Source organism: Penicillium verhagenii (genome assembly GCF_028828195.1).
Source record: "Penicillium verhagenii strain IBT 33310 chromosome Unknown utg000002l_segment0_segment0, whole genome shotgun sequence".
NCBI lineage: Eukaryota > Fungi > Ascomycota > Eurotiomycetes > Eurotiales > Aspergillaceae > Penicillium > Penicillium verhagenii.
In genome coordinates, this window is record NW_026643166.1 from 2241538 (window position 1) to 3310503 (window position 1068966).

Consider the following 1068966-nt stretch of genomic DNA (forward strand, 5'->3'; position numbering starts at 1 on the left):
ACGTCGAAAAGGTGAAAAAGGGAACCAGGTAAGAGCAGGAGATGCCTGACATATATGAATGTTGGTACTTTTTCCTTCTTGTCTGGGCTCTTTTAGACTTTTTTTTCTCTTACACCGTGTGCATGATATTCATTATGCTCATTTATCCTTTTGGTCTTTTTACTACCAATGGACCGGGGGAGTGTGCACTACTTTCCTAGAACGTGCCGAACAACAGTGGATCAGGGATACGAAGGATACTAACTGGGCACGGAGTTAAGGATAGTAGGGAAAACATTGGAAATCATTTTTTACCAAGAAGATTTGGTAAAAAGACCAAAGTCAATGGATTTGGAGCATTTGACTTGTCAATGGGTTTACTCCACATGACATTTGACAGAGACAAGAATTGGGTTATTGGACGGGATTGGTTTTGATGTCACTGATTTGACGGAGTTGTGTTTTTTTGTGTTTTTTTGGAGTGTTTTTGGGCGTTTTTGGGTGTTTTGGTCTGACTCCACTTGAGGTAATTTTCACTTCCGTCACGGATGATTTGAGATGATTTGGAGTAAGTGGGTCCCATTGGCAGGGTCTTTTCTGCTGGTCTTCTTTTCCTCTTTTCTGGTATAACCATGGTAATTTTCAATAGACATTTTACAACCCACTGACTCAATCCTAGTTTTAATGCACGGCAGCACGCGGATGTCCAAAGTTTCCTACATAACAGAACTTGAACGTGGCAAAAAAATGCCAGTTTCTGGAGAACTCGTTGATCTCTGGATCCAGAGTCAGCCACAATGCCCACTTATCCCCAGTTATTATTTTACGTGGCCATTCAAATGTTGTCAGTGCACACTGCAAATCATTGAACTCATTATTAATCGGTAGGTTTGTTGCACTCTGTACAGACTTGTATAAACTGTTTACAATGGCGTACTGACTAGTAAAAAGAACAAACAGTTGTGTATGGAGATCTTCCGGCTAATATGCGACTTAGCCAAAGAAGAACATCTCCGTTTTCCCCTTGACGAATCACCAATCAAATCCTCACCAAATGCTTTTCCACCAATTCCCACTCCAATATCCATTGCTCCGGACAGGCAATTCCATGTGGGTTCAGCCGCTTCTGAGGTTGTACTCAGACTAGACTCTCTCTTTTCCAATCTCCACTTCTCTCAACGCACAATCACTTCGGCCCCCTTTTTCACTCGGGTCATACAAAGACCCAACTCTCATGAGCACGGTGCACAGTGGAACCCCATCACTGCATGGAAAGCATGGAAAGCATGGAACCATCATGAACTAACCATTCCTTCCGCCCACCGCGTGGGGTCAAACAAAAAATAATAACGTCTCGACGACGGCCCGGTCTATCCTCATTAAACATCCCCTGATAGACCCCCCCTGGTGCTTGTTTCATGCGACGCGGCAGACTAGGACCATGCTCATGGTATGACCTACCTATCAATTCCCACCGACCGTCAACAATAGACTTTTGAGGCGCGTCGACTGGGGCAGTGAGAAGTATCGATCGCTTGCGCTAAGCCATGACAGGCCATCTCCCCGTCCCACCCGCCATGGCAGGATATACGCTAAACACCACGGTCGCCATGCTCATCCATATGATGGGTCCTTTTTTTTTGCTTTTGGTTTTTTTCTTTCTCTCTAATGCTCGCTTGTGACGAGCTAAGAGCTGCAGATATGCATGTCAGTGGAACACAGCTCTTCAACGCTCCACACCAGCTGAAAATTTTCCTGAGCCAGAAAAATAAAAGAAGTGGAAAAAAAAACGCAAATCGCACACCTCGAGGACTTGCGGTCTACGTTCCCTTGGAAACTCCAGTAGTTCTTTTCTGTATTTGTATTTGTATTTGTTTATCTTGTGGACTCTCCACAATTGCAAAACTTGGTTGTCTCAATTTCGGACTCGGCCCGTGTCGGGGCCTAGTTCGACTCTGACAGCCCGTGTGTCAGATCTATTCACTGTGGGCGGAAACTCTTCCACGATGTTCGATATTCGATGTATGGGAAGTGTATGTCTTAGGAGACACTTGGCATGAGACAAGACTGCGGGTACTCCGCATCCGCGGTCTCATCTCAATCTCATAGGGGGGTCTCATCCCGTGCTAAGGAGGGCCAATGCAGATGCAGATGCAGACCGAGTCCAACGCGGGAAATCTTAGTAGCTCCCGTGCAGTAAGTAAGAATAGTACGGGGTGCAGGTTGGCCTGCACAAGGCTGCAGGATTGCGATTGGTGTGACTCCTGCCGTCTTTCTGTAGGGTCGATCTGAGAGCACGCTGATTGATGGAGTTTCTTGGCTAAATTCCCTACCTGCATTAGTGGCGCATGAGCTACCGTACGATTCTTTGTAGCCGGAGAACATGCAGAATGTAATAGTCCGGCAATTTCCTTTTTTCCCTCTAATTGTCTTTCTCCTTTCTCTTATTGAAATTGAATCACATTTTTTTTACTTTTTGTATACATCGAATGTTTGTGCTGGTTCAAACAGAGAATAACCTTAAAAAAAGTTCTCTTCTCCACTCCGGTCGGCTTTATCCTCTATCTGCTTACGCTCAAATTCCGAGGGATCACAAAAAGCATCGAAATAACGTTAATAGCATCAGCTTAGATGAGCATCTAGGCTGTTCGATTATGCAAGTTATGCAGTGCCAGCCTGTCACCCTCATCGATGTAGTTCTAGCCTGGAAAATACCAATACCGCAACCCTGGAATCTGTAGGTATTCATCTTTCAATAATTGACATGACCAGACAACAATTTGCAATAGTCCAATACATACTACCTTTGTACCATGATTATTGACCGCCACATTGCATCGTGCTACGGTCCCAGAAATTAGAAATGGATCTATCGACGGGAATACATCGATACATCTTTACATATTTCCCCCCACAGGATTGTCAACCAAGAGCATTATTGGTCAAAATAGCTGCCCAAACTCAAAAAGCCTGCCACAAGCTCCATTTCCCCGGGTCTGCCGCTGGGGAGAAGTTTGGATTTTGGGTACAAGCGTGCGGGGAGAGCTTAATGTGCAGCTCTGTATGGATCGATCCTGCGTCATGGGTTCGCGGCCTGGAGACGATGGCGCAAAAGCTTCTTGGGCGGAGAAAAGAACAAAGAGAAGAAGAGAAGAAGAGGTGTATACTATGGAGATCTCCTCACCTCTCCGCATGGAGGAGACGCAGCTAATTTCAAAAAGCAATACTTCCCCACATTTCAAGAGCATCTGACCTACATTTGCTTTCGTGCGGGGGATCAGCTAACATTGAATTAATTAGATTGAAAAAAGAACAAAAAAAAACTTGGGGTTAACGAACCAGATGTCATGAATATCAACCCCAGAATCTTTCCAAGGTTATGTTTGCCCCCCGGTTCAAAGATGCCGAGTTACTGTAATACTGTATGGGCACGAGACTACCTATTCTCCATCCATGGATTCTTACCCCGAAAATCCGGGTTGCTGGAAGCTTTGCCAAGCAGGAACTTATGATGTTTCCAATGTTCCAAACTTCCATTCGAAAATGCCGGTTTTCCAGTCCCGCAGTCCGCTTTCGGTTCGGCGGAGCGGAACATTTCATCACTGATCAGTGATGTTAAGCCCATATTTTTCGGATCTGAGATGATTTTCCCTCGGGTCCCACTCGATCGCTGTTTGTGGTTCTCGGTTTCGTATGGGCCCATAGTATGTTCTTTTTCTGAGGAGTTCTCGGCTTCCGAAATTCGGTTAGCTCAATCCCCAGAGACATCCCCAGTGACGGTTGGGGTCGTCATGCGGGGTATTGCCTTTTGTGGGCGTCGCGGGGAGAAACTCTCGACAGAGTGAAACTGGGATTATTGGATCGTGTGAAAGTACCAATCTTACGCTCAAAATAGGCCTGTGATTGTCAACATGCAGTGCAGATCGTTGATTTGTCTCTCCTAGTATCGGCATGCAATGTATCTGATCTGATACACGATGTTTCTCGCGTGGTGTTCACGTATTTTATGCGATGATCTTCGGGAGTGGGGGTGAGGGCCCTCTCAAAAATGAGACCATGGCGTATAGAGCACGGAGTTGCTCGGGGATAGCTGGATCTTTGACTTGGCGTCTTGGTGAATTGGGTCGGACATAATTCGGCGTCTTAACATCCGCCTCGGCCCACCTTGAACGTTAACTTGAGACGGTCCATAATCAAGTGTGTCAGTCTCATGAGCTACCTGGCCATGAATTGTGTCTGCAAGCATTTCCTTTGGGATCAATACTTGCAATTGAAATGAGAAACGATTCCATTTCCCTTGTCATCAATTGATTCAACTTGGCCAACAGAAATCGAGAATGTTTACAAAAATTGCGAGCACGGTGACGGATAGCGGACTATCGATGTCTGCTTATCAGGAGCACCTGCCCAGGTGTCGTTGCTGTTTACCCGGTCAGTTGTAGCCACGGCCCACAAGTGCCTTTCAAGGTCAACTGGTTCCATTCAGCATACTACCTAGAACATTTGTTGGCGCGACAGTCATCGACGCTCACATGGACAGATTCCATAATGACGGGGTGTCTAATCAATTTAGTGACCGTTACATTTATGGGGAATGAGCTGTTGTTTCGCTTGATGCCAGCATCCAAGCCTTACAGCAAGATACTGATACCGGATATCATTGAAGAATAGTCATGCCAGCCGTGAGTCCAAGGCTAACACCATTAGCCTTATCTGATATCAGAGATGACCTAGTGCTTGTACTAGTAGATGCTTATATCTCAGATAACTCAACTCTCGGGCTTGATCTAACGTGCAGCAGTGGCTACTGGCATCGCGAAGGATGGTGTTGTGTTGTGATTCAGGCAATATTGATGTGAAACTGAGGCCAAGTCGGGCCAAGTCGCATAAACAGTGATCCAAAGTTTCACTACTTCTCTATTGACTCCTAGTACCCAACCAGAGAATCCTTCATGCGGGTGCCCTTCCAATGTTTCCAGAGTTGCGTGGAAGATAAATAAGATAAATGGGACCCAATAAGTTGACTGTTGAGATAACAGCCTCATTATTGGAGCAGCGTACGCGTTTCAAGTTCCAGGTTCGCTCACGACTTAGCGTTTCAAGAATCGAAGACTTCAAATGTTAACGTGTTATGTGGTCTCCATATTTGGGATGCTGTTCAGGCCCTGGGTGCATTCTACATCAGGCCGAGTGGCCGCATAGATAAGACATCTAGATGCTCGCATACTTGTAACTCTCCCCGTGTCGATCGCGAAGATCTTTCTGTTTTCTGCATTTTGTCTAAAAAGTTCCCAATAGTTAGATCTATATTTATCTCATAAGGACTTCCATTGCCTTGATCCATTGATGTCAGTATGGTTCGCAGATTGCTCTAAAAGGGATTTAAGATGGATAAGGTAAAAATCGATCTTGTAACATCTTTTCCTTCTTACATCCCACATCAATCATTCCCAAAACTAAGCCCTTGAGGCTTGAGTTTGATTTCTTCCAGTACCAGAAGCAATGGTTATTCAATGGAATCCAATTCTTACAGTGAGATATCACTGACTCCAACAGGCTTCCCAACTGTAGAAGAACTTGCCGAAAGAAACAGATTTCATCAATTTTTGGAAGTTCAATGTTCTCAATTTATCTATGCCTCGTACTGGATCGCCATATAAGTGATAATGACCCTGTTGCTCTCATCAATGCTGATTTCAACCTCGTCTATAGCAATCAAACATGCCCTGAGTATATTGGGAATTAATTGTTACCACGGCACCAATCTAGGAGGCAAAAACCCGGATAGATGGTTTTTCCTAGAAGCGACACGAGCAAAGTTTGCGGGCCAAACGATCGAATGCACCCGCTTATTACTGGGACCAAGTCTTTGCCAAATTTAGCGACGTGAGCGATTTCCCCTGCATTGCGTTCACGGATGAACTCATCACGGCATATCCCAATGCCAAAGTCATCTCGGTAGAACACGATATGGAATCCTGGGTTGCTTGAGATCCTGGAAGATTGGAGAAGTGACTGGAAGTATGGCATAGTTTGATCTTTGGGTTCGAAGGTCTTCGTTCAATTCTTGCCTTTTTTGCCGAGACGCATGTTAATATCTCAGCCAAATGTTGAGTTGATACATTTGCCCGTATTATACCCCTTTTAAAAGCCGAGAAGGAATGGCTCGAAGCAACATTGAACTTCCTTCAATTTCCAGGTGTTTCTCGCGATGTCGGACCCCAAGGGAACCGAGGTTCCAGATGTCGGTAGTCAATTGACTTTATATGGCTGGTGAACTAGCGGCAGTTGACGCCAAAGGACGTTATCTAAGGCCTGCTCGTACCCCTCCGCTCGACGTGTTAATCGCAATTTTGGGGTAATAGACTCTGCCGATCGCATCAAATTCCTAATTCCGCGTTGATAACGCTCAGACTTGGCGGAGCAGCCCGCGTTTCCGCGCGCTATGACAGCGGAGGCGTCTTTACGAGACTCCGTTTATCTACAATCTTGGAAGGTGGTATCTAGAGATAAATACGAAGTGCTAGTTTCGGGAGTTGTGAAGTTGGAGTAGCTGCGAGCTGCATGCAAGAGGGGTATGATGTCTGTGCTTGATAGCAATGGAGGGGAGACACGAGAGGGGTTTCATCGTTGATTCTTGATTCTTTTAAACCCCCTCCTGTCCTCAATTGGGATTGAAATCCTAATTTAGAACATTAGAAAGGTGATCACTTTGGAATCAGACATTTCGATTCCATAATGGGACATGCTGAGAATAGTCCTGTTGCGACCGGCTCGGTTGACGTGGAGGCTAAGAATGGGCTAGCAGCGGGAAAGGCTGATGCGGCGTTGGAATTCCTGCATGGAGAGAATAATGCAGTTGCTATTGACGTGGATGAGAAGGCTCTCGTGCGGAAAATTGACTGGATGATTATACCTTTGATGTGGGCTGCATATAATTTGCAGTTTCTTGATAAGGTGCTCAGTAGGTGATACAACCCAGATCATGAGGATTAAGATACTAATGGTGGAAACATAGTTAACTACGCCTCAGTTATGGGCTTGCTGAGCGATACCAATATGAAGACGAATCAGTACTCGAATTTGACACTAGCATTTTACTGCACATACTTGGTTTTTGAGCTTCCGACGGGCTTTTTAATGCAAAGGTTGCCCACTGCGAAATATCTGGGCTTCAATGGTAAGAAAGCAGGTTAGAAAAATGAAAATTATTATTCTGACTTCATAACAGTCGCCATTTGGGGCCTCATGACAACTTTGAATTGTACAGCGAAGAGCTTTGGTGGTTTGATGACTCTACGCGTCTTGTTGGGCTGCTTTGAGAGCGCGATTGCTCCAGCGTGAGACAATCAGTATCCCACTCTTTTTACTAGCATCTAACATCCAAGACTAGGCTTATCTTGATTACTTCGATGTGGTACACGCGAGACGGTACGTCAATCTCACTCGATACACCGAATAAGTCCCTCTAACAATAACCAGAACAGCCCAAACGCTTCGGAATATGGTACCTCGGCACCGGAACAGCCTCAATGATGGGCGCTCTAGTTGCCTACGGGCTTCTATTCTACACAGGAGACCATTTCAAAGCATGGCAGATCATGTTCCTCATCTTCGGTATCATCACCATCGTCGTCGGAATAAGCATCTTCATTTTCCTCCCCGATAACCCCATGACATCTCGCCTCACTCACGAAGAAAAGATCCTAGCCATCGAGCGTCTCCGTGAAAATCAGACGGGAATCGAGAACAAACACTTCAAATGGAACCAATTCGTCGAGGTATTCAGGGATCCACAGACATACTTCATTATTGTGATTGTAACGGCCATGGATGTTCCCAACGCCGCAATCAGCAGCTTCACATCCCTAATCATCAAGAACATCGGCTTCACGACCAAACAAACCGAGCTCCTCAATATCCCCAATGGAGCCGTCAGTATAATTGCTATTCTCGCCGCAACGGGAATGGCCTCTCGCTACAATCAGCGTTGTCTCTGCATCATTGCAGCCTTACTCTGTGGCCTCCTGGGTGGCTGCCTCCTTGCCTTTTCGCCCAAGAATATGAAAGCTGCCCAGCTGGCGGGGAGCTACCTAATTCAAGTGGCGGGCTCCGCATTGCCATGTATCTACTCCCTTGTCGGCGCCAATGTGGCAGGCCACACGAAGAAGGTGTCTATGAACGCTATCATGCTCATGTCATTCTGTTTGGGTAATATCCTAGGGCCCTTGACCTTCCGAACAGAAGATGCGCCAGATTATATCCCGGCAAAGATCAGCATTGTGGCTACCCTTGCGGTCGCGATTGTGGCTGCGATGCTGCTACGTTGCTACTATGTTTGGGAGAATCGTCGAAGAGATCAGCAACGTGAAGGCGAGATCCATCAGGAAAATTCAGAGTTCTTGGATCTGACAGACAAGATTAACAGGGAATTTCGCGTGAGTTTTTTTCTGATGTTGAGAGCTGCTTTGGATTTCGGCTGACTGTCAGCAGTACAAGATTTGATCTAGCCCTTGCAGATACCTTTAGAGGAGAAACTATCAGCGTTAGATAATCTCAAAATCGAGCCTGTTTGTACTAACGAAGAACACAAAAGGGACCGTCGGATTTGACATCTTGGAATCAATCGATCAATTTCTATATAAGAAGTTTGGTATAAATCTATCAACCGCTATGCAACAATGACATGAACGCTAAATATTTTCCAATCAAGCCGCGACTTCGGCAGCCTGAGCAGCCTTGAACTCAGGACTGAATTCATAGTCGATGTAACCAACAGGGTCCTTCGGGCGGTAGAACATGTCCCGATCATAAGGTGTAAGAGGGATGTTGCTCTTCACCCGGAAAGGCAGATCGGGGTTGGCAATATAAGACCGACCAAACGCAACCAAGACATCATGGTCCTTGTAGTGGACATCGACCGCCTCACGCGCCGAATCCGGCTTGAAACCACCAGCAACAATGATAGGACTAGCCTTCTCATAAGCCTGGAAAAAGAAATCCAATGACTCGCTGGCCTCAATATCAACATTTCCAGCAATGCGCGCCTCAACGACGTGGGCATAAGCAAGCTTAAACGGCTTCATCTGCTCCGCGAGGTACTTAAACTGCGGCACCGGGTCCTGCATTTTCATACCCTGGAAAGTGCTGAAAGGGCTGAACCGAATACCAGTCCGGTCCGCACCCACAGCCTCCACAACGGCCTTGACAGTCTCAATAGCGAACCGAGCCCGGTTCTCAACGCTACCACCCCAACGGTCGGTACGCTTGTTACAGTTATCCTGGTTGAACTGATCAATCAGGTACCCGTTCGCAGCGTGGATCTCCACGCCGTCAAACCCAGCCGCAATGGCATTCTTAGCAGCCTGCGCGTAATCCTGGATCCATTCCTGGATCTCGGAGTCCGTCAGCGCGCGCGGCACGGGACTATCCGCTGACGCGGGTGTCTCGCTACTGGAGACTGGGGCGGTTTCGCCCTGAGGGGGAGCCACACGGCCCAGAGCCCAGATCTGGGCGAAGATGTAGGAGCCCTTGGCGTGGACGGCGTCGGTGACTTCCTTCCACCCGGCGATCTGGGCTTCGTTCCAGATACCGGGGACGTTGGGGTAGCCACCTGCGCGGGAGGTGATGTATGTTGCCTCGGTGATGAGGAGGGTGCCTGGGGTTGAGGCTCGCTGGGCATAGTATTCTTTGACGAAGGGGAGGGGGACGTGGTCGTCGTTGGCGCGGAAGCGGGTTAGAGGGGCTAGGGCGATGCGGTTGGAGAGCTCCATGCGGCCAACGCGGAGGGGTTCGAAGAGCTTGCTCATTTTGATCGAGCTTTTAGGTGCCAATTGGAATTATATAGGGGTTTGGTAATAATATAATTGCTAAGACTCGCAATTCAGGACTGGCTGAGATTCGACTTCGGCTCTTTACCAAAAACTAGGTACATGGACAAGGGGAATGAATGGCTTTATACCACTTGGATGGCCCCACTGGGATATTGATTTCCAAGCAAGTCGGAGACAAGCACGGATTTATGGACATCTGAATTCTGATATTTCAAGAAGACCCTGACTTCTGATTTGTTCATGGATCAAGAAGAAAGTGGAGATTCAAGATCTTCACAGCGAATCATCGGAATAGGAAACACAATGGATGGCTGACAAAGCTGACAAATCTGCAGGTTTCAATCTCTTCTCGTTGAATTTCTTCAATTTCAAGATTTTTGGGGTTTTTCCGTGTGGGTTTTCCCCTGTGAACCATACAAATCGCTGCATTTTCGCCACATGCATCCATGTACGAAGGAACACTAAACCTCATTTAGTGCGGAATACATTTCCCACTCATGCACGCTGTATAAAAATCAATAATAACTATTCACTATTGACAATGTAAGAATATGGGGTCATTAACAGTTCCGGAAGAACAATCCATGGATGCAGATCACAGAACTCTGGTCCTGGCATAAGAACTTAACTAAACCCTGTCCAGTATATTTGCACAATAACGCCACGCTCCCTGGAACCAGCCATGGGATAATGCCTAGTAGGTATCACAAATAGTCAAATATAACCCCGGTTAACTCCGAATTTGATAGTCTCTTCATAGATCACTGCCGTTCCAAACGGCGAGCTGTAGCCTCCAGTTGCGCATTAAATGCGCGGATCTGGTCAAGCAATCCACCCTGTGCTCCTGGTGCTCGACAACTCACATCCTCAGCCACAGTGCGAAGCATAAATTCCAGATCTGCTGGAGAAGGATCGGTGGCTGGTGGTGCCCGATGTTGGCGATCCAATGCAAGATCAAGGCTGTGTAGGGAATTGTTGATGGTGGTGCGAGACTGCCATTGTGTTAGTGGTATGATACAAAATGAGACAATGCTTAGATCTCATGAATAAAGAACTTACGGTTTTCGCCTTCTCCTCTTCCATGTGCTTGGCACGCACCGCATCCATCTGTAGAGCAATGCTCTCTCGTTCCCGTCGCACTTTATATAGATGGGCCCGCATATCCATCATCTCACGCTTGGTCTTCTTGAGCTGCACACCAAGCACAAAATTGCTATCAAGCATCTCGCTTAGGTCCAACAAGCGTCCATCAAGCTCAGAACCGAAGACTTGTACGGACTTTCGCTTCCGTGTCCATTCCGCTCGCCGTTGTGTGTTTGTCTCGTTCTCGATTCCATTGTTGAGCGCGGCGAGCGTCTTCTCCAGAGTTTCACGGCAAATCTGGCTCAAGACATCGGCATGGTTAACCCCACCGCGATTGGGCAGCTTGGTTTTTTGACGGGCTGAAAGCTCATCGGCAGAGTCTTCGTCCTCGTCGCCAGAACCGGATGACGCGTACATTGCACCAAGAGCTGAAGGATTAAATAGGCGATGCACAGTAACAGGAACCGTTTCGCCACGAGGCTCTTTCGGTTTCCGACGTTCTTGAACGGTCTCCGTACCTGCCTCCTCTCTATGTGTAGATTCGGAGTCTGCTTCCATCCTCCCCTTCTTGGGCCTTTTCCGGCGTGCATTGGATGTTGCAGATTCAACTTCCTGTTCTGGCTCGGGTCTAGGCTCAGTCTCTGTACGGACTTGTTCCTCTGGATTAATTGACTCCGGTTCCGCTGCCAGCTTGGTCTTCTTGCCAAGTCGCCCCCGACGCGATTTTGATCGCGATTCTGATTGTTCGGGTTCATCCTCATGTTCTGGATCGACCCGAGGCTCACTTTCGATTTCGAGTTGCTGCTCTGAAGTTGGTGGTTCAGGCTCTGATGCCAACTTGGCCTTCTTGCCAGGTCGCCCCCGACGCGATTTTGATCGCGATTCTGATTGTTCGGGTTCATCCTCATGTTCTGGATCGACCCGAGGCTCACTTTCGATGTCGAGTTGTTGCTCTGGAGTTGGTGGTTCAGGCTCTGTTACCAACTTGGCCTTCTTCCCAACTCGCCCCCGACGTGATCTTGGTTGTTCGGACTCAACAAGCTCTTGTTCTGGCTCGACTTGAGGCTCACTCATAGTCTCCACTTCTGGATCTGTTGGCTCTGGATCAGCCGCTGACTTATTCGTTGCGGATCTTCCTCGCCGAGACGTTGATGGACCCGCCTCTGGTTCGACCTCTGTCTCGAGTTCTGCTTGTCTCTTCATATCGTTCTTCTTTGCAGAAAGCGAAGGCTTTCCACGTCTTGACTTTGATGGTTCAGATTCTGTTCCTGATTCCGTTTGTGACTTTTCCTCTAGCTCTTTTGTAGAAAGCCATGGCTTGTTACGAGAGCGTTTACCGTTCGAGGAAGCCTTTGTTTGACTAACGTCAAGTTGAGGCTGTGTTTCAGTTTCAGTTTCCGGAACTGGCGCGCGATCAGAATTTCCTGGACGACCTTTGCGTCCTCGAGTCTTCTTTGTCGTCTCGGACGATTTTTGAGCTTGGATTAAATTGTTGTCTGCATTTTCGGTCACACTCACAGCGACATTTTCCGATTCTTGGTTACTTGGTCCTGACTGGGCAACGGCTGTTTTCTCTGGTTGATCGGTGTTGGAGGTATCAGTCGAGGTAGGTTTAGCTCGAGGAATTCTTGTCTTCAGTTGACGAACCCCCTGCGAAGGCAGCGACGTGGGTTTTGAAGGCTCAACTGTCTGTTGTTCTGCTCTCTCCTCTACTGGAGACTTTTCAATTTGTGGCGGTGATCGACGCGTTCGCTGCTTCTTGCCTGATGAGTCGATAGGATCGACAGTATGATGGATCTCCCTTCCTGAATCATTAGGCGGTGGTGATCGAGATTTTCGAGGACGTTTCTCTTTACTAGTATCTGTTGTTGAGACAAGGCTTGGACTCTGGGTTATGCTTTGTGTTTGTTCTTCAGAAACAGCCTGTACCGTAGAGTCTGGGTTCGTGATCTCTGCGCCATTATCTGGCTCTGCTGTATTATTCGCAGGGTCTTCCGGTAGAGCTGGAGCCATTGGCGTTTCTTGCTGCGGTGCATCTGCCATGGAAACATCTGCGTTGTGGCTCACTGCTGCTTCTGTGACCACGGAGCCTCCATTTTGACTTGGGTTTGGGTTATTGACTCGTACACTCGTCTTCGAAGGGGTCTCTGTCTCTGTTGGCTCAGGGGAGGCTTTAACAGCATCAGTACAAGATTTCACTAGCTTTGGTATCCCAACACGCACTTATTCTTCTCCTTTTGTTGCTTCGCTGTCCTTCCGGCCTGTCGTCGATGGGTATATCATATGTCGAGAGGCGTTGAGGAAGTCTATTGCGCGCACTTCCCGGCGTGCGCTGGGGCTGGCCTATCGTCTGTGATACGGGTTGTGAGGAGACCTTCAGTGGCGGCGGTGTTGTAGCCTTCGCCGCGGGCGCGGACGCGGGCTGCGTTTGCGACGATTCATTGGGTTCAGGGAATAGCGGAATAGGGGCAGAAGCTGCAGAATCAGATGCCGGAGCTCCAAAGGAGAATCCGAAATCGACTGCTTTGATTTGGCGCGTTCTGAATTGCTGGTCAGCTCAATGACACTATGTTATTGTTTCGCGGGGTAGAGCGCGTACCCAGCTCCGCGCTGTCGCATCTGCAACCGCTCCTCTCGCGCTGTTATATGTTAGCTTAAATATATGCGATTCATTTGAAATGGTTTGAACGTACTAGATTCCATGGTGGAGGAACGGCGTCGAGGTAGACGCGTCGTGTTGTTGGTAGAAGAGTAAAGACCGCGGCGGTCGGGTAGTCTATCGGTATCAGAACTGATCCATTTTTATCCCGATTTCTCCGCAACGCTCTTAGGAAACAACCTTCCCCACGCCTTCCCCCAAACATTCCTGCAAATTACATTCCCAATGGGCTGGTTCTGGGGAGATAGCAAAAATGATCCTGTGAAGAAGCTCGACCCGGGCCTGCGAGAGTACCTCGAGCAAGAGCGACCGGACAAATATGTTCCTGCGCCGGATGTGAAGCAGCCAACTACACCGTCGCCTCAACCAGAGTCAGCCGATCCCTCGAAACCCACCGTTCCTGCGCAATCGCTCTATCAGGATGGCCGTTACGCAGATCTGTGGAAGACCTACAAACCCCCTGTCAATGCCGACGGAGGCGATGGGGTCCGCGGAGCTGCACGAGTGATTGAGAAATTTAAGGAGCGTGGCGATACAGTGCAACGAGCGGCGATGGAGAACTGCGCCATGGAGCATGAGGCGCTTACATTATGCTTCCAAACTGGAAACTGGAAGAAGCAGCTCGAGTCCCGACTGACCATGTGCGCGGAGCAGAATGGCACGTTCTCGCGATGCTTTACAACCCAGAGTGTGAGTCCTTTTGAATAGAGCAAGCAGCTCCACCTCGAATTGCAAGATACTAATTCCCTGGCTAGAAATTCCTCCAGGCCTTGGGTTATGCAGCCTCGTTCGAATATGACGCCGAGAAAGAGGAGCGGATTCAGATGCACGCCGACAAGCTCTACCACCAAATGCTGGACTTTGAGAAACGAGTGGAGGAAGCCAAAGCAGCTGGCATTGAGCCACCGCCGATTCAATCCCTCTTCCATCCTGACACAAAGAGCTCATCAACAACAGACGAGAAGACTCAGGCGGTCATCGACGTCCCCGGCGGCGAGTCTATCCCAGCTGGATTCAAGCCTTCCAAGCCCCTGCAAAAGCTCACGCCGCATGAGCGGGAGCTGGAGATCCGAGCCTATAATGCCCATCTCGAGCAACAAAAACTGTACGCTGATGAGGCCAGTCCATATATGAAGACGCAAACAGATGCCCGGTCGAAGAGACAAGAAAAGGCCATCAGCTGGTTTGGCGAAACGATCGGAAAGTGGGTTTCATAGTCACTTATAAGACAGCACTGGTTTTGTACTTTTAGTCTACTCTCTTCTGCATGCTAAGGTCAATTGGAGAAAAGGCAAATGGGAGGCGTTCATGAAATGATTATCTTAGTTGAATATACTGTATCTACTAGCACTTGTTTCAAGGGTTGTATATCCATGTTATCGAAACAATAACAGAATAAGCGAATTTTCAAACTCCTAAATGAACCGTATTACAAGAAAGACTACCTTATTCTACCATGGGCTGTTTTGAATGGATTGGTGCAGAGAGTCTGCATTGCAATTCCGTGCCCGTTGAGTGGCCGATATCTAATCGGCCTTCGGTCGCGTTCCCGCGCAAACAACTCGAAGCATCATCGAAACTCCCCTTCATCACCTTCTTACTTACTCCCACCCCCTTCTCTGTACTCTCTGTTAACCACCGACTCCTCTTCCTCCTAATTTTAATTCCTCAAACTTCGATTTTTTCCCCAACCGCTTCCGCTTCAACCTAAACAACCCACTTGCTTCCTCCCCTCCCCCAATTCCCTGGCCGAGACTGAAGGCCCTCGTTAAGACTGGCTTGGGTTTCTTAAGAAAAAAAAGAACCACCGGGGTATCCATCCAGCACACAATTTCGCAGGACAGGTGGCTCCAAGGATCAGCCCATGAGCTGTAGCGTTCATCATGAAGGCATCTGCATTACTGATCTCATGGCATGACGACAATGTCCCCATTTACTCTGTGCATTTTGACCCCAATGGGAAGGGTCGCCTAGCAACTGGTGGAAAGTGAGTACTCATGTCATTTTTCAGTTTGTATGCATGACTGACAATGATTTCCTCTAGCGATAATAACGTCCGAGTACGCCTCCGCAACTTCCACCCTCCGTTACCCTCCCCCCAATGAACTCATGTCTGACACACCCTAATAGCTCTGGAGAGTTGAATCTGCTGGGGAAGAACGAAAGGTCTCATACCTGAGTACACTTATTAAACATACCCAAGCTGTCAATGTCGTTCGGTTTTGTCCAAAAGGTACAGTTGCCCATACTACGCCCATTCGGCCATTACTCTAACCTAGTGCAGGTGAGATGCTGGCATCTGCCGGAGACGACGGCAATGTCTTGCTCTGGGTGCCATCGGAGCTGCAGACACAGCCCGGTCTTGGGGAAGATCGGTCAGATGATAAAGAGACTTGGCGAGTAAAGCATATGTGCCGCTCGTCCGGGGCGGAGATCTACGATCTAGCTTGGTCGCCCGATGGTGTCTTTATTATGACTGGAAGCATGGACAATATTGCTCGCATATATAATGCGCAAACCGGTTGGTCTTCAGTCTAGAGACTATTTTCTCAATTTTTCGGATGTGCAACATGACTGACAATCGTATTACCAGGGCAAATGGTCCGGCAAATTGCAGAGCATTCGCACTACGTCCAAGGCGTCGCGTGGGATCCGCTCAATGAATTTGTTGCAACCCAGTCATCCGATCGATCGGTTCACATTTACAGCTTAAAGACAAAGGATGGCCAGTTTACACTGACTCCCCATGGCAAGGTTCTCAAGATGGACCTACCTGCCAAACGCATCTCATCCAGCAGTCCTGCTCCAGAACCCATCAGCCGACCGCAACATAGTACGAGCAATCCAATCGCAATTGCTTCACCAGCTCCTTCTACCCCAGGAACACCGATGGCATCCAACTTGCCTATGGACCCACCACCAGTTTCTCACAGTCGTCGCTCTTCTTTTGGTTCATCACCATCGATTCGACGCTCGGCATCTCCCGCTCCGTCTCTGCCATTGCCTGCTGTGAAGCCTCTGGAAGCATCTTCCCCAAGCCTTTCTGGGGGCCTTGGAGTGAGGAATGCTAGCATTTATGCGAACGAAACATTTACCTCGTTTTTCCGACGCTTGACCTTCGCCCCCGACGGCAGCTTATTGTTCACACCTGCTGGACAATACAAAACGTCTCATGTCTCGCCTACCGACCCTTCCAAGACGACGGACGAAGTCATTAACACGGTTTATGTCTATACTCGTGCTGGATTTAACAAGCCGCCAATCTCCCATCTCCCTGGCCACAAGAAGCCGTCTGTTGCCGTCAAATGCTCGCCAATCTTCTACACACTAAAGCAAAGCACTCAGTCTGCCAAGCATCTCACTATCGATACTTCAACCGAAGAGTCAATGTTTCCCCCATTGCCGGGTCCAGTCGTATCGGGAATTACAAACCAGACTTCAAAGGACACAGCGGACAGCTCAACAGCACAAAAAATTGAGAACAGTAACAACAATACCGGACAAGGGTCCCCACCGCCCGTCTTTGCGCTTCCTTACCGCATCGTATATGCGGTAGCCACTCAGGACGCCGTTTTGATTTACGATACGCAGCAACAAACTCCTCTGTGTGTTGTAAGCAATCTGCACTTTGCTACTTTTACTGACTTGACTTGGTAAGTCTTCTCTTCGCCTTTTTCTATCCCTCAATATTTAAATTCCTAACGAATAATAGGTCCGATGATGGCTTGACTTTGCTTATGAGCTCTTCCGACGGTTTCTGTTCCACTCTTTCGTTTGCGCCTGGGGAACTAGGTCAGCCTTACACGGGATCGACTTCAGCCCCCCATCCTATCAGCTCAATCGCTCATTCGACCCATCTGACACCTTTGCCTACCCCAACCCATGCTCCATCACCTATAAAATCTGGCCACTCGCAAGCCAGCAGCGGAAATTCTGCACCTAGCGCCTCTCAGGGACCACCGGCTAGCCCTGCACGGTCCAATTCGGCTTGTTCGGTCGCAACACAATCGTCCAACCAGCAACCTGGCGTTGTAGTGAACAATCCGACCCCAACTATGGGGGCTGTTCCATCAGTAACGGCTACGCACTCTGCTCAGCCGTCTTCACTGCCGCTCACCACTCCGCCGCAAACTCCACTGTCAATGCCCGGCTCCGGCTCACAAGGCGGGACCAATTCCCTCACAGGCACTGTGCTTGGGAAACGGGATATAAAAACCGCAAGCGAGTCTGAGAAGGAAGAGAGCAAGGGCCCAGAGGTCGAGCCGGCCCAACAACCAAAGAAACGCAGAATTGCCCCGACTCTTATCTCGGCCAGCATCGATCCAGCACCGGCATCCAAAGATGCTGATAACAAAGGGACTGGAGGTTAATTTCGGGAAGTGTTTTTTTTTCTGCTTGGCTTGACTCAATTTCTGCGACCAAGTCATCTAGAGTCTGATATAATCAGCATCCCCCACTGTTTCCACCCAACCCCACCCCTTCCGGAGGATTCAACCCTGTGTCCTTTGCACTGCATATCGCTGCATCTTATTATTATCGTTTTCCCTTCTCCCTTATGCTTCTCGGGGTTGTTATGCGTCCAGAGTAGATCTCTGACGTACGGCATATACCCTCGGGCTGCTTTGTCTCAAGGTTTGCTGCCAATACATATTGCGCTTCTTGCAATCCTACCATCAGGATCCGTGCATTGCGCATAGCTAGGGCCCAACCTGATATCTTTGCCCTGCTCTCACATGGTCTCCTTGCTTGTTGTTTTACATTACCCCCAGGCGCGGCGCGTTTTACCCCTGATCATTCTTGTTGTCTTTGCTGTCGGTTCATTTATTGCCTAGGGATGGGGTTTTCTGCCTGTTCTATTCTTATCATTATGTTGCTCAATTCATGATTCACATGTATTTTCCCCATGTGTGTATGTGGTTATTACTATGGTTCGGCTGTGTTCTAAGTGGCGGTCAATTCGGAACTGGCCGGCTACTTTGACACCATTCAAACGTCCCTTTTAAAATTGGAGTCAATGAGATTCCATATGTCGGCTTATTTGTAATGTACTTGTCGATCTTCGGGGATTTTAGGTATCAGAACCGAGGTATCTACTATGATACAAGTACCCAAGTAGTAAAGGGAGGAGATAGCTTTCTAACCCCTAGTAGTAGATACAAGTATCGTCGCCGCGCTGCGCGCGGCGATTGATCTGCACCTAGTAAGGTCAATCAGAGTCCCCAGCTGTAGCATTGTCTTTGGACCCACTTTGGGCCTCTCGGCCAATCAGGTGCTGCAAAAAAAACACAGGTTCGCGCGTACTAGTAGAGGGGTAGATCCAAAATACACTAGTCCGGATGGATTACAATTTTCTAAGCCTTTTGTCTAATGCGCTTCTCATTTTTCATGAAAAAATTATCTCATGGACACTTCCGTGTTTGCTTCGTCACAATAAGGGATATACACACACATGCCAAGTACTAGTGATAGACCAAGGGAACGTCCTCAGTCCCAAGATACGTCCCAAGAAAAGACCGACACAAAGAAAAGCGGCAACAAAATCAAAACACTACAGGAAACAAGTAGTAAGTACGAGAGAGAACCCTGCAGACATCCCTATCAGTATCAGAATCATAATAAGTGGGTTCACTACACTCCACGGTCTTTGCATCTCGAGGCCACGTCAACAAGATGCGGAAACACCAGCAGCCGCAATACATCCAACAAAGATAATCCTGTGGGCAGTATTGCACTCGCTTCAGTCGCATGCGTGCCGGCCGTGACAGTCGTAACTGTTCTAGCCTTGTATTCGTTTCCATTTGCATTTCCATTTCCATTGCCATTGCCATTGCTATGGCCATTGACTGTCTTGACATGAGTCGCTTGATTTGCCCACCGGAACAAACTCTCGTCGCCCCTCGCTCCACCTGCCACAAAGATAAAGTCCGGAGATTCATCAGCTGGCAAGCGGTCCAGTAGCATTGAGGCAGCGGAAGCCTTGGAGGCATGCAGAGGTTCGACGCTCACGGCACTCGTATCCCGTACAACGCGGATAGCTTCGCTACCGCGTGCACCATTGATCTGATCCGCTAATTCGGAGGCTTGATGGGCAGCAATGTCGCGGTCGAGGGCGTTGGTGTAGTCGAATGTTAGTGAACAGCGGCGCTCTTCGATTGTGCTGCCTTCTGTGCGTTCTTGGAAGTACTCGATTACCTTGCGGATGCCGGCGCGCCAGTCGCTTGTGCCGGTTACATCGACAAGGGCCTCCCAGGGCTCCTGTTCTGTTTCTTCTGGGGAGAAATGGCATGTGAGTTTGGGGCTGGGCTTGGCGAAGCAGCCATTTTCAGCGATTAGCCCGATGCGTGGTGAGAGGACACGGGCTGTTTCGTCGAGTTGATCGGGGCTGTTCTTGCTGGTTAGATAGACTGTGTTCTTGGGGTCAAGGACTAGGGCTTGAATGAGGTCAGTTGCTTCTTTGGAGGGGTGAGCTTCGTCGGGAATGAAGGTTGCGCCGTCTTCGAGAAAGAAGATACGTTTCTGGGCAGCTTGGTAGGATTCCTTGAGGCTGCCGAGGTGGAGGGGGGTGACGGCGTGAGTCTCGCGAGATTGTTGCATACTGTGGGCTTCGGTGAGTGCGCTTTGAATAGAGGAGAACCAGGCAAGTGCTGTGTGAGGGGCTTTGCGATCTAGGAGGAACTCCCAGTTTTTCTGTCTTTGCTCCGGTGACATTTCCAGAGCATGGTTTATCGCATCGGCACATTGTTTGTAATCCCATGGATTAACAAGTAGCTCGTGCCCGTGGAAGATGGATGCACTACCCGTAAATTCGCTCAATATAAGGGAGCCGTGCTTCTGAGAAGCAAGTTGGCCATCTTGACAGTGGACGAAGTCGTGACTCGTGAGGTTCATTCCTTCACGAAGGTTTGTTACCATGTATACCTCTGCCACGCTGAGCAATGCGAGGAATTGAGAGTAACTGATGTCTTGTTTCAAGAGGACGAGGGGGGAATGGGTGAGAGTGGAGTGGACTGAGTTAATTCTCATGGCCACTTTTGATACCTGAGCTTCTAGCTCTGGAATCTCCGATGCAGATGATGCCACTTGAACAAGAACCACCTGTATCATACAAGAGTTTAGAGACTATCATCAAGAATTAAGCTTGCCAAGGGACCTGGACTTGGCTTACATTCTCTCTCCACTTGGGGTAGCTCTGTAGAAAGAGCTCATAGGCCAGGAGTTTCTGCTTGATACCCCCAGGGGCATCAAGTCGATCGCGAGCGACGATCAAGTGCTTCCCTCTGTATTTTTCGTCTATGTTCGATATCCAGTCTTTTACCTCAACGGATTGACGCAGGGCGTTGAGCGACTTGTAGTCAATCCCCAGAGGATAGTTCTTGACTCGCACAAACCGATGGTTGACTTGTACACCATCTGCCAATACCTGCAGCTGTCGGAGTCTACTGCAAGTATGAATAAAATGATAGCAATACTCTTCTGTTTGGAAGCCAATCAAGTCGGCGCCAAGGAGGCCATCGAGCAACGCATCGCGTGAATTCAAACAGCGAAAGACCTCCGACGAGGGGAACGCCGAATGCAGGAAGAACCCGATTCTCGCTCGAGGTAATTTCTTTCTTAGAAGTGCTGGAAGTACGAGCAGGTGATAGTCGTGCACCCAGATGGTATCTCCCGGTCGCCAGTGGTTCGCGATGGTGTTGGCAAAGGCCTCGTTCACTTTCAGGTACTGTCTCCAGGAGTAGTCGTCATACTCAGTATGACGTGGACTCTCCTGCATCTGATAGTGAAGAGCCGGCCAGAGGACAGAGCGACAAAAGTGCGTATAGTGGCCTTCGAATTCGCTGTCGCCTACGAATACGGTCAGAGACTCGTAGTCGGTTCTTAGAGTCTCATCGATGAGATGCCGCGTCATGTCTGTCAGCGAGTCGGTGGGCATGCCTGGTGTTCCCACCCACATCTTGTTTTCAAGGAGGTCTGCATCTGCTGCGGCATTTATTGCGTTGTGGAGACCTCCGTTTCCTTGCTCTGCTGCCTTGACGACCCAGTCCTCGGCAGAAAGCAGAGCCCGAGGGCTGCCTATTTCCGGGGGAGCTGGGGGCAGAACACCTCCACCATTGAGGAAAGGGGATTCCTTTGACTCCTGTCGAGAAGCTGGGCGGCTTAGAATGGACGGCTCGGGATGAATTATCGCCTTGGAGCGGGGTTGATTGAACTTGCGACTCTGACCCCATGGGACGGCTCTAGGCTCGTTGGGACCAGGGCCATTGGGATCATCGGCGAATTGAATCTCTCCTGCCGAATGCGATACGTATGCTTTGAAAACCTTCTCGTCCTCTGTAGTAGCTCCTGGGGTAAGTTCCAGACTTGTGGATCTTTGTCGGGGCTTATGAGTATCCGCAAGGCGACCAATGATAGGCACGGAGCCCGACCCATCGACAGCTGCATAGCTAGGCGAGGACTTGCGACGAAGCGAGGGCTTTACACTTTTCAAGCCCGTTGACTTGAAGTCGATCGTATAAGGGAGGAATCTGAAAGGAGAGATTGAGCTCCAAGCACTCAAGTGAGAATGCGGGGTTCGGAAAAAGTGGGGACTTACAGCGACGCGATGAAAACCGTCATCTTGAAAGGAAAGAACCTTGGAAATCCTTGTCCTGTGATGGAATAAAACGAAACAAAAAGCTACTGTTGGCGAGAGTTCATTCTGGGGGTTTTTCAATAAAGGTGAATAGATTTGAAGGAAAGATGAAGCTATAAAGTTAGGTGAGGGGTTTTATCTCTTGGGGCAGGTACCCGGATGCAACTGTTATATACATCGGGTCGAGACTTGTATAGTTCCTTGTCCGCTTGGATCCTCTGGCTGCCCGAAAGTCGTGCAGGGTGCATATACCTCAATCAAATATATCCTCTAACGGTCGCGCGCAGAGCCGGACTGATGTAGTCCGGCATTACTCCGAGGTGAATGTGATATTCTCAAGAGTGATGTTCTCGGGTTGGATCGGGCTTATTCAAATGAAGGAAGGGTTTCATTCTTCACAATCTTGGAATCTCACCAGATACTGGGAGACTTGGAGCTTCTTGAAACCATGAAACCATGTCCAGTCCTGTCTGCATGTCTTGCATGTGGCCTCAAGGGAACCCCGGTTAGGCGTTCAGGCACAAAGTAACTCGGATAAATCCCCCTGTTGATCATGGCCAACCATACCCTGGTCATGATACGGCCCAAATGATGACAACCTTGGAAATCGCTTTAGCATGTACATGTAACCTTGGGGGTTTTCATAAAAATGTATAATAAGCTGTACATATACATGGCATTCAGCCTATGAAAATTTTCACTGCTAAAAAAAAATCACGTTTCAAACCGATATATGATATCCCGAACATTGAATCGTAACGGCAAGAGCAGCGTCGGGAATTCCGAACATCAAAAACTTTCCACAAGACTATAGGTAAATCTAACCGCAATCAGAATGACGGTCCGAAGAACTTGTCGGAGATTAGAAGAATTTTTTACTCCGAAAACCGTTAATTAGTGGGGAGATCCAGTTTCTATTTCGAGAACAAACATTGGAAAAGTTGCGCTCGTAAGCTCCAAAGTAGCTAAATTATCATGTACTTACTCATGGACAACTTCCGGAATATTACTTTGGAACATTGGGAAAAATCAAAGCAAGCCAAGCCAAGAGGACGTCAAGCCCTGCAGACTATGACTAAAATTTCTTGGACATGATTCATCAAGATACGTAGATCAGGAGCTTAGGTGTTCGTCCACTAAGCTCCATACCGAATACCGAGAAAAGCGATTCACCAATAAAGACGGCCACGCAAGTCAAAGCTCCAGGACAAAAATCCATACCAAAGGATTAACATCAACCGGTATTTACGCCTCATCCGGACAGAAATACGAAGACTAGTGGTGCAGGTCCACTGTGATAGATCGTGTTAGTGAAGAGGCTCGAAAAAAAGACCAAAAAAGCAAAGACTAACCATTCCCAAGTAGGAAAAATAACAATAAATGCAAGTCCAAGCACTTGGGACCCAGTCATATTGTACAGAAAGCGGTTAGTCAATTTTTAGAGCGCACGTAAGTCGATGGCGGGCAGAGCCGGTGGGTGACGCGGAAACCCAGAGCTAACGCGCGGTAGTGTCAAAAAAGCTAGTGGGCCTCATGACCTGAAAAACCACCACAAATACATGCATAAATGTTGAAAAATTCTTTACCGAGCTTTTTTTCCTCACTAGTTGGCCCTCGGTAGGTTGCAGGCGTCATGTAGTCCATGGATCTACTCGGAAGTTTGGCGATGAAGTAAAAACGACGACGACGACGAAACATTTTGGCCGATGATCTCAGGTTGATCAGGAGAAAAGCCGACTATCTTTGTTGCACGTCTCCGCCGGGTTGCGTGTCTTTCCGCTGGGCTGATGACATGACATGAAGATCTAAGCTGGTGTTGAGCACGCGTCGCAAACACGGTGAAGACCAAGCAGATGGAGATGGTGTACGGGGTAAAGCTTTAGTAAATTAGTCACATCAGTCCGTGCCAAGCGCTCATGACCAAACACTTTCAATGGGTCGGGGTCGAAAGTGTTTAAAAAAGGCTTGGAAGTGAGAAGTGAAGATCCAAGAGTGGCTTATACGTCACATCAACAGAGACACCAACAGAGATAGAGATTTGGTCCATGCGTTTGACTTGGCTCTTGGCGTGTCACGCTCGTCGGCAAGATGAACCCAAATTCACACGGAGTTGACTTTTCCCGCCAAGAAAAAAAAAGGCTTGCTTAACTTTCCCCATATTATGAATGTTCCTTGCATTGTCAATTCCAAGGTTTCGCCCAGGAAATCACGCGTCAGCAGTATGTAGGCGTCGCTTAAATTCATGTAGCAATTTGCAAGGGTAATTCAGAGCTGCTTTTGGTGGTCCGCGTATACGGTGTGTGAGGCCTTGTACTGCGTTGTGTGGTGTTTTGCGTAAGCTAGGCCGTCCCTGACGCCATCGCGCTTTAGGGTATGCATGGTTCAATGTTGAGCTTCCGGGGAATGAAATCAAATACTCATTGAAAGGCACGAATGGAAAAACTCTTGCTCTCATATATGTAGTTCAAGGACAATTCGGATACAATCTAGGGGTCTGTGTACTTTACGGGGTCTCTACAATCTAGGACAGAACGGGGGTTTGGATGGGGCTCGAGGCTGAGGCTGTGAGAGCCTTGGAGGGCTATGGGGTTAAGCATGAAACGCTTGAAACGCCGGCTTTGGGACTGAATCATGAAGATCGTCCAAATGGCTGATAAAATTAGAAAAAATTAGAAAATACACAAAACAACGGAATTACCCGACTCCATGAACCAAAGAAAGGAGAAAAGGAGAAGAACAGGTTCCAATTATTCTCCAGGATTTTTTTTTTTTTTCAATAGGCGGTAATGCAGTGTAGACAATGAATTGACAGTAAAAAAGAGCCAAAAAAGGGATACTAGGCTGAGTCATCGAGAGCTACCCCAAAACCAGAAGTAAACGTGTCGGTGGATATCGAATTGTCGGAATGAAGCGCAAGCTTGCGAATCGTGTGAGATAGACGATGGGTCGACCCTGACCGATTCATGACCCTCTCAGGGTCCAGTTGAACCGGAGGGTTTCCATCTGCAATGATTGGCAATTGAAGCCCACCTAGAGAAAAGTGGGGTTTGATAGGCAACAAGACCAACATTGAAGCTTGGAAGATACTCTACTTGAAGAGTGATATACTACTTACTCTATAGAGAGTCTAGATGTTTCGAAACTCTTCCACTGTTTCCGTACGAACAATGGATAAATACGGATTGTATATGAGAAGGTTGCATCTCCGATCGACAGGAACATTGGGCCATACCAGTTTGTATTCTTTTATTCTGGAGCGACGAATGCCAAGCCCCCTGGGTCCCAAGATCCACTTTTTCTTCTTCTTTTAAGTGGACGAGCTTGATCATGATTTTTGAACGATTTTAAGCAATTCTAGACTATTTGGGACAAATCGGACTAATCCGACCATTTTGCACTGATTTGCACCAGTTTGCACTATTTGCACAAGGTTAAATGTCCAGATTCGATCAAGCCCGACAATGACTAAGGCCAGGATTTGCCTATTGGGGCTTAGCGCAGTGGACTGGCGACGAAGGCTCTAGCCCGATCGTACCAAACGCCAAGACGGATGCTTGCGCGTCTCCGCCACCAGCTGCTATTGCCCCCGTCGTAGAGGAGAAAAAAGGAAATTGGGAAATTGGAGAGGCTTTGAACGCGTAGTCCCAGAAGTCAAGACACACGGGACGATCATTCGAGATCTTCACCCAAGCCACCCTACAGTACATCTCATATTGACGCCATAGGGCTTTTGCAGGAAAAGTGATAGTGAAAGCAGAGAGAAAAGGTGTGTGACAAGGAGAGGAATGTAATATTTCAGGTAATAATGTAGTTAAACCGATCATGAATTGCCAAATAAATATTCTTTAAACAGAATTAAAAATAAAAAACATCATATCTACAAAATATATCCATAAATATCAAAATATGGGGATTTAAGAAAAAAAGAAAGAGAAAAGGAAAATCAAGTGCGTAAGACAACAGTCATTGAGAAAAGAAAAAAAAACCCCGTGCGTCCGCAAAGTTGCCAAGTCAAGAGAGAGTACGTGTGCAAGGGAAAATTACGGGAAAAAAGGGTCTTTTTTCTTGGCTTCTTTCCGTTTCGCACACGCGGCTTGGGCGCGGGGCCCATGATTGGGGCGAGACGCTGACGACGCTCGTAATACCGCTGTATTCCTCCGTACTTGCCGTAAGACTTGCCCTTCGCATATTCCACCAACTCCCTTTTTACCTAAACATATACTCTCCCTCTCCCTATATCCTTCGTAAGAAACCCTCCGCTAGGGTCCTTTTGTCTCCTTCTACCCAACCTGGAGTAGAAGATCTTTCCGACCAGTCTGCCGCCGGTGACTCCTTCCACCCACCATCACCACTCCCCGATACATCATGGCGGACGGCAGACAACAGCAACGGGCTCAGCCTGGCTCCAACAACTACGATGCTACTACCCTCAGCCGTGAATTCGAACAGTTAATGCGCACAAAACGTTTCAACCAGCTACAAGAATCCAGAGGTGGTTCGCGATCCCCCGCCCCCGTCGCCAACTCGTCCCTTCCTCCGCCCTCTCGAGCACCTCCGCCGCCACCCTTTGGCGCCTCGCATAACCCGTCTCAACCATCACCAACTCCCAAATCTAATGCGCTCAAAGGTCTTCCCATCATGCCCGCACCACCTCATGATGCCGCCTCATTGAAATTCTTCAACTTATTGAAGGGTCTTTCCGTCACTCCCACCAAATATGAGAACCCGGGTCTTTTGGACGAAGCCCTTTGCATCATTCCACTTGATCGCTTGTACTCGGAAGCGGAGGAGGAGAGCCAGATTATGCATGCCCAATCAGCCAGCACAAATGGAAAGCCGGAATGGGGTTACCAGGATTGTGTGATCCGAGCATTACTGAGGTTCGTCAAGCACTCTAGACCCCCGTCGAACTCACCCTTGAATCTTCGCCACTAACATCCCTTGTTTCATAGATGGTTCAAGTCTTCTTTCTTTCAGTTTGTCAACAACCCACCATGCTCTCGTTGCCACATGCCCACAATCGCCCAGGGTATGACTCCCCCCAGCCCCGATGAAACCGCCCGAGGAGCCACTCGCGTGGAACTGTACCGCTGCTCAGAAGGCACCTGTGGTGCTTACGAACGATTCCCCCGATACTCCGATGTCTGGCAATTGTTGCAGACCCGCCGAGGCCGAGTTGGTGAATGGGCCAATTGCTTCAGTATGCTGTGTCGCGCGGTCGGAGCCCGGGTTCGTTGGGTATGGAATTCAGAGGACCACGTCTGGACCGAGGTGTACTCAGAGCACCAGCGAAGATGGGTTCACGTGGATGCGTGCGAGGGCGCTTGGGATCAGCCTCGTCTGTACACCGAGGGATGGGGCCGCAAGATTTCCTACTGTGTGGCCTTCTCCATTGACGGTGCTACTGACGTGACCCGGCGCTATGTTCGTAACTTCCCCAAGAACGGTAGCCCTCGCATCCGCACCTCCGAAGAGGTCGTCCTCTGGTCAATTCACGAGATCCGACGCAAGCGCCGAGAGAACATGTCCAAGACCGACCAGGCTCGTTTAATCAAGGAGGATGAACGGGAAGAGCGAGAGCTCCGGGGCTACACTGCCTCTGCTTTGGCGGCTGAGATTAACAACCTCCTCCCGCGCAGCATGACTGCCCGCGCTCACGAGCAGAAGCATGCGGATGCCCTCCAGGAAGCTTCTGGCGAGTGGGTTGCTGCTCGCGGCCACGGCCACTCGGGCCCTGACCGGTCACCTGGTGGGAGGTAATCAAAAGTTCGATATAATTTGTCGGATTCAACTTTCTTTCTCTGGGTCTTTGAAGAAATCACTCCTTGGAATTCCCTTAATTTTGTCGACCGCTCGAGCGGGTTCAATTCCCCCCCTCCAGCCTCTCCAGACGAGCGGATGAGAGGTCCTGCCGGGCCCCCTCCCCCGACTACATCGAACGGCCTTGACACCCCCTTTCACCCTTCTCCTATTTCGGAGGGTACGTCGCGTCGGGTCACATACCCATCGACATCGCATCAACCTCGACTTGTGGCCACAACAGTAGCCCACTTCTCGGTCCGATACCAGAGCGCGACTACGACCCCCAAATTCGGGACCATCTTGACCTTGTTTTCAACTATGCACCCCCAATCTCTCAACTTGGTGGTTCTGAATACATTGTTCACACCGATCATCAAATGATGACACAATAACTTCTCCTATGAACGGACGTCCTTGACACGATCTATCTTTCTACTATTTCCTTATTATCTTTTTGGTACACGGCCTGGAGCAAGAGATTTTCGGAGTATCTTGTCTTTTAATACGGGTTTCAACCAACAAATGGGTCTTTCATTTTTCCATTTTTGGTTCATGTTTATCGCATCATGGTATTTAACTTGGGCATGGTTTTTTTTCCACGGCGCCAGTGGTGACGACTTCTTTCCTTAATTTGTGACTCTTTGATTTTGCCTTCTGGCACACGAGACAACGTTCTCATTTTCTTTTTACGTCGTCACAGTTGACACAGCGGTTCTTTTTCTTCTATCTTTTCTTCAGAGACTCTTTGTCCTGATTTACTCTATAACAACTTCTATTATACCTCTTTCAATACTACATATTAATCACTTTCAAAAATCCTCTTATCATAAGCCCAGAATTGAATCTCGTAAAGCCACATCTGAAGTATACCCCCTTTCCCCAAAGTCTATCTCATAACCACAGTACCAACCTTGAAAGTAGTACTTTAAATTACCCAAAATTACCTGTTTGATTAGGATGTGCGATCCTCCCCCGCGATGGGAGTCTTAGCGCCTGCCACACCCGGTGGACCCGATGGACTCGGTGGAGTTAGGCTGGCGAATTCCCGGCCCATGCACTGCGGAATCAGGCACGCAACGATCCTTCATAAGAAGAAACTTTGCAAAGAACACGGTTCTATCACCATTTTTCTTCTCTTGCTTTCCCCCCCCTCCACTTGAAATCACCATTTTATTCCTACATAGCCTGGACAATACTTGAAAGCACGCATTTCTTCGTTGAATTTGTTTGTAATCAAAGTGGAACTGCCGTTAAGCGCACGGTCCCATTTATTTATAGGTTGAAATCGCGGTGGGTCCAGGGTCTCGGGAGAAACGGGGTTTAGGGTTGCCGATATAGGGGGTTACGCGTGTTGCGCGTTCAACTGGTGGTTGTGTATAGCACATTCATCTAACTTTTTACGATTGACTTGAATACGAGAGCTGTACCATGTATTCGTCTAATTGCGTGGGCCTTTAGATTAAATTAAGCATAAACACAGACAAGCATCCTGGATTCTTCTAAGGATTTTCCGTGGGAATGCTGGATGATGTAAAGAACTTGTCTCCTTGCACGTAATTCGGACCCATAATTATGGTATCTAGCATATTACGCCATCCTGTTTTGTTTCTTCGAAGGGGGGTATATCCATGGTTTCAAACTGGGAGATTCAAAGGTTGGGTGTAAGTAATGCTGCCGCCTGTTTCCTGTTTGAAGTCAACATGAAATTTTATGAGATTCTTCTCTAAATAATAGATAACGTATAGTTGTTAGGTTGTATGTCTGTCGTCAAAGTGTACACCTCAAACCACAACTTCGGAAACACACATACAGCAATGATCATCTATGCAGGCATGCTCCGATCACTTATCAATGCAATGCATGCATATCGCCGCCCCCGAGGTATGTACCTACGAGAACCCGAGCCGAGACACTATGATCGGGCCATGACGTCCCCTGTCTTTGATCCGTCTCGCCCCATACCGAGGTATGGAGTGCACATGCAGTTGCGGTTGCAGTACATACTACATAACTGCAACCCCCTCTCTCCAACTCCACATCCCTCACATCGTCGAGATGCAACAGTCGATCCCCCTCCGTCGAAGGTCATCGCCCATCCGACCCAGCTCATGCACGTAATACGGCTGGCCTTGCAGGCGTAGCTCCCACGCCGCAAGCCCATCCGTCTTGTGTATTGGTAGCGGTATGATGTCAGTCGTAGAAGGGGAGGGCAGCGAGGAGTAAAACGAGCAGTACGAGTGTAGGATGGTGGAGGTCCCTCTATCCACACTGGTATTCTCGCTTATACTTCCACCGTCACTGCCACCGACACCAATCTCAAAGCCAGAGCTAGAGCTGAGACTCGAGCTCAAACTCAAGCCCGACTCCTCGTCCGAACCCCCAGCTCCAAGCTCATACTCATCCACTTCCGCATCTTCGGCACGTGCGCCGGAACGCCGTTGCACGCGCAGCCCACGCAAAGGCTCCAAAAACCCAGGTAGTTTCTCGACCGGCTCGCAGAACCAGGCGTCGCCCAAGACAAGCACGAAAGATTGCAGGGTCGGTAATCGCGCTAATGCGCGACAGGTCTCGAGCCATTGGGCCCGTCCGGCTGAGACGTAGATCGTGCGCACGGGGTCTTTGCTCGGAAGCCAGTGGCCTTGGAAGGACCAGCGTAGCTCGACACTGCGAATGCAGTCCCAGTGTTCTGCGGGGATGGTGGGCCGCATGTAGGGTAGGGACCATGGATTGCTGAATTCGAATGTGTTCAGGGTATAGAGGAGATGGATGGATTCATGGTACATTTGGCGACACGTCAACGCAGGACTAAGTAGCCCAGCTTTTCTACCGCTATGCGCGAGATCGCCTTCCTTCACGGGTTGGGGAATCCCGTGTCCATCACAGATGTCGCAGGTGGGACTGTTGTCGCGTGCCCGGCACGCGTTATCTGATTTAGATGTGGATCTGTGGATCCCGAGCGGACATACGATATGGCCGAGGCGCTGGTGGTTACGCTGGATGATATGGAGTCGCTGAGCACCCAGGACCATCTCCCAGATCATTAGGCGGAGTTCTGGCGAGAGGCGCGATAGCAATTGGCATTGTGGTTGTGGCTGGGCGGTCGTGAGGGTTCGGCGACGGGATCGTGGTAAGGGAGGGGGTTTGTTGCCTGTCGAGCCCAAGATAAGATGGGAACAGATTAGCCTAAATCCGAGCTCGAGTCCATTTGGTTTGCGGGAGGGTGCATGAGAGGCAGGGAAATAATAGCCACTTGTATGACCTTTTTCAATGTCCCCTTCGCCCGACGAGCTTGCCAAGAGCTAGCTATACAATGTATGGGCGTATGCACATGTGGGGATGGACATCATATACTAGTAGTACTCACTCTGGTATCGTTGGGTGAGTACGTCCTCCCAGGAGAACACACCTGGTTTCATGCGGGTCATTGTTCAAATGTTGTTATGAAGCTCAAATCAAACTCTTGATTCGATCAAAGATTCCAAGGCACGCGATGCATTTATGTAAATAGTGGTTCCGCTCGTCCTCCGGGTGGGTATTTGTCCTGCTGATCAAGCCCTGGGCTTGGCCGGAGCCTAAAGGAAGTTCCATTCGATCCGGACGGGCAGCAACAGGGGGCCATATATATATTGAGATGACAGAAAACAATTTACACTAATCACAAAAAGGGCGCATATGAAGGACAAAGCCAATGCCCACACTTGTCCAACCTCGGATATGAGTATTGAGTCGGTGTGCGCGATAAAGGATTCTGAGATAACGAAGTGTGGAGTCAAGATAATAACCCGGTCTATTTAGTTTAGTACGAAATAATACAAAACATTTGAAGATATTTATCTTTTTGAGCACTTGAACCGACCAGTCTCAACATCCTTGTTGATTGGAGCTATACTGATCTAGTGCAGAGCAATGACGGGCCTTAGTGTAAATACTCAACTTGATAACTGAAGGCTTTCCGTCGTCTATCGTGTTTTTGCGATCTTAAATAACCATTTCTTGAGTCTCCCCTTCTCCACCCCTTCACACCGCCACAGTTACAGTTACAGTGCAAGTGACAGTTCTGGTGCCTCCAGGGTTCACAGACGTAGTTGCGACACCGCTTGCGCTGCTAGCGGTGCTGATGCTGCTGGTACTGGTCATACTCCCGGCACCGTCGGTACTACTGGCAATGTTCGCCCCCAGAGTGTTCGTCGGGCATGCCACTTTCAACCCCTGCGACAATGAAGCCAGTCCAGCTGGCTGGAGTTGATCAATTGTGGCTGGGGCTGGGAGCGTCCCCACATATGCATTGAAGTTGTAGATCCCGCAAATGCAGTAATCAACAATATCTTTCAGGCTAGTCCCCGACAAGACCGTCCGTCCACTCCGCGTCACCGCGAACTGTTGCTGACCCACCCCCATGGGTGCAGACCACGAACTGATCCCCGCTGGGGCCTGGAACGTATGCGAGTTGCTACCCGATTTCACTTGTACTTGAGCGGGGGTTTTGAGTAGCGCAACGACAAACACCTCGTCGTTCATCGACTCCCATCCGTTGGGCTTACCACGGAAGAAGTTGCCGCTAGCGTTGTTGGCGTTGCCGGTCATCGTAGTGTCTGTCGCGTCGCAGTTGACATCCCGGGGTGTGGGTCGGTACCAGTAGACCAGCTTATCTTCTTCGATGTAGGGCAGTGGCTCTGTGCTTCCCGCCTTGTAGGCGGCGATGAACGGCTTGGCCATTTCTAGCCAGCCATCGTGAGGCCTGGAGGTTTGGAAAGTCAGTATTAGGGTTGTGAATCAATTTTAAGGGTATGTTTTTCTAGGCCACTCACATATCCATCACCCACTTGGATGACCCATCATCAGTATGAGGAGAGGACAACGGTCCTATGTAATGCGACTCTCCATAGTCATTCCATGTAATTATTTCCACAAAGCGAGGCTGGAGGTCTAAAATCTGGCGCCAGCGCCGATACCAGAGCAAGTCGGAGGGAAAAACCCAGTTTTTGCTATATGATACCTCACTTCCAAAATGAGTGGAGAACCACGCTGAAACAGCTGTTAAGAAAAAAAAGTGAGTAAGCATAGGGCTCAAAAGAAGTGCAAACAAACCCAACCAGAAAGAAGACTTGGGCTCACTAACGCGCGATATAGGGCTTCCCGCCCAGAGCATCGATGTAAGACTTATCACCATCAGGAACTGTGACGAGGTTCCCAGCTGAGGGAGCTTTGTTCTCTCCATTATTTGGCCAAGCCATCCAGTTGAGCGCACCATCCACGTCCTCGAAGTTACCCTGCCCGGGGTGGAAGTTTGGCGCGAAGAAGAGGCTCTGACCAGCTGCAGAAGTCATGGCGGAGACATCAACGCCGTCGCCCGAGAACGACGAGACAAACACTTTACCATCAACTTTCAGCTGTGACGGATAGCTGGCGTACTGCTTGATCTTGGCACCAACGGCACTACCCTGCCCCACACTCCACCAGTTGAAATCGAATGAGAGGAACACCTTCATTCCATACTTTGCGGCGGATGTATAGGCGAATTGAAGCTGGGTGTCGGTATAGGAATCTGTGCCAATGTTCAAAGCGAAAGCATCTATGCCAAGGTCTTTGGCACGCTGCATGTCATCGTCATAGTCGCTAGAGCTCTGTCGGTTACTGGTAATACCAACCTGTAATTGTTTTTAATATTTTGCGCCAAATTGATATAGGAGGCTTGATGTGATACTCTGCTTACCATAAAGTGACAAAACACAAGCTTATCACCAGTTGCTGATGTAGTAACGATAGAAGATGAAGCGGTAGAAATAGGACTAGTCATCGCCAGCGATGTCATAAGTCCAACAAGAGCCAACAAGACCCCTGCCAGCATACTGGGTCAAGTTAGAGAACAAATGAGTGTGGGGTGGGGTGTTATAAATGAGTGTGGGGGGGGGGGGGGGGGGGGGGGGAGGGAATAAATGAACGTGATGGAAGGAATGTGGAAGGAAGGTGGAAAAGCTCAAAATATCAAGAAAGGAAGGCGCGGAAGGGTAAATACTAATTCTTATCAAAAATCCAAGTAATTGAAGATCAACTTCAAGGGTGTAAGAGAGTGTGTGAGAGAAAGACAGAATAGGCGAGAGAGCGCGTAATAAATACCAAGGGATCCGGATGTCTCCATTCCCCATACTCCCAAATTCCTAATCTGGCAAATTTGCCTTTTAAGACATTCACAGTCCCTGAGTCCCTGGCCAAATAAATTAAGGAGAGTATGAGAAAATTGTGGAAAGTAACAAACAGAGAATGGAATTTTTGGCTTTCAATTTCGGCGTTCATTGATTGCTGTGGTATTTACTATTTACTAGTAATCATAGGCTCAGGATCTAGGCGCCGGAGGATTAAAATCTACAGAGATAACCTCAGAAACTCATCAAGACCCAATGGCGCGATCGGTGTGTTTCAAGCTTACTTTGTTTGATGATGACTGTGGCTGTTTGTGACTCCCGCAGGATCGAATTTGATTCGACCAGGAATGAAGTGCCCTGATCCCCTGGATACAAGGCACAATTAGCCCCTGTTCTTAATACTTTGGAAATTCGGAGTTCGTATTAATGCATGATCTATCGATTTCAAGGGTACGAGTCAATGTTTGGAATCGGTTTCTTTGTTCTAATCTTTCAACCCTTGATACCGGAACATTCCCACTAAATGCCACCTTATCTATACCTGTACATCACTGGCACTGCATAGTACTAAGTCATCTTACTTTATTGCAAAGGCTATCTCAGCATTCGAACCTTTTAGGATGTCTTGACGCCTTACTCCGAGTCATCTATACGCCAACATTTGAAGCTACTATAACATATGGCAGGAGACCTTCCGATGTAACGACCATTCCATTTCCCCCGAGCCGCTAAATCCCTTATTACTAACTTTATTATTTTGCGATAAACCCTCAATGACAATGAAAAGGAGAACATAAACTCAAAGCGTATGTAATCTTACCGACTCCTCAAACAAAGCTTAACTATGTTTCGAGTCAAAGCATACATGTAGTAAGTAGTATGTCTTGCAGATGATTTACTACGGATCCATGTAATCCAAGGCGGTGCGTGAAGTGTCCTCCGATAATCAACCGATGAATCACAATTGGCAGAGCTAGTAACCTTCCGCGCTCTAAGTATGCCTAATAGTTGTCGAATGCGGTTTCCAAGGCTGTGCTAAGCTAGGCAGCTGGACGAGACCCATATACGTGAACTCTATTCTTTCAAATCCTACATTCATTAGGTTTCAAGTGCTAAGAAGATTGATCACGGCTTCATAGTATCTTGGTCAATGTTGTAACGAAATCAGCAAAAGGAGATGGATGTACTACCACCACCACAAAGACCAGAAGCCGCTAGAGAGCCGCAAAGGCCGAAACATAGCTCACGGAGCTATCGCTCACATCCACCGCATCTGAGCTGCGCTCATACCTCAGGAAGTGGAAAAGACCTTGCTTCCCTTCCGGTCGGTCCGCCATCACAACCTCAAGGGCAGCCATGATAACACCGATCGGATGCCGACCACACACTGTGTTCCCGGTACGCTCGATGATGTCTAAGAAAGTGTCCGCCGATCCAGTAGTAATGGCATCCATGGTTGCCAGGTCAAAGGCCGAGATACTTTCATGAATCGCTGGCTCTTTACTAGAGATGCGATCTCCGCGACGCAGACTATGTCCCTTAGAAGCGGACTCAATACTTTCCAAAACGTCGGCATGTGCTTGACCTGGCAGCGGGAGAGTGTCACTGGATAGAGGAAGTTCTGGGCCTGGCGTTGGGGCTTGTGGTACATAATATGTGTAGCGGAAACGGAGGCCCCAGTGACAGAAGTCTGAACTGATGACGAATGCGTTCTGCGGATCAGCGAGATACGGTGCCAAAAGGGCACCAAATGCTTCTTCCGTGGTTTTGGAGGTACTGCCGACCATAATTGGGACTAGTGGTGGATATTGTGCAGTTGGAAGGCCTGGATACTGCAGCCGGAGGAGACGATGGATGTAGGGGAGATGCATCTCGATGCTGTGCTCTTCTTCATCAACAGACTGGGTCATGGTTGTAAAGCTGACTTTGGATCCATTTTGCTTGGTTGCCTGTGTATGCTGGAGCGTCGTGATTAGCTCTACATCTAGCGGGAGAGGGTCGCTCGACAGTGGTGTAAAGTATGATTTAACTTGGGGGAGAGCCAGTGTCGAGAGCGAGTGGTGATGGGATGGACCCATAATAAATATCCGTTTGCTAAAACAACGAAAATGTGTTAGATAGCCATACCAACTCACAAGAAATGGTTGAATGAGATGCTTACGCCTTCGACAGGTCGAGTGCCTTGTACGCGTAGGCTGCACAGGGCCCCGAATAAGAATAACCTGCATGTCTGTTCCCGTTAAGCTCAGATCAAAAATATATGATTAGGGCGTAGAAGGTTCAATACACACGGTGCTATAATGACCCGAGCACCTGGCACTGGAAGGGACCCTACGTTCTCCAGAGTATCTGGGACCTGCGCCAGCCAGCCATCTAGTTGGCCTGTCAAGGTCCTGCTACTATCCGAGTACCACGAGCCAGCATGGTAAGCGCGTCTAGAAGCCATGGCGATAGAAATGCAAATGGACGTTTCGGCGGTCAATAATGGAAGTGTGAGTTGGAGTGAGGAGAAGCGGGGGAGCCCTCGTCATGGCGGAGTAAGGGTGCGGTATACCGAACGCTGCTCGTGTGGCCAACGGCATACCGATTAGATTCATTACTACAACTAAGAGCCTGGGTGATTGTACAGAATGAATAAATACTAAATGGACGGCACTAACTGTTTATTTCCAGTACATAAATGATGATAGAATAAAAAAACATTTTAAAAAAAAAGATGCATGCTGCAGGGTTCGAACCTGCGCGGTTGAGAAACCAAAAGATCTCGTTAAATGAATTAACTTAAGACTTTCACCTTAACCACTCGGTCAAGCATGCCATAATTGCAAAACATGCCCAGATTATTAAATATATCCCTAGGCCCCATTTCCCATTTGCAGAATATCATTCCGCCACAATCCATGGATTGAATTTTGCTCTTTCCCCATAATAGAAACAAAGTCTAGGGCGCCGCACGTACGCGCTTCGTAACAAACCCATCGAATATTACCAGTATACATGTATGTTTGTCTGGGCAGACTTCAGGAATTCACAAAGAGCTTACATACTACTAGTATGTACATTTCGTAGTCCCTTACTCAGTATTTCAATTACCTAGTAGTACGTAGGGGCATTCTTTTTTGTTCTTTTTGTTCAATTCCAAGGTTACTAGTTAATTTGGTCTCGGGATTGGGTGTTGCTCGGGGCTGCAGGCAAAGAATCTAGCATCGCAACCAGTAAGGGGCTTGCGCCTAGCAGCAGCTCCGGTGCTTTCTTCCCCTTCTTATTTTCTACAGCAAACTATAGATTTGAACATCAAATAAATCATAATCGAACTGGGGACTCATGGAAAATCTTGACGAGAAATTGACCAGTGCAATATTACCCGATATGAACTAGCGTGGATCTGAACCAAACGCGAACTTCTCGTAATCGACGCGCCTGGCCAATCGCATTCCTGTGCCCTCCCAGCCATTCCTGTCTCCAAATGCAACTCTACTCTTCCATATCTGTCGCTGAAGCCAAATATACCACCATCTTCTACTAGACCTCCAGTCAACTACCAGATCGATATCCAGTCTCACATTATCACAATGTCTCTCAAGCGCAAGGCTTCTTTCTCCGCGGCCCCATCAAGCCCATTCGTACCCATGTCCTGCGAGTTAGACATGGTCGATAGCTCCAAACACCTCCACAGCCGGACCCGAAAGCGATTTCGAGACGGCCGCCCTGATGATGAAGTAGTATATGGTAAGCCTCTCATCTGAAAAGTCCCCGGGGAAGCAATTTGTCAGACATGACTCGTGTGACGCGATGCAATCACCAAAACAAGGACAAGCTAACCAACAACCAGAGAAAACCCTCCGATGGATCTTCTCAGCTCAGAAACAACCTTCTGCAGTACCGATGGACACAAGTGAAGAGATGATGGAAGAACTTGAGGCCTCATCGTTTCCACCCTCCGAAACCGCCGATCCTCGACAACATAGCTTGCTGCGATTTTTCCAGCCCCGAACACAGCCCGTGCCTCATTTCAAACCCTCCCGTGAAGCATTGGTGCCTCGTGCGAATGAGACTCTTATGACCCAGGATGAGGCTCTACGACGCACGGCATTTCAACAGATGCCTGCCGGTGCCGGCTCAAGTGGAAGTGAGACGATGAGCACTGGATTCAACCAAATAGACACGGACATGGATATGGACACAGATGAGAGCAGTGAGGGCTCCAACTTATCTGCCAATGTGGGCGTAACGTCGTGGATGTGATGCTGGTATAAGCCGAGAATAAAGCGCTGGTCGCTGCAAGTGGAGGAGCTCATGCCCCCTTCTGCTATCTTGGAGTTTGTGGCTTGTCCACTCATTGTGGAATCTTGGGCACTCCGTGTTATTTTTTCTTCGATTCTCGGTGAGAATCTGGCGTTTTATTTGGTCTTGGAATTTGGGCTGGCAAGGCAATGCGAGGCGTAATAATCAAATGTACACTGTTAATATGTCTTATTTCATTCTTTTGTTACCACTTGGCTGCATTATCAGCGATAAGGAGCTACTGTTTACCTCCAAGTAGGTTACTGTAGGTATTATAGAGATAGTAAACACCCGGGAGCTTGGACGGAAGAGAGATTTACTTCAATCATTCAATAATCCATTTATTTAGTTTATTTACGTGAAAGGTACCCAACACCCTTGCTACCTAGTACCCGCGGGTGTAGTAGCAAAGGCCTGGTTATGCATGCGTTGGACTAAAAATGAGATGCAAAGTAGCCATCAAATCTTCCCTTATGCCTAGATACGCGGGCTATTGATATTTCTACATTCCGAAAAGGATACTAGCTTAGGATTACCTACTATATTATGAGGAGATAGCTCCAAATTCAAGTTGCCGAGGCTGTTGTATCATGTCTAAAATGCGTTGTTGCACCCCACCAATAGATGGCCTCAGGCACAGATCCGATTTGTCCTCCACCGCAGCTACCCTGCTTCGTGACCTCTAACAACCTCCACAATTACTACACGGTTGTCAGACACAACATTCTGCTGGAATATTATCCCTTGCCGAGACCCAAACTTTGTCTCCAAGTCCCCCGCAAGCTGGACATTGGTCGCGCCGCTTCTCAGCCCTTCATCTACCAACCACGTCAGAACAAGTGTCTGCCAAACTCAACAATGACTATGGATACTGAACAAGCTGTCCAATATTTGGACAGATTGATTGGTCGACAGTTGAGAATTCACACGACTGACAGCCGCATGTTTGTTGGCATCTTCAAATGTACTGATGCGGTAAGCCTCTTATCTTTGGAGCCGGAGATGCATCTCAGTGAAGCACGAGATCACGTATCAAGACCACGGGCTGACTGGGGCTATTCTACAGGAACGAAACGTAATACTTGCCAACTCCTTCGAATACCGCCTTCCTACACCCTCCGCCGTACAAGCAGCCGCCGACTCGTGGGAGAAGAACTCCGGGGCCCAGAGCGCCACCATCAAAGTCAACATGACCCATCGGCTTATTGGACTCATCGTCGTGCCAGGTCGTCATATTACGAAGATTGAGCTGGAATAGAGCTCCTTTTGGTCTTAGCTCGTGTCCACGAGACGCCTGATACATCGATACATTCCATATTCTTCCAATCAGAGTGGACTGGCAATATTATCAAACGTCGAGACCCGGCCAAATGAGGACCATTTGTCGAAAACCTCCACCTCTGCCAGGTGGCCCCCCGTTTCTGCCCTATACCTGGTACATCACATCGGTTCCTGCTTGGCTGATAGCACGAGGTTCAACGTGGGGCTGCCAAGGCACCGTGGGCAAGCGCTCCCTGTCTATGTTTGGTAGTTCATCAACGTGACATGGGAAACCCAACAGCTGCATTGCATCGGCTGTTCTTGGCCAACGGGTCTGCTGTCAAGGATCAGCCACTGGGGGGATTTTTTGGTGGCTAATTCTCAAAACCCAGCGCTATGGATGGAGGGGGAAAAGGCGGTGTCTCTGTAATGAGAAGTCTCTCCACCTTGGCATGCATGCAGGAGCTATCATCTTTTACATCTACAGTTCCAAGATTGTCTGCGGCTCCTGTCCAATGTGCGATAACGTCCGAGTCATGCATGGACAATGAAGGTTTCTGCGTATTCTTATCCCCCTCTTTACTGCTTGTTGCGGGAAAGTGTTGGATTTCTATATAGAACTCTTCGTGGGGTAAACTTTTTTTTTTATCTTTATTTCTATTTTTTAGTCGGTCTTTGTGTGTAACCAGACTAGATTATTTGAGATGGTGGCGTCGGAATGGCCACAAAGAAGCTACTAGCCTGGTCTTTCCCCGCCACTGCTGATAGGGAGCCCTTGGTGGAGTCTAAGCTCTTGCTCCCCTTTTGCCCCGGGTTGATTCGGAAAAGCCACTAAGACGCCAGCCATGCATCACCCTTCGCACAGTCCCATCAAGCCCAGACTGAATCGTAATATGGAGGTGTGGTAACATGGATCTAAGACGTGGTCGCTTATCGGAAGGATGAGGAGCAGTGGAATGATCCTCTTTGCATCCACTCTATGTTATATCAAACTTGAAGTGACTGAATATCATGATCCCATCACTATTTGTGCATCTTCAAATCCAATCCAAGCAAATTTGTTTGCCCTAAATTAAAGGCAAAGTCAAAAAAAAAGTCATGAACGCATCGCTATAAATACAACAAAAACGAAAGTGATCATCTAGGCAGCCATCGGCCCGGCGATGATCCGGGATTAGCTAATCGGACTGAGCTGTGGCCAGAACCGGGCGACCAGCTGCGTATCGTCTAAGTATCTTTTCACGCAATTAGCGGTGGCGGAGTACTTTCACCCTACTTAGACCTAGATTTACTCTCCCCCTCCCCTTCTACACATATTCATTCCCCTCTTTCAATTTTTTTTTGGCCCTGTCATCCTCCCCTTTGATTTGATCAAGAGGAGGGAAAGTCAAGAATCCAGGTATGTGACTGTTCACTTGACGTTCTTGGTCAATCTATGTGTGATAAATACCTCGCCCAAAATCCCCGTACATAATGACGCATTCCTCCACCCGCCCCGTCCACGCCCCAAATCAAATCCACCACAGAAATTCCCCAGCAATTACAACCTCTCCCTTGCTTTTGTCTTAACCTCCACATGCCCACTTGGATTCTGTGGAGTTCAGCCCTGCGCTCTCACGAGTTATTCCATAGCCAATCCGCAGACTAATTCCGTACAGGAGGAAGCTTGTGTTCTACGCCAGCTGCAAGCCGCAAGCCTCGGAGCTGCACCATTCAATCTCTCTCCCACACCTATCTTGACCTCAGAAGCCACATCCTCCCACTTCTATCCCTTTTTGGCAACTTAGCTACCTTCTGCTGTTTGCAAATACCTGCCCAAAAAGTGTCCAGTTGCTTAGTCGCCATCCCTCGTGATCAACCAGAAACCTTCAGCCTCCGCCAAGGCCAAAAAACCAAAAAACCCTCCCCGTGGTACCGCCAACTCCTCAAAAAACAAAAGACTGCATCTCTTATACGGACATCTACGAGTTTAATATACCCCTCATTGAGAGCAACCTTGTTGGACCCTGAAAGCCAAGACATTCCAGTACACAGGGGGCTCTTTCTCGGCATAGCGGCTTGAACGTCCGCTGTTCGTGCGATCCTAAGCTTGGCAGACATCCCAGCCTTGCAGCTATGGGTCAGTCGCATTCCAAGAGCAACGGGGGTCCCGGTGACTCGTTGCAATCCTACCCGTCCTTTTCGAAATCAGACACCAAAGAATCAATTCGTTCCTTCCGCGGTTCGATCCGCTCGAAGATCCCTGGCGCCCGCGGCTCTGACAGCCCCCGAGGCTCGACTACCGCCCTCTCCCAGACTGATAGTATACCAGACAAATCCGATGCGGGCTCGACAAAGTCCTTTGGCAGTCGACCGGGCTCCAATGCCGGCCTACCCCAATCTCCCGGATCTGAACTCCCCTCACGGACCGGATCTCCCGAACCCCCACCTTCACCTTCCCTATCGTCAAGCCTGAAGCGAGGCCATAAAGATGTGAACGCCATGCAACAGAGTGGCGAGGTGGATCATGTGTCGGAGGGACCGCCTCAAGGTGCACCACCCACCACCACTACCGTCGTGGGAGAATCCATCTTGATGAAGCGAGAGAACCAGCTCAACCCAATTCTGGATTTCATTCTCAATGCTCCAATTGAGACATCCGGGTCCCCTGGAATGGGAATGGGCGCTTTGAAGTCTATTGATCTAGATGACATGATTACACGACTCTTGGATGCTGGTTATTCCACCAAAGTCACAAAGACTGTCTGTCTCAAGAATGCTGAAATTACTGCTATTTGCTCGGCCGCTCGGGAACTCTTCCTTTCTCAGCCTGCGCTAGTCGAGTTGGCTGCACCTGTCAAGATTGTTGGTGACGTCCACGGCCAGTATACCGATTTGATCCGCCTTTTTGAAATGTGTGGATTCCCACCGGCGTCCAACTATCTCTTCCTTGGCGATTATGTCGACCGCGGAAAGCAGAGTCTGGAGACTATTTTGCTTCTTATGTGCTACAAGCTCAAGTACCCTGAGAATTTCTTCTTGCTTCGTGGAAACCACGAATGTGCTAATGTTACTCGAGTCTATGGATTTTATGACGAGTGTAAGAGACGATGCAACATCAAGGTCTGGAAGGGCTTTATTGATACATTTAACTGTCTTCCTATCGCTGCCATTGTTGCAGGAAAGATTTTCTGTGTTCATGGTGGACTTTCACCTAGTTTGTCGCATATGGATGACATTCGGGGCATTGCCCGACCTACCGATGTTCCCGATTATGGGTTGTTGAACGACCTCTTGTGGAGTGACCCCGCAGATATGGAAGAAGATTGGGAACCCAACGAACGTGGTGTGAGTTATTGCTTCGGCAAGAAAGTTATCATGAACTTTTTGCAGCGCCACGACTTTGATTTGGTGTGTCGTGCGCACATGGTTGTCGAGGATGGGTATGAATTCTATCAGGATAGAATCTTGGTGACCGTGTTCTCGGCACCTAATGTAAGTTTTCGCCCTGTGTCCTTGCTACTTTTGCCTCCCTGTGCTTGACTGACCAGCAATAGTATTGTGGCGAGTTTGACAATTGGGGAGCCATCATGTCCGTTTCTGGAGAGCTTCTTTGTAGTTTTGAGTTATTGAAACCTCTGGATTCAACTGCCTTGAAGAATCACATCAAGAAGGGTCGAAAGGAGAGAAACAGCATCCTCAGCAGTCCTGTAAGTTGATATCGTTGCTTGGAGGATCTTGGCCCACGCGATCTTGTGCCAGCATGCCGAGATCCTCATCCTCCACACAGCTGTTGTTCCAGCTGCTAATACATTTACTACAGCCCGCGGCGCCATCTGCCCAAAGCTTCTAGATTGTTGGCGATTGTCGAATTACCGGCCTTATACCCAAGGCATCTGCAATAAATTGATTGCCATTTCAAAGTCGCCGCCACAGTCGTCGACTCAAATTGACTTTGACCATCACTCCTCCATTACTCGTGGCGGCCATGTTAGCCATCTTTAGACCATTCACCCCAGGCTGAGGTCTCACCTAGGACCTTTCTTGTTCCAAACTTAGAGCCTCGGGTTCCACCTGGTCATGTTTTGGGAGCCTGTCGAGAAGATTTAGTTTTGATCCGACACGCGCAGAAGAAAATAATCTCCAGTATGTATATCTATGTGCAGCAAAGTGCATTGTTCTACAAGCGGAGGTTTGTCTTTTTCAACTCATGGAGCACTCGGTTCAGGTTGTATGTATCCTGGACATCTACTATGTATTTAGTACTCTGGTTTCTCCAGGTACTCAAATGTTCTGTACTCCTTGCAGTGCACTCCGGCTCTTATTTACGAGGACAAGCCCTTCCAGCTCAGCTGGTCTGATTCGCCCTTGGGCTACCTCGCTGCTGGCAGTGCTTTTTCTCTACTCTTGAATGATTTCCTTTTCTGTGTATCTACTCTTACCTTACAGAACTTGGTGTTGGAGGGATCCTTCGTGCCTTTAATCCATTATTTCGCTTCGGTGTCGTTGTCATTTTGAAATCTTAATCCCTCTTAGTCAGTAATTACTTGCTACTATGTATTCCAAGATTTACCAGCAGGTAGGTTTGAGTAGAGGGGGGGTACCAAACATCGAGGTAGGGGATATAATGTTATTCTATGTAGCACTTGAGTATTTCAAGGTTCAAATCTTCAAAAAAGAAGCTTCCTTCAATGTTGAGCACTGGCTTCAAGTGCTCGTCGCCAGGTCACATGCAAAGATAAAATATGTACTGTAGTAACATCGTTCAAGTTTCGGATGTTAAGATCCCCATCCAATCGCAACCTTGTGCTCCATCATGATTTTGGAGCTTGAAATATAACGATCTCACCGCTGTAAAAGCTGATCTTTATTCTTCTCCCAAAAAATCCTACACCCCGTATGCCCCCAATGTTCTGTCCACCACTCTCCAAAGCTATCATTCACATCTCCCTCATCAACCCTCAAAACACGCTCATCTCTCTTAAGTGCGCAAAGCGCACAAGCATGGGGAGCCTTAATCGCCCCCTCTTCCGCACGCGCCAAGACAACTTTCAATGCCGTAGGGTCAGTGAAAACAGGAATAGGCTGCTGTCCCACGCCTTGCACAACGGCGTTGAACAGAGTAATGCGGTCACGCCAAAGCTTCAGTACCTCAACAGCATCCTGTGACTCCTTGACGTCTTCGTGTTTGTTGACTGCACTAAGTTTCATGCCGCCCGGTTTACCTGCCGGACCGATGCGCATGCTCTGGCTGAGGATCGTATCGCGTTTCCAGCGCAGACTGCGGCCTGATATGATACGAGCTGATGTTGTCAAGGTGGTATAGATCTTGAGAGCAGTTTCTTCTTTTTGCGCAGGGGTTATGTTGCGAGGTTGAGCTTTGAGAGCTTCCTTTTGTAAGGCAGCGAGGACTTCGACTAGGAGCGAGAGAAGGACGGATGGCGGTGGAATGTTGGTGGGACGAACGGCCGGGGGTGAGGTCGGCGTAGAGAATAGGAAATTTCGAGGGTTTATTGTAGATGGTGCATGTGCAGATGCAGATGCAGGTGAGTTTGGTTTTGATTTAGGCTTTTGTATGGGTGCCGGTGCCGGTGCCGGTGCCACTGCTGCTGGTCCATCGTTGAAGTCGCCCCAATCTTCAAAGTCATCTTCCTGGATTATTTGTCGAGGCGCGGTACTTATAGCTTTGGAAGCTTTGGTGGAAGGTTTCATTTGTTTTGCAATAATCTTTGTTACGGGGTTCTTTGCCGTAGCTTGACTCGCAGACACAGTGGCGGAGGGTGCATCCGTGAACTCATCCCAGTCTCCAAACGAATCATCGTCCCATGTTGGCACAGGGGACTTGCTGGTTGGTGCTGAGATCCTTTTGGATAGAGCTGTATGTTTTTCCGTGGTTGGTGTGGAATCTCTCAACGACAGCGAGTCTAGCAAGTCTATTTGGGCCGTTTGGTATTGGGCTACCGGCGGCCTGACTTTTGGTATAATATTTTCAGATTGTTGCGCTTGAAAATTGCTGGCAACTGATTCTGGCTCTTCAAAGTCTCCCCAATCATCTTCTGTGTCATTGCCCGGCGTATCGGTCTCCGCGTCAAACAGCACCTCGCTGTTCTCGTGTCGAGGCAGGTTGAACAGCTCAAAGCCTGGCGGCTGTCGCGAAGTCGGAGTTATGTACTGGTTCGCTGGTGGTCTCGAAACGGAGATCTGGGGTCTGTTATGTTGCTTGCTTGTCGATAATGAAGAAAAAAAGTCATCATCAGAGTGATCTAGACCAGAGCTTGTTTGTTGTTGTCCAGCTTGTGGGTTGCCTGCGGAGCTTTGCGGAGGCCCCGAGCCCTGGCCGAACTCTGCTAGCAAGTCCGCAGACATTTGTAGACGGTGGCATGAAAATGAGAGAGGTCCTATTAAATCGATTGAGCCGAGATGTCAAAAGTCCAGTATTCCCTGTAGGCTGTGTGGTTTGCGATTGGGATTCGGAGATGCTGCCATGCGGGCGCAAGGTAGGAGCGCGCGATAAGATGTGCGGATTACATTATCGCTCCCCCTCACTTTCACCTCTTCCACTCCACAATACAATCGCATGACATGAGAACTATTGAAGAGACCCGGTATTTGAATTCCAGCCATTCAAGAACCGACAAGAGCTGACCCCAAACAGAAAGAGATGGGAAATCTTATTCCTCGGCAATGATACATCCTCCGATCTTCAGGCGGCACTGCGGGCGGAGCAGAGTGGGAAGCTGTGCAACGAAGGACTGAGGTCGATCTGCTGGAAGGTCTGTGGGCGTACACAGGGAATTGATCTGAATGATGGCACTTATTCTGCCTGCAGGTTTTTTTGCTTTTCGAAGGCCTCGATCGCGAAGAGTGGTCGCAGAAGCTTGACGAGTCACGCGATGCCTACACTGCTCTCCGTGATCATTTCCTGAAGTACATTGAACATCCGGACGATTTGGAGTCAACGGTCGATCCATTAGCGGACGATGAAACGGTATGTGAATACCTGTATTGCACACTGTTAGGCAAAATACAGCGGGATGTTTATCTGACCGACTTTTGCTTTACAATAGTCTCCATGGCAAACCCTCCGCAACGACGAGAATTTACGCGCCGAAATCTCACAAGATGTCGACCGATGCTTGCAAGAGAACTTTTTTTTTCGGGAACCTACCACAAAATCCATATTAATCGATGTGTTGTTTGTGTACTCGAAACTCAACCCCGATGTCGGATACAGACAAGGCATGCATGAATTGTTGGCCCCCATTCTCTGGGTAGTTGATCGTGATTCCGTTGGAAAGCCTCAAGGGAGCTTGTCTGATAATAAAGAGGATTTGCTGATGTTGGATCTCCTTGATGCCAAGTTCGTGGAGCATGATTCGTTTACATTGTTTCTTGCTGTCATGCAAACAGCACGTATATACTACGAGCACGGAGAAACTAAAACCGCAAATGGACAGGTCGATGTGATACCTATTGTCAATCGATGCCAGTATCTACACACCGAGGCACTTATGATTATTGATCATGAGTTGGCGGAACACTTACAGGCGGTTGATGTCCTCCCCCAGATTTTTTTAACGTGAGTACTCAAGCAAGCAAAAATGGATGGCACTAACTGATGACCAGTCGATGGATGCGTCTTTTATTCGGTCGAGAGTTCCCCTTCGATGATGTACTCCAGATGTGGGATGTACTATTTGCGCATGGGCTACGGTCTGATCTGATAGATTTTACATGTATTGCAATGTTGCTTCGAATCCGCTGGGAATGTGAGTTTTGGCAGGTGAACGTCTCACCACGTGCCGAGTTGTTAACATGACCCCCACACAGTGCTCAAAGCAGATTATTCCGGTGCCCTGACTCTGCTACTTCGCTATCCTACACCACAGCCACATGCACCGCACGAATTTGTGAACGATGCCCTGTATCTGGAGCAAAACCCCACTGCAGAGCGTGGCAGCTTTATCATCTCAAAGTATTCGGGTAGAGTACCGGAATCACCGAAGCGACACAGCCAGTCTGGTCTACGGCCTCCCCGGAAAGCTTTTCTCTGGGAAGACTTTAAGAACCGCAGTAATAGCAGCTCACCGGTATCATCGGCGAGAAACAGTCCCAAGAGCCTTGAAGCGTTATTTCAAGATGTTTCGCATGGGATTCAACGCCGCACAGAGTCTTGGGGGGTGGCCAAGGCAGTCCGAGGGGCTGTCACTGAAGCCCGGAAGAACATGCAAACGATGCATTATGAACCCGGCCCACGGATGACTGCTGTCAATCACAAACAGGGGCCTTCTCCAAGTGCACCAAATGTTCCACCTAAGCCCACAGCGACCGAGCTTGGGCTTCAAAAGAAGATTAGCCGGCTGGAGGAAAGAAACATGGATTTATCCATTGCACTGGGCGAGGCATTGGAGAGCCTTCGATCCCAATTAGCGGAAGACTCCAAGCCAAGTGAAAAGGATGCAAAGGATGCCAAGCATGCAAAGGATGCTATGGAGGAGGCACTGTCTCGAGCCGAGCAAGTCCGGCGTTGTCTCGAAGACCCCTTGCTCCCAGTAGTCTCGGCACCGTGCCTCGCCAACGTAGATAACGAACCAAACGAGCCAACCAAGTCTGCTGAGCCACCCAGTGATTCGAAAGCAGACGAACCAGCTGAAGTGGCGCAGGATCAACAGGGCATAATTCTAAAGGCGGAGGAGGCCCACGGGTCAAGTGCCGAAAGTGGAACCTGCAAGCCTGTAGCCGTTGCGGATCGCACGAAGAACATCGGCCAGGCCGACGGTGAGCGGGTATCGAAGTCCCTAGTGCGGCCATCCCTGTCGGATGCAGGGTTCTCCTGGATGTTGGATGGAAACCGACATGCCTCCAGCTTTGTGAGTTCTGTGTCAGTTCCTCCGGAGCAGAGTCGACACCAGGATCATCATACCCGAAATAAAGGCAACCCACTCTTTGGGACGGGAGACGAGAAAGCAGCATCTGACGAGCACGATGAACTGGCGCTTCACAATCTCCGAGGTGACCAAGGACCACTGTAAGGGGTCGGTCTGATTAATGCCGAATCCCAATGGTGCATTCTGCATTTCGAAGCATTTTTCTCTTTGCTTGTAATTATTCGGTTTGTCATTCGCCGAATTCCATTCCCAGTACCGCGAATGCGATAACGATAGCGGTGGGGTTTGTTATGGATATGGATATGTTCCACTGTACTCGGATCTCTCGGGGGCACAACTGCAATGAACTGCAAGCGAGATCTGGATAAACCTTTAGACTTTTTTTCTTTCTTCATATGCTCCAAGGTTGCAAGACTGGATTGATCGGAAAGTGATCAAGGGAGAGAAAGAGAGATCATATGTATGTACTCAGGTAACTCAGGCTTGTATCAACTATCGAAGTTCATACCTCGTAATGTGCCACGTATACGAACTATTGTTACTAGACTGATTAACCATTTAAATGGTAGTTTTTGGGGCTTTTTTTTTCGTGGTTTTTTTCCCCCCAGCAGACGTTAGCGTACTCGTATTGCGAATTTCCAGTGCATACTAACGGAGTACATGTGGGTATATTTCAAGTTTGAACCAAGATCTAAAGAAGGATAAGATTTGCACAAGAACTCGAACTTCGTTTTTGTGTACTAAGGTTGAAGCCTTTTTTTTCCCATTCCACATGGACCACCCGTGCCGATCGGCCGATCCAAATTCCTTGATATCTTCTTCTTTTCAATGACATTCCCTCCCTTTATGCTTGGATAGGTTGATTCTACGTTTCTACGTTGATTAGTATTCATATACTTGTCTAGCGCACCTTCAACAGACGTGAAGGGACTATTACATCACCCGCCCCTTTTGGCGTTCTCTTTACCCCCACTAACCTCTTTCGAACCCCCCGTTCGCTTTTCTCTTCACTTCACTTCTCTTTACTCGAATTCAATCATCTGCACTAACGCGTGCCTTGGGAGCGCCACGTATGCCGGGCGCGTTACGAGGCAGCTGCCCTCTGCCCTCCGCCTGACTTGAACGACTTATGACTTCCATGCCGATTCACCTTTGAGCCGCATTTCTTTCATTTTAACCCCGGGAAGATTCACGAATTTTCTCCCAAGCATGGGGTCAGCATATAATCCCGATGGTAAGTTCTTGTTTCACATGCCACGGGCCTCTTTTTTCTCCATGAGTGGGGTCGAAGCAAGGGACATCATGGGGAGGGGGGACGACGTCGGACCAAGAAAAAAAAAAAAAAGAAACAGAGAAACAAAAAAAGCAAAGGGAAAAAAAAGCCACAGCGGAGGAATTCAGCCGTGAATTATTTCTTCAGAGGTTGCGTCCGAAGTTGCAAAGAGCGTCTGATCTTTTCCCCATAACCCCGAAAGAACACATCTGACCCCGCAGAGATCAATCCTTCCCTCCCTACCGCATCACGGGACCCAATCACGCTGGAGAGAACTGCGTGGATGCTGAAATAGTTACCGATTGAGTTGATAAACGGGCGCAGTGCGCTGATCATTCTATTGCAGGCGATCCAAGTCCTTTGTCGTCTCCGTTGGGTCCTCTTTCCGAGTCGCCAGAATCGGAGTCGGGGTTCCAGAAACTTTCTCTCCAAACGACCGACCGCACCTTAAGGAGCTCCGTTTCGTCGGGATATGACCCTCTTTCAAGGTCCGCAATCGAATCCTTTCCCAAAATCACCTAGTCCCCCTTCCGCTTCCTTAATGAGGCCCCCCCAAAAGAAATGTGTGGAGGATCAGATGAATTGACGTGCAACCGCACTTTACAGCAGATCCCCATTATTCGAGAGCGAGCATGGACTGGGTCCGTCCGGGCTGGACCGTATACGCCAGCAACCGTCGCGCGTTTTGACCCTGCCGAATCTGTCGACATCGTCTTTGACGCCCATGAACGTACCCCGACCACCCCCCTCGATGCGCTCTAGTTCCTCATCGAGAGCTCATACTGGTCGTATGTCGACGAGTCAAGAATTTGGAGACTTGGAGGACCTGCACCGATTCCCGTTGGAATCACTACACTCATTTTCTTTCGCCCAACAATCGGAGGAGTTGCTACACAGTCGGCAAAACATTCTCAAACGCTCAATCGACTTCATGCGGGACCGCATGGGATGGGCTGCCAGTAGCGCTGCAATCGCCAACGCCCAGGCGAATATGAGTGGCGACACGGATATACAGAGTATGATGGACCTGTTAACCCGAGCCCATGTTCTTGACGAGGAATCTGCCAACCATGGACGAGGCCCTATTACTGGACCCGCGGAAGTGAATGGCGACAACATCTTTGAGCGGGCCTTTTCAGACCGTGGCTCACCCCCCATCAGTGCTCGCGACTCGGCTTTTGAACCCTTTCCAGGATCCCAGGCAACATCCGACAGCAGTTCCCAGCTGTTGAGTCCCATAAGCTCCAATGACCGTATCCCAGCATCCAGGATGGACTTGAAATCGGCACCGTCCTCACGGCGCGTAAGCTTAAAACGTACATACACGGACCTCAACTCTGCATCGCTCAAAAGCAAGCTGATGGAAACTCTAGCGCAACCATATTCTTCCACGGATCCCTTCGCATCTCTGGCCTCCTCCGCTACTGGTTTGGGATTTCCGATTCCGGCCTTGCACACCCACAGCAGCAAATGGACTCCCGTTTCGCAGGCCGTATTCCGCACGGAAGCCCAGGCACCTTGGACTATTTTTGCAGCTAATGATCTCTCTTGTCTTGTATTTGGAGTCACACAGTCCGAGGTCCGTCGACTCAGTATCCTAGAGGTCGTTCAACCGGAGCACAGGCAGTGGCTCGAGGCCAAGCTTCGAGATCCCAGCACTGATGCTGCGGCCCGTACGCCACTTCAACCAGAAAGGCCTAATATTCGGGCTGTAAATCCTAAGTTTCGAGGTCTCGGGAATGGCGTGACCGCGCAGTTACTCAATAAACCATCTTCGCGCGAAAAGTCTCGAAGAGCGCAGACCGATGACGGATATGGTTCCAGTCAGCGGAATCCCCGCAATGCCAATCACCCGGGTAACAAATCTCGAGGCGTTTTGCTTTGCGGCGATGTCGTTCCCATCCAAAGGCGCAACGGTACAAAGGGATCGGCCAGCGTATGGGTCATGGAGAAGCGCGGTGGTCTGATATGGGTGCTGGAGGAAATCACGGAAAATGCGGCATCTGTCCAATGCGATGAGAGCTGGCATGTCGTGAGTGTGCATGGGGACGTTGACAAAATCTGGGGCCCGTCTGTAGTTCGCAAGGGCCAGTCAATTACTGAGCTATTGCCTCGTCTGCCATCCGAGTCCCTTGAAACCTCACCGGAGAAGGGACTGGCCCGCATTGTTGATTTAAAACATTTTGCTGCCAACACAGCAGCGGGTGTGTGTATACCAGTGACCGTGGGCAAGACAGGAGATGCCCGAACTTTACAAGTGTCGAGTTTTCCTCATGTCGCAGGCATGATGGTTTTGTCATCTTCATCACTGAATGTGATCAGTTCGAATTCCGTATTCTCAGCCGCTCTTTTCGGCCAAGACCGCCCCGAGGGGCGCAATATCACGGAGCTCATTCCTGGGTTTGATGAGATCTTGGATGTGTTAACCGAGGAGGACAACGTGCCATTGGTCGATGGGATTGTGATCCCTGAACACAGTTTCCGACGAGCACGAACCCTGTCCATCCTTCGGGATGGGAAAGCTAATGCTGCATCTGTCTTTACCGAGCCTAGTGGACTGTTGGCCAAACACCGGGATGGCTCCACCATTGTTGTTGATGTTCAATTGCGTGTGGTAAAAAGCGGCACTTTCTTCTCAAGAGAGCAAGCAGAGAAATTGGTGGAGGAACGTTCAAGTGATTCAGAGGATAGTGATGATACGATCGCAGTGACGGAATTGGTTTACGCCTTATGGGTTACCTATTCGAGACAAATCCACGCTGCTGGCCCCGCAACCAATCTCACGTCCTCTTCACTTCCAACCTCGAAAACCACTTCCCCTGGCCCCTCAGACTCAGCCACAGCTGACAAGTTCCCCACCCCCACCTCTAACTCACAAACCTCTGCCACCAATCAAACTTCGGTGGAAATTCAAACCCCGAGTTCCACTCTCAGCCAACAACTCAGTGAAGCTGCATCTGAGCCATTGACGGATCGGCCCGTACAGGCCGTTCCCGAAATGTCATCAGGTAATAACCGACAGAGTTCCACCCCGCCCAAGCGAACAATCAATGATTACGTGATTTTGGAAGAAATGGGTCAAGGTGCTTATGGCCAGGTCAAATTAGGCCGTCTGAAAAAGGCAGCCGCCGACGAGAAGATGGTTCTCAAGTTTGTCACCAAGAAGCGAATTTTAGTTGACACATGGACGCGTGACCGACGACTGGGCACGGTGCCACTAGAGATCCACGTCCTTGACTTTCTTCGCCGAGATGGCTTCCGCCACCCCAACATCGTGGAGATGCAAGGATTTTTCGAGGACGACATCAACTATTATATCGAGATGATCCCGCATGGGCTGCCCGGCATGGACCTCTTCGATTACATCGAATTGAAGGCTAACATGGATGAGTCCGAGTGTCGAAGTATCTTCAAGCAGGTCGTGAGCGCCATCCATCATCTACACACGAAAGCGCTGGTCGTGCATCGCGACATCAAGGATGAGAATGTCATTCTTGACGGGGAGGGACGGATCAAGTTGATTGATTTTGGCAGTGCTGCCTATATCAAGAACGGGCCGTTTGATGTATTTGTGGGAACTATCGGTAAGTTGTTATTAGTCTAACTTCCGACGTTTTACCATTTTCTTTGTGTACTGACCCCACTTTTCTTTCGCCTTCTAGACTACGCCGCACCCGAGGTACTTCAAGGAAAATCATACCGTGGAAAGGAACAGGACATCTGGGCTCTCGGCATCCTGCTCTACACGATTGTATACAAGGAGAACCCATTCTACAATGTCGACGAGATTCTCGATCATCCTCTCCGCATTCCGTTCTTGCCTTTCTCCGAAGAATGTATTGATTTGGTTCGCAAGATGCTCGACCGTGACGTTGACAACCGCTTGACCATCACCGAAGTGCTCGAGCACCCATGGATGACTGGGGAGTAACGACCTCGCCGCTTTTCATTTTTGTTATAACGCCATAAAAAGACACGATACCCCATGACGTTTTGATTTTGCTGGATGACGGGACTAGGGGACTTTGAAGGGATACTGATTACTTCTCTCTTGTTTCTAATGAGTTCTGGGTGGGGATATCTTTGTTTTTTTCTTGGGGTTTTGCACAAAATTTAACCCAAATTATCCCTGCATAGTATGTGATGACTGTGGATATCCTTAGCTTTAGCTGCGGAGACTCCCATTTGCATTGCCATTTATTTTTCTTGTGTTGCCCCCCACCTTCATCATATATCCCCCATGAGTGTACCTAGACTTCTAAGACCATAAGCATGGCAGAAAGGTTCTATATACGAATTTCATGAATTAGGCTTTTTCTCCCCAGATGTGGGGCCGAAGATGACTTGAAATGCCGATTGCCCCAGTTTCCTCCCCTTGGCAAAACGGGTCTAGTACGTAAAAAAGGCGCAAAGCTTACTGAGTAAGAGTCGACCTTGGCTCGACAGTGATGAATTTCTCTTTTTGCCCTTCCGATCTTTATGTATGTACATGACTAAACCTATCTTGGTAAACCAGATTCCAGGTCAAAATGTCCAATGTTGGTACTAGCAAATGCGGAGACCAAATAGGTTAAGGTACCTAAAAGGTATCCGGCCAAGCTATGAGGCAGTATCACCTCAACTGAATCCTCCACCCTTTAAAATACCCAGCACTTACTAGTATCAACCAACATTTCCCCTTTTTCACATTTTACTTGAAGCACTTGCTTTGTTACAGCTATTTTGACAGGTAACAGAGGCGCATGATCCTCCGCATGCGGCATATGTGATATCCCCAGGTATTCTGATCCATCTGCTTACCTATCGATACTAGTAGGTCTCCACATTCACCGGGCAGAAGATCATGAGGAGTCCATTCTTCATGGAGGCACGTCTTCGTGTCCATTGCGATGATGACGGGAAACTCGTACTAGGACTTTGGGATGGATTATTCCAATATTTCTTGTATGATACGGCTTATGTTACGGATCTACTTATTGCCGAGTATGATCTACGAGAGATGGCACAGAAAGAAGAAAAGCTGCAGCGCCGCGCTGATGCTCTACAAAAGGCCCTATTTGTCAAGTTTGATAAAGATGACCGGCTTCATCTAAAAATGCTCCACAAACTGTTCAGCAATATGGAAGAGCCATTTGCTGGTCATGAGTATCACCTCCATCGAGTTGAATGCACACTTCCCAAAATTATCGAAAGGTCTTATGCAGCCGTTCGATGGGAGGATACATGGTTCATGTGCAAAAAACTGGTTGAAGACTGCTCACAACGAGGCGGCTGTTGTAGCAGGGGCTGCGGCTGCTGTAAACGGAGATCTCGGTCTGGAAGAGCTGGTGGTCGAGGTCATTGCACTTCAGAGTGTTGGTGCTGCGCTAAATTCAGAGGCTATGAACTTGCAGATAGCAAGAAGAGAGATCTGAGGAAGAATTACCAAAAGAAAATTGAGACCGATTCTGCATATCTTCAAAAGATGATCGTTGGTTTCTTTCATCCGCCAAAGTTCCGGTGGGGTCGAATCTTTGGTCATTCGTCAAGAAGATGGTAGGAATAGAGGAACCTTCAATGTTGGAATTTACTTTGATATTGCCAAGTTTTGCAACGACAATTTCCAATTATCATCTTCATCTTCATCCGTGGCGGGTAAATACCCGTACTTGATAGACATGTCCGGTTATACTCCGACTTTCAAGAAGTACTAGTGGACTCTTAGAACACGTTCTAGCTGTTTCCGGTCAAGTCTCTCTCAAGTGCTCTCGCATATTACCGACTATAAACCGCATACCACAGCTAACGTGGCAATGGAATCTTCCCGAGTGCCGTGGGTCGCATGTTACCCCCGCATTTCTAGGGCGATTACGCGACCCAATGATAATGGTAAACTAGTCCAGGAACGTTGAGAATTTGTACCTGGATCGGCTAGCCTTGCTTATGCTTACTCTCCCATATTGATTCCGCGTTTGTTTGAGCCTTGAATCCTTTATTTGAGAGTCTTTCGGGGCGTCGTCAGCCGATGAATGTGGATCACACTGTCTGTGCCACGTTTATTCGCAATCCAAGACAGAAGTGGGGAAAGGCGATAAGCATACGAAAGAGGGGATTGGCAAGGAATGACCTGTTGAATGGAACATTTGAAAGGTCATTTGGGCAAATGGTCCCAAGTCTAGAATTATAAGGGTACTTGACCTGTACTTGTTCATTCCCGGTTGCCTTCGTAATAGAATCAGGTTTCCCTCATGTGCATTCTTGTCCTACATTCCGCCATTTCTCCTTAACTTTTCTTTTTATCAATATTTGATTTATCACTTGGCAAAAGAAAAAGAAAAAAAAATACAAAGTGACTATCAGTGTCTATCGCTCTCTCTTTTATTCATTCCCAACCTGAACTCATCAAACGTCCTGGTTCAAAAGTCCTGGTCGAGGTTGGCCAGTGCCACGGGTTCACTTGCCCGCAGGCCCCCGATTACCACGTTTTGTCCTCTCAGCCTCTTTCAGCTCCAGTTGTTTTTCTTCTTCACTCACTGGGGCTTCTCAAAAACCAAAAAGCAAAAAAAAAAAAGTTATCAACACTGATACCAAACGCATCGCTATGGTTATCTAAGTGGTCACACTAGCCTCGAGCACAGTCTCGTGCCATTTCACCATCTATACTAGACTGGAGTCACTGGACTACCCCGGCTTACTGCCCGATCGCTCTCACCATGGCCACCCCCTCGACCGACGAGGTCATGCCCTCGCCTGAAATCACACCTGTGAGCCCGACATCCTCCACCGGTCAAATCCCACTCGAACAACCCAAGCTGAAGGGTCGCCAGAAATTATTGCAGAGCCTCCAGCGGATGTCGTCTAGCCCGACTTTGCCCCGCCGCGGGCGATCGGCATCAACCGGTTATCGGCGGGACCATGGGGCCTCCTTATCATGTGTCTCGTTATCGTCCGCATACTCGCCCTGTCTGGGGAATGGGAGCTCCTCGCAGCTTTATGGAGGCTTGAATCCGCGACCGGCGACCCCCGGCTGCTCTGGGTCGCCGACTGAGTATGCGGATGCGGACAACGCTCGCATTCGAGTGGTGGGTACCGAGTCACCCAACGGCCAGCCGCGTACCGTGCCCCTGCCGTTCGATGTACGACCGACCTCAGGTGGGTCGCCTCGTCGCAGTGTGATCTTGGAGGCACCCGTGGTGGATGATATGCCTGAGCCGGTGCGCACGCTGGATTTCTGGGGCGACATGCCTCAGGAAATAAAGATCGAGATTTTCCGATATTTGACACCACGGGAGATCGTACGCAGCTCGTCGGTCTCTCAGATGTGGTATGGAATGTGTTATGATGGACAGTTGTGGTCCAAGGTCGACACGACTGATTATTATCAGAAGATCCCAAGTGATGTTCTGGTAAAACTCATGACCTGTGGTGGGCCCTTCGTACGCGACCTGAACCTGAGGGGTTGCGTGCAGCTGCGTGAGAAATGGCCGTCGGATGGTGAGCGCATCTCAGACTTGTGTCGGAACGTTGTCACATTCTCCCTGGAAGGAAGCAGGATCGACAAGACGTCCATGCACTACTTTCTGCTACGGAACGGTCGCCTGGAATATATAAATCTTTCAGGTCTCAAGAGTGTGACGAATTCGACAATGAAGATCATCGCCCAGTACTGTCCCATGCTTGAAGTTCTGAATGTTTCATGGTGTCAGCAGGTCGACTCCAAGGGCCTACGGAAGGTGGTACAGGCTTGTGGTCGCTTGACGGATCTTCGCGCCAGTGAAATACAGGCATTTGATAATAAAGACTTGGTCAAGGAATTGTTCCAACGTAACACTTTGGTACGACTGGCCATAAGCCGCACTAACCTGTCCGATGAAGCTCTCCAAACCTTGATGCATGGCGTGGACCCCGAAATAGATGTGTTGACGGACCGTCCTATTGTGCCGGCTCGACGATTTCGGCACCTTGATTTGCATCATTGCACGGCATTGACGGATGGAGGCTTAAAGAGCCTTGCATACAATGTGCCGGACTTGGAAGGCCTACAGGTCTCACAATGCCCAGAACTGACCGATGCATCAATTGTCGCTGTTATCCGGACTACGCCGCGACTCTCGCATCTGGAACTGGAAGATCTGGACAAACTGACCAACGAGACTCTTGTCGAACTCGCCAGGTCACCATGCGCCCAAAACCTCGAGCATTTGAATATCAGCTACTGCGAGAGCCTTGGCGACACCGGAATGCTCCAGGTGATGAAGAACTGCCCGAAGCTGCGCTCTGTCGAGATGGATAACACTCGCATCTCTGATCTCACGTTGATGGAAGCAAGCTTCCGTGTTCGCCGACGAGGCTACAGTGAAGACGTTCCTAAAGTCGGGCTCCGTCTGGTTGTTTTCGACTGTGCCAATGTGACTTGGGCAGGCGTTAAGGAGGTCCTGTCAAGTAACGCATACATTCCTCGCACTCGCAAATCCGCCTCGGCGGTTGTGACGGTGACTCAGAAGTCAGACTCAGGTTCGTCCCCGATCACCACAACTTATGTCACACCGACTTCGACGCCATCCCCATCACCCACACCCACCTACCCCAGTGAGATCATCCAGCTCAAGTGCTTCTATGTTTGGCAGATGACTGTTGATGAGCACACCAAACGAGTGCTTCGCGGTGATCTCGCTGCTGCGAGTCGACTAGATCGCAAATGGGCAGATTATATGATGGCCACAGAAGAAGCCGGCGCTACTGGTGCTGGAGCCCGGCGTAGAAGACGTCGAGCCCGTGAAGCGGAACGACTTTACAATGCAGATGAAGATGAAGAAGATAGTCTCGATGTTGGAGGCGTCAGTGCTCCAGGTCGACGACGACGCGCCCAGAGCGGTGGTGGCTGCACATTGATGTGATATATGTGAGGCTATTTGTTGGCCATGCCTTGGATAGGCGCCACGAAGCGCGTTTTGCTTCAAAGACCGTTTAACGCCACTTTCTCCAGGAGAGAACCACAATTTTGTGGGGCCTCAGTGTTCCTTTCCATTAGGACGAGGACCTGGTCCTTCTACTTGTCAGCGCCGGATCGCTGGCATTGCAACGAATCCCCTTCCCCACCTCTTCAGCTTATGAGATATGAACTTCACCCCCTTCCCTCCCCCCCACACCTCCTTCAAATAAGCCACGAATGGGCCTTGTGACCTCGATGGTTTGCCCTCTCAATGATCTGCTCCTTCTCACAGCCTTTCTTTCACCATCTTGACACCCAGCAATTAGCGTTCCTTTGGATCTTTCATTGAGATTTTTTATTCAAATTTGACTTCTGTTTCAGTCATTACTTATGGCGTCAGAAATAAGACCAGACGGACCTGCATTTCATACGGAAACTCAACTTTTTCATACTGGTCTCTCCCTACCATTTGATTCTACCAGCCTCTCCTCTTTTCTATCTCTGAATTTAGCATATGTAGAAGTGATGGTTCTCGGAGTTTGAATTTTGTATTTTTTTGGGTTAAATTTGCTCAGGTTCCTTGAATGGATGTTCCACAGTGTGTTAGTTCTAGCTGTCTGTTCTAAGGTTTCACAATAAACATTGAATGAACATTTTCGGATCTTCCGAGTCCCCACCTAGATATCTCCTTCCTTATTGCAGCGCTCGGTCAGCTTTATCGGTGTCCGTTTGGATTGCCGATCGGCTTTTAAGGTTGTTCTCCGGCCTATCAGGAATTTTGACATGTCAGCTTTTGACATTTGTGTATAGTATAGGAGTGCGGGTCTCGGCTGTTGTTTATTTCTGTCTACTGCCGATATGTCACTTTGGTGTTTTTTCACCGAGACTCCCGCTGAGCCGAACCGACGGAAGCACGGATATTTGCTTACAATTTCTCAGATAGATGTACTCGGTAACCTTGATAAACATGGCAGTTGATGTCAATCTCATTCGGTATCTAACTATTTCTCTACCGCCAGATATTCGCTTCACGAAGATACAAATTTCATGCTATACAAGACAGATTCAGCAATAACCGAGGCCATCTCCCTCATTTGCCCCTCCCCACTCCCCCACCGGATAACACTTATCCCCCTGGACCACGAACCCATCAAAATCCCCTACAATCCCCACCAAACGGGTCTCGCCCAGCCTAGATGCGTTAAACACCGTGCCTGATTGGACCAGATTGGCCCCATTCCCAAAATTTTATACAATCAGCTTGCCCTTCCTTGCGTATTCCCACTCAAAGCGGAGTACCCCAGGGGGTACTCTGCCAGACCTGGGGTTAGGGACTGGGGAATTTCTTCTCAACCCTCCAGACTCATTTACCACCGCCATCTATAAGGAAGGAAAATTGGAAAATCCTGCCCCAGGAGCGAGAGTCGGCCATGGCGAACTTTAACGAGCAGAAGCCGTCTGGCCAGGATGTTGAAAACACCGGCTCGAAATATGATATTGACCTGGTCGAAAGCGCGCCAATTGGCGCCAATGGGACGCAATTTTCGTTCGCACCCTCCAGACTGTCGAAACCTCACCGTGATTATTTGATGGAGCGACATGGAACGCTGGAGCTTGATCCTGTTCCGACAATGGATCCTGCAGATCCGTATAACTGGCCTGAACGGAAGGTGGGTAGCACACGCAGAAATAACGCGATGACTTAAAGAGAGGGAAAATGGCTGATTCGTGTTCGGAGTGCAGAAAATGACAAATCTTCTTCTCGTGGCTTTCCATGCTTGTATGGGGTAAGTGTGCACCCTGGTACCTGTTACAATCTTAAAAGCCCTATGAACAATTCAACTAATGAGTATGGTGTTTTGTTTAGTACATTTGCCGCCGCCGGAATTATCCCAGCTTACTCGAATATCGTCGAACTATACGGCGTCACTAATCAGCAAGCGAGCTACCTGACATCCCTCCAAATCGCGGTATTGGGTGGTGCGCCACTTTTCTGGAAGCCCCTGTCTCACCGTTATGGTCGTCGTCCTATTTTCCTTCTGTCGCTCATTCTCAGTCTTGTCTGCAATATTGGATGTGCGAAGAGCACTACTTACAGCTCTACTGCCGCCTGTAGAGCTCTCTCGGCGTTTTTCATTGCCCCGGCTTCTGCTATCGGTAGTGCTGTGGTGATGGAAACGACTTTCAAGAAGGACCGTGCTAAGTACATGGGTGTTTGGACGCTCATGATTACACTGGGTGTCCCCCTCGGACCGTTTATTTTTGGTTTCGTGGCATACCGAGTTGGGTATGAGTGGATTTACTGGGTTCTCGCATTGGTTAGTTCCTCCTGGAAACTCCTGTGCCCGCTAATAATGATTAAGAATTCATGCTAATACCAAAGTTTCATCGGCTAGATCAATGGCGCTCAATTTATTTTATACCTGTTCTTCGGGCCCGAAACCCGCTATGTGGATAGTGGTGAAAGCATCGAGGGATCCGTTTTCAAGAGAGAATACCTCTCTATCCGCCGCATCGACCCTACTCCTTTCACCTGGTTCGAATTCGTCAAACCCCTGACCATGGTCACCCACTCATTCATCGTCATCCCGACCTGCGCATACGCCATGGTCTTCCTATTCAGCAACATCCTGACAACAGTCGAGATCCCAGCCCTCATCCAGTCCAAGTTCGACCTCAACACCGAGCAAGTCGGACTCCAGTTCCTGGGCATGATCATCGGCTCAGTAATCGGCGAGCAGATTGGCGGCGGTCTATCAGACTACTGGATGAGGATGCGCGCAAAGCGAACACAGAACAAGCCCGAGCCCGAGTTCCGTCTTTGGCTCAGTTACTTTGGTTTCGCGCTGGCCTGTATCGGCTTAATCCTTTTCTTGGTCTGCACCCAAGAAGCTGCTGCCGGACACTGGGTCGTGTCACCGATTATCGGAACGGGTATTGCTGCGGCAGGTAGTCAGATTGTGACTACTGTCATGGTCACGTATGCGGTTGACTGCTATCCCCAGGAAGCGGCGAGCGTAGGTGTCTTTATTACCTTTGTTCGACAGATTTGGGGCTTCCTTGGTCCGTTTTGGTATGTGGTTCTTCCCCCCTCCCCTCCCCCTGTGATTTGTGGTATATTAGTGGAATGCAGTTGCTAACTATTAAATCAGGTTCACACCGATGTTCGACAATGTCGGAGTGGCTGCCAGCTCGGGTATTGTTTGTGGCATGATCGTTGCCGTCAGCGTGATTCCCACAATCATCCTGCAAATGCGCGGCCATATCTGGCGGCGTAAGCGGGAAGATGCGGACTATGAATGACATTATGAGGATGTCAATATTAATGTTGAGGGAAACTTTTGATTCGGTTGACCGATTTGGCGATGTCATGTGTTGTGCGTATGATGAAGTTAGAGGTTTGGGATTTATAGATTAGATTTATAGATTTACATGTATTGAATTGTTCAAATGTTTAACGTTGTAAGGATAAAGGATTGAATTTCACACCAAAAAACAATAAATTCAACGCATGATGAGCACCTGCACATAGAAAAAGACTTTGAAAACGAACTCGAAGTTTGCGTATGCCTCGACTTTCCCACGGCAAGGATTTTTTGCAGATAATGTTTTTCTTGTTTCCACATTTTTTTTTTCTTTTTTCAACTTGGTGGCATCGGAGTATGGGATATGAATGCTGTGAACTGTTTGAAAACTGCAGCCAACGCGTTCAAAAACCGAAATAAATAAAAAGAGCACTCAGGAACGAAACGAGGTAGCCTTGAAAAAAAAAATTGGTGGACTGGGCAGTGACTCCGAGGAGTCGGCGGACGCACACGAGAGAACCCACAGAAAATAGAAAAGTAAAAATAGAAAAATAAAGAGAAACAAGTAGAAGTAATCAAGGAGCGTGCCGAGAGAATAAAAATGAGCTGGTAGCCTTTTCGGTGTTTTCACACATTTATCCGTCATCTTCGAGCTCAACGCCTCCCTCGGAGTCTATCAGAGCGGCGTCTCCAGATGCTGGAGTGGATTTAGGTGCCGGAGTGGATTGAGCTTTATGGGAAAGACTCAGACTGTCTGTGATTACATCTGCATCGACGGAAGTTTCCGGGGTATGCGACTTGGAGGAATTGTTTCCAATTTCTTTGGTATGATCGATGTTGGTCTCTTCATCAGTAGTCTGCTGATCCTTGGCAGTGGTCACTTCGCTGTCTGAGGTATCATTGAGATTGCCTGCCGGGGTGGCTTCAGCAGCTTGATCTCCGTTGACAATTTTCTCTCGTGTGGTGCTAGAGGGGCTGATGGGGGATTCTGGGGCCTCGGTGGTCTCAATAGCTTCCTCACTGTTGTTTGTCTCCATGCTGACATCCTGAAGGTCCACAGCAGGTGTTGCAGTCTCAGTTTGTTCATCAACAGAAACTTTATCTTCCTCATTCAGCTCTTTGTCTGCGTTTAGGGCCATCTCATCGTCGGTATTGGCTTCTTCTGGGGCACTGAGATCTCCATCTCGAGTCTCGTCCATGTCATCTGCAGAATCGGAGCCATTGGAGTCAGTTGCGTCGGCCATAACCTCAGTATCTTTTTCCGACTCATCATCCTCGTAGAGCTGCGGGTGTTTCTCATTGGCGTAAGCACGCTTTGATACCGCATCCCAATCAAAGTCCTTGACGTTCACCTTGTACAAAGAAAAGTAGGACTTTCTGATCTGTAAGACCTTTTTGCCGTGTGGCCCAGTGATAGGACCGACTTTGATTGAATAGCCCCGAAGCCGGTAGATAGGCGCAACAGTGAAACTGTCTTTGCTATCCATGGGAACCACAGAGCCGTCGATGTGACTGTCAGACATAACATCACGAGCAGGCGGGGCCTTTTCCATGCCCTTCTCACAATCCTTTGCAGAGAGAGTTTTGTGATTGAACAATTGACGTTCGATCGATCGTTCTAGCTCAACTGCGGATCCGGGGGCAACAACAGGTCCGATGGTCCAGATTGGGTAGCTTCTCATGAAATTTTGAGTCCTTGGGTGAAGCCACCATCCGATCCACTTGGCGTGTTCTCTTCCACAGAGGATATAGTATCCCTTATAAACGGGGAAGAAAGGTAGGCCATGAGCCCAGACAATGGGGCCCACGCCCGAGGGAACGCGTTCAGGATCGATGTCACCTCGTGGCAGAAAGTCGTATGGGTAATCTCTGCCACGATCAGTAGCCTTGAGGAACTTCGTAGCCAGATAGACGAGTTCGTCACTAAGACGGGTGAAGGGGGGAGGGAAGTGACGCTTTCCGTCGTCGAGGACAACTTGAGTGGAAAGTTTCAGGCGAGCTTTCGCATCTCCAGAGTCCGGTTTTTCAGCGTCCTCATCGTTAGGGCCCCAGAAGGCATCAGTGTACTTCTCTTCGTAAGATTTGAAGATAGCGAGACAGGCATCACGATGGCGCCAGAGTTCAGCAGTGTATGACTGAATCGAAGCTGCTGGGCAGGCCATTGGCGCATCTTTGATCTGCCGGGGGCCGGCCATCGTTGGGAGTGGAGGAAGAGTTGTGGGATATACGATTTGTTTCTGGGGGTGGGAAGGGGAGGAGAATGAAGAAAAGCTTCGTAATGGTGTAAGCTCGGGCTGAAATTCTGCGCCAAAGCTGTGTAGAGTAAAAAGCACTTGAGAGGATGAAGAAATATCTTTGAAATCAGAGAAATTGCTTCGGAGATTGTTGAAAAGGTTATGGAAGAATGAAGAAGAGTGAACACCGCAAAAATCGTTTTATACCTAAATATTTGGTTCGAAAGGGTATACACTTTGTTCTAATAGAGAGGTTATAAGCATGTTTGAAGGGATCCTGAAGTAGCGAGACTACTAAAAAGATACTCTATTCTAGCTCGTTATTATGTATACACAGATTTGGAGATGTGTGCAATCATTCAAAGAATGTTGTGATGCACTATTAGGCGTTTTATATGCTCTGTCAAAAAATTCTGACATACATCCCCGAGTATAAGGCGTTTTACATGGCCATTCGAAAAATGCTGTCAAACAGCATAAGACGATTCATAGTAACATTCAAAAAATGGTCCAATATTTGAATGTATCAAATGATGTTAATACGTGCATATATCAACTTTTAAGTAAGGAGAGAAAATTTGCGCACTATTGAGCAACATTGCGCAAATTACTTTTCATTTTTATATACTATACAATTCAGTAAGTAATCAAAGTTTATAAACATTACATAAATTTTAATTATAAAAAATATCATAATTTTCAATGTTAGTAAATAAATATTATATTTTTTTATACTATACAATTTAGTAAGTAATCAAAATTTATAGACATAATATAAATTTCAATTATAAAAAATATCATAATATTCAATGTTAGTAAATAAAATTATATTTAATATGATAATTCGAAAAATTCTGATATACATCCCTGAGAATAAGGCGTTTTATATGGCCATTCGAAAAATGCTGTTATATAGCATAAGACGATTCATAGTCATATTCCAAAAATTTTATAATATTAGAATGTATTAAATAATGTTAATACGTGCGTAAGTTAACTTCTAAGTGAGGAAAGAAAATTTGCGCACTATTGAGCGACATTGCGCAAATTACTTTCTATTTTTTTATACTATACAATTTAGTAAGTAATCAAAATTTATCAACATTACATAAATATTAATTATAAAAAATATCATAATATTCAATGTTAGTAAATAAAGCGTTTTATATGATAATTCGAAAAATACTATATAAAACATCCCCTAGCATAAGGCGTTTTATGGTTGATTGAAAATGCTATCATACAGCATATGTAAGACGCTTTATAAAGTTCCGGGGATATAGGTATCTCTAGGTCCAACATATTTAAGTTGTAGCCCTAGACGTATCCAAATTTGAAGTGTACATTATACTCAGTACTCAAGATGAGTAGCGATCTAGTGCTCAAGTCTGGATGAGTCGCCATCTAGTACTCAAGATGAGTCCATACCCAGAACTCAAGATGAGTACCTACCCAGAACTCAAGATGAATAGCTACCCAGGACTCAAGATAAGTATTTACTTAGTACTTGAGATAGGTATTGTATTCTCGGGGAATCATGGATGATGTGACGAACAAAACTGCGGACACCCAAGTAGTAAAGGAAGAGATTTATATGAACATCCGAAAAGTGTTATAGTATATCAGATTGTTTTTTGGTTTGAATCTTTAAGTGAGCGAGCGAAATTTACGCAAAATTGCGCCAATGGCTTTTCATTTCTATAGAGTAAGCAACTTTAGTAAGGATTCAAATCTATGAACATTACGCAAATGACTGTTTCCCATCGCATGCACACGACGCCACTACTGATCAAGTTACTCGGACCATTGATGAGTATGTACTTAATAGCGATGGGATTCCGATCAGTCGACAGAAAATGGCCGATCACAACCACCTACAGGCCTGCTCCCAGCACGGGTAAGCAGGCCGACCAATGTTTCATTCCGTTGTGCAGCCGTGCCTCCCCTAGACAACCTGTTGATTCGTGATTGAGACTGGCGTCTTAGAGTCTCTTCCTTGTCTCTGCGATGATGCCCGATGGTGATTTAACAACTCCAGTGGAGAAGCCCTTCGATTTGACAATGCCCCTATGGTACTTCCATTCGAGGCTCTTTATAACCGTCCACCAAAAGTCACGGAGGGTGACTTAGCGCTTCATGATGAAGACTTCAAAGTCTTTGTGGACACCATTTGGTGATTCTTGCTACGGGACCCGTGTCTAGTAGGTGGACGCCGTGAACCCGCACAGCCTTTCGAAGCGTCAGCCTGGACACAGTTATATTAAATCGTTTACATCGAGGTTGAACATAGTGGGTGAATGGAATTTGCGAACACTACCATTACGCAAATTCCTGTTTCTCATAGTGTTTTATATAATCATTCGAACAATATTACTGTCATGAACTGAAGTCATTGAAGATGAGGCCTAAGGCCGGGAGGATTATATGCCTGTGTTCCTGTTCGCGGCGCGCCTGCTCCCTTTTGTTGTCCTCGTATCTTCTTCTTATTCTTCCTTCTCTCTTATTTCCCCAGCCTCAGGTAGTATATCGTTCAAATGTTAAGTGGAATCCTTCCCTGCGTGGACTGAACTGCCTGAGTTGTAAATTTGTCAGCAAAATAACCATGACTCGGATTTGAATGTCACTCCAAACAATAAATACCAAGAAGCTGTTCAATTAGAAAATCCGTGTCCCTTCCCCCAACTTCCCCAATTCTCATCTGCTCGGAGCAGGCATGCATTCTTGCAAAAGAGTTGTCTCGGGATCTCTTCTGTGATGAGGAGTTTCCAATTAAGATTTGTACTATGTGGTAGGTGACTTAAAGCGGATCAGTAGTGCAAAAGACATCTAGTACTAATTAATCAGCATTTGAATACTTGTATAGGGATATTGATTATGTACTGTAAAATTTGATATGGAATGGAGGAGCTCTTCCAGCGGTTGAAGGCTTCACTCTCTTTTTGATTCATGTCAATCTTAAGTTGTTCATACAATGCTATTTTGGATATCAGGTAGAGACAAACCAGGCACCAGGCCCCATACATGCTTGCAGATTATTCATCGAAAAATCCGCCATCACTGTCATCCCCAACAGTAGTGTGCTGCACAGGTGCCACATCTTGCAAGCGATCTCTCTCGCGACCGTAGTAGTTCTTCTGGTCCCGTCTGCCGTTGGGTACAGAGTTTGCAGCAGCACGTCTTTCTCTCCTCGAGCCAAATTGAGCTTCGTTAAACTCCGGCTTCTTGTTTTTCTTTTCTTTGACCTCTTGCGTTGACTTCTCGGTGACGGGAAGGGGTTTGCCATCGAATCCAATGTTCAACTTGCCCTCGCGGAGACGGTCAATGGTGTTATCTGCCATACACTTCTCCACAACTGCCCAGAGAGGAGGTTTGGCTCCTGGTTCTTGTGTCTTTGAGTCTTTGGTGTCTACCTCCGACTCTGACTCTGCACCGGCTTCCTTGGAGGCCTTCTCCTGGGATTTGGGGTAGAGCGATAGGTATTTCTCGGTGAGGGGGTAGTAGATTGTGTAGTTCAGGCTGACTCTAGCCTCATGAATCTTTTTTTGAAGACGGGCCTTTTGTTTCGAGTCGGTCTCGGCGTCTTGCTCTTTTTCGCGGAGGAGAAGTTTGTTCAGATTCTTGCTGGCGGTTTTGCGATCTGACAGAAGAGACTGGTAAGCAAGCGAAAAATTAGATGGAAAGGAACTGGATTTCACATACCCAGGAATCGAACAAAGTGGTATTTTTTGATCAAGTGTGAGCGATCGCGCCGTGTTGTTTCGTCCGCCAGATCTTGTTCATATCCTGCCAGGGCTCGTTCCTGCACCACCCGAGCATCTGCGGGCAGCTTTCCCTTATTTAGGAGACGCTTAACATCCCGAATGCGCCTCTTTAAGTCGTTGACTGATGTAAAATCCTTGTCCCGCGGGCTAGGGTTTCCTTTAGAGTTGCGAGTCTCGTCGTTCTTGGAGCCGCCAAACTGTGTTTCTTCATCACCACCGGCATTGCGATGTTGCTTTTTGCGAGGAACTAGGTCCTCTGAGCCATGGGGGCTCTTGCGCTTGGAAGATTCTCCACGGGGGCGCCGAGAGTCAGACATTGTTGATTATTGTTGTAAAGACTTGTTCTTTGCGAGAGAAAAAAAAAGTTACAACGCGATTCGGCGCAACCATCGGCCCGTGCACCCCAGATCGCCGCAGCCAATGAGCGCCCGTCCGATCGGACATGACGATTAGCTTCAACCTCCCCTCATTCTCCTCCACTTCTTCTCGGCGTTGACGCGAGGCCGCGGCCTCCACTTCAAAGAAGAAGCTTGCTAATTCCCCAGGCGGGCGCATAAACAGCATGGAGTCCGCCATTCGCTGGTCACCGAGCTCGACCGCCTCGGAGCAACGCTTCCTCTCCGTCGACGTCACAGGCAAAGCGTTTCGCCTATGCCGAATTACAGGGTTCCACGGCAGACATATACAGCATGAGGTCCTCTCTCACCTCAAAGATGTCCCTCTCTTCCGCGCCTTTGATTGGTCTACCTCCAACGAGAACCTAGTCGCCGTGGGTCAGTCATCAGGCGAAGCTACGATACTACGACTTGACGCCGATCCGAAGGAATCTCTTTCCTTTCCTGTTCGAAACCAACGATATTGCAACGCAGTGGCATTCAGTACACACGGACTTGTGGCTTCGGGTCTGGATCGTGTGCGCAATGACTTTTGCTTGAATATCTGGGACGTCAACCAACGACTTAGTCCTTCCGGCACTACAAAGGGATTTCACGAGCCGTTACGAAAGCTGGCCAGTTCCGAGCCTATTACCAGTATAAAGTTCTTTCGAGATCAACCGGATACCCTGGTTACGGGAGTGAAGGGTCAATTTGTTCGGATCTATGACCTAAGAGGTTTGTCATGCCTGAGCGCCGCAACACTGCGTACCCTTACTAATGTATCTTTTAGAGGGCCCCGGAAACCCGTCATTACAATTTCCAACTCGATGTGTCCATAATTTGGCGATTGACTGGCTTGACGAGAACTACATCGCTTCATGTGCAGCATCCAATGAAAGTACCGTCTGCGTCTGGGATCGACGTGTCGGAACTCGTTTAACATCGCCCTTTGTGACATCTTCTGCGATAAATACCGAAGCTAGTCAGACTTCGGCTGTTCTTCAACTCAAAAATGTCTTTGATCCTAAAAGTTCTATTTGGAGTTTGAGGTTTTCCAAAACAAACCAGGGATCTTTGGGCGCATTGTCTAGCACTGGCCATCTGAAAACCTTTGATATAGCCAAAGATCACTTATCGGAAGAGTATCGCTCTTCGATCGATGAAACACTGGGTCAGGGATCTTTCAGAAATTACCCGGAACCGATCCATACCAAGCACATCAGAGACGTCGCTACACCGTTTGACCATCCCATCCGTGGTTATGGAGAAAAGGATCGGGTCGTGGCCTTTGACTTCTTAAACTTGAGTGTTTCTTCACAACCCAGTGCTATTGCGATTGATGGCAATGGGATTCCGCAAATCATTACTGGGCGACCACCATGTCCCCCTGTGGCTCTATCGTCGCAAGGGACATTATCCTGTGGCATTTCATCCATTGATTCTGACCTCAGATCGATCCGCCCTCTGTCTGAACAAATTTCTCCAATTTCTGAGCTTGTCGGAAACATCAAGTCACGCGTACTTTCTACTGGTTCGAAAGGGTACAGAATCGACGATCGCAAGTCGTTTGGTTCCGAAGCAGTGGTAACAGCCGATCCGGTTCCAAGCAGGGAAACTCGGGAGCGGGCTTTATCACTTGGTACATTTGGAACTTTACTGACTGCAAAGGAGGCGTTGACTCTTTCTACACTTGGCCGGTTCCGGTGTAAAGAGGGCTATCTCTTCGATGAAGCGAGGAATCGAGAAATCGTATCAGATGATGCTGCTCTGCAAGACCTTTGGGCCTGGATTGAAAGTAAGCTATGCAATATTTTACGAAAATGACCCCCAATTCTAACCTGTCTATTTTCATAAGGAGCTCGGTCAGATTCCTCAGGAATGGCTATGGTCACAAATGGGTTGGATTTGAATTATCTTGGTGTGAGCAGTGTATGGCATAATGATCTGGGTTTGTATTTTTTTTTCTTCTCTATTTTACATTCGTTAACCAACTGCTTAGGTCACGGGTTCGAAAAACGTCGTGTCGGATCCAAGGCCGACGATGCAAGCCTTGCAGCTGAAGCAATCGTTCAGTTAGCAGAACAATTAAGTTTGCCCGAGTCAAAAGGCTGCGAGACTGGACATCCCGAGCATCGTCGACTCTGTCTTCGCCTCTGCGGTGCGGCTCAGTCCTACCGAGAACTGGAGGACTTAGTTAAGGCCCTCTCTGCAGCGGGTCAGCATACAAAAGCAGCTGCAATGGCTGTCTTCCAGGCCGAACCAAAACTAGCATACCTGGCACTTCGAGGCAATGAGCCCAAACAAGCTCATAAGTTGCTAGCTATGGCCATTGCTGGATCTGCGAAAGGAGACAACAGTGCCGACTGGGAAGAAACATGCGCTGAGATCTCGAAAGAACTCACTGACCCATATGCACGCGCGATCCTTGCTCTCGTGAGTAAAGGCGACTGGCATGCAGTCATCAATGAGACCACGCTTCCATTACAATATCGCGTTGAGGTTGCCCTGCGCTGGCTTCCGGATGATGAGCTGAGCGAATACCTGAAAGATGTGACCACCGAAGCAATACAACAGGGTGACGTTGAGGGTGTGGTGCTTACTGGACTAGGCCATCTGGCCATGGGTCTTTTCCAGTCGTACATCGACAAGTTCAACGATATCCAGACCCCTGTACTTGCCATGAGTCACACCGTACCACGGATCATCAGCAATAGCACATACATCGCAAAGTTTGAAGCTTGGCGCGAAACATATCGTCGACAGATGAATTCCTGGAAACTCCAACTTGAAAGAGCCCGCTTTGATGTTGGCTCTCGTCAGTTCGCCGTCACTGTCGACGGGCAAAAACTCATTCCACCCCCACCACAACAGGTGAGCCTGACATGCAACTACTGCACCCAACCCCTCACACAACATGATTCATCGTCCCAAATATCTCCATCCACTGCAATGGAAACCGTTCACCCAACCGTGGGAAACCCTCTCGGATCTGCTAGTATGTCTGGGACCGTCTGCCCCCGTTGTGGTCGTCATATGCCTCGCTGTGGTGTTTGTACACTGTGGCTTGGCTCGCCGGATCCATTGTCCCGCTCAGGTATTGCTGCTGATGCAGAACCGAACTTGCAAAAAGCTACAGAGGCGGAAGTCATGCGGCGATTTGTTGTATTCTGTATTCATTGCAACCACGGCTTCCATGCAAACCATGCACGCGACTGGTTCATGCGGCACAAGGTGTGTCCGGTAGCGGAGTGTAGTTGCATCTGCGATCGATGATTGTTCCGAAGATAATCCCCCCCCCCTTGTTTTGTGATGTTTGAAGGATATACCCATTGGTTCAGTTAATATTGTAGGGTGAGCTTCCCAAGTTTTATGAAGTTTGTTAGTATCATATAAAAATTACTGTATGCTCTCGAATAGTCAGTTGCAAAAACATTTCAAAGATTAATTACGCCGCTTCTCCTATAGTCTGTTAGAATGCCACGGTATACTGTAGCCAATCAATCAAATTTCACTTTTAGACTGTTTAAGCTTGAGCGTTGCAACCTAAACAGATGAGTCATTGTGAGTCATTTCTGTGTAGCAAATATTGCCCACATGTACATGAGACTCCGATCCACTGCGGCTCTGAAATTTGCCCCGCACTAACATTTTAAAGCTCCGCAGATTTCGACAAGCTCCCCGCACCGCAACGAGGCTCTCGCGTTTGCATCTTCCACCCAGGAACCCAGACAAGATATCATGGCGAGAGAAAAGGATAAGAAAAACAGAGGTCAGGACCGAGGAGGAGGTCAAGGTCAGTCTCGCGACGTGCAGATCTCCAAGGCACTGAGTCTTCTCCTGCGACATGCCGCAGAGAAAGAAGGACTCAAAATGAATGCGCAGGGCTACGCCAATGTGGCTGATGTGGTATGAACCCCTTGACCTTGACTGAAAAATTTATCTATATTCAATACTTGTTCCTTACGTGACTTAATTCCCACAGCTACAATGGCGGAAACTGAAATCCATCAAATGCACCTTCGATGAGATCAAACATGCCGTCGATTCATCTGATAAGAAACGTTTTGCCCTTCTTCACATCCCATCCTCCCAACCCACCGAATCAACGACAAAAGCCACTACCATCCCAGAGTCGGACTCCGCCGAAGATAGCGCGTCCGTTGACAACACAGCCGTGCTGGAAGCACCCGTCACAAGCGAACAACAAAGCGATGCAACACAGCAAGCGCTTGCTGCCACAGATTCTAAGCCAGCCAACTACCTGATTCGCGCATCCCAAGGTCATAGTATCAAAAGCGTGGACGCGGCCTCATTCCTTGAGCCCCTTTCGCTGGATGACGAATCCAAGCTTCCGGAGACAGTGGTCCACGGAACTTTCCATGGCGCATGGCCACTTATTCTGCAATCGGGTGGACTACGTTGTATGAACCGGAACCATGTCCACTTTGCCACGGGCCCGTCACTTGAGTCGGCACTGGCGGCCCAACAAGAGAGCCAGGAGTCCAAGCAGGGGCCCGGAGATAAAAAGGTCATTTCGGGAATGCGCTGGGATGCGCAGGTCTTAATCTACATTGATATTCGGAAAGCACTTCAGGCCGGTTGCCCGTTCTGGCGCAGTGAGAATGGGGTAATTCTGAGCGAGGGCTTGCCGGTTTCCGAGGCTGGAGATGGTGCAGCGGGGGCTGCGGAGAGGGTAGTCCCGGTTGAGTTCTTTGACGTTGTCATTGAGCGGAAGGCGCAAATGGGCAAGATTTGGGAAAAGGGGCAGGTGTTGCAAGAGTTGCCTGCCAAATTGACGAGTAAAGGAACTCCTAAGAATAGACGATGATTTGGTACTGAAGTCATTGGCTGGTTTATTGTTGCCGCGCACCATCTCTCTTAGCGTGTTGAAGAGGACTAATACAAGAATAAAGTTAGATTTTCTAGCTGAAGCACATGTATCCATAGATGAAAACGAGGTCTGACAATTCAGGCAAATTGGCCATCAGAAATAATTGCTTCACAACTTCACAAGTATTGGATTTGATGGTCAGCTATTGGCCATATCCGAACATGCGGGGGAATCGGAAGCGGACTCTGCAGGGAACTCGGCACGATCCGAACGAAGCAGCAAAGAACATCCGACGCCGCCCCGACCTCAACTTCCGATCTATGACCCAATCAGGCCCCCCGTGCCGCCAATTTGCGGGGTCGTCCTCGAATGAGCTTCGACTTGTTGGTCAAGAAGTCAAGTTCCATCTGGGGCACCCGGAATTAGGTCCAAAGATCCGCACTTTGCCGTTCCCAGAGTCTACCAATTCCCGTCGGATCTTGTGACGATTAAATACTTGAGATCAGCAGCTGTCACATCGCTCTTTCCTTTACTTTAAAAAGACAAGACCTTGTTACACAACAAACCTAGGTCGTAACTTTACTTTTATTTTAACCTTGTTCTTAACACCCTTGGGCCTTGACTACGACGTACCTACACGGAAGCTTAACCCATCTTCAATTCACAATGGCCGAACACCGATTTGACCCCAATTTCACCGACAATGTCATCAACTCCATGGGCCCCAAGACCTCTCCGCGCATGCGCCAGCTCATGAGCGGATTAATCCGACACGTGCATGACTTTGTACGCGAGAATGAGCTGACTGTGGACGAGTGGATGGCCGGTGTGAAGTTGATCAACTGGGCCGGACAGATGAGCGACGATAAGCGCAATGAGGGGCAACTAGTTTGCGACGTGATCGGACTTGAATCGTAAGTTGCATGAAAAAAGACAAAAAAAAGCAAAAGCAAAAACAGCCAAAGGCGCGCTTAACGCGTATTTACTTTTGAAATACATTCACATGATACTAACGCGATCGTATCAGGCTCGTTGATGAGATTACTTTTACTCTGGCGGATGAAGCCAAGGACGCACCTACCGCGACTGCTATTCTTGGCCCGTTCTTCCGTGCGGATACCCCGTACCGCGCGAACGGCGACAATATCGCTGTCACTATGCCCCACGACGGCGAGACAGCATTCATGCACGGCCGCATTTTGGATTTCGCTACCCACAAGCCGCTTGCTGGTGCCGATGTCGAGGTCTGGCAGGCGTCCACAAACGGATTGTATGAGCAACAAGATCCTGAACAGGTTGAGTTCAACCTGCGTGGCAAGTTCAAGACTGATGCCGATGGGCGCTATTTCTTCTACTGCTTGAGGCCCACACCTTACCCTGTCCCGGGTGATGGTAAGTCATGCTTTTGTTATTTTGTTATTTTGGTAGTATTGGAATATTTGAAGCTCATATACTTTCATTAGGCCCCGCTGGAAAGCTCTTGGAGCTTATGGATCGCCACCCCTTCCGCCCTGCTCACATTCACATCATGGTATGTCTGATTCGCACCAAATTGAGAAGACTTGGACTAATCGTTTCCCCTCCCAGGCTACCTACCAGGGCTACCGTCCTCTTGTTACACAGATCTTTGATAGCAAGGGCAAGTATCTGGACAACGACTCAGTCTTTGCTGTCAAGGACTCCTTGGTTGTAGACTTTGTTCCTCGGGACGGCGATTCTCGTGCTGCAACTGAACTCCAGTACGACGTTAAGCTTGCGCCTGATGTCTAATTCAGCTAAATGGCGGGAGAGACGGCGCATGAGGAAAATGGTTGAATTTGCATACAATATCTCTTTAGTTGCCATTGTTTTTATTCTGTTACAATAGCGTTTCTGGCACATATTTGAAGAAAAAGATCTATTCACAATATTGATACCTTTTTTATGACCAACGCGGAATCCTGTGAACGCCCAGGCGAGGATTGATGCAGTGAATTCCAAAGTTACAACCTATCCTCGGCTGTAAATCTATACTTCAAATGTTCCAAAAGCTGCTTCCAAGGTTGATGGCGAAATATTTGAACCACTATTTTGGCCATTGGTATCCATGGCATATATATGATATCTACCAGAAAGCTAGCAATACAACTCAAACAACAATACCATCGGCAAACTGGGAGATGAGAGAGCCAACCTCATCGGCTGCTTCAATACAATGCCAGTGTCCCACTCCCTTCAGGACCTCAAGCGACTTGGTCTTACTCGAAACATGCTGGAAAATATGCTCACATCCCTCCATGGATGCCGACTTGTCCTCCTCGCCCGCAATAAGCAAGAACGGTGCCTGCACAGCAGCGTAATCTGCCGGCTTAGCGGCAGATATAGCTCGACAAAGTGCCGCGTAGCCCTTGGGATCCTGTCCAAGCACCAGCTCCCGGATAAAAGCTGTTTGGAGTGGGGTGCTGCGGGATCCGACGGCTGCAAAGGGGATAGAATTGGCCATGGGCTCCATGCCACCTAAGTCATACATAGTCAGCCTTCCATTCATATATCACCATACCAATTTGATCCAGTCTATAGACCTAACAAGGTCGAGGGAAAAGGCAAAAAAAGGAATACATACTTTCCAAAACAGTGTCTGATCTCTTACTCATAACTGATACCAGCATCTCAGACGGATGCACCGGACCAATCGCCACAACACCAAGCACCCGATCCGGGTACCGTGATCCTATTTCAGTGACTGCCAAGCCGCCCATGGAATGACCGATCACAACGGCCTTGGGGATTTTGAGCTCGTCTAGCACGGCGACGGCATCGGCTGCGATGCCCGTGATAGAAACCGCGTCATTAGTGTACGTGGAGCGGCCGGATCCGTATGTGTCAATGGTGATGCAGCGGTGCTTTGATGTCAGATGCGGGATCACGGGGTAGTAGTAGTTTTGTGAGGATCCCAGGCCGTGAATGAAGAGGAAAGTGAGCCCAGTTGGGGTTGGTGGTCCGTCGGGATGGGAGTCGGAATAGTGAAGACTGTGGGTGTTGGCTTGGACGAACGGCATTGTGATGAGGTATGCGTTGTGGAAATTCCAATGTTGGAGGGTGAGGAGAGGAGGAGAGGGTAGTTAGTAGGTTCTTAGATTAGATCTATAAACCAGCTCTGGAGTGTTGGAGTAGGCTGTTAACTAAGCGTATCGGGCCGACGTTATGTTTTTATGGTGGGGCATCTTCCATGAATCCTTATGCTTCTTCGGACTCTTCCGACTCCCGACCCGTTTGACTTGGCTAACCGCGTCTGTAGAGTTGAGAATGTGTGCATATATATCAGCATGGATCTCTTCCGACGGGACAATTAAGGTTTTTAAGGTTTGTTTGCTTCCAAATTCCAAGACTTTCAATTGCTCAAATGGGGATTCATAAATTCGTATAAGGTACTAGTAGTACCTAAAAAGGTTACTTGTATAGTTGTGGATTACATAAAGTCAAAATCTTAAGTCAGTCATTTGAACAAGGCACTCATTTTCCGGCGAGCGCTACTAGTCGACCTGCCGCTTCATTTAGTGTCTCCCCAATGGATTCAAAGCGACTTGCGTTGGAAATTGAAAATCCGGGATCTTCAAAGACTCCAAGCACCATTGACACAAGCTCTTTCAATTCGGTCAAGTGACGCAAATCTCTCTGCAGCGTATACGATGCCGTCTCGTAGGCCGAAAACCGGGTTGCGGTACCAGTTTCTACTTCCGACGCAACGAGGGCGGCTGTTTGAGCATAAATAGTGGCCACATCAAGCTCCACATCCGACTTGACAATGATATCCAATAGATCATTTAGAAGCCTCGCCAATGAGGGCACATGTTCATCTTGAAGCCTGTTCTTGGCATCGAGTAAGTGGCGTGCCTTCTTAGGCGTGAGAACCTCCGGTTCATCCAGATGAGTAAGTTTACCATCCAAAAGCTGGAAATTTCTCCGATGAACATTCTCCATCTCAGCGGCTTTTTGACCGAGCTCAACGGTGGCCATGTAAAGTTCTTCTGCTTGCGGAGAATCGAATTGTGGTTTTTCCAATGTACCAATTCGATATGTTTCCAGTTTGCTGCGGGTTGCGGGGTTCGTCAAATGACCGACGGCCTTTAGGCTATCCGTAATGTCTTGACCACTACACAATGCAATCACAGTATCGCCTCCTGGATGTTTCTGCATGAATGTGCTTGCATCGTAAACACTTCCCTGGGCTGAAAACCAATAACCGGTTTCTTCCGAGTTATGTTTGATGAGCTGGGACACAAACAATTTGTCTAAGCTTGGTTCATTTTCCGGGTTATGTTCATCAGTGTCGAGACACTTGCGTTCCAGACGGGCGCTTTCTAATGCTTGATCGGCCTCTTGCCAAGGCTCGGCTTTGCGCTTCCGACCCAGCCCATTGATGGTTGTGCTTCGGCCAATCCTGAACGAGACGGCGAGAAAACCAAATACCTTTCGTCTGTGGAATCCTAGTAGACCGTCGTTGCCGCTATATGAGGATGTAAAAGTCTTCCAGAGGTCGACTAATTCTGCATCCTTTGAGGCGTCCACGTACTCCGTGACGGACACTTCCTTGATTGCCTTGAGAAACTGACGCCAATGAACAGGATAGGTGGATCGAACAATTTGCGCTTCTTTGCCGATACCCGTGCTGTATTGAAACCGTCCAGTGAATTCATCCATCATGTGGAAGAAGGGATGAGCTGTGCCTGCCGCTCCGACCGCACCGTTCACCCAAGGAATTCCCAAATTCGCAACGGTGAGCGTCCATAAGACGGGATCAATGTGAGACTTGTGGGCTCGGTTTGCATTGAGCTTATAGAGGATCTTGGTGACATCTTTCAAGTGCGAATGAAGATTTCTTATAGCGTCTTTGAGTGCAGAGGAATCATGAGCCAGGACGCATCGTTGCGCCTCTATAATTTGATGAAGAACGGGGATGGTTTTGGCGTTGATTTCAACCATTATACCAATGAACATGCGCTCTTCCTTATTGCCGACCGTCGGAACAAGCAATTGTAAATTTTCAATGGTCACATCGCTGTGTAACGAGCTAGTAGACGTGAAATTTGACACAACCCCATCAACGTAAGTGAGAGAAGGGGCGGATCGCCCAAGGCGCTCACAGACAATGGTCCATGGGATCTCAAGGGCTTGTGGAAGAATGTCGCTATGTTGGTCGTATTTTAATGTAAGAGGCTCGCTTCCTTCCATGCGAACAAACGCGTGAGCAGTCATCCCTAAGATGGTAGCTGCACGTTGGAGATAGATTTCGGGCAAGGCATCGGCGGATGCATCAAGGAGGGGAATCTTGGTCACAGTCTCTCGCAGAGTCTGTGTTTGAACCAGGCGTGGTAGATCGACAGCAAGTTGATCCCATGCTGCATGAGAAGATGGGAATGATTTCATTGTGCGAAGAGGAGAGAATGCTGCTTCTTTAGATAAGAAGCCAGCATTTTCGTGTCCATTTTCTCGATTTGTTCTCTCCGCTTCCTCAATCACTTTCTCGCAGGGTGGTGAAATAGGTGGTTTCTGGAAAAACAAAAACAAAAATGTGAGCACACGAATTTTCATTTCAAAATGTCTAATGCGTGTATAGACGTACCCTTTTCGTCGCTAATTTTAGGCAAATGAAAAGGAAATAGATTCCAAGGACTATATTCACGCCATTTGATGACAAGAAAGTATTTGGAGAGTCTATTGATATTGTACTAGAGTTACCATGCAGTAGACCGGGCAATGCGCTGACGGGATACATGGTCCATGAGTTGTTCGACAGCGACATGTTGAGAATGTCGAAGATCTAGTGAGGAAGACCTAGTGAGTTCGCTAAGAACAACAACACCCAGGATTAATACTTCGAGTAAGCCAAGAAGCAGTATACTTGTATTTTCTTCATTTTATGTATGAAGATTGGCACATGTGCATAGATAGGGTCTGTACTCCACATGGGCACGGTCCGCACGGAAGGCGCTAATTCCCGATGAAATTCTTCTGTCCGAGGCAAGTGGGGGCCTTGTTCAAATATTCAATGTTGCAACGAGTTCTAATAATATCATTGATAGGACACAGACTTCGTATGGCATTCTGATCTAAAAATGCCAAGTTTTGGGGGCTATTTGAAGACAACGTGGCTTGAAAGCTGATCGTAGATCCGGACTTACCCCCAAGAACCTTGCTTTGAATGCTTGTTGCTGATCTCGACTTTCTTGGAAGGCTTGGTTTTGCTGATCTCAACTTGCATAAACGCTCGTTTTGGCCCCCAAGAGGTTCTGTATCTCGTATATACGGCGTATTGTATACCGCTGCCAACTAATAAACACGCTTCCGCCATAGTTTGGGGGCCATCAGGCCCTCTTCAATCTTACTTTGGCCCCCAACTCAGAACTCGTTTTGACGCCTACAATCTCGCTAGTAGGTGGGGGCTGCAGCACTCGGTGGCTAGTTGAACAAATTCTGCAGATATTACTGGTGAAGATTGGACATCTGCAGGAGATACATCCACCCTGTTAACACGCAAGAAGTCGAAGGATCGGTAAGTTAACACCAACTTGGAACATGCAGTAAGAGGCTTGATGTTGTATGATGTGGCTGGTACGGGCACTAGTATGCCGTACTTGATTTCCAAATGGCGTGACGCGTCTCTTTATTTTCTATCTTTGATTCTTCGAATGTTGGTATTGAATTACTATCGATCGTTACCCAATGACATCCTTCAAGCTTGACTGATGTCAAAGTGGGGGCAGAAACATTGATGCTTTCAGTACCCACAATCCTTCAAGCCGTTCTCATGCTGACAAAAAATAACTATGCACTAGCCAAGTGGATCCCGCGGGCAGGGTAATGGATATTGTTTGAATCCTTGCCCGTGCGTGAGGGGTCTAAAGTTCTGTCAGTCATCTTGGTTCTTTTGCTCCGGTTAGCTTTTCCCTCCAAAAATCTATCCACCCAATTCACCTGTTGGAAGACAGACATCATTTTCAAGGATTTGGCGTCGCCGAGGAAGCAGAACAAAGGCAGACATGAATCCTATTGCCCTCATTATACAACCGTCTGCTTTACGACCTCAGGTCTTTGTGGGGGTAGCGACTGGTTTATGCACACTCACTGCCAGCATCATTGCACTGCGACTTTGGACTAATTATAACCACCTTCGAAAGTTTCAAATTGATGATTGTAGGTACAAATACCCAGGTTTCAACGAGAGCTTCGATTGCTAATGAGACTAACCTCGCAGATTTAATCGTCCTCGCGCTTCTGTTTCTGATCTGGAATGTGATCACGTTCTCATTGCTTATGTATGGTAAGATACGCACCGATCGGACATGACATGTGAGCCTACACAACAGGAACTGATCAGATTCTGAATAGTCTTGAATTCGAATCCCGACGATGTAACGATCACACACTTGACAAGGGTATGGCGGCGATGGCTTCTTCTCCTGCACGACAATCACCAAGAGATGATCATGAGCTAATGTTTGTTGCTTGCAGCTTGTCGCGATCGGAATTGCCTCAGGCAACTGTGCAATTTACAGCGCGAAGTTGCCTTTACTTTTCATGCTGAAGCGCACTTTCGGAATCAAGAAATGGTTGCGCTGGTCGTGCCTCACTCTAATTATATTTGGAACCCTGGGTGGTGTGATCACGTTGTTATATGCCGGCATATCATGCAGCCCCGATCTTCACAAGCCGACGACACCATTCTTATTCTCATGTGTAGCCGCACTCACAGACGCAACCATTGCCCGTGGCTCTATTTCACTCGCGGTTGATGTTGTCACATTTGTCCTTCCGATTCCCATCATTGTCAATCTGAAAATGCCGCTTCGTCGAAAGATTGGATTGGGCTTTGCCTTTGCTACAGGTCTTCTGTAAGTCTCTTCGAGAAAATCTGATGATTTCCATGGGCACGCTTACTGACCACGATAATTAATAGTGCGATCGCATCAAGCGCGCTGGGCCTGTACTTCCAAACTGCGCAGTCCACCGAGTCATCTACCAACTTTGCTAATGCTTTGCTCTTCACGTAAGTCTACCAACTGCCAATCTCCGCAGAGCCTCTCACTGACAACCCTTTAACTAGTGTGATTGAGAGCGCCGTTGTTGTAATGGTTAGCTGCACACCTGCGGTTCATTTATTCTGGACCAAGCATGCAGGCCCTCTGCGCAGCCGTCTTGGATTACTAGCGTCATCACACAAATCAAGGCTTTCGGAGTCACAATCTCACTTGGAAGAAACGGCCACTGCAAATTCAGGCCGAATTCGTGTCCTTACACACCAATACGTTGAGTTAGGGGACCGCGCGGATATGGGAAGGCCACAGTACGAGGCTAAAGCGTTAGGTGCAGCGGAATATGTTTAACATACATACCATATTCCCGTATATGTCTTTTAATTATGTATCTTCCTAACATTTGAACATTGAAGAGAATTTTTATGAATTATTTGAAACAATCAAGTGCTTGCAATTGAGTATTCAAGTTACATGCAATTTGGAACATGGCCAGATGGCCCGCACGTGCATTGCGCAGAAGATGATTTCAGCTATTTTAAGATGCTTGGAGATCTTCCTACTTTCTACCGCCGATCAATAATTTTTACTTTGATTACGTGCAGTCTATGCATGTGTACTGCGTACATACTTGGGTAAAAGCGCCACTTATCGAACAAGAATGTGATCAACCTTGGAAAGAGGCAACCTGGTACCAAGCAGCGGAATAAGCACTTGAGTGTTAATAAGTGGGGTTGTTGCACTTGCAGCCCAACCACAGACACCTGATTTTCAGCGGCGTCCACCTAATTAGCCCGATTTCCCCACAGGAGTACATCTACTTATCACGAAACGGCCCCCAAACACGAGACCCTCACCCTTTTCTTTCAACATTTGAATACTCTTTCTCCTTCCCCTCCATCTGAACTCAAGGTATTGACCTGCCTCCATCAACCACATCTGCCTGTTTCTCCTTCATTTACAACCATCATGCATTCGGCTGTTGTCTTAGCCGTAGCTGGGCTGTTAGTCGGCATATATGTTACTTCGCGACGAAAATCAACTTCGTCTCTGCCTCTGCCTCCAGGGCCTAAGCCCCTTCCAATAATTGGCAACGTCCACCAAGCTCCCAAGTCACACGGCTGGAAAACCTATCGCGAATGGAGCGAAGAATACGGGCCCATCGTTCACCTGAACATGCTCGGCCAGCCCGTCATTATTTTGTCCAATTCTGAAGTCGCCCACGACCTTCTAGCAAAACAGGGTGCCATTTTCTCGGATCGGCCTCGTCTTTTTGTAAGAATAATTGATTTCGACCTGACAAGCGGCTTGAGCTAATATGATGCGCTACAGCTGGCGACGGAGTTGGCCTTGAAGGGGCTCAATATCCTCATGATGAATTACACTGAGCAATTCCGACAACATCAGAAGCTACAGGTTTCTGTACTGAATGCAACACCGGCAGCCGCCTATCTTCCGTTCCAGACTTTAGAATCACAGCAATTGATGCATGATCTTCTGGAACATGCGGGCGGCGCTGGTACTGACGTTCAAGGTCATTTCCAGCGCGCAATCGCAAGCATCATTCATACATTGCTCTATGGATTCCGCGTCAAAGATCCCCAAGACCCCGTGCTTCGCACCGTCGTGACACTCAATGATGAGTTCTCTGAATTTATCCAAGTTGGCGCGCATATCGTTGATCAGTTCCCCGTGCTGAACAACCTACCTGGGTTCTTGGCGCCGTGGCAGGCGAAGGCTGAGAATCACTACAACACCAAGTATGATCTGCGGGATAAGAACTTTAACCGCGGTATAAACTCGGAATCCTGGAATATCTCAAAGCAACTGAAGAAGACCGTCGAGAAGAACAACCTTGATATGCCATTGGATGAGCTGGCATTTGAGCTTGGTACTATGATCGACGCCGCTTTGGATGGCACCACAGACAGCTTGATCTGGTTCGTGGTGGCTTGTATTACACAGGACAACGATTTCATCACCAAAGCACGGGTTGAGCTGGACGCTGTTGTTGGGCGCGACCGACTCCCAACCTCAGATGACAAGCCCAACCTGCCTTACATTGACGCAATTGTTGAAGAGATATTCCGCTGGCGACCTGCCGGCCCCGAGGGTGTTCCCCACTTGAATAAAGAGGAGGCTACCTATAATGGATACACTATCCCCAAAGGGTCTGTGATTATACCCAACGTTTGGACAATCTACAGAGAAGAAAAAATATTCGGCCCGAACCCCGATGATTTCATTCCCGATCGCTGGCTCGAAGAGGATGGCAAGACACTCAAATCCCTACCCTCTGCTGTCTTTGGTTATGGCAGGCGAACTTGCCCAGGGCGGTATGTTGCCCGCAATGTGATTTGGATCGTCGTTGCCCAGATGTTATGGTCATTTGATGTCAAGGCTGGTCTGTCCGAAGAGACGGGCGAGCCTACCGTCGTTGATCCCATTGCATGCACCTATGGCCTGGTTATGCGGGCCCTGCCTTTCAAGGCTTCGTTTAACCCTCGTGGGCCTTGGGTGCGTGAAGTTATCACCAGAGATGGTGACACCTACAGCAAGGACCATGTGTCCATGCTCAACCAAATTGGGGCAGAGTTCTCCAAGCTATAGACAACGCGCTTCTAAAGTTCAGTTTATTTTTATTCATAGGATACGCAAATCTTTCAGGGCTGAAACACCTTCGCTAAGAACGAGAAAGCAACTAGAAATTGATTTAATTACCTACAGTAAATACAGCAAAAGTCCAAATGTTGATAATTAGTGTTACCACAATGCAACATTAGAAATAAATGACACGCTAATAGCCCACTAAGCGCACCAAGCCTAGGCCACAACTAGGTCTCACTGTAAGCGAAATTGGTAGCAAATGATGTATGAAAGCTAACAACAATCTCAAACCTTCCAAGGTTACGGAGTTAAAACGCCCTGCACATGATGACATAACAGTTGATAGACACCAAGGGGGCCAAACACTCAAGTGCTAATGTAGGGGAAAAGGGATCCGAATGCCAAAATTGAAGTTAGCACCTTCCTCTCTGAGCCTATGGTGCTCCATACTTGGTACACGTGTTCAAAAGTTGTGAATTTTTTTCTTATCAAATCGTAGACTAGTATATGCATTTGCAAATTAATCAATTCTTCACTAATACCACTAGTGTGAGCGATTTGAGCAATTGAGCAGAAAGAAATAGCAAGTCCGGAGTGTTCACTTGTTCGTCACAAAACTGCTCCCTTGCAGAGTGGATTAAAGTAAGCACTAAGGGTTCTGGGGACTAATAGGGACTAATAGTCCAACGAAGCGGCAAATTAGCCCCACCGACAGCCACTGATAATGGGGCCAAATACAGGGATCTTGGAAGAAGGTTCCAAGGTGAATGAAGTATGTGGCGGGGTTCTTCAGCCAATTCAGGCCATCCATGAAGATTCTTGGATATCGAGTCGATCAAATCAAGGGCAATTGCCAGCCCGTGTTGTCTACTATGTATTGTTAGTGACTGACATGTCTCAAATCAAGCCCCGCAATTCCGCCCTATCCAAATTTATGTTCGTATCACATCAGAAGTGGGGACTGATAGCAATGACATGATTCAAGCCATCATTTCCTCAAGTTCCAACATTTGACAAGGAATTCCATTGGTTACCTTATCGGCGGTAAAATAAGTGGTGGCTGATGAGTTTTGAACAATGAAGTTGTTGACTTCGGCCGATTAGAAAGCTTAGCGTGGAGCTGCATACCAACACTTGAAGTAATGCCTGGGGCCAAAAAATAACTATACAGAACGCCACTTCAGCCTGTATACGATGAGTTGCTTACTATGTGCGTCCATACGAACGCTCAGTGTGCCTACTTCTTGAAAGGGGTTTAAATCTTAGGCGTGCAGGTACGCCCAATGCCAGAGCTTTTTAGGTGTAGAAGTCACTTGTAAGCCTTCGACTTGTAGAAGCTTGGATTTAATTCGTCTGGCAGTCTACGTAACATTCAAGACCACGGACTATCTTTTCTTTCATTACTAGTCCAATTGATGAAGAATGGTAATGTTTACCAGGCCAATGAAAAGCTTAGGCTAGCGAGGAGTGCGCGTATTCTATTTACCTCTTGCCTTGTTTTAATTGATGTATTCTTAGAAATTTCTCCGACTTGCATATTCTATGCTAAGAACCTGTCCCGCTCGATGATCCCTTGAGGCCCATGACTGGGGGCTATTTCTCAGGTATCGATGCTTCATAAAGTCTGCTGAGTACGCGGCATTTCTCTCATATCCATCAATTCCAATTCTCTTCTTCATACTAGTACCTACTACTACTATTGGGCATCTCCTGTTTGCACTACCATCCCTCCATCTCTTCATACCATATCAACCAAAGCGGAACTTTTTTTATTCTCTTGAAGTCTTACTGAGTTCTCACGCCATTCTAACGTTCCACCCGAATTCCACCACCCTTGCACATCATATACACTGGCACCGAGTGTCATAAAAGTGAATATTACCGAGACCCCTGGTTCACGAAAAAGATCATGGCCGTCATAAGACAGATGATGCCAGACGCCTGGTCATTCCCCAAGATTCATCAATTCATTTACCCTTATGGCCGCACAAAGCCCGCCAAGCCTACCATTCCGGTCACACCTTCTTTACCTATAACTTCCACAAGCAACCCAATAGAGGGGACCTACATGAGCGAGGCTACTCGGCAAATCATAAGTCTGTCTCATGCAGTTGGACAAGATGAGGTCACACGAGAGAAGCTTCTCCACGCCTTGAAGTTCTCAGGCGGAGAATGGTGCAAAGATGCCATTCCTCAGAAGCTGGACCGCTCCGCCTGGGTCTCCGACGTCAGCAACGACCACTCACCTTATGAGTACTCATTAGCTCTGTGTCAGAAGACCGGAGCATCTGAGCTGCGTTTCCTGATCGAGGCCCAGCCCGAAGAAAACAGTCTATCCGCCCTCCAAGAGTCAACATCACGCTTGACCAACGACATCGCAACAGAATACGGCCCTGCAAAGGTCTCACTCGACCGCTTGAACCTCATCCAGGACCTCTTCGTCCCCTCAGATCCTTCAAGTATGCTGGCCACATGGCACAGCTTCGCTACATCAAAGACCCTAGAAAAGTGGAAGATGTACCTGAACCCACTAGCCTCGGGGAGGAAAAACACCTTCAACGTGACCCGACAAGCCTTGGAGCGCTTGGGGCTCGCCGAATCATGGAAGCTATTGGAAAACATGATGACCGGCGATGACTACCCTATCTACTTCGCGCTAGGCTTGTCGCCGAACCCGGAAGATGCCGAGGTCAAGGTTTACGTTGCGCACCCCGGCGCATCTGCGGCGGAAATCGCGCAAAAGCACGTCCAGATGGAACCCAATTCCGATGTCGATGCGATCATGCAGTTTTATTCTACAATGGGCGGCGGCACGCTTGGGCCGTACCGTGGAAAGCCCGGTCTATCTTGTTTCCACTTCAAGAACAAGGATCCGTCGAGGCCTGCGGCCCGTACCGTTTTATACCCGATGGACAACTATGCTAAAAGTGATGCCGAAGCACAAGAACGTATTGAGAGGTACATGGATGCCATTTCTGCGCCCCAGCTTTACCGTGAGAGATATCGAAATGCTATCAACACTGTGAAGCGCCGGCCGTTGGAGGCTGGTCGTGGTATTCATAGCTGGGTGAGCATGAAAGAGAAGCTGGATGGCAAGCGATCCAATACATTTTATCTCTCGGCTGAGCTCTATGGGTGTCTTTTATAAAGACATGTTGAATGATGGCTGCTGAAAGCCCGTTTTCTGGCTTTGAAGTTCGCTCGAGGCGAGCAATGAAACACGATTTACTGGGACTGTGATTTATCTATGTTTATTTTTCATTTTACGAAGTTTTTTTATTCTTCTGGCTTTCGTTTACAGCATACAATCAACCAGCTGGCAAAGGGCGCAAGGTGTATTTAATCCATGAGCGAGGCATGTCAGAAGGCAGGCCATGATTTACAAGAATCGTACATACATCAATTGAGAATTCTCCGTTTTAAAGAATACAATACCCTTTTTCTTACAGCCCAATTCTGTCTACATCTCAAGGCTATTTCAGCCTTTTGAGGGCTTGTTTGAAGGTCCATATGGATGTCTAACACACCATGCATGTTGCGCCCGGATAAAATTTTCCGAAAAAGACGAAATCACCTCAGATCTTTAGATATGAGGTATTGATGACATCCAATCTATCGAGATATAGGAACCCGCGGGCAATTCTCGGAGGGAAATGAACATCAAGATCAAATTCCCCCAACGTGTGATTGAGTACAGCCAGAACCAGACAACCCACATAGCCATAATTGGACCTGTTATGATATCAACTGCTTCTAAAAAGGCAGTCTTGCCCTTTTTTCGGTAAATCCGATAGAAGAGCCAAATATGTGCCAGATAGATTGGCCAGATCCAACAGAAGGCCGAAAGAGAGAAAACCCGCCAACAAACTTGTTCGGCCTTGGTTGGGAACTCCGAATTCCACCTAGTCGAATGTTTAGGCAAAGTCAAAAGGAAGTGAGAGTGAGGTACTATGTGACGACTTACGCAGCAACATGTATGCCGCAGAACAATAGAGCGATAAACATATAGAAATGTGTCAGGCTGATGTAGCTCATGATCCTCAATCGCTCTACTGGATTTCTGGCTTTTCTGGTGGATTTCTGGGTCTCAATTTCCTGGCTCGCTGAATGAACCGTTCCCTCATCTTGGTTGCCACTGCTTGGCGGTGGATCTTCGTCTGCCAAATCTTCTTTTTGATCCTCGTAGGATTTTTTGGAGATGGTATACAACTTCTTTCGTCTTTCGGGCGTGAATGGCATGCAAACTATCCTTACCGCTATTCCTGGCCATTTAAGTGGGTTCGTGGAAGCCGAATGCGGCTCCTCCACACTCGGTTTCGGTAATCGCACCCACGAGCCATGGCCCTCCTCCAATGTCTTTCTTATAAGTGGTGGCATGTCTGTGCCATCCTTATCATATGGCAGGAACACAATGATAGGTGTCGTCATGTCTCTCGGCTTGTGCCACCATGTGCAATATGTTACGGCAGCACAGGCAACGTAGGCCACGGTCGAGTATTCCAGTGGGGATATTGGTAGGTCATAAGCTCGTCTTGCCACTATGTTGGTCGTTACCCAAAGACTTTGCAGCAAGGTGAATGCCTTTCCAAAGGAATCGGCCTTTGCTCGGTCTTTGATGTCGCGAGATCTCACGTGCCCCGGCTGCAATATGCCGGCTTCAATGAGTGGAACAACATTGTTCGTTTGAACTGGATACGTCCAACGATCCTTCGTCTGCAATAGAACTCCATTCATGGCTAAACAATAGCCGTGGGCAACAGACCAGCGCGGTGTTGTTGAAACGACTTTATCTTCAGTTGAAACATCGTCGTCATGTGTCGAAGGTCTTTCTTTTGGGGCCGAGGCTTCCTCTTCTCCTGTTGAAGCATCATTTTCTTGGATTGTAGTATCTTTATCCGGTGAAGCTTCTTCTGCACTAGGATCCTCTCCCTCTCCCTCGCGAGTCTTTATAGAGGAAGGTTTAGACTTCATCGACTCAATGGATAGCTTGCAAAAGGCAGCATTGCAGCGCGCCACTATAGCCCTCGCATGACAAAACTCCTCAGCCGCCATCCCAGCCATCAGCTCCGGGGCAAGGACGGCGCCGATAAATCCCATTATTTTCCAAAGTATCAGATTGCTTTCGGATTCGTCTCGTTTTGGGACAGACGGGTGTAGCGCGGTCCAAGTACAAGCAAGGATTGTGGACAGACAGGTCCAGAGAATATCCCAACTGGAGCGCGAATCACCGTCAACTTGCCATCCCTCTAGGGCTGTCGAGTTAGACTCGGCGAATGAGGGCGCTGCGAAGCAGACAAGGATAATTAGTGCAATCATGCCGGCGTCACCCGAGCGGGCACTGGGGAGTCTGTTTGCATGGTGAGAGAAGAGATTAAGAGCGGAAAGATGGTTCGGATCGTAAAAGTTTTGGTGGGGCAGCCCCCAAAAAGATGCCCCTATTTCGCCCAGTCAGCTTCAGGTAGCGTAGACCAATATAACCTAGCGCTGACAGACGTTTCAATTTAGGGTTGGCAAACGCATGCAGTCATCAGAATCATTTGTTTCGCAGTGTAGATTTTCCTTGAATTTGAAAGGAACTTGCAGAATCATGGATGTGAACTGGTGCGGCCCAGATGTTTATTATTAGACTGCAACGATGTCCATGGTCTTGAGTCTTGACTTGTTCACGAATCACGGAAAGTGGGGCTTTTCAGGGTTGGGCGTTTAAACTTTCAAGGTACCCGCCCAAGTTCCAATTTTTGTGTCCATGGACCTGCTCAGGAAAAAGAGGACCTGCAATTCTCCTTGTGGTAGTGGTAGACTGGTGGCAAGTGAATCGTGATCAATTTTCACTACGTAAATACGCCAGGTGTTATGGACGTAATGGACGTAATGGTCGTATTGAACGTAATTTAATCAAAGCGCGCATTTCTCACCTTTTGGGCGAGCCGCAAAAGTGTCAACAATCACATGGTTTCAGGTTTAACCGTTTAATTACGCTGAAAACAGGTACTAAACCGTCAAGATAAATAACTACTAGTAAACACCGTATCTAGCACTTTCAAGGATACATAAGGAAACCGATTCAACCCACGTTCGATCCCAGCTTGTGGCGAAATTTCAACATTGGTTCTTTTTTTTTGTTTCATCCCACAATGCCATTTCTAATGCTTTTACTGGTAGGGGTGAGATTTTCATATAGATTAAGTATGTGCAGAGTACGTAGAAGCCATGAGTAAGCTATTAGATCATGCCTCTTGATGAAGAAATCATTTTGGATAGGCATCAGAATAGCAAATTGTGTTGCGAGAGTAGAGTGGCAAACTTGCAAGGCTCTTGACAGATAAAAGCTATACGCGTATTCGATCATTAAAAAGCTCGGCTGGGCTGAGCCTAATTATTATATGGGTCAGCCCCACTTGATTCTTTGGAACATTGAATCTGGATACGCGTATTTGATCGTGGAGCCGCAACATCAAACTTCTTCTACTCTAGAGTTCTTCAAGTTTGGTATTTAAATGCCCCTGGATCGCAAATGGTTTCATAGCAATTCACTTTTGCTCTTTCCTCTCAAACCCTTTCTCTATTTTTCACATTCTTTCTCATTTTTATACATTCATTTTAATCTTGGAGTCTTACATCGGCCATTTATCCTGCATCCATTCATCATGCATGAGATTACATCTCGTTCCTACAAGTTTTGGAACTATGCTCCATCTATTCCTGCCGCAGTCATATTCATGCTTCTATTTATGGCTCTGACTGGCCTACATTCATGGAAATTGTTTACGACGAAAACATGGTTCTGCATCGCTTTCACTATAGGCGGTTTTTGTATGTTTGCAATCCTACCAAGTCTCCAAGAACGACGACTGACTTTTCCCCCCAGTTGAGATTATTGGCTATATAGGCCGAGCCGTTGCACATAGTAATACAACTACCATGGGCCCATATATCGTCGCAAACATCTTCGTTCTCCTCGGTCCCACTCTCTTCGCCGCCTCAATCTATATGACTTTGGGTCGTCTTATTCGTCGTGTTGGAGGAGAGCATCTCTCAGTGATCCGTGTTTCCCGTTTAACAAAAACCTTCGTCTGGGGCGATGTCCTGTCATTCGTTGTTCAAGGAAATTCCTCATCGCTGTCCATCTTGGGATATCCAACATATGCAAAGATTGCGGTGGTTGGTGGCTTGGCAATCCAGCTGATCTCTTTCTCGATCTTCTGGCTGACTGCCATCGTCTTTGCGAAACGAATTCGTTGCTCGCCTACCCCCGAATCTCTTCAACCGGGGATCCCATGGAAGAAGTCGCTGTACATGCTTTACGCTGTTAGTGCGTTGATCATGATTCGTTCCGTCTTCCGCATCGTTGAATATGTTCTTGGAAATGACGGTTATCCGTTGGAGCATGAATGGACTCTATATATCTTTGACTCTGTTCCCATGGTAATTGTCATGGCAGTTTTCTTCGTTTGGTATCCCAGCCAACTACAGCCAACCGCAGAGTCCGAAGCAACCATCCCGCTGGCTCATAGCTATTCGCATCTGCAGGTTTAATGTTGTTATTAACGTTGGAAATTTGTTTGGCGTTCATATTTTTCTTATAGATCTTCTTTCATCAGTGTTGACCTTACCTCTGTGGTATCCATTCCAGTTCTTTTGTTTTAGCGTTATATAGATAGCGATTCGATCAATATATTGATTTCATGCACATGTGGACTCCATTCACTTACTGCCAAAATAAATTCACGATAACTTTGTTGGAACCTTGAAAAATCTGGCCTAGAGCATACATATGTACATAATCAATAAGAATTCAGATTCAAATATTCACTCCGGTGGACTTAGAAGTCGAAACGCACAAGAAATAAATCAATCAAGAGGTTTTGGCCAGAAGGCATTTTTCTTTATCGGACACGTGCAAGTTGCAATAATCCTGTTCAAATGCGTTATTCGACCCACCATTGATCAGCCCCATAGAAAGCACTCTTTGGCAATTGTACTGGGCAATTTGAAACTCTTATCGCAGATAAATCCGTCTCGTCAGATCAAGATCTATGTCGAAATCAACCTTAACCGCCAATCCTCGTGGTCAGAGCGTACTCCCTAGGCACCCCTTGCGCCAGCGAGGCAAATGAAACATCCAGCGAAAAAAAAATCTGTCGTGGAAATGATCGCCAACGGATGCATAACTCAGTTCTAATTGGTGCAATTGTACATCGAGAGCAGTAGCCATGTGCATTCGGCATTAACTAAACTCGTAGTGGAGTTGTTTTCCCTCGGTCCACTTGAAACGTGGATTAACTCCGGGCGTTGGTGGCAAGTTTCTCCCACCTCCACCTAGGCGCACTGCGATCCACTGCGTTTCCATCTATGTAGATATGATCTGCCTCGCCAATGTGCTTAATCTCATCAATTGATAGGCTTCAGGGTTGTGTTGAGGACCTATTTTATCATGGCAGTGGAGCCCATCAGTCCACATGTGCAACCAGAGTCTGCCTTTCAATGTTTTATCTGGTGACGCCTTGAAATACTGACGTTGTTTCAGTTTTCAACTTTGGAATCTATACAGTATTCGTCATAATATCAATGAAGGGCTTCAAGATGTATATCCATTTTGTATGCAAAAAGATTCTAAAATAAAATAATATCATGCTTTTTGACGTGCCACCTGAGCATGTGCGCGGTCACTCCAGATGTCTCTTCGTGCATTTATCTAACTCGAAGAGCAGGAGAAAGGCCGACCGACCCCAGCTCTGCTTGCTTGAATCTATCCGAGGGTGTTAGTGAGCCCTGAAAAGAAGACCGGTTCTGTGTGGTGGAACTTACCAAGTCGACAATGCTGGCGTACATGCCGCAGATGAAAACTCCCATTCCAAACAGGAACACAGCCGCGTTGTAAAAAGTAGTTCGAAGATTCTGCTTTGAACTCCAACTGCCTTCTTTTAAAAGCACGGCCCACATTATAGGAGGCAAGTAGAAGCACAGTCCCGAGGAGAACAATGCACCGGCGATGGACAGGATGCTCGAAAATACCGGGATGGCTTCGGCAATCACCCATGAAGACAGGGATAGGACCGCAACGAGCGTAATCCAGGTGACCCAGCCCGTCTTCGTATTGACATAGCGAATCACCGAGTCACGATATATTGTTGTATGAAGATATCGAGCCAATACACTGATGTTGATGGAGCCGGAAATGAAAATAACTGGAAGAGCGAAGCCGAACGCTATCCGTGAAACAAGCGTTCCCGCAGATAATAAGGCAGGGGACTGTACATCTTGCCCAACAAACACGTACACAAGTGACCCAATGACCGTATAGAGGACAATTTCGATGCCTCCTAGGGTATAAACGGACTTTTTATAATCTTCGGGTTCTCTCATCTCATTCATAAATGATGGCAAAGCCGGCGCGAATGAAAAGGCAAAGACGATATTGTTGATGGCCACCATGCCCGTTGCAAAATCGGTGTCCTCCTTCGGCCACGCCGACCAATTTGAACTTGACATTCCACCGGGCATGTGGGAGCGCTGGACGCCCGTAGCGATGATTGTGATGCCAATGGCGATCATGATCGAAGCGAAGTCGATATAGCCCAGCACAGCGAGGTCGGCAAAGGTCGGCGGGATTGATAGACAAAGGAGAATTAAAGCAGAGACCAGTCCAAATACAATCGTACAGACATGGCTCCCAGTAATATCGCTGAGTGCAATGATACCCGTGAGACAATGCGACCCAGCAGTCAGCAACAGACTGAGAATAAAAACGATGGTAATTATCCAGAAGCCCCAGTCTCCGAGAATGAGTCTTCCAATATCGCCATAATGTTCAACATCCGGATATTTGATTTTCACTGCGCCGACGATATAACTCGCGTATGTTGCAACCAGGCCAATTCCAACAGTGGCGATGATGCCTCCGACCAAGCCGAGTGTCGCAAACGCGGCAGGAAGACTGAGACTCCCCAGAGCAATTGCCTCAACGATAAGGATCACAGTCAGGCGTTTCCATCCAAGCCGATGGAAATTTTTACTCCCTTGGATTGCCCTCTGTGTTTCCAAGTCTGAGAAGGAACTGGATGATTCTTCCCTGAATTTCAGACCCGGTTTGGTGATTGAACTCGGAGAATCGAAACAGCTATCGCTGTATTCCATTGACATGACTAAATGCTTGGGAGATGTAGGCATGATTTTCGATGTCGGCGTGAAATGGAAAACATAAATCCGTATGTCCAACACAAGTGAAATCCCTTGGTAAATATATTTGAATCGCACCTTCTAGAGCTCTGAACTTCCTAAGGTATGCATGAAAGTTTGTCATTTTTGCCGACTTCTGGAAATATCAAGTTCAGCACGACCAGATGTTAGACGTGCATTTTGTTGGATGCGCATAAACGTCATGTGCATGATACTCCACTGGCAGGGATGAATGCTGTAGTTGGGGTGCGGTGCACCCGTGCAATCGAAGCCTAGCCAGCTCCATTCCTCATCGCTTTAAGCTACAAATATGTGATTCCAAGGATCATGTGCAGAATGGTGTGATTTTTAAAGCTCAAGACACGAGAAAGGGAACAAGGGCGTCCTGAATACCATCTGACAATGGTATCAAGTTCGAGATCATAGTGCCAGACCCCGCATAATCTGAAAGCAGAGGAACATCCCTTCCTTGCTTGTATTGCGGAATTTTCCGTGTAACATGTGGCAGAGGACGATCGGTGTGTCCGAGTGTTGGAAGATGGGAAAGTAAGAAAAACCACGCAAAGCCAAACTTGGCCAATAAAAATGCTGAAAGGCGTCGCGAAGTTTCCTTCGCTTGGACCTGAGCTGTGGCAAATTGAATTCTTGGACCCTTAAATTGCAAAATGCCGAGAATCAGGATGAAAGCTGAGTCTAGATGGTTCAAATGTCGGCTCAAGCATTCCACGCGCTTGGGTTTTCCCTATATCATTTGAGCTGGAGAACTCCGCGCCCCCTTACTTCGCCTTCAGAAATTCAGACCGACAGAAGCGGCAACCTTTTAGTTTCAAATCATTGTGGCTAAAACGAGCACTCTTTAGTAGATAAAGAACTTTCATTCTACCAATAATTGGCAATGAAGGTCGAAGAAGAGGAGGATTGGTTCAGGTTCTCAAAAATGCCAATGCGCTAGACCTATCATGAACTAGTAGGCTGAAGGCCTCATTGGATTTAGTCCGTCAAGGAAATACTAGACTCTGCCAAAGCCCTAATGCTCAGTTTTCTCTCTCACTTAAGCTCAGGACATTGCTCAAAGCTACTGTTAAAGTGGCCTTCCTCTCTTCACTGCTGTTGGCTTGGCTCTCTTCGATTCGAGCAGCCTCTTTCCATTGAGCCCCCCATGACATTGTGGGAGAAGATAGATGAAGTGGAAGAAGACAGAAGAGCTGTTTGGAAGGGGGAGCAAATTGTGAGAACAAGATCTTCACCAAGGCTTCATGGACGCCCGAAGCCCCTTCAATCACTGAAGCGTTGAACCTTTTGAACCTGGCTTGATGACTTATCTACAATGTTCCCCTGAACGTCGGGGACTGGATGGGTGCATAAATTATATCATATGAACATGAGGAAAAAGTGAGAATCACTTCAATGGGGAAAAAAGAATAATTATGTTCAGGATTTTTCCTCGGGTCCCTAGAAATAGCTCAGATAAATCAGAAAGATCCCACTGTACATAAATCCCATGCCCAGTCTATCTATTTCGTATAGAAATCAACCTCGGCCATTTCAAGGAACAGGAAGATGAGACAGAAGGAAAGTGGCAAGAGACGGTGAAATCCCGGAACGCCTCCTAAATAGCAGGGCAGTCACCAGCCAAATCGAGAAACAAAAATAAGAAGAAGAACAGAAACTACCAACACCGTACACCCTCCGAACACCGCCACCAGAGACGTAGAAATAGAACCCATGCAACGCGATAGGCGAGAAGTAAGATGCTGAAGATAAGGAAAACCAGCACAAGAGCCCCGTGCTTATGTACATGCATTCATGTCGTATCATTGGGATTGTTATCCACATGCCCACCACCTCATGCCTTCCCTGTCATCCCACTGGGGGTATGATAGCCGGAGCCTGGGTGTTGGGGGGTTTGAGCGCCCATTGCAAGGTGTGCGTTGTTAGGAGTGCTGGGAGTCCCAGCTCCGGAGTAAATGGTGGCTCCGTTGAGATTGGGGGTTTGCTGGGCCATGGGGTAGGTCAACGCGGGCATGTGTCCATTGAGGCCCCAGATCTGACCGGAATACTTGCTGTCGTCGATTGTGCCGTTGAATACCATCTGGCGCATCTTCCAGTAGATCTCGCCTGTTACCAATGAATCCGAACCGGCTTGGTGGGCGATCCCAACCCTTTTAACACCAAGCTCGTCTGCAATATCCTGCAATCCGGATTTTTGGCCCAGATTTGTGAGGATCTGAAGAGCGGCGGGGGTAAGAGGTGAATCGTTGACGGCTTGGTTGCGGCCGGCGTGTTTCATCAAGTATTTGATGTCGTATAAGGACGGGAAGAAGATATTTAAGAGATCATGGAACTCCTCCTCACGTTCGGGCAAGGGGGAACATAGCATGATCTTCATTAGATACCCAAAGTCATATCCGGAATGGAACGAGACCCAGTGGACATCATCCAGCAGTACCAGGCCTGAGCTAATCAATAATGACCCGAACTCGAACGGATCAATACCATTTTTTTCGTGCAAATTGAAGTCGATCCCAGATTTGGTGAGCATAGTTGTAGAGTCCTGTGCGTACATATCTCCGTCGAGCGAAAAGCGGAAGTTAAATTGCCATGTGCACGGAGCGGGGACCATTGAGTTGCCAAACGGTTGGCCATTGGAATCGGCGGATGTAGCTGGAGCAACTTCGCCATCTTCATTGAACAGCGTGATCCCTAACTGGATCATCTTCAACAAATCGACATTGCACCGGAGGGTCTGGTAGTGGTAATCCGCTTTGGTCGTAAAGGAGCCGATGGGTCGAGCAACGATGCCGGGAAATTCGGTATCCTAATAGTCGATCAGTATTTTGTGCTTCAGGGCACTGCAAATCTCCACCCGTGGGCTGGAGAGGACTCCTGTGTGATGCATGTACTCACCATGCTGATGTATGGATACTTATCGACCAACGATCTTAACACTGCCATTTCGTGGAAAAGATTGTGTTTCCAAACATCCCGTATCCGTGACTTGACTGCACCAGTCTTCGAGTCCAGTGCTAGCCGTCCATCGTGGCCTTGGTGTAGCTGCTGCTGCTGCATCTGTGCTCCCCGCGCGAACCCCATCTGTGCCGCATGACTAGCGAGCCCGGTGCCACCACCATCGGCGCCTGAAAATCCAGCTACTGACATACCGTTGGCAACACCCGCGCCAGACAGCGTGAAAGGATTAATGTTGGTGTTGGGATTGCCGGCGAACCCAGGGTGGCCACCGAGTGAAGGGGGCGGAAGAGCCGAGTTGGCGGATTGAGCGTGGGGATGTTGGGATTGGAGATGGGCTTGCTGGAGTGTATAGGGAGCGCCAAGACCCGAGGGCCCATATCTTGCGACAGGAGGGGGCATTGTTGTGAGCTTTGATGCGTTCGGTTGTGGTGTGGTGAGTTATAACTTATCAGTTTCGTCGAAGGCGGGAGGAGCTACGGCCCTACCGTATTTGGCTTAGTGCGGGTGCCGTTCTGCCAAGCGCACCGCCCCGGCTCATCTCTCACTCGACTTGAACCTCATTAGACCAATAATTGACTTGTCTGTCTGCCCCTCGGAATTCACCTCAATCACAATGTCTGCCCGAAACCCCACCGGATTTGACGTCAAGGCATTCAAGGCTGCTGCCTCGCCGTCCTCTGTCTTCGCTAAGCGGGATCCCTGGGCGCGCAAGTACGTTTCGATCAGATTGGCTCCTTCCGAGGCATTGCGCTTCATTCACTAACATTGTCTAGTGAGACCTGGCGCTACACTGGTCCCTTCACCCGCTGGAACCGCTTCAAGGGACTGTTCCCCGGTCTTGGCATTGCGACCGTTGCCTTCACCACCTACTGCGCATACGAACACTTCTTCTTGAAGGATGATCACCACGGTGACGCACACCACGGCGAAGGCCACCACTAGAGGGTATACAGCCGGAATAGAATGATTTTTACTCGCCCAAAGAGCATTCGAGTGGAACAGGACGGATACCCCAGCAGGCGAGAGGCACCTGTCTCGTCTCAGTTCAGCGAAAGACTTGAAACCGAGAGTCTCAACACAGACGCTGTGCTCTGAGCACCACAAGAAGCGATTGTTGTTTTTGATAGGAGATGCAAGCTTTTTCCAAGGAAATTTGACTTGCTGACGGCACTTTTGAGTTGAATTGTCAGATGTATATAGTTTATGTTCAATTACTAAAGACGTCTTTTCATTGGTTCACAGTCTGTCTCCGTCTCCATCAGGTTGCTCCAGATGTCCCCATGCATTCAAGTTGGTAGTTATGATCTACGGAATCTTCGAAGCTTCGGACAGACATGTAGGAATTTTATTTTGGGGGGGGGAATGGGAAAACTGTGCTTTCCTATTCTATGTGTAACATGATATCATAAATCGCATCGATCATGGGTGACCAAACTCTATATAACTGACAGGCGGATCTACTGTTCCTCGAACACCAAGGAGATGCCATCATCGCCAGCAGTGACAATGCGCTTGCCATCAAATCCTTGAACGAAGCCCATGATACCACCAGCCTGTTCACCGTCCTCATTTTCGACGGCAGCCATGTGTCCCTTCCACTCTTGCAGTTGGCCATATGCGGCTGCTGCGGTACCACCACGCGCATCCCACCGACGAACAACGCCGTCTAAACCAACAGAGGTAAGCAACCATGATCGGGGCTGACCGGCGGCGTTTACAGGCCCACGGGCAATAGGTGCGCCGGTTTTCAAGAACTCAACCTTGACCACAGCACTACCTTCATGGGCCTCCTTGATATGGCGACGGACCGCGAACCGGTGAGCCGCATCGAATAGTGCAATACTTCCATCAACTGAGCCCGCAGCGAGAAGTGTCAGCGGGGGTTGGGAGAAGGACAAAGTCTCAACACCATCCGACTGAGCTTGCAGCGCAGCAATAATAGTGCCAGCGGCAGAGGCAGTGGTAGCATGGGCTGTTTGGCCCTTGCCCTTTGGGCCCGGGGCGGCGCCCGCAAGGCGGGGAAGACCGATAACTCTGATATGGCCCTCGGCACCACCAACAGCCGCAATACCACCACCGGGGGAAATAGCAACAGTGTACAATCCACCGTCGACAGCGAAACGCTGATCCTCCGCAGTCAAGGCAACAACAGTGTTGGTTCCTTGGGATCCGGAGATACCCGCTGCGGCAGCAGCTCCAAAGACATCGTAGACGTAGAAGCTTCCGTCTTCCGATACGGTGGCCAGAAGATTTCCATCAGGAGTCCATGCACCGGCGGTGCATGAGCCGGTGTGCTGGAAGAATGTCTGAATAATAGAAATGGGTTGAGAATCGGTGTGATCGATGCGGAAAACCCAGGCACTACCATCGTTGGCACCCAGAGCAATCACATTGCGCTTCTCCTCGCTCCCTTGCTGGTAGGGGCAAACAGCAACCCAGTTGATCTCTTCCACCTCTTGCGCTTCCGCGACAAAGTCCCAGGTGTAGCCGGTCTTATCCTGTGTGGAATCGCGCCAAGCGCGCAGCTTGCCATCGAGACCGGCTGTCACCACATATTCACCTGCAGGCTCGGTGAAAGCCACTGCATTGACTGTGTCGCTGTGTCCATCGAGCTTGCCAAGCGGCTTCAGGGACTCGCGCTCACGGGGCTGCGGGTTTGATTCGTAGCTCTGAGGAAGAAGGGGCCGCTGGGCGGGTGTAGAGTCGAAGATGTAGGCAGTGTCATCACCAGCTCCGGTGATAACGATGTTGTTATGCACTGGGTGCTGTGCGACACAGAAAACAGAGTCGGCGTGGGAATCAAAGTGTGCGGATGAGTCGTTCTGGAAAGTGATTTGCTCGTCATAGGTCATGGGCTGATCTTCATCTTCACCGTCGGACTCCATAGGGTGATCCTCGTCATTTTGGAAAATCTCTTCACCCTCGTCAGCGCCGATATAGGCGTCCTCATCGCGGTGGTCGTTGGTGGACATTGTGAGGGGTGGAAACGGCGGACTTGGGAGGTATTTGGAGGGGTTTTGCAAAATGAAAATGGGGTATTTTGCAGCTGGCAGCTGGGCAAGGCGTTGTTGAGATATATTATTTCAAGATGAAAAGGTTAAATAGAAATATGAATAATCTTCCTCTGATAAATCATGGAAAGTAGAAGAATGGGAGAGCTAGAACTGGGTCTAACTATTTTTTTTTCGCATCTCCCCCGCTTAGAAATCTTATCCTCCTCCCCGCAGGAACAAACACTGCAAACAGGCATATCATAATCTATGTGTTCTAGTTATCATTTCTATGCAGCTACTCGTTTTGACAAGTATGTCATCCAAACTTCAAAGTTTCGGGAAATTTTGGAAGGAAAATTCATCTGAATCTTACAGATGACCATCTCACCTAGAGCTTGACACCGGCCTTCCTACGAGCCTCCTTCTCTTGGTCGCGAAGCAATCGTCGGAGGATCTTGCCGCTCGGACTTTTGGGGATAGCATCCACGAACCGCACACCACCCTTCAGCCATTTGTGGCGAGCTTTGTGATCCTCAATATGCTTCTTGATAGACTGAGCGGCTTCCTCATCCGGACCAGCTGAGGGAGACTTGACAACGATAGCCTTCGGGACTTCTCCGGCGGCATCATCAGGGATAGCAATAACAGCACAGTCTGCAACGGCAGGGTGGGTAAGAAGATGTGCTTCAAGTTCAGCCGGGGCAACTTGCAGACCCTGTATTGCACGTCAGTAAAACAAACTCTCTGATGACATGTTCAGGCTGAAAAAAAAAAAAAAAAAAAAAAAAAAAAAACCAGGAGACGACGTGCGAAAGGGACCAATCAATCGTGTACGAACCTTGACCTTGATCAACTCCTTGATACGATCGACAATAAAGATATGTTCAGTATCTTTTGGGCCAACACGAACGACGGCTTCATCACCAGTGCGCATCCATCCATCCTCGAATGTCTCCTTGGTGGCTTTCTCATTGTTCAGGTACCCTAGCACAACACTAGGTGATCGAACTACTAATTCCCCAGGTGTGTCATAGCTTGTGATCTCCTGGCCCTCGGGTGAAATAATGCGAGCCTCAAAACCAGGGTATAAACATCCCGAGGAGCCAAATACCACATCATCGGGATGGGTGGCGCAAACGACCGTGCATGTTTCTGTCAGTCCTGTAGAAATTGTTAGCCGTGCAAACTTTTGCAAGTTTTATCTTGCAACACTGCGTACCATATCCTTGACGAATGATAACATTTGGGTACAGCTTTTGGAAGTCGAGTGCTGTTTCCATTCCCAAAGGCGCGGCACCGGAAAATAGGGTTGTGACTGAGCTCAAGTCATACTTCGAACATACATCGTGGCTCCGAAGCATGTTGATGATAATTGGAGGGACCTATACATTATTAGCTACTACCTTGGTAGACCCTGCTGAATCTTGGATTCGAGAACTAACCAGATAAAGTGATGTGATCTTGAAATTTTGGATAGAAGCTAGGTAAGACTTCAACTCAAACTTGGGAAGAATGATGGTTTGATCTCCACGATAGGCACTTGCTTGATTGATAACCACGAGGGCATAGATGTGGCTCTGGGGCAGAAGGCCAAGGCCGACCTCTGTGAATGGAGATACGCCAGTGGCTCGTGAGCGAGCATCCCTGTAGCTGCTCTCAAATACTTTGGCTTGTAGGACATTGGCTATGACATTGCGATGCGAAATCTTTACTCCTTTCTGTAGGTGGTGTGAGATCAGTATAGCTCTAACCCCTTCATCCTACACGCGGTCAGGATTCACTTACAGGTAGACCGGAAGTACCACTCGAGTAGCACAAAAATGCCGTTCGTCGAGCGCCTTCGCCTGCGCTCCAGCTCAGTGGCTCCAAGGCGGGCAACGTCTTTCCTTCCTCTGCTATCTGCGATATCGTTTTGTACTCGGTCGGAGGCTTCACTCCGCCCAGTATCTCTAGCGGCATATCGATCAGGTAGATCCTACTCCTCGGAAGACCAGCCAAGTCGGCGCCTTCCACCGCAACAGACAGGAGGGGTGCACAGGTAAACAGGGCCTTTGCATTGGAATCCAATAATTGATGCTTAAGCTCTGCGGCCGAGTATGCCGCATTGGCAGGCGAGACAAGACCGCCTAACCTGTGAGTAGCCCAGAAAAATGGCAAAGATTCAATCTGAGGGGTTGAAGCATGTGATTAGACCTGTTCCTTCTGCTCTAGCAAAGGATTTGCAGTTGAAGAATCTCACGTACCGTGTTCAAGCTGAAAACTGCAATAGTCTTATCCCATTCCGTGCCCTGATTAGGTGTCCATCCAAACTCTTTTGCCAGACCCCTTGCCATGTGATCGACACGGTCAACTATTTGTCGCGACGAGTACGTCTTTCCGGTGATTCCGCATGTATATGGGTCATTGGATCTCTCGTGAGGCACGCGCCCATGCTTCTCATCAAGCATGAACTCGCTGATAGGAATACTATCCGGCACTATGCCTAGTTGGCCGAATTTAGGGTGTGGTAAGAAGACCATTTTCTGTAAAGGCACTCTTTTTTTTTGGATCTGTCACAAATTCACGGGGTTGTGATAAATGCTTTATGTTGAGATAGAGCCCTTTAAATATAGGGTTAATATTTAAGGGATTAGAACATTGGTCAGGGGGCTGAAAAAATTGACTTACCAGAGATTGAATTAACAAAAAGAGGACAGAATTGGAGGAACGGTAGAAGTTAAAAGTACGGGAGCAGAACCAAGCTAGGGGAAACGAAACGTGCGGGGAAGTCGGTAACCGGGGAAGCTCCGATGTATTTAAGCCCTGGAGCCCCAGCTCTGAAGACTCAGAACTTCCTAGACTTCGTAATCATGGAATCTTGGCTATGTAAATTCTTTCTTCTTTTAGTCTAGTAAGATCAATAGTGGGCTTGACTCCATTTTCACCATAGAAATCACATATAATCAAGTCCACGTGCAAAACCTATGACGCATGGACATTAGGGACCTCGGATATAAGGGGTACTTTTGCCGAGGGACAATCCCTACAGGCTACGGTACATCCCCCACATAGTAAGTTATGTACCAAGCACGCCTAGGCAGACTCTCATATGAGATATTTCAGTTACTATTAAGACCACTCTATTATTTAAAAGTCGTTAATTGTCATATTCCTAGACAATGCCTCACTTTCACACCTTTTTCATTCAAATGTTGAACATTTAAAATCTCAAGTTCAACCCAACTTTTACCAACTTTCACACCACAATTTAAATGTTTACCCAGGTCACTTTAATACTTTTTGTCCACTGGACATACTGATTGGGTAGTAGGTACTATTGATTATTAGTTCTTTAATCAATGCCTCTTTATACAACAGTACATACTCAAGTGCTAGAGTACCTACTAACTAAGAGTCTAAGACAATTCACGATTTAAGGACATGACTAATCCAGATTGAATTTGGTCAGCGCCGGCAAGTGGGTCCTCAATGCATAGATCGACAATGCACCATGCAAACTTCACTCAAGCTTATCATTACAATATTTTGATCTGTAGATAGTAGTAGGTTGTTATTTAGTTCATTCCCTGGAAGAATGTTCTAATTCATAAATACATATCTGGTACCAATACTCAAGTTCTAACTTCAAATGTTTGGAGCGACTACTAGGTATTGATTATTCATGAATTGTGGTGTATTAAATAGCATGCTCGACCCTACAAAATGACCCAGAATAAGACTAGTATGTATTTATCATATACGCACCAACATTGAAGTACTGTATAAGAAAAAAATGGGTTTAATTCAAAAGTCGTTTACCATATACTCAAGAATTGAACGTTGGAACCTTTAATGTTGGAAACCCATGTGCATATCTGGACTGCGGGGTATACTCAAGTACTATATCAACATTTGAAGTCACGTATCGGTGTGTCTTATCGATATCATATGCACTTTCGGCCTTCCCCCTCCTACTTTTTTCTTCTTCGAATCAACTTACCCGATCTTCACGTCTTTAATTTCATTCGAATTTCCTCAATTTCACAAGTTCACCTTCACATTCTGGATCGTTTCCGTTATTCTCTCCGTTTTTCCGCCATCCTAGCGCTTTCCCCAACATCTTTGTGGCAGTGAGTACGCTGTTTCGCGCTCTTTCGAGTGTACTGATTGATACTATCTACTAATACTGAGATTCTCTAGATGGCCCAACAACGACCAAAGTCAAAGAAAAAGGCAGGACGTGGGAAGGCAATGCGGGGCGGCATTCGAAAATCTTTACTACCCTCTGATATTGTTACCCGTTCTAAGGCAATGCGCGGTGTTACCTTGTCATCTGATATCTCAACCAATATCTCGTCCTCTGATATTATCACCAATTCTAAGGCAACACGCGATGTTGGAGGTCAATCATCATCCTCGTCTTCTCGTGTGATCACCCGATCTCAAACTAGAGATGGTCAAGCAAAGAAGAGTAAGTTTGAATGCAGCAGCCCTAATAACTACATTGAATAATACATGACAACTGAACAATACCCTCGATAGCCACAATTACAAGTGAGGTGGCCAGCGATGAGACGACGCCGCAAAAGAAATTGATTGTTCGATTCCCTGCCCGTATTGTCGAAAGTGTCTTCGAGGAGAATGTAGCAAACCAGGATATCGATCATGACATGCCGGATGCCCCTGTCCAAGAAAATGGCATTTCAAGGGACGAGTTTATCGTCCTCCCCCCGCCTACGACAACACCTGCTAATGCTATCCCGCCTACAACAACACCTGCCAATGCTCTCTCACCTGCAACAACACCTGCCAATACCAACCCGCCTGTGACAACACCCGCCTTCCAATTCCATGGCAACCCTCTAGCATGGGCAGAGGTTGGAATCTCTAAATCCATTCCCTTAAAGGTAGTAGTTACTAACCATTTCTAGACCCGCCAGAGTCTCTGCGACTCCCTTGAATGGTACCGTTCGGTTCAAGGGTCGGCATACCAAAAAGACGGGGTTTGCTACGGCCTTCTTTTTGACGGTGATTGTGGGACCCGATTCCACATCGATGATGAGGTTATCATCACTCGAGTGTATGTCCATATCATGTTGCATCGTGATGCATGAAAACGCCTGATCCAGTCTCGCCTTACTAACTCTGACTTCCGCAGCGGTGGAGGCTACGCCAAAAGCGCAGACGGAGTTCTTCGTCTCGCAAAAAACCAGAGAATTGATGAGTATCCTGCGAAAGCAATTAACTTTAGTTTGAACAACAACATTCCTGTCGGGGTTGTTCTTGGTAAGTTGGGAAGCTCTTTTATATGGAAATGACAACTAATTCATATTAGGCCGGGATAATAACGACCTCGGGGGAAAGCTTCCTCACCGTTACAATGTTTTGAGCTACTTCCGAGTTACTGACATGTGGTATGAGCAAATTGATGGCTTTATCGGGTTGAAGTTTCGCCTTGAAAAGATCGATATGCATGAAAAGAGCTGGTGGGCCGACGCTGCTACCCCGAACCCTCTCTCGTACCGTGCAAGATATCCATTCACCTTGCCGGAGATTGAAGAGTGCCCTCACTGCGCATTTGACAGTCCTCAGGTGTTCCAAGAGGGCTGGATGTGTCTAGAAGACTCATGTCCTGAGTTTTGGAAAATGAACGGAGCCAGCGCACCCACAAATCTCACTTACCATCACGACTGGTTAAAAGCACGTCGAGATCCGAGCACTGTTAATCCACCCAAATTCGAACTGATTCCGAATGCCATCACAGAGATGTGCCGATACAACAAGCTTGCATCCACTCTTCGTGACAACTGGCGTGGCATTGTATGCCCTTTGTGCTACAAATGCATACAGCGAACTCAATGGAATGGGTGGAAGTGTACCACCGACCCTTTAACCCAGAGTGAGCCTGGAGCGTGCCAATTCACGCTAATGGTGAGCTTGCGCCCAGTCCCAATTACCTCCGTTTTTGAACCGCAAGTTACACATCTTCTGGGTAACGGCATGCGCAAGTTCAAAGGGGCAAAGGGAGATTCCACTTCTTGCTGGCCCTATATCAAGCGCACGTACCCGCTGCCTGGAATTGGCTCTGTGACCCACTTTGTTGCTACAAGGGCAGTCTGGGAGCAGCCAGAAGGCGTGAATTATCTGTTTGACACTCTTCAGAGAGAAAAATTGGGCTTGGAGCGATATCCCCTTAACAATGCCGTTGGTATGATACCTATCCCGGTCCAAACTAAGCGAAATCTATTAACATTTTGTTTTTAGTTACGGGAATGCTGACATCTCATTTCGCTGTGAACTATGTTGGTTACCAATCTAATATATAATCGGGTTTATTCTAAGACCACCAGCTGACAATATACATAACATTACAGGGAATGCCGTACAAATACGTTGTTTCAGTGCGGTCCAAGGGCTTTGATGAAGCCCCAGAATGTATCCTTCGGGCACTAGGGCGACTTACATGGGCTACTCAGGAGGCTGTCACTGCCGCTGGTGAGAAGGCCCTTCTACCAAATGAGCTGCTTGCTCTGGGGTACTTCCAGGGGATGAAGATAGGCGTAAGTGTACCCTGGGATATATATATGGTGTTTTTTAGACAGCCCGATTCTAATTGTCCAGCAGTTCCATGATGATGGTGAAAGTTCACTGGGTCCAACAATTGCGACATTGTCTCTTGGAGCGTCGTCCACAATGAAAATCCGCATGAAAGGTAAGAGCTTTCATGGACAGTCAGCGCGGCACGTTCCCTTGAACCCAGACCCTGTCCCTCCTGGGTGCCAACATGAGATATCTCGTCGGAGATTAAAGGAGAAATTCAACACGGGGTCTATCACAAAGGAAGAGTATAATCGTCGACGCGCAGAATTATTCCGTCATTCTTCGGTAACTGGACTTGCGCCTGTCTCTATCCACCTTCATCTTCAACACGGGGACTTAGTCGTGATGCATGGCGAAGGCTTACAACAGTATTATGAGGTTCGTGGAACTCCCTGTATGCTTTACAATTTGTACTAATTTTCTTTAGCACTCTGTTGAGTCTCTCAATTCCCTGCGCTTTGCACTGACTGCTCGGTACATCAAGCCGGATGATCTTAACCAGTCCGAACTCCAAAAGGGACAGTTTACACTCACTGCTGATCAAGTCTACAAGACCAATTGATAGGCTTCTGTACTGTTGTGGAGACAAACTACTCCCATTTACCTTCCAAGGTTCTTGCTATGTTTCAGTCCGAGATTCGGTCCATATTTTTACCCGTCTGTTTGTCATAGAGCTTTTATTGGTGTATCGCTTTTTCAGATGTATTTTTCTTATTCATCTAGCTTTTATATCATGTGTTATCTCAATTTAATGGATCCGTCGCTTTGTTCTGACTTCCATCTGAGCAACACCCCTTATGATACTATCTGTTCCAAACTTCATAAGCCAACTCAGAATACTTATACTACGCTACCTACCAGTCGTATTCAATGTTGATAGGTACTGCCTAGGCAGATAGAAGAGGCTTTAGTAGTTATACTTATAGATTTAGTTCGTACAAGATTCAAGTGTGAATTGACAGCAGCTCCCCGGCCCCCACATGCACATGTTGTTCAATGTTTCAAGGCAATTAGCCCAGGTGCCGGGTCTAAGGGACCTAAAAATAATTTTAGTTTTGATTTTTTTTTTCATGATACTAGTTGATGTATATGGGCTACTAAAATAAGAAACCAGACAATTATCAAGATACATAGGTGATGGGTGCTAGTTAGTACTAAGTCTGCCCAGTGCCGACAGCTGAGTTGGAGGCTCAAAACTTGAAACCTAGTGGTTCAACCGTTCAATACATCTCCCCACAGATTTCAGGGTCATGACCCCAGAGTTGATATTCTCAAGCCTCCATAGCTGAGATGCATATGGTTTCTCTTGATGTAATATTTCTTTAGCCTTGTAGAGGTTCCAATGTATTATGTGACACATACTGAATACTATCGAAATTCCCCCACGTTACCAAGTAGTCAAAACGGGGGCGGTGGGGGAAAAGGGGACCATAAACCCAAAATCTCCCGCAACCACGCGATGAAACACTCGTGGTGATCTTGTTTTCTTGTTTTCTTCTACCTTTTTACACTTCAGATCAAATCTCTAAGCCTCTTCTCTCTTTACAATCCCTATTTTTCGCTCGTTTATTCGGGGGATGCCTAGGGTCAGCTGCTCCGCAGACTCGCGATCGGCCCTCCCCTCATTTGGACACGAGAGAGAGATCCCCCCCAGCAGCTCCTTTGCTTCCCGCAGTCTTGTCTCCGCGAAGATTCCAACTTGGGTACACTCACTCGTCCCTTTAGGAAGGAGCCGGAGATAGAGTGATCGCGAACGGTGGTCTGTCGAATTTCAACAGCTCCTTACACTGCTGGAACGATGGCGCATCCCAACGGGCAACAGGCTTATTACGGTCAGCCCGACAACCCCTCGACTTCTCGACCATCATCGGGTCGATATGACAGCTACGCACCCCAACGCAATCCCACCCAGAGCCAGCAGCTACCCAGGCGAATGCCAAGTTTCAACAGCGGTGACGACTCCCATCTCTTCAATTCCGCTCGAGCCCACAATACGAGAGCGACCGATGCCAACTCTCAATACTCCGTGGGTAGTGGACAGGTGGGCGGTGATGGACAAGGAAGCTATAATCCAGCACACGGGGCATACGAGGATGCTTTGAATACCAACACGGGATATCTTGGATATTCGCAACCATCCCCCGATATGTCGCGTATGTCGCCGACCCGCGCAGCATCGCAATCCGCCGCCATGTCGAGTTATCAGTACCAGTATCAACCTGCCTATAATCCACAACAATATGCTCTTCCACAATCTCAGACCCAGCCGAACTTGAGTTATAATCCTTCCTCCTACACTGCTTCTAGCAGTACCTCTTACACCAATTCTGTCCCCGGTCATCAACCATACAATCCGGCGGCCTATCAGCCGTCCGCAGTTGCTGGTCTGTCCTCTCCAACCATCGCGCGACGGCCGAGTGAAGCTTCGCCGTATGGACAGCCCCCTCCGACCCCACAGTCTTATGGATTTCCCTCCCAAGCACCACCTGTGCCTCCGCCTCGTGCGCCCGATCATCCTTACGGCGGTCGCTCTCCATACGGGTCATCGCCCGGCTTGCCGAGCCAACAGTTTACGACGGCCACCTCGCCTGCCTACCAGACAGTCGCATCACCTACATCAGCCTCATACGCGACCTCGAACTCCCCAGCAGGTACTTACCTACCCCAGTCTGCCTCTCATACCTACTTCCCCGCAACCCATGGCTTCGGAACCGATTCTCCATACCCCTCCCACACCATACCGCCAATCAGTAACCACTTCGATGATCAACCACCCGCTCCCCCGGTACATCAGCCGCAAAGTAATGGAATTTACAACAAGCGGCCTAGTGTATCTCACGCTGGGCGCTCTCTTCCAATACCTCCTCTACAGCAAGACTTGCCCATTCTACCTCCCAGACGAACAGACACTTTAACAAGGCACCCGCAGGCGAGGCCCCTTCCAGGGCCGCCTGTTGACACCGAACCGGATACTCGTACCAGCGATGACATGTTAAAGGAACTTGAAACCGCAGTGATGGATGCACAAACCAGCTTCGCCAGGCGCCACAGTTCACGAACGTCGCACCACAGCACCTCTTCCTCTCATGTTCGCTTATCCCCAGATGAGCAACATACCCACACCAATGGCAACGATGATAGCTTTGGCCATGATAGTGACGCAGAGGCCGAGGCTGGTCTGGCTATGATGCAGGAGGCGGAGGAGCAAGAAAGAGCACGGGAGGAGCACCAGAGAGTACGTCTGGAGGGACGGACTCGACGTGAGACAAATGCCTCCATTATGAGCTCTCGTTCGCAAGGGTCTTATACATCCACTAGGGGTCCTTCCCCTTACGCTGAGCAACAAGAGAACGAGTTCATGGGCCATGATTTGGCAGCTTATGAGGGTGGGTATCAAGGGAATATTCATTATGGTGATGAGCCGATATACAGTTCTGAGGAATACTTGGATCCTGTGAGCGGGGGTGGCTTCACAGGTCGATCGAGCTCTTTCCGGAGCTCCAACATGTCCGGAGATGAAAGAGGTGACTACGATGAATATGAGCATCCTCAGATCGCTTATCAATATGCCGCTCGGATGCACCATCTCCCTCCCAACGCCCGAGTCGACGCCGGAGGAACAGGCGGCCTAGCCACACCGGGGGAATACGGTCGTCGGATGAGCTGGGATTATGGCGAGGAAGGAGAAGGCTACGAGCATGAAGAGGGCCAATCTGGCGAAGAAAGTCCCCATCGGGCAGCACATGAAGATCTTTTCTTCCACCCCGGCATGCGTCCATTACCCCCAGCTCCTGTAGAGCCAGCTGGAAATGCCGCTCTTCACTCGCATCTGATGCCAGCTGGCACGTACCGGCCACCAGAGCAGGATGATGCCCACTCACAGTATAGAAACCCCCCTGTACCGGCGTCTGCGGACTCGTATGGAGAGAACTTGCTCAATACTCAAGTCCCGCGGTCGTCATCTTTGTCGGCCCCGATTGGACCTCGTGCTGATGCTCCTATCAGGTCAAAGACAGATGCGGACCGAGAAAAGTACAAACAGCAGCAGGACTTTTGGCAGCTTCACAATAAAGATATCCCCGAGGTTGATGCAGCCGCAGCAGCAGCCTCTATGGCACTTGATCTGCCAGATATTCCCGCTGGCCGCCGCAAGAAGTTCAGTCCTGCTAAACTGTCATCTGAACATTTTAAAAAATGTACGGAGCCATGGGCTCTTAGTTCCATTCTTTCTTGGATTCGCGACTTGAGCGAGGATGAAACCGATCTTCGAGAACAGGCTATCTTTGATGCCATTGTGGCCTTGTTTACCCACAAGGTCCCAACTATGAATAGTGCCGATGCAGAAACACTTGCTGGTCGTGTGGTGAACAGTATGCTTGGGGAAGGAGCCCTAGTTAAAGAGGAGGAATGGGTCAAGTTCGGCAGGGGGGGCCTCTCTGGTGTGCTTTTCCAGATCACTGGCACTGGCTGCTACTCGCCCAAGCTTCATGAGCAAGAGTTGCATATTCAGGATACCGATTCCTTTGGAAGATGCTATTCGCATCACTGCATGAGGACGTTGAAAAAAGTCAATTTGAAGGCGCAAATGATGGCACCGCAAAAGAAGATAGAGGACTGGGTGACTTTCTATAAGGTCCCGAAGGAAACATGGGAGTCATACCCGAGAAAAGAAATCGATCGACAGAACAACTTGCACGAGATTGTGACGACCGAGGATGCCTACATTGGTCAGTTAGATGTTCTACGGGAGCTCTATCGTGACCAATTAGCCAATATGAACCCTCCCATCATCGCCCCCAAACGCCTGCCCAAGTTTCTGTCTGATGTATTCGGCAAAGTCGACGCAGTCAAAAAGGTCAACGAAGATTTCTTGCTTGCGCAGCTCAAGTATCGTCAAAAAGAACAGGGTCCATTTATCGCGGGATTTAGCGATATTTTCCGTGAATGGATTCGCAAAGCCAAGAATGTTTATATTGAATACGCCGCTACGTTCCCGACTGCGAACTACTATGTGCGCAAGGAAGCTGAGCGCAACGTCCATTTCAAGCAGTTCCTCAACCAGGTTCGCGATCAGAAGCAGTCCAATCGACTCAGTTGGGACACTTTCCTGAAAGCCCCAATCACGCGAATTCAGCGATACACACTTTTACTTGCCACTGTGCACAAGAATATGGTCAAGGATTCTGAGGAAAAATTCAATGTCGCACAAGCCATCGAGGAAATTAAGATTGTGGCCTTGGAGTGTGACAACAAAGTTGGCGAGATGAACAAAAAAGCTGACCTGATTGAGCTTTCGGCCAAGCTGCAATTGCGACCCGAGATGAAGAAGGAAGTTGAACTCAATCTCGAGCATTTGGGTCGCGAAATCATTTTCCGCGGTGATCTGCAACGCCCTGGAACCAGAACTAGGTTCCTTGTTGACACTCATGCCATTCTCTTTGATCACTACCTTGTCCTTGCAAAGTCATTCACCACACGAGACCCGTCTCGAACAATAAAGTACGAACGGTATGATGTGTCAAAACTTCCCATTCCCATGGACTTGTTGGCACTGGAGACTACCAACGATGACCCTGTGGTCAAATCAGCCATGCGAGGTGTGGCAAATGTTGCACCTGCCCAGGCCGGTGTAGGCCTTGGCCACGGCGGGGCTGGGGCAGCTCTTAATGGTCCCCCCGCAAGCCTTGACTCGAAGGATGATAAGATCCTTTTCCCATTCAAGATCAAACATCTTGGCAAGAATGGCACATATACTCTGTACGCTTTCTCTGCTCAAAGTCGTGCTGAATGGTGCGAGAAAATCATTGAAGCCAAGACAAAGCATGCCGCGGCTTTGTTTTCGCAGAACGCTGAACCATTCCGACTACGGGTTCTCGCGGATACTGCATTTGCCTACAATGACCAGACAACTGGCTCGAAGAGTGTGACCATCAAGGGCACACCTCTCCATCGTGCAATCAAGGGAGTCGAGAAACAATATAAGGATTCTGGCCCTCGACCTCTTCCAATTTGCAGAACTTCTGTTCATTGCTCTACAGTCTTCCAACAACCACCTGGTCGAATGATGTGCGCGATTGGGACGGACTATGGAGTTTACATGTCTGATGTGAACAACCCTCGTGGTTGGTACAGGGTAAGTACTACTGGCTGTGAGATCTTGTTACCTGTTTCATAACTAACAATTACCCACAGGCAATTCCCATCATGCGTGTAACTCAAATCGCCGTGTTTGAAGAGTTTAACTTGTTCCTCCTCATCGCGGATCGCTCTCTTATTGCCTATCATCTTGACGTGGTTTGTCCTGCAAGTGGAAATGCAACTCAATCGCAAGATTCAGCCCGACGAGCCCCGCAAAAGTTGTCTGGTAACCGAGAAGTAGGGTTCTTCGCAGCTGGACGCATGAAGGACCGATACTTGGTTCTATACAAGAAGCGTGACGGACTCTCATCCACTTTCAAGGTCCTTGAGCCCGTTATCCAGAAGTCCTCATCCAGCAAGAGTCGACTATTCCAGTCGCGCCGCTCACAAACAGAGTTCTTCCGCGAATATGATGAATTCTACATCCCCGCTGAAAGCTACGGAATCAACATGTTCCACTCTTCCCTCGCGATTTCGACCCAGCGTGGCATTGAAGTCCTTACTTTGGATAAAAAACAATCCTGGTCCGTCCCCGATTTCCGCTCCGAAACTACGCCTGACGCAGTTGACACGCTGCACGGCATTGCCCACCGCATCAAAGACCTCCGACCACTCGGCATGTACAGGTTGAGTGACAGCGAGTTCCTGGTTGCTTACGAGGAATGCGCTGTGTATGTCAACAAGCATGGCGATGTCTCGCGTAGCGTGGTGATGGAATTTGTTGGCAGTGCACACACAGCCTGTCTTCACGGAAAGTTCCTGATCCTTTTCAATGACGACTTTGTCGAGGTTCGGAATGCCATGAATGGTCGGTTAAGACAGGTTATTCCCGGCCATAATGTTGTTTGTCTGGATGATGGCAGCAAGTTGCCTGGTTCCTTTGGCCAGGCCAATGCAAGTGGTATCAGCGCCCAGACGAACTTCAATGGTGCCAATGGCATTTCGACGAACCAGCACACTGTCAAGATTTGCATGCAACATCCCGAATATGAACGCAGTCAGCTTGTCTTGGAGCTGGTCGAAAATGAAGGGCAGAAGGATTAGTCGCTTTTTTGATCCAGTCTCTCTTCAATCTGCCCGCATACACCTCTTATGACATTTCTCTTTCCCCCTTTCTATCTACCCATTCTTGTCTTTTTTGAATACTCCCATTTTGTGCCTGATTCTTTGTTAATATATACCCTTTTTTCTACCTTTCTTTTTTCGTTCTACTCATCTGCTGTCCCAAGTATGGGCAATCATTCATGAGCCACTTTATTACATTCATCATATCTTTTTCTCTATCTCATGACTCGGCTCTTGAGCGCTATTTTGGTTGCATGGTTGTACATAGAACTCTTGGTGTGGTATCTCACGACTCTTGACGACGTTTATTGAGCTTGAAAAATGACAATATTTAACCTTTGGTCGAATGTTCAAGGATGAAATTGAATATACGTACCAGTGTAGTAACTTTTAGACATTCACTATGCGTGTATTGGGATCAGCTTTCAAATGTTTACTCCTAGGGCTGTAGTCACTCCAGCTGTAGTGCAACCCCTTAGTTCCTATGTGTACATACTACATATGCTAACCTTTTGGCTTAAGCTCCCGATGTCAAGCAAACATGTGCATCTAAGTACATTGAAGGGTAGTACATGCATAAGTAAATTCGAGACCCTATAGATTCAGGCGCTATAGAAGACTATCTACATTAATCAAAGGATTATACCAATACATCTAACAGGAGTGTATAATTGCACATGGGATAGCTGAAGAACCAAGTAAATAAGGCAAAGGGAATATCACAAGACAAATGCTCGTCCCCAGCATTACAAAAAGAGAGAACAGACGGGATATCATCATGATTCAAACTCAACAATTTTGCTAACAACCTTTGGATCATGGTCCACGGTTGCAGAAGTATTGCTGGCCTTACCACTAGTAGGTCCCGATTCGGCGTCAATTCTCCCATCGAGCAGGGAAGACGCTTCGACCTCAGCTCCTTCAAGTAGATCACGATCCGCGTCTCGGACGCCACGGCGCTCTGTGTCTGCACCGTATGCGCCGGCACCCCAGCTGGAGATCCCACCAGCCATGACGGAAGCAGATGCACCTCCACGGTGTGGGTATTCATCGTCATCTTCGTCGTCATCGTCTTCATCCCGGCCGAGTGCACTACGCTCGAGATCGCGCTGTGCATCATCCATTCTCTTCTTAACTTCGGCGGCCATACGGATACCATCTGTGACAATGTTGTCAAGAACACCGCGAAGGCCCTTGCTCGGTGGCACAATTCCTCCCGAGGCACCGGCGACGGAAGCACTAGAGGTGGCGGTGAGATGAGAGGGACGAGGGCTGCCAATGTTGGAGAAGGTTGTGAGGTTTGACGAAAGAGATGATGATGCGGCAAGAGCAGCAGGATGAGGGTGGTCGGAAAGATGGAAGGACTGGGGGAAATAAGACTCGAAGAATTGTTCTAGGAGTTCGTCGGCGAGAACAACCATGCGGAATGTTGGGAGGGTAATGTGAAGTGGGTTGTTTGGGTCCAAGGCAGGGTTTGCAGATTCAGATCGGGGCCGATTCTGTTTACTGCTTTCTGTCTCAGCGTTGGTCCCAGAGGGGGGTTTGGTGCTAGAGTCGCCATCGACATCAATCAAATCTTCCTCATCGCCAATAGTGAAGGTATCGAGCCCCGTTGTGACTTCGGCGGTGGCATTATCTTGGGCGGCCTTCTGGTTTTCGGGATGGCTAGGATCGGCGTATTCGAAACAGCGACGGATGAATGCGCTCACACTTCCAAGGAACCTTTCATCCGTGGTAAGGCTGTTCTTTTCTAGATGGGGACTGTCCATATCATCCTGAGACTGAGTAGCGGTGATCTTGCCCTCAAAACCACGACGCGATAGAAAAAGCAAGGCCTCTGAAATCTTGAGGATTCCCTCGCGATCAACTTGTCCATTGCCATCATCATCATAAAGATCGAAAAAGTAGTTGATGTTGTTCATGATATCTGGGGATCCTTTTAGCCGTGCGAGACCCGTCACAACATTTTGAAGATTTAGTCCTTCTTCGGGGTCAGTAGACCATTTCCTGTAAAGACGTTGCATGAATTCATGATCGGCTGGCTGGCGTCTATTCGCCCATAGTAACGACTTGTTACCCTTGAAGCTGTTGTAACTATTGGCAGAATCCTTTCGAGCGGAAGCTGGTGTGTCGGAAACAGCCCATTTCGAAGTTGCAGCCAAAAATTCACGGAATGCATCGTAATCCATATGAGTAGGGCTGGGGCCAAGACCAACACGACCCATCTCCCTATCCGCAGGAGGGCCAAGAATGGAGAAACGTTCGGACTTCTTCTTTTGTTGTCGTTTGCGCTCCTCTTCCAACATATTTTGGTGTTGTTGCCAATGATACAGGGTCTCGTAGAACCGGTCGTAGATGGTACCGAGGTCATCCACACTGAGGCGCTTGCTCTCAGGTCCAAGGTTGCGGATAGAGGTGCGCTTGGCGAAATTTTCGATATTCTCCAACACAGCACCTTTGTGTTTATCACGTTGTTCTATGATTGTGCTGTGCGTGATGCCAGAGAACTCCTTGAAAGCGACAACCATCAATTCCTGGAATCTAGTAATGGCTCGAAGCTTTGGGTTCTCTGATTTCGGGTGTGCAGATTCGTCCAGACGCGAAAAGTACGACTTGAGCACAGAGATAAATGATCCATCGTCTTGGATCTCAGGAGTTCCTCGCCATTGATTCGCAGAATGGCGAGACCCACTTGGAACAAGACCTTGGGACCCTCTAGAAAGAAAACGTCCAGAACGCGGAATGCAAAGACGAGGGGCATCGAGTTGATGTAAAGAGAAAGGAACCACGGCAGAGAGACAACAGAAAGCTGAACATCGAATTTGGCCAGGTGTTCCCAGAGGACGGGCATTGTCTTCTCCACCAAGGACTCGAACACCTTTTGGTCAAGTAGTGTGCCGTACATGGTGGTGGAATAATAACCGGGCAGAAGGCGATCGCAAAGCACAGAAAGCAGGAAAAAGGCCTGCTGCTCAGACATATATCTGTTCCACGTTAGTAACGGTTTGTAGATACAAGGGTTTCGAAACAAACATTAACAATGCGGCAACAACGATGTTCATAGCTTGACAATAGCCAATCTCCGCGTTTGTCCAACTATATGCCGTGAGAACTCGTCGTAGACGACCAATACCCTCCTCACTCTGGTATCCCGGATACTCTGGTAAGCTTCTGTTCAGGTCCTTTTCAATTTCATCGATCGCAAGCGAATCCTGGCCTTCAAATTTGTCCAATGTTTCTTGGTAAAGTTTCGGCGAGCGAACCCGCAAGAATAGAGAGCCAGAAGAAAGCTCCCAAACCTCTCCACGTAGGCGGTTAGGCAAACCAACGCGAATCAGTTTGTGAAATGTGGGTTGTCGAACGAGAGTCACATTGCGCCCGTTTTCTAAATAAGGGTCAGTAAGATATCACTCGAGTGAGGTCGCTAGACATACCTCGGAAATATTCAACCCAAAGTCTCATCTTGCTACGGTCTCGAAGCTTGCGTGCATCGCCAGGATAGCGGAAGAGCATACCCAATCCGGCATCTGGTGGTTGACGTGCATTGGGATCATTTCCCTCTTTGGCAGCTTGCTTGGCTCCAGATAGCAAGTATTCCGAGTAGCAGTCTGTCACAACAGCACGCAGCCCGTCGACCTCCTTTATACCCTCCCGTAAGCCCTTCTTCAAGCAGTCGCAAAACCGTTCGCTGGCCTGTCTGCTGCCAATAAGTTGCAGAATAAGACGCTGGTTCCCTGTGTTCTCCTCCTTCTTCTTGCTCAACAAGCCGTTCCATGTCGTCAATGCCAGAGTAAAGATATTTGTCTCGCTGTTCAGTCGTTCGACACGACGAATGCATGAAAGGGGGATAGTGAAGCCATTACCAGAAGGCCCCGTCCCGTGCGTCTGACCAGTCCAGCTAGTGGATGCACTCAGTGTTGACGATGGCAAGAAGCTTGTTGGTTGTGTGGAGAAGCAGATGAACCGCTCGCTCACATGTAAACGGCCCGTGTATCGATTGCCTGCCTTGTCAGCCCGACGAGACGATTCTCCAGAGCCAGAAGATGAGCTTGGGAGAGGAAGGATGAGCTCAGCGGTGATCTCTTGTAGGGGATTTTGGGAATCGGGTAGGCGGAACTGTTGGCGGAAGAGAGAGGCTTTCGAGGGATTGTCGTCGGATGAGGAGAGGGATGGAATGTTGAAGTTCGCAGGATCAATCAGTGATTGAGCCTTTTGCATGAATGATGACCATGGTATCATTTTGGGTGGTTGGGAAGTCGGTTGAACTAGCTTGCTGGAAAGTATGCAGTGCCGATGATGTCGGGGGCGGAGCTATAGCTGCGATTCAGGTGAGAAAGCTGATCCGGGCTAGGTGATTGCAAAATAGCCCGTATGAGGTTCAGGTAAGAGATTCAAGGTCATTGTACAGCCTCGGTCATGGTTTTGTCAAACACTGGACCTGCAGTTCGGGAAATGTGGAAACAGAGCAGTCGTTCCTGGCTTGATACACTTGTAAGAGGGGTGCCGCACGGGGTTGAGGAGTACCTGTCACGTGAGATTCAGCCTTAGCAGCCGGAACACCATCGAATAAAATAAGTTACTATAACATAAAAATGAAGTAGGAAAAAAGATATGGCTGGACATTAGATTTCGATTTTAGAAAAAGTAAAATAAATTAGGTGGGTGTGTGGTATAAAATCTACATAAGGCACGGCCAAACTAAATTTCAGGAATAAAGTGTATTGTAGGAAATCTCGCTGTACAAGCTGGACGTTTAAAACGACATGTAGAAAACGTAATAATAAAAGGGGAAGTAATCAACATGTAAACATGGAAGAAAATGAAATAAAGCCTTCAAACTTCATCAACAGTTAAGATTCTAACTTTCCAATGCACATGGCATCTTCTTCGTCTTAAATCTGGCAACAATTTATCAGAATTGAACCGTCAAGCGAAGAGAAATCTAGTTCTTGTCCATGGATCCACGGATCTGGGAAGCCTCTTCAGTGTACTCGGGGAGGTACTCCTCAGTAGACTCGGTCATCAGGCCCTGCTTTTCACAGACGTTGCCCGACTCCCAGGCAGCCTTGTGCTCCTGCTTCTTGGTGCCGCGGTAACGTTGCCAGAGGAAGATGACTGCCTGGCCCACAAGCATACCAACAGCGCTGGCGGTCAGACCGGCCAAAACACCCAGGATAGCGGGGACAACAATGAAGCGCACAACGCGGGAGAAAGTGTGGGCAAAAGCGCCGTGGGGACCTCCGTGCATGTGGTGAGGGCGAGGGGGGCGGCCCTCAGCATCCTCAGAGTTGAAACCGTGGTGGACAGCCCACGGGTTGTGGCCCTGGGCCTTGGAACCGAATTTCTCCTCAAGCTCCTCGATGGACATGAAACCCTCCTCGTGCTCGTGGTGGGGACCCTTCTCTCCATCGAAATCGGCCTCGTCGTGGTGCTTGTGGTGAGGACCCTTCTCGCCATCAAAGTCATCGTGGTGCTCGTGGTGGGGGCCCTTCTCGCCATCAAAGTCATTGTGGTGCTCGTGGTGGGGACCCTTCTCTCCATCGAAATCGGCCTCATCGTGGTGCTCGTGGTGGGGGCCCTTCTCGCCATCAAAGTCATCATGGTGCTCGTGGTGGGGACCCTTCTCGCCATCAAAGTCGTCGTGGTGCTTGTGGTGAGGTCCCTTGCCGCCCTCGAGGCCGAACTCATCATGCTGCTTGTGGTGGCCACCCATGCCCTTCATGCCCTTCATGCCCTTGCAGCCACCCTTACCACCCATGCCCATAACACGGTCCTTGGCGGACGAGAAAAGATCATGAATACGGGAGAAGAGGAGCTCCTGCAGGCACTTGGGCTTGCCGTGGCACTGCTTCCAAGACTGCTTCTGGTGGTGTCCGGTGGACTTCTCGAAGTCACCATCGGCAAGGAACATGTCGCCGGTCGGGGTGAGAATCAGAGTGATCGCAATGGTGTCAACAGGAACGGGGTGGGACTCGAGGTCCAGGATAGTGAGCCGGACATCAAGCATGTCAGCGTCCTGCGCATCGGCGGGGCGGGGGTGAGGCATGACCTCGAGGGCGTAGCCAACGGTGACGGGGCTCGACTCGTCAACGCTATCTCTGGCGATCTGGGTGACAGTAATGGGGCCTGGAGGAACGGGAGGGAAGATTTGTTGGTCGTTGGCCAGCAAGCGGTTGTCTTCCACGCGGAAGTTGACATACTAGATTATCATTAGCTTAGTGATTCGCCTTTATAGGATATTGCTTCGACATACGAGCGCAGATGGCTTGTCATCAGTCCAGCTGACGACACCTTCCTCGTTGACTTCACGGAAAGGACACTCGTCGCAGTTGAGCATCATGTTGAAGTCAACATTTGCATAAACAGGCTGCATGATTTGCACAAAATCATCTTCAATACTTTCCAGTTGCTTGTTGTCCATCTGGGCTTCCATCTCAGGGACGACCAGCATCGCGCTGGCGCCCACGGCAGCCGCGCCACCCAGCAGGATGGAACGAACAAACATGGTTGAAAAGAGCGGACGTCGAAGACAAAAATTGGGATGGAGGTTGATTGTTTGAAAACTCCAGAGGAGGAAGAGGATATCTTTAGAGGGGAAAGGAAAGGGAGTGGAGCTGATCCGTCTTAGTCCGCCATGGGGCGACTAAGTGGAGTGGGTGACGCCAGCTCGATGCGTGGCACAAACTATGATTGGTTGGAATTTGATATGTTTGATTCTTTGCTTTGTTGTAATTTGCTTTGTGACACCGTTCTAACAATAATACATTACACAGACATTAGGATCATGCACGATTATGTATACAAAAGGGATGCCATCCTCCCGGTATCTTTCCGTATTCCAAAAACACAATACTGTCCAGCGGTAGCCTACGATCAACGCTAGCGACGTCTCTTAACTAACCCACAAACGGAATTGATCCCCGAAGCCCTCAGCCAAGCTTTGATCGGTCATGGTTGCACACTTTCATGACGTTGAAGGTAAAAGGTGTTGACCCACGGACTGTCGACATGGCCGCGTTGCGCAATTTCGTGAGAGCAACAGGGGGAACTTCGTTGTATGCCATCCACAAGTGGTGCGCATGCTGCCCGACATAAGCGTAGACAAGTACGCCTAAGATAACTATTCCACCAGCCAGCTGGTAGCGCCGTCCGTGGAATAATCGGCGCATGCTATCCCCGAACGGCTCAAACACGTGCTCAAGCGTGGTCGCATCGGATCCGTCATCAACTGGGTTTTCATTGGGCCACATCCCGGGCACCCCAGGGTCTGACAGGGCTGTCTCCATTTCGGCATTAAGCTCCGTCTCAATATTTATATTCTCGTCATTGTACTGTGTCGACTTAGCCTCCACCACTTTTGGTGGCCGATTGATTGAAAACCCTCGATGGTTTCGGTAAGAACCAGCCCGGGCACTGATAATAGATGGAAGCGCTGGGAAAGGAACATGGCCAAAGGAAGGGGAGGCATGTCCGATCATCTCAGCCTTTCGCCGCTGTGATTCAAGATACTCGTGTCCCCATAATCGAGCATGGATTGGATAAGGCCAAGGAAACGATGCCTCGGAATTTGGGGCTTCTCTCGGGGCGAGATCCGGCAATGGCGTAACCGGCCCCTGTTTTGTTCCTGCAGTATGAAGCGACGATTGGTAATTTTGATCTAGGTCAAGTTCCTCACGGGGAGCGTACTGACAAACCACTGGTCCCCCCGGGCCTTGTCGATTGAGTGGTGAGTGTCTAATCTCCCGGGAAGATCGGAGAGGATGGCCTTCGGTCTTCGACTTTCGTCGCTTAGGCAGGGAAGGACGTTGGATCCCATTTCGGTCGCCCAAGTCTTGGAGGTTCGAGGCTTCAAGTCGCACACGCTTCCGAGAAATTTGCCGTGGCTTGCCATTGATGAGGAGGGCCGCCGTTTTCAGTGATCCTCTATTACTAGCGGTAGCAGGGCATGATTTTTGCTCCCCATCCGAAATATATAGCGAAAATATTCCATTGGGTGGTGGTCTGTTATCAGGATACACCACACCATCACGCATGTCAGTCATACGCTGCACCTTCCATGGCATGTCGAATTGGTGCGGCATGTTTTTCAACGATTCCTTGGCCTGCAAGGTAGCGTCAACAAGTTGAAGGTGGTATGCTGGTTCGAGTGAAGCGTCGAATGAGTCAGAAGATGAACAGGAATCTGCAGAAGAACTATCAGAGTCAGTGTCGGAAGTGCAGGCGGTGCGTCTATACTTTTTCCAGAGCCTCTTTTCTCTCCTATTCTGTCTCCCTTTGTCCTTTTGTTTCGAAGAATGCCTCTTTTGGTTCTTAGCAATATGCGCTCCTCTTGCCACTAACCCTTTTCCAATTTTGTCCTTCGACTCCTTATTTTTCTTCATGACTGCTCTGCATCGAGCATCTAGCTCTATTGTCCGGGTATTCAATAAGCAGGCACGTTGATGCAAGGCTTCTTCAGAAAGTCCCAAGGTGTCCTGCATTTTTTGGATCTTCTCTAAGATTTCCTTTCTCCGTATCCCAAACATCACCCCGTAATCATGTAGCCGTTGGTGAAAGATAAGCCATTCCTTGTTATTCTTGGTAATCTGGCCCGCCTGTCTGCGTACAATTGCCGAGATCTCATCGAACATCTCCCTGAGCTTTTTGGTGCGATCTTCTCCATGTTGAATTTTCAGTTGGAGGCTCTTCACAGCCCCGGCAGCTCTCTCTCGTTGTGAAAGAGCAAGCTTTTCGAGTTTAAGAATGGTCTCTTCTGTCCGTTGGATGTACCAATCTTTCAATTCGGCTCGTCTTGTTTCCTTTTTCAGCGCTCGGCTCAAATTCCCGGCGTCACTCTCTTTCTTTTTAGCATAGGCTTCTGCCTTTTCGATTTTCGTCTCAAATTCGGCGACTGTTTTGTAAATTTCCTCATATTTCCGGGCATGCTCTCGAGTCTCTAGCTCTGCTCTCTCTCGGCGCTCTTTCTCCTTTTGAATCTCATACTCAAGTTCTAGTCTCTGCAAATAATCCGGTGACTTCATTTTGTTGGGTTGGCGACTCATCTTGGGTAGCTAAATGTTAATCAGTCGAGTTTCAAGATTAATGGACTCGAGCATGTAGCCAGTATTAATCCCCAGGTAGTTCAGAACTTGGGCAAAGGAGTTCTTATAGCCGACCTTCGACCATGATCATCTTTACCGAACAATGGCCTGGTTTTACATCTGAACAAAGACATGAAAGGAGTTTGTTTGATCTTTCAACTCTCATTGGAGTGAGCAAACAATGAATTGATGCTTTCAAAATAGCTCTTTGTCAAATTCACCTAAATAGGAGATCACAGTCATCTCCAGGGCTTTTCATTTACCTTCACCTTTGATCCGCCCCAAATATAGACTCCAAACAATAAAATTATCGAGGGCATTGACTCGTATTTTTCATCCAACAAAGATTGTTGATATTTCTTGCATTCTTGCGTCACTGTGCATCTCCATGCATCTCCATGCACAAACAACCTGGACAGGCACGAATAACTTGGGAATGTAGTCTGATACATATATCTCTTTAATAGCATACTAGTACACTACTTTGAAAGGGCTTACTAAGGCTTAAGATATTATCAATTTAGGGCAATTTGCAATTTTGATCTGAAAAAAGCGCGAGCTGCCTTAATTGTATACACTATAAAGGGCTCTCTGGGGCTTTGAGAGTTCTACTTGGGTATCTGCTAGTTGCATCCATGAATTTGTACGTGATAATGTAGTATTTGATTCTAAATACATTTATGTCAAATTTAATAATTTATTCTTTATCCCCCAGTGTTCTCAAGTTATGTCAGTTACTTCAGAGCCTCAGTACGATATATTTCTTACTCTAGGTACCAATTTCGTAATCTCTCCTGCCTGGGTATAGTTCTAAACACCGACTTCGTAGTCTTCCAAAATAGCCATGTAGTACCTCGTAAATTTCCAGAATAGGCACCTTTCTCGTGAATCGAATCTCAGATACTGAGTACATATACTCTTGTCAAATAACGCAGTGCGCATCTGGTTATGAATGTACATACCCTTGAAGTGCGATCTCTCATGATATTCACTCAGCTACCGAGTCTAAGCACATGTGCTTGAGCTCTCTCTGACCTCGACCACGAGAACATCCAAGGCTTGGAAATCTCGGCATCTACAGATTCCCACACTGCGGTAATAAGATCAATTAATTGAAATTGGGTATAATTACCCATCAAAATCGATTGGGGTGAAGAACTTAGTACCTCCAGGGCTAGATACAGTCTTTGAACTCAAGTCTTGTCCTGGCTAGTTTGAATATATGGACAATGCGCAACCTTGGAATGTCAAACATTAATTTCAGACCTCGGAAACAGTGAATGTGATATTTAATAGAGGAAAATAACAATGGAGCCCTGTAATGCCTCCTTCCAAAAAGAAATTAGAACCGGAAATTTATTCTCCAGATGTCCCATGGTTGTCTACTCCTGAAACTCATAGTCAGGAAAGTACACATCATGGATACGACGCGCATACTCCACAAGAGCAGGATGGCTTTGAACAATCACTTTAGTCGTTGGAGCGGCACTGCGAGAAAACTTCAAGTCAATAAGGGACTCAAATGTCTTAAGAGCAAAGCGGAACTTACGGTCCACACGTCAACGCCGATACAATAAATCCATAGACCACTGCATCTGCCTCGGTCGGGTTATCACCGCCCCATACCCAGAATGGTCCGTCTTCATCACGATGCTGAGTATAAGTTTCGGAGATGGCAGCGTTCAAAGTATCCCACACTTCCAGGCGAAATGCAGCGATCTCCTCTTCACTGAATTTGCCCGTTCCCTGGCCCTCCATATTGCGCACATTTTTCCTGTAGATCATATTTCCCACAACGGCCTTGACGGGCCAAGGAAGTGCACCCAGAATCTTTTCGCGCATAGCATAGTAGTTTTGAATCCATTTTTCATGTGTCTGTGGAATATTTATTAGACGATATGTCATGACAACAAGATAGCGCTGGCTTCAGGGGGGCTTGCTTACACCGTAGAAATATAGCTTGTCCTCGAGTAAGGCCTGGAGAGCAATATCCTGAAGCTTTTGCGCTCCAGAGAGATTGCTATTTAGATTCTCGAACTTTCCAGATTCAATAAGTGCTTTGATTATGAGGCTTGAGTCGGAAAGCAAGGTTGTCCCATTTTCGCCCTCCATTGAAATGTAGGGCACTTTGCCCTTGGGAGCATTGGTTACAGAGCCCGCCTCCGTCTTGTAAACGATCTTTCCAAATCGCAAACGAGCTTCGAGTTTTGTGACGAAGGGTGACCAGACATAGCATCCGATGTCGGTGTGGCCCCGATAGACAGTGATCTCATTTGCGGAAGTCATGACGATATATTGGATCGACTGGGTGAAGCCTTTTTAAACAGAAATGCAGGGATGAGATGATGGTAAGTGATGGATTTTGGGAAAAGAAATTCAGTAAAAAAGGGTTCAACACGAGATTTAAGTCCTTCTGTAGCTTCAGGCAGCTTGAGTGTGGGGGCCGTTGGGGACACTACCTCGGAGACCCGGGGAGTCGGGGACCGAACAAATGCATTGCTGCTGCCGCCGCAAAACGCGAGGATCTGCTGAGAATAGCTAACTCAATCTCGGCGCGTAAATGACAAAGAGAGTTCAAAGGATTCTCGCCCAAGGGATGCATCTGACCCATTCTGATTGGTCTGCCCGGGAACTGCAAGAATACGAGAATTCCCGGTTGTTGACGAACGACCGAAAGCCAACTCTGCAACATAGCCACATACAATGTGGCTGGTTTATTTTTCCAGTGGCGGTGCCAATTAGGGGCCCTTTGAAGTCTCAGATCAGTATTAATCAGTGGAATGCGCGATGAAAATGAGGACTTTCTAAAGGTATCCCGGCGGCTCTGCTGTACATGGTGTAATGTGCGAGAAACAATAATGGCTTCACAACAACGACAAAGGTGACATCAACAATGCATGTCTTTGAGCTGCATCTCAATTATCGAGCATAACCTTGAATCACAGGATTTGAATTGCGATAATAATATTCCGGCAGATTAGCAACTATCCAGCAATGGCAGATAATGTATGAGCTTCAGGCGGGTACTTGATTCAACAATTTTGTGCCAAGGTGCAATCATTGTACTCCCAAATTCAACATCCGGTACTCCTTGATCATGCCGTTCACATCGTCCATGTCAGTATGGTCATATTTATAAAGCTTGGTATTGACCTCGAAGTCATCATCATGCTGGCTGTTGGACATGATTTTGTCGGACATGATGCGAGCCAAATGCCAGAACTCAGAGGCACGCCGCAGGAATCCCACTTGCTTCCATAAATTTTGAGCAGTATCGGGCATGCCCTCATCTTCTGGCACCCTCTCTGTCCAAATTTGTCTCCAATTCTCCAGCCCGGTTTGTACCGGGGCTAGTGTGGATTCAAAAACCAGCGAGTTGTGCAAGTGAAACATGAGCGAGTGGATAGCTGTAGAGAAGTATCAGCATTTGAATATCAATGATCTCTTTGGTCTGGCAGCTCTACCTTGCACCACAGTGAACAAATTGAGTGTGCCTAGTTGTGAAAACTCTTGGACCAATGCATCTTCGATCGGACTCTGGCAAATGCGTCGGACAACAGAGACAACTGATAGTCGGTTCTTCCAGAAACGGGTTCCTGCCCATACGCGAAGGCACCCAAGACATTCAGCAGCCGACTCGGCTTGGAAGCATGCTTCAGGACAAGCGACGTCCATTCTTAGTTCGGAAATCAGCATTCGTGGAGGCGAGTTGTGGAAAACTATCAGAGCGACATCCATCAGGAATACAAAGATCAAAGTTCTGAATGGCTACATCAGCTTTTTTTTTGCTTGGTTTCAAGAAGAAATATTTTCATCAAAACCCACCGTATTAACTCTTCCTCCTCAGCAAACTTTTGCCACCAAGATTGAGTTGCCTCTTCGAGATAAAGGTTTCGGTGTGATGCTTCTCTGGGTCCAATATTTCTTGCAAGCTTCAATAAGTTAGCTTTGAAGCTTAAGCAAGTACTTTAATCAGTCAGATTGACATACTGCCACCATTGATGTATGTCTGTAGCGCCGATTTCTTTCTTGTGCGTCAACAGACCCCTCTCGCTTTTGCAAGGTGATCACGAGATATGCCGCTTGTATGCACTGGATATTTTCTTTTTTCGAATATTCTTTCTCCACCGGGGTAGACTTGCTGGCTCGAAATACCTCATGATTGAATATCAGCTCTTCAACGCTGTCAAGTAATTTCTTTGAGGCTTTTCTGTCGGTGCTCCGAGGTGATAAGCAAGCCCCAATGGTCACCATCACGCACAATAGCGGTGGTGACGCTGACGATACATCGAAAAGTGGCCTATGAACTATAGGACAATGCGGGTACCACAGAGACCAGAAATATTCCAAGAAGCGGCGAATATGTGGCGGCGAAAACAAGTGAAGACACAATTTCAGTGTAGAAGTTGACCACTCCAACTCAATAGAAGTGATTTTGGCTTTCTTTTTGTCAGTGATGACTACTTGTAGGCTGTCAATAATCTCCCGGGACTTTGATGACAGTGGGTCGGCTGGTTCGTGCCCTGAGTTATGTTGCTGGGATCTTCTCTCGGCCTTTATTTTCTCCTCATATGCTTCACAGGCCATTTTTTGCTTCCATTGGAAAGTTTCACTGTCTGTAAAACTTGCCATTCCTTGAAAATTGGAGCTAGTAAAGACTACTAGATGCTCCAGTCTTTCTGCGATCAATATGTCGGAGGTAACACTGGGAAACAAAAGGGAGTCGAGCTCCGAAAACTCCAGTTGATATGCCGCGCTCAAACTGCTCTCCTCGTTTACCATATCTCCCATATCTCCGTAGAACGGTAATCGGGAGTCCAAACAGAATAGGTCTAGGTTCTCGGTTTGTCGTGAAAGGGTAACATTTTCTTGGCAAAGCCTCTTGCTGGCTGACTCGCCAAATGTTGAATCAAGGTCCGGGTCATCAACTCGTGTCTGTTGGTGCTGGTGGGTGTTCAGTTTCCCAACGATATCGAAGCTTGGCTCCAACCTCCGCTCTATACCTTGAGCCGTGTCCACAGGATCTCGCGATTTGCAAGTACGTTCATGCCGGCGAAGAACATCTCTACTGGCTGTCAGAATTGCCCCTTGAATCAACGTTTGTAGAGATATGTACTTTCTATTGAATCCGTTGCCACAGAAGGGGCACTCGTGCGACCGATTGTTGTTATCTGTTGTGATTCAGCCACCGCCATCAATGTTGGGTTGAGGACACAAACATACGGGATGCGGCAGTATGCCGTTTCAAATGTTCCGGGCGGCTGAATGTCGAAGGACATATGTGACAATACCATTCAGGAGCCATCCAAACTGATTCCTTTTTCCCACGCAGCACCCGAGAGCTTGAAAATCGTGGAATTAATTGATTGAAGTCTGAAGATCAACATCGGGTAAGGCGGCCCGCGGGGGCTGAAGGCTTTAATGTCATGCGGAGAAGCGGGGAAGTGGGAAATCTTCGGCTCTCCACTCCCACCAGTTGACAGTGTTTCAGCAGTGCAGGGGCTTTGAGCCCCACCCGGACGGGCCATTCTATGATCTACATTAACGTTGAAAACAATGTTTTGACAGCGACAGGCTTACCACGATGGCCGTGATGTTTGATTCGTCAATAGATTGGAGTTATGGGGTATTTGAAACGGGTTGTCAGGAGTGAACAGTAATCAAGCGTCATTTTAGCACCACTGAACTCAATAGAATAAGGGCCTTAGTATTTATGCTGCTGCGTTTTGTGCCAATTTCTACATTCAATTTTATTAAGGGACGTGGGCCGCGAGAATATATGGAAACATGAACGATTCATCCACATGCATGGATATACATATCCAACTGACTAGCAAAATGATGGAATCGTCAGGTTGTCTCCGACCATCTTGTGCCCCATGAGGTGTGGTGAACTTCAAATGTTCCAAGTCGAGGTTCGGTTTTCCCTTGAGACGATGAAAGAACTATATTCAAAAAATCCGAGATTCATCTAACTTCCCGCCAACAAACTCCTCGAGTAAGGGTAGCTCTGGCAAGCTCCCACCCTTTTCTAGAACGATCCGGCGGTACCGGCGTCCCTCAGCTTCATCCATCGGGTTCTGCTGAAATCGGGTTTTGAACATAGTCCGCGAATATGCCTCGCACCTGACCGATTAGCTTTTTAGAATGAAAAATGTGTGCTCTGATCCATCTAGAGAACTTACAAGAAATAAACGTAGTAGCCAGCGGCGTAGTTGTGGAAGAGAGGGTTGGTATTTGCTTGCCCGAATCCCCAGTCATGACCTTTCCCGTGGCTTTCTGGTCCAATGAGAGAGGTGAGCTCGCTACGTAACTGGTTATAAAATACCGACAGCGAAAGCGCGGGTACTGGGTCTTTATCATAGACTGTAAGATCATAGAGGGTGATGTGTAATCGGTTCAACATGTTGCAGCCCTGGTCAATTGCCCGGGAGGCAGCGAGCCCTTCGAATAGTTCAATCGAGGGCTTCTCATCAGGTAGTTGGGCATGAGATTGCAAGTAGGCTTCTCTCTCTTGAGCGGAGGTGTATGTGTAGTGCCGCGCTAAAGAATGCAGAACAGACGGTGTCCAGCACCAATTCTCTAACATCGAGCTAGGAATCTCAACAAAGTCGTGAGACGTACCGGTGCCCCACGTGCTGGCAAAGCGTGTCTGGCCCACTAAATAGTGAATGGTGTGGCCAAGCTCATGAAACAATGTGATTAAATTCCGATGTCGGAGAAGAGTAGGTGCCACAGAAGAAAAGGAAGCCAGTAATGCGATGCTAGGTTTGCTTCCCGGAAAGCCCTGTATGATGAGATCAGCGAATGGATTTGTGCACTTTACAGGTCACTTACCGGCGCAAACACAACATTACAGTTACTATTATATTTTCCCGGTCGGTCGAAAAGATCGAGATAAATATAGCCGAGGAACTCGCCGCCCATCGCTGTTTCGTTCCACGCGGCAAGGACTGTTACCGTATCATGCCAAACCCATGCTTCGTGAGCCTGGAATCGAAGACCAAAGAGGCGTTCAAAAATCTGTAAAATACCAGCCAGTGTAGGGTCGAGGGGGAAGTACTCCGCCAGACTTATCTCATCAAAGTCATATTTTTCTATCTTAGCGAGTCGGGAATAGAAGGGTAAGTCCCAGAGGTGGATTCTGGAATCGAGCTCATCCTCCGCTTTCCCCTGCTCCGCTTTCCCCTGCAATTTGAGGTACTGCTGCTTGGTTTTCATAAGGGCCGCTCTCTCTGTAACTGCTTGGTCGGCCACTTGTTTTCTGATGGAATCCAGAAGCTCCTTCACTTCAGAGACATCTAACATGCGTCCTTGAATGGTGTATTCGGCGTATGATGAGTATCCCACAAGCTGGGAGGCTTGTCGGCGATAACTAACTAGCTCCTCAAATAAGGCAATGTTCTTTGGACATCTGTTCTCGGAAGCAACAAACATGCGCTCCCGCGTCGTTTCATTTGTCGCAAATCTCATGATCATGTCTATGTCGTTCCTCTTCAGGGCCACAAAGGCTCGGTTATCAGCATCGCGCTTAAGATTCGCGGTATAAGATGCTGGGAGGCCTTTTAGCTCTGCCTCGACGAACCAAACTCCTGCGCTTACGCCTGCCTCTTGAGCGTTTTGCCTGCACTTGTTGCTCAGCTGCTCAATATCCTTCTGCAACTCCTGAAAGCGCTTGTTTGTTTGCTCATCGACATGGACAGCATTTCGACAGAAGGCATTGTGCACTCGGTCCAGATAGTGGATCTCTTCAGCATTTAACAATGCCTTCTCTTCTCGGCTTTTTTTGTGGATTGCATCGATACCACGGAAGAGATCCACTCGTGTTTTGATCTCATTGTAATGTACGGCCCATAGTTGCGCCGCTGCGCGGGAACTGTCCCTTAGGTCTTTCTCCGTGGATACGTATTGGTAAATCTCAACAATCGAAGACTCCAAGAGCACAATGTTTTCATTCTCGGCAAATGGTACAATGAACTTATCAAAGGTCCAATCGGTGACTGGCTTAGCTGAAAGTAAAGCTAGGCGAGCGAGAGAGGCCTCGATACCAGCACGCGTCATTTCCATCAGCTGCTCGGCCGAGTGGTTGAGCTCCAGAGGAGGTTGAGGTGGGCAGTTATACTCAGTCATGTTGCCTGGTCGTAGGTATTTATTGACTGTTAAGTAGGAAATAATGTGAAGATCCGCTATGGAGACGGAATCTAATGAACGAAGTGAATTATATAAAGGGGAAAGAGAGAAGGATATGGGAGGCATTGGGAGCCTAAGTATATTAGCACTAGGAGAATCATGTGACTTTCTATCAGGGATCATGATTCTGAATGAAAGAGAAAAAGGCGCCACTAGTTCGGACTTGCGTCGGTGTTATTTTGTACTTGTCTAATCACCCCCGCCTTCTAATTGCGTAAGCCTAGAATGGTGGAGGAAAGCCCCTCTTCTTCAAATTATCCTAACCTGCGCACTAATTAGTGCAGATTTATTCTGGAAATTTCCCTTAACTGATAATTTTACCATGCGATACCCAGACATGAGAATGCCAATCCGCTTAGACTCTATACAACAGCCGTGCTTCCCATGGGTTATCAGTACTAGAAATGTCTACATATTTTGTGCTTTCTTTTCAACCTGCCACATTTCATTCTGCAATTTTCTGTGCTAGAGTTTATTGCTTTAGACATATAGCCGCCATATTTTATCATCCGTTTAGAGATGCTCCCGCAGCCGTCATAGTATTGGTACGAGTCTCGGTTAAAACATCAATACAGTGCATGATATGATGTTCGGAATCTGCTCTGGGATCAAAGTATTTCCCGTTGATTTTGAAACGATGTTCTTTCAACCAGAGGTACAAGCAGTGCCAAACGTGCCATTCATAGCTCATATGGTACTGCGTGGGCTGGATGTCGGAGTATAGCGACACTTCGTGGACCGTGAGGTTTCCCGTGCGATTTTTATGTGCCCAGTACATCCAATGCCCATCGGATCCATCCCCTATTGTTGCAAACTGGGCTGTGAGTGCATCATCGCGGCAGCGTTCTGGCAGCCATGCTGCAGATAGTTCATCGTAGACACAGCCGTTACTAAGAGCTTCAGCAACTGAAGACCCGCAGTCACAAGGATGCTTATCAAAAACGACAGCTCCTTCGTCGTCGTAGGTAATTCCATAGGGGTCTTTTCCTGGTCCCGTTGAATGTCGCAAAGGAAAGCCAGTTGGAAATATGAGAGTGAAAATTCCATATAAGGCGAACCCTATCTGAATGACTTGAATTAAAAGATACAAGTGTCGTTGATATGCCACCCAAAGTCTCACAAGATGCCGACGAGGAGTCAGAGGGGTGCCAGGAATAGATGAATTGCTCTCAATGTCAGCTGGGTCATCCTTGCTTTCTCGTAATAGTGACTCGGTTGAGTGGTTTCGTTCCAATGAACTGTGAGTGTCAATTAATGGTTTTTGTATAGAGCTCTCTCGGATTCCTTACTCTGCGATAAAAGAAGTCTGTTCTGCTCTCATCTTGATCATCCACTCCCGAGGTGACAATATCAATCGAAAAAAAAGGAACTATACATCCGTTGACGGATGTAGATCCATGAAAACATCCTCATTTCTCGTGACAGTTTATTCTGCGCCCCCACATTCGGCTATTTTTTCATTCTGTATTAATTTATCCGTTGACCCATATAGTACCCAATAATTGAATGCTACTGTGGTATCACTATAGCACGCTATATCTTACTAGAGTAAGCTAGGTACGCGGAGAAACTACTAGTCTCATCTACAACGCGCGGCTTCAAATCACATCGCATTCATACATGCAACTTCATGTCCGAGCAATTCTCCGTAAATACAGCGGCTATGCAGTGGACATCACCCTGAGATACACGCTAAGGCCCGGGGGCTTATCTTGCATGACGCTAGTATTTTTTACAAAGTACGAAATACATGATTCAACCCGTTACGCAAGCAAGTATCTTTATCGATAAGACTTCCACTTTTATCGTCATGAAGGAACACACCAACCTCTTCAAATGAACAAGTAAACAAAGACAAGATTTTTATCAATATCAACATACTCACTATGGCGAAATGGTTACCCAGTGAACCAAATCAGAAGAAACGATGGGACGTCATATTCGCTATCATATGTATCGCACAAACTGTGGTTTTGACAACCTACTACTTTTCAACTGCCTATAATCGTCAAGATTATACACAACCACCTGCATTTCCAGGTCAGCTCGACTACTGGACTGATTGCGGTCTCTCAGCAAGCGAAGCGAGGGCTCGCAACTGTCATTTCGATCCAATGCTATATGCATGGATCCCCCATGAGTGCTTCCACCCAGAGCCAATGGACGAATACCACCCTTTCGAAGATCGCATCTGGTATAAAGACACGAACCTCACACAGCCATTGGACCAAGTGGAGATGGAGCAACTGACGTTGGGAAATATTCGAATTGCTTACACGCATACCTTTCATCATGAGCACTGCCTGTATGCGATGCGCAAATTAGCCATGGCAACTGAGAAGCGGTGGTTGTTGATTGATGGAAGATCTGCTGATGTACACCACGCAACACACTGTGCGAAGCAAATTGCCTCATTTGTCAAAGGGACGGTTGAGAAAACTCACAGCACGGAGAACGAGCTCGCCACAGCACATCTACAATTTCCTGGCTGCGTGGCAATGCCATGGCGGCTTTGATTGCAACCAAATATGTACATATCAAGATTGAAGTCAATTCCTATTCACTATTTATGTACCGGCTTAACGGCCAATCTTCCAGAGCTTCTTTCCTGGGCCCAACGATGAAGGCGATCAAAGTTCCGGCATGTATGAAGATTTTCAGTATCAATATAGCTGTGTCCCAAGCCCGGATTATATCGATATGGACTAGGGGTCAGGTCACCTGAGCACATAAGGGCCTGGCGAATCCGTTCGATGCAGCGGTCTATGCGTGTCAGTCATTCTATAATAGCTTTTCGTTCTAACTTTCAAGCTCACCATTTGAAGAATAAGCGTGATCGTCATCAGTCAAGTTGTAGTATGCTGGTGATAAGCCACGACGCACCAAGTCCTACACCACTCAGATTAGAATCACCTAGCAGTAGAGTATATAAGAGACTTACCAAACAACCAAGTGTTTGAAAGACTTCGAGTCTAAGGGGAGAGATCATTAAATCAATTTTCCAAACACAAATCTCCCTTAATACTCACCTGACCATATAACCACCATGTTCCTGATCCCATAACTCACTATTAACACCCGGCCATTGGGTGTTAACTTCCTCTTCTGTTATTAAAAATTCGCCCCCTACGTAGAAGCAGAAACGATTAATCTTCAATGGTTATCTGATGTTTAGATTCATTGACACAAACCTGATACTAAATCCGTCCAAGCTTGATCAATTTCTGAACTTGGCTTGCCAACATATTGAACTTTGGCCGGGTGGTGCTGAAATTCAACGCCCGCATAAGTGTAAGACGGAGAACCCGTGAAGATGACTTGTTCCAATTCAATGTGTTGTCGAGCTGAGTCTTCAAAGACGGTCAATTATGGCTTACAATGCTGAGGGTCTACAAACATACCAAAATCGGTCGGATAACCTGTCTGGAACATATCATGCGCTTGTTTTCCCTGTCGCGCAAATATCGCGAAAATGAACACCGCGCTGAGAATATTGGCCGTTGTTAAAGCCAAAATCAATCCGAATCTTTGAAATTGCATGGGACTCTGTGGATTATCCACCGGGCTATCTTCCTCCAACTCAACATCTCCGGCCAGCTTGTCGTACTTCATGTTCTTGTTTTTGCTGAAGAGAAACATTTTTGTTTCTGATTAGCACAGGAAGGAAGAACGCGACCGTATGTCTTCACAGTAATTGCGACGTATTAAAAATGTGTTTTGTTTCGGTATTCCTGTTGGCCTTGTGACCTATCTCCGGAATCGGATACTATCTAATGATAAAGAGGGGTAAGAGCTAAGCGTCGCCTGCAGCCTGCAGCATGAATCCTGGGACGATTGTCCTTGATATCAATTGAGTATAGTTCGCTTCCGTTAGCTCACGGAATCAAATGAAAGATGTAACGTCGTTTCCATTTCCCCCGCAGAGGAAAGTGAGGCAATGAAAATTCGGGGGAGTTGTATCATAACCATAACAAGAACAGATAATATCATAAATAATATAAGATAATACCAAGTTCCTCAATCTTAAACTCAATCTGGAAGGTAAAATAAGCTCAAATAGACTCAACGGCACCAAAGCCAAACACAATAACATAACACCTACTATAACGTTTCTTTCATAAAGCTGATTGTGTAATAATTCTCCTACAGTACATCGCCAAACCGGTGCAACTGATCCACTCTCCGATTAACTATTCTGCCGCTTGTGCCGAAACACACTAGTCTGTATTTGGAGTTCTTCCGGGAGTTACGTATGTATTCTTTCGTACGTAGGTTATACAGTAATTTCAGTCATGTATTCACTTGTAAATTCATACATCTGATACCTCCAATGCCCATCCACCGCCATTACCAGAGGTGAAGCTGAGGTGGGGCTCAATTTCACTTTTACTGGCAACTCATCACTTCATTGGTGGTGTATCACTGGATGTGAAGTAGCGCCGAATGTGCCTTGGCATTTTCTAGACTCACACGGAAATCATGACTCCCTCCGCCTTGCCTGAAACCCTTGCTTGACCTGTGTGGTATACCAATCAATCCGACATGGTGTGTTTGCTGCGATGGGTTCTATGCGGAGGATTCGCTCTATCCCTTGTAGACGCAATCTTTGCAGCCCGCCCTCAGGCCATCGGCATTGATTTCGGGCCCGATATGATGTGCGTGTCGAACATCGCTTTGATGAAGCCGCCAAACCCCCCTCCCCCCCTGTGGTGACTATTGACCAGAATCCTAGAACTGTCGCACATGCGTATAGCAGTGATAATGTGACGTTGTTAGCCTGTATCAAACCTGAGCTAGGCGATCCCTTCAGTATCTATCTATTCCTGCTGCGACTAGAATCATGGAGCGACGGCACGCTCGACGCCCTATATGGCCGGAAGAACGAAGGGACCTCCGGCATTTCCAATGCTGTGGTAAAGCTGTTTGCAAGGCTCGTATCGTCCTTGACCTGTTGTAGCCATGACACAGCGAACCTGTCTTGGGTACGGCAGTGCGTCTGCAGTGCTTGGCACGGCATCACGGCTCGGCTTCGCAGCGCCAAGAGGTCGGAACTAGGGGAGTTCGCGCTGAATGATGTGAAGGATGCGTTTGTCGATATCCTCACGCGGTTGCAGGAAGAGGCACGCACCAAGCACAACATTGATATGCAATCGGCGATCATCGCCCTCCCGGACTTTTTCAACCAAACCCTGGTGGATTTGTTCCTCGAGGCGAGCTGGAAGGTTGGCATCACGCCTTTGCAGGAGCCCATGAGCCGGATGGCTGTATCAACATATAGCAGCAATGGGACTCCACGAGAGGCGGACGGGAAATATCTCATCATGGACCTAGGACAATATTATTTAGACCTGCAAAGTCTCAATGCGAGTCCCCGGCCTATGGCCCGAAATGGGCGCCTCCCCATGGACCCATGGGGAAGTGCCGGTCTCGATCGGGATATAACCCGCTCGGCCATTGAACGATCGGAAATCCTACAGACTTGGCTTTGGCTCGGTGGATCCAAGGCTGCTTTGCAGGAAGAAGTTCGGAAGGCGCGTGTGCTGATACGAGATAATATTGATCGCGAAGTGCTGGGGACCGAGGACCACCAGGACCATCACCATAACGAATACCCTCTTCATCTGAAAGACCCCGACGTCACCGCTGTGTTGTCATGGGTTGATGTCGAAGCAGTAGAGATGAGATATGTTCAAAGCATTGGGCAGAATATTCATAACTATCTCCTTGCTGCGAGTACGTTGCCAGTGGGCCGTCTGGGTAAAATTGTTAGCTGACATTTGTATAGACAATCCTACCGGAGATATTCGGGATGACATGATCGCTAGCAAAATTGATAAAGCGTTTATTTTGACGAGTGGATTTGACGGATCATTAATAAAGCAGAGCCTTGAACACGCTCTTGGTGATGTTGAGATCATAGGAGGACGGCTACTAGACTGCTATCTGGTGGCCGAGGGCGCTGCTCAAGTTGGTTTATTATACCAGCAGGCATGGGACCAGAGACAGCGGCTATTATGGAAAAAAGAGGAATTATAGTACAATATGGGGTTTTTCCAGTCAACGACGAAACTACGGTGTCATAGCTAGGTGTGGCTATAACGATCGACCCTGTCAGAGTGACAATCATCGAGGAAATCAAGACACAGCGCTTGGTCTTCCTGTGGTATATAGATGACAGTCGACTCGTCTCCGCTATGTATGTAGATGGGGACCCGGCCTGAAGAAGGTTTCAATCACTTCCCGCGAGAGAGAATATCCTATATCTCGGGTCGACCTGAGATCTTCACTAAAATAAGTGTAAGTCATCCCTGCGAGACAGAAGATGCCACTGAGGAGTCTCTTAACATAGTTATGTGTTAGCTTCGACCAAGTATGTTATAGGGCATCAAGAAGAGAGGACAGTGGCTGACAGGCTGATTATTATAATAAGCAGGTTCATGAGTAGTCAAGTGGTACAGCACGCAAGTAATATAAACCACTATTTTGCAAGGTCTGGTACCGAGTAAGACCCCCCGTCACTTGGCCACAGGAAGGAAGTGTCAGGTTGCTAGATTCTCGGGGCATCCGCAGATCCAGTGTTTGGCATGTTTGCATTTCCATGGAAAATTCTAGTTCCGTTGGGTCGCCAATACTGTTACGAAACACGGCGCTGTATTTAATGAAAGTAAATGACAGTATCGAGACTGGTACAGGAATATTGATACTCCGGGACTATTCCTAAAGTGTCCTAGTGTCCTCGCCAGGGGAGTCACTCGAAGAGTGGAGGCGGTTGCACCGGTTTCGCAACGTACTGTATCTTTATCACGACTCACGAGAGCAACTCTCGGGGTAAATCCTGCATTTCTCCTCATCCCTGTATCTTTGGCTTGCTATCGCGTTCATGGGTACATATTGCGTGCTTGGTCTGTAGACAAACATCTATTTAAAGGTCATTTGCGGAAATGGATGAGGGGAACAGCTGAACCTCATAGCTTCCGATTAATGCTGGAGGACTCCAAGTTTGCCCCTCAATCTTGCATATTTGGCTTTCTACAACTACATCTCAGATACCTGTTTGGGAATTAGGCGCTATGAATACGGATAAATCCATATCTTCAGGTTACATTGTAAAATTGGGAATTTCAAGAATATCACCAGTCTAGCTTCACCTTGGAGATATTTATATGCGGCCATTCCCAATGTCCTCATTCCCAAAAAATTGAAACAACCAACATTTTAATCAATTGATCAAAAATAAAATTACTACTACCACTTTCAAGGTTTCAACAATGAACTTCCAATTTTCACTCGCCGCTCTTGCGCTCCTTTTCATCGGAGCCATTGCAGCTCCCACCCCGGCAAATTTCAATGACGAGCCTCTTCCTCCCGTTGTTGAGGAGTAATATTGTCTCTCTTGCAACTGTCAAAAGAATTGCAGGCATGTAAGTGCTCCAAACATGTAAAGGGATTTGAAAGTGAACAAATATCTAATTAAATTTAGTGAAAGTATCTCATGTTGCCCGGATGTCCTTTCTGTATTTTCTCCAACCTTGTTTCTCGCTGTTTAAATGGCATTCAAGCATTCATTCCAAGGTTGCAAGCATTACTCCCTACTAGTTACTGGTCCCAACGTCGGTCAGCTGGTCTATTGGAAAGAATCTTGGAAGGGTCATGTCAACCAATCAACTCAGAGCCCTCAAGCACTTGCTGAGATATATGAATTTTAGCCACAATATTTGACTCATTTTCCTTGTCAGCGCCCACATGTGCATGTTCGCCCCTTTATATATAGTCACGTTGTGAGACCTGTGTTTAAATTTTATATCTGTTTTCTAACAATGTTGAGAATTGATCGTAAAATCATGGCCAACACTTGAGCAGAACAGGATGGCCATCAAAGAATCTGTAAAGCACTGAGATCTACCCTTGGACATCTGGACCTCATGTAGTGTAGCCCTGGCCTGCATGTGGGGAGCATGTCCACCTGGGCAGCACTTGAGAGGAAATCACCAAATAAAAACCGGTGGAAATGGGCACACGTTTCTACATCAATACATCTGTGTCAAATGTATATACTTTCAGGACTCAGGTGAGGGTGTGGGAACATTGAAACGAATTGAAATTGATCAATAACGCGTTGTACCTATTACATAAGCTGCGAAACGTCACGGAGGGCCAGCAGCTTAAAAGAAAAAAAATTGTAGATAATTAGAGCTGCCCGGGAAAGGTCTGACTTATTGATTGCGGCTGAGAACGGTACCCTCTTGCAACATGAAAATTCGAATATGGGGATTTAAAGTGCCTTGCAGGACTCTCGCCTGGTCGCCAGGCCACATGTGCAGTCTCGAAGTGTGCTCAGCCCTCAAGCTGGAGGGCTGCACGGCTTTGAAGGTTTCAGTTATTGGCTTTTAATTCGAAGCAGACACCTCATCTCAATCTTTGGACCCCTTTTTGACATTGGCTCGACAATATGTGTAGAGCCCCGCAAAGACCCTGCACTAGCGGATAGGCGAGATGAACGAAATATCCGTAGATTAGCCCACGAGCGCCACACCATAAGGGGCACACGGAGGCATCGGAGATGAGACCCTTGGCAATCCCCAAATGATTTTAAAGGCTTTGAAGGGACAACATATTAAAATGACACAAATAGCAGAATTAATCGGAAGTTGATCACCTTGACACTTTTTTTTTTTTTTTTGGAAAATTTGAACCTTGATCAAAAACATTCATCATGGGAAACTTCACCATCGTAAATGGTCAAATCTACACGCCAGGTTTGGCTATTGTGGACGCCCCACAACCATACACCCCGCTGGGAGGAAGCATGTCAACCTTCAATACATGTTGAACTCGGGAACTTTAGCTAACAAACTGACCACCTTTGCAGCAAACCTTCAAGTCGCGATCGACGTATCTGGCAATGGTGCTCTGTCTTGGCCGCCATCCGAATCGGCGGATGCGCCCACCCTCTTCCACAACATCACCCTATTTTTGACATCGCAATCAAAATCGCACAACTTCACAATCTCCAATGGCACTGTCCCGGCTACCAATACCACAGGTTATGTCGGGCCAGTCTTAGATCTTGAACCATCTTCGACCGTCAAACACGTGAATTGGATCTGGCCCACGTGTTTTGTGGACGGGACGAGCAGCAGCAGCGACGGGACGTATAACATTTCGATGCATCAGTCTTTTCGCTGGAACGGCACCGATTACTATACTGTGTTTGACTGGCCCATTTCAGTCACCAACAGCATTCCCGAAAGTTCGGAGAGGGTGGATTGCGCTTTGCTCGAGAATAAGATGCTCAACAAGGATGCTGAGAGTTCAGACTCTCTTCCGGGTCAACCTTGGCTGACAAGTGAAGTGGCTACCAGTAGCACTCAATCAGGCACGGCTGCAAGCGCTACTCAAAGCAGTGTGGGGTCGGGTGTTCGGAGAAAAGTAAAAGTGGCCCTCGCGGCAACCGTGTTGGTTATGTTTTCGCTGATGGGGTAAACATTGCGCTAGTGGGCTTGGACTCCCCTTGGCTAGGACTTTTTTGTCTCTTTCTTCTCCTGAACTCCTATTTTTAGCCCTTTGGGCCCTTGGATTTTTTTTGTTTTTTTTTACTTCTTTCACTTCGAATTTCTTCAATTTGAAGAACTATTGAGACTCCAGAAGTGTATATAGCTGATTTGCCTTAGTTAAATATGAAAATTATGTCGATCAAGTTTGACGTTTCCCACTGATCGCCGCGCGTCTTTCTAGCTTCGGAAGTATGAAGGGCCCTTCTCTCTCGTCACTTGAGCCCCCCTTGATTCGCAACTTGCCCACTTGGCGCGGTAATTCAATTTTCTACAGCCTAGACACTTGGCCTTGGTTCTTCTCTACCGCCTCATCCGACAATAACCAAATAATGCGTCACTCGTCTTGATTTTCCTTTCCAACCTCGTTGCCGCGATTCCCGGCGTCCGCTCCTTATGTCCTCCCTGCATGCTTCGTACCTGACTCTCCGACGGAGGATACGTCGGAGCCGGCTCCTCCGCATATTCCTCTTCGTATTTTTCGCATGGAATCTAATTGAGCTCTACGTGATCATCCAACGCATATCCGAGGTCGACCTCATATACCGCGACCAGCCGCGCCGGAAGGAACGGATCTACATCGCCGGCGTAAATTGGAACAATGAACCCATTTTACGCAGTCATTGGAACCAGGCGCTTCTGAATCTCGCCTGGAAACTTGGCCCGGATAACATCTACGTTAGCATTTATGAGAGCGGGAGCTATGACAATACCAAGGGCGCATTGATGGAGCTCGATCTAGAGTTGGAACGTCTTCAGGTACCACGTACAATTATCTTGTCACCGGTGACGCATGAGGATGAGATGGCCGCGACACCGGGAGAAGGTTGGGTTCAAACTCCCAAAGGCGATATGGAGTTGCGACGAATCCCGTACTTGTCACGCACCCGAAACATGAGCCTAAAGCCACTGGAAGAATTGGCAAAACAGGGTGTCACATTTGATAAGATCTTGTTCCTCAATGACGTCGTGTTCACGGTAGGAACAAATTATACCCCGCATATTTCGATCTAATCACTCACCTTATCAAAATAATTAGCCAAATGATGTGTTCGAATTGCTAGATACTAATGACGGCAGCTATGCCGCCGCTTGCTCGATGGACTTTGCCAAACCTCCCAGCTATTATGATACGTTCGCTCTCCGCGACGCCAGCGGCCATGAGGCCATGATGACCACATGGCCATTCTTTCGCGATGCGACATCTCGAAAGGCCGTAAAAGACCTCTCTCCAGTTCCTGTTCAAAGTTGCTGGAACGGTATGGGTAAGTATTTTGCAGATTTTTCCGTCGTAATTACTATTGTTTGCAAACTAATATCTTGATAGTTGCAATGCCTGCCGCTCCCTTCACTGCGAGCCCCCCTCTGCGATTCCGCGGAATCCCAGACTCTCTCGCTTCCTCACATCTAGAAGCCTCTGAGTGTTGTCTCATTCACGTGGATAACCCACTATCTAAACAAGATGGCGTTTTCATGAATCCGCTCGTTCGAGTTGGGTATAGTGGTCCGGCCTATACAGCTGTGAATCCCACCGCGAAATGGCTTTCGGCGCGTGCTATCTTACAAGGACTGTGGGTAAACAGGCTGCGCCGATGGACAACAACCACCTGGTTGAAAGATAAGGTGGTGCAGTATCGCATGGATCGCTGGTCCCTTTTGAGTCCGGAAAATCGAGAACCGGGGAAGTCCTGCGTTATCAATGAGATGCAGGTCTTGCATCCTTGGGGATGGGATCACATTTAAGAAAAAAATATACCCGTTACTTAGCCTCTTATCTCCATCAACATGCAAGTACATATAAAACCTTGGTCGGTACTCCTTCTTGATGGCGTCTGTATTTTGGATGTATAGAGTAGATCTATTAGTTCCGAGCATTATGAATGTTTGTTTGAAGAAATGACGTCGATCATGGATTCAGTTCACCCTCGTGCCAGGTGGGACACAGGGCAGTAGGTGGATATTCCAGGGAACATTCTTCAATGTTCATTGGATTTGCCCTACGGCCTTTATAGTTCCCAGTATCGGGTGGCAGATCTATCCGTGCTCCACGCAGCCGTCTCGCTCGCTCTAGGCTTTGGAGTAAGAAAATTCCAAAATTCCATCGCTTCAATTTGCCAATCTCTTCAAAGCGAGAAATGAAAACAAGACGTGCACATACAGTCTTGAAGGGTTCCACTTTGGAAATAATGTGGGCCCCTTCTGTCCCCCAGGATCAAGGATTAAGGAATGATCAGCACAGGGCCTGCGAGCATACTTGACATTTACCCCTTGCAGATGTCCGTACATATAGCATGATAGATGCCCCAAGATGATTCTGTGTCGAATTTTTGCTATTTTTTGTTCGCTGCTCAGATTCTTAACAAGAAAAAAAGTGGAACGCGCTCAACCATGTGGGGATACTATCGTGGTAAATCCATATTTCTTACCGGGGGTACAGGTGCATTAGGAACTGCCATACTTTGTAGACTCCTCAGTCAGGCAGCACCGAAACGAGTCTATGTGCTTTGTCGCGAAGGTTCAGAGTGAGTTGAGAAAAACAGCTTCACCACTTACGCAGACCAGATCAGATCAATCCAGTACAGCCCAAACTAACATGCAATACCACCAGGACTGCATATGCAAAATGGCAAAAACTCCTCCCAGAACCAATGGCCGCCGCGCTCTTCCAAAGTTCCTGCGTCACGTTCCTAAGCGGTGATATCACCTTGAAGCAAATGGGCCTACACGAGACAGACTGGCGCCAACTCAAGAAGTCCGTGCAGGTCATCATCCACGCCGCATCATCCATCAGCCTGACAAGCTCATTGCAGCAACTAGCAACATCCATCATCGCCCCAAGCATATCGCTAGCAGAAACAGCAATGGAATTCGAAGACCTGCACAACTTCGTCTACATATCCAGCGCATATGCCAACGCCCACCTCTGGAAAATGACCGATATCTCCGACGTCCCCGTCAAAGAATGCATCTACTCCCTCGGCCCACACGGCGAGGTCTACGATCCCCAGAATCTGGGCGAATGGGCAGGCTTCGGTCCCCAGACTGAACACGAATGGAGAAGCGTCCTGGATACAGGCACAAGCATCGAGTTCGACTATAACGATTTCCCGTGGCCCTACGCCTACGCAAAGCATCTCACCGAGCGTCTCCTCATCAACGCATTCATGCAGAACGAAGCGACTGAAAAACTTCTCATTGTTCGGCCCTCATCTCTGGGTCCCGCCATCAGCCAGCCGTACCCAGGATACTCAAGTTCAACCTCGACGGCATCAACGGGACTGGCGGCAGGGATTCTTTTATATGCGGGTAAACACATGAAGATGGCTACGCGAAGCCCGCATCCAGAGCGAGACGTTACGATAGACGAGATACCCATTGATGTCGTGGTTGATCGGCTTCTGGCGCATACTGCTAAAGGAACTTATGGATGCGTGCATGCTGTTGCTGGTAAGAAGGCTCGGTTATCGTTTGGGGATTGGTGGCTTGCAGTGATGAAGGAGCGTCGTCTCCCGTGGCTGGTCAAGCCGGAATGGACATCGTTAGATTGGCATTCGCCGAAGTTGCATCCTATCGCCAGGCTGTATGTCACGCTGGGGACATCTTTTGAGTTCGAAGATAATGAGGCGGCTAAGCTTCTCACTAAGCTTAATGCGCATGAGAAACTACATCTTAAATTGTTTGCGGATGAACTCGATGAGAATCGTCCTTATGATTTCAAGATTAGGAGGCATAGGATTCGGGAAATGGGGATGACGCTTGCGAAGAAGAAGCATTTGCCGCTTTGCTTTGTTAAGTGGTGTTGTCGGCCTGGGAAGCCGAAAGAGAAGGATGTTCCGTCTAAGTCACAGCAGCATAGTATGCATGAGTATGGAGGGTCGATGGACATGTTTCCGAAGGAAGGTGAAGCTGGGTGGATTCATGTATGATGGAAACATTTTTTTCTTCCATTTTAATCGGGTTTCTACGAGTCAATGATACATTGCATAGCATTTTAATTCAAACTTGGGCTGATTCGTTTTTTTTTTTTTTTCGCTCGTGCAATTCCCATCTACATAGTCTAAACATTTGAGCATTGAAGACAAATTGAATCCAGAAATGTCAGTCCAATTGCTGGACCCAGAAAGTCGAGATTAGCGAAAAGAAGTCCCCTTCCTGGAAGCCTTCCACATTATTTTAAGGTCGTTATATCACAGTCGCGACTATATACAGTGAACGAATCCACAAATTATAAGTATTGATACCCAACGCGCACACAACATGCATATGCAAAAAAGTTCACCCGCCCGAAAATCAAGCAAAGTCTTTAGGCAGCGTCGCATCCTCAGCAGAGGACTTCGGGGCCAGCTCCGGCTCCGGTACAGGTACAGGTTTTGACGGAGGGGGCGAAGGCGCAATCCAAAACACGGGGTACCGGCGCGTCATGTTATTCAACAACAAGGCGCAAGCCAAAAGCATCGTCGAGGACAACAGAACCACAGGTAGATAGTACCAAGAGAGAGCCCAAATCTCGTCATTGGTAGCGGGAAGAAGCGCAGTTGCACCGGCGGGCGGGTGCGTGGTCCCAGTCAGCTGCATCACGACGATGGCAAGGGCAGTCGATAATGAGGCGGCGAGCCATCGGAGAGACTCGAACCGGGCCTGGTCTGGCATGAGGCTGAAAAGCTTCGTGATGCAGAGACCGGTCAGGGCGCTAAAGAAGTGGCCGAAGATTAAGGCGCGTGGCTGGGCTAGGGGACTTTCGATGGCGCCGAATACGAGGACTGCGGACGCTCCCTGTTTTTTGTGTTAGTAAGGTTTTGGCGCGCTGGTTGGGTGATTGGGGTCTTACGTAGGAGGCGATGATGCCTGGGACATGGCGGGAGATGAAATAGTCGGAATAATTGAAGATTCCTTGGAGGACTGAGAGGCCGCAGAAAGCTGTGATGAAGGACCATGCGGCTAACTGGTATTTTGGTAATGGCGTTGGAGTTTCGGTACGGTAGCCTAACCAGTGGCTCATCCACCGCGGGAGGCGAGAAAGTCGTGAAGACATGGCCAATTAAGTTGGGTATATTATAATCTTTAGAACATTATGAGAATTAAATCAGAAGGGAAAAAAACGGAAATGAATCATTAAAAGGCTTACGCTAAAGCATTTTTGGTATGAGGAGAAAACTTCGAAAAGATCAAGTTTCGTGAGGGGAAAAAAGACCGGCAAAGACGGCGTGCGGAGAAAGTGGGGAGAGTGGATTCTCATCGCGTAATGGAAATGCATTTCTACCCCTTTTGTCATTTACATTGGGAATGCTTGAAACATTTGAAGAGAATTATACACATTGTATCTAAACATTAAAGAATTATATACTTGAAGATCCAGGCTTATCCAACTAATTACACAGGCACAATCAACTCCTGTAGCAGCTCCCGACTCACAATGTGAGATTCACCCAACGTGCCCTTCATCACAAGCACAAGGTCATCAACGGCACCTAGGAACTTAAGGTACGCGCTAATGGCGACGCAGAACTTGCGATAATCCTCATCTCGGATGAGATCTGCAGTCAGTGTAATCTCCCCCTGGTGCGTCTGCCAGTATTCAAGGCAGCGCTTAAGTAGAGGAGTGGGTAGCACTTCGGGCAAAGGATCCCCAGTCTTGAGGGCCTGCTCTACCACGCCCAAGACCGCCATGATCTCACCAATGTTGCGGTGATCGAGGAGGCCGGAGAAATTCGCCAGGCGCGTTTGGAAGTGTTCTGGCAGCGACGCGGACAGGAATAGCAGACGGGCGAGGTTCTGATTCAGGTCCTGGCACAGGGACTTGACCTGTGCAAGGCGCTCACTGTCAAAGGGAGAGCTGGAGAATTCCAGTTTCAAAAGCGCGACGGGTCCATCGAGAGCGCTGAGGGCACCGGCTACGTTGAATGCGAGTTCCTGTGCTGATAGACCTTCGTCGCGACCAGGCTGGGCCCAGCAGGAAAGAAGTAGGGCGTAGTGGTCGGATAGTGAACGAATGGTGTTTGAGAGTGATTTACAGACGTGACGTGATGCAGATGGTGGTCGGGGAAGAATCTGGATGATCAAGGCGGCAGCGGCTCCGATAATAACGAGAGTAAGTCGTCGCCAGAAAACATTGTAGCCGTAGCCGGGGTTTCCATACGCCGCAATGTGCCTAAACAGATCTGGGTTAGCAAGTTGAGTCTTGTCCAAATATAGGAAGTTGGTTCTTACGTATCGTCGTAGCTATATCCGATAACGAGGACAAAAGTTGCTCCGGCCATCATCGTGGCTTGCAATACGGCCATGGGGAAAAAGATGCGTGCCCACATCATCATAGGATATACGACTGCCAAAACCGCCGCGAGGCCGTAAGGGTTTCCTCCACCAATGCCAGATCCAATGTACCAAGCCACCAGACCGGCCACGCCACCAATGACGGTTCCAACGGAACGAGAGACCAACGAGAGGATGAAGTCCGACATGTATACGACAACCGTAGTTTGACCCATGATCAATGCCCAGAGACCCTTTTCGCGATAATAAAAGCCTGCGCTAGATGGAATGACGGCAGGGATAGCAAGGGCGATTGTAACAACGACCATGCGCAGGGCGTACATTCCGTCGGCGTTGATGAGCCAGTGGTAGGTGCTAATGATCGCGCGTCCAATACCGCTGCGTTTTCTGACTCGGTATCCTCGACTTATGCGGAGACTTTGCTGGGTTGCTTTAGACTGCGCTTCCACGGCGTCGGGATCAGCAACAGTCGTATGGTTCACAATGACAGGCGCAACGCTGTTCTTTCGGAGCACCCAAAACACGGCATATCGCAATCCTTTTGGGAGCCAAAGTCGGGTTTTCTGTCGCTCAGTCATGAGAGCCACTAACTGGGCCAATACCCCTTCCCAAGCCCCAGCCACGCCGAGAATTTGTTCCTCGAAAACCATCGCAAGGGAGATCGCTCGCACTCTATGCAAAGTAGCATCCTCGAGATCCTTCAATTTACCATTTGCGTCAAAAATATCGGCGTTGGTCTCAATAAGGCCTTCTGTGAACTCGGAAGTAAAAGCTATGCGCTGGGTGGTAAGTGCCTCCAGGACCGATTTGATGTGATTTGTGTGCTCATCCATCTGCTCCTTTGTAGGCCGTCCAAACCAGCGAGAGGAGTTGACGGCATGGATAGCATCGGCGACCGCAGTAGCGGCCTCTTGACATACGGGTAGGATCTTCGTGGTAGGAGTTCGGATCGCATCAAACATTTCCAATCGAATAGATTCATGCTCGGGAGTCTGGAACGCTCGCACAAGACGAACGCTTTCCATCAGCTGTCGCATTCCCGCCGAACGTGGTCGTTTTTCGTCAATTGCATCTCTGGAGAAATGTTCGTCGTCAATCAAAATTTCACGGAGCTTTTCGAGCTTTTGCTCGCCTCCGACCCGTGAGATGTGGAATTCCAACAATGACAAGGATGCAAGTGAGGCTTGTCGCATGGGTTCCTTTAAGCTCTTGATATCATCAGCACCCCACCGACCGACAGAAAAATCTAACTGCAGAAATCCAAGCGCGGGCATAAGTTTCTTGTAAGTATCGATGGCCTTCATTTTGAGTTTGAGCAGATCGGCCATTGCTGGTGATTCATCGGCGACTAAAGTGGCGGCAGTGATGTCCAGTGGGCTTTTGATCAGTCGAGTAAGCCCCTCAAACCCATCAAGAACGGTGGAGGAAGTCGATTTGGGGAAAAAGAGGATTTGACAAGCCAATCCGATACCAATTCCAATGGCAGCAGGCTCAACCAATACCTTAGCAATGGTTCCCTCAAAGGAAGGGAGCAGTGGCCCAACAGTCAAATGAACGTCCATAATGATTGTACCAAAGATCTGGAACAAGATGAACTTGGGGTTCTTGGTCCGGAAACGAGCCTACATAAGCATGTTAGCATCTCTGCTACCTTTCCTGGACGTCAACTGTAGTTAATATTCACCAGCAAGTATACCATGAAGCAAATAAGGCAAAAGTAGACTGCGCTGACGCGTGCATCTAGCATAAAGCCACTATATAGAAGCTCCTCTTCAACGAGTGTAACGCTCTGGCCAGTGGAGTTGGCCTGGCTGTACGCCTGTTGACCGAGTGCTTGCAATCTAGCCTGGGTCTCAGCGGCAGGTCGGGCCGCCAGAGCAGCCTTCATAGTGATAACGCCCCATACCCATCCCCAAGCCATACCCAAGATGAGCGTGAATGCTCCCAAGATGAAGACAAACGCAATACCAGTTGGGGGCACCATGAATAGTACCAGACTGAAAATTTCATTAACAAATTGTTGCTTGATTCCATTTTTGATGGGGTTTTTCTCACGTTGCGAAGAAAGTCGCAGTTCCGATCGTTTGCAAAGATGGGCTGATAAAGATCAACAGCGACGCGACCCATACTGCCACTGAGCAGCGGAACAGCACTTTCAAGTCGCGTGCATTGAAATGATCCAACCATTGGGGAAGTTTGCGAGGTGGTTTGGTGACTGGGGGTGCCTGTTCTTTCGGTGATGTATTTGTCTCCGCGCTAGTTGCCGGTGATGCGACGGCAGGCCCGGCATCTTGCTGGGCGGGGGCGGGGGCGGAGGCTGACATGGGTGCTAGATACTCCTCGGGATCATAAGTTGACCCCAAGTGAGAACTCTGTACCGATGACTTAGTGATTGGCGTGGAAGCAAAGGAGGTTGCAGCATTCCTTTATCAAAGAGAATGCCGGAATGGGGAGAAAAAACAAAGCCGCTGAGGTAAGATTTCCAGTTATTTTGAGTTTTTTTTTCTCCCTTTAAATCGACTCGTGGATCGGCGCTATTGAGGGAGCTATTTGGCTCTACTGGTACGTAACCTCGGCTCGGTCTTGGACACCACCACTCACAGCCAATATTTTGTAGGATCGACGGCTTGGCTTACTATGTTGGTGTTATAAGATGTGCGGCATACCACTGTTCATAATATTTATGAAAGCTGGATAATGTCTTCAAATGTTGGCTATCGTCAATGTTGGCTTTTGACATGAACATTTTGAAAAGACAAGGTTTCTTTGCTTTCAATGTTGGGTTTCCATACATGTAAGCAGGTAGGGCAGGAATCCAGGGCTGTACAGCTAGGTACCTGGTAACAGGTCTCCTGGCTTCAACATTGAATGTTTAGATGTTACATAAGTTCGGGCCCACAACCATTTCAATGTTTTAGAAATTCGAATCCACTTGTTCTTTTTTTTTTAAAGGGGCCGAGGTGCCTTCTAAGGTTAAGGTCAGTGCTTCTTATATATTGGAGAAACCGTTGATTATTGAGTGGTGGGGGTACATGTATGAACCTCCAGGGCTGTCCCGACTGTAAAGGGGTGGTGACCAACTGGCGAACATCGAATCGAATCCACCCACACGTTGGAACCATCGGAAGTCGCCGCATCTGGGGTTACCAACTCTCACATCTGTTGTGGAACTTGAAAATAACGCTAAGCGAAAATACTCCGAATGATTTGATTTTAGGTTATTTTGAATTCTGTTATCATCTATCCCGACTACTAGTTTATGCACAGTACTTCCAATGTTATTGCTCAGCAATGTCAGATTGAATGCACATGCAGAGACTGCAATCTGCTGCAATTGGTAGGGATCACGTGACCTGGACTGATGAAACAGGTGGGGATTCCCATCCGATCATTTCCGGGAGGATCTTCACTGATCGCACGTTCTGTTACCTTAATTAAGAGAAAAGTCCGATGCGGAAAGGAGACTGAAAGAAGACGTGGAAGAAAACTGGGACTCTGAGAGGCGAATTTGAAGCTTGGAGGCAAAAAGATAAGTAACCCCATACTAACCTCTCACAACAAAAACTTTGACAGTGGCAATAACCTAATCCCTGATCGAATCTTGTCGATTGGAATGGCAGTTGGAACAAAGCTTAAAGTGGACAGCAGGAGCTAAACTAAGTCCCCCCCTAAAATGTTATGGCGTTCGGATCCTTACCGAAAAAAGAGAAATGAAGAGAAAGTAATCTATGTGCTGCATCCTGCATGCAATCTCCAAATCTCAGTAGCTAAATACCCGCGATGAACCGGTGAACGATGAAGGCGCAATATGACACCACTGACACCCTCGGCGAATATGGGCTATTTTCACCATATGGCGTTCTGGAAAAAAAACCTGACGAGTCGCCGCCTGGAAGAAGTGGAGTTCCGAAACCGTTGATCCAATGAATCCGGCGATAGTGGAGTGAGTTCCGTGGTGCGAAGGACGGAACCCCAATGTCGTGATTGACGCGCTTAAAGATTTTGGGGGAAAGAGTTCGGAGAAAAAAAAGTTAACCATCTTTTTAAATTCTAAACAGTTCCCTGGTTCTGACTCAAGTGTTGGAAGAGGAAAAAAAAAGTCCCTGTGGCACATATAAACACAGGCGGACCGCCACTTGGGCAATTGATCTGCATCCTCACATATTCAAGATGATGGAGAAGTCAGATACTATCCAGGATGCCGCGCCACTGGATCGTTATGAGTCCCACGCCAAAGGTGAGCTCGAGCTCAACGTGGGTGGCCGTGGTGGCACTCAGCGCCGACTGCGCAATTACCAGGTCACCATGATCGGTTTCTGTAGTGGTATTGGAACTGGTTTGTTTGTGGGAACTGGATCTGCATACGCCAAGGCTGGTCCCGCTGGTTTGCTGCTGGCCTACATCCTCGTCGGAGCTGTGTTGTGGGCTGTGATGCAAAGTATCGCCGAGTTGGCCACTGCTTTCCCTACCGCCGGTTCGTTCCCTCACTGGGCTACTCGCTTTATTGATCCCTCCGTCGGATTCTCGCTCGCCATTTCATACGGATATTGTTATACGATCGCCATCGCCTCAGAAACCTCCGCCGCCGCCGTTATCGTTTCATATTGGTCGGATATAACGCCAGCCGTTGTGATCACGGTCAGTTTGGTTCTCATCTTAGCGATCAATTTGATGAGTGTGAGGTTCTACGGTGAAACGGAGGTCGTTAGCGGTGCCATCAAGGTGCTCTGCTTCTTGGGTCTCGTCATTGTTTCTATTGTCATTACCGCGGGAGGTGGTCCCAAAGGCGATGCCATTGGTTTCCGCTTCTGGAACAACCCCGGTGCTTGGGTTGACTACGATGGCATTACGGGAGCCTCAGGACACTTCTGTGGATTTGTGTCTTCTTTCGTGAACGCAAGTTTCTCTTTCATTGGTATTGAATGTGTGGTTATCACGGCTGCCGAGTCTGTTGATCCTCACCGCGCTATCCCTAAGGCTGCCCGCCGTGTCACCTACCGCATCGCCTTCTTCTACATCCTTGGTGCCTTCCTCATCGGTATTATCGTGAGCCCAACCAACCCCCTCCTGACTTCAGGTGCCGACAACGCGAGAAGCTCCCCATTCGTCATTGCGATCCAGGAAGCCGGCATCACGGCTCTGCCATCCATTGTGAACGCCTGTATCTTGGTTTCCGCGTGGTCGGCCGGAAACTCCTACTGCTGGGTCGGATCTCGCATGATCCTCGCCATGACCACAGACCACCAGCTGCCTCAATTCTTTGGTCGCGTCGATAAGAAGGGCGTTCCATACGTTGCAGTTATCACTGCCTGGCTGTTTGGTCCTTTGGCCTATTTGAGTAAGTCTCTTCTTCTACATATCTCCAAACATATTCTAATGATAAATAGGTCTTGGATCTGGTGGTCCCGCGCAAGCCTTCACATGGCTCCTTAACTTGAGCACAATTGCCGGCCTGATTGCCTGGGCTACTCTGTGCTTCTGCTTTATCCGATTCTATGCTGCCATGAAGAAGCAGGGTGTCTCCCGTGACAGTTTGCCATGGAAAGGACCATTGCAGCCATATGCAGCGTGGTTTGGATTCCTTGGTTCCACTCTTATCACACTGGTTGCTGGATTTGAAGTCTTCTTGAATGGTCAATGGAACACTTCTGACTTCATTGCATCATACGTCGGCATTCCAATTTTCATCGTGCCGATTATTGTCTGGAAATTGGTTTACCGCACCAAATTCTTACGCTCCCACGAAATCGACCTGTGGGCAGGCCGTCTCCAAGATGGAGAAATCATGCCGGCTAAGAACCCCCGCAATACCCGCTGGGGCCGTTTTGTCGACTGGCTTGTGTAAATTTATTTGTTTATATTTGTTTGTACACACATAGCGTGATACCATGTTAAAACATCATTTTTGGTATATACTGAAATACTTTTCTTCCACCGGTTCCGTAGCCGATTTAAATTGTTCGGATTGAGTCAAAATGATCAAAATTGGTCTCGGAGTTTCTTGATATCGTGGTGAGAAGCTTTGCAACAACCACCCACGAGGAATGATTTGAAAGGTCCCTTTTCGTAGGCATCGTTGACCACCTGCGCCATTTGCGTTTCCCATAGACGCTTTACTTGGTTAGCATTTACCATGCACAAAACAAGCCGCAGGCTAAAAACTTACAGTATCTCTCAGGCCACCATAACTAGGATCCTCCGGTTTCTCCCAAACCTGTGTCGTCGTATTGTAGACCTCACCATTGGTACCATCGGGATACAACACCAAGCTGGGAACAGATAAGATCTTCCCACCAGCAACCACCTCAGCAATGCAAGCCCCAAATCTGTCAACCAGACCAGGAAGCTTATGGATCTTTGTACAGTTGATACCAATTCCCCAAGGCGCAAGCCCACCACCCTCCATGGGCCCAACAGCAGCATCCACCACCTGCTCAATGGAACTCCCATCAGGCAACAACCCATCATCCCCAGGGAAAACACACGCAATCCAATACGGCACCTCCGTAATCCCCGCATCGCGAATAGCCCTCCGAACAGCCCGCACCTCATCAAGCCTCGGCAGCGTCTCAAAGGCCACATACTGCAGCCGCTGAATCAGATTCCCCTCCGCACCAAGCACAAGCCGCAATCGCTCCAAATGCCACTGGTACAGCTCCTCCTCCCCATCATGCGCCGCGTCGTACGCCCCGCTGTACTCCTGTCCGGGAATCATACAAGCGCCGTACGGACCCAGGCTAAGCGCGACCTGCGCGCCATCACACACATTCGCGCGCTCGGCGACATCCACGGCCGTTTGCAGGTACCGGCCTATGGCTGTGCTGGGGATTCCATTGGGGAACTCGGCTGTCTTTGTGCGCTGGAAGCCTTCTGGCGAGACTTGGTAAGTTGCTGTGAGCAGGACGTCGGCGCCTGCGACGCAGAAGTCCTTTTGACAGGCTTCAAGCGTGGTTGGGTCTGAGACTAGCATGTGCGAGGACCAGAGGGGTGTGGTGGTGCTGTCGAACTCCACACCGTACTGGTCTTGCAGGGAGGTCCCAAGGCCTCCGTCTAGGATTTTCACTGTTGCCATTGTTTGTTGGGGTTGTTTGGTGTTCGGCTTTGCGATGCGATGCGATGGTTAGAACTTAGTGGGGTGGTTGATAAGTTGATAAGTTGATAACTATGTGCGGGTTTCTAGCGGTTACATAATCCGCCGCTTTTGCGCGATTGCGCGATTACTTTTACCCTGAAGGCTCTATTTTCGGCGAAGTGTCGGAGGTAGATTAGATTTAGGAATGTTTAGCGGAGTATGATCCAATTGGGTTGGTTAGTGGGGTTTTCGATATTCTTTGTGGGGAGCCCGCCTAAGTACATGCGCTAAAATAGATGCACGTGTATACTACTGACCGTGGAATCTGCCTTGAGAGGTCATGAATAGTTTAAAAAAGTAGACGCCTGAGTATTTAGACCTAGTGATGCAGTTATCAATTGATCGATTAGGCAAAAGAAGGATGTATCCTCCCACAGGCTCGATCCGACAATCTTTCTTTCATGAGCACATCATAAACATGTGTCACCCAAGAACAACAAACCTGCCTCGTATCCTTCGGATCAATTATCTCCTCCACGCCAAATGCATTCGCTGTTCGAACAGGGTTCATCAACCGCTGATATTCTTCTTCCAATTCCTTATACCGTTCCTCTTTCTTGCCCTCTTTCTCCGCTTCCCGCAACTCATGCCGGTGTCCCACTTCGATTCCTCCATCCAGCGGCAGTGAGCCCCACTGTCCAGACGGCCAAGCAACTTGCATAACTGGGTCTCGGGAGCCTAGCATGACTCCTCCAGCTACGCCAAAGGCGCGTCGGGTAACCACGTTGAAGATCGGGACAGTAGTGGTGAAATAGGTTTTTGCCAGCTCCACGCCCCAGCGCATAGTTGCGTTGCGCTCGGCGACGGTTCCAATTGCGTAGCCAGCTACGATGTATTAGCACTGGATAAGAAAGCAGTTGACCAATCACTTGGGTTATGAATTTCAAACTTACGGACGTCGATGAATTGCACAATGGGGATATTCATCACATCGCACATCTTCAACAGCCGGGTGAGTTTCTGGCTACCCGCTGCATCAAGAGCGCCACCGTTCACTTCACAGTTCAGTGAAATGATTCCAATGGGACGGCCAGAAAGGCGTGCCAAACCGCCAATAGCTGTTCGACCCCAAAGCGCGCCAATCTCGAACCAGGAACCCCGATCAACAACCGAATCAATGATCACTCTAGCATTATACATTCGTGCCTGGCGCCGCGGGATAATGCTGCGCAGTGCCAGGTCTTCTCGATCTTCCGGATCAGCGCACGAGATAACTGGTGGAGCATCAGCCCCAGAGTTGGGCAAATAGCTCAAAACCGTTCGAAGCTGTTCAAAACATTCAGCTTCGTTTGCGGCCAGATTGTCGATGGTTCCATTCGTGCAATGGACCATTGGACCACCGAGATCTTGGAATCCAAGATCTTCTTCAAACGTGGCACCCTCTACTACCTTCGGGCCAGCGTTGAAAAGTGCGCCGATATCTGCGGCCATGACTGAGAAATGGCAAGAGACGACTCGTGCTGCACCTAGGCCAATCTACCAGCGAAATCAGCACAACCAGCCGCCTATCAAGAAATGTTTCACCTGAAAAACTTACCGCGGGTCCAACGACAGCACCCAAATTTGGAATGCCCATGTTCAACTGCTGGATCGCAGGTTTGAAAGGTCTCACATACGGAAGATAACTCCATCCTTCCTTCCGGATAGTCGTCACACTGCCACCCCCAGAACTGCCATCCACTAACTTCACCACAGGCAATCTCAGCGCAAGAGCTAGTTTCTCGACATAGACTGTCTTCTCTGAGCTCGCTCCATCAGCATGTCCAGACCGAATACTAAAGTCGTCTGCTGTAAGCAGCACCTTCCTGCCGCGGAGCGTCCCCGCACCCTGTACATTATTGCTGGGAACAAATGCGACGGGGGTCTCCCGCATTGGTGCAGTCTTCTTCCATGTGACTGTTCCGGACACCGAGCCAATTTCCTGAAACGAGCCTGGGTCGAGGAGCTGGTCGATGCGCTCGCGAACCCATAGCTTGCCGGCTTGCTTTTGTCGAACGTAGCCCCGGGAATTAGGGTCTGGGGTCGCAGCTATCTTGCGTAGCTCGGAGATTTGATTGAGAACATCGGAGTGGTCTGCTGGGAGGCGAGATCCTATGTTTTTGGTCTTTGATTTGGGAGATGCCGCTTTATCTGACTTTGGCGGGGATATATGCGAGGAGACTTGATTTAGTCGCTGTGTAGCTTGGTTCTTGTCATTTTTGGAGGATTGATCATCGCCGTCGTTTTTCATGGTGGCTAGTCCTCCAGATTTTGTTTTTATCTGTGGAATTTTGTCGTATTAAGGGGCAATGGCTGGTTTTGTTTTGCGGCTGAGCCCGATGAGGGGGCGATGGTCGAAGCTCCGAGGACCGAGGGAGTTTCCAAGCGAGCTATCAAAACAGAAGAAAAATGATCTTGGAACATTTTTTTCTTAGTGAAATTTCGAATGACCCATGCTGTTGAGGAATTTGAGTAATTCATCTACTAAAATAACATCAACAGTCAATACATAGATTCCCTGGCCGTTTTCATTATTTACCCCAGACTTTTGCACGATGTCATCATCCCCGCACTTTCGGCCCATCAAGCGACTGCTGGTCGCGAATAGGTAATACCCCTTCGAGCAATCCACAAGATAATGGAACACTAAGCAAAGCATATTCAGGGGTGAAATTGCTGTCCGCATACTCAATGCCGCACGCGAGCTTCCTGACCCAGTAGAGACCATTGCCATCTACACGCCAGACGACCGTTCGCACTGCGACCTGGGACATTCAGATCAAGCAGTTCAGATCCCTTCACCAGGCTCATATCTGGATATATCATTTTTGATTGATCTCGTGCAAAAACATTCCATCGATTCGGTGCACCCGGGCTATGGATTTCTCAGTGAGAGCGCGGAATTCGCGCAGCGTATGTGGGACGAAGCTGGTGCCATCGTCATAGGACCAGGCGCCGAGAACCTTGCTCGTACGGGAGATAAGCTCCAGGCAAAACAACTAGCCCTCCAATGTGCAGTCCCCGTATTGGAGGCTATGAGCCAGCCGACTTCTGACGTTGGCGAGGCTCGAGCATTTGCTATGCATGTTGGCTTCCCGGTGATGATCAAAGCCGTGGATGGAGGAGGTGGTCGCGGCATTCGCCTTGTGCGCGAGGAGCGCGATCTTGATAATAATATTCAACGGGCTATTGGCGAGTCACCTTCTCACACGGTGTTTGTTGAAAAAGCTGCTGTGGATGGGTTCCATCACGTCGAGATTCAGGTTATCGGTGATGGTACGGGTCAAGTGCGTCACCTATGGGAGAGGGACTGCAGTGTTCAGAGGCGGTTCCAGAAAGTTGTTGAGTATGCTCCTGCGTTATCGTGTGATCGTGGCCTGGTTTCTCAGGTGATTGGCTGTGCATTGAAGATGGCGAGCCACATTCGCTATCTCTCTCTGGGTACCTTTGAATTCCTAGTCAATGAGCAAAGGGGAGAGTTCTATTTTTTGGAAGTCAATCCAAGACTTCAAGTGGAGCACACAGTTACAGAGTCAATCAGCGGCCTCGATCTAGTCCAGACTCAACTTCTGTTGGCCCAGGGACGAAAATTCAATGACCTTGGCCTTGGCTCCAGTGTTGACCCCAAAGCCCCGCCTCCCGCAAACTGCTTCTCTATACAGCTTCGGCTGTGTGCTGAAGATCCAAGCAATAATTTCGCACTCAGTATTGGAAAGATTACCGAGTTCCATGTCCCCAGCGGGCATGGAGTTCGAGTCGACACCCATGTCTCCAGCACCTCTCCATTGGTTGTCGGATCAAATTTTGATAACCTTCTGGCCAAGATCATTATTACTGGATCAGGCTGGGATGCAACTGTCCGGAAGGCCCAGCGAGTACTAAGTGATACTAAAATCGCTGGGATAAAGACCAACATCAATCTTCTCCGTGGCATTGTGGCGCATACTGATTTCCTGTCTGGCAATGTCGACACTCAGTGGCTTGGGTTAAAGCTTGAAGAGGCCCATCAGCTGGGTGAAAATATCTCACGATCACTACGTGATACACAAGGACCGGCGATTTCTTCTCAGCAATCTATTGCACAGAGTGGATTACCATCATCCAATCTGTTATTCCGTAGGGGAGACGCATGGTCTATTCGTTTGGAGCCGCTCCAGAAGGACAACCCACAAACACCATCCAGCGTTTCACATCATCTGAAACTATCTCGCGTCCTCCGCAATGAATTCCCCACATCCCTTGTAGCTGAGATTGAATACACAACACCTGGCTCGAAGACCGCGATTCCTTACCGATTGCAGCTGGATACCACGACCACCGCCGCATCGGCACTCGTTTCTTCCTCTCATCGTCGTGGAGATCCGAGTAACCCCCGCCATATTATTCTACCTCTCTCTGGAAAACTTATCGAGATGTTGGTCACGGAGGGGGAGGATGTTGTTGAGAATCAAGTGCTTGCCTTTGTCAAGCAGATGAAGATGGAACTGGAGGTGCGCAGTCCTCGGGCTGGGAGGGTGGATTGGGTATATGAGATGGAAGACGATGAAGAAGATGTCGCAGAGGGAATGTTATTGGTTGAATTGAAAGAAGCGCAAGATCATGAGAAGCTCAAAGGAAAGCTGTAGCGAATCTTCAGTGTAGATAGAAATGCAGCCCTTTGTAATGGATTGTAGTACACCTTTTTGCCTCTCTTTACATGAACCAGCATCATTGGTCTAGTGGTAGAATTCGTCGTTGCCATCGACGAGGCCCGTGTTCGATTCACGGATGATGCAAATTTCTTCTTTTTGTTTTTGTGGAATTTTTTTCTGCATTTTTTTTTTCTTTGGTACGGTTGGGGTTTGTTGTGGGTTCCGGTTATCGTGAACTTATCGGCAATCAACAAAGTTCCCAATCGACTCCACTGATATGCATCGTTCACGTGGTCGAATCGTCAACGACGTCACCGCTATTTCCATCCTCAACCTCCTCCAAACACACACACACCAAAATGGAGGACCTTAATCTTTACATCCTGACATCAAACTGTGCACGGACTCTTATTGATGTGGACCTTTTTGCGGACCATTTCTTCGATGCACTCTCGCCCGAGCGCCGCGCATCGGGCGCCCCCGAGCTGATCGTGCTCTCCCTACAGGAGATTGCGCCTATCGCATATTCATTTCTAGGAGGCACATATCTAACACCTTATTTTGATGCGTTTGTGAAGACCGTCAAGAAAGCAACTGCTCAATTATGGGATGAATCATATGTGAATCTAGTCAAGGACCACACGGGTATGACAGGATTGATGGTTTTTGCGCGCGCGGATATTGTGGACAAAATCCCATGGGTCGATACTGCGCACGTTGGGTTTGGAGTTCAGGAAATGGGCAATAAGGGTGCTGTCGGGGCACGTTTGGGTTATGTGGCAGAGGGTTATCCATCCAAGACGGTGGATTTAACATTTGTCGCGGCTCACCTGGCGCCGATGGAGAATGCATTGGAGCAAAGAAATGCGGATTGGCAAAGTATCGTCGAGCGACTTGTCTTCTCCCACGAAAACACCCCGCTCAAGGCCTTGGGTCAAGGAAGCTCCGATGAAAACACCGCTCTTCTGGCCGATCACGAGTCATCGCATGAAGCGGAGACCAGTCGTCGAGATCTCTTCGCGCCCAATTCCTATCTCTTCTTGGCAGGAGATCTCAACTACCGAACCTCAGATGTGAGCCCATTAAAGGCAGATGTCATCCGATTCCCTCGACCGGGTGTTCCTCGCGGTGATCCAGCGCATTATTCTCACCTTCTCGAGGAAGATCAGCTCATGCGTGAGATGCGTGAAGGGCGCTCTTTCCACGGACTTTCTGAAGCACCCATTGATTTCCCTCCGACTTACAAATACTCCGGTGCAGCGCAGCAGGCTGCGCGTCAGATTCTCTTGAGTGGGGAGCCAGAGACGGAGTGGGAATGGTCAACACACCGCTGGCCGAGTTGGTGTGACCGAATCCTCTATTTGGATTGTCCACCTTGGGCCAGAGAAGGAGGACATGTCAAGACGCATGCATACAACGCATTGCCTCTCTTCCCACACTCGGACCACCGACCTGTTGCTTTGGCGGTGTCGGTCCCTCTGAAGCCCACGGATGGCACGTCAGAGACAGATCATGAGACAGCCAAAACGGTAGCTCCGTTTGCAATCGATCCCAGCTGGCGGTCTCGACGGGATGCCGCTCGGCAGAAGGAGATAGTGGTAGGATTTCTGGCATATCTAGGATTGACCTGGGAAGGAAACGGGATGTTACTTGCATCGACACTGGGACTTGTTGGGGCATGGGTTTTGCTTCGGTCTCTTTAGGGTATTTGCCATACTAAACATGTTCTTGTATACAGGTGTGTGTGTACGAGGCAGTATTAGTCCGTACTATTCTGTTCGGGTTTAATCTTCCAGATATGGTTAATGCCTATGATACTACAAAGATGTTTATTGAATATGTTTCATCCACTTTTTTCTTTTTTTCTTTTTTTTTTCTTTTCCGAGAATTCAGTACATACAGGGTACTTTTGTCATTATTGGTATAAGATGGCGTTCATCAGCCACCGCCACAATCTCATAACATCAGATAACATCAGCGGGTCGGCGCGACGACAAAGCAAAATAATGGAAAAAAGGGAAACCGGAAAAAAAAGACAAGGAACAAGGAACAAGAAAGGAAAGCCAAAGAAATACCAAAACAGGGTTCACAACAATTCAATTTCTGCTCTATCTCGCTACTTTGGCCATGTCAAGGTCCATCGTTTAAAAAAAAAATGCCGTTGGTCACTTGACCTGAGCTCCAAAACGGTCTGGATGCAGAAGAATCCCCACCATAAAGTTTATGTGGCTGGATCTAATGAGAGTAAAACAACCACCACTCAGCCCATGAGGTCACCGGCGTTTTTTTTTTTACCAAAAGCTCACCTCCAATTCTGACCCGTGACCCTAGCCTTAAAGGGTCTTACTCACTTTATTCTAGCGGTGTCCATTGGCAACACCAACCTGCAATTACCTGCAATTACCTGCATTGTCCTGCATAATGGGACTAGCTGCAGCCCGTTGGTGGCTTTGGTTACTATTTCGGTAAGTTTTTGATCCCCCACTTACCTCGGTCATACCCAGTCTGGTTACACAAAAGTTGGAGTAGACATGTAAACATGTAAACACGTAAACTTCTTGTTTCCCTGGTCTCGGTCCTGATCCTGGATGCTGTGGACCGAATTGAAAGACTCGTGTTCCACAGCCTAGCTTGCTATAGCTTCGAGCGATCTTCTAGACCTTTCGCACGGGTTCCCGCTGTGGAAACAATCGATACGTTTTACATTCAAATATCCCGAATCTTGGTGCCTGAGCCAATCATTGCCAATAAATACCCGGTGATCCAAGCCCATGGTCCACATGTTCTTTGCGGATCTTCACATCTTGCTGCAGTCGTCCTTGAGAGCCGACGAACACAGGTACGTGTACGGTATAGCAAATATGTACCATGGGACGCGATCTACGGCATTTATTTTTTATGTGTTTTTTTAACCTATATTTTTCAAAGTGTCATTTCGCTTTTGCAGAATGGTGGAGTACGCGGTAGTTGACTTCCAAGGGTAATGAGAGCGGGATGCACCGATGCACCGCTGGGGGGCTGCTTACACAGTGTGCCGTAGCATCCGCAGACCCCAAAAATTTCCAAGGTTCACGTTGGTAGTAGGGGAGGGAAAAAAATTTACAGTCAACTGACCATCTCAAACAGATTACATTCTAGCTTTCCTCTCCATCTCAGATCAATCTTTCCGGTGGTGAACACGCACCGTGTATCTACTACGCGTAGAAACCCATGCGACACGCGGAGCTGACGAAAGCGCAATTTGCCCAGCGCTTGGCTTTCTGGGCAGCGGTTTTTGGAGAAAAATTGAAGCCCACAGCATTCGTAGATAAAACTAACAGTTATTTACATACATTCATTCTATGAAATGCGATGCTATAAAGTCTTGGTTGGAAAATCCGGAAATGCCGAATAAGCTTTGGGGCTCACCAATCCATCAAGCCCGGAGAGTCAGGAAAGTATAGCAGTGGCTAGGGTCTAGATCTGACGTCTCGGTCAAGGCCGAGCCCGAGGAGATATCATCCCAAAATTTTCCCTTCATTTTCCTCTTTCTATTCTTCCGCTCAAAATGTCTTTCTAAGCGGAATAGCGGATCCCATACGGGCTCCACTACCTCCACAATGACAGAGCGCAAGTTGCCGTGTCGACCCATGTGAAAGCGAGGTTGAGGATTTGAGGTTTCAGGCAGAAATGATTCGGTCTCACCGGACAAAAAGTGATGATCGTATAGGTAAGCACAATATAAGGTATGTACTCCGAAGCGTCACGGGGGCGTTGTGGGTATAGATGATTAGTAATGCCGGATTTAAATTGAATTTTTACTTATTCTCTACTAAGTTTATAGTACTATACTGTCGCTAATAGAAGGGACTTTTATACTACCCACTCAAAATGGTTTGATTATAGAGCAAAAAGAGGATAATCATGAGCTTTATTGGGCTAGGGGAGATTCTATGAAACCAAGCAATAGTGACTCCCCAGATCGGCTCCAAACCTACAGACCCAAACGGGTTAATCCAGCAAATCATTGGGATCAGTGGGGAATTTCCAGAATTCCAAAATTCCAGAACACTTCCGCATACGAAAAATCCTGCATCGCGAAGTCTGGAACTTTTGGATCCAAGGTTCTTTTTCCGAGTGTTTCTGGACTTTTTCTTCTCTTTAAATCGTCTATTCCTATTTGGGGTTCCTAGTAGGTACTAGTTTATATGTTATATGATACGATACACTAATAAGATATCATTTTACAGAAATTAATTAAATCTACAGAATGTTCTCTAACTTTTCTACAAAGATTGGGCATTAACACGAAACAAAAGAATGACCAAGGGGGAGATGAAGGTGACATGATAGGGCCCAAAAAAGGGGTTGGAAGGGAGGCAAAAAGCGAGGGTCCCTTTGCACCGGGATCGGACAGCTCGGCATTGGATTTTGTTCCTTTCTTCTTTCTTCTTTCTTGTTCGGGGTTTTATTTTTTATTTTTATTTATTTTTATTTTTCTTGTGCCTTCTCTAATCCAGAACCGAAGGGAAAAAACACTCAATCTGAGGCATCATGTATTGTAGCTGGACGTCTTAGAAGAGAAAAAATCCCGGGAGCTTCCACAGGCCGTTATGAGCTCCACTAGAAGGCCCTGTAATCCAAAACTGCGAGTCATTCCAGTAAGATCCGGCATCATGCACTGTACCGTAGACCGCGCATTCTTTTTCTCCCTAGCTGTTGCCGTCATTGGTCCACCCCTTCCCAGCAGGGCCGTCATGCATCGATGGCCAGCATCGATCAGACACCCGCATGGCTGGGTTGCAAAGGGTGGGATCGCCCGATCTGCCCTGGACGGAGCTTTTTTTTTTTTCTTTTTTTTTTCCCATTCTGTTTGGGATTTATGGGTTTTTTTTTTCTTTTTTGGTTTGTGTCTCCTGACAGGAACGGGTCCATTCTAACCCACTATAGGAGAAAGAGAGGATCAAAAGGAAATGAAATGAAAGACAGGGCAAGGGAAAAAAAAAACCAGAAAGGAAAAAAAAGAAAAATAATATTTAACTTGCCAAGGATATAGTCAAACGAAGCGACGATAGAGTCTGGATTTCAGTTGTAAAAAGAACTTTGGAGTATTGGGGTGTAATTTACAGGAATTTACAAGAATTTGCTAGCTGGATTAAAGATACGCGGAGTGAAAAGGGAAAATTGTAAAATTGGAAATTTCCGAGACCACCAAACGGAATATAAATTACCATAAAAAACGGTCTTTACGAGCTTCAATAACCCCAAGTTTCCCAGCATCCACAACACATCAAGTCCACAACCGTTTCTCATTACCCGTAACAATGGAACCCTAAAATTCTACTCCTGGATTGGCGTTTGAGCCTCTGGATATAAACCCCCTTCTTCCCTGGGAAAAAAAAAATATTAAAACTTGTTACTTTGGTACATTTCCACCTTAGCACCTTTGAACCTCCGACGTCATCGCCAAATTATTATTTTTTTGTTTCATATTTTTGGAATTTTTTTTCTTCTTTAACTAGTTTGATCTCCGCTGGAGCCTTTTTTTTAAAGTTCAAAAGTGCCTAGCTCAAATTTCCCTCCCCTTTTGGTGGATCAACCTTTCCTTAAAGGAGATTCATACGGCTTTTTTCAACCTTTTCCACCTTTCACGCCTCGCTTCATCGCTTTCCAACTGTACCGGGACCTTGCCGTGAAGCACAACTACAGCTACCACAACCCTCAAATTATACTCCAAGCTCGCTCAAGCTTCCTAACCACTCGACCTCTCTCCACGATTTGGTTACCATTCCATCAATCATATACATCCTCCCCGCGATCCCCCGCGAAATACTACTACAACTTACTCACCAACAATGTTCTCTTGCGCCAACTACCCTCGCGGGTGCCGCGGGCGTGTCAACAAGGAAGGCACCAAGTGCTCGGACTGCAGGGTATGTCTGGCTACATCCTCTCTCCCAATATCTCTGTGGCGCATTCCGGGAAAGTTCGCAGTGACTTGTGACTTTCTTTGAACACTACGAGAAGGCGGCCGAAGAAGAGCGAAAAACAGTCATTAAATTCAAGATAAAAAGCTAACACCACAAATAGCAACTTAACCTCCGACGCCCCGGATCTGCCTCGCCATTTGCGCAACCGCGCAATTTCAAACGCCAACTGCCCTCAGAGATGCGCGCAGAGTTCGCGGCCAACATGTCTGACCTGGACTTGTAATGCAACCTTATGCGACCTCCTCATAAACGGTCTCCTTCCAAACTCGAAAAAAAAAAATGATCGAAAAAGAAAAGAAAAAAAAAGTCACACATCACACTACGCACAAAATCACCCAAAGTCGCATACTGAGACCATGACATGATATTGGGATGGGCACACATTCCTCGAGGTTACAGGCTGGGACTGATTTCCCAGGATGTGGAGAACCATTTCCTGAAGCTCTTTTTTTGATCTCTCGTTTACTATCTCATATGCATCGCCAGGCGTTTCTCTATTCTCACGATGGCGGCCATCTGTCTCTTTTCTTTGTTGTGTTACTTGCCCGCATACTTTCCCTGCTGACCGCAAGCGTGGCGGACAAAACACCTTGCATGGATTACCTCGGGCATATGGGATCTGCCACTAGGCAGTGGCGCAAGATGAATTCTTTGATCCGTCGATCGACGATCAATCCTTCGTTTCTTTGTCTCATTTTTTTTCCTCTTTTTTTCCCCCTCTTGCATATTTTATTTATTTATTTTTCTGCCGGTGAAACAGCCATCATCGTGGCCGCTATTTTCTTTTTTTAGGTCCTTCGTGACATGATGCCATACCCCTTGTCTTTGTTTTTAATGTTTCATGGTTATTATCATTTTTTCATGTCCTGGCAGGATTATGGATTATTCCTGTTTTTGTTAGATACCTCATTGCATTGATATCATGCTCCCATGATCTGACCAACTTGAAGTTTCAGTTTCATTACCATTTTTCCCCTCGTAACATTGAAAACTTTGCATCCCTCAAACATTGAATGTGCTACATAGTTTCCTGTAACCTTGGAGACTGCCCAGGTTCCCAGGATGGGAAACCCGGTTCAACCTCCAGAGCTTGAAACTCAACCTTGGAAGTCAACCTTGGAAGTTCTAGGCCTCCAAATAACTGTGACATTTACACAGCCCGTGTCTAGACCTGCCCATCTGTTTAATGGGGCTAAATGGCCCCATTGATCGAAAACTATATTCTCAGCCGCAAGGATGACATGGTGAGACGTAGCAGATCTCATCTGACTTCAAACATGGCCCCAATAAGCCCTGTCCAACGGCGAACTCTCTTTCCTTTTTGATCATCATGCATATGAATCTGACCACGTGCAGCTAAACTACTTCCGGGTGATTATCTTTGAATGCAAAGCCACCTGCGCAGGGCCAAGGACCTCGGTGAGCGAGGATCATTCAAATGTTATGTGTTTGCCTATTATCTTGGACAAAAATCAGTTGAAAAATATCAACTTTCATTTTAATCCTCAGTCTCAAGTTGGTGTCAGATCCAATTTCAGGTTCCAGGGTTTCAATTATTGTTTCCAGCTCTAGTGTTTTGATTTTGCGTTCCAAGGTTTACACTATACAGACCAGAAACATACCTAGCAAAGCGGAAAATGAATCCGACCGCTGCGTTCCAGATAAAACCTCCGACAATGATCGACCGAAAGAATTAAGATAAGGTAAAATTCCAGCCCTGTAGCAGAACAATAACAATTGATTTCCGACAATGTTACAAGTCTCATCACCCCTGGAACTCCAATTTCCTCCCCTTTCCCTTCCAAGATTCCTCATGTAGAGAAAAACGGTAATTTAACCAAAAAAATATATATATATATTCCACAAATAGAATCAATCAGCTTGTCATACCAAGGAAAATACAAGAAGAAAAGAGACAAAAAAAGAATCTGAAAAATCAGTTCCTGGTCTGACAGCCCAAATCAGCCCAACTCAACACTTGCGTTGTATCCACTCTCCAAATCCCAAGGCCAAGAACCCAAACAATACAAAACGTACCCGTATTTAACGAGGTTCGTTTCCAGATAGTACAAGTTGTAGCTTGGCACCTTACTTCCAAACTCTTACTATACACGTCTACGAATCCGACATTATTAATGTCAACGTCAACCTAAATCCTGATCAACATGGCTGATACGGTCAAAGCAGCTCTGGAGAACAAAGCGAAACAAAATTGGGGCCCGGGGACCCAAGATGGTTCCCTACTGGACGGAAACCCGATCGCCTCGCGAAACGAAACCCGACCCAAATGAGGACGGTCCCCACTTGCAGGCACGGGCATTGGGGGCACTTGGGGGGATCCGGGCACATTATTGATTGATGGGGCGGTGATCGTGATTCTAATTGACCAACTCCGCGGATTTAGGGATTCGAATGTGGATGTAGTTTGAGGTTGGAAGTGTCACGCTAATGTCACTAGAGATTTAAACCAACCTTGGAAGCTTGCTGGGTTCAGGCCTCTGACGTTGTGCTCAAGTTGGAGCACTTGAGATGAAGTTATGGGTCTTTTCTTCATAGGCGTTTGGGCACATGCAGACATTGAGCATTTAAGGACGGGAATGGGGTGTCCTCCTACCTACTACTAGGCATGTTGATCTTCAATGTTGCGCGCCATGTTGTTTTTTTATGGGGTAAATCGCAATGTTACGCACATCATAGCCTTGCAGGAGCACTTGAGTGGACTGGAGAACATATTGGAGTGCCCACATGCAGGTGGAGGATCACCTGGAGGATCGCAGGGCCACATAGTAGTTACTTGGCAATGTTGACAAATGTTAGTTCCAAGGCTCGCGACTTGGAAATGAAGAGAATTCAGCTTCACGAGATTTATGTATACTCAGACGTATGTACCCGGAAAACATCATTGCTTGACCCTGGAATTATGCTTTTTAGTGGGCACATTCTGCATTGTTTCATCTTAACCTTTCAACAATTCTCAAGTTCGGGGAATGTAAAACATATGTCTTGGACGTCCAAGAGCTCTCTCGGGAGTGGTAAAAAGCGAAGTGGAGACAGCCCTGGAAGGCGTAGTGAGGCGTGTTTTGTATTTTTCCATCAGGCTTCTACGCTTCCACGCCTCCATTAGCGTTCGAGTAGAAAGTACCAAAAGGACATCTGGAGATTACCCCTTTTTTTTCCTTCTTTTCCTTTTTCCCGATGGATGCGGACGGCTCAGCCACAGGTCAGATCAGTTTGTTCGCTGTTTCAGAGTGGGATGTGGGGAATGCGCTAGCTCCACCTCTTCTTCAGGAGACCGTGTTTGGCAAGTTAGGGGGTTGATCATTGGATGGTGTGGTTTGTCGGTGTGGCTTGTACGGCAGAAGGGGGGCTTGTTCGCACGCTAACAAACTTGAACTAGAGTTCGTTTTCTCGTGTATCTGTTATGGTGTATATCTGTAACTTGGGTTTTGTATTTACCGAACGGTTGAGCTGCGTTTATGGGGTCGTATTATCGATACCAAGCCCTTAGTGCCTTTGTTAGTGCCTTTCTTGAGTGCGAGGAAGTTTCGAGAGTGTTGCCTGTCTGAGATTAGTCGGGTTACACTAGCCAGGAATTCCATGAATCATGCCTGATGACTTTATAGTTGGTGGGGGTTGAGTTTTTTTTTTTAAAGAAGAAAAAAAATGCCCCCTGATCCATAAATATGGAAACATTAACTACTAGTAACATTTGAACATTGTAAGCATGCGAACCACCTAAAATTTGAAAGTTCAATACTTGTTACTCGAATTCACCCATTGCTTGCCCCAATATCGTGCAGTGATCTAAATGAAGTAAAATCCTTGATTCCTGAACGGGGCCAAGAGACGGCACAGAATGACCGGCATATCCGTCGAGGTTCTCTGAGTCGGATTAGGGGGAGGGGCCGCCCTAGGATCAATGGAGACTCTCGGGTTCGGAGTTCCACGCTGTGGATCATCGGGTGGAGCGTGTCAGACAGATGACCCGGTGCCACTACTGGTAGATCTGTTGTCTTGATTCCAGATCGTTTCTACTCGCTAACTGGTTCCCCATTGCCATGGATCTGGGGAAGCTAGTTCTATAGTGAAACAGCCCCTGGTTTGTTGTATCCTTTAATTAGATTGTGGAGTTAACTCTCGGCGTGAATGCCGAACTCGGGCTTGGTAAAATTATGAAACGAGGATGGAACTTTTTACCCGAGGAACTACTTAGGAGATGTGGCGACCCGTTAGAGATAATATGGGATTGTTGCTTTAATTTCAGGTCTCTTGTAGCAACGGGATAATGCCCCACTCGATTTAAAGTATCATCTCATCTATACGAGGTCGTTTACTCGGCCGTCTCTACCAACATCTTCTGACACACCCACTGCGACGTACGGGTATGCAATGACCAGAACTGTGGACCCTCTTGTTGATGAGATTTAGAGTCACCCCCGTTGCTATCAGATCCGTGGGTTTCACCTAGAGCTTCAAACACCACAATCTGATCTCTCATGTGCACATCTAGAACTGATGGCTTTCCATCTGCATCTGGAGAACTGGACTGGTTGCGGCCTTGATTAGACATGGAGATCTCTTCCGTAAAGACTTCAACTAAGCCATCAATACAGCTTGTAATACTGTCATGTTGATTAGACTGATTGTCGCGTTTGTCTTGGCGCTTCGATCCCTTGTTGTTCTTGTGTTTCTTTGATGTTCCTGATGCCCCTCCAACACTGGTCAAGACATCCGTTCCAATTCTAAATCCCGTGGAAGTGTGGGCCACAAGAAGAATATAGACTCGGCTTGAGTGGGTTGTGGGCTCAGATGTGTGGATTCTGATGGGCAAGGTATTCTCGTGATCGGGGTCATCGGGATCCGCTTGGATATCAAATTTCGATCCATCCATAGTCTGCAGCCACCGGCGTAGACACCGACGAGTCTCTCGCTCAATGTAGTTGCGAAGTGTCCTTGATTCTCCTGGTAAGTTACTATCTGGCGCAAGGACAGTGATATCAATCTGAGTAATCTTTCCCGGCTCGTGGTCCATGAGATTAATGCGTGGAAAACGAGTATCAGGGACTCCTTGGTCATTCAATATCGAACTCAGGGGATGAACGTTGAAAGTCACAGTTCCCATCTCGATGGGTCCCACTGTCCAGCCTCGTTTGAGTAGCTCGATAGAGAGAGGAGGAAGGCCCAGCTTTGCAAAGTTAGGCGCCATGACTTGCGATGCATAATCGTAGGATGGGCAACTTGTCCCATTCGTTCCCCCCGTAATAGTCACTTTCACACAATCTGTCCCTGCTTGGGATCCAACGTGAAGAAGATATGGATACAGGGCCTGAAAAACTAAGAACACTGAGCCTGGTGTCGGTAGGCGGATGGTGTATTCAGGCTGAACAGATAACCCCACCAAGGAAACCAGAGGTGATTTTCGGGACACATTTGATGATTCCGACTCTTTGCTCGCGGGAACTTGGGGCTCGAATGTCACGCATCGCGATCCCACTTGTCCACCGGTGACTTTGCTGCGACTGATCTCGGCCAGTAGTTTAACCGCTGCTGAATGCGAAGCCTTTAATCCAGGACCCCCTCCTCTGTTTTCGCGAACATGGTCAATCGTCACTGGCTGGCTGGTGAGTGCTGAAAGAGCCAGAGCATTTCGGACTAATTGCCCACCGCCCTCAAGAGTTCGGCCATCAAGGGTGATGTGGCGTGGCGATCTTGGTGGGGTCTCCGGGGGGTCTCCACTGGAGGCTGTTGCCGCTGGGATCTGGAAGCTTGACATTTGAGGATTGAAGGATATTCTATGGTTCAGAACTTTTTCCCCTTTCTTTCTGCGGGCAATTTACCAGTTTAATAGAAAAGGGGTGTCTTCTCAAAAAAGGCGGTAAACATGGGTTCATGGATCAGGATGAGGCTTAAACTGACTCAGTCCACGGGTGAATTGTACCTTTGTGGCTTGGCGGTGACTCACCAGGCGAAGTAGAAATTAACTAACTACTAGTACCTTTTCAACTGTACTTTTGTTTGAACTTTAAGCTTTGAGGCTTGAGTATCAGAAGAATCTATCGCCAATCAAAACGCATTATCATTTTGAGTTTCCTCTAACCTTTGCTACTAGTATACTAGTACTCACTTGTATTCACTCTTATACAGTTCGGCCAAGAATGGCATCGGCGCACCGTACTTGCCTCGGAGGCCAGCGTTCTTTCCTCCCCGTTCAAAATGAGACAGAATGTAAAGATCTTGCACAGTCAAGGATTTTTCTCCATCTTCAAGCATCTTCATCCGTGTTGTACCAAATAATTTGCAGACTTTCATAGTATGTTTTCCTCATTCACTACCCGAGACCGACTCCGACGATCTATGTCCACTCGTTCGATGCGGCGAGGTCGTCCATCGACGGAATCAGAATCAGTCGATATAGAAGTTATCAAATCCCACGCCGCGACTGCTGCTGCGCGAGCAATGCGGTCGAGCGGAAGTTCATCCATCGAAACGAAAGGCTCGTATGATCGACTAGGCGGCCCTAGCAATGTCGCCATTCCAATCAGGCGCCATAATTCAAGCGTTCAGTCCACAAATGACGGGAAGTCGGCCGTTGCAGCACATACCGCGCCTTCTCTGACACCTCGAAAGCGTCGAAATCCGGATAATAACCATGCTGCTCAACTTCACACCGAGAACCCGGCTGCGTTGCCACCTATCACAGAGCTCAAGGGACTAGATGGCCGTGACATCTCAGTTCCTTCATCTTATCGTCGTCTCCGCAAAGCCAAGTCCATGTTTTCCACAAGACAACGACTGCCGTATCTGACACAGAACACGCCACCCATGCCTCATGGCAGTTCCCCTTGCCCTGACTTCAGTCCTGAGTTCGCCTTGCCCCGAACTTTGAGAAATTCAACCTCTTTCACTCGGGTTAAGCATCAAGGGCTCCGTGCCATTCGACACGCTAAAAGCCAAGATGTGGCCATTCAGCTTGCTCGGGATCAATACTTCAAAGAAAATGAAAGCCCAGAGGTACAAAACAGACGCTCCTCGTTCCTGCTGTCTCGTCGCAAGAGAGAGCAGAAGCCATTCCGCAAAACTTTTCGAGCTCCAAGTGACGGTAGTGGCCCAAATCCTTCTCCTGCAAGTTTCAACTCAAAGCTCTCCCACGGAAAATCTCGCGCTCTTTCTTCGTCGATAAAACAAGGTTTGAGACGTGTCTTTGGCATGACAAGGCACGCTGAACAGCCTATTGAACAGTCCACTTGTTCTTTAAAAGAGGCCAAATCTCAAGATTTCATTGAAAATGTGCCCGACCGAGACGATGCCAGCTTGGTTAGTTATTCTGATGGCTTCATTGATGTCGGGAAATTGCGCCCATCGCAATCTAGACAAACTTCTCCAAGCCGTGCTAGCGTTTGCCCCACAGATTCTCGCTGTACCAGCCGGGCTGCCTCTGTCCTATCAAACACGGCAACAACACGAAAAACCGGGCATCGGCAATCATTGTCTTTGATTGAGGAACAGGCTGATTTGGACCAGGGGCCATCGGAAACCCCCGCTCATGGCAATGAAAAATGCCAGTCATCTTCACGGAAGAGATCCACTGCTCGCAATGTGAAGGGATGGTTCAACACTCAAGATTTGTACACAGCTTTGATGCAGCAAATTTCACAGACTGCTACTCAAGACCAGGAGGAGTTTGCGCTGGGTAGAGTACCAGAATATCAAGCCGTCCCCGTACGTGTGCCCTCCACTGTTTCCCATCGCAGTCAGCATACAGTTCGCTGTGTTTCCAGCGAGGAAACTTCTCCTGAATCATTTGCAACCCCACGAGGTGGTTCAGTCTCGCCACATAAGTACCAACGATCTGTGAACGTTGTGAGACCTCTCAGGGTTGTTTCTCGGGCTCTCGTTGGGCACGAAAATATCCGACCTCGGAGCGCCTATTCAGCTGGCAAGCCTCCGCACTTTACCTACATTGTGAGTGGAGATTCGGATGAGGAGACAGGTAGTGTGGTCAAGGGGCACTCGATGTCAAAATCGGAGTCTCCGACCAGTGTCTACTCGCGAACAACTGGAAGTAATACTCCGACCAAGGGCGATGGCATATTAGCTGCACTGAATGCTTGTGAGCCAGGAACAGCGACAATCTTTGCGTCTGAAAGAACAGCCTGGAGTTCGCCTAGTCATATCAATGGATCCCGATGCTCGATGCCTGTACTACCAAGTGCAGATTGGCAGCAGTGGATGAGCTCACAAATCGAAAGGATTGAAAAGGCGAGCCCTACAAGAGAGCATTTTCGGGAGGATGCCCAGTTCCAGGATGACGATGATGTCTTTACTGATATGATACGACAAACACATGTTTCAGGCCAAGTATTGACATGTCCCCCATTTAGGGCTGGGGAGGAATGCGATAAACCCCAACTCTCGGTTGATCCCATGGTTCCTCAGAGTAACTTCTCACGTCCATTTAGTCGATCTTCCAGTGCACGGACTGTGCTTTCTGCTAACAGGCTGGAGCTGGAGCAACCGACCGAAGCTCCCGCTAACAATGAGATTGATCCAACTGCCAACCAGTCTCAAGCTGCGCCATCTTGGTGTGGCAATATTGTCGAATCTCCCGTGTCAATGTGCATCAGGAGTAGCAACGTGATACAGATTCCCGAGTCACCAACGCCGCCTCAGAGAAACGGCCCCGGGGCTGCGAAACGCGTATGGGCTCAGGAGCAGCAGTCGCGACGGTACTCTGTTCGGCGGCCGATAATGAATGGGAGGGGCAACTCTGTCCGATCTCTGCGATCACAACGAGATGCCCAAGATGTGAACAACGAGAATGCCAAACACGGAGAGAAACACGATGCAATGATGGACGAGTATCACAATCTTCAGGACCATCAATCGGGAATGTCCGGCAAACGCATGGTTGACATGTTTTTGGAAAGTCGACGTCACAAGATGGGAAAGGAGCCAGCGGGCGATGAGAACAAAGCGGCTGGTGGGGCATTTATCTGAGATTGGTCGACGGTCGGAAGGAGTTGACCTCGAGCAGGTGATGAGATTTGACGTTGAGGTGTATTCGGTCTGGAGTATACATGCGTATATTTATTTTTCCCTGTTGAGTTTGCTTCATGTGAGATTTCTTCTTGTCTGTTTATGTCCTGCAGTTGCAACGTATATGATCGCGACGCGTTATGAAAGCATGCTTAATTAGTTGATGTCAACTCATTGCTCAAATATTATCTTCTTCTGAGTTGACCTGACCTTGAATTTAAACACGTACAAAAAAAAAAAAAAAAAGAAAGAAAGACTGCCCAAGTGGGTGAATAAATTCAAAAGACAAAAAAGAAATCTCTCCCTCGGGGAATCGAACCCCGGTCTCCCGCGCTTATCGGTATTAATGACAAGCGGAAATCATGACCACTAGACCAAGGAAGATGAGATAGCTGAGTTTCCGCTCGGCCACTTGGAATGGTTGATGTCTGTTGTGACATTTTTGGTTATATGATCCTGCAACTATTTTATCCTGGAGGTTGCCAACACAAAGTACACCAACAGGGTAAGGTCCATTCTACCACGGTAATTTCACCAGCACTGAGTACGTAAAATTTAATTATAGCATTATATACATGTGGGTATCGTACTAGGTAATAAAATAGTTACAGATAAAGACTTCGAATGTCCCACCCCTACATAAACCCCCGCCAGTACCGAAGGGGCAGGGTATATATATAGCGAGTACATACTAATACCCAGGTACATAACGAGGACTTGAGGCACTCAAGTTCCACTTGCATACATGATATCTGGAGATTCCAACATCAATTAAGTTGTCCCTCAACAGTGCATACATTCTGGATATGCATATGAGTTTACATGTTCAAATGTTATATTTTCAATGTTCGCGTAAGTATCCGAGTAGTCAAAAAGGATAGTAGATATCTTAATCCAAACAAAAGTGGCATAGAAAGAAAGTATAGTGTTTCATGCAGATGAACATAGGGGGAATTGTAGATATAAGGGGAATAAAGAGAGGCATAAATGAAGCCCTTTGAAAAATGACAAAGAAAACCCAGAGAGGGAAAGAGAGAGAGAGAGAGAGAGAGAGAGAGAGAGAGAGAGAGAGAGAGAATAATCCCCCAGAGATATAGAATCCACCAAACAACGTAGCAATTTCCAAGGTTTGGAAATCATACCCGAGGGTGACAAAACAAGTCCCAAGGATGCATGTGATTTTCACTTGACATAGTTTGCTGGGAAAAACCCTTGAACGCCATTTAAATCACCTTCCCACCAATCATCAGTACTACCCGTCTTCCTCACAAGCTTAATCCGATCTCCCTCTCGGAAAGCCAAATCATCCGGTCCCTGACCCCCAAAGTCATACAACGCCGTCATGAATGTTGTAGTGGGACGCGGTGGCTTCGCCGGCCTGGCCGGTGGCGGAGGTGGAGGCCGCTTCTTCTTTCCTGCCAGACTAGCCAATGGATCCGCAACCGCAGGCAAAGGCGAAACAAATGCCTGATGATGATCGATCTTGGGACCGGCCGGTGCGAACTGGATTCCCGTCGGCTTCGGCGGTTTAGCGGGCATGGGGCTGGGGGAGCGCTTGTACGAGTGGCTGGGCACGGGCAATGGCTCCGAGGGCACTGCTGGTGGGGTGAAGTAGCCACTGCCCGATGTAAGAGCTGTGCTTGCGGAGCTGACGGCCGACACGGCGGAGAGACTTGGGGTGAAGGTTGCGACGGACGAGGAGGGGGAAACGGGGCGGGAGTTCTCGTAGCCGTAGGGTTTGGGCTTGTTGGATATGTTTGGTGGCATTGGTGGGGCGGGGGACTTGCTGCGGCCGCGGAGGTTGCTGATACTGGCTTTTGAAGAGACGGAGAGGCCTGTGAAGCTTCGGCCGCCGAAGGAGGGCCGTTTGCCTCGTCCTTCTTCGGTTTCATTAGATTGGCGGATGGATTTGCCGTGGGCTATGATGGCGAGACTTTCCACGTCGCCTTGGGGAGGCTTGTGGGCTATTTCCCAGTCTTGGACGATGTGGTCCATGGGCGGGGGTGGGGAGGGGAAGCCTTCTTGTTCGCAGTAGGCGTGGAGAACGGTGTAATAGAGTGCTAGCATGCGGTGTTGAATCTCGATCTGGGCGTCGATGAGAAATGGGACTAAAGAGAAGAGAAGGGAGACCAGGGTTGGTAGTCGTTGGCAGAGATCTTCATCTGCCATGCGATAGATCTAATAATGGTCAGGGTGAACGCCTGATGATAACGTGTCTTTGAACTATTTTGACTTACATCTTTAGCAGTCGCCATATCGGCCTCTGCTTTTGCGAGGTTGGCATTGTCCCGTTCCGTTCGCTTTGTTTTATGAATGAGGGAATCGACCTTGCTCTGATAACGTTCGAAGTCGGTCTATTCCGGGGATCGACGTTAGCTAGACCGAAAAGCGTATATATGTGAAACATGCATTGATCGCCGACAAACCTTTTTATCATTCCGCTTTTTAATAGTCTTCTTCACTGGAACGAGGTAGTCTTTTGCCGAGGTCGCAGGGCGGATCATTCTCGAATCGACTTCGGTAAGCTCTTGCACCATGTCGGTGCGCAATTCATCATAGTCGCGGCGCAATCGATTGGTGCGGGCAAGGATAGCCGGTGGTGTATTGTACGATTGTCTTTGGGTCGGGGTCTCCGAGGAGCTCGCGATAGGCGCGTATAGGCCATCGAACTCGTCAGCTACACGACTTTGAAAGGTGGCAATGGAGCCCCAGGCATCGCGCCAGGCGTTGGTGGATTCGATGATCTATTACCAGAAGACAAGGTTAGCGGATGCGCCCCACGTCAGCACGTTAAAAGTGGAAAGTGGCTGGCCTACCTTGGTCAAGAGATTATCGGCATCCTCGAAATCTTTCAAGAGCACAGCGACTTGACTATCGTCAGCTGTGCGCTTGGTGGTCATTCGACCAAACTTTCTTTGCATGCTCTGCATGGCGTTTAATTGAAAACCGGAACGTGGCCAGGCAAGAGTTGTTGGAACGGGGGGGACACGGTTGCAGATAAAAGAGAGTAAAAAGAAGAAAAGGACGCGGAACAAGAAATTGAAATTGAGACAAGTTCTAACTCGGTTTGATTCGATGTCAGCACTAAGAAGAAGAAAAAGAAACCCAAGCCCAAATCAAATCAAATTAGAAAGGGGGAAACGCGTTCTCTCCCCCTCATGTTTCAGCCTCGCTGCGGCTCTAGAGGGCGGCCCTCCCCTCTTTCTCCATAGATTTGGTGACATTTGATCTATTTCTGTCGGGTTGAACCGTGCTCTATCCCGAATCATCCAATTAGAAGTTTTGGACAAATCAGATCCAGTTATCTGAGTCATAAAAGGATAGCTAGGCTGTCCTAGCTGTCTTGCTAGTATGATAGCCGAAGGCAAATTGGTCACATGTGGGGAAAAGGGATCTGTTCCAACGAATGAGCTTGACTCCCAAGAGATATTATGCACGAATCACGGATGAAGCAGGGTCCAGAATGGAGCAAAGGATCAAAAAACCGGGTAAATGAAGGAAACAAGAAAAGACGAAAAGAGGAAAAGAGGAAAGGAAGAAAAGAATGGGATTTTGGATAAACCGGAGAAACTTGGGAATAGCAGTGATAGATATTGAAAGTGTTAGCCTAAATGTAATGGATCTTTAAAAACAGAGAAACAAACAATAAACAACGTTCAATGTGAAATCCCGTGACCAGAGATCCGAGATGGAAAAACATGTTGCCTGAGGGAACAGGCGTCAAAAGTCCCCGCCAAGTTCCCAATCGAGTTAAAGATAATCTAACCTTGGAACGCGTCCCAAGCTTCTGTTCCACTGCACACCTGTGACAATTGGGTTTCAATATCTGCGCCTCATCCCTATTGCGAATATTCACGGGATGTGCGCTCTTCTCAATCCTACATGACGGTCCATGTCCACCCCCTCATCCTCCGTCCGAGGCCCGGGCCCGGGCCCGGGCTCTCAGATCACCGCCTCAGTGGTCAAGTTTCGGTGCATGTATACATATGACCTACGCCGCAAATCAAAACGGTGGCGAGATGGCTACCTCAAATACCATGCCTTCAATAAGCGAGTCATGGTCTATGACGAACTGGGAAATTATATCGGTGATCACCACTGGCGGTCGGCCGAGGAGGTGCAGGATGGCGATGAGCTTGAGCTCGATAAGGGTGTGCTGATCGAGGTCGGGGAGCGCATCAGTACCACACAGACCGACCTGTCGAACCTCTTCGAGAAACGAAACCAGACCTCACCCCAGTCCAGAGATAACCACACCAGCCTCGACACTCCGACCCAACGTTCCTCCGCCTCCATCTCTACCCCCACGAACGCGCACACCCACACACCAACGCACACTCACACCCCGACGCACACGCCTACCCCTGTTCGATCGCAAGCATCGTTGAATCCGTTTCGCTCCTTGAACGACCTCCTTGGGATCAGAAAGACACCCGTTGGACATTTGGTGTCACCCTATGAAGAACGCCACAAGCCTTCAGCGCCAGCGCCGGTGGCACCAGTACCGGAACGTGCGCCTAAGCGAGCAAAGACATCGACAGAGAGGATGACAAGCATTGCGCAATCGGACGTGGTGGATCTGACAGGGCCTGAAAATGGACCCCTGCTTCAGCGTGCGCCTGCTCGGGAAACACTCCCACAAAGGGAATCGAGGCCGACTATGCCACCACCGGAGAGAACAAAACCTACTGCCCCTGCAAGGCTACCGAGATCTGATCCTCCAGCAACGAAACCCATCCAACCACCTCCCACGAGGCCTACGCCAAATCGCCCCGATCCAAGTCATGCAGTCCAACATAAAAATCCCGAGCAGCCTGCGGCGCAAACCCAACACAAGGACGCGTCGCCAGCTACCCCAGAAGATACTCACTTTGAGAAACCGACTGCGCCTCGTATGACTATGCAAAAGCCCCGCAACAAATTTATGTACAGTACCATTCAGCAACAACAACCTCCTTCAGCGCCAACGCCAAGAATATCCGCAGAGAAACAAAGTCGGCAAACTATGATAAAACCCACGGAATCAAGTCGAGCTTTAAGTGGAAGAGAAATAGAGTCGACGTACGCAGAATTTTTACCCTCGGACACCACGCAGGCCGCTCTCGAAGATATTGCCGCTCCTTCGGGCTTTGAAAACGGCCGGAGTCGAAATCAAAGGCCGGGAAATTTACCCGCAAAGCGTTCACTCGATGCACCACTTCGCAAGTCACTTTCTGATCCAACCGCTCTGAATGATAAACCTAGTATTCGGTCAGGACCAACTCTTATGCGGAATGCCATGAGTGCCGTTCCGGAGGAGCCCGAGGTCCGCGAGCAAGGGCCCTGGACCGCGGAGGCGTTGGATTTATTCGACTTTTGGCCTCCTGGCCGACCGAAGCCTGTTTGATCCGACTCGGACATTCATACTTGTATTTCCTACCCTATTGATACCCATTTCTGGACATTTCCAAGTCACTTTTGAATACACGCAATTACTTGTAGAGAATTGGACATTATGATACAACCTGGCGAGATGGATGTATAAAGAGCGGCTAACCAAAAATTTATAGTCTCATTCAGAGTGGCTCACCTGAAGAAGGGCTGTCGTTTGGACCATTGTCTCAACCACGCCCTTCATTAAATGCTCTTCTTGGTCAAAATACCAGAAAGATACGGCATAGCCGACCACTCAAAGGACTTCTCCAAGTCAACAGATTCCCAGCCCCCATCCACGCTCGCAGCCTCCCTTAGGACCTTCTCGGTATCCCGATCCAAGCAACAATCCCCAATGTAAAACCTCCACCCAAGCAGCATATAAAACGCCTGCGCAAGTCTCCCAGCCACAGACCCCTTTGCAGTCGTCCACTTATTAACCACGTGCTCCGTAACCAGCAGCCGGCCACCAGGCTTCAACAGCCCATACAGCTCCTTGGTCGTCTTCTCCATATCAGGAATAGAGCAGAGAACACGCACACAGAGGATAGTATCGAAAACTCCGTTCTCGGGCTTTGAGTCGTACGCCTCAGTCACACCGGTCTCCGTATCTCGGAGAGCAGGAATGAGCTCCTTGGCAGAGACGCCGCATGGCATAATGTGGTACTTTTCAGATACGCCCTCGGCAATTGTCTTCGCGCGCAGCTCGCTGTGCAGACTGCGACACGGCTCAGCGCCATACAGTGCTGTGATTTCTTTGGAGCGCAAAAGGGGCATCTGTGTTCCTGTGCCCGGGCCGATGTCGAGGACGACCCCGCGAGCTGTTTTGAGAATTGGCGGAATCAGCGCCGAGCTGCCGACTGGTTCGGCATTGGGATCATCGCGGGGCTCTGGAATCAAGGTCAACGTTACGGTTCTTTTTTGAAAGCATCTTCGTGTTCGGTTCTCTCGTCGGGATTTGGAGAATGAAAAGGACATGCATGCGGGGGTAGCACTCACTCGTAAATTCGACCCAGAATCTTCCAAACGCCTCGTCTCTCAGTCTGGTAGTTTGGAAAATGGGAGCGAAGACCTGGCCGTGGGTGAATACGGCTTCTTTGCAAACATGAATGTAATCTGAGTAGAGTCTGTTAGTTCAGGCATATTTTTTGGTGCGATTGCTTTGACATTGGTGTTTTCGTGTATGGGTCAAAAATGCATGGAAAATCAATCGCCGAAAAAGTGGGACGCAGCTCAAGACCGAATTTTTGTAGCAGGAAGCATAAGAACATGTCGATTGTTTGAATAAAAGACCCGGGGCAATGGAATGCAACAGACTCAATTAAAGAGTAGTGAAAAAAAGATTGAAAAAGCATTCGTTATAGAGGAACCATGAATTAAGAACCAGGCGTGATCATAGACAAGGATATCAAACGCCGCGCACATGGTGTTATACTTACGAGACATTGCCCACAACATCAGATAGGCCGGATCCAAGAGGCCGACCGCTTGGTCTTTCAATGAGGGAGGGGTTTGATTGGACATTGTATTGTGTTGGTCGTAGTTGATCCAGAGAAAGATAAAGAGAAAATAAAGAAGATTTACATTTAGAATATGAAGAGACCCTACTAACTTAAGCCGCTCGACCGCCCCCACCACCCCGGAGTCCGGACCACTATTCTGCACTCTTAGTCACCAGGAACAATATGACCGAATTTGGGCTCGGCAGCCATTCGCAGGTAGCTATAGTCCAACGAGCAGATTGAATGGACCACCCGATTCCTTCAGCAAGTACGCCTCACACGACCCTAACATTGGATTAGGTGAATTAGGTCACTAGAAGCTGTAGTAGTTCCCCGGATAATTTGTCACGCCGAACTCCGAAAAAGTGGAGAACCTACTAGTAGTATATGGACGATCAGCTTTTAGTGACTTACAGAGTACGCTCGATTTAAGTACTTAAAGGGCCCCTGATGTGACTCGAACTGTGTGGGTCATTGCCAAAGTGACCCGATATACGGAGTATTAGCACAAGATTGAGCTGACAGTAAAGCGGGTCAGGAGGGGTAATAAGGTTGTGTGGTCAATAAGCCGATCAGTTTTGATGATGATTCGTTACTGAGCGCTCAGCTGCACAGAGGATCTAAAATGCCCATTCTTCCTCAGTCTGTTGTAAATGGTGCTCTTCTCTTTACACGTTATGCGCAAGGATTACGAGACATCTTGATCGGGTACCCTCAATAAGGCAATGTTCGATCTACTTAAAGAGAAACTCCACAGGGAGAAGCATAGAAAGAACACTGAAAGGGGCCCAGTTAGTCAATGAACCCCCTATCTGCTAGTGAGGAATCTCATCCGGGAATCAACATAGCTGACTTGCTGTTCAGTCTGAGCCGCAGGGTGTTCTTTCAACCGTATCCGCTCCAGCCTTGCCCGAGAAAGAGCCTAGTGAAGTAGTACTTACCAAGCAGGTAGCACTGGGGCCTCCTCAAAAGACTATTGCCCCTCCTATAGAACAGTCCACAAGGCATGCACCTACAGAGGCACCAAACCAGACGGAATCCCCACCAAAGGACCTTTGGCTAGATGCCTTCAACAAGCTACCTCCGTCTAAGCAAGATACTCTGCGCCGAATGGGGTTCAATACACTCAGTACTGCATGTGGCCAGATGGAGTCCACCATCAATGACCTTGTGGGTGTTGTCAACCAGAAACAGGAGGAATGCAAGAAGAAGTTCTGGCACGTCTCAATCGGAGGTGAGGATATTGTTCTCCGGAACTATACGACTCGGATTTTGGGCTGGCTAGAGAAAGCCGGAGATATCGCCGTTCAGTTTGCACCACCTCAGGCTAGTATCCCCTGGGACCTGATAAAGAATGTGATGCAGGTGGGTAGTTTGACTCTTGGCTATGTTAGGATGCAGAACTGATAGTGAGCAGATTCCCGTGAATGAGAGTGAGCAGATGGGCGCGTTGCTAGCCACCACTGAGAAAATAGTTCGCATCACGAGTCGTGGTCAAGTCTATGAGCAGATCTATCTCCCTCAGACTTGCGACGTACCTCTCGACAGCGTTCAGAGAGGTCTGGAGTCAAGTTTGCTCCAGATATACTCTCAGTCTTTGGATCTGCTCGCGGAATCATTGACTTTATTCTCTTCTGGGACGGCTAAGCGTACGCTCGAAGCCATTGTGAACCCTGAAAAGTACACCGGAAGTCTTTCGAAACTTGGCGAGCTCGAATCGGAATGTTGGAGTGGATTTCACCAATTCCTTTTGGCAAGCATCATGCCGACATCAAAGAGAGGAGAACACCCAACACTGGCGAATGGCTGGTTCAACATGAAGATTTCTCCACCTGGGAAGATAAAAAATCTTCAGCCTTGTTTTGGCTTCAAGGTCCACCGGGTACCGGGAAAACATACCTGACTTCAACTGTTATTGATCGCATCCAAGGCAGGCTGAGTGATTCACAAAAGGATGAAGGGCTTGCCTTCTTTTACTGTAATCGGGACGAAGAAGACCGATCGACGCCACTCTCCATTCTCCAGAGTATTGTCCGTCAACTTTCGACAACCGCGAGCAACCCTGAATCTGTCCAAATCAGGCTTCTTGAAGCTTACAAGAATGCACGCAATAGAGGATCGAATTTCCGGTCTGATGAGTGCAAGAAGCAAATTCTAGCCTCGTTCGAAACATACCAACAAACAACGTTGGTAATCGACGCCATGGATGAATGTGATCCTGATTCACGGTACGAATTGATTGAAACATTAAGCTCTTTTGTATCTGATACTCGACAGCCGGTGAAGATTTTCATATCTAGCCGGCCTGATCCAGATATAAGAAGTCTGCTTGAAGATACTTCTAATATCGGTATCTCAGCAAATGATAATCAAGACGATATTCTAAAGTTCCTGACTCTTGAACTTGAGAAGCTCTCAAAGAAAGCTGCGTTTATCAAGCGCATCAAGGCCGATATTATTGACAGATTGCTTCAGCGCTGTCAAGGAATGTTCCAATGGGCATCTCTGCAGGTTCATCAAATCGTGAAATGTAGGAGCGAGTCAAGCGTCTGGAAACGTCTGGATAACCTCCCGGAAGATCTGCAGAAAGCTTATGACGAGATCTGGAATGACATCGAAAGTTTAGAGGAGCCCGACCACAGTGTCGTGAAGCGCGCCTTGTGTTGGGTAATGGCTGCGCCAAAACCCATGTCCAGTGAGATGCTTCTATCAGCTATTCGTGTCGATTCGGACGGGAATATCATGACACTCGGTGATAAGCTTGATGAGGAAGGCTTGCTGTCTCTGTGCAATAACTTCCTCATTGTGGATGCTCAATTGGAGGTCTGGCGTTTCCCACATCTCTCGGTTAGGGAATACCTAGAGAAAAAGCCAGATTGGTCCCTTTCAGATGCTCAAAGCCATGCCGCCAGCACTTGTTTGTCGTATATGATGAAGGCGTACCAAACCAAAGATCTTGACATCAATTCTGAGTCCGAGAAGAAAGAAACTCCAATAAATTCAAGCGAGACAGGGGAGTCAGATAATGGTTTTGGTAAAAGTCACCCGTTTCATCTCTACTTGAGGCACACCTGGTACCAGCATCTCCGCCTTGTGAAAGAGACTGAAGAAGCCAAGTTAAAACCACTTTTAAAGTTATTCCTTGGGTCTCCTCATAGCTCCAGTATGCAGTATCGCAATTGGCATCAATTGGCTTTTCAAGATACGAGGTCATGGGGTACCTTGTGGAATAATGAATTCCATGCTGTCAGATACTTTGGCATGGACTCTCCAAGGGATATCATGGATGAGATTTCACCCTCGAACTCCGCTATTTTGGCTGTTTGCCGATTCTCTTTCCCTGATGTTTTTGCAGATTGGTACGAGGAGGGTGCTATCGACATCACTTGCCAAAACAAGAGAGGGGCTAACCTGCTCTTTCTTTCGGCTCTCGCAGGCAGTACGTCTATCTGCAAGCTTTTGGTACAGGGAGAAATAGACGTGAACTTCATCCTTGATACAAATTATGAAATGGGCCAGACTCAACACAAGAGCGCATTGTCAGCAGCAGCAATTCATGGAAATTTGGAAATCGTCAAATATTTGGTTGAAGCAGGAGCAAATGTGAATGCAGTTCTGCCACATTCAGGCCATGAAATCAGCAACAGTGCTTTTGAATCGGCAATCATGTCTGAAAACCTTGAACTGGTGAAATACCTAATTCAAGAAGTGAAAGCCGACATATGCCTCTCAAAATTCCGAGACGGGGAGGTTTTGTACGGAATAGATCAGACCATTGCCGCTGTTTCTTCGATCCACAATGTTGAAATGCTAAAGTTTGTACTTGAAACGACTGGAGCGGATGTGAACATGCGTATACGTCCTATCCTTCTGAGTCATCTTTCAAGTGCCCTTGCAATCAAACTTTTCATATCAGATGTGGAGGGCGTTGAGTTTCTTCTTCGAGAGACCGAGGCTGACGTGCATTTACCACTCCACGGCTCAGAGTACGGTAGCGCTTTTGAATACTCTGCCGCTGAGCGATCCCCCACGGGGTTCAACTTCGCCGAGCTCCTTATTGAAAAAGGCGGGGCAAAAGTGAATACACGATCTACCGAGGGCAATTATGGCAGTGCTCTTGCGGCTGCATGTGAATGGGATCTTAGCATGGTCGAGTATCTTGTGGAAGCAGGAGCGGATGTAAACTTGTCTCTTGTGGTTGGAGATCATGGGAGTGCTCTCGCAAGGGCCAGTGTATACAACATTGAAATCGTTGAGTTCCTGGTGAAAAAGGCAGGGGCTAGTGTTAACGCTTCTTTTGCTGTTGGATATTATGGTAGCGCGCTCGCAGCGGCCTCTGCATACAGCGCTGGAACTGTTAAGTTCCTTGTTGAAGAGGCAGGGGCTGACGTGAACATGCCATTGGAGCACCCGGATTTTGGTTGCGCACTCACACGGGCTGCTTTAAACGAGGATCCCATGGCGATGGACGCTTTGATCCAGGCTGGTGCTGATATAAATGTTCAACACCCAGCTAAAACGTATGGAACACCCTTGATTGTTGCGTCTCTTTTTGGGGACAGAGATTGTGTTGAACGCTTGATTCAGGCAGGTGCAGATGTCAATCTGAAGTTGGAAAATGTCAGCCGTTTTGCAACCGCACTGGAAGCCGCACAAGCTGAATGGTCTGAGCAAGACACAGACCTGTTTGAGAATCTCGTTTATCCGAGAACAAGGGGTCTCTCGGAATTTGATATCGAACAGCGAAAAGACCAGAAGCCCGAGATCGTCAAACTTCTTCGAGAGAATGGAGCAACTGCTTGAATGCTGTACAAGCATGAGATGATAGTTAGACTTCGCACATTATGAGGTTCAAATTCGATTATTTGCATTTGAGTGATTTCCAGAAATCGATGATTCTATTTTCGCATACTAAAGGGGGGAGATTTACCTTCTTCCAACATCGGAAGACCGGTGCCCAGGTGCTTCAGATTATCTGTCCAATGGGGAGTCACGCACGTATTGCATCTGGGTAGATAGCCAGTTTATGTAGGGAAAAAAAAAGAAAGACAGCCCAAGTGGGTGAATAAGTCCAAAAGACAAAAAAGAAATCTCTCCCTCGGGGAATCGAACCCCGGTCTCCCGCGCTTATCGGTATTAATGACAAGCGGAAATCATGACCACTAGACCAAGGAAGATGAGATAGCTGAGTTTCCGCTCGGCCACTTGGAATGGTGGATGTCTGATTGACCATTTTTGGTTATATGACCTTTCTAGTTTTTCCATCTTCACAACTCTCAGCCTAACCAGTCTGTCAAGGTCATAGTCAGGAGGCATTATATTTCTGGCTAATAGTAAGGAATCTTCTCGAGGTCAATGTTGGTTTTGAATACATACCTACTATGCCTGCATCTATGGATGTACTTGGCTAAGATTTTCTACGAGAAGCATCTGTTACATCTCTATGCAAGGTCTAAAGAATAGGTAACCTGGAAAATATAACTAAATTTTAGTATGGCTCACGTTCTGGTGCATGGTGCACAATGAGAAAACGATATCACAAAGAGAGTAATGGTGAATCAGGATAGATAGTCACACAGGAATTATTGACAAAGAAAAAAAGGAAAAGTATGCAATGTAGTCTGATGAGACAGGAGCGTAGCTGTAATGCAGCACTAAAAAAAAAGGAAGAAAAAAGAAAGAATCAAGATCAAGGGATGGTGGTAAGGTCTGTAGCAACGTGCAAAAATTGAATGGAGCTGTGACAAGAAACAAACAAACAGAAATTGACACCAATGTATGAGTGGGAGGGTGTGCCGGGGAAGAGAATGAATGCCACTTTGGGATCCTGGTCTCAAGAATAATTCCTCCAAGGGGCATCAAGTGATCCAACTGTAGGCCGTCTAAGGGGTTGACATAACAATCCACACAAGTGTGACATAAACTTGAAACGAATGCTGGTTGAACAAAGAAATATAAGAGACTCGTGGACATTATATGAATGCCGCAGGCCGTGCTTTGTTTGAGGACCTGCCCACAAACTCGATCAAACCATTACCAACGAAGCTTTAATGGTGGTGAGAGTGACTGCGATCAACTCGGGGGCTGTATCGACTAGTCCGAGAGAGCGAGCCAACATCATGTTTACCATCACAGCAGGCACGGACGTTTTCGAGTCGATCCTCGTCATCAACATGTGAATGAGAATGATGTCCGAAATCTTCAATGCTGTCTTGGCCACGGATGCTGCCTTCATGCGTACTTGAAGCCTGACCATTGCGCCCCTTCATGCTAGCAATTGATCCACGGATTGAGCTAGTGAGGATGGTGCTGAGCCGAGATGATGAGCGCTGACGCTCTTCGGGAACTTGCAAGGAAGAGTTGGGGACTGGTGAGCTGAGGGCAGGAGAAGCACGCCCAGGAGTCCCAGTAGATCGCATGGACATGGCCGAGGTTGCTCGCTTTGGGGGCGGTCGGAGTGTACGGCTATTGTAAGATGACAAGGACATACGGGCTGTCTGGCGAGATCCAGACCGGAAGCCCGGGTTAAACTCGTCGATGTCGTCCAAGGTCACGCTATCGTGATCTTCACAGTGACCATTGTCCTCTCTCGTTAAGAGATAGGTCAAAGCATTATACCACGTTTCATGTCTTTGGCTGGTGCTCGCTGTGAATCGAAGTCGTCGACCAGGGCCAACAACCTCTAAGCTTCTGCAATGAAGACCCGGGGGATATGGGTTATCATCTGCAACCACTCGCACAGCCTCGATAGGAATACTCTTGGTTCGAAGCTCGCTCTTTCCAGCCGTCTGGGGGTCCTTTTCACTCCAGTACAAAGTGCGCGTGTATGGGTGGACCCAGAAGTATCGACGATGGCGAGTAGTCGACATGTCCGATGACCCAGTCTTTCGTGTGTATTTCCAAAGGAATTCACCGATCATGGTTTGAGTAATGGCCTGAATCATGCGAGGATCAGTGTTGGGTCCGTACCCATTGGGCATGGGCCCAGCCTGAGTAGCCATATTGAAGCGCTCCTCCAGCTCCGATGCAAATGATGACACGGATGACCGTCTCGACATCTGACTCTGGCTTCCTCTCCGCATGCGCGGTTGAGTAGAGACAGTGCGTGCTGATCCAGCGCGTGTGTTTTGTTCATTAGGTGTTCGTGGGGCTGTCTGCGCGTTCACGCGATAGGCAGAGGCTGGTGCAAGAGGAGGTCCCATAACGCCGGGTGATGCTGGTGGTACGTCGATGGATTTCTTTTCGGCAGCTAGAATTGCCTCGCGGTGGTCAGAGGGTAATGGAGGGTGGGCACTAGAGGATGAAATCTGGCTAGTAGCAGTATCTGGTCGCCGGATGGACGCGGATGACTTCGCTGACGACTGGTGATGAGGACGGGGTCGAAGTTTGGGGGTCGCAAATGGTGACGCAGCCGTGACGGCAGCCATCTCTCTTGAGTATTTGCTATCAGAGGAAGAGATTGGACGGGTAGATTCACGATCCATAAGAATCTGGTCAATTTGCTTCGAGGAGAGGATAGTCTGCGATCCCTGATCTGTGTTGACCGAGCTGATTGCTTGTCTTTCCAAAGAGTTGCCAGTCATATCGTTAAGAGCCAAACCTGTGCTGGCTCGTCGCTCCTCAGTGGCATGGCCTCGAGCTGCCTCGCTAGGTTCGTCTTCATACACAACCACGGCAGCATAAGCAGCCTTGGGATCTTCTGTCGGCTCTGTCTGCATACCGAACTCGGCCATGGAAGGAACCACGCGAGGCAGTGATTTCATTGGTTCTGTTTCAATAGAGCGCAACGAAACAAAGGATGAAACCGGTGGCTGAGGGACTTCAAATGGCACATGCTTGACTGGCTCTGTTTCAATAGATCGCAAGGAAACAAAGGATGAAATCGGTGGCGGAGGGACCTCAAATGGCACATGGTCGACCGGCTCTGTTTCAACAGAGCGTAAGATAGCAAAAGAGGGAAGTATTTGAGGAGTGACCTCAACCTGCTTCGGTGTGACTGGCACCGTAAATGATGGATCCAGCCAAGAAATCTCCAGTTGCGAAGGCTCTGGCACCGGAGCAGGCACCGGAAGACGCGCCACTATGGGCTCAGTATGCAGAGAATTGATCAGGGAAATTCCCAGCTCAGGGAGAGACAACTCCTTAACAACCGACTCAGGTTCTGGGACAGGCTCTGGAAGTATCGGCACGATTGGCTCAGTATGCTGTGAAGATATAGAGGACATCCCAACTTCGGGAACGGGAACTTCCTCAGCAACAGGGATTGGAACAGGCTCGGGGGTGGTTTGAGGCTCTGGAAGTTGAGGCTGAACAGGCTCGGTAGAGTAGGAGAAGAGAGATGACAAGGAGGGTTCGGGAAGTTTTCGCATAGGTTCGACTGGGATGATAGGCTGAGGTTCAGGAATTTTTGCCACTACGGGCTCAGTTGACTGTGAAGAAATGGAAGAGAAATTGACCTCCGGGAGCTCTGGAACAGGAGCGATGTGCTCCACAGGCTCAGTATACTGCGAAGCAACGGAAGAGAAATTCAACTCTGGGAACTTCGGCATAGGGGCGATGTGCTCTATGGGCTCAGTAGACTGCGAAGCAATGAATGATAAATTCAACTCTGGGAGCTTTGGCGCAGGAGAGATGTGCTGCATGGGCTCAGTGCATTGCGAAGAGATGAGAGAGACATTCAACTCTGGAAGTTCTGGCACAGGAATTGTATGCAGAACGGGCTCAGTGGCGCCCCCAGAGAAATATGCCACTCTCAACTCTGGCCATGTGGGCAATGCAGGGAATGTTTCTTGGGATGCAATTGTTGCCATGCCCAACTCAACTAATTCAGGCTCGGCTTGGGTGCCTGCCTCGACTTGCTGGATCCCAATAGAGCGTTCGTCCCAGACCATATTTGGTGGTGTGGAAACATTCGACAAGTGATCGCCATTGATCGTCGAAGGTTTGACAGGTGTCGCTTGTGTTCCCGAGCTGACCAGTCTGGAGGCCTCCTGATCTTCAATAGCAATCTCCCGGTCGCCGGTGGTAACATTCTTCTTTGGAGTAGTGGGAAGGTCAGAAGCGACCGCTCCAACAACAGCTCCAACAGCAGCGCCACCGATGGCAGCAACACCAGCTTGAGCTGAAGGCTCCCAAGGGTCAGTCATCACGCCAGAATCAACCATGACAGGCCTGGGAGGTAAGTCAAGCATGGCATCAGAGGGGCGACGAGAGCTTAATGTTGGCCCCATGCGTGGTGTTGAGGCTGGGGAAAGTTCGCCAGTCTCTTCCTCCTCATCTTCCTCGCCACCTTCTAGTTCAGCAAGCTCGGCGAAAAGACTTTGGCCTCCCTGGGCCATGGGCTCCTGCTCAAAGCTTGATGAAGCAGAATTGCGAGCACTGGACGGACGACTGCTAGAGGCCATGGGTGCCTCTCCAGAGGGGCGAATCCGTCTAAGGACACTCCGCTTCGACTTTACCCGAGGGCGAGAGATGTGAATCTGGCTGGGTGAAGGATATCCTCCATCTTGATCGTCATCATCATCTGACGTGGAAGCCGAGCTATGGTACGAATTCCGCTCGCGAGATTTCGCCATGACTAAAGACGAGGAAACACGTTGACGTGGGGTAGTCTGAACATTGTTTTCGGTCTCGGTGAGGTCCGCCGAGTCACTGCTGTCATCCGCCATGCTCTCAACACCCGTCTGGAATGCTTCACTCTCAGTTGCGGTTGCTCGCTCATTGGCCGTTTCAAAGCCATCCTCGGCTTCTGTGGCAGTTTGATACACATCGCTAGGCTCATCGGGGGATTCATGACCGGAATGGCCGCGAACTGATGTACCGATTGCAGAACGAGTTGGGCTGAGTTGACCAGCATTGTCTTCCCAATCAGTGTCGTGGAGCTCGTGGAGTTCAACATGTGACTTCTCCTTGCGGCCAGCGCCCAAAAGGTCTGGACGAGCTGGCTTGCGGAAAGACTCTTCCTTCTTCTTCAGACGTTTATTGGCCCCTCCATTGGGAGCTGCGGTCTCACGGCGACGCTGCTCAACCTCATCTCGGGCCTCCTGCAACATACGCTTAAGCTCAATTTTCTCTGTCTTCTCCCGATGGATTGTGCTCTTCAGGTTCTGAATCATTCGGTGGGCATGACCCAACGAACTTTTGAGGGTTTCAGACTCAAGATGACCATGCCTAGGTGTGAATTTGTTGGGGGATGGAGGGGGGGAGTTATCGGGAGTTGTTTCTTCAGGCTCGTCGTCTTCATTATCATCCTGAAGGTCTCGGTTACCTTGCGACTCGTACTCCCGAATGCGCATAGCAACAGCTTTCGCCAATTCTTGGTTTTGCAAATTCAATTCCTCCATCTTCTTGTGCAGGGCCGATTTCTCCAGGTCACTGGCGTTCAGATTGCGTCGCAATAGGTGGAATTCCGAGTCATTGGCTTTCTGAATCATGTCATGTTCCTCCAACAGCTTCGAATTTGATTGGCGTAGCTCCTCCAATTCTCGCTCGACAGCAGTCTTTTCTGCATTGGAAGCGCTCAAGGTGGTGGTGAGTCTTTTCTCACGTTCTGCTGATTCTCTTACAGATGCCAAAAGTTCATGGGTCTGCGTCTCCAGAGCCCAGTTTTCGTCCTTATAACGCTGTTCGCTGTCGTCCAACACCCGGATGCGCTGCGAGTAGCCCTCTGCTTCCAGCTCAAGGCGTGACTTCTCCAGATTGATTGTCTTGATTGATTCATCTCGCTCGGCAAGAAGCCCTTGCAACTGACGCACTTGTCCCAACAAGGAAGTAGAAATCTCTGTGGCGAATTCAATATCATGGACACGACCCGATGGCTGGTTTCGTTGCTTGCGGGATGGAACGCCGACTTTGCTGGGCGAGTTGGTCGCCTGTCCGGCGAATAGAGCAGGACTAATAGGAGACTGATCCTTGGATTAGATGGGCAGATATCAAGGACAATTGGCACACAACAACGATACCTTCACTTCAAATCCTGGGGTGCCGAAGTGACCCTCCTCCGAGCCTCCTGCCAGTCGCTTCGGGGCCAAAATTGCTCGCGTCGTATCGCGCTCGATCTCTGCATAATCTCGTTCCAGGTCGGTAAGCTTCTGGCGCAATTCTGGTGACATTTCGCCTTCATCCTTTTGTTGCTCCAAAGTTTTGAGATATTCCTCCAGTTGTCGCTGTTGCTCAATAAGCGCAGTTCCCACCTTAGATGTCTCCTCAAGCTGGCGTTCGGTCTCTGCCAGTCGGGCGGCTAGGGCCCGTTTGGCCTGAGCTGGCGAGGAGGCATTGATATTGAATAATTGGGTATCGAATGACGAAAATTGGTGGGATTCGTTAGGGGAAGCGAATTCCCTTGCGCTGTTTGAGACAAATGGATCCTCCATCATTGAGGTGAAGGAGGTGTTGGCCCCCGCGTCGGGTGCGGTCATTCCCCCGAGGTTGCGGAGGTCTTCCACGGCTTCTGAATCCGCTTGAGTCTCAAGAGGATACAGCGGCCGTCGAGGACGTTCTCGAGATTTGCGCGTATTTTTTTTTTCTTTGTCTTCGATCGATTAAAGGCTGATTCTCACGTGCATAATTTGGGGGATCGCCGCGCGTTTCGATATTGGAGGGGTGTCGCGCTGAATCAATAGCGAGCCGGCCAGCGACCACGAATCGTTATTATCCCCGGGACGCAAAACAGAACGTCGCTGTTGAGAGGGCAAAGTATAAGAAAGGAAAAGAGAGGAAATCGCAGTAAACACCGTCGCGATGAGCAAGGGTGGGAGATGCAGGAGGGGGGTTAGAGAGGGACAATAAACACTGAAACGAATCAGTGCGAAGTCTGGTTGGGCGAGATGAGTCGGCGCGCGTGGTGATGCAACCAACCACAACACACGATCTGCAGGTATTATCGCGCACCGCTTCCGTGAGATTTTGCAGGTCAACAAAAGAATTAAAAAAGAGCGAAAAAAAAAGATTAGATGAAAAGAAAGGCAATGAAAAGGAAAAAAGATTAAACAAGAAAAGACAGACTAGAGAGTGTGGGATTGGAAAGGAAATGAGAGGGTGAATTTGGTTGGGTGGGGAGAGAGGAGGGAAAAGAAAGACCAGCACCGCAAGGTACGATTATTGCCAATTGGCACCGGTGTTTGAGATCGTGGAGTGATCCTCGCGCAGTGACATTTAATACTATTGCGGCTTCTATGCAAGGTATTATCTTTATTATCCGCTGTGTTCTATCATTGCAGATCTCCGTGTTTCTACTGGAGCAAAAATGGTGAGTATTATGTACGTAGGCTATTATTATACTCTGGAGTAAAAAAAAAGCTAAATCGATCGCCATTATGACACTTACCTTCCCCCGTATCTGCTCCTGAGTACCTCCTACAGTATGGTGCACTACACTCTCTATTAAGTACCAAGCCCAAAAACCTTGGTATTTTTGTTGTCACTTGTCCCAATTGGGGTATGTTTGCACTCTTTGCACCTGTTTGTATCCGGCTTAGTCAGGTATCGTTTTACAGATTCGAGACTCTTCGACTTGGGTTATTCATCATCGCCTCAATTCCCCTCCGCTCCAACCTTTACGCTTTTGCTCTATCTTAATACTCGATCGCGGAGGTCTGAGATATCCTGCGCCATATAAATCTGTCCCAGCATTTCTTCAGCTCACCCAAAGTTACACTCATATTCGACCATGGCGGATGACACCGCAGCCACCGAAGCCGTCCCCCAGTTCGGCTTCAAGAAACGCGCCAAAGGAAAGGCAAGTTTCCGCAAGAAGCCTGCAACGCCTCCACCCGCCTCCGACTCCGACTCCGGCTTCACCTCCTCCGATGACGACGACGAAGGACGCCGCATCAAGAGACGGCGCAAGAATGTCGCAGTCACTGCCTCTTCCACAAACACCACCAGGCGAGATCCGACCGCTGATCAGCCTTCCACTGCTGGCCCCGTTGCCTTAACATCGAGTAATGATGCAACGAAAGCTTCAGATTGGTATGACGAGGATCTCAGTTCAAACAATCTTCTAGGGTCAACTCGTTCTCGCCCACAGCCCTCTACAGAGGAGTCGGGGCCAGATGGTACATACAAAGGAAGCGCGAATTACACATCATTCATCCAAAAGAATCCTGATGCGCCAACCAAGAAGTTCGGCCCCATCAAGGCTCCTCCCTCGAACGTTCGAACCGTGACCGTTATGGATTACGCCCCAGATGTCTGTAAGGACTGGAAACAAACCGGATACTGTGGATTTGGAGACTCTTGCAAATTCTTACATTCGCGTGAGGTATATGCGCAAGGATGGGAGTTGGATCGGGATTGGGAAATTGGCACAAAGGGCAAAAAGCTGAAGGGCAAGGTTATGTCGCAGCGGGGAGAGGGAGAGAAGGAAGAGGATGAAGATGAAGATGAAATGCTGGAACAAATTCCATTCGCTTGCATCATTTGTGAGAAGCCTTACCAACACCCCATCGTTACGAAATGTGGGCATTACTTCTGCGAGTCATGTGCGCTGCAACGGTACCGGAAGAACCCGTCCTGTGCGGCATGCGGGGCAGGTACCGGCGGTGTATTCAATGTCGCCAAGAAGCTCAACGCTCTGCTTGAGAAAAAGCGAGAGCGGGCGCAAAAGTTGCGGGAGAAGGCCATTGAAGAAGGAGAGGAAGTCAGTGATGAGGAAGAGGAGAATAGCTAAGCTTGGGCACGACTGATATCAAGATAAATTTGGCAGCGGGACTGCATACATCCAACCACCTGGGCACTATCCTCGAACCTTGGAACAAGCTTGAATATACACACATACATTAATCAACATTGAATACAAAGGTATTCCAAAGTTCCGACCGTCTCTTTCAAACTTGATGGAAGATCCGAGTTTCTCCAGCTGCACATGTGGAGCGCTAATCCATGGATGTTCATCATCTTCCCACCAAACATTTACCTATAAGGTCGTCAAGCACTCAAGTGCTCGTTCATGATGGTAAAGATATATCCACGCATCTCCACCTCCCGGGACACTTCCCAATTTCCAACTGAATCCCGGTGAGAGCGGTAGAACCGGCAACCTGAAATATATGACATAAAGTAACATTTGAATAACTAGTCATCGGCTTATCGGCTTACGGCAGTCACCCTTGCATAGGTATTACTGCCAGATTCCGGTATCGAACCTTGAAGTGGACAGCAGTGGAGTACATCTCAACATTTGAAGTACCGAATATGGTAACATTTGGAATTACGAGTACGGGCACCTGGGCATTCCGGCATTTTCCAACCGACCTCGGGAGTCTCCACCGGTGCTTTGAAGGCTGGTTTAGGGCATTCGCCTAAGTAGCTTATCTGAAAAGAACCCAAGATGAGCGCACTGGTCAGTTTCTAATCTGATCGTGAAGTGGCCCAAGACAAACTTGCTCGGGAGCCACGCGGCGAGCTTGTCTCTGACCAATCAGATACTTTCAACATTTTACTTACCCCTGCAGGATGCTTCAAAAAAAAAAAAAAAAAAAAAAAACTGCAGCAAGCACCATGCATCATGTCGCTGCCACATACGGTAATAAGGAGGACGGAGGGCGGAGTGCCTATATGTATGTGACAGACGGCAGGAAGTAACAGTGCACTTTCGCATCCACAGGGATCTGCAACGCCATGGGCGTTGTATAGCCAAACTTACTACTCCGTAACAGTCATGGAAGCTAATACTTGGAACGGGGCGGTCAAACCAGCGAACTCAAGCCCTCAAGCCCTGGAGCCCCTCATCAAACAAGAAAGATGGTCACTCAACGGAAAAGAAATCATAACAGCATGCATGTGCCTGTACTTGTTCAACTGTTATCATATTGCGCTTGATCGGATCCGAAGTGCACATGTGGGTCAGATTCTGTCATTTCCACCCGTTCTTCAAGTCACATAGCCGGTTTCCTCTGGGGCCGACCACCCTCCATCACAGCGCCTTGGAGATCATTCTTGTTAGACAGTGTTGTTTGAGAAAGGAGAGAAAAATCCAAAAAAAAAAATCCAAAAAAATCCAAAAATCCCAAAAGTAAAAACCACACGTTCCTTCTCTCAGATGGCCAAAGCCCTCTCCAATAGGTTTTCTTCCCTACTCGGCACGACCCCGAGGGGAGATGTTGAGGGGCAGTTAATTTGGACACTCCACATTGAAACCAGACGAGCCAATAAGTGAAGAAGTACTACGTACACCCGATGGCAGTTTCCTTGGACACTCAGATTCATACTCAACATTTGAACCAGAGTATGTAACAAACTTTGCTACCGAGATCCATGGGTTTCCTAGAAAAACATCCGTTTGCTTAAGTAAGTTGGGTTTTGGCCCTGAAGGCAAATGAATTCTAGGTAGCCTTATTCCTTATTTCCTTAGTAGCCTCGTATCGCCTCCGTGATTTAAGAGGTTACTAAACTCAAGGGGCTTAGAGCCAAGCTTTAAATGGATTTAGTTCGAGTCGGCCCTTCTTTTCTCCCTTTGGCCCCCTAAACCTCTCCATAAATACTTTTCCTGAACCTGAACCTGAACCACAGCCACTGAAGTGGCCAATGACGTGAACCTGGAATAACATTCTGGTCATTCCACGCGGCTTAGCCTTACACACTTCTCCTCACACTCTTTTGACCTCCCGTATTTGATCGTCCTTTTTTTTTTTTTTTTTACTTTTTATGGGCCCCTTTTCCCTTCTTTAAGTCCCCTTTTTCCCTTTTCTCAACCCATTTCCAGATTAGATTATTTTCTATCTCCCCACTACCTTGCGCTAAGCCTGAAAACCGCGCTATCTGCTCCTTTTTCGAGGTTTAAACCCGCCGCCTCAACTTTCGACTAGCGCATATTACTCCTCCGCCCCCCCCCCCCCAACTCGTTCTCTTTATTTTTACCTACAACACTCACCTTCATTTTCGCCCCATCGAACAACTTTCCCTATATTACAACCTCCCATCAATGGCTGTTGGGTTCCTCGTGAGGTGAAGTTGGTATACACAGAGCTCCGCTCAAGGGTCTCCCTTGAACATCTCTAATCTCACAGATTCACCATGAAAAGTGGAACACGCATCGCGCTATGCGTTGTGTCGATACTATTCTTTTCTCTTTATCTACTGGAAGCCCATATCCAGGACATCTGTAACCAATACCGCGCTGGCGCATACTTGGTAGAATGGTGGTATCGCAAATCTGGGTCCAACGTGCCTGCCCACCATGGCAACCCAGACGACAAAGTCATTGTTATGGCAAAGCTTGAGGAGGAGGATACCGACTGGGTAAACCAAGAGCTCCCCGAGTATGTGAACCCCTCCCATCTCCCCACAACTGGCTAAGTCCGGGTATTTGTTGTCAATTCGACTCGAAACTGACTTGTTCTCCTAGCTGGCAACGCGCCATCTACATCGTCAACCCATCGGAGGAAACCCGAATGGACGAGAACATCCTCACAACCCCCTACAACAAAGGCCACGAAGCCATGGCCTACCTTACCTACGTGATCGACCACTATTACGTCCTCCCTTCCACCATTGCTTTCCTTCACGCCCATCGCTCTGGCTTCTTCATGGCCTGGCACGTCGACGCCCCCCTCCACGACAACGTCATTGCCATGCAAAATCTCCAAACAAACTTCGTCGAACAAAACGGCTACGCCAATCTCCGCTGTAACTGGAACCCGGGCTGCAAGGCCGATCACCGCTTCAACTCACATGTTACCGAGGAAGTCTGGTGGGATATTTTCCAGGGCACAAGCACCCCGCCGCTCAACATGTCGTCTCCCTACGAAATCGAGCAAGTGGGTCAGAATTACATTCGCAAGCCCGATCAGATTGCTGCCGCCTGCTGTGCGCAGTTTGCTGTCTCAAAGGACCAGGTGCGCCGGCGCCCGCAAGACGACTACGTGCGGATTCGGCAGTGGCTCCTTGACACGGATCTGAATGATGCAAAGTCCGGCCGTGTGATGGAGTTCTTATGGCATTTTATTTTCGGCATGGACTCTGTTTACTGTCCCGATGAGCAGCTTTGTTACTGCCAGGTCTACGGACAGTGCTGATCTAGTTGACTTTCCTTTCCTTACAACACACTCCCCCTTGCTATATATGGAGCCTGCATTGGAATCAAAATCCGCAGCACGCTCAACTTGCTGTGCACTCCATACTTTACGAAAGCGTGTCCCATCATGCACATATTTGTCGACATTTTCGATACCCATTTTTCCTTACGGCCTATTTTCGCCATGACCGTTGTCTTGATTATTCCAAGCGGAGAAGCCCGCGGTTGCTTGAGACCTGTTGAATTACTGTCCACACCTTTGGCGATTGGATAAAGTGCTTTGGACACTTGTGATTCCGCGCCCTTGGACAAGAATATTTTTCTTTGAATGCTAATAGAGCACATACTCGACAATTCAATAGACTCTGAATATATACATTTTTAATGTCTTGACTTGAGATCCCGGAATATCTTCTGCTAAAGCACAAACATTGGATCGAGAGAAAAAAAGAGAAACCAAAATATAAAGTGATATTTACAGGGAAGAAACGGCTCGAATACACCCTTTCAGATACTCCTCAACTCTCCCGACCTCAGCAAGCCTCACCACCATGCCCACATACCCATCTGGCCTAATAACAACCAGCGCGCCCTTTGCAGGATCAACACCGTAGATACTATACGCATCTTCCAACGAACAACCATCGTAGAACCGCATTTCTGCGTCCTGTTTCAAGCATGCAGGAACCTCGTCCCACTCGAATGGCCGATGGAGCATGGGATGGAGCACAATTTGCTCAATGACAAAAGCCGGGAATTGAGATACAAGCTGGCTGACTCTGGTAAGGGTCTCTGCTGATGTACTATTCCGATCCAAAAGATCTGTTGATGTCAGAGTGAGAAGTCGGAAGCGCGCTGTCGATGGCATATCTGCGTTTGCAAGATTAGTTCTGCATAATTCCAAGGGAGAAGAGTGGTTTCTCATACCATCATGGATATCGCGCTGCCATCCATCCGCATGTCTCAACAGCTTTACATTCAACAGTCGTCGTCCAGGACGAAGGATCCCGGAAAGATAATCTGTTCCTGTGATAGGACTGTTGTTCTGGTTTTGGTTATCACCCATTTCGTCGTCCCGTACAACAAGCGGATTCTGGGGTGCGGGATACTCGACACCGCAGCCGCTGGTAAATCCGTTTCCTAGCTTGAAAGCTTGTTGGAACTCTTCTTGGGTCAGGCCCTCTGTTGCTCCCATTTTGCCAGAGAACATTGTCGAGAACTTGCGGTCAAAGTCGATAAGTTGTTGTGCGATCTCGTGGCGCTCTGTCTGATATGTGTCGAGGATTGGAGTTGGGGATTCGGACGACGATGGGGTGAGCCCGTTGATGTGGTAGATCAGTTTCCAAGCTAGATTATAAGAATCCATCATTGAGACGTTCATGCCTTGTCCAGCCTGATAAATGTATGCGTTAGTATTATGTCCTGCTCGCAGAATGTAATCGGACTTGGTAACTACATACCTTAGGGCTGTGTGTATGGCAGGCTTTAAGTAGAAGAAGCGTCAGCATCTCATAACCCAGACAAAACACGACATAAGAAGAACAACATACCATCGCCAGAGATAAACACCCTCGCAACCCCCTTCTCATCCTTAACAATAAACTCAGGCGAAACCCGCTGTCCAATCTGATAAGCCGCCCACCAATCCACAACACCCCCCTTAGGCCGGATATAATACGGCTTCATCGCATCGGCAGCCTGCTTCAAAATCCCTTCCAAAGTAATCTTACTTCTCCGCGCCCTCGCATCCTCACTCTCGCCCTCCACCCGATCCGCATCACCCGGATCCACCGTCTCAGGAACATGCACATAAAGCCTGGTAAGATACTCGCCCGTGGCAATCCTCTCACGAGGAATAACCATCACCGACCCAGCCGGCGAATGAATCGCACAACGTCGCCGAATATCCGGGAAATCGGTCTCAGCAACCAAATCCACCACACCCCAAATATGATCCAGCGACTCCCCTTCCAACTTCAACCCCATACACCTCCGCACAACCGAGTGCGCACCATCTGCGCCAACAAGATGCTTCGTGCGCACGCTCCTCTCAACACCATCCACGGAGATCCGCGCTAGAACAGGGAACTCGGCGTCTCCGTCGGCATCGATGGATACATCGATCAGGTTCGTGTTCCGCAGCACGCCTCGGCCGGAGTACCGCAGTAGATCGGTCTCCATGATGCGCTCAATGCGCCCTTGGTGGAGGGTTGCTTCGTACTTGAATCGGGCGGCGGGGATGACCTCGGGCATGACGGCTGTGCGCTCAATGATCTTGTCCTTGTTGGAAGACGGATTCCAGAATGAAAACTGCCACATTTGGCATGCTTCGTTTTCGATTTCGTCGGATATACCCAGGCTTTTGAAGACTTCCAGTGTGCGGGGCTGGATGCCGTCTGCTTGGCCCGATTTCAGGGTACCGGGCTTTGAGTCGATGCATAGGAGGGATTCATCTGAGAGGCCGTAGCGGGCGAGGAGGAGAGTGAGCATGAGGCCAGATGGGCCTGCCTATTTTCGTATGTTTGTTAGTTATTGAAGCTGTTTGGAGATTGTCGGATTGAGTTCGGATATTGGACTTACGCCGACGATGAGGACTTCATATTTCTCTTCTTCTGGGCTGTTTTCTGGCGCGAATTGGGGGACTAGGCGAGGTAGTGGAGGGGCAAAAGATGGCAGGACTCGGAGGTCTCGTGAGGAAGAGGCACATTCGGTGAAGACGGGCATCTTGTATAGGGAGGATGTTGGAAGGCAATCCCAAGGTTCCAGGAGTATGGAGTATTCGATACAAAGAAAAGAAAAAGAATCAGACGTCTTAAATTCCTAATTTTATCTACTAGGCATTCTGGTACTTATATCTGGTTTGGTTGTGCGGTAGTGCCTCTCTGTTTACGGGGTAAGCTTGTATACCCCACAATGCTGCTCTGTGGGGAGCGGCATTGGGACTTTATCCCCGGGAAACCGGACAGCATAACGTTTCATTAAGGTATGACGATGATACTAGTAAGGATATGATACTTGCAACGCTGGTTTACGGTGTTGTAACAAATAAACGGAAGAGCAAATCAAATTGTGCAAGATTTGTGGCGAGCGCCACCCCGCAAAGACAGATTGTCACCCCACCGGGTCTATGCATTTGACCAAATGTCGCGGGGTGAGTCATGGCTATAGAAGCATTCATGCTGACATCTGGACCTTTCGTCATAAGCTAGTTGGAAATAACACGGAGATGTAATGTAAAGAGATCATCGGGGCAGACATTTCTGAGAAAGCTTGAAAAGAAACATTTGAAGCTTGATTACTGAACCGCCAATTTGCAAGGCAACCCTTTTACATAAACCCAGGCCGAGGATATTACGCTGTGGGAAATAAGACAACGCGTGCGCCAATTTGTTTTAGCAAGGCCACCCCACATATGGACCTATCTAAAATTTGACTCGACTCAGTAGCTTGTAAGTTGACTTCATTGAGAGTCTAAATTAAAAAAAAAGACTCTTCAAATGGTAATGAAGTACTACATAATGTACAGAGCAGAGCCCGCTAAGACCCGGGAATCCCTTCCAAAGCTGAAGTAATAACCCCTGCAAAAGCCTGCGAAATCCCCCAACGCCCACCACGCTGCAACAGATCCACCAACCGATACAAATGATCCATATCAGCAACCACAGATCCACTAGAACCCTTCGACTGCAGATCTGGAAAACAGCTTTCGACTGAAGCATTAATATCACCCAGGATTTTGAATTCTGGCGATGAAAATGCCTCCGAACGAACGACATGTTTCGGTGCAAACCTCGCAACAACGAGATATGTGAGTGCAGCAGAAAAGAGCGCTCGGGGAACGTGAATTGATGGTTCCGAGGACATGCTCATATTTTCTATATACTGCGCAATCAAAGAGGCGTGTATAAGGCAGCGGCTGGCGTTCAGGGATGTACACCATTCTTGGACGGGTCCTGCAGCCTGTACTGTATGGTGGTAGCCATCTCGACCAATGAGCTGTTCGAGGAGGTCAAGGTCTGCGTATAGGGATATATAGATTGAATGCCAGAGTACGGGGAGACAGAATGGATCTCTTTCGTGGCTTTGAATTGGTGTGTAGTAGGCTTTCCACCAAGCTATCAGGAGACTTGATATCTCTGCAGAGACATGGTGATCGAATCCATCAGATTGCTTCGCGTCGACCAAGCGAGCGCTGATACTCTCCAAGAGACCGTAAGCTGCGAAGCGGGATGATACTCCAGTGACTGGGAGTGGATCAAGAGAACGAGGGAGTTGAGTAGATACTAGGTCATTTTCGGGTGACGTATTCATGGATTGGCGGTACATTGCAGCCCATTTTGAAGCCGTGGGCGCCGAGAATAACTCATCAGATGCGAGTTTGGGAAATTGGCGGAATCGATGGCTGCGAATAGGTTGGTGGTGCAGGAGAGTTGCAAGCTCAGCGTCGTGAATATGTAGTGCGACTTGAACCCGTGCTCGTTGTTCATGATCAATCCATCGATACCAGCTTGTCTCGATATTGCTGTCATCGGATAAATCAGGTGCTCGGGTACAGATAGACCCGAGTCGATTTGCTTCACGAGCCCAAGCTGCGACTGTCCCATGCAGGACATCTGCCAAGACGAGATATTTTGGTTCACCGGCCAGAATAGCATATGTTTGACCTAGAATGGCAGCCTGGACCATAGAAAGTGCGTCTGGTCGGCTCTGCGATAAAAAGGATTCCCATGATGCCAGTATTGCCTTGTTCAGCCTTTCAAATATTCGAGAGCCTTGCATAACAGCACGCGATGACCCGACAAATAGACTGCCGATGGAACATAAAGACAGGAACAAGAGAGAATTCTCTGCAGTTGGTCGGAAGGAAGGAGTATGAATGACAGGAAGCAATGGATGAAATCGATGAAAATAAAGCTTAGCGAAGAGATTCAATTGTTCTGATGTTGGAAGTGCCTCGTCCTCCATCCTTGGCCTAAGCTTCTGTGATAAATCGGCTCGGTACGACTCATTCGCTTTAGTATGTCCCGAATAACTCGATTCTGCCATGTCGAATCCTCGACTTGGTCGGTGCTCCATATGTGAAAACCATTTGCGCTTCATAGCATCTCCTGGAGGATTAGGCGACTGCAAGTTCGGCGCGAAACTTTGCACCGGTGTGAATATTTCCGGTGATTCCTCTGTCGGCAAAAGAGGAGCCGGAAAGGGATTCGAGAACTGTGCCCATTCGGATATGGTGGAGGTTAGTGAGAAGTCTAGAGCGCTAACATCAAAATCGTCTTCTAGAAACCATGTCCCGGGCCCTGAGTTGGAGCTCGATCGATGTGTGGTATCATCTTGCGAAGATAGATCCATTCCAGGTATATACCCGGTATTGGGTGGAGCAAGACTTGCAATGCTTGTGTTGGGATATTGCAGCGGAGTCATATTCTCCGGCATGGATGTGATCCCCGGAATCTCCGATAACCGTCTCAGAGATTCAGCCGCCGAGGCTGGCGTAAGCATCACCGAGTCATCTGGCAAACTGTTGGAGGATTCCTCAAGATGTTGCCTAGCTTGATGCTCAGCCTGCTGCTCAATTTGCTGTTCATGGTGGCTTCTTTCGTGACGCCGAACAACATCACTATGATACATATGTATGTGTTAGTGCTGGATTTCATTCGAGTAAGATCGTCACCTGCACCAACCTTCGAGAGTATAACTTCCCACAGATAGAACACGCGAATGATTTTTCTTTTGTGTGTCCTCGAATGTGCCTTGTCAGGTGTTCTTTCTTGGAGAATGTCTTGTTACATGCATGGCATTTCCGATCATTTCGTGAACGTACGCCATTCATCTTGATGCTCTACTATGTCGGGACTCGGGAGGCGGCGGGGTGAACTGTGTCAATCTCATTCTCCACACAGGATAGCAGGCGGGGGCTAAGCGAAAGCTTAATGGATTTTATCGATCCATAAAACTATTTGGGAAGGTCCAGGATCAAGTGGTTTTCATAATTTTCAACTAGAATTTCAGGACCTGGGGAAATGACGTTGAAACTTGAAATTAACTGCTTTTGCCCCCAGAGACACCCGCCTTTCTACCCCGTAACTTTGTACAGCGAGAAGCCGCTTGACCGCCCCCGCCTTTTATATTTTTCTGCACCCCACCCGGCGCTGTTAGTCATCCTAAGGATTCCTAACTAACTCCCAGTTTTTGCCCATGGTTACTAGATAATGAGATTAGAAGCAGATGCAGCCAAACAACACCTGGAGTATCGGTCTGGAAATTTTGAAGGGTCACAAAAATTATCAACTAGATAGAACTGTTTGGCTAGAGAGAGTTAAGAGAGAAGGTCGTTTTTGATAATCATTTCCCGCAGCAACCGTGGACATGGTTACTTCAAGCACTTCAATCCCCGATACAGCCTTTGACCGAGGTGAAAGGGAAATCAGGCAAAAAGATAGAAACTGGAGCATCCAAGATACTATTAAGTATCAGGAAAAGAACAACGTAGAGGATCCGCATACTTGTACCCCACATGATCATCACCTCGGCAATTGGCCAGCTCCGAGCCTCTGACCGAGAAATTTCGGAGTTGGGTGAAGTGTACAGGGCACCAACTTCATCACTCGTTACTTAATGGTGGAAAGCAAATTCATCAAAGCTTCTCCTCAAAGTACCGCTCTATCCGTTCAATGAGATCTGCTTTTTTGCCAGCCGCAGAGCGACCATGATTATTGAGAAACTCTTTCAGTGTGGGCACCGTAAGCTAGAGAGATTGTGTGAATGAGGTAGAGCCGTGATAAATCAAAAGTGAGTGCGACTTACCTTAGACAAAGTTCCCTTAGTCATGGCGGTCTTGATTTCGCGTTCGATATCAGCTCCTCCGTCCTCAACCTTGGTCTTCTTTGCTGGTGGACTGCCTGCACTTTCGTGATCTTTTGATCCTCGCTTGACCAAGGTCATCTTTGAAGCAGCAGTTCCCCCAAAGATCTTTTCATTTTGAGCATCAAGCTCCTTGGCCCATTGTATAACATATTCACCGGCACGCTACAAACCAGTCAGCGCCATTTTCTCGACTGGGAATCATTAGCGCCTACCTTGTCGATTTGTCGATACTTGGGTAAAGTCTTGTCGTCAGGAGTCCCCGGGTGGTCTTCGTCGAGAGCCAAAGCTTGCAAAATGCGATAATGCCATTGAAGGGCTGCCAACAAATTAGTATTATTACGCGGTATTATCATTTCAAATCGAAACCTACAAGGATTAGGGTACTTCTGAGGGTCATATACACCCTTCGGAAGCTGCAATTGCCCTACTACCTGCCTCATCGCATCAATGAGAGGTTCCGGTGCCGGAGTAAAGCCGTAGTCTGGGTTCCTCCGCATGTCATCAGCGAAGGGAAGTGGAATAATCCACATGCCAGGTGGAATTTTCTGTACACCATTCTCGTCGATTCTCTCAGCACCAGAGATCATGGCCGCCAGGACCGGAGAAGCTCTCTTGCGGGGAATGAACCAAACCAATGCAAGTTTGCGGTCCTTGAGAAGTTTCTGCTGCAGCGCAGAGAAAACACGTGTAGAACCGATATAGTCTTCCTCGGAAGGATAGATAAAAGTGGGATGCTTAATGTTGGCCCATATGGGCAGGTCAGCCAGCGGCTTGAAGCCAATAATTCGAATCACTGGCTCTCCAAAGTCTCTCAATGATAGCTGCTCCTCAGGTGTGAATGAAACTTGTTCACCACCGAATTTGTATGCCTTGCGAATTTCTGACTTCTCAACTGTGTGTGCTGTGTCATCTGCTAAAAGTGTAGTAGTTCCCTTGACAATCTGAGGTTTCTCCCCACCTAGCCAGACGTAGCAGCTCCGTGCCGGCTGCTGCTTTTTGAGCAACAGATAACCCTTGACAGAAATCTTGAGATTAGGACCAATCTCCAAAGCCATATTGGAAAAGATCGACCTCTGGGGCACGGATCTAGAATTGATACTGGAAAGGAGAGCATTGAGCAACGTAATTCCGTCGCCCTGCGCAGTCGCTATTTTTGTGTCTGGCTGGAGGTAGGCCGGGGCTTCCCCATCACTTGGAGATGTTTTGTAGATGATATCCTATGCTCGTCAGTCTGGAAGCCGCGAACGATGTGTGCTAGATCAAGAAACCTACATCATAGAATTTAGAGGTCTCGAATTCATGATCAACTCGGGAGATAGGGAAGAGCTCAATTGTAACGTTTAGGTCGTACAGATCCCTTGCACGCACTGTAGCTGCGGATCGAAGCGCCTTGTTCTCTTCATGAGGATTATCATTGTCGGTCACGATGAAGAGTCGCCGTGAGAGGAAATTTGGAGCTTTAGACGTGAAGATCTGGTTGGCACAGAACAACATATTGGCCATAGAAACAGGCTCCTCGGAGGGTTTTAGTAACTTCTGAGCCTCATCCTCGTCTTCCGCAAGAGCTCGAAGCTCCTTTACTTCCTCGGCCGAGGGAACGTCCAGGTCGGTAAAGAGATAACAGTGAGGGTATGAGAGATCCCCAGTACCATCTCCATCTTCATCGTAGAACTTGGATGACTGTGTTCCATAGAGGAGAACTCCGATCATGTCACCGGGATTCGATATGATACGCTGCTGCATCAGATGGTATGCGCATTTAAGGGCTGCAGATGCCGGTGACTCGTCGGCTGATTTCTTGGAATCTGGCGAAGCGCGAGGGGTGAGCATCGAGCTACTGATATCAATTGCGAAGAGAACAGCATCTTTGACTGCTCGAAAGCTCTAACATCACCCAGTCCGAAAATTATTAGGGCTCATTCCACTTGAATATACTAGCTGCATAAATGCCACTCACGGTTTCATCAGCTTCTTCTTCTTCGAAGAGTTCCTCTTCGCGTGTATCGTTTTCATCAGCCATCCTGGTGGTGAAATTTGGATGGGGTTATGGGAAGAAGATAAGAAAATAAAAGGAAGCTTTATAGAACAGGCAGTGGCGTCATTGTTGCCTTGAGACGCGCCGCGGATTTAAGCGTGTTTGACATGTTTGACACGACAGCGCGGAAGGCACGTGACCTGTAATGCTGACTCCTAGAGCGCGTTGATTGGCTGTATGGAGTCCCAGCATTTGCTAACAAATTTGGCCGCGGGCCGCAAGCTTTCCGGCGATCTGGAACCTTGTGATTTGTGATCTCGATTTCAAGTTCCCTTGTACGGCTCCTTCTCTATTGTGCTACGAACAGCGTTGCGTCTTTACATTTCAAACATCATCCTCACCGTCTAATTTGGTAATCATTAATACAATGGCATTCCGTGGCATTGCAGCTCCATCTCGGTTATGGAGCAATGCTGCTACCCCGGCCTTCCGCTCAGCCACCCGAGGCTTCGTGGGATACAGCAGAGACCAGCGATGCGGCCTCGCAACAGCAGTGCCACCAGTCACCCAGGATGCTACCGGCGCTAAGGGGCCTACTGCAATGGTTTTTATGAACATGGGCGGACCATCAACGACCGACCAGGTGGAAGACTTCCTGAGCCGGCTATTTGTATGTTCCCTGTGATCTTCTAGTGATTTTGCAAACATTGTGTTCGTTCCGGTACTAACCTATCCTTCTCTATATAGTCCGACGGCGACTTGATTCCCTTGGGTCGTCTACAATCATATATCGGACCACTTCTCGCCCGCCGACGAACCCCCAAGATCCAGAAGCAATACGCGGCCATCGGCGGAGGCTCACCAATTCGCAAATGGTCGGAGTACCAGTGTGCGGAGATGTGCAAACTATTGGACAAGATCTCTCCGGAAACCGCTCCCCATAAACCCTATGTGGCTTTTCGCTATGCCGCTCCATTGACGGAGGAGATGTACAATCAATTATTTGAGGATGGGTTTGGTAATGGTAGGGGAGGTCGCGCGGTCGCGTTCACGCAATATCCACAATACTCTTGCTCCACCACTGGCAGCTCCTTGAATGAGCTGTGGAAGTGGCAAAATAGACTGGAAGGAAAGCGTGCCAATGGGGACGTGGATGCTACGGGTGCGATCAATTGGAGTGTCATTGACCGATGGCCCACCCACCCTGGTCTGGTTGAGGCATTCGCGCAAAACATTGAAGCTCAACTGAATACATACCCCGAAGATAAGCGGGATAAGGTGGTTTTACTATTCTCGGCCCACAGTTTGCCCATGAGCGTCGTCAACCGAGGTAAGTTCCACTCCTGCATAGACAAAGAGCTTTTTACTGATGTTTTTTCCTTCTGTCTAGGCGACCCCTACCCCGCCGAAGTTGCCGCCACCGTCCATGCTGTTATGCAGCGACTCAAGTTCAGCAACCCCTACCGTCTGTGCTGGCAGTCACAGGTGGGCCCTTCCGCTTGGCTTGGCGCGCAGACCGCAGATACCGTGATGGAATATGTTAAACGTGGGCAGTCCGACTTGATTCTGGTGCCCATTGCTTTCACCAGCGATCACATCGAGACCTTGTACGAGTTGGATTTGGAGGTTATGGAGGAAGCCAACAGTCCTGGCGTTAAGCGCGCAGAGAGCTTGAATGGAAATCCGACCTTCATCCAAGGGTTGGCAGATATTGCGCACCAACATTTGCAGAAGAATGAGCCCTGTTCTCCCCAGATGACTCTTCGTTGCCAGGGCTGCCGCAGTGACCGTTGCCTCGAGCAGAAGAAATTCTTCGCCGGCAAAGAGCTCTCTTCTCTTGTTCTTTGAGAGATGTGTCTCTGTTCTTGTCTCTGGACGTTTTTCCTGTTATATTATTTCCTTATCTCATACACGTGGACTTCATACATGTAAACATAGTACTATCAGGCAGGTGGGGGTTGCGGAGTTAATTTGACCATGTTTTGCTAGGTCTGCCCTTTTCATGAATAATTGTGCCATCCAGAATTCGGACTCTGGACTTCAAAGCCAAAAGAAAACGATATTTTCATGAACTCTTACTAGATCCTACTATACAAAACATGCTGTGTTCCTTAAGTGAAACAATCTAAGCTTTTGAGATTATGCACAGATGCTTCCCAGGTTAGTTAGTTAGTTATGCAGTGGGATTCAACGTTTGATTACTAACAATGCCTCGGATGTGGGTCTAATCGCCGATTCCTGGCGGAGTCCGAAGGCCCATTTCCAAGGTTGTTGATAAGGGACAACGCTGACGCATGAAACTCCAATTATCCCCTCATTCCCGGTTCGATCCAAGTGGTCATGACCTAGAATTGGACCCATTGCGCGTTCATAATCTTGACTTTGTCTTGCAATAGCATGCGCTACTAGAATTTCGCTATACATCCTCTTAAGGATCTATCTCGATCATGGAGAACGAGGAACTCTTTGCGGGCGAATCTGCTCGGGATGTGCAACAAGCCACTGAGAATTTGGTTCAAGAGTCACGTCGCACTGCAGAAGGCACGATCTTGCACGTGCACAATGAGCCGCTCTTAGTCAATAATGACTCGGATGATGAATGGCCGGAGGAAGTACAACAGCTTCGCGACATAGACACCCGACCGCGATGGAGAAGGCCGAGTGTAAGTCACTGAGACGCCATAGCCACTTGGATCATGGCCACTTGGACTATACCCGGTCGTATCCTGTTTGATGTTTTGATAAATCTAATCTTTCCCCCCACAGATTTACTGGTTACTACCATTTGCACTGGCATACACCGTTGGCTTTGGCGGCTTGGCGGTGCCTAAGATTACTCTCATGAGAGATCTAGTATGCCGCGATTATTTCTTTGAAAAGAGTATTGGCGATCCTACCTTCACCTATCTCCCGGTAGTATTCTCCGAAGACAACCCCCAGTGTCGAGTTCCCGAGGTTCAAGCCAAGGTTGCCCAGCTCCAGTTGTACATAAACCTCATTTCTGGCCTTGTTGCAGCACTGATTAGTCCCTGGCTCGGTCGCTTATCGGATGCATATGGCCGAACCAAACTAATCGCTGTGTGTGGATTTTGCGCTGCATGCAGTGAACTAATCACTTGTTTCCTGGGAACATGGCCCGACACTCTCTCCAGCAACCTTTTCCTCTTGGGTGCTTTGGTGGACGGGCTAGGTGGCTCTATCACCGGTGCGCAGGTGTTGCTTCACTCTTATGCAACTGATTGTACGCCCCCTGATCGACGGAGCGTCGCATTTGGATTATTCCACGGCGCGCTTTTCTTGGGCGTGGCAGCTGGCCCAAGCGGTGCAGCGTATATCATTCACAAGACTGGTAACGAGTTGATTGTGTTCTACACGGGCTTCTTACTCCACATATTCTTTGTCCTGTCTGTACTTTTCATCGTCCCCGAGTCATTATCCACAGAGCTTCAGCTTGTCGCTCGTGCTAAGCACCGCGCGAAGCCGACATATGATGAACCAAAATGGTACTCTTGGAAAGCTCTCAACCCGATGAAAATCCTGGCCCCTCTCAAGATTCTTTTGCCCCCAACCGGACGTCCGAGTGTCCTTTTTCCAAACCAAAAAGGAGCCAGTCCAGCTCTGCGCCGCAACATCATCACGCTGGCCGTGATGGACATGGCTTTGTTCGGCGTCGCCATGGGCACGGTACAGGTCATCATCATTTACGCCGAGTACATGTTCAATTGGGGAAATGTGGAAATGAGTTTGTTTGTCGCGATAGTCAATGGTGTGCGTACCGTCAATCTATTCGTGTTCTTGCCCCTCATCTCCTGGCTTTTCCGCACACCGACCGAGGATGACGGCACAATTCGTGGGTGCGATACGCTGGACGTTATGCTCATTCGTATATCCGTTCTTTTTGATGTTGTTGGATACATTGGATATGCCATATCGAAGACAGGGACTGCTTGGCTGGTCTCAGGTACCATCGCCTGTCTTGGTGGAATGGGCCCGCCGACAATGCAATCTGCACTGACCAAGCATGTGCCGAATGATCGTGTTGGTCAGTTGCTTGGTGCAACAGGCGTTTTGCATGCTCTTGCTCGGGTGGTTGCACCCACGATATTCAATTTGATTTATAGTTTGACGGTTAGGTCATATCCCCAGACAGTCTTCATAATTCTTGCATCTGTCTTTGGGGCCACGGCTTTCTTGAGCTTCTTCCTTCGACCAAATGGTAGGCTGTTGGCTGGTATTGACTTCTGTACTGAAACCCCTGCTAATATTCATACAGTGAGCCTTGATGATGTGCCTGCGCTTGATATAACGGTCGAGGCAAACGAGGATGGGGAGAACGAGGAAGATCAATTGCTTCTGAGATAAGCAGATGAATTTTGTATTTTGAGTGGACCTTGCTTTGTACATAGATTACAGGCAATCGTCATGACTTAGCAATACCTAATTATATAGTCAATGTTTGTCACAGTGTTGATTATCGAATGCATGAATTTCAAATTAGCACTTTTTGAAAATTAATTTGAAGCTATACAACTTCCAAGGTTGAAACATCAGCCGGCCAAGGCGGTCCGGCGGGCGGGACGGCACAATCGCGCAGCTTTTTCGAGTTTCCGAAAAAAGTTGTCCCCGAATTTACCCTTTAACATACCACCAACCTCGAATTGCCTTTTTGCACAACAACACAAGCTTCAGTCCGAACGCGGTGATCTACACAGAAGGCTCTGTGGATAGCATTCTCCTCTCTTTGATCGATTGCTGGAGCCACTGATGCACGACTGGTAAATTCAGCGCGCACTGGGCAGCGCTTACCATGTTCGCCAAAGCCGCCAATTCGACCCCAGCCGTCCCTTCACGAAATGCCCTCCGCGTCCTCCGCCAGTTAGCCTTTGCTGGCTCTGTGGGGACATTCTGTACCGTTGCCGCCATAACCTACGATGTCCACCGCCGGATTCGCGTGGCCGAGCAGATCATTGAGAACAAACGTATGATCCGGACGTCGGCACCGAATTACGATGCCACGTCTTCGGCCAAGCGTCTTGCTCTCATGATGGATGCGGCAGAATCTGGTGAGTTTATGGGCCTGGATTCGCTGAAGCACAGGTCGAACCAAAGCGAGGGGCCAACGCTTGATGTTGATAGGAGCGCCCTTGCACAAGATATGGGTCTACCTCCCCCAACACATCGACCGACTCACACTCTCCGACCAACACTGGCCGTCCGTCCTACTTCACTTCCTGCCCTGGCAGCACAATACCAAGACCCAGCAACAAGTCACGAGAATCAAATTGCTGTGGCCAGGGAGCTTCAAGCAGATGAGGCTCGGCGCGCAGAGGGGTTGCCTACATTCGAGGAAGTAGTACGCACCATGTTAGTGGAACGACGGGCGGTGGAAGCTGCCAATCTGTTTCTGACCTTCAATCGTGTAAATGGAGACAATGTGATATCATGGGGCAGGCGAGCTCTTGGTGTTGCAGTCTACACAGCGAACTGTCTGCAAGGCAACGTTTTTATCGCCCGGTCTATGTTTGTCCGACTTGAAAAGGTGTCAGTCGTGGATACAAATCTGTGGACTACCATGATACACATGCTTGCTAAGGAAGGACATGTTGAATCTGCGGCCACGGTCTTTGACAGATACCGAAACAAGTTTGACGTACCGCCTTACTTGCTGGAAATCACAATCCGATGTCTTATTGAATCAAATCGGTTGAGTGCTGCTAGGTGGCTCTTCTATCAAAATATTGAACATGATATAAAGGGTGGTCTTTGCGGAGCATATCTTGATGGTCTCTGGAGGAAGACTCATAGCGTTGAATTGATCACTAAGGAATTCCGCAGGATCTTGGCCGATCTTGCTGAACTAGAGCGAAACCCAACGGAAAAAGTGTTCAATGCGCTGGTCAAAGCATTGATTGACGCCGGCCAATTCGAGGATGCCGAAGCGTTAGTTTGTGACATGGAGGCAAAACACGCTGCCAAGCCTGGGTGCCGTACCCTTGGTCTTATACTGTACGGAAAAGCCTTGCAATGTGATTGGGATGGTGTTCTTGCAGGAATGCGTGAGATGCATGAGCTTGGATTTACTACAACGGAGAAGCGAACTTTTTGTCAGCTCTTCGATCGGCTCTGGCTGGAGTTTTGGCCGTCTCACTCCGGTCCTGAATGCTGGAGCTTTCTCGAGACCTGCATTATCGAATTCGATATCTCACCTGATAAAATTCTTCACCGTCATTGCCTCGAAGGATTGATCGAAAAATGCGACCCGGAGATCTTGACGAAATTTAGCCTCATGGGTGAAGAGCGTCGATGGAATTCTGGGATGAACTACCAATCAACAATGAATACTATCAAAGCACGTCGTTTGGCTATGCGAGAAAGTCCAGTAGGAGTTTGGAAAATGCTCCAGTCGGCGAAGAAACAGCACGGAATGGTCACCATGACGCGACGTATCATGGGCAAGGGCGCTGAGTACTATAACATCGACAGGGACAAAATTGCCCCGATTACTCACCAAGCCTATGAAGCAGAGCGTGAGATTGGCACGACTCTTAACAGATATTCCTCCAATCTCTATGTCCCAATAACAAAGCGAATGGAGCATTATGTTCACACTGGCAAGTTCCTTGAGGCAAAAGAACTCTTCGACCAGGCTGTGCACAATGGCTATCTCATCAAGTCGCAGCTCGTTCGGCTCGTCGTCATCGCAATGATCCTCCACGATGGCCTAGGGGGTCTTGTACCGGCCAAAGAGATAATCAAGAAGTATTGGACAAAGGAAACCCACCAGAAATCCTTCCGAGTTACTGAGCGCGTCCCCCGCTTTGCTCCGATCTTCTTCCAGCAATTAATGCAACTGCACCAGAGCAAAGTGACAGAAAGCACGTTGCTCAAAATCTGTCTCTTTGAGTTTTATGAACTTTGCGCTGAAAAGGCAAGGTTCACAGTGAAGCACCACTCCTCAGTCTCGGTTGCTCGCCGAATGATCGCTCTCCGCCGCCCCCTTACCGCCGTGAACGTCCTGTCGGCTATCTACATGTCCAAATGGCGAAAGTCCCACGGCTTTGACCAAATCCAGCTTAAGATGCTTATACGTGCTCACACCTATCTCAAAAATGCTCGCGGCGTTTGGTGGTGTATAATGACCGTTCTCACTCGCGGAGACCAAATCAATCGCGACTTTGTTGTTGAAGTGGAACGCCTGACAACTTTATGGGAATCCACATTTTCACCGCCTGTCATGGAGACATTGCGAGGGCTCATCTCCGTGCTTCGACAGAAACACGACGGAATCGAGTACTGGAATAATTTCGTCGCTGATGCCAAGCGGAAGAAGCAGAATCGGGCTCAGATTACCACACCTCCTGTTAATTGCCGGGAACCGCCCCTGTCAACAACGATCGAAGAAGCTCTGGTCGGATTCGATGAGGAAGTAGAATTTGACCGGCTCATCAACCGAACACAGTTAACCAAAAAATCCTTGAGATATTGGTGGGATGAAGACGTAATGGTGTACTGCACCACGAGGCAACCGGAGCACCCACAATACCCTGTAAGCCCTGCAGAAGACATGTCAAGCCCTGGAGAACCCAAGCCAAGTCGCGATTTCTCCTCCAGCCACGGAGATATTGCGAGTGCTTAGCTCCGTGCTCCGACAGAAGCAGGACCGAAGCGAGTACTGGAAGAATTTCACAATTGATCCCAAGCGGGAAAAACGGGATCGGGCGCAGCTTCGCAACCCGCCCGTCGATTGCCGGGAGCCACCCATCTCAACAACAATCGAAGAAACTCTGGGTTGATTCGATGAGAAGATAGTGGTTGACTGGCTCATTGACCAATCACAGTTAACCAGGAGAGTTGTTAATATTCTGTTGGGATGACTGGAGACACAGTGTTGGCTTCATTCGAAGGCAACCAGAGCACCCACAATACCCTGTACACCTCAACATTTGAAGCCAATGTGGCTGTTTGTAAATATATTTTTGTACTATAAAGCCATCAACCATGTACCTATATTCAATAGAAAAATGATCGGAACATTCAAAATGTTGAACATTTGAACCGGTGTTTCATTCCCCTATGTACTTTGAGACAGACATTTTTCTGTTCAGGCTCAATAACATTTGAATACTTAGTCTCCTCTTGTGTTCCAAGCCGTGAAGGTTCAAACATTGAATCAACATTTGAATGTTTCCAAACTCGGAAGGTTCCACATGTGCAAGGTTCAAATGTTCAAAAGATGTACATACTGTCATATGCATGTGGATGTTGTGTGGATGTCTATAACTAGTTGGTTAGTTGATTAGTTATGGAATGACTCGGGATGACTCATGATGATCCACAGATGAAGTGGATCAACACTAACTGAACTATCACGTCGTAGATGGTTGATCGTTGCAATACCTCCAGGCTATAAGTAGGAAACTACTACTCGTCCTAAATGAGAAATCCCAATCATCCGACAAAAATGTATGATCAGAAACATGCTATTGTCTTTGGCGCATCCGGCCTAATCGGCTGGTCTCTAGTAAATCAACTCTTGAGTTCATACCCAAGCGTTGGTACTTTTTCTAAAGTCACTGCTATTACAAACCGGCCGATTACAGTCTCCGACTCACATTGGCCTGAGTCGGCCTCGAACCAACCGGATCTCCAGCTCGTCTCAGGAATTGATCTTCGCGACGGGGACGGAGCTACGCTGGCAGAGGCACTGAAGCGCACAGTGAGAGACGTGGAAAGTGTTACCCATATCTATTATCTGGGTACGTAGTCATGAATTACCTGACTTTGAAGATGCAACACACTTACCTTCAACAGTTTTCACCGCGGTCGAGGATGATATTGAGGAAGTTTCTACAAATCTGCGAATGTTTAAGAATGTCATCGATGCCCACGGCTTGATCAGTCCTAACCTGCAGTTTGTGGCATTTCCCGGTGGGACGCGGGTGAGTGAGCACCCTTTATTAGACCATAAATGTTGATGTCACATACTAAAAAAAAACCAGGGGTATGGTATATACACTCCCGGAGGCACATTCACCCCGCCTTTAACAGAGGATATGGTGAACAAGCTTCCAGCTGAAAGTGCCAAGACGGTCGTATACCCAGCATACCGCAAGCTTCTCGATGCAGCAAGCAAAGGAAACAAATGGACCTGGTGTGAAATTTGCCCAGATGCGATTGTAAGTCTTCGAGTGAAAAGGCTACCGAATACAGTAAACTAACCCCATCAAGATTGGCTTCACTCCCAACGGTTCTCAGTTCAGCCTGGCACTTCATTGGGCCCAGTACCTATCTCTGTGGGCTTACAATAACGGCATAGGACCAGATACGCCAGGACCCCACAAAACCGACGTCCAGGTACCATTCCCTGGCAATGTGGCTAGCGCCAACTCGTTGTTCTCGCCAGTATCTAGCAATACAATTGCACGGTTCATGATATATGCCTCTCTTCACCCGGAGGAATGCGGCGGAGGCCAGTTGTTCAATGTTGCCGATAACGAAACACCTTGTAAGTATGGTGATATCTGGCCTCGACTAGCGAGTTGGTTTGATCTAGTGGGCATGGGACCAGTTGAGAACTCGCAAGCATTGGACAATACTTTGAAGGCTGGCGAACTCCCCCGAAGTACTATAGACCTGACGCCTGGGGAATATGTTCTGGAGAATATGGAAAAATTCGCTGAGCTTGGCCGGGCAAATGCTGTTCGTGGAGGTGTTGGTGCTGGTAGGCAGCAACTTGACAGTGTGGGCTACTGGTTGACATTTGATCGGCAACTGAGTCTGGAGAAGCTTCGGCGGACGGGATTTGAGGGGGATAGAGATCATGTTCAGGGATGGTTGGAAAGTTTTGAGATGTTCAGAAAAGCAGGGCTGATATTATGAGTCTGAGCATCTTCCACATGCCCAGTGTGAGACCAACTCTCCATTCAGCCCTAGAGGTTGATACTAGTGATGTGGACTAGTACTGCAACCTTGGAACGGGATTCCCAAACCAAGGGCCAACCATTGATCATTTTCTCACCTCCTGAGTTATCAGGGGTCAACTTGAATTTCATTTTAATTATTTGAGTTGAAATATGAACGCACTTACTAAGAGAGGGAAAGTCTAATTAATTCTTTGAGTGTCGAAAAAAAAAGAGAAAATAGCTTCGGAAATGTGTACAATCACATCTCCTGAAGGAAACTATTTGGCCAGCGCAACCATCGTTCCCACTGAGGCCCCAGGTAGTCCTTGATAGATGAGATCAGATAAATCCCACTGTTGCCAAAAGTCCACATATCTCGGTGAATATGTAGAAGAGCACCAAAATGAGAGAGGATGGCGAGTGCCTCTGGTCGACGTTCCGAGAGCAGGTCTATGTACTCCATCGAGATAATCACTGGCCAAAACATAACAGGGCTAATTGTGGAGTAGTTTGATACAGGGGATGAGCTTCCATTAAAAGCTGTCTGAAGGTCTTCAACTGTCTTTCGGTAAGTCGTAGCGATCGCTGGCTCAAATGAGGCGGTATTTATAAGTGACATAAGCTCAGAGCACTCATTTCTGGAGATACCCTGCGCGAATATTTTGCCTTCATTTTCAAGTAGCGGGCCGAGTGATGTCTGCAAAAGCAGATGCCAGGTTTCACTGGCAACCGCACGCACACCCCGATGCATCTTCAGGGATAGAATAAAGTAGTCGAGGAACTCTTCGAAGTTCTGAGGGCGATATATAAGCTTATCAGAAAGGACGTGCATCGCAAGTAATGAGGAGAAAAGGAACGTCGGGACGCAATTATCGATGGATATGTCTAGTTTGGCGCCATTAAATTCAGAAAGGGCATGTGTTTGCAGTTGGGCTGCATGATGTCGGTAAAATTCCTGCCTGTCCGGGCGAACGACGCTTAAATGAAATGCAGACAACGCGAGGACTTGGTTCATCAGGAAAGGGGCAGACAAAATGCATTTGGTCATGTCGATAGCGGAGTCGTCGAAAGAGAGCTTGTCAAAGCCAAGAATGTTCAGCATATTGGTGACAAAGTGATGAAATAATTCCAGATGTAGCTTGTTCACCGCAGGGCTGTCATCGCTAGCGTTAGTGCCGCTTGGTGAATCCACAGACGATGCGTCGTTTCTTTTGCGATTTAATTTGGGCTTGGGTTTCGGATTCTGTGTTAAAGCATCCGCCTTCGACACCATGTCTTCATATGAGCAATGTCGCTTTGAAACATTGCAATTGACACATTTTGGGCGTGTCTCATCGCACTTGTCACTAGGTTAGCTTCAAACGCTGAGTTTCGTGTTTCTTTTTTTTACTAAATAGCAACATGTGAGAAAATACCTTAATATGGCGACGCTTGCACTCGAAACAACCCCTCCTTGATTTCTGGTGCGGCTTTCTCGCATGAATCATAGTCCTGTTCTGGTTTGGCAGCTAGACGGGATCTTCAAGCCTGGCACTCTGTACATCTGGGCCAATGAGACCCTCAACGCTTGAAAATGACCCCTTGTCGTGGTGTATTTACAAGCGATGCTGTCGTGAAGGTCTTTTAGTATGGGCCAAGGAAGTACATTCACCAAAGGGAATGTTGAGAGTTGAATTCTTTATTCTCTGATGAATCTTGTTCGCCTAAAGCTGACTCAGCCAGTATATCTTTTAAATTAACCAATAGAAATCAAGAAAAGTCAAAACGTTGGAATGCTTTACACTAGCCAATCATTGATTGATCCAAGATACATATGTATAAAATACAGTCTCCAAACCCCCTGGTTTTTCCTAAGATTCTGTGTATCAATTCTACTGGAACCATCTCACTCTTATTCCCAAATTGCCACCTCTTCCTCAGAGGCGTATTCACAGCATGATTACACATCTCGTAAGTTGACATAATCATCAACGACAGGACCCTTGCCGACAAGAATTTTGCCAGGGTGAAAGAAGTGGAAGATTGCCTGCACAAAAAACATTGGAACGGCATCGAAGATGTACATCAAATACTCATGGGTTGGCACATATCCATCTGTTCCACCGACATATTCGATGATCCGAAAAATACACCGCCCGATTACCAGTCCGGATACAAGGAACAAGATATGAAGGAGTCGACGCCAAGGCCCACCGATCATATTGAGACCGGAATTGCGCAAACGAGCCAGGAATGTGACAGAAACGTAGAGGAAAAAACAGAAGAATATCAATTGAACAACAAGGCCAACAACAAGGATCTTCTGCCCGATGTTGCGCATACTGTCGATGACCTGCATACCACCTCCTGCCAGCTGCAACATAAAGGCGCTGGTGTCTCCTGTTACGAAGACTTTGGTCACTTTCCGGGGTTCAACGACAGATAGCTGAGGTTGACCGACGAACATGACAATCCGGCCGTATGTCATATAGATTGTTGCAGCATAGAGCGATGGAGGGAGAATGATCAACGTGGATTGGCAGATATAGGGTACGAGGCTTTCGGGATTTCGTGCTGATATCAAGCGGAAGATATAGCCCAATGTCATCACTATAAAAAAAAAATCCATGGGTTAGTTTGACTCTCGGCCTCTCCTCACATGTGCATGTGTGCTAAGTGGAGAAGAAAATAAACACTCACTGAAAGCACCAATGAGAAAAGCAGTAAAGAACCACGTTCTTGTTCTTGTCATTTGCCAAAGATGATACCAGGCACTTGCCCCAAACAGCACCATCATGATACCTGCCCCTGTCTTGCTAGGCTCATAGGGATAGAGGCCTGAAGACCCCATGTTGAAATATATTGGAACCGGAAAAAAAAGAGATGTAAAGGAAGGAATGAAATAATAAGAATGAAGAAGCCGGTTGACCTGAAAAGAGCGTTTCCGACTGGTTCAATGTTCGGAGCTTAGCAGAAGAAAAGATTAAAGAGAGTTATCGACTGTTGAGCTGGAAGTTGAAAAGAGCGTGTAACCGGAGTGTTCAAAAGATTTAACAGCTTTATATCCACCATGGTCACCTACTATCATATTTGTTTTCTACATAAGGAACGATCAGGGGCTGACGCGATGCACCTACCGTGGACTTGTTTTGAAATTATATTCTGTCTTCCATTTTTAGATTTCATGGCAGAGACGTTACAGAGCTATCTAATGTTGAAGTTCTGAGCATTTGATTGGGCTGGGCCTAAGCCGAATACGCGGAATGAATGGCCTCTGATTCGTGCACTTGCTCCATTTAGGCTGTACCGCTGCTAGTGGAATTTTCGTTCACGGTGGAGCACAAGTGGCGCATCCTGGTGGGTCCAGATGTCGGGGTTCAGAAGTTCAGAACCCTTCTTGGATTCCCAGTTGGAATAAGTTGAGAGATTCTAGGGAGAGTTAGGATATCCTTCCCAGTAGCTTCAAGTCTGATTGTACTCAAGTGCTCCGTGCATTCATGGATCCATGGATGTATATTCTCGGGCACCGCGATTCAGGTACAGCTGTCAATTTATAAATGTTCTCTCGTTGTAGTTTTCTTCAACTCAACATTGAAAATCATCAAACCGTGACTCAGCTGATATCACCTAATTTTTCACTACATGTGATAGTACGATATGCATGTGTACCATTATCAGTGGCAGACCTCACTGCCCTCTGTCTAATATTTTGGGAAATTATTTCAAATAATGAAGTTCTATTGGCGGTCAGTTTCATATGAACAGGACAGAAATTGAAGAAGAGAAATCCAAGCTTAGAGGGCACTATATATGGCCCAGAGTAGGTACATATGTATTGGGGATAAATGAAAAGGAAGATCGTAAATAGAGAAAAAAGGCAAAAAAAAACTTCAAATATCAAAGAGAAAGCAAAAAATGCAAACAGAAAGGACATGCATAAATAGGTATTGAGGTATCATAATCATGCCTTCGTCTCTTCGGCTGTATTATCACTGCTCTCGGAGCTACGGGCAGTAACAAGGAATGGCTTCAGTTCAGTTGGGTGCCAAATCCCAAATATCACCATAGCAATGAACATGGGAACGGCATCAAAAACATATAACATCCACTCATTGCTCAATGGATAGCCTTGGTTGCCCATAGCGTACTCCACGAGCCGGAAAATGGATCGGACAAGAATGAGTGCGCTAACACCGTAGAGGGCATAAAGATGCTGTTTCCAAGGAACATAAGGATCAAATGCCTCCGCGGTCGGCCTGCGATGCATTCCTGTTTGGAACATATATGCCGTAATGATGAAAATGCAGAAGCTTAGTACTTGCAGGGCTAGACCAGCAAGCACAATGCCTTGTCCAATCTTGCTTAGACTACTGCTGACCATCATTCCTGCACCGCCTGCTTGGATCCAGAAAGTGGCAACATCGCTTAGAACAAATGTCTTGGTCACCCATCTCAAGGGAAGGAGTGAGTGTTTTTCTCCGTGGACGGCGCGGATGATGCGAGCGAGGACCATGTAGACCGATGCAGCGAATAGAATCGGGCCCAGAAGAATGAAGACGGACTGTATACAGTAGGGCATCAGCTTCCCTGTGTTGTTGTGTGCGTCGATTCGGGTCGCATATCCAATGATTTCGACTGAAGCAAGTAATCGAATGGTTAGTAAGGGAACGGTATAGAGTGGAAGACTTTGAGGGTGGATTCGTACAGAGACCGCCAATTGCAAAAGGCCATGTAAATTTCACTTTTGTTCGGAAAATCTTCCAGAAATGAAATGATGTCGTGGCAAGGAAAAGAATCAAGAAAATGGCTGCCGCAGCCATAGAGGGGACATATTGCCAGACGTAGTAGCCGCCCTTCAAGGGTTCCAATTTGGCCATTCTGAATAGGTTGAGAGGATCAAATAGACTCTGTGGAGACTGTAATAATTGCTCCTCATCTCGATAAATGGGAAATACTTTATACTTAGCGTCTCAGACTCTGAGTCCCTGAGGGTCTTTTAGATAGAGATTGATCGACCAATCAGCAAAGAGTGGTTCCGCGTATGCACGGACCATGTACGAGTCCGCGTATTGTAATCGCCGGAGCAAAGACCGATATTAGACTAAGCGGGCCGATATGGTTAATTTTAGGATACGCGGACTTCAATCCTTGGTAACATTTGAAGGTGATATTTATCAGATATATTTGCCTATATTGAATGCCAAGGCTTGGTTGAGCTTCATTTGCCACAGATCTACTGGCCAACTCTTTCCAACATTGAACATTGATCAAACTGACGGTTTCATTTGAATGCTCTCTATGATAAGCTACTAGTATATCCCTGACTTTCAATGTTCGAAGTGACCATTTTCCCTCCCATTTAACGTTCCTTACCATCAAAAGAAGATTGAACGTTTTTTTATATTTTTTTTATATTTTTTCTTATGCACGTTGCTAAACTACAACGTTTACAGGGCAGCTATACGCGTATTCATAAAAGTGGGGATTGGCCACGCGCAGATAAAGTTGTTCGGTGGATCCCCGAATCCACTCATTTCCTCTTCGTTGATTCGATATAAGCTGGGGCTTTGTGGGGCTTCTAAGGGAGCGTGAGAAGGGAAAAAATACGATTACGACCCAACATTTACAGGCATTTGAACACATGGATCTTATTAACGCTCGGAAAACTTTTCTCGTTCAAAATGTTTGAATCTTCAAAGATCCCCAGTTTCTCCCACGGTACGTTGCCGGGTACAATTAGACTCTTTTTCAGTGGATCAATCCTTATAAAACGTGGGCCTTTGATGTTTGAAAATCGACTATTGAAGACCCCTGACCCACATTCATTAGTCCTTCCAAGGTTAAACCTTCAATTCAGGTCCCTACAGTCATATCCAAAATCAAAATCAAAATTTCTTCTTTTCGTTTGAACCTTGGAACAACCCGCCACCTCACTTGGAATTTAGAAACCCTCTTAACGCGGCATTTGTATCACGGTATTCTCTATCCCAGATTCGTCATGGAGGATTCACCCCCATCTTATGCCGTGCTCGAGGCCGCCGGCTGGCCGAAGGATGACTGGCCTCAAGATGCAGCAGCTGTCAATGGTACAGTTTATAAAAGTTTTCCTCTTCAGACGATCGGATGTTAACTTTTGGTAGGTGACGGCCGCGTTGAAGTTGACCTTGACTCTAAAATTTGCAGAACGGTCGCCAAACTGATTCCTTTCTCGCACAATGAAGAAATCACATCAATTACAGAGCAGCCAGTACTGGCTAAGACGAGCTGTGATGTTCAATTGAATATTGTAATTCAGGTGGTCGGCAGTCGCGGCGATGTCCAGCCATTTATCGCACTCGGAAACGAACTCCAGCTATACGGCCATCGCGTAAGGCTGGCGACTCATCCCGTGTTTGAATCCTTTGTTCTTGAATCGGGTTTAGAGTTTTACTCCATCGGCGGTGATCCGTCTGAGCTCATGGCCTATATGGTCAAAAATCCAGGCTTGATACCTCAGATGAAAAGTTTGAGAGGTGGAGAAATCCAACGCAAGCGGGCTATGGTGGCTGAGATGCTACGGGGCTGTTGGGATTCATGCATCAATGACGATCCGGTCAGCGGGGCGCCTTTCGTTGCTGATGCCATCATCGCCAATCCACCTAGCTTTGCCCACGTTCACTGTGCACAGGCTCTGTCCATCCCTGTACATCTTATGTTCACCATGCCATGGAGTAGTACAAGAGCTTTTCCACATCCGCTGGCAAATCTCAAGTATTCTACTACCGAGCCAAAAATTGCCAACTATATTTCCTACGGTATTGTGGATTGGATGGCGTGGCAAGGGTAAGGATTGATTGAAACTAGCTGATTGATTTCCAATTTGCTAACTTGAAACTTACTAGTCTTGGGGACATAATTAACGAGTGGAGATCCTCACTTGATTTAGAGCCCATTCCAGCTACCGAGGCGCCATGTCTAGCCGAAACCCTGAAACTACCTTTCACCTACTGTTGGTCACCGAGTCTGGTGCCAAAACCATCAGATTGGCCATCAAATATAGATGTCTGTGGCTTTTTCTTTCGCTCCCTTCCAGATTACAAGCCACCTCTTAACCTCGATTTGTTTCTTCAAAATGGCAGCCCCCCAGTATACATCGGATTTGGCAGCATCGTCATTGAAGACCCAGTTTCTATGACGAATATCATTCTTGGAGCAGTCAGGTCACTTGGTATTCGTGCAATCATATCTCGCGGTTGGAGTAAGATTGGGGAAGCTGCATCTGATAACCAGGTCTTCTATCTTGATGACTGTCCACACGAATGGTTATTCCAACATGTCGCAGCCGTTGTTCATCACGGAGGTGCAGGAACTACGGCATGTGGTCTGCGTTTTGGCAAATCTACGACTATAATCCCTTTCTTTGGAGAGTAAGTCTTGGCTCCCGGTTATCCTCTGATGCCTTTCATTGTACTGATTTGGAGTAGTCAGCTCTTCTGGGGCAACATGGTTGCATCCTGTGGGCTCGGGCCAAAGCCTATTCCTTATCGAGCTCTAACTTCTGAGAATCTGGCAGACGCCATTCGCTTCTGTCTGCATCCCAGAGCGCAGTCTGCAGCGCGTGATGTTGCAAAGGGAATGAGTCATGAGAATGGAGTTTCCGCTGCAGTTGCATCTTTTCATAAGCACCTACCAGTGAATGACATGAGATGCCATGTTCTCCATTCGGAGCCAGCTGCGTGGTGTTTCAAAAAATCCTCCAAGCCTCCCATTCATTTATCTAAAGTTGCTGCGGAAGTTCTTGTCGACCATCACCGTCTTAAATGGAATGATCTTCAACCGTGAGTCTATTCCTTGAGTTAGTGTTGATCTCTTGGAAGATTTAATTAACAGGAGTAGGTACCATGTGAGCAAAATTCATATTCAAAATCGACGATGGGACCCAGTGACAGGCACCGCCTCATCCTTGATTGGTACAAGTACCAACGTGTTGAAAGCGACTGGCGATATTGTGTACAAGCCATACCAAGAGTTCCGTCGTGTCCCTAGGAGCGACTCAGAGCCCGCTCTTCCGGAATCATCCGGCTCTCGATCCCCAAGTATTGCTACTACATCAGACACTGCTTCCTTGGATAGTTCTAGTACAAAGAGACCTTCAAAGCTGAGAGCCACAGGCGCCGCTATGGAAGGCTCGGCAAAGAGCCTGGGAAAGGTCGTCGGTTATTGGTACAAGGGCGTGCTCGTAGACATGCCTTTAGCGGCTAGCGAAGGCCTTCGTGCCGTACCTCGTCTATATGGCGATGAGGTCAAAGATCATGGGAAGATTCTAGATTGGAAATCCGGTGCCACCTTCGCCGGTAAAAACTTTGTCCATGGGATGGCAGACGGTCTCAGCGACATCTTCACGCAGCCCTACAAAGGCGGCCAGGAAGAGGGAGCCAAGGGTGTGATGAAGGGACTTGCAAAAGGAACATTGGGCGCAACTACCAAAGTTTCATCAGGTGCGTGGATTGGATTTGTGAGTCCATAAAGGAATATACTAATTGGATCGCAGCCGCATTGGGGTTGGTGGCTTATCCTGCTCATGGGATGATGAAAAGTCTGTATACGGCAACACACTGCAAAACAAGGAAACGAATTCTTCAAGCGCGAACTGAAGAAGGGAAGTACCTTGCAGAACACTCACCTAAAGGGCAAAGAGATCGGCAGTCCATTATTCGTAACTTTGAGACTGCCATTCGCAAACCCCTTGACTTTGATATTTCATCATCAAGTTGATCTTCTTTGATGGCAATAAAAAGGTGGAGGAAGGTTATGGTATAGATGCCTGTTCTCGCATCTCATGGGATATAAAGGCCCAGTTTAATTCAATCTGTCTTTGAGTCGCCTGTCAATGTGACTTTCTCACAAGTAAAACGCCAAATATTCCCAATCATTTCGCTTCAATGGTTATAGAACATGAATCATAAATATTCCAAAAAAAAATAGGCAAGCATCTTCTCGGCTTCATGCAAATGAATCACTAGCAACAACAGCAACAGCAATTGCAGCATTCAAAGCAGGCCAGACCACAGCATCTAAACATTTGAATCTGTCAGCTTTGTTCCGGTATCTGTATCGACCACTCGACTCAAAAATAAGGCCAAAACTCACAATCCACAGCAAGCATCTATGGGGCCTCCTCCGCGAATCTTCATATCCATACTCTCAGTTTGAGTCTGTCCCGAGTCTATTAGCTCGAGCTTCAATTATTAAGATCCGTGCAACTTGGGATACATCATACAGGCTGAGTCGAGACCTCTGACGGGGTAGCAGTCATTGATTCCAAACTTGACGGCTGTTGCATGGTCATGGTAGTGGCATCCCATGTTTTCTCTTCTTGGGGGCGACTCGAGCCGATAGATTTAAACCACTCAAACATTTTGGATAGATATTGCGAAAAGAGACGGACAGTGGAATTAAAAATGTGGAATGAAAAAGAAAAGATGATCAGAAGAAAGAATCGACTAGTTATGTATAATTAATGTCAACTATGGAAAACCCTGACGGCCCTGACGACGCGTCCCATAAATAGAATTCGTATGCGAAACCGACCCTCGGATCCAGGTGGAGCAAATATAGTGTCTTCATCCAGGCAACAGCAGTTCGCCCTTTCAGCCTTACCGGCCCGAAGTAGATATTCCAAGGTTTGCAATTGCATTAATTCATCATTCTCTGCTGCGCCATGAGGCGAAGTATTTGCAATTCATGCAAAGTCGTCATGGCATTTTAAGTACATTTTGCCGGAAAAGATGGATAAATCGGGTGACCCACAGGCGAATGTTTTCGTATTCGGAAAGACAAGATTACTTATTTGGGATACTAGTACATGCTAGATGTGGCGGGGGGTATTCTTATGAGGTCCGCTTCGCCGGGAGTATGCATGCCAACTCTATCGGTTCCGAACATCGTTGGCTTCAAATGTTGTTTACTTCCATTCTGTCGATCTTGGGCTTCTAGATTGTGAAGAACAGCAACCAACCAATCATAGTACAGTGTTTTTATGTATGCCTCAGAAATCGGGCCACAATTTTTTGTCTGTGAGTTTGTCACGTGGTCAGTATGATGACTCAGCGGGTTGTCAGTACACTCAATGTTAGTGGTGCCATGAAAGAGCCCTGGGGCTGGTATGGTGCTCAATCCTAGTGGAACATATTGGTTCAGCCATCGGAAAACTATTCATTCTCTAGATTGGTGTATGGATTGGAAGATACGGAGCATTGAGTGCTGGGAGCGATAAGAAGATCAAGACTCAGATTTACATGGTATAGTTTATCATGTAAAGGCGGAGAAGCTTGGACCATTCACATGTCATGCCATTGTCCCCCTTTCCCAACTTTTTTCTTGATGATCAGCCCATATTACTTCGGAATCAGTTTGATTTCCGCTATTTCTTCAATTCCTTTATAATCTTGTAATTATGCCCCTGCGGCCACTGCCGCTTTTTCTCTAATTCACTTCTTATCTTCCATCACCTCCGAAAAATGAACGGCCACATACAATCCCAGGCCGCCCGCCGCCGCATCGAACACCATGAGGCCGATGTCGTGATCGTCGGAGCCGGAATTTTGGGCTGTGCCCTTGCAGTTGCGCTGGGAAGACAAGGCAGGAGCGTGATTCTACTCGAGGCGTCCATGAAAGAACCGGATCGCATTGTCGGTGAACTACTCCAACCCGGTGGCGTGCAGGCACTGGAAAAACTGGGTCTGCTGGAGTGTTTGGACGACATCGACGCGATCCAAGTGAAGGGATACTACATTTCATATTACGGAGAGCCGGTCTGTCTCGATTATCCCAGAGAGTCGCCCTCCGAGCCCGAGCCTCGGGGACGCGCTTTCCACCATGGTCGCTTCGTCATGAGATTGCGCCAGGCTGCGCTGGCTTGTCCGAACGTCACGGTCATTGAAACAAAGGCAACAGGGTTGGTCACCTCGACGCAATCGGCGCAGGTCCTCGGCGTCGAGTGCGTGACCAAGGATTTGAAGGATTGCTACTTCGCCCAGCAAACCGTGATCGCTGACGGTTACGACTCGAAATTCCGCAAGGGCCACCACCAACACACCCCCAAGCGCCGATCTAAGTTCTATGGCCTGGAAATGATTGACGCCCCCCTTCCCTCCCCCTGCTATGGCCATGTCCTTCTCAGCGAAAGCCCGCCGGTCCTCATGTACCAGATCGGCACCCACGAGACCCGAATTCTGATCGACGTCCCGGATAACTTCCCCGCCGCGTCGGTGAAGAATGGTGGTGTGAAGGGCTATATGCGGAACACAATCTTGCCTTCTCTCCCAAAGGATGTGCAGCCGTCATTTTCGGATGCGTTGGATAAGGGCCAATTACGCTCCATGCCAAACTCATTCCTGCCTGCTTCCACGAACAAAACACCCGGCTTGATGATTCTAGGCGACGCGCTCAACATGCGACACCCCCTGACGGGCGGTGGAATGACCGTGGCATTGAACGACGTCTGCTTTATCCGTGACCTGCTCAGTCCCGAAGTCGTGCCGAGCCTAGAAGACACAGAACTTGTCCTGAAGCAACTTTCTCGTTTCCACTGGCTGAGGAAGAAGTCCTCAACCGTCATCAATATTCTCGCACAGGCCCTTTACATGCTGTTTGCCGCGGATGATGTGAATCTGCGGGCCCTCCAGCGCGGCTGTTTCCGTTATTTCCAGATCGGATACGTGGATCAGCCCGTTTTGATGCTCGCGGGTCTATTGAAACAACCCATCGTTCTCGTCACCCACTTCTTCACTGTCGCCTTCCTCTCCATCTGGGTCCTCTTCCGCGAAACCCCTCTGACCCACCTACCTCTGTTCCCCTTCAAGTCCATCATGGTCTTCTGGACAGCCTGCATCGTGATTGTCCCGTACATCCTGGCCGAGCTCTGTTCTTGACCTTGTTATCTGCATAAATGTGAAAAGAAGTCTCCGCGCCCATATCATACCTTCATGAACATATTATCTTTCCATTCGCCGTCTTCAACGCATTTCTCGGCGATGAGTTTTACGGCCTTAATCTCACCTTTTATCTCTTGGACCCTCTCTGGGTTATACGGTCCTTTATGTGATTTAATTGTACCTCTTCTCTTCTTTTTCTTGCCTTTTCTCGGCCATGTGGAAAAAGAAAAAAGATACTGTCCGAGATCTTTCTGCAACCGTTGTGTCGCATGTGTACTATAGCTTATTCTATCCCATCATTTCTTACTTAGATGATGCAATACCATTACATTCCTAACTTATCAATGAATTCTCATCTGCGCGTGCTGGGTAGGAATGACGGGTGTGACCTTGAATACGCGGAATGAGTGACTTGGGAGCATGCTGGATAACGCCATACAATCCTTGTCCTTTCTTACACATGAGCCATGAAGTATCCTTACTGATGTTGAGTCTTTATTAATGAAATCAAATTCAAATGTTGACTAGTGCTCGCTTGATATTCCATGGATCAACGCCGTCCTAGTCCAAGAGTCCAAGCCATACACCTGTGCAGATATCCAACCTGATCACCATCATGTGATTATGCATCCTTTGGGGAGCTGCATGTACAACCCCAGAAGCATGACGGCACTAGTGATATCGATGGCGCAATATAGGGCGATCAACCATATAAATGGCATCTGAACGCGATCAGTCCATCTGAATTAAAGAGTGGATTTGCTTCCCTTTTCGAGCCTTTCACTCACCCAAGCCTCAACCTTGGAATGGATTGAACGAGAAACCTACTACTCACCTAGTATGGAGGCCGCTTGTTACTTGGGCAGTTGTCCTGAAGTACGACATGCATATTTCTTTAAAGACTACCAGTAGTGCCTACTAGTACTTACAAATGTGAGAAAGAAACCCTTTTCGAATGTTTTTTTTTTAATTTATCGTTGACAACGTTATGTTCTTTTATACAAAGCCGAAATATTGGCACCATGAGGAATCTCAGTCACAGACAAGACAACACACATAGTGAAGAAGACATCAAGAGGACTTCCAAGGTTGAGGATGAAGAGGACAGAACCAGGTCTAGCCACCAATCAACACAAAAAAAAACTCCAAACAGCTTCGCAAAGAGAAAACAGATTTCGTGCAGTGCATGGGGTTTGCTAGAAGATGATGAGATGGAAAATGAACAACGCAAGCAAACCGGGTTTGGAAAAAAGCAACAAAACAGGCCAACTGTCGTTCCCAAAGGCAACTACAATGGCAATGACGATGATAGGTAATGACATGACATGAATGATAATGATATATGATGCAATTCGCATATGCCTCCCCAAGCCCTTGCCGTTCGTACCGCCTTGACACCGGAAAATGGATGAAATGGAAATTTGTTTGGAAAAAAAAAAAGAGAAAAAGACAAGGAAAAAGAACAATATGGGAAACATGGCTTCGGTTGCTTCGGTCAAAACTGAGGCGTCATTCAAAGTAAGTCTCTGGTTTGGGCGAATCGGGCAAAATATTATCGCGGCCAAAGGGATTCTTCGCAAAATCAATTGCTTCAGAGGATGGTCCTTTCCGGATTCTTGTTTTTTCTTTTTGTTGGGCGTAATATTGTTGGCGTTTTAATAATAACATGTGAAGAGAACCGAAAAAATCTCGTTCCCGTTCCAGGGTCAATAAGTATTGATGAGAAATACAAGCAAGATTTGGTCTGCTGCGTCTTCCGCTATTTGGAGGAACTTCGCTCAGATTGAGCGCTTTTGGTATGCTCACTTAGCTCAGCCACCTTTTCGCATGGATTCATCGGCAGGGATAGGCTCGGATCCATTGTTCCCACCGCTCCGACTCTCGGCGGACGCTTTTGTGGCTCTGCGATGCTTCTTCTTGGTGGTCTGCCATCCGCCGTGGTTGTTCTCAGTTGAGCCATTCGTGCTGGTTCCGCCCGATTTCTTAGGTGAGTGATCAGCATGACGGCACTTGGCATCGTTTGAACCTTCGCTCGAGTGGTTGTGTGACGCGTCGTGTCGTCCTTTAGACTTAGGCTTGTGGTGATGGCTGTGATTATGATTCGCACCATTACCCTTGTCAGAGCCCTCCGCGCCATTTGGTCGCCGCTTCGACGGTTGCCGCCGTGGCTCATTTGCATGTGAACCATTAGAAGCTTTTTCATTCGCCGATCCAGAAGTCTTAGGTGAGGAATTTTCTTTCGCTACCTGATGTGCCGAATTGGATTTATTGGCCGTCGTTTTGTTCGAAGCGTGTGACTGGGAAAGTTTTTCCGAATTCGACAGGTGAAAGTTTTGCAGTCGACTAGCAAGAAGCTCCGGCTGGCCATTTGTTTTGTCAGGTTGCGATTCACCATTCCCGTTGCTCATGTGATGGGCCTCAAAATGCGCTGGGCCGGTGAAACTGGATGACTGATCCAACTCGAAGGGACCAGGGTCTTGAAAGTCCTGAGATAGGGAGTCGGAGAAGCTGGCGGGTGTGTTCATGTTATGCTCATCAGATGTTGAGGTATAGTGAGTCACTGCACTATACGTTTCCATCAGATCAGTTGTGTATGACGACGCACGCGGCTCACCGGGCGGCACTGAGCCATCCACAATCAGAGGACCTCGATCAGCGGGTGCTATGGGCCGCGAAGCTGACCGTGCTGGTGCCGGTGGAGGTTGCTGAGAAAAGGACGACCTGGAAGTTACCGTAGGGGAAGATACTGTAGGAGGTTGGTCTGCCTGTGATGACGATCCTTCAGACGAAAAAACACCGGGCTTGTAGTCTTGCTGCTGAATTGGCAGGAAAGACGTATAGCCATTTGGCAGCGTTAGACCCATGGATGTTGTAATGGGCGTTAACAATGCGTTCTGTTGGTACAGCTGCAATTGTTGAGGAGAGACCAAGTACCCCATGAGATCTTGCGGCCGGTTTTCGTCTACGGACGCTGAGCGAGATCCGTTGCTTGGGGGTCTGTTCGGCAGGATCATAATATCATCTTCACTACAATCTCCGCCTATTGATGACTCGGAAGCCTGGGGTTGCTTGGAGCCTAAAGATGTGTCCAAGAGCGGTGGGATTGCATAAAGCGGCGGGAAGGTTGGGGAATCCTGAGGGCGAGCAGGCTGCGACTGTGCCCGAAGCGATCCCGATCCCTTTGGTGAGCCAATGGCGGCGGACGATCGTCGAGGGCTCCGGCGAAGATCAGGAAGTGTGGTGGTTGTGGGTGAGGAAGGATTTGTAGAGCTACCTTGCGTGCCCGAGGCACTAACAGAAGCGTAGGTAGGGGCGAAGAATGGCTGGGTTGTCCGATGTGACGGAGTCAGCGGCGGATGATTTACCGTGCCGGATCTTGATCGGGAGTCGTCATCTCCGGAGTATTCCTGTTGCTGAGGTACCGGGAATTGAATAAATGGTTGGCGGATAAACACCGGCGGGGGGCGCCCAGTGACCAGTGCCTGGTTGTGCAGCTGCATCCTCAGTTCTTGCTCTTGTGCCTGCAGAAGCTGGATCTGCTGATAAAGCTGGTCATGCAATAGGTACTGGGCCTGCTGCTGAGCCTGCTGGGCCTGCAAAGACAAGTCATTTGCATTCGTTGTGCTCGGCTGCCGGAAGGTATTATTTCCCCTGTTCCCTGTGTTGGACGTTCGACGACCACCAGAAAATCCTCCTCGGTAGGTCTGATTGGCATATCGCCCGCCTCCCCGTCCACCTCCCCGTCCCCCACGAGTGGGTGCTGCGGCGGTGATAACTGGTCGCGGTTGAGGTGGAGGTCGCTCCCATGTGCGTTCTTGTTCTTTGGGAAACTCGTACTGCTCACAACAACCATCTAAATCACTCTGTGCAATGTGCTTGAACGCCCTCCTCAATTCAAGGTGCAGACCTCGAAATGATGTGTCATCGGCCGTGTTTCCCAAGTTTCTAGCGGTGCTGAACGGTTCTTCGACGCAGAGGCGATTATTCACCAGGAGGTGCCAACCTTTACCTTCCTTGGAGATCAAATTACCTTCGCGCACAGAGATAACGTTTTGCTCATAGTTGATCACATGCGCATAATACCGAAAGAATTCAAAGAACAGTTCTCCCACTGATTGCTTATTCTTTCGTCCAAATCCACTTAATGCCTTCATATCGTCATCAAACGAACAGACCAACCCATCCGGCGTGACTTTCTTCTTGTGAGGGCGTGCTTGAAGACTAGGCAAAACCGGAGGATCTCTGGTCTGTAAGAAGTTGATAATCAGGCAGATCCAGGTATATGAGCTCAATGTGCCTCCGAGGGCCGCATCATTAAGGGTTCGACGTTTTGTCCAGTACTTGACGCTCATGGCCAATGGTCGTACTCGTTCATCAACATCAACGTACGTCCGGATCATACGAGTATTTTCCAAGGCCAATGTGTTATTGACGTTCATGTCGCACGCCAATTTTAGCTCCGGGTCCCAGATTTTCACAATCGGAACCTTCGCATGCGAGACACAGACAACTCGTTGCATCCCATCTGTTTCAAATCCTGTCAGTTGAGAGTCCAAGTCGCTGAAAGAACCCCGCAATAATCATATCTTCCCCAGGGATATCCTTACGCTTTGCCAAAACCTCCGCTAATAAACACACATGTTCCAAGTCCTTTAAGTTCGTTGTGATACAAATGTCAACTGTTCCAAGTCAGCCTGGCCGTTCACTTCCCTCATTCTTGAATTCTCTCTCCCAAAAAAAAAAAAAAAAAAAAAAAAGAGAGAGAGAGAGACATTGCCTCCATGTGGCCAAAACTTACCATCCGAGTCACTCGAGCACAATTTATTCCCCGACGAACCAAAGACATTGGCCTTGATCTCATGGCCGGGCCACTGATCATTGAACAGCTTTTCTAATTTCTGCACCAGCTGCCGTCTTCGATCGTCGCTCTCGGCAGACGGTAATAGTCGATCGTACAGGTCCATGATCTCGGCAGTCAATTTCTGCTCCTGCTCCGGCTCCAATTTTTCCTTCAATGCCTCCTTCTCCTCTGGCAGTATATCCGTCCCCAAGTTATAAGGTATTCGTCTGCGGAAAAACGTCATTGCGGTTTCATATTTACAGGTCCCGATCGGTTTCCGAGGCAGGTGGGTTGACTCGGAGTGGGTGGATCGGGGCGAAGTGCTTCCGCGGACGGGGGACGGCGACCGCGAGTGGAAGGATAGGTTGCGCGCATGTTGGTAGGGAGTCGAGGGGAGGGAATTCGATTGCTGCGAGTTCAATGGCGGCCGTTCTGTAAGGTCAGGCGCGTCGGTTTGCGGCACCCAGGGCATGGTGGCAGGTTGATCCGACGCTATCGATGGGATGTCACCAGGCTGGTGGGAACACTTGGTATTCCCATCGATGTTTGAGACCATATAGTAATTTTCAACACCAGGTTGTTTTTTGGGGTATCGGGGGAGGGTTTTTTTTTTTGGTCTGACTCGGCGAGCGACTCGGCTGAGATTTAGATTTCCACACCCACCACACTCAGGACAGCCCCTCCGGGTTCCACTCAAATGAAGTCTCCCCAATGAAAACGGTCCACAATTCTTCTCGAATGAGCCTTCGTTGTCGCGGGCGAGAAAATCACGTCTGATGCTTCGATTCGAAGATTTTTGCCTGTAGAGGTTGGAGTGGGAGTGCCGGTTTTTTTGGGGCGAGGTGCGGGTTTCAATGGTCCCTCAAACAATGGTTCACAAAATTGCGGATTGGCGAGGAACGGCTCTGTTCCCTCGAGTTCGGGAGGAACGAGGGAAAGCTGTAGTGACGTAAAAGAACAGAGGGCAATTTTGCTTCAACCAGCAGCAAAAGAATTAAACAAAATGAAAAGCACAGAAATGGTACAGAATGTGACGACACTTTTTTGCGTGAGGTCTGACGCGATGCCCGTGTCCTCGGGGGTTTTTGGTTTGGCGCGGGACTATACAGACAAGGGTCAATAGGGAAGACAGTGGACAGAAGAAAGAGAACCTACAAGTGGGATTTGTAGGAACCAACCGGGGCTCCGATTGAAAAGGGGATTGTAAACAGTCGCGAAGCACGGAGATTCAAGAGGTGTGAAGACGATCGAGGTCAGCCCCTGTCGGCGGTAAAGGCGTGCCGACCGCACTCCCACTTTCTGGAAGTCAACTTTACTCCACCAATGCTCAATGATTAAAGATTATGTTTCAGGAGTCTTTTGCTTTTCCTCCAAAAATTCAAGAACAACTTGAAGCTTTGCTTTGTCAACAGAAAATGGTCAACATTTTGATTTTATGGAATCTTTCTTATCCATTACGGGCTTGCCACACCCCTCCCAATTTCCAGGCACTATAGGATTGGACGTATAAATATGATGCCCATTCAAAAGCCCATAAAAAAGCCACTAAGCTCCCTTTGTTCTTAAAAGTGACTTTTTCCCCTTAATTAGACATATGCACTGCTTAGTTTTGGACAGTACTCCCCTATTTTTTCTTTTTTTTTTGTTCTCTTCTTTTTCTTCTTTTAATAAGTTTGGCGCAGTGTGAGCTTTGACATGCAGGTACGGGCAACGGAGATATTAGATATCAACCCCCTTATTGATCGGCTTCTGCACTCCCCGCGATCCTGCGCGTTCCCAGCACGTGCGGGAAACACTATAACCCAATCCAGTTTGATTCATCTGGAATCTGCTTTATATTCTTCTTCTTTTTCACTAAAGGCAATCTTTCCTTCGTACGGATATTTATATCTACATCGCTTATCTCCAGGCGTCGGGTACATATTGAAACCCTCTTTGTTGTCTGTGGGGTTTCTCTCCCCCATCTCTTCTATTGGACACTCAGACCTGCAGTGAAAGAACCTTGTGGACATTTTCCCCTTTAACCTTGGAAGGCTTCAGGCCCTTTCCTCAAGTTCATTATGATCACTTGCACTCTTTGTTTCTGTGTGGACTTGATGCCAGAGGCATGATCTTTTTACCCGAGTCAATGAGTCTGGGCTTGTGATTCCAGCCCTGGAGTCCATCCATGGTGCGCAAGGGGGAGCAAAGAAAAGAAAAGAAAGGCTTTTAAAGGAGTTCTGATTCTGTCCTATCAGCAGGAATTCCGTCAAGTGCCAGCTTGGCTCCAATCTGATCCAGTCCCATGTATGACGAACGGGCCTAGTCAGGATCGAGGCCTCCAGGGTAACGCGGAGCATGACAGTGCATCGGGAATGACCACTTTGGTGATACACGGAGGGTTTGGAGAGCAGTTCAGCATTTCCGACTCCTACGCTCCATGAAAGCCTTTTACAGTTCTATAGCTTGGTCGAGTAGGTTTTTAAAGTTTTCAAGCTTCTGCGGAAATCTAGATAAAGATTCTCCATAGTTTATCAGCTTCAATATATTCGGCTTTGACCATATGTATGAACTTAGTCTTGAAAGTACCAAAAAAAAAATTTAATCAAGGGAAAAAAAATTAAAACATTCAGTCGACTTGGTATACAGTGGTCTCATTTTCATGTCAATTCACTCCGAGTCCAGCCCCACCCAGACATAAAACATAAATTCCCTCTAGAACATGCAGGAAGAATGTGTGTTTCTCTGGGAATTAATCCGGGCCGTCCAACCCGGGACCAAGACTAAGAGAGGGGAAGAGACATCATTGTACAGAAACAGACCTCCAATCCGAGCAGTTGAGGAGGGGGCCTGGTGGACCTTGCGGAAGAATATAATATGCTGGTCGCCGGGCCCCACTTGACTCTCCTGAATTGACCGAGGGGGTGCGTTGAGTGCATTGACACGGGCCATGGAGGTGTTCCCAAGGCAGGAATGCGACTTGAGTGTACAGCTACCGTGGGGTGAGTTTTCTTCCCTCTCTTGGTTGGCTGACTATTCTGTACAGATTGACTATACGAATGTACATAGGATGTACATACCGGCATTGTGTTCCCCTCTCTTAAGATGAGAATGAGGGGCACTGCTTGAGGAGCCCTCTATAATTGTCCACTTGAACCCATGGGGAATCCTATATTTTGGTATAGTGGAGGTTTGAGGTTTAATTACATAGTTGTTTGGATGCTATGAGATCTTCGAAGAGGCTACGCTAAAGTACTAATTTCAATTTTAAGAGAAATCCTGTGTGCATTCCACAGCGTCAGTCACGGGAAGGACTTGGCGAGCTGCAGGCAAGTGCAGTGTGTATTGTACATGGTAGTATTGTCATCATTGTATCCTTTGAATCCTGGGGCCAATTTGTCAGCTGAAGTCATTGTCCAGTTGTCTATTTTGAGACTGGGGTACATACTATAGAAGGTTCATGGTAAAAGAGAAAACATTTGAATAATATGAAGATTGGAAAATACAAGAACCAAGAACCTCATTGGTCTAAGTTAATTGCACTTTAGACGGGGGAACAAAGGAATAAAGAGTCTTAGTACAATCTATCAATGTAAGTACTATTGTACTAGTAACTACTAAAGTAAAGTATACGCGGGGAAGAGCCGAGCTCAATTTCCTACCGTGATAGGTTTTAGTCATCTATATAACACTCATATCTCCCACCTATACCACTACTAGTACCGTACCTACAAGTATAAGTCTTCCATATGCACGACAGAGTTCAATTTGAACATACAAGAACACGTAACGCTTAGACATGCCCCGTGCCCCCAATCTCCGGTGACCCAGTAATGTAGTGTACCCAGTTTCTCCCCAATCGCGAATAAGACTGCGCTGCCGGGAATTGCCGCGCAAGTTGTCACTGCGAAGTACATTTCTGAATAATTGCATGTGTGAGAAAACTCGTCAATTATTGAGGGGCAAAATAGAAAAAAAGTAAAAAAAGTAAAAGAAAAAGAAAATAGAAAAAAAAAAACAAGTGAATATGGCATTGTACTACTCAATGTTTCCCTTTCCCCCCCCCTTTTTCCTTTTTTTCCCTTCAGTAATCAAAATCCCATCAAACTCCGGTTAATCCACCTCGCGCGCCCCCAAAATAGGCTGGACCCTCATCTCCTTTTCCCGATTTTCGATTTTGTTCCTTTCCCCTCTTTCTCTCCTGTGATCCCTAATACTCTCCCTCCACGAGGCCTGTTTTCCTGTAAGTTGTTTGCTTCTTCCTTTTTTTAAGGAGACTCTATATTTGTTGCTCGTGCGAGACAAGAAAACACCAAAAAAAAAAAAAGCCGGCTCCGATTTCACCGGTACCGGGGGACCCACGGCCAGTTTCTTTCCTCCCAGTTTTTAAAGATCTGGCATTTAGAGAACCGTTTTGAGGCTTGATTCCCAGATTATATTGACAGATCTATCATATTTTTTTGGCCTGTGACCCTTGGAAATAAATACTTATTACTTTTTTTCCCGGTACCAAACAGATCGCCTCTACCGGACGGATCATCTGCTTCGCCGCTTCCACCCCCCCTGAACCGCTCGTTCGGACAAACGAAGATTCCTTCTCAAACGATCATGTCTTCGTACTACGAACCGCAGGGCTGGCAGGCTCCTGCTGCGCGCCAGGTCTCTTGGGAGCAGCCCGTGCCGCCGTCTCGGTCAGGTATGCACAATGCATTGGATCCAAACCCGCAAAAATCTCCGGAACACACAAAACTCATACTCTTTTTTTTTGCTTCACTATAGGCTCGAGCTCGGTCTCCCAACGCGAGGATAGCCCGGCCTTTTCCTCCCAGTTTGACGGTATGCTCAAATCTTCGTTTTCTTCTATCGGTCGAACCCACAATTCCGTTTCGTTTCGCTTCGCCTTAAGAGAGAGAAAAAATGTCTATGGTTTCTGAATGGAGACAATCACAATGATCGAGGACATCGGTGGTACGAGATTCAATATCCAACACCGGCAAGCGAAAACAAATAAAGAAACAATTCGGGAATTGCGGGGGTTGGTTTTGATGTGACTTTGGAATATACAGTATGCTGACCGTGTGATGTTTTTTTTTTCCGTGAAGAGGTTGATCGTGCGATCGACAATCTCGTCAAGAGCGGGAAGCTGTGGAATGCTCCTCGCCGGGACTCGATGCCCATGATGATGGGTCGTCCCTATCCCGACTACGGTATGTGGACGTACCCTCGATCGATGCGGCGTTGATCTGACTTGAAATTCCCCATGGCAGACCCTCGCATGGGCGGTAATGGTGGCCCCCAGCGACACCACTCGGTGAGCGAGTTCGAAGGCTCCCGAGCCCCTCCTTCCGGCAATGCGCAGGGTTTCTACGCCTCGCAGCGGTACCAGGGACGCCCGAATGAAGTAGAACAGATGATGCAGGCGAAGCGTCGGATGGCAGCACAGCGTGAACGGGAGCTCCGCAACTATCATCAGGAGCAGCAGTACAACCGAAGTACGTGGTAGCGTGTTTTGCTTTTTTTTTCTCTCTCTTCCTCTCTCTCTCCTTGACGTTTATATTCCCCCGTCATTTTCTCCTTCATCTTCTCTGCATCTATGTATCCGTCGGCCTTGTATAATATATTGGTTTGGCATGTTCTTTTTGAATGCGCGGTTTTTAATACGTGATCTTCTTTCTCCAAAGGCCTCCTCGCCGAAATGTCTGCAAACAAATCCGATCGATCCCTCAGCCCAGCTGCCGTGAGCGAAGACAGCCGCCGAGACCTCCTAGCTCGCCAGCACCGAGCCCTGTACGGCAACGAGAGCCCGGCTTTCTTCCCCCCTGGCCCCCTACCGGACGACAACTCTCGTCCGGAGAGCCAGGCTGCCGGAAGCACCCCCTCGTCCGCTGTCCGTGGAGCGTCTCCGCGCGGGGTTGACCCATTTGGTCTGACCCAGGTTCTGGCTGCTGCCGATGGCGCATCAGGCCTGCAGTCTGCCTCACGGGCCAACAGTACCTCGTCGCCTAGTTCCGCCATCAACTCCGGCTTCCCCGAGCAGCCTGTTCCCTCGACCTCGTCGCCCAGCGCTACTGACCTATCTTCGTCTCGCCAGGGCTCAAACAAGATGGGTGCCGGTCCTATCGGATCTCGACCAGTAGGACCGCAGACAACTGCACCAAACTCCAACCCGGCGCTGAACAAGCGCTCGACAACCCCATTGCCCTCGTCTCTAGGCTACGGCTTCACCCCCGGTGAAGCCGCAGCTAATGCGAACGAGCGCACCACGTCCGCAGCCTCGAACCCAGCCGTCACCGCTGCTGCCAACGCGCCCGGTCCCAAGGACTCGGCCGCTGGTGGTGTGGGCCTCGGCTGGTCCAACGGTGGTGGCGTCTGGGGCTCGAAGAGCGGGCTTGGCGTCCAGGCCTCGGTGTGGGGTTAAAAAGACACAATCGCAGATTAAACGAAGAAATTCTCCCATACCCCACGACTCTACTTGAATCCGCATTGAGGGATTTTACGGCGGCGCTTTATATGTGGTATGCATTCGATTTGGCGGGGTTTCGGCCTCTTTTTTTTTGTTAATTTTTCCTGCGGCGTTGTTGTGAGCAAAACGGCTTCTGCTTCTATTGCGTGGGTGACATATGGGCTTTTTTCTGAACACAACGGTATATATACATGACAGCGGGGTCGGAGCAGGATCAACTTTATTTCTTTCTTCTGCCTTTCTCACTTGATCGTGGTTTTTTCTTTTTTTGGGGGGGTTTACATTTTTGGCTTGCCATTTGATTTGGTTTTCGGTTTGGGACTCTCAACGCGTTGGCTTGGGCGGGATAGGGTGCTGCTGCTACTACGTATACCAGGAGTCGACATTGGTGTCCACGGACCGGATGGATCATTTTTAAAACAAAAATACCCTCTTTTTTGGAATCGAGGTGCTTTCAGGGTTGTTTTATGGTGTCTTCATTGGTTTTATGGATTTTGTTGTCAGAAATTGCTTTCTTTTCTTTTGGTTTTTGGTTTTTTTCTCTTCATTCTGGTGCCCGTGTGAAATGGTCGGAATATGGCGCTCGTTCTTCGGTGAAAGTGTCCCATGGACTCTTTTCATTTCTCGGTGTTCTTGATTCTGTTCGGCTTCGAATGTCTTCATCGATGTCTATGTCTATTATTTGTTACTACCCTCTTATATTTTCTGGCTGGAGGGGTCGGCTGCACATTCAAGGGAATCGGATCTGTTACTTTTCTCTCTTCATTTACCTGTGCATATTCCAATATCTATGGGTGTATCCATCCGGAAATCTCCGTTCACGGGTGATACTGACAACCTCGGGAACATTGAAACCTTCAATGTTGGAATGCCCAGGTATCTACTACCAACATGGACGTGCTAGATACCAGTTAACCCACATGCATGCACATTCATCTCCATGCACATGTGGCTGAGCAAGCCCGCTCCCTGAGGGGGGGGGCTCATACCTAGCAGGTGGAGGTCCTGACTATCCATTGATACCTGCTATCTCCAGATGCCCTAGGCCGGGGGTAGATATCAGGTGGCTCATATCATGTGTAGACTTCAGTGTGAACCTGGCACCTGGGAGCTTCCAACATTGAAGGTTTGAGACACTGAAATTCAATGTTCCTACCTATATACACATCAAGAGGGGGGTAACCCTCAATCAATGTTGAATTGCATGCACATCAATGTATATATACATATTTATATGCACGTGTCCATGTGGCTCAAATCAATTGATATTGATTTCTAAAGTTGTCTTCCAAGGTCAGGAACACTCAACGAGGGTACCTAGCACTGAGGTAGTATGTAATCAATAGTAACATCAATAGTAATGGCCATCAATTATATATACATACATACTATATCCATCAATGGATATATCATACTAGTATATTTGAATATGTATACATAAATGATGTTCAAAATTACCTACCGTCTGCTCAGATGTGCTAGCTACTTGGTGTTTCTGGAATTACATTGTAACCTTGGAACCCTAGGAGGTTCCAATATTTGGAGATGATCAATTGATGGATGACCTTCTGAGGCTAGTTTCATTTATTGAGCAGAAAAACAACTTCAATTGTTTAGATTAGGTTAGTTGAAACGACCAAAAAAAGTGGGGTTATTTATATCCGTACTATGGATAGATAGATAAGATCTATAAAGAAAGAAAAAAAAGAAATGATAATGGGGCGAGCCGGGATTGAACCGGCGACCTCACGATTAACTTATCAGTTAGACTGCAGTGAACTTCAGTCGTGCGCTCTCCCAACTGAGCTATCACCCCGATGAAAGCTTAAGCAAACTTTGGCTATAAGTACTTCAAATCCCTAGGCGCAATCAAACCTTCAATATGTTCCGAGGCATACGAGCCAGCACTTCAGTACTACACGGATGCGTAGTAGAGCTGCACCTCCTAGTAGATTCTCAAAATGAAACGCTCGTACAATGCATGTGCTAGGTACCTAAGTTAAGATATGCAGTATAACCTCGACTCTACTTCTTCGGGAATTTCAAAAAAATTTAAGGACTTGAAAGACATTCATTCTCGTTATAAAGACTCGTATCTAAATATCAATCGTTAAATGATTAAGCAATTAGGACATTATGCCATGGTAAAGCAGCCTTTTCCCATCCCGATCTATATCTTCAAGGATAAATCTTCCTTCAGAAATTCCGAAAAAGATCTGCCATAACTGTGCCAGAAAAGAGTGTATAAGAATCTAAGCAGTCATTATGGCCAGATGGCCAGAGAGACAATTAGGCAGCAGTGATATGAGTCTCGACTGCATGGCCAGTGCTGTGACCGGAACCGTACTGATCCTGCTCAAGGACAGCCCCGGGAACTTCATGCTCAATATGACGCTTCGCAGTGAACCACCCGGTAACACCTCGCTCCTGATTCTCTCCCAACCAAGGCTTCCTGGCCTCGGCCAATGCTCTGCGTCCCAGGTAGTAGATCAATTGACCGACAATAATGAGAACAAAGGCAATGGGGTACAGCCAGTGGATGTGGTAGTGGAAGACTTTGATACCGATGCAAACACCCCAGAAGTTCATGGTGAGCATTGAGATGTTGAAGAATGCGGCCGATGACAAGCGGAACATGGTAGGCGCGAGACAGTAGAACATACTCAGGCAAATTGTGAAACCGACAAGGTAGCCCGCAACCTCACCATTCCACTGGCTGGTATGGTACTTCTCGCGTTCAAAGATAGCAGATTGCACACCGTCGATAATGACACCGTAGAGCGAAAGCTGACCCAAGACCTCATAGACTGGCCGTGTGCTGACAAAGTACTCCTCCGCGGTGTTTGTCAGACCGTAGAACGAGGCACCAAGCAGTGCGAAGAGATCACCCTTAAGCTGGTTACCGGAAGAGACATCACCGCCGTTTGTGCCGGTGATGTGGTCAGATGCGATGAGAAGGCCCATGCCGCCGACACAGATAATGATACCGGCAATTTGTGTAATATGGTACCGGACCTTCAGAAAGAGGAAAGAGATGATGACTACCACAACGATAGCCCAGAAGTTGATTAATTGGGCGCTGAGCATGGTGGTATAATCATATGCTAGCACGATAAAGTAGTTTCCTTGGACATCACAGAAAGCGAGAATAATGTCTGTATAGAAAAGAGTCAGAGGGGAGATGCGAGGAAAAGAGGACTTAGGGTCAAAACATACACTTCCATCCGTCGCGCCAGATTAGTCGGAGCCAGCCCTTGAAACCGTAACGGTAGATGGTGTAAGGGGTGAAAATGCAGGTCAAGACAATGTAGTTGAGAATAGTCTGGAAAGTTGGGATAGACCAGTTCTGATCGGTAAGTAGGGTCGTGAAGGTGCTCGTCGCAGTGTTCATGATAGCGAGAGCTTGTCTAGAATCCAATTAGTTTCCATTCTAGAGGTAGTCCTCCTGTTGGAAAGAACTTGAAGTGGCAAAACTCACCCTAGAAGCAACACGATGTAAAACTCCTTGGTCTTGAAATAGGCGAAGAAGCCCTTCTTTCGCGCATCAACTTGATCGGCCGGCGCCTGCGCCTCTGCATCGTCCACAGAATCCTGCACCACTACCTCTGTCGCATCCTTAGGAAGCGACAGGGTAGAGTCGGTGCTAGGAGCCGTCGTCTCGACGGCAACTTGATCCTTGGAGCTCGACATTTTTTCAAGTGTCGAAGATTTAAGACGTTGATCAGGAAAGCGGGGTTTGCAGAAAATAAATGCAGCTGCGCACTGATCAATCCGGTTGCGGGTCGGGATATAGATCCGTAGGAGAGAGAAGAAATGGGAAGGGGGAGCTTTCTAATCGCCACGAGCGCAAAACTCCCAGAAGTCGCTCGTCTTGAATATGCACAAAGGGCGATGAAGACGAAAAAGAAAACAAGAAAAAATAACAAGGCTCAAGCCGAGAAAAAAAAAGCTACCAAGGCCGTGCCAGTCTGGAACCTTTCCTAATCAGGAAGAGTCGATAAGAATCTGCCATGCAGTCAAGAACCAATCAGAGTCAAGAAAGTGGAGAAGCGGTGACAAGGTCTGTGCTTTTAATCATTTTTAAGGCGGAACAGTCCGATCTGGCCTGATGTATTTTATTGGTATTTTAACTTGTATTTCTGGGTAATCCTGGGTAATCCTGGGTAATCCATATGGTATTTATAAATGTATTTCCCCTTACGTCAGAAGCTATTTTGGCTCCTTTGGCTCTTTTGGCTCTTGTGGCTATTTTGGTGCCAGTTGGACAATGCAGACTTGGAATATGGAAGCTTCGATGCCGGAGGTTAATTTCTTCCTGGTTCCCGCTCTTCCCCGTACTGCATGGAGATCTACCTTAATTAGTTTAAGTGACCTAGTTGGATATACAAATCTTACACTTTCTGCTGGTTGTTGTGTATGTGGCATTCCAGTGCCTTTTTATATATATACCAAGGAAGATTCTTGGATTCTGGAAGATCCGGAAGTGCCCACTCCTCCCGGTCGCGTGTGAACTGCGGCTTGTCTTCCCCTTTTTCTTTCCCGTCGCGGCTCAGGTACCTATTTTTTGTTTAGAGGTAAAAAAGAAAAGCTGCAAAAGATTTCAGGATATTGAGACTCAAGTATCTTTCCATTAACTAACAGTCTCACTTATACAGAGAACTCAGAAAGTGAAGTCATAGAAAAAGAAAAAAGAAAACTGGCCGAGGCCCTTCCCGTCAGGTGGATCCCTTTCCCCCTTCACCAAACCCAACCTTTCCCTTCGATCGTCATCCCCTCCGCAGACTCTTTCATCATCTCCACCCCCGACCCCTACCCAACCATTTCAATCCTCGGTATCTCCTCGGGCCTCGCAACCGGCGCATGCTCATACTGGAGGCCCCGGAGTGAAGTGCCCACCATTTTTTTCGCCGGATCATGGCGCTGGACCTACAGCCGCCCGACGGTCGCAAACGGGTCAAGGTTTATGAGCTGAGGGATAATGACTGGTTTGATCGCGGCACGGGTTTCTGTAGCGGTCATATACTAGAGGTATGCTTTCAATATCACCTCAATCTTGCATCATTCAGGCGCGGAGCCAACGCTGTGTGCGATTCTGTCGCGCGCGCGGTCTTGAATGTTCCTTCTACCTGCGCATTACACGACAATCCTGCATCCGCACCCGCACCTTCACCCCTCCCATGACATTTTGAGCCGCGTAGCTGACTCGCGTGTTTTCTTTTCTTTCTGCAGCAAGAGCCCCGAATATATGTCGAGTCGGAAGATCAACCTAATCGCGTCTTGTTGGAGACGCGGATTGGCAAGGAGGATGGTTATCAAAAACAGCAAGGTTTCTGTCCCACCGCCGCGTCTGTATCACCAAAAGATCTGGTTTTTACTGACTTGCGCAATCAGAGACGTTGATCGTCTGGACGGAGCCGAGCGGTACGGACATGGCACTCAGTTTTCAAGAGGCAGAAGGATGCGCGCAGATTTGGTGAGGGATACCGGATAATACCAGAACGAGAGACGTGCGCGTTGATCAGAGACTGATAACTATCTAAGGGACTTTGTGAATGCCGTTCAACAACATCTAAGCTTGACTGCGGCTGGTGAGTCCGGTTCTTGGGGTTTCCCATCTCCCCACCACCCCCTCTACATAAACGTGTCTAACCCGGTGGGTGCTTGTTTTGCTGGCACAGATGATGCTCTTTCCGACGACCTTGATAATTACCAAACCATCGCCCTACCCGCACCGGAACTTCGAAACCTTGGTGAAATGGAGCAGATTGTACGAGCAGCGAGTATGTCACAAGCAGGCCGTGACGCGTTATCCAAATTCATCATTCGTGATGAGTATATCGCCAAACTCGTTCCTTTGGTAGAGATGGCCGAGGATTTGGAGAGCCTGTCTGATCTGCATCATCTCTGCAACATCATGAAATCCCTTATCCTGCTAAACGATAACACCATCATCGAGACCGTCGTTTCCGATCAGATTATCTTGGGCGTGGTCGGAGCTCTGGAATACGATCCCGAATTCCCAACTCACAAGGCAAACCACCGACAATACCTCGCAGACCAGTCTCGATACAAGGAAGTCGTTCCCATCAATGACCCGATTATTCGCAGGAAGATCCGGAGTACATGGCGCCTGCTATATCTGAAGGACGTGGTCTTAGCTCGAATTCTGGACGACCCGACATTTTCCGTGCTCAATTCCCTTATATTCTTCAACCAGATGGAAATCGTGAACCACATCCAAACAAACACACCTTTCCTTCGAGAGCTCTTTTCCGTTTTCGATCCCAGAAACACAAACTCCAAGCGCAAGGATGACGCTGTGCAATTCTTGCACCAGTGTGCGGGAATTGCAAAGGGCCTCCAGGTTCCGTCGCGAGCCCAGCTGTTCGCTAATTTCATTGCCCACGGCTTGTTCGCAGTCATTGCCTTCGCGGTGAAACATCCCAATCCCGCAATGCGCACGACAGGCATTGATATCCTGGTAGCATTGCTGGACCACGATCCTGTGATGATGCGGGGATATATGCTCAAGGCTGTCAACAAAAAAAGACACCCCTCACAGATACCCTGATTGACTTGCTCCATGCCGAGACCGACCTTGGAGTCAAAAACCAACTAGCTGATGCTATTAAGATCCTGCTCGACCCCCAGATACCCCTGCAGGACCCGCTCGCCCGGGCTGGACCCGATTATTTCAAAGTCCGACCTCCCAATTTGCTCTCTGATGCATTTGTCCAACAGCATTTCGATGATTCTTCCAAGCGGCTCTTCCAGCCGCTTAAACAACTTGCCAACCGCGCTACCCGTGAGTGATCACCGATCTCTATTTTCTGGCTTGAAAGTGCATCCAGCTAACATTTATCCGCAGTTAATGATTTGACGTTCCAAGAAGTCACGCTCTACTCGCATCTTGCTGATATTCTCACATTTTTCGTTCGTCAACATCTCTTCCGCACACGAAATGCGATCCATAGCGAGTCCCTCGCACCTCGGGTCGCTCAGCTTCTCACGGCCCCTCAAAAACATTTGAAGCTGGGTAAGATAGATAGCTCAATCAACGCCACAACTGTTTTTGCGGAAATATGGCGAAGCTAATATGGATATTCATTAGTTGCCCTCAAATTCTTCCGCACATTGATCAGTCTACAAGATACCTTCTATCAAGCTTTAATGACGCATAACAACACCTTCGGCTTGATCCTTGATATTGTTTATGAAACAATGCCTCGTGACAATCTACTCAACTCCGCCTGTCTGGAGCTCTTTGAGTTCATCAAACGAGAAAACATCAAGCCATTCATTATTCATGTGGTAGAAAAGTACCGGGAGAAGCTCGCGAATATCACCTATGTCGACACGTTTGTGAACTTGATTCTCCGTTATGATCAGATGCAAGGATATGGTGGCGAAGCAGATCCGTTATTTGGTCCCGAGGGCAGCAGCACCCCGCGGAGGATGCCTCTTAATGGTCAACGTTGGCAGGGTGTGAAGGAAATGGATGCTGCCGAAGAAGACTACTTCGGCACATCCGACGACGAGGATGATGTAAGATCTCTTCGCGTACTTTCAAGACATTACTTGGACGTTTATACTGATTTGATTATAGTGGCCACAGGAGAACCGTGGAGCCCTTGCTGCTGGTACATCAAATGGCTCTGCTACTTTGATGGTCAAGCCACTGGTTGACTACCCCGAAGATGACGACGAGGATGTAATGGACACCAAACCCGAAGCCCTCGCAGAGCAAACACAACCGGCTGAAGGATCAAGTGCATCGGACACCACAAGTGAAGCTGGCTCTGATGTCACGCCTACCTTGTCTACCCAGGCACCTCCACCAGAACGACTGGCCGAGAAGCGTCGACGTGAGGACGAAGATGATGAGTTGGTGAAACTTGCTGCGGGATCCAAGCGTAGAAGTTCTACAAGTAGCAATTCCAGTGCCGGAATGCTTAGCCGAAAGAAGAGTTTATCGATTGGACCAATTGGAACACCAGAAAAAGCCGGACCAGGGGTTTTGGCAAGTATTGGCGCAGCACCGAAGAGAATCGCCATCAATTTGGGACCGGCTAAGCCTGTCACATCAGATGCCGACCCACCGTGCACAACAGACTCTCCCGACGAAGCCAACGAGAAGGAGAACCGAGACGAGAGCAAGGGCGAGGGAGATGCTTGATGAACCCTACCTGGTCTTATGCAGTCGTGCCACGATCTCGATTTCAGCCCAGCAGCGGCTCTTCACTCCCACGTCATTTACTCTTTTTAACGAGCTAGATACCATTCGGCACAGCTTCGATGCCTGTGTTTCTTGAGCTTTCTACTCTGCTATCATTTTAAATGCTGCTCTTTGGCGATCTTCGTTTTATATTCTCTCTGTGCCTTTTCTTGTTTCTTTCTTCGCTCTTGCCATTTGAACCTACTACATCGCAGCAGTATGATACCTGCTGTGTTGTTGTTGGGTTATTTTTCTTGGCGGCAAGCGTGGAATGAAATGCTGTACATTGCGCTCTTCCGGCGTCTGGGCTTTCAATGCATTGAATCCAGCCTCGGCCCCCTTTATTTTGCTATCTATGTTTATTTTCTTGTCAATTGGGATTTAGAAACCAGGGGCGGTTTAGGGGAGGAGCTTGGGGTTGGGGATACGGAGTCGATATTTGACGCAATACACTTGGTATTCCATGGTCAATTTGACTTCAATGTAAGCTCCAGTATATTCGTGGTGGTACTACTATTTTACTTAGTATGTACCGAGTTCTAGTTCGTAGCCTAGTAGTGCAGCTGCTACACGGCTCACATGGTACGGGCCACTACTAGTAGGTACGTGGTCATAGCTAATCCATAGCTAATTACATGATAAAATTGTCCCGACATAATGACCATTTGACTCTTGTAATTACTACTTCGATGGTACTACCTAATATGATACACCAGCACCCTAAACAGTACTTTATTGATTTTACACGTTTATCTAAAGCGAATATGAAAGTGATGGCCGCCGTGTACGGAGTACCTTGTGTACACAGGGGGGGGATCCACTTGGCTCCGCAAATTCCTCCCACCTTGACACCCACGGGCCAAACGTATCGTGCCGATTCGTGCGCCAGCCACAATTTCTCCATCATATACCAAGGACCTAGTATCTATTCGGCATCTTTGTTTATCCATAGACTCTATCCCAGCATCCCGAGGCCGGTTATAACTTATACAGGTCTTGAGATCTCGCGAAAGGTGAAAGTCAGTTAATACCTACAAGTTATCCATGTTCATATCAAAGCCATGGATCCCCAAATCACACCAAACATCTTCTGCACCTACACAGGCACCCAGTCAGAGCCTGACGCCACCATATTCTTCATATCTGGGAACCCGGGCTTGATCGGATACTATCACCCATTCCTATCCTTGTTAGCCCGGAATCTGGTCGACAGATCTCAAGCTCAGACTGGGATCGAGACGGAAACTACCACAAAGAAGACATCTTTCCAAATATACGGATGCAGTCTCGGTGGATTTGAACAACAAGCTGAGAATTCTATGCATAGAAATGCTAAAACCACCAAAGATGAGGGGCACCCTGCCGACGACCACTTATACGACCTGGAAGGCCAGATTCGGTTCGTGCACCGGAAGCTTGTGGATTTGATGGATGGGAACAAAACTTCCTCTTCTAATAGTGTCTCTGATATATCGAAATCTAATTCTGATGCTGGATCCTCCAACTTATCTCGCCGAGGAAAGGTCATTCTCATTGGACACTCTGTCGGCGCATATATTGCCATGGAGATCTTGAGAAGACATCGTGAGGGCAAACCAGATATACAGGACCTTCTTTCCGTTGAAACCAGACCGGGCTCAGGCTCTGTTCTTTCCGACTCTCCAAGCTCATTCGACATCATCGGAGGAGTGATGCTTTTCCCGACAGTAAAGGACATTGCTCACTCGCCATCTGGCCAGAAACTTACGGTCAGTTCTTATTTCCAAGCCATGTGGATTTGACATTTGCTGATAGGTTCGTAATATACGCAGAATTTACTATCATTTATTCCGCAGCTTGCGTTTGTTGTGGCCTTCTTCGCCCGTATACTCACCTCGCTACTCCCATCCTCGGCTCTGAAATTGGTTGTCCGTACCGTAATGAAGAACCCACCTGCTCATGCCCTCGATACGACTGTTGCATTCTTGAAGAGTTCTGGTGGTGTACGACAAGCACTGTATGTTAATTCTGGATTAGGAGTACCTCGAGATTTTTTGGCGTGATATATGTACTGATGGCTTTGACAGACACATGGCAGCGGATGAAATGCGCACGATCACATCTGATAAATGGACAGATGATGTTTGGGGCGTTGGCAGCGAAGCTAAAGCCGTTGCACGCCTATTCTTCTATTTTGGAAGGAACGATCATTGGGTTGCGGAGAAGACCCGGGATGAAGTAATTGCATTGAGGGGGCAGGAGAACGGGCTAGGCCCAAAGATGTTTGTCTGCGAGGAGGGGTTGCCGCACGCGTTTTGTTTAAGTAAGATGATGTCTTTTTTTACTGATATGCGAATGTTGTTCCATGATACTGACATGCCGTCCCTTTAGATCATAGCGAAATCATGGCGCAGAAGGTTGGGAGTATGGTATGGGATGTCATGCAAAGTTGAAGACAATGGAAGAAATTAGAGATTTATCCCAAGGTTTGAACGTTCGGTTGATGGCTCGCTCATCTATACCTGGGTAGAAAAGAGACGCTTGCTCAATCAAATGCAATTTTGGGCAATAAATGTAATGTAAATTTTGAAAACTCGGAAAAATCGGAACCAGAACTACAAGATGAAAGCCAAACTGAAGTAGAAAGTGCAACCCGCGCCATAAAATGAGCCTAAGAGGAATAAAACCAGAATGAATTCTCCTGCGCTATGAATTAGCCTCACTTTTTGAGGGAACCCGGAAACGAAAGCGCGTGTAAATGATGCCCTGCGCCGAAGAATGAACTCCTTTCAAAGGAGGTAAAAAAAAATAAAAAATATAAACTAAAACACATAAAAACAGGTCGGAACACATTTGAGCAACGTCTACTCTTTGTTGGGGGCGAGCCCGGCACGGCGGAAGAGGTCGCCTAGGACATCGTTAGGGACTTGGTTAGGGTTGCTAGTTTGTCCAGGTTGACGAGCCCCAGATTGGTGAGCCCCAGATTGGTGAGCCCCATATTGGTGAGCCCCAGATTGGTGAGCATGGTGGGCGGGCAAGGCAGAGTGAGGCTGGGGTTGTTCATGGTGGGCACGAACACTCCACTCATCATCCTGAGCGCGTTGCTGTCCAAACATATCCTTCAGCGACATAGTGCGGCCCATAGAAACACCTCCCTGCATGTTGTCGGTCGGGACGCCTTGAGTCTCTGCAGCTGCAGCCGCCACGTGGAGCTCATCCTGGCCCTTAGCCTGAATGCGCGCTTTGACGCCCTGCATGCTGCGAGCGGCACGAGTGGCGCACTCGAGAATAATCTTCGCGTTCACGGTGCGAGTATCGGCAGTGGAGGTCTTGCTCTCGGAGTAGATCCAAATTCCATAGACGTTGTAGTCGTTGGCACCGGCCTTGTTCTCGCCGTCGTTGGCTGAATCATCCTTCAAGATCACATATTCATCCGTCAACTCAACGTTCTCAGGATTAATCAGAAGGCATTGGAAGTTGATAAGGCTGCGACGGTTCAGGATGACAACAACATAGCGTTCTTCGCCGAGCCGGCCCGGGGTCATGCGGCAGATGAACAGCGTGCCTTCAATGTTGACCTTCTCCCACGAGGCGGTAGTGGAGTCGAAGGTGTAGATCACCGCGTAATTAGCCAGGGAAATGACTTTGGTGATTGCAGGATTGTAGCGGCGGAGAACGCGAAGATTTAGATCATCGTTCGAGCGGAGGGGTTGGGGGGCCGCTTTCTCCATTTCAGAGAGGTAGGCGTTCTCCGATTCGAGATAGTCGGGAGGTGCGTTGGGTAAATGATCCATGTACTGGGGAGGGTGGGTTGAGTAGTAGCTTGGTGGGCGACCCGTATGATCCATGATGGCAATTAAACGGGTATTGGGGCAAACGTTTTCTCAGGTTGTATTGTTGTCGCGACGCGACGTCGCTGAGTCGCTGAGTCGTGGTCGAGATGTTCGTGGGGCACGGGCCGATAAGGCCCGATAAGCAATATGTCATCAGTTCCACTGACTTGCCTTCTCCAACTCTTAGATTTCACTTGTCTTACACCACTACAATCCTTCATTTCTTCTTCAGAAAGCTTGTGAAGCTCTGAAGTGACCTGTTATCTATTTTTGTTTTATTCAATTTGTGCCAGATCGTCGCTCTGATGCTATTGACCTCCTAGACCATCCGGGATCCTCTTGCATATGCATGTACTTGTTCGACTTGCTCGCCTACTTGCTCGCCTACTTGCGTGCCTACTTGCTGTCTTAGCCCACCCACGAAATCCTTTCCTCCAACCCGCTACAGTGAATCGTACTTGTCGCATGACTATACTGCATTCATTGTCAGCGAATTTTCTCTATATTGCGGTGCCCTAAGAAACGCTGGCGTAGCACCCGGTTCCCCGCCGGAATAAAGAGCCGCCCCAGATTCACTACAACTCACTATATGCACCACACGCTATCAGTGCTACATACGGCCAAAGAAATACACACCAAATTCTATAAGAATACCCTTCTTATTACCGGAACCTTGTCACAATTTGATTCAATATGAGCTCCAAGGACCAACAATCGGAGCCGTCGCCCGCATCAGACCCGAAAAGCCAAGCGCCGGAAGACGCGGAGGATATTAAGAATCCCGCGATGGACCTACTATCTCTTTCGCGTAATGTCAAAAGCCGAAAGGGAGAGTACACCCGCCGACGAACAGTTCGCGTCAAGATTGGAACCTGGAATGTTGCAGCAATCAATGGCACAGAAAAGGATGTTGGCAAATGGTTCGTGCAGGGTCAAGGAGTGTGTGAAAAATTCTCTGGTGCCAAGGGTGAGAATCTTGAGCATGCTGGAGCAACAGACGAATGCCAGCCGATCGGAGATGACGAGGATGAGAAGAAGAAAAAGCCCTTTCAAACAAGCCCCGAGGAGATTGAGCTTTATGTTTTGGGCATACAAGAAGTGGTTGATGTCTCATCTCCTGCCGAGGCTCTCAGGCCATATACTGATTCGGGCCCATCAAATCGTTGGAAAGAGTCACTCCAGGAATCATTACCCCCTGGGTATCAGCTCGTCTCCGAGGTGCAGTTGATTGGATTATTACTTTTAATCTATGCCTCTCCTTCGATTGGTGAGAGCGTCTCTTCCGTTAGCAGTACCTACGTCGGAACGGGTTTAATGGGTTACATGGGGAACAAGGGCGCAGTGGCGACTCGTTTGGTCCTTGGTGAGACTACTCGCCTAGTTTTCGTGAACAGTCACCTCGCGGCAGGATCGGACAAAAGCAGCCTAGAAAGACGCAACTGGGATGCTTCTCAAATTGCGTCGCGTGCAAAGTTTGATCCAGTTGATGGAGAGAAGGGGTCAGGGGATGATTCCCTTGATGAAATCGGAGATGAGGACTTTACGTTCTGGTTTGGTGATCTTAACTATCGCCTAGATGATATTCCTGGAAGCGACGTCCGACAAGTCCTAGCACGACACACCGTCAATGCATACGATACTGCACTCCAGGAAACGAAAAAATCGGGTAGTCGCCGAAGTTCTACTGCTGAAATTGACAATAAGCCGCATCCACCGCAACCACCGCTTTCAGAGGACCATGAGTTGCCTGAGCCAGTGACCGATGACGAGATTGACCCACATAATGATCCCGCGTCCTTGCAGACAACAATCTCATCTCTCGTTGTGCACGACCAATTGCGGATTCAACAGAAACTGGGAACTGCATTCCATAAAGGCTGGCGGGAGGGCCAGATCACTTTTCTTCCTACATATAAGTACGATATCGGTAGTGTGGCTATGTTTGACTCCAGTGAGAAACATCGTGGCCCCAGCTGGTGTGATCGAATCCTATACCGCACCCGCCGAGACAAACTAAAGCATGAGCAACTGGACCGAGAAGCCGAGCAAATCCGGCAGAGAGACAAAGAAATGCAAGAACAAGGTCTCGACCAGGCCGTTGCCGATGACAACGTTTTATTTGATTACGACCCAGAGGTTGACGGAGTGGATGCAGGAGATGCAGGAGACGGGGTGGAGGAGTACATTTCAGATGATGACCGAGCATTTGTTTCCACTGCTGCATCCGAAGACTCGACATTAGACGAGCCCGTTCGTCTGGATCATTATGTCTCACATCAGGGAATTTTGTCTTCAGACCACAAGCCCTTAGATGCAATTTTTACCTTGTCATTTGATGCGGTCAATCCTAGCCTCAAAGCTAAAGTCCACCAGGAGGTGGTCCGTGAACTCGATAAGGCCGAAAATGAAGCTCGTCCCGGCCTTACTGTGGTCGTGGACGTTCCTCACGGTGAACAGGGAAAGGAACGAGACCCAAATGCAGTTGATTTTGGGAAGGTCGCCTATGATCTCCCAATTCACCGATCCATCACAATAGCCAACACGAGTAGTGCATCGGCTACCTTTCATTTTGGAGAGAGGCCCAGTATTGACAATAAGCACACATCAAAGAACTCACCTTGGCTCGACATTCAAATTGAACGGCACGAAGATCGTTCTAAGCAGCCGGCTATTCCGACTACTGGGAAACCACACACTCTATTGCCAGGGGAGGTGGCTAATGTTGATGTCACAGCTCACGTTCGGATCATTGAACACGTTCGCCTGCTTAACTTGAAGAAGGTCAAACTGGAGGAGATACTAGTACTCCATGTTGATAGTGGCCGTGACCATTTTATCTCAGTTACGGGACACTGGTTGCCAACCTGCTTCGGATGTAGCGTGGATGAATTGACGCGCATGCCCGAAGAAGGCGCTCGCAGCCTCGAAGGAAACGAAGCGTCACACCCATCCCAAATCAAATCCGAAGTGCGGCTTTCAGCCCCCCGAGAGCTCTTTCGCCTGACCGAGGCAATCTCCGACTTGACCGAGCGGGCTGTAGCAGAGTGGAGCATGACAAAAGGCGAAACTGGAGAAGAAGCGCCTTGGGCCTTAGATCCATTAGGAACCGGATGGCCATTTCAACCCGATACGTGGACCCTTCAGGACCCTTACCAGCGCTCTGTTCTTTCCGCGTCAGTCCGAGAGTCCCTTGACACAAACGAATCCTTAACCACGATTTTCGCACCGGATGTCTCATCAATCCAACGGCTAGAGATCCTCTGCGAAACACTACTGAAGTTCCTCAATTCTTTAAGTGATGGTATCGTTACTGCAAGTGTCTGGGAGGATATGGAGCGACAATTGATCTCGCGCGAGAAATCTAAGACCCCTCCTCGGTCTTGGGAAGAAACTCAAGCCTGGGTTTTGGAAAGCCTTGCCTATTCCCCCGCTCACAGTGTGTCTTTCACATTTGTGACGTTCATGCTCGCCCGCATCGTCAATGAAGTAGCCATCCCATCCATCGCTCCACAGCCCAACCCACCAGTACTGTCGAAGGCTAAAAAGCAATTGTCCAATCTGGCGGATCTTACCAAATCCAAAGATGAGAGCGGTAAGAAGGACACGAAAAACCAAGGCCAAGATGAAAACCAAAAAGTGCCGGAAAACGTCAAATCCAGCCTCCCGAACCCACCTACGCCCGCATCTACAGCTGCATTCATCTCAGCAGGCAGCTTTCGTCGTAAGAGCCGCCTGCCCAGCATATCCGAGCCATCGACCAAGAAATCGGCCCATGAGAAAGCTTCAGCGCGCCGACAGGCTGTTGAGTCTGCCCTTACTTCTATATTTGCCCGTGTACTCATTTCGTCGGCTGTCCCCATACCTTCCAAGGACAAAGAGCGTCGTGCTTCCGAGGAAAGGAAGAGAGGAATTATTGAGCCTTTTTTAAAAATGATTGGAGTTGATGAAAAAGGACCTTCTGGAGGGCGGACTTGATGCTACAATATACTATACTCACTCCTTGATCTTGGCCGTCAGGATCAGTGGACCTGTTCTGATACTCGGAAGCGTTTCTGTCTTTTCGATGAATAATGTTCTCCTTTTGTTGTGTTAATAGTGGTATTATAGATGTGATAGACTCAAGTTCTGGCCTGAGTTGACTAGTGTAACATGATTCGATAATTCCCTTTCATATTGAGTACAGTGACTGCGACATGTGTTTTTTTTTCATACGGTGGTATGTAGTAATGGAAAGTCTAGATGACCGAAATACTTCAAAATATTCCAATGTTCATTTGAATGTTCAAGGTCACCTTCGATTACCACGACGTGCATCAACTGCGGAATATTGGTCCATATAGAACATTTGAAAGGTATAATAGAACGGAATGTAGAGAAAGTCTAGATGAACCATTCTCCCAGGGGCCTGACAGAGATACTAGATTGATCCGGGTCCTTTCAGATACTGTCTCCCCGGAGTATAGCAAGGTAGCTAACCTCGCACGTTCTTGTAGAGATGATATTAGTGGACGAGGCAAAGGAAATCACCAATAAGTGGATGGGGAAATGGCATACGGTTTAGTCATTCGAAGCTTTGAGCCACGGTCTCCAAGAGAGTCTATATTCAAATAGGATGTAAAATTTGCTATGAGTTGTATGTAAAAGAGAAGAAGTCCCCGAAAAGTACATAGGAAAGAAAGTATGAGGCCAATTAGTATGATAGTAACATGAACTTCAAGCATGGACCAGCCTAGCGAGAAATAGACTGCGGTTGAGATATTGTCGAGCCCAGTGCTTTAGGTGGAGGTGACCGTGGTCGAACCTTACGACCAGTTCCCTGAACTGACTTGCCTTTACTAGACTTTGAGCGTGACTGCGGAGAAGGTTGGCGACCTATCATACTCCTTGCAGTGGCCAAACAGCGATTTACTGCGCGGGAAGGTAGATTGAGGATAGATACAGCGAGCTGGGCCGGAACAACGATGCAAGCACAAGCCCAGTCAACCAACGTGAATGCGTAGCTTGAGCGGCGCGACAGACTAGAGCGCTGTGCAGCAGCTGCCAGAGCTAATGCGTCGCGGGTTTGTGCCTCAAGTTGTTGGAAGCGAGTGTCTGTTTGGAGTGTGATCAAAGCGGTACGTTTCTCATATCGGCGGACAGCGCGATTGAGAGCTTCGATGTCTGGTTGAAGTGCCTTGCGGGCTTCAGCAACCGCCTGTGTTATGAGTGACTGGGCGTCATTTGGTTCTTTAGGGGAGTTTTGGCCTGGAGATGAAGCCAGACGAGTGGCAGCAGCTTCGGCGACATGCGCTTCAAGCTCCTCGAGTCGAGTTGTGAGGTCTTGAACTTTAACCGAATCGATGTGATTGTCATCAGTGGTTGCGATGATACGTTGGAGATGGAGGGTGCGAGCTTGAAATAGTTTGAGGAGATGAGCGAATGGCCGAATCTCGGATGCGAGGAGAAATATGGTAAGGTTGTAATTAGAGACCAAACCTTCCGAGGGTCGAGATAAGCTACATCTGATGCCATGAAGGAGCCAGGTGCCAATTAGAGGAAATATGAAGCATGAGGCTAATGCGACGAGCTCGTGTATATGGAGCTCTTTGATGGCTGCTTGCTTTGATGTTCGTGGGGGTTTGGGACGCCGGTGGGGTTCTTCGCCGGAGTCTACGGCCTCGTCACCCGCCTCTGGTTCTATACCCTCCACGGTGGGACTATATGTGGATTCTTCTCGCGTGATGGCCTGGGCGGACCGATACCAGTCCCTTTAAAACCCCCATGTCAGCTTTACTGATATCTCAAAAGATACTGTACATAATAAATTATTGGGTTTGATGACGTACCATGGTAATCGGACGGACCAATTGAGAAAGATAGCTGCCAGTACTAACAACGTCACATCGGTCACAAAAACACTTCCCTCTTTGAACATGACCCCGGCGATGGCTGGCAGTAACGCCAAGGCCAGTGGCGCGGAGTGCCAATGAGATTCCTCGGTTGCGATCGGACCCTCATTGTTTTGACTCACTCGGGGAAGGAACAGGTCATCTGTGGATGATCGAATGGAGTGACGAGCTTCGGAGATGGTATCTGAGAGTGTAGAGTTGCGGCGTTGCGGCCAGTCGGAGTCGGGGATGGTTTCGAGAGTGGTTCGCGTGGGGAGACCACGGCGGCGGAGAGACGAATTGCGGGGTGAGATCCCCGGAGAAGGGGGATCAGCCATGATGAGATGGGAGCCCGCAACAAGCTTCCTCTTGAAGCCTTGGGGGGGGGGGGATATATGCAGAAGGTGAGAAAAGAAAAAAGCCAAACTGCACGAGGTAGGGAAAAGAGTTCCCCCCGACAGGTGAAGGAGTTCGTGACGTTTGGGGATTAGGTTGATTCTTGTTTCGAGGCTTATGCAAGGGTAATTTCGTCATTATGCGGTTCCCCTCTCCACTATACTACAGTATAGTAGTAGTCCCACTAAACACTAGAGTACACTATAGTATTGATCCTGTATACTGCATGATTCATCATTACCCGGATCTCATGTCATTCCATTTAAATTAAAGTAATATAATTTTATAATTTACCTTGATTTATTTACTTTTTTTTTTTTTAATTATTTTTACCTCCAGAATAACCCTGGGAAATAGTTTGTCTGTATTGTCTGTATTGTCTACTTTGTTTCGTTTGTTTCGTTTGTCTGTTTTGTTTCCATGACTAATCATGACCGTGACATGGGATTCATTTCCAGTCTAACCCTATCTGGGTCTGAATAGAAGATTGGCTTGAACTTCCCTGCAGATTCCTATTGAACCCCAAATCCAGAAAACCTTGACCTCCTCATTTTCAATGTTTCTTCCATGTCTTTCTTCTCTTGCAAAGAGGCCATTAATGCCGCCATTCATCATGGACCTTGAATGGACAGGTTTTTTATTAAAATGTGACTTCCAACATCCATGGTCCATGTTTCTATACAGATCCCACTTCGGACCCCCTTTGCCTTCGCATTGGGATTCGAATAAGATCCAGAGCATGTCTTGATCTAGACCCGTTATCTTATTAGCGTGACACTCCTCTGGATCCAGGTTTCTAATTCGAGATCAGGCTCATTTTAATTGAATCTCTCCTGAAGGTCAACGAGCTATAGAAGGATGCAATCTTTTTCAGCTTCTCATTTTCTCCAGCTATTTCATGCTTCTCCCTTCCTCGAGTCCATGACCTAGATCATTGCTGAAAAAAGCATACTTGATCTGCAGAGGTATTCCTGCCTCGTTCTAGATATCTATCAGCTCGTCCAATTTTCCCCAGCAGCAGCAAGTATGGCAATTGCCCAGCTTTGGGCAGCAACACCAGCGATTGCGGAAGAGACGAAGGTATATCCGCTGGCGGTTATCATCCCAGTCTTGTCGTTTATTTCCATTCTGCTGTGTCTTCCACCATTGATTCTTCATGCAAAAAACCGCAATTTCCCTGCGACCGCCCTCATCTGCTGGGCGATTCTACTGAGTCTGTTCAATTTCATCAATGCCAATCTTTGGCCCACAGATAATACCTCAGTCTGGTGGGATGGCTCTGGTCTCTGTGATGTTGAGGTCAAGTTTATGGTGGCGAGTTATGTAGCTTTGCCGGGTGCTTTGCTATGCATCTTTCGCGAGTTAGCAACGGTACTGAACACAAGTCGAGCGATGCTGGTCCCTAGCAAGACTCAAAGATGGCGCAATCGGCTGTTTGAACTTCTCTTTTGTGTTTTTGTACCGGCCATGGCAATGATTACCCACTACATCTATCAAAAAGATCGTTATCTTCTCTACACCATCTCGGGATGTGTCAACAACTACGATGAAAGCTGGCCTAGCTTCGTGTTGGCATGGATGTGGCCCCCTATACTATGCTTGATATCTGCTTACTATTGTTGTGAGTCAAATCCGTACTATGCTCACCACGGTTCAAGAAAATGGAGAGAGCTAATCTTTGAAAATGGTATAGGCCTAGTCCTTATCCGTCTTCACAAATACAGAAGCGACTTCGAGACCATCCTCCGCGCATCGAGAAGCAACATGAACAAAGCACGTTTCCTGCGCCTCTTTTTTGTCGCCTTCACTATGCTCATTGCCATCCTGCCTGTCTCAGCTTGGCTCCTATATGAAGACCTAGTCGTATCCTTTCCTTGGCACCCTTACTCATGGTCCCAAGTCCACCATGCAAACTGGTACGAGATTGTCAAGGTTCCATCATACGGTCATGTCTTTGATGATCGCTGGCTACCCATCGCTACCGGCTTGATTGTCTTCATCTTCTGCGGCCTCGGCCAAGATGCCATTCGCGTCTATCGCATGATCCTCTGGCGATTGGGGTTCGGATACTGCTTCCCCAGTGTGTCCCAGCCGCAGAGCTCACAGGCGACACTCCAGCCTCCCAATGGTTCAAACTCGGCGACATTGGTTGATTCAACCAGCCAGAAGAAGTCACTCTTTAAGTGGCGCAAGAACGCACACGCTGATGTTGAGAAAGGTGTCCGTCCATCTTTTCTTGTTGGTCAAAGTGCCAATGCCCCCATTGTGCCATGGTATCGCGATCCCCGGGCATTTTTTAGTCGCCGCTTTGCTCGGAGTGGGGATCAAGTCATTCTGCTAGATGATGTTTCTGCTCCTGAACTGGCGGTTCGTACGAATGCTTGGGCTGAGGTCAGTCGAAGCCGTCCCAGTAGCGAGCTGTCACGGAGTGCTGTCACACCCACCCCGGTGGATTCCATTCATATCAAGCATGTGATACACCAGCAGAGTGAAATCCAGCTCTGAGAGCTATATTTGTATCTTTCATCGACTTATGCCAGTCGCTTTCCTTTCTATTCATTAGCATTTCATCGGCGCAGAACACATGTTAACTTTCTCGTTATGTGCACTCTAGCCGGATGGTATTCGATATTTTTTTTGGCATTTTTTTTTACCAATACATTTAGGCGAAATCATTCTATTCGAGCAACCCTTCCATTTCCTTTCATCCTAATTCTCATCTACTAAAAATGAACAGAGCATCTCAACGTACACCATAATAAAACAGAGTGTATTCAGGGTATACTAGTACAATACAATAAAAGCAGAGCGAGGAGATCGACAAGAATTATTACCCAGCACTGAACCGAGGCATAGTAAAAGCACAAGCCGAGTTAAACATTCCCCTCTCCAAACCAGCCCAGCCAATCTAAGATCCGTCCGCACTCCCAATATAACTCCCGTACAGATAATCACCCAAGTCGATATCCACATTCATATTAATCAGATTTCTCAGGGTAATCGTTTATTCAGAATCGGCATTCTGGGGGCGGCTAAGAACCTCAATAGAGCCTTGAATCGAAGTTAGTTATCATCCACCAAAGTCCAGCACAAAGACCCCCATTAGATGCAACAAGCATCCAAAAGCAGAGGAAACGATATAACTCACGCTGCACAATGCTCAGGCCAGACTGCTTGCGACCCTCGGCATCCTCGTAGCTCTTCATTCTGGCGTCACCCTCGACGTAAACGAGTGTACTAAAATCGCAAACAAGCATGTCAGCATAATGCGCTCTCAATTGGCATCACCACTAATCTCAAGTTCAAACCACATCCGATCCCACAGGCACTTACCCCTTCTGCAATGACAACAAATAATCCCGCTGCGCACCGTCCGCAAAGCTGGCAACCTTGAACCAGCTGGTCTGGCGGTTTTCGCGGGGGCCGTAGGAGGTACCGACGGCGTACTTGATGATATCCTGTCCGGTGGAGGTAGCCTGGAGCTCGGGATCGGCGGCCAGACGACCGGTGATGGTCATGCGGGCGACGGAGTGTGCGGCGGAGGAGCTGAAGGTGCGGGTGGCGGTGTTTGCCAGGCGCAGGGTTGGGCGGAGAGAAGTGAAGGCGGACATATTGATCGTGGGTTGGATGATAGGAAGGAATGTGATTTGCGGGGATGAGGCGGTTTGTTAGGTCGGTTTAACAGGGGTCGGAGGTCGCGGTTGACGTCGACGCGATCCGCGCCGTGGTCATGTGATTAATTTATTCGGCGATACGATAGATCGCTAACCATAACATTAACTTGCGATTGGAGGGTTTAGAGCTGAATTTTTCTTTTTTTTTTCTTTTTCCTTTTAGATTCAATTGCCAGTAGAATGCGAGTCAAACATTGACATCTCATCCAATACTATAGATACGGGCCATTTTCTCCTAACCACACCAGACAGTGCTGGAGATACGAATAGTAGATGATCTCTCTCCAAATCCTGCATTTTTCTATCAAAGCACCAAGAGTTTCGGGAGTCACATCTTGAATTTGAATATCATAAAATAACATTTAATAGTTTTTGTGGAATTCAAAATCTTCGTCTCTTTGGTGATAACACAGACGGCCAGAGAATCACACCGGAAAGACCCTGTACATATTGCTACGTACTACCTAGTACATGTTGCATGCATTAAAGCGGCGTCATTGTGCTGCCTGAGAATAAATCGCATGGTTTAAACCCGGGTTTAGTTGGACCGAGGATCTTCTGAAAAGCAAGGGTCATCAAATGAGGGGGTTATGTATTGAAATAGACGAGGTTAGGAGCTACAATGTACTTGACTACCATATTAAGCATGTATCCCGAGGTACTTATAAACAAATCTTACCTAGAACCCCGCATATCAAATATCTCCCGATTTCTCTCATCGTAATCCATTTTCCAACATTTTGTCAACATCAGTCATGCCGAACCGCCTTCAGGACAAAGTGGCTATCGTCACCGGCTCTTCTTCCGGAATTGGTCGTGCCATCTGCCTCTTGTATGCCCGTGAAGGAGCGAAAGTGACCTGCGCAGATCTCACTCCCTCGGCACGACAGGATATTGCGGAAGAAGGGGAGGCTGAGACACATGCCCTGATTCAAAAAGAAGGCGGACATGCCATATTTGTTAAGACCGATGTTGGTGAAGCTAGTGAGATGGAAGCGCTTGTCCAAGCTGCGACGAAAGAATTTGGAAGAGTAGACATGTGAGTTGGATCTCGTTGTAACCCGGCTTTGTAAAACGCATTGCAGCTTATTTTTCTAAACATTTCATTTCCGCTTTTCATAGATTGGTCAACAATGCTGGCGTGGCTTTGGAGGCCCGCCGTCCCTTGACCCCATGCCACGAGACGGACGAGGAAGTGTGGGACATCACGATGAGAGTTAATGCAAAATCCTGTTTCCTCGGATCTAAATTTGCCATCAGGCAGATGCTTGCTCAAGAGCCTCATTCGTCTGGAGACAGAGGGTGGATCATCAACATGGCTTCTGTCATGGGGATCGTTGCATCAAATGCGAGTCGTAAGTCCCCTGTAGTTCTTGCTCTTGCCTATGGGAAAAAATATAGTTTCAATATTTATACAAATGCAAGCTGACTGTGATATCGAAAAGCATCTTATTGTGCATCAAAGGGAGCAGTATTGAGCTTGACTCGACAAGTTGCCCTTGACTATGCCGGGTCAAAAATTCATGTGAACGCTATTTGTCCAGGATGTGAGTTTTGAATATACTATCTCCACATGTGCATCGATTTCAGTTGATTTAGCTGACTGTAAGCGCACAGATGTCCAGACTGCAATTTACAGTGACTTGAGAGCGATTGGTGCCACTGAAGAAGATATGCAGCAGAAGCATCCTTTCAATGGACCAGGTAAACCAAGTGACATTGCTAAGATGGCAGTAGTCTTAGCAAGCGATGATGCCAGCTGGGTGACAGGAGTATCGTGGCCTGTGGATGGAGGTTATACTGCACGCTAGAAGAACAATACCTTGGAATTGACTGTCCAGATTCCAAGGTTGTTCTTCTATTTATCTGCTCAGGTATAGATAACCCGAGCGTGAGAGCCCGAGAGTATGGTATGTATCTAGTATGAGACGGATCAGTCCGAAGTGCTATCAATCACATGTTGTTGCCAACGTATGCTGTTCTCCAGCGTAGCCTGTGCCAAGGGACAGGCAATACCCAAATTCAAGAGACGAGATCATGATCATAATTTGGGTCAGTAGAAGGCAGTGGCATTGAAACCCCGACTGACCAAACAACCTTTCAAGAAGAGATATGCATTTCACCCCAGCTGAGCTACGAGGGAGAAGCATAGGAGCATATTTGTGGTCTGGCCTCGGATCAGCGATGCGGAGTTGGTGCCTATCGCCAGGGGTCCAGATGAAATTCCCAAAGAGAACTGACTGGACTAAGCTCTCTTGAGGTGCACGACGACGAACAAGTGGAAAGTATTCAAGTCCGATGGTTATTCCTGTTAACGAGCCAAGAGTGCTTCGGAGGGGGAAGGCTATGTAGGATTCTGAGAAGACGACGAGAAGGGCGGAGAGGAATTAAGGAGCACTGTGGCTGGCGGTGGTATCGGTGAATGACATTGGAGGAAGAGATCTAGGTTAGTAGGCATGAGTCCCTGTTGGACTCTATGTTGACTGAGGTGAGTTCCTTTCTTTGATCCTGGCGCCGTAGCGAAATCGCGGGAGGTCGGCTTGGTGAGCTGGCTTGCTTTGGAAGTCTTGCTGTGTCGCTTGGCATGTTTCTATTAGAATAAGAGAGGGTAATGGTTGTCCACGGGGTTCGCCGAAATGGTTCATTGAAGGTTCATTGAAGTAAGCTCTTCATCATCAGTAAGCTCAATTCCTCGACGATCAGGGATACAATGGAAACAGCCGGCATCAATACATCTTAGACATCTCGGATTGTCAAAGATGCGTCACTTGGGCAACGTAAGAAGCATTGGATGTTCGATATGTCTGCTAGGGCTCAAGGAAAGGCTCGGGCTGATAGTTTAGCCAGCCAATATGATTTCCCGGGCTGTACTCCGTAACCCTGTACTCCGTTTTCAGTACGCTGGCACGGACAAAAGCTACTTCGAACTACGAAAAGGATTAAAGCCTGACAAAAAGTTCAAATCTGAAAATCCCCAAAGTCAACTGTAAACCTTCTATTTGCGCAGCTATTCAACCAATCAGAAGTGCAAGCCCCTTTAGCTTGTACCGCGTTCCAAAGTTACGAGAAGCGAAGGCAGCTGAATGGCTCGTATGAAGCTTAAAAAACCGGACATTCCCTCTTTGCTCCGTACTATTGACTTGATTGGGACTTTGATAAGCGAAAAAAGCCAACGGTTGAGGCGAAGCTTTCGCACAAGTTCCGTGACGCGGCCAATAAAGTTCCAAAGTTAGAGCGACTTTGAAGAAAACAGCAAAAGTTGGGGCTAACCTTCCAAGGTTGAAGCTAAGAGGTGACTCTCCAATGGATCCATGGATGACCATACCTGACCCAGAGTATTCGGATATACCTATACTCCGTAGCCAACATTATAGGTAGTCTTTGATGGACATTTATAATGTGATGCTATACCTTAGCTTTGCATCATAATTTCCGGACACGCATTATCACAGAAACGACACGTGGGTACATGGGTCTGTGGCTGGCCGCCACCGCAAAAACAGAGTACAAAGTACGGAGAACGGATGTGCCCAAGGCAAATCGGCAAGGATTGGAATAAATTTGCACAATTCCAACCTGGAGAGCCTCGCTGCCAACTACCCAAGTTGGTTAAGGGCATTTCAGTAATTCTGGATTTATCCCGAAGAAAAACCGGGGCCGGAAAGAATATGGGAGGCCAATTAAGACAGGAAAGCAGGTAGAAAATGCGTGAGGCTGATCTTTCCTTTTCCCTTTCCCGTGCAGAGCAAGATGAAAAGCGTACCTGATCTGCAAAGAAAAAAAAAACAACTAAGAAAAACCCAAACACCAACGAAAAACATCAAACCGCGAAAAAAAGTCAGTACTCCGCTTTGCCCAAAGCTCGACGCCTGGCGGAGTTTTCGGGTAGAGGAGCCGCGCGGTAACGAATGGGCTTGGAGTATTAGGATGTGGGCCGATGGTTAGCGAGTTGCCTGGGTTGCTGAAGTTTGAACTTCAGATGTAAACAATGGCCCCCTTTGGAACAGGATTTGACAGGGATCTAGCAGGATTTTAAAGACCCAGATTAACAGTTTTTCTATTTTCTAATTTTTAATTTTTTAATTTTCTGGAATTTTCCCAAAAGTTGCCCTAATATTAAATGTGGCTCCGTCCGTGCTTCCCGGAGCTGGATTTTAGCGTATATAGACAAGTGGAGGAGCGCAACGGCGGAGATTAGACCCTCTAGCATAGTAAAAACTTAACACTGTATTTTCTTCTTTTCGGCTTTCGGGACCTTCCCGTCTAGTCATTTGTAGTTTGTCTAGACCAGATCCAACAATCTAAGAAGCTTTGAGCATCGGATGTACGGCTAAGAAAGATCGGAGAATTTCAATATTTCCAGAGATGCGAGATGCGAGATGTGGAATGTGGAAAAGCAGGCCAGATCGGAATTCCCGTCACCTTATGAACGCCCACGTCAACTGTCTTATATATGTGGATATCGTACGATATATGCAGCTCGTGGGATTTTTGCCATGGTGATTGTCATTGTATTTTTTTTTTTTTTTTAATTCTCTTTTGGTGTTTCTAGAACTATCAACATATGGTAGCATCTGATTTCCCCGATACTAGTGCTGACTCGGGTTATACGTCCGCCGTGACAGGCGCCCGCTGCATGAACGGGCCATTTGACCCTGCTTTTCTTTCTTTTCTTCTCTCTCCTATAGGATGGATTCCAGTAATTTCTTATAGAATTTGTTATCGTCGGGATATAATATCAATCAAAATGCCACTAAAATTCCAGTTATCAGAGGTTTCAAACATTTAGTCTCATCTAGGTCATCTAATACAATTGAAGAAATTTCTAGACATATTAAAAACTAAAACAAAACAAAAACAAAAACAAATTGAATCTGAGTAATTTCATGGTAATCAGTCATTCCTTGGTTCACCGAGGGGCACTAGATCTCCCTAACACTCAAAACAGACTTAGGGTACCAAACATCTCCTAAATGGGGGGTTCATGGCCCCCTTTGAGCGCTTGGAGAAAGCTGTACCAAAGATTCAAACCGACAATCCCTTTTTTTTCACGGGCCATGAGCGGCTATGACTGGCTAATGCTGCTTGGCAGGGACTAGTCACCTCAGTAGAGGTCTCCGCACAGGGCAAGCCCGTGCATCGCCAGTTCTCCGGCACATTTCTGGTCCAGACTGATGGATCCATTGGGATTGCCCGCACTAGCGATCTATACACGTACGTGAGAACCTTGCTCATCTTTACTTTTCGTTTTTTTCTTTTTTTATTGACATATGGCTTAAATGCTATTATCTCAGTATCTCTGCTTTTCTACCCCATAAAAAAAATAAAAATAAACATAAAGCCAAAGTTTGCACAGCCATAGTCGGCTTGAATCTCCTCTCCTGTCACTTTCTCTAGCTATTTCCAGCTATTTCCAGCTATTTTCCCATCTAATTTTCACAACTGCGGAGATCTCCCAGTCGGGAAGTAATCAATCTGCAGTTCGCTTATAGAGAAAACTCTCTCTGTCCTTTTCCAGTATCCCTTTTCTTTTTATACCTCCCATTCCAATGCAAGACTTTGGAACGTCATTATAATTCAATTTAGGCCCCGATCCCCACTTTGCACAGCTGTTGACGGGACTAACGACCTAGATTGTCCATAAACCGTGGAGATTGTTGAAGAGCCCGGCCACCGACCGCCCCGCCTCGATTATTACGGAATCTTTAAGGAGAAAAGAAGGGGAAAAAAAGAGTAAAAAAAAAAAAAAAAAAAACATTACAACGCCAAAGCTCGAGGATCCTTACAAAGCCAAGAATTGTCATCGATTATTCCTTCAAAGCTACTGGGAGTCGATCCCATCCCCCACCCCTCTTCTCCTTATCACCTTTGCTTCTCCACCTCGAAATTCCTCCCGGTACAGGAAATAGGAGAACAAAACCAGAAAGAGAGAAAAGTCAACAATCATGGGTCTCTTTAAGCGCAAGGACTCGAGGACCTCGGTCCAGAGTGAGCGCGATGAACAGGAATCCTTCGTGTCCGTCAACAGTGCTCGCACCTCCAATACATCCCTCAAATCCCCCGGTTACAAAGGCAGCGGCCTCCCGGCCTCCATCCCCGAGATGCCCATCGCGAGCCCGCCAGACCCGGCATTGGACCCCGCCGCCTATCTCCGAAGCATCCACGCCGTGCGCGAACGCGCAAATATCGTCCTAAACCGAGCCAAACGAAACCAACTCAACCATTTTGACGTCGATTTGTCCAAACTCAAGGCTACCGCGTCCTATGTTGTATCCATCATAAAGGTAAACATGACTCACTCATATCTCAATCTTTCATGAACCAAGAAAAAAAAAAATAAGAAAAAAATACACCAAACACAAATCAAAATCAAAATCCTCGACATAAGGCTAATGCGGAGGTGACTATGAAAAGAGAGATTATGCACAAGATTATGAGAATATCCCGCCGCATGGCCGTTGGCAGCATTTCGATGTGGGCGGCCGGCCCCGGATCAACCAGCTCCTGCAGTCCTGGCCCAGCAGCATTGACGCCCAAGAGCGCACCCGTCGCCTGATTGATTTATTCGTCGTCTCCGTCCTGCTGGATGCGGGCGCCGGCACAAAATGGTCATATCGCTCCAAGGAGTCCGGAAAGGTTTACTCGCGCAGCGAGGGTCTCGCCGTCGCTAGTTTGGAGATGTTTAAATCCGGTTTATTCAGTAGCGACCCGACAGAACCCTGCCAGGTGGATGGCGCCGCGCTGAAGAATATCACCGTCGAAAAGCTGGCCAAGGGCATGCAGCACTCGGATCAGAATTCGCTCGCCGGTATCGAAGGTCGCGCGGGCTTGCTGGTGCGACTTTCCGAAGCTTTGAATAACCAGGACTTCTTTGGCGTAGATGCTCGACCTGGTAACATGCTAGGTGAGTTACAAAGCTTCATGAGCTACTTTTTTTCTTTTCATCACCATCTTTTTTTTTTTCAAGCGCCATGTGTCTTTGTCGCATGGAAATTCAGTCGAAAGCTAACGGGTTACTTTTCGTGCGCCAGATTTCCTTCTGGGACACCCCTCTACTCTCGCTTCTTCCGTGCCCATAGTCCCACTCACCACCCTGTGGACTGTCCTCATGGATGGATTCTCATCCATCTGGCCCCCCTCCCGAACCCAGATCGACGGCGTCTCGATTGGAGATGCTTGGGATTGTTCGGATCTCCCCAATTCGCCCCCGGCACAGCCGTGGGAGCGCATTATCCCATTCCACAAGCTGACCCAGTGGCTCTGCTACTCCATCATGGTCCCCATGTCGAAGCTAATGCACATCCACTTCGCCGGCAGCGATCTATTGACCGGTCTGCCCGAGTACCGAAATGGTGGTCTGTTGATCGACATGGGACTTTTGAGCCTCAAGGCCGATGATATGGAGCGCGGAGTCAAAGCTTTCAAGGAGAATGCCCAAATCAAGGGTCAACCTAATATGGAGGTGGTGCCGCTTTTCTCTACAGATGACGACGTGATCGTGGAATGGCGAGCTGTAACAGTCGGCTTTTTGGATGAGCTGCTGGACGAGGTTAACGCACAATTGGGATTAGCTGGTTCAGAAGACCAATTATCGCTGGCCCAGATGCTGGAGGCTGGCTCCTGGAAGGTTCGTATTGAATTTTTGTTTTCCTGCTACTATTTGACTCCTCAACTAACATTGCGCTTAGGGTGGTCGTGAAATTGCCGAAGTCTCCAGGCCTAATACCAAGGAACCTCCGATTATGATCCGTTCCGATGGCACGGTCTTCTAATGCCTTCTTATACGCACGAGCTTAATGGATGAACGGGATGCCTGACCTGCGCCAAGACTTACTTTATCTTACTATTATTACTATTACTGTTGGCTTTGGGTGCTGGGATTTATGAACTATTGATGACGACCGATATTGATTCTCCTTCTGACTGGCCTCTTCGTTGCTTGTGATTTCTTGGTGCTCTAATTTCTTTTCTTTTCTCTTCTCGTCTTCGACTTTGATCTCGACTTCGACTTCTCTTATTTCCACCGATGGAGGCTTTTTGCATACTGTACCATTCGTTGGCACCTGTCCCTGCGTTTCTTTTTCGGATACCACTTTTAACATTTTCCGCCACTTCATCTGTGTTCTTTTACTTTGCCTATTGGTTTATGTCTGTTCTATAAGACTGCATCGTGTACAGCAGCCATGAGCGTTGTCCTGAAAAGTAAGGAATATTAAGACCGTGACATCAATTGATTGCGGGTGATTTTGTCCAGATTGTGGGCCTTTCAGAGCCTAAATGTATTCACTGTTATTCCAAGGTTAACAGGGGTGCATAAATAATAGTAGCATCTTTAGGTAGTATGTCATGCACATGCGACTTTTCAAGTATATGAAGCTTGGTTCTGCTGATGCTACTCAGGTGCCTAAACAATGTCGTCATCCCGCTACCTCGGCTATCCTACTCACAACTACTAGCATTAATAAGGATCCATCGATGGCATGGTTTTGGTGGAGACTATTCACTACTAGTACTGCTAACTTCTCAATAAAATTCAATGAAACCCATCATCTGCAACAACAGCATCTCATGCATCCTGCATTGCATACTACCACTATAAACAGCATCACGTGACTAATTCACCGGGTGCGAGGTTGATCCGTCTCTCCGCATCCATCATCTTGGAGCTGTTCCTCTCTTCGCCTTATCTCGCATCTCCCCAATTCCCTCTTCGCCTGTCCCGATAAGCTTTTACGAGCCTCGTTACACCATAAACAGTCTTTCACTTCATCTTGGGATATCGTCAAGTGACCTAGTCACCCCCAGAACCATCCGAGACGCCCCCGCTCTTGCGGGGCAAGCTTAAAACCAGCAGCAGATCGCCAGTATGGACGCTCGCAAGAAGAAGAGAAAGGTCCTCCTCATGGGAAAGAGTGGCTCGGGCAAATCTTCTATGCGCTCAATCATTTTCAGCAACTATGTCGCTAAAGATGTGCGCCGTCTAGGCGCTACTATCGACGTGGAACATAGCCATGTTAAGTTCATGGGCAACCTCACATTGAACCTTTGGGATTGCGGAGGGTGAGTCATTTCCAAACCTCAATGACCTAACATATCTCATGTTTTCATTTCAAAAGTATGCAAACTAACTCAAGTGACCCATTGTCAGACAAGATGCATTCATGGAAACCTACCTTGCCTCCCAACGTGGGAACATCTTCTCCGATGTCGCGGTACTAATCTACGTCTTCGATATCGAATCCCGCGAAGTAGACCGTGACCTGGACACATATAATGCCATTATTCAAGCTCTCCGTGAATACAGCCCAAACGCCTACGTCTTCTGTCTCGTCCACAAGATGGATCTCATCCAAGCCGAGCACCGCCAACGTATCTACGAAGAGCGCTCCGCGCTAATCCGCAGCCGCTCGGAGCACTTCCGCATCGACACCTTCGGAAGCAGTATCTGGGACCAATCGCTATACAAAGCCTGGGCCGGCATCGTGCACAAATTAATCCCGAACTTATCAGTCATCGAGCGCTTCCTCTCTGCGTTCGCGAAGAAGATCGACGCCGAGGAAGTCATTCTGTTCGAGCGCTCCACTTTCTTGACCGTTACATCCGTCACCTCGGAGGTCGGCGAGCTGAACCCGATTTACGATCGCCATGAGCGTCTCTCCAATATTATGAAGGCCTTTAAGCATTGCGCCGCCCGGAATACACTTACGACACCTGCGTCCGCGGGTTTCGTCGTTATGCATACCAAGACGCCGCAGTTTAATACCTTCCTTGGTCGCTTCACGGATAATACTTATATCTTCCTCGTTGTACCACCAGGCGAAGCAGCGTATAACTGTGCCGTGCTGAACACCATGCTAGCCCGAGAGGGATTCTCTAAATCGGCCGCTGCAGGTCGAACAGATGGATTCCCGCTTCCGCCGCCTGAAACGGAGGATGGGGCAAATGGCCACGCTGCATGATCGATCAACTTTTATTTATTTTTATGTTTGGGCCTTATTCCGTTGGTCTGGGACTTGCGATGCAATCTCCCATTGTTTATCCTTCTCTTCTCGGTCCTTCGTTCCTAGCGTGGTATCATGTACAGCTGGCATTTCTGGGAGGTTTATGTTTGGCTCAAAAGTTTCAGTTTTCACGGGCGCTGACATGACACGATTTGGCGTTGCGGTATGAAGTTTTTTTTTTTTTTTTTTTGGTTTCTTTTGTTTTCAATGTGTTGTTGAGCTTCTTTAGTCGGATCTGCTGGTTTGGTTAGAATCGAGATACCCTTGTCTGGATTATTCTCGTTCTGCTTCAGATGTTTGCTTCCTCGTCTCGTTCAATTGCCTCTGTGTCCCATGCGGGCTTGCCCAAATTTTTAGCTTCGAATATTGAGGTTTGTACATCTTTGTTTCCTCAATTCAAGTGGTCATTGCGTAAATTTTGAGTACATCCGAGATCCTAGTACGAGTTAGTTCCCTATCAAGTAACATCAGATTGACCAAGTCTTCCAAACCAAACCTAATCCAGCAATTGGGCATGCGACCAATTACCAAATCCTCTTCATGTTTCCTTCAGTAGTCGCATTCATGCATGCATTCAAATACCCATGGGTCTCTATATCCATGGATTTAAATTCGAGTTACTACTACATCCATACATACATACATCCACGATATTTCCGATGAAGAACCTTGGGAGGCGAAGACTACCCAAAAGAGACGTGCTGAAACTCGAAAGCGGAAAGGCGTCTGGGCTACGCAAGCAATACTTGGGGAGGCAGAAAATAGATGAGATCACATCGTGATTGAATTATCTATCGGACCGGCCGGTCTCAAAGAGAGCGTAGATGGAATAAAGGATAAAATGGGGGTAGGTAGAGAGGTAAGCAAAGAAGGGACATGAGAAGGATGAAGAGGTCAAAGATAAAAAGGCTGTACAAATCACTCATGCAAAGATGGAACCAGACAAGTCAAGTCAATCATTGAAAAAGAGAAGAAAAAAGAACTTCTTATTGCACATCTGGCATGCGAACAGCGATATCGCCTGATTGTGTGATGTAGCGCACCCAGGGGAGGGAGGGATATTGCAGCTTAGGCTCGGTAATCTTCAAGTACCGCACCTGGATACCACTGGTAGTGAAGTAAGGGATTTCGAACTTGACGTTGATGGGCCGCTTCGCCTTGCCCATGGCACCGGCGCCGCCCATACTGCCTCCAAATCCACCCGTCATACCACCACCGTGCTCATCGTCTCCCTTTACGGATGGCAGACCCAGCTCCGCCCGCATGAGGAACTCCTTGCCACCTCCGAATTGCTTGATCTTCCAGATAATAGCTGATTTCTCAGGCGCATAGTGGACGGTACCAATGTTTGTGCGGAACCGGGGAGAGTCTGCGTCCTCGGGAACGGGGACGAGAATCTCAACGTTATTAGCTGTGCTCCGACGCTTGAACTGTGCTTTGGCCTGTTTTTGAGATCCATTAGCATGCGCGTTCGACTTTTAATATAGAAAAAAAAAAATCAAGGCAATCGTGGGAAGAAGCCTACCTTGAGCATGTACTCAATTCGTGAGCCAGAGTGCGATTCAACAAGACACTCAACCCAGATCAAAGGCTTGACTTGCGTATTCAGACGGTAGCTCATCAGCTCAAACTCTCCATCTGGAGGGATGAAACTGATTGTTCGATCGTTCTCAAATCGTGAGAGTCGCACACACTGGTGGAACTTGACATCCTCCATTTCAACGGATTTGCCTCTAGTGGCACGGCCTGTCGTTTCGAACATTGCCTTATCGTTCAAGCCCAGTCGAAGCTCGGGCATTCCACTCAGATAACACTTCATCTTAACAGCACCCAGAATCTCGGAACGTAAGACGTTGCCGTTCGCCGATACAAGCAGGTTTAGAGACTCGACCACGTCTAGGAAGACCTCGTTCTTGCGGTAACGAATACCTTCACTACGCCAAGATACCGCGTTTGTCACAGCGATAGGTGGCCGTGCTTGAACCTCGAGTTTGTGTGATTCTTGGGTGATATATCTGTTTTGGTTATCGCGTCAGCCAACCCGCATTCCAATTACGTGCTTTCACATATCAACATATCGCGCAGGGTTTCTCTTACTCTTGCAAGATCTTGGTCTCTGTTGTCTGAGGATATCCAAAGTCCATCATCTCGTCCAGCAATTCATAGATAACAACAAAGTTGTCGCGGATACTCTCCTCCTCCAGCACCTTGAAGTATTCGGTGAAAACCTCCACGAGCTTGTGGAGGAAAAGAAGGATCTCGGTGGCATTTGTGTTTCGCTTTGTCAACGCAAGGATATACAGGTTGCTGTGGCGGATATAAAGATACTATAAATTCTCCCAAGCATGTTAGAATATTCGCGATGGTGGTGCGCACACAAAAGGAGTAGGGAGTGTTCGAGGCGGCGAGTGTAGAGAAATGTAGAACAGCCTAACGTACGTTGATGCCCTCGTGGGAGAAGCAGGGAGGTACGGCAGAGCTCTCTTCTTCGGCTTCACTAAGGAGGACGGGGAATTTCTCGACGGCGGACATGGGGATGTCCCCGCGGTAGTTGCGGGCCAGAAGGGTCTAGTGTGGTGCGTTGCAAATTAGCGTCTGCATCGCGAATTGGCCGGGATTTTGCGCAAGATAGTATGTTTGCTAGGAACATCTAGGCATTCAATTACATACCTTGCCCTTCAGGTCGAGGAAGAAGAGTGCCGACGCCATGACGTGTCAATGGAGGGTGGTTTTAAGTGGGAGGGACAGGTTTCAACGGGGAAATTGGCGAGGATAGAGGATGAGTTAATATGGAACAAAAGAACAACCAAGCTGCATACTGCGCTCTACTGCGACATTGTAGTGCAGGTAAAAGTCAAGTGTAATCAAGATAATCCAAGGACTGGATAGGAGCTGAGGGAGAGTGGAAACAACCAAGTCGAGCCAGATGCCCGCAAGAGTGGATCTCCGCCCAAGGCGGTTAGTACGGGCACTATAAAATCTCTTTCCGCGCTTCTCAATTCCTTCCTTCTTCAACGCTCCCATTAGACAGTTCAAGGCAGTAAAAAGAGGGATTGAACATTCTGTTTGATCTCTTCATGCTTAATTACTACACTTGCGATGCAGCGGAGCGGAGACCAGCTTTCGGATCCATAAGAACTGGCCGTGCATTTTATGGTTGCGCGGGCGGTGTCAGAGGAGCCGTACATCCCTTTGACTTACTATTAGGCTTATTTCAATCGAATGAGATTTTTTTCAATTCTACCATATTGCAAGATTTCACCCCAAAAATCAGTAAATTCAAAATTTCCAAATAAAATTTCCAAAGATTTAATTCAAGAGATTTTAGTGGTATTTTGCAATATAGTCAAATGTAATCGGAAGTTCTAAAAATACATATACAATTTGCAGGGAGATTGGCCCCTACTGCCTACAATAACCAGTCACCTCAACATCAAAATCAAAACGCCGGGAATATGCTGCGGTCACATCTTATGAGGAGACGGACTTGATACCCAAAGGCTCGAGTATCCGCTCCTGCGCCAGCTTGTTGGCAATGTGTCCTCCCTTCTCCAATGCGACTGCTCCAATGACCGCGTACATGGTGTGCGCCAGAACCAGCTCAAGTCCAGATGCAATCAGTTGGTCGGGCTATAATATCCATAGAGTCAGTAACATGGTACTTAAATTACAACGAAGCAGAGCGATTGTTCTTGCGTACCTTGCGGGGTTCCCATCGGACAACCTTCTGCATCTCGTACTTGCGCGCCAGCTCGGCCATCTTCGTGCGGTCGGTCAGGAAGCTCTTGGTGGTCGAGGAGAGGTTACCCAGTCCTTCAAGGGCAGGGTGAGAGAATGGCACGCGACCGTGCTGATCGGCCTTTGGTGCATCGGTTGTAATCTTGGCACTCTGTGCGAGAGCGAGCGAAGTCTGCAATTGCACGATGCGTTTTCCTATAGCAACAATACGCGTAAGTGGCCATTTTTTTTTATCAATTGGCTTCGTTTATCCAGCCCTTTTCCAGCTACGTACCTAGGAAGGCCAATCGATCGTTGAATCCACGACGTCCTTGGTCGAAGCTCTTGTGTGTCACAGCCAACCACTTAACTTCCTCCGAGAGAAGCTTGTCACCCTCATTGCCCAGCATGCGGATGTAGAACTTGTCAAGAGTTTCCGGGTTTGAATTATTGTGGAAGGAAGGACGCTGCGAGTGCATGCGCATGCTGAAGGGCGCCTTCGTCTTCGGGGGAGTGTACGACCATCGGGGTTGGTCTTCTTGCTCGGCTGAAGTCTCCGGGTTGGTGGCGAAGGAGCGACGGGGAATAATTGAAGACAGGGAGCGAGGAGAAGCCTTAGACGCGGCGCAGGCGGACCTGACCGCTCGTGTAGAAAGATTCGAAGCCATGGGGGCGATTTGGACGTTGGACTGCGGAGTTTGGATTTGGCCGTGAAGATGGGAAGAATTCGGCCTCGGCGGTGTGGATACTGCCACTCCCTTGTTGATCCCCAACTTTCTTAGTACTTCAAACTGTACTAGACTACTAATACACTCCAGACTTCATTCTTTCGTGAATTTGATTATGAAAGTCTTACTGGGTTCAGAGATTTCTCCACACATAGTGCATTAGTATGCTCCGGGGATTAATGGCTCCAAGCAAATTTGATTGCTCAGTTTGCATTAAGTTTGCATTTCAAACTGAACAACTAGGCGACCTGTTGGGGTCTTGTTCCTTCACCGCTGCTGCGTGGAAGCTTGCTGCTTCTAATTTTCCTCGAAGGCCTGCCTGGACTAGGATTGTATCAGACTTGAAGCAGTTGATGCATCGATAAATTCCGAGAACCCACCGTACACTCAGATTCCCATTGGCCCCGGAACTAACCCAGTAAACATCCGACGCCGCCATGCTTCAACGCACGTCTAAGCCTGTGTCATGACTCACCTTATCTGGCAGGGTCCGCATATTAATTCTAGCGGTCAAGTGTTTTCTCTTTTCTCCCTTCAATTCATAGTGCTCATCATGCCGCCGTTTGGAATAATCAGGTTTATCGCATTTCGATACTCATTGCAGCCTTCCTACCTTATTATGCAGTGGCCCTGTGTGATTTTATTAAATTCCCCATGCTATCAGACTTTATCCAAAATCTCACTGCAACCTGCCGTTCAAACTTCTACGGAAACAGATAGCTTAGCTATCAGAGACACGCTCCAATCCGTCTACTGCAACATCCTTCTTTGGATAATTGAGCTATAGCATGATCTCAATGCAATGGCTTCTACTTGTGATCCCACATTATCAATCCGGACAGCTCCGGAAGCGCTGCTAGGTAACCCCATCTAGGTCTACGACTGGACACCAGGCGATACAATCAAGTGCAGCGACAAACCCTAAGCGCGGCCCAACCACCAAGACCCAGGCTTGTAGCCGCTTATAGGTAACACCGATCTGGAAAAAGTAGGGTTCTGGATCACCCCCAGACGACGCAGCAGAAGCTTACGGAGAATATTCCATGGCCTTCTATGGAATAACCGTTGGCTTTCCCGACTCCGGCCGAAGAGAAGTAAGGTTGAACAAGATCGAAGCACAGCCGATTTTGAGATTGCTTGATGTCGCCAGCGGCTTTCGGCAGTCGTGGAGCCGGCCGAGACATGGTGGTTGGCTCGAACAAACCCTTGTTTCCCGCCCCCAGTCTTCAGGGAACAAGCTGTGGTGTCAGTTCTTTTGTAACTCCCTAAATAAGGCAAGAGACTTTCCGTCCCACTGCGGGACGCAACGCTTGATCCACGTGTGTGGGTACTTCTGTTTTGTTTGCGGACCTGAGCTTCCTGTGTTTTAGATTGCCTCTTATGGTGGGAGCATTGAGTGATATCTGCAGGCTACAAGTTTTTTACTGGCTCAAAGAAACTTCCATAATCCCATTATGAAAGGGTCGCTAGTACATAATACTATACAAACAATGCCAGTGGCGAGGAATCGAGTTACAGAATGCCAAACAGAGGTAATTCCTCGAATTCCCATCAGCCTCTTCATAGATTGCCACACTCGGTCAAAATTACTTGGCTAAAATATAGGGGTATCTATAGGGGTATCGATTGGCCCTCAAATCTCCCTCCATAATACCTCTGATAGAAAGCTGTCAGCCACAGATGCAATGCTATCAGGAAAATAATAGGTTAGTCTCCCCCGCAATAGATCAGGGTCAACAGCAGCCCTCTAGAATCAACTCCCGCTGTAGGGAAAAAGAGTGAGAGGCACTCCCAAAACAGAGGCACTTGGGTAATATTGCAGAAAGCAGATTATCCCTGCAAGAAACCGAGGATTGACGGCTCAGACCGCTGGTGTCACTTCACTGCAAGCTGCAGCTGCCGGGAAGCTCTAGGGAAATGATCTTCAGTCAGAAGGAGACGGATAGAGAAAGCCCGTCAACGATTTGTTGTTTCGTTGCAACGCTGCACTGCGAGTCAATCCTGTCAAATGTTGGTTTGCCACCGGGCAGATTCCTCTAGATACTTGACATCGTGTATGGGTGCGTCGCATGATACATGACACTATAATTGAAGACTAGGTGGAGTATCGTATATAGTAAGTATCGACTGTAGGTACCGATTAGGTACCTCCGTAGCCCACCGTTGAGAAAGCTCGGTAGTGTACTGTACCTCGTAAGTACAAGCTACTTCACCATATGGATCATAAAACCAAGACACACAAGGTCGAGACGGGTGTGACGGCTTCGTCCAACGGTTTATACATCCAATTCTTTCCGTCGGGCCCTTGCAGGGTCTACCAAGAGATCCAATGATTCCAGATCTCAATGGCTGGAAGGGAAGGACATGGGGAAAGTATCCATTGTTTCAACGGAATTTTCTGGATCCTTGAGATGCTTGATTGGGATTCTCGGATGGCGGTGTACGACTTGTGAGGGATGGCGCCTCCCAAGGGCCCGATTGCTCTAGGGGTCTGTGGACTATTAAATGGAGGGGAATGGCCGGGAATGAATCGTTTTTGCAAGCCATCAAGTCTCTGTTCTTTTCTTCTAAACCTTACCTAATTTGCCTTGCCCTCCAACGTTCAAGGTTTCTCCAGCGCCTATTTTACTTCTATTGAATTATATCTTCGATACTTACTCGCGACAAAAGTCCATCCAAAATAACATTTGTTTCTATTGGAACATTACGCCTTTGAAGAACTTCAGAATGGCCTTCAATAAATATTCCTTCGTCTCCTCGACCCGAGTCGTCTATACTTCCACAGCGGAGGTCCCATACTGTGATCACTCAGTACAAGATCCACCTTCTCCTCGGCCCTTCCCTCCCAACCCTCCTCCAAGCCCAGCTTGAATGTTATTCATTGAATCTTTCGGGTTTTTTGGCGTTAAGGGAAACAGCGGCTAATAGGTAAACTGTTCTTTGTTGATTATGTCAAGTTGATATGAGTTTGCGGTGCTAATTTCTACTCTAGATGATATTTCGAACAATGTTATTCGCGGGATTATTGGCTATGTAGGAAAGGCTGGAACAAGATTATATGATAGCATTATTGAGATGGTCAGAGAGTTATTGTGCTTGAGGAAGCACTTGAGGCGAAGAAGGTGGGAACCTTGCTGCTGAAACTCAACCTTGGAATTTCCGTGCTGGGATATTGTGGGAGAAAGGGCTCTATCAGATCATCTTTGGAGGAATACTTGGCCCAAGGAACTTTCAGAAATACAATAGGTTCATGAAAAACATTGATCACCTTGTAGTAGCAAGATATAAGTATCTTTCAAGATGTAAACGTGCATAAATTGGCGCCAATGCACTCAATGTCTACTGGGAATAGATTCAAGGCCTTAGCAAATAGAATTAAATCAAAGAAGTCACATAGTTAAAAATAAAAGAAATAGCGCCTTCTGAAAGCCGCGCCACTGGACCAGATTTCATGTATGATAATTCGACAAAATCATTTTAATAACACAAGGAAACTCAGAGGTATGAGGGATGGAATCACAGGAAAGCAAGAGCAACCGCGCTGGTAACGCTCAGGCCAACAACGGCCCAACCGGAGCGGATAATAGCAGGGTTGGACAGAGCACGGCCGAGATCCCAGGTCAAGTGGCGGAGACCGTTCATGCAGTGGTAAGTGAAGGGAAGGGCCAAGGTGGTCTTGAGCAGAACCTGGGCGGCAACGGGGAGAGCACCCATGGCAGCAACCATGGAGGCAGACTCCAAGTGCCAGCCAAGAGTGGGCGAGGCGAGGTAAGCGGCGGCCCACAGGTAGAGAGTGCCGGAGAGGGCGACACCGCTGATACGGTGCAGGGAGGAACCGATCCAGCCGATCTGGGGCTTGTAGATGCTCAGGTGAGGGGCGACAGGGCGGTTAAGGCGCTGCTTGGCCAGGATCTGGGTGGGGTCCTCAGTGTTGGGGGAAGAGGTGACGGATCTGTACAGGAATTTGTCTCGGGTTAGTTTTAGGGATCGGGATTGGTTTTGCGCGAATGACGTATGGAGATCGTGGGGATGTCAATTCGAGACTGCGGAGAAGGAAAAAATATCGTCGTATCTAGCATAGTGTCTAGATGCAAGAGAACTGACCTCTTCTGGGCGTTGCCGAACGCAATGGCGGCGGGAGAAGCGCGCATCACCATTGACTGCATGAGGTTCGGCTGTTGGACGGCAACTGCGATCCCGGGGAAAATTGTCAGTCAAATGGGGTCAATTCTGGGGGTTCTGCAGGAGCGGGCAAAACATACGCCGTCGCAGCGACTGCTGGGCAACCTTTTGAGAGAACATTATGCTGTCTGTTGGCGATGTTCTTCCACGTTGTGAAGTGAAGAACGACTATCGCGAATGATCGGAACGGTAACCTCGGGTTTGGCCCGTCACGGGATTGAGAACCGGGAACCAATGGAAATGCAGGCAATTACGTCCGGAAGATCCTTCTTCCCGAGCAAGAGATTGGGTCACGTGATGCGATCTCGCTTGTCACCCACTTATGTCTCTGCCGTTTTCCCCTTCCTCCTCTTTTTCTTTCTTCCTCACGAGTCTCCGCTTACATTGATGTACCACATCTTGGGATGAAGTTGATGTCAGCACTCTCTGGTTTCGACATTCTGTCGCGACCTTGAGAGATTTTTGAGATTCGTAGAAGGACTTCTCCCGTCGTTAATCGCCCATTTGTCTCTTCTCTATGAGTCCGATGGGTTTCATATTCAGGGTTACATCTCAAATTTCCTAGCAGTTAATAGTTTAAACGCAAGAAAAATGCAAGTTGGTTATTGATTGTTAACATGAGCTATCTCCATCTGGGTTTTCTTGGCCCTTTGTAGACATAAAGGGAGAGTTGTTTATCGTTGCCACAACGTTGAATGCCCGAACCTACTCTACTCGGGAGTACGCCCCCAAGGCTGCTCTGCGCATATCTATTATGGACTACTGGGGATTTGGTGATCATTAATCTAAGTCTGTAAAAAAGGCTTAGAGTTAAATCAAGATCTATGATAACTTGAAGTGTCACAATAATGCGGAGCTTGAATCACCGAATCAAATGATGCTTGCTCAACCACGAGGTTCATCACATGCTAGTAGTCCATGATTCCATGGTTGCCTTAGTATACATGGAAGAGACAATTCCACAGTATGGGGGCTCCCAAAATTCAATGTTTATCATAAAACAACAGTGAATATTACTCATTCAATGGCCTTTTGAAGGGCCAACTAGTTAGTTTGTTGAAGTTTCGATGGATTAATCATACATGTTGCCGAGGAGAAGCAACATGTATGATTACTAGTAATCCTGGAAGCCGACTAATCCATAATTAGGCCCGCGAACCTCGGCAACTTACGCCTTCCCCACAGCAGAGGTCCGCGGCAAGCCCTGAACCTGGGGTTCCTTTTTATCCTCCAACGTTTCTTCTGGGGATTTGTACATCTTTGTGTCCATATTCTTGCCAACTTTTCTGCTCTACATATTAAGTTCTTTCACTTACGTTTCTTTCCATCCCTTCTCAGCTACAACACCAGCATCAGCGCTGCTTCGATTAGATACTTAGCGACTTGTACTCCAACACGATGCCTTTCAACACCGCCCTCACGCGCAAGCTGGGCATTCGCGGTAAGTTCAAAGCCGTTGAACCCTTGTTTTGTCTCTATGTACTAATTATTCACAGTGCCCGTTGTGCAGGGTGGCATGCAATGGGTAGGATATGCTGAGCTGGCCTCGGCTGTCAGTAACGCAGGAGGACTCGGTCTTGTAAGTCTTGCATCGAGACCTGTTGACTCTTGCCAAAGTTTTAATACCATCTAATACTGATTTTTACGCTAAATCCAGCTCACAGCGCTCACCCAGCCCACCCCTGAAGATTTGCGCAAGGAAATCCGACGATGCCGCACCATGACCAAGTACCCCTTCGGTGTCAACCTGACCCTCCTCCCCGCCATGATTCCCCCAGACTACGGTGCCTACGCCCAGGTCATCATCGATGAAGGAATCAAAATTGTCGAAACTGCTGGTAACAACCCAGGTCCTGTGATCACCCAACTGAAGAAGGCGGGCATCATCATCCTGCACAAGTGTACCACAATCCGACACGCCAAGTCCGCCGTCAAGCTGGGCGTGGACTTCCTTTCTATCGATGGCTTCGAGTGTGCTGGCCACGTCGGTGAGCACGACATCACAAACTTCATCCTATTGAGCCGTGCGCGCCAAGAACTAGGTGTGCCGTTCATCGCCTCGGGTGGCTTTGCTGATGGCCAAGGTCTGGCTGCTGCTCTTGCTCTTGGCGCGGAGGGTATTAACATGGGTACTCGGTTCATGAGCACTGTTGAGGCTCCCATTCACCAAAAGATTAAGGAGGCTATTGTTAACGCCGAGGAGACGGATACTGCCCTTGTTCTGCGTCGCTGGAAGAACACCTCGCGGCTGTTTGCCAACCAGGTCACCAAGGACGCTCTCAAGGTTGAGCAGGAGAGCACCACCGGCGAGTTCAGTGAGATCGCGCCGTATGTGAGTGGCAAGCGCGGTCGTGAGGTCTTCATCAACGGCGACAAGGACTATGGAGTAAGTTGTGACTATAACATGGATTTGAAACGCGAGATACTGACGATGCATTAGGTGTGGACTGCTGGTCAAGTCATTGGATTGATTCACGACATTCCAACTTGCGCTGTACTGCTTGATAGAATTGAGAAGGAGGCACTGGAGGCTATGAGCCGGACTCGGTCTCTGTTTAGCGATGCTCCTGCTAGCAAGCTGTGAGGAATTTTCTAGCTCTTATGTCTTATGTATCATTTTGCTTGAAGAATCAATAGAATTACCGTTTTCCTAAAGCAATTTGAAACATGATAGTGTTCAGGTGGCATTTCTCATAAACATTATGCATATCTCAAACCAGACATCACCGCCGCCTCAAGGGACTAACTAGTACTACTACTACTACTACTACTACTACTACTACTAGCTATAGAGCCTGGGCGGAGAAGAGGTCAATGCGGCATATCTCTTACTAAATGCCAGAGGCAGCCACCTTCAAAGATCGACATGGCGTTGTAGATCACAGCGCATGGGACATTCCATAAATAATCTCCAGCCGCACAACAGCATTTGGAATAACAAAGTCCACACATACCTCTATGAAGCGATAATAAATCACTCAATGACGTGGACATCATTAAAGCTTCTCGTGTTGGTCTGAAGGGGCTGTAATTTGTGGAGACTCGGAAGCTACCTTGCTTTGCGCCCTTGGGGAATGCAAGTTGTAGCGCCTGTAATTGGGTCTGTTTTGGTCAGTCTCGCAGACAATTTACAACAGATTGGCTCTGCAAACTCCGATCATAAATGTTTGGAGCATTAATTACTGTACGGTGTGAAGGTGATGCTGTTACCACTGTGTATGGAGATGTTGTTTACTTCAGACTCCCCAGACTACCCTGTATAAGTCTGTATATACTAGTAGATACTGCGATAAAATGCTTGACATATAGCTCGCGAGAGCTAGTGTTGTTCGATTTTTAAATGCAAAACGATGAATTTGATTTCCTCTGCAGTAAAAAAAATTCAAGTCTGTACGTAGTCTGGTAGCAAGAGCATGATCAGTGCTTTCTATATGAAGCGATCGGCAGCATCACCGTATTCACTAGCTCCATCGTTAGATCGATGTCAAGATATCAAGGCAGATCGGTATAATTCGTACAAATCTACAAATTCAGATACGAGTAATTTTGGCTTTCCTGTCCCCCTTGCCCCAGATCTTACCCAGGATTTGCCTCAGATTGGTTTGATCTGTTCTTACACACCTCCGTTAATCTGCATCCCACCATCGCCGATACATCCTGCTCTTATCTTACTATATACTCTCCATATTACTGTTATATACAAAGAGCAAACGGTCATTCACCATGGGCTTCATATCGTCAATTACCCACTCATTCCGCAATAACAAATTCTCACGCAAATTATCAATCTCGAAGCCCAACAGACCCTACGAAGACTCGAAAGATCTAATCAAGATCCCGTCAACTGTAGGCTCCCTCACAAGAGTGGATAGCGTTGCCTCAACAATCCGTCATTCAAACCAAGACCCTATCACACCCACCGAGTCACCCACTCATCGGAAACGCCTTACACCCGCAGACTTGAATCTTCAGACTTTGTTCGACAACGCCGAGGCCTTGGATCCGGCAACCAGGCGCGCTGTGAGAGCATTGTCCATGCCCGAGTACCCGGTGTTGAAAATGGATACCGTACAATCGCCTTTTGACACGCCGCCAAAGAAGTTGCAGGATCCGATTGATACGAATGGGAGGTGGAGTGGGAAGAAAAACGCCCATCGGAGAACAAGGAGTATGAAGACTCAGAGTGTCGATCTTCGGGGAGGGACAGTGGGGGTTCTTCAAGATGGGAATGGAAATTCAGGTTCAAAGATCAAGAGATCAATGACAGGTTTACTGAAGAGTACCTCGTTGAAGATTTCAAGGTCTTCGTCAAAGTCGAAGCGAGTTCCGGCCAACCCTAAGTGGCTGGATTCATCGAGTGTGAAGGAAGACTTTCCGCTTGACGAGAAAACGGAGCTGAAGTGGTTGGAGCTTAATGGGTTGAGTAGTCGGGATACAGAGTTTGGTATTTGGAATGGGAATGGGTTTGGGCGGCCGTGGTGATTCTAGTTAGATTTGAATCAACGTATATCCTGCCTACAAAAAGTTGAAGTCAATAACCTGACGATATAGCGACGCAAATAATAAAGGGGTTTGACAAGCAATATTGAATCCATGGTTGATGTGCCCTACATATTGTACTTTGAAAGTGAAAAGTTGATGAAAAGGTAGGGCCACTACACAGTGCTCAAGGCAAAGTCTTTCGATAAGAAGAACAAGCTTGAAACATTTGCCACGAGAGCCTCTTGACGAGAAGACAAAAAACCGGATGTTAACTGCAAGTCTTTACTAGTGTTCTACTCATATTTAAAGCCACAAATTCTACCATTTTCTTTCCCATGATTAAATCAAGACACAATTCTAATGGATTAAACTTATATATGCGAAGAAAACCGAGCTAGTCTGCAGCTAAGAACGGATCCAATGCACAAGACAAGAAGCAAAAGCACCATGCCAAAACATCAACGTAAAAACAAAAAACAGTCTTCTTTCTCCGAGTGGGTGCCACATGACACAGTTAATGATACACAGTCTCGAGGGTAACAGGTCGCCGAACTATCTCAAACAAATACTAAGGAAGCCAAAATCCACCCCCAATAATCGGTAACGGTCTATCTTCGCGGCCATGCCGAGGACCACTGAGCCAAGGCCCAGAGGCCCAACATGGTGGCCAATGCTTCTCGCGAAGTGCCAGAAAGCGTAATGATACGCTTAGATGACGGAGCCAAGGGCAACACAGGGGAGGCCAAGACCGATGAGGTCGGAGTTCTGTGAGATGGTTAGATTTGATGGAGAGAGAGTAGATAATGGGAAAACTCACGGCGCTGGAGGGGGAGTTCTGGCAGCAGGCAATGTTCTGCTTGCACTTCTGGTTGACCAAGTCCTGGATGGGAATGGCAATGAGAATGGGGATCTGGAGATCCAGCTTGGAGCACTGGTCGAAGATACCGAGACCGTCGGAGCCGGAGCCACCACCGATCAGGTTGCTGAGAGTGCCACCGAGCATGCCAGAGTTGACATCGGTGGTGTCACCAGCGTAGGTGGCCTTGTTGCAGCAAGAGAGCTGAGCCTGGTCACCACACTTGGCCTGGGCCTGCTTGACAGTCATGCTGTCGGGGACAGGGAAGCGGACGTTGGTGTTGCCCTTGTTGCCAACACCGTTGGCGTTACCGACACCACCAGCGCTGGGAGGAGCAGCAGGGGGAAGGGCGGCAGCGAGGCCAGCGAGAGCGAGAACGGCGGAGATAGTGAACTGCATTGTGACTGTGGGTTCGGGATTGAACGAATGTCTCGGAGAAAATGATATGCGGAGGAAAGAAGACTGGACTTTAGAGAAGTGAAGCTTAAAGAGTGTGATGCGTGATGAAAAAAGAGTAGATTGAGGCGATGAATGGAGATGCTTTATACACTTTCAGTGGCGGTCTGTGAGCCCCTTCGATTCCAGTTCCTGAGTATGATCTTGTGTTTGTTTGCTTGGAGTAATCTCCCTCCCTCTCCCCGGAATGCAACATGTGAGGGAAGATGACTCCACTTGCCAGGGTTTTCTCGAGTGAAAGCACGCTCCTCAATCTCCTGGTATGGATCTACTAGGTCTAGGGTATGGGGCTTCACGCGACCGAGACCCCCCTACCATCGCATTCCTAAATCCCTCGATTTCTAGTTCGTTCACCCTGTTCCTGGGATCCACTACCACACCGTTATGCTGCATGTATACACTAATTCAATATCTCAAGGTGCTTTCAAAGACAAAACGAGTCAGTCGTGGGGTGCATAGTATACATACATGTACAGATCACCGACATACCATGTTTCTACTGCTACACCGCGCTCAGGGCACTACTACTTCATACTTTTGAGTACTAAATTTCTGTTTAAAGAATAAAATAGAAGAAAAAATAAAGTAAACTCTATTGGTTTACGCTAATACGTTGACTGGTAGATCTTTCACGGATATCTTTTCCACTCCCAGCCACCAGCTCTACAGGGGGCCAAACAAAGCTTTGGGGTCTTGTTCTGGTCCCTGCAGCGTTTCGGGCACTAAGGCATGTATCCGGTCCTACAAAGTCCCTTGGACAAGGTTAAGGCCCTTAAGCAATGGACTTGCGGTGAGAATTGGGACAAGACTTTGTGGAGTGCGTGACGCAGGGTAAGGTGCGCTGCAAGGGATACCGACCACCGATTTTGACCGAATCATAAGGATGACTCTGGCCCTCCCTGCATTGTTTCACCCTTGAGCCACGAGCAAGAATTGAAAATCGCAACGCTGCTTATTTACTATGAGAAACTCTCCGATCGGGACATGTGAGCTCGTTCCCAAAACAATGGCGTAGGCAGGTTACAGTTGCGTGGATAGCCCTATGTTGGCAAACACTCTCTCATCAGTTCCCAGTATTTGCAATTCTATGGTGCTGATTCAAAGCTTACTACTAGGAACTGGATACTGAAGCCAAGTAATCCGTGGACCCTTGTTTCACCAACTGCCCCTTAGCTTTGCCCTGCAATCCCACAACCCCTGTTTACTCTCTATACATAGATGGTATCATACTATCAAGATCCACATCGTAGACTAGTATTTTCTCATCTCAGATCTTGCATTTTGGAATGATTGAGATTAGATGCAATCCATTTGATGTATATCACAATCTCTGTTGCCACGGCTTTTGTGGGCTCAAATTTGATTTGAATGTGTGATGTTTGTTTTCCTCAGCAGCAGTACTTAGTCGAAAGGCCTATAGACATCCATAGATCTACTAATAGCTCCAAAGTGCAAATTCCGGTTTGAGATACTCAATTTTTGCTGTTCGTGGGTGATCATCGATCGTCAACCAGAATTCTTCCTCTCTTCAAAATTTGTGGTTTATCCACCTAGGAATTTCAGAGACGCATAGGCCACTTCAATAGTCAAATGGTAGCTTTCAATGTTGTTTTCAAGGCTCAATGCAATATTTACCTACTTGGTAAAGGTACAGTGTAGAGTCTAGACATCCCGAAGTCCCACCTGACTCTCGTCTGGATCTATGTGTTCCAGACTTCCAAAGCTCAGTGCTCTGATTTTGATTAATAAATTAGGTAAATTTGGGGGTTTATTCATCTATAATTTCATTAAATTAAAATCTTTAAAGCCTAGTATGTAGGTAGCCAATCAAAAGTGAAAACATTATTATAGACATCTCAGTGCTGGATTCAATCGATTCAAATGTTCAATGTTTGAATGGTGGAGGTGGAAAAATGTTGGAACCTGCATGTGTACATGTGGTCAATATATGTATCCATGTATACATCAATATATGTCGGGTAAAGTTTTCGGTTTCATGTCTCTCAAGGGCACCTCAAGCTTCAAATGTTCAAGGAACATTGAACTTTGCACTTCAAAAGTTTCAACTTTAAAACATTTGAACGGCTGGGTATATTTTTAATTGATGTACAGCGGGACAATATATGTAGCTTGTTTGTCAAATGGGCGTTAAATCAAAATCATCTCGTGCAAAATAAAGAATTGAGGTCAAAGAAAGTAGGCGGTACTAAACCTTGCATCCATGCACATGGTGATTTGGCTCAAGTCCAGCTGTTAAAATTACCTGGGAGCATCTACAGCTCGGTATCTCCTCATGTGTTAGTAGCATACAAGCGCAATTTAAAAATATATTGCCAAATTGATATTATGAACATATATGTATATCACCGGTTGTCGATCCTCAATACTACAGGGATGAACCTAGAAAGCTATTCTCGGATAAGAACAATAGATACAAAGCACAGAGTGAACAAAGCAACTAGTGAAAAAGGCTTCAAACTAAGGGTTGTTTTTCTAAAAAAAAAAATTAATCCGTTCAAAGGGCTTGAAAGGTACACTCAAGGCATTGATCTTTGAACGCATTTGAAAGAACTTGCACCTATGCAGTCTAAGCACTTCCCTCTCTTTGGAAACACAACTAATCAAAGCACCTGTCAAATCCATTGATCGCTCCGCGATCAATTATTTAAGAATCGAGATATCTCCAGCAAAATATTCTTCTACGTATGATCTTACCTTATATCTTTAAAAAACATTGCAGGTTCTACCAACCGAGATTATTCAGATACTCGGGTAAAGGCCTGGGCTTTTCCAAACATCGAACTTACCTACTAGTAATGTCCAACTACACTGATGCCGGAGCTCCCTACATGTGGGTTCATATCCGATTCAACTACGCCCGCGACATATACAAGACAGACAGAGATATTCTAGAGCATGCGCGGGATGAAGTGCTTCATGGAACTACCTGGGAGTCTCCAACCCACGAAGTTGAGATCGAATGCATGCTAAAAATCATTAGCGATCCCATCTTATCTATCCAGGTCCCTGGCCCTTTCCCTCACAACAATTTTATTGATCGGCTTATAACTTGCGACAAGATGTTGGAGAAGTGGAGCCGGGACCTCAACATGGGACTTGGGCTGCCATTTGATCGGCGTGAGCTTTTCAAAGCTCCTGGAAAATGGAACCATGCTGCGGTGGGCTTCGTTTGGGACGAAACTAACCAGCATTATCATCCTCATAGCTTTTACGGTAGGACTGTGGTTTTTAGGGATGAATCGCGACCTTCTCAACGAAGCCATGGAGAATCTAGACGCAGACACCGACATTAATTTATGACAAAAATTTATATTTTACCATTCGTCCGAAAAACCCCCTGGATAATAGCAAGAAAAAAATCAATTTTATTAAATATGAAACATTTTTATTGATAGATGAAGTAAGGACATGCCTTGACTCTTGACCTGGGCTTTTTATACTTCAATTCCGTTTTAGGGTAGGCGGTGAGGCCGATTTGCGACTCAGTTGCGCCCCAAACTCCGAGACGCCGACATGCCAGCGCGTTACTTCACTGCGCTTTACTCTTTCCTAAACCGGGAAAGTAGTGCTAATTGTCAGGATGTCTGATAAGTCGCGTGCTTCTGCTGACGCCCAAGAGGAGCGCGCGGACAGTCCGACCGACTCGCCTCAAGAGAAACTCGACACCGCGACAGAAAACGAACAACACGAGCAGGAACAGAACACAGTGGAGCATGAGGACGAGGAACAATCACAAGCCGACCAAACCGAGGAAGGAGAAGTCACAGCAATTGCACCCCCATTACCCGACGAGGTCCCCCCGCCACTCCCTGACGAAGCACCGCCTGGCCAAACCAATGATGATGGATGGGAACCTGTGTGGGATGCCACGTCGCAATCGTACTATTTCTACAACCGAATCACAAAACTCTCACAATGGGACAATCCTCGTGTACCCGAACAAGCAGCAACAGAACCAGCTCCTGGCACAGCACCCAGTACCGATAACCAAGAGCCCCCGAGATCAAAGTCACCAGTGCTCGGTGGCTATAACCCCGCCATCCATGGAGACTATGACCCAACAGCCTCATATGCGCAGCAATATGAAGAGACACCAGAGACATCTACAGCTGCGGTTGACCCGGCTGCCGCTTACGCGGCCGCTGGAACCTTCAACCGCTTCACAGGTCGATGGCAGGCACAATCGATCAACCCAGAGAACCACAACGACGAGAACAAGTCAAACCGCCAGATGAATGCGTTCTTTGATGTTGATGCTGCAGCCAATTCACACGATGGCCGGAGTCTTCGGGCTGAACGCAGCGCCAAGAAGCTGAGCAAGAAAGAGTTGAAGGACTTCAAGGAGAAGCGCCGAGAGAGGAAGGAGGAGAAGCGGAGGGCGTGGTTACGGGACTGATGAGTACACCGCTTCTTGGGGGTTCATTTCCATTCGCATCATTATCGGTCTTTCGGTGATTCTCGCCCAAACCAGGTGTTGAATTCGGGGCGTTTGCGGTCTTTTTTCTATACTAGTATCTTTTATTTTCTGCTTGGGGACCTGTGCATAGAGGCAATTGTGTTTTCTGACCGACTCATGATTTCTATCCAAACAGCATCTGTACTACTATACCAACCAACTTTCAATGGAGATTTCATGACTGATTTTTATTTGCTATTTTCTTCTTCTTCCCTCTTCTCATTCTTTCAGCGCTGAATGTATAGACCTGGTTGAAGACCCCACCGCGGGGTCATGTGACTGACATATCAAAGTTTCTTCGATAGTGGCGAACATCGGTTCAACAAGATCTACTCCAGAGAAACAAAAGCAGAGGTAAGATATATCAATTCCTTTTAGTCTAGCCCATGTTTTTATCTGGTTGCCCGCACCAAATCCCAAGTTCTGCTCGAGGTTCTGGTGGATCTAATAGCATCGCTGATCAATGCACTTATCAACGACTGCGCAAAACTCGCGAAATGCTAGGATTCAATCTATATCCAGAGAAAATTGTCAACACATTCTCTGATTACAGCGCAATTGATCTCAGTTTTTCTCTCTCGTTTTTAATTTGACTCAGCGCGCAACTTGCCATCCAGATCATTTCACTGACACCCCCACCACAGAACATATAAAATTCTCTTCCCGCAGCAAGAAAAAAAGACTACCCACTTTTCCGCAGCAAGAACTCCAACTTCAAAAACAGAAGCTTATTTGCACTTCTCGAGGACTTCTCTTTAAAACTTGAATATCTACCAGACATTCATAAATAATGTCTCCTTCAACAACCTCCGTGCCTGTTGCACTTTCCGCCGAGGCCATTGAAGACCTCATCTACGACGCCCGAGCCGGTGATCTCGAAGCTTTGAACTCCGACATCGCCACTCTTTCCTCGCAGCACAGCTGCCCGGAGTGGCAGATCGTAGCATCCGCCATCGACACCGAAGAAGAGAGCGAAGGCGGCACCGGAGCCTGCGTCTTGCACTTCCCCGCCGCAAATGGAAACTCCGGTAAGTCAAAAGCAACACATTTTGATCACAAATTTCAGTTTTATCTAACAAGGCCCCAAGAAATCCTTAACGCTCTTCTCCAAAAACTCGCTGGCGCCGAAGCGGCCCAGCGCACATCATTCCTGAACCACCGTAACCACTCTGGTAACACGGCGTTGCACTGGGCTGCCCTGAACACCCACCTGGAGTGTGTCAAGGCCCTTGTTGAGGCTGGTTCCGATGTTACTATCAAGAATGATGCTGGCCACGATGCTGTTTTCCTTGCTGAGCGGGCTGCGTGGTCTGCTTCTGCTGAGGAGGTCAAGGAGGATGAGGAGGGTAACCAGGAGATTGAGATGACTATTGGTGAGAGCGAGGAGGGTGCTGATAATGCCGGAGAGATGTCTGCTGGCAGACAGGTTGTTGAGTGGCTGTTGAGCTCGGAGAAGGCGGCTGCATTGGAGAGCGGTGCTACTGAGGGAGAAAGCTCGGCATGATGAATTTAGATGTGGATGACTGATTGTGATTTATGGATCCATGAATAAAAGTTAAGGATATAGACAAAAGCGACTTGAACCTCTGTTTACCCAAAATCTAAGAGCAATAATCTGTAGCCTACAGGTGAATAATCTGTGTATTCCATGGTACACAACCCGACGCCCTCTAGACAACCTAATTTCAAGACCATCCATGAATGTAGACTATCTCTAGCCAGGTTATAAGGGGAGACCAAAGGTAAAACGTAGACATTTAGTAAATTTTTGAATGAGTATCTAAATCTATTGTATGGCATTTCGGCATTGAACTGGGTCGAATACCCGAGATGAGGCCGAACCCGATCTTTCATACCGGCAGAAAACCGGGAACATACTTGAGGTGGGTTGTTGTTCGTATAGTGTACATGGTCTTGTATTCATCAATCAATCACGGCGGGCCTTGCTGGCCTCCCCATGTTTGCTCCGTGGCAAGGCTGGGAACCAATTGACCACAGAATCAGTAAAAGAAGAGCCTTCTGAAGGCTTTGTTGGATCGAATTCTATTTCTCGGACTTTGGCATCAAATCCAACCTTGAAGCGTCGATCCCTCCAGACAACAGTCACGCCACCGTAGACGGCCGAGAGCCAAATAGGTAGAGCTAGCAGTTCGCGGCCCAGCCACGCAGCAAACCATTGGAAAAATGGACGGCGGGTTGTTTGAGAGGAATCACTACACACAGGCCGTGCAAAAAGCGGAGTGTCCTGGTCCAATTCGACAGTCTTTGCGGAGTATAACTTGATGTAGAGGGTCCAATCAACGAGGATCCAAGATAACATGCTGAGCACATAGATGGTGAAGAAAGACGGCCATGTTCCAAGAGTAGATGCGAATTCGAAACCTTTCTGCTCCAGGTATGGCGCCAGTGCTGCTGTGATACCCCATGCCCCATATAGCGAGCATACAAAGGACTCAGTACCGGGCTCAACGAGAGTCGCGAGAAGTACTGTGAATTTCCGGACGCGCAACCATCGCACTCGTCGAGCGATATAAGCTCGAATTTGCATGTTTGCGACAGGCTGGAAGGCGAGGTCTCCAAAAACCATGGCATGCTTGCCCCATCTTTCCCCATTTTCTTTCTCTTCCCGTACATTCTTTCGCCATAGTAGGTCACCAATCAAGTGATCTTCGCAAATGTTGTCCGAAAAGAAATCGATGCCGGGGTTTCGGGGATTGGGACCCGCTGGCGATTGAGCTGTGAGATAGTCCAAATGCGAGCGCCGGAACATGTTAGATTTGCCCACGATACATGGCGCAATGAGAACAGTATTGATAGCTGTGTACATTTTCGCGTGTGCCGAGGAGAGGAACAATTCTTCAAAACGACCACCACCAGAGGCCATCATGCTGGCGAGCCCCTCTTCCGGACGTCTAGATGACACCGCATCAGTCGCGACTGGGGCTTCACCTGAAGCATCCAAAAGTGCCTGTCGCTCCTCATTGAGATTGTCTTCACCGGTAACATCTACCGCTAGAGGCAAATGGTGCACGAATTTATACTTCTTTCCAGGCTTTGATCCGGTTCCACAAAGCCTATCCACCATGCGACCACAAACGCCTTTCCCAACCCAGACATTGCAGTCGATAACCCAAACAATATCTCCCTTGGCCTCACGGTATGCACGGCTCATGTTTCGGATCTTCGGGTTCGGTCCAAGCGTGTAAATATTTGATCCGCCATCCTGTAGCAATGGATCCTGTTCCTCGACAAATATACGCGCATCGGCATCAGGGAAATCTTCAATCAATTTGCAGAGGACCGGGTAGGCAGGGTCATCGCGGGTCGAGACGCATAGGCAGATGGTAAGTTTGTCGCGTGGGTACTTTTGTCGAAAGGTGGCAGCAAGGCAGTCGTAAAGATGTGGTTCTAGGCCTTTAACAGGGCGAATTGCAGTGACATGGGGCGCATCAGGATCATTAGCGAGGCGAGAGGGGCGTGGTTGTTGTAAAAAGTATCTCCAACTAGATGAAATTCGAGGTTAGCCACAGTCGTAATCAGGCAACGCTAATTTGCGTTCCACGCCCCCGCTCAATAACGTCGCGGGGCGCGTCAGGGTTCACGAAAAAGGACACAACAAGCCCCTCGAGCTTCAACGGAAACATACATTTGAATATAACCCAAGGCACACACGCACAGCACGACGATATACCAGATCAGACCGATCCAGCCCGCCGCGACGGACACAGGCATATCGCCATCACCGATGGGCGACCTGCGGAGGAAATGCAAGATCGGCTCTAGCATGGGACTCAGAGAAACGGTGACAACGCAGGCGAAGAGGACATTCTAGGACAGAAAGAAAGATCCAGCTTCGATTGCAAGAGTATGCGCAATTGTGCGTTGGTCGGGCCGCTTGTGGAGCTGGTTTCCATCACAGCTCGGATCGGATATAGCGGCTTCCCTTTTTTTTGCCTTGCGCACCGCCTTGCTTACAATTCTTGGGTTTGGTGCTTTTGATTTTGATTAGCAAAAGTAAGCTAAACGAACTAGCATAGCTCAAAAGTACGTTTAATTTGAGCAAATGAAATCTTTATTCAATATCACTTGGGCTGTCAATTCAATTCATCTGAGATGTGATATGTCCAGAGTAGTTTGAGCTTTGGCCAAGCAAGCTTGTTTTTGCGGCTCCGCTAGTGTACATATAACTTGTGTACATAAACCTGAAGCCATCAAATAGCTACTACCTATTCTTTTTTGGCTTCGAACCGTGGAATGATCAGAATCAATTGATAGTCATGTCAAATTATATGAGTTCCATTGGATCAAATGCGACATCAACAACGTTGAAATAATAATATTTAAAGTAGCACCCTAACATCCCGCCGGCCAAACTAAAATCAAAACGTGAACCATAACCATAGCTGCCATTCAAGCTGACCTAGAACTCCTGACCCAACCAGAGAAACCCAAGATAATCATGTCTTCTTCTTCTTCCGCAATAAGCCGGCACCGAGAACATTAACAACAGCTGCCTGGGCTGGAGCGTCGGCACCAGTCCCGCTCGGTTGTGCCGGGCCGACATCTGCATCAACCCTAGTGGGGGTTCCACTCTCAGCTTCCGGCTTCTTCCTTTTGCGTACTAAACTACCGTTGAGAAGGTTATTTATAGCTGCAGGTTGAGCGGCAGCCACCTCATGTGTATGAGTGCCAACTACCCGTTGGCCCCATGTAAGTTGATCGGCCAGAGAAGCTACCTGATCAACATAGAGTCGAGTGCTGGCAACGATTTCTGTTTCATCATAGAAATGATCTAGGACCCCGTCCATCATCTTTTTATAATCTTCCGCATCGAGAACCACTTGTCCTCGGCCGGCCTCGGGCCAGAAGAATGGGTTGTCATTCGCTGAAGGAGCTAAGATGTCGGTCTGGAAGGAAGGGCGGTCAAAAGACACTGGAAGGTGTTCAGAAGTCTCCTCTGGTGTAATTGTACCAACTGCAGTTGTATATTTTGGAGACCCAGGCTCTGCCTTACTGGAAACCTCTTGCGGGTGCTCATCCTCCAACGGATTAGAGGCTTCCGCTTCGTGGGAACCCGAGCTCGTTTCAATAGATGCACGTGTCTGGCTAGCCATTGTTGTCGAGTTGATCAGGCCAGGAGGGTTGATGACAAGCCAGAGGAACCCAACCAGTCGGCCAGCAGAGCACTCCTGTCGATATGACATCATCTCCCAGAACTGGTCCACAGACTTGATACTTCGCCATTGGCCAGTTTGAAGAGATTGTGTTTCACCCTGGGTAGGTTCTGGAAGTTCGTCATCCAGATCGATCAGAAAGCGTGTCTTGGGATCATCTGGAAGCCGGGGAATCAGACACCGGGGCGGAGCGGCGGGATCATCAACCATTTGGCGCAACGGGTAACTTGCGAGCCATCGAGGCTGACCCTGTGCATAATTTTTGGAAGTGGAAGGGAAAAAGCCGCGGGTTTCAAGGCGGTCGCATCCAGGGACAATCAAGTATGCGGTTGAGGAAGCTTTGGAGGCCTCTATGGTCTGATCGACTGGCTTGCTATCCTGCGAGACAGATTCGGGCTCGTGCTCATTGAGAATGGGATCAATAGCGCGACACCACCATTTGATCAAGCCTCGGTCATTGAGAACATGCTTTTCCGCATTCTCAATGCTGCCGGGGAAGATGTATTGGTTCTGAGCACGCGCAAACAACGACACGACTAAGCGTACCCCAGGCCGTTGGTGGGTGCGAGCCAGGTGAGACAAAAAGGTATGAGTGATCAGTCTCAGGACCGAGACTTTCTGCGGTAATTTAAGTAGGTGCAGAAGGCCAGTGGAATCAGCCTTCGATACAAATATTGTGGTAAGGTGGGCCGAGTTGTAGATCAGTACTTCAATTCCAAAAACAATGATCTCAGCCGCGGCATCTTTGGGCGAGTCAATTGAAACGGAAAGGAAGTGATTTTCGCAAAAGGTGGACTCGGGCTGATGGCCGGGCGCTGCGGCGAAGAGGGCGACACTTGGGACGGGTGTAGATGAGATATGGCGGACAGTGACCTCGGCCCCGGTGGGGAGCACCTTGGCCAAGAGATCTCCCAGATCACCATGAGCCATTTTCAGTTTCGACCAATGAGATTGGATGTTGGGCGAGGTTGGACTGAGAAGTAGTGGAGCTCGAATATGCAGTGATTTTGGCCTGTCGTTGCTGATCACGTGCCAGGTACCGACCGATATTCAGTGATATGTCGTGGAAGAGATTGAATTGATGGAAAGTAAGAGTTCAAATACTGATAAGATTATTGACAAGATAGCAGTAGAGATCAGTTGGTGTTTAATTTACTCGAAAGACGGGTGAATATGGCGACCGGGTGGGGAAGTGAATAGAAAGTGAAAGTGAAACAGTGTATGATGCAACATGGATGCTTATGGCGGGAGCTCTGTGAGACCAAGTCTACTTAGTACATACATAAATTAAAATCTATACTGCTAATAGGAGCCACCAATGGACGATAGAGTGGATTGGGCCCATAATTTTATCCAAGAAAGCTCTTCTTGTGGTTGTTTCGAGATGAGGGTTAAAAGTGAGAGGCGACTGCATCGAGATCATCAGCGTTGAGAAGCGTAACTCCCTCGCGAAGAAGCGTCCTCCAGACTGCATTTCGCGTTCGAATTGGGAAGTATGGGGTGTTCCAGTATCTCGCGCCAATGCCCCGCTCTGTTGCGATTGCAATCTGCTCACGAAGAGCCCCAAGCTGCGTATCCGTGAGGAGCGGGTCCGTATCAGCTGTTAACTTGCCAACTGCGGCAGCAAAGTCCGTTGACGCGATCGGTGAAACTGTGCCATCGATGCTCGAATACTTGGGGTCTTTGAGATTTGCAAGAGGGGCATCGAAGAAATAGTCGCGATCGGAGACAGAAGTCACCATCTCAAGTGGAGTTTCACCCGTGCCGATAATCGTGACCGGTCCCCAAGTAACGGCTTTACCGCCCTCAACTTTGGAGAGATATCCTTTCTCTCGGAGGGGCTCTAAAGCCTGAATGACAGCCTTGAATGTCTCCGGACCGGAGGTTTTCACGTCGATAAAAAAATAGAGAGTCTGGTCTGGCGCGGTATCCCAAACCCCACTATTTTGGCCTGGTTAGGAATGGAATAGAATTGAATATTAGAAATAAAAACACTCACTTCTTAGTGGGCTCAGTCACAAAAGGACTATCTGGGTTTTGGCGAGTCAAGACATCGAGGATTGGGTTGATGTAGAGGGTTTCAAGCGTTCGGTCCTTTGTCAAGGCAGATTGATCATGACCGACCTGGATTATCCAGCCGAGTTTAGCTCGGTCATTCGATAATGATGGTACAAGCCGAACTTACATATAGCGTGCCATTGTATAGCCAGACATCTGCCTCGGTTGATGTACATCCTTTCGAAAGACCTGCCAAGATTTGGTTAATACAATTATTGCGAATAAGCTTCTGGTAACATACCCGTCCAGAATGGCTCTTGTCTCCAATAGTCACTATTAACGACAAGTTAGAACCGGTAAAATAGAAACGCGAATTGCCAATAGGCGTATTCAGATATGTAAACGCTTAACATACTTGTGAGAATGAACGGGAATCTAGTAGACATGACGTTAATCCAGTTCACCAAGGCAAAGCGGCCGAAGGGGAATAAAGGCGCATTTGAATCCAGTATTGAGCGACGAGGTCAAATCACTTACCGGAGGAATGTCTCGGGTAATATCTGTGGGATATTGGTACTCTTCGCCGCCATGGGTGTTCTGCAAGATGTGCTGAAGACTAGAGGTAATCGTCCCGATAACAGGGTTCGGACCGGCGGCTAAAGCCAGGGCCACGGCTGACACCAACACCGAAGAGAAGACCATTCTGTGAAATAATGAAGATCCAATATACATGTATCTCATATATCTGGCCAATATACAAGATTGGTTGAGGTATTGAAAGTTTGAAGGGGGTTGGGAATTGAGGCGGAACTCGGGCTTGACCCTGCACGTGTTTTAGCTCCATAGTACTTACTTAAATAGTTGAAGCTGCGCTGGGCGATATATCAACATTGAAATTGATATTGACCAAAACCCCAGAAAAGCATGCAATTTCGATACAAAGTATGATCAGTCCGGTTCGTCTCGATGGAACCTTGGGAATGATCCGTGGATATTACCATGAAATTTCCAAGTAGATTTGAAGCTTACTTTTGTTTTGGCAGTGCAGTTGAAGGAACCATGTCTAGAAGTAGAAACACATTTACTATTGACAGATAATAATACAGGCTGGAATATGCTAAATGAACTATATTGCGCCATTGCGCAATCACTTCTGGCGGTTGCCACCCAGGAAAGCCCGCTTCTGGCGGACGTAGGCGGCCACAACGTTCTCCACGCTGCGGCGGTCGTGCTTGCGGGACCTGTTGATAAATCCTTGTCAGTATGATGTTGCTAGTAGTCACGATGCCGGATTGTAGTATGGAATTGACGAACCGCATGTAGTACAGTCTTGCGCGACGGGGCTTGCGCTCAGCGCGTTGGACAATCTCCACACTCTGCACATTGGGACTGAACACCTTGATCGACATCTCAACACCCACACGAGTGAGCTCATTGCGCAACAAGAATGAAGTATCAATACCGCGGAGCTTGATACTCAGCACCACACCGTTGAAGGGGTCGCCGTTCTTGAAAGTCACGCGCACAATATCACCGGGCTTGACACTGCGGGTATTCCGGCGGTAGTCGAACAGGGCCTTGCGCTCGCCCTTGGGGTCAAGGACTTCGAGCTGGGATTCGGTGATCTTTCCGATGGGATCTTTGCATGCTTTGCGGGTGGAGGGAGGAGCTGGGTAGACCTTGACGGGCTTGGAAGCTGAACAAACGGCTCCAGTCAGCATAACACACCTACAAAAAATCACCTGGAGAAATCCGTAGGCACTTACCATTTTGCGGTTGCATACGCAGCGGTAATTGTGAGAGGAATTGCTGGGGAAGATTTGGAGGGAGAGGGACACGCTCGGGTCTCTTCGAATAGGCTGTTGAAATGAACCGGCGGGTCATCTGTGGCTGAAAGGCATCCTGAGTTCTAATCAAGGACCGCAGGCAGCCTAGTGGCCGCATTGTCGGTAGGGCAGCCATTGGTCTTGGTGGTTTGATGGGGTATCGAAGAACAAAGTCGGCGTCGAGTTTTGGAATTGAGTCGATCCGGCAGAATTTCGTGCCAAGACTCGATATTCTCTTCGCCGCCCGGACTCACATCTCGCGCTTCTTTCCAAACGGAAGTTGTTGTACGCAATAAATAACACCCAGAGCCCTCCAGCGTACTGCCCATTGTGCAAGGAGTATCTTTACCGGGTATCGGTATTAATTGATCATGGCTCAGTTCGCTATGGGCAGGCTCTTCCGGCTGCAGGGCACCTCGCGCCAGTCGGTGACCTTTTCGCAAGTCCGCACCTTTGCCTCAAAATCCGGTAAGATACTATGGCCCAATGGCTTCTGAACTGGGAAATTGGCTTGCTAATTGATTAAATTTGGTGTATAGCAATTCCTACATTCACCACTACCGCATCTACCGAATTGAACCAGGCCCTTGAACACTGGCGACAAGACCTCTTCATTCCATTCGGCCTACCCAAACGACAGCGCATGAGCATGTTCAAGGAGAAACATGCTCGTAGATTGGAAGATGAACCCATCACCGTGAAGATTAGCGAGACCGAAGAGTACACTTTGCGACCCTTGAAGCTCTCCTCACTGCCCAAGAGCAAGGAGGCCATCAATGTCTTCCGTCTAATGGAAGCTGCCAACGACTACAAGAACCTCGTGCCTTTCTTGAGTGGACTCTGGAACGCCCAAATGTCCATTTCTCCCGCCAGATGGCAATACCTTATTCGCAAGACCGGCAGCGCCGGCAGACTCTCTCTTATCCTTGAATGCGCCAGACAAGAAAAGCACACCGGCCTGTCGCTACAAAACAACGATAACACCGAGCGTCTGTTCTTCGAATTCCACCGCATGGCCCACGAGGCTGGCTTCAAGGGAGAAAAGGTGAACAAGGCTCTTAAGATGGCAAAGCAGGCTGTGGATATCATGGACACATACGCCCCAAGCCCGGCCACAAACCCAAAGTACCAGCCTTATGTTATTGGAACACTGCTGGAGCTTAGCGCTGCGCGTGCCCTGGCAGAGGCTGGTGGCAAAGACAACGGCGATGTGTTGAACTACGCACGGAAGCTTATTGCTTCTTGGCACTTGGGTGATTTTTCGACTATCCCTAAGGATCAGTTTGACGCAGAGCTCGTGAACCAACGGTTCATTGAATCTATTGCGGTGTGCAAGGGATTGCAGCTCTGTTTGTCGATTCACGGTGTTGCCGTTGACAAGGCTCTGCACACAGCTGTTACATCACGCCTCTCTGAGGTGAAGAAGGCTATCACAGCGCAACTTAAGGCGATCCCCGAGGGCTCTGCTGATAAGGTGCACAGCGCTGAGTTCGCCCAGGCTGTGCTTCAGAAATAAAGGATTTTAAGCGTGGTTTTTGGCTGTCAGTTGTTTTGAGAAGCATACCGGCATATGTATATTACTCTTATTCCAGCATCTTTGGAGCTGATCTTGTATTTCAATCGAACATTATTGCCTTACTTCGTCATTCATGCTAGCAGTTGACTGCATACCTCCACATTGCCCTTACTATTATTACTTTGCTAGGTACATCTACGTATGCACATTCATCTAGGGAATTCCCAAGAGGGGACTGGGAAACCAGAACCTTAATATGCAGGTGGGAAAGTGCTGCAAAGAGGGAATGTGATCATAATAAATACTTAGCTTTGAACCCTTCGGGGATTATCAACAAAATTTTCAAGTTCCTATCAAAATGCGAGATGATGATCAGGGTGATCACCATTGAAGGCCGAAAAGGAGACAAACGCTTGATGAAAATGGTTGAATGAAGAGTGACAGCATAGGAAGGTCATTTAAGAGCACAGCTCTACAGTGTTGTCCTTGCTAATACGGATTTGGGATGTAAGGGTGGTCTCGCCATCGACAACGGCAGGGCCGGATACTTTGATCTAAGTCTGCAAGTTAGCAAATCATCCAGGCTAGTTAAACAGACCAAGATTATCTTACCTGGCCTTCAGGAGTGTCTGTGATAAGATCTTCCGAGACAGCAGTCAGTGTAATTTCGGTACTGCTGAGAGGAGAACCAAAGTGACTCGGACCATCCGAGCGGCGGTAGTCAAAGACGTTCGACTGAGCGATAGCACCGGCAATACCAGGTCCAGTCAGAGCGTATACAAGACGAGCATCGGTGAAAATCCGCAAATCTGTCATTTGCTCCGAGGTAAGACGGGCCTCGGTAGGTGCATCAATGCGATGCGAGATACACAGTAACCGCAGTTGATCTAACGACAGCTCCGCAGTTGGCCCAACTCGGGCCAGCTGACTGAAGATATTCTTTGAAGGCATGTTTCCAGCATCTAAAGTGCGAGCTTGGACCCAGCGGCCAAGGGAGGAAAGAAGTCCTGCTTGGGGTCGCATGACGCTGTCGTGGTAGTCTGCCATTGTCTGTGATGAAGCAATGATGACAGTGGGCGAAACCCCGACCGTAGCCAAAGCAAAGTCAACTTTCTCTCCCGCGACCGAGTTCAAAGCAATAGAGGCACCAGAGAACAGTGCATTCATGATAAGGCAGAGGGGGTAGGACCGGGAGAGGGAGTCAATAGAGAGCACAATATCCGAGGAAGAAAAACGCTGGGTTCGAGGAAGAGTAGAACCCAGGGACCCAATAGCAGCGACTAGGTTCTATAATACGGTCAATATCATGACGGCAATATTGAAAGAAAATAATGGTCATTTCTTACCTCTGACTGGAAATCAATGAATTTGCCGGACTCGTCAGAAGAAGGCCAGACAGTGGTGATTCCAGGAGCTGGTTCTTTGGGGTCATATTCGGGGACATCCAAGCCGGCCAAGTCCTTCTTTTCCTCCACTAGCTCATGCCAGACATCAACTTTCATGGTACCGTCCACACCCTCAGGAACTCCATGCCAGTCCATATGCTGATTACCGAACTTTGCAACCCACACGACTTGTGACAGTTGCTTGTTGCCATGGGCGGCGATCGAGAGATCAAGAGATCCGGCCTCAGCGATCAAGGCATCGGCCTGAACTGTCTGGAGGTGTGCTGACAGGGTCTCGGCTGGAAGGTTGTGGGGGACAAGGATGGTCTTGAATCCATAGAAAGCACCAGCTATGTAAAGGAATTAGTATAGAACTGAAGTGTGGGTGATTTTGGTTCAAATACCGAAGAGAGCGGCCAGCAGTTCAACCGAGTCAGTCAGGCAGACTGCAACAACCTTGACTTCAGCCTTCTGAAGATGGTGACCAATCACATTGATTTCCTGGGTTACTTGGGACAGAGAGTGCTCGATAGCCTGTCTACCAAGAACAGTGTATATTTTTCCTTGCACTTTGGATGGGGTACCGTCCTCATTCAAAGCTCCCCGTACCGCAGCCCGCCAGATGTCGCGCAAATCACCTTTCCTACCAGCTGTCCACTTGGCCGCACCGGGGTCCTTGACATTCAATCCAGCCCGTAGAGGGAAGCCATAAGGGGTTTCTAAGCTGCGGTAGGTTGCGGATTCGCCTGACTGTCGGATGGGTGAAGGTGTGGATTGGCGAGCAAGTAAGAATGGATGAACATCCGGGTCCTTAGCTGACACCACGGAATAGATCGCAAAAGCAGCAACAGCGCCAGCGACGATGGTGCTATAGATATTCCAGTCGGCCAAGATATCGGCCACCAGAGTATCCAATCTCTGAAGAATCGGTTGATCTGCCATTGCGAATTGATGACACGAGGAAGAACAATTGCGGAGTATCAATATGACGTGAGAGCAACACGAGTATTGATAAGGCGGGGCCGGGCCAACCTTATACCGGCGTTTAATCACTTCGCGCTTAGCGTTTCTCTGCAAATCCCAGCCACGAACCAGCAACACCAAAACAACAACCCCCTTCACTCTGGGAACTACCAACCTTTAGGCGCTGTCAATGCCCACGGCGATCTAATTGAAATTCTCTCCCAATACCCCTCCCCCCGCGTCCGAAGGTAAGTTGGTAAGTTCTACACGGTTTTCTTTCAAGCGTAAGTTCCCCTGCTTCCGTTTCCAAATGTTAAGTACCATATCCCTAACTCTGGAACTATAGCCGGCTTTGTCTCTTTTGAACTACTACAAGCTTGTTATCTACCATTGTCCGTTCATTTTTATTATTTGTTGATCCGACTTGCGACAATGGATTCCCTCCCCTCGACCCCCAAGGCCACGCCGATGGCAGCGATGGCAGCTCCCCCCTCCGCGGGGTCTGAAACCCCCGGGAAATGGCGCCACCCCCAGTTGGATGAGATTGTCCGACGTCAGAACGCAGCTACATTTGGTGACAAGAACTTGCGAAAGGTCATTTGGAACGGAGGTGCCCTAGCTATTACTTGGGGCTTTGGAAACAGCATCAAGAACAGGTCAGCTTCGTGATCGACAAATGCTTGTACACATTTCACTGATTTTATTCTTTTAAAAGCTCGCATTACATTTTCGACCATAACTCGGCATATCCCGAGGCTTCGCTACTGCTCATTCAGCTCTTCTTCGTCGTCAACATTCTCATCGCCTTGTACCCTCTCTTCCGACCAGTGGATAACCTCTCCGATATTCCCTTGACACCTACTCAGCGAGCCCTTCTGGGCTTGGATCCCACCGCTACCCCTCCTCTTACACCCGGAACTACATATGTCACCCCGCCAAGGTACCGCGTGTCAACTTCGCGCAAAGGCAGCCCTGCAAGCCAGAGCGGGTCGCCCCTGTCTGCGACACCCAACTTTTCAGAGCGACGCGTTTCCTCCGGTACTCCATTCTCGCCTGCCTCCAGTCCATTGTTCCATAAAGCAGTTGCCAACGGTGGAAGAGATACAGGTCGGCGACCAAGTTTCGGATCATCCTCGCCTCTTGGTCGCAGCACCGCCTCGTTCGGAGAATCCAGCATCGGCCCCGGTACACCTTCTCCTCTAGCAGGGAAGCGAACCAGCTTGTCAGTCAGTAATAAGTGGCTTTATGAGAGAAGCCGAAGGTTGTCCGCTAGCGCTGGGTCGATGTGATTTGATTTTATGTTTGTGGGGTTTTACACATGGACTGCGTGGAATTGGAGTTGGTAGATCATGGTACTCATAGCGGGCTTTTTTTAATGCATAAATATTACTAGTTATCTTTGAGAATTTATATTCGGGCTATACCTACTTTTCTTGTAACATTTTCCGCTTTATTAAGTTCATGAAAGAGATTAAAGGTACATCGGTGAATATAAAGAGGCGCATATGTCATGGGTGTTTGGGTGGGCTCGGCAGCCAATACACGGCCGAGACTCCGCAATAGGAACGAACGCAACACCAACTACCTCCGCGCAAGACACCAGCACCCTCACTCTGCTTTGAGACTTTCCTGACTAGCTGATATATGAACCTTACCCCGTGAGGGACTGGGTTCATTTACCAGCAATGGGGGCCTCGGAGTCGAAGCTTGTGTTCAAGCAAGGCATCTTCCGCCTCTCCGAAGAGAAGGAGATCCCCGCCGACGACCCTTACTGGACGAGAGTATGTTACCCCAAGAGAGGATTCGCTTGGATCCGAGGAATGGGGGATGCTTATAGCTGACCGGTTTATTCAGTTCTGGGAGCTACCCGAGTCTACAGAAGATGTCTTCAGCTTGTTCACGCCTGCTGACATCCGACGAACGCGCGACCATGCCTTATCGAACTTTGAAACGTTGATACTCTCAGTGTCCTCACGGCTTATAGTCTTGAAAAACCACCCTTCTTTCCCCGATCCCGATCTTGCACCCGATCGTGATGTGCTCAACTGCATTCGCATACTCACCCGGCTCCTACCCTTTGTCTACGAAGCCGAACACCTGGAGGATTGGGAAGAGAAGTTCTTTTGGTCGCGTCGCAAGAGAAAGACTAGACAGTCGCAGATTGCAGGGGAAGTGCTCTTTGACGATGCACAGCTGGAGGATCAGCAAGACGGGTCTTCGCCATACGGAGAAGAATACGAAGATGTGAAACCTCTCGCAGAGGAGTTGATCGATACGTTGCTTGACTTGCTCTTTTTCGCCGACTTCACCATTCCAATGCTTCCAACTGCCAAAAGCAAGATCTCATACTCGATCTGGCAAAGTGGTGTGGGCTGCAATACATCTATGGGATCCAACAAAACCCTTGAGAATAATCGATGCGAGATTCTCCGGCTACTGCTCACGATGACCGGAAAGGCAATGTACTTACCTTCCAGTAAGTGCTTTTCCTTGACCTCGAAATGGTTGCCATACTGATGAGTTTATTGCTAGACACGCTCCCCGTACAAGGTGTACGGGCCATCACATACATCACCACGTGTCAGGACAAGCAGGCCGTTTTGACCACACTTTGTTCCCTGCTGAACACGGTATGCCTGCATAGGCTCCCCAAAACCAAGTCTTGTACTGACATTTGTATAGGCCATGAAATACAATCCTGCAACATGGAGGGTTCCATACGACCACGTGGTCTGGAAAGACCCTAAGCAGATACTGGTCATCTACTGCTTACAGCTTCTCCTTGTCCTTCTACTTTACCCAATTCCCGAAGATGGCCGTGGTACTCCTCCGAAGAATTACTATCGCCATTACTTTGGTAGGCTGCATAGGCCCCAGGATTTCCAGTTCCTCGTAGATGGCATGACCAGAATTCTAAACCAGCCTGTATGTGATTTACGTGCCAGTCATCTATGTCTGATACTAATACAGGAGACAGATGCAAGCCACAAATTCATTACTTCCAGGAAGTCAAAGATCAGTGAAATGGGCACCGGAGATCCTGATCCTCTTCTGGGAGACTTTGCAGTGCAATAAGCGTTTCAGGTCATTCATCATCGACTCCAACCGCTCGCATGATTTCTTGATTCTTTGCATATTTTATGCCATGGAGTATAGAGCCGATCCATCTAAACAAGGAGTAGTTCGGATGTGTGTCTTCATTCTTCAGACGATGAGTGCGGAACCGACTTTCGGCAAGAGTCTCAACATTCATTTCGAGGCACAAGAAACCCTGCCACTGTCAATTCGACAGGAGAAATTCCGAGGCTCCTATGCTGATTATCTTATTATGGTATGACATATTTCATAAGGCTATACCGGTATTTACTAATTCTCGCAGTCGATCCATACGCTCATGACAACTAGTAAAGGGAACCTCGACACAGTTTATCCCGCCCTCATGATCATCTTAAACAACATCGCCCCATACATCCAGCATATTTCGGCTGTGACTTCTCCCAAAGTGATTCAACTTTTTTCTTCTATGTCTGCGCCCAGCTTTTTGTTGGCCAATGAGACAAATCATACTCTTCTTGCTTCGTTGCTTGACTTCATCAATGCTATTCTTGAGCACAACTTCACCGGTATGATACAATGGCTTTCATCTTTAATATGATTAATCTAACTGTAATGCAGAAAACCGGTATCTCGTATACGCTATCTTGAAGTATAAACAACGATTTGAAGCCATCCGAGCTTTCACGCTTGAGAGTGGTCAGCAAGAAATTGAGCGACAGAGGGAAAAACGAAAGGCTAGAGAGACCCCAGCCGATGTGATCAGCAGTCCCTCGCTATCCCACTCCGAAGAAGATTTACACACACCTTCGGGTGCTCGGTCGCCTTTGACTCGTATTCCCGAAGAGAACAGCGCGTTCGCGATTGGAGATGACGATTCAGACGACGAAGGAGAAAACACACCGTCTCAATCGTCTCCTTCCGCTCAAACCTCACGTAGGCCTTCTTTTGCCTCAACTACCGATGAGAATGGCTCACAGCAGTTGCGGGGCATGTCCGAAAAAGCTCGTGGCAAAATGCCCGCCGGTCGCCCGTCCTTCTCTCGCCAGAATAGCATGACAAGTCAAACAAGCATGTCTGCTCTGTTCACTGCCTCGTCAACCGGCTTCATGCCAACTGTTCCTTGGGTAAGTTTATCATGCAATATTTTTTTCTGTGGCATTACTAATTCTTTCACAGCTCGAATCTTGGCTTCCAGAGTTACCGCTGCATACAATTCTGACCATCATTTCCGCCATTGCTCCCCATATTCCAGAAGCTGCTCTGCAGACTACTGCAAGCCCCGAGGCCCGTACTCTGATCAGTAATCTTCCATCATTTGCCGAAGAGCCACAAGTCAAGAGTATCATTTTAGAGCCGACACCACCCCGCGCCCAGTCATTTGAGTGGTCTGCCCTTTCCATGGGTTGGTACGAGTCTCTCCTCTGGGGCTTCATCTTTTCGAGTGAGATGGTAGTGGGCTCTGCTGCGGGTGCAACTGCGGGTACCGTCGGTGTTTGGAACGGCACCGGAATCCGTCTATTTAGAGTTCAAGAGGCTGCTGCTCAGGGACCGACTCTACTGGCTCCAAAGGGGGCCGTGGATGCAGTTGGTAGCAATTTGGTCCAGCGAATTGGAAATCTCAGTCTGCGTGGCCGCAACTCAATATCCCAGGAGTCTCCAGGCCAACCCCCGAGTGTGCGTGAAGTCTAGGGCAACCGGTCACACTGCTATCAATGACGTACATCGGAACCTTCCATGATATCAATCCCTTCTTGAATTAATCCTTTTTCCCTTTCTTCCTTTTCCCTCTCATATTGTTCGATGATCATCCTGGAGTGGTTGATGTGAGGGAGTTTAGGAAACTTCGATCAGTTCCAAGGTTTCATTGTTGTTATTCACTGATGGTCAAATTCAAATGTAGTAAGAATACATGTATATAGTGTTTATGGAATTATTACCTTGGTACCTACACCCACCTGTTACAGACTAGCTTTCAAGTAAATAGTCATACTTCCAAGTCACCACCATCAGTTTGAGTCAAACAGTGATCCGCCGAGCCTTCAAGTACTCGTAATCAGGCATTGATTCGAAAACCGCACTCTCAATAATCCCAGCAACCTCATCTCCAAACTCAGCTTTCCACTTTCTTACCTCAGCGCTAATATCAACCTCCGCTGGGGTCCTGCCTGTGATCATTCCCGAGGAACCTGAGAGTGCAGTTAACATGATATTTGCCGCACGAATATGCGACCCCTCCACATCATCCCCAGCACTCTCCTTCGCACGATTCGACGCCCAAAACCCAGTGTCTGTCTCATGATCTTGCGAGTCCCATTCAAACCGTAAAACATCTGGATCCAATCCTACCTCCTCCGCAAAACGTACCACAGCCCCGGGGGTGTTGATCAAATCATATGCATCCAGAACCGGCGGTGGGCGAGACAGGCCAGGTTGTTCTATGCACCAATCATACAGCGAACGAGCCCAGCACATGCCCATACTAGTCATTGTCGTCCCTTCCACGGCATCCTCATCGAGAATACCCTCCTTCACGAACTTCAGCATGGCCCGCCAAAAAGACGGCCAGGACAGTGCCGGGTGCCGAATAATGAACGCCATCTGCCAAGAACGCAGATACTCGTCCGAGAGGATAGTCTCGTTGGATGTTGCGTAGGTTTTCGTGGGACCGTACTTCTCTGGCGTGTCAACGCGGAATGCATTGAGAAAGTTTTCGTCGTGCACGCCTGTCAGTTTCTTCTGAAACGCCGCCGGCCCGAAGATCCAGAATGCATGCTCTTTTACAAACATCGTTTTGTTTGCAGCGAGCGCCCTTGTGGTTGCTTCTTCTAGGCTGTTCAAGCAGCTTTGGTACACTGCTGTGACGTTTCGTTTTTCTGACTCGGTCCATTGAGCTACTGGTTTCTCCAAATACCCATTTTGCGCTGCTAATATGAAGGCCGGGTAGAAGAAATATCCACCCTTCTCATTTGTGTAGGTCTTTGGCTGGTTGGGGATGTTCAGAACTTTCACGAGGGGATTTGATGCAGTTCGAGGAGTACTTATTAAAAGGATGCGCCGATGGTGATCGATCTTCTTTGGGGAATTGTTTGAAGCCATTGTGATCGACTCAACCATGTCCTGATCTTATTGTTTAGAAAAAAAGGACTTCGAGGCAAGCGCTGGAAAATTGCATCAAGCAGCAATATGACTTGGTTTAATATACCCAAGTCGAACTTTGGAAGATTTCGTTAACTGCGAGAATAGCATCTTATGTATCGCAAGTGTACGAACCAAAAGCAGATCATACACTTTCACCGTGCTGGATCCAACATTGAATTGGGTCTCCTTGATGAAGAAACCTTGTTCCGACCTCGTGGCCTGCGCCCATTTAACTTAATTATGCAATGGAAATTCATCTTGGGTCACGGAGGATATTCCAAGGTTCAATGTTAGATATACCAACTTAGGTTTCAATGTTGTATCATACCCGTCAGACAGCAAGCGAGATTGAAGATTGAAGATTGAAATCTCGGGACTTTCGAGCCTAAAGTTTCCTTGTGAGGAACCTCGACAGCATCTGATTCTCTTTCCATAGCACGGTGGAGAAGTTGACCTTTTCAAAGATTTTCCACAGTGATTGAGTAAAAGGCGAATGACGGAAATAGGAGCGTTCTCAACAGCAAGAGAGAGTGATGTGAGATGAGTAGTACACGGTGAGTAGGACTTGAGTCAAGTGGGAAGCAGAAGAAATCATATCCTAGGACAGATACTGATCCGGGTTCATCGAGTCCTGCTCTGTTTGAGAGAGCCATGGCGGTGTCAGAATTGGGTGCTGGGCCCCATCTCCAATTTCAACATGAGACTCATGTGATGAGCTCCAGCGATGCCGTCTTTTTGATGCAGCTTTAAAGAAATGTTACTAGTTTCCAAGGTTGTCTAATAGGTAGATTGGAATGAGGCTCTGATTTTGATATCTACTCAGGCTTCTCAATATTCAATGTTTTTTGCTTGGCTTAACCACCATCCCAGCTCCACACCTAGTTTTCCTTCCTGATCATACATCACCAAATGTCCCGCTCCGTCAATCAGCACCACATCCTGAGCATTCAAGCTTTCTCTCAGTCTGAATGCAGTCTCAACTGGGATCCATCGATCTTCTTTCCCCCAGATGATCCGAACAGGCATAGCCTTACCAACTTCCGGATACCTGCCCTCAACTTCCTCCGTGTTGCGGCTATTGGCTTGCACCATCTGCCTCACAAAGCCCCTCCTCCCTTCCTCGGTTGATACCCATGGGTTCTTCAAAATCTCCATGGTTTCCCTATTCAAATCCGAATGTGCCGCATCGCGAATATAAGACTCAACGATACCCTCAAAAACGGGGCCCTCTAACGCAAGAAAGACCTCCTCGTGCTCGGCAATTAATTTGAACAAAGGCTGCCCGAAAGGCCCCAGCGCAACAACATTAATCAGACACAGGCTTGCAAACTCGCAACCGTGGACTATATGCGCCCGTAAACTCATCAGTCCGCCGTGGTCATGGGCAATGACATGTGCCTTCCTCGGTCCCCAAGTTCCCGCCCAGAATTTGTAAAGCGCGGAAAACACTTCGGACTGTGCTGATAGATCTGCGTCCAAGGCAGCTTCTTTTGTGATAGCATCTTCCTTCCCGGGGAGAGGTTTGCCGAGTGGGCTTGTGCCGAAACCGGGATTATCGGAGAGGTAGACATGGAAGTACTTGGCGAGTGACTGGGCATAGACGTGCCAGACCCGGGATGACCAGGGTGTGCCATGAACGAAGACTAATGGCGGGCAGCTTTTGTCGCCGAGGGATGTCCAGCGAACTTTGTAGCTGTGGGTGTTGCTGGAGTATTGAAAGGTCTGAGTGAGTTCAATTGGGGAAGACGCATCCATGTTTGCATGTGGCTGAAGCATATACTAGTAGATTGTAGGTGATACCTTTCATTTGCAGTTTCTCTGAACTAAATACTCGATTTTGTGAATTTCCAGGTGTTGCTCTACAAGTGACCAATCAACATCAGTTCCATTTCCGGTCACGGGCCGTTCTTCCAATCATGTGGGGCTTAGTTTATCTTAACTTGATCTACTAGTTACTACTATTTATCATATTCATCATCATGGATTCGTCAGATCAATCCGTAATACACCCATGCTATTTATTCTCTTGAATATTCGCATTCAAATCATCAAAAATAGGGTATATCAAGAAAAAATGGAACCCCAGTCATAGTCGCACTCATCATCATTGTCATGATGGCCATCATCCATGGATCGTCGTCATAGTCGTAGTCGTAATCATCGCTTGATCCGTAAGGTCATAAATGCATCAAGAAGACATCAAACATCTTTATGCAGAAAGTAGAGGCTGCCTCTCTGCATCTTCATCGCCACTCATTTGGGCACTCGAATCACCACTAAGCCAGAGCATGGGTACCGCCGTCAGTAGGGATAGTACACCCAGCCCAGTCGTCATCACATTCCACCCATAATATGACGAGATAAAGCCACCTTGGATGGGTCCAAGCACGAACCCTCCCAGACGTGCCATTATCTGGAGACCAAATACTTGCGAAGCCGCATTATTCTCGCCAAAGAGCGACGGGTCTTCGATCTCTATATCATAGAGCACGCGTTGGATTTCCAGTATTAGAGCAGGCTCGGCAAGATTGACGCATAGTCCAATGCCAAGTAGAATGAGGCAAAGAATTGACTTGTCGAATGTCGTGTCTTGTTCTGTTAAGCGAAGACATACCAGCGTCGGTGATAGAACCGCAAAGGCAACAAATGCCATGGTTCTGCATCCAAATCGCTTGCAAAGGTATACTAGAAAGCATTTTGTCAGCCAGATTGACTCAGGGTCACTTTTAGTCATATGCCTCTTAACAGGTGCTACATACCAAAGAATGGTTGAAAAAGTCCTGTGAAGGCCACCGGGATGAAAACCAAACCAGACCCTAACGCACCAAAATGGAACATCTCCTGTACAAAGGAAACAAGTGTCTGGGCAGGATCGATCAGTCATAGATTCAGAATAGTCCAGAGGGCCATATACTTACTGCATCGAGGGCAGACATTATCAGCGCGCTAATAATCACAGCCCACAGACTAATAAGGATCCGCGGCTGTTGTAAAAGCTTCACTAGAGCGAGCGAGCTACTAGTCCGAATATTCTGAGAGGCATTCTCCCCGTTAAAGATAGTTTCACAGGAGAAATATCCCGAAGTATAAGTATGACCTTTGTAGGGACAATACTCAGGCAGCGAACGCCAGCGCGCAGCAACCTTTTTCTCAACGATCGAGATTCGCAAGACCATGTCAAGACCGATGAGTCCAAAAGCTATCCCAAATATAGTGTAGTATCCTCCAAGCTCAAGGGTTATACCCCCCAAAGGGGATCCAGAGATGAATCCGAGAATCATAGCGGTGCTTACATAGCCAATCATCTCTCCTATCTGGTGCTTGTCCACAGCTTCGGTTAAAATTTCGAGACCGGCAACGGTCAACATTGCAGTAGCAGCACCTTGCAACACTTTTGCGTAAATAAACCACATCACACAGTTGGCGGTTAGGAATATCGTCATGGATCCTGATAGGACGACGAGGCCGAATAGGTACAGATCTTGGCGATTCGCGGAGAAATCGAGGAAGAAACCGAGTATTGGGGTGAAAAGAAGCGCAGATACTGCCTCTGAAAGCAGCAACGCGCTATTCCAATATTCGCCTGGATAAAGAAAAAGTTATAAGCTTCCCTTGCAATAAATCCAGGCAGTTGTCTGTACGCACAATCCTCTAATAGAACTCCAGCTCGAGAGACAAGCGCCGTGGGCATGATAGGTACCATCTGGACAGTGTCAGAGCATGGTTTTGAGTTTGTGGGATATACTATCCATTCATACCATAGCGTGTAGAAAGACATCCTGGCAATCTGCGTTAGTTTCGGCTTTTTCTTCACGCGCAAAAATAAGACATCAAATGCCTACAGTGAAGAAGGACAACGCGACAGCCCCGACGATAAAATTTTGCGACGACCGTAATCGTAAGAGTAACGGCCTCTCATTGTTGCAATTATAGAGCAACGGCTCGTTCCAATTCACAAGCAACCGTGGATGATACATGTTTAAGAAAAGGGAAACAAGGCAGTTTCGACCTAGATCTCGGACTGGGTAGTCTCATTTCTCTAAGTCCTAAGTCGTAGAGAAAGAGAGTCCACGAGGGTGCTCAGAAAAGTAGCTTAGACGCATGTTGAAATTGCGGGCCTTGGTGGAGCTAAACGAATATGCTTGCTTTTCTCTACCGGGCGCATGCAGTAAGAAGCGAAAAGCTCACATGGCAACCAGCACAGCTCATTCGACCAGCCAGACTAAGAGATCGGAGAAAACACTCCTTTCAGATTGTTTTCGTAAATTGGATCTGCGCATTTCTGCGACTTCCGTGGGGTCAGACGTGGGGTCGGACAAGATCACCGTGTGACTGACCTAACTGAATGACTTCCCCCGATGGATTGTGATTTGGCGGTGTACCACAAGGCACTGTATCTACAGCTGCGCCACGAAAATCGTGCATGTTCTTGCATGCTTCGTAAGTACGGACCGGTTTGTGGAGTCTTTCTCAAACGACGGCGCACTGGGCCAGTTGGGGCCGGTAGTCAAGTGGGTACGTGAGATTAGTTGAGAAGCGCCAAGGGAACCGTTTCAATTGTCGCCCGTTTCTCCTGAGCAATCGAGATTTCAGGATCGAAAACTGTTGGTGGGGCCTTGACGATCTTTGGGCCTTGAAGTTCATTCAGAACTTTGAACAGTCGCTTCCCTGTACAGGCATGATCGGCTTCGCTTGACAAGGGTGAAAATACGTTCTGTACTACCAACCAGCTCGGCTAGCCCCCGTTTCAAATATTTCCCAGCCATCTTATTTATGTGCCTGACCTGTAATTTCTCATGTAGCATGACGTACTTTGTACTGTGTAATGAGTTAAAGAATTTCCAACATTTGAATATGTACGGAGTAGACTTGGCTGATAGGGGCTTGGAGTGTGGTTTATGTGCAAACATTTGGACTACCAGTTTTTAATATTTCTTTTGACGTCTTCATTTCTAAATTGAGTGTCGCCCTTCACATGTGCACCCGATTGGATGAGATCATGGTAAAGTTGAGCGGAGAAAGTAGACCACTGATTTGAGCTACCTAGCTAAAGATTCAGGAGGAGAACAGCTATGTTCATACCCCGTAGTACGTAAGGAGTACTAACCTTGTACATCAATTTCACATTAAAGTACACAGTTTTTCGTGTACTGGTTCTTCCATAGGCTGTGCAGTCCAGTCGGCCAACCCCATCTTCCTCATGGATTCATTCAAGACAGCGTCAGGATCCATTGAACTTCCACGGCTTCTGGTCGCGTAGATGCGAATTTTGGAGCTTGGAACGCGGCTATCATTCAGCAGAGCTCCTCGGCGCGATGATAAACGGCGGCCCTTCTTCGTAGGGGTTTCCTCCGCAGGTGTTCCCGGAGAGTCGCTATCGGATGTATCAATGTCCTTGGCAGGACTATCTTCCACTGCGGTCACTGAGCGTGAACGGCCACTCTTCTTCACAGGAGTAGAATTCTTGAGGATTTCCGGAGATTTCCCTCTGTTTCCTCTTGCTTTCCAGTTCAATTTGCCGACAGTATTAGGACTGATATCATCACATTTAGGGCTCTCTTTCCGATGAGGACTATGTCTTCCTGCCGCGGGATTGAACTTGCCATCTTTATCATATATGGATTTGATTTTATGGGCTCGGTCAATGAAGAATTCATCCCATTCGTCGATGCGATCAAAGAGAGTTTTCTCGTCAACCTCTATCCATTCTTGATGGGACGTAAGGCATACCCAGCACTTTTCATGAAGCTTGAAGTGCTTCTCTTCGAATTGGGCCAAGATAAGCTGTTCCACGCGGTAGGCAAACCTGGTTACCGACCAAACCTTGATTCGTTTGGAATCGGGGTAGCATTTGCTGTGCTGTATGACTCGCTGCTCGTCTGGGTGAGTGCCGGAAACCCCGATCTTAAGTTTCCCTGGTGCCTCCGGTGAGGATATCACATAGACATAATTCTTGTCGGGTTGACTGAGGGCTTTCTCTAGCAGTTTGTCGATTCGCTTATATTTTTCAAGCCGCGTTTCAACACCCTTGCTAGACGCGCAATTCGGTCGGTGGGCTATGAATTCGAGTTTCCTTGGAGGTGGTGGCCATCGGAAGTTCGCCGTCAAAAGTGAAGTAAATTCGGCTACCAGGTATCTGTTTTCGAAATCGCGAACCCATTGATACCTCAGCCCCTCCTTGGCCATTCCAGCATGGTGGTCGCAAAGGCAATAATGGGCCAGTTGAAAAAGAAAGTTATCGAGCGGAGAATTTTTCTTGGACATTATCAAGCATTGGGATATTTTTTCAATCCAATCCTTGACAACCTCCGAATCCCGGCTTTCCACGGTGTTTCGGCAGGGGCTATCATCATTCTCCATGAAAGCACAATGGATTGTTGGGCGGGTAGCGTATACTGCCACTAAAACTTCGTGGAGAGGCCGGAATTTGGACTCCGGGAAGACATCATAAGGATCCATGAGTGAAGGGCCTGGGGGAATATGCAAGATGACAGACAATTGTATGATGAATGAAAAGATGGTAATGAAGCTTCGAGCTTGAGAAAGGGATTCAAGATCCTTTTAATCCCCGAAGGAGCTTTGGGGCACTTTTCCACGCCGGCGAAGACCCCACTGCAAGCATCCTGTCCATTGGAGCGGTCGAAAGGCGCTGTCCAAGGGCTATGATAGTACTAAGATCTCCTGTGGAATAGTTCAACTATTTTGAATCACGCGAAACGGGGGTTTATCTTGCTACACCATAGAGATAAAATGAGTGCTAGTATGGACTCGGGCGATTGCGCGTTTTTGGAGATACTATTGAGCCGGATGATCGTGATTGAACGATTGTGGGTTAGCCGCATGCGTTAGCAGGGATTCTCAGCCGTACCTCTTGCACGGAGTACAGAAATAGCTCTCGGGTGGATCTCAGCCACTGTGAAATAAGGCAGATCAGCCCCGCGAGAGGAGGCCATGGATGTGTATGTACGGAGTACTCCGTGGGCAATCGCCCAAGGTTGAAACAATGTAGAATACTACCCCGGAATGAATCCTGGGAAGAAGCATTGGCTGTAAGCGACGATCCATGTTATTCAGGCATAGATTTGATCGCAACCCCCTTTTGCTTTGCCCTTGGTAATTTCCGACTTTTGTCACGGACACGATATTGATCCCTCCGGCGTTCTTGTGGATCTGGGTTGATCTTGCTTGAGAATTTACACCGCTTCGTCTGACTATCAAGTATGTGAAAGCCAGGTGATTGTGTATTTTTCTTGAATTCGGAAATATGAGCGAAACTTCCACAGAGCAAGACTTATCTGTAGGGACGCCGTAGTATCAGTTCGCCATGGACATCCCAAGGGTGGGTTGCAAACTTGCTACCGAGGAACGTCGGGGAGGAGTGGGGGCCGGAGCTAGTAGGAGTTCCCAGGAGCGGGTTCCCCGGCTCCTTGTTTCGCAACCAGATGGTATGGGTGAGAATCGACGCGAGGCGATTGGGATAGGTAAATAAGCGGGACTAGATCCAAATGGTAGAGCTGTGGTGAGGTTTTAATGAGCAGAAGCGAGAGGCAGATTGCAGATTGCAGACTCTTGTCTAAACAGTGTGAGGAAGTGGTGTGCCAATGCGGGCTCTGAAATGTACTATTAGAGAGTCAAGACAGACGACGCAGATCCGATACTAGACATTGATCATCTGCTGATCATTTCGGGCCCAGTTTCAAAGCCCGGAGTCGGCATTGTTTGAATCATGTCGATCTGCCCTGAACGTGAAGAGTCAAAGACTAAGCTACGCGTTCCCTTATCTCCACGTGTTGTATTTTGATACGCCATGTTATGGTATTTAATTACAGGTTCCTTCTGGCACTAGTATTCATTAATTAAACAAAGTGGGTTTTGTGTACTTGGATTACGATTCTTATTCCAGATGTCTAGGACTCTAGTTCTCTCCAAGTATTGCTGATGTTTATCTTCCGATCGCCTTTAGGCGTCTGAAGCTGAGAAAAAGGTCCCAAAATGAAGAGATAACCTGAGCCAACAAGGTCTGTAAATTTTACTATGTAACAGAATGAAAGACAAAAAAGCAATTTGAATAAGGTAGAAAAGAAGAAGGAAAAGCATAAGGGAAGGAAATAAGGTAGGAGAGTAGGCTACCTCGCCAGCTGGGCTAGGTGTGTGGGCTCTGGGGCGGCGCTACTTTATACAAAAACCCATGGATTGCCTTTTCAAACCCAACTTTGAACCCCGGTGGATAACAATGAGGAAATTCCTCACCTTGCTTCGGCCGGACAGATTTTGAATGATAGATACGAAATCATCAAAGAACATGGATCTAGGCAATCCAAACCATGTTGTGTAGTTAGATTGAATCAAGTCTTGCTTTAGTCCTGCCCGTGGATCTGCCAGTGGCTACTAATAAGTGGCTATAACCGAGAAAATGGTCCTAAAATACCACCTGAGGGAGACCCCCCCAACCAATAAGATTTGTAAAATATCTTTGTCTGTTTATTTAATAGAATAAATTCAGATTGGCTTGAATACATACAGAGAAAAGGGAAAGAGAAACAGAAGATATCAGGCCTTTGATAACGTACTATATCCATATCAATTTCCCCGCGCTCTCCTCCACTCGCCCCCCGCCAATTGGTTGGGTTTCGCTGGGTCCTGCTGTTAGGCCGGATTCGATTACCATCTCAGGATCAAGTGGGCTGCATGAACTGGAGTAATATTGATCGACAATCCTACGAGGTGGAGTTGCATTGGATTTAACGCTCAGTTTCTGCCTGCAATTTCATATAACCTGGCCCTGTCGCTCTTTGCATGTTGGCACTTTACAGTGAACTGCAATTTATGCACGCCACGCAGGCCTCAAGGTTTTTCTCAGCAGCCTTGTCATTCACTTAGCACATCCATTGACCCATGCTTTGAATATTCGGTGCTTCATCTCCTTCCAAGCTTAAGATTTTAAAATGGGGCGCCACCTTGAAATTCTGGATCTACCGAACACGTCCAAAGTTTACTACGCCCCTGCCATTATCACAGCCCCAAACACCCGTCTCGTCCATGTATCTGGCCAAGCCGGGGTCACAAAGTCCGGTCATGTCCCAAACGACTACGTATCCCAGATCCATCTCGCCCTTGTGAATCTACGCCGTGTGATAATTGCATCCGGGGCCCGAGTCACAGATATTGCCAAACTCACGATATATACCGTCAATTACGACCCCAGAGCGTGCAAACATACACGTCCAGTCCAACGTTTTCTGGGAGGCCATAGGCCCGCAGTGACCCTTGTCCCAGTTTCTCAACTGGCAGTCCCTACATGGCTCTTCGAAGTCGAGGCTTTAATTGCCTGCCCTCCGAAACAATCCATCCCACCGACTCTGACAAGCAGACCTTTGGTTAAGATTTATGACGTTGTCATTATCGGTGCTGGTTTAGCTGGTTTGACAGCTGCCCACGAACTCTCTCGTACTGGACTGTCCTGTGTTGTTCTCGAAGCCCGTGATCGCGTGGGGGGCAAAACCTGGAGTCAGCCTACGACTAGCGGCCGTGGTATTCTCGAGCTTGGTGCTGGTTGGATCAACGATGTCAATCAGACACGCATGATCGGGCTTGCGCGACAATTAGGATTAGAGCTTATTGAGCAGAACACAACAGGAAACTGCGCACTACAAGATTTGGACGGTACTATCTCAGCATTTGCATATGGCGAAATCCCAAAGGTAATCCTGAAATTTCATGTACAAGTTCAGAACTTCGGAAACATTTTCAAAATTGGCTGACCTAGGCTTTTGTTTGATTAGTTTGACCCCGCCTCCATTGATGATGTTATTCGAATCCGCGATATGACCGAGACAGACTGCCAAGCTGTAGATATATTTGACCCTCACGACACGCGCCTCGATAGTATGACATTCGAGGCTTATCTCCGGTCCAACAATGCATCCGAGAAAGCTTTCCTGACTGCAACGGTTTGGACGCGGGCGATGCTCGGCATCGACCCCTGCGACATCTCCGCCCTTTTCTTCCTCAACTACTGCAAGTCCGGGGGAGGATTGTTGCAGATGCGATCGGACCGCAAAGGAGGAGGTCAGCATCTGCGAATTCGACAAGGAACGCAATCTTTCTCCAAGAAGCTGGCCGAGGCCCTTGTACCGAACACTATCCAACTCAATACTGCGGTGAAGCAAGTTCGCCAGGAGGGTGATAAGGTGGACATTTTTACTGCAAATGGCACTATATATCGAGGGCATAAGGTCGTGACTACTGTTCCAAGCCCCGTGCTAAAGACAATTTCCTTTGAGCCCGCCCTTCACCCGCGAAAGCTTGCCTGGTCCGAATCTGCCAGCTACGGGTATTACACCAAGGCTATGATGGTATTCAAAACTCCCTTCTGGATAGCCAAGGGCTTCTGTGGTCTAGCACAATCATTTATTGGCCCTGCGGCCGTCGTTCGCGATTCCTGCAGTCTAGTTGACGAAGAATATGTCCTTACATGCTTCATGTGTGGGCCCCAGGCTGAAGAATGGGCTGCTCAGCCACATATAGAGCGGCAGAGTAAACTTTTGGCGCAATTAGGTGCACTTTTCGGGGCCGAGGACACAATCGAGCAGGACTTTGTGGAAATGGTGTTATATGAGTGGAGCAAGGATGAGCCAGCTGGGTATGGTTGCCCATGTGCTCACCTGGCTCCTGGCGTTTTGGACTCGCTCGGACCCAACGCGCTGCGTGAGCCGACCGGCAACTTACATTTTGCTGGGACTGAGACAGCGGGCGAATGGAAGGGCTACATGGAAGGCGCTGTTCGTAGTGGTGAACGGGCTGCCAAGGAGGTTATTGGTGGGTTGAAACTGGGCTTATCTGGACGACTGTAAATATTGAATGGCAGAGATCACAGAATACATAAACGAGTACCTGGCCATTGGAATGACGATCAAAAAAAAAAATTTCTCTCTCTATCTTCATTCTTCAAATGTTCAAATGTTAGCAGGGTCAAGAAGATCGATCAATGGTAAAAACATTGAAAGACAAAACATTTGAAAGAAAAAGAAAACGATAACGGGGCGAGCTGGGAAACCGGCGACCTCAGGCTCTCAGGCTCTCGCACCATGAAGGTGGACCTACTGTTACAACTTACATGCCAATGCCACTATATGTATCAACCCCCGCGGTTAAACTAGTTATTTCCTTAAAATTTTTTTTTGTCCTTGAACGGTACATAATTATGAAATAATCAGTATAGAAACATTAATATGTAAAAAGCCATGTTCCAGCGCTACCTTGGGTTTGCCGCAACTCGGCAATTCCGACTGTTTATTGTTGCCGAAACGCGACCAGTTAAAGCCACGCGACTTCTGCATTGTTGCCCGAGGTTGTGTACTTGCATATTGCCGAACCCGTATATGCATGAATTTCTCCCGCAATATCGGCCTATTCCATAACCACATAAGCACTCAAACAAGACAAGACCATGACAGGCCCAGACTACTGTTGTGGAGAAGGACCCTCGATAAGCTGTCTTTTAGCTTGGAGTCGAGACTTGCTCCACATGAGCCCCACAGACAAAGGTTTCTTAGGGGGGAAAAACATCACAAGCGAAACGGGGCTCTGGGTTGTGCCATTTGACAAGACTAGAATCAAGTTACATGCAAAAAGTATACACTCAAGTGCTCCCTCTCTCTGCCTCTGGTTTACTGCAAATGCCCCAAACCCAATTAGGACCCCGCCCTGACAAATCCAACACGGGCATATATCACCGGAAGTTGCCGCCAATGCCCACATTGCCCACCACCACCTGTCCCCACCTTTGGTACCTCGTGCATTTCCCGGGGTTAGCCTTCGATGCCATCGGAACTCTCTTGTTCTCCGTCATGATGAGTCAAAATTTCCTGCAAGGCAACGTGCCAATTCCGCCCTTTGACTCATCACCGCCATTTCAACATGCGGGTTTTTCGTTATGTATCGGAGATTCAGACAAGGATTTCGGATCATGGACCAATGTGGAGCCGAGTGGACAGTCCAGTGGGCGACGTACCATCCTTAACGGACTTAGGCGTTAGCCTGTTGACTGGATCTTGGCTTTGGCACTAACCTAATTTTCGGCCTGGTTCCTTCGTTTCCATTTCTTTTTCTTTTTTTTTCTCGCATCCTTGTCTTTTCTAATCCTGTTGATGCCCAAGAGTTCACGGCCTTGATCTGCTCCTGCCTGGTAGGAAACCGAGGTGCTTCTAAACTATATCTTCCTACTACCCAGGGGCGGTAGAAAAGACCTGAGCTGTTCGGCTTTGTTGGAGCTTTGTCGGGAAATAAAGCCCAAACGAAACCAACATTTGAAAATCCCTCCTCTCCACCCCAAAAAACACCTTCCCCTAAAAGACAAAATGCAGGCATCATCGGATTTCGACACGACTGAAGAAAAGTTTCTCACGCCAGAAGGAAGCAACCACTCTGATGTGGATTCCCTGAGCTATGAGCAACGTCGCGAGGAAATTCGTATCGCTAACCCGCAAGGTGTAACGTCAGTACAGACTGGAGTTGATGTCGAACAGGCAGAGGAGGATTTCTCGGACTTGAACAGACAATTTTCCAGTATCTCGCATCAAGCTCGTCGACTATCAAAACATGCGTCTCGGGCATCTAAGCCGACGGCCACTGTCGATGAAGAAAAGGCTGGAAGCTCGAATGGCTCTGACGACACCTGGGATTTGGAGACGGCTCTTCGGGGCAATCGTGCTGCTGAGGATGAGGCCGGCATCAAGGATAAGCATATTGGTGCGTTTTTCTCTCCGAAATTGGAGTATTTGCCGTCACTAACATATCTCTGAAAGGCGTTATATGGGACAATCTATCTGTTCGTGGAGTTGGTGGTGTAAAGACCTTTATCAAGACGTTCCCGGATGCAATCATTGATTTCTTTAATGTTCCTCAAACCGTCATGGATATTTTCGGTTGGGGTAAAAAGGGCAAAGAATACAACATTTTGGAGGGGTTTCGCGGGTTGACTCGACCGGGAGAAATGGTCTTGGTCTTGGGAAGACCTGGCTCAGGATGTACAACCTTTCTGAAAGTTATTGCCAACCAACGTGCTGGGTACACCGGTGTCGATGGAGAAGTATTATATGGCCCTTTTGAATCAGACGCATTTTCCAAAAGATTCCGAGGCGAGGCCGTATACAACCAAGAAGATGATATCCACCACCCGACTCTTACTGTCTCTCAGACTCTCGCGTTTGCTCTGGACACCAAAACCCCAGGAAAGCGTCCGTATGGCGTGGGCAAGGCGGAGTTCAAGGAGAAGGTGACCAAGATGCTGCTCCGAATGTTTAATATTGAGCACACAGCCAATACTGTCATCGGCAACCAGTTCATTCGCGGAGTTAGTGGTGGTGAGCGCCGGAGAGTGAGTATTGCAGAGATGATGACCACTAGTGCCACAGTGCTGGCTTGGGATAACAGTACCCGTGGTCTGGACGCGTCGACTGCGCTCGACTTTGCCAAATCCCTCCGAATTTTGACCAACATCTACAAAACCACCACCTTTGTCTCTCTCTACCAGGCCTCTGAGTCCATCTACAACCAGTTTGACAAGGTCCTCGTCATAGATAGTGGACGATCTGTGTTCTTCGGCCCTATTCATGAGGCACGTGCCTATTTTGAAGGCCTTGGTTTCCGCGCGAAGCCCCGACAGACAACACCGGATTATCTCACCGGATGCACAGATCCTTTCGAGAGAGAATTCCAAGATGGAAGAAGCGCCGCAGATGTGCCATCGACACCAGAGGCTCTGGTGGAGTCCTTCAGGCAATCAAGTCATAACAAGCAACTCGATGAAGAAATGCAGTCCTATCGTGCACAGATCCAGCATGACAAGAAAATCTTCGATGACTTCGAACTCGCCAACCAAGAAGCAAAGCGCAAGTACACCCCCAAGTCATCCGTGTACTCGATTCCATTCCATCTTCAAATTTGGGCTTTGATGCAACGTCAGTTCTTGATAAAATGGCAAGATAAGTTTGCTTTGACTGTCTCCTGGGTCACTTCAACCGGTATCGCCATTATCCTCGGTACCGTGTGGCTGAAACAACCGAAAACTAGTGCTGGTGCATTTACTCGAGGTGGTCTTCTGTTCATCAGTATGTTGTTTAATGGATTCCAAGCCTTTGCAGAACTTGCATCTACGATGATGGGCCGTTCAATTGTCAATAAACATCGTTCATTTACATTCTACCGTCCAAGTGCTTTGTTCCTGGCGCAAATATTTGTGGATACTACTTTCGCAGCTTTCAGGATTTTGGTCTTCAGCATCATTGTCTATTTCATGTGTGGTCTAGCCTTGGAAGTTGGTGCATTTTTCACATTTGTCCTGTTCGTGCTGAGCGGATACGTGTGTATGACCGTGTTCTTCAGAACTATCGGTTGTGTTAGCCCGGACTTTGACTATGCGATGAAGTTTGCAGCGGTGATGATTACCCTTCTTGTATTGACATCTGGTTATTTGATTCAATGGTCCAGTGGTCAGGTATGGCTGCGATGGATTTTCTATATCAATCCTTTCGGCCTTGGATTCTCATCGTTGATGATCAATGAGTTCAGCCGCCTGACAATGACATGCGTATCAGAGTCGTTGGTTCCTCATGGTACCGGTTACGATGATATTGCTCATCAAGCTTGCACTCTTGCTGGTGGAGAATCAGGCTCCGACATCATTCCTGGGTCTAATTATCTTGCCAAAACATTCAGCTATGACAAATCTGATTTATGGCGGAACTTCGGCATTATGCTTGGTATGTTAATTCTACAATGCAAACCATTCATATTTGAAGTGATCCTTTTAGACTAACATTAAGTTCAGCACTCATCGTCGGTTTCCTTGCTAGCAACTTGTACTTTGGTGAAGCTGTTCAGTTTGACGCTGGAGGGAAAACAATTACCTTTTACCAAAAAGAGAATAAGGAGCGGAAGGAATTGAACGATGCCTTGGCGCAAAAGAAGGCCAACCGTCAAACCAAAACCGTGGAAACTGAAACTAATGTCCAGATCACCTCGAAATCAGTTTTCACCTGGGAGGATGTCTGCTATGAAGTGCCTGTGCCATCTGGAACTCGTCAACTTCTGAACTCTGTCTACGGATATGTTCAACCAGGTAAACTGACAGCTCTGATGGGCGCATCAGGTGCAGGCAAGACAACGCTATTGGATGTTCTGGCAGCACGGAAGAATATTGGTGTTATTTCAGGAGATATTCTTGTAGACGGCAGGCCCCCTGGTACTGCATTCCAGCGCGGCACATCCTACGCTGAGCAGTTGGACACACATGAAGCAATGCAAACCGTGAGAGAGGCATTGCGCTTCTCAGCCGATCTTCGACAGCCATTTGAAACCCCACAATCAGAAAAGTATGCCTATGTTGAAGAAATCATCGGCTTGCTGGAACTGGAGAACCTGGCAGATGCAATCATTGGGACCCCGGAAACTGGCCTTTCCGTTGAAGAACGAAAGAGGGTAACCATCGGTGTCGAATTGGCAGCAAAGCCCGAGCTTCTTCTCTTCTTGGATGAGCCTACCTCCGGCCTTGATAGTCAATCGGCCTTTAATATCGTTCGATTCCTGAAGAAACTGGCCACGGCTGGACAGGCTATCCTTTGCACTATTCATCAGCCCAACTCAGCATTGTTTGAGAATTTTGATCGACTCTTGCTTCTCCAAAGAGGCGGCGAGTGTGTATACTTTGGTGAAATCGGTTACGACTCTCAAATTCTGCGGGACTATTTCTATAAGAACGGCGCCGACTGCCCTGAGGATGCAAACCCTGCCGAGTGGATGCTAGATGCTATCGGTGCAGGGCAAACACGACGCATTGGCGATCGCGATTGGGGTGACATTTGGCGAACATCATCTGAACTGGTGCAATTGAAGAAAGACATCGTTCAAATCAAAGCGGACCGAGCTCAGTTGAACCAAGATCAAGCAGATGAGGTCGGATTGCTTGTCGAGAAGGAGTATGCATCGCCTATGTGGCATCAGATCAAAGTGGTTGGCCGACGAACCTTCCTTTCTTTCTGGAGATCCCGGAACTATGGCTTTACTAGGCTGTTTACCCATGTTGCTCTGGCTCTAATTACCGGGCTTGGTTTCCGCCAGCTAGACGATTCTCGCTCTTCTCTACAGTACCGTGTCTTCGTTGTCTTTAACGTTACTGTACTTCCAGCCATTATTCTCCAACAAGTCCAGCCGCGTTTTGACATGGCCCGACTGATCTTCTACCGTGAATCCGCCTCCAAAACCTACAGTCAGTTTGCCTTCGCGCTGTCAATGGTCCTTGCCGAGATCCCTTATAGTTTGCTGTGTGCCGTGTGTTTCTTCTTGCCACTCTACTATATCCCTGGGTTCCAATCCGAATCCAGCCGAGCAGGCTACCAATTCCTCATGGTTCTCATCACCGAGTTCTTCGCCGTCACTTTGGGCCAAATGGTTTCAGCCTCGACACCCAATAGCTTTATTGCTTCGCAGCTGAACCCGCCAATTGTCATCATCTTCTCCCTGTTCTGTGGTGTCACTATCCCCAGACCCCAGATGCCGAAGTTCTGGCGTTCTTGGCTCTACCAGCTTGATCCATTCACCAGACTAATCAGTGGCATGGTCGTGACTGAGCTCCATGGACGCAAGGTCGAATGTACGAGTTCTGAGTACAACCAGTTCACTGCTCCAGCCAATCAGACCTGTGGTGAGTATATGGCTTCCTTTTTTGAGAATGGAGGAGCTGGTTACCTGCTAGACAATGCCACGCAGACTTGCGAGTACTGCGCGTATAAAGTTGGAGATCAGTTTTACGAAACATATGAAATGAGCTTCAACAACAGATGGCGGGATCTGGGAATTTTCATTGCATTTGTTGCATCCAACTTGATCATACTTTTCTTGGCAGTAAGTACTTCCCCTCCCCCCTTCCTCCTCCTCCAACCTTGTTATCTTGCTAAATTTATTGAACTTATAGTCTCGATTCCTCAACTTCAACCGGAGGTAGATCAATTCTAAAATGGTCCGCTCACAGCAAGATGTAATAGGTGTTTCTGAAAGAAGCGCGACGAAAATAGTCGTCGAAAGTGGACCTGAAATCTATAAAAGTATATAGTGTGAAAATAATTTGAAGTGAAAATAATACAACTTGTTCTTAAGGCACTCAATCTGACCACTTCTTTTCACCCCAGTGCTCAACAAAGTGGACTTACTCTTCCCCGCATACTAGTATGCTTTAGAACTCCACCCAGGCGCCTGAAACCCCGGATTCCCCGCGTTCCCCACGCCGCTTGCCCGCTATAGGTACTAACTAAGACTTTGTCCATGTCCAAACGTCATCTAGATTATCTCTTGCCCTTTGTTTCGCCAATTTCACCTACTGCTGGCCATTCAAAGCGCCAAGGTAAGCTAGCCCTTGCTGCATCTATCATGCACTGATCTCTCCCTGCGGACAACAGCCCGGAGAATCGGATCAAGTCCGAATTCCAATTCTCGAATCCAAAGTCAAATGATCTGGTCCTATCACGAAAACAAGTGAGAACAACAATGCGTTAAAAATACCTTCAGAGGACTTGGCATCGTCTCTAGAATGGGTTCACCATCGCGGACGAATTCCGAGAAGTCCAGCAGTCAGCCAAGGCTACAAACTCGCATATCTTCACCCCATACATGCTATTCTATGCTTTCGCGCTAGGATGATCCAAAGCAGGGACTTCCCCGCTTCTTCAAACTTTCAAACTTGCGGAGAAATATGACAAAGGCAGATCATACTACATGCTCGCGTAAGAAAAGCACAGTCTGCGAGACATGACCCCCTAGAACAAGCCGAGTTCTTATTAAGAGCCGACATCACCCATGCATAAGTTTGCAGCTCTTCTCTTCTTCTTTATTTGATAAGTACAACAGCCCCCTTGCTTCTTCATCCTTTTCCTGTGGGTATTTCACGTTGAAGTCCATCGTGCGACAATGATGGACGACAGCCCCCAAGAGCCAGTTACTGCTTCGAAAGCAGATACAATGGATGAGCCCACCGTAACGCATGCCGAGTCCAGCGGAAGTCAGATGAAATGGAAATCCGCCAAATCCAAAGACGGCGATACCGCCATGGCACTATTCGATGATCCAGATGAGCTGCACGAGGAAATAGATCCGGCAGAAGCTCGAAGGATCCTGTGGAAGATCGATTTGATGATCTTGCCGTATTTAGCTGTGTGCTATGCCTTCTTTTATATTGACAAGGTCAGTTTCAAGGTTGCATGATATCAACTTTGCTTTCCAGTATTATGCGACCGGGCTATCTCATTTGAATTATGACTTATTTGATACAGACAACATTGAGCTACGCGGCAATTTTCGATATTCAAGAGGACCTCCATCTTCATGGAACCCAGTATAACTGGTTGAGCAGCATCTTCTACTTTGGCTTTCTGGTCTGGGCATTCCCTACCAACTTTCTGATGCAGAAGCTTCCGATTGGTATCTTCTTCAGACTGCCCTTTTAGAAAGTTGCAATTTTCTCTAAGTAATCTTTTTAGGAAAATACCTCGGCGTGAACATTTTCATGTGGTAAGTGGAATATGAATATGTTCATTACAAGCCAGGTTCAATTCAAGCTGACTATCAATCCTAATAGGGGAGTCTTTCTCATGGCACAGGCAGCATGCAACAGCTTCGAAACTCTTGCGGCCCTCCGAGCCCTCGGCGGAGCTGCAGAGGCTTGCTCGGATCCAGCATTTATGCTCATCACGAGTATGTGGTATACACGTCGCGAACAACCCGTCCGTATTGGACTATGGTATACGGCGAACGGAATTGGTATCGCGCTGGGTGGGTTGTTAGGTTATGGCATTGGCCATATTCGAGGTGCCTTGCCGTCTTGGAAATACGAGTTCCTTATAATGTCTGTCAATTTTAGCGCTTCAAAATTGGAGAAAAACATATGCTGATTCTATTCTATCAGCGGTGCATTATGCGCTACTTGGGGCATCGTAATGTTCATCTTCCTTCCGGATTCACCTGTCAGTGCTCGTGGTCTTAGCAAACGAGAACGGCGAATTGCGGTTGAGCGCATTCGAGAGAACCAAACTGGCGTGGAAAATAAGCATTTGAAGCCCTATCAGATCCTCGAAGCTTTCATGGATTATAAGCTCTACATGTTCTTCATCTTGGGTGTTGTTTGTATGTCTGTGAGAAGCACTTTGGTTGTTGAAATGGTCATTGACAACTATACTAGGCAATGTCCCCAATGGTGGTATCTCCAATTTTGGTACAATCATTATCAAAGGCTTTGGCTATTCTACTTTGATTACAACTATCCTGCAGGTATTTGAATTTTCTTGATCTGGTATATTTGTTTGGAGCTGATATAGATTCTCTAGATCCCATATGGCATTTTCATCGCCCTTTCCATCTTGACATGCGTATTCCTTAACGATCGTTTTGAGAATCGACGCTGCGTATTTGTTCTTATATTCTTAATTCCAAATCTGGCCGGCGCCTTCGGTTTGTGTTTCGTACCAACGGATCATCACGTCGGCCGACTCATCTGTTACTATCTTACTGGGCCATACAATGCTGCCTTCGTGCTTATTTTGAGTATGCAAATCGCGAATACAGCGGGTATGTTTGCAGCCTTTGATTGTTTTCAAGAAACCTCAGACTACATGGCCCAACTAACAGCTGAAATTTGGCGATCAGGTCACACAAAGAAAGTCGTCACCAACGCGGTCCTTTTCCTTGGATACTGCACCGGAAACATCGCAGGCCCGTTCTTCTATAAAACCGATCAATCGTAAGTTTATACGTTACACAACATGTTTATCAATGCTATTCCGAGTGTGAAATGACATTGACCGAGTTCTAGGCCCACATACAAACTGGGCATCTGGTCTATGATTGTTTCTCATCTGATTGAAGCCTGTCTCATTACTACCCTCGGCCTTCTTCTTCGGTGGGAAAATAAGAAACGCGACCGTATTCAGTCTGAAATGGAGGGAGGGCTTGATGGCAGAGACTTGGACTCTACTGCATTTTTGGATTTGACAGATCGAGAAAACTTGAAGTGAGTTTGGTTTATCATCCTTTTGATCCGCTCCCATTATAAAATCAGAGATACATGTATGTATGCTCAAGGGTGCCATGCGCTGAATTTGCTGACAATCAATGTGATTCATACATAGCTTCCGATACATCTATTGAGCGGTAATATTTACTTTCAAATTCAACAGCCTTGAAATGGGTTTCCAGTAACTAGCAAGACGTCGGAGATCAGGTATCTAGTGGTCTACATGTCGGTTGCTCCTCTATGCACATAGAAAATCTGGTTGTTGGGAACATTAGACAGGCTAGCAACTAAAAATACACCAATCAGGCCAAAAACGTGACAACTTCTTTCACCATGCCATCAAGGTCAAACTTATCGGGGAATAGTAACATATTGTAACCGTATTTCCCATGAGCAGGTGTTCTGCGTCGTCAAAGTGTACACCGACATGACCTTCGATCGGGGGGTTCGTGAGAGATACCGACTTGTCACTCTTTAGAAACCTGTCTGCCATGGGGGGAAAAACTTCTTCTTTGTGGTTTTTGAGCGCACGATCGATTGTCACCTGGTCCACTATATGCTGTATGAATCCTTGCTTTGCTAGAAGTTCTAGCAGTTGACTCACACGTTGTAGTTGGACTGCTTGCCAGGTGATAGTGGCTATCACCTGGTCCTTAAAATCTGGAGGCCCACGCCCTTCGAGAGCTATCTGACAGGCAGATGCAAGGCCAGAGTAATCAATTCTAGCCTTCAGCTGGCCGAGGCCTTTCAGATAACTCTCTGTGATGATTGCTTTCATATCGGTGCTCTCATCTGTCGGGCTGCCCACAGCTAGACTCTGGACTGGTTCTCTGTCTGGGTTTCTCTTTTCAGAGTTCCCTGACCGTAGACAAGACATTTTGTTGTAAACGAGTGTTTTTGTGTTCTGAATGTTCAACGAGCAATAACGACTAATTGTGTTTGATGACATCGATATGACTAGCATACTGCGATTCTTGGGTTTGACCTTCCTGCTGGTAAACATTGCCGGATTGTGAATCTGATAGTGGTATGGATCGAAAACAGTCAGAATTAAACTCTTCTCAGTCTATCTTGTGTTTTGCTGGAACAGAAGTGAGAGTATCCAGCTGGGCAACTGAAGACATGCTGAGGTTAGATGACTAAATATGAGCATTGAAAGCAAGAGAAACGGGCCAGCTGGCCACTCGAATTCAATGTTGTCTGGAAGTTGAAGTTGGCAGGTGGAAATTCAAAGTAATCAATTGACAGTAATAGAAATATTAGATATATTCATCTAGTTGAAAACTAGTAGGATATAAAAAAAGCAACAATAAATTATTTTTCATGAAAAGGACGAATCAAAGTGAATCCAGCCCAGGCGAAAAAGCGCCAAAAATCCAATTGAGTGCAAATATTTCCCGGTTGCACAACTATAAAAAGAGTGCATAATAACAGTTATTGGATATCAATCATAAAGTACCGTCAAGACACATAAAAAATGGGCAAAAAAAATGAAAAAGGAAAGGAGAAAATATAGAGAGAGTGTGGATATAAGGAAAGGGCGGTCCACCAGGGTATCAATCAGACTTTCGTAGTTCCAGCCATCTGCACGTCCTCCTGAGGAGCAGGCTCAGGCTCCAGAGCCAAAGGCTGCTTAACATCCATTCCGTACGGTTGAGCGTCCGGAGTCGCAGAAGGATTCTGTTTTTCCGCATCCTGTGCGGATTTGTTGTCGGGGCGCTTGCGCCCAAGCCGTTCGCACCAGTGCTCAGCACTGACAAGGGTGTCGTTGACTACCCCGCTAACCTGGCCAAGAATATCCAAACTTTCGTTGGCCAGAACGAGGATTCGGTGCGCACCAACGGTCGCATCTGAAGAGGCCTCTACGGAACCAGGTGGTGGTTGCGATGTGCTGGCCATCTGGAATCGGTGGGGCAAAGAGGTCAGGTGTCGTCGTACTAAGTGGCGGGCATTCTCTGGCAGCGCACCGCCGGCATATTTGGATACGACGTCGACAACCTGCTTCAGCGTTGATAGCACGTCGGCTTTGACGGCCTGGATGCGCTGTGTCAAGAGCGACGCACTTTCTCCGCCTTCCAGGTCGCTTTGCTGCGACTGGCTTTTCTTTTGGTTGTCCCATTCCGTCAGCGCATTCTGAAGCGCCACGATGGCCTTGCCGAGTCGGCCGTTTGCCCAGCGTAACCAGGTCAAACAATAGGTCAGGCTTCGGAGTGACTCTTCGCTCATGGCCACACCTAGACCCGATGTTGAAATCACCAGTCGACTCTGCCAAGTCGGGGTCTGTCGTCCGGGCTTCTCTTCGTAGCGCGGCGACCGCATTTCGTCGTACGGAGGAAGCGTCTCGGCCATGGATAGATCAGAAGAGCTTCGTGTCCGTGGCTGGTTCTGGTTCTGGCTCTGGACCATCGCTTCATCTGGACCCTTCTCCACATCCATATCCGACGGGGTTTCACCGTTCACTTTCCGGCGCTTGCTAGTATGGTTTGAGTCCTGTGAGGATTCTCGGCGCTGCAGCGCCCAGCGCAGACCACTTTCAACTCCAGTCTTGCGACCGACCGTGCCCACCGTGTTCGCGACCGGTGAGCCGATATTACGCTCGATAAACTCGGCGCTGGACTTGAAACGTGCAGAGTAGGACTTGGAGGTTGCGTATGCGGATACGGACCCGTTAATAGCGGAGGAAATTAAAGGATGTGAGGATGTGAGCAGCGAGAGAAGCGGCTCTGCTGTTTGTGTAGAGTTCGGCGTTGTCCCCGGGATTGTTTGCCTTGATGTTCGTGGTGATTGTCCGTATTCTATGGGACAAATGATTAGCCGGATATGTTATATTCCATTTTTTTTTTTTTCGCTGCCGTAGAAAGAGGAGCACTGCAACGCTCGAGATGGTAGAAATGCAGTATTTCATCCCAGTTGATATAGAAGGTGCTAACAAATGGCGGCCGAAGGAGTGTAGGGCAGGGCCGAGTTCGGAGTTGAACGTACCGGTACGAAGGCCTTCAAGAGCTTGCGCAGCCTCGAGGTCGTCCATAGATAGGACACTGGCAGCTCGACGAGTTCGATCGTCTGGATGAGAGTCGAGATCCATCACGGCATTTGGAGGTTTTCTGGGTTGAGCATAGAGAGTGGCAAGAGTCGCGTTCGGCGCATCCATATTGTAAGGATCTTCACGTGAAAGCAGTTGACTAAGTGTGACAGGCCAATGTACCAAGTACCTTTTCACATGAACATTTTCCCAACAAAAAATCCTTCCCTATCTTCCCTCGCCAAATTGAAAAATTGAAAAAAATCGCAAAATTTATAAAAAGAAAAACTATAATTCTAAAAGTGCCGAGTTCCTGTGAGAGTTTTGAATCTGTAGGAAAATACTATGAAATCTATTCGAATCCCAACCGGAGAACTCTGTCCCGTTGACACATGTGACTCGACCTGTGTAAGAGTAGGAAAACACTTGAATCTCTTAAAACATAGACAAAATACTGTACGGAATACTATACGGTCGGTTAGGATCAACCTGCAAAACAAGACCCATATACGAATTAGGAAGGTTGAAATGAAATCGGCACTTGAGTCGGCCTTCGCCAGAGAAGTTCAGTTCCAGCATGTGAAGCGCGGGGTCCAAGCTATGTCCTTTTGGGGTCTAGTTGCGAGTTTGTTCCACCATTAAGCCAAAGACTGATTCGAGGTACCTTGCTATACGCTGAGTTGATCACTCAACTGCCATCACCCTTGATTGGTCAAGTCAGGATCAGATCGTCCATATTATTGATTATTATTGATCATGGGAAAAATTGAGAGAAAATTCAAGAATGAGACCGTTTTCCAGATATGGTCAGTACAGTGCATATGCAGTTTGATACCGTGCTTCAAACCGCATATGCACTGTACTGATCATATCTAAAAAATAGTCTCATTATGTATTCGTAAATTCGGCGGAAAACATTTCACAGCTATGTGCACATATGGACAGGCACGTAATATCCGTACGGAGGGTGCATCACGCTCATCCTTCATTGGATGGTCGATCCATCCTCCAGTCCATCAAGGTACCCCACATCATCCTTGCCAACCAACAGTAAGGCCTCAATAGCATCTTCTCCTTCATATTCGTCGCCGTCGCCGTCGCCGAGGCCGAAGCCGAAGCTATCGCTCCCCACGTTGCTAGCTGGTAGCTCACTGGCCGTCAGACTAGTAACCATTTTCTGGTTCAGTTTGTAGCACGAGTACATGACGTTACTCATGCGACGCGAGGGCGAAGTCTCCGTCTTCAGATCACACAACACATCCCCGAACGCAAACCACGTGAAAAGATGGTGCCCGAATCTCTCGTAACAGCAAGACGCGAGAATACGCTGCCACTCCCGGGGACTGTTTTGCCATGTATGCACAAGCGGGTGATTGGACGTGGCAGACGGCTGGAGACTGCTAACCAAATCCACGGCCTGTTGGGCGCGGAACGAATATTTTTCGTTCTCGGCTTTCAGTGTCATCCAAGTATTCCTCTTTTCCTCGATTCCGGCCGGGATCTCTCGAAGGATTTGTTGTAGTTCGCTGTCGAGCTGACTTCCTGCGCGCAGTTGAGTCTCACGCCATGGGCGGATGAGGTCCGGGTCGATCTGTCGGAATCCTTGTTCCATGGGGAATTTGGCTTCCATGTCCGTCAAAATCTGCTTGCTTAGTCGTTCGGCAACGTAGAATTTGAGGTAGTCCACAATGTTGCTTCGCTTTGGCTTGCGGTCCCCCTCTTTCTCGCGGTATGCGGGCCACAGGCGTGGTCGGGGGCTGACTTTTTTACGGTAGTTCTTCCAGGCATCTTCTGATAAGAGTACGCCGCCCTTTCGTCCATCGACAAGGTGGCTCAGAAGGCAGGCAAGTTCTTTCGCCCGCGAACTATCGATGGATTCATCGTAGGCGATTTTCTCATGCTCGATGGTACATCGACCTAGAAGCGACGTATGTAGATTGAACTCGAAGGCGCTCTGAAGGAAATCCTCGGTAGAATTCATCTGTGACATGGATTTATTATGCTTTGTCAAGCCAAAATGTTCGGCGGCGAGGTCCAAGTCTGCTGGTAAGTTCGAGTTCTGGAAATTGTCGACGAGATTTGGGTCCCAGCAAATCCAGGGAGTATCTCCGTCGTAATCACCGCCAGATAGCATATGGGCAAGGGGTATCTTGCCCTTGCGCGAGAAAACAATTACATCCTGGAAATGGCTCAGCTCGTGCTTATACACGGCTTTGCACCGTTGAATATCAGATGGAACGTGGGCGGGTAAACGGCCGACCAAAACATCCATATCCATCAGATGGGTCCGTTGAAACGTCCCCTCTGGGTCTCGCCAATTAGTCGAGAAGGCGAAATGCACCTCGCCGGGCTCAAGGACGTCCAGTGGGTCCGCAATACAGTATGCATAGGTCGAAAGCGGCACCTCGATATGCAGACGCTCGACCTGCGCCTCCAAGCAATGCTTGAAGAGCTTATGAATAGCTTTTCGAAGCGGAAAAAAGCTTTGGGGACAAAATCCAGCCTCTGAAAGACGAATGATATGCTCCGCATCATCGAAAATCCAGCTGTCCAGTTGCCGGAAGCTTTTCGCTCCATCACCGGTCGGCTTCATCTTCTGTACGAACCCGCGACAGAGAATACTGCTATCGGACTGTAAGACCTCTTCAAGTTCATTGGCCATACCCTCAAGTCCCTTTCGCGTCAGTTCGGCAACATACTCTTTCACCTGCCCGCCGTGCTCCAGAATTGACAGCAGCTGGAGATTCAAAGCAACGGGGTGCAAAGACTTGGACCAATTAACGACTTCGAAAGTCAACTTCTCTTCGTCAAATAGGCCTTCCCAATATTGTGGGTGCGGGTGAATTTTCAATTGGGAGTCCGAGATCTCAATCCAAATACCATCCATACCATTCTCGGAGAAACTGGGGTGTTGCGATTTCGGGTGCTGCTGATCTACCATCCAGAGGCCCTTTGCGCCGGCAATTCGACCCTGGAAGGCACTTGGCGTATACCCCGATATGCCAAGTACCTTGCAGATTCGAACTGCCAGTGGTCTGGACATGAGTGCACAGCCATCGTTCATCACTTGATCCCATTTAGGATCATCTTTCATATGAAGCACCTGGGTCGGTTTCAAAGAAACCGAAACAAATGTCTTCGAAAGCCCAAGAGAAAGCCGCTGGAAGAGCTTGAGATTTTTCTGGTCTGCGTTGTGCTCTTGCGGCATATGCCATTCCAAAAGGTCATCCACCGACATTGGGGTATGTTCATCGCTGGATTGTTGAGGTGGCGCAAATTTGATAGAGGAAGTAAAAGCCGAATGTCGAAAGAAATCGACACCGTCGACAGCGAAAAACTCAACGCGAAATCTAGGTTCAGACTTCTTCTTACTCTTACTCTTGACTTCTTCAATAAGGTATGCTCGCCAGACTCGGCCAAGACATCGGTGCTCTGTGCGTGTGAGCCATTCGCCCATACTTTCGCGGAGAAGTGAAGGTTGAGAGGGCGATCCGATATCGCGCGGCGGACGAGATGGTGCAGGGATAGTCAAAGACATGAATCTATCTGACCCGAACCGGCGGTGGAACCGGCATGTTCTCTCCGCTTTAAGAGGGTTGAGTTTCAAATCGAATATCCCCTCCTCGATCCCGACCCAATTCATTTCACCCGTTATCGCGATCACTTCCGAGTGCCTCTCGGTTTTGAAGTCCCCGACAGCCGCTTCCCAAGCTCGGGCCGACGGTCTCTCGGGGATGGGTTTTCCTTGCCGGTATCTATGCTGCTCAAAAAATGAGTACAGTTCAGCAAGGCTTTTGAACGGAACCTTCTCCAGGTTGAACATGTGCCTGAGCGGAACGCCCCATGCGCGTCCAACACGCTCCAGCTCGTATCGATATCGCAGTGGAATGGTCTCTGGGAGATTCTGTTTCACCGAGAAAGGTCCTAGTCGTCGGAGTTTGTCAACAATCATGTCACGCGCACCCAGTGTGGGGTTGATATCGTCATGGCTATGCTCGAGAAGAAAGCTCTCCACCACAGAGTCAGCATATGTCGTCGACTGAGTAGCTATCCCATCGGCCGGATCGGTGAGTTCAGTATCAAAAGACCTTCCAATACGTGACGAAAAGACAGAATTCCCAGCAACAGTGGAGAAACTCGTCATGACTGTATCGTTTCCTGTGCTGTCAAATGATCGGGGCTGTTTCTGTCCGAGCTGCAGCTTCTCAAAGAAGGTCATTCCCTTGCTGGGATCACGATGCTCATATCTATAGTCATCCCTGCAATTGGAATGATGACCACCATTCTGACCCAGCGGGAGCAGAGTCTGAGCCTGGGCCAGCGCAGCGTCCAACCGCCTAAGGTCAACACCCGGCGGCGGCGGCATAGCCACCTCCGCATCGACCTTAGTCGGCGATGTGGGCGCGGTATGAAAATCATCATCGTCGTTATCAGACGAAATTCTCCGTCTCTTGGGCGACTCAGCTCTCTGCTTCTCCGCCTCAATGCCGATTTCCCTGTCTCTTGTGCCCCGGTTTGCCTTGAAACTGACACCCCCGCCATCCAGCAGGTAGTTTTGATCGCGTATTAACTCCATCAAATAATTTCTTCTCGCTTCCTTCTCCGCATCTCCGAGGACCTGCGGCTCCTCGCTCCGCTTGCGTCCCCGGGTTCCATTGGATGGCCCGGGTTGAAAGGCGGTTGGGAAAGCTGATGATCGCCCGGCAATCCAGTCCTCGAAGTCGTTTATGACGCTATTAACTCTTTCCGCGTCGCGGACGAATAGTTTACGGAGAGCCTTAAGGCTGAGCCATGGGAGGCTTTTGCGTTCCGCTTTTTGCCACGCGCGGGGAGACCAATCAATGCCCGGATCGGGGATTTCCACTCCAAAGGATGCATTTAGGCTCTTGACGAGCTGCGAAAATGCATCACTGTTTTTTTGTGGGGTGGTAAAATCTACCATGTCGGCGAGATCGACTGGTCTTGTGTGTTCATGTGGATTGGATGGCGTTTTCGTTTTGATTTGGTGATTTGGTGATTTGGTGATTTGGTGATTTGGTGATTTGGCGATATTGGGTGCAATGGGGCGGGGGAATGGGCGTAAAGTGCTTTTTCATTGTTATAATTTGTTGAGAACTGTTTTTCTTATCTACTTTACACTCACCTGAACTCTGTTCAAAAAGATCAATTGATAGCGATGATGTCGCTCTGTTTTTGATATTTTGGACCAAGTGCCTGATTGTTTTGACCCCGCTTGGGGGCGGCTGCACTGGAATATTTGGACAGAGATACATATACACCAGGAAATGTTGCGACAGATATGAGGAGCTTTATGCAATAAGCCTACAAGGCAGGGGTGCACGCATGCCCAGTCCAGATATTAACCTGGAGAGTTGAAAACAACTCTAACAGAAATGTCTGGGAAGCTACTCCGTATTAAACCCCCCGAATTGACTCCTATTTCTCGAATCGATGCTGGTCGAAGCCAAAAAGTAGACTGGGATGTGACAAGAGGGGGCAAAAAGCAAACATTCAAGCTATCACCACTGCCAATCGTGCAGGATGGCAGAGCGGGACAAAGGAAAACAAAATGATGGCTTGCGACGCGCTGATCGTGATTGATCCCGCCCCACTTCGTTGGCGCCTAGGAATCTAGCATCTTTTCCCTCCACTGAGATGGATACGCAACGTGGCAAGCACACCATGCATGCACTGTCACTTGTGCCAACTGCCCCGAAGACGACAGGTCCACTATAAAGATTTTTTGATTTTAAGTCAAGACAGGCAGAGAATTACGGTAATGCGGGAAGCCATGCGGAGAAAACGAGGGTTCAAGAATATTTCCAAGACAATCTCTATAGCAACCGGTCGGATCAATTGTCTAACTTCCCTGTCCACATATCTGCATTTTTTGAATTAACACGCTTGGTGCGCATTACCAGTTTGTATCCCAGGATCAAGATCAGATAGATAGGGAGGCCAACATACGAAGCCACGGCGGATTGATAGTGAAACTTCAGCTTACCGTTCCTGTCGAACGAGAAAGCGCCGAGGACCATGGTTGTGGAGATGAATAGGCAGAGGACAAGACCTAGCCAGGTACCTGCGAGACCGAAACGAGCACGGAAAGTAAGAGCATCATCGGGGATACCTTGGGCTTTGCGTGCCCGCACAAATGCGATGTGAGTTATAAGGATCGAAACCCAGACCAAAAGACCGAGCATTGTTACCATATCAACCAAATAGCCAAATATAAGTCGGGAATCTTTGGCGACGTTGGCATAGGCCAAGGTTGCAACGCATGCTGATACACCCAGGGCGTAAACAGGAACACCTCGACGGTTTTTGCGGAGAAGAAAACCGGGCGCACGATTTCTGAGCGACAGATCGCACATCGCCTTGGTAGCCAGGTATAGATCGTAATTGGCGATTGATAGAACAAACAAAAGGATACAACCGTTCAACATGTCTGGCAACACTGCGATTCCAGATAGATAAATGGCTGCGACAAATGGAGAAGCAGCACCCCCCTTGGAAGAGCCACTAGCGAAGGCCAGCTTGGCCGAGTCTCGAGGAACAAGCATACCCAACAGAGTGATCCCCAAGAGATGAAACACCAGAACTCGGTAGAAGGTATGTTTTATGGCGCGGGATATGGCTTTTCGTATATTAGGAGCCCGCACCATGATGCCCGATCGTTCACTGCCTATGAAGGCAAACGTCGCCGAAGACATGGTCGCACAAGTTTCCAAAAATTTTGCCAACAGCCCGGGATTCACTCTAGCCCCGAAAGTATTAAGCACCCCGGGTGTCTTCCAGTAGCGAAAACCTCGAACATCATGATCTGGTCCTCCTCCCAGAGCAATCACAAGTGACAGTATCATCAAAGCGGACATGATGAGTAGCTTGAAGGACGAAACGTAGAATTCCACTCGGCTTGGTAGTCCATGGTGAATGAAATTGATGAGGACGATCACGAAGAGCAAGACAGAAATCCACACGCCAGGATTGACCCATTCAGCATCAACCCAATATGAAATAATCAAAGCCGCGGCGGTCAACTGATTTGGGGTGACGATGGCATATTTCAGCCAGTATCTGTATATCAAGTAAGACACAAAGCCAGACCCATGGGATGCTGGTGCAACTCACATCCACCCCACACTGAAACCAAGGGCTGGGTCAACAAACCGCACGGCGTGATCTGCAACTGTGTATGGTTTCGGCAACCAAGCAGCGACTTCACCCAGAGCCAATAAAACCAAGTATACTGAAAAGCCGACAAAGGTATAGGATATCATCATGGCAGCCGGCTGTGGAGATTAATCCGTCAGTTCCCATATGTGCTGGACATTGTATATTACTTACACCGCTCCTATGAGTCCAGTTAGTCAAGTTCACCATTGATGGTGACAATTTTAAGTTGACAAACTTACATTGTGAGAGCCCTTGATGTCCCAATCATCAATCCGGTCCCGATAGCCGACCCCACTGCTGTAAAAATAAATCAGTATGGCCGTGTCACGGAAAAGGGGATTGCCAGCAAACCGATTACGGCGACTTGTCGAGGTGTCAATGACTGGTAGATATCGACAAACCCCAGCGCGAGGTCGTCTGCATGAGGCCCGTGTATGAATCCATGTGGGTGCTCTGGAGCAGTCGTTGCGGATGCAATCGAAGGGGCAGGTGCACTCTGCGCGGATCCATAGGTTGAAGATCGATTTCTCCGGCGTGGGTGGTCGGGCAGATCCATCCCAGCTGTTCGGGCGTTTTATAGAAGACATACGATTTCTGGAAGTGTGTGCAGGGAGAAGTTCCAAAGCACTGCCATAAACCTTGTGCCGGACAGGACCAGCTGTGGAAGGACCAAGATGAGTAAAAGTGGAAGGAACGATGGAATCAGCAATCACCACGGGTATGATGTATGAATTTCTATATGCAACGAGGACCGTCTCCGTAGAGCACGGTCAAACTCAAAAAGTATGAAAAAAGGCGGAAATAAAGCAGAACATCTTAGGTTGTATGCCAGCAACTCTCTATGGTCACGGCAAGCCCATCAATGATGGCTCAAGAGGCCCCGCGTCTATATCCCCCCAGTAAAGCCGTAAACATCATAAAACGCCTAATGTGATCAAGACGCCCCAAACGAACCAAGGCCCCAATCTATGGGGTAGAGGGGAGATATCGTGAATTGGTTTCAGAAACGCAAAGAATCGGAATAAGTGCGAGTGCGGTGGGAACGGTCGGCGTCAACCTGGAGCACGGTCGCTCCCATGGAAGAAGTGCGAAGGGGGGGTGGGTGAGAATTTATTGACTTCATCGCGACATGAGAGAATCGCTGGACTCTGTGCGGGGGAAGATACGGGTGTACAGCGAGTCGCTAGATTCCGTGCGGGGGAAGTGGCGCTGGTGCTTCCGAGAAATCACTCGGTCCGTGTAGACACCCTTGGCAGTACCGCGAATCACAGACTCCAGGTACTCGCGGAAGTCGGTCGGCTTGAAGTCGGGGTAGAGCTCGGGGGTCAGGTGGTAACCAAGGTACCGTGCGTAATCCGGGTTGTTGTCGCCCCGAATGCCCCAGGAGTATTGGTATTCGGCGAGGTAACGGGGAATGAACTTGATGGGGTCGAAAGGATAGGTCTCACTGGCCTGTCGGGCAGCCAACACTCGGCTGCAGATAGTCTCTTCGGGGACCTGTAAAAAAAAAGATTAGCCACCTCGACATGACTTGAGTTCGAATCGACAATTCAATTGGGTACATACGTAATTGCGATCGATCTTCTCCTCACTGATCTCCTCCATGAGGTTGTAGATGTCGTTCTGCGAGGAAACCAAGTTGTACGCAAGGACCTTCTTGTTCAAGGTGCGGGGGTCGTTGATGATGAGGGCCATGTAGCGACCGATATCGCGCAAGTCGGTCAGGGCGGTAGTGACACTTCCATCGCCGATAATCTCATCGTTGCCGGATGTCATAGCATAGTCGACACGGCCCGAGGGAAGGCGAGGGTAGGACAGCTGGTACCACCAGCCGACATCGACGAGGGTGTAGGGGAGCCACAGCTGGCGAATTTGGTTGTAAACGATCTCTTTCTACACGGGGGCGAAAAAAAGAACCAAGGTCAGTGGTAAGTTCCTGAATTTTAGGAGGAATGGCACCACACGTGTGCTGTTTTCTTACCTCGTCACGCAGCCACATCACACCACCGGGAGGTGCGACGGTGATGAAACCACAGGGAATGAATCGCTTGACGCCGACCTTCTTTGCGGCCTTGGCTAGCGGAATCTGGTCCTGCTGCTCGGCAGGGCCGACACAGCTGATGACGACATCAATTTCGGCTAACGCCTCCACCAGTTGCTCCTCGCTGGCCTTGAGATCGCATTTCCGAATGGCAATACCACGATCCTGCAATCTCACGATAGCGGGCTTGTGAACGGAGATGGGGCGGACAAGAGCGATGACTTCCTGTATAAAAAAGAAAACGACAGGGATTAGAAAGATGGCTAGGATAGATTGAGTTAGGAAAGTCATACAAATGATCCATCTTCCAGCAGTCCATTTGCGATGGATCCTCCGGTTTCACCCGCGGCTCCGACCAAAAGAACCTTGGTCTTTGACATAATGACGGGTGATGATCAACAAAATTGGCAAGTTAAAAAAGTGTTTGTTAAAAAAAATCAAGGTGGTGATGATAGTTGGTGGGGGAAGGGAAATGAAAGAATTAAAGGAAAGGAAGGTTGGGAAGGAATTAGGAGCCAACGACGTTATAAACCTCTAGTGTTCCACCAACCGATACTAACCCACTTTCATTCCTATCCGGCGTGGACGTGGGTCAGAGAGTGGATGTTGGTTCCCCTCGTTTTGAGGGGGAGATTTCACTCTTTTTTTTATTTTTTGAATTTTTATTTCTTTTTTTTTTTTCCAATCGGTCAGAGGGGTCGAAAGGACGTCATTTTTCTCCTTAGTGCTTTGTATTATGATCGACCGATTCGCATGATCTCTTTTTAATTTTGATATATCGATATGTGTGGGATCTTTTTTACAATATAATCCACCTGATTAGTTTCTATAATTGATCCCTAAAATTTCCTGATTTTTCTCTTTTTTCTCTTTTTTCTCTTTCTTCTCTTTCGCCTTCACGGGCCGGTGGTTCGGGGGGATCTGACTCGGTTTTGGCCCTTACGTCATTCCCTTTACGGCTTCCCGGTTGAATAATTATGATGTTTGCGGTGCGCAGTCCTCCGGTGGTGTCTGAGAGCCACATACAAAAATTATAGAGAAACAGAAGAAAAATCAGAAAAATCAGAATTGCAATAACAAGTTCTATAGCTAACATTTCCAGTTTAGTCCGCATATGACTAGTTTCAACATGCGATCAAATAGTCTCGTTTTGATCTTCCCGGGGCTATCCTCGGTGTGCTCTTAGTGGCCAAGGTTTCGGGAACGTGAAATCCCATGTATCATCTTGTGTGCAGATGATCAAAGGTAAATCGGGCATGGTCAGAGGGAAATATGTCCAATTAATGAAAAACATTGAAAATATTCCCAATGTTGCATTACTCTCCCCTTTGCTCACCCCCAACGTCAGTGATCTTCCGATCTGCGTTGGATGTTGGCCTTGGAACACCTAGAACAAGGTATCCAAGCACTGTATTGCGGACCTGGTGCGGACCGGCTTGGTACTGGGTTTTTTTTGTGACGAAATTGCAGGCCGGTAAGATTAGTCATGGATTCCCCAATCCCTGAATCCCAATTCCATCTCATTTCCTTAACGGACCTTCTCCGTTCCATGGTCAACCCGTCTTGAAAGGCCAATCAGGGTAAATCTGGGTATTGTGGCTGGAAATTTATCTACTGCTTCGGGCTGAAAAGAGGCTTGAAGGAGGCTGAGGCTAGGGAGGTTAGGGGACGGGTGGTTCGAGTTTAACTTGTACCCCGTACGGAGTACACTTGGGTACTCCATTACCCAAAAGACCCAAAGACCAAAGATCGTGCTTAGCGTCACTGAGTACGGAGTAAATTCCCCAATAATTACCGCATTTTGCCTTCAAAGTTACTCTGTACTAATCCAAAAACCCTGGCAAGCAAGCTCCCAGCCACAACCGCCCTGGGCGCGGGAGATCGGTGCCTGGGCGTGAACCTCCTACATAGTGTCCTTGCGCCGGTTTGTAAAATATCCACGAGGAGAAAAGAAAAAAAAAATACAAAGCCAATGCGGCATTGACCAGCGCAGTCCGCAAATGAGACATTTCCAAATCGCTCATCCTGGATTTGACTCGGGCCTCGATTCCCCAGCATTGAGGGGTGTGTGCAGGTGGGGTCAGGTTACTTGGCGACCAAAAGCTGGAAATTCTTCTCAATCCAGTAGCGATACGTGGAGATCTCCAAGCCCCCCACCACAGGAAAAATCAGCCATCGGAGAATGCGGACAGCGGACATGCAAGAGGTGAATGTGAATGCTGCAGAGGGTTGTTTCGGTACGGTCCTCCCCCGCATAATCAGGCAATGAGCTGCTTTTCATCAAGTGTGGTGGGGTTCAGTACCCCAGGGTTTTCATTGCTGATCCGTGGCGGGGTCAAGGTTTGAATTGATGTGCATCGTCATTATCGGATACATTCTATCGCTAGAGGGGAGAAGGAAAGAAAAAGAAAAAGCTGATGAAAGAACCAAAGGACGAAAGGACGAAAAACGGACCTCCATTGGTGTTGGATGCATTTTCCAGAGGATTTCAGTAGTGTTTCTTTTTTCATTATTACCATGGAATCTTGTTATGCTAAGCTACAACCAAGATGAAAGTGCCTTTCACGGGCCACGACTTTGATCACTCGCCAATCATTTTGGGTTCCTGTTATATTCTCCTTCACAGGTATGCGCTCGCCCCCCTCAAATCCCGACATGCCATCTTTTTTTGCCTCATGTCAAGGCCGCAGGTTGTTGAAAACTGCGGGTACTTGTATGCCCAATCACTTGCAGTATTTCTCGTGACACAACTACAGTGCCCAGGTATTAGCAGATCAAATTTTGCTGGAAGCTTGAGTCGGTTGACGTACAGCTCTGCAGTGTTTACCCTTGTGGTCTAACGGACAGGCCTAAGAAGCCACATTGACACCGTTAACAAGGTCCCTAAAGCTGACATTGAAAAACAAGGGGACAAGATTCCATTTATTTACCCTGATGCATGCATTATATGATGAGCGGCATCGAATCGGTTTAGCTCCTTCCACGCCTGAATCAGCTTCAAGGCTGGCATTCTCCTCGATCGGAGCAGCAATGGCCAAGGTGGCTAGAAAGAAAGCGATGATGGCCGTGAGACGCATTTTCGATGAAAAACTGATAGACCCCCGACTGAGATTTCACCGTCGAGAAGATGTTCCTCAATGTCGCTCATATGGACCCTTGCGTCCTATTTATGCAAAAATTCCCTCACCCAAAACACCACCTGTCTTGTTTCTCGTCAAGGGGACAGAGTGGTAGCAGAAGGTACCCTTCCTGTCCCTCTGTGTCTCGCGATGCTGGTGTTTCACGAGATTCGATCTTTCAAGAACAGTAACCCAATTCCTGTACTTTGTCCGGGTCGGCTGGTCTGAATCAAATTTCAAATTTGTGTGATCTTCAGAAACCTTGATCACCTCGTTAATTTTATCATCTATAGAATTTACTGTTCGTCTTCAAGTGTCTTGACGGGAAACTCAATTGCATCGTTGTAGATGGATGCCGGTGTAGCGTACAAGAGGGTAAGATTTTTGTTTCCCCCAGCTATAGCAAAGGTTGCATCAATGTCGTTTTCGTATTAGGTGGTTGGTAAGAAGCTACAATCGTAGCCAACATAATAATAAAACCAGTGAGGGATCCTTCTTAGACTGTTCTAGAACGACATTGTTATGAAAACACTTCCCGGTTGCCATCTCCAGGTTTCTAACCTTCCGGGTGTACACCCTTTTCCAACTACCCCACATTTCAAGAGACACAAGGCCGGAGCGGAGTAACCGCCCAGAACTGTGTCCGTAATCTTTTTTTCTTTCCTCCTGGGCCCTGGTTCATACTAAACTCACGAGAGTACTAGGACACATCTATGGATGCCCCGAGGTCGGATACTACCTGAAATGCCCACGGGTGAAAAATATTCTAGCAGACAACCCTACCTATTCCCTGTCGAAAATGCCCATCCACACTTGTTACTTTCCGTCATTGAAATACAAAGCCGATAGAGATTGAAGAACCCCTTCCCCTGCCGAATTGAAAAGAAGCAAAAAGTACACCCGCTCCCCTCGCAGGAAGTCTCGCATGGATCGCAGAACTCTAATAGATATCAAATCTAGAGTTTGTTCAGGGACCGATGCACCTGAAGGAGCTTGCTGTGGTTTTATACGAGTGGATTTGGGCTGGAAAGCTTGGAAATATTGAAAGTACTACGACCAGTCAGCACCTGGGGAGAATGTAACACACATGTACATTTAGATAGTAATATTTGAACATTTGAATTCGAAGATAGAAAATCGAATGATGTGGAGTGAGCTTATAACTTGGAACATTTGAACTAGCATGAACTGAACCTTGGAAAGCCAGTAGCTCCCAGGTTTAATAACATTATGATTCACATCATTGAATAAACAACGAGCCCATTGGTCAATATTAGGGTAGACCAGCATTTGGCTACAGATGTCAGTACAACCGGGCACTGTCCACCTGAGTCCCATCCCTATTTCTCACAGGTAAATGTTGCTTAGACTCATAAACTTAATTATCTCAAACTTGTGGGACCAGTCGATGCTCGACAGGTCCCTAATCTTCACAGAAGCCCAGACCCTACTATACTCCAAAGCTCTGTGTACTCCTGCCCATCAGCATTCCCATACCAGGGTAGACCTTCCGCTCCAGTTCTCTCAAATCGCGCAGCTCCCCACCAAAATAAAGCCGCACCGTGAGCTTTGACGCCTGCATCGCTAGCAGTCGCTCTCGTTGTCGACGTCGCTCCTCCATAATAATTGCCCATCTGGCCCGGACATCTTCGACCCTCTTCTGTCGGGACTTCCAGGATTTCTTCCAGAGGTGAGTTTGATGCATTAATTCCAGACTCTCGTCTTTTGGCCAACCGAGAGGTCGTGGCATCTTATGGCGGACTTGTTTGACTTCTTCTTCCTCTGAGGGAGAGAGCTTGTCTATCTTGTCCATGCGCCATTGCCACTTTCGTAGAGATTGCATGTCTGTTGCATCACGGCAAAGAGTGAGCACGCCTCGGTGGGCTAGGTAGTGTTGTCGGATGTGAAAGTCAACTTTGTAATGTGCGAAGAGGATGGCAAGCTCAGGATCAGTTGCTTCTTCCTCGTGGAGTTGAGAGTCAAGAGTGTGCTCCACGGTCTTGTAATAAAGTTGACGCTGGGTGTCAGAGATGACCTTCCAATGTGAAAGGTGTTTGTTGGGTGTAGTAGTGTCGAGAGGAGAGATGTTTTCATCTCGGGTGTTTGCATTTGTGAAGAATGGGGGGTAGTTGGTTGTGATGTATTTCCCCTGGTCAATATCTGCCTTCATTGAAGCCTCAGTGACGCTGAGAGGGCATTTTCTACAGCCCAGTGCTTCTTCCAAAGCAGTTGCCTATATTCCCAATTTAGTATTAATTGTATGTCAAATAGTATTTGGTGCAAGATTCACTCATACCATTGTTTTCTTCTCTGATTCTTCCCAGAGTTTCTCCTGGGTGCGGTAGTCTAATGGTCTCACGTGGAAAGCCTTGTGAGAGTACATTATTGCTGTGGTTGTCTGAGATAGTATGATTGATGGGGTTGTCTGTAAAGTTGTTGGAAGGTTGATGGTGAGGTTGCGGCGCAAAGCATTATTTTATAGTGCAAGAGCTTGAAAAGTGGTTTCTAGTTGAAGTCCTTGCAAGCGAGTCGTATAAAACAATAGGATCCATTGAATTTGCTTGGTGAAAGAAATGTCGGCTTGTTCGCAGTATTCACGCCGTGGTATTCTTTGATCTTTGAGGGTGAAACCTAAAATCTCAGTTACGAACAATGAACCTTGGGAAGACAGAGAGAGCCCGCCACTGCCTTTGTATGGTAAATTTAGACTATTGACAAAGCTTGCAAATAAAGGACTTGAGAAGACGAATGCTCTCTTAAAACAAAATCCCGAGCTTACCTGCCGGGTAGATTCCAATCAACTGACTTAGATCCGAGCGTGGTCATCCGAGATAATGCGGGGGGCCCGTGATCCGATCACTGGGCCTCATTCGATCTTCCGGTCACCGCTATCTACTTAACTTGCACATGCCCGCTATTGTCGGTGTGTGATCGATGCGAATTCCGTTGATTTCAGGTTTATACCTGTTGGTAAGGTATTGTGGCTTCTGTGTTGAATGTCGTCATTTCATCAGCACGATGATCGACAGTTATGCTGCAGTGGCTTAAGCCTCCAGATGTCCGTAAGCTCATTTCTATTTTAAGCTAGTCAAGGGGCTTGCTAGGTATTCGACTCATTAATAAAGAGCAATGTGCATAGAAGCGTAGAGAGTTTCATGTTAAATTCTCCGATTCTCCTATACAAGACCCCTCTTCCAAAAGTTGTCATCTGTTAACCCTGGAAACCCTCGGGTTCTTCAAGACAAAGATGAAAACACCAGAACGAGTACGTACAAGGTAAGGTTATCGCGCCTATATTAAATGAATGAGCCTCTTTTCGAAATGCCATGAAATTCAAAATTCCAGTTCGTATATGGTACTTTCACACAATGACTAAGACCATGGACCATCTCGGAGCCCAAACGCTTCTCCCGAACATCAGCACATGTTCCGTAGTCTTCCTATCTCTTATGTTTTGGCAAGTTTGACGCTGTCGATCATGAAAACCACGTGTGTATGTGGAGTTCCAACTTCCCCGAGACCCTACTTTCACTGGAAGCCCAAAAAACGGCCCTATCTTTGCTAACCAGAAAACCACAAAAGCCCGATCTCCCGACATTTGACGGTCGATCCAGTTCCGCCCCCGGCCATTCAAACCTAAAAAAAAAAAAACATGGTTGAGGACCACCGACTATTCCGACTATGAACTTGAGGAGGCTACCAATTTCTCCTGTTAACTTTGTCCAGTCCTTCTCTCCGAAAAGTCCCCCCGAACAGGGACGATGGCGTTCTGGCCCTAGTATTGTCGAAGATTGAGTTGTCGACTCAGACAAGACGACTCAAAGCTTTCTCTCTATTATTGATGATGATTATGCCGCTACAAGCCGGGGCTGACGGCGGTCTGATGTGGATTTTCGTGGCTAGCTTTAAGGCCCTTGAGCACGGGTGTCGCCGGCCACTGGAGGTTCGACAGAGGGCCTATGCGCAATGATGGGCGCTATGGCGCTGTTCCGGTGCTGTGAAATAGGGAGTGAATTTGCAACGGCCAAGAGACATACGTCATGAGGAAATTCTCGATTTTTTGGGCTTTCAAGTGACTTTTAGTGCTCCCTTGCTTCATGTTTTCGAATAATCGTCATTCTCCGTCTGTCCTGGTGGTTGTGGTTAATTCATATTCTCACATTGACCGGCGCCCGGGGTATGCCTTATGCGGCAACCCATGTTCAAGGTGGCGCGTGGTATCGCAGTTCCATGAGCGATGGTCTGAATTCCGATATTTGGACCATCGAAAATAAGGAGCTTGTATCAGCCCATTTTGGCTGTACTGGGTTCATTTCGAGCCCGAATCCACGCTGTTCTTGCAGATGACTGTCAAGCCCGGGAGCTGGGCCCTCAGTTGGCCGCTGTTGTTCCAAGGTCGGGAGTCGGACTCGAGACCGCCGTTGCGCGCCACGACTTCCGCGCCCGCCGTCCTCAAACAACTCGTGGCTCCACGCCAAATCAGGCACAATCGTTCAGACAAGATAATTGACAGTCATAGATACTGTTGTTGCAATAATGAATACACTCTTACAGAAACGATGTTGCTAATCTATCAATCATGAGCACACCCGCAAACAAAAGGCACCCCACCGCTTCTCAGAAGCCAGGTTCCCTGGGACATCGAGTAACGTCACACGCAGAGTGAATACGATGTTAGATGATCGCGGATAATGGAAGTCACAGATTTGAAATCTTTAGATGTTTCTAATCCAGGCCTGCCCAGGTGTTCGCGCACATAGTGTTTTTGTGCTAGAAGCCAAGACCAGCATCGGACATCGACCCAGTGACAGGTCATTCCTGAGTATTTGTTGACCACGCTGATCTTGATCACTTAGACAGAATATCAGGATGCGATTCATTCCAATCAGATCTTGCCCTGTCGCACGGACGTGCTAACGAACCATATTTACTATGTAATTCGTCGGAAGTTATTCGATGCCCACAAGAAAGGGGTCGGGCAGTATGGCGACCAACATTCCTCACAGCACCGGTGGTGATGCGGCCACATTCTTGGGCGACCATCAATGTTCCTGTAACAAACGAAACAGCAAGTTGGAATGTCAGTTATGGCGCTTGCTTCCCATGTTTGTTTCTTTGTTTCTCCTCGAGATACCACCGTGCGGTTCTTAGGCCATAACACGTTTGACAAAGTAATCCAACGCATCGAAAGATATTCAGCTTCAAGAAACGGATCTGTTACATACGACAGAGGAGAACTGACGAATGATCAAATCAACAACGATCTCCCGAATCGCGCATCAAATCTCGTCACCACGGCCGGTAATACGCCAACGAGGCGGCCATGCTCAGCCTGGGCACGGAGGTAGCCATCGCCGCCTCGGGCGCGGCCATCTTCGTCGTCTTCTCTGCGGTTGCAATTGTGGTCTGGGTCAGAGTCCGCAAAGAACGCCATGCTCTCAGAGTACTTGGCCTCAGGGGAGAGTATAGGCATAGTGTTGGCTTTACTGGGGATACGTTGACTGAGCTATCTCGAGAAGAAGGACGTGCTCTGAGAGCGCACAACCTCCCCTATGGGAAACCAAACGAATGGGGTCAAGCAAACTCGCGCGAGCATCTCCTACGACCAAAAAATGGATCTGATTCATCATTCCCACTCATGGAGAAAGCACGATCACTTCGCCATTCACTTTCACGATCCCGATCAAAAAGGCTATCCAGGTCTTCGCAGAAACATAGTCGCATGAGTTCAATGGCAACTGTGGCTGAGACGGTCGTTCACAATAGTCCCCCCAGGGCCTCTCAATCAAGAGACGATATCCCTCTCTCGGCTGTAGAAGGGATCCTCGAATTACCAACAGAACGAACCCCTCGTCAAACGCCGGATTTAAACCAAGAAGAGCAGCCTGGCTTCCATCTGGGAATGCGTCCAGTGTCGCCCGCCTGGCCACTACCCTCACAAAAAGACCGATCAGGTCTGTTCCCTGTCGTGGAAAGTCGGACTTCCCAAGAGATGTTTGATCCTCCCCCTAGAATCTTTGAAGAATCGCCGTCGCGAGTTCGAGGAACAAGCCTTACTAGCCAAACACCTGGGATAGTCCCGGAGAGGCCTATTCCGCCGCCACCTCCAACTGCCTTTCAACCAGACAGAATGAGCTATTTAAGAAACGACTCAATTATGCGCTTATCTTCTATGAGTCTAGACACGACAAACAGCTCCATTCTGGAGGATACTCGACAGGGTCCAAGATCCCTTGATACCGAGCTGACTTCCCCAATTTTCCCATCTGGCGCTACATCTGTGCCCTTCAGCGCGAGTGATGTTGGAGTTAAGAACGGTCGGAGAAGCTTCATCGCAGCTAATACTTCAATGCCCCCTCTGCATAACTTCCCCGTTCGTTCCTCTTCTACCGCCGAAGGACGCAAGCGATCATCAATTATGGATTCCATATCATCTCCCCGGCGCAGCTTGACGACCACCTCTCGAAACCCAAGCACTGCTAGTGAAAATCGGTTCAGCTTCACTCCAATTCCACGGAGGCATGATTCGATATCTTCCAATGGCCCATCAAGACACCCATCGATACGAGCTGGAACGCCCGTTTCAATGAACGGCCACCAAGCTGGACCTGTGATTAACTGGCGGCATTCGAGCTCGTCCATGTCTTTTGTGCCACAATACAACGTACCACAATACGGCCAGTTCCAACAACCAGCCGTTTGGGAAGGCGAGCATTACGACAACGATCCATTCTACGGAGGCTCACCTCAATCCAATGGCACTCTCTTCTCTATCGGTTCTCCAGGGCAGACAGTTGGCTCGATGCCGCAGAGCCCAATGCAGCGATCCAGTCTTTCTCTCCGTGGTCAACCTCTGCCATCCGCACTGAAAAGCTCCAACTCCCAGCGAAAGGGTCACAGACGCCAGAACTGCGTGCGAATCTCAATCCACCCACCCATGACCTTCGGTGGGCCCGCATTCTCTCCAACCGTAGAGGAAGAGCCAGAGGACCTCGACGCAATGGAAGAATTGGATCTACGCGAAAGTGCCATCAACGGCAACTTCAAGAACCTACCTTCTCTACCTCCCCCCGCAGCCACAACCTCTCCATCTCCTCTCTCAAAGCGGACCAGTCGCCGAAACAAGCCTGCCCACAGCACATTAGGACCCCTGGCCGAAGAGCCCGCGTCTGTAACCAACAAGAGCCCCCCAAACAAGGACCAAAACCAACTCTTAACCTCCGCAAATCTATTCAGCAAGGATCGCGACTTGCCTGAACTCTTCACTTCCCTTCCTACAGATGGAGGTACCCTCACACATACCCCCTCTCCTGAGCATAATCTAAGTGTCTGGGCTATCCCCGAAGAGGCTCCCTCCCCTTCATACGAGAACCACTTTTCCACCGGCAGCCCCCGCCGCACACCCCTCAAAGGCCCACGCACCCAACCGGGCCGCAGTGCCCGCAGCAACTCAACTCCAAAGCCCATGGAACCCCTCCCGCTCATGGGCGTCGGCTCGCCAACCGGTCTACCTCTAATAACCGGCACCCAAGGTAGCGACTGGCGGCGATCCACCGACTCCCTGTTTCGCACAAACACCGACGCAACGCGCAATCGTGATTCAAACGGCTCCTCCCTTGGTCTGATTGGCCCTTCAATACTCGCCGATACTGCGGCTTTCAAGAGCCGCCAACGCAGCGGAACGGTCAAGGACCGCGTCACTATTTGGGAGGATGCTAATCGGAGTGGCTCGCCTCCTAAGCCTTCCGCTGCGCACCTCGACGGAGACTATGTGTTCTCTGATACTAATTCCTCGCCCACACGTTTGCACAATAGTATCCCAAGATCGCTTTCGAAAAATGGGCACTCGCCGTATCGTGTGCCTAGCCAACGAGCTCCGCCGACGCCTAATTCTGCTGCGCGCCGCGGTCTGATTACTCCGACGGGAAAGAGACTTGGTCTGGGAATTGGGACTCCAGGCAGCTTGTACGATGGTGATGGTTTTTTGAGAGAGTAGTTTCGTTTTGATACCTTTTACTTTTATTTTTATTTTCTCTTCTTCCTTTTCCCTCTTTTTGGGAAATCATTGGCGTCGTTTTTTTCAAGTCTTCTTTTTTTGATTTGATCTGTGCTCAAAAGCCTTATACCTTTCTTCTCGCCTGGAGCATTTGTCTTTCTTCTTCTTTTCAGCTCCTCACTTTTTGATGCGCATTTGCATCCTGTTTTTATATCCATCGGTCTAGTTAGTAGTAATTATAAGCATAATCTCTATTGATTAAACGTGCATTCTTTTAAGTGTAGTATATCTCAATTCGAGCTAAAGTTCATGTACCAAGGTCCGTTTCCAGAATATTTTATCACTTATCATGAAAGTCAAATAGCGTGTGCACTTTATTCAAATCTTTATTCAGTACGGCGCCACTTCATCTCATCTCCATCCTCTTCAGCCCCATTCTCCTCTTCCCGCTCACGCACAGTTCCAGCTCCAGGGCCAAGCGGGAAAGAAGGCGGCTCACCACCAGCAATCCAATTGCCCTCCTCGTCAAAGAACTCGTTCATATTCTCTGCCGTAATCCACCCAGAGCTTCCAGCTACAGGCGGGGGCAGATCTCCATTGCCAGCACCAAGCTGGTAAAGTCCGTCCTCATCAGCAGAAAGGAACTTGCCCTCTTCCTCGTCTTCGTCCTCATCACCTGGTTCCACGGGATCGGGGTGCAGGTTTGAGCAGGCGGAGACAGCGTCGTAGAGCTGTTGTGTTTGTGATTCTGTTTCGTCGGAGGTATCTAGCTCTGTAGGTGTATCTGTAGATGGAGCAGCGGGTGTTTCGGTGGGCGGTACAACGGTCAAGATTAGGCAGTCTTCTTCGTCGTCTGCAGAGGGAGCGGTGGGGATCGCGATTTGCATGTAGAGACCTTGGACTTCGGTGGAGGAGCCTGGGACAATCAGGCGCTGGATGGCGTGCAGGGAGATGGAGGGGTAGGGAATTGAGATTCCGGCTGAGGCACTGGGTGAGTATAGGACGAATTTCCTGATGGTATATTTGGTTAGCTGGATCCAATTCCATGTAAGTAGGTTGTAGGGGCAAAATGAGACTCACTCGGATCCCACCCATACGTCCACATTCTCAATGGCAACCTCGCTGCTCTCTCCGTCCTCGTCGGTTTGCGCAACACTTCCGTTTGCTGTCGCGTTCTGGCCGCGCAGGGCATTCAGGGCCGGGTTGGCGAGCAGGTCGCTCTCAAGAACCACGACCTTGCATCGCTGGCTGTGGTAATGCAGTACTGGTGGTCCGGAGTAGAAAGAGCTCGGAGTACGAGACTGGTGCTCCGCAATGGGCACAAAAGAGGATGCCTCGGGGGCAGTAGCAAGGGGTTCCATTTCGAGTGGTTATAGGGTATTTTCCTTGGGTTTTTGGAGGCGTTAGAGGAGGAGAATGGTGGTTGCGCGTGGTTTTTTGGGTTGGTCGGAGGTCAGCGTGGTGAAAAGTTGCGGGAGCTCTGGGGCGGAGGGGCTTTGTTCCGCGGTACGGTTCATACCTATGGTAGCTGCTTTCAGGAGCTGGCCTTGAAACTGCCTTTAATTTATACCGTTTTGTTTCTATGGCTGAGTCTTTTACAGACAAAATCTCCAAAATTCCTGTACTGTTCCTCTACAGAGCTTGACATGCTTTGATCCATGCATAACATTGAAACGACTTTTCTTTTGCCTCGTCTGCATGCCGCGATATATACCAACATCCAATGCCGGATATCGTCCACCATCTCAACTTTCAACATTGCCCTTGAATATACAACGAGATGTTATGTGCTTAAGCCAAAACTCAATGGATCCCATTTCTCAAGTGGCGATTATCGCATACATTCAAAAGAACCCACAGCGGAAAGATGCCCAGGACGTACCTAGGCTTGATGGTTTCCAACTTTCAAATGTTGGATTTTGACTTGAGGTACAACCACCTACCTACCGGGATGTTCCCGAGGTCCTGACCCGCCCAGGTGCTACTATAGTGCAAGTAGATATGCATACTGCTTGGATCTACCTTCAGATGTCCGGCGCTGTGGATCCCCTTATCACTTACCTGATACCTATTTTATGTACAAGTTACATTGACCTGCAACCTTCTTGAAAGGTTGGCTAGTATGCTAAACACGAAGCACTGGGCCTGTATAGGTACTTGGATTCGATTGAAAACCAACTTGAAGTTTCCAGACTGAGTTTACTAACCAAGCGGGATCTGCTAGAGGTAATTATTTTCAACAGAGAAACTTCATCGTATACATATTCGCTTCCAACCTTGGAACCTTGGAAGGTTTCTTGAATCATTTGTTTCCAATGGTGGCAAACAAATCATTGCCATCAATGATTCCCAGCGAGATGGTGGGGGTCTGAAATGCTCCCGAATGTATGGTGGGCTTTTGAGGCTAGATGAGATGGCTCTGTTCAAAAAGAGCTCAGGCAGAACAAGACTTAAAGGTTGGAATGTGAAATACACAGAGTAAAAGACCCCCTACATTCCAAATTTCCATCTTTTCATCCCATGGCATCCACACTCGAACCTCCGAAGCTCGGTAGCTCAAGGTTGGACATCCTCCCTCTGTTTCCCCAAAGTAGAGCGATAGCGAGCTCTCAACAAAACAAGACGGCCATTCAATTGGGATGCCAAGTAGTTCCAAACTTTGATCTGGTGCGCTCCATCCCAAAGTAGATTTTCAGCTTAACGTACAGCTCGTTATATGAAATCTTTGAAGTGTGTGGCCTGCTGATAGGTATCCCATCAAGATTCTTGTGGAATAATTAGGACCGACGGAGTACAGTTGAGTTCCAGAAAAGCAGATACCCTCTGACAGATCATATGTTGATCCATGCATGTCTGCATAATCAGGTAGGACCTTCCGGCAAAGCCACCGCTGCAAGGTAGACCGGTGGGACTTGCAAAAGTACTTGTTCAACTCATTTCACGCCCAGCCCACCAAATGCCCTATCCAGCTCCTCTCCCTGATCCTGTGGCCCAATGGAAGGTATATTGGAAGATCCCTGATCGGCTTCAGCGCTATCTAGCAAGCTCCCAGGGTTGGCTTTGGCGTCAGGCGACCCGCCCGCCTGGCTAGGCTGCAAAAGTTTCTCATTGCGGTCCAGCCATCCAGGTGCGACGCGGCGCTTCTCTGCTAGTTCCCGTTGCTGAATAGATGTCTCCCATGTTTTGATGGCTGTTTCGGCGTCGCTCCGTGTTTTCTTCAGATGTTGATCCAGGGATTGACACGCGGCGAGGATCTCGTCTGGGTGTGCAGCATGTTCACCGCTGGGAGAGACAACGTAGCGGGCCTTGACATCGGGATTGTTTGGATCGACTGTCACGGAGGGAGGGAGTGTTGATGTGACTGACTTGTAGGTGTAGGGGAGTGTGACCGAGGTAGGAAGGTTGATGAATGGGGAGACGGTGAGGGGTACCTGTGCGAGCAGGAGGTGGGGGCCTAAGTTTGTGATATTAGATGGCGCAAAAACGAGAGCAAACTTGAAAGTCGAAAAGCAAGAGGACTTACGGTAGGAATCGTACATGGTGGATGGGGTGAGGAGTTGGAAAGTGGGGATGATTATGATCTTGGATTACACAATGCGGTGAATGATGCGGAGAAGCGGCCTTTGACCTTCCTAAACTGAGCTTATTTGTCAACCTGATCGGAAACTAGACTACCTAAACGAGCTTGCTTGATATGAATGGATGGGTTATTTTGTCTTTTTCTTTTTCTTCTTTTTATTCACAGTTTCTTCTCAGTTGATTCCAAGCTTTTTTCGCATGATTCGCCAAGGTCCGTACCGTTTTTTTTCACGGGATTAACCGTGCGGATCCGGAACTGCGAGTCGATGCGGAGAGTTCCACGTCCTGCACCAGATTCCAAAAGTGATTCTCAACGGCAATTCTTATCGAGCCTTGCTTTTTATGGCTTAGTTCCATCCTACGAGGGGAAGGCCAATAGGGGACCTGATTTTACCTTCAAGGAATCATGTGCATATGAGTTCATGCTCGAAAAACCTGGTTTCCAAGGGGTGGAAAAAACCCCTCCCATAACAGCCCCGGAACAGCCCCAAAAAAAGAACAAACAATGCGCACAAAGAGATATCCACTTTCAACCTTAGGCGCTCTGGCTGCGAGGGCGGGAGCTGTGGATGAAAAAATTGAACAAGCTAAATCAACCTGGACTAGCAGGATGTACATCATATGTACACAACGATCCTGGACCAGTGACTGCCTCTCTCTCGGCTATGTATAGCCTCATGAGGCGTCGTCTAACCCTACTCGTTCATGTACATTGGTCCCACTTGGAGAACAAAGAATATTACCATGTCGAACTAGAAATAGCTGTATCGTCCTGCATGTGTGTGGGCCAATGAAGTTCAGAATCCTCGAAATTGGCACAAGCTTCCTGATCGATAAGTGGTCGGTATTAAAATCCACTTTATCCAACAAGACCGTTCTCCCCGTGAAAAAAATGAAGGGAAAAATCAGAAAAAAAAAATACTGGGCCTGTGGAAGATCCAGACAGGTCCTCAGAGTTGATTAGAATCTCCATAAATACCCAGAAAATCCCTTGTCCCAATGAATTCTCTGGATAAAGAATCCGCGAGTCTCTTGAAGCTGGAAAACCACACCCGCTACTAGAAAGTGGATTCAACGGGCCCCGCAGACCATGTGTTTGACTTCGATCTCCACTACCCGCTCTGAGTTTTTCTTTTTTCTTTGATCCTTTCTCTATTAAATCCTCAGGGTCTCTAGCATTTCATGCATTGAACTTGAGAGCCACATTTCCCCAATTCCTTATTTGCTATTTTGTCAACTATTTCCTTCGAAAAGCGTTGGGCGTTGTCCATTCCGTGGCCATGGACCCTAGAATTACCCCGGTTGGTCGGCTAGCTTTGCCTCCATAGCTTGTCACAATTGTTGATCCTCATTTTGATAGGACCCAAATCTATGTCTGGCTACTGATGAACGCGCCATTGATGACTGGGAATCGTACGTCAAATGCTCTTCTGAAAAATGCCACGAGATTCCAAGGGGGAAAAACCAATAAACTGACTTGACTGCAGCGAAACAACGTCTATTGGGCCAGATATCTATAAAGGCGTAATAGAAAATGGCCGGAGGTACTTGATTCTGCTTTTCAATCTAATAACTCATTCGGGTCGTCCATGCTGACAAGCCTACAGATACCAAACTCTCCGTGCAAGCGGCGTCCAGTAAGGGATCACTACAGTGAACAAAATCTTCATATGCTAATTATTTCCAGTGTTCCTGCCGATGAAAAGATGTTTGATGCTTATGAATCAAGGTGTGTCCTCCGAGAAAAGACCTGTCCACTTTCCTAACTTTGACAGTCACTTGCTCTTCATAACGTTAGATTCCCAGCTAAAGAACCCCTTTTTTCATGCACCCGTCAATAGCGCAAAGGTAATCATTGCATCAACACTCCCTTCAAGACCATCGCTCTGACTCAAATACAGAATATCCTTGACATTGGAACTGGCAAAGGCTCTTGGGCTATGTATGTTCAACAACCCCACAATGCCATGACTCCCAAACTCTAACCCCAGATCAGCGATGTTGCCGATCTGTCAATATTTAGAGATAGTAAGCATCCCAATATGCCCCTAAAAATAGATGGAAATTCTAACGATTATAGCTACGGTCCGTGGTGTGGACCTTTTTCCACCTCCACAGACTTGGATACCTCCCAACTGCATTCTGGAGGTCGACGACATCCTTCAAGACTGGACCTGGCGCGAACCCTTTGATTTAATCCATCTCCGACTACTCGACTGTGCGTTTACTCCTGAAGAAACTGACCGCGTATATAAGCAATGCTACGAGTATGTTCTCTCTCTCCCACCATCTAAACATCAGCTCCCAACCGAGCACCTCGCACTAACATTCTCGTGCTCAGTCACTCAGCACCAGGCGGCTGGATTGAGCAACTAGAAATGTCTGCCGTCATAGAATGCGATGACAACAGCATGGCCGAGGATAGTGTTCTCCGAACCTGGGGCCAAAATCTCACTAGGGCTGCTGAAAAAGCTGGCCGAAGATATGGAACCATGTACACGATGCAGGAATCAATTGAGAAGGCCGGATTTACAGATGTCAAGGTCAAGGATTATAAACTGCCAATCGGTCCCTGGCCACGAGATAAACTGCTCAAAGAAGCCGGTGCGATCAATTTCCATCATTGGATGGAAGGGATGGAAGGGTATTGTATGTGGTTGTTGACAAGGTACGGGCACCCGGCGCCCTGGTCGATGGAGGAAGTCCTTGTTTATGCGGCAGAAATACGGAAGGAACTAGTGAACCCACGGAATCACTGCTATCACAGGGCGTAAGTTGCATCCGACGGAAATGCTCTTGAGTTTGAGACTGACGAAAGTTTGTAGGAGGAGGATCTGGGCGAGGAGACCGCAGGATTCGCCTGAGCCCAAAATTAAAACAGAGCCCCTATATTAAGTTCATGATGATGAGTAGCAAAAAAAAAAATCTTTTAGCAAGCGTCAATTCTTATGATTTTGATTTTCCCACTTCATGTTTTTCTTCAATCTTCGGGCAAAGGAAAATGGAGAGGAATTTCCACGAGTGAGGTCGGCGTGGAGAGTGCCAACGTTAACACCCATCAATGTTCACCTGCGCTTGTAACCATACCCCGAATACTAAAATAAAGTATATGATTCTTAAGTGAGACACGTTTGCCAAATTAACTTGCGATCGGAATACAAGTTGGTATAATAATACTACTTTGACAACCTGCGATCCATCGGGGGATAAAATCTATATGAGTAGGACCTTGACGGTTGCACATTAGCCCATCTTTGTTTCTTCTACAACATTCTCTTTGAGTTTTGTGAACACCCTTTCCCCATCTCTGCTTAACTGGTCTATCAATCAGTATAGTCAGGGGTTGAAGCTTAAGAATTGAAACATCTGACGAGCATAAGGAAGTTTTCCTCAGTAATTAGCTATACGTTGAAAATGTTGAGCATTTGAAGCGGTTGAGCCAAGAGGAGGGTTACGCTGGTTCCAATTTACTGGTATTCCAAGACTAGAGATATCAATGGTAGCACCGAGCCTTGAACCTGATCACCGCCACTAACCTTCGTATGCGCTTATTATCGTAGCTTCCAGGGCTGTCTCACCCGCTCCATAGCTACTGAGAAAGCATCGACATTGCCATCCAACCCCGAGATCCCCACTGGGCACGGGTGACCTCCAGCTGTCCACGAACCAAATAACTACACATCAGAAGACACTGGAAAAGATTTTCTAGGCTTCAAATTCGCCTCAATGCAAATATAAATACGTGTCTATCCTCCAACCTGGACACAATGACCAAGCTTCCCTTTAATAAAGACAAGAGTTTAGATCTTCAGTCATCACCTTCGTGATACCCAATATCGAAATGTTCGGCAAAATCGTCCTCTCTGTCGGCCTCTTCCTTGCTGCAGTCCAGGCTCAGCAGGCTAGCAACTGCGAATACCTGTCCTTGAAGTGCGGCTCGGTGCTGCTCACTGCCCCTTACAGTAAGACAAGAACACCCCTGGCCATCAGTTAAAATGGAAATCTCAAGATCGATCGACTCAAATGCTGCGCCACAACCATTTGACATACTAACTCCAAACTTCTCATAATAGGCTACACCGAAGCTCAGCTCATCTCGGCCGTCAACGACACCACCTCCATCCCCACACTCTCAGTTGCTCAGCTCTCCCAGACCCTGTTCCACTGCACAGACATCCTCGGAACAATCACCGGAAACTCCTACTGCTTCGCTGGCTGTGATGTCAAGCCCGGCGTCCGCAACGACCAATGCATCCTGTAGGATATTTTATTCTACCACATACAAGGCTCCGAATTGGCACTTTGAAGATGAGCCGCCTGTCAGGTGGCTTTTTCTATAAGACTTGGAAAACCCTTTGTTAGGCGATTGATTGCCTGGGAAGCAGATATGGCACGATTTTGATTATTTATTCAGTCGGTTCAGTGGACCTTGATTACCGATCGATGGATTAAGCAGGCACCCCCTCTTAGCGCTTCAGATGTTTCTAGCAGATATAAGTGTAAGCCGTGGTTTTTCTGCGGCCCGAGGAATTCATTCATTGCTAGCAGTATTCATGCACACCTACTTGCTATTATTTTTTGTCTGAAAATATAAGATAAATGTAAAGAGAGTATCCTTGCACCTAGGTAGTCCAGCTCAACGGTAAAGTCCGATGGCTCTCTGACTGTCTTCAAATACCTCCAACAGTGCTGGTTATTGACTCAATTGTGTACAGGTTCTCTCCTGGGAAGTAAGGAGATTGTTACGCTTTAATACCTAAAATACGGACCTCGAAATAATATTGAAGATCTGGACAAATCATTTTTAAAGTCACAACGCTTCTTCTGATACAGCCTTTAGTTAATAAACCATGACAATCCTCTCCTTCTGGCCATTCTCAAATCCACGCTGATGTAGGAATGGAATGAGAAGCTGTGTTCAGCCCCGAGAACGTCGCTCCAAAGCACCATGTTTGACATTGCTTAAAGCACGATGGAGCAGGATTGGAAGGAGGAACAGTGACCGTGACTGTGCCTGTTACAGGGGGGCAAAGTTGTCCCGGTGCTAATTGGCACTCATCATCCCAAGTCAAACTCAGAGCAGGCAGACAGGAATTTACGCAGAAAGAATTCCCGGTTATGTTTCCGTAGATATCCTCGCAATGGAAGATGACCTCGGGGATCTGATCTGCAGTCAGAGGTGGGATAGAGGTTGTTTGATTGACAGCGAGAGTAAGTTCGGTCAAGCTATAGCCTAAAGTAGAACCAGACTTAGTCTCTGAAATGTTGATAGCTCTTTAGGTACTCGAATGCCATACCATAGACTGACATCAATGTAAAGCCACATTTATCGGCTTGGTAGATGCATGGTTTGACGAATGCTTGGGTCCTCATGAACAAAATGGACCACAAAGAGATGAGAATGACGTAAATCTGGGGAGAGGGAAGCATCTCGTTGTGAATTAAATTAAGCAGGAAAGCCTCGTGGATTGAAATTTACCTACCCCACAGCAGCAAGCTTGGACAAGTCAGTATATAGGTCCACGAGGGTCTCCAGATGTCTGTCAAGCCTTCTGGGCCGAGGTTCTTTTGGCGTCTAGGAATATACTTCTTCGATCAGCATTCTTCGCTCTCGGATGTGCAGTCTGGGCATCTGTGTCTCACTGAGGAGATGCAACCCTCGAGACTTGATTCGACCACGGTGGTGTCATTGTAACCCTGAACGTCGGAGGTCGGCTAGATTCCAGGATTGGTTACGTACGCCCCGTACATATGATATCTGTACCTGCATATTAGGGGTCATTGGCAGAGAGATCTAGATCTAGCACCAAGAGTCAAGACCAACGCTGTCTAGGATTCCAAGGTACCATGCCACAGTAGCTGTGTCCTCGGGCGAACATGGGCTCATTGGCTTGTCCCACCCATCAATAAAAGACGCTCCAGTCAGGTCTTGGCCATCGCGAGTATAAGCGAGTTCCCAAGGTTCCAATGCTCAGGCGGTTTGAATGTGCTCTCCTGTCAACTCAACCTCCAGAATGTGCTTGAACATATTGGAATCTTTGACGAGTCCTCGTAGAGAGAAAAATGTCCAGACGTCTGAACTTGCAACGCCATGAAGTTTTTTTTTTTTTCACCAGCTTTGATTTCCGTATTTCCCAACAAATTGTGATATTCAGTACCTAGTGAGATTGGCGGTCAACTTGAGCCCCACAAGAGTATTTTTGTCCCTATCCATGTTCTCAAATGCGAATGCTTGGATTGCCCGCAGATCATGGAATCTGACCCTAAGACCGATCGGGATTAGTTCCAAACAAAAGTCATGCCGCATGTGAGCTGCATTATTGCATGTTTGCCCATTGCACATTGGGCAGGAAGATTGATGTAATGCTTTGTGCAAATGTTGCGGTCAGATTTATTTTTTATTTTTATTTTTTTCAGGGTGGGGAGATGCCAGACTTGAACACTTTCAAGGTTTTCCAATCGGACTTTTCTGTTATTCAAAGCTTGCCAACAGAATCCGGGGCAGGAAGATCCAAGGTTAAGCAATGTCGAGTCGGGGATTTCAGGGTACGTTCGCTGCCTGAGGTGTCAATCGGAACTTGTAAACTATGGTGAGGCTGATTGTTTATTGTATATAATCTGAATGTGTGACAAGCGCGGAGCAGTTGATCACTGGACCTCAGTGGTAAATTTATTTTTCTTCATTTTCAAGTATATTTGACATTCCTCATATGGGCGGGTCAAGCTGAAGAGAGAGAGAGAAGAGGAAGAGAGAGCTAGAGAGAGGCCCAGCCCGCTTATCCAATTTGTTTCTCTTTTTCCCAACTGCAACTTCCTTCAATCCACACGCGACCCTTTATTCTCCCCCCCACGACTGGTTTTTATTTGAAAATAAATAAATTCCTTGCCTGGGTCATATACGGGAGATCCTTCATATCCTATCTTTCTCGCCCTCTGTGGGACTTTCATCCCGACACCCGCCTCGAATCCCACACCCCGCCACTACCATCTCCGCGCGGTATCCCCTCCCCCCTCTCCCGCCCCTTACTCTGATTTCCCGATTTCCCACAAACTCCCCCCAATCAGAGTCAAAATGGATCGGAATATTGCGCGAGCCGTGAGGGAGAAGGCCCCGGTTCCCGAAATCGACTTTTCTCTGCACCAGATGGAGGATGGCTCTCAAGTGTCCACACTGGAACGAGTGGTCAAGGGTATGTTGACAAACAGCGCTTTTTCTCGGTCGCCTTCGTCCACAATCTGATCACTAACATCTGGCATGAGGAAACAGAGGTCCAAGCGCCGGCCCTGAGCACTCCTCCCGATGACATGTTTTGGTCCCCCGATGATCCATCCAAGCCTAACCTTGCCTACCTGAAGCAGCACCTGTACCGTGAAGGCCGTTTGACCGAGGAGCAAGCGCTATGGATTATCCACGCTGGTACAGAGGTTTTGCGCCAGGAACCGAACTTGTTGGAAATGGATGCTCCGATCACTGTCTGCGGTGACGTCCACGGACAATACTACGATTTGATGAAGCTTTTTGAAGTTGGCGGTGACCCGTCGGAGACAAGATACTTGTTTTTGGGTGATTATGTCGACCGTGGTTACTTCAGCGTTGAGGTGAGTTTTCTTCAATTTCTATTTGCACGAGAGGGAGTGTGTTTTGTTGCGCGATGCTAACCGGTCATAACAGTGTGTTTTGTATCTCTGGGCGTTGAAGATCTGGTATCCAGATTCGCTCTGGTTGTTGCGCGGAAACCACGAATGTCGCCACCTGACGGATTACTTCACCTTCAAGTTGGAGTGTAAGCACAAGTATAGCGAGCGTCTCTACGAGGCATGTATCGAGTCGTTCTGTTCTCTGCCGCTGGCGGCGGTCATGAACAAGCAGTTCCTCTGTATTCACGGTGGTCTCAGCCCGGAGCTTCACACCCTCGAGGATATCAAGGCCGTACGTTCTTTTTTTGGCCCCATACCACCTTGAGTTCCGACAACTAATTCATAATAGATTGATCGTTTCCGCGAGCCCCCTACTCATGGTCTGATGTGTGATATCCTTTGGGCTGATCCTCTGGAAGAATTTGGCCAAGAAAAGACAGGTGATTTCTTTATCCATAACAGCGTTCGTGGTTGCTCTTATTTCTTCTCCTATCCTGCTGCATGCGCATTCTTGGAGAAGAACAACCTGCTTTCCATTATTCGAGCCCATGAGGCTCAGGACGCCGGATACCGCATGTACAGAAAGACGCGGACAACCGGATTCCCTAGTGTGATGACTATTTTCAGTGCTCCAAACTACCTCGATGTTTATAACAACAAGGCAGCTGTGCTCAAGTATGAGAACAACGTCATGAATATTCGCCAGTTCAACTGCACCCCGCACCCTTACTGGTTGCCGAACTTTATGGACGTTTTCACCTGGTCCCTGCCGTTCGTTGGTGAGAAGATTACCGATATGCTGATCGCTATTCTTAACACCTGCTCGAAGGAGGAATTGGAAGAGGAAGAGGAAGAAACTCCAGTCTCCGAGACGATTCACGAAGAAGTCCCCGAAGGCCCCGTCTCACCTCCTTTGCCTGTCGATACCGAATCCAGCGAATTCAAGCGACGAGCTATCAAGAACAAGATTCTTGCGATTGGTCGTCTGTCTCGTGTTTTCCAGGTGCTCCGAGAGCAGTCTGAGAGTGTTAGTGAACTGAAGACAGCGGCTGGCGGCCGTCTTCCGGCCGGTACGCTCATGTTAGGTGCGGAGGGTATCAAGCAGGCCATCCACAACTTCGAAGATGCCCGTAAGGTCGATATCCAGAACGAGCATCTGCCTCCTAGCCAGGAGGAGGTCATCAAGACCTCAGAAGAAAACCGCCGTGCAGCCATGGAGCGCGCGGAAAACGACGCTGCCAACGATGCAGGGCTGGCAACTGTCGCTCGGCGAATCAGCATGTAAGTTTTTTGACCTTGGTGACGATATTGATGATAGATCTAATTTTTATTTTTTCTGGTTTTCAGGTCTGCTGGATCTGGTCGCAATCGCCAGCGCCAGTCTCGGGAGGCCTAGGATGGCCGCGGATTTGGTTGAATTGATATTATGACACGATCTATGCATTTCCTCTTCCTGCCCTCCAGCGCACACGCTCTTCTGCCACGACATGATCGACACACGATACCCTACCTATCTGCTTGATCCTACCCATTGCTTGACTATTACCATGTGAATGAAATAAACAGATAAAAAGTCAGCAGGATGGCTCCAATCCACTATTGGCGTTGCTCCTCAAGGGAGTCTGCTATAGCCGGGCTGGATGCCGGCATAGGGGGGTTTCAAGGCGAGAAAAAGAATATCATGTAATGATGGCCTAATCTTATCACAGTTCACTTCCCATCTTTAAGAAAATAAAGCAGTAAATTTAACAAAGTATACAGAGTAAGTGTTGTAAAGTCGTAGCTTTTGATCCGTGGAATGCCTGTGGATCCCATTGCCAAGCCCCGATTGCCCGCCCTCACTTCCAAACCAAGTCCTTCGTTCACCACCCGGTTACGCCGAGGATACGCGCTTCCAAGCCCTTGTACACAGCACACTGAAATGCCTGCCAGACTGCGCAGCACGCTCCAAAGGAGCATTGCGCGCCCCCTGGACAGCGCCGGTGTCATCTACTGCCAATCGTGTTCAACATGGCGGCGAACACTCTCGACGCGTGCTACCAGTAGCATTGACAAGATTGCGCCTGCGCGCCGTAGCGATCGCCTTGCCTCTCCGGTCGCCACCTCTTTTACTCGCTCCATCATAACTTCCACCGCCATATCCACCGTTCCATCACGATTCAAGGAGCTACATGACGCTTTGAGCGGGATAAAGGATGCGACCATTGAGCAGGTCAGCGTGAGCCGGTTGCAGCTTGCCTTGCGGGGATTGGAATCAGAAGAACCCTTGATTCGAATTGCTGGTGAGTTATCTCGGGTTGATATGCTATTGACTGCCATTGCTCTGGATCCTCAGGACGACATTGCTGATCCCTTCTTGTGTCACTTTAGTTCTTGGTCTCGACAATGTGGATTCTGCTCGGAAACTCGTTCGATTACTTCTTGCCGATCCTTTGGGTCCCCGCGAAGACTGGGAGGATATTCTCGAGACTTACGACTCCGACGCCTCACAAGGATTGCTGATTCGGTGAGAAACAATTATGTGTATGGAGATACGAGCATGCATGCTGATGGATTGTAACAACAGATACGGCGAGATTTCAGAGTCTATCCCCAATGACCTGTTCCCTACGATTGCAGTTCGATCGTCTATCTTGAAGAAGGGTAACTTGGAGATTCTTATCAGTGCTATTGGCTCCGGGTCAAACTCGACTCGGACAACCCTCGATGCCGACACTTTCCTCGTGCCTACCGTCACTATTGAAACACCACACCCGGGCCGGAATAACATTGTGCGGTACCCAGTACACCGAAGTATCGTTTGTGGAAGTGGCGTGGATGGACTACTGGCATTCAGCTCTCTTATGGGCCAGTCAGACCTAAAGAATGAGGTGGAATCTGTACGTGGTGCCATCGAGCTGTCTGTGGACAACGAGAAGTCCGGTAATAGCCGGCTCTCTTTTGTGGATATTGAGCGCGCATCAAAAGCGCTGGATCGTATTCGGGAATCAGTGCAAAATGCCACCGAGTACGAGCGAGGTTGGACTGGAAGTGGTGTACAACCTACTATAGATTGGCTGGCATCTACTTCCCAAGTGGTAAAGGAAGACACATTGAATCCTGCGTTGGTCCCGTTAATCGAGTCCATACTGGATGCTGCGGACGAGGGTGTTCTCGCTCGGGATGCCAAGGCCCTTGAAGGTCAAGCAGTCGGAGTCCCTCAAGAGAATGTCCGATTCGAGCTCGAGCGCGGGGTCGTAAGATGGGCCGAGCGAGCACACTCAGAGTTGCGCAGCTCCCTCGAGGCTGGCTTCGCCAGTCCCAGGTGGCGCGGCCTGGCATGGTGGAAACTTTTCTGGCGCGTCGACGATGTGGGCATGATTACATCCGAGATCCTGGAGAAGCGGTTCCTACGCCGCGCAGAGCGAGAAGCGATCTGGTCCTCGGGCCAGTACCAGCAGGCTGGCCTGCTAGACGACCCTGAGCCCGCCACTTCTCCTGAGCCAAACCCAGACTCCCCGGCTGCACAATCTACTCCTATTCCGCCTCCGTGGCCAACTCATATCCCTGACATGCGCACCAAGTTGCTCACTACTACTGTTCCCTCTCTTCAAGCCCTTGCGCAGAGCCTGGTGCTCTTCAGCATCTCCACCACAACTCTCACCTCCGCCCTCTCCGCCCTTACCTATCTCTCTATTCCCACTGCTTCCGTGTACGAATCATGTACCCTTGGTGCCGTCGGTCTCATCTACTCTCTACGCCGTCAGCAGAAAAAATGGGTTGCTGCGCGTGAATTCTGGGAAGAGGAGGTCCGCGAAGAGGGCCGAGCCTCTCTCCGCGAAACCGAAGATCTCATGCGGGGAATAGTCCGCGACGGTGGTAAAGATATTGAGGATCTGACAGATCACCGTGCACGGGAGGCCGTTGACCGAGCGCGGAAGGCACTGGCTGAGATCAAGGCCTGATCCTCTCGCTGATTTGATATCCTGTATATGTACCATGCCTTTTGCAACATTTGAATAGACGTTTATCTAGATGTACAATCTACTACTCTACTATGGATGTAACCAACAACATTCAAACTTTGAACTTTGAACTTTGAACTTTGGAATGCAACCTGAGCGGGATTTGTGGCACTGAACAACATTGAGCTGAATTTCATTCAAAGAGACTTGGAATTGCGGCGACTTTGAATAATGGGGAACAAGCTTTACAGCTCCACCCTCTCTATGTTTCAGTCTCAGTCAAGCTCGTCGGAGGAGTCCTTATCGGTCATAGAGTAGATCTTAGCTTCGAAGGATTCCCCGCAGTGATTCCAAAGTTAGACTCCGGCTGACGAGGTCGGGAATATCAAACAATGGCTGCGTGATCCTTTAGTTCTTTCCCAGCTTTGTTTGTCAAAGGTTCAAATGTTGTCAGTGTCTGATCGTGCAGAGCCATAGTCAACTGGTACGTACCTAGCAAGGTATCACGTTTGAATATCAGGACGGCATTCCAGAATAGCACTTGAGGCGACCCGACCAATCAACCTGCTTGGTGTCAACTGGTGCCTTGATCCATGGATATATGCAACATTCTTCCACAGTGCCACAATATATATCGGCAATTTCCAGATATTGCAAGCGAGAATCAGCAGAATATACGGCAATTCATGAAGTTACAACATCCAAATCAAATCTCGTATCTCTCCACCCAAATCCCAGTATATCGTGAAAAGCACGTTCCTTAATCTGGGCATCGTTTCACCATGCGCCCGAATAATCCAATCCGAGCCCACAGCGGGGCAACCCGAGACGGACTAACAAGATTAGGGCCAGGAACAACAGCACCGTAGCCAACTGCAAACGAGAATAGAACCCCCAGATCAAAATGTTCAAATGTTATCTCGATGGTGTGACCAAATCAGCATGGTCCTCCTAGGTCCCTCCCACTTTTACTAGTTTGCTACTCTAATCTTCATTTGCCCGTTTCCGCGTGAGATCCGCACTTCGTCCCGCGTGGTGGACTTCTCATTTTCCACTTTCAATTGAAATCATTTATTTTACGGCCATGAACCCAATCGTCTGCGTTTTCCCGTTCGGAATCCACTGGTTTGAGGCCCTGTGGAGGGGTTTGAGGGGCCACTTAATATCCGGCCCTGTCAAGGGATTGGTCGGGTCTTTTATCATTTCAGGACTATGAAATGCGGCTGCCCTTTGCCCTTTCTGCCCTGTAGACTTATTCCTTAGCGGCCGTTTGGGCCCTAGATTCATTTTCTTTATCTTGTGGCTTGGCCCTATTTTCCCTTGGAGCTTTTGTTTTGTCCTGTCCTGTCCTTTTTCGTCCTTCGTTCTGGTGATTTCCCTTGATATCCCCGGATATCCTTTTCGCTCCTTGCCATTGCGGCTTTTCGTCCTTCGTTTGGTTATTCAGTATATTCTTTTACTCCTCTGGAAAGGGGAAGCTAAAGATCTCTTTGCAAGAGAAAATTTTGGTCAGGTCAGTCTATATGCCGTGGGGATGATGATCTTCTATAGTACATGCACTAATACGACGTATGTTGGTAGATCTAAAGCATCATCAAGACCGTGTTATTTATTTACGTCACTGGGAACGCGTTTGAACACCAAACGGTAAGCTACATGCCGACCGGATCTTTTCCCCATCTATCCTTCTGCACGTATGCCTGGCATCTACCCTTAGCAAGGGCGCCAGCCCCGCAAGCAAGGGATTCCCTCATTGCCGAAGGGAGCCTCCACTTTGATATCCCAAGCTCTCGAATAAGATCCTTTCAATGACGCTTGATTGGACGTCTGGAATCCCATTCTACGACATGCCCCTCGACAGCATCGCCTCTTCAAAACGGCGCGTGGGGCCCAGGGAATCTATTTTTTTCTTCTTTTCACTTTTCCATACTAACTTATGCGATGACAGCAATACTCTCACCACCTACTACACGACTAACACATCTTATCGTGCAATTCGATACCCCGCGACAGCATACCGATTGAATCGGTGCTCCTGGCGACTCGTTGACCTTATAATTTTTTCTTATCTTCTTCTTGAAGACGTCACTCTTTTTTCAATCGTCGAGCGCGTTGACGCCGCTCGAATCATTCTTTTCAAGATATGCAGGACATTCAGCTTAAAACTGCCCTCGTGGCTTGCCTTGCTGTCTTCCCAGCTTTTGCTAATGCATTCTGGCGTCTCCCTTGCCGTGGGCGAACTGGTCTTGCCCGGCTGGACCCTATTGTTAACCCTGGAGAAATCTCGTCGCATGTTCACTCTGTGCATGGTGCTGGTAGTGAGTTGGCCTTGAAAAAGAAACATAATCGCATTTCACACAATCTTGCTAACCATCTATGGTAGACTTTGGCATGAGCTCGGATATGGACAGTCTGCGAGAATCCAACTGCACCTCCTGTGGTGTCTTGCAGGATATGTCGGCCTATTGGACTCCTCCATTGTACTTTATGCATACAAATGGATCTGCACAGGTGGTTCCGGAGGTTGGTGGCATGCTGAGGTGAGTTTACATCAATCCGTCGTCTCTTGGTATTTGGGTGACACGTTGGCTGATCCCCTGCTAGTTACTACCTTCTGTATGGAGAGAACATCACAGCCTTCCCGAGTGATTTCCGCATGTTGGCAGGGGACCCATTCCAACGAAACTTCACCTGGCCAGTCCCCGACCCACCCAAATCCTTCTGGTCTGGTGCCCAGGTGTCTCAAAAGGCATTGCGCCAAAAGGCTTTGGGTTTCAATTGTCTGAACTACGACAAAGCCGCCGAAGGTTCTCTTACACGTCACTTTATGCCCAACAAAACCTATCTCGACGAGAATTGCATCGATGGCCTTCGTCTGGAGCTTATGTTCCCTTCGTGCTGGAATGGCAAGGATGTCGACTCCTCCGACCACAAGTCCCACGTTGCGTATCCCGACCTAGTGATGACGGGAACGTGTCCCGAGGGGTATGAGACGCAGCTGGTCTCACTATTCTACGAGACAATCTGGAACACATATTATTTCAAGGACATGGACGGGTACTTTGCGCTGGCAAACGGGGATCCCACTGGATACGGGTACCACGGCGACTTCATGTACGGCTGGGATGACGATATCCTGCAGCAGGCCGTTGACACTTGCACAAGTGAAACCGGTATCGTGAGCGACTGTGAGATCTTCGATCTTCAGAGCGAGGCCGACCAGCGCCAATGCTTCTTTGATTTGCCTGCTGAGCTTGAGGATGAGAATACCCACCTTCACGCTGATGGCCTGCCTGGCAATGTTCCTATCACATGGGGGCCGGCCTACGCATCTCCCGACGACACAGATACTTCTGATGATACAACAACTTCCAAGGATGCGACAAAGATAGCGACCAGCTCCACTGCAGCAGTTTCTGATACGACAAAATCAGCCGAGTACTCTGGAATTGTCCCGTCGCTCGCCATTCCATCTCTGTCCCTAGATTTCTCATTTGGGGCTAATGTTAAAGCTGCGGCAGCGAACACTGTTACCTCCACCAGCTCCACTCCGACACCAACACCCACTACAGAGATCGACATTGATTCTTATACGGAGAAGATTGTCTATCTGCGACAAGAGATTATTGTTTTGATCGATGAGGATGGAGTCCCGTATTCCACAAGCACGGCATCGGCGCGAGTCGTTTCGTCAACCACTACAACCGCTACTGCGACATCCACTGTGGTTTCATACGTTGCAAGAGACAGTATCCCAGAAGCTTCCGAAAACAGTGACCACGGCTTAAAGCATGCCCGCAGGCATGCCCATCACTACGGTCATCTGCACAAGAGGGACACTTACTAGAAAATGTCTGGAGCATTGGCATATTGAGTCTACGCTGGGCGTGGTTTCCATTTGGACTACCGACGTGACTCTACTGCAGATTCTGCAGGCTCATTGGATCTTTGGCCAGGACTTCCATTCGTGTACATGGTTTTTTACTGCTCATATTGGATGATTTATTTCACATTGGAAGCTGTGATCTTTATTAGTGATTTAGTATTATCATTCTTGCCATTTATTAAATTCAAACATGTCCTGGTCAGCATTGAATAAACAACCCGCGAATTTATCGCGTGAGTTTGTAAATAGGCTTGTCTGTAATCTCCGACCTACAACATGATGATGTCTTCCAAGGTTCCTGAGCTCAGGCTATTATCAGTGAAGCTATGAGGCATAAAAGGGACCAGCTCCAAGATAACCTTCTGGAGGGTTGAACGACAGTGAATTTGTCTTGAAACAACCTGATACTTGGGAGCCTAGGATGTAATCTAAATTTTGGGAGCACCGCATCAACAATCATTGGCTTTTCATAACATCTATTGAATGTCCAACTACATGTATCTCAGGCCACCCCAGCTGCTGTCTCAGCGCCGATGAATAAATTTGAAGTTAGGCCCGCGGAATTCTTCCACTGTGTAACCCATTGTGGAAGGGTAGACGAGACACAATAATGACTCGACGCAGTACAAGAACAACCACCGAGGTCCCTCCATGGCTGATGGATCTCATCGCTTCGAATTTGGAGCACAAAAACCCAGATAGCTCATACCATACCATGTGCTGATATCATACAGCAACGAGCCAGGGAATCCAGCGTCGCAACGTGCCTCGTTATCTGTAGGAAAATGATATGAGTAGCGTAGTACATGGATGGCGCAAGCTACAACAATCATCAATTTGAACTTATCTTCCACCAATAGTTCTGTGTCTGTGCCTAGATATCAATCAAAATCCTACCATTGAACAGGGATGATGCGTGAAATGCTGAGCCCATTCGTACAGTAGAAAGTTCACGACTTTTGATCTCCCCAGGTGATGACTGAGTCTTGAATTTCTATTTATTGTATTATTGTTGCTATTTTTATTATGATTATAAGGTAAAAGAGCACTTGAGTCTACCACACCATCTCAGGAATTTGAATATATGCTTCATGGGTTACATGTGGTTGTGTCTGATGCTTCGTCGTATCGTAGCTTCAGTGTCTCTGATTGATGATCTTGTCATGCAGAGCTACAGCTACTATGCTTTCGACGTTGGATTTCTCCAGCCATGTTTAGAAAAGCTGTCGTGAGCTGGCAACTTATTTGTGGTATCTGACAAGTGACAGTCAACAAGAACGTGGTATAAAACGACAGAGAGTCTCGAGGGAAAAAAGTCATCAGTACATCGCATTTGAACACTCTCATCTGACACGTCTTCTCGAGTCCCCCCACCTTTGCCAAGATCCGGTATTTTGCGTTCTCAACCATCTCCAATCGATCGAAATGTTGTCTTTCCAGAACCTGTTTGCTTTCTTTTCCCTCTGTGTTACTGCAATGGCTTCTCCCCGCGAGACTGGCCTCCCTAATAAGCCCCAACAAGCCAACGCCGTGGTCACCGAAGCCAGTCCTCCAGGTGTGACTGCAGCTGCACGCCTCCGCTGCACCGATGGCTCAACGATCTTGCATACAACTGACTGCACGATGGGAACCTCTGTATCCTACTGCCACAAACCAGAGCCCCCAATCGCCTGTGATGACGGTTTCTTCCCTTCAGTCTGGCATCCAGACCACTGCATGGAGCAATCAACCTGTTTCCCCCTGGACGCAGTGTGGATCACGACGGAGTGCTCGAATGGAGCGATTCCATATACGACAAAGACGCTTTATAACGGGATTCTTGCTGGTGGAACGTCAACTGTGATTAGTGGTAAGGATTCATCTTCACTCATTCATACGGGGGGGGGGGGGGACTCAGGGTGATTTTATAATTGTTTGCTTGATGACTGACAATTCTACCTGTAAAATAGCTGTTTCTTGTTCCTGCGCAACGGATCAATGGTACAGTATGACCATGCGAGAGGGAACGTCTGAATTTGAAAGCTACTGCATGCCTTACCAGTCTTGCCCGCCTGGTATGACCACTTCCATTAGTACGGATGAGTACTGCGCTACAGCGACGGCGGATATCTGTTCAGATGTGCCTAGTGAGACGGCATACTGTAAGTGTGCTGATCCGACTGAGTTACCTATCTATCCGGACGAGCCTGGTGCTAGTGCTATTGGATGTGAATAGCTTAGTACGGATCGATGTCCGGACTCCGGAGTCCACCAGGGTTAGGAACTTGACTCGAGACCAGATTTGATTTTTTGGCTTAAGATTCTTCTTGATCTTGTATTCCACAAATCTTCAGATTCAATCATATTTTTTTCTCCTTATGTCCCGAGTCATTAGTTGAGAGTAAAATTGGGTAAAAGGAAGGCTGGTGAGTCAGATGTTCAATTGTAGGGAAAGTAGTAGCCGACACGTAACCGTGGACTTGTCACTTGTTATCCCCGCTTAACTCCACCCCCCACTCGGTACATTGGATTACCCCACGGCCCACGGGATGCCGATGAGGCCTTTGAATAAGTCAAAATTAAAATCTTACATGAGAAGAGCTGTGATGAAGAAGGAACTCTGAATTTAATTGCACTACTGTCTCTCAATTGATGATTGGATGTTGTTTAAAAAACACGGCTTTAACCAGGGAAATAGTGACCCAATCTCCAGCCTTGATGACGATAATGACGAAATAAGCTAGTGAATCGATTTCAAAGCAGCACTTGAGGAGATTAGCCAAAATCCACAACCAAACAGAGTTCTGTCGAAACCTGCGAGTGGAGCAATCTAAGCCTCCTTGTACATTCTTCTGTATCGGCGTCTCAATGAGGGAAATGGGCGTCAAGTCCCGCCTTGAAGCCCGTGCTCTTCTCCACTATCCGCAAGCCCAAAAAAACATACTTAAGTGGCCGATTTCCCCTCACTTGTGAATTTGCCGTTCAAAAAACCTCTCAAATATCTTCAACATGTCTGACGCTCTTCCTGAAATGCAATACCGCAACCTTGGCCGAACAGGTCTTAAGGTTTCGGTCATCTCCCTTGGCAGCTGGCTCACTTATGGTGGCCACGTCGGAAATGGTACGCAATACCATTTAATGACACCCCAATCGCATATGTACTAACAATGAGGAAAGAGACTGCATTTGATTGCGTGAAGGTCGCCTACGATGCCGGTGTCAACTTCTTTGATACCGCCGAGACCTACTCCGCCGGCCAGTCCGAGATTGTGCTCGGAGAAGCAATTAAGAAATTCGGCTGGAAGCAAAATGATCTGGTTATCTCCACAAAGGTAAGAACCCAATCTCGCTTCTACCATAAACTGTGCGCAGTTAACTAATTTCTTATATAGATCTACTGGGGCGCCAAGGCCAACAGCGCCAACCCCAACAAGCCATTGAACAACAATGGTCTCTCCCGCAAGCACATTATCGAGGGCATGAACTTGTCCCTCCAGCGCCTGGATCTGCCATACGTGGACATTGTCTACGCGCACCGCCCCGACCGTGACACCCCGATGGAGGAGATCGTTCGCGCCTTCAACTACCTTCTCGATACCGGCAAGGCCTTCTACTGGGGAACATCAGAGTGGTCCGCCAGCGAGATTTCCGATGCCTGGCGCGTCGCCGATAAGCTGCGTCTGGTCGGTCCTGTCGTGGAGCAGCCCCAGTACAACCTTCTTGCGCGCGAGCGTGTGGAGAAGGAGTACCGCTGGCTGTACGAGGCACACGGACTGGGTCTGACGACCTTCTCGCCTCTGAAGGGTGGTGTCTTAACTGGCAAGTACAATGGACTTTCTGAGCCGCCAGCTGGCTCTCGTATTGCGGAGTCTGAGGACGGATATATCCAGGGTCTGCGCAAGACTGTTGGAAATGATGCATGGACTAGACAGCTGGAGCAAACGGCTGCTCTCAAGCCCATTGCCGATGACCTTGGTATTACCACCGCTCAGCTGTCCTTGGCTTGGATTCTGAAGAACCCGAATATCTCTTCCATGATTACTGGTGCTTCGCGGCCTGAGCAGGTGCGCGAGAACATTCGTGCCTTGGCTTTTGTCGACAAGCTCACTGATGAGGTGCTGGAGAAGATTGAGAAGGCGGTTGATAACCAGCCTGCCGTGGAGGTGCGCCGGTACTAGTTCTGACGCTCAATTCGTATCTAGTATATCTCACGTTGGCATATTCTGAACATACTTGGTCAACCAAAAGTGAGAAGATAAAATAAAAGAAATAATTCATCCATTTAACCAATACAATGTTACATCTTGAGCTTCGTAATTGATATACTATTTGATAACATTTGAATGCGGTTGAACTGGTCGCCCCAGCGTGTCTACAGGGCCCCAGCACCATCATTAAGTGCGACGACAATCCCTTGGTATTACCCACGACTGGATGCAATCTTCAATCAAATACACTTTCCACCATCAACAACCATCTCTGTACCATTGATAAAGCGACCCTCATCGCTAGCAAGGTACAAACACATATTGGCAATGTCATCTGCCTCAGTAAGACGACCCAGGGGCACATTTCCAATAAACTTCTCCCTGTTCTCAGGAGTATCTTCCATACCAGTAAACATAGAGAAAAGGCCAGTCCCAGAAAGTAATGGCGCAACACTGTTCACTCGAATATTGTGCGGACCAAACTCCGCTGCAAGACCCTTAGTAGCCTATGCAGAAGGGGCGGAAAGAAAATCAGCACTGCTTTTCCAAACAATCAAAACAGCAAAAAAAGACAAAAATCCGCACTCACATTCGTAACAGCCCCCTTAGAGGCATTATACCACACCAACCCCGGTCGCGGCCGACTCGCACCAGTAGACGAGATATTGATCACCGAGCCTCCCTGTCCTTGCTCAATTAAACGGGGGATGGCGATCGTTCCGGCCAGATAGATGCTCTTGACATTGACCTTGAAAACGCGTTCCCATTCGTCTTCAGTGACTTCAGTCGTGGGCTAACGATATAACGTTCCACAATCAGCCTCCCATTCGATTGCTCAAATATTTCCACTCGACTCAACCTGATCAACTCAAACTAACCTTGTTCCGGTACGTAGTCCCCGCGTTATTCACCAGCACGTCCAATCGCCCGAACTTGGAGAATGCAAGCTCAACGACAGCGGTCCAGCTCTCGGCTTGTGTCACATCCACGTGTTGGAAGATCAGGTTTGCGGGGTTCAACGCGGCTACTTTTTCTCCTCCTTCGGTGTTGATATCAGCGACGATGACCTTTGCGCCTTCTTCGCCGAAGCGACGGGCAATTGCGGCTCCGAATCCAGAGCCACCTCCTTTAGGCCAGTGGAGAAGACGTTAGTCGGGGATATCAATGTTGGGAGATGCAAAGCGGGCATTTAAGAAATGCGGGTACACGGCTGGATCTACTACTTACCAGTCACGATGGCAACTTTGCCTTGGAGTCTTGAGCCTTGGGTGGTCATTTTGTGGGATTTATTTTCGAGGTATTGGGATGAGTAGAGTGATGCTTGGGAACCTGGATGTGACTTGAAATAAAAGTGTCCTGCAGAGGTGCCCAGGTGAGGGGGAGGCTCGGCTGTTAATAGAGTCGGCGTGAATTCCGTGGTTTCCCCGCATTGCCCGCTTCTCTGGCCCTGATATAGCCGTTATGTTAATCACTAGTTTTGACTCTATTTTATGTGAAGAATTCCTGATTTGGACTTACATGTAGTTCAATCTGCTAAATCTACAACCTTGGAGGCTTGGGGTAAAACTGGTACCAATATTCTTGCTCTGGTCCCAGCTATTCCGATATGCATGTATAGCTACCAATTACGAGTGCAAATTCAAGTCCAACAAAAGTGATCCAAAATATATTGACTAAATACTAGTAAAAGCAAGAGATTTCAGTCTGATTCTAGCAAGATGATGTCCTTTCGCTGGTATTATCCAGATCAAGTTCTAACGGTAAGGTCTCAGAACGAGGCCTTGCCTAAGCAAAGCCCCGAACACCCGTCAATCGTGCTGCAATGCCCTCAGATAGCCACGGTACCCATGGATTCTGAAGAATGATCAGTAATTGATCAAAAAATGGCAAACTGCAACGATGTTGTCAATTAAGACGATTAGCCAAGAAAGTTTTATCCGCAATCGGCGTGGCGAGAAAAAAAAACACAAGCCGGGAAAGCGATAGGAGGCATAGACGAGAAGGGTGGACCGGGTGGATATCTGTCATATCACGTCCGGTCGGCATTTGGCTCGCCCTGGATCGAGGAGTCGACCTCCTCGACCGTGTTAGTGGCACCCTTCGAGTCGATGAAATGCGTGATCCGCTCATTCGGGAGCCAAGCGCTCTCAGGCATGATGAAGTAGCAGGCCAAGGCGATGATCGTAACACAAGCCATGATGATGGGGGCGTCTGTGAAATAAGTTAGTTGCAAAGTACAGTAATTTATGGAGCGAACCGGAGATACAAACAGTTCAAGTTAGCCGCCGTGACAGGCCACTCATAAGGTGAGAAAAGAACAGCCACAACCCAGCCGTTCCAGAAGACGCCAATAAACTGGAAGGGCTTGCTCCAACGGCCAAGACTCCACTGTGGTTTGGGGAACCGGTCAGGGGTACAGAAGAGGCGTCCAAGACAAATGAGACCATAGGCAGCAGCACTGGGTACACCGGCAGCTGAAACGAGGGAAGTGAAAGCCACATTCGAAGGCAGGATGGTGCAGGAAATAAGAGCTGCAACACCCCAGACTACGATAACAGCGTTTCGAGGCTGACCATCGTGGATTTTGGAGACCCATCCCGAGAAAGGGAGGACACCATCACGGGCGACAGCGAAGACGAGACGAGAGGCAGCAATGATAGCGATAGCAGTGTTCTATGGATCGTTAGAAATTGAGAACAATAACAATAACAGGCAATTAGCAGATCTTACCAGCCAAAGTGCGATAATGCACACGATGTTCATGAAAATGTGGCCACCTTGGCCTAAGACGACCGCGTACAAGGGAACAAAAGGCTGCGGGGAGCCGAAACCCATGAGAACGTCGGCGGTGGGCTATGTATAAAAAGATTAGCAAATACTGGGTTTGACTGATCGTAAACTTTATACTCACCGAACAGAACAAGAACAAGATAATGGTGGCCAGGCCGCCAATACCACTAACGACGGTACTCCAGAAAATGCCACGGGCGGCGGTGATCGAGGCGTTCTTAGTCTCTTCAGCAACGTGACCAGAGGCATCGAAGCCGATCAGGATACCGGCCGTAGCCAGGTAAGAAAGACACCAGTTCCAGCCCTCGGGGGCACCGGTTCCGTTGTAAGTTGTCATGAAAGCCTCGTGGGTTGTCCGGAAGCCCCAAGTGTTGGCAGCACCAATGGGCAACCATATAAGGTTGAGGAAGAAGTCCAACATCACAAACCCAGATGACACCCAGAAGACATACCTGAAGTAACGGGCTGATAAAAATGCGTCAGTGATAATGATGAACTTTGCGGAGTGAGTTGAGCTTACGAGGCATGAAGTTCAGGAGAGCAGCCAAGGCAAGGAAAACCTCAGTACAGACCCATTGCACAGCGCGGAACTTGACACTATCGGTGTCTTGAGGGAAGTCGACGTTGAACACAGTAAGTTCCTGTAAAATGTCAGATCCGGCTTATGGATTGTCAAAGCATCTTGAACGCACAGCAAGCATGTAGTTTGCAGCAGCTTGAGTGTTACTGGCACAGAAGGTGGTCCATGCCGTGGTACTCCACCATGCAACAATAAATCCTAGCAAACGACCATACCGGGGGCCACCAGCTTCAGCGGCCCACAGATAGATAGATCCCGCGGAGGGAGAAGCAGAGCAAACCTCGGCAATGACAGACGCGGTGATAAAAGTGAAGACTAAAGTGACCAAGTAGCTAGTCCAGTAGGCCAGGTTTCCACCTGCCGCAATACCGGTACTGTAGGTTACGCGCACACCACCGACGAAGTAAAGCGCAGCTATCAAGCATCAGTACAAACTTCATGCGAAAGGGTTCTCGATCTTGATCTTCATTCTAGGCACACACCGAAAGTGGTTGAGAAGTTCTCAAAGAGCGTGTAAGTTCGGTGAAGCACCTGATTTAAAGCAGTTTTATTAGTCGCCGATCACGCTATATACACCGTAATGTTGTATATCAGATAGACTTGATCCCTACCGGCTTATAGCCCATGGTTTGCTGCGATACACGTTAGTTTACAGATTTTCCAAGAAAGGATGAGAGATATGTGCAATTGCAAGCACCTACCAGCAAAGCCGCATCATCCTTGGCTTCGTTTTCATTAGAAACGCGCTCACCACCGATATGCAGGTCTTCGCGACCGTCGACCACGAGGTCCTCTTGCGCCATATTTGCGGATCAAGGGATTTTCCGATGACCCAGGTTACAAATTTAAAAACTCGAGCGGCTGAATATTGGAAAGATAGGACAATATTGTCTTTGCAGGGTCACCCTTGCGTTGCAGATCAAGCACAACACGAAGAGCTTGGAAGATGAAAATTTCCCCAAATTGGCTTTCGGCCCCGAATACTCCGTAATATGGTAGCTCCGTTTCGCGTCCCCGGTCAGGAACAACTGCTAACCCCACCGAGCGGGAAGATTAGGGAGTCCACAGCAGTAACCTATCTTGGCAAAGCTCTAGACGATCCAGGACTCAGGAGATATCACTCGCAGGTCTTTGCTTGTTGTCCTGCGTCTGAGCTTGTTTCCCTGTGGTAGAGCTTATGTTTCAAGATATGAATTGATCCCTACGTGACCTTGAAAATAGTCACCAAGAAAAAAATGGACCAGGGATTAATACAGAGAGCCAAGCGGACTTCCAAAATATCCGGTTTCCGAGGCAATTCGACTCAGAACCCGGAGCTGTCTAGTCCGTATGAATGCGAGATGGACAAATGTTTTCTTTTGCTCGAAAATTTTAAGGCTCCGACCGCGCCTAGCCTGTTTAGTGGAAACTCAGATGGAGTTAACGGTGGGGACCAGAGGATCTGAATGTCAGCCCTTGGTTCAAGAGGTGAGAAAGGTTCCATGATTTCGGTGGAGACGCACCAAAGTGGAGAGAAAGATGGCGCAAAGTACACTTTGCAAAGGGGAAAAAACTGGTTCGAGGTGATTTTGATTCGTGGTTGTTAAATGCACCAAAAACCGGTTGAATCCAAGCCCCCACTTAAGGCTTGAGCCTTCAAATATTCCAACATTGGAACTACACTAGCAGTCACGCAATGGATTCTATATATGAGACTGTCAGGGGGGTTTCCGCAGCTATGGTTTTTCAGGACCGGGTAGTTCACAAGTGCAATGTTCAGCTCAAGTGCGAACTGTCAGATCTCTTCATAAATACACCGTAAGTACAAGCAGAAAAAGAGAAAGAGCAATATTCCTTGCGGTCCAAAATCTTGGCGGCTTTTTAAACAAATTCATACATAAGGCAACCTGTCACACGCCGCCTGGGCAGGCGACTGAATACAAGGACTCTCTACAAAATGACACGACCCTACTAATCTCTTCTTGGGCTTCTCAGGGAAACGTGCTGTCGTTTCCTTCTGTCAACCGCGCGCTTGGCACCTGCTTGTTGTTTGGAGTCGCATAAGCGCGTCGGCGTTTGCAGATTGTCTTAAACAGGAACAAGCCCGCTGCCCTGTTCTGCTTTATAAAAGAGCTTCGGATTACCGCGTTGCCTCTTGCTCAAGCCGAATTTGCCTCTGCCTCTTGCTCAACTCAATGAGTTCTGCCATAATTCGCCTGTTTTCCTCTTCGGGTTCCAATCGTACGTTTTGAGGAGGGTTGAAGATGCATACCGCAGGAACCTGCCTACTGATTCCTAGGCCTAGTTGGCGTACGTTGATGCCGCTGGTCCCTGGGAGTACGCGACCTCCAAATAATTGTGGATGCCACATCTCTATCTGAAGCTGCGTGATCCACTCTTGGAAAGGTATAGTGGCCCTCTCGGCATCAAAATAGAAGCTTGAGGGATTGAAGCTTGGAGAAGGCTGTGCATTCGGCTGCCCGCGTTTCGTATACAAGTGATCTTGTAACTTGACATATCTTCCCCGGTAGCCAAGGTTGAACAGTTGGACGTATTGCGCCTGCTTGAGATGATGTGCCCATGATTCAAAAACGCGCTTCCAAAGCCCCTGCATGTCATTTTTGACTTCAGCAGATAATGAAAAGACCCAACTACGACTGTCTTCAGTCAGAGGTCCTGGATCTGGCTTTTCAGGTGATTTTATCCCATCCACTAAACTGACTAACTCCAGAGTCAGTCGTTTCAAGGTTGGGGCTGCCGTTCGTAGAAATCCTTCCAGGCTATTCACCGTTACCTCGATGGAATGAAGATGAAGTTCCTCTAGTCGGGAAAACTGGATTCTCTGAGAGACATCCTCAAAGTAGAGAGGAGATAATTCCTCTATGGGACTCCATTGGGCAAAGGTCAGGATTTTGAGCGTCGGTGCAACTGTGACCAGAACATTAAGAAGACGTTTGAATGTCTTCTCGTCGAATGTTTCTTGTTCGTGATCTTTAAGGCGAATGCACATATGTAGAGTTGTCAGATCCTTTAATAGTGGAAGCAGTAAGTGATACTGTGACTCTGGTAGTTGGAAAGATTTCAACGTCATCCCGCAAGAGTCATGGCCGCCATGGGAAAGGCCACATGTATGGAGCGCTTGAATCTCGTGACTGGACTTGATTATAGCATTCAGCAGTTGTGTGAATGCTAAATTGTAAGGGATAAATGGGAATCTCTGAGGAAACATTGGAAGAATTTTCAAGTTGTAATTAAACTTGCTCTTCAATTCACATAAGCCCAGGCAGGTGAAGCCACTGGGCTTTACTATATCGAGGAGGAAATTTGTTGCGTAAAACCGTAAGCCAATAGTAATGGCGTTTTCAAGGCGTGGTAGGCATTTTTCAAGGGCACTAAAGAGTCCCGATTCGAGAATAGCACGGTGTTCTTTCAGTGTAGCTTCGAAGACAGAGTATAGAGCCTCAAACTCAGCCTGAATTGCACCCGGTTCTTCTATTGGTGGATTGCGTCCCCATCTAACCAAAGGCGCCGTTGTGTCCACCGATGGAAACCTTACCTTGTCCAAATGAGTCCAGCTTTCCAACAAGGTCGGAATAATCCAAATTTCTTCAACTGAGCCACGAAGAGTCTCATTGCAGGCTGCAATATGCTCCAGGCGATCAAGACCTTCACGGGTGAGAAGAAGCGATATTGTTTTGAAGTATCGGGTTGCATATGCCTCCAGTGTGTTGTCGTGTATTTGGCGGCAAGTGATCCTGAACGCGCCCCAATCCTGAGGCTCAAGATACTCGCAGATATGAGTCAATAGCTCTAAAGGCAAGCTTGTGATTGACATCTTGCGGTCATGCACCACTTACTAATATATAGATAATATATATCAATAGTAACCTTGAAGCTTGAATGTTGTGATCATCCACGCAAACGCAATGTTGGATCTGAACATTGAATGAAACCTCAAGTTGGAATGAGGTTGGCAGAGGGGCGGAAATCATGCACAATTCCGATACAGGAAGTGCTGGTGCCGTCTGGCTCCGGATCTCCGATTACCGGCGGCTGCCTTGAGCATGTGGATCAACTACAGCAGCCCTAGGGCTAGAATAGGAAAGGGTAGCCTTGGAGATATATGCCTAAAAGTACAGGAGGGTGGTGGGATCTTACACAGTATTCAATGTTGCCTTTGAACTTTGGGACTGGTGTATTTATACCTAGCTACGAAACCTTGGAATGAAACATTAAACAGATTTTCTTTTGTTATATTATCGTCACTAGTATGTTCTTCATGAGTGGTATGAGTAAATTTACTCGGGATGCAAACAACGGAGTCGTAAGAATGGAGGCTGTCTGTTCGACAGTGCTGACTTGTTAAGGTAGAAGAATGTTCGATTGGATTTCATCCAATGTCTCAGTCCAGCCTTCAGGGAAGGCTCGTCGTTTGAACCATACCCCCTCAAGTAGCTCAAGGCCCTTGTCGACATTCTTAAAGCCAAAGCGTTTCAACTCTTCCATGGTCTTGCGAACGTATTGTTGTTCTTCTTCTTTGCGGGTTTCTTGTCCAGCAATGAAGAGGGGCCACAGAATGGCTAATTGGCCAACGCCCTTGGATAACTTGCGGATCAAGGTTAGAATTCGAGTGATGAGCATATCCAGGTAAGCTCGATCTGTAATCCAGCGAATTCGACCTGCGCCAGCGATCTGGTGCAGATGCAAAAAAGTCGCTTTCTCATAGGCTTCGACGCATCCGACATACTCTAACATATCGGGAAAGGGAAACTGGGCAAGGGTTTCATCATCTAGCTCCATGTCACCCAGGAGCTGAAGACTGATTGGCGTACTAGCTCGCCACACCACTAATCGGTTGAAAATGTCTTTGTAGACAATGTCTTGCTGGGTAGGCGGCATCCACTGCTTGTCACGGGCAAAGGTACTGATCGCCGCCTGGACTTCCATCATTCCTGACCATGCGTGTCGCAGTTCTATCAGGCGCGGGTTGTCGGGCATTGTAGGTGATGATAGACTAGGTGTCCCCAGATTGTACTCCCACCCGCCGCCGAGGGTCTTCCAATAGTTCCCTTCGACAACAGTGCCACCGGGGGTGGCACATGCACCTGCCACATCGAGGTATGACAATAAGGAGACAAGAAATGATCGAAGGGGGTGATTGCATTCGGCGACTCTCTGCACCTCGCGAGTAGAGGTTCCGCCAGTATGGGGGTAGAAGAGAAGGTTATAGATCTCACGGGCACCCTTGAGATGCACAGCCCAGTTGTAGTTTTGAGAATCCATCATCTACAAAATTTGTCAACAAATGATCATACACTTTCCCCCACTCTCCAATTGATAGACAAACCTCAAAAAGACACAGCAATAGACATGTTGCGAAATCGGTCATTCCTAATTGTTGACTTGGTCGAGCATACCGAGCTCGGAACAATTGCACAGTTTCCCCATATTTACTCATTGCCTGCTGAAAATGCGAAATGCGCTGCGGTCCGACAGAGGTATTGGCTAAATGCAATGCGCCTAGGGCCTGCATCGCGCCCACCATAGATGGCGACGAGCGCGCAAAATCGGGGAAATGTTGGCGATAGGGATTGGTGTTGTCGGAATTATCGTAAATAAGAAGGAGGGTCGAGACTTGATCGATAAAATGGCCCAGATAGCGATCGTCTGTGGTTTGAACACACTTGGGCACGGTTTTTGCAGGCACCGGTTCGTGAAAGCGAAAGGTGACCTGCGGTTGTTGCGCTACAGTGGTCGGGGAGACCACTACAGCCTGCCATGGTCTGTCCACCTCCTCTTTCTTTATGACCAGTGTTCCCGTCCCCGGGATCGAGTCGCTTGGGTCGGAGGCTTTCTTCTTCCGCTTCTTGGTTTCCTTCGGCGGAGGTGGCTCCGGGATCTGTGTGGGGCCGTAGACCTTGAAGGTCATTCTCCCCTGCGTTCCATCACACTCGAGTCCCAGCCTCGTGCAGTTATTGCAGGCCGGAGAGGCCTCGTCACAGCGAACATGACGGCGGCGACAGGTCGAACAGCCTGTAAAACCTCGGTGGTGCCAGCGGCGTACTCGTTTACGGGGCGGGGCGGGCTGGGGCGGGTGGGATTCGGGCGACTCAGACGATGTGGACGTCACTGGCGCGCCCACGGGGCGAATCTCCATCAGGGAGGGCGACTCGGGAGCGCGCGGTGTTGGTTAAAGACATAGGAAACCCTTCTCAAGGCATGATTCTTGAGAGAGGTAGTGAAAAGGCCAAAGAAGCGACAAGGCTGAAGAAACTCCGACCTCGCCAAGGGCGCAGGGATGAGGAATATGATTTGGTGCCGTGGGTGTTGGGGTCGATCATCTCTAGTGGTTGATCACTTCCAACTCTCCCCACTCGGCCACGTCGCTAGCTCTCAGACCTTTTGCCTTTTTACAGCTCGTGATCAAATCAGATTAAATGACTGCAGGCATCATCTGCTTCAGTCCGCACGAACCGGTTTCATAGTCAACGGGCAAGGGCCGTTGCGGTAAAATTAATGCAGATCACGAGTGTGTTGCGGCTCGCGCGGTTTTTTTTACCCCAAATTCGCTTGCTGCAACTTAGATCGCAGGCTTGACAGGGTCGGACCTGCATCATTGCAAATACATCATCTATGATAGGCTATGTTCTCATCACTTGCCTGGTCTCAAAACTGAAGAGGAAAATTTGACTCTTTTCTGCTTTCGAATTTTCCAACCTTGCAGGTTTCAACCCAAACCCCAGCTGAGTCATCCATTAAACGTACAAGCAAAGTGTAACTATCTGATCTCTCTATACAACTACAGCAGTCAAGTTTCATATCTCATTCAAAATATTGATTCAAAATGTTGGCTACCAGTTTACTACGTCGTTACCTTCAAGTCAAATGTGTTTCTATAATGAGCTCTGGAAGGTTGATAAGCATGAAATTTTATTGTCCTAGACTTTCTAAATCAAATGTTAGATACTATTCAGTCCAAATTTGCAGTCGCTACCTATTGCATAAGGTGAAGCCTCTATTGACCAATACCGGGGCCTCTATCCACGCGGTGGGATTCAACGTGGTTGTCGCGCCAGTGCTCGTAGGTTCCAAGAGGAACTAAGTGATTCCACTGTAATCGGAGAAGGAAGTACAGAACCCAGCATTGGCAGCTTTGGGGTGGGACAGCGTGGGCTTCTCGCTCGACTGTACAGATCGCGCTCGTAGGGATCCGGCCCAAATAGAAGGTCTGCTTAATGCTGCGGCTATCAAATCGTGTATTGTATTCAATCGCTAGTTGAAAGTCAACATTATTCTGAAGGGAGTGGAACCTATATGCGCATCGATCAGCTCCAGGGTGACGCAGAAGAACCATCCAGTGATCAGGCCAACCGGGCTCTGAGTAGCAGACCGCAACGTAGATATCAAAGTGGAATGTATCGATTAGCGACATTTTGAACTATGCTATATGGTGAATGAACCTTTGCGGTTGGCGTTGAAAAGATATATAAATGGAAGGTGGAATGGGTAGATTTGGCTTGTCTTTGCTCTGTATTGATGATTGTTTGTGATGATTAGATTTCAATCCGAGGAGGAAGATCATCCTTCTTATAACATTTGAATCATTTCTTTTTGAAGCTGGAGGCTTGGACTTGAAGTTCGAACGTTAGCTGAAACACGCCCTTTGTTGAAGCAAACAACAGAAGAGATAGACTGGAAATAGATTTTGGAATCCATAAATAGTCTTCATGCCGGTGTCTTTCTTTGGTCTGTCATCTCGATCATAAATAGATTATTATAGATGAGAAAGAAGAACAAGGGCGAAAGAAGAAGAATAAAGAAGACAAAGGTGATACCTGGTAAATAAGATTGTTAATTTGGATAGTGAAAACAATGGCCATTCTCTCTGTGGCATTCATTTTGATCTCTTTCACAGGGCTTCAATGGGTTTTAACAATAAGCGATACCGCTTTGTATGATTTCAGATAGGTACTGATTGGAGTGTTCCTGGGTTGTGGAGTAATATTTCCGTCCAATTTTGTTGGAAATTGAAAGAAAGAAATAGAACTAGATAATGAGACACAGCCATTCCGAGATTATAATCTCTGTGGTGTACATAGCTTCAAGAATCTCGGGGCGTTTCCCATCTTCTTCTGCTTCAAGTACACAATAAAAGTTTCCAAGGTTACAATCAAGATCCATGCATATTAATACGAATTAGCCGAGATAGAGTGCAGTTGTCTAGTAGAGATCAATGTTTTATGTAAACAACAGTAGATTTGAACGAATGAGCGAACATTCTGTGCAACCTAATCGGCAAATCTCTAGATATCATCCTCTTCCTATCCAACCCCGCATCCCCCGCTTTGAGCCGAGGCTTCGCATTCACGCAATAAAGTAAGATTATTCGGAGGTCACCGCACAAGTTTCCTCGACATAAAACGCACTATTGTTTCCCAAAGAACATCGAATACTCAGCTTCTAGCCACTCAGCATATCCTGACCATTCGCATCCAAAGACAAAACAGAATGAGCTCCATCGAGGAATCGGATTCTTGGCAACTTAGAACTGCAAGAAAGAGAGAAGAATGCGCCAACAGAATCCCGTCCGAATGGAAAGTGTCGCAAAATTTCATGGCCAAGTTCGATGCCCCATTGTCAGATCATAAACATGACCTTATTCGAAGCAAGGCGATTCGTGAATCAGGGATTTTGACAGACCACGAGATAAAGATTACTGAAGACTATACAGTCTCTGATCTGATCTCTGCATTAGCGAAGGGGAGTCTCTCTTCGGTCGAGGTGACCCTAGCTTACTGCAAACGTGCAGCTGTGGCACAACAGTTGGTAAGTACATCGTACGGTTATTTACCCCATCTTTGATATTCTATTGAACTAATAATATGAAGGTTTCTTGCCTCGCTGAAACCATGTTTGTTGAGGCCTTGGAGCGGGCTAAACATCTAGATGATCTACGAGCTCAAGGAAAACTAGCAGGTCCGCTCCACGGTCTTCCCGTTAGCATCAAGGACAACTTTCAATTCAAGGGACGAGATGCAAGCATCGGCATGGTTTCTTTCATCAATGATGTATGCACTGAGAACTCCGCTCTTGTAGATATTCTTTTGAAACTTGGCGCTGTACTCTACGTGAAGACAAATGTGCCCCAAACAATGATGGTATCTATCCCAGCTATTCCTCGGTTATGTCAGTACTGACACTCCCGCCTTAGACGGCTGATTCTCACAATAATGTATTTGGGCGCACTTTGAACCCTTGGAATACCACACTGGGCCCCGGTGGCTCCAGTGGGGGAGAAGGTGCCTTGATCGCCCTCCGAGGGTCACCTCTTGGATTGGGGACAGATATCGGGGGTAAGCCAAAGTAATCTCGAAAGAATTTTTCAAGGCTAACCTGATTGAAGGTTCTGTCCGGATTCCAGCTCACTGCTGTGGAATCTACGGTTTCAGACCTAGTGCTTCCAGAGTTCCCAATGGTGGAATGCGCGTCTGCACCACGCCTGGCATGAAGTTTTTGCTCTCTTGTATTGGTCCACTGTCATTGGATCTGGGTGGAATCGAAACCTTTTTCCAATCACTTTGTGGAGCTCGCCCTGCAAACTATGATTCCAGTATTCTTGATGTTCCATGGAGACAGGTTGATAAAAAACCAGTTCTCAGGATCGGTGTTGTTCCTGAGTCAGCTGTTTTTCCTCTCCATCCACCAATTCGGAGAGTTTTGAATGAAGCAATCGTCTCGTTGAAAGCCCAGGGCCACCAGATAATCTTTTTGGACGAAAAGGATTGCCGTGTTTTGGAGGTGAATGAGGTAGCCTGGGGGATTTTTAGCCTTGACCAACATTCCAAGAAGCTCATCGCGTCGGCAGGTGAACCTGTCGTGCCGGCTATTGGCCATATTGTGAACCAATTTGAGAAACTGGGGCAAATTATCACACCATCCTTACCTGATATGAGCGCTCTGAGTCTAATGGAGAAGCTGGCTCTGCTCAATGTACGAAGAGCGGAGCTGCGAGAAGCTTATCGAAAGCTGTGGGTGCTGCATGATCTTGATATCTGTGTTGCACCCCCAGCTCAAAATACCGCAGTGCAGCATGATATGTTTGGACTCGCTCCTTACACTACCTTTTTGAACTGCTTGGATGTAGGTATCCTGGAAAGTTCGGCTTGAGATGTTGCTAATGAAGACCTATAGTACCCATCGTGCATTCTTCCATTTGGGGAAGTGAGCGACCAGGATTCCGGACAGACTTTCGAGCTCAAAGCAGATCAAGTCGCGCCCGAATGTGAGTTTATCCCTCCTGAACTAGTTATCAGAACTTAAATCATCTTACCAACTCGAATGTTAGACAACTTCGATCAACTCAAAGGCACACCATGCTCCATTCAGCTGTTCACGACCACCATGCGGGATGAGGAATGCTTGCAGATGGCAAAGCAAATCGACCAGTGTCTGAACCGTCCAACACAAGGCTTGGCGGAGAGAGCATCCAACATTTAGATGTCCATCTATGTATCACCAATCAGGCTTCTGGATCTATTTTTGGTCGGAAAATAAAACTTGTAGAGGTGTAAGCGTACGAGGTCAATATTCACGCTGAATCAACTTTCTGGGAAGTAAAATTGCATCTGCTAGTCTGACTCTTTTTTTTTCACATTTCCACGTACCTACTCGCGCATCTAGGTGTTGGTGAGGAGGGTCATTGTGGTTGGGGTATCATTGTATGACGCGGGTCGCGCCAAGTCTCGCGGATCAGGGCTTATCTTGATTTACAGTTTCTTGGCGTACGAAAGATGAGATACTGTGTAGAGAGACTTGATGAATTTAAAAAGGCACTTGAATTTTCTTCATTTTATCATTCAATTCACATCGTCTGCTCCTTGTCTTGGTATTATCGTAATGATTCGAATGAACTCATAGGGTTCGACCAGGAGGAAGAGGAACAAATGAATATCGGGGGTGTGAGAAACTGGGGTCCAGCACCCTATGCATAACCTGCTTCGTGATTTTGCCGATACTGTCTGGTGCGACGAGGCTACTTAGGGGATACTCGCCCCCGCGACCCTCAGCCTCGAGAGCCAAGTAGCCTGGGGCATAGAGCTCAACATCACTGGTCCACTGCTCTCGGTCACAGAGTTCCATTGAGTTGGGGAGCTGGTTTGCTTCCTTGGCTTGGTAGAGAAGATCGACGACTGGTAGGTCCATATCAAGTCTGATATTCGTTAGTTTGCTGGGCTGACTTGGTAGGTCAAAGGGTACTCACGGGGTGTTTTGGTGTCTATAAGCACCCTGGCAATGCTTGACATTGTCAAAACTAGACCAATTCTCGAAGGCGTTCAGGTATGGTATTTTCATATTGAATGGGCGGATTTCGACGGACTCTCTTACATCCCCGTTGGTTTCAAATGTAACAATTGTCAGGCGCCCGCTTTCCAGGCCTAGTTCATCAACCATCATATATGGTCCTGGATTACCAAGATAGAGTACTTTGCCAGTATGTGTGAGGAAGATCGACTTGAAAGTTGCAGTCTCAAGATTCGCCCAGGGTAGGTAGTCTTCTACCGAAGGATCGGTAGTAGTAGTTTCGGGGTTAAGGGTAGCCTCTAGTGGAATGTGGCTATTGATTAGACAATGCCCGACCTCAATATCATAGTCATACATCAGAATCGCGAATTTGACTAGTCGCGCCTGATTCTCAGGATGTTTCTCATCAATAGGGGCAAGACAAATCAGGCCATTGGTTTGGCATGGCTGTGAAGTTTCATAGAGACGTTCCAATGATTCCGCTGGGTATCGAAGGCCTTCAATATGATCATTCTTCCTTAGCCCCTCTGTACCTAGAAGACCCACAGGTATACATAATTGGTATGCCTGGATAAGGGAAAAGAAGAAGTTAGTATAATAGACAGAGATTTGACGGAGTTGGACCGAGGTGAATTCACATCACGAAAGTCCTGTGTAGCTGAAGCCCATTTTTCTACGAGTTCCCGTCGGTGATTTAACTCATAGTTCTCATCGGAGGAACCTGCATTCGCTGCAGTAACCCAGTTTTCCTACCTTCATGTTAGCAAGGAATTTGAGAGGCCAATGCAGATTGGTATCACGATTTATACTTGTACAAAGAGTAGCCAGCCCTTAACTTCCTCTTTAATCTCATCCCAAGACAGATCTGGATCTGGGTGTGGTTGAATGCAAGTGGGGATGCCCCCTGGCCAGTGTTGTACAGATCTCGGCATCGTGGGTGAGTTAGCGTAGGGGTCTAGGGGTCCAAAGGGCAGGGGTCCAAGGAAGAAATGGCTTAAATAACAGGGCACTGGAATTACCGGATGAAAAACTCGGTCAACTCCACTTGTTTTGATCCACTTTTGCCAGGAACCACTTTTGTAGAGTTGATCCGCCCCATTTGTTGGCCCCAGCCCCGAAACCCTGAGTCCCTGACCATTGAAAAATCCGATTCAAATGTTTTTTGAAGACGGTATTCGACAACTCGAACCGGACAGGAGAATATTGAAGCCCGAGTTCAAGATTGTCAGAACCGTCATCGCATATACAATGAAGACAGCTTGGTTGGCTTTTGAATATTGAGAAGGAAGAAGAGTCCAATCAGAGACCGCGTACTAGATCAACGCCATCAAAACTGTATGTGCATGGTGTGGCTCCGGAGCGGTACACACTAGCTAGGGGGGTAATGTACGACCTAAGGTCGTGAAAAGCTCAAGGAATTAATGGTAATAATCGTTAACCACCAAAGGTTCAGATCAATAATATCCAATAAGCACAGTATGCAACATCAATATTTGAATTATTGAAGGAGCTCTGTGATCTTGCTATCGTCGTAAAAGTTGATGTTCTAGCCCTCTCTTTAACTAAGCAAATGACGCGTTGATTAATCCAAATCCAATAGCATCAAGCTGCAGTTCCTCCTTGGGATAACGTGGGATAAGGGACAACACCGCTTTGTTAAAATCGGTGAAAGCCGATTGACTTTTCAATGCTGAACTTTCGAAACTAGGAGGATATGCACCAGAATGTGCCCAGTCAATCAACCACACTTGTTCATGCTGATCCAGGATGAGGTTCCGAGGGCTGATGTCTTTGTGTGTCAGGACAAACTTGGTGAAATGAAATGGCGGTGTTTCCTTCGCAGCTTGGTTGAAATGTTTGCAAACATCTAGCTTGTGATTAAATCAAGCTTCCATTTCAACAGTATCCGCAAAAGGCCCTGCGCTGTAATCTGTGAAGAATCGACCACGAGATGGGCCTCCACCAATTGGGCCAGGATTTTGAAGCTCAAAAGACTGCATCTCTTGGATCATACCAGCAACTTGAGATGCTATTCTCCCTTGGGCATCACTGGACAGACAGTTCCAACACTCATCCAACGGCTGGCCGGGAACATAATCCATCACTATGTACCCAAATGTACCGAAATACTTTGTGTCATCTTTGACTTGAAATGAGCGATGGACTCGTGGAACTCGGATTGAGGTTTTGGATGCAACAAGATTGAGTATTTCCGCTTCGCCGGGCAGGATACTCCCGCCAGCCTTCAGGGCAAGATTTTCCGAGAGTCGCACAACTTTCGTCGCACCATACTGATGTATAATAGGAGCAGATGTAAGAAGGCTTGAAAGTTCTTTATTTGTGACGGACGTAAGATCCCTTTCATCTAATGGAAAAGGTCCAAAGGGGTCACGGCTTCGGGGCTTGTTATTGAATTTGAATGTCAGTCAAGTATGAGTCATTTATGCCCAAGCGAGTGGATTTATAGACATACATCGCGAAATGGTTCCAAATATTTTGGTAACATTGAACTCGATTTGAGAGCGAGATGTGACAATAGTAAGGTATTTATTAACGCACACGAAGGTACTCTTGACATGAAAGGAGGCACAGGACTAGGATGTGCAATCATGTGACACATGCATATGTACCTAGATCATTTCACTTCTTTGTATTTACTATTAGGCGATACTGCATGTGTCAGCACTTGAGAGTTATAGTAATGATCTATGGACTGAAACACATACAATCAATCCCCAGTTGTCATGACTCAGGTCCGCCTCAGATATCGATTGATATGTCCAGATGTCATATATGCATGCGTATATATAAAAAAGTGGAGAGTTCTATTGGTTGATATCTGTCAAATGGTGATGCGTGTGGATATTTACGGCAATCAATAGATGCATGTGGAGACTTGCGTCATTTACTAGCTGTGAGTTCGGCTTGAGACGATCCGATTGGATTCGAGTATGTTATGTAGCTGTGCATACTTATTATGATTTGACTATACAAGTCTAAATATCTCAGTAACCTTGGAACTAAACTTCAAATGTTAGTAGCACTGTAAGCCTGGTTGAAAAGTACCTGGTTTTTTTAGTGCCGAAAGCCGGCGCAATCAATATACTCCGCACCATGACCTACTACGCGCTCCGGCTATCGGCATCTTGGGACTTGGATCCTTCTTGTTGCGGGGGAGGTCTGTGATCTGTGGTCTGTGATACTACGATCCTATTGCTCAACTCCTTGAGAAACCTGCGTGGGCCTGAAAATGCTCAACACGTCCAATTCTTTGTTGTGGCATGATTTCCAAACCAAGTTTGATGGGTGTGGAGAAAAAAGAAAAGTGCCCGAACTTCTCCACGACTCCACCGCGACTCCACAAAAACCCCGCGGGGATCACACAAGTTAAGGCTGTGGCTTCTTGATTAACCGGAAGAACCGTGTCCAAAGGGGGGCGCGTACCGTTTCATTGCAAGGTGGGAGTCCGAGAGCCTCTCCTACCTGACTCCTCTTTCTCGGTCATTTCTTTCTCGTCTTTTGTCTCTCTTCCTTCCTCTCCCTTGTTCTCCACGCCTTGGACACCCTTCCTCAGATGTGCCTTGGTTGTCTGTGATCTATGATTATTAGCGCTTCCGGCAATGACGGCTACGCTCTCTTTGTTGTCGGCGCTAAGGCCCTGTCGCGTGGCCTCCAGTGCGCGCGCGGGGAAATCGTTGCTGTCCGTGACTCACGCGGGTAAGTTTTTATTTTCAACGCTCTAGACATACTCTTCTTGAATTGAGGACAACACTCTAACACTTTCAATTAGTCTCTCAGGCTCGTCAGATCACCCTCCTTGCCTCATCGCAGAATAAACTCTCCCTCAGAGCACCTCAATGGCCTACCGCGTCTAAGCGAAGCGCGTCGACTACTACCACCCCGACTGAGGATCCTGTGTCAACCACCCCTTACACCGAGTTGACGGTTGGAGTACCTCGCGAAACACACCAAAATGAGCGCCGTGTTGCAATCACGCCACAGAATGTGGCTTTGCTTCTTAAAAAGGGCTTTTCACGTGTGCTGATCGAGCGCGGGGCCGGAACAGAAGCACAGCTTCTAGACGATGCCTACCAACAAGCCGGTGCCACAATAGTGGACCGTGATGCTATATGGGCGGAGAGTGATATTGTGCTGAAAGTCCGAAACCCGCAGGCGGAAGGACCATTCAATGAGATTCAAGCTCTTCGTAAAGGCTCGACTATTATCTCTTTCCTGTACCCCTTCCAAAACAAGTCAATTGTGGATGCCCTGGCTGCCCGTGGCGTGACTGCTTTTGCTATGGACCGTATTCCACGTATCTCCCGTGCGCAGACATTTGATGCCTTGAGCTCCATGGCCAATATTGCAGGATACAAAGCGGTTTTAGAAGCTTCAAACCACTTCGGCCGCTTTTTGACTGGCCAAGTCACGGCTGCTGGAAAGATTCCCCCCAGTAAAGTACTGGTGATCGGTGCTGGTGTAGCTGGTCTGAGTGCAATTGTCTCGGCTCGCCGCATGGGTGCTATCGTTCGGGGGTTCGATACCCGTCCTGCTGTCCGTGAACAGGTCCAGTCATTGGGTGCAGAATTCATCGAGGTGGACTTCCAAGAAGATGGTTCTGGGCAAGGTGGTTATGCCAAAGAAATGTCCAAAGAATTCATTGAAGCCGAGATGAAACTGTTTATGGAGCAAGCTCGTGAAGTTGACATTATAATTACGACTGCTCTGATTCCAGGAAAACCTGCTCCAAAGCTGATTACGAAGGAAATGGTCGCTGCTATGAAGCCTGGCTCGGTCATTGTAGATCTCGCATCCGAAGCCGGTGGAAACTGTGAAGCAACTGTTCCTGGTGAGCTGTCTCAATACAAGGGTGTTACGATCATTGGCTATACCGATCTTCCATCTCGTTTGCCGACCCAATCATCAACGCTCTACTCAAACAACATCATCAAATATTTACTCTCCATGGCCCCTAAGGATAAGTCCTTTGGAATCGATTTCAATGACGAGGTTGTTCGTGGGTCAATTGTCACACTCAACGGCGAAATTATCCCACCCGCTGCGCCTGCTGCTCCTCCTCCCGCTCCCAAGCCCGATACCGAGGCCATTGCGGCCAAGAAAGAAGCCAAGCTCGCTCTTACACCGTGGCAACAGGCAACCCGAGATGTTACCACTGTCACCGGTGCAATCGGTGCAACTCTCGCTCTTGGAAAAGCCACGGGCCCCATTTTCATGGGCAACATGATGACATTTGGATTGGCAGGATTGGTTGGTTATCGCGCCGTATGGGGAGTGGCTCCTGCTCTTCACTCGCCGCTTATGAGTGTCACCAATGCTATCTCCGGAATGGTTGGTATTGGTGGTCTGTTCGTCATGGGCGGGGGCTTTGTTCCGACCACTATCCCTGAATACCTTGGTGCGGCATCTGTGCTGCTTGCATTCGTGAATGTCTCTGGTGGCTTTGTTGTGACGAAGCGTATGCTTGACATGTTCAAGCGTCCAACCGATCCTCCAGAGTACCCATGGCTATATGCTGTTCCAGCACTCGTATTTGGCGGTGGTTTGGTGGCTGCAGCCAGCACTGGAATGGCTGGCATAGTTCAAGCCGGGTATCTCGTTAGCACAGTTCTCTGCATGACTTCTATTTCCAGCCTTGCTTCGCAGCAGACAGCCCGCCGTGGAAACATCCTGGGAATCTTGGGTGTGGCTTCCGGTATTCTTGCCTCACTCGTTGCTGTAGGATTCTCTACTGAGACGTTGACTCAATTCGCCGTCATGGCTGGAACCGGTGCCTTGGTCGGTGGTCTAATTGGCCGTCGCATTACCCCAACTGGGCTTCCCCAGACTGTTGCAGCGCTGCACTCGGTTGTGGGTCTTGCTGCCGTTTTGACCAGTATCGGTAGCGTCCTGGGCGAAATTGGCGAGATCTCTACTTTGCACATGGTGACTGCTTATATGGGCGTGCTCATCGGAGGTGTGACTTTCACCGGATCAATTGTTGCGTTCCTCAAACTCGCAGGCAAAATGTCTTCTAAGCCAATGCTTTTACCTGGCCGGCATGTCATTAACTCGACTCTGTTGGGCGGTAATATGGCGACCATGGGGGCCTTCTTGACTTTGGCCCCCGCCAATCCTGGGATCGCAGCGGCTTGTTTAGGTACAAGTACATTGCTCAGTTTTCTGAAAGGTTACACGACAACGTCAGCGATCGGCGGTGCAGATATGCCTGTCGTTATCACGGTGCTGAATGCCTATTCTGGCTTTGCCCTTGTCGCAGAGGGTCTCATGCTAAACAATCCTCTTCTGACAAGTGTAGGCTCACTTATTGGAGTGAGCGGTTCAATTCTGTCGTACATTATGTGCGTCGCTATGAATCGGTCGCTTACAAACGTTCTTTTTGGTGGTATCGGTACTCAAGTGCAAAGCCAGAAGAAGATCGAAGGAGAAGTGACACAGACAAGTATTGACGACACAGTCGAGGCACTCTCCGGTGCCGAGAGTGTCATTATTATTGTCGGCTATGGAATGGCGGTTGCAAAGGCTCAGTACGCACTGGCGGAGATTGTCAGTATCTTGCGCTCGAGGGGCGTTACCGTCCGCTTTGCTATTCACCCCGTGGCAGGTCGTATGCCGGGCCAGTGCAACGTGCTTCTTGCTGAGGCATCAGTACCATATGATAGTAAGTTTAACAATTGACCTTGTCACAAATAAGCATCAGCTCACTAACAATTCTCTAGTCGTTCTGGAGATGGATGAGATCAACGAAGATTTCAAGGAGACTGACGTTACTCTTGTCATCGGCGCCAACGACACAGTCAACCCTATTGCTATGGAGCCGGACTCTGCTATCTCCGGTATGCCTGTCTTGCACGCATGGAAGAGTAAGGAAGTCATTGTTATGAAGCGAGGAATGTCCAGCGGATACGGTAGGTTCTGATACATCTCAACCATTATTTTACATGTCTAATTGATATCACAGCCGATGTGCCAAATCCCATGTTCTTCATGCCCGGAACGAGAATGCTCTTCGGAGATGCGAAGACTTCGTGTGATGGTAAGTTCAGGTCAATCTAAGCTACAGGGAAAGATACTAACATTTTTCCCTCTTTCTAGCTATTAAAGCTGCCCTGGAGGCGCGCAAATAGACTTCTACTACTATCGTAACTTGATACTCTGTCTTCGCTCATTTCGCTTTATTTTTATGACCATGTGCATAACCTTACCATGGCATTTACATGGTTGACTTGCTCTTCTCGTTCATCTTTCCAAACTGTCCCTATTGCTGATGCGCTGCAATATACCATTCTCTATGCTAGCATAGCTCTTTTCTACGTATGTTTTCAAGGATCCATCAATAGAAATGAACTAAGCATTTTCGCCCCGGAGTTATTCAATAATTCTTGATTTGTGTATCTAGTAGATGCTTATAACTAGGCCAAAATAGAGGGTGCTAGTAGTCAGGTAACCAGCCCCTCGCGCGCGAACTAACTAGCGCATCAACATCACTGATTCCTCGTCTCCCAATACATTGAGGCATTGGCAATTTCAATCCACCACAAAAGCCTCGAGGACATTATCCCACTGCAAGCAGTTCCCGATATCGAGGCACAAAAACAAAGAACAAATCCGCCTGCGCCGTGATTACAACCCACGTAAAAAAAAAGACCAAACAAATAAGCAAAACAAAATTGTAAAACCAAGACCCGGACGCCCGAAAAAATTAGTAAACCGCCAGAATAACACCCCAAAAACCCAGAAATTACTAATACTAAATTAAAACTAAACCTTATTAAAAGCCCTCTTCCCAAGCTTCAAACCCATGAACCCACGCCCACTGCCACCACTAGCCGCAGAACTGGCATGTCTCGCATGGCGTCTCTGGCTCGTTTTCCGCACGGGTCGAGAATCATAAGTAATCGTATTAACAGCCGGCTGGCTGGAAGCCGCATACGCAGCGGCGCTCATATCCCTCGTATCCATTTCCGAGCGCAAACTGCTGATGGAATGGATGCTTGAGGCGGCCGAATGTTTCCGCGTCATGCGGCGCATCATCGGGGAGCGGTGGGGGATTATGTTGGGGTTGCTCGGTGTTAGAGGTTGAGCAGCGGTGGGTCCACGCTTGGAGCTGTTAGGGTATTGTTGTTGCTGCGTGGGTGGTGAGGAGCATGTAGAAGCCGGGCTGGGAGCGCGGGAATAGAGGGATGCAGCGTCACTGTGGTGGTAGTGGTGGTGGTGATGGTGGTGGTCCGGGACGAAGTAACTTCTTGGGTCATCCCGGAACGACGGGGAGGCGGGGCGTGAAGGAAAGGAGGGCGAGCTGTTTGAGCTGCCACTGGCGCTGCCGCTGTTGCTGCGGAGTGAGGGTGGACGGAGACCTGGTTCTGTAGGGCGTCGGGGTGAGCGGAGGGCGGCGAGAGTGGGAAATGATCTCTCGGCGCCGGAGGTGCGTGGACGTTGGCGGAGGGTTGAGACGGGACGCTGGTGTGGGGAGGGGGGGAAGTAGGGGAGGACGGGGATGTCGGAGACGCTGCTTATGGTTGCGCTTGCGCTTTGTAGTGCGATGAAGGAGTCCCTGGGTAGGTTTGAGAGGTCGGGGGTTGTGTGAGTTGAGTCCTCTCGGTCTGTTGAGTGGCCTTCGGAGAGTCTTGGTGATGTTGATTTGACGTCTGTCAGGCGGGGGACCTGGAGATTGCCTTCTAGCTTCCCGTCGAAGATGCGGGATTCCCTGTTACGGGCGTTGCCTCGTGTTCGGGAATGGCTTGGTCTTGCCCGTGAATTCTTGGACCGTGATCCCAAGGCATTAATGAAGACTAGGGTTGGACGGGTCGGTGGCTCCATCAAGGTGATCTTCTTGGCGATCTGGATTTCGGCATTCTCCACGGAAAAGATGGACGACGGGGACGAAGAGCGAGATCTTCGGTTGTTGGTCGGCGGTGTATCAGGCGAGACATAGATGGCCGGCTGTAGGTAGAGATTGGGATCTATATCAGGAGGACTCTCTGGCAGCGGAATCTCAAGAACCATATCGTCTTCGAGATCAAACACACGGGTGTTTTCCCCGAAGGTTGCATCACTGCTTCGCTTCACCGTATCCATTGAGACGGGGCGTGGCCTCTTGGCTACTTGGAATGGAGCCAACAGATGCTCTTCTCGGTCTGAGTCTGGATCTGTGTGCGAGTTTTCATCGGCACTGAGATCTGAATCGATGGTTCCGGCTCGGTTCGAGCCTACTAGTGAAGGGACCAGGTCTGGTCCAGCATCCGATTCCGATACATCTTCCTCGTCTGACTCGTATCGTTTCTGTAGGCTCTGTCGGCTCAGCCGGTGAAGATTCAACGAGGTAGTGGGCTCGTACATCTTTGCGGGTTGTTCAGGTGGTAATCCAAGATGCACACAACGTATGGTTTATCCAAAACGATTACTGTTCCAGACAGAATAAGACGGGAGAAATGGAGACCAGCCCGTGTTAGAGTAATAAGGGAAGGAGAAAATGAGACGAAGATATTCCTCTTCGAAACTTTTAATCACCAGAAAGCCCTAAGATATTAGGCAGGTTCCCCCGGGTTTATGAATATGGCACAGACTTGGATCTGTGAAGGAGATCCGATCCTGCAGAACGGGGGTCAAGGGAAAAGAAGGTCTTTAAAGGTACTGTAACTAGGATTGAGCCGCCCTCGAAGGCATCCAAGGTACAAGTATGGAGAGAAAAAAAAAGAGTCCCACCCGTCAGGTATTGATCCACACTAGGAGGGGTGGATGGGCTTTTTTAGACCAGGGAAGCGCCATCTGCAAGAAAGAGGGGACCGACCATTTTCGATCCCTGTCCACGTGTAGTCAAATTCAGAATCCTGTATTGAACAGCGCGAAAAGGTGTCCCTGACCGACAGTGGCTTTCTTTTGGGTTTTTTCCTTTTGGAATTTTTGGTTTTTTGGGCTTCGACTATCTCCTGCAGGAGGAAGGAGGAGGTCATCCTGGATTGGTCCAAATGGCCCCAAGCTAGTCAGGCCGCCCATTGGCAGAGGATATCCACGCCGAATGTGATTGGCGATTAGGGGGTGCAGGGTGGGCAACAGCGCATCACCCTTGCAGCTGAGACTGGGATGGCGGAGGGGGGTTCGCTAGGGCAGGAACTAAGGATGCTAAGGATTGGGCCGTTTCACCATTCGACGCGCACCATCCAGCATCGTGGCGAGGTTGGGACCAAACTTTACTGCCTGTAACACCGGAGAAAAATCTGATAGATCATCGTGAGCTGTCGTTGGTCTGGTCAATGCGCCAAACGCTGGGGCTGCAGCAAGTCAGGACTGAGCGCTATCATTGGCTTTTCCGACGTCACCATGAAATAGAAAATACTAGCAGAACTAGATTACTTGCAGAACAGAAGATGCACTCTCCGTAAACCAAATAATCTCAAACAGGAGAAGCTCGATCAACGGCCCAAGAATGGGCCCCAAGCTTTGGAATCTTACAGTGTTTTTTTTTGTTCATGTTCGGAAAATCCCTGGGTTGGATCATTCGTAGCGCCCGGAGTGGACTCGGTGGGGATTTGATCAAGATGGAACTCACTCAACTGCCAAGCTTAACCGCTTCACAACACTTGGTCTTTAGCTCAAACACGCTAAGCACGAACTCCTAGTGGATTCCGGTATCTCCTAACCGAGCATTGGCCTTTTTTTTGGCTATTCCTTTTTTTTTACTTTTTTTTTTTTTTATTATTCAATTGCACAACGCGTCCTTGTCATCCTCACCACGCTAGGGGCTACCACGCTTCTTTTTTCCATCTAGTGCAGGTACAGATAGACAGGAGCCCCGCCCTTTAACCCTAAAGGGTCTAAGGGCCTCCGCTATGCTGAAGGGACCTTCAGGGGCCCATAGATTAACCGACTGAAGTGTCTACTTATTCTTAGTAGAAAGGATGTTGGGAAAAAAGGATCATGATCAAGTATGTTTGCTACAGGAGAATTCTCAGGGATCAGGACAGGTACAAAGGCAGAAGCCAGATAGATCTCATTCTTCGAATGGCCAAAGGGGGATAAGTGGACGCCATCGGCGGAATATTGGAATAGAGTGGCATAGCACAGCATAGCACAGCATACATTTGTAAAGCTGCAGAAAATTCCCTAGTCTCGTTCGAAAAAGATTAAAATGAGAAAAAAATTCGGAGAATCGCTTGCGTGCATACAATAGCTACAAATCAATAGAAAAAGCAATAAGACGTAAAAAGAAAGAAAAAAAGAAAACTCCTTGCGTTGGAGCCATTGTCTATCGGCGAATTTCCCCGGTCTCTTCTATTCTTTCGTAAGCTTCACGCTATCGTTTCGTTTATTTTTAGACGATTTTTAGATGTTTGATTTCAGATGAATTATACATTGCATTAATACACTTGACTTTATTATTAACTTAGTCTTAATTCTTAACTCTTCACTCTTAACTCTATGCTCTACGCTTGGGAACTGTTCGTTAAAAGCAGTATTGGAGGCAAGGAACTCCCCAGCACTAAAATTTTAACCTTCTTAATTCTCTTAATTATTGCTTTCAAATTCTATCCTGACCAAGCGTTTGAAAACATGATCGACAGGAGTTTTCTAATAGAAATGTTCTCAACATGATCCAAGCTTTACAATCTTTAGTCTGACAGCGGCGTTGCTTCCCACATGAAGTACTGATCCTCCGCTACACATTACAAGATTGATTGCATTCCGGTATAACCGCCAAACCCCAACCTCCTTCTGCACATGTGCAAGCTCCACCTGTTTCGTCTTGTCTGACCCAGTTGAGCATAGATTAGACTACTCTCTCTGCGGAGAATAGAGTCCCCATCTACCGACATCTGTCCAGATGTCCCTTAATCAACTTTTGAATTGGTCTGGCCATGGAAAAAATCCCATAACTCCGGCCGGCGACTCGCCATGCTCCGTCGACATGCCAACTTCCAACTTTGAACGGCCGTACTTCTAGCTTTAGTTTCTGTACCTTCTGCACCTTCTGCTTTGTCCGTGCTCTCCGACGCCATGACCCATGGCCTTGCCAGGCTCATGGTATCCTGCGTCGGCCCTGCATACTAATCCATTCAAACCGGCCTCAGGCTTACCTTGAGTCATTTTCAACAATTACGGAGCTCTTTTTGTCATTTCTTGTCTCTTCCCGCTTGCTTACTGGCTTAATGCCGGCTACACAAGCAAGGCACAGCTTCTTATTGAACATTTTGTCCAAGCCTTCCAATCCACTCATGGCAGACGATCATCGAGGTCCGAACGTATCACTTTAAGATTGGATCTACAGACTATCGAATATCTCCCGACCACGCTACGTATACGTGGATGGCTGGTCGAACGACCTGTCACTGCACTCTGCACTCCACAATTCCCCTCCTGCGTCCTAGTAATAGTGGCTGGCACGACAGGAGGACCAGTTGACCAGAAGAAAGTTCAGTGAGAAGCTTAAGGGACATAAAAAGGCCTCAATGATTGACCGTGCCGTGCGCCGGATTTTCATCAGCCTCCCATCGCGAAGCTTTCCATTGATCTTCAGATGATGGCTGGAAGAGAGAGTTGGGCTTGATTTCCAATCGAATTGGCTTTGCTTCAATGATGATCTTTATTTCCTCCTTTTCTCTTTGCTCGTTTGCTCGGGCCCGCTGCCATGCTTGCCATGCTGGTTGTTCGATCTGTCACTTCGTGGCGTTTGTTTGTCCCCCGTTTCACTAACCTCCTATTTTTTTTATGCATGGATCTACACCCCGGGTTGGTTCCTGCATGCTTGTGGGACTGCAAATGTGATGCTGCACATTGAGCTCTGAGTGTTTTTTTTTTCGTTTCCCCATCAACGTTCTATCAATGTTTGTTTTCCTTTTGTTGAAGCGAAATCAAAGGAGCTTTGACGGAGAGATGGTGAGATGGTAGCTCAAGATTATGGTATTCTGCGAATTGCCTTGGTTTTTTCTTCATTCCATTCGTTTGGCTCTATCATACAATCTGCCTATCCCCCTTCGATTCCATGGGTCCTGCATTATGCAGGAGGACAACAACCTGCCCACTCTACACAGATCCATTGCAAGGTGGACTGGAGCCATGCAAATGCCATGCTCGATCCATTTTCCTTGCGTTGGTTACAAACCCAACCACCGCATTACTGATAGTCTAATGAGGCAAGTTGCGCGTGAATGATTACATTTAGCATGATATGTGTGGCTTATAATCTATAATATAATACTAACAATAAGGGTGAACGGATGCAGTCAAAAGGGCCTGCCGCCAGCAGGCTAAGGGGTAACAATAACAAACATGAACAGAAGATAATGACATTATAGAATACAACCGAGTCGAGGCTGTCCGACAGTCCGCCCGAATGAAAAGAAAAAAGAAAACCGAGGAAAAAGAAAATGCCTAGTCCCAGAGATTGATTTCCCTATCCTGACGTCGGACATCAATCCCCCTCGGCACACTATTCCTCACAGAGCCCATGCCGCATAGACCGCCAGACCGTCGAGTCTGGCATCGTGAAAGGTCGTTCATTAAAAAACAATTAGAAAGTGAATCATCATGGAGCAGGCACCGCGTTTATTCGGCCTCTGCATTCATGTTCCAGGTACAAAAAAAGGTTCGAATAACTTCCTCTCCTATTCTCGTGGAGGATGACTCATGGCGTTCTTGATTTCAAGAACAATGCTGGTCTCTCGCTACTCCACGTACGCAAATTGAATGCGCATAGAATAGGATTCATGTAGCCAAGGTCACTTACGCCTTGCGGGAGCGAGTGACGGGGCCGTTGGAGCGGCCGGAAGAGACAGCGGAGCCGTTGGCAGCGGGGGAGGGGATCTCGAAGTTCTTCATGTCGATCAGGGACTTCTTGCCGGTGTTGCTGCGGGGGCGGCCGACCTTGACCTCCTTCTTGTAGGTGGCAATGTAGAAACCGATGAACAGGAACAGGTACGAGGTGATGATAGCAATACCAGCGAAGGCGGCGAACTCCTCACCAGCGCAGTTGCCCATGTTGGGAGCCCAGGGGAAGTAGGTGGAGGAGAAGTAGTTGTACGAGGCGAAGTAAATGAAACCTATTGCGCAGTCATTAGCATCTGAGAAAGATGGGGATCTGGATTCAGGTCCAAGGAAGACTCACCAACGTCAATGACGAACTGGAGGATCTGCAGCATGGTAATGTACTTCTTCCACCAGATCTTAACGCCACGGGCACTCTGGAAGTAGTACCAGTACATGACCACGTGGACCAGCAGGTTGATGGTGATGGGAACCCATTGCACGGCAGTCAAACCAATGAGCTGGGTGTAGCAGAGAAGGGCAGTGGCACCGTGGTGGTAAGTGTGGAGGAAGGTCAAGGGCTTCTTCTTGAGGACCAGGAAAAGGGTGTCGATGAACTCCCAGTACTTGTTGAGGTAGTTCAACTATTGAAGAATTGAGGTTAGTGACATCACTTCCCAACATCGGGCATATGCGCAAGTGGGAAACTCACGTAGTAGAGAACAATGAGGGGCTGGGTCCAACCACCGCTGTGGTCACAGATGGCGTGGAAAATGCCGTGGTGCCAGAGAGTAGGGATCAACTGCTCCAGGAACAGGACCAGCAGGACTCCACTGATGATGGTCAAGAGCAGGTTGTGGAGCATGAAGAGAGTGTTGAGCTTGAAGGCGGGGAGTTTCTTCATGACCTCGCGGCCACCGAAGATAACCACGTAGTAGGTAACGAGAAGGGCAGCGGTCTCCTTAAGGGTGGACATGGCAGTCACACCCTCCTGGAACTTGAACTCGCTGGCGGGGTATCCCTTGACCTGTTCAAAGGCCTTATCGAAGATAGGCCACAGGTGCACGCCAAAGGGGCGATCGATGGTTGGGAGGGGCACATTCTGGAGGAACTCGGCCATGGTGGAACGGGGGTCCGAAGGACAAGGAGACCAACGGGGAGAAGAAAAATTAAAAGTATTAAGACAGAGGCCAAGTCAAGAGAATGCAGCTCCTGTATTTTCTTTTCTCTTCGCAAGCAAGTCACGACACCGCCAAAGAAAAAGAAAAAAAGAAGAAGAAATGGAAAGGACCGACGTTGTAAGAAAGAAAAGACGAACAGGAGAGAACAAGTTACTTTTTGCGTCCGGCGCGTCCGCTGAGTTCCTAATGTGGCTTAGCGTCGCCGTAAAGGGGGAAAATCAGCAATGTCCGTACTGTTCCGAACAAAATCGGCCATTGTCCTCAACCTGAGCGTTCAATTCTAGTGCTGAAGATCTAATCGTTCTCCATGAACAGTTGGCATCATCCTGTTATGTCTTATGGCATCTATCTTCTCTGGTGGTGATGTTATTGCCAAAAAATGACCTCGAGAGTGTCACATGCGCAGAAGCATAAGCAAACACGGTTATTGCGGGGGATCCATCGTCAGCCCCAAATCTTGGACTATTCAATTACTCCGTAATTTTATGTTTTATGAAATAAAATCGAAATGTCAATCTGGCAATGCGGTTGAGTTCTCTCTCCTCTTCTCTTCTCTAACTGAAAGTCTCTTGATGGTTTTTAAAAAATTCCTACCTGAGGGTTACACTACAGAACTTTTTCTCGAGTGTGCGCCTTCCACAATAGGATCCTATACTCCCTCAGCCGAGGCTGTATCACCCCTTTTCCATTGACCTACTACCCCAGCCACTGCGGGAAAGGCTTTTTCATTATTGATTTATTGATCGTAAATCCCGAGGCAATCTCCGCACCTGGGCCTCGATTGGTGTATAATCTCAATGGATCCATAGACCCTGGGACCTGGATAATATCTTAAGCTTCCAGGTACCAAGCCTCTTAAGGTACAACCCTTCTAGAACCAGTAAGTATTGTACCATAAGAAACTTCATCGATTGCATCATTGATTGAATCGGTGCGACATGGAAATGTAATGCAAAAATTAAGAATCTGCAGAAGTAGACAACAGCCAATCAATTTTTTCCGTTTTTGGGTTGCCAATGCCGCGAATATCCAATCACAATCCTCCTATTGGATACTGCAGTCTTCTGGAAATATTTTCATTCCTGCTTTACCAGAACACTGACAACTATCTGATCCTCCGCAGACCTATTTTGATTGTTCCGAAATAATCCTTTTCTACCGAATAGTAAAAAATCATTGAATTATCCTTATTGTTGCACACATTGTTCTTTGGGTCTTCGATACACCCGGGCAGCAGTCTTTAAGCCTCAACATATGAATGCATTGAAGGCTCTCCTCAATGAACCTTGGAATTACATAGTGCATTTCCTAATACCTGGAGAAAGAATGGCCTATGCTACAGTTAAAGTATGTAAGATCTCAACATTTGAATTGTTATACTAGTCAAGCCCATGGATAGTGGGATGTTCCAAGCGAGTGCCTGAGGTTGGATTTTGAATTGATTAAATTCAAGATGCTGGCCAGTCTATCATGTGAGCAACATTTATTGAAAGATCTGCCTGTGGTCGGTTCCGAACCCATCGACCTATTGGTCAACTGGTCAGTATGTATAAGCAAGTATATGGAGCCAAAATTAAGAGACCTCGGGAGGCTCGCTCTTTCAAATCCTCAAACATCGAATACTGATGTCAGTTGTAATCAATTCTTTGTTTCAAGGAAGGTAGATTCCACCTTAGGAGACTGAGGTAGAGCATTTATCGCCTCATGTACAGATGACACTTGAAAATCCATCTGATGATATATGTCTGTTCGCATTCCGCGTTTTGAATGATCCCAGCCCACATGTGCAGGCGGATGGATTTGAGCATTTGATCTCGGGGACATTGAACTGTCCACCTCCAAGGCTGTAGGTGGAAATTTGGCGGTGCCCTCACACATCCTTTTTTCGGAGTTACAAACTTTGGAAGCCCTGGAGGTTGAGCATTGAATATTCGAGCAACCAATTTTCATGTCGAAAATATATACATATTCGTGGATTTATTAGGAAACAGCGATGCCTAACCTTGGAACTTCGAAACCTCGCATTGACATCGTTCAAATGCTGGAAGCAGTAGACGAATACAGGTGGAAGTTTGATATTTCAAAAAAAAGCTGGATCATGATTGATGTAAACATTTGAAGCATCAACTGATAGAGCGGATATGACACGCACTTGGAGCTGTCATCTATGGCTCCGCCAATCAGAGGCGAGTGTTTGAGATCAAAACCGCCCCGGGCCATGTCGGCGCGATGACTCAGCTTCCTAGCCTCAGGCAACGACACCACACCACCCGCAAAATCCAGCCGGGTACACGACAACTTCGTCCTCCTCCCTTCCCCGTCTTCATCCACTCTCCCCTCACCAATCCTCCCCAATTGACTCCGGTCCAACCTACCGACCCGCCATGTCGTCCCTGTCCATCTTCCGTATCGCGACCCGCGCTGTCCGCCCCGCCAGCTTCGTCCGAGCTCCTCTCGTCCGCTCCCGGGTGCAGACCCCCATCACCATGGCCGCCCGCGCCCGCACTTTCGGCACCACCGCTAAGCTCTCCTCCGGCCACGAGGATGAGACATACGAGGAGTTCTCTGCCCGGTACGATATATCTCGCCTGTCTTTAGCACCAGTGGAACTCGGGAGAAAGAGGAGATAGGGTCGGGAATTGGCGCTTTCAAACGCTACCCTGACCCCCGTCTAAATGCTGGTCTATATCTGATAAGAACGCCATTCGCTGATTGTTTATCTCAATTGCAGATTCGAGAAGGAATTCGAGGGTGTCCAGGATGTCTTCGAGCTCCAGGTAAGACTGAATCCAACCACCTCCACCCGGGGAATCGATGCGATATCTGTTGGCCGATCTTGCCCGATCACCAATGCCATTCAATTTTCCTTTTTTGTCTCCCTTGAGGTATCAACTAACTTGGTCTCCTTTCTCAGCGCAACCTGAACAACTGCTTCGCCTACGATCTCGTCCCCTCCGTTGAGGTCCTCACCGCGGCCCTGCACGCCGCTCGCCGTGTCAACGACTACCCCACTGCCGTCCGCGTTTTCGAGGGTATGCGACACTTCCTCCAGGGCAAAATGCAATAGAAACTCACTATTGCAATCCCGAATCACAAAACCCCCCACTATGGTATCCAATTGATGACTAACCCACTTTTACAGGTGTCAAGGCCAAGGTCGAGAACAAGGAGCAGTACAAGCAATACCTCGAGGCTCTTGAGGGTCTGCGCCAGGAGCTTGGTGTTGCTCTCCGTGAAGAGCTTTTCCCCCAGGAGGAGTAAATTAGCGTCTTGAATTTTGTTTTGTGTTCTTACACCAAATCCCCCCGCGCCTCATCAATTTTCTTTCTCACTCCGTACCGTACCCACACAACCTTCCCCCCCCCGTGTCACCGATGGCTATAATCATGCGCATCCGTTCGCGTTGGCTGGGACGCTGATCGGGTAGAAGATTGAAAGCTGTATACATACTTTAGAGATCTCCTGTGTTGTTAGTGCCGTTGTTTGGAAAAGGGTCTTGTGTACCATGGATTGGTGCTTAATTCATCTTTGTCGTGTTTCTTCCGTTCCTAATCTTACTATCTACCCCAAGTTACCGTAGCACTAGAAGTTGATACAATTTTGAATCTTCTTATATGTATACAAGGATACCTGAGCTAAGGTCATCTGGTCGGTTCATCATGGAACAAAATCTATTCTCTGTGCTGGCGCCAGCAGTCATCCTCGTACACAAAACAGACAATGACGCTGGACCATAAGGCCCACACATATAAAACGTACCAACATCCAATGAAATCTGGCAATGTGCAATGAATATAATTACAAAGAAGGCCGGACCGGCTTCAGTTATCAACAGAGACACCATCCACGCCCGGAACGTGTTTTATGAAGAGACAACAGACAGAAACAGAACTCTGAGTCTTGAAAACAAAAAAAAGAAGAAGAAGAAAAGGGAATCCAAATAGGGAAAGGGCACAATGTCAATGTTTCATCAATAGGTATGTGTCCGCTCAAAACGCCGGGTACCCAAACAAACCACCGAGTGTCAGATAAATATACTCATCAGGTATGCCAAAGATAATGCAATGTTATCAAGTCATCAATATGACAGGTTTTCAAACGTAGATCATCGTCAGGATCTATCACTTAGTGTGTTCCGACGTACTTGAAGTAGGTCGGGCGGCAATCCTCCTTGGACAGCCAGTCGGCACCGCCGAAGAACTGGCCAGCTTTGCATCCCGAGCACTTGGGCGAGTTAGGGCAGTTGTAGTAGGGAATGTGGTTGTATCCGATATCACGGAACCTGGTATATGGTCAGTGGGATGCTTTAATAGTGTGGGGGAGGTTCTATGAGATCATACCAGTGTACATTGTTGGAGTCAGCGAACAGACCGATTCCAAGCGAGTGGACGGGTGCATCGCCCCAGCGCTCGTAGAAGAAGCCACCCGCACGGTCAAGGTGCTGGAAGTAAGCCTCGTATTTTTCGCCACGGAAGAAATCCAGGTCACCAATCTCAAAGTTGGACCAGAAGTGGCAAGTCGAGTAGCCGTTGGCCTTCTCGGTGTGTTCGGGGCGAGCCTGATCATCGGTGATCCAATCCATCATGTTGTTGTCGCTGAGGTATGAGGGGTTGGCTGCCAAGAACTTCTTGGTTTGTGGCCAAAGAGTCTCGATAGTCTGAGGGGCATCATAGAGGTTGATGGTGAAGCCATAGGTTTTGTTGCGGTCCTCCATGTACTTGAAAACATCATAGTCAACATCGCAGAAGAACTGGACCTTGGGCTCAATGCGCCAGTAGTAACGGTATTTCTCGAGGGCCGGGTGTTTGTAGAACATGCCGCTGTTCCAGCGACACATCTGGTGGTAGGAGACCTTCGACGCGTACTGAATGTTCTGCTCCTCCAGCAGCTGAGCAGATTCACGGAAAAGGTCCATGTTGATCCAGCTAGGGACCTCCCAGTGCTCCTTGGGAACCAACTCTGTAGAAAAGACAGTTAGACAGGCTCCGGAGTCGAGTGGACGAAAGGCTAAAAGCATTTAGGGGAAGCGTACCATATTGAACCTGGGCCTTGGTGGCGGCCTGGGTCATGCGCTTGAACTCGTCGGTGAAAGGAACGTCATTGAAGAAGATGTAGGGATAGTTGAATTTGCTGTTCCAGGTGCGCTCAAGGTCTTTCATGGTCTTGAGCAGGTCGTGAAGTTCCTCATTGCGGACCAAGGTGATCAGAGCGGCATTGGTGCGCGCCGAGTTTTCGCTATCGGGGGAGTAATCGTTCTCGTCTGCTCGCCATAATTCTCCTTCCGGTTCACCGGTGGCTATATTATAAAGGTCAGAGATGTGGTGGGAGGGTCAAGTGCGGAACTGGGGGAGTGGCAAGAAACGAACGGTCTAGAAGGGGATCCCGGGTCATGCCATTGACCAATTTGGTTGAAGGCTGATCAGGAGACTGGTGTAAGTTGAAGATGAGGAATAGAGTCAATAGGATGCATGCAGCGCCTAGCATGCGAATCGGACGTGCGATCGCCATGATGGGTGATGAATGATAAGATGCGAAAGGGGGGAAGAAACAAGTGTATGAACTTAAGGAACTTCGGAGCCACTTTACTCCTTCAGGTTTAGATCCCGCCGCGTCATCCAGTTGGCTTTCCGCGCGGCCATTTTTAAACCATCCTTATCCACCTCTTAGAAGTTAGCGCTCACTTCTTCACGATTTAGATCTTCAAGTTCTTTCTGGTTCTCAGGGTTCATCATGGCTCTTGCAGCCCTGGGATCCCTGACAGATAAGCTGATCGCTGCTGTTGTCAATCTCCCCGCACATCAGAATGTAAGTCATTTGATTGTTTTCTTGGGGGACTTGGCGCTCACTACCCGCCTTAGGAGTCTACACGCGCCTTGAATCTGAAGCGCCGTGTTGAGGGATCTTTACGTCCTAGCGGCCATGGTCTCACTGATCAGTTCGTGGTGGCCCGTCAGCTAGAAGGCTTACAAGAGAAATTTCAAGTCGTCAATCGAGACGACTTGGCTGAGGCCCTGCAGGAGCGCCTCGTCAAATTAGAGGGCTATCACATTTCGTGGACACCAGAGATCCTGAGCCTGTTCCTGCAATTATCCGATCGCCCGGCTGCATTGTCTAAACTGGACAATCTTTCCAAGCCTACACAGGCACCGGCCGAGGAGACATTGTCATCGTCTGACCTGAAGGGCCTGGGTGGTGCTTTCAGCGAGGAAGATCTATGGGAGCAGGTGGACTTTGCTGCAGATTCATCAGAAGATGAATTGGCCTCAGTCTCTAGCGCAGAGTCACGTCCTCGAGCTCCGCCTCGTACCCCTAGTTTTTCGGAGCAAGAATACGTCATCCCGGACGAGATCTTTGTTCCAGGGGAGGACAAAGACCTTATCACCTCTATAGAAAAAGTCCAGTTTTGGAAGCCAGAAGTTCATCAACAAGTCACCCGATGGAATGGAAATGCACCCCGAGTCATTACTGAATTACAGCTCGCAAGAGAAACAATATTTATGCTGCAGGGCCTGCCAACCTCTATCTTCTGGCGCCTCGACGACGGCATTGCAGTGGATCGCAGTTATAATCTTGCGCATTCGTCTAGCCAGGCTCTGTCCTCACTTTTGCACTCGTTCACCGAAATTGGTGCTCAGGTTGATGTCGTGCGACGGTTTACCCACATCTCCCAGACAATCCCTTATATGCAGACTTTTAGCCGGGGACTTGAACACCGCCTGCTCGAGTTTGACACTTTATTTGCTCAGACCCAATGTCAATATCTCTCCCCTGGCTCCACTGTCAGTCTTCTCCAGTTATTGGATGATGTTCGCCTGCGTTCTCACAATCTGCTGGTCCTGGCCGATCTTATTGCTAGATTGAGCCAGGATCATACACAACCGATGCGCTGCCTCGACTTACTCTATGATTCTGTTTGCATGCAAGAAGCTCTTGGCAATGATAATGAAATGAAAATGCTCAGTGCCCTATTCTTTTCATGCTTCAAGACCTATACTCGATCCATTCAGCTCTGGATGGAAACTGGTCAAGTTGATTCCCTGGACACTGCCTTTTTCGTCCGAGTGAATCGAGAAAATGGAGACTTGCGAACTTTGTGGCATGAATGGCATTTGCTTGAGGTGGGCGTTCACCGACAGAATATCCCTCAATTCCTAGAGCCTGCAGTCAACAAAGTCTTTACAACAGGAAAGAATATGGTCTTCTTGCGGCATTTGAACGCGCTTCCAGAACAACCAGATACAGAAACACCCGAGACGTTATTTGACCATACCGATATCCCAGAATCATCATTTATATCCCTTCCATTCTCTGCAATAGTGGAGTCGGCATTCGATAAACTGGTCGATGCCAACCACTCCGTCAGTGCTGGAATACTGCGAGCCGAACTCGATGAACAATGCGGTCTATGGAGCTCCCTCGATGCCCTGGAGCATGTATACCTCGGCACGGACCTGAGTATACTTGGGACGATTGACAACAAGATCTTTGAGTTGATGGATCGAGGTCGCGCATGGGATGACAAGTTCTTGCTCACTGAAGTGACGAGATCAGCATTCAGCCTGAAGCCTGGTATTGATGTGTCTAGACTTGTCGTGCGATCGGAAAGATCCTCACATCATGATCAAAATCGTTCGGTCCGCATTCTTGAATCGGTTTCCATCGACTACGTTCTACCATGGCCAATTGCGAATATTATCACTCAAGATGCAATTGAGTCATACCAGTGCATCGCCAGATTTCTCATGCAGATCCGACGGGCAAAATATGCTTTAGTCAGACAACGTGTTCGAGATGCTCGTATCCTGAATGGTGATACCGCCCACACCCTTGTTCATGGTCTCCATCATCACCTCTTATGGTTCCTGGACGTCCTCTACTCCCATCTTACATATTTTGTCATATCGACCGCAAATCAATCATTACGGGCCACTCTTACCAACACCGAAGATGTGGACGCCATGATTGCCGCTCACCAGTCTTATATGTCCTCCCTTGAAAACCAGTGTCTCCTCTCAGAAAACCTATCTCCGATCCACGAGGTCATTATCAGTATCCTGGACATGTGCATTCATTTCGCAGATTTACAAGCTGCACATGCATATGAGACGACCGCTTCGGAAGATGGGATGTCCGACTCACGCTTCATTACGAGTAAATCGCGGCGCAGTGTTGGAGCCGACAATACATTTGACAGCGATTCGGACGAGGATGATGAAAACGAGCTTGAGCATGAACAAACTTTGACAGTATCTTTCAAAGACTTGCCTTTTGATCTTCAGATGCAGAACCTTAAGCATCAATTTGACCATTTGGCTGGTTTTGTTGCGGATGGCCTGAAGGGAATTGCTCGCGCAGATGGACTGCCCAGCTGGAATATTTTGGCGGAGCGCCTGGAGTGGAGGAATCGTTTAGCTTAAAGCTCAACAGAGCTTTTGATTTCAGTGAATTTATCTCTTTGAAGAGTCGGAGTTTACAAGAGACGAGATCGATTGAAGCGGATGACTTTGTCCTTATGATGGTATGGTGATGACTTTATGATCTACGACGAAGATGGCGTTTATGACTTCAATAACAAAAAAATTAAACTGGACTTGCATCTCCACATGGTTCTTACCTAGACTGTAGAAAACCACTGGCTTTTTATTTATTTCCCGAGGTTGCTTGAATCTACATTGGATGTATAATTTAACGTGTTTGAAACAATTGACTGGAGTAGATTTGCTAAATTTTGGTATATCTTTACTATCTTTAATGTGGAAGACTTGCAGCCTCCTATTTCGGGTGTTCTGTTCTGTGTGTTTCGTAAATGCTTTTAACAACCCTTTCCACTCCAATAAAACCATGAACCGATAAAAAAAATATCAACAAAGAAACGTAGCACTATGGCGTAAGTTCAAAAAGAAATGTCAATGCTATCCTCAGCATTCTAACCGACCCAGCGTCTAGCACTGAAGAAGATACGTCCCCAAGGACCAATCTCACCCCAGTTCTCAGCCTCCTGAGGCAACCAGCTGGCAATTCCGTTCATAACAGTACGCTCAGGGTGAGGCATGATAGCCAGGACACGGCCGTCAGGACTGCGCACACCGGCGATACCCTCGGGACTACCGTTGGGGTTGAAGGGGTAGCGGGTGGTGGGCTTGAGGGAGCCGTTGTCAACGAAGCGGACAGGGGCAAGGCCCTCACGGACGAAGTCAGCGGCAGTGGTGCCGGGGGTGCCGGCGAATGAGGCACGTCCCTCGCCGTGGGCAACGGCAATGGGGAACGAAGAGCCGTCCATACCGTGGAAGAAGACACTAGGGTTGGATGGGTCAGGGTCAGACACGCGAACCATGCAGACACGGCCCTCGTATTGCTCGCTGGTGTTGCGCTCGAAGCTGGGCCAGTTGGCAGTGCCGGGGATCAGCGCCTTAACGCGAGACAGGAACTGACAACCGTTGCAGACACCAAGAGCGAAGGTATCGGGGCGCTCGAAGAAGGCCTGGAATTCTTTACGGGTGTTCTCGTGCAGGAGGACAGACTTGGCCCAACCTTGACCGGCACCCAGAACATCACCGTATGAGAAACCACCACAGGCGGCAAGACCGGCGAAGCTGGCCAGAGAAACGCGACCAGAGATGATGTCGGTCATGTGAACATCCACGGCGGAGAAGCCGGCAGTCTGGAAGGCGAAGGCCATCTCAGCCTGACTGTTAACACCCTGCTCACGCAGAATGGCAACGCGAGGCTTGTTGGTGAAGGGCGAGTACTGGGAAAGGCTGGTCATGAAGGGCAAACCACGGTCCTTGGGGTCGAAGGTGGGGTTCCAGGACAGACCGGGGTTGGCATTGTCCAAGATGTTCTCGAACTCTTGCTCAGCACACTCGGCGTTGTCACGGATCTTCTGCAATTGGTAGGAAGTCTTCGCCCAGGTCTGCTGGAGGCTTGCGCGATTGTTGCGGTAGATGAGAGAAGCCTTGTGGTAGATGACCAAGTCCTGCTTCTTCTTCTCAGAAACGCGACCGATCTTGTGAATCAGGCCGGCGGGGGGGCCACAGGTGGCGAAGCAGGAACGGAATTGAATCTCGTGCTCCTTGCGAACCTGGAAGACGGCACCAAGCTCCTCGTTGAAGAGTGCGTCGACAACATCAGGGGTGTTGAAGGACGCGGCGTAGTTGTCGGTCATGATCTCAACACCACAGCGACCGGCGAACATCATCTCAGCGAGAGTGGTGAAAAGACCACCATCGGAACGGTCGTGGTAGGCAAGAACAATGCCAGCCTCCTGAAGCTGTTGGGTCGCATCGAAGTAGTCACGGAAGATCTCGACATTGCGGATGTCAGGGCACTCAGAACCGACTTCGTTGAAGACCTGAGCAAGAGCCGAGCCACCAAGGGCCTTGCGACCGAAGGCAAGATCAACAAACATGAGAACAGTCTCACCGACCTCCTCATAGCTGCGGAGAGCGGGGGTCCAGGTCTTGCGGAAATCGCCGACAGGAGCGAAGGAAGAGACGACGAGCGACATAGGCGCTGTGACCTCCTTGGCCTCATTTGAGGCTTCGTCCTTCCACTTCATCTTCATGGACATGGAGTCCTTTCCAACGGGAATACTGATACCAAGCTTGGGGCAAAGCTCCAAACCAATAGCCTCAACGGCCTCATAGATAGCTGCGCCCTCACCGGGGTGGCTGCTGGCGGACATCCAGTTGGCAGACAACTTGACTTGGCTGAGACGGTCAACCAGATCAGCGGCAGCAAGGTTCATCAGGGACTCAGCAACGGCCATACGGGCGGAAGCAGCAGGAGAGATCAATGCCAAAGTAGGCTTCTCACCCATGGCCATGGCCTCACCAGTCTTCACACCCTGGAGCAAAGAGGTGGCAGTAACCGAAACATCGGCGACGGGAGTCTGCCACTGGCCGACCATCTGATCACGGGCAGTAAGACCACCGACAGTGCGGTCACCAATTGTGATCAAGAAAGACTTGGAGCCAACGGCAGGCAGAGACAGAACTCTGTTGACGGCCTCGTTTACCAGCTCCACCTTGGTAGAGAGCGAAGGCAAATACTTGGTGAGACTGGAATCGACGGCGGGCAAAGTAAGTTTGCGCGAGTCGACGGTTCGGGTCATGCGAGGAGGCTTGCCAAACAACACAGACAAGGGCAGGTCGATGGGAGATGGGTATTCCTTAGAATCACGATCAAGAAGGATGAGTCTCTTGTCCTCCTCAGTCTCACCACCGCCACGGCCAACAACGGAGAAACCGCAGCGTTCGCGCTGAGCAATAGCAGTGAACTTGTTCATGCTATCCTCACCAACGGCGAGAACGTAACGTTCCTGGGCTTCGCAGCACCAGATTTGCATGGGGCTCATGCTCTTGTCAGTGCTATCAACCTCACGCAGCTCGAACTTAGCTCCAAGACCGGAATCGTGGATCAGCTCAGGAAGGGCGTTAGACAGACCACCAGCACCAACGTCGTGAATGAACTTGATGGGGTTGTGGTCGCCCATTGCAACACAGGCGTTAATGACTTCCTGAGCTCTGCGCTGGACCTCAGCGTTTCCTCGCTGAACACTGGCAAAGTCAAGGTCGGCGGAACCCTCACCGGAAGTGATACTGGAGGCAGCACCACCTCCAAGACCAATAAGCATGGCAGGGCCACCCAAGACAACAAGGAAAGAACCAGGCTTGACGATATCAGGGTTCTTCAATGCGTGCTGAGGACGAACAGTGCCGACACCACCAGCAATCATGATGGGCTTGTGGTATCCGCGCACTTCCTTCTGGCCATTTCCAATATCAATCTCAGTGAGAAGTGTGCGGAAGTAACCACCGGTGCAAGGGCGACCGAACTCGTTGTTGTAAGCAGCGCTACCAATAGGAGCCTCCAGCATGATATCCAAGCTGCTTGCGATGTGGTTGGGCCTGCCGACATCAAGTTCCCAGGGTTGCTTGAAGCCGGGGATCAAGAGGTCAGACACACAGAAACCTGACAAACCGGCCTTTGGGCGAGATCCACGACCAGTAGCTCCCTCATCACGGATCTCTCCACCAGCACCGGTAGCAGCACCTGGGTAGGGAGACACAGCAGTAGGGTGGTTGTGGGTTTCGACCTTGGCGAGGAAGTGAACAACTTCCTTGGTGTGGGTCCACTCTCCAGTGGTCGGGTCGGGGGCCCAGAAAGCACCCTCAGAACCTTCCAGGACAGCAGAGTTATCGCTGTAGGCACTGATAGTGTGCTCAGGGTGCTTCTTGTGGGTGTTGCGGATCATGGCAAAAAGGCTGTTGGGCATTTGCTTGCCATCAATGACCCACGAGGCATTGAACTGCTTGTGACGACAGTGCTCTGAGTTGACCTGGGCGAACATGAACAACTCGACATCGGTGGGATCGCGGGCAATAGCACCATTCGGGCCATATGCCTCAGCCAAGTACTCAATCTCAGACTCATCCAGTGCAAGACCCAACTCCTTGTTAGCCTCCTGGAGGATTTCCTTGGGAGACTTATCACCGCCTTGCAAGGAGATAGTCTTGAGGGGTTGCATATCATGCTCAGAGAACATCAATTGCAGGTCAGGCTCCTCATCGCTGATGATCTGGGTCATGCGGTCATGCAGGAGATCCTTGTACCCGTCTTTGTAGTCTTGAGCTCCATCGCGAAGGCACGAGATCTTCAAGCCCCGCTCGATGCGCAAAACACATTGACGCAGACCACAGACCTGGGCAATTCCGGTGGCTTGAGAGCTCCAGGGCGAGATAGTTCCGGTTCGGGGGAAAATGTAGAAGGTATCGGATTGACCGTCGGTGGAGTTGAAGGTGGGGGGAATATCGGTGATGTCGCCGTATTGCAGGAGCTGCTCGAGAACAGCACGCTGCGAGTCATTGAGAGGTTGAGAAGTATGCACATAGTGAACCCACTGGGCCCGGACATCCTTGACACCCAGGCTCGCAGCAATGGCATGTCCGCGAGAGCGGGAGAACGCCACCGAGCCCGGAATGGCAATGTAGGAATCGGTAGAAGTCATGGTGAAGATTACTTCTCCCGACGATTCAAAGGTGAATCAATAAATACCCTCCCTCGGGATAAAGGAGGATTGGCCTCTCAAGTTTGAGCTTGAGCAAAGATAAAAACCCCGCGATGACTCTTAACTTTTTTTGTAAAAAGTGAGTGGCCCCGCCCTAATCCGATTACGGCGCTTATCGGGGTGTCACGTGCTGATTAGTATACGTCGTACGGAGTAGTACACCCCGCCATTTTTACAATTACTGTCAACTGGTCGAAATGTTCAACAATTACACTCCCCAATTGCATTTATCGCATTATCATGTATGGAATCGCGTCCCGTATTTTCCGTATTACGTGCGGACCAAGACTTTGCTCTACATATAGGTCCTTCCCGATTAGTTACCTTCCAGATGTCCGTTTTATTCCAAGGTGGAGCCGGATATTTTCACCAAAATTTGGTTCAAGTTCAATTCAGCTGAGCTCTGGAGATTCAACCTCAAGTGTGGATCAATCTATGGTTGTCTCTGCTAGATTTCACATGGGATTTTGACCACGTATAAGTACATCTGTATATATGCTTGTAGTGGTCATTTCACACCCCAAAGTCCTTTTGCAGAGAACTCGGTAATTCTGGAAGGAATTGAGATGTTGTGGAGTCTTGACAAATGAACTATCGAATTTGCACAACCAGTCATGGAATTCTCTCCTGCCGATCACCGGCACGTCTACGGATATAATGTCGATCATTGAGTCCGGTTGTGTCTAGTGCCATTAAAATTCGGTTCATAATCCGTTCATCGAATGAGAAAGATTTTCTCCGGGCTATAGAAATTGAAAACTCCACAAAATGGCTGGTTGAACTGGTGGGTGCCGTAAATAAGAAGCAGGCAATGTCCAGAGAAAGTTCCTGTGATTTGAACCGTCCCGTTTAGAGAGAGACAGGACCCAATCTGCCATGTATATGCGCAGTATTCTGCCTCTGGCAACGTCCATTTTTTCAGTTTTTGCCTCAGGCTTCAAGCCCGAAGATATCATCACCCGTGATGTTTGTATCCTTGGTGGTGGCGCAACAGGCACTTTTGCCGCCGTTCAACTGAGGGAGCAAGGCCATAGTGTGGCTGTCGTCGAGAAGAAATCATTCTTAGGAGGTCACGCTGAAACCCTTTACCTACCCAATGACGAATATGTCAATTATGGAGTTGAAGGATACTTCAACAATGAAATCACCAAAAACTTTTTCAATCAGCTCGACGTTGACTATGAACTCCTCTTACCGGGCTCCATTATTTCAGAAAATCTCAATTTCAACACGGGCAAGAGAGTTCTCCCCGGTGATGGAATTCTAGGCACTGTTGCGGGTGCTGTTCTGTACCGCACAGCCATTGAACAATTCGATTACCTCTCCACCGGTGCATACTACCTCCCCGATGAAATCCCCGAAGTTCTTCTCCGTCCCTTCCGAGAATTTGTCGAAACGCACGCCTTGGAAGGCGCATTGAATCTGATATTCGAATTCGCCGAGAACGTGGGTAATATACTGGACGCCCCATTGATATACGTGATCCAGAACTTTGGAATCCCCCAGATTGACATCCTATTGGAGGGAGCATACATTCGACCAAAGAACGGCACGGGAGAGCTCTTCAGCAAAGCAACAACTTACATTGACGAAGAAAACATTTTCTTCGAGACCACGGTCTCCCAGGCGAAGCGCAACTCCACTGGCGTGGAAATGATTGTGGAGAATGCAGATGGCACGCGCAAGCTTATCAAGGCGAAGAAGCTCCTCATTACCCACCCTCCGACCATTGACAGTTTGAGTGGTTTTGATCTCCGCAAAGATGAATATACCTTATTCTCAAAGTGGGAACACAAGAACTATTACGCTGCCGCCGTTACCAACACCGGTCTTCCTGATGGAATCAACCTTGTCAACACCAACCCAGAGAACCAGCCGGGGAGTCTCCCGCTACCCCCTTTCATCTGGGAACTGGAATATTCTGGAGTCTCAGGTTACTTCATGATCAAGATGGTTGCTGAAGGCAACTTTACTGCTGAAGAAGCCAAGGATTTGATCCGATCTGATATCTTGCGCATGAAGCAGGCCGGCACTTTCGAAACTACCGAGCCGCAGATTGCTGCATTTGCATCCCATTCACCTGAGACTCTTATCGTCTCGGTGGATGATATCAGAGACGGGTTCTATAAGAAACTGTACGCTTTACAGGGACAACAGAGCACTTACTACACTGGATACACTTTCTGCACTGACTATTCGACGCCGCTGTGGAACTATACCAGTAGTATTTTGGAGATGATGAATCTCTAAATAATCATAGATTATTGGGAATATCGAGAGGTTGTGTATATAGATTCCCCATACATATACTAGTAATTGATGAGACATGAACATTGAATCCATGGATGCACATGTGGCGAGAATGCTCGTCCAGTAATGACTACTAGTAGTAGTAACATTTGATTTTATCGCAGCCCCCTGCTATATTATGACAAGATTTGAATGATGTGATTTTGCTCTTTTGATGTCATAACACAGCTATCAATTGATTGAAAATCCAAAAACATTGAAATTTGAAGGTCTAGAGCCTAAATGCTTCTTGGCGTTGAAGGTGAATTTCCTAATCAGGATCGGAGAGTTCTACCTTAAACGGCAAGACGCTCCGGCCAGCCATATAAACTAGTAATGAACATATCACATGCATGTGTGCGCCAAGTGGCTAACCTCCATTTGGTGTTCGCTCATCAAGACACTTGGAGACATGAATCAACATTGAGCAGAATTTTCTTCTTGCTTTATACCCCCGGAGCTCGATTTTGAGATGTTTAGATGCTATTTCACTCGTCTAACATAGTTATAAGGGCTATACCCACTTGTTCTGGAACTACGATGAAAGACGACGAGAAGTAGTCATGAATCATGTAAATACTAGTTACTATGTATGAGGGATTGATGTACTGCCCATTGTCACGGGTGACATCAATTGATCAGGAGACACGTTCTCGTACTTTGAACTTGCTATAATTTCCTAATTGGTATTGGTAGACCCACAATGCATGGCGCCAATCTGGAGCTCGGAATGCTATGCAGGCCATACGCAGAGTAGACCGGGCAGTGATTGAATAATTTCACATTGATTCAAGTTATCGCGATTCACCACTTCCATGGTTCTGTCTTCGCGGCATATTTCCCAATACGACTAGCGTGATCAGTATCCATATCAGGAAACAAACACTACCCAAAGTGGGTCTTTGCCGCTGATAAAGAAATCAAAGATTGGCATTCAAGTAACAAGTTACATACTCCAGAGTATGACGCTCCAGAAGCTACCCCTGCCGCATACCCTTACTGGTTCAATATTGGAAATTTCAGATTTAAATTAAAACATGGGTATAAATAACGTCTCACGTCCCCTGGATGTACTCTTGATGTTCCTGATCCAAGCATCTTCAAACTTTCCCATACACCATTCTTTGGCTTTCTTGATTGGCTCAACATAACACCATCAATATGAACACTCCTCGGTCAGACCAGACCCACTCAGACCTCACAAGCCGAACAGCTTCTGTGGGGTCTACGGGTGAGCGACCGGACTATCTTGACCTCCCAGTTCGAGAACTCAGCGACGATGCCGACCTACGAGAATATACGACCGAGACACGCACCGGCGAAATCATCAAACCTATCAAGTCCAATGTCACAGGACGAATGGAAGACTGGAAGTTGGTGACTTTTACTATCGACGACCCCGAGAACCCGAAGAACTGGTCAAAACTGTACAAATGGTACTGTACCATGGTGGTCGCCTTCACCTGCTTCGTCGTTGCATTTGGCAGCAGTGTTATCACTGCCGATTTAACAGGACCCATGGCCTCATTTGGAGTTTCGCGTGAGGTTAGCTTTGTGGTCGTTACGGTCTTTGTTATTGGATTTGGTGTTGGTAAGCTATTCAATTGATGTTTTGGGTTCCTCTCACATGTCGGTTCGAGTTGACTAACGAGATTTCAGGACCCATGGTCTTTGCTCCTATGTCTGAATTGGTTGGACGCCGCCCGATATACGCCATTACTTTACTCATTGCCGTCGTATTCGTTATCCCCTGTGCCGTTTCCAAAAACATTGGTACTTTGATCGTCTGCCGTTTGATTGACGGAATTGCTTTCAGTGCACCGATGACCTTGGTTGGTGGTACTCTGGCCGATATGTGGAAGAATGAAGAACGAGGTGTCCCAATGGCAGCATTCAGTGCCGCTCCTTTCCTTGGCCCTGCTATCGGTCCTCTTGTTGGTGGATTTGTTGCCGACAACTGCGGCTGGAGATGGCTTTACTGGCTACAGCTCATTCTGTCCTTTATTGCCTGGGTGCTAATCTCCTTCACGGTCCCGGAGACATACGCACCGATTCTGTTAAAGAGACGTGCGGCAAAGCTGCGCAAGGCCGAGAACGATGAAAAGTATACCACCGAAACCGAACTTGATCCTCGCCCTCTTGGACAGAAGCTGCGCATCTTCCTCTTCCGTCCCTTCCAGCTACTCTTCCTTGAGCCGATTGTATTCTTTATCGCCATCTATATGTCAGTCCTTTATGGTCTTCTCTACATGTTTTTCGTGGCATACCCCATTGTCTACCAGGCTGGAAAGGGCTGGAGTGCCTCAATGACTGGCTTGATGTTTATTCCAATGGCAATTGGTGTCGTCATGAGTGCCGCCTGTGCACCTTTCGTCAACAAGAACTACCTCAAGATCTCTGCACAATGGGACGGCAAGCCACCAGCGGAAAAGCGTCTGATTCCCATGATGTGGTCCTGCTGGCTCATTCCTGTTGGCTTGTTCATCTTCGCTTGGACATCATATCCTACCGTTCATTGGTTTGGTCCATGTATTGCAGGATGGCCCGTTGGTTTCGGGTTCATTTTCCTGTACAACTCGGCAAACAATTATCTTGGTATGTATCGCTTACCTTTACTATCAATGATTGCATACTGACTGAATTCAGTTGATACCTACCAGCACCAAGCTGCATCGGCTTTGGCAGCCAAGACCTTCCTCCGATCTATGTGGGGCGCCTCCACTGTTCTTTTCACCGAACAGATGTATAACCGCTTGGGATACCAGTGGGCAAGCTCTCTTCTGGCATTCATCGCCCTGGCGTGCTGTGCAATTCCATACGTCTTTTACTTTAAGGGCGAGGCTATTCGCAAATTTTCGAAGTATGCCTTCAGTGACGACGAGGAGAAGGGCATCAAGGCTTAAACTCCCATATCAAGCCCGCTGGGGAAAAAAACACAAGTGCCCCTTTTTTCGTGAAAATGACGGATGTTTCGATTTATATATAATTTTTGGAGATTTCTTTTTCAGCAAACTGCAGTTTAATGTTTATAATGTTGTTTCGATTTTTCTTTTGTTTTCAAGGGCGCAGACATGCATATGGATCAGTTGGTGATCCCACGATAGAACAACACTTTAGAAAACCACAGCTAGTGTATAAATGGAATAATTTATGAGCATCAATTTCCCTTAATATTATGTACTCTCTACTTTTCAACAACCTCAGTCCTAACTTCTAAGTTCTAACAGGTATTTCCGCATTTGGAAGCCCCACATCACGTGCACCCGGCAGATAAGCAGTGGCCGATGATGCCTTCTCGATTTGCCAACTGTTTCGGATTCGACATAATTGCATACCCAACGTTTGAATCCGGCCAGAATGACAAGCTAACAAATACAAAATCCTTTCATCCACAAAAATCGATTGTTGCTAGTGGAGAAATTCAGCTTTCAAGTTGTATTCGATTTTTCAAGTTGCTCGGTCGCATTGACGCGCAACCTTGCAAGCTAGCGATAAACTCCAGCAAACGGATTGTTCCCCAAGACAGATACGAAAAGCACCATGACGTCCCCGTATCCTCCCTATAACTCGATCTCCCCATCCGATATGGCCAGTGCACCCAATAGGTCCGTTTCGGATTTGCCACAGTCTCAAGTGGACGCCATCATTCGTACAAAGCGTAAAGCGCGCGAACCCAAAGCTTGCTACCCATGCCATGCGCGCAAAGTTAAATGCGATCGCAACTTACCCTGCGATGGATGTGTCAAGCGGGATCACGCGGATCTCTGTTCATACGAACGCCCTTCCAAGAAACGTTCCCAAGCTTTTCTGGAGAGCCCTGTGGGTGGCGCCTCAGCATCTTCCACAATGGAGCAACCTCCGTTTTACGGCTACGACGATAGTTCAGCGAATGTAAAGCATGAACATGCCTCCAACCATCGAACTGGGACCAACAACGCCGGTGGGCGTGTAACGATTGCCCGTGAAGAATGGGATAATGTACGCAACCGACTACGGGAGATGGAGTCAACAATATCTTCTTTACGTATGGGGCTAGAACGGGTCGAAGAAGAGCCTGCTGCGACGCTGGACTCTACGAGTGTACAGAGCGCAGATGCGGGTTCCCGTTCCAAGGGAGCCTCGCCAGAGCGTGAAGGCATTCACGCTGCAAACACGCTTGGCCAAGGCACTGTCCACCTGGGATCGCGTTCAGTTTTGGCTTATATTCTTAATAACAAGACTGGGTCGGATCAACTACAAACTCTCCTTGAGGGAGGCATATTACCGAAGCTGGGGCTTGATAACGAGTCAGCAACTTATCCATTTGTTGATCTTTGGTCCTCGGACATGTCAACCTTTGACATTACCGCCGTCTGCAGCGCGCTTCCCTCAGACCAACAGTGTAGAGAGTGAGTTCTGATTTGTTTCCGCTTAGTATCATACAATATCTGACTTATTTGGAAACCAGGTTCTTTTATTGTTACAAGGAAATCTCAGGAGCAATTTATCCTGTCATAGAAGATATCGAAAGCTTCGAAAACAGCCTGGAGCTTCTTTTACAAAACAGGGTCGCTTCCGGTGGAGTATATCGAGAGGATGTTGATGAGGCTCAAAACCCATTTGGGGTAAGCATTGCATACTTGGGTCTATTGTTCTCTGTCCTGGCATCTGGCACACAATCTTCCGATCTTGGAAGCAAAGAGCGAGAATTGACGTCTCAGGTCTATGGTATGTTATAGTATTCTAGCGATGGCAGAGCATTTCACTGATCAATGGTATAGTATGCTGTTCTTACCAGTGCCTCCGCATGACAAATTTCTTATCCCAGCCAACGATCGAAGCCATTCAGACACTCCTGGTCATTGGTAATGTTCTGTCTTATAACATGAATCCCGGAATCTCCTATGTCTTGCTGGGCATGACACTTCGAATGGGGCTGGCGCTTGGTCTACATGTTGAATCGAGTAGATTTTCACCACCTGAGAGATATCGGAGGCGACATGTTTGGTAAGTAATTGAACTTGTGGCTTAAGTGAAACGGCTTTCATCTAACATTTCTAGGTGGTCTATGGCGTGGCAGGATAGCCACTTCTCTCTTTCCTACGATCGCCCTTCTACCACGGCTGTCAGCCAGCCAGATATCGCATACCAGGAGGGCTCTAAACCAGGCGATCTTTCATATTTCGAAACTCTCTGTCGAGTTATTTCACTGGCATTGGAAGTGGTTCGCCTTCGAATGCTCAGTCCCCATGCACAAATCACTTTCGAAAGCATCCAGGCGTATAAGGAAAGAATCCAGACTATTATGGACGAGGCGAAGTTCTATCTTCGCGATGCAAAATGGTGCTCTACTCCGACAGAACACCTAGAGCGGGTTGTACTGAAACTGCATTCCTCATACTTTTCATCCGAGCTCTGTCGACCCTCACTCAAGCCTACAATTGATTCCTCCAACGCTAGTACTGTTAGCATGCGCGCAGACTGCGTGGCCAATCTGATGATAACTGTGGAGTCTTATATTGAACTACACAATATCAGCACCCACGCTGCTCGGTCATGGATTGCGTTGCAGCGAGCGATCAGTTCAGCGTTTTTGCTGGCAGTTGTTGAGGAGGCCAAATCCGAGCCGAAGGTTTGGACTCTTTTGCGACAGCTGGAGGGTATAATTGCGCAACGGGCTCATAATGAGACGGCATATGACGGCGCCGCTGGTAGTATAACCTCGCCGCCGCAGGCGATGAACACATATGATCCAATTACCGGTGCGACAAACCCCCCGAGTTATGTTGCACCGGTCGTGGATCCTACCTCTCCTGCTGCAGCCCCTGAAGCCCAGACACAATGGGCCAAGTCTTTGGCCAAAACTCACCGCGCTCTACAAAAGCTTCTCAGTGCCTTTGGTAACCAGAATTCGCGCCCTGTGAATGGACGTAGCCCTGCGTTTCTATCTCAGAATAACCAAAACTCTACTTCTACCGCTTCTATGGGTGTTTTTGTTGCCCCTGGCTCAGCCGGTATGACGCCTAGTGTAGGGTCTCTCCCACCACCGACACCGGAAAGCTCGGGTAGTGGTGAATGGACTATACCCAACATCCTTGACCGGGCCCAAGAGTACATCCACCCGCCGCTATGGGGCTGATACTACATCTTCGATGTGCTCTCCACATGTTCATTCTCCTTTATAACTTTTGCTTGGGTGCATTGGCGGAGCATCTTTCTGGCGTTGGTTACTGGCTACTTTTGTATGCGAAATATGGTGTTTTGGTAGGCCCCTGGTTATTTGGATCAACATTTATTCATTTGTACATGCCTTTGAACTAGTAATATTTCGTGGACTTTAAACCATCTTCTGGTTCATACTAATTCATTAGCTGCCCATCTTCCCCCGAAGAGTCTGGAGGTGTCTATAAATACGGCATATTCCTTGTTCGTGATCTAATCAGCTTAATTTAAAATGCTCCTGGGAAATGAATCACAGCGCACTTGCTGGTTGCAGCTGACCCACACATTCTCCGAACCCAACCCCGGAAGATGATCCGCCAGCGATTGCTGTCATACGAACGACATCCCAGTCCTGCAAAAAGTGTCTCTTGGAACCATCACTTAAAGTCACAGGCTCCTTGCCAGCCTTGGTGACCTCCAACAGACATCCCAAGCTGCCTTCATTTGGGCCGCTGACTGTCCCAGTGCCCAGGATATCACCAGTTTGGAGATCAGCACCAATGCTTGCAAGATGGGCGGCCAACTGCCGCCCACTCCAGTACAAGTCCTGTACTTTCGATTCGCTGATAGCTGTCACTTGATCCTCGACAATCAGTTCCACTTTCATATCAATCACATAACTGGACTCTGCTACGTCTTCCAGGTGGCTTGCCAATGCAACCTCCGGCTTTGGTCCTGCTGTTTTGAAGGGAGACAAGGCTTCCAAGGTGACCACCCATGGTGAAATGCTTGTTCCAAATGCCTTGCCATTCAATGGTCCAAGGGGAACCATCTCGCAGCCTTGGATATCCCGAGCTATAAAAACACCCATTTGTCAATGGTCGTCCGATATTATATGGCCTGATAGAAGCACTTACCACTCCAATCGTTCAAAATGACAAATCCAAATATATTTTCATCTGCGTCCTTTGCATTCAATCCTTGCAAACGAGGGACACCCTGTCCAACGATTACACCAATCTCCAACTCCCAGTCCATCGCCCTCGATGGACCGTAGATGATAGGTTTCTTTTCCGATGCAGCCGTCTTATCAAAGAAATGGCCATTGGGCCGGACAATCGGGGTGCCGGAGACAACAATAGTACTAGCACGGCCGTTATATCCGATTGGGAAGTTGAAAAAGCCCGGCGGGGGGGTCTCGTCGTTCAGAATCGCGCGACCCGCATTGCGGACGTGATGAAGACTGCATGAGAAATCTAAAGAGGATCAGATATTGATATGCTTTCAAGGATTATTGAATCACGTACCTGTGAAGCCGCCGGTAGAAACCGGCAGGTGAAGTGTAACGTCGCTAATATCTTCGGTGCTGTTATCTGGCAAGGGCGCTTTCAATGCCTTTTGAAGCACTTCCCGTACCTCGCGATGGGTTGCTTTGGACAACGCTGCATATTCGTTGAGAGTTCTCTTTTCAAATATGCCTTCTGGCAGATTTGACACCTTCACAAAAAGTCCGGACTTCTGCAAGACGTCTAGGAAAATAACTTGGTTTTCTAGTCGAGTCACGCATTGCGGGGCGGCATGATTCGTAGAAGATGCCACTCCAAAGGGGAGATTGGCAATTGAAAAATGGTTGCTAAATTCGGACGACGTCATATTGAAGGTGATCTAAGAAAGGAATCTTTTCATATTCGGAGAAGATTCAAGTGTACTAGTACGTTGGTGGCACTTATCCATATAGCTGTATTGTCCCCACCCCCACCCCCGCCGTCCCGAGTGTGAAGGGGATTCAAATGTTGATTATGCGGGGAAGTTGACGTCCACATCCCGAACTTCCCCAACATTGGAAAACCCGATAGCTATAACACAAATTCATGAGCCTCATGATGACAGCGATGATGCTTGCTATATTATGACTACGGTTTAGCTTTTTTTTGGATCTTTGCAGTCTGACAATTGACTCAACTCGAGTAGGCTGAGACAATGGGAGTTGGGACCCCTTGCAACACCAGTCCCAATTCACACACCGCTGCATCCACCACTCACAAGCCCAAGATCTGATCTCATCAAGATGCTCAAATTGGCGCGTGCGAACAAATTGACGTAAGACAGCGTCGGTCTATTGGCCAGTGAAATCCGTGGTGGCCTAAAACTCACCGTGAAGACAATATCACCTTCCAAATCCATGCCGCTGCGTTTGGTAGAAATAAGCCCAAAGTCGGACCACTTTCAAGCCATATATCTCCAATCATTCCTGTTCATCCTCCTTTGTTGGCTAACTTAAATCGCAAGCCCGCCGCCACCAAAAAAAGTGTGACTTGCCATTTTCTCTCCAAAACAAACTTCAATCCACAGTTTCAAACATTGGAAATCATGTCTTCTACATCCGAAAAGATATACGCCAAAGTAGGAGTACTGCTGTATTCAGGAGCCGATCTCCTGGATTTTGCAGGGCCGATGGAAGTTCTGGCGCATGTCTTGCATAATCACAACCCGGATGATCCCGATCCAATGTTCACCATTGAAACCATGGCCCGAACACCCACCATTCGATCCATATGCTCTCTGACTGTAAAGGTCGACAAGCTGCTGGAAGATGCGGTCAAGGACCTAGCCGATTACGACATTCTGGTTGTCCCTGGAGGTCCCCCATCTGTTGTCCAACCTCTCCTCGAGGGAGGTTCCCCAGAGGTGGATGTCATCCGCAGATTCGCCGCTTTGCCCCTGTCGTCGTCTCAGAATCCTCGCATTCTGTTCTCCGTCTGCACTGGCGCCTTTCTGCTTGGTGGTGCGGGAATTCTTTCCGGAATGACTGTGACCACTCACCATCGTGGTGTTGACGTGCTTCGGGAAATATGTGGTCGGTTCAACGACAAGAATGAACCCTCGACAACTGTCATGCATAAGCGCTACATTGACGGGGGTTATTTGCCAGGGGATGCTGTGACCCTGCTCACCGCTGGTGGGGTGAGCTCCGGTCTTGATGCCACGTTCCATGTCGTGCGTGAAATGGCGGGTGCCGACATGGCTGCTTTTGTGTCTCGAGTGATGGAGTATGATTGGACTGAGCTTAAGAAATGAGGTCATCTCGAGGCATTCTTTGTATGAGGAATCATATATACTTTAGTCTTTAGGTCTAGAACCTCTGAACATTTGAAGTTGAGTTCTGTTTTTTTTTGCCACCTTTGATATTGACTTTGTGTACAGTAACGCACCGTTGGGGGTTTCGTCTAAGAAACAACATGGCGAGAAACATGCGGCATTTTCATACACCGCATGTTTTGTCCCCCATCGAATCTAGATCTGTGTCATGCTAAGCACGCTTTGTTGAGTAATCTCCAAGGATCGAATGCCTTGTACCTGGTGTTCCTACTAATAAGTTCCCGTCTCTCTTCATTTGATCAATTCAAACAACCTACTATTTGATTCGTTCCTAATTTCTCCCAAAGGAGTTAAATCGACCGTAGAAAGTATAAAGATTCAGGTGACTTGATGTTACACTCTGCCTCAATCATCTTAGTACGTTGTACTTTGACTTTGGCTTTTTCTGACTTCAATGTTGGACTCTGTAGTGCACATGTGTCGAGCCGACCCGGACAAAAGCCTCCTGCATTGACATTTTCTGACACAATTCCTGCTTAGAACCTCACCGGTGGTACGTATTAGATGCAGATCTAGTCATCTTGGCATGGTCAATTTATAGTAGGCATGCAAGGTTGCTGGGACCATCCCTTTTTCTTTTACTCTCCGTGGCGTTTGGATCCTGACATATGGATACAAGATCTTCTGACATGGATCATATCACGTCTACCTCCCCGTCTCCCCGTTTCTCAGGCTGGAACTCGACCGCCACGCACCATCAAGGCAATTTGTTCTTTTTTCATATCTGTGTTCTTTGTTACCCTAGCCTTGGAGGGCCCTCGTCTCAGCAATGTACTAGACCCACATGCGCGAAGTTGTACAGGACCAACCTCCGCTCCCGTCCTAGGTTCAACTTCATTCCCGACATCTGAGTCCGCAACGAATGATACAGTCATCTGAAGAAGTACAGTCGGGGGCCGACATCTCGCCGATTCATCTCCGTCCCAGGCCTTCGTTGGTTATATAGCGCAATATGGTTCTGCCAATTCTCTCGAACTACTTCCCGCAACCTGGATCGATAGATCAACGAAACACAGAAAAAAAAAAAAAAAAGAAAAGAAATCACAGGGCCATCTCTTCCTGGCCTGTTCTTTCTCTTGGCCGTTATTGAAATCCCCAAAAAAATACGTGAAAAGTTGTTGGTGTGACCCAAATCTACATAGCCACCATGGTCGGTTTAGTACCCATTGCGGATATTTCCCGAGCTCTATATCCGGAAAACCCCATCATGAATGGGATTGTTCATTCCTCAGAACTCGATCTGGTGGAGAAATCCCCAATTCTAATCGATGCGACGGACTTGGCGCCTTCCGATCTTGACAGCGCAGATCAGTCGACGGTTACCGCAAACGGAAATGGTTCTACCGACTCCTCGGTTACTGGTGTTGATAGTCTCGACATATCCACTTTCAACATTGAAACTCCCTCAAATGAACGCAAAATGGCCTTTGAGATTCTCAGGGTGATCGAAAGCTATGGTGTTGACTATGAGAAGAATGGTGCGTCGTGGAAGGGACTCGAGTCCTTCGTCCCCACTGTTATGGCCCAAGTGGAAAAACAAGAGCCTATTCGGATGATCTTGCCCGCATTTCCTTTCAAATCGCCAAATGCACGCGACAAGGTCTTGGGGATTATGCCCGATTTTGGAGAGGAGCTGGCCCTTGCTCATTTGAATGGGCTTTGCGAAAACGTCGCCCAGGTATACAAACCTGGTGCCGATGTATACATCAGTTCTGACGGATTGGTCTACAATGGTGAGCTTCAAAAATTGCTCTCTAGTCTATTATAATTACATTCTGAATGTTAACGTTCTCGTCAGATATCCTCGGAGTCCCAGACGAGGTAGTGTGGGACTATGGAGAGGCCTTGCGAAAGATGGCCGTGGAGAAGGGCCTGACCCATGTGAAATTTATTCGTCTTTTCGAGCTGCTCGAGCATCCTTGGTTCAAATCAAACACCCCGGAAGCTGCGAAAGCATATTACCTGGCTCATGCAAATTGTCTCCGTCGCGAACTCATGTTTGCGTTCGGGGACCCAACGTTCAATGCTGATGAAGCCATTAAAACTGACAACGACACCTGTCTGACATATCGAGGATATATCAAGTTCCTAACCAAGGATCTTGCATATCGAGAGTATCCACCAGAAATGTCCAAGCGTGCCAAACAAGGCCAGATTGCACAGATAGCTCGCCAAATGATTGTTCGAGGGAAAATGTTTGCGGCTGCCATCCGAGCCAATCGCAAGGACTACGTGCGTTTGTCTATCCACGAGTCCGCCGGTGAGAGGAAGCTGTCGTGTTCGTTGATTCCTCAAATTCGTGGGTCTTTGGGTTTCACACCATGGCATGCTTCTGTGGCCGTCGCACTTGATGGATCATTCCGCACAGTTCACGCGGAGGATGTGCGCGACACACACGACCTGATTTACAAGAACGGTCAGCCATATTATTTCCGTGAAAGATCGGAGCTCTTTGACTGGTCATCCAGTGGAATTTCCGTCAAGTTCGAGCACCAATACCCTTGCGGACTTATTATCCGACCGGCAGACATCGACAATGTGAAGGCCCCGCCCTCCATCAGCGACATCCCCATGGAGAAAGTGCGCAAACTTTCGAATGGAATGTCCCCAGTTATTCTTCGTGGATTCGCAGAGACCCTGGTCGAAGATTTATATGTTAAGGCGGGAGAGGATCTCGGCAAGGTACTCCCATGGAGCTTCGGTATTATTCAAAAAGTACGCGACGCGGGCCGCTCCGATAAATTGGGAAATAACGTTACATCTAATGAGGCCATGCCCATGCATTTTGACGGCATGTTCAAGTTTGAAGAAGTCACCGATCCCACAACCGGGGAGATAAAGAAAGTGCAGCGTCCTCCCGGGTACCAATTCTTTACCTGTCCAGCCACGGCGCCCAAGGGAAGCGGATACACGCTATTCGCCAGCTCGCGACTCTTATTCCGATACCTTCCCCTTCCCTGGAATGCCGAGCGTCTTCAAAAGGTGACTTGGGCTATGGATAATGACGGGTTCTGGGATGCCAAGCTCAAGAATCTGCCGTTGACGGTGACACACCCTGTTTCGGGATTGCCGTGTGTTCGCTGGCATCAACCGTGGGATTCTACAAAGACCAAGTTCTCGACTTGTGACGTGACTATTGAGAACGAGGATCCGGAATTGGTTCAAGTTATTGATAAGATCATCTATGATCACCGTGTTTGTCTTCGCTTCGAGTGGGAGAGAGGTGATCTTCTGATCAATGACAATACCGCCATGCTACATACCCGGACTGGATATATCAGTGACTGTGATCGGGAACTTTGGCGCATTCATTTTGACTGAATTGAATCTATGCACTTCTCAAGGTTGGACGAACTGCGTGATTCAATCTGTGTCCATTGGTCGACGCTTTCTTATTACTATTCCTTTACTTTTTCACCTCCATTGGTCATTTGTCATATGTCATTCGTTTCCTGTTCATGATAGCCTATGTTCAAACTTGAGACTATATTGTGAATTTGTGGCAAAGCGTTCTTTGAGTCCACTGCCGCAAGTTGTATAGACTGGATTCCTCAGAATTCAATGTTTGTATTTGAACATTCTGGATATTCCAAGATTTACTCGAGTCTCTGCCCTCTGCCCACTCCATTTAGATGGTTGTAACCTTCAGTTACTATCAAGTGGTACATAACATTCCAAGGGTCCCCAATACCTCAAAGCATGTACACTGGCAACATTGAACATTCTGTGAGCCTTGCGGACCTCGGAAATTGGTGACGCCTTTTAACCAAGCCATGATGCATTATTTAACATTCGACTTCCGATACACAACAGCTTTTAAAGCGTTCAAACTAAGGTCTTGCCAAAAAGGATTCGAATATTTTCCCTTTACGAGGCTCTTTAGCTTCCAAGGTTCTAGCTAACTTCCACTTAGGGACATCCATAGATATAAAAAAAGGGGATTAATCTAAACACACCCCCTCTTCATACTAACACACCCCATGTGACTTACTAAGCCTAATTAGGATGGATTTTTTTTTCTGCCTAGCCTGCTTCCAGATGTCGGCAGAACAAAAGTTATATGCTAAAAAAATGTACATATCCTTACAAAAAATAATCAGGCATTAATTAGGTATTAATTCTACCAAAAATCTACCAAGTTAGTAACTCAGCCGGGAACTGTTGATGAGAATAGACTCAACTGTTTACAAATGGTCATTCAACTGATTATGGACGTTCAGTCAACTGTTGATTAAAAAAGATTCAACTATTTCCCAGGCCAGGCTCAACTGTTTATGAAAACATGCTCCATTGTTTATCAAAGCAGGCTCCAATGTTCACCACTGGGTCAACCGTTTAAATACTGTGACTCAACAGTTCACAACGCTCAGTCAACTATCATGATTACATGGTTGCCACCGGACTGTAGATCACCGCATCTACCCGTCACCACCAAAGCCAACCTCAACAGTCATCATGGATTTCCTGACCTCTGAGACAGACGTGAATAATGCGTTCTTGCTCAATTATAATGGTTTTTGACCGACCGACCAGCCTGGACGTGTGTGTTTACATCCTTTACGTGTGTAGACATCTCGTGAGATCAGATTCTATACATGGTAATACGATGCACGGCGAATTCGGCAACAGCAAATGCTGGGTTTATTAGTTCTCTATATAACGCTATCTTGGAGTGAAAATAGGCTCTGAATACGCTCTCCTGGCCCTACTGCCAGTCTCTTCGCCCATGGCCCGAACCTACAAAAGTGAACTATCGATGTCGGAGCAGGTCTTGGCTTCTTCAACTGCAGAGCGAGAGTTAAATACTGGTCCCTAGCACCACGTAGAGGTGCCTGCAGTTCGCTAGAGTTCCTTAGTTTCGCAGCTTCCCCCTGCGGAGCACCTTTTTACACTCGCGGGGCTCGTGGCAGCGAGGGAGCACTTTTGTTGACGCAGAGTTCGGACTGCCGAGCACCTTTTGTTAACGCAGAGTTCGGACTGCGGACCTTTGGCCACGGAGACCCTCAAGCCTGCAGACAAGAGATGGAAACCATGATACACGGGAGGGTGAGGAGGAAAGTCCTGATTTTTTTGGGCCGGAAATCTCGCGCCTTTTATATCAAGTCGGCTACGTCTCTTCACAGAAACCCCCTGCGCAAATTCATAGGAACGGCCACTGATTTGGGAGGGCATTGGAAAAGATACTAGTAATTACACGGAGAGGTGGTTAAACAGGGTGATTAAACGTTATTGTCGAAAGGTATGGTCAAACGGTGTTGTTAAGTGTGAGCTCAACGGGAGAGGTGGTGCATGGAACGGTGGTGAATGGAGCGGTGGTTAAACGGCATACTTGAACGGCCGGGTACAAAAATAAAGAGACGAACAAACGAAGAGGGGTGAATTTCTATGCTCGAACAAAGTAAGATTTTTTGACTAAATTGTGATTGATCCCAGGTGTAACTAGTGAGGTCCCCTAAGCTTCGGGAGGTAACGGAAATGATTAAAGCAGTAACAACCTCATCGTAGAATACTGTATCAAGACCCGCGTGACCATAAAAATTGATTCACGCCAACCATCCCTTGAATATGGATGGAATCAGAAAAAAAATATTAAAACAACATCGCCTACGGTAAAAAGAGTTTGTGTATAACCTCCTAAGAATTTCTATGTACGAGAATAATCTTGTTACCGATAGGGACTTATGAATCGATGCGAAATATGAAGATCTTCTGAGGCCCGCTGTGCGGGTATGAATATTCTTTGGGTTATGTAGACCTTTCCGTGATCATATAAGCAAGAACAAGGGGATGGGAATGCCGTCATGCGACTGAGAACTCAAGAGCTATGGGCTTTCAAGTCTCCAGTCATGTGATACAGACTGTAACTACCTTCGCTTCCTCTGGCGCCGTTGCTTTCTCGAGCTTATCATTAGACGTCGCTGGGCAAGAACAACAGCATAGCGCTGAATTTTGTCACGCCTAGCGATATCAAGGATCAATAATTTTCATACCTACAACAACAGAAAATGTAGACTTACATCAACAGAAGAGTCGTCACAACCACGAATGGCACCGCAATTTTCCAGAAATACCTGGAAATAGAATTAGTATCTGGCCCCCAGCATAGTAGGATCGAGCAAAACGAACAAGTCACTGTGTCTGATACCAGCAAAGTCTTTCTTGTTGAAGTTCATACCAAAGTAACCCTGAGTATCAGTTAGTGGCCGCGGCCTAGATAGACGAACTTGGTACATACTGTTAGAAATCCCAGTGGGAGATATAGACAAGTGACAAGGGTCAGTTGCTTCATAGTCTGGTTTTGATTTGCACCTAAAATAGTCAATCATGCCATTTTGCGCCTTGAGTCAAGAGGAACAATTCCCTTACCAATGGTGTTGAAGATGAGATCAATCATGTTGTCTGCAGACAGTCGCATTTGATCATACTCTTCCACAATAGTAATACAATGATCCAAGACGTCACCCAAATAGGTATGACACATGGTGCTTATTGTAACAACCGAGCCGCCAAGACTCCTAAAAGTAGATGTTGTATTTCCGATGTGAGACTGCAGATCAGATTCTGTCTGGACTATTCCCAGGCTGAGTGGGCCACTGCGCAAGGCGTCGAGACCAGATGTGTCGGAGCTTTGAGATCGTTGATCGCGGAGAACATTGATCACGGCCACAGTTGACTGCATGGAATTGCGGAGCACTGTAATTTCAGACGTTAAAATATACAAGCTCTTTGACTGGTCAATATCTGGATCAGTCAGGACTTCTAGCTTGAGGTCTCCAATTGCGTCTTAATAGGCCATGGTGAGTGGAATAGTAAGATCAATAATGCCATCTATAATCGCTTGCAAGAGCATGCTTGCATTGCATGATTATCGAAGAATAGTCTCAGGAGAACTTAAGCGTCGCACTATAGGTGCCTTTATGTCATCTGCACTTGTTTCGAAAAATGATATAACAGAATTATCGGCATGAAGAAAGATCGAAACTTGTTCTGATGTAATAGAGAGTCCCCTGGACGCAAGTACCGCATGGTGTTCCATGAATTCGATATAATCTTTGTTTTGCCTACTGCGGTAGTGCTAGAGAGACTGAGCTATAGCTTGGGTTGTAGGAGTGATATTCCTAAATTATAAAGCCTGTTTTGATGATGGACTGCTAAGATCAGGATAAATACTTAAATTAATTAATACCTTCTTATGTTTATATTGAACTGATAGTTATTTAGATCTAAATATATCTATAAGAGCCTCCTAGATAATATACTACTTAGTAGGTTGTTTTATAATCCTTAGGCTTAGATCACTTATAAGTGAATTCTTTCTATATTTAGGTATCTATATATACCTAGGTTTTTCTTTGTTTTTATCTTTAGAGTAACTACCTTCCTGCTAAATTTTCACTAGTTTCTGTAATGTTAACGTAATAAAGGCATGGCTTGAATACCAATCTGCTTTGATGTGACTTATGGTGTGGATAACATCCTCGATCGCCAGACGGTATAGCCCCTTGTGTTGACCGATAACTTTGATCACATCCCAGCTTAGTCCATTGATATTAATCCAATAATATTGTACCCATGGTTCTCGGTCACGTGATAGAAATTGCTCGATAGTATCGTTATCGAGTTCGTATTGTCGCATTTTTTTCTCAGAGAAATCAACCACCGTAATTTCACAATATCGCTGCAGGTCACCAGGCACGTTCGACGCCCATTCTGAGCTGTATGGAGGTAGCGGCTTTGTGGGGTCGATACCCGGTTCTGTGCCAGGTTGCCAGGTGGATTCGTGGGCTACCCCCTGGGGGCGGTAGGAGCGGGCAGTGTTCGAGCGTCGTCTACGGCGCTTGGAAGAATCGTTAGAGTTGACTCTTGCTGCTGCGACGTTGAAGGCGCCTGGGTTAGAACCCTCTCGCCCCGTCGAGGAGACCTGGAAGCTAGGCGACAGGGATCCAACCTCGATGTCAATTCCTTCATTCATGTCATTCCGGTGATCAGAGACGCGTGACGCCAAGGGTGCTTGTTATCGTGATCCAAAAGTTTCAATGGGCGAAGTTTTGGGGCCGCGGAGAAATGATGCTAGGGGGGTCATCGGTTAAACACTTGATGCGGAACGCGCACGTCCGCACGCCACCTTCACTAAGCACGTTCCTTGCTTTAGAGGCTGCGTGCTCCTGAAATGAAAGGTACGCTCTGAAAATCTGAATGGACTGGATATCCTCTCCTCCAATGCTTTTACTTTTTGAAAGAGGCCGTGGGAGTGACAAGCGGCCTCACGACTGGTACGTGTTCCTTCCTCCAGCATTGTGCCGGGGCAGTATTGTTAAAGCGTTAATGCGGATCAAATTACAGTACTCTAAACTACTTCGCTCAGCTGTACCGTGTCATACTTAAAGGTCAAATGAGCCACTGTAAAATATTGTAAAACTTCTTGGAATACTAAAAACATGCTTGTCAAAGGGTAGAGGGAGAGATTGTTAGCAAACCGCGTAACGACAAAAAGCATACGACTAGGTGGCGCGGGTCGTCTATAGGCTTCCTCAATAGAGACCTGGCCATCTGACTCGTCCATACCCACTGCCTTCCGTTCTCTGAGTTTCTTCCTTAATCTAGGCAGCAAGGAAAAGAGATTTTTCACATGCCAATGAGACTCGGCCTTCCCACCGTAAGCTTTGGGCTGTGGACCTCACCCGCTAGCGCAAAGCTTGGTTAGCACTTTCGGTTCGCTTCCAACTAGTTCTCTTAGTGGGTGCATCGTAATGCCAGGAATGAATATACTTGATTTCCTCTCCAATTTTGCCATATAACCCTGAACCCTAGCAACAAGCAAATGCAAACTACCACTATTATGCAAATACACAACTGCGCATTTGCTAATTTGGTTCGAGCTTTCTGAAAGAGTGGAATTTGTGCCCACCGGGTGAAACCAGTGATGTTCTTCACTTTTAGCTGTGAAAAGAGCGGAAATTCCACTCTCCGCGGTGCCATCTCTCCACTACGGATCCGAGATGGTATAATCACGTGCCAGCGTCGGGCTATGAACCCAATTCTGTGGGATGAGGGCAAGCAAGATTATTATTTCAGGGATGGACTATCGATTGTTTAATGATGAATGATTCAAATGAACAGTGCGCTATTCAGGATTCGGGGTAAAGATGTTTGATTGACCGTGTAGCTTGCCGCAATCTCTGAGCAATCAGCTTGCAGACCTCCAACTCGAGAGAAACCCCTATTTTGCAGTGACCCATCCATTCTCACCTTTTGACCTGTTAAGGGCAGTCGTGACTACTACTAAGCCGTTTTGGTCCAGTTTACGCTTACAATGGGAGCTACCTGGGACATCTTAGCGTACAAAGCTAGACCCTTAGGGCCCTAGGGCCTGTGGTTCCTTGATTGCAAATTTGTTATTTCTGAGCTTCCCCTCCCTAAGTTGCCTCGCATGGCGCAAGGCTATTAGCATAGCCCCCGCAGTGGCCTCCGACGTTACATTCGGACGTTCGCAACGCGCGCTTCGAGCTTTGATTATATGAGCATGTTGGAATCAGGCCTCTATAAAATGGATAGCGGCCCAGCACCATCCTCAGAAACAAAAAAAAGTTGCCGTTATTCGACTATCCTCTGATCTGAGACAAATCTGAGTGTCCACCATGAGATTTTCTATGAACATCATGTGGGCGGCGGCCTTTCTCCCAATGGTGGTCTCTGCTACGGATGCCACTTTGGAGGGATATTCTGGTAGTAGCTGCGGGGGCGATGCTGGTGATACCGATTCATGTGAGAGCGGCACCAGGTGCATCTTATGGAAAGGGCGTGAGTCAGCGCATCTCACTTATATCACCACCGGAGGGCTTGCCAATATCGACGTGACGATCTGGAACGACTCTGGCTGTACCGACAAAGTGCAGGAGCTGCAGCTGGCCCCTGGTTGCCAGAACATCCCAACCGGTAATTACATTACGTGTTGCCAACAGGGAACCTGCCCGTAGGTGGATTCTCGCAAAGAATCCTTGGTTGACATGAAAAACCGGTAAGAGATGATTGATCGCATCCCTTTACGGAAGGAAAGAGTCGGTTTCTGACCTATGGAGTATTCACAGAAGCAAACGATCGACTTTCTTCCGCTATCGGGCTTTTCTCAAAGCCCAAAGAGCAGCAACACTGGAAATGCAGCGACCCAAGGTGGTAGATGATTACAATACTATGGCTCTGGAAGTTTTGTTCATTTGCCAGTTTGCTTGCACAAGAATGTCAATAATTCAAGCTCCTGTCTAGGTAACTCCACAAAAACTCTATAGTATTTATCAATGGACGTGACAGTCGTAATTCGTAGATATGTTTGTAGATAGGTAGGTCCCTTTGGCACGAAGAGTAACATGTCGAAAAGAAAGATGACAGGCCTAAGGCTATAGAAGAAGATCAGCTCGGAATGCGGTGGCCAAGAGGACAATATGGGGATCTACTAAGGCGAAACGAGAATCATGGAGCCTGAGCCATTTATCTCGATTGAGATGGGCGATGCTGACCAAGAACAGCGGCTAAGAGACACTAATTCGCAATGACATTAGTAGAGTGAGGAAGGTTGTTCGAGCCACACTATGTGTCTACCCTGGACAATGTGGATCGAGAAAGAAAAGGCACGGAGAAACAGTAATGGATTCTCTCAAGTGCTGTGTAAAGCGGGATGGAGAGGAAAGGAAGGAGAGAAGGGAAGGGAGAGAGAAGCTCTTACTTATCCCCTTCAAACCTGACTATCTGACTATCTAGCTATCTATCCTGATCCGGACTAGTCTCACACTGAAAAATATAGTATACTAGATGTGCCCTATATCCTAGGAAACACCACACTCTAATATACCCCCTTAGTATATAAACTAGCTCTAAAAAGTAGTAAAATCTAGTTAAAACTCTAATAAAAACCTCTTATAATAAATATAATAATTACTTCTTAAGCCCTATAACTTTAGATTAATCCCCCAAAAAATCTCCAAAACATAGTACATATATCTTCCAAGATCGAATACGAGCTTATATTGCACTGAATCTGTCGTGCTTGTATCACCTCGTTCGAGATCACACCGCTCAGTGCTTGATTATTAATCAATGATTCAATGGCATCATTCAAATGTTTCCCATTTCACCAGTTAGCCTAATCTACCGAGATCCCAACAGTAAGAATGAGTTTCCCTATACTCCAACAACCTCTAACCCCAGGCTATGCGCTTATTGTATCACCAGTTCATATATGCAACGCAGAAAAACTATCACCCGGGGTACTCTGACTTTTACGTAATGGACAGACGGGCACATAGGGCGCTGGAGTTGTCCATAGCCGCGAGGGAATTTGTGATGCGAGAAAAGAATAGCCGTTTTGCTGTGGTTGGTGGCATTGGCAACTCATGTTGATTGCTGTTGGTGGTGTTGGCTGTAGACAATCGATTCCACCGTCGCAGTTATATGAATTCATAGATCCCGTAGAGCTCATCCGTGACCCATTTGTTGCCACGCCCAAGGTGCTATTTTGGAGCGAAGGGAAAGATTCGGGAGGAACAAGGACGATAACCTTTGACAGCGAGGATGATGTCTTCAAAGCGTTAATTATATGGGGCAACGAGGATTCTATCAATTGTTACTTGTTGGCATATCGCCAAAAATATAAAAAAAAATGGCGTTGTGCTTACCTGTTGCAACGTAGATATTAGGCTGATTGATGGTAGATCCAGATCGCGAATCGGCCATGATAGAACTTCTCGTGTTCAGGTTCCCCCATGGATCATGGAAGTTCTCAACATCTTGTTCATTTCCCATGAAATCGAATTCATAACCGTTTGTATTTTGCGCTGTAGAGCCCAAGGACTCGGACTCCAAATGCCGGAACGGGTCTGCGCAAAGTTCTGGCGATTGGGAAAGGTGTATATCGGTTGAATATGTCGGGTTAGAAAACATGTATGGTGAAAAAAACGGCGTAGATGGTTCTGTGCTCTGCGGCGAGTCGCGCGAGCCAAAGAATATTTCTGTCTCCTGATACGAATGTCGAGGGGATATGAGCGATTGGGAATATGTCTGGTCCCAGCCATTCAGCGATGCTGCGGCTCTTAGTTCGTTCGCGATAACCCGTTCTTGTAGCTTGGCAATGCGATCTCGGATCTTGCGGCCTAAGATAAAATAAAAATGTGAGTCTGATATCAAACATGCGCAAGAAGATTGCTAACTTGAAGATCTTACGGTGATTTCGTTGCGATAGACGATTTTGTAATCTTCTTCTCTCTAATGGATCCTGCTTTGGGGGTGGCGATCCCTCGCTTGATGGAGACTCATGTTTGGCTTCCGCGCGCATCTTGTACTTATTGCTTTTGTTTTTCGAGTATGGAAGATTGATGAAGCGCTGGGTTGTGTAAAAAGTCTAGCGTTTTGAATTTCGAACATTCAACAGCGCACGAGTTCTCCGTCCTCATCGACCGCTTATAACCCCTAGATCTCCATATACCCCATGCTCTCAATCAAGACTCCTTCAATCCCACCGTGACACGCGCCTGTGCAACTTATCTCCGTCGAGTCGGTCTGGAAAGAACAGAAGAGCCAGCCTCAGAACCCATTTCAGCCGCGTGATAGGCCGGATCCATGCCACTTAACAATCCCTCAGCTGGCTTACATCTCCCTAATATCCATTATTAGGGGGGAGAAGGGTTCCTGGGGGGAACACCCCGGCCTGTCCCTTTGTCTTCCAGTGGCGGTGGAGGTCGTAACCCGTTCCACGAGGCGGGGCCAGCATGTGGTCGAGTGTCAGGGATTAGTAATTCCTGACCGTGTTTTGGCTCTTGAATCGTTGCCCTGGAGCTCTAACTTCATCTCTTTGTCTGTGTGTTCTTGGTCATTTTCCAGCGGTCTGGGCGAGATGTTGCACATGGACCCGCTGAGAGCTTTGACTGACGATGTGTTCATGGCGTTGGCTTTCTGGAGCCACTTGGCGTGGCAAGACTTGTGTGACCCTTTGAGAGTTCTTTTTTGGTCCAGTCTGGCATTGCGAGTCCCCGGAGTACACGTTCATGTTTAGAAATGTCCACTGTTTTCGAAGTCGGGAATTCGAAGTTCAGATATGAGGTTTTTCTTTTCTTCATTAGGGCTGGACCGGGATGAGCAGGTGACCGGGCTGCAGTTGTGAATCTTGTGATATATCACTCGACAATATTTTATGATGTCGCCATATCGGGAATACCAGATGTCAAGAGATAATCATGCCGATTACCATCTGAACCGGTACACCCCTTCAATAACGGCCAACTAAATTGCCGTTCGAGAAAAAGAACAGAACTTCCATGTAGAAAGTCGGGTGCCCAAAGCGCTTGGAAGAGGAACGAGTGACCCCCCCAATGGCAGGAAAATGCAATGCGGTATTAACATCCAGCCCTGGAGGGCTTCAACCTCGAATATACCGCATCCATCGACGTGTTCTCGGAACATTGAAGTTAAGAACCTTCCGACACATATAATCAATGCATATCTCCCGGAAATCCAATCCAGGACCAATGATAATCAAGTGATGATCGACAACCAGTAATTTGATCAGAATAGTATTTGAAGGAATACATATTCGTTTATTTTTATTTTCTTTCGATAGCAGGTCAATGTCTTCACCTTTTCCAGGGACCCTGGTTGTCCCGGGCCATGTGGGCTGAGAATCGGATTGGGCTCCGTTTCTTCCGAGTTTTATGCATGTGAGATTGAAGAGCGGAGATCATTGGAGTCATTTGGCCGAGACCGGTTTCATTGTTCTGAGGACTAGAGAACAAGTACATTGGTGTCACCCGAGAACATTTGAACGGAAATTCACTTTTTCTTCTCAGTACTACCGGGAATAAGGGAATGAAGGATTTGGTTTCTGTGTTGTACATCCTAGAGGACGCGTATAGTATGAATCACTGAATCATGTTCAAATGTTCAAACTTGACATTGGTTATTTCTAGAATCAGAGCATTAAGAAGTTGATATTGAATAAATACTACTAGTAGCAGTAGAATAAATGGATTAAGCTAAGGCAAGAAAGCATGACAAACGCGAAATGTCAGATTACATAGAAACTCAAACTTGACAACTTCGCTTCTCTAGTGCAACACTGCAACCACAACCTTCCCCCACACACAACCGTGAATCTGTGATTCATCAGCAATTCTGTTCTTTCTTTTCTTCACAATAAACCACTCTTGTCTCGTCGCTGCCCTCAAGTATGGACGCGATTCTCCAAACAGTGGGCAATCTCCTCCCATACCACCTTTTGTCTTATGGCGCTTTACTTGGCACAGAGCTGTACCAGGTCAGTCCTTTGCTTCATTCCCTGCTATTGATATGTACTAGTGACTTACAAATCATGATATCAAGAGCTTTGTCAATACAAGACTCTGCTACCGACATCTCCCCACGCGCGAGTTTCTCCTCTTCAACAAGCACGTGTTCCCGACTTACTTCACCTGTCAGATCGGGTTAGCGGCGCTCACGGCTGCGACGCGCCCGCCTTACAGCGTCCTTTCCCTTGCGACTGATCTCTGGAGCGCTGCCCCGCTAGTTATCGTCGTCGCAATGGGCTCATTGAACTATTATGCCTTTGGACCCAGAACTTTCAGAGCTTCTTGGCTTCGGAGCATTGTACAAGGTATGTTTTTTTCTTAACAAAGTTGAAGGTTATTGTGGTGTTTGGAATCATCGTGGGCTGATGTATTGTTTACGGCTTTATTATAGACACGGAGAAACGTGGGCCTAGAATGGAGGAGAAGCTGCAGAATGCCAATCGCGGTTTCTCGCGCAATCATGCCATGTCAATTCATTTGAATGCCATTGCGTTGGTGGCTACCGTTTGGTATGGGTTTTCGCTGTCTCACACGCTCATCAATGGTCTCTAGAGTTCCGAGGTCTTTTTTGGGGTCTAAGGCTTTAGAAGTTGAATGAAGAGACAAAGATAAGGAGCTTCAATAAATTAAATTCCAGCTGTTTGAATAATACATATACAAATATCACTGAAGAGCCTTGCATCGTAGCAATGCAGCGTTTGTCGAGTTCGGATCGGCAATCTAACCCACGTGGGCAGATTGGATAAAGATTCGCTCCACCTACAATTGTGTCAGTGTCAACTTAATGTACTCTTCCTGGGCATATTCAAATATCTTACCTTCATAAAGACTGACCCAACCGCTGTCAGCACGCCTACAGCGACCACCAGGTAGTACGTATGTGACATTGCATGGACAATGGCGTGGATGACTTTAGCCTGAGTCTCGACCGGCAAATTCCCAATCATCTGGCTGTTCGATCCAGAAATTGCACTTCGCAATTCTTCACGCGGGAGTCCTGGCAACACTTGCTGAAGGCTATCAAGGGCTTGGTTCTGGAACACCGCCCCCGAGATTGCCAGAGCAAGGACAATTCCGAGATTTTGAGCAAGAGCAATAAAAGATACAGCATCCGAGACACGCAAAGCAGAAACCTTAGCCTGCGCCACGGAGAATCCTGTTTGGATGAACATGCCCGCACCAATTCCAACCATGGCAGAGTATCCGTAAACATGAGAAAGAGAACTGTTTTCATCGATGGTGCCTATGGGAGCCATGTTGTGGTTAGCCGATGTGACGGGGAAATTTCTTTTTTTTTCCTTAGGCAAGCAACATACTCATCAAACCACCTCCAATACTTGTGAGAATACCGCCCACCAGGTACCATGGCATGTAGTATCCTAGCTTCGTCATCAAGGCACCATTCAAAAGTCCAGCGAATACCATAAGGATGATGAATGGAAGCAGTCTCACTGCAGAAGTAAGGGGAGAATCCCCTTTGACAAACTGACAGTAGATGGGGATATAATAGGTAGGAATCTATAGTGAGTAACCTGTTAAATCTGGACTTTGACCATTCATAAAGATTCCAATGGCAAACTCACAAACACACAAGTTGCTGCACAGCACATGAGAACAAACAAAAGCCACATAATTGGGGCTCGAAGAAAGTCTGCTGGAAAGATTCGTTCGTGTCGCGAGGTGCCAATCCAGAACAGCTGCTGGAGACTGAAGACGAGAAGCAGCACTCCCGCAACAACCCACAGGGCAATTTCTTGGCCTGCGCCCCAAGAATAAAGATTTCCTCCGAAATTGATTGCCATGATCAGGGCTGTGAAGCCACCGGCATTGAGAACGGCGCCTAGATAGTCCACTTGGCAGAGTTTGCGCTTCAATGGAACGGCGAACTGGGGGTCAGCACGAGGTAACCAAAAAAAGTACACGGGAGCAAAAGCTGCACCGATACACAGATTGATGTAAAAAGCCCATCGCCATGTTGCATGTGGATTTTCAGCGAATGCACCGCCGACACTATCGAGAATATATCATTAGTAAACGGGGAAGTCAGAATGTTTGTCTTCGGTCTTACACTGGACCCAATACTGTACCACATCCCCATGCTGTATAACTATTAGTCTGAAATTTTGTTCAACTAAAAGAATCATTGACTTACTGATTCCGGTAAGAGCCATGTAGGCCGGTCGCTGGCGGACGGAAGTAGTGACCGCCAGCAAAGTCAGACAGCCCAGGTACATACCGGCACCCTAGCTAGGTCAGCAGCTGTACAGCGTTATAACACATGAGATATGAGACATACACCAAGACCCGCGATAGCACGCCCGACAATAAAGGCATTCATGTTTGGGGCCCCGCCGCAAAGAGCACTGCCGGCCTCGAAGATAACGACAGAAGTGATGTAAACCCATTTCGAACTGAAGATGCCATAAAGCTTGCCCCTGGAAAAAAAAAAAGAAAGAAAAAAAAAATATGGTCAACTCCATCTTATATTAGTATCATGAATTCTTGCATACCAGGTAATGACTGTAGCCGAGGATGACAGGACAAAAGCAACTCCCAGCCAGGTAAGCTTTTCGACCTCGCCAAATCGATCCACAATAGGCGACTGAACATCGGCGACGATGGTATTATCCAGCGAAAACAAGAAAGTCGACGAGAGGATGGTAAGAATGATTAGAATCCACTGTTTGTTTGTATAATATTAGCAGGCGTAATTCATCAATGATCAGTCGTGACGTAACATACAATTGGCTTCGATACGCGCGCCTGCACATCTTCTTGGATGTAGTCCACATCTTGCGTTGATGTGGTCTGCGTGGTTGGATTTTTATTCTCAGTTGCTACCGATATCTCCTCCATCGCTGCAAGTTGAAGAATCTCACGGAAATTGGAGAAGGGAAGAGGAAAAAGAGTGACAGGGACCTGTGGTGGGTAAACGGGTTGGTGTTGAGAGAGTTAAGAGAGAAGAAAGAAGGAAGGTGAAATGAGGAAGGTTTTGGTGATAAACGCGCGGTTTTCTTGTGAGTGCATGTCAGCTTAAGCTTGCAAACTGTACTTTGACCTACGATATTGCTCTCAGGGCAAGCGAAAAATATCATGCCCTACTAGGTCAATTTGAATTCTCGGACCCTAATACCTAATGCCGAATATTAGGCCTCCTCGGCTTTTAACCTGGAGAGTAATTCCCCGGACAAAAAAAAAAACCTTGGAAACCCTGCAGTTTACCATAAAGAGAGCACTTGAGAGACATGTAAGTACTTTGCTAAGGGAAACCTTGGAATGGTTCCTAGTTTACCCTCCGGCATTCAGTTCCTTGGTTCTCGCGTTTACTTCATTGTACGCAATTCAGTATTCAATGTTCCTAGGCTGTAAAGATAACATTTGAAAGGTAACTAGTAGTTAATGGACTATTATATGACTAGAAGTATATATATGTGCAAGCTTGAGTATGGTACATTCAAGTTGATATATGGAGATTATCTATTCAAACATTGAAACAAGTCACCAATGATGATCGCAAAGAGACTCACTACATAAAGTTTGCTTACCATAGCATTCAATGAATCAATGTCCAAACATTTGAAGGCGTTTCTTTTTTCTGGATAATTGAGTCCTTTATTAGTATTTTGTTTAGTACTATATCATATGTAAGCCACATAGCCCAGACTCTATATAATATAGAGTCTATTCTAACATTGAATACTATACTCCACTAAGCTAGAGATTGATTAGAACAAGCACCACACCTCTAGGGAAATAAATTATTTCAGGGCAGGAAAACGGTCAGCAGGTGGCTTGAGGGGCTTGTGTTCCCATTGTACTACCCCCTAAAAACGTAGAACATTTGAAGTGAACAAATCCTTCTTTCAAATGTTGTGAATGGTAGATGGTGCCATGTCTAATATACGTCGAGTTCACTTCTGCCTGGGCGAGGCCTTTCAAATCCATTAGACATCTGCATGTAATAAATATTATGTATCATCATCTAGATATCACAGGACGATCGCTGGTGGAGAAGCAGGGTTCTGAATCTCACATGTGCATCTAGTAAGAGCTGTAAGAGCGGAGTTTTGTTCTGAAACATTTGAACCGCAGCAGGACGTCTCTTTCAATGTTCCTTATGAATACGAAAATAAATGCCATCAATGCAGTTTGAGAGTCATATGTATGTACGCCCTCAAGTGCTCGTGACCGTTTGCTATGTATGTATATTTTCACGCCCAATGCAGATGTTCCTGTTGAATACCCTTCAGGTGTCATAATACCTTTAATGTAGGTGGATGTTGGTATTGGTACTGAGATTCGTATTCTAAAATACCTCAGAGAAAGGTTGTCACCGTATTCTATCTGTCCAAGGTGAGACCATAAAAACAAAAAAAAGATACATGTCCGCTGTGGTATCAAGAAAGCCTGCGCTCAAACGCCGTCTGCCGATGGAAAGAAATCACCCAATTTATCGTCTAATAAGCCCTTGCAGGCAAAATTCACAACCACGAGGAATATGAACAGGTGGGTTGTTAGGTAACATTAGTAGGAAATCATAGTCATGGTGCTCTATAGGTGCCCGGGTAACTGAAAGCATATCGAGTATCGGATGGTCGAGTGGGTGAATTGGTGGAGTAAAATGAATGAGGTATGAAATGTGAGGTGTATGTCGGGTCGATCGTTTATGAGGTGCCGTATGAGATGACATCGGCTCGGAAGTCATACATGCGCGAACTCTCAAGCAGCACAAATGATTCATATCTCAAGCCACGTTCTCTGCCATAGCCTGTGGACCATGGGTCGACGCTACTATTCCAGACATTGCTATAGCCTTGGAACAAGGAGCGCCAGTAACAGGCCTCCGCAGCTGGGGTCAGATATCGCTCTCGGAAAGTTCTGGCGCTGTTTTGTGCAATTTGGCGAGCGGCTTCCGTGTTCTGAACCAGTGGCTCGATCTTTTCAGAAAGATCGCTAAAATCTCGTTCCACTTCGACGTAGTTTTGGTGTGGTCCGCTAGCGACGAGGAGGTAATGATGGTGTTGGATGTATTGGAGTTTGTGAGCGACAATAACCGAATTGCAGGCTTGTCGGTATTTGAGAGATGCAGAGTAAGAACGTCCTGGATATAGAGTCAGCAGTTGATCATGAGACACAAGAATCAAGGTCAAGACATTGAGAAAACTCACCTTCGACATGTGCAATGAACATGTAATGGCAATGTTCCTCCATTCTCAGAACGTTGGTGCCAGTGGCCCATTCCACCTGTTTCACATCTCCCCATGTTTGACCCCGGGCCGCTTCGATCAGCGCCCTACGTAACTTTGGAGCAAAACTCGGCTTGCCACGCCACACCAACTGAGGCTTCTTGTCGTCCCAAGGAATATCCAATCGCTGGATCCGATCCACGACCTGATCATATGGCCCAAGGTAGTTATTTGGGTTATCCCATGCCCAAAAACTAAAATCAGGCATTAGCCACACCCCCTGCTCCAGCGGGGTGCGAGCAAAGACCCAGACCGGCAATTCAGGACTTGTTACATCCTCCACTTTATCCTCCACCGAAAACACAAATTCAATATCACGTTTAGAGACTCGTTCCCGATCCGCGGCCAGCGCACGGTGAATCGAGCTCAGTACTCCCAATATCTTGCGACGATGGTCCTCGCCACTGGCACGGGCAGCAACCACATGTAAATGACCACGGGAAATGAAGGCGCGCGCCATACCTGGCTGAAGATGAATATCGTCCAGGTCCTCCGTGGCGAGGCGACCATTTGCGCGCCAATACCGCTCGCCACGCGCCACATCCTCAAAGAGACCTGGAAAGGCAGCCTGACATTGCATCTCATCGAAAGCTTCATTTGGAGCATCGCGTGGGTAATCCCATTGCCAATTGGAGGAAGGTGTGGTGGGTTGTTGCAGTCCAGTTTCGGGACAAGAGAGACAGGTGGAGCATTCGAAGGTGGTAGAGGTTTGGCAGGCACAGTGGCCCGCAGGGATGAGTTGTGTGAGGATGGGGTGGATGTAGTCGCGGTCCGAGTTCATGCCATACCAGATGGTCAGGATCAGAGTGCATGAAAGGCATGCGATGACGCAGAGGAGCGACAGACCGCGTCGCGGCCTAGGCCGTAGTAAGGGGTAGTTGTAATTCGCGGACATGTCGCGGGATCAATTGGATGCCAAAGGGCATTCAGGGCATTCTGACGATGAAACCCTAGATCGCGCAGTTTCACAGAAGGGGAGTATGTAAAAAGTGGGATGGTGGGATAAAGAAGGAAAAGGAGAAAGGGACAAACTGTGAAACTTGTAACTCCACATCTCCAAACGGGGGGAGGATTGACAAGCTTTCTGTGTAAGTGATCAGCGTTATAAATTCCATTGGTTTAGAGTAGAGGCTCAGACAGAGTAGAAGTGGGTCGCGAGGCGTCATTGTCCAAACTTGCCTAAGTGTTAGTTTCCCGGGTGCCTGGGCAATGAGGCCCCACTCTATCACGTAAGTCTCCGTCACTGGCCACTGAGGCCACTCATGCGTGGACAAGACGTGTAACTTCTCTTGGCCGTTTCCGTTGCTTATCATTTGCTGAGCCATGGGTGATTCCTTAATTCAAATATTGCCAATTTGACCTAACCAAGGTCCATGAACAGAGTGAAGGCAATTAAAACGCAGGACTGCTCTCTAACCCTTGGTCGATTCAGGGTCCAATAGTATTACGAACCTCGGGGTTAAATCTCTTGGTACGCCCCACGACTTGGCTACAGGACTAACTTCTAAGAATAACCATAAATACCACTCAACTACTGAATTAGGTATGGTCCATCTGTTCAATGTGACAGTCTGCTACTCTGTACCCCGTAAGGCTCCAGATTCCAAGGTTCAGAATCAGGAACCCCTGGAGAGCGTTTGTTGCTGGCGAGGAGTTGCATGATCAACATGCGTCAGGTTGCACCGCCCCAAACCAACCACAAGATCGACTCGGGCGCGATGAAAACCGCATATATGTACAACTTGACTTATGTTTACTATTTAGTATAAACCATAAGGAACAAGGCTGTCTAGTAGGTACTATCCAATAAAGTATGCCGTATGCTGCATGCTGTAATACTGCAAAGAAGCCATAGGAGGGTCAGTAAAATAACACATGTTGCCTCCCAAATCCTTTTTTCCCCCGCGGAAAAACAAAACAAATCTCCCAATTTTGCCCATTTTGCCCATTTTGCACCGTCATAACGCCTCTTTGTGCATGTACTTGGGGAAGGAAAAATTCATAAAAGGTAATAGCACGGTGCCCCCGCCAAGAAAAATAAAACGTTCATCTGATCTGGAAAATCTGAATTTGCGGGGGCTTATTGTCGGGATTCACTCCGATGAGATCGATGCCGACTACGCGCCGGAGTCTCCTGCATGTTAGTGTCCGGGGTGGCCGGGGTGGCGGGTATGGCCGCGCGCCGGCGCCCATGCCGAACCCGACCCAGCGCACGACGCAAAAGTCCATCGGCCTCCTCATCCAAGTCCATCTCGACATGTTGCTCCAGGGTCCCGGCTTCGGAGGCGCTGGGTGTCGCTACATGTGTGACCTCGCCCGTCCATTCATCCTGGGGTGCCTCGGGTCGAGCACGTCGCCGTGGCTCTGGCTGTGTCGGGCGTTCCCTACGGGTCTCGCGCGAGCGGAATGATGAGCTTCCACTGTTACTAGAATGAGAATTTGACAATCGGATCCCTTCTTCTATCGCCCTTAGACCTTGGCGATCCTGCTCGCGACCCTCCAGAGACCACAATTCTAGCGCTCGTGACAGGAGTGTTCCCGCAACACCTGCGCCCCCGGCAGCGTCCCCGCCTCCGCTGGCCCCTAATACGCGCACGGCTTCATGCAAGGCTGTGACAGCGTCACCGGTGCGCCCGAGTTCCAAGAGGAGCAGGCCTCTCGAGGTGTGAAGCGATCCCACCAATCCTCGGTCTTCATAGCCCCCAACCCCAGAAGCGGATGCGACAGCGGCAGATCCACCTGCACCACCACCCAAGAATGGGGAATATCCCATGCTACTGCCCCCGGCACCTACACGGAGACACTCGTCAAACTCACGCAGAGCCTCCCGTAGGTGACCCATACGACGCAATGCATGGCCCAAGTTGGCACGGGTCGCAACCCAGGCGCCCGGTTCGCAGTGGAGAATACCCGCCAACTTCAGGGCCTGGCGGAATAGTTCAACGGCGGGCGGAAGGTTGTTCTGGTGGTAGTAGACGACGCCGAGCTCGTTAAGGACTAAAGGATCGCCGCCGAGGGGCGTTGATGGCGATTTGCCAGGAGTAGGGGCACTGCCTGGCACAGACCCTGTCGACATGGCAAAAGCAGCACCAAGGTACTCATGGGCCAAGGACATGTTGTTCAGAGCCAAATGCTGCATGCCAAGGAAGAGCTGTGGCAAGTGGCTACCTTGAAATAGTCGGGCAGCGGTACTGTAGGCCGCAATTGCTTGGTCATGCTCGCCCTCTGCAGCAAAGGTATGGGCAAAGCCAATCCAGGCAGAAGCTGAGTGGGGATCAAGTAAAGACGCCTTGGAGAAGAACCGCCGGGCCTCTGCAATCTTTGACACCGCCAAATAGTATACTCCGATAGCCAGGTATGTGTAAGGTTCCTCCGGAGCATGGTCCGCTAGCAAATGTGAGAGTAGGAAAAGCGCGTTGGTGGCACCTGTTTCGTACAGACAAGCTAAATGAAGGGGATAAACTGCGGGCGCATGGCCTAGGGGAATACCATTGTTGTTGACATTTGCTAGGTCATTCGACTGAGCGTTGGAGAGAATGGAAGATGTCAATTCCAAAGCTTCAGGGAACCGACATTGTGTGTAAAGGGTCTCGGCGCGAGACAACAAGATGTCTGGGTTTTGAGCGAGATTGTAGTGTGTCGAAAGGGTTTCGGTAGCATTTGATAGAATTGTAGGTGATGAGTATTTGGAGAGACGGGTGGTGTAAAGCATTTTGGTGAAATCCGCTGCTTCTTGGGCAACAGAAGGGTCTGGTGAGGAGACTGAGTCGAAATCTAGAGACTCGAGAAACTCAAGCTCTTCGGTGGGCGACATGAGTGAGTTCTTCATCAGCTGGTCAAATGCCTCAAAACACTGCACATCGATTCGCACCGCATCCTGGTAGCAGCTCCGGGCACGATCAAATGCATTCTGTTTCGCAAAACAGAGACCTCTCAGGTAGCACATGGAAGCTTCGAATCGAATGTTGCTTTCATCATCGTCTCTCTCTCGGTCATTCACCCGCTCGCGCTCCCGCTCCCGCTCGCCTCGACTTGTTGATGTTTTCCCATTGCGCAATGTGACATGACTTTGCCCATTAAGGTGCGGAATCTTTCGGCGGCTGCTGTCTTTATTACGGATCAAGTCGGTGGGATTGTGTTCGCCTAGGATATTGAGTGCTTGTTCGAATTGGTTCTGTTTGATGTAGCAATGGGCTGCAAGGTAACGGCAGGCGGGATTTCGAGAAACAAGGTCACCGCGGGAGAGAAGGGCTAACGCTCGGGTGAAGTTGTTGTTGGAGAAATGGACTTGAGCTAACCAGAAGGCATCCGAGTCACTGTCTTTGGAAGATCTGTCAGTGGAACTGTTTCGTCAAGGTCAAGGTAGCTATGGCAGGAGCTCATACTTGTGAGAGCAAGAACCTTGTCCCCAATATAGATAGCAGATTCATGTTGACCACGATTAAACGCGTCCTGCCGCCAGGATCGCAGGTACCGTTCCATCACCACAAGCCAGAAGCTTTCAGCGGCAAACAAGGCAGTTGCAGGAGACAGGCAACCACAGAACACTTGATTCCCAAGGAATTCGCTCCAGCACAACGAAGAATCCAACCTGGTCGCATGGGCGGGTCGTGGATTGTGGACAAACAATGGCCCGTGCACCGTGCCCAATTGGGGACGAACAGTACAGCGTCAAATTTGAACTGAGGATGAATTTGATGCTGCATCAAAGCCTTCTTGCACCTGGGGAGTCTTTTGAGGAACTTGAATTCTTCGGGGTGAAATTTAAAAAAAAAAAATATCAATGTGTACTCCGTGGAACGATATTTGATTCGTTCGAGTAGAGACAACCGTCAAGTGATCTACACTCCTGTCACGTGCTGATACCGCTGATATCGCCGATACGTGCCTATGAATCGGACTTTCCATTTCAACGCCACTTCTTCTTGTTCTTAAATTTTCTCAGTCCTCCCCTCAAATCCTTAAGGGCATCTTCATCATGTCTGAGCGAAAGGTCCTCACCAAATACTATCCCCCGGATTTCGATCCCTCGGCGATCGGGCGCACGCCCAAGCACCTCCGCCAGAAGGGCCCAAAGGTCATCACAGTCCGACTGATGGCCCCGTTTCCTATGAAATGCACAAACTGCGGTGAATACATCTACAGAGGGCGGAAGTTCAACGCTCGCAAAGAGACACTGGAGGAAAGATACCTGTCTATTCCGATCTACCGCTTCTACATCCGCTGCACAAGATGCAGTGGAGAAATTACATTCCGAACAGACCCAAAAAGTATGTCTTTTATCCTTTTCCCCTTGTTGCTTTATGTAATATTCAAGTATATACTAACAAGCGATTCAATAGATATGGACTATGAGTGCGAAAAGGGCGCAAAGCGAAACTTCGAAGCATGGCGAGACGGCAAGGACGAAAAATATAATGAAACCCAGGAGGAAACACTTGACCGACTCGAGCGCGAGGAGAACACAGAGCAAGAGCAATTAGAACGCGACAAGATGGCCGAGCTGGAAGAGAAAATGCAGGATTCCAAGCGAGAAATGCAAATTGCCGATGCCCTCGATGAGATTCGGACGCGCAATGCGCGCATTCAGCGCAACGAGTCAAAGGGTGAAGCGGTAGCTCTTGAGTTTGCGCAAGAGGACCAAGATGAAGTCCGGTTACAGCAGGAAAAAGAAGATGAAGAGGCAGCGCGAAGGGCATTTATGACAGCGACTGGGGAGAGGATCAAGCGGATTGTTGAGGATGAAGAGCCGATTATCGCGGCTGCACAACCAGAATCATCAGAGTCTGCATCGATTCAAATGCCTCCACCGTCATCAACGTCTTTTGCGCGCGTGAAGAAGGCCAAAAAGGCTGGTGTTAACAAGTTGGGGATTAAGAAGAAGCCGTCTTTAGTTTAATGACTTACGCTACGCTTGATATCACTGGGGGCCGGCATCTTGGTGGATTAAATGATCGAAAATAAGCAAATACCCTAGTCAATACCAAACAAATCTATTGCTATCGTATTCAATTTCGATTAGTACTCATCAAAAGCAAGTAGTTGGTAAAAATAAGTAGTCAGTATACTGGAAGTAATTGAGATACTAGTACCAGCCTTCCACATGCCAGCTACGCCTGTGATCGAGTCTCTCTACACTTAGCGTTGTACTAGGTCTACGCTGAGAAACGGAATTAGAGTAAATCAATCATTAAAAGCTGCAGTCCACAAAAGTTGAACTTGTGATCACAAAGCAAAGATTAAAACATACAATGGAAGAGAAAAATCGGTATCAAATAATATCAATCCTGCAGGAAAAGTCGTTTTGGACCTCCTTGCCGAAGCGCCACGCTCAAAAGCAAAATCAAACCCACGCATAACCATGCTTCCATACAAAGATTCCATGCAAAACAATAAACCACCTCCATCAGTAAACGAAAGAGTGCAAAGAGCCGAGACAGAGACGCAGAAACCTGCCATTTAGAGGTATGGCATCCACAACGCATCGCAAGATGCCAGATGCTGGGGGTTGACTGCCTTGGAGATCAAATCGATCGTAGTTTGGTTGGCAGGCAGATTACCCTCAGGCGGGCTGGCAAGGCTGACAGCACGGTTGACAATGATCTCACTGTTGTTATTAACCAGCTCGCGGAGCTGGGGCACAGGGAGACTGCCCCGGTGCTGAGCAGTAGCCCAGAACATCATCTCATCGCGCACGAAAATACTGAGCTGTTGCTCCAACTCGTGGCGTGGCTCCGTCAAGCAGCGCGAAATTGCCATCATTGCACAAGCAAACACACCTTCCGTGGCGATGGGGCCTAACAAAGTTTGAATGTTGGGCGTGAAGCGGAATGGTACCTGCTCTGGGTTGTAGAAAATTGCCTTGGCAGGGTTGATGGTAGGAATCAATTCTGCACCCCAGATATCGCCCGACGAGCGCGAAACCAAGATCTTGTTAGGGTAACGGTTGCCGATATGCATGACATAGGTCATGAAAGCAACCGCAGCGTACTGATAGGCGAACTGGCGTCGGAACAACCAGAAGTCTGCGAAGTTGGGGTAACTGTGCTGGAAGTACTCCAAGACCACGGTACTGGGCACCCACTTGTCCTGAATGGCAGTCAAGATCTCGGTACGAACAACCTGAACTTGATCGGGTGTGCGCTGCAAGGAATTAGCTTTATTCAGCGAGGTCTTGCTTATTGGGAAACTCACATTCTGCTTTGTCTCGTGCACGGACCGCATTCGGTCCATCGTGAAAAGCACTGGCTCATCCTTGTTAATGCCAACACGTCGGCAGTAATCCTCATAGATACCCTGCATGGAAATATACGAGGTGTCATCCAAAACCAGGCGGATATGCGGCGCCAGGGGAACCATAAGGGGCAGGTGGAAATAGAGGTTACGGCGTCGGCTTTCCTTGCGCTTGGCCAACAATCCATTGAAAATTCGGAACAGCTGAAGGATGCGCTCCTCGCGACGGCAGTGACGTGCTGCGGGGTGCTGGACAGCGAAATTATGGACGCTACCATCGTGTCCACGAATCTTGAGGCGGCGATGGCAGACACCAATACCGCGGACAAGATCCACATCGGGAAGGAATCGATCGATGCGGACGAAGTCCTGGTTCTTGTCTTTGTGTTGCAGGTACTGTCCAGGAACTTCAACTTCGTCAAACTTGAGGAAACGGAACTCGCTAAGATGTGGGGAGTAATTCTCAAGGTTTCCGCCCTGAGCGCGGCGGTCCAGCTTCTCTTCGAACTTGTCACGCCAGCGACGCAGCTTGTGAATGTACTCGTGCATGGTAGGCTTCTTGACGACAAAGTCCGCCTCAAACGACTTACGGATATGCGCAGGAAGAATCGTCTCTGCAAACCTAGTGATGTTGGCTTCTGTCGCGGTGGGCAGTTTGAAGTCCTGCGCGTATGACACAGGCATGCGTCCAACGTAGGCCAGTCCATCATTGAGGAGAGCAACAATCAGGCGGTAAGCGTCCTCGTCTGGGGGGCACTTGAAGTTCTTGTGGATCTGGTCGACCATCGTCTCCATAGACAGAGCAAGCAAGGGGAACGCTGTCTTGAGGCCAGACATGATTTCATCCGAGTATTCCCAAGGCTTCTTGAGGGGCTCCTTCTCGAGCTCGGCGCCAGGTGCACCTTGCTGCGGAATTCCATTCTGGCCTGGAACTTGCAAGTGCCCTTGCGGTCCTTGCGGCTGCTGAAGAGCCTGCGGTTGCCCAGGAGTAGAGTTTTGAAGCGGAGACGCTTGCAACTGGCTTGGAGGTTGAGCCGGTGACTGCTGGGCAGACTGGTTTTGAGCAGGTGATTGAGCTGCTGCAAGGTTTACGGCCTGGTTGGCTGGAGAAGCACTGGCGGCTGGCACACTTGTTGGGGGCTTCTGCGCAGGGGATGCGTCGCCATTTGTAGCAGGCTTTTGACTCGGTGATGATGACTGCTGTTGCTGTGGCTTGTTACGATTGAGCTTCTCCTGCTTCTGGTCATGCTGCTTCTTGATGCTCAACATGTCTTCTCTGTTGGTGCGAAGTAAGAAGAAAAGAGCTTGCGGGTATAACTTGGCAATCTTCACAAGAACAGCCTTGCAAAGGCGTGCTTCGCGATGAGACAAGCTTGTAAGCAGCTGAGGAATAAACGTAATCCAGTACCAGACTGGCGTGTCTCCCTTGAAGTTCTCAAAAGCACTTGCAATCTGTCCTTCATCATTATCCAAGCTCAGGAGCCACAAGATGCGGCTGAGCAGCTTGCGCGATTTCGCATTCTTGTAAAGACCAGCTGCCTCCAGATAGCAGCTGACCGCATTACTAGCCAGCTCGTAGTCTGTGGGGTCTGCCTTGAAACGCTGGTCGCTGTACTGTCCCCACTCAGACCAAGCCTTTGCGAGACGCAGGTCATAATAGAGAGCAACACCGAATGCTTCGTTGGCCTCGTTAACATGATCAAGTTTCGCGAGGAACATGCCCTTCAGAGTATAGAATTCAGCCTTCTGCTGAGGACCGAAGTAGTTGAGATTGGTGTTGTTGATAACATCCAATCCACTGTTGAGTTCCTTTGGGTTCTGGTAATGACACTTGGCCTGCTCACGCAGCTTGAGGAACGCCTCTTGAATTTCGATGTTTGGCAGGGTGTAGATTCGGCTCAGCTGATTGATGCAGACTTCAGGCATTTGATGCTTGCGGGCGACGTGGGCAAAGCGATTGATGATCCAGGCGGTCTCGTGGTATCCACGGTAAGCGTAGGAGTTGCTGGCGACATTGTTCGTCTGGGGAGGGAGAAGGCTGAGGTAGGTTCCATTGATAAGTTGGAAGATGTGCTGGCGCCAGGTAACAAGATCTTGCCAGGTATTGATGTCGTCCCACAAATTGGGCAACCGGTCCCGCCAGGTACCCAAGAGAAGCTTCAGCTCCGCGGACTTGGTATCCAGGTTTCGCTCATTGGTCTGAGCCAAGCTGCCACAGATGTGACTAGCATCGTGTAACTCAACAAGCAACTGGAAGTGTTGCAAAATGGGAATGTGGGCATTGGTAATGCGCTTAGGCAATTGCAGCCACTTGCGAATAGATAGTTGGATAGATTCGTCACACACACTGTTGAAGTCTTGCATGTTCTCTTTTTTGGTATGGTATTGAAGGAGAGCCATGAAAGCCTGGAAGAAAGTGCGTCGCGGAGTGGGAGCATCAGAAACAGACTTGATGAGAGATTCTAGTTGTTCGCGATTACCCTCGCTCTGCCAGTTTTCAATATTTCTCCAGGCGGCCTCAAGCAGAAGGTCATTCAAGTTCTCGTGCTTGGCAAAATCACTAAGAATTTCCCACTGCTGGAGCTTCTGGGCGCAAATCAACCAATGATCTTCCCATACGAAATATTCACCTTGGGAAAACGGCATAGCTCCAGAGCGAGCTTTGATTTGCGCGTTCTCGTAGAGCTGTTGAGATTTATCCCACATGCCCTGCTGCTCATAAGAAAGGGCTGCATTGGTTTCAACAAACTTGCAACGGCGTCGCCATGTACCATAGAAGAAATCATCCTCCTGGAGGCCAGCATAGACTTCAACAAGAGCATCGAGATTGCTCTCGCGAACAGTAGGGGTATCAATGATGGGGTTAATGGCACTTTCCTCCAAGTAGGTAGCTGCAGTATACCAGGCATCGTAGGTACGGCTGAGGTATTTCATGACATGGGGAGGAACCTTGAACCGGGGACGGGCACGCACAACACCTTCCAGCAGAGCTTGGATGACGTTGGGGCGTTTGTCCAATTGCCTCTGGTGGTACTCTCGAGTGAGCAATGTGACCATTCCCTTCTCTAGGTCAATCCGATCGTCCTTAGACAATGTCGACCAATAGATGGGGAAGAGTGTGGTCCAGAGTTTGTAAGAAACGTTCGGATCGGTGTGCTGAAGCTGACATAGAGGCTCGATCAAATCACGGACCTTCACATCACCAACCTCTGACATGAAACGCTTGCGTTCAGCAACAAAGTTTTCCAACTGGTTGTCTACCATAATATCCAACTTTCTTGGATCTTTTTCGCCCGCAGCGAAAAGGAAGGACATTGGGTACAATTTGAAGTCGTCTTGGTGCAGGCGGGCAGTAGCGTTCATATCCACACAACCAAGAACCAAATGCGAGGCCTGGGCCAGCCAGAAAGAGTCCGCAAGAGTATCCCAGTTTTGACAAGTGAGCACATAACTCAATCGTGAGGCTGCCAAGCGAGTTAAACTGCGGTCGAAAATGTTCATGAATCGGTTACGCATTTCAACATCTTGTGCCCTTGTTCCAATCAAGAAAGCATGTTCCAACCTGACGGTCAATTCAGTACGCGTGATCTTTGCATCCTCGTATATCCGGATCACAAGATCAAGGAACTTCTTCAACATGGTCTGATCCGGCCGTGCCTCAAACAGCAACATCTTATGCAAGACTGCTGTTTTCTCCTTCAGGGTCGGCCACGATTCAGTGGAGTGGAAAATCCATGACTCTGCCATGCCCAAAACCTTGCTGCATAATTTGATATTCTGCGAGCGTTCAACTATTGAGGCCAACACGCTCAAGAATGGACGTCGTTGGTCTCCAAGATGAGACATGCGGACAGATATCAGCTCAATCGTCTTGAAAATGAGGTCGACACCGATCTCAGACTCTTGCTGGTCTGGGACACCTTCCGCAGGCTTCGCGGTGCCGTTCTGCGGCTGTGCACCAGTTTGTGGAGTTGAGGCCGCAACATGGTCTTTGGCAAGCTTTTGTGAGAATGCCTTCATGACAGCAGGAATGTGCGCGTCAATCTCAGCAGGCTTGTGCTTTGAAAGTGTCCACAGCGTGTTCAGACTTGACACGTAATTGCTAGCAGAAAGTGTTTCAGTCGCAATGGCAGACAGATAAGTAGCAAATTCAGATCCAGCGCTGTCAGTATCCATTGCGTCCTCGTCGTCTGGTGCATCATCTGGTATAGCCTCCAGGACACGGCGAACTGGAGGTGGCAGCTTTGGAGAGATATCCATCTCATCTTCTAGGCCATGAAGACAATCCTGGATCTCCGGGTTATCGGATTTCAGTGGCTTCTCGAGAAGCTTCCGGATGGCTGGGAGACGAGCTGCAATCCATTCGTTGGACTTCGCTGCGATCAGCACACGCAAAACCTGAAGTGTGTTCACCATAGCCGTGACATGCTTCTCATCTGGTTTATCCGCCTTCTCGCCTGCCAAAATGGGTTCCGTTACTTTCTGGTAAAGATCGATATCAATGTCTCCCCAGTATTCTGGCGAAAGAAGGTTTCTGAGGAGATTGACTGCCTTGTTGACCATGTCACCAGTCGGCACGGCGGGGGCCTGCTTGGCAGAGGGCAGTTGGCGAATTTCGGCAGCTGGAACCAAGAACCGTTCAGGGATGGTAGTTATGAACGAGATGAGGTACTTGATTAAAGCAGCACGAAGTTCGGCAGGGACAGTGTAATCACTGGATCCACCGCGGCTGGGTGGAGGTCCTAATGCGGGCGACGCCATGTCCTGCGGTTCTTCCAGCTTGCGTTTCTTCGAGTTTGGAGACTCTAGAAGTCCAGTGCTGTTCGCATCTACAGCCTGCGCTCGCTTCTCCTCCCAGTGCCATACCAAGCCAATGAGCTTCAGCGCCAGCTTCTTGCTGTCGTTTGATGTGTTAGGTGGACCGGCAATCTTCACAAGAGAAGGAACAATAAGAGGCACGAAATGCTCCCGTGACTCGTAGAAAAGATTGGGTTGCCGCACCAAGAACTGGAAGATGCTCATGACCTGCTGCAAATTGGCGGTCTCCTCCGCCAAGATGCGACGGGGCCATTTGGCCCACAGGGGATAGCGTGCTTCTGGTCCCTGGTTTCCTGCAGTTCGAGTGGGAAGCACGGGAGCCAAGACATCGAGTGCCTGAGTGACCAAGGCCCGACCCTCGTTCTGATGGGCTCTCAACAAGGCAACATAAACCTGGATCACAATTTTGAAGGGTGTCTCATAATGTGCGATGAAGTAACTAATGAGAACGTAGGCACCGTACTTGTTGATTATATCCTCAAGACGAATGTAGTTCCAAGCAAACTTGATAATATCCTTGCGAGAGTCCTGCACAGTCGAATGATGATACTTGATCAACAAAGCGGACAGCTGAAGCAGCTCCATGCGTGAGTGATCAACCCCAGCTTGGTTAGACTCCTCGCTCAGATCCGCCAATTGAGGCTTCCACACACGGCTCTGAATGGATTCGGTCATGCTCTTATCCATCAGTTTAGGAGTGTTGGGTGGGTTACCCCACGTAGTTTGAACATCCATTGCAAGAATTGGGTTGACCAGGTTGCGGAATGCGTAAGTCTTGGTCTTCTGTGAGCAAGCCCGCTGGCCGTAAAGGTCGAGACAACGCATAATAACAGAGCGTCGGTAATCAATCGACTCATTGGTTATGATATGCCGATAGATGAATTTAGGGAGAGCCAATGTACGCTTCAGTTCATCGGCAGATAGTCCGTCAATGACTTCGAACAAGAAGTCCAGGTCATGCGCGGCCTCGGCTAAGTAGGTGGTGAAAATGTCCATCAACTGGTCCTCGGCCTGCTCAACCCTGAGACGCTCATCCGGAGGAAGACTATCCCCGCGTAGTTTTCGCTCCAACTCTCGGCCAGAAGTCAGAAGCTTCATCCTTGAATCTGCGTGGGAAACTAACCACTTCTTCGTTGAAGGGTAAACGCTGAGGGCATGCGCAACATAAATTCCATTGATGGCAGCCGTATTTTTGCCATCTGTCGTGTCCTGTCCGAATGCAAATGACAGGAAGGTTTCACTGTCAGAGACCACAGCATTACGCAATGCTTCACTCTCGGGGTCGGACAGAATCTGCCCAAAGAAGCGGCCAAAACGCTCATCCTTGAATCTTGCAAAGAAGAACGCCAAGCTTTCCTTTGGATAGCGATTGAGGTATTTTACCAAAGGCTTACGGAAAGGGCTGTGTGAGGTTCTTCGCAACTTGAGTTCAAGATCCAGGACTTTGTTGACAAGATGTTCCATGAAGGAGGTCGCAGCTGGGGGAAGAAGATGGAAGATGTTGAAAATTGCAGCCACAATCTTCATAGCAGGATTCTGTTCAACAAGACTGAAGGATACCTTTTGTAGCATGGCATCATCAGCAATGACTTTCATGTGGTCTAGGAGACGAGCACCTATTTCGACCTTGAAGTAATTGGTGAGAAGGGTCAAGAGACGAGCTAGTCCATCAAGGCCAGCCACGCTTAGACGCTTGGGGTCTTGCAGATTCATCAGAATGGGACGCAAGCCATTTTGTAGCAGGTCTTTCGGCAATTTGTTGGTTTGTGTGAGAACGTCCTTCAGACCCGCATTGGCAGCCTCAATCACTTCGGGCGAACGGGAGTAAAGAGATTTGAAGAACACGGAAATGATCCGAGCTCGACTAGTGTTCTGTGGAGTGTTGGCAAACTCTTGGAAGTTCATTGCCATGGAAAGAAGTCGCAGACAAGCAACACGCAGATTCACAATCATATCCGCATTCCTGAATTCATTTGGCTTAGAAGCCAGTGATTCGTCATCCGCATCAGCAAGGGCGAGAGACTCCAACATCAAGCGGTTCAATGGATCATTGAAGGTAACAATATCGTTGTGCAGACCCAAGCAGTAAGTTATGGCATCAATGAAGCCGATTTGGGTTGCAAAAGGAAGTGCGCGAAGTGGCTTGTTGAAGATCGGCTGGAGAAGGCGGTCCTTCACCGGGAAGATCAACTCGTGCACTTCGCAGCCCAATTCTTCCTTCAGTGTGGCGAAGCAACGACGAGAGGTCTCTCGAACATGCTTGTTCATATGACCTAGTTCGTTCACAAAGAAGCCGCACAAAGCAAACAGACGGCTCTTCTCGTTCTTCAGATCATCTTTGGGAATGATCTTTCCACATCGCTGAAGGATCAACGTCATTGTTTCCTGAGATTGAACACGGGTGGCCGCAGGAAGATCAGAAGGCGTGTCCTTGATGACGTACATGAGAGCCCGCGAGAAATCGACATGGCGCTCGTAAAGCCAAGATTCTCCGAGGTCAAGTTTGGTAGCAAGTAGCTGGATACCTAGACTTCCACCAGCTTTGGTGAACCATTCATCGCTATAGCAACTATGGCAGAACACACGGCCAAGATGTTGGAAGAATGGAAGCTTCGATGCCTTCTCAGGAGCACCAAAAATGACACCAGCTGCTTCCTTCACGACTTGCATGGCTCTCTCAGCAGCCTCCCGAACGTGGACATTGTCTGAAGAGAGCGTCTCCACGATGGCTTCGGCCAGAGTTCGTGAGTCCAGGTACACAGGGCCTTCTCCATTTGAGACCTCGAAAGGCTTACGGTTATGACGAGCTTGAGAAAGAGCGCGGCCAACCTCGATGACGGTGAAGTGTTGGCAAACATCAGCCACGAAGGCAGTGGCTGCGGGCTCAAGGTCGGGGATGGTGATGGCAAAAATACAGGCTTTGAGGAGCTTCTTTACCATGGCGTCCTGCTCCATCTTCTTTGGGATAGACGCCGATCTCTCAGACTTCTCGAGTATATCAACCATAGCACCGGCTTTGCTCTCGAATAGATCGTTTGCATGGAGTCGGATTAGGGAACCGAGATCATCTGGAAGGCTTTCGAATCCAATCTGCAGCTTGAGGTGCGAGCTGAGCATACGGAAAGCCTGCTGCTTGTAGTATAGATCGGACGCCTTGCCAGCATCCGTCTTAGGGGCCTCCATAAGCTTGCCGATGGCCAAATCAATGCCGATATCGACGGGGAAAGGCCGCTTCTCGCCCGGGCCAATGAGCCGAATGTCAAAGCTCGGGTGATCGTCAGAGTATTGCTGGAAAGACAGCTCCGGTGGATGATTCAAGAACTTGCGGTTACGTCCACCCAGTTTTCCAAGAATTCGCATTGTTGTGTGAGCATGGAAATGATTGTATGGATGGGGGCGCAGATGATCCCAGAGTGCCGTCATTAATTCATCCATGATAGGAGCCATGATTGGGTCGAGATAGTCGGCTGTTAGGTTATCCACGCACAGCTCTAATGTGCGTAAACCTTGGCCAACAAGATCAGAGTCCGCGCGTAAGGCCACCACTATGGGGCGCATCAGGTAGCTCAAATGGGGAAGAAGATGGCTCAGTCGTGCAGGGACCGTAAGGGTAAGCTCCACGTAAAGATCCCGCTCTTGAGGCTTTCGAGCAGCCATCAACAGATTGTTGAAAGTTTCAAGTAGCATTTCCAAGAGAGGAAGAATTTCCTTATATAAGAGCTCAAAACGACCACCTCCAATGCTGCGGAAAAGAGAGCGCAGAAGAAGGAAGTAATTCATTGGCTCCTCGGCTGTAACTGATAGCTCAATGCACTTTGTCACAATCTTTGTTACGTGAGGATGAAGAACCTGCTCGTTCTGAACGGAGAATAGTGTCACTGCCATGAAGGACAGCTTGAACATTCTGAGGAGAATCTTAGCCTTGGTCATATCGGATGTACCAACTTCGTCAATACGCTCCATCAGATACTGCAGCACCATGCCAGAAAATGCAGGTGAGGTCGCTTCGCTGGCCAAGAAGAATTGCGGAAGGTGAAGCAGAGCACCGTGCTCAAACATGAGCTCATGCAGATATGGGATCTCGGAATGGAACACCTCGTGAAAGGTGGCAGTGTCGATGCAGTGGAAGACAGTGCCAAAGCTCTCCAGAAGCTCCTTCTCTTCGCGACCCATGGGTGCTGTGTATTGACTGGCAAGGAAGTCGAATGGTGAGGAATAGTTCATTTCGGGGGGTGACTGATCTACGCCGTAGTAGCGGAAGACTCTGGCACCTTCGTGGAAGAGCTTTTTGATAACTCCGACCTCTTCGGCGTTGTACCCGTAGGAAACTTCAGACCAATTGATGGGAACACTGTTAGGGTCAATTTGGATATCATCTGGGTTGCAATTCTTCAACTGATGGAAGATATTTTTCAATCCATTGATGAGGTTTCTGAAAAGAAAAAGATTATCCGAAACGGGGTCTCCTCCGCGATCGCGAGGGCTGGAAGTTTTGATTGGAGATGCAGAAAAAATATCAATGTCATCCCAGTCGGGTGGTTGATCCTTTTCAGCAAGGTAATTCTCTGGGGTTGTATCATCATCCTTGCGAGTTTCCTTGTACGCCTTGGACACCTTGACAGCGTTGCTAAATTGATGGTTCATCGAAGCAAACTTATCACCGATGGCATCCAAGATCATGATTAGGAAATAACGAGCCTCTCGTTTATCTTCTAGCTTGGAAATCTTTTCCGCCATGTTGAGCAACAACTTAGCACTCATAGTCTGGAAGCTTGTGCCTGGGAAATCATCGTGGAGATTCTTCGTGTAGACTTCAACGGTTCGACGGATCTGATCTCGACTGAGGTGGTCGCGAACATGGTGAATGAGATCTGCGAGCATACTATATGCCAATGGTCTCATTGTCTCATAAACAGTAAGACCATCGCCAATGAGAGTTCTCTCGTCCAGAAGCTCATCGATCTTTTCGAGGAATATTTTGCGATAGTTGAAGTTTATGATGTGTCGAATGGCGACTAAAAGCTCTTTCCGAGCACCAGACTTCTCGCGTGGACAATCCTGAAGCAGTCGCACAACAACGGACGGTAGAGTTGGAAGGAAGTCTTGGAGTTGGTGGGCATAAAGACGAAGTAGATATGCCAAAAAGCTCATTGTCTTCACTTGAGCAGTGATAAACTCTCCAAAGGCGGCGCGATTTTTGATCTCCTTGCAGACGCCGGTAAAAATCGTGCCTTGAGCAGCGGCATCGGTGTGTGCTTTCTCTTGCGGTTTTGCTTGCAAGAGCAAAATAGTCTTGATCAACGGAACGAAAAGCTTAACGTTGGCAGCAACAAAGTTACGGTGTGTCTGGAAGATGGAGACGACAATGATCGGGCATTCAGCCAAAACCTTGAAGGACTGCATGCCTTTTAAGATGATATTACTTGACTGCTGCTCGGGGCCCAGGTCTGAAACAGATGTTGCAGGGGAGCTAGGTCGTGGAGACTGAAAGTTTTGAGCACTTGCGTTAGGCGTCGAAGGCATTCCAGACGGGGTTGCTTGATTAGGAGTGTCGAATGTTTCTCGAACGACTTGCTCCATCGTTTGGAACATCTCTTGAATGAGCTCCAAGAAAGGCTGTACCCGTGCTGCGGTCGCTTTTGCTTGGTTACGTTCCAAATCCATGATCGTCTTCATACAGAGTACTGCATTGTCTTCATTCTCAATTCGGGCGAGGTCCATCAGTAAGTCGACCATGTCGGCAGCGTAAGGTTCAACATCTGGAGAGGCTGTCGGTAATCGGTGAAGGGTTTCAAGAATGCAATTGCGGAGTTTCTAGTAATTTCGTTAGAGGTTCGACTTTGCTGCAAAGGACGCTCGAGGTCGTGTGCGGCTCTCAATGATTCATTGCATGAAGCTCACCTGCTCATATGACATGCTGAAGAAGACTGGCTCTCCAGCAAGAATAGTTTTGAATATAGGCCATAGCTTGGCAAGGAATACAGGATAGTTTGCGCCAGAACAAAGCGGTTCGATGCTATCCCGTAGCTCGGTTGCGACATTCGCTCGCACCTTCACATCTGCGACAAAGGGAGAAAGCGTTAGTGATGATGAACTCTATGCAGACATGCCAGCTTAACGGTCTCGGATTTGAACGTACCCAGCCGTTCGTCACCCAACTTGGTGGCATAAATATCGATGTTCCGCTCCATGATGGCTGCGATCAAGCTCCCTCGGAAGGGCCAGCCAAGGGAATAGGACTTCGTTCACGGCCAGGCCCGGTGGCCGGCTGGGTTATTGATAGCCCGCGCGATATTCTTAGATCAAAATCGAGGTGTCATGTGCGAGGTCGGGGTGCGGAGGAAGCTTTGCGGACTCATGCGATTCCCCGAAAAGATCGATTGGAGACTGGAAGTGAAATGGACAAAATCGTCAAGTCATTTAATTGCAAGAGACGATAATGTCTAGTCCATTTAAAGGAGCGAATGGACTTGTGAAGGAATCGAGTTGACAGGAAACCCCGCGGGGAACGAAAGGGACGCGAATGGGGAGGGGGTGGTTGGAGGATTGGAGATTGTAGAGCGCGCGAGACCTCTCAGTTCGGCGGCCCAGAGCCACAAAGCAGAGGACGCGGGCTATCGCAGGGACCCCGAACGAAACGCTAGTCCACTTTAGGAAGCCTTCGGAGCTGGTTGTTCCGTTCCGCGGTTCCGCGTCTGGTAAGCGACTACACGCGCGTCTAATTATGCTATACAAGCCACATGTACAATATTCATAATGCATACTACTGCATACTATACGATTCAGTGTCTGCTTTTATACCAAAGTCGCTTAATCTGGCAGGGTCAACAAGATGGCCTGTTTGGGGCGCTTTTTCTTCAACTCAAAATACATCTCGGTCAAGGCAACTGGCAAACCCTTTGACACCGATCCCATGAGGACACTATTTAAGAATTTGTATGCCCCCTCTGTAAGTATTTATACGCTATAGCCCTCCTATGTAGTCCTGGATCATTGTAAATAATCACAAAGACCTCATATATTTGATGCATATGTGCCGTTCTTTGAAATGTTGGACATATTTCAGGTACACATGCATAGTAGACGGACAAGCACTTCAAAGGTTTAGGAAGTATATTCAATGTTAGGGGCTTGACCATATGCATCTGGATGTCCTACATAACCTTCCAGACCTACATTGAATGTTGGAATATTCTACACCTGTACATCTTCATGGCTTGTCCACATGAGTCCAGATGTCGTATTTACCAGTTAGGTATGCCGCCCGCGGTCAAACTCGAAGTTCAATGTTGTTGATCAATCTGGAATAATTCCAAGATTGGAAGTCATGTGCCCACATGATGGAAAGAAGAGGACTACAGTTCAGAAAGGGTGACCCAGGCGATATGATGTTTCGAGTACTGGTCTAGAACATAAACTTAGGTAACAACACAATGAAAAGCCGCCAATCCTAAAAGATTGACGGATGGAAACGCCATTCACACCCATTTTCCATACCCGATCACGGTTCTAAGACGGGGTCCAACTCAGAGGTCCGCTCCATGATCACACCCTATAGGGAGTCGATCATAGAAGGGGAAATATCAAAGAAATCCATGTACACAAAATAGGAAAGAAACTGAGAACAAGAAACTGCAAATAAAATCAAAAGAGCAGGCACAGTGGGCATTATTCCAGGCGAAGTCGAAAATCACAGAAACATCGTTGCAGCCCGTGCTCGCTATGCCATTTAGTTGCAGAAAATCCACGAAAGTCACATATCAATCACCAGCCCCCCAGATAACCACGACAAATCATTTGGTAGAGTTGCTTCGATGCAGGATCTGTACATTGACTGCACTGGTACCACTGCCAACCGAACGCCGTCGCGGACGTATCTCACTGCCGCTGCCACTCCGTCGTCTCCGAGAACCGCGAATAGAACCACGGCGTCGTGTCTGGAGCAAAACGGACGTTTCCACGTTAGAATCACGCTGGCTGTACTCGGGGGATGGCCTCTTAGCAAACGACAAATATCAAGGGTCATAAAGAGGCAAGATAGAAAGGCAGAAGAACGGAGACCCGCATAGGGTGGGAGTGCGCAGATCTGGAGAGCATCGATGCAAGATCATGAATGCACGGGACTTACCGAAGTGGGGGTTCCCTCTCGAGCAGGTCGCTCCTTGGGGGCTTCGGATTCTTCCAGCTTCAGATTATTCAGCCGCTTTTGGCTGTCGGTTGTCATGGCTTCCACTTCATCGATTGGCTCAGGCACATTGAGGCTAGGAGCGGGCGGTAGGGCTGGGGCTCCGTTTTGACGCTTAGCTTGTTGCTCGATCAAGTCCCAGCGATCCTGTCGAGTCCTTTCACGCTGGTCTGCGTTATTCTGGTGTTCAGTGTACTCATGAGAGCACTCATCGAAGAGCTGGGGGTTGATTTCCATGAACATCTTCATGGCGTTGTACACCATGCTATGGATTGTCCTATTGACAGAAAGTAAATTAGTGATCTTCACCTATTTTTCTCATTTGAACAACACATACCGATTCCAGTGACCCTTGGAGTTTTCATAGAGTGGAGCAAACATGATCGGAAGAATGGTTTCCACATTGTCGCTGACAAGGTTGCAGAAATACTCGTTATTCCAGAAGTAGAGAGCACGCTCAGCAACCTGGAAATGCGGGCTGGCAACTGACTTCGCAAGCTGGTGGAAAAGAGGCTCTTGCACCTTGGCGAATTCAGCGGGATCCATCACTTCGAAAATATCCTCAACCTCGTTGAGGTACATGACCTCCTTGGTGCTGTTAGTCTTCGGCCAATAGCGCAGTAATCCAAGAACAACCTTGATTTCGGTTAGCATGCGCACACAGCAATAAATTTGGGGGCCTTCAAAGCCACGTACATCTTCTGTGAGCGTGGAGTCCTTCTCCAAGAACTGTACAATACAGTAGGCCAGTTGTGGGTGGTACATGCTGAGGCTCTTGACCTTGTGCATAGGAAGAAGAACTCGGGTCAAAAATAGCTTGTGCTCTTCCTTCAGTGGGAGCGCAAAGCCATTGATGATGGAGCCCAGAATCTCGAGCAATTCAGCAATGCCGTTGTGTCTCTCTGTTTCGTACATGAACTGGAAGAAAACATTGTTGATTGATCGTCGGATATATGACCGCAGGTTCAAGAATTTGCCATAGATCCGGTGTAGGGTTGTCTTCAGGAAATCACGTTCCCGAGGATCCTCCGAGTCAAACAAATCTAGCAGCTATACGAGAAATATATTAGCGATCAACTCCTTGGGTAAAGGGGAGAAGGAAGATGGTTATTTACCTGAAGCACGAATTGATGGTCGATATGTGCCTTCGCAATGTTTGTGTTGAAATCCTGGCTCTCGATAAATCGCAAGAAAAACTCGTAAACAACCTGAATATGTGGCCAGGCCACTTCCAAAACAGGCTCGTCCTCCTCCGGATCAAATGCCTCTCCTTGGGGAGTCATTGGAGGAGGAATCGGGCGAAACAGGTTCTTGGCGAACATCTCCACAACACGAGGATACATGGGCTCTGTTATGACGGACCGATTGTTGGCGACATAATCTAAGAGCTCATGGAGTGCCAGCCTCTTGATCTCCTTAGACTTCATGTCCGCGGTAGGATCATTGAAATCAAAGATAATGTTACACTGGTCGATTTTCTGCATGAAAAGATCCTGGCGCCGGTTCGGGGCGACTTCGTGGAAGCCCGGCAATTTCTCTAACTCTCTCTGGCGCTGATCGGAGATGTCAAACCGCGAAGAATGTTGCCGTTTGGGGGTCCGGATTCCTTCCGACATGTCCTTGGGGGTAGTTTGGAGGCGGTCGAAGACATGGGATTTCCGGGGAGGGGCTAGATCTCCGGGCATGGTCTCGGCGGCACCTGGGGGAGGGGGGTGCTAAAGGAACCGGTCACATTAGTTCATGTCAAACATCGTATCTGAGAAGTATGAACGTACCGGAGCACTGGGGCTGATTATCACGCTTGGTGCTACTGGCTGGCCCTGTCTCGTTGGGGTACCTGGACCATTGGTCACCGGCTGACCGGCAATCCCAGCCCCTTGGGCTATGAAATGCTGAGCCGGTGCGCCGGCCGCGGCCCCTGAGGGAGTTACTGCCGGGGAGGCATCATCTGGTGACTTTCCTCGTGCATCATTCAGAGATGTTGTGGATGATGTCGGTGTACCTTGGTTCGGGGATGCCGACTGCTGTGGAGGATGGATGCCGAGGGACGCCTGTTGTTGTGGTGCGGAGTTGGAGTCCTTCTTCTTCGATGATTTGTTGGCATCCTTTGCCCGCGACAACTGCTCATGCTAGCATCAAAGGGACTTTGTTAGCCTGTCTGCGAGCAAGGGGGGCTGTAAGTCACCACCTGCATGGTGGGGGAGGGGATGATCGTGCGGTGAGAAGCACACAAGACAGGAGAACTCACCACTCTCTGTCTGAATCCCTTCATCTTTACAGTATTATGAAGAATGCCACATGTAATCCACTAGGGGTATCAGTGCTAGTGCAGCCAAAGCGCTGCACTCTCGCCAGAGCGACTCGGATCAGCCACGAGGGGGTTGGGTGTTCGGTATCGATCGACCTAGCAGAGACAACGTATGAGCGCTTTTTATCATGGCAGATAGAGGAGTAGCCGTTTGGGCGGAGTAAGCAAAATCGGCGCGATTGAAACCAGACAGTTCCAAAGAAGGGTAGTTGGGTCTCAATGGCGGCCAACTTCGATGGTTCTGAATGGGCGATGTCGCAGCACGCGCACGGGGCAGGACGCTTGGATATTGGGGGGGCATAGACGGAGCCAGATAAAGGCAAAAGCAGGGCACAGGCAAAACATACCTCTTGTGGCTCGAGATAGAACAATTGACGTGTCGGGGATAAAGGTGACTTGCCGAGCAGTGTAGAGGTCGATATGGGGGTGGACGTTACTTGATCCGCTCAGAAGGATCTCCGTGTCGCTTAGTGGTAGGCTGGGAGCGGGGGGGATTTAAGAAAGCGCCAGAGCCACCCGATTGGAAACCCACGACCAAGGCCTGGGTCAACTGATCTCAATAATGGCAACAGAGAGGATCGGTAGATCAAGGATCGGGTGGTGCAGATAGGGAGGAAAGTGGTTGGGTCGAAAGGTGGAGAGGAAGCGGGTGTAGGTGAAGGGAAAGGCGGGTTCTCCTGGCCGTGATGGTGATGGGAGGGGCTGCAGCCAGGTACAAGTACATTCAGAAAGAGAAGGGATTATCTACTACAGATATTATGATGCATTCAAATCCTAAATTTTCAAGGCTTTTACTACCGATACAAATTAATCGAGATCTTGATATAGTTATTCTTTTTTCAAGGACTCACAATCATCATGGCCCTTTGGTTGTATGCGTTTTCCCGTTTCTTGACGCTTATGTCATTGTCACGTGGATAACAGGGGCAATTTCCAGCGATTTCCAACATTGAAGTTGATGGGTTGGGAATTTGGCAACTTCTGTGCATGTTGATTCTATAGGTTTGGAAAATAGCTTAAAAATATTCCAAGTTAAAAAAAAAAATTACTAGCATCTACTTGGGTGGCGAACTCGAATCCTTGAAAGTGGGACGCTAAGAGTAAGCCCCGAGATATATACTTCCGCGACAAAAGATCCTTAAACAATTGCAGATCCTTGAACATTTATAATTACCCAAGTACATACGGAGTTTGAGAGATGGATGGTTTACAAGCCTAGGTACATCCACGGGTACTACCTACTAGATATTTGAACGGTAAATGGATGGGAATCTCACTCGAGAGATAACTCCACATTTCTTCTAAGATGGCACGAGCTCAACTTGACAACCTGCAACTCTCACCTTCGTTAAGGTGGGAACATAGTGATTAGTCATCATATCCGATCTTCCTCAATTTGCTTCGTCGAAGAAGATTGGCTGTCAATGTTATAACATAATAGAGCTGGCAACGAGAAACAAGTTCAAGTCTTGTTGTACTAAACCATTACCTAGGTTGAAAAATACTGAAATTTCCAAGATTTCAGTACGGCACAGAGATCTGAAGGATCCTGAAGTGAGCTACTGAGGATTAACATTGAATTCTCCCTACTTCCGCGTCATAGAGAACGCCCTGACAAGTTCAACACGACCCCCATCACCATTGGTCATAACATTCCTGATTTTCTCTTCTCTCTCTTCTTGTTCCAAACAATACCTAATAACCACCAAAATGGACACATCCAGAGAGGCCAGAACGGCCCCGTCATACAATATTCCGTCTCGACAGCTGGTCAGCGTGGAGCACCCTGCCATCATTCGCAACATCGAAAAAGCTATAGATACATTGCAAGGAAATGCAGCAATCGGCAAAGTGAGAAGAACTTTTCAAGAATGAACTCCAAACAAGTTCTCATACTGACTCGGTTTAGTTGATGAACCCAGTTCGAGCTGATGCTCCTGCGCGTCTGCTATTGCGACCGGAAGATGCCATGGCCCGACCTCTGATATCTACAGTCAGCCAAACCAATAACATCTTGCTCCAAGTGACAGTACCCAAACAGACTGGTCGGAAGCGCAAGAGAGGATCTAACGATCCCTTCACTGCTGCCCCGGAAGGGGAGCCTAGCGCTCGGCGTACATCCAAAGATTTAATGCGTTGCCTTCGTGATAACGCCTCCCGATACACGATCCAACCTGTCGGGAAAGTTGAGCGCACTCATGTTTTTAGAGGTTTGTTGAAAATTCCGCTTCATATCGTTGATATTCGGCAAACTGACCCTTAATAGGAATGCCGGACTTTGTCTACTCGACTACCAATAGTGTATTCACCCAAAAGTTCCGAGATCATATTGTCCCATACGAGTGTGAGTGAATTTGGGATCAAATTAATACACGATCTGAGCTAAGATAAGAGCAGTGGAAAAGCTGAAGAGATTTGATATCGACATGGCGAAAGGTGCTACTACATATGCAGATATCATTCCGCCTCCATCGCTCAGTAACGAACAAGTTCCGTTCATCTACATGTAAGTGTAAACCTATGCAAAATGAACAGACGGCTCTCAAGTAACTAACTGAATGTCATCCTCAGGTACCGCCAAAATCCGGGCGTTAAACAAACTCTGGATGAATCTGGGCGAATTGTCACGGAGAACATCCAAAAACCGACCATTATCCGAACTCATCTTATAGCACACGATGTCGCTGAAGTCCCCAGCAAGCCTCAAGAAGGTCTTCAACCAATCCACACCCTTGAAGTCACCCTTCGCAGAGTCATCGAATTTATCACCGAAATCTTCGAAAAGCGTCCTATCTGGACACGCCGCGCTCTTAGAAACTTACTCCAATCAGACGAACAACGCTACCTGCTTCGCCTCGCAATCCCTTACGTAGGATACATATTCCGAGCGGGACCATGGCGGGATGCGATCATCAAGCTCGGCGTTGATCCGCGCAAATCTCCAGAGTATCGGGACTACCAGACGTTCATGTTTCGCATCATGCCTGGTGAATCTGATATCGGCCGAGATAATGGGGGTAACGTCCGTCGCGATAGATACGCCCGTTTGGATCCGGAAACTCGGATCGAGATTCCAGAGTCCAGAGATAGCTATCTCTTTACGGGACGCTTGCCCCTCCATAAAGATGGAAGAATTTGGATGGCCTGCGATATCACCGATCCAATTCTCAAAGGCCTCCTTTACCCACCGGAAGAAAGCCATACCGAGCCCCACGTACGAGAGACCTGTGAGATTGTCTCGGATGGGTGGTTTGGAAGCGGTACTATGGGCAAATTGAAGATTATCATGCGTTCCAAGATTGCATGTCTAATGGAAGGCTACGAGCCAGACGACGCAGATTACTTGAAGGTTGCTGCATTTCCTAATTTTGTTGACACGGAGGAGGATGTAGTTGCCAACTTCCAGGTCGACCCACGTACCTCAACCCCCAAGGAGATCTCTTTGGCAACGGATATTCGGGCTTCTATCAAGAGTGCTCCACATTGGAGGCGGGTCAATGCGAAGGATAGGGAGGGAGAGGAGAGGAAATTGAAGGGCAGAGGAACACGTGCGACTAAATTGGCGCAGAGGCAAGAGGTGGAGATGGATGAGCATGAAGAGGCAGTCTCGAGAGAAACGGAGAGCGAAGGCGAAGAAGAAGAGATGGAAAAGGCAGAGATACTCGAGAAGCAGGTTGCAGCTGCATTAGCGGCCAGGGAGGCTGCCGAGGAAGAGAGAGGAGAGGAGGAAGGAGAAAGTGAGATGGAGGATGTAGAGGACGATGATGAAGAAGATGGATACTGAGTGCACAAGCGTAGGGAATGTCTTCTTGCAAGAAAATACCATAAACTTTGTAAATCAAATTGCTTAAAGACTTATTTATAGTTTGATTTATTGTAAACCCCCAAGTCCACAGCTGGGAAAGCAAAAATGAGGCCAAGGATGCCCTAAAGAAACTTGAATCCCTTGGGCCTTTATAGAGGAAAGCACGTACCATGGGCCGGCGATGCTCCACTCGATGCGCCCCCCGCAACCTCACTCCAACGCTTCTTCTTCCAACAAAACCTGCCAAAACCAAAATTGATGAACCAATAGTGAAACAGAAAAGCGAATCATCATCGTTGATACAGCATTGCTTATCTTTGCAGCTTAAGCTGAGCTTCTACCACCAATTGCGTTCCTAACCCCACACCTACAAACCCCACCTCCCCGAATCCCCGACAGCTCACCGACTCCAAAATAACTACAAGTCTACAACAAGTCTGTCAAACCAACCCCTCTCTCCCCAACGTGGTCAAAATATTCATCATGGCGCCTCTTATTCGAGTGATCGGTTCCCTCAATGCCGACATGGTGTCGGTAACACCTCGATTCCCGTTCCCTGGCGAAACAATCACCGCGTCATCCTACTTCCAGAGCGCGGGCGGCAAGGGTGCAAACCAAGCAGTTGCATGCGGACGCATGTCCCGACCGAAGCCACAAGCCAACTCAGAAGGCCTTCACACCGACAGTGACGTCCAAGTTGAGATGGTCGGTGCCGTAGGTGGACGGGACGGCCACTTCTCCGCCCTGCTAAAGCCGACTCTGGAGAAATCCGGCGTAGACCCATCACGGGTCCGTGTTATCGAAGACGCATATACTGGTGTGGCAGTAATCATCGTTGACTCATCCTCTGGAGGTGAGAATCGCATTGTGTTCTCTCCTGGTGCAAACTACCAGGGTATGCAAGCGACGCCCGACGTTTTGGCCATGGCTCTCGCGGCTCCTGTGCCCGACGTGATCGTGATGCAAGGCGAAATACCCGTGGACACAGTGATATGGTTCTTAAGAGAAATTGCGACGTTCAAGACGAAGAATCGCACTGCTGGGAAGCGCGGCATTGAGCGTGGCCCTGACGTTATGCTGAACCCAGCCCCCGCTCCACCCGGTGGACTCCCCGAGGATGTCTACTATGGCGTTGATCATTTGATCTTGAACGAGACCGAAGCGGAGCTGATGACCCCACCAACCGAGCAATTGCTCCGCATTGTTCCCGATGCCGACAAGCTGGAAAACAAGGAGAAGGTGGCGCGATACTTCCACAAGCTGGGCGTTACTTACGTCTTGATTACGTTGGGAGCCAAGGGTGTTTGGTACAGTGCTACAGACGGTGGAACTTCTGGACCCAGCGATGGAGTCCGGCGCTTCACTAACGAACTCCCAGCAGCCCCTGTGTCTCAGGTGTTGGACACCACCGCTGCGGGAGATACTTTTGTGGGGGCATATGCGGTCAAGGTTGCGCGGTGGCGCGAACAGCGCCGTGCAGAGGGCAAGTCTGGAAAGGATATTACAGATGACGAGAAGCCATATCGCTACAAGACCGTTATGGACGAGGCTATGCAGCTGGCTGCGCGTGCGTCCGCTCGGGCCGTAGAACGGTTGGGTGCAATGGACAGCATTCCATTTGAGGATGAAGTTTAAGCAGGCATGGTGACATTTTTTTTTTCTTTACAATTCTCGGATGGTGTGCATCCGCCATGTAAATTAGATCATTTAGATCACGAGTGAACGAGCACGATCGACGCGGACACCGGTGCATTGCCTGCGATCAGCCCTGTAGGTTACCCCTTGTAGGTAAATCTAGGAGATTGAGAGTGTGGCGTTGCCTGGGGGAATGCGTGCTGCTGAGCAGCATGTGCAATGACGGGAGAAAGCTGGATCTCTCTGGAACCCTCAATTCCTCGATTCCCGGGAAACTCAGCTCTCTCTGAGACCGTGCTAGTCGCAGGGTTTCGGAATTCCCCCCTCTCTGAGAGGTCCATACTTGGTCGCCCGTGGTGAATTCTAGAGCGCCTAGATAAACCATCTGGGGGTTACCAGGATAGCATTCTTCCAGCCTTTTTTTATCATCCTATCATACATTGCATCACATTTCCCCTGTGCGTATCACCAAGAAGCTGCACCACTCAAACACGGTGTGCACGAAGCTGCAACCCTTGGTTTCAAGGTGAACCCGAATTAGCCGAAATGGAATTGGGGCCAATGATGGATGATGCGTTGGCACAAGGCTAGAGTTATACATGAAAACCGAAAAAACAAGTAAGGGAGGGGAAATTTCAACGCGAGTCGTGTCGCGTGTAGAGGTATTCAATACTTCTGTTGTACGTGATGTAAGCGCGATTCGATACCAGACCGCAGTCACCGCACAAGTACCAGTGACTCCGGCCCGACGCGTTCCAGATGGGGATTACTTCTTACAGTTACCGTCACTTCTAATGAAGATGTGCAAACCTGTCTTAGATAGGGAACTATTAACCCTGGTGGAGCTATTCTAGTAATAGATCAATATTCATCGGATTATACAATATTAACCACTCCTTTCTATGAAATCTCATGTATGGGAGGCTCTTAAGAGGGGCTCTTAAGAGGTTGGGAAGGGTAAAAAATAGGTTATGTACAGCGCGTCCCCGCGTCGTGCATTCCACATTTTACATTGTTCGATGAATGGGCAACATTAAGAATGGTCGGATATAATTGGATTGTGCCATGCTGCATTGGAACGCCACGTCTAGACTGGTATCCAATTATCTCGGTCAAGGGCGCCTTGCGTGGGAACGCGACAAGACGCGCGCTGCACTTTGGCATGGAATCGGGGCTTGAAATACTCTCCTTCCGCCCAGGACCTCCTTGCTCCTTCCTCTTTTAAGCCCAAACTCTATAGAAGGAGAACGAGGTGATTTATTATAATCCAGATATCCTTTCGTTTCAATCTGTGTTCTTCAGAAACCCTTTTCTCAATCTACTATATCCCTAAGGTGCATACTAAGTGTAGTATACACTTATCCACCTCTCTTTCCCTACAAGCCTACAATACCCTCTCATCCCCTCACTGGCACTTACTACCCCTCCACTTGGATTAATTCGACTTTTCAATATTTATTTCTCTATCTCAGGTTTTTCTAATCTCAATCCAACAAAAACCAGCAGATTTGATCTATTTTTGAAAGAGATCCTACAATCCGTGTCTGAGCGTAGACCGCCAATCCTCCTCCCCCACTTAGCGCAACGCCAAAACAAATCCCCATTCACGAACGCGCCTTATTTCCTCCTTCATCATGGCGACTCTCACCATGACTCCTCCCACTCGCCAGCCTTTTGCTAGCCTGGACACCCCGCGAATGCGGCCTATCATGCGTTCCAAGTTGAACTTTCAAAACATTCAAAATAGTAAGCTTCCCAATCCCTTGTTATGATTTTGATATTCGACAGCCCCCAAACTAACAACTCCTCCCACCACAGGCGTATCTCTATCCAAAAAGAGCTCCATTTACATTGAAGACTCAGAAAATATCGACCCCTACACCCGCAGCCTATCTGCCAAGCGCAAGCGCACCCTTGATGACGATGAAATCTCCAAGGGATCCCCCAAACCCGTCAAGGCATCCCGCATCTCCCTCTCCACCCGCGCCACCAACAATGTCTCATCTCGCTTCTCCACCCCCTTGAAGACCATCCCATCCACTCCCAAATCGGCCCCAATGCCCAAGCCCGCTGGTCGGACTCCACCATCCAAGTCAAGCAAGGCACCTGGCCGCCGGTCGGCCATCGCCAAAGCCAGACCTGGTTCGGCCAAACGTGCCGTTGCCAGGCCATTCTCCCTTGCTTCTGCTCTCGTGCAGGCCAAGCCTGCTGCACCCAAGCCTGTCGCGCCCAAGTCCCCGACGGGCTGGTTCTTCGATATTCATGTCGACTCCGAGCAGGAGGAGATGACTAACCTGATGCAGCACTCGACCGGTGTGCTTGATATCAGCGATGACGAGGGCAAAGCCTCCTCCATCGCTGATGAGCGTGGCAAGGAGAATGTGCCCCCGTCGGAGCTTGGTATTGATCTACCTCGCAGTAGCCAGGCTATTGCTTTGGCTGCTGCTGCCGAGGCTCGCAAGGTGGAGAAAATGGAAGAGGATCGCGCCCCGCTTGGTGAGCTTACAGCTTCGGATTATTACCCCGAAGACTGCAATGCTTTCTCGTATGCGGTCATTTATGATGATGAAAATGGTCCTCCGGCCAAGATTACTCCTGTTATGCCGCCGCCGTCGACCTTTGGCTCGCCCGAGGTCACTACTTCTATTGATTCTTTGCTCAAGACTGCCCTTCCACCCAAGTTTGAGGACAAGAAGGAGGCAGCTCCTAAGGAGGATCGTGAGACAGCTCATGCCTCGGAGGATAAGACCGAGTCCTTCTAATTTACAATCAGCATTGCATTGGTCTTGGCGTCTTTTTCTTCCATCCTTTCTTGATGTTACTGTGGGTTGGAGTTTATGATGATGATTTATGGAAAATGGTGTTATACCTTTGTTTACTTGGCACCCCCCTGGTTTGTTTGTTTTTGTTTTGAATACCCTTCAACGTTCCCACCTTGCTTGTATTAACTTGTTTTTTTTTCGATGCTTGCAAGCACTAATTACTTAGCACTGTTTGTCATTTGTCATATCTGGTGGGCGTTCACTTATAAGATTAGCTAGCTATTTTGGATCTTTAGTTAGGTACAACGATTGAAATGAATGAATTATTTAAGAACCCAATCGCTCCCATCTTGTGTCTTCAGTTTGTCGCAACTTCAATTCAAATATCGATTCGGCAGTAACAGGCCATCTCAGCCATTCATCGCTGGGGAAATTCTGCTTCTACCGTGTCATTCTCGTCATTTCTTGTTCACCAGAAAGTCAAGATGGAATCCATTCAACGGCTATTGTTACTAGCACACATGGTGCTGAACCAAGGTTAACGAGTACGGGTCACGTACACGAATCCCTTTACTAGATACTAGCCTCACTTCGTTCACCTATCACGAATATTCAGCGGACATTCCCAGCGATTCGTGTGTAGCAGGAAGGACGAACAAGTGGTGGGCACGACAGCCTAATTCGGACGCAAACTCTTGTTGTATACCAGTAGCAAACACAGGAATAGAGGTCCTGCCATTTTCCTACTTTCAAATTATTTCGACACCATTATCAACCCATCATTCTACCAACCTAGTAGATCATATCAGCCAATCGGCCCCCTCTGTTGTTTTCTATCTCTCGTGATACTTCCGAGTCGTCAACAAGCAAGCGAAGGTGAGTATCCGACATCTTGTCCCCACATAGCCCTACTCTAATCCGCCCAGCTCTCTTCATAGCCATGTCGGATTCTCCAGCTACCAAGTGCAGATACTGCAACACCATCAGCTCAAACGAATCCTCACTGAAACGATGCTCTCGCTATCACTCGGCATATTACTGTTCCAAGGATTGCCAGAAAGCTGACTGGAAGACGCATAAAAAGACATGCAACAGCAAATCTGACACCCAATCCCGTGCTTCAACCAGCAATCCAGCTGGACCAGACCGCAATCAAACTTCTACGGGTTCTACCCGCGCACTGGACGTGGATATTGCCAAGCCCTTCCATCAGCTTCATGCCAAGAAATGGCTCCACGGTCGATCCGAAACAGACGTTTACAAGCTACTCGTTGACACATACCGGCTGCGCGTGGAGTACGATGCCAAGTTTGGCGGCATCATCGACGAAGACGGAATTTATGGGAAGTCTAAAGACTTGAGGAAGGGGTTCAAGCGGTTTTTAACCAAGGGTGAAAGCCAACGGGACCTGCTGCCAGAATGGTGGACTGATGACAAGACCGACAAGTGCATCACATTTGGAATGACGGATTTAACCTGGAGACTGGAGTCTGCTGTTGAGAAAGATGAGCTTGCTAAACTTTATGGCAGCCCGTCGATGCCCATGCAGCTGCGAATCTTTAGTGAGCAGATTTATGGATGCGCATCCGGTGGGTTGCCTGGTGGAAGGTCTGGATTGAGTTACTTGAGTATGAAGATGGATATGGAGAGTGGCCATCTCAAAATTCAAGCTCAGCCTTCGTGGTCTTCCATTTTGAGTGAGATACTCGGCGACGATGCCTGAGAAGTTGATATCGCACTTCTCAAGTGGTTCGTGGTGAATTGTACGACAATGTATTCTATCAGTTCCAATCAGTCTGCATAACATCCACGACATCTACTGCCTCAAATTTCATTTAGCATAGACGATCAACATAAACATTGAATAGTATCCACGTTCACATTACCTGTTCGATATGAAACCACTACAAGTGCTCAGGTCAGTCTCAATTTACGGCCAACAAAATTTTAAAATTCTGGAATTTCATGTTCAAACCGTTCCTTACGAAGGTTCTAAGCATTTGTAAGCTTGGACTTGGAGATTGGGAAGCTCTTTCCAACGTCGGAAATGGTGAAGCAACCAGTGAAGTAAAGATGTCTCCTGTCTAGAAACCTCGCATTCGCCTGCGAGAAAAGAAATTACTAGCACAATGTAAGCTGTACTAGTAGTATTTTTATATTCAATGTTTATCGAGTCTAAGCCAACAAACATGGTTTGATGAACAACATGCCCTAACAGAGAAAGAACGGTCTCGAGATACTAGTACTTTGAAAGTAAGGAAATGGCAGGATCTCTATTCTTGTGTTTACTATACAACAAGAGTTTGCGTCCGAATTGGGCTGTCGTGTCCACCACTTGTTCGTCCGTCCTGCTACACGTAAATGGAAACAAACACCATCTACTTTCCTCTTTCTATTCTTCTTCCTCAACCTCTCTCTCTCTCTCCCTCTTCCTCAACCTCTTTCCCTCTCCCTCTCTCCATCTTTCTTGCCCTGTCCCTCCCTCTCCCTCCCCTCTTCTATTTGGGAATCGCCGAGTTTTAGTCAAGTCTATTTTCTTTGACCTGAAACTTGACAGACTTCCACTCTCTTGCGAACAAAAGCATTGCATTTTCATGCGTGGCTCGAAGCCACGGCTTGCCCTCGAGTTGAGCTAGGTGAAGCTAATACTCCCAAGGAGTCTTGTCTTGAGTCTACGTGATTTGAACCCCTTAACAAGGCACCCAGCTTGTAAGTCTATTCACTCCGGGTTCCATTTCTTATAATTTTTCTCTCATCCATGACTGACATCACACCTTCAAGCAAGAAAAGCAGGGTTACGAAGGCGATCAATATCCCCCCCCCCCCCCCCGGAGAAAAGCATGCCGTCAAGAAGGAACAGACGAGGTAATCGAAGACCTAATCCCAGAAGCCGAAGTCCCAAAAGAAGTCGAAGTCGAAGTCGAAGCCCGAAAATCTTTGTCAAGCCAGAGATCGAAAGCCAACCAACCCGGCTTCGACCAGACCATGACTTCCGACTGACCTTCGAGAGGATGGCGATCGATCTCACCTCACCGGAACCAGAGACTTTCGAGAGGATGGTGATCGATCTCACCTCACCGGAACCAGAGACTGTCATATCACATGGTGAAGTTGATCACTCCGACTTTCTGAAACACGTAAACCCTAGCAGACGCTCAGTGAGTCAAGATCGGTGCCCCCCGCACCCCATCGATCTCAACCAAGCCGCTCAGCCAGCAGCCATCCACCAGCGGCCTCCCCAGAACAGGCAGAGCCCGGGGATCCATGAGATACGGGCCGCGTTCCGGGGCCCAGCATTGGAACGTGTTGAGAGAATAAAGTCTGCATTCTCACGGGCATTCTCAAGGGCTCAAACAGCCGGTTCCTCACTCCCGGACAGAGTCACATCTTTCCTTGCTGCCGCTGCCGCTGACGCCGACCAGAAAGCACCTTTGAGGTCCACAGCTCGAAATTCGCATGTCAATGAAAGAACCAGCACTTCATCCCTACCAAAAAAGCCGTCCTGGGCTCCTTTGGCCGTCGCCAAAGACCCCGAAGCTTTCAGTGGCGAAGTGGTGATCGAGAAAAACCGAGCTGCAGCAAAGAGACTGGCATTGAGTATGCACGAGGTCCCGTTGTTTCGTGATGGGGTTTACAACTACATATTTTGGACAGATGGATCGGTCATGAACAATTACGATGTATCTTTAGCAGGCGCCGCAGCAGTGTGGCTGGACCCCGAACATCGAAAATGGTATTCAGTGAAAGAGAACTCCGACGTACCTTTCATGAAATCTGACCAGGCAGAGTTGCTTGGAATCGAGATTGCCCTCTCGCATGCCCACAAGTTCATTGGGTTATTCCACAAGTGTCACCCCTCCAGTCTAAAACATCGTCACGAAGTGTTTATTTTTACTGATTCGAGCGGATCACTGGAAATGATCAAAAAAGCGCACCTGACGCCACTTCTAAGAGATCCGATCAGACGCTACTTGCTCAAAAGGATTGTCAAAGCTAGCACGGATCTGCAACAGTTGGGCGCAGGTACACATTTGCATTGGGTTCCTGGCCATAACGGAGTCTTCGGAAACCAGACTGCCGATAAGGAAGCCAGGGAAGCTGCGCGCAGTGGGATGCAAGGACAGCCATCATCCACGAGTGCCGTCTCTCAATGGAACCCGATACCCGATATGATGGAGAGCGCTGATCCAGTCACCAGCACACATATGTCGATTCATACTACAGCCGACCCTACCCATGTCCCACAACACGGATTGTTTAATCCTGGGGAATATCCATTCGGTGCCGCATCACCAATCATCATACGATTCCCAAAGAGTGCCTGATCTTCCCCTTCCGTGACCTTGATTCCGCCGGTGTTATTGGTGCTCGATTTCAACAGAGTAAGTATGGTTGAATGGCAATCCGATGTTGTGTTTCTTCTGATGTTATGTTCTACGGAAGAATTTCTTTTGGGTTTCATCGAAATTAATCGAAATGAAAAATGTGATTGTTACATCCCATCCAACATGACGATGGTAATGTGTGCCGTAAAAAAAGGCTTGACTAACAAAGTAATGACATTGAAAATACTTGGATGCCGGGTGATACTGACCTCGTATGAGTTCCTCAGCTGCTTTTAAACTGCATCACCAGGTGCATAGTAACCCTTATGATCAATGAAGGCAAAGGAATCCTTAGAGGAAGCTACCTTGTATAATGAAGGTTTCCATGTTCTGGCATCGATGCTATTGACATCAACCTTTGTCTAGATTGCATTCTTCTCATTTCAACGACGAAGAGCACTTTCATAAAATTAAAATAGGGTTTAGGTATGTGGTTTGGTGTTCAGATTTGGTTGATGAGTTACTAGTATGAAGATGTATTCCTTCAATTTGAAGAACACTAGCGGGATGAAACCCTTCTCACGCTTGCGATGATTTCTTTCTGGACGCATTCCAACCCCTAGCCACTCGAGATCAGACAAACACCAGCTCTCCATTGTTGTTAGAGATACGCTCTGCCAAGTTGACGTTCGCTTCGATCTCCATCCCTTCCAGGTCAGTCAGGACAGCTCGTAACACAGGGATTCCTTCCCCTTCAATAGAAAGCTCAACGCCAGAAGCACTGTCGCGGAAGTTCTCTCCGCCCCAAGAGAAGTGGCCTTGAGAAGGAAACGAGAAGTTAGCGCAACCAATCCAACTGAGGATAGATTCATCATACCGTTATCATTGCCGATTATCTCGTTCAAGTTTATTTCAGCATCTTTTTCTTCGCCCTCGCCGTCTCGCAGCTTGGCCGTAAGAATGTGGCCATCATGAAGCTCGATATCGACCGCTGACTCGTGGAAACTCATCGTGGCAAAAATGGATGAAAGGTGTAGAATTGGAAGAAATGAAAGTGAAGATCAAGTATACTGTATGGTGTTGGTCTCAAAGTAACTTGACCTGAAAAAGAGCTTCTTTTTATACCCAGCGCCCAGAGATTCCATCCCAGACCTAGTCTGACTTGAGACTAGGATCCCCGCAGCAGCCCTGTTTGTTGTCCGACAACATGACCGAGAAGCAAATCATCATGTAATTCTCACTGGGTGTGCGCCGTTGATTCTCCATTATCGTGGCGCACCATGTATCCATAATTTCCCCAGCCACAGACGACCGTAAGGCTGGCCTTGGCTTGGCGCCAATGATGTTGCACCATGCATGCAGGCCAAGGGAACCTCTTCCTTGACCGACTGCTTTGTGGATTGGCAAAAGTGCTCACGTCTATGAGTGATTTGACGGATAATGCTGGTGCCTAACTTCCCACTGCAGCTTGGACGGAAGTGTCCAGCTGCCGAGTCACCTACGACATGCAGCCCGACGTTAATGGCTTGGCAGTTGGGATTGCGAATGAGGTACGGGGATTTTCTTTAAGTGGTTATACTATGTACATGCAAAACGCTGGTTGTGATTGGAATAATTATGAATATGCATTTGGGTAAAAAACATAACCCCAGGTTTGATATCACACGCGCAAACTCCTGTCTAACTCCTTTGCCTCCGTAGCTGAAATAAATGCACGTCGTAGAAAGTTCCCTATCACCCATAGCACGTACACGGTATATTGAAGTCAACATGTCACAATCATTAGAGCATTTATGCAGTGTTTCGCCAAATCTGAGAGCCACCAGAGCGGATCTGGATGGTTTCTCTCCGCTGCAAAACATTGATGGCACGGTTGAGGGCTTGCTCGGAATAACCCTTGGTGTCGACAAAGTCACGACGCAGTGTCGCCAGACTGGTGCTCCATCCAACAGGAAGACGGCGCTTGAGCTCGTCTTCAATCTTGGATGCCTCCTGGTTGAGGTCCTTATTACCCTGGCCATCGCCTTGGTTGACAGCATCCATGGTCGACGCGAGGAAGAGTCGGATGGCCTCATCGACATGGGCCTCGCTGGCAATAGGCGAGAGTGACAACTTTGCCAAAGACTCAGTGATACGGACAATAGCCTCAAGTTGACGCACAGTAATGGGAATAGATGATTTGACGTTGGACTCAATCTCAGTTCGGTGAACTTGCTTTCGAATGGAGACAAAGTAAGATGAAAGTTTCTCAGCGGCTTCAGGCGAGAGGCGAGGAGCACAGCGACTAAATGTAGCAAGTTAGAAAAAGGGAAGGTATAATAGATCATTAGGAAAATTCAAACATACCTTCGGCAATAGCTGATATAGCGTTTCATCTGGTCGACTGGAATTTCGGCTTCAACCTGCTCCTGCAAACCACGACCGCCCATATGAACACCCATGACGTGCCGAGCGATCTTCTCATCACGGCCACGCTCGTGATCATCACGAACAATGAAAATCATATCGAAACGGGACAGAATGGTGGTCTGGAAGTCGATGTTCTCGCCTGGGGTCTTCAAGTCATCGTATCGACCGAAGACTGGGTTGGCGGCGGCCAAGACAGATGTTCGGGAGTTGAGAATGGTTGTGATACCAGCCTTGGCGATAGAGATAGTTTGCTGCTCCATGGCTTCGTGGATTGCTACACGATCCTCATCGCGCATCTTATCAAACTCATCGATACAAACCACACCTCCGTCAGCAAGGACCATGGCACCACCTTCCAAATAGAACTCGCGTGTAGTATGATCACGCTGTACAGAGGCAGTCAAACCAGCTGCCGAGGAACCTTTTCCGGAGGTGTAGATGGCAATCGGGGCCGCTTTTTCAACGAACTTCAAGAGTTGGGACTTGGCGGTACCGGGGTCACCCAGCATGAGAACATTAATATCACCACGAAGTTTCATTCCGTCAGGGAGAATCTTCTTTGAGCCACCCATGAGAAGACAGACGATAGCTTTCTTGATGTCGGCGTTTCCATAGATAGATGGAGCAATACTGCTGGCCATGGCCTCATATAAGTCAGGGCGGCGGCTCAGCTCCAAGAATTCTTGCTCTTCCTCTTCTGAAAAGACAGAATTTCCCTTGGCAGTCTGATCCACATCAGTGTTCAAGCCCACGGCACGCAGGTACGGGTTGCGAATGGCCACAGCGGCGTCCTTCTTGACACCCTTCGCCTGGTAGATGGAGAAGATTCCCATGACGGTACAGCGCGAACCGGGGACGACTCTGTTTGCAAGATACCGGTCGGCAGATATCAGGACATGGCGTGGCAATTCACCCACCGGCACCTGGTCGGGGGCTTCCTGTAGCTTGAGCACCTGCTGGTCTACAAACTGGCATTTTTCATGGTGCACGACATATGGGTCAAGTGGGCATTCCTCGCCGGGCTGGTCACCAGGTTCCTTTTGGCGTCCACATTTTCTGGGAAGGGATAGACCAGAAAATCCACCGTCGACAGTGATATTAAGGCTGAAGTCGCAATTCTTGCACCGCACGTGAACAATGGTCGCTTTTGATGAGATGGTCGAGGCTCCGATGACGATACCAGGAATACGGACCAGGTGAGAGATATTGGTGGCGTTCAGGTCACGGATGGAAATGTGCGATGCCGAGGAGTGGAGAAGTAGTTGGTGGGATGGAAGGGTGATTTCTCGATCACCAGAGAATAGAATGCGACGAGTGCAATCTTGTAGGGCTAATTCGAACTGCTCAATGTTAAAAAAAAGAATGGGTCGCAAGGTCGAAAGATATTGCATACCAAAGGAATGATTTCGCCGGGCTCAGTGGTGAGTTTGTGCGCCAATTCCTCATTAAAGGAGATAAGGTGGGCGATGTCAATATCACAGTGGTATTGCTTTACAAGTACATTCTGTCGTAATTGATCTCTGTTGAGGTTCGAGTCAGCACTGGATACGAGCTTTGTTGGAATAGATATGCAAAACTCGTAAAATGCTTACCTGTAAATGAATGCATTGTCCAGCTGAAATTGTAGCACAAAGTCCTTTAATCTGTTTTGAACAGCAGTTTTCGACTCTTCGCCCCCACTTGTGCTAGGCGCGAGAACGCTCAGAGTGTAAGGAGTGCGTCTATCCATGGTGTTTGGTGGGATGTTGGTGGTGGTGTGGGGAGGGAAAGACTTGCAAAACTTGAAGACAGGAGAACTTTTGGGGGAACATAGAAATCGCGAGCGCGACGCGTTCCTTCCAGTAGACGCGTTAAGTGGATTCTGGCCAGCTTCTTCAGGCAGCGATTGATGGGGCGGAGTAATACTTCATCCGGGGTTTACCGCCTTTCCCGATTGGGCGAAGCTGGGCATGACATCTTGGAAACAATGCCACGACACCTGCTTGGCAGCCCTAGTCTAGCTCTGAAGCATATTCTATTCTAAGATCTTTGTACTTGGAGCCTATTGCTGAATGTGGACGTGGTTTTAGAGCCCCGAGCTCGGTGGTCTTGTGGTTGATCTGTCATGATCAGATAACTCCGAGCTTCCCCAACGATCGACCCCGGTGGCTGTCGCATCCGCCGTGCGGACGTGGACACGATGACGAACAGCCCGCGCAAGTCAATTGATAGTCTGGCGTCCGGCGCATCCACGCCATCTATCTCGCACTATTCTACGACTCAACTGGAGTCGCCTCGGGTTCCCCCTCAGCGGTTCCCCCTGAGGAGGGGATCCACAGCGAGCTCTATTGTGAGCATTGGAGGGATCCTGGATACCTCACAACACCAAGGGTCTATTGCAGAGTCAGGACAGAACGGTAGGATACACATATGGCAGGAAATCATCTGATCAGAACCATTTGTACTAATACGAGAGTGTCACTGCAGCCATTTCGACCCTCTTGCAAGCCCCCATAATTCGAACCGGGCTAACACCCCACACCGCTGTGTCGACCACTGGATACAAACCTCCATCATCACGCGATATTGCGCCAGTAACCTTGACCAATATCACCCATGTAGAGTCGAAGGTATTCCAGCCGTACTTGTCGCAAGTAGGCTCGTTATATGATGTTTTCCAGCAGTCGAAAGAAAGTACCGGAGAGGAAGGCGCAGCATCCCCAAGCCTCAAATCACCCAAACCTGAATATAAGGATTCATTGATGCCATGGAGCCCGGAGCGGAGATCTTCGACTATATCAAACAACTCAAGGCCAACTTCTCCTTATGATCCACGTGGCCGACGGCCCTCAGTGCGCGGCCGCGGCCCTGCAGTAACACCCCTCTCGACTATCCCACCTGTCTATCTTGAAGAAGACTTCCATCTGGAGAATCCTCGGACATTTGATGTTATATCAGAAAAATCGGAGGTAGTAAGACCGCCTCGGCCTCCTGTGAAAGACGACCTGCAGTCCAATGGGGGCACACCGGAGCCTGTTCATACCGGAAGGAAGGCACTTGCGACCAATGCCATTTTGCAGGAGAAGCTATCTTGGTATATGGATACCGTGGAAATTCATTTGATATCCTCCATTTCGACTGCCTCTAAATCATTTTTCACGGCATTGGGTTCATTGCGAGAATTACATGCGGAGGCGGCAGAGTCGGTAGAAAGAATCCAAGTTCTGCGTCGGGACCTCCAGAAGATTGATAAGGAGATGGCTCTGGGGGGCTTAAAAATTGTGAATCTACGGCGACGGAGAGAAAATGTACGGATGCTGGCTGCTGCTGTGGCTCAACTTCGTGATGTGGTGGATGCTGTATCTCGATGCGAAGAACTGGTCGAACAGGGTGACATCGAAGTTGCCTCTGATGAACTCGAAGAGGTAGAGAAGTTGATGGCTGGTGAGAAGGTGTCTGATCGCTCAGTCGGAGACGATGATAAGGACATCCCTCGACGAGCAATTGATCTTCGAGGACTCAATGCTCTGGATGGCGCATCGGAAGACCTTGCACAATTACGACAGCGTATTGGAATGGGATATGAAACCCGCTTCTTGAATGATCTGCTCGGCGACTTGCGTGAGCACGTCCAGAACGTGTCCTCGGATGTTACTTTGCAGCGCTGGGGCTCTTCCTTCTTGCGGCAAAGAGGCGGAAACCGTCCTGTTTCGATGGTATCTCCCGCATACATGAACATTGATAACGATTTACGATCGAAATTGCACATACAGCTGACTGGTCTGGCAAGAGCTCGCTTCACCACGCCTGCCGCAACCTCCTTCAAGGGAGCTGTATTGCGAGAAATGAAAGGACTTATCCGCAAACACTTGCCCAGCTCAAGTGATGATGACAATGAATCTATGGTATCAGTTTCAACCGTCGGCGACCGTCAACGCAGCCAGCAAGAGAAATCTTCTGTCCTCGCACGTAATTTGCGAGCTCTTGACCCAGAGGATGCCTATCAAATGCTATTGGCAGTCTATACGGGCATTAGTGAATGCCTACGTCGATTAAGCACCCAAGTCAAGATTCTTTTGGATATTGCTAGTGGTCTCGAAAATCCTGCGACAAACCGTGCGAGGTCGCCTCGGAGCCCAAACACGCAAGTCATGAACCAAAATGTCAAATCTCCACCTGGACGTCCATCACCTTCTGCTCAGATGGCACAAGACGAGATCTTGCAGGTTTTGGACATGTCCAGTCTTCTAGGTCAAGCGGTGGATATTGCCCAGTCTCAGATCACCAAGGTTCTTAAGGTTCGGTCTGAACAGACTTCGCAGCTCTCCAAGGAGGAATTTCTCAAATACTTCACTCTCAACCGTCTTTTTGCCGACGAATGCGAAGCTATCTCTGGTCGAGGAGGCACAGCGCTTAGGACAATTGTTGGTAACCAGATTCGTGAGTTCATCTCCAAATTTGGTGAGACACAACGACATCGCATTGTCAATGTCATGGATGCGGATCGTTGGGACGCACGCGATTTTGGAGAAGCTCAAGTCACTATTTTGACTCGAATACTGGATGCAAGCACTAAGGATATCGAAGCATGGGTTGAGATCTCCAAAATTTGGATTCCCTACAACGAGAAAGAGCAGACCAATTCATCAGAAACCGCCTCTACCACCAACGGCTCAGGCAAGGAGAAAGTGCGCAGTGCAGTCATTGATGAACAAAAATACATACTGCCAGACTCAGCAGTTGCAATCATGCGCAGTATTGAGGAATTTGAGTTCCTCATGGCGAACATTCCTAATATGATCCAAGACATTGCTCCGCAACTGCTGGAGATTCTGAAGCTTTTTAACTCCCGGTCTTCACAATTGATCCTTGGCGCTGGTGCTACCCGTAGCGCAGGACTGAAGAACATTACAACCAAACATCTCGCTCTGTCCTCTCAAGCATTGAGCTTTGTCGTCGCCCTTGTACCGTATGTAAGGGAATTCGTGCGTCGGCACGGGCAAGGAAATCAGGTCATGGCCGAGTTCGACAAGGTCAAGAGGCTATGTCAAGAGCACCAAAATGGTATTCATGAGAAGCTTGTGGATATAATGAGCTCTCGCTCAACGTTGCACGTTAATGGCATGAAGAAGATCGATTGGGATTCCGAGAGTGATTCTTCTGAGGTTCATCCATACATGGAGACCCTAGCCAAGGAGACGGGCACTCTTCACCGTGTTTTGAGTAAACATTTACCCGAAATGACTGTCGACATGATCATGGGTCCCGTTTTTAATAACTACCGGGACCAGTGGGTCAAGGCTTTTGATGAGGCTCATGTCGAGTCTGAAACTGGTAAAAAGAGGTTAGTCTTGTTTCAAGCGAGTCATTTATGCTCTGTGTACTAACGGCTTTCCTTAGGATGAAAACCGACATTGAACATTTCCGAACCAAGCTCGGCAAAATCGATGGCGCTGGCGTCCTAGGTGATAAACTCCTTCAGCTTGTGCAAGCGAAGAGTGTTGCCGCCCCAATGTTTGATTCGGAGCAACCTGAACCTGCAGATGACGAACAAGACGAAGACAAAGGGTCTGACTCTACGAAGTCTTGATCTCTTGCGCATGATTTTCCCGTACATTTACTTGATACATGACTGCGATTCTGTCATGACACTGCCCTTATACATATAACATCTCCCCAAGGTGGCGCTTTTAGTCACCGGTATGACATTGCTAGAAGCTGTACAGAAGCATTCTTGTCATTTGTTCCGCATTCTCATAACATAGCCTGTTCACGATATGCATTGATAGAAATGGCCCGGCGTTTCTTCTGTTAGTGAATTGAACTTAATTCTATTTGTATTTCCTGTTCGAATGGGACACGTCCAGGGCTTGGAAGTAAGATGATCTAAGTGGTCACTGGATAAATTATTCGGATAAAGGGAAGAAAGATACTTTGATAGATACATTCAACCGACGGTTGAATCGAGTGGAAACAGTACATAAGGGTACTTAGCATTTGCGCGCATAAAAAAAAAAAACTAATATAGACCAATACAGTTTAGAATGAAGACTTTCTAAACAAGGCCAATTATATTGACACCTGCGTGTACTCTGTACCGTATCGCATCGTCTTCCGGGCTGTGCCAAAGTGGGTCCCATACCTGGCGACCTCGCATGCTTGGGCAGTGGGCACCAAAGTGCCTTTCCTAGGCTTATGGCGCTTAGGGAAAAAGAAATAAATGGACAGTTGAAGACGTCAATAATAACACCATTCTCATGCCAGCCATTGGCTTCTCATATTCACGGTGAAAAGCCCAAATGCAGGCGTTTCTATTCCAGGGTTTAGCAACAAATCGCCACATCATGAGATCCAGACGCCGGAGCCTCTTAGAGCTCCCCACATGCTCCCCAAGCAGCCCCTCTTCTTGGTCCTCTACATCAGTGAAAAGGCTGCCACTAGTAGGCTGCACTTAATGGTTGACGTACAGCAGGAGCACTGGCCCCCGGACCCACAATGCACCACATCTAATCCACTCCGTTGGTAAGATTTGATGGATTGGATCGTAATCTGTTTTTAACTGGGTCTCCCCTCATCTGCACTCCATCAGGTACCGCCCTGAATCAAAGCCTTCGTATTTTAGGCAGATTTGTGAAGACAGGTGACGCCTTGTGGCTTTGGGCATGATCTAACCGATTAAAGGCCATTTGAAGCCACTAATATTTGACCGGACGTGGAGAGGCGATCAAATGATACCAAATAAGGCTGAACAATAGCCAACCGGCCTGGCAATATCCGGGGAAACGATCATGTTTCTAGAAAACTGGTCTTTATGGTGATTGGTTGAAGTCGATCTGACCAGAACCTTTTACGAGAAGGCATTATGTTCCAGTATCCTTTTCCAAGTCAAATCAGATTTTGTAAACCTGTTTTTCGTTGCACAGACGCCTTTAAGGAAAGTGCCAATGCGCATGCAAGTGGTCTCCGCAGTTGGTGATGCACGCGGGATCAAACTATGAAACCATTGGCGCTGACGAGGTCATATAGTTTTGAAATTTATCCCGCAGTGTCTAAGAGATCTTTGAGGGATGTAGTCTAGAATGCCTTCTATGTGCCAAATGATCCATGGATGTGTTATATGCCGGGAACGGAAAGAGAAAATAATACGATCTTTGCTTCAACTATGGTTCGCTTCAACCAATACATCTTTCACGTTATTATTTGCAGATGGCTCTTTTTTTAGCTGGTGCGGAGTCGGGGTATACCGGGGATCATTATCCACCGACATCATCGATCGACGACGCGACAGTGCTTTGGGTAGGATTCGCAAAAACCCCGCATCTTCGCGTATCACGCCATGGTCTCGAACTTTTGTGAAGAGGAAACTTTGCTATACTAATCTAGGTGGTTTTGAAACTTATAAGAACGACATACGTACAAGCTTGGATTGAACTAAAAAAAAACCAACCCAATCTTGCAGAGCTAAACAGATCAATCTGACAAGACAACATCTACTATCGTTTGAAATATCCTAACTACCAATTTTCAACACCTTTTCTTTCTTTTCCAGAATCCCATTCCCCCCGTCCACTATGTCGCCTGCAATCCCTGCTCCACCCCCGGCTCTCTACCTTCAACAGGCTAGAGACAGCCCCAGCAGTCAGGAATGCATGTCTATCTACGACAAGTGGGCCGCAACATACAACGACGAGGTTGGTGACGAGGCCCAGAGCTATGTTGCTCCCGTGCTCGTCGCCCAAGCAGCTCTGAAATATGAGAAAGCCAACGGTCCCGCAAACAGCATCATCTTAGATGCCGGCTGTGGAACCGGACTCGTGGGACAGGCCCTCTCAATTGCCCGACCAAAGGCAATCGATGGAATTGACCTCTCTGTCCCCATGCTTGAAATTGCCAGAGATACTGGCGTCTACCGGAATCTAGATCAAGCGGATATGAACCGATCCATTGCGAAGCCCGATGAAACCTACGACACCGTGGTGTGCGTTGGCACATTCACCCTTGGCCACGTTGGCCCGGACCCTGCCCTACGCGAACTGGTCCGAGTTACTAAGACAAATGGCATTGTTGTTGCTACTATCCTTGATGAGATCTGGGTTACTGGTGGCTTCAAGGATGAAGTTGAGAAGTTGAAGGCGGAAGGTTTGGTTAGTGTCACTGAGGATCTCATAGACTATGTAAAAGGTCACGGCGACAAAGCAGTCCTGGTTATTCTCGAGAAGCTCCCTCGTTCTTGAGTACGCCCAACGCAACTTCCACGTTACAAATCCCAAAGCGACAACCCCAGCTCCCGATATACGAACCCAAAGCAACAAACATAACGACCGATCGATTATGACACCCCGAACGCCCCAGTCTACTATCTAAGTTTTGTGAAGGCGGGTTTTGCTTTTGTACATTTCATTTTCTTTTCTTATCCCTCATTCTTCTGCATATTAACTTTTTTTTTTCTGTCTTTATATAAAACCTAAATAAAGAACAATTTTACCCGCTGATCTCAAAGTCGACTGCTAAATCTCAAAGATCCAATTCTCAGGGGCTGTGCTCATACATTATTTGCGCATGTGGCCACGACCTCGGTTTTAGACGCGACGCAGCAGTAGTTGGTAGTTGAAGGCTTACGATAAAATTCGCGGACCCGACATCTGGCCTGCATGTAGGTAAAACATTCTGACGTAGTGCTCTATTCCACTGAGCAAATCAAACCTCAATAGGTATGGAAAAGTTCCTGTGAGAACTTTGAATAACACCGAACATTCGCCATTCCAAGATTGGTTTCCACGCCATGAATCCAGTCTTCTTGTTTAAATTGAAAGCTACATCATTCATGGATGTATGAACTTCAAATGTCAAGTCTAGCTCGCCTCCAATAAATTTCTTGAATGCTCTGATTTAACGTACAATTGAAAATTGCAGTCCACGTGTGGGTCTGGAAAGAGCTCAGGAGAGAGCCAAAAATCGAAATCTACGGATGCACATGGACTTTCCAATCAATGCTTCAAACATTTATACACTTTACGGCTCGAACCAGATTTTAGGAGATCAATGTGTAGTTATACATTTCAGTATTCAAATTAAGCTTGCAATAAGCTCTAGAAACTGTATCGAGGTTCAAATCGTGTAGTGTACGTATACACAGAGTGATGATGCGTAACTCGTGCCACCTTCATGCTTTTAGGTGCTCCGTCCCATCAAGGGAGGTAGGGAAATTTTGTATAGATAATAGTCAAAATATGTGGTGCAATTAAACGCCGGGCTGGGCACCGAGACCCTTCTTCTCGCCGAGAGTCTTGGGATCGTGACCGCCCTTGCCACTACCGGAGTTGTGGCCGATACCGCTGGTACCGGGGAAGACGTCGCGCTGCGATCCAGTCTCCTCGGGCATAGGGGCAACCTTCTGGGTGTGGTTCAGAGGGGCATTCTGCAGGATATGCTGTTAGATGGAATTCGCGAGATTATAGCACGTGAGGGAATCGGAATGCTTACGTCGTTGCCAACACCGTGGGCCTTGGTCTGGCCGGCCTCGATGGCGTTGTCGGACTGGGGAACTCCGTTGTCGTACTCGGCGCCGCGAACCATTGTGAATGATGTCTGGAAGGATTGGTGGAAGTTATAAAGTCTGCATTCGATTTCATGGTAAGTCTCTCGATTTGTTGAAAGCAATTGATGTCTTGGAGTGACAATGTACCTTGAGAAAGTGCGATTGAGTTGTGAAGATTGGAAAACTTGTGTAATAGAGGCAGAGAAAGATCCCTCGCCAGCTTTTAAATACCTGTCCATGGAGCGCGCGGAATCGTTAACCTGTATACTGCCCTTCCATAGATATCGGTGACAGCATCGTGAAGTCATGTCTCCACAATGACTTCATCGACGAATGGGCATTGATCTTTGGCTGATCGAAGTCATTGGCCCATATGTAGAGGGTCCAGTGGATATCGGGAATTTTCAACATCACTGTAGACCTTGTTCTAGAAGAGGGAAGAGGGAATTCAATGATGCAAACGGATGCTTCCGATGTTCAGGGACAAAAGCGTGCGGCGTGCCGCCCACGCGGACCCTGTAGGAAAGTCAAAAGAAAACGGGCCGATTTCCAACGCCCAATCGGCCCGAGATGAGCTTGACGACGCAGTCAACCACATATTCAGATGGTTCGATGTTAACCAAAAATTGGCATTACTAAAATCTATTGATTTGAACAAAACTTGGTACTATGCATGTGCAGTTTTGCCTTGACTATTGAGAGTGATTAGGAATCACGGATAATACTGCCACTGGATACCGCCGTGTGGATACCGTTGAAGTGAGATGACTAATCAAGGGCAAGCCACATGCCTCCGCAACGTTGAACGCACGGTCCACGTACGATGTATAGAGTGGACACTTGCAGCTTGGGAAGGTATGCCGCACGAAATTTACGTACAAGTGCAAAAATTCGACAATTGTGTTAAAGTGAAGAAACATTGGCAAATAAATACTTGGATGGGCATGGTATGTATTTAGATAAAGTTGATAAAAGCGGCATTCATTCCAAGGCTGCATGTAGCTAAAATGATCTATTGATATGGAATGGAAATGAATAAAAGCAAATTCATAAGAGAACATACGCGGCTCCATTTTTCTAGAGGCGTCGACGGCTTTGCGCAACCGTACCTGCAGTTAGCGTCTGCGATAGAAAAGGCAAACTGTAAAGGTTTAAAAAAATTCCACGCTGCCGGCGACTAAAGGCTTCCGACATTGGGCTAGGGGATGTGCTGTTGGAAAAGGTGCTAGACACTCTACGTGATCCACCAGGACCACGTGAGCTTTGTGCCTTGTCCGTATTCTCAGATGGAAAGATAACAGATGATTTGTATCGATAGCCTGGTCTAATAGTTTCCTTTCTTGGCGAATGTGGAATGAGTGGCTGAGTTTCGATGTGTGATAATCGGCGCTTTCCCCGCCTATGGTCACGACGCTGTGTGAAGCAAGATGAGGACTCTCGACTGGACCGGAATGATGGGATATGAGACCGGGTGCGAGGAAGCGCTGTATCGGGTTCCTGGGTATCATCTTCCGAGCTATATCCCTGGCCCACATCATCCTCCGAGATACAGGGAGAGGGAGGCAAGAAAAATTTCATAGCACGAGAGAAGCCGTTGAGAGGAAGGCCGGGAGCTCTTCGATGGAATTCGTCTAGAGCAGGCGGTGGCAATAGCTCTTCTGACGTGGTTTCTGTTGAATGAGAAGAAGATGGCTCGGCGTGAATGATAGGCTGACTTTCGGGCATCAGTGATTCCGTTAAGTTTTGAAGGCCTAGGCCTATGGTGACAGACAAGGGTGGAGCTGGGGCTGTTGTAAACCAAAGATCGGGGAGACAAGGCACGTGGGAACCCCGACGTCCTACCCTACTAGCATCATCAAATGTACCGTAATAAGAGCCTGCGCGGGAGCTCTGTGTATGTATGTCGGGGTTGATAACATGCAATGATTCTAAGTTTCCACCCTGTGATCGGCCGTCTGTATTGATGGGACCGCGGAGGTAATCCACATCCAAAAGGGTCGAGACGCGATCATATTGAATTGGGCGGCAGCTAGGGGAAGAAGTTCGTGGATATTCGAGTGGGATGATTGGGTCGGGTGGGAGGAGGATATTGGGACGAGAGTCAGAGGGGGAGGCCCTCTGGCAAGATGACAAAATCCCATGCCATAGTCGTCGCCAGATTCGAGATCCAATATTCAATGGGAATGGAAGTTGATTGGAAAAGGTGGAATGAGAATCTGGGGGCGAATGGCTATTCATTACGCGTCATGGCTGAGACCAGCAATGGGAGTGTTGTTTTGATTTCAAGTGGTGCTTGAGTGAGTAATGTTTGGGCTGACACGTCTACACTTATGCTCAGGTGTTGATGTTAACGGGCCCCTCCTACCCTTCTTAAGGCCGAACACATGCTTTGTCACAATTCTTCCAGGCCCCGTGACTTTGAGATTTATATAGCTTTTTGGGAATTTCTCCAGAGAATTACTAGTATGACATATAGTTACTGAATAATTAAAAGAATAAGCTGGGATATGTAAATAGTCTTTGTGAATCGGGAGAATGGATAAGAGGAAGCTGTATCAGTTCAGAGTATGAGCATAAGTGCATTGTTCAAGTTTCTCTTTTCTCTTCCCGATGTCCAGTACTTACTATACTAGTAGGTATCTTTGAGCCTCGTCCTACCAAAAAGAGTGACTTGGCACCTGATGTCTGACCCCACAAAGAGATCTCCAAAAAAGCAGATCATCATGAGCTCAGTGTCTCGGCATAGACATAAAGTAGACGTAATGAGTTCATTGTGACTGGGGCTGCAAGGTTGACCAGGATAAGTAGGGGTACTTGTGCGAACCCCAGATTCTTGTACTGATGTATTGGTATAGTTATGTTTGATTTTCGGGATAGCTATGTTGAGTATAGCTTGAGAGCATGTATAGTTAATGAAGATGAATGATTTGTGGATTCCAGAATGTCAGATCGTTCAAGTCTCCACTATGACATCACGGGATCGGCTTTTCCCCAGACGAGCTTTGCACCATAAACCGGATTTCCCCTCTCCAGTGGCGCCCCCGTGCAGTGAAAATAGTGAAAATATCTGCGCGATGGGAAAAAAAAGAGAAATTGATTGGCATGAAGCAATTTTACAATGGATCGACTAGCACGGGCCGAGCTGGCGCCAAGCTACAGAGAAAAAAAATACTTTAAAAAATACTAAGGTCTACCCTGACAGTGTTACATCTGTTAAAGCCTTAGCCTGAAACTTGGTCAGGGGTAAGAAAGAAAAGTCTTTATATTCGTATTTACTCAGTAAAATATGGAACCAAAAGGCACTAGCTTGACCGGTGACAGGTTTTTGAGAGAAAAAAAGAGAAGAAAAAAAAACAGAAAAATTGGTCTATGAACCAAGGACCAAGCAGTAAAGTGACACTGTGTTGCCGAGACGCAGTTGGCCCGGTTCTAGTATGCGGGACGTTCCAATCTTCTCTGCTGTAACAGTAGGTGAAAACGGAGTTATTCTATAGCTATGGGGGCCTAAGAATTCAGGGGGCTTAAATGTTAATGATTTTATTTTTATCTTGTAGTTCGTAAGCTTCTCAAAGCTTTTAAAAAGTCGATTGACTTCCAAGATTTCTCTTTTTTTTTCCCTCTTGTTCCCCAGCCAACTCTGGGGAAGTCGAAAAAAACTGGGATCCCGCGTATCCCCGCACAGACCGAGTCCGGAGCTCAATCCTCCCGGCTTCTGGTTCACCCAAAGCTCAACCTTTCCCCTCTCTCGTTTTTCCCCTCCTTCAACCTTCTGTTCATTTCACATTTCTTCCTTTTTTCTCCCGAGGGGTTTGGTATCTTGTTCACAATGGCCGACGAGAACGGTACTGAGATCAAGCGCGATGTGCGCAACCACATGCTCTTTGAGGTGGCAACTGAGGTGGCCAACCGGGTTGGCGGTATCTACTCGGTGCTCAAGTCCAAAGCCCCCGTCACAACCGCCGAATACGGTGAACGCTACACCATGATTGGTCCTCTCAACCGTGCTTCAGCTGCCGTCGAGGTAGAAGAGCTCACCCCGGCTAGTTCAGCCATGCGTGAAACTATTGCCTCCATGAAAGAGCGTGGCATTGAGATGGTCTACGGTCGCTGGTTGATTGAGGGAGCTCCACGGGTGTTGCTCATCGATACCGGTACGGGTTACCGATGGTTGGACGAGTGGAAGGGCGATCTGTGGAACACCTCCGGCATCCCGGCTCCCGCTGCCGATCACGAAACCAACGAGGCCATCGTTTTTGGATACTTGGTCGCATGGTTCTTGGGTGAAGTAAGTCGCGTCAATTCCTCCCTTGAAAGGGTTATATCTATACATTTTTGTTTCAAAATTTTAGAATTCTGACCAAATGACCTCTAGTACATCGCCCACGAACGGCGTCGGGCCGTGGTCGCTCATTTCCATGAATGGCTCGCTGGTGTAGCTTTGCCATTGACCAAGAGACGTCACATGGATCTGACCACCATTTTCACCACTCATGCCACTCTCCTGGGTCGTTATCTCTGCGCTGGCTCTGTGGATTTCTATAACAACCTTCAACACTTTGATGTGGATGCCGAAGCTGGGAAGCGTGGCATCTACCACCGATACTGCATTGAGCGCGCAGCTGCGCACAGCGCCGACGTCTTCACTACAGTGTCGCATATCACCGCTTTTGAGAGTGAACATCTGCTCAAGCGCAAGCCCGACGGAGTTCTCCCGAACGGTCTGAATGTCAAGAAGTTCTCCGCTATGCACGAGTTCCAAAACTTGCACTCGCAAGCTAAGGAGAAGATCAATGATTTCGTTCGCGGTCACTTCTACGGTCATAACGACTTTGATTTGGATGACACTCTATACTTGTTCACCGCTGGTCGGTACGAGTACCGTAATAAGGGTGTGGACATGTTCATCGAGGGATTGGCCCGTCTCAACCACCGATTGAAGACCAGTGGCTCCACCACGACTGTGGTCGCCTTTATTATCATGCCCGCACAAACCTCCTCCTTGACAGTGGAGTCCCTCAAGGGCCAGGCCGTTGTCAAGTCCCTCCGCGACACCATTGAAAACATTGAGAAGGGCATTGGAAAGCGCATGTATGAGCGTTGTCTGTCGTGGAAGGAGGGTGAAAACATGCCCGACGAGAAGGACCTTATCACCAGTCAAGATCGGGTGCTTTTGCGTCGTCGCCTGTTTGCGATGAAACGCCACGGCCTTCCTCCTATTGTCACGCACAACATGGTCAATGACCACGAGGATCCCATTCTGAACCAGCTGCGCCGCGTGGAAATGTTTAACAACTCTTCCGATCGCGTCAAGATTGTGTTCCATCCCGAGTTCCTCAACGCCTCTAACCCTGTGCTGCCACTTGACTACGATGACTTCGTTCGTGGAACCCACTTGGGAGTGTTCCCCTCCTACTACGAGCCGTGGGGATACACCCCGGCCGAGTGCACCGTCATGGGTGTGCCAAGTATTACCACAAACCTGTCAGGATTCGGATGCTACATGGAAGAGCTGATTGAAAACTCCTCTGACTATGGTATCTACATTGTTGACCGTCGGTCCAAGGGAGTGGACGACTCGGTCAACCAGCTGACTGACTTCATGTTCAACTTCACCACAAAGAGCCGGCGTCAACGTATCAACCAGCGTAACCGAACCGAGAGACTCAGCGACCTGCTTGACTGGAAGCGAATGGGCTTGGAGTATGTCAAGGCGCGGCAATTGGCCCTGCGTAGGGGTACGTAACGTTTTGAACCCCCTCTTCAAGCTCCCCTGAATGATTTGCTAATCTTAAATTATAGCTTATCCTACCTCTTTCGATGAGAAGGAGGACTATTTCAACATCATTGGTGGAACTGATCAGAAGATCTCTCGCCCTCTGTCTGTCCCGGGCTCTCCTCGTGATCGTTCCGGAATGATGACCCCCGGCGATTTTGCTTCTCTCCAGGAAGGTCGCGAGGGACTGAGCACCGAAGACTATGTTGCCTGGAAGCTTCCGTAAGTTTAGACCCACTCTACCCACCTTTTTGTCTCATGATCTTCTTTGGTCACAAGGCAATGATCTTCCAAAGCCCAGACGCTAACAAACCCCGCAGTGAGGAGGAAGAACCCGACGAGCACTTTTACCCACTCACGCTCCGGACTCGGAAGTCTGGCGAACGTCCACAGTCTCCCCTGGACAGCATCTCCGTAAATGGAGATGTCCCCAAGATTGAAGAAGAAGAATGATTCTAGGATTCTTCCACGAGATTCCCTTTTCCTCTTTTGGTTGCGCAATTGCTCATTTGTTCACTGGGATTTTGCATTTGGTGTTGTGTTGTTTTTTCTTTTCTTTTCTCCCGGACCTCTCTCCACCTGACGTCACCTTGTAATTTGACCTTCATATCCATGCATCTTGAAGCCTTTATATCTGTTTTAACTCTTGGATTGGAATTTGATTCGTGAATTGAACGTACTTCTCGCCGCAAGAGCATTTACCCCGTACAGCCTAGACCAGGGTCTGCGATGTCGGATGTGTAGCCCGGTTGGATTCGGAAGTATGTGGATATCCAACCGCCAAATAGAGTTACAAGCGAGCTACTCGGGGAAACCTTGGAGCTTTGGCAAGCCATGATTGCCCATGATTTGCGCATCCCGGTGAACCTTCGTGGTGCAATTATGATGAAACAGACCCTGGCGGACAACTCCACTCCGGGGTATTTCTACCCCTCCGTCTGCGCCTCTTCCTACCTCTTTCCCCTCTCACATTCTCAATTGTCTCAATTCCAATCTACTACTCGTCTATTGACACTTCCTCGGCAACGATTACCAAGTCTACCTTCGGTACGACTCTCTACAATGGAGCTGCGCACGTCCTAGCTTTCGGGTCTCCCCGCGTGGGGGTTCCCCGGGACTTTTGTCCCCGCTATGATAATCATAGGGTCAAGGTATTGTTCATCGTATAATGGTCACTGCTACGCATGACAGGTGTTCGGCTTAGACTGCCGTGGTAGATATGAGCAATCAGATTCTATCGTGACAGTCTGGCTGTTCTGAGATTATACTGTCAAAACTTGATCTAGATAATTCTAGCGAAAGGACATGCGTGACTTTTGATTGTTCCCTCCCCCCCCCTTTGCTGTTTATTTGTGTGTTCGTGTTCGTACTGGTTACTATGGGTGTTTTGCTTATGGCTGGCTAACATAGTGACTATGGAACGCGGATGCGCTTGTGTCGGGGATGCTGACTCGATAGAAGTATAAACAGTTCTTGATCCAATCTTCAAAATGGCTACGGACAAGATCACCTTCCTGACCAACTGGTATGCTAACAGCACATGAGGTTTTTTTTTTTTCATTTCTTCCCCTTTGGCTCCTGTCTTCTATCTAGTATGGGATATCGAGGCTGAGATTTCTCATTTTCTTAGGCACGCCACCCCGTACCACGCCCCTCTTTACCTCGCTCAGGCCCGTGGCTACTTCAAGGATGAAGGCCTCAAGGTTGCCCTGCTGGAGCCCAATGACCCCTCCGATGTGACCGAGATCATCGGCAGCGGCAAAGTCGACATGGGCTTCAAGGCCATGATCCACACTTTGGCAGTACGTAAAGCTAGCGTATATATATTACAATGAGGCCGGAGAGCAATCATCCTAACATCGATTAATTCACAGGCCAAGGCTCGCAACTTCCCAGTGACTTCCATCGGCTCTCTCCTGGATGAGCCCTTCACTGGAGTCGTCTACCTCAAGTCCAGCGGAATCACCGAGGACTTCCGCTCCCTGAAGGGCAAGCGCATCGGCTACGTCGGCGAGTTCGGCAAGATTCAGATCGACGAGCTCACAAAGTACTACGGCATGACGGCAGACGACTACACCGCCGTCCGCTGCGGCATGAATGTGACCAAGGCCATAATCCGCGGCGACATCGACGCGGGCATTGGACTCGAGAACGTGCAGATGGTCGAGCTGGCCGAGTGGCTAGCTGAGCAGAACCGCCCGCGCTCCGATGTCCAAATGCTGCGCATCGACCAGCTGGCCGAGCTGGGATGCTGCTGCTTCTGCTCCATCCTGTACATCGCCAACGACAAGTTCTTGGCCGAGAACCCCGAGCGTGTGGCCAAGTTCATGCGCGCTGTGAAGCGCGCTACGGACGATGTGCTCGCTGATCCGAAGGCGACGTATGAGGAGTACGTTGACTTCAAGCCTATTATGGCGACGCCTGTCAACCGGAAGATCTTTGAACGCTCTTATGCCTACTTCAGTCGCGATCTTAAGAATGTGGCTCGTGATTGGGAGAAGGTTACCCGCTATGGCAAGCGTCTTGGTATCTTGGATGACGACTTCGAGTCCAACTACACCAACAAATACCTTTCTTGGACGCTGGATGAAGACTCTATTGATCCCACTGGAGACCAGAAGCGTATGGCTAAGCTCCAGGAGGAGGTGGCTGCCAATGGTGGCTTCCAGCGTCTGGGAGTTGCTGCCTCGGCCTAAGGCGGTCTTTCGGATGGACATGGCACTCGGCTTTTGATAAAGAGCTTTGCCATTGATTCCAGGCTTCACTCTTTGGTCTGGACAAGCACTGGGCATATAAATGAATGAAGAAATTTGCTTTCGCATTGCTGCCCATAAAGATTAGTAAATTGTAAAAGTGTGAAAGTGTAAAAGTGTAACCATGAATATTCTAATTCCCAAGCGCCAGCAATGACCAGATACTTAATGTACATACAATGCAAGGTTCAGTGCAGGGTCTATTCCCTGTCTCTATCATTGTTCAACAAATGTTCTTCATCTCGTTCTCCAGATTCCAAATCGCTGAAATCATCCAAGTCATCAAGCTCCTCGCCTGATCGAACAGCCTCCCACTCATCGTCCCTGCCACCAGTTTTCCAGCCGACGAAGGCCCGGCCCGAAAATCCAGGATATATACACCTGCAGGTAAGCCATGCACAAAGCAAAATCGCCAAAGCACTCATGAAGCCCATCGCGAACATGAGCAAGGGTGCAATGTGAAGCTTCCAACTTGGTTTCACTGGCTCCTCGCTCCCAGCAAATACCCCAATCTCTTCATTCATTTCTTCGGGTACCCACTCCATCGCCCTCGTCTCTCTCAAGAAAGTCCCCGTGGCATCAAGGGCAACGATACGTAATGTGCGGTACGGTGTATCGGGCGGGATAGTGATACGAGTCTCAAAGCCTGTCTTCGGCACTGCAGAGATGAACTCAAAGTCGACATCATCAACATGTCCACTCGAATACTGCAACACCCCATCCTCATCTTTGAACGCGGGTTTGTCTGTCACATTAACAAGCGACCCCTGCAACACCCACGTAGCTACCTCCGTCGCCCCGTTCCAGGTAACAGCCGCCGTAGTTCCAGATAAAGCGACATCGGGCGCACTAAGCGGCAGCCCAACCCACTTCTGCTTGAAAGTCCGGTACGAGATGATATCGCCCTTCTGGAAATACTCGCTTGGGCCAAAATGGACATCACAAAGTACCTCCCCGTCTGCTCCGAACTCCGTCCACGCAGCGCTATACCCATACCCGAGCAACACATGGCCGTTTTCAAGAACCTGCATCGACCCCTGCGATTGGCTACTAATCGGCAAGGGGTGCCAATACTCCGCGCGAACTGCAACCGTCATATCCACCTCGTTGATATCAACGATTAACCCGCGACTCGGGTTCTCCGGCGCACCCTTTCCACGGGAAGAGTTATCGAAGATGGATATCACTTTTGTCGTGTTCACAGTATCGTATTGTGGCTGGAAACGCGCGTGGTGTTGCCAGCTGATATTCGACGCCGAGCCGGCCGATATATCGGTGAATGAACTTTCTTTGCCGCCGAGCTTCCAGATTACGCTTCCGGTCGTACCGCTGATGTATGCGAGACAATTTAGATACCGCGAAGAGATGAGGAAGTTTCCATGCTCATCCTTGTCGACGCTGTTGATGTGGAACCAGTCCCAAGGGTCCTCTTCGGAATCCCCGGTTCCTTCGCTGTCGCGCTCAACCTCGCTGAAGGAGAAGTGCTCTGAGGCGCGCCATTCGAAGAGGAGCTCATTGGTTTCGACGTCGATCTCTTGGAAGACGCCATCGTAGATCCAGGCATCCTTTGAGCCGCCTGTTGAGGTGAGGTCTACGGATTTGATATCGTAAACTGTGAAAACTGCAGTGTCGTCGCGGGTGATATGGAATTCGTGCAGATCTGCTGCAACACCGTTTACACCGTGCAGTTTATATGCTTCTTCATAGCTGGAGTTGAGCTAGATCATTCATAGTGAGCCTATATGTTCCGGTTTTAGCTTATGGTCCCAAAACTTACCATATACATTATCCCCTCCCCGTGCCCTCGAACCAAGTCATCACCCGCCCAAAACGTCAAATATCGTTCCCCCTTGTAAGTATATACATTCGCATTATATGTCGTCTCATACTCTTTGAACCAGACCAGATGTCCCTGTTTATCCAGAATCATGGGTCCAGAGTGGTGCACCGCTCCACCACGCGGTGCAATGATCGTATATAGACCATCGTCGCATGCGATGCTGGTCTCCCAGTAATTCAGGATAGGGCCTAGCACGCCCGCTGACGAATAACGCTGTAGCGGGAATGCACCTTCAAAACCATGGGCATATTTCTCGGAGCGGAAGCGGGTTTCTTGGTCTGCGGTTGTGATGCCTGCCAGCAGCAGGAGCCACAAAGTCACGCTGAAAATCCGAGATAATTTAGTGCGAGGAAGGCGTATGCAGGACAGGGTCATTGTGTGGTTCCTCGTAGGATCATTGTCGAGGTTGAGGCAAACATTGGAAGACATTGAAATGTTAAACATCTGGGGTGCAAAACCGGCCTGAATGGGATTAGCTCGTGGGCCAAGTGGGGCGGGCCGCGAATCAATATATCAGATCTACACCTGCGTAGCCTACACAGCACATCGTACAGGTCCATCCATGCCCGATGGACATCCGGGCATGGAACATTGAATACATTCAATACTACTTATTAAGAGAATTTTTATCGAGTTGTGTGCGTAGTACTCAAGTGCTGTATCCTCCTTTCCTACTCGCTTACCCTGCGGAAATTCATGATAAGATAAACCGATAAGGATAACCCCGCGCCGGAGCCTTGTAACTATAGTAACTACTATGTAGGTGCACTGATACACCTTGAAGTGTTGGAAGTTAGTTTATACTACTAGTAGGTACTATTTCAAGCGCTTGAGAGGACCGAAATGCCCATAAAAAATAGTTGAATGAAAACAAAGCCCGAATTTTATATTAACATGTTATATGAGTCGAAATTGCCGAAATTGTAAGCTTGCGTGATGTCGTCACGCGCCAGAGCGCCGGGTATCAACTGTATTAATCTTCAGTTCCAAAACACCCATTGTGTGAATGGTCTATTTGGTGCGCTTGTAGATCTTGGCGAGGAAGGACTCCAGGACTTCCTTCTTCAGGCCCTTGGTCTCGTCAACGGCAGCGATCTTCTCGCGCAGCTCAGTAACGACCTTCTCCTCATAATCCTGGTACACCTTCTCCAGACCCATCTCGTTGTAGATGGCCTTGACCTTGGCCTCCTCAGCAGAGTCCTTGCGGCCGTAAGAAGCATCGAGAACGGCACGCTGCTCAGGGGTGGCACGCTGGATGGCCTGGTTGATCAACCAAGAGCACTTGTTGTCCTGGATATCGGTACCGATCTTGCCAATGAAGGCTGGGTCACCGAAGTTGTCCAAGTAGTCATCCTGGATCTGGAAGTACTGACCCAAGGGAATCAGGATATCGTGAACCTGCTTGAGGTTCTCGGCAGTAGCCCGCTCCAGGTAGATCAAAGCAAGGGCAACGGGGAGGTAGAAGCTGTAGTAGGCAGTCTTGTAGGTAACGATGAACATGTACTTCTCCATAGAGAAGTTGTCAAGGTCGACCTTATCTTCGGGGGCGGTGATCAGATCACACTGCTGACCCAGCTCGGTTTGCCAGGCAGTCTCGTGGAAGAGCTCGACGAGGTCAATGTAGGCGGGGTGGGAGCGGAAACGCTGCTTCAGGATGAGGTAAATGGAGGACTCAAGCATGAAGGCATCGTTGATGGCGATCATACCGATACCATCTTGGCGGTACCAGCAGGGCTGACCACGGCGGGTAATGGAGCTATCCATCATATCATCGCTGACAAGGAAGAAAGCCTGGAGCAGCTCGGTGAGCCATCCCAGAATGCTCAACTGCTCGAATTGTTCGCCGGTCAGGGGCTTCTGCAGGAGGGCAAGACCAGTATCGGGGACGGAAAGACCGCGGTTCAACTTTCCACCAGGGACGTTGGCGTTCAGGGACTAGGAAATGGGGTCAATGTCAGGGTCCAAGGGGATTTTGCGGCTGAAACGCTACTAATAAGGTAATCTCACCTTCTCAAACCACTCGAGAGCGTTATCGGGGAGGTTGTAACGCTTAGCATGATCCAGGATTTCCTGGGCCAGCTTGGGGAATACAGCCTCGAAGTCGGCGCGCTTGGTAGTGGAAGCCATTATGACTATAATAGGGGTGCAAGGGAGGATGTAAAAAGGAGGTCAAGGCAAACAATAGTCGAATTGACTTATTGGACTAATGTTCCCCCGCGGAGGGGAATTGAATACTTGGCGTGTTTGTGCTGTTTGGTGTTGACAGCTGCAGTTGCTCCTCGTGACTTCAAGCAACTTCACTTGGAGTTTGTTCATGTTTTTTGAATGTCTTCATTCCTAATTACTGGCTACTACTTACTGGCTATCCAATTATTCCCAATTATTCTGTTCAGACCCTAAAGCCTATTGAAGCTGGTTCCTACAGCATAGTACTAGGAGATTATTTGGTTTTCACCGGGCTGACCGCTGTCAGTTACTGCCTGCATTATCGCGCGTTGCAACCACACGCGACGCTGCTCGGAAACCTCAATATTGACATTCTCGCGCTCACAACTTACGTTTAATCTGGAACTAGGCTTGCTCAAAAAGGAAACCAAAATCAATGCTACAGTTGGTTTAGTTTGCTTCAAGTCCTTAATTCCAGAAAAAACTCACGAAATTGCCCCCGCACTGCTGAGGGACTCCGTTGGAGATGGCAACCATGGAGATCACCGAGGAAGTCATCCTGGAGCTTAGGTACCGCTTCGAAGAATCTGCGATCAAATGCTCGGAACGGTGTCTATATCAATCGTCAAAATGGTACTCCCAAACCCAACTTTCACTCTATCTTGATAAAGTCAGCTAATAAGCATGTCACTATTCAGGGCAGCAGAAATGTTAGACTCCATTTTGCCGTTACCAGTCATGGCTGAAGATTCGGATCTTGAATCACCTATGGATATCTCAGACCCTCCACTGCCACCACCAAACCCGTACTTAGGTGCACAAGACCCCATCGAAGCGGCCATGGAAGCCCGAGAATCTCACAAATACCTCCTGGCCAAATCGTATTTCGACACCCGGGAGTATGACCGCTGTGCGGCCGTATTCCTACCTCCCACAACACCTCCAGTACCTTGTTCCGTCGTCTCATCAAATTTAAAATCGAAACAACCCCCGACATCATTGAAGGGGAAAGAGAAGGCATCTCCGTTTCAAGGCTCGAAGGGTCAACCACGGAGAAACCCATACCCGAAAGTTAGTCAAAAATCGTTATTCCTAGCACTCTATGCGAAATTTTTGGCAGGAGAAAAGCGCAAGGATGAAGAAACAGAGATGGTGTTGGGCCCGGCGGATGGTGGAATGGCGGTAAATCGAGAACTACCAGACCTCGCCCGCGGCTTGGAAGGGTGGCTCATGGAGCGGAGCTCCAATGGGCTTGACGACCAGGGACAAGGCTGGCTGGAATACCTCTATGCCATCGTGTCATTGAAAGGACGAAATGAAGAACTGGCAACCAAGTGGCTCCTCAAGAGTGTGCATTTGAACCCATTTCATTGGGGAGCATGGCAAGAACTGGGTGACCTCTTGGCAAATAACGAAGACGTAAGGCGATTTCTGGAACTTTGAAATATTTGGCCCTGACAATGCCTACAGTTAAAACAAATCGTGGACCGCCTGCCGAAAAACCTCATGACTCTAATTTTCCACACATACTCCAGCCAGGAACTTTATCAAACCACGCCAGAGACATACAGGGACCTCGGCCAACTTCAAACACTGTTCCCTACCAACGCATTTCTCCAGACCCAAGAAGCGCTACTTTATTATCACGACAAAGGTAAGATCAATGGCAGGGTGTCCTTGGTATTCAAATATCTGTACTAACGGTATTCAGACTTTGACAAAGCGGCGGAGATGTTTCATCGGATCCTGGCTACATCTCCACATCGGCTGGACTCACTTGATCACTACTCCAACATACTATACGTTATGGGTGCACGGCCTCAGTTGGCTTTCGTCGCTCAGATTGCGATTGCCACCGACAAATTCCGCCCTGAAACTTGTTGCGTGGTAGGCAACTACTATTCCCTGAAATCCGAACACGAAAAGGCAGTCATGTACTTCCGACGTGCACTGACACTCGACCGTAACTTTCTGTCAGCATGGACCCTCATGGGTCACGAGTACATTGAAATGAAAAACACTCACACCGCCATTGAGTCATACCGCCGTGCTGTTGATGTCAACCGGAAAGACTACCGCGCTTGGTACGGACTAGGTCAGGCGTATGAAGTCCTTGATATGTCTTTCTATGCCCTGTTCTACTATCAGCGGGCAGCCGCACTTCAGCCATACGACCCGAAGATGTGGCAGGCGGTAGGATCATGTTATGCGAAGATGGGCCGTGTCGAACAGAGTATCCAGGCTCTGAAACGTGCCCTTGTTGCTGGTGCCTATTATGCAGAAGGTGCTTCAGGCGGTGCAAGCCCAGGTCCCGGCGCGCGGAAGATTCTCGATACCGAAACATTACACCAAATAGCAACTCTTTACGAACGCCTTGGTGACGAAGAAGAAGCGTCCGCATACATGGAATTGACTTTACAGCAAGAATCCGGCGGTGCGCCAGTCAATGAGGAAGCAAATTCGGACGAGGAGGAATATTCTTCTGCTTCTGAGCATGCTACCCACAGCGATGATAACGAGAATTCCGGTGACGATGGAGACGATGCGCCTAGAAGACGTCGCCGGAAGTCCCGTCCACGAACTTCATCATTTGCCATGCAGAATGATGACTCTACTGCCGGTGAAACATGGCACCATGGAAGTGGCCCTACCGCAACTACATCTAGGGCACGTTTGTGGCTGGCGCAGCATGCCTTACGGAATGGTGATCTAGATCGTGCGGATCTCTTGGCAGGAGAACTATGCCAAGATGGGTTCGAAGTGGAAGAAGCGCGAGCGCTTATGAGTGATGTTCGGGCCAGACGGGAGGATGATGGCTAGTCTCCCTCCAACGTTGTCTGTTGCATTAGGCGTGGAGCTCATCTCACATGCATTTTCATGATACCGTGGCGTTTAGTGTTATCCTGGTCATTTATTATTACGAGTTCGCAAAATTACATTCAACTGTTAGAAAGCGACATTGAAAGAACATCTATCGAATAGAATTCGAATCCAAACGTACTTCTCGTCTTGGTCTTAATCTGTGTATCTGCCAGGTGAGAGACGGACTTCATCATTTGAGGCTTGGTATGCGCAGATATTTCCTAGCCTTTGAAACGCAATGGCGGATTGATCGACGTATACTCCCCTAGCGCCAGGATTTCACTTCGATCGAAACTGACTGAAGGAACTGTTGCACTTTTATCGTCCTGCTCACCGATAGAGCCAGGGTGGTTATCAGACTGATTCTGGTCAGGTAAGTCCCATTTAAGACAGGCGTAGTAGTACTGCTTGCCAAGATCCGTCCAAGTCGCACGCAAGCAGAATTTCAAATCTCCAGGGCACTTGATCTGCTCCAGGATAAGAGAATCCACAAAAAATATCCTCCCTTTGAAAGGACAGAACGATTTCTTTTGGATGGCACGAGACACTGTCTTGGCTACCCTATGTATCTCTCTGCCCAAAGATGTTTCGCCCACGTTGACAAGAGAAATACCGAATGCCATGCCTTCCGAGGCGGCAGATATGTTAGATTCCGACAAAGCACCAGTGGTATTATCAGATCCTAGAAATTTCAAGAACCCATAGAGACTAGAGTCATCTGGTCTTTGCCCGACATCCGAGGGGCCCCCTGGCATGTAAATTGGAATTGTGGTCAATGGAGATTTGAGGGGCTTTGCTCGCGGTATCTCAACTGCACGGCTTGAGATTTCTTTCTCGTGCATGGAAGTCAAGCTAGATGGAGCTTTGTTATTTGAAGCCACCACAGTCCTCTTTTCCTGGGGTACATCGGTTACCCTATTTGTCGTATTTTCAAGACCTTTCAAAACTTTGCCTTTCTCATCGCATTCTTGTCGCTGAGACAAGTTACGATTTTCAGCCAAGACGTTGGCTTTGGGGGGAGAAAATTCAAGATCACTCAACAGCAGTGTCTCGTCGACGTACAGAGCAGGATGCCTTTCTGAATTGTCCGACTGTTGTTTGCTCATATTTCCACAAGAAGAAGGCTGGTTCACGGGAGGCCCCGAGAACAAATCGGTATAGTGCATCCCATCACTAGCTGTCTCCACTGCACTTTCAGTTCCTGAATAGCAATCTGGCTCTGCACTTGAGCCCCGTGAAGATGGGCTTTTTGATCTTTGTACAACATAGTCTTTGAGCCCACTGCCAATCTTAAGGCGTTTGCGCCAATGTTCTCTTTCCTCAGTCAAATCTTCGGGAGGTACACATCTGGCCTTTTCTGCTAGAAGCTGTAGTTCCGAAAATGATGCAGCATCTTCAAAGCTTCTGTCTGTGTGTAGTTTGAGAATACGCGGAAATCGCAGTGTAAAGAATCTGGCACCGGAAGGTTTTTCGAAGCCTGCGCCCATTATCTCCACAACAAATGGTTTCTTGAAAACTTTGGCAGCTTTGGGAAGACTGGCATTTCCATATTCAATCTCGAATTCATGGAAATCTTCGACATCCCGTGCTACGAACTGTCCAAGTTGATTCAGAGAACACATCAAAAGGTGGGACATGCAATGGCGACCAACCACATCTATAACTCGAAAGCGAGGGGCGCCTCGTGATTGAAGAACGTCATCTTTGTTCACAAGACACGCCACCAAGAAATGCGTCCACTCCACTCTTTCACTGGTGGTTGGAAGAGCAGCGGCGTCGCCGGCTTCATAGAATCCCCCGACTAAAACGAGGTCAACTGTATCCCCCAGACCCGGGATATAGTCTTTTTTCATTTTGATCCATCGACCAAAAAGGTTGTTCCCGCCAGCAGGATGCATAGCAAAATACGGCTCGTCGCAAGCTTTCAAAACAAGTCCCTCCCACCGCCGAGTGATTGCCCTCGAGAAGCTAGCTTCTAGCCATTGAAAGCCATCTGGTCGGTCAAAGTCCAATATTTCCTGTTCAGCCATCGCAGATCGACCATCGATTGTATGTATCAAGTTTTTCAGCAGCAACCGCCTTTCTCGATGTGGCTTTCTCAGGCAGACATTGTCATCCAAGAGGAGTATGTCAAAAAAGACAATCATCAGATGCTCATATGGCTGGGGTGGTGAATCGCTATCGACTCTAATGAAAGTACCGGAACGCGAGAGAAACTTTCGAAGTTTGTGGAAGTCTGATATGCTTCCAGTTTTACCGTTCCACACGAGCAATTCACCTTCGAGGATGCAGTGATGTGTAAATTTGCATTTGGGGCTTCCTATGTGAAGAGATGTCTCCAAAGTTGGCAAAATTCCTGCCCGATCTGCGGTGGAGTCCTTGCCACTTTTAGAGAAGATCTGAATAGGGGTTCGCTTGTTGGTCAAATCAATATGTATTTGGCAGTATTCACCATCATATTTTCTTTCGATGCTCATGCGGCGGCGGTTTGTCATCTCAAGACAATGCTTGACACTTCTTGCCTTTAAGTAATCAGATCGGCCAACTTTGATTCCTACCCGTGGGCGTATATGGTCCAGTGCTGTGGCACACAGACTAGCTGCCAATTTTCGATCTATACGAGGCGGGAAGTGATTCATCGGCTCCGAGTTGAGCATTCCAAGAGCTCCTTCAATGGTGTTTTGGAACTGCAGGAGATGGGGAAGGAGAAAGTGAAATCTCTCTAGAGTATACTTCTCTGGTAGTGTTACAGGAGCATAACTCTTCAATATCATACGAGTGAGCCATTTAGCATCGCGGCTGCTTAATCGACGGTATAGTGGCGAAAGAACTGTATCCACATCAACTGCAGTATGCTGACGTCTGACTTGAGGACCTGAGAAGCGACACCTCGAGGCAATCAAGTTCAGGGCTTCGTCAATCTCCTCGGCCAAGACGTCACGGTCACAAGGAATACAGTTTTCAGCCTGGCGCATCACATTTTCGACACATTGTCCTAAGTCTGGGCCTCCAGGCTTTCGCCATTGGTCGAGTTCAGATATCCGTGACGAGCCAAGGCCTAAGCAGCGACCGATAACGCGAGTGAGTGAGGTTGCCTGCAGCCAATATACTCGGTCTGTTCGTCTCTCGGGAAACATGCATGACAACAGAGCCAGTTTATCAGTTTCCGGGTGATGGATCTGGCGATCATGTCGAGTGAACCATTTTGCAATGATCTGAAAGTCAGACTCGACCTTTCTTGTTGTCGAAGCCGCCTTCGTCGTCCGATTCACTTCTAGGCTCGACAAAAGATCACCAAAGAAGGCAAATTTGAATCCCATTGGGGATAGATGTGAGGTTTCACATGAATGTAAATTTGATTGCTTCTCCACGCTAGGTGAGTAGTGGTAAGAAGTCAAAAGGGAAAGGGAATCAGGATCGAAACTGACTACACGAAATCTGGTCGCGGGTCGTGTCCATGGAAACACGAAAGCACGTGACCAATCAAGCATTTACGATGTATAGACAGCTCACAGCACTTGCACGAGCTCTTCTTGTAAGTGATAATCATTGATTTCTCAAATTTCGACTGGTTGGTATGTACTACATACGTGCTAGTAGTTGTAAGTTCGTTCAGGTGAGTTGAGTACATATTACAAAGCTCATCCTTGATCCTTGGATCAATAGGTATCTCAGATCTGAAAGACCTCAAGCTTCACCTGTTTTTCCAACATAGTTTGAAATTCATTTTCAGGATTAGATATTTTCATGTTTACTCTGGAATATAATGTACGTATGCCTTTATGAGAGCACGCTAACTCCAATTTCAATTTCAGGATGGGATATTTTCCCTATTGATGATGCTCATATGTCTCTGTGGGAGAGAGAGAGAGAAAACGAACCATACCATTCGCCCAACTCCAAGCTTTTGTGTATTGCATGACACTTTCACCCCAAACAAGAAAAAAAAGAACAAAACGATAATTTCATCAGAGGATACCCTGCTTCTTGAGATCATGGTAAATTCTCTCGGGCATGACATTGCCCTCGGCATCCTCCATCTGCACCACATTTTCCCGAGAGTCTCGGTCCTTCTTTCGATCCTGTTCCAGTTTATCCCAGAGTCGCATTGCATCCTCAATGCGAGTAATTTCACGGAAAAGATTGGTGTTTGATGTGATACCCAGACATTTAAGGCCATAAATATGAGGCGCCTCGGAGAAATGCTTATCGAATGCTCGTCGACCCATGTAAACATAATTTCCGCAAACCTCACACGGGTACTCGACTCCAAGGCCGTGCAGCTTGTATAACCAGTATGGAATGGGCTTGCCATCCCAAGCCAGCGGTAGGTTGAGGGGATTGTAGAGCTTCTCCCTATCCTCTTCGTCATCAGACTGGTCACCTCCACGATCACCAAATGACTCCGGCTCAGCCATCAAGGCCTCGCGCTCCATTTGACGCTCACGCTCAGTCAGACCTTGCCGGCGCACAACGTTGCGTCTTGTGGCTTCTCGCTCGTCCTTGAGTGTGTTTGTGAAGCAACGCACACGATGCTCTCGTACAGCGACAGCACGCTCCTTCAAATCCTTTGCAAGGGAAGCCGTCGAGGTTTTGTTTCCAGATGGTTGAGAGTCCTCGTTCGATGTGCCAGCCGCCTTGCGAGCCTCTGCGGCTCGAACGTGCTTCTTGCCGGTCAAATGATTTCGGTAAACATTCTCGTTGGAAAATTCCTTCTCGCAATCAGAGCACCATATGCCCTCGCCTGATCCTTCCGTCGCAGTTTGTTCATCGGCCCATCCAGGAACCTCCTTTGCTGCCCATTGCTTGTCAAACTCCTCGTCGAAGCTAGTAATCAACGCATCGAGATCCCCCAAAGGCTTTACTCGCTTGTAAAACCCTTCGAGGTAAGTCGCGACTTCACCAACATAACGGAAGTATTTATCAGAGACCTTGTCTTTCCGCTTAATGCTCAGTATCGGTGGCGTGAATGCATCAAAGACATCGAGGTATTGGACGTAATTCAGGCGCTTAACTCCGGGTAGATTCAGGTATTGTTCGTGGTGGGTGGTCAAATCCATGTATTGACCGAAACACTCTTCGCCGGTGAACATATTATCGATCTCCATGTAAGACGACTCGCCCTCGGCGGGTTGATGCCGCTTGTATGCCTGTTCAAGGTTCTCGACTAGCTCGTTTGGATAGCGCTTGTGAAAATCTTTGATGTCATCCAATTGCTTGTAAAATTCTTCGAACTGATCGCCCGTGGCAATCGACTGCACCTCCTTCTCGCGCAGGCCATCCGCATCTTTGTAAATTTCGAGCAGTCGCTTGGACTGCACCTCAATCCGATCTAGAAACTTGGCAAGCTCATGGTCATTGGCTAGTTTCTCACGGATCTATGAAGCACCCTAGTAATTAGCATCTGGAGCTTTTCGTTTCAATGCGGCCGGCGAACTTACATTCCGAGGGTTGTCGGCCACGCGATCAGCAACGGCCTGCTCCAGCCGCTCCAGATCCTCGTGGATAAATCGCTGGTCTTCAAGAAGCATTGTGAGTATGCGACCAGAGTACAGTAAGTTTTCTGAGTCAGAGACACGAAGTGAAGTGAATTCTGGCGTACACACGTCAAAAGAGAGAAGTTCGCGGAATCCAGAGCTGCAGCTTTGCGGGTCGTCATGTGACCGTACCGCTTCCATCGCAAAAAGTCGAACCTACTATGCCTCACATACACCTTTCTTTCTCGAATACCCCATCTTTTTACTTGCCGTGAAGTGACATCTATCATCATGGCCGAAGGAATCGACAGACGCGCTGAAGGTAAGCGCACCTCTCGAGATTTGGTGAAGTGAGCCTTTCTAATAGCAGCACAGAGCGCATGGAGTTCAGCACCTCCAAGGAGGTCACGGTGGCCCCGACCTTCGAGGATATGCACCTTAAAGAGAGCTTGCTCCGTGGAATTTACGCCTATGGATACGAGTCTCCCTCTGCCGTTCAGTCGCGCGCCATCGTTCAGATTTGCAAAGGCCGTGACACCATTGCGCAGGCCCAGTCCGGTACCGGTAAAACAGCGACTTTCTCAATCAGTACTCTACAGGTCATTGACACTGTTGTTCGCGAAACTCAAGGTACGTGAAAGCTTGGCAAAATACTGGCAAATACGTATGGCTGACATTCAATTTCCTAGCCTTGGTCCTTTCCCCGACTCGTGAACTTGCAACCCAGATTCAGTCAGTCATCATGGCGCTCGGCGACTACATGAATGTCCAATGTCACGCCTGCATCGGTGGCACAAACATTGGCGAAGATATTCGCAAACTCGACTACGGTCAACATGTTGTATCTGGAACTCCCGGCCGTGTTGCTGATATGATCCGTCGCCGCAATCTCCGCACCCGTCACATTAAGATGCTCGTCCTGGACGAGGCCGATGAGCTTCTCAACCGCGGTTTCAGAGAGCAGATTTACGATGTCTATCGTTACCTTCCTCCGGCCACACAGGTTGTGGTCGTCTCAGCCACTCTTCCTTATGATGTGCTGGACATGACGACAAAGTTTATGACAGACCCCGTGCGCGTTTTGGTCAAGCGTGATGAGTTGACCTTGGAAGGAATTAAGCAATACTTCATTGCAGTTGAGAAAGAGGAGTGGAAGTTCGACACCTTGTGCGATCTTTACGACACATTGACTATCACCCAAGCCGTGATCTTCTGTAACACTCGCCGCAAGGTCGACTGGCTGGCCGACAAGATGCGCGAAGCCAACTTCACTGTGTCCAGCATGCATGGCGAGATGCCTCAGAAGGAGCGTGATAGCATTATGCAGGATTTCCGTCAAGGCAACTCTCGTGTCCTGATCTCGACCGATGTGTGGGCCCGTGGTATCGATGTTCAGCAGGTGTCTCTCGTCATCAACTACGATCTCCCTACCAACCGTGAGAATTACATTCACCGTATCGGTCGTTCTGGTCGTTTCGGTCGCAAGGGTGTGGCCATCAACTTTGTCACCAGTGATGATGTCCGTATTCTGCGTGATATCGAACTCTACTACTCCACTCAGATTGATGAGATGCCAATGAATGGTGAGTTCATGCCTCTCCGCATTCCTAGTATCTTTTTGCATTTTCACTTTACTAATATTGGTCCCCTACAGTTGCCGATTTGCTCTCATAAACGATACGACCTGCACTAAGCCCAGTCTTTTGAACGATCCAAAAGTCGCATTCGTTTTACAATTTGCCCCGAGGCTAAGCCCTTTCATTTGAATATTGGGGAGCCCTATCTGATCTGAGTTGTCTTGGTCACATATTAAAAAGATCAATGCCAGAATGGATCGCGCGTGGAGGAAAAGGAAAAGAAAACATTTCTGTGAGAGCGCAAAACCACTGGCACCACCAGCTACCACGTCATCTCAGGTCGCTAACACGACACTACCCAGCCCAAAATTGTCAGACAAATGTTGCAGGTTGCACTCATGATTTAACTTTCAAATTTAACCGATGGAGGCTTTAGCAACAGCTTTATCTTTTTTTTTTTGTTTTCGCTGGTCATTTTCAGTTTACAGTACCCCTGGTGTTTTTATATGTAGGAGTTATGAATGATGGATCTGCACAAAATTTACACACATTTATTGAATAGTAGATCATACTTAGCACTGGGATATTCATGCTTGACTCTTGAGTGTTTTCCAGGGCTTCGGCCCCCGCGGTAGTCTGGAGACCCATTCAAATGTTCCTCTCTCTCGTGTACTATCATATGCCCGGTGTCGAACCTTACATAAGATTGGGATGTACTACCTAGGGCAGACATCGGGATAATGCCATGTGGAGAAACCAGATAGCTCGATTCCGACGCGAGTAGGTAGTACCTACTAGGTACTAGTATCCATTAATCAGGTCCCCAGGTTTCCAGGTGGCTTAATCTTGCAGGTGATATCCATAATAACCAGTCATTAAAACATTGAACAGCAGATGAAACGTCCATGGATTGAAAATGCACCTTAAATCGACACAAACAAAGGACATCTGGAGACTAGTATCCATACATAGTAGGTACGGATGACTTGTCCAATTTCAATCTCATTCAAATCATGGAACCGAACGCCAACCTGCAGTCAAACAAAGAAACCAGCAATAGGACCAACGACCGACAGTGAAAATGAAGATATATTTAAGCTATACCTCCATGGGAAATGATATATAGAACCAAAGCTCCCCATAATTGAAATGATTGAATGGCGCCGTTCTTGAAATGACTGGAATGCCAATAAAGAAAACAAGAAAAAAAAACTATTTGTAGGTCTGTGCAAGGAATGAGACGTAGGGGATCGGAGGTTGAATCGGGGTTAGTGTATAAAGTGGGAATGCGCAAAGCTGACAAACATTGAATGTGGGATAACATGAAAATGAAGCGTAAGCCGAAGCCAAACACGATTTATCGGTCTTTGAATCAGAAGCTCCATGGTATATCTTGTGCCTTGAAACATGAAAAGCGCCATGCCATGCCACAGGCAAGTCAAAACGGACAACGAAAAGCCACATAAGGACTTCCTAGCTGGAAATTAGTAGAGACGTCGAATAATGGCACGATTAGCAGCACTAGAAGGCATAAGTCGTTCTTAAGGCGCTGGTCCGTGGGGCACCACTCGTTGAGACGCCTCGAGTACTGGGAACTCCTGTTGGGCGAGGGCGATTGCGGTCTCGAGACCAACTGAAAAGGAAGATTGGTTAATGGGAATCCACGATAGTGAACAGATCCACGAGGAGAGAATGCAGGCTTACATGCGCACAGCACGGTCATCGCCTGCCGAGGCAAACATGGTGGGATCTGCTGGATTCCACGAGATGGAATTTACGCAGCCTTTGGAGTGTCCGTCAAGGGTCTCTACAAGAGACCCATTCTCCTTATGCCAGATGTAGATCTTCGAGTCTATGGTAAATCAGCAATTGTGCCTGAGATTGACTTAAGAGTGAAAATTACCATCACTGCCGCTGACAACAAAATTCTCACCAGCACCACCGAAAGTACTCCGAACCACACATTGACCTTGTTTGTGACCCTTGAAGCGTCGCACCACGCCTGCGGTTTCGAGGTCGATCAGGTGTATTTCACCTTCTTTCAAGTTCACAAGCATGTGTTTCGAATCCCGGCTGATAGCTAGGGATGTCGCCTTGCTAGACAAGGAAAGACAATAATCTTCTTCGTGGTTTCGGAAGTCAAAGACATGTATTTTCGAGTCTGTGTCAGCTGCAACCAATCTCCGTCCATCAGGACTGACTGCGCAATCTTGCACTCGGAATCCACCTTCCCACATGTGTAGGGGTGATCCACGAATACTCCAGTGGCATATTTGTGAGTTCTGGTCGAAAGAGGATGTCACAAAAGACTCTCCATCTGGAGCCCAGCCTGCAGATGTCACTGGTTCAGAATGGTGGTCGATGGTCAGGAGACACCGTCCAGTCTGTAAAGTTAGTGCAAGCGAGTCAGCAGAGGTGTACTTCAAGTATATGAAAATCGGCAAAAAATCTTTACCTCGACATTCCATAATCTTGCTTTCTTGTCCTGGCAACAGGTGATGAGCTTTGTGTCATCTGGACTCCAGCAGGCAAAAGCAACCCCACTGCCATGGTCATTTAATCTGTGAAGTATAGTAAAATCCGAAGTATCATATATGAGCACCATTCTGTCACTGCCCGCAGTGACTAGCTTGGTGCCATCATGAGAAAACCCACAGTACCAGACTTCATCTGTATGTTGGGTCAGGCTGATTCCCACATCTAGTGGGAAGTCATTCCGATCACAGAGATGATCCGAATAGAGAGAAGGCGGTTGAGCGGTATTATGGTATAAGCAGTTGTTGATTTGGCTCTGCTTTACGTGGTCTAGTAAGATGGCGAGGCGGTGCTGAGGGATCATTACTGAAGGGGAGATTGATTCTAGAGCGGGTAAGCAAAGACCGAGGAACTCATAGGTAAGTAGAAGCTCTTACTAGATAGATCCGTCAAGAGGCGTTCTCGGGATGCCGTGGTAGAACCGCCCCAACGCGCTTGGTCGTACAATAGCTCAGTTGGTGACATGAGCAGGCTATAAGAAGTATAACTGTCAGAAGATAGGCCACAGAGAACCTCTAGAGAATAAATTACCTGGAAAGGGCATGGAGCCTGTCTATGTCGTAGTTCAACGGCGTCAGTTCTTGCCGTAATACGCCTAGCGCCCCACCTAGGTCGCGTGCCTCTAAAAGTTCCAGGAATTTCTGTTGGCGCAGGTAGAAAAGCATCTCGCTTTTATTCGCATCCTCCGCTAAGAGCAATGTCTCTTCGGGTGCAGAATCCTGACCATTTGTACCATTTCGGAATGATTGAATCAGGATCCTCTCAGCTTCCGCCCAGCGACCACCTAACACCGCACTGCGGAAAGTTGCAACGCCAGCCGTCTCGAGTTGGTGGCCGCTCTCTGCAGTCAAAGTGGAGGCCGACCGGTTATAACCCAGCTCATACAAGCTCTGGATCAAGATCCGGGTCACCTCTTCCCGGTTGTGACCATAGTATGTCTGGTTTGCCGGAGCTTTCCCCGCCCCGTTGGCATGAGACTCTCCATTTGAAGATGCAGTCGCTTGACCATTCAGGCTGGCTTTTCCTGAGCTAGTAGCTCCGTTAGACGCCTGCGAAAAGCCATTAGCACCTGATAACCCATCAGCACGCATGTTGAGCAGGCGCCGGCGCTTGCGGGATGGAGGGCGGTTGTCGGTTTGGCCGGGTTGAGAAGCTGTTTCGTGTTGGGCCGCAACGTCACCGGCCCTTGAGTCTTCTAGCAGCGACGATGCTCCCGATTCTGTTGTGGATGGGGAGTGTATATCGGGACTACTCGATCGTTGACGGCGGCGGCGTCGGGTATTAGGTGACCGAGATGTCGTGGTGCTGGGCGGAGGCTGGGAGGTTAGGGAGACGAGCTGGGCAGATGGGGATTCGGCAGTGCGGGGATGTGATGTCGTAGTATCGAGGGGTAAAGGGATTATAGGGTCGTCGGGGATGATATATTGTTGGGGAGAATGGTCGGCCAGGTCGACCGTTTGTAAGATCTGCCCAGTTCCCTGGCTCTTGGAAAGAACCAGGTGAGCAGACCAGTGGCAGTGGCAGATAGGGAATGTCCCGGGACAGCTCCAGATGTCTTGGAGCTGGGTGGGCTTGGGGGTTGGCGTATAGGGAGAAAATTCAAGCAGTTATCGTTCTGAGTAGGTTTCAAAGCTACAAAGCTCAAGAAGCGAACTTCACGTAAGTGCGGGTACCTCTCTCTCCCCTCCTTCTTTCTCAAGGGTTGTGTGGATATGGGGCTTATCGGATCCAGTGATGCGATCCAAGTTCGAGTCACAAGAAAGCCAGTTCGCCCCAGGTCACAAGGCTTGAAAGAAGAAAATAATCTTGGAAATCGGTCAAATGAATGAGAAGCGGAGAACTATCCACTTGACAATTATATCAGCTGAGCGAAAGAACATTTAGTTGCCGCAATATTCAGGTGTGGTTTGATGACTGCACCGCTTTGACCAAAAGATCTCGAACCCACTGGCAATTATGAGGAAAGGTCTAGTACTTGAACAACTTAAATAGCCTTAGCATTTTATTCAATTTGATTTAGTCCTTCCTATAATAATATTCTTTGGGCATTCAATGCAAAGTGCTAGATGCAGTTACTCGATAGATTCTGGTCTTGTAACCGTATCTATGACAGTACCGTTGGATACAAACTCCGCTTTTTTAAGGCATTCAACAAATGTATGGTTCACCCATCTCCACTGACGACATCATGATGCCCTTAGTCCTACAACAACAACTCAATATAAGAAGCATCAGTTCTGCTGCATGCAACTGACTACTCTGCAACCTACATCTTTGATCCAGAATCGAAGGAAAGCACACCATCCTTTTAATTCCTGTTCTACCTACAAATTCATCATGGGCTGTGGCTGCGGATCCACTTGCACCTGCACCGGTCCCCAGGGTTGCACTTGTACCAGTGGCAACTGCTCCTGTAAGGGATGCGGAGTATGTTAACTGGGTTTGAAAGGTTCCTTTTGATAACCGAGGCTAACTGTGATCTACATAGAAATAAACCTCATCAACTTTGATGTCCGATCGGGTACTTCAAAATACAGCCCAGAGAAAAAGTGGGCATACTTCGGGAGTCGTCTGACATATGGATAAATTAAGCTCTTCATACCTATATTCTGTCTTTATATGTCATAATGATTCAATATTGAAACTTGATATCTGGAGATAATTAATGTCCCTAATTAACCAGTTGACTCGGACCGTTCTCAAAAAGATTCAAAGTGCCCAGATGTATGTCTTGAGGGGATTCCTATATAATTTTCCAACGAAACTGGAATTTCTCTGATATATATGACCCTATGTAGAGCTGTAAGCTAACATTTGAATAATTCAATGTTGTTCAGAATCATGTACTAGTCACCACGTGTGGACGCAGATAAGTGCATAGATTGCAGGCTCGGAAGTACACCTGGGCAACGTTGAAATCAATGTACACACTTCAATGTGATGACTAGACATTGACCCCCACGTTAGGGAACAAAGTACGCACGAGATAATTTAACCAAATGGGAAAACACAGACCATATTATACTAGTTTGAACCCCAGAAATTTTTAATAAATTTCTTGAATGTTAGAATCACTTAAAGTTAGGTGCCACAATCTGTGCTTCGGATGCCTACCGACATACGAGGTACTGGCTAACATTAGCTTTACTTGGAGAATTACATGTTAGGTTGCCTCTGCATGGACATATCAATATCCAATTCAAATACAACGCTGTTTTGTTCTCTCCAAAATCAGACTTGATCGGAAGCGCCAATCCCGGACAGAGGATTGGATGACAGCTTAAGGGGGACTCCACGAGCTGAGCTGCCTAGTGGATTGGCTGGCCATGGCATCCCCCTCAATGGATTACCTTGAGATATCTTTCACGATTTACTATCTTCCAAAAATCGTTTCTCCCAATATTGCCAGCGAATGTTAGGTTTGGGGAGACCTCAATTGAAGAGCCGGTCTTCCCTCCTGGACTTGATTAGCGGACGTGAGCTTAAGGAGCATCGTGCGTCAACACCTCCACCGCCCGAGCTGCCACCGCTTCCAGACTCGCCCGCTCCATCCAATTCGACCACCTCCACCACCCCCATCTCCTCCACATCCACATCGAATACCTCCACGATGGGTTCCGAAGACACTCATGAGCAAGGTGCGATCTTCTCGGTCTCCGGACCTGTTGTCGTGGCCGAGCACATGATTGGTTGTGCCATGTACGAGCTGGTAAGATTCCCCCCAAAGCTCCCGCCTCCGCCTCCGAACATGGGCCATGCTGATTGCCGGATTTCCACAGTGCAACGTTGGTCATGACTTGCTCGTTGGTGAAGTCATTCGAATCGAAGGCGATAAAGCTACCATCCAGGTCTACGAGGAAACCGGTATGACTACCTCCCTCCCGGGCCACGTATACCCATGGTCCACCCAAACCCCCTCAATGGCATTACTTACTGATAAATCTCCCGAACGATAGCTGGTTTGACCGTCGGTGATCCCGTCACTCGGACGGGTAAGCCCCTCTCTGTCGAGCTCGGTCCCGGTTTGATGGAGACAATCTACGATGGTATTCAGCGACCCCTCCAAGCCATCTCCGAAAAGTCTGGAAGTATTTACATCCCACGTGGTATTTCCGTCAATGCGCTGGACCGCGAGAAGAAGTGGGAGTATAAGCCTGCCGCTTTCAAGGTTGGCGATCACATCACAGGCGGTGATATTTGGGGTATCGTATTCGAGAACAGCCTGGTGAACGAGCACAAGGTCCTCCTGCCTCCGCGTGCCCGGGGTACCATTACTCGCATATCCTCGGCTGGTAGCTACACTGTGACCGAGAAGCTCCTGGAGGTTGAGTTTGAGGGAAAGAAGACCGAGTACGGCATGATGCAGACTTGGCCCGTCCGTGTTCCCCGCCCTGTCAGCGATAGACTTTCTGCCGATGCGCCATTCATTGTCGGACAGCGTGTGCTGGATGCTCTCTTCCCTAGTGTTCAGGGTGGTACTGTCTGTATTCCCGGTGCTTTCGGATGTGGAAAGACTGTCATTTCCCAATCTGTCTCCAAGTTCTCGAACAGTGATATTATTGTGTACGTGGGTTGCGGTGAGCGTGGTAACGAGATGGCTGAAGTTTTGATGGATTTCCCCGAGGTAAGCACCATTGGATATCACTTCTGGTGGTTTTCTTTGTTCACTAAAACGATTGAATATAGCTATCCATTACCGTTGACGGTCGCAAGGAGCCTATCATGAAGCGTACTTGCCTGATTGCCAACACCTCGAACATGCCTGTGGCTGCCCGTGAAGCCTCCATCTACACCGGTATTACCATTGCCGAATACTTCCGTGACCAAGGCAAGAACGTTGCCATGATGGCTGACTCCAGTTCTCGTTGGGCCGAGGCTCTGCGTGAGATCTCGGGTCGTCTGGGTGAGATGCCTGCTGATCAGGGTTTCCCTGCCTACCTCGGTGCTAAATTGGCCTCTTTCTACGAGCGCGCTGGTAAGTCTAGCGCTCTGGGCAGTCCCGAGCGTGTTGGAAGTGTCAGCATTGTCGGTGCTGTTAGTCCCCCTGGCGGTGATTTCTCCGACCCCGTCACCAGTAGTACACTGGGTATCGTCCAGGTCTTCTGGGGTCTCGACAAGAAACTTGCTCAGCGAAAGCACTTCCCCTCGGTCAACACCTCCATGTCCTACAGCAAGTACAATGCCGTTCTGGACAAATACTATGAGCAACACAACCCCGACTTCCCCCGTCTGCGTGACCACATTCGTGAGTTGCTGTCCAAGTCCGAGGACTTGGATCAGGTTGTGCAGCTGGTTGGTAAGGCGGCTCTTGGTGACTCGGACAAGATCACCCTGGATGTTGCTGCTATGCTCAAGGATGACTTCCTGCAGCAAAACGGTTACAGTGATTACGACCAGTTCTGCCCCCTGTGGAAGACTGAGTACATGATGAAGGCATTCATGAGCTACCATGACGAGGCCCAGAAGGCTGTTGCCCAGGGCCAGCAATGGAACAAGATTCGTGATGCTACCAGTGACCTCCAGTCTTCCCTGCGGAACATGAAGTTCGAGGTGCCCGATAACGAGGAGGAGATTTCTGCCAAGTACGAGAAGATCCTGCAGGCCATGTCGGACCGTTTTGCTTCTGTCTCCGATGAGTAGACGGCATATTTTTGCATTTTGCGTATATGTTTATTTTCTGGCCTTTCACTAGCACATTACCCTGTAGTTATGTTCAAACCAATTTTCCTCTTTGGGGCAGAATGATTTCGTTTTTTTTTTTTTAGAGAGATAATGTTATAGAAGATGCAGTTCCGTTTAGAAATGACTGAAATATGGACATACTACTCATTAATGACTTTTTAAACATTCAAGTTTAAACATTGACATCAAATCAGGCGACACAGATAATCTAAGCCAGCACTTGAGTTGACCAGATGACCATGTATACCTAACTTGACAGTCTAGACCAATGAAGTACAGAGGTGGATGCCTGTTCCCGCCACTCTTCATCACCGCCTTTGCTCTCACACCAACAAACACACTTCCGCTTTCTCATCTTTCGAGAGACTTGTATTGCTCTCGATTACTTGCTTTCTTCTTTGGAATTCTCTAGGGGGAAAAACCTACCATTTGATATTCAAATCCCTTTGCCCAGCTCTTCTTCATATCGCCTGCCATGGCAAGCCCAACGACCACCGGCGGCTATTCGTGCGCATCAACCCCCCTGTCCCCCTCCACTCCGATACGGCGAAGCTAACCTCGTGCGCAGCATAAATGTCAATGATCCCGGCCTCATTTCGCTGGTCAACAAGCTCCAGGATGTGTTCTCCACAGTTGGTGTAAGTATTTACGACACCCTATTCATGAGTACCGTGGTCTATTCGGCTTTGGACTGACACCGCTGCTTTGCTTTTAGGTACAAAACCCTATCGATTTGCCCCAGATTGCCGTCGTTGGATCGCAGTCAAGTGGAAAGAGTTCAGTATTAGAGAACATTGTCGGTCGTGATTTGTATGCGCTCTTTCCTTCCCTCCTGAGAGGGCTTCCACCACCAAACATCCCGCCGCGGCGGTGGCGGGGCCCTTCCCGGTGTCGTCGTCAGCCATTGCTAACCACCCGCTTCTTCACATCTAGCCTGCCCCGTGGCTCAGGAATTGTTACCCGGAGACCTCTTATTCTGCAGTTGATTAACAAGGATGCCAGCAGCCAATCGAACGGCGACGTAAAATTGGAGACAACCGATAGCGAGTCCAATATCGACGAGTATGGCGAGTTCCTGCATTTGCCAGGCGAGAAGTTCTATGACTTCAACAAGATCCGAGACGAGATTGTTCGTGAGACGGAGACCAAGGTCGGCAAAAACGCTGGAATTTCGCCGGTCCCCATCAATCTGCGCATCTACTCGCCCAACGTTCTCACCCTGACCCTGGTTGATCTGCCTGGGTTGACCAAGGTCCCAGTTGGAGACCAGCCCAAGGATATCGAACGTCAAATCAAGGATATGGTGCTCAAGTACATCAGCAAGCCCAATGCCATCATTTTGGCCGTGACCTCGGCCAACCAGGATTTGGCCAACTCGGACGGTCTGAAGTTGGCCCGTGAGGTAGACCCCGAGGGACAGCGCACTATTGGTGTTTTGAGCAAGGTCGATCTGATGGACGTCGGCACCGATGTGGTGGATATTCTCGCTGGCCGGATTATCCCCTTGCGCCTAGGATATGTCCCGGTCGTTAACCGTGGTCAACGTGACATTGAGAACAAGAAGCTTATTGCCTACGCTCTGGAGAACGAGAAGAATTTCTTTGAGAACCACAAGGCCTACCGGAACAAGGCTTCGTACTGTGGTACTCCGTACTTGGCGCGGAAGCTCAACTTGGTATGTATTCCTCGTTTTGCGACAACAGAGATGAAGTGGCAGCGCTGACTTTGATCCCCTTTGTTTTAGATCCTTATGATGCATATTAAGCAAACCCTGCCCGATATTAAGGCGAGAATTTCCTCCTCCCTTCAGAAATACACCACCGAGCTGTCGCAGCTGGGTGACTCGATGCTCGGAAACAGCGCCAACATCATCCTCAACATCATCACGGAGTTCAGCAATGAGTACCGCACTGTTCTGGAAGGTAACAACCAAGAGCTATCTAGCATTGAATTGTCCGGTGGTGCTCGTATCAGCTTTGTGTTCCATGAGCTATACTCCAACGGTATCAAGGCCGTTGATCCATTTGACCAAGTGAAGGATATTGATATCCGCACCATTCTTTACAACTCATCCGGTTCATCTCCGGCACTTTTCGTCGGTACCACCGCCTTTGAGTTGATCGTCAAGCAGCAGATTAAGCGCCTTGAGGAGCCCAGCATCAAGTGTATCTCGCTTGTCTTTGACGAGCTGGTTCGCATTCTGGGTCAGCTCCTGACCAAGCAGTTGTTCCGTCGCTACCCTATGCTCAAGGAGAAATTCCACGCTGTGGTGATTGCGTTCTTCAAGAAGTGCATGGAGCCAACAAACAAGCTGGTCAAGGACTTGATCGCTATGGAGGCAACCTACATCAACACCGGCCACCCCGATTTCCTTAACGGACACCGTGTAAGCTTCTCTATTCTGTGCCATACTATTATTATGCAAAGCTGACTTTTTGTTTCTATAGGCTATGACTATTGTAAATGAGCGCCAGCACGCCGCTAAGCCCACCCAGGTGGACCCTAAGACTGGCAAGCCCCTGCCGGCCCGTGCTGCGAGCCCTTCCCTGGACACCACCGGATCACAGGATCCCAACGGTAGCGGGTTCTTCGGCAGTTTCTGGGCCTCAAAGAACAAGAAGAAGATGGCTGCTATGGAAGCCCCGCCACCCACCCTCAAGGCTTCTGCCACTCTGTCCGAGCGGGAGTCTACCGAGGTTGAGGTCATCAGTACGTAATATTGATATCTTCGCATGTTTAGTGGACTGTTTTACTAACTTCTGGATAAGAGCTTCTGATCACTTCCTACTTCAACATTGTGAAGCGCACAATGATTGACATGGTCCCTAAGGCTGTCATGTACACCCTGGTGCAGTATGTATATCCCGATTCTTCAAATCCATGCTTGGGTGCTGACCGATCATCTAGATTCACCAAGGACACAATGCAAGGCGAGCTTCTCGAGTACATGTACCGCAGCAACGAGCTGGATGACCTTCTGAAGGAGAGCGACTACACCACCCGCCGGCGGAAGGAGTGCCAACAGATGGTTGAGAGCTTGGGCCGCGCTAGCGAGATTGTCAGCCAAGTCCAGTAAAGGAGATGCGTTGATAGTATGCGTGAAGGAAATGACCAGCACAGCCGACTGTATGATTGAACTTAATTTGCGCTGGAATTGGGCTCGCCGTCCCCTTTTTCTTTTTACGACTTTCCAACGAAACGGAAATTCTTGGACTATATCTCGCACTCTCGTGCTGCCTTGGTCGCTTAGAGTCATCTGTGAAAAAACTTTCACAGGCTTTGAGGTCCCTTTTGTTGTTGAGCTGATATAGTTCTTGGTCTTGGTCTTAGTTAGCGGGGGTTTGGGGAGATTCTACCTTGTCCGTTTTATCTGGTGCGTTGTGCAGAAAGAGGCGTGGAGTTGCATTATGCCTTGATGGTATTCTTTTCTCTTTGTGGCGCTGTCTGCATCTAAGATTTGTTTGCGCCCCCCTTATTTTCCTTTCTTTTTTTCTTGCTGCCGCCAAATTTGAGAGCTTTATACCGTTCCCCTTATATGTTATCATGTTTTTTCTCCCTTTGTTGAGCCTTTTCTAGATGACGACTGTATCAAGTAATGATGTTTTTCTTGTCCATGATGGCTTTTTCTTACAATTCAATTCTTTCCAGGGTCCAATTTAAATAATCTTCAAAAGTAATTCAGTCAGCAACCCTATATAACTGCAAAGGTTCCAACCTTTGTCTTTTTTTTCAGTAAATAGTTATCGTATCAACTGGATTACCAATCAACAATATTAAAATCGAATTCACACGTCCAGGTGAGAATGGTATTCATCGTGCAACACAGTTCAACTTTTGATACCGACTTTGACTTATTGTCTCTTTGCTGTCCTCTTTCTTCTTTTTTTTCTTTCTCCCCACCATACTGAAATCCTCTTCCCCACTTGTCGATACTATTTTTACTCAATCAACTCTTGGGTCTCAAAATTCAACATTATTGATGAGTTCCAGCAGCAGTCACCTTGGAGTTCCTTTGTCCAAGATTTACTACCACACAATTTGAAAAAGCCCCTCAGGAATCTCGTCTCAGTGGAGCTGATGTGATCCGCTCTTGTTTGTGTAGAGGCATCGATGACTCTTGTCCGACAGAGGATATCGCCGTGCATATCTCTTTCCTTTGAAGCTGTTTTGTCTTTGGAGACAATATATGGATCATACTTGTTATCACGGGAAATTGCAGAATGAACTGTCCAAGCCCTTTCAAATGAAAGTCAGTTTAGGGGAGGGAATCCTTGGTTAAGGAAGTTATACCTGATCTTCGCACAGAATACTCCCCCTTTCTAAATCCATGGTGAAAGCATCATCATCATACTGCAAGGTGAATATCGAAATCTAGTATTCACGAGCCTGGCCGCCTGGGTGATATTTCAAGTACTGTCGCAACACTACCCTGCAGTGGCCCGTTCCCAAGTTTTGCCCAGTTCTTAAAGGAGATGTGTACTTGACAGCTGAGTGTGAGTGAGCGGAATACTCACATGAATGGTTGGCGGGATGAACCAATATCGTGGGAGGGCTTAGATGCCTTCTTTGCTGAAGGGCTTTACCCCGGCTTCTAGCGAAGATTCCTGAGGAAAGAGCAACTCCGGTCCAAGCAGACTTATGTATGTGGGAACCTTCTATCTCGCAGAAAATATCTAATCGAGTAACTTCTAGGCTTACCGAACTTGCTCTTTGATAGCACGAATGGCCATGTAACTGCCGCCCTGGACTTTTATTTTGGATATATCGGAGCCCCAATCTTCGAGAATTTATTCTCTTTCTGGGATCTGGATGGTCTCCTGGCTGGAAGCGCAGAGCCATTGGATCCCCTACGCCGCTACGCGGGTATATGTTGGATGGGCCCCCTGTGCAGGATAAAAGCATTGACGCTCAATCTAAAACTTGCTCAGGCATGAGGTAGCGTTTCGATAGATTTTGGAATAAAAAAGCATTCTTCAAAACCTTGGAACTTATGATCTGAGATCTCACGGCGTGATCGTCATTCGCATCCCTGGCGGAGAATATCCTTAATCGCCCCCACTCTGTACCGTCCCGTGTGCACTGTGGAGCCTCAGCTTCGAGCATCAGTGAACCTGTCGCTGTCAGACTGTTAGAAAAACACGGTAGCCATCGGTCAGATCCTGAGAATGGGCAGCTTATTTGAAGAACACGATGTGTTTAGAAAGTTTGTCCAGTCATGCACTATAGATGATCTATTGACCCAGGCGGAGGAGGGTCTAAGAGATGGAGACCTCAACAGTGGGTTATCGGACCCGCCCACTCTTCAGTAAGTTGTGTCCTCATTTCTCATCACCCCACTTGCTCAACCATGACTTGATGCTAACCACCAACAAAGTCGATTTTTGGCGGCCCGCAACCTGGATTTAGATGGAGCTCTCAAGCAGTTTCAAGAAGCAATCCTGTTTCGCCAAAAGAAGGAGATCGTGAGACTTTACGACATTGTGGAGGTTGCCGAATTTGAGCAAGCTCGTCAATTTGTAAGGTTTTCCCATGGTAAATCTTTCCTGAGATTTTACTCTAACCTACTGAGACTCGCAGTATCCCCACTGGACGGGCCGGAGAGACAAAGCCGGTCGACCGATATGTATGTTCGACCTCGCTTGCCTTGACAAAACGACTCTAGCCAACTGGGACAAGACACGCAATACAGCTGGTTGGACTAGTTCGCAACCTGGAGAGAATTCAACCCCGAAGCCCGATATGTTGCAGCTGGCTTCTGTATACTACGATGGCTTTACTCGTATGGTTCTCCCCTTGTGCTCTATGATGACCGACAGACCGGATCCATCAAAGCCAATCACCGACTCCATATATCTTGTGGATGCTTCGGAACTAGGTTTAAAGCACGCATGGAGCCTTCGGTATTTTGCCCAGAGCATAAGCTGGTTGCTATCTACATGTTATCCTGAGACCATCCATCGTATATTTGTGAGTATTAAATGATTTTGATTGCTTAGTGCAAGCACTAATGTTATTGTTCCCAGGTATGCAATGCACCTTCGTATTTTGGCACCATTTGGAAGTATATGAAATCATGGGTCGATCCAAACACGGCAGAGAAAATCGTGGTTCTCACCAGCACCGAGGTATCACCCGTGCTTGCAGAGAATATCCAGGATGAGAACATTCCGACTGCATTCGGAGGCACTTTTGCCTTCAAACATGGAACGCTGCCCAATCTCGATGAAAGTATCTTGCGGCAATTTGACTGGAAGCTTGCAGATGGCTTTCTGCCTCCAGGACCCATCAAGTGGACTAAAGATGAGGATGGTCAAACGATGGCGGTGGCTGTTGGCATTGAAGCAGGGTCTCACAGGATGAAGACGATCGCGACTCTACAAACTGTGAACAAAGTCAACGGAATCGAATAGAGATGGAGCTTCCGTGTCAAATGGATAGTATAAATTTCGGGCGAATATATCCAGGACTTTGCAAGTTAACAGTACAATCCCAAGGTTGAGGCATTCATCAATCCTATCGTATACAGCATCCATCAATGAATGTAGAACATTTGAAAATCAAGAAAGATGACAAAAATAAAGAAACAACATAACAAGAACATTGAAAACACAGAATACGGAGAGGCGACAACAATAAACCTATATACTAGTTGAATCCAAATCAGCACTAATGCCAACTCCCCATAATCGTAAACAAGTTCAGTACAGCCACTATGAATGGCGCAATATGATCTCCCAAAATCAGCATTCAAATAATTCCAAACAAATCACTTAGCAGAATAATATCCCAATGCTCGTCTGGCATAGTGCCGGGCTTCCTTGTATTCATGAAGATTGCCCAAGGTTTCAGCAAGATTGCCACATATCCCAAGAGTCTGCGGATGATTAGGCCCTTGCAGCCGAGTTCTTCCAGCAACGACTTGCAACTGCAGTTCTTTCGCCATTTCATACTTGCCCTGCTTTTGCAACGTCCAAGCTGCATTAGACATGCAACTTAACGTAACCAGATTGTCCATCCCAAAAATTCGCATGCTTGCTTCCATCGCGCTCAACTGTAATTCTTCGGCCTCTTCCCATTTCCCCGCTTGTGACAGAATCTGTCCAAAGTTAATCTTACTAACCACTATCACTTTGTGGTCCATGTCGTCTCCAAAAGCCTCAATGTCGCGGCGGAGTGACTCTCGCAGCATGATCTCCGCGTTTTCCAATTCACCCAGGCGGCTGTAGGTAATGGCAAGATTGCTGATCCCTGTTCTCAGCTTATCGCTTGTTTCCGGTCCACCTTGTCCCCAGATATCGACGAGTTGAAGCTGGATTTCCTTGGCTTCTTCCCACCTCTCTGCGTCGGTGAGATTGAGAGCCAGATCATTCATGATAGTTTCGTAGAGTTTGTTGTTTAACTCTCGATTGGACTGCAATTTTTCAAGGAGTTGCCGCTGTAGAGTCTCGGCCTCTTGGTATAGCCCCTGGCCCCCCAATGCGATTGCAAGTGTTCGCTCGCACTCAATGGTTGGTATGCTGTCCTTTGAAAATCTGTCGGTCCTATACTCGAGGACGGATTCCTCAATCTTTTGGGCTACATTGTGTCTGCCTTCGTGGGCGTATTCAGTGGCCAGCTTATGCATCGCGTATGGCCAACCGTCCCCTGCCACTTCGGAGCATTTTGACAGAATAACAACCTGTGAAGACTGCATCATTGGAGGTCGTAAATCTTGTAGAGAGCGACAAACGTATTCTGCGATGTCATCTGTCATTTCAGACTCTGATATCGGTATGACCTCATGCAGCAGCTTGCCTGTCTCGACGTGTGGCCACTCAATAGCGACCTGGCTGGTAGCAAGAATTCTGCATTTGACTTGAGCTCTTGATAGACAAGAGACCAGAAGAGACACATGTCGTAAAAGGTGTTCCTGAGATGTGCATTTGTCGACGGCATCCAGAATAAGTGTGACTTGATCATAATCACTAAGAAGCTTCTCGTAAATTTGTCGAAAAACAACGCTTTCTTCATCCGGTGTAAGTCTTGCGTTCATTTCTGAGCCCGAGTGTCGGTGATATGCTTGCATGACTTTTTGGATTTCTTGAGGCCTCATTTGCCCAACTTGAGTAAATTGCCATAGTAGACTTCTGAGTATTGCTGAAGGTGTAAGGCCACGGCAAAACGCGAAGCCAGCGAAATTTCTTGTTTGTGCGCATTCTCTGGTTAGCTTTTTAGCAACACTTGCGGCATATGAAGTCTTTCCGTATCCAGTATCGCCAGTGATATTGAGAAGGCCGCCGTAGCTGTTTTGCCATTCTTGTACCGCAGTTCTTCTGGAAATGACGCGATCATGGATGAAGATGGATTGGTCTACAATAGCTAGCAACTTGGCTCTAAAATCGACTGGATTAAGCCATCTTCTGACAGCTTCCTATTTTTCAATGTTAGCTTCTCTCCATACATTAGGTGACTTCCCGAATACTAGCCTACATGGTCGTACTCCTGTCTAAGTTAGCCTCATATTTGCCAGGTCAGATTGTCAAAGCATACATAGCTGGAATCCTCTCTGTTATCTGACATCTCTTTTTTCTTGTTTTTGATGTCGTCAACCCATCTGATAAGGGTATTGCTGATTCGAATAAATCCCACATCAAGAGGGCCAGAAAACTTGGTCATGTTTCTGTGATCCGCATGTATGGACCCAACGATTTCTCGACCATTCTCTATAGCAGACGAAAACTGATTCACAATCTAGAATTTTACAGAAAATCTGTTAGTTCTGAACAGTTTGCAATTTGCCATTGTCACTTCGTACCAATATGCCCTTGGTGGGTAATTCCTCTCGAAAAGAGTGGACTTCCAGTTGTCTTTCCGCTAAGATCTGATTGAAGCCTCTCCCCACGCGCTCCAGGGTTTGTGAATTGACTTCCAGATCGCGGAGAACAGAAGTATTGGGGGATTTCCAAAGGACTTTGGTTATATCTTGAGCAATTCTGCCGAGGCTTGCGATTTGAGAGCCTCGATGCGGTGTTCCCAGAAAAACAATCCCATGAGTTGCCGGAAGTATATCTTTCAAATATGTGACTTCCGCACGGGAGGCGTTTAACATCTGTTCAAGAAGTGTCAACAGAAAGCATATTGGAAGGAGAGGTTTGAGCGTCTCACATCTTTGACAATGATGCCACCCAAGCTATGCGCAACAAATACCAGAGGGCGATTTCTCTGTGGTAAATAATCAGTGAACAGCCATCAACACAAGGCCCCTTATTATTGTGTTCTGTTACTCACCTCCTCATCGGAGATTCGACAATTAGCAAGATCACTTAGTAAATTCATGGAGTGTTGAAACACGGTCGCCTGCGAAGCAGACGAGAAAATGTGGTTTATGTCAACATCATAACCCCAGACATAAATTCTGGAGTCCGGAACCACCTCTGGCAGCAATTTTTCAGGCCAAAACAAACTCCCCGGGTCTTCAACTATCTCATCCGATGCCTGGGAAGAACCCGAACCGGAAACCTCTTGCCCATATGGAGTTTCCTTTGGGCTCGCTTTGTCCGATCGATGAAAAAGAGACTTCAAGTTCAACTTGTGTGACTTGCTTCTCTTTTCGGTGATCTTCAAAGTATCTGCTGAAGAGGAATTATTTGTGAGGACCGACGAGGACGATCGGTATGTCCAAGTATCCTGAGGTTTCCCAAAAAGTCCATGGACGAACACGATACTGGTCATATTCAGTTAACATTACGTTGAAGTTTGAACCATGGGCGCCGGCAAGAAACGGGAGGAACCTACTCAGCGACAGGGTTATCTGCGCAATAAATGAGGCTAAGGCCATTTCTTTGCGCCATGATGCGCAAACACTGTACTTGTAGACGCGGTTGATTCGTGAGTCGTGGACTGTTACTGCAAATGATCAGCACTTTTACAATTTCCACGCCAGTCCAGCGATTGACAAGGAGATTTCGGTCAGTCAGACATTCCTGTAAATTTTCTTTTCAAGCCAAGATTTTTGGTTGCCAAGATTAATTTTGTGGTTTTAGCAGCCAATAGTGGGAGTGTTATCTATAATTATCTACATGCAGTTCGTATTCAGCTGGAAGTTGTTCATATTGCCGACCCCCCGCACTCCAAGGATCACGACTTCGGGGACCCCGGAGACCAGCTGACCTTTAATACTCAGTAGTATATCGCATTATTTCGGATGGATGCGAAACCCCTTTAAATGAGAGTTCTACTTGTCAAAATGGGCAACTTCCCTCATTTAATGGTAATTTCACAGCAGGTGGTCCTCAATTAGAACACCCAAACATGGATACGAGTGCTTATCTTTCCCATTCAAAGTCTCGAAAAATACACGATGATCTATTAGATCTACTGACTCGAGCTGTGTCGGTATACATAATGCCAACCCTCATTCCGGATATCCTCACGCACTTTATAGTTCTTCTCTGCGATGTCCAATAACTCCAAATCCATATCTGCAACCAGCACACCTTCCTCGTTACCCATCTTCGCAACCGGTCCAACAATAGGCAACGTGACCTGTGACATACCCAAGAAATCTTCCGCCGGGCCAGAAGCATTGACAAATATGATGCCGCAAGTGTTCTCATAACAACGGGCCGTCAATGTTGAAGAGAGGAACAATGCCTCAGAAGCCGGGTTGCGTCGTAACGCCTCGGATGAAGCATCCTTAGGAGTCCCTGCAGAAGAATCAGATAAGCCAAAAATCAAACACATCTATCCCCCAATACATCCTTTGATACATGGAGAATAAATTAAGAACGCCAGAAGGAAGGAAAGAAGCCTTACAGAAAGTGGGTATGATGATAATCTCTGCTCCGTCAGCAATGAGTTCGCGGAACGCCTCGGGGAACGCCAGATCCCAACAGATCAGCATTCCGATGCGGCCAATCGGCGTGTCAATAGCTGCGTGGCTTTCCAGTCCCGAGGAGGTGAGATGTGGGCGCTCCGGGTGCCAAATGTTTTTCTTGCGGTAGTTGCCAAGAATGCTACCATCATTGGAGATGAAATACGCAGTGTTATAGAGGAGACTGGTCTTGTCTGGGCCTTCATGCTTCTCGATGATGGTTCCAGGAACCAGGCAAATCTTGAGCTCCTTTGCCAGAGCTTGATAGTTGGCCAGGTAGATTGCTGATTGGCCGGCTTGGTCTGCCCAGCGTGGATCTGTAGGCACCCAGCCGCTTAGATGGTATCTGGAATCCGGTTAGTCTTCGTTGATTCCATATACATATCCAAATGTTGTTGTAATAAAATTGCATAGTGAAACCTACTCGGGAAGAACAGCTAACTCAGCGCCTTGGGATGCTGCTTGTCGGATATATTCGCATGCCGTGGCGTGGTTATATTCAATAGCGAGCTCCTGATTGATGATGTTAGCTTCTTTCCGGGAAGGTTTGCGTCATAGATACAGATGAACATTGTAAACGATTCGGGTTTGGGAAGTCGCACTTTGATACGCCATTGGATGATTGCGACTCGACGAGTGGGAGCCATTTTGAACGATACGAATATATCAATTAATAAAAGGGAACAAGAGAGGGAAGAATGAATGTTGGAGATGATTTATATAATGTTGCCTCCCCAGGTTCATGATATTCCCCAGTGACCCCAAAACAAGAGTTGGAGAAAGTGGGTTCGCGGTCCCCACTGCGAATCAGAATCGTCCAAATGTAACCCCGCGCCGAATTTCTTATCGTTCTCATTACACATTACCCCAGTAACATCAAGTCTCCAAGTAGTAAAGGCCCTTGGACAGCTCTATACATGGTATCAAAAAGAGAAATCTTCAAGTCACATCAAAAGAAACAGATATACCTATGGACACCAACTCATCAAGCCAAACCAACTGCATCGGGACTGAAAGTCGGTTTCTTGCTGACTCGATATACCAATCGATCAGTGAAGAAATGAGAAAATACGGCATGCAAAGCCGGGATAGCACCATAAAGAGTTCCCGCGACCGGAAAGCAGATTCTCTCCAAGAGCTGCCGCGGTTTATACCAGATGCGCGGGGAGAAACCAGTGTCTGGCACATTGCCTTCATGCATGTCCCGCATCCGCGAGTTGAGACAGATGGCATGCCACCGATCATATAAGAAAATGCAGAAATTCATTCCAAAGAAGGCAGACGTCCGCAAAACATCATTGATGAAGAATGCCCGCGCCAGTGTGGGGTGCATCTGCGATGCGGGTGTCAAGATCGTGTACAGCACAGAGAATATCATAATTATGACCAAATGACAAGGCAAGAAGTGAGCTTCCCAGAGCAAATGCATCAGGGCAAAATGTCTAAGGCTGATGAATGAGCATCGCTTGTGGAAACGGAGGTAACTGAATGTGCGGCGTGCTGCGAAGCCCGAGTCGAGCGCTCCCCACATGTGTCGCAGCGCCTGACGGTATCGAGCAACACCGGTATTCAGTGTCCGTCTCCAACCACGACCGCCGTCACCTGAGACATTGCACTGGCTTGCGGGGATATATATCACACGGGAAATGAGGTTTCCGGCTGTTTCAAAGTAGCACTTGAGCAGCATGTGCATGTCTTCTCCGATAGCTGTCGGGTCACTGTCCCACCCACCAACTTTCTGCGCAAGCGAAAGTGGTAGGGAGTATACAGATGTGGGGATAGAAATGGGTGTTCCCGGGAACATTGTTGAGAGTCCTGCAAAGCCCCAGAGGAGATCGGCGCACCGAACCAAGATTGGAGTATCGTTAGAGTTGCGATCAAAGATTATAGGGCAGCAGTAGATTGCGCGGTCTGCATCCTCGATGTGAGAGTAGTGGAGTCGACGAATCTCTGTGAAGTAGTCGCATGTGAGATGCGTGTCAGCATCCATGACGGTCACCACCACCCTGCAGCAATCTGCACTCAGATCTGTATGATGAATCTGCACGATTCTCTTCGCCGCAAATGCCACATTCGAGCTTTTGCCTGCAATTTCTCCTTGTACACCGGATGGATGGAAGGTAGGACGAATGTGGAGGAAGGATCCTTCGAATGAGGAAACGAGATGTGCTGATTTTTCGATAGCGACGGTCTCTTTTTGCTCCATGGCGAGGTATATCTGTAACGAAGCCACGATCAGCATCATGAACTCTCCCCTCATCATATTGCGCATTTTGTTGACTTACCTCATATTGAGATTTGGCCCGTGGGTGACTGGCCAGTACTTTGAGAGTTGTTTCCAGAGTGTGGAGGTCTTCGCAGTAGTTTGGTACAATAATAGCGTGAATCAACTCGTCTTCGATGTCTTCGCTTCCGAACTTCAAAGTGTCTACCTTCTCAGCAAACATGCTTGGAGACGGTAGTGACACCGGCGACAGTGACTGAATGCTGTAACCCTCTTCATCATGAGTAGATGGGGACGGTGAAACGGAAAAAGCATGTGTGGGACGCCTCCCAAGCGCCTCCCTTGTCTTTGCTGTCACTCGAAAGATTGACCACGCTAGACGGAGTGTAAAACTCGACATCTCTACGTGGATTGCCACTGCATATACCACAAATATGGACTGAACGAGGTTCAGGCCACTCCACCATCCCTCTTTAAAGGGTTGCCCAATCCATGGTGGAAACACGCCTCTCCAAAGCTGAGATCTGAGTATATCGGAGAATGCAAACACAAGCAGAAGAATAAGACCAATAATGCTAAATCCGGGCAGGCATCTAGCCACCCATCCCAACATCCTGACGTTGACTGGGTTACTTTCGGATAGAAGAGGCGTGGAATTCAAGTAAGAAAAAAAGTATCCAGCTCACAAACGGAAGACGAGAAAATGATAACCTACTAGTAATAAAGATACCCTTCTCTCAGGGGAGAGATCATAAGCATTGTATTTATTTTTTCCTTCTTTGGGCTCCTAAGTTTACTACAAAGATGGGTACTGGGTACATACTTTGGTGCCTAGTAGGACCTTACCTGGAACGCCCCGTATATACAAAGTACCTGTGAACAAACCAAGGTCCTTTACTGGAGTAAATGATACCCTGATCCAAGACTTAAATGACGTTTAACATTTGAATGTAGATGTACTAGTACTAGTTAAGTGGAGTTCTGCAACTCTTGACCCTTCTCGTGCTCCAAAGCTTGGCGGAGCGTGCCCCAATCATTGGTTCCAGAGACTCCAATCGACTCCACTATCAATATCGCTTCCACATTCGATGCTCACAGAGTTAAACTTACCACCAATCATCTTCCACTCTCCATGGGCGTGGTTGACCCTGAGGTCCAATATTACCCTTATCAAACTATAGACTTTCCCCCTGGGGGTCTGCTGAGTCCCTTTCTTCGAGCCAAAGGCGCAGCAGTTCATTCAAGTGATAATCCAAGCGCAGCATCTGCCAATCCTGGTGCTTGTGTTTCTCACTCTGCTGTACGTGCTTTGAGCAAGGATCCCGAATTAGGGTTCGCTGTTCCCTCCCTGGCGACACTATCATATGATTCTGGCATCTAGTCTTATTTTCCTCGGCAAGATGATCAGCTGTGCTGATATCCCACACCGACATTGATCTTGATCTTTTCCAAGTTTGAGAATGTAGTTATACCTTCAAATTGATTAGAAGTCACATTCAACATCTTTGATATAGTTTATATATGGCAATGGATCTTATACCAATCAATTGCATAAAACCGTACGAACTCATGAAAATCGAAGCGCACACCTCCAGATGTCCTGGGCGTGTGTATGAAATTCTCTATCCACCCAACATAAGTTACGGATTAATTCTGGACACATGCACAATGTTCAAAGATACATAACATTTGAATATAATGTTGACCTTGAAAAGTAAGATATACTACTAGTATGTACTAGTCTACGAGAGACCCGATGCCGCAGCAGATGTCAACACCAATTTGAAGACCACTTGACATCAACATTGAATATCACACATATCTACTTGAACATTGCAAAATAGCACCCATCCTGTTATATATTGCTGGCACCTGGGCTTATACATAGCCGAATATTGTCATTTTAACATCAATCAATGTATCTCGCCGAAGAAGCTTGAGTGGGAGGTTCAAATGTTTAGAAGTAGGACAAGGAACATATCATATTGTCAATTGTTACTATCTTCGTGTTGTGTCTGTTGACTCAACTTATTCTTTTGTATTTACAATCCAGGTATGTTATGTCTTGGCCTTGATCCATACCCTAGGCTTATCGGAAATCTGCAACATGCATGTGTAGGCGGTGCTCGGAAGATTCCCTGCGCGACCGGAGCGAGAAAGCTACACTGGATCGGTGCATTCGGCAACTCAAGCGGGCACACCATCGCGGATACTCATTGTGTGTTCAAATGTTTGGCATTGTTTTTCTCTGGTGGCGTACAGGTAAGAGAAATCTATTATGTGTGCAGGCATTATCAAAGGTCTTTTTTATTAATTGCAATTAATCATTGGACGTGGATGCAAGCGCAAGATATAGTAAGATACCGTTCTTCTATGACACGCAGTCCCAGTGGCTGGTGTGAGCCAGAACGAAGCACCTAGTATCATCGAGTACGCACGTGCGGGTATGGATTTTGATACTAACCAGTTGACTGATATTCCGGTACTAATAATAGGGATACTACTACAGCTCGTTATATTACTACTCATGATACTCCTAAATAACCCTCTATTCAACCGCCACAACTCCCCCCAGTCACTCCCAAATAAATATCTTTCAAACTGCCACAAGTACCACCGGTCACTCCTAAGAAGAACAAGAGATCTCCGACCAGATCATGAGTATACGGACCGGCGCTCTGGTGCTTCGGTGCATTGGATTGGGGGAGGCTCTTTGGACTTGGTTTGCTGGCACGACGTCCGTTGCGTTTAACACCATGGAAGAGTATCACCCACAGCGGGCCATTTTTACGCAATGATACATGTACTGAATGTATCCAGCAAAAAGACTGGTTGAACTCTCTCAGAAATAGGAGATCTTTATGGCGAAATTGCTAATTTGGTAGAAATCACACTTACCAACATTTGAACCTTGGAAGTACCCCTCGATCTGTGCTAAGCGCGTTAAGAATACACGACTGCTGGCAAATCACCAGTGTGCAGGTCCAACAACATACCTGTCTTTTATCTGTGCACCGGTCTACTACACCATCTCAAAGTAAATGGCAAATTTTGATGATGTCGCCAGTGTAGAGATGCCCAGGTGAATAGCGGAATCTGTTAACCCCGCAGCTACATTGGTACCTCTGACTATACAATATCCTGACTTAAGCGACACAATCCTAGTCTCTTTGCATACATTGACCAATGGAAAGCTGAGATTCCACGCACTTGGATTAATAATGCTCTCGTGATTTCGGAGCCTACGTATGCAGCTTTTGATGTCACATCTGTGGCATTCTGCAAGGTTTCAAGACCCATTACTTGTGAATACCCACACCGCAACTTGATTTCTTTTCACTTAAATTCAATTATCCCACCAAGCCAGAGCATTTCTGAGTTTCCCTCTAATCCAAAGCTAAATTCCCTTTACTCAGTCATTATGAGCGCGATTGCACCACCCCCCAAGTCCCGCCTCGGTCGCTACCGCGTCCTTGCACCCACGGCGGCAGTTAAGGTCAGCCCATTATGCTTGGGAGGGATGAACTTTGGGGACAAATGGTACCATCAAAATGACTCACTCGTCATATACTAAGTCACTGACAGCGCAAAAGGAAAGAGAGACTTGGCGAATGTGACAAGGAAACATCTTTCAAGATTCTGGATACCTTCTATGAAAATGGCGGTAACTTCATCGACACGTACGACTCTTCTTTCTCTCTTCTATATTCAAAGCTTTACGGAACGCAGAAGAGATTTATGCCAGATACTGACCTCTCCATTAGTGCTAGCAACTATCAGAACGGAGAAAACGAAGTCTGGATTGGCGAGTGGATGGAATTGCGTGGAATACGTGACGAGATCGTTCTGGCAACCAAGTATACCTCACCGTGGCGGAGACACGTTGAAACTGAGTTGCAGGCCAATTACGTCGGAAATAATGCAAAGAGCTTGAAGATCTCTGTGGAGGCTAGCTTGAAGAAGTTGAAGACGGATTATATTGACCTGGTAAGTTGTCCATCCGTGCAGGACACTTGACTATCTGGCGTCAGCCTAATAAGATTGACACCGGAGTAGCTCTACGTCCACTGGTGGGACTTCAGTACTTCTATTGAAGAGGTAATGAACGCTCTCAACCAACTCGTCATTTCTGGAAAGGTCCTTTACTTGGGCATCAGTGACACTCCTGCTTGGATCGTTAGCAGGGCAAACCAATGTAAGAATCCCTTGCATGAATCATCACCCCAAGATAAGAAACACCGTGACACTAACATACGCCCCAAAGACGCTCGTGATCATGCCCTGCGGCCATTCTCGGTCTACCAGGGCCAATGGAACGCTGCACGCCGCGACTTTGAACGTGAAATTATCCCCATGTGCGCAGCAGAGGGCATGGGCATCTGCCCCTGGGGTGCCATCGGTGGTGGTGCCTTCAAAACAGCCGCCCAACGCGATGAGATCTTGAAGAACGGAAACCCAGGCCGCCAAATCGAGACACGAGAGATCGACCTCAAAGTCTCCGAGGTCCTGGAGAAAGTTGCCGCGCGCCATGACACCATCATCACCGGCGTGGCCCTTGCTTACCTTCTGCGGAAGTTCCCTTACGTGTCGCCGATTATTGGAGGGCGGAAGGTTGAGCATCTGCTGGGGAATATTGATGCTTTACGGCTGCGGCTTTCTGAGGAGGACATTGCGGAGATTGAGGGGGCTTATGAGTTTGATTATGGATTCCCGATGAATTTCCTTTTCCGGGGCGAGAAGAAGGAGACGCATCCCAGTTCTTCTTCATGGATGAATATAGCGGCTAGGTTTGATTATCCTGATCTTACGCGGCCTCCTGCTGTGAAGTCAGTAGATGATCTTTGAAGCGTAATGTATATGGCATCTGCTCTGGTGCGGATGTTGGCGGCGGGTATGTAAGTCAATATTTGTGAAGCTTATCCACATGAGCCAAGATTCGCCTAGCTCTTGGCTCAATGGGGCACTTGATAATCGAAATATCGAGGTTGCTTAGATAGCTCTAGTATCTAAGACTACTACAGACCACATTTTGTTATTACAGTCAATATAACCAGGAAACATTAGATCTGAGTTTCTGTTTCATGACATGTAAATTGTTCCTGTCATGTCTCACTGAAAACTTTCTTTGGCATAGATTTCAATATACTAGTACACAGTTCAACTGGTGTGATTGAAAAAAGAATGCATGTGCCCCTCAATATAGTAGGTAGCAGCTCCTCAAACAGGACCAGTCCAGTCCAACTCCACACTAACTCGCAGCGTCGGTAGCTAACACAAGCAAATAAACCAAATAGCCTAGATACAGAAGGGCAACAAACAGAACAAACAGAACAAACAGACAAATGTTTAATCTACTAGTTCAACTCAAGGGTAGCTTTTTGTCAAAGCGACGCCTCTTTTGAGTCTGCGGTATTCCAATTTCTTGGAAGGGGCCAGGCAATATAGAGAAATTTTCAAAGAAAATTGACTCAAGTGCTTCAATTGTTTTTCTATCAATGTTTTAACAGCACCGGTCATCTTGGAATGGCAAGACTCTCGTCTTTACCATTACATACTGACCTTGGGGCGGTACAATCTTGGGAACTCGGCATCCCAGAAGCCCAGGAGTCAATGAGAACCCGTGGGCCGACTTTTAGATCTCACACGTCTACTCCGTACCGAGAACCGAGAGCTGACAAAATGTGGTCTATCACAAACTCTAGACTTGGTTGGCAAGCCAGGGACCCCTGAAACCGATGCCCAGTGTTTGCTGGATGTCGGTGAGGGACCCTAGAATGTTATCTCGGCCTCTTGGCAAGATCCCTGCCTGCGTATATGGGCAGGTGTGAGCCCTGGACGTTGGGCAGACCGTGCATAACACCATGATAAGAGCCATTCACCTACCCCCTACCAGATTTCGAGTATCATCTATGGGAATTAGGATAGGAATCCCGGTCAATACTAGGTACTGCACCCGGAGAGTCTCGTCTATATTCCGGTGAAATAAAGAAGGTGGCCAGAAAGAAAAAAACTTGGGACACTTAAAATAGGGCTAAAAATGCCGAGGAAGGGCGTTGTTGGTTACAAAGGCGCGCGGTTCAGATGACGAGGCCAATCAGTAAAGAGAAGAATGCTTCATGGCTATGCAAAGGCCATGCAAGTGGAAAAGTGGAAAGCCCTAGGGACGGGCCATGACATCGGCTGGAATTAAAAGTGGGCCGTAAGATCTCAAGTTTCCCCTTAAAATTCCGGTTTGATTGCATCTTTGTACTAGTAGTAAGTTGTATACATTATGATGTGTTCCAGCGAAGATGTAGGTAATTGATGGTTCAAAGTTATCGCGAGGATTTCCAGGTTTCCATGTATGAATGTAGAATTATCACACTAGGTAGGCCTTTTGCGTTTGGGTATCAAGCACGACACGTGGTGTTTATGATTGATCCATTCCCGATCAGCAATGGCTGATCAGTAATACCGGGCTAAATGATACTGTAAGCTTCAATGTTGAAAGGCATCACGTATAAGACCTCAAGATAGGCCTAGACCCCTATACTGCTTTTCTTGTATACATATATGACCAGTTGACTTGGTTAAATGTCGTGATCTCCCCTTCCCGGTCTTGGTAGGTATAGTATACTCTATTAAGACCAGGTCCAGCTAGGTGCAGTATCTTGCAGCGCCATCTGCATCTCGACGTAGTCGGGATCTCAAGAGTGGATACACCAATAAAACAAGGACAAATGATTTTGCCGGTGCGACCGGGTCTCGAGCACTTCGCCCCCGAGAAAATGAAAAGCTTGGCCAAGAACTAGCTTAAGGGGTGGGCCATGTTGAATAAAGAGCTGAGGGTTAATATGTAAAAGGGGGGATGATTGAGTTAAGATGTGGATTGAAGAGGCTAGAATGGCTAGAACGGCCAGAACGGCCAGAACAGCCAGAACAGCCAGAATGGAAATTAGTTAAGGATGTTTTGACTCTTTGAGTGTTACAAATTCGGAAAATCAGAAAATCAGAAAATCAGAAAACAAACTTTGAAATTTACACGGTTTTTACAACGGCAAAACCATAAGTTACGGTATTTTGCCCCTCGATGCAGGACGATCGACAATGGCACGTTTTTGGCAGGCGTTACGAATGTGGTAAAGAATACCAGCTCCACCCCGACCTCGACTCCGTTTGCGCCTTTTTTCTGCATTCGCCTGTCACCAATCAATCTTGGGCCCTTTTCACATCTGCTTTCTCTTCTATTATGCTCTCTTCGATCCTTTCTTATTTGCGGTGCTCAATGCCTCGCGGCTAACAACGGCGTTGCCCGTGCCACCTCTGCACGCCTGACTCGGAGTCCTGACTGGTCAGCGATCGTCAGCGCCACATGTATGCATACGCCCCAAAAAAAAAAAAAAAAGCTTCCAAGCACTCGGGTTACAGACCACTAATGGATTCAACAACAGGATCGAGAAGTTTCCCTTCTTTCGAGAACAATTTCTCCCGGCCTCTCCTCCACGGACTGAGCTTTCCCCTTGGGAACGACGGCGCCGCCGGCTCCGTCCATTTGCCATGTTCTCAGCCCTCATCCGCCGGGCCAACGCCGTCAAAAAGCGCATCCCGATCTTAAATCAGCTACAACTCAACTTCATTCTTTTACACTATACCTACATCATCTCTTGGGTGCTTATCGGCTCCATCATCATCTACCCCGCAGGCAATATCGCCTACATCGATGCCCTCTTCTTATCTGCAGGCTCCAGTACCCAAAGTGGCCTGAACACTGTCAACCTAAACGAGCTCTACCTATACCAACAAATTATTCTATGGCTTATCACCTGCCTTTGCACCCCAATTTTCATCCACGGCGCCCTCGTCTTTATCCGTCTATATTGGTTCGAGAAGCGCTTCCAGCATGTGGTTCGGGATGCGCGTGCGCTGCGCACCACCCGTTCGCGCATGAGCACCGTCAGCCGAGGCAAGACCAACGATGATGTCGATCGGGCGGAGCTTGGTGTGAGCGGCCGATCGATCGTCGTGCTCCGCAACAACTCTGGAGACGCGCGTGAGAGCCGCCTGCCAGATCCTACCGCCACCGCCACCACCACCGCCATCGCCACGACGGCTGAAGGTTCATCGGACTCTGAAAGCCCAGGGACCAAGGAGGTCACAGGTCAATCGACATCTGAAAGCACAGACAATGATGTGGGGAGTCGGTTCGGATTGAGTGGCTTGCGAGTGCCAACCCAGTTGAACCCCGAGCACCATATCGCGTTCGTGGAAAATCAGCGAAAGAACAAAGGAGCTCTACGTATTCCCAGTCCTCGCGAGTATGATCGCGGTGGTGTTCCGGAGGCGTTGGAAGATGGAGACGGAGACGAGGCGGAGAATGACCAAACAAATGAGCCAGTGAAACCTCGATCCCGTCGACCGAGCTCTGCTGCCTCAGAGGATGACCAAGTCCCTCCTATGGACGGGCCGCATATCACGATCAACGAACCCGACTTCACTCGAACTCGTACACGCGGAAATACATTCGGCCGCCTAGATACTCGCCCAACCATGCGTGACACGATAACTAAAGAAGTGACCGATGCCAACGAGGACGCGGACGCTGAGCTCGGTCCGACCACCACAAAACACACTGTCCGAGGTATTTGGCGTACTTTGACTCATGAAAGAGAGCGCAATACCCAGCCGTATCTCAGTTGGAATGCCACTGTGGCCCGAAACTCGAACTTCGTTGATCTGACCGAGGAGCAACGGGACGAGCTGGGTGGTATCGAGTACCGTGCGCTTAAGACTCTTGCAGTGGTGTTGATTTCCTACTATGTTGGTTTCCATCTTCTCGGATTGATCAGTATGATTGGCTGGATCATGACTGAAAACTACTGGGGTGATATTGTCAGGTCAGATGGTGTCGGACGTCCGTGGTGGGGCATTTTCACTGCTGCCTCTGCTTTCAACGATTTGGGCTTCACTCTTACACCTGACTCTATGTACTCTTTCGAAACCGCCATTTTCCCCTTGCTCCTTTTGGCGTTTCTGATCATCATCGGAAACACGGGTTTCCCATGTATGTTGCGATTGATGATCTGGATATTGTCAAAATTCGCTCGTCAAGGGACTGCTCTCTGGGAAGAGCTCAAGTTCCTTCTTGACCACCCTCGTCGTTGTTTCACCCTTCTCTTTCCCCGCAATGCCAGTTGGTGGCTTTTTGCCATCCTCATGGCTTTGAACTGTATAGATGTGATATTCTTTATTATTTTGGATGTGAGTATCATTCTCCTGGCATTGGTCTGTCTCGGCCTTACTGACAGTAATTTTAGTTGAATGATCCCGCAGTCACACAATTCCCGCCAGGAATCAGAGTTCTTGATGGCTTCTTCCAGTCTGCAGCTACTCGAACCGCTGGCTTCGGCATTGTCAGCCTTTCGGACCTGCACCCTGCCATTCAAGTCTCCTACCTAATCATGATGTACATTTCCGTTTTCCCAATTGCCATCTCCATGCGTCGTACAAACGTGTACGAGGAGAAAAGTCTGGGTCTCTACGGTGGTGCTGAAGAAGATCAAGACGAGGAAAACCAAACAGCCCCCAGTTACATCGGTGCTCACTTGCGGCGTCAACTCAGTTTCGACTTGTGGTATGTTTTCCTCGGACTGTTCATCATCGCCATCGCCGAAGGCACCCGTCTCGAAGACACAAATGACTATAATTTCCAACTCTTCACCGTTCTGTTCGAGGTTGTCTCCGCCTACGGTACTGTTGGTTTGTCGTTCGGATACCCCGGCGTTGATACCTCGTTCTCGGGCCAGTTCAATGTTGTTTCTAAGCTGGTCATCATTGCCATGCAGATCCGTGGCCGTCACCGTGGTTTGCCTTACGCCCTCGACCGAGCTGTCCTGTTACCATCCGATGCCTTAAACCGCAACGAGGCCGAAGACTCTGAACGCCGCATGCGCCGTCGTAGCGGAGAGTCCTTCAGTCGTCCTTCCCGCACTTACTCCCGTTCTCGCCCTGATGCAGGCGTCGCTTCTGGTTTGGAGTCATACGACTGGCAGACCAACACCGGCGATGCCCTCACCCATCGCTCGGCAACCATGCGCTCCAACCGCTAGCGTTGATTGGACACAATTTCTTTTCATCTACTCCACATATTTTGGGAATCTTGTATTATCTAGAGGTCTGGCGTTGTCGGCATATTGGTCATTTTGGCGGTCTCACACTTGCAAACTTGGCCTATTGGACATATATCAAACATTTACCTATGGCATATATCGGTATCATTCCGGTCCTGCATTTTCTTGCATCTGATCTAAGTTCTAAGTTTATTTATTTATTACCCCCTTGTTTGGGTCTCGTATTTATTTTTTGCCGTATGCGGGTAAGGTGCAGGGCTGCATACTTGGATGCATTCCTTTCCGATTGCGGATCAGCCACGCTTTGCGCTCTATTAACGAGGCAGTGATCGACGCCGTCGTATGGCTTTATCCCTTTTTGGCACACAAGACCAATAATAGTACCTACTAGGTTACACTGGTGGAGTTCAGGAGCTTGTAAAATGGTATTGTTTCAAATATTCATTCTTTGTCAACGAGACGGGGGTATCTTTATGTAGAGTAAGGGGAATATTGGATCCAGAAACAGCTTCATCCATGGACCAATCCTCAGCGAAACCACGAGGCTGAAGTACATGTAGACATTGAAGTTACACTGGAGATGAATCCTTGACTGGATATGCTCCGCAACATTTTACTTTTTCTCCGTTTTCTCTTTTTTCCGAGGTCTCTGTCTGCTTTCCTTTTTCTGCCTCACCTCGCTCGCTGGCTTATATCTGAAAGAAAATTCATGTAAACATTCAACATAGATTGTGAATTGGTATTGGTTGCTGGAAAAATAGCCATAAGAAAAAACAAATCATATCATCATGAGAACGTGGATGCCAGGCCAAATGCTCAAAGCCGCCGGAGTAAGCTGCCTTCTTGAAAGGGGTTGTCTGGGGACATATCCAGCAACGGTCGAGTAGCGTTGCGGTCTCCTGTAGCGACACCGTGGCCCACGGGTGGCTGCCCAGTGTTTGGGTTTGTTATGCTTATACTTGCAAGAAGAGAGTTGGGCAAGAAGGGAACACCGGGCGAGCCAGGGCTAGCAGTTGTAGGGGTAGCATCTGCTCTAGACAGAGTTGGAGGACGTACGCTGCGCACGGATTTGGCCCGGTGTCGAGTCTGTGGAACTGGGGGAATCTCGACCGACGGGACAGATGGGCGTCGCCATGCGATTGCTGGCGGTATTGCCATGCATTCAGGTAAGAGGTCAGGGCCTGTAGCGGCATCGATGAGCGCCATACCGGGCTCGACGGTAACACCGCGGCCCTTGCGAGTATGCTGAGGAGGCTCTTGGAATCTTGGCGTCAGGTCGATAAGTGGCTTCCCTTTGTGGTTGACTGACTTGCTGCGGTCAAGCGTGTTGTTGTGGATAGGCACGGCGGTGGGGGTATATGGTGGTGGCATTTGCTCACTTGGGTGCCACTGAGAGGGACTGGGAAGCTGCTTTGCCCGCTTTTCGTTATCTTGCCGCTCTCGCATAGATTTATGTCTCTGTGTGTAGGTGCGTCCCAGCAAACCGGAAGGCGAGAATGTCTCTGCATCTATTTCTTCGGTGCCAACTCCTTGAACTAGTCGGCCATCGTCATGGGCTTCTAGGGCGCGAGTGTTCAATGACAGTGTCTCATGGAAGGGCCCTGTTGGCGATGTGTTTTCCCAAGTAGGCTTGTGAGAGGAGAAAGCACCCTTTACACTAGGCGCCCGGGGCTGGTCCATTGAAGGTCGTATTCTCGGGAGCGGTTCCGCATCACCGGGGATTCTATCAATTAATGGTGAATCATTGAAACCATTGCGCGCGGCCCTCATGGTCAGAGTCCGTCCAACAGGAGCTTCATTTGCGGGAGACTGGGCAGCTCCCACTGTCTTTTTCATTAGGTACCAGCTCCGCCACTGTTGGACAGTCTGATACCACTTGTCGGCAATGGCCTTATCATTGGTGCAAAAAAAGTGTACGAAATTCTCAGTCGACAAAAACATCGAAGATTTTTGCTGGCTTTTGATAGCAAAACAAATCTTCTTGGGGGGCTTGAGGTCCTTAGCCAGAGCTCGCGCACTTGGAGAGTAGATATCATAATCGGACAAGTGGCATATATTGGTGTGGTCTTTTGAATTTTCTTTTTTGCAGATGAATATTTGACCATCTGGACGCAATGTGACATATCGTTTGTCCCATTTTCGAGGTCGTTGTGAATGGTAGATGTGAACTGTGGTTTCGATAGGCCTTTCACTTGGGGCATTTTGAGGATCCACCTGGTCCAGGGCAGCCAAGCTGGAAGGGGGGATAATGATGAGGCGGTTCTCGCTATCCTGCGCCCAGGAGTTCATGACATCTCGTACGTACTCATACCGACGCAGGGGCCGCTCCAGATTAATTTTGATAAAAGATTCAAGGAGGATGAATTTTCCGGGGTCGATGTCAGGAAACTGCTCCCAAGCAGATGAAAGAAGGTCTGAGACGAGTGTGGTAGGGTTGATCGCGAAGTCGATCCGAACATTATTGTATTGCACTTGAACATAGCGCTCTCCAGCATTGATAGCTGATTTCGGGGCATCTGTTCCAGGGACAATTCCGCTTCCTCCCACACCAATATATTTCGGTTCCAAGTGGGCCTCATGAGTGGGCTCCTTGGCTCTGGACAGCTTGACTTTCTGAAGAAATGACTTCCGCTCTCCTGTGCTTGTAGAGGGGATTGAGGTGGGCCTAGCCCCTTTTGAAGACTCATGTTTTTGCATCGACACTGGTTCTTCTTTACTCGCCTTCTTCGACCGCCTTTTCTGCGATTGCGCAGATCGCGACCAGTATGAAGGTGTAGGCTCTGACTCTTGAGATCCCCCGGTCAACTGTTCCATGGCATCCAGTCTGTGCTTTTCCCTTATGCGCTCCTCTTCAGTTGTAAAAGTCGCATTGATTTTGCCTGGTAATGGTGGAACTGGCTGTGCGCCTGCGAGATTCGAGATAGCTGGGACAGGCATTGAAGTGTTGCTAGCGGGCGGTCGATTGCGCCGGTACCGAGACATGCTTCTTGCGATTGACGGATTGGTCTCGTTTGACTGAGTGCCCTTATTGCTGGGGGGTCGGGCCGCTGCATCTTTGGCGACTACCCCACCTCCTACTTCTGTACCAGTATGAGTTCCTTCCCGGGCGGATCGATATCGAGAGGGTTGGCGCGTTGGCGGTGCCATGACGTTCGCTTTGGACAGTTCTATCACTTCCGGGAAGTATCGTCCGAAGTTGCCCTATAAGGGACTGAGGCAGGATCGCAATCCTGAGCCTCTTTTTTCTAATCGCGTGACAATCAAAGTCCCTTGTTAGGGTTCAGCGCTGTGATCGGCAAAGGGTCAGTGCATTGCGACAGAAATGCGACAACTTTAAGCGAGCACACGGGGAAGATGGCAGGAACAAGAATGAGACAGCATACAGAAGACAAGGAAAGAGAAAGCACAACAGCAGGAAAATCTTTTCAAGCCGCCAAGCTATGGGGCTGGAATAGAATGCGACAATTCCAAACGCTCATCAAGGGCCCCCATCAAACCGCTAGGTTCGCAATAGATGCCCGAGAAACAAGCGCGCGCAAATATCATAAACCAGACCGCATACAATGAGGAATTTCAGTCACATTGCCAGTCAACTCACTTGGAATTCATCAGGGTGTTGAAAGTGGATTGTGGAGAACTTTGGGCTTGTGGGATTAGGGGGAAATTAGAGAGAAGAAATTGTTGCGGCACGGGAGACGCTTCCGGATCTTGACATTCCTGTCCAGGTACCACGATCGGCACTCGAGACGCTATTTGCTGCAGAATTCAATTAGGAAGAAAATAGTCCAGATCGAATGTCGCACCAGCCATGACCCTGATCCACCGGGTAGCCCCGTTTGATGGTCCACTAAAGTGGGGGATCGTCCCTGAATCTCTTCACAATATCCGTATATAAATAGATGGGGGATGTGGATTTTGATAGTATCCGGGTGTTGAGAGGTGGTAGAACCATCTCGAGTAGATTGAGTAGCAGGAGCCTTGAAACCACCTGATAACTCGTTGTTACTAAAATTGAACCTCTATACCATTTTCTCTCTGTTCTCCCAGCTCAACCTTGGAAAGCTGCCCCTTGCTGAAGATCTCTAGCGCTACTCTATAGATGTGACCTAGTACATATGTACCAGGTTGGAACAGTGGATACAATCTACTACCCCAGTGGCAATAAATCATGTCCAGTGAATTTGCAACATTCAAATGTTTGTACCTCGTGGTTTAGCTATTCGTAGGTTTGCGAGTAATTCGTGATGCACGAGGTAAATCGAGTCTCGAGGGCAATAGCGCATAGTATGCACATATACAACCGAAGAAGAAATCGAACCTACGCCGGTATGTCTGTCTCTTCAAAACATCTTTTCAAGGTTCCTAGGTTCTCAGGGGATACCTAGCTATATTATTAGAAAAGGTGCTGTACTAGAGTCACACGACGCCCACTTTAATGAACGTGAAACATGGATAAGATCGACAGGCTGATAGATCAGAAAATTGATTGACAAATTTCCGCCATTTCAGTTAGTTTTTTCCATTTTGGGGGGGGGGGGGGGGGGGTAGGTATTGGCTCTTTGAGTAATCTCCCTATTGAAGATTTGATTTGATTTGATTTGATTTGATTTATGAGGCCTGATGACGAGGACGTTGCATACTATTATCCTTACTTCCGATACGCCCCAAGTTCGCGTCGCCTAAAGGGAGAGTTAGTGAACGTTCAAAGAGAATTCTAGGGCGTCAACAAATTTCACTTACCACCAAGTCACAAAATCGACAGTTCGCACGTCAATTCCCAAATCCACAAGTGCCTTGTTAGACAAATGTGTGTCATATGGCCGCTGAACCGCAGCATTGGGGTCATTACCCTGCTTGTTGCGAATCATACCAGGAAGCGGGAAACCAAGAACTCCAGCAAGCTTCTCACAAATTTCGTACTTGGTCATACGCTCCTCAGAGCTGAATTGTAGGATATGTGGCAGCTCCTTCATCCGGTGCTTCTCCTTGATGTACTTGATGACGATGTCCCGACAGATACGGGCAACATCCTCGGTGTTGGTGGGGTACCGCTGAGCCCAATCGTCCATCTTAACACCAGCATCAGCATCCTGTGCTTTCATGACTGATTCTACCAGGGTGTTGATCGCGCTCTCGGAGGTGTCCTTGGCGGTTCCGTAGAGCACCGGGACACGAAGAACCACGCCTAGACCAGTGTCCTTGGTGGCCTCCAAAACTGCCAACTCTCCATCCCGTTTCAATTGACCGTACAGGTTCGGTGGCTTAGTCTCTGCGTCCGTTTCGTAGGGGGCCTGGCCCTCCGTTCCGGGGAAAACGTAGTCGGTTGAGATGTAGATAAGGAAAGCTCCACGGGTCGAGCATTGCTCTGCTAGAGCGCGTGTAGCGTCAACATTAAGCTTCCGTGCCCTCTCGGGCTCCTTGTCACACAGATCTGGGGACTTGTTTGCGGCACCTATGTGTCTGATGTTAGCTTCTGGCGGGCTTCCAACATTGAAGGTTGGAACGGAGATTAGAGCTCACAATGGATGACAATCTGGGGCCTATTGGTTGATTTTGCAAGGTCAGCATACAATTTCTGGGGCCAAATATCTAGTGAACACATACTTGACCTCATCAAGGATATATTTAATCTCTTCGGGCTTCTCAAGGTCGGCCTTGAGAATAGTTGGCGGGGTAGCTCGTGATAATCCCTGTCCAACCACCAGAACTCCGGAACGTTGGAAGGTATTGAATACGGAGCGACCAAGCAGGCCGCTAGCTCCGGTGACCAAAACCACAGAAGTCATTTTTGTCTTTGTCAAGTGGGAAGAATTGCTTTCCGGTGAGAATTTCCATTTAGGTGGACTGGCGGGGCGGTGCCATGACGTAACTGACTTCCAGCTATTTCTGGTTGCCGCATGTAGAATGTGAAACTTGAGATTGTTTATTCAAATGTTGGCTTTAAATGTTTCCCTTGAATCTAAGCTATATGAACCCGGGGATGTACGTCGATCTAAGTGTGTCAATGTCAAATCTAGGGTAAATGGTGGCGCTTTACTCCGGGGTTTGTACTCAAGTACCACCTTGGCAGCTACGCCGATCTCTTTAGAAATATGTAAGGTACTCAAGCACTTGAGTGCTCGCAACATTTTTAGCACGAGAGAACATTGAATATGTGGATTCTACGTAAGAAATTGACACATATTTTGAGGGTTCAATTTGCATGAAATTATTGCAGAGTAGCCTAAGGAAAATATATTGATTTGAAGAGGTCCAGTATCAATTTATCAATCAGGCGACATCTAAGGGTTGTATGGCAGACATACTAGTAGTAGTAGGAACCTTGGATTGAAAACGGCAATTGGTTTTCCCGGCAAGAAAGAAAAAAACGATTTTTTCTTGTAAAGAAGCCAATGGCTAGATAGTAGTAATTGCTTGAATGTTAAACCAATAAGAAGCGTAAAACTCTGCATGAATCATGTTCATGTCTTGAGAAAAAAGAAAAAAAAGGCCGAGATTCACCGAACATTCAGCTGTTTGGAATGGCGCAATCATAATTGTTCAACGCAGATCGGAACGGGATACTCCACTCTACAATTTGCTTGACCGGATAATTATCCTCCCCCCAAAATTGTCTTCCGTCTGAAGTGTTCCTTCCCTCTCTCTGTCCAAATACCCATTCACAACCATGTCTGGTGTTCGGAACCTCTCAGCGGCTCTCCGCCGAGCTCGAGTACCTCGCCCTCGTATCGTTGCTCGTCCCATCCTCCCCCAAGCAGCATGTGCGACCGCCTTGCGTAGCTTCACCACAAGCTCCACCACCCGAGGAGACAACAAGCAGATCAAGTACACCAGCGACGCATACCCCAATGTTAAGCGTGACCCCAAGTTCGCCGAGATCTCTGCAGACGATGTCGCATTCTTCAAGGAGCTTCTGGGCTCCGAGTCCGCTGTCATTGACGGCGTCACCACCGATGCGACAGACGACCTCGAACCCTTCAATAGCGACTGGATGCGCAAATACCGGGGCCACACTCGCCTTGTCTTGAAGCCCGGTAGCACCGAGCAGACTAGCAAAGTGCTGAAATACTGCAATGACCGTAAATTGGCCGTTGTACCTCAGGGTGGAAACACTGGTCTGGTTGGTGGTTCCGTGCCCGTCTTTGACGAGATTGTGATCAACACCTCGCGGATGAACCAGATTCGCTCCTTTGATGAGGCTTCCGGAGTTCTGGTCGCTGATGCCGGTGTCATTCTCGAGACCGCTGACCAGTACCTGGCCGAACGCAACCACTTGTTCCCGCTCGACCTGGGTGCCAAGGGTTCTTGCCACATTGGAGGCAATGTTGCTACCAACGCTGGTGGTTTGCGATTACTGCGTTACGGCAGCTTGCACGGAACTGTGCTGGGTCTCGAGGCAGTCCTGCCGGACGGGACCATCGTTGATGCGCTTTCCACTCTGCGGAAGAACAACACTGGATACGATCTTAAGCAACTCTTTATTGGCTCCGAAGGCACCATCGGTATTGTGACCGCTGTCTCTATCATCTGCCCACCGCGCCCCAAGGCTGTGAACGTTGCCTACTTTGGCCTGGAGAGCTTTGAGCAGGTGCAGCAGGCTTACCTCGCCGCTAAGGGCCAGCTGTCCGAAATTCTGTCTGCATTCGAGCTTATGGACGGTCGCAGTCAGGGCTTGGTCATCGAGTCTACTGGTAACAAGCACCCGCTTGAGGGCGAGTACCCCTTCTACTGCTTGATTGAGACTAGCGGCTCCAATGCTGAGCACGACATGGCCAAGCTGGAAACATTCCTGGAGAATGTCATGGGTGATGGCATTGTCGCTGATGGTGTGCTTGCTCAGGATGAGACTCAGTTCCAGGCTCTGTGGCGCTGGCGCGAGGGCATTACTGAGGCTCTGAGCCACTTGGGCGGAACCTACAAGTACGATGTGTCCATTCCTCTGTCTGATCTGTACCTGCTGGTTGAGGACTGCAAGGCCCGTCTGACCGAGATGGGCTTTGTTGGTGACGATGACTCCTTCCCCGTGCGTGCTGTCGTTGGTTACGGTCACATGGGTGACTCCAACCTACACCTGAATGTGTCTGTGCGTCAGTACAACAAGGAGGTTGAGAAGGCTATTGAGCCCTGGGTGTACGAGTGGATTCAAAAGCGCAATGGCAGTATCAGTGCTGAGCACGGTCTGGGTGTTGCCAAGAAAGAGTTCATCGGATACAGCCAGAACGATACCATGGTGAAGTTGATGAAGCAGCTTAAGGCTGTGTATGATCCTGTGAGTACTACTCATTTCCTAGAATTTGGTCTTCTTCTATGGAGATTTTTTACTAAATTTTTTTTTCTACAGAATGGTATCATGAACCCCTACAAGTACATCTAAAGTAGAATGTACGGGTAATGCTTAGAATATATATGAAGCGTATCACTAGTGTACAAAAAAGCAAAGCAGCAACATTGAACCGATTTACCAGGATTGTCAGCAAGAGAGCTTTGGAAGCAATAAAGGACTAAAATAACATTTCAATGCCATCCTTGAGTTTATCGCTGGAACCAGACCCTTGCATCTGCACTAGACCCGATATGGTAAGGTGCATCCCCACCTTCTGCCTTGTATCTCAGGTGTCTACCCGGTTGCCATGCGAAACGGGAGCTGTTGTTTAGCCTGGACAATGCGCATTTACAGGCTCCACCCCTTTAACCATCCTTCATTTCTGTTTTTTCACCTCGACAAGCTTGTTGCTTCAAGGCTTCTGGGTGCTTTTATTACGGCTATCAAGCACAACACGTTTGGTTTGTGCATGATTTCTGTTCACCCTGTCGGAGTCCTTTTCGGTCGGAATCGCTAAGTTCGGCCGATCGTTGCGCAACAATGGCGGAAGATATGGCGAGTCATTACCAGGTGATGGAGGAGTTGGGAAGTGAGTGCCAAATATCCCATCCGCTTCCATGCAGGGATTGATGTACTGATCCGCTTCTCGTTTACTAGGTGGAAGCTTTGGCACTGTTTACAAGGCAATTGACAAAACCACTGGAGAGATTGTTGCAGTGAAACATGTAAGCAGCCTTTCTTTCCCAGCGATACCATTTAGTCCCAATTGACATGTTATTTTTTTTCTTTGCAGATCGACCTCGAGTCCAGCGAAGATGATATCCAGGAGATTCAGCAGGAGATTTCCGTCCTGGCCACCTGTGCCAGCGCGTTCGTTACACAATACAAGGCAAGCTTCCTTAAGGGGCACAAACTTTGGATTGTGATGGAATACCTGGGAGGAGGATCATGCTTGGACTTGGTATGTCAAGGTTATCCCTGCTACCCCGTTATCTCCATTGTGTTTGCTAACTCTGGCCACAGTTGAAACCAGGAGTCTTCAACGAAGCGCATGTCGCAATCGTGTGCCAACAACTATTACAAGGTCTCGATTATCTCCACAGCGAAGGCAAGATCCATCGGGACGTCAAAGCCGCCAATGTGCTACTCTCAAATTCCGGAAAGGTCAAATTGGCGGACTTCGGTGTCGCCGCACAGTTAGTCAATATCAAATCGCAGCGCAATACCTTCGTCGGCACACCCTTCTGGATGGCCCCGGAAGTTATCCAGCAGGCTGGATACGACTTCAAGGCCGACATCTGGTCCTTGGGTATCACCGCGATCGAAATGATCAATGGAGAGCCTCCCCACGCCAGCACTCATCCCATGAAAGTTCTATTTTTGATTCCCAAGAACCCGGCTCCTCGATTGGAAGGCAACGATTACAGCAATACCTTCAAAGACTTTATCGCCCAATGTTTGACTAAGGACCCAGATCGCCGGCCCAGCGCGAAGGAGCTCCTGCGCCACAAATTCATTCGCAATGCAGGCAAGACCGAGGCTTTGCAGGAACTAATCCACCGCAAGCAAGACTGGGACGGTGGTCGAGGAGCTACCAGAGACGTTAAGTACTATGCCGAATCACTGTATGTGCGCTTCACTTCTGATGAGAAGATCTTCGCTAACAATTGATCTCGCAGGAATACCATTACCAAGCTCCCTACGGAAGCACACGATGACGATGAAGATTGGGTGTTTGACACAGTCAAAGCACCTAGCATGTGGGTACCTAAGGGTACTGACTGGTCTACACTGGACGAAGAATGGGAAGAACAAGATCCCAGCCAGCTGATGGAAGACATGCACATCGATAAACCACCTGTTGAATCATCGGCCGAATCACCCGCCCAACCACCTGCACCGCCAAAGCACCAAGCTAATTCTACCGTTCGTCGAGCATTGAACGCCGAACGCTCACCATCCGTTCGCCGAGCCAACACCAAGCGCCGCTCTAGTGGTATCAAGCAGCCATTGGGTGTGGATCTCAGCTACGGCAACACCCCATCTACCGTGCGCCAATTCCGTCGTGTCTCGTCGGATCGAGCTGCGGCTGCCGCAGCCGCCAACAACGAGAACTCGCAAATTAAGCCCCCGCCTGGGTTTGATGAAAACACTAGCCCCAAGCCTCTCTCTACCGATACATCAACCAAAGAGGGCCAACTTGGCCGACGCGCTTACAGCAGGGCTGTAGGTCTTTCTTGCCAAGAAGTTCTTGCTACCACCGCGGATGGCGAGAAGCGAGAGGCGATCGCTCGTTTGGCAGAAGCTTGGAGTGATCTGGAGATGGTCGACCCCGAGGGCCTGTACCACATCGTGCGCATAATGAACGAGAGACTTCAAGCCGATCCTCGCCTGTCTAGTCTTATCCCCGCACCTGCTCAACCTGCTTCCCCGCAACGCCCACGCCTTGTTATGGCGCAAAATAACCCTCACCTCAAAAGCCATCACCGCCGTCAATCAAGTGTCGTCGAACCTCAACCTACATCTCCTCTCTCCAATCTACCTGGCCAGAACGCGTCTGGCATGGAACATACAAAACAATTGACAGATGTTCTATACTCTCGCTGGGCTGATGGGCTCCGCAACCGCTGGGGAATCTAGATGATTCTGCAAGCCAACTTCTTCTTATCTCTTTCTCTCTCTCTCCCTCTCTCTCTCGCCACCCCTCCATCCTCAATTTGTCTTCTCATCTCTCCATCCATATTCTCCTCACACTCGTTTGTATAGACCCGGCGTTTCATGGTTATTGTTGTATTACCCCTTGCGTTTTGTCGAGTCTGGCACTGGCCTTGCATCTTGGCGTCCATTCTTTCTGTCCGATTCATTGTTTTACGGTGTGACGATTCCCGGAGTTGTGATCTGGTGTAGTAATTCTTGGTACATTGTGTCTATTTCACGTTCCACATCCGGAACCTGTGGTTATGTTTTTCATTCTTCTCATCCGGTGTCCTCCAGACTGCATGTATTGGAACCAATCCTCTGGGCCCGGCTCTTTTTTCCATGAATATCTTTTTGTTTTACGGTGTTACTTATGGGTGTTTATGCTTTTTTTTATCGCCCCTTTCCCCAGCCCCCTACCTCATGGCATCGTTTTCGGCAAGGGGGGCTTGGGTCTGATGTGGAATATGTACGAAGATCTCCTTGATGAGAGTGTCTGTATGGAAATATGCTGTCTGATTGACCATCTGTGATTGTGTTTTGCTGTGCTGTGTATGATTCCGTATGCCATGATTGTTTCAGTGCATATGTGTGTATAAACCTGACTTGGAGACCCTGACAGCGATCTGCATGTGTGCACATGTGGAATCGACCGCACGCATGAATGGCCAACGTTCAAAATTTAGAAAGCCCTGGGTTTGAGTCTATAAATTTTGTACAGGCTTTAACCATTGCGCATAATATAGGCGTTATTTCAACTAGACTCGCCTTCATAATGTTACATTTTGGGACTTCTCAAATGGAATTAAATACCCTGTACTTCGATTATTTGTTGGAATACACAGCCCTCCAGGGCCGGAGTTGACAAATCTTATAATAGCCATTGAACTTTGGAATCATATCACAATTCCACTTTTTTGTACCGCAAGTGAGGGATGTTAATTTTACTCCGTACGTCCCCCTGGATTGAGATGAGCCAAGAGGCCTGGCCTGGAGCTTTCCTAGCTTGAAAGCTTCGGCTCGGCAGTCTCCTGGGTGGGGCTGGCTACGCAGTGTTATTTCGTGCGGAGTGCAAAGCAGCGGTGGACGTAGCTCTTTTTGGCGTGGTGTATATTTTGTTGTGGAGAAATTTTACGGAGCACTTTAGCGTTGAGTGGAGTATACATGGGGCACATTACCAATTTGGAGTTTTGAGTGGCTATGCTGCTATGCTACGGATATTGCCGTACGAGATATACACTCCAAATGTTTCAATTGGGAGCTTCGAAAACTGGTGGAAAGCAGGAGCAGGACAAGATCAATGTCTGATCGTGATTGGCATCGTTAACGTTTGAATACATCACATGCAGGGTCTTCTAAGCTTACCGGGCATCGTGCATATCTATGTTCTATGTTATCTACTTATCCCTACTATGTACTGTGGAATAAATCAAATCATATTCTAGACCGTATCTACTTTACGCATGTGCATAGGGATCTTCCAATCATGTTCAGTCGAGAGTTACTATGCAATAGGACTCGATGCTATAGGGTTTGCTACCGTTGTCGTCCGATAATGCATGTGCAAGATCCTATTCTAAAAACTCAAGGTCGGAGTCGTTCCACTCTATAACACACATCATTAATGATCTCATAGCTTCACAAAAAGAATGTGTCGCAGAGCCAGGTGGTTGACATGATGGTTCTCGGGGAAAAACGTCCAATGGCTTCGCTTGTTCGTATCTAGGCAGTTTGAACTGTCGATCATCTTCAGCCCCCACGAGCCCATCTGTTGCAAAACCCCCTGGGGCTAAACCAAAGTCCACGAAAACATTCAGACCAAATGTGGTATCTGAGCTTATAATCAGCAATTCGTAGTCATCTGTCATAGTATATGGTGTAAACATTGAATAGAAGAGTAGCTGGGTAAAAGCGGCCAGTACCTCGGGGCCCCCTGAAACACTCGTGGCAAGGATGCGCGGTCCCAGGGACCCGCTGTGGGCTCTCAGGAGAACGGAGACTTCCAGACTTCGCCTGTCAACCTTTTTCTTCCTCTTCAATCTCTCCGACCTCTGTATATATTTTTCTGGTCATATGCCCCTTTATCTTCCATAACTTTTGCCCTGTTCTCTCCCTGCTGGCTGGTCCATCATGGAGAGCTCCCCGGGAACGGGCGATCTACTCGCCCACGGTCCACCGCCGGATGCGTCCCAGACTTCGACCTCCCCAACACAACCGGAGCCTGTATCCGAGCAATCACACTCTCTTTCTCGCTCCTCCTCACTTTCGCAGAATAAACGACCCTCACTATCACGGGCTAATACTGCAGCCCGACATGCCAAACGCCTGACCTTGAACCTACCCATTCATTTCCCTCTAAACGAATTCCCAGCTGCAACTCCCGATAGCGCTGCTGCATCCCCGGCTTCCATGACCCCAGTCACACAGTCGTCAAGTCGCCCCTCCACCGGGCTTCCTGCACTCCCCACGGGGACACCCATCCCCTTCGATGTTCAAGATGATGGCTACGACTTTCTGCGGGCCATCGCTTCTCAGGAACGGAAGGTGATGGAGCTCCGCGAGGAGCTGCAGCGGGCAGAGGCCGATCTGTCATCCATCAAGAAGCAATGGGCGCTGTCGGAGAAATCGAGGAAACGTACCGAGATCAGTCATCATGCAGAGCCGATGCTACCACTTCGATCTCCCGATGTGAGTGGGGCGGAGATCTCGAGCTTGAATTCACACCGTCGGGAACAAAGCATGAGTTCGGTGGCTAGTTCAGGCATCTCTCAGGAGCGAATCAGTCGGGAGCTGGATCGGCGCTCAAGTATTCGCGCCACCCCCACAATTCCTGCCGGCACAACCATTTCATCCAATGGTCGCCGGGTCTTCCAAGGCTCCCATGCACGCACTCTGTCTCTTCTGTCCCCCGTTACTGCTACCTCCGGTCTGAGTCCTGGTCTGCCCGATCCTGAACGTATTGGTCGGACTCCACGGTCAGCCACCCTGCCATCGGTTGAACGCATGAATACTGTTCCGAGCATGGTGGCACCGATCGACGAGAGCCAGGTACCAGAACACCTGCTCGCCCAGTGGCGGAAGACCTTGCCTCCTCCATCTCGGGAGGCTCTTATGCGGACAGGAAAACAGATGGCATCAGATTTGCGCGAGGGTCTGTGGACATTCTTGGAGGATATTCGACAAGCCACTGTGGGCGAGGAAGGTATCAACGGAACCGAATCACGAACCGTCTCATCGCCAAACTCGCTAGCACCACCGAACACGCGGAAACGGGATTCGCTCGCCAAATCACGGAGTCGGGAGAGACTATCGGTCGCGGGGGACATTTCAAGATCTTCATCATCTTCGTCGCGGGGTAGGGGGCCAGCGGCTGAGCCAACATCCGGTAAAGACTCCAAGCCGGCGGACATCGCCTCTTCGTTCTGGCATGAATTTGGCGTTGATTCACCAGCGCAGAAGTCTCCCGGCGCTCGTCGCAACCCCTCCGACAACAACAACAACGGCGCCACGACCCCGCGGGGCGAGAAAGAACACGAGCAACGCGGTCACCGCTCCGGCAGTCCAGTCAACGAGGAGGATGATACGGCCGATAATTGGGATGTTTGGGATACCCCCTTGTCCGGGAACAAGATGTCACATACACCCTCGTCTAGTCGGTCAACGGTCGAATCGAAACATGACCAGTCACCCACGACGCAGGGTAGTAGTCCACGAACGAGTGCTAGGTACATTTCGACTTTCTCTGATTTTATATATAACAACCTTGTCATGCGCTGATGCTGACGCTCGAACCCGCAGCTTTGGCGAGTGGAATCCCAATTCCGCCGCTCCTGATCCCAGTGAAACCGAAGGCATCCCTTGGCCTGTCATCACCAAGCTGGCACCCTCCAAGCTCCAACGAACTGCCTCCAACCTCATGGCTGAATGGGAGCGCAGTCTGTCGCCATCTCCGGAACGAAAAGATTCGTCTTCCGGCAAAAGCAGCAAAAAGGATTAAGTCTACTTTTTCTTTGCTTTTTTTTTTCTTTCAATCTTATTTTCTTTTGTATATACTACTATTCCCCCATCTCCTTCTTCGGCCTCATTCTTTGAGTGTCTCCGTTGGGCGATTTGGCACGACACAGCATCCTTGAAATCATGTAGGGCTACGACTGTTGCACCCACGAGAGCGTTGCTTCTTTCTTTCTTCACTTTATATTTTGGAGCACCTGGTTCTATTGGTGGATTTTTTTTTGGGCCTTCCAATTTGGCCTTTACTGGCTTATAGAAGCCTTTGATAAATGAGAAAACTAAATACGAAATACCATTCATTCACGAGCTTCCAAGCTTTGAGTCTACCAGTTGTATATTCAAGTTCCAAGGGTTATATACTAGCAGTAGTAAACTACTACTACAAGTAAACCCAGGCCTGGCCCATCAGTCACGTGGCAAACTGCCAATCTGGCTTATATCCGGTGCCGTAAAAATAAATTTGCGAGAGTTGCCGCCTCCGCAAGAATCTCCGCGCTCCGTTGGTTCGTGTCCATTGAATTTCCTTAAAGGGACCTCACTGCTCCACAAGCCCTATTCTGACAGGCTCCCTACTCGCTCGAAATCAATAAAACACCCGTGTCAACGTCTTTCTTCAATCATCCACAATGAACCCCGCGGGTATGGGACATGTGATGGGCACCATGCCAGGAGGCAACTCCACCGCCGGCATGGGCGAGCAAGAGGCGGCAATGGTCAAGATGGTATGTGACTCCTTATTACTGCTGGCACATTTGTACATGCTGTTCATTATTCATATGCTAACGTTACACGAACAGATGCAAGCTGGTATGGAATCCTGCCCTGTGAAGACCGTCATCTCCGGTACTATGGGTTTCGCTCTTGGTGGTGCATTCGGTCTCTTCATGGCCAGTGTAAGTCGCAAACTTGTTTCCCAGGCCTTTCTAACCACGTCCTAATCATATTCTTCAAACTAGATGTCCTACGACTCAACCTTCACCCCGCAAGGTCGCGCAATCGCCGACCTCCCCTGGCGCGACCAGGTCCGCCGCGGTTTCAAGGACATGGGTGCCCGCTCCTGGTCCTCTGCTAAGAACTTCGGTATTGTCGGTGCGCTCTACTCCGGAACCGAGTGCTGTATCGAGGGTCTCCGCGCCAAGAACGACTTGACCAACAGTGTCGCGGCTGGTTGTATGACTGGTGGTATCCTGGGTGCTAAGGCAGGTCCACAAGCCGCTGCCTTTGGCTGTGCCGGATTTGCCGCCTTCAGTGCTGCTATTGATGCTTACATGCGCATGCCGGAGTCTGATGATTAGATCTGATCTCGATCTCGATCTTCATATCGGCTTTTCTTTCGACTTCGACTAACCCCCGTACCCTTTCGGGTGTTGGCTAGCTCGTTTCGATACCTTTGTTTCCGTTACTTGTTTTCAGTCTGTACTTATTTTTTACGGCACTTCGGCGAATTTTCGGATAGAACGGAAGCATAAAGGGCGTTTGGGTTGCTTTACATCTATTGTGCGATATTTTTTTTACTGCGCTGCACATAATGCGCTTGCAGGGTGGCTCGCTGGGGCATATTCGATGTTCTTCGAGACTGCTTTTGATCTGCTTCGATGGGCTATCTCCGCTTTTAACGAAGGGGAATGATTGTTCTGGCTGGTCGTCTTGCGCTCACTACTCTTATGTATCATATCTTTTACATGTCCCATATGGACGAAGCTCGAGAGAGTATTCAATATCATGAAATTCTCCCCTAAGTGAAACCAGAGAGCCCGAAGAGGGAACATTTGAAATCTTACACCGGCATTCTCCCACACATGTGCATGCATGTCACTCGATCTTTTTCAACTCCCTTCAAATGTTCAAATGTTTTAGACATCTGGATACTGCACCAAATCTTGTGTATAAGGTTAGTACATATGTACTGGGTATTAGTAAAGACATTGGCAAACACGATTTTTGACATCCAGATGGAAAGTTGTACATTAAACTTGTAGAAGGTCAACACATGCAGTGTTAGCTCCAAGGTTTACATAGGACTATTGTATTTTTGTTGTGTCAAACATTAGTCAAAATAAAAAAGCACGTCTTCGCCATATAGACACATCCAGCCAAGCATAATATATTTTTACATTCACATCAACTCTCTAAAGATATGCCAGGTTCAATCAAGGGAGAACAATGTACTTCTCCAGGTGCTTGGGGATAGAACTGCGGAGATTCTTGCTCTCCAACCAAGTGTTGGAGAACAAACGATCAGCGTATCGGTAAGCACCATCGCACAAAATAGTCACGACAGTGCTGCCCTTGCCCATCTTCTCGGCGACTTCCTTTGCAGCCACCACATTCATGGCGGAACTAGCTCCCAGGTAGAGACCCTCCTCATCCAGGCAGCGGTAAACCATCTCAATAGTCTTCTCATCGCTGATGTTCAAGGATCCATCCAAAAGATCAATGTCAGGCTTCAGGTTATCAGTTACCCGACCCTGGCCAATACCCTCAGTGATACTGCTACCCGAGCGGTCGACAAGAGTGCCACCGCTCTGGATGTAGCTGTGCAACACACTGCCCGGGGGATCAGCCAGGAAGCTCTTGACACGACCATCGCTGACCTCCTTGAGATAACGGGTAATACCAGCGAGGGTACCACCAGTACCAGTAGCGCAAGTAAAAGCGTCGAGCTTACCACCGGTCTGCGCCCAGAGTTCCGGTCCAGTAGTCTCGATATGGGCTTGGCGGTTGGCGGTGTTGTCAAATTGGTTGGTCCAAACGGCATTGTTCAGAGACTCAGCGTGTCTGCGGGCCTGGTGGTTGTAGTTCTCGGGGTTGTCGAATGCGACGGCGGGGACCGGGTACACCTCCGCACCCAGCAATCGGAGCAAGTCAATCTTTCCCTGAGACTGTGTGTTGGGCATGTATATCACCAGCTTGTAGCCCTTAGACCGACACACATGCGCCAGACCAATACCGGTGTTACCGGCGGTGCCCTCAACAACAGTACCGCCAGCCCGAAGTAGTCCCTTCTTCTCGGCATCCTCGACGACAAATAACGCGGCCCGATCCTTCACACTACCACCAGGGTTTTGAAATTCAGCTTTGCCCAGCACATTGCATCCAGTCTCTTCAGATAGGCGCTTCAATCTGATCAAAGGAGTGTTGCCAATTGCTACGTAGGCATGGACTTGTAAGCTGATCCGCTCGGAACCCGCATCGGAGCTATCGACCTACCTTCTGTCAGACCGTTGACAACGCCCTGTGCCGTGGACACCCGAGAGGTATATGCGGATCTGCTCTCGGCAGCGGCACGAACGGCCGTAGTACCAAAGCGACGAATGCTTTGACGGAACATTGTGACGAGTACAATGTGAAATATAGCGATAAGTGAGCTCCGAATCCATACAATTGGGGGAACGGATTGGGGGTCTCCGATAGCGGGGATGAGTCAGCATCGATAAAGTCAGGTGACCGCTTATCGCTCCTTCCCCGTTTGGGCTGTTTGTTTACCGCCCGCATTTGCCCTTTCTTCCTTGCTTCATCTGTGGATGCGCGACCTGTCATGCGTTTTGTCTCTTGTTAATCGCGCCCCCGATAACACATACCCACTATGCCTGGCCGAGTCGCCGCCCGCTCGACCTCTGCGACGACGCGCAGGTCATCGCAACAACCTTCCGCGGGGCGTGCCCCCTCAGTGACCCCATCATTTGCGATTCCTGACGAACCTTCGCTCCCCGAAGCATCACCTAACCTCCGCCGTGATGTGTGCGCCATATTTGCCGACGCGCAGCGCTCAGCTACAGGCCACCGCAAGCTTGTAGTACGGTTACGAAAACTTCAAGAAATTTGCAGTGGAATTGCCCGAAAGAAGAACAAAGGAAATGAGCAAGAAGAGGAGATTGTGATCCCGGAAGAGGAGACGCTTCCCGAGAAGGAATTCAACGTTGAAGTCGGTCGTTGTATGCTTCGAATTCTACCTATCAAGAAATCTGAGCCCGTTGGTGACCGTATCATCCGCTTCATGGACACTTTCCTCGCCCATGCGTCTGAAAAGGATAACCAGTTGTTTGCTTCGAACGAGGAGGATGAGTTTGAGATGCAAAATGCCCCCGAAACTCCGACCTCTCGTCTGACTACGAGCTTGGTCGCCTTGATGGTACCCCTCCTTGGTGCCAAGGATAAGATGATCCGGTTCCGAGCCACTCAAATTGTGGCACACATAGTTAACGCCCTCGAAGCGATCGACGATGAACTTTACCACACTATTCAACAAGGACTACTGAAGCGAATCCGCGACAAAGAATCATCGGTCCGGGTGCAGGCTGTTCTAGGCCTTGCACGATTGGCTGGTAATGATGAGGATGATGACGGCAATTCTACCGCACTTCTGGAACGATTGATTGAGATTATGCAAAACGACACAAGTGCGGACGTTCGGAAGAATCTTCTCGCAAACCTTCCACTGGCCCCAACCACTCTTCCCTATCTTCTCGAACGTGCCCGCGATCTCGACGCACCTACTAGACGCACCTTATATTCTCGCCTTTTGCCTACACTAGGCGATTTCCGCCACCTGTCCCTATCTATGAGAGAGAAATTGCTCCGCTGGGGCCTGCGAGACCGTGACGAAAGTGTTCGGAAAGCGACTGGCAAATTGTTCTATGATCGATGGGTGGAGGATTGTGCTGGTACGAACGCCGGGGAAGAGGAGGGTGCAACTGCCCAGCGCTCGCCCCCCAACGTCAGCGCACTTCTCGAATTACTCGAGAGAATCGATGTTTCCAACACCGGCATGGAAAGCGGAATCGCTCATGAGGCGATGCGCAGCTTTTGGGAAGGTCGGGCAGACTACCGCGATGCAGTTACCTTTGATGAAGCATTCTGGGAGTCCCTCACAGCAGAGTCTGCTTTCCTGCTACGATCGTTCAATGACTTCTGTCGCGTTGAGAACGAAGGAAAGTACGAAAGCCTGGCGGAAGAGAAAATGCCAGAGGTTACAGCACTCGGCTATTTCCTCGCCAAATACATGAACGAGCTCTTGCAACGCAAGAAATTGGCTAAAGAATCTGGTGACGCCAACGATGAAGATGCAGTTGAGCAAGAATTCATTGTAGAGCAACTGCTGCACATTGCCATCACCCTCGACTACAGTGACGAAGTTGGTAGGCGCAAAATGTTTGCGCTCCTTCGAGAGTCATTAGCTGTTCCGGAGCTTCCAGAAGACTGCACCAAGCTTGCAGTGGAGGCACTACGATGCGTTTGTGGTCCAGATCGTGCCGGCGAGGGTGAGTTCTGCAGCGTCGTTCTCGAAGCTATTGCTGAAGTACACGATACAATTATTACGGAGGATAGCTTCGTGTCTGCGAAGTCGGAAATCAGTGATGATGCCAGCAGCCGCCATCGTTCCGAGACTCCGGGTGAAGAGGAGCAAACTCCATTCAATAAGGAGGAAGCCAAGGCCAAGATTGTTCGAGAAATCGTTGTCAACATGAAATGTCTGCATATCGCCCAATGTATGCTCCAAAACGCTGAAGGCAATTTGCAGCAAAGCATGAATCTTGTGACTATGCTGAACAACCTCGTTGTGCCTGCTGTTCGAAGTCACGAGGCTCCCATCAGAGAGCGTGGTATTCTTTGCTTGGGTCTCTGTTGCTTGCTTGACAAGGTATGTCGTCCAATATACGGCAATAAATGTGAAGACCGAATATGCTAACATTAATACTCCCAGAATCTTGCTGAAGAGAACATGACACTCTTCATTCATTGCTACAGCAAGGGTCACGAAGGCCTTCAAGTGACTGCATTGCAGATCATCTGTGATATGGTTACCACCCACCCTTCCCTTCTTGCCCCGGTAACTCAAGCCGACGGCGAGACCGTGACAACTCCCCCGATTCAGAAGCCTTTGTTGAAGGTGTTTTCACGCTCCTTGAAAGCAAACTCGCCAGCCAGCGTCCAGTCCGCCGCTGCTACCGCACTCTCAAAACTCTTACTCACCAACACTTTCACACCATCGGGGGCCAACATCCCACCTGCAATTCAAGAATATAACCAAAACTCTGTTGAGACATTGCTGCAATCGCTTGTGGTAGCCTTCTTCCACCCACGCACCAAAGTAAATCCCGCCCTTCGACAGTCTTTGGCATATTTCTTCCCCGTATACTGTCATTCTCGGTTGGACAACATCCAGCACATGCGCCGTGTTGCAGTACCGGTGATTCGTGCAGTGTTGAATGCTGCTGAGGAACACTACTCTCTCGAGGCCGAAGAAGATAGTGACGGGGAGGTGGATGCGAGCGTTGGAGAGCGCGAAGTCAAAGCGCTCATGACCGGTGTTGTAGGAATGCTGGCCGAATGGACGGATGAGCGTCGCGTAGTGGGTCTGGGCGGCGAGCGTGTCATGATCGGTGGAATGGCCAGCTCGAATGCTTGTGGCTGGGTGCACCTTGCTCTAGTGAAAGACATCTTGGAGCGCGTCCTGGGCATCAGTGTCGGGACCAACCGCTGTTCTCGCGAGGAACGCAAGCTCATCTTTTCTCTTCTGAGTAAACTCTATGTTGCCGCACCTACGCTGCCTGCTCGCGCCGGATCGCGTGCTCCAGAAGGCGGTCGTGCTGGATCTCGTGCTCCGGAAGGCGAAGACCAATTGCGTGCAAGCATTCGCAGCACCACAGCCCTTGAGATTGAACCTGACAACATTCAACTAGCCCAAGAAGTCAAAGAACTGCTCGATCAGACCATCGAGGAGGGCCTTGCTACGGATGCTTCCAGCCGTAACGCTTTGGTCAAAACCAAAAATTCTGTTCTGAAGATGCTCGCCGTTGCACAAGATGCTCGAGCGGCCAGCGTACGCCCTCGCGCCGGTACTGAGGATCTTGAGAGTGATGCCGGTAGCGTCCGCTCCGCTAGCGGGCGACGCTCCGTTGAACCTTCTGGCATCAACCGACGCCATGTGTCTGTGGAACCTAGTATTATGGAAGAGGATGAGAACGAGCATGACAGTAGCCGGATTAGATCCGGCAGTGTACGCCCATCTGTTGAAGGTGGTGGTGGCGGTCGGCCCATGATCTCCGTGGAGCCTAGTATCATGGAAGAAGATGAAGACGAGGACCATGACACTAGCATGGGGACGGTGATTAAGGATGAAGCTCTTGACGCATGATGATTGATCTCAATGTCTGGTTTCTGTGGCACTGGCGTTTGTTGAGTTTTGATTCCCGGGGTTTGTGGTATTTATTTCGAGGATGGGAAACTGGCTTGGTAATCTTCCAACGTTGTACATGATTGATTTTAATCCTTTTTTTCTTTATTTCATCCGTACATATATCGATCTCAATTTCTTTCGGATATTTCAGTTACAACCTGACAACCATTGAAAGTAGAGCCTTATTGAAGCTTCTGAACGTGTACTAGTCAACATTTGAAATGTGGTAGGAGATCCACAGTTCATGATTGAGGTATATTAGATACTGTATTACCAGTAGGATTGGAATTTCGCTCCAAGCTCTATTCATGGTCGATCAATCCGCAGCCATTTCGTAGGCTTTGACGTAGAAACTTTTCATAGGTAACCTACAAGACTAGGGCTAAGGATCAAATATGTGCTCCATGAGTCAATTCATCAGGAGGTCAAGAACATGATCAATAATTCAAATCCAAGCTTTTCAGACGTTTTTCCAGGCAAATTTTTTTTTTTTTTTCGTTCTCTGAAGAAGAAAATGAAATCTCATTGTGGCGGCGTCTGGGAATAACAAAAAGGGTGGTGTCTACTGGGTAGGGTGAAATATGCAGTTGCAACAAGCTTGGCCCTTAGGGTATATATCGAAGAAATTTAACATATGTCATCAATAGCTTGTTTGACCGAGCGGTTAAGGTGCTGGATTCAAGTGAATACTTGTCACTCGCAAAAACGAGTTGCATCCCAGTGGGGAAACCCGCAAGAGTTCGAATCTCTTAGCAAGCATTTCTTTTTTTCTTATTTCTGTTTTTCCCAACCTCTCCTTTTCACTCTTCTAACCATAGTAATTTTGCCTACTTTGAAGATATTTATTTGTTTAGAATCTTTAAAGGGAGTATCTTTTATACTAATTTCGCCGTTCATGCATCTTGTCTCCTACCCGACGTCACAAATTACTGTTGTCAACACAACCTACTTTTCATAAACAATGGTCGGACTAGAAATGAAAACCAGGTAGTACCTACACCCAAACATAATCAATATGTAAAATAGTAAAATAAAATTCTCTATCCCCTCCATTGACTTCTATTGTCTATTAAAGTTTGGAATCCCGCACTAGTCAGATGACATTCTTGAGAGGCTGCGAAGCCAAGTAGCGTCGCAGGTTATCTGCAATGAACTCCGTGCAACCTTCAGGTCTTCCACCAGCCGCGTGTGGGGAAATAATCACATTGGGTGTCTTCCACAGTCGGCTCGACTCAGGCAGTGGCTCGGTCTTAAACACATCAAGCGCGGCACCCGCAAGTTCACCCTTCTCCAGCGCATCTGCCAACGCATCTTCGTCCACGGATGTTCCCCGACCAACATTGACCAACCAAGCATGCTTCGGCAGCAGCTTGAGTCTCTCAGCATTCAGTGCATTATTTGTTGATTCAGATCCAGGTAGGATCATAACGAGGGCATCGGTCTCAGGCAAGAGCTCAGCAAGCTTATCTTCGCCGAAAACTTCAACACCGTTGCGAACTCCGTGGCTGCGGGCGATACCCTTCACTTCGGCACCGAGAGCAGTGAGGTAAGGAGTGAGTTTCTTGGCAATGCTACCGAAGCCCCAGATCAACACGCGGGAATCGCGCAGTGTAGTGAAGTCGCTGCGGGGGAAGGAGCCACCGAGGTGACCGGGCCATTTAGACTGGAGTTGGTAATCGCGCATTTCGTAGAACCGGCGGATTCCGTTCAGGAGGAGACCGAGCGCGTGCTCGGCGACGGGGCCATCGTGGAGACCGACACCGGTGGTCACTGTGATTTTTGAGGCGTCGAATCCAGCTGAAAGCACGTCATTAGGACCCGCGGCCAGGGATTGAATCCATTTGAGGTTCTTCATGCGGCTTGCGGCATCTTTGAGGTTGGTGGCCGCGTTGGCCCAAGTCACGAGGATATCGGCGTCAATCAGTTCCTCGGGAATTGGCTCCTTCACATTGTAGGGGTGAAGGGAGACGGAGAAGCCCTGGAGGCTTTGTACGTCGAGCTTGAGGGAGGTGGGGTAGAGGAGCTTCATGATGATAGTTGTTCTGCGATTGTAGAGTAAGAAGCAAGGAGAGAATAATTGTTTAATTTACGGGAAGAAAGGACATTTCTATGATTACCAAGACCCCCACAAATTGATGTATTTTCGCACCAATGTCTTTGCAAGATTTGAGCGCTGGAGCACAGGCGTGGGGGTGAAGTCATTGGACCCCGCACTCGGCGATAGAGCGACGGCGGCTGGTTCATTCCCCGACAGTGAAATCGGTACCCGTCCGATCGTCATACATTAGCCGGGAAACTCCTGATATCAGCGGAAACCAGGAGATTTTATCTCCAATACTAGTAAACAACCTTTTCTTCAGAATATTCTTCAAGACCAGTATTACCAGTATTGATATTCGATATGGCGGAACAACATGTCTCCTTCAAGATCGAGGATCTTTTCTCCGTCAAGGGTAAGGTTGTCGTCGTGACCGGTGGTGGCTCTGGCCTCGGCAAAGCCATTGCGGAAGGATTCGCCGTGAACGGGGCCAAAGTTTACATCTCTGGGCGCAGACAAGAGGCCCTTGATACGGCAGTAAAGGAGATCGATGGAGACATACATGCGCAAGTCTCCGCAGATATAAGTCGAGAAAATTGCGCTGACTTGACATGACTTAGTATCCAGGGAGATGTACAAACCAAGGCGGGGTGCGTAAAGATTGTCGAGGCCATCAAAGCCAAAGAGTCTCATGTCGACACTCTTATCAACTGTGCTGGCGTGAGCCGTCCCTGGAGAGTTCAACCAAGTAATCCCAATGACCGTAAGCTGAGATTCATTCTCTAACTAAAGAACAATGTTACTAAATTCCTCATAGCCGACGAGGTAGAAAATCTCTTGATAAATGGCATAGAAGAGTATGTCATGTTTGACTTGTGTCGAATGCGATCTTAGCATCCATTGGAAACTGACAGCTTACCTACAGGGAGGATTTTGATCAAAGCAATCAAAGTATGATGAGGCAAATCCACACATCGAGACTTGCACTAACACGGCAACAGTCAATGTGAATGGGGTTTACTTTTTAACAGCAAACCTTCTCCCACTTCTACGATCGGCAAAGGATCCAAATGTTTGCATTATTGCATCACTCGCCGCCCTTGGAAACCAGAGGTAAGGAACTGTCAACATTGAACATTTCATCAAATGCATCGTAGATTTGTAGCTAACATGTTATTCGCAGATCCATGGCACCGCTGACATATGGAGTGTCTAAAGCCGCAGGTGCGCCTATTGATATTTTATCCCCTCGAGTTTGTGCAGAATCTCTAACTACATATGTACAGCCGTGCATCTTGCTCACCTTCTCGCTGGTCGTTTGCATCCGTAAGACTCCCAGACTGATGAAAACCGATCCTTGACCTGGACTTTGATTAGTGGATTCGACTAATCTCTAATTTTAGCATGAAAATTCGAGTCAACACCATTTGCCCCGGTATCTTCCCGTCTGAGATGACCGGCACTACAACCGGCAAGCATGAGTACGCCATCAGCGACAGCGCTGACAAGGCAGCTAAGCGCTGCACTGCCGGTCGCCCCGGTCGGCCAGAAGAAATGGTGGGACCGGTGTTGTTGCTATCCAGTGCCGGTGGTGGCTATATGAACAATGCATTATTGACTGTGGATGGGGGTAGGTTGATGGGTGTCTCGATCAACGATGGGATTCGTATGCCCGAGGATACCTACACTTTCTAGATTTCTTTCCCTGGATTCCGTCCACGGGTGGACACATGCTGCATACATTTGTTCAATGGTTACATGCAATACATCTGGATGTTTATACTTACCCACTATGCTGTAGGTACTCTGACTCAATTTCCACCACATGCACCTAGTAACAATGAATCAATGAATTCAAAGTTCATCCATCCAAGGGTTACAGTATGTATACGCACCTGAGACAATTATATTTGCATAGACTTTTCTTCTACCTCATATTGAATAGACCCCGGAAGGCATTTACTCGATTACCTGAATGAACGTACTCGGCCCTCTTTCAGTACACAGGTGCATGTATTTTGTATACCTAGGTATTATAGTAATGTACTACCTACTAGGTATACAAACTACCTAGTACATGCATGCATGGGTGCATCCGATGTATTGTAATGTTCGAATCTTGTATGTAATTAACCTTGTGCTAACCCAAATGCTGGACCCTGCATTGTATCATCCATCTGAGCTTGAATTGAACTTGTAGTGATGAAATCCATCAATTGATTCGAATTATCGGAATGAATCTCATTGTACTTTGTTTATTATGTTCAAATCTCTCACTGTTTGTATTTACTAATCAACCAGGTACCTGGCCACGTGATGTAGACCAAAGTACAACATTTGAACTTCCCAACATTTAAATCCTTTGGATTAACTGCCCCCTGTCCTACTCGATAGAAATCACCTGAAACTTTCCTAATGAGACTTCTCATTTGATGTTTTCTCGAGGGAGGAATGCCCGTTGAAGCCCCAATCAAGTCCTGAACACCAGTTACAAAAGCATGGGCCCATTCTCGGTGCATTTCTGACAGGGATCCACTCCCGGTATGCTCTCGCAGGTTTTTGCCCCAGAAATCCAGAGACAAACTCCTTAGATCTACAGTCGTTTTCCATCTAGCATATAAACTTGACGTTCCATAGAATGAGCGGTTTCCCAAAAAAAAAAAAAAAAAAAATTGAGTACGGTAGAGAGATGCCAGTGAGACCACCTCTTGCATACAAGGATCAGGATCAGTTGGGGTTGCACCGCGGGAGCCCGTGTGGGATGTGAAAGTGAAGAGAGACCGCAAAGTGGAAAATTTGAAGACGACCAGGGGAATCGAGATGAAGTAAATCTAAGAAGTCAATAACTAGATTGAATGCGCCATGTTTTTTCATATATGTGGTTGCTGCTTGCTGTAATCTTCCGTGAATCCGAAACTTTTCTTTTCGCGAAACTCCACCTCGAGAAGTTGGCTCTTTTCTTCTCTCTCTCCCCCCCCTTTCCCTCTTCTCTTCTTCCCCCGGGTTTCTTCTTTCTTCTTTTCCACGACAACCAACCCCCCGGTCGGTCGTGTTTAATTGTCTCCTGCATTCCTTGCAGAGACAATCCCTTTCTCTTCTCCACCCCCACTCCCTCGGGCTCCCCTGCCGCTCCGTTGGCAGCGACAAGTCAGCGATGGCGGCCGTTACAGCACCCACTCCTAAGCTGGATCGATACATTGTCATCCACGTTGCAACCACTTGCGATGAGCATGGCGTTTATGTCACCAAAGATTCGGCCGAAGTGATCGAATTGGGATGGATTCTCTTGGATACTAAGACGTGCGAAGAGGTACACACAACCCGCCCCAACATTCTCTACCCCAGCGCCCGCTTCATCCGAATTACCTCCGAGACAGATGAAGAAAATCCCGCTCATCTTTGATTCCTCTTTTATAGTTGCACCGCGAAAGTGTCCTCGTCAAGCCAGTCAACACTCCCATCACTCCGTTGTGCAGTAAGCCTTTTCTCTTTCCGCAATCCCATACCCGATCCACATGCCACGATGCTGGGAAACTTATCGACTGACCTAATAATGTAGCGAGTTTGACCACCTTGACTTGGGAACACGTCCGCTCCGCAGGTACTTTCCGCGATGCTATCTCCCGATTCGATGCCTTCGCCACGGAACACCTCACCAACAAGCACCTCGAGTTTGCCTTCGTGACTTTGGATTCGTGGGACCTGCGGGTTCAACTGCCCCGCGAGGCCCGTGATAAGGCTGTGGTATTGCCCGCATACCTGCAGCACTCTCGCACCTTTGATCTGCGCACTGAGTACCAACGCTGGCAAACCCACCACCCCGAGTCTTTGCCTTTCGGTCCCAGCTCCTTGTCCAACATCTGCGCTGCCCTCGAGGTCGAGCCCGTCCAGTCTTCCGCCCCCATCAAGCACAACCTCCCATTCCACCTGCAAGCTTTGGCTCCCGCCTCGCCTCGCCGTGCTATGGAGGAGTCCATCACATTGGCCCGCGTGCTGCGCGGCCTTATCCGCAAGTCGCAGCCGCCCCATGAACATCCCGAGATTCTCACTCGGCCGATGGATGCCCACGCCGATGTTCGGGCTTTCTTGGCGGAGCGAAGCAAGGTTCTTCACCTGAGTGGTCTTCCCCACGATACCACTCAGTCTGAATTGGAAAGCTGGTTCACTCAGTTTGGCGGTCGGCCGATCGCCTTCTGGACCTTGCGAACTCCGGACCAGCACAAGCCTACTGGTACTGGATTCGCTGTTTTCTCGTCTCACGAGGAGGTACGTTTGACTGATATTTGATAAGACTGATGTTGTCGATTGATTGCTGACATCTAATTAGGCTGCTGAGAGTCTGTGCATGAACGGGCGGGCGCTGAACGAGAAGGCTATTGAGGTTTCCCCATCGTCAAGCCGAGTCCTAGACCGGGCCGCAGAGATCCTCACACCTTTCCCCCCATCCAAGAACCGGCCCCGTCCTGGTGACTGGACTTGCCCGTCTTGTGGCTTTTCCAACTTCCAGCGCCGCACGGCATGCTTCCGTTGCTCTTTCCCCGCAATGGCTGCCGCACCAGACCCAATGGGATATGGATACGGCCACGGTAACTACGGAGGCCCATCCATGATGCCTCCCCACATGGGTGGCCATGGTCATGGTATGGGCCACTCACGTGGCATGGGTGGAAATGGTGGTGTTGTGCCCTTCCGTGCTGGTGATTGGAAGTGTGGCTCAGAGGGATGCGGTTACCACAACTTCGCGAAGAACATAAACTGTCTTCGTTGTGGCGCCCCTCGTTCGGGTGCCGCCGTGGTGGCTGACTCCGCATTCCCCTCACCAATGGACCCCCCTTCACAATTTGGCATGGGGCCAAACTCCATGGCCAGCACACCGGCCCCGGCTCCTTTTGCCTCGACCGCTGGCGGGTTCGGTGGGTTTAGCCAGCAGTTCGGTGCCCCACCGAACAACTATGCCCTCCCCCAGAGTGGTCTTGGCAATGCCCCCGCTGCCTACCCCCCAATGGGCCAGGTGAACTCGGGATACTCCTCTAGCACCTCCCACTCTGCCGCCTCGTTTGCCAACCCGGCAACTCAGGCGGCATTCACTGGTGCTGACCACGGCGTGCCTTCGACTAGCGCCTCCAACGGTGCCTTTTATGGCAACGAAGGTTCCAGCGATCCCTTTGCCTTCCTGTCTAGCGGGCTTGGTGGTTTGACTGTTTCGGATGACCCTCACTCTCGCCGAAACGGAGCTGGTGCCAACAAGTCCCCTGCTTAAAGTAGGAGACTGTACTTAGTACTCTTTTGAAGCCCGACGAACTGGGCGATCACATCACACTTACGTTGTCCATATTGCAACCCTGCATTGGGGGCATGTATATGCGTTGGTTGATATTCGTTGATACGCATTTGTATAAGGGCTTTCTGCGGTTCTGGTGCATCGGGTGGGAAGGAGCAGGCGGGAAAGCGTGTGGGTTTGTGGATTTTCTTTCATCGCCTCGCCGTCCTGTTGATTTTTTGGGATGATTTTTTGATATTTCCTTTTTGGTCTGCTGTTTTTTATTATTTTTCCTGTGTCATTTTCATTTTCATTTGGTTGAGCGGTTCCCGCTTCCCCAGGGATTCCATTTTCAGGCTCTCAGGTTTTGGTTTGTTTAATAGTCTTGTTTCGGATGGCGGCGACTTAACCGTTGTCTGTGTGGGTTTCGGACGCGAACGCATTGTGAGCCTGGGTTGCGCACTCGACCTGCTTTGCATTTTAGATCTTTGGTCCCTTTTTGCGTTGGGTCATGGCAAGCGTCGGAGAATTCACGGTATTGATCTCACGGGTGGGATATACAATGGTTCGGACTCCGTTGGGGGTGTTGGGGGATTTCCTTTTGCGCTTGCGCCGGCTTTGGTTCGAGAATACCTTTGAGGACTGTATCCGCCAGGCATTTGTGGATGCAACAAAAAGATTGTTCTGTCTATACTTTGTTTTGGACTCGATTCTATTTCCCTTCCAGATGTCACATTTTATCTTTCGTTGTACTTTGACTGAAGTAAACCCACTGTATATGTACAACGGGGAGCTTCGATATATAGAATTCGAACATTCGATTCATGGTCTGGGAATGAGTTCAATGTTCAGAAGCAACATTTGAACCTTTATTTTTCTCGAATATTTGAAACATCGAACATACATAGTAGAACTTAAGGTACTAAGTAGTATTTTCAAGGTTATTGATGTATGTACACATGTGCATGTTTAGGTGTGCTTTTCAACGATAATGCCTATCCTCTGACATCAATTGATACGTAGATACTACTCACTAGTATGTACGTGTATATCTTTCTTAGAGAGCTGTATGTGTACGTTCTTCAACGGATACCAGCTCGAAGTTTGAATATTGAGGAGCTTCAAACATTGACGACTCTTTTCAAACCAAAGTGGATACTAGTCATGGAACATCTCAGGCTAATTTGAATAATACAAGTTGCTTTACCAACTGACCAGTTGTTGCTTGGTGGCTATCAAGACGCTCTGCCACCACGCGGCAGCGCCAAGGCAACCGCAGGCTTTCGCGTCCACCGCCCGCCGAGATCCCGTCATTGCTCCCGCAACATCACCAGCTCCCTCTCTCTGCTCAAGACACCTCGACCTTTGCTTCCCCCACGCCTCTCTGCTTTGATCTACCGAGATCATCAATACCGTCAAAGCTCTAGAATTTGTTTGATTGCTTTACTTTCTCGCCACAATGTCCGGCTACGACCGAGCTTTATCAGGTAAGTCAGCTAGCTCCTCATCAGCCAGCTCCTTTGGCACTGTCCTCGATGCAAGAATGACTTGGCTAACTCATACTAGTCTTTAGGTAATGCCTCTTTATCAGTACATGCAGCTATAACCGTCATAAATTAACCTCGTTCCAGTCCCGATGGACACGTCTTCCAGGTTGAGTATGCCATGGAGGCTGTGAAGCGAGGTAAGCACCTGATAATTCCACCAAACCTGACCACTTGCTTTATCTCCTCAGACTTTGAAATCCACAACCGATCCAATAATATGATCGTGTGCTGATGACTGAGCTATCACAGGAACATGCGCCGTCGGTGTCAAAGGCAAGGACATCGTCGTCCTCGGTTGCGAGAAGCGCTCCGCCCTCAAACTTCAAGATACCCGAATTACTCCTTCCAAGATCGCTATGGTTGATGAGCATGTTTGCCTGGCCTTTGCTGGTCTGAACGCCGATGCCCGCATCCTGATCGACAAGGCTCGGTTAGAAGCTCAGTCTCACCGTCTGACCGTGGAAGATCCCGTCAGCATCGAATATATCACCAAATACATTGCCGGTGTGCAACAGAAATATACACAGAGTGGTGGTGTGCGTCCATTCGGTATTAGCACACTGGTTGTTGGTTTCGACCAGAACGACGGCACACCGCGACTGTACCAGACTGAGCCCTCTGGTATCTATTCTGCCTGGTAAGTGTCTAGCGTGCTCCAGATCAAAGGCATCTATGTGCATCAGTCGTTAACAATTGGGGGTTTTTCTATCTATAGGAAAGCCAACGCTATCGGCCGTTCCAGTAAGACGGTTCGGGAATTCCTCGAGCGCAACCACCAGGAGGAGATGGACCGCGAGCAGACTATTCAGCTGACTATCAAGTCATTGCTGGAGGTGGTGCAGACAGGCGCCAAGAACATTGAGGTTGCTATTATGGCCCCTGGCGCGCGTGTCGAGATGCTGCCCGATGACCAAATCGAGGCTTACGTCAAGAGCATTGAGACCGAGAAGCAAGAGGAGGCTGCCAAGAAGAAGACCTCTCGGGGAACTACTACCACCGCTGCCATTCTCACCCGGCCTGGTGGTGGCGAGTCGGCTGAATAAAGGAAATAAGGCGCCCGGCCACTTGGACGAGGGCCAGATTCTTGATGTGCGTCGATTTACCGTAGCGTTGGTATACTTTCTTCACGAGAATTCAAAACAACGAAATACCTACACTTCAATTTCCTTTTCTAGTTCCGTACTGTAAAGAACAAGGAATAATAGGCAGGGTATTGATGCCGGGGAAGGGGAGTTAGTCTATCGGCTAGGAGAGTAGAAAAAGCATCATATCGTCAACATCATGAAATTATAACCCGGACTGAACCGCTACCCATCTAACCAAGGCGATCGGAGAGATCGCGGTAGTTGAAGATCGATTTCTCTTGATCGGCGCGCACCCGTTCGTCCTTGAGCATTCTGTTTGAAAGTTATAATTAGCAGGGGCGGAGATGGAGCTTTGTAAAGTGGTTGAACGTACCGGCTGTCCATACGTGCATCGTCACCCTCCACCTGCAAGTTGGCCCTCGGTGTCAAGGCCTCGAGGACGAAGTGATTATCGCAGTGGGGGCAGTACTCGTCACTAGAGAAAGACAGAGGAGGTTAGTCTTCCATCTTTGCAGCGTTGGAAGATTGGAACATACTTCTCCTCAAATTCCGCGGCATCCTTGCGGAAGCACTTCTTGCACTTTTTGCACGCGAACACCTATATTCCGTAGACATGAGTATATGTAGAGTCGCTGGGAAGCGCCCAGGGGAGATCGAAAGGAAAATCGTACCATTTCCTGTGCCTTCTGCAGCGCATGCTCCTCCGTTTCTCCGTGACATTCGGCACAATCGAACCACTTGCGGCCTAGGAAGAAAGTTATTGGTGAGCTTTCGATCGAACTAGCGGGGATTCGTCAGACGTACAGCAAGCGGAGCGAATAGACACCTGGGCGTTGAGGATGTGTTTACTGCAAGTGGGGGGTGTCAGTCTATGCCATTTCCTCCCTGGCGGCGAGGCAGCAGGGCATCTCAAGTGAATCGGATAGCTGGGGACCCTTACCACATGGCGCTGACCGTGGAACTACGTGTTGTGCAGGTGTCAAAAATAATGCGGCTCGAGAATGAAGAAGGTTGCGCAGGAACCGGTTGATCTGCCACTCCCGTGATCCTCCACTTTCCTCCCCGCCACAACCATTTCACCGTTTCTCTCCTCTTACTTATTCCTATGACCCGGTGAGACAGGTTAAACTCTTCTGCTCTTTCGGCCTTTGTGCCGCTTACAACTTGTTGTTTCCCCATCCTTATACTGGCTCTCTAGCCACCCCCCTGGTTTTCTCCAAATCCACCCCACGAAAGCCTCGTACGCCATTAGTCTCCGTCGCCCGCTTCCCCCAGTGAGACCACCAGGCACCAACGGCCAACGAACAACGCCTATGATCGATCCTCCCAGCTGGTCTTGGCGAAGGAATTGTGCTCATGGCTATGGAGGGAAATGCTAAGGGGCCGGAGAACCCTGATAGTGCTCCCATGGTATGTTTTTGTAGTATGCCTAATGGGCCACGCGGCACGGCTAACACAATAACAGAGACCGGTCTCCTCCCTATTATCCCACTTCGAGAACCTATCGCATCGCAAAACGAAATCCACGGTTGGGATCATTCCACATGAATCTTCAACACGTTTCCTAAGGACCCCGGAACCTGGCGACGAACCTCGGTCTTCAAGCCGCGCCTCCTTGGACCTACCTCGTCCAGACTCTCACTGGAACACGCCTGCTGAGGAGAGGCCCGGTCGTAGTTTTGACCAAGCCAACGGTAATAATCTACGGCCCCGTGGATCCCCTGGGAGTCAAAGCCAACATGGCCGGCCCATGTATATGAACTTCCAGCATTCGTCATCGTCTCAGCTCACGCCTACATTGGCCGTCCATGCTCCACAATCGCCGCCGCGCAGTCAACAAAGAGAGATCCGATCGCCTAGTCAAGAGGACAATCGGACTGCCAGGAGCTATTTCCATCGTCCCAGGGAATCTTTATCTGCGGGTGTTTCACCTGCTCCTGCTGGCCGACCGGTTACTCCGACGAAACTTGGATCTTCCGTTCCCATGGTGGAGACTATGCATAGACTGTCTCCTAGTTTATCAGCTGTGAACGGAAGTGGCAGTCCGCTAGATCGGAAACTGAAAAGTGTCTCATTACCCCCGCCGGCAAATAGGGCAGAGAAGCCCAAAATCCCAGCTAAGCCCGCTATGTTTTCTCATCCGGATACAATTCCTCACCTGGATACAAAATCTTTGGCTCCCCAACCGGAAAGGGCATCTGATGACCTTGTATCTCCATTTAATACGCCCCCGAGTAGTCCAGAGAAGGTTACATCCAAGCCTGCCTCTGCTACAAAAGCTGCCCCAAGACTTCCTCCTTCAAGGCCCTCGGTTGAGCCTTTCGCTCGACGCTCGTTCGACGGACGACTCCCTGCCTCGAATTTGAATACTAGATACGATTCTAGAGAAGCAAGCGTATCCCGCACCCGTCCGATTCCCGAGCCCAGTCGAAGCACGAAGCCATTGATGGTACAAATCCCAGCTACATCATCTATCTATTCAGAGTCCTCCGAGGCTCCACCTCTATCCGCCCAAAGACTTAGATCTAGTGACGCCCCCTATGATCGACCTGGCCTTCCGCCCAGGCCAACCTCTGCCCATCCATTCAGAAGGGGCCCTTCACCTTCTAGAGAGTTCCCCCAACCTGTGGCCAGTCCGGCACAAATGGCGCCAGTTCTTCGTCCTGCACCCTCTCATCAGCATGCGTCTGAACCTCAGACCCCACGCATTGGTCAACGACAGCCTTCTTTGCCAGAACCGTCATTCCCAGAACGTCGATTGGCGCGCACCGATACAGAAGAAGAAGAATTGGTGACAGATGAGCCCGCGATCTCAAGAACTGATTATCCCGATGCTTCACAAGCTAATAGACGCCCTCCGCTCCTCAAAACTAGCCCAACGGAGATTCCAACTAAATATGACACTCGCCTAGTCGACGTGTGCGGCAAGTATGTTTGCACTACCGGATATATAACTCGCGTGTGGGATCTCACCACTGGCGAGCAGGTCATGAGCCTTAGCCATGGCGAAACAGTGAAATGCCTTTCTATCGCCTTCAAGCCAGGGAACTCGCTTGAAGAAGAAGGGCAGCGCTTCTGGGTCGGTACTAGTTCTGGTGACCTACATGAAATCGATATTCTATCTCGATGTATCGTGGCCACTCGCGCCTACCCTTCTCGTCGAGAGATCATCCAAATTCACCGCCACAAGAAAGAAATGTGGACTCTGGACGACGAGGGTCGGCTGCTGGTATGGCAGCCAGATGAAAGTGGCACTCCTAATCTGCATTATAGCTACCACAGCCCGCAGGAACGAGTGGCACGGGGCCATACCTTCTCCATGGTGGTGGATGATAAGCTATTGTTGGCAACGGGCAAGGATGTGTACATCTACCGCCCAAGTGCCAAGGATGATACTTCATTCAAGCTTTTCAAACGGCCGATAGGCCAACAGCACTCGGGCGACGTAACATCTGGTGCCTTCAGCACTAAGAATGGCGGCCGCGTGTACCTGGGCCATGCAGATGGCAAAGTGACTGTCTACTCTTCCGCTGACTTCTCTTGCTTGGCAGTAGTCAATGTCAGCGTATACAAGATTAACTGTCTTGGCTTTGTCGGAGACTATCTGTGGGCAGCTTATAAAACGGGAATGATATACGTCTACGACGTTAAGACCAACCCATGGACTGTGAAGAAGGACTGGCGTGCCCATGATAGTCCCGTCTCTGCCTTTGTGCTAGACACAAGCAGCGTGTGGACGATGAATCGTCTGCAAGTGACATCGCTTGGCACTGATAATTGTATTCGTCTCTGGGATGGAATGCTGGAGGATGATTGGTTAGGTAAGTTGTCATCCCTGGTGCGATAAGATTGGATCTATTTTCTAACCATACCAGATGCTCGAATGGAAATAAAAGACGTAGAGTACTGCACCTTCCGAGAACTCAAAACCATTGTTCTTACATGGAATGCTGGTGCTGCAACCCCTGGCAGCGTACGCACTTCCGACTTCATTAAAGACGCACTTCGTCCAGAAGACCCTCCAGACATTGTGGTTTTTGGTTTCCAAGAGTTGGTAGATCTTGAAAATAAGAAGATTACAGCTAGTCAGTACCAATTATCACACCTCTCCCTCTATTATTATTTCTTACTAACATTGTCTCAGAGAGCTTGTTGCTTGGTAGCAAGAAGAAGGAGAACGGCGAGAAGGAACACATGAGCCGACAGTACCGAGTTTGGGTCGATCACTTGACCCGGACTCTTCACGAGTGCATGCCCCTCGAAGAGTCCTACGTTCTTCTCCACACCTCCAACATGGTTGGACTCTTCACCTGTATCTTTGTCAAGCACAAGGAGCGTATCAACATTAAAAGTGTATGCGCATCAGAGATCAAGCGCGGAATGGGAGGAATGCATGGTAATAAGGTTCGTCTTGCTCATTCCTGTCGGATATTTTCTTTCAAGTTGTCTCTAACCAACATTTCTAGGGTGCTCTCATTTGCCGCTTCATTCTTGACGATAGTTCCATGTGCTTTGTCAACTGCCATCTTGCTGCCGGCCAAACACAGACTGCACACCGTAACAATGATATTGCAGCAATCCTCGAAGCTGAATGCTTGCCTGCGGAGAACAGTCTCTCGGTGCGAAGTAATCAGTATGCAAGTGGTGGTGATGGTTCCATGATCATGGATCACGAAGTTTGTATTTTGAACGGAGATCTTAACTACCGTATCGATTCTATTCCCCGCCACGTCATCATCAACGCCATCCAACAAAACAACCTTGCCAAGCTTCTCGACCGCGACCAACTCCTCGCCTCCCGACGCAAGAACCCAGGGTTCCGACTGCGCAGCTTCATCGAAGCACCCATCACATTTGCACCGACCTATAAATACGACGTTGGCTCCGACGAATACGACTCAAGTGAAAAGAAACGTTCCCCGGCTTGGTGTGATCGTATTCTATACCGAGGCTCTGGCCGCGTCAAGCAGCTTGACTACCGTCGGCTTATTGTCCGTGCCTCCGATCACCGACCTGTCTGTGCGGCCTTCAAGGTTCGTGTTAAGACGGTGCTACCTCAAGAACGGGCGGTAGTTTGGGAGAAGTGTCAACAAGACTTTCAGGATGAGAAGCGTAGACTTGCTTCTGAAGCTAGGTAAGTTTTTGTCAAAATCTATTATGTTTATCGTGATTCCATGGCTAATTAACTTCCAGCATCGAATATCTCATCACTGTCTTGGGCACTGATCCTCGACAGGCCCGCGCCCTAATTCTAGGAAATGGAGGGAAATAGGTGCTTCTACATTTCAAGAGTTTGAACAGGCATTGCGATGGTGTACAACTTTCTACTATAAGAGGCTACTGATGTATGGTGTATGAGTAATGATTTCACGATAGACAAATGTATGATGACGATTACGGCTACTAAGCGCGTGATCGAGAAGGAAGTCGAAAACGTTACTTACTATCGTAACAGTCCAATATACGTCTCGTCCACAAGGTCATGTCTTTGAATCATCAATTATTAGCGCTGTCCATTTCTAAGCCGAAGAGAAATCGTGCTTTTCATTGACCACTGTTTTTGCTATTTTCTAATTTTTTTTGGATTGCGAAATTCCACAGAAAACTTCTCTTCCCACGATAAAAATGCAGTGTACCCTTTCAACACAGACGATTGGAAAGCGAGATCAGAAGAGCGAAAAACTTTCAAGTTGTCCCATCCCTTGAGGTTTGGCCTCGAGCGAATACGTATGATGCCACATGTTGCGCCAGCCAATGAACAAAAGAGGGATTTGGAGGAGGAAATTTCAAAGGTTTCAAGGTTCAAGCACTGTTCAAGAATCATCGTCAGCATACATAGCCACCTTAATAAAGTATGTCAGATGGCCAGACTCAACTCTTAGCAGTTAACTTTCTTAACAGTATCTTCCCACAAGCTTTGGGCCGCTTTGCACAACTTAAAGTGCTCAAGAAACTCGTCTCGTCCATATTCAAGGCCTCTTTTGCCAGACAAATAATTCCAGGGATAGGCGAAGAACATCAAACTGTTCCAGTCTTCATAACAACCCATGCACATTAAAGTACCTTCAGCTTGGCCAGTCTGGTCGTTGTAGTAAGGCAGGCGGCATGATGACATGAAAGGGTATGTGTAACACAAATATTCCTCACAGGGCATTTTTTGAGTTGATACTTCTCTCCCACAAGCCACAGCGACCTCATCTAGAGTCGTAATTTCAATGCGTCTTTCGTACTGGATGTCAGCTAAGGTGTATATTCCTGGCAGGGTTTTGAATGTCTTGAGCCTGGCAAGTTCTGGTTCGGTCATCATGAACCTCGTTTGGACCCATTGCACCGGCAAAAAGCGTGTCACTGGGGACTCGGCACTGCGGATGCACTCATAACAGTATCGCTTCCATGGTACAATGAGCACATATGCGCCAAACCTGCCACAAGAGTTACATGTTTTTGCACATAACATTTCATGGAAACCATAGAGAGAAACCTCAGTGGCAAAATCGGTGCGTAAAAGGGCACAGAAAAGATCCAGTCCGTGTGATGCTACCCTTTGGTACTGGTAGAAGGAGTCCACAAGCCGTCTTGAACTGCGACTTACTTGTCGGAAGTTGAAGATGGATTTCATGTCTAGAAGAGACATGATCTCGTGCGAAAGTTCAATGGGTATCTCATCCAGAGGGCCTAATTCAAAGTCCGAAGCTCGCTCGAAGTCGGTTGAAATTGATCGACGAATGATCCCGTGTGTTTCCGGGTGAAAGGAGATCATATCCTCATGGTGGGTACTGGCCGTGGTCGCAACTCGAATAATGCCGTTGATCTCTGTCTCGTGAAACTCATACTCTTTCTCCGAAACATACCCGTGTCTAGTAGCATCATCCATCTTGAACGAGAGGGATCCTCTTGTTGGATCAACGTATCAGTGGATAGGAGGACAGTAAAAAGAAAAGTTGAAAGAGGACACGGATGGAGACCACAAAGAATGCGAAGGAAGGAAAAGTTGACAAGAAGAACAGAAGGATTCCTACAAGATTCACGTTTTTATGTCAGGGAAACAAACGATGGACGTGTGGGACAAGGTCGCTGCGGGAGCATAGTAGTAGTTTTTTGAGACGTGACAGCGAGTCGCCAAGGCACTGGTAGCCATAAGCCCAAACCACCACCGCATGGGCTGTCAAGCTCCGTCAATCGATTCAATTGACTCAATTGACTCAATCGGGAGTTGTGAAACGAGACATGAGTGCAACACGAAACGCAACATTCAAAGAACACATTGATACTATAAGCAAGATGGATATGCTCTTCACAACACGAAATGCAATACAAAACGCAACATATTGCTACCAGTCTATAAGCAAGATGGGTATGCTCTTCGCATCAATTGATCGGATTGTTTTGCAGCTTGCCCCAATGCAGGGCACATAGCACTTCGTGCGCAAGGATTGTATATTGTTCATATTCTCCTACGTTGTGTTTAGCTATTATCCACAATAGGGTTCGAATCTTGAGCAACTTATTCCCTAGTAGATACCGAATCATCCGACCAGACCGGTGGATATGCAGATATTCCTCTCTAGGAGGTATTGCATTGTAAAAGAACTGGAGAATGAACCAAGAACTTATGCAGTTTATGTAGTATATTGAAAAGTCAGATGAGCGAGACAGCTAAAAAGGAATTGTATAAGGGGAGAGATGTATGTGGGGGGAAGAGAAGATAAAGGAGAAACTATTAGGGTAATGTGCTTCCACTCAAGTGCTGTTTGGCACTGCATCCACGTGATTACATGTAGACAGCGTTTGTAAGATCCAGATGTCCGTTCACAGGAACGTCCCGGTTGCGCATCTGTTCTATATACCCAACCGTAAGTATTGTCCCACTCCACTTTTAAGTTACAAGCATACTATAAATATACATAGTATGCATGTGTGCTAACATATTAACGAGGGGAACGTATGTATGCTGTGCCATCTAATTACACGGGTCGATACAGCGTGGACAAGGTCTACTACCAACCACCACCAACTAGCAGTAGAGGGCCCTCCCTAGGGTGTCGATCAAAGAGGCGTAGTGTCTAATTTAACACGATAAGTAAAGGAATAATGAAATTGTGCTAAGGCCTAGAAAACTCGAGAAAAAGACAGATAGAGAGGGAAGAAAGAAAGAAAGAAAGAGTAATAAGAAGAAAGGAGCAACCTCAAATACCTCCCCAGGGTTGGCTCCTACACGGATGCCTGAACTAGATAGGCAATCAAGGACAACATTTGAAAGGAACAAACCAGAGATGAGTCACGGGGTACGGACGAATATTACATGTGACATATAGGACTCGGGAACGTGTATTCCAATCTGCTAGTATTCAGGCATACATAGATCCGTATAGGCAAGTGCTACGTTGTTTCGGTATTTTAATACCATACTGTATACCGTACTGTATACTATACTACAGTGTATAGATTATGCATCAGAAGTGGAGAAGATAAAGTTGCCCCACTCAGGCCACTCAGGCCACTCCCAGCCTTAGCTTAAATCCCTTGGAGTTAGAGCCCGGTGTTAAGAGGATTGATGACAGGGTGGAATGCCCATTGTCCAATCAATGTCAGATTGCATTCCCAAGTACGTTATATTGAAATCTAAAAATTCCACTTAAACTTGGCTTTTCCACTCCCAAAAGCCACCTTCAAAAGACTAAAAATATTGCAATATTTGAAGCCTGCATACTTCCCTTTCAAATAATCTAGTTCTCTTCTCTCCACCGGACACAATGCCCATCGATGCAAAGAGCGTTCTGGGTCGGTACCGCCAGCTGGCCCCCTCTGCCTCTGTTCGAGTGTCACCGATATGCTTGGGCACTATGACATTCGGTGGCACTCACCCCGAAAAATACGGCGAATGCAGCAAAGAGGAAGCCTTCGCCATGATGGACTTCTTTTACGACAATGGAGGTAACTTCTTCGATACCGCAAACGCCTACCAAGACGGCCAGTCCGAGGTCTGGCTAGGTGAATGGATCGCTTCCCGCAAAAACCGCGACGAGCTCGTCATCGCAACCAAATATACCTCCAGCTACATGCTACACCACAAGGACAAGATCCAGGCCAACTTCGTCGGCACCGGAACCAAGTCCATGAATCACTCCGTCGACGAGTCCCTACGCAAGCTCCAAACCAGCTATATCGATCTGTTCTACGTGCACTGGTGGGACTACACAACCTCCATCCCGGAATTGATGCAGAGCCTCAACCACCTTGTTGTCTCGGGCAAAGTGCACTATCTTGGTATCTCGGATACGCCGGCTTGGGTCGTGACTAAGGCGAATGCGTACGCGCGCCAGCATGGACTACGACAGTTCTCCGTTTACCAGGGCAAATGGAATGCCGCGAGACGGGACCATGAGCGAGATATCATCCCCATGTGCGCCGATGAAGGGATGGGTCTGGCCCCGTACGCGACATTGAACGCTGGAAACTTCCAGACAGCAGAGGGCTACAAGGCCCGTGAGAAGTCGAATGATGGCCGGAAATTTATCCCCGTGTGTGCGCGCGATAAGCAAGTTGCCGCCATCTTGGAGAAGATCGCCAACAAGAAGGGCGGAGGTGTGACGCTTTTGAATATCGCGCTGGCGTATATCTGTCACAAGGCGCCCTACGTGTTCCCTATTGTTGGCGGCCGCACTGTTGATCATCTCAAAGGCAGTATTCCAGGTCTGGCTGTTTCGCTGTCAAACGAGGAAATCGAAGAGATCGAGACAGGGTACGAGTTTGACCATGGATTCCCTCACAGCTTCTTGAGTGGCACTTTGTTTGACCTTTCTCACCCTCGAGGAGCTGCTGGTCCCGAGGATGTGTGGTTGACTAAGCCATGCGGTCCATTTGACTGGGTCGAGCGCCCAAGACCCATCAAGCCTCATCAGTCGACATAGATATTGCATATGGGCACTAATGTTGTTATTTGAGTGCTGGCTTTAGAACATTTGAACGAGACTACTATATCTTGAAACTGAGAAAAATGCATGCACATGTGATATTCCGTTGGATATATGTAAAGAAATCGGAAACTTTATTCTAGAAAGCATGACATTAATTGTGGCCTTATAATCCCTCGAGGCCAGCCTCGCCCAAGCATTGACATATGATATATTCATCCAGATCCGTCCCACCAACAATAGAAGAAGGCCCTTCCCCCCCGGACGCCTGTTCAAGCCACTAGGCCTGGCCAGTTGGAGGGCCACCGGTCTTGAAACGTCCGAGAGCGTACCACGGCTCGCAGAATAGTGACAACACAAACAACTGTAATAGCCACGACAAAGAAGTTGAAAGAAGGAAGCAAATTTCCAAAGTAATTGTTCGTCGCTTCTTTGCTATCGAAAAAGGAGCTCACTGGAGCTAATGGCGATGAGATGATTGTGTTCGACTGGCTGTTGGGGTTCGGTGTAATTGAACCAGCTCCTGACTTCTCTTCCTCGATTGCAGCCTGGCAGCCACTAACAAAGCCGGCTTCGCACAGAGCGACTAATCTTTCGTGTTCGTCCTTGCCATGGAAAGCGGAATCTCGATTTTGCATATCGCGTGGTCGTCTTGTGTCTAACCGGCGGTGCTGTTGTTCTGTTGGTAGATGATTGGTTGACGAGGAGTCCGACGTCGCTAAGACGCTGATGTGGTTTGATGGGTCTTCATTTGACGGATAGGTTCTGGGAAATGCAACCGCAGAGACTGAGCCTGCAACAGCAAGCAGCAAATAGGTGAGCGAGCTGAGGCGCATGGCGAATCTGATAATGGCATTTGCGCTGCGATCGGACGGAATATAAAGATAAGGAGTCGAGCGCGGGATTGCGTCTCGGCTTACGTCCTATCGCTGCCGGCGATAAGCCCCAATGTCCGGATCAAGCTGACTGCGGCCTGCAGGAATCTATGTTCCCAAGCTCAGAATTCTTCTTGGCTCCTGGGCATTTCTTGGTGAAGTCGATAAACATAAGTATAAAATGTCTCGTTTGAGCGATACAGGGCCTTGGCTGTGATCGACCCACCAGCTGCCAAGAGTCCAGGTTTCATTGATGTTCCTCGGCAATTGATTCACAGTGCAAGAGTGGAGAAAGTCTGGAACGCTAAGTGAACTAATGCGACCTGCTTACTATACGTCATGAGATCCACATGAATCCAAACAGTTATTTCAGCCAATGGGAACAAGGGAAATCAAGGTAAGCAGAATGCATATTGAACCCTTCCGTGGCAAGGAGAAGAAAATTTGATTTTACAAAACGCGCCAGGTCTCTAAGAGGGTCATAACTCTGCGCAAACATGACTAACGATGTTGGGACATCCAATGGAGGCAAGGCTACTCGCAAAGTGGGCTGCATACCTGACCTGGCGGAAGTGCGTTCAGCCGAAGAGAATTGGACTGGCCTTACCGACCCTGCGATTCGACGAAAGTTGCAGAATCGCTTGAACCAGAGAATCTATCGTATGTTACCCCCCTAGTAATACATCATAGAAATGGATTGGGTGACTGATCTTGCACTGGGCACTTAGGTCGACGAAGAGCAAAACCTGCAGAAAGCAATTCTGTTCCAGACAGAAACGTGTCGATCATACAGAGCTCTATATCTACGGCAGATCAACATGAACAGAATGAGGAGGCGGATACTAATGTGCCCGCAACCAATAATATCAGAAAACAAAATGCCTTGTCATCAGAATCGAGCATTCAAGCACAGACACCAAAATCCATACACCAAATGAATCGAGCGGAGATCTTACAAACCATGGCCCATTACGAGGCTTCAGCGCGCCAAGCTTACGCATTAGGCTCCCCAAGAGCCGATCAACTCTTGACTCTTATCCAGTTCAATGTATTCCGAGCCCTTGTGGATAACACCTCCACAATAAGCTTCAATATGGATTGGTTAGACGAGGACGCTATCTCGCCTTGGTGTGAAGGTGCATCTGAAATCCAAATCAGCCTTTGCCCGAATAGTCTCCGTCCGACAGCTTTGCAACAAGAAATCTCTCACCACCCATGGATAGACCTTTTCCCTTTCCCTCAGATGAGGGACAACCTACTACGAAGATATGACGACGAGGAATTCGACGAGAGTGCGCTTTGCAATGATCTTGTCGATTTCTATGATGTTTCCAACGAAGAGACGGGATTAATTGTTTGGAGGGAGCCGTGGCAGCCGACAGGGTGGGAGGTTAGTGAGACCTTTCTGCGTAGGTGGGCTTGGGTCGTCAAGGGATGTGATGATCTGGTTAAATCTACGAACTACTGGCGCGGAATACGCGGAGAAGACCCTTTGGTGTTTGGTACTTGATATAAATTTGGTTTTATAGATTTTTTAAAAATAGACAAAAATCGTATCACTCTATCTTCAACTCTACTTTAGGCCGTCTTAGACTAGTTCCAGTCAAAGTTGCCCATAAGGTTCGTCAGCCACACATCACCAGGACCGTTGGGGGTACGTGAAGTAGAGCCATCAAACAGAGAGCCGCTGAGGAAAGTATGAGGGAAGCCATGGTCAAACTTATAAGCTGACTCGATGTGCGCCACCTCCTCGACAGTGAGAGACAATTCCAACGCCGCAATGTTGCCCTTGAGATGCTCAACTTTCCTGCCTCCAACAATCGGGAAAACATATGGAGCTTTCTGGCGGACATACGCAAGGGCAACACTAGTAAGATCCGTACCCTTCTGAGTAGCAATCTCATCTAGCACCTTAGCAACCAGTTTCTCGTTCTCAGTAGGAGGCCGTCCCTTACGGCCAGGATTGTTTTGCTCCCGCTCCTTATAAGATGCCTCAGTCTGGAACCGGCCCTGGCCCAGTGTTCCCCAGGGAACAACACCCATATTCTCATCACGACACATGGGCAGAATCTCCCTCTCAAAATCGCGAATGGAAGCGTTCCAAAGACCCTGGTAAACAGAGAACTGGCGCAAGCCGTGATCGCGCGCATACTGGTTGGCCTTGGCAACCACCCAAGCGGGACAATCGGATATACCCAAATAAATGACCTTGCCGCTGACGACCAGGTCGTTAAGGGCGTGCATAAGCTCCGGGATCGAAACAGTGTAGTCCCACCAGTGCAGGTAGAAAAGGTCGATGTAAGATGTCTGCAATTTCTGTAACGAGAGGTCCAAGGAAACGCGCATGGACTTGGCGCCGTTTCCGCCATAGTTTGATTGAATCTTGCCAGATTCGTGGGTCTTGTAGGCGCTCGAGAACTTTGTAGCAAGGACAAGTTCATCACGAATCTTTCTCGAGGCAATCCACTCGCCGACCCAGGTTTCGGATTCTTCGTTTTGGTAGTTGTTGGCTGTGTCGATGAAGTTTCCACCTTGGCTAACGAAGTAGTCCATGATCTCGAATGCGGTCTCCTTGGTACATTCGCCGAGGCTGCCCTTCAATGCTTCACCAAAGTTCATGGCGCCCAGGCAAAGTGGGGAAACTCGGACAGAGGCGGACGGGGCTAGCTGCCTGTGTCGGTCCAGAGGCGAGCGAGCGGGAGGGTGAGTTGGAAGTGGCATTTTGGTAGTCTTCAAATTGTGCTAGCACTCGAGTGGTTTTTCGGGTTTAGAAAGATTGTCAGTTGCAACTTTGAAGCCTGCAGGAGAACGGTCTTAATATACTGATTGTCCGAGGACGGAATTTGGCAAATGGCCCACTTGGGTAGATCCATGGACAATTGCACCGATACTTCATTGTGAACGAATAGCAATGTCTCTTTCGATAAAGCTTGACGAGAGGGGTCCCTGAGAGACCCACATGGCATGACGTATGATAAGCAAAGTGCATGCTGCATTGAAAAGTTGGAGCTAAAGCACGATAAAATGTTATTTACATATGGTTGTAAACATGGATGATTCAGGACGAATACATGAAATTTCAGTTGGAGTAACAGAGTATTACATTTACAGACATGGAATATTGAAAGAGAAGCAGAAACATAGCCTGACATTCAGCACTTGAGGTAATATTCAGAAGCCGCGCAGGGACCCACTGAACATCCAATTTTACGGTCTTAACCCGAATAATACGAGTAATACGAGGTGTCGTATTCATTGAACTCATAATTGCAACTGGGCAAGCTTGCACGTGTATGGCGGCGTGATTAACCATTTGAGATTTCCAAGGTTAGCTCTAAAAAGATTCGAATAGGTATCAAAAGATGAATTGTTTATTGTAACGGAAAATAACCCTGCAATTCTGTCTAGGTACAAGCTATCTCTTTCCAAAGGATATGTACCTTGCCAATTGGAACTGATACTCACTAATACACAGGCATATCCCATGCATTCAAGTCCCAGTGCCAAGTGTCAATCGAAGCTTGGTCATAAACGCACTCAAACTTGGCCCCGTTGTTTGTCCACAGAGGACGAAGTGGCCAAGCACAAAGCTCCCAGCTCTTGCCCTCCTCGGAGCCCTGCAGAACAGTGGCGGGGAGAGTAGATGGCTGGACACCTTTCTCAACCCAGTTGATGAGGACCTGAAGAGTCGTCTGTGGGAAGGGGCCGTTTGTTTGATCGGTGCTCGGTGCGCAATGACCAGCACCAGGAACCAGGTACAATCGATACCACTCATTGAGCTCGGCAGCACTGGCGGTGTATGATAGGTTGGGGTACATGACGCTACGGACAGATTCCCAGTAGCGCACCGAAGATGCGGTTGGAACACTGTAGTCGGACTCTCCGTGGATGTGGAGAACCTTGCCGCCAGCACCGTGGTAGGTGGACAGATCAGGCCAGGTTGTCTGCAGTACACTATCGTACTGCTGCCATCCTTCATAGATCCAGCTCTTGAGGGTATCCTCGGTCACATTATCCAGTGACAATGAATCGCTATCGATCAGATCCAAATAGCGCTCAACCCAGTCGGCACCAATACCGCTAACGCTCAACTCCCAAGAGTCGGTGGTCGCGTCGTAGGTGGTGCTAGCATCAGACCAAGTCGCGGATGGCTGGTAAGAAAGATAGACTTGCTTCCCCTCACTGTCCTTCATGCCGCCGATAATGGCCTTTGCGAGAGCGACACCCTTAGCTGTGACATTTCCACTCTGAGCAGGCGTGGTCACTCCTTGCCTCTTTCTAAAGCCCCCAAAGCCTCCTCCTGTAGAAGCAGCGCAGTAGTAAGATTCACCGACGGCCTTGTCAAGATCATAGTGAAGCTTGCAAAGATCAGTTCGAGAAACAACACCATCGGTAAGTCCATCCAATGGGTCACAGGCTTCAATGGTCAAGTTGAGGATCTTTGTCAGCTCACACTGAGGAGGGTAATAATCGAGATTCTTCATAGCAATGTCGGACCAGAGATGTTGGACTTGTTGGTGAGCATATCGGAAAGCGGGAGCGCCCACAACGGCACCATCCCAGTCGTCATAGCGCTGGATTTGACTCCAGCCTTCACGACCACCTTCCGAGCAGGCCTGGTAGTATGCATACAGCTTGGTGCTCTCAGCCATGTCGAAGAAGTTTCGAGTGAACTGCTTTCCAATGACAGACATTTCATGATGAGCCTTATATCCGAACATATAAAGTGCCTCATAGTTGATGGTTCCATTGGTCAAGAGGAAGACATCATCTTCGTCCAAGTCGAAGCTTCCGAACCCACCATCCGTGGCTCCCGCAACAGCACCGTACATGACTCCACCGGGCAAAGACGAGTTGCCACTGTTGATGGCCATACCACCACCACCAGTGGAGAGATAGCGATTCTCAAACTTGTCCGGGGCTGGAAGCCAGAACATCAACAGAACCTGATCATCGTCGAGGCCATTGTGCGAATAGGCGATTTGCACACCGCAGTAATCGAAAGTTGCAGCTTCGAAGAAGTCGGCACTGGCCGAAGAATAATTCTTTGTGGCACTGACGACGACGGAGGAAGAATCGATGGTAATTCCCGGGAGAACATCCAATGGAAGAGCAGCCTTCACATAGGCAGTTGTACAGACATCGTCAAGGGTTGCAGCGTGAACAATGGCTGCTGAGGCTGCAACGCCCCATACCCAAGCTGAAGAAACCATCTCCAGAGGCTTGGAGCGGAGTATGGAATAGGCAGAGAGAGACCTCGGGAGTGTCTGTGGGGGCAGAGAGACTTGAGCTGTTGAAACAATGTCTTGGAAGGAGGCCGACGGCCTTCTTATACCTGGCGAACCTTCACATCTGGTCCCTGGAAGTTACTTAATTTCCGGGGGGTATGCTCAGGTCCCAATTGTGTAATCTCCACCAGGGATAACTGCATCTGAATTCACCTGGTCACATTGCATCAAGCTATCGGCAGAAATTTCATGAATCATGCACGTCAGGTACGGTGCGCTCAGACGAAAGTGCCAATTTAGGCTTACCGTCAGGAGCTAATGAAGCTGTTAAGTTAGTGGCGTTTGACGTTTGGGTAAATCTTTTTCCCTCCCTATATTAAGTGCGGAGATTCGAGTCCGTCTGTCCGGGGTTAAAGCTTGATTCGAACCAACTTCAACGACATCATGTCCATATGCAGAGCAAATAAATGAAACCAAGTGGTGGTGCAGGTTTCAATTTGATTGGCGAATAGAGGAATAGAAAATTGAATGAGACAAGGAAGCAATTACTAGTGTTATGTGGTCTGTGAAGCCCCTGATGTTTGTAATCGAGTCATTCTGGAAGTTGCCAGTCCAAGGGTTCTCACTGACGATAATAGTGATAGCCCCTCTTCCCCATGGGGGAACATTAAGATTTTGTGGGGACAACCCACATTGTGGGACATCTCCCATCCCAGCATAGTACTAGTACTCGCATCAATGGATCACTTCACTCGCTTAACGCTTCTTCTTCTCCCCGAATGAAGGATCGGATAAATCGGGTTGGAATTCCCAATTCCCAATTCCCAATTCCCAATTCGTATGAGATTCGGTACTTCTTGTCTTTTCCATTCTTCGATCTATGCCGGTATCCCCATGGGAGAGTCGAATCTTAAGAAGTCAGCACTTCCGCCTCATATTTTCAACAAGGTCATTTACAAAGGCACAGTTGAAGTAGCAAGCTCATTCCGCAATGGGGAAGCTTCAAGTTCCTTGATGGGGGTTTCTTAATGGCGCTGGAGAACGGTTCAACATACCACTCACTACTCCTTTCAAGCCAAACAAAGAGGATCGTCAATTTTAGTCTCACGTACTGCCTGTGCAACTGACATAGCAGAGAACTCATCAACTCCAAGTAAGATCGCATCCAGCAATCAAATCACCTACTAGTATATGGCCCATGGGAGCTCGTGCCCACACAGCAGACCGATACATCGAAATCATTCTATTCTCCCGCTGGTAGATGGGGTTCTTTGAGCATACCCCATCCGTAAGCCAATGGTCCGACGGAGATAGGAGCTGAATCTGTTAGAAGGTCACTTAAGCTGCCGCTATTTTGACTGCATTGTTCCAAGGGCACACTGCTAGCCACTCCGAGCCCAGAAGGCGTTAGTTTGAATTCTTGATCCGACAGGATCCTTGTCCAAATCGATTGAGGCGACGGAAAGATCGGTATGCTCTTACCTAGTATGTTTCTACTCTGTACTCTGCACTCTGCACTCATGAACTTGAATACTGACTTGGTGACATTTTTTTTGAGACGTGTCTCATTCCAGACAACGACAGGCGGTGAAAGGACGCGTCCACGGGACCAACGACGCGCCTTGCAGATGGTTTGCAGCCTTTTTGTTAAGCTAGGTCGAGGCAGAGCTTGAAGCAATGCGAGCTTTGGATAAACTGCAGGCACTTTAGGAAAGTCCCCTCCTACTTCGTTGCTACTGTAGCACTCGGGGTTCTCGGACACTGTTCCCTGCAGATCTACATCTTTTGTCCTTTCCCCAAACCCAATTTGATTACTGATTGTCGGGGTAATTATCGGATAAATCTCCGCAACATGAGATCTGGTACATCAGAAAAGCACAAGCTTTACAGCAATTTGACTTGTACATTCGAATTCGCTGCGTGGTTCAACTCCGGTCCTAATGTGGACATTTTCAACGTCCGCCAATGCCAAGCTCTCCTGCGGCGCCACTGCAAGGATCTGCATATTGTTTACTACCATCGCTCATGCACGATTACCCCGAAGTTGCAGATTCAGTGGAACATTCCCCGCACTTCAGAATTGTATATACAGCTTTTGAGCTACTATAAAAGAACAATGCCATGCCAAGGGCTTTTTTCTCCACTGATTTTTCCATTGTTTACATTGCATCATGTTTACTTCTTTGACATTGGCTGTGTTGGCAGCTGTTCTGCCTTCTGCGGATGCTCTTGTGAGAAAGGATGGCGTGGTATGCTCGACCTTCCGTTTTTGATCTTGTCAATAATGTCGATTTGAAACCCCGTGCAAGTACTAATCTTCTTACTGCTAGGGCAAATTGCCTGCCTTAGGCTGGAACTCTTGGAACGCCTTTGGTTGCGATGTCAATGCCACTGCTATCCTCGCAGCAGCGAATGATGTTGTCTCATTGGGTCTCAAAGACCTCGGATATGAATACGTCAACAGTATGTACAGAAGTGGAAGCTTTTTCTTTTTCCAGAACTAACCTTAACCAGTCGACGATTGTTGGTCCGTACAGGGAGAGCGCAATGCCACAACACAACGGATTATTCCGAATCCCACAAAGTTTCCAGACGGTCTCTCAGGTGTTGCTACACAAGTCCATGACCTAGGATTGAAGCTTGGAATATACAGCAGTATGTACGCCTTTAGTGCTTCTAACACACTAGAACTTGACTCATAGGTACATCCAAAATACTAAAAATACAAACAGGCGCTGGTGAATTAACTTGTGCAGGATATCCTGCTAGCTTAGGATACGAGCAAGTTGATGCAGGAGCATTTGCAGAGTGGGGAATCGACTGTAAGTTCCGCCGCTCCTTTTCTAATTTTTATTTGTCTAACAAGTCAGACTTGAAATATGATAACTGCGGAGTTCCATCAAACTGGACCGACAAGTATAATGCTTGTGTTCCAGATGGAGACGTTGGAACCAACCCTAACGGAACTTGTCCTGATCTTACCGACCCAGCACCGCCAGGATACGACTGGTCCAAGTCCAATACTTCCATACGGTATGACCGTATGCGGGATGCACTTCTCGATCAGACCAGAACAATCCTGTTCTCACTTTGTGATTGGGGCGATGCGGCAGTTAATTCCTGGGGAGCAGAGACTGGGAACTCGTGGCGCATGTCGGGAGATATCACTGGTAAGATTGTTTTGACTGCATGAAGCCACGCTCGAGTATCCTGAGCTAACAATCTGTAGCTGAGTGGTCACGTATTCTCCAAATTGCCAATGAGAACAGCTTTTTGATGAATTATGTTGGATTCTGGGGTCACCCCGATCCCGATATGCTGGAAGTTGGCAACGGCAATCTCACTGTGGAAGAGAACCGAGCTCATTTCGCCCTGTGGGCGATCATGAAGTCTCCCTTGATCATCGGCACCACGGTATGCTCCTCAGCACCAATTCAAATCCTACCGGGCTTCCATAGTATGTTACTAACAATCATATAGCTTAGTGAACTCAGTGCCGCAAACTTGGCCACCATCAAGAATGAATACCTGCTTAAATTCCACCAAGATCCCGTCTACGGTCGTTCGGCACATCCTTACAAGTGGGGATACAATCCCGACTGGACTTTCGATCCGGAACACCCTGCAGAGTACTGGTCTGGTCCTTCATCTACCCTGAAGGGAACTCTGGTTCTCATGCTTAACACTGAGGACTCGACTGCTACTCGCACTGCCGTTTGGAGTGAAATCCCTGAGTTGAAGGGTCATGAATCTTATCGTGTGACTGATGCTTGGACTGGCAAGAGTCTCGGATGTGTTAAGAAGCAGCATAGTGTTTCTGTGGCGAGTCATGATGTGTCCCTTCTGCTGGTTCAGGGCTCATGCTAAGATGGTCGCCCACTTGAGGGTTGAATACCCTGCGCCTCTTATGGCCAGATGAGCTCCACGAGTTCACAGCCCACTGGAATTTGGTTGACGGGGGTGGAATTTCTCTAGTCCTGCAGATAAAGTCTTTATCTTACGTATCATTCATCGAAGAACCTTCGGTGAATAGACAAGTGTAATTAATCAATATGTGAATGCTCGTTCCATTTGGAAAATAATCCTCATTCAAAGCACATGCAGTGCAGCAGCAGATGGCTTAATTTTAAAAGTTTGTAGCAAGCTTGTCCCGGCAATACAATATTCGGCATTTGAATATTCGGGATTTGGTACCTCGGCATCAATTTGAAAGCTCGGCATATGCAGCACAGATGCCTTGATGGTCGAGGTCGAGGACCGATTTCCTTTGAAACATTTTCAATCGTCCCATGGTTCATCATGATTCTTTTTATAGTTTTCTTTGTCGCTCCGTTCGAATGTTGCAAGTCATAAAGATCTGCGCACGGACTATGGCAATGTGACTCCGATTCTTTGTTTCAGTAGACGCCAACCTTTCTCACTCGACTAATTATATCTCAATACAGCACTTGAAGACAAAGTCGCATGCCCAATTTCCCAAAACCAGAAACACTTTGTGTATCCAAGCAATTGATAAAGTTCTCCATGTTTCTTCTACAACTAACAAAGGCCGTCGAGTATAGATATGAGACCACTCCCTAGGTAAAGGAATTCCACAACCCGCATTTATTCATCATGATCAACTCAGACCTACCCAAGCCAAACTCTCTGTCGGTCAAGGCATTCCCCATGGATGCTAGCACATTATGGTTCTTACACCACCGCACAAACATTGTGAGCGCACTAGACGACTACAGAGCCAACATCTGGAGCCACGAGCGACGATATTACCGAGAGATCGCAACCTGTCTAGAAACCGCAGCTCGAAATCTCGCTCTGATTCTCACATGCGACGGCATCGATTCCAGAATGGCTCGTTGTGTCCGGGAGCGGGTCTCCCGCATCAGCACCTGTCTAAACAGTCTTCGAGAGGTCCTGATTCTTCACCGTGAGCAAGAACCGAAAGAAGTTTCAGAGGTCCTATTCATGCTTGGGCGGCACGTGGGGCGGATGAGACTTGTGGGGATGGCTGACCCGTATGCTGATGCGATGGATAAACAGCTAGAGGAGCTGCCGGGGTTTGAAAGTAGATGGGTGCGCAAGAATTGGCGGGCGTTGAAGTTTAATGATCCTCGATGTGTTTGTTCACTTTGCAAGTGATGGCCTGAGGCCTGGGTTACTATACATAGGCATTCAACAAAACGGAGTATATAACATTTGAATAAAGAAAATAATATTCGAGGGATGATATGATTCTTCTATTTGAATCGGTCGGGCAGCTTTTAATTATATTGCCATGATAATAATCTAATCTGTTAGCCTGCTAATGAGCAAGTACGGAGTACTTTTTGTCAATAATAAGTGGGGAAAGCGCTTAAGTAGTATGTACCACAGGCGCTAATAAAAGTGATTGGTCAAGTTTCAGGGATCCAAAGCTGAAACCTGGAATCGGCATTCGGATACATTATTTGGACCCAATCTGGACCCAATATGGACCCTGGAAGCAGGAACAATTTGACGATTTGTGATGGTCATTGCATCCTAGTTCCCCGGGTGGCGGTCGCTGGGCAAGCTTAGCCATTACTTCAATTCTTTTATAGAAATACTATAGAAATATTGAAGCAGAAACTTGCCAAGCGAAAGGTGTTTGCGGCCGCGTAACAGCAGTTGGGGCTTAAAATGGCTGTTTCAGTGTTATCGCTTCCAATCACACTCATCTACTCGGCCTCGTGCAACCTTTGCATCTGCCAACCGGAAACAGCCAATCCAATCACATCGAGAGAAAATCCCCTATAAAATAATATAAAATCAGTATAAAATCATATCATTTAACAAACATTGAAACAAGCTTCGTTTACATGCTTCTATACATCAATTTTACTTATCGAAAAGAAAAAAAAAAAAGAAAAACCAAGGCATACGTAGATCCTTGTCCCATCCGATGTGATTCTAAGCGTAGCCTCGTTCTAGTCATCCAAGGGTCCGCATTAGCTCATGGACCCGCCGTCCCATCAACTTCTCTCTGTTTTCGGTGCCGATTTCCAGTTTCCCCTCTGCGTCAATCCGGCAATCAAAAGACCCTTTGTTTTTTCCCCTTTCCCTTTTCCTTTAATTCTTAACTTAAGCTCTCCCAGGGCAACTTTGTACAACCCGAAAATCGATAATGCCCGCTCCACCATGAGACGAGCGAGCGTCTTCTCAAATGAGTCCGGATCCACCGGTAGCTCACGGGTATTCGTCTATTTGGGTCTAGCCGTCATCTCCCTCCTACTCTCGTACCAACTGCTTCTGAACCACGACTCGCTTGGTTCCATCGCATCTTGGAAGGTCGGATCAGACGCCATTGCCACTTATGATCCCGATGCTGATTATGATGGTGATGGCTGGGCTGCGGCTGCTTTAAATGGTACTGTACAGTCCAAGACTAGTGCCGTGCAGCAAGTGTACCCGACAAGAACGCCTGTTGCAGATGCGGTTACCACACCAGCTTATTCCGATATACCTATATCTATACCCTTGCCTACGCCGAATGAAAAAGAACTCGTCATTGCGGCTATGCGCAAGAGCGATATGTCCTGGGTGGACTTTGTATCTCCGGATTGGGTCTTGAATATCTATCGGGCTGATGTACCGAAAGGCGAAGCCGAATTTACGGTTCCAGAAAATAAAGGCAACGAAGCCATGGTCTATTTAACGTGTGTTACAACATCTATTGATATCTATGGGCAATTTGATGCACAAATTGGTACTTGGAAAGTATCTTAAGAGCTAACAAACACTTTGATATAGATACATTATCGATCGATACAATACTCTTCCCGACGTGACACTATTCGTACATGGCGGGCGATACCAATGGCACAACGATAATCCTCTCTATGGTAACCACCAATCATACATGAATCCCGCGCTTCAAAAAGCTCCCATCTGATCCAAATTCACTATCCAGACTCCGTTATCTCAATAAACGACTTCCAAATAGACCACGTCCGCAACACCGGCTACGTCAACATGCGTTGCTCCTGGACAATCGGCTGTCCAGCCGAACTCGAACCCGCCCGCTATCTCCGCGAACGCCCCGACGACCAGAGCCATCCCACCGCCATGGAGTTTCCCCATAGCTTCATGGAACTATTCCCCGGTACCGAGGTTCCCGAGGTTGTGGGTGTTCCGTGCTGCAGCCAGTTTGCAGTATCGCGAGAGGCGGTTCGCGCGCGCAAGAAAGAGGAGTATATCCACATGCGAGACTGGTTGCTTGCGTCACCGTTAGATGCCAGTACTAGTGGGCGCATCTTTGAGTATTCATGGCATAGTAAGTATACTTGATTCACTTCCCTGTGTTGGTGATTGTTTTGTGCTAATTCTTTATGAAGTTATGTTTGGCAAAACCTCGCAGTTCTGTGTTGATTCTGCTGAGTGTTATTGTAATACTTACGGTTATTGTAACATGACCGAGGATGAATTAAGAGACCAATGGGTTTTCAAAGGGTTAACGCTTCCGGAAGGTTGGCCTGCAAAGGGTTGGCCAGAGCCCGAGTCACAGCCACCGAACTAACCCCATTTGAACCTGGACTCGACTCGAACATTGAATGTTTGAAGAATCTTTTAAAACTAATCTGTACCATATTTATATTGATCAATTAATCTCAAAATGGGGATGGAGAAGCCCCGAAAGGTAAACTTGAATGTATATAAATTGAAATATGTTTGTAATATGCTTCATTAAGGTCATAAATTGCATCTCTCATAGGAATGCTTTTGATTCTCGACGTAGATCTCAGAGAGTCTTCATCGCCACAAGTCCTGCCGACTGGCTCGCTTGTTTCCACTACTACTCATTGGTCGCTCGCCATCTTCCGGCACGGCGAGGAACCCGCCAAAGCCATTACCCACCAGCACGCTCTTGCGTGAGTCTCCACCCCAGGACCGGCTTAATTGTGCCTCCTGGAAGCTCACGGGGCGGGTGGTGGCACCACTGCGACCCAGCGCTGAATCCGGTTCGTATGGGGTGAAGTTCCATTCAAGCTCATCCAGGCCTTTACTATAAACATTCAAGGGTTGGGAGAGGCCGCCCATCATCTGAGGGCCATTCTCGCCGCCGCCGAATAGTCGGGGCGGAGGAGCCAAGAGGAGAGTGTCGGGAAATTGTGCGTCGCGAACATATAGATCACGGAGAGCGGGGAGACAGCGAGACATCAGACATGAGATCAAATACGTGTAATAAGAGTTGGCTGCAGGAGGGAGCCCGTGGGTCTCTGCCTGGGACGTGATTTCGTAGTGTAGAAGTTTGAGTGATCGCGATACCAAAGGAGAGATCTTTTCAGCGGGGAAAGACCGGGTGACTTCTTGGATAACTGACAGACTGCGGAGATGCGGTGCGGCCTGCAGAACCTGATGAAGCGTTGATGGAAGGACGCCAGTAGACGCCAATGTCAACCCTTGCAGCGCAATGCGATTGGTCGCCGCGGAGAAAAACGCGACCAGCCCGTCCGCTGTTAGCTGAGGAGTCTCCCTAATGGTGAGCTGCTCCAGAGCGGGAAAGGCGGGTAAGGAAGAATTCGCTCCAAAGGCCGAGTCGTCGAGCCAAGGTAAATCCTCCAGTGTTAACTCTTTCAGTCGTGGGAAGGCTGCCAGGCTGTTTCGAAGAATACCAGCTTCAATATGCAAACCCGATAGCTCTAACCTTTCAAGATTGTTCCAGCGTGGTGCTTCGGGGAGTCTCGCAAAGCTTCCCTCTGCACCGTGTCGATAACTCATGCGCCGAAGGTCGGTGCAAGAGGCCATCAGCTCTTGCTTCAATGTCACGCACGAGGCCTCATCACCGAATAGACCAGTCGGGAGATCGACATAGCGAAGGTGGGGAAGAACCGAGATAGTGCGGGCAATGACAGCTTTATTGGCTTCGCGGGTCATGTAAGGCATTCGAAGAGACACGACCAATTTCCCCAAGTGTCGTGATTCGCGAACCGATCGCATAAATAACTCGAGGCGGACCTGCGGGGCATCGATGGGATCGCCATTACGGTCAAAGAAAGAGCGTCGTTTCCGTTTGGCGGCTAGTTGGACCTCGAGTTCGCAGTAGTGAACGGGATCAATGCGAACATTTGTATATCTATGAAACAACCACGTTAGTACATGATTTCGAATATAAACAATATGGGGTTAGGTCCGCATACAAGAGCGCGTGGGCTTCAGGGAACCAGCGCCTGGAAACGGTGGTGCAGTGCGCGAGATCTCGCATGTCACATAGCATGCAGCCATCGGTCATAGAATCCTCCGAGGTATCATATGAGTTGTCTAATGCATGGGGGCAGACAAAGCCGAATATGCGAACCAACACGGCGCGGGGAAGCTTCCTGGTCGCATCGCGACCGGTAGAGTGGGGCGGCGTTGGCGGCTCGGTCGCAGGCGTTACACTACGACGACTGCGCCGAGGACTGGACTTGATTTTATCAAAAAGACCCATCCTGTAAAGATAGGAGATGGTGAAGAGAGGAGAGAGAGAGAAAGGGAGGGAAAGGAATGGGAAAAGAAATGAAAGAAACGGGACATTGGCGGACATGAAGGACGCAAATTGATGCAGGGCCCGCTGTTGAACAAGGGTGAAACGCCCAATGAACGCCCCGCGCTTTGTCTCGCCAATGTTTCGAAGCGCCACGATCTTCATCCTTTTTTTCTTACTTTCTATATAGAATTAACATTCAACTGTCAAGTGTGGGCCCTAATTCAGGGACAATAGTTTCGGGCAACATGATAGGTTGCACTCAGGACTGTTTCTCACTGGTGGAACCAGATACCAGATCGACCGATCTCTTCTGGACAAACTTCACTGAAGCTCAGATAGAGCAGCATCATGACATCACTGACGAAGAACAATTTCAAGGAATATAGAATGGAAGGAGCGAGTTGAGATGTAGTCAATGGAATGAAGAAATGATATAGAAAAGGAAAGAGGGAAAAGAAGGGAAAGAACTTGAAGGAAAGAACATTGAAGGGAAAGAGCGAAAGATGGCAAAGAGGGAAGGAGCGAGTGGTGGAAGTCGCGTGTCTACTTGCATCTTTTGCTCTTTTGCTCTTTTGCTCTTTTCCCTCTTACCCCGGAATTCCTACTTGTTACCCACAGAATACCAACACCTCAATTAACCTTCCAAACTCCATTTCTACTTGAACTGACATCATTGGACATTCGCCACCTACGAATTCTATAAAATCTTGTCAATTCCCTTAAATTGCTCCTATGAACTACTAAGAACACCTCCAGAACCCAAACCTTCATCATGGCTGAAATGGGCATTCTCCAAACCGAGAATCCATTGCCTTCACCAGCATTCACCAACGCAATTCCTGAAAATACACTAGAAGCTGAAGACTGGAAACATCGGCCACCATATCATACCCATGGTCATGATACATTCGGCCCCATCAAGTGGAAGGGCTCATGCAAGTGTGGTAAAATCACATATGCTTTAAACCGCGACCGACCGTTAAACGCCAAGTTTTGCCATTGTCGAGGTTGCCAGGTGATGCATGGTGCTCCCTTTCAATGGGCAGCAATTTTCCATAAAGACGATGTCTCCTTCACAAAGGGCTCCAGCGGACTAGCATTCTTCTCGGCTGCCCATAACTCGCAGAAATACGACAACCCCACCAAAGTTTCATGCAGCTTTTGTCACACTCTGATAATGGACGAAGGCCGCAATATGTGCTTGTTGTTTCCGCAGTTGATCCACCTCGAGGGCTCTTCAGATGAGCGGCGGAAAAGGCTGGAGGAATTCAAGCCTACGTATGTGATGCCGTGCAACTTTTTACCCCAAATAGCTAGTTGCTAATGACCTTTAGGTGTCATATTTATTATGAGCAGCGCATGTTTGACGTTCCTGATGGAAGGCCCAAATGGTCAGAGATGGATGAGCATAGTCAGCTGCTCGACGACCATGGAAAGCCCATCCAATGAACTGATCTGATTTGGTCACACGGAGAAAAAAGAAATTCACTCTATATGTGACGAGTGAACCAATTACAGATTGCTCAGAGCCTCAGACGTTCGGAGTCCGGACGGAAAATTTTAGCGCATTGGCGATTTTGATTATTTTGTTGCATACATTATATTGATAGACTATCAATCGAACACGGTATTTATGCACGTTGATCACATTGTTCTGAGATTGGAGGATCGTGTTTCGTACCCACCATCGTACTAACTCCGCTAATCCAAGTGGTCAAGCACGAGATAAGATCAGATGAACTTGCAAGACTTGGCAAATCCACTGCCGATCTTCCATTTGCCAATTCCACTTCGAAAGGGATGAAGTCCGCCCCATCGGCCGCCCCGTGCCAATGCGCCACGGCACGATGTGACCTTCAGCGCATCATCTCCCAAATTGGAAATACGTCTACATTTAACAGCTCTAGGAATGATCCATTCGCCTTGGGCTTCTTTGATCGCTGTTTGATTAAAAAGCATCCTCCTCCGTTGCCAGATGGTGGCTCCATAGCATATCCTCGGTGACCCCTTGCCTTGCACTTTATTCAAGCATGTGGCTTAAGTCCTGGGTCTACATGGCCATACTGGCTGGCCCCATCGCTGCCGTCACTCAAATCACCGATGATGATATGACCTCCCTCCTCGACGCCGGCGGCGCTGAATTGGCGAACCTCTATGCACCACTGTGGTTTTTTGCCCAAGCCGAAAACCAGCCCCCTTGTTATCCGACTTGGGCCTTTAGCGGTTCACCCAACACGTCCGATATCTACGACGATGCACACAAGACACCTGCTGCAGCCCAGTGCCAATACCCCAATGTTGGGTGTAACTGCCGCAATCCTGGCGTCAAAGTTGGCAACCCAGGGCCCGCTTTCCCAGTGTATTACACATTCCAACGGTGTAACGAGACTGAAGTTCGTGTCGTCTACAACCTCTTCTATGAGAAAGATGGTGCGATCTTCGGTCTGATTGAGACTGGCCACGACTAGTAAGAAGAAAATCCCACATAAAAGTCATGGCATGCTAACCTGGTCTTTTCAAGTGACTGGGAACGAGTGGTCATCATTCACTCACGCAACAACAATAACACATGGGCTCCTACTCGTGCGCTACTCTCCGCTCATAGCGGCTATAATAATCTCGCCTGGGGTGCTATTCAAAATACGTTGACTACGGATCAGGTCAATGCCGGTGATGCTAAAGATCCGAATGGGATTAAGGATGAAGATCACCCTAAGGTGTATGTGGCTTGGTCGAAACATCCAAACTTTGATACTCGTAACACGGGATTCATCGATCCAATTAGCCAGTCTTTGGATGATGCATATCGCAGTGATGACTGGTGGTACTATGTTGAACCACAATACTATGTGAGTATAAACTGTTCAAACTCGTGGAGCCGGCTAATGCGTGATAGATCCGTTCTGATAACAGCACAGAAGCTGGTCAAGCTCTTGGATCGGCGGACTGGGGAAGCGCCACTAGTAATCCACCGTTGGTGATGAGTACCGTTTGCAACGCATCATAGGCAGTGCAAGTACTAGCTCCATGCAAATGGAGAATTGCCTCATACTTAGTTGGCGGTCAATCGAATTGATTGGATCGTAAATATCAGCTCAAGTTCTTTAGGTTTGTTCACAAAGAGCGCTTAATGAGGTGAAAAGCAAGGGACATCTGGAGAGTAGGCTATGCAGCAGAGGTCAAAGAGCCATATTGAAAAAGCATATAAAGCATCTGACGTCAGGAGTCCATTACTTCTTAGTAAATTTCTGTAAAAAAAGAGTCTCCAAGGCTATCAATATTTGGGAAAATTCCTATCGTTGGACTTTTGTTAAGACTTGCGCGGATATTGTGGCCAGTTGGATCAAAGGGGAAAATCCGACTCCGCCACCCAAGGCCAAGGCCCAAGACTCTCCCCTTACCACCACCACATAGAAAATTACATCTTCTCCCACACAGCAACTCGCAACATTGTTACATATTCACAAACTTGAATGCTGCTCACTGAAGCTTTGAAGCATGGGGCCCACGGTACCTCTGGGCCGTACCGACAGTGCCCTTGAAGAAAAATCGGGGGCAGAATCTGCCAGTGACACGCGTTACAGCTTTTTCAACTCCAGTCTCGATACCGTGACTCGAGCCAATGGCTTCTCACATTTAGAATCAATTTGTGAACCCTTCAAGGATTTCAAAGAGACAGGCGACCATAAGGGGTTATGGTGGCTGCATGTCGCATCGCCATCCGATGACGATATCGAAATTTTATCGCGCATGTTCGGTCTCCACCCTCTGACTACGGAAGATATCAAGGTCCGCGAACTGCGCGAGAAAGTCGAACTTTTCGGTGCTTACTACTTTGTTTCTGTCCTGCCTCCCCGGCAACTCAAACTTATAACGGTTCCCGATGCCTCGTCCGCCAATTTCTACGGCATCGTGTTTCCCGAGGGAATTCTCAGCATCACTTTTGGTGATGGCCAAGATCCCGCCCATGTCTGGAAACGGATAAAGGAGCACCAAAGCGATTTTTCTCCCACCAGTGATTGGATCTGCTATGCGCTAATGTATGGATGAAACCCCTTTCTACTTTCTAATTGCCGAAAAGGGGTGTTTAGGCTAATGGTTAATTACAGTGACGATATCGTGGACGGCTTCGCTCCACATATTGACCGTGTCCAAACCGGCGTCGAGATGATGGAGGATGGCCTCTCTGTCACTCGTCCCGATGACATCGGTCTAGCTCTCCAGAATATCTCCAAGTGCCGTAAGGAGGTCACCCAAATCCGGCGACTTCTGCACGATAAAACCGATCTTATTCGTTGTTTCGCCAGGCACTGCAATTACTCGGTATCCACGGCTGAAGAGATCACACTGTATCTTCGCGATATTGAAGATCACGTTTTGACGATGATGTCTAATCTTACTAGTGCCGAGCAGATGCTCTCTCGGTCGCAAAGTAAATATCTGGCCCGGCTGGATCTCGATTCCACATGCATGCGTAACCAAATCGCGAATACTCTCAATCGAGTGACAGTTATCGGCACGATTATGGTCGTTGGGCAAGTTGTGTCTGGTTCTTTCGGTCAGAATGTAAATGTCCCTGGGGAGAATGTGACAAACACTCATTGGTGGTTTGGAATCCTCTCGTTCATTGTCGGATTTACGGCACTGTTTATAATGTTCGCGAAAAGGGTTCGATGGATTTAGTGACTTGGGCTTTACATTCCTCGATGTCGCAGCCTCGCTCAAAGTACAAACTACAACATATCAATAAAAACATCGATACCATGCCACTTAAACCATCTTCCACCTTGAACTTCCAATCAAGCTTGACATGTTCTGCGGCTCTGTGCATGCCAAACTAACTGCTTTGGGCCTCGGCGCGGAAAGATCTAGGCAGAAGAGGGGGCCGGGCTTTCTTCTCATAAGCCTCGATTTCACGCCAAAGTTTTGTGCTTTCCCATCACTCTGGTCGGCACCATTCCAACACTTCAAAACAACGATTTAATAAACATTGAAGACCTATAGTCTCGCAGTTCAAATTTATACCTCACTGCTACCGATTCAAGAGCACTGCAAAGCATGTCTTCAATCCTCCAGGAAAGAGGGTTTCCAGCTGAAAACCCGTTGACATCATACTGGCTTCAAGATCCCCATCGGCTAGCCTCTTTCCGATGTTCAGATGAAGTTCCAGATCAATGCGACATCGCTATCATTGGCACTGGCCTAGCCGGTGTGGCTACCGCATACCATATTCTTTCAGATCCAAATCTCAGAAAAAAGCCAAACATTGTCTTGCTCGAGGCTCGCCAGGCCTGTGCCGGGGCGACCGGACGCAATGGTGAGTAAATCTCCGATGGCGTTTAGGTTTCAATTGCTGATAGGCCGTAAAGGGGGCCATCTTAAATTAGCGACGCGGATTGCGCAGCACTTTGGGGCCAAATACGACCCCAGAGAAATGGCAGAGATTATCGACAATCAACTTGATCAAATCACTGCCTTGCAAGAGGTAGTTGAAAAAGAAAAGATTGATTGCGAGTTTCGTGTAACACGCTCTTTTGATATCTTTTTTGATGAAGATGATGCTCGAGAGGCCCACGAGTTCGTGGTTTCTCGGCAGGCGGAAGGGGCTTCGTGGGCTCAGCACATTACATGGATTGACGCTTCCGAGTCGGACAAGGTGAATAAATTTACTCTTGAATGTCTATGCTCAGCCATATTCTTACCTTGCATCCTCAGATCACCGGTATCAAGGACACCAAAGGTGCATTAAGCGTGCCTGCAGCCTCACTTTGGCCATACAAACTCGTCACAGCTTTGCTATCAAGAGTCGTGGAAATGGGTGGCAAGCTCTTTACTGAGACTTATGTCACAGAAGTGGAAGAACTGGCCGGCCATACAAAATTGACAACGTCGAGGGGCGCTTTGAACACGAAGAAGACTATTTTTGCAACCAACGCCTACACTGCAGCCTTGCTACCGCAATATAAGGATGTCATTACACCCTTCAAGGGCCAAAATTCCCACCTGTCTCCTTCGCCATCTTTCCAAGTCCCCAAATCCCTGGATCACACCTACAATCTGCATTTTGACAAGAAATACGCAGATTACCTTAACCCAAGACCGGACAATTCGATAATCCTTGGGGGTGGAAAGTGGACTTATGAGGATAAGATCGATCGGGCGGAGTGGTGGAATACTACCGACGATACAAAATTGATTAATGACGCATCCACAGAGCATTTCGATACTGTAATGGCGACTCATTTCCAAGGCTGGGAAAAAGCCGAGGCACACCATGACTTTGTCTGGACTGGCAGTAAGAGACCCCGAACACTTGATTCTGACCGACTTATTCTAATATATGCGAAATAGTCATGGGCGAGACTCCCGATGCTCTGCCTCACGTGGGATTGGTTCCAGGCTCTAGAAACCAATGGATCTTGGCCGGTTTCAACGGTGCTGGGATGACCATGATCTTCACAAGTGCAAGAGCCCTTACTAAGATGGTTATGCATGAAGTTGTTTATGAAGATACGGATATACCAATATTGTTCAAAACGACATCTGATCGGTTATTGGTTAAAAATCCGAGTCTCTCCGCGTAATCTCTGGAGGACAGGCTTGAATCGTGTTTCAACCCACATGTCTCCCAATGAACTTCATGTTGAGCTACCTGATTCGTTTTCGGGATGATTAAAGTTAGATTTTGGATAGACACTGTCATAAACTCTAGTGCTTGTTGTTATCTTCAATGTTGCTATCAATTGACATATTCAACATTGAATGTTCGCATGTGTAATGCATGCAATTTTTCCAAATCCATATCCGCTATCAGTTCACCGTGCGAACAACGTCGTCGATGCCCTTTGCAACAACCTTCACATTATTTTCGTTCACTATCAATTATGGTCAGTCACTAGCTATTCAATGTTGTGAATGAAAGTCATGGTCTGGAATCAATGGGACTTACACCCCGAGATCGAAATGCGGCCGGATTTCAGCATGTATATATGATGCCTTGATCGGATTTCAAAAACTTGTCTCTCCGTCAATCCCACGTAGGTAAACATCCCAATCTGCGAGAAATTAGTATTTGTACATCAGATCCGGGCGTTCTTTGTGTTAACTGACCTGATTCAGAATATGGGACCAATCCCCGGGTGTTTGTAACCCGGTCAGCTCATCATAGAGAGCCTGTCGCATTTTTCGAATGCGTTCACTCATGGTGACGAGATCCTCAAACCACTTGTTTTTGAGGGTTTTATTTTTCAGGACGGTTCGCACAACCTCTGAACCGCCTCTTGGTGCCATGGAGTATTCGCCACGAACGAGATGGCAAAGATTAGCCAGTAGATTGCGAGAGACCTCATTGCTGGTAGAGGAAGTCACAACGTGCAAAGCCCCGACTCGTTGTCCGTACAGACCAAAGTTCTTCGAGAAGGATTGAGCCACGCAGAATTCCAGTCGAGGGTTGCAATTGTAGAAGTAGCGGATGGCCCATGCATCTTGTTCGAGATTTCCCGATGCAAAGCCTTGGTAGGCGAGGTCGAAGAACGGTATCAGGCCCTTTGTCTTGCACAGTTCAGCCAGCAGCTTCCACTGCTCATGTGTTGGATCTGCTCCAGTGGGGTTATGAGCACAGGCATGAAGAATCACGACATCGTTTTTCCTGGCGGACTCTGACAGAGTTCGAACAGTTCCTTCGAAATCAAAGGACTTGGTCGCGCTGTCATAGTAGGGATAAAGTTTTCTTTGTACCCCAGCAAGCTCCCAAATTGTATGATGATTTGCCCAAGTAGGATCGGGAACCCACACACATCCTGGATCAATATTCCGCGCCAGAAGCTCCGCGCCAAGTCTGTTTGCGCCTGTGCCCGAGACTGTCTGGATAGAAACAACCCGTTTATTCTCCTCGACCACTTGCTCTTTTTTTACCTCATCAAATCCGAAGACGAGATCGGATGCCAACTTGAGGAATTCTCGATCACCTTGTATGGTGAGGTATTCGTGTCGACTCACATCGCTTGCTTGGTGAAGTTGTTTTTCGGCCTCCTCAACCACTCGCAATGGCCATGGCAATCCTTCAGCAGTACGGTAGACTCCGATACCCAAGTTGACTTTCTTGGGGTTTGTATCTTGGATGTATGCTCCGTTCACTGCAAATGGTTCATCGGCCGGGGGTGAAGACAGGTCTAGGAAGAGCGAGTCTTCACCGTTCTCCTTCAGGGGCATTGGGTCAGATATTGAGCCCATGATAACGTCAATTGTAGATATGACTCTGCAAGGATTCTATTTGAGGAATTTGAAAAGAGAGATCAAGGGATGCTCAAATTAATTTTATAGTCAAACTCTAGGGAAATAGCCGCGTAGTGCCAGCATCAAAATACCCGGAGATAGCCGTTCTATCCCGCTATCTTCAAAGTTCAATCCATTCAAATGTTGCGAATTGATCATTTGAGGAGCCTCCAAGTTCAATCTGTTAAAGATTTTACAATACCTAAAATACGAATGTATGCGCTAAGGTGCCTGCAGGCATTGTTTGCAACTGACCTACTAGTTTGACAGCAGGTGTCCTCCGCAGGATAGATCAGTAGTACCTACTACTAGTAAATACTGTGCTTGCCATTCTAGACTATTCAAATGGCAGTGATATGCGTTCAATGTGGAGACCTTCCCTTCACGCCTGCTTGTCAATGGTGCTATCAAATGCCATTGCTCCAGATGAAACAAAGGATCTAAGCACTTGAGTACTTTCAGCTGTGGGTCTTGTATAGAAAATGACAATATATGGAGAAATACTCAAGAACAGGTTCTACTGATATTCAAAGCTACATGTAGACTTGAAAATTCAAATTTTGTCTTTATTACTTTACAAAACTCCCTTTCCCTCGAAACTAGTATGTCCTGTTGTAACCTTCAAGAATCTTGGAAGAATGTGACATCAGACCTCTCACTGGAGCTTCCCCCCACTACCCAATCGAAAACCACCTTATTTCGCACCCCGCCCTCAAGCTCCAACAAACCTCCCCACTACAAACACCCACAATGTCCTGGTCTCAAAAAACATTTTCCCTGCCCACGCGCAGTCGCGGCTCATACCTCATTACCGACCATGTCTTATCCGAAGTCCCCGAGATCCACGATTACAAGGTCGGCATGCTGAACTTGTTCGTGCAGCACACGAGCTGTGCGCTCTCGCTGAATGAGAACTGGGATGATGATGTTCGCGCCGATATGAGCGATGCACTTGATCGCATTGCCCCGTCTGATCCGAAGGGAAAGCTCTATCGTCATTCTGCTGAGGGAGACGATGATATGCCGGTATGTGCTTGTATACTACTAGTAATGTTTTTAATTGATTCTTTGGGTGACTTTTATTACCCCGCCGCTATACCTAGTTTCCCGGGATTATTTCAAAAAAGGTGGATTGATTTGCGCTGATAAGCTAATATTTGTGGTTTCTTCAAGGCTCATATCAAATCTGCTCTCATCGGTGCCTCGGTGAATATCCCCATTTCCAATGGCCGTCTGGCGACCGGAACCTGGCAGGGAATCTGGTACCTGGAGTTCCGTACCAGTCGCCATTCGCGCAAGGTTGTCGCAACTATCCAGGGCCAGAAGGCGTGATTTTCAACTTTACATGAGAGCATGTCTTAATTGGGAGGACGGGAATATAGTTGAAGATACACATCGTGTCCTGTCACCCCAAGTATATCCATGACCCGTTGCGAATATAGTATCTGGATGCAACAATCCACCTTTGATCCACGGGGATTGCCAAAAGACTGGGTATTTCAGTCCACGACCAATCGCTGGAACTCGCATTTGGGCGAACGGCAGATCCATTTGATCTATATTTCTGTACACGGCCTTGGGCCCAAAAGAATAAAATAAAGGAAACTAGTATTGTAACACACGCGCAACATGAATTAATCAACGCCGACAAAAGGAATCGGATGCTAGTCGTCTACCGCTGCTCCAGGCCACCGGTCGCGCCAGGAACACGCTGGGTCTCGTTAACCTCGGCCGCATCACCGGTGGGCTCGAGGGGGTAGCTGGAAGCAGGCAGAGACTTGAGGTAAGCCTTGTGCTTTTCTTGGGCCTGCAATTAATATGTTAGTAAAGGTTCTCGCGCATGGTTTGTATAAACTGGCCGCGAATCACATACGAAGGGAAGGCCGCAGTATCCGCAAGGCGTAATCTCGGGCTTGTCGGTGTTGATGAAGACCTTGGGGTGGCCAAGGGGACCACCACCACCGTCACAGCTGACAACTCGGGACTTGGTCCAGCGCACGGGTTGCTTGTGAATCAACTCAATGGCAGCAAGGGGCCGGGGCTATATTTAAACAATCGTCAGTCTCTCTTTCTTAGTCTACTCCAAGGGAACCGCGCCAATTGCTCGAATTCCAACTTGACGTCGGACTATATCACTGCATACCTGAGTCTCCATGATGGTCTGCTCGAATCGAGGTCCAACCATGGCCTTCTCGCGGGGCTGCTGGCTAGCGGCCCAGGTAGTGGCTCGGTTCGGGGCCTGGACGCTGCGGATTTGCTCGCCGAGGGCGGGGTTTTCGCGGAAGTCGTGGGCCCGCATCTCGTGGAGTTCGACAATGGGTGCCTCCGGGGCATTGAGTGGGGAGACTTTGGGCTTGGGAGCTGGCGGAGAGGGGTCATTGGGTTGCATGCGGTTCTCGTGCAGACGGGGCACAGTCGAGGAGTAACTGCGGGCGGCGAAGCGCGGGGCCGCGGAGGCCAGAGATGTGAGGCGGCGACTGCAGGACATCATGCTGGGCAGATTGGGTCCTGAGGACGGATTGGGGTGGGAGTGGACAAGGACGGAATTGCTCGAAGTCGGAGAGTTGCAAACTGAATAGTGTAATCCGTGAGGTGTGGTTGGTGGAGGCCCACCGCCTGCCATATACCGTAATCTCGAACTGAGACTTTGTAGCTTGCGGTTTTTCTGCCGCCACATTTTATTCTGTTACTTTTAATCCTCACTTCACCTTTCTCACTTTTTACAAGGCTTTTGTCACATCGGTAGTCGATACTGGTATATTGCTGCCCATTATGTCGGCCTCTCCCAGTACGGCTGCAAAGCCTGACAAGGGCAATATGTCTTCCCGCCTACTTACCATGAAGGTCTGTATCATCACTGTTTGCGCTTTGGAACAAAACTAACGTCCATACAGTTCATGCAACGTGCTGCAGCATCTGCAGCATCCAAGGAAGCCCAGTCGCCAGGAGCCGATGATTCGGCACGCACCCCTAAGCGCCAACGCAAGTCAATGGAATACCAAAGCCCTTCGACCCCGCAATCCGATCTCGATGCTATCGCCGCCGCACTTGCCGCCGAGGAGCAGAAACGCCAGGAGGTCATTGCGCGACAGGCTGCCGAGGCTGGTGAGACTCAATGGGTGCTGGACATCCCTGCAGCGGCTCCTGCCGCCCCCCAGTCCTTCGTTATGGCGACTGAATCTATAGATGCCGACGACGATATCAATCTTGGAGGTCGTCGGCCATTTGGCAACTTCAAGCGCAAGGAAAAGGTCAGTCCCGTCATCGTTGCATTTTCACGTTAACCCAATGCTAATTTATTCCAGACCCCACCTCCCATGACCGAAGAGGAGGCTGAACTCGAGCAGTTGAAGGTCGATAATCCCGCCCGGTACGAAGCTGTCATGGAAAAGCGAAGGATCCGTGAAGCTAGAGGTCCTAAGCTGGATGGGCTTACCAGTATCTCGGGTGCCGGTGGTCGCCCCATGCAATTTGGGGCACCATCATCGTCAAAGAAAAAGAAGAAGCGCAAGAGCGGCCAGTAAATACATCCAGTCAGAGGTCTCCCTTCTGTTGGTTTCTTTCAAAACACAGATATCCTTGGTGTTTGGCATTGGCGTTACTTCAGCATTGTCTCGGCGTTAGGGCATGGACATCTATGGGCACATTTTTCTCTTTCTTACGATGACTCAAAATTAACTTATCTGCAGTTACCTATATCTGCAGCTACCTATGAGGTACATATTCGCGAAGTGAATTGACATTTAAATGGTCTCGAATGCATATCTACACAGAGCAGTAAATGGAATCTATCAGTATACACCTAGGTATCGGGCTAAAGACATGTAAAGCAATCGTTCCGCGCCAGTCTAGTTTATGTGAGAGAAGTAAAGACGCATATAATCCCATCTTTAAGGATGCAAGAGACTCGGTCCTTTCTCAGTGTATGCTAACATCCCCCTATAACTTAGCCTTCTCTTCATTCTTTTTCCTCTCCCATCCCTTCTGCGTCGCAAAATTGATCACCAGATTCCAAGCCGCAATACCAACACCAACCGGCGGTGCCACAAGCAAGGCCCACGCCCACCACCGCGGACTTGACGCCGCAACGCTAGCCATAGCCCCCTTGACCGCACGTTCCAGCTCCGCCTTATCAGCGTCGTTCCAAACCACCACCCCGCGCGCCGCAGCCGTGCCCCGGAACTCCGCCTGCGCCGCCTTCAACCGCACATCGCCCTGACTGTGCACACGGTTTTCCGCATCTTCGGCCGTGAGATGCGCATCGCGGGCACGTAAACGCGCCATCTGTACCGCGGGGTCATGTACACCAACAACAATCACAGTTCCGCAGATAAGATCCATCCCACTTTCGAATAGAAGGGGTACATCGAGGACGACGGCCCATTGACCGCGAAGATAGTAGTAGACCAGCGCTTTGTAGACTTCCCAGCGCACAGCCGGGTGGATGATTCCATTTAGGACATTGCGGTCGCGTTTGCGTTCTTCTGTGGAGCCAAAGACACGGCGGCCGAGAGCTGGTCGGTTGAGCGGTTGGCCCTTGGGGGTATTTGTTGTGGGGTCATCGAGGAGAAGGTCTGGTGTGTTGGGGCCGAAGTAGTTGACAATCGCTTTGTAGCCTGCGCTGCCTGGTTCGACTACCTTGCGGGCGAGGATATCGGCGTCGATTATGGGGAGGTTGTAGGGAGGTGTTGAGAGGATTGTGGATACGGTGGATTTGCCCGTGGCTATGGAGCCGGTGAGACCGATTATGAGCATTTTTGTCGGGGGTTTCTGATTACGAAAATGAGGTGAAGTGAGGATTATCTTGGAAGGTGGTTGAGAACTTGGGAGAAATGTTGCTGAATGCGGGGAGGATCCACTACCTCGGTCCGCACTTGTTTTCTATACTCTGGAGTCAGGAGTCTGGATAACACCAACAACATCCAGTTATTTGACTTCCTGGGGTTTGCTGGATAATGCCTGATCTTTTGTCCTCAGCTTTGGGCCAGAGACTTTGAGTAATTGTGGAACAAGCAGCACTAGGGTGCTTTCTATTTGATTGTCGAGGTCTGATTATGAACTTTTCATTCATACCAGGGCGTTACAGGTAAGGATTTGATGCATGCTTTCAGTATAGTGTATTTCTGGATTTTAACGGCTTCATTTACTGTATATATTAGGTAGTAGTAGTATTCAGCCTCTATGAAGCTACTCTGATGGCGACCTTTCGAACATTGAAGTGTCGGCCGCCTTCAACTTTGGAAACTTGATAGGATGCTACGTAACTATTGTAAGCATACTTTTTTAGTCTCCTGTACTCTCACTGCGTGCATGTTATTTCCTTAGTATACATAGTAGTGCTCTCTTCCAATTTTGCTCCTCCTTCCGTCTCTTCCAAAGTTGTAACTTCTTTCTCCCAAATCTATCCCCGGTGTTCTTTCTCTTTTGAATCGACCCTCACATCTTCAAGTGACACCATCGAGCGATCCCACTTACAATTACCCAGTACATACTCTTCTTCAGGACCGATTACCCGACCTCGAGGTCGTTCTGTGGCCTTTGTTCCCAACCCGCCCAATATGGCCATTGACCAGAGCGACGAAGCGGCCCTCCAAATCCTTCTCGAAGAGTTGGATTACCTTGAAGATCAGCAGAAGGGGAAGGGAGTATCTGGAAAATCCACCGATTGGGAAATTGCTATGAATAGCATGAGAGAGCAGATCCTAATCGCTCAGACCTGTGCTCGGGACGAAATATTGGCTATAAGCATGAGCACTGCCGTTGCTACCGATCAAAACATACTTGCCTCGATCCAGAAGGACGAAACCCATGCGACGCAGGATCATCAGCTTGCTCTCGCACTGAGCAACGGGGAAATCCCAGCGCAAACTATGCAAGAACGAGGTGAAAATTCAGATTCCGAGGAAGACGACGCTGTGTCGACTGTCATGTGTGATTTGATGAATCGAATCGTCATAGGGGAAGGCTCCGACAATGGGGAAGGCCCATCAAACTCGTCGTTCTCACCTCGAATATCCGCCGTTACCAAACAATGTTGCTCCTGTATGGAACGCTTCCACAGTCTCATGTTTACGGGCTCCTGTGGCCATGAGTTTTGTAAAGATTGTATCAGGTCAATGTTTCTGGGAGCAATCAAAGATGAGGAGTTGTACCCGCCTCGCTGTTGTGGACAGATCGTGCCTCCTGGAGTCGCTTTAAGGGTCTTAAATTATGAGGAGCTCCGTGAATTTGGCGCAAGGGCAGTTGAATGGACTGCTAAAGATCGACTCTATTGTGCTGAGCAAACATGTTCCAAGTTCATCCCTCCATATGCGATTCGGGACGAAATCGGCACTTGCCCAAGCTGCTATCAAAGGACTCATCTCACTTGTCGTTCTTTGGAACATCCCGGCGTTGACTGCCCTATGGATGAGGCACTTCAGAGGGTGTTAGAAATAGCCAAAGGTGAGGATTGGAGGCGATGCTTTCACTGCCAGGCGATGGTAGAACTTGACCATGGTTGCAACCACATCACATGCCGGTCAGTATACATAAACACAAGCATCAAAGCTTAAATTTGTTCCACCAATTGATGTTCGATCTAACGGTTGATAGATGTGGGCGAGAATTTTGCTACGTGTGTGGGAAAGTTTGGCATACATGTGAATGCTCACTCTGGCAGGAGAATCGGCTATTGAACATGGCCAATCGAGCTGTGGAGGAGGATCATCCAAATGCTAATGCGGTTGTTCGCCAGAATGCGTTCAATCGCATAGTTGAAGGTCTGCAAAACCACGAAGAGGTGGGTTGTGAGCATCACAGAAACTCTCAGTGGGCTTGGCGCAATTGGGGGAGTTTGGAGTGTGAGTTGTGTTTTCATGACTTGCCAGAGTACATCTTCATGTGCAGGAATTGTCGCATCAGAGTTTGCAATCGCTGCCGGAGGCATAGGATCAGGTAGTAGCTAGATCGGTGGATGTATTATAGTTAGTCTCGGTTTCCAACTTGACTTGAGGTTTGCATTTGTTCGCTTACCACATATACATGACGAAGCTACCCGTCTACGGAGCTTACAGACCTCGGAGGCCTGTGTATGTACCTTCTAAGTGAGTACAAACATCAATTTTGTTAGTAATTTAGCTGAAGACCTTGGGAAGTCGAATCAGAATTATGACCAGTTGACTGTATTTGAAAGACTCGAAGCAATCAATGTGATCAATGCGCTAATATTCAAATCAATGCCGTGGTGCTCAAGCCAATTTGTTATATACTCCATTTCCATTTCCCACATTGCCTGTAGGCGTTATACCTCTCCAGACAGATCGGCATTCATAGCGAAACATATGACCCTGCAGTGGAATTCAATTCCTCGAGGCAATTTCACTGGGCCTTGTAGACTCCAGTGTGTATCAGTGCTCGTTTCTGTCAAGAAAACAAGGCACGGAAAGCCAATTTACCGACCCCAAACCAGAATACTGGCGTTACAGCACTCTATTTCTCGAGCGGGTTTTCAACGCACACGCATAACGAGCAACTATATGCAGCTGGAATATTTGTGTTGCTCACGATGCAGGAAGTCCGTAGGTTGGGTCTTGCTCCTGGCCCTCCCATCCAAGGTAGGGCCAACCATTCGGTAACGAGGAGAAGGGTGGTAGCACATAGCGGTTATCGCATACCGCATCATTGGGACAATTCAGGTTGCACAAGCCAAAGACATTACAGTAGCAATCCCCAGCTGCGGGGCAATGAACGGGTGGTCGTCCGAAGATCACTGTTGAGAAAGAAAGAAAAATTGTAAGTATAATGATGTGTAAATTTCAAAGAACAGAATGAAAACATACTGTGCCATGAGTACTCCATGATCCGACCACTCAAATCATCCCCCAGGCTTGTATTCGCAAGCCAGACGCGGAATCGTTCATACTCGCTCTTCGGTCTCGCGCGAATGGTATCCCGGGTCACGCCGAATTGCGCACAGCACGATACGCCCACCTCGTTGGGGATAGGCTGATCCGGGAATAGCTCCATGAATCCAGTTTTGAAGTATTCGCCTGCGTGAACATCGTCGCGGTGTGTATCTGTCAATGGGTGGATTTCTTCGGGGCACCCGAGTGTCCAGACGCAGCGCAAGTTGACGTATCCCATTTTCTGCAAATAGGGGATCTGGAAATTGCGGAGCATGGGAACTCCATCGTAGTATGGGTCGTCGTTGTGCCATTGGTAGCGTAATGAGTGGATGAATAGCATGACATCGGGAAGGTTTTCGTAATTGTCGATGATGTACCTGGCCAGTCGAAGTGAAAGTTAGCATATGCATTCTCAGAGGGGAGGGGGGAGCTAGGTAACAATATGGCTGGATTGCTCACGTTAAATAGACCATTGACTCCCGTCCTTTGTTCTTCGTAACCGTTAACGTGGCTTTCTTGTCATCTACCACGTAGATGCTTCGTGACCAGTCCGGGAAGTACTCGGCGATCCAGGCGGTGTCGTCACTCTTCATGCTGGCCACGACCATCTCCTTTCGTTTCCGGATTGCGGGACGAGCCTGCTCGTCTATGGAGTCGGTCTTTGCTTTCGGGGTGGGACGTTGCGCATAGCTCGGTCGGTCATTGTTGACAGCAGCTTTGGTGGGTGATTCGGGTCCTGCGAAGAATAGGAAATAAAGTGCGAGGACGATGCTGATTGTGATAAAGATAGCTTTGATCCGATTGCGACGGCGCGGGCTCTGAGGTCCGCTAGGGGCGAACAACATGGTTGCGTTGAGGCTCAAGCATCTCAGATGCGCATCATGGAGTGGAGTGGTAAAGGGTGAAGCTGAAAACGGAATGAGGAATCGTGTAGCCTAACCGGACTTTGCCTGGTGAAACCTCACTTGTTGCGATGTAATATATTGGGGAAATTGAGCAAGGACCAGCAATCTTAAATAGAGGTTGCAAAAAAAAAAAAAAAAAAAAGAGAAGTAACTTGTATTCCAAGTTGCAAAAGACAAAAGATTCCAAGAGATCCACTTGTCATTTGAAACGTGTTGGCGCTAGTTCCGCCACAACATTTGAACCTCCAGCCACAACTCGGCCGATCGGTGGGTCCCGATATACGATGTATACAGGAACAGGGATCATAACAAACATTCCGTCTCTTAATCACACGCAGAAATGGACATAAAGTACCACAAATGCGCATCGATACTCTCATCTGCTTCTCCTGCATTGCCATCATCGGAGTCAACGCCCACAATTTCCTCGATATCATCATCAGTCACAGTCACATCATCGCCGCTAGTGATCCAATATTCCGGACTTGCGTGCGCATAGCCAAGAACCTCTGGGGGAACCCGGGGTACAATGTCATCTGTGTGAGTAGTTCTCCAAAGACTACCTTGGGCAGTCATATATACGGCCAAAGCATCGTTGCCCACGCGCGGTTGACCATATGTATACTGGAGACGGTTAGTGGATATATATACCTGGGTGATGAAAAGAAAGGGAAAAAAAACCCCCCACATACCAGATCTAACGTATATCCAGCATTACGGAGCGCGGTTCCCGCCAATGCAGCAAGCGCAGCACCCAAACTATGACCAGTCAGCACAAGCTGATAGTCCGGGTATGAGCTCTGTGCAGAGTCGATCTTGGCTGTAACAGCGTCGGCAACAGTCAGCCAGGCTGACCAGAAGCCACTGTGAACATCACATCCCGAACAAAGTCCACTGTCATCGTTGAAGACAAAATCCAGATTCGCAATCCAGTTGCTGATATCTGTGCTTCCACGGAAAGACAATACGATCAGATCATTGGTCTCATCTACAGCGAGGAAACCAGCAGTATCCCCAAAGTCGTTTGTTCTGAAACCGGATAGTCAGTGATGAAAACGAGGTCATTCATAAGACATGGCTCCACTTACTCGTTAAACTCATATATGGTCTTGGTAGTCGCTGACTGCACCTGTGGACAGTTTCCAGCTGAGCAAGTGATCGATTCACCAAAGCTGGTGGCGTCGATATTGCCTGCGCAGTATGCAGCTGCAGAGTACTGGGCAAAAAGATAGAGGGAGTCAAAAGTAGATGCACTGACATCTACTCCAGATGGAAATATCAAATGAGTCAATGTTTCTCTGTGAAATGTCCGACCAGTGCTTACCTCGATTAGTGAATAGGTTAGCAGGCAAAGCAACAGCCAGTGTTGCTGCTGCACCAAACATCCACAATTGTGTAAGAGACAACATTGTATATAGTAAAGTACCAAGAACCAATATACAAAGACCGAAGACGAAGACTAACAGCTAAATGGCTGATAAAAGCTGGAACAAGTAAAGAAAACCACAGTTTGACGATTCTCTTCTCGTCCGTTCCCAGGCTTGCTTATATACCGAATGCAGAAACCAACCGCCCCCATCCAAACACACATGGTCAAAGGAATGGATTCATGACTCGGGGTAAAACCACGAGACCGTCCGACATACGAGTTCCTGGAGCGGGGTCAACGGGCAACCTACGGACTCCATCGAATCCACAGGTCAAATCAGGTTGTTCGTCCGTTCCTGAAGAATATCACCGTTGACATGTGGAGGTTCCTTTGATTATTTTGATGTTTCTGGTCGGGATCGGCACTCCTGCAGTTCTTCACGGGGATGTAATCAGTAGTAAGCATATAAGCGTGGCTTTTCCGCATAGTCCCCTCGAACGCCCCCAATCATGCGGGGGTTCCTCTAGTCGAGCTCGCTCCTAAGGTGCATTTTTTCCCTTTTTTATGCGCGCGGGGCGTCAAATCATGCTTCTGTTCCTTGTTTCACATGTTTCACATACTCAACATGGGTTTTTTTTAATATAGAAAATTGCAGCGAGTGAAGATCTTCGATATAATTCTCCGGTCGTCCGTCGTTGTTCCTTGGTCAGTCCACTTGTTCTTTCGTGCTGAGGATCATCGTAGTTTACTCCCGTTTTAGGGCATTTCCCGGGATCACCACGGGACCATCTTGCGTATTTTTACTTTGTGGTTGGTCAGGACTCATGGAATCATAGACGAATGGTAGATCAAGAAGAACTAGCGTGAGAGGGGTATATTAGATGTACAAAGGCGCCTTAGAAGTCTGCCCGAGTGAACTTTATGCCAGAAACAGTATACAACTCCGTGAGGCCCGTGGGCTCCCCGCGCATCCAGTGGAAGACATGGTTAAGTCAAAAAAATCGTTAGAGTAGTATTGCAAAGCCCTGGCTAATCGCATTGGGACTTGAACTATGACCATCACCGCCCTAGTGTGAGTTCGGCCCCTTCTCCTCCGCCCCAATATCGGTCATACCTGTATCCTGGCCATCGTCGCCCCCAGCGAGCACGATGGTACGTGGAACTTGATGCTCCGGGAGAGGAGTACCCGGAGTCACTGCCACAACATTATCGTTTTCGTCGACAAACTCAAAGTTGTAGCGCGAGAGCAAATGGGGAATCGCGGACAACTGGGGACCGTACCGAGCGGTGTTGTCATATAATTCAAACAGAGGCACCGCCAGCAGCTTCATGTTTTTCGGGACAGATAGGACCTCTAGATAGTCATGGAAACAAGTGTAAGTGAAAAGAATATCAATCAAGTGTTGAGGTACAACTGACTCTTCTTTGGAAGCTGGATGAAATACAACTTCTTGCATTCTTTTGGACGTGTGACATGGCCCGGCAGGAACGGATACATGAAGGTCTCAAAGTTTGGCCGCCACCATTGGGCAAGCGTGTCGCCAATCTCCCAGTCTTCATTCACTCCTTCGCCCGAGAACTGCGAACCCACAGGAGCTAGGCGCTCATTCAATCGCTTCTTGAACCCATCGACTTCCTCCTCCTCGTGGGGCAGATAATCACCGGGTCTGAAAACAAAACAAAACAATTGTTAGCGATCCACATTGACCATGAGATACTTCTGGCAAGTTTATCATACAGCTTAAAGAAAGCATTGGCAATTTGCAGCATCAGCACGTGAGGGTGGTTGTGTTCATGGCAGACAAGAATGCCCTCGCAAGTGCGGCGCATCCCATGTAGGTCATAGTGTTCCTCCAAACGCTTCAAGCGCGCCAGTACAGATGGGTCTTCCTCGGGCTGTGTCTCTTTGGTTCCAAATGTGTAGTTCGAGAGGGGATAAAGTCGAATGGTTTGGGGCTGCTGAGCGGAGAAATCTTTGGGGAGAATTGGGCTACAACATGGGATCAGTGTCAGCAATCGTGGATGATCTGAAGCTCTTAAGCAAGACATTTATCACTCACGGGTGACTGCTTTGGATAGCAGTAGCTGTGGTACTCGCCATGGTGGAAAAGAGTTGGGTGGTTTGGGAGAAGGGAAAGGGCGCGCAGCAGCTCTACGTTGTTGCGCCGATCTGTTATCGCCTATCGGGGTTAGCCTTACCGCCTGGGGTACCTTACATTTCTTACCGCCTACCTGAAATTACTATCACGTACATACTAGTAGTACTACGTACGATTTATTTAGGCTTATTAGATTAGCATCAAATGTAAGATATATTGATTCTATCGGAGGGGGAAAGAGTCAGATACTCAATTCATTCAGTGGCATTATCAAGAAAGAATAATCGGTCTTTGTCACTCCATGTCCTTTCACAAATCTACTCCACAAATTACAATCCTCTTTCCGTATGACGTGATGCATGCACACACAAACACCAACTCCTGCTAACAGCCTCACAGCTTCGCGTCAAAATCCTCAAATTCGCTAAGGTCAGAGACAGGCACAGGTCCAGTGCTGACAGGCAAACCGGCCTTGAAAACGGGGACATCACTGATCACAGTAGGCTCCTGCTTAGGGGCAGAGGTACCATTGCCATTGCCGTTAACCTCAGGCTCTAAGCCCAACTGCTTCAGCTCGATACCAATATCACGATCCAGCTTCGCAATCACCGGGCTCATTTGCTCCTTGGACATGCTCAGCTCAGTAAGCAAGAAGGTCTTCACAATATAGATAATCTGTGCGTGGTCAACAAGAGTCATATCGAGCTCTTCGAACGCGGTTGCCAAGCGGGCGTCGTCGACAGCGAAACCAGCCTCAGTCAACTGCTTGTTCACCATTTCGATAACGCGAACCCGCTTGTCGCTCGCACTAGCATCGGGGACAGCAGATACACTCTGGGCGTTCAAGTGGATGGCCAGCTTCGCGCGGGTTGTCGATTCAGGATCAATGTACTGGCGGTAGAAGGCAATCATATCCGATTTACTCAAGTTGCGCACGTTAGCAGCATCAGTCTCGTGCTGCAAGAAATCAAAGAACTCTGATCCAACATGAGACCAGTAACGACCAGTCTCAGAGTTCAAGTTCTTAAGCTTCTCCAGGCGCTTGTTAATGACACTTCGCTTGTGTCCTTCGAATTCCTCATCCGGCATATTCCCAAGCGTCGAGCCGAATTCGCGCAGGAAAGACTCAATGCGGGTCTCCAGGTACTGGGCAGTGCGCTCACTTTGAATGATCACGCGGTAACCCATGGTTGTAGCATTATAGCGGGATCCACTCCACACCACATAGCCAAGCTGCTCCTTGCTGCGAAGTTGATCGAAGGCGGGCTCATCAGTCAACTGGGAGAAAAGCTGTAGCTTCGATCGCAAAGTGTCATCAGAGAAGAGACCAATATAAAGATAGTATTCAATACAGTGATTCACGTTGGCCGGGTCCTTTAGCTCTCGCGGGTAGACAAGGTTGCTGCCCGGGGCCATGACCATGTTGCGGCGCAGATACCACTGCGATCGAGGCAAAGCGCGGCCCTTGAGAATCTTTTCAACGGAATCAGTCATGCGCAACGCATCCTCCTTGTACAGGTTGCCATGCGCCAGTGCTTCAATGTGTGTCTGTGCCAAGAGCTGGGGGAAGAAAGTGGTAATATCCTCCGCCTGAACGTGCTCCAATTCTTCGATATATTGCTCGTTGAGCCAGCTGCGCTCGGACAGTAGGTAGCGTGTGTAATCGCCAACCTGATAGTAAGGCTGCTGGTACTCGGCGTTCCGGAACGACCGAGTCAAACGCTCCTTAATGATCTTGAAACGGTCTGGGTTGACAACCAAGTCGCGCATAGTTAACAAAACCTTATCCAGCAGCACAGACATCTTATCATTGTAGCCGCCAACAGAGATGTCAAGGCCAAGGATGTTTGCTGCGAGGTGGTAATCCAATCCAGCAAGCTCAGCATCGTACGAGTACTCATCCAGAGAGTCCTGTACGAGCTCACAGTAGAGCTTTGTCTTGATCAGGTTAGCAGGAGTTGCCCACACCAGCGGGTTGCGCAAAGTGACATAAACGGTGGCCTTGGGAACCCAGAAACGGTCGTCTTTCTTGAACCAAAGACGCACGCGGTCATCGTGGCGGATTAGCTTAGGTGTTTTGGTTGGCTCGTCAACTTCCTTCTTCTCGACTGACAGGCGAGTCGGTACGAATTCGTTCTTGTGGGGCATATGCACAGTGGAGGTACGAGTTGCTTCAGTTGAGTCCAAAGCCTTCTGGATGCCGGCAAGGAAGTCTGATGGAATCTTCTCCACCTTGTGCTCAGTACCGTACCACTTCTCCTTTTGGTCCCAATCACCAGGGTATTCTTGAGACACGATGATGAGTCGGAAGTTATCGGCCCGTAGGTAGGACATAGCCTTCTTGATCAAGGCAGGGTCGAATTTGCGCAGTAGCGACCCGCTGAGAAGCCACTCACGGGGCAATTGCTTCTGCATGACACTGCTCAGGCGGCTGGTGAAACGGCTGGCTGGGGTCTTCTGCTTGAAACGGAAGTCTACCTCTGCCAAGTTCTTCATTTCATCGAAGATCCATTGCTCTGGCTCACGAGCCTTAATCATGGCAATGTATTCAAATATGACCTTAGCCACCTCCTGGTGCAGCTTCAGACCTTCGGGGGTCAAACGAGCTGAGATAGTGAAGAAAGCAGATCCCGGGCAGATGGGCATAGCACCTGCAGAGAGACCATTGGCCCAACCCTTAGCCTTCAGGTAGGACAAGACACTTCCCGGTCCCTCGTGGCCAATAAGATGGCTAATGTAACGACTCGGCTGTGTGTCATTCATGTTCTCCTCATCCAAGAAGGGGAAATACATGTCCATGGAACGCGAGTCCATGACGGGCTTCGCAAAGACTTGGGTACACATGTCAGCCTCGGAAAATGGCTGCACATCATCCCAACGGTTCTGGGTCAGGTTTTTGTTCTCAACATCAGCGAAAAGCTCCGAAACCCATTCTTCCAAAGTGTCCAAGCTCTCTCGACCCAGGACCACCAGCTTGGCTCGATTGGCCGAGTAGTGCTTCTGATAGAACCGAATGAACTCGCTACGGATTTCCAGACCGCGCTTTTGCGGGTCCTCCTTAAGAGTTTGCAGATTACCAGTAGAAAAATGGTGGTATGGGTGCTTTGGGTTCGAAAGAGACTTGTTGAGCTGCATCAAGCGCCACAAATCACTCTGAAGATTCTTCTTGTTCTCGGAGTCAACTGCACGCAGCTCCCGATCTAATGTAGATTCAAGGAAGAGAGGGGCAACAAAGAACTGGGCAAATCGGTCCAAAGCCCCATACAGGGGAGACTTGCCCTTCAAATCTCCATTGGAAGTAGTAGATACGGTCTCTGTGGCTGTGCCGTTTGTTCCATTGCCTGGTTCGGAAGGGGTGTTCTGTCCAGTGGACTTGGGCTCACTTGAATCGCCGGTAGCAGAGACCTCAAAAAAGTAGTTTGTTTCTGTGGCGGCAGTGTATGCATTGGATGAACCAGAGTGGGCGGCAAGGTATTGGTTGTATTCGTTCTCTTTGGGGTACTAAGTCCAAGCAAAAGCACCTCTGTCAGCATCGCACCCCCGCACTAGGAAGCTTGATAAGAGCCTCTTTGAGAAAGACAGAGAAACCGATGTACATACCTTCTTTGTGCCCATAAATAAGAGATGCTCTACGGCATGGGCCATACCTGGCATATCATCTTCATCGGAGAAGTTGCCAACATTGACATTGACCGCGGCACTTGCCTTATCTGTATCAGGATCATGCACCAAGAATGCCTCGAGCTGATTGGGCAAGCGGATGACCCGATAGGACCGATCATCTAGCTCTGGCTTCTCCAAGCTCTCTGTGATGCGCTCAATTTGGGACATGGTTGTAGGATTGGCGGAAACGGTAAGGTAAGAGGAGTGGGAAAACGAGCGGGTCCAACGATAGACGGGGAATGGAAGCGGACTAGGGGGCGCCACAGGATTAATGGACACCGGGATTGAAAAATAGGGTCGGGCAGTTGGATTGCAACTCAGACCTCTGTATGCTAGCCACGGTACTGCAGTAGAGGACCTTGGGGGCATCAAGGGTTGAACGCCGGTGGAATGTGGATCAACTTTGAATCAAAATCACACAAGTCGATGCAGAGAACAGGAGGTTTGATAAAGACACAAGATTGGATTCAACACAATCAAAAGAAACAGATTCACACGATGACGAGAGCAGAGTCTCTTATTGCAAAGCCAACCGGAGGGGAATCTGGTCCCGCAATTTGATAATTAGCCAGTGGGCCCCTTGGGGGCGGTGTGTGCTTGTTGATGTGTTTGGGTGTTTGGATACTGCCGTCGGCGGTTATCAAGGCGGTCTGTTCGATGCCGGGGGCCAATCATGTGCGTCATCTCGCCAAAGGGCCCAAAACCTGTTCACAGTCGTTGAACATTTTGTGATGGTTCGTGTTGTATGGTTTGGGCTGATAGACTGCGCCTTATATGACAAGGCAAATATACCCGACAAGGTATCATGAAAGGAACACAGCAAAGCTTAAAAGGAAGCGCTAAAGGAGCGATTGGCATTCAAGTGTTGGTCATAAGACATTAATTATACTAAAATATAGCCTAGACAACCAATCCCCACAGGCCCACGTTTCATGGCTTGAGGCTCTTCCTCATCCCCCCGCAAACTACACTACTCCAGGTTTCTGACACTGCCTCAGCCACCAACACCCGACCCGTCCTGCTACATAGACGCAGGCAGCAACTCTCCAACAATAGGCAGCAGTCCCTCATGTTTCTGCTGATAAATTCCCACCTAACATTTCTTTGAGCACAGAGTCAAAGTAATGCTCGAGGTGGACGTGCAGTCATGAGTTTGACTTCCACTGGGTGAAACACCACTTGGCCAGCAAATATCAGGACAAGTGGTAACCGAAGGATCAACTGCAAGACCTTGGCCCGAGAATGGGTCTCCAAATACATCCGAGAGGTCATACCAGATTTGGCTACCATCCAAAGTGTAGGCAAAGTTGGTCTGGGGGCTGCCATCATACAACCCATTCGTGGTCTTGGTGATCTTCAAAGCAATACCGCCAGAGACAGGATCGAAATGCAAAAGCTCGGTGTATTTCTTGCCCGCAGCGATGGTTTGCTTGGGACCGACAGCGCTGCCGACGGACCAAAGGTAGACAGGGTAGGCGCAGTTGTTCTGGACGACAGCGTTGCCGACAGCGCTGGCGAGAGGGGCCAGTAGAGCCACAGAGGCAATGATGGCAGTGGAGAAATGCATTGTGTAGTTGTTCTGATTGCTGATTGAAACTCAAGGTAGTTGTAGGGTTATTCGAATCTTCGTAGATGAGACTGCAAATCACCATTCTTCGCCTGGGAACCTACCTCTCTTTATAGATTTCTTCCAGCATCTCAAGCCTGGCATAACCAGCCCGATGAAATGCTTTCCTCTTAGTCGGTTATCGGGCTTTGACTTCGTTTAGCCAGCTGAGAACCCCCATCCAGCTCGCTTGGAGCAACCTAGCTCATGATTCTGAGACACTGTGTTGGGCCAAGGAAGAAAACGATGATTCTTACCTGCCAAGTCCGGCCATGCATGACCAGCGCCAGGCATAGGCTCTGCTGTATTGCCCCGCATCAAAGGCTGTCAAGGTGAAGCGGGGAATAGAATTGAGAGTGCATGGTGAACAGAAAAAAGCAAGTAGCGCGAGGTCATAGATACCAAATGTCTCAGAGCACCCCAACCTAATCCTCGTATAGAAATTCTGCTTAGGCCAAAAATCCCGAATAAGTCAAGTCAAGTACTAGAAATTCATAGCAACGATGCATTGACACCAACTTTGGAAGGGTGGAGACGATGGAGCCGAGCCGAGCTTGTTAGTGCAGTGGCGCACCCAATTCTGGGGTAAGGTCTAAGACAGTTACATTCCAGGGACGACCTGCAGATCAACTAGTACTGAGGAAATCAGTCTCTCTTTCGACTCTACTAGTCACCGCTACTAATCCTGCTTGGGTTGTGGTTTGATGTGTCTCACTTGTCGTACGCTCGTCAGGCTAATCAGGGCATGAACTGTACAAGTACAGTACACACGGTCACTTGCTCCGTTCAAAGGCAAATTGTCGAAGCTGTATACTCGTAATAAATCTTCTTTTGCAGAACGAAGCAGAACGAAGCAGAATAGTAGGACAACTGAGCGGCGGTTCTTCTTCTTCTTCTTCTTCTTCTTTTTTTTTTTTTTTTTTTTTTTTTTTTCCACAGAACATGTCTGAACGATCAATAACAAATCGCAAACATTGGCCCAAGTATCACTTGTGGGCTTTACGGATGTCATGCGGTTCGATGCAACGCCACGCTACTCATAAGCTGCGGGGTTGGAATTCCTACCCATACATGAACCTTCTACGGTGTAATTGATCGTTAACTTCGAAACGATCTGGGGGAAAAAAGATACATCAAAGTTGGGCTTAATTTATGTCAAAAAATAAGAGGTAGTATGCTGATGATACTAAGTCTCAACTTTCTCCTCCCGTGCTTAGGGGCCCAACTGTTCCTCGAAAAAGCTGCTGAAAAATAAATATGCAGATGCATAACGCCACACTCGGTTGAAGTTTGATAAAATGCCACGATCGGGACGACTTCCCCTCGTCTATATCGAATGGCTTTGTTCCAATAGACATGGTTCTGGTTCTGGTTCTGAATTAGATAACCGACACGACCAAAGATCCAATTAGACCTCTGGTCATCTTTGTGCTGGCCACGATCACGAATCCGTTGTCGTGGAAGGCTTGAACCCGGCCGAGGACGACGATGATTGTTCTGCTTCCGGATCTGGCTTCAGGGCATCGATACGACCGGAGATCCAATCAAATACTTCTTGTTTGTGCTGGCCGACCATATCGTCAAGGTAAGATTGTGGGGACTTTCGAAGCAATCCGTAGCGCTTGGATAGCTTATGGTCCCAGATTCCATGTTCGTGGGAGACGAAAACCAAGGAGTTCTGCGGTAATCTGTAAGCTTTCTCTTTATCAAACAAAAAGTGGATGGATAGGGTTTCTGTCTACTTACCTCGCGGTACCACTTAGACATCCACGTCTGTGTGGCCGATGCAACGGCGCGGACCGGATGAGACGTGACAAACGAGATGACACTATTCACTTTTTTGTAAAGATTGTCTGTTGCAGTTAGTAGCGTATCCTATCACCTTATCTATTGCTTAACATACCGCGGTTGATTAAGAAGGACGTAACGCCATAGAAGGCAGTACCCATTCCGATGAAGAAGACTTCGGGGGTTTCCTCTTGGACGCTGTGTTACGAGTCAGCGTAAGGTCCCTCGGATCCCAAAGAATATACTACTTACTCAATGTAATTATCCCAGAGGTAAGCTGCCAGCTTCTCCGTCGTATGGGGTCGTTCTGTATCCTCGTCCTCGTATTTTCCGGTATCCTAATTTTCGGGTTATAAACATTGCGTTATTGTCGCCAAAGGCTAAAAGGCCAGAATGCTTTGTAGAAACAGGTGGATATCTTACTTCATCTCGAGTGACAAACTTGGGGATGTTGACGTCGATTACTGCAAAGCCTTTTTTCACAATCCATTCGACGTAGTCCTTCTGGAAATCGGCCTTCTTAAGGTTAGCGATTAATTGAACTTGACTGCCCCGGCACAGACAACGTCGAGAACAGAGAACTTACAATCCACGTGTTATGAGCCTCCGGCTTTCCCGAGATGGGGTCCGCACCGACCACAATTTCAGGGCTAGATTAACAACAAAGCGGTAAGTAGGCAGGAAATATTCCGTAGTGTGCACGAGGTACTTACGGGTCGTGGAATATGACGACGATGGGAACACCTGAGTTGAGGTTCGAACTACCGCCAAAAATGTAAGAATAAGTTGCCGGTGACTCTTCAAGACTTGATGCTTACCTAGCCAAGACTTGATGCTCGAATGTCTTTGAAATGGTATTGCGATAGATAAACAGGGGTGTAAGCTTGAACAGGGTGTATAGCTCGTTCGCTTGTTGTGCCCGAATTTTGTCTACCAGCATAAATGGTAAGCTTGAAGGGGCGGGCTAATTTGAGGGGAGCGGGCTTACCATGTATCCGAGTCCAACCTTGCTTTTCCTTACGGGCAATTTGAATTCCAGTAAGGCAGCTCCAGTACGCTGATTGGGCTTGTTCCACAAGGGAAACGGTCTTCATGGCAGATTTTGAGGGTGTGGTAGCAGTCAAGCGTTCCGGAGGATCACCCATGAGGGTCTTAGTCACTGACAGTGCCGACTTGGAGATAGAATCGAAATTGTAGCCGCCCTGTTTCAAATCAAAATTAGTTACGTGATAGGCTGTGGACACAGCATGGAGGTTCAAAGGGAAGGGATATAGGATACCTCCAGGCACACGACAAGTTTGCCACCGGCAAGAGACATGAGCATGTGTGTCATTTGAGAATAACATGGGGGCGTCACAAAACAACCCCCTAGCACGTCTCCTGCGGCAGCGTCAAACCCAGCAGCAACTATACCCAATTAGACAGTTTTCTTCAAGGTGGAATAGGAGATATCTTACCAATCACCAGGTCCGGGTCGAACTCAAGAGCAATGGGCATTACAATTTTTTGAAAGGCATACATGTAGTCGCCGTCGCCCATGCCCTGGTCTTCCCATGGAATATTGACGTTCCTTTGTTTCCGTAAGTGCTTCTGGTTTCAAAAGACTAAAATCATCATTGAAAAGTCTGGCGAACTTACTTTCCGGCGCCAGGTCCTGCACCACATTGATCCCAGTTTCCTGCGTTGCCACCAGGGTAAAACATGCCATTTTGATGAACATGAATGGAGATGTAAAGGACATTGGGGTCTTCATAAAATGCCTTTTGAATTCCGTTCCCTTGAGACATGTAAGCATATATTCACTCCACTGCGGCGATTCAACACTTTCCACATACCATGGTGAACGTCCCTAAGCACAAATAGGTCAGCAAAGCCATTTGAGAGCGAAAATTACGGCAGTCTTACCAGTCCAGGATCAAGATTTTCCTACAATCTGTTCCTAGCTGTCTTTGACAGACGCTGGCAGCAACGGAAACGTTATTGAAGACACAGAACCCCATGGCTTTTTCGGTTTCGGCATGGTGACCAGGTGGACGAATGACTGCGATCGCGTTCTGAACCTGGCCCTTGGCGACTGCCAGACAAGTGTCAATTGCCCCGCCCGCCGATAGTAGAGCACTTTCGAAGGACAATCTGTTGAAGTAAATCGAGTCCCAGTCTGCTTCAAGTTTCTCAAGTTCCTTGTCGGACATAGCTAAGTCGCGTTTAGTCTCTCGAACCTTTTAAGTAAATTTCAAAGATTTATATCTGGAGAACACATACCTTGGGTGTTCGATACGAATGCAAAGTGCTCTTTCGTATGGACGGTGGAGATCTCGTCTTCAGTCGCAGGGCGAGCCAGAATCCGCTTCAGAGTCTTGCGGGCGTTGTTTTGGGACGGAATATGCTCTTCAACTAAGCCGGCACCACACAGCTCTTTGTAGATGTAATAGATTCGTCGTGGATCTTCTGGGTGAAATTCCGCGGTCGGACTAATCTCGCAATGGAACCGCATACGGACATCATAACACAGGCCAGTTGGGAGAAAGCTGGGTGGATCCATATCCATTTCATCACCGGACAAATCGTAAGCCATGCTGTCGGTCTGGGAAGAAGAGGTTTCTGCGGAGTTGCTATCAGAAGCGCTCTTCTTGATGGACTGGTTGAGCGAAGAGATACCGCTCGGGGGTGGTAGATCTCGTAATGAAGTGCGCTCAAATCCAGATGAAGATTTAGAGACCAATCGAGGGATTATGGAAGGGGGAAGAATTGGGTCCGTTCCACGGTGGGGGTTGAGGGAAACTGTTGATGGACCAAAGGGCACGCGTGACGGGGAGGTAGAGGGTACACTGTGAAAGTCTCCCATGGCCGTGTCATTTTCTCCATCCATGGTATGATGCGGTTCGAATATGCGGCGTGGATATGCGGCTTGGATTTGAAGCGCTTAATGCCCTTCTTAATGCCCTTGAAGTGGATGATACTACTCAAGAAGTAGGTAAAGAGTGTGTGCTCGCAGTAAGTGCTATCAAATAGCACTTCAAAAGCACTATTTAAGAAAGCCGTGCAGATACTAATGGTTGAAAAGTGGTGAGGTAGTAAGTACTTTCAAGGTCGACACTGCAGAATACGACTGCTGTTGTCCCAATGGCAGCGCAAGAAGTGATGGTTTCGAAGTTGCAATTTAAGAAGCAGTTCAACCTTAGAATCACCTGGGCAGCCCGTTTGTTTCAATGCTGCTGTCCAAGGCACCTATTTTCTCATAACAAGATCCGCGACAAGGGCCTCTTGTTCGGAGTAACTGTCCAAGGGTTCCAAGGAATCAGTTGGCTCCCTAATATGAGACGATTGATGGGTTTTTGAAAATGTCAAAAGGACATGAATAGTTTGAATGAGCCTCAAACTATTAAGTCAAATGTCTTACAGAAGTTTAACCTCTTTGTGTCGACAAGGTTAGTATTCTAGACGTATGTAGCAACGCCTTGGGTATTCTGCTAGTGAATAAAAGGCAGAGATGGCGAGATTGGTGTAGATTCTGAACCCCAATATTAGCACAAGACCTATGAAGTGACCCTTTTTGAACAAAACAGCCTTACAGCTTTACTTGGGAGAATTTGTTTCGCCTGTGATACGCCTGTGACGCAGGGTTGATGGGACTCGGGAGATTAGTGGATGTGCATGTTGGATCCCTTTTAGGCCGGGTATTCTTATTGCCAGATATTATACAAGTCACCGCCTTCTCACACCGCTTTCACTGCAATCTAGCTTCAATGTTGAAATTAGTTAACTAGTTAGTTAACTATGGATCAAGTTGCTGACTTATCCACTCTATATAAATTCAGCAGCAAATAACTTTTCAGGGGTATGAAAATGTCATTGATGCCATAATATAGCCTTAATAGATCCAAAGTGCCTTGTTGCCCAAGTGGTCTAGATATCAGTATTAAATGATCTTAGAACCAATGTTTGTTGAGACATTCAAATACACGTGTTGATTTCAACTTTCAAATCTGTCCAGGGCTACAGTAGTGCAATAAAATCATTAAATATGTACATGGCAACAACATTGAATCTTTAACTATTTCAAGGTTGGATCCTTAGTTTACATAAGACTTACCCATATGTGCTATAAGTGGAGGTAGACTACACATGTATATAGTAGGTTCAAAGTATTCAATGTTAGCAAGTATATACCACTGGGTAGTAGTTATGTATCATTTAAAGGGCAAAGACCACCTTCCACATCCAGATGTCCAGATGTCCATATGAAATTTCAATTAAAAGAAATTCCAAGTGCATGTCCAATATCAATTAGGTGCAACCATCAAAGGAGGACATCTGGAAGAACCAACATTGAATGTTGGGAAGTTGTCAAAACATACTATTAGTAGACACATGCACTGGAATCTGGACATCTGAATGCACCCGTGCACACATGTGCAAACTCACCCATTGGCTGCATTGATCAATTGATTGATGACTGGATGTAAGATAGATTCCTAATCGTCAAAACTTACTAGGTAGTTGACATATGTATTTCATGTATGAATCTATATGTACCGTTCTATTTATATGTGGAATATGAAATCATACAAGGAAGCAAGGATAAAATGTTTATGAACATAAAAGGAATATATTTGTTTCATTAAAATGACGTTATCTGGTTTTTTCCTTCATCGGAATAGCGATCCAAGCAACTTCAGGCCACATCACAGATGCGGGCATGTGAGTCACGACAGACTTACTACATCAGAGAAGACTCCTGACTCCAGGCCGTGCCGTAAATAGCTACTGGGAGTCAACCTTGGAGATGTAGGAGATGAGGTCAACAACACGGTGGGAGTAACCCCACTCGTTGTCGTACCAAGAGACAAGCTTGATGAAGTTGGAGTTCAAGGCAATACCGGCCTTAGCATCGAAGATGCTGGAGTGGTCATCACCGTTAAGGTCAGTGGAGACAATCTCATCCTCAGTGTATCCGAGGATGCCCTTGAGCTCGTTCTCGGAGGCCTTCTTGATGACGGCCTTGATCTCCTCGTAGGTGGCAGCCTTCTCAATGCGGCAGGTAAGGTCGACAACGGAGACGTTGGCGGTGGGGACACGCATAGACATACCGGTCAGCTTGCCGTTAAGGGAAGGAATGACCTTGCCGACAGCCTTGGCGGCACCGGTGGAGGAGGGGATGATGTTCTGGGCCGCAGTGCGGCCACCACGCCAGTCCTTGCCGGAGGGACCGTCAACGGTCTTCTGGGTGGCGGTGTAAGAGTGGATGGTGGTCATGAGACCCTCAACGAGACCGAAGTTGTCGTTGATAACCTTGGCGAGGGGAGCAAGGCAGTTGGTGGTGCAAGAGGCGTTGGAGAGGACGTTGATATCCTTGTTGTATTCAGTGTTGTTGACACCCATGACGAACATGGGGGCGTCACCGGAGGGGGCGGAGATGATGACCTTCTTGGCACCACCCTTCAAGTGAAGAGAGGCCTTCTCGGTGGTGGTGAAGACACCGGTGGACTCGACAACGTAGTCGGCACCGGCCTTGCCCCAGGGGATGGCGGCGGGGTCACGCTCAGCGAAGAAGGCGATCTTCTTGCCGTTGACAATCAGGCCGTCCGCGGCGACCTCGATGGTGCCCTTGAACTGACCGTGAGTGCTGTCGTAACGCAGCATGTAGGCCTAGAAGAGATTGTGTATTAGCAAAGGAGCATGCGGGGTGGAGATGTAAAAGCTCAAGGGACATACAGCGTAGTGGGTCTCAATGAAGGGGTCGTTGACAGCAACAACATCGACATCGCTGGAGTTGATGCTGTGGAACCAGTTAGAATTGGAAGTTTGTACAACGCGGGGGTTCCCAGGGGGTTGTGCACTTACGCATTGCGGAGGACAAGACGGCCAATACGACCGAAACCGTTAATACCGACCTGAAAAGGAAATTGTGAGCTTTATGAAGGCAGTGGGATAGGGGATGGCGATTGTCCATGATAATGGATGGCGTACCTGGGTAACCATGTTTGCGGTAGATGTGATACTGGAGCTGTTGTTAGCTTGAGAATAAGGAGATTTTGGTTGGTATGGTGGGATGGTGGGGTGATCTCTTGGAAGGAGGAGAGAGGGGGGGGATTGTATTGGGGAGGAATGGGTAGAAGAGGAAGAGAGTGTCTTGATTTAAATTGAAAACGAACCTTTTTTTTAAAAAGTGAATGAAGATGGGGGAATTGAGGATGGGGAGAAGAAAGAAAGGAAAGAAAAAAAAGATGGGCGATGGGAGCAAGAAGTAGTCAAGGGGACTGACGCAACGAGCGGCTCACCCCTCCTTCTACACCGAGCAACAAGACGGGGCTAACCAAGTCACCCCAGATCCATCGGAGGCAAGATGACTGATTTCCCGGACTGTTACCGTTGGTCTTTCCCCAGCAACCCTTTCCGGTTTCATACACCGGGCAAAGCAGGAAGAGGTACGATATTTCCAACCTGCTTGCCCCTCGGTAGCTCCCGTTCATCCAATGAGCTTCTGCCATTGCTCGTCGACCGGGTCCCCATTCTCCCCTCGGAGCGATCTCGAGAATGTTTTCCCCAGTTCTACGTTCGGGTACGGGGAGAGTCGAGACTATCACGATAATTCTACGTTATTGCCGTGGAAGCCGTACATCAAAAGATTCCGGGGCCCGAAAAGACCTATGACGAAGGTGAATGTATGTGTAATGTTCAAGTTTGTAGTTCTCAAGGAGGGGCAAGTTTGGTGGCTTAGTAACCAAAAAGTGGATGATGCCACGACTGAGGGGCAGTTTTAGTACCAGTTCTGTTTATACTCTGTAGCATCTATCATAATAACTCTCCAAAATGCATAACAGATGACTATAGCTCCATTCAGAAAGTTGATCCTTTTATTATTAACCTTCAATTTATCCCCATTTCACATATAAAAATTGATTTTTTGGAATTCAATAATTCCTCAACCATACCGCATGCGGCTTACCTGACAATCCCAGCGCGTCTCGGTGGACCGATTCAGCAGTTGCATATAAAAGGATGTGGCCCGCGCCCTGAAAAGATTCACCGGAGGATCTACCACGTCCAATGACCAGGAGTCCAGGACCACGGGACAATGCAGATTTTTCTTATTCAAATCAATACAATGCAGATTCGGTGTACATACTCAATCATATTCGACAAAAACCATGTGGCAATCTTACCGCCTCCAGGATGATGGATTATAAATATGAACTTTCCCTGATGAGCGCCACCTGACTGCTCCAAAAGCATGCATACTATATGAGATTACTAACAAAGGACCTTGCTTCGATCCACAGGTAGCGGCAATAACGGCAAGAGCTATGACATGGCCTGATATTTTATCTATCGCTATTTGGTGGTTACGGCGGCGGTTGGGGCGCAACGGCATGGAACATTATGGAAGCCTATGGATTGGCCACCAAGGTTGGATTGGATCGCACCACGTTGAAGGCGACAGTACATTTGAATCCAGGCAATCGAAAACCGTATGCAACTTCGCTACGATGAATTGAAACGTTGACAGGCATTGCATCCTGTGCATACTTCCGCTTACCATTGGCTATCTCTGGAGGTTACAGTCCTCCAGGGCTGGAGCGCACATACTTGCATGCGCACGTGGGCCAACATCACGCTTCGGACCTCAAAATTTCCAAAAGAATCATCAGTTCATGATGTATATTAGGAAGAAATATAGTTTATCATGTCATCAAGCTCAACCCCCTTTAAATGCCATGGGAAATTGGAGAATATAATACATTAAGAATTAAGCAAGGCGACATGGTCTTTATCCAAAAACGGATGATGCAACCTCCATTAGCCACGACTCGATCCTCCACATCTAATCATCTCTCCAATTATTCCTCCTTGACACCACCACGGTAGTTCTTCTCCGCGTTCTCAATGGAGGCCTTGTCGCTCTTGGGCTGACCCTGGGACATGAAACCACCAGCGTTCTTGAAGGGGCGGGCGAGGTCACCAGTGGCGGGCTTGCCGAAGACGTGGATCTTGACCAGGTTGCTCTCAAAGGCGCCCTTGAGGGGAATGATAGACTGGATAAGGAGGGGGTTGGTGTACTTCATGTAGAAGTGCATCGCAGCCATCATACCGACACCCATCAACTGAGTGCGGAACATCTGGCGGACCTGACCCTTGTCGTAATCCATGTTGGTGGTGGTGACGGGCTTGCCCTCCTCGCCGGTACCCATGGCAGCGGGCTCAACGTACTTGAGCGTGGTCATATCTAATTAAAAAGTAAGCTGGTTAGCAAATTGATCTCCACTATTTGTAGATAAGGACTTGAGAGGCCACGCGACACTGCGCAAAATCCCCCTCTCCCTCGAACAGCGACATACCTTTCTTCTGGTTGATCTTAAACTGGGTGTACAGGTTGATGGCCAAGATGATCACGTTGGACAGGATGTACAGACCGCGCACAGCCATCAGCACATCGGGGTTCTCGAAAGGAACCTTCTTGGCCAGCTGCATCATCACCAAGATGATGGCCAGGTTGGTACTGCGACAATTATCAATATGGAAATTTTCATCATCGTATCATTCAGCATACATACATTTGAGGAGAAACCATTTTGACGGGTTGAAGAACGAAAACCGAAGTGAAGGTGAAAAGGAGATGGGGGGGAGAGAGATAACAACAAAACTCGAACCTCTTCGTCGAACTCCGGAGAAAGTGGAAACCACGTATATTAACTGGAACGGATCATCTAATGGCCCGGATCACGGGACCTGCTCACTCCGCCTTTATCTCCAAATGCACACTTCCCAGCTGGACCTGCGTCGAGGTGCCCGTCAATACGCAACTCAATGTGTGTGAATTAACCAGCATAACTACAGGTAAATACGGTGCGCATCCGTTGCACTTTATATCTTCCTCTGGGGAAAAAAGAAAAGGCCAAGAAGCATTTGAGATGGGCTGATACGGTGTGGAGGGCCCGCAAGCGGGCTTTCTACTAAATGCCTCTTCAACCATGGCTATGTGGCTTTTAAAATAGGTCCATATTGCACAATATGCTTCACCCAGAATATCTCAGCATGGCCATCAGAGATCTAACATTTGGTCCCCGAGGGTGTATGATATCTATGTTGCGCTTGGTGCAGGCCAAACAAGAGAATTGAGCGACTCTTGCACTGGCATCCTAATTCGGACTAGCGCCGGCCCGCGGTCGCAGTCTTTAGCGACTGGTCCCGGCTGCGACATTTCTGACTTCTCCATCCATCAACAACGCGCGTGCCACCCATTTTTTGAATCGCCTTCCCATCCAACTTCGTCTCAGATCGCCTGCGATCTGCCATCTACGCGCTCTACTCATCTTTGCGACCCATATTATCCAAAATGCCTGGTGGAAAGGGAAAGTCGATCGGTGGAAAGGGTGGTTCCAAGGACTCTGCGGGGAAGGCCCAGAAGTCTCACAGCGCAAAGGCTGGTCTGCAGGTCAGTATGGTAGTCGATCTACCTGGCTGCCTTGGATGTCACCACATGGAGAATATGTGATCGCGAGGGGTGCTAGTTGATGGAACTCGACGTTCAGACGCGTCGATTGAGTTCCCCTCATTGAGTATTAAGCTTCAAGATGCTCCCATGAGGGGTTGTTTGATCCTTTTCCTGACGGTCGCATGTTCTTCTTGATGATTTCTTCCTAGGCAACTGTGTCACTATGAGCTACCAGTGGACGTACTAACATGGGGTTGTTTAGTTCCCCTGCGGTCGTGTTAAGCGTTTCTTGAAGAACAACACTCAAAACAAGATGCGTGTTGGTGCTAAGGGTACGTTTCCCTCCTTACCATTTTGCCTGCCATTCATCCTCGCGTTTGCTAATTTCTGCTTTTTTTTTGTTTTTTTTTAGCTGCCGTCTACGTGACAGCTGTTCTGGAGTACCTGACCGCCGAAGTCTTGGAGCTTGCTGGTAACGCCGCCAAGGACCTGAAGGTCAAGCGTATCACCCCTCGTCACCTGCAACTTGCCATCCGTGGTGACGAAGAGTTGGACACCCTCATCCGTGCCACTATCGCCTTCGGTGGTGTTCTGCCCCGCATCAACCGCGCCTTGCTCCTGAAGGTCGAGCAGAAGAAGAAGGGCAAGCCTGAGCTGTAAAGAAAACAAACGTTCTGTAAAATGGAAAACCGGCACGTTCGGATGGTGTGATGGTTTTCAACGAACGGTCCCTTCTTTACCCCCTCCCCTGACCGGGCAAAACTCGCTCCTCTCCTGAGATCTTTTTATTGTTTTCTTCGTTAACGGCGTGACTTTGATGTGTTGTCTGTCTATTCCCCGGTTTCTTTTTTTTCTATTTCTACTCTACTTTTTTTTTATGTCTTGATCTATGATCAATTCGAGTTCACTGGGCGCGGTAATGGGAAAATGGGGGATATCCTGGTAGTGAGGGAAATTATTTCTACTTTTTTTTTATTCACTTCTTATTCGCTTCGGCGACTTTCTCACCTCTAGTCTGCATGTATAGTAGTAAGTGTTGACGTTATTGAATCCTATTACCAATCCTCCAATGTGTCAACCCCAAAGGGAAAAAAAGGAAAAGAAAAAAAAAACAACCGGACATTCTTCAAGTCCCACAATTTCCAGTCTGGTATTCGGCTTCATGTGTAGGCCTTGTGTCACATGCAATAGCCGTAATTTGAATTTGCTGTTACGCGGTCATCGAAATAAAGAATTGAAGAATGATGTGGTATACATTTCCAATATTGAAACTGCAACCTGCATCGAGGGGTTACCCCCACGTATAACATTAAACTTATGGGTGTTTGTTGCTAACAAGCGCGGACTAATCGCGACCTGCATGGGGCGATCGACAGGGACATGCCGGGAGCCACTCTAATACCCGTGGGAAATGATCATAATAAACAACACAACGCCCCGCGCCTTGGCAACATTTGAATATTCAATGTTACTTTTTGATGTGAAATATCAACGTCTTCCATATGGCTTTGGGATGATGAGTATCAAGTTTCGGTGCTAAAATTATAATTTACCTACTAGTAGAACTTATGCTTCCAAGCTTCAGGGTTCAGATTGCTCCAGGGCTATATAGGAATCATTAAACAGAAAAGTATAGACGATGTTGATCTACAATGTTCCAAAGCTGAAACTAACGTACTGCACAGAAATGAAAACCAGAAACCCATTGGAAAATAAATAAAAGGTACATTGATCGTGAGATGTCCCGAGTACAGCATTCAAGAAAAAGGAAGAAAAAGCCCCTAGACTGAAAGAGATACTAAACAAGAAGAGAAAAGACCCTTGATCAAGATGAGATGGGAAAAAGATCAGCAACAGCCAAGGGAAATTGAATCCAATATCTCGATCCCTTGGCATGTCACACCATATGAGATGGGTTCATTGACCTACAAAATGTAGTCAAGAAGTTGTACCCAGGTAAGCCATCAGATGTGCAAAGAGGGCAAAGAATCTAAATCAAAGATCCATGAACTGCGCAGAACATCGGAAATCCTGTGACAAACCAAACGTCCAGATCACGAGTCAAATCACATAAAAAGGCAGGAAAGAAAAAGGCGTATAAAAAAAGAGCCCTCCCTGAGGCCAAGAAACAGTCAAAAATAAACCGTGACTTGAGATATTAGGGGAGCAGGCAGGCCAATAAAAAGAAGAAAGATGAAAAAAGGGTTAGAACAACATTAGATGCGAGTCGCCCATGTACAACACTAAAACAGGCAAGAATATGCAGATGCTCATATTGTCGTATCTCCTGCCGGCGGCAGGGTCTTTTGGTCATTCTTCGTATGCGTCCCGCGTTCACCAAGCGGCGGGGTCATGATCCGCTCCAGGGTTGCAAGGGAACACAAAACAAGCCATGGGATTTGCATGCAAACGGCGCCCGCGGAATTTCAAACAGAAATCGGAATTGTGGAAATAAAAAGAAGAAAAAAGGAAGAAAAAGGCCAGAGTTTACTCGAGAAAAAAAGAAGAAGAAGCATTGGAGGACCCATGGCGAGTTTCTCAAGGTGGAAAAAAAAAAGTCACAACAAAATATCGTTCCAACTGTGAAGAGTGGTGTGGGTGTAAGATTTGCTGGGCGGCCCCAGAGTAATAGTCTAAACTTGGCTGGATCAGCGCGAAACAATGGATTTTTTCTGGTCTTTTTTTGGTGTCATCTCGTCATCCCTCATCGAATCGTAAGCCGGTAATTTCGCAGAACAGGGCCTCGTGATACAAGTTCGTATTCGTCTCGCGGCAAAGCAGTCGGATGCTGGCAAAAAAACAGGGTGGGGAATCGCCATTTTCGTTTTCATCGCGTCGGGGTAGGAAAGGAGGAAAAGGAAACAAGACATCTACTCCACGATGATCTCAACTCCGCCGCTGGCGCGGAGTTCATCACTGCCGCGAGCCTGGTGTCCGTTTTGGCGGCGGAAACCGGGACCCTTCTCGGGGGTCGGTCCACGAGGCTGGCGAATCGGCATGCGCTCCTGCTGAGCGGTGTCAAATCCGACTCCCATTCCACGGTTGCTGCCAATGGCACCGGTGGCAGAGGGCTGGCTGTCCTGGTCCCAGGAGAACATACCACGCAATCGTCTGGGGCTCGCATTGGGCCCACCGATGCCCGTACCTAGGGAGAGGCCACCCAGGCTGTTGACCAACAGGTTATCATCACGCTGCATGCCGAGAGAAGAGCCGGATGGCGCGGAGGTGAGGGTCGGGGTGTTGGAAGCGCCGGTCGGGGCGCCGTCGTACTGGAGGCGGGTTCCATTGGACTGCAACGCGGCGGGGAAGCTAGCCGAAGAAGGAACAGGGGAAGGGGTGTAGGAGCGCAAGTCGGCGAAAGACTTGGCTGCACGTAGGTTCTGGGTGTTGGCAAAGTTGCCAGGGGAGTCCATTACATTGAGGAAACCCGAAGTCTGCCCACGAAGGGTGTTAAAAGCCCCAGCACCCGCTTCGTTGCGGGCTTCACTAAAATCAATGGTGGCGGCACGGTTCAGTCCACGGCGGGAGCTGTCGTTCTGGCCGGCAGGAGGAATAGGCTGCAATGGCGGGCTCACATTGGTGCCAGCGGCGACCTTCAGTACCTGGACCTGGCGCTGATCTCCACTTCCGCGGGAGGCATGGGCCAGCCCCATGTTATGAGCCAGAGTGTGAACCGTGCGTCGCTGGGTAGGGGTCAGGTTGGAGGGGAAAATCACGGAATCGCGGGCAGTGTCCTCTTTGAACAAGAGAAGCTGTGAGTAGTATTGAAGAGTCTGGGTATCATTCAAATCCACTTCTACAGAAGACCAAATGTTAATTAGCGACGGCATCAAGGAAAAAAAAAAATTTAACCCCCAAATATTTTTTATCGGATCAATGGCTCACTTACCCAGCTTTTGTCCGTGAGAACCACCGCGCTGTGACACAGGTGAAGGAGAGGTGGCGGGAATGTGCGAGTTCAAGGAAGTCATAGAGCTCTGAGTGTGGAGCTGAGAAGGCATGGGTCGGTGCTGCTCTTCCAGTTGGCCGCGACGTTCTCGCTTTTCCCGTTCAATCCGCTCTCGTTCTTGAAGAGGCAGCATCTTCTTGTACTCGACCCGCAATTTCCGACCCTGGAGTTCAAAGTGGTTCAGCACATCGATCACGGTGGCCGTCTCCTCGGCGGAGGTGAAGTTGGCAAAGGCCAGTCCACGGAAAACCCCATTGTCAAAGTGGTAGTTGAAGGCATAGGGCAAGGGCAAGTTCAACTCGGTCATCAGTTGCACCAACTGCTCCTTCTTCACGGCAAACGGGATGTTCTTGATGACGATGGCAGTCGGGATGAGTTCGTCATCGCCTTCGGATGAAGCCGATGCTTCCGGGCGCATTGCACTGCTCTGGATAGGACCGGGGCCAAGGTTGGAGAAGGCATTAGGCATTCCGGGTTGCTGATCGAGCCAAGTCTATTGATTCACAATCTAGTTAGTTCACCGGATTAAAGTAAGAAGAAAGGCCATGGGGATAATATGAAGGAGCAGGGGAGGAAGGGTAAAAAAAAAAAAAAAAATCCTCCCAAAAAATCACCAATTTGATGACAAGTTCCATATTTCAAACGTACCGTAGGCAAACCAGTGCGTCCTCGAGCAGCAGGCTTCAAGCTGGCCGAGGCCGATCTAATGCCGCCGAGGGTTTGAGCGTTGGCAAAGCCATTTGGGTTCCAAGTCTGGGATCCGGACAGATCGTAAGAGTAGGAGTTGTTGTTCTGCATGGGTGGGTTTAACCGCTCCAACCTAGCAGACTCGTAACGAGCCATCTGATCTTCGTACAGGTTTACAGGCATGGCACCATAAGCATCAAACTGGCGTGAAGGCTGGCGGTGAAGAGGTTGTTGATGCCTCTGGGAGCCAGGGGAACGCGCGGAAGGATCGTGATACATGTCCGGTTGTTGATAACTCATTAGGTAGATTCCTTGGCGAGGACCGAAAGAATGTGGGCACGTTAAAAACCACCACAAGAACGCACGAGGTCGAACAGGACGTCGCACGGAGCTATTAGAACATGGAGAGGTGGGTGAATCGAAAAAGACACCACGGCAACGGGCGGTGTTCGGTGGAGAAAATGGAAGAAAAAACGCGGCAAAATATCGCTCACGGATGCAAAGTCGTGCACGTTCGGGTCATGAAATAGGGGCGATAAATATGATAAGGTCCCAGGGGAAAACGGCCGTAAATGTGTATGTTAGGGATTTTTTTTTTTAGTCTTAAAGATTTCAGAGAAAGATCGTCTTTTGCTTTTCCCCTTGTTGTGGGTGGAAATTGAGGAAAAGAGAGCGGGGGGAAAGAGGAAAAAAAGGTTGGAAATTGGGACACGCAAGGCCGGATGTGGGATCTGGTCCACTCTTTTGCCGCCAAGAACGGGGAGTAAGGGAGTTGGTTTTTTTCTGATGTCTTTGCAGAACTGCAGGAACTTGAAAAAAAAAAAATTTGAAAAATGAACAAGAGTATAGGTCAAATCAAAAGAGGTATCGGAGTTAAGAATGGGAGAAATGTCGGAAATTCACAAGAGAGAACAGAGAAGTCGGGATTTGCGGTAGTCGGAATTTATATAGAAGAAAAAAAAAAAAAAAAAAAAACGCCAGAGATACTAGAACTAACACTAAAACTAAATCAAATCAAATTGAATTGAATTGAACTAGAGAGATCTCCAGTCCCTGCGCTTGTACTGCCTGTTTTTTTTTTTTGCCCCTGGAAGTACCCGTATGGATTCTGGGGCTTCTAACCCAATAGGAGTGGTTCTGGATCCATCAGAAGAGGCGATTACCTGTACAAAGTGGAATTGGAACTTCAAAAGGTTCTTGTTGACTTGTTCTATAGATTATAATACATATCAACATTTCAATGTTATATGGATGTTTAGACAATTCTTATATACCAGTTGACTTGAAGTTGGAACATACCATCCTACAGTACACACTAGAATTACATGTATATTAGATAACCTTCTATAACCTGCTCTCTTTTACTCCGTAACTCTTTGTCCTTTTCTCTCCGATCCCTTTAATTCCCCTACTCAGATCGGCCCCCTAATCAGTTGGAGCCGGCTCCTTTCCGTCTTCACCTCCGCCGAATCAGAGTCCATCCTTGTCTCGAAGCTCCAGCGGTCGCTCGGCTCCCTCTGCCCGTCATTCCTTTCCGATTCCTCCTACTGGGCCCCATCCCCCCATATTAGTCTCGTTCAAGTGGGCTGTGTCTCCGCTTCAGTGGACATCGGGAAATTCAAATGCGTAAGAGACAGCTTCACCAACGAGGCGCAAGACCACATCTCCTCTTAGCAACTACAGAACTTCGTACATGGTACCCGCTGGATGGAGACACCCCCTTCGAGTCCACGTTTCACTTGTCACTTTGAAAACTCGTGGGGATCTTCCAAGAGCACGAGCACGAGCACGTCTCGGTTTGACGTCTGAGTCTACTAGTAATCATTGCGGTTCGCGTACTGCCTCGTGCTTCCGCAATACCTGCCCGACACTATACCTGATACAATACATTGATCAACCCCTGCAGCTTAACATTGACCAATGCCAAACAGAAAGAGAACAAAATTCATCAGCTATAATTGGCATGACTCCATTCCTCTTTTCTCTAGCTCCCTAACTAACCTGATGATTGCCTCCTTTTTTTTTTTTCTAAATTTATTTTTTTTACACAATTTTTATTTTTATTTGCAATCATTTCTTTTCTCGTGTTGTCATTTCAGGTATAGCGCGTTCAGGGGATCAACTACACTCGATCTAGTAGCGCGTATTCGTTCGCCACCACCTACACTATTTATCCCTCCATTGGACTATTATTATACCAAATATATCGACATAGTCTCCTTTGTTTTCTTTTTTTATCCTTTTTTACCTTTCCAATGTTTCCTTCCCCATACAATGCATTTTCCAACGGCACCTTGCCAGGTTATCCGGTTCCAGCGGGACGGCCCAGTGATTCCCGGCACTTTTTCCAAGCTCTCCCTGATTGACGGCGCATGGAGCTATGTCACGCCAGGCCCACTTGGAGAAATTGAAACTTGCGCCTGAGCTCCACGATCCGCGCCTCCCCCGTTCTAGCGGCCTCACGGAAGCTCCTGAGAAGCTCAGCCCACATCTAGAAACCCGCTAGAGGCGACTTAGAACCTTTGCAGTGGGAACGTCAGAGTCCGATGGTCTGCGGGTGGAGTCGACCAGACCTGGTCCGGTGCTCCGGACTCGTGCCTAGCCTGACAATTGGGTCTCGGGATCTGGCGTCGTGAGGAATGGGGAAAGTATACGGAGTAAAGGGGGAGGGGAAAGCTCTTCGGGGATCACGCGAGCTTTTCCGAACCACCCCCCTTTTCCCCTCTGTTCCTATGTATTCGAGCCGGATCTTCTTGGCCAGATGAATGTTTTACATCGTCGCAAAGGACGGAGGACAGCACACTAGTGAAGAGACTACTGTAGGTACTTTTGGAGGTCCCTACATAAACGGTGGTGCAGCGAGTCATGAATTTCGTATAGATATAAAGCTTCATCACGACTCTCATGAGGTCACTGATCTAACGATGTCCGGGTTATTGCCACTTGTCTTGCCTCTTCGTGGAATATAGGATCCTCCATGGATCCGCTGATTAACATGTGCATGTGCCCCTTTTTTCTCGTCCTTCTGGAATGGCGATCCATCCGAGCTACCCCCGGGAAACGAGCTTCGGTCAATGATTCCTGAAAGGATGGTAGGCTCCGCAAAGAGGAATTCCAGTTTCCAGTGTTGCTATTATGGGATATTTGTGATTGTGACCAAACATTGAATAATAATAGCTCAAGTGCTCCAGGGCCTAGTGGATAAGGCCGGACGATTACCGTGGATTTCCGTGGATCGAGGTTCACGTCAGGAGAAAAAAAGGACGTTCGGCCAGGGGTAACAAGGTCCCGCGTTCCCCGAAGTGGAGCATCTGGGTATATCTTCTACTTCCATGGACGGATAACTACACTCTAAGCTACCTTGGGTTAAATTTCTACGAAATCCGCCCGTTTGTTGGAAGATGATCAATTCTAAGCTTTGATCAAATAATTTGAAGGTTGCTGTGGTAGCTCCTTCGGGTACAGTCTAACGGGCTACTAGCAGACTGACTTATCAGATCCTAGGACGGCTGCGCCGAGCTGCGTCGGTGGCTTGGTCGACTTGTCGAAAAAAAAAAGAAAATTGGAAAAAAAAAATTGGAAAAAAATCCAAAAGAAAGGCCCATGTACTTTTCAAGACGAGGCCCTCGATTTTAAAGAATATGGGATCGAGGTCGATCGTTTTCCAGTGTCGTGCCGCTTGAGAGCCGTCGAGTTCTATGGAGCAAATTGTATACGTGTTGTGTACTACCTGTGATCCGTAGTCCATAGTAGAACTCCCAATGATATTGATTCTGATCACGTCTCTCAAAAAGCGTTCTCTTATCAGGACAAGATATGTACAAATGTAGTCTGGAGATAAAACCATGTGCCTTGTAAAAGAGGAAGCTAGTCAAGTGCACAAAACAACCAATAATTTATTGGATTGTGAAACTTGTATTTCTTTTTAAGCTTCATTAGTCCAATAGATCGACCTCGTGGTATTGATCGGCGTCATTATAGGCTCAATACTAGAAGATACTTTACGTAGTGCGCTTATGGAACTACGTAAACCGGCTCTATAGTGGTGACTAGTGCTTGGAACAAACACTTATTCCGTCACTGGCACTGGCCCCAGATTTTTTTATCTACATGATGTCAAGGTAAATTAAGGATGGATCTAATCTGACGATCGTATACTAACTGAGTACTCGCCATGCATTCCACGGAGAAATAAATCTCGTGCCTGAGAAACAAGGTTACCATGCCGATCGCGGTCCAGATTTCACGAACACCAAAGCTGAACTTTTCTACTGTCATTTCCCGAGAACTTGAATGTCCCCAATTCGCGGGGTTGCATTTTTTTGGCATAGAATTGCACTCGATCCATATGACTGGACCCCAAAATAGCCGAAAGGGACCCAATGCGGCAGATGAACCACCAATAACAGGTCGTTTTGGGAGGGAAGAAGCCTGAAACAGGCCAAAAGAGCAACGAACGCAAAGGGCTGACGAAGCTTGGCCCCACTCCACGCTGCAATGAGAAAACGGTCTAAAAGACCCTGTAAAAGAAGCCATTGTCGTTCTGCTTCTGTTTTTTTCTTATTCTCTGATTTACAACTAACATCAAGTGCTATCAAGGTTTAACCAATACCAATCTTCAATTTTCACCCTCGTTTTCCCGTCCCGTGAAAGCCGATTCACAACCCGGCAAGTGATTATGCACGGCTGAGGCGTCGTGATGCAGACGTAGTATAGTGGGGCCGATCCAGAACGCCCAGAAACGCGGCGCACGCTTTAAAGTTCTCTCCGTTTCCCTCGTGCATTGCTTGTTCGTCTGAACAAACCCCAGTGTCGGCATGCCACTAACATTTCGCGTGGCCGTCGCCGTCGCACTGGTATTTACCATCTTCTTCGTGAAGAATCACCTCTCCTCAATTGACGAGCAATGGCAATCTGATCGCAGCGCAAGCCGTGTTCCGGATTTCATCCTCGACGGTGCAGGCACCCATATCGAGCTGGTCTCGGGTGATGACCGCGCTGCTGCTGTAGGAAAATCGGTAGCGGCGGAGGGCACAGGGGCAAGAGTTGCTTCTAGTTCCTTCGCCGTTTCGCGGGTTTCTTCGCTCACGCCGTCAACTTCGACTACTGTCGGGTTTTTGGATCCAACTGGGTCGCCAGTTGAGCCGGCGCGATTCGAACCGCAGACCATCCCGGTTGATGTGCCTAATGCGGACTACTTTGACGATCCGTTTTTGGAGGAGTATTTGGATAGTTTGGATTATGGGTTTGGGGGTGAATCGAGACACGGGCACAATCAATTGCCGCCGAAGCCGGAATCAACACCTAAACCGCCGGTGCCCAAGTTGACGGATCGCATTGTTGTGCTGGGCAGGATGTCCTGGGAGGATTCCGATTGGTTGGAAGAGGAATTGCCAGAGTAAGCACTCGATTCGAGTTTGGATTCGGGCTTGGCTTCGTTTGGCTTTGTGTTACAAGAAGCCTTTGTCTTTTCTTTCTTTCTCTTCCTGAAAACCAAGCCCTGGAAGAGTCAATGGCTAACAAGAATGCGATTATAGGTGGCCCAATGCAGTCTATGTCATCGACGATCCCGAATCCGAATACCACGTTGCCGAAAATAAAGGCAAAGAGAGCAACGTTTATCTCACATGGATCATCGATAATTACGACAGCCTACCCGAATACATGGTTTTCCTACACGCCCATCGATTTGCCAGTCACGTCGAACTCAACGAGCAGGACAATGCCTTGACAGTCCAGCGATTACAACTCGACTACGTCCGCAAGACCGGATATGTCAACCTGCGCTGCGATTGGACTCCAGGGTGTCCGGATGAGGTCTACCCATTCCGACAGCTAGCAGGGCGCACCACGGAAATCGCCTTCGCGGGAGCATGGATCAAGATTTTCAATAATACCGATATCCCTGAGGTAATTGGAACACCGTGCTGTGCCCAGTTCGCCGTGACAAAGGAACAGGTGCTGGCTCGGCCGTTGAGTGATTATGAGCACTACTATCGCTGGCTGATGGATACGCAGCTGGACGATGAGACCAGCGGCCGTGTGTTTGAATATCTGTGGCATATTATTTTCGGGCAGGATCCCGTGTCGTAAGTCCGAATTGATGGTTGGAAATTGTTGGATAGGCTTTGCTAATGAATTCCTCCAGGTGTCCATCTAAAGCACAATGTTACTCAGATGTATATGATATGGAATATATTGAGCCGGTCATCCCTGACTGGATCTCTGATAATCCGTTTAGAGGTGTGAAAAACAACCATGATTTCATTGACGACAGCTTTGAAGATGGCTTTGACGATGAATTTGACGATGGCTTTGACCTGCCTGGGGACTCTCTTGATGAGAATGAAGACGAGGGGGATTGGGGCTGGGACGAAGAAGAAGAAGGGAATGAAGATGAGGATATCGAAGAAGGCGATAAAGAGGATGAGAAGGAAGACCCAAATGACGAGGACCCATTCGATTTTGATGATATCTCGGAAGAGCTGGACTTTGACGACTCACCGGTGTCTCCATCCAAGGACAGTGATCCATGGGAAGATACAAACGTCGACAATCTACCAACGGGCTCATATAAACACGACACTTGATCGGCCACTTACATAGATAAAGGTGCCATCTGCATATATAATGCTTGATTTTCTCAGTTATTAGACTATTTTGATGAATAGATGGATATTTTTATGTAAAAATTGGAACATTCCTTAAAAATTTGAATCGGGGGTTTTTTTTCTGGTGAGAACCTTAGAATCTTACTTGACTAAGTACTAGTCCTATGCACAGTAGATACTGGGGATACTTCTTATCTATACCTAGGTAGCTATTCAAATGTTATCAATTGCCTTCGAGATCAATCGTTCTTATGGTAAGGATGTATAATTCAATTGTTATAGATTCAAGCTTCAATGGAAGAATGTGGACCAATCAGCTCATCCCCATGGAATCTGTACCCCACTTCAGTGAGACATCAGACGGTAGTAAACACCTCTCATTCAACCTATCCATTGGTCCCTCAAACATACTACGCCTGCCCAGAGAACCGACATAACATGAGCGACCAACCCCAAGGATCTCGCATAGATGCGGATACCACTCTTTTTACAAGCTTCGGCATGGTCGTGCTTGACGAGATCCTGATTCCAAATCGCAAGCCGTTGATAAATATACTTGGAGGATCGGGGTCATATGGTCTGTACATACTGAAAGCTGTTCCTGTTGGAATTAACATCTTACTGTACTAACATCCAGTGGCTTGGCTCTTGTAGCAACCGCAGGAGCGCGACTTTTTCTAGCCCCACCCTTGAGTCGCACTGTGGCCTGGCCAATTCATATTGGACATGACTTTCCCGACCCCATTGCCGATCTACTTCAAAGCTGGGATATCGCGTTGATTGTTAAGAAAGAGGTAGATAAGCTTTCTACTAGAGGCTTGCTGGAGTATAAAGATACTACTTTTGGACGTACGTGGTAGCCTTTTTGTTCTGCATATGTTGTTGACGCGATGATTGTTTATCTATTCAAAGCGCTAATGGGCATGATATTCATCTAGCCAAAGATTTCAAATACACGACGCCCTTTCTAGCTGTTGCCGAGAGTGATGTGGAAGATACCCAAGTTCCGACCTCAAAGGCATATCATTACCTTGCAACAGCCCAGGATATCAAGGGACGTGTCTCGACTCTTCTGGCCATGCGACGTGGAGCTGGTATATTGAACAGGCCCCTCGTAATCTGGGAGCCGTCTCCTTTAGCATGCAACCCGGGGAATCTGAACGAATGGCTCGAAGCAGCAGAATATGTTGACGTTCTCAGTCCCAATCATCTCGAGCTGATGAAATTGTTTTCGCAGGGATCGGGGGCTGCTTTTTCTAGGAGCAAGATCGAGGAGCTGGTATCGACATTGCTGGACAGCGGAGTTGGCCCAGATGGAGCCGGTGTGGTTGTTGTGCGAGCTGGTGAGCATGGTTGTCTGATGCAATCGCGAGATCTTTCACCCCAGTGGCTCCCCCCGTTCTATGGGTCTAGTGGTATTGCGCAAGAAGCCTCACCGGTGATTGATCCGACTGGAGCTGGAAATGCGTTTCTGGGAGGTTATGCTGTCGGGTATATACAAACAGGAGATGCCATACAGGCTGCGTGCTACGGAAATATTTCTGCGTCGTTTATGCTGGAGCAGATAGGTATGCCGGAGAAGTCAGAGAAAGGTGGCATTGAAGCTTGGAATGGGGTAAGCGTGCAGACCAGGCTACGAGAGTACATGTCCCGAGAGGACGTTAAAAGAATACTATACTACTACGCATAGACAAACAACTTTGGATAAAGAGATAAGATATAACCTCAAGTGCTTGGAAGGCATAGCCCTGTATGTATCAAATATGCTTTAAGCAAATAAAAGACCCGTTCGAGGATAAGATTGGAATCATCGGGGTCCATGTGAAAATCGGATGTTTACCTACAATCCGGCCTAGTACCTCCAGACCATTGCCAGCCCATATGAACAAAATAAACGCCGTCCCTGATAACCCGGGATATCCCCCACAAATTCTTTCGCTATCTCCCCATTCTGCTTTTTCTTTCTGTGTTCGCTCGAGACTAGTTCGTCTTTATTCCTCCTGATCATCAAACCCTCCGACGTCGCTTCGCACTGCCTGGCATTTCGGCAGATTCAACGGGGGTCTCTGCAGCGGTTGCAGGACTGGTAGCTTCGCTATCGGTCAACTGCTCGACAACTCGACCCGAATCCATGTTAACAGATCCGGCATCACCACCGTAACCAGTACCGTCAAAGCCGTAGCTGTAATGGTCTTGCCCATGGCCCGATCCGTCAAAAAGATCACCATCACCTGGGATGTGACCAAAGTCAAACAGATCGTTGTTGTCTGCGTCGTCACCTTGGCCGGTACCCAAATGCTCGTGAGGGTTTCCACCCAACTCGGATGATTGACCAGTATGGTCAAGATTAAGGTGCTTCTTGTCGTGGTCGGTGTCTCCAATATCAGTAAAGTAGTCGTTGTTGAATATCGTATCAAGATCGAGTGGTGGGGGTGGAGCGTTTCCATTTCCATCTGGTCCCAATCCTGGGATGGCACCAGTTGGGCTCAAAGGCTGAAGTAGGTTTGTAAGATTTTGGACGGAACGATCCTGCTCGGCTTGCATCTTGACTAAATTATCAATCTCTTGACGAGTGTTGGCAAGGCGGCCTGAGTAGTTCGGGGGCATTGGTGGTGGAGTTGGGGTCATGAGAGCGTTGTTGGAAGAGCCTTGAGCAGTGGGGTCTGCCGTATTGGTTTCACTGGCCATGAGACGAAGCATATCAGCACGCTGATTAGCTGTAAGAGGTACATTTCCACCAGAGGTTTCGAGAGAAGACAAAACATTGGGAAAGTCTGAGAAATTCGTGGGAATGCCATTTCGTGCATTGGAGTTTTGGATGACGGACATGATGTCCTGCGGGGGAGAATTTGCGTCAGTGGGTTGGACCGGATGTTCAGCTTTATTCTGCCTTGGGCTGTTGTCGAAGACCTCTTCCACATGACCGGACTTTCCAGCACTTGGCTGACGACCATGAGTACGGGACCTTGCATCGTAGGATCCAGTTGCTGCAGGGGAAATTGTGGAGGCACGATTATTTTCATCGACGGCAGGGGGGGCTTTCAAAAGCAAAGGCTGCTTCTTCATTGTCCTCTGGCCAGTTGGGCTAGTCAGCCCAGCCAAAGAACCCAAGGAAAAGTCATCCACATCGACAATGTTTCCCTGATCACCAGAAATAGCTCCTGCAAATGAATTTGCGATATTTTGATTCCCACTGTCCCCTTGCAGACTGCGGTTATACACAGTTGCGAGGAAAGTGAGTATGGCGTTGATTGAGTTCTCGTGACGCGTGTGTTGTTCCTGGAAGTTTGCGGCCTGTGCATAGAGCTGTTCATGCTCCTTCCGCAACCTGGTTATGGTACTTGAAATGATCTGTTGCTGCTGGCGAATCGCTTGCAATTCTCGATACACTCCAGATAATTGGTCTGATGGCATCGGGGTTTCTGTAAGGAGAGAAAGCTGCTGAGGTCTTGGTCGGCTTTCACGAGCTGCAGGTGGACCATCATCCCCAAAATCGTCCATTTCATTTTCATCCACATCCTCTGTTTTCACCCGTGTTCCACCTTTGCTTCCCTTGCTAGCGTGGCCTGGTGTGTTTTTCGGTTTCTGTATCAACCAAAGCAAGTCCGGGTGACCGCGCTTGAAGTAGGGGTTGGCGTATTCACTGGGGCTTTTGTTTTTTCGCTCGCTGGCGCGCATCGAGTTATCGGAAAGACCAACTTTCTTGTGGAACCCATACATATTCAACTGTCGGACAAATGATGCGTAGTTGTTATGTTTGAATAGTTCTGGGATCAATGTCCTCGCAAATTCATCCTCATCTAATACAATGAAAGAATTGCCATCGTCGGACCATCGAATCAATTCGGTGTTCTTAGATTCATCAAGGAAGCTGTGATGGTGGGTTAGTTCTTTGTTCCAATTACACGATTTTTTTTTGTCATTTTCTGCGACTGACCTGCTGAGTTTCTGAACGAATGGTGGGATCTGTTTTCGCTTCGCTTGCGATTCTCTCTTTGCGGCCTGCGCGCGGGAATACAGTTCTTCGAGGCTTTCGCCCCATGCGCCCGACTCTCCAGGATTTCCACTCCCATTATGATCGGGATAGGCCACGGGCGCTTGCTCGTACCCACGGTTTCGACTAACAAGTTGATTCGCCTGCTGGCGCCGAGCGAGTTGGTTGTGGTTGGTGGTTGATGGAACGGGGATATCCTGGGCGTTCAGGTTTCCTTGGTTGTAGGCAGGGTTTTCGGTGTAGGAGGAGGCATTCACAGCGTTTGCGGCATTTACAGCGGGGTTCTGCCCCCACTGAAGGAATTGATCGTTGGACAACTGTGAGCCCGGGTTCGCAGACGAATATGTCGGGACTGCACCTAATTGCGGATGTATGGCGGGAGTCGTGCCTGGGGCAGGTCGCTTGCGCGTCATGCCTTGAGAGGTCATGGCGGATGGATGGGTTTGGACTGATAATGTGTAGGGATGTCACTGGAACAGCGGGGTCGTTGGTTTCTTTCGAATGAGGAGTAGCGAGAGATGGTGAACGAATCGGACGGTAATTTTATCGAGATAATTATACCGAGTGCAATGTAAAGTCAAAAATTCAATTGCGAGTCGTGAATACCGACCAACGCGATTGAATCAACGCCTGAAGTTGGGGTCCACCAGGGAATCGGGCAAAAAACCAGCCGACTGTAGATAGCGGAACCCCAAATCCCCCCGATTGAATTCTATGATGCGCGTGAATTGTGTTTCACGCGTTTGTTGGAAGAATAGGCAACCGAAGCTAACCGAGTAGCAGTGAATGAGATTTTAGTGAAATCCTGACTTGGGAGTTGCGACCACAATCAGCGGGTGAAAGATAGCGGCATCCAGGACGGCTCGACGCTCCAACGGAAAGGGTATCAAAGGGGCGCTCTGCTCCAGCCAGAGCGATGACGGATGAGCGGTGATCCAAAAGCGATCTGGGCGAAGGGTAGAATAGAGCACAGGAACCAAAAATCTCGCGCTGCGATCTTTCGCTTGACGATGAGGTCAATCCAGAGCGGAGTCGAAGCTGATTGGTGGGTCTGTGCTAAGTCATCACTGGGATGAGTGCCACTATCAAAAAAAAAGAAAAACCGAATCCGAGGTTCAATATGAGTCACTAAGAGATCTATGGTGCAAATTTGTATGTACGATGTAATTAGTTGATTCAAATCAGATGGCAGGTGAAGATGACGCGTTTTTTATTATCCAGAAATCAGCCCATCTGATAGGCTAAGTTACATTCTAACTGGTAATATCATCACCGACAAGTTCCTGGAAACCTTTCAACAACTCCTGCCACTCAGCTGGCTGAGCCTGGGTGAACTCTTCCACTCTCTTAGGACTTGCCAAGTCCTCGACCATGCGGGTTGCATTCTTCGTGCCATTCAATACGGTCATGTTACCGAGTGCCATCACCAGCGCATACAGCGCAGCCGCGGGACTGATGCCGACTCGAGAAGCGAGTTTCTGCACAGGCTCCGAGCGCACCAGCTCTGGGTTTGCAGTCAGAGTCCAAAAACTCTGGTAAATGATATCATTCTCACGACAAAAGGCACGAAGCGAAACATCAAAGAAAGTATCTTCGTAGAATCGATTCTGTACAACTGCAGGCCTCACATTGACCACAGGGGAGCTATAAAGAGCATGTAGAACCGATATAGAGCAATTCGAGAGTCCCAGGTTGCGAATTTGGTGAGGCACATAAGTCTGTAAGGCCTCCCACACTTCGATGGTTTGTTCAATAGTGCGGAGCGGGCTATGGATGACCACAGTGTCAATGTAGGCTTCGTCCACGCTACTCGGGTCGGCAAATGGTCGAAGATTATGCAAAGACGACTTGATTGATGCATGGACTTGCTCAGTCAGAGAGGAGTTTGCATCATACGGCATATTATCTGGGTCTTGTGCAGAGACCGGACTAAATTTGGTTTGCACCTGCATCACGTCAGCATCAATATACAACACAGAAAATATATGTATAAAATTGAGCTGGCACGGCTTACATAGAGGTCTTCTCTGTGCACCACCCCCTCTGCGATTGCCCTGCGAATTCCATCGCCGACCAGTGGTTCCTGGTAGTGACGAGGTTGAGCTGCTGTATCGATGCCGCGGAAGCCGGCGTTGACAGCGGTGTAGACAAGATCGGCCGTGCGGTCTTTCTTCCAGGCTGTCCCGTAGAGAAAAACTGGGATCAAAGTGGGAGTGGAGTCTTGGACAGGACGTAGACAGTACCTTTCCCACATCTTCATCATTGGTCGGGCCATATTGGGTGAAGGTGGGAATGTACGTTTCTTCTAAGAGGAATGGAGAAGAGAAGGGGCACGTCAGAGGAGGGTCGCTATTAATAAAGACAAGTTGCGGCCGCCTAAGCCTTTCGTTCATTACCATTGAATTTATGGTCCCACACCCACAATTATCCCATTGATAGTTCAACGACTACTATAGATAATAATGTTCAAGAAAGCTGTCAGCTCAGATTTCCACGGTAAACTGGTGGGTGTTGGATGTACCTTAGAGACCACCAGTTGACTGTACATATTGAAGAAACATTTGAAGCAGAGGTATTGAATTTTGGTCGTAGTATTATGGGTCAACTTCAACCAGAGGGTATGAACGAAATAACCCGAGTCTTTCAAATTTTCTCTTGCTGGCTGAAGGACTAGCGACCAGTTGACACTGAGAATGTTGATATTGATGACGCGACGCCCTTCGGGGTTTTCTATTTCAAAATATTAAATGTTGGAGCTTACATATATGTGCACCTACTAATTAAATTGAGGATTCATATACATATGCAGATATCTTCAAGATGATAGAGATGTTGAGACATCTGGAATCTTCATATCAAGCTTGATCTCAGGAAGACCTTGGTATTATTTGAAGCAAAAGCCATCCAACGGCCTACCAACATAATATTATTATAGATCATAGCTGGCATACATAAACCCAGTCCAACAGACAGCAAGTACCTATTCTTCTCAGTTTGGATAAATAAGTCAGAACATTATTCACATATCACTTCCTAGATCTTTAGGACTTTTTGTCCGCATCAACGCTGGAATTTGAAGTAGCGACCATTTCAGGGCCACCCTTGTTTCGCTTAGCGATTCGGAACCCACCGACCAGGAAGAACAGAGCCTGCAGCCCGAGAATAACAGCAAGAGTAACCATGGCGCCGATAACGCCAGCCACAGCTCGAGAAATTCCACCAGAAGTGCCGGTGCTCGACGAGCTGGTGGTAGAGGTGGAGGCGCTCGTAGAAGCACAGCTGCCGTCGGTGTTACCGCACATATCGCACCACTGGCTGGTGGAGGTGATGGCTACCTTCTCCATCTCGGTGGTGAACTCAGAGTAGGAGAGAAGATCATTAGATTGTCCGAACATTGGGTAAACAGTGAGTTCATCGGAGCCGATCATGGTGCCGTTGTGGAATGCGAAGCGCACGCTAATCTCATCACTTGAGGGGAAATCATTTCCAGTGGCATTGGTTACGAGCTCAAAGACCATGGATGAGGCGTAGTCTGGGATCCCGTAGAATTCGGGCGAAGCAGCAGGCATCTGCATCAGACCGAAGAAGGACATGATGGTTCCGTATGAACCAAACTGGACATTCAAGATGGACTTAGCACCCTTTGTGTCGACGATCTCATCGAAGCTGGACAGAATCTCGCCGAGGATAACGGCACCGGCGATTGCCCGAACAGGGTCGGAGGCATTGTATGCCAAGTTCCACTCGTGAACACCGGCCAGGGAATTCAGCTGCACGCGGTTCGCATCGGTCATGTATTCGGCCTTGCCTGGGAAAGTCGCGGACGAGTTATGAATGTAGCCCACGTTGAGGTAATCGAAGATGGTATAGGCGTTCTCGAAACTGATATCAGAGGACGAGAAAGTGCTGTTCAGAACGGGGGTGAGCGAGTCGTAGAAGCTCGCGGTGGACTTGAGCATTTCATTGTATGAATCGGAGATATAATAGTTATTGCTGCTCACGGTCGCTTTGGAGCAGTCACTAGAGCCCTGCAGCCAGCTGGAATCCTCGCTATTGGAGCTCGAGGCGGTGGTTTGTAGCTGGATGAGCTGGTAACCATTCAATGGCGAGTCGACCACAGTACCATTTCCCAATGTCGTGTTGGCCGCTTTCTGAGCAGGAGGATACACACCTTGCAGGAAGCCGGTGGCTGAGTTCTGCAACACGGCATCGGAGGGAGCACTGGCATTCATCTGACTCGCCTTCACGATGGGATCACTGATTCCCTCGATCTGCTTGTCTGAGCTTGAGCTGACATAGAGATCGTGATACACAGATCCAGCAGCGAAGACTTCATAGTAGCCCAGGTCGGTCAATTGGGTATTACCGAGAATCTTTGCAGTCCTGTCACCATGACGGGCATAGATATAAGCACCCAGGACACGCTCAGCAGACACAACAGGTGCAGTGAGGGAGGCCAAAAGCAGGCCGTGATGAATTGAGGAACGCATGATTCAGAGGGTCAGAAGAGGCAGAAAAGAGTCAGACAACCAGAACTAGAATCAAACCGGGGGGTAGCAGCAGTACTATATACTACCCTCTCGTAATTTATTATTTTTTTCTGGGTGTTACCATGCAAGAAGCTAAATGAAAGCGGGTCAGGCAAAGCAACTGTGCCGCACGACAGTGTCGAGGTCAAAGTCTAATTGTCATTGTGAACGGCGACTCCCGACTGGCATGGACTATCCTGATCTGGTTCGAGGGAAGCTAACTGCCAATTCCGAGGAAATGCAAGGAAATGCAGTCAACTTTTAGGTAATTGGAGTTCATTGGACCCGATAACACGTCTAGATCCCGCGGTGTCCACAGGTGGGGAACGACTGGACCCTGATTAGTGTATACCCCGTATACCCCCATTCACTGTAGAAGCATTAAGTAGCATTACTAGGTATATTTCCCCCCGCTTTTGCTTTTTTTCTTCTTCTCCTGCTGGGGAACTGTCATATTTGGCACTAGATTGGGCAACTTTTACCGGGTGAGTTGTAAGATTTCTTAGTTGCATAAAACCCCATTCGCTTAGAGGGTAAGAGTCACAAGCCACAATTCCACTTTGGCTTGCCATCTTCCATTCGGAGAATTCAAGTCCGATAAGCTCATAAGAAAGCCAGAAAAACCGAAAGCTGAAAAGCTGAAAAAGATGAAAAAGTGCTGAAAGATTGACGATGCTAGTTTTCATTCTCGTGATATTGTATTACTTTCTATTTTTTACTTCCAAAGTTCATTTCAGGTCATTGCAACACCCTTGTCGCCCATCAATTCACATCCATTGCGAACCACACCCACAAGCCCACCGGTCTGGATAGCCTCCGATCCACCTCCAGACAATCTCCATTCGATCTCTGCAAGACCCTCCAACCAGGTAATTCGAGTCTGGGCCGGCACCTCAAGTTGCTGCAGTTGGTCGGCCAGAGCGGAGAGGATATCCGCAAGGGCAAGACCTTTGCTGGACTTGAGAGTATTGACAGTGTTGAGGCAGGATGTGACATCGCTAGTCTTGAGAATTGTGGACATGATTTCTTGAATATCAGATGGGTGAGGAGCTGCAATGCAGTCGTAAATCGTCGCATTTGTGATGATCTCGGCTTCGGGCAAGGGAGCTTCCGGAGCATTGCGCATTGGAAGCGGTTTACCTGCAGGGAACGATATGTAAGTATTTTATACAGTGGAGATAAAGGAACGTAGTAGGTAATCCACGTACTGCTTGCATGGCAGGCTTGAAGGACGTTCAGCGCCCGTCGCATATCTCCCTTGCTGAGGGTCACAAGACTATCCACCGCATCTGGTTGGATTTTGATGTTCTCCTTTTCGATAACGGTATCCACAAGTGATCGAATATCTGCCTCCTTGAGCGGACTAAACCGGAATCGCGTACAACGCGACAACAACGCAGGGGAAAGCTTGTGTGTGTAGTTGGCAATGATGCAGAATCGGGTGTTGGCTGTGTAGCGCTCCATAATGCGACGGAGGGCCATCTGTGCAGTGGATGTCATGGCGTCTGCTTCATCCAGAATAATCAATTTGAAGCCTGCTAGAGATTCACTGGTGGATTGAGGTGCCATATTGAAGATTTGTTTTGTGCCTAGTAGATTCCTATAGTTAGTGCATGACCCTCTGAGATTTGAGATCCCACTTTCAACATACTGGCAAATGTCTTAATCTGCTCTCTGACAACATCAATACCACGATCGTCACTGGCATTCAGCTCCAACACCATCTGTCGCATGTTCTTGGTTCCGTATATCCGTCGTGCGAGCGCGAGAACGGTTGAAGTCTTTCCGGTTCCAGGAGGGCCGTAAAGAAGAAGATGGGGGAGGCGCTATTGTAGCTGTTAGTATTATTCATTCAATGCATACCATACTTGGTGTGCGCGCAAGGACATACGTTGGCTTCAACGAAACGGTTGATAGTTGCAAGGATATCTTGGTGACCTGAGACGTCGTCCAGGCTCTCCGGGCGGTATTTCTCGACCCTGATACATTGTTAAAAAATGGTTGCCGAAGTCAAGACCTGATTCCTTACCATGGAAGATTGTCCTGTGCTCCCACAGGGAGGTCGGCCACTGTTCTTCTTTTCCCAGCAGCATTGTCGGAACCGAACTGCACGTCCCTGGACGAGTCAACCTCCATTTCATCCTCGTAGTCAGACATTATGTATAGATCTTGGTATTCGACACAAGTACCTAGAGTTGGGGGAGGTTGTAACAAGAAATAGGAATATCACGAAAAAGCCGAGCTGGACGCGTTGCACGCGTAAAGAGACAAAGCCGCTCGGGGCGGAAAATCAAAGGAGCTGGGGAGTGTTCCGTGCTCCACTCCAATGACATCCTCACTGCCTAACCCAAACTCCGCATCAACTCGAATCTCACCTACGTCAACACACCTTCACAATGCCTGTATGTATCAACATGCATAATTGATCCGCTCAATAGCTAATATTTTTACCGAAGGCATACCACTCCATCTTCCTGGAGGACCGTGATGTCCCCGTGATAGGTACGAAATGCCCCGCCAATAGCTGCATCCCCAAACATCCCACATCTCAATGCGCAGTAACCCCCGGAGACCGAGGACCTTATAATTGACATTCGTGAACCTCCAGGAAACTTCCCAATCTTGCCTCTTCGTACTCGCACCCGTGGTCCCGCATACACGTTGCCTACGCTTCCCCCCAATACTGCCGATATCGATGTTGCCCCAGACAATGAATCCTACGACTGCGTTGACGAGATCCTGTCGCTCTTCCGTGCCAACGTCCTGTTCCGGAACTTCGAGATCAACGGCCCTGCCGACCGCATGCTCATTTATGGAACCCTCTTCGTCAGCGAATGCCTCGGGAAGGTGAAGCCGACAATGACCGCCCGCGACGCCGAGAAGGTAGGCAGACACAATCGAATGGACACTTTCGGACGTTCTTGAATGCTAACCACTCGAGCCTTTCTTAGGCCCTGATCAATGCCGCACTCGACAACTTCGCCATCCCTGGTGATGTGTCCTTCCCGCTTAACCAGGCCTTCGAGCCCCCACGCGACCGCCAGGATGCGGAGAGTCTGCGGGCGTACGTACATTCCATTTCACAATTGTTCTTCTCTTGGTTTGAAGCTAATGATTTTTGTGAACAGATACATTTCTCAGGTGCGACAGGAGGTTGCTGTACGGCTACATGCGAGATTATACCCCGGTGGAGTCGGCCCATCTAAGGTATGTTTTAGATCTGGCTATTTATATTTACCGCGGGACCCATCACTGACTCCAAACCTACAGTTCTGGTTGAGCTTCACCAAGAGAAAGTTCATGGGCAAGAGCCTGTAGATGTGATGCTGGTTGTATATTGTTTCCATGAAATTCAGCGCATGAATCGACTATTTCCCCTTTTTTCTTGATACGTCATTCGAGCATGGTGCGGTCTATCGTAGCTACCAGAGCCGGATCTTAGGCAGCTTTCTTCATACATGGCCTCCCCAGGTCAGATCAAGTCATAACTGTTCCAAGTTGGATCCTAGCGGAAGTAGTATGTGATTCATTATTTATGATTTTTGTCTCGGTCAAGACCAGATGGATTATCATGATACTCATACATTTTATTTTTGACATGAAACCAGGTTCTAACTCCAGGAACCAATTCAAAAGAGTCTAAACTGGAAGGAATTCTATGACAGCATCACAACGTCCCGATCACTGGCAGGGGTGGATGTTGTATCCAACTTGCGCTTCTTTCGGAATGTGCCCGCAGCTTGGATATGCTCTGCAGTGGGAATGACACGCACAGCGTGGAAAAGATATCCCTCTGCACCACCGCGACTGGTCATCAGGGGGTGAGTCCGACCCGGAAGTACCTGCCAGGCTCGCACGCGGGAGCGGTGTAAAGTCGGCGGTAGAAGCTGGGTTGGGTCGACTCCAAATTCCTTCTGTAGCGGAGACAGATCAATCTCTTCGTCATCATTTTTCTGTAAATTCAAGTCCCGCTTTCGATTGATAAAGGCAGTCCTTCGCGCAGTAGAGTAAAGATCCATCAGCTTGACAAGCGGTTCAACGTAGGGGGAGTATATGGACACAGCAGCTGAACCGGCGAGTAGAGGAACGGTGTGTTGCATGACGCTCTCTGGTTGGAGAAGAGTTCCCACAATGAGACCGTCAAATCCACCCGCACGGGCCTCATCCGTCACAGTCTTAACTTTCTCCCATCGGTTGCGCTTGAAGTAATAGGCCGTGCGCTTGCTAGGCTTCAACTCGGCCAGCTCTTCCGCGGGAATGACGGCTGGTTCGTTGGAAAGAATTGAGTCTTTAGAGGGGTCGGTCAACTGGAGCCAGGAAACGGACTTGAGGTGGATGTGAAGTGGGTGAGATTCGTCGGGGAGGTTGATATCATAGCCAAAGTATTTTAAGAGAGACAGGTTGGGTTGCGCCTGGGCGTGGATGACTGTTATAGTATTGCCTGATGCGGACATTGGGCGAGTGCGGCGGCGGCGGATTGGTGTGAAGCCCCGGGGCTCTGCGGTAGTTGACGACTCATCGGCAGCTGAAGGCTCATCCTCGTCATCGTCGTTGTCATGAGGGTATAGAATACCCATCCGCTCGGCCATGGCGGCCACAATCAAGCCGCCTGTCTCATCTACCACAAAATACCGTCCATTGGGCTTCACATCGGGAATGAGTTCCGTTGTGGATTGTCCACCGTGGTGCACATTGCCCAAGCATCCAAGCAGGCCGATGTGCTCGTCGCGTAATTCCATACCCTTTCCTGAATCTGTCTCGGACAATAAGTAATTGGCGAGCGTGCTGACATCTAGCGGGAGAACCGTAAATCTTTTGATGTACTTCTTTCGCTTGCGCAATGTGTATTTGGCCAAAGAAAACGCCGTCTTCTGGTCAATGGCTGAATGCGACTCGAGGAGCTTTGCGACAATCTCTTTGCCTGCTCCACCAGCTTCTTTCTTCAGCTCTTCGATTTCCTCCAAAGTCAACCGCTGCGTTGCGGCATCGTCGACAATGTTCTGGTTTGTGCGCATTGGGGTTCCTGCGCCGGATTCCCCTTCATCACCCTCGCCATCTGCCTCGGCCTCTTCGATGAGGGTTTCAGCATGCAACTCGGTGGCTGAAACGACGCGCAGTTGATATCCATCTGGTTCAGCGGTGTCTTGAATCTCGAAGGTCAGGTAGAAGGGGCGACCGATGATCTGGTTGGCAGCGAAGCTGCCGTATTTTCCCAATGAAACTATGCTAATGGGTGTCAGTGTGCTTGTCTCAAAAGACTGTTCTCTAGACAGGTGTTGACAAACGTGTTTGGTACTGGGTTTATGATCCGAGTCTGATCTGAAGGCAGTTGCACAATGGCATACTGATTAGGGCGAATATAAGAATGCATGGTTGCGGCGCAAGAGAGCCAAGTGAACTCTATGAATCTCCAATCTCCAAAGAAAAAAGATTCCGGGCAACTTTTCTAGCCTAAGGTGCACGGGCCAATCAGAGAGGGCAGCGGGGGAGCTTTCGGATTAATTGAATATCCGGAATGGCGAGCTGGAATGGTTACAGTACTGTAACAGTATCCACTACTATAATTGTAAATAATGTACTTCTAAGCAGGTACCAAACCCGCCCATGCCTCGATTTTGAAGTGATACCGAAGGTAATACACTTACCGATCCCATGGACTCCAAAATTACAGCGGGGGAATATGGGAGCCTACGTATGCGTATGTACTAAGTTCTACTGTGCTTGCTACACTTGTTTAGTTCCATAGTTAACGCACTAATCAACTCCTCTGATATCATCGCCCTGGAGCTCAGCCTACTCCACCATAAACTGGGCGCAGTTCCTGGGCATAAGGCATATTCTTTCTGATTTATCTTTGCGTTTTTATTTATCTCGATCTTCGTTGTTGCATAAACTGAAGCTTATTCTTGTGTACGTGATACCCTGTCAAGCTTCGTATCTGGGGAAGCCTTGCGACCCCTACGGAAGTACGTTACGTACCCCCCGGGCGCTCCACTCTCATTGTCCACGATTGCTGTCGTGCTAATTATATACACTTCCTCAGCTCATCTTCATGGTGCTCCGCAAACAGCCTCCACCTCGCCTTGAGAATCTTCACAAAGGGAATGCTTATCCGGCCACTCGTTCCCCAACCTCTCCAACCTCAGCCTCCTCTCGCCGTCGGCCCTTAAACGGAATTCCCTCCCAAGAGTCCATCTACTCCCCCGACCTCAATACCTCTCCAGCTTTCGATCTAATGCCACTGGAAGAAGCTCAGAGATCTCCGGTAGGCTCGCCGACTACATACCCACCAAATTCCTGGACTGAAAACAGGGAGGATCGAACCGTCCATATGAGACCCAACTCCGAAACATATCCTGAAGGCACAATGCACAAAATAGAACGAATACCAGTAGCTCTTGATACCCAGCAGCAACCTGTACTGGAGAGTCATAGAGTACAGACTGGGGATGTACCAGTACAATTGCGGTCGAACAATCCGTTCTTGAAGCCAAGGAAACCTGTACCTTCACAAGCCACGCCCGACCGGCCCGATTGGAGTCGCGATTCTAATACGACGACAATCAGTGATCCTCTGAGCCAAAGTATTAACTCTCACTTCTAATTTTCAACCATCACAAATACTGACAAGTCCCAGCGGACGGATATATCCCCATGACAGCCAGACTATCGCTACTAGATGCAGAGGAGCAGGCATCCTCATGGGCAGATCAGGAAAGAAGCAACTCGGAATCTCACCGCGCGGTGCCGAGCGACTTACCTCGAGATCAATCCCCATGGGGATCGCAACATTCAATTGAGATCTCAGCAGCTCAGGAAATATACATACAAGGAGGACAAACCAATCCATATACCCCCGCGGTAGTCATACAGCCTTCTGATTCAACCGAAGATCACTACTCCTTACAACCGCCTTACTCGCATGATAGACTGGGCTCAGATGCGGGTGCCCACTCTCCCTCTGTTTTTTCCAGTGCAACATCGGCAACGTCGCATGAATTGATCGACATAGATTCACATGAAAATGTTGGGGTGGAGACTGGATCTCAAAAGGCAGCGTCCTCAATTTACTCTGCCGATGGGTTTCCACCCAAATCAGAAAATGGGGCACTACTAGATGCAAAATCACCCCCAGCAGTTCCAGCACCTTCACAGCAGGCTCAGGAGGACAAGCCAGCCACGACACTGCAAACTCCGAGCGTCAAACTTACTCCCGCCGAGGAAGTAAGGCACCAGGAGCAGCGCTCAGAAACGTATTCTATTCGACAAATTAATTGGAAGGATCGGGCAGGAAATATCCAGCAGTCTCCTATCCTTGTTCAAAACAACAATGGGCCCTGTCCGCTGCTTGCGCTCATCAATGCCTTGGTGCTGCGTGCAGACCCAAATATACAGCCGCCTATTGTAAAGGCATTGCGAACGCGTGAACAAATTTCGCTAGGGCTTTTGATCGAGGCCTTATTCGAGGAGCTGATTACTCGCTTGGGCCCCGATGACCAATTTCCAGACATTGAGGCTCTTTCTCGTTTTTTGACAATGTTGCATACTGGTCTGAATGTCAACCCTCGCCTGACACTGGTAAGTACCTTGAAACCTTTAACATCTGGCAGTTCATGCATTTAACACTGGCTAGGAAACGAATAATTCACTAGGTACATTTTTACAAACCTCCGATCTTCAACTATACAGCACATTCGGTGTTCCTTTGATTCATGGATGGGTTGCGTCGTGGTCAAGCATGGCTCATTCAGCCATGACACGCGTCGCAGAATACCATGAAGATATTCAATTGTTGCATTTCCGCAAGCAAGAACTCGAAGATTGGGTGATGCGAGGCGAATCACTATCTCCAGCGGAAGAACAAGAAATGGCAGACATACAAGCAATTCAAAATTTCGTCGAGGTTGAAAATGCGACTCAGCTCAGTCCTTTTGGATTGACACAATTGAGTACACGGTTGGCCCCAGGCTCAGTCTCGATTTTCTTCCGGAACGATCATTTCTCTACGCTCTATAAACATCCCGAATCCCACCAGCTTTTCATGCTGGTAACTGATGCAGGCTATGCCAACCATGCCGAAGTGGTATGGGAATCTCTTGTTGATGTGACTGGGTTCAACTCGGAGTTTCTCGCTGGCGACTTTCGCGCTGTTGGCCATGGCCCATCTGGATCTGCAGGTCCAAGTGGTGCCCCCACATCGAGTGCTCCACCAGCTGCCGATCTTGCCCCAGCCACTGAATTGTCAGGCAGATTGTCCCCACAGGAACAAGCCGATGCAGACTATGCATATGCTCTTTCTCTTCAGTTCCAAGAAGAGGAGCAACGCGAGAGAACAAACAGCTCTCAAGGGAGCCTTCCAACAAGTCCCAGGAGCAACAGTCAACATGGAATAAACGATCATCCAAGAAACCCCAATCGACAGAGAATGCACGACCAACAGACTAGCGACAATCACCAACGACCTTACGACCAGCTGGGGAATAACAATCGGCAAAGAAGTTACGACCAGCAAGCGAGCGATAACCAACAAAGAAATTACGACCAGCAAGGGAACAACAGCCGACAAAGGAGCAACTATCGCAACTCGGCTCCTCTTCGTAGCCCTAATTCGTCAAGCATTCGCATGAACAACCCACCAAGTCGATCCTCCAGTACTACAAATACCGTGGGTATTCGTCCGGCACGCCAACCACACAGTGACCCTGATCCCGATGACCCTAATGCTCCTCCCCCTCCTTACGAAGCCACGAACCGGCCACGCTATTCGCCGCCAGCGAGGCCATCTCCTTTCACCGAATTTCCCAGCGAGTATTCTTCAAATCAATACCCTGGCAATCGAAACCCACGGTACAACCGATATTCCACACCGGCAAACAGCCAGGGTAGCAGCCGACCAGACCCCGAACGATACAATCCCAACCAGAGAAATAAAGACTGCGTCATGATGTGAAGTGAGGTAAATTCTTTATTTCGACAGGATCACATTGAGCCACTCTTATTTCCCATTCACCTTGGAGGGCTCACGATGGAACGAATATAACGATCTGAATGCTAGTGTACGTATCAGTATAAAGTTGGAATTTTGCAGCGATGCCTGTCTTAATGACGAGGTTTGTTTCATTGGAAAAATTGCATCCATCTAGTACGCTGTAAAAATTAGTAGGCCATTCTTGCTCGTAATCGAGGTCTCGCTCTTCCTTGAGTGGCAACTAGTTACTCGAACATTGGAAGCAATCCAATAGAACCGGGCAAATCCAAGGTTTTATCACAACATCCATGAAGATAAAAACCAATTTACAGGTAAGCAGACCAAATCCCGCATTGTTCGTAAATAATCATATCGTTAATTTCGTGGTATCGATCATATAACAAAAACTCCCAGCATCCAATCTACTAGTACAAAATTTTGCGTTCCCTTAATGGAAGAGTAGGGTCATACTTATCCCAAATAATCTTATTCTTCCCATCAAGATGCGCTCCCTCATCCGTGATGCTGATAATCGAGTCCGTCTCCATGACCTCATGACGACTGAACCCGAACTTATCGCGCGGAATCCACAACGTCGGCGACGGCGATGCAATACAAGGCTCGAAATATGCAGTGCGCAATTCTTCAGGCGAGTACGATACCTCATCGAGGTTCTTGCGCACCTTCCGACGAAGCGCAGCATAGTCCTTGTAGATATTGGGATGGAACCATCTCCAGAAGGCAAGACTGCGCGAGCGACGTCGTTCGTTGATCTCGTTCCGCACGTCCTCTTTCTCTTGTAGAAGCTCCTCTTCTGCGTCTAGGGATCGGGGAAGGAAGGTATTTAGTGGCGTGAGGGCTTCATTGAGGGATATGTGGGCTAGGACGTTGACGACGAGGAAGATGGCCATTATGATGACAGGCCCGATTGCGCCTTTGATTGCACACAGACCTATCATGCAGACCTCGGCAATGTAGAGGCCCGTGAGGAGATGTTGGAGGGCTCGGGGGTAGACTAGTCCTTTTGTGTCGACTTCGATATCATAGACGAAAAAGAAGTTGTAGCGGTAGGCTTGGTAGACGAGGTATAGGCCGATGAAAGAGAAGCCGAGGATTAATGGCGCAATGCATGAATATGTCAACGCTGGTGGGGAGTCAGTCGACGGCACTATATTTGGGGAAATGAGAGATTGATAATACGTACCGATCACACCCATGTTTGTAAAGACAGGAAAGACACTACCCCAGCTGAGAGTAGCGAGCTGGGCCCATTTGTTGTATAGTCGGCGAGGAGAATGTGAGAAGAACCTGTTAATTATCCTGAAAACCAACGCGCTGGCGATTTGCACGAGTGCCATAGAGCTCATGCTTAGTCCCTGCAGCAGGAAATAAGAGATATAGAAGTTGGTTGCCTTCGGTAAGTTCTGAGCCAGCAGATCCTTGATAGACAATGGGTCTTTGACGATTTGCGCCGTTGCTGCCGATGCCGCCGATGTCAAGGTCGTCACTAAGAAGACTTGTACGACCTGGAAAACGAAGACTGCGCTTTGGGTAAAAAGTTCAACACGGGATAACGATGGAACACCAGATCTTCTGGCACAGACTTGAAGATTCTAAGGTTAGCTATGCTTGTTTGGTAAAGGGTTAGGCGAAACATACTTCTGCAAATGATCGGAACCAATGACATCAAGAGTGCAAGGGCTGCTGATGGCAGAAGACCTTCGATGGCACCCTTGACAAAACTGGGTAGATCCAGGATAAATTTCAAGAAAGTGATGATTTGGCAAAGATATGTGATGTTCGAGATTGTTCCCACAAGAGCAGCCGGGAATGACCAGAAGATGACCATCGCTGCTAAAAAACCTTGAACGGCAAACCTGCGAATCACACGTTGTTTCCAGCTGATATTCAACGCTGACCAGACAACTTCGTGCGGAGAAACGCCAATAAAACGTGGAGTCATGTGGAATGGCTGATGATGAGATATGGTCTGCAAGGCGATTTGAGCATCATTTTGCGTATTGAATTCAATGAAAATAGCGGACAGCTGTTTAGCCTCGCCATCCTGGTGTTTTTGCTGGAGAATCTTCACCTCCTCCGTGATCCTGACCAGCTCTTTGCGATAGTAGTGAATGGAATCAACTTTCTTGCCAAAAAGCAACTTCAGCCTGTGAGTTGGTCGCTTGACTTTTACTGACCATGCAGGATTGCTGGACTCGCAATCCAGACACGTTTCCGAAGAGAACTCGCCATTTTTGATAGCCCGCATCCGTGCCTTGTTTGCCCGTCTAATGAACTTTGTCTCCGTGGCCTCTAGTCTATAAGCGTTTTTGTCTCGCTCGTCGACCAGATCAGACAGCTCTTTGCAGTTTGATGTCACCCAAATTCGTTGGATTGCATCGCCGAATACGCTCCGAAGCTTTTTCTCATTCCGATAGTCTGGAGGTACCGACATGAAAAGAACAGTTCGCGAAGATATGCGGGAAGAGTATGCTGGGGAGTTCAAATAAACCTGGCGCAGATTGGAGTAGTACAAACTCTCTCGCACAACGACGTAAAATACAAACGCTGCTTCCTGTCAGTAGACTCTCTTGTGGGAGAATAATTGATATATGTATACTAACTGAAGTAGACACATGCGACGATGACGTTGGCATAATACTTGCTCGGATCTGCAATGTTGCTGAAACTCAGAATGTCAAGCTGTGTATTGCCGTTCCCACCGGTAGCGTGGATTGGAAACAAGATGGGCCATGTAAGGACACAGCCAGTGAAACATATGGCACATAAAACGCGTAAAAATCGTAGAAATAAATAGCCGTCTAACGACGAATGGTGTAGAACATGGTTATCTTCCATCTTCAAAAAAGCACCCACCCAGTTGACCCAGCCTGAGGGTAATTCCGGGGTCCGTTGATGATCATGCAAATCAGGCAGATGAGATCGCGGCGCGTACCATCGTCGTTGAGTTCGTCGAAAGATCAAAAATAGACCCACCCAAAAAAGCGCGTAGATCAAGGCCGGCAGAAAGGTCATTAATAGCGCCGAGGACGACGAGCTCCCAGTACCAGTGAGGCCGCTGGCGATATCGCCCGAGGTCGACGAAGAATCGCCTCGAGAGGAACCGACATTTGGGTCATTGTTTGGGTCCTGAAGTTGACCATATTAGTCCACCTGTGGCACCGATACAGGGGTCCTTGGCTACTTACGGTGAGACTCGACATGATAGCGATGTGGATGCCTGGGTCCGCCCATCAGGAGGGGGGGTATCGGGGTATTATTTAAAGTGCAGATTCTCGAAAAACAGTCCAGATAGCTTGGACCCATAATTTCTCCGTCACAAAGAAGAAGAAAAAAAAGAGTTGTCGGCCCGCTCTTGACAATTCAGGAGTGGTGCGGGCCCATGTTTTTTTTTTTTTTTGACCTGTCACCCGAAATAAGATTGGCATAGTTAGGCGCAAAGCGCTGATAGGTGGGTCGCATTGCACCAGACCCTCGGAGAAGAATGGTTTGTCGATCCCACAGCTTTGTACCACAACATAACTTCGCGTACGCAATGCACGGCACATGGAGGAGAACTCGTAGACTTGCTAGATCGTGTTTATTCCAAGTTCCACATGCCTTTGACTTGATAGCTGAGCACTGAGCAGCTTGTACTCCGTTCTCCCGTATCTTCGGAGGGGAAAAAAGATAAAAAAGCTAAAACCAGGGCAAAAAAAGAGCCCTGTGGAGCTTGAGGAATCAAACTATCGATCGGAAGTGGAGACGTGCTGATCGTTGATCATGGAGGGGCTGATCCCGGTTCCCACACCCCTGAGCCCATACTGTAGATCGTGATTCGTGCTGCCTCATCACGAGCTTTACAATAGGTTGTAGACCAATTCCTCTGACGTGACATGCATTGACATGCCTGGCTGGGTCCAAATATGTAAGCTGCATAAGGCAGAGATGCGCGCTAATGGGCTCTCGGATGCCATTCCTCGCTGGGCGACCCCCTTTTGTGCAACGATAGCCTGGTTTATCATCCAATAAGCCTGAAGTGAGGTGTGGGAGAAGCTTTCATGACAGCGTCACCGGTGGATTTCCCTCCACATGCCCTCGTTCTAGGTTGGCTGTCAGTTTTTTCAACGGATAGAGGACGCAAGGGGGGGGGGCTGGTTGAGTCTGTAAATGTACATGTAGGCTTGAATGGCGGTGATGGCGTGGAAGGGGAACTGAGGTTACAGTGACCAGGTGAAGGCTGCGTGGCTACTGCGGCTGCGTCAAGAAACGCCTGCTAGGGCTGCAGCGAGAAAGTACATTTCCAGGTTGAAGTTTCCCTGATTATTGGCTTCTCCACACGTGTGTAACAGTGCAACCATGATAGATCACTGCCCTAATACGTATCCTGATGTTATGGTTGGACAGGATGCGCTTGATCTCCAGATGTCGGCTAAGATCTAGACTCAATCTTGGAAGGGATATGGCGACTACCCGGGTGGAATATGGATGTGCGAACTGGTTCATGCAGCCATAATCTCTTTGGGTAATTTTTGTGCCGCTCGAGAACTTTGCAAGGAAAACGATGCACATGTGGAATATGAACGAACATTCTGAAGGGGAGTTTTGCTTTCAAGCCCCGTATTCCCCCCTTTCTCTAAACAATTTTGGAAACAATCTAAGGTTAAACCAGACATAGATGTTATAACGCCTACTAATATTGAAAACCTCCGCGATTTCAATGTATACATTCACATTTATTGATGTTGATAAGTAGAGCCGTCGAACTCCATTATATAGTTCAGGTGATTGGTGGTAATGGGCAAATAACATAACATCCAATGGATGGACTGGATCTTAGTTGAATGGGGCAGGCGCGACTTTCCCACCTTCCTCAAACAACGCTGCTGCCTTGAGAACCCTCGCGTCTTCCCATCTCCTCCCGACAAGCTGCATGCCAATCGGCAGTTTTACCTGTTGATTTCCATCACAGCCGAATCCGCAGGGTACGTTCAGAGCCGGATGCCCAGTGACATTGAATGGCGCTGTGTTGCTAGTGACCCCTACAGCGATCGATACCTTTCCCATGACACTGGAGCCAGGGCCCTGGGAATCAAACTGCATTTTTGGATGCGGCATAGCCACGGTCGGCGCACATGGTGTAACCAGAATATCTACCTCCGTCAACGCGCTGTCATAAGCCGCCCGAAGCTCAAATACGCGACGATGGGCCTTGGCCTCAACGGTCGGACCAAAGTTTTTCTGGAGAAACTGGCCACTAAGCATCATGTTCATTGCTGCTGGATTAGTCGCCGTCAATAACTCGTACATTCTCTGGTCTGGAGGCCAACGAGCTTGAATATGCGGGGGTAAATAGGACAAAAACCCCGACGTTTTTCCTTGGCATGCCCATTCAGACATTGACATTCTGGTCGAAGCTGTCCAAATGAGAGCTCCCTGTCGATGCATGGGGATCGAAATCTCCCTTACTTCGGCTCCAGCTGCCGTAAAGCAGCGCCGGGCTGCCTCAAGCACAACGTCGCGGACCTCATCTGATAACCCAAGGACCTCAAAAGATTCGACGAGCAATCCAATCTTCAACCCGGCCCCCAGACCCTCCCCTCCTTCTCGAACACGTAACCTAAAATCCCGCAAGTCTTTTGGATAATCGTGAACCTGGTTTTTCAGAGGAGATTCGGGAGTCATTCGAGGATCGATACCGTCGTACCCAGCCATCACTTGAAGTAACATGGCAATGTCTTCAAGGTTGCCGGCCATCGGGCCCAAATGATCAATCATTGGTGCTAGTGGTACAGCTCCAGTATATGGAACCAGGCCATAAGTGGGCTTCAATCCATAAATCCCACTATACGAAGCCGGGATTCGGACCGACCCAGCCTGATCGCCACCGATTGCAATGTCCACCGTCTCTCCACAAGGTCGCCGATCGTCCCCATGCAGTGTTTTGGCGGCAACAAGGGTTGCAGAGCCGCTGCTACTTCCGCCAGCAGTATAGCCGTTCAGACGAGCATTATGCACTGGTCCAGCTGCCGCACTATAGGATAGCGGCGATGCACAATAATTTTCGCAGGTGGAGGATCCCTTGATGGTTGCGCCAGCTAGTAGAACTCGTGATACCACAGATGCATCAATGGGTGACAAAGGAAGATTTCCATCAGAGCATAGTAGCTCAGTGAACGTCCCTATGGTTGTCGGAATACCACCAATGGAGATGTTATCTTTAATGGCAATAGTTTTGCCGCGAAGAATCGCACTGGACGGACTCGATGCTACGAGATCGCAACGGTGTCTCCATGCATTTAGAGGATTCTCTTCTTTTGAGGGCTCAAAGAATATCCGGGGAGCAGTAGTGAATACTGGAGATAGTCCCGGGTGGATGTAATCATCCTCGGCTTGAACTTGTCTGACCACTGCCTCTGCGGACTGCAGCAAATGCAGGTAATCTTCAGCCTCTTGGCCATCCGGTATTTGGATACCAAAGCTTGCAGCCGCTTCTTGCAGATCCGCCAAAGAGATTTTGGATCTAACTGACGTTAAAAGTCGCTTTTACAGATGCAAAGGGAAAATGCTAGGGGCGAGACTTCCGACTCACTCACTTACTGGGTTTTGTCAGCTAGGAAAGCCACGGACATCTTGCTTGTAGATTTGACGGATGAATGCGATGACAAAAACACAAAGGTCGGGTTTCAAAATTGGTTCGCAGGGATATACTGATCAATAGATTTCGCTGATAATTATGATTTGAATTTGCTATTTAGATAGCATCTGTTGCTCCACCTGGCCCCGGCGCTCGCCGCTGGGGTAATCGGACACGCCGCCGCTTGTTCGCATCGGCCGCCAATCCTCCGAAGCTCCCCACATGTGCACTTCAAACACATTTATGGACTCAAGGACATCAGAAAGTCGCATCATACAAAAGAATAAGCAACAGTAATACATCAAAAATCACGGAAAACTCCTACCTCTGTCTGCCCATCCTGAAAAAAGCAAAGTTGCCAGGCTTTCATATCGAGATGTAAGAGTTGCAATAGTCACAGTAGTCACCATCATGATCAATGGGCTAAATTCAACCAAGCTCGAGAACAAATTCTGCAATGGGAGGCCAAATTTGAGAAGGTAAGCTGTCGAAACATTGAGACTATTAGCTTCTGGATTGGGTCTTGGCATCTCAACTGTAAATTTGATTGTGCCGCTTGAATCACGCTCCCATGGCTTGACATATCGATGACCACAGTAGCTGGAGATGCATGTCAGCGTGCCCTAGACTAATAAGATAATGCGATCTTACCTCCAATGAGCAAGTCCCATCGCAACATCCTGACAACTTTGAATAAATGCCTGTGAAACAGCCTTTGATTTGCAAACCTGGAGTGATTCTGCATCTATTATGGCTCTTGCATGATTGCCAGCAACTGCATAGCTTTGCTGCATCGCGGTATTGCAGTCAATCCCGCGATTAAGCATCAACACAGGAATCAAGTTTTCAATCTGGCCGTCAATCTGGGATTATCAGCTCAATTTTCACACTCCGGTCCTAAATAATCTTACGATCTCTTTTCGCATGGAAAACATGTCATTCGTGCTGCGAGTGCTGTTAGAAAAATTGGATGTTTGGCTCTAGAGGCGGACAGGGAGTATTTAGCTCACACATGGACAAAGTACGAAGTATCTCGCCACAAATCTCTCATGGATTGATCCTGAACATCTTCTCTGGTAACATCCAATCCATAGATGAATCTTAGACAATCAGCCGTCTTGTTGTATTGAAAGAAACTTGAGGGCATGATGGAAGCCGTACGGTATTGTAGCGATCACACAGTATACAGCAGCCGTGGCCTCACGGCGGGCCCAGTAGTGTCTAGATATTAGCTCAGCCGATGCACATTCAATGTGGTATACCAATGGTACTATGAGGAGAAAGAAACTCACTCGAGAGATGGAACATGGTAGTCATCAAACATGCTATCCACATTGTTCAGGCTTCCAACGTATCGCAGCATTTCGTCACAAAGAATTTCACGAGTCTCTATATCATCTTTAACGTTATCGAAAATAACGATAGGAACAGCCACTTACCCTTTGAACAGACATTACGAATGTGCAAACCAACCTCATCCCAGCATTGAAGGCCTTTTTGTAGTTCTGCGGTGAAAATCGAAAGATCTGGCGCTTCTCCTTCGTCAATGAGAGTGAACTTGAAATACTGAAGGCTTGCTTCTCTGTAAACTCCAGCGAGATGTCTATCGTGCTTTAGAGTACCACAATCAAAGACTAGTTACCGAGCATAACTGTTAGCTAAACTGTAACTCGGCTGCTATACGTCCATCACAAAGTGAGGTAACTCACTATCATCATATAAGAAATACTTTGAAGAAGAATATTAGAATCAGCCAGAAACCAACTCGACAGTATCCATGGATTCAAACAAACTCGGGCAACATTGAACATACCCAAGCGAAATATTTAGCAGCCGTGCAAAGTACTTCAAATGATGCACTCCTACCCCAAGCTGCGGCGAATATACCAAAATCGGCCTCCTTGAGCTTGTGCGCTATGTGTCTGTCCTCCACCCATCTTAATTCATCATTTAGCGTGTAAATCGTCTGCTGCAAATTGAACATCAAAACCCCAAAAGCGTGACATACCTTTCTATCCAAGGATTCAGAAAATTATCTCTTGCCATTTCGTAATCTTTGTGCAAATTGGGCTTCCATTCCGGAAATAGCTGATAGATACTTGGAATGGTGACTGTCTGACCTTCGAGAGACTCCCGAAAGGCCAAGTGACAAGTAGCCATAATTTCGGCGTTGAAAATGAATGGATATTTCCAGATGTCGATGAAGGAATGTAAAAGTGCCTGAGATCTGAACTCTAGTTTGAGCAAATTTTTGATCTAGAATCTGGAGTATAATCTACTATATTAGCAAGGTCATCCGAAGAGATTTCGGAAGGTACATACCTGAAACGAGCCTATTCTCTTGTTTTATTCAAACATTCGAAGTCAAGGCGCTTGGTTGATCATGGCGAGCTGAAAAAAGAAACAAAAATTTGAAAAAGAAGGAGAAAAAAACTTTGATCATCAGCCCGCAGCACTTGGAGCCCTACCTTCACGTCAAAGTCCCCATAGCGTCGGCTAAAAAACACATTTCAACAAGAATATGAATATTTGACCGCAAATTGGCGAGTGAAGTAGCGGTAAGAGCAAAAAACTCTCTCCAGGGATGTCCCGTATGTATACATTCGCAGGCCATGTCCCTCCGCTTCGTAGTGTTCGTATAGTTCGTATATGTAGTGAATTTTATGCTGGTCAGACGGGATTTCACTCTTGGAAGACTCTATCTTTGTCTAGCGTGGAAATTGATTGGCATATAGCCTTACCGATCACTAAAAGAATAGGTGCATATGATATCTCAGATGTCAAAAATTTACCTTGCACATGTGTTAACCTGCAATGCTTGGAAGGGTAAAATATAACGGCCGCGTACTAGTCATGCTCACAGCTTCTAATTGGTGTGGAACATAGAGTTCGAAATCCGCTTATTCCTCAGCTAGCCACCTTGGTGGCTCAGTGCCTAACCTTGCAAAATGGACCCAATCCTTATTACGATAGTAAAGTGTGGGCAACCAGTGCAATCGACTCACATTATTTGCAAGAGAAAAAAGCGCATAGCACACAAGGAGACGATAGCGTCGCTCATATGCTTGTCCGCCATTCTAGAGGTTGCTATTTTCCACCCATCCGTTGATTATATCTCAATTGACTGTTACTGTAAAAGAAGAACACCGACATCCTTTAAATGAGGTCTAGTTCTCCTTAAGCATAGGCATTTTCCCATTGTGTTCGGAAATCCCCAGCTCTTCATCACCCGTGGAATGAGAAGAAGCCAGAAGGACTTGGGGATCAGCCCAATTTTCTTCTCATCGGTAAGTTAGTCTTAATTTGAAACCAGACCAATACGACTCAGGTGGGGGTTTTAGTTGGGAATAGGTAGCAATCGGCCTCTCCAGAACTATCGGATTCCTGCAAGCACTAGGAAGACTACCGATAATCAATTCGAAGTTGATATTATGGCATTCAATGTTATATCAATGCCAGTGGATATGATTTCAACTTCAAATGTTAATAGACTCGATTTCCTATCCCGAATTCAAGATGTAGAACAGTTTTTCCAATGTTGAATCCTCGATTTTTATTAAGAACATACATATGACTAAATAATAGGTACTCCTGCTTCATAATCAAGCTCAATGTTGGAGGGGTGCCTATGTAAATGCATGTTATGTCTTGAGCATGAAAAATGTATATTCCAGATGTCTGGGATTAAAGTTCTATTTTTCATACATATGTTATTGATTGACATAGCATTTCTTGGTCTACCTTCAATCAATTGATGTTGGGTAATCGGACATGCCGCCGCTAGTTCTTATCAGCCGCCAATGATTCGAAGTTCCCCACTTCAAACACATTGAGTGACCCCGGAGGTCGTATTATTTAAAATAGTACTTGGAGGTTCAATAGCTCTTCAATTTTGACCTTCAAATAGGTTCAAACTCGATGGCCTCTCTTAGTGTTTTGGATTTGTTCAATGTGAAGGGGCGAGTTGCAGTTGTAACAGGCGGGAGTAGTGGAATCGGATTGATGATCTCTACGGTGAGAGATCAACCCTTTTTTGAAGACTGAATACTACTGACTATAAATTGCCTCCATGTGCAGGCTTTAGTACAGAATGGAGCTAAAGTTTACCTGGTCTCACTACCATGTGACCCTATCGCGGAAGTAGTTCAGGAGCTGAACGTCTTGGGAAAGACGAATGGTGGATATGCTGAAGGGTTTGTGGCATGGAATTTATTTGCTATGTCCGGGCTAACTTATCTTTCAATATGCTATTCACAGAATTGCCTGTGATCTCTCATCAAAAGACTCTATTAAAGAGCTCGGGGAGAGAGTCCATCGACAAGAAAAAACATTGGACATGCTCATTTCTAATGCTGGAATCCGTCGCGATCCTCCAAAGTCCTGTGACGTACTTAGCGCAGGGATCAAGGAGCTCCAATATTCAATGTGGTCTATCAGACAAGAAGACTGGGAGAACACATTCCGGGTCAACACCACAGCTCACTACTACTTAAGTGTTGCTCTTCTTCCCCTGCTCGCCGCAGCCGCCGATCAATCAATAAATGAGGGAGTCAAGGGGCGGGATGAAGGTCGGGGAGTGATTGTGATTACAAGTTCATGCGCGAGCATGCACAATGTGACGAATGTGGACCTTACAAGCTACGCGACGAGCAAAGCAGCCACCGATCATCTCGTCAAGTTGCTGGCAGCGAAATACAATCGCTTTTACGTGCGGGTGGTAGGGATTAATCCCGGATGTAAGTGAACAGCAATCTATTCAATGTTGGTGGTTTGGAAGATTAACCAACAACTGCCATACAGTTGTCCCCAGCAACATGAACCCTGTTGGCGCGGAAGGGAACATATTCAGCGCCTTATTCGACAAAGTCCCGGCCAAAAGAGCCGGCTGCTCTGAGGATATTGCTGGTACAATCTTGTATTTAGTGAGCAAGGCAGGGGTAAGTTATTGAAAATCTTCCAATTTTGTCTTTTTCATCACTAACGAATTTGAATAGTCATACGTGGACGGTATTTCTCTGTGTGTTGATGGTGGACGTATCTTGCTCGCAAACGGACAGGAGTGATCTCCACATTCTTATGTAGTTCGAATATCCAATGCTGGTAAAATGGATATGAAACAGGAAACATTTGAATATTCGTGTGTAATGCGAGGCCACGTGATAGATCTGTGATTCGTGAAGATGACCGGGCCGGGCCGGGCCAGGGCGACCCAGTGGAAAGGAAACGAAACAGAGTACAGTAAAGAAGTGAAGATTGAAAACTTTTCTTGGATCAAAGGGGATCATCGGAGTATTAGGAACCGCACATGATCCGACGTTCCATTGAGCCTCGGATGAAGGCGATCAGCTACAATTACGGAAGCTGGTGTAACTTGTGTAAGTGAACTAGTGGCCAAAACCTTGGAAAGTGTCCAAAAAGCCGGATATACTTCGGTTTCTCCTTTTCCCCGCTTGTGCCCCACAAATGAGGACTAGCAATGTGACCACGCTTCAGACAAATTCACGGGACCAAAATGCCCTGCCAAGCCGTAACTGCTGAAGAAATAAAAGGCGTTCGTCACCGAAAATATGCCAGGGCATTGCGTTCCAGGGACTGGAGCTAGTCCATAAAAGGGGTGGCTGACCAGGTACCTCCAATAACAAATTCCCCTCAGGTCGATACGAATGTGCAGACGAGTGCCGTCCGGGGCCCCGCATCTTCAGGAACAATTAAGTTAGGACGCCACAATACTGGATCTGGCTAAGCTTGGCTGCTTCCTGCTCGACTGCGTTGGTTGCTTCGGTTAATTGTGCCCCGCCGAGGAGAAATGGGAAAAAGCCCGGTGGGACAAAATGCTTGGTCAATCAGCCTTGGGCTCGTGAGCATCAGGTGGAACATCACTTTCCGTACGGTTCAGCATAAATCATCGCCCTAAACGTCTGACCTCCAGTTTCCCCGCGTTATTCACGGCAGTTTCGTCAAGTAATTTAGTTTGAAAGGTACTGTGGCTTGAACTTGATACTCAATTTGTTTCCAGTATTAACCGAGGATATGAGACCTAAGCTGCAAGCCCGCTTATATCATCGAGTCAATAATGTACTATACTCCATCTGCAATCACCCATTGGAGGAGAATTCAACCCCACTATAACGACGCCTGACAATTCTGAAGAAACTGGATATGCATCTCGCCAGACGAAATAAACAATATAAATAGACTGAAGCTTGCCCAGCATGGAGTGACTAGACCTATCTGTTCAATTCCAGGATCGAGCATCTCATCGCTGAATACAAACGCCAGAGGTCACCCAAAATGCTGTCAAGACCAAGCATCCTCCAGCGCGCCTGGACAGTTGCTCTAGGGCTTATTGTCGGGAGCACACTCGTCGTAGCTGGACCCTGTGATCTTTACTTGGCTGGTGACACACCCTGCGTTGCTGCACACAGTACCACCCGTGCTCTATACACTGCCTACGATAGCTCACTTTACCAAGTGATCCGTGGCTCAGACAACACCACGACAATTATTGTGCCACTGACTGCTGGAGGTGTCGCAAACGCCGCCGCCCAAGACACTTTCTGTGCCAACACAACATGCCTCATTACAACCATTTACGACCAGACAGGCAATGGCAACCATCTCACACGGGCACCACCTGGTGGATTCGATGGCCCTAGTGTTGGTGGCTACGATGATTTGGCCAGTGCAATTGGCGCACCTGTCACGCTCAATGGTAACAAGGCATACGGTGTCTTCATGTCGCCCGGTACAGGCTACAGAAACAACGACGCTGTTGATACCGCGTTACTCGATAAGCCAGAGGGTATGTACGCGGTCCTTGACGGAACCCACTACAACGATGCCTGCTGCTATGATTACGGCAATGCCGAGACCAGCAGTACCGACACCGGTGCCGGCCACATGGAGGCTATTTACTACGGCAACAGTACTTCTTGGGGCTATGGCGCTGGCGACGGTCCTTGGATCATGGCCGATCTCGAGAACGGCTTGTTCTCCGGCGAGAGCGCTACCTTGAACAGTGCCGACCCGTCTATCACCTACCGCTTTGTCAGTGCGATTGTCAAGGGTACAGCTGATCTGTGGGCTATCCGTGGTGGCAACGCTGCCTCTGGTGCGCTATCGACATACTACAGCGGTGTCCGCCCCAGCGGCTACAACCCTATGCTTAAGGAAGGTGCCATCATTCTCGGTATTGGTGGTGACAACAGCAACGGCGCCCAGGGAACTTTCTACGAAGGCGTGATGACCAGCGGATACCCGACCGATACTGTCGAGAACTCTGTTCAGGCTAACATCGTCGCTGCCAAGTACGTGACCACCTCTTTGACCAGTGGAACAGCCCTTACTGCTGGCTCCGTCATCTCGCTGCGGGCCACCACACCTGGATACACTACACGCTACATTGCCCACACCGGCACTGCTGTCAACACCCAGGTGGTCACTTCTTCCAGCTCCACTACCCTCAAGGAGGAGGCTAGCTGGACGGTCGTCACCGGTCTCGGAAACTCTGCTTGTTTCTCGTTCGAGTCTGTTGATACCCCTGGCAGCTACATCCGCCACTACAACTTTGTCCTCTTGCTGAATGCCAATGATGGTACAAAGCAATTCCACGAGGATGCCACTTTCTGCCCGCTAGAGGCCCTTGAGGGGGCAGGAACCCACACTGTTCGATCTTGGAGCTACCCTACTCGTTTCTTCCGTCATTACGACGATGTTCTATACGCAGCAAGCAACGGTGGTGTCGAAGTGTTTGATACTCCCACTACATTCAACTACGATGCAAGCTGGGCCATTGGCACCGCTTGGGCTTAAGATACTGAGGTTATGATCTGTGATGTATATAGCTGTACGAAGTGTCCAATCTTGGAAGTGTTCGCACTTTCAAGAACATAACAAACAAAACCCGAAATTGATTATGAGTAAATATTGCTTTATTTAGTTGAAATGACTTGAGATGGATTGAATGAACATATTCTTTTACCGAAATGGGACTACCTGATGACTACATATGTAAAGTACCTCAAGATCGAATTGAGTATGACTGCTAGCAAATGTTTCCAGGGTTGAACTTCAATATATTATCACCAACAGCACTTGAGTGCTTCCAGTAAATGTCCGCAATGTTGGTTCCAAGGCCCTAAGGTTGAATGGCTGAAACATTTCCACCTGCATTTTGAGCTTAACACATCACTCTTTGTAGTGCTCCTTAGTTCTCAGCTCCGCCAAGTTCAAACACTCTGATGTAACAGCATCATCTCTGGGAATCAACCGGACCTTAAAATCCTTGGGAATAGCAACCAGTGCCGTCTTAAACTGGTTATACTCCACATAGTCCGTATTTGGTGGACTATCTTCACTCGCCACGATCTTGTATGAGGCAAGAATCCGAATGAGAGCACAATAGAGTAGTCTTGATGCGATGAATTGACCGGAACAAGCACGAGATCCAGAGCCAAAGCTCAAATGCGGCAGGCCGCTGACCTCTTTTTCTTCTGGTGGATTTAAAGACTTTAGCCATCGCTCAGGATCAAACTTGCCCCCATCAGGCCCATAGTGGTCAACATCTAATTTCAAACATTAGTTGGTATCTACACGACAGCGGTATATTTGGGAGACTCACCGTGATTACCGGCCTGCGCATTGATCAAGATCATCGTCTTTGGAGGAATGATTGCACCATTCCAGTTCACTTCTGTCACGGTCTTTCGGGGAAGACTCATTGAGCTGACAGTATAGTAGCGCCCAGCCTCCTTGATAATAGCATTCACATAGGGGACCTTTTCTTCGGAAACACAGCTTGTCCAAGCCTCACGAACGTCAGGATAGTATCGTTTGATATCCTCATAAGCGCGATCTTGCCAGATCTGTCCCTCTGGGGTAGAAAGCGACCCGATAGCGGAAGTCAGAGTACCAGGAATAGTTTCAAACCCACCGGAGACAAGTGACAAACATATGGAAGAGACTTCCACTCCCGTCAGCTTCGTTTCCTCGTCTTTGAGAATGGCCGCAGAAATGCAAGACTTGTCGGTTCCCTTCTTAATCATCTCCCGAACTTTGTCCAGAAGGAGGTTCAAGTATGCATCGCGACGGTCTCGCAGCTCCTTTGATCGGGCAGTTTTCTCATTGTTTGGCATGTACCGCAGAATGGGGATATAATCTTGAAGATTCTCCGAAGCGCTGCGGAGGAGAGAGATAGCCGAGCCAACGTGGAGAATCTCGCGCAAAAGGTCATCGTAAACAGCATCCATGCGGATACCATAGCACAGGGTCAAAGTCGTGTTGAGAGCATAGCGCTGGATATAAGGGCGGACGCTGAGCTCAACGGCGCCGTTTGAACTGTCCAGATGCAGATCACGGACGATGCAGTAGCTTTCCAAGTCGAACATGGGGTAATAGTTGCGAAGAGCGGGTCTTCCCAACGCAGTTCCAGCTGCTTTACGCTTCTTCTTGCAGGACTCGTCCCAGGGAGAAGAACCGATGGTGAAACCCTGAGTACTGCTGACCACGCCATGGAAAGTGTATAGCTTTGGGCGGTCGATAATAGCGTTTTGGTGGCCAAGTAGCATCTTGCGGCAGTCTTCAAACGAGTTGACCACTACAGCCCTTGTATTGCCCAGCTTGATCTGAAATACCGAGTGGCCATACTTCCGCCACCAGCCTTCGCAGATGCTTGCGTGATCATCTCCAAGTTTGAGCAGGTGACCGAAGACAGGCACTGCGCCGGGAATCTCCGGTAGGCCTTTGATATGAGGAATATCCGTTGCTAGCGTGTGCTGTGTGGTTCTTAGTTAAGTCAGAAATTATTAAATAGCTTATCGTACTTACTTTGTAGAGGAAGTAGACAAGCAATGGGATTAATGCCAAGGAGTAGGTCCATGGCAGTAAGACCGGCAGGCCCAGCAAGTTGTTTTCCAGTTTCATGTCACTCATTTTGTGTTGATACAAGAAGAGTAAATCTCCATAGTATTTGAATTCAATAATGGAGGCTTTATTTAACTAAAGCCCATGTCACAGTACTGGACCTGAGGACCAAAGTTGCTGAGATTCGAGTGTCGGACTGTCCGACGGTGACTGCTATCTAGTATGATAATGCGATCGTATTTACCCCACTCAGTATCACATTCGGGCAGCTCTACTTACGTCAAGCAACTTCAGCCCATGCGATTGGTCGTCAATACACATGATTTATTTTCCTTTCTGAGTAGCACTGAGAATATGTGAAGATTATGTGAGGTGTACTCCGATCAGTCAGCTTTCATAATATCTACTAGTTATCCATTGGCCAGAAATACGATGACTTCGAATGTTCCCCATCAACAAAATCGTTATCCAATTCAACGTATCAGTGATCGCTGCGCAAAAATGCAGATATTTTGCTATCCATCCACTCGGTATCCTTCGGGTTGGCACCACCTCCACCAATATGACCCCAGATCGATGGGATTACCGCCAGCTCGCCGAATTTCAGATCCTGGACCTCTTTCTGGCTAGCTTCCCATTTAAAGTATTGGTCGGTCTGACAGGGTATTAGAAGTACTCTGGCATTCAAAGCACATAGAGCATCCTTCAGGGTTTTCTTTCCATCTCCAACGAGACTAAGGTCCGATCGCTGCCACATCCCTAACATGACCAGCAGGTCATCGGGATGCCAGTTATCATAACCCTTTGCACCAGCCTCTGACCAATCATCAAGAGTCTTGAAGCCAAACTCTTCGAAAAGACGCTCATCGAACCATTCTGCACTTGTCAGCCACGCAGAATAAGCTTTTCCAAAGGCCCGCAGGCCGCGTACTGGCGCGATACCCTTAGCAAGAAGGCTCTTGTCGTTGTAGTCGACGGAATGTAGTAATGCGGCCTTAGGCCCTTCCAAGAACTGATAATTGTGTAGACTTGTTCTAGCTGATGAACATATAATGACCGCATGTCGGACCATTTGCGGATACATCGCTATCCAATGATAGGTGCATTGGCCTCCCATGGAGAATCCCAGTACCACATCCAGCGACTCGATTTTTAAATGCTCTTTGACTAAGATCTGCTGAGCTCGGACGCAGTCTTGGTAGTCGAGGATGGCAGGGAAGTTGGGAGTGTTAGACGGACTCGCAGATTCTCCATTGCCGAATAGTGCGACCACAACCACTCGGTGATTTTTCAAAACACCCTTGGTGAAGTTGAGCGTGGTGTTGATTGTTCCTCGGAAGCATGTTGGAACCAGAGCGGTCTTTAGTCCAGTTGGGTTGAAATCCCGATATGCCACGCGGATGTTTGGGAGAGTGACGCCATTTTGGAAGGTGAAATTTTCCAATTCGCAGTATTGGACTTCATCGGTATCAGTTGAGGAGGCCATTGTAAATTCTCGGCATCCGGATTGAAATGGCAAGTGTGGTGAGAAGGGAGGATCGGCAAGAGGAGAAGCAACCTTGGAATAATTTTAAAGTCAGTCAGCACAATCGGCCGTTTACTTCGTACTAACCTAGTACCCACCTGCAATTACTCCGAAGTTTAATATTTCAATTGATTATGGGAGCTTGTGTCGGAGTTCACAAGGCATTTCAAGATTTCATTCAAATGTTGCCTCCTGAAAACCACTCTGAATAAATGTTGACTACATAGTAAGATTGGACTGTGCCCCTGCTTACACTCCACGTGTGCCAGTGTGAAGTCTTCAATGTTGGAACATTTGAATGTCTACATACATTTGAACCGTACAACAAACGAGTAGCTGAAGAGATAAACTTCAAGTTGTTACGGTTCTATTAATCGAATACTGAATTCATTCCTCGAAAATTGCTGTAGCCTTGATTTCAACCATAAAGCGAGGATCCGGAAGCTCCTTCACTCCGATGGTCGCCCGGCTCGGGGCGCTCGCTCGATCTGCCCAAATTTTATTCCATTCCTCATTCATCCCAGCATATTGTGTTTTCATGTCCAAAATATATACCGTCGCATCAACAATGTTGTAGAGATTTGCTTTCCCTTTGGACGCTCCTTGGATAATGCTGTCGATTCGACTCAAGACAGCAGCAGTCTGTTCCCTCACATCGGCTATGAAGCTCCCGTCAGGGTTCTCAACAACTCCTTCGTAGGTCCCATCCGGCCTCACAGCAGCGATGCCGGAGATGTAAATTGTATGATGGGTGGAGGGCTGGACGACCCGTGCGTGGGAGTATCTGGTGGGTCCGGCTTGCTTCTCGGGGTCTAGGAGGAAAGATTGACCATTGGAGGACATTTTGGGAGGGTCAAAGGAGAAGGAATATGATTCATAAAATCATTGGATTGAGGTGGGAAGCATGGCTACTAGTCAGTGTGTATGGTTTTTATAATAGTGAAGCGACATAACCTTTCGCAAGTCGCATGGCCCGATTGAAAGAGTTTCATGGCGGGACGACCGATGGATAGGATCTGTGTTCCGCCTTCAAAATCAGGCGATTTTCCCTTTTCTCTGGCTGAGTTTCAGCGTGTATTCAAGTTGTTGACGAGATTTGCAATGTGTGTCCACTGTCAAGGAAACGGATTAGCGCGTGAGATTCAAGACTCAAACTGAGTCAAACATGAGCCAATCTGGCCCTGCTGAGTCATCACGTGTTTTCCCCACACCAGATAAGATACGCCCCACTATGATAAATGTGCGCAATATTATTGGTTGCTTAGAATAAGTCCTCCTCTGCCCCCGCACGAGATCAAGGGCAAGTTCTCAGGCTTCAACACTGGGAAAAGTATCACGCACGTCAAAACTTTGTATTCTGTGGAATCACGAGAGTCAATTCTATCCAAGTCATTAGTTTTCATTTCCTTTCCACATCTTCCAACAGTAGATTTGATGCGAAACTGTTGAATAAGGCGAGAAGAATAGCTGCTAATCTAATGAATCTCGCTCTTATCTTCCCCACTATTTTCCCGCATCTCACAGCTTTGCAGTGGCTGCACGCCAAATAGTGATGCTGGAATCAGCGGCACGGTCGGAGAACTCATGCAAGCGATGTCACCGAAGAAAAAAGCGATGCGACAAAACCTTGCCACAATGCAACGCGTGTCAACATGCCAAGGTCGCATGTAGCTTTCTCGATGACGAAGCCCAGGTTGCATCTTATCCTATCGCGTATGACTCAAGCCTCCCGGTGTATCTCCCCATGACACAACGCTGACCTGAATAGCTATGTGCGGCAGCTAGAACGACGTGTGAAGGATCTCGAACAGAGACTCGCATCGGCTCTCACACCTCAGACATCTCAAAATGAGCCATCGTTCACATGGGGTCAGGATACAGAAGCTCACATGAGTGACTTGGGAACGGCCTTTCTTCATTCTGACGATATCACGAACCACTCTCCTCCACTACCGTCCGATACGAACCCAGTCCCCGCCTTCGAGCCTTTGCCAATTTCACCCAGCAATGCGCCTGCTCCTGCTCCTGCTCCGCGAACAGACAGCTTAGCTGAAGAGCTCAGGCTCCTCTCTTTGGAAGCAGCAGCTGAGAGATATCTGGGATCTTCTTCGGGGCTTTCATTTGCTAAACTCACCCAGACGGTTCTACAGCGTTTATCCCCGGACCAAGATGGATTTGTGTTCGACGGGGAATCCGACGACAGCCAGCAACAGAGTTACGAGTCTGAACCTGATGCATCTTCCAATCTGAACCCGATATTTTTCGAAATGCATCCTTCATTGACCAGTCCGCTGCCCCTAAACTCGTTCTTGGGAGATACCGCTGTTGGCGACCTTGAGCACTCAATGGCTCTTACCTTACTCGAGCCTTCTCATATAAACTATATTCTAGAGTTTTATTTCGCGCATTCTCATACCTTATACCCAATGATCAAGAAATCGGAGTTTGAGGCGGTATTATGGGGAATCTATGCCGATCCACTTGCCCCCCTAGCCCAGTCTTCTCTGTGGCAGTTCAGGATTTGGATGGTGTTGGCGATCGGTTCTACAACATACTGCTCTGTCTCGCTGATGGATGAAACTGAATCGGTGCAGTTCTACAACAAGGCGATGATCTACTTTGAGCCGGCTATGGGATGTGGTGATTTGGTGAGTCTCGGTGTCTATGAATCAGATTTCATACGGAAATCTCGGTACTGATGCATTCTTAAACCAGGCTGGCCTGGAAGTTCTTATGCTTCAGGTCTCATATTCCTTTTTTAATAAGATTGGTCCCAGTATGCATCTCGGTTCCAAAATAACATTATTGAAATCGTGCATCTAACACTCGATAGATACTTGGTTTTTGGTGGGAGTCGCGGCTCGGATGGCGACAGGAATGGGCCTTCATACAGCGGACGTATACCAATCTTTACCTGTTGACGCAGCAGAGCAGCAGAAAAGAATTTTCTTTTGTCTTTACATGATGGATCGGTATGTTGAGCTGATTTATCTTTACTTCGATTTTCCCAGCTTATGACTCTTTATTCTAGTGTCGTGTCTTTGGCTCTTGGCCGCCCTTTTGCGATACAAGACAACGACATTACCGTTGAGGTTTGAAACCCCGTTTTTGAAGCCTGAATATTCACTGTTATTGATGGCTTTTAGCCCTTTTCCGATGTCGACGATGAAAATATCAAACCTGATGGTATAACTTCCTCAAGAACTCTAGAGCCATCTACAATGGCCGTTCCACTACATATTTTAGCGCTCAGGAGAATCGCCAGTGACATTGGTAGCCAGATTCACTCCCCAAAATACAGTCGAGAACAAAGTCCCGAGGCCCGGGAAGAGACAATAAAATCCCTCCACAAACGCTTACTCGATTGGCGTCGCAGCATGCCTTTCCCTTTGCCCGACCTGCAATCGAAAGTCCCTCATTTGTGTACCAGTTGGTTTGACCTCAACTACTACACCCATGTCATAATGCTTTATCGGCCTTCACCTTTAAGTCCTAATTTGGACCCAGCGAAGATGAAGACCTTGGCCGAAGCGTCAGGAATGGCAATACGACAGGCCATCAATCTGCACCGACAACGTCGTTTTGCTTATAATTGGTTAAATCTTGTGGCTATATTCAACTCGGCTCTGTCTCTTATGTACACGTCTACTGCTCAAACAGATGATATTACATTGGCATCAGATCATGTCAGAGCAGTTGATAATCTTGAGCTAGCTGTTGAACTACTGGAGGCCTTCTCTGTGAAATTCCCCTCCGCGAAGAAGATACAGGGGATGATTCGGACGGTGTCGGCAAAGCTCAAGGCATATACGGTAGCTGGATTTTGATAGAAAATATTCAAAATGACTTCTCGCCGCGAGGGCCACCTGACTTTTAAATCAGAAGATTTATCAGCTCCATAACTTGAAAGATTTAAGCACTTGAGTCCCTGTATGCCCTTTCAACCCTTGTTCCGATAGCCAGATTTTCCAGGAGGCCATTTTCAAATGTTCCCGATGTCAAATTGAAATTTCTCACATTCTTTCTCAATCAAACAAATTCTTCGTTCTTTACCCCTTTCGATCTTTCCCTATCTTTCCTAAGCACCATAAAATTTTACGGGAATATCGTCTTGTATCGCTTTCACCTGCTCTGAGTGGGGCGCAAGAGTGCTTTGGCATTATGGCAGGTCCCGCTCCTGTCGGTCAGGCCGACAAACATCCTGCGGCTCACCCTTCATGCTTCATTGCATTTTTTTCGCAAGGAAAGGGAACAACATTCAGATCAAGTCAATACCCACTTAGATACTGATGTTTCTGACATCTTCATTTGTCGAGTCCATTGAACATTTCGAGTGGGGAAAAGAAGAACAAGCGCTCATCACTTCTTTTGTCGCTTCTGTTGCTCAGACATGCCTCAAGCCAACTCGACTTGCCCACTCAAAAAGGAATCTATAGCAAGAAACAGCCTCCAGCCTAATAAAGACTCGTTATACTCGGAGAAGGAGGAGACCCAAAGAGACATTGACTATGACGTGGCTCAAAATCAATTTTCCGACTCTATAAACAAGAATGAACGTGCACCACATCGGCCAGATGGCGATCCAGACCTCTACCCCGAGGGAGGCTGGAGTTCCTGGAGCGTTGTAATCGGTAGCTGGATGGCCAGTTTCAGCACAATTGGTATGATGAACAGCCTGGGCATTTTCCAGACATATCTAGAAGCACATCAACTACGAGATTACTCGTCTGGCAAAATTGGCTGGATCCTTGGTGTCTACTCATTTCTTGCCTTCTTCTGTGGAATTCAGGTTGGTCCGATTTTCGACGCAAAAGGCCCACGCATTCTTGTCACCTGTGGTGGGATTGGGACTATACTCACCATGGTACTACTGGGGTTTTGTACCAAATACTGGCATTTCATGCTGGTTTTTGGGGTCCTGGGAGGCGTGAGCGTATCACTTGCCTTCAACCCCGCAATCTCAATAGTTGCACACTACTTCCGCCGAAGAAGAGGCTTCGCAACGGGTATTGCGTCCTCAGGGGCATCTTGTGGGGGTGTGGTGTTTCCTTTACTTTTTCAAAGCGTCGCAAGTCAGGTCGGATTCGCATGGGCCACTCGGGTTATAGCTCTCGTGGACCTGATAGCCTTTGGTGTGGCCATAATCCTCATCCGCTCCCGGCTTCCCCCCAAAGAAACCGGTGTCAGAGCACTGTTTCCAGACCTTTCTTTATTCTGCAACGGTACCCTCATGCTTGCTAGTATGGGGATTTTCTTTATGGAGTGGGGCTTGTTCGTTCCTCTCACGTACTTGACATCCTATGCTCTGAGCCATGGGCAATCCTCGCAATTCTCTTTCTTGTTATTGTCCTTGGTTAATGCGGGCTCAGTCTTCGGCCGGTGGATCCCAGGCTACTGTGCCGATCGTATTGGTCGGTTCAATACACTGATCATCACAATTCTTGGCTGTCTGCTTTGTATCACTTGTCTGTGGGTCTCCGCGGGGACTAGTCAAGCTGTGATTACAATTTTTGCTCTACTGTTTGGTTTCGCCAGTGGCAGTAATGTTAGCCTCGCTCCTGTCTGCATCGGGCAGCTATGCAAACTTGAAGAATACGGCCGCTACTATGCGACAGCTTATGTGATTGTTAGCATAAGGTATGTTATATTGATGGATATTTCTTTTGTTTTCCTCTTTTTGGAATGTTTATGTTGAATGAGTACTGACATCATATACTAGTACCTTAACTGGGATTCCCATAGCCGGCCAGATCCTGACCGCATGTGGTGGGGAATATCAAGGTTTGATAGCCTTTGCGGCAGCCAGTTATACCGCAAGCCTTATATGCCTCGTTATCACAAAGCTTTTTTGTTGTGGCTGGAATCGACCATGGGCAACCTTCTAAACCGAATACACATGCAAACCCAAGGTTAGAAGTCCGGTGAGAAACAAAGGACATCCGTGTCACCCGCAGAAAATTAGTGTAAAATTTCTCGGTATTTTGAAAAAAGTTCAGCCCTCGGAACTGAACAATGAGAAGCCTATCCAAGTGAGATTCATTTACGACTTGGAAATCGCATCTCAGGATTTAGGCAAGAAGATGGTCCGCAACATCTAGATATGCAACATAGATCCTAATGCGGAAATGAAGGTTTGTTTGTGGCGCTAAGGAACCGGTTTTTCCAATGTTTGGTCGTATAGCGAGCGGCGTGGTCGATTCACCCAACAGTGCACGAACCATATTCCCGCCGGGTGGAGCCGGAAAAGTGGCCCGGCCAGATGTTGAATGCCAAGGCCCACTGGGGCCATCAGACAAATCGGATAATTGTCTTGGCATTGCCTGTTCATCCACTTGCAATCCAGCTCTGTAAGTAGTAGATTCGGGTAAGGAGACATCTGATTTGATGGTATAGGCTATCGTATTCGATCGATCTGGATCGTAAGTTCCGGGTACGAACCGGTTTCCGCGGCAGCTCTAAACTTTAATGAGGAACTTGGGAACATAGTAACTTAGTAAGTAGATAACCTTATTCTCGCCCAACAACAATTGGAGCCTTTCCATGGTTCCCTAAGTTAAAGAAAAGAATTCTATGAACCCTGAAAATCTGGGGTAGATACTCGGTATTGGCTCCACTGCCTTGGAAGTGGCTAATTAACATTGGTAACTGCGAGATGGGTGTCCCAGGACCTGGCTTCGTTTACTTTACCATTCTCGTATCTAGGTGCGGATACGGGTTGGGGGATCTTGAATCTCCTGAGCTTTGAGATCCTAGGCTATTTTAACTCTTCAAGGCTTAATCATAATGGCAATAAAGCAAATCAAAGCCATAACACCAGAGCTTATTTGGAAACAACGCTGAAATCAAAACAAAACGCACATGTTGCTTGTACATGATCCATTTCATTACTGTGATTGGTTGACTAAATCACTTAAGATTAAGACAATATTGACCTAAAACTTCATAACGATTGAAGTTGAATTAGCAGCCGCATCTATGCATGTGCTCTGGCCCCACATCGACTATTCCGGCGCAGTACCCTCTCGACCTCTTTGGTTAGACTCTAAGTCCATACTACTAGTTATTAGGTCCGTACCTTGGTATCATTCCACTCTTGGCATTCAAACCCAATCGCAGGTGATTCTCGGTCTAGACAGAATCTTTGTTACGGTGTTTTCTGCCGAGACCAGGATTTTCGAGCGTGAGTACCATCTTCTTCCTCCTTACGGCACGCAGTACCGCGTAGTGTCTACTTCGTATCCCCAAACAGGCGGAACAATCGAACTGAGGATCCTACCTGAGCAAAATATCTGTATAGTATAGTAGCTATGTGCATGCGGCCATGTCAATGATCCATCGCACTGCGATCTAGACCAACGAGTACAGCGAAGTCAATGAATCATCGACGTAAAGATAGATCAAAGCAAGGCGATGTAAAGCTTCAAACACCGGCGAGGCTAGACACCAGAAAAGCTATTTAAAGGCTCAAATATTCCTCAAGTCATCATCTTATTCCAACTCACACTTCCTCAACTCAGAACAACAGAACAAAGAAACACTTCGCTTGCCAAAGATTCTTCATCATGCTTTTGAAGAACATTCTTGCTTCCGGACTCGCCATTGCTAGCATGACTACCGCTCTTCCTACTGATGGAGACTACGAATTGAGCCTCGATAAGAGAAATGGTCAGCCACAACAGTGCAAGCCCCAGAACTCCTGGTGCTGCCAGTACGTTGCTCCTATCAGCATCCTCTGGTTTGGCGGCTTTGGATCAGGCTGCAAGCAAGCTCAGTGGGGAGGTCAATGCCAGCAAGGCAGCTCGCCTCTTTGCTGCCAGGGTAGTCAGCTCGTCGTAAGTTTTCAACTTTGCTCCTCAGACCTTGGAAAGGAAGAAAGACTAAAGCAATACAGGCCAACGAAAAGGGTGGCTCTCAAGTCGCCTGCATCCTGTAGGGGATTTATTATGATCTCTCCTCCCGTCAGCCGTTACATATGGCACCAATTCTCTCAATGGTCTTGAATTATTCCAGTCCCGAGGTCCAAGGTTACTGGTGGATTATGGATCACATTCATTTGAAAGTACTGCACGCTTTTGAGTGCCTTTCACTTTGATTTTAATAATTATAAATACATATAATAGTACGGCTAGCAAAACATTTGAACAATACGATCTACCTTTTGAAATTGAACATCGCAATTTTATGAATACTCAACATTTCAAGTATTGGAATTCGGGAGCACGTCAAGGTTGTAAGAAGTAGTTTGGAAACATTAAAATGTTTAGGAGCCCACATGCATGTAGTAGTAAGCACTTGAGATTTAATTGCATATGTACTATGTATACTACTAGCACTGTGGTGGGTACTACATCAATTGAAAGATTCAACCGTCAACTGGTCAATCAAAGTTAGGCCACATGTGCACTGGCAGCTCCTAAGTTGCATGTTTATGTGACATACTGTGCACGTATTATCAATATATATACTATGTAGTACATGGTATGCAATCAACAGCCCTGGAGTCAAGTTGTACCAAATTCAAACAATTAAAGGTTCTATGCGGATCTTTGAGGATCGAATTATGGGCATGAGCAGGTGAAATAACTCCTGGAGTTTTTTTTTTTTCAATCCATAATTTTTCTGAAGAAACTGTAGGATGTTGTTGATAGTATGCACAGTTCGGGTCCGCTTTGTGTGATTGGCCAATGGACACTCCATGAATGTTTAGAGAGCGGTGGGGTTAAATGCGGGCAGAAAAGGGCCCGCGACGCAATGGCCAATGATCTATTCTGAACAAGTCAACATTTCGTTTCCTTGAGAACAGATGGAGGGAGAATCATCTTCTGAGAGAACGGGTTACGAGCCCCCTTTTGAGTCCAAGCAGCCATTTCCGCCATTGATGGATGATCTTGTTTCACCCACAGACACACATGGAAGCTATTCAAGAGATGAAAGCGTCACTTCCCCGAGCTACGATGAAATCGAGGTAGAGGACGATGCCGATTTCCAGTCGCACTACTCCCTTGACCCTCAGTCCCTCTCTGACTCGGAATCGGAAGACTCGGCCGATGAAATTGGGCGCGATCATCCATTCCGACAGTCCTCCAGCTCCCTCCATGGGCCCAATGCATTCGCACCCCCCTTTTACAATCGGCCGCCCACGCCATTGCCGCCCTCGCCCTCGCTAACCTCTCTGCTACGGCCACCTTTTTCCACCACGACTTCCCGTCCTACAACGCCGGACAGCTCTGATGTTGAGACCCCAAATGATACGGAGGCTGCTGTGGCCAAGTCGGCCCGTCGCGCAACTACCGTCCCCCGCGCCAGCCCTAAGGTTCCGACATATGAGTACTACGGATTCGTGCTCTACTTGGCTTCGTCACTTGCCTTCTGTAAGTATCCATGAATCTAAAAATCAAGACGTTGGGAGTGGCTCTGTTCCCAATTGACCCATGGCTTCCTCCGTGCATTTACTGATATTCAGCTTGAATAGTGTTCTATCTGCTCTGGTCGTACCTCCCATCGCCTTTCCTCCACCAGCTGGGGATCTATTACTACCCTAACCGCTGGTGGTCTTTAGCTATACCCTCCTGGTTGGTGATGTCTATTGTTTACATCTACATTGCACTCGCCTCATACAACACGGGATATCTCACCTTGCCCATGAACAGCATTGAAAACATTGTTGATGAGGTTGCCAATGTCGCAGTCATTGATGGAAAGGCACGGCGACGACCGGGCGGAGCGACTAAAATGAAACCCGGGGCCACTTCATTCCAGATTATGGGCCCGCAAAATCGGAAGGTGAATTGGTGGGAGATCTGGAATGAGGGCACAGATGCGGTCATGGATATTCCCGTTGGTGGTGTATGTGAGGTGTTATACGGACAAGATCGCGACGAGGATGGTTTCGACTCATAGGACTAAGGAGTCTTAGTGATCGATCGATCAAATACATTAACCAATGACGTGTGACCCACATTATGTACGCGCGGTCACGTGTCACCGTGTCTTGCCGCCTGAGAGTCTTTCCAAGGTTCTACATTCGCTGATTTCTTCGTTTTGGGCTCTGTATTTCGCGACATTCTATTACGTCCTCATTTGGGTAAGATGTCAGCAGAGCGACCTTCAACGCCCCCACGGCAGAATGCTGCTGGGTCCGGGATTCTCCCCCGCGGCCCCATAACTCCAGAGCAGCAGCGGAAGATTGTAAGTGCTCCACTCTAGCAAGAACCCCTAAGTCTCGGCGATGTTGAAAGCTTACCATGTTTTTTCTTTCTTTCTGTGGTTAGGAAGAGAATCGCATGAAAGCCAAAGCTCTACGAGAGCAGCGGGAAGCTGAGCGCTCCAAAGGCTCACCCTCCGGACCGCGTACCTTACAATCTACCCAAGGAGTTAAGCGCTCTTTCAATTCGATGACAGCATCTAATCCTACCTCCATGCGCGATGCGCGCTCGGATGTCCCTTCGTCTAATCGTCCCCTTGATGCGATCAAACCCGCCCGCAACTTTACTTCCTCATACGTTGATTTCGATTTCAGTAAGATGACCGATACAAAGGGCGGCTTCCTGACTCAAGAGGACGATCCATTCAACAAGGCGCTTCATGTGCCTGATGGGAAAGAACAAAAGCCAGCAAATATGACACAAAAAGAATGGGAACGTCACCAGCTACTCCAATCATTACGGCGAAATCGCGAAGGGCCCTTTGAGCCTGCTTTGAGTGCTTTGGATGATAAGAGCAAGCAGAAAGTATGTCGCGAATGTGGCAGCTTAGAGATTGACTGGAAATGGGAAGAGGAGCTCCGATGCCGCATTTGCCATGCATGCAAGGATAAATACCCGGAGAAGTACAGTCTTCTCACCAAGACGGAGGCGAAAGAAGATTACCTCTTGACTGACCGTGAGCTCTCAAAAAAAATTACATAAGAATAATCGTGGGAAATTGCTGATTGTTTCTCAACAGCTGAATTGCGAGACGAAGAGCTCCTTCCCCGTCTCGAAAAACCCAACCCGCATAAATCAACGTGGAATAACATGATGCTTTATCTTCGGTACCAGGTCGAGGAGTATGCTCTCTCGGATAAGAAATGGGGCTCCTCTGAGGCCCTAGATGCTGAGTTTGAGCGGCGCGAAACTGACAAAAAGAAGCGCCGTGAAGCCAAGTTCAAGACGAAGCTGCAGGACCTCAAGAAACGTACCCGGGTTGAAGCATATCGTCGCAATCGACAAGGGGCTTCTGGCGGAGAGTTTGGAGATGACCTCAGTAGCAACCGAAAACATGTGCACGAATGGGGCCGGCCTGTAGAGAATTCCGAAACCGGTATTCCCATCAAGACATGTGTGGACTGTGGCATGGAGGTGGAAGAATTGGAGTTTTGAATTCTAAAGGGAAAATTTGTACCATAGCATGAACTTTACTTCGGTCTACCTACTAGTACCTAGTAGTATTACCCAGCATACATAATTTACGAAATCATGACAGGCGCAAGTTTTAACATGGGCCAATCGGCGAGGATTGAAAAAATCTTGCATACACACACTATTACTAGGATGTAATCAATCAAATAGAATTATAGTCAATAGAGAGAGTCTTCCGGCCCTCATTGGGTTGATGTGTATGCGTCTCTGAACAGTGTGCTTAACCTGTCAGCTTCGTTCTTGTCCTTCAAGCGTTGCTCAAGATAACCTTGGAGGTCATTCCAGAAAGCTTCTGTCCGCACAACTTCTGCGCCGCTGGGACCAATTGCTGGCTTGGGCACAGAGCCTTCATGGGCTGCTGTTGCCGGTTGAGCTTCTGATAGATCAATAGTCTTGGCACCTCCAATGATCATCACCTTAAACTCAACCTCTTTGCCACCAACCAGCATACTCGGCTCGGCTTCCAGAATTTCAGCGACTGTCTTCCCAGTTCCGGCAACAGGCTTCTTGTTGCACAGAATCTTAATCTTCTCAAGCGCCACGGGGTTTCCTTGCGCATCGGTAACACGTTGTCCGACGGCATCTCTCAGATCCTGTACCGTAGTCGTAGAGAGAGGAGAGTTGGGCAGAGAGAATTCGAGAACGGGGTTGCGAGCAGACTTCACGTGAATGGTAATGGACTTGGACGAGCCTGGTGCTTGGGTCTGCTTGACTTTCTTGGGCATCTCCGGGTGCGGGGCGTGAAGGCGGGGAAGAGTGTACTGGGGGCAATCGAATTAGATCCAGCTTGATATAGGATAGAAAATGTATTGCATTGAGTATAGATAGTTGGAACAAGAAGCTTACCGGTGCGCTCAGCCCAGTTTGCGCTGGGTCGACGACATGATCAGCACGCAGCTTAATGGGTCGGGAGTCCAGCGTGGAGAGAAAGGACTTGGCAAAGGTGATTTCCGACATGATGAACTCGAAGCGGAAAAAATAGGTGGAGTTATTATTTGAATGAAGCCGAAATCCAAGGTTGTGTAAAACTGAGAGTATGAGCTTGCGGAAGATCGGAGATGCTGTTGTTTGTCCCTGTTCTTTCCAACTGCGGGACCTAACTAGCGTTAAGAGTCGGGCAAAATGGGTTATCAGATTCACTGACCGCCTTCCTAATTAAACTTCGCCCTACATACAAGCTTAGATTTACTACGTCGTATAGACACCTCATTTACTAGGCGACAATATCTTTTCCCAGTGAAGATGTTCCCAGATATTCGGTATCGATGGCTCATACGGGCCTGGTCTCTCTAAAGATACACGGGAGCCTTATAATCTATTTTTGATATAGAATCTCTGTCCCAAACTTTCCATATTGTGTTCTGTACAATCATTAAAGTTGAAAAGTGCATAACAAAATACCGGTCTGGACTCTATGTCTATGAAGGCGGTGAGCACCTCATGAGGGTCCGTCCCCCCAAAAAGCCACTCTCAACTTGCCCATAACAAACGATTCCCCAAACATTCTGCGGACATTAATTGGCCTTCTTTTCTCTCGTCATTGGCTGGGTCTCTGCCCTACACATTCCCATCTGTCAAGGCGCGGAACGCGGTTCATCCTGCTGTCTTCACCCCCTGGGGGACTCAATTTCGCTTACTGGTGGATACTACGGGGGTCAGGAGAACACCAGAAGCTCCACGGCTGACGCTTTGACGCCCTCGGTCAACCCCCGGCTTCACCCTCTACTGAACCAGCCACTCAGCCCGGCCTCGTCGCGCGCTGAAATCATTTTATGTACATGGCCTGGCAATCTCAATCGCCCATGGCTGGTATCGGAACACCCGCAGGAATGGTTGACGGCCCGTCCACTGGTGGTCACCCACAGGGGACCGAATACACTCTTCAAGGTAAGAATGCATTGAAACTATGCCCACAGGGCAATGGACTAACCATAATTTCACTAGGTGTGATGCGATTCTTGCAGACAGAATGGCACCGACACGAGCGCGACCGAAACGCCTGGGAGATCGAACGCGCGGAGATGAAGTCTCGTATCGGCCAACTAGAAGGAGAGCTGCGGACTAGCAGACGCCTGCAAGAGTCACTGGGCAAACACGTTCGGTTGATGGAGACGGCTTTGAAAAGAGAGCGAGAGAAATCGAGAAAACTTTCGAACAACGAGAGTGTCGATGACATCAAAGACCCCAAGGAGATTGCGCGCGAGAGCGTGGAATTCTTAAAAGGTAGTTGCTGCTTCAAAATAATGCTGCATCTCATCGTTTGACGCTTACTGATCTTGATACTGTTCTTTAGAGCAACGGTTGAACTCAGACTCCAATGGAAACATAGAGGATCCCAGCTCGAGTGAATTCCGTGAAGAAGATGAACGGGAGAAGTCGCGTGTCTATCTAGCCAAGTGTGCCCAAGAAATCGCATACCACGTCATTCCTACATCCCACCCACCTCCAGATCTCAGCGACCCAGATCTCTCAAGTCACTCATATGCGAACCAACAACTATCGCAACAAAATTTGGAAGAGGCATACATTCAACAACAACGACTAAAGGCCAACCATATGCTTGGACGGGAGGCGATTATCCCACACCATCAGTCTATGGGGAATCAATACGCGGAAAATATGAGTGCCTCCCAAGCTCGAGGCCATAACCAGTATAGAGAGGGTTCGATGCCTCGTGATGCCATGGATCGACGACAGCTCGACACCCAACAGCCTCCCGTAACAGCCATTGATAACCGAAAGCAGGCATATGAACATGGTCTGATTGATGAACGTGCTGTGACCTCCCAATCGGCATATGAGGCACAGGGGCCTCAGGTGGCGGTCAAGGAGGAGCTGCCCCAAAGGGCGAATGACGAGGGTGCCGAAGATATGGACGGGTGGAATTTTGATGAACCCACAGAGAACGAACAAATTACCGAGCCTATGCCTCCCCATCGTCCCGATACGGATGCATTCCCCAACGCCAACTTCGTCGCTAGTGGTACATCACCCTCTCGGGGCGGATCACTTTCACATCGACGAAAGAGCTCTGGGTCTCGACGCAAGAGTGATGGGGCATCCGATGCTCGGGACTTTGCCGCTGGTTTCGGCCAACAAGATACGAACTTTAAGGTCCGATTTGCTCTTCGCGGACACCTGGATGTGATCCGCTCTGTGATATTCACCGGTGGTGGCAGCCCGTCTGAGCCGGAAATCTGCACATGCAGTGATGATGGAACGATCAAGCGATGGATTATACCTGCAACATACGGCACATTTGGAGCTCACGGTCCTAGCACCAGTAACGATTTAGACATCACCAGCTATTTCACACACCGAGGTCATGTGGGCGCAGTCACCTCGTTGGCTGCGTGCTCACCCGGCCAGAACATTTCCAATGGAGGACGGGCTTTAGGTGACGGTTGGGTGTTCTCGGGCGGACAAGATGCTAGTGTGCGGGTATGGGAACGTGGCCGGGTTGATCCTAAGGCGACTTTGGATGGCCACAAAGACGCTGTTTGGGGACTCTGTGTTCTTCCTGGGACGTCAGGTTCTATTTTCGGAGACTCATCCACTCACTACGGTGGACCTGATCGAATCCTTCTCGCATCTGGTGCCGCAGATGGTCGGATTCTGATTTGGGCCGTCAGCGCCCCTCCGATCGCTCCACAGGCGGGATCGCGACGCCAAGGTGGAAGCCGTCGCGCCAACTCGATCTCGTCGGGCTCCAATTTCCCCTCCTCTCCTCAACCTAGTGTTGCTTCATCTACCCCATTCTACCATACTCTTGTCCATCACATTGTGCGCAAGGATTCTCCGTCTCCAACATGCATTAGTCCCTTATCGCTCGCTGGCGTCAACTTTGTGGTTTCATACACTGATGCCTCAATCCTCGTTTATGATACACGAACTGGCGAGGAAATTGTCGGCATGGCCAGCCTTGAGACGTATGATGGAACGCCTTCAACCGGCGTGAACTCCGTGGTTGCTACTACCATTGGATTTGACGGATCTGCCAGTCTTGAACCAAATCGCACCATGGAGGAGGAGGAAGTCGTTCACGGAGCTACTGGCTCAAGTAGCGTGGAGGGCGTCATTATTAGCGGCTACGAGGATCGGTATATTCGCTTCTTCGACGCGAATAGCGGTACGTGACTGCTTGCCCCCTCCCCCCCCCCACTTTTTTTTTTGTCTTTGTATCAGATTCTAACATTTTCATTCCTAGGTCAATGTACATATACCATGTTAGCCCACCCGGCTGCCATCGCTTCTCTTTCCTTGTCTCCGGACGGACGTGAACTTGTCTCTGCTGGCCACGACGCTAGCCTACGGTTCTGGAATCTAGAGAAACGCAGTTGCACCCAAGAATTGACAAGCCACCGTTTGATGCGTGGTGAAGGTGTTTGTGCTGTCGTCTGGAGCCGCGACGGACGCTGGGTAGTCAGCGGCGGCGGAGATGGCGTGGTTAAAGTCTTCTCAAGATGATCTGATGACAGCACTGTATGAATTTATTTTTTTCTTCTTCTCCTGTTTTCTACTGTCGGGTAATTTCCTCCGTTTCCTCACCTTGCTATGATCCCATGGAATGGATGAGCGATTGGCCGGACCAGTTCATTTTGAGCATTTTCAAAGGTGTCCTGTGCAGCTGCCTGGTATCTGGTACTCCTCTAAGTGGTTTCCTTTTCTTCTTCTTCATGTGTACTTTTGATTCCAATGCTGATAAGAAGCCTTTGTCGCGATGATTCCCTGGCGTACATTTCTGATCATTTATCTATTTCTATTTCCAAGGTTCCTTCTTCAATGTCCACATTCTATCACTTGAGCTTCCTTCCCTCTGCTTTGGTGCATACCCCTGGCCCGTGTTCATCCATGTATTTTCTTGTTTGATATCCTAGGTAGGAGCCGTCAGTGTCACTGACGCCTGCTACATAATGTTCCAAGGTTCTTCCAAGGTTTTTGTGAGCTCTCTTCTATGTTCCGGCTTATCCCATACCTTATGTAGCCAGATCCTTGTGTGTAATAGAACATTGAAACCCACGTGCACACGTGCATATGTAGCATTCATTCACGGATCAATACATAGCTCTAAACCCCAGGTGCCAGTAGTTCAATGTTGGAGGTCATTGATTTCTTTAAACATTTGAACGTTGGAATGTTCCTTTTCAAGATCATAAAATGAGGTGATACTACTATGTTAACTGTGCACATGTGATCTTGGGCCGGGAACGTACCGGATGATAATATGCTTGCTCAACAATGCTTTGGCAATTTCATGCCATTTTCGGTTGACTAGGCACAAGGCTCGAAGGCTTTCTTTAGATATGTGGCCTGTCTGTCACTTGAATTAGAGCTGCAAGTTGTTGCTTCAAAGAGAGATGCTCACCCAATCGGCGATAATATGCCTGATCTCCAGTGGTAGGTGATCCATCGTTCAGATTTCCGGGTTTCGGTAAAAGTGATTACATAGGATTAAGGGTAGGAAATAATTGTTGTTGAGTGCTAGAGAATACAAAAGAGAGAGCCGATTCCAGGTAGATCCCAGTAAAAGGGGCGCCAAAAACGGTGTCCCAGGTAGCCATTTTCGGTGCCCAATTTACCGTCAACTAGCGTTGGGATGTAAGGATTCAACATTGAATGTTGGGTTCCTGCACATGAAGGTTGTTCCTTCACAGAAGCAAATGTTCTGACAACTAACTGGTGAGCTCCCCAAGCCGTGAAAAAGTGATTTCCGACCGCCTTTTAATTTTCATTTACTGCCACACTTGACCGCTGCCCAGGAAAAAAGCCCGGAAAAAAAAGTTTCGGACGCAACTATCCACCACATAATAAAACACATCACTCATAATGGGTGTAGGACGTCGCATGCAAAAGCAGGGCCCTCCGGGCCCGCTCGATGAATCGAAAATCACAATGCTGAAGAAGCGCAAGGCTACCGAGCCAGAGTCGGCCCCTAAGATTGCTGAAGCTAAAAAGCGCCGCAGACGATCCAGCGAGAAAGAGGTGGTGAACAAGAAGGCAGCTCCTAAGAAGGCCAAGGTCAATGGCGCTGCTGATAAGACTGCTGCCAAGGTTGAGCCAAAGAAGGAGGTTTCCAGCAAGAAGAAGCCTGTCCCTATGTCGGACTCAGAAGATGAGGAGATGGAGGACGACGAATTCGATGACCTCGAGGGAGTCAGCGACGGGTCATTGGATAGCCAGGACGATGTTGTGGGGCTTTCAGACTTGGAGAGTGACGATGGTGCCGAGGACGACTCTGTTCTGGACTCTGACGAGGAGAACTACACCCGTACAGCCATGTTTTCCGACGACGAGGACATGTCCGATGCCGAGGAGAGGCTGACCGCAGCCAACATCGAGGGTCTTTCTCAGAAGCTCGATGCTGAGAAACAATTGGAGGATGAAGAGGCCGAGCAGGAGTTGCGGGACGATGCTATGCAGACCAACATCGCTGGCGACCGCCCCAATGTCTTCGATGATCAGACCCAGCAGGGACTTGCTCCGGATCTGCAACTTCTTCGCCAGCGCATCACCGACACAATTCGCATTTTGGGTGATCTGAAGACTCTTGGCCAGGCTGACAAGTCCCGTACCGATTACGTCGACCTCGTGCTCAACGACATTTGCACCTACTACGGCTACACCCGATACCTCGCCGAGAAGCTGTGGAACCTGTTCACTCCCATGGAGGCATTTGCTTTCTTCGAGGCCAACGAAACCCCTCGCCCTGTCGTCATTCGTACCAACACTCTGCGCACCAACCGTCGTTCTCTCGCCCAGGCTCTGATCAACCGTGGTGTTGTTCTTGAGCCCGTCGGCAAGTGGTCCAAGGTTGGACTGCAGGTCTTCGAGTCTCCCGTTCCTCTTGGTGCCACCCCCGAGTACCTTGCTGGTCACTACATTCTCCAGGCTGCGTCTTCTTTCCTTCCTGTCATGGCGCTTGCACCCCAGCCTAACGAGCGTGTCCTCGATATGGCCGCCGCCCCCGGTGGTAAGACTACTTACATCTCTGCTTTGATGCGCAACACTGGCTGTGTCATCGCCAACGATGCCAGCAAGCCCCGTGCTAAGGGTTTGATTGGTAACATTCACCGTCTCGGCTGCAAGAACACCATTGTCACCAACCTTGATGCCCGTACCGGTTTCCCCAAGGCCATGGGTGGCTTTGACCGTGTCCTTCTTGATGCCCCTTGCACCGGTACCGGTGTTATCTCCAAGGATGCCGGTGTCAAGACCTCCAAGAACGAGCGTGATTTCTTGGCCATTCCCCACATGCAGCGTCAGTTGCTCCTCGCCGCTATCGAGTCCGTTGACCACGCCTCCAAGACTGGTGGTTACATTGTCTACTCCACTTGCAGTGTCACTGTCGAAGAGAATGAGGCTGTCGTGCAGTACGTCCTCCGCAAGTGCCCCAATGTCAAGATTGTTGACACTGGACTTGGCGGCTTCGGTAGCCCTGGTTTCACCAGCTACATGGGCAAGAAGTTCGACGCCAAGATGGCTCTTACCCGCCGTTACTTCCCCCACCGTGAGAATGTTGACGGTTTCTACGTGTGCAAGCTGAAGAAGACCGGCCCCACTCCCGTGGCCAAGGCTGACGAGACCACCTCCAAGGACCGCCACCAGAAGAAGCGTACCAGCTCTCAAGGTGCTTCTACTGATGACGATGAGGAGATTGACAGAACTCCCATCGGACGTGAGGAAGAGGCCTTTGCTGATCTTGAGGGTGGTGCTTTCGGTCCCTTCGAGGCTGATGATGATTCTGATCGCATTGGCCGCGCTGAGCGCAACCGTCTCCGTCGTAAGGGTCTCAACCCCAAGGGTGTTTTGAACAAACCCAAGCGTGTCAGAGAGCCCAAGCCCGCCGAGTCCACCGAGGAATCTAAGGAGGAGGAACAGAAGAAGCCCGAGGCTAAGGAGACTGAGTCCAAGAAGGCCGACTCCAAGAAGGCCGACGCCAAGAAGGCTGAGTCCCCTAAGAAGGCCGAATCCAAGGAGACTGACTCCAAGAAGCCCAAGGCTACCAAGAAGACCGAGGCTAAGAAGTCCGAGTTTGCTAAGAAGTCTTCCAACCAGCCCCAGGGTGAGAAGAAGACCTCGGTTGTGCAAGGAAAGCTGAAGGAGAAGAAGCCTAAGAAGGCTTTTAAATGATCTGTTTGACACCCGAGCATAAATCGTGTATCCATAGCTCTGGCATTCAATGTTGCCAAGTCTGAAAAGCATCTTCATTTGTGGGTGGACGGCGCACTGGACATATACCTTGTTTTCTAATGTTTCAAATCTCAATCCCAATGTCAAAAAATGATTCAAGCGTTAAATTCAAATTCCAATTCCAATTGAACTTTCTATTCAAATCCAAGGCTGATCGCAGTAGTGTTGAAAATCTTGACGCATGTGTAATAAGCCTGAAAAGAGCGCAAGAAAGTAAATGTCGCCAATCGCCGTATATAAGCAAGCACATGTAAACCCCCAATCCCAAAGCCTCCCATTCCTTCGCTATATGTAGTAGAATCCAAAGAATGACGCTCCCCATAAAAGGGGCCAAAAGAAAAGTGTAGTATGTAACATGCAATAAACAAAAATGAACAAAAATGCTAACAATGTGAAAAGAAAAACTCCCACCGTGCTTAGAAAAGTCACGCTATGTCCTATAAATCTTAATAACACTCTTGATGCTCTTTCGACAGATCGGGCAAAGGTCAACTTGCTTAGCACACGTCACACAAGAGCAGACATGGCCACAGTCAATGAAGACAGCATCCTGTTCCTCCGAGTAACAGATCTGACACAGATCCGCTTCTTCATCGGCAACTTCCCAGTAGCTGATGCCTTTGCCATACTTCTTGCCATCCTTGTACCCGCCAACATACGAGTTGCCGGACTTCTTCTCAACATATGTTCCCTGTCCATGGCGGACATCTTCGACCCAGTCGCCATCATAGGTATCACCGGTCGGGTACTCCATCTTGCCTTGGCCATGGCGACGACCGAAGATGAAGTCGCCTTCGTAGACGGTGCCGGTGCCGGAAAGATGTTTGCCGTTTCCGTGATAGTAGCCCTTCAGGAACTCGCCGCTGTAAAAGTCGCTCGTGAAGGTTGCTTCGATGGTCTTAGTTCCGGTGAAGCCTTGCACGGGGTGGTTGCGTGACTTGGCCCAAAGGTACTGGACCAGACGGTCGGGACTGGAGAAGAGGCCGGAAAGTCCAAGTTGAGAACGTCTATTTGGTTGTTAGAAGGGTGTATATAAAGTGGGCATGGTTGGGAGAATTGCTTACTTGGCTTTGGTCAGCTTGTCCCCGACGATTATACATGATCCATGGGGCACGACGACGTCCATGAAGTTCTCGGCTGGAGACACTGTTGTGACGGTGGTTCCATCCACACGCTTCCACATCAGGAAATCCTGTCGGATAGTTCGCTTTAGGTGCTTCCGAATCGATGCCTTGACGTTTGCCTCCAGCTTGGAGAAGAACGAGCCCACAGTGCGGAGTACCTGCTTATCTTCATCGAAAACTTGAATGAAATAGTATGCATGGCCAACGGGTAGTGTGACTTCGGGCTCGGCTGGGGCAGACCCTGAGGAGCTTGCCTCTGCAGGAGCAGGGACAATGGGCTGAGGGGCAGATGAGTTGGCATCATGAGCTGCAGCGACAGCCAGGACGGCATCGTGCTCGGCTCGCTCGTCAACCATAGCATCAGCTTCTGGAGATGAGGTTGCCAGAGGCGGAACGGAACTTTCTGTGGGGCTCGCATCGCCTCTGGATGAACTGGCAACGGCGTCTCCATTGTTGACCAAAGGTAGAGATTCACTGCTTTCGGAACCCAATTGCTCAACAATGGACTCTTCAAGCTTGTCCTCGGTAGTGGTAGCGGAAGGAGGATCGGGAATAGCAAATAATTTCGCGTCATCTGAAAGTCATTCAAGGTCAGTAAGAAAATGATTGTTTGCGATATGTTTTATAATAAATGAGACTCACCCTCAGATATAGCCTCCATCCAGAATCGCATAGTACCAGCCGAAGCGTCCAATGGAGTGTTGAGATCAGTAATATGCTCAAAGGCTAGAGTAGGCCCACACTGAGCACGAGTGTGGCCAATGTGCCACAGACGAACCCGTTCGGCTCCAATAACCTCCTCACCAGCCGACTTCCAAAGAGCGATCTTCTTGCGGAGCTCGGCCAGGCGAGATGAACGTGGCAGAGTCATGTACATGACACCATTGTTTGACTTGGCTTTGGACATGAGGTCATACGTGTCAAAGAGGTCACCTAATTGATCATACTCTGGCAGCGAGTACACTTCAACCTGAACATCACTGTTCAATGACTTCTCAGTGGAATCCGGAGTGGGGGTGTATACGCCGGTCTCGTAGTATTCTTTCAAGGACTTTGGCACCTCCCACGGTCCTTGAGGGCCAGGTAGAAGTTCTGAAACCATGTCACTGCGGACATACATTGCGACGACGGGGATGTCATGGCCCTTCTTGTGATCCACGGTCTGAGTGGAATCAAGACCAAGGTGAGCGCCTAAGGCGGTCTTCTGAGTCAAGCATTCCACACGATTGTCGCTGCCATCATCGAATGCCAACCACTTGGTTCCTGGACCAGCAGGGCGCAGGATACTGAAGAACTTGCTGGAAGTGCGACGACCACGGTGAACAACGTAGCCGTAGAGGACATACTTGCTACCTTGACCATCAATCACCCAAGGTGTGAGGTCCAGCTCGTCATCCAGATCCACCCTGTTGAAGTTTAATTGCCAGCGCATGGCCTTGTCGAGGGTTTGGCGACCGAGTTCCACATGAAGAATGGGAGGAAGTGCCCAGCGACCATTTTTAGCACCCAGATAGTCTTTCATAGCCTCTCCTGTGGATTTGACCTGGTCGGACTGCACACAGATGCGAGAATTGAAATCGGTCGGCAAAGTATTGATTTGCTCCACATCACCGGCAACTTGCAGGGATTGACGGGAGGGACTATCAAACAGCTTGGCGAATTCTTTTCCAGCATCTGTGCCCGCGAGCTCTAGCTCCAAGGTACGGCGCAGTCGCTCCCAGAACTCAGACACATCACCCGAGAACTCACGCAAGTTGCGTAGAGTGGAGGTGATGCTGTCGGTGTCCACGTATTGAAGTGACTTGGTGCGACTACGTAGCTGCCACAACAACTTCTGCATAGCATCACATAGGGGCTTTGGCTTGGCATCGCAATTGGTCAAGTGTTCCAAGACATCAACATTTTGAATGATCTTGCAAAAGGGCGCAATATGCAGCCACGAGGCAAGACCTGCAACTTCGGCGCTATGGTTGATGACCGAGTCTCCAAGGGGGCGATAGCCAGTCAAGGCGAGACTATCCCAAGTTGGCTCAGAGTCACTGGGGTGCCACCACAAGGATTTGGTCGGGTCATCAATCACGCGGATATAAGCATCAAATGCGAGAGTGTCATTGTTGAGCAGGGCCCGATGCTGGCCTCGTCGACGGTTGTGAATCTGGTCCCATGGACCATGGAAATATGTCCAACCCCAATCTAGGTTGTGTGGGTTGAACTGATGGCACGATGACTGCATCCATCCCGTTCGTGGTTCATCGGGGTTGTAGGCGATAACACCAATCTGTGCCGATACCCGCCATGGATCGGACTTTGTACCGGTACGTCCCTCGGGAGCCGATGCCGCGGCGGGATACCGAGATTTATAGTCGTTGAGCCATTCTGCAGAATTGGTTGTGGCGGCGGTCTGGATATATGCGTCGGGCGGGATCTCATTGAGAACGGTATCGGGCTCTCCTCGACGAACAGTGAACTCGGTCTCTGGAATTTGCTCATCCGGGTTGGGCATTGTAGGCGAGCACTCCAGGTACATACTCAAGGAACCGACATTGTTACCGCGGGGGTAGAACTTGATTCGCCACCAATATCCACCAATGAAGGCCGCCGGGGAACGCACAACCTTTGCACGGTTGGGGGCCTCGGGGGTGCCTCGGACGCCCTTGAACTTCCATGTCAAACGAGCCTTCTCCCTGGGCTTGTATTCCGGATCGTCTAAATCCCGAAAGAAATTGGTTTCCCAATATGTGTCTAAATTATTGACATCCAGCATGTTAGTAAACCAGAATTGTTTCCTCGTAGTGATTTCTTCCCCAGGGTTCTGGATTGACACCTACGGTCACAAGCACTGTAATCCGCCTCGGCACCTTCAATTTCCTTCAATTCCTCCTCATCTGGAGTAGATCTATCCTCTTGAAATTCGGCCCAGTAGGCATGTTCGGTCTCCTCGGGCTCTCTGGAAGGCGGTGGGGTCGGAACCCGAGTACGTTCCTGGGCGGAAACCGACGTTGGTGGCACAGAGCCTTCGGGTGTAGGACTCGGCACGATATTGGGTTCCGAGAGGTTTGACGGGGTGAGAGATCCGACCTCGCGGCCAGTCCCTGAGTCATTGGGCCGCAAATTCCTTGAGGAATCCATTCTGTAAGAAATTCTTCAATGCAATGCAAGGGAATGGGACTAGTCAAAGTAGACAATTCATCCAAGATAACAATTGAAGTTGGCGATGTTCTCGTAGGACTTCTTTTGCGGGGAGGGGTTTTTTCTTCTTCTTTTTTTTTCTTTATCGGGGTTCTCTCGGGCTGTAACGAATGGAGAGAGATATATATATCAGCCTTGTCTGGAGGCAATGAGGGATTGGAAGAACGAGAAAGAAAGACCGTGTGTATGAATATATACGAGCAGAGAGTGTTGGAAAGAGAAAGAGAAGCAAAGTAGGGAAAGAAAGGGAAAAGAATTATGATAGAAAAGCCAACGATAAGAGAGTCCGGGGGATTCGCGGGATTCCCAAGTCAAGTGGGGAAAGTCAAGTCAAACTCGGGTGGATAAGCCACGCGGTGATTTCTATCTTTGGTTCCTAAATCGGTAATACTTACAGTTTCTATGGTCATTTGCCCCCATTGATTACTCTTCTACTAGATCACCCAGTCTTATTTTCAATCATTTTCTGCTATTTTTCTGCTATTTTTCTTTGTTTTCTAGAAAGCAAGAGGCTACGATTAAACCCCAAGGAAAAAAACCGGAGAACACAAGTCGCGGTGAAGCCCCCTCTCGATCGGCAGTGGATCCGGACCCAAAGGCTCCACTTCAGGGCAGCCAACGGATCCCAACCTTAAATGCATTTTGCTGATAAAAAAAAATGTAAAAAATGTTCTGAGAAGTTTCTGCCCTTTGCCACTCCGATCGGCTAACCAGGATTTCTGCATGTTGCCACTCTGCTTATGAAACATTATGAAAACATGTTTCTCCTATCCCCGGCATCGGCAAGGGAGGGCTTGTGGGACTGGGGAAAATGGAGTTGAAAGACAAGCTGACAGGCTGCAATACGAACGTGGGTCGTCAGACCTGGTCAGAGTCAACTCAGCCTTGGTGTTGACCTTGTCGGGTGCACTCAAGAAGATTCAACCTTGGGAAACTCTCATCAGCAGGCTGCCCCCCCGGCCCAGGTGTTGGGCCAGGGCGAGTGGGCCAAGGGCGAGTGGCTTCGCTCTGATTGGTGAATCCTTGTCCGGTCGGACACGGGACCCTGCATTGTGTGCGGCAAAGTATCGGCACACAACAGGCGCCCTCAGTTCTGTGCTGGGGCTGCGCGTGCAAACGAAGCCGCAACAATAAGAGGAAAAGCCACAGTGGCCTCGGCGTAGACCTTGACGGCGTTGGCGTCGCTTTTAATCTTTCCCCAGCTCACAGCCTCGTCGGGTCGGGCACCTGCGTCACTGCCATCGAATTCCTGCGCGGTGTTGACGTACACAGCGTGCTCCGCACCGTTCCGCATCAGACACGCGTTAGCAATGTGATGCTTAACAATGCCACCTCCCAAAATGATCATACCCGCCCGGGCCGCACGCACGGCCATGGTGTTGATCCGACGCACATCCTCCACAATGTCCACTCGGAGTCGCTGTGGTGACGATTTGTAGGTGTGGAAGTAAAGCATATCCCCAAGTGATCCATCAGTCAGGGCAGGGCAGAAAATGGGGATGTTGTTGCGGGCAGCCCAATACAGAACCGAGTCCTCATTGTTGATTTCCCGCCCCAACCGCTCAGTAATACGGCTTGGAGTCCAGTGAAGCTCGTCTTCTTCATTTCCTGTCTCCTGGGCCTTCTTCTTGGCTGCCTCTTGCTCCTCTAGCATGCGATCCAAGATAGGAACCAGCCAATCTTCAAAGGCACAATAATTATTGTTTGGCACCAGCAGGTTACCAATACGGTTGAGGCCCTTGGCGCGTAATCCAGCACCCGGAGTACTGAAGGAGCCCATATATGTGGGAGCCAAGCATTTAATCAAATCCTCCTCCACACCCCCGGCGGTGGTGACAATGGCCGATACATGATTGTGCTTCACTAGGTAACGAAGGGTATCGCGCAGACCGGAAGAAATTAAATTTGAGGTATAGCCGAGGAAAATGGTGGTCTTTGCGCCGGTTTCAGGGTCCCGGAAGGCACGCTAAGAAGAAGGAAAAATATGTCAATAAATGTGACAGTGATCTTTGTCATTGAATCACCTACCATCTCGTTGATAATGCGGGCAGCCTCGGCAACCGCACTGCCCTGGAAGCCCATGTTCGTCATATTGTCCACCAGTTCGGCAACGGTGATATCACGACCCTGGAACTTATCAAAATCCACTCCGCTCACTTCGTGAGTACCCTCGGGAACCGGCTGGGATTCCACGAGAACCGCATTGCTTGCGGAGGTGGGGGGTGCGGCGGCTGACTGGCTCATGTTGGTTTGCAAAAGATAATTGACAGGGGCAATAAGAGAGTTGGGTGGGTATGATAAGTGAATTGGAGACTTCCAGAAGGACAAGAACCCCGTATCTGTGGGTTCAAATGTTGATTTATGTGGAACAGTGCAATGTAGTGGGGGTGCTATGATATCTCTGATATATAATTTTTTTTTGGCGGGGAACGATAAAGTAGACACCTGAGGCTATAGTGTAGCCTCATATCTCAGGCACCAAGCTAGGAAAAAGGGTCCATCTAGTAATACTGACTTCGTTATTTCTGTAAATCCTTTCCGATCAAAAATCAACTCCACAGCTTAAAACGTTCAGAGAATTCCACCCGTGGACGCAATCAAATTTCTCAATCCACGTATTCAGATAAAAAACTGACGATATAGATGATCCCCCCAAATTCCAATTAAGGATGAACCCCCTGTCGTTTCATGTCGATCAGCGGCGTTTCGGGCTCAGCACTAGCTACCGGTTTCGCCTCGTTCCTGTGGAAATTATGCAGATGGCCATGTGCTTAGGATGGTGGATCTTTTTAGGTAGGCCAGCGTCAAATCTCTGTAAAGAATTGCATATTTACACAGGGTTGTAAGCCAAGAATCATTTCCCTTGCACATTATGACATGACAGACCAGGAATTTATGTGCAAGGCAAAAGTATTAAAAGCATCTTCAAAGTCGAATGGAAATTGAGTTCTGGTGAGCTGTCTCCAACCTATAACTAGTTTGTTAATGGCGGCTCCACATGTGCACGGGCACCCTTTGATTTCTGAAATGTACATGACGAAGAAACTCATGCAAGAGTGTCCGATGTGTTAAATGTCGGGTGGTTTTAAAATGAAAAAAGCCTTCCAAGAGTCTACAATACCACTCGTATCATTGAAATCTGCATGTTCGTACACTAGAATGATGCTAACATCTTGAAAAATCCCCACGATCAAGATCGTAATTACTGCCTCGTGGTGGTCCGTGCCCAGTCACGTGATAGAGAGCCCCCCAAAGTCGGGTCCAGCCAGGTGCGAGTTCTTGAATCTCTGCATTCCCGGGAACCTCTCCGTCTCCAACCCTTTGTTAGTTTCCAGGTCGTCTTGTGATAGCATGACCTGGTAATGTCGTCCAGATTCCCCCCATCGTCTGGGTATAATTCCCGCGACCGTTCACCCCATCGCTTCGGGGACCGTCGACCACCTGCCGGTCCCCGTGGCCCTGACGACGGCAGCGCTCCATTCGGCAGGGAACCTCCCAGTGGCCCCCGCGCCCTTCGCGCCTTGGGTGACACCCCTAGAGGTAATCACTTTGGACGAGGTCGTGGATATGGCCGAGGCGAATTTAGAGACAGAGACCGAGACCCACGAGACCGCGACCGCGACCGCGAATTTCGAGACTCCCGCGATGCGCCACCATTCCGTCGCGATCTAGACCGTGAATGGGTTCGCCGCGATCGCGACTTTGACCCTCGAGACAACCGTATCGGCTTTGGACGAGGCCGCTCAAGATCCCCAACACGCGACTTTCGTGACGTGAGAGAGCCCCCCGGCCGCGACTTTGATGTGGTTCGCATTCGCCGCAATTCTCGAGACAGTATCCTATCTGCATCATCTGGTGGTCCCGATGGCCCACCCTCAAATGGCGGTCATCCTCGAGGTGGCTCCATGCGTGGCCGAGGAAGAGGAGATTGGGATGGTGGTCGTGGACGAGGTCGCCCATCTTTCTTCGATGACCGTGAGCAATTCCGCCGCCGTAGTCGATCCCGTGATACCTGGAGAGACCGTGGCCGAGACCGTATGATGGATCGGGACCGGGATCGCGATAGAGATATGGACCGGGATCGCCCTCCTCTAGATCGCCCTCTTCCTGACCGACCTCCGATGGACCGACCTCCTATGGACCGACCTCCTATGGATCGACCTCCTATGGATCGACCTCCTATGGATCGACCTCCTATGGACCGACCTCTTACTGACCGACCCCCTCTTGATCGCCCGATTATGGACCATCCCCTCTTGGACCGTGCCCTTCCCGACCGTCCTACTCCAGATCGGAACCGCGGATTGGACCGAGACCGTGAGCGCGATCTCATTCGAGACCGTGACCATGATCGCAATCTAGATCGACGTGAAAGGTTTGACCGACGTGAAGAATGGGATGCTCGTCGATCGGAACGTGAGGATCGTGACCGTCCTCTCGAGCCATGGAAAAGGGAACACCCTCCAAACCGAGCAGACAACCGTGCCGGCTCGATTGCTCATGTGGGACCTTCACCAATGGCCCCGTCCATTTCGGAGAGGATGTCTGATTTAATTACCCAAGATCAGGGTCGCAAAGCATCGATAATCTCCAGTGTTGGCGGTCATGAGGCTAGACGCGATAGTGCCCGATCTGACCTCTTCCCTGTGCGCACCGAACAGCCCAAGGATTTACAACCTGTCAACCAGCAATCACCTCCCCCATCAGCACCGCAGGTTCCTGCTTTTGGTTCTGTGGCTACACCGACATCATCAGTATCCACTTCTAAAGGAGCATCCGAAGGGCGTGCGGCAAATGACCTGTCGGTCCAGGCGGAAAAGACCCAGAATGAACCCCTATCTAAATCAGTGCCGCGAGCTCCAACTGGTCCAAAAGCTGAACGGACTTACTCAATGGCACAAGCTGCAGATAATTCGAACCACAATTCTGACAGCCGGCCTCCCCAGGAGATCCAGAGAGCTTCCATGCAGCTATCAGATCGGTCTCCACCCACGGCCCCAGCCGCGATGGCCAAGCGGGATTCAATCAGTGGTCCAACAGAATTCCAAGGGCCTTCAAAACCTCACTCCATCTCTACATCCCCTATCATTTCTCGCCTACCCCCACCGCCGCGCTCTCTTTCACGGGATCCATCAATCTCTCCTCAAATGCAGACATCCAATATCCCGACAGGCCCACGCGCATATCAACCCCGACAAGGCTCCTCGCCACGAGGAGGACACAAGGGAAATAAGCCTTGGGGCCGTTCTGGGTACAATCGTGCACCGTCTGTTTCAACTGTTACACCGAAGAAGGAAGCAGAGGAGCAAGAGCCCATGCGTCCTCCCAGCGAAAGATCTCAGGATGAGAGCCTGCAGGCATCTTCGGGCCCGATGGAGGATGTGCAGAAAGAAACGACTGTCACCGTTCCATCAACGCATATCCCTTCACCAAGCTCTCCGTCTATGAATCTTGCCATTCGCAGCAGCCCACCGCCTGCCCCAATGGTTAGGTCCACACACCAGGAGGATAACCAGACGCGGAATGTAGAGCAAGTTCAAAAGCAATCGCGCGATAGGGAGGAGCAGAAATCCCGGGAGCTGAAACTGCAAACAGCGAAAAAGCCTGAGCAAAAGCCTGAGCAACAGTGCGAGAAAAAGGTTGAAAATAAGCCTGAGCAAACTGTTGAGCATGTTGACGAGCAAAAGGCGGAGAAAATTCCCGAACAAAAGCCCGAAATAATTGCTGAGCAAGCCGTTGAGCAAAAGAGAGAACAGAAGCCAGAGGAGCAGCCAGAGGAGCAGCCAGAGGAGCAGCCAGAGGAGCAGCCAGTGGAGCAGCCAGAGGAGCAGCCAGTGGAGCAGCCAGTGGAGCAGCCGGAAAATCAACTGGATCAGCGGATAGCAGAGCTTCCCGATCTACAGGCAAAGCAAAAGACAGATGTGGACCCGAAACACAACCAGAGTCTAGAGCAACAAGAGGCGAAAGCAGCCCAAGAGACCCAGTTACAGTTGGCATCCGATAAAATCACCGAGAATGCTCTTATGCCCGTGTTTGGACAGTCCAGTGACGAAGATGACGAGGATAGCGGGACTTTTAGCGAAGAATATCTGGAAAAGCGAAAAAGAAGCTTCGAAAGGGACATGGAACTTCTTCGGGCCGAGCTGCCTCCCTCTCCTCTAGAAGATCCCCATATCCTCTCTCTTCTCATGAGAATCCAACTCTTGGGTAAAATCGCCCAAGGAGAGACGGCAGACTTAGCTGTCCCTGAACCCCTTGCATCTGTTGAGGAAGACGCAGGCCCTACTATTTCCAACGACGAGCGAGCTGTGGCATTCATTGCTCCAGTCGAAATAATTGAGCCTGTCCCTCAGGCTGTGACCCCACCCGCTGTGGTACATTCTGAATTTGGCGTTGCCAGCCTGCCTTTCTTGAACACTGGTCCTCCAACTCCACTGTCTGACATAGAAGCATCTCAGGACGATGATTCTAGCAAATCACAGCTCAAGGAAGCGTTTCTTAATGAGCTGTGTAGGAAACAAAGAGAAGTTGCGCTGAAGAATGCCGTCCTCAGAGAAGAATACATGGCTTATTACAAGCCTTGGCGGTTGTCCGTCTGGGAGCTAGATCGCTCTAGGAACAAGAAACCTATGACCCCTGGCCCTGTCTCTCCGCCACCACCTACAGTCCCTGTTACTCCAACCGTGGTCCCGGATTCCCGTGAAAGACGATACAAGGGTAATAGTGAGCTGGATTTCCTCAATGCTTTGAAAGCCTCCGAAATTTCTGCCCAGGAGGAATTAGAACGACGGAAAACACAAATGGTTACTGCTCGCCCTGACTTGTCCCGCGAAGCCATAATTCCAGATATGCTGGAGTCAGGAGAGGCAAAAGCCCGGATTTACAAGGATGTCAATAATGCTGTGAAGACCGATGATGCTTTGGATGTATTTGGCTTCCTACCACCCGCCAACGACTTCACTCAGAAAGAGCACGAAATATTCACAGATGCTTTCATGACCTATCCCAAGAAATGGGATAAGATTGCCGAGGCATTGCCCGGTCGAGATTTCCAGCAGTGCATTGTCCACTACTACCTCACCAAAGAAGAAATTAAGTATAAGGCAAAACTAAACAAACGATGGAGTAAGAAAGGAAAGGGGAAGGCTAGGGTTAAGGGTCCTAAGTCTAACCTTCTGATTGCTGATTTAGGGGTAGTCAAGCCTGACTTCGATGGCGAGGAGGATGTTCCAGCTGTCACCGATACTGGACGTCCCCGGCGTGCTGCTGCTCCGACTTTTGGCGATTCAAATGATGGACAAACTGGGAAAGAAACGGAACCAATTGAGAAGCCTGCACCTCGACGTGGTGCCCGTGTGGGCGGTACCCGTGCTCCAAAGCGCAGCAAAACAACCGAAAAGGATCAGCGAACTCAAGGGCCACCGCCGGCACCTGCACCGGTCGCACCACCGCCTCCTCCGCCGCCGCCTCCGCCACCTCAAAGCAACCCACCTCTTGCTGCTTTCCCGAAAATGGAATTTGGTGGGGATGGTGCGATGGAAGGTGGATTGCCTCTGGATCGTGAAATGAGTGAGCGGGAGGCTATCATACCTGCTTCCCGACCCAGGGTTGGACGAGGACGGGCAAAGGAGGGTGTCTATGTTTTTGAATCTACGGAAACTGATCCCACCATGACCCCCAAGCCAATGGAGGGTGGATATGGGTCCCTGCAACCAACAAGCTATTGGTCTGTTCCTGAGCAACGTGATTTCCCTCGATTGCTTGCACACTTTGGTCGTGATTTCGAAGGAATTTCGCATTTCATGAAGACCAAGACTACGGTGATGGTAAGGGCTGACTTCTATTTTGGCGAAAGTGGACCCAGGCTAATATAGTCAACACAGGTTAAAAACTACTATCAGCGCCGCCTCGATTCAGGACAGAAAGACTTCGAAGACCTGCTCTTGACTGCGGAGGACAAGAAAACTCGAGGGGAGCCAACTGGCCCTCTTCCCATACCCAGTGTTGCCCCCAAACGACGTTATGAGGCAACCCCTTCGACCATTATTCCTCGTCCCCTTGCCCCTCACGGCGACTTGATGGCGGAGGCAGATGAGTTACGGTTTTCTTCCAAGGGCAAACCTCTTGCAATGTCTCCTCAGCCGATGCCACTCCATGGACGCCCTATGTCCGAGAATGAGCGAGGTGCCAATCGTTATCCGACTCTAGCACAGGCATCCAATGTGGCTCCAGGGCCTCCGGGTGCTACAAGTGTTAGTGAGGATGCTCGTACTATGCGAGGCCATCCAAATAGGATGTCTGGCCCCCGGTTAGGGTATTTCACCGATGATCGCCGTGATTCATCGATGCTACCGCACTCAGTCCCACACGGCCAGGAAATGCAAATGTCATCACGGAATACTCCCGCTGGATCTACCATTCCCGCTGATTTGGCACGCATGGATGCTTTGTCCGGCCAGGTCTACATGACTAGTCAGGCCCAGCCCTCCATTCTTGGCCCGACTCACTCACGTCATCCTAGCCTGACACAGGCTCCTGGCTCACCAACACAGTTGCACAGACCAGAGCTTGATATTTCTTCTGTGCACCGTGATCCATTCGGACAAAGGCAGTACTACTCGCTTTCAAGTCAGCAAGGGGGACTCCAATCACCACGTCCTGTTCTATCTCCTGTTAAAGATGTGCCACGACTGAGCGGTACTCCAGCTCCCGATTCCAAGGTGCCTGCGAAGCGCTCTAATATCATGAGCATTTTAAACGACGAGCCAGAGGAGCCTCAGCCTAGGAAACGATTTGCGAGTGAAGCTCCATCTGCACCAGTCTCCGCAGGGACATCGGGGCAACGTTCTGCTTTCCAGAACATGGGTCCAACTCGAGTAGATGAAAATTCCATGTCTGGTGCTAAGCCCTCTGGTTACGGACAACCCAACCAGTATCAAACGTCATCGCGTGGTTACCCGGAATACCCCAGCTATGGACCTCCTCCTGGCAGTGCAGGAACGTCAGGCACAACTAGCGACTGGATGGCACGCTTTGATCCTCGCTCTCAACAAGCCGGGTCACAACCCCAGCCTCCTCCGCCTTCGCAGCAAGGTAGTAACCGTCAAACTGCATCGCTGGCCTCCCAAAATCATTATTCGCACTATGCATCTGCTCAGTCCCAGTCGGCCGGTCAAATGAACAATCTTACAGTTCCGTCTCCCGCGCCAACACCGCCACCGGGTTCTCAGCGTCCCGCTTACCCAAATGTCTTTTCTCAACAATCCTCTAGTCAGGTACACGGGTCATCTAATTCCCGTGATATGACATCCCAACCTCAAGCATATCGACCTGTATCCCCATCTTCGCGGGCGAGCAGTGTTGCCTTTGGCTCCCGGCAGGATCCACCGACACCGGCTCAGCCATCAGCAAGCTTGTATGGTATGGTGGCGCCCCGCCAGTCTGGTGGTCAAACTGCGTATTCCCCTGTTACCCCATCTACCCCGGTATCCGCGCAACCACTCGGTCAAAGCTACCAGCAGCATGTCCAGACCTTTGTGAATGGATCACACCGGTCGACCCCTGTGAGCTTGGCCGGTGGCCCTCCTGCGTATGGACACAGCACTCCTCCTCCTCAGGGTCAAAATGGTCGATCTATGGCAGCACTCTCTGGTCTTGGACGATCGTACACTCCGCCGGCAGGAATGCACCCTTCAATGGGCGGCAATGGCATGGGCTATGCGCAACCGTCATCAGCATCAGCATCTATGCAAAATCTTCATCAACGGCCCCCGGGACCGGGTTCGCTGGGCGAGCCTACTTCTACACCAAACCATCACCGCGTCTACAGTCAGGGCTCGGTACAGGGTGGAATGCCACAACTTCACCCATCATCGCAGCCTCCTCGTTAATTTTTAACTTTTTTTTTTCTTGTTCGACCCTTTCGCACGTTTCTTTTGCTTTTCTTGATTTTGAAGTCGACATGAGGATATTTGCCTCGTATCTGCGCACGTGGAACGCATAGGAATCCGGTTGTACACTAGGGGCGTCTTGTTTTTTTTTTTCTTCTCTCTTATCACGAGGTTGGCAATGACTACGGTCATTGCGGAGGTGAATTCCCATTTGTTATATCTACTAGTTTTATCTATTTCTTATCTATATGTACAGTGAAACGAATGAATTATGTATTACATGTTTTAATACCGTTTACGCCAATTTCAGTAGTAGCACAAGCTTGGTTGGTACATACCCTTACAAACCTCAATCTTGGAACTAATATACCAGGCCCCATTGGATGACATTGGTTATCAAATCTATATGGGTCCCCGTAGAAGTAGGTCTTTTCTTGTTCCGATACAAATACCGTTACCGTTCCAACTGGTTCATGTGGCTTGGCAGATTCCACTCATCATAATCCAAATGCACAAAGGCACGATCTACGGTCGGCACACTCTCCAAGATGTATTGAAGACTCTCGCCCACGTCGTGGCTATCACGAAGGCTAGTCTGCTCGTCGACAACCAAGTCGACCTCGACATTGAGTTTGTCACCCGCATAATAGGCCTTGAGATCCTGTACTTTCCGGATAACTCGCGAGAAACGCATAGTCATGTAAAGAAGGATGCTGTGGTCGGTGGCGGATGCCGCTGCGCCTGTCAACCGACGAATGTACTCACCGGCCGTCTCGCCCCAGCTCCACATGATGTAGACAGAGAGGAACAAACCTCCCAGAGGATCCAGATACCAAAGGCGCGCAAATGCTCCAACTGTTGATCATGCACACATTAGTATACTGCACAAAAAAAGAGAAATGAAACGCCTATCGGACATAATACATACTCAGCGGGAAAATGATGCTAAATGTGTTGAAGATAACGTCCGTCATGGCGTCCTGCGCAAGGACCTGAACACTTGGACTCGGAATCAGACGGCACCAAATCCAACAGAGCAACTTGATCACGACGGTCGCGGCCATAAGCACAATAGATGGCATAGAAAGCTCAACGATAGCATGATCTTCGGCCATCAACCTGTTCACAGACGTGATGCCGACCTGGAAGAATGAAGTAACCATAATAACCGAAAACACTAACACGCTCAACGGTTCCAGCCTGCGTCGACTGATCGGGTATCGATTGCGATCTTGGCGTTGAATCAAAGTCATGGTCACCCAAATAATGACAGTACTCAAGAAGTCCAGTGCACCATCAACCAGGCCTGCAAGAACGGACATGGAGCTTGTCAAGGTCATAATGCCAATCTTGGAACCCAGTAGGATGACATTCGCAGCGAAGTTGATACGGATAGCGAGATTGATCAGCCGCTCTTCTTTTTCTGGAGACATGTTCGCGTGCGTCTCCATGTCTGGAATGTGGCTGTGGACACATGGTTCCTCTTCAGACGGGGGTGAGAGCAATGGCGCCGTTTCATCCGGGATGCGGTACAAATTATGCGGAGTGCGCTTGATCTTGGAACTGATCGAGGGATTGGCATCCGGGGACGGATGGGAATCCTCTCTTGGTGCAATGTGGTGGTGACAGCCATTGTACTCCTCGATCAGGTTGTGCGGGAGGGATGAATCGAGTAGGCGATCGATATACAGATATTGTGAGATCAACTCATTGTTGTTTTCGTAGTACTTTCGCCTGGATGACAGATGAGCATTGATGATATTGCGGAAATTGTAGAAACAATGGAGACAAAGGAAAACAGTTGGACTTACACTGGCTTTTTCAGACCCTGTAATGATTCAGGTGAGCGATAGTATTGTTGCCTGCCAAGGTGTCAGATTAAGGGACTGATTAGATAAGATCGTGGAAGGAAACAATTCGACGAACCATTCATAGCGGGCGTTTTTGTGTCCAATAAGCAGCGTGCCCCGCCGGAGAAATTCTGGTGGGGGTCCAGATTCTTCGTCGAGATCTTGTAAAGCTGTGCTGGAGCTTCGACTAGGTAGGAACATCCTGAGTCGCTGACCGCGGGTGGTGAAGATATCATTGTCGGGTTCTAAGCTTGGACGTCGGGGTAACAGGAACCCGGGCGAGTCAGGCGTTGACGACAATGGAAGAAAAGAGTCGTGACTCATTTTGAGTTTGTTATTAGTTGTTTCTATATCATATGACAGTCGCGTCCCGTGAAGCTTGGTGAAAAGCTCTTTGGAAAAAAAGCAAGGAAGGTGACGGTCTGACACAGCCCCTGGATGCCTGGTTTACTAGGCATGGATCTCTTGGCACGGATTGGTCATGATTTACAAATTAGTAGATAGAGACGAATCAGAACTACGTGCTTAACCTCTACTTGGGACAGTACTTTGGAATAATAGCTACTATACCAGTCCTATTTGCATTTAATTTTCAACTACCAACTGGGGGGAATCGTGTGACGAAATTTGGCGCAAGTACCACCTTTGAGTCTCATCTAACCGCTATTGGAATTTAGTTAGGTGCCACAAATACGTTACTCAAGGCTAACCACCTAAAGGGGCATAGTGCGAGTAAGGCGGGCGTGACAGAATTAAGCCTAGTCTACTATGGATCAATAGTGCGGGCTGTTGAATGCGGAGGAGTTTAAGCCCCAACATTTGAAAATTGGTCGGATAATTTCCGTGCCTGGCGGACATTTCCCGTCACCCTCAATTGAGTATGCTAACATTTGAATCGAGGTATAAATACACAGTACGAAGATGTCTTCATCCTGTGAATCTCAATCTCAATCAATTTCAATCTCCAGACTCCTCACTCCCTCATGACAACTGCCTTTTTTTGAGTTAAAATCTTCAAGTCAATTATTTTTACACCACCAACGATGGGCTCAATCGGAGAAGAAATCCTTACCGTTCCGAATGCCTTTCGAACTCGCATTCTCGATGGCCAAGTCACGCCAATCATGACGATCAAGTATGCCATCGGCAACGAAGTAGCTATGATGGCAAAAATGGCCGGCTTCCATGGAGTCTTTATCGACATGGAGCACGGCGCTTTCAGCCTCCGCGAGGTTTCACAGCTTATTCTGGCCTGCAATTACGTCGGTGTCTCCCCCGTGGTCCGCTCTCCCTCGAAGTCGCACTGGCACATTAGCCGCATACTTGATGCTGGAGCTGCGGCAGTTGTCATTCCTCACATCGAGTCTGTCCAAGAAGTCCGCGACATCGTTCACCATGCTAAGTACGCGCCTATCGGTGCCCGGGGCTGCACGAACAACCAGCCTGCCTTCAATTTTCAGCATATCCCCACGCTGAAGCAGAATGAAGCACTCAACTCGCAGACAATGCTTATTCCTATGATTGAGACTCCTGGTGCTGTGGATCTGGCAGAGGACATCCTTGCCATTGACGGCGTTGATGGAATCTTGATTGGCTCAAATGATCTGACAACGGATTTGGGAATCCCTGGCCAGTATGATGATCCTCTTTATTTGGACTCCGTCATCAAGATCATCAATGCAGGAAAAAAGTATGGCAAGCCTATTGGAGTCGGTGGTATTGCAGGCCGCTTGGACCTTTTGGAGCGATGGTTCACCTTGGGCGCGACCTGGTCTTTGAGTGGCCAGGATGGAGCAATCTTGCAGAAGGCGTTCAAGCAGATTGTTCACAACTATGATGAAATCAACCAGAGAGTTCAAAAGCAGAAGGTATAGATAGAGTTAATTGTGAGGCTTGTCATTTTCATGCGTTTTCTTTTCATGTTCCTTTTATTTGATCATTTTTCATGTACTAGATTAAGTATAAAAATTATTCAAAAATGCCCTGGAAATCAAATGAATCACCCAAGTACAAATTCACTGGAGGGTCTCCGTAGGCATACTCATTAAGCCCAGCCTCCATATTCCATAATGCGTTGTCTTCAAAGATATCCCAGGATAGCATGGATCCTTCTGACATGTTCGTGTCCCCTAGCAAACTCGTCATTCCTTCGGGGCTGAATGATGGGGCCTGGTACGAGGAGTGCCCTTGGAGGTTAGAATGTAAATGTGGGCCGTTTGATAACACAGACGAATGCAAAAATGGTTGATCTTGCTTTTCGCCAGATGCTGTTATCGGATAAGGCATATTGCCTGCTGCAGTGGGTGGAAACAGAGAAGTGTTGACCTCCAATATGCGTTGCGAATTCCGCAAGGGCCCAAGTTCCAACTGGGAGCTGTATTTGCGAATGACATATCGTTGCAGCGCTTCGTAGACTGCAACATATCGCTTCGCATCTGAAAGTTCTTCGCTCATTCTTTTCAAGGCATTTTCGCCAAGAACCATCGCATCGATGGCATTCCGAACGGTCACTTTGTCGAAGTCTCTCACAACAGACAGGCAAAACATCACGGACAATCCTGCCGTGAATAGCATTTGAAAGTAGCTTCGAGTGAAAGTGATCTTCTTTAACTCATAAAGTCGACAAAAGCATGTGATCGCACCAAATGCGCTCTCAAGACACAGAGAAAGGAGATCTCGCGGGGGGACGTTATCCGGTTTCGGAACGATATCAATCGCCTTCCTAAGCAAAAGCAAGCGCTCCCTGAGACAAAGAAGGTCATACCATTCCGGCATCTGATAAAGATTTTGGGGACTGGGAAAGACTGGAGTTGAAGACCGCCATTTTTCCAAGTCCTGAAGTAGCTTGTCCAACTGGCAGTAAATGACTCCTCTGGCTATGGCATCATTGCGCACTTCTTGTCGGGTTGCTTTATCGCCAAATTCAATGTGGATGCGAGAGGTGATTTGTCGAAGGGTAAGACAAGCAAAGAAAACAGACATCTCAGTTGTTCGTCTAGGAAGGGATGTGAGGGAACATGTGGAACCGAATGAGTCTAGTTCCATGAAAGTACCAGAGGCATTTGCGGCTTCGATTTCCTCATCGTTGGCATCGATTGGAAATGCGATTTGGATATATTTGTCCCCAATCGCAAATGGTCGCATCAATGTTATGGAGCTATATCGATCAATCATGTAACATTCCCAAAAGACTCGTCGTTGGAGTTGTTCTTCCAAAAGCCCAATACTATGGCTAGGGATAGTAGCCCTATGGAAGCCAAGCTCTATACACATGCGCATTCCCAGCCTAGTTACCTCCCAGATAGAGGTTCCTGGTGATACCTCGAGATCAGCCAAACGTATAGATATATAAGAGGGGGAATATATGTATCTCACCAACATGATGGTAAATCGCAAAACGACCAACAAGCAACAGATCTTGGATCGAGGAAAGTCCTCTGGAAAGAAAGCTATCATCAAGGTATTTCAAAGCTGATAGGTAGTAGCCATAGGGGTGCTGTTGAACCTCTCCATTGCGGTATGGTAGAACCGATCCGATAGCAAGGATCATGTAAGCTTTGAATAAATCATGATTCTCGTCCTTTTTGGAAGGGCGCGGTTGTTGCTCGTCAGATGTTGACTCAGAGTCAAAGACCGCGTTATAAATTCCATGCACTTGCTGCCGAAGCAGGAACGGATTCTGGATTTGAGATCCATTCAAGCTTTTTTTTGTACAATCAGCAACCATCTCGTAAACATTTGAAGCATATCACAACCAATTTGTTTGATTACCAACATACTACTTGTCAAATATCACTTTGCCTTCATGCGCCGGGGGCAAAAGCGCTGGCTTTATGCCAGCTTCGTTTGGTCCTGAGTCTTTGGATAAATTCTGAAGTAGGTTTGGATCATGTCGACGCCATTCTGAGTCTGCAAACAGGTGTCTCATAAAACTGATTTTTTTTTAGAAAAAGAAAATTAGAGAACTGGGGTAAGAGAGAGGTAATTCCACACCTTATCCCTCCGCCCTCAATGAAGTTAGGCAAATGCTCACGGCGGTCCTGCGAGTTTGAAAGGCCTGCGGGAGCAGGGGATTCCCTGGATACGTGATCATCTGCCCCGGCCGAGGCTAGTTTTATCTCAAGCAACTTGACTTCCTGCTCAAGATCTCCGATAAAGCTGGCAATCCAAAAGACTTGGGTTAGTAATGGTGATCAGACCTCTAACCGGGGTAAGTGACAAATTGCATACTGGCGAGTGACTGACTCGCTGTCATCAACAACCAAGGTCATGCATTGCTCCCCGTGCTTGATACATAGGCTGCATTTTGGCCGAAGATTATCACACTAGTCATCGTATTAGGAATGATTTTTCGATTGCGCAGATGTTAATGATATACCTTGATTTTTCTTGCATGGCAAAGACGACATGCAGGTAAGCGTGGAAGCTGTGTGACGGCACCTTCAGTTGACTGCGAGTCACTCGGTTCGATTTCATTTGTCTCCATATTCTGGATATCGGTAGCAGGTAGTTTACCTGGAATGTGGAATGTGAAATCGGAGAAATTCCGGGGAAGGGGGTCAATTTACCCATTTACCCCCACTTCCCCATGCGAGCTGAGCCGTTTTAGCATTTGCCGGCAATTCGGCGCGGCACAGACGTTACTCCGAATTACACGTAATTTAAAACGAACAATGTCGATTCTCCTTCCAACATTGAATTTGGCCTTTTATTTCATAGCTGAACGAAGTAAAGCTATCGAAGGGATTCGTGCAGACCGATACTGGGGTCCCAAAAAATAGAAATCAACTCTTTGAAACCACAGTATATACTTTGAGTCGGAATTACATGGAGTAGATCCAGCAATCAATTGTGAGTAACATTGAATATATGATAAAATCAAGACAGGACGCGACAAATACTACTCTGAGATACCGATTACCCCCCCGTTCTTTAAATCCTAAACAACGTATCTGAAGTTGTTCTGCACAGCATTCCGCTCATCTTCATTCAAGAGCTCCATGACGCTCAAATCATTCAAGTCCGACTCGATACTCAGCTGCTCAAATCTTTTATTGGCGCGCTGGAGTTTAATCCGAAGGAAGAGGATGCAGGCCATGCCCAGTGCCTGGAAACCCAACAAGCAGCCCCACGACTCTCGATATTCAGGCTCGTACTTGTCCAGCCAGAAGTAATTTGCAAACAAGGAGGCACAATTTGCACATGTGTTTGCCAACCCAATAGCGACGGCACGCTTGATCGGTGGCTGTGTCAGAGTTGAGGACAACCAGGCGTATGTTGTAGAGTAGACACCAAATGTACCACAACACACAATGATTGTGAAGACATACCGAGCCCATAGCTGATCGGTCACCGCAATCAGAAGGATGGTTCCAACTATAGCAGTCAGTTGAGAGATTCCCGAGGGGATGGATCGGATCTGCTTCCGGTCTGCCAGCCACGCCCATGATAGAGCCCAGATAAACGCCACGAAATATGGCGGGGAGGTAAGCAAGAGAACAATAGTATTGCTCTGGAAGCCAAGCTGTTGGATCAAAGTGGGAAAGAAGTGGGAGTAGGAGATCGAGGCCGTTGTGGACATTTGCATGCAGGCAAAAATCCAGGTACGGATGTCTTTCACTGCCCACACGAGGCCCTTCATAATAGAAACTTCTTCGGCGTCAAGCAGAGTAGCATGTCCGGCATCAACAGCGAGCCGAGCCTGGGCCACAATCTTCTCGGTCTCGCTAAGCCATTTAGTCGTCCCAGGAAAATCTGGAAGAACAAATAGAGCAACGACGCCAAGAAGGAGTGTAGCAAGACCTTCCAGAATAAAGAGCCACCTCCAAGCGGCCAATCCAGCGACTCCTTGCATCCCTGACAGGATGCCTGCCGAAATGAGACCGGCAAAAGCGTTGGAAAGCAAAATACCACAAATCAGAAGAGCCATTCTGACACCTATCTCACGTTTGGTATACCAGCAGCTGAGGAAGTATACCGCACCGGGGAAGAAAGGTGCTTCAATAAAGCCCAGAAAGAAGCGGACCATGAGGATACCGGGAGTGTTGAACGTGGCGGCCGTGCATGCACTAACGACAGCCCACATAATAATACATGTTGGCTAGGACAAGAATTAAATTAATTATTGAGCCATTTCGCCTCACGGTTTTCTTCGGTTTTCTTACCAGATAGATGGAAGGACGAAACTTTGTCATCATAACCGTGGCCGGTAATTGCATCAAAATATATCCAGCTGAGAAGATGGAGATTGCAGTTTGGTATTCAGCTCCCTGAAGACCGGTATCTTCCTCTAGCCCATAGAGACGGGCTTGGGTGATTGAGTTTCGATCCAGATAGTTGAAGAGATAAATCAAGACAATGAGTGGGAGAATGCGCGTGTCAATCTTACGCAGTAGTTGGCGTTCGGTAGTTGCTCGAAACTCAGGATCATAAGAGCGATAGATGGCAACAATATCAGATGCATCAACTGCCTGGGCATCTTCTATCCAAGAATCCTTTTGAGGTTTCGTTGAGGCTTCATTTCGACCTGTAGATGACGTGGGTGGAGGAGGAGAAGTTGATGTCGACATTCCGGGCCTCAGAAAAGCAGAATTGAAAAAGAAGTAGTTGTGCGTTTAGTCTGATGCATATTGAGCAACAACGTCCGTTATTTATGGAAAATATGGCCTTCCGAGTCCATAAGGTATGGAGTGAAATCACCTGGGCACACTTTTCCCCGGACAAAGGATCAGTTTATTTTGCCCCGCACAAAGGGTCCTGGAAATCTTGGCCGATCGGAAAAATGCCGAAATTCAACCTCCGTACCCCGTACGTGCCAGGAATAATACCGGAGAAGGAAAAGTCTATCAATTGATTATTATGTGTCCATTACTATTCTCAATCTGATTGCCTCTAGTAGTAGACTTTTAATCTAAGGTCCAAACAGGCGCCCGGGAGTTTCAACCAGCATTGTTCGGAATTGATCAGCTGTTAACCAATTTTGCAGAAGTGCAAGCTCTGTGATAGGATCTGCCACTTTGGGGATCATTCGGCTCTTGGGATCTAGAGTGGTGCCACTGGAATCCACATGAGGCCAATCACTGCCCCATATCAGAGCCGAGGGTGCGCTGTTTGCAAAGCGTTCAATGATCGGTTTCATAGCAGAAATATTCTCTTCAGCCCTACGATATAGAGCAGATATTTTCACATGGAGTCTGCCAGCACGGAGCAACTGCACAAATTGATCGAGATTGGAGCTTCCAATATCAGCAGGTGTCGCGCAGCCAACATGGTCGGCAATGATCGACAGACTAGACACTTCTGGGTCATGAAGGAGAAAATCTTTCAAGGTAGCCCAGATCGCCAGAGGTAGTTGTGCTGAAAGTCCCCAGCCCAATTGTTTGGCGGCATATGTCTTGGCGAATAGGCGAATGCGTTCCTTCAGACTAGCAGTATCGGCTTTGCCATTACCAAAGAACCCATGGATGCGACAATACCGCACACCTAGATCGTGAAAGGCGATGAAATCCTCCTGGCTATATTGGCTCCAATTGTCATCCAGACACAGGATACCCCGGGCGAGTAAGTTGGGGTACTCGGATCGAATGCGAGCAAGATGGGCCAGTAATCCGGTAGGTCCATCCTCAACAGAAGCTTGAACTAGAACAAGTCGAGATGATTGGCTTTGCTTGACCAATAATTCCAGGGGCGCTGGAGCGGGTGTGTATGTGCGTGTAGATTTAAATGGGAACAAATTTGAATCGAAACAATGAATGTGGGTGTCCCACATTCCCTCCAAAGACTCCAGATGGGGCTGCATTGCCATGGTTGTCCAAAAAAAAAAAAAAAAAAACCATAAAACACACACTATGTTTTTCAGGATCATTCTTTTGATGACCTTGTACTTGTAAGTACTAATAGTATGTGACCATATCCTCCGCCTTTGTGGTTATTATCCCTATGGAGATATTTTGTGCTCGGAAAGAAACCGAGATCTCCTGCGGCCCCCCGCAAAATGTTGAGAACGCCCATTATGACGGATACGGGGTAGTGGGGTGGACGGAAATCTTCCGACAATTTCGGCAATCTCGACTTCTCGTCTGCAACCCCTTCACAGGCCACAGGCAGTAGCGTCATGGATCGCGTGCCTCACCGCATGGAGCAGAATCATGCAGATGAATTGGGAAATCAATCGGGCGAACAGAGCCCTTCGAAACATCGTGGACAGGCCTGTGAGAGGTGCTGGAAACGCAAGCAAAAGGTCCGTCGTGCCTTCCTCAATACCTCCCCCCTTTGGTTTCATAAAACCATCTTACCTTTCGGAAATAGTGCGATAGGATTCTACCTGCCTGTACAGCATGTAAAGAAGTCAATGCATCGTGCATCCCCCGAAGATTCACCATCGAGCCAATCAACAAGGGTGGGGCAACAAACTTGTCCCATGCCGCCATCCCCAGGTGAGTTTAGTAGTACTGCCCCATAATGTAATTCCTTGACGAATTTCTATCTAAAAAAATCATTAGCTATGTCAGTACCTTGAAAAGGAAACGGGACGACTTGAATGATCAAATCCAGCGGCAGCGATCATCGCGTCCCCGTAATGCCCCCACTGAACGCCCACCAAGATCTCGTCCTGCATCACACCACAGGCAGGGATATCAGCATGAGGCCGCACTCCTTGGACAAGATGCCACGGAATGTACGGTCCAGGCTGCGATGGGGGAAATCGGCTTTTTGTCGCGCAGTGCAATGGCAGAACCACGTGACGAAACGGGTGGTTTCTCAGAAGAACTGGGAATCGGACGCATGATTCGAGCTGCATTGGCGCTGTCGGGTGCCACACCGTCAGAATCAACCTTCAATCCACACAGCCAGATAAATACTTGGACCAATAACCCAGCGCTCCATCTCCGCAGACAACAGGCTTTACCCTTTTTAACCAGTTTCTTGGAAACCATCGGATCCCAGTTCATTCATATCGACTCAAAGAGCTTGTGCGCGGATTTTGATACTATTTTCAGGGACTCCGATGTTACGGTTGACGACGACCTTCCGATTCCCGCTCCTAAGGCATTCGTCGTTTACGTTTCTGTGGCCACCGGTGCCTTGCTTTCACAGGAATCGGGTGGTCTTCACGGACTTGCGGCTGGTCTTCACCAAAAAGCCACGGCTCTTCTCCCGGGAATCATGACCGCTGGCAACAGGATTCATACATTGCACTGCATGCTCTCTCTAATTCTTTACTCAATGCAAAGTCCACAAGCCGGCTCAACCTGGCATCTTGTTGGTCTGGCCATGAAAAAGGCAATTGCTTTTCGATTCCACAGGGATCCAGATCCATCAACAAATGTACCTTTGAGTGCTCTCATTATGAGACGCAATATTTTTTGGAGTCTTTATACTGTTGACCGGTTTGTCTATCTGACTCTCGCCTAGTCACTGAGAACAATGCTAACGGATGCCTAGAACGATAAGCACAATTATGGATCGGCCCTTTAACATCGAAGATGACGAGATAACCATAAAGGTAGATTCTTAAATACACTCTGAGATTACACTGCGCCTTATTCATCATGCTGATACTAGAAACAATCAAATAGGGCCCTGAAGAATACATCAACGACTCGCCCCATATGAACAATACGTTGGCACGTCATGCTATCGCGCATGCTCGCCTTATATCTGCAATGCGGGAAGGCTCCCCAAATAGCCTACTATTCCACTATAGTAATCTGTGCTATTGGAGAGACTTTGCCCGGGCGACAAAGTCACAACCCGGCGCATCCAGCTCTACTCGAGGGGTCTTTATCCAACTGTCAAGTAGAGCGATGGTCGAGATTTTGAAGTGGAACGGCTCCTCCAGAATCCAACCCAGCACAATCCACAATGTACAGAGTCTCGAGTTGGATATTGTGGCCACCTGTTCGGAGTATATTGAATATGAGTATCAGCGGTCCGACCGAGGTGATTTCACAGGAGGGTCCGTGGAGGCATACGATATCTTCGCAGCAGGTGCGATCATTATTTGTGTCACTGGGACATACCCCCCACCATTCACCAATGTGAGCATTGTATGTAAATGTATAGCTTTGCTTACAACTGTGGGGGATCGATTTGTTGGGCTTAAGGTCTTTCGCCGGGTGCTTTGGGCTCTCTCTGACGCCATTTCGGGCAATCCAAAGCCAGATCCAATTATCCATGAACTTCCATCGGTAATCTCACATGGAATTCGGGATCTCATAGCTGATAAATTGAGTTGAAAACGCCATCATTTGTGGATCCCTAGATGGTGGGACAATATCCCCGGAAACCCACCGGACGGATCCCGACGGCGATTTTCCGATACATCGAAGACGTTGGCACAACTTCACGGTAACCTCAGAACATTTAAATCTCCGCTTCACCTGTTACACCTCGATCATTCAATTCCCTTTACAATTTCAAGACTCCAAACATCATGGCACCAAGTGTTATCAACGATAATGGGGTTTCACCCCAATCCAACATGGGCACTCAGTCGAAGCCCACCGTCTATATACTTGATGCCTGGAATGAAGAGGCCCTAGTCTACGCGAAGACTCTCTTTAACGTCATTCAACCCGGAGACAAGGGGTTCTCTGATTGGCGTCAAAATGCCTCATATCTTCTGATTAGAGGATCATACCTCACCGCAGATGATGTGGCGAGCTGCCCTAACTTGATCGCCATTGGCAAACACGGCGTCGGTATTGACAAGATTGATCAAGACGCTTGTTTTAAGCGTGGAATCAAAATTTGCAACACACCCGGCGCGAATGCACGCGATGTTGCCGAGCTCGTTTTGGCTCTGGCCATGACAGTCGCTCGAGACATCCGATGTATCACCACCCGTCAAATGACCAAACCAGTTCCAAAGGAGACTTGCAATGGCTTGACTCTTCACAAGAAAACTCTCGGTATCATCGGCATGGGCAACATTGGTCGCACTGTGGCTGAGATCTTTCGTGGAGCTTTTGATGCCGAAGTCATCGCCTACGACGTCTTCATGCCCGAAAATGCATGGCCCTCTATCCAGCACACGAGAGTCCATGATATTCAAGATGTCATCAAAAGAGCCGACGTCCTCTCCCTTCATATTCCTTTAACGAGTGAAACCCGCGACCTGATTGGATACAAGGAGATTCTTTCAATGAAGCCGAATTCGATCTTAATCAATGCCGCCCGGGGTGGCATCGTCAACGAAGCTGACCTTACCAAGGCCCTTGCCGATGGCCATCTATGGGGGGCGGGACTGGACTGTCATGAGCAGGAGCCACCAAGTGTGGAGAAGTATGGACAGCTGTGGGAGAATTTGAATGTTGTGAGTACGCCTCATATTGGAGCCGCAACAAGGCGAGCGCAAACTGCAAGTGCCTTGGCCGCGGTTGAGAATCTGCATCAATATATCATGACCACTCGCAGATGATAAGCGACTATTTTCAAATGTTAAACAAATTGATTGTTTTATTCCGCACTTTGTTCAAATATTTCTTCTTTAATAATCCAGATGTGTCAACTGTCAAACATTGAATAAATAAGAGCAAGTTCGTTTCAAACATTAAATCAAACATTCAATATTTTAGCATTCCAAAGTGTCAATTTAAAATTCGAACTTCTACATGTACGATTTAAATTCAACATTTCAAATGAATCAGTCACTACTAACATTGGACACTATGTGAACATCAATCAATTGAAACATTCAATTAATGTTACTGAACATTGAAAAGTTTTCAAAATTTCCTACTGATGTTATCACTATGTAGACATCTGGAGCACATCGACACATATTAAGTACTACTCAATAATACTAATTTCAATATTTGTAAGAATGCCAACATGCATATATTGATAGACTTAAAAAAAAGATACATCATGTATCTTTCAAATGTTTATTTATCTTTTATGTATCTTTTATGCAGGTGGTACCGAAATTGAAAAGAGGTGGTCCGGCCTGCTCTCTGTGTCAATTTCTGCCGAGCTGATCTCTGGGCGGAGACAAGCCCGGTTATGTCGATTGGCGGTTTTTCTCGATAAGGCTATGTAAAAGGACCTCCAAAATTCCTGTTAAGCCATACCATGGAAAATCAAGAGGTTGCATTCATTTCTGGTCCCATCGACAGTGGGCCACAGGAGGAATACTTCAAGCACTATATCCCGCGCATCAATGATGCAGTCCAGCGCGGCGACAACTTTGTTATTGGCCCCATACCCACCGGAGTCGACGCAGATGCCCTCTCCTATTTGCTGGCATACCCTGTGCCACCAACCCGAATCACAATTTGTGTAACGCCAGCAGAAGATGGGATGTGGGGTGACCGATTTCGAGCGACCGGTGTTAATGTACGCGTCGTGAATGGCCAAATGACGCGTGAACGCGACGCGACACTCACCAGCATAAGCACATATGATATCTTGCGAGTGCGCACCAAGGCCGAGGCCCAAAAATTCTATGGGCGTCTCTGGCGGGAGGGTTATGTGACCAATACTGAGCGCAATTGGAAGCGTCGACGTGGGATTGCGGAGGATGTGGCTGTAGATGCAAAGGAGATTAATCGATATGTGGGCATGGCTTCTGTGAATGAAGAAACAATTGTACACTCGAGATGGACTAGGATCTTTCGCAGGCGATTGTTTGACATGTTTGCATAATTCATGTATCTTGGATGGAACATCATATTGAATCACTGATGGGTTGCATTCTTCGTAAGCTATGGAATTGTGAAACTCTAGAGTCCAATAGTTGAATTGAGGAACTGTCCAAGTGGATTTCTCTCACCAGTCTTAATGAAGTTGGCATATAGAACTCGGTAAGTCGTAGCCTCAACTCAGGAGTCAGAACTGTCACGGAAATTGGCGGAATGACCAGCGCGGCAACCACTCGGGCCGTCATCCCCGCGTCCAAGTGGAGTCACTTATTCCACCCGAGGAATGAAATACGGAAAGTCCGTCATCTACCCTTTTTTTTTTTTTTTTTTGTTCGTTTCTTGTTTACCTATCACAATGGTAAGAAGTGGTAAAGTGGCAGGGGAACTGTCAGAAACGGTGCACTTGATTGAAAATGGAATCTGACGCCGTTGATGTTGGTTGTCAACGAAAAGTATACGCATATACATAATACAACTGTTGAGGCTTGAGCTTCGGATTTATGACGCGCTAAATCGGTTTACAGGATTGTGGGGAACAGCCGCCCCAGTCCACCATCTAGGCTTAGGACATCGCGGAATGAACATTCCCCAATCCCGAGTCGGCTCTAAATCTGGCCAGTGGGTACTAATGCGGATTCCAACCACTCTCACTGGCTCTTTGCTTGCCCTTGACTTGCTCTACCACCCTATAACCGGACGTTAATCTTCACCAATGGTCCACCCCTGCGTCAGTAGTCGGCAAAGTACCGCCCTAAGAACACGCAAGGCTCGCTATAAGAGATGCACGTCCCCGTCCAACTCGAGTTTTCACACAAACTTCAACTTTTTGAGGACCGCAAATCATCATGACACTTCAAACAGTCGCCATCGCCGTGGTAACGGCGGTATACTTCATCATCCGCTATTTCAACCGTACTGATACCCCCAAGATCAAGGGGCTCCCCGAAATTCCTGGTGTGCCCCTCTTTGGCAACCTACTTCAGCTGGGTGATCAACATGCGACCGTAGCAGCCAAGTGGGCGAAAAAGTTTGGCCCGGTCTTCCAAGTTCGCATGGGAAACAAGGTAGGATTCGAATACTTGTATTGAATAAAAAATAAACTTTCAAACTAAAATTCTCTTGCAGCGAATTGTATTTGCCAACAGCTTCGATTCGGTGCGCCAGCTTTGGATCAAAGATCAATCTGCTCTCATCTCCCGACCTACCTTTCACACCTTCCACAGCGTCGTCTCCAGTTCCCAGGGATTTACCATCGGTACATCGCCTTGGGATGAGTCCTGCAAACAGCGTCGCAAGGCAGCTGCCACTGCACTTAACCGACCTGCCGTGCAATCTTATATGCCCATCATTGATCTCGAGGCCAACACCAGTATCAAGGAGCTCTACCGGGATAGTAAGAATGGTACTTGTGACATCAACCCCACCGCATACTTCCAGCGATTTGCCCTCAACACCAGTTTGACACTTAACTATGGACTCCGTATCGAGGGCAACGTGGATGACGAACTTCTTCGCGAGATTGTGGATGTTGAGCGTGGCGTTTCCAACTTCCGGAGTACTTCGAACAACTGGCAAGACTATATCCCGCTGCTGCGTATTTTCCCCAAGATGAACACCGAGGCTGAGGAGTTCCGTGTTCGTCGCGACAAATACTTGACATACCTGCTTGACATGCTGAAAGATCGCATTGCCAAGGGAACGGATAAGCCTTGCATTACTGGTAACATTATCAAGGATCCTGAGGCAAAGTTGAACGATGGTGTGTATATGTTTTCCCCGAGAAAGAAACATCACCCAAATTTGAGATGTAACTACAAACTAACATTTATTGCAGCTGAGGTGAAATCGATCTGTCTGACCATGGTGTCCGCGGGACTAGACACGGTTCCCGGAAATCTGATCATGGGTATCGCATACTTGGCATCGGAAGACGGACAACGAATCCAGAAGAAGGCATACGACGAGATCATGAGCGTGTATCCTGACGGTGATGCCTGGGAGAAATGCCTGGTCGAAGAGAAGGTACCATATGTCACAGCTTTAGTCAAGGAAATCTTGCGATTCTGGACAGTCATTCCCATCTGTCTGCCACGAGAGTCAACCAAGGATATCGTGTGGAACGGTGCAACAATTCCCGCGGGCACAACATTCTTCATGGTACGCGTCCGTCGAAAATCTTTCTCTCGATTAGTTTTTACTAATTTAATATATAGAATGCCTACGCTGCCGACTACGACGAGGATCACTTCAAGGAGGCCGACAAATTTATTCCTGAGCGTTATCTTGAGCTCAACGAAGGATCTGGCACTCCCCACTATGGATACGGAGCGGGCTCCAGGATGTGTGCTGGCTCACATCTGGCAAACAGAGAACTTTTCACGGCTTTCATTCGCTTGATTACTGCCTTTGAAATGAAGCCATCGAAGGAAATGAGCGATCGGCCTATTTTGGATTGCATTGACTGCAATTCAATTGCTACAGCTTTGACTACGGAGCCTAAGCCGTTCAAGGTTGGATTTGTTGCCCGCGACCCCAAACTATTGGAGAAGTGGATTGCCGAAAGCGATGGGCGGACCAAAGATCTTTAGTCTCTTGGTTTGATTCTTCCACGATTTACGCACGAGCATTTTGCATCTTTCGTTTGGATGTCTATAATGAATGTGATTCGGTGTATATAGCTAGTAATTCACAGATGGTCGGTTGTGGTAGAGGGTACTCGAGAAATGGGTGCCAGTTTTCATTTTAAACTTGATCTTTCGCGCTAGATGATTTTGAAAATTTACATACTACTAGGATTCAATTCAATTGACCTTGACTTTTCTCAACCTCCTATATTATCAAAATGACGTATGTGTGCATACTGGCATTAAACAACCAGTCCAATGAGAAACAGCGGGACTGCTTGATCAGGTCTATTGAAGAACATTGAACAGAAGATGATTGGAGCATGACAAGTCACGGCGTTTTAAGAGAGAAAAGAATCCATCGTACTAGTAAGCAGATATCTGATTTCTAGATCAAAAATTAAAAAAAATCAAGCATGCCAAGTGCATTCTACTACTTGCTAGTAGTCCAGTACTACTAATCCAATGACCAAAATCAAAGATTCCATTTGGCGGTGAAAACCCCACTTAAATCCGGGGCCGCGCCCCTTGTTCTTGCCCGCGGAACCAACCCCCGCACTTTCTCTCTCTTCACTCTCCGACCCCAAGCGCCTAAAGGGAAAAGTGTCTGGGGAATCTCACTGATTTCCTAAGATTGCCAAAATGGAGTCCCTGCAGGAATCTATGCAGGATCCCATGCACGATTGGGAAAAACCTGTGTCAATAGACGATGGACAGGAGTTCCGACCGCGGAAAAAACGCCGCAAGTACATCGCACGAGCTTGGTATGTCATTCTGCTAGTTACCGCACCCACGAAATAATAATAATTTTAAGCTCCAACTGAAAGTAATGAGTGCAAGCGTCGCAAAATCAAATGCAATGGCGAGACACCGTGTCATCGCTGTGGCCGACAGCACATTGAATGTGTCTACGTGGAAAACGCACCTCAAGAAAGCCTCGGGGATCAGGAGTACGCCACCGACCTAAATCAAAATGCAAAGAATATAATTCGAATGATCGAACTTCGATCAGATACTGATAGCTTCAATATAGAAACTTCGATCGACTATTTGATCAAATGCGGTCCATGCAGGATCAGATCACCTCGCTATCTGCAGCCGTTCGCTCAGTGACGCATAGCGACGCATCCCCTCTCACTGGGTCTCGGCCCAGTGTGATGGGACCGGCACCGGGGTCGTACGCACCTGTGCCGTCTCAACGATCCTTGCGACGGGTATCTGCTGTTCGGGAGACGGCATTCCAAGGCCCTACTACTTCGGCATTTAGTTTCGATCTTGCCAAGTCAAGTCTACAGCAACGGGGAATCGTCGAGCGTAACGAAGCAGGCGACGGTGGAGATGTTACTCAGGAACCGTCACCTTTGGCCTCGCCATCAGCACCGAATCGTCAACTGGAAGTTCAACAGGCCGTGGACCCTCTTTGGACACTTTCAAAGGAAGAAGCATTAAGACTTTGCGAGGTCTATGAAGAGGAAATGGGCGTAATGTACCCTGTTCTGGAGTTGTCGGAGCTTTTGGATCAAGTGAGCCAACTCTATGGAGGGTTGATGGATGGCAACATGTACCGAGGGACATCGATCGATGGACGGAAAGCCTTAGATCGGGAGGACGTCTCCATCCTCCGCTTGGTTTTAGCATGTGCTTTGACTGCCGAAGCTAGTGGCCATAGCGAACAAGCCACTGCTCTGTTTGATAGTGTACGTGAAGTACAAGACAATTGCGTTTGGGGTCCCCCCAAAATTAAGAACATCATATTTTTGACACTGGTGGTACGTGCAGAAACAAAATCAAAAAGGAGATATTTCTTCCACTGACGTTCTCCACAGTCCATATTCTACTTTCAGGAAGATGAAGAGATTTTGGCCTGGCGTACTATCGGAATCGTCGAGCGTATGTGTCTAGAGAGAGGCCTTCACCGCCGAGAGACATTAAGTCAACCGGCCATTGAGGCTGAGGGAAAAGACCGCGTGCTCCGGCTTTTTTGGTCTATATATATTCTTGATATGCGATGGAGCTTCGGGACAGGCATGCCATTTGCCCTCGAAGACACCGACATCGATCCCTGGCTCCCAGAGCCCGAAGAGAAACACCTTACCTGCGGGTGATGATCCGCTACAGTCGCATCGCCGCCAAGGTGTGGAAGTTCATATCAGCATTTAACAATACGAACGAGATCAAGAAAGAGGAAATGAATTACTTGGATTGGCAAGTGCTTAGCTGGGCACAGAATATTCCGCATTCGCTACGACTGGATCATCCCAGCACCCCAGAATCGGGACCCGCCGTTGAAGGCCCACGGAGTCTACGACGACTCCGCGCATTGTTGTATCTCCGCGCCAACCAACTAAGGATGCTTATTCATCGCCCGGTACTTCACACGGCTGGACATATAGTACGATATCCCAGCGAGTCGGAGACTGTTGTCAATATCGCCAAAGACACCATTCGTTTTATCACACGTCTGAATGAAACATCAGATATCTACCAGTTGCAGCAGGTAACATTCAATTGGTTCTTGGTTTCTGCACTTGCTGTCATATTCCTTGCTGTTTCGCAAGCCCCAACTCAATTCAGTGGGTCTTGCAAGGAGGAGTTCTATTTCGCACTAGAACTGGTCAAGGGATTTTCAACCCAATCTTACATCTCACGAAGGTTGTGGAAGTCCATCCGCAGTCTTCGCAAGCTTGGACCCCAATTGGGACTGGGAGGGCAAAGAGCCCGGTCAGATGAACATGCTGTTGGCAAGAACCATGTTTCTGGGATCCTGGATTCTGAGAAATCCCCAGACCCGCTACTCACCTCCAGAATCAATAGCCAGACACCCCTAGATGGAGCGCAAATGACGCAGGAGCTTATGGAGTGGTTTGAAGCGGTCGGAAACGTTGAGGATCAAATTATGGGTGTAGGGACTGGACCCATCCCAGAGGAAGGGCCTTGGCAGCAGATGCCAAATGGAGCATTCATGTTTGATTATGGAGGGGAGCTGTCTAGTGTTATGCGGGATTGCTTCTAGGCCTCAAGTGTTGGGACTTTATCCATACTTCTCAGTTTAAAGAAGTGATATCACCATCACCATCACCATCACGATTCATGATTATCATTATCCAACTACGATGTGTTTCATTGGAGAAAGGGATTTCAAAGTCTTTTCTCTCTCAAATGTTAGATAATTATGATTGATATGGACCTAGTAGGATGTTAGTAGACTATGCACATGAAGAGCAGGTTCCAGTAGACTGGACCTTTGGCAGATCATCAACCGTCCAGTCAGTCACCAACATATGACCAGGCTCATGGGCAAAAACAAGTCCCTCGATCTGATCTCCCGCAGCTTCCACTGCCATCTGAGGCGTCACACCACAGGCCTAATGTAAATAAGCCAAATGACTCGTAAACAAAGAGTAAGTCTAGTATTCTGTATCCCACTTACCCAAAATACTGGTACCTCGCCTTCCTCAAATACTTGCGGCTCTCCAAAGTCCGGGCTACCAATATCAACAATCCCAAGGTCCTTAGCACCATCCCACCCCCAACCAACAGGTTCCCCATGAGTCGCAAGAAACGGACGCGTAACCTCCCGAACGCGCTCAATCTGCTCCGGAAGATACGGTCGCATAGAGACAATACACCGGCCCCCTGTAAAGACACCGGAAGGCAGCAGCGGAATATTGGATCTATACATCGCGACGACAGAGCCAATCTTCTGGTGTCGGGGAGGCAGTCCCGCAGCGACCAAGGCATCTTCGAAAGAGAACGAGCATCCGACCAAGAAGGCGACGTGGTCCTGTGTCCACAGATCGGTAACATCGCAGCGATTACCTTCGAGACACTTGCCGTCTTTGTATACCCTGTATCTTGGAAAATCGGTTCGAACGTCGAAATCGGATGACTTGATGCAGGCTGATGGTTGGATACTGTGGGGGTTGCCTGGTTTGGAGGTTTTTCCTAATAGTGGACATGCGACTGGATTGCGTAGGCATAGATTGTGGAAATCCACTGCATACTTGGCTGGTAGAACTAGCAGGTTGGCTTGCAGATAGCCCGGAGCGATACCGGATGTGTTTGTAAGGATGTTTTGTCGACATTGTAGACGTGCCTCGAGTGATGGTGTCGCAATGCTGCCCATGGTGATTGTTCCTAGGGGAAATTCAGTAGAAATGACTTTTCAAATTGAAAAAAATCGGGAGAAAGGTTATCAAACGGGGCGTTGGTTGCGCGATACATACCAGTAGCTTCTGTTATGGCCTCGCTGTATATCTTGGCTGAACGGCCGAGCGCACCTCAAGTGCTTGTAGGCTTGTACCAACTTATCTCTCTTATCATCGGGATCCACTCCCCGACGGTCTGGGGAAGCTCGGGCTTACTCCGCACCAAACAAAGATTCAGCCACACCAATCAACATGGCCGAGAGATTGGCCTGCCTAATTGAGCAGGGATGTGCAACGGAGGCAGAAAGGAGGAGGATCGAAGCCTGCGTCGTAAGTGGCGAAGCTCGCATTCAAGTTTCCCGCTTTCCGTTATCTCACTTTGATCGGCCCGACTTCCCCTCTCGGTGGAGCTTCATCCTTCATATGGAGACAAGAGATAAGCAGTTTAGATACATTCTGCAATGCATGTGCTATCTCGCATGCTAAGACTTATTCCATGCTCTGCATCAGTTGATGTTTCCAACATTATTGCCCTTACCAATCAGTCAGAATATATCCCTGGCCTGACGTCTCTTGTTTTCAATCTGCACCCACCACCTGGACTACATACCTCTCAACATCGAGGCCTGCATATGGAGCTTGGCTAATGAGCATCGCCATCATGTCCTCACATAACCATGATAACCAAACACCTGCATTGGAAGACCAGAAACGGTCTTCTCCGGAGAAGACTGACCACGAGCTGAAGGGCATTGACGAACCATCAAATGGAGAGTCACTGGACGTAGTGCTCGACCCGAGGATGGAGAAAAAGTTGCTAGTAAAACTGGATCTATTTTTCGTACCCATTATCATGCTCACGTACTTGTCCTGCTTTCTGGATCGATCTAATATCGGTACATAAATTCTGAATTGTTTTCCCTTCTTTCGAAATTCGTTGCGTTAAAACTGACCCATTTGTTTAGGAAACGTCAAAGTCGCGGGTATGCCTGCAGACATTCACGCCTCAGACAGCGAGTTTTCAACGGCCGTGTCAATCTTTTACGCCACATATGTCATATTCGAGTCTCCATGGGCGGTTCTCATGAAGAAGCTAACACCCCGGAATATTTTATCCGGCCTTTGTATCGTGTGGTCCCTTACCACCGTTTTCACGGGCTTTATTGAGAGCGTCGGCTCGCTATATGCTACAAGACTCATTCTCGGTGCTTGTGAAGCTGGCTTGTTTCCCTGCTTGAACCTTTACCTCACAATGGTGTATCGACGCGAGGAACAGGCCAAGCGTGTCTCGTACCTGATGAGCTGTGCGGCTATCTCTGGGGCCGTTGGAGGTCTATTGGCATATGCATTACTGCAGATGGATGGCATAGGCGGCAAGGCTGGGTGGAGGTATGTATCCATTAAGACTTCCCACTTATGGCAAACTGTACCTAATATACTAACTTGCTGTCTCGCGATTGAAGATGGGTGTACATCATTGAGGGTTTATTCAGTTTTATTATTGCCATCATCATTTGGTTCGGTTTACCGAACAATCCAGAAGAGGCATATTTCCTCACCGAGGAGGAACGCTGGATGATGCGTGTCCGCAACGAGCAACGTCGAAAGTACATGGGCAGCGAGGAGTTCAGCTGGGAGGAGATGCGCATTGCCATTACCGATCCGAAACTTCTTTTCTCTGCGATCGTCCAGTTTTGCCAGGATATTCTCCTCTACGGATTCAGTACCTTCCTGCCAACCATTCTTGAAAGCATGGGCCATGATTCTCTCATGAGCAACGTTCTGACCGTGCCAGTCTATATCTGGGCTGCTATTATCTTCATCTCGATAGCGGTTTGTGCCGATCGATATTCAAAGTTTGCTTCGGTAAGGCCTACCCTGCCATGTCCTAAGTGGAGACCACTGTGGCTAACGACGAGATAGTTCATTTTTGCTGTGAACATCATGGGAATTATCGGCTATGCCTTGCTTCTTGGCGTCAGTAATAAGGCTGTGAAATACTTTGCGTGTTTCCTGATCGGCATCCCGACCTATACCGCTGTTGGTTTGAACCTCGCCTGGCTCAATGTGAATGTCGCGCCGCAGTACAGACGTGCGCTGGCAATTGGTCTGCAACAGACTATCGGAAACTGCGCAGGTATCGTTGCTGGCCAAGTTTATCGTTCATCTCCATATGTTCTTGGGAATTCGTTTTCGTTGGGGTCGATCGTGGTTTCTCAGGTAGTTGTTGTTTGCCACGGGCTCTATCTTCGACACCAGAACAAGTTGAAGCAGCAGATTGAGAGTGGGGAGAAGGAAGACCATCGGCGAATTCACACCGGTGACGGAGCAGTGGACTTCAAATACCACTATTAGACCATTTGGTCCATTTCTACTCCGCGAAAGTGAAAACTTCAATGCTGCCATAAAGAGCACAGTCTGATATCACAATCATATCTTCGATGACCCCTCATGATAAACAAGACTTCTTTTGAAAACAAGATTCCAATTGGCTGAGTACCAGAGTGGTGTGGTAAGGCATTCGGAGAAATCATCCCCTTCCGCCCAGCAGTGTTCATCCAGTGGAACCAACCCGGTCAATGACGCACACCACCCGATTCATCATATACGTACCTGTTTCTTTCCCAAATCTATTTAAACGGTCTGGCAAGCACGTCCTGTTGGAAAAAAGAAGCCCTTTCAGACTACTGGAGTTCCAACACATTATCGGACGATCCAGATACTTGAATCACATACATCAATTACCTAAATTACCTACAATATTTCTTGGCATTTATCGAAGACCTCAACCACATACACTACCTCCACTGTGACCTGTTCAGGCGCCTATATTACCTACACTTCGAAATAAACCACGGCTTAGCACAATGGGTCTTTGCATGTCGTTCCCACGTCACCATCGCCACCCACCAATGATGATGGGGGGCTTCGGCCCACCTCCCCGACGGCACCACAGAGGAATGGGAATGGGAGGTGGATATGGATACGGTGGTGGATGGGGTGGACCACCTGGTGGTTATGGTTACGGTCCGGGTCCGGGGTTCGGAGGAGGTCGTCGATCAGGCTTTGGTCCGGGAGGCGGGCGCAGAGGTCGACGTTGTTAACCAAATTTGTACCTATACATAAGGTCCAAGGGGGGATATTCTGCAAAGAACCGTGGACCTCGCATGAATTAGCAACCTTGGAAGCACTACCTCGGAAGACAATCTGTAATAATGTGAGAAAATTTGTACTAGAAATGGAACTCAATAATGTTGACTCCAAGCGGAATTCGATCCGAAGGAAAAGAAACACGATGGAGGCAGCTCGAGCTCGGGTGCTGACTGACTATTTTCTATAACTCAGTATACAGTATCGACTACTGTGAAAGCGCTTTGGCTGTAAGCCTGGTTGATAGATTGGGGGGGAAATTCGTCCTTTGAAATATCATTGGTCAATGTATTCACTGGTAGTTTCGGCAAACGGCTTGTACCTAGCAATCTCGGCTTGTTCCTCAGCTGAAGCAAAATGCTCGGCAAATCTCTAAAAGCCCCCAGCACTTAAATAAATTGGAAACCAGCTGGTATGGTCATTTTTCTCTCTAAAAAAAACCTCTCTAAACAATAAAGAAAATGGAAGGGACCATAATCATCACCGGTGCATCGGGATCCGTGGCGATTGAAACTGTGCAGCAGATTCTCTCATCCTATCCGCAATTCACCTTGATCGGCACCATTCGAGACGCAAACAAAGCCTCGACGAATCCCAATACACTGCGCCTGCAAGGGATTTCACAGCAGTATCCTATGGGAAGATTTATTTTGGAGAATCTTGACCTGAGTTCATTGAAAGATGTACGATCCTTCGCAGAAAGAATCACTGGCCGAGTGACGGCAGGGGATCTTCCTCCTATCTCCGCCATCATTTGCAACGCATTCACATGGTCATTGGAACAAGGGCAGCAATTTTCAATGGACAAATATGAGCAGACATTTCAGGTCAACCATCTTTCACATTACTTGCTGGTGCTGAAGCTACTGCAGAATGTGAACCGACAGAACGGTCGAATCATCATGCTTGGTTCTGAAGTCCATGATCCAAAGCATCAAAATCCTCTAGCGGGCATGGGTGCTGGTCTGCCGACCAATGATAACTTGGAAGAGTTAATCAAGCCTGGCTCAGACCTACCGGGTAAGGAGCATGACATGGGCTGGCGACGATATGCTAATAGCAAGCTGGCCAACGTCATGTTCATGCATAGTTTGAATCAACGGTTGGAGAAGGTACAACATAGGCCACACTTCCAAAAATTTATTCCCCAGTACTGATTGTAAACAGATCCCGTCATTCGTTGGAATAACAGCCGTCGCTATGGATCCAGGGGCCGTTGTCGATTCCAGAGCACATGCAATCCACAGGCGTTTTGTCAATAAGTTGATATTCCGTATGATGAGTTTCTTACACCCGGTGCTGTCTCTGTTCACATATCGTTTCCGAACAACCAAAGAATCGGCCAGAGATCTTGTGGCATTAGCTGTCGATCCAAAATATCAATCGGCTCGAGGATATTTTGACGGACAAACGGCGATAGCACCGGCAACTGTTGTTACGGAAACAGAACAGCCCGAAGCCCTTTGGTCAGCATGCTGGAATTGGGTCGAAATGAAGGATGGTGAGACTTGCCTGTCTAAAAACATGTAATAAGGGTGTCATGTATACGGTTCAATTGGAAAATGACAAGGGCCCGGAATTGCGGCGAAGTGAGCCATTGAGTCACAGCTCTAATCTAGGTGGTGACAATGGAAAGACATTAGATGCGGTGGTGATTTTCCCAATTGCCCATCTGATAAGAGTTTGTTAGGCAGTGCGCATGATTTTTTTTTTCAATCCGCCATAGTTAAGCTGAACGCATTTTATATACTTTTTTAATCAAAACCCATTTAAAAACCGACCCATACATTATTTTAATATGCGGATCAGATATTTTTTTTTTTATTGCAACGTCATTTTGATATACATTCTGCCATGAAGCTGAGGCTGGAGCCTGAGGCCTGGTGGATCACATGCTTACACCACTGAGTGTCCATTCTCTTCTTTCTTTCTCTCTTCTCCAGCTTTGGATCGACTTGCCTCATAAAAAAATCCATATGTGAAATTTAAAAAATAAAATCTCACAAAATGAAGATTCTATGTCAAGATATCAGTGCGAATTCACCGTTTTGGCTGTGCAGCCCCCAATACTATACCCTACGGGGGCCGATAACCGCCACCCTACTGCCATTACCCAAATTCGATTTCTAACTTCACCGTCCTGTTTCCCGCCCGTATTGTATTTATCACATACAGGAACATCCTAAGGGATTTGATCTAAATACGGGTCACTTTTAGAATAGACTTGAGAGGGACTTGAGAATGGATTGATTATAGAGCTCAAGGATTCAATGTATAATGCAGTTCAAGGATTCAAAATAGAAGGAAGTACAGGGATTCAACGTATAATGGAGTTTAAAGATTCCGTATATAATGCAGCGCTGTATATGGAGTTCAAAAACAAATATGAAATTGGAATTACTCGTAATTTACTTTGTGCCGGTCGGAAAGTTGAAATTGGCAGTAGGGTGGCGGGTATCGCCCGCCGTACTCTACCCCATGAATGCGTGGACAGTGGGTCTCGGCTCTCGGGGAGCCCCGCCGCTCCACCCCCTTGACTCTTGAGTCTTATCTCTCACCCTTTCCACCTTCCAAACTGGGGTCTAAGTTGCACGCAGGCAACCATCGACTTCTAAGGCTTTCCTGAGTCCATACAGAGAAAGGAAAATGTGACAATTTACAAATTATTCGAATCATCATGGGGACAGATGATACCGCATTAGGTACTCCGCTTCTTGCAAGATTGCCCGAGACCTACCGCCGTCCTCGACGTCGACCAGCGCATTTGCGAACTAAAACAGGGTGTCTAACATGTAAGTTAGAATCAAAAAGCTGTTTCAATCTCGTGATCTGAACACTCTTAAACTATTTTATGGCAGCAAGTTGGCGGATATTGATGATGTGACAGGTCGAAGAAGAAAGAAAAAGTGCGATGAAACTCGCTTGCAATGCTTGAATTGCACGAGGCAAAATATTGACTGTGTTTGGCAAACATTTGATCCACAAACGACGTCTTCGGGTGAAACCAAACGAAATGTTACTCCTTGTAATGCCATAAGCAAAGGGCCGAACGAACTGTTATGCTGTTTGAAAGCACCAGGCCCATTGAGGCTGGCTTCAGAAACCCCTACATCACCCAAGAGCTCTCGAAAAGACCCAGGCGATGAAGAATCATCCGTTCTCCGGAAATACAATTGTTCGAAAGTATCAAATTTTGCGCGAATATCCTTCTCGCCGCGTGTTTCATACTCACCAGCTATCACTCCAGAAAGCCGCCATTTGTTTCATTTTTTGCAATGGAAATTTCTGCCCGAGCTAATCCGACCAGCAGCAGATAATCGGGTGATAGATACCTTGAGCAGACAGACTTTGACGTTAGCGCTGGAACATCCATTCTGTATGCATGCATTGCTCGCCTGCTGTGGAGCTGAGATTCCCACACATGACCTAACGATTCGCGAGTTGGCGCGATATCACTACACTCGGGCGGTAGGAGGCCTTCGAAAGAACTTGAATGATCAAAATTTGCAAGACCACTGGATGGTCACGATGCTTACTATCATGATGCTCTGCATATATGAGGTAGGCACGCATGATCAAACTTTTGGGGAAGAGAATTCTAACATATCACAATCAGCGATCCAAACCCGATCAATCCTTTGGAGTCCAGATCCACCTTGCGGGCGCTGCAAGGCTTATTCGAATTGGCTCTCGAGGCGAAATAACCGACTCCGAAGAATTTGGGATAGAGCAGGCAATGCACCGACTGGTTCGAGAGTCATTTATATTTCATGTGGCAACTAGTCTCCCTTTTCAAGATGAGCATGCACATCAAGTGGAAGTTGAGACGGCCTTCTGTTTAGCCGAAGAGGCCATTCATCCACACTTTCTTTCCGACTCCTCCTCCCACGCGGACTCACCAGTGCTCGGGTTTCCGCCAAAGCTCTTCCGCTGCATTTACATGGTATATCGGCTATACCAAACATCTAAATTGGGATCTGTGCATTTAAAATCTTGCCAGGATCTAGATTACCAGCTCATCCAGTGGAACAATCACATCACAGCAGGTAGCCCCGGCGGACTACTAGACCTCGAAGATGACCCGACAACTACATATGGCAGAATAATGGCCACCCATACAAACAGCCATAATAAATCAATTCTTGGGTTATTAGGGCCACGCCTATACATAATTGGCTGCCGAATCCTACTCCATCGCATGTCCTCAATGCATACAGGATCTGAGCACACAATGGATGAATTGTTGGAAGAGGGTATTGCAGCGGTAAGACAGCTGCAGCCAAAGCAGGATTATTTCGCCGAGTATTATTGCTGGCCACTTCTCACTATTGGAATGAATTTGCAGCATCAGCCCGACCGAGACATGCTGATGAGCCAGGTCCGTGCGTTTTGGATCGCAACCAACAACGGCACGATGAGACAGCTAGCTGATAAGCTACTCGTTTGCTGGGGATAAGGCCAGCCACGCTTATTAATTTCCATTGCATCTCTGCGACTCGAAGGTGGTCGTGGTCAACGTGATGAAGTTTTTTTGTCGATTTGGACTTTCTACATAACCGTATTCCCGGCTACCCCACCCCGAGACGGCGCTCAATTGCCGAATCAGAATGTCCTCGGTATCCAAGGATGGAGATTTAGATTTGTCAGCCCATGGCAACATTGAATTAATAATATGGTAATACCCCTCTCCAACCAATTTTAGAAGAGATTGATATGCTTTCCCCTTAACTCTATTCCTTGCAATTGCATATATCAATATCTCCAATTTGAAGTTGACTTGCATTCAAACATGGGTTCTATCGCAGTCAAGTCGCCTCGTGTCCTGAAGGCCCCTGGTGTTCCTTATTTTACCCCGGCCAACAATGGCGGTGCTGCGCTGAACCCACAGGACCCCAATACCCCAACTTTGTTCCGCCCATTGCAGATCCGCGATGTCACATTCAAGAACAGAGTGATAGTCGCGCCCATGTGCACCTATTCGGCAAACTCAGATCCATCCTCGCCCGCAGTTGGCGCTCCTACAGACTTCCACATCGCGCATCTTGGTCACTTAGCTACCAAGGGAGTTGGTCTTGTGATCATCGAAGCAACTGCAGTGCAGCCGAATGGCAGAATCTCTCCCAATGATCTCGGCTTATGGCAGGAAGGAACCGAATCCGAGCAATTCAAGGCATTGCAGCGCGTTGCGAATTTCGCTCATAGCCAAGGAGCCAAGGTTGGTATCCAGCTCGCCCATGCCGGTCGCAAGGCCAGCACTGTTGCACCCTGGTTATCGTCTGAGGGCAAGAGGAGCAGCATCAGGGCTAACGAAGATGCTGGAGGATGGCCGACTAATGTGGTTGGTCCCTCTGGAGGCGAGGAGCACATCTGGGCCCCTGGTGATGTCAAGTACTGGGCTCCCCGGGAGCTCAGCACAGCTGAGGTTGAGGATCTTGTTCAAGCTTTTGCGCGCAGTGCTAAGTTGGCTGTTGAAGCCGGTGTTGACGTGATCGAAATCCATGGTGCCCATGGATATCTTCTGAACGAGTTCTTGAGCCCGGTCACTAACCACCGCACTGATAAATATGGCGGAAGCTTTGATAACCGCGTTCGAATTGTGCGGGAGGTGTGCACTGCCATTAGGGCTGTCATCCCTGAAGGAATGCCGCTATTCCTTCGTATCAGTGCTACTGAATGGCTGGAAGGAACTCCGGTCGCAGCAGAGACGGGCAGTTGGGATATGGCTTCTTCAACCCAACTGGCCAAGCTATTACCAGAATTCGGTGTCGATCTCTTGGATGTCAGCTCTGGTGGTAATCATAAAGATCAGAACCTTCAGCCACACACGAATTATCAGATTGATCTTGCGGGTCAGCTCCGCAAGGAGATCCGCAAGGCGGGCCAAACGACCCTGGTGGGAGCCGTCGGCTTCATTACAGAGGCTGAAGCAGCTCGCGGAATTGTTCAGGGTGCTGATGAAGCCGTGGAAACTGAGGGAATTCTCTCGGGCCAAAAACCCAAGGCTGATGCGGTTCTCATGGCTCGCCAATTCCTTCGCGAGCCGGAGTGGGTCATAAATGCGGCAAAGAAGCTGGGAGTCCCGATCTCAGTCCCGCTACAATTTGCTCGAGGACTTCTGTAGATATCTTGTATATCAATGCTCGCAGTGATGTACATACTGGCGTACTAGATTGTTGTGCCACTCTCTGTTAGCAGAATTTGCATTAGACAGAATTCATAGAGCATCATGTTGTGTGTGAATTTGGCGAATATGTCTTGTGAATAAACTCTGCCCAAGTGAGTAAAATCTTTCAAAAATCCATCTGGGCTCGAGCCGCTATAGTTGTAACATACTAGGCTTTCGTTTTAGCCATCAAGTAGTGCTTGCAACCCTCGAACTCTCAAAAGATGAGAATTGCGGAATGAGGGCGTTTCAGTACTAATTGACCAAATGTTTTCTAGCCTCTTGAGGACCCACGCTGGTTGACCACCCAAAGACGATGCAATTATAATCGAAAGAAAGTCCCGCACCGATAATTGCTCGTCTGGGAGAACAGCGACAGAGCCTAGGATGGCTAACAACCAGACCAGAGCGCTGGTAAAGAATTCTGTCTTATCGATCAAAGGCAGCACTTCTGTACCTTGCGCGACGCACCTCCCCATCTGTCGGTCCAGATCCTCTGATCTAAGATCAGGATCTGACTTCAAGAGCAAAATCCGAAACACCTGATTATATAACTCACATGCTTGAGCGGATGTATCTTGAGGATTTTCAATAGTATGACACGACTGTGTGATTCCGTTTAGCTCCTTCCATGTTTGAATTTCCGCATCGTCTAATGAACGCGCAAGCCGAGCAAGCTTCGTAGCATCGGCAATTAGGAAAAACCATTGATAGGACACGTGCAGAATTGGCTGGCTATCAGCACCGAATCCCTGACTGTGAACCGGGTCTGAAAAGTAGCTCAATAACTGCATCCGTAAGCTGGGCTGTGAAAGCGAGTCAAGGGATGGGTCAAAGACCATCATCACTGATGCATGGTAAACGAAGGATTCGACGCAAATCCTGTCAAACACAGCCCTCGCTTGCGGACAACTTTTCCATCTCGCATGACGTTTCTGGAGCAAAAACGCCGATGCTCTAACATGAGGAGATACGTTGAGTTTACAATCCGGACGGAAACTCTATTTGAAAATTAGCGAAAGCCCCTTCCTTCACAACGCAGGGCTAGATAAGGCAATTTGGCTTTCCTACCTCGAACACAGACAGAGTTATGACGGTCGCAAGTAGAGCATCATGAGACACAAAGTCGATCTTTCGATCCAGAGCTTGTCGCAGACCATTGATAGTCTGTGTATAGGTTTTTAAAGCAAAGTGAATTGACTTGCCAGACACACAGGCAAGTTGCATTGCGGAGGTGGAAATCAATGCGCCCATCAAGGGGGGGAATTCCAGGGCGAGGCGCAACTTGTATGATTGATCAGCATATCGGGCAAGCGAGTTCCTTCGCACCAGACGTGGCAGTATGTCCGATCCAAAATAACGATAAAGGTAACAATGCTCCTCAAGCTGAAAGGGAGATGGCATCTGAACTGGCGGGCGAAGTGTAGGCCCCGCAAGGGAGGTAGACTTAGTACCGACGCCGGACAATCCATCCACGTGCTGATCGAAGCTTATCGATTGCGTAGAGCGCGGTTGGCGTATTCGTCCATCCTTACGCTCTTCATTCGACGGCCAAATGCATTGGAGCTGGTTCCGCCTGCACCCCGCACATTGGGGTCGTAGTTCATCGCATTTCTTGCGACGATTCCGACCTACACCAGCTGGTTAGCATGCCTTCAAGGCTTGATTTAATTTTCTCGAGAACTCACATTGTAAACAGCCGGTGCGAGTTCTAAGCTTGGCTGATGAGATTGAGGTCATGGTGTTGGTGTAAGACGTTAAAACGTGCGGGGTCCCTCGGTTGCTGTCTCCCCGTGTCAGGCCCAGACACATGACCAAGTCTTCTATTTTGTATTCTGGTGGACCGGGATCAAAGAGCAAAGGTCAGATGGTCGATCTGAGATTTTAGATCTCAGATAAGAATTGAGATTCACCTTTGACCCTCTGTTAAACAACCTGGGAAATGACATCAGAGCCTCAACCGCGAATTACTGCAACCAAATCGACAGCCAGCATTTTCAGGTTTTTCGGAGAGAAAAAAAAAAACAAAGATTCCTGTTGCTTAAAGTAACAACTTTCAAAGAAAACTTCCATTCAAATCAAACACTGGCCGGTGGAGTCGCTTGACTCGCGTCCATGATACCTGTCAACCCATGCCCCTGTCGATAAACGCCCCGTGCCCCCATTTTCGGAAGGATGCATAAGGTTATTGACCAATCACCCCTATAGAGAAGCGAACCGCGACACGGAATCCAAGTCTGAGTAATTGCAAGCAAACGTCCAGACCACAAAAATCAAGATCTATGTGAGATCCTCTTCTTTTCCAAGATTCCAACGGCTGACTTTTAAGGTAGTTGACATTAGCACTGCTATGACGTTCCCGGGTGGATTCACCCCCAAGGGCTCGGTATAACCCCGGATTCTAAGCTTGCGGCTTTCTCTCCGACTCCATGTGTTGTACGCTTAGAATCAAGCAATACCAATTTTCAATCGTCATGCAGTTACCCCGGATGAGGCCGATCATTCTGGAGTCAGAATCCTGGAGTTCTGTCCCCCGCATTTATAGCACAACCCACTCTGAAATATTTCTTCTGCGCCCAGGAGACTGGACTTTTGGAAGTAAACTGTGTGAAATCGTTCGATTCATGCAGAGAGCCGAGGAAAACGCATGAACTTGGATATATCATCACATCGCCCAGACAAACGCCGAGAGTTGCAGAGGAATACATGCAATGGAAAAGTCGAAGGTTGAACACGTCGAAGGTCTTGAGCCACAGATATATCGTGGTATGTATTCGAATTTATTGAAAAGGCTCATGTTGCTGACAACTTCATATTTCTTTCACAGAGGAGCCATCATGGGCTAAGCTTATCCCTGGTGGATACTCACCAAGCCGATGCATGAAGCTTCGCGGTCGACCCATGATAAATGCAATCTTACTGCTAGCAGGAACTTCAATCATGTTCTTTGGATATGACTCGTCGTGCATGAGCCAAGTCGATACAAACTCCGACTATTTGCGATACATGGGAACCGACTCGGGTTCCGCCCGTGATTCAGCTGCCGTGGGGGGCTTGGTCAGTGTCTGGTTCGGGGGATTTGGCATAGGTATGAAAAAAAAAACACCAACAGGAAATGAAGAATCAAAACTTAAAGGAGTTGATTGCTGATTATTCTGGGGTGTTTCTATCTCAGGTGCTATCCTGGTTGGATGTCTGGCGGATGAGATCGGTCGCTTGAAATGTATACAGCTTGGCTGTATTTGGGCCATTGTTGGATGTGCACTCCAAGCATCCGCCCAGAATTTCACCTGGATGGCCTTTGCACGTATCATTGGGGGTATTGGCTGTGGTCACTTAAATACCATTGTCCCGATTTGGACATCTGAGCTGGCAGACTCTCGCGACCGAGGTGCATTTGTGGCCGTGCAATTCACATTGGCTCTTGCTGGAGGTACAATGTTGGTTTTCCTACAACTCAAATACTCACTGATTATCTTCGATAACAGCTTCATGGGATTGTAACCTTGACTAACAGTATGACAGGGTTTATTGGACGGAATATGCGTGTCTCAAGACGCAGAGCCTTGCCTTCGCCTGGCGATTTCCTCTCGCGTTGCAGCTAATCTTCCTCATCTTCATCTTATCCGCGACCCCATTCTACCCCGAGTCACCCCGTCACCTAGTCCGCATAGGTCGGGAAGCCGAAGCAAGGGAGATTCTGGCAAGGGCACGAATAAACACCGAGGAAACCGAGATTGAGCGCGAATTGGCAGAGATTGTGGCAGCAATTCGCCTGGAGGCTAATGAGCCTCCACCATCAATGTGGAAGATACTCGCTACACGGGACAAATTACACACTAGACGCAGAATCATGCTGGGTGCGGGTATTCAAATCATGCAGAAGTTCACTGGCATTGACTTCATCTCCACCTATGCGCCGGAGATGTTCTCCTTGGCGGGTTATACCGGTGATAAGCCTGCCTTGCTTGCTGGCGGGAACTTTTTCGGCTATACCGCTAGTCTGGCACTGGCTATCTATCTTTGCGATCGACTCGGCCGTCGTCGACTGATGTTAATAGGGTCTTCCTCTATGTTTGTTGTGCTAATTGTGGGCGGGGTCTTGGCTCATGAAGTCATTTCCAAAGCAGATACATACCCGGCGATATCTGCTCAATGTGGTGCGGGCGTTACAGCTGTGCTTTATCTATACACTTTCATCTATGGAAGCACGTGGCTTACTACGTGGTGAGTTGATTCTCAAGACATTCAAGGAATTTTGAGTCCGATGACAAAGCTCATATGTTTTATCCTCTAGCTGGGTCTATCCGACCGAGATATTCCCACTCGTTAGTAGAGCGAAAGGAACCGCGGTAGCTACAGTGGCATTCTCATTAGCAGGCGGTATTATCAATGAGATTGTCCCGTATCTCATAAATGCCGTTTCATATTGGGTTTTCATTATCTTCGCCCTCTTGAACTTGGTGATGCTTGTGCCGATTTACCTGTTCTACATCGGTGAGTTTCTAGTTCTTTTGATGATTTTTCTGGGCTAACCCAAATTTAAGAAACGGCCAACAGACATTTGGAAGACCTTGATTTCCTTTTTGCACATGATAGTCCATTTTTCTGGCATGCGGAGCGCGACTTTGAAATTATGAAAGCCGAAGAAGCTGCCGTCTCTGATGAAAAGTTTACCGGAGATCGAGCTACCTTAGAGTGTGGCTCCACAGTGTAGCTTCATGAATCATGATCATGAGAAGTCAAAGTTTCAAGCACATATATAGGGCCAGTAGTGCGTTGCTTTAACATATACAATCAACAATATCCACATTCTATCACTATGACAAGTGATTAACAATAATATCCAAGTAAGCCCGAGCACGCGGCGTAACTGCCTCAACTCCCACCAACTTAGCCCTATCGTCCCACAGACGAAGAGAAACCATCTCATCCCGTAGCGGGTCCTCCTCAAACTCCCGCAGCTCATCTCCTTGGAAAGGACCCCCCTGGAAAGCCAACGACTTTTGCGACGCAGAGGACAAAGAATCGTAGTACTCTTTATTCACCGCAGTAAGGTATCTATCGAATAAATCAACACGTGTACCTTCAAAGCCGGAATACCTTCACTTACCGTTTCGCGGCAACATGGCTGTTCACCAGCTTGCAGACCGTCTCGCTGAATCCCAACGATCGAAGATATGCAGCACCAATAGCTTCGTGGCCGACGCGGCCGACATTCTCGCTGCTCTCTCGGATGTTCATGCGAACTTCCTTAGTAGATTCCAAGGGGATTATCTGGCCGATGTCGTGCAGAAGGGCTGCGATAACCAGCTCATCCCGGGCTCCTAATGTGTTGCAAGTTAGTTTATCTTGGACAGACGTCATGCTTAGGCATTGTTTCTGACCTGCTTCGTGGGCTTGGTTGGCTGCCTGTAGACAGTGCTCTAATTGACTGATGGATTCACCAATGTAGTCTCCTTGGCCGTACTGCTCCAGTGCGGTTATCAAGGTCTCAGCTGTTGTAGATGGAGTAGCCGGAATCATTGTGGCTGATGGTAGTTTTGAGGTTGGAAGGGGGAAGAAGAAAAATAGAGGGCAGGCGGGTGGGGGAGGGCCTTTAAATAAGATGACCTTGGAAGTTTCAACGGAATTCGTACCGACTCAGAGATGGGAAATATTTTCTCAACAATTCCAAGGTCCAGAATAATTTACAGAGAGCTTTTGGTATTGTAACTCACACTAATCATCATTTCACGCTTATGCGCCATTGCCAGTGGGTTTGGCTCTTTCAATCGGGCGCTTCGAGTGGCAACCCGGCGTCGGTCTATTTGCAGAGGTTTGGTCTCTCCTCACTTTACAGCTCTAATAAAATCAATTATTCAATTGTCACTTTTACTATACTAAACAAGAGCCAGTGTGGTATTTGTAGCCTATCACTGCCTAAAATGACACCTGCATCTTCTAGCTTTCTACGGTGTCTTTTTTCTTCAAGTTCATGCAGCCGAAACGGCATTCGAATCCACTGTCAACATCGGCGATCCAAAGGCATAGCGCACACGTCCCTCTTCGTACGATTCACCCTCCTTCCGCATGTGTGTTGCAGGCCACAGATTCCGTCGATCAGTGTAGTACTGATCGTGGAGGTTCCCCTCTGCAGCGCAGTTGTAGGTCGCGTAGATCGCCCGTCGATCCTTGGTACTGGTATTGGCACCACTGCGGTGGGCCAAGTAGGAGCCGAATACTAGGATGTCACCTGATTTTCATGTCAGATCGCTCAAGCTTGGTTTCGCTTTTTTAGCTGTCACGTACCAGGCTGCAGGTCACACGAAGTCCAAGTGTGGTTCTCTACCCATGCGGGTTCAATGCAGCGATCCGCACCTAGTGGAACCTGCATCTGGTGACTGCCGCTTACAACTTCCAAGCCTCCATTTGCAGATGTCATCTCGTCCACGGCAGCCAGAATAGTGAGGTGCTTGATGTTCTTGACGTGGGTGTAGGCGTTGGCATCGATGTGAGGATCAAAGCCACCTGCAAACATTTTGACGTTGTCAGACGATTAAGCTCTTCGATTGCACATGGAGATCAAAGCTGTGATCACCACGGGACGGTGGATATAATGGACTTACCGCTGCCAGCAAGCTTGTAGTTGATTTTCTCCTTGAAAAGAAGCATCTCCTCACTGGCCAGCTGTTGCAACATGCTGATCGCCCGTTCACCGCGCAGGAAGCTATCGAAGCCACTGTGAGAGTTTGCAAAGTTCTCTGTGCGACACAGCACACGGTCGCCTTTCCCGTTTACCTCTTCATATGGCATCCATGGGACATCGGGGGTTCGGGGCAAGCCATGCACTTCCTGTGACCATTGCTGGAGGCTTTTGGCTTCGGGGTCGGAGAAGAACCCGCGGACCAGAAGATATCCATTTTCTTTGAAGCTTTGGAGCTGCAAAGGGGTCAAGGCATAGTGGGAGTTATCCATGATGGGTGTTGGAAGCTCTGTTCTCACTGACTGAGAAAGAAAATGGATTGGAAGGACTTGAAACATGCAATGAGCGACGAAGACATGTGCACAACCAAGGATTATATACATCGGTCCCGAGGCCGTTTCCTGCGGGTGTGCCTGGGGGAAGCGGACCCATACAATGAAACCTCGCGCTTCGCACCGAAGGTTGACACATGTGAATCCACTTTTACGCGCCACATATACTAAGAAGCCACCAGGAGCCAGATCCGATGCAGTTGAAGAGTCGATTTAAAGACACGTGGGAGGTCGGATTGTTACGTTGGACAGCTGACCAATCAGAGACCGCGAGATGTCCAGGTGCTTGCAATGATTGGCCAACAAGTGTTATCGGAAGGTGCCACCTCCCCGCTTCCTATTGGTTCGATATACAGCCTTCGTTATCGCCTGTTATTTTACTGTCAATTACACGGTATTTACGACATTTGGGCGTAACCTAAGCAGCGCTGATCTACAAGGGAAAGCTCGGACCCCTTGAGCCCATGTTTCCAATGTTTCCAATGTTTCCAATGGACCCTGTGTTTATTTCCCACCGCACTTCCTACCGACGGTCATGATCGGATCTACTCGTGTCTGCAAGGAAGCTTCTCATTGGGTCTCCAATCGGAAGAAACACACGTCAAGTTGCATCAATGACTATTTGAGATACACGGAGCACAGTACGTTAGATCCATAACGTGTGATATAGATTTACGTCTTAAGACTTGGTTCATCTCTCCTTCGTCTTTCCCACTTCCCTATCCTTTTCCCTCTTCCACAACTCTTTCACCTTCCAAGTCTCTGCGTTCACTCCCCCCTGTCGAGTCTCCGTACCTGCATTGGCTGCCTTCGGCTCTACCGACAGGTCTACAACGCTCGTGCGAACCATCAAAATGGAGAACTCTCCCGCCGATTCCGTGATGGTGAAAAAAGAGGATATCCACATCCAGAACGATTCGTGGACGCTGGAGTCCGAGCCCAAGAAGAAGTCGTCCAGCGTCCTCAATGCCGTTATCTCCGGCTCGGCCCTTTTCAGCGATGGCTACAATGCGCAGATCAGTATGTCATCTTTGACACTTGTCTGCTTTCGAATTCTAATCTTCCTCTAGTTGGCTACATGGAAAGTTTGTTCAGCGATCTGTAAGTATCAACAACACGGCTCTACAACGCAACAACTAATCCGGTGAATCACAGTTACAAGGATGCCATGTCCAAGACAATCAAGTCCCGTCTGTCGAATTCTTACCTCATTGGAGAAATATTTGGAATGCTCTTCTTTGGGGTTCTGATTGACCGCGTTGGTCGCCGCACTGGCATCATTGCGGCTACTTTATTCTTGGTTCTTGGTGTGGTACTGGCGACAGCCGCCCACGGCAACACGCAGCTTGGGTATGACTCCGAGATAAGTACATGAACAAGAATCCAAGCTAACATGAACGCTCACAGCATGTTCTGGATGATGATCGTGTCGCGCGGTATTGCCGGATTCGGCGCTGGTGGTGAATATCCCGTCTGTGCAACCAGTGCCACTGAAGCCGCCGATGAGACTGCAAAGTTGCGCCGCCGCCGAGGAATGATCGTCGCAGTCACAACTGACTTGGCTATTGATTTTGTATGTTGCAGAGCAGACGTGTTTCAGAAAGTGCATAACAGCTACTAATCATCATGTAGGGATTCGTTGTGGCGGGTGTGGTTGCTGTGATCGTCCTAGCATGCTATGGCCAAAGATCCTCTGAGGGTGTCTGGAGGATCTGCTTCGGTCTTGGTTTCGTGGTTCGTTACAAGGTTCCTCTCCATTGCTACGAGCATATACTGACTGAGACAGTTGCCTGTTGTGATCTGTTTCTTCCGGGTTCGCATGCTCAACTCTACCCAGTACCAAAAGCATTCCATCAAATCCCGCTACCCATACATGTTGGTTTTGAAGCGCTATTGGAAACCTATGCTTGGAACTTGTACGTCTCAATCTAATCACGCTGCCCAAACGGTTTAATTGATCCATTATCTCTAGCACTGGCTTGGTTCTGCTATGACTTTGTCACCTACCCGTTCGGTATTTTCTCCTCGACAATCGTGTCACAGTTGATGACCACCAACACAACCACTCAAAACATCGGATATGGTGTATGTCGTACCAATTTCTGCAATCTTCATGCTCACAGGCTAACATGATATTCATAGACGGTGATCAATTGTTTCTATCTCCCTGGATGTATCCTTGGTGGCTTTTTGATGGACCGTATTGGCCGCAAACAAACAATGACTTTAGGCTTCTTCCTATGGGGAATTTGGGGTTTCATTTTGGGTGGTGCCCTTACGCCTATCCAGACTGTCTTTCCTCTGTTCGTTGTGATGTACGGCATCTTCCAAGCCCTTGGCGAGATGGGTCCGGGCGTTGCTACCTTCCTGTGCGCTTCGGAGTCCTTCCCTACTCCCTTGCGCGGTCACTTTCTCGGGTTTGCGGCTGCCGTCGGAAAGGCAGGGGGAGCTATTGGTACCCAAGTTTTTACCCCCATTCAAGCCTCGTTCTCTACCGATCAAAAGGGTCAACAGGCAGTGTTCCTCATCGGGTCGGCCTTCACAATCGTGGGAGGAATAATTGCATGGTACTTGATCCCAGACATGTCACGCGAGCTTGAGACGGAGGATGCTCGGTTCAAGGCATACCTGGAGGAGAATGGATACGATGTCAGTGAATATGGCGACGCTTTGGTTGTCAACCACCGGGCTTGAGACGCTTTATTTCATCTTGGTCAAAAGTTAAGGAGGATATAGAGGTTTCCCAGCCCTCTACTACTCGTCTATTCAATGTTACTACATACCGTAGTTTAGTTTAGTTAGTTGACAGTTACAACTATAATCCGTTCCATCAAAAGAATTTACCCACTTTAATTTACTCCCGTAAGCACCATAATCAATTAACCCCAGCCACCCCTTTGTCCTCCTTCTTTGTCTTCCACTACTCCTAGTCACGAACTTGGTTCAAATGTTCGTAGGGGCTAATTGGTTCGCAGATGTCTCCCACTTCAATCAATACTAGGTGTTTTTTGAAAAGATCAACGTTCAAACCGCTTCCCTTTGCTCCAATCTCAAATCGTTTATCAATCTGAGGACTCAAGACAGCGTGAAGATATCCCCGCTTCCCTTCCCCGCACTTGCTGTGGCTAGTTGTCTAGCATGCTTGTTATTTCTGCGTATCATTGCCAAATTCAGCGATAGACCAGGTCTATAGTATTATGTCTAATCAATCATGCTGCTCACTACTGAGGAGAACTCGATTCCCCAATACGACGGTTACTCTAACGCAGCATGGCCAACACCTTCTGTGACATCCAGCCCCACTACTGATAATAACACTTCAATTTAGGCTATTTTCTCTTCGTCTTAAATAGATTGGACTTCTCGATCTATGTCTGAGTTCCATTAATTATACTACAATCACATAATCTTTATAGGTTTATGCTGCCAATGGGGTAGAAAAACAACGACCATGATTATGCTTAACCCCATACACCAAAGTGCTATTCTGCACGTGCTATTCGTATTTTCATTGATTTCGATGGGCAACACAGAGCCCACTCAGTCATTCAATACAAAGCATGTTCCAAGCTCAACGGAAAATTCATCATGGGATGCAAAAAAGTCCGCTTTTATTGATGGGTTGGTGACGAACATGACCATCCCAGAGCTTGGTAAGTTCCTGCACATCCAACACTCTCCCGATAAACCCCACAAATTCTGAAAGTCACCACTAACAGACAAACAAAACTTGACCAGTACTGCAAATGCATCTGATGTTTGCGGATAACATAATCGGACCAAACTCAGACAATGCTCTGTATGGTATGAAAGCCATCACTCGAGTCCGATTAAGGTGCACACAACTCACCATGATTTCCAGACCTGGCAATGCAGCCAGCTCCAGGGGCCTCTATCGGTATAATGCATGACTGGTATCCTACAAACAAGTCGCAATACAACGATATGCAAAAGCTCAACGCCGAAAAATCTAACAAGAAGATACCCTTTATGCAGACGGGGGAGTGTTTGCACGGAGTGGGATCTTTCAAACAATCAATGTTCCCTCAAGTAATTGGTATGGCAGCATCATTTGACACTGACCTAGTGCATCGCATCGGTCGAGCCATTGCTACTGAGGCACGATCGATTGGCATTCATGCGTGTTTTGCCCCGGTGCTTGATCTTGCGAAAGAGCCGCGCTGGGGTAGAGTGCAAGGTTAGTTTACGACTACGATTCCACGGTCATGTTAAAACCAAAAAAATTGGAAAATATCTGACGTGGTCGATTGAAATTGCAGAGGATTGGGGCGAGGATATGGTACTCACCTCTCACATGGGTGTTGCATTTGCCTCTGGTTTATCAAAAAATAGCACGTGGTCAGCCTCTGATGCTGTCATTCCCGTGATGAAGGTTTGTGGCATTACCAGCTTACTGAGGATTTTGACCCATTCTCTGTATTTTTTCTAATTCTGCGCTTTTCATCAGCATTTCGCAGCCCATGGCAGCCCTCAGGGAGGCCACAATGCGGCCCCTTTTATGGGTTACGGAACACGCGAAGTTCTACAGGAGATGCTGGTTCCCTTTAAAGCAGCCGTGGAGCTGGGTGGAGTGAAGGGTGTTATGATGTAAGTCACCAGACTATCAAACCCCGCAGATCGACTCTCACTGTTTAAAAAGGGCATACAGCGAGTTTGACGATGTTCCTTGTTCAGTGAATCCCCTGCTCTATCAAGCTTTAGAAGACTGGGGTTACGATGGTGCGTTGGTTCAATTTAGTATGAAGATTCAGCTCGACACGGCACTGACTAGTACTTCACAGGCTTTATCACTGCAGATGACACAGGTTCGTCATCTCCCCAGATACAATATACCGTGCTCTTATATTTGTTCACTTGGTTGAGGTACCCATGAATTAACAGTTTACCTTACCAGGGCTTTCTGAGCTGTTATACACACATCTAGTCACTAGCTCAGTGGCGGATACCATTGCTCAGTGGCACAACGCTGGGGGAATGATTCAATATTATGATTTTCCCTTGAGCGAATATGTCGAGGTATGCTTTTTCCGCCAAACAGAATCATCTAAGTTAGCTGACTCCAATTATATAGGCAACTGCTGCTTTGGTTTCTAATGGGACGACTGAGCTATCGCAATTGCAGTCGCTGGCCAAGCGTGTGCTGGGCGTGAAGTATGATTTGAATCTCTTTGATGACCCATATATCGCAGACGGGATTGACTCACAGGCAATCACTGCCTCACACGTGCCTCTTACACTGGAGGCGGCCCAGAAGAGCATAGTTCTTCTCGAGAATAACAATTCAACTCTACCTTTACAGGTTGACGAACAGCAAATCAGCACAATCGCTTTGATAGGACCTTTCAGTGACACATTCAATTATGGTGATTATTCTGGTCAATTCGGCGGCTACCCAGTCAGAAATGCTAGCACAATCCGCCAAGGTATCACCGAGCACCTGGCAACTAACTTCCCTGATACTGAGCTTCTCACGAGTTGGGGGGCCAATTCTTGGAGCTACAATGGGCAATACAATATACCGCCATATCTACTGTCTGGGAATGGTACCTCTAATGGTTTGATGGCGACCTATTTTGCAGATATCAACTTCACCGATCCAAGAGTACAAAAGCTGGAGACTCCTAGCCTTGACTGGGGTCTGTATCCACCTGAAGGCCTCCCCTCAAACAACTTCAGTGTGATCTGGGAAGGTGAACTCGAAGTACCTGTTGAGACAGCGACAAACGGCTGGCTTGGCGTCGCTGTTTATGCAAATACCTCTGCCAAGTTATACATTGATGGTAACCTTCATGTTAACGTTGAACCCACCACAGCCGGCAATATTCTTTCAAACATACCAGGCATTTCTTACACTTCGGTCAACGGAACAATCGCGCCACCGGGCTCAGAGGTCTTTCTCTTTAAAAAGGGTGCCAAGCATCACATCAAGCTCGAGTACCAAACCTGGAATTATGTGCAGAAATTCGAAAACGCCAACTCTCTTAATGCACAGGTCATACTGTTTTGGAATCTCGTCGATGCCATCCATGCTCTGGACCAGGTAGGCAATTCGCCCTTCGGAAATCAACCACAATGGGCTAAAATTGCGATTGAAATAGGCTGTCGATGTTGCTCAAAAGTCGGATGTCGTTATTCTAACTCTTGGTGCTAATTGGAATAGCGATGGCGAGTCTGGTGACCGTGCAACTCTGGGATTCTCTCCAAACCAAAGTACACTCTTGTCTAAACGCACGGGAAAACTGCGCAAATTGCTAATTATTAACTAGCCTTGCTTGCGGATGCAATTTATGCGGTTGGAAAACCAGTTGTTCTCATATTACAAGGAGGTCGACCTTTTGCCGTTCCGGAGTATTACAATAAATCAGCGGCCGTCTTGAACACAGTTAGTTAAAAAAAGGTTATTGGCTCTGCTAGAATGTCACTAACAAATTCTAGTTTTTCCCAGGGCAGTCTGGTGGGCAAGCCATCTCCGATGTCCTGTTTGGTACTATCAATCCTGGTGGCAGAGTTCCCATCAGCGTTCCTTACAGCGCCGGGACTTTGCCCGCTTTTTATAAGTAAAGATGTGATCCTGATAGTTGACGGCTTATTCATCTGCTGACTCTTCTAGCTACAAACCATCATTTCCTCGAGACTATACAGATACTCCGTACCAGTCCTTGGTGAGTTTCGTTTTTTGTGTCTTATCCGAAATCAAAATTAATATTGATTAGTATCCCTTTGGCTACGGCTTATCATACACAAACTTCACAACAACAAATTTCCGCTCCACAGTTGACGGCAATGAGGGGACGCAGGGTGATTTGAAATTTGGAAGCAAGTCAAACATTACGTTCCTAGTGGAAGTGACCAATTCTGGCAGTGTTGCGGGAAGCTATGTCCCGCAAGTTTACCTCCTCGGTCGTGTGTCTTCAATTGTTCGCCCCGTGAAACAGCTTGTCGCCTTCACACGGGTGTATTTGTCGGCTGGGGAGTCGGTTGAAGTTTCTTTGGAATTGGAAGTGAGCCGATATCTTCCCATCTTGGATCGAAAATATGAATGGACTGTGGAACTGGGCGATTACACATTCGCATTGCTGGAAAATGGAGGAAGTGACGCTGATACCTCTCTGAATGTCACTTTAACCTGTGTTGAGTGAGGCGCGAATCAGGGTGCGATTAGAGAATTGGTATCACAGTCAGATAGACATGTACCAGCCTTCGTCCAGTCAATTTTTAATGGTTTCCCTGGTTTATTGGAATTTTGTTTTGCACTTTTCGCGATCGCTCCTCGCTAGCTCTTTTCTAATTTCGGCTAGCGCATCTGGAGCCCCTCCTCAGCTCTTCCTCGGTCCGCAAGCCAGCAAGCCACATGGTCACACCCTTCGGGCCGTCAACGCTGGGCATAAAAGGAACATGCGTTATATCTCACCCTCCGACAACGTAGATTTCATTTTGCATAGAAAAATCCACGATACAAAAATCCCAAGTTCACTTAAGCAGTCACATATGGAAAGGGAGAAAATTTGATCTTGCCCAGGTGTTCCCCTCCTCCAAATGCCCAATGCAAGTTCAAAAGGAGATGTCTACAGCAGATTCGGTGCAACAAGATCCACAGCGGTTGTATACATCAGAGGAAATCGCGAGCCATAACAAGGAGGGTGACCTATGGGTGATTATTAATGACAAGGTCTTCGACCTGACAACCTACGCGGACACACACCCGGGTGGTAAAAAAGGTGTGTTCGAAAATTTACACACAGTTTTGCTCTTTCCGCTCATTTATTGACTCAAGCGCTTCAGTCCTTCTCAAAGAGGCAGGCTCAGATGCAACGAAGAAATTCCTCAAATACCACAGACCGTATATCATGGACCAACACGGCGACGCACTTTGCATTGGAGTTGTGAAAAAGAATGATTCCAGCGGCAAGGGATTTTGGCAAAAGGTGCGATCGTCTCTATTTCACTAGGGCTGAATGTTGGTTTTGCCTTTCCGTCTCTCTAAAGTTGGCGGCGCTATCTTTCAAATGTTGAGCACCACTTTGAGGATTCAAATGTTGGCTTGCAGCCGAGAAGCTATGCCACATGTGCATGTCGAGGCCTTGGATTTGTTGATGCATGCTGCCATAGTATGTACAAGTAAATAGTACCGTACAGTAAACATTCCAAATTTTGGATGTTCAAATGTTGGAAACCGGTTACGAATACGGGACAAGTATACTCCGTAAAGAGTAACTTGAATGCGAACATGCATGATTTGTCGAGAGCTTGGATTCAGACCCACCCAGGTTGAAGTTGGCGCTCAAACTGATAAGCCACCATGGAAATTTGTGTACATAGTCAGACATATACGGTCGCAACGTGTTTTCCCCTAATGTATTTCAACAATTGTTCGTGTAGGATGAATCGACAAGTCGGAAATTCTACACACTCAAGTGCTGCACTCGCAAAGTGGGCATGTGATGTCATAGCCACCACGGTACTTTCAACATACAATTCTGCAGTTCTCATCTCCAGATCTCTCAAGCTGTTTAGCCATTGAAACTGTGGTTTCTAACATTTGAATTCAGAATATTTCTCTATAATAATTTTCCCAACAGCTGGATAAAATGGTCTGATCTGGAATGACCCCATATGCGGGCCAGATGCATTACTTATACGGGGGCCATTTACCCGGGGACCCAGATGGACCCAGAATTACACGGGAAATGTTGGTCAAACCCCTGCCCAGGACACGCGGTCGGACATTTTGTGGAATATCACGATTCAACAATCATACAGTCGCACATGGACATTATCTGACTACCTTCCTATTTTGTCATGTGAAATGACTTTGGTTTGCCAGGAACAGAACATTATGAATGTTATTATGAATGTTATGTCATTCACTTATTATGTAACTCCCTGCCTCAGGCCCAAATTTCCCCCAAACGGACAAGTCCCGAGATTCCCCACTGGGGGAATTTATGGAGTACATGGAGTACTGTATGGAGTAAGAAATATGTGTAAAATGTTGGGGAGCGATCGGCACATTGTCCATTTCCCGTCCTCATTCCTAAACAAATCTTCAAATTTCGTGATTATAACTCATACTAGTATAAGAGGTTGCAGGTTAAAGGACCAGATTAGAGTTTTCTTTCAAGTCTTTTTAAGGGTGTGGCTGATATCAGCCTCAAGGCTTGTCTTGCCAGGGTCTCGTCACTCTCGCCACAAGAACAACTTTATTAGTCGAGGCACACCTTCCTTTACGAGAAACTCACACCCTTCAAGGCTCACCGAGATTGAGTTTTTTTTCTCCTTCGAGATGACAAACCAAAAATGCCAATCTCCCCTTTAAAGCCGAACAGCAATCGGTTCACCGAGGGGTGGGATTGACAAAGTGGGGATTCTGGAGAGGGGACCCAAGCTTTCACCCAAGCACCGACGCCTTATTGCTTCTTTCTCGGCACGCCGACCCCGCCGACCCGCCGAAATTCCCATTGCCAGTCCCCGCCCGTGACAAAAGGACAAGGTTCGGGGAAATGTTTTTGGAGAAAACGGGTTCTCCGGGGGGGCGCCTTTGTGTTCGTCAGTGGCTCATTTTTCGCCACTGGTTTTTATAACTCTACTACCCTCCGCTCCTTCTCCCGCGCGCTCCTTCCTACCTCTAGCCTTTCTCCCGCCACCTTTCTATATACCTGTGATATAGGTCATTGATATCCATGGAGTCACACAAGGTTGAAGAACCTCTTTCCGGCGAGGCGCGTGACGTGGAAAAGGTCAGCGACAACTTTAAGGAGGACTCCCATCTCATCCTTACCGAGGAAGAAGCCTTTGCCAAAGCAAGGGCCAGTCCCAATGACGCCTTCCCCATTTTGCTCACATATGCCATTGACGACCATGATAACCCTCGCAATTGGCCAAAATGGCGCAAATGGTATATCAGTATCTTTGTTAGCATGCTGAATGTGTTCACGTATGTTTTTCTTTTTCTTTTTCTTGTGTTACCATCCGTCCCTGGATATCCCTTGTTTCAATGTCGCAGACTCTAACAAGTAAATGTATAGTTGCTGGTGTGCAGGTGGTATCTCATCAGGTGCAACAGGCATCCAAAAAGAGTTTGGAGTTTCATCCGAGATTACAACATTATCCCTGTCACTATACGTCCTCGGTTACGCTATTGGCCCCGTTATGCTCGCTCCGCTATCCGAATACTTCGGTCGCCAACCTGTCTACGTCGTATCATGGTTCTTCCTATTCCTCTTCCAGCTCCCATTGGCCCTGGCACCCAACATCGGCACGATCCTGGTCTGTCGCTTCATCGCGGGCTGTGCAGGCGGAGCCCCCCTGACCAACACCGGAGGTACCATCAGTGATTTGTGGGAACGCAATCACAGCGGTGGCCCAATGGCCGTCTACGGTCTCAGCAGTACATTTGGACCCCCCACTGCCCTGGTCGTTTCCGGTTATATCGGCCTCAACCTCGGATGGCGCTGGATTTTCTGGGTTCTCATGGCCATCTCGGGTGGAATCTGGGTGATTCTTGTGCTGACGATCCCCGAAACTCGACACACTGCTGTCTTGCAGAACAAGGTCCGTCGCGTGCGCAAGCAAATGGAGAAGGAGAACTTGCGATCTGCCGAGTCCATTGATGATATTCATGCTCGTGACCGTAAGGGTCTGACCGAGCTGTTTTCTATTACTCTTACCCGCCCGTTCCGCTTCTTGATTTCCGAGCCGATTACGACCTTCTCGGCTATATACAACGGATTCTTGTATGGATTGGTGTATTTGTTCAACGAGGCTTTCCCCTTGGTCTTTGGTGCTCCTTACGGTCATCCCTTCAATACTGGTGAACAAGGTCTGGCTTTCTTGGGTATGGCCATTGGTCCCGTTGTCGCATTCTGTTTGTACCCGCTGCAAGAACGCTACTACCTCCGTCGCGTCGCCGAGAACGGTGGCAATGGTGTCCCCGAAGCACGCATGTGGATGGCTCGTGGCGGTGCTATTCTGATCCCAATCAGTCTGTTCTGGTTCGGATGGACCAGCTTCAAGTCCGTTCACTGGATCGTGCCTATCATTGCCTCCGGTTTCTTCGGTGCCGGTATCTACATTGTGATTCTCAGTATCCTAAATTATGTCGTCGATAGTTACCAGACGTACTCTGCTTCGGCTCTTGCAGGTGTGATTCTGGTTCGCAACATCGTCGGTGCTGGATTCCCCTTGTTCGCTACGCAGATGTACGAGAAGCTGGATTATGAGTGGGCATCCAGTCTGCTGGGCTTCATCTCTATTTTGCTGGTCCCTATTCCTTTCATCTTCTTCTACTATGGCGAGGCTATCCGTCTTCGCAGTCCGTGGGCGCGTGAGCACTTCGACCAGAATGAGGATAGCCCGCACTGATCGTTCTATTTTGATGACTGAATGCTGCATCCGAGCGGGTTGTTTGAATATAATATTTCCGCATGTTTTTACTGTATTTACGAGGCTGTCTACGTGCAAGTCCACTGAAACAATTTCACATATTTTCCAATGCCCCGGTTTTTAAGGCTCACCTAAAATGCATATTAATCAAATTCCAATATTCGATATCCCAGTTAAAGGTATGTCGCGGCTAGTCGAGCCTTCAGGTGTTCACCTGCGGTGAGTCTGCGTCCATCGTGATTAAGCTCACTCGCACCGCCGCCAAAGCCCACAGTAGAATTCCCATCCCCATCTCCACTTTGGTTCCTTCTCCGTTCCCGATGCGCAGCGACCACCTGACTCGGAACAGGAATAAGTTCCGTACTCTCAATCGGCCCACAAAAGAACGCGATACTATATCGATCTCGCTGCACGTCCGCATCCAGACCCACATTCCCACCAGGAAACACAACCCGATGAACAGTGGACTTCAAAAGCCCATCAGTCCAATAACTCAACACATCTCCAATATTGATCAAGATTGGGGGGAATGGATAGTCCTCATGTTCACCAGAGCCTTGGGGGTAAACAGGAACAGGAGCCCACTGACCCTCTGGGGTCTGTATCTCCAGCCCTGGTTGGCCTGCTCGCTGGAACAGGAGGGTGATACTACCGTAATCCGAATGCGCGCCTGCGCGGATATCCTTTTCTGGTCGGTAACCTGGGACTTTGGCTGGGTAATGGAGAAGCCGAAGTGAGTTTTCCGTGGGACCTTGGCTTGAATCATGTCGCGATGTGAAGAAGTCGGCGGAAACCTTTAAATAAAGTATTGGTTAGTTCATTTGACATCAAGTGAGGTGGATTCATTTCGTACCTCGAGCCCGTGTGCTAGAAGGGTTAAGATCTGAGCGCATGTTTGGTTGCAGAGGTTCGTGAACCGAGTTATATCTGCCTCGCGACTTCTGAGGCACGGTGGAAGAGGTTGGATGATTTTTCCACCTGTAGGCAGAGCGGCCGCGATATTAAGTGCCCTGTAATTTTAAACACTCCTCATTAGAACATTAGACTTCTCATCTTCGTGTTCGATATTCATGACGCATGTGGCAGAAGACTTACTCCTTATAGTCTCCTCTCTGTGTTCCATATCGTGCACCGTCAGTCAATTCCATTCGCGTAAATTGAAATGCTCTCGAAAGAAGCAGATATATACTACCTCATGATGTTTAGGATCAAGGGTCTCAACGTGCATTCCAACCCAGCCGGCATTCTTCAGATTAACATATCAGTACAAGACGCGGAGTGTTACTAACTAAACAGAGAATGAACTCACGGTGTCTCCTCGTCTGTATGGCGCTTTCTCTGAGATTGGCAGAGAGAAAAATTGTTCTGACTGTGTTCGGTTAGTTTTCCGATAACAATAAGTCGTGGATCTCAAAATTTGAAGCAGTGACTGTATACCAGATCAAAGGCGCTTTCTATATCCGATTTTGCAAAGGCTGTTGTTCTACTATCGATGTACAGGAAGCCATACTTCACTGCGGCGTGTAGCATAGCCTTCCCGGCAGCATCATAGTTCGAATTTGAGATATCCACCAAGGGAAGATCAATTGGGTTGGTGATGTTGTGATCATGGCTGTCCATCTTGTCGAGACTTTGGTGGTGGAGATGAGATCAGTATCAGCTCAATTTCTAGATAATTTGAAGCGACGGATTAGCAGACTCAGATCACCAAACGAGATCAAGAGTCAATTCACAGCGGACGATGCCGATGACCGGTATGCTGAATCCAGGAAGTAGAAGGCAGAGGAGTGAAGTGAGGAAGAATCATGTGAGAGAACCCCGCTTTTTGCAGTTGTTATCTCTGCATGCAAGGGTACTGTCATATTGCTAGAACAAACTACTATGAGCGATTAACTCTTACCCCACAAAACCCATGTTATCGGGACTCTGAACTTCTCCAGATCAACAATGATATCTACCGACAGCCCTATGATCGACTAAGAAATGGGTCTCGGCGCTCTCCGTGCCAATCGTGCGTCGACTTACCAAACATGGCTCAACCCCGCATTTTCGTTTCTGATGTGAACCCACCCGGCTGGACTAGACAGATGAGGGAAAGTGTTAAAGCTTGTATACGCGATATGAGATCCGAGGACGAGCACATGTGGCAAGGGGTCCAGGAGTTATGCATGATTTTTGCCGACATTTGTTATGCATCATCTCCCATTGGACAAATTAGGACTTTGAACGCGATTTTCTGGAACCATTTTGACCGTTGATGGACCCTGATTTGCCAAAATTATATTGCTTCTGTGGACCCTTGGGGGTTTTCATTTTGATCGCGGATACACGGGCATCAATACCTTCCGTGCAGGTGGATCACGATCGGAATGCCCCGTGGGGCCCTGCTCCACTAGGAGTGGAATCAATCATTCAAAAAGCACCCAATCCCCATGTCTAAAGCAATTGTCCTTGAGAATTGCTGTTTGGAGATAGCCATGAACCCGATACTCAGTCATGACGTGGAAAAGCGGGCGGGAGCGATAGATCCTCCGCTCGTCGACGAAACGGGCGCTGTCCTAGCATCGAGCTTCGAATATGGAAACTCGGTTTACGCAAAGCTGCAGAGGCTCGGTGGAAAGATCAAGGTGGAACAGCGAGGAATTGAACGTGTCCCGGAGGACGAGAGAACCGACAGTTCCTATTGGAATGTTGGATCAATGGTATTTCCATCCTGATCGTCGTTCAAGATGCCTCTAATGTCTTGGTTCAAATCACTCCCAGTGGCTCGCTGCGAATATGGTTGTCCCCTCATTCACGATCGGGATCCTTGGTAGACCTTTGTTTGCTATGGGATTCGTGGATGGGGTGCTGGTCATTATCTTCTTCAACTTCATTGCCGTGTTAACGGTGTGCTTTTTCTCCACTTTCGGTGCTGCCTTCGGTTTGCGGCAGATGGTGCTTTCTCGTTTCTGGTTTGGTTGGTGGGGTGTTAAGCTAAGTATGATTCTAAGCTCCCATCTGCCTGGAGCCCGCAATATACCTAGTAGCTAACAATCGGATAATTCTCATTTATAGTCGCTCTATTCAATGTATTGGCATGTGTCGGATGGGCAGCTGCAAATATCATTGTCGGGGCCCAGTTGATTAATGCAGTCAACCCACAAGTACCGGGATACGCAGGAATTCTAATAATCGCATTCTGTACCCTCCTCGTTGTTTTCTTCGGCTACCAAGTTGTGCACGCCTACGAATACTGGAGCTGGATCCCAACTTTTATCGTCTTCCTCGTGGTACTGGGTGTATTCGCACACTCAGGCGATTTTGTCAACATCCCAATGGGAACGGGAAAAGCAGAGCTTGGAGCTGTACTATCATACGGATCGACAGTTTTCGGCTTCGGCACCGGCTACACCAGTTTCGCCGCCGACTACACTGTCTACCAACCCAGCAACCGTCCACGTCGCAATGTCTTCCTCGCAACATGGCTGGGTATTTTCCCAACCCTGCTTTTCACCGAGCTACTAGGAGCGGCCCTCGCGACAGCCATGGCAATCAACGGAGGTGACAATGCATACCAACAAGGATACACCGACTCAGGCGTGGGTGGCCTCCTAGGCGCACTCCTATTCCCCCGTATAGGAGGATTTGGCAAGTTCTGTGTTATTATCCTCGCCTTATCTATTGTTGCCAATAACTGTCCCAATATTTACTCAGTCTCGCTGACGCTGATGGTCATGGGCCGGTGGACGCGTCATATTCCGCGTTTTGTGTGGACGATTGTTGCTTCGGCGGCTTACATTGCAATCGCAATTCCGGGATATAGTCATTTTGAGGCCGTGCTGGAGAACTTCATGCACTTCATTGGTTACTGGCTGGCGATCTATGAGGCGATTGCGCTGACAGAGCACTTTGTATTTAGACGTGGCTTTTCCGGGTATCGGCCAGAGGACTATGACAATCGGGATGCTCTTCCACCGGGAATAGCGGCGCTGTTGGCTTTCTGTTGTGGGGTTGTGGGAATGGTAGTTGGAATGAGTCAGTCGTGGTATATTGGGCCGATTTCTAAAAGCGCGGGAATCCCATCTATTGGAGGTGATGTCGGATTTGAGTTGGGATTCGCATTTGCCGCGGCTTCTTATTTGGTTCTGAGAACTGTTGAGAAGAGAATCTTCAAGCGGTGATGAAGCTTTGTTGCCACTCTTGGAATTGATAATAGTCTCAAGATGAAGCCCGTTTCGCCAAGGGCTTCATTGTAATCAGGGAAGAACGAATATTTTCTTCTGAGATCTGCGTGTCATTTTCAAGATTCATTGATTGAAATATTCAATTTTACATCCACGTTTCTTCATTGTCATAAAGTGTGCATCAACCTACTTCAAATCCCAAACTCAAACCTGCTGTAAATTTATCTTCGGCATGAAAAGATACGAATGTGCCTCAGAAACAGCACACAACATGCCCCAGCGGGCAAAGCAATGAGAAGTTTGGACCCGATTTAGGCAATCCAAAACCAGATTCGCTCTGTCGAAGTTGAAATTAGAAGCTTTCAATAGCTGATGAATTATAATCGACCTACCGAGAAAGTTCCGTGGCTTAGGTTCTTCCCACGTTGATTCCAACTCGTCAGCCTCCTCCTTTCCAGACCAAAGATCCATATCTTCAACCTTGACCAGTTTTGTCTTATAGATAATCTTGTATCCAAGAAAAAGACTAGCAAAGATAGGGATATCGATATAAGGAGGTATAAAGCTTTTGGCACTGAAGTGACCGGGGAAGAAAGCATCAAAGCCGTTGAAAAATGCAACGGTGGATGAAAATATGACAGCGAAGTAGGCCAGGTAAGGTTGGAATGGTGCTTTGAAAGGGAGTGATGATCGCGGGATACCGTGGTGCTTCAATCCTTGGTTGAAACGGATATATGTGATGGCGATGGAGGACCACACGATGAGCGTGATAACAGAGCTTAGATTGCTGATCCAGAAGAAGACATCTGCGGAGCTCGCCGAGACGTTCAAATATACAAGCAAACTCAATGCAGCTGTCACGCCAACACACGCATAGGGAACACCAAATTTCTCGAACCGAAGAATGCGCGGCGCTTTCCCGTCAAGGGCTGTGGAGTAGAGAATGCGAGTGGAAGCGTAGAAGAAAGAATTCCCCGCAGACAATGCCGACGTAAGGATGACTGCGTTGATGATGGATGGCAGCACTTTGATCCCCCCGTTTTCAATCGCAATGACAAAAGGACTGGCCCCAGCACCCGATGCCCCAGAATTTATAGCATTGAGCAGCCGGTGGTCCTGAGATGAGACACATAGGCAGACTAAGAAGATACTGCCGACGTAGAAGATAGCAATTCGCCAAAATACACGACGCACAGCTTTGGGGATGTTTCGTCGTGGGTTCTCTGTTTCTCCAGCCGCAACGACCACCATCTCGCTACCTCCGTAGCTGAAGGTTGCCTGGATGAACACTTTCCAGAATGCCAGAAACCTGCCCAGGTCTCCAGTCTCAAGGTACTCATTCATGAGTCCGGGGTTTTTCCAGTACCGGAATCCAATGCGATCCTGTGTAGGTGTACCACCCAGCGTGATAATGAACATGAGTAGCATGAGGCCTATGATGGTAGTGAGCTTTATAGAGCCAAGGAAGAATTCCAATTCGCCGTAGACGCGCACGGGAAGACAGTTGACCGCGAATATGGTGACAAATAGGACCGTAATCCAGACAGCAGAGTCGACACCGTTCGGCCAGTAGTCTATCACGAGAGCTGCGGCGCTGATCTCGATTGGAACACCGATGGCAAATTGGTACCAGTAATTCCAGCCAAGCGTGAAGCCAAGAGCTTCATCGACAAATCGGGAGGCATAGACAGGGACGGCACCCGGCAATGGAAGCCAGGTTGCCATTTCACCCATGCTGTTGATCACCGCGTAAAGATTGAAGCCGGTGATGAAGTAGGCGAGCACCGCGGATAATGGTCCTGCTAGCGAGATGACCTGGCCAGCACCCACGAAAAGACCCGTTCCAATAGCGCCGGAGAGAGCAAGGAATTGAATGTGACGTGACTTGAGTCTTCGTTGCAAGGTTCCCACGTTCATCTTTGCCATTTCTTCTTTGTTCGCTGCCAGTGTATCGGGCTGCGAATCCAGCCTCCTGGCGTCACCCTCCTCTATATCATCTTTGTGTTCGGTTTCGGCGTAGGGCTGCATATCTGCAAGGGGTATCAGTTCATTCTGCGAAGAGAAAGTCAGAAAGGATTTGAGAAATGCCCCAATACTGCACTTTAACGTGGGGTTGCCAATCACTATGTACCTTGTTGTATAGGCGACGCACGGACTCTTCGCACCTTCGAATACGGGGAAAGCGTGGGGAAGAGTGGATTAGCGCGTACTGGACACGAGCTAATTCCTATCTGTTGCCGACAGCCGGAGCATTTTGCATCTACTCCGGATTCTCAAATTGATTTGGTCGGCAAATCTCTGGTTCGGCCACTCAACGCTTCAAGATACCAATCTCGGCGGTCGATCGGCAGTCTCGCACGATGTCCGAGGGTCCAAGCACCCGAAAGTTCACCAGAGTTGTATCTCGTGGTAGCATCACGAGATAAACAATGATTCCAAGTGGGGTGAGTAAATCAGGAAGGTCGATATGATAACTAAAAAGCTGCATGGTTAAACGACAGTTACGACACGTCTTTATATGGCACTATCGCTCTTACCTCTACTTCACAAAACAACCAAAATCCTCAATATTCAGCATGTCATCTGATACTTTCACGCCCTTTGGGCATGAGATGAGAAAGTATTTTTCTTTCGCACCTGGATACAGGAACATGAATCATGGTAGCTTTAGATCCAAACATCGTCCAGTCAATTATGAGCTAAAAAGCCACAGGTTCATTCGGTGCATCACCTCGTGTCATCCGTGACAAGGCCAATGCATTGAAAGACGAATGTGAATCAACTCCTTGTCCTTTCATCAAATATCGATTCCCACAGCTCCTCGACGAAAACCGCGTCGCCATCAGCAAATTTCTTTCTGTGCCCGAATCCACCATTGTCCTCGTTCCAAATGCCACAACTGGTGTCAACACCGTCTTACAAAACATCCGATGGAATGATGATGGAAAAGATGAGATTCTTGAATTGGATGTCATCTATGGGGCATGTGAAAAAATGGCCAACTATATCTGCGAAACCCACCCGGGCAAGGTTCGCACGCGGCAAATTGGGTTCGCATATCCTCTCGAGCCCTCTGAAATGATTTCGATATTCCAGGAAGCAATTTCAACTTCCAAGAGTGAGGGATACCGTCCACGTGTTGCTATCTTTGATACTATCTCATCGAATCCTGGGCTTCGACTGCCTTTCGAAGCCTTGGCAGCCGCTTGTCGCGCCGAGGGTATATTGAGTTTAGTCGATGCTGCTCATGGAATTGGACAAATTGATCTGAAGATTTCATCATGGGACCCTGACTTTCTAGTCACCAATTGCCATAAGTGGCTCTTCACTCCGCGTGCTTGCGCTGTGTTCTATGTCCCCGAGCGAAACCAGAGCCTCATGCGAAGCACAATGCCGACAAGTCACGGTTTTGTGCCGCAATCTATTGGAAAGGCCCAGAAAAACGAGCCAGAAATCAAATCGCCAGCAAAGTCGTATTTCGTCTCTAATTTCGAATTCGTGGGTACAGCCGAAAACGCTGCGTTCCTGACAGTTGGAGATGCCATTAAATGGCGTGAGGAGGTATGTGGCGGGGAAAGCCGGATACGAGATTATTGCATCAATCTTGCTCAAAGTGGAGGACGGAGGGTAGCAGATATTCTGAGGACTAGAATTCTTGATAACGCCAGCCGCAGCTTCACTGATTGTTGTATGGTCAATATTCTGCTGCCGCTGAACCATCCCACGGCTGGCAGTGGATCCCTTGTTCTATACGGGGATAGCGTTGTTACCATCACAGAATGGATGCAACAGGCGATGATCAAGAACTGGAAGACATTTATGCCAGTCTTTCCCTTCCACGGTCAATGGTGGGTTCGTCTTAGTGGACAAGTATATCTTGATGAAAGTGACTTTGAGTGGGCCGGGTGGACTCTGAAGACACTTTGCGAGGAAATTGAGAAGGAGAAATTTGTGTAAACATTATAGTACATAATTTTCATTCCGAAATTCCAGATGAAGTACACGTGTAGCGAAAAGTAACAATGGAAATTTCGCAGTTGTGAGTGACATGGTGACTGGTCTAGCCTGGGGTTTCGAGGTACAACTGGACAGCGGGAGTGAGATCGCAGGGTATTATTGTCTCACCGACGGAGTAATAAGGTCGGCTATGATCTCAGAGATGTGATTTGCCGACAAGCTAAGATGCCCGTCATCCTCAAAGAAATGGGTCTGAGCTTCGGACATTAGCCGGGCGGCTTGTTCCGCCATGCAAAACGGCACATTTCTGTCAAGCTTGCCATGCCACAGTCGGATGCCCTCTCCCGATATGTCCTGAACTTGGAACCCCCAATCACATAAGATCATTAACTCTGTGGCTGAGGGTCTTCCACCCTGTTGGAAAGCCCCCCGGACTGACTGAATAGCTGCGAACCTCACCCGTTCGTCCTTCCACACCATGCGTTCTGCCTCTGGTCTCCCCGCCATCGCTTTGTCGACTGCCGCTTCCAATACCCGTGGATCCTTATTTCTCGCAGCGCGACCCATTGACAGGTCTAGCATTGCCCCGGTCGCGAATCTTGGCATCCAGGCGCCCGCTGTGAGGAGAACCTTCAACTCGGGAAGCATGCCTTCCATATTAAAGGTAGTGGGGTACATCCCGCTAACAACTGCAACGCCTTGAAGACGATCTCGGGATATGGAATGGGCGCAGGCAAGGGCATACGGCCCTCCTCCCGAGACGCCAAGGACAAAAAACCGAGATATGTGCAAGTGATCTGCGATGGCGAGAACATCTCCAGGCCAATCTAAGATCCGGCGCTCATCATAGTCGGTTGACATGTTCATACCAGGTCGGTCAGGCGCGATGCAGCGTAGGTTGCTTTCCTGAAGGAGCTCTGTTGGTATGAGAGACGCTTCAGAGGAACATCCAGGAAATCCGTGGAAATAGAAGACAACATCGGGAAGAGCGGTGCTTTCTTCATTCAGAGAACCACCATATACCTTCCATGCTAAAATGCGCCCGGAGGGTAGAGTGAGAGTGTCAATACCTTCTCTCAGGAGATCCATTTGATGCTAGTTATGCTGCAACCAAGAATTTCAGACCGGGCGATTGATTCGATATTAAATCTGGATGGATTATCTGCTCAGCTGAGTCTGAAGGGACGCGCGTAATATAAATGGGTGTTGCGGGTAGGGACATCAAAGGCGGGAAACGACATACTAGTATTGATCTTGCGATGGCGCTTACGCGAAATGGATATGGATTTGGTAGGCGTACGGGCCGTGCGCCGAATGTACCCAAGCCCTGGAGGTGATAGATCGACGTCCAAAACACAGCACCCATCTCATGGATTACGCTCTAAGATTGTGGTCATTGAGATGTATGTGCCAACTTACAATAATTCCGACAACTCAGAGGTGGCCACCTATATTCCTCAACTTTCTTGCGTAGGGTAGTAGAGTGCGACCATTATCCACCTTGGGAGCCAGAAATTGACAGTATTTGAGCAAAATACACCTATGGAGCAAAACTTTCCGTACGATATGCTCCACGATTAGGTGTAGGCCGTACGGAAACTTTTGACGACTGATGTACTACTGGAGTGGGGGCGAATCGGAGAGATTCCGTCAACTGGTAAATAAAGTTGATTGCAGACATGACACGCCGCAGATTCAAACATCAATGCTATTGTCCATAGCCAACATGACTGGAAATATTTTTAGGCCATAATTCGGCCATTTTTGCAATAGATTAAGCTGTTGACATTAGAAACTCGAGAGATGAAGTTGAGTCGCTGATGATTTCCATCGAAGGGCCCACCAGGTCACGTGGGGGATAGCCGATGACGTCTGTGCCCCGAAAGCCAGAAAACTCCCCCCATAAAAGAACACTCTGCCAACCTGGAAACCTGCCCTCAGCATCGGCGGCTCCTCAATCTCCCCTGCTGCCCAATCTGAACACGTCTGTCTCTCAGCATTCGTGTCTGAATTTCTTCTTTATCTCCACCCTTTACCCCTTTTGCTTTCCTGGTTTTTGTTTACACAAACCAGATTGCACGGAGCTCTCGATCCCCCCACTCCCCTTTTGATCAGCTCCAATAATCGTCTTCGAAAGCTGTTCGACTGAATAAATTCGCCAACATGACTCTCTACTACAGCCTCGTACGTCCGCACCGTCAATTCTTTCTTTTTTGTTTTTGCTCTCAGACCGGGTAGACCGAGGCATGGCTGGAGCCTAATGGGGCTGAGCGATCAGCTCACCCAAAATGCACCACTCACCTAAAACAGCAGCAAATATGCGACTTGGGACTATCGCAAGCTAACATGCATATTCCTTACAGGTGTTTATGCTTCTGGTGTTTGAGATGGGCGTCTTCCTGGCCCTCATCGTCCCTCTGCCTTTTGTCATCAAGCGCAAGCTCTTTACTTTCATCTCGGAAAGCCCGATAATTGCCAAGCTTCAGTATGGCTTGAAGGTAATTTAAATATGCGCAATCCTTTGAATCCGACATCAATTAACAATCTTCCCAGATCACCTTCATTTTCATTCTGATTTTGTTCCTCGACAGTGTCAACCGGGTGTACCGGGTGCAGCAGGAATTGGCTGCTTTCTCCCGGGACGGACATGGCGTTGGGTAAGATTTTCAATAATCTGTGATTCTATTCATGCACCATCTAATTGTTTCCCTAAACAGAGCCGCACACCTGGGCACTGATCGCATGGAGGTCCAGGCTCGCAAGTTCTACTCGCAGCGCAACATGTACCTCTGTGGTTTCACCCTCTTCCTCTCCCTCATTCTCAACCGTACTTACACCATGATTTTGGACGTTCTCCGTCTTGAGGACCGCGTCAAGCTCCTTGAAGGTGACAAGAGAGCCGGTGGTACGGACTCCGCTCGTCTCGCCGAGGCTGGCTCCGTTGGTGAGATTGGCCGCCTTAAGGAGGAGATTGCCGCCAAGGATCGTGATATCGAGACCCTGAAGAAGCAGTGCGAGGGCCTGACTCGCGAGTACCACAAGCTCGGCGATGAGGTCGCCTCCGGCAAGGGCGATGCCAACGTGAAGAAGGACCTGTAAATGGGGTATCTTTGCTCGCGTTCCAATCTTCAGCCGGGCCGTTAGTTTCATCGGGTGATAGCGTGGTATAGTCTCTTACAGGCTGGCTCGCTATTTGCCCCATGGCCTTGCCGAATGATCGCACGCCACGAAAGTCTCTCTTCAGGACACCACCCATCAAACCTTGTTCATAAATTTGATCCCCTGGCCACTTTCGCCTTCCGGGGAAGCGGAAGGAAGACCTGATTCATCGGACTCCTTCTTTCTTGTTGCTCCGGGTATTATTACCACTTTGAGAAATATTCAACAATTCATAGTGTTTACTTTGGAAAACTATCAAGTTGATTCGGTTATTCATGATATGTTTTAGCTAGTGACAATGTACTGAAGATACTATAGAACTCTCTCTGGGATCATACTATATCATCTTAAATGTCGTGAATTCGTAACTATACTACATGCAGTATTGGAGTCACCGGAGTGTTGTCTCGCAAATTAGATCAGGAAAGTCCAGAAGCTGGGATAAACCAGTTCCTCCTCGAAAATGCGGCGAACCTGGGCAAGTACAAATCTCTCCACTTTACCCACATTCTTTAGAACTTGCTTCCCATCTTCCTTTCGGCCGATTTCACTTTCTACCCGAATCTCTTGCAACAACCCACCCTGTCGCTTCTGTTCGCGCTCCGCTCCAGATTTTGGACGCCCATCTTCTCCGTGATTTGGAGCGGGTTGACCCTGCGTTTCAGAGCCAAGGAGTGCATCCGCATCCTCTGCAGACAGGAAACAAAAATGCACGCGCTTGCGGATGTAGGCGACTACTGCCACCCCATCGAAAGTAATGCCAGTCACATTAAGTTTCAGCGGAAGACCAACAAAGCTAGGCATGGGATAATCGAGCAGTATCTCCGCTGTAAGTGACATGCGCACATCTCCGGCGTATTTTGCATGACATAATACTTGGAAATCATCTGGTCGGCGCTCGCGCATTCGAGGTGGGATCGGGATCGAGGGGTCGTCTGCAAGGGACTCAGTTGATGGCTGGGGAATATCGGCGGGGTGCTCAGCGCTGTTACGGTTCGAGCCACTACTGCCTGTGTGGCCGATAGAGGGGTGTGAGGCTGTGGAGGGTCGAGATGCGGAGTGTGTGGTGTCGAGGTCTGGTTCCGGGCGCTGCTGTTGGTGTGCTGACGGACGAGACGGACGGGCTTGTCTTCCACCGTAGGCAGCCAGGCCGGAGTCAGACCAGCCGCTTGCAAATTGTGTGCTGCCCGCGACAGCCGCGAGAGGCGTCTGCGTTCCGGATAGACCCCCCAGTGACATGAGATGGTAGCCCAGGGTTGAAGTACCGCCAGGAATCCCGGGGGTCCCTGAGCGGGGTAGGAAGTGTGGGTTGAGATGATCGCCCAGGGGGAGCGGAGATCGGAGGGCGGATGGTTGGAATTGTTCGCCGGGGTATGGGTGGTGACTGAAGCTGTGAGGGCTGTGGGCTGTGTGGTTCATTGGCATTTCGTCATCGTAATCCGACCATTGCTCGACAAGCTCCTCGGAGGTTGCTGAGGTGTCATCGTCGTCTTCTTCGTAAAAGTCTGAGAAAGGTTCGCAGAAATCCTTGATCTCCAGATCTGGGCCAATGGTGCCGAAGTCGAAGGAATGGACCTGGACCGAGCGTATGAAGCGTGGGAGGGCCACCTCCTGGAACTTGTCATGAACAAACGCGCGAATGCGCTCCGCGAGAGCCTCTCCGTCCGGGCCGGAGGTGGCTGTTGCCCAGTCAACTTCGATAGACATTACATATGCGATATGTGACAATCTTTGATTACACTGCTAACCTCATGGAAGCGCGGGATGGAGAGCTAAAGCTAACGGAAACCCGCCTCTTGACGCGCTGCACGTGACCTGGAGACCACATTGTGGGTCTACACAATGAAAGTTCTCGTTCCTGGATGATGATATGAGTTTAAAAAAAAAGAAGGAACTCTTTGGATGAATCTCTATATCCTATGAAGGAATTTCCCCTTCCCAGATGCCTATCCTCATCGATAATGCCTTTCTAAGCCGCCGAAATGATCGAACTTGATCGCTTCCAAAGTAGCGGCTCGCCCGCCTCGCCGAAGTTTGGTTCCGGTCATAGCGATCGTTCAGCTATCGATTTTAGCGGGGCTATTTATTTGTCAAATACGATCAGCCACAGAAATCGGCTACCAATCCTCATGAGATCATTGGGGAGAAATCCTCAAAGAGCAAGTCCTTGTGACTTGTGAAGGCCGTCTATGCGAAGCATTTGAACGACGCCATCTTGCCTAGCATGTCCTCTGTCAATAGCATCAATAGCCACATTTGACCCTGGGAATGGACAGGTCCAGAGCTAGCTTGTGGGACTCGAGATCGGCGTTCTGCCTTGGCGATAGAGCCCGGGATCCCCGAAAGTCCATTGCCCCCAGGCCCCAGCTTGCTCTGATCACCATATCCCCCTTAGGTTAAGTCCCAAATTAACAGGGCATGAACTTTCACCGTACGGACTAAGGAGTACTAAGAGTAATGCTTCCAGACTTTGGCATAAGGCCTAATGTTGGGGCCCGCCACTGCGCTTGCCTAGGGTTTTGTCTCTGATAGCGTGATTGCGGCAACAGCTCCACGCCAGCCGCCGGGCTCATTGCCTGCCCGATTTCCTACACAGCTACTAGTTACCTACCTAGTATGACGGTGGCCTTCTTTTGCAAAGAAAAATGAACAACATTATAGATCTTCTTCGATATTGTGAGACTATAACTCATGCCGCGAACAAGATATCAATAGGTGATTTGCGCCCAAATCAGCTGATAAAAAGACTATGCGGGCCTAATGCAATCCACAACAGGTCTCCCGCGGCTCTGCCAACCTATCGATACCCACGGGGTCCACTGTCGCGTTTGATACCACTGGTTTATTTGCTGGATGGCAAACTCTGGTGGCTTCGTGAGTCTCTGGGCCATTAACCGATAACCAATGACTGGCCAGCCATCTCTCGCACGTCCTTTCCTCTTTGTACTGGCTGCCTTGATGGGCTCTAGTAAATCTGCAATCCATTCTTGGGCCGTGGCAAGGCTATTTGCGTCTTTTCTTCGGAGATAATTCTGGTTTCAGGCTCTCGTGGCACGCTCGAGCCGTTTATTCTATCCATGGGCAAAGCGGATTGTCCTCCTTCAGACAGAGCAATGTAGTGATTGTGGGCTTGAAAGGGCTACGCGCCTTTCCCAGCCCTTGCAGCGGATTTGATGGGGCCATGTGAGTGGATTTCCTTCCACTCCCCGTGCCGTATCGGAACAGAAGCCTGCATGGGATGGCTCTTTCCTTCTCCATGCATCACAACGTGGCTCACCCTGATATGGTCCATGCGTGCGTGGCTGAATTCGATCTGCAGTCCCATAACCGTTTCTCGCTTCGAGGAGGGGGGCGGCGTTAGGATAGCACCCGAGCCACCCGAGCCAACAGAGCCTTGAGTGTCTAGGAAAAGGTGATCTCTGCACGCTCATATTTGAATCATGACCCTGAATCTTTATACAACGACCTAGCTCGTAGTTCGCGCCAATTAACCTTCTATTCTAACGGCAGTTGATCCGTACAGTATGCTGAACAATGCCTTTCCCGTCCTCTTATCCCTGTAAGCGCCAACGTGGACATGCACTCATCTCCCACTCTCGGTCCACGGCCCCCCCTGCTAGCTTCTCGCCACAATTCTTGATCAGACTTTTTGCCATGTGCCACCATCCAGTCATTCATCTCGGGGTTTTATTATCCTTAGGCGTGGGTGACCTTGTATGTGCCTCGATGCAGCCATAATAAGCGCGAATGATCCAAACCCACCCTAGTGTCTTGGCCGGAACATAATTCCAAATACCCCAACTTCAAATTCACTCCATTCCAAATCTTCTCAACACCTTTGCGAGTCAAGGCTTATCTTGCTCCAGATGTCGAATTGGGTATGTATACTCAGGTACTATGAATGATTACCTGGTCTGGTGATTATCATCAGATTTTTTGCAAAATAGGTAGAAAGTCTTCGGTGTATATTCAAGTGAGGTAAATGCCAATGAGAGATAGTCAAGTATGCTAGTGTGAAAGAATGAAGAGGGGAATCAAAATTGGCGGCTTTTCCGATTTGTCTGCCGGGGGAGGTGCCCGAGCCATGGGAAGCCAGAACGAAAAGACTGGAGCAATCCAGAAATCCGCGAAGAAAAAAAAAAAAAAAAAACAAAGAAAAAGAACAGAAACATTCCAAAAAGTCCACCCGGGAGATATAGAGGCATACAAAAAAGCCAGTCCAGGCAACAAGCATTAAGGGCAGATGGCAACATAGCCAAACAAAAACAATCCTCCAAGCCATAAAAAAATGACAAAGTCCAAAATACCCTTCCGTTTTGTGTGGAAGACCACGTCAATGTCATCATTACACGTGAGAGTGCTCGTCTTGGAATTCGTCGACGTGATCCTCCAAGTTAGAGACCCGTGCGGTCAAATCATCTGTAGAGATTGTGTTAGGAGAATAAACCCTAGCAAGCGAGCAGTAGGGTAGATTGAGGCCCACTAACGTTTCGATCATGTCTTAGGTACTTCCACCGTGCTTTGGGCAGTTGTAGCCCTGACGCTTGCGGAAGTGCTCTTTCACACCGTGACAGGAAGGGGTGCCCTTCTTCGCGCAGGCAACAACGCCGCCCTCTTGAACGGAGCAGCCGCAGTCGTAGAGGAAGATATAGACGGAACACATAATGGTTGAGGGAGAGAGAAGATCTTTGTGAAAAGACGTATAGGTAGGTAGAGGTAGAGATAGTAAAGCGTTTGAATCAGTGGAATATAGCTTTGGAGGCTTATGACTGAAGATCGATGGCTTGGAACTATAGATATCGAGGAGGGTTCACGGCCACCTTTATAACATTCGATATAGCTATCCCGGATGAAGGACTGCGCCGCCTTGCAGGTACAAAAGATACAATTCTGAGTCAAGGGAAGACGAGAATCAAAAATGCTATCGGCCTCACAGGCGCTGCGCAGGACATACAGATGCGCCGTATGCATCTAATGACTTAGTGATCACTCGCTCGGGGACGAAAGCCGGACCAACTGGAGTGCACAAATAAGGGGAAAGCCCATCGGACTATGCAGGTAGAATCTCTCGTCAACAGCGGTTATGTGGATCATCAGAGAGGGGCAGACTACTAGTTAGTGAGTTGCGCCTGATGGGGGGGTGGATGTTCGTTTCTGTCCACACGAATAGCGAATAGATTGGCAATATCAAGGCTTGTCGAACCATTGATCATCCCCTCCCACACCCCAATCTCCATTAGAGTTCCGCAGCTGCAGCGTGCACTTGACATCATCCCGTAATTCCCCACGTCCGCGCACTAACCCAAGTTGCGTTGCCCGATCCGCAAATGAGGCTGCCCATCACACCAACAACTCGTTCTGGAGACTTGCGCCAGGCATAGCGTCGAGCTCATCTGACAGACCTCTGCATTCCATTGGAAGTTGTCCATTTTTGCTTTTCGGGTGTCAGTGCACCTGCCACCTACCACAGGCGTAGTTGTGGAGAAAAGGGTTGGGGCGGGCACACTGCACAGTAGATGTGAAGGTGGCCATGCAAGGCATAGCACATCGGGGGCGATGAGAAGCTTTTTGTTTCGCGCAGTTATTCTGATTTGTCAAATATTCTGATTCGTTGAGCAGGCAGAAATTTCCGATATTTTGGGGGCAGTATGTGATTCTTGCTGCTCCAGCGGGCTTTGGAGATATACAGGTCACCAACTGTAAGCAAGTATAGACCCATGACAGCTAATAATTTCCCGCTCAAATGGAGAACAGAAGCTTGGCCATTGCAAAAAAAACTTCGCAACCCTCACAGAAATCTCGATTATTGAAAGTCTAGATCATGGGCAATGATCATTGTCTCCATATCATGGCCCCCATCTTCCTCTGCGTAGGCAAATAGAGCTCGTTGCAATGGCGCAGTTGGTGATAGTGATCATAAACTCAGGAAAATCTGCAAGGTGACGAGATGTTATTTTCCAGTAATCAGGTTCAATGATGAAAAATCGAAAAACACCCCGAATAATTGACGCATATTGAGGGTAAGAAAAATCTTGAATAATGGCAAGATTGAGCATCTTGTGGACGTAGTGTGATAAATGCGGGAATCTTTTTCGGATTAGCGGTAGTATTTGACGGGAGGCTATAGAAATTAAAGATTCACTCTGGGCCTATAGATTATTTCTAGTGCCATTCTAGAGCCAATTTGACTGGCGAAGAACGATTGCTCTCAGCGGTGGCGCAGTAGCGCTGATATTGTAACTGACACTGAGGCTCTCCCCTCTCCGCTCAGGCGCCTGCGCCCGGGATGTCAACTCCGGGCGAGGGTGATACGCCCCAGACCCCGAGAGGGCGGCAAGGCACAGAAATCTCTCTCCACTTTGAACTTTTTTTTTTTGGCGCTGTTGGTTTGTGGATCAATGGATTATATGCCCGGAGAATGCAGAGTCCAATGAAATGAAGAACAAAGTAATTAAATCAATTCAAAGGAAGTTTTTAGGTTTCTAGTCCTCGCAGGACATTTCTACCACGTGATGGTTCTTTTGAACCCATGAACTCCTTTAGTCTCCTAAGGCTACAAGGCTTTGAGCCCAGTCAGCATCTGATGTATTCTTTTTTTCTTTTCTTTTCCTTTTTTTTTCTTTTCTTTCAAATCCAATGACTATTCCAGACCCATTCTGGGCATCTACGCCATTGCACATCAGTATACATTAGTTTCTACTAAATGGTCGTTTGGAATACTATACCAGGCGGAATCCCTCTTTCATTTCCCCGAAACCGAAAAGCGGTCAACTGGTCTCATTTCTGCCAGTGCCAACCTTGGAAGTCACATGTCGGAACAACCTTCCCCACAAACTGCTAAATAAACAACCGAAACCTCCGGGCCTTTCGGTTAAAGCAGATCTACAATGGACGATAAGCGGATGATGTCATTTACTTCTGCATCACGATAACCCTGAAATTAAATCGGAGCTATTGGCGCATGCAAAAGTGAGATGTACACGGATATCATCGGAGACGGTCGGGCGTGCAACAAAGTCGACGAAACACAATGAAGCCTGTATCTGAGGCCTCCGCACCCAACACGAATCTTGGAGAAGCGGTGGACGGACCAGCCTGTGAAATTCAATAGCTCTCCCACGCTGGATGACTCTTGGTCCCCTCATCTCATCCTCACGGTAGATCTTCCGAGGTTTCTTTGACTTTCGGCTCGCCACGGGGCCCGCCCCGATACCATGAAGAGCCAACACAGCAAGACAAAAAAAATTCAAAATCAGAATTGCGCAATTAGCGATTAGCAATCGGGGGGCCTTGGTTCAACCGCCAAGAATATGCATATTTGCCATGGCTTCTGGGAATGACTAGCAAGCCCTGTCCGGGGCCGGTGTGACCCAAATACCGAAGCCAAGAGGGGCGACGTCGAAGAATTGGAAAGCAGAAGGGCAGAAGGGGGTGATAGTTGTCCAATAGTGACGTCTTGGCTCTTAGAGTAATCCTAATTGCCCCCCTTTTTTGCTTCTTTTTTCATTTTTTTTCTGTGAGCCAAGACATGTGAGAATGCCTAGTAATGTTTGGGATCGTCTATTATGGGCGACAATCGCGGGGAGGCTTGGTCTGCATGACCACGGGTATCCACTTGCCCCCCGGCTGAGATGTCCTGGATCGACGCTTTGTCGAGCACATCAGATACGCAAAAATGCCCCTCATTCCCCAAGGTCCACGGAGGTCCCGGGGTATAAAGTCTGACCGATTTCACCCGTCTCAAGCTTTCTTTTCTATTAACCCAAACTACCTTTCCAAAACAAAAGCTGTCCAACTCTCTGCCTTCCAAAGAAACCTTCCACTTTTTCACACAACACCACTTTACAAACAACATCCTTTTTGAAAAATCTCAAAAAGAAAACAGCCAACATGTACACCTACACTCCTACTCACCGTTTCCTCGTCCTCTCTGCTGCCGAATCGGTGCCTTTCAACCCTGCCAACAAGTTCCTTGTCTTGTCACCAATTGAGTCTGGCCCAGACCCTCGTGCCTTTGAAGAAGAGGCCGTGTCTGATTTGGCCCCCGCGGACCAGAGCCCTACCGTGGCTCCCAAGTCGCACCGGTCTGACAGCACCTCATCTACATCGACTGTGGACTCCGAGAAGGGCTTCCTCTTCCTTGGCCACACTCCTCGACGATTCTCTCAGTGATTCTTTCACGTTCGAGTTCTTTGTTCCATCTATCTTTTTACCACGCATTTATTTTTTTATCACGACATGAGCGAACAGATTGCATTTCATTTTAACAATGGAGCCGGTCATCCATTGATTTCCCCACGTGGTCCAGCCCCGAACAACCCCAATCAAGGAACTCGAGGTCATTGACCATCTGGACACAAGCGGCGGAAAAGCAACTGGGGTGTTTCAGGCGCTATCAGATCTGGGCCGTATGGCAATATGTTTATTTTCCTTGTTTCTTTTCTCTGTGTGCATTATCATCAGAACCGAATACCAAACACAATGTATCTTTTTCGGACCAAATCACAATTAAACGTGTTTCTTTCCAATCCAACTCTGCACGTAGTATGTACCCATACCCAAAATCCCCATCAAGGCCACATCCCTGACACAGCCTCTGTTGTGTATCATGCCCAGACAATATTAGCCACCAGATGCGAGGGATGATCCCCAAATACTTGCCAAGTAGCGCCAAGATGATGCGATGGTGATCCGCCAAGACTACTGTTTGATATGCCCGTCTTGGCCCTAAGCCTAGGAATCCCGCTTATCGCGTATCAACGTTCCACAGCCAAGGATCACCGCCAGACCGGTACTTCGTTCATGCCTGAAGATCTTCAAGGTTCCCCTTTATGGTCTTGCCAGTCCTCCGCCAAGTCATCCATTAGCAACCTTACATGCGCCGCCCAGCCCAAAAACAATGTCCCATCCCCTCCCTTTATTGAGAGTTGCTTTTGCTTTTTTTTTTCCAATTTCCGGCTGACGCTCTTCCACGTTCAGTTTCCGCTAATCAGATTGGCCTGTACGTGCAGTCGCTCATCATCCATCCCGTTCCCCGGTGAGATAGATCATATTCCCGGTGGGGTGCGAAACAGGCTCCTCCCCCGTACTCCGTAATAGTGCAGTTGAATCTCGCCCCCCTTTCCACTTTCCGCCCCCGCACCCCGGTGAAGACCAGTAGTGATGATGTGCGAAATCGATGCGACGTGTAGATTGTCCTTGACTTCTCCCCCTTTTGCTTTTTCGGTCAGACCTTACTGCGTCTGGTATCTTTGCCCAATTACCTCCTGTGATCGCTTTCACGTGGATAAGCGGAAAGGACTTGCGACTTGAGATATGTTGCACGCTTATCTCCGGGGCGGACTTCGGGGCAGCGGAAAGATTCTGGATTTCTCACTTGCCTCGGGAATTTCTATCCCGAACTCGCTTGGGACGGTTGCAGGTGACTACTTATCTTGTCTACCGGTTAAAAAAACATTCGCCTTCTTTTCAGATGGCTCCGCTTTGTTGCGCAACTGGCCGCTTTTTAATTAGCTTTTTTAAATTGGGATTGCCCCTGAGTCTCGGCAGTTTGATTCACTCGTGAAAATCAATTGCGAACTGAAGTATCATGTGTATCTAGTAACTGCCGTAGCGGTACAGGCCCCCTTGAAAAGAAATTCATAAATGACGACATTTGAAGTTGCGCGGTCGCAAATCTTTAGAATTGACAGCAGAAGCGCTTGTAGCTACTATATACCATCAAGCCCGCACGAATGAGGGTGAACAGGACATAAATCCTGCTAAATTTCATGAATTCATGGTCAAGTCCTTTTGTATTCCCTGATGTAAGTGCTTATTCCAGAGTCACTTTGGTTCGGAACCTTCCGGTCGCCTAAATAGGCCCCAACCCGGACGATCTCTTGAGCTTATTCCGTTCTTGAGATCTCAGATCTAGATGATGGCAGGGATACAGGGCTAGATTTGCCACAGCTTTTCCGGAATTCCTCGGAGATCATACCATCAGCCACACTATGGGATTTCCAACGCCTGAAATGAACAGTGAAAGCCGGAGTGTCAAAATGGCACTGGATTTTCTCCGTTGCTGAAAGTATCTTCTTAAATCTTTCCAAGGCTTTATTCGTCGTCCTCCGTGTGTGAAAGTTTTTGTATTCAACTAGAGTCTCGATTATCTCTACATTCTTCCAGAGACACATACCAAGTTATTACCAACTCTCGCTCATTCCACACTTACCAAGATCATCGTCTTGGCATTTTGTTGTAGTTGCTTTATAATATTGAATGAATACTATGGTAGGAACATCGACCTTCCGGCTCTCATTCGAGCTGATTCATGTTTGTTGCATCCGTGGATACAATTTGAATTTGAAGCCTAATCATTCAAATGTTGGTTTCAAGGTTGTGTCTTTTATATACATACTACCTAGTACTTGGAACTTTGAATTATTTTCTTACGAATATCTAGGCCCCAAAATAAGTATATCCATTCAATGTTTCTCAATCAATCAAATTCAAATAGGATCCATATATGCATGGATATGTTCACGCATGGCCTTTTCTTTAGAATAAATACAACTTTGATGTATACATAAATCCATGCGGCGTGCCCAACCCTCCAATGAAGACCAGACAGCATCAAATATAAGGAGAGTCATGTTACTCCATCAAAAGCAGACACGCCGGGCTTTCAGTCCCTATCCATGAATCTAGAGATATCTCAAAGAACATGGGATTCACAGATACTGCCCCAGCCGTAGCTGTGATGACAACCAGAGTAAACACGGAAAGACTGCGGCTTAAAGTTGAAGACACATGCTTCATAAGGAGTATCGTACCAGTCACAAACAGGGTTGAAGCTCCCCTTATGACCATTGCAAGCATCACTCTTCCAGAACGTAATGTATGCTTCATTGATATAGTAGAGCACCGCATAGTGCCAGGGAGCATAGCTACCCGTATGGCAAATCTCATGGTTGGCCTTGACAGCAAACGAGTTGCTATTACCAGCAGCATTGCGCAGCAGCATACTGATGTGGTCGGTCGTAGTCCGCTTGCCAGTAGACCAGAGGGCCTTTTGCTGGGACGAGAATTCCGCAGAAGCGTTGCTTTTGCCTGCAAGAATGTTTTGGAACTCTTGAAAGCTTTCTTCTGGGAGGTATACGGCTCCGGCGGTGGTGTGGTTCAGTGCATAGACCTTGGGCAGCTGGCCACCGATGTAGCCAAAGTGGGAGAGGTCGTAGAATGGGGAGTCGCGGTTCAGCTTCTCTGTGGCGAAGTTTCGATGGAAGGTAACATTCGAGGCAGTAGCGACAGCGCCGAAGAGGGCGGCAACCAGGGTTTGGAGTTTGACCATGGTGGGTGAGCTGGAATAGAGAATATCCAAATATTGAGTTTGTGTGTGTGTGTCCTGGGGAAGAGGGAAAAGATGATGGGCTTTGCGGCCTTTTCTAGTTCTCTACTGTCAAGCGTTGAGTCAACCCCTTTCGCGATTCCTTAAAAAAAAAAAAACCTCAACGGTTTTCAATCCACTATGCTTACAAGCAGCCCAGCGCTAGTCTTTGGGTTAGAATCCTGTTCCTCACGGAGCAGATTTTTCTTGAAGGCTGACGACTACTATGGGGGCTGTATTCACGGATAACTAGTATACATTTACGGTGACTACGGAGATAGATTTGGAAAAGACCAAAGGCTGTGACGTTTATGCAGCCATAAAAAGTCTCTATTTAAGATAAGAGATGCACTAGATGAAAATACAACTATCCGAGCAGTTCGGAACTGCCGGTGTGATCAACAACTCGTGTCAAAGCTAGTAGAAGATACAGAAAAACATCTCCATCTTTGTCCCGTTTTTAAGCCACCATCGGTCAACATCCGCTTTTCACTCTTGATAGAACAGGTTTTGAATACTATGCAGTAAATTCTGTGAGATTAAATGTGGAAATATTCAGAAAGAATGAGTCTCTTACGCAACCCGATCTCATATAATGCGGGCGATATCTCGACTTAATACACTCTCTGCCATGCATATTGCAAGGTGCCCACTTCCTGCGCTAGCCAAGTACAGTCAAGTGCAGCGTAATGTTTCCAGGGTATTTTACAGACGCTTCTTTGAAAGTGTAGTAAAGTGGTATCAATGTGACATTTGGTGTATTTATGCTGTAATTCTGTACCACTAAATTTGACATAAAATTTGTGGAATGGAGGCTCATTTGGGGGCCAAAACCCAGACTGATAGCAAGCGACCGCAGGGCATCTCGAGAAACGGGTACAGCATAGACTGCCACACCGAACAGCCGAAAGTCTGGTTTCACTCTCAACAATTGGTCTACACGCATAATGGCTTGGTGGAAATTATGATTGCATCTCAGAGAATCAGAAGGATTCGAACTAGCGCGAGTTCCTGCAGGTGAGTCGTGACATGCGCTAAACCTTTTGCACTAAATTAAGATTCAAAGCCTTTGCCATTATTTTGTTCAGTGCCAAGAGTGGGGCTTGTTCTCAGTCATTTTTTTCTCCAGCTGTTTTTCAAGGTATGATGGTCGTGCTCTTTAAGAATACATAGATCACTGTCATGTATGCGCGCTTATAGAATAGTCTAGTGGTTCATAGGGGGAAGGGTCGTGCGGCAGCAGAGGTAGAGCCGCATATAAAGGGCCCTTATAGGTATTGGCCAAATCAAAGTTTTGGGCCACATGAACCGCCGGCATCCGGGAGCCAGATGCATGTAAATCTCAAATTCAAGCTCATGGGTCGCACTAGTGACGCGAGCTTACGCGGAGGGCCCCGTTCGGACCGATCATACCTCATCAAAAACGAAAGATTCGGTCGGTTTGCGAGAAATTTTTAAGAAGGATCTATCTAGCCGGAATAGTGGATCTGACTATCTATGAAGCCAGTAGTATATTCCGTGTTCCGTTGTTTGTATAGATTTTGAATTCGCACAAGAAAGAAGTTTGAAGAATAAAAGTCGCGAAAATTCTCTGTATAAGAGGGACTGAATCTTCTCTCGATGTTACTCTATCTTTCAAGACCCCAGAACATTGAAATTCCTCATTCCTCCATTCTCTCCTTCCGTGCATACTGTCTTTGACTTTAATCCTCTCGATCTCTCAGTGTCTCTACATTCTGTAGAGACATAACAAGCGCCGCCCAATCTGCATCCAATCGTCTTTGCCGCTGTGGTATTTATCGACATTCTTGCGATTTATATCAGACTATCAACGGGAAAATGGTCAACTGCGGTCGAATTATCACTACTCTGCTCTCACTTGGCTTTGTTTCAAGAGGTGTTGCAGGGAATGCAATTCCATTGAACACCACGCGTGTGGCATACGTGCCTGTCGTTCGCGATTGGGACAATGGAAACGGAACCATGATAACGCACTATGGATCTGTGCTTCCTGATTCTCCATTATTGAGCCAAGATACCCAGCTCGCAATACGCGATGAAGTGACAATTCAATATGCCACAGTCCTCACGGTTGCCTCCTCCTTGATTCTTGCAGCCGGCAGTTCAATCACCATCTGCAAGACCATTGCGCGCGAAATTCTCTATAGATCAACTGCCAACGAGTGCTCTCTTGTTTATGGAACTGCCATGGATGACGTAAAGATCGAGGGCTACTCCTACCGGGCGAGTACGACTGGCACCAACTGCAAAACAACGGCGGTTTATGCGGAAATTCTCAAGGCCGTGCACGAATGTGTCAACGATCTGCATAATCAGAAGGCGACAACTGGATGTTGCAAGTTCCGACATGCAGGCTCCTGGACTGGTCATTTGCGGGTTACATCAATGCCCGAGAAGCACCCAGTAGAGGACATTGTGTGTAACTTTTCTTCCGACTGATGAGGCAAGTTCATGGCCTCCACGAGTTCATTGGTGAATTCGTCAACTTCAAGGATGAATAGACCCAAGCAGAGGGGCTTATCTTATGTTCCTTGTTTCTGGGCGGAAGGTCGCAGGTCTTTGGAGATTCAGATGGACTTGTCGTGAAATGAAGCGGTGTGATGTATTCAAATGTTTACTTTTTGATGCTATCTGTGCGTACTCGGATACCCATATACAAACCGCGTCAAAAAGAATCATATATAGCTTTCGTGGATGGTCAATTTCATGACAACAAATATGGAATCAATGAATACTTTTCCGAGGTCAAACGTCTACTCTTACTTATGTTAAATTTGCTTAAATCTACCACATATGTGATTGCACGAAAATTGGCCAGCCATCCCGCTAGTCGGTGAAGCTCAACAATCCGCCAGTCAAAACAAACTCGCATTGATTATGCAGCTAGATAATAAAAAGCACCCCATGCGTCATAGACTTTGATCTAGATCCCTGAGGCTTGTCTCCGCACATACATTCTCCACAAACTCACCTCAGCCCATATGCGGGGAAATTGAGTTGTCGGGAGAAATCGGCAAGGGATGTTTCAACTGAGTTGCTTCCACAAAGGATAGAAATTAACTGAATGCGGGGAATCACAATGAGTTGAATATTCTGAAATTATTTAGTCAAGCATATATTCAATATTGGCCGGGAATTGTGAAAATATTGTATTGTTGGGAAATCCTGGCTCTTGAGCCACGGGTGCTTCCCGACTAACATCTAATGGGCATCCAAACATTGAACGAACCTTGGGGGTTTCAAATGTTCCCTTCAAAATTGATGTTTCTTCCAGGCCGGGTTGTGCCGGTTGTGTCCAGAATCTTCAATGTTGGGATCCAGATACATCCATCCTGTATATCCTTTTTAAATATTGAAATGGCGGAGGAGTGACCTCAAATGCACATGCACGCATTGATCTATTCAATGTTGATTTATGCCCACAGGTATATATATGCATTCAAAGACAATGGTTCAACTTCCAAGCATTACATATACAAACCACAAATCTCGGGATTTGGTCGGAAGCAATATTTTATTCTCGAAGTGTGATATAGAAAGAACATTCCAAAGTTTTAAATAAGAAGAGACGGGAAAAGAGAGGGCTCTATGATCTATCCAGATGTCTACAGGGAACTGCGCTAGTCCTGATTGGGACATCCATGGGTGTCACATGCCGACTGTACCAGTTGACTGAGCGTAATAAACAACGCGACATCCATTCATGAATAGATGGATCCGGGGAAATTGAGCCACACATGTGCAAAGTGCCCAGGTAGAGCAAGGTTGTCGAGATATATGTAACTATTGATTAGATGATGATCACAATTAATTGAGGGGAACACTTGAGGGTATCGGGATTGATTGTACATATAAAGTTCAAAACATTGAATAAACATACGTTTCACTTGAGTATAGTCTAAACGAACAAAGTAAATATTTCCGAGATTTTCAAACTTACAGAAACTATATGGAGTAGGAAGATAAATCCTTTTCTGCCTGGTATTCAAGAATGGGCGCACATTATATTACGTTGGCGTGATTCATTTCGACAGGCTAACCTTTAGCGACGGCAGTGACTTCACTAGTAGAAGCCCGGAGTGGACGGAGAAGAATACCGATCTGATACTAGAGCATATCCTCATAAGCGTGTCGGCCGATTAGGAATAGCCCACATGCCTGATGGGGACAAGAGCGACGTGGTTTCCGTGGAGAAACCGCGCGTCCGAATTACTTTTACTCCGTACTGAGGCAAATCCAATCCTCCAATTCGAAATATTATTAGACGCGTGAAAGGGGGGAGAGGTCAAAAGTGCACGCAATCTGATGATCAACGGAGTTATGCGGGCGCATTTTGGGCGAGGTGGTGTGAGAGGGTCCATTTTACAGTAGAAAGCGGGGCGGTGTTATTCATGTATCCCCTCGGTAAGGTCACTAAGGCGAGTTTTAGGGCGTATTCAATTGAAGAATTCCAAACATTAGGCGCTAATGGAATCCAAGGTTGAACCAAATGCTTCTACCGTCTTTCTAGCGCCAAAGCCAAGACCCGTTTTGTCTCCCAACTGGAAACTTTGGGCTCCGTTCTACTCGATGGAATATTCAAATGTTTTGACCATGGCACTAGTTTTATTTATCGTTTATCTCTTGTGACTCCATTTTGAACTATATAATTGACTTTCTGGGGGTTGAAACAAGTTGGGTCTGACCGTTAAGAGGTAAAAATCGCTAGTTCGTTCCTTCTCCCCGAACTAGGCTAACATTTTAAATGATCATAACAATGGACAACATGTGAAGATATTAGGCATTGCCGCATTGTTCACCCGAAAAAGAGCCGGTGCGCAATATACTGAATCATTTCCCCCTGCGGATCCCGAGAGTTTTGCCACCCCGTTTTTATCTCCTTTTTTGCCCCTTGCATGACCCCAGATCTCACGATCTCATTCTGCAATCCCTGATCTACGATGGATATTGACAGGGAATATTGGAAGCGATTTTCGGCATATTCAGAAAGGTGGATTTCCCGGTCTTCAAAAGCATACCATGGGAAAGAGTAGAATCATTGGATCACATTTGGAAGAGGCTCCAGATGTGTCTTGTCTCAGTAGGGCAAAATTACTGGTAGCAGACTCCACCCTCGGCAACGAGTCAGCTCATAATTATGAACATTGAATCGACTTCGTCAGCCTCAACTTATAGCTTGATCCTCGGCTCCAGGGAGAAGAGGGTCCAAGGGAGGGGAAAACATTAAAGGCGTAAACAATAGCTCCAACTGGAACCTAAAAACCGGGACTGACTTCACAATGATTTCAAAATGCTAGTTCCAAACCTGTAATACACCGTAGTATAGATCGCATTCGCATCGGGCAAGATCCGGTTAGTCATAATACGCTAGTCACAAAGTCCGTTGTTTCAGCTGTGGTATCAGCTGTGGTATCCTAGTATGAGCTCTGGTAACAAAGATCATGACGTCCCTGCAAGCGGTGTGGTCGTGTCATCATATCTTAGCGATCGGCGCTCCGACCCCCCTCGGTCATCGATGGCCGCTCTTCTTTCCCCAGAGCGGACATTCATCTTTCAAAGTCAAAAAAAAAAGTTGACCGGTCGCACCAGCTACTTAAATGATTTTGTATGGAAACTGAGGAAAAGAACCAAGCAGATAAATCATGACTTGAAAAGCTCTTGGCAAGTCCACACGAACACGAATGAAATGAAATTACTTTACCGTAACAATGGCAAATGCCGGTTGCAATGGGGCATCACGTGCATTTGTAATACAATAACCGCGCTAGGCCTAGAACAGGCCAAGTCTCTAGTCATAGTAAAAGGGCACTTCCGATCATACTCTACTCGCAAAGTCCCCATTAAACCTCCTCCTCCTCATAAATTTAGTAGATCGTTCTTTTTAAAATCAAGTCTACAGGCCTTTTGATTCCCCCCCTAAGTTCCTTATCTTGTGTTCCAAGTTTCCCTCTCCAAAAAGGCGAGTTCATCGCCACTTCAAGGCTCAGCGTTCCGCCGGGCCCCAATACACGAGCGGGACATCATCCGAGGGTGGACTCTCTCTCGAACCCGCCCAAAACCGCCATCCACCCAAAAGTCCACTAACACTCATCGAGGGGCATTTCCATACGTCTGTTCCTCAACCTTCGTCGTACACTCTCTTCTTCAATATCTTTGGGTACCCTCGATCCACGCTTTAACGTGGGAACCCTAGATTTACCTTGTCACATCTCCCAACCCCTCGGGTTTGGCGTGCCCTTCGCGCAGACCAGACAGGGACCAGGATTTCCCAAAAAAAAAAAGTTTCCAAACCAATTTCAAAAAACAGCCCCGATTAAGCTGCTGGTTGTTTTTTGCTTTTCTTTTTTCTCACCCCTCCCCCTTGATCATCCCATTACCAAAAACCTAATCGCCTGCATATCGACCCCTCACCATGACTGGCGCCGCTCCGATAGACATCGCCACGCGACAGTCGAGCTCGGTCTCACCGCCGGGCCAACAGGCCTCCAATCTCACGTCGGCCCTGCAGAGAGCCGGCACTGGCGAACGCACCGGGAGTATATCGCACCACCCAAGCGGAGCTCTCGGGGTGTTCAAGGCCCCGCCGCCTCGTAAGGATTCGATCGGCGCCGCAAATGCACAATGGGGAAACGGAACGAAGCCCATCTCCATGTCCGGTTCTGCCCGCGACAAGGGTCGCCGCGAGTCCCTGGCAGGGAGTTTAGTAGGCGGCATGAGCTGGGGTGGAATTTCGGTCGGAAGCTGGATTCGTGATGAGTGAGTGGCGGGAAATTCTATAAAGCCAAATATTGAAGGCGCGCAGCGCGCGGGGAGAAATCCTGTGCGCCAGCGCCATTGTTGCACGACATTGAAAACTGACATTCTATTTTTTTTCCCTTCTACACAGCATCATTATGACTGGCACGTCCCCCTTCACCTTCCAGTCGCCATCTTTCCACTCTTCATCATATCTCCCGAAGCTAGAGGCCAACTTTATGCGGGACTTCTCGTGCTGCGGTGTGACGTTACCGACCCTTCATGACCTATTACAACACTACGAAGAAGCTCACGCCACCAAATCGCCCAACCAAGGACATCGCCCGAGTCAGGGTGAGAATCGAGCGGCCTTGGCAGCAGCCGCGATCGCACAGCAACAGAGCCAGCAACACGGCAATCAAGGGCGCGGCCTGCAACCCGATCGCACTCTGGATATGCAGCGGAAGTTGGGCCAGACCACTTCCACATCCCAGCACGTGGATCTAGACACAATCGATGACATGGAGTTGGACGAGCCCATGGTAGATGACGACGATACCACTTCTCAGCTATTCTCCCCACAGTTACGCGAAGGGGGCCAAGGCGGTTTTGGAAGCTCCAACCAGGGCCCGCAATTAAACCTGGGCATGCTTCCAAGCCACCAGGGCTTCAGTACACCCTCCCAACCGGGTACTCCGATCGGATCTGGACGTCCTCTTTCCCTGCAGAACAACCCCACCGTTTCATCCGTCAATACTCCCACTTTAATGGCCAACCCACTCCAAACCTCCCAGTTCCGAAATACCCCGGATTCGTCAGCACCTGGCACACCAGCTGAAATCGATGAGAGTGTGGTAGGCGGGTTTGGCGATCTTACTATGCAACATAACGCCATGGGCCAAAACCAGGGTCAATTCGGACACTTCTCTGGTGGCAATAACGATATGGTCGATCTATGCATCGATGAACCAGCCAAACGTCTATTTAGTCCTACAGGAGGTATGGGGGGTCCGACGAACGCCCATTTCAAACTCAGCGGGGCCCAATACGGTCCCAATAGTGATATTGCTAGACGGATTCGTGAGCAGCAGCTTCTCGCTGGGGTCCCCGATACCACCTCCATTCTTCCCAACGAAGAGCCGAAGCCATTCAGATGCCCCGTCATCGGCTGTGAGAAGGCCTACAAGAACCAGAATGGTTTGAAATACCACAAAGCTGTAAGTTTTTGGTTTAAAAATTACCCTGATATAATCTTGTCATTTTATGGAGTCTAACCTAATGGTAACTACTAGCACGGCCACAACAATCAACAACTTCACGATAACGCGGACGGAACATTCTCGATCGTGAACCCCGAAACATCAGCACCTTACCCCGGTACACTCGGCATGGAGAAGGAGAAGCCATACCGCTGCGAGGTGTGTGGCAAGCGATACAAGAATTTGAACGGTCTCAAATACCACAAATCTCATTCGCCGCCCTGCAATCCGGATTTCCAGCTTGCAGCAGGTCGCAATCTTGCTCTGGGTGGCGGTGTCATGCAGGGACAGAACATCAACGTTGCTGGAGCTGGCCTCCCCGGAATCGGCGAAGAAGGCCTTCTTTGATCCGTTGTCTCTCCATAAATGATACCCTCCGCGCTATTTGCCTTTTGATGCGAATGATCTCGACGGCTCATCTAACCTCCCACACATGATGTCATGACTGGTCCGGTGACTTTGGAGTTTGATTTGATGTGTTTGGGTCTCTTTTTCCAACTGTTTCTTTGGGAAGTGTACGATTGTTTTTTTCCCCCCTGTTTTTGTTCCTCCCTCTGTTTTTGGCTCCCCTCGCCTTCTCATCCGAATGTCTTGTTTCATGGCATTTTTCTCTGTCTTTCAGCTCGATATCCCTCGCCATTCCCAGTATTCGAATTCCGGGCCTGGTGATAGAGCCCCTCTCCCATCCCCCATTCCTCCGAGCGATCGAAATCTCAGCAAGATCTGCCTAGAAGAGCATTCTGTTTATTTTTTGTTATCTGGCATCTGAAATACTGGGTTTGATGCTGCAACGGAAAGGAACGGTATTAAGGGTTCGATTTTGTGTTTCCATCGTGCGTTGATGCATGTTTGCCTGCGTTCTGCAAGGGTGGGTATTTGAATTTCGTTTCTTTGGTTTGATTCGCATGCCTTGATCTCTTATCTCTTCCCTTGATGATCGGTTCGAGCTCCGTCTTGACTATACCCGGGTAACAAGAACAGGCCCACTGGATACGATCCTACAGGAGCTCGGACTGGGATACGTGGGAGTTTGATTATTTCTTATTTCTTATCTCTTTTTCTTTTCTTTTTTTTTGGAGGGTTACGGCGAGTATAACTCGCGACTCCATACTTGATGTTCACTTTCCTCCTAATAGCTCATGTCGAGCGGGAATTGGATCTGGACTTGGAAATTACAAACAAAAGTGCGGTTCTCCGGCGTCAGATCGTGTAGATATGGATTTGGTTTGATTTTGGATTCTTTTTTTTTTCGTTTTGATACACTTGAGCTTCTTGTCTCGATCGTTTTTTTTTTCTTTTTGCTTTATCTACTTATCATTTTTCTCATCGATTTCAATCTTGCCTTATTTCCGTATTTATCTAGTAAGATAAGCCTAATGAAGGGACATTGATCTGTGTATCCACTAGTACATTCTTGTATAGATTAAAAAAACTCAATCATGATATTTTCTTGAATTAGTTTTGTGTTATCTGATGGAGATTTGCCGTTTTTCATTCTAGTAGTTAAAAGGAGCCGTGATTGAGGAACCCATATGAGCCAGAAGCCATTCTTAGTGTAGGCGCCAGGAGCATAAGAGACTCATATGTGTAAAGATGAGATATGAAATGTGGTGGAAACAGACGCGCGAAGGGAAGCTCCATCGATGATCGCGAGCGGGGAACTGGGGGGAAAAGAGGGGTAAAGGTAATCATAATAGAACAAGAAAAATCGCTTGCACCAACCAACCGTTTGAAGAGCATGAAGAACGAAAGCACCGATCACGGATTTTCATATGTGCGGACGAAGCACAGGCGAGGAACATTTCTTCGCAGAGGGAAGCAAAAAAGACAGGCGGAGTGGAAAAAAATCAGGAAATATGATCTACCACTCGAACTCGCCTTGGCCCTTGTGGAAGACATATCTGATAAGAGTTAGCAGTAGTTCATAATATGAAGATCAAGAGTCGACTTACTCCCTGCCACCGCTGGTCAAGATGCCATCCTTCAAGGTGCACTTCCACTTGTTCTTGACACGCTGGACTTTATCATAGGTGCAAAGCATAACCTGACCCTCGGATTCATCGGCATCGGCATCTTCCGCAAGCTGGTCTTCAGGGTCATCAAGGTCGGAGTTGATAGCATCTTCGTCGGCCTCTTCTCCATCGACCTGGCCACGGATCCGTGGGGTAGCAGATTTGGATTCCTGGTAGTTGAGGTGCGCATCAATAGCAGCGCGGCGGGCCAAGACAGATGGAGATTCATGCTCAGAGAGAGGTCGGAACAAACCACCGCCCTCCATTCCACGCATCTGTGACTTAAAATGCTCCCGCAGCATGTGATCGCCATGTCCGTTCGCAGCTGCCTCTCGACGGCGCGCGACCTCGGCCTTCCAGTCTGCCATAGGGTCATCACCACCACCGTCGGTTTGACTGGGGCCCATTGATGGATAGTTAGACTCCTGTTTGATCTGGGGCATTTGTGGGTTCGGGTTATGCATCTGTTGGTACTGCTGTTGGCCTGGGGCCTGAGCTTGCATTTGATGCATTTGTTGAACGGAGCCGGCCGCGTTCGCACCATACTTCTGCTGCATCGCACTAATGGCACGATCGCGGGCAGCTTGGGAGTTCACAGGTACTTGCATCGGATTATTCATGTTGGGCAGACCAGGTGGGCCATTGGTTCCGGGTTCAGTCTTGATCCGGGGAGGTCCCGCCATAGGGCCGACCGGGGCTTGTGCATGGACTGGGAGGGGTGCAGGGGCTGGGGGAGGGGCAGTATGCTGGAGAGGAATATGAGGGGCTGCATGCTGTTGCTGCTGCTGTTGCTGAGGAGGAGGGCGAGGAGCGTTGGAAGGAACAGTAGTCTGCGGTGGCAGGACAGGAGCCTGCGGGGTAGGCTGAGGAGTGGGATCCCAGGGGAAATGGGCGACGTTAACGGAGGAAAGCTTGTGCTGCCAAGTCTGTTGTTCGGAAAATTTATTAGTATGTAGGGAATATTGGGCAGGGGAAGGTATATATATAGATCTGGTTGTCGTCGAAGGGGATTGGCTTGGCGGTCTAAGCGGGTACAGGCGGCCACATATAAAAGAGAGCCTCAAAACCCGGCGTTCCCCCATAAGCAGCGCTTCCCGCACCACTTCGGGACCCCCGCTTTTGGCCGCCACTGCAGAACCACCACGACAGGATGCCATCAAATACAACGAGCGAAGTATCAAAGAAAACAAGAGGAAACTGTGGAAATTATCACTAACCTCACGCAAGTCGACCAGTGTCTTCTGATCCACACCGCTCTCCTCGAAATCGACTTGAGAAGCGTCGCAGACTTCCTGGATGACGCGCTCAAACACCGGGCCCTGTTACGAAGCTAATGTTAGACCAGGATCGCCGCAGAACACCCCTTGTCAAACAATGAGATTCACGAGAGAAAGTCCGCGAAGACAGTCTGCAAGGGGGTGCCATGGAATCATCTCTGCGACCGTATAGGATGAGATGTCCTCGTGACAGAACTCACCACTTGCTGGTTCGACATGGTGGCGTGCCGGCTGCGAGGAAGGAAGAAGGAGGAGGAGGGAGGAGGGAGGAGGAAGTGATCAAAAGAAATCTGAAGGAAGAATGCGTTGCAATGAAGCCTGGTCTACTCGAACAGAGCAAGTGGACTTTCGTTGTCGCAACGGATGGGACCGTTGGAGCTGTGGTAGATCACAGCTCTGATTATTCACGCAACGACAGAGGAGTGAAGGAGGCAGGAATCCTCCAGGCAGGACAGTGAATGAAATTGAAACGAAAAGCTTTTTTAGATTTAACAGAAGAAGAGGTTTTGGGAAGGGAGAAAGAGAGATTCAGCGATGAGTTACTAAAGGTGAAAGTCGGGCTTCTGCGGTCGAAATCCCTCCAGGTTCCCGGCGCTTAGTCATCCCACCGCCCTTCCAAGCTGAACACTGGTTACTAACTATTAGGATCTGACTGGGGGTTTAACCACGGACCAAAAAAGAATTACTTCAAGAAGTCATAACACATAGCATCACGAATCATATTTTGTACCCAATAAGCCTTTGGCAATTTAGTTACAACACCCAAGAAACTCCATAATTATGTCCTGTAGAAACCGCACCACCATGACACCGAAAGAAATGAATATCCCAGCCCATCAATGCTCAGCAAGTCACCATGAAACCGGGGGTATAAAAAATCAAATGCAACCGAAAAACCACAAACAGAAAACGCACTTTACCGAATGGTCATAGACTTGGTAAGCTGGGCCTTGCTACCAACACTGCCTTCACGGGATGCTGAAGCACTACTACCAGCCTTACGTTCGAAAACCTTCCAGAACTTCAAGCTCTCGTCTGCAGCAGTTGTCGCCAGCATTTGGCCGTCGGGGCTCAGACTGCTGTGAAGAACACGGGTCTCGTGGGCAGGGATCTCCACATTGCGCACCAGGGTCGGGTAGCTCCAGATGCTGAGAGAGTTATCGGGGAAGCCGCTGGAACTAACGATCTCACGGTAGTGGTTGCTCCACCGCAGGCTAGTGACTTGGGAGCCGGTATCAATGCTGTTGGTACGGGCACCAGTGGTGGTATTCCAGAAGTGAATGTGACGATCGTAGGAGCCACCACCGGTGGCAAGCAAGTTAAGTTGCCAGGGGCACCAGCTGAGTGCCTTAACGGCAGCGCGGTGGTTGGTCTTGGTGAACTTGGGAGCACTGAGGGAGCGGGCATCCCAGATGTTGACAAGGTTATCGTTGCCACCCGTCGCAAGTTGGGCACCATCCGAACGCCACTCCAATCCGCAGACCTCTGAAGTATGCGAAACAAGTTCAGCGATCTTGTGGTCAGCGATACGAACATCGTGGTTGAAAACGAGGCCACTCCTGGCACCAGTGGACAAAGTGTGCTTGGACCAACCCATCACCCCGACACGAGTGTCATGACCGTGCATACTGCGAAGCTTGCTACCTTCCTCGACATCCCAGATTTGAACTTCACCAGTGCCCAAGCCAACACCAACATAAGCACCATCGCCACTCCATTTCACACTACTCACGTAGGTGTCCGGTGAAGTCTCTAGCAAACAGTTGACAGTTCCTGTCTCAGCAGACCAGACGTAAACGTTGCGCTCCAGACCGATAGCAACTTGGTTGCCAGAGCTCCAATCCAGCAAGTTGAGATAATAATCATCCAAAAGACCTGGGGCATCCAATACTCGCTCAGGCGCAGTCTGCACACGACGACGAAACTGAGCAGCGTTTGATTTGGCGGGACGCAGAGGACGATTGTACTGGGCGCGGAGATCAATTGGCTTAGAGGACTCTGGTGGAGGGGGCTTGAAGGCAAGAATACGAGTGTTCAGACTGATATCGCAGGCGCTAGCCAGAGAAGACTCGTAGGCAACCTTATCGGGTGCCGGGCGAGTGTAGGTAGAAGATTCATTATCTTCCAGACCCATACTCTCCAGAGCCGAAGTCAGGTCGTCTTCCGCTCCGCGACCGCTAATGTCAAAGGCACTAGCAGCGGAGGCGAGGACGTTTGATCCAGAGCTCTCTCCGCTGCTTGTCTTGGGACGCTGGGTCTCGTCAGGCTTGGCCGCACCAGAAGTAACAAGGCCTTCACTGGCAGTACGGTTGGGGATGAAGCGATCGCCAGTGTTGTGAGGAATTCGCACGGTAGTCTTACCAGCACGAGAGCGAGTAGGGATCTCCCGACGAGTACGCTCCTTGGCCGGTGATTGAGCTGAAGAAGGGCCAGTACCAGTCAGAGACCAGTCCGACACACCTAGCTCCAGGTGCTTTGGTGACTTTCGACGAGCGATATTGGACTTCGGGGAATCACGGTAGCTTGGTCGAGAGGACTTGGCTGTGGCGGAAGACTTCACAGTAGTGGTAGATGTGGCAGTCGATGATTTGGTCGTGGAAGGTTTAGTGGAGGTGGAGGTGGACTTGGAAGTGGAAGATTTGGCGAAGAGCGAGGACAAATTTCCCCCATACACGGATTTAGACTGACTGCGACCTGCGTCGGATCCCCGAACCGGGGTAAATGGTGAATCATTACCCGATGCTTGAGGAGTGACAACAGTACGAGCATGAGGGGAAGGGGTCAAAGGCATTCGACCTCCTGCAGTCTTTGAGGAAAAGAGCCCATGGTGGCTCTTCTTTGGAGTAGTCACTGAAGCAGTCGCCATAATGACGATTTAGAACGAGCTATGTAGCAAGGTTAAGATGGAGTTAACCACCTAGCAGATGATTAAAATGCAAACAAGTAATGCAAGAGTGATATGAAATGAGTAGGATAGGAGACAGATGTGGAAGAAATGAAGGATGATAAAGGTAGAGAAGAATAAATAGAATTCCACATTGAGTATGGACTAATTTCGCCGGGGCAACCGTTACCTCAGGTACGGTTGCGCTAACCCCTTTATAGACTAGCTCCATCCGCACATGACATGCCGGTGATTTCCCATTTCGGTGTCGATCGTTTTTGTCTGCAATTCCTTGGCGGGGAATCTTTCAAAGGTTGAAAGGACATCGCGATTGATTCTCGATGTGAATAATAGTTGGATTGCCTCAGCATGAGCCTCTTCAATTATCTTCTCGCTTATCTCTGTTGATACTGGACTCTCAACTCCCTAATATTCCTGCCTGATGGCGGGAGCTACACCTCCCCACCTTCCTCCGTTCCACCTGGACCCACCCACACGACTTCCATCAGCCTGGACCGGATCTTCGAGGCTCTCCAATCCGACTACCCCGAGAAGTGCGCCTTCGGTACATTCGATGCAGCAGCAGGACGCATACCTATTGCCGGCCAGTCCCGCGGGCGGTCGTCCGGCCACGGATTATCGCCCTAGTGTCAAAAAAGCCCAGGGTCACGTCCCCGCATGTCTCGTGAACGCCTCGGTGACGTACTGCAGCAACGACCATATCTATGCCTTCGGCGGATTCGATCAATTTACCGATGAAGGTCAGCCCTTCCCACTGTCGTACATTTTCAAACTCCTGACTGTCGTGCTCACTAACTCGCTTCAGTGTACAACCACGTCCTCCGATTGGACTTGAATACCCTTAGGTGGGAGTTAGTCGATAACTATGGAGATATTCCGGGTGTTCGCATGGGTAACTTATCCTTGAACCCACCCCTCTTTCACTCTCGTTGGGTTTTTGTCTCTGACCTGGCTCTCCTTAGGACACACCGCCACCCTGCACCAGGGCAACAAATTGATTGTCTTTGGCGGTGAAAACGAACACCGCGAATACCTCTCCGACGTTGTCATCCTGGACCTTCAAACCTTTACCTGGACCCTACCTGAAATTCGAGGCTCAATCCCACGTGGTAGAGCACGCCATGCCGCCGTTATCCATGACGAGAAACTCTTCATTGTTGGTGGTGTGACCGGAGAAAATAATGTCATTTTGGATGATCTCACCTATTTGGACCTCCAAACTTGGACTTGGTCTCGAACATGGAGCTTCACTGCTCGATTTGACCACACGGCATGGGTGTGGAGCAACCGCCTGTGGATATTTGGAGGACTCGGTCCTAATATGGAGCGAACAACTGATATATGGTGGCTCGATCTCAAAGGTTCCCCCTCTCTGGCTGGCATCACCACACCCCAAGGTACCGTGGACTCCCTCGATGAAAGATTACCCCTGGCTCATTACCCAGACCCCATTTCTAGTCCGTCCACCCAACTGTCCCCTCGCTCTGGAAGCTATGCCGCGAATTCAGCCAGTGTCCAGGTGCGCAACTTTGGCCGACGTAAGCCACTTGCTCCGGGCGCCATTTCCTGTCTTCGATTCCATTCCGGACCAAATGTCCCCGCGTTGTTCTCCGGAACTCATTTTCAATCATTCGCATCGGGAGTTCTACTTGACCTAATCACTCCATCTGAGACTGTACGGTCGCATGACTGTAACCTGGCTGCTTTGGAGCTCAATTCTTTGCGTTGGCAACGACTAGCCGATGGTCATGAGCTTTTTCGCCCGGGCTATCGTTGGCATTATTGCACTGTCAATGAAGCGGGCACAAAAGCATGGCTTTTAGGATGTAGTCTTGACTTGGCAAATACCCCAGGGGCTAGCGATGAAAACCATATGAGTGAAATTCTTTCCATTGACTTAGAAAAGTATGGCCTACTGGGGAATAATCTGTCGGCGGAGGTGCCTGAACAAGATTCCTCCTGGCCTGATCGGTCGGGTCATTCTCCAGTATCGGGGCTGGGGGCAGACATTGCTTCTGTCTTTGACCAACCTCCCGAGTCGGGCAGCGGTGCTGATTTCATTATCACTGCTATCCGTGACGATGATGATTTCATGAGCTCAGATGATTATCACGACGGCCCCTCTGCATCCCCAGCTCAAGCCCAACCGACTTTTGTGGAACCTAACCAATCCACATCGGTACCGATACACGTGCACAAGATTATTTTGCAACTGCGGTGGCCTCACTTCAAACGACTTTATTCCGCACAAATGGCGGAGTATCATACAAAGCGTATGCACATCCCTGAGCCATACTCAGTCGTGCGTGCATTTCTCTATTACCTTTACACAGACAGCATCGCTGGGCATCCCGAATTCTGCTCCAGTGTGGTTGATGTGGCCGGTATGCTGGTGATGGCTAATCTTTACGACATGCCTAAGCTCCGTCTGCTTTGCGTCAACCGGCTAAGTCGTGAGCTTGATGTGGAAAACGCTGCTATTGTGTGGGAGCGAGCTGGACGAACCAATGAGCATTGGCTAATGCGGCGGGCAGCCCAATTTTGTCTAACTCATTGGGGTCGGATAGTGCGTACAGATGGCTTCAAGTCACTGAGCCATCAGAGTTTGATTGGGCTCTGCGAGGTTGTGGATACTGAAGGTCGCATCATTGCAGGCCCTGAATTGGAAATGGTCAGCTCCCTTGGGGATGAGACTTGTGACCGAGACGGGAAAGGGTCTCGTCTGCGATTAGGATCTGCAGCCGATGAAATGTCGGAGGTTGATGGGGATGACGAAGGAATGGAAATTTCATGACCAAAGTGAATATGCATAGAATTTGGAGTTTGTGGTTGGGAGAAAGAATGTGCTTACGATTTTTACGCATTTTGGAATATTTGTATCTACAGTGGGCACGGATACACTCTGCACATCTGTTTTTGAACGTGCCCAAGTGGTCAGGTCCACGGATTCCAAGTTTAATGTTTCCACCATGTATTCAAAGTTGATGTTTATAGGGGTCCGTTTTCAAGGTCGAAGCCAGTTCAAACACTAAACGATTCGAGCACCAGATTTTGGAAATCCCGAACTCGATATATCAATTGATCTTTAAGAAACATTTGAAGTTCAAGTTTAAGGACTGTCAACCTTATGTAAAAAATATTCTGTTCTAAAAGCCAACATTGGAAAACATTGTGTGATTGAAGCCCAAAATTACTAATTCTATCTAAATGTTAGATTGGTCAACTCAATGTTAGTTAATCGATCAATTATTTAGACAGGAATCTGAGGTCACAGTAACATGACTATCACAAGTCTTGGCAAGTCTAGACCTTACATACCGCCTATCATCGATATCATCCAACCTCCCTATTCTTTTTGTTTACGCGTGACCTAGGTACATTTTATGTAACGACGATGCAAAGCCTCACTCGTCGACTGAGACAACTTGTTTTCGGGCGTCCGCCGTCCCCACCTCGAACATTTTCTCAGGCAGGCACCATTTTAGACACAAACGATAAAGTGGAAGAGGAAAAGCAACTGGGCTACTCGCCGGATCAATTTTACCCTGTGAAGATTGGAGATGTCTTCCACTTGAGGTACCAGGTAATCGGGAAGCTTGGCTATGGTGGCCACTCTACAGTCTGGCTTTGTCGAGACCTGCAGTAAGTTTCCCTACCAGTGGAAATGGATGTGGGAACTGAAACGTGGCAGGCAACATGCCTACGTTACATTGAAAATGTACGAACATGATTCTAGCAATGGGCAAAGAGAAAAAGAGGTGTATGATCACCTCAGAACAATCAAATCAAGCCACACAGGCTCTATTCTCGTCCGACGAGCCATCGATGACTTTAAAATCAGTTGTGCGGATACCAACTACTCCTACCAGTGTCTTGTGCATCCTCCTTTAGCTATGAGTCTTTGCGAGCTTCGCCACAGGGCCATAGGAAAGGTGCTTCCAGAAGTCTTAGTGAAGCCAATTTTGATCCACATCCTTCTTGCCCTTGATTTCCTTCACACAGAAGCCAAAATTGTCCACGCCGGTATAGTATCCTAATATTGTAAACTTTCTGGCTTTCAAGAATCGGTTATTGACCAAATCACAGATTTACAAGAAAATAACATCATGCTTAGTGTGGAAGATGAGTCAATCCTGGTCGCTTTTGACGAAGCAGAAAGGTCTAGCCCTAGTCCCCGCAAAATTGTTGATGATCGGGTGATCTATCTATCCCGAGGTTTAGAGATTCCAAAGGTGCATGGTCGCCCTATTTTGGCCAACTTTGGAGAGGCTCGCTTTAGCTCGAGTTTAGGGACGCAATGGGAGGATATCCAACCTTTAATTTACCGTGCTCCAGAGGTTCTATTACGGATGCCATGGGATGAAAAAGTCGATATATGGAACTTAGGGGTCTTGGTATGTATTCATGGTATACTAAGTCATATGCTGGTCAAAAATTAACTATTCATATAGGCTTGGTATCTTTTTGAGAAAAGCCGTCTCTTCCATGCTCGCGATTCAAAGGGAAATATCTCAGACAGCCACCACCTTGCTGGGATGATAGCAATTATGGGTGCACCACCGAAAGGAATGCTTCAAAACAGTGAGTATGCTCACAATTTCTTTGACAGCGATGGTATGATAAAGTATTCTCCCCCTTCCCACTCCTGTCTAGTCGTGACTGACGGCTAAAATATAGGCAACTGGAGAGGTAATGCGAAAATTCCCTCCATATCTTTTGAGACACTGGAAGGAAATTTGCGTGATACACGACAAAGATCGTTTCTCTGCTTTATGCGGAAGATGCTTCAGTGGAAGCCGGAAGATCGGGATTCTGCGAAAGAGTTACTGGCAGATCCTTGGTTGAAGTCGAGTTGATTTGGTATGGGTTCAAAACATTTGAAGATTGTTTCCCTCGGTAATTGCACGTGAATCTAATCACATACTACAGTACTTGGGCTCGAATCCTTGGCGACTTGGGTATGCAACCATGCACGTACTGCTTCATGTTGGTTGGTTATTTTGTCGCATGTTGCCGAGTCCCGACAGACCTGCAGTTTATCCTGGTGCAAGTACTTCGCTCCTGGTTGCATACTATTGAAGTAGGTGACAAGATCCATTCTGAGCAAATCCAAGATAAATCTTCTTCTAGAAGAATTTACAAAAACCAATTCTATAGTCAAAGCCTTGCAGTCACTAGCTTTTGCCGTTTTTTTATAGCACCTGTGGAAACAAGCATAGATCTCACCCCTGGGTCAAAGCTATCAAGAACTTTGGAAAAAGTCTCAAATCTAAATATTTCGAAATGGACTAACCGGGCATAATGTAAGGGTTCAATATGAAGTCGGAGTTGTTCAAGTTGGTGTTGATCAAGAGCTCAATTCCCGATGCATTTCGTTCAATCACCGATTACGGCAAGTCAAGCAGTTGGGCGATCAGACGCCGATAGATTCAAACCCCGCAAGGCAAACTCCCGGCATTCAAACACCGAAATGCCGGCATTGGGCAGAATCTAGATTTTTGTTTGTTTGGTTTGATAAGTTTGCACCCCGTATGATTCGCAAGTCTAGAGCATCATCACGGCTGACACGGGGTTTGAAAGGCGATTGAAAGCTCATCGGGGACACGAGAAATTGCAATTGGTCATCTATACATCATCAGCTGTAGCTTGTCGTACCATAAAAGGCCACAGAAACCCCGAGCATTGAAAGTCTATATTCTAACACAGACATCTGGTCGACACATTGACTCAACCTCGTTCATACTTCGAGCCCCACTGATCTTCAAAAACCAACGGCCACTAGAGCAATTTAGCAATTCATCATGGCGCAAACCCAATACAAAAACATTGCCTTGGCAAATTCTGGAGCAAAAGTTTTTTACCGCGAACAAACACCTGCGCCGGATGCACCGGTCATCCTTCTACTCCACGGATACCCCTCATCGTCTCACCAGTACCGCAATCTGATCCCACTTCTCGCCGTCAAATATCGGGTCATTGCCCCGGATCTCCCAGGATTCGGCTTTACCGAAGCTCCTAGCGGATTCAAATACACATTTGAAAATCTAGCAACTACTATCGGAGAATTCATCGATCAACTCTCCATTCCCCGCTTCGCCATCTACATCTTTGACTACGGCGCTCCCGTTGGTCTACGAATTGCTCTCCAACGCCCAGAGGCCATCACAGCCATAATCACGCAAAACGGAAACGCCTATGTGGAAGGCTTCGGCGACGTCTGGGGCCCCATTCAAGAACTTTGGGCAAGCAATAATGCACCAGAGAATCGAGACAAGGTTGCGAAAGCGATGTTGACGCTCGAAACAACTAAGTTCCAGTACGAGGACGGTACTTCTGATCTCGGCCTTGTTGCACCAGAGTCGTACTCTCTTGATTACGCTTTGATGGAGCGTCCAGGCAACAAGGATATTCAGTTGGACTTGTTCTTCGACTATCAGAATAATATTGCTGTTTATGATGATTTCCAGGCCTACTTCCGGAAATCGCAGGTTCCGCTGCTGGCTATTTGGGGTAAGAATGATAAGTTCTTCATCCCGCCCGGAGCCGAAGCATATAAGAGGGATCTGCCAAACGCTGAGGTGCAGTTGATTGATGCTGGCCATTTTGCTGTTGAGAGTGATACGGGGTATATTGCGCAGGAAATTTTGAAATTCTTTAGCAAGCGCAATCTCTAATTAGGTCAATACATATTAATATGAGCTTCTGGGTAGAGTTTTTGTTAACTCTGGAATTACACGTGCCTAAAATCCTTGAATAGACAGTATTATTTGAGCTTCCAAGGTTCAAATGTCGAGCTGGCAGGCAATCAAGGCGCAGACTGATTTTCAAGGCCAGATGGCGGACCCCACTTCCATACTTGATAATTTCAAAATAAAAATAAAAATATCATTCGCGACATTTGAACTCCCATTAGGCAGATCAACGAAGCATGAAGGTTATGTACATGAACTAAAGCGGGGGATCTGCACAAAGCTTTGAGCTCAACTACGTCACTCCAATCATCTTGCAGATACATTATCAATGTCACTCTATGATAATCCATGATAATCCCTGCTCAAAAGTTGGTGCCTATATCCATGCCATTTCTTTTGGTTTGAGTGTTTGGTTGTTTGATTGGAACGTAATAATGCAGTGTGACGTGAAGTCGTCAATGCGAAAAGAGATCCGCCAGGGGCGATTACAATCGGCTGCGAAGATCTTTATCGTTCCCAGTGGACGACAGATGAGAGACGTCTTCTCCCCGCCAGAATTTCTGGATTGCTGTCCAATACCGATCGGGATCTTCCATGATCAGTCCACAATGTGAGCTATTGTCAAAGCGGACTTGGCCAACCAAGTACCCTTGAGCCCGTGCATCTTGGATGTGAGATTCCACATCTTCCCATTTGACCATGGCATCTTTCGTGGAGTAGATATAAAGTCTTTTCGGGGTGGGTCCAAAGGTGGTCGGATCATTCAGCAAGTGTCTCAAGTCTTGAATGGAGCGCATGAGGCGAACATGCTGCAAGCCGTTAATCACCGCCACAGTGGGGTAAAGTAAGGTGTTCCCCAGTAGCCGGGCCACTGATGTGTCGGGCACTGACGTCCGTGCCGCCGCGTATGCTCTTCCGAGGCCATCGTCACCGGGGCAGCAATCAAGGATAATTGAATTTAGATTGGAGAAAAATGGGGACCCTTGATCCTTTTCTTCTTTCAAGGAAAGTGCCAGTTGGACGGCAATGTTGCCACCACCATGGGAGAACAAATGAAGCAAGATTCCGTGCTGGCCATTCAAGTGCCGCGGTTCAGCGCCGATCTTCTGTGCAATCCGACGAATTGCAAGACGAGCTGGCTTGAGGCTTGCACGGGTCCAGCTAAATGGTTGGAGCAAGATAGTGGGGAAGCTGGTTGTGATAAGAAGAATGGAGGTGTAAGGGTAGATTTCTCGATATTGAGACAGGTATTTGTTAATTCGGCGAGGGGTTGCGCCCCCAACCCATGTACACAAGATGACCAGGGATGGTGACGAGGAATCAGGGACATTGTTCCCCTGGAACTCGTAAAGATAAATATGGTCACCAATAGACTGGAGGGGCTCAAAGATACTTTCCAGAGTCATTGCGACGTGTACCTGGCAGGGGAAGGGGAATACATAGAGGATAAGGATCCACGATCCCCCCGCTTCGGGGAGGAAGGTCTATTAGTGCATCCTCCTCAACGTCATGTGCGCAAATACAATCCTCTCAACCCCCAACCAGATATTACCAGATATTACTATTCCCCATACCATTTATAGATGATGTTGAAAGTTTCAGCCCTACAACGTGGTTTTGGTGGAAAAACATGTCCCGGCCTCTGAAAACGCACAGAAGAGTGGCGCTATTTGGTGAACGACGGGTAATAAGTGGAGAGTGGAGGCGTGAAGTCAACGACTCGTACTTTTCCGATAAAGCAGAATGCACCATGGAGTTCAAAATCCGGATTGTAAGAGTATCCGGGGTATTCCGTACCAATTTCGTAATTCAATTCATAATTTCCTAGGTTATATCGAGAGACGTTATGTTATGGGATGGGCCAACTCCAAACCGGTTGTTCGGCAGAGATACTAGCTATTCCGGATCAGTATTGGATATTCAAGGCTCAACATGTACTGTTTATTTCTCCGACTTGAAGCACACTCGGGAACAGATGAAACACGGCATGGGAAGAAGGGAAGGAGCAATGTGTAACTGAGAAAACCTGCTTTTCAGCCGAGCGCACTTGCTGATTGGCTGGTTTGTCAGCCCGATATGAATTGAGTGATCAATGGCAATGCGGTACAGTACATTGTTTATGCTTGGATTAAAACAGAAAGAAAAAAAGTAAAAATACATGGAATATACAGAATGAAATTATATAATAAGATTGACGGAAAAGAAAAAAAAAAAAAAAAAAAAAAAAAAAAAGTCTGGTCAGAAAAGAAAAAGCAGAGAGGAAAAAGCGTTAGGGAAAATGCCAGGAATTGACCAAGTACCATGTCGTCTTTGTTTCCCCCCACTTTATATTATCTTCCCTGCTCAACGGGTGACTTCACACTCGAAAAAAAAAGTTCCTTCAGCCATTCTCCCTTTTTAAAAAAAATCTCCAACCCCGCCTTCTCTCTCTGCGTCTTTGCTTGGATAAAGCACCGATCCACGGTGCTCAAGTCCAAGACGGCTTTGCAATTACACCCGTCCCTGTCGTCGGTTCGGCTTCCACGCCCCTAAACCCCGCGATTCATCATGGCCGAACGCGATTTCGCCCTGGAGAACCTTCCAGCCGATGACCAGCTCAATAGAGATTCCGGAAGCGCTTCCCCCGTATCCCCCGCACCCCCCGGAATATCGCCTGCCCATAACGCATCCGCTCCATCCCTCCTTTCCCCTCAAGATTCCAATCCGGCCATGTCCGCGCCTCCGTCAGCGTCCTTGGCTCAGATCAACGCCGCACGTCGCGGTGCCGGAGCCTCACCACACCCGCAGTCCTCCATACTTGCTAAAGGAAATGGAGGTTTGAATCAGGATATCATGGCCAAGATGAAGGCTTTCTCTCTTTCCCGACAAGGTGTTCCATTGCCGCATGTCGCATCCACTGGCCAGATCCCCACATCCAACGATGTTGGTGCGGGCGGCGCTTTAGCTGGACGGCTTCCACCCGGTGCACGACCCAGTCAAAATCACTGGACCTCTTCGCCTGCTGTTCCGTCACTTTCGAGCCCCTCGTCCTCCCCCAAGCCTAGCGGGTTAGCTGCCAAGCGGATGAAGCCTGGTCTCAAGCTGTCCGACGTGACCGGTGGACAGACCCCATCAAATGGAACAGATACTAAGCCGCAAAAGGAGAATGGAGGTGAATCGGCTTTCAGCAAATACGCCGAGTTTATCGATACCAAGTCCGGAACCTTGAATTTCAAGAACAAGGCCATCCTTCATGGTGGTGGTGTGGAGTTCTCCTCTGGCCACAGTTTCAAGATCTCCTTGGATGAGGTCGATCGTCTGGACGAGTTGGGCAAGGGAAACTATGGCACTGTGTACAAGGTCCGACACAGCCGACCTCACCTTCGAAAACCGGGTCTGGGTGTGAGTGGAATTGTCAGCCGGTCAGCTGTCTCTGAAGATGCCGACCAAGCTGGCCACGATAATCTCTCCGGTGTGATCATGGCCATGAAGGAAATTCGACTTGAGCTGGATGAGGCCAAATTCGCTCAGATTATTATGGAACTGGATATCCTGCACCGATGCGTCTCCCCCTTCATTATCGATTTCTACGGCGCGTTCTTCCAAGAAGGCGCTGTGTACATGTGTGTTGAGTATATGGATGGCGGTTCAATTGACAAGATCTACGAGGGCGGTCTTCCGGAGAACGTCTTGCGAAAGATGACTTTGTCTACCATTATGGGATTAAAGTCGCTTAAGGATGAGCACAACATCATTCACCGCGATGTGAAGCCGACAAACATCCTGGTCAACAGCAGGGGTCAGATCAAAATTTGTGACTTTGGTGTGAGTGGAAACTTGGTTGCCAGTATCGCCAAAACCAACATCGGCTGTCAAAGTTACATGGCACCAGAGCGTATTGCAAGTGGTGGTATGCAGCAATCGGGAACGACCAGCGTTGGAACATATAGTGTACAAAGCGATGTTTGGAGTTTGGGATTGTCGATCATCGAGTGTGCCATGGGCCGATACCCTTACCCGCCAGAGACATTCACCAACATTTTCAGCCAGCTACACGTGAGTACCTCCAAGACTTCGCATATTACTAGTAGCTATCTCAAACTAACATTCAAATCAAGGCAATTGTTCATGGCGATCCTCCGGGTCTTCCTGCGGATGGTTATTCCGAAGAGGCTCATGCATTTGTTCGAGCTTGTCTAGATAAGAACCCGAAGAACCGACCAACTTACAACATGCTGCTTCGCCACGCTTGGCTGCAGCCCCTCATGCAACCCCCTACCGAGGCCGAGAACGAGGCCGTTGCCGAAGCCGAAGCATCGGCATCTGATGAGGGTCTTCCTTCATCCGTCACGGAAGACAAAGAAGTCGCCGACTGGGTACAAAGGCAACTCGACATGAAGGCGAACGGTCTTCTCCCTACCACTGAAAAGCCTGCTCTGCATACCGTGGCTTTGGATAAAGTAGCCACCAGCCCTGTCAACGATGACGAAACCACCCCTTGAAGATTGAAGTCGATGAACATTTTCAATGTTTGAAATTTTGCATTCTTGTCTACAATATTACCGTCATCCCTCGGATATCTATCGCAGGGCATCTATCTACAACGGCGCCGGCGCCTTCTTCATTGACGACATGGACTTTTGTCGACATACTGGTTACTGATCGTGTCTCGAACCCGGCTGCTTCACCTTGGACACGCCGATAATCAACGATTGGACTTCATATCTCAGATCTAATAGCAATATTTGATCTTGAATCTACTAGGATCTTCAGGTTGTTGCTATGTCACGAACAGTTATTTGCCTTACTTAAGGTGCACCAGCGTCCGGCGTACCAGTCGATTTTTTCTCTCTTATTAGCCATACATGATGTTATTACGATGGTTCCGAATACATTGAAATGATACTGCATACTAGTAGTTTTCCATGCGTCTTGTCTCAAGTATGCGGCAAGGAAGTAGCTATCCACATGCAGATCAGAAGAAAATTGTGTACTAGTAGCTTTAAGTGTCCTCAAGGTCTAGTATCTCTTGTCAAATCAGTTAGAATTGATTGAAATCACCAGACCAGTGAATCTTGATCTGGGGAGATAAATAATCAATCCCCAACCCCAGCCCCAGCTCTAAATTTTCTTCCTTCTTTTTCTCCCCAGCTCTTCACTTCCCCACCTTTCCATCAATTCCGCTCGATCTGCTTGATCTTCACTCCACATTATTGTTGATCACGCTTCCTCCAATAATTTCTTATGCCTCCTTTCACATGCTGGTCCTACGTCCTTCCTTCCTTGATATCGTCATCAACATAACAACACGACGCGTCCACATGTCAACACGTTAGACGGCAACAATTTCTCGATCTGCTTTCGTCTTTATCACTTCGCCCTCCATATATTGGTTCTTCTTTCTTGGTATCCTCATCAAGACATCAACGCGTCCACATGGCATGGTATCAACACGTCAACAATATCTTTCTTGACTTTCGTCATGTTCCTCATCTATGCAACTTGCATTTGATCTTTACCTTGGTTGATGATCTCATCCACCAATACAATGTTGTCCCATCTTACAACATGCTGCCATCTATAAATCTCTATTGATGACCTCATTCATCAACAAAACGTCGTCTCATGCCAACAAAACGCTATTGTGCATTTATATTTGACGACTTCATACTTTGATACAATGTTGTCTCATCTATCTCACAATATGCCATGTTCTCATAACACGTTCTGTTATACATGTTAGAGGACTCCATCCATATGTATGTATAAGTTCCAACCATATTCTTCTCATGTTGTGCCTTCACCATCTTTCCACACATTGACTGACTGACCATTTCTAGTCTTGTTGGGTTCTCCCTCCCTCTCCGCCCCTCCCCCTCCCAAGTTCGACAAGTGGTGTGGAGGCACAAGCCACTGGGCTAAACGACAAGGCACGCGGTGAAGAAGCACCGGCCAAAATACCAGATTGAAGAAACATGACGCATAATTTGAAGAAAAATGGCCCTTCTTGATATGCTAGTTGCATGTTTAGTAAGTTGATATTGCCTCATTGGCCCTGTTGATACAGCCTGATATGCTTTTGTATATAAGATGGCAGTTACTTCACTGCCTTCCACGTCATATTTTCCGAGGTTCGATAAGCAAACATTGAAGTCATAAATTCAAATGATAAAAGGAACTATCAGAGCCGTGTCGAGCCTCTTAACACATCCCAGCACTTGAGTCAATGGTACAGGTATTTCTTTGGATTCGTTCTTCCCTCCACATGGTCACCTGACCAAACACTTCCTAATTAGGTTAAAGGATGTGATAGGAATTGTACCTATGAGATGAGTACCGGCAAAAATCGTAGGATTAAGATCCTACTTATTGACGAGGTAGGCACGGAAAGTGGGTCCATTTCCTAACAGATCTTTGGTCAGCTGGTGTATATTTACGTTTTGATATGGGTTTGGTTTGTGTATTAAGGTTAGTATGGAATCGAATTCTGAGTATCATCAATTGATGGAGATCTGTCTATTGGGCATGCCATCCATGTATATTTTTAGTGCGCGAAGCGCGTCTCCACTCTTTGCCCCTCTTTCCCCTCAATCTGAGTCTAACGCATTCTCTACTACTTTTACAGAATTTACCTCCCATCAAATCATCAGCTATCCAACCTTAAGCGAGAAGAGATGCAATGAATCCACCTCAGCAACGAGACCCAAATTCAACCCATTCCTACACAGTAGCATGGATCTGTGCCCTGGAAGAAGAGTATTTCTGTGCATCTCGTATGCTTGACGAAGAATTTGACGGGCCGAAGATAATCGAAGACAATGACGATAACACATACATCTACGGTCGTGTTGCACAACACTTGGTGGTCATCGGTTGCCTTCCAGCGGGGCAGTATGGCACCAACTCTGCGGCTCGTGTCGCCCGAGATATGGTTCGGACCTTTCCACACCTACGATTCGCCTTGATGGTTGGAATTGGAGGCGGCGCACCGACTACGCAGAATGATATCCGATTAGGAGATGTTGTTGTCAGTCAGCCACATGGGTTTCTCGGTGGAGTGGTACAATACGATCTGGGGAAGCTGAAGGATGGTAGGTTTGAGAAGACAGGTCAACTAAACGCGCCACCAAAACTTCTAGGTGTGATTCCTGAGATGCGCAGACTGTACAATGACAAAAGGAAGCCAGATAGACTAGCAGAGCATCTCCTGCGTCTCGAGGATATGGAAGATTACCAACGACCGGCCGTTGATCGGCTCTATATGACAAACTATCCACACAAGGACGGACAGAAATGCGATAAATGTGATTCTCGCTCAATAATCAACCGTCCAGAGCGCCAGAATCATCGTGCACTTTACGTTCATTACGGAAACATTGCATCGGGAAATCTTGTTCTCAAAGACGCTGCTGTGCGAGATGAATATGCAAATGACCCGGCGCTCAACATCCTCTGCTTTGAGATGGAGGCTGCAGGCCTCATGAATAATGTCCCGTGTTTAGTTATTCGCGGAATCTGTGATTACTGTGACTCGCATAAGAACGATGATTGGCATAAATATGCTGCACTTGTTGCTGCTGCGTATGCCCGAGAGCTACTGCACGTTTTGCGACCGCAACGTGTGGATGCCATGTCACCTTGGGCTGAGCAAGTGACTCAAAAACTTGAGCAAGGTAAGATTTTTAAAATTTATCATTTACCTATACTAACGATTCATTCATAGTTCAGCAGGAGCTGACAAGTCTCAGTGATACCCAAAGGTATTATTTAATTTGCTCTCCTTTACTACTAGTACCATAACTAACTTCTAATAGCGCAGTCTTAACAGGCATTGAAAGATTGGACCTAAAGTTTGACTGGGGGAAAGTGACAGCTCAGGGAGCGGCATTTGACTCTTATGCGAACCAACATGAAGATTTATGTCTTCCGGGTACTAGAACAGACCTTCTTCGACAAGTTCTAGACTGGGTCAAGTCACCAAACGGGAAATGCATGTTTTGGTTGAATGGTAGAGCAGGCACTGGTAAATCAACAATCTCACGATCAGTGACGACAATGCTTAATGATACCAGTTTACTGGGGGCTAGTTTCTTCTTCAAACGGGGTGAGAGTGATCGCGGCAGTGCAAAGAGGCTTTTCCCGACTATTGCAAGCCAGCTTCTCAAGACCATTCCTCGTCTTGTCCCTGGTGTGCAGAAAGCAGTCAATGAAGACTCGGATATTTCAGCAAAGGGTCTCAAACAACAGTTTGACAGACTGCTTTTACAACCACTGTTGGCTTTGGATTCATCTGCCTACCCAGTCTCAACTGTGGCGATAGTGATAGATGCGCTTGATGAGTGTGATGCCGATGATGACATGCGGCTTATACTTCAGCTTCTCCCACGTTTACAGGAGTCAAAGGCCGTGCGCTTGAAAGTGTTCTTGACTAGTAGGCCTGAGTGGTCTATCTTTCAAGAATTCAGAAAGATCATATATGAAGATGTGATCCTTCATCAGATCCCCGAGCCTGTGATACAGCATGATATATCTTTGTTCTTGAAGCACCGGCTAGTAAAGATACGGCAAACACGTTCTTTGTCTTTTGACTGGCCTGGAGATTCCGAACTCCAAAAGTTGGTCCGCTTGTCAACTCCATTGTTTATCTTCGCCGCTACTATTTGCCGACTACTCGAGGACCCGCACTGGAGTCCGATAGAAACCCTGATTGAAGTCCTCTCTTATCAGGGTTATGGCTCGCAGCTTATGGGCACATATCTCCCTGTGCTGAATAGTCTTCTCAAGGGACAAACTAAGCAACAAAAAAACAAGCTTGTTGAACAATATCAAGAGATTTTTGGTACTATTGCATTGCTTGAGACCCCACTTTCCATCGTCTCACTCTCAAAACTGCTCGGTGTCTCTGAGAAGCACATTCAACAAAGACTCGGCTTACTGCACTCGGTTTTGGATATTCCAGAAGACTTCATCTCACCAGTGCGACTGTTTCATATCTCATTTCGAGATTTTCTTTTTGATCCCCACACTTGTGAGGCAACGCCGCTGTGGATAGATGAAAAGAAAGCGCACTTCAGGCTGGCTAATAAATGCCTCCTTTTATGTGAAAAGCTGAAAAAGAACATATGCGAACTCCCAAATGACAGAGTACAGCGTGTGGAGATTGATCAACAGACAATAGATGACTGCCTTTCACCGGAATTGCAATATGCTTGCAGGTATTGGGCTCATCACCTGATATCGAGTAAAGATCACTGCATGGTGGAAAAAACGCTCTCATTTTTGAAGAAACACTATTTACACTGGATTGAAGCAATGGGTATCCTGTGTCGTGTCTCTGATGTTTTGGATATTCTTAATTCTTTGCAGAAAGCCACAAATGTAAGGTTTTGAGAGATTTGCTCTGTGCGATTAAGCTAACGGGTATGTATATACAGGAAATGGTGAATTCCCAGCTTTACAAATTCCTATATGATGCGAAGCGCTTTATCATGAAGAATTACCGAATGGCGAGTGATATACCACTCCAAATTTACAGCTCAGGGCTTGTCTTTGCACCCCAGAAATCGATAGTGCGCAAAATCTTTGAGAAGGAAATTCCCAATTGGATATGTCAGCTTCCACTAGTTGACGAATCCTGGAGCTCATTATTGCAGATTCTTGAGGACGATTCACGGACATGTGATGCATTGGCATTTTTGCCCGACGGCAGACTCGTCTCTGGCGATGGTGAGAAAATCACAATCTGGGACGTAACGACTAGTTCCATCCAACGGACTTTGAATAGCCATCTATCTTATGTCCGAGCAATGGCATCCCCATTTCATGGCCAGCTATTAGCTTCCAATTCTGAGATTGAGACAACCTCGCTCTGGAACACGGTGACCCTGCGGAAGACGCTCGATGGCTTTCCAGATGTGACCTTGGCTGCAGTCTCGCCTGATGGTCGGCTATTGGCATTTGTCTTGGGTGAATGGAAGCTCCGGATTTTGGATATAGTAACTGGTGATATACTAAATATTCAGACTCCTTGGTTTGAGGCTAAATTTAGGCCAATTGCAAGGCCTAGAGGCATCCACTCAATAGCATTTTCGCCTAATGGCCAGCAACTAGCATCTGGCGCCGGTCCTTGTACGATACACCTCTGGGACACAGTCACTGGCACCCTACAACGCACTCTTGATACCTGTGGGATCTGGGTTTCTTTATTAAAATTCTCACCTAGCGGCCGGCAACTAGCGACCGCCTGTGAATATTATGATCACAGTATCTTGGTCTGGGACACAGCCACTGGGATCTTAGAACAGACACTGAAAGGAGAAGACAGGCTCAGGGCTGATTCAGTGGCAATTTCACCCAATGGCCGATTACTTGCGTCCGGCCACAATTATTGGAAAATCCGGCTCTGGGATATAGCGAGTGGCATTATACGACAGACTATCAAGGGATATTCAACAGGGCATGTTTTCTCGCTGGCATTCTCGCCCGATAGCCGGCTACTAGCATCCGGCTCTGAGAAAATCCTCCTCTGGGATATTTCAGTTGATGTCCGATACCATAGTTTGCAAAGCTATCGTCCAGGGCCAAGGTGGATGGCATTCTCGGCCGACGGTCGGTATCTAGCAACACTCTCTGAGGATAGCGAAACCAAGCTCTGGGAAACAAAAACTGGTTGTTTATTACACACTCTAAAAAGTGGTCGGCCAGGAGTGGTTTCATCGGTGGCATTCTCGCCTAATAGCCAACTCTTGGTAGTCAACATGGGAGAGGAAGGTGGCATTCGAGTCTGGGAAATAGCAACCGGTACCGTACTACACACATTCAGAGATACTGGGTCAATTCTTCGATCCTCTACATTCTCGCCTGATAGCAAGCTGCTAGCTACAGGTCCGTATGAGGGTCAACTCGACCTCTATAACCCGGAGACCGGTGTTCTACAAGAGACGCTCGGTCTTTCGGGAAAGCTTTCGTCGGCGGTATTTTCACACGACGGCCGGTTGCTAGCAGCCTGTGATGAGCATTGTTCAATCAACATTTGGACTCTAGGCACTCCTAAAAGTACTGTGAAATATTCGTTTGAAGGAAATTTAGGATTGCTTTGGTCCGTGGTGTTCTCATCTGATAGTAGGATGCTCGTGTCCAGCTCTGCTGATGGTGATATCAAACTCTGGGACATGGCCACCGGCACCTTGCAACAAACACTCAAGGGACATGAGCGTATGGTCTGGTCCGTGGCGTTGTCACCCGACGATCAGTTACTGGCGTCCAACTCTAGTGATTCTACGATCCAGCTCTGGGACACCAAGACAGGCAACCTACTGCAGACCTTACGACGCGACGATTTTAGATACCCCCTTGAATTTTCAAATGATGGTTTAATCCTCAACACTGGTCAAGAATCCATCTATGTCCAATCCCTCATCGAAGGGATTCATTTCTCCTCACAAAAAAGTTCATCAAGTACAAACATGACAATTCTAGAGGAATGGGACTGGATATTCTTGGACGGGGGCAAAGCGTTATGGCTTCCCCCCGAGGCTCGGCCATCTTGTTCGGCAATCAAGGATAACAAAATTGCTTTGGCAAATAACTCAGGTCGGGTTTTTTTCATCGGCTTTCGGATGCAATAGCCGCATATTGAATTTCATTCTAGTTACCGGGCCTGTTTCTGAAGATCTATGTATTATACTAATCAAGTTGGAAATTCACAATCCTAGACTTGGAATATTTCTCAGGCTTCTCGATTATCTTTCTCCGGCGAGAAAGACGGGACTTCAAGCGAGTCGGTGTCAGCCCCGACTGGCGTGGGCATTCCAAGCTGCCTATAATCCCCCGGCTGTGTAGATCCATTGGGAATCCAAAATCGCCTATCAATGCGACTAAACGTCAAGGTGCTGAGAGTACAAATCTCAAAAGTGAAGTTGAAGATATAGAAACAAGCCTTGGAGTCATACCAAGCGGCATCCGTGGCAAGACGTGCAGGGCTCCACATAACCCCAGTTTTGAATCCTGCAATCATCATGCAGAAGCATGCAGACATTGTCACAATCAGCACCTGGATTCCAGAGCTTCCCTGTCCAAAACGTTCCTCTGGTTTTGACTTCGGCAACAAAACTGCGACAGCAATATGAAGGGCGGGGAGGCAATTAAAGATGAGAAGATATGTGAGAGCCGCGAGCTCGACATCGCGACATTTTTGCTGGACGTGTGGGTTCAAAGTGTAGACAGTCACAACAACGGCTATAATAACCATGACCAAAGCGCCTCCAATTAACGCATAGATGACCTTGAAACCTTTGCGCAGAATGGGGTTCCAACCAATATGCGGTTGCTTTGCCCGTAGGATTCGCTGTGCGAGGACCAGATTTATAATATATAGAATCAACACACCTGCGTTGACGAAGATCTGGGCGGCGATAACGACCCTGATGTTTGTTGGTTGTTGGGACCAGACGATTCGGAGAATAAGTGTGAGGATTCTTGACATGCAGAAACCGAACATCAAGGCCGAAGGGATAAACTTGTGGCCCCTTCGACGGTTCTTCTGGAAGATTGTCATATTTGTGGCTGCGAAGCAAATATAGAGGACCATGAAGACGGCGCAAACTGGGACATCGGGGATTGTAGTTGGTAGACCACCCATTCCGGCGGTATCTGAGGCATAAGGACCGCCACGGGTCTGGAGAGACTTTGCCATGGTTGAAACTCGGGTGTTATTGTTGTGGTGTCTCGCAGGTATGGGTGTCGTTGTTTTGTCCTTTTGAGTCCAAGTATTCGGAGGCGTGGATTTGATATAGGATATGAGTATTCAAAGCGACAAGGAATATTTTGAATGTGAAAACCCTTTTAGCTCCGAAGTCACGGAGGCGGGGTTTCTGATCAATAGGGAGGTGAATTGAATAGAGTTGTAGATCAGAGCCGGCCTCGGTCTCTAAACTTCTCCGCGGACGCCATTTTGTGCGCATGCCGAGCCCCACTGCCATACAATGCGGCATGCGGACGGCTTTTGAGAAATTGTCCGTCAAATATCTCATTAGGAACCAATATTGTCGCATGAATCCGCCACAATAGGCTATATATGGTAGTAATTTGCGGGGCAGTCATGTCATTTATAGATCCAATAATGGGTAGTTGAAGGCTTCAGAGCAAATCTGTGGGAAAGTTGAAACATGGGTCCGTCAACACCTGGGCTTTCGATGAAGGACAAGACTTCAGTCTACGGAAAAGGTATAAATAATTGATGACATTCCCACAGCTTTGCATCTTTTTAGATTATCATATTTTAGAGCACTTTCAAAGTTCCAATCCTCAATCAACTCTTTCCTCCGGGCTCTATTCATTTCCTCATTCTCGGCTTTCCAGATGGCGCCTCTCACTTTCCCTTCCCCGGACTTCCAGCTGGAAATCAAGAGTAATTTCAAAGTCGAGGGTGGATGCAAGGATTTTGAAGCCGCCTTTGCCCGTCGATCAGTGATGCTATTGCGCCGTCTGCTGGGTGAAGAACGCCTCACAGAGCTCCTCCGTGACGAAATCACCGCCAGTGACGCCTACTGGAAAAAGACCGCCGCCGCTTCCAACGGAAAGTGGCGCGCATCTCGCATCCATGTATCTCCTCGTGGCCTCTCAGTCAAGGACTTCCACTTGTGGTTCGCGGGAGAGGGCTCTCCTGATCCAGAGAAGATTGCCTCCCACCCAGAGCACTGGGTTATCTACACCGTCCCAGGCTCAACCGATATGTCTGTCCTGGAAACACTGGGCGACAAAGTCACGCTCTTCAACATGATTCTCGTTGATGAGGTCCCGGATTTCATCGATCAGGTTGCAGACCATCCTATCAAGATGAAGTTCCGAGGATTCACCGAGGGAAACACTCACATGGTTGAAGTGTACCACCAATTGAAGGAGCACGAGGATGGGCAAGGATTCGATGCCGACCTGGCAGTTTATTTCCCGGCTGCTGTTGAGGATGATCTCATTGAAACTCATCGCCAGCACTTGCTTGTTGAATTCAACAATTGGTTCCAACAAGCCTACCTGGCTAAGGCTTGAATAACGCATTTACCATCTCTGATGTCCACTCGGCTTCGAATTTTTTTATTTATTGAATCTTGGTTTGGCCATCGCAATTCTGGGTTCTTTTTATGGGCGTGACTGTCTGCTGAGTCCAGGGATTCTACCCTCACACCTGAAATAGGGGTCATGTATTCAATATTAGTTCCTCTCAATGCGCATTTAGGGGCTGTCGTGCTCCTTCAGTCTGTTATCAAAGGCTCTTTGAGTTGTGAAAAGTCAAGTAGAGATTCCTCCCGGCGTCGGACATCATCATCGGTTTTTGGAGGAACCCATCCATTGTTATGTACTCTTGCTTTGCAACTCTGAATTGTAATGAGTGGTTGAAAGCCTGAAATAAATGTAGGATAATTGACCAGCCACGGGGAAAGTTGGTATTTCTGCCAAACTCTGATCTTTATCAGATATATCTAGTATTGATTTCAGTTAAAGGATGAAAACCCATCACTCCCATTATACAGGAGTGCATTGGGGTCAAAAAGATCCGCCATGAGCGTATCCTGGAGAAAATAGGCAGGGTCTTCTTCAATAAACCAGGAGAGATCGTCCCACGGTTGGATCTCCTGTAAGCCAGAGGAAGATGGATTTGCACCAAGAGGGGGAGGAAGCGGTTTCTGGTTTGAACTTCTTGTAGCCGATCTCAATGAAGTGTGCGAAGACTTGACGACTCCTATTTCTTGAGCCGGTAATGCACGACTATTACGCTGAATGTGCACCTTGCCCAACAAAGGAACATCTAGCATCAATTTGCGCCCATCAGTGGCATTCTCATCTTCTTGAAGAAGATTGATCAAAGAAGACAAGGTATTAACCGCATTTTCGGCAATTCGTGAGGTGTGAGTATTACTGATTCTTTTGCGCATGATATTGATGACATGTTCCACTTCTCTCCCGGTTTTTGCCTTGTCAACTTGGAGACTGAATAGTTGATTGGTTTTTGATGTATGAGAAAGCAAAATCAGGATCACTGTGGCGGTGAAGGTATGTATCTCCATCATAGTGTAGAGAAAGAATCCTGGAGGTAGCATTTCGAGAAGAACGGTATACCGCTGTATTACTGATTCGCATGCTTGAAAGCAGGCGAGTCGGGTATTGAAGGAATCTTCCGATGAGTCTTGGCGTAAAGTAAGCGGCATGTAAGCCCTCAGAAGCAAGTAGTAGTGAGTGACCTGTACTATATGATCGGGCTCGACGCGTTCCATCTGCTGAGTCCACCATGATTCAGGAGTCTGAGAGGCAAGCGACCGAAGCTCTTCGATAACCTCCGACGTAGAATTCAAAACCTCGGCAGTACTTTCACGTGTTGAGTTCACTTCATCCAAATGTTGAATCTTGCCAGCAATATCCACCAGCTTGGTAAAATACAAACGAACCTGAACGACGCCATTGACGGACAGTGGTTCGTCCTTGATACATCGTTGCCAACGTGTATCTGTTGGAAGATTGAGGATCATTCCTAATAGCCTGTCTGCTGCACAAATCATTTCCCAAAGCTGAGCTTTCCAAAGCTGGGTCTTGTCCTCATTTATTGCCGATGTCCCATTTCGCTGGGTAGCTTGAGATGCCCTGGGTAGTCCCATCAACTCAGCAATCGCACTAATATGTCGTAGTCGAACCCAAGCCTTTTGAAAATTCCCTTGGGGCAGCTGACTAATATTGAATATACAATGTTTAGCAATCGTGGGGCGGTCAGAAGATGAAGACAAACAGACCATTACTTACAGTCGAATCCAATGCAAGCATATCATAACCCCCGATATCGAGCTCAGTAGTCGATCATGACATATAATTGTTCTCTCCACGGCATCAGATATTGCTCGGGCGAGTTCAAGGCGCTTAATATACTCCCCAGGCTGGCCAGGTGTGAGAATGCGTTCTTGTGGCGTCTGCCGAGCAGTGATTGCCAATGTGAGCATCCACGAGGTGAGTGTCATAGTGTCAACATTCGACTTTCTCATGTTATCATAACTCTTCAGCGCTTCATCATCAGACCGTGCGACAAATGGTTGGGGAAGTAAGGCATGAAGTATCCTGAGCCATTCAAATGCTGAGGCATAAATTTTGGCCACTTCGGATTTTGGTGGGATCAAGCTTTGAAGAGCTTCCCTCGCGGTATCCAGCAGATTAGCAGATGCTCTCTCCCTGCGTTCTTGTATTTGTCCAGTCTTTTGCCGGCTGTCTAGGCTAAGCCAGTCATTCTGAAAGAGCGACTGTAGGTGTGATGGTCGTTCTGTTGTCAGGATCTCCGACATGTTGGATTCATCATCCGAAGTATCCATTTCAGGGCTCGGGTGGCTTATAGCCAGCTCTGAAGCCGACTCCATCTGGAGGCCGAGTTTTGATTCAATTCGATGAACAACATTGATGAGAGTGGATACCTGCGATTCAAGTTGGGATATCCGTTGTCGAGAAGGCACCCTCCGCGACGCAGTGGGTCTAGATTCTTGGGGAATACATTCTGAGCCCCGTTCTTCGCATCTCCGACAAGCCAGAGCATCATCAGAGACCCGAATGCAGCGAACTTTGCGGCGTCTGCCTGTTGCAGGTGTCGTGAAACGTAAGACGAGTGTTCATTTCCCTCTTCTCCGGGAGTATCACCACTCACATTCTGTGCAACTTTTTGAGCCACCCCGTATTCGTTGGGCCTCGTTTTCCGGCATGGCCGTTGATAAATTTTGACTCGTGCGCTAAATGCAGGGAGGAGAAGGTGAAGGTTGAAGTGCGGAGAGTTGCGGCCCGCGGACCTTTTAAGGGTCCGAGGCCGAAGTACATAAATATGAAGTAGCCGGGGGGCAAAAAACAGTGAATGCTCGACAATATTGGTTACAAGATGAACCAAAGGCCAAAAAACGAGTAATAAAGAGGGCTCCGTTTCCGTAGGATACCATGTGTATGAAAATTCAAACCCTTCATCTCACATACATTATTGTGCTTCCAAGATTATTTTTTCGCCGGCGCCTCATTGATGGAGGCAAGATTGCTGCAGGCTGTAGCTCTGGTCCCCTAATATTTAGTTTATGTAATCAAAATTGGCTTCCCCTTTCACAAGCCCAGCCGGGCTAGCTCAATCGGTAGAGCGTGAGACTCTTAATCTCAAGGTTGCGGGTTCGACCCCCGCGTTCGGTTCTCTTTTTCTTCCTGAAAAATAATCTCTTTATCTGTTTTTTTTTTTTTTTTTTTTTTTGGTTCGTCAAGAAAAATCTTCACTAGGCGGGGCACTAGCCTCATGTAGACTAGCGTTCAGAGGTCGGTTATGTATAGTATACATAGTAATGTATCCAGTCTTCTCGGTGCTGATTTTCTCAGAATTCGGAAACTGGAGTTGAACCGGTTGATTGGCATTAGAAAATTGAAGTATTTCAAACCATGTAATCTTCGAAGATTGTTTGAATTCATGGATTGAATAGCTCAAATATTGTATGCAAAAATTTGCAGCCTTCTTATAAACAATTTTTCATCTTCCACTTGAGGAAGAATGAATTCAACTTTCAGCCTTGTGGAATATTCAAAAATTTACTACTATCCATGAAGTCTCAGCGGTACTCCGTTTTCTTTTATTCTTCAAGCTACTACCGCTTTCAAAGTTCCATGTACATAGTAGATATGTAACTTGTTAGACGCAGGCGGGGCCTTGCCCAGGAACCTTGTAATGGAAATCAGGCAGGAATCAATATCTCTAGGCGAATTCCAAACCTCCGAGCCCCGGAGGTACTACCAGTTGACTGTAGGAGCAAGTGCTGTTTGGGGTGGTATACGTAGTAGGTACCTACTAGGTATATGTTGATGTTCTCTGATATTGATGTAGAAAGTTTCCAAGGACTACTCATAACATAACTTCATGAACAAACTTGGAAAAGAACAGCACTGAAATCTGAGTGGATTCATATGTACCTGATCGAAAACCAGTTCCCAGGGGGAAAAGTACATACAGTGAGACTGATTGTCAGCTATACGATATGTTAGGTGTTAATATGCAGATATCAAATATATGTAGTAATCGAGTAGGTATAAAAGCCAATAGATCAAATCCATGTCAATAAGTGTCAGATGACGCGATAATCTGATGACGCTAGTGATGAAATAGTGGAATAGTGCATATTAGTGGGGTCGTTCATAAGTATAGGCCAAGTGGTGTTCAGTGCATTGCATCACGTTCGCAGAGAACCCATACTACCGGGACGCGGCTCGGCTCCAGGTTATTTCTTCAGGTCGGATCGAGCCGTATTACAACCCACCCCGAGACCTCGGGACTCCGCTCCGTGTTCTCGCTTTGTCCCTCGCTTTGTCCCCTGAATTCTTGGGCAAAATGAAATTTTCTTTCTCCACACAAGGTGGCTTAGATGAACAGGCCTTGAATACAAAAGGGGTGGGAATGTGTTCAAATCTTTCTCCAAGACCCTTTTGCCGCTCGCCAAAACCCTCGCCAAACCTCCGCTATCAAAGTGGGTAGCCTCACTCGGACGACTTCCGCGGTTTCCCTAAACGGCCCTTGGATATCCCACGTTCACCTATAATTTATTCCTGCTTGACGCTCAAAAGCAGCAGCGGGTCACATTCTCAAAAGGCCCATATTGTGGATTCGTACGGAGTACACGGCACACATTAATTTCAGAAATTTTTGATTTTGATTTTATTAATATCGATATTTCCTGCTTTTTTTCAAACCAGTTAGTTAGACGTTCTACGGACGTTGACCGACGAAGACGGCATGTTGCCGGTCAGGGCTGCCGTACGGGCAAATATCAGATCCTGCGCATCGGTGAGTTGAGTGTCCTTGTTTCGGCCTTTTCCTTTTTTATACTCTTCCTCTTTTCCCCTACTAGATTATCGTTTCTATAACCCCTGGCTTCTTTCGCCCGCCAGCATGCTGATTTCCACGCAGCCCCCCTCCAATATATTGACATCGCCGCGTCTATCACTAACGGCGGTTTCTTCGCCGCGTGTCCAACGAGGGATAAGCCATAACACGACATTGAACAAAAGACTCCCTGCGCAATCATGGGATAGCCACATGCATGTCGTCGAACCGCAGCGGTTCCCAGTCTCCAAATCAGCAGTATATCAACCATCAGTACACACCTTGGCCGACGCTCTTGCCTTCGAGTCGACCGTCGGCGTAGAGAACCTCGTGCTCGTCCAGCCCTCTATCTATGGCACAGACAACTCTTGCCTATTGGCTGCACTAACCAAACTCGGCCCATCACGAGGCCGTGGTGTGGTTGTTGTCGACCCGGCCACCACGAAACCAGAATCCGAACTGCTAGATGAGTGGCATGCACTCGGAGTTCGTGGTCTTCGAGTCAACCTCCAGTCCGTCGGAAAAATAATGGAGCAATCCGAGTTAGAGGAGACACTACTACGACACGCCGACATTGCACGTCATCGGAACTGGATCATCGAGATCTACCTTCCTCTGAAGATGGTGCCTGCGCTCGAATCTATTGTGCCCCGACTCGGCGTGAACGTCTGCATCGACCATTTTGGCAGCCCCGAGTTATCTCTTCCTCAGGGTGAAAACAACACCCCCTTCAACTCATACTCACTCCCCGGTTTCCGATCTTTGATTACTTTACTCCAAGCCGGAAACACCTATATTAAAGTCTCTGCTCCCTACCGCCTCACGAATGACCGAACTCAGCACCAGTTAAAGGCCATGGCCCGTGAGTTCCTTGCGGCTGCTCCGGATCGAACCATCTATGCTACCGACTGGCCTCACACTCGCTTTACTGGGATTGACATCGCCCCTTTCACGGAATGGTGCTTGGATCTTTGTTCGGATGTGCCAGGGTTGGCAGAGAAACTGTTCCGGAGGAACACTGAGAGGATGCTAAGTGTTGATTCCCGCTGATGGGGATCTTGGATTCTTGGATCATGTCAACTTTCTCTCACAGCCTTTGCATTGCATTGTAGCGTTTTTATTTCGAGCGATACTCACTATATCCTTGGGTTGATCATGAAGATCCCCTACATATTTCCAAGAAGCCAATTTTTAATTTCTTGCTTTTTGCCAACAAATGTCTCCCTGCAACACACACTGGCACCTCTACAAGCCAGGTGCGAGTCTGACTAAAGAAAATGGATGTCATGAAAAAAGTATCAAGTAGTACATAGTATATAATTCAATCTCTATCCAGCCGACATTATCGAAACTGAAATAGGTTCGCGAAAAGTAATCCCCCGGTCGTGAATCAGTCGTATTCAGTCATCAACAAGACCTAATCCGTGCCATTTGTCCTCGTCTCCAATTCTAAACATCTGCCGCATTCTGGAAAATAGCGTGGGAGGTACAGATCTTCTCTGGGCCCTAAAAGATAACACAAGTCAGCCATTGCTCCTCTTAAATCAACTAGCATGGTCGACTTGATAGTCGCTTACAATATCATAGCAGCATGCAGGTCGAGACTGATCTTCACATAGCTGAGGAGTCTTCAACAGAACACCTGCAGGAGAGCGGATTAGCTAACTGATTCCTCTTGTTTACATAGAACAAGCGAATGTGCCAAATAGAGATTTGGATACATACAGTCTTTAGCCGTGTTGGCCTTGGGATTTCCTCTCGCGGGCGTCAAGTCGCGGCAGCAGTAGGGACTCTGAACCATGCCAGTCTTGTCCTGTGCGAATTGGCAGCTCATGTTAATCTTCGATGCTGAGCCCAAAGCCAGGGTGATGGCGATGGCGAAGGTCGACGAGAAACGCATATTGACAGATAAGTAGGGTATAATTGGAAAAAGAAATGTCGGAAACCTGGGAAAGAAAAGGCTCTGCTGTTGAATGTCTAAGAAAAGGGCATGGAAGGCGGACAGGCTACGAAGGAGGTGGTTTCTCAGAGGTAAAAATGCCTTGCTCCATTGGCTAACCAGGCAACTTCTTGGTTACTACGGAGGTATGAAGGCGGATCCTGTGTTGATTGGAAGGGAGGGAGGTTAGTTTATCCCCTTGCATTCCTGTTCTCGTGAATGTGAGTGCGCCGGTAACGCAGGGGCAGCCCCGTGCCTGTGTTTTCTTTCTTTTTCATTTGGCCAAGGGCAATGAACCCACGAGGATTTTTGTTTCTTGTTTCAACTGAATCCATCTTCTTGGACTGTGGAGATTGTTCCCAGGGGTGGGCACTGTTTGAAAAGTGTCAACCGTTGATATCGTCCAGCCTCCCAAGGGCTTAAAACCAAGACCGAAGACTGGGGACCGAAGACCAGATAAACATCTTTTCCAGACCCGCTTTAGATCTTTGGTAACATCAATACTAGATGGCAATGTTTAGATTGATTTCAGGATAGTATATTGCGAATGCGCTCCAGTGTTCGTGATCAAATTAGATAAGCGATGCAATGCATAGTTACATGTTACTATGCTGGTGACTCGTGTAAGATTGCTGCGAAACGCCAAGCCTAAAGTTTGTTTTGCCAGCTTACGTGGGAAATGCTGCCCATTGCTCTTTCCACTTTTATCATAAGCAAGTACTAGCTCCGTAAGTTCCATTTTACATTGAACTCCGAGTCAATGCAAATCCGGGGGTCAGCTTGGCTTATACTGTGCAGAAGGGGCCTCGGCGGATTTGTAATCCCGCAATGCAGAACAAGGAGATCATGACTCATGAGTGCGCTCGACTGGGTATTCAGTCCAAGCGATTCATTTGCTCATATAGACAGTGGCAATGAAAGGGATTTGGGATAATTCTAGAAATATACTTGATCATGGACTATGGATGAACTGGAAGAGTCTGCAGGCAGGTCTTGAAGTTTGCTTAGTCAGGATTATTCATCAGCCAATTTTACTCTTTGATCACATCATCCAAGGCGGTGTGGGGGCTGACTGCAGCCGATTGGCAAACCCAATGCATCTCACTTGGGCTTTACTGGTTCTGGGCTCGCATCAATTATCAATCATCGGCATATTCGGCGCCTACTATAAGTGTATTATACTTTGATTTTTTTTTGAGCACCCCTCTTGTACATACCCCTCCATCCTCTCCATGCTCTCCCGCTCTCTCTCCACCCACACCTCCCGGATCAGCTTTCGCTCCTCCTTGACCCGGTTTTCCGCTAAGAATATCCATACCGGTCTCCGCCCGACCGTGAACCGAAATCTGGCGTCCATAAACCATCTCGTTCCCGCCATTACTCCTACCTCGCGCCTCTCTTCCATCACCCGACACCTTTCCTCTTCCACTCCTGTCCTCGAAAGCAATTCTTCCACCATGGCTCCTACCAAACAATTGAAAGAGAATGAATATGAGTATATTGTCCTAGGAGGTGGTAGCGGCGGCAGTGGTAGCGCCCGTCGTGCAGCTTTGTACAAGAAAAAGACCTTGATCGTTGAGAGCGGTCGTTCCGGTGGTACCTGTGTCAACGTTGGGTATGTTTGTAAACCATTTTAACTCATCACTACTAATTGGTGTGGTGGCATGACATGCCAATGCAGAGCTCAGAGCTGACCTGGGAAAATAGTTGTGTCCCCAAAAAGATGACCTGGAACGCTGGAACCGTCAACGAGACAATTCACCTTGGCAAATACTACGGATACGATATTCCTGCTGGCACCAAGTTCAATTACAAGTCCTTCAAGGAGGCCCGTGATAAAGAGATCCTGCGCTTGAACAAAGCCTACGAGGGTAACTGGAAAGCTGCAGGCATTGACCTTGTCCACGGCCGAGCTCGTTTCGTTGAGAAAATTGTCGAGAAAGATGACGACGAAGATGACGAGATCGAGAAATATGTTATCGAGGTTGCCAAAGCCGACGGCACCACTGCCCCTTACTATGGAAGGAAAATTCTGATTGCAACCGGTGGGCGACCGAACATCCCCAATGTGCCCGGTGCCGAGCACGGTATCACCAGCGACGGGTTCTTCGAGATCGAAGAGCTCCCGCCTAAGATTGCCGTCGTTGGTGCTGGTTACATTGCTGTCGAGCTTGCCGGTGTTATGAATGCCATGGATGTCGAGACTCACATGTTCATCCGTGGTGATAAGTTCCTGCGCAAGTTTGACCCTATGATCCAGGATGTCATGACTAAACGGTACGAGCTTGCTGGTGTTAACTTGCACCGCCATCACTCAGGCTTCAAGAATATTGAGCTCATCCGCGACGGAAAAGGTGCGGATCGTTTGATCAAGTTGACCAGCAACGATGGTACCGTATTGGAGGTCAATGAGCTCCTGTGGGCTGTTGGTCGTATCCCAGAGGTTGAGGACCTAAACCTTGACAAGACCGGGGTAACGGTCAGCTCTACTGGTCACATTATTGTCGACGAGTACCAGAACACCGACGATGCGATTGTCCACGCCCTTGGTGACGTGACTGGCCAGGCCGAGTTGACTCCTGGTAAGTGGCACTGACCTCTACTACAAGATTAAAACTTGCTAACCTTTTTTTCGCGCAGTTGCTATTGCCGCTGGTCGTCAGCTGAGTAACCGTATCTTTGGCCCTGATGAGCTCAAGACTTCTAAGCTCTCCTACGAGAACATCCCCACTGTCGTTTTCTCTCACCCCGAAGTTGGCTCAATTGGTCTCACCGAGCCCGAGGCTCGCCAGCAGTATGGCGATGATAAGATCAAGATCTACACAACCCGGTTCACCAATATGTACTACAGTCTTATGCCGCCGTCAGAGAAAGACAAGAATCCTACAAATATGAAGATCATCTGTGCCGGTCCTCAAGAAAAGGTCGTCGGTCTGCACATTCTGGGTCTTGGCGTCGGTGAGATGCTGCAGGGCTTTGGTGTTGCTGTCAAGATGGGCGCCACCAAGGCTGACTTTGATAGCTGTGTTGCTATTCACCCTACCAGCGCTGAGGAGCTGGTTACCATGACCTAAGTGTTGACCTTATGTGATAACATAATAACAGAAGGATACATATAGATCAAATTTTCAATTACATGAAACCATACCTATCCTAGTGCGTTCCAATGCTTTTGCAAGGTCTCTTTCAATTCAAACATTGGCCACGTCATTAAATCACAAACTTGCTTCGACTACAGTGAAGCCTTCCATTTTTCCAAAGTGGTGCCCAGGTGGCAAGAAGCCAGAATGGTCATTCCTTCAAGTCAAATATAGACGTGATCTAGATTTGTAAAGAATATTCAGGTATCTACCGGCATATGTCTACTTAGGTATCCTTCCATGTATGCGCATGCAATCTATCAATCTAGTAGGTACAGTATGTGCTCTATCTGTACAACGCCCAGGCCAATGCAGTCGCGCCAACAGCAAATATAAACGCCCAACGTGCCAATCCCCGACGAATATGCAACTTCGCAATCTTCTCAATCGCCTCGCCATCATTTATATGCGGAAATGGCATGTCCTTGGGGACCTCCTTCGCAAGCGCCTTACACAAAGGCCCCCATCCATCCCGAACATCATAAAAAACAAGGCGATGCTCAGGAACAACCTCCTTCAACCACTCAATATGCCGATAATACGTCTGCCGCGTAGGAATCTCCTCCTGGTACAGCCTCACCCATTGCACATTCAACAGCCCAAGGTAGTCCATAAAATGCCTCATTCCAGGCAACGGAAACAGAACGCCACGCAGAAACCAAAGAAATGTATAGTGCATCACCTGATTCATGGACTTTTCCCACGAAATCGGATCTCGCACTGTACAGATCACCTTGGCATCCGGGTACAGGGCTATTAGCTCAGGAACGAACTGGCAGCCCGGGGAGTCCGTCGTGGCAGCGTATCCATCATACTGGCGCGCTAGGAGCTCCAGGACAGCCTTCTGGTCGTCTTCTCCCCCTGCGGCCCAGTGCGTAAGGGCCTGCATCCATGTTCGGATCTGGATAGGGGGGCCTAGGGTAGCTTGTGTTCCGCCGTGGAAGATGGGGCCGCCTAGGAGGATTTCCAAGGCTGCGCTGAATGAAGCGGTTCCAGTGCGGGGGAGTCCGGCTCCGATGACTTGGATTGTTGTTCCTGGCTTAGGAACGGATGGTTTCTGACCCATGGTTGTTGAGATGGGACTTGCGGCTTTACGGTGTAGCTTGTCGAGCTATCAATTTTTATTCTTTATTCACGTAGGTTGGGTTTCGTTTGTACATGGAGCCGGTGTGTTGTATGTGGAGTTTTTTAGAGCGGATGCTCGTGGTTATTGTTAAAGTTGTTTTGGATAAATGATAACCTTGGAAAGGTTGAAACGAATCAGGCCCAGAAAGAAAACCAAATTTGCCATGTGACCTAATTTTGGCTCCCTTTCCACGTCAGTACACTGTGGGGGCGGCTTTATGCTTCTATTAATCTTCATAACCGGATATTCCGTACGGCTTAAAAACTTCCAATATTTGAGGCTTGCACCTCAGGGGTATTGATGTGGGGTTCCATTATGGATAGTACGTCATACGCAGACCACCACCACCACCACCAACTCTTATTAACATATTAGAAACGCAAAATCACAACCACTAGTGAAGTTGAGGAGTGAAAATTCTACGTTGGGCATATTTTACAATACCCTATTAGAACAAAATTCCCCTGAGTTTCCGTTTGCTTCTAGAATTTTCCCCTGTTTGATGATATCACGGGATGTGCCCCCAGATTATGATAGATCAGCTGCATCAACACCAGATAGGTCACATCGCTGCTGTTCACCTGCTCGCTTATCTGAATTCGAATAAATTCTCTATCAATCTTAGAAATCATAATTTCATGTGCGTCTTGAATAACGGAATTTTTCATCAACCTTGAAACCTGGAACCCTCGGTTCTAATCCTACCGTCTACATGTCCCCAACAAACATTACACCCAAATACGACAACGCAAAAACAGCACAATTCCTAGGAGAGAGCCAAGGACTAAACTGACTTCCAAAAATCGCATATTCAAAGATCCCAAGCTCGCTAAACACAATTAATTAGATGGAGTCTAGGTAAATTAGTCTCCACAAATCTCGATTACCCTCTACTTAGACTGTTAGTGTAGTATGCAAAGAGGTAAGGGGTCTTCATTATTTAAGAGCATATTGCCGGATAGTATTCAATGTCCTTTTATTAACCTTGATACGAAAATTTCGAAGTTGGTGAAAAGTCCTAATTGATATCTTAAGTGAATTTTCCTCGCATCTTTTGAGCCCCTCAATTCAAGCCAATATCGTTGCATTTTGTTCACTTCTTTTTCAAGGTCTATTGTTCAGTGAATATTTGCTTGCTAGCGAAGCCCTATTCCTCCAAGGTTAAACCTCATATTATACATTACTGGTATGTATTTAAACACCTTCGTATCTGGTGATGAAATGAATCAAGTTCTCAAGTCCTCGCGTCCTCGCCAGCTTGAAAGTCACTACTCTAGGCCAAGCGCTGTCAAAGCAAAGACTTTATCTATCTTTCAAAAGCCCTGCTCCGAGAACCACCATTGGCATCTCCTTCCTTACTCTTCGAGGTTGAAGAGCATTCTCCCTGCCAAGGTCCAAGAAATGGCATTTGTCAATGTTCTATTTTCTACCGAAGATACCTGTCTGGACGACGAAGCAATTCTATGGATCATCTATAAACGTATCCGGCGAGAAAATTGTTACTGGACAATAGAAAGACTAAACACGCCGTACTTGTTCAGCTTTTCTGTTCCCGACGATCCCGATAAGCGAGTGAGAACGTTGAATGCATTGGGGCAAGTCTTTAACTTCATCCACAATCTACCCGAACAGGGGCCCCCTTTCATCCGTTTGGAACTTTTCCCATTTCTCTTTCGAGGATCTATTTTAAAGGGTGACATTCATCGACGACGTTGAATAAGCAGCTCCACCAAATGCAGTCTAAGCTGTCAACTAGTTGCCATGTTACATTGAAAGTAATTCGTCCTTAGCAATCGAGGTGAGACTAGACTTAAGTTTATCTTCTGTCTGCTCACATGTGCAGTGAGAAGGCCCTTAGAGTGGGAGTCTAACTGTACCCGCCCCACTCGACGATCGCCCCTTCCACATTCGTAAGCCCGTACGAATAGCTAAAGACACGTGCAGAATTCTAGATCACGTTAGCCCGGGGATAACAACAGCTGTCGAAGAAAACCTACGCCGAAGCCAAAAGCAATACAAGCACGACCAAAAGCCACTCGCTTGCGCCGAATCCTATACCAACGAACATGACGAACGAATAGAAACCGATGAAGCCTGCAGAATAGAGATCAAACATGATACTGGCTATCGGATTGATTTTGAACTTCCGGAGAACAAGTGTCATAGCCACAGCGGACCATATACATGGTATAAGATACTAGACGCAGTCAGACATCGGCACCAAGTATACAACAGTATCAGATCACGAATAATGGCCAGCATACCAGGGTTCCGAATCTTGGAAAGCTGATGCACGTAAGAAGAAAGGATAATATGCACCCGGAGGTTGCTGCAAATCTCAGTCTCATGGAATTCTGGTCCGTCTTTTCCAAGTCGTTGTACGCATCTCGCGCATTTTTGTACGCGTTTTGCACGCTTTGTTTTGTGGCGAACATGGTTTCGAAGAAGGATGGAGTATATTGCTGAGCGACAGACGTGATGTGTTGTTTTGTTGCGGTCTTTGCCAAAAAGGGGCCAGAAAACGCGGTGGTTGACAACTTGACTGTACTAGGCCCAAAGCGTTATCGCCTTCTCTGTTTTAGTACAGTAATTTTGACACATCCTTGCAATGTGAAGCATCGCAGAGAGAAAATGATATTTTTGAAATATCGCTGTTTATGATATTTTCTTGTCTTTTCAGATATGTTTGATAGGAAGATCATCATGGGCGAATTCAAATGCTCTATAGATCGATATTCATTTTTCTGTGGATTCCAAGGTTCCACCCAGTTTAACCTTATTTCCACGCTTGGTTTTTCTACACAAAAACACAACTGACAAGGATGTTTGCAGCCTTGTGCAGGCTCAGCCTCATGCTGGTTTGTTGGTGCGACTCACTCATCATCCCGAGGTTCTCTCCAAAAGAGACTTGAACCCATGTTTCGTCATCAATAAAAACTTTCATAAGTTTTTGGGTCTTTATTCACCTTGCTATTTGTTTTGTCCCTTCTCTCTGCAGGTAAAACCTCCCGAAGGTTTACCCGATACGTGCTGATGATTCTGACTCACAGTAAAATGAGCGACTACCCAACCCTCAAGACTCCAATACAAACCGTCGGCCTAAGAGAGGTATGCGAAGTCAACGGTCGCACATTCACGAGAAGAAAAGGTGCCGATGAATGGACCGAATACATCGCCTCTCAATCCCCTAGTGACCGGGGGCCGTCATCACATTCACCGCCAATAATCTATCTTTCTCTCATCCACTACATCCAAGGCGAGGGTGAGCCCTTGCACTGGTCCCTATTTTTCGCTCGTGAAAATCAGCCTGGCTACGAATATCAGGTCAAAGGAGATGCTGAGCATATGACGTATGAGCCCTCGGATGGTATGGTGGATGTTGTCAATGCCGACGACTTTTTGAACATTTATCATTTGGCTGCTATGGTCCCAACACAGGAGAGTGTGGTTAGGTTTGTCGCCGAGGAGGAAGTGCCTCCCCGAGCAGTCAATAGGAAGGCTGTCGTGGAGAACTGTCAAGGGTGGTGTGTGCGTGTGATCGCTACGCTTGTCACAATGGGGATTATTCCAGAGACGAAACTGCAAATGGCACGATCTATGTTGCAGCCGATTTAGACATACAAGTTGATTTAGCATGGTATTTTCCACGGCTATGTCAAAGATAGTGATAATCACTATTGACGACTTGCGACACTCCACCGCTTTGAAAGTGCACAGACTGTTACCTAGTAGGGATGTAGCACGATCGAGAGAGAACATCGAAGATCCTCCCATTCAATGTTAATGTTGAATCGGATCAATTGACACTAGACCTAAAATGGTATTCACAAGAAATACTCCATACTTCCCGAGCCCTTTTCAATATTTTACTTTCTTATCAATACCACCGGCATTGTAGCACTAACTTGGAGGTTTAGTTGCATGCGATTGCAAAAAAAGAAAAGAAAAGACGCGCGGTTTCACCATCCGTGAACTGGTCGCGCGCAGTCCACTGGACAAGAACAAGACCGCGAAGCCGAAGTTGTCCAGAACAAGGGATTAGATGGGAGACTACAAAGCAAAGCCAAGGGAGTCGGAAGGTATTCAAGTTGTTAGTGAAGACAAGTACTGAATACACGTCCCAGCCGGCGTTGTACTGTTGTCCGCAACCTTGGAAAGTGCATACGGATGTTCTCCACTAGGGGGGGGTCCCGCGCGGCTGGTGGATATGGGGGCTATAGCCTCGTCCCTGATCGAAGCCGTCCCAACAAAACTACTGCACGTCCAAGGCCCGTGTTCTTGCACCTCAGGTATGTAGTATGTTTCAGAGAGCATGTCGTACAGGTGATGGGGTATACGATTATCATCACGGATCGTGATTTAGTCGGCTAAAAACGGGTGGCACAGGCACTAAAGCGGAAAAGGAAACCGCGTATGCAGCTAATCATCATGAGGTACGCAACTCATGCAGCTAGTAGTCCCATCGTACATCTGAGGGGAAAGGACAAAGCCGGACTAGATCCTTGTTTAAACTTCAAGCCCAGTATATAGTAGCTCTCTTCCTTTATCAACCAGTGTCATTAAGAGGATCCATATGGCCGTCGTGGGTTTGTCTTGATATGAGGTGTTACAGTATAGATGAGTTTTAAACCACAGTCTACATGTAAAAAAACAACCAACATATAACGCCTTCTGCCATGTACTTACATTCCATTCCTTTTTTTTTATGCTTTCTCTCTTTTCTCCGTGGTTTCTCCGTAAGTGGGTAATGGTTGTAGTGGATCCCATGGTACGGCGGTGGATATACGTGGGTCAGTCGTGAAATCGAGGGGCGCTGGGGGAGGTTCGAGAGCATCGAAAATTCAGACGGACGTTGACCGAAAACTTAACACGGGATCCCGAAACAGAAAGCCCTCTCGTCCTTTCTATCCACTTACACTCAACATTCCCACTCCTTGCCGCCCAGCTCTATCTTCCCCAGATTCCACATCTCACGGCCTCCACACTCGTTCGATCCTTGCGATCATTTCTTACCCGTGAATATCGCCATCATGCAATGGCTGGATCGGTCCCGATGGACTACAGCCCCATACTATGCCTTTGTCGTTGTGGTTATCGCTTGTGGATGCATGCCAAAAGGTACGTTATACTGCGCGTGAGACTTGTCGCGTGCCCATGTTCGTTGGATATGGCGCGAGTAAGGGGTGATTTTTTTGTTACGCGAGACACTAACGAGTGATTCGTTGATACTGTAGGTTACGATGAGGGAGGGTTTAGTGCCAGCATATCCTTGCCATCATTCCAAAAGGACTATGATCTCCTTTCTGCGAATTGGGAGGGAAATGCGTCAGGATTAACAAACCGCAAGGCGAATATCTCGTCGTTTCTGACTTTGGGCGCGGCCTTTGGTGCGCTGAGCTCTCTGTACTTGAACGATAAGCTTGGTCGTATTCTGTCTTTCCGGTTGGCTATTATTGTCTGGGGAATTGGTACTTTTATTCAAGTCTTTTCCTCCGGTATCTATGGCTTGCTGCTTTTTTCCCGCATTTTCGCTGGCCTGGGCGCCGGTCTCCTCACAGTCACATCGCCCATGTACCTATCGGAAGTGGCACCAAAGGCGACTCGAGGTCTCGCTGTCGGATTGTCCATGGTGACATTACTGGCAATTCTAGCAATTGGTGAGTTTCCTTTATTTCATTCTTTTTTTTTTGGCATTTCAGATGTCTCTTATCACTTATCTATTGTTTTTTTTTCTTTTCTCTTTTTCTTACTACAAGGGACCCCTGCTAACCCCGTTCCCCGGCCGATAAGGCTTCTTTATTAACTATGGCGCGAATCTCCACATGGCCGCCACCCGCACCCAATACCGACTAGTCCAAGCCATCCCTCTAATCCCTGTCGGCATCGTCTTCGTCCTCTCATTCTGGTGCCCCGAAACACCCCGCTACCTCGCCTCCAAGCAACGCCACGATGAAGCAAAGCAAGTCCTCGCCCGCCTCCGCGGCACAACCCCCGACGACGAAAGCATCCTGGCCGAGTTCGACGAAATCGACGCTGCAGCCAAGCAGCGCGCCGACCTCGCCTCCATCTCCAACTGGCAAGCCCTGAAGGAATCCCAACTAAATCCGAACTACCGCCAGCGCTTCTGGCTCCTCATGGCCATGCAGACCATCGCCCAGTGGTCCGGCGGCAACGGAATCACCTACTACATCTCTACCATCTTCCAGTACGCCGGCATCACCGGCAGCAACGCCTCGCTCATCTCATCCGGCGCCTACGGAATCGTCAAGCTGGTCTTCACTATGGCGTTCACGTGGGGCCTTATCGATCTCTTTGGTCGTCGTCGCTGTGCGCTGACGGGCCTCTCGCTCCAACTCGCTGCACACATCTACATGGGCGCTTACATGGGCCTTCAGCCAGGCTCGGCAGATAACACCAATGCTTCGAACGCGGCTATCGCGTCCGTCTTCATCTACGCCGTTGGCTGGTCCATCGGCCTCTGCACAATCCCTTACCTCTACGGCGCCGAGATTTTCCCCACCCGCATCCGCAACGTCTGCTACGGTATCTCAATGGGGCTGCACTGGTTCTTCCAGTTCGCCGTTGTCCGCGTCACGCCGAATATGTTTGCTCTGGACGTCTGGGGCGCGTACCTGTTCTGGGCGCTAATCTGCTTCTTCGGCTTGGTCATTCTGGGTTTCTGGATGCCTGAGACCAAGGGCGTTTCTATGGAGCAGATGGATGAGCTTTTCGCTGGGCCGTGGTATATGCGCTGGAATGCGCGTGCCAAGGATGTGGATTACTCGATTTCTTCGTTTGAAGATGTTGAGTCTCGGGAGAATACTCAGCCCAAGGCTACTCTGTAGATTTCTTGCGGAGTTGGCTTCTTATATACATGAACACACAAAAGAATGGCGCTTAGTTGGAATGGATGGAACTGTACAGTATATTTGGCCCATCTTCCATTCCACCGGTGGCCTAGTACTGAACTATACCCCTCCAACTTTCATTGGCTGTGCCCTAGTGGCTCGCATACCCTTTTGCTTTCTTTCCTTGTCTCGCGTGCCCACTATTTGCATTATATCCTCTACACCACTGCACTTAATCTAGATCCTCGGGGATTGTCCCCTTCCTTTACTTACTACATACCCATGACACACTCTGTCTATTTTTTAGTTAGTGCGCTATTTTTGGGGTTTTGCGCCCCCAATGCACCACTACGTAGTGGTCAAAAAAAATTATAATAATCACTTGCCTTCAGTTCACTCTTCATCAATCACTCACCTATAGTAATGTAATACCTTCAACCTCAGGTACAACCATCTGGGCGACCTTTTTTTAGCATACCTCTACACCTGGACATCAAGATGTCCATTACAACTTGAGCTCCTAAGCAGGTACATGTAGTATGTACACATGCATGTCCATCATGATTTCTTTGAAAATATGCACATGTGATATATTCACACAGAATTTTGGTAGGTATAAACAGTCTGGTATATACACACCAATCAGATCCAAACTTGGAACATTTGAACAAGTGGAAAACAATCGAAAGGATCCGCTAAGCTTTTGACAAGAATTTTGCATCGCTACCTAAAACCAATTGGGAATCATCTTTTTAGTTCATCAATCGCGTCGTATCGAAACCCCAATCCCCAATCACTGGCTTTGATTATGCCAATTCGTCTCAAATGGAGAGGTCATATTTGTCGTGATCGGCTGTGCATACGAAAATGCCTCGAAAACTTCAGGCGTGATCTCATACGATCGCGGATCATCAACAGACATGACCGCATTGGACATGCCACCGAGTAAATGTGTCGGGGGCATTTGGGGCATTTCACCCATCTGTGAGAGATCGAAGCCTGAAACGGGTTGTTGGAAATTATAGCCAGACATCATTGGAGCCGTTGTATTGGGAGCCGGGGTGCCCATGGTGGCCCGACTTTGTTGTCGTTGATGTTGCTGATGTTGCTGGTGTTGTTGTTGGTGGCTCGGGGAGACGTGACGAGAAGGGTTACTGCTGACGGAGGGAGATTGACTGTGGGGTGTTGAGTGGGGTCGCGGCTGGGGAGGTGGGTGATGGGGTTTTTCGGGATTCGGTGGGGCGTGGATATCAATATGGAGCTTTTGGAGCTCTTGGTATACCAGGTTTAGGGCGGTTGCCATGACTGGGTTGGTAACCTTGACTCGCTCCAGGGCGAGAATGCAGAACTTGAGCTTGTCGAGTGTGCCCGGTGCAGCGTATTTCAGGGCCTGGATTTCAAGGAGAAATATCGAGGCCGCGGTGTAGATGCTATAGGAAAGGGAGAGAACGACGTGGCTGTCTCCATATGTTCGACGGTATAGATCGAATAAGGATAGGATCGATGTTGCGGAGGCCATGCATTGGACGAGATGGCTTGTGTCGTATGGTTCTTGGCGAGTCTGTAGCAAAGCGCGAGAACATAGTATTGGGCGGTGGAGCAGGATATTGACCGTATGGTATAAGCAGCTGAATGGGATTAGCATTGTGCCTTGCAGAAAAAGGAAAGAATAACGTACTTCAATGTCATTATATGGCTTGGTGGGCAGTATGGAGGCAGATCGGTGGCCACCAGTCTCAAATAGTCTGGAAGTTCATCCCACCACTCCCCGAGGTTCTTGGCCTGCTCTTGAACGCACTCGAAGAATTCAGCCTCGGTACTTTGCCGCATTGGGTCATAGATGTGGACGAGGATCTGGTTTAGGATTTCTGCCAGTCCACACATCCTCATAAAGCACGAGGTTGAATGTGCCTGCGTCGGTGGATATTGTGCTCCATCAGGAAAAGTCACACCATGAGGTGTCCAGATTTCAATTTCTGATGTGTCGTCCACTGAATTTTGTCAGTCGGAGTAGGATGAGGTTTTTGGGTAGAAGCGGAAAACTTACATATCATTCGCGGCGGGCTCACTCGAGAATGCTGCATCACTGGGGCCCGACCGAAATACAAAGCTACAATCTTATCCCAGAAGTAGCAGCTCCAAAACAATCGGTTTCGGATTTCAATATCCTCATCTGACAACTGCGCTGTTCCAGGATATTTCCGACTGTCGATGGAAATTCCAAGATCGTCTAGCAATCGGAATGCCATTCCACTATATAGCCATGCCTGTGTTCGGTTACCACGGCCGCACTCTTGCGCACTGAGAAGGAGGAGTGTTTGAATTGTGGGGATTTCCGCGTAGCCACTCTGAAGTGTCTCGAAGAGTCCGGATCGTGCACGTTGGTAGAACTGTGCTCCGCCGTCAAAGGATTCGAGAAGGGGGCCCATCTGAGGCTCTTCTTTGCACCATCGTACGGAATGGGATAGGATAGCGTTTAGTAGGACATCCGAATAGTAAGGGCCGTTTAGCTTCATATCGCCTGCTAGCTAATCAGTCAAGGGCAGGTCATAAGTGAGTAGGGTAAACGAACGGGTAAATGCTGGACGATATACAAAGTTGAACAAGGGTTGAATCCAGCACCAATGCGAATCGATGAGGTATTGAAACGGTTCCTAGAATTAAATATGAGGTCAGTTCAAATCTCTTGATCCCAGGGATAGAGGAGAAACTTACCGGCATCGTCGCCATCTGCTCGAATGCTCGCTCTCGCCACGCACTGTTAATTAATCGCTCCTTGCGGGCCTCTAGCTCCTGGGCAAAATGTAAAGTTGATGCGGTCTCATTCACAGCGCCACTGGGCAGCTGGAACAAACTGGTTGGTCCATGAAATGAGATGCGACCGTCATTCTCCACATTCAACCCATCGAACTCCCTCGCAAGTTCACCCGTCTCATCATGCTCCATCTTAATCCTGCGTCCAGCGCTGGAGCTCGACTCGGCCACCGAAGCCGGTGAGCTGACCTTCCTGGCATCGACATCGACATTTTGATTGCGGAGCTTGGACAGCGCATCCTCCAGTTGTGCGACCCTCGTTTCGAGTTGTTTGGTGTAAGATAATGTCGGAGCTCTGGATGGCTATTAGTTTTGAACCAGAGCAAAAAAGGACGAAAGAAACAATCAAGAAATTCAAGACGTCAAGAGGATAGGTAAAAATAAATATAAAATAAAAGGCGGGGGATCAGCCAAGCGGAAGTTGACCGGTCGCAGTCACTCACAAGCTGTAGACGCAGACCTCCCCACGGGCGGCGCATCGTGAACAAGACGGAGAAGCTCCGTTACACTTGACCTATATAGCTCCATTGATCAGCCTATGGGAACGATGCCTCGGAGCAACTATCCGAGATTCAATATAAAGGAATTATGCGCATGCCCACCTTACGCTTGCGGCACGCTTCACATGAGAAGGCGCTTTTCCGCGGAAGACTTGTCTTCAAAGGCAGATCGCTCATGCTTGAAGAACCCTCGACACCCATGACGCAACCTTCACGGGGTACCGCGGCACGCGACCTCCATTGGCATTCAATAAAGGAAAAAGGAAAGTAGCGATCTTCTTTTTTTTGGGATTATTTGGTAAGATAGCACTTGAGCACACAAGGGTAAAAGAGGGGAAAAAAGACGAAGCAAGGGGAGAATGTCGGAATTGGAGAGTTACGGAGGGGAACTCGGCGAAATTTTGGCCCCAAGAGATTCAATAAGGAAACTGGGCGTGGGGCTTTTACCCTTTAGGCAAACGATATCGCGGGGGGTTTTTTGGAGATTTTTGGAGATTTTTTAGAAAGAAAAGAAACAAGTGTTAATAGAAAAAAACTAATTGAAAACTCTGTGTTTTTTTTTGTTTTTTTTGTTTTTTTTTTTCTTGATTTGATTTCTGAATTCTACTGCATAGGTATATTCAAAGTACTAAGAAGCCGGTTTTAGCTTGGAATAAGGCTTTCTTAGTCCGTAGAACAAGCCAGAGAAAGGATTCACCAGTTCCGCTTTGGGCTTCACCTTCCCGATTATCGTTGGCTTATATGCAGGGCGTTCCTACTAGCTTTCCTAGTGCCGTTTTAGAGTGTTTTTTAAGTCAACTCGGGCGAGAGAGAGTTTGAAAAATGAAAAAAAAAAAAAACAAGAGAAAAAAAAACAATAGAATAGACTAGAAACAAGAAAGAATATCTGGAAGATCAGATAGAATTGTGGATATGGATATATGCCCAATGTGGCCCGTACCTGTCTTAAGGCATACAAGTAGAGTTGAAACTAAGAGAAATAGAGGTCGATCGGAAAATGGACTATCACACATTGGCTTTTCTTTCCCCACTGCAAAATCCACCATTTGAAACGAGATTACGAGAAGACAATGATAAACTCATGTGTGAAGTGAAACATTCCAATCATCAAGCTGCATATAACATTTGAATATGATCTGTGCCATTGGAAACATTGAATTGGAATTTTCTATACAAAAAAAACTGGGTGGTTTCCTTATAGGAAGCAGTGCACCCTATATATGATTGCGCCTGGTATCCAAACATTTTAAAGATACAATTGAGGGACTTTATTTCCTGCCCTTGCCCTTGCCCTGGGGTTTACCCGATGGCTTGCCCTTGCCCTTCTTCTTTTCCTTGCCCTTTGCATGAGGCGCATCTCGGGCGTCTCGCTCCGCCTTGCCCTTTTTCCACCCAATGTTGCCATCGTGGCGCATCTGCGCATCATCCAATCGTTTCATATCCTTGTTACTAAGCTTGACCTTCTTAGATTGAGCGTTGGGCCCGTTGAGTGCCTCCGCACCCGCCTGCTTAGCCGTCCGTTTTTGTTGCTCCGATTCGAACCAGGTACGCTTGGGTCGGGACATGATTTCCGCTCCGTGCTTCATCATGTTATCTCCCTTGTTCACTTGCATCTCGGCCTGTGACAGTTGCTTCTCAAGCTTCTCCTCTTGAAGGACTTCCTCAATCTCACCCTCGAGATCGACTGCCTTCTGGGCCCACTCGTCAGCCGTCGCTGTCTCGACCACCCGACTGACAATCTTGGCACCCTGGGATTTACCGGCCTTCACGGCTGCCTTGACAACCTTACGGTCGGGTTCGGCGGCGATTGTGCAGGCCCGACCGGTGCGACCGGCACGAGCGGTACGACCGACACGATGCACGTAAATTTCGTGGCTCTGCGGGGCCTCGTAGTTGATAACGGTCTCCACACCCTTGATATCGAGACCACGGGAGGCGACATCGGTCGCAAGGAGATAGGCCACCTTGCCGTCTCGGAAGTTCTCAACACTCTTGATACGCTATAGATTAAAAATAATAATTAGCATTTGTTGATCCTGGTGGAAATACGCGACTGCGACGTAAAGATAGAGGGGGTTTTCTTTTCTTGAGTCGGAAACATACCTGGTCTTGGCTCAAACTACCGTGCAATTCGGCCGCCTTCAAGCCCATGAGAGCAAAGATGATGCGTACCCGATGCGCCTCCTTCTTTTGTCGGAAAAAGACGATAACGCGCCCAGTGTAGATTTCCTTGCACAGGTACAGCAGATATCCGAGACGCTTATCCTCACGACCAGGACGTAATCGGACAAATTCTTGGGTCAAGGTTACGACAGTCTGCTTCTTGGCATCCACCATCAACCGCATAGGACGATTCAAGCCAACACGGATAAGGCTGTCAATCTTCTCAGTCATAGTAGCGGAGAACAACATGGTTTGACGAGACTTGGGGATAGTGGTCAAGATCTCGTTCAACTCGTCCGCGAATCCGTCTTCAAGCATACGATCGGCTTCATCAAGAACGAGAATCTCAAGGGTATCAACAGTAAAGCTGGGGGAATTGCGCATGTGATCAATGAAACGACCGGGCGTGGCGATAATAACATCAGGGCGCTTCTTAAGGATGTTTTCCTGCTCACGGAGACTGAAACCACCAACAAGTTGACAGAAGGTGACGTCGGTGAAGGTAGCCAGCTTGACGGCGACGTTGTAACATTGCACCGCCAACTCACGGGTGGGCATTAGAACAACGACACGAGAAGTAGGGGTTTTGCGAGGGCGGAAGAGTAGACGTTCGAGAATGGGGACAATGAAAGCACCAGTCTTTCCGGAACCGGTCACGGCACTACCGACAATATCCTTGCCCAGAAGTGCTACGGGAATGGCCTTGCGCTGAATTGGTGTGGGATCTGTGAAACCAACCGAGGCGAGACCTCGGAGAATAGGACGAGAAAGGTTGAAGTCTTGGAATGTGCTCTTGTTGTCGGTCTTGCCGTCGGTCTTCTCTTCGGGAGCGAAGAACGCCTTGCGCTTCGCTGCCTCCTCGGCGTCCACCTCACTCTCATCATCGGATGCATCCTCGCGGTCAGAGACGTCGTCGGGGTGGTTAACGGGGGTAGCGACGGAGTCGTTGTCAGATGCAGCATCGTCGTCTTCATCGTCTTCGTCGTCGCTTCCTTCCTCTTCCTCGTCGTTGTCTTCGGGGCCCGAGGGACCCTCAGCTTCGCTCTCTTCAGCATCATCAGCACCCATACCAAAGGCATCATCGGCCATCAATTCATCGTCTTTGAAATCGACCTCGACACCACCATCTTCGTCGGCACTTTCCACGCCTTCAAATACAGGCTCCGCGGCGTCCTTCTTCTTCTGCTTCTTCGCAGCAGCGGCATCCTTCTTCTCCTTTCTCCGTGTGATAATATCATCGATGTCGACGGCCTTCTTATCTCCACCGGGACCATTCTGCTTGGAATCCTCGAGACCCCATCCGTCAAAGCCTTCGGTAACGTTGTTTGTCGCCAAACCAGCAACATCGAACTCAAAATCGGGGTTCAATGCGCCATCATCATCACCGGCTGGAGCTTCCTCATTGTCTTCCTCCTCTTCCTCCTCCTCCTCACTCTCCTCGACTGGCGCAGCTTTGCCCTTGCCCTTGCCCTTCTTCTTGTCCTTGTTCTGCTGCTTCAGCTTCTTGTTCTTTCCCTTGGAGGTCTCAGCCTCGCGCTTGCGCTTCTTGTTGTCGCTGGCATCGGCCGCGCCGTTCATCTCGTCTCCTTCCTCCTCGTCATCGTCGAAACGGGGGACATCCTCCTCGTCGGACAAGGTAAAGACAAAGTCGTCGTCTTTTGGAGCCATGATGGAGGCAATTGGCGAGGAATGGATTCACTCGCGTAGATACTTGGAATAAGTATCTCTTGCCTCAATAGGATAATTTTCCAATAAATGGAGTGAATAAAGCAATTGGATCTCTAGATACTCAACCCGTAATCTCTAGGAAGAAATCAACAGGCGGTGTGCGGAGAAAAAATTGGTTGGCAGAAAAAAATATTGGGCGATAAGAGGATCACGTAAGCCATAGTGGGGACAGATATAGTAGCTTGGCTGCTTGATATTGACTGAGCTTGTTGTCAGTTGCCAGTTAGCAACTTCAATATGTTTACACCGGCACTATTGTAGAAGAAATTGTAACCGCTTTGCTCTGTTATTTATATACAAGGTAAGGAGACCAGATAAGGCTATACTGCCGTCTATAATCAATTTATCAAGTGGATTAGTGCGGCCACCAATCGTCAACTAATTTGTTTTTGAGCTCTCGATTCCAGTAAATTATAATTTCATTCTGTAGAAATTTCCAAGCTTATATTTGCCAGTATAATCATCAATCGCCAAGGATTATGGTAAGTGTGGTTGATCTATACAAAGGTAGAAGCGGAACGGTCACGTCCACAATCAGTCTTTATCCGCTACACAATCTTGCTCTTCACATCGCTTACTGGATATCAGACCACTCAGCATAATGCTATCTATCTTGCGCAAAGCTCGTCTAAAGGACAAGGAAATGCGAGTATTAATGCTGTTAGTGCCTTATAATCCATCGCTGAGGGATGGGGGTCGGCTAATACAGGGTATAGAGGACTCGATAATGCGGGCAAAACCACCATTGTGAAAAGAATCATGAATGAGGATGTCACCACCGTCAGTCCAACATTGGGCTTTATCATTAAGACTATTGATTTCATGGGGTGAGTACTGGAACTTCGATCCTTCTATAAAAAAATTGTCTTATGCTTACTGACTCAACCTAGATATAAATTGAACATTTGTGAGTCGCACTACGGGTGGCATCGATGAGAGACTGACTTGAAGCAGGGGATGTGGGTGGACAAAAGACACTACGCTCCTACTGGAAAAATTATTTTGAAAAGACCGATACTTTGGTCTGGGTTGTGGATGCAACCGATCGACTCCGGGTGGAGGATTGTCGTGAAGAGCTGGCTGGGCTGCTGCTGGAGGAGGTTTGGTCCCCACCTAAATTCTCGGGATCCCGAGCTAACCTCCGACAGCGATTGACGGGTGCCAGTCTGTTGGTGTTCTTGAACAAAACAGATGTGGAACATTGCATGGATGAGGAAGAGGTGCGAGAGGTACGTGATGTTTTGTTTTCTTGATTTCTATCCCCAGTGATTCGCGGGATTGAACTGATGGATCCCTCACAGCGCCTTGGGCTGGATTCAATCAAAACCCATAAATGGACTATCCTCCCATGCAGTGCTATGACAGGACAAAACTTGAATGAAGGGTTGGAGTGGGTGGTACAGGATGCGAAAGACCGATTGTTCCTCTACTAACATGGCTTCGAATACATGATTTATTGTTGCCCCGGAGGATCTTCATATGGCACTTTCGGGAATATATTCCAACCTGGGAGGGTTATTGGCTCCGTGACCTGGTTGTCTGGTTGAGCCAGGGTAGGAAACTTCCATGCGGTGTAGCGTTGGACTTTTGAATCCAAGTTGAGATCCAAGTTGAGTTCTAATTCTAAAGGGTTTAACCTTGGTTTTTTTTCACCATCTTTTTAGCGGTCCTGCCCAACGGACGACCGCATATGCCCGAAAGATATGGATTCATAGCAAATTCTCCGATACCTTACGCATTGAACCCGTCGACTGCATACTAGACTTAAGTGGTTGAACGATGCATGTAGGACTTGAGTAGAAAAACCAATACATTCCATGTTAGAACTGCATGTACTCTGTACCTGATTGATAGATCAGATATACTAGCGTCCCCCTTTTTTTTTAAGGGAAAGAAAAAAAAATCCATCATTTCGTCATTGCGGCGAAATTCCATGGGACTAAAATTGAAAGCCGAACAACCAGCGGGGCGTGAACCTGGAAGCGATCCGCTCCACAAAACCTTAGTAAACAAACAAAACGTAAATATACCAAAATGTTTAAAATTTTCAAAAAAAAAGAGGTCCAAAAATGGCCTCGGGATAGTCAAGTAGCTTAGATCAGTCCCATTAATTAAATATAGAAAATGGATCCTTGTGAGAACTTTTGGAGCAAAGGGATGCAAAATGGAGATCGGAGGAGCCAATGACTTGCGATGGATCGCGCGCATCCCCATTTCAATTTAAGCAGGGCGGAGACACACCTCAGCCCTTGGCTTCTTCCTTCCTCCCACTCTTTTCCCCTCCCTTATACAACTCCCCCCCTCTCCCCCAAATACAACTAGGAGAGATTCCCGCTTGGCGGAAACGCGCAACGGGATCATGACGACCACCAAGAGTCCAGATGGTCCGGAGGACGTGAACGATTTCCTACTGCGCATTCGGGAACTCGGCGAGCGTCGTGACAAAGAAGATGACGAGCGCACTAAGCGACTGGAGGATGAGATCTTGCAAGGCCGCAAAGAAAGACAAGCCCGTCGAGCTGGTACACACTGCCCCTCCCTTCAGTTCTTGGCTCCGTTATCCTTGCGGGCGCTGGCGTAGCCAGAACCCCGCGCTATTTTGGCGTCATGACCCACCCACCATTTTCCCACGAGATACTGACCAGATGAAACCAGAGCGAGCACGATCGATTGCCGGATCTTCCATTGCCAGTTCCCCTACCCTGAATCCCTTAAGACTGAGCGTTTCATCCATCGACCCCCCAGAACTACTCGAACCGACCGTACAGACCCCGGATCCCGAGCCATTCAGCCGAGCAAAACCAAGTCAAGATCCGGAGCCGTTTTACACCACAAATTCCAGGCGAGGATCGGTTCAAGAGATGGAATCCGGCTCTCCACGAACAGTGCCCGCCCTGGGGGGCCGAAGTCGTGCGGGGACCTTGTCGTGGCAGCAACGCCCGTCTTCGCGTGATTTTGCGACGAATAGATCACCAGGCTCGACATCACCGACTCGATCCAGTCACCTGCGAAATGAATCCACGGCGTCGAACGAGAACCAAATGTCGCGGGCTTCGATAGCTCTGTCGCTTTCGTCGAAAGACCCATCTTGGTTTCGACAGACCGCGGACCGCGGATTGGGATCACCTGCATTTCTAAAGTCAGAGGAACGGTCAGAAGACCACGTGGATTTAGGACCGAGTCGTCAGTTGCCAGGCATGGATGTTGAGTCAACAGTTGAACCGGAGAAATTCGAGACAGCGGAGGAAAAGTCACCATCCCGGCCACAGACAGCGTCGACGGTCGGGGAGAGCAATGTGAGCAATCGATATTCAAGTGTGTCGTCGCTTTCACCGGCCACTGGTCTAGGCTCGCCAGTGGCAATGACAGAGGCCCCGAAGTTGGACCCTGCGCAAACCGAGATGCAGACAGACGAACCGGCCCTACCACCGTCTCCCACGCAGCGGCGAATGTCACCGGAGCGAGCTCGTTCGACTTCTCCTACTAAAGGTCTCGGTGGATTTGTACAGAGTGCTATGATGAGGCGATCCGACAGTGTATCAAAACGATGGAGCGCTCAGCTTCCACAGGGTCTGAGCCGAAGCAACTCCATTGTTAGCAACCGAAACAGTGTTGCGGCTCCTAGCCTCACGGCCAGCTTCAGTGACATGACACCTACCACCTCTCGAACCAACCGGGAAACTGCGCCAGCACCTACAGAGCGACCCGGCTCGAGCCACACTGAAGCATCTGTGCAACCGTCAGAAACGACTGAGAGACCGACTACTCCTTCGTTCTCGGGGAAATACGACGCCATGCGCTCTGAAGGAAGTCCTAGCAGACCTCCATTATATGGCCACGCTAGATCTACCAGCTCAGTGACCGCGGACAGTTTTGGTGGCGATAGTCCATCAAGCCCATTCACGTCGAGAACTATGGACCCTAGACGCTGGAGCCCGACCAAATCCACCTGGCTGGAGAGTGCACTCAACCGACCGGAATCACGGCAGTCAAAGCCACCCCCACCGCAGCCGTCGTGGCAACAACAAGCGCGACAATCTAGAGGCAGTGTGGATTTTGGCCGAGCGAGTACCTTCAAAGAAGTCACACCGGTGGGCTTGATGCGAACACCACCGCCAGGTGGTCATTTCAAAAAGCCTAGCATTTCTGGAACTCCATCCGTGCTTGGCAGTCCAAGTGTGACCAAAAAACCGACAGTACCGGACTCCCCGCCATCTGCCTTGGAATCTGAACCACTGCGGACGAAGTCCGTTTCTGAGATTGAGCCTCAGCCTGAGCTTGAGCCCGAGGGCCCCGAGGTCCTGGAGGTCCCAGAGGTCGTAGAGGAAAAAGAAGAAGACGAAGCAGAAGAAGAGCCGGTTCTTTCAGCTTCGCCAGAAAAAGAAACGCAGGAGCCCCAAGAAAAGCCACCAGTGGAAGAGTTTGAGGTCAGTTCAAGGCTCGCGTCAATTCGTAAGCCTGCTGCACTGAGTCCCAAGCCTAATTTCTCGCTCCCTACACGAGAGCCACTTTCACCAAAGCCCAAGCTTCAATCTCCAGTTGTCGACTTCCGTGGAAATTTGCGCAAACGTGATGTTGCTCAAGATAAGGGCAAGGAAACAGAGCCCGAATTCAAGAATGTATTTGGAAAACTTAAGAAAACAGAGACTCGAAACTACGTGGCTCCGGATGCTCTCAAGAGCAACATTCTTCGCGGCAAGTCCGCCTTGAACGCGACCGGTGGCCCGAAGAAGACCCAGCGAGTCGATGATTTCAAGGAGAGTCTTGTGAGTCAAAAGGAGGCAATGAAAGCTGGAGGAGGCTCGATTCGACGAAACACTGTGGGAGAACAGGATACACCAAAGCCAGCCGAACCTGTTCCAGAGGCCCTTGCGAAGCGTAACCTCATGACGAAGACGAACAGTATCCGGAAAACAAACCCTGAAATACAGAGCCCTACCGCTGCTCCAGAGCTCAGCCCTACACGATCTTTCCGATCACAACTATCACCTGTATCTCGTCCCAGTTCGGGTGAGGTTCAGGAAGCATCCCCGGTTGCTAGCGAGCCAAAATTTGCAGACTTGGAGTTTGGCCTTAGCCCCAGCCTCGAGACTGACAAAAACTATATGGAGGAGGCTTTTAGGCCAATCATGAAGACAGAACGAGAGCCTTCAATCGATACCATTCGCTCGGCTCGTAGCTTGCCGTCGCCCGAGGCTGTCGATACCGCGAGCATGGCTACAACAACACATGTCTCTGCCGCTAAAGGAAAACTTGCAGGCCGAATCAACCCCGCACTAGCGGGCCTTCTCTCTCGGGGGCCTCCAAGTCCAGCCGAAGGACCCAAGAAAGAGCTGCCCGTGCCAGCCTCTGGAGATGCCTCTCCCGCCCTGCCATCTGCGCCTCTCACCCACGCGACCAAGGGTCGTGCGAGGGGGCCCAAGCGACGAGCACCCAAGGGGGCCGCTGCTTCCACTGCCTCACCTGCTGAGGATATCAAGGAGGTTGGTGCCATCTCATCTCCTGAAGTCGAAATATCTCAGACTATTCCCGAGCCTTCAGTTTCTCCGGAAGCGATCTCGGAGAATAAGTCAACAGACAACGTGGTTCTCGATACTGAAACCGCACAAATAGGGAGCCCCTACCTCAAGCAATTTCCAGGAGTAAAGACCAGCTTCCAGGATGTTCTCAACGGCGGACTGCAACGACTGAGAAACTTATCGCCCACTTCTCCCAAAGAGTTCAACCCCATTAGCCCGAACGAGCGCGTCTCTCGCGATTTCGAATCGACCAGAGACGCCAGCCCATCAAGTAGACCCCCTGTCCCACCGAAACCAAGCTCATCACCCTCGCCATCTCCATCACCATCCAGTCCCTCGTCGCGATTCCAGTGGGGCCAAGCACGATACATTTCATCATCGCCCTCTCCACTTCGCATGAGCTCCCGAGAAATCCAAAAAGATTTGCCTTCAACGCCTTCTCCGAAAATCACCCCAGGGGTCATGGTTGCAGACTCTTCACCACAGAGCAAGGTTAGCGGCTCACCACCAGTGCCACCTAAAAAGACCGGTGTCTCTCTCGCAAAGCCAATCGATCCTCGCAATAGACTTTCGCGAAAGATGTCCGCGCCTTCCCTAGTGGCCCAGGCTGCGGAAGCCCGGGAGGTCATCGGAGGTTTCTTCAAGTCATTTCCTAATCCACGAGACCGGATGGACATTGACCCGCAATTGATGTTGTCAAGCAAACTGGATGACACCAAGATTCGAACTGTGAAGCGACAGATTTGGGAAATGACAGGCGATGGAAAGAAGCAAGAGCTGCCTATCAACCAGGAGTATGTTTTGTACGAGGGTAGCATGTACGTGTGCGTGCATTTATTCGAAGCAGATGGCGGTAACCACGCTGAAGTCTACCTGTGGTGTGGAGACGACGTTCCAGAAGCGGCTCTGGATGACGCCCAGCTATTTGCCCGTAAAGTAGCCCGCGAGAACGGCTGCAAGCTACAAGTGACCCGTCAGGGCAAGGAGCGTATGCGCTTTATCCAAGCCCTTGGTGGCATTATCATCACTCGCCGTGGATCTAGCTCTCGCTTGACTTCATCTTCCTTGTACATGCTCTGCGGCCGCAAACATCTGGGACAAATGGCCTTTGATGAAGTCGACTACTCGCTCCGCAATTTGTGCTCTGGGTTCCCGTTCGTGATTTCAGCACCATTTGGCAAGCTTTACCTGTGGAAGGGCAAGGGCAGTGGGCCCGAGGAAACCGGCGCAGCTCGGCTGATTAGCATGGATCTCGGGTTAACCGGCGAATTCGAAGAAGTGGGCGAGGGCGAAGAGCCTGAAACTTTCTTTGAGGACTTTGCAGGCTCTAACGAAACCAACGCGCTGCTGACAGCTGATTACTGGCGACTGAAGCCGAAGTTCGATCATTTCCGGACCCGTCTTCTTCGGATTGACCACGAGCTGGGCCAGCCAACTCGTTTCTGGATGCGTCGTCCTGGCTCTGGCTCACCGACTGTTCGCCCGAACGATACGGTTCAGGAGATTGAACCCTTCTGCTACCGAGACTTGACGGACAAGGATGTCTATGTCTTGGATACCTTCTTCGAGATCTATGTCATTGTCGGTGAACAAGCATTCCAAAAGTCCGCAGACTTTGCATCTGCCGTGGTCTTCGCACACGAGTACGGTATACTTGCTGCCTCGCTCCAAGACCGACCTTTCATCCCCAAGAGCTTCGTGTCGCTCGGTGGTATCCCAGACCGATGCCAAAGCGCATTCCGCAAATGGAACATATCCTCTCTTCACGCCCCCTGCGTTTTCCCTCTTGACGTGGCGATTGAAGCGATCCGTTCTCCGGCCAACTAAGAGACATCCTGTGTGTGTCTTTACTGTTTTATTTACGTATTGCATTTCATTTTTTCTATCTTGCCTATTTTTCTTTGCTCTCTTTTTATTTTTGTTCTCATATTGTTTTATTTTGTCCTCTTATTTCTTTGTGCATATTTCGGCCCTGTAAAGAGAGCATTCACGGGTGGCTGGAGTCTTTACCATCATTGTTTCCCTAGAGGAGCATCGGGAGCATCTGGGTTGTATGTGTCACATTTTGCAAGCATTTTATCCATATACTATGTAAAGTCATGGGGAAAAACTGATTCTTTTCATGTTACGAATATCTTGAACATTTGAACTCTGTATACTTGTCCTCTTCCAAGGTTGAGCTGTAAACGAGAACGAGTCAGAAGACATAATCTAAGTGCATGACTAGTTAGCCGGAAGAATTAACACGGCGTGGATCATTGGCTTATCGATGATGAGGCTGCAGATAACTAGTAAACTTTTGGCGGGAGAATTCCAAGGTTACTAGTACTCACAGGGATTTGAATTTATAAGCATGGTACACAGCAGGATAAAAAAAAAAAAAAAAAAAAAAAAAAAAGAAGAGCCTGGACATTGTGAAACACTGGAGACCAGCTTTAGAAAGCTAGATAAATTAAACCAGAGACGAAAAGTTGAAGTGAATATAAAAGAAGTCGGTACAGAAGTGGGGGAATAACTGGATATCAAAGCAAAGTGGGCCGATCAAACTTCTCATGTCGCCATACTAATCTTCTTTTAGCGTGATTTCTTTATCCCTTTTCTCCCCCACCAGACTTCACATCCCTACTTGGACAGATAATGTGATTGTGGTCTGCAACATGCCGTGATTGTCATACAGAGAAACAGCATCATGGACCCTCTCATCACTCGTGAGCTGTCTAAGCTCGACTCCGCGGTCCCATTCCGCGCGTCAACCGACCACGTCCACCATACCTGGGCCAAGACCTTCTACTCCCGACCGGAGCTCTACATTCGCCCGCAAACAATCCCTGAGATACAGCAGCTCGTCACCCTTGCCCGAAGATGTCGCCGCCGCCTGGTCACTGTCGGCAGTGGCCACTCCCCCTCCGATTTGACCTGCACCTCGTCCTGGCTCGTCAACCTTGATGACTTCAAGCGCATTCTTCACATCGACCCCACAACCCGCATGGTTACTGTCGAGGCCGGTATCCGACTATACGACTTGGGCAATCGACTGGAAGAACAGGGCTTGACATTGGAAAATCTGGGAAGCATTGATAGTCAGTCTATTGCGGGGGTCATTGCGACAGGAACACATGGAAGTTCTCTACGCCACGGATTGCTTTCGGAATGCATCGAATCATTGGCCCTGGTTCTACCGAACGGTCAGTTAGTGCGCTGTAGCGCTACTAGCAACGAGTCCCTCTTCCGCGCTGCCCTTGTTTCCCTGGGTGCCCTCGGCATCATCGTGGAGGTGACCTTCAAGGCGCGACCAGCGTTCAACATCGCTTGGCGCCAGGAGCGATATTCGTTATCGCAGGTGATCAGCGAGTGGACAACCGGACTATGGACGTCTCATGAATTCGTCCGCGTCTGGTGGATGCCATATGAGAAGGGCGCGATTGTCTGGCGAGCTGACCAAACCGATCTCCCGCTGCGCGCGGCCCCGAAGAACTTCTACGGCGAGTGGTTTGGATACCACGTCTACCACAACCTTTTAGCTCTGTCCTCATACTTCCCCCGAATTCTGCCGTGGGTGGAGTGGTTTGTCTTTGGCATGCAGTACGGTTTTCGACCAGGAACCACCGTCACGGAGGCGGTTGATCCGGCGCGCGACGGTCTGCTCATGAACTGTCTGTATTCGCAATTCGTCAACGAATGGGCTCTACCCTTGGAAAAGGGACCGGAGACCATCATCCGTCTCTCTGCTTGGCTGCATGGCGACAGCAAGACGGCGGGCATCCCGTTCTCCAGCAAGGGACTCTATGTGCACTGTCCGATCGAGGTGCGGGTGTCAGATTCGTCCAAGAATCCTCGCCCTCGTCCCTTCCTGGACCCTACCTGCCGTGATGGCCCAACACTCTACTTGAATGCGACACTCTACCGGCCTTACTTTCGGGATCCGCCGTGCCGACGACGCTTCTACGAGGCCTTTGAATGGCTCATGCGGGACATGGATGCCAAACCTCACTGGGCGAAGAATTTCTCGGTCCTCGGTCCCACCGAGCTTCACGGGCTGTATGGCGAGGACATGGACGAATGGATGAAGGTGCGTCAGGAGGTTGACCCCGAAGGAATGTTCCTAGGCGAGTGGCACCGCCGTCATCTGCCCCTTCTCACTTGGGGGGAGAATGCTGCCCGAAGCGAGTTGTCCCTTCTGGAAGGTGAGGGTGAGCGTCGCCCAGCTGGCACCCGTGGTGCGGGGGACGGGATCGAATGGATTGGGGAACGCCGGTACCAGGGTGGCCGTGAGCCGTCAGAGCCGGAGCAAGAGGTACACGACTTGCCGCCTGATCATCTGGCGTCTAGTTCGCCGACGAGCGAGGAGAGTTTTGATTTGCTTGCGAAAGGAGAAGCTAGTATTCTACTCCCCAATGTGAAACTCGGAGAATGATGTGAAAAGGGACAAGTGTTAGGCTCCCATGGAGGGGCAAAAGGGAGGCAAACAAATCAATAACCAACGATCAACAGCTCACCCCCTCCCCCTCGGAAATCTTACTTGATTCTTTTGTCCTTGGTTTTTGGGTGGGTGGACGGTCCGCCGTACCTCGTACCTGGGGCGTGCTTAGAGAAACGAAAGGCGTGAAAGAAACTACATTGTCCTGCTGATCTGACTCGCATTTTCTCCGAGGCTATTGGGTGATTGAGCTTGGGGGCGCTGCTGCATGGTGCATCACCTTTTCCCGACAGTAGGGGTTTCCCACTAGCTTCCAATCTGACAGATTTGGGCCACGAAAGGGGCACGGGAAGGGACAATGGGGCCACTCAGCCCTTCCCCTCTCTTTTTTTCCCTCCCAACGGAAAACACAAACGTATCATTTAGATCTGGTTAGATTCATGCAGATATGGAAGGCTTTTTTTTTCTTTCTTTTTTCTTTTTCCTAGTTTTCGTTTTGGTTGGGTGCCTCGTGGCCCGTGGGATTGAAATCCATCGGTGAACCTCCCGCAGCCACTAGTTGTAGACGTGCAGATAGATCCACAGATATGCACAGCTTTCTCACTGGATTTTTTGCTCTCTGACTCTCTCAGAGACATGAGAACGTGTGTTGGTCCACGGACATAAGGAAGAAGACGGGGCACGGAGAACGGAAAGTGCATTTGCCGAATCAATAATCCTTCGGGGTAGTGTTTTCGCGCAAGGTCACCCGGTTTCAACCAATGCTCTCTTCCAATTTTCCAGGGATGTTTTCTGTTTTCTGTTTTCTGTTTGAGAATTTTGGGAATAATTCTTTTTAATTTGCTTTTGGTTTCTCATTTCTTTCGTTGACCGGTGAAATCCTAGAAGTAAAAAAAAGGACATGGGATCAACCAGTTGAAAGTCCCAAGTAGATAGATTCCTGTCGGGGTTCAGAGATGTATTCAAATGTTGCATGTATTGCATTAAATAAGAAATGAATTGATTCCAAGTCACCAGTCACCAACCATTGTCGCACCGTCTGCCCTATGATCAGGGAAAGATGAAATCCATAGGGGGGGGGGGAAGGGATTGCAATTTCCACCATTGCATCTCAGATGGCAGAAATTGTTCTGATTAGGGCCACACAGCCTTGCTGGTGCCCTCCAATGTCAGCGCGGGATCTGATCGTACACCTCGTTGCGCTTGTGTTGCGCCGGCTTTAACCAGTTTGGCCGAACTGGGTAGGAGGGGAGTTGCCTGGGCGTTTAGGACAGGAGAAAGGGAAAAGGGAATGGGCGATGAGCCAGGAAAAGTTAAAGAGAAAGTAGTAGTAACTTGCGCCCGTCTCCTACCTATATAGCAGATGCATTATTATTTCCTATTTTGTTTTTTTTCTATTTCGCAAGGCTGGTTATCAAAATAGATTGTCAGTGTTAGTGCCTTGGCTCCCAAGTCTCTTTTTTTTTCTCAGCCCAAAAGTGGTGACTGTTTCGATGTTTCGATGTTTCAATATTTCAATTGTTTCCATGTTTCCATGTTTCCATGTTTCAATATTTCAATGTTTTTATGTTTCAATGTTCCCTATTTCTCAAAGCTAAGGGTAACATTGGACTTGTACAGGTAATGTTCCCTGCAGACCAGATAACAAGACTTCCCGGGATTACCCATGACCGAGGGCATATCACGCCGTACCACGTTTCGGTGCATGGACTACCAGGATATCACCTGATATACGCATTGACCTGGAAAATCTTGAGCTGAGAAATTCGAGTAGAGAAGGATTAGAATTAGAGAGAAGAAAAGGGAACAGAGAGAAAATGGTTGCCGAGGTTCCTATACTTGAACTCTGATATATGGTTTCATAACCGGTTGGTAGATGATTCTGTTCCAACACGTGTCGATCTTGATCTGTGTATCGGTAGGACAGGACGTTACTCTTCTCAAGTGCTGCTGTCTCTGCCCAAATGACCGGGATTATGTGTATGTTTTTCTCTTTGTGCTTGCAGGAATCTCCACTCTCGGCTCGGACCGTCTAGTGGGTAAATTGATTTAGGACAATACTGTCAATACATTTAAATTACAATCATTACCTTCTACATTGCTGAAAAACCACTGAAAACCACTAAAAACCACTGAAAACCACTGAATCACTTCAAACATCTCATTCGTTATTTACTCCAATTCATCCCTGCTTTCCCAAACTTGAATTTACCAAATCACCCCCAAAATTCCACAAATCTCAAAATCGAAAAGAAAAAAGAAAAAGAAAAAAAAAACCAAAAAGAAATCTTGGACTTGAACTTCAAAAGTCACTCGAAAAGTTGTCTCTGACCGCTCCACGTCACCCAATCTATACTCACCGCGGGGCATGCGGGGGGTTGAGCAGGTTGGTTTGGCCCCGGTTTCGTCTTGCATGATATTAAGGTCTATGCAGTTGGCGGCTGAAGTCCCATATCATCTACACCCCACCTGCTCCATTGAATTTCGTTTTTTGCTTTTTTTTTCTTTTTTACCTGCTTATCACTTTTTCTTTTTTCTTTGTTCCTCCCACCCGGTTAAAGTTCTCTGATCTACTCCAACTTTGACTGGTTTCCATCTATTACCATTCTATACCCATACTATATCCACTTCGCCTCCACTTTTGTCCCTGAGGGAACAAATCCAAATCAGTAGCAGATCATGTCGTGGCAACCAAAGCTACGCCCCAAGGGCTTCCCACACAGCATTGACGATTTTGCCGTGGCTTCATTATCCGAGCTGGACCACCGTTCACGAACTGGCGATGAGAAACGAGATCAACGCGTGTTTCGAGTCAAGCGGAAGCATGTCCTGAAAGCCTGCGATCGTTGTCGGGTGAAGAAGACAAAGGTGCGTACTAATATTTCAGCTCCTTGCTTAGACAATTCTGTGAATTTTTGAAAAAAAACATGGCAACTAAAGCGTGCATATCCATTTTACAGTGTGATGGGAAACAGCCTTGCAATCGTTGCTCAGTATACAATCACCCATGTCTGTTCCGGGAGCGAAAGGCCACACAGACAAAAGTATATTCTCGAGGGTAAACAAAAAAGCGCTTTCTCTTCATGAACCCATATATAAGGATCAAACTGACCATGATTTTCTACGCGATCCAGATTTGTCGAAATGCTCGAGTCTCATCACTCACTGGTCGTAAAAGCCCTCCAGAAACTATACAAATTTTGCATCACAAACGAGGGATTTCCCGGAGATCCCCTCGAAGAAGCCCCAGACGGCCACCCTCTAACCCACGCCATCCTCGATCGCCTAGGCCTAATCAAACAAGCCGAAGAAAATGCCGACGAGCCAGACGAAGACTCAGAGGACCTCCGCTACCTCCGCCTGCTCTCCACCTCAACAGAATGCAGCGCCACAGCCGAGCCCTCTCCAGAGCCAACCACACCCCCGGAGCCCTCGCCAACAAGACTCTCGCGCCCATCCCTCTGCACAAGTCACAACCCCACCCAAACAAACCCCGCAATGGCCCGCGCCGCCGCCCCAAGCAACTGGGGCTGGGATATGCAGTCCATGCAAAGCGGACAGGGCTACAATGTCAACGGCTACTCGGATTCCGCATATCAGAATCTCATGGCACTACAGCAGAGCAGGTCATCTGGTATGACGGCGTTAGATCTGGGCTCGAGCGAGCTCTCGCCACATCATGTCGATATCGCTTCCGCTGCGTCGTCGCTTCCAAATGTTCATCGGCATGAGCAGGGTTTCACGTATTACCTGGATGCTTGCGCGGATGCGCAGCAGGATGTTAAACCGACGGCTAGAATGCATACGGGTATTATGCGGCCTCTTCCGCATCAGATGGGGGGCTTGCCGGGGGATATGTTGGGGGATTTCCCGTTTCAGACGCAGGATTCTCCTTATTTCCCTGGTTTTACGCCTGGATGGGCTTTTCCACCGACATAGATTGACTGGGATGAGACATGATTTTTTTTATATTTTCTTTCTGGATTATTTTGTCACCTTTTTTCTTTTCTTTTACTTCTCTTTGACTGGAGCTGGGCTGCTGGCCAGCAGGATCTTCACACTTTTACTTTCCCATTCCTTTCTACATTTCCCATATTCCATATTCTATTTCTCTGCTTTCTCGTTTCTTTTCTTTTCTTTTCTTTTCTTTCACTCCATTCGCTCATCAATACGCCTATGAAGTCCCGAGACAAGATTGAAGAGATCAATTTTCATACCCCCACTTTTTGCCCTCTGCCCTTCTTTTTAGCGACAGGTCATGCATTCAGAACTCAGGCCTAAACCTGCAAATGGATCGGTGTTATTTGGAAGGATTTCGTGCATTGGAAGATGTCTGGAACATTTCTTCAAGTTAGGAGTTTAACCCCCTCTCCCCTCTCCCCCCCCCCCTTCTCCTTCTCCCCCTCTTTTTGACTTTCCATATTCATTCGACTCTTTCTTCCCTTCACTTCATGAGAATTTTTTATTTCTCATTTTTTGGTATCTAGATTGAGATACGAGGCCCAATCATCAATTCAGGTGCTTTCAGCTCCCCTGTTCTCAACGATCAGGTAGATTGCGTGTGTACGATGAAATACAGGGCTCCGATAGAGCGGGATACAGATACGGATAGAGATACAGATACATGTGGCATTGACATGTACATATACATTGTGATACTTGACTTGGACTTGGATCTGGTGGACTTCCAACCATTTGAGGCTAAGGTTAGATGATTCGAGGTGCTAGTTTCCTAGAAACATATGTGGATATTTCATTTCGGTCTATTATTACATAGATCTATGGATCAGATCGGAAATTCCTGGTTTACCTTTTCCGCCACCTTTGTGAAATTTCAAGGCCGTGCACATATTCGAGGTCACTGGCTCCAACCTGCAAGGTTCCAAGGACATACAGTACCCAAGGCTTTTGTTTGACTGACTACTTGTATTTCACTAATTTGCCTTTGTACTATATTCAAAGACTGCGTCATGCCAAGGTTTCGACTCACCTGAGCATCAGAGCAGCTGCTACTTGCCGATGTGCTCCTGCGGTACTCTGCACACATGCCTTATACCTGTGTTAATCTATCTCTTTTCGCCATCAACCCTGTCAGATGGAATTTAGTGGGTGGCGATCTATGCAGCCTGTTCGAGAGCTCCAAGCCCTGGAGGACCTTTTTCCATTGCCACCCAGAAGCCAGGATAATATACTAGTAGTTTGTACTAATTTTCAAACCTGCCGGGTTCCATTGATTAGAGAGAAGCGTCCTACATACTTCCCAGGGAAAGATCAATGATGGGTGTCTAAGTTAAATACTCTATGTAACCCAGCTCTACTTGATGACCAGAAGTGGCAAAGGGGAGCAGGGGCACAGAAACACAAGCCTCTAGAGCGGGACAAACAAGGCCCCAAGAGTGCGAAACTTCCAAGGCTCCAAGGTTGACGAGGGATTGTCTACACAAACATCAGAGGTCATAGCCAACTTGAAGTGTAGCCACCTATCTATTCCTGCACTGCCAATCCTAGAAACAGGCAGACCCCGGAACCCAACAACCCGCTTTACATTGCACCAAGGGAGGCCCGGGCACAAAGATTCAATACATGTTAACTTCACTGCTACTATTCACGCCTACCTGACATTTGGAAAGCGTAGAGGAGAACCTTGGAACAGAAAAGCAGAAGACAGATCTGAGCGCCGCATCCATCCCACAACATGTTTAGAAAACTGCCAGCACCAACCCACGAACCCGACAGCCCCGATCATGGCGTACGGGTACAAGCGCACAGACAACCCCGGAAGATTGATGCTGTTCGTAGACGTGAAACAGCCCTAGTCTAGCTCTCCTTGTCCCAATGCGCTCCCCTGCCTTGCCTATTGCTAGCTATCTGATTCCAGGTCTTTGTGCAAGGAACATTTGGAGTCGTGTAGTACAGACGCATGCAAGGACGCCGTGGACATGCAAAAGGGGACAGGCTTGACCCTGGACCGTATGGAGCAGATAAGTGGATGTTCCAAGGTTGTGAGCTGAATGATAACCTTGCAATAATGATAATGGACACCCAGTGGGCAGATGCATATACTTAGATAGATATCTACTAGGCATCCGTCTACCTAGGTATTGCTCGTTCATGATCCACAGCTCTAGTTACGTACTCCGACATGTCCCAAGGTTTACATCGCACATTTTCCGTGAGGCCAAAATCTGAAGTCCTGGAGCCCTGGAGGTGCACGTGCCCATCTATTTTTCAAGACAGAGCGACGTTCATTATTGTATCCCCTTCTGAATCCAATCGTCCATTTCGAGTTCTCTGGCAGAACTTCGTTTTTCTGGCTCCCATTGCAGCATCTTTCGTACCAAGCGAAGGAACTGCTCCTTATCCTCTCCCTCGAGACTAGTCTCTCTTTGTTCCAGCGGGGTATGCACGCCCACCGAAACTCCAGCGTGGAGATCACCTAATATCAGATAATTTCAATTATTGCCGCTTGAAATAAGTAATATGAAAGACATATTACCTTCTTCTGTAAAGAACTTCTGTGATAGATTTCCCCGCGCAAGCAAGCTTGCTGGCGGCGGACCAAGAAGCCGTATCATTTCAGCCAGATGAGCCCGACTCCGATATGTCTTGAATTCCGGATCCTGGCCACTAAACAAGGACTGGCCCTCAAAAATATTCCAGATCTGGCAATATAAGCATATGAACAATTCATTAGAAGCATCAGTCTTCTTACCATGCATCCAACATTCCATATGTCCACACTATATGTCCACGGAACTTCCAAAATCACTTCTGGTGATCGGTAGATATTGGGCTGAATGTCTTCTAAGTGCTTTTCACCGCCTAGCACAGCTGAGCCAAAATCGCAGAGAACAGGCGCACCAACATCCTTAGGCACTCCGAGTTGGCAAGAGGTGTAAATTATCCTTCCATCAAGCTCCTTTCTAGGGCAAGGGTCTTGAAGTTCAGCTTGTTCAAAATCATGAAAAACAGAGTCATCAGCGATTCCAAACATGATGTTATCTGCTTTGACATCTAAAAAGTTGATAAGTAATGTTTTAATCCAGAGTCCTGGGAAAGAGAAGAGATATACCAGTATGGATGATCTTGCATTCTGTATGTAAATAATCCAAAGCAAGAAATAGACGGTGAAGTGTAACTGCCAAGACTGGTATAGGTAGTCTTCGTACTGGATTGCGATAAAGAAAAGCGAGTATGCTCTCCCATAGTGGAGGATGCACAAGGCATCGATGTTGGTCTTCGGGTCCAGTGATATCAAAAGAGTCCAGCAAAGATCGGACATAGTCGCGACCGGGATGGTTCTGGCGAGCTCCTTCTATACGTTTATGTATGCTCAGCTCATGGTCCAGTTGCTCACCCAGCGATGTAGAGTTGATAAGAACTTTGACGGTAACATAACGTCGGTAGCTATGTTTTAGATCAGTGAACACGAAATATTTGTGGGAATAAAATCAAGCACTTGAGCAGTATAAAGATTCTACCAGGTGAGACTCTGCTTACTCCATATCGCGTGCGAGCCACACGGTTGAGCTAGCTCCAAACCCCAGCTTTCCCACAACTTGGTACCGATCCTTGAGAATTTCTCCTATCCGGATAGGATAATAGCGAGTAGCGATATAGTCTGGAATAGTTTCCTCCTCGATTTTCTGACTGGCTGGTATCCGAGTAAAATTTGGATTGGTGAAGTTGAGAGGCGTCCATCTTCGTCCGAACCGAGGCAATGACTGTGCTAAAGACCTTATCATTTTTGCGACGAGGCGGAAAAAGATATCTTTCCGAGTATGGTAGAATTATCGAGGTCTGGGCATAGAGGAGGTGGGAATGTAAGACGTAAATGGTGTTGTGAGGATGGCCAGGTTCCTGACATCGGAGCTACTAACTTCCCGGAGTGTACAGGGGTATACAGGGGGGATTTGCAACACAACTCCAATTTGATTATTTGAGAAAACCCATCCAGATGTCAAGCCAAATATCGCATCTGAAATTCATTCACATGGGCAAATTCTTTTCAGTATTTAAAAAATGATATTGATTTTATAGGCTGTTTGGTCCACGTGATCGCCAACACTGATCAGTGATGACCGATTCTTTTCGACGCGTCGACGTCCATGTCCAACTTTAATTTGTCGACTTGCCACGGGGCTCAATAGATCTGGTCGCAAAGGCCTTTTTAACCTCAGAAAGCACACGACTATTCCCGGGGTACATGCTGGGAGAGGGAACGCGTCAATATGGCACCTGCGGCAATACGGCGTAAGCACCTAAAGACGCGTAATGGCTGTCTTCGGTGCAAAGCCCGCAAGATAAAATGTGACGAGAATGGCGTGTCTATATGCGTCCAATGCAAGAAGAGCAGACTTTCGTGCTCTTTTGATCCAAATCCGCCGTGCACAACTCGCTCTGAGCAAAATTCCGCGTCGAGTGCAATCTTGGACATGGAACTTTTGCACAACTTCACAGTCAATACGGCCAAGTCATTATCGAATTCACCTGAGATCCAGGATTTCTTTTCAACAGAATTTGTGAGATTAGGATTGAAAAATGACCATTTATTGCATTGCATTCTGGCATTGTCTGCTTTTCATATAGTGAGCCCACAGGGAACGGTCCAATCTAGCCCATCTATAGATATGGGGAGAACCGTCGATCAATACCTCCTAGCAGCCTATGATCATCACAACAGAGCGCTACAAGGTTATCGCTGCAGCCTCTCAAACGTGGACTCGGAGACCTGTCATGCGATCTTTGGGTGTGCATGCCTCCTCTTTATAACCTCCTTCTCCCGCCCATCAAAGAATCCTTTCCCATTAAATCAGCCCAACATCACGACGGGCATCGGTACATGGCTTGATTTTCAACTTTCAGAGTGGACTATCCTCATCAAGGGATTGCCTTCTATTGTCTACCATAGTGAGCTTTTGCCAATCCTTCGACAAGGGCCAATGTCGCCTCTAATGACGGCAGGAGATAATCCCCACGGTGAAGACAATCAAGATCATGAGAGGAATTTTGTGGCTTTCTCTAGGCTTCGGGATCTCTCAGAAGCCATAGGGAAACAATCAAACGATCGTCATATTATTGACGTTTGCCAGTCGTCGATCAGTGTACTCCGTGAGGTCATTGAGGAACTTCCACAAAATCATGACACGGTCCTTGCATTCACGTGGCCGATGAAAGTTAATCCTGACTACCTCGTTCTATTGGAGAATAAGGCACCCGAGACATTGCTAGTGTTTGCCTATTATTGTGCTCTTCTGCATTTAATGAGCTCGAGATGGTTCACTAAGAGCTGGCCGCGCTCTATTCTGGAATCTATTCGAGAAATTATTGAAGAAAAGTGGGCTTGGTTGCTCAAGTGGCCTATGGAGACGGTGCTTGGTGGCCAAATGCTAAGCTAAGATTTAAAGTCACTTTAACTCTTGGATGACTGGGGAATAAGTGGGGTTCTTGCGACAATTGCACCAATGATCGAATGGTCCGAGAATCTCGTACACCATTTTGACTACTATGGAGCCAACCAATGAAACGGAAATAAAGAAGCATAATTCAAGTGTGACTGATAGATCCCTTTATGAACTCTGGGCCCCAATATTTACCAGTGTGCATTACGGAAAGCGGGATGGCTCCTTCCCGGTTGTCACTCAGCCTATATACACCAAGTTGTCCCTCTTACGCCAAGATGTTCATTCCACTCTCCAAGTTGTTCAGGCACTCCAGTATACCTCTCTGGCATGGTATCTGACATGGTCTCCGATGTTAGACAAAAGTCGCTAGACGACAATACCTCCGACCTTGAAGCCAATAAAGCTTCAGCCCAAGATGCAACTACCACAAACGCAACTGACGAGAGAGCGGCCTCTAAGCCCGACCCCGACCTTGTCGACTGGAATGGAGAGGACGATCCCGAAAAGCCGGTAAACTGGACCATGAAGAAGAAGTGGACAAATGGAGGCCTTTTGGCCGCGATGACTCTCGTTACGTACGGAATCTCCAGCTACTTTCCAGTCGGGCGATACTAACAATATAACAGCCCTCTTGCCTCGTCTATGTTTGCCCCCGGTGTAGAAGATGTGATGATTGAGTTTCATTCAACCAGCACGATGCTTGCATCCTTCGTTGTCTCCGTCTATATCCTTGGTTACTGCATAGGACCGCTATTCGTCGCACCCCTTTCCGAGATGTACGGCCGTGTTCCCGTATACCACGTTTCGAATGTCTTTTTCGTCATTTTCACTATTGCATGTGCTGTCAGTACTAGCATGCCTATGCTGATCGTGTTCCGATTCTTCGCCGGCGTCATGGGATCGACTCCCCTTTCTATCGGAGGTGGTACATTTGGTGATATGTTTAGGGTGGAAGAGCGAGGCGCCGCGGTTGCTGTTTGGTCGATGGGGCCCCTGATGGGACCGGTTATAGGACCCATTGCAGGAGGATTCCTGGCAGAGGACGTTGGATGGCGATGGGTATTCTGGATCATTGCAATGGCTGTGTGTGTCCATACTCAACTCGGATTTTGACAAATACTAACTTGAGCATCATAGGCTGGTGTCTTGACCGTTGTGATGCTCCTCTTTCTTAGAGAGACATACGGAATTGCCCTGCTTCATCAAAAGGCCAAGCGTTTGCGCAAAGAGACTGGCAATCTTAAGCTCAGATCCGCGGAGGATCTCGGCCTAACACCTACAGAGCTCTTCAAAATATCTATTTTCCGACCCATCAAGCTTCTTCTGTTCTCACCAATCGTATTATGCCTGTCTATCTATATCGCATTCGTCTACGGCATTCTATATCTCTTATTTACCACCATCACGAGCGTTTTCACCGACACATATGGCTTCTCTCAGGGACTGGCGGGACTGGCCTACCTCGGCATTGGAATTGGAATGTTTCTGGGCCTCATCATCGTCGGCTTTTCCTCGGACAGGCTTCTGAAAAAGTTGATCGCTTCCAATAATGGGGTAGTCAAGCCGGAGTACCGGCTGCCCCCCATGGTTGTCGCAGGTCTGATTCTACCAATGGGTCTTTTCCTGTACGGCTGGACTGCCGAGTATGAAATCCACTGGATAGTGCCTATCATTGGCACTGGCTTAGTCGGATTTGGACTGATCGGAAGCTTCGTGAGTGTTGCACTCCCTATTTCCATTTCCAGTTCAATGCTAACAGACTCCCAGATTCCAAACTCTACATACCTCATCGATGCGTTCGGAATCCATTCGGCTTCGGCCATCGCCGCCAATACTGTCCTCCGGTCGCTTTTTGGTGCCCTGATCCCTTTGGCTGGCCCGGCAATGTACGAGAAGTTGGGGCTGGGCTGGGGTAATTCAATGCTAGGATTCATTGCTCTGGCTATGGTTCCCATTCCTCTTGTGTTCTTGAAATTTGGTGAGAGGCTACGATTGAAGCAGGTTTAATTCATTTGAAAGCTGTCCGATAGGTTCACATAGTCAGTCCATGGGTCCAATTTCGGGCGATACATAAATCAAGGTGCTGGATAGATCATCCAGTGCACATGTGGAGCTGCCCGACTCCTTTCTTTACCATGTTAATTTGCACTAGTGACAAGATTCTCTGCTCCTATAGTGGATATGGTTGAATTTTCGCCGCATCTAACATTTGGACCTTGGAAAGTCCGTCAACCCTATTAAAGCAATTTAAAAAGATGAAATATCGTAAGGAATGGAGATCTGTTCTACTATGCGTAGCTCTTAAATTAAGGGGGTCAAAACTTTTGGCCTCTCACGCTTATAATGAGTGAGCAGCTTCCAAGGTCCAGTATGGTTAGTAGTGTACTAATACCCATCAGGTCCGGTGAACTGTGTAAAGATCTTTGAAAGCGGGCTTGACATTAATACAGAAGGGAACTGAAGAGGGAATCCGGTAAGATAAATGTCGTTGAAAAAAAAAAAAAAAAAAAAAAGAAGGTACTTGAATATATTGTAAAAAGAGCCCAGATTGAATTTAGTCAATCTAAATCAAAAGTGTAATGTTACACCAGTCCTGGATGCAATCGGGCAACGAATGCAAATCATATGCGATCAATCCTCATCATCCGTATCTGTGTTGGTGTCGCTGGTATCGCCAGCATCGCCATCAGTGTCACTTTCCTCCTCGCTGGAGGAATCGGAAGCCTTCCGGGCCTTCTTTTTCGGGGGTTGGCCGGTCTTCAGCGCTTGCATCTGGCCCGCAATGGAGTCTGTCAAAATAGTTAGTATCTGTGTAGCAAAGGAGCCCAAAGAAAATGATATGGAAAGTGGGAACATACCCTCGTCTGGTTCACTAATGTCGTCCTCCTCTTCCAAGGCGGCAGCCTTGGCGGGATCTTCGACACGCAGAGTAATCTCCAACTTGGTGTCTAGACCCAGATAGCTGTCGCAGATCATATTCATGACGAATGTGAAGTCACCAACTTGCGGAGGAGCCTGGAACTGCATCTTGAGGGTCTGAACGTTGAATGTAGGCTGACCGGCCTCGTCGAGAATCGGCTTATCGAATGTGGTGAATGTGAATGGGGGAACGGCCATCTTGCCCTGTTTGGCATCGGCAAGGAAAATGTGCCAGCGGGGGGAGTGGTCGCGGGCGAGATAAGGTGCGTGGGCGAGAGGTGGTTGGACCTTTTCAACCTTGACCTCAACATTCTTGCCATCAACGATCTTGGTAGCGCGGTTCTTAGCCGGCTTGCGGCCCATCAGAGCATCCAGATCATCCTCATCCGGGTCAATATCCTCCAAGTCCAGTTCGTTGACAGCGGGGATATTCTTGCAACCTGGAGGAATGAAGCGAGCCTTCACAACCAGCTGTACCAGACTGCTAGGCGTAACGGCCTTCTCTCCCATAACCTTGAAGAATGCCTTGGAGACTTCCAAGGCAGGTAGCTGTTGTGCAACCGAGATCGCGTCCGTGTATTGCTTTTCTGTGAGAAGACCAGGTCCAACAGCACGGCTGCGTCGCTCGCTCTCTGAAAGTTTCATGAACCTCTGAACTGTGAAGTGGTCCTTGGCGCCATCTCCCTCAACAGCCTTGACAATCTCATCAGTGAAGTTGGGCAATTGCAGAAGCGGGGAGGAGTTTGCAGGAACAGCCTGGATTAAGCTCTGGCAAGCCTTGAAAGCGCCAATGATCGGTCGGAGGTTGCCAAACGCAAGAGCAATGGCGGTGAATGCCTCAGTGAGAGAGAGGGCAACTGGTGCAGCTTCATACTTCTCCGCATTCAGAGAAGCATCTCCCAAATCAACCCGACCCACGTAAGCCCAAAGCAAAGCCAAAGCCTTCCGACGGGTAACGCTATCCAGCTTCTTCAAAGATTCACGATCCTTTGCCGACAAGAAGGACGATTCCTCGGCCAAAACCTTCTTTTCCAATTTAGCAAGTCCAGCCTCGGCCTGAGCACCCTTGAAGATTTCCTTGAACTCTTCACCGGAAGCCAAAGCGCCAATGATACTGTTATCCGTAATGTCTTCCTTGTACTCGCGGAAAATGTTTCCTGCACTAGCGACAAGAACGCGTTCCTTGGTATAGCGCTGCGATCCATACCACCATTTTCCAACGATGTATGGCAAGAGAACTCCCAAAAGAGCACCATAAACAAGCAATACGTATTTGCCATTGCCGTCCATAACAATAAGCTTAGGAAGTGCGATGCCGATGCTGAAGCTTTGCTTGCCGTCGGGGTGGCCATACTGGAGGTAGTTGTTTCGAATTTCTTCGTCGGTGAGCGCCTTGTAAGCCTTGGTCAGTTCGACGAAGCGGTCATTCAGCATCTCAATGGTCTCATTCTTGGCGGGGTCTGGGCGGATTTTATCGGGGTGGTACACGAGGGAAAGACGCTTGTAGTGACGGGAGATGGCTTTTTCATCGGCGCTCTGATTCCAAGTATGCTGTTAGTATGGTTCTACTACAAGCCCGAAGGCAGTGGCTTTCAAGTATATTACTCACCCTTGAGACGCCCAGTATATCATATGGATCGTATGACTTTGTAGCAGTGCGGGCCGTGACGAGGATGAGATAAACCATCCAAGCCATCACAATATACCCGACAATAACTGTGATGATGCGCTTAATGCGGCGCTCTTTGCGCAACCGCTTGCGCTTCTGTGCATCAACAAGGTCCGCATGTTCGGGCTTAAAATCGGACTTGATGCGGGGGGCGGTGTTTTCCAGCTCTGTCAAACACAATAAATCAACATGAGGGACCGGTATGATTGAAATTGGCCTTGAGACGCACCTTTGCTTGGTCGAAGGAGGTTGTAGGTAAGTGGGAGGGTGACCAGGCCGGTCAAGGTCAAGATGAAGAAGGGGAAGAATTGACCCTAAACGCGGACAAAGCCCTTATTAGCAAACTTGGAGAGACTCTTATGCTTCCGGGTTTATCATTATGTGTGCCCACCTGCTCATCGTATGTGTAGTCTGACGACATCCTGCGGCGAGTTCAGGGCGATAGCGCCGCCGCGGAATTTAAAGATCGTGTTTATGCAAAGCTGACGAGTCACTCTCTGGAGACAGGCAATAAATGGAGAAAGAAGCTCAAGAGTATTAAAAGGAATATAGAATCAACGTAGCCTCAAGCATGGCCCGTTGGCGAAACAAAGGAGCGATGAAGGGAGTATTGGCCCTTCCTGATCTGGTGATGACCGTGTCCTCAAGCAGGGTCTCACCGCCTACTTAATAACATAGTGCGCTTCTCTTTGTGCCTTTGTGTGGCGCGGGCGGTGAAGAAAGGACAACATTGCACTTGGCCCGAACTGATCTACTCGTCTAACTAGATTTGGAAATTTCTTAATACTCAGGAACTGATCAAACAACAAAACAGATCTTGGGCTGTTGTTTTTCACTGAACATGCCAAAAAGCAGCATCCTAGTATGTAATCATCTACACCAATGCTCCTCAAATTTGCCCACATAGAGCCTCCCGCGGCTACTGCATTGTATATCCATAGTAATGAGCCCTTTTTGCCGTCTTGTGATTCAACTTTCGGTTCCATGCTCAGGTGATCAAGGCCCAGTGGTAATCATCTAAGACGAATGGGATATCCGGATTGAGTCGGTTGATCTAGTGAGTTTTCGCTTGGTAGATTCACGTGTTCACCAAGGTTGCCTGGCATAGTGATTTTGCCGCCTCGTGCATAGAGCAACATGTAAATGGTTCTTGTTCAACAGCACCGTCAGGTACGTATTGTCCCTGCCATGTTTCTTGGAGATATTGGGAGTCGGGTCAATCCTTCATAATGTGATCCGGACTAGGTAATGAGTTCTTAGTTCAGTAGACCCAAAAACCTTGGAAATATTTACATCTATGTACATATACTTATGTAAGTATGGATATCCCATTGGGAGAGCAAGTGTCAACAGTGCTGATAGGTCAACTGACTGGTACATATGTAGAAATCCATCCATAGTGGCTTGAGATATCTGAAATGAGTCCACTGGCTCCACATGTGCAAGTTCCATTTCAATTGATTGATCCATGCATGTGTGTCTCAAGTGCTTTCGACCGCTCTATGTCCGCGGACGTCAGATCAATATATTTGAACCCTCATTTGAATGTTGTAGCATATTACATACATATGTATGTACCTAAACATTTGAGCATTGAAAATTGGATGGCCCAAATTTCTGGAAAATGCTTTTTGTACATATATAGATTCTCCTCTGGATCTTCTTCGTTAATAACTCACATTGATTGTGGCTTCGTTGACTTGTAGGTACTGCTACGATGTAGGTACTAGTTGACCAGTTGACGCGATGCGGAGCTCTCAACCGGGGCCAATGTCATCATTTCTCACGTGTGTAGATTGCACCTACAATTCTGAGCTATTCGCATTCTGCTTCCAAACGAGCAGCGTCAAATCTTCTTAGCCGATTTATGGTCAATCAGGTTTCACAAAGCATTGTAGAGTTGTATGGTTTTGGAGGCGTCTTCCAAATGACGTTGTGTGGCTTGAGATCGTCAGCGGGACCTCACATCTTCACATTCAACTTCCAAGAAGATTCTGACAAGAGGCGTTTTGTCTTTAATGAGTATATCCACATTTCAAATTACTATTGCCAACTCATTCTCGATCGTGGGTCATGAAATCTTGGAACGATAGGTTGGAATCTCTTCAAATGTTAGGTGCATGGATATAGACTAAAGCTTCGGTACATTTCATCAAGAAGCCCCACACTATGAAAATATTGATTAAGACGAGCAGGAATAAATTCTGGGAAGATGTCATCAACCGGTGACATTTAGTTTTGCGCCACATATTCTTCCAAGGTTATATGTATCAAGCCTACATATACAAGGGTGATCATGCTCAGTGGTGCCTTGCAGGGCGATGACGACTGTAGAACACCATGTTGAGTTTCTGGGTGAAGATCTAATTAGATTGTCAACATCAGTTGGCAGTCTTTAAAAAAGTTAGATTTGAGCTTGTTTGACGTTAATCATGCGCAAAATCAGGAATACAACATTCTTGCACATGCACGTGTGCCATCAGGTGTCGAACATTAACATCGAAGGGAGACTATGTGACCGTAGACGGGTCCGCACTAAGCCAGATTTGACATGAGGCTGATTCGGAAGGGCGCCAGGGCGCCCCATTACGTACTTTTTTTCCATGAGGAAGAATTTTTCTAGAATTTTTTTTAGAGCAAATTTTTTTTTGGTTTAATGTTTGTAAGTTTTGGATAGATTCGATTGTGTGCTTAAATACAGGCAGAATATCAATGCCTAAATGCGAACATGTACAAGCTTCTCATAAAAATCGAATATTTTTCGTCGAACACTTTCACTGTATGCGGCTGCCCAAACAACTGCCCTCCAAGATTCACGTGGAGGGAGAACGGATCTGCGTGGGGATGAAAATTCAATAAGCCGGTTCCTGCATGACTCAAGTGGGAACTCAAACGTCAACAACCCCGTGAAAGGGTCGGTCGCGAACTCAACCAATGAGCCAGGCGGAAGCGTACTCGTGACTCATTCCGGTAACAAGATCATGATCCAGGATCCACATGGCCGGGTCAAAAAGGACCAATCCGGCAAAATTGTGCCATCATTGCTGCGAGTCGGGGACCCGGGTGGTTCCATGTGGTCTGGTGTTCCTGGTAGAAGGTGGGCGCGCGAAAAGTTGTAGGCGGAGGACATTCTGAAGTTCGTCCTGGGCGCATGATCGGCGGGATTTTTTGGGTGGTTGGATGATGCAAAAACATAAAATCATCGCAATCAAAAGGTGGTCGTTATTCTCATTTTGCCCTTTGGCCTTTTTTTGTTTTCTGGAGGATTCCGACTGAAAAGAAAAAAATAGAAAAGAAAGGAAAGGAAAATTGGAAAGTCCAGATCTTCAATCTCCGAGGGTTCTTTGTCGTGCTCTGTGGGGGGGATTTAAAGTCAGAAAGACTGTTCCATAGTAGATATTCGATATTCGAGGTGACTCACGGGTGGATGTAGTCGAGACCACCAAAATATTCCAGCATCCGATAACAAAGGGTCACGTCGTCGCCTGGTTCACCACCGAAAAGACGATACTGTTCATCCTCGAGTCCACCAAATTGCAGCTGCGGTTTTGTTTCACGGATCTGCCATGCTGAATACCCATAATGCCAGGTTGGGGCAGGTATTGGGAGCGGAGTTCCACGTTGAATGCATGCAGTCGAATAGCTGGTCGCAGGCGAGATAGATGGACTGAGGTAGTCTAGACTGATGTTTGAAGAGGGTGATGAACGAGGACGAGTGCGGCGTCGATTGTGCCTCTGGCCCATATTCCTCGAATGGGAATGTATATAGTAGAGATTGAGGGGGACTTCCCCGGGATATGAAAAAGTTGGGCGGCAAAGAACTTTTATAGTAGAGGAGTGACCATCACCCCCTTTGGGAAAAGGATGAGATGAGGTACAGAAGGAATCGAGATCTTCCACAGGGGTAGAAGGAGCTTTTAATAGCTTTGCAGCGGTGCTCCGCATACCTTGGAAGTAAGTGACTCACTGCAGGAAAAAAAAGGCAAAAAGGCCCCACTCTTCCACGTCGATGGTGGAACCAGCACGGCAGATCACCAAATCGCTTTAAAAATGGCGCCAAAACCCTGACTGGGTAAAAGGCGTGATCCCATGGACGTCACCTATTCGTGACTCTTCAAATGTTTTCCCCATCGCGTGATTTTCAACTATCCAATTGATATCAAACTAGCAGTATATACTCTATACCAAATTCCATAGCAGTGTTGCGGGATTTCCACCATGACGAGATGTTTCGGATGGAAAACATTTATGGATTTTATGGATTTTATGGATTTTATGGATTTTGTGGATTTTGTGGATTTTATTGGTTTATTCCAGTTTTATTATTTTCTCATTTTTATTTTATTTGTTTCTTATTTCTTGATTATTTCTTGATTTGTATTTTCTGGAATGTGTGAAACAAGCGTCGGGCCATAAAATGACGAAAAGAGCGAAATCGATCGGCCACTCGGGGTCCCTGACAGCTCAAAGACCAAAAGACTTGGGAAAAGTAGAAAAAAAACCCCCCAAAAAATATATAAAAAATATATAAAAAAAAAACATTAAAAATCAAATGAATCAGAAAATTTCCCTCAAATCCAGTGGAACAATTGAAAATCTACAAACACTCTTAAATCCATCGGATTTATCTGTTTTCCAGAATTCAAGGTCTTAATTGTTGCCGTACGGTCCGAACGGAGATCACATCAGGCAACGCAGCCTGTTACACCCGAGTTTTCACCCTTTTTCACCCCCTTTGTTGCAGGAAATAAAAGAAAAATCTTCAAAAAGCATAGACCTTTTCTTTCGGAGTCAACTTAACAAGTCTCCGAGAGGCTAAAAGCGACGCTATGCACAGCTCAGACCAACAAGAAAAAATTTTCACTTGTAGTATCCTCTTAGTTCTTTGAATGTGGAAACTTCCAAGGTTCGGAGTCTGCTCAGACTCCGTATTTGATAATACTAAGAAAATACTAAAGAAAAAACTAAGAAAAAACTCTTGAAAACTCTTCATGGCCCCCATCAATTGAAACTTCCATGAGAGAAAATTCATAAGCAACATATTATTCATCAATTGATCTTTGTACCAAGGTCCTTGGCGACACTGCAGCTAAATCCTAGAACATTCTGCGCTCTGCCGTAAATGCCGCATTCCAACCACCACGCCGACCACACGGAATTCGAGACATTCCTGACGACGAAAGAAAAGAAATTGAAATGGAAGAATCTGGACTCATCGGTAACACGTGGGTAACGTCAAAATAGGCAAACATCCTGATCTAGATGCTCTCCCTTGCAGGACCGTTGCCCGAATCCGGACTCACAAATGCCTACTATGACCCCCCTTGATATCCGCCTTGCCGCTGTCCCGAAGTCGAATTGCCTAAACCCCACTGCCTTCTGCAGGCGCTGCGCGCACTAAGGTATCGCCGATTCCTGGGCGCCGTTTGAAAGCCAGTTTTACCGAGCTCGATCTTTTCTGTTGGGAAGATGAGCCGATGCCCAGCCCTAGAAGTGACGGATCACATCTTTTCGGCCCAGCGTGGTCTGGTCACACCAGACCGCCAGAGGCCGTTCTACATAGTACATATGCTTCAAAGATGTGAACATAAGAATTTTCTCCACATTGATGGCTACTGGGAAGATTGCTTTCTTTCTTCATCGGGAATCATCGATCCTCTATAGCAAGCGGATGGCCCTAGGGGTCCCAAAGTCGCAGTCTACTCTATGGGCTGGGGTGCCTTCACTCCCAACATCAAGTTCTCATCGACCAAAAAGCATCTTCCATGATCGACAAAGACGTTAATGGTCCTCGTCGCGCCATTCTCTGTGGAAATTAGCTGTCAGCATTCTCACACAATACTGATTTTCTAGATACCCACTGACATATTTCGAACTATGTACACTAATTAATTCTTCTGTCTGAGGAATGATCTCAGTTTCCGCTCCACGTGTTCGGAATCTGCGGCGCGATCCAGACCTGGAATGTCACGCTTCGAATGTCCATGTCGTTGGCCTTCTTCATCGCAGCCATGCATTCCTCCCGCTCTAATGTGGTCAAATTTGAAATCACAGGCTGTTGGGCCATGCCTATCAATCCCACACTGAACTCGCTCATATCATTTCCCCGCAAGTCTAGTTGCATGATGGATGGTTGCAATTCACCTTTTGGATTTTTGTCTTGGATTTATAATATACATGATCACATTGCGGGGTTGATCGACAGGGAAAAAGCAATTCTGATCTTGCAGAAGTCGGCGCCTTCGGATCCAACAGGGTCGCTTCTTAGAGGTATTATGGGATATGGATGTACTAGTTCCATAGCCAATGTTACTTCCAAGGTTCCTATATAGATGAACCCCGGATAATCAAGAATCAGAGGGGAAATCCTTATCAGTAGTGCCGGACCCCGCTTATGTCGGAGCTCCGACGGCGGGTGCCTTACTATGTACTAACTAATATGAGCTAGTAGACACAAGGCGACAACAGTTCTCTCAATCTTGAACGTCTTCTCATTTCCCTTCCTTTCTTCCTCACCAGCTTTGCCAATTGCAAGACTCATTCATTGCTCGTTTGTTGCTTTGCAATGCTACTCCTCCCTTTTGCTGCACTTCTCAGTGTAGGCTACGCAGCTAGCCAGCGCGTCCTACGCCCAGAGAACCCCGACGGCTTTCGCGTATTCCAGAGTCAACACAGCGATCACGCGATCCGTATCCGCCAACAAGATGAGTCAATCTGTGCAGCCGGGTCAGCTCAATACACTGGCTGGCTAGATATCGGCCCTAAGCATCTTTTCTTCTGGTATTTTGAAAGTCAGAATGATCCAGTTAACGACCCGTTAACCTTATGGTTGACAGGTGGGCCCGGCGGGTCCAGCATGATCGGCCTTTTTGAGGAGACTGGGCCCTGCCTTATCAACGAATACGGAAATGGCACCAAGTACAATCCCTGGGGCTGGTCTCGAAATTCGTCCATGCTGTTTGTAGATCAGCCTGTGGATGTCGGCTTCTCTTACCTCGATGAGGGCTATGAGCTGCCAGGCGACTCTGCCACCGCTGCTGTCGATATGCAACGATTCCTGCAGCTGTTTGTCTCCGAGGTTTTCCCGCAACACCTTAACCGTCCTTTCCATTTGTCTGGTGAATCTTTTGCTGTAAGAATATGTTTCCCCTGTTGATAATTGCATGTGGTTGTATCCAGGCTAATGGGTATCGACCCCCAGGGAAAATACATCCCGGCTCTCGGCGCTCAGATCGTCAAGCAAAACAAGCTTTACCCACACGAACCCCAAGTTCAGCTTCGATCGTGTCTAGTGGGAGATGGTTACATGTCCCCGAAAGATTCGACTTTTGGATATTGGGAAACCCTCTGCACCACCAACCCGGGAGTTCCAGAGCCAATCTTTAACAAGACAAGATGCGATATCATGGCAGCTAATATGCCCCGGTGCATGCAAGTCTTGGACACTTGCATCAACAACCCCGACCCTGCGATCTGCAGTGCCGCAAGCCAGGTCTGCTATGATGGTGTTGTTGGTTGGTTCGATAACGAGTCTTACGCTGGCGGTCGCAATAGATTCGATAGTGAGTTCACCAGATATTTGAACTGTGCAGAATTCAACCTCAACTGCTTGGCTTTCGAGCGAGCAATTGATGTGTCGAGGCAAACTGTAGAGACTGAGACTTGACTAACATGTATGATAGTCACTGCTCCTTGCGAATACCCCGACGTGTGCTATATCGAAGCTGCACGGATCGAGAAGTACCTCAACACCCCGATAATCTGGAATGCGCTCTCTCCACCCAAACAGATCAAACAGTACAATATCACCTCTGATGCCATCGCGAAGGCATTTAGCGAGACTTCAGATTTGGTGACATCTACTAACGACCAAGTAGCATACCTGCTACAGAACCAGGTTCACTATCTAGCTTACCAAGGCAATCTCGATCTCGCCTGTAACACTGCTGGTAACCTGCGATGGGCAAATTCATTGGTCTGGAAGGGACAAGCTGAGTTTTCTTCTAAGTCGCTGAAGCCATGGAAATCGGTTGTTGCTGCGACTGGCAAGGAAGAGACTGTAGGAACGATGAAGGAGGTTTGGGTTCGCACGAGCGATACCGCGAAGACTGATACTCGATTTGCGATCGTGACTGTTGACGATGCTGGTCACTTCGTAAGATACCCTCCCATTCGGTCGCTAAAAATCGTTTACCACGTTACTAACTTGGAATTTCCATTATCATAGTTGCCTCAAGATCGTCCTGATGTTGCGCTGGACTTGATGACGCGCTGGATTTTCGAAGCATCCTTTGATTAGACAAGAGGATATGGATGCTATGGATATGGGGGTTTCATGGAAGGACTTTTAGGCTAGTATGGAGTCTATATTAGTGATGCCGAAGGATTGCGAGGCCCACAAAATGTAAATCCAGCATATTGTACATACATAGTGCTTCAATGTGCTCAACGCTCAACGGATGTATGCTGGCGCATCAATTTATGCGCTATGTAACTCACGTGGAATCTGGATAAGGACTGATGAATAAGATCAAATTTGATCTCGCAAATATGGATTTATGTGTATCTCAATATGTCCTTCCAAGGCCCCTACATAAAAACCTCTACTTAGAATCCCGAATGATTGCAAGCATTGCATCTCCCTTCGGCGCAGTGGTGAGATTCTCGTAACCGTTGGCGGTAATGAGGATATCATCTTCAATACGCACACCACCAATATGAACATATTGGCCCGCAACATCAAAATCGATATACTTTGCGTACGGTTGCTTACGGGCATTGGCAAGAGCCAAAGGCGAAAAGTAAAGTCCCGGCTCAACAGTAATAACCATGCCCTCTTCTAGCAATGGGGCAGACACTGTACAAGGGGAGCGACAAACGGCGGGGTTCACGACCGCACCATAGTGAGACTGGTCAAGACCCGGGTGCAGGGCCATGATCGATGACTCAGACACATCGTGAACCTCCAGACCAGTGTGGTGGCCTAGTCCATGAGGGAAAAAGACCTTGGATGCGCCCGACGCACGGATATCACCGTGTGAGCCACCCTTGAAGACACCGAGAGCCATCAGTCCATCAATAGCAATGTCATGAGCTAGATCGTGTAGAGTGAGGTAGCGTGTGCCTTTTCGCATTCCCTTAATACACTCCTCTTGCATACGCTCGACCAGCTTGTAAATGTCTGACGCGTATTTGCTGGGCCACTCGCCCTTGAGCGGGAATGTGCGGGTCACGTCACTAGCATAGCATTCCCACTCAGCACCGGCGTCAAGGCATACAAGAGGTTGCCCCGCGAGAGGCTCGTTATTGCGAGAATAGTGTAGAACGGCCGCATTGGGTCCCGATCCAGCAATGATCTGGTATGCCTGGTTACGAGCACCATGGGAAATGCATGTGTCCAGGAAGAGACCTTCAATCTGCGACTCATTTGTCATCTTCTTGATGCTTTCGAGAACTTTGCGGTGTGCTAGCGCGGATACTTTGTTCGCTTGGCGAATCATCCGAATCTCATACTCATCCTTGATCCCCCGAGCTGCATCCATGGCCGGGAGGAGCTGCGCAGAATCCAGTGGCAACTCGGCCGGCAAAGTCTTCGGAACCTCTGACTCATGCACCACGTACATCAAGCTGTTCTGCGCCCTTCCGCCCAGCCATGATCCCAGTTCTTGCTTAAGAGATGATTGATAGAGCACGCGATCAAAATCAAATTGATCCTGGGCTTCCTCCCGGGTCAGGGTCGGGCCCATCCATATAGCACGGTGGAGATCAAAATCCGGGACATAAAGGGTGAGAAGGTCTAGGCTTATATCGTATGTCAGAGCGCAGCTTGGCTCCACCACGCCACTCAGGTAGTAAAAGTATCGGCGCTGTCGGAACGGGCGCTCCTGATCAGAGTCGCGCAGTAAAGCAGTGGGTTCTCCGGCTATGAAAATTAGGCCGTGGGAGATGCCGAGTTTTCTGGCGACGTTGCGCGCATGCTGTTTGGCTGGGGTTAGGGAAACTCCACGTTAGCTCGGCGTACGGCATGGTCACCGGTCGGAACCCAGTGGCAAATCTCGAAGGGAGATTCGGGAAATGTCATCAGGAGGCATGTCAAGGAGGCCCTTCGGAATGACTCCTGGTTTTTTCCCCTTAAGTAGAAAGCAGGAACTCACCAGGGTATTTATCGCAGGAGGTGTTGGTCACGTCAAGGTGGATTTGGTAGGCGTCAACTGAGTTAATGATAACATCTGGACCTGACAAGGGAGTACCTTGAGTGGCGCGCATCTTGTGATGATATGAGGGGGATGTCTGTGCGGGAACAAAAAAAAAGAATTTGAGAGGAATCACTTTTTTTTCCTCTTAGCCTTTCCCACCTGCAAGTAAGGAGCCACGCGAGAGGGGAAGAGGAGAAGAGGGAGGCTTATCCTGAGTAGGGATGGCTCCGCCTTTTTAGGTGTACGCAGTACGACCCTATCAACCACCAAGATTGTTATAGTAGACCATGATAGCGAGGGGGGAGATATAGGTTATAGGTGAAGTATAGTAAGAAATCAGGGGGAAAAGGAGATTATAGAAAGGAGAAGAAAAGTTTCCTATTATTTTTGCCTCTCATTGAATTTCTTAATTGAAAACAGTATATGATTAGCTTGTCAAGTCCCCAAGTCAACTTGCGCCCGAAAGCGTGTTAGATAAAAAACCAAGCAATTGGATCCGCTTTCGCCCACTTATCATTCCACTTTCCTCCTCCGCCTAATTCCTCCATCGCTCTCAACCACAACTCACCTTCCTGTTATATCCTTTTTTTTTTTGTCTTCGTTTTCTTTGATTCTCCCTCACTTCCGTTTACTAGTCAATGCACCATGCAGGGCCATGAGGCATCGGGCCCCGGTGCGCTCGCAGGCCTACCTTCTACCCTCAGAACGGTGATAGGCAGCCCGACGACGTCACCGCTCGGCTTCGTTTCTTCAACCATGTCTTCTATACAGACCTCATCATCTTTGTCGCGACAACAGATCGAATCGAACCTGCAATATGTGCTTAAGACTCTGTCGTCGGAATATGTCAGTGAGCGCTTGGTCGATTCCGGTGGCAACTCGTCCGGCTCGACCGGCTCAACCACCAAAGGCGTCCTGATTGGGCTGTTCTCAGCTTTTGGCTCGGCTGCGATCGCATTGATGATTCTAGCGATCTTCTTTTTCTTCAAATATACCAATCGCGGCCGGATTATGCTCGATCGGATGGGACGCCCGGGCGAGTACGACGATGAACAATCATTTGCGCGGGAAGAGGAAGCCGCTTTGGAGGGTATGGATGATTTGTCACGGTCGGAATATCTACGAGCAAAAGGTACAGTGGGGAAAATATGATTTCTATCAAGTAAATTTCCTGGGGAAGCCGTTGTGCTAATTTGAAATTGTGTAGCTTTCGTTCAAGCCAATCCTCCCGAATCTATGCAAACCGACATTTCCCTGTCACAATTCCTGGCCATACAAGAAAAGGGTGTCTCAGCATGGGAATTCCAGGCTGAGCTGGAGATTGCCAACTGTTTTGTGGAAGGTCGCACAGAGATTGAGTTCTTTGATTCAGAGTGCAGTGTGCAGACCAATCTGCCCGTCCCCAAGCAGAACGAGGTCTATTACTGGGAGGCCAAGATTTACGACAAGCCGGAGTCAACCATGATTGGTGTCGGCTTCACCACCAAGCCTTATCCTCTTTTCCGACTTCCTGGTATGCACATTATTGTTCCTCGTTTCAATGGGTCCTTCAAAAATCTAACTAGCTCGTTAGGCTTCCACAAAATCTCTGTTGCCTACCAATCCACCGGCCATCGCAGACATAATCAACCCTTTGCTCCATCCCCATATGGACCTCCACTTCTCCAAGGCGACGTGATCGGCGTCGGATACCGCCCCAGATCAGGCACGATCTTCTTTACCCGAAATGGCAAGAAATTAGAGGATGTGGCCCACAATTATCGCAACCAGAATCTATTTCCGACCGTCGGCGCGAATGGCCCCTGCAGCGTACATGTCAATTTTGGACAAATGGGCTTCGTATTCATCGAAGCTAATGTTAAGAAATGGGGTTTAGCCCCCATGACTGGCAGCCTCGCCCCGCCCCCACCTTATGGCAGTGAACATGGCAGTATTCTGCTTGAGTCTGGGCGCGAAAGCGCTGCCACAATCTCACAGCGCGTTTATCAAGCCCACACGGCAAGAAGCTCCAGCATCGGATTTCCCCAGGCAGTCAGCCCGGGTCCGATTCGCTCCCCGACTGATATTTCCCTTGCTCAATTGACCCACATCCCCTCTCACGAAGATGCCGGTGAGGGATCCAGTCGGATTGCCGATGGCGACGATAGTGTCAATATTGGACATCCATTGCCTGGCGTTCCTGATGAAGATGGAGTTCTGCCTCCAGAGTACTCAAGTCCTGGGAGCAGTCGCAGGGGTAGCGACGCTTCCATGGAATTCCCGCCCCAAGTCACTGATAATGATAATTTCGGTCCTCCACTGGATTCTGTTGAGCACCAATATCAAAATCAAAACCTACCGAGCTACCAAGCGGTGGTAGATCGGGACTCCAGCAATCACGAGTAAAACGCAACTGGATTACCCCCTACTTCATTTCATATTTTCCCTTTATACGTCTCTTTGGCTGCAAGCATACCGCACGGTGTTCTCTTTTCCTTTTTTTCACGATCTGCGGATCACTACCCTTCCTTCTCTTTGTTATTTTAGCGAATTACTCAGGCGGCGTTTCAACCTCGGAGGACCGGTTTTTCTCAAAATATTCCCTCGTCGTCTATTTTTGGGGAATTTCGTTTTTTTTTTTGGTCCGAGGATTGCGGTTTATCTATTATTGGGGCCTTGAGGATGCCCAACGAAGTCATGTACAGGGGAGCACAGCCATCTCTCACACCTCTTTTCCCACTCGTTTTACCACTTGATGTTCTGATATCCTTTTGACAGCAGGTCTGTACATTCTGTCATCTAGCATTCTTCGGGAATCCTGCTGTCAACGCATTTTCCGATAGCGCAACTCAATCTGGCTGTTTCATGCTCTATATACTATGTTCATACTTATTCATTATACGCGTAAGCTTGTACATATGCAGCTAGTAGTTTCCTATACTCCTAGCTCTTTCGTAGAAGCATCAACGTCATTCTACGGGGAGCTATCGATAAGTTGATACTCCGATTCCCATAGCTTTATCAGCTCCACTTTAATGTTGAGCTCATCAAACACAACACTTGGGCACCGCCCCGACAACAAAGAGCTACAGGTTGCATTAGCGTATTGGACATGTCAAACAATGTGCTGGAAGCCACTCATGCGAAAATTATAGAAACTAAAGAAAAACCTATCAGTTGGGTACGGCCACACGCAGTATACGACATCGATGATATACCTCTGAGAGCTCAGAGCGCAAACCATGGGATTAAATGTGGTGCCGCCCCCCACAATCTTCTCCGCGTAGAATCCTTCCCAAGCCTTTTCCGCCACTTGATCAATTGATTGATATACTTCAAGTTGTATATTGACTCAGGTAAGTTTACCTAGATAAGAACTGGTTCAAGCTCTGTTGCTATTGATTATACTAATAATGTCTCATCAGGAGGTCCAAGTCCGCGCAGTATACTCTCGCGACTCTCGCCGCTCGCGATCGATCGAAACAGCCCCACAGGCCTGTGCATCGCTCCGAGCTCCCAACGCTGTCAGCTAGCGATTTTGCTATACCATTACGACCCCGCGGGCGCTGGAAACTATCAGAGCCAATAGCTTGTTAATGCCAGTCAAACTTTGCTGAATCGTCGCCGCAGTCTCGCCTGCCCATCGCCAGGGCAGAACTGCCTTGTGCGCCCCTGCCCAGGTGCCAACCGCCCTTTCGCGGCTGCGCAAACTAGGAAGCCACAACCGACGAGAGTTTCCCTCGCTCTTTCCCGCACACGCTTCTTGCCCCCAGGTTTTGAATTTTCTTTGCTGCAGGCGCTGTATCACACGCACGTCTCTCGCTTGGTCTTTCCCGCTCTTTTCTACCCGTGCCGTGGCTTTGCGCCGGTCCCTGACCGCAATTCCTTTATCCCTGTGCGCATACACAGAACCCAAGGCGCATATTGCGCCCGCGCCCCTCGCGATAGTTGGGATTGTAACTTTTGTTTGATTGACTCGATTCAGTGGGGCGCGCCATCTGTCTATTAGCCGCGCTACAGATTTGGCTTCTGCTGCGTCTGCTGTGGGCGACCAATCTGCTCAAGCTGTTCGGTGAAACACACGTACTTTGAGACAGGGGGGCTTACATCTCTCTTTCCCACCTTTCGGAGCATTGCTTTCTGGCCAGTTGTGTTCCATTGACCTGTGTGACCCCACAGCAGAGTCATAATGGCAAACAGCTTGGCGTTTGAGGTCATTGTTTTGGTAAGTCATTTCACATATCCAGCACTTCCTGGAAGCATATCCCGTGGTGTGGAGATGGTTATTTTAATGACAGCCTGCCGGATTTGTTTTAATTTCCCTTTGGGTCGCTATTTGCAGATCTTCTCGGGTCCTCACATATGAAACCTTGCCACTGCCTGTACAGAGTGCTAACCAGACCACATCCAGGGGCCCACTGGTGGACCACGCGAAGACCAAGTGACTGGCCTTCTTGTCCGATCAAAATCCACAAACTGGGCTCCCGGCTCAGTTGTTGCGGTTGATGCAGGGACCATGCTGGCCGGAATCATCCGAGCACTGAAACCACATATCCCGTTTTCAAAGTATGGTCGCGCCAAATCCATTGCCAATACTGTTCTGAAAGACGGTCCCTTCAAAGGCCTGAATATACCCAACGAGACTGCCGAGGCCAATGCAGCCCACATATTCCGAGAGATCATTGGCGCGTTCCTTATCACTCACCCCCACCTGGACCATGTTTCAGGGTTGGCAATCAACACGCCGATCATCGAGGCGGGAAGTGGGCCAAAACCTGTTGCGGCTCTGCCGTCTGTGTTGGCGGCTATCAAAAACCACGTGTTCAATGATGTGATCTGGCCCAATTTGTCGGATGAAGATGGTGGTGCTGGTTTACTAACATATCAACGCCTGGTTGAGGGTGGAAACCCGCGATTTGGGAACGGAGACAGCCGAGGTTATGTTCGCGCGTGTCTGGGAATTGTGACCAAGTGTCTGAGTGTCAGCCACGGCCGGTGCAAGAAGCGCTATCATCCCGAAACGGGAGTCCACCATCGCGCGGCAAGTAATGTTTTCCACACTGGAGATTCGAGACGCCTTCGCCCAAGGGCAATATCCGTGGACCATTCTCCTGGAGAAGGGTGAGTTCATATCAAAGAAAGACTGTCCTTTTTTTGGACTCCGCTAACGTCCGCCTAGTTTCTATTCCCCGGTTCGCTCGCCCCATCTCATTCCTGGTGAACCTGCTGTGGCATCTGCGGAAAGCTCTGCTTTCTTTCTCCGTGACCACGACAGCGGAAATGAAATCATTGTTTTTGGTGATGTCGAGCCAGACTCAGTCTCGCTCGAGCCACGAAACCGACGCGTCTGGGAAACAGCAGCGCCTAAAATTGCCAGTGGCAAACTTCGTACCATCTTCATCGAATGCTCCTATACTGACGGCATTGATGACGCATATCTTTACGGTCATCTCTGCCCACGCCACCTTATTGCGGAACTCACAGTTCTCGCTGATCTAGTCATGTATTCGCGTGACAGTCAGGGTGTTATCCTTGATCGAAAGCGAAAGCGCCCGGGATTGGCTGAAAAAGCTGAAGATGATAGCATTTCTCGCTACAAACGGACTCAGAGTTCCTCGGGTAGCCAGACACGCTATAACGAGCCTCTTGATGGAGTTGGTGACCTCTATAGCATCGAGGAACTTGACCCCCCGGACCCTACCCGCTGGGCCAATATCGAAGATCCTCCCCTGGGTGGACTATCTGTTTATATCATTCATATTAAGGAGACACTCAAAGATGGTTCTTCACCTGGAATACGCATTATCGAGGAGCTTACCGCTCGCAGCGATGCATGTCAGCTGGGTTGCAAGTTCTTTCTCCCGAATCCATTGGAAGCTATCTCCTGTTAAATGAAGTGGACCTTGGGTGCATCTGGATCAGCATTGCATTGATATCCGGAGTTCGGTCGGCATGGCGCTTTTTGAGATTCATAAATGGGTCATTTGATGAAACGGTGGCCATTTTATTTTATCATGACTATAGTAAAGGTTGTCATGTGCTTTTAGTCGTTATGCATTAGTACTTATTCATAGGAAAAGAAACAAAAGATTTTGGTTATTTTTCAAGAAACACCGTTGCTATGAGGTAGATACAGTAGACTCCGCTAGATAAAATCAAGTCTATAGACTACTACTCAGACATGATCTATGTATGCCCATTCCACCGGATGTTATTACACATCAAATCCCGATGAGAGCAGAGCAGCACGATAAAGAGCATCCATAAGATCAACAACCTCCGGCACGCTTTGTCTAACAACCCCATGTCCCACCCCCGAAACAACAGCAACATTACTCAGTCCCACGTCCTTCAACTCCTGCACACTACACAAATCATCCAACTCCCCCAAAATACACAGCGACGGCGTCTTCGTTTCAGCAGCCTGTTCAAAAGCCGCATGATTATCAAAAACGCCCCCATCCCGCAGTATCCCCACAACACTACCCACATGCCCCTCATGCACCCTCCCCTCCCACTCCCGCACAGCCTCAGCAACAACCTCACCCCGTCCAACCCTCTCCTCCCAATCCGCAGGAACAACCAACTCCCCGCCCTCCAACCATCCAATCCCCCACTCCCGCGCCGCATCCTCATCAACACCCTCCCCACCAACCAAATACCCGCGCTCGACCTCGTCAAACTGCGCCGAGCGCACCAGGCCCGCAGGCGCAACGAGCACCATCGAGCTCACACGCGACGGGTACCGCGCTACGAACGACGCCGTCGTCGACGCACCGAACGAGTACCCCACCACATGCGCGTCCGCCCAGCCCAGTTCTTCCATAAGTGCTAGCAGTAGGGTGTGGAAGAGCTCGGGCGTGTGCGGCACGACGGGCGTGTCGCTTAGTCCGTGGCCCCATAGATCTACGAGGACGTAGTGGGCGGATGGGAAGCGGGCTGAGATGGCCTTGTATAGTGGTTGGAGGCCTAGGGCGGGTGTTTGGACTCCGTGGATGAAGAGCACGCGGGGGGTTTTGGTTGATGTGGATGTAGTTGGGGGGAGAGAGTAGTATGCTGCGCGTCCGATTGGGGTCTCGAGGTATGAGGCCTTTGGGAGGAGATTGCCGAAGATTGAGGTGAAGGCCTCTTCGGATGGGGCTTTGATTACTTGGGGTGAGTTGCTTGTGTTGTTTGTCCCGGGGCGGGGCAGCACAAGATTGTTGATTGTCATTTTGCTCTGATCTGCTCTGATCTGCTCTGATCTGCTCTGATCTGCTCTGATCTGCTCTGATCTGCTCTGATCTGCTCTGATCTGGTTTTTTTATTCTGTTTGTTTCTTGTTCTGGCTGGATTTCGGAAGTGTTTTGTTTAAGTGTAGGTCGAGGACTAATTGTCGCGTAGATCAATTGCTTCTGGAATCCGATTTCGGGGTAAGCAACATTACCTAAGCTCAAATGCTTATCATGAATTTATAATAGTAGCAGTTAGTAGTAGGGTCCACTAAGACAGAGAAACGACTCAGCTTCGTCGGAAGTCATGGGACTTTGGAATTTGCAAGTTTGGGGTCAGAATAGCAATCGGCTCGGGCCGCCTGTTTTTGTTAGAAGCTCCCATCAATTGATATTGATCTACTTAATTTTATGGCAGATCGGAGATGCTGTCACTATTAGTCTATTACCTTCCGCCACCACAGTACTATCAATGTTCTATAGATTACTACTTTTGAATTTTTTTTTTTTTTGGTCCAAACCTCTCCGTTATTGTGTAGTGACTTGGTTCTTTAATAGGTTTCGCTTCCGTTTTGCACTCGGCTGTATTTGCCTTGATATGCTCGGCTTAAATTACCTGGGCTTTCCAAAGGCGGATTTACTGAGTCCAATCAAGAAAATTCAGCTGACACGGAATCGCATGGAATAGGCAGGATCGATAAGTTGTTAGTTTAGACGACGGGATCTCTCTCAAAACTACTTAAATCATCGCTCTCGCATTGGCTCGAAAGGTATCAAAGGTTTAAAAACAAGACAGAAAGTTACTATATGGCAATTCATACAGACTGGCCCTCTGTGGCTTTGCCAATGACATCTTCCCAGATCGAGTCAACAGCTGCTGGAATTCGCAGCCCATTCGAAGCTGCATCTGACTCACTTGCAGCCGGTGGCCGGTTGGCAGGCATATCCAAGATAGCCTCTCCATCGCGGGCGAAATCAATTAGATCCTCCTCAGTGCCCCAGTCACTCATCGCCATAATACCGATAGGAACGCCAGTCTTGGGATCATAACCGGCGGGACAGTTGATAGAGGGGTTTCCGGTGAAGTTTGCTAGCCAGACGTACTCCATGTTCCGCACGGACATACCTCCATCTGACACCCCACGGACGAGATCCGCATCACCTCCTTGGATGTTCCATCCTGGGATGGGGGTTGTTGGGGAGAGAATTAACAGACCAGGGTGCTTTTGGAAGAGGTGTGCAAGGTGGGTCATGAGAAGGTTACGGAGGCGCTGAGAAGCGAGAAGATCCTGTGCGGTGATTTGGTACATGCCCATTGAGACGAGCACCTTATTGGGGGCAGTGAGGTGTCGGATCTGACGAGTGCTGACACCGGATGCAATGTCTGCCATGATAGTCAAGACGTGGGCCTTTTGTCCCTCTGGAAGATAAGGGATCGTGATATCAACGACACTATATCCGTTCTCCCGGTAGTATTTGAGCGATCTGTCAAAGACCTCACGGACGGCAGGCTCTGCACGATCAATCCAGTCTTGGTAAATTCCAATGACCTTGTTTCTTTTTCGGTCGGCGGGAGGAGGGATTGGTTGGGAGAATAGCGCAGAAGTCGAGTCTTCTGATTCCGGGGCAGGCGCTGCCATGATACGGTAGGCAACGGCTAGATCATCAATACTAGATGCCATTGGTCCGAGAACACCCACAGTGGGAGCGAGGCTCAGCGATGGAGCTCCAGATACCCGACCGTGTGTGGTCTTCAGTCCCCAAATGCCGCAGAACGAGGACGGAATGCGAATTGAGCCTCCGCCGTCTGCACCAAGTGCGATGGGAACGAGGCCTGCGCCGACAGCATATCCAGAGCCTCCCGAGGAACCACCACAATAGAAATCCTGGTTATGGGGATTCTTTGGAGTACCATAGTTAGGGTTGTTATTGGTGGTATCTGGGTCTGTTTAGTTATTTGCAGCTGACACAGCATGTGCAGTTTTTACTCACCAAGGCCTAGCTCGTGCATGGTGGTTTTTCCAATCACAATCGCACCTGCCTCTTGCCATTTTTGAACACACCAAGAGGTACCGTCATTCCCGGCCTTGAAATCCAACTTCGTCCCCAAAGTACGCTTATAGCCCGTGAGGTGTACCTCGTCTTTGATCGCAACGGGTACACCGTCAAGGGGCCCAAGGGGCTTCCCTTCCTTATAGCGGTTTGTGGATTCCTCCGCGGCGGCGCGAATTATTTCAACCTGGGACTCAAGGAAAGCAGTCGAATGCTTTCCCGGGGACGTGACATCGCGACGGATTAGAGGCAGCAGCGTTTCCACGACCGTGGTCGGGGTCAGCGCGTCCGATACAAACAGATCATGATAGTCAGCTGACGTATAGTATCCTTGATTGCCCCGTCTCTTCGCAATCGTTGGAGTCGGAATATCGGTCGGGGTATTCTTCTCAAGGGGAATCACGCTCGGGTCCGAGCGTCCGGCGTAAAGGTGGAGGTGAGGGATCTCGCGAATAACGCCAAAGCCCGCATTTCGCCAGAAATGGCTTTGGATGAAGCCGATATTGTGGATACTAGGGCGGAAGAAAACAAACGTGAGTACGCGATAATCTATCGGGGAAACGGGAGCTCCAATGTGCACACTTACAGCGTCGCACCTATCACGAGAGGAGTTCCCCGGAACACTGGAATGGACTGGTCCTCATATTTGTAGGGAACAGCCGGTCCCTCAATAGCCTGAGGGTATTTCAGATACGAGCGATCTTCAGAAAACATTTTTGCGTAGCTTGAGAGACGTTGGTCCCGCGCAAAGTCGGGTGCGGAGTTGAGGAGGAGCTGCTTAATTAAACGTGATGACCTCACATGCCGAGGCTCTTACACGTGGGGCGTAAACTGATACACTTCAATGATCGACAAGATTTTCGTACTCGAAATTTCTAATTCAATGTTATTTACAATTCAATGATACATGTATATTTTTACAGACGCAACTTGATGTTGGCCTTGTCCATTCCCAGTGCAGCTCCGGTCAGAATTGCACTGTAAATGACCAAAATGCCCATTGCTTGGGGTGTGTTGATATCCAAGGTAGGGATACTCAGATTCACAACACCAGTCAACAAATTGGCAATCAGGAAAAGCCCTAGACCCCCATGATTGAACGCATGTAGGATTTGACTGGTCGCAAATGATGTTCGTTCCTTCTCATCTGCTTTGCCAGATGACCTATGGACGGTCGGGAAAAAGATAGTTTCAATGAGGCAGAACAAGAGAAGTTGTGCACAGTTGAAAGCTGCAACCCACAGCACATATGGCATATTGGCGAGACGACGCGATACAGCGATGTTGGAACCATAGCCAAAAGCGTAGTAGGAGTTGAAGAAGAAAAGTGTTGACCAGAACATGACCTGCAGACAAAGGCCGACCAAGACAGACTTTCGCGCTTGCTGAGGAGACTTGGATGCAGAGGTTCCCCGAGGAATGATGCGGGTGCCCACTCCCCGACCGGCAAGGAAGATGGCCAGATAACCCAGGAATGAGAAGATGCCCTCACGGTTCTTGGAGAGCAGATCAGACCCGCGTGGGGAGATCAAAATGTAGCTCTTGAGCTCTGTTGACTCCAGAACTACTTGATACACAATCATGATACCAAGAGCGAGTGCTTCGTAGGAGGGGATCAAGACCGTCAAGGTATCGAAAATTTCCACAAAAGGTGGCAATAGACCCAGCGTGAAGAAAAAGTTCCAATGCACGCCGTATTCGGTAACGTGCTCGGCATAATCCAGTCCCTTGACGCTCCATAGTCGGATCAAACCTAGGACCAGCAGGGGAATTGAGTGCCGCACAGAGCCAGCAAGTCTTCCAAGTAGAGCAGCCTTGGGTGATTTAGAAGCCCGACTCTTCAGGACCGCGCGTGCAGATACCACGCCGGCAGAGAAGACAAACGAGCCCACACCGAGATCCATCAGGGAAGTACCCCAGTTCTCAACTTTGGCAAAGCGACGTGGGAACGCTCGGAAATCCACGGCGAGAATTGCAATGCATGTCACGATCATCATGGAGGATCGATATGTTGTCAAGAAGGGGTGTACCGGCAAGGATTCGGCGTCATCCTGGGCTTGGACTTTGTTGTCATTTTGTTTGCGGGGTGGTTTGGCCTTCTGTGGAGCGCGCACTGGCGGCTGGGTAAGGAATAGTAGGACGGCGGGGGTAATGAGGAATATGTTAAGTAGGAGTGGTGCGGATGAGTAGGCAGTAGTGGCGAACAGAATTGCCAGTACATTGAGTATGAAATCAGTCAACAATGCGACTGGACCGTAGGGCGAGAAGTAGTTTAAGCGCGATTGGAGAGCGGACCAGAGAAATACCGAGGCCTGTTTGAATCAAGTCTGGTTAGAAGAGAACGAACTGATGTTTGCAAAGGAACTGTACCGGTGCGACAAGAGTGACCAAGTTGATATCTTGAATATCGCTCCCTGCAAGGTTGGAGACGAACGCCTCTTTTCGAGCTTTGTAATCGGGATCCATTTGGAATTAGCTTGCGATTCCTTGCTAAATCCAATTAACCAGGATCGCTCAAGGTACACTTTATTTTTCAAAGGGGGATCAATCCGCTAACGCCAAATTTATGGACATGGATGGCTGTAGTGGAGAGGAGTTCGGGCGCGGGAGCCAAAATGAGCTTCGAAGAAAACAACGTGGCAATGCAATCACCTGATGCAAGGTCAACGTGTACAGTGCCATATCTCGACTCTTGCGACATTTAGATCAATACATTTGATTTCTTCCACAAATTATACTCGAACCGCAGTCCTAGTGGATTTCCAAGCGCGTCATAGTCCATTAAAATAAACATTTGAAATTGTGCTAATAATTCCACTTATTGAATGACAAATCTAGAACTTGTGTCAACATCAGCAACGCATTCAAATGACGAGGCATTGCACTATCGCTCCCAAGATTCAATGCTGTCAAAATGTTTTTTTCTCCTTCTTTTCCTTTTGACAGCCGACATCGGTGATGTGTTGAACAGCTTCAACTTAAGAGATTCCGATTTGGGCACGGAACGCAGCGCGATGTGATTGGATGAGGAAGTTGAATTCCGAGATCCGTTGATCCTTAAGGCACAACTTTACTAACTTTAGTTCCTACACGAGGCACATAAGGCAGCCGCTTACCAGATGATTCTGTGGACTTGTCTGCAAAATATTTTGATAGTATTCCAAGGTTGATACCTGTTTTCCAACTGTTGCATTCTATTGAGAGGTAAAGCAAGTGCGGAGATCTACCAATGGTCAACGTTGGAAGAGAGAGAGAGAGGTTCTTGCCAAGTTGTTGAACATTTGGGTGGGGATTTTTACGATAAAACCCATCACTATAAATCCGAGCTCGGACTCCAAAGAGAGCTTGGATGATTTGATTATTTGATTATTGAACGTGGAGGAGGCGCACTAGTCGTGGTGGGCTGATCGGGCTAATGGCGAATGATAATCGAGGGAAATGACTTAATATGCAGCTAGGGCAGAAAATCAAAAGCCAGCCTGTTCATCGCTTTTCCCTCTAGTTACCTAATTGTCCAAAATCCAAGTACTTTTGGCTCTTGAGTCAATCAACCTGTAGTGTACTTAGGCGTATAACAAGGTTGGATGTGAGGTGTCAGGCCGTTATTGGGCTTGGAACCCCGGCATATACAATATGCACGGTTGCACCACCTCCAGGATCGATCGATCGATCGGCATCAAATGAACCCTTGAGCAAGGCTGGATCATGGCAGAGGATTGATCAAATAACCTCTTATTCCCCATATGTTGAGTCAAGCCTTGAACATAAACTGTCATTTGATCATACTTTTCCACCGTATCCATGCCCTGCATGGAATTGATATGTATACTCCGTAATACTAATATCTATCTTTACTCATTCCTGGCCTTCCCCCCCCCCCCCCCCTTTTTTTTTTGTGAACTAGGAATTAGTACCAAGGAGTCCAGCCCTACTTAGTTTAGCGCCTCAAGTGTCTAAAATAGCTCAGGATCCGGAGAAGCCGATCTCTGGTGTCATCAAGTGGATTAATTAGTAGGAAGCGGGAAGCAGAAACAGGGACGAACAAACCATTCAATGAAGTGTGATCGATAGTAGGGTTTAGGGGAGAATACTCTACTATCGACTGAATTTGTCGGAGTTAAAGATACACAAGCTACTTCCGGGCTGACACTAGTCCAATGCCGACAAGCCTTGCGGTCCCTCGTTCATCCAATTGGTTTTTTTTTCCACTTTTCTGCCCCCAAGATCTATCAACTTGGCACCACATCATGAGAAGGTCCACTCGAAGCGCCCATGCAAGTGCCAAAAATTTAGAAAGCTGCATTCATGATGCTCTATCACTAACAGTTCGGCAAAGTTCATTGAGCGGTGCAGGGCCGTTGTGGAGGGTAGCTTAAGGCAGAGCCCGTTCGAAATGGTTATCCAAATGGTGACAGGCGGGCCCTGGAACCAACAGCGCTTCTACGGATAAATTGTACGGTGGAAGTAAGAAAGAGCAGAGAAAAAGCAAAGAAAAATCAAACGGTATTTCGATAGCCTCTACGTATCCACATAGTTCGTCCGTTCATCGTAATCCTATTGGCCCACTGGGGGCCCGACTGTCCCTCGGGCGTGATCATTGATTCCTATGCTAGCGAAGATCCGGAGAGAAAAGGCACGTAATGATCGCTCACTAGTTGACAGCACACTTTATTTAAGTACCTAGATTTCCAGCATGCCCCTTTTGTAGCTACAAGCTCAACGCAAATCCTTTCCCAAGGTTTGAAGCTAAACTTCTGATATTTCCTCGATTTTTGCTTCTCCCCTAAAGCTCTACGGCCCCCCGGGGTACCCCCTACTCTACCACACCCGCCGATAAGAGGCTTTAGCCTCTGCCCCACCGAAGAGCGAACTTGAAGCGAACCAAAAAAAAATTACAACGTCAATTCCTGCGATCTGCAACGATCACAGTGCCTCTATGCTGAATTCGCTATCTCCTGTGATCATCGCTGGTTCCATGGTCCCCGACATACCATCATTTGAGTGGGATAGTTGGGCCCAGGAAACACTTCTTCTGCAAAGTCTGCGGTCTGAGTTGGCAGCCTTGCGCCCACATAAGACTATGAGCAGCAGTAGCAAAGGAGATGGGTCGGGGAAAAAACGAGAGCCCCGCCCTGCGAACAGGAAGGTTTCTTCTCTATCTTCGGAGCAGCTGGAGCGAAAACGCGCCAATGACAGAGAGGCACAACGACTTATTCGCCAACGAACGAAAGACAATATTGAGCAGCTCGAGAGTCAAGTCGCCAAGCTGCAAAATCAAGTGAACGAGATGCAGCCACGATGCGATCAATTTGACGAAATGCTGAGGCATAACGCAGCTCTAGAAAGTGAAGTGCGTGACTTAAGGCAACAAATGGCTACCCTGACGCAGCGAGCTAGCTTCCCAGATCGTGATGCGAGGATTAGTGCCTATGTTGATGGTTGGCCTATGGAGGAAATATCACAGAATACAACATCCGGTATCTCCTTGGTGCCCTCTGCACAATTCTCTGGGTCATCTCATCAGACATCGAATATGCCTCGGGCGGCCCCTCCTGCTCCGGCATTAGCATCAAATCGCTCCTTTCATCCAAACGCCTGGCCAACATTCAACACCAATACAAGATCACGTTCACTGGGCGATTGTTCCAATCCAGATCCATCGTCATATGTGATCGACGGACAGCCACATCAAGGCTCACGTCTAGTACCGCCGTCTCTTTCTGTGGCAGTTCCTCGAAGTAACCATGGTAGTCAGACCAGCTCACCGAATCTGCAACGACCCGAGCCTCTATATCCTCAATCTGCATTCCAACGATCTATGCCAATGTCAATACTAAGCCCCAACCAAGCTTCCTCTGTCCAATCTTACCAGGCAGCACCGTCAGATCAAACCTCATTAAATCAGAATCCACAAGGAAATCAAACATATCAGTACGGTACTTGGGCCCCTGAGTCATGAATAATCTGGCCGGGTGGGTCTATGGATACCGAAAGGGGTTCAGGGGGGTGCCACACTGCCATTGCCACTTCGTTTAGACAATTGATCAGGTCTGTTCTAATCGACATATTCAAGTAAGTTGTCACCTCAATACCCGTTACTTGTGACCGTTGCAGCTAACATGAGTCAATTTGGTCAGAACACTTGAATAAGCGCAACACGTTGTGACTAGGTTTTACTCCACAATAAGCTGGAAAATACACCCAGAATCCCCGGACGCGATCGTCAAAATGATCGCCGGTCCCACGAGCATTATAGCAAAAGATTGTCGTTTCACAATCCACGCGGAAATTTGCGATGTCAAACATTAATGAACACAGCCAGACTTTCTGGGCTTTACCGTTCTTCAAATTGCATCTGCATGCTTCCAGGGTATTGTACCGGCAGCTTGGCCATTGCCACAAACGGCCAGCGGTTAAGGCAATCTGGAGGAATTTCACACAACCTAATAAATACACGACGGGCGCACTCCGAAAATATACTCTCCATCCAACATGGTGGAATTTGAAAGGTTGTGATCACTCAGCCCTTGAAGGAGAAAGACACGGATTTGGTTCATCTGTGGGCACATGTGCAGCGGAGCGACGAGAGTGCCTAGAAACATACAGGGATGAGATATGCTTGGTATTACCACCACCCGGTGATAATTACCAATCCCCGCCTTGGAATTCCAAAGTTTGAATTCTTAACAAGTTCTGGGTTTGTCGAGTATAAAGTATATACCCAATCTAGTTATTGAGTAATGTATTCTTCTCAAGCACTCACCATTTCAAGATCGGATGAAATAGTATGTCATATGCATAATAAGAGAGACTCCGTCACTGATGTCAGTATAAGAGTCAAACCTTGAAAGATTAGGGTTGAATATCCATGGATACGGTGATTTTAGAAGCTTCACGGAGTAGATATTCCATATGATTACAAGTCTATTACACTAGTAGTAGCGGTGTGCTCGGGATATACTAGTAACTATTGATTTGCCGTACACGTACGGTAACTTATTCAGACTAGTAAGAGGTCTGGTCCGTCTGGAGTGGATCTCCAACTTATTAGACCCAAAAAACAGGAATCAAAAAAAAGGACAAAAAGAAATGATAAGAGTGGGATTTGAACCCACGCCTACAAACGTAGACCAGGAATTAATGTCAAGGTGAACCTTAACCTGGCGCCTTAGACCAACTCGGCCATCTTACCAATTGATGTAATGTGAGGTTTTAATTAAAATAATGAGGTCAATCTTCTTGCTATAATGGCTAAAACGAACTTGAAGTGCACTGCGTACTTGGAGAACGGACAATCTGTAAAAAGCCACCAGTGCTTAAAACCAATCTTAGGGCTCACAATACCAAACTCTCAACGCATACACGGTCAATTGTTCCGAATGTTAGAACAATTTCAAATGAAAATAAAAATAAAAATATCTTAAAAGATACCTGAGGAATCATCACGCCACCACCAACATTTGAAACCAATCTCAGTGTCATCAAAAAGACCACAACAGAAACAGAAGCTTACACAAAGCAGGCTTATAAGGGCCCCATGGAATCCGATGAATCATTCGTTGGAGGGTGTTGATTGTCAAATAATGACAAGCAACCATTCGACCAAACAAAATCATCTCAGATGTCCATCCGGCCACCTTGTGAATTTCATCCGTGTTGAGGGCATTGAGGAACGAACGGAGATCAGCTTCATTGTGACTCATTTTAGCAATACGTACGAAAAGGCCATGGTGGCTGGCTCGAAGATCAACCCAGCTGGAGTTCGCCAGTTTTTCCATCTTGTTCAGGAAATCTAGGACGATCTTCCGCTGGTATCTTTTTCTGAGCGCCTGGGCATGGTTTTCGAAGTTTGTGCGGGGACCACACATCTCTGCAGTACTAGCTATTTCTGGTTGTCTGGAGGTATCTCAATGTTTCGCTTGATTCATGTAGATTGAGAGGTTGATTGATGCAGTGAGTAGTAGACATGGTAAGATGAGAGGAAGGTGAGAGGAAGGTAATAAGTGTCGGTCTATTATGTACCTCAGAGAAGTTCTACAGAGTCTTGGTCAGTAGTTCTTCCTACTAGAATATGCACCTTTTCGTTTTCTTTGGGAATTTGCCTGGCTATCAAAAATATCACTGGTCCAATCAAGACTTCAAATGTTAAGTCCTCCGAGTCAATTTGTACCTGTGATATATCTCTCACTTCACTAATCCCGAAACATGTAGAAGTGAGCGATATTTCAAAGTGCTGATAACTACACAATCGAAGGCGAATATAACAGGCAACGTAGTTTGTAGAGATAAATCAATGACTACACATAATAATACTTCAAAATATACTAGTTAGAAAAGTCCTCCAAACCCAAGCAGCGACTCATCCGCTTCCTCAACCTCAAAGTCAAATCGAACCAGATCTTCTTTATATGGAATGAAATATGTAGTGGTTACGCTATGACATTGGGGTTAATTAGCAACGGCAACTTCGCAAACGAATAATTCTGATGATCGGAATTTACCTCTTACCTTTCATGTTCGTGGCTTGCTTGGTATGCATCCAGCGCTGCCCGGTCTTCATGGTAACTCACAAGACCGTACTGAAACCCTTTGCTTTTTTCGGCCGGTTCGGTAATCGAAGGACCTCCAACAATAAGCCGCTGGCCTTTCACACACTTTAATGACTTGAGTGTTTTAATCTCCAAGAGAAATCTATCTCTGATCTCCTTCGCCACATCCGCTCGGAACTTGAACAACACTGTCTTCCAGATTAGCATAGCTTGATGGGACCTTGGAAACATTTCCAACATTTCCAGCACTTGTAGGTTAAGCTTGACCTTACCGATATGTACGAGAGTCATTTTTTTTTGAAGTAATTCGAGATCATGCGCGTAGAATTGGACAAATCGGTCAAACAAGTGGTCTTAAATAGTTCAAATGTTGATCTCTAGCAATCGGACGGGAGCCATCCGTCTAGTAGCAAGCCGCGGGGCGACCCCGACATGTCACTTGGCTCTTGGTGGACGCCCCAGATTTGAATTAATAAAAAATTCCTTACATTGAATCATTTAGTTTTTGAAAAAACGAATTCCCCTCGCTTTCAAATGTTAACTTTATTTCTCTCATCGACATTGGTCATTTCAACTACCAGTTTGGTTTGTTTGCTACTTAATTAGTGAGTTAGTTTGTTACTCTTAAGAGTCTTAACATTGGCCTCCAACGTTAGTCATCTAACGAGCGGATGACTGCCGCGGTGGCGGAAGCGATCCGAACATCCATCAGATTCACAACTCCAGATCCGTTTCGTCAAATTTCTTCAAAGATGACTGCCTCTTAGATGACTGCCTCTTACTTGAGCGCACTAAACTTTGTAGCCTATCATGGATTCCCCACGTCGAAGTCGGAATCGTGCGGCATGCCGACGTTGCCAGAGACGAAAGATTCGATGTAACGGTGACCAGCCTCAGTGCTCGGCCTGCAAAAAGGCAAACGTTTCCTGTGTCAATGATGAAAAGCAACAAGTAAATCGCACGTGAGTCTCCCCCGCATCTCAATCTTGATTTGCACTAATCAGAATGGTAGTTATATTGCAAATCTGCAAAGACGAGTGGAATGGCTTGAATCATTGGTCAAGGAGCAGACCAATATACGCCTAGAAGATGGTCCTCCCCTAGTGCTGGATGAAACTCACCAAACATCACACTCTCGCGGAAATCAAATCAACCTAGCTTCCACTTCCCAACAAGTTCAAAGTGAGCACTCGGCAAGAGTTTTGCCCGTGGATCCTCCCCCTGAGCAGTCAAGACAAGCGCATGAAATCGGCTTGGTATCCCTCTCCGCCGGTTTCGAGCCACGATACATTGGTCCTTCTAGTGGGTATTTCCTTGCAAACCTCGTTTTCTCCAGCGCTGGTCGGCGGATTAAACCTTCCAAAAGCCAGAGTACCAGAAATGAGCCCTTGTCACTGTCAAGTGACCTCTTTGACAGCCCTACACCACTACCGACTCGCAAAGAAGATGCAATCGAATTGTCTACCAAGTACTTTTCACTAATCCACGTCATGTATCCATTCCTCTATGAGCCCTCCCATATGCAACGAATCGACAAGATGTATTCCAATGGGAGCACCCCGGACCCGATAGCCGCCTTTCACGTCAACATGGTATTGGCTATCGCGGCCTCGGATCTTTCCCGTCGTTTTCGAATTCGACTTCCCGCCGAAGGATACTACACTGCAGCTACACAATTTTTCGAAGAAGCCTGTCCAGAAGGCTCGCTCGATGGTCTTCAAAGTTTACTCCTCCTCATGGTTTATGCGCTGCACAATCCCTCCTGTGGAGTAGATATATGGAGCCTCAACTACCAATGCTTAGGTAGGCTCATTGACTTGGGTCTTCAGCGAGATGTTCGTACGTCATCAGCATTTCCAATTTCTTTCCTGCAGCAGGAAATGAGAACTCGGATTTTCTGGGTCGTCTACAACTTTGACCGCACCTTGGGTACCATGATGGGCCGACCAATTGGAGTCCGCGATGAAGCATGCGATCTGCGAGTGAGTGATCTTTCTAGTTGATACCCATGACCATTTACTAACTACAGTGTAGTTCCCATCAGATGTTTCGGATCAAGATCTTGGCCAAACTGCGCCCGAGAACCCGAGATCACCATCACATATGACTTACTCTATTCATTTATTTAAGTTGGCGCGAATGAATTCCGAGATCAAATACGTAATGCACAGTATTTGCAGAGATGCTCCCCATTACGCCTACCCTCCTGCCACCAACATCCATGAATGGCAAAGACAAATGATCGATCGGCTTCAGGACTGGCTATCTGGAATCCCTCAGGTTACTGGTATGGATTCAATAGCGAAGATATGCGAAACAAAGTATCACGAGATGATGATACTTCTATTACGCCCCAGCCCCGGCATACCAGAACCCTCGGAGGAGCTTTTTTCGCGTTGCTTCCAACACGCCGTGGATCTTCTCAGGGGATTTGGTGAACTTTATCGACAAGAAGTGCTTTTATATAGTCGACTGGTCGTCCACTCTATCTTCTTAAGCACAATGATTATGCTGCATTGCCTATGTAGGCTGCCGGCTATTTCTTCGCATGTACAGATCGATGATGTGGTCGCAGATACATGCATCGGCTTGAACATCCTCAGCAGTATCGGGGAATACTGGACGGAAGCCAAGCGAGCAAGGGATTGCATTCAGGAATTATCGAACACCACAATTCAACGCCTCATCAGAAATCGTGGGTTAGAGACATCGCCGCACGCAAAGAAAACAGAAGCGGCTTCCGTTCCGACAAGTGGGGGAAATTCTCGCAATCAAAACGCAAACACCTGGGGGGAGATGGCGGACCAAGTAGATTCTGCTGTGGATCTTGCTGCCGCTACAGAACCCCTCAATGATTACCAACTCGATCTGGATTCAACGAGTTGGTGGAATGAGTCCACATCTGGTGGGTTTATGGATTTTGCGGGTGTCCCTGATTTCGATAGCTTGATGTGGGAGGTCTTCAACAACACATAGGCTGGAGCCATTGTCCTACCACGAAGATTAGCCAGATGACGTCTTGCGATCGCTTAAATTTAAAATTCAAGTGACGTGGCGTGTTCACGTGTAGATTGACTCCTGATCTCGGTAATAATTGATCGGATTAGATTACCTTCCTTGATCAAGTGGAGTCTCATTAAACTTAGCTCCCGAGGAATTCGTCATGCTTTAATTGCCGTTATTTTACTTAAACCGAAGGGCCAATTCCTAATCTCAGGATTTACATCCTACACTTCAATTGAGCATCACTTCGCAGAATTGACAAAATGCTTCGCTCCGTCATCTCTCTCCTCTTTGCCGTGACCGCATTGGCACAAACACCACCGGGAAGCTATGCCCACACGAAGCATAACCTCGGCGCAGCCTACCAGAACGCGACCATCACCCCTGGAACCTGGATCAGCCCCGATGGTAAAATAATTCCCCAATTGAATTTCTAACTAAATTGCAATGCAATGCAAAAAAAAAAATCAAAAAATACCAAACTGACGTGCGAATTATAACAGATGTCAGCGATCAACCAGCCTTCTGGCCCACCAGCATGAAAATGCGCAAGGACGCAAAGTACATGCTCATCATGCTGGATCTCAACATCCCGGATTCCGACGTCACCACGGCTGCATACTTTGACACATTGATTCCCGGTCTGGCTGCGAACACCACCACACGTGTCCACTGGTGGGGTGGCAACTACACTATCGAGGATGGCAAATTCGTCAACTCTAGTGATAGTATTGCGCCCTATACGGCTCCCCGTCCCCGTGATAGTACCAATCACACTTATAGCCTGTATCTGTTTGACCAGCCTGCTAGCTATGTTCCCTCGAAGGCTGCGCTGGATGGAGACTATTATTCCCAGACAGGGTCTTCCCGCTTTAACTTTAGTTTGGCGCCGATTGTGGAGGCTGTTGGGGAGCCTGTTGCTGCGACTTATTTCTTGAGTGACTTGGTCTAGGGTCATCATCGTTTTGAAGTTCTTGAGAACTATATATATGGAGAGCTATAGAATTTGATTCAGTCCAGGATGACCTACAGGTTTTGAAATATACTGCGTGCTTTCAAACATTGAATGTTCTACCAAGTCTTTGAACGACGTTCCAAGCTTGATTTTTTCAGGGCTGTATATGTATTCCTAGGTACCACATCCAGATGTCTTTATGAAAAGTGGATATGTCCAAATATCGCAGGGTTTGGTTACTTAATACCCCATAGCCTATCAAGGTTGATTGCATAAGCACACATTCAAACGTAGTACTGCGTAAATTGAATATCTGAATCGTCGGTGATTCCATGTAAAGAAACTTCATCTAATCGCCGAAACAATCACAGGGTTTCCGAAATGGCGCTGGGGGTCTTGATCAGAGCCAAGGGGAAAAATTAAAAGAAAAAAGAAAAGGGAAAAGCTGGAATTTATAGCACAAGAATAAGCAGTCACAAATCTTTAGAAAGCAAGGAAAGCAAGAGGCGGGATAACTATCCATCAATGACCAAAGGTACGCCCACTCAAAGTCACTATTTGGCAACCTTTCCATGCAGATCAGTGATCATATCAGGAATAGTTTGTGGTGCATCAAACTTATCCATATGAACCTCCACAAGGCGTAAAGGCTCAGGCTGCCCTTCATGGAAATTCCCAGCTGGCCCAAACGAATCATCCGTAAGGAGCATCTCCAACTCTCCTTTCGTCCGAACACTGTAAGTCCTGACAAAATCTGGTTTGGGATTAAACACCAGGGGAAGGAGCTTGTAGTCCCAAGGCTGGATATCGTTGTAACTACTATCCCAGCCGTGGATATAGCGCTCAATGGTGTAACCCTCGTTGCAAATCACAAATATAATCACACCTAGCTCTTTCCGAACCAATGTGCTAATTTCCTGTGCTGTCATTTGCAGACTTCCGTCACCGGTGAATAGAATCGTGCGTCGTTTGCGTGAAGTCTTGGACTCCTTGAGTTGTTCACGGGCGGCTATAGCGGCCCCTACTGTCGCCCCGAGCGCAAACCCAATTGAGCTCCAGAGGAGCTGGAAGAGGGATTGAGCTCCTCGCGGTTGTTTGCACCAGAGCCCACCAAAGGCTGAGGTTCCGATGTCCATTGCGATAATATCATCTTCTTCAAGCCAGGCGCTTAATCGTGGCCAAATCCATTCTTGTGTCACTACAGCGTTTGCGTCAAGTTTCTTTCCTTGGAACTCTTGGGGGAGCTCGTGGCCGTCTAAAGATAGGCTTGAAAGGGCAACTGAGCTTGCTGGAGATGACAATGCTCGAGGACTGCTGGTCGATGAATCTGACGGGCTGTTTGGTACAGAGGCACAGACCGACTCCGAGAGTTTTTCGAGAACATTGCCCATTGAGATGTCGGCATAGGTTATATCGGCAATTTGCACTGTATTCCGATGAAAAACAATAGTCTCTACATCTGAAACGTCACTCTTGAAGCCACCGGTATTCAGGTCTGTTGGACGAGGTCCGATGAGAAGAATCAAGTCACTTGATTGAATCTCTTCTTGCACGCCCGGGTTGGACACGTTGCCAGCGTAAATTCCGCGGAACTTGGGTAGACTTTCGTCGATTATGCCTTTTGCCATGGGAAAAGCAAAGCAGGGCATATTGGACTTTTCGACAAACGTACGAGTAGCATGTAGACCCTCATATCTACCAGCAAGACTGTCGACAATGATGACGGGTTTCTGAGCCTTCAGCAAGCGCTCTAGAATAGTCTTCACGGCAGTCTCGTCTGCTGACGTTGGGCCTGTTAGCGAATGATGCAGTAGCAAAGGTGTTTCCAGGGGAGACGGATCGATATCAGCCTTGACAAGATCCATGGGAAATCCAATGAAAACTGGCTTGCTGGAGCGATAGCATTCAATGATTGTATCATCAATCATTTTGGTCGCCTTCAGTGGATCTTTCATAAGGATGGTCGCGCTAGAGACTCGTTCGCTCATTTTCATGAACAATTCATAGTCACCGTCTCCGAGAGTGTGATGAACAGGTAGCTTCTTTTCCTGGACAGCGGATGACGGAAACCCTACAATGTGGATTATGGGAACAAGTTCAGCGCAGGCGCCTGCAATTGCATTCAGGGCGGAGAGCTCGCCAACCCCGAAGGTAGTGGCGAGGGCTGAGATTCCTTTGACACGTGCATAGCCATCGGCGGCATAACCTTCATTATGTTCAGCCTTTTTTTTGAGTCGCGAGTAGGTATTTTGTTCCCTTTGGGAAGACTCACCAGCATTGAGTTCGTTAACGTTGCCAACCCAATCCAGGCCACACTCTTCAACATAATCGAGACAAGTGAGATTGAAATCACCCGGCACACCAAATACGGCCCTGATGTTGAGCTGGTGAATGCGACGGAAGAGATACTACAGAAGAAGCATGGCAGTCAGTATTTAATTGTTTCTATCAGAAATTTTCCAAAATGAAATAAATATTTGAAAGAAAGCTTTCGGGGGTATTACCTCTGCGAGGTGCATGTTGATATCTTGTATGAATTTTCTTGGGGGTGAATGAAGATTTTGAGACAATTGATCTTGATGAAGATAGTCTGAGCACAGGTTATTGTTGACTCGAAGCTAAAGATGTGTATTGACTGCCTATTTATACACTATCTCGATTCTACTACATACTAGTAGCGGTCTTTCCACAACTGGAACATCTGGATAGGCATCATTCAATTTACAATCGTCACAGATTTCGATCGACAGACGGACAATTTAGAGATGATCCATTTAGAATCAATGATATGCCTTTGAAAGTTTTCAAACATTTGGAACTTTGAAGAACAAAATACACATGCAATGCAGATCGCCCGAGTAGAAGTTAGGGTCTTCCCGTTTCGGTGTGGCGCGCATAGATCTGCAGCGTTTGGGTACGGAATCGGTCGATACACAATATTCCCTTCAATGTTTTCAATCGATTCAAGGGATCACCTTACTCTCGATCTATACAATGGTGCATGATTTTGAGGAGTACAGACCAAATCAGGATCCATACATATGACGTATGTAGAACCGATCTATCGACGAACATATCTTAGTACGTACTACTGTAGTAGTGACGGTCGATGGCGGAATTATATGAAAAGACGGTGCGACACGGGAATACTGGAGATGACTTCCTTTGAAGTCTTGAGAGCCTGTTCTGAATGGCTTCAAAGTCAGCTTGATACCATCTTCCAATGTTCACATTTGTCCATTCCGATAGTGCTGATTCCCAATATGCTCCCATCTGATATGTTACAACAAAACACTCAACGGGTGATCCAGCAAACTTTAGGCCTCAGTCCACCTTGGGGATTACTATATGAGTTCACCGATAAGCTCTACAGCAGCTGTCATGACGCGGAGCGACTTATTTGCCCTAAAACGGTTACAGACAGGTTTCTTGAGATCTACATAGGCCCAACAGAAAGCAAGAGGAACTTTGGATCAAAGACTAGTGCTGCGTCTACCCCAAAAGAAAGAAAACTTTCCCTTTCTGATTATGAGATTACGGATCACGAGAACCCCTCACCTACAGATGGACGAGAGATCATCACTGCTTTGATTGGCCACATCGAGGTCAATGGGCAGTCATTCTGGACCCAGGGTATCGGCAACGGAGCAATAGGATGTTTGAATGAATCTCTTCTTCACTCGATAGGTCTGGTTGTTGAGATACTCGAAATCGAAACCACCTATATTGAACATGATTCCGCCATCAACTTGAAGCTTGTCGAGGATGGTTTGGTATCGGGCAAAGCGATTATCTCCTATGTGAGGTGTTCAGATGTCACCTCATGTACTGCTTGGGGCATCGGAATAGATGAAAATGGAGTGCGTGCATCTATGAAAGCTCTTCTCCAAGTTGCAACAACTGTGAGTTCATTCCAAGGTTAGCTGTTCAAGTGGCGATTGTCTGAATCAAGATTCCTGGCTTATTCTTCTGTAGTTCATGACGTGATGAAGCGATCGACGAGTATGTCAAGATTCAAGATTCAAGGGTCTTGGCCCTTGAGGAGTAGATATTGAATTTTTCCGATGTAGCCAGCGCGAATAGTTTCTTTTTTAAACTACCTTCTTCAAATGGCTTGTGTTATCAAATCTTGTCAATTTGTTGGTGTTGATGAAAATTACGAGTAGTCTGGTTACTTGGTACTAGGTAGAAGACTAAGTTAAAGGGCGCTAACCCATAACGGGGAATGCAGCTGTACGGAGTAAACATGCTTCCGCCGCAAAGTTTCCCCACGTATGTGACCTCTCACCATGCCACACCTTCGCCGACAGCCCAATCCACATGATTTGCCGGCGCAAGGGCCAAACGCCCCTAGCCTTCGCACACAATTCCAAACTCCGCCTTCGCGACATACCCCAACCAATCCGACCCACCGACTCATACCTTCCTCTGGCTCCTATGAGATAACTCCAGATCCATTGCCTGCGATGGCGCCCCCGACAGGCTACCCGAATCCTTTTAGTATCTTTGGGCGGGGAAGGCCCCAAAATCCTCCTCCTCCTCCTCCTCCTCCACCACCACCTCCTCCACCTCAACTGGCCGATGTCGAGGATTCCTTTCAAGACGGAGACGATGGCTACGACGAGACTCAAGAGGATATGGAACTAGGGGAATACGACGATGGAATGCTAGGCCAAGATCAAGGAGATCTAGAGGACGACATTGATGATACGCAAGAGATGGATGACGAGGAAATTGAGGAGGAAGATGAGGAGCTCATGGAAGACCATCTCGGAGGCGATGAAGAAATGCACGATCAAGGTACGGACTCTGCCTTCCTCCTAGTAACCCCACGAACTAACTTGACTGCTGAAACAGAACGGTCCCCATCGCCCCTGCCACCCAATCTCCGCGAGATCTCATCCCTCGCATCCTGGACCGTCTCCACCTCCAAACCTGGCTGTGGTGTCGCGGCTCTCCGCAATCCTTCTCCGCAGCAATATTGGCAGTCAGATGGTCCCCAGCCACACACATTGACCCTGCATTTCTTCAAACTCGTCGCTATTGTCAAACTCCGCGTATACCTCGATTTCGAGCTCGACGAGAGCTACACCCCCACAAAAATGATATTCCTAGCTGGCATGGGCGGAAACGACCTCGTCGAATTCGCCACTTGGGAAGATGATGGACCTTGCGGCTGGGTCGATATCCGCCTCGAAGGCGTCGGCGGACGAAACGGAGGCTGGGTCCGAGAGAACCTCTCTAAAAAAGAACGCGCAGCCAAGAATGCTCGTCGCAAGTCCCAGAAACCAGACAACAATGACCAGGATAGCGAGCCATCCGATGGGGAAGCTCTTGATGGAGTAGATCCGATTGGCGACGAACTAGATCCGTACTGCGGCAATGTTCTCAAGGCTATGGTGGTGCAGGTGCGAATTATGGAAAACCACCAGAACGGCAAAGATACACACGTTCGTGGCTTCCAGGTCTTTGCTTGTGATGAGAGTCGTCGTCGTGTGGCTGCTGCTCCGAGTGCGTCTGCTGATGGTCGTCATCACAACCATCGTCGCTATAGTGCTCGGCAGTCTTTGCGGGGAAGTTTCAATAACGATCCCAATAATGCACGCATTGCGAGCATGGCAAGTGAGGATCTTGACACTTCTCGGATTGGCGCGGCTTCTGGGTTAGATGAGCCAGATTGGATGGGTGAGCCTATTATTCGATGATTACTGAAATCGGGGTATCCTGGTGGGCGTTTCGGATTGATATGTGGAGTTTTTTCTTTTCTTTTCTGGCATAAAGATACCCAAGTCCAGGCTTTTTTAACGGTCAGATGAATGGAAATTATCGAATGACGTGAAGATCAGGCGAGATTTTGATATTAATGATGAGTAGCGCTGGCTGCTTCAATTGTAATGTCTACTAGTCGTATTGATTGCCTCGGCATTGGGGCTTTATTGCTTTTTGCTTCAACAAACGATCTACGGCACAAGAGATTTTTGGAAAGAATGAAAACAAAGGAAGGCAAGTATGTGATCGAAGCAAATCATCCATCTAGAAGGTCCAAAGGGTATTCAATTTTTTCTAGACTCATCATATCATGTACTGAAAAAAAGACTCAAGCCAAAGTTGCTTTTAATATTTACTGGAGCAGCTTGGCCAACTCAACAGCGACGGCATCACCAACCTCAGTGGTGGTAGCCTTGCCTCCAATATCACCGGTGCGCACACCAGCCTCAATGACGTTGCTAACGGCCTTCTCGATGATCTTAGCGTCATCGAACATGCCGAAGGAGTACTGCAGCATCATGGCGACGGAAAGAATAGCAGCAACGGGGTTAACAATGCCCTTGCCGGCAATATCGGGAGCGGATCCTGCAAATTTTACCAATCAGTACTCAGAAACCCAACACATCGTCTGACGAATCTAAACAAGAGGAAATAAAATAATACATACCGTGGATAGGCTCGTAAATACCGTTAACCTTGGTCTTTCCATCAGGCACAGCAGTCAAGGAAGCACTGGGCAGCAAACCCAGAGAACCAGGAATGACACTCGCCTCGTCACTAATAATATCACCGAACAGGTTGCTGGTCACAACAATACCGTTCAACTGGCGGGGGTTCTTGATCATAATCATAGCAGCGGAGTCAATAAGCTGGTGGCTAATGGGCACCTGGGGGAACTCATTGGCCATAACCTCGGTCACGACCTTGCGCCACAGACGGCTAGTGGCGAGGACATTGGCCTTATCCAGACTGGTAACGGGGAGAGGGGGGTTGTGCTGCAGGGCAAGGTTGGCAGCGAGACGGGTGACGCGCTCGATCTCAGCACGGGAGTAGGGCTCAGTGTCCATGGCGAATCCAGAGCCGTCGTCCTCCTTGCGGTCACCGAAGTAGATACCACCGGTCAGTTCGCGGATAATGTTGAAGTCGACACCGCGGCAGACCTCGGCCTTGAGGGGGGAGCTGTCGACGAGGGAGGGTGCGGCGAAGTTGCAGGGACGCAGGTTACCGAATGTGCCCATCTCCTTGCGGAGACGGAGGATACCCTGCTCGGGGCGGACGGCGCCGGTGCCCCATTTCTGTTTGTTGGAGGCAATTGTTAGTCTTCGATCTTGGGTTCGTTCAGGGCGACTGTTGAGATTCAGAGGGTTGGGAAATGTACCGGTCCACCAATGGCACCGAGAAGGACGGCATCGGCGTTCTTAGCGGCGTTGAGAGCCTCGTCGGTCAGGGGAGTTCCGGTGGCATCAATGGAAGCCTTTTGGTCGGTTAGCTATAAAACTGCCTCGTTCCTTTTGTGTGTCCGTGTATGTATACTCACGCCGCCGAGCAGGTGGTCCTGCAGGTTAAAGGTGACATCACGGTTCTTCTCGATGACGCGGAGGATCTGTACAGGGGATTAGAGATTGAATTGGCGCGTCGGGCGAGATCTTAAGTAGGCCTTTTTCGCACCTTGACAGCCTCAGCGGTAACCTTTTGATTTTCAAAGTTAGTCATTTCATCTCAATGCCTCCGATATATCCACATATCGTAGCCAAGCTTAGCTGTATAGGGAGTCACATACATCGGGACCACAGTGGTCACCACCAAAAACAACGACGTTGAATGCAGGCATTTTGAGTTAGATAGAAATAGGTTATAGAAAAGCACTCAATTGGTTCGAAGGGGGAGCTTTAAAAAGGTGGGATGCGGGTGAAGTCGACCCCGCCAACTCCGAGATCGGCGACCTGCAGCCCACACTTTCTTCAACGCTACATCACATATCCACAACGGAACCATCCAGATGTCTCTCGGCTTGGGGGAGGAAATTGCTTATTTTTTTAATATATTTACCCGGCTATCCGCGGCACTAGTTTTCTCTAGCTCTTTCACATGGTATCAAGTCACGCATGTATTGATAGAATGATGATGATGTATAAACGTTGCATTAAGAATATCAAGGTAAAAAGGGCACAAAATGGGGGAAAAAACAAGTTGGAAGAAAAAGGGATTGCGTAGGAACAAGAAAAGAAGAGAGAGAGAGAGAGATAGAGAAAGAGGGAGGGAAAGAACAGGACGCAACCCCGTATGTAATACTATACAAGGTTCTAGAATCCAGAATCTAGATCATTCCTGAGGACAACAATCATCCTACCCAAGACGCCTACAAAAAGGATTTGAACCACCAACGAACCTCAAATGGAAGCCAAGGCGACAACTGCTGGCGCTAGCAATTTCAACGCCCCTTAAATCACAGACCAAAGCTCCCAAGAAATGCATGACCCCAGAGCGGGTGGAAAGATAGATAAGCCGAAGAGTGAGTTGTTCCACCGGCTGTGAGCCAGTAAGAAAGGAACAACTTATATGACTCAAGGGCAAAGCTGAGGCAAGTTTATTTTCTCTTGCGCTGGCGACGGGCCTCACGGTCACCTTCAGCCATCCACTTGCTAGCATTCACCATCTGGACAACGTTGACAAACTGCTTGAATGCCATAACAGGGGCCGCGATACCGGTGATGACCCAAGGCCAGAAGCTATCGATCTTGTTGGCACGAGCCAACTCAAGAGCACCGGCACTCCACGGGCTCGCAAACAAGCTACCGGGCTGGGGGTGCGCGGGGTTACCGGGCTGGGCGGAAGATGGCTGGGCATCAGGGACCGGCTGCAGAAGCGAGGGGGACAGGGTGGGCGAGGAGAAGGACAGCAGGTAGAGGCCGATGAAGAAGACCTCGTTGAGACAGCAGCAGATGAAAAGAACGATCTGAAAGTACCAGTATGTTAGGATCAGGAGTCGGAAAAAAGAAAGAAAAAGCAAAAAAGAGACCCCGCATGGAAGCATCCAAAGAATCTTACCTTGCTGTTGTAGTATTGGTAGAGCACCCAGCTTCGGCTGGAGTCAATCTTTTTGTGACTCTGGTTGGATCCGCCCATACTCAAAGTGGCGTACATGTGCATGTAGTGACTGGCCAGATCCAAACAGATGAGACCTTGGAAAACAATAGCCCACCGGGGCCAGGCGGAGCCCAAGAAGACCAGCAAGCACGATGTGGTGCAGCGATCTGTCACCATATCCAATACGGCACCAAAGGTGGTAGACTGATCAAAGTACCGCGCCGCATATCCGTCCAAGGCATCGAGCAGACAAGACACGCTATACAAGATGGAACATGTCCGAGGATGGAGGGGCATGTAGTAAAGTGACGCGAAAGCAAGGATGATTCGAGAGTACCCTAGGAGAGAACAGCCACGTCAGCAAAGAAGCTATTATCCAGAAGACCATCAAACCAGTGCAGGCATACCGATCAGATTAGGCCAGAACAAAAACACGTTCTCCCGCGGCTCATCGCGCACCGCAGAACGATTCCGTCTCTTCGAAGGTGTGCGCTTGGATGGCGTGGTCGCAGCACCATTGCCCTCATCACTCTCCTCCCCGTTGACTGCCAAGGCAGCCTTTTGCCGTCGAGTTCTGGCGCTCATTGTGTGATATGAAGGAAGTCGGATTCAAGGGAGAGACTAAGGAATCGAGGAGAAGGAAGATACAACATGGATAAGGGGTGATAATCCAAATAAAAGTTGTGATTATCTAAGCCTTACTATCTCCGGCGCTCCGGGACGCGTTGCTTCATCAGGAACTTTGATTTTGGAAGCTTGCAAATGTTTCTATCTGTATTTATTTTTTTAATTTCACCAGTTTAGCCTTAGCGAAGCTACGAGGTGCACTTCTGTCTATGAAAGATATGTTACTACAAACCCCCTCTTCTGGTGAGACTTGGCATGTCGAAGAGAATGTTTGGAGCTTCTGGTACATCTGGTACATCTGGATTGTGCAAAGCTTATCGATTTGGTCAAAACAGGGAAGGTGATAAGAAACAATCCTTAGATGTTATTGGTGGTGGGATCCACACGTATAACCCACCATAACTTCACAATAAGATAATTCTAGTCCGAAGTAATTAGACAAAAACGAGCTCTAGCATTATTTGACCACACAATAGTCTTAGTTCGATCTTATACCTTGGAATATCGATCGGCATGACGAGGCTTCTATCGAGATTATACGATTACGCAATATAAAAAGACCGAATAGTAGTTTCTGTCACCAGTTAAACTCGTAGCATAAAGAAGTGGAAAGGAAATCAGTGCATATTACAACGCCCAGCAGGACTTCACGATTTTCAGAATAAAAAGCGCTTCCTAAAGACAAATCATTTCGAGTAGCATGGTCCATCGTGATGGACCAAAAGACAAGAGTGCACAATGTGAAATTTGCACCTACCAGGAGCAGAATCATTCGGAAAGCCCCAACACAAGACACCAAAGGGGATCTGCCTGAAAAAAACGTGCCATGTTAGAGACTATCATAGAACCCCCAAGGCGTGGAAGGAAGGGCGGTTAGATCGCTTTGGTGCGCGAAAACAAACTGCTGTATACGGCGTCCACAACCGGTTGGGCAGTGATGGTTCTGCCACCGAAGAAACGGCCGTTCAAGCCCTTAATAGCGTTCTCGCCGCCTTGTACACGGTCGAACTTCAGGTAGATGTCGCCTTGAGAGCTGGGATCTAGCGAAATGTGAACAACATGACCATATTTTTCTTCGCATTCGGAGCGAACGTCATCCTCCAATTCTTTGATCCAGGCCTCTCCTTCTTCCCTGTAAGATGTTGTTAGTGACCATGGTAATAATTAAACAGAATTCACTTGGGGGGTAAAGGATATGGCAACTTACTCAGCGACATCAAACATATTACGAAGCATTACACACCGACTCGCCATGTTTACGTTGATGGGGAGTGGCTTAGCCTCGGTCTTGGGTCGAAGCACCTTCTGTTGTTCGTCGGCGGAAGGCTCGGGTTCATCTGTTCGGGCAAGTTTCCTCATCAACGCGTCCCTACTGTAGTTGTTGAAGTTTACTCCCGCAACATCGGTGTCGTCAAGGGCACTAGCACCGGTGCCTTTCTCGGATTCTCGGCCACCCGCGCGATCAAAATTGTTTGATCCGCCGGCTTGGACACCGCGGCCTCCGTGACCGGAAAAGGAAGAGCCCTGGAAATTGGTTTGACTGGCAGAAGGGCCCTGTGGACGAGTTGAATTCGAATCCGGGGTGAACTTATCATTGCCAAGGCCAACACGAATGGCTCGACCAGCAAGATCAAATCCGTTCATTTTTTCTAAAGCCTCACGAGCTTGGTTGGGGTCACGGAACCTATCTCGTTGTTAGTCTTGAAGAGGAAAAAGATGTGAGTTAAGGGCATGAGCATCTTACTGGACAAAAGCATAACCTTTGCTTCGACTAGTCTCATCCTTCTGCAATTGTACGAATTCGAGTTCGCCAAACGGTTCGAAGACGTTCTGGAGGTCATTCTCAGTGATGCTGAAATGAACATTACCCACATAAAGTCTGTGAAATGGCGCGGAGTGTTGAGGGCCCGAGCTAGCCTCGGGATTACGAGCTTGGCGATTCTTCTCGGCCTCGGTCAACTGCGCGATAATAGGGATGCCTAGGAGTTTCTGGCCGGTGAGTTGAATGGCGCCGGGAACGGATTCTTCGCTCTTGAATTCGACATAACCGACACTGAACACATGTTAGTTATTATCTCTGAGCAGTCAGTGGAAAACGGAAGCTACTGCTTACCCTTTAGATCGTCCGCTGACGCGGTCCTTAACAATTTGAGCCTCTTTGACAGGGCCAACCTTTTCAAAGAAGGCCATCAGTTCTTTCGTTCTCAAGCGCGCAGCAAGTTGCTGCACGAAGATAGTCCGCTTGTCCCGCTCATCTTCATTCAGTTCGGGAGACTTGCTAGGGGTTCGGCGAGGGGTGTTACGACGACCGTCACGCTCGCGGCGGGGACGACGTTCATCATCCCGCTCTCTTCGCGAGGGGCGGTAGTGCCGATCATCATGGGGCGAGCGTGAACGATTGCGTCCTCCGCGGTAGAAGTCGCCACTCGAGCGATGCTCATCGTAACGTTCACGACGAGGGCGACGTCGGTCGCTCTCACGGCTCCGGCTCCTCTTCCGGCTTCTATGGCTTCCGTTAGCACTACCGTGTTCGCTGTGTGGGCTTTTCATATCCTCATCGCCATCCACATCTCGGTCGCGGCGGCGGTCGCGGCTACGCTCTCGGCGGCGACGTCTATCACGAGAACGATCGCGATCACGGCGTTCAGAGGGGTCAGCGCGGGAGCGATCATCGTTCTCTTCCTGCTTGGTTGGTGCCTCAGCGGGGGCGGCGGTTGACTCGAGGAGAGCCTCCACGTCGAGTCCCGACATCGTGGGGATTGCCTGTCTTTGTTTGTGGTGTAGTAAAATGGTGCTCAGTCACGGTGCGACTGGATCAAAGGAGCTGGGATTTTAAGTATATTCGGTTTCCTAGGCTCTTCTGTCAGGATTTGAAGCTTCTGGTCGCGATCAGTTTCTGAAGTGAGAGATGGAAGGCAGAAGAGGGTCAATTGAATGGGCTTCCCTGGCTTGGCAGAGTCACGTGGTAAATTAAAGTTTTATTCCTGCCTTAGGCGTTGAATTTGCCACCATGGCGGCCTTCCAGAGATTGTCTTGGTAGGCCGCCAAGATTAGCACTCAAGTATTGGGTATTATACCAATTGATAGGCTGATCTACAGAAAGAGACGAAAGTAAGAAGTAAGAAGCTGGAAGTCTTTGGTCAACGGAGTGAGATTAGTAAGTATATGGTGGGACTTCCATTATGATTAATTGACAAGGTACACTAATAAGTGATAACTAAAGAATAGCTTAATCGACTGCCTCTGCTGTGTTTTCCGTGGCCAGAGGAGTCACCTGTACATGAACAGGAAGGTAATACAATATCCAAAACTCCACTATTGCCATGATTCATGGCAGACATGTACACGCTCCCGACCGTTTGGTCGTGCAGAGCAAGAAATTCGACGTGAATTCGTGAATGCGAAAGGGCCTGCCACATTTTGCAATGATGATCTGGGCCCGGGCCTGAAACGAGCTTTCTACTGGGCCTTGGAGCCCTTGGCAGGCGAGGCCTCCAGCTCGGTACCAAAGATCCGATCCCAAAATCGGCTGGTAACACCGAAGCCGTTCTCGAAGTCTGCGTAGTGGTGCTGGAGGTGATACTTCTTGAGTTCTTTGTAGTAGGAAGGAAGACTAAATATTGTCAGCAAAACCAGTCGCAAATAATGGGTAAGATGCGAAAACTTACTTGCGGTGGTGAAGGAAGTAGTGGGTCAGGTCATAGCAGATGTACCCAAAGACGCCGCCGCAGAACACAGTCACGGCCGCGTACCAGTTGTAGAAGAAAACGGCATGGGCCAGTTTCCAAAACGGAGCGGCCAGGGCAACAAAGAGGGTTGGCGGCATGACCAGTCGGTACTTATCCATAGGAAGGTAGTGGTGAATGCCGTGAAGCAAGAAGTGAAGGGTCAGACCAACTCGGTTATCCGGAAGCCAACTGCAAAAAGAAGTCAGTTAAAGTCGTACAACGTGGCAAAACAAAGAGGAAGAAAATCGCTTACTTGTCAATGTGGAAGAGGAAACGATGCATGAGATATTCGATCAATGACCACAGGAAAACACCACCAAACCAGTATGCCGCACCAGCAACAGGATCACCCAGGCCCGCTGTTCCGATCATAGTGCCATAGGCGACGGGTGGCAGCCAAATGATAGGCACCACATACCATGCAGTCTTGCTGAGGGGCTCCAAGAAGTTACCAAAGAGTGGGGCTGATTCTCCACCCTTGTAGTGGCGAGGCCGGTGGATCTGCTCCAGGTAAAATTCCTTGGAGAAAGTGCTGTACCACAACTGAGGGAAAAGTGCCTTGTTGAGATCCAAGAACTTGTGTGTTTTGAAATCTTGCGAAAAGTCCGTTTCGATCGAGAGATCCTCCTCGCGCGACATTCCAGTGGTTTGATACATGGGCATAGAGTCGTCTTCGCTGGCTTCCAATCCTGAAGCTTTGGCCTTGCTAGAAGTAGAGTCGCTCGGAGTCAGGAAACCGACGTGGTAGTCGTCCAAGATTTCGTAGGCCGCTTCGCTGTGCTCGTGAGAGATCTCATCGTTCATGATCTCCAAAACGTCCTTTCCTGCGTAGTCGAGGATCAAGTCACCACCTCCGGGGTGGTCCTGGACGAAATCTGTGACATCGTAAACCTTGCGCCCAATGGTGATGAAACAAGATTTGGCGTTGTTATGCGCCTCGACCTCGGTGGCCGTAAAAGTCGGTAGAACCCGTCCCGGCATTTTGAAGATGGAAATGTGAATGCGCGGCTATAAGCGTAGGGTGCGAACAAAGTGGCCGGGTGGTTTAGGTGAGTCGAATAGGTTAGAGGAACGACTGTAAGAGTCGTTGGTGTTGGGAGATCTTTTTCCGGAGGCCCGCGGGATATTTTTATTCAGGGGAGGCGTGTGGCGTGACAAACCCGGACCGCCCTGGCAGAATCCTTTGGGGGCGCAAACAAACTTGGAAAGGGCCCAACAGTGGAAAAGTTCAAATGTTGCTTCTTGTTTATTCGATCAGCCAACCTCCGGCTACTTCCGGAGTTCTTGGAATTGGTGAAGATCAAGCAATGTGATCAGGTTGTTTTCTCAAAGAAAAGAAAAAAGGTGAGAGTCATTTGCCTTTCAAGTTAACATTCAAAATTGTTTGATTCACCACTGGGATACCCATGCTGCATGCATGTGACTGTCAGTAGTACCCCCGGACCCTTTGTAATTTAAGGGCTCCAGGGGCTTAGGTACCTACTAGTTAGGTACTTAATCAGGGTGAGGTTAATTCCCGGTGCACAACCACAGCTTAACCCCGTATTCCCCGTTAAGCCCGGTGTTGAGTCACCATCTGGGCTATATAAATGAAAGTAATTGGTATGCATTTATACCAACATCGCTGCCGTTGGTATCCTTATAGCTCGAGCCTCGCTCTATTCCCGAGTCTTAGATCCCAAATTTCAAATCTCATACATACAAACATGAACCGTACCGTACATATCTATAACCCACTTCAGCCACCTGTGGAGCTGGACCTAGTGGCTTCCGCCCCTCTTGAACCCACCAGCCCTCGGCCAACCTTCATTTTCTTTCATGGCGGTGGCCTTGTCAGCGGCTCGCGGCGTGGCCGCTTCCCGCCACTACCAGTGAAACTGCTGCTCGACCGTGGATGGGCGGTCGTTGTCCCAGATTACCGCCTGCTGCCGGAGGCCGGCATCGTTGATATTCTCGACGACCTACGCCAACTAGAAGCGTGGTTGGTGCAGTCTGCAGTAGGACTTGATATGCATCATGTCGTTGTCGGGGGTTCGAGTGCAGGCTCCTTAGTGTCAATCCTAGCTCTCTCAGTGTGGAAGACAGTCAAACCACGCGCCTTCCTTTCTCTATGGGGCATGGCACAGACTGAGGGCGAGTGGTATCGTCGTCGCCGGGCCGAATCAGCCGTGCTGGGAGGCATCCCTGCCAGCCAATTACACGAGGAAAACGTCGCTCACTATCTACAGCCCGGACGGCCGCATATTTCCGCTGATGAAGCGGACATGAAGGACCCTGGTAGCCGGGCATCCCTTTTCTTGTGGCTGCTAAAACAGGGTACGTTATCTGATTTGGACTCCCATTGTCGGCGCTTATACACATAATTGATGACTCTCCAGGCCGAATTGGTCCTCTGATCAGTGACTCCGTAAGAGCAGCCATCGGCACGGAAGCCCCCTTGGACTTAATAAGCTCCTCGTATCCACCTACGGTTATCGTCCACGGCACCGCCGACACAGTGGCGCCGGTGACGGACTCACAAGCGTTGGCGGCCGCGCTGCAGCGGGTTAAGGTTAGGGTGCGCTTGATCGAAGTCGATGGAGCGGACCATGGACTAGCACCGCAGGAGAAATTTCGCATTGCCTTTGAGGAGGCGATCATGACTGTGGAGGAGTTTGCTGGAAATTGAGAGTTATTTATGTAAACGAGGACAATTCGATGTTAATTGGTTATGTACTAGTCTAGCAAATAATCTTGAACTTGCACATGTGGGATAGGACGTCTACAGCACTTGAGTGAAATGCACGTATACATACTAGTAGTCTGTACTAGCATTCAATGTTCAATCGCCACTACAAAAGGTTCACCTCAGGCTTTCGAACGTTTGGAAAGCTAGGGTAATTCCCTCCGCACCTCGGTTCAATGCAAGCTTGAGCCGCTCAATAAATGATCAGCGCTAAGGCCCGGTATAATGGTATCGCACGACTAGCTTAAAACCGGCTATGGCTTTCTTACAGGTGCCGAGGAATAGTGGAGTCAAATCTCAACAATATTTGGACTGACCACCGAATGAGCGTTGTTAGGATTGGAAAGAGATGCAATCATCCTAGAAGAAGCCGTTTTCATAGAAAAAAGGTCATCAAGGTCATCCCGAAGTCTTCAAGCCAAGATTGAATGTACACGGTTGATGAAATAAAAACCAATATTTCAAATGTTCAGAGCTGTACAACGATAAACCCGAGGGGCAGTCCCTAAGAGGTATAGGTTCGCGCACTCATGCAAACTATGTCAGCCATGAAGCCACAAGCCCGCTATTGGATTTACAATGTAGTCACACTACCCCTCTCTATCTACTAAGTACGCGGATTCTAACCTTGGAAGGTTCCAACATCAATTGATTGAGGTTGTAGTTTACAAGGTCAGCACCCCAGCTTTTAATCTTCAATAAGCCAATGAAAAAAAAAGAAACATTTCAGGGTTTACATCCAAGGCAGTCTCTGAATTCCAAATATCCAAAACTATACATATGTATATGCACATGTATGTAGTATAGATGCGCAGCGCCTCTTTAGGATATCTATGCCCAAGGATGAAATAATAGATTGATGCATTGGGTAAAAAAGAGGCGGTGTTATTCGAGTATATGAGAAACATTGAAGGTACTTGTACGAGTGCACATGTCAAAGGGAAAGTTAGTATAATCAGATTACACAGGAACCTCGTGAAAGGACCGAGGTGGTAGGTTTCTCTAAAAAAGGTTACAGAAGGAAGAGTAACCTGGGTAAAAACTTTGACAAGTTGAACGTGTCTTGTTCCCATGCAACATTTTCGAAAAATCTCCCCATGTTTTCGTCCTTTTGCTCTGCTCTTTTGCTACGGGACGATCCGCGCAGAAAACCGAATCTAGTGGATACTTCATCCCCGGTCCAACCGAGAGAGGCTCATCTTTTTCTTGGTTTCCACCGCCGGATCGACGCCTGCGTAGTGTGAATCCTTTCGAGCCACCGAGCCTCGTCCAGAACGCTTATTCGTGCATTGACAGGGAAGAGGGGAACACAAAGCAAGCACCCAAACAAATACGATTTTCGCGTTGGCCAGTCCGGTCGCTTACCGGGGCTCCACCAAAGAGAATTCTAAGAATTGATTGACAGGAGATCCGTGGCAATAACAGTTGAAAAAAGTGCTGAAGTGCTGTGAGGTTCCCCATTTAGCGGTGTTTTTCCCGCTTAAACCGGTGCAAGGAGCCAGATCGCCCCCCCCCCCAAAAAAAAGGAAAAAGGAAAAAGGACCCAAAATCTCAGGGCACAAGGGCCATTGTCCCTTTTAGCAATTCCTCAAAATTGGCAATTTGACGTGGCCCTGACTCGTTCATGTGGAGTCTTATTTAGCCCCGCTGTGGATTTTTCCCAGCTTTCCTTATAATTACAGTACAACCTGGGACCTATTATTCTTTATTCTTTATTTTATTTTTTTTACTCTCCCCCATCCTCTCCGCTCTCCCCCTCACATCCTCATTTCTCCTGCGCCTATCCCACATCCCTGTCGAGAGAAATCATTGCGAGACAACAGCTATGAGTGCTACCGGCAATCCAATCTTGGATTATGTCCAGATGTTGACTACGGTAAAGAAGGGTCTTCCGTTCGGTCAACCGGTTTGCGCGTACCCCTCCCACACCATCTCAACCACGGCTCAGCTCGCAAAGCTTGCTTCGGAGCTCGGTCCCCACATCGCCTTTCTTCAAGTCCAAGCCGAAAATATTGAAGATTGGGGTCAACATACCATTGACGAGGTCACATATTACGCCAAAAAGCATGGATTCATACTATGGGAGGGTAGCCAAGTTTTGAACTCCACAGTCAACTTCATGGGACGTGGGTTAGCCAATCTAGAGACCCGCAAGGTTCTAGCCGACTTCGTTCACCACAAATACACCAGCGGATTATTGAGGACTGCACAATGGTCGGGGTTGGCTATCTCATGGGCACCGGGCGTGCCATATGATCAACAAGAGAAAGACCTCTTAATTCCGTCTCTTCGCAAAGCTGCCCGCGCAGCTGTAGCCGCCACCAGCAAAACCATTCAAACCGAGATCTCCGCCCAGGAGAGCGACTCGATCCCCGAGGACGAAGAACCCCCCTTATCTCCACCTTCGAAAAACGGCTGGCCCGAATTCACCGGCGGTAATAATGGGAACATCTTGCGAAAGTCATCCACTATCTCTGTTACCGAATCGGTAACAATGCAGCCTCATGTTGAAACAGACGAGGGCATCCCTCCTCCACCTCTACTCGCCCGTGGCATGACCCTCTTTTTACCATGCTCCATTGACACGGCTTTCACGCACGAATTCCGCCAGAGCACAATAGCTGCCGGATGCGCCAACTCCGATTTCGTCGCTGGGTTCGTCACAAGCGAGCCATACTTCCCCAATTACCGTGGCAATAACCTGTTGGAGCTTGCCTACGAAGACGGCCATGGCAATCGGAACCAGGAGGGCGGTGACTACCTGCTCAAGAATTCCCCATATATGGATCAGGATCTAACCCTCGGCTTGTTTTCTCTTATACCCCCGGAGATCATTCTGGAATACCATGACGAATATAAAGATACCATCGACTCAGACTCAGATTCTGATTATACTGCCAAGCTGTTCTTCATGATGGATCATGCCATGAAGATGCGCGAGGCTAGTCGCCAAGAGAAAGAACGTCAACCTCGTGAGGACGACGCTGACAGGCCCAGTCCTACTATCTTCCAAGTTCCTGTCGTCATACTTCCTTGAGCACACCGACCTTCCCTTTTTCTTCTGACCTTCAATGCCCGTAACGTCCTGTCAATAATGAATCACCACATCAAACATCATCACAATGCGCATTGTATTTTTACCTTTATTTTGAATATAGATGGGGCGTTACGGTACAAAAATTTTCAATGTCGTTTCGCTAATGTCAACCCTGGGAAGCATTTCAACAATCCGTGGCTGGAAATCAGGCATGGGACCTGGGCAGGTGGGCTTGCGGCAAACTTATCGTTCTTTGTGCCAATTCCCCACAGGCCGGCGTTCAATGGAAGCGAGAACCACTTTTATTTTGGGGGAGCGAATGATTTGATATTGAAAGTTCTATTCATACTATGGATACTACATATTCGTCATAATCCCAAAAGTTCAAATATTGTGCGGGAAAATAATAAGGATATGAAGCCATGAAACGGGTTTGATGGACCCAGATTCGTGGATCTTCCGAAGTCAGACATCATCAATCAGTGTCTGTAACATTTTGAACATATGAAGTAGATACATAATGTAACATTGGATAAGAGCACTTGAGTACATCGATTAGTCTATTCATGGGTGTAATCAATGTTCCAGTTTGCCACGTCTCTTGCTTCACATCATCACTTACCTACTAGGTATCCGCCCTTATTAGACTTCGAATGTTTGGATTTTTCTTATAATTTTCCGGGGATAGATATGACTTTCACGAGAATCTCGCATTCAGCAATGATACATATGCGGCCTATTTCCACTGGCACCTGGAAGCCCTGGGAGCGGGCTGGAGCGGCCGCTTCTCCACTTTTCTGCGTCGGCGGATCTAAGGTTCATCTCGCTAACTCCGACAGAAGCTGACATGGGTAGTAAGCTACTAGTCGGGACTAGGCAAGCTGATCCTTCCTTTTACGCCGCCATTTGAAATGATTGCCTGTCGTGAAATCGTGATGATGGTTGGACTTTTATCATTGTGGGTAACCTAGTTTTCATTAAAAAAAGACATGAAAGATATACCATAGATGCGCAACAAAGTCCACAAAAATTAGAAGCCCATTAATTAAGTCCTGTCCTATTTCTTCGAAGTATCCAAGGCCATCAAACGACGGAAAGCGATGTTGTTTATGATCGGGGAGTTTCCAACCATATCTACCCCTGAACCAGTCAATTTCCCATCAAACTCGCCGGTAGCCACTCCCGTCAAGAAAGCTCCCAGTGGCTTCGTGGGACTGTGCATTCCTGGCCAAAAACACCGGATAACTGGTGATAGCCCAGCGTACGTAACACGCTTGAAAGCACCTAATTGTGGAACCCAGGGTTTGATTTCATCATGCGCACCGGAGTCAACCATTGCTGGGCGGACAGAAATAGCCTGGAAACGAGGTGATTCCTCTTCAATCTTGGCCAGGGCGATTTCGGTTTCACCCTTGACTCGGCCAAAGATCGGCGTAGTGAAGCCCGGCTCGTGGGTCGCACCTTCCCCTGAGACGTAAACAAACTTGAATGTCTCGGACGGAGAGGCAAGGGACTTGAACGCCTGGGCTGCGTAAAGGGTCATGGTTTTCGTGATGCGAGTGTAGTCCCTAGCCAAAGATTAGCTTGATGCCGACCTTTGCCTTTGTGATAAATGAAAGCTCACTCTTTGTTCACATCGTTCTGGCTAACTCCCATAGCCCAGACACATCCGGTTGCTCCATTCAATTGGTCGAGAACTTTGTTATCGAACTTGGTAAAGTCCTCAGCAAGAACCACGTTGATTCTGTCGTCTTTGATCTCTTGGAGCATGGGAACGGGTCGGCGACTCAGGACTGAGATCTTGCTGATGGCCGAATTCTGAATCATGGCATGGAGAACACCAGATCCGACGAGACCTGTTGCCCCAGTAAGAATGATATGCATCTTGATCGTTGGAGGGTATGAAAATTGTTATAGGGGGAAAGGGGGGGGGGGAAAGACGTGTCAAGAGGCCCAGGGGATTTATATAGGCTTGTGCTGCAAAATCTTTGATAATTAAAGTAGCCGATGATGAATGTTTGTGCTCGATGTTCGGTTCGGGGATAGTAAGCGGCCGCTACAAACAGCGGCCGCTCAGCCACGAATGTTAATTATGATATTATCGGTCGGAGAAGTGGGGCGTGCGGCCGCGCATGTCAGCTTTATCAAAAACCATCCATGTATCCATTTTTAAGGGTTGACCAGCGCAGTATTAGAATAATCTGAAAATAAGAATCAGATCGGTGAGTAACAGTCAGTTTGACGTATATCCCGTGGATTCCACTTCCAAGGTTGTTCCGGGTCAGACCTGGGGTAGGTATGGACTATATGGTACTTCCTTGAATGTACTAGGAAAAGCCTAGATTTAAGAGGACAATTCGTTTTTTTCTTCCGCTATAAAAGGATCCTTAGAGAGGGGGGGTTTTTTACCGTTCTCCCCTGCAAACCTGTATTAAATAAACAGATCTTTTGAGTCTCTCGACAATAGGGAAGGAACCATTTACACCTGAAGGATTAGGCCATAGATACCTTTCGGTTATGGCGTCGGAAAAACTAATCCCCGATATCTCCGAGACATCAGCATTGTTAAGCACGTGCCCCACCAGTGCTTAACACTGAACAGTGATCTATTCAGCACTATGTGTACTAACTGCCAATTGCTTGAACGCGTCTGCATATTTGTTTTCCTTTCTTCCTTTCACACTCCCTTCTTCAATCTCTAATGGACACCTTTCTTTACAATCACATCCGTCAATTGTCGTTCCTCATTGATTATTGTTGTTGAATATCTCGAACAACCATGGCACCGAAAGCTCAAGCTTTGTTTTCACAAATACCGCCAAAGTCCACAGGTCCCCGGAAGTCTGTCTTGGTGATCGACCATGGTTCAAACAAATCAGGCGTGATTCCTGCAGGCTTCGAGGATATGGAAAGCAATGCAATCTCTCCAATAATAATTTCACCCAATGGTGACATGGTCATTGAATATGCTGATCCATCTTCGGACAAAGGCAGCATGCTCTGGCAAGTATCCCATGATTTACTCATTACAAAGAGTATCTATTTCAAGAATTTGCTACATCCACAAAAGTTTTCTGAAGGGGCAAAGTTTGCACAACAACTGAAAACTATTCATGCAAGCCTCGAGTCAAAACCGCATGCCAGCCTCAAGGGTAGCCCAAATCGAGTGACTCTGCCCGTGGTAGTGATCAATCCAAACTCAACTATAAGGCTGTGTGGCGCAGATATCCTTGGTCTTTTCTTGAAGGTTCTGTGCTTGGAATCTATGGATGATCCTGTCAGGGAGCTTTTTGAAGACGCTTTGAAAATTGAGTCAACCTCAGTCATTGCGAAAGTGATTCAAATTGCCGACTCTTTAAACTCGCCTGAGGCTCTTGGGAGGCTACTTCGTTCCTCGGGCTATCAATATGGAAAGAAAGGGAGCGTATCATTCTCGTCCTTTAGTCCTCAACTCTTGAATATGAGTGAAGATCGTATTAGGCAGATCATTCTGATCTCGAGTACTCTTCAAAATTACGATATCACCCGCGTCATGACTCATACTCTTATACTGTTGGGCTCGAAGTATTGGCATCATGGACCACATCTTCCCGACGATGACTATCTTGCATGGCAGTATCTGCCTGAAAGAGTCGAAGGTATTCTAAAAAAAAAAACACTCTGTTGGCAAAATTGATGAACAGGTGCTGACCCGCGTGATGTTATATAGAGGAGCTTTATTACCGACGGCAGTGTATTATGGCCACCATAGTGGATTTACAAGCATACTTTCTACGTGCGTACGGCGTTCTGGAGAATGTCAACACCAAACCAACCCCGCAGTTTCAATGCAAGGCAGGACTGGCGAACGGGAGCCAGTGCGATGTGTTCCAAGCGGGTCAGCTTGTACGCTTCTTCATCATGCGAAGTAAATCAGTCTTCCTTGGGTCAAATTTGATTGATCCAGAGTTCACCTTCAACCCCGGCAATGAAGGCTCAGAATCTCAGATCAATCAATCAGATCTCTTCGATTCATGCGATATAATTTCCACCCTCAAAACTTTAAAAGAGTACCCGGACTACCATGTCGATCCCAATCATGGAAGTTGTGGGATAAAACGTCGAATCACGCCGATTATCCCATATATCGAGAATATGCTCTTGCATCCGATGAGCCTTGTCGGGGTTGATTATGGGAAATGGCGGGAGCCATCCACCCATCAAGCAACACAATGGAAGACTACCACAAGGGCCCACTGTGTTGAAATTGGCCAGTCGGGCTTTGCAATCCAAAACGCTGAAAATGGACCCTGGCGTAATCTTATGGCCATGGGTAGAGATGATACCACATGCAGGCTTGTATTTACTGCTCGTCAACACAAGTGGGAGGTATGAATCCCCGTTGATTGTTGGTCTTGGTGGCTGAGTGTACTCCGTACGAAGTGATGAATGGGGTTTCGTGCCTGGGCCCACGACATCAGTGAATAAGTAAGTACTAGCCATCCGCGGATATAGGCCGGGAGCAAGGTGGAAAAACAATGCTTGAATTCAAGTTTGTAATCTACTAGTAAATAGTACATGATATTACGTCACGGAATTCTAGGTATTTTGAGCTAGAGAAGGGCACTGCCACATCCACTAGGCTTCCACCTGGGCAAGGCTGACTTCTTCTTTCTATTTTCCTCCCAAGGCTTCGTGGCCTTTCTTATTTTTCATGATAGGAATGCCTAGCTAGTTTGTATCCATCCAGTCCGCTGTTCGGTCCGTATCCTAGTCAATTGCTAGCAGACCCACCCTGGCGTTTTGCTTGCGCGGCCTATCTCCCCCTCCCGAATGGAGCCGAAAGACAAATTTCAGCCTCACTCGAGAAGTGCCCTACTAATACGGTTTGTTAATTCAATCCGAAGCTGCTTCTTACTTTGTGGAATCTACATTCAAGTACAGCTCAGTTCCATATTTTTCCAATCCGTCTAAGATCTCGAGAGAATCTCGATATCCCAGCCTTGAAACTCTTCCAACGGTACGTGCAAAGCCCAAGTGCTCAGTGGGGTTGTTACTATTTCCTAGTGGCGATTGACTGATCGCTAAAAATGCCTACAGATTAAAGAGAGATTCAGCGTATTCAATTCTAACCATGTCTTTGCTTACCCTACTCTCGGGGGCGCCGGCAATTGGCTACTCCTTTTACAAATCCAATTCAGGACTTAGCAAGGGCCAAAAGATTGCTCAGCGGATGGGGTTGGTCATGTATCTTATTGGTTTATGCGGCTTTTTCTTGGCCCTTTTATGGAATGGTATGTTGGTTTCCACCTCCTTTCCATATCCAGATATATGAGTATTGATTGGCTAACACAGCGATAGCCCAAAGCTGTGGGACAAAGAACCCGATCAAAACGAGCTTTGCTGAAATACTGGATGATTGGACAAGTCTGAATGTATTTTCACAGACTTGCTATGCACTCGCAGCTGCCTGTCATCTTCTTACTTTCTCCTTCTACGCCTTGAATTATTTCCGTGAAGGTACATCCATGGATTGTCTATGAATTCATATCCCCTTTTCGCTCTTATGTATGGAAGGTCAATGGCTGATGTTTCACTAGGGAAAAAAGCCCCCATACTCAAGCAATGAAGAGATAGATATGTGCACGGCTCCCGAGATCGTTGGGTTGCCCAAGCAGAAGTCCTTACATACTCCTAGCATTGAAGCAGACAACATCCATTAAACGACTTCAGTTGTCCATATAGTCAGTCCACGTGAGTCTTAGAAGACTCGGGCGCAGAAATGACATCTCAGAAATCGAGCACTCCCTGGGCTTAAAACTTGTACACTACGTAGATACCTCGAGGGCGGCTTTGGCACGATAGATACTAGCAGTTGCACTTCCAAGGAAGTTATGGGTGTATATTTGAAAGATCGCTGAAAACTCCATTTTGGTATACGAGTAAATAAAGATGTTAAGCCGGCAATTTGTCCAGCAGAGTATACAAGAGCCAAATAAGACATTAAGCCTTATCCATGAGGAATGTGATCTCTTCCACTGGACTCGGGCTGTTTAAAGGGCTTGCGGTGGATATTGGCAAATAACCCGCGGAGGTCAAAACCAAGTTGGAATAGCAGCGGATGGCATACCGATTCAGAGCATGCCTGTAGCTGAACACGGCCCACAAGAATGCACTTGAAAACACTCCTGCGACAAAAAGTCCGAAGAGTGCGCCGATGCCTCTCGAGGCAGGGGCCTTGATGTTGTGATCTACCAAGAACTGCACAGGATCATCGGCTGTGGGTAAAGTTTCGCCTGACCAGTATTCGGGACCAGGAGTGCGCGATGGTAAAGTCTTGCCCAATACCACCATGTTGGAATCCAGGGCCTCAGCAGAAACAAAGTCCATAAAGCCCCTGGCGATGAAGGAAGTTTCAAATCCTTCCTTTCGGACAAGACCAATTTCGGTTGTGTTGCTGGTCGAGTTTGCGTGTGCAAAGAATCGCCAATATGCGATGTCGGTGGCGCCATTCCAGCTGACATGGAAGACTGTCGAGAGCTCAGACCCATTGACACCGTGCGATTGGGACAAAAGCGTTGGTGGGTACAAAGGACGGCCAACCCAAGGGTACTTGTACGCTCGGTAGGTATTGAGTCGCTTGGATGCTAATCTGGCCTCCATAAGTAGCCGGCCGTCAGGCGAGTATTCGCTGACATAGCTCTGTTCGGACCAGCAGGCGAAGACGTTACTGTTGGGAAGTCTCTGCGCATTTCCACGGCGCGGGGTGCTTCCGCCGTCTGGGCGCCTGTACCGACGAAGGAGGGTCGCTTCCATGTTCTCAACATCCAGTTCAACCAGGAGAGCAGACGACACAGGCTGTCGTACATCTTCCTCAATGGCACCATTCTGCATCATTGAAATGACGTAGTGTGTCTCGTTCACGGAGATGAACCTTGCGTCGTGTTGGCCGAAAAAGTTGAAGTTTTTGGCAAAATCATTCTTCTTACCACCAAGACGCCAAATGATATGACCGTCCAAGCCGGAGATTAGATAGATGGTACTTGTGTGTCGTGCAGAGAGCAAGTAGTCACCGTACTTGTTTTTGTCGATAGCATTGGCGTGCATGAAGTCTGGGAAGATATTTGTTTGATTTATCACGTAGCTCTCATCCAAGCCAACCCTGCCAAGAGGACTCCAGTCGACTAATCTGTGAGTGGTCGTGTTTGCCTGAGCCAGTAGATCGAGTTCGATGAAGCCCGAGTTATCAATTCGTGCGGTTAACTCTGGCTGGCCGAAATCCACCAAGCTTGGTTCATCGCGGCTGATTGAGATCATAAGGGCCTTTGACCCATGATCAATCACGTGGAAATCATGGGTGTCGATCTGGTTCCACGCCAAACTAATCTCACGCTCCTGGTTGTAATGGTTGTCGTGTAAAATAACCGAGCCATTGCTTTCTGGGGCATATGGCTCGTGGAAGTACATCCAAGATAGATATTGTTGTCTTTCAGACTCGGGAATACCTGGAATTGCTAGATCGATGGGTTTAAAGTCGAAGGAAGGCCTGTTTTCGCTCTCCGCAGAGCCAGCCCAGACCAAGACCTGATCATAATGGTCAGTATGCAGAACAATAGAGGGCAGACAGGAATAAACACGAACGCCATCTTCGTCAAATATATGAGGCCCTATCTGGTATGGTACCCATAGGCCTGTATCTCTGTCGCCATCATGTTGCCAGTAAGGTGCAGTGAACCAATAGCCAGGGGCTACTGCAGATCGATCGTAGTGAGTGATGTTCCATTTACTTATACGGTGGTTCGGCAACTATAGTCGAAAAAGAAATGCACCATTAGCTCACAGCCGTACCAAGTTGACTTCCAAGGCAACTCACAGTATGATATTCGATATAATCATCATTCTCGAATTGAAAAGCATTTCTTGCTGCGGCGCTGGAGATGAAAAGAAAGGAGAAAAAAGAACGAGAGAACATTTTAGAGTGATCTATGAGACGCTAAAAGAATGATCGGCCTCAGGGAGATGTCACTTCCAGGGGTATGAGAAAGAACGAAAAAGAGAGAAAGAATGAGCGACAAGGTGGACTGATGAACGGGGAGAAAGCCGGAGGAAAGTTCTTTCATTTAATTATTTTAAACTTGCTGTTTGGCTTTGTGACTATCTCACGAGACGCCGCACAGATGATCCATCCGATCTTGATAACCGGAGTGGCCGACTCTATGGTGGAAAAAGGGTGCAATAGTAGGCGAACGCTGCTCTAATAGGCTAGCTCCAACCCATTTCAAAGCTTTCGGATAGCGGATCAGGAACGTAGCTCGGCCAAATTGGTGTGTATTTCAGTCTCAGGGTGAAATTTTAGAGTTCTAGATCCAACAACGAACTTGGCTTGTGGATCCATGTGGCTCGTTTATGGAGGTATCTATGGGGCTCTTACCACGCCTTTCTACTCTGGGCGAGTATAGGCGAGCGAATGCTGATTAGCTAATTTCGCGTTTTCTCTGTTTTTCCCCGACGCTTAGTCACTGGCCACGCGACCTTGAACTGACTCGCGCCTCACTAATCACTTTAAAAGCGGCAGCCCATACACTCTAAAACAGGAAATCTCCTTTGAACATAGGAAATACAACTCATGTACTACCATTTATGCCTGCAATCATTATGTGTAATTTATGCGCATTCGCATCATTCAATTGTTCTCTGTAATTATCACGTAGTTTAACGTCACTTGTAGTTCCCCAAAATCCATACTCTTGGCATGAAGATATGACATAATGATGGTGTTCTATGAAGTACGAGGAAAAGACTGGTCTAGACTTCCTTCCAGCTGTGGCTAGCCCTAGAATATGGTTACTACGCACGAGTATCACCATTGAGATCGAGATAATAGGAATCGGGCAGTAACTCAAGCCTATTGAACATTTCATTGAATCCCAATAACATAAAGAAAACCCATTTAGTCTTGATAAGCGACCTAGCAAATTAATGTGTAGGGAAGCAGTGCATTCTTGTCATTCTAAACATTTGAATAATCTTCGCATGAAAGACGAACTTTTCCCTTCCCGCCTCAATTATTTGTGAGTTGATACAATATCAAGAATAAATCACAATAAATCATAAATCAGCAGAATTACAGATATGGCAATTTGATCGACAGCAATAACCTTCTATCAATTGCACTCCTTTCTTGTCAATCACCGTCAGTGAAGAAAGTTTTGAGTAGAGAAACAAACAACTCAGCAAACAGGATCAGGCCAGGTATATCCCAGATCAAAATCCAAGTTCGATCCTGTCGGGAAAAAAGAGCCCGTGATTTGGCCCGTCGCAGGGTCATAGGGGAAGTAACTATCGTAGGGACTTCTATCAGAAGCTGATTTCTCTGGCTTGATGAAGTCCAGTAGATCCGGTTCAAGATTACAGGATACAGGCATGGCAAGCGACGTACCAGCCTGGTCCATCGGTGAACAAGCAAGGGAGTCCATCTCCGCAGCAATTTCCGCAGCGGATGTGGCAGCAGCAGTTGGTAGAGTCAAAGATGAGTCAAACGCAATCTCTTCCACGGGTTGATCGTCTTGGAAAGCAGCAGCATCAGCAAGATCTGTTGCATCGAGTAGAGAGGCTGCGGATGACTCTTCATTGTCGCTGCCCGATAATTCATCCATATCTATCTCCACATCGGGAACCAATCGTCGGAGGAAACCATTGCAAAGCTTCCAGGCTCGCTCGGATGCGATATTTGATTCGGATAGCGTTGAGAGCCAGTCCAGTGCTTTCTTGGCTGCTTTTGATACCATGATCGCCTTTTCGGGGACATGTTGCGCCCGGTAGGCAAGTTCCAGTAGCAACACAGTGGCTGCTTGCATCAAGTAGTGAAGTGTGCACCACCATGGAGAGATGCGGTGTAGCAGTGCTGCATCGGGGGTATCCGGGAACAAGGTCAGCATATGGCACGCTGACTCCACACACTCCGCGGCTGTTTTGCTGCAGAACTCGTGGGTTTTATCGCCCTCGGCTGGCGATGGATCGAGTCGGCACAGGCAAGGACGGGTAATTCCAATCTTGGTGCTGTAAAATAAAAATGCTAGACCCATTCGTTGGCCCAGGGGACATTGCGAGGTCTGTGTAGAGGTGAAGTCGTATGCCGAAGGAAGATTCATGAACCAGGAATCAATTTCAAGCATTAGACTCTGGATTGTAAATTGGGTGCTGGCCCAAGGTGCTTGCAGTGCCTCGGGGCTATAGAGCTTCACCGTCATCCGCTTGGCTATGGTGTTGAGGGATGTCAACTGGAGGAAGTGTAGTGACACGCATGGCGGTAGACTTTTGAGATATTCTGCTCGACTCATCTTTGTGTCGGTCTCCATGGGTGTGTCGTTGGTGTCGGAATCTGCGTTTGATTCGAGGCTTGCCGCACTGTTGCTGAGAGACATCCGGTCTAGAGGACTGACTGCGGCCCTTCCCGTAGTGCTGATTAGTTGGGCGACCTCTTCTCTCTGGAAGTCACTTTCGTCGAATGGTACAGGAAGTGGAGTCGTGCAGCAGTTGTCGATGATGCATGACGGACGTCCAGTCATGACAGAAAGGAGATGGTCAACATTATATAGAGACCACCAGACGCGATAACGGACCTCCTTCGAGGTATCAGAGGTACAAGATCCCACATTGCGTAAATGTAAGCCAAGTGCCAATGCCCCTCGAACGGCACTTCCGGACAATTTCCATGCTCTGAGGCAAGAGGTCAGCATAGGCCTTCAAGTTGGAAATGGATGATTTAGGTACCGGTTAATGTGTCCAGAAGAAATCATGTACAAGCAAGCAAGACCTTCAACCTGTAGCTGCTGTAGGTCTGGATGATGTAGGAGCTGATCTTCTAAACTCAAAGTTCTTGCTCGTGCAAAGTAGAGCTCGTGGTCATCTTCCCCTTCTTTCCAGTCCGCATTGGTCAACTGTCCATATTTGGCTGCGGCTGCAAAAATTAGATTGAGTATAGCTAGCCATTTATCTCCTGGCTTCAACATTGGTTGACTGAAAAAGACCTGGAACTGAGAGACGAACGTAGAAACGCCAATGATTGGAAAAGATGGATGGACCGAGGTAAGATACGCATTTAGAAGTTTTGTTGCAGTCTCCCGTGACGGGACAGCATGTGCATCAACTTTATCTTTACCTGGTATATCCATGTCATCAAGATAAAAGTTCGCAGACGCCATTAGAGCATCAACGGGGTTATCCGGGTGGGGCGTCAACGTGGGAGATGGTAACCCATTGACATCATCTGAGTTTGACATTCTTCCAGACCAGCCTTCAGACTCGTTGTTGACCTCTTTACCGAGCTTCTGGAGCCAGTTTATTTCCGAGCTCTTACCAATAAATCCAGTTGCACGAGCAGTCTCATCTCTATTGAAGTCTTCATCTGTATGGTCGACTAGATCCATAGGAGTAGTGGGCGAGTGTCGAGATGGCGGAGGCTCTGAGTCCAAAGAGGTGTTCTGCTCTCCATTGCCATTTCCATCCCCGTTAAGTGTAAGGTCCGGAGCAGCACTCTAAAATCTTATTAGAGAAAAGACCCAATATGTTCGAAAGAGATCACGAAGCTTACTGCTGTCAACGCAATGTTAACAAGTTGCTCATCGGAAACACCGAATCGACTACTAAGTCTCTTGATGACATCCTCATAAGCATTCACCTTTGCCGATAAGCTGGCCAGCTGCCTGTGAGATGAAGCAAATGAGTCAGAGGCATATCATCGAAGAATTGTGCAGGATCTTGCTCACCGTTTGGACTTCTCTCGCTTGCCGTCAGTATAGCAGCAGATAATGCCAGCTTCACGGCAATTGCGACACCCAGACTTGTCTCCGGTGCATTTAGTCTTTCTTTGTCGACACGACTCGCATGCTCGACGGACGTGTCGGCGGTGGAATCGACCAGGAGAGGTAAATGCCGACTCTGTTCCTTCCGCAAGGCGTGGAATGGCCATCTTTTTTGTACCCAATTCAGAGTCTGTCCTTTGCAAAGAAGAAATGTGGGTGTCCTAGATGGATAAAATCAGATGAAGCTATGAATCTTTCTTGATGCGATATTCTCGTACCATGCTAGTGAGTTGGTCACACGTTTCCGCATCCGTACACGATAGCTTGAATAGGTTCTGCTGTTCCGTCCATGATGGAAGGTAGATGCTACTCATCATGAAGAACAGAGATTATTCTATGCCAGCGGATTTTGCAGAACTGGATCGAGGCCTCGTCAGTATGATTTCCGAAATGCCTATAGCGCCTCAAGGTTCAAATGTTTCTTCATTGAATCAAACAGCATACCTTGGATGTGCAATGGCAAACCCCGATAGTGCCAGCATCAAAATAGCAATGAGGCAAGCCCTGGTGACGGGAGTATCTGGGATTATAAAACCACTGGAAGATCCGCAATATGAAAGCAATGGTACATTCCTTGCTAGGATTGAACTCATTTGGGTCTGGCTACATCGACGACCCAAACTCTGCGTTCTTGATCTTCCAGCAATGACACGGACAGCTCGGGAGCATCTCGGTAAGTTCGGTCAATTTAGCCACCGAGCAAAGTAAACAAGCGTTCAACAGCTCATTCGCCCCAGGAACCAATAAACAATGAGGCGAATTTGAGGTCTTTTCACATCTTGATTCAATCACGCTATTTGCCATCAACAATTAAACCAACGGTGCAGGTTGCATCCCAAAGCTTTCGATCTGATTGTGCCCACATATTGGTCAAACCATGGAATCAATCCCCCAGCATCTATCCACTGGTTGCGGTACCTGTATATCGGTGTAAGAAACCGACAGGTTATAAAGTCCGACAGTTATTTGGGAAAAGGAGATAATCAGCACCAATTCACCGGCTATTAGGAGGATTTCACTAATGCCGAGGTATGGAATATCGCGATGGGCCTTTCTTTCAGACGTGGTTGCAATTCAGTTTAATTGAAAGCGGTCCTTCCGATTAGGGAAACTGCTCGCACTACCTTCGAAGTAGCATTCATGGCCTAGACTCAAACGCATAAAGTCAATCTGACGTTACTTAGGTGGTGGCGTCGAAGATTGTTGACAGTCCCCTGGTCGTTCGTTAGCTTCATAATGCCTGATTCGATGATGGTTACAGCAAACCGTGGGTAAGGGGCAAGGTACTGGAAGTTTCTTGATTCAGTTGTTGGGAAGGGGTATCCTCATCGAGTAAAAGATTGGAAACTGCTAAAGGTTCCGAATGTTCATAATATTGACGTCGTGGATTACACCGGGATGATCGGACTTTTTCATCACTGCGGATATAGCGATTGAGTTACGGAGATGTTAAGAATTGACCGAGAGATCGAAATCGAAACCGAAACCGAAATCGAAAAATCGTCAAGGTAGTTTTGGAAAGTTCTGAGTAATAAGTTAAATGTGTCAATTTTTGGTAGAAAGAAGACACAGCCTTGAAATAAGGCAAAGGTCTTTAAAAACAAGAAAACGGGCTGCGAACACGATCTTAGAAGCAAAAATGTCAGGAAACCACAATCCAAACGTCATTAGTAGCTGACTCTATACAATTTCACTCTCACGATCAAACGATCACGAATTTCTCGGCAACACTGCGAACGTCTTTAGAGAAGCCGGCACTTTCACCCTCCATCTCCAGCAACGACACATCAGTGACATCAACATCCACGAATGGCTTCGACTTTGTGAACCGAACGCTCATGGGGAAGAACTGATCCTCGTCACCGTCGGTAGTCTCAAACTCGAAGCTACCGTTGGGGTTCGACTCATCAACGGCACCGAGGTTCCAGTCAAGGCTGTCACCCGAGACCTCGTATACCGCATCAAAGCTAGCAACTGCGGGCTCTGAGTCACCGTATGGGATGGTGATAACCACATCGCGCAGGCTGTCGCTACCAGTGAGCTCATATTCGACAGTGACGGTGGTGGAGTCGGAGCCCTTGTTCACCCACACGGTAAATGTAATGGGGAGAACATCAGTATTGTCGGCCGAGCTAGCCACACGCCATCGAAGAACACCGATCGCGTTGTTAGTGGGGAATCGCTTGGAGGTGTCCTTTAGTTGAATTATAGAGGAGCTGGTGAAGAGGGCCTTGTCGACATTGGGGTGGGTTCGGAACTGAGCACCATGGGTGGGGTTGGCCTGTAGATCGAGACGCAATTTTGTAAAGGCCGGGTCCGAAATACGAAGCTGAAGGTCACCTTTGACTTCAATTTCCTTCAAGGCACCCTCACGAGTAAGAGTTGCAGAAATTGTCTCGGCAATGGTCAAATGAATTGGCTCGCGGTCCGCTGTGAGGGATTCACGGGCTGAAATGGGTTCTTGAACTGGTGTAGACACTTGGGGTGTAACCAGCGGGGTGTCCTCCTCGGGCTCGGGACCCATATCGCCTCGGACCTTCTCGTAGATATCAGTTGCCTTGGACTTCTTGCCAAGTTGCATACCCTTTCCGCGTGATGGGAGAGGCCTAATAGATTCACACTGTTAACTCCATGCTCAAATAAGTTTCCTTTGCGCGACAACCAAACGTACTTTGCGAAAGTCTTCTTCTTCTCTGCCTCATAAGAATCATATGTATCGGGCACCGATGGGCGGGCGGGAGGTGTGTAAACGGGATACGATGGGGTCCGCTGGGCTGCGCTACGGCCTGAACGAGCGGCGTCCTTGCGCTGCATTTCCAATTGCTTCGCCTTGCGCTTTCTCTCCTCGCTAGCCTCCAGTTCCTTGTTCTGTTTACTGGTGTCAGTTTAAAATCAGCCGCCGTGTCATGATCCAAGCTTACCCGCTCGATAATCTCTTGGATTCTCTCCTCGTGACTCTCCATCTCCAGGAATGTCTTAATCTGTGACAATGACAAGTTCTCTCGGTAACCCAAGGTCACCAACTCATCGAATGCGCTTAGCAACTCGAATGCATTGCGCACGATCTCGCGTTCGTCTAGGCTCTTGCAAATGCTTGTGGTAACCTGAGCAAAGAGGTGCAGGCTGTCGATATCCTGGAGAATGTTGGATTGGCGGTTGGTGATCAAGATAATGTACAGCTCATCCAAAGGCTGGTAGACAAAGCGCACGTTGTCTTGCTCGACGGTGGTGTGTTGAGTTCCTGAGTCTGCCAGCTTAGGGAACGAGGCGAGAAGAGCCTCAATTCGCGACCGGGGAATTTCGCGAAATTGGCGCGACAGGACTGCCTTGCCTCCGCGAGTGCATATCGACGCTGCAAGAACGACCTGTCAAGAGAGTAGACCGGGTTAGTTCAAGTCATTGCGGGGGGAAGGACACTGGAAAGGAAGAAAGGGGGCAAGGATAGATTTACCATTGTGAAACTTGTGGAAGTAGTAGTGGCTATGAGGGAAAGGAAACCAATGTCAAAGCGCTGAGGTGGTGGTATTCAGAGCGAAATCAAGAATCACAACGCCCCTGTTTGGTGTTTAGTTAGACCACCAAGTGCAAGCTACTCTGTTCTCTTTCACGGCCTGGTCCGTGCTCACCGCCCGCTCCCCCCTTCGCTTAGTTGTCAGGTAGTGAGCAACTTTTTTTCCCTTTCTCTTTGTATTCCTCAAACTCCTTCCCCATATTATATCGTACTTCCCATTTTATTGTCTCACTTCGTTCTCCGAAAACAAGGTGATTCATACTAGTATTATTACTCAAGATTTACAACCACTTCGAATTTCACCAACTCCCCGCTTCCCCCCATGCTTTTGACGTTCTAAACGCCGTACCCCCCGATTCTCGCGACACGCACCCTTATCTCAACTTTCGACGCGTTTCTAGTCGGTCATGACAACGACCTCCTCCCTACTTCCTTCCGGCATGGAGATCCCTGTTGGCGAGGACCTTGAGATGGCTTCGCCATACCAAGGGCAAGCTGATGACTTTGATATCGATATCGATCTTATGGAGGATCATGTATCCAACATGGACAGCGACATGATGGGTGCGGATGATTTTCAACCCACCTCTCAACCATCTCTTTTTCCGAATGACGCGACAGACGATGCCGACATGGTTGATGAACCCTCCGAAGGATCCATGGTTGATATCGATCCCCTGGCAGATGAAGATCATGATATTGAAGTCCAGTATGAGGACGACAATATAACCTACGAGGCAGATATGCTGGAAGGTGATACCGATGAAACCCCCAATGTCGCTGTTCCTAGTATCAATATTGAGCCTACCTCTGTTATTGAGAACCAACTGAGCCAGCCCAGCCAGCTGGCTCCGGAAACGGCCATTACAAACAGCCAGGAAACTCAGTATCCACCCTCAGGCATCCTCCCTGCGGAGCTTGAGCAGCAGCCCATTTTCGAAGCTAGTGAATCCTTGCAAGAAACAGCGCCAGTTGGAGATGTGGAAAATATTGAAAACGAAGAAATCCAGCCACCGGAAATTGCCGAACCCATCCAGAATGAAAACGATACCGCACTGGAAGAGGAAACCAAGCTTGGTGAGGACACTAACGAAGTCACGGAAAGCGCGATTCCGGGTGTCCAAGAGCCACACGCTCCCGATCATCCGGTTGAGAGCCAGACTGAAGATTTGGAAACCTCCAAGGCCCTTTCGCCTAAGACAGACCCTGTGATAGCTGAGCATGAAGAGACCCATGTTTCAAACGAAGCAGAGCATGAGAATGCTCATGATGACGAGTCTCTGCATACTGTCAAGGTCATTTATCAGGATAATGAGATCTCCTTGTTCCCACCATTAGAAGGAGACTCGGCGGAAACATTTTTCCTCCATGACGAAGGTGTCGCCTATGACAACGTTGGTAGATTGTTCAACTCTCTTCGTGAGGTGCTTTTGGATAATATTGCCGAGCATGATACTCTCGTTATTGATATCGATAGTCTTGGTATTCAAATAACAGAGGTATGTTTCACTCCTAACTGGTTATATTCAATATCTATTGGATTCAAGGTGCTAACTCGCATTTAGGACTCCTCGAATACATCCAAAATCACTTTGCATCAGATCTTGGATATCTATCTTCGCCTTTGCCATAATGATGGAATCCACGACCCAGACGCTCTGTATCTAAACCTTTCCAGCAGATCCGCTATTCATCATGAACTAGCCAGTCTTGATACCGCTGCCAAAGAAGGCAAAGGCCTTTCTCAGATCCAACTGTGGGCTGATTATGACGAAGAACCTCTTACCACCGATGAGACTGCCAACACTCATGAGCAATCAGGTGATGAATTGAAACAGGATCAGCAGACTGATCAGTCTGGCGTGCCTGATGAGGGTGTTGCCCCTCATGAAACAAACTTGCCCGGTCAAGACGCAAAAGATGACTCTGGGGAAACCGAAAACTCGGAAAGCGTAGTGAATGAAGCTCACATTGAGTCCGGTCTCACTGATGCTGATGCCAACCTAAAACCTGGTTTGCATTCTAATGAGACTTACCAAGAAGAATACGACGGAGAAGATCATTACCAAGACGATCGATATGATAATATGGGTCATAGTGGAGAACAGGACTATCCCGAGGGCCCAAAAACCGAGTCTACTGGCACAGTGGTTCCCGATTCCGAGCTGCCTGTACCAAACGATCAATCCCTGGAAGCATCCGTGGAAGTCACTCAGGAAGATTCCGAGCATCATGCCACCGGCGAGGACAACCAAGGCTCTAATGACGCAGAGCTTGATGACGACGAGCTCCTTGGTGCTGATGATCTGGAAGTGGCTGACCTTAGTGCTCCCATTCCGCAATCTGATGCCGAAGTTCATGAGGGTGGTGCCCAAGGCCTTGAATCCACCTCCCAGCATGGTGAAGACGCCACCGAGGACCTGGAAGTTCCGGCGTATGATGATCATGACTCCGAGCGTGCCCTTGAAGATACTGCCGACCCTGGTATCTACCAGGAATCAGAATCCACATTGGAGATTCAAGAACATCCCTTGCCGGAGCAAACCCCAGAGCCTGAGAATAACCTCCTTGGAATTGCTGAGGATTTAATCAGTCCTGCCAAGAATGATCAGCATAATCAATCCAAGAACACCGATGATGTCGATGACGAATACTTTGGGGACGACTTTATGGCTACCACGTTTGAGGACGACGGCGATGATCAGGAATCCTACGAAGACGAATACAACTATGATCCCGAATTGGATGCCGAGGAGGAAACCGAGTTGGGTGAAATAAATCCCTCTTCTACTGACCCTCATGCTCCTGACAACCTCACCGTCAAGCGGTCTCGTGAGGAGGATGATGAGTGGGAACTCACGGAAGCCACCACCCCCGAAATCAAGCGTCGGCGACCTTCGTAAATCAACGTTTCTCCTTTTTTTTCGGCCACGACGTGTCTTTTAAACTTTCTCTTTGTCGACAGGCCTAGATCCGATCTTTTCTGGATGTCGTGGCCCTGCTGTTTCCACCAGTTTCGGCATGACACTACTAATTCTGACCATTTTCAGCAACGGTGACGACCCGTGGAGTTGTTTGGAATTCTAACGCCACAGATGAGAGCTAGGTAAGTCCAATAACCCCCATACTTTTCCCTTCTTTTGACCTTTGGGTCTTCTTTCTTCCCACGCCATTCCGGGGCGTTTAGAGATAGCCTTACAACACCTGGTTTTGTCATGTTATGTATTCTTTTCGTGTATTGTTACGGGATGCCCACTGGTCTCTTTGTTTTTTTTTTGTTCCCGCGAGATACCATTTTGATCCAAAAGTTGAGCTCGGCGTTGATGGTGGATTTTGGTTGGAGCGTGCATTGCAATTTTCTATTCACATTGGATCTGGCGTAAAGGGTGCAATAAGCATCCTCTATTCTTACATACCATCTGGTGCCGAAAATGGAATTCTTGATTCTTTATTGAAACTTGTCATCTATAAATTACACATAATTAATTGCTCATGAAATACTTAAGTGCTTTCTTCGACTTCTTAGGTATGATTCTAAAATCAAACAACAATAGCCCTTGAACGTTCCAATTTACTATGTACAGGATGTGGCAAGTAAATTATGCGTGCATCACCCGGAAATATGAAATCAACTGTAGATCCCTAGAGTGTTTACGGTATGAGTGGAAGAATGAAAGGTTTCATTTCTCATTTCCCATAGTTCCCACATAGCAGTATCCGGTATCTAATTTCAACTCATTTCCCCCGAAAGCTCATTAGTGGATCCATGGCGTACATGGCTCTAACTTCTAAGTATAGTCAACAGCCGAAAGCGGTGGTGTGTGAGATCGTGAAACGACGATCGCCACTTAATGACCAAGAACTTCAGGGTCCAAGCATTTATATGATATGCACAACCCTAACCATCGGGCCTTGGCTTTTTTTTTTTTTTTTTCGGGGTTTTAAAAAGTAGAAGCCAAATTGAATGTAAAAATCAAATCAAAAATCCTCAATGAAACCACTCAACCGCTAAATAAAGAAGGAAAAAAAAAAAGTAAACCAATTGCTAGCATTAAAACTAAGGCCAACTGGAAAGTACCACCTTCAGCTCTGCCGTTTCTCTTACGCGTCCCGATCGGCCCAGTCTCGAAACGGAACCCCACCGCACGCAGGCACCAATCTTGCCTTTCACCACCTGGCACAACACCCGCAATCTCCATCCCCTTACTCATCACATCTCCTGCAGAAATCTCGGGCTGGCTCGTCGTTTCTTTCTATCCTCGGTCGCTTCCTGCTCCTTTCGCTGCGCTACATCCGCATCCCTTCGTTTAACGGGCCGTTCATCTCCGCCCCCCGACCTTCATAGCTGGCACTGGAGGCCTTTTGAAAGTAGGAGCACCGGCTCCTAAGAGAGAATCCACCGTCAACATGCTTCCAGACAAGTATGTGCACATGCGCTTCCCCGGACCATCCTCTCCGATGTTTTATGGACAAGGTGGCCAGACTCTAACAATGCGCGCGGAATAGATATGTCGGGCTAATACTAGCCATCGTATCAACAATGGCCATTGGTAAGATATCTCACCACTCCTCAACAGCACCTTGAACACTACATCTAACGTGATTCACAATCAGGCACGAGTTTCGTGGTCACCAAAAAGGTTCGTTCAACCTCGGAAACCCCCGACCCAAGTCCTTACATCGCTGCCTGGGTTGGGAACGAAGAGTGATGGGCGATGGGCGATGGGCGACGAACACAAGTTTGGCAGAGATACATATGCTAATACGCTGGATTCAGGGATTAATGCACGCTTCCGAACAACACGGCTTCGAGGGCGAGGGATTTTCATACTTGAAGAGTCCCATCTGGTGGGGAGGTGTCGTCACACGTACGGAAATCACCAACATCCAATTTGGACCTCGCAACTGGAACCGCTAACATTTGCACCGCAACAGTTGCTCTCGGAGAAATCGCCAATTTCGCCGCCTACGCATTTGCGCCCGCGATTCTAGTGACTCCGCTCGGAGCGTTGAGTGTTTTAATCGGGTATGCATTTCGCTCCATCGTGTGGCTGGGACCCTGCTGACTATCATTCAAGTGCGGTTTTGGGCTCATATTTCCTCGATGAGCGGCTAGGAAAGTTAGGCAAATTGGGCTGTGCCATGTGCCTTCTCGGATCCGTCGTCATTGTCCTCCATGCGCCCCCTGACAAGCCGGTTGAGCGCATCGATGAAATCCTCGCATTTGCTGTCAAAGCACGTATGTTCGCGACTTTCCTTCTATGTTTCCGGGGATCTAAGCTAATTCATTTCCCTAGCTTTCCTGCTATACTGCCTATTTGTCGCGATTTTCTCAACCGTCATGATCTATCGAATCGCCCCGCTTTACGGAAAGCAGAACCCCCTCATTTATATCTCAATCTGTTCCACTGTTGGTTCGGTCTCCGTGATGTCGATGAAAGCCTTCGGAATCGCGGTGAAATTGACATTCGGCGGTAACAATCAGTTTGGAAATGCATCCACTTATGTTTTCGCTATTGTTACCGGCTTCTGCATTCTCACCCAGTTGAACTACTTTAACAAGGCATTGAACTCATTTTCGACCTCAATGTAAGTCAACACCATTGAAATCAGAGTGATGCCAGAACGCTAACATTTCTCGCCTCTCAAGTGTGAACCCTCTATACTACGTTACCTTCACGACCTTCACACTCTGCGCCTCGTTCATTCTTTTCCAAGGATTCAACACTACCGATGCCGTCAACACCATTTCCTTGCTCTGTGGCTTCTTGGTCATCTTTACCGGGGTTTACCTGCTGAATCTCTCCCGTCATGATCCTGATGGTCATGCTCTGGTTAATTCTAAGCTTGACGAAGAGGGGGTCCCGACCGATGGCATTGCAAGCTTCCAAACTCGACGATCCATGCAATCCCGCCGAAGCACCGATCCCCACCGTCGGAGTTCCTCCAGCATCTTCCTCAATGGTCACGGTGATCGGGAGGGTCTTATACACTCGTACGACCTTGAGAACGGCTCTGGCATTGGTTTGGAAGATCTGGCAGAAGATGACGGTGAACCTGGCCCGACCTTCTCGGCCGACCAACGAACAGTGAAGCACACTAAGCAAAACAGCCAAGTTTGATAGACTTTGGAGTAGTTTTGAAGCCAGCGCTTCCAGTTCCCTCACGAAGTTACTGCCGCCACGCTCTTCTCCAATCTTTTCTCATTTCCCACCATCTTCCAAGCCCTTTTCGGGCTTCTCCTGCATTTGTTTCCTCACCGAAGCCCTTGTATTTTTATTGTTTCCTCCAAAATGCCCGAGTGCAGAGATCGACTCTCGGAAAATCTCATGTCAGGCACTGGACATGCTATGAATGATTGGATATGACCCTGGTTTCTTTGGATTTCTGCTTTCGTTGTTCTCTTTTTTCTTTTTTCTCTTTCTCTCTCTCTATTTTTTCCCTCCATTTTCTTTTCTGTGATTTGGTAATGGGCAAGAGGGTTATCATGTATATACGGAGTGCTTTTGATTTTTTTTTCTTCTTTTTTCTTTTTTTTTTTGACGAGGAATTCCAATTCACAAATAGATTTGGCATACAATTCGCCAGGATGTGGGGCTCCACTCCGATGATGTAGCTTGCAAGTCAGCTGTTAAAGGAAGTTTCACTTCCGAATCTTAAGCCTGTTGAGTGTTGGCCTACTTGGGTACACCTCGTCATTCTTTGTTTGATTGCCTTCTGTTTGTTTCCCCTATAGATTTTATCACTAGCGACCCGAGGCGATTCCTACGCGCGATGCCGGGTCTGTTGCGGAAACTCGTCATCGTCGCTGCAGTCGACGGGCTGATTCTGCACGGGCATGGCGTAAATGGGCCCCGCCATAACAATGGCAGCAATAACGAGGCCTCGTCCATCCGGATCGAGTACAAAACGAACAAGATCACAGCTCTACCTCCTTGCACGGAGGAGTCGCTTGAGGGTCGCGAATGTTTAGAGGCTTATGGACTCGTCGGTAGGTCAAAACAGGATTTCGCCGGATGTCGCGGGGCTATAGCTCCAAAATTTGCATCTCCCGATGCTAATTAGAACCAGGTCTCCTATCAGTCGCGTCGTACTCATTCTTGGTCTCTATTACCCAGAGACAACAAGTCGCACAGATCCAGGGCCGTCCTGTTTACGCAGTGACCAATGTCGCGATCATCCCAATGTCGTCGCAAGCGGATGCCGCCCGCGCAATTACACAGGCACAGAAGGAGGTATCGCAAGGCGATGCTGATTTAGACTCTGATTCTGAGGACGATATCACCAGACATGCTACGGACGGCGCGGATACAGAAATTGGGAGCTTGCCGACTTCGCCCAATCAGCAGGCAACATATCATGGACGCGGTGCCAGCGTCAGTAGCATAGCGGAAGATGTCATTGGGAAGCGCGTACCATTTGGCCGATTTGCCGCGAATTGGCTATCACGGAAGAACCTGGGATTGTCGAGGCCTGGGGTACTGGGGCCAGATGTGCCCGAGTCGCCCTTCAACGATGCGCCCGGAGTGGAAAGTGCGGGTGTTGATACAAAGGAGGAGGCAGAAGATGAAGCCGTTAGCGCGGCCTTGCCTGCTGATCAGAATGATGATACGACACCTGCTGATAAGGATGATCGTCCTCGTTCTGATCAGGCGGCTGAGCTCTTGCCCAAGCTGCTGAAATATACGAAGCTGCTATTTGCGTCGCATAATTTCTTTTTTGCATATAATTACGATCTAACGAGATCTTATGAGGCTCAGGAAGCACGCACAGAGCACTTGCCTCTCCACAAGGCTGTAGATCCTTTGGTGAGTACTTTTCGTGCAAAATGCTTGGTATCTTTGCTTACATGACTCTAGTACTTCTGGAATAAACACCTGATGTTTACATTCATTGAGAATGGTGCTCATGGCTTTGTGATGCCATTACTACAAGGGTTTGTTGGCCAGAGAGAATTCACAGTTGCTAGTCCAGAGAAAAAACCAACGTCCGGGGCTGTCGATGAGAAGCCGATCGAAGCAAAGATACTTGGCGAGAGCCAAGAGGCAGCCTCCGTGGAGACTGAACTTCCAAAGCGCAACTTTTTGTTGACTCTAATTTCGCGACGATCTGTCAATCGACCTGGTCTCCGTTATCTCCGCCGTGGCGTGGATGATGAAGGAAATACAGCCAATACCGTGGAGACCGAGCAGATTCTCTCGGGGCCTGACTGGAACCCCTCCAGTAATGTTTACTCCTATTTACAAGTACGAGGGTCAATCCCGTTGTACTTTTCCCAGTCTCCATATGCGTTCAAGCCCATTCCAGTGCTTCATCATTCTGCTGAAACGAATCAGCTTGCATTTGGAAGGCATATCAGAGAAATGAGCCGAAGATACGGCAAGATTCAGGCTGTGTCATTGATTGACAAACATGCTGGGGAGTTGAAATTAGGCGAGCAATATGAGAGATACGTCGATGTCTTTAACAAGGCCGGTGGAATTGATGGCTCGCCAATGCGATTGGAATGGTTTGATTTCCACAACGAATGTCGTGGGATGAAGTTCGAGAACGTCTCTCGTCTGGTTGATCGTGTGAAGGAGACTTTGAATGAATTCGGCTACACTAGCGTTAAAGATGGTGCATCTTCGCTTAAACAAAGTGGCATTGTGCGCACGAACTGCATGGATTGCCTTGACCGTACTGGAGTGGCTCAATGTGCATTCGGCCAGTGGGCTTTGGAGCGCCAACTTGAGAACGAGGGCATCGTGATTGACCTAGGCGGTGACTCATCTACTCAGTGGTTCAATACTTTGTGGGCAGATAATGGCGATGCAATCTCTAAGCAGTACTCGTCCACTGCTGCTCTGAAGGGTGATTACACTCGCACGCGGAAGCGGGACTACCGAGGAGCAATCAATGACTTTGGACTTACGCTGTCGAGATACTACAACAACATCGTGAACGATTATTTCTCGCAGGCTTGTATCGACTACCTGCTGGGTAATGTCACGCCACATGTTTTTGACGAGTTCTCCATCGAGCTGCAGACCACTGACCCAGGTATCTCGGTTCAGAAGATCCGTCAAAATGCAATCGACACCAGCTGCAAGATCGTTATCAGCAGTCCCTCGGAAGAGTTCCTTGGAGGCTGGACCATGTTGACCCCCCGACAACCCAATACGCTGCGGACTCTTCCCTTCGAGGAATCCGTTCTCCTTCTGACAGATGCAGCAGTATACAGCTGTCGCTTTGACTGGGAGACCGACAAGGTGCTCTCCTTTGAACGAATTGACCTGCGCTCCGTATCCCGTATCCATTACGGTACATACGTGACCTCTATCCTGACGGAGAGTCAATCCAACGAGCGCACTAACGTTGGTCTTGTCATCGTCTACCGTGACGGGGACGAGAACCTTTTGCGTGTCAACACCCGTTCCTTGCAAACTGATGTCCGACCCGCTGCACTTGAAGCCTCCAGCGGCTCCACGGGAGAATGGGATCTGGTTTCCTGGCTGCGTGGCACCAAGCGCGCTACTACCCGCTTTGTCGCGTTCAAGTCTCTCCCACTGACGAATGCGGGGACTAGCCCTCGTCTTGAGCCTATGACTGGGAATGTTCGTGAGCTTGATCGCGTTCGATCTATCTGTTTGGATATCGAGCGTGCGATGCTCACGGGTGATGGACGGAATGCCGATGCGGCATCGGTGGTCGAGGAGTCTGATATTATTTCTTTGGCTGATGCGAAGAAACGTACTGGAATTTTGGAATATTTGGTTTATGACATCAAGAAGATGGTTTGGGCATGATAAGATTGAATTTGGAAATTTTCCAGGGTTACTAGGTACGTATCCAATCTGGGCTGGGTACACACACTACTATTACATGCGAATACTGGTATGTATATAGTCGCCTAGAGGTTTCGGAAATGGATCTCCACAAATAAATAGTTACATTTTGAACATTTTGAATATTTCTCCAATATTAAAACGCTTCGATTTCCAAGGTTCTTGAGTTCAACATGAAAGATCTCGTCGTGAAATTATGGAAATTAGGGTTTTCAATTCTGCAGGTGAGGTCATATTATACGTCAAAGTATACATTCAAATGTTGTATGTTCCCCAAGTGAGACTCGAATTATTCAATGTTGCGACTGCTGTTTCAAATGTTGCGTTCAGAAAATACTACATGTATAAATACTACTACACTTATAAAGTCTGACCTCGGCAGTATTTTATACATATCTGGCTGGAGATACGGTTTCTTTTCTTTAGATTACTTGTAATAGTCAAAGTGAAGACAAAAAACGTCTTTCCAGTTGACTCGAGTGTGAAGGTCTGTAGTGCAGAACTTTTACAGTGGCCACCGCCTTTCTCTTTCTGCCCTTCGCCCCATACTTTGAACGTCACTATAATTTTTTTTTCTCGAATCCTTAGGCTTTTCCTCCTATTTTTTTCCTGCCAACTGTTTCTATCTCCAAGCCTTATCGCTTGTTTCGGCATAAAGTTACCCTATCGTTGCTGATTTTTTTTTGGTTGTCGATCTGGAAGCGTTGTACCTTGATCTGGGGAACGAACGAAGAAGGGGGATCCGTTCCCACTTTCTTGGCGGGGCTCGTTGTGCCACACGCACTTTTGCTCCTCCGGTCGCAAGCCAGTCGACTTTCTCATCGCTTCAATATGGATTGGCAACCGCAAGATGAGCCATTGAGGCAGCTGGCCTGCTGCCTTAGAGACTCCCTCAATGGCCAGGACCCCGCGCTCCGGAAACAAGCCGAAGAGGTATGTCTAATGATTTTTTTTTTGCCCTGCACCCTCACCCCTCCCCCCTCTTTGCTATGAGCCAAGACAAGAGAAAGCGCACACACGACCTTGAAATGGAGGCTGATACGGTACGTTCATACAACAGATGCTTGCTTCGGCGACTTCATCTCCAGATTATGTCAATTATATCACCTATCTCTTCTCGACTCCTCAAGTTCCCACCGCCGTCGGCATGGACGACAGTACCTATAGCGTTGTGCGCTTTGCCGCCGCTATGAACATCAAAACGAAGCTTTATATGGCATATCAGACTATCCCACCACAAAGCTTGAACTTCATTCGATCCGCCGCCTTGATCGCCCTCCGAGACAACAACCCACAGGTTCAGCGAGGTGCCGGTACCATCATTACGGAGCTGTTGCAGCGCGGTGGACTACTAGCCTGGCCGGAGGTTCTGCAAGAGCTTCTTTCCCTGGTCGGCAACACAGCAGGAGATGTGTCCATTCCAGCCCAAGAGGCTGCCATGGCTGCGCTTTTCAAGGTGTGCGAGGACAACCGCAAGATTTTGGACCGCGACTACCAAGGCCAACGCCCGCTCAACGTGATCATCCCCAAGCTGCTGGAGTTCACCGGACGAGAGAGCGCACGGGTTCGCTCGCTCGCGCTAAGCAGCATTCACATTTTCCTTCCCCACCAGCCCCAAGCCCTGATGGGCTCGTTGGACCTCTTCCTTTCGCAACTGTTCAACCTGGCCGGCGACCAAGATACCGAGGTGCGAAAGATGGTGTGCCAGTCATTTTCGCAGCTCGTGGAGTTCGCCCCCGAGAAGCTCATCCCGCACATGGATGGTTTGGTCAACTACATCCTCATTCAGCAGCAGAACGGAGAGGACCCCGAGCTTGCTCTTGACGCGGCGGAGTTCTGGATCGTTTCTGGTGAGCAAGAGCGCCTGCAAGAGCCTCTAGCTCCATTTATGCCCAAGATCATCCCCGTTCTCCTTCGGAATATGGTATATGAAGAGGACGACGTGATCCGTTTGATGGGCGACGAGGACGATGCCGACACTGAGGACCGTGCAGAGGACTTGAAGCCGCAGTTTGCCAAATCTAAGGCTGGTCGTCTTGATATGTCAAAAACGCAGCCAGACGGCACGAATGGTGCACAGCAGCAATTGGCCCAGGGTGACGACGAAGATGATCTTAGCGAGGGTGAGATCGAAGACTCAGAGTTTGGAGACGATCCCGAGGATGAGTGGTCGTTGCGGAAGTGCTCTGCCGCTGCATTGGATGTCTTTTCGAATGTTTACCATGACCCAATTTTTGAGATCATTCTGCCATACCTGAAGGAGACTCTGCGACATGAGCAGTGGCCCACCCGTGAGGCAGCTGTTCTCACCTTGGGAGCTGTCGCCGATGGCTGCATGGATGCTGTCATGCCCCATCTTCCGGAACTCGTTCCCTACCTTATTTCTTTGCTGAACGATGCACAGCCCGTTGTGCGGCAAATCACTTGTTGGTGTCTGGGCCGATACTCGGAGTGGGCTTCACACCTCCACGGGGCAACAGAAAAGCACCAATTCTTCGAACCCATGATGGAGGGAATTCTCCACCGAATGCTCGACAATAACAAGAAGGTGCAAGAAGCAGCTGCCTCTGCGTTTGCCAGCTTGGAAGAGAAGTCGGATGAAAACCTGGTTCCATACTGTGAGCCTATTCTCCGCCAGTTTGTCCAATGCTTCGGTAAATACAAAGACCGCAACATGTACATACTCTATGACTGTGTGCAAACTCTGGCCGAGTGCGTCGGAAATGAGCTGGCCAAGCCCCACCTGGTTGAGATTTTGATGCCTGCTCTGATCGAGCGGTACAACAATGTTGACGACCAGTCCCGAGAGCTCTTCCCGCTTCTTGAATGTTTAGGATACATTGCAGCTTCCTACGAGGATGTCTTTTCGCAATTTGCTCCCCCTATCTTCAGCCGCTGTGTCAAGGTTATCTACCAGAACCTCCAAGAGTCTATCGCCTCGGCGAACAATCAAACTGTTGATGAGACCGATAAAGATTTCTTGGTTACCAGCCTCGATCTTCTCAGCTGCATCATCCAGGCCATTGACCCCCAAAAGAGTGGAAAGATGGTATCTGAATCCCAGCCGCGTTTCTTCGACTTGCTGTGCTACTGTATGCAGGACTCCAATTACGAAGTTCGCCAGTCGTCCTACGCCCTCCTCGGCGACTGCGCCATTAGCATCTTCCCTCATCTGGAGCCATTCATCCCCGCGATGATGCCAACCCTCATCAAGCAGCTCGACCTGGATCTCCTTCCCGATGATGATCGTGTCACCGGCTTCAGCGTTCTCAACAATGCCTGCTGGTCGTGTGGTGAGATCGCCGTGAACCAGAAGAAGAGTGACCTTGCTCCTCATGCCGAGAAGCTGTATTTTGGCCTCTTGAACATCATCAATAACGAAGAGATTATCGATTCGGTAAACGAGAATGCTGCTATGGCGCTGGGTCGTCTTGGTATTTGCTGTCCCGATCCATTGGCACCTCGTCTGAGTGAATATGCTGGACCCTTCTTGAACTCTATGGGCAAGATTGATTTCAGCCGCGAAAAGGCTTCGGCATTCCTTGGATTTAACCAAGTGGTGATGAAGAACCCCCAGGCTATGGAGTCATGTCTTGGCGTTTACTTCGCGGCCATTGCCGCCTGCGCAAGCAAGTCTCTTTCATCACAGGAGGACTACCGGGACATTCATAACTCATTCCAGCAGGTACGTGGACCCCATTTGCCCCGTGACATACTTGAATAAAAATTCTAACCCTCGAACAGGTTTTGCAAGGATACAAAAACATGATACCCAACTTTGATTCGTTCCTCTCTCAGCTTCCTGCTCCCGTGTCCCAGAAGCTGCGCATGCACTACCAACTTTAAGGCCGGCCGTTCTGTGATCTACCCTCCTCCATTACATCGAACTCATCCTCCTCGATCGAGACTTGCCTGTACAGCGAGGGCTTTCTGCGGTACAGCAAATGTGCCTATCATTTATAGGCCACACATCTACATGAATGTGCCAAGATAAATGACAAGGTGATCCTTCCTTGTCTTTGTCTCTTCGCTTTCAAAATTCAATTCACAGTTTTCCGCCTTTTATTTTCTTCTAAGCGCCAGCGGAATTATTATCACCCATTATCATTATGACCTAGAAAAAGGAGGAACAAGCGGAAGGGATGATTTACGGGAGATCATTAGGTCAATAATCAAGGCGAGCTGAGCTCTCGACTGGGCGTTTCCATGCCATTTATATCTTTTTTCCCCCTGCATATGATTTTATTTTTTACTCACGCGCGAGAAGTCGGGGAAGCGCGGGGGTAGGAGCAAAAAAAAACACTTAGGGCATTTCCAGATTTGTCATTTTGACTATCTATGATATCTCTTGACGATTGTAATGGGCATGGCTATCTGAATATCGGGGCATTTTCTTTCCCTTCCCTTGACTCCTGCACTTGCATGTTGATACGTTGACCGGTTCCTCGGTATTGCGTCGTTTAGCGCCTGCTTCTTCCCCACGATAGATAGATTAGATAGATTCTACGAGAAAAAAAAAACACAAAAAACTTTAGGTAGTCTCTGGTCTGTCCTTTTTTTTTTTTTTTTTTTTTTTTGCAGGTGTCACTGGGTCCATGGATAGTGGGATATGTACTCATCATCATTCAGTCCACTAAACAACTAGATGATAGGAACTTGCCCAAGATAGGCGAGGTGGCGCCCCTCTCACCCTCATCTGCCGTGCAGGGTTCAATATCAACCTTTTACATCGGCAAAAAACGCCCAAGCGGGGGGAACGCCTCTCGCTTCATATAATCCACAAGGGATGCAGAAACGCGCATGAAGCAAAAGGCAGAAATACAGACTACAGAACTTCAGAACTACAGAACTACAGAAGCAAGACCCGGAGAAGCCATCTCCGAGTCCCGTGCGCTCTTTCTGTTTGGAATCGTGCCTCTATTCGTAGAATGCAGGTCCCTTGCCAAGGGAAAAGAGGGGTCCAGGTCCACTTCAATGTTCTGACCAAATTTGTTTTGCTTATTTTCATTTCCTTTCCGCCGAGGCTAATTTACCCCCAGATTGGCAGGTTCTAAAGTAGATTACGGATCATGGATTTAATGGATTGGAATTAATCTCCCATTTCAGATGGCTTCCGACCTGACCAGTTAAAACATTCTCTCTCCGCAATCTACTAGTAGTACCTAGTAGCTCGGGCTCGGTAGGCTAGAATTTCCCTATCGACTTCTACTGACTTTGGTGACCTGCCTTGTCAAGACAAGACTCACCCATGACAGACGGGATGGATCTTCGCTACACCTCGACTATTCGACGCCTCTCGGGAGTCTGAGCTTAACTTCCGGTCGAGGGGTACAAGTATGTGTTGGTCCGTAGGTGGGGAAAAGGGTCTACCAATGTCAGTTCGTGGGCCGTTGAGATGTTTCCTTCCAAGGAAGGTTGTTGTTTTTTGTATATTTTTTGTATATTTTTTGTATATTTTTTGTATGTTTTTTCTTATTTTAATTTTTTTTTGGGTCTTGGTTATGAATGTTTTGGCATTTCCAGTGTAGAGATACTATACTTGTTGGGAAGTGACCTAATAGGTAACGCAGGGTCCAAGGTTGGTGTTGCGGCCCGATCTTCACCTGAGATATAGATGTTCATTATGCATGGGTTCTTCCCCCCCCCTGATCCCTGATCCATGATCCGTGATCCCTGTTAAGCGAGTGTGGTAATTAGGAGTTGCATTTTCTCCTAGGTTTGAAGGCTATCGGGGGCTTGGGTAAGCTTCAATGTTGATAGGTAAGATTGGGTTATGCAGCCCTGCAGGGAAAGTCGGTATGCTTTTGGTTTACAGTTTACTGCGTACACGTTTTATAAGCCAAAGTAGATGATCTGATCTGAGCTGAAAAAAAAAAGACAAAAATAAGCAGTTGCTTGTAAATCCTAAATTTTGTTTCGTTATTTCGTTATTTCTTTTCTTTCCTTTCTTTTTACGATTTCTGGCATGTTTAGGTTTGGGTCTGGGTTTGGGGTCACTCGAGTTGACATTTTGAAATTTTGACATATTAAAATTATAGAATTATAGAATTATAAAATTGTAAAATTGTAAAATTGTAAAATTATAAAATTAATCTTCAATCAGGGGCGGCAAACTCACCAATAGACTAGTATAGATGGGAGCGCTCAGCCGTAAAAGCAGTGCGACCTTCAATGTACATGTCTTACCAGTCTTACTTTGTCCTACGGTAGCCCGTGGCGTTGGGAATATTACCCCTATGGATCCAATAAATAAGAAAGCGAAGCACAAAGCTCTCTTGGGAGCCACGTAAAGTGTATGCTTTTATCTCTCTTCCAATGATACTACTACATTTTACTATACCATCTAGTTAAGCTGCCTGTTCCTGCCCTGCTTAGGCTAGAGAAGATGGAACATACACCATTCATGTACGAAACCCAATCATATCATATTCGAAAATAATAATTATTATTTAAAAACAATCCATGAAGCGGAGTCGTCCATTCTCATTCTTGATACAGTCCCCCAGGTTCACAACGTCAAAATGCTGACCACCTTCTTCGTCGTCCAGTGCAGCATGGAGCATGGGCTCGTGGGTTGGGCCCTCCAACTTGAGGTTGATATCGGCCGCGTGATCGGAGAAGCCTTCAGCGCTCCATGCGAATTTACCTGTGTCAGAAGGTTTGAGTTAACGAGTGAAAAACCTTCTTTTGAGTGGGCTGTGGCGGTTCTTTTTTCTTCTTGTAAGGTTACAAAGCTGCTGCGCCTTGTCGGTTCTTTGTTCTTTGTTGTTCTCGCTCTCGCTCTTGTTCTTTCTCGTCCTTCTGTGTGGTGTGCTGTCCTGCACTATCCTAACATGCTCTGCTTACCTTTCTTTGCTCCCAAGAAATCATCCAGATTCAGCTCCGAGTACGTGGCTTCACCCGAGGGACGACGGCAGTATGCAGTGAGGACATGGCCGTTTTTGAGCTCAATGTCCATGGATGATTTGTGGAAACCCATTCTTGTAGATCGTATGGGTAGGTTACTAGTGATAGGTGGGCTTCTCTTTCGGCCGTACCGTCCCTTGGGCGTTGTTGGATGGGGGTATCAAGAAAAATGAGTTCAATGTTGGAAGATAGTTTGTATGCAACAAGGATATCACACTTTCTAATCCAGTATAATGATCCCCAATTGTAGAGGAGAAAGGAGAGAATGTTTTTTGGATGATATAGTACATGCTTCCAACGAAAACCAAGTCGCCTCCATAATGACATCTGGACATGTGGGAAATTCGGTGTGTTAGTCCGGCGAGAGTTGGTTTGGGGAGGTGTTTTTCCCTGCATCATCTTAGTCTCATCATGATCTGCATGCTGCAGTCAGGAATTCAGAGTGTTTTTTTTTGAACATTGGAATGCCTTCCGTATGATGACATGATGATGTTTGCTTTTAGCCTCATTGCCTCCCCAAAGTAAGGCATCCAAGGCGAACTGGGCTTAGCAAAGTAAAGTTAACGCTAACGACTCTAATTAAATTGCGGCGCGGACGGGAGTACTCGAGAAGTGGGAATGTAGCTTTTTCAAGGATCTAGAGCTATACACAATTGCCACTTTTTTTTCTTTTTCTTTTTCTTTTCATTCTTGCCGTTGATACTTGTTTTTTATTTCTTTTCTTTTTTTTTTATTTTCGCTTTTGTCGGGTCCGATTTCGTGCAACTATTCCCATTACTATATAGTATTATGTAGTCTATAGAGGTTATTGCTTTTTATTTTATTCCTATTCCTTTTTATTTTTTTTTAAAAAAAACTGCAACTTCTAAACCAGTTCCAGCTTAGCGGACATCTGAAACCAATAAGAATTATAGATCGCCGGGCAATGATTTGCCTCTTTTCTCCATGGGACGTTCGAGCTAAACCGACACGCTGGTAACAGAACGCACAGCCCATTGTTGGTTGATCTCGCCCATGATCGACAAGAAAAGTTCCAAGCCCCACGCGTCCAGAATGACCCTCTGATGTTTGGCGCATTTAAGTTGGTTAGCGGGTGTTGCCTCCCATGGACCGTGCTTTCTGCTTTCTGCTTTCTGCTTTCTGCTTTCTGCTTTCTGCTTTCTGCTTTCTGCTTTCTCTCTTATATTATCCTATTATAAGATGTCATCTGGCAGGGCGGGAGAACCGGACACTCGGGAACGTTAAGAGCAAAAAAGCCCAAGCCCACAGGGTCCAGATCTAGACGCCTAATTATGTACGAAGCACAGATGGATTAATCTCTTTGTGGTTTTTTTTTTTTTTTTTTTTTTTTTCTTTTTTCTTCTTTCTTCTTGTTCATTTCTTTTGTTCTGCTCCGAGGAGAAAGTGCACAAATCCCCTGATCTAGTGGGGAAAAGTAGTAGACATGGGAGAGAAGACTGAGCAAGATGTGCAGGTACCGGGGAAAAAACAACCTTGGAAAAAAACAAAACAAAAGTATACCTAGATTTTTTTTTTCTCTGCTCTCTTTCTTCTATAGAAAAAAAGGGGAATGGGTAATATGGCCCCCAGAGTATAGAGTCCAAGTGCCGTCTAGACTAACCCCGTTTTGGAGTGATGTCGCGAGTAGCGAGAGAGACTAACCTGATTAGTACAGTGGATCTAGAACGTGAGTTGTAACAATCGAATGATCCACTCTCCAGATTCTCGGAACCCTTGACGCCATCAATCCATGGTTCCCCTTGGTCCCCGACCTATTTCGCACTGAGATCCTTAAAGCGTCTAGGATGAAACGCGTGAAACCAGCTTCAACAGCTGAGCGTAAATAGTGTTGATGATCAGAGGCAGGGTGGAGCCACGTGTAAAATGGTCATATTTCTTTTTTCTTTTTTCTTCCTTTTCCCTCTCCAATCATCCAACTGGCTTAGTCCTCTCCAGCTTCTGCATGCATATGTCTGCATATCTGCATGTCTTCAACTTAAAGGTTCTACACCGGTTCCCGTTATATGACATGGCGAAACCCAAGAAGTCAAGAACAAATAGAGAAGATTAAATTGGCGGTGTAACGTGACACTTTCGTCAAGAACACCGCGATCCATTGTCGCGGGACGATGAGGTAGATTGTAAGCTGTGGACGCCTCTGGAAATTGTGAGGTAATATAAGACCCTTGATCCCTGTAGATTTCTCACAAGTGCAGAAACAAGTGATCTCTCCAGCGTTCCAGCCCAGTGGTAACTAGCCCAAGGAAACATCTTTCCGACTCCCCGGATTGTCTAGGCTCCTAGGCTGAAGGACCCGTGGTAAACCCGATGGCATGGTCTAAGCCATTTATCAGAACTGGGGTCTACCTGGTCCTGGTTAAAGGGGGGGGGGGAAAAAAGGAAACCCGAGGAAAAAAAAAAAAAGAAAAAAAGAGAGAAAAGGGAAAAAGAAAAGGAAGAAAAGGAATGGTTCAGTTGTGGTGCAGTCCAATAGGATGTCATGAGAGTAGCGGAGCAGCTGCACGTTCGGTTGTCATTACCGAGTTGAGTCCGTCTCATCCCGCGTCTGACTCAACGGATAGAAACGGTGCTTTCCCGACCTTTTTAATTTTTAATTTTTTGTATTATTTTAGCTTGGGATAATAGTGAAAATCGAATTCAATTTAGTCCAGAGTGAGAATAAAACCAATAATAAAAACCACAGGGTAATACTGTATACTGTACGTCCAGGATAGCACAGAGATGGACTTCCCCTTTACTCGACTGGGCATATGGTTCGGCTTGGCAAATTTCCCTGACGTTTTCCTTAATCCACTTTTTTCCAGGGTCCTAAGATCGATCGATATCCTTATCCTCTCTCTTTCTTTCCTCTTTTTATTCACCCCTGCATTACGCCCTAGACGCGAATTCTCATTGAACTGGTCCAAAAATAAAAAATAAAATAAAATAAAAAAAGCAAAGAACATCACCCCTTTTCACCCCCCCCCTGGAGCAATGTATAGAACTTCGGGGACCAAACGAACCGAATTCTATCATGATCGCCTTTGGAGGGAAATCATTACCTTGTTTCTTATTCGCTCAAGCTATGGTAGATCAGGTCAAGTTGCCTTTTATTTTTTAATCTTTTTATCAATTTTTTTTTTTGGTTTCCCGCTTGAACTACCCAAATGCGGTCCCCGGTTGTGGACTCTCAGCCAGTCAATTATCCTTAACTTTTGCCATCTCTTGTATTTAACCCACTTGCCGCTTGATTTGGGTAGGTCTCCAATGACGGTTGTTGGAGGAAGAAAGCTCCGGAGAGGCTGGGGCTCCCCGGACTTTTTTACCAGTGAAGAGCAAAACATGGTTGACAGTATTCCCCGTGGGAGCGAGAGAGCGAGAGCTCACATGCCGGAAAGTGGAGCCAGAAGTCAAGTGCGATGGCAAAGCTAAACCTATGCAGGAAGGCAGCAACAGAGCAAAAGAAGGAAAAAGCAAAGTGTCAAATTAGAGTCTGGTCCTGGGTTTTCTTACGCCATGTGGTGCCTTGGTTAGCCCCCTGGGTCATCCTGGGCTCCCCTGCAGAGAGGCTCAAATGTGAGATCGTCACTGGGGGAAAAAAAATAAGAAAATAAGAAAATAAGAAAATAACAAAATAACAAAAGAGCGAAAATACACTAAATATTATAATAATATTATAATCAAAAATAAAAGTGTTAGCAAAAAACACCTATTTTTACCTGTAATTTTTAATTTCCATTTGAATCTTTGCCTATTTCATTCCCTTTTTTCCCTCACTATCATTTACCAATCACTTTTTACACATGACCGGGGACTTCTCTCTCTACAAGCTTCCAATCATCTCATCATCACTTCTTTTCTTTTTCTTTTTCTTCTTATTCTCCCCCCCTGGATCTCATTCATAATTTCTTTTTCTCATTAAGTTTTCTTTTCTCTATTTTTCTTCGCTAATTTTGAATGAGTTTGGCTCGGGGCGGCGTTACTTAAACCTGCCGCTGCAGCTGCCTCGTATTTTCCACGTGTGGATATTCCTCAACGCTTCAGCTTATCTTAAAGGGAGATCATCTTTCTATAAACATCGAAGATCCTCTTACCTTACTTCTCTCCTCAACCCAAATTACTTCAATCTCACCTTCTCTCTTCCCGATTCCCACAACTTGACTCTTGAGAGACCAACTCGATCAACTTTTTCCACTATATGCCCCTCACCGGAAGATAATATCTAATCTCCCCACCCTTCAAAAGCCCTCTCCCCACCCTACGCAACCTTCAATTCCGCATCTTGAACATTCCCAAAAATGGCTGGCCCCGGTGGTGGTCCCCCGCGCAAGAGCCACACCAAGTCTCGCAACGGATGTAAGACGTGTAAGCGAAGACACATTCGTTGCGACGAGACATTCCCACAATGGTACTGCCCTTAGCCTAGTCTATCTCACAAGTCAAGAAGGTCACGGTCTAATCTAGATTCTAGTCGCAATTGCACCAAGCACAACTGTCGCTGTGACTACCAGGACATGGCTGCATCACAAGGCAGTCCACCTTCGTCACGGCGGGGTCCCGATCTACTCATGTCGCCTGAGATCGAGATGGAGGTTGAGAACTGGCACCGAACTGGCGTGCCTCCCTACCCAGAACTGGTCCAATGTCCTCGCTCAGGATGGTCTCATCTATCGCGCGTCGATTTGCGTCTGGTTCATCACATCATCGGCCTTTCGATTGATTTACATCGGAGGGGGCTCAGTGGTTGCACCGCGTGGGCCCAGAAGATGCCCAAGTATGTTTAATCAGAGTGGCCAATACTTGAACAGTGGGAATTGAAAGCTAATATTTTGTGAACTAGTTTCCTGGCGATTGCATTGTCTAACGAGTTTGTCATGAGCTCGATTTTGGGCTTGTCTGCCTTTCACCTTTCCTTCTTGACTCGAGACCAAGAAACCAAGCAGTTGGCTTATCATCACAAGTTGACCGCTCTTCAGGGCCTACAGACAGCCATCGGATCATTTTCAAAGGACAACTGTGAGGCGGTTCTGGCGGCTTCGATTCTGCTTTCTTGGCAAGCAACCGAACGGTTTGTCATGCCTCTTCATCTGATGTTCCCCTCCCCAATCGTTTAAAAACTAACGAAATCTCCAGCCAAATGTGGATGTCATTGCAACAAGGCATCTCAACCGTTCTCGAATCGATGCACCCCTTCTGGAAACAAGAATCCGAACTGGCGCAATTCGTCGAAAACCAGCGCGCCTTGAGTGCAACTGATTTCCCACTATCCCTCGACGACGATCTAAATCAACTTGACCAAATCGTTCACGCCCTCCAGATTTCTCAGAAGCGGGTACTACACAACCCCGAGCATGCCCAGCGACTCGCCGAACTGGCCGAGTTCGTACAACAATTCCGAAACGACTACCCAACACAAACATCCGAGCAGGCATTCGAACGCATCCAAGTTCTCCGGCGTTGGCTCTTCTGGCTCCCCGCTTCCATGCTTCGAGGTGGTGACTCCGATTTCAGCGCCCTCGCCATCCTCTCCCAGTTCTTCGCCGTCGGTGTCGCCGTCGACCGCTTCTACCCCGAGATGGGCGGCGCATACCTAGGCGGAATGTCCGTCGGCCCCATCGAAGAAACATACCGCATCCTAGCAGCAAACAGCTCGACAGATCCATACAACGCAGAGCTACGCCTCGGACTCGCCTTAATGGATCTCCCACAACGGGTCGTCCAACGCTACCGGGCCCGTCTAGCCTGGTCCCCTCGTCCCTCCGTTGAGCATTACTCGCCTGGTCCATCGAGCCCGTACCACGGCATGCAGGAATACCCCATCGGCTCATCCTCCTCACCTGCCTCCGCTTCTCCCTCATACGTCGCATATACACCCCCACTCCAATCTCCCCCCGCCGTGAATGTAGCGGGATCCCCCTTCAATATGGCCGATGGCTACGTTACTGCCGCCCCGTCGCACGCTCTCTACCCACCTTCTCCGCAACTTCTTGAGACGCAAGATCCGCAATTAGGATTGTCTGAAATTCGCCACACAAACAGTCTACAGAATCCATCAGCATTCACACCCCCGTATGGGGCTGATGGGTTATGCGCTGATATGCCTCATCAGGATGGCGCGCTTTCCCTCAATGTGGAAATGTATCAACAACCACACCCCTTTGAGATGCCCGGGATGGTTACACCTGAGGCCTGCTGGACATAATTGGGACCTGGACTGGTGGTTTTATTGCGTTTTGATTGGACAATGTGGAACAGGCGTACGAGAATACTAATACCCCCTTTGGAATTGTCATTTATTGGTGATTGGCGATTTTGATTTGTGCTACGGAGTCTGGTGATTGGCCAGTGGGATTTATTTATAATTTCCTTCTCGTCTGACATATTTTACTTTTTTTAAGCTTTGTTCATAACAGCTTCTGCTTTTTGTTTTTCTATTTCTTCTCATCGTGCATGAGCGTTTGCGTGTGTTGACTTGAAATCCGTGAAAACGATTCGAAAGTGATATACCCAGTTCGAGCCCTGGAGGTCGCGAGACATGGCACCTGGACAGACATTACTGGGAAATCAGTGTTTGTATGCTACATATTTCCAAGATTTGCCTTTTTTACATACGATTCTCACCTTACATGTGAGATAATACGTTCTTACTGAGAGAATCTCGAATATAAGACAGAATGATGTATTACTATCCCTGAAACTCTGGTTTATCCTGTTTTCAATACCTACTAACTACTGAGTATTACCTTCCTCAGCTAAGCCCAGATAACGCACGGGGCAAACCTTGAGAGTTTTTTCAACTCTCCTTTCTTTCAGCCCCCATATAAAATCAAGAAACCATCACAGACTGCTTTGAAACGAAGGCTAGACCGCCATTCTCGACAACAGCCCTAGGGATCTTCAGGAACTCAAAGACATTGTTAACACTCTATTTTCAACACGAAGAACAGACGAACCCAAGAATAGGATTAAATAAAGTAGCGAAAACCGCAGATCTGCACCTCCCATTGGGCCCCCAACTCCTAGGTTTACACGTTAGATCCCGTGGACCTCGTGGACCTCGTATTCGGCTGCCGTTCGCCCTTCACCCTTTACCCTTTCGATCCTAAGGCTGAACATCAAAGCCTCCGCTAGGAACTATGTATACGAAATCTGAATGATTTGTTCAGTTTTTTTTTTCCCTTGCTAGCCCTGGCACGCACGGATACTTTTGCCACGTTTTCCTCCCTTGTTTTCTCACCCCCCTCTTGCATTAGGGCGTGATTACCCTGCAGGTTTTGCGTTTCAGCTTCGCTTCTGTTGGGAGCAGGAGTCTGTGCTTGCATAGATGCTAGATGGCCCCCCTCGCGCGCGGGTCCACTCAGGGCTTGCGTATCGGTATGTTTGATTTTTAGCCCCATTGTTGCTGATAACTTGGCTCTTTTTAGTGTTTTTCTGGAGAGTTGTTGGTATATTATGGGTTGAGAGGTGTCTAGGATGGCATTTTGTCGATCTTGGTCAAATGTAGACGGACTTTCGTGGAACCTTGAAATGATATAGTGTTATTATGTCGTTCAAATCTTTGGTTGTGCCAAAGTTAGACGGAAGTCTTAACTTAATCTGTCTGATTCAAGTACCTAGATGATCGTCTGTTTCAACCTCGGAAACCTTTGAGGTTAGAGACCAAATTCTAACCCTGGGTATGGAGGCGTGATACTTTAAAGTCAACTGGTAGTTCGTTATACTTCATATAGACACCTCATGTATAAGGCCAGAAATTCCGATAAGACGTTATCACACGTGATCTGTAATTTCACGTGACCTATGACATACGTCCCGCCGTTGATATCAACATTCGGCTGTCAAGCTTCACTTTGTGTGTACACAATCAGGTCCTTCCTTATTTGCCAAACTTACCCGAATTTATTTGCGAGAAGACATTCAACTAAATCCAAATCTACACAATGGCCGACTCGGGTGGTTGGAGTACAATCGAATCCGATGAGGTGAGTCTAGATAGCTTTTTAGCTTCCAAGCATGTTACGCTAACAGCACAATCCAGGGCGTATTCACATCTCTCATCGAGAACCTTGGAGTCCAAGACGTGCAATTCGAAGAACTCATCTCCCTCGATGCCGACACAATACGGTCCCTAGGGTAAATTATCTCTCTGCCCGAACCAGCTCCACCAATACCTTCCGGAGCGAAAAAAAGAAACACATCCTCACACACACATATCAACCCTCCCTCGCCCACAAACCCAAAGCTAACACACATCATCTCCCAAGTCCCGTCTACGGCGTGATCTTCCTCTTCAAATGGACCCACGAAGCAGCCGGCGCCCGCGCCGAAGCCCCACTAGACGGAACCTACGACCCCAGCGCAACAGAAAACAACGTCTTCTTCGCCGCCCAAACAATCCAAAACGCCTGCGGCACGCAAGCCATCCTCTCCGTAATCCTAAACAACGACAACCCGCCCACCCCCCTCCACCCCATAACCCTCGGCAACGAACTGCACTCCTTCAAAGAATTCACAACGGGCTTCCCGCCCGAGCTCCGCGGCGAGGCGCTCTCGAACTCAGAGGCCATCCGCACAGCGCACAACAGCTTTGCGCGCGCGAGCCCATTCGCGGACGAGACGGCCCGCCCCGTTGACGAGGAGAACGCCGCGGACGTATACCACTTTATTGCGTATACGTCTGTGAACGGCACACTTTACGAGCTGGATGGCTTGCAGCCGCATCCGATCAGCCATGGGGCCTGTGATGGGGTGGCGTTCCCGGATAAGGTTATTGAGGTGCTGAGGAAGAGGATTGAGAGGTATCCGGCTGGCGAGACGCATTTTAATCTTATGGCTGTTACGCGGGATCCGAGGATTGCGGCGAGGGAGATTGGGGATGCGGAGACGTTGGAGAGGGAGGAGAGGAAGAGGGGGGCTTGGGCTTGGGAGAATACTTTGCGGAGGTGGAATTTTGTTGGATTTATTGGGGAGATGATGAAGGGGGTGGTTGCGATGAAGGATGGGGAGGATGCGGAGGGGAAGAAGTATGATGAGTGGGTGGAGAAGGCGCAGAAGGAGACGGTTAAGAGGGCGGAGATGAGACGGTGATTGAGGGTCTAAGTCGATTCTATTTTGATTTCTACTACTTCTTTTATGAGTATCTAGATATTCGATGGCTTTTGAGTCTCATCGAATTATAGTACGTACTACGTGAATATTTTTTTTTTCAGATACCCTACAATGATAGATTTGGGAGCAATCCGAAAATTATCAATGATTACTATCGTCTGCATTTACTGATAAATGCTATCTGAATCTACTTAGATATTGATGATGATTATGTACTGGCATCCAAATCGTTACTTCATAACATGCGTCATGAATCAAAGCGCTCTGTTCAGTATTCAACGGCCCGGGCTCGAATATGTTCAACCATAGCTGCCGGGAGTTCGTCAGGGTTGATCAGGCCGAGTGCCAACAGGTCAGACCAGAAGAACAAGGCTCGATCCTGCGCGTAGGCCAGGTAGTCGAAACCGTCTTCCTCGTCGACATCAGCATCGACTGAAGGTGTCTTAATCTCGCATTGGCCTTGATGGCCATTCTCACTGTTGTTGGAAGTGGTAGCCAACATTTCAGCAATGCCTTCTTCCATACCCGGTGCCTTGGCTTGCACGATACCCCATGCGACCCATTGGGCCGAGTTCATGGCACGCCAGAGTCGGGTCTGGTGCATTAGTCGTTGTACCTCAGCTTCGAAGTCTTCCTCAAGAGACTTCTGTTCTTGCGACCAGTTGGAAGAATCAGGGCCATCATCCAAGGTGAAGGGTGTGACAGCACTACCAGTGCCACCGCGCATTGCCGGCGTGGCCAAGGGTGAGGTAACACCGCCTGTAATGGCGGGGCGATGAGTGAGGTATGTCATGACAAAGCGGCGCTGGTCTTCGGGTGTTGGGTAAAGGCGGTTGTTGCAGGCCCAAGATAGCTCTTCGTCGTGGTAGTTGTAACACCACTCAGTCTGACTCTTGTTAGGCAAATGACTCAAAATGGGGGAGAAAAAAAATTAGAAGACCAAACTTACAAAGTGGTTTGCGAATTCAAGACCGGCGGTATTCGCAGACGAGTATTCAAAGTCAATGACCACGAGTTGCTTGTGAGAGTTGGCAGGTAGGAGAAGAGGGGACTCGGTGGCTGGTTCCATGCGAAGAAGATTGCCGTATTGAGTCTGAACATAGATTAGCATTGAGAATCCCCCCAAAGCCAGATGCTAACAAACTTACATCGTTGTGCGCGAAAACAAGCTGTCGCTTTATCTCGTCCAGTCCACCGCAACTAGCGATAAGCCAAGAGCGATAGTGGTCCACGGCCTTACGGAACGCTGCCCATGGCACACCACAAACAAAGCCGCGACGGCGCCAAGGTTCTATCTCGGCCTTGCTTTGATTTTCCGGGGATTCAACCTCTTTGTCCAACCAAGTGGTAACTTGTTCACATCGATCGACCCACTTGTCCCAATTCTTAAAGATCATCGGTCCACCATCACGTTCTTCGTCAAGGAGTTCCATACCATCGTGTAATTCTCGCATACGCTTGGCGATCTGCTTACTTGTCTGTGGAATTCGCAGCTCCTTTGGCGTGAGAGGCCGGGCTTCAAAGTATTCTTCGAATCGACCATTCAAGAAAGTTCCGAGGACACGAGGGCCAATGTTCTTGCGGCCCAAGCGACGGAGAATTGACAGTTCATTCTCTCGATCAATCAAATGGTCTACCTGGGGACCATAAATCCGCAGCAAAAGCTTCCTGAGATAGAAGAACATTTTAATGGCACGAATCGAAAAAAAAAGAAAAAAAACTTTAGTCAAAAACTTACGGTGGGGGCCTCCTCGAGGTTACGGTTGTAGAGCCATTTTCGGTCCTGTGGGTAGGCTTGGGAGGCGCGACCACATAAACGGCGTTGGTAAGGGCACCACTAAGCCGAGTGACTTCAACGTCATCGGCGTTCTCCATTGACATTTTGCGCCAACCTCGGAGCTGGAGAGTATGCGCAAGGCGTACAATTTCAGTCTTGAATATGGTCCACGCCTCTCGGTCTTTGGATCGCCTGATAGAGCCACTGTCAGGAGCATCCTCGTCTACCGCGCCATTTGCGATATAGGCGAGAGTCTTCGAATTGTCCAGGTAAGCTTCCACATTTGGCACCAGCGCCTCGACATCCGTGACATCGGAATCAGAGGCTGAGCCTCGACGTAGACCCTTAGGGCGCCGGCGGGCTAGGCGCTTAAATGGGAGGTGAGATGCTAGACCATGTAAATTTTGGGGCCCTGCGTATTGCGCCAAGATCTTCTCCAACTCCCCAAGCGAGAATGTGCTCTCCGAACAACGTTGGCCTTCTGCGGGGTGTTCTTCATTCTCAGAGATAGCACTTGTGTGTTCAGAGACGGCCTCAGCACGCCGCGCCTTTCGGGCCATTCTTCGTTTCTTCTCGTGTTGTAACCAATCATACACCTGGTGGAACAAGCCAATCTGGGGATCCTCGTCCGGCTTCATCGGCTGCTCACTATCCTCGAGAGTCCTCGTCTCAGCGTGAAAGTTCGACCGAGCAGACTGAGGAGTCACAGCAGAAGGCATTGATGTAGAAGGTGGGCGCGCATTGGCTTTCGCGACAGGGGCTCGGTATTGTTTCAAGGATGGTCCATCGGGCGATGAAGCAGAGCCAGTCGCGTTTGTCAAGGCCCTTTGCAGCGAAGATATATCCAATCCCGTTCCTGGAAAAGCTGCAGAGTCTACTGGAGATCAGTCAAAAACGATACTTTTTTTTTTGTCGCGATGGAAATAAAATAAAAGTGCATGGGGCAGCTCCGACGTCACACATTTGCCCCCCGCAGGGGCCTCGCCAAAACAGGAAGCGGTAGTACAAGGCGAAATAAACGTGGTAAAATACTTGGCGGCGATCTTGGTATGTTGCGTGGGCAGTGCAGTGGGCGTTTCTAAATTGTACAAGGGGGTAGGGAGAAGAGGGCCTACCTGCTACTTCAGGTTCCGGATTGGCATGGTCCTCAGTGAACGAAGGCATATGCGGTCCGAGAGACTCTTAAAAAGAGTAGTCCGACTAAATGCGGTTGATTGTCACGAGACCAACTTGTCAGAGATCTCAGAGCGTCGGCTTGGAGGAAGCAAGAGCTCAGACGGTGTCAGACAGGAGGCTGAAAGATCAAATGGCAAACGTGGAGGTGGGGGAAAGTATTTCTGGACCCTCTCAAGAAGATCCGCGGGTCGGCAAGCGAATGGAAACGTCCCAGTGGTCAGAGTTAAGATCCTTGGTATGCAGAAAAACTTTGCCCAGACAGACGGGACTATACTTTTGAAGATGAAAGGTTTGCAATAAGCGCTAGAGAACACAAAATCCAAAATAATCAAGAAACGTGCGATCATAAAGAAGAACTAGCGCAGCAGCCAGCGCAGAAAAGAAGTGGCGAAAAAATTGTGTTGCGCTTATCGGGGCAAGCTCAGGTGACCCTCATGCCTGACGAATCTGGCGGGGAATTGTCAATATCCCTATGTAATTTCACTCTACTATCAGTAAATGGAAGGTTGTCACGCGGGCAAAATTGAGCAAATCGGGCAAGTCGGGCCTCAGATAAGCCAACCGTTGATCCGTTCGTGAAGAAAAAGCTGCCGGTGTCGCAATCAGTTTAATCGTGGCCAGTGGGAGTTGGGAGATAAGTGCCAGGCCCAGAGGATCCCGCACACCGTTCTTTCAACCCGCATCCACGATGTTTTCCTTTCTTTTTTTTCTTTTTTTTTTTCCGTAGGAGGAGACACAGTCGGCTCCTTTGTCTCTTTCATTTTCAGAGTTGCATATGGGAATTTGGTTCTGAGTGGCGCCTTGGGAAGCTTTGAACTATTGTGGAACGGGCGGATCAGCCTGGGTGCTGGCTGGTACGGGTTTGCTAGATGAGATTGGAGTAATGTGGAGCCGGAAGTGACGAAGTTCAAAACAATGAATTAACCAATGGAGGCAACTGAATTATCTTTGCTTGGGCATCCTGACGGCGATCTGGGTAGATTCGGGATATGGGTTTGCCAGGTGAAGAGAGTTGAGAGGAGGAAGAACAAATTTATGAGGGAAAGAGGCTGAACAACTGAGGGGGAGTAAAATACCGTACGCGGGGGAAACGCCTTCACACGCGACAAATGACAGGGGTCATGCACAGGTGCAGTATACTTCCTTAATGACGTTCGTTTCCTTACATAGTACACAGTAGGTACAAGAAAAACCAGAATCGAATCAGTATTTACATAGAGGAACAAAAGAAGTACATGATGTCTTTGTTCAAATGTTTTGAAATTTAAGGCTGAGCCCCAGGAAAGAGCATAGCATTTTGAGAAAATCGAATCTCGTCTTGGTCAAAGTCCCGAAGACTATAATGAAGCCAGTTCTGGGTTCTTCCTCGCAAGTCCACATTAGAAGATATATTGAATTCCCAAATCCGATTTCGCACAGGTGGGATACATCCGGGCCTGATAAGTACTTCGCTTACCCCCAAAACATCATTGGCCATACTAGGATCTTCCTCAAGAACCACGAGAACCGCGACCGCGTGAGCTGCCGGTCTACACATGAATAACCCCTGCGCCGGTGGAGCCTCATTCAAGAGGGATAAAGCCTGACGACGGAGTCTAGGGAACCGACACTTCAGAGCAGTGATAAAGAGCGGTAGAAAGACTCCCATTTCGAAAGTGAAAGCCGGCTGGTGGCCTTCTGGATTTCTTGTGGCAGAAATCGCCTCAGATGCGTGGTTGATAATCTGCGTGAATTCGGCTTCAAAATTGTCATATGAAGATTGGTCGGGATCAAGACATGTTTGAATCTCGATCAAAACACTAAAATATGTCATGAGCAGAAGTGATGCACCGCCAGTTCCACTTGGGTCCTGATCCGAGGCGACTAGGGACGTAAAAGATCGATACCACTGATCAAGGGCATCTTTCAGTTTTCCCTGTTTTGTCCAAAGGGCTTGGATATCTCGCAAACGCGTGCCCGCTGATAATGTCCAATGTCGCTTGGTGTCAATATTAAAGATTTTCATCTCCGCGACAATCCCACTGAGAACATTTCGGGCTTCATCGTGTGATGTCAATTGAGCATTTGAGTTCAAGTATTCAAACTGCCAGTTAAAGTTGCTGGAAGTGCCACTAGTTATCAAAGCCCAAGTATCCAATCGTTGAAAAATGGGCTTAATGACCGATGTTAACATTGCGCGATTGATAGAGCCCCTATTTTTGGAACTTGACCGCGTGTATGTCATTGCAGTCACTATCATTTGCATACCTTGTCTGGTTAGGTCCAAGGCAGCTGGACGATTGCCCTGCAATAACTCGATAGCAATGAACAAGATGCAGCTTATAAGCGCAACTGTCAGATCAGCCACGCCTTGATCTATCCGCCGCTGCACAGCAGCTAACGAACGCGAATACCAAACAAGTGCTTCGCGGTGATAGGAATGCTCTACTTCAGCGGGATTATTAATCAACCGAAAGGGTGAGGCATCGTGGATTGGGGGTCGCTCATAGAGCGAGCTCAGAGCGATAATAGCATCCCAGATTGCCGGCTCCATACGACAGATCTGTAAGACGGAGCCTCTCCAAAACGCAACGTCAAGGACACCAGAAAGCGCTGGGCCAGCTTGATGGAAGTAAAATTCAAATGCGCGGCGTTCTCGCCATCCTTGATGAGAAAATAGAGTGAGTTGACACGGCGGTGACCCAGGTGGCCCATGTCTTTGTGGTGAAAGTTTTGAGGTATAAGAGCATTTGCGACCAGTACTAGTGCACTTCAAGCAATGCGGCTTCTCTTCTCCACATCGGACGCGACGTGACCTAGCTCATACCGTCAGTGCTCTCCACAAAGCATATGACACTGGAGGCGGGTCCTGACTTGCAAGTATCGCAACCTGTTCTAGACTTGGTTTGGCCGACCCGACCCGATCGAATAACAGGTGATGCCATTATGGAAAGAAGGTCTGATAAGTAAAAGTTCCATCATCAACCTCTGATAATTTCTAGATGCATTGACGGTGGACTTGGAGTGGGAGGGTAAGGGGGTAATATGAAGCGTGTAGGCCTGCTGTAATTCCACCGCAGCACTGGCCGACGCAAGTTGTAACCTTAGTAGATTCTGGAAGTTAGTAACGGCCAAGGTTTGGATTACATGATTTTCTGCCACCTCTTTCTGCCCCTCCAAAACTGTTAGTTACTAGTAATACTACGATCTGTGCACTAGGCGGTCTATAAGGCGGTAGAATCAAGTTTGTTCGAAGTATAAGTGACGCTCGTACCGAGTCGTACGTACTGGAAAGTAGTGTATCATTAGATTCATCACTGACATGATGAACCATAGTATACAAATTTTCAAAAAGCTCGGCGACGACTAAGCGCAGTGAACCTCAGCTCGGCCATGGCCCCGCCAAAACACAAAACACCTATTATCTCCTTCTCTTCTCCTCCCCTCTTCCTATCCTTCCCATGATCTCCACGTCCTTTCGCATGCGACATCGCTACATCGTTGCCGCAATATCTACATTGTTGTTTTGATCTTTTCATCGTGAGTTGAGACAAATTTCCAACTTTTCAACTTGAAAGCTTATTCTCCATAGACAGAAAACAAGAAATGGCGAACTACACTGCAGTTAACTTTGTGGATGTGTTCCCCCCGGCCATCCATCAGGAAATCATCCGACAAGCCGGCCTGCATGCTGACGAGGACAAGGACCACACTTTTGGTGTGATGCTGCAAGAATTTCTGGGCGACCCCCCTCGCAGGCAAATCACCTGGAGTGAACAGGGCATTAACACCCTACTTGAAGCTAATATGCGCGTCTTGAAAATTTTCACCGAGAAATTCCCTGGCTTTAACCAGGGAGATTTCTACCGACGGAGTCCAAGTGAACACTTCCGTCACAGAGGCATTCCCTGCTCCTGGTCCGTGAGTTCATCTGGAGGAATCGTCTTCCAGTTCTTCGACGTCACAGGCCTTCGTAATCGGTACCTGAGTGCGGTTCGCGTGATCATGCGTTTGTCTTCCAAATCCCTTCAAGTCGCAATGTCCTATATATGATACTAAATGATATTGCAGGATAGCCGATCTCCTCCCTCGACTCGAATGAAAACGTACCAGATATCATGCAAGTCAATGGGAGAGCAGGTGAATGAGGACATGGGAAGATGGATTCTAAGTTTGCCTACTGATAAAAGGATTCATGTGAGTGTGAATTGTGAGCGAGTTTGTGGAAGCTTCAAATCCGTTTCGTCCAGTATCAAATACAAACTTCGCATCCCGTTTTTCTCTAAACCCTACAAATATTTGAACATCGCCCGGGCACTCTATGAACATTGAATGGTTTTTTGCCCTTTGAAAGCCCTAACCTTTTCTTTCTGACCCCTACTCCTGCAATACCTCTAAACATTGTCTTCCCGCCATGGAATCAGAATCAATGACACCCATGTGCACCAATAAATCTAAACACTCCAAAACCCATGATTGACAGTTCCATGAAGGCTCCCGGTTATGAACCGGGTAATTGAGAATGGCGTCTACTGCGCGCTTGTGATCTTTTTCATGAATGGAGCCGCACTCAATAATACTTTCAAGTCTTTGGGTGCGAGATGGGCTTATGTAAATAGGTTCGGCGAGACGATAACCATACCCATACATGTTGTCTGTTATTTGAAGAATAACGGATTCTTCTGCTGGGATCGTCTTCAACCAAAGGGCCCAGTGTCGTGGTGTTCCCTTTTCTCCACTGCTGTAGATAGCGACGCTGATCTCTGTCACTCCGTGGGGTTGAAGATGGGGATTCTGGCCCTGCGGTTAAGTTTAAGCTTCAAATGTTTATCACATATATCCAAAGGGCGTAATACGCACCTCTCCTTCACAAGACATAATTGCTGTTGACTTTCTGGAGATCACTTGAGAATTGAAAAAGCGAGGCTCGCAGACGATATTCATACAAAATGAGGGGGTGTTGCCAGGGGTTTGAATGCCTTTAAACAGTATTAATGGGAATCGAACGGTGAGTCAGATAGAAAACGCTAGATTTGTAAATGACGGATTCTGGGTATCATAAGAAATTTTGAAGGACTTTTGGAGAAGAACCTCATTATTATCCAGAATCCTAATTTAATGTTTTACCACTCAATGGGACATTCACCTGTATAAAGTGGCTTCAAATGTTAGCCATCTTTCATCCAGGCATACGGCATCCATAGATTTGAAAACATTTTCCAAGGTTGCTATAAAGGTTTCCTTTGTGGTCTCAAAGATTCTTCTCAATAAACATGTTGCCTGAAAACTTTTCCATTCATCTTCATAACCAGATCAGCCTACTAGTAGACTTGTCCTTTGACACCGCTATACTACAAATATTAGGTGAATATTTTGCCCAGTTTGCAGCCGTGTGTCGAGTATAAGAACCAAGACTAGTAAGTTAGTTAGTTACTAGTTAGTTAGAATAGGGAGAAGGGGCTGAGTCAAAGGACCCACCTTGAGTGATCATTAACTCAAGTCATCTGCTCTGCTCTATATACTACGGCTCACTGCATTTCGGGAGCGATGGCCTGTTTGATAGACGAGGGGAAAGTCTCCCCCAAAAATGACGAACAGAGCCACTTGCGTGGTATGAATGTCTCAGCCCATATGGCAAGATCGACCATGGAGGCGCAGTATATCATGCAGCCAAGACCAATATTGGAGCGCTGACCAATTCTTTCATCAATCCACAGAGGCGCAGCTGATTGATCTCACAAAGATCAAGCCATCAAACAGATACGAGAAGAACAAGGCCAAGGGGATATCATCAGCTGATGCAATACCCTTGATAATATAGCACCTTCACCCTCGACACAATATCACAGATCCACAGTGACCCTGCCGATCCCCCACCGCCACGCCAACCTTAACGCCAAGCAACTTCCCCAGCCATGTGGAGTCCCCAGCTGAGACATCTTGAATTCTTTCCTGCAGAAGTACTGCGACCCGGACGTGGGGCTGGTCGACTCTGATCAGGTGAATTATTTCTTCTACTGCTTTCTTCCCAATTTCCTGCAACTCATACCTCTACTTTTACTCTAGGTTCTACTCCAATCCTCATTGCCCTTGCCAAAATGAAGATCTCTGCCACAATTATCACCTCTGCCCTTGTGGCAAGTGCCGCTGCCTTCGACAAATGGGAGCGTATGTCCCTAATGCCACCCACTACTTCAATACGGATCTAAGCTAACGGAATTCTTACTCGCAGCGTGGGGGAAACGTGACTACTCTTGCTTGAACGTTTATCAAGGAATCCCCGATAACTCCACACTATCCGCTGGCCAAACCGTATCCCTACGCTTCAACCGTGCTCCCACAACACACTGCCCTGACCCGTTGGCAAAATACCCGACTGGCACGTACGGGGTGTGGCTGTACAACAATCCTGTACGACACCTGGATACCATCTCATTTGCCCAATCTATTAAGATTGTGCAAGGGGTAAACGGTGCCTCTGGCAATATTGATGTGAAAATTCCCGCGAAATTGCCCAAGGTTGAAGACGGCAGTGTTTGGTACTTGCGATTGGATAGCTCTTTGGATACGGCACCACAGGTATGTTTATTTTTTCTTCTTTCAAGGGGTTAGGAGCTAATTTCATTTATGCATATGTAGATGCCGACTGTGTACAACGCTGCGGGGCCGTTTACGATCATTGCTTAGATGGGTTGATGCATTCAAATGGGTCTGGGCTGGATTCATTTGAAAACAGAGAATTATTTATGACTGCAAATCCTTTGTTTCTCATTTCACTATGGATATTTTGGAACCTGCATGTGTGACGGTGCACTGTCTTCGGCCTGTCATAAGCCTTTTGAAAACCTCAAAATATGTTGTGCAGATATCATTTGAGCAAGTAAACAACTATGCACTCGTATTGATAAAATTTGAATAGACCTCAAAACCACCCAAGATCTGCGCCGGTCCTAATTGTGATAGGTGACGCTGTAAATCTTGAAGCCCCGTTCTGGAACCGACTTGGAGTCGGCCAGCATCAGGTTACCATCATAACCAGTAGTGATGTGCTGACCAGTACGAGCATACTGGAGATCGTACCCATCGCCATTTCCCAGGAAGGTGATTCGGATCCGCTCCGCCGTACCAGGGTTGTCAGAACCGGCAGTGTGACCGTCGCCACAGATCCATTGTCCATCAACGGCACTGGAGATTGTAAAAAGTCCGCTCTCTTCTCCATTGTGGTAGTGAATTACCCAACGATGGGCCTTTTCTTTGTGGCCATTGGCATCGTAGTCCATTCTGATATACTGATCCGCATCCTCCGAGCTGGGAATGGTCAAGACTTTACCTTCCTTCTCGAAAACGAGACAACGACCCTCAGTCAGGTAGCCGACAACTTCCTTGAAGCCATCTTCAAAGAACATGGTGTTGTTCGCATCGTCTTGATTGCCATACGGGACAGGGGGTCGGGGATTGCTGTGACGGTGTAAGCATTCGCCGGTCCCAACATAGCCGCCCCTATCATTACGACGAGGGGTCTCGGCATCTGGAATATCAGGGATGGAGAGGTCAGGCTGTATTTTCGTTAGTAAAGTGGTCATTTTAAAGCCAAACCTTGGAATATCAAATCGTACATGTTCAAGGTCCAGAGCATTGACCAAGTCGGACATGTGCTCTCGGCGCCAGTGCACCATTTGATCTGTCTGGATATTCTTGTATCCTCGAGCCGTGAGCCACTTCTCAAGAAATAGGATCTGAGAGTTGTGATCTGAGCGCTCGGTGAAGACCCGGTTGCCTCGAGTCCAGGGTGAGACCATCACGAAAGGCACACGGAAACCTAGCAGGTCTGGTAAATAATACGTCTTTCAAACAATAGAATTTTCTGCATACCTGGTCCAGAAAAGACTTCACCGAAAATTCCGAAAGGATCTTCCATCCATTCACCTTGAGTGCCTTGAGGGGCGTGGAATGGTGTAACATGGTCGCCAAAACCACCGGTTTCTACATCAACAGTCAAATTTTTTATTTGGCCTTGGCTCGAATGTGGTTGATCCTCTTACCATCAAAGCTGATCATTAACAGAGTCGAAGAGTACTTGGGGCTGCTGGTAACGGCATCCACAACTTTCTTCTGCAGCCAAGCCCCGTCGCTGGGCATCCAAGGAGGGTGCTCTGATAGCTCCTGTGGACCAACGATGAAGCTCACCGCTGGTAGATTACCGGTCACTGCGGCCTCGTAAAAGGCTCCTAATCCCAAAAAGGCCATACCTTTCTGGTATAGAGAAGAAGACGGATCCGCGTTTTGAAATTGGCGGAACCACGCAAGTGGGTTGTCATCGAAATTATCCGAGTCTTGGTAAACCTGCCATGAGACTCCTGCCTCCTCGTAAAACTCATAGATAGTCTTCCAAGAAAGGGGATAGCAACTGGCGCCATGGCTATCGCAACCTGAGTCACTAAGTTAAGCACAGTGAATATGTTGATCGGGCCAGACAGAACTGACCTGGAATTTCTCTGTTGTCGATATAAACACCACCTTGATCCTTTTGCTGGGGACTTCCGGGAACATTGATGGAGCCGCTAACCAAGGTCACACAGTTTGGGTTTGTAGAAGTAATTTGTGATTCCTATATGAGCCAGGTCAAATTTTAGCGCTCATAAGGATTATTTTCAGCGGCGTACCTGGTACATATCACCCGCGGTCCAGCCCTCAGCTATAGCAAATTGGACGGGAATATCCTGGCGCTTGTAGTAAGCCCAGCTCCACGGAGTATTGTTGCGGGCCCAGTGATTGTTTTCACCGTAGTGGTAGGCAGCCTGGTTAGCGAAGTAGCTATTGTCACCAGCTGAAATGCACTGAATACCATCAAGAGTTTGTCCACCTTGATATCCCAGATACCACGGTAGCAGGGTGTCTGCCTCGGAAGACATATCAGGATCGACTTTCCTAGATTATTTGATCAATAAGTAGCCTTGCAAGGAAATGCTCCAGGATTTAGGAGACATGTTCATATGGGAAAGTTCCAACATACTGGTGCCAGACAGACTTCCCGTCATCGTTAGCCTGGACATTGGGATCATTGAACCCGCGAACACCGGACATGGTACCAAAGTACTGTTTATGTCAGTTCATTGTCAGTCTTTCCACAATTTTTTTGGGTTTCCTCGCCGGAGAAGACGTACACAATCCCAGGAACGGTTCTCCTGCATGAAAATCACCACATGTTCAATGTCTCTTAGACTATCGGCGATGGCAATTGAAGTGGCCAGTATCAGGGCCAAGATAGCTTTGAAAGCTAGCATAATTGTGACTGTGGTTATTCCAAATGGGTTTGGGGATTGAGAAGTGGGGTAAGAAAGGTTGGAATAAGGAAGGAGACAGCTGGAGGAAGATGGAGGAAGATGGGGTGTTGGAGATTGAAGAGGGCAAATTAGAAAACGATAAAGACTACAATCTGCTGGAGTCTGACTTAGTGGTTATACTACTAGTAGTACTCAGGCTGGTACCAGGGTCACCTTTGCAGCCACGTGCCAATCAGCTCAAGTAAGGTTGATCAAGGCACGTGCTCCAGGCCAAAGTCCCAGTATAAAAGCAATTGAATCTCCGAATGAATGATCTGAGAAGAAACATAGATGCTATCTGTACTGTCCAATCACACCTTATCATGCCATTGCGATCTGATACTACTCCTCCAATCCGCCCGAAATGGAGAGTCATCGGCATCACCACAGCTTTCGCTGCGAAGAGGAATCAGCGTCAGTGCCAATTGTATCACGGAGTAAAATACGCCCGTGGGCTACCGGGGTATTATTGGGAGCATTGCTGATTGCTCTCATATACCTCTCCCGGCCGGATATTTATCTATGGGGATCGGTTTCAACTCTTCAACCACACCATAGTACCTTGAGTGAGGCCGCTCTTCGGCCTTTGATAAAACTCCACCACGAAGACCATGCGTTTCGCCAACCAGCTACACTTTATATGAATTGGAATGTCACTAAAGGTCTGCGTAGACCTGATGGTGTTCTCAAAGAAATCTATCTGCTCAATGGTATGTTTTATAAATACTCCAAAGATCAATTTACGGAAACCGCAGCATGTGGGTGGACCTTTCAAATGTTTGGTTTTACTGATTTTCTTCTTGTAAACCATAGATTTATTCCCTGGTCCTACTGTTGAGGCACGATCAGGAGATACATTGACGATAATGGTCACCAATTTAATGAACGAAGAATCGCTCTCCATTCATTGGCATGGTCTTCACGTTACCAGTAAGTAGCAGACATGAAGTTAACAGGCAATTCAACACAACCACATCTAAATCCAGTACAGATGCCATGGATGGAGCAGCGGGAGTCTCACAATGTCCTATCCCACCGGGTGGTCAATTCGTCTATAATTTCACCATCCCTGCAGATCAGAGCGGCACATTCTGGTATCATGCACATGTCGGTCTCTCGCGTGGCGATGGTCTCTATGGTGGTCTTGTCGTCCATGCCCCAGCATCTCGCTCAACTGTAAGGGGTCTGCTACCCCGATTAAATGGTGATGCTTATCAATATGGCTATGAGAAGGAACTACTTCTGCTCATTGGTGACTGGTATCATTGGAGCGCGAGTGATGTTTTGGCCTGGTATATGAATCCAGGTAACATCGGTTTGGATGTGCGTTGATGCTGAATACCTACTACAGGATGTCATGTTCGAAGACTAACACTCATCAGCCAGTACCGGATTCTTTTCTCATCAACGGAGTCGGATATTTCAACTGTTCGGGGGCAACAATTGCGCGCCCAGTTGATTGCATCGACCAGCCACTTGACACTTTGTTCTTGAAAATGAATCCCGGTACCACCTATCGAATTCGCGTAGTGAACACGGGGTAAGTACTAGTATCATTGACACTAATATTTGTTCAACGAAGCACCTGACAGGATACAGATCTCTGATGGGACTCAGCCTTCTGTTTGACAAAGAAGAGCTTACTCTCATCCAAATGGACGGGGTTGATGTCGAAACACCAAAACAGCACGGTGTCAACTCGATGGGCATTCTATATCCAGGTCAACGCATGGATTTCATTCTTCACCCTAATCAGCTGCCCGTTGCCTCTTCTATGACGGTACAGCTAGATCAAGAGTATATCCCACCGCTTGCAATTGTAGTAATTCTTTAACTAAAAATCTCCTAGATATTTCAAGTTCATGAACCCATCCCTCACACCCAATCAAACATTTCCTATCAACTACCAAATATCTTCTGCACCCGAAGCAGATTCTCCAATACCCACACCTGGAATTCGAAACAATACCGATATAAACAACACACCCTCCACTGAATCATTTCTCAAGTTCCTCCCCCCAAAGCCCGACCAGACATACGTCATCTACACCAAGATTCAAATTCTATCCTTCAACCACAACATCCCCTTCGGTATTTTCAACCAAACAACATGGAGTCCCCAGAAAGACCCATCAATGCCGCTAATCGCTCTGCCGCGAAATCAGTGGGATGAAAATCAATTCGCAATCACCACAGGCCCGGGTCCAGCGTGGATCGATCTTGTTGTGAACAATCTCGATGATGGTGGCCATTCGTTCCACATGCACGGCCACCACTTTTATGTCATGACTGTTCAAACCGCCGGCTACGGATGGGGCTCATACAATCCATTTGAAGACGCGTTTCCTCCCGGTCTAGCACCGGATCGGAACTCCGAGACAAACGAGCGATTGGAAATTGGGACCATCCGACCGAATACCGACGAGTTCTACCCTTACAACCTGTCGAGAGTGGCTCTGCGTGATACCGTTTATATTCCCCGACGCAGCTACGCGGTTTTGCGCTTCCGGGCTGATAACCCGGGTGTGTGGCTTTTTCATTGTCATATGCTTTGGCATGTGGCAACGGGGATGGCAATGTTGATCGATGTTCAAGGCGATTCGGCAGGTGCAACTGCGCATGATGCGTCTTTGATGGGGAGTGTCGGTGGCGTGTGTGCCGTATGATGTATCATTTACTTAATTTCACGGCTTGGATCTTGCATAGCCCTTACATAAAGTGCTGAACATTCGATGGATGGGCTTGTTTTATTAGATAGGGCATGAAAACACTATGTATCGTTCAAATTTTCTAATAATGTTAAGCTCACAGGTCCTCGTTCTTACAACTTCCAAGGTTTTTGATCAATTTTGAAATCATTTTAGCTTGACAGTATCAGGGCATTCCCCAGTCAACTCTCGATGATAGATACATGCCGCTCACTCGTAATTTTCTCCCGAGGTCTGTCTGTAACAAGTTAGAACTGAATACTTTGACTCGTTTTGCACTCAAATTGTGAGCGTCACCAGCACTGGAATTCATAAATTTTCAAGGTTGTGACCGTATCCATACCATTCCAAAGCAAGATTCAGTGTGAAGGAAATATAAATTCTCGAGCTTCGAATCATCGAATTTGATGGGGTATGGATAGTTAAAGATGAAAATTGAGGTACTGTGTACCCCCACAGGCAGTTTCGGAAGAACATTTATAGAAACAGGGCAGTGGAAAGAACAATATTGAAGCGACTGGTCGATACCCAGTCCCGAAAATGGCCCTAAGAATGTGTGTAACGCCAAGGCCCAAGCCTAACAATGCAACGCAGAAAATGAAAAGTGTATGTATCATGCCAGCATCCCCAAATTCAATGACGGGACCAGCTTCGCTTCAATTCGTACACATGCAAAATGTAACAGAAGGAGGAAGGTATACCTAGGCTGAAGCCCACTCAAGGACTTCCAGTCCACAGATAACCAAGAAGAGGGTTGAGGGGAGGATCCTATATGAATTAGTTTATATTTCTGCGAATTTTTGAAGGATAGAGGAAAAACATACCAGACCACGTAACTTTGAAACAGAATTTTCGACATCGCACCCACGTAAACATTATTGATCTGGCAAATCTGTGCCAGCTGCAAGGCCGAAGGCGCGCCCGTGAGAAGAAAGCAGACGATAATGAAAATGGGGTCATCGAGAATACTAATGGGCACAAACTTGGCGAGCAAGGCCAGGAACGGCGCCATGATTAGAGTCGGAAGGAGCATACGCGCTAGCAAAGACGCGATGATCAGTTTTCTCTCCACACTAGGATGATCAATATCCTCAAGTGCTTCTTCGGGGAGCGTGTTCCGAGCCAGATTGGCGCCCAGTACGACCAGAATAAGCGGAACGGCCACTTGGGCGTTTTGCTCAATGGCGCGGGTCACCGAGTTGCGAACAAAGGTGCCCTCATCGAAAAAGAGGTGCTGCAGTTGTGGGAAAGAAGCGATAATTATGGAGACAAGCATGGCCCAAAGAGGAGGGTTCATAAAGGACCACAGTCCACGGAAGAAACGACAGGCTCCGCTTCTTGTGGATGAGAGGGTTTTTTGAACCTTTGTGGGTAGCTTGGCGTATATCGCATCGTTCTTCTGGGCAAAGAAGCGGCGGGTTTGGTGCCAACGTCGCCGGGTAGTGACTTTGAATCGTTGTAAATAGCTCTGCTTTGTTATGTGGGTTTCTCGGGCAGTAGCCTCGACGTCTGGGAATGAAAGGATGTCACCGCCATCGGTGCTGGAGCGGGGGAGAAAAGGTCCCGTAGGTGGAGGGCCAATCACCGAAGGTGTTTCATCAGAGTCAACTTCCTCATCGGCAATTGAGTCGTCCGAACCTATTGAAGAGGCCTTACGGTAGGAGTAAGCGCGGGAAGATACAGGAGTCTGACCTCCGGACTCAAATCGGCCCCCATTCGTATGACCAACATGTGCATGTCGTAAATCTTGCGAGCTACGTGTGCGGACCAGCGGCTCATCTGGATCCGTTTGAGCTGGGTTATCCGAGTACCGTGCCTGGCCCTGTTCAATCGCCGTCTCGCCAGACTCGTCCCGTTCCTCCTCTTCAATGTATCGATCCTTTGGTGCCAATAGCACATGATAACCCCAACTCCAACGGACTAGCTGACCGAGCTGTTGAAAGATCAAGAGATACAATATTCCCCGGGCAGCGACCTCATCATCGTTATCGCCGGGGACACGTTTCCAGTGGAGTCCCTGCAGGGTTGCGGAGAGGGATATGACGAGGGAGATGGGGAGGGAATTAGAGTTTCCGAACACCTATTGGCCACATTGAAGGGATCAGCAGGGAAGCTCTCCGGATGGGGACAGGAGGCTCATCACATACCGCCATCGCCGTCACGAAATTGGATTGACGTTTCTTGAATCGACAGCATCGCGTGACTACGAACGCACAGAAGTAGGATACGGCGGTTTGGACGATAAAGATAACGGGGATGATGGCGAGATCGGTGAGCTTTTCCGCGGTTAATTGGGAGCCGAGCTTGATAAAGACTTGAAACGAAGTTAGCAATTGAGCTTTATTAAGGCCGGTGGAGCTGAGCAGCTGTGGTAAAAAAGAGGACTAAAAAGGAAGGTCGTCGCATACTCAAACAAGGAGTGAAAAGCATCACGTTAAGGTTCGCGACGAATTTCTGAGCTTCGGCATCGAACATGCCATGGCGGGCGACAATGTAGCCTGGTAATGAAACGCATACTACCTCCAGCACCGCCTCAAAGACGAGTAGAACCAGGTGAAAAAAGGAGGGGTGTTTGGATTGTACGTTAAGGTCGATAAAGCTGGCGCCTATTGACTCCTGCGCCAAGGCATTCGGGAATGAGCGAATAGCTGTAAAAATGGCCATCGAGATGATGAAGCAAGAAGGAAATTCCTTATCGCCCAAGGATTTGGGGGGTGGGGGAAGGAGGAATTGGGAGGCGATGAAGGGATGAGGCAAAAAGCTGGGACGGAGCTTGTGTCAACCAAGAATCCCTGGATCTTGGCCTTGTGTTACGACTCCGCCTTCAAATGTTAACACCCGCGTTGTGTCATTTTGAATCTTGATTACGATAGATTGTTACAGCGTAGTACGTTGTGATACATACATGATACCATAATACGTAGTAAGGTATCATTTCCGATGATATTTTTATCAGGCTATTATAATTTCTTCTTTTTTTTCAATATGCTTTTATTGCCCAAATGCCCGTCGAAAAGGTGTACGTACTAATGTGGCGTTTTAGCTGTAAACTGTGGGTCCAATGATGCAGGCACTTCCAAGGTTGTTATCAGTAACAAATCAAGGTGGATCACTCCCGCACGTTTATCAGGTCCGTGCATTTGTAGATCATGGAATAAAGTAATTCTAAGTAATCTAATAGGTAATCCATGTGATAAGCAAGTCATAAATAATTAGAACAGTTGAATTTTCGGATATTAAACGACATTAAATGGCTAAAACTTGAACTAAATGGGATATTTTACATCAGCAAAAAAACCCCGTAGGACTTCAAATGAGAGGTCCCCAAGGGTTGAAGGGGGAAAGAACAAAGATATGTGCGTGCAACATATGAAAACGCAAGGGTAGTTAGTATACACGAGTCCTCGGTGTAGATGTTTATGGCTCGACAACATATCCCAGTCTTTCACCCATCTTAACCCGTTGGCCCTTTTCAACACTCCAGTTCCACCCTTCACCTTCTTTTTGCTCAGGTCCATCGACATCTGGGGACGAGCGGGTGTTTACAGGTGCCTCAAACACCAAGACAACGGTACTGCCCAGCTGGAATCCACCCATTTCCTCTCCACGCTGCAAGGGATGTCCTCCCAGGGTGCGACTGGCGTGGCGGTAGGTAGCCTCAACGAAGCCGGGATCTTGCTCACCACGCTTGGCTGCCATGGCGGCTGCCAAGTCGGCAGCGGTGTCGGTCAAAAGGCTATTGGTGCGCAACTCCGAATCAAAGTTGATTTTAATTGAGCCCACATTAGTTGCACCCACCGGGGTGTAACTAAAGAAACCCCATCGCCAGCGGCCAAGCAGTGCCACACGTTCGTTGAGAGTGAACAGACCGGGCAGGTGACGCTGCAAGTAGGGAGATACCGAGTACAGCTCACCTGCGAAGTGACGACGGCTCTCGACTACCCACGCGGTGGGGGAGTGGAAGCGGTGGTAGTCTCCGGGCGCCAAGTAGATTACACAATAGAAAAGCGCATGGTTCGCACCCTGGTTGTACGAGTACCACGGCTTGCCGTCTCCCCGAGCCAGCTCCTCCTGTACTTGTACCTCCGATGTGGTTTTGGATGTAGTGGATGCATCAATCGACGCCCGACGTTTCGCAGGCGCATCTGGGTCACCCGAAAGTAGGCTTGGTACGGTGTAGGAGATTCCATTTAGTTGCGCAAATTCCTCGTCCGACTTCATAGTGTCAACATCTTTCTGGCTTTGCTCCGGATGGGTGTCGGTAAGGCGCTTGCTGTGGTCGGCGTGAGAAGGAGTGGCTGAGCCTAAAAGAGCATCCAAACTGTATGTCATGCCCTTGACTTGTTCTACTTCTCCTCTCTCAATCATACCAAACTGAAGAACGCGGCCATCTGACGGGGAAAGTAGAGCGGATGGGTCTGGGTCGAGGGGGCGCACGCCTGGCTTCAACTTGCGATAAAAGAAGGCAGCCAGGTTCGGGTAAACGTGCAGATCAGGCTCCGCAACTTCACTGAGGTTGACACCAAATACCCATGAATACAGCTTGAATCCTGGGACTCGGAGGTAATAAGGCAGCTCGATTTCATTGAATCGACCCCACAGTCGGGACATGGCCTTCAGGGGTAAGGTCGACATAAACTGGACTTGCCAAGATCCTGTGGGCACAACTCGTGGGCGACGAGGAGGCCTATTTCCATTTTCCCAGCCCTCTCCTGCCTCTTCGCGCAAAGCGCGATCACGATCTGCCCGATGGGACTTGTAGAAGTGTAGCAGGCCCAACAGGCCAATTCCGAGTCCAACAGGGATAGGGTACCATTCGACCTTGGTGTTTCGTAGGGCAAAGCCAAGTCGGGACCAGGACCCCGACTTGGGGTTTTCGGGATTATTGTTGTCTTTGTTTTCTTTGTTGTACTGTCGCCATGGCTTGGATGAGAATTGCCGAACGCCGGCTTTATTGCGGGCAACGGCTCTGAATGATAGGACCTCCATCGACACAGTACGCCCAATCACAGGGGCGGAGGGGACGCGGAGGGAAATATAGCGAGGTGGAAGGCACTTGGCCATGCTGAAAATCAATCAATCCATGAAAATCAGGGCTTCAGGCTTTCTTCGTTGCCGGCCGCGAGGCTATTCGGAGTTCCGGGGGGTCAACAAGATCTTTTATGTTTTCTCCTATGCCGCGAATCACTTGACCGCCCCGGTGACCGCCTTTATACCGAGGCTGGCCATACATAACTTGTGGCGTATAGTATGCACGTGGTTTTCACGCGGTTTTCACGCGTCAGTGCCCATCATCTGTAGCTCTAGCGGCTGGTTCCAAGTGGCAGCGGTTGTCAATACTAAGTTTGTTCTTGTTTGGTGGTACTGGTAATGCTTGATTCATTAATTTGACCCTCACTCTCTATCTTTATATACATGAGGTCACTCCGTACGTTACCTTCCAGATGTCTGCTCTTGCCTTTATCTCCACCGATATCTATTATTTACTTATTATTCCTATTATATTCAATTCTATTATATTCAATTAGGGAACAAACAAGTTCCGTCCAGATCCAGCAACCAATGCACCTAAATAATTTCCCTTGGCGCACACTCTCCATGCCAAGGTTATGCTTCCAAAACTGCCAACCCAAGAGCTCAGTGCTGCGACGACAGAGGCTCCATCTTCGCGTGGGACACGAATCCATGCCATGTCATATTTTTCTGCTGTGGGGGATGCAGGCTCTGTTTTGAGGATATCAATGGGAATGGCTGTGCCTGTGAGACCGAGGAACTGGGATAGGGCAGCAGATAGGTAGGTGCGCGCAGAGAGCTCGTCAAGTGGCTGTGTAGCTGTTGATCCGGGTTGGGGGATACTAAAAAAAAAGGTTCGACCGTTAGACACTTGCTCAGCCTATGACTCCACTAGGGCACATGGCTCACAGTTGTAGCTTAAGGTAGGTCCATGGTGGATTGCGCGACGTGAAATGCATGGTACTGGTACTGGCTTCCTTTGCTTTCGAGTTTGAGGCCGTAGAACCTGGCAAGGCAGTATTCTCTGCTTGGTCTTGTGTAGTATCCATTTCTTGGGTCGGTCGGGAAGACATTTGTGTGTATGGAATTGAAAATGCTGGCTTGGAGAATGGAAGTCGAGAAAAAACCAAAACGGAATTTTACGTGACCGGATGCCGCAGCTGTATACTGCCAGTGGATACGGAACTCAGTAGTACTAGTCACAGATCATAATTAACCAATTATCAATAACAATATAACCTGATGTACTTTATAATCCAGGACTGTAGAAGATAAAGACCAAATGCATCTTCTACATCTCCAATAGAATCCCAAGGTAAATTCTTACAATTACGGATTATTTTGATTTCTACTTAGCTCCTCTACTAATCTAACCCCGCACGTGACCCCAACTGATAAACGGGTCCCCATCAACATCATTATCTGTTCTATATCTTAAGCAGCCTATCTCTTGCTCCCACTTAGTATCTCGTACCATTTCCTCCTTTGTGCTTGTCATCTTGCTTGAGATTGCAGCACATAATCAAGCGCACTACCATCCTTGTGACGTCTGCTCTAACACTCCGCATCCACATTCCCATATCCATCCCTAGTCTTGGCCAGATCTCCAGATCTAGGCTAGCTTCAACATTGCGTATCTCAATTGCAACACCCACCAGACTCGTGCAACCTTCACTTGCTTCAATCAAATACCGTTTAACACGTCAAAGCATGGTTCTTTAGGCCGGGTTGCCATACGTTGTCGCAATACCCAAAATGGATATGCCTGATCAGTCTGCAGATCGACCAAGAGAGTCTCAGTCCAATTTGCCTCGTGAGGACCTGATCAAAATACTTATCGTGTGTCCTTCATGGCGCGACCCCATCCCACTGAGTGACATTCCTCGAGAAACTACGGTTGCAGATCTACGTCTGAAAATCGAGTCGGGCGTCCCAATGCATCCACATCCCACACTGCAGAGGTTGTATTTCCGTGGAAAGGGCGTACCCTCTTCGTGTGACTCTCTCACCCTCCGTGAATTCTTGATGCCTGAAGGGGTAAGCTCAAAGTTCTCTCAATCTATCAAATATATGATCTAATCGGATTCGATATAGGAAAGTGAATATGCGATACACCTTGTAATGCCAGAACCCATGCCAGATAATTGGCTTCCTCCCTCGGTTTCATCCTCCACCGCATCCGATTCATCGCACACACAGGTGGAAGGACTCCGCCAAAGGGCCGTACCCAGACCACAGCACATGACTTCACCAGATTCGGCTAGTCAATACGCACATGAACTCCAAGAGCGGCTTGAAAACAGCCTGAGAGCACAAAATTTCTCAAGTGGCGTGAATGGTTACCCTTCAACCGGGCCCTTTGGGTCTGTTATTGCGGCACGTTTTGGAAGAAGGGCACACCTTGGTTCGGACGGGAGCCCAACTCAGCCATGGAGCACATATGTAACTGGCCAGCAGCCGGGGTCGACTGAGTCAACACCACTATCAGTTTCAACTCCAACTCAGGCTTTCATCTCTTTCTTGGATGCTAGGAGGCAGTTGCAGTCAATGGAAGAACAGCTAACACAGGGTGTTATACCTTCAATCGAGCAGTTATTTCGCCTTCGAACTCTCATCGTGCAAATTAGAGATCACCGGCATATCTTCTCTACGCCGGCTTTTAGAATGGAACACGGGTCATACCCTGATGAGGTCTCCGTGGCGGAGATCGAGGGCCATATCAGTGATGTCTACAGGCGTGTCGATATCATAATTTCCGCGGGTGGTTTTCTCCGTCAGTCTTACAATACCTCGTCAAACCAACCTACCCGACCCTCTTCATACCTCGTCAACTCTCCAAACGGTTACCAAGGCCTGGTTAGACCGCAAGCTGAACCAATGATGGTTCAACTTGGCCAACAAACCCATCGGACGTATACTAACCCCACGGGTGCTGTGGGGGGACCCAACGTCCGCCATATGCCTGACCTCGTCCGTAACCCTGCGGGTGTAGTAAACGAACAAAACGTTGCTCGTGTGAATGGCCAACCTCCTTTAAATCAACAACAAGGTCAAAATGTACCAGCTTTTGAACGCAACTTGCGCAGAGTCTGGCTTTTCATTCGACTTTACTTCTTTATCTACATGATTAGTGACCCTGGCACCTGGACACGCATTATGCTGGTTACCTTGGCTGGGTTTGTGGTCTTGCTCTCGGGCTCTGAACTTCCTCAGAGGATCTATGGAATGATTATTTCTCCAATTCAACGTCACCTGGAGGGACTTGCTCATATAGGAGGCCCAGCTGAACGGCGTGCACCGGCCCCGACAGGGCAGAATTCCAACAACCAGCCTGTGCGTCCTAGGAATGCCATGGATAATATCTGGGAGTATCTCTGGCGGGCTGAGAGGTCTATTGTACTTCTCTTTGCAAGTCTTGTTCCAGGAATTGGAGAGCGGCAGGTCCAGGCACGCAATGCTGCCGAAGCTGAGCGAGTACGGCAGGAGGAAGAACAGCAACGGCTGCGAGAGCAGGAGCAGCAGCAGGAAGAGGAGCGGGACCAAGAGCGGGAGCGGGCAGAGTCTCAGACCCAAGAGCAGACATGAATTACTGCACATCCTTTAACAAAATACCCCATCATAGCGTTAGTTATTGTGCACAACTCGTTCAGTTCGACTTTCAGCAAAATGTTTCGGTGGTCAAATTTGACCCATCATTATCGATTATGCCCTTATGGATTAGTCTGCATCATCCCGCATCTACTAGTACACATATCCATTATGAAGATACTCGCAATCTTCAGACCTGAATGAAAAAAATTTATTCTCATGGATACTTTATACTTGGGCAGTAATGACCTAGGTCTCTCAAAGGTTATAGGCCTAGAAGCATGGATTCTCTGCAACTTCCCTTCTTCAAATGGCATTTGAGTGTACACTTTCCAAGGTTTCAAGGTAGGTAGTAGTTACTCCTAGTGGTTATGATCTTTGACGATAGCACTGATCAGGACAAGGCACATACCAGTTGCCTTTCCCTTCTTTTTTTGGTCTCATACAGTCTTTTTCAACCTCCGATCAACCTTAATGCGGGCTATGCCGGCCAAAACAGTCGCAGCTGTTGCCATAGAACCAGCATAGAAAATAGCAGGTCGGTAAGCACCAACACCACCCGATTCACCACCAGAAGCATTCAGGATATAACCAGCAATAGGAGCCCCCTATAGACAAATATTAGAGAAAGAAATTCCGCAAAAAGGGAGGCATGTAAGAACTTACCATCAGGTATCCTCCAAGCCACCCACTAACGATCATTCCAACTGCAACTGACACCCTTGCTGACCCAAACAAGTTTCCAACAACAGTTGGCATGGTAGAGAAGAATCCACCGTTCGCAGATCCATTAATAACCACAAAGGCAACCAAAGGCCCAATGGAGTTCGATACTGGCCACAGCACGAACAGACTAAGAGCACTGAGTAGCAATGAAATGAAAAGGGTGTTCATGGCACCGAACTTGTCGCAAGCGAAGCCGCAGGATAGACGTCCGATCGCGGAAGAGAAATTGAAGGCCGCAACTAGACCTGCTCCGGCGCTGGAAGGGAGGCCAAGGGAGTTTGTATAGAGAGGGAGGAAGAAGGCCGGGACGAAGAGGGGGAATGTGCCAATTGCGCCTGTTAGCCAGAGGGTCGTGAAACGGATATCGCGGAAGAGACTCCTAGAATCCACGTGTTAGTTGTATGGTTTCGACTGAAAATATAGCTATGCGGGACATAGATAAGGCTTACCATTCAACCATTTTTGCAGGCTTGATTGGAGCTCGCTCCTTGATCAGATATGCAACTGGTAATCCCGTGGCAAGAATCATAATTCCCAGGATTCTAAAAGTCCAGGCAATTCCGACATTTTCGAGCAGCGCATTCAGAATGAAGCTGATAACTGTACCGCCAAGACCACCACCAGCATACACGATGCCATTGGCGATTCCGCGCTTAGCTTTGAAGTATTGCGCCGGCGTAACAGACACGACCTAAGCATACGCATTCTGATTAGCAAGCATTCTCCTTCCACGGTGAGCGGTAGAAAGAACCAACCATAAAGCACAAACTAGTTCCAAGCCCACCAACAAATCCCCAAGTCATAAACAACCCCACAACACTGTGTACAGCAAACCCGGACAGAATGCTCCCGAGACCCAACAAGAAAATGCCCGTAAGCGCAGTAACTCTCGCTCCAATCTTACTGATGAGAGTCGCATTGGGCACAGCCAGTAAAGAGATACAGGCAGGACATAAAGATCCCACAAACGCCAGTGTCGAAGATGAATATCCCAATTCATCGACTAGCGCGGCTTGCATCACACCCCATGTATAAGAAACACCGACGAACCACCATGTTACGACAGCGCATGCGGAGATAAGGATCCAGCCATAGCCGCCATCGGGAACTTGAGAGTCTGCCAGGAGAGATTGTTGCATCACCTCATCTGCTTCGGATTGGGGGTCTGTTTGGGCGTGGACATTGCGCTGGCGTTCTTCCGTGGCGGGGCCGAGTGTTGGAAGTTCAATCGCTGTACTTGGGTGTGTATGTGTGGTTGTTGCCATTATGAGACTTTTTCTGGGCCTTTTCTGTAAGCTTTCCCTCCGAGTTGGCTGAAGGTTGACGGGAGCTGCGGGGGCAATGGCTGCCAGAGCTTGTGGGGGCGATATGTCTAATTCTCTTGCCACTAGTGATGACGATGTAGTCAGTTGATGTTGATTTGAGCTTGAGGCCTCAGCGATTGGAATCTGCAACTTTTCTTGCAGAATAGTTGTAGAAAGGCAGCTTGGAACAAAATTCCAGCTTTGAAATCGAACTCCAAATTCTGATTCACATTTTTCTTTCCGGATCTGGAGCATGGTGAAGAACCAAAGAGCAATGAAGTTTAGTTCAGCCCCACTTGGCGGTTACCCTCGGAAAATGTCATTGAAAGGCGTCAGTGGTCCAGAAGTGACCAATAGGATATCAATAGGATGCTGTAAAGTCTACTACTAGTAGCATATAATTTACTAAATTATATGCGCTTTCTGAGTCACAGATTGGATTTTGGAATTTAGAACCCAGGTCAATACCACGTGATAAATTGTATAATTATTAATATCATACTAGTAAGCCCTATTATCCAGTGGTGGATAGAAAAACCCCAGACTATTTTCTACTGGCAGAATATTCAATGTTATGTAATCGAGGTGTTAAAACTTATGTCCGGCCACTGTAGTCTAGCGCGCTTCCTTTAATCATCGCCATGACTACTAGTATTGTCCAACTTCAATGGATTCTGTATTCCCCCTGGTCATTGCGCTTGCTAGTCCCAGGATACTGGGCTCAAATATCCAAATTTATTGAGTCGCCCTGAGATGCTATTAGGTCTCGGAGAATAAATTCACAGTTACGTGCATAGTACATTGCCCCTGGATACTTTACGCAGACCTTAAGTGTAGTCTCACCGCTCCGCTACGCGCTTCGCGAAATGACAACAAGAAATAACATTCAACTTAAGCTTCCCTGCCACCCTTCTTTCCTGAATCAACGCGGAGATCAATCCAATTCTCCGAGGTTGAAACTCACACACCATATCCCACAATGTCAGCGTCCACTAAATCGAAGTCAGACATTTTCATGAGCATCAAACCCGAGCACATGGGCAACATTGCCTCGGGTGCCAAGAATCACGAATACCGGGGCTATCTCCTCCCATCGCGAATTCGTCGCATTTGGTTCTACACTACTGCTCCCGTTAAACGACTCGAATACGTTGCCCGTATATCCACAGGGAAACTTCCAGGGGAGGTGCCTGAGGACGGCGGACTCGGCAATGCAGATTTCAACGCCGGCAAGAAGAAATCCAAGTACGGGTACGAGATCATTTCTCTGTGGGTGTTAAAGGAACCTATCAGTTTGGAAAAGGCTATCTCGACAACGATCTTGAAAGGGGCGCCGCAGAAATACTGCTGGGTGCCGACTAGTCTTATAAGGAGCCGTCCGCTGGATAAACAGCACCAGCTATTTTCCAAAATCGCGGAGGAGGATTCTTTAGTGGAGTCGAAGGAGCATGAGGCAGTCCCGGCAAAGGGTTTAGAATCTTATTTTGCTAAGGAGGACCGACGAGGGCATGATGAAAGTACAATTAAGGACTAGAAGCTACTTAGCCAATTCGTGCAGGCCCATTCCTCGTACGGCCAGTTGTTGATCAATATAAGCGATGGTATAGTTCCTGAAAAGCATGAACGGCTTTTCCACCCATTCATGCACTTCCAAATAAAGAGCTTCCAATCCACCTTCAAATCTCAACAATAGCTCCACGTTCAGCAGGTACTGACGATCAGCTTCGCATACGTACTTGTAAGCATCTTGCTTGACATATAAGCTCTTTGAAAGCTTGGCTCCGGACCAGTCCAGGATTTGAGGAGCATAAAAGATAATTGGCGCCTCCTTTGGACACGGCAGAAGCCGCCATGTGAATTGCTCTTGGTAAAAGCCAGCATAGTCAGACCCGGTGCACATAATCCACGATCGCTTCATATCACTGCCGGCTATTCTTATCCGTATGAGGTTTCGAAGTGGTGTATTAAACTCCAATCGGTCTATGTCGGTAGGTGAATCTAGATCGATGTAATGCTCGCCATGATCTGGACACAAAAATACAATGCGTCCCTCGATCTCGTATCGGTTGTTGACGCCATGTTTATCCGCCAAGCCGCACCCGTCGTGGGGACATGGCGCCCTTATAGCCAGCTTCCCCGTGCGGGGCGACAGGTGGGGGCCTAGTGTTTGATGCTGGGATATGAGGTCCCGAAGCACTACTGGAAAAATTGGATTCGTTCGCCAGAACCTCTGTGTATCGATATCGCAGGGGACACCAGAAAGATCGGATAATTTATCAATCATGCGTTCGAACGGCTTCTGGTTGCTGCGAAAGTCCCCAGTATGTGTAAGGCTTTTCTGGTATTTAACCCCGTTTATAACAGGTTCTTGACCGGGTGCTGGAGCACTATCGACATAGATGAATTTGACTCGAACCTCACGAGAGCAAACTTTCTTGAGGGCGGCAGCAAGGGCAAATCCTACTGCGAAGGTTGTAACATTTCCGATGTGCGGGCTGGAGTTGGGCTGCGACCCAACATGAACTGCGATTTCCTGCTGGGGACATTGGTCGCTAAGATACTTGATGAGACTCTCTTTGAAATAGTATGAGCCCCCACCAAGGGGGTGATGAACAACATTGTCATTAAAATTCATGACGTCGAATGTACAGACTTAAGTGGTTTTGGGAAAATGAATAACTTTATAATCTGGCAAGTATCCTATGCTAGCCAGTGATAGATTTAGTCTCGTCACTGGCAGGTCTGACCTCATTCTGCTCCTGCATTGCGGAGTATGTATCTCGACATTTTGAAATACGGCCCCCGGGGATTCCCGCATTGATCGGCGATCGCCAGCGAACCCTGACGAGTGCATGCATCATTCTCATTCGATACAAGGAATCCCATGCATGTTTGCTGAGATCTTAATCGTCAGCAAATCTCCGCCTTGCACACCGCTACTCCAGGCCTGACAGCTGAGGCATACATGGTCCTACATGTACACCAACCCGTGTAGCCAATCAAATTGAAAAATGCCATTATTTCCAAAGCTTCTATTGCAGTATGTACCTGATGGAACTCAATTCGAAAGAAGGAATAGACTTTCTATAGAAACCCAAATCTATAGTCTTCAAAGCTTGGTCGCGAATGGTTCCGGAGCCGGAGCCATAGGGGCAGTATCAAAACCTTCCTCTCCGTTAAAGTGCCTATGTATAGCATATTAGTATCATAACGTACGAAAATAATTCACAAAAACTCACCATCCTCGCTCAGCACCACCACTCAAAAATGTGCAGTCTCCATTCTTCAGACAGTCCCATCCACCCCCGACACCATGGCCTATCCACTCCGGAACACCTTGGACACGGAGAAGTTTTGTCTCTTCGGCTAAATCATCCGGTGAACTTGTTACGCGTTTCCCAGCTGAGTTGGTTCCGCGTCGGCGAAACGTACTCAATCCAGTCGTGAAGACGAAGAAATCTTCCTCAGACGAATCCTCCGGCATTCGACCCGTCAAGGCACGGCCCATCGCAATAATGGTTGCGGCATGCGAACAGATCAGCACGGATTTACTCGTCCGTCGCTCGACTGGGATATCTGCTTCCAGAGCGGCGATTTCGGCGTCCAGATCCGCGATTATACCTTCCAAGGTTGTTGCAACACGGTTATGGAGCTGGAGAATGGTCTCGCCACGTCGGGAGGGGTGAAGGAGAGGGCTATAGTTTGTTGATGGGTCTTGGGGGACGATGGATGGGAAGTGCTGCTGCATTGTTTCAGGGGTTGGATGGGGCGGGTGTTCGAAGAAGGTTGTTGGACCGAACCATTCACTATAATAAATAAATCGTTAACTCGTATCATAATTTGGATCGTTTTGTGTTGAACTTGTGAAGATGTCCAATGTGTCCAGGATGAAGAGCTCAACGTACCCGACCCCATTCTCAATTCGAACATCAAAGTTTGAAGCCGGGTCAATGCGACCTAGACCTGTGTCGCAAACTGCATCCTGCTGGCTTTGCTTCCTCAGTTCTTCAACAGACGGCTGGATTGTCTGCAAGCACCGATAAAACGGGCTGGAGTAGACTCGAAAGGGCTTCGGGTGGAATGCCGGACCGCCAATGTGCGCAGAAAGTTCATGCGATTGATTTATACCATAAGATGTCAATGAAGGGTCCGCGGGATTCCCAGTTGGAGTCGGGAATTGTGACTTGTAGGTTCCGGTGTGGAGATCGATTGTCCAATTGAGACGGTGCTAATACCACATTAGCTTTGCCATTGTTGGGTCGAAGACCGCATGGTGGTTCATGAATAGTAGTACATACCCCATGGCGAGTGATGTATATGGTATCAAGTGGCATGGTGGGTGCAGCATCAACAAGACAAAAAGCAATGGTGGACGGCGACTAGTAGTAATTTCATGTTGCGGGGAAGTAGATCAGGGGCAGAAAGTGGGCGGTGGATGCAAGCCTCGGTCCGGCAAAGTCTACGTTATGAGCAAGAGATCTTTTACGGCACGGATACAGAAGGCAGAAATTATCGAGGTTGACCAAGAGAAAGCCTAGTATTGGAATGAAAAACCGTGTACTCTGAAACCATCGCGGGTATTATCCGCTATTTAAGATTACATTCCCAGGGGTCCAGCCCAAGTGGCAGTGATTCCAGTCAAAATAACTTTTGTTTTTTGAGATTCGTTTCTAAAACGACTCCATCTAGTAGAAGAAACCGAGGAGCTTGCCAGCAACGTGCTTGCGGCGAGCCTCCTCGTGGTCCATGATACCAGCGGAGGTGGTCAGGACGACGTAACCGAACTGACGGGAAGGAAGGAGCTGAGTAGCCCACTTCTCGACGTCACGGAGCTGGACGGGGTAGCGGGGGTTGATGACACCACACTTGTTAAGACGTCCGTTGAGCTGGATGACAATCTTGCCGGAGCGGTGGTCATCGACCTCCTCGAACTCGCCAATGTAGCCTGAAGAAAGAAAGGTCAGTATGTTGCAATGATTTAAAAGTCGCCAAATACTGATAATCGCTTTGGAAACGTGTAAGATCAACGCGTTAATATATCGGACACTTAAAAGGCAAACGTCGTGGGTTGATTGAAACAATCCGCCTAGTTATCAGTCCGACTGTTTTCCGCCAACACCGTAATACATGAGGACGAAACAGAAAATGGAAAAAAACGAATTCCAAAGCGAAGATTTTTCAGTATTTGACGACATCATGTCAAAGACGTACCGTGCTTCTGCATGACAGTGAGGAACTTGACGATGACCTTGGAGGAAGGACGGATGAGAACCTGGCGCTTGCCAGCCTTCTCGGCGTTGTTCATGGCGTTAAGCGCATCGTTGAGGACGGAGGTCTTGACCATTTTGGCGGTGTCGGAATCGAGATTCTCAAATCGATCGAGGGGATAAGATAAGAGGTATCTACTTCAACCGAAGTACCGGAAAAGTCAGCCATCAACTAGTCGTCAAGCGTAAAGAGTGCCCCTTCCTTGTGAAAAGGAGTTCTTCAGCCTGTGCCGGATGGGAGATGCGTATCATCCTGCACCCCCTGTATCCCGGACTTATGAAATATTCCAGTCATAAGAAGGGAGAGGAAGGCAGAATGATTGCTCCCCCAGACTAGCTGAGAGGCTGGTGAGAAACGAGGGCGTCAAGAGTGTACATACCTCGAGTGACTGGTCCGTCAGATGTTGTCGTGTCAAGGATTGAAAAGTTCGAAGATTGAAGGTTGGGTTCTGCTGACTGTGCGGGTCCGCTAGGGTTATTGCCCTTATCAGGAGAAAATTTTGCGTCTATAGGTCACGTGGTGATAAACCAATCATTTGTGCCTCAGGCATCAGAATCGTGCCCACTGGCCTACGAAGACCGTTTTCAACAGCTTACAGTTTGTCCCATAGTGTTTTTTTTTTCTTGCAGGCACGGAAGTAATCCGTGAGGTTTATAGATGTTACCAAAGTTAACTGATCGTACAAGGTCTGGGAGGTTGGTGCAACACTTGGGCATGGGCGTTAGGGAGGATGGCCGGAATATACGGAATCAGGATTCGAAACGAACAGCTTTTCATGAACAACTCTTTTTCTCAGAGGGGTACACATGGTTCAAGGGGGTACATGATTGGGGATACATAAATAGGGGGAGAGGGGGAGGGGAGGGGAGGATACATGAGGTCTTGGGCTACATGACGGGTAATGCTATAGGATGCGAAGGGGTCTTGTCTAATTAAAAGCAAAATAGGAGGGGCAGGATAAGAAAGGTTAAAAAAAGGGTTTGTATCACAAGAAACTAAGGCGAGGGCATAAGGGGAGGATAAAATGGGGATCGTTCGAGGGCGTCATCAAGGGATTGGGCATCGACAAACAAGTGCCGGGTGTTTGATAGGAGGCGTAGTGCGAGGGGAATCTCGGGGCTCGAACTCTGGGCAAGGGGATGATGGGGAATTGAGCACAAACCACAGAACAGTTTGTGTCACCTGCAAGCAAATAGGCAAAGCTTCACCGTCCATTGGCAGTCCAGGTTGCGCTGGACTTGGCTGGCCTAGGCTAAAGCCGGGGCTACGGCATAGCCCATGACCAACCCGCCGGGCTTTCGTTGTAGCGACTTGAGCCTTCTTGTAACGAAGCCGCGACATGATTCGCTCGTTCACCAATAGGATCAAAGCGCGGAACATGATTTAGGACAAACCAGTGCTCATGTTAATCTGGCGCTTGACCTGCTCACGGGTCCAGCGAGCAGTCTCAATGGTACGCGGGCTGTATTGACGGGTAGCGCGGGTTTCACGAACGAGGGTAGTGACCCACTCGTTGCGGTAGTATGAAGAGAGTTCGCCGTTGGGGAAGGCGTCAGCAAGATCACCAAGAACGCCCATAGATGAGCGCATCAAGCCCTCGCTACGGTCACCCTCCTGGGAGATAATGTGGAGCAAACCGAAGATAGACTCAACAAACGGCTGAAGCTGGGTGATCTGGGGGCTACCCTTGTAGGAGAGAAGAATACCTCCCCAGGCATCCATAATACCCTCACGCAGTGATACAATGTACTCCACCATATCGTATGGAAGGTCAGAGCTAGTAGTGACCGAAGAGGCCTGCTGGAGAACACCAGCAACAACGCTGAGGTAGGTGTCAAAGGAGGTACCAATGGCCTGAGCAATGTCACCGAAAGTCTCCAAAATAGCTGGCTTGAGCTGGTTAGTGGAAGTGCGCAGTATTCCAAGCAGGAGGTTCATGAAGGTGTCGCAGTAAGGCTGAACCTTCTCGTTTAGAGCACGAGCAATATCACTGACGAGACCAATGGCCATGGCGCACAATCCAGGCTCTTCCTGGTTGCCCAAAGCATTGTACAGGAAGGGAGTAAACAATTCCATGTACTTGATGAAGTCGTCCTCCAAAGCGCTTGCCATAGCACCAACAGTGGCGAAGATAACATCGGGCACACTCGACTTGGGACCAACGGTAGCCAGAACCTGAAGCAGGGCGTGCATAATACGGTCAGCTTGGGGCTTGATATCAACCTCGAATCGTTGAACGATGGCCAAGATAACACTGATCAAGCTGGTCTGCATCTCTTCCAGAAGCATACGGTCCTCAGGACTGACGACCTGTTGCTGCATGGGAACAGTCTGTTCAAGACGCTGGAGGATAACGTCGGAAAGAGTGGCAACCATAGGAAGGCTGTCGTGGGCAGAGTTCATAACGAATGAGTTCAAAACCTCGTAACCAGCGGTACGAAGCTGGTTATCAGCATCCTGACGCTCAGTCACGGTCAACAGTGACTTGATGCTGTCTTCGAAGTGCTTAGAAAGGGGGTTGGTTTGAGTGCTACCATCGCCGGCAAAGCGGTCAGCAACGTTCATAAGAGCCCAGCAGCAGGAGCTGGCAATCTTGGGGCTACTAGCAAGGCCATTGAAGAGGCAAGAGATAAGGGGCTGGAGGTGGACATCCGGATCCAGAACCTCGGGGCAGCACTCGCAGACGCGGCCCAGGGCATAGGCAGTCGAATCGCGAACCGAGACGGAGTTGTCCTCCATCATGCCCAGAAGAACAGGCAGAGCCTGTTTAATCAGAGGCTCCAACACACTAGGCTCAGGGCCATCCATAATACCACCGAAGGCGGCAACAGCGGCATCACGACGGTGCCAGTCCTCGTTGCGGATGTTCTCCTCAACAAAAGCCACCACGGGCTGAATCACATCGCCCTGAATGCACTGAGCGTACAGCTGCAGAGCCTGGTAAGCAGCACGGGAAACGTTGTACTCGTCATCAGTAGCATCTTCGTCCTGGCGGCACATGGCCTGCAGCAGAACGGGAACAACCTCGCGAGTAGCCACGCGGGCGAATCCGAAAAATGGACGGGCCTCAGTACCTTCTTGCTGAGCCTGAACAAACCGGTTAGTCGGCATTTTTGAAAATTCGCCTGGATCGGATCTCTTAATACATACCTCAGCATTATCGTCCTCAATGGACAGCTCCTCCTCGCACACAGTGCACCAGAACTCAATGGCAAGCTTGGAGACCTCCTCCTCCTCGCTCTTGATACCCATGATGCTGAGGCCAAATAGAGCCTTCTCCATGTAGAAGCGCATCTTATCGTAGTATGCACCCATAATGCGGTTCAAGCAGCCGAATGCAGCAGCCTGGACACGGACCTCCTCGGCCTGAGTGGCCTCGCAGACAACCTGCATGATATAGTTTCGCTCTCCTTCGTTGTCCATGTTTGAGCGCACGAAATCAACGGCGTCACTGAGGGCAGCAATAGCAGCGTAACGAACATCCATGTTCGGCTCCTCGCGCCGGGCACCCTGAACAACGGCGGTCAAAATGGCATTAGAGTGTTGGATCAAGCTCTGGCGGAGCTCAGGATCCTGAGACTCGCAAATGAAACCGATAGTGGCCAAGGAGGACTGCTTCAAGTTATCGGATCCACTGGCGACGTTCTGGACGAGAATGTTCATAAGTTCAGGCCACTCATTGCGGGGCAACTCGATGGCAGCGATAGAAACGACCAGCTGGGCGGCAGCATGTCCGACTCGGGTGTCAGATTGCAAGGTCTTGATCGCGAGCTCCTTGACCTGTGTCTTGGTCTCTGTGGGGATATGTTGAACCCATCGCTGTTGCACCTCTTGCAGCTTGGCTTGGTCTCTGAAGGTGAAAGCGTTCTTCAGGGCGATACCTGCAGAAACACGGATGTGGGAGGGGGTGTTGTCGTTGGCCAGTTCCTGGCCCAGAGTAATAAGGTAGGCAGCCTAGAAAGAAGGAGAAAAGCAAATGTTAGCGGGCGGACGGGTCTCGGAGTTGGCAAGACCTCATGGTTATCCTCCAAGTGCGTAAAACTGAAGAGGAAAGGAGGGGATCACATACGAAGTCGACCTCCGCGGCGTGGGCGAGCTGTTGCTCAGCGTTGGAGCGAGTCGCCGTGTCTGGTGAAAGGCGGAGATGTCAGCAAAAGACTCTCAAAGGCGCAAAATCCCGAGATTTCCCTTGGGTTATAGAAGGAGAAGAACAAGACGTATTACATACCAGGCGACAGGGTGCTCTCTAACACCTGACGGGCATCCATGTTGGATGGCAGTTGAGAAGAGGGAGATGTGGGGGGGAAAGAGGGAGGGCGAAAAAAAGGAAAAAAGCTGAAAAGAAAAAGTAATGGGGACTCTTGTTGCGCAAAAGTCAAAGAATATCACCGGCACACGAGTCACAGTCCACCAAAAAGCGCGGGTGAGTGATGGAAGGAGAGGAAGAAGGTTGGTTGATGTTGGGAAGGGACGGAGTGTTTTTGTGGATATGACGAGGCATGCACCAGGTCTTTCCGCGATGAGACACAGAGAGGAAAAGGTGACTTCAAGACACGCCCAGAATACCGGAAAATCTGGGGAAATAAAGAAGGAGCTCCGTCAAACAAAGATTTGGAGTAAAAAAAAGGGTTTTTCTCAGCAGATAGAGTACAGAGAAGGGCAAGAAGGCCAGAATGAGGGATGAAGTCCATCGGGGAGTCGAGAGCTGATTGGTCAGTCAGCGGCGCAGGGATTCACGTGATCTGTACCTCAGGCAATCAATTTGCCTTTTTTTTCGTACTTTTTTTTCTCTTTGATTTTTTGGACAAATGAGCGTTGATTAGTATAACAATTATCCTGATAACTACTAAACAAGTCTTATAACTTTAAGCTATTATAATCCTATTCATAATTGGATCACATATAACGGTATTGTTATCAAGGCACTCTATTCTGCTAAGGCGCAGCATTCTCTTATACCCGTGGCTTATATATAATTTTTTCTTTTATTTTTTTTCTCTCTTGTTATGGAGCCCTTTTTGCCCCTCCATGGAAATTCTGCTTGTTTTGGTTTTCCTCCTTGAAGAAAAGCACCCACAGTCCATCGTGTGGCCCCAGCGACCGATCCATTTAGCCCTGGCACACACACAAGGCGTGAACTATTTTTTTTTCTAGTGGGGACAATCCTAACTTGGTGCCTGGCTAGTGGATGTGTCAGAAAAAACTGTGGACAATATTTCTAGAACAATCCACAGAAAAAGGTAAGGAGTATTGTATTTGATGAAGATCGCCGTTGATATTATCACTTACTATGTACGCCATACCTGGTACCTACATCTTCTTTGAGATCTTTGTTCATGCAGCTAGTCAATCTGGGTGACAACTAGTTATGTCGTCATGTATGCACGTATTGAGAATCAGACTATCCCACCCTGATGTGTATTCTTTGCTCTTATCACGACCTGAGTGTTAGGGTGTCTTCAAATGTTTCGCAGATAGTTGGAGCGGATAATCCTCTTCAATTTCAACGGAAATCCCTCTACAAACTTCAACCACCTGGGGATGGCTATATCAAGGATAACCTTGTCATCTTCTGCTCCAGCGCTGGGGCTGTGTTTTTTTTTCGTCAAATCTTCGAGTTTTTCAAGTTATACCATCTGACCCAGCATCCTGATGTGCAGCCTTGGAATAGACCTGACAAGCTTCAAATCCTTCCAGGTTTCTTATACTGTCGTCTATGAAGAACGGTACTGGGCCTGTGTACAATATGGATCTTACTTCTCGGCATCGGAGTAGTATTCTGCCCGCTTGGCTCAGTGGTAAAGCGTCCCACTCGTAAATATTGGAATGGGAAGATCCGCGGTTCGATTCCGCGAGTGGGCAATACTTTTTTTTTTGCTTTTTTTCTCCTCGAACCAACCAACCCTGGAAGCACCATTAATTAACTAGTTCATTCATATATGCTTCATCAACCTTAATTCTGCATTATAGCACTCCTTTATTTGCAATGTTGTAGATATAAGTCGACTACAGTAACAATTGAATCCGAGAGCCGCCATGGATCCACATGTGCAACGTGAAGCTGAAACGGGGGTCCATGAAGGGGCTTTTGAAGAGGGAGATTACGCTTATGCGCCTGTGGATGAAGCCCTGGAGTAGGATCTCCAAGTCTGATACTTTTAAAAGGCCAACCTTAGAACCCTCCCAGGTCGATCCTTCAGGGACCTTCGATAAGTGGAAAAAATACGAACCAGTCAATGCAGAATATTATCATTGGAATCTGAATCTCATAACGCCTACCATGGTATAATCATGTATCCCATGCAATTCAAGTGCTTACGCCTAGCCTTGAAGAATCTTTTGTTCCAAAACATCCTCAGGGTCCAAGGAGGTTTGGCGCCTCCTTAGGAATTGGTGATTTATTCCTCGACCACACTCTCGCCCTCCCCTTCCAAGCCTTCTTCCTCCTCTCCTTCTATCGCAGCGTCCAAATCCAAAACATCATACCGCGAAGAATCCCCATACAGAACACAAACCGCTCTCCTACCTCTGCGTCCATTGACATCAACACTCACGGGCTTCGCCTTCAATCCCGACGTCGCGAAAACATGCCTCACCATCCCAGCTTCGCATAGTGCAGAGACATTGAGCAATGTAGCCGGTATGCTAGGTTTCGAGCTTGATGGATGTGGGTCACACTGTGTGTATTCAAGCACACTTGATGATTGATCTGGCTTGGTGGAAGAGCAGTTGGCAGAGGGGGGTTGGAAGGGCAAATTCAGGAGGTAGGAGGGACCGGGATGGGTGGACCAGAGGATCATTAAGGTGTCATCCTCAACGAATTGAAGCTGTTTTATTTCTCCTTCTTGGAGATTCAGGGCGGCCATGGAGGTGCTTCGGGTAGAACTGACGCCGTTGCTTGAGTTTAGGATGAGACGATAGATGTAGACTGTATAATTGAGTTAGCATTATGTTCAAGATGATGGGAGATAAAACAATTCCAGCAGAGAATCACGTACTTAAGGATTTAGAAGTGGTAGACCGAGCCGCGAGGTAAATTGAACAGGGCCGTCCCTCTTCGCCGTCCTCATGGCAGATCTTCACGTCCAGAATGCTCTGGTCACAATCTGCATGGAGGGTGAGAGGTGATCGATGCAAAATGCCCCTTCGCTGCGTTAATGCGATCTCTGCAAAGACTTTGTCGAATTGGATACCCAGTCTTTTTGTCAAGTCATTTAATTTTGGTGCATCGACAGTCGAGCTATCGCCACCTTCAGCTTGAACACGACGCTGTTTTGCAAGTAGGGACTTGAATGTATCGTAGAATGACCGTTCATGGTCACCAGGGAGCCATTTGTCGGTGTCAGGGGTAGGTAGTTGAGGCACTCCGATCATGGGTAGTTGGCGGATGAAATTTCGAAGCACACTCTTGCGCAGCGCGCCTGTGATGTACTTCACCGTTGGTGGAACATCAAATAAGTCTCTCTTCTCGAGGAGCTCTTCTGCTGTCTGGGATAGAGGTTCGGCGTTCAAGATGAGGATTTCGTGTCGGAGCCAGCGCGAAAAGGCATTAAATTGGTCCAGCTCCTCGTTTGCGTTGATGAGTGTGGAATGCGCTAGGAGCTGTAGACAATCCAGCGTCTCGACAATTGCGCTTAGCTTGTGGGTTTTCAAACCGAGCACATCACTAAGTTTATGAAATTTTGACAACCCCACGAGTCGACTGAGGAGAACCTGGCTGCGGTCTAATGCAGGAAGAAGGCACTCGTGTGTTAGTCGACGGATAGCCTCATATCCACCCGAGACAGCCTTTTCCCACCTCTTATGTCCCTATGGCAAATCGTTAGAAGATCATCCATCATTGGTTCAAGGATATACATACTCGCTCTCCCACAATATCCACCAAGAACTCCTTAATTGTCTCGTAGCAATGCCCAGTGACCACAAGATGATAGATAGCAGTTACAAAGTCACAGTGATTCTTCTCTTGCAGATCTTCGTTCACACTACGCAAGAATCTCGCTGGCAATTCCTGCGCATTCTTCCACTCCAGCTCAATTTGTCGCTGTACGGAGCCAATATACCGAAGCAGGTTATGAAGCTGAGTGGTCTTCGACGCAAGAAGAGACAAGTATCGACCTGACTTGGTGATGAACCGGAGGTCGAGCGTAACCAGATCGAGAGGTGTACCAGCCGACCCTGACGCTAACAAGGCATGCGTCGAGCTCAAAGGATGCGACGCATAACGAAGAATCCGGCGCGACCCGGCGACCCCGGCAGATTCACTAACGGGGAAAGACCCGATCTCAAAACAGTCAAAGATCCGCAGATGAACGCTCCCATCATCGAAACCAACAAATAATACATCAACCGAGTCACTGGCATCCTTCGCAGACGAGTGAAACATAGCATCGATCGACGCCCGGGAGCTAAACAGCCCATCATCAGTCCCGGTCGCAGGTAACGTACTCAGCTTCGGTAGCGAGTTCTCGATATCCAGTAAAGCGAGCTCCCGCGGTAAGTCCGCCTTAAGCAGCGCAGCCGCCTTGGAGGGATGAACCCCGGGAGCCAGCAGATCCTCGACACCTATCTGACCCGCTGATTCAAGCAGATGTTTTTGCGCAGCTTTACTATCAGTAAAATTCACTCCCCAGCCCAAACATGTCACCTTTGGAGAAACGGGCTTGGCGTCCGGGTTTGAGTATTCCTCTTGCGCATTTTTGTAGACGGCGTAATGGTGCACCACCTTCCCGCTATACGCGCTCATAATACGCAGCGTGCCATCCCCACACGCGACAGCGAGAAAGCGGCCTAGAACAAATAGGTCAGACGAGATTCCATTGCAAAGCAGTCTCGCGATCGAGTATATTGATGTGCTGCACGTACCATTCCCCTTCCATGCTACTGCTCTCACTTCCCCATCTTCTTCATCGTCGCCCAGGTAAGGGTCGCCGCCGAATGAACCCCCGAATACACGTTGTCCATTCAGTCGGTAGATGCGTAGCTCTTCGTCCTCGGTCGCAAGCGCGATCAGGTCCATTGTTGGACAGTAGGCCAGGGTGCTGGGTTTACATTTCGCCGGGAGGGATTTCTCCCCCACGGGCGTGAGTTGTGGTGCTTCTTCTGCCATTATCGTGAAAACCTATTTTTGCATGCGATAGAGCCTCGCTCAGCCCATTCTGTTTTGGAGTTGAGGTTGTAGGAGTCCCTTGGGGAATTAGGAATTTGGGGATTTGGTGAAGTTGTTGATCGCGGTGGATCGTTTCTTGGCGCGTTGGATATTTGTGGGCGGGTGTTGCCATTTCTGTACCGCAGAACTACTTCCGATGTTTAAATGTTACTGAGTGATCTATCAATGTGTTTTCTTGGTGAACCTAAACAATTTCGAAAAAAAAAAAGAGAACTGGGAGTATTTTGCTGATTGCTTATTTCTGGCTTATTGAGTTTATTCATCGCACAGTTTTGTGCTATGTACTAATTCTATGTGTATAGTATTGACTCTGTATATAATATGTCCTTGGTGGCCAGCACCAGGAATTGCAAGTAGGTTGACGTGACTCAGAATGGTTCTCCATCCATCTCAGCCTGGATAATGTTCTTCAGGTAACTGAGTTCGTCCATCATCTCCTGCATAGTCGCCTTGCCACGGAACGAGGAGGCATCGCTACGCCGAGAAAATGTTCCGGAATCGCGTCGGTCATTCTCGGACAGAAGAATTGGTGATCCTTCACGACTTTGCGCGAGAGAAAGCGCTTGCATGGATTCCAGCGCACTGAAAAGTGCAGCGTGGCGTTTCGGGTTGCTTTCGATCTCATCCATTTGGTCGATTCCAAGACCAGAGCCGGAGAGATGAGGTGAGGAAAGAGAGACTGTGAGCTGTGGCAGCCATGGTGGAATTTCGCCCGACGCCGAGTTGGGGGACGAGGGCTTGGAATGTACAGTGAGGTGAGGAGTGTTGGGATCGGTATTGGTTGCGTTGTCGTTGGACGTGAGGTCGGGGGTTCCCCATTCTTCTGGGGTTTGAGACCCATGTGAATCCCCATGAGACTCGATCGGGATTGTTGTATTGGAGATTATTGACTCGCGTGAGCTATCCTCGGTCTCTGTGTCCGTGCTCCATTCCGAAAATCGGCTGTATTCGGCCACGAAGCGGGAATTGGTGAAATCGTCCGCAGTCATACTGGAAAAGTGACTGTGCAGCACTGCTGCATCCAATGCTTTGTCCCGTTCATCGATGGCGCGTACCGCTTCGTCCATAACGGAAGAAGGTGTATTGGGGAGGGAAGGCAGTCTCTTCTCACTGACATCCGGCCCAGTAGGTGTCATATCGTCGGAGCCGCTTCTGGCATGCTTCGCTTGCACACCCTCAGAGCCAGAGCTAGATGCAGCAGCTTTGGAAGCGCCAAGTTTCCGATTTTGTGGACGCGTCTCCACAGTGAGAAGATTTCGAGCTTGGGGAGCATTACCTGCCTTCGCCTTGAGTGCACGACGGGTCTGAAGGCTTGACGGAGCAGAGGGATCCGAGTGGCCTGTTGAAGGAGACACGGCGCCAGAATTGACGCAGATACCAGGAACATTGCGGCGCTCGTTAACAGGAGCCTTTTGGCGCAAGCTTTCATTGAACGCCTGCGCCCTCGGAGATGGCCCCGGTCGCTTTTGAGTCAAAGCATGGCGTAAACCAAGACCTCGTGGGGGAGACACCGAACGTCCCTCTTTCGACTTTTCGTTTCTCCGGGTGGCACTGTTGGGCTGAGAGACACTTCGATGGAGGAAGCTTCCAGATGGCGAGACACTGGGGGGATTTAAAGAAGATTGACTGGGGTTCGGGATAGAAGTTTGCAAGCGGGCCAGGTTCGGCTTGGGAGGCTTGCGCGGGTTCATGTATTTGTCTTCGGGGTTCATTGTGCGGTAGTCTTCCTTCTGGGAGCTGCTACTAGCGGAGCGACCATGGGAATGACTATCCGGTAAGATGATGGGCACATTCAAAACATTAAGAGGTTGTCCCGGCAGAAGAGGACATTTAGTGGTGACAGGCTCAACCTCGCTATAAGACTCCACGTCATCATTCAACAAGTACTGCATTGATGTTAGTTACTCAGCCCAAGTAAAAGTAAACAAGTCTTGGCAACTCACATAATACCAGTAGGTGGCCCCCATCTTCAATCCACCCGTGCGCCATTGATTTTTGTCAGGCCCGTCGCCCATGATATCCGTAAAAGTATGACATCCCTTCCAATGGCCCGGTCCAGCGCGTCTGTCCCTTTCCATCGCATACGGTTTCAAGAAATTATCCCATGATCCGAGGAGCTTCACCGACCAAACATCGGGGTTGGTATTTCTGAGCCAGGTCAGCATTGTTTTCTCTTATAGTCCATGAATTGTGGGATTGGGACGGAAACTCACAATAGAAAAGTCATCAGGGTAGTCGATCTCATCGCAATGCAACACGCGCTCAAAAGAAAATGATCTCAAAGGGCCAGCAGATGCACCCAAAAAAAAGCCGAAAATACCAAAGACACAATGAAAATGCTAGCAAGGGAGAGTGCTAAGATAACAAGGGAGTTGAAAAGAAAGACCGACAAGATCAACGATAGTATACAGACAAAAAGGAAATGCGATGCAAATGCAATTGAAAAGAAAGAAGAAGAAGAAGAAAAAAAAGAATGAATGAATGTCAATGGAAGTTGCAGGAGAAAGAAAAGAAAAGAAGTGTCCGAGTAAGAGAGCGAATGCAAATATAAAGAGAAGCTTGGAAGAAGGGCCAGCCCAGACAATCAACAAATAGCTGTTTCTATAATTACCACCCTTTTGAGATTAACGGTGCCTGTTTCAGATGATGACAGGTCTATTAATGGGCGTTCAAGAGCAGTTTCAGAGTTGAATAAGGCAAACCCATTGCCCTGACACAGGGGCAAAAGAAAAGGGCAAAGAAGGGCAGAGAATGCTTCAAGAACCGCGAGAGGATAAGCAGCTAATTGTAGAGTATCCGTAATTTCCCAGGGATACTGCAGGGCGACAAGGTAGACCAATGGGCGGGAGGGAAGGCGAAGCGCCCGGATGTACCTGCAGGACAGCCAGGGTTCCCGGCGCTTCGATGGGGTTGGATTGGCTGGATTGTCGAGTTCGTGATTTCGTGATTTTGTGATTTCGCGATTTCACCCAAGTGATTTGGGGATTTGGTTTGTTGTTGTTCTTGTTTTCGGTGTTTATAGGCGATGTTGTGAATGGTATTTTTTTGGAGAGAGAGGAGAAGGAGAAGGAGGCGAAGGTGGTGATTTGACTTTTTTTTTTTTTTTCTTTGCGGTGACGCGCGATCGGCGCTGCGGGGAATATTGAAGCGTGATGGCTTTGGATGCCGATCGGAAGAACGATGCGGGTTAGACGAAATTCAATAGATCAGGTAGATCAAGGTTGAATTAGAGATGGGGCTTGGTATCAATAATACTTCAATAGATTCAAATGCTCGGAGATTTAATTCAAAGCTCAAAGATTTGTTTGGAGATTTTTGGAGATTTTGGAGCTTGAGATTTGCATCTTCTACTGCAACATGTTCAACCATGGTTGCCAACAACACACTACTGCAAGGTACATCTACCTAATTTAAGAACGCGTCAGGTCACTTGAAGAGATCACATTTACTCGGGTTGTATTTATATATCAGATCAAAAATGCAAAATGCAAAATGCAAAATGCAACATTTGAAAATGCAAGGCTCAATTCCCAAATGCTTTCCCCCCTGACGCCAAATACCGTGATTCGATGATCGACCAGGATCCACTTGGGCGGTTCCTGAAATCCGCGTGGCGTGGGAGATGAAATATGACTGGTCTTATTCCAAGCTTGTAATAGCTCTAAATAATCGCGATAACTGGGAAGAGAAGAAAAAAAAAAAAAAAAAAACAAGGTGATTCGCGTAGTGGAATAAATACTAAATTAAATCCAGGAAACATTGAAGCGAGAAGCAAAATCTAAACTCGTTGCCGATCCAACTTCTTATTCACTGACCCCAAAACACACTTCAAGATTCCCTTCGCATCCAATGTTGACCCCGTAGAACCTCTCCAAGGCACCGTATCCACAATATCCCTCAATTTCCCATCTTGGCAATACCTGCCCAACTCATCGTCCAACTCCTGCAAATATTTACTCGCATCTTTATCGTCCCCAATCTGGAAAAATTGAATCCCAACCTGCCACGGCAAGGCGGGCGGGCACTGAGGACTACTAGTATCCAACATCCGTGCCACCTGCACAAGAACACTCTCCGTATCATCCGTAAATGCCCCATCCGTGATTGTAATGATGTTAACAGGCTTCACAAACAGCGACGGATCAGATAAATCCCCATATTGGTTCTGCGATGCCTGCATTCGCTCCACACGCTGCATGTACGGCTTCAGAATGTCGCGGAGCCGTCCCCCAACTGCGGTGGCTCCGCGCGGAGTGACACTGCTGAAGATCTCACGTACCTCCTGCGCACTGGTGACGTTCTCGTAGGCACCGCTGGTGCTGCTGCGGTTGGCGTGGGTGAAACGGGTATTTCGGTGGTTGAGGAAGTAGACGTCTATTCCGTCGCTGTCGTGTTGGGTGCAGATTGGTGCGATGGCGGCGATTGCGGCTTCGGCTTCGCGCCAGCGGGGTCCGCACATGCTAGAGCTGTCATCGACGAGGAAGATTGTATCGAAGTCTTTGAGGAAGTCGAAGTCCGAGTCTCCGGCTGAAATCTGGGACTGACCTGCTTGAGTGCTTGCGGATTGATGCTCTTGGTAGGCTGGGGGGTCCCAGGATGCTGATTTGTTGGAGCTGTCCGGGTAGATGCTGGGTTCGGGGTTGAAGTTGAAGGTGTGGTTGGGTTGACTGGACATGTTGGGGATAGACCTCTCGGTAGATTGATGCCCACGGCGCTTGAATATGGAGAAACCACGGCCCATTCTGGATGGCTTTTGATATTCTGTAGGTTCAGGTGTGTATACTAGGCGAGGTGCTTGGCTCGAGTGTCTGTTGCTGGATGGGAAGGAGGACCAGAGGGGAGGGGGAGTCGCTCTTTCAAATAGAGGCATTTGAGTGATATTTTCAAGGTTGCCCAAAATGTGATGCAAATTCCAAGATGGATGAATTGGAAGGTTGGGCTGGTCCAAATGTCAAAAGGACGAGTCTAAGTCATCCAAGGTTGATGTTGGTCCCAGTAGATTTCCTTGTTGCACTATAACGAAAGAACTATGTAACAAAGAAATATATCTCATTCTTTATAGATGAGGATCAAGTCAGAGGGTGAAACAAGGCTGTATCCTGGGCAACATTACCAAATACCTTGGTTGGTGGAGTCGCTAATCACAAAAGAGCCTCCTGCTAGTAGTTGATCTTTCCGTAGGATGACTATGGCATACTTCCTCCCCAGGACAAGCACACGAGCCGGGGATCCATGGATTCAGAATTCCGATAAGGCAGAATACACATAAAATTCTCCAATAGGTTAGCTGCCAGAAGAACACTGCCCTGCACTCCATGGAAGCAATAAGGCTACACCGCTTGGACACAATCGGCCATATTAGCGCGTGGCTGGAAAAGGGTTAATAAAGTAACCCCGGACAAGGTGGGGCAGGAAACGAGAGGTTTTAGATTAATTCAATTATTACGAAAAAGCTATGCATCCATGCCTGAGTCACCAACAAGCTTTGTTCTTGCGACTCAATGTTTCGCAAGGCGGAGTTGGTGTGTACATCATGTACATGGATGATGGGGGCTATGCGCACAGCCCCAGAGGCAATGAGAATGACCCCGCAAGGCAGACACGGGAAGAGACCGTGCGAGAAATTAGCCAATAGGTTAATTGGAAATGTGGAGAATTTCTAAGTGGTTCGAAATAAAATATTCGTAGCCTTCAATTGATGTTTCTAAGAAGCAGTAATTTCTAGTTCTCACTCTGGAAACATGTGGATCTGACCATGACATAGTAGTAGGTATGAGCGCTCCGAGTCTAGTAACTCTCAACTAAAAGGAGATGAATGAATACGGTGGGAAGAGTAAAGAAAAGAGACCAAGCACATGGCATCTGGATATATAGGGCAATGAAGATGCCCCCTGTACATACAACAACAACAATTGCCTCAAATTTCCATTAAGCCGGATGGTTGAAGGGGAGACCAATCATCTATCTGGATGGCCGGTTGCGAGGTCGGAGTCTCGTAAACGGCCTCCTCCTCAGTAAAGCGGCTCTGCTCTTCTTCAGTACCACCAGGCAGAATCCCCGGATCCGAGGCGACAATATCCCCCACGGCTAAAGCTTGGTCCAACCCAAAAGTGTTGCCGAGCATACGTAGACACTGTACCACCCACCGACGAAGCGGGTGAGTTGGACCTTCTGCAGTTCCAGCCAGGTACAATGGCCACAACAGAATCGTGCCACCTAGATAGCTGTCTGGCGGTGGCAAGGTTGGATCGAGGCTTTTATGATGCACACCAATGCAGAAGGGCACACTGCGGCTGATGTCAACAGCAAGGCGATGGATTGTTGCACGGAGAGCCTGGCATTGCTGTCGAAATTCTTCCGACAAGTGCTTCAACGAGGACGATTCGGTCATTTGTCGGATGTTCTCTAGAATCATCTTGCTGACGATTATTCGAGCACAGCGGTATTGGTTCCATGAATTACAAGCCCAGAGATTGGGATATACATGGTAGTGCTCGTCGTATAAGGGCAGGCCTCGACATCGTGCTTGGAACTTGTAGTCGAAACGGTCCTTCTTATGAACTTCGTAGGAAAAAACGGGCGGCAAGCCGGCGAGCCAAGAGATCAGATCGGCTTCGATGGCCGATGACCCCGTGATAATTTGTTGATCGTCGGTCAGTCTGCCTGAGATGACATCGGACCGTAAATTGGAAAGCCGACCGATGATGATGATCAATCGGTTCGCATAGGCCTCGTTCGGGCGGAGATCTAGGATAAACCTCGAGCACTCCAACAAGGACTCGGGGACTCGGGCGTTTCGTTGCATACAGCTGACAACCTGTGTGTATTGGAGGGTTCATGGTTAGTGGGTGGGGAGAAAGAAAAAAAAAGTTCTGAGAAATAATGAAGGTAGATACAAACAATTTGATACCGTAGATGCATAAATAGACGAAGGCCGGTTTCAGTCTTGAGTTGTTCAGGACCGCGCATCTCCAGAAGAGCTGTGGCTCCATTTATATGTCTGGTCCACAGGTTGATGTCCTGTGGGGCCCTGGAAGTAACAACCTGTGCGGGTCAGCGTATATCGTAAATCGGGTTGAAACACCACAAGATCTGCGCTTACATCGTATATGGCAAGCAGCACGACCGCCCCGAGCGCTTGATTGGACCTAGCCTCATCTGGCCTAGTCAATGCATCATTTAGCAGCGTCAATGCTGTGGCATATTCTTTTTGTGCCGTATGCATAAGTTGCGGCACTTTTTTAACACGGGATAACATAGCCATTGAGACAGCGCCCATACTTGCCTGCATAGCACTCTGACTCAACGGCCCCCCGGACTGTAATAAGAATTTGGTCATAAGATCTGTGGTCCAAAATGCGCCCGGGAAAGCATGGGAGTGCATGAAGTAACATATCGCATCATCCTTGGTTGGACCCAAAGGCTGAACCTCCAGGGGGATGACCCATTCACCCGGCAGGACATATTCTGGAGTTCCATTGAAGTCGACATATTCTGAAGTTCCGTTGAAATCGAAAGGAATTTGGTACTCCACCGGAACGTTAGTTGGGGTAATTGGGGAGCTAGGATTCCGAGAAAGGGATGCAGGTCGCGCTAGCGACTGTTTCGACTTCGAGGGCAACTTGGCCACGCCGACGGAACTTGAACTGTTTGCCTCCGCCCGTGCCTTTCTCACGACTGATTGGCTTTCATCGCGGAACATTAATGATAACTGGTCTCGATATCCAGGGCATTCCCGCTTGGCTCTTACGCACTGCGAACAGGCCGGTTGGGCCTGATCACATCGGACTTTGCGTGTCCGGCATTGACCACAACCTTTACTGGGCTTTCCGCAGTAAACCATGACCGAACGGAATCCTGCAATCCTGGAATCCTGATCTTCAGGGCGCTCTTATAGACTTTTGCGAGGTATTGACGGCTTTCTTCTTTCAATGTTGACTGGGAGGAATAAGTATCAACAGCCTTGGAATACTGCCTAGAATCCTCGACCTTGAGGCTGCACCGCCACTTTAGCGTCTGGGCGTTGCGTATGACCCCACCATTGACCCCACATTGCAAAGCAGGATCCAATCACGTTTCATGAATGCGCCAACATCACCCAAATGAGGTATGCATTGCGAGTTGAGATCGACTGTGGGAAGCTTGTCTGACAGCACTTTAAAATAAGAAATCGGCTAACATCCAGATGTACTTGCAGGTCAAGCCACAGTCCCACACGGTAATGATCGGTCTGCAGGTCGTGGAGGATAGAGACTTTGGACTTGAGCGACTCATGAACGCATCAATCCCAATTAGCGGCCAGTTAACCTGAATGTCATTATGTATGATATATCGGGTCTGCAATTCATAAGATAAAGGTAAGAAACAACAAGCAAGGTACCCAAATACTGAGCAATCGCGCTAATGATAGAAACAGAGGGAAAAAATCAATCTTGGAACGCTCTTTTTCCTCATGGATCTCTTCGACTCGCGATCTCAGGCTCTCCAACTTCCACAATTCAAACATTCTCCAACAAACATAGTCCACCACCCATTCACCAAACAAAGTCGAACCCCACCACAGCAGCCATGCCAAACCACCATAATAGAACCAGTCTGGCCTTCCCACCCAACTCCTCATGAACCATGGCCATTCATTCCTCAGAGAGTTCGCCACAAGCTCTCGTGAGAACGAGTCGGTATCATATGGACTGTTGTTGTTGACGAATGTAAGTCGCTTCTGGAAGACCTCACTGATGGGTTGGTACACCGAGTTTGCGGGCAGAGATCTATGCGCCCGATTGTGAATATTGGACTTGACCGTGCCGACCATGCAAACCATGACTCTCACACCAAGGGGACGTAGTTCCTGACGCAGCGTGCGACTATAACTGACAATGGCCCCTTTGCTAGCACAATATGCACTTCCGAAGGCGTACGGAACCAGAGCCGCCAAAGACGCGATATTGATAATCAAGCCCTGGGCTTCAATCAGAAGATCCGCGAACCCAGCTACCATTGCCATTACCCCAAAGACATTAGTCTCAAATGTTGTCCGCACATCCTGGATATCAAGATCTAGCGCAGGATGAGTGTGGGTACGACCTCTAGGCCCAAGAAGACTTGTTCAGCATGACAGGAATTTCGTTTCGGAGAATCCGGACCTTACGCGTTATTGACTAGAATGTCTAGGCGACCTCCAGTGAGCCCGGTAACAATTTTGTGACACGATTTGATGCTTATAGGATCTGTCACGTCTAGTTGGACGGTGCTAATCCCCAGAGCCCCCAGTTCCTTTAAAACGGATAGATCGCGAGCGGTAGCGATTACATGAAGGCCTAGACAACGGTCAGTGTTCCGATCATCAGTATATTTCCGTGTCTTCCCCACATACCCTTTTTGTGAAATTCGTGGCAAAGACCATGGCCAATGCCTCCAGGTGTGCAACTAAAGTCTGATGTTAGCAACGCTTCATTCACAACGAATTTCTCATACGCAGACATACCCTGTAATGAGAACTGATTTTTGACCGAGTCTTTCGGACATTTTACGTCGTCTATAGCTTCTGCTACCTCCAAAGATTGCGTCAAATGTGAACGGTGAGAAAAATGTCAAAAAATTGGCAGATGTGATCGTTGAGCTCTGCGACCTATTTTTTCAATGTGATGTCCCAATATTTTGTGACATTCGAAAGGACAAATTATGAGGAATGTTAGAGTCCAGCTGGTGTTTTCCCACTTTTTGGCAAGAACTTATGGGGGCCGCCAAACCTGGGAATTTCAAGTTGAGCAACCTGCTTCCTGAACAGGCAATCTTTAGACCAGAATCATAACTTTGGAAGATGACCTCGGGAGAGGTTATTTTTGGTTCCAATATTTAAGAAGCGATATCTTTTAAAAGTTGCAAAGATGGATCAGGGATATTTAGCATGATAGTAAAAATACTATTCTCTACTGTTTTGTAGTCAATCTTTCGAAGATATTCCCTCGGTTGTCAGTCTATAGAAGCTGTGGATTTGAATTATTTTGGTGACATCACACCACTGATCAGTTAAAACAGCGACAGGCTGGCCGCAGTGAAAAGGCCTAAGTTAGGCAAACGCTTGGACGTAAATCCGACTGCTCGCCCCCCAATAACAGCCCCAAGGGACCCCAATGAATTTTATGGGGCAATTTCCGTGGTGAAATTTCCTTTTGAAGAAACCAATGTCCGGGTCAGGAAGAAAAGGGGGTTTAAGTCATGGCCCCCAGTTTTTGCATGTCACTTTCACTGTTATTTATGAAGAACGTTACATGTCAGAGCTGGTCTGTGAGCTTGGTCGAGATTACAATACGAAGCCTGCTTCTTGCATACTATTTTGGCCATTGCCGACAATACTTGTGAAATACAGAAACGAAGCTAAGCTACATCAGGTAATTTAGTTAAGTAGCGCATCATCGGAAGATCTAAATGAATCCTCGTACGATTGCAAAATTGGGGTCTTCTATTACTTCGCATCACAGGTATCTGAGCCTGATTCTCTGATTGGATGGAAAGAAGGACAAACAGTGGGGATTTTTTTAATTCAACATGGCCTTGACACTTTACCACTCGCTGATTTGACAAGATCCCTGTCAAGTCGTTTCTATGTGGCTCTTCTTTAGTCCGTAACAGGGCAAGGAGAATAGGTAAGAATAGAAAAGGGCAATTCACATGTATAATATTCATCCAACGTAAGAAACTGTATTCAGTGCTAAATTATCAGAATATAAATCGACAGTCCGCCAAGTGCGCCAAGTGAGTCCAAGGAATTTTATCCAAAGCTTGTCTCTTACTAGTAGGACTACTGCTGCCTATACACAAAACACGCGTACCCACAGCTGCCCAAAACGCGTCATATAGTTCCAAGTTTTGAAGTCAACTATCGCATCAATGGCATCCACCACCACATCCCCAGTCTCCTTCAAACGCCTCCACCCCACCGTTGGTGCAGAGTGTCACGGAATCGATTTCTCCAAAACACTACCCGAGGAAGACATCAAGACTATTCGCGATGGTATGGCCAAATATGGTGTCCTTGTGTTCCGTGGAGCCCAACTCGATGATGCGCGCCATGTAGCCTTCGCCCGGCAGATGGGGGAGCTCGACTCGTCCACCGTTTTCGTTGCGCCCGGCAAGAAGTACCGTCTAGACCCTTTTGTTGAACTCACCGACGTATCCAACATCGAAGACGATGGCTCCCTTCTCCAGAAAGACAGCTTGAAATACCAACTCGGTCAGGGAAATAACCTCTTCCACGTCGATTGCTCCTACAACAATCGCCGCGTGGGACTTTCCATTCTTCGCGCCCACCAATTGCCCCCCAAGGGGACGGGTGGCGGAACCGCATTTGCCGATACCAGAACTGCATATGATGACTTGGACGCTGAGACAAAGGAGAAGATAAATGATTATGTCTTGTGGCACTCGATCTGGCATAGCCGTCGTCTTGCTGCGCCGGATTGCGAGTTCTTGGAGTATATGCCCGCGGAGAAGAACTCGATGGCTCGTCACAAGCTGGTTCAGCTGCACGAGCCCAGTGGAAGAATGAACCTTTACATTGCTGCTCATGGACATCACTTCGATGGGTGGACGAAGGAAGATAGTCAGCCTGTTATCCAGGCTTTGCTTGAACACGCCACCCAGGATAAGTATACGTTCACAATTGACTGGGAGAATGATGGCGATATTGTCATTTGGGTATGTCAAGGCATTTATTCGGTCCTACACTATCAGCACTAATACATATTCAGGACAACACCTGCGTCATGCACAAAGCGGCTGGAGGCTCATTTGCGGGCAAGTATGTTCGTGATATGAGGCGCGCAACCCTTCTCGACTCTTCATCCACTGCCTGGGGACTGAATCCTCAGAAGGAAGAGTCACAAGAAGATCTTATGTCAGACTTTGTTAAGGGATATATTGCGTCGAAGAGAGGGGCTGCAATGAAGGCGGCTGCTGCCGCTGCAGCTGCCGAGAAAGCAGTTCCCAGAGAAGATGCAGCTATCGCGGCTTAGAAAGAGGACAAGAAAGTTTTCACGGCAATTCATGATGAGTTTTTAGCTTGTTGGTTTAGATTTTACCATCATCTCTCTGGTTGAATCCAGGGGAATCTAATTAGTCATGTAACTAACTTGGACGACCGCGTTATGCTTGTTCGCACTATTCAGTTAGCGGCCAGAACAAGCCCTTTCATGATAAACTGGCACTCGAGAAAACTTCAATTAAAAGTAAACAGAACTTGATATGGAAAGTCGATGGTTGAGCCTATAAAGCAAGCGATGGTGGCTATGCTTACATAACCAGGGGTTTTTTTTTAAAAAAAAAAAAAAAAAAACATTGAAGCAAGAAGAAATAATTGAACGACATCTCGAACCTGAAAAAGAGAATGACGAGCTAACGCCACCGCGGAAAATTCCACACATGCACCAACTTAAGACCTGAACATGCGCCTCCAAAGAGATGACTGGACTTGAATCACTTGAGTCACTTGATGCTTCAATGGGGAGTAGAAACAGTTAACCGAAAGCTCTAGAAAATATCTCGTTTTAAGCATGTCTTTGTATTTCTGCCGGGCCTCTTCCCTCTCATTGTCCGAGAGCTCAAAGCCCCGTTGAGCCGAACAGCACCAACACTGTGTAGTACAGTGACCCCTTCCTTTAGGACTTTCTGATAGAGCTCTTCGAGCGCAGCACCCACAGCCTCGACTGCAGCAGCCACCTCTTTCTGCACAGTCTCGGACCATTTCTTCACGCATATACCAGTCCTTGTCAGTCCTCAATTTATCATAGTGACGCTGTACAAGAGGAGAGTGCGCAGTTTCTGTCTGATAAAGTGCTTGTTGGTTATGGTAACATTGGACCCGATTTTCGTCCAGTTGGCTTTGTACTTTTGCAAGCTGGACTTTGCTATTGGGCTCAATAGCTGCGGCCTTGTGGAGAGCCAGGATCTTGTGTTGTAGCATTTCCTCGCGTTGAAGTGCTTCACGCAGTGCGTGCTCAGCAATCAGCGTTTTGGTGCAATAAGAGCAATCCACATACTCTCCTTCAAATTTTATCATCCAATCTTGGCTAGAGTAACTCCAATAAACATCAACTCTGTGAGTGAAGCTTCCCATGATGTTAGAAAGTGGTATGTAACGTAGTGTGTGGGCGAGTAAAAGGAGTCGTACGAACGCTAGGGGTGAACGAAAAGAATAAAAAAACACATTACGAAGAAAAATGAAGTAGTAGGTGTACGTATTTGAGAATGTTTAAAGTCCAAATCCTAGTACGCCGCCGTCCAAAATTGGATATACCCCGATAAAGACTCGGAAGCAGTGTACTAGACTTAATTAAGAAACAGCTCTATCCCTCAGTACTGGAGAAAAATGGAAATATCAATTGATTAAAAATTATGTCGATGCCTAAGATTGACTAGTCGTTATATCATAGTCAAAGAAAGGCAGCGGCTATGCCATATCCAATGCCCAAAATTCAAGGAACGATTATAATACCTATATTATATCTCTATTCATAGTAGCTTTTTTAAATCTCAGTCGATTCTTATCAAGCAGCATATGTATATTACATGCTAATATGTTATGTACATTTGCTTGAGGCACAGACCGTAACCCACAGTCCCAATAAGCCTCTAAGGACCAAGCAAAACATAACAAGGGAGCCAATACCCGCAATCACATTTTCCAAGGCAGTGAACAGGTCACCGTGAATCGTGAATCAAACCAGCCCCACACAGCGCAAGGACTGTGACAGCGATGATGCACAAGAATCCAAGGGCAATCCACTTAGCACGGCTTGAGCTTCCTTTTCTCGGCTTTGGTGGCTTCTTATGCGCCGGCTCTTTCGACACAAGACACTCTTCGTTTAGATTGGAGTATTGAGCCTCCAAGTCTTCGAGAAACTTGGATTGATGACTACCAAGGTACGCCTTTTCGGGCGAAGAAACATTGGGAGAAGACATCATCTCCGTAATCTCCGCCTGAGTATGTGAGATTTGAGAAGGCGAGAGAGCGAAGAGTGAGAAGAGTGACAAGTGACAAGTGAGAAGTGAGAAGTGGTAAGAAGAGGTTAAAAGTGAGAGCAATTAAATGCAAGAGAAGTGAGAGTTTCCAAGGTTGAATACTGTGAGGTGGAAGACCAGGTGGAAAGCAGGTAAAGGGCAGGAAGAGGAAGAAGAAAGAGAAGAAAGAGAAGGAGGGAAAAGTACTAACTTATAGCCTCTGATTCCGAAACCCAAACGAGCTTCTATACCTCCAGGGAACTATTCCCACCTGAGAGTGCGGAGTTTGTATTAGTCTTGTTTATTTCTCGATCTGTCTCCTGAATTCTGGAAAGTTTCAAGGTCGCCAACTTAAGTCAAGTTGTTCCAAGCGGCGACCATTCAGGCTTGACCCAACCTTGCAGAAAAATTACTAGACCAATTTGATTCATGTTCAAGGTTTAAGATACTCAAAAAGGAAAAGGTTAATGAGAGAAAAAGGACTAGTAGTTACGTCGAGAAACTTACTGATAACAGGTGTCTTCAAGATCATGCGAACTTGTCCACCGTTTTATTAGGAAGGAACACAGGTTGAGAGAGCAAAAGCAGTTTGTATTCAATTATATCGTAACTTCAAACATTTGAACGCATATGCACATATAATCAAAGCAGTCTATGAATCTATCTATTGGGTCTTTGTGTCATTAATACCAGCCTCACTTGCAGGAGGTGTGGTCTCAGTGGAAGTAGCAATTTCACCACTGCTCTGGGATTCCGAATCCTCGGCCTTAGCCTCAGCCTCAGCGCCCTCGGCACCTTCCGCAGAAGCTTGGGCCTCCTGAACATTAGGAATCAGGTCAGGTGACAGTCTGGAGACAGCATCCTCAACCATGTCCTCAACAGTAGCACCACCGAGCAACTTCAAGACTGGCAAGTCGAGGTCCAGCTCGCGCGAGAACCAGACTCGCATGTCAACAGCAACCAGAGAATCGATACCGAGCTCAATCAGTGGGGTGCTGGGAGAGATGACACCATCCTCCGGGCGCATACCAAGAAGCTTGTACAAGACAGCCACGAAGCCAGCCATGAGAGCCTTGTTGACTCCTTCCATCGTAGTCTGGTCCTTGAGCTGATCGCGAACTGAGGTTGCGCCACCCTCACCTTCCTGGGAAGCGCTGGCGCGCACACGGCGGTACCAGGAGAAACGGGGGACCTCCAACCAAGGAGGGGGGTTCTTGGCATCGGAGTCGACAGGCCGAATGGCAGAGTGGATCTCCCAGGTCGGGTACTGGGCACTAGTCTCGGGCTTACCAGCCTTGACGGCCTCGGCGAAGAACTGGAGGTAGTCCCACTCGGAGATGTTCTCGTAACCCATTTTGGCAAGGTGGTCAAGGAGCTTGACATCACGGCGAGTGATGTATCCAATACCGAAGATACCGGCCAAGTTCATGACGGAACCGGCAAGGCCCTTCTTGCGACGACCCTCAGCAACGCTAACCATGAAGGAGTTGGCAGCGGCGTAGCTGGACTGGCCAATGTTTCCGGTGACGAAGGAGAGCGAAGAGAAAATGATGAAGAAGTCGAGGTCATTCTTCTGGAAGAGGGAGTCAAGGAACTGAGTGCCCTTAACCTTGGGAGTCAGGGTGGCGTTAAAGTCCTCGAAGGACTGGTTGGCAAGAACACCATCATTCAGCACCATGGCACCGTTACAGACACCAGCAATTGGAGGGAACTCTGAAGTGATGTGGGCATAGGTCTTCATGACCGATTCAGCGTTGGTGATATCCCTGGGGAAATTGTTAGTTAAGAAGATGATAAGTAATGAAGATGGTTTGACTTACATAGGAAGGCACTTGACAACGGCACCAGTGGATTGCACCGAATCGATCCACTTATCGCTGACCTTGGGGTTGCGAGAAGTGAGAACAATGTAGCGGGCACCACGCTCAACCATCCAGCGGGTGAGCGAAAGACCAAGCTCTCCAGTGAGACCGGCAAGCCAGTAGGTCTTGTCGGAGCGGAACTCAACGTCATCCTCAGGGGGGCAAAGAGCACCAAAGGCAACGGACTGGTCAGCAAAGTTAAGCACCTCAAGAGTGGCGTTAGCCTGGTCACGCTCGAAGCCAGGAGCCTCTTCCAGGCTGACTTGCTGCACGCGCTCAGTGGTTTCGAGATCGGAGTGAGCCTCAAAGAAGGCCTGGCCCTTTTGAAGTAGCTCAATGGCGGCCTCGGGCTTAGCCTGTTGCTGCAGGTAAGCCTGCTCACCCAGGAAGTCGTTGGGGGACACCCGCTTGACATAAGATGGCAGGTACTTCTCGATGTGCTCGCCCGACTTGGAAGAATCGTGAGCACTGGGGAAGTTGACATAAGTGGACAGCTTGGCGGGGAATGCAGCCACAATAGTGCGGCGGTGGGCCCGAGGGTGGATGTACTGCAGCTCTTCAGATGGGGAAGATGTGGTCAGGCTAAGGGCGGTGCTGCGCTCTTGAGCTAGATCCTTGAGAGCGGCTGCCAGTGCAGGTGTAGGTTCGTGAACCATAACAGACTTGCCCTTAGCAGATTGTGAAAGGAGGTAGTCACCCAGCAGGTAGCTGGCAACGGAGACGAGCAGCTCCTGGGCCTGGTCCAATGAGACATCAACGGAAAGAGTCAGATCTTGGGGCAAGGCGATCTTGGATTCCAGTGTCTCGGAGAATGCAAGAACGGTCTGTTCAGTGCCAACAATCTGACCAACAACCAAGTGGAGAGATCCAAGCGAGGGGATTGCGAGGGGTGCCAAGGTCGAACGAGAAACCTCAACTTCAATGAGTCCCGGCTCGGTAACAGCCCAGAATGGCTTGCGCACTTGCTTCACATCGCAGACACCATTCTTAGAGCTAACAGCAACGACCGCGCTCTTGAGGTCAACCTCCTCGTAGATCTTGCGGCGGGATGCGTTGTACCGAGCATCCAGAGGCTTGCAAGGTCCAACACGAGGGACGGTGGCCTTTCCACCCACGAAGCGAATCTCGCGCTCCAGCACCCAGGTAGTGACATAAGGCTGAGACCAAGTTCGCCAGACAGCAGCAATGTGCAGCTTCACTAGCTCGCTAGCAATCAGCTTTGTGTCGATGGTCTCGCCGTCGGCAAAGTCAATGACCTGGATCTTCAGGTCCGGCTTCTCGTGAACCAAGGCGCGGGATGTACCAACAATCATGTTAGCGTAAGGGTTTTCAGCGCCCACGCCGTGAGTCAACCAGAGAATGTTCTGAGAGTTCTCAGTCAGGGTCTGAAGAGCACTCCAGCGCTCAGCAGTGAGGGGCCCAAACAGGTTGGTGTCGAGTTCCATCAAGTTAAGAACGAGCTGCTTAGCTCCGAAGTGGCTCTCGGTCAAGTCCTCAATTCGGGCAACGATCTCAACCTCCGAGTTAAAAGGTTCGAGAATTGCGAGAACTTCATCCTGTATCTTAGCCGTGGCCTCGGTCTGGCCAGCAATAACCAAAAGCTTGGGCAGCTTGATAGAGTCCCTGTTCTCCGGGCTGAGGGGCTCACGGAGGAGTTGGATTTGAGAGTCAACGGCCTGACTCAACATCACACTGTAGGGTACAGTGAACATGTGAGTCTCGGGAGTAGCGGTCTCAATACCAGAGAATCCTGTCTTCTTCAAAAGAGCGTTCCAACCGCTCTGGGGGAGCAAGGGCTGGGGCTCTCTGCCATCCTCGGCCGCCCACCAGCCGGGCTTAGAGCCAGCATAGAATGAAGAGCGCACGTGATCGAGATCAGTGACCTCAAGCAGGACAATGTGACCAGCTGGCTTGAGAAGCTTGCGAAGGTTCTTCAATGTCTCTTCAATGTTCTTGGAGACGTGGAGAACGTTCGAGGCTACAATAAGGTCGTAGCTGCGCTCGGAGAAGCCCTGCTCGACAACATCTTCTTCCATGTCCAAAGTACGGAATACAATCTTTCCTTCTTGGTCCTTGAAGAGCTCCTGGGCTTCGGGGAAGAAAGAGGCAGAGACATCGGTGTAGGTGTAAGAGCCATAGTGGTAGTCAATGCGGCTCATGATGGCCTCGGTGGCTGATCCAGAGCCGGCACCAACCTCAAGGATATCCATTTGGCGGGCCTTGAAGGTGAGCTGCTCAACCAAATCACCAAAGAAGCTGTGGAACTGGGGCATTCCATATCCGGTCTGGTAGATTCGGTCAATGACCTCGAAGTCGTCGAAGAGCTCCACAAGAGAAACCTCTCCCCGGATGAAGGGGATGAGCTGATCTCCAAGTGTCATCAGGTGGAGAAGCTCCTCATTCTCTTGGGCGAACTCAGACATGGGGCCTTCCAGCTTCTCGTAGGTATCGTTCAGCCACTCCTTCTTGATGGTGGGGTGTGATCCAGCAGACACCTTCTCGACAACTGAAGCGACCCAGGTGAGGTACTTTTTGGCCTGAACTTCGAGACCCTCAATCTCCTCAGGCTTGATGGCATCATGCAGCTGCTTCATGTAGTAGAAGCAAGTCCGCTCAACGAAATGGGACTCCTCCCAGCTTGCCTTCTCAGACTCGGAATTCCAGAACTCGGTATAGGCGCGGGTGGCATCAGCCTTCTCGTTGCCCCAGTGGGTATCCGAGAACTTCTGGGCATCATCACGAGCTGTGATCTGGGTAACAGGAGTAACCTGCAAGCCTTCAATCTGGATCATTGCGTTGCCAGCATCGTCATATAGATCAATATCGCCACCGACTTGCTGGTTAGAACGCTCAACCTGCACATTGGCTTCGAAGGACAAATCCTTATCGAGGCAGCCAGTCTGGTTGCATGTGAAGGGGTTCACCTTGATAGAACGGATGATGGTAGGAACCATCAAAGTCCAAAGCTGACCATCACCTGGGGAACCAATAGCGGCAAATAGGCCCTGGAAGGCAACATCGAGAGGAGCCGGGTGAACAATAAGGTTAGTCTTGTAGTCCTCTTCGGTAGCAGTGTGAAGAACACCGGTAGATGCCAACTTTCTGCGGTTCAGGCTGGTGATAGTCTTGAACATGTCAGCATAGTTGTAGCCAAGCTTGGCCAAAGAGTCGTAGAAGACATCGGGGTCAAGATCAGTCATCTTGTCAGCCTCATTGGGAGGTGGGCGCGAAGGAAGAGTATCAGCGGAGCCGTATCCAAGGGTCAGCTTAAGATGAGCAGTGGAGATGGTCGTCAAAGCCGCGTCCTTAGTCGGACAAGCGCTGCACACGAAGTCACAGTTGATCATGTCAGCAGACTCATCCCGCTGAATGTTGCAAATAGTCACAGTGATCTCGGAACCGATGGTCTCATCCAGGAAACCCAGAGCCCAGTGGATTCTCAGGTTCTCAAGCTCCACAAGATCCATGGTTTCACCGAGGTCATTGACATATTCCTTGGCGGCCTCGATAGCCATGGAAGCAAAGCCAGCACCGGGGAAGATGGTCTGGCCCTGAATAGAGTGACCACGGGTCCAGGTGATCTCGGTTGGCTTGAGGAAGTTGCGCCAGCGCATCTCGTTCTCTCCGCTGTCCATGCGAACACCCAGCAGCTCGTGGTGGCCATGCTGACGCATACGCATTGACTTCGAGACACGGGACTCAGCCCAGAAGGTTTGACTGTGGTCCCAGGTGTAGCCGGGCATGGTGCGCAAGAATTCAGGCTTGTCAGCAGAATCGTTGCTTGCAAATGCGGCGTCGAGGGGTCCAAAGGCCACATCCGCGCCACCAACATTAGCCCAGACAGCACCGACAGCGTCAGTGAAGGCTTCGACATCGTTTGACTTGCGACCTAGAACACCGAAGTAAGGGATTGTAGTACTCAGGGCCTCTTCAATTACCATGCTGGCCGGACCCTTCAGGGCCGGGTGAGGACCGACTTCAAGAGCCATAGCGGGGGCACCATTCTTCTCGAGGGCGCTCTCAAGAGCCTGTGAGAACAGAACGGGCTGTAGCAAGTTATCCTTCCAGTAGGAGCCAGCAAGCTGCTCGTTCATATCGCTGGTGACGAGATCACCGCCAAGGACCGAGGAGTACCACTTGCAGTTAGGGTTGGGCTCCTGGATGGCGACCTTGACGCGAGACATAGCATCCATGTATGGGTCAGAGCAGGGAATCATGTGGTGCGAGTGGTATGCGGTATCGACTTTGAGAGAGCGAACGAACTTGCTCTCGTCCTCAAAGATGAATTTGGCTCGCTCAATTGCCGACAAATCACCAGACATGGTAACACTGGAGGAAGAATTGCTTGCAGCAACGTTGAACTTTCCAAATCGCTTCATAGTAGAAAGCTTGCACAATTCGTCCGCATCTTCCATAGAAGTACCAACAGCCAACATGGTACCAGTCGATCCGTTGGGGGCACCAGCAAGCTTACCAAACAGACCACGGTAAAAGGCAATCCGGATGGCATCGCGAGCGGTCAAGAAGCCTGCGGCGAAGGCAGCACCAATCTCTCCACTCGAGTGGCCGACAACAACATCAAATGTGATACCAGCCTGCTTGAGCAGTTCGACAAGAATGATCTGCACGGCAGCGCATAGGGGTTGCGAGTAGGTCCCTTCCATTACACGGGAGCCGTCAGCAGACTTGGCCAACTCATCCTGCAGAGACCAGCTGGGACGGTCCTGCTCGGGCAGAGATTGAAGGGACTCATCCAGGGACTTGAGAATGGAAGCGGCGAATGGAGAGGATTCGACAAGTTGGTAGCCCATACGGGGCCACTGTGCACCCTGGCCAGTGAAAATACCCAGAATGGTGTTGGCCTTGTGGGACGGACGGACACCAAGGGCAGTTCCATCAGTCTTCTTAGCCTCAAGGGCGGCAGTCAGCTTGGTGCGCAGGGTCTCTAGGTCAAGAGCCGAGAAGGGCGCACGCATAGGGAAAGCAGATCGGCGCGAAAGGGTCCAAGCCAGATCACGGAGGTTGGTGGTCTCCTCATCCAGATCCTCGGAGTAAGACAAGAAGGTCTCAATCTGGCTAACCAGTGACTTTTCGGAGTTGGCCGAGAACAGGAAGGGCACTGCAGCAGTAGAGCCACGAGTGACAGTCTGAATGGCAGTCTCAGGTTCGTAAGACTCAATGATGGCGTGGGCATTGGCACCACCGAATCCGAAGCTGTTAACACTAGCGCGACGAGGAACGCCAGCAGGCAGCTTGGGCCAGGGCTTAGCGGCCTTCAGGATCTCGAGGCGACCGTAGTAAGGCTCGATATCAGGGTTAAGCTCCTCGAACAGCATGTTAGGGGGGATGAAGCCATGCTTCATACCGAGCGAGGCTCGAAGCAGACCGGCAATACCAGCAGTTCCCTCGGTGTGTCCAATGATTGTTTTAATGGATCCAACGTACAGCTTGTCGTTGGGGTCCTGGTTTTCGTTGCCTTCAAAGAAAGCACGGTAAATTGCACCAGCCTCTTGAGGATCTCCAGCCTTGGTACCTGTACCATGGGCCTCAAAGTACTGGCAGCGGTCAGTGTGGGGGTTGAGACCAGCTCGGGCGTATGTCTGGCGGATCAGTTCGGCCTGGGCAACGCTGCTGGGCATAGTGATACCAGTGGTCCGGCCATCCTGGTTAACACCGGTCTCGCGAATAACGCAGTCGATAGTGTCGCCATCACGAATGGCATCACTCAGACGCTTGAGAATAACAGCGGCGACACCTTCACCACGGGCATATCCGTCGGCCTTGTTATCCCACATGCGGCTGCGGCCAGTGGGAGAAAGCATGTTGACGTTGCTCTCAGCCACGAAGTTGGTGGGTCCAAAAATTAGATTAGCTCCAGCGGCGACAGCCAGGTTAGATTCGCCCTTTCGAAGCAGCTCAACTGCTTGGTGTGTGGCGATAAGACTGGAGGAGCAAGCGGTATCAATAGTCATGGAAGGACCAGTCCTGCAAAGAATTATTAGTTGACCTGCCGATTTTGCCGATTTAATTGAGGTTCTCTGGAAACACTTACCAGTTGAAGAAATAAGACACTCGGTTGGAGAGAATGGAGGAGGCGGTTCCTGTCGCGGCGTACTTGGGGATGGATTCAAGGTCGTGGTAGGTAATATGCGCATAGTCGTTACACATGACACCGACGTACATGCCGGTTGAGGAGCCAGACAGCTCTTCGATCTTGTGGCCAGAGGCCTCGAGAGCCTCATAGACCACCTCCATGAGGATTCGTTGTTGCGGGTCAATTCCCTCAGCCTCGGAACCGGGGATGGAGAAGAACTGGGCATCGAACTCGCGAGTGTCCTCCTCGATTTGGTAGGAGTGCAGTACGTTGCTGGTACCGTGGTGACTGCCATCCTTGTGGTAAAAGCCCTCGGCACTGAAGCGATCGATCTTGCTGGCGACGTCCCGCGGCGATTTCATCAAGTCCCAAAGTTTCGAAGGAGAGTTAGAACCACCGGGGAAGCGGCAGCCGCTACCAATGACAGCAATAGGCTCGTTCACGTAGGCCATTTTGGATGATGGGGTCGGTTGAGTAAGAAGGTAAAGTTGAATAGATCAAAAGGCAAATGGATGGATGTAAATATCAAAGTCGCTTGTTAATGCGTTTTTGGCTGGTGAACTTTCTATATTAAGAGAGCCGAGAGGGTATTGTATTGAATCGAATTGAATGCGATGCGATGCGAAGAGTAGAGAATGAGCTGGTATGAAGATTAATGGAGTGGTTGACTTGGGGTACTTAAAGCATCTCAACCTCTATCAGCCTCGAACAAGCGCGCCGACACGTGGAGACGCTCACACATGGTTGTAGCTTGCGGCGTGGGGGCCTTTGGGTCGGGTATACTCAAGAACCCACAGGGATAGACCGTAAGGATAGCCCCCACTTACCCCAGTGGGATCCCGAAGCTTGGAAATTCATGCTGACCATTACCGGATTGGGGAGATATTAATGGAAGATGATGGGGGCCGGAGCCATGTCGGAGCTGATGGCTGCAGAGGACTGAAGAGGAGTTTCAAGGGCCTGAAGATTCTTAGTCATTTTACTCCGGACTTAATTATAAACTGCCACTTTGGGCCTAGCTCTGCCTTAGTGTCAATTGGCGTCTTTTAATGTTTTTCTCTAGGCCTTCCTCTGCAGAAAAGAAAAACAATTATCGAAATATTTAATTAATAAGAATTTAAACGTCATTCCAACTAATCTTCTTAATCTTAATCTTACTCATGCATGAGGAAGGCTAAAACTTGAAACTCCGGGGGCAGAATCCCTATTTTTGGCTCCCTACCATCCATACTAAGTCTAAAGCATTCGATTTCACCTTTTTCAAGACACTTTGGGGGCTATACCTACTCTTGCCAGCCACCACATTATTCAACTCCTATACTCCTTTTCGCCCTGTAAAGTCCGCCATGACTTACACAAGGCCTACCAGATCAAAGCATGTAATTTTGCTCAAATCTCCATTCTATCTGCTCTCATTTATCTTCCCAGCCTCTGCCTATCCAATCTGTCCACGTTGACGATTTTTCTCCGACTTCATACCTACATTCAATCTTAACCCTCCACCATGGCCGCCCCGTCCGAAATCACCGTCAGGAATCTGAGCGGTAGATGGAACTCGGTAGGACACTATTGAGACTCCTCAAATAAATATTTCCACTAATGACATGAGAACTAGAACTCGGAGCTTTCCGACGATGTCACTCCGCTTATGGAGCTTCAGGGCGTTCCCTGGATAGTTCGAAGCATGCTTTCCAGAGCTTCCATCTCTGTCACTCTTACACAGTCCATCGATGCGGAGACTGGCGTTTCCCGGGTGGATTCATCCCAAACCTCAATGGGCCAGGTTGTTGAGGAGGCCAGGGTTCTTGACTGGGAGCCTCGCGACCAATCTCACCTGATATTTGGTAACATGACAGTTCGGTCGCGATTCAGTGCACCAAATGACGTCGAAGCTGCATTGCGGGACCGCTCTGGGTCCGGCGAGCCCGACTGGGATGGCGAGGTCATTGAGATCGAAGTACGGACTGTTGGCTGGACAAGCATTACGGTCTGGGGCTTCACAATTATTGATGGAACAAGAAGATACATTCGACGAACGATCGCAAGGAAAGGGGAGGAGGAAAAGATTATTCAATTGGTCTACGATTGGGCTGGTCCAAATGAGTCGTAAACTGCTACCCGACTCTTGGGAAAACTTTCTTGGTATTCTCAAGTGCACATGTGCAGCCTTCAATCAATGTTCAATGTTGGAAACTTTTTAGATACATAAAGACGTGCGGGATTTGATCAACTTTGGAATTATTTCAACATTTAAATGCCTATGTAGGTACTTTCAATTTGTCGCGGAATCTTTCCAAGACTGGTTCCTTCAAACTCATATATCCTGCGAGATTTAACATGAATCCGCTCTATTGAGTAGTACATATACATAATCAGTTGCAACAAATGTTGAAGATTCCAATTTTTTTATAAGATAACATTGAAACTCCGATTGATTGTTCCAGGGCTCAATTGAACATGTACTTCTGAAAATTAGGAACATTTGTTTGAAAACAGCTATGTGATATAGGTAGTGTTTATAGGGTCTTACAATAGTCTTTGAAACATCCATCAAGCAATGTCAATTGATTCCAAGGTTCAAACGCACTTCAAATGTTCGATTTTTGCCTAGGCGATGATTTCAACCTTCCGAGGAATATTCTGTGAAATATATTACGGTGTACACACAGTTTCTACCGACCTACGTATGATATTTTTAAAATTTGGAACCCCAGCTAAAGTACACCCAGGTATTGGGCAAGGTCAAAGTTGCAGATAGAGGTAATATATTTTTATTGATCAATCCAAGTTTCCATGGGTATAAAAAACATTTGAAGTAGATTAGCCGAGCCGAAAAAGCAAATCCACAAACTCAAAGTGTCGAGATTTGAAAAATCCCTCATATTACAAAACAAATATCGTTCTTTCATCAATTGGTCGGATGGTGTAGTTGGTTATCACGTATCGTTAACACCGATAAGGTCCTGGGATCGAGCCCCAGTCTGATCATCTTTTTTTCCTTGATTTTTGAGGAAATTTGCACTCATTCAGGTCAACTACTCACTGCGTAGCGTTCGATCAGAAAAAATTCAGCATCACCAGGCTCTTTGGTTTAACAGGTGGCGGGGATGGTTTGTTATTTCCATATCAGCAGCGTTCAAAGCAAGGCACAGCTTGTGCTTGCCAACGTGGTGGATCCACTACCCACCACTGATGGTCAACCCGGTAAAGTATACTAGTCATGTATTGCTTGTACTGAGCTTTCTTCACAACACCCCTCGATGTTGAATTCCTCCCTGGAAGTGTGCTTAGTAGAGAGTTGTATAGTAATAATCTTATGCTCGTATATCAGCGCTGTCCTGTATTTCACTCTTGGATTCCATCTCCATGGTAGACTGGTGTGTTCATTATTGTTCCCGTTGCTTGGTGTGCCTTGTTATATGGACCTCACATCTCAGATGGGCCACTAGATTGAAATTCGATATGAAGACAGCGCATGCACAGGAATTTCTACTGAGACTTTCTTACAAAGCAACGTAGGATCTGACTTCCGATATTGAATAATTATTCTAATATTTGAAAGCATTTTTGCATCATCTCGATGGATTTGGTGCGATAATTTACTAAGTTATTTATTTTTATGGCGCCTAGAGATTTTTTAGAAAAATCCCTGGTGTCTTTCAGGTCACAACATTTGAATCTCCCTGTTCGGCTTAGAACCGGAACTGCGGCGGATGTGTCCAGTGCCCATTGGCTACAACTTTCAAGCCTGAAACACAGCCTTGAGATGAGCTGGCGCCCGCTGATATAAAGCGCTCAGCTATCGAAGCGCCCAAAAGTGCGGCGTATAAATATGTACAGTTTCACTATCTCCAGGCCAATCAAACATTTGAAGATGATAAATTCACTTTTATGCTGACGCTTCAATCATGGCACGTAGGTGTCTTGTTCTGTTTCCGCATATCAAAGGTAGAAAGGTCCCAGGGGTACGTGGTACCATACATATATGTGGTACATAGGTAGTAGCATAGATCTGGTCTCAGGAACCTCTCGCTGATCCAGCCTTGGAAGTTGTAAATTGATTATTTAAACCAGACTTTCGAACGCAAGTCGATTAACTCAACCCTGGCAAGCACTTGAGTACCCATCCATCGCCATCATCTTTTTCTCTCTCTTTTCATCCGTCCTCCAGTCAGTTGCAAGACGTGAAATATGCCGTCTAACAAGAAACGGTTGTACATCGCGCTGTACCCCAGTGGTACAGTAAATAATGAGGAACGCAAGTGAGCAAGCGAGAACTTTATGAATGTAATTTATCTACAAGTATTGACCATTCAAGATACCACTGGGCTTTCCTGATCGGACCTAAAGAGGAACGCAACGATGTCGTACCAGGCAAGCATTGTCATGTCAAAAACTCTCCTTTTGGTTGGGTTTATGAAGGGGTTAAAATTAAGAATGTCCGAAATACCGACAACCTCTTAGCGCGCATTGTCATTGCCAAGGTTGAAGACGAGGAGCGTCTGCTTAACCTTTTTCGACACCTCCCAGTTGTGCAGGGCAATCCAGAGTGGAGGTGTCGCACGTGGATCGCGAGCGCGCTTGCCGAGATTGCGAAGGATGGGGAGTGTGTTGGCACCGCAGAGCTGGATTGGGAGAAAATCGAGGCAATTGCGAGGGAGTACGTAGGTGAGAAGACTGCCGGTGGTCGCTACGAATCTGCTGCAGATATAATGCAACCAAAGCCTACCTGGGATATGCTTGAGAACAAGGAAAGTGTATCCTAGATGTTAGCCCTCGTGAAATTTCACAGAATGGTCATTGAAGTGGACATCGTTGCAACTACTGTTTTCATTCCCAGGCCATGTCATTCAGAACAGGGTATTATCCATATGACTGCACATCAAGCATCTATCAATATTCACCCCACCATTTGTTGCGAACTTGTTCCATCTTGAGTACTTCAGGGTGTGGTACGTCAAGGAATTTATCAAGCTTGTCCTGCCATTCTGTTGTTGTGACATTACCATGCCAGGACGATGTATATTCCCAGTAATCCGGGTACCACCCCGAGAACTCCCAGTCGATGATTCCAACTACGGTTCCCCCACGAACAATAATGTTGCTCGGATTGATGTCTCCATGGGTGAAACATGGAGAAGGCCATGGCCCATCTTGTTTGCTTATCATATCCTGTAAGTCGTGCCAATCCTGATCCCTTTCCCTATCTTTGAGATCCTCGGGTTTCAGTTCTCGTCTGAGCCAAAAATGGAAATCTTGTATTTTTTTGAACGGGCCAAATCGTGGGTTTCCATAAGGTAAGCGAGAGTCGTACAGAGACCCACCAACACAGCTTTCCACCGCCGTATCTGGTGGAGGTTCCAGGGAGCGCAACTCCTGGAATATCTTTTTTAACTGCGAAAGAACATCCTCAACTGATTCTTCGGACAGGCTTCTCCAAGCTTTCGGTAGAGATTCACCTTGTATCCTTTCCATGACGATATACGCTCTTTTCTTGTGCAAGAAGGAGCAATAGACTTTCGGCACCGGAATGGTCGTATTTTCAGCCAAGTATTTCATAGTTGCACCTTCTGTGAGATGAGTCCAATACCCTGATTTGACGATTTTGTGTCTTGAGATTGGCACGCAAGGGCCATCCCGTGAAAAGAACTTTGCCGTAGTATGCAGCGCTAGTCGCGTCAGAATACGGCGAAAAAAGTGGTTGTTTATGGCGAGGTGTTCGGTGTCGATGTGAGGGTCCACATAGTGTTCGGACGCTATATACGGAGTTGTCATCCTTTCACTAGACAATAAGTCTAGCAGGATTCAGGTCTTTATTCAAGTTGTAGATGACGGAGGATGGACCCTCGGGCGTGTGGACTTGAAGGCGCAGTAGGTGAGGGCGGTCAGTGAAAACACGCCAGCTTTTCGTAGGGAGTTGTGCAGAGTTAGGCAAATGAGGAGTTTTGAACGGGGCAAGCCAGGTCTTTTTGTGCAAAGAAGCCTCAATGGAATAGGTTCGTTGGTTGGCAGATCGTGGAAGCTGGTATTTAGGCGTATTTGACAATCGCGAAGTCAACACCGAAAGAGCACGCGCGTTTTGGATCGGGATTGCGAATACGATGATGAGTATGGAGAGATTGCAACGCTTACAAGGCTTGTGGTAGTAGGCGACGGCGACGACGACGGCCAAGGATCATGTGCGGCTGGTGTGGTGATGGTTGCGATGGTGGATCGTGGTCCTCTTCGGTCCTCTTCGCGCTGTCAGGAGGGACCCGCTTTAGTTACAGCGATCGTCTAGTAAGCAGTTCGGTACCATACTAGGTATTATACCATTTTATGGCGAGGCAACCGAAATATTACTAGTGCATTCTTATAAGCGACCTGGATTCTTTAACCCTTTTTCTCATAATTAATCACCATATAAGACCAAAATAAATTATTCACAATGTGTTCGGAAAGTAGTAGTACTATGTACATGTGTTAAGAGAGGATCTGAAGTTGGGCGGCTATACCCGAGTACCGTGGATCACATCAATTCCTCTTCCACGCCATCTCCTACCAGCTTGGTTTCGTGCCCCCAGTACAATCCTGACGCCATGTCACATTGTCTATACGAAACCACTCGTAGTTAGTCCCACACGCAGATACCCCTCATTCTCTTCAACAATTTTGAACTTTTCTCCTCTCTTGCCCGGTCGGCATTTTCAAGTTGACCTTGCCTTCCATCTTGTGCTTGTGCTTTTGTCTTCTTTCTCTCAATACCATCGACACAGGGCAATATCTAGGGGGCAGAACAGTTCAATTATTTTTGGTCCTGGCTGCTTACTTCTGCAAACACAAATGTCGTTGGAAAAGCCAACAAAGACTCGACGGCTCATTGCTGAAAAGCATGTTAAGACCTCATTATCATGACAGGCTATCGAGCTAACTATTACTGCATTGATGATTAGCAATCAGACGCCAGACCAAAACTACAGACCTTGAATGACGAGACACGATAACTGGGGGAGCTGCAGAGTTGAATGCTAAATATTGTTCACGTGGTGCATACTGCGTGAATTGAAACCAATTATTCTTCTTCCTCGCCTAAAACTTCATTGTACGCCAAATCCAAACCGCCCCCAAAAAGAATTTCAAACTGATCTGCATCCTCCGGATTGGTAAATACGGAGTCTCCGACGTTGGCAGTTTCGATGTACTCATCCTCATCTTCCGCCGTACTCAAAAATTGGGCCTCAAGTTCGTTCATCAATAACCCCCCACTGAGAGATATTTCCTCCTTCTGGATTTCAGTTTGTGGCTGGTCTGAGGCCGAATCTGGACCTGCATCAAACGCCATGTCCCCTCGTAGTCTATTCGACACGCTAATGCCAGAACAAAATACCTCCCTCCGGAGACTCCGATATACGATCGCAAAAATGTGTGAGACTGCAGCCTCTCCCGAGACCTCACGAGTGCTATATGTGTTTCGCTTTATCTGCAGGTCCAAGGGTGCGGTTGGGAGTTTCATAGCAGTGGACGCGCCTAAAAGCGGATCTATGAGGCACCCAGCCTCACTTCCGCTGGAATCATTCTGATCCACTTGATCTGATTTTTGTTCATCTGAGTTTTCTGCACAGTCAGCTTTGTCAACAAATTGTCCCAGTAAGAAGCAGTCGAGACCCTGAATAGATTTTATACCGAGAAAATGTATACTAACCTTGAGTGGGTTTGCCATTTATATCCTCTTCGGCTGGCTTTGCAACAAGAAAACCGACTATTAGCCATCGCTTGGTTGTCAGGCGCGAAAGCTGAGGCATTATCTTGGCCCGATGATTATCAGCGTCCAGCAAGCGCTGGAGGGCATCCTCCTCATTGAACAATCGATATCCGACGACCCTGCGCTTAGAGGCATTCCTCTGCACTCGGCCGCTTTCGTCGATCTCGACACCAATACTTTTCGCGAGCTTGGCTTTTAGGGACCATGAGCTAGCCCGCTCTAAAAGCACTTGAACTCCATTGATAGGTACTGCTTTCCAATCAACATCCTCCTTGAGCTCCAAGCCGGATGGGCGCCAATCCACTTTTTGCATGGGATTACTTATGTCTTCCACGATAGCCCCCAGCCACTTCAAGTCGCCCCCATCTGAATCGCTCACTGCAAGGGGCCCTAAGGCGTGAAGCAGCCAGAATGGTTTATTATCCTTCATGTCGAAGTCTGAACATTGAACAAGAGGGGGGTAGACTGGCGAATTTTCTTCTGATTGAGAAGTCTAGAATTTTACTTCAAGGCGTAAGGGCTGTTGGAAAATACAGAGAGAAGTTCATGCAATTATGTTAGGCCTATTGCTACTTGCTTGTTTCCCACGAGCTGAAAAAAAAATGTGGCGCCGAGCACACGTCAGCTTCGAGGGATGACCCAGACTGGCGGTGCTTTTTGCTATGGCAAATTCAGCTCCCCCGCTGGTGAACTCCGATACGTATTCTATGAAAATTAGTCGGAAATTATATCCAATGGGACCGTTTGGAGGATGAGTAGGCTATCCATGGATAATATTGAATGTCGCAGGGTGTTGAGATCCAGCTGCCAATTCTTTGAGGTAGGAGACTAAACCACTCAAGCGCCCAACAATGAAGCGGATTCGAAGTCTGCATGACGGTCTTCCTTGCATGACATTGTGGCTCCAGGATATTTGGCAAATTATCTCGACTTACGATGATATTTGGGCTCCTGTCGCATCTCTGATGATCTGGCTTGGAAATAGAATACCGTGGCTAATTTGGGTGATTCCCAGGCCGTCAGGCACTACGATATCGGGAAGACGCTGCACGTTGGAAAGAGGAAGCTGGGGCCTTGGATTCCGGTGATAACAACCAGGGCGCTTGTACATGTAATGGTTAAAGATCCGCGAAGTCGTAGTATCGAGGATTCGAAAACAAGATGATAATTTGAGGACATGAGAGCTATGGCCACTGTACGTTCATAGAGATAGCAATATCAGCAAACCATACACGTTTTTCTAAAGTTGTTTCTACAAGCCGCCCGCGCGTCTGTTGTTGTTGCTGGCAGTGGGTTGTGCGGAACTCGGCAGACTTTCCGCGGACTAGAGCTGGAATGTACTTCACTTCACCCTTGACCATAAAAAGATCTTCGGATTGACCGGAAACCCAATGCATTTGATCTTGCATAGCTACGAGTGAAAATTGGAGAGGTAGCAAAAGAAAAAGGGGGGGGAGGGGAAAAAGAAAAAAAATAATGAGCGACGCAGGGATCGAACCTGCAATCTCTTGTGAATTCGCAACCGAAAACAAGCGCCTTACCATTAGGCCAGCCGCCCTTCATGTGTATTCCTTTGATGTTAAATAACTTATATCCTTCAAATTCCAAACCGCCCGGTTCATTAGAATGCCACTTGCAATAATTCTGTGGACTTTTCCAAACCAAATCAATTTTTCTTGGTGCATTCTGACCTGCGCATGCTTCTTTTTGCGCCTGGTCTATCATGTGAGTACTTCAAATTTTATGTAGATACAGGGTTGATCGTGGGCCTACTTACTAACATTTGAACATTTGAAGTATATATTTGCATCAATCTTAGACTGCGTCTACGTGCGCACGAGTCAAACATGAATTGATCCGAATGTCAACTGGTATGTATAATTTGAGGTCACGAGCCCTGAGGGTGTAAACATTTGAATGGAAAAATCTCGACCTTTGCCGATCTCTGGAGTGAGTATTCAAATGTTCAAACCAGTTGACATTTGAAGACTTCAATGTTCACAATTGATCCATCGACCTCCAGGGCTAGAGTGGTGACAAGGCAAGCTTAATAAGCGGCCATTTCTCCAATGTTTTGATCCTCCCGACTCGGAAGTTCCGACGTCCATGCCTTCCAAGCAAAAACAGTAATCTCTGCACGTTAGATTCATACAATTCACGTCTGGGCGAGAGAAAAAAATCGAGCAAAAGTGAAAAAATATTCAAAGAGTTTACACCAAAAAGAATTGAGCGACGCAGGGATCGAACCTGCAATCTCTTGTGAATTCGAAGCCGAAAACAAGCGCCTTACCATTAGGCCAGCCGCCCAGATTGGCAAAAATTGTGGTTGTCAAAACATATAACCCAATGAGGCTTTTGCCACATTATGCTGCGATAAGGTGAGCCATCAAAGGGTGAAAACCCATTTTCTGTTTAAAAAGTAGAACATTCCGACTAAATATCACACAAATTTTACACGTTCCAAGTTGAAGTTCGAGTCAATAGTTATGTATGTATTGCTAACAAATAATTCAACATTGAAGAGAGAAAAATCAATGAGATGTACCGCATCGTCCTACAGATTCACAAAATAAATCGTCAAGTCTGCCAGCGACTTACATCACCGAGTCGGCAGATCATTGCCTTATTGCCTTTTCCAGAGAGCAACCTTGGTACCGTTCAAACTGCTCATCGTAACAGCTAATTTCTCTTGCCAAGGCATAGGATCTCTGGCCTCCACGCGACCGAAGGCTTGCAACAACCGTACAACAGTGTAACTAGCCTCGACCAGGGCATTTTGCTGTCCAAGGCAAAGTCTAGGTCCTCCATTGAAGGGCTTTATGAAAGTCAGCGATGTTCTAAATCTCCCTTGAAGAAAACCAGAAGATCAGAAATGTCCCAGGCAGACTTACTAGGAAACCCCATCCCGGGCGGAGGGGTACCTTTTCATCCATCCAGCGCTCTGGGCGAAAGGTTTCAGCATCATCTCCCCAGATCTCAGGAAGTCGGTGCATAGCCCAAATCGAGTAGAATACTCGACTTCCTTTACCAACAAACATCGGGGATAGCCCATCTGCACCTCCTCCATGTGGAAGAACTGTATCGTGGCGTGCGAAGCGCATGTTGATTGGGACTGGAGGGAGAATGCGAAGGGCTTTGGGTTGTTAGTGTATGATGCTCCGAAAACCTTGGCAGAAGGGCCGAGTCTCACTTACTTTCATTCAGTACGCTCTTTAAATAGGGCATTTCCTTCAAAACTTTGTAGTCGGGGGCATTGCCATCCAACTCCTCCACCTCCCGACTTAGCTTGTTCCATGCGTCAGGATTGCGTGCCAGAAGATAGAAAACACTGCTAAGCAAGCCCGCCGTGGTATCTCGGGCAGCCAAGAGAACGTTAAGGAGTTCGTTTCGGATTTGAATGGGATCACTACAGGCGCCTGCCAGCTCTGCCAGCAGATTGTATCGGCCTGCCTTGGTGTTGCCCTTTAGGGCCTCGCGAATATACTTGTCGGTGAACTCATGAACGACTTTACAGGCCGGTTCGAATTTGGCGTCACGAATAAGCCAGGCCAAAGCACCTAGCTCACCTCGCTTGTGAAGAACTTGCTCCGCGTGGTCAAAAGCTTCGGAGAATTCCCAAGCGGGAGAACCCACGGCACTTCCCTGGCAACTCACCGACTGTCCCAGCAGAAAATCCGTGGCACTGTCGATGGTCAAATTAAAGAAAAGAGGCTGTAAATCAACTATCTCTCCATCGTGAGCCGGAATACAAGAGATAAGAGCTTGAACGTGTGTTTCAAGGCTGCTGAGGTCGGCAACCTGCGTACGTGTGAAACTAGGACGAATCAAAGCCTATTCGAGGTTAGCCAAAGGCATCTGCCTACGGAGCGATCACGCCTGTCTGTATATTATTAATACCAGGGGAGCTACGGGGAGAAACTCACTCTCGAATGCTGCCACCGTTCATCGTCCGTGGTGAAGATACCCTCTCCCAACAAGGGCCCCATGGCGTGCATTCTAGGACCAATACCATAGTCCTTAAAATTTGTTGCCAGAACAGTCTTGATATTCTCAGGGTCGCAGGTGGATATGATCTCTTGAGCCATCACTACTGCTGTATTGGTGCGACCGATTTCCATGGCTCTATGGAATGTCTGTTGCAAGCTGATGTGTTCTCGTCTAGTCTTTTGCAGATGCTGGTAGGCGGTCCAACCAATAATGCGCTCCTTTTGGGGAGCGCGAACGGGAGCTTCACATCCGTGAGCTTTCTTGAAGGAGCGGATCTCCAAGTATCGACGGACACGCAAAAAAACTAGCACGATCGCGACAACGATTGCGACAATGCGCCAAGGGCTTTGAGCCATGATCGTGGAAAGCATGGTTTGAAAAGGTGCAGCACGAAAAAGCTATCTAATTTTGATAAGAAAAAATGATTCCTACCACCTAGTGGTAGAATTGCAGTTTTATTGATCCTGTGATGAGTATTCGGCCAAGTGGAGAAGGTTTTGAGAGTACAATGGTTCTAGTCGAGATCTTCCAGGGCTGAATACTTGGTTTTACTCGGGACAAAAATCTCCCTAAACAGACTCATGGATAGTCATGCCACATTCGAAAGTACTTAATTACATAGTCATAGATGATTATTCGATTGGGGTCGAAAATATCCAAGTTTCATCCAAATCTATGGATGATGTCCAAGCTGACTGGAACCTTTTGGGAATCCATGCTGAAAGTCCACGTGGTTTCAAAAATAAACGTTTTGTCATTGCCATTTCTGGTAAAGATCCCCAAGGGCCCCTACGTTTCTCCCCAAAGCCCCCAAAATAGTGAAGGGGAAAAAGGTGGTAAAGTCTCACTGCGGCTACAGTGAACAAGACACCTAATCCAGTAAGCGGAAGGTTAATCATCACCAACTCCGGGGGCCAAAACAACATCTCGCCCCCACAATGGGGGCGTCTCGTCTAACCAATCCTAGCGCGCTTACCGGCCCTTCAGGTACAGTTTAGTTTGGCAATGAACTAGTAAGTAAAGATTATGAAGACGCATATAAGTTTAGTCAATAAAACATACGACCTGCCTCAAGTTCAAATATTCCTTGAAGCCCGGTAATTCACAGATCATACGACATTCCTCAGTCTACTTTCTTTTTTCTCTTTTTCAATATACCCCCTCGTCAAGATACAATTAAGCATAGCGTGAAAAATGTCTGCTCCTTTCATCCCCGAACAACAGACGGCCATCATTGCCGGCCCAGCGGGCGAATTCCTGGTTTCGGATACCGTAAAGGTTCCCACTCTTATGCCCGACCAGATTCTCGTCAAGACTGGCGCGGTCGCATTGAACCCCGTCGACACTAAACTTATTGGTGACTTCGTTACTCCCGGTGTTATGTTTGGCTTCGATTGTGCTGGCACAATTGTCGCTTTGGGAAGCGAAGTGCCAACGGACGAGTTCAAGATTGGTGACCGAGTATGCGGATCTGCCAGTGGAAGTAAGATTGCACCTTTCTTTTGCTTGATTTGACGAATTCGAAGTTAATATTGATTTTTTTTTTTCAGTGAACCAGCTGAAGCCACTTGGTGGTTCTTTCGCCGAATACGCTAAGCTTCAAGCCAACATGAGCTTGCATGTACCTGATTACATGTCCATTGAAGATGCGGCTTCATTGGGTACCTCCATCGCTTCGGCTGCCATGTGTCTGTTCTGGTCGCTGAAGTGGCCTGGAGATTTGTTGGAAGGTGCTAAGCATGGAGATGAGGCCAAGCCTCCTGTTCTGGTTTACGGTGGAAGTACTTCGACCGGAACTATGGTTCTGCAGTTGCTGAAACTGTAAGAAATTTCTCAACGGAATTAGAATTGGAAGAAAATTACTAACAATGTAACCCAGGTGCGGCTTCCCCACAATCGCAACTTGCTCTCCTCACAACTTCGACTTCGTCAAAGGATACGGCGCGGATGTGGTTTACGACTACAAGTCCAGCGATTGTGCGGCCAAGATCCGTGCCGACACCAACAACGAGCTTGAGTACATTATTGACTGCTTCGCCGAGGATTCCTCTATGCGGTTCTGCTACGCTGCCATGGGACGTGCCGGTGGAAAGTACGTGGCCCTGAACCCATTTAGCGAGCACTTGCACAACCGTAAGGTTATCGAGCCGGACTGGATTCTGGCTACCCGCATCGCTGGTGATGGTTCCATGTGGCCCGCTCCCTTTGCCTGCCCCGACGAGCCCAAGATCCTGGAGATCTCTCTGCCATTGTACCGCACCTTCCAGGTGCTATTGGACGAGCGCAAGATCCGCCCTCACACTGTGCAGTTAGAGGATGGTGGTCTCAGCGGAATCCCCGAAGGAGTGCAGAAGATCCGCAGTGGAGCAGTCAGCGGTGTGAAGCTGGTTTACCCCATTGCTGCTTAAGCGTTTGGAATTTTGACACCGCATGATGCATGAACTGCAACGCCACCCCTACTTCGGAAGCATGGCCGTAATCCCAATAGAAATAGTCGCGCGCCTACTAGCAATCGTCAATTTACCATTCACCTACTAGTATCTAGTTAGATCTCTTATTTTACTGTTATATGTTTTCTTATCCCTACTACCCTGCATAAATCCCGTTTATCTGGCTGTATTTCTCATATCTTCAATGCCCGTTGAGATTCTTCTGCTCTCAACCCTTTACTTAGATTCTTGGTAACAATAAGAATTTGTATAGAGAAAATCTAGTACCTCATGTTTCTCTAGTAGACCACTCAGAGGGGAGTTTGAAGAATTTTATAAGCTCCTGGAATTACTAGTCTCACAAAGTTGCATTATTCAGAGTCTAGGCACTATCAAAGCCAGCCAAATCTACCAAAAAGAAAACCTGGTACAAAAAACTTGAACATCATGCAATGAAAGAAACAAAAATGCTGGAATGAAAGTATTCTCTTATTGTTGTCGAACGCTCCTCCCGTCAGCACAGATGAAAGCCTGCTAGATTCAAAACGGCATCTTAAAAAGCCAAAAATTATGTAGTGGCGAAGAAGGCGCATTTTATGGCATGATGAAGAGGGTGATTTAACCAAATTAAATTCAAGAAGTGCTATTGTTAGATCTGGCCTCATTAACGGAGATTTGAGACTCGGACTTTGCTTTTTGAGTATATCCGTTTTAGGAAACCAGCCCCAGATTTCCCAATGGGGAAAGCAGTGCTTACACAAAATTCGATCAGCTAACTAACATGAGAAAGTACTTACATGCATGTCTACGGCACTATCGCTGAGATTTCACTCATTAGTTATTCTCACTTGTGCATTTGTCTACTTTTAATCATCCTAGTGGCTGGACCACTGTCGAGTGCAGATCTTAAGCCTCAGCTTTAGCCCATCTTTTTGTTAGTTTTTTTTTTCTTTCAAAACTTCACAGTTCCTCAGACAGCTACCAAGATGGCGATATCTAGTTGGCAGTTTGCCCAGATTATGGTAGTTGTGGCTACATATGGTCTGGTTCATCATGGGCCAACATCGGGTTTCTTCGCTCGTGCTGGCTATTTCGGAACCTTTCCCATTCTTTATTCTGCTGCCCTGTTTATTTTGATAATTCACTCAAGAATTTTGACACCTCTCTGGCTCAGTCCTCTTACGAAGCTGCCCCAACCAAAAGTAAGTCTTATAACCATCACAACTGATAGAACTCTGGGACATGGTCTAACACGACGTAGGGCGGAAGCTGGTGGAATGGTCACTTCAAGAAGATTTTCTATGCGGGAACCGGCGAGGTTGAGAGAAAATGGTGAGATTTCTTCACACAAATTGAAAGCCCCAATATGGGGTTACGCATCTAACACATCTTTCCTCCAGGATTCACGAGATTCCTAATGATGGCATCATTTATTACCGCAGTCTGTTGAACACCACGCGAATTATTCTCACGGCACCCAAGACCATTCAGGAGGTTGCAACCCGAGTTGACGAATTTAAAAAACCGGTACTGGCAAGGGCCGTTGCTGGAAAGATTCTGGGAGAAGGCCTTGTTTTGTCTGAGCTTGACAAGCACAGACAGCAGCGACGTGTTTTCATGCCCATCTTCGCTCCAAAACACATTCGCGAAATGTACCCCATTTTCTGGGGTAAGACCTGCGAAGTTACCCAAAAGCTCACCGAGCTTGTGGCCGAACAGTCGAAGCAATCTCACACCGACCACGCAGTCTTTGAAGTTGGACACTGGGCATCTCGCGCCGCTCTTGACATTATTGGTATGGCAACAATTGGTGAAGATTTCGGTTCGGTTGAAAAGGAGGATGCACCCCTGGCATCAGCATACAGAAAGACCATCGAGCCAACACGTGGCCATGTCGCCCTTGCAATGCTGAAAATTTGGTTCCCCGAGTGGCTCATCAACATGCTGCCTAATCAAATCAACCGCACCCTCGACGAGTCGGTACCTGTATTCCGGAATCTGTGCCGAGACCTCCTTCGGGAAAGACGCCAGATGGCTGCCGAGAAGGTGAACGGAGGCAAGGATCTCCTGAGCCTGTGCTTCAAATACGAGGACGTCGCAGCCGCAGACGAGGAGGGTGTCATTGACCAAATGACCACTTTCCTAGCAGCCGGTCACGAAACCATTTCAGTCGGTGTTACCTGGACCCTTTACATGCTTTGCCTTCATCCAGAATGGCAAACCATCCTCCGCGAGGAGGCCCGCGCCAATTTGCCCGATCCGAACGCCAACTATGCCCCCGACGAGGAAAAGCAGACGCCCAGCGCGACCAGTGCAGATGTCGAGCAAATGCCCATGATGCAAGCCTTTGTTAACGAGGTCTTGCGCTGGTACCCTCCCATCCCGCAGACCATGCGTGAGGCTCTGGAAGATACTGTGATCGACGGCCAGATTGTTCCAAAGGGTACACTTATTGTTATTCCCTTCAAGGGTCTCCACCGTGATTCTCGTTTCTGGGGCCCTGATGCCAACCAGTTCAACCCCCGACGATGGATCAATGCCGACGGCACTGTCAGCTTGAACGGAGGGTGTCTGAACAAGTACGTCAACCTGTCTTTCATGCAGGGCCAGCGTAGCTGTATTGCGCAGGGCTTCTCCAAGGCTGAGATGGCGTGCCTTATTGGTGCTTGGGTTGGTCGCTTCAAGTTTGAGCTTGTTGATACCACCCTTTTGGATGAGGATAAAATGCCTATCACCATTGGCAGCTTGTCGTCGAAGCCAGTCAACGGCTTAGATGTCAAGTGGTCAATTGTAGAGGGGTGGAGGGACTAAACGCCGACAAGAGATTTTATTGTTGCTGCTGCTGCTGCTGTTATTGTAGATCGTTTTGCATTCCGCTAATATACGCCCCTCGTGTCTTTTTGGCGCTTTAAATATCGTTCTACCTGACGAATCTTCATTTTCATCTTCATGATTCCCTTCCCTGTCGGTCATTATGTAAGCATGATCGATGATTGGGATAGTCGTTCCCTTCAAGCCAGTCTTTTATTCTATTTTTATCCATGGTTGCTAGATTTTATGGGACCAGAAACCTAGGAAATAGAGGTGTTGAATGGGGCGTTGTGTTGTTCCGCATAAATGAGCGAGTCGTCACTGAAGAACTTTTTCTCAAAACAAGAATACGCCAGTCCCGATATGGATATGGGAACAAAAACAAGAAGGGTTGAATATCATCAATGTTCAGCACCCACAATGGCTAGTAGTTATCCACTCCCCATTATTATGCTGGAAAGCCGTTTTGTTCCATTCCTAATATTAGACCAGCAAGAATTCTAAGCTTATTTTCTTTCTGTAGAATGCAAGGGAGCGGCATAGTTTTCGCCCTATGGGGCCAAACCTTTTGAGTACGCCCAGACTCGCTTTTCTATGGCCTGTGGCTCAGCCCCTGTTCAGCCCCCAGTGATGATATTCCATGTTCAAGGTTTGACAGATAAGTGTAAATGAGATATGTCAGAGTGACACATGCATCTGGAGGCTCGAGCATGGGCTAGAACGCTCAGGTGGTATGGTACCACCGGGGGTATTCAGGCATACCTGCATTCACCTGGGCATTGGGAAGTTAAAAACTTTTATTTCCTATTTGGGTTAAATGCTCTTATGGCAAAAAGCCCAACCTCGAGATAATTGAATGCGAATTTAGAGCTACGGCTTTGCTTTAAGATTTGATCTCTACATAAATGCATGTGGGCAAAACCTCCAATATTCAAAGATAAATTAGTAACTGGAATGAATGTTCTGTAAATAAATTGCGTAGGAAAAAAAAAGGAGCGAAACAAGTATTGGAAAGATTTGAAAACACAGCGTCTCCAGGCCTTTCAATGCATGGCAAATTCTGGCACCTGGGGTCTGGGGAGATACTAAGTACTAGTTATGGAGATCAGCGAGGCAGCCTTTAAGCCAGTTATCTCCACAAACACTTAAATATAAATTAATACAATGTTGTGTCCAAGGTTTCAAGCCTCTTCAGTACTGCCTGTCTAGGGAATTATGCATGTAGGTCAAATGTAAAAGTAAATTTACTAGTAGTCTTCCAATCAAATATCCATCAATTCTTTCTTGGCGTATCGGAAGTTTTGGGGGTCAGGCAAATTTCAGTGTAGAAATGGCTTTAGACACGTTTGAATGTTACTATAATTCGCACCCAGAGGTATCAATACGAGATTATTATAGATTTTACTAGTACATGTAGGCAATGACCGACCTTGATAGGCAAAGAGACCCCCGAACAGGGTTTTGAAAAGAAAAACGCCATTCAAATTGATGTTGTATATTTCATGCTTTATATGTATGTATAGATTTCCGAGTTTATGGTTTATAGAGAAAAATAGAAAATTGGAGATAAAGGAAAGAAAACGACCAAACACCCCGGTACCCGTCAAGCAATCTGTAACCAAAAATAGGAAAGAAAAGAAAATATGGACACGCAAAATTGGTTGCACTTGCCCTTATATCGTGAATCATGAATAATTGTCGTCCATATGTCCCGCATAGTATTTGACCAGCACCTCAGAAGTGCGACAATGGCATTCACATGATTCGTCGTGCACCCCATTCAGCGACCAAAAGATATTTAGCGTTTCATTTTCAGAGACAACTCCTTGAAGATTGCCGCAATATCGCCGCCCACCTGAGGCGTCCGGGGCAAATCGTGTCCACCCTGGTGATCATAAAATTGACGCTTAGCTGGGTCACAGAGATACGCCAGCTGGACACCCGATGGCCAGATAGGATCTTTGGCACCAACGATGTGAACACTGGGGATACTGAGCAAAGCATTTTGTGGCAGGAAGGTGAAATCCAAGCCAAAGCAATCGAATACCGGGGGAAGACGCTTGGGGTTGTGCATCAGCTTGCTAGTATCATCCCAGAGCCCTCCGCCAACACCGGGCTTGACAAGGGTCCGGGCGAGTTTTGCCACCCCGTCGGTCCTTTGTTTGACCAGCTGCTCGGTCTTGTACTTGATTTGGCGAGCCTTGGCAGAAATGGGCATGCCGAGCTCCTCGAGGAAGGGGTATTCGATACTTCCATTGATGAAAATGATTGACCCGGGAGTTATGCGCTCACGCAGCTCGCTATCGACGAGGGTTTCATCCATGAGCATGGCCATGACGACGGCTGACGCTTTGGAGAAACAGCAGATGCAGTCGTAGGGTCCGTTGACTTCGATATATTGAACCAGCCACTGGACGGCTTCACGTATGCTGTCAATGTCGTTGTTTTTGATCCATCCGTATGCAGTTGACACGACGGTCGAAAGACCACGTGGTGGCGGACATGAGTAAGGGCCATCGACAAAATCAAATGTGAAAGATTTGTCAAGCTTGGATCGGAAGGGGACTGGGAATGGAGTCAGTTTTGAAGGACGAGGTGACACAGGATGTCAATCAACCTACTTGTCTGTGCCTTGAAGATGAAAGCGCTAGTAGCGTGGCCGTGGAGCATGAGAGTGCGCATTTTGAGGGAATGTGTGAAGCACCTGGCTTTCTTTATTAAACAGAGTATAGAGAGAAGGGGAGGGATGGTTGTGGAGGAAGAGCTGTTAGTTTAGAATTTCTTCCCACAGGTCGCCTTCGCGGAGACTTTATATGCGTCCTGCCTCAACATATTATTCTGACTTTGGTATGCGTACACCGCATAGTGTCTATTCTTGCGACAGGGTATTTCTGTATACATTGCTGTTTTGGGGTGAAGTAGTCCAACTTCAGATAGCCAAACCCGGAAAGGTGTCAGGACACGCGATGGCGAAAGGGTCACGAACCTTACCCGATTAGGTGACATTTGAAACGGCCTAGTAATGTGGCCCAATCATGTTAACGGGAACCACGCTCGGAGGCAAAACGGGTTCCACCGTCATGTTTTAGCCACCATGAGCTGTAGCGTGGGAGAGCGTGGAAAAGAAGAGCTTCCTTTGGTTAGCTTTCAGGCGATCCTCCTAAGGATTTTTGACGAACCAAGCCACCAATCCCGTTGATCAAGGAGCGGCTCAAGGCGAAAAAAAGGATCTCATCATGTTTGTTTACTCACGTGACCCATCGAAGCTTACCTATGACGAAATCTCTGATTCGGTGCCAATGAACAACGCTATACCAGATTAAGCATGCAGAGCGAGTAGGCGCAACCAATGATTCTGATGCAAGCCTGCTGAATGGGGAAAGGTCTACAACATGGAATGAATAAGGCAAAGGGTGTTCCTGATCAGGAAGGTGGGGCTACACCTTATATTGTTATGATCTACTGAATAGTCGTTTGATATCTACTTGTGGAAGTAAATACTGAATCTTGCGGGTTAATCGCCTCATCGTGAGCTACATAGCCGCGACCTAAAACCTGGAGCATTTTGCCATTATTGAAATTTGGCTATATAACAAGGTACCCTGCTTCTTTGTGAATTTCCTATTCGCATCCATCCTCCGCATTTTTCAGAAAGTATTATCTCCTCACAACTCACATCCTCCGACCCGGGATCCGACACAAAGTGACTGCATTATTGCCGAAGAGCCGTTTTTTCAGATTTCTTGATTCGAAGTTTATGACTTGTGCTTTTCTCACAGTCAGCACTAGATGACGCCGCAGAACTCTGGGAAGGATTGACCATACAATGACTTGCTGAACAGCAAAAGCCGACCGGGCTTTATTCGTCAATTTGAGATGGTCCAACGAGGAGGAGACCATGCTATCTAGTGTTGAGCTTAAATTCCCCGAGTAACAGGTACATACCCGAAAAAAATAAGCCCTTGTACTAAGTGGATTTTTCCAAAGTGGTGGGGAGGAATGCAAGGGCTATCTGAAAAGCACACTAACATTGCTTCCATGACATACAGTGATGCAGAAGAGTCGTTTGCCCTGATATTGTTACTAAATCTTGATCAAGGTGAAGAGAATAAGCAGCCTGGTTATTGATCTTGTCTAGCAAACAAAATGATCAAGGACCCCGAGACCTTGCAGACCTTCATAATGTGATTATGAACCAAGAAAGACCATTTTCAGAAATTTTTGTATTTAGAAGTGTCGCTAACTATGATTAACAAAAGAGAGAGAGAAAAAGGATAAATAGGGGTATAGGCGTGGAGAATTTGGCTGTGATTCCCTCCTTTTTAATAATGAGAGAATTCAACAAAACCAAAAAGCCCACATGCACGGCGGTCTAGGTCTTTCTAACAATTTCAACAGATGATCCTCTCCAAATTTGGCACCAATGGGGCCATGCAATGTCACAAGTATTACTCCGCCGAGTGGTCACTTGTACCCAGCCAGGTGCCAGCCCTGTTTTGCCAAGCCACCACCTCGTATAGTGAGATCCGTATAATCGGGAATATGTGTGGCACTTTTGTTTAACCAACAGGCACACGGGGATCAGCACCCCGCTCTAACAATAATCGCACAATTTCACCATTTTCTTGTAGCACAGCGTGGTGTAGAGAACTCCGCCCTGCGCTGTCTGCCATGTGAATAATGGAGTGACCCTGTGTGCCATCCAACAATAGACGAGCAACATCAAAATGGCCCCTTGACACTGCCAAATGCAAGGCAGTGCGTCCATTAATATCTTGAATGAGAGTGTTGGCTCCAGCACGGAGAAGTTCCGGGATGACCTCGAAGTGGCCCTCGGCCGCGGCGATGTGTAAAGGGGTTTGGGCCTCGTGGTTGAGGAGATCCACATCTTCGGGGCAAGTAGATAGTAGGAGGCGAATTATGGAGAATTTTCCAAAATACGCAGCAAGATGAATGGCGCTGAAGCCATTGAGACCAGCCAGGTTCACACGGGGGTCTGCTAATCCGTGCAAGGAACCTTCACTCGAGTCTGTCCCGTCACTGCCGAGAACAGACATGTGGTTGTCAATGAAACTCGGGTCCATGTTGAAGGGCATGGAATGTTGATCCATGGAAGGTGGTGTGATTAAAGCAGGGTTGTCGGAGAAGTTGAAGAGGTTTTGAACAACCATATCGTCGGTCATTTCGGGTGCGCTTCCCAGGTCAAACAGATCCAGATCCATTTTCCAACCAGGAAGATCCTTTGGTTGAGTGGGTGGTGTCAACAAACTCGACATTGCTTTTTGCTGTTCTTGAAGTCCTGAATTTCTTCGTACTGTGTTGTCTTTCTTGGGCATCTCAGGCGATTTTGACACTTTTCTAACATTTTTATGGAGATTGGCCGGAATTGTTCGTGGTTGTGTCCATACTAACTCGTTGGGAGAACGGCGTCGGCGCTTTTGAGTCTCTGGGTATGGGGAGGATTGTTGAGAAGCTACAGCCTCTGTCAGTTTACGTCTAAATTCTCCCGCGTTGGAAGTCATTCGCTTTAGAAATTTTGGCTGGAAGACTTACCGGAGTTCTCGGGGGATCGAACCCTGCTTTGTGATCGGCTTGCCATATTGTATGTGATTTTTCTTTGGGCCTTTGGAACCTTGGAGCTTTGAATGTGGGGACGCGTTTGTAAAATCGAGGATTGTAAGTGGTATATGTATAATGTTGATACAATCAAAGCACTGACTGTGGCGATTCTTGCTTACAATAAAGAATTCAGTGAGGTGAAGGGTACCAAAGAACGAACTTTATTAGAATTCCATGAGGCCGATTCGGAGGTCATACCCCTGTAAAAATAGAATAGATCTTCACTATAGGAAAATTGGGCCTTCCATACATCTAAGCCGTTCAGAGGGTCCAAGATGAAGGGTTGCCATTGGTAGACGTTCACCCCGTACTAGTCCAGTTCTGGTAATGTGTTTTTAGCCCTACATGTAGCTTTGAACTGCCCCACTGATATGCGCATGGGGGTAAGATCATATAACGTGGAAATGGGCGTTTCATAATCTTCTTAGTCTTCACTGCTTTTCGGCCCCGGAGTTCGACCCACTTGGCCCCCAATACAGCTGTAAGGTGAGCTCCCTATTGGCTTCTAATGGATAATAAGCCTATATTTATATATGGATTCACCGATTTTAGCTCAGAATCCAGTTTCAAATAGTGTGCGGAGTATCTGGATAGTATGTTCCAAGGTTGAATAATGATGATGATGGATAATATCATCATTCAATGCTTACTACTATTGTCATCATTAAACACCAAAACACCACATCTCCATCTCCATAAGAACTTTCTATTTACTAGTGTATCTTTATTTTTTTTGACAGCTCCCCGGTCGCCACATTTTCGGTAGTATATTGTATAATAGAACATTGAATATACTCCGTATTGGAACAGTAAAAAATGAAGTAAAAGGAAAGCAAAACAGCAACAGCAAACTTGGAATGCCAACACCAACAACATCATCATAATCATCACAAAATAATACAGTTTCAGTGGATGGATCACTATCCATGCCAGATGTCGTGTCGCGTGCTATTCTTGTCAGAGGGCCGATAGTTTCTATTGGAGTAGTGTACAGTGCAACAGTGCTAAGTTTTGACCCAGTCGGGATCCCCGACGTGGAAGCTTGCCAAATCTATCGTCACTATCAAGGGATGTTCAGGAATACCTACCTACCTGGGTGAATTTTGCGATAAACTAGGCCTGCATGATTGCTTCTGAAGAATTACCTGATTAGGCGAAGGGGGATTGCCCATTTGAGAACAGACTTCTAGAAGAAAGCCTATTCAGGAAAGGTCGCTCCTCATAGAATCTACACTGACGAGATTTGAAGTAAGGGGGAGGAAATAAGCGGAAATAAGCGTAGGGACCCGGCCCCCAGAAAGTGCAGCTGGCCCCAAGTGAGTGTAAAAATAGGGGCCGACCGTGGAAAATCCCGTGACTGCACGGCTCGTTCAGTGTTCATATTTTGTCACAACCTTGGAATAACCTTGGAATAACAGACCCGGACTTATTCCTCTCCGGCTTGCTTGTTGGGTGGGTACTTCACTTTGCCGACGTCAGGGAATCCCAGGTGTTCGTTGGTACGTTTCAGAGTGGGAGTTTCAGGCTGTTCTTTTCACCTTGGCTACTGCCTCGAAGATAATTCGTCAATCTGTTCATGTTGGTGCATTTTTTTTAATAGGGCCCATGTGGTCGCTGTGTCGATCACCGTACAACGTGGCGTCATATCCTGAGGTATTCGCTTCCTCCCGAACAGGCGCAGGTCAACACCATTGGTCAGAATTCACAACCAGGTGGATATATGGATCTGAAACAATGGACCCTTTCTTCAACGAAGGCTTGGATATGCGACTACAACTTGATCCACTTTGCTTTGGCACTCCCCACGCTCAGGTCTATACACCTTATTCCCGAAGCGACACAAAAATTCAACCAGGAGGCAAGGAGGCAAAGCGCTGCATACTTTTTAAATTGGCTTACAGTTGACTGAGCGAAAATTATTCAAGAATCTGGAATTCCAATGATCCTGCTACGCTGATGCTAACGTGACTTAATGCCATTTACGATCCGATATACGATTTATCGGCAATACCATCGGCCACATGATCACGCCGTGTCATCGATAAGAAAATAAGTTTTCGTACTTTTTTTTTTAAGGGGGGATTGGCCCCTTTTCCCTTGATATGGCTTCTTTTGCTTGAAGGCTAGTTTATAGATGGTTATTTTCAAAAAGAAGACCCCCATTTACTAAACAATAAACAAAATTTCCCCGCTTTATCCCTTCCGCCACAGAACATTGAAGGAGCTTAGTACGTTCCAGACTGGCGTTTATGAACACCCCGAGCACATGCTACCACGTTTTCTCTAATTCATGTATGTAACGAATGAGGATATATGTCAAAGGGTTCCCGGTTAAGTCTGTGGCAAAAAAAAAAACAAAAAAACATACTGCTTCCTTTAATGTTCGTGACGTGGATAAATAGGTCTTGATGGGCATACGTACTCGAACAATATCTATGTAACAATGTGCACAGCGATCTAGGTGCCTTGATTTTCCAGGTATATCCAGTAAATCTATGTAACATGACTGATATTTTATCAAAACAAATAATTAAGACATGAGAATTATATACATCGCTATCGGAACTTCAAAATGGTCGAACATTTCTAGTTCATCGTCCAAGGTTTCACACATGGGCTCTTGTAAGGTTCAAATGACCACGTTACTCCGTGGCAAATTATCAGTGCTATCGATGTTCCAACTCTCAATAACCAAATTCGAAACCCATTAGATATCTATACTTGCTGAATTTTCCAGATGTCTCCTTCTCTAATCAAAAACCCCATCTCCATCATTTCTCCGCCGGGTTCCCTTCATTTCGGGTGAGAGCTTTTCCAGTCCCATGCCGAAAAACACATAAACCGCAACCACAATGATCTCCTCCAGGACAGCCATACAGAGGAAGGCGGTCACATTTCCATCCAGTACACTGAATTGCGAGCGGAGACTTGGAACATAGTCTCCCAGAATGCTGTAAAGCAGTCGGGCAATCATGAAGGGAGCGCACAGCGGGAGACACAAGAACATCTTCTGTTCAGGGGCTGGCAGTGCTTTCCGATGCCCAATGAAGTAGAAGAACAGCCCCCAAAACATAGCATAGCACACTACAAAGAGGATGACGGAAACCTTCAGCATGGTGTTTGATCCCAGAGTTGCTGATTCTGCAGACTCGGTACCACCGTAGATGGCAAGGGCAATGGCAACGATAGCGATGACGGAGATGGCAGTGAATACCAGTCGGTGAAGTTTCTTAAAGTACATGTTCCTGTTGAGTTTTTCTGTTAGTCATTATTTTATATAACTATTCAAGGTTTGTCTTTTTAGAGGAATATATGCTTACATTCTTATGAACATGCCGAGATTCAATAGGATTAAGGGTGCCAGACCAATTCCTTGGCAGATAAGTGCACCTCCATAGGTTGTTGTGTTCTGGGTGTGAATAGTGGCCAGCTGGAAACTTGCACCGAGTAGGCGTAGAATTGATAAGGTGACCACTAGGATCCATCCATCTGAACGACGGAACCCGTGGCGCCAACATAGCACGACACCGAGGGCTAGATAAATTGTGAAAAAGAAAAGCTGAATAACGGCAACACCATCGCGGTAAGTGAAGACACCAGGCTGGCCCAAATCCAGGCCCACATCCATTTTGGAGATTTGTCTCAAATTATTCTTGGTGAAATGGTATACCCCAAGGTTGAATCAGAAGGCGATCTTATTGTTTAGGTGACAAAGACAATAATCGCCACTTCTGACTGTTTGAATTCCTGTAAATCGGCAGGCAAAAGGGAAAAAAAAGATTGATGCAAAAGCAGTCCAAAGAAGAATAAGCTCAGTGATTAAGAAACAGCCAAGAACTAGGGCACCTGTGGTTGTTTTAAGTAAATCGTCAGATTGAGACCTGAATTCATGCCTAATATTATAGTATTTCTTTCAAGGTTGCTGGGTTAGCGCTAAGCAGATTGATTAGGTGAAAGAACATGGTAGAGAGAGAGTTCAAGTGTTGATTACTTCCAAATTGTGGCGCTATCATGGGTCAATCTGACCTCGTAACAAAATGGGTCTGTGCAGTACTCATGCATGGGGTGAGCAGCTCGCGTTGCGAACCAAAAGCGAAAAAAAAGCCTCGCCAACTCCGTGTGGATCCAGTTATTCCGTACCCACTTTACTTTACAGATCTTTCATTGAGATTACAGTGTATCTGTGCCCACCACACTGCGTACGTATCAGTAGATTGTAGATGCCATAATTGGTAAGATGCTACAGGAAACAGGAATTGATGTGATTACCAAAATAACGAACAAATAACCCGGTTTTCTGCACTAGGGACATTTATTTTTCCATGTTCAATTCGATCCTGTAAGATTACGGCAAATGTGTATACGTCTTGGGGGCGGTTTCCAACATTTGAATCTTCTCGTGTTCTCAGCTCTTTGTTTGTTTGTGATACGTCCACTGGTTCCTCGTAACCCCTGTCCCATCTCCGTTCAAGTTCCACAGACTTTGGGCTGCTTTGTTGGCAAAAAGAACAATTTCCTCGACAACCGTGGAAATGAAAAAGGTACGCAGGTGATGTTGGAGTACCAGGTACTAGTTCTTACCTTATGGACCGCATTAGATAGCACAGGATGTTCCGTAAAGCCCTGGAAACCTTGGAACTAGTGTGGACAAGGGGGAATCTTACAACTATTTAAGCCTAAGTTTTAGTCGGTCGCTTTGCGGATTAGACTCCCCAGAACATGAGCCCTTCGATCAATTTCCTATTTTGGTGCTGAGAGAAGTCTTGTTTTAGGGGCTGAAAAGTCAGGAGCGACCGTTCGTTTCATCTCGTAGGGCAATTCTTTCGCGTAAGCTCACTCTGCTGATTGGCTTCTACATATACCTAAACGGGTCAGCTTGCCTACTAAGGTATTATCGGTAAATGTTGAAGATCATCGGAGTTTAAAGATGTGAAAACCCGCCCCTAATTCGGGTCTTGCCAGTCTGGGGTCTTTTAGCACTGGATCACGATTGGTCCACTGCCCAAAAATTGCCAGTTTGGGGCCTCACCTGTTTGTAGGCCATAATGCTTTCAACTATGAATAGAAGCCTCTGTGATCGAGAGAGAGCCATTTCTTGTACACTGTCTATCGCACAAATTGACGTCGAATATCTTCTTTTTTACTTCTTCTCTAAACATTTTCTACCGGGCATCGAGATAAAATTACATACTAAGCCCCCCATTGATGCTAATTCATTGAACCGAGTTCCGCACCTCTTGACTATAATAACCTACATCGACATACCTCCAGGGCTTCTAATTGCGATACATTGCCGAACTCATCATGGGATTAATTCATTTATCCGAGCAAGTACAGGCCGCTGCGATTCGAGATCTGCCTTCCTCTAAGCTTCCACCTTACCACATCACTGGACCAAGCCTCGACGCAACCTTGGTTCGAGCTCATTCATTCACTGTTCATGGTATTCCTCTTCAATCTACTCCCGATTCCCGAACTGTTCTCTGTCGCTTTGCGCGATTCGTTGGCGATGTTGTCGGATCAGAGCGTATTGCATTTGTTGCAGATGTGCCGGAGACCGGGCCTACATTAATTCAAGCCGCCATTCCGATTCGAGCAGCCACTGGTGTGACACCAGAGCCGAAATTGGAATTCTTAACCGGCGTGACCCATGTCGAGGACGTTGACTTCAAAATCCTGATTACCGCCTACAGCGGGTCACGAACAACAAACGGGGTCGCTGCCTCGGCGCAGAAGGGACCTTTTGTTCTTTCAGTAGTATACACCCAAGAGGATAGGGCCGATGTCACTCTTAACCTGCGAGGAGATTATGGTGGGTGGATTGCTGCAAAACATCTGGTTAAACTGGCCGTTGCCTACCTAACCTCTGGGCTATCCGACAACATTGCTACCGGAGCAGGGCTGGACCCATCCCGAGTCAACTTTGAGTCCTTCCTGCAAGTAGCGCCACAACTTGTTCACAAGCAACCGGCTGTCAATGGCTCCAAGACCAATGGCCATTTCCACTCTCGTCTACTCCACTCGGCATTTGAAGATAATGTTCGCCGCCATCCTCACAACGTCGCCATCGAATATTTGTGCCGTGCGCCTGCAACATCAGTGCGGTCAAGGCAACATGAGTATGACCGACGTGATCTCACATACGCCGAAGTAGACAGCCGAGCGAAAGAGCTCGCCTCTGAACTTGGTTTGTTACTTCAGGTGCTAGGCAGCCAGTGGCGTCCGGCATTGGGCGACCAGTACGCCTTCCCTCTCTTCATCTCTCCCAGCCCAGAGCTCTTCCTCTCTATGTTGGCCGTTCTCAAGTCGGGCCACGCCTTCTGCTCTCTTCCGGCCGATGCGCCACCTGAGCGACTCCGAGCCATTGTCGAAGATCTCGGATCTCCAGTCGTGCTGGGAGTTGGTCCAATGCCCTGGAATGGCATTACTGGATCCCAATCTGAGCGTGAACAGCTGGCAGAGGGGGTGATGTGGGTCGATATTACCAACCCCTCTAGCTGGCGAATGGATTGCATCATCCCGGACACCGTGGCAACCTCATCCAGTGACCTTCGCATCCCAACCGAAGATGATCTGTGCTACCTCTTCTACACAAGTGGCTCAACTGGAAAGCCAAAAGGTGTGCTCGGAAGTCATCGCTCGGCGCTGGCCTGCGTAGAGGCAACCCTTGCGGGGCCACTCTCGCATCTTCCTGCTGGTCCACGGGTCCGCTGGCTCAATTTAAGTGCGCCATCTTTTGATCCCGTCATCATCGACACTTTCGTGCCACTCTCCCTTGGTGGAGTCCTCTGCACTGCCGAGCGTGACCTTCTTCTCACAGACGTTGAAGCATGCGCACGGGAGCTGAGAGCCACTGCGTCATATGCTGTCGCGAGTCTAGCACTTCTTATGCGTCCGGAACGCATGCCTGCTCTGAAGACGCTTATTGTAGGCGGAGAATCGGTGAACGGTCGTGTGATTGAGAAATTCGCGCGAGTCGAAGGGGATCCAGATGATGACAGACATCTTATCAACGCCTATGGTCCCACAGAGACCACCATTTTCTGTACCGCGGAAGCGTGTGTCCAGGGTACTCGCAGCTCCGTCATTGGAGATGCTCTGACTTCTGCATTTTTCCTCATGGCGGACCCGGAGGCCCTTGATGCAGGCGAACTAAGAGAAACCCCACTTGGTCTCGCAGGTGAGCTTATTGTCGGCGGGCCTCAGGTTGCCCTCGGGTACCTGAACCGCCCCGATGCGACCGCGAAGGCATTCATTCCCGTGAACGCAATGGGTCTCCCTTCCGGTACTACACTTTATCGCACCGGTGACAAGACTCGTGTCGTCTGGTCCTCCGATGGAAAACGCAAGATTGACTTCCTTGGTCGCTTTGGCACAGATCAAGTCAAATTGAATGGTCGCCGTGTCGAGCTGACTGAGATTGAAAACGTCCTCACAAGTGCGCAAGGGGTAGCCTCTGTCGCCGTCGTGGTGGCCAATCCGAAGGAAGGTGTGCGCGCTCAGCTGGTCGCCTTCTTGACAGTCTGGGCCGACGAAGATCGCCAAAGTGTTGCTAGCAAGTGTCGTGCCGAAGCAGAGAGATTGTTACCAGAGTGGATGTGCCCTGGAAGCTATACCGTTCTGGATCAGCTGCCATACACACCGAGTGGTAAAGTGGACCGTAAGGTGCTGCTGAAACTCGCTGCCGGTGAGGCTCTGAGCGATTCCTTTGTTGCAAACGGAGCGCCTGCTGTCCCTGAACGAGTAGCAGAGAAAATCCAAGATTCCGAGTTCCTTAAAAAGGATTCAGCCTCCATCGTCTACCGGGGTCTTTTCGCTGCTATCGGCGATAAGGCTACAAATGCTGACGCCACCACGCCTCTCTTGGGACTTGGTTTAGACAGTCTGCGGACCATGTTGTTCCTTCAAAGCATGAGAGATGACGGAATTGAGGGGCTGGCGTTGCACCAGATTCTTTCATCAGTAACAATCAATGACTTGATCAACCTAGTTGAGGCTAAAAATCCGGCCTCAAAATTGTCGGTGGGACAAGATATGGACGTGGATGAGCAGGAAACCTGGGTGTCCGTTGACCACTCGGCCGTATCAAAGAAAGACGTGGAGGAAGAAAACCTTGTGGATGTTTCTGTTATCGATGCTGATGACGAAGAGGGAATTTTCGAACTCTCTATCACCGACAAACTCCGTCACTTCTCTCACCACTGCATGCCTCAGTGCACCTCCGCCCTAAACCTCGCGGCCGTCGATATTGAGCAGGTCCTACCAGCTACTAACACACAAACTCGAATTCTCTACTACTCTACGCGCGATGAATTTGTAGACCCTACCCGCTACTCTGGCAGACCTCAGCTCGAGCACTTCCTCTACGATCTGCCTCTCGACAAACTTGACGCCACTCGCATGAAACATGCTGTTGATGTCGTTCTCAGAAGACATGATTGTTTCCGCTCCGTCTTTTGCAGTATCAAGCACCCCCTCTCGCCTTTCGCCGTTTGCATTCTTAACAAGAATTCAGAGCGTGCGGCCGTTTCCACCGTCGAGATTGTCTGCAAGTTTGACCCTAAAAATGCCAGCCTCTGGCAACACACCCTTGTTTCGGCCCAACGTGCTGCCGAAGGTGCCATGACTCTTGACCGACCAGGAGTTACTGTGACTTGGGTCAGCACCCCCGATGGGTCCCGCCATGTCATGATTCTTTCCCTCTACCACCCCATATTCGACGGCGTCAGCCTGTCCCACCTCCGCGAGGAGATTACTGCTGAATACGCGCATCTCAGCAGACCAGCAGGTATCAGGAACCTCACCGATAAGGGAAACAAGCTTGCATTCTTGCCCATGCGCAATACTATCGAGCTTCTTTTCGAGGGCACCGATTGGGTGGAAAGCATGTTCTACTGGATGAAGCGTTTCGCGGGTGTGTCATCCTTCCGTTTCGGATCTACCCAGCCAGCTTCGCAGGCCGTGATGCTCCCTATCGAAACTGGATTGGTCGAGACACACATGCGCACTGCCACCCTACGAAGCAGCCTCTCCATGGATGATCTCTCCAACACTGCCCTCTCGCATCTGAGCACAAGCATGGCTGCCGTGGTCCAGGCCGCATGGGCCAGTGTGCTTGCGCAAACCCGGAACGCAAATGAGGGCAAGCTGGACGTGCAGTTTGGCAGCATCTTGCATGGCAGAAACACGCCGGATTTGTGGCGCTGCATGGCTCCGCTTCTGACGACCGTCCCAATGCACCTTGTCCTCCAGAAGGACGAACAGAGCAAGAACCCGACTAACCGCGAGATCTGTCGTCTGCTGGCAGCTCAGCATGCCGATGTCGCGCCCTTCATTGACGTTCCTTGCCCGACGGAGGACACTTTTGAGATGGGAGCCGATCGATTTGATACTGCGCTGAACTTGCAAGCATACCGAAGTGAGACTGCAACCTCCTCGGACGCAGCTCCACGGGACTTGCCTGGATGGAGTTCCGAACAGAATCTCCTCACTCCATACAAGGAGGTTGATATCGGATTCCCCATCATGATGGAAGTGTGGCCGGCATTTGGACCCGAGGGTCCGGACTGGAGTGGAAAGATGACGCTGAAGTGTGTTTATAATGTGCGAAAACCAGGCTATGAGTTCTTGAATGAGAAATGGGTCGCGGGCATGGTGGGTGCCTTTGAAGACTCCCTGCTGAGGCTTCTCAGGGAGCCGGAAGCAGAGTATTACGTTGGTTAAAATTGTTCCGTTTGTTGATCTAATTTTGCGAGTTCGAATTATTTATTTGTGCAGTTTTTAAGCGAAAACATTTCAATGTTTCTTTTCATTCCCCCTAATTTGTTAATTTTAAGAAAGATATAGAAATCAATCAATTCATCCCACACAGATGTGAAATCTCCTAGAAGTAGCATACCCAAGACGTCTGAAAATTCCCGGCGCTTGAAAGGTCATTTCAAAATTTGAATAATCTCTCAATATTCGAAGTTTCAAAAAGAAAAGATACCTGCTGTCTTCCCGAGCATTGAATCATACTGAATGCAAAAAAAAACAAAAAACAAAAAGAAATGATAAGAGTGGGATTTGAACCCACGCCTACAAACGTAGACCAGGAAATGATGTCAAGGTGGACCTTAACCTGGCGCCTTAGACCAACTCGGCCATCTTACCAATTGATGGAGAGATTGTCATTTTCTTGATACATGACTCTTGTGCGAGTCGAAACTCGGTAGCGGGAGAGGCGAGCCCCACTTGGTGCTTTTTTTGCTGTGGGGCATAAACAGGACAGATAGGTCGACTCGTAGCCTGTAGGGCTGAGTACTATAGGGATCGCTCGGATAATGGGAGAAGAGTTAGTCCCATGCTCTAATAAGAATAGTATCTCACGTTCGCGGAGTTAACCACTCCGGGTGTAGCCATGCTCAGCTGTATGCACAATGTTCTCCAGTCCATCCCAAGATTATACCCGGGAAGTACGTAGTACAGCTGTCACACGGGCGCCTTATTTGCCCCAGAGATCAGCTCACCTCATCACCTCTAAAAGCTCTATTCACACCTGAAAACACTTATTTGTCCCTTCAATGTTCGATCGCACAATTCTATAACATCAATTCTTAGCCTGCGTCCATCGAATATGTCCATCACCAGCGATGCCGGAACGACGACGGCCCCTTTACCTTTGACAACTACTTTCACACCTCCCAGCGCATGCCTCTCCGATCTATGGTTTGTCCAGAGCTCTAATGGTAAGTGGATGAATCTTGGTCCTGCAAACACCACACAATGTCTACCATCAGGATATACC

The 1068966-nt window shown here is 48.2% G+C and overlaps 401 protein-coding genes across 401 annotated transcripts in view; 200 read left to right on the forward strand and 201 right to left on the reverse strand.

Annotated features, from left to right (window-relative positions):
* Positions 1-6717: 6717 nt before the first annotated feature.
* N7466_000812 (putative MFS transporter) lies at positions 6718-8591 on the forward strand (the record flags this gene model as incomplete). Its single annotated transcript, XM_057160210.1, has 6 exons — positions 6718-6943; positions 6998-7159; positions 7211-7319; positions 7373-7410; positions 7462-8417; positions 8499-8591. The coding sequence occupies 6 exons, from the start codon at positions 6718-6720 to the stop codon at positions 8589-8591; spliced, it is 1584 nt and encodes a 527-aa protein (XP_057026458.1).
* A 96-nt stretch (positions 8592-8687) lies between these two features.
* On the reverse strand, positions 8688-9788 carry N7466_000813 (alkene reductase; the record flags this gene model as incomplete). Its single annotated transcript, XM_057160211.1, has 1 exon — positions 8688-9788. The coding sequence occupies one exon, from the start codon at positions 9786-9788 to the stop codon at positions 8688-8690; it is 1101 nt and encodes a 366-aa protein (XP_057026459.1).
* A 785-nt stretch (positions 9789-10573) lies between these two features.
* On the reverse strand, positions 10574-13598 carry N7466_000814 (uncharacterized protein; the record flags this gene model as incomplete). Its single annotated transcript, XM_057160212.1, has 5 exons — positions 10574-10804; positions 10872-13066; positions 13119-13435; positions 13495-13534; positions 13589-13598. 5 exons carry the CDS (start codon positions 13596-13598, stop codon positions 10574-10576), a joined length of 2793 nt encoding a protein of 930 aa, XP_057026460.1.
* A 181-nt stretch (positions 13599-13779) lies between these two features.
* N7466_000815 (uncharacterized protein) lies at positions 13780-14771 on the forward strand (the record flags this gene model as incomplete). Its single annotated transcript, XM_057160213.1, has 2 exons — positions 13780-14244; positions 14310-14771. The coding sequence occupies 2 exons, from the start codon at positions 13780-13782 to the stop codon at positions 14769-14771; spliced, it is 927 nt and encodes a 308-aa protein (XP_057026461.1).
* A 666-nt stretch (positions 14772-15437) lies between these two features.
* N7466_000816 (uncharacterized protein) lies at positions 15438-17924 on the forward strand (the record flags this gene model as incomplete). The annotated part of the gene is made up of 6 exons (XM_057160214.1): positions 15438-15541; positions 15599-15614; positions 15685-15787; positions 15839-16075; positions 16148-17207; positions 17267-17924. 6 exons carry the CDS (start codon positions 15438-15440, stop codon positions 17922-17924), a joined length of 2178 nt encoding a protein of 725 aa, XP_057026462.1.
* A 1258-nt stretch (positions 17925-19182) lies between these two features.
* On the reverse strand, positions 19183-22167 carry N7466_000817 (trehalose-6-phosphate synthase; the record flags this gene model as incomplete). The annotated part of the gene is made up of 3 exons (XM_057160215.1): positions 19183-20649; positions 20720-22076; positions 22145-22167. The coding sequence occupies 3 exons, from the start codon at positions 22165-22167 to the stop codon at positions 19183-19185; spliced, it is 2847 nt and encodes a 948-aa protein (XP_057026463.1).
* A 4381-nt stretch (positions 22168-26548) lies between these two features.
* On the forward strand, positions 26549-27943 carry png1 (peptide-N4-(N-acetyl-beta-glucosaminyl)asparagine amidase; the record flags this gene model as incomplete). The annotated part of the gene is made up of 2 exons (XM_057160216.1): positions 26549-27063; positions 27136-27943. 2 exons carry the CDS (start codon positions 26549-26551, stop codon positions 27941-27943), a joined length of 1323 nt encoding a protein of 440 aa, XP_057026464.1.
* Positions 27944-30027: 2084 nt separating this feature from the next.
* On the reverse strand, positions 30028-31410 carry N7466_000819 (uncharacterized protein; the record flags this gene model as incomplete). Its single annotated transcript, XM_057160217.1, has 2 exons — positions 30028-31133; positions 31350-31410. The coding sequence occupies 2 exons, from the start codon at positions 31408-31410 to the stop codon at positions 30028-30030; spliced, it is 1167 nt and encodes a 388-aa protein (XP_057026465.1).
* A 592-nt stretch (positions 31411-32002) lies between these two features.
* Positions 32003-33834, reverse strand: N7466_000820 (glycoside hydrolase family 71 protein; the record flags this gene model as incomplete). The annotated part of the gene is made up of 4 exons (XM_057160218.1): positions 33699-33834; positions 33105-33633; positions 32794-33019; positions 32003-32723 (listed from the first exon to the last, which is right to left on the reverse strand). The coding sequence occupies exons 1-4, from the start codon at positions 33831-33833 to the stop codon at positions 32003-32005; spliced, it is 1611 nt and encodes a 536-aa protein (XP_057026466.1). The 5' UTR covers position 33834.
* Positions 33835-35342: 1508 nt separating this feature from the next.
* N7466_000821 (protein MEMO1) lies at positions 35343-36574 on the reverse strand (the record flags this gene model as incomplete). Its single annotated transcript, XM_057160219.1, has 3 exons — positions 35343-36222; positions 36290-36358; positions 36420-36574. 3 exons carry the CDS (start codon positions 36572-36574, stop codon positions 35343-35345), a joined length of 1104 nt encoding a protein of 367 aa, XP_057026467.1.
* A 1126-nt stretch (positions 36575-37700) lies between these two features.
* N7466_000822 (uncharacterized protein) lies at positions 37701-38373 on the forward strand (the record flags this gene model as incomplete). Its single annotated transcript, XM_057160220.1, has 2 exons — positions 37701-37857; positions 37961-38373. 2 exons carry the CDS (start codon positions 37701-37703, stop codon positions 38371-38373), a joined length of 570 nt encoding a protein of 189 aa, XP_057026468.1.
* An 897-nt stretch (positions 38374-39270) lies between these two features.
* On the forward strand, positions 39271-39670 carry N7466_000823 (LSM domain-containing protein; the record flags this gene model as incomplete). The annotated part of the gene is made up of 2 exons (XM_057160221.1): positions 39271-39387; positions 39431-39670. 2 exons carry the CDS (start codon positions 39271-39273, stop codon positions 39668-39670), a joined length of 357 nt encoding a protein of 118 aa, XP_057026469.1.
* Positions 39671-41787: 2117 nt separating this feature from the next.
* Positions 41788-43504, forward strand: phzA (putative serine/threonine protein phosphatase; the record flags this gene model as incomplete). The annotated part of the gene is made up of 3 exons (XM_057160222.1): positions 41788-43146; positions 43209-43361; positions 43475-43504. 3 exons carry the CDS (start codon positions 41788-41790, stop codon positions 43502-43504), a joined length of 1542 nt encoding a protein of 513 aa, XP_057026470.1.
* Positions 43505-44496: 992 nt separating this feature from the next.
* Positions 44497-46017, reverse strand: N7466_000825 (uncharacterized protein; the record flags this gene model as incomplete). The annotated part of the gene is made up of 1 exon (XM_057160223.1): positions 44497-46017. One exon carries the CDS (start codon positions 46015-46017, stop codon positions 44497-44499), a length of 1521 nt encoding a protein of 506 aa, XP_057026471.1.
* Positions 46018-46233: 216 nt separating this feature from the next.
* N7466_000826 (GTPase-activating protein GYP6) lies at positions 46234-48683 on the forward strand (the record flags this gene model as incomplete). The annotated part of the gene is made up of 6 exons (XM_057160224.1): positions 46234-46256; positions 46307-46424; positions 46481-46639; positions 46719-47230; positions 47278-47420; positions 47482-48683. 6 exons carry the CDS (start codon positions 46234-46236, stop codon positions 48681-48683), a joined length of 2157 nt encoding a protein of 718 aa, XP_057026472.1.
* Positions 48684-50136: 1453 nt separating this feature from the next.
* On the forward strand, positions 50137-53743 carry N7466_000827 (serine/threonine-protein kinase; the record flags this gene model as incomplete). The annotated part of the gene is made up of 3 exons (XM_057160225.1): positions 50137-50333; positions 50419-53396; positions 53475-53743. Coding segments are annotated over 3 exons (3444 nt in total), but the record flags the coding sequence as incomplete, so codon positions are not given.
* Positions 53744-56504: 2761 nt separating this feature from the next.
* On the forward strand, positions 56505-58688 carry N7466_000828 (F-box domain protein; the record flags this gene model as incomplete). Its single annotated transcript, XM_057160226.1, has 1 exon — positions 56505-58688. The coding sequence occupies one exon, from the start codon at positions 56505-56507 to the stop codon at positions 58686-58688; it is 2184 nt and encodes a 727-aa protein (XP_057026474.1).
* Positions 58689-60153: 1465 nt separating this feature from the next.
* On the forward strand, positions 60154-62026 carry N7466_000829 (uncharacterized protein; the record flags this gene model as incomplete). Its single annotated transcript, XM_057160227.1, has 5 exons — positions 60154-60393; positions 60467-60510; positions 60591-61041; positions 61120-61796; positions 61876-62026. 5 exons carry the CDS (start codon positions 60154-60156, stop codon positions 62024-62026), a joined length of 1563 nt encoding a protein of 520 aa, XP_057026475.1.
* A 637-nt stretch (positions 62027-62663) lies between these two features.
* Positions 62664-64223, reverse strand: N7466_000830 (uncharacterized protein; the record flags this gene model as incomplete). The annotated part of the gene is made up of 1 exon (XM_057160228.1): positions 62664-64223. The coding sequence occupies one exon, from the start codon at positions 64221-64223 to the stop codon at positions 62664-62666; it is 1560 nt and encodes a 519-aa protein (XP_057026476.1).
* Positions 64224-67294: 3071 nt separating this feature from the next.
* N7466_000831 (Efg1 domain-containing protein) lies at positions 67295-68340 on the reverse strand (the record flags this gene model as incomplete). Its single annotated transcript, XM_057160229.1, has 2 exons — positions 67295-67899; positions 67962-68340. The coding sequence occupies 2 exons, from the start codon at positions 68338-68340 to the stop codon at positions 67295-67297; spliced, it is 984 nt and encodes a 327-aa protein (XP_057026477.1).
* Positions 68341-68585: 245 nt separating this feature from the next.
* On the forward strand, positions 68586-71673 carry N7466_000832 (uncharacterized protein; the record flags this gene model as incomplete). Its single annotated transcript, XM_057160230.1, has 4 exons — positions 68586-69135; positions 69191-70195; positions 70256-70348; positions 70400-71673. The coding sequence occupies 4 exons, from the start codon at positions 68586-68588 to the stop codon at positions 71671-71673; spliced, it is 2922 nt and encodes a 973-aa protein (XP_057026478.1).
* Positions 71674-72138: 465 nt separating this feature from the next.
* Positions 72139-73228, forward strand: N7466_000833 (tRNA 2'-phosphotransferase; the record flags this gene model as incomplete). Its single annotated transcript, XM_057160231.1, has 2 exons — positions 72139-72306; positions 72383-73228. 2 exons carry the CDS (start codon positions 72139-72141, stop codon positions 73226-73228), a joined length of 1014 nt encoding a protein of 337 aa, XP_057026479.1.
* Positions 73229-73452: 224 nt separating this feature from the next.
* Positions 73453-73716, forward strand: N7466_000834 (uncharacterized protein; the record flags this gene model as incomplete). Its single annotated transcript, XM_057160232.1, has 1 exon — positions 73453-73716. The coding sequence occupies one exon, from the start codon at positions 73453-73455 to the stop codon at positions 73714-73716; it is 264 nt and encodes an 87-aa protein (XP_057026480.1).
* A 181-nt stretch (positions 73717-73897) lies between these two features.
* N7466_000835 (intradiol ring-cleavage dioxygenase) lies at positions 73898-75001 on the forward strand (the record flags this gene model as incomplete). Its single annotated transcript, XM_057160233.1, has 4 exons — positions 73898-74145; positions 74259-74623; positions 74695-74762; positions 74819-75001. The coding sequence occupies 4 exons, from the start codon at positions 73898-73900 to the stop codon at positions 74999-75001; spliced, it is 864 nt and encodes a 287-aa protein (XP_057026481.1).
* Positions 75002-75359: 358 nt separating this feature from the next.
* N7466_000836 (alpha/beta fold hydrolase) lies at positions 75360-76269 on the reverse strand (the record flags this gene model as incomplete). Its single annotated transcript, XM_057160234.1, has 2 exons — positions 75360-75727; positions 75834-76269. The coding sequence occupies 2 exons, from the start codon at positions 76267-76269 to the stop codon at positions 75360-75362; spliced, it is 804 nt and encodes a 267-aa protein (XP_057026482.1).
* A 454-nt stretch (positions 76270-76723) lies between these two features.
* Positions 76724-79013, reverse strand: N7466_000837 (uncharacterized protein; the record flags this gene model as incomplete). Its single annotated transcript, XM_057160235.1, has 2 exons — positions 76724-78760; positions 78834-79013. The coding sequence occupies 2 exons, from the start codon at positions 79011-79013 to the stop codon at positions 76724-76726; spliced, it is 2217 nt and encodes a 738-aa protein (XP_057026483.1).
* A 1237-nt stretch (positions 79014-80250) lies between these two features.
* Positions 80251-81594, forward strand: N7466_000838 (uncharacterized protein; the record flags this gene model as incomplete). Its single annotated transcript, XM_057160236.1, has 6 exons — positions 80251-80404; positions 80466-80531; positions 80600-80646; positions 80723-81102; positions 81168-81257; positions 81315-81594. 6 exons carry the CDS (start codon positions 80251-80253, stop codon positions 81592-81594), a joined length of 1017 nt encoding a protein of 338 aa, XP_057026484.1.
* Positions 81595-82212: 618 nt separating this feature from the next.
* Positions 82213-83853, forward strand: N7466_000839 (cytochrome P450; the record flags this gene model as incomplete). The annotated part of the gene is made up of 2 exons (XM_057160237.1): positions 82213-82518; positions 82576-83853. 2 exons carry the CDS (start codon positions 82213-82215, stop codon positions 83851-83853), a joined length of 1584 nt encoding a protein of 527 aa, XP_057026485.1.
* A 1906-nt stretch (positions 83854-85759) lies between these two features.
* On the forward strand, positions 85760-86998 carry N7466_000840 (Aromatic prenyltransferase DMATS type; the record flags this gene model as incomplete). Its single annotated transcript, XM_057160238.1, has 1 exon — positions 85760-86998. One exon carries the CDS (start codon positions 85760-85762, stop codon positions 86996-86998), a length of 1239 nt encoding a protein of 412 aa, XP_057026486.1.
* An 812-nt stretch (positions 86999-87810) lies between these two features.
* Positions 87811-89166, reverse strand: N7466_000841 (uncharacterized protein; the record flags this gene model as incomplete). Its single annotated transcript, XM_057160239.1, has 1 exon — positions 87811-89166. One exon carries the CDS (start codon positions 89164-89166, stop codon positions 87811-87813), a length of 1356 nt encoding a protein of 451 aa, XP_057026487.1.
* Positions 89167-90497: 1331 nt separating this feature from the next.
* N7466_000842 (RTA1 domain-containing protein) lies at positions 90498-91386 on the forward strand (the record flags this gene model as incomplete). Its single annotated transcript, XM_057160240.1, has 2 exons — positions 90498-90663; positions 90719-91386. 2 exons carry the CDS (start codon positions 90498-90500, stop codon positions 91384-91386), a joined length of 834 nt encoding a protein of 277 aa, XP_057026488.1.
* A 1155-nt stretch (positions 91387-92541) lies between these two features.
* Positions 92542-94020, reverse strand: N7466_000843 (uncharacterized protein; the record flags this gene model as incomplete). The annotated part of the gene is made up of 1 exon (XM_057160241.1): positions 92542-94020. The coding sequence occupies one exon, from the start codon at positions 94018-94020 to the stop codon at positions 92542-92544; it is 1479 nt and encodes a 492-aa protein (XP_057026489.1).
* A 1855-nt stretch (positions 94021-95875) lies between these two features.
* Positions 95876-97398, reverse strand: N7466_000844 (CCR4-NOT core DEDD family RNase subunit POP2; the record flags this gene model as incomplete). The annotated part of the gene is made up of 2 exons (XM_057160242.1): positions 95876-96847; positions 96937-97398. The coding sequence occupies 2 exons, from the start codon at positions 97396-97398 to the stop codon at positions 95876-95878; spliced, it is 1434 nt and encodes a 477-aa protein (XP_057026490.1).
* Positions 97399-97612: 214 nt separating this feature from the next.
* On the forward strand, positions 97613-97941 carry N7466_000845 (NADH dehydrogenase [ubiquinone] 1 beta subcomplex subunit 3; the record flags this gene model as incomplete). Its single annotated transcript, XM_057160243.1, has 2 exons — positions 97613-97710; positions 97773-97941. The coding sequence occupies 2 exons, from the start codon at positions 97613-97615 to the stop codon at positions 97939-97941; spliced, it is 267 nt and encodes an 88-aa protein (XP_057026491.1).
* Positions 97942-98456: 515 nt separating this feature from the next.
* On the reverse strand, positions 98457-99971 carry N7466_000846 (WD40 repeat domain-containing protein; the record flags this gene model as incomplete). Its single annotated transcript, XM_057160244.1, has 1 exon — positions 98457-99971. The coding sequence occupies one exon, from the start codon at positions 99969-99971 to the stop codon at positions 98457-98459; it is 1515 nt and encodes a 504-aa protein (XP_057026492.1).
* A 409-nt stretch (positions 99972-100380) lies between these two features.
* N7466_000847 (acyl--CoA ligase) lies at positions 100381-102511 on the reverse strand (the record flags this gene model as incomplete). Its single annotated transcript, XM_057160245.1, has 6 exons — positions 100381-100707; positions 100831-101153; positions 101212-101374; positions 101435-101710; positions 101778-102158; positions 102236-102511. 6 exons carry the CDS (start codon positions 102509-102511, stop codon positions 100381-100383), a joined length of 1746 nt encoding a protein of 581 aa, XP_057026493.1.
* Positions 102512-104282: 1771 nt separating this feature from the next.
* N7466_000848 (uncharacterized protein) lies at positions 104283-107133 on the forward strand (the record flags this gene model as incomplete). The annotated part of the gene is made up of 9 exons (XM_057160246.1): positions 104283-104442; positions 104514-104848; positions 104903-105051; positions 105130-105257; positions 105307-106179; positions 106236-106273; positions 106346-106531; positions 106593-106949; positions 106999-107133. 9 exons carry the CDS (start codon positions 104283-104285, stop codon positions 107131-107133), a joined length of 2361 nt encoding a protein of 786 aa, XP_057026494.1.
* Positions 107134-108369: 1236 nt separating this feature from the next.
* On the forward strand, positions 108370-113753 carry N7466_000849 (putative Rho guanyl nucleotide exchange factor; the record flags this gene model as incomplete). Its single annotated transcript, XM_057160247.1, has 2 exons — positions 108370-112704; positions 112764-113753. 2 exons carry the CDS (start codon positions 108370-108372, stop codon positions 113751-113753), a joined length of 5325 nt encoding a protein of 1774 aa, XP_057026495.1.
* A 797-nt stretch (positions 113754-114550) lies between these two features.
* On the reverse strand, positions 114551-118013 carry N7466_000850 (GTPase-activating protein; the record flags this gene model as incomplete). The annotated part of the gene is made up of 4 exons (XM_057160248.1): positions 114551-116386; positions 116467-116758; positions 116808-117159; positions 117209-118013. The coding sequence occupies 4 exons, from the start codon at positions 118011-118013 to the stop codon at positions 114551-114553; spliced, it is 3285 nt and encodes a 1094-aa protein (XP_057026496.1).
* Positions 118014-118716: 703 nt separating this feature from the next.
* N7466_000851 (uncharacterized protein) lies at positions 118717-120279 on the reverse strand (the record flags this gene model as incomplete). The annotated part of the gene is made up of 2 exons (XM_057160249.1): positions 118717-119973; positions 120028-120279. The coding sequence occupies 2 exons, from the start codon at positions 120277-120279 to the stop codon at positions 118717-118719; spliced, it is 1509 nt and encodes a 502-aa protein (XP_057026497.1).
* A 424-nt stretch (positions 120280-120703) lies between these two features.
* Positions 120704-122794, reverse strand: N7466_000852 (uncharacterized protein; the record flags this gene model as incomplete). Its single annotated transcript, XM_057160250.1, has 1 exon — positions 120704-122794. The coding sequence occupies one exon, from the start codon at positions 122792-122794 to the stop codon at positions 120704-120706; it is 2091 nt and encodes a 696-aa protein (XP_057026498.1).
* Positions 122795-124236: 1442 nt separating this feature from the next.
* On the reverse strand, positions 124237-125140 carry N7466_000853 (glutathione S-transferase family protein; the record flags this gene model as incomplete). Its single annotated transcript, XM_057160251.1, has 3 exons — positions 124237-124342; positions 124404-124729; positions 124799-125140. 3 exons carry the CDS (start codon positions 125138-125140, stop codon positions 124237-124239), a joined length of 774 nt encoding a protein of 257 aa, XP_057026499.1.
* A 771-nt stretch (positions 125141-125911) lies between these two features.
* N7466_000854 (transcription factor domain-containing protein) lies at positions 125912-126550 on the reverse strand (the record flags this gene model as incomplete). The annotated part of the gene is made up of 2 exons (XM_057160252.1): positions 125912-126261; positions 126319-126550. The coding sequence occupies 2 exons, from the start codon at positions 126548-126550 to the stop codon at positions 125912-125914; spliced, it is 582 nt and encodes a 193-aa protein (XP_057026500.1).
* A 2255-nt stretch (positions 126551-128805) lies between these two features.
* Positions 128806-130984, reverse strand: N7466_000855 (M3 family metallopeptidase; the record flags this gene model as incomplete). Its single annotated transcript, XM_057160253.1, has 3 exons — positions 128806-128980; positions 129040-129641; positions 129692-130984. The coding sequence occupies 3 exons, from the start codon at positions 130982-130984 to the stop codon at positions 128806-128808; spliced, it is 2070 nt and encodes a 689-aa protein (XP_057026501.1).
* A 565-nt stretch (positions 130985-131549) lies between these two features.
* Positions 131550-132365, reverse strand: N7466_000856 (uncharacterized protein; the record flags this gene model as incomplete). The annotated part of the gene is made up of 2 exons (XM_057160254.1): positions 131550-132282; positions 132334-132365. The coding sequence occupies 2 exons, from the start codon at positions 132363-132365 to the stop codon at positions 131550-131552; spliced, it is 765 nt and encodes a 254-aa protein (XP_057026502.1).
* Positions 132366-132930: 565 nt separating this feature from the next.
* Positions 132931-133560, forward strand: N7466_000857 (uncharacterized protein; the record flags this gene model as incomplete). The annotated part of the gene is made up of 1 exon (XM_057160255.1): positions 132931-133560. One exon carries the CDS (start codon positions 132931-132933, stop codon positions 133558-133560), a length of 630 nt encoding a protein of 209 aa, XP_057026503.1.
* A 283-nt stretch (positions 133561-133843) lies between these two features.
* On the reverse strand, positions 133844-134683 carry N7466_000858 (uncharacterized protein; the record flags this gene model as incomplete). The annotated part of the gene is made up of 5 exons (XM_057160256.1): positions 133844-133933; positions 133986-134016; positions 134074-134170; positions 134236-134394; positions 134446-134683. The coding sequence occupies 5 exons, from the start codon at positions 134681-134683 to the stop codon at positions 133844-133846; spliced, it is 615 nt and encodes a 204-aa protein (XP_057026504.1).
* A 903-nt stretch (positions 134684-135586) lies between these two features.
* On the forward strand, positions 135587-136818 carry N7466_000859 (uncharacterized protein; the record flags this gene model as incomplete). Its single annotated transcript, XM_057160257.1, has 2 exons — positions 135587-135699; positions 135777-136818. The coding sequence occupies 2 exons, from the start codon at positions 135587-135589 to the stop codon at positions 136816-136818; spliced, it is 1155 nt and encodes a 384-aa protein (XP_057026505.1).
* Positions 136819-139757: 2939 nt separating this feature from the next.
* N7466_000860 (uncharacterized protein) lies at positions 139758-140527 on the forward strand (the record flags this gene model as incomplete). The annotated part of the gene is made up of 2 exons (XM_057160258.1): positions 139758-139800; positions 139914-140527. The coding sequence occupies 2 exons, from the start codon at positions 139758-139760 to the stop codon at positions 140525-140527; spliced, it is 657 nt and encodes a 218-aa protein (XP_057026506.1).
* A 464-nt stretch (positions 140528-140991) lies between these two features.
* N7466_000861 (glycosyltransferase family 69 protein) lies at positions 140992-142338 on the forward strand (the record flags this gene model as incomplete). Its single annotated transcript, XM_057160259.1, has 3 exons — positions 140992-141573; positions 141635-141860; positions 141923-142338. The coding sequence occupies 3 exons, from the start codon at positions 140992-140994 to the stop codon at positions 142336-142338; spliced, it is 1224 nt and encodes a 407-aa protein (XP_057026507.1).
* A 645-nt stretch (positions 142339-142983) lies between these two features.
* N7466_000862 (uncharacterized protein) lies at positions 142984-144521 on the forward strand (the record flags this gene model as incomplete). The annotated part of the gene is made up of 2 exons (XM_057160260.1): positions 142984-143117; positions 143204-144521. The coding sequence occupies 2 exons, from the start codon at positions 142984-142986 to the stop codon at positions 144519-144521; spliced, it is 1452 nt and encodes a 483-aa protein (XP_057026508.1).
* Positions 144522-144885: 364 nt separating this feature from the next.
* N7466_000863 (HPP family protein) lies at positions 144886-145627 on the reverse strand (the record flags this gene model as incomplete). The annotated part of the gene is made up of 2 exons (XM_057160261.1): positions 144886-145368; positions 145424-145627. The coding sequence occupies 2 exons, from the start codon at positions 145625-145627 to the stop codon at positions 144886-144888; spliced, it is 687 nt and encodes a 228-aa protein (XP_057026509.1).
* Positions 145628-145965: 338 nt separating this feature from the next.
* N7466_000864 (uncharacterized protein) lies at positions 145966-149189 on the reverse strand (the record flags this gene model as incomplete). The annotated part of the gene is made up of 4 exons (XM_057160262.1): positions 145966-146743; positions 146803-148487; positions 148550-148862; positions 148921-149189. The coding sequence occupies 4 exons, from the start codon at positions 149187-149189 to the stop codon at positions 145966-145968; spliced, it is 3045 nt and encodes a 1014-aa protein (XP_057026510.1).
* A 1846-nt stretch (positions 149190-151035) lies between these two features.
* N7466_000865 (putative amino acid permease) lies at positions 151036-152710 on the forward strand (the record flags this gene model as incomplete). Its single annotated transcript, XM_057160263.1, has 2 exons — positions 151036-152203; positions 152253-152710. 2 exons carry the CDS (start codon positions 151036-151038, stop codon positions 152708-152710), a joined length of 1626 nt encoding a protein of 541 aa, XP_057026511.1.
* A 134-nt stretch (positions 152711-152844) lies between these two features.
* N7466_000866 (homocysteine S-methyltransferase family protein) lies at positions 152845-153937 on the reverse strand (the record flags this gene model as incomplete). The annotated part of the gene is made up of 2 exons (XM_057160264.1): positions 152845-152976; positions 153032-153937. The coding sequence occupies 2 exons, from the start codon at positions 153935-153937 to the stop codon at positions 152845-152847; spliced, it is 1038 nt and encodes a 345-aa protein (XP_057026512.1).
* A 406-nt stretch (positions 153938-154343) lies between these two features.
* Positions 154344-156227, reverse strand: N7466_000867 (acyl-CoA carboxylase subunit beta; the record flags this gene model as incomplete). The annotated part of the gene is made up of 3 exons (XM_057160265.1): positions 154344-154822; positions 154891-155473; positions 155535-156227. The coding sequence occupies 3 exons, from the start codon at positions 156225-156227 to the stop codon at positions 154344-154346; spliced, it is 1755 nt and encodes a 584-aa protein (XP_057026513.1).
* A 304-nt stretch (positions 156228-156531) lies between these two features.
* Positions 156532-158601, forward strand: N7466_000868 (putative pyruvate carboxylase; the record flags this gene model as incomplete). Its single annotated transcript, XM_057160266.1, has 2 exons — positions 156532-156584; positions 156642-158601. 2 exons carry the CDS (start codon positions 156532-156534, stop codon positions 158599-158601), a joined length of 2013 nt encoding a protein of 670 aa, XP_057026514.1.
* Positions 158602-158966: 365 nt separating this feature from the next.
* Positions 158967-160310, forward strand: N7466_000869 (putative inositol 5-phosphatase; the record flags this gene model as incomplete). The annotated part of the gene is made up of 1 exon (XM_057160267.1): positions 158967-160310. One exon carries the CDS (start codon positions 158967-158969, stop codon positions 160308-160310), a length of 1344 nt encoding a protein of 447 aa, XP_057026515.1.
* A 4131-nt stretch (positions 160311-164441) lies between these two features.
* Positions 164442-164799, forward strand: N7466_000870 (uncharacterized protein; the record flags this gene model as incomplete). The annotated part of the gene is made up of 2 exons (XM_057160268.1): positions 164442-164519; positions 164677-164799. 2 exons carry the CDS (start codon positions 164442-164444, stop codon positions 164797-164799), a joined length of 201 nt encoding a protein of 66 aa, XP_057026516.1.
* Positions 164800-168906: 4107 nt separating this feature from the next.
* On the reverse strand, positions 168907-170349 carry N7466_000871 (putative RNA 3'-terminal phosphate cyclase; the record flags this gene model as incomplete). The annotated part of the gene is made up of 1 exon (XM_057160269.1): positions 168907-170349. The coding sequence occupies one exon, from the start codon at positions 170347-170349 to the stop codon at positions 168907-168909; it is 1443 nt and encodes a 480-aa protein (XP_057026517.1).
* A 596-nt stretch (positions 170350-170945) lies between these two features.
* N7466_000872 (uncharacterized protein) lies at positions 170946-173573 on the forward strand (the record flags this gene model as incomplete). The annotated part of the gene is made up of 1 exon (XM_057160270.1): positions 170946-173573. One exon carries the CDS (start codon positions 170946-170948, stop codon positions 173571-173573), a length of 2628 nt encoding a protein of 875 aa, XP_057026518.1.
* Positions 173574-174794: 1221 nt separating this feature from the next.
* On the reverse strand, positions 174795-176542 carry N7466_000873 (BAR and SH3 domain-containing protein; the record flags this gene model as incomplete). Its single annotated transcript, XM_057160271.1, has 4 exons — positions 174795-175790; positions 175850-175966; positions 176039-176356; positions 176429-176542. 4 exons carry the CDS (start codon positions 176540-176542, stop codon positions 174795-174797), a joined length of 1545 nt encoding a protein of 514 aa, XP_057026519.1.
* A 962-nt stretch (positions 176543-177504) lies between these two features.
* Positions 177505-178998, forward strand: N7466_000874 (DNA helicase ZGRF1-like domain-containing protein; the record flags this gene model as incomplete). Its single annotated transcript, XM_057160272.1, has 1 exon — positions 177505-178998. One exon carries the CDS (start codon positions 177505-177507, stop codon positions 178996-178998), a length of 1494 nt encoding a protein of 497 aa, XP_057026520.1.
* Positions 178999-179228: 230 nt separating this feature from the next.
* On the reverse strand, positions 179229-180548 carry N7466_000875 (class I SAM-dependent methyltransferase; the record flags this gene model as incomplete). Its single annotated transcript, XM_057160273.1, has 3 exons — positions 179229-179914; positions 180024-180140; positions 180464-180548. 3 exons carry the CDS (start codon positions 180546-180548, stop codon positions 179229-179231), a joined length of 888 nt encoding a protein of 295 aa, XP_057026521.1.
* Positions 180549-181251: 703 nt separating this feature from the next.
* On the forward strand, positions 181252-185329 carry N7466_000876 (uncharacterized protein; the record flags this gene model as incomplete). The annotated part of the gene is made up of 4 exons (XM_057160274.1): positions 181252-181317; positions 181391-181891; positions 181944-182217; positions 182238-185329. The coding sequence occupies 4 exons, from the start codon at positions 181252-181254 to the stop codon at positions 185327-185329; spliced, it is 3933 nt and encodes a 1310-aa protein (XP_057026522.1).
* Positions 185330-186573: 1244 nt separating this feature from the next.
* Positions 186574-191943, reverse strand: N7466_000877 (putative nuclear migration protein (ApsA); the record flags this gene model as incomplete). Its single annotated transcript, XM_057160275.1, has 2 exons — positions 186574-191430; positions 191488-191943. The coding sequence occupies 2 exons, from the start codon at positions 191941-191943 to the stop codon at positions 186574-186576; spliced, it is 5313 nt and encodes a 1770-aa protein (XP_057026523.1).
* A 1250-nt stretch (positions 191944-193193) lies between these two features.
* N7466_000878 (U2-type spliceosomal complex subunit CWC24) lies at positions 193194-194195 on the forward strand (the record flags this gene model as incomplete). The annotated part of the gene is made up of 1 exon (XM_057160276.1): positions 193194-194195. The coding sequence occupies one exon, from the start codon at positions 193194-193196 to the stop codon at positions 194193-194195; it is 1002 nt and encodes a 333-aa protein (XP_057026524.1).
* Positions 194196-196540: 2345 nt separating this feature from the next.
* Positions 196541-197541, forward strand: N7466_000879 (DUF3431 domain-containing protein; the record flags this gene model as incomplete). The annotated part of the gene is made up of 2 exons (XM_057160277.1): positions 196541-196785; positions 196872-197541. 2 exons carry the CDS (start codon positions 196541-196543, stop codon positions 197539-197541), a joined length of 915 nt encoding a protein of 304 aa, XP_057026525.1.
* Positions 197542-198015: 474 nt separating this feature from the next.
* On the reverse strand, positions 198016-200264 carry N7466_000880 (uncharacterized protein; the record flags this gene model as incomplete). Its single annotated transcript, XM_057160278.1, has 5 exons — positions 198016-198410; positions 198468-198933; positions 199001-199023; positions 199091-200048; positions 200121-200264. 5 exons carry the CDS (start codon positions 200262-200264, stop codon positions 198016-198018), a joined length of 1986 nt encoding a protein of 661 aa, XP_057026526.1.
* An 813-nt stretch (positions 200265-201077) lies between these two features.
* N7466_000881 (fungal specific transcription factor domain-containing protein) lies at positions 201078-203171 on the reverse strand (the record flags this gene model as incomplete). The annotated part of the gene is made up of 1 exon (XM_057160279.1): positions 201078-203171. One exon carries the CDS (start codon positions 203169-203171, stop codon positions 201078-201080), a length of 2094 nt encoding a protein of 697 aa, XP_057026527.1.
* A 1006-nt stretch (positions 203172-204177) lies between these two features.
* On the reverse strand, positions 204178-206427 carry akuA (uncharacterized protein; the record flags this gene model as incomplete). The annotated part of the gene is made up of 6 exons (XM_057160280.1): positions 204178-204288; positions 204348-204569; positions 204620-204723; positions 204778-205624; positions 205680-206291; positions 206365-206427. 6 exons carry the CDS (start codon positions 206425-206427, stop codon positions 204178-204180), a joined length of 1959 nt encoding a protein of 652 aa, XP_057026528.1.
* Positions 206428-206809: 382 nt separating this feature from the next.
* Positions 206810-208230, forward strand: N7466_000883 (ferrochelatase HEM15; the record flags this gene model as incomplete). Its single annotated transcript, XM_057160281.1, has 3 exons — positions 206810-207052; positions 207130-207712; positions 207773-208230. The coding sequence occupies 3 exons, from the start codon at positions 206810-206812 to the stop codon at positions 208228-208230; spliced, it is 1284 nt and encodes a 427-aa protein (XP_057026529.1).
* Positions 208231-208829: 599 nt separating this feature from the next.
* Positions 208830-210744, forward strand: N7466_000884 (putative tetracycline-efflux transporter; the record flags this gene model as incomplete). The annotated part of the gene is made up of 3 exons (XM_057160282.1): positions 208830-209045; positions 209149-210598; positions 210656-210744. 3 exons carry the CDS (start codon positions 208830-208832, stop codon positions 210742-210744), a joined length of 1755 nt encoding a protein of 584 aa, XP_057026530.1.
* Positions 210745-211189: 445 nt separating this feature from the next.
* On the forward strand, positions 211190-214018 carry N7466_000885 (pentatricopeptide repeat protein; the record flags this gene model as incomplete). The annotated part of the gene is made up of 1 exon (XM_057160283.1): positions 211190-214018. The coding sequence occupies one exon, from the start codon at positions 211190-211192 to the stop codon at positions 214016-214018; it is 2829 nt and encodes a 942-aa protein (XP_057026531.1).
* Positions 214019-214843: 825 nt separating this feature from the next.
* N7466_000886 (SDR family oxidoreductase) lies at positions 214844-216261 on the forward strand (the record flags this gene model as incomplete). The annotated part of the gene is made up of 4 exons (XM_057160284.1): positions 214844-215138; positions 215194-215321; positions 215382-215558; positions 215611-216261. 4 exons carry the CDS (start codon positions 214844-214846, stop codon positions 216259-216261), a joined length of 1251 nt encoding a protein of 416 aa, XP_057026532.1.
* A 282-nt stretch (positions 216262-216543) lies between these two features.
* N7466_000887 (uncharacterized protein) lies at positions 216544-217557 on the reverse strand (the record flags this gene model as incomplete). Its single annotated transcript, XM_057160285.1, has 1 exon — positions 216544-217557. The coding sequence occupies one exon, from the start codon at positions 217555-217557 to the stop codon at positions 216544-216546; it is 1014 nt and encodes a 337-aa protein (XP_057026533.1).
* Positions 217558-218223: 666 nt separating this feature from the next.
* N7466_000888 (RTA1 domain-containing protein) lies at positions 218224-219114 on the reverse strand (the record flags this gene model as incomplete). The annotated part of the gene is made up of 2 exons (XM_057160286.1): positions 218224-218873; positions 218964-219114. The coding sequence occupies 2 exons, from the start codon at positions 219112-219114 to the stop codon at positions 218224-218226; spliced, it is 801 nt and encodes a 266-aa protein (XP_057026534.1).
* Positions 219115-220224: 1110 nt separating this feature from the next.
* N7466_000889 (RTA1 domain-containing protein) lies at positions 220225-221140 on the reverse strand (the record flags this gene model as incomplete). Its single annotated transcript, XM_057160287.1, has 2 exons — positions 220225-220898; positions 220969-221140. 2 exons carry the CDS (start codon positions 221138-221140, stop codon positions 220225-220227), a joined length of 846 nt encoding a protein of 281 aa, XP_057026535.1.
* A 1121-nt stretch (positions 221141-222261) lies between these two features.
* On the forward strand, positions 222262-225017 carry N7466_000890 (glycosyltransferase; the record flags this gene model as incomplete). The annotated part of the gene is made up of 6 exons (XM_057160288.1): positions 222262-222349; positions 222404-223085; positions 223145-223669; positions 223727-224080; positions 224139-224740; positions 224794-225017. The coding sequence occupies 6 exons, from the start codon at positions 222262-222264 to the stop codon at positions 225015-225017; spliced, it is 2475 nt and encodes an 824-aa protein (XP_057026536.1).
* Positions 225018-225245: 228 nt separating this feature from the next.
* N7466_000891 (uncharacterized protein) lies at positions 225246-225660 on the reverse strand (the record flags this gene model as incomplete). The annotated part of the gene is made up of 3 exons (XM_057160289.1): positions 225246-225316; positions 225400-225457; positions 225523-225660. The coding sequence occupies 3 exons, from the start codon at positions 225658-225660 to the stop codon at positions 225246-225248; spliced, it is 267 nt and encodes an 88-aa protein (XP_057026537.1).
* Positions 225661-226762: 1102 nt separating this feature from the next.
* Positions 226763-228175, forward strand: erg1 (squalene monooxygenase erg1; the record flags this gene model as incomplete). Its single annotated transcript, XM_057160290.1, has 1 exon — positions 226763-228175. One exon carries the CDS (start codon positions 226763-226765, stop codon positions 228173-228175), a length of 1413 nt encoding a protein of 470 aa, XP_057026538.1.
* A 1025-nt stretch (positions 228176-229200) lies between these two features.
* On the forward strand, positions 229201-229494 carry N7466_000893 (uncharacterized protein; the record flags this gene model as incomplete). Its single annotated transcript, XM_057160291.1, has 2 exons — positions 229201-229292; positions 229332-229494. The coding sequence occupies 2 exons, from the start codon at positions 229201-229203 to the stop codon at positions 229492-229494; spliced, it is 255 nt and encodes an 84-aa protein (XP_057026539.1).
* A 495-nt stretch (positions 229495-229989) lies between these two features.
* N7466_000894 (uncharacterized protein) lies at positions 229990-233574 on the reverse strand (the record flags this gene model as incomplete). The annotated part of the gene is made up of 3 exons (XM_057160292.1): positions 229990-232715; positions 232786-232857; positions 232977-233574. 3 exons carry the CDS (start codon positions 233572-233574, stop codon positions 229990-229992), a joined length of 3396 nt encoding a protein of 1131 aa, XP_057026540.1.
* Positions 233575-237605: 4031 nt separating this feature from the next.
* On the forward strand, positions 237606-239415 carry N7466_000895 (uncharacterized protein; the record flags this gene model as incomplete). Its single annotated transcript, XM_057160293.1, has 5 exons — positions 237606-237693; positions 237777-237833; positions 238100-238204; positions 238265-238489; positions 238679-239415. 5 exons carry the CDS (start codon positions 237606-237608, stop codon positions 239413-239415), a joined length of 1212 nt encoding a protein of 403 aa, XP_057026541.1.
* A 2334-nt stretch (positions 239416-241749) lies between these two features.
* On the reverse strand, positions 241750-243150 carry N7466_000896 (DUF914 domain membrane protein; the record flags this gene model as incomplete). The annotated part of the gene is made up of 3 exons (XM_057160294.1): positions 241750-242615; positions 242677-242867; positions 242939-243150. 3 exons carry the CDS (start codon positions 243148-243150, stop codon positions 241750-241752), a joined length of 1269 nt encoding a protein of 422 aa, XP_057026542.1.
* Positions 243151-244374: 1224 nt separating this feature from the next.
* N7466_000897 (SMEK family protein) lies at positions 244375-247636 on the forward strand (the record flags this gene model as incomplete). The annotated part of the gene is given in 8 exon segments (XM_057160295.1): positions 244375-244488; positions 244690-244786; positions 244852-244933; positions 245002-245995; positions 246010-246265; positions 246329-246496; positions 246572-247005; positions 247067-247636. The coding sequence occupies 8 exon segments, from the start codon at positions 244375-244377 to the stop codon at positions 247634-247636; spliced, it is 2715 nt and encodes a 904-aa protein (XP_057026543.1).
* Positions 247637-248736: 1100 nt separating this feature from the next.
* On the forward strand, positions 248737-250107 carry N7466_000898 (bifunctional triacylglycerol lipase/ester hydrolase; the record flags this gene model as incomplete). The annotated part of the gene is made up of 4 exons (XM_057160296.1): positions 248737-249423; positions 249487-249671; positions 249742-249977; positions 250046-250107. 4 exons carry the CDS (start codon positions 248737-248739, stop codon positions 250105-250107), a joined length of 1170 nt encoding a protein of 389 aa, XP_057026544.1.
* A 411-nt stretch (positions 250108-250518) lies between these two features.
* On the reverse strand, positions 250519-251502 carry N7466_000899 (Dcp1 family protein; the record flags this gene model as incomplete). Its single annotated transcript, XM_057160297.1, has 1 exon — positions 250519-251502. One exon carries the CDS (start codon positions 251500-251502, stop codon positions 250519-250521), a length of 984 nt encoding a protein of 327 aa, XP_057026545.1.
* A 678-nt stretch (positions 251503-252180) lies between these two features.
* On the forward strand, positions 252181-255462 carry N7466_000900 (phosphatase family protein; the record flags this gene model as incomplete). The annotated part of the gene is made up of 1 exon (XM_057160298.1): positions 252181-255462. One exon carries the CDS (start codon positions 252181-252183, stop codon positions 255460-255462), a length of 3282 nt encoding a protein of 1093 aa, XP_057026546.1.
* Positions 255463-256216: 754 nt separating this feature from the next.
* On the reverse strand, positions 256217-257692 carry N7466_000901 (uncharacterized protein; the record flags this gene model as incomplete). The annotated part of the gene is made up of 2 exons (XM_057160299.1): positions 256217-257234; positions 257313-257692. The coding sequence occupies 2 exons, from the start codon at positions 257690-257692 to the stop codon at positions 256217-256219; spliced, it is 1398 nt and encodes a 465-aa protein (XP_057026547.1).
* A 1084-nt stretch (positions 257693-258776) lies between these two features.
* Positions 258777-260255, forward strand: N7466_000902 (pheromone receptor; the record flags this gene model as incomplete). The annotated part of the gene is made up of 1 exon (XM_057160300.1): positions 258777-260255. One exon carries the CDS (start codon positions 258777-258779, stop codon positions 260253-260255), a length of 1479 nt encoding a protein of 492 aa, XP_057026548.1.
* Positions 260256-260754: 499 nt separating this feature from the next.
* On the reverse strand, positions 260755-261361 carry N7466_000903 (single-stranded DNA-binding protein; the record flags this gene model as incomplete). Its single annotated transcript, XM_057160301.1, has 3 exons — positions 260755-260801; positions 260899-260987; positions 261084-261361. The coding sequence occupies 3 exons, from the start codon at positions 261359-261361 to the stop codon at positions 260755-260757; spliced, it is 414 nt and encodes a 137-aa protein (XP_057026549.1).
* An 818-nt stretch (positions 261362-262179) lies between these two features.
* On the forward strand, positions 262180-263235 carry N7466_000904 (SDR family NAD(P)-dependent oxidoreductase; the record flags this gene model as incomplete). Its single annotated transcript, XM_057160302.1, has 4 exons — positions 262180-262463; positions 262547-262779; positions 262870-262971; positions 263042-263235. 4 exons carry the CDS (start codon positions 262180-262182, stop codon positions 263233-263235), a joined length of 813 nt encoding a protein of 270 aa, XP_057026550.1.
* Positions 263236-267369: 4134 nt separating this feature from the next.
* On the forward strand, positions 267370-269196 carry N7466_000905 (URC4/urg3 family protein; the record flags this gene model as incomplete). The annotated part of the gene is made up of 4 exons (XM_057160303.1): positions 267370-267708; positions 267839-268328; positions 268456-269051; positions 269113-269196. 4 exons carry the CDS (start codon positions 267370-267372, stop codon positions 269194-269196), a joined length of 1509 nt encoding a protein of 502 aa, XP_057026551.1.
* A 1094-nt stretch (positions 269197-270290) lies between these two features.
* N7466_000906 (Rag GTPase GTR1) lies at positions 270291-271383 on the forward strand (the record flags this gene model as incomplete). The annotated part of the gene is made up of 2 exons (XM_057160304.1): positions 270291-270484; positions 270573-271383. 2 exons carry the CDS (start codon positions 270291-270293, stop codon positions 271381-271383), a joined length of 1005 nt encoding a protein of 334 aa, XP_057026552.1.
* Positions 271384-272411: 1028 nt separating this feature from the next.
* On the reverse strand, positions 272412-274134 carry N7466_000907 (AP-1 complex subunit mu; the record flags this gene model as incomplete). Its single annotated transcript, XM_057160305.1, has 5 exons — positions 272412-272867; positions 272951-273440; positions 273523-273752; positions 273865-273993; positions 274096-274134. The coding sequence occupies 5 exons, from the start codon at positions 274132-274134 to the stop codon at positions 272412-272414; spliced, it is 1344 nt and encodes a 447-aa protein (XP_057026553.1).
* A 762-nt stretch (positions 274135-274896) lies between these two features.
* Positions 274897-275810, reverse strand: N7466_000908 (mitochondrial 54S ribosomal protein mL57; the record flags this gene model as incomplete). Its single annotated transcript, XM_057160306.1, has 3 exons — positions 274897-275055; positions 275126-275358; positions 275438-275810. 3 exons carry the CDS (start codon positions 275808-275810, stop codon positions 274897-274899), a joined length of 765 nt encoding a protein of 254 aa, XP_057026554.1.
* Positions 275811-276726: 916 nt separating this feature from the next.
* Positions 276727-277054, reverse strand: N7466_000909 (uncharacterized protein; the record flags this gene model as incomplete). The annotated part of the gene is made up of 2 exons (XM_057160307.1): positions 276727-276849; positions 276902-277054. 2 exons carry the CDS (start codon positions 277052-277054, stop codon positions 276727-276729), a joined length of 276 nt encoding a protein of 91 aa, XP_057026555.1.
* Positions 277055-279386: 2332 nt separating this feature from the next.
* Positions 279387-280172, reverse strand: N7466_000910 (uncharacterized protein; the record flags this gene model as incomplete). The annotated part of the gene is made up of 3 exons (XM_057160308.1): positions 279387-279822; positions 279975-280059; positions 280133-280172. The coding sequence occupies 3 exons, from the start codon at positions 280170-280172 to the stop codon at positions 279387-279389; spliced, it is 561 nt and encodes a 186-aa protein (XP_057026556.1).
* A 1278-nt stretch (positions 280173-281450) lies between these two features.
* On the forward strand, positions 281451-282636 carry N7466_000911 (NAD(P)H-dependent flavin oxidoreductase; the record flags this gene model as incomplete). The annotated part of the gene is made up of 4 exons (XM_057160309.1): positions 281451-281493; positions 281549-281631; positions 281710-282438; positions 282493-282636. 4 exons carry the CDS (start codon positions 281451-281453, stop codon positions 282634-282636), a joined length of 999 nt encoding a protein of 332 aa, XP_057026557.1.
* Positions 282637-283775: 1139 nt separating this feature from the next.
* On the forward strand, positions 283776-284534 carry N7466_000912 (uncharacterized protein; the record flags this gene model as incomplete). Its single annotated transcript, XM_057160310.1, has 1 exon — positions 283776-284534. The coding sequence occupies one exon, from the start codon at positions 283776-283778 to the stop codon at positions 284532-284534; it is 759 nt and encodes a 252-aa protein (XP_057026558.1).
* A 708-nt stretch (positions 284535-285242) lies between these two features.
* N7466_000913 (hydrophobin family protein) lies at positions 285243-285789 on the reverse strand (the record flags this gene model as incomplete). The annotated part of the gene is made up of 2 exons (XM_057160311.1): positions 285243-285299; positions 285352-285789. 2 exons carry the CDS (start codon positions 285787-285789, stop codon positions 285243-285245), a joined length of 495 nt encoding a protein of 164 aa, XP_057026559.1.
* A 3658-nt stretch (positions 285790-289447) lies between these two features.
* On the forward strand, positions 289448-290263 carry N7466_000914 (WW domain-containing protein; the record flags this gene model as incomplete). Its single annotated transcript, XM_057160312.1, has 1 exon — positions 289448-290263. The coding sequence occupies one exon, from the start codon at positions 289448-289450 to the stop codon at positions 290261-290263; it is 816 nt and encodes a 271-aa protein (XP_057026560.1).
* Positions 290264-291113: 850 nt separating this feature from the next.
* On the forward strand, positions 291114-291827 carry N7466_000915 (ankyrin repeat domain-containing protein; the record flags this gene model as incomplete). The annotated part of the gene is made up of 2 exons (XM_057160313.1): positions 291114-291351; positions 291412-291827. The coding sequence occupies 2 exons, from the start codon at positions 291114-291116 to the stop codon at positions 291825-291827; spliced, it is 654 nt and encodes a 217-aa protein (XP_057026561.1).
* A 423-nt stretch (positions 291828-292250) lies between these two features.
* N7466_000916 (putative ceramide glucosyltransferase) lies at positions 292251-294151 on the reverse strand (the record flags this gene model as incomplete). Its single annotated transcript, XM_057160314.1, has 2 exons — positions 292251-293826; positions 293970-294151. Coding segments are annotated over 2 exons (1758 nt in total), but the record flags the coding sequence as incomplete, so codon positions are not given.
* Positions 294152-294780: 629 nt separating this feature from the next.
* Positions 294781-296427, reverse strand: N7466_000917 (H3 histone acetyltransferase RTT109; the record flags this gene model as incomplete). Its single annotated transcript, XM_057160315.1, has 1 exon — positions 294781-296427. One exon carries the CDS (start codon positions 296425-296427, stop codon positions 294781-294783), a length of 1647 nt encoding a protein of 548 aa, XP_057026563.1.
* A 461-nt stretch (positions 296428-296888) lies between these two features.
* On the reverse strand, positions 296889-298197 carry N7466_000918 (uncharacterized protein; the record flags this gene model as incomplete). The annotated part of the gene is made up of 6 exons (XM_057160316.1): positions 296889-297438; positions 297497-297621; positions 297683-297744; positions 297797-297828; positions 297911-297930; positions 298033-298197. 6 exons carry the CDS (start codon positions 298195-298197, stop codon positions 296889-296891), a joined length of 954 nt encoding a protein of 317 aa, XP_057026564.1.
* A 445-nt stretch (positions 298198-298642) lies between these two features.
* On the reverse strand, positions 298643-299457 carry N7466_000919 (mitochondrial 54S ribosomal protein bL19m; the record flags this gene model as incomplete). Its single annotated transcript, XM_057160317.1, has 3 exons — positions 298643-298736; positions 298810-299191; positions 299262-299457. The coding sequence occupies 3 exons, from the start codon at positions 299455-299457 to the stop codon at positions 298643-298645; spliced, it is 672 nt and encodes a 223-aa protein (XP_057026565.1).
* Positions 299458-299692: 235 nt separating this feature from the next.
* On the forward strand, positions 299693-300837 carry N7466_000920 (uncharacterized protein; the record flags this gene model as incomplete). The annotated part of the gene is made up of 2 exons (XM_057160318.1): positions 299693-299789; positions 299861-300837. The coding sequence occupies 2 exons, from the start codon at positions 299693-299695 to the stop codon at positions 300835-300837; spliced, it is 1074 nt and encodes a 357-aa protein (XP_057026566.1).
* Positions 300838-301295: 458 nt separating this feature from the next.
* On the reverse strand, positions 301296-303164 carry N7466_000921 (uncharacterized protein; the record flags this gene model as incomplete). Its single annotated transcript, XM_057160319.1, has 4 exons — positions 301296-301391; positions 301450-302124; positions 302184-302572; positions 302627-303164. 4 exons carry the CDS (start codon positions 303162-303164, stop codon positions 301296-301298), a joined length of 1698 nt encoding a protein of 565 aa, XP_057026567.1.
* Positions 303165-303617: 453 nt separating this feature from the next.
* Positions 303618-307931, forward strand: N7466_000922 (uncharacterized protein; the record flags this gene model as incomplete). Its single annotated transcript, XM_057160320.1, has 10 exons — positions 303618-303841; positions 303901-304411; positions 304823-304966; positions 305040-305661; positions 305718-305815; positions 305868-306110; positions 306163-306516; positions 306565-306808; positions 306861-307366; positions 307419-307931. 10 exons carry the CDS (start codon positions 303618-303620, stop codon positions 307929-307931), a joined length of 3459 nt encoding a protein of 1152 aa, XP_057026568.1.
* Positions 307932-308258: 327 nt separating this feature from the next.
* On the reverse strand, positions 308259-309338 carry N7466_000923 (uncharacterized protein; the record flags this gene model as incomplete). Its single annotated transcript, XM_057160321.1, has 1 exon — positions 308259-309338. The coding sequence occupies one exon, from the start codon at positions 309336-309338 to the stop codon at positions 308259-308261; it is 1080 nt and encodes a 359-aa protein (XP_057026569.1).
* Positions 309339-310208: 870 nt separating this feature from the next.
* N7466_000924 (alpha/beta fold hydrolase) lies at positions 310209-311135 on the reverse strand (the record flags this gene model as incomplete). Its single annotated transcript, XM_057160322.1, has 1 exon — positions 310209-311135. The coding sequence occupies one exon, from the start codon at positions 311133-311135 to the stop codon at positions 310209-310211; it is 927 nt and encodes a 308-aa protein (XP_057026570.1).
* A 454-nt stretch (positions 311136-311589) lies between these two features.
* N7466_000925 (uncharacterized protein) lies at positions 311590-313357 on the reverse strand (the record flags this gene model as incomplete). Its single annotated transcript, XM_057160323.1, has 6 exons — positions 311590-312065; positions 312140-312242; positions 312299-312963; positions 313026-313083; positions 313139-313159; positions 313223-313357. 6 exons carry the CDS (start codon positions 313355-313357, stop codon positions 311590-311592), a joined length of 1458 nt encoding a protein of 485 aa, XP_057026571.1.
* Positions 313358-314501: 1144 nt separating this feature from the next.
* On the reverse strand, positions 314502-315839 carry N7466_000926 (GIY-YIG nuclease family protein; the record flags this gene model as incomplete). Its single annotated transcript, XM_057160324.1, has 1 exon — positions 314502-315839. One exon carries the CDS (start codon positions 315837-315839, stop codon positions 314502-314504), a length of 1338 nt encoding a protein of 445 aa, XP_057026572.1.
* Positions 315840-318325: 2486 nt separating this feature from the next.
* On the forward strand, positions 318326-320233 carry N7466_000927 (putative flavin-containing amine oxidase; the record flags this gene model as incomplete). The annotated part of the gene is made up of 2 exons (XM_057160325.1): positions 318326-319081; positions 319163-320233. The coding sequence occupies 2 exons, from the start codon at positions 318326-318328 to the stop codon at positions 320231-320233; spliced, it is 1827 nt and encodes a 608-aa protein (XP_057026573.1).
* A 1506-nt stretch (positions 320234-321739) lies between these two features.
* N7466_000928 (putative ABC transporter) lies at positions 321740-326382 on the forward strand (the record flags this gene model as incomplete). Its single annotated transcript, XM_057160326.1, has 4 exons — positions 321740-322130; positions 322187-324142; positions 324211-326282; positions 326353-326382. The coding sequence occupies 4 exons, from the start codon at positions 321740-321742 to the stop codon at positions 326380-326382; spliced, it is 4449 nt and encodes a 1482-aa protein (XP_057026574.1).
* Positions 326383-327341: 959 nt separating this feature from the next.
* On the forward strand, positions 327342-329440 carry N7466_000929 (putative MFS allantoate transporter; the record flags this gene model as incomplete). The annotated part of the gene is made up of 9 exons (XM_057160327.1): positions 327342-327614; positions 327704-327851; positions 327911-327941; positions 328009-328275; positions 328336-328553; positions 328609-328697; positions 328754-328994; positions 329055-329166; positions 329239-329440. The coding sequence occupies 9 exons, from the start codon at positions 327342-327344 to the stop codon at positions 329438-329440; spliced, it is 1581 nt and encodes a 526-aa protein (XP_057026575.1).
* A 466-nt stretch (positions 329441-329906) lies between these two features.
* N7466_000930 (uncharacterized protein) lies at positions 329907-330316 on the reverse strand (the record flags this gene model as incomplete). The annotated part of the gene is made up of 2 exons (XM_057160328.1): positions 329907-329921; positions 330044-330316. 2 exons carry the CDS (start codon positions 330314-330316, stop codon positions 329907-329909), a joined length of 288 nt encoding a protein of 95 aa, XP_057026576.1.
* Positions 330317-330999: 683 nt separating this feature from the next.
* On the reverse strand, positions 331000-332590 carry N7466_000931 (putative clock controled protein (Ccg-8); the record flags this gene model as incomplete). The annotated part of the gene is made up of 2 exons (XM_057160329.1): positions 331000-332234; positions 332422-332590. The coding sequence occupies 2 exons, from the start codon at positions 332588-332590 to the stop codon at positions 331000-331002; spliced, it is 1404 nt and encodes a 467-aa protein (XP_057026577.1).
* An 856-nt stretch (positions 332591-333446) lies between these two features.
* N7466_000932 (RNA dependent RNA polymerase) lies at positions 333447-337403 on the reverse strand (the record flags this gene model as incomplete). The annotated part of the gene is made up of 1 exon (XM_057160330.1): positions 333447-337403. One exon carries the CDS (start codon positions 337401-337403, stop codon positions 333447-333449), a length of 3957 nt encoding a protein of 1318 aa, XP_057026578.1.
* Positions 337404-338313: 910 nt separating this feature from the next.
* On the reverse strand, positions 338314-340193 carry N7466_000933 (putative amino acid permease; the record flags this gene model as incomplete). The annotated part of the gene is made up of 5 exons (XM_057160331.1): positions 338314-339538; positions 339593-339753; positions 339809-339815; positions 339877-339934; positions 339989-340193. 5 exons carry the CDS (start codon positions 340191-340193, stop codon positions 338314-338316), a joined length of 1656 nt encoding a protein of 551 aa, XP_057026579.1.
* A 563-nt stretch (positions 340194-340756) lies between these two features.
* Positions 340757-342058, reverse strand: N7466_000934 (aromatic alcohol reductase; the record flags this gene model as incomplete). Its single annotated transcript, XM_057160332.1, has 4 exons — positions 340757-341134; positions 341204-341530; positions 341619-341903; positions 341972-342058. 4 exons carry the CDS (start codon positions 342056-342058, stop codon positions 340757-340759), a joined length of 1077 nt encoding a protein of 358 aa, XP_057026580.1.
* Positions 342059-346247: 4189 nt separating this feature from the next.
* Positions 346248-347180, reverse strand: N7466_000935 (uncharacterized protein; the record flags this gene model as incomplete). Its single annotated transcript, XM_057160333.1, has 2 exons — positions 346248-347030; positions 347094-347180. The coding sequence occupies 2 exons, from the start codon at positions 347178-347180 to the stop codon at positions 346248-346250; spliced, it is 870 nt and encodes a 289-aa protein (XP_057026581.1).
* A 2940-nt stretch (positions 347181-350120) lies between these two features.
* N7466_000936 (uncharacterized protein) lies at positions 350121-352793 on the forward strand (the record flags this gene model as incomplete). Its single annotated transcript, XM_057160334.1, has 1 exon — positions 350121-352793. The coding sequence occupies one exon, from the start codon at positions 350121-350123 to the stop codon at positions 352791-352793; it is 2673 nt and encodes an 890-aa protein (XP_057026582.1).
* Positions 352794-353179: 386 nt separating this feature from the next.
* Positions 353180-354154, reverse strand: N7466_000937 (Voldacs domain-containing protein; the record flags this gene model as incomplete). Its single annotated transcript, XM_057160335.1, has 2 exons — positions 353180-353804; positions 353874-354154. The coding sequence occupies 2 exons, from the start codon at positions 354152-354154 to the stop codon at positions 353180-353182; spliced, it is 906 nt and encodes a 301-aa protein (XP_057026583.1).
* A 1572-nt stretch (positions 354155-355726) lies between these two features.
* On the reverse strand, positions 355727-356332 carry N7466_000938 (uncharacterized protein; the record flags this gene model as incomplete). Its single annotated transcript, XM_057160336.1, has 2 exons — positions 355727-356247; positions 356317-356332. 2 exons carry the CDS (start codon positions 356330-356332, stop codon positions 355727-355729), a joined length of 537 nt encoding a protein of 178 aa, XP_057026584.1.
* Positions 356333-357652: 1320 nt separating this feature from the next.
* On the forward strand, positions 357653-359236 carry N7466_000939 (uncharacterized protein; the record flags this gene model as incomplete). Its single annotated transcript, XM_057160337.1, has 12 exons — positions 357653-357673; positions 357733-357785; positions 357860-357916; positions 357980-358009; positions 358060-358101; positions 358148-358220; positions 358274-358314; positions 358369-358400; positions 358453-358639; positions 358714-359040; positions 359094-359142; positions 359198-359236. The coding sequence occupies 12 exons, from the start codon at positions 357653-357655 to the stop codon at positions 359234-359236; spliced, it is 951 nt and encodes a 316-aa protein (XP_057026585.1).
* A 977-nt stretch (positions 359237-360213) lies between these two features.
* Positions 360214-360633, forward strand: N7466_000940 (uncharacterized protein; the record flags this gene model as incomplete). The annotated part of the gene is made up of 2 exons (XM_057160338.1): positions 360214-360334; positions 360446-360633. The coding sequence occupies 2 exons, from the start codon at positions 360214-360216 to the stop codon at positions 360631-360633; spliced, it is 309 nt and encodes a 102-aa protein (XP_057026586.1).
* Positions 360634-363444: 2811 nt separating this feature from the next.
* N7466_000941 (serine/threonine-protein phosphatase 2B catalytic subunit) lies at positions 363445-365406 on the forward strand (the record flags this gene model as incomplete). Its single annotated transcript, XM_057160339.1, has 5 exons — positions 363445-363562; positions 363640-363971; positions 364045-364302; positions 364360-365291; positions 365358-365406. 5 exons carry the CDS (start codon positions 363445-363447, stop codon positions 365404-365406), a joined length of 1689 nt encoding a protein of 562 aa, XP_057026587.1.
* A 402-nt stretch (positions 365407-365808) lies between these two features.
* On the forward strand, positions 365809-367954 carry N7466_000942 (uncharacterized protein; the record flags this gene model as incomplete). The annotated part of the gene is made up of 3 exons (XM_057160340.1): positions 365809-366292; positions 366381-366516; positions 366577-367954. 3 exons carry the CDS (start codon positions 365809-365811, stop codon positions 367952-367954), a joined length of 1998 nt encoding a protein of 665 aa, XP_057026588.1.
* Positions 367955-370097: 2143 nt separating this feature from the next.
* On the forward strand, positions 370098-371801 carry N7466_000943 (DUF1996 domain-containing protein; the record flags this gene model as incomplete). The annotated part of the gene is made up of 3 exons (XM_057160341.1): positions 370098-370272; positions 370338-370494; positions 370559-371801. 3 exons carry the CDS (start codon positions 370098-370100, stop codon positions 371799-371801), a joined length of 1575 nt encoding a protein of 524 aa, XP_057026589.1.
* Positions 371802-373265: 1464 nt separating this feature from the next.
* N7466_000944 (uncharacterized protein) lies at positions 373266-374055 on the forward strand (the record flags this gene model as incomplete). The annotated part of the gene is made up of 2 exons (XM_057160342.1): positions 373266-373689; positions 373790-374055. 2 exons carry the CDS (start codon positions 373266-373268, stop codon positions 374053-374055), a joined length of 690 nt encoding a protein of 229 aa, XP_057026590.1.
* A 773-nt stretch (positions 374056-374828) lies between these two features.
* On the forward strand, positions 374829-375997 carry N7466_000945 (uncharacterized protein; the record flags this gene model as incomplete). Its single annotated transcript, XM_057160343.1, has 3 exons — positions 374829-374940; positions 374997-375151; positions 375212-375997. 3 exons carry the CDS (start codon positions 374829-374831, stop codon positions 375995-375997), a joined length of 1053 nt encoding a protein of 350 aa, XP_057026591.1.
* Positions 375998-376266: 269 nt separating this feature from the next.
* Positions 376267-377474, reverse strand: N7466_000946 (SDR family oxidoreductase; the record flags this gene model as incomplete). The annotated part of the gene is made up of 4 exons (XM_057160344.1): positions 376267-376533; positions 376617-376820; positions 376906-377153; positions 377255-377474. Coding segments are annotated over 4 exons (939 nt in total), but the record flags the coding sequence as incomplete, so codon positions are not given.
* Positions 377475-378056: 582 nt separating this feature from the next.
* N7466_000947 (putative amino acid permease) lies at positions 378057-380200 on the reverse strand (the record flags this gene model as incomplete). Its single annotated transcript, XM_057160345.1, has 9 exons — positions 378057-378238; positions 378298-378700; positions 378758-378880; positions 378939-379282; positions 379338-379458; positions 379510-379811; positions 379880-379928; positions 380009-380029; positions 380099-380200. 9 exons carry the CDS (start codon positions 380198-380200, stop codon positions 378057-378059), a joined length of 1647 nt encoding a protein of 548 aa, XP_057026593.1.
* A 1316-nt stretch (positions 380201-381516) lies between these two features.
* On the reverse strand, positions 381517-383211 carry N7466_000948 (F-box protein; the record flags this gene model as incomplete). Its single annotated transcript, XM_057160346.1, has 1 exon — positions 381517-383211. The coding sequence occupies one exon, from the start codon at positions 383209-383211 to the stop codon at positions 381517-381519; it is 1695 nt and encodes a 564-aa protein (XP_057026594.1).
* Positions 383212-383738: 527 nt separating this feature from the next.
* N7466_000949 (Zn(II)2Cys6 transcription factor) lies at positions 383739-385533 on the reverse strand (the record flags this gene model as incomplete). The annotated part of the gene is made up of 2 exons (XM_057160347.1): positions 383739-384662; positions 384724-385533. 2 exons carry the CDS (start codon positions 385531-385533, stop codon positions 383739-383741), a joined length of 1734 nt encoding a protein of 577 aa, XP_057026595.1.
* An 858-nt stretch (positions 385534-386391) lies between these two features.
* On the reverse strand, positions 386392-386808 carry N7466_000950 (uncharacterized protein; the record flags this gene model as incomplete). The annotated part of the gene is made up of 1 exon (XM_057160348.1): positions 386392-386808. One exon carries the CDS (start codon positions 386806-386808, stop codon positions 386392-386394), a length of 417 nt encoding a protein of 138 aa, XP_057026596.1.
* Positions 386809-387884: 1076 nt separating this feature from the next.
* On the forward strand, positions 387885-389873 carry N7466_000951 (putative general amidase; the record flags this gene model as incomplete). Its single annotated transcript, XM_057160349.1, has 6 exons — positions 387885-388202; positions 388265-388534; positions 388588-388729; positions 388780-389516; positions 389568-389658; positions 389722-389873. 6 exons carry the CDS (start codon positions 387885-387887, stop codon positions 389871-389873), a joined length of 1710 nt encoding a protein of 569 aa, XP_057026597.1.
* A 414-nt stretch (positions 389874-390287) lies between these two features.
* On the reverse strand, positions 390288-390578 carry N7466_000952 (uncharacterized protein; the record flags this gene model as incomplete). The annotated part of the gene is made up of 1 exon (XM_057160350.1): positions 390288-390578. One exon carries the CDS (start codon positions 390576-390578, stop codon positions 390288-390290), a length of 291 nt encoding a protein of 96 aa, XP_057026598.1.
* Positions 390579-392560: 1982 nt separating this feature from the next.
* Positions 392561-393183, reverse strand: N7466_000953 (Aminoglycoside phosphotransferase; the record flags this gene model as incomplete). The annotated part of the gene is made up of 2 exons (XM_057160351.1): positions 392561-393079; positions 393151-393183. 2 exons carry the CDS (start codon positions 393181-393183, stop codon positions 392561-392563), a joined length of 552 nt encoding a protein of 183 aa, XP_057026599.1.
* Positions 393184-394297: 1114 nt separating this feature from the next.
* N7466_000954 (putative nicotinamide nucleotide transhydrogenase) lies at positions 394298-397822 on the forward strand (the record flags this gene model as incomplete). The annotated part of the gene is made up of 5 exons (XM_057160352.1): positions 394298-394394; positions 394468-397356; positions 397415-397603; positions 397657-397731; positions 397791-397822. 5 exons carry the CDS (start codon positions 394298-394300, stop codon positions 397820-397822), a joined length of 3282 nt encoding a protein of 1093 aa, XP_057026600.1.
* A 634-nt stretch (positions 397823-398456) lies between these two features.
* N7466_000955 (uncharacterized protein) lies at positions 398457-400034 on the reverse strand (the record flags this gene model as incomplete). Its single annotated transcript, XM_057160353.1, has 1 exon — positions 398457-400034. The coding sequence occupies one exon, from the start codon at positions 400032-400034 to the stop codon at positions 398457-398459; it is 1578 nt and encodes a 525-aa protein (XP_057026601.1).
* A 4380-nt stretch (positions 400035-404414) lies between these two features.
* Positions 404415-405555, reverse strand: N7466_000956 (elongation of very long chain fatty acids protein; the record flags this gene model as incomplete). The annotated part of the gene is made up of 3 exons (XM_057160354.1): positions 404415-404731; positions 404797-405079; positions 405148-405555. 3 exons carry the CDS (start codon positions 405553-405555, stop codon positions 404415-404417), a joined length of 1008 nt encoding a protein of 335 aa, XP_057026602.1.
* A 2445-nt stretch (positions 405556-408000) lies between these two features.
* N7466_000957 (cytochrome c oxidase subunit VI) lies at positions 408001-408877 on the forward strand (the record flags this gene model as incomplete). The annotated part of the gene is made up of 4 exons (XM_057160355.1): positions 408001-408188; positions 408348-408393; positions 408531-408648; positions 408759-408877. 4 exons carry the CDS (start codon positions 408001-408003, stop codon positions 408875-408877), a joined length of 471 nt encoding a protein of 156 aa, XP_057026603.1.
* Positions 408878-409741: 864 nt separating this feature from the next.
* N7466_000958 (glycosyltransferase family 15 protein) lies at positions 409742-411124 on the reverse strand (the record flags this gene model as incomplete). The annotated part of the gene is made up of 4 exons (XM_057160356.1): positions 409742-409898; positions 409957-410575; positions 410649-410912; positions 410983-411124. 4 exons carry the CDS (start codon positions 411122-411124, stop codon positions 409742-409744), a joined length of 1182 nt encoding a protein of 393 aa, XP_057026604.1.
* A 222-nt stretch (positions 411125-411346) lies between these two features.
* Positions 411347-414033, forward strand: N7466_000959 (uncharacterized protein; the record flags this gene model as incomplete). The annotated part of the gene is made up of 2 exons (XM_057160357.1): positions 411347-411421; positions 411475-414033. 2 exons carry the CDS (start codon positions 411347-411349, stop codon positions 414031-414033), a joined length of 2634 nt encoding a protein of 877 aa, XP_057026605.1.
* Positions 414034-414542: 509 nt separating this feature from the next.
* N7466_000960 (phosphoribosylformylglycinamidine synthase) lies at positions 414543-418625 on the reverse strand (the record flags this gene model as incomplete). The annotated part of the gene is made up of 1 exon (XM_057160358.1): positions 414543-418625. One exon carries the CDS (start codon positions 418623-418625, stop codon positions 414543-414545), a length of 4083 nt encoding a protein of 1360 aa, XP_057026606.1.
* Positions 418626-419561: 936 nt separating this feature from the next.
* N7466_000961 (NAD(P)/FAD-dependent oxidoreductase) lies at positions 419562-420935 on the forward strand (the record flags this gene model as incomplete). The annotated part of the gene is made up of 1 exon (XM_057160359.1): positions 419562-420935. One exon carries the CDS (start codon positions 419562-419564, stop codon positions 420933-420935), a length of 1374 nt encoding a protein of 457 aa, XP_057026607.1.
* Positions 420936-422135: 1200 nt separating this feature from the next.
* Positions 422136-423877, forward strand: N7466_000962 (MFS transporter; the record flags this gene model as incomplete). Its single annotated transcript, XM_057160360.1, has 3 exons — positions 422136-422565; positions 422634-423569; positions 423621-423877. The coding sequence occupies 3 exons, from the start codon at positions 422136-422138 to the stop codon at positions 423875-423877; spliced, it is 1623 nt and encodes a 540-aa protein (XP_057026608.1).
* Positions 423878-424514: 637 nt separating this feature from the next.
* N7466_000963 (putative C6 transcription factor) lies at positions 424515-427092 on the forward strand (the record flags this gene model as incomplete). Its single annotated transcript, XM_057160361.1, has 4 exons — positions 424515-425362; positions 425422-425681; positions 425735-425960; positions 426015-427092. 4 exons carry the CDS (start codon positions 424515-424517, stop codon positions 427090-427092), a joined length of 2412 nt encoding a protein of 803 aa, XP_057026609.1.
* A 333-nt stretch (positions 427093-427425) lies between these two features.
* Positions 427426-428768, reverse strand: N7466_000964 (fumarylacetoacetate hydrolase family protein; the record flags this gene model as incomplete). The annotated part of the gene is made up of 3 exons (XM_057160362.1): positions 427426-427970; positions 428033-428371; positions 428423-428768. The coding sequence occupies 3 exons, from the start codon at positions 428766-428768 to the stop codon at positions 427426-427428; spliced, it is 1230 nt and encodes a 409-aa protein (XP_057026610.1).
* Positions 428769-429485: 717 nt separating this feature from the next.
* On the forward strand, positions 429486-430193 carry xanA (isonitrile hydratase-like protein xanA; the record flags this gene model as incomplete). Its single annotated transcript, XM_057160363.1, has 1 exon — positions 429486-430193. The coding sequence occupies one exon, from the start codon at positions 429486-429488 to the stop codon at positions 430191-430193; it is 708 nt and encodes a 235-aa protein (XP_057026611.1).
* A 1228-nt stretch (positions 430194-431421) lies between these two features.
* Positions 431422-433595, forward strand: xanB (isocyanide synthase xanB; the record flags this gene model as incomplete). Its single annotated transcript, XM_057160364.1, has 2 exons — positions 431422-432007; positions 432073-433595. 2 exons carry the CDS (start codon positions 431422-431424, stop codon positions 433593-433595), a joined length of 2109 nt encoding a protein of 702 aa, XP_057026612.1.
* Positions 433596-436138: 2543 nt separating this feature from the next.
* Positions 436139-436953, reverse strand: N7466_000967 (uncharacterized protein; the record flags this gene model as incomplete). Its single annotated transcript, XM_057160365.1, has 5 exons — positions 436139-436232; positions 436292-436345; positions 436401-436459; positions 436510-436583; positions 436641-436953. 5 exons carry the CDS (start codon positions 436951-436953, stop codon positions 436139-436141), a joined length of 594 nt encoding a protein of 197 aa, XP_057026613.1.
* Positions 436954-437658: 705 nt separating this feature from the next.
* On the reverse strand, positions 437659-438246 carry N7466_000968 (uncharacterized protein; the record flags this gene model as incomplete). Its single annotated transcript, XM_057160366.1, has 1 exon — positions 437659-438246. The coding sequence occupies one exon, from the start codon at positions 438244-438246 to the stop codon at positions 437659-437661; it is 588 nt and encodes a 195-aa protein (XP_057026614.1).
* A 1687-nt stretch (positions 438247-439933) lies between these two features.
* N7466_000969 (uncharacterized protein) lies at positions 439934-440280 on the forward strand (the record flags this gene model as incomplete). The annotated part of the gene is made up of 2 exons (XM_057160367.1): positions 439934-440210; positions 440237-440280. The coding sequence occupies 2 exons, from the start codon at positions 439934-439936 to the stop codon at positions 440278-440280; spliced, it is 321 nt and encodes a 106-aa protein (XP_057026615.1).
* A 1463-nt stretch (positions 440281-441743) lies between these two features.
* Positions 441744-442599, reverse strand: xanC (transcription factor xanC; the record flags this gene model as incomplete). Its single annotated transcript, XM_057160368.1, has 3 exons — positions 441744-441778; positions 441944-442417; positions 442488-442599. The coding sequence occupies 3 exons, from the start codon at positions 442597-442599 to the stop codon at positions 441744-441746; spliced, it is 621 nt and encodes a 206-aa protein (XP_057026616.1).
* A 1887-nt stretch (positions 442600-444486) lies between these two features.
* Positions 444487-445156, forward strand: N7466_000971 (DUF4149 domain-containing protein; the record flags this gene model as incomplete). The annotated part of the gene is made up of 3 exons (XM_057160369.1): positions 444487-444573; positions 444639-444909; positions 444996-445156. The coding sequence occupies 3 exons, from the start codon at positions 444487-444489 to the stop codon at positions 445154-445156; spliced, it is 519 nt and encodes a 172-aa protein (XP_057026617.1).
* Positions 445157-445324: 168 nt separating this feature from the next.
* N7466_000972 (MDR family MFS transporter) lies at positions 445325-447460 on the reverse strand (the record flags this gene model as incomplete). Its single annotated transcript, XM_057160370.1, has 9 exons — positions 445325-445363; positions 445423-445847; positions 445921-446122; positions 446188-446614; positions 446673-446703; positions 446757-446847; positions 446901-447039; positions 447115-447284; positions 447347-447460. The coding sequence occupies 9 exons, from the start codon at positions 447458-447460 to the stop codon at positions 445325-445327; spliced, it is 1638 nt and encodes a 545-aa protein (XP_057026618.1).
* A 1808-nt stretch (positions 447461-449268) lies between these two features.
* On the reverse strand, positions 449269-450745 carry N7466_000973 (uncharacterized protein; the record flags this gene model as incomplete). The annotated part of the gene is made up of 2 exons (XM_057160371.1): positions 449269-449705; positions 449773-450745. 2 exons carry the CDS (start codon positions 450743-450745, stop codon positions 449269-449271), a joined length of 1410 nt encoding a protein of 469 aa, XP_057026619.1.
* A 1185-nt stretch (positions 450746-451930) lies between these two features.
* N7466_000974 (anaphase promoting complex subunit CDC16) lies at positions 451931-454332 on the reverse strand (the record flags this gene model as incomplete). The annotated part of the gene is made up of 2 exons (XM_057160372.1): positions 451931-454170; positions 454236-454332. The coding sequence occupies 2 exons, from the start codon at positions 454330-454332 to the stop codon at positions 451931-451933; spliced, it is 2337 nt and encodes a 778-aa protein (XP_057026620.1).
* A 496-nt stretch (positions 454333-454828) lies between these two features.
* Positions 454829-455749, forward strand: N7466_000975 (Saf4/Yju2 family protein; the record flags this gene model as incomplete). The annotated part of the gene is made up of 2 exons (XM_057160373.1): positions 454829-455120; positions 455193-455749. 2 exons carry the CDS (start codon positions 454829-454831, stop codon positions 455747-455749), a joined length of 849 nt encoding a protein of 282 aa, XP_057026621.1.
* Positions 455750-456309: 560 nt separating this feature from the next.
* Positions 456310-468092, reverse strand: N7466_000976 (histone acetyltransferase TRA1; the record flags this gene model as incomplete). Its single annotated transcript, XM_057160374.1, has 4 exons — positions 456310-456993; positions 457045-467715; positions 467803-467960; positions 468041-468092. 4 exons carry the CDS (start codon positions 468090-468092, stop codon positions 456310-456312), a joined length of 11565 nt encoding a protein of 3854 aa, XP_057026622.1.
* A 1310-nt stretch (positions 468093-469402) lies between these two features.
* Positions 469403-472358, reverse strand: N7466_000977 (protein phosphatase 2A regulatory subunit RTS1; the record flags this gene model as incomplete). The annotated part of the gene is made up of 7 exons (XM_057160375.1): positions 469403-469453; positions 470030-470363; positions 470424-470722; positions 470783-471136; positions 471202-471801; positions 471862-472215; positions 472335-472358. The coding sequence occupies 7 exons, from the start codon at positions 472356-472358 to the stop codon at positions 469403-469405; spliced, it is 2016 nt and encodes a 671-aa protein (XP_057026623.1).
* Positions 472359-474104: 1746 nt separating this feature from the next.
* Positions 474105-476178, forward strand: N7466_000978 (transcription factor TFIIIC subunit TFC1; the record flags this gene model as incomplete). Its single annotated transcript, XM_057160376.1, has 5 exons — positions 474105-474245; positions 474304-474604; positions 474661-474738; positions 474792-474900; positions 474966-476178. 5 exons carry the CDS (start codon positions 474105-474107, stop codon positions 476176-476178), a joined length of 1842 nt encoding a protein of 613 aa, XP_057026624.1.
* Positions 476179-476682: 504 nt separating this feature from the next.
* On the forward strand, positions 476683-477834 carry N7466_000979 (ribokinase; the record flags this gene model as incomplete). The annotated part of the gene is made up of 1 exon (XM_057160377.1): positions 476683-477834. One exon carries the CDS (start codon positions 476683-476685, stop codon positions 477832-477834), a length of 1152 nt encoding a protein of 383 aa, XP_057026625.1.
* A 1634-nt stretch (positions 477835-479468) lies between these two features.
* Positions 479469-480596, forward strand: N7466_000980 (uncharacterized protein; the record flags this gene model as incomplete). Its single annotated transcript, XM_057160378.1, has 2 exons — positions 479469-479580; positions 479653-480596. The coding sequence occupies 2 exons, from the start codon at positions 479469-479471 to the stop codon at positions 480594-480596; spliced, it is 1056 nt and encodes a 351-aa protein (XP_057026626.1).
* A 940-nt stretch (positions 480597-481536) lies between these two features.
* Positions 481537-482319, forward strand: N7466_000981 (zinc finger MYND domain-containing protein; the record flags this gene model as incomplete). The annotated part of the gene is made up of 1 exon (XM_057160379.1): positions 481537-482319. One exon carries the CDS (start codon positions 481537-481539, stop codon positions 482317-482319), a length of 783 nt encoding a protein of 260 aa, XP_057026627.1.
* Positions 482320-483607: 1288 nt separating this feature from the next.
* N7466_000982 (ribonuclease H family protein) lies at positions 483608-484921 on the forward strand (the record flags this gene model as incomplete). Its single annotated transcript, XM_057160380.1, has 1 exon — positions 483608-484921. One exon carries the CDS (start codon positions 483608-483610, stop codon positions 484919-484921), a length of 1314 nt encoding a protein of 437 aa, XP_057026628.1.
* Positions 484922-485554: 633 nt separating this feature from the next.
* N7466_000983 (CVNH domain-containing protein) lies at positions 485555-485931 on the reverse strand (the record flags this gene model as incomplete). Its single annotated transcript, XM_057160381.1, has 2 exons — positions 485555-485739; positions 485799-485931. 2 exons carry the CDS (start codon positions 485929-485931, stop codon positions 485555-485557), a joined length of 318 nt encoding a protein of 105 aa, XP_057026629.1.
* A 781-nt stretch (positions 485932-486712) lies between these two features.
* Positions 486713-489059, reverse strand: N7466_000984 (MCM DNA helicase complex subunit MCM5; the record flags this gene model as incomplete). Its single annotated transcript, XM_057160382.1, has 4 exons — positions 486713-487205; positions 487268-488670; positions 488724-488850; positions 488923-489059. 4 exons carry the CDS (start codon positions 489057-489059, stop codon positions 486713-486715), a joined length of 2160 nt encoding a protein of 719 aa, XP_057026630.1.
* A 450-nt stretch (positions 489060-489509) lies between these two features.
* N7466_000985 (vacuolar protein sorting-associated protein 54) lies at positions 489510-492899 on the forward strand (the record flags this gene model as incomplete). Its single annotated transcript, XM_057160383.1, has 3 exons — positions 489510-489726; positions 489797-492653; positions 492710-492899. The coding sequence occupies 3 exons, from the start codon at positions 489510-489512 to the stop codon at positions 492897-492899; spliced, it is 3264 nt and encodes a 1087-aa protein (XP_057026631.1).
* A 1981-nt stretch (positions 492900-494880) lies between these two features.
* Positions 494881-495543, forward strand: N7466_000986 (class I SAM-dependent DNA methyltransferase; the record flags this gene model as incomplete). The annotated part of the gene is made up of 1 exon (XM_057160384.1): positions 494881-495543. The coding sequence occupies one exon, from the start codon at positions 494881-494883 to the stop codon at positions 495541-495543; it is 663 nt and encodes a 220-aa protein (XP_057026632.1).
* Positions 495544-496550: 1007 nt separating this feature from the next.
* Positions 496551-496885, reverse strand: N7466_000987 (uncharacterized protein; the record flags this gene model as incomplete). The annotated part of the gene is made up of 2 exons (XM_057160385.1): positions 496551-496727; positions 496793-496885. The coding sequence occupies 2 exons, from the start codon at positions 496883-496885 to the stop codon at positions 496551-496553; spliced, it is 270 nt and encodes an 89-aa protein (XP_057026633.1).
* A 1039-nt stretch (positions 496886-497924) lies between these two features.
* Positions 497925-499085, reverse strand: N7466_000988 (uncharacterized protein; the record flags this gene model as incomplete). The annotated part of the gene is made up of 1 exon (XM_057160386.1): positions 497925-499085. The coding sequence occupies one exon, from the start codon at positions 499083-499085 to the stop codon at positions 497925-497927; it is 1161 nt and encodes a 386-aa protein (XP_057026634.1).
* A 1588-nt stretch (positions 499086-500673) lies between these two features.
* Positions 500674-503073, forward strand: N7466_000989 (Glycogen synthase; the record flags this gene model as incomplete). Its single annotated transcript, XM_057160387.1, has 4 exons — positions 500674-501132; positions 501220-502582; positions 502647-502842; positions 502941-503073. 4 exons carry the CDS (start codon positions 500674-500676, stop codon positions 503071-503073), a joined length of 2151 nt encoding a protein of 716 aa, XP_057026635.1.
* A 1005-nt stretch (positions 503074-504078) lies between these two features.
* Positions 504079-505316, forward strand: N7466_000990 (NMT1/THI5 family protein; the record flags this gene model as incomplete). Its single annotated transcript, XM_057160388.1, has 3 exons — positions 504079-504145; positions 504251-504422; positions 504495-505316. The coding sequence occupies exons 1-3, from the start codon at positions 504111-504113 to the stop codon at positions 505314-505316; spliced, it is 1029 nt and encodes a 342-aa protein (XP_057026636.1). The 5' UTR covers positions 504079-504110.
* Positions 505317-505573: 257 nt separating this feature from the next.
* N7466_000991 (arylsulfotransferase family protein) lies at positions 505574-507588 on the reverse strand (the record flags this gene model as incomplete). Its single annotated transcript, XM_057160389.1, has 2 exons — positions 505574-507091; positions 507151-507588. The coding sequence occupies 2 exons, from the start codon at positions 507586-507588 to the stop codon at positions 505574-505576; spliced, it is 1956 nt and encodes a 651-aa protein (XP_057026637.1).
* Positions 507589-508224: 636 nt separating this feature from the next.
* Positions 508225-509340, reverse strand: erg20 (bifunctional (2E,6E)-farnesyl diphosphate synthase/dimethylallyltranstransferase; the record flags this gene model as incomplete). Its single annotated transcript, XM_057160390.1, has 2 exons — positions 508225-509148; positions 509221-509340. 2 exons carry the CDS (start codon positions 509338-509340, stop codon positions 508225-508227), a joined length of 1044 nt encoding a protein of 347 aa, XP_057026638.1.
* A 574-nt stretch (positions 509341-509914) lies between these two features.
* Positions 509915-512199, forward strand: N7466_000993 (anaphase promoting complex subunit CDC23; the record flags this gene model as incomplete). Its single annotated transcript, XM_057160391.1, has 4 exons — positions 509915-510012; positions 510078-510798; positions 510850-511033; positions 511091-512199. The coding sequence occupies 4 exons, from the start codon at positions 509915-509917 to the stop codon at positions 512197-512199; spliced, it is 2112 nt and encodes a 703-aa protein (XP_057026639.1).
* A 263-nt stretch (positions 512200-512462) lies between these two features.
* On the reverse strand, positions 512463-515561 carry N7466_000994 (ATP dependent DNA ligase domain protein; the record flags this gene model as incomplete). Its single annotated transcript, XM_057160392.1, has 1 exon — positions 512463-515561. The coding sequence occupies one exon, from the start codon at positions 515559-515561 to the stop codon at positions 512463-512465; it is 3099 nt and encodes a 1032-aa protein (XP_057026640.1).
* A 648-nt stretch (positions 515562-516209) lies between these two features.
* Positions 516210-517772, reverse strand: N7466_000995 (SF3a splicing factor complex subunit PRP9; the record flags this gene model as incomplete). Its single annotated transcript, XM_057160393.1, has 2 exons — positions 516210-517619; positions 517683-517772. The coding sequence occupies 2 exons, from the start codon at positions 517770-517772 to the stop codon at positions 516210-516212; spliced, it is 1500 nt and encodes a 499-aa protein (XP_057026641.1).
* Positions 517773-518009: 237 nt separating this feature from the next.
* On the forward strand, positions 518010-519392 carry N7466_000996 (ATP-dependent RNA helicase eIF4A; the record flags this gene model as incomplete). Its single annotated transcript, XM_057160394.1, has 4 exons — positions 518010-518040; positions 518094-518348; positions 518408-519301; positions 519373-519392. 4 exons carry the CDS (start codon positions 518010-518012, stop codon positions 519390-519392), a joined length of 1200 nt encoding a protein of 399 aa, XP_057026642.1.
* A 1424-nt stretch (positions 519393-520816) lies between these two features.
* N7466_000997 (WD40 repeat domain-containing protein) lies at positions 520817-523710 on the reverse strand (the record flags this gene model as incomplete). Its single annotated transcript, XM_057160395.1, has 7 exons — positions 520817-520928; positions 521000-521147; positions 521199-521679; positions 521751-522154; positions 522208-522302; positions 522362-523401; positions 523672-523710. The coding sequence occupies 7 exons, from the start codon at positions 523708-523710 to the stop codon at positions 520817-520819; spliced, it is 2319 nt and encodes a 772-aa protein (XP_057026643.1).
* A 1532-nt stretch (positions 523711-525242) lies between these two features.
* Positions 525243-527470, forward strand: N7466_000998 (H(+)-transporting V1 sector ATPase subunit A; the record flags this gene model as incomplete). Its single annotated transcript, XM_057160396.1, has 4 exons — positions 525243-525539; positions 525610-525694; positions 525787-526454; positions 526517-527470. 4 exons carry the CDS (start codon positions 525243-525245, stop codon positions 527468-527470), a joined length of 2004 nt encoding a protein of 667 aa, XP_057026644.1.
* Positions 527471-527987: 517 nt separating this feature from the next.
* N7466_000999 (dynamin-like GTPase vpsA) lies at positions 527988-530588 on the forward strand (the record flags this gene model as incomplete). The annotated part of the gene is made up of 7 exons (XM_057160397.1): positions 527988-528019; positions 528081-528150; positions 528228-529187; positions 529257-529898; positions 529960-530221; positions 530281-530365; positions 530420-530588. The coding sequence occupies 7 exons, from the start codon at positions 527988-527990 to the stop codon at positions 530586-530588; spliced, it is 2220 nt and encodes a 739-aa protein (XP_057026645.1).
* A 2089-nt stretch (positions 530589-532677) lies between these two features.
* N7466_001000 (SEC14 family lipid-binding protein) lies at positions 532678-533922 on the forward strand (the record flags this gene model as incomplete). The annotated part of the gene is made up of 4 exons (XM_057160398.1): positions 532678-532817; positions 532887-533028; positions 533090-533479; positions 533536-533922. 4 exons carry the CDS (start codon positions 532678-532680, stop codon positions 533920-533922), a joined length of 1059 nt encoding a protein of 352 aa, XP_057026646.1.
* A 356-nt stretch (positions 533923-534278) lies between these two features.
* On the reverse strand, positions 534279-536167 carry N7466_001001 (uncharacterized protein; the record flags this gene model as incomplete). Its single annotated transcript, XM_057160399.1, has 2 exons — positions 534279-535922; positions 536042-536167. 2 exons carry the CDS (start codon positions 536165-536167, stop codon positions 534279-534281), a joined length of 1770 nt encoding a protein of 589 aa, XP_057026647.1.
* Positions 536168-537865: 1698 nt separating this feature from the next.
* On the reverse strand, positions 537866-539011 carry N7466_001002 (carbon-nitrogen hydrolase family protein; the record flags this gene model as incomplete). Its single annotated transcript, XM_057160400.1, has 3 exons — positions 537866-538197; positions 538307-538710; positions 538944-539011. The coding sequence occupies 3 exons, from the start codon at positions 539009-539011 to the stop codon at positions 537866-537868; spliced, it is 804 nt and encodes a 267-aa protein (XP_057026648.1).
* A 338-nt stretch (positions 539012-539349) lies between these two features.
* Positions 539350-540811, reverse strand: N7466_001003 (glycosyltransferase family 2 protein; the record flags this gene model as incomplete). Its single annotated transcript, XM_057160401.1, has 2 exons — positions 539350-540582; positions 540650-540811. 2 exons carry the CDS (start codon positions 540809-540811, stop codon positions 539350-539352), a joined length of 1395 nt encoding a protein of 464 aa, XP_057026649.1.
* Positions 540812-544009: 3198 nt separating this feature from the next.
* Positions 544010-545433, forward strand: N7466_001004 (uncharacterized protein; the record flags this gene model as incomplete). Its single annotated transcript, XM_057160402.1, has 5 exons — positions 544010-544128; positions 544182-544268; positions 544353-544575; positions 544645-544783; positions 544853-545433. 5 exons carry the CDS (start codon positions 544010-544012, stop codon positions 545431-545433), a joined length of 1149 nt encoding a protein of 382 aa, XP_057026650.1.
* Positions 545434-547995: 2562 nt separating this feature from the next.
* On the forward strand, positions 547996-550673 carry N7466_001005 (potassium ion transporter; the record flags this gene model as incomplete). The annotated part of the gene is made up of 2 exons (XM_057160403.1): positions 547996-549825; positions 549882-550673. Coding segments are annotated over 2 exons (2622 nt in total), but the record flags the coding sequence as incomplete, so codon positions are not given.
* An 837-nt stretch (positions 550674-551510) lies between these two features.
* N7466_001006 (uncharacterized protein) lies at positions 551511-553841 on the reverse strand (the record flags this gene model as incomplete). Its single annotated transcript, XM_057160404.1, has 1 exon — positions 551511-553841. The coding sequence occupies one exon, from the start codon at positions 553839-553841 to the stop codon at positions 551511-551513; it is 2331 nt and encodes a 776-aa protein (XP_057026652.1).
* A 1501-nt stretch (positions 553842-555342) lies between these two features.
* Positions 555343-556480, reverse strand: N7466_001007 (dTDP-4-dehydrorhamnose reductase family protein; the record flags this gene model as incomplete). The annotated part of the gene is made up of 4 exons (XM_057160405.1): positions 555343-555373; positions 555435-556146; positions 556215-556234; positions 556299-556480. 4 exons carry the CDS (start codon positions 556478-556480, stop codon positions 555343-555345), a joined length of 945 nt encoding a protein of 314 aa, XP_057026653.1.
* Positions 556481-557361: 881 nt separating this feature from the next.
* N7466_001008 (FAD-binding oxidoreductase) lies at positions 557362-559068 on the forward strand (the record flags this gene model as incomplete). The annotated part of the gene is made up of 2 exons (XM_057160406.1): positions 557362-558963; positions 559036-559068. 2 exons carry the CDS (start codon positions 557362-557364, stop codon positions 559066-559068), a joined length of 1635 nt encoding a protein of 544 aa, XP_057026654.1.
* A 489-nt stretch (positions 559069-559557) lies between these two features.
* On the forward strand, positions 559558-561657 carry N7466_001009 (STE20 family serine/threonine-protein kinase; the record flags this gene model as incomplete). Its single annotated transcript, XM_057160407.1, has 5 exons — positions 559558-559606; positions 559675-559742; positions 559811-559978; positions 560041-560642; positions 560697-561657. The coding sequence occupies 5 exons, from the start codon at positions 559558-559560 to the stop codon at positions 561655-561657; spliced, it is 1848 nt and encodes a 615-aa protein (XP_057026655.1).
* Positions 561658-563844: 2187 nt separating this feature from the next.
* On the forward strand, positions 563845-565711 carry N7466_001010 (DUF4048 domain-containing protein; the record flags this gene model as incomplete). Its single annotated transcript, XM_057160408.1, has 2 exons — positions 563845-565439; positions 565513-565711. The coding sequence occupies 2 exons, from the start codon at positions 563845-563847 to the stop codon at positions 565709-565711; spliced, it is 1794 nt and encodes a 597-aa protein (XP_057026656.1).
* A 640-nt stretch (positions 565712-566351) lies between these two features.
* On the forward strand, positions 566352-567020 carry N7466_001011 (translocation channel protein TIM22; the record flags this gene model as incomplete). The annotated part of the gene is made up of 3 exons (XM_057160409.1): positions 566352-566447; positions 566523-566618; positions 566682-567020. The coding sequence occupies 3 exons, from the start codon at positions 566352-566354 to the stop codon at positions 567018-567020; spliced, it is 531 nt and encodes a 176-aa protein (XP_057026657.1).
* Positions 567021-567875: 855 nt separating this feature from the next.
* N7466_001012 (cysteine synthase A) lies at positions 567876-569056 on the reverse strand (the record flags this gene model as incomplete). The annotated part of the gene is made up of 2 exons (XM_057160410.1): positions 567876-568873; positions 568936-569056. 2 exons carry the CDS (start codon positions 569054-569056, stop codon positions 567876-567878), a joined length of 1119 nt encoding a protein of 372 aa, XP_057026658.1.
* Positions 569057-569311: 255 nt separating this feature from the next.
* On the forward strand, positions 569312-572863 carry N7466_001013 (condensin subunit YCG1; the record flags this gene model as incomplete). The annotated part of the gene is made up of 2 exons (XM_057160411.1): positions 569312-571366; positions 571430-572863. 2 exons carry the CDS (start codon positions 569312-569314, stop codon positions 572861-572863), a joined length of 3489 nt encoding a protein of 1162 aa, XP_057026659.1.
* A 1135-nt stretch (positions 572864-573998) lies between these two features.
* Positions 573999-574934, reverse strand: N7466_001014 (phosphoglycerate dehydrogenase; the record flags this gene model as incomplete). Its single annotated transcript, XM_057160412.1, has 1 exon — positions 573999-574934. The coding sequence occupies one exon, from the start codon at positions 574932-574934 to the stop codon at positions 573999-574001; it is 936 nt and encodes a 311-aa protein (XP_057026660.1).
* A 372-nt stretch (positions 574935-575306) lies between these two features.
* On the forward strand, positions 575307-576638 carry N7466_001015 (SDR family NAD(P)-dependent oxidoreductase; the record flags this gene model as incomplete). Its single annotated transcript, XM_057160413.1, has 8 exons — positions 575307-575513; positions 575571-575706; positions 575761-575800; positions 575869-575894; positions 575945-576056; positions 576127-576167; positions 576230-576269; positions 576347-576638. 8 exons carry the CDS (start codon positions 575307-575309, stop codon positions 576636-576638), a joined length of 894 nt encoding a protein of 297 aa, XP_057026661.1.
* Positions 576639-578097: 1459 nt separating this feature from the next.
* N7466_001016 (putative RNA binding protein (Arp)) lies at positions 578098-580203 on the forward strand (the record flags this gene model as incomplete). The annotated part of the gene is made up of 4 exons (XM_057160414.1): positions 578098-578253; positions 578361-578418; positions 578503-579209; positions 579271-580203. 4 exons carry the CDS (start codon positions 578098-578100, stop codon positions 580201-580203), a joined length of 1854 nt encoding a protein of 617 aa, XP_057026662.1.
* Positions 580204-581662: 1459 nt separating this feature from the next.
* Positions 581663-582793, forward strand: pre6 (proteasome core particle subunit alpha 4; the record flags this gene model as incomplete). Its single annotated transcript, XM_057160415.1, has 5 exons — positions 581663-581690; positions 581770-581776; positions 581835-581887; positions 582000-582387; positions 582466-582793. The coding sequence occupies 5 exons, from the start codon at positions 581663-581665 to the stop codon at positions 582791-582793; spliced, it is 804 nt and encodes a 267-aa protein (XP_057026663.1).
* Positions 582794-583065: 272 nt separating this feature from the next.
* N7466_001018 (CHY zinc finger protein) lies at positions 583066-583780 on the reverse strand (the record flags this gene model as incomplete). The annotated part of the gene is made up of 6 exons (XM_057160416.1): positions 583066-583147; positions 583209-583310; positions 583372-583433; positions 583507-583580; positions 583640-583683; positions 583776-583780. 6 exons carry the CDS (start codon positions 583778-583780, stop codon positions 583066-583068), a joined length of 369 nt encoding a protein of 122 aa, XP_057026664.1.
* Positions 583781-584191: 411 nt separating this feature from the next.
* N7466_001019 (putative inositol polyphosphate phosphatase) lies at positions 584192-588107 on the forward strand (the record flags this gene model as incomplete). Its single annotated transcript, XM_057160417.1, has 6 exons — positions 584192-584245; positions 584301-586656; positions 586711-586920; positions 586980-587239; positions 587302-587969; positions 588029-588107. 6 exons carry the CDS (start codon positions 584192-584194, stop codon positions 588105-588107), a joined length of 3627 nt encoding a protein of 1208 aa, XP_057026665.1.
* Positions 588108-588713: 606 nt separating this feature from the next.
* N7466_001020 (F-box protein) lies at positions 588714-589709 on the reverse strand (the record flags this gene model as incomplete). The annotated part of the gene is made up of 1 exon (XM_057160418.1): positions 588714-589709. One exon carries the CDS (start codon positions 589707-589709, stop codon positions 588714-588716), a length of 996 nt encoding a protein of 331 aa, XP_057026666.1.
* A 1879-nt stretch (positions 589710-591588) lies between these two features.
* On the forward strand, positions 591589-592746 carry N7466_001021 (uncharacterized protein; the record flags this gene model as incomplete). The annotated part of the gene is made up of 1 exon (XM_057160419.1): positions 591589-592746. One exon carries the CDS (start codon positions 591589-591591, stop codon positions 592744-592746), a length of 1158 nt encoding a protein of 385 aa, XP_057026667.1.
* A 275-nt stretch (positions 592747-593021) lies between these two features.
* On the reverse strand, positions 593022-593585 carry N7466_001022 (uncharacterized protein; the record flags this gene model as incomplete). The annotated part of the gene is made up of 1 exon (XM_057160420.1): positions 593022-593585. One exon carries the CDS (start codon positions 593583-593585, stop codon positions 593022-593024), a length of 564 nt encoding a protein of 187 aa, XP_057026668.1.
* Positions 593586-594121: 536 nt separating this feature from the next.
* On the forward strand, positions 594122-594352 carry N7466_001023 (putative S-adenosylmethionine-dependent methyltransferase CRG1; the record flags this gene model as incomplete). The annotated part of the gene is made up of 2 exons (XM_057160421.1): positions 594122-594284; positions 594315-594352. 2 exons carry the CDS (start codon positions 594122-594124, stop codon positions 594350-594352), a joined length of 201 nt encoding a protein of 66 aa, XP_057026669.1.
* Positions 594353-594585: 233 nt separating this feature from the next.
* On the forward strand, positions 594586-595134 carry N7466_001024 (DUF3425 domain-containing protein; the record flags this gene model as incomplete). The annotated part of the gene is made up of 1 exon (XM_057160422.1): positions 594586-595134. The coding sequence occupies one exon, from the start codon at positions 594586-594588 to the stop codon at positions 595132-595134; it is 549 nt and encodes a 182-aa protein (XP_057026670.1).
* An 83-nt stretch (positions 595135-595217) lies between these two features.
* On the reverse strand, positions 595218-596345 carry N7466_001025 (aldo/keto reductase; the record flags this gene model as incomplete). Its single annotated transcript, XM_057160423.1, has 1 exon — positions 595218-596345. The coding sequence occupies one exon, from the start codon at positions 596343-596345 to the stop codon at positions 595218-595220; it is 1128 nt and encodes a 375-aa protein (XP_057026671.1).
* A 743-nt stretch (positions 596346-597088) lies between these two features.
* Positions 597089-598837, reverse strand: N7466_001026 (tannase; the record flags this gene model as incomplete). Its single annotated transcript, XM_057160424.1, has 1 exon — positions 597089-598837. One exon carries the CDS (start codon positions 598835-598837, stop codon positions 597089-597091), a length of 1749 nt encoding a protein of 582 aa, XP_057026672.1.
* A 2186-nt stretch (positions 598838-601023) lies between these two features.
* N7466_001027 (glycoside hydrolase family 27 protein) lies at positions 601024-602719 on the forward strand (the record flags this gene model as incomplete). The annotated part of the gene is made up of 7 exons (XM_057160425.1): positions 601024-601101; positions 601183-601315; positions 601367-601507; positions 601585-601674; positions 601723-602022; positions 602082-602266; positions 602333-602719. The coding sequence occupies 7 exons, from the start codon at positions 601024-601026 to the stop codon at positions 602717-602719; spliced, it is 1314 nt and encodes a 437-aa protein (XP_057026673.1).
* Positions 602720-603466: 747 nt separating this feature from the next.
* On the forward strand, positions 603467-603991 carry N7466_001028 (uncharacterized protein; the record flags this gene model as incomplete). The annotated part of the gene is made up of 1 exon (XM_057160426.1): positions 603467-603991. The coding sequence occupies one exon, from the start codon at positions 603467-603469 to the stop codon at positions 603989-603991; it is 525 nt and encodes a 174-aa protein (XP_057026674.1).
* A 1017-nt stretch (positions 603992-605008) lies between these two features.
* N7466_001029 (DUF3431 domain-containing protein) lies at positions 605009-606386 on the forward strand (the record flags this gene model as incomplete). The annotated part of the gene is made up of 4 exons (XM_057160427.1): positions 605009-605526; positions 605621-605712; positions 605781-606143; positions 606205-606386. The coding sequence occupies 4 exons, from the start codon at positions 605009-605011 to the stop codon at positions 606384-606386; spliced, it is 1155 nt and encodes a 384-aa protein (XP_057026675.1).
* Positions 606387-606619: 233 nt separating this feature from the next.
* Positions 606620-608297, reverse strand: N7466_001030 (F-box domain protein; the record flags this gene model as incomplete). Its single annotated transcript, XM_057160428.1, has 2 exons — positions 606620-607943; positions 608008-608297. The coding sequence occupies 2 exons, from the start codon at positions 608295-608297 to the stop codon at positions 606620-606622; spliced, it is 1614 nt and encodes a 537-aa protein (XP_057026676.1).
* Positions 608298-609108: 811 nt separating this feature from the next.
* N7466_001031 (GFA family protein) lies at positions 609109-609785 on the forward strand (the record flags this gene model as incomplete). The annotated part of the gene is made up of 2 exons (XM_057160429.1): positions 609109-609614; positions 609671-609785. The coding sequence occupies 2 exons, from the start codon at positions 609109-609111 to the stop codon at positions 609783-609785; spliced, it is 621 nt and encodes a 206-aa protein (XP_057026677.1).
* A 581-nt stretch (positions 609786-610366) lies between these two features.
* Positions 610367-611343, forward strand: N7466_001032 (uncharacterized protein; the record flags this gene model as incomplete). Its single annotated transcript, XM_057160430.1, has 3 exons — positions 610367-610803; positions 610858-611185; positions 611233-611343. 3 exons carry the CDS (start codon positions 610367-610369, stop codon positions 611341-611343), a joined length of 876 nt encoding a protein of 291 aa, XP_057026678.1.
* A 491-nt stretch (positions 611344-611834) lies between these two features.
* Positions 611835-613019, forward strand: N7466_001033 (magnesium transporter CorA family protein; the record flags this gene model as incomplete). Its single annotated transcript, XM_057160431.1, has 2 exons — positions 611835-612376; positions 612446-613019. 2 exons carry the CDS (start codon positions 611835-611837, stop codon positions 613017-613019), a joined length of 1116 nt encoding a protein of 371 aa, XP_057026679.1.
* A 375-nt stretch (positions 613020-613394) lies between these two features.
* On the forward strand, positions 613395-614920 carry N7466_001034 (NAD(P)/FAD-dependent oxidoreductase; the record flags this gene model as incomplete). Its single annotated transcript, XM_057160432.1, has 4 exons — positions 613395-613653; positions 613706-613992; positions 614052-614631; positions 614688-614920. The coding sequence occupies 4 exons, from the start codon at positions 613395-613397 to the stop codon at positions 614918-614920; spliced, it is 1359 nt and encodes a 452-aa protein (XP_057026680.1).
* Positions 614921-615146: 226 nt separating this feature from the next.
* Positions 615147-616547, reverse strand: N7466_001035 (putative aspartate aminotransferase; the record flags this gene model as incomplete). The annotated part of the gene is made up of 3 exons (XM_057160433.1): positions 615147-615211; positions 615286-615391; positions 615447-616547. 3 exons carry the CDS (start codon positions 616545-616547, stop codon positions 615147-615149), a joined length of 1272 nt encoding a protein of 423 aa, XP_057026681.1.
* An 813-nt stretch (positions 616548-617360) lies between these two features.
* On the forward strand, positions 617361-617942 carry N7466_001036 (YjbQ family protein; the record flags this gene model as incomplete). The annotated part of the gene is made up of 2 exons (XM_057160434.1): positions 617361-617636; positions 617784-617942. 2 exons carry the CDS (start codon positions 617361-617363, stop codon positions 617940-617942), a joined length of 435 nt encoding a protein of 144 aa, XP_057026682.1.
* A 340-nt stretch (positions 617943-618282) lies between these two features.
* On the reverse strand, positions 618283-619101 carry N7466_001037 (zinc-finger domain-containing protein; the record flags this gene model as incomplete). The annotated part of the gene is made up of 3 exons (XM_057160435.1): positions 618283-618417; positions 618484-618651; positions 618754-619101. The coding sequence occupies 3 exons, from the start codon at positions 619099-619101 to the stop codon at positions 618283-618285; spliced, it is 651 nt and encodes a 216-aa protein (XP_057026683.1).
* A 281-nt stretch (positions 619102-619382) lies between these two features.
* N7466_001038 (uncharacterized protein) lies at positions 619383-620134 on the forward strand (the record flags this gene model as incomplete). The annotated part of the gene is made up of 3 exons (XM_057160436.1): positions 619383-619454; positions 619505-619861; positions 619916-620134. The coding sequence occupies 3 exons, from the start codon at positions 619383-619385 to the stop codon at positions 620132-620134; spliced, it is 648 nt and encodes a 215-aa protein (XP_057026684.1).
* Positions 620135-620549: 415 nt separating this feature from the next.
* N7466_001039 (putative dephospho-CoA kinase) lies at positions 620550-621365 on the reverse strand (the record flags this gene model as incomplete). The annotated part of the gene is made up of 1 exon (XM_057160437.1): positions 620550-621365. The coding sequence occupies one exon, from the start codon at positions 621363-621365 to the stop codon at positions 620550-620552; it is 816 nt and encodes a 271-aa protein (XP_057026685.1).
* Positions 621366-622168: 803 nt separating this feature from the next.
* Positions 622169-623164, forward strand: N7466_001040 (uncharacterized protein; the record flags this gene model as incomplete). The annotated part of the gene is made up of 1 exon (XM_057160438.1): positions 622169-623164. The coding sequence occupies one exon, from the start codon at positions 622169-622171 to the stop codon at positions 623162-623164; it is 996 nt and encodes a 331-aa protein (XP_057026686.1).
* A 116-nt stretch (positions 623165-623280) lies between these two features.
* On the reverse strand, positions 623281-623538 carry N7466_001041 (uncharacterized protein; the record flags this gene model as incomplete). Its single annotated transcript, XM_057160439.1, has 1 exon — positions 623281-623538. The coding sequence occupies one exon, from the start codon at positions 623536-623538 to the stop codon at positions 623281-623283; it is 258 nt and encodes an 85-aa protein (XP_057026687.1).
* Positions 623539-624151: 613 nt separating this feature from the next.
* Positions 624152-626810, reverse strand: N7466_001042 (Lipase class 3; the record flags this gene model as incomplete). The annotated part of the gene is made up of 7 exons (XM_057160440.1): positions 624152-624360; positions 624431-624873; positions 624956-625324; positions 625757-626025; positions 626094-626430; positions 626490-626661; positions 626726-626810. 7 exons carry the CDS (start codon positions 626808-626810, stop codon positions 624152-624154), a joined length of 1884 nt encoding a protein of 627 aa, XP_057026688.1.
* Positions 626811-627837: 1027 nt separating this feature from the next.
* On the reverse strand, positions 627838-628871 carry N7466_001043 (cleavage and polyadenylation specificity factor subunit 5; the record flags this gene model as incomplete). The annotated part of the gene is made up of 4 exons (XM_057160441.1): positions 627838-628124; positions 628190-628437; positions 628509-628760; positions 628831-628871. The coding sequence occupies 4 exons, from the start codon at positions 628869-628871 to the stop codon at positions 627838-627840; spliced, it is 828 nt and encodes a 275-aa protein (XP_057026689.1).
* A 391-nt stretch (positions 628872-629262) lies between these two features.
* Positions 629263-632901, reverse strand: N7466_001044 (uncharacterized protein; the record flags this gene model as incomplete). Its single annotated transcript, XM_057160442.1, has 2 exons — positions 629263-632370; positions 632470-632901. The coding sequence occupies 2 exons, from the start codon at positions 632899-632901 to the stop codon at positions 629263-629265; spliced, it is 3540 nt and encodes a 1179-aa protein (XP_057026690.1).
* A 724-nt stretch (positions 632902-633625) lies between these two features.
* On the reverse strand, positions 633626-634099 carry N7466_001045 (putative BYS1 domain protein; the record flags this gene model as incomplete). The annotated part of the gene is made up of 1 exon (XM_057160443.1): positions 633626-634099. The coding sequence occupies one exon, from the start codon at positions 634097-634099 to the stop codon at positions 633626-633628; it is 474 nt and encodes a 157-aa protein (XP_057026691.1).
* Positions 634100-635579: 1480 nt separating this feature from the next.
* Positions 635580-638795, reverse strand: hdaA (histone deacetylase hdaA; the record flags this gene model as incomplete). Its single annotated transcript, XM_057160444.1, has 15 exons — positions 635580-635816; positions 635885-635991; positions 636042-636124; positions 636179-636264; positions 636350-636442; positions 636513-636576; positions 636640-636687; positions 636745-636856; positions 636915-637128; positions 637206-637333; positions 637384-637496; positions 637565-637703; positions 637762-637775; positions 637832-638120; positions 638189-638795. The coding sequence occupies 15 exons, from the start codon at positions 638793-638795 to the stop codon at positions 635580-635582; spliced, it is 2334 nt and encodes a 777-aa protein (XP_057026692.1).
* Positions 638796-640690: 1895 nt separating this feature from the next.
* gpdA (glyceraldehyde 3-phosphate dehydrogenase GpdA) lies at positions 640691-641908 on the reverse strand (the record flags this gene model as incomplete). The annotated part of the gene is made up of 4 exons (XM_057160445.1): positions 640691-641575; positions 641642-641705; positions 641771-641820; positions 641897-641908. The coding sequence occupies 4 exons, from the start codon at positions 641906-641908 to the stop codon at positions 640691-640693; spliced, it is 1011 nt and encodes a 336-aa protein (XP_057026693.1).
* Positions 641909-643767: 1859 nt separating this feature from the next.
* On the reverse strand, positions 643768-644498 carry N7466_001048 (PHO88 family protein; the record flags this gene model as incomplete). The annotated part of the gene is made up of 3 exons (XM_057160446.1): positions 643768-644153; positions 644266-644426; positions 644482-644498. 3 exons carry the CDS (start codon positions 644496-644498, stop codon positions 643768-643770), a joined length of 564 nt encoding a protein of 187 aa, XP_057026694.1.
* Positions 644499-645072: 574 nt separating this feature from the next.
* htz1 (histone H2AZ) lies at positions 645073-646022 on the forward strand (the record flags this gene model as incomplete). Its single annotated transcript, XM_057160447.1, has 3 exons — positions 645073-645362; positions 645625-645694; positions 645775-646022. Exons 1-3 carry the CDS (start codon positions 645264-645266, stop codon positions 646020-646022), a joined length of 417 nt encoding a protein of 138 aa, XP_057026695.1. The 5' UTR covers positions 645073-645263.
* A 2210-nt stretch (positions 646023-648232) lies between these two features.
* Positions 648233-650298, reverse strand: N7466_001050 (uncharacterized protein; the record flags this gene model as incomplete). The annotated part of the gene is made up of 3 exons (XM_057160448.1): positions 648233-649158; positions 649252-649804; positions 649960-650298. 3 exons carry the CDS (start codon positions 650296-650298, stop codon positions 648233-648235), a joined length of 1818 nt encoding a protein of 605 aa, XP_057026696.1.
* Positions 650299-654815: 4517 nt separating this feature from the next.
* On the forward strand, positions 654816-656588 carry N7466_001051 (DUF3431 domain-containing protein; the record flags this gene model as incomplete). Its single annotated transcript, XM_057160449.1, has 3 exons — positions 654816-655396; positions 655536-656087; positions 656147-656588. 3 exons carry the CDS (start codon positions 654816-654818, stop codon positions 656586-656588), a joined length of 1575 nt encoding a protein of 524 aa, XP_057026697.1.
* A 459-nt stretch (positions 656589-657047) lies between these two features.
* N7466_001052 (uncharacterized protein) lies at positions 657048-658299 on the forward strand (the record flags this gene model as incomplete). The annotated part of the gene is made up of 3 exons (XM_057160450.1): positions 657048-657190; positions 657247-657458; positions 657548-658299. 3 exons carry the CDS (start codon positions 657048-657050, stop codon positions 658297-658299), a joined length of 1107 nt encoding a protein of 368 aa, XP_057026698.1.
* A 317-nt stretch (positions 658300-658616) lies between these two features.
* N7466_001053 (heat shock factor family protein) lies at positions 658617-661031 on the reverse strand (the record flags this gene model as incomplete). The annotated part of the gene is made up of 2 exons (XM_057160451.1): positions 658617-660480; positions 660547-661031. 2 exons carry the CDS (start codon positions 661029-661031, stop codon positions 658617-658619), a joined length of 2349 nt encoding a protein of 782 aa, XP_057026699.1.
* An 825-nt stretch (positions 661032-661856) lies between these two features.
* Positions 661857-662878, reverse strand: N7466_001054 (putative aldo-keto reductase (AKR); the record flags this gene model as incomplete). The annotated part of the gene is made up of 2 exons (XM_057160452.1): positions 661857-662549; positions 662618-662878. The coding sequence occupies 2 exons, from the start codon at positions 662876-662878 to the stop codon at positions 661857-661859; spliced, it is 954 nt and encodes a 317-aa protein (XP_057026700.1).
* A 766-nt stretch (positions 662879-663644) lies between these two features.
* Positions 663645-665093, reverse strand: N7466_001055 (uncharacterized protein; the record flags this gene model as incomplete). Its single annotated transcript, XM_057160453.1, has 1 exon — positions 663645-665093. The coding sequence occupies one exon, from the start codon at positions 665091-665093 to the stop codon at positions 663645-663647; it is 1449 nt and encodes a 482-aa protein (XP_057026701.1).
* A 772-nt stretch (positions 665094-665865) lies between these two features.
* Positions 665866-667289, reverse strand: N7466_001056 (replication factor C subunit 3; the record flags this gene model as incomplete). The annotated part of the gene is made up of 5 exons (XM_057160454.1): positions 665866-666272; positions 666341-666721; positions 666784-666958; positions 667024-667111; positions 667162-667289. 5 exons carry the CDS (start codon positions 667287-667289, stop codon positions 665866-665868), a joined length of 1179 nt encoding a protein of 392 aa, XP_057026702.1.
* Positions 667290-667528: 239 nt separating this feature from the next.
* Positions 667529-668450, forward strand: N7466_001057 (actin-related protein 2/3 complex subunit 3; the record flags this gene model as incomplete). Its single annotated transcript, XM_057160455.1, has 6 exons — positions 667529-667534; positions 667589-667634; positions 667741-668015; positions 668084-668196; positions 668261-668339; positions 668403-668450. 6 exons carry the CDS (start codon positions 667529-667531, stop codon positions 668448-668450), a joined length of 567 nt encoding a protein of 188 aa, XP_057026703.1.
* Positions 668451-668788: 338 nt separating this feature from the next.
* Positions 668789-670503, reverse strand: trm6 (tRNA 1-methyladenosine methyltransferase subunit GCD10; the record flags this gene model as incomplete). The annotated part of the gene is made up of 2 exons (XM_057160456.1): positions 668789-670358; positions 670418-670503. 2 exons carry the CDS (start codon positions 670501-670503, stop codon positions 668789-668791), a joined length of 1656 nt encoding a protein of 551 aa, XP_057026704.1.
* Positions 670504-671184: 681 nt separating this feature from the next.
* N7466_001059 (MINDY family deubiquitinase) lies at positions 671185-674082 on the forward strand (the record flags this gene model as incomplete). Its single annotated transcript, XM_057160457.1, has 3 exons — positions 671185-671716; positions 671770-672710; positions 672766-674082. The coding sequence occupies 3 exons, from the start codon at positions 671185-671187 to the stop codon at positions 674080-674082; spliced, it is 2790 nt and encodes a 929-aa protein (XP_057026705.1).
* A 443-nt stretch (positions 674083-674525) lies between these two features.
* On the reverse strand, positions 674526-677324 carry N7466_001060 (uncharacterized protein; the record flags this gene model as incomplete). Its single annotated transcript, XM_057160458.1, has 5 exons — positions 674526-675244; positions 675305-675703; positions 675760-676668; positions 676725-677250; positions 677310-677324. 5 exons carry the CDS (start codon positions 677322-677324, stop codon positions 674526-674528), a joined length of 2568 nt encoding a protein of 855 aa, XP_057026706.1.
* Positions 677325-678936: 1612 nt separating this feature from the next.
* N7466_001061 (uncharacterized protein) lies at positions 678937-680732 on the reverse strand (the record flags this gene model as incomplete). The annotated part of the gene is made up of 2 exons (XM_057160459.1): positions 678937-680623; positions 680701-680732. The coding sequence occupies 2 exons, from the start codon at positions 680730-680732 to the stop codon at positions 678937-678939; spliced, it is 1719 nt and encodes a 572-aa protein (XP_057026707.1).
* Positions 680733-681384: 652 nt separating this feature from the next.
* Positions 681385-682897, reverse strand: N7466_001062 (terpene synthase family protein; the record flags this gene model as incomplete). The annotated part of the gene is made up of 9 exons (XM_057160460.1): positions 681385-681600; positions 681649-681691; positions 681748-681837; positions 681899-681958; positions 682030-682126; positions 682177-682371; positions 682447-682465; positions 682551-682674; positions 682746-682897. 9 exons carry the CDS (start codon positions 682895-682897, stop codon positions 681385-681387), a joined length of 996 nt encoding a protein of 331 aa, XP_057026708.1.
* Positions 682898-684655: 1758 nt separating this feature from the next.
* Positions 684656-685800, forward strand: N7466_001063 (SDR family NAD(P)-dependent oxidoreductase; the record flags this gene model as incomplete). The annotated part of the gene is made up of 5 exons (XM_057160461.1): positions 684656-684751; positions 684815-684930; positions 684995-685473; positions 685538-685674; positions 685732-685800. 5 exons carry the CDS (start codon positions 684656-684658, stop codon positions 685798-685800), a joined length of 897 nt encoding a protein of 298 aa, XP_057026709.1.
* A 1228-nt stretch (positions 685801-687028) lies between these two features.
* N7466_001064 (alpha-L-arabinofuranosidase B) lies at positions 687029-688549 on the forward strand (the record flags this gene model as incomplete). The annotated part of the gene is made up of 1 exon (XM_057160462.1): positions 687029-688549. The coding sequence occupies one exon, from the start codon at positions 687029-687031 to the stop codon at positions 688547-688549; it is 1521 nt and encodes a 506-aa protein (XP_057026710.1).
* Positions 688550-688924: 375 nt separating this feature from the next.
* Positions 688925-690667, reverse strand: N7466_001065 (cytochrome P450; the record flags this gene model as incomplete). Its single annotated transcript, XM_057160463.1, has 3 exons — positions 688925-689301; positions 689358-690510; positions 690563-690667. The coding sequence occupies 3 exons, from the start codon at positions 690665-690667 to the stop codon at positions 688925-688927; spliced, it is 1635 nt and encodes a 544-aa protein (XP_057026711.1).
* Positions 690668-691079: 412 nt separating this feature from the next.
* N7466_001066 (uncharacterized protein) lies at positions 691080-692084 on the reverse strand (the record flags this gene model as incomplete). The annotated part of the gene is made up of 1 exon (XM_057160464.1): positions 691080-692084. The coding sequence occupies one exon, from the start codon at positions 692082-692084 to the stop codon at positions 691080-691082; it is 1005 nt and encodes a 334-aa protein (XP_057026712.1).
* A 426-nt stretch (positions 692085-692510) lies between these two features.
* Positions 692511-692966, reverse strand: N7466_001067 (RidA family protein; the record flags this gene model as incomplete). The annotated part of the gene is made up of 1 exon (XM_057160465.1): positions 692511-692966. The coding sequence occupies one exon, from the start codon at positions 692964-692966 to the stop codon at positions 692511-692513; it is 456 nt and encodes a 151-aa protein (XP_057026713.1).
* Positions 692967-693758: 792 nt separating this feature from the next.
* Positions 693759-695950, forward strand: N7466_001068 (Zn(II)2Cys6 transcription factor; the record flags this gene model as incomplete). The annotated part of the gene is made up of 7 exons (XM_057160466.1): positions 693759-693790; positions 693892-694771; positions 694839-694899; positions 694957-695095; positions 695155-695215; positions 695270-695309; positions 695370-695950. 7 exons carry the CDS (start codon positions 693759-693761, stop codon positions 695948-695950), a joined length of 1794 nt encoding a protein of 597 aa, XP_057026714.1.
* Positions 695951-696513: 563 nt separating this feature from the next.
* N7466_001069 (MCT family MFS transporter) lies at positions 696514-698008 on the forward strand (the record flags this gene model as incomplete). The annotated part of the gene is made up of 2 exons (XM_057160467.1): positions 696514-697760; positions 697843-698008. The coding sequence occupies 2 exons, from the start codon at positions 696514-696516 to the stop codon at positions 698006-698008; spliced, it is 1413 nt and encodes a 470-aa protein (XP_057026715.1).
* A 1677-nt stretch (positions 698009-699685) lies between these two features.
* On the forward strand, positions 699686-700056 carry N7466_001070 (uncharacterized protein; the record flags this gene model as incomplete). The annotated part of the gene is made up of 2 exons (XM_057160468.1): positions 699686-699955; positions 700015-700056. 2 exons carry the CDS (start codon positions 699686-699688, stop codon positions 700054-700056), a joined length of 312 nt encoding a protein of 103 aa, XP_057026716.1.
* Positions 700057-700926: 870 nt separating this feature from the next.
* Positions 700927-702023, forward strand: N7466_001071 (uncharacterized protein; the record flags this gene model as incomplete). Its single annotated transcript, XM_057160469.1, has 2 exons — positions 700927-701494; positions 701683-702023. 2 exons carry the CDS (start codon positions 700927-700929, stop codon positions 702021-702023), a joined length of 909 nt encoding a protein of 302 aa, XP_057026717.1.
* Positions 702024-702212: 189 nt separating this feature from the next.
* rad14 (DNA repair protein RAD14) lies at positions 702213-703483 on the forward strand (the record flags this gene model as incomplete). Its single annotated transcript, XM_057160470.1, has 3 exons — positions 702213-702311; positions 702395-703004; positions 703068-703483. 3 exons carry the CDS (start codon positions 702213-702215, stop codon positions 703481-703483), a joined length of 1125 nt encoding a protein of 374 aa, XP_057026718.1.
* A 221-nt stretch (positions 703484-703704) lies between these two features.
* On the reverse strand, positions 703705-704479 carry N7466_001073 (uncharacterized protein; the record flags this gene model as incomplete). Its single annotated transcript, XM_057160471.1, has 2 exons — positions 703705-704283; positions 704369-704479. 2 exons carry the CDS (start codon positions 704477-704479, stop codon positions 703705-703707), a joined length of 690 nt encoding a protein of 229 aa, XP_057026719.1.
* An 821-nt stretch (positions 704480-705300) lies between these two features.
* Positions 705301-707989, forward strand: N7466_001074 (cell differentiation and development protein Fsr1; the record flags this gene model as incomplete). Its single annotated transcript, XM_057160472.1, has 4 exons — positions 705301-705409; positions 705467-705745; positions 705816-707651; positions 707730-707989. The coding sequence occupies 4 exons, from the start codon at positions 705301-705303 to the stop codon at positions 707987-707989; spliced, it is 2484 nt and encodes an 827-aa protein (XP_057026720.1).
* Positions 707990-709348: 1359 nt separating this feature from the next.
* Positions 709349-711652, forward strand: N7466_001075 (rRNA (cytosine-C5-)-methyltransferase NOP2; the record flags this gene model as incomplete). The annotated part of the gene is made up of 1 exon (XM_057160473.1): positions 709349-711652. One exon carries the CDS (start codon positions 709349-709351, stop codon positions 711650-711652), a length of 2304 nt encoding a protein of 767 aa, XP_057026721.1.
* A 490-nt stretch (positions 711653-712142) lies between these two features.
* N7466_001076 (putative MATH and UCH domain protein) lies at positions 712143-715965 on the reverse strand (the record flags this gene model as incomplete). Its single annotated transcript, XM_057160474.1, has 4 exons — positions 712143-712719; positions 712777-713410; positions 713479-715578; positions 715665-715965. The coding sequence occupies 4 exons, from the start codon at positions 715963-715965 to the stop codon at positions 712143-712145; spliced, it is 3612 nt and encodes a 1203-aa protein (XP_057026722.1).
* A 1147-nt stretch (positions 715966-717112) lies between these two features.
* Positions 717113-718269, reverse strand: N7466_001077 (deoxyhypusine synthase; the record flags this gene model as incomplete). Its single annotated transcript, XM_057160475.1, has 2 exons — positions 717113-717991; positions 718054-718269. The coding sequence occupies 2 exons, from the start codon at positions 718267-718269 to the stop codon at positions 717113-717115; spliced, it is 1095 nt and encodes a 364-aa protein (XP_057026723.1).
* Positions 718270-719387: 1118 nt separating this feature from the next.
* On the forward strand, positions 719388-725915 carry N7466_001078 (MYB DNA-binding domain protein; the record flags this gene model as incomplete). Its single annotated transcript, XM_057160476.1, has 2 exons — positions 719388-723851; positions 723909-725915. 2 exons carry the CDS (start codon positions 719388-719390, stop codon positions 725913-725915), a joined length of 6471 nt encoding a protein of 2156 aa, XP_057026724.1.
* A 454-nt stretch (positions 725916-726369) lies between these two features.
* N7466_001079 (cation diffusion facilitator family transporter) lies at positions 726370-728089 on the reverse strand (the record flags this gene model as incomplete). Its single annotated transcript, XM_057160477.1, has 4 exons — positions 726370-726770; positions 726844-727649; positions 727727-727777; positions 727842-728089. 4 exons carry the CDS (start codon positions 728087-728089, stop codon positions 726370-726372), a joined length of 1506 nt encoding a protein of 501 aa, XP_057026725.1.
* A 719-nt stretch (positions 728090-728808) lies between these two features.
* N7466_001080 (HpcH/HpaI aldolase family protein) lies at positions 728809-729639 on the forward strand (the record flags this gene model as incomplete). The annotated part of the gene is made up of 1 exon (XM_057160478.1): positions 728809-729639. One exon carries the CDS (start codon positions 728809-728811, stop codon positions 729637-729639), a length of 831 nt encoding a protein of 276 aa, XP_057026726.1.
* Positions 729640-729733: 94 nt separating this feature from the next.
* On the reverse strand, positions 729734-730909 carry N7466_001081 (fungal specific transcription factor domain-containing protein; the record flags this gene model as incomplete). The annotated part of the gene is made up of 1 exon (XM_057160479.1): positions 729734-730909. The coding sequence occupies one exon, from the start codon at positions 730907-730909 to the stop codon at positions 729734-729736; it is 1176 nt and encodes a 391-aa protein (XP_057026727.1).
* A 1795-nt stretch (positions 730910-732704) lies between these two features.
* Positions 732705-734334, reverse strand: N7466_001082 (uncharacterized protein; the record flags this gene model as incomplete). The annotated part of the gene is made up of 2 exons (XM_057160480.1): positions 732705-733865; positions 733930-734334. The coding sequence occupies 2 exons, from the start codon at positions 734332-734334 to the stop codon at positions 732705-732707; spliced, it is 1566 nt and encodes a 521-aa protein (XP_057026728.1).
* A 341-nt stretch (positions 734335-734675) lies between these two features.
* N7466_001083 (uncharacterized protein) lies at positions 734676-735569 on the reverse strand (the record flags this gene model as incomplete). The annotated part of the gene is made up of 1 exon (XM_057160481.1): positions 734676-735569. One exon carries the CDS (start codon positions 735567-735569, stop codon positions 734676-734678), a length of 894 nt encoding a protein of 297 aa, XP_057026729.1.
* Positions 735570-735899: 330 nt separating this feature from the next.
* Positions 735900-738119, forward strand: N7466_001084 (fungal specific transcription factor domain-containing protein; the record flags this gene model as incomplete). The annotated part of the gene is made up of 6 exons (XM_057160482.1): positions 735900-735975; positions 736101-736200; positions 736267-737154; positions 737210-737270; positions 737344-737814; positions 738030-738119. The coding sequence occupies 6 exons, from the start codon at positions 735900-735902 to the stop codon at positions 738117-738119; spliced, it is 1686 nt and encodes a 561-aa protein (XP_057026730.1).
* Positions 738120-738200: 81 nt separating this feature from the next.
* N7466_001085 (uncharacterized protein) lies at positions 738201-739187 on the forward strand (the record flags this gene model as incomplete). Its single annotated transcript, XM_057160483.1, has 1 exon — positions 738201-739187. The coding sequence occupies one exon, from the start codon at positions 738201-738203 to the stop codon at positions 739185-739187; it is 987 nt and encodes a 328-aa protein (XP_057026731.1).
* Positions 739188-739840: 653 nt separating this feature from the next.
* On the forward strand, positions 739841-740413 carry N7466_001086 (uncharacterized protein; the record flags this gene model as incomplete). The annotated part of the gene is made up of 1 exon (XM_057160484.1): positions 739841-740413. One exon carries the CDS (start codon positions 739841-739843, stop codon positions 740411-740413), a length of 573 nt encoding a protein of 190 aa, XP_057026732.1.
* An 841-nt stretch (positions 740414-741254) lies between these two features.
* On the forward strand, positions 741255-742997 carry N7466_001087 (cytochrome P450; the record flags this gene model as incomplete). The annotated part of the gene is made up of 3 exons (XM_057160485.1): positions 741255-741473; positions 741535-742566; positions 742623-742997. The coding sequence occupies 3 exons, from the start codon at positions 741255-741257 to the stop codon at positions 742995-742997; spliced, it is 1626 nt and encodes a 541-aa protein (XP_057026733.1).
* A 678-nt stretch (positions 742998-743675) lies between these two features.
* On the forward strand, positions 743676-746046 carry N7466_001088 (putative C6 transcription factor; the record flags this gene model as incomplete). Its single annotated transcript, XM_057160486.1, has 5 exons — positions 743676-743797; positions 743861-743983; positions 744067-744802; positions 744860-745017; positions 745152-746046. The coding sequence occupies 5 exons, from the start codon at positions 743676-743678 to the stop codon at positions 746044-746046; spliced, it is 2034 nt and encodes a 677-aa protein (XP_057026734.1).
* A 193-nt stretch (positions 746047-746239) lies between these two features.
* Positions 746240-747159, reverse strand: N7466_001089 (DUF1445 domain protein; the record flags this gene model as incomplete). The annotated part of the gene is made up of 2 exons (XM_057160487.1): positions 746240-746398; positions 746464-747159. 2 exons carry the CDS (start codon positions 747157-747159, stop codon positions 746240-746242), a joined length of 855 nt encoding a protein of 284 aa, XP_057026735.1.
* A 683-nt stretch (positions 747160-747842) lies between these two features.
* On the forward strand, positions 747843-749536 carry N7466_001090 (allantoate permease family MFS transporter; the record flags this gene model as incomplete). The annotated part of the gene is made up of 4 exons (XM_057160488.1): positions 747843-748077; positions 748147-748570; positions 748645-749047; positions 749105-749536. 4 exons carry the CDS (start codon positions 747843-747845, stop codon positions 749534-749536), a joined length of 1494 nt encoding a protein of 497 aa, XP_057026736.1.
* A 512-nt stretch (positions 749537-750048) lies between these two features.
* N7466_001091 (uncharacterized protein) lies at positions 750049-750285 on the forward strand (the record flags this gene model as incomplete). Its single annotated transcript, XM_057160489.1, has 1 exon — positions 750049-750285. The coding sequence occupies one exon, from the start codon at positions 750049-750051 to the stop codon at positions 750283-750285; it is 237 nt and encodes a 78-aa protein (XP_057026737.1).
* Positions 750286-750792: 507 nt separating this feature from the next.
* N7466_001092 (uncharacterized protein) lies at positions 750793-751861 on the forward strand (the record flags this gene model as incomplete). Its single annotated transcript, XM_057160490.1, has 2 exons — positions 750793-751443; positions 751499-751861. The coding sequence occupies 2 exons, from the start codon at positions 750793-750795 to the stop codon at positions 751859-751861; spliced, it is 1014 nt and encodes a 337-aa protein (XP_057026738.1).
* Positions 751862-754562: 2701 nt separating this feature from the next.
* Positions 754563-754787, forward strand: N7466_001093 (uncharacterized protein; the record flags this gene model as incomplete). The annotated part of the gene is made up of 1 exon (XM_057160491.1): positions 754563-754787. The coding sequence occupies one exon, from the start codon at positions 754563-754565 to the stop codon at positions 754785-754787; it is 225 nt and encodes a 74-aa protein (XP_057026739.1).
* Positions 754788-755120: 333 nt separating this feature from the next.
* N7466_001094 (NADH:flavin oxidoreductase/NADH oxidase) lies at positions 755121-756452 on the forward strand (the record flags this gene model as incomplete). Its single annotated transcript, XM_057160492.1, has 1 exon — positions 755121-756452. One exon carries the CDS (start codon positions 755121-755123, stop codon positions 756450-756452), a length of 1332 nt encoding a protein of 443 aa, XP_057026740.1.
* A 1086-nt stretch (positions 756453-757538) lies between these two features.
* Positions 757539-758234, reverse strand: N7466_001095 (Zn(II)2Cys6 transcription factor domain-containing protein; the record flags this gene model as incomplete). Its single annotated transcript, XM_057160493.1, has 2 exons — positions 757539-758125; positions 758183-758234. The coding sequence occupies 2 exons, from the start codon at positions 758232-758234 to the stop codon at positions 757539-757541; spliced, it is 639 nt and encodes a 212-aa protein (XP_057026741.1).
* A 971-nt stretch (positions 758235-759205) lies between these two features.
* N7466_001096 (uncharacterized protein) lies at positions 759206-761211 on the forward strand (the record flags this gene model as incomplete). Its single annotated transcript, XM_057160494.1, has 6 exons — positions 759206-759260; positions 759322-759551; positions 759726-759934; positions 760020-760721; positions 760792-760991; positions 761042-761211. 6 exons carry the CDS (start codon positions 759206-759208, stop codon positions 761209-761211), a joined length of 1566 nt encoding a protein of 521 aa, XP_057026742.1.
* Positions 761212-761314: 103 nt separating this feature from the next.
* N7466_001097 (HD domain-containing protein) lies at positions 761315-762020 on the reverse strand (the record flags this gene model as incomplete). Its single annotated transcript, XM_057160495.1, has 3 exons — positions 761315-761555; positions 761608-761821; positions 761882-762020. The coding sequence occupies 3 exons, from the start codon at positions 762018-762020 to the stop codon at positions 761315-761317; spliced, it is 594 nt and encodes a 197-aa protein (XP_057026743.1).
* A 449-nt stretch (positions 762021-762469) lies between these two features.
* On the reverse strand, positions 762470-763451 carry N7466_001098 (phytanoyl-CoA dioxygenase family protein; the record flags this gene model as incomplete). The annotated part of the gene is made up of 3 exons (XM_057160496.1): positions 762470-762729; positions 762786-763004; positions 763103-763451. The coding sequence occupies 3 exons, from the start codon at positions 763449-763451 to the stop codon at positions 762470-762472; spliced, it is 828 nt and encodes a 275-aa protein (XP_057026744.1).
* A 914-nt stretch (positions 763452-764365) lies between these two features.
* Positions 764366-766205, forward strand: N7466_001099 (uncharacterized protein; the record flags this gene model as incomplete). Its single annotated transcript, XM_057160497.1, has 8 exons — positions 764366-764531; positions 764582-764612; positions 764667-764861; positions 764919-765084; positions 765144-765245; positions 765298-765427; positions 765484-765596; positions 765654-766205. 8 exons carry the CDS (start codon positions 764366-764368, stop codon positions 766203-766205), a joined length of 1455 nt encoding a protein of 484 aa, XP_057026745.1.
* A 1052-nt stretch (positions 766206-767257) lies between these two features.
* N7466_001100 (beta-glucosidase) lies at positions 767258-771481 on the forward strand (the record flags this gene model as incomplete). The annotated part of the gene is made up of 16 exons (XM_057160498.1): positions 767258-767315; positions 767374-767709; positions 767792-767904; positions 767980-768119; positions 768172-768251; positions 768314-768337; positions 768457-768548; positions 768604-769572; positions 769631-769742; positions 769799-769914; positions 769968-770089; positions 770143-770194; positions 770246-770667; positions 770831-770954; positions 771052-771250; positions 771315-771481. The coding sequence occupies 16 exons, from the start codon at positions 767258-767260 to the stop codon at positions 771479-771481; spliced, it is 3126 nt and encodes a 1041-aa protein (XP_057026746.1).
* A 1731-nt stretch (positions 771482-773212) lies between these two features.
* N7466_001101 (MFS transporter) lies at positions 773213-774893 on the forward strand (the record flags this gene model as incomplete). Its single annotated transcript, XM_057160499.1, has 2 exons — positions 773213-773493; positions 773558-774893. 2 exons carry the CDS (start codon positions 773213-773215, stop codon positions 774891-774893), a joined length of 1617 nt encoding a protein of 538 aa, XP_057026747.1.
* Positions 774894-775087: 194 nt separating this feature from the next.
* N7466_001102 (uncharacterized protein) lies at positions 775088-776534 on the reverse strand (the record flags this gene model as incomplete). The annotated part of the gene is made up of 6 exons (XM_057160500.1): positions 775088-775708; positions 775768-775924; positions 776010-776026; positions 776107-776160; positions 776224-776283; positions 776352-776534. 6 exons carry the CDS (start codon positions 776532-776534, stop codon positions 775088-775090), a joined length of 1092 nt encoding a protein of 363 aa, XP_057026748.1.
* An 857-nt stretch (positions 776535-777391) lies between these two features.
* Positions 777392-779077, forward strand: N7466_001103 (cytosine permease; the record flags this gene model as incomplete). Its single annotated transcript, XM_057160501.1, has 3 exons — positions 777392-777616; positions 777678-777894; positions 777972-779077. 3 exons carry the CDS (start codon positions 777392-777394, stop codon positions 779075-779077), a joined length of 1548 nt encoding a protein of 515 aa, XP_057026749.1.
* Positions 779078-779391: 314 nt separating this feature from the next.
* N7466_001104 (uncharacterized protein) lies at positions 779392-781108 on the reverse strand (the record flags this gene model as incomplete). The annotated part of the gene is made up of 2 exons (XM_057160502.1): positions 779392-779417; positions 779473-781108. 2 exons carry the CDS (start codon positions 781106-781108, stop codon positions 779392-779394), a joined length of 1662 nt encoding a protein of 553 aa, XP_057026750.1.
* A 548-nt stretch (positions 781109-781656) lies between these two features.
* N7466_001105 (Pyridoxal phosphate-dependent transferase major region subdomain 1) lies at positions 781657-783037 on the forward strand (the record flags this gene model as incomplete). The annotated part of the gene is made up of 2 exons (XM_057160503.1): positions 781657-781741; positions 781794-783037. 2 exons carry the CDS (start codon positions 781657-781659, stop codon positions 783035-783037), a joined length of 1329 nt encoding a protein of 442 aa, XP_057026751.1.
* A 156-nt stretch (positions 783038-783193) lies between these two features.
* Positions 783194-784126, reverse strand: N7466_001106 (alpha/beta hydrolase; the record flags this gene model as incomplete). The annotated part of the gene is made up of 1 exon (XM_057160504.1): positions 783194-784126. The coding sequence occupies one exon, from the start codon at positions 784124-784126 to the stop codon at positions 783194-783196; it is 933 nt and encodes a 310-aa protein (XP_057026752.1).
* Positions 784127-785200: 1074 nt separating this feature from the next.
* On the forward strand, positions 785201-786136 carry N7466_001107 (putative BAP31 domain protein; the record flags this gene model as incomplete). Its single annotated transcript, XM_057160505.1, has 4 exons — positions 785201-785221; positions 785401-785535; positions 785591-785694; positions 785755-786136. 4 exons carry the CDS (start codon positions 785201-785203, stop codon positions 786134-786136), a joined length of 642 nt encoding a protein of 213 aa, XP_057026753.1.
* Positions 786137-786610: 474 nt separating this feature from the next.
* mdm12 (ERMES complex subunit MDM12) lies at positions 786611-787903 on the reverse strand (the record flags this gene model as incomplete). Its single annotated transcript, XM_057160506.1, has 1 exon — positions 786611-787903. One exon carries the CDS (start codon positions 787901-787903, stop codon positions 786611-786613), a length of 1293 nt encoding a protein of 430 aa, XP_057026754.1.
* Positions 787904-790541: 2638 nt separating this feature from the next.
* Positions 790542-790859, reverse strand: N7466_001109 (uncharacterized protein; the record flags this gene model as incomplete). Its single annotated transcript, XM_057160507.1, has 2 exons — positions 790542-790615; positions 790706-790859. 2 exons carry the CDS (start codon positions 790857-790859, stop codon positions 790542-790544), a joined length of 228 nt encoding a protein of 75 aa, XP_057026755.1.
* Positions 790860-794086: 3227 nt separating this feature from the next.
* N7466_001110 (uncharacterized protein) lies at positions 794087-794368 on the forward strand (the record flags this gene model as incomplete). The annotated part of the gene is made up of 1 exon (XM_057160508.1): positions 794087-794368. One exon carries the CDS (start codon positions 794087-794089, stop codon positions 794366-794368), a length of 282 nt encoding a protein of 93 aa, XP_057026756.1.
* Positions 794369-797132: 2764 nt separating this feature from the next.
* On the forward strand, positions 797133-797537 carry N7466_001111 (uncharacterized protein; the record flags this gene model as incomplete). The annotated part of the gene is made up of 1 exon (XM_057160509.1): positions 797133-797537. One exon carries the CDS (start codon positions 797133-797135, stop codon positions 797535-797537), a length of 405 nt encoding a protein of 134 aa, XP_057026757.1.
* Positions 797538-799403: 1866 nt separating this feature from the next.
* On the forward strand, positions 799404-800024 carry N7466_001112 (uncharacterized protein; the record flags this gene model as incomplete). The annotated part of the gene is made up of 1 exon (XM_057160510.1): positions 799404-800024. One exon carries the CDS (start codon positions 799404-799406, stop codon positions 800022-800024), a length of 621 nt encoding a protein of 206 aa, XP_057026758.1.
* Positions 800025-803997: 3973 nt separating this feature from the next.
* On the forward strand, positions 803998-805927 carry N7466_001113 (zinc-coordinating transcription factor SFP1; the record flags this gene model as incomplete). The annotated part of the gene is made up of 3 exons (XM_057160511.1): positions 803998-804341; positions 804472-805537; positions 805613-805927. 3 exons carry the CDS (start codon positions 803998-804000, stop codon positions 805925-805927), a joined length of 1725 nt encoding a protein of 574 aa, XP_057026759.1.
* Positions 805928-807440: 1513 nt separating this feature from the next.
* On the reverse strand, positions 807441-809086 carry N7466_001114 (transcription initiation factor IIA large subunit; the record flags this gene model as incomplete). The annotated part of the gene is made up of 4 exons (XM_057160512.1): positions 807441-807480; positions 807532-808517; positions 808809-808910; positions 809069-809086. The coding sequence occupies 4 exons, from the start codon at positions 809084-809086 to the stop codon at positions 807441-807443; spliced, it is 1146 nt and encodes a 381-aa protein (XP_057026760.1).
* Positions 809087-809784: 698 nt separating this feature from the next.
* Positions 809785-811734, reverse strand: N7466_001115 (WD40 repeat domain-containing protein; the record flags this gene model as incomplete). The annotated part of the gene is made up of 1 exon (XM_057160513.1): positions 809785-811734. The coding sequence occupies one exon, from the start codon at positions 811732-811734 to the stop codon at positions 809785-809787; it is 1950 nt and encodes a 649-aa protein (XP_057026761.1).
* A 592-nt stretch (positions 811735-812326) lies between these two features.
* On the forward strand, positions 812327-814567 carry N7466_001116 (Kelch motif domain protein; the record flags this gene model as incomplete). The annotated part of the gene is made up of 3 exons (XM_057160514.1): positions 812327-812513; positions 812579-812665; positions 812736-814567. The coding sequence occupies 3 exons, from the start codon at positions 812327-812329 to the stop codon at positions 814565-814567; spliced, it is 2106 nt and encodes a 701-aa protein (XP_057026762.1).
* Positions 814568-815167: 600 nt separating this feature from the next.
* Positions 815168-816629, forward strand: N7466_001117 (protein kinase; the record flags this gene model as incomplete). Its single annotated transcript, XM_057160515.1, has 5 exons — positions 815168-815415; positions 815465-815796; positions 815860-816167; positions 816225-816387; positions 816451-816629. 5 exons carry the CDS (start codon positions 815168-815170, stop codon positions 816627-816629), a joined length of 1230 nt encoding a protein of 409 aa, XP_057026763.1.
* A 945-nt stretch (positions 816630-817574) lies between these two features.
* On the forward strand, positions 817575-818447 carry N7466_001118 (alpha/beta fold hydrolase; the record flags this gene model as incomplete). Its single annotated transcript, XM_057160516.1, has 1 exon — positions 817575-818447. The coding sequence occupies one exon, from the start codon at positions 817575-817577 to the stop codon at positions 818445-818447; it is 873 nt and encodes a 290-aa protein (XP_057026764.1).
* Positions 818448-818950: 503 nt separating this feature from the next.
* N7466_001119 (TMEM53 family protein) lies at positions 818951-819871 on the reverse strand (the record flags this gene model as incomplete). The annotated part of the gene is made up of 1 exon (XM_057160517.1): positions 818951-819871. The coding sequence occupies one exon, from the start codon at positions 819869-819871 to the stop codon at positions 818951-818953; it is 921 nt and encodes a 306-aa protein (XP_057026765.1).
* Positions 819872-821012: 1141 nt separating this feature from the next.
* On the forward strand, positions 821013-822946 carry pbs2 (mitogen-activated protein kinase kinase PBS2; the record flags this gene model as incomplete). The annotated part of the gene is made up of 2 exons (XM_057160518.1): positions 821013-822500; positions 822563-822946. The coding sequence occupies 2 exons, from the start codon at positions 821013-821015 to the stop codon at positions 822944-822946; spliced, it is 1872 nt and encodes a 623-aa protein (XP_057026766.1).
* Positions 822947-825123: 2177 nt separating this feature from the next.
* On the forward strand, positions 825124-830071 carry N7466_001121 (uncharacterized protein; the record flags this gene model as incomplete). The annotated part of the gene is made up of 4 exons (XM_057160519.1): positions 825124-826117; positions 826168-826204; positions 826259-827822; positions 827879-830071. The coding sequence occupies 4 exons, from the start codon at positions 825124-825126 to the stop codon at positions 830069-830071; spliced, it is 4788 nt and encodes a 1595-aa protein (XP_057026767.1).
* Positions 830072-830172: 101 nt separating this feature from the next.
* N7466_001122 (uncharacterized protein) lies at positions 830173-831138 on the reverse strand (the record flags this gene model as incomplete). Its single annotated transcript, XM_057160520.1, has 1 exon — positions 830173-831138. One exon carries the CDS (start codon positions 831136-831138, stop codon positions 830173-830175), a length of 966 nt encoding a protein of 321 aa, XP_057026768.1.
* Positions 831139-831803: 665 nt separating this feature from the next.
* Positions 831804-832490, forward strand: N7466_001123 (uncharacterized protein; the record flags this gene model as incomplete). Its single annotated transcript, XM_057160521.1, has 1 exon — positions 831804-832490. One exon carries the CDS (start codon positions 831804-831806, stop codon positions 832488-832490), a length of 687 nt encoding a protein of 228 aa, XP_057026769.1.
* A 443-nt stretch (positions 832491-832933) lies between these two features.
* Positions 832934-834835, reverse strand: N7466_001124 (transcription factor domain-containing protein; the record flags this gene model as incomplete). Its single annotated transcript, XM_057160522.1, has 2 exons — positions 832934-834107; positions 834234-834835. 2 exons carry the CDS (start codon positions 834833-834835, stop codon positions 832934-832936), a joined length of 1776 nt encoding a protein of 591 aa, XP_057026770.1.
* Positions 834836-837375: 2540 nt separating this feature from the next.
* On the forward strand, positions 837376-838359 carry N7466_001125 (putative TIM barrel metal-dependent hydrolase; the record flags this gene model as incomplete). The annotated part of the gene is made up of 1 exon (XM_057160523.1): positions 837376-838359. The coding sequence occupies one exon, from the start codon at positions 837376-837378 to the stop codon at positions 838357-838359; it is 984 nt and encodes a 327-aa protein (XP_057026771.1).
* Positions 838360-838758: 399 nt separating this feature from the next.
* N7466_001126 (uncharacterized protein) lies at positions 838759-839209 on the reverse strand (the record flags this gene model as incomplete). The annotated part of the gene is made up of 3 exons (XM_057160524.1): positions 838759-838815; positions 838887-838951; positions 839035-839209. The coding sequence occupies 3 exons, from the start codon at positions 839207-839209 to the stop codon at positions 838759-838761; spliced, it is 297 nt and encodes a 98-aa protein (XP_057026772.1).
* A 1271-nt stretch (positions 839210-840480) lies between these two features.
* glr1 (glutathione-disulfide reductase GLR1) lies at positions 840481-842322 on the forward strand (the record flags this gene model as incomplete). Its single annotated transcript, XM_057160525.1, has 3 exons — positions 840481-840863; positions 840956-841830; positions 841889-842322. 3 exons carry the CDS (start codon positions 840481-840483, stop codon positions 842320-842322), a joined length of 1692 nt encoding a protein of 563 aa, XP_057026773.1.
* Positions 842323-842674: 352 nt separating this feature from the next.
* On the reverse strand, positions 842675-843454 carry N7466_001128 (sulfotransferase family protein; the record flags this gene model as incomplete). Its single annotated transcript, XM_057160526.1, has 1 exon — positions 842675-843454. The coding sequence occupies one exon, from the start codon at positions 843452-843454 to the stop codon at positions 842675-842677; it is 780 nt and encodes a 259-aa protein (XP_057026774.1).
* A 3114-nt stretch (positions 843455-846568) lies between these two features.
* On the forward strand, positions 846569-847129 carry N7466_001129 (uncharacterized protein; the record flags this gene model as incomplete). Its single annotated transcript, XM_057160527.1, has 1 exon — positions 846569-847129. The coding sequence occupies one exon, from the start codon at positions 846569-846571 to the stop codon at positions 847127-847129; it is 561 nt and encodes a 186-aa protein (XP_057026775.1).
* A 1415-nt stretch (positions 847130-848544) lies between these two features.
* Positions 848545-850359, forward strand: N7466_001130 (uncharacterized protein; the record flags this gene model as incomplete). The annotated part of the gene is made up of 3 exons (XM_057160528.1): positions 848545-848632; positions 848749-849171; positions 849305-850359. The coding sequence occupies 3 exons, from the start codon at positions 848545-848547 to the stop codon at positions 850357-850359; spliced, it is 1566 nt and encodes a 521-aa protein (XP_057026776.1).
* Positions 850360-851155: 796 nt separating this feature from the next.
* On the reverse strand, positions 851156-857507 carry N7466_001131 (Transcription factor; the record flags this gene model as incomplete). The annotated part of the gene is made up of 9 exons (XM_057160529.1): positions 851156-851990; positions 852041-852353; positions 852410-852886; positions 852935-853016; positions 853078-853471; positions 853637-853690; positions 853779-853827; positions 854980-855676; positions 855780-857507. 9 exons carry the CDS (start codon positions 857505-857507, stop codon positions 851156-851158), a joined length of 4629 nt encoding a protein of 1542 aa, XP_057026777.1.
* A 661-nt stretch (positions 857508-858168) lies between these two features.
* Positions 858169-859000, forward strand: N7466_001132 (Small GTPase superfamily ARF/SAR type; the record flags this gene model as incomplete). Its single annotated transcript, XM_057160530.1, has 5 exons — positions 858169-858227; positions 858284-858394; positions 858458-858474; positions 858522-858796; positions 858869-859000. The coding sequence occupies 5 exons, from the start codon at positions 858169-858171 to the stop codon at positions 858998-859000; spliced, it is 594 nt and encodes a 197-aa protein (XP_057026778.1).
* A 926-nt stretch (positions 859001-859926) lies between these two features.
* On the forward strand, positions 859927-864913 carry N7466_001133 (putative gelsolin repeat protein; the record flags this gene model as incomplete). The annotated part of the gene is made up of 2 exons (XM_057160531.1): positions 859927-860089; positions 860223-864913. The coding sequence occupies 2 exons, from the start codon at positions 859927-859929 to the stop codon at positions 864911-864913; spliced, it is 4854 nt and encodes a 1617-aa protein (XP_057026779.1).
* An 862-nt stretch (positions 864914-865775) lies between these two features.
* On the forward strand, positions 865776-867500 carry N7466_001134 (D-arabinono-1,4-lactone oxidase; the record flags this gene model as incomplete). Its single annotated transcript, XM_057160532.1, has 1 exon — positions 865776-867500. One exon carries the CDS (start codon positions 865776-865778, stop codon positions 867498-867500), a length of 1725 nt encoding a protein of 574 aa, XP_057026780.1.
* A 2682-nt stretch (positions 867501-870182) lies between these two features.
* N7466_001135 (Zn(II)2Cys6 transcription factor domain-containing protein) lies at positions 870183-871442 on the forward strand (the record flags this gene model as incomplete). Its single annotated transcript, XM_057160533.1, has 3 exons — positions 870183-870371; positions 870464-870561; positions 870638-871442. The coding sequence occupies 3 exons, from the start codon at positions 870183-870185 to the stop codon at positions 871440-871442; spliced, it is 1092 nt and encodes a 363-aa protein (XP_057026781.1).
* A 2309-nt stretch (positions 871443-873751) lies between these two features.
* N7466_001136 (putative protein kinase) lies at positions 873752-875248 on the reverse strand (the record flags this gene model as incomplete). Its single annotated transcript, XM_057160534.1, has 5 exons — positions 873752-873939; positions 874000-874165; positions 874216-874517; positions 874576-874910; positions 875004-875248. 5 exons carry the CDS (start codon positions 875246-875248, stop codon positions 873752-873754), a joined length of 1236 nt encoding a protein of 411 aa, XP_057026782.1.
* An 885-nt stretch (positions 875249-876133) lies between these two features.
* N7466_001137 (uncharacterized protein) lies at positions 876134-876901 on the forward strand (the record flags this gene model as incomplete). The annotated part of the gene is made up of 1 exon (XM_057160535.1): positions 876134-876901. The coding sequence occupies one exon, from the start codon at positions 876134-876136 to the stop codon at positions 876899-876901; it is 768 nt and encodes a 255-aa protein (XP_057026783.1).
* A 345-nt stretch (positions 876902-877246) lies between these two features.
* Positions 877247-878914, forward strand: N7466_001138 (MFS transporter; the record flags this gene model as incomplete). The annotated part of the gene is made up of 3 exons (XM_057160536.1): positions 877247-877482; positions 877534-877990; positions 878045-878914. The coding sequence occupies 3 exons, from the start codon at positions 877247-877249 to the stop codon at positions 878912-878914; spliced, it is 1563 nt and encodes a 520-aa protein (XP_057026784.1).
* A 624-nt stretch (positions 878915-879538) lies between these two features.
* Positions 879539-881916, reverse strand: N7466_001139 (J domain-containing protein; the record flags this gene model as incomplete). The annotated part of the gene is made up of 4 exons (XM_057160537.1): positions 879539-881362; positions 881436-881662; positions 881725-881809; positions 881887-881916. The coding sequence occupies 4 exons, from the start codon at positions 881914-881916 to the stop codon at positions 879539-879541; spliced, it is 2166 nt and encodes a 721-aa protein (XP_057026785.1).
* A 2905-nt stretch (positions 881917-884821) lies between these two features.
* Positions 884822-885239, reverse strand: N7466_001140 (uncharacterized protein; the record flags this gene model as incomplete). Its single annotated transcript, XM_057160538.1, has 2 exons — positions 884822-884849; positions 884917-885239. The coding sequence occupies 2 exons, from the start codon at positions 885237-885239 to the stop codon at positions 884822-884824; spliced, it is 351 nt and encodes a 116-aa protein (XP_057026786.1).
* A 2170-nt stretch (positions 885240-887409) lies between these two features.
* On the reverse strand, positions 887410-887619 carry N7466_001141 (uncharacterized protein; the record flags this gene model as incomplete). The annotated part of the gene is made up of 1 exon (XM_057160539.1): positions 887410-887619. One exon carries the CDS (start codon positions 887617-887619, stop codon positions 887410-887412), a length of 210 nt encoding a protein of 69 aa, XP_057026787.1.
* A 441-nt stretch (positions 887620-888060) lies between these two features.
* On the forward strand, positions 888061-889794 carry cp8 (putative carboxypeptidase Y; the record flags this gene model as incomplete). The annotated part of the gene is made up of 4 exons (XM_057160540.1): positions 888061-888627; positions 888697-889057; positions 889178-889650; positions 889723-889794. The coding sequence occupies 4 exons, from the start codon at positions 888061-888063 to the stop codon at positions 889792-889794; spliced, it is 1473 nt and encodes a 490-aa protein (XP_057026788.1).
* A 304-nt stretch (positions 889795-890098) lies between these two features.
* N7466_001143 (aminopeptidase P family protein) lies at positions 890099-891761 on the reverse strand (the record flags this gene model as incomplete). The annotated part of the gene is made up of 2 exons (XM_057160541.1): positions 890099-891480; positions 891650-891761. The coding sequence occupies 2 exons, from the start codon at positions 891759-891761 to the stop codon at positions 890099-890101; spliced, it is 1494 nt and encodes a 497-aa protein (XP_057026789.1).
* A 575-nt stretch (positions 891762-892336) lies between these two features.
* Positions 892337-894076, forward strand: N7466_001144 (SSH4 family protein; the record flags this gene model as incomplete). Its single annotated transcript, XM_057160542.1, has 2 exons — positions 892337-892823; positions 892899-894076. 2 exons carry the CDS (start codon positions 892337-892339, stop codon positions 894074-894076), a joined length of 1665 nt encoding a protein of 554 aa, XP_057026790.1.
* A 1783-nt stretch (positions 894077-895859) lies between these two features.
* On the forward strand, positions 895860-897561 carry pdeA (3',5'-cyclic-nucleotide phosphodiesterase PDE1; the record flags this gene model as incomplete). Its single annotated transcript, XM_057160543.1, has 3 exons — positions 895860-895895; positions 896082-896791; positions 896850-897561. The coding sequence occupies 3 exons, from the start codon at positions 895860-895862 to the stop codon at positions 897559-897561; spliced, it is 1458 nt and encodes a 485-aa protein (XP_057026791.1).
* Positions 897562-897884: 323 nt separating this feature from the next.
* N7466_001146 (alpha/beta fold hydrolase) lies at positions 897885-898883 on the reverse strand (the record flags this gene model as incomplete). Its single annotated transcript, XM_057160544.1, has 1 exon — positions 897885-898883. The coding sequence occupies one exon, from the start codon at positions 898881-898883 to the stop codon at positions 897885-897887; it is 999 nt and encodes a 332-aa protein (XP_057026792.1).
* Positions 898884-899696: 813 nt separating this feature from the next.
* Positions 899697-901647, reverse strand: N7466_001147 (amidase; the record flags this gene model as incomplete). Its single annotated transcript, XM_057160545.1, has 3 exons — positions 899697-900820; positions 900874-901445; positions 901520-901647. The coding sequence occupies 3 exons, from the start codon at positions 901645-901647 to the stop codon at positions 899697-899699; spliced, it is 1824 nt and encodes a 607-aa protein (XP_057026793.1).
* A 203-nt stretch (positions 901648-901850) lies between these two features.
* gwt1 (putative GPI anchor biosynthesis protein Gwt1) lies at positions 901851-903399 on the reverse strand (the record flags this gene model as incomplete). Its single annotated transcript, XM_057160546.1, has 2 exons — positions 901851-903245; positions 903304-903399. 2 exons carry the CDS (start codon positions 903397-903399, stop codon positions 901851-901853), a joined length of 1491 nt encoding a protein of 496 aa, XP_057026794.1.
* A 2470-nt stretch (positions 903400-905869) lies between these two features.
* Positions 905870-906892, forward strand: N7466_001149 (bZIP transcription factor; the record flags this gene model as incomplete). Its single annotated transcript, XM_057160547.1, has 1 exon — positions 905870-906892. One exon carries the CDS (start codon positions 905870-905872, stop codon positions 906890-906892), a length of 1023 nt encoding a protein of 340 aa, XP_057026795.1.
* Positions 906893-908414: 1522 nt separating this feature from the next.
* Positions 908415-908801, reverse strand: N7466_001150 (uncharacterized protein; the record flags this gene model as incomplete). Its single annotated transcript, XM_057160548.1, has 1 exon — positions 908415-908801. One exon carries the CDS (start codon positions 908799-908801, stop codon positions 908415-908417), a length of 387 nt encoding a protein of 128 aa, XP_057026796.1.
* A 460-nt stretch (positions 908802-909261) lies between these two features.
* On the reverse strand, positions 909262-909773 carry N7466_001151 (Dabb family protein; the record flags this gene model as incomplete). Its single annotated transcript, XM_057160549.1, has 3 exons — positions 909262-909367; positions 909442-909670; positions 909755-909773. The coding sequence occupies 3 exons, from the start codon at positions 909771-909773 to the stop codon at positions 909262-909264; spliced, it is 354 nt and encodes a 117-aa protein (XP_057026797.1).
* A 519-nt stretch (positions 909774-910292) lies between these two features.
* Positions 910293-912458, forward strand: N7466_001152 (Zn(II)2Cys6 transcription factor; the record flags this gene model as incomplete). Its single annotated transcript, XM_057160550.1, has 3 exons — positions 910293-910444; positions 910495-911464; positions 911517-912458. The coding sequence occupies 3 exons, from the start codon at positions 910293-910295 to the stop codon at positions 912456-912458; spliced, it is 2064 nt and encodes a 687-aa protein (XP_057026798.1).
* Positions 912459-912748: 290 nt separating this feature from the next.
* On the forward strand, positions 912749-913437 carry N7466_001153 (mitochondrial 54S ribosomal protein mL38; the record flags this gene model as incomplete). The annotated part of the gene is made up of 2 exons (XM_057160551.1): positions 912749-912893; positions 912989-913437. The coding sequence occupies 2 exons, from the start codon at positions 912749-912751 to the stop codon at positions 913435-913437; spliced, it is 594 nt and encodes a 197-aa protein (XP_057026799.1).
* A 557-nt stretch (positions 913438-913994) lies between these two features.
* Positions 913995-915959, reverse strand: N7466_001154 (alpha-keto acid decarboxylase family protein; the record flags this gene model as incomplete). Its single annotated transcript, XM_057160552.1, has 2 exons — positions 913995-915848; positions 915945-915959. 2 exons carry the CDS (start codon positions 915957-915959, stop codon positions 913995-913997), a joined length of 1869 nt encoding a protein of 622 aa, XP_057026800.1.
* A 744-nt stretch (positions 915960-916703) lies between these two features.
* On the forward strand, positions 916704-917363 carry N7466_001155 (2-isopropylmalate synthase; the record flags this gene model as incomplete). The annotated part of the gene is made up of 1 exon (XM_057160553.1): positions 916704-917363. The coding sequence occupies one exon, from the start codon at positions 916704-916706 to the stop codon at positions 917361-917363; it is 660 nt and encodes a 219-aa protein (XP_057026801.1).
* Positions 917364-917729: 366 nt separating this feature from the next.
* On the forward strand, positions 917730-919145 carry N7466_001156 (anaphase promoting complex subunit DOC1; the record flags this gene model as incomplete). The annotated part of the gene is made up of 1 exon (XM_057160554.1): positions 917730-919145. The coding sequence occupies one exon, from the start codon at positions 917730-917732 to the stop codon at positions 919143-919145; it is 1416 nt and encodes a 471-aa protein (XP_057026802.1).
* A 416-nt stretch (positions 919146-919561) lies between these two features.
* Positions 919562-921040, reverse strand: leu2A (3-isopropylmalate dehydrogenase LEU2; the record flags this gene model as incomplete). The annotated part of the gene is made up of 6 exons (XM_057160555.1): positions 919562-919794; positions 919877-920504; positions 920588-920683; positions 920747-920812; positions 920878-920898; positions 920990-921040. 6 exons carry the CDS (start codon positions 921038-921040, stop codon positions 919562-919564), a joined length of 1095 nt encoding a protein of 364 aa, XP_057026803.1.
* A 756-nt stretch (positions 921041-921796) lies between these two features.
* Positions 921797-922881, reverse strand: N7466_001158 (CDP-diacylglycerol--inositol 3-phosphatidyltransferase; the record flags this gene model as incomplete). The annotated part of the gene is made up of 3 exons (XM_057160556.1): positions 921797-922165; positions 922258-922634; positions 922704-922881. 3 exons carry the CDS (start codon positions 922879-922881, stop codon positions 921797-921799), a joined length of 924 nt encoding a protein of 307 aa, XP_057026804.1.
* Positions 922882-923796: 915 nt separating this feature from the next.
* On the reverse strand, positions 923797-925674 carry N7466_001159 (putative RNA splicing factor (Pad-1); the record flags this gene model as incomplete). The annotated part of the gene is made up of 4 exons (XM_057160557.1): positions 923797-924055; positions 924131-924607; positions 924668-924976; positions 925037-925674. The coding sequence occupies 4 exons, from the start codon at positions 925672-925674 to the stop codon at positions 923797-923799; spliced, it is 1683 nt and encodes a 560-aa protein (XP_057026805.1).
* A 708-nt stretch (positions 925675-926382) lies between these two features.
* On the reverse strand, positions 926383-927632 carry N7466_001160 (fatty acid alpha-hydroxylase; the record flags this gene model as incomplete). The annotated part of the gene is made up of 3 exons (XM_057160558.1): positions 926383-926536; positions 926592-926840; positions 926905-927632. 3 exons carry the CDS (start codon positions 927630-927632, stop codon positions 926383-926385), a joined length of 1131 nt encoding a protein of 376 aa, XP_057026806.1.
* Positions 927633-928357: 725 nt separating this feature from the next.
* On the forward strand, positions 928358-929319 carry N7466_001161 (alpha/beta hydrolase; the record flags this gene model as incomplete). The annotated part of the gene is made up of 2 exons (XM_057160559.1): positions 928358-928967; positions 929066-929319. The coding sequence occupies 2 exons, from the start codon at positions 928358-928360 to the stop codon at positions 929317-929319; spliced, it is 864 nt and encodes a 287-aa protein (XP_057026807.1).
* Positions 929320-931201: 1882 nt separating this feature from the next.
* N7466_001162 (uncharacterized protein) lies at positions 931202-932413 on the forward strand (the record flags this gene model as incomplete). Its single annotated transcript, XM_057160560.1, has 1 exon — positions 931202-932413. The coding sequence occupies one exon, from the start codon at positions 931202-931204 to the stop codon at positions 932411-932413; it is 1212 nt and encodes a 403-aa protein (XP_057026808.1).
* Positions 932414-933470: 1057 nt separating this feature from the next.
* On the reverse strand, positions 933471-934297 carry N7466_001163 (putative nucleoside-diphosphate-sugar epimerases; the record flags this gene model as incomplete). Its single annotated transcript, XM_057160561.1, has 2 exons — positions 933471-933981; positions 934038-934297. 2 exons carry the CDS (start codon positions 934295-934297, stop codon positions 933471-933473), a joined length of 771 nt encoding a protein of 256 aa, XP_057026809.1.
* Positions 934298-935192: 895 nt separating this feature from the next.
* N7466_001164 (uncharacterized protein) lies at positions 935193-936787 on the forward strand (the record flags this gene model as incomplete). The annotated part of the gene is made up of 2 exons (XM_057160562.1): positions 935193-936051; positions 936123-936787. The coding sequence occupies 2 exons, from the start codon at positions 935193-935195 to the stop codon at positions 936785-936787; spliced, it is 1524 nt and encodes a 507-aa protein (XP_057026810.1).
* A 1608-nt stretch (positions 936788-938395) lies between these two features.
* N7466_001165 (uncharacterized protein) lies at positions 938396-940364 on the reverse strand (the record flags this gene model as incomplete). The annotated part of the gene is made up of 2 exons (XM_057160563.1): positions 938396-940198; positions 940266-940364. 2 exons carry the CDS (start codon positions 940362-940364, stop codon positions 938396-938398), a joined length of 1902 nt encoding a protein of 633 aa, XP_057026811.1.
* A 1258-nt stretch (positions 940365-941622) lies between these two features.
* On the reverse strand, positions 941623-944570 carry N7466_001166 (CeGAL family transcription factor; the record flags this gene model as incomplete). The annotated part of the gene is made up of 5 exons (XM_057160564.1): positions 941623-943111; positions 943166-943929; positions 943986-944097; positions 944161-944417; positions 944475-944570. The coding sequence occupies 5 exons, from the start codon at positions 944568-944570 to the stop codon at positions 941623-941625; spliced, it is 2718 nt and encodes a 905-aa protein (XP_057026812.1).
* A 1388-nt stretch (positions 944571-945958) lies between these two features.
* Positions 945959-947710, reverse strand: N7466_001167 (coatomer subunit delta; the record flags this gene model as incomplete). The annotated part of the gene is made up of 4 exons (XM_057160565.1): positions 945959-946862; positions 946928-947124; positions 947178-947621; positions 947708-947710. The coding sequence occupies 4 exons, from the start codon at positions 947708-947710 to the stop codon at positions 945959-945961; spliced, it is 1548 nt and encodes a 515-aa protein (XP_057026813.1).
* A 464-nt stretch (positions 947711-948174) lies between these two features.
* N7466_001168 (uncharacterized protein) lies at positions 948175-950670 on the forward strand (the record flags this gene model as incomplete). Its single annotated transcript, XM_057160566.1, has 2 exons — positions 948175-949266; positions 949333-950670. The coding sequence occupies 2 exons, from the start codon at positions 948175-948177 to the stop codon at positions 950668-950670; spliced, it is 2430 nt and encodes an 809-aa protein (XP_057026814.1).
* Positions 950671-952307: 1637 nt separating this feature from the next.
* Positions 952308-953889, forward strand: N7466_001169 (DUF803 domain membrane protein; the record flags this gene model as incomplete). Its single annotated transcript, XM_057160567.1, has 7 exons — positions 952308-952317; positions 952382-952407; positions 952545-952635; positions 952703-952793; positions 952846-953006; positions 953065-953356; positions 953418-953889. The coding sequence occupies 7 exons, from the start codon at positions 952308-952310 to the stop codon at positions 953887-953889; spliced, it is 1143 nt and encodes a 380-aa protein (XP_057026815.1).
* A 652-nt stretch (positions 953890-954541) lies between these two features.
* Positions 954542-957555, forward strand: N7466_001170 (uncharacterized protein; the record flags this gene model as incomplete). Its single annotated transcript, XM_057160568.1, has 3 exons — positions 954542-954758; positions 954839-955575; positions 955627-957555. The coding sequence occupies 3 exons, from the start codon at positions 954542-954544 to the stop codon at positions 957553-957555; spliced, it is 2883 nt and encodes a 960-aa protein (XP_057026816.1).
* Positions 957556-958425: 870 nt separating this feature from the next.
* Positions 958426-961440, forward strand: N7466_001171 (putative importin beta-2 subunit; the record flags this gene model as incomplete). The annotated part of the gene is made up of 3 exons (XM_057160569.1): positions 958426-958527; positions 958655-961279; positions 961339-961440. 3 exons carry the CDS (start codon positions 958426-958428, stop codon positions 961438-961440), a joined length of 2829 nt encoding a protein of 942 aa, XP_057026817.1.
* Positions 961441-964043: 2603 nt separating this feature from the next.
* Positions 964044-964573, reverse strand: N7466_001172 (CVNH domain-containing protein; the record flags this gene model as incomplete). Its single annotated transcript, XM_057160570.1, has 2 exons — positions 964044-964240; positions 964441-964573. The coding sequence occupies 2 exons, from the start codon at positions 964571-964573 to the stop codon at positions 964044-964046; spliced, it is 330 nt and encodes a 109-aa protein (XP_057026818.1).
* A 4225-nt stretch (positions 964574-968798) lies between these two features.
* Positions 968799-970702, forward strand: N7466_001173 (putative C6 transcription factor RosA-like; the record flags this gene model as incomplete). The annotated part of the gene is made up of 4 exons (XM_057160571.1): positions 968799-968908; positions 968972-969274; positions 969341-969568; positions 969634-970702. The coding sequence occupies 4 exons, from the start codon at positions 968799-968801 to the stop codon at positions 970700-970702; spliced, it is 1710 nt and encodes a 569-aa protein (XP_057026819.1).
* Positions 970703-972440: 1738 nt separating this feature from the next.
* On the forward strand, positions 972441-973587 carry N7466_001174 (putative 26S proteasome-associated ubiquitin C-terminal hydrolase; the record flags this gene model as incomplete). The annotated part of the gene is made up of 3 exons (XM_057160572.1): positions 972441-972482; positions 972539-972633; positions 972765-973587. 3 exons carry the CDS (start codon positions 972441-972443, stop codon positions 973585-973587), a joined length of 960 nt encoding a protein of 319 aa, XP_057026820.1.
* A 289-nt stretch (positions 973588-973876) lies between these two features.
* On the reverse strand, positions 973877-976549 carry N7466_001175 (uncharacterized protein; the record flags this gene model as incomplete). The annotated part of the gene is made up of 5 exons (XM_057160573.1): positions 973877-974494; positions 974558-974701; positions 974757-975276; positions 975347-976259; positions 976501-976549. 5 exons carry the CDS (start codon positions 976547-976549, stop codon positions 973877-973879), a joined length of 2244 nt encoding a protein of 747 aa, XP_057026821.1.
* A 1276-nt stretch (positions 976550-977825) lies between these two features.
* On the reverse strand, positions 977826-979485 carry N7466_001176 (Zn(II)2Cys6 transcription factor domain-containing protein; the record flags this gene model as incomplete). Its single annotated transcript, XM_057160574.1, has 2 exons — positions 977826-979356; positions 979415-979485. 2 exons carry the CDS (start codon positions 979483-979485, stop codon positions 977826-977828), a joined length of 1602 nt encoding a protein of 533 aa, XP_057026822.1.
* A 661-nt stretch (positions 979486-980146) lies between these two features.
* N7466_001177 (uncharacterized protein) lies at positions 980147-980642 on the forward strand (the record flags this gene model as incomplete). The annotated part of the gene is made up of 2 exons (XM_057160575.1): positions 980147-980520; positions 980612-980642. 2 exons carry the CDS (start codon positions 980147-980149, stop codon positions 980640-980642), a joined length of 405 nt encoding a protein of 134 aa, XP_057026823.1.
* A 1996-nt stretch (positions 980643-982638) lies between these two features.
* On the forward strand, positions 982639-983227 carry N7466_001178 (uncharacterized protein; the record flags this gene model as incomplete). The annotated part of the gene is made up of 3 exons (XM_057160576.1): positions 982639-982708; positions 982773-983119; positions 983180-983227. The coding sequence occupies 3 exons, from the start codon at positions 982639-982641 to the stop codon at positions 983225-983227; spliced, it is 465 nt and encodes a 154-aa protein (XP_057026824.1).
* Positions 983228-983490: 263 nt separating this feature from the next.
* Positions 983491-985830, reverse strand: N7466_001179 (nonhemolytic phospholipases C family protein; the record flags this gene model as incomplete). The annotated part of the gene is made up of 8 exons (XM_057160577.1): positions 983491-984096; positions 984157-984359; positions 984413-984523; positions 984583-984969; positions 985025-985148; positions 985204-985468; positions 985554-985636; positions 985705-985830. Coding segments are annotated over 8 exons (1905 nt in total), but the record flags the coding sequence as incomplete, so codon positions are not given.
* A 397-nt stretch (positions 985831-986227) lies between these two features.
* Positions 986228-988529, forward strand: N7466_001180 (multicopper oxidase-domain-containing protein; the record flags this gene model as incomplete). The annotated part of the gene is made up of 6 exons (XM_057160578.1): positions 986228-986573; positions 986677-986793; positions 986855-987186; positions 987246-987403; positions 987463-987660; positions 987713-988529. 6 exons carry the CDS (start codon positions 986228-986230, stop codon positions 988527-988529), a joined length of 1968 nt encoding a protein of 655 aa, XP_057026826.1.
* Positions 988530-989272: 743 nt separating this feature from the next.
* N7466_001181 (Auxin Efflux Carrier superfamily) lies at positions 989273-991235 on the reverse strand (the record flags this gene model as incomplete). The annotated part of the gene is made up of 4 exons (XM_057160579.1): positions 989273-989339; positions 989396-990651; positions 990719-990885; positions 990980-991235. 4 exons carry the CDS (start codon positions 991233-991235, stop codon positions 989273-989275), a joined length of 1746 nt encoding a protein of 581 aa, XP_057026827.1.
* Positions 991236-991988: 753 nt separating this feature from the next.
* On the reverse strand, positions 991989-993635 carry N7466_001182 (phosphatidylserine decarboxylase 1; the record flags this gene model as incomplete). The annotated part of the gene is made up of 1 exon (XM_057160580.1): positions 991989-993635. One exon carries the CDS (start codon positions 993633-993635, stop codon positions 991989-991991), a length of 1647 nt encoding a protein of 548 aa, XP_057026828.1.
* Positions 993636-994095: 460 nt separating this feature from the next.
* On the reverse strand, positions 994096-994657 carry N7466_001183 (uncharacterized protein; the record flags this gene model as incomplete). The annotated part of the gene is made up of 2 exons (XM_057160581.1): positions 994096-994426; positions 994494-994657. The coding sequence occupies 2 exons, from the start codon at positions 994655-994657 to the stop codon at positions 994096-994098; spliced, it is 495 nt and encodes a 164-aa protein (XP_057026829.1).
* Positions 994658-995339: 682 nt separating this feature from the next.
* Positions 995340-997169, forward strand: N7466_001184 (uncharacterized protein; the record flags this gene model as incomplete). Its single annotated transcript, XM_057160582.1, has 2 exons — positions 995340-995621; positions 995679-997169. The coding sequence occupies 2 exons, from the start codon at positions 995340-995342 to the stop codon at positions 997167-997169; spliced, it is 1773 nt and encodes a 590-aa protein (XP_057026830.1).
* Positions 997170-997612: 443 nt separating this feature from the next.
* On the reverse strand, positions 997613-999163 carry N7466_001185 (uncharacterized protein; the record flags this gene model as incomplete). The annotated part of the gene is made up of 4 exons (XM_057160583.1): positions 997613-997780; positions 997839-998277; positions 998348-998589; positions 998654-999163. The coding sequence occupies 4 exons, from the start codon at positions 999161-999163 to the stop codon at positions 997613-997615; spliced, it is 1359 nt and encodes a 452-aa protein (XP_057026831.1).
* Positions 999164-1000181: 1018 nt separating this feature from the next.
* Positions 1000182-1000736, forward strand: N7466_001186 (uncharacterized protein; the record flags this gene model as incomplete). Its single annotated transcript, XM_057160584.1, has 1 exon — positions 1000182-1000736. One exon carries the CDS (start codon positions 1000182-1000184, stop codon positions 1000734-1000736), a length of 555 nt encoding a protein of 184 aa, XP_057026832.1.
* A 3-nt stretch (positions 1000737-1000739) lies between these two features.
* On the reverse strand, positions 1000740-1001837 carry N7466_001187 (uncharacterized protein; the record flags this gene model as incomplete). The annotated part of the gene is made up of 1 exon (XM_057160585.1): positions 1000740-1001837. One exon carries the CDS (start codon positions 1001835-1001837, stop codon positions 1000740-1000742), a length of 1098 nt encoding a protein of 365 aa, XP_057026833.1.
* A 474-nt stretch (positions 1001838-1002311) lies between these two features.
* Positions 1002312-1003536, reverse strand: N7466_001188 (uncharacterized protein; the record flags this gene model as incomplete). Its single annotated transcript, XM_057160586.1, has 4 exons — positions 1002312-1002387; positions 1002442-1003008; positions 1003108-1003430; positions 1003501-1003536. 4 exons carry the CDS (start codon positions 1003534-1003536, stop codon positions 1002312-1002314), a joined length of 1002 nt encoding a protein of 333 aa, XP_057026834.1.
* A 351-nt stretch (positions 1003537-1003887) lies between these two features.
* N7466_001189 (40S ribosomal protein uS8) lies at positions 1003888-1004546 on the reverse strand (the record flags this gene model as incomplete). Its single annotated transcript, XM_057160587.1, has 2 exons — positions 1003888-1004147; positions 1004414-1004546. 2 exons carry the CDS (start codon positions 1004544-1004546, stop codon positions 1003888-1003890), a joined length of 393 nt encoding a protein of 130 aa, XP_057026835.1.
* A 971-nt stretch (positions 1004547-1005517) lies between these two features.
* Positions 1005518-1005811, reverse strand: N7466_001190 (uncharacterized protein; the record flags this gene model as incomplete). The annotated part of the gene is made up of 1 exon (XM_057160588.1): positions 1005518-1005811. One exon carries the CDS (start codon positions 1005809-1005811, stop codon positions 1005518-1005520), a length of 294 nt encoding a protein of 97 aa, XP_057026836.1.
* A 42-nt stretch (positions 1005812-1005853) lies between these two features.
* N7466_001191 (karyopherin beta) lies at positions 1005854-1008738 on the reverse strand (the record flags this gene model as incomplete). The annotated part of the gene is made up of 4 exons (XM_057160589.1): positions 1005854-1007557; positions 1007621-1008424; positions 1008540-1008598; positions 1008699-1008738. 4 exons carry the CDS (start codon positions 1008736-1008738, stop codon positions 1005854-1005856), a joined length of 2607 nt encoding a protein of 868 aa, XP_057026837.1.
* Positions 1008739-1010868: 2130 nt separating this feature from the next.
* On the reverse strand, positions 1010869-1013579 carry N7466_001192 (uncharacterized protein; the record flags this gene model as incomplete). Its single annotated transcript, XM_057160590.1, has 3 exons — positions 1010869-1011398; positions 1011469-1012279; positions 1012332-1013579. The coding sequence occupies 3 exons, from the start codon at positions 1013577-1013579 to the stop codon at positions 1010869-1010871; spliced, it is 2589 nt and encodes an 862-aa protein (XP_057026838.1).
* Positions 1013580-1014007: 428 nt separating this feature from the next.
* Positions 1014008-1015804, reverse strand: N7466_001193 (uncharacterized protein; the record flags this gene model as incomplete). Its single annotated transcript, XM_057160591.1, has 2 exons — positions 1014008-1015525; positions 1015583-1015804. 2 exons carry the CDS (start codon positions 1015802-1015804, stop codon positions 1014008-1014010), a joined length of 1740 nt encoding a protein of 579 aa, XP_057026839.1.
* Positions 1015805-1017417: 1613 nt separating this feature from the next.
* On the reverse strand, positions 1017418-1018380 carry N7466_001194 (uncharacterized protein; the record flags this gene model as incomplete). The annotated part of the gene is made up of 1 exon (XM_057160592.1): positions 1017418-1018380. The coding sequence occupies one exon, from the start codon at positions 1018378-1018380 to the stop codon at positions 1017418-1017420; it is 963 nt and encodes a 320-aa protein (XP_057026840.1).
* Positions 1018381-1019556: 1176 nt separating this feature from the next.
* Positions 1019557-1021341, reverse strand: N7466_001195 (uncharacterized protein; the record flags this gene model as incomplete). The annotated part of the gene is made up of 3 exons (XM_057160593.1): positions 1019557-1020456; positions 1020540-1020683; positions 1020742-1021341. 3 exons carry the CDS (start codon positions 1021339-1021341, stop codon positions 1019557-1019559), a joined length of 1644 nt encoding a protein of 547 aa, XP_057026841.1.
* Positions 1021342-1022079: 738 nt separating this feature from the next.
* Positions 1022080-1023164, reverse strand: N7466_001196 (SDR family oxidoreductase; the record flags this gene model as incomplete). Its single annotated transcript, XM_057160594.1, has 4 exons — positions 1022080-1022725; positions 1022788-1022956; positions 1023013-1023065; positions 1023124-1023164. Coding segments are annotated over 4 exons (909 nt in total), but the record flags the coding sequence as incomplete, so codon positions are not given.
* A 1365-nt stretch (positions 1023165-1024529) lies between these two features.
* On the forward strand, positions 1024530-1025653 carry N7466_001197 (TauD/TfdA dioxygenase family protein; the record flags this gene model as incomplete). Its single annotated transcript, XM_057160595.1, has 2 exons — positions 1024530-1025336; positions 1025390-1025653. The coding sequence occupies 2 exons, from the start codon at positions 1024530-1024532 to the stop codon at positions 1025651-1025653; spliced, it is 1071 nt and encodes a 356-aa protein (XP_057026843.1).
* A 1684-nt stretch (positions 1025654-1027337) lies between these two features.
* Positions 1027338-1027598, reverse strand: N7466_001198 (uncharacterized protein; the record flags this gene model as incomplete). The annotated part of the gene is made up of 1 exon (XM_057160596.1): positions 1027338-1027598. The coding sequence occupies one exon, from the start codon at positions 1027596-1027598 to the stop codon at positions 1027338-1027340; it is 261 nt and encodes an 86-aa protein (XP_057026844.1).
* Positions 1027599-1028301: 703 nt separating this feature from the next.
* On the reverse strand, positions 1028302-1036045 carry N7466_001199 (putative polyketide synthase; the record flags this gene model as incomplete). The annotated part of the gene is made up of 3 exons (XM_057160597.1): positions 1028302-1029403; positions 1029458-1035484; positions 1035552-1036045. 3 exons carry the CDS (start codon positions 1036043-1036045, stop codon positions 1028302-1028304), a joined length of 7623 nt encoding a protein of 2540 aa, XP_057026845.1.
* A 1052-nt stretch (positions 1036046-1037097) lies between these two features.
* N7466_001200 (uncharacterized protein) lies at positions 1037098-1037703 on the forward strand (the record flags this gene model as incomplete). Its single annotated transcript, XM_057160598.1, has 2 exons — positions 1037098-1037151; positions 1037209-1037703. The coding sequence occupies 2 exons, from the start codon at positions 1037098-1037100 to the stop codon at positions 1037701-1037703; spliced, it is 549 nt and encodes a 182-aa protein (XP_057026846.1).
* Positions 1037704-1039784: 2081 nt separating this feature from the next.
* N7466_001201 (uncharacterized protein) lies at positions 1039785-1040359 on the forward strand (the record flags this gene model as incomplete). The annotated part of the gene is made up of 2 exons (XM_057160599.1): positions 1039785-1039855; positions 1039912-1040359. 2 exons carry the CDS (start codon positions 1039785-1039787, stop codon positions 1040357-1040359), a joined length of 519 nt encoding a protein of 172 aa, XP_057026847.1.
* A 127-nt stretch (positions 1040360-1040486) lies between these two features.
* Positions 1040487-1041368, reverse strand: N7466_001202 (kinase-like domain-containing protein; the record flags this gene model as incomplete). The annotated part of the gene is made up of 1 exon (XM_057160600.1): positions 1040487-1041368. One exon carries the CDS (start codon positions 1041366-1041368, stop codon positions 1040487-1040489), a length of 882 nt encoding a protein of 293 aa, XP_057026848.1.
* Positions 1041369-1043269: 1901 nt separating this feature from the next.
* Positions 1043270-1043764, reverse strand: N7466_001203 (uncharacterized protein; the record flags this gene model as incomplete). The annotated part of the gene is made up of 1 exon (XM_057160601.1): positions 1043270-1043764. The coding sequence occupies one exon, from the start codon at positions 1043762-1043764 to the stop codon at positions 1043270-1043272; it is 495 nt and encodes a 164-aa protein (XP_057026849.1).
* A 754-nt stretch (positions 1043765-1044518) lies between these two features.
* N7466_001204 (uncharacterized protein) lies at positions 1044519-1044897 on the reverse strand (the record flags this gene model as incomplete). The annotated part of the gene is made up of 2 exons (XM_057160602.1): positions 1044519-1044745; positions 1044876-1044897. 2 exons carry the CDS (start codon positions 1044895-1044897, stop codon positions 1044519-1044521), a joined length of 249 nt encoding a protein of 82 aa, XP_057026850.1.
* A 1060-nt stretch (positions 1044898-1045957) lies between these two features.
* On the reverse strand, positions 1045958-1047677 carry N7466_001205 (cytochrome P450; the record flags this gene model as incomplete). The annotated part of the gene is made up of 4 exons (XM_057160603.1): positions 1045958-1046149; positions 1046226-1046467; positions 1046529-1047165; positions 1047258-1047677. The coding sequence occupies 4 exons, from the start codon at positions 1047675-1047677 to the stop codon at positions 1045958-1045960; spliced, it is 1491 nt and encodes a 496-aa protein (XP_057026851.1).
* Positions 1047678-1048515: 838 nt separating this feature from the next.
* Positions 1048516-1049729, forward strand: N7466_001206 (zinc-binding alcohol dehydrogenase family protein; the record flags this gene model as incomplete). The annotated part of the gene is made up of 3 exons (XM_057160604.1): positions 1048516-1048804; positions 1048872-1049142; positions 1049201-1049729. 3 exons carry the CDS (start codon positions 1048516-1048518, stop codon positions 1049727-1049729), a joined length of 1089 nt encoding a protein of 362 aa, XP_057026852.1.
* A 1007-nt stretch (positions 1049730-1050736) lies between these two features.
* Positions 1050737-1052561, forward strand: N7466_001207 (cytochrome P450; the record flags this gene model as incomplete). The annotated part of the gene is made up of 3 exons (XM_057160605.1): positions 1050737-1050952; positions 1051012-1051082; positions 1051151-1052561. The coding sequence occupies 3 exons, from the start codon at positions 1050737-1050739 to the stop codon at positions 1052559-1052561; spliced, it is 1698 nt and encodes a 565-aa protein (XP_057026853.1).
* A 1798-nt stretch (positions 1052562-1054359) lies between these two features.
* N7466_001208 (uncharacterized protein) lies at positions 1054360-1055243 on the reverse strand (the record flags this gene model as incomplete). The annotated part of the gene is made up of 2 exons (XM_057160606.1): positions 1054360-1055126; positions 1055183-1055243. 2 exons carry the CDS (start codon positions 1055241-1055243, stop codon positions 1054360-1054362), a joined length of 828 nt encoding a protein of 275 aa, XP_057026854.1.
* Positions 1055244-1057120: 1877 nt separating this feature from the next.
* On the reverse strand, positions 1057121-1058160 carry N7466_001209 (ankyrin repeat domain-containing protein; the record flags this gene model as incomplete). Its single annotated transcript, XM_057160607.1, has 2 exons — positions 1057121-1058007; positions 1058115-1058160. 2 exons carry the CDS (start codon positions 1058158-1058160, stop codon positions 1057121-1057123), a joined length of 933 nt encoding a protein of 310 aa, XP_057026855.1.
* A 2769-nt stretch (positions 1058161-1060929) lies between these two features.
* Positions 1060930-1061808, reverse strand: N7466_001210 (uncharacterized protein; the record flags this gene model as incomplete). The annotated part of the gene is made up of 2 exons (XM_057160608.1): positions 1060930-1061425; positions 1061501-1061808. The coding sequence occupies 2 exons, from the start codon at positions 1061806-1061808 to the stop codon at positions 1060930-1060932; spliced, it is 804 nt and encodes a 267-aa protein (XP_057026856.1).
* A 1676-nt stretch (positions 1061809-1063484) lies between these two features.
* Positions 1063485-1067903, forward strand: N7466_001211 (NRPS-like enzyme; the record flags this gene model as incomplete). The annotated part of the gene is made up of 1 exon (XM_057160609.1): positions 1063485-1067903. The coding sequence occupies one exon, from the start codon at positions 1063485-1063487 to the stop codon at positions 1067901-1067903; it is 4419 nt and encodes a 1472-aa protein (XP_057026857.1).
* An 892-nt stretch (positions 1067904-1068795) lies between these two features.
* N7466_001212 (uncharacterized protein) overlaps positions 1068796-1068966 on the forward strand; it is a gene marked incomplete at both ends in the record, with an annotated part of 297 nt that continues 126 nt past the window's right edge. Inside the window, 2 exons of the mRNA XM_057160610.1 lie at positions 1068796-1068907; positions 1068959-1068966. The exon at positions 1068959-1068966 is cut by the window's right edge and continues 126 nt beyond it. Of these exons, the coding sequence (XP_057026858.1) occupies positions 1068796-1068907; positions 1068959-1068966 (120 nt within the window). The remainder of the gene's footprint in view (positions 1068908-1068958) is intronic.